The sequence below is a fragment of the Chiloscyllium plagiosum genome, unplaced genomic scaffold, assembly GCF_037043375.1.
Source record: "Chiloscyllium plagiosum isolate Xiang-an unplaced genomic scaffold, Cpla_swu_hap1 HiC_scaffold_30, whole genome shotgun sequence".
In the NCBI taxonomy this organism is placed as follows: domain Eukaryota; kingdom Metazoa; phylum Chordata; class Chondrichthyes; order Orectolobiformes; family Hemiscylliidae; genus Chiloscyllium; species Chiloscyllium plagiosum.
Genome location: NW_028270168.1, coordinates 53,137,095 through 54,216,272, shown reverse-complemented (window position 1 = coordinate 54,216,272; position 1,079,178 = coordinate 53,137,095). Strand labels below are relative to the sequence as shown.

At 46.0% G+C, this 1,079,178-nt stretch overlaps 3 protein-coding genes across 8 annotated transcripts in view; all 3 read right to left on the bottom strand.

Annotated features, from left to right (window-relative positions):
* Positions 1-588, bottom strand: part of tinagl1 (tubulointerstitial nephritis antigen-like 1) — a 110,380-nt gene extending 109,792 nt beyond the window's left edge. Inside the window, exon 1 of one of the 2 annotated variants that reach the window (XM_043717967.2) lies at positions 498-588. The gene's annotated coding sequence lies outside the window, so the exon portion shown is untranslated. The remainder of the gene's footprint in view (positions 1-497) is intronic. The other variant, XM_043717968.2, reaches the window with a different exon arrangement.
* Positions 589-122,184: 121,596 nt separating this feature from the next.
* kcnq4 (potassium voltage-gated channel, KQT-like subfamily, member 4) lies at positions 122,185-911,559 on the bottom strand. Its single transcript, XM_043717965.2, has 14 exons — positions 910,723-911,559; positions 368,071-368,161; positions 325,857-325,983; positions 288,325-288,500; positions 284,304-284,429; positions 274,627-274,737; positions 264,028-264,123; positions 247,714-247,802; positions 228,096-228,248; positions 195,603-195,820; positions 188,342-188,444; positions 145,980-146,111; positions 144,833-144,968; positions 122,185-129,076 (listed from the first exon to the last, which is right to left on the bottom strand). Exons 1-14 carry the CDS (start codon positions 911,076-911,078, stop codon positions 128,864-128,866), a joined length of 2,127 nt encoding a protein of 708 aa, XP_043573900.1. The 5' UTR covers positions 911,079-911,559; the 3' UTR covers positions 122,185-128,863.
* A 62,680-nt stretch (positions 911,560-974,239) lies between these two features.
* Positions 974,240-1,068,237, bottom strand: nfyc (nuclear transcription factor Y, gamma). 5 transcript variants are annotated; one of them, XM_043717958.2, is made up of 12 exons: positions 1,068,150-1,068,227; positions 1,052,188-1,052,253; positions 1,029,376-1,029,506; positions 1,026,609-1,026,680; positions 1,021,319-1,021,432; positions 1,018,111-1,018,206; positions 1,000,885-1,001,055; positions 999,113-999,190; positions 993,886-994,038; positions 988,062-988,172; positions 986,718-986,789; positions 974,240-979,666 (listed from the first exon to the last, which is right to left on the bottom strand). In XM_043717958.2, exons 3-12 carry the CDS (start codon positions 1,029,496-1,029,498, stop codon positions 979,547-979,549), a joined length of 1,110 nt encoding a protein of 369 aa, XP_043573893.1. In that variant the 5' UTR covers positions 1,029,499-1,029,506; positions 1,052,188-1,052,253; positions 1,068,150-1,068,227; the 3' UTR covers positions 974,240-979,546. The 5 variants fall into 5 exon arrangements, with proteins under 5 accessions (XP_043573893.1, XP_043573894.1, XP_043573896.1 ...); XM_043717959.2 differs by lacking the exon at positions 1,068,150-1,068,227 and adding an exon at positions 1,057,266-1,057,562; XM_043717961.2 differs by lacking the exon at positions 1,052,188-1,052,253 and having other exon boundaries at positions 1,068,150-1,068,237.
* Positions 1,068,238-1,079,178: the final 10,941 nt, after the last annotated feature.

The following is a 1,079,178-nucleotide window of genomic DNA, read 5'->3' as shown; positions in this document are numbered from 1 at the left end:
CACACACACACACAGGACAGAATTCACACAGTCTCACACACACACAGGACAGAATTCACACAGAGTCTCACACACACACAGGACAGAATTCACACAGAGTCTCACACACACACAGGACAGAATTCACACAGTCTCACACACACAGGACAGAATTCACACAGTAGCCTCACACACACACAGGACAGAATTCACACAGAGTCTCTCACACACACAGGACAGAATTCACACAGAGTCTCTCACACACACAGGACAGAATTCATACAGTAGCCTCACACACACACAGGACAGAATTCACACAGAGTCTCTCACACACACAGGACAGAATTCACACAGAGTCTCTCTCACACACAGGACAGAATTCACAGAGTCTCACACACACAGAAACTGACACACTCATTCACTTACACAGTACAGTACAGTCAGACAGACAGACACACAGGAGACAATTCACCCAGAGCCAGCGACTGCTTTTCCCCGGCGCTCCGGGATATACTCACCCCGCTGGGGATGATTAGCTGAACGCGATGCCTGTTCAGTGAGCTGTTGAATGTTGAGCTGCAGAGCCCACGCCCCGGTTATGTACAGGGGCCGGGGAAGGGCACCGCCCCACCATGATCCTGAACAAACTGGAGGCTGCGCCCGCCCTCTGCTCGTGCCACACAGCAACTACATTTACACAGCGCCTAGAGCCTCAAGGTAGCTTAACAGGAGAACTATGAAATCAAATGTGACCCTGAGGCATACAGGGAACCAAAAGGCTGGGGTGACCAAAAGCTTGGCTGAAGTTGTCACTGTGGATGTTTCAGGAGGGATTTTCAAAGCTTGGGCGAAGCTCACTGAGAGGACAGTGATTACATTCAGGGATTCTCAAGGGGCTCAGAGTAACTCAAACAGAGATTTCAATCGGTTGTGGGGAGATTCTCAATAACTCAGATGTTTGCAGCACAAAAGGAGGCCATTTGGCCCTTTGTGTCTGCACTTGCAACCGAAAATCTGCCTACACTACTGGCATTTTCCACTTGTAGACCCATGGCTCTGGAATTAACTCAATACAGTTTAAATATTAGGAGAGTAAAACTAAATTCTCCTCAACTCCACCCCTCACCTTCTGAATAGACATCTGAAATGGAAAGGGACAATTGGCCACGGACAGCTTTGAAAAGACAGACAGAAATATTAAGGTGTACAATGTACTGGTGGATGCGGGTGAGCATCAACCTTCATTTTGAAATAAACATGTTAAGGAATGGGGAGAGAAAGCATGGTGTATGTACATGGGGTTACTTTTTTCAGATATACTAACAGATTTTGTGCACATAACCCAAGATGCCATTCAATTGGAGGAGTTGCAGTAAACCGAGAGGGTCAGTACCAAGAGATGGCTGCACTGTCTGAGGGTCAGTACTGAGGGAGCGCTGCACTCTCATAGGGTCAGTACGGAGTGAGTGCTGCACTGTCAGAGGGTCAGTACTGAGGGAGTGCTGCACTGTCAGAAGGTCAGTACAGAGTGAGTGCTACACTGTCAGAGGTTCAGTGCTGAGGGAGTGCCGCACTGTCAGAGGGTCAGTACTGAGGGAGCATTGCACTCTCAGAGGATCAGTACTGATGGAGCACTGAACTGTCAGAGAGTCAGTACTAAGGGATCACAGCACTTTCAGAGGGTCAGTACAGAGGGACCACTGCACTGTCAGAGCGTCAGTACAGAGGGAGGGCCGCACTGTCACAGGGTCAGTTCAGAGGGAGTGCTGCACTGTCAGAGGGTCAGTGCAGAGGGAGGGCCGCACTGTCACAGACTCAGTACAGAGGGAGGGCCGCACTGTCACAGGGTCAGTACAGAGGGAAGGCTGCACTGTCACAGACTCAGTACAGAGGGAGGACCACACTGTCACAGGGTCAGTACAGAGGGATGGCTGCACTGTCACAGACTCAGTACAGAGGGAGGACCACACTGTCACAGGGTCAGTACAGAGGGAAGGCTGCACTGTCACAGACTCAGTACAGAGGGAGGACCACACTGTCACAGGGTCAGTACAGAGGGATGGCTGCACTGTCACAGGGTCAATTTTGAGGATGCACTGCACTTTCGCAGGGTCAGTACTGATGGAGCACCACAATGACAGTCAATACTGAGGGAGGTCTGCATTGTCAAAGACTGAGTACAGAGGGAGGGATGCACTGTCACAGGGTCAGTACAGAGGGAGGGCCATACTTTCACAGACTCAGTACAGAGGGAGAGCAGCACTGTCACAGACTCAGTACAGAGGGAGGGCCGCACTGTCACAGGGTCAGTGCAGAGTGAGGGCCGCAATGTCACAGGGTCAGTACTGAGGGAGTGCCGCACTGTCAGAGGGTCAGTACTGAGGGAGTGCCGCACTGTCAGAGGGTCAGTACTGAGGGAGCATTGCACTCTCAGAGGATCAGTACTGATGGAGCACTGAACTGTCAGAGAGTCAGTACTGAGGGATCACAGCACTTTCAGAGGGTCAGTACTGAGGAAGCGTGGCACTGTCAGAGGATCAGTATTGAGGGAACACTGCACTGTTGGAAGGTCAGCACTGGGGGCGTGCTGCACTATCAGAGGGACAGTACTAAGGTGCGCACACTGTCAGAAGGTCAGTACTGATGGAGGACCAGAGATGGAAATGTGTTGCTGGAAAAGCGCAGCAGGTCAGGCAGCATCTAGGGAACAGTAGAATCGACGTTTCGGGCATTAGCCCTTCTTCAGGAATGAGGAAAGTTGGTCCAGCAGGCTAAGATAAAAGATAGGAGGAGGGACTTGGGGGAGGGGCGTCGGAAATGTGATAGTTGGAAAGAGGTCAAGGTGACGGTGATAGGTCAGACTGGGGTGGGGGCGGAGAGGTCGGGAAGAAGATTGCAGGTTAGGAAGGCGGTGCTGAATGTGATGGATTTGACTGAGACAGGCTGGGGGGAGGGGAAATGAGGAAACTGGTGAAATCCGAGTTCATCCCTTGTGGTTGGAGGGTTCCTAGCCGGAAGATGAGGCGTTCTTCCTCCAACCGTCGTTTCGCTGTGGTCTGACGATGGAGGAGTCCAAAGACCTGCATATCCTTGGTGGAGTGGGAGGGGGAATTGAAATGTTGAGCTACAGGGTGGTTGGGTTGGTTGGTCCGGGTGTCCCAGAGGTATTCTCTGAAACGCTCCGCAAGTAGCCGGCCTGTCTCCCCAATATAGAGGAGGCCACATCGGGTACAGAGGATGCAATAGATGATATGTGTGGAGGTACAGGTGAATCTGTGGCGGATATGGAAGTTTCCTTTGGGGCCTTGGAGGGAGGTGAGGGGGGACGTGTGGGCGCAAGTCTTGCACCTCCTGCGGTTGCAGGGGAAGGTGCCGGGAGTGGAGGTTGGGTTGGTGGGGGGTGTGGATCTGACGAGGGAGTCACGGAGGGAGTGGTCTTTACGGAATGCTGATAGGGGAGGGGAGGGAAATATATCCTTGGTGGTGGGGTCTGTTTGGAGGTAGCGGAAATGACGGCGGATGATGCGCTGGACATGGAGATTGGTGGGGTGGTAGGTGAGGACCAGTGGGGTTCTGTCCTGGTGGCGGTTGGAGGGGCGGGGTTCAAGGGCGGAGGATCGGGAAGTGGAAGAGATGCGGTGGAGGGCATCGTCGACCACGTCTGGGGGGGAAATTGCGGTCCTTGAAGAAGGAGGCCATCTGGGATGTGCGTTTTTGGAACTGGTCCTCCTGGGAGCAGATGCGGCGGAGTCAAAGGAATTGGGAGAATGGGATGGCATTTTTACAGGGGGCAGGATGGGAGGAGGTGTAGTCCAGGTAGCTGTGGGAGTCGGATTCTGGATTAGTGGTGCTGGAAGAGCACAGCAATTCAGGCAGCATCCGAGGACAGGCAAAATCGACGTTTCGGGCAAAAGCCCTTCATCAGGAATAAAGGCAGAGAGCCTGAAGCATGGAGAGATAAGCTAGAGGAGGGTGGGGGTGGGGAGACAGTAGCATAGAGTACAATAGGTAGGTGGGGAAGGAGATGAAGGTGATAGGTCAGGGAAGAGAGGGTGGAGTGGATAGGTGGAAAAGGAGCTGGGCAGGTCGGACAAGTCCGGACAGGTCGAGTTACTGGAGGTTAGAAACTAGGATGAGGTGGGGGAAGGGGAAATGAGGAAACTGTTGAAATCCACATTGATGCCCTGGGGTTGAAGTGTTCCGAGGCGGAAGATGAGGCGTTCTTCCTCCAGGCGTCTGGTGGTGAGGGAGCGGCGGTGGAGGAGGGACCTTAAATTTACCTGGACCATCTCTGACACCTCCCTCCCCTTCCTGGACCTCTCCATCTCCATCAGTGACGACCGACTTGACACTGACATTTTCTACAAACCCACCGATTCCCACAGCTACCTGGATTACACCTCTTCCCACCCTACCTCTTGCAAAAATGCCATCCCGTATTCCCAATTCCTCCGCCTCCGCTGTATCTGCTCCCAGGAGGAGCGGTTCCACCATAGAACACACCAGATGGCCTCCTTCTTTAGAGACAGCAATTTCCCTTCCCACGTGGTTAAAGATGCCCTCCAACGCATCTCATCCACATCCCGCACCTCCGCCCTCAGACCCAACCCCTCCAACCGCAACAAGGACAGAACGCCCCTGGTGCTCACCTTCCACCCTACCAACCTTCGCATAAACCAAATCATCCGCCGACATTTCCGCCACCTCCAAACAGACCCCACCACCAGGGATATATTTCCCTCCCCACCCCTCTCCGCCTTCCGCAAAGACCGTTCCCTCCGTGACTACCTGGTCAGGTCCACGCCCCCCTACGACCCACCCTCCCATCCTGGCACTTTCCCCTGCCACCGCAGGAACTGTAAAACCTCTGCCCACACCTCCTCCCTCACCTCCATCCAAGGCCCTAAAGGAGCCTTCCACATCCATCAAAGTTTTACCTGCACATCCACTAATATCATCTATTGTATCCATTGCTCCCGATGCGGTCTCCTCTACATTGGGGAGACTGGACGCCTCCTAGCAGAGCGCTTTAGGGAACATCTCAGAGACACCCGCATCAATCAACCAAATCGCCCAGTGGCTCAACATTTCAACTCCCCCTCCTACTCTGCCGAGGATATGGAGGTGCTGGGCCTCCTCCACCGCTGCTCCCTCACCACCAGACGCCTGGAGGAAGAACGCCTCATCTTCCGCCTCGGAACACTTCAACCCCAGGGCATCAATGTGGATTTCAACAGTTTCCTCATTTCCCCTTCCCCCACCTCATCCTAGTTTCTAACCTCCAGTAACTCGACTTGTCCGGACTTGTCCGACCTGCCCAGCTCCTTTTCCACCTATCCACTCCACCCTCTCTTCCCTGACCTATCACCTTCATCTCCTTCCCCACCTACCTATTGTACTCTATGCTACTGTCTCCCCACCCCCACCCTCCTCTAGCTTATCTCTCCATGCTTCAGGCTCTCTGCCTTTATTCCTGATGAAGGGCTTTTGCCCGAAACGTCGATTTTGCCTGTCCTCGGATGCTGCCTGAATTGCTGTGCTCTTCCAGCACCACTAATCCAGAATCTGGTTTCCAGCATCTGCAGTCATTGTTTTTACCTAGCTGTGGGAGTCGGTTGGTTTGTAGTAGATGTCCGTGTTGATTCGGTCGCCTGAGATAGAAATAGAAAGGTCGAGGAAGGGTAGGGAGGAATCTGAGACTGTCCAGGTGAATTTGAGGTCGGGGTGGAAGGTGTTGGTGAAGTGGCTGAACTGTTCAACCTCCTCGTGGGAGCACGAGGTAGCGCCGATACAGTCATCGATGTAGCGGAGGAAAAGGTGGGGGGTGGGGCCAGTGTAGTTGCGGAAGATGAATAATCCGGAGTGTGGGGGTAAGTACATGAAAGTTTTTGGTACTTACTGTCTTTGATTTCCGATATGGCCAGGAAGAACTGTTTGTTTAGTGTATGGATCCTTCTGTGGATGAAGAACAGTAGAGGTCCTTTGCAGGTCTGTGAGAGTGTTGTCCTGAGCTGGGGTAGGTCCGCACTGTCAGAGGGTCAGTACTCAGGGAGTGTCACACTATCGGTGGATCAGCACTGAGGGAGCGACTAACTGTCAGAGTCTCAGTACTGAGGGAGCACTGAAGGAGTGCTGCATTGTCAGAGGGTCGGTACTGAAAGAGTGCTGCATTGTCAGAGGATCAGTACTGAGGTAGTGCTGCATTGTCAGAGGGTCCGTACTGAAAGAGTGCTGCATTGTCAGAGGATCAGTACTGAAGGAGTGCTGCATTGTAAGGGTCAGTACTGAGGTAGTGCTGCATTGTCAGAGGGTCAGTACTAAGGGAATGACACACTGTTTGTGGTATTTGTGGATCTTGGGAAGGAGGTCAAGGAATGTTGTTCAGGGGCTTGTTTACAATGATATTGGAGACTTACATGATTTGTATGGTTTTTTGATCTCTCTGTCTATGAATTCTGCCCCTATGCTATTCTTCACTTCACCTGATGAAGGCAGATTCGTGATTTCAAATAAATCTGTTGGACTATAACTTGCTGCTGTGTGACTTCTGACTTTGTTAGAATTGAACCTGAGAGAACAGCAAGGTGAGAGGGAGACAAAGTTAGAGCGAGGGAGAAGGGCTGGAAATGGATACAGACAGTGTCATGCCAGCAGCTCTGAATGAAAAGATCTAGAGACGATCAGAGGCCAGAGAGATGGCACCAGGTAGGGTGACAATTCTGATGGAAGATAAAAATGGTCCAAAGAGAGAGCCTGGGATTACTGGTTGAAGTGGGTGTGAAGATCGAGGTGACAGAGGAAACTTGAAATGCAGTAACAGCGCAGTGTTAATGGATGTACAAAGAACAAAGAACAAAGAAAATTTACAGCCCAGGAACAGACCCTTCGCCCTCCAAGCCTGAACCGATCCAAATGTCCTGTCTACACCTGTCGGTCAATTCCTAAGCATCTGTATCCCTCTGCTCCCCACCTACTCATGCATCTGTCCAGACCCATCTTAAATGAATCTACCGTGCCTGCCTCTACCAACACGTTCCAAACGCCCATCACCCTCTAAGTGAAGCACTTGCCTCGTGTATCTCCCTTAAACTTTCCACCTCTCACCTTGAAAGTATGACCTCTCGTTATTGAATCTTTCACCCTGTATCTGAATTTTTTGCTATGATCAGTCTATGGTCAGTCAGGGGTAGGTGAAGGTTATTGTGAATATATGGCAAAGGGTCAGAGGGAACTGAAGAGAAAGGAGGATCTAAAGGACGCTGATTACCAGGAGATGTTGAAGCTTGTGACCCTTTACACTTGAAAGGAAAGAAACAAGTTCTTTTTTGTATCAGAGGAGACAGAAGATGTCAGGTTAAAGTGGATCAGGACAACTTTCGGAAAGAGTGATTCAGTTCTGTTGAAGAGAGAGGGTAAAGGTGTGTTTATTTTTTGTTTTTATTTAGAATTCAAGCAGCATTTTGTTTTTATTTTCAATTTTTATTTATTTCATGTACTGTTTTGTTGTGAGCAAGGTTTGCTGCTGAGTTTACTCACAAAACATGAGTCAGTAATCTTACAAAAGTCATAGTTATTGGTGAAGAGGCCCTTTGGGATGTCTCAGTCACAATGCTAAAGCATTTGTTATTCACTCCTTCAACTCCTTACATTATAAATTCTCATTGATTCAGCAACACCATCCTTCTCACACACTATACAGTTTGGAGGGCACCTGTTCCTGCCCATTCTCTGAGTAACTGATAGCACAGCCCAGGAATTGTTCACAGGGAGTGCCCTCCCTTATACCGTTCACCGAAAAGTGTCACCACTTCAGTTCTCCTGTCACTGCAGAAGGCAAATTGAAAAGCATTTGAATGAGATGAATCATTGTCTTTGAACAAGTTACTTAAATAAAGAGCACACACCTTTCACAGAGAGAACTTACACTTTGTTACATTTAAAACAATAAACCTGCCACAGCCTCTCATGAAATATGGTCTTAAAGACAGGGGCTTCTCTTTCTCAACTGAACTCTTTAATGATTCACTGGTTCAGGGGAATGTTAATATAATTACTCAGGCTGGAAACTGAGAGGTTACAGTCAGATGCCTGTTTCACAAAATACCCGATACACATTCCACTTCCATGAATGCGAAGTAGATTTGAGCATCTGATCTGACCCTGCCAGTTGTCACACTTTCAGCTAGATTAAAAATCACACCTAAAAACAGTGTGGCGGTAGAATACTCTGTAACTGAGATACAGGGAGAATGTGAATGATCGGGAAAGAGGGAGAGACTTACTGTTAGTAGCTCTGTTCATTCAGGTTCTTCAGACGATGCTAAGTTTCTGCCTACTTGGTACATGCTGGTTGCTGTTCTGTGGGAGCGCTGGGTTACTGGTCTTGGAGCTCAGACATTGTGTCAAATTATTATCTTCTGGTCAGTTGTTTCATTCTGCCATGCAGTTGGTCTATTGTTAGATTTGACTGGCTATTCTAAAGAAGTTCTGATTTGTTTCCTTGGAGTTTTCCATCCCAGCACAGCATCAAACAGTTCTTAACTGTGATGACTGTGAGCTTTTCATTGTACTCATTTGAGTACATGTAACAGTAATGCATATTCATTTCAATTATCATAAACTCCATTTGAAGTCATTGTAACTTGGTTTAAGTATCTCTCCCCAAACTGCCTGCAGCCTTTGTCATGGAGAACCTGCTACCCTCTGAATGCTGTCCTTCAGTGGGTGGTATTGCTGTCACCTAGTTCCATCCCGATCCAGTTCATCAGCTCCAGAGAATCTCTTGCAATGGCATTTCTTCTGATAGACAGGAAACAGTGAGTGGGGAAATGGGGCTCTTTTTCAGGTTGGTAACCTGTAAATAGTGGGGGTCCACAGGAATCAGTGCTGGACTGCAACATCCCTACATCCATCCCCATCTCTGTGACCTCCTCCAGTCCCCAGACCTCTCCCTACCTCTGTAAGCTCTTCCAGTCCCTACACACCCAATATCTCTCTCACCTCCTGCAGTCCCTACACCTCTCCCAGACTCTGTAAACTTCTCCAGTCCCTATCCCCCTCCCAATCTCCATAACCTCTTCAAGTCCCCACATTCCTCACAATCCCTGTAACTTTCAACAGGCTCGACATCCCTCACGATCTCTCTAACATTTTCTAATCCCCACACCTCTCTCTATCTCCATAATCTCCACTAGTCCCTACATCCTTCCCAATCTCTGTAACCTCCTCCAGTCCCCACACCATGCTCTATCTTTTTAAACCCCATCATGTCCCAAAACCGCTCCCTTTCTCTGAAACTTCATTCAGCCCCTTCACCTCTCCCTATTTCTGTTACCTCATTCAGCCAATTCATTCTTCTTTATCTCTGGAAACCCGTCCAGTACCTACAGCCCATTTTATCTTTGTAATCTCTTCCAGCACCTACAGCACTCATGTATCTTAATCTCTTCTAACCCCGACACTCTTCCCTATCTCTGTAACCTCCTACAATCTACACATCCCTCCCTATCTCTGTCAATTGCTCCCGCTCCTACAGTCCTCACCAGCTCCAACACATCCTCCAGTCCCTACAGCCTTCTCTATCTCTGTAACCTCCTTCAGTCCCCACACCCTTCCCTATCTCATTGACGTCCGCCAGACCCAAAACACTTCCCTATCTCAGTAATGTCCTCCAGTCCCTCAACCCTTCCCTATCTCAGTAACGTCCTCCAGTCCCTACAGCCTTCACTATCTCAGTAATGTCCTACACTCCCTACGCCCTTCCCTATCTCAGTAACGTCTTCCACCCCCTACGCCCTTCCCTATCTCAGTAATGTCCTCCACTCCCAACACCCTTCCCTATCTCAGTAACTTCCTCCAGTCCCTACACCCATCCCTATCTCAGTAACGTCCTCCACTCCCTACACCCTTCCCTATCTCAGTAACGCCCTCCACACACTACACCCTTCCCAATCTCAGTAACGACCTCCAGTCCCTACACCCCTCCCTATCTCAGTGACGGCGGCCAGTTCTTTCCGTATCTCAATAATGCCCTCCAGTCGCTACACCCTTCCCTATCTCAGTAAACTCTTCCAGTCCCTACACCTATCCCTATACCAGTAATGTCCTCCACTCCCTACACCCTTCCCTATCTCAGTAACATCCCACACGCCCTACACCCTTCCCTATCTCAGTAACTTCTTCCGGTCCCTTCACCCCTTCCCTATCTCAGTAACGTCCTCCAGTCCCTAGACCCTTTCCTATCTCAGTAACTTCTTCTGGTCCCTACAACCCTTCCCTATCTCAGTAACTTCTTCCAGTCCCTACACCCTTCCCTCTCTCAGTGACATCCGCCAGGCCCTATACCCTTCCCTATCTCAGTAACGTCCGCCAGTCTCTACACCCTTCCCTATCTCAGTAACTTCTTCCAGTCCCTACACCCTTCCCTATCTCAGTAAGGTACTCCAGTCCCTACACCCTTCCCTTCTCAATAACGTCCTTCACTCCCTACACACTTCCCTATCTTAGTAACTTCTTCCAGTCCCTACACCCTTCCCGATCTCAGTAACTTCCTCCAGTCCCTACACCCGTCCCTATCTCAGTAATGTCCTCCAGTCCCTACACCCTTCCCTATCTCAGTAACATCCTTCAGTCCCAACACCGTTCCCTATCTCAGTAAAGTCCTCCAGTCCCTTCACACTTCCCTATCTCAGTAACGTCCTCCAGTCCCTACACCCTTCCCTATCTCAGTAACGTCCTCCAGTCCCTACACCCTTCCCTATCTCAGTAACGTCCTCCAGTCCCTACACACTTCCCTATCTCAGTATATTCATCCAGTCCCTACACCCTTCCCTATCTCAGTAATGTCCTCCAGTCCCTACCGCTTCCCTATCTCAGTAACGTCATCCAGGCCCTAAACACTTCCCTATCTCAGTAACGTCTTTCAGTCCCTTCACCCCTTCCCTATCTCAGTAACGTCCTCCAGTCCCTAGACCCTTTCCTATCTCAGTAACTTCTTCTGGTCCCTACAACCCTTCCCTATCTCAGTAACTTCTTCCAGTCCCTACACCCTTCCCTCTCTCAGTGACATCCGCCAGGCCCAATACCCTTCCCTATCTCAGTAACGTCCGCCAGTCTCTTCACCCTTCCCTATCTCAGTAACTTCTTCCAGTCCATACACCCTTCCCTATCTCAGTAACGTCCTCCACTCCAGACACCCTACCCTATCTCAGTAAGGTACTCCAGTCCCTACACCCTTCCCTTCTCAATAATGTCCTTCACTCCCTACACACTTCCCTATCTTAGTAATTTCTTCCAGTCCTTACACCCTTCCCTATCTCAGTAACTTCCTCCAGTCCCTACACCCGTCCCTATCTCAGTAATGTCCTCCAGTCCCAACACCGTTCCCTATCTCAGTATCGTCCTCCACTCCCTACACTCTTCCCTATCTCAGTAACATCCTACAGTCCCAACACCGTTCCCTATCTCAGTATCGTCCTCCGCTCCCTACACCCTTCCCTATCTCAGTAACCTCTTTCAGTCCCTACACCCTTCCCTATCTCAGTAAGGTACTCCAGTCCCTACACCCTTCCCTTCTCAATAACGTCCTTCACTCCCTACACACTTCCCTATCTTAGTAACTTCTTCCAGTCCCTACACCCTTCCCGATCTCAGTAACTTCCTCCAGTCCCTACACCCGTCCCTATCTCAGTAATGTCCTCCAGTCCCTACACCCTTCCCTATCTCAGTAACATCCTTCAGTCCCAACACCGTTCCCTATCTCAGTACCGTCCTCCACTCCCTACACCCTTCCCTATCTCAGTAACATCCTTCAGTCCCAACACCGCTCCCTTTCTCAGTAACGTCCTCCAGTCCCTACACACTTCCCTATCTCAGTAACGTCCTCCAGTCCCTACACCCTTCCCTATCTCAGTAACGTCCTCCAGTCCCTACACCCTTCCCTATCTCAGTAATGTCCTCCAGTCCCTACACCCTTCCCTATCTCAGTAACTTCTTCCAGTCCATACACCCTTCCCTATCTCAGTAACGTCCTCCACTCCAGACACCCTACCCTATCTCAGTAAGGTACTCCAGTCCCTACACCCTTCCCTTCTCAATAATGTCCTTCACTCCCTACACACTTCCCTATCTTAGTAATTTCTTCCAGTCCCTACACCCTTCCCTATCTCAGTAACTTCCTCCAGTCCCTACACCCGTCCCTATCTCAGTAATGTCCTCCAGTCCCAACACCGTTCCCTATCTCAGTATCGTCCTCCACTCCCTACACTCTTCCCTATCTCAGTAACATCCTACAGTCCCAACACCGTTCCCTATCTCAGTATCGTCCTCCGCTCCCTACACCCTTCCCTATCTCAGTAACCTCTTTCAGTCCCTACACCCTTCCCTATCTCAGTAAGGTACTCCAGTCCCTACACCCTTCCCTTCTCAATAACGTCCTTCACTCCCTACACACTTCCCTATCTTAGTAACTTCTTCCAGTCCCTACACCCTTCCCGATCTCAGTAACTTCCTCCAGTCCCTACACCCGTCCCTATCTCAGTAATGTCCTCCAGTCCCTACACCCTTCCCTATCTCAGTAACATCCTTCAGTCCCAACACCGTTCCCTATCTCAGTACCGTCCTCCACTCCCTACACCCTTCCCTATCTCAGTAACATCCTTCAGTCCCAACACCGCTCCCTTTCTCAGTAACGTCCTCCAGTCCCTACACACTTCCCTATCTCAGTAACGTCCTCCAGTCCCTACACCCTTCCCTATCTCAGTAACGTCCTCCAGTCCCTACACCCTTCCCTATCTCAGTAATGTCCTCCAGTCCCTACACACTTCCCTATCTCAGTAACTTCTTCCAGACACTACATCCTTCCCTATCTCAGTAATGTCTTTCAGTCCCTATAACTTTCCCTATCTCAGGAACTTCTGCCAGTCCCTACATCCCTCCCCATCTCAGTAAGTTCCTCCAGTCCCTACACCCATCCCTATCTCAGTAACTTCTTCCAGTCCCTACACCGTTGCCTATCTCAGTAACCTCCTCCACTCCATACATCCTTCCCTATCTCAGTAAATGCTTCCTGTCCCTACACCCGTCCCTATCTCAGTAATGTCCTCCAGTCCCTAGACCCTTCCCTATCTCAGTAATGTCCTCCACTCCCTACGCCCTTCCGAATCTCAATAATGTCATCCACTCCCTACACCCTTCCGAATCTCAGTAATGTCATCCACTCCCTACACCCTTCCCTACCTCAGTAACTTCCTCCAATCGCTACAGCCTTCCCTATCTCAGTAACTTCCTCCAGTCCTTACACCCTGCCCTATCTCAGTAATGTCCTCCACTCCCTTCACCCTTCCCTATCTCAGTAACTTCTTCCAGTCCCTACATCCATCCCTATCTCAGTAACTTCCTCCAGACCCTACACCCTTCCCTATCTCAGTAATGTCCTCCAGTTCCTACACACTTCCCTATCTCAGTATTGTCCTCCAGTCCGTACATCCTACTCTATGTCATTAACGCCCTCCAGTCCCTACACCCTTCCCTATCTCAGTAACGTTCTCCACTCCCTACACCCTTCCCGACCTCAGTAACTTCCTCCAGTCCCTACACCCTTCCCGACCTCAGTAACTTCCTCCAGTCCCTACACCCTTCCCTATCTCAGTTACGTCCTCCAGGCCCTACACCCTTCCCTATCTCAGTAACGTCCGCCAGTCCCTAAACAACTCCCTTTCTCAGTAACGTCCTTCAGTTCCTACACACTTCCCTATCTCAGTAACTTCCTCCAGTCCCTACACCCTTCCCTATCTCAGTAACGTCCTCCACTCCCTACACCCTTCCCTATCTCAGTAACGCCCTCCACACACTACACCCTTCCCAATCTCAGTAACGACCTCCAGTCCCTACACCCCTCCCTATCTCAGTGACGGCGGCCAGTTCCTTCCCTATCTCAATAATGCCCTCCAGTCGCTACACCCTTCCCTATCTCAGTAAACTCTTCCAGTCCCTACACCTATCCCTATACCAGTAATGTCCTCCACTCCCTACACCCTTCCCTATCTCAGTAACATCCCACACGCCCTACACCCTTCCCTATCTCAGTAACTTCTTCCGGTCCCTTCACCCCTTCCCTATCTCAGTAACGTCCTCCAGTCCCTAGACCCTTTCCTATCTCAGTCACTTCTTCTGGTCCCTACAACCCTTCCCTATCTCAGTAACTTCTTCCAGTCCCTACACCCTTCCCTCTCTCAGTGACATCCGCCAGGCCCTATACCCTTCCCTATCTCAGTAATGTCCGCCAGTCTCTACACCCTTCCCTATCTCAGTAACTTCTTCCAGTCCCTACACCCTTCCCTATCTCAGTAAGGTACTCCAGTCCCTACACCCTTCCCTTCTCAATAACGTCCTTCACTCCCTACACACTTCCCTATCTTAGTAACTTCTTCCAGTCCCTACACCCTTCCCGATCTCAGTAACTTCCTCCAGTCCCTACACCCGTCCCTATCTCAGTAATGTCCTCCAGTCCCTACACCCTTCCCTATCTCAGTAACATCCTTCAGTCCCAACACCGTTCCCTATCTCAGTACCGTCCTCCACTCCCTACACCCTTCCCTATCTCAGTAACATCCTTCAGTCCCAACACCCTTCCCTATCTCAGTAACGTCCTCCAGTCCCTACACCCTTCCCTATCTCAGTAACGTCCTCCAGTCCCTACACACTTCCCTATCTCAGTAACGTCCTCCAGCCCCTACACCCTTCCCTATCTCAGTAACGTCCTCCATGTCCCTACACCCTTCCCTATCTCAGTAACGTCCTCCAGTCCCGACACACTTCCCTATCTCAGTATATTCATCCAGTCCCTACACCCTTCCCTATCTCAGTAATGTCCTCCAGTCCCTACCGCTTCCCTATCTCATTAACGTCATCCAGGCCCTAAACACTTCCCTATCTCAGTAACGTCTTTCAGTCCCTTCACCCCTTCCCTATCTCAGTAACGTCCTCCAGTCCCTAGACCCTTTCCTATCTCAGTAACTTCTTCTGGTCCCTACAACCCTTCCCTATCTCAGTAACTTCTTCCAGTCCCTACACCCTTCCCTCTCTCAGTGACATCCGCCAGGCCCAATACCCTTCCCTATCTCAGTAACGTCCGCCAGTCTCTACACCCTTCCCTATCTCAGTAACTTTTTCCAGTCCCTACACCCTTCCCTATCTCAGTAACGTCCTCCACTCCAGACACCCTACCCTATCTCAGTAAGGTACTCCAGTCCCTACACCCTTCCCTTCTCAATAATGTCCTTCACTCCCTACACATTCCCTATCTTAGTAACTTCTTCCAGTCCCTACACCCTTCCCTATCTCAGTAACTTCCTCCAGTCCCTACACCCGTCCCTATCTCAGTAATGTCCTCCAGTCCCTACACCCTTCCCTATCTCAGTAACATCCTTCAGTCCCAACACCGTTCCCTATCTCAGTATCGTCCTCCACTCCCTACACCCTTCCCTATCTCAGTAACTTCCTCCAGTCCCTACACCCTTCCCTATCTCAGTAACGTCCTCCACTCCCTACACCCTTCCCTATCTCAGTATCGTCCTCCACTCCCTACACCCTTCCCTATCTCAGTAACATCCTTCTGTCCCAACACCGCTCCCTATCTCAGTAATGTCCTCCAGTCCCTACATCATTCCCTATCTCAGTAAACTCTTCCAGTCCCTACACCTATCCCTATACCAGTAATGTCCTCCACTCCCTACACCCTTCCCTATCTCAGTAACATCCCACACGCCCTACACCCTTCCCTATCTCAGTAACTTCTTCCGGTCCCTTCACCCCTTCCCTATCTCAGTAACGTCCTCCAGTCCCTAGACCCTTTCCTATCTCAGTAACTTCTTCTGGTCCCTACAACCCTTCCCTATCTCAGTAACTTCTTCCAGTCCCTACACCCTTCCCTCTCTCAGTGACATCCGCCAGGCCCTATACCCTTCCCTATCTCAGTAACTTCTTCCAGTCCCTACACCCTTCCCTATCTCAGTAAGGTACTCCAGTCCCTACACCCTTCCCTTCTCAATAACGTCCTTCACTCCCTACACACTTCCCTATCTTAGTAACTTCTTCCAGTCCCTACACCCTTCCCGATCTCAGTAACTTCCTCCAGTCCCTACACCCGTCCCTATCTCAGTAATGTCCTCCAGTCCCTACACCCTTCCCTATCTCAGTAACATCCTTCAGTCCCAACACCGTTCCCTATCTCAGTACCGTCCTCCACTCCCTACACCCTTCCCTATCTCAGTAACGTCCTCCAGTCCCTACACCCTTCCCTATCTCAGTAACGTCCTCCAGTCCCTTCACACTTCCCTATCTCAGTAACGTCCTCCAGTCCCTACACCCTTCCCTATCTCAGTAACGTCCTCCAGTCCCTACACACTTCCCTATCTCAGTAACGTCCTCCAGTCCCTACACCCTTCCCTATCTCAGTAACGTCCTCCAGTCCCTACACCCTTCCCTATCTCAGTAACGTCCTCCAGTCCCTACACACTTCCCTATCTCAGTAACGTCCTCCAGTCCCTACACCCTTCCCTATCTCAGTAATGTTCTCCAGTCCCTACACCCTTCCCTATCTCTGTAATGTCCTCCAGTCCCTATACCCTTCCCTATCTCAGTAATGTCCTCCCGTCCCTACACCCTTCCCTATCTCAGTAATGTCCTCCAGTCCCTACCGCTTCCCTATCTCAGTAACGTCATCCAGGCCCTAAACACTTCCCTATCTTAGTAACGTCCTCCAATCCCCACAACCTTCCCTATCTCAGTAATGTCCTCCAGTCCCTACACAATTCCCTATTTCAGTCACGTCATCCAGTCCCTACACACTTCCCTATCTCAGTATATTCTTCCAGTCCCTACACCCTTTCCTATCTCAGTAATGTCCTCCAGTCCCTACACACTTCCCTATCTCAGTAACTTCTTCCAGACACTACATCCTTCCCTATCTCAGTAACGTCTTTCAGTCCCTATAACTTTCCCTATCTCAGTAACTTCTGCCAGTCCCTACATTCCTCCCCATCTCAGTAAGTTCCTCCAGTCCCTACACCCATCCCTATCTCAGTAACTTCTTCCAGTCCCTACACCGTTGCCTATCTCAGTAACGTCCTCCACTCCATACATCCTTCCCTATCTCAGTAAATGCTTCCTGTCCCTACACCCGTCCCTATCTCAGTAATGTCCTCCAGTCCCTAGACCCTTCCCTATCTCAGTAATGTCCTCCACTCCCTACACCCTTCCGAATCTCAGTAATGTCATCCACTCTCTACACCCTTCCGAAACTCAGTAATGTCATCCACTCCCTACACCCTTCCCGACCTCAGTAACTTCCTCCAGTCGCTACAGCCTTCCCTATCTCAGTAACTTCCTCCAGTCCTTACACCCTGCCCTATCTCAGTAATGTCCTCAACTCCCTTCACCCTTCCCTATCTCAGTAACTTCTTCCAGTCCCTACATCCATCCCTATGTCAGTAACTTCCTCCAGCCACTACACCCTTCCCTATCTCAGTAATGTCCTCCAGTTCCGACACACTTCCCTATCTCAGTATTGTCCTCCAGTCCGTACATCCTACTCTATCTCATTAACACCCTCCAGTCCCTACACCCTTCCCTATCTCAGTAACGTTCTCCACTCCCTACAACCTTCCCGACCACAGTAACCTCCTCCAGTCGCTACACCCTTCCTGACCTCAGTAACTTCCTCCAGTCCCTACACCCTTCCCTATCTCAGTTACATCCTCCAGGCCCTACACCCTTCCCTATCACAGTAACGTCCGCCAGTCCCTAAACAACTCCCTTTCTCAGTAACGTCCTCCAGTGCCTACACCCTTCCCTATCTCAGTAACGTCCTCCAGTCCCCACTCCCTTCCCTATCTCAGTAATGTCTTTCAGTTCCTACACACTTCCCTATCTCAGTAACGTCCTCCAGTTCCTACACACTTCCCTATCTCAGTATATTCTTCCAGTTCCTACACCCTTCCCTATCTCATTAACGTCCTCCAGACCCCACACCCTTCCCTATCTCAGTAACCTCTTCCAGTCCCTATACCCTTCCCTATCTCAGTAACCTCCTCCACTCCATATTTCCTTCCCTATCTCAGTATATTCTTCCTGTCCCTAAACCGTCCCTATCTCCGTAACGTCCTCCAGTCCCTACACCCTTCCCTATCTCCGTAATGTCCTTCAGTCCCTACACCCTTCCTCACCTCAGTAACTTCATCCAGTCCCTACACCCTTTCCTTATCTCAGTAACTTCTTCCATCCCTACACACTTCAGTATCTCAGTAAATTCCTCCACTCCCTACACCATTCCCTATGTCATTAATGTCCTCCAGTCCCAACACCCTTCCTTATCTCAGTAATGTCCTCCACTCCCTACACCTTACCCTATCTCAGTAATATCCTCCACTCCCTACACCCTTCCCTATCTCAGTAATGTCCTCCACTCCCTACACCATTCCCTATCTCAGTAATGTCCTCCAGTCCCTACACACTTCCCTATCTCAGTAACTTATGCCAGTCCCGACACCCTTCCCTTTCTCAGTAACTTCTTCCAGTCCCTACATCCTTCACCATCTCAGTAAGTTCCTCCAGTCCCTACACCCTTCCCTATCTCAGTAACGTCCTCCAGTCCCAATACCATTCCCTACCTCAGTAATGTCCTCCACTCCCTACACCCTTCCCTATCTCAGTAACTTCCTCCAGTCCCTACACCTTTCCCGATCTCAGTAACGTCCTCCAGTCTCTACACCCTTCCCTATCTCAGTAACTTCCTCCTGTCCCTACATCCTTCCCTATCTCAGGAACTTCCTCCAGTCCCGACACCCTTCCCTATCTCAGTCATGTCCTCCTGTCTCTACACTCTTCGCTATCTCTGTAATGTCCTCCAGTCCCTACACCCTTCCCTATCTCAGTAATGCACTCCACTCCCTACACCCTTCCCAATCTTAGGAACGTCCTTCAGTCCCGACACCCTTCCCTATCTTAAGAAATTATTCCGGTCTCTACACCCCTTCCCTATCTCAGTAATTTCTTCCAGTCCCTACACCCTTCCCTATCTCAGTAACGCCCTAGTTTCCCTGAACCCTTCTCTATCTCAGTAACTTCTTCCGGTTCCTACACCCCTTCCCTATCTTAGTGACATCCGCCAGGCCCTACACCCTTCCCTATCTCAGTAACGTTCTCCACACCCTACACCCTTCTCGATCTCAGGAACTTCCTCCTGTCCCTACACCCTTCCTAATCTCAGTGACGTTCTTCAGTCCTGACACTGTTCCCTATCTCAGTAACTTCTTCCGGTCCCTACACCCCTTCCCTATCTCAGTAACTTCTTCCAGTCCCTACACCCTTCCCTATCTCAGTAACGGCCTCCAGTACCTACACCCTTCCCTATCTCAGTCACGTCCTCCAGTCCCTACACCCTTCCCTATCTCAGAATCGTCCACCAGTCCCTACACCCTTCCCTATCTCAGTAATGTCCTCCAGTCCCTACACCCTTCCCTATCTCAGTAACTTCCTCCAGTCCCTACACCCTTCCCATCTCAGTAATGTCCTCCACTCCATACACACTTTCCTATCTCAGTAACTTCCTCCAGTCCCTACATCCGTCCCTATCTCAGTAATGTCTTCCACTCCCTACACCCTTCCCTATCTCAGCAACTTCTTCCAGTCCCTACACCCTTCCCTATCTCAGGAACGTCCTCCACTCCCTACACCCTTCCCTATATCAGTACCGTTCTCCAGTCACTACACCCTTCCTAATCTCAATAAAGTCCTTCAGTCCCTACATCGTTCCTTATCTCAGTAAATTCCTCCGGACCCTACACCCTTTCCCTATCTCAGTAACTTCATCCAGTCCCTACATCCTTCACTATCTCTGTCACGTCCTCCAGTCCCTACACCCTTCCCTAATCTCAGTCACGTCCTCCAGTCCCTACACCCTTTCCTATCTCAGTAACGTCCTCCACGCACTACATCCTTCCCTATCACAGTAACGTCCTCCACTCCCTCCACCCTTCCCTAACTCAGTAATGTCTTCCAGTCCCTACACCCTTCCTTATCTGAGTAACTTCTTCCAGTCCCTACACACTTCCCTATTTCAGTAACTTCTTCCAGTGCCTACACCCTTCCCTATCTCAGTAACTTCTTTCAGTCCCTACATCCTTCCCTATCTCAGTATCTTCTTTCAGTCCATACATCCTTCCCTATCTCAGTAAATTCTTCCTGTCCCTACACCTGTCCGTATCTCAGTAATGTCTTCCACGCCTTACACCCTTTCCTATCTTAGTAACGTCCTTCACTCCCTAGACCCTTCCCTATCTCAGTAAATTCAATCATTCCCTACATCTTTCCCTATCTCAGTAACGTCCTTCAGTCCCAACACCCCTCCATATCTCAGTAACTTCTTCCAGTCTCTACGCCCTTCCCTATCTCAGTAACGTCCTCCAGTACATCCACCCTTCCCTATCACAGTAACATCCTCCAGTCCCTACACCCTTCCCTTTCTCAGTAATATCCTCCAGTCCCGACACTCTTCCCTATCTCAGTAATGTCCTCCAGTCTCTACACCCTTCCCTATCTCAGTAACTTCCTCCAGTTCCTCCACCCTTCCCTATCTCAGTAATGTCCTCCAGTCTCTACACCCTTCCCTATCTCTGTCATGTCCTCCAGTCCCAACACCCTTCCCTATCTCAGTAATGCCCTCCACTCCCTACACTCTTCCCTACCTCAGTAACATCCTTCAGTCCCTACACCCTTCCCTATCTCAGGAACTTCTACCGGTCTCTACACCCCTTCCCTATCTCAGTAACTTCTTCCAGTCCCTACACCCTTCCCTATCTCAGTAACGTCGTCCAGTCCCTACACCCTTCTCTAACTCAGTAACTTCTTCCGGTTCCTACACCCCTTCCCTACCTCAGTGACATCCGCCAGGCCCTACACCCTTCCCTATCTCAGTAACGTTCTCCACACCCTACACCCTTCTCGATCTCAGTAACTTCCTCCAGTCCCTATACCCTTCCCTATCTCAGTAACGTCCTCCAGTCCCTGCATACTTCCCTATATCAGTAACTTCTTCCAGTCCTTACATCCTTCCCTATCTCAGTAACTTCTTCCAGTCCCTACACCCCTTCCCTATCTCAGTACTTCTTCCAGTCCCTACACCCTTCCCTATCTCAGTAACGTCCTCCAGTACCTACACCCTTCCCTATCTCAGAAACGTCCATCAGTCCCTACACACTTCCCTATCTCAGTAACTTCCTCCAGTCCCTACACCCTTCCCTATCTCAGTAACTTCCTCCAGTCCCTACATCCGTCCCTATCTCAGTAATGTCCTCCACTCCCTACACCCTTCCCTATCTCAGTAACGTCCTCCAGTCCCTACACCCGTCTCTACCTCAGTCACGTCCTCCAGTCTCTACACCCTTCCCTATCTCAGTAATGTCCTCCTGTCCCTACACCCTTCCCTATCTCAGTAACGTCCTCCAGTCCCTGCACACTTCCCTATCTCAGTAACGACCTCCAGTCCCTACACCCTTCCCTATCTCAGTAATGTCCTTCAGTCCCTACACCCTTCCCTATCTCAGGAACTTCTTCCGGTCTCGACACCCCTTCTGTATATCAGTAACTTCTTCCAGTCCCTACACCGTTCCCTATCTCAGTAACGTCCTCCAGTCCCTGCACACTTCTCTATCTCAGTGACTTATTCCGATCCCAACACCCTTCCCTACCTCACAAACGTCCTCCAGTCCCAACACCCTTCTCTATCTCAGTGACGTCCTCCAGACCCTACACCGTTACCTATCTCAGTAACGTCCTTCAGTCCCTACACCCTTTCCTATCTCAGGAACGTCTTCCGGTCTCTACACCCCTTCCCTATCTCAGTAACTTCTTCCAGTCCCTACATCCTTCCCTATCTCACTAACTTCCTCCAGTCCCTATACCCTTCCCTATCTCAGTAATGTCCTCCACTCCCTACACCCTTCTCTACCTCAGTCACGTCCTGCAGTCTCTACACCCTTCCCTATTTCAGTAATGTCCTCCTGTCCCTACACCCGTCTCTACCTCAGTAATGTCGTCCAGTCGCTACACCGTTCCCTATCTCAGTAACGTCCTTCAGTCCCTACACCCTTCCCTATCTCAGGAACTTCTTCCGGTCTCTACACCCCTTCCCTATCTCAGTAACTTCCTCCAGTCCCTACACCTTTCCCTATCTCAGTAACTTCCTCCAGTCCCTACACCCTTCCCTATCTGAGTAACTTCTTCCAGTCCCTAAACCCTTCCCTATCTCAGTAACGTCCTCCACTCCGTACATCCTTCCCTATCTCAGTAAATTCTTCCAGTCCCTACACCCGTCCCTATCTCAGTAATGTACTCCAGTCCCTAAACCCTTCCCTATCTCAGTAAATTCTTCCTGTCCCTACACCCGTCCCATTCTCCATAATGTCCTCCAGTCCCTACACCCTTCCCTATCTCAGTAACTTCCTCCAGTCCCTATACCCTTCCCTATCTCAGTAATGCCCTCCAGCCCCTACACCCTTCCCTGTCTCAATAACGTCCTCCAGTCCGTACAGCCTTCCCTATCTCAGTAACGTCCTCCACGCCCTACACCCTTCCCTATCTCAGTGACGTCCTCCACTCCCTACACCCTTCCCTATCTCAGTAACTTCTTCCAGTCCCTACATCCTTCCCTATCTCAGTAACTTCTTCCAGTCCCTACACACTTCCCTATTTCAGTCACGTCCCCCACTCCATATTTCCTTCCCTAACTCAGTAAATTCTTCCTGTCCCAACACTCGTCCCTATCTCCGTCACGTCCTTCAGTCCCAACACCCTTCCCTATCTCCGTAATGTCCTCCAGTCCCTACACCCTTCACTATCTCAGTAACGACCGCCAGTCCCTACACCCTTCCCTATCTCAGTAACATCATTCAGTCCCGACACCCTTCCCTATGTCAGGAACTTATTCCGATCTCTACACCCCTTCCCTATCTCAGTAACTTCTTCCGATCCCTACACCCTTCCCTATCTCAGTAACGTCGTCCAGTCCCTACACCCTTCCCTATCTCAGTAACGTCCTCCAGTCCCTACACCCTTCCCTATCTCAGTAACGTCCTCCAATCCCTTCACCCTTCCCTATCTCAGTAACTTCTTCCAGTCCCAACATCCTTCCCTGTCTCAGTAATGTCCTTCACTACCTACACCCTTCCCTATCTCAGTAACTTCTTCCAGTCCCTACACCACTCCCTATCTCAGTAACGTCCTTCAGTCCCTACACCCTTCTGTATCTCGGTAACTTCTTCCAGTTCCTTCACCCCTTCCCTATCTCAGTAACGAACTCCAGTCCCTACACCCTTCCCTATCTCACTAACTTCTTCCAATCCCTACACACTTCACTATCTCAGTAATGTCCTCCAGTCCCCACACCCTTCCCTATCTCAGTAACGTCCTCCACTCCCTACACACTTCCCTATCTCAGTAACTTCTTCCAGTCCCGACACCCTTCCCTATCTCAGTAATATCCTCCAGTCTCTACACCCTTCCCTATCTCAGTAATGTCCTCCAGTCTCTACACCCTTCCCGATCTCAGTAATGTCGTCCACTCCCTACACCCGTCCCTATCTCAGTAATGTCCTCCAGTCCCTAAACCCTTCCCTATCTCAGTAAATTCTTCCTGTCCCTACACCCGTCCCATTCTCCGTAATGTCCTCCAGTCCCTACACCCTTCCCTATCTCAGTAACTTCCTCCAGTCCCTATATCCTTCCCTATCTCAGTAATGCCCTCCAGCCCCTACACCCTTCCCTGTCTCAATAACGTCCTCCAGTCCGTACAGCCTTCCCTATCTCAGTAACGTCCTCCACTCCCTACACCCTTCCCTATCTCAGTAACTTCTTCCAGTCCCTACATCCTTCCCTATCTCAGTAACTTCTTCCAGTCCCTACACACTTCCCTATTTCAGTCACGTCCCCCACTCCATATTTCCTTCCCTAACTCAGTAAATTCTTCCTGTCCCAACACTCGTCCCTATCTCCGTAATGTCCTTCAGTCCCAACACCCTTCCCTATCTCCGTAATGTCCTCCAGTCCCTACACCCTTCACTATCTCAGTAACGACCGCCAGTCCCTACACCCTTCCCAATCTCAGTAACATCATTCAGTCCCGACACTCTTCCCTATCTCAGGAACTTATTCCGATCTCTACACCCCTTCCCTATCTCAGTAATTTCTTCCAGTCCCTACACCCTTCCCTATCTCCGTAATGTCCTCCAGTCCCAACAACCTTCCCTATCTCAGTAACGTCCTCCAGTCCCTACACCCTTCACTATCTCAGTAAATTCCTCCAGTCCCTACGCCCTTCCCTATCTCATTAACATCCTCCTGTCCCTACACCCTTCCTTATCTCAGTAATGTCCTCCAGTCCCTACAACCTTCCCTATCTCAGTAACGTCCTCCAGGTCCTACACCCTTCCCTACTTCAGTAATATCCACCACTCCCTGCACCCTTCACGATTTCAGTAAGGTCCTCCAGTCCCGACACCCTTCCCTTCTCAGTAACGTCCTCCAGTCCCTACACCCTTCCCTATCTCAGTAATGTCCTCCAGTCCCTACACACATCCCTATCTCAGTAAATTCTTCCAGTCCCTTCACCCTTCCCTATCTCAGTAACTTCCTCCAGTCCTTACACCCTTCCCTATCTCAGTAACTTCCTCCAGTCCGTACACCCTTCCCCATCTGAGTAACTTTTCCAGTCTCTACACCCTTCACTATCTCAGTACCTTCTTCCTGTCCCTATACCCTTCCCTATCTCAGTAACGTCCTTCACTCCATACATCCTTCCCTATCTCAGTAAATTCTTCCTGTCCCTACACCTGTCCCTATCTCAGTAAAGTTTTCCAGTCCCTACAACCTTCCCTATCTTAGTAACGTCCTCCACTCCCTACACCCTTCCCTATCTCAGTAACTTCCTCCAGTCCCTCCATCTTTCCCTACCTCAGTAACGTCGTTCAGTCCCTACACCCTTCCCTATTTCAGTAACTTCTTCCGATCCCTATACCCCTTCCCTACCTCAGTAGCTTCTTCCAGTCCCTACACCCTTCCCTATCTCAGTAATATCCTCCACTCCCTTCACCCTTCCCTATCTCAGTAACTTCTTCCAGTCCCAACATCCTTCCCTGTCTCAGTAATGTCCTTCACTACCTACACCCTTCCCTATCTCAGTAACTTCTTCCAGTCCCTACACCACTCCCTATCTCAGTAACGTCCTTCAGTCCCTACACCCTTCTGTATCTCGGTAACTTCTTCCAGTTCCTTCACCCCTTCCCTATCTCAGTAACGAACTCCAGTCCCTACACCCTTCCCTATCTCACTAACTTCTTCCAATCCCTACACACTTCACTATCTCAGTAATGTCCTCCAGTCCCCACACCCTTCCCTATCTCAGTAACGTCCTCCACTCCCTACACACTTCCCTATCTCAGTAACTTCTTCCAGTCCCTACACCCTTTCCTATCTCAGTAATATCCTCCAGTCCCTACACCCTTCCCTATCTCAGTAATGTCCTCCAGTCTCTACACCCTTCCCGATCTCAGTAATGTCGTCCACTCCCTACACCCTTCCCTATCTCGGTAATGTCCTCCACTCCCTACACCCTTCCCTGTCTCAGTAATGTCCTCCACTCCCTACGCCCTTCCCTATTTCAGTAACGTCCTCCACTCCCTACACCCTTCCCTATCTCAGTAACGTCCTCCACTCCCGACACCCTTCCCTATCTCAGGAACGTATTCCGGTCTCTACACCCCTTCCATATCTCAGTAATTTCTTCCAGTCCCTACACCCTTCCCTATCTCAGTAACGCCCTCCAGTCAATACACCCTTCTCTTTTTCAGTAACTTCTTCCGGTTCCTACACCCCTTCCCTATCTCAGTGACATCCGCCAGGCCCTACACACTTCCCTATCTCAGTAACTACTTCCAGTCCCTATACCCTTCCCTATCTCAGTAACGTCCTCCAGGTCCTACACCCTTCCCTCCTTCAGTAATGTCCTCCACTCCCTGCACCCTTCCCTATCTCAGTAAGGTCCTCCAGTCCCTACACCCTTCCCTTCTCAGTAATGTCCTCCAGTCCCTACACCCTTCCCTATCTCAGTAATGTCCTCCAGTCCCTACACACATCCCTATCTCAGTAACTCCTTCCAGTCCCTAACCCTTCCCTATCTCAGTAACTTCCTCCAGTCCCTACACTCTTCCCTATCTCAGTAACTTCCTCCAGTCCGTACACCCTTCCCTATCTGAGTAACTTTCCCAGTCCCAACACCATTCACTATCTCAGTAACCTCTTACTGTCCCTACACCCTTCCCTATCTCAGGAACATCCTCCACTCCATACATCCTTCCCTATCTCAGTAAATTCTTCCTGTCCCTACACCTGTCCCTATCTCAGTAAAGTCTTCCAGTCCCTACAACCTTCCCTATCTTAGTAACGTTCTCCACTCCCTACATCCTTCCCTATCTCAGTAATTTCCTCCAGTCCCTCCACCTTTCCCTATCTCAGTAACGTCCTTCAGTCCCAACATCCTTCCCTATCTCAGTAACTTCCTCCAGTCCCTACATCCCTCCCTATCTCAGTAACGCCCTCCAGTCAATACACCCTTCTCTATATCAGTAACTTCTTCCGGTTCCTACACCCCTTCCCTATCTCAGTGACATCCGCCAGGCCCTACACACTTCCCTATCTCAGTAACTACTTCCAGTCCCTATACCCTTCCCTATCTCAGTGACAACCGCCAGGCCCTACACACTTCCCTATCTCAGTAACTACTTCCAGTCCCTATACCCTTCCCTATCTCAGTAACTTCTTCCGGTTCCTACACCCCTTCCCTATCTCAGTAACTTATTCCAGTCCCAACATCCTTCCCTATCTCAGTAACTGGCGAGGCGACATCATCAGTGCTTGGGAGCCTCCTGCGAAGCGCTTCTTTGATGTTTCCTCCGGTGTTTATAGTGGTCTGTCCCTGCCGCTTCCGGTTGTCAGTTTCAGCTGTCCGCTGTAGTGGTTGGTATATTGGGTCCAGGTCGATGTGTTTGTTGATGGAGTTTGTGGATGAATGCCATGCCTCTAGGAATTCCCTGGCTGTTCTCTGTCTGGCTTGCCCTATGATAGTAGTGTTGTCCCAGTCGAATTCATGTTGCTTGTTGTCTGCGTGTGTGGCTACTAAGGATAGCTGGTCGTGTCGTTTCGTGGCTAGTTGATGTTCATGTATGTGGATTGTTAGCTGTCTTCCTGTTTGTCCTATATAGTGTTTAGTGCAGTCCTTGCATGGTATTTTGTACACTACATTCGTCTTGCTCATGTTGGGTATCGGGTCCTTCATTCTGGTGAGTTGTTGTCTGAGCGTGGCTGTTGGTTTGTGTGCCGTTATGAGTCCTAGGGGTCTCAGTAGTCTGGCTGTCAGTTCCGAGATGCTCCTGATGTATGGTAGTGTGGCTAGTCCTTTTGGTTGTGGTATGTCCTCGTTCCGTGGTCTTTCTCTTAGGCATCTGCTGATGAAGTTGCGCGGGTATCCGTTTTTAGCGAATACCTTGTATAGGTGTTCCTCTTCTTCTTTTTGCAGTCCTGGTGTACTGCAGTGTGTTGTGGCCCTTTTGAATAGTGTCCTGATGCAGCTTCGTTTGTGTGTGTTGGGGTGGTTACTTTCATAGTTTAGGACTTGGTCTGTGTGTGTGGCTTTCCTGTATACCCTTGTAGTGAACATCATTCAGTCCCGACACCCTTCCCTATGTCAGGAACTAATTCCGATCTCCACACCCCTTCCCTATCTCAGTAATTTCTTCCAGTTCCTACACCCTTCCCTATCTCCGTAATGTCCTCCAGTCACTACACCCTTCACTATTTAAGTAAATTCCTCCACTCCCTACACCCTTCCCTATCTCATTAACATCCTCCTGTCCCTACACCCTTCCTTATCTCAGTAATGCCCTCCAGTCCCTACACCCTTCCCTATCTCAGTAATATCCTCCACTCCCTACACCCTTCCCTATCTCAGTAACTTCTTCCAGTCCCTACACCCTTCCCTATCTCAGTAATATCCTCCAGTCCCTACACCCTTCCCTATCTCAGTAATGTCCTCCAGTTCCTACACCCTTCCCTATCTCAGTAATGTCCTCCACTCCCTATACCCTTCCCTATCTCAGTAATGTCCTCCACTCCCTACACCCTTCCCTATCTCAGTAACTTCCTCCAGTCCCTACACCCTTCCCTATCTCAGTAACTTCCTCCAGTACCTACACCCTTCTCTATCTCAGTAATGTCCTCCACTCCCTACACCTATCCCTATCTCAGTAATGTCCTCCAGTCCCTACACCCTTCACTATCTCAGTAAATTCCTCCTGTCCCTACACCCTTCCCTATCTCATTAACATCCTCCTGTCCCTACACCCTTCCTTATCTCAGTAATGTCCTCCAGTCCCTACACCCTTCCCTATCTCAGTAATATCCTCCACTCCCTGCACCCTTCCCTATCTCAGTAACTTCTTCCAGTCCCTACACCCTTCCTATCTCAGTAATATCCTCCACTCCCTACACCCTTCCCTATCTCAGTAACTTCCTCCAGTCCTAACACCCTTCCCTATCTCAGTAATGTCCTCCAGTCTCTACACCCTACCCTATCTCAGTAATGTCCTCCAGTCCCTACACCCTTCCCTATCTCAGTAATGTCCTCCACTCCCTATACCCTTCCCTATCTCAGTAATGTCCTCCACTCCCTATGCTCTTCCCTATCTCAGTAACTTCCTCCAGTCCCTATACCCTTCCCTATCTCAGTAACTTCCTCCAGTCCTAACACCCTTCCCTATCTCAGTAATGTCCTCCAGTCTCTACACCCTACCCTATCTCAGTAATGTCCTCCAGTCCCTACACACTTCCCTATCTCAGTAATGTCCACCACTCCCTATACCCTTCCCTATCTCAGTAATGTCCTCCTGTCTCTACGCCCTTCCCTATCTCAGTAACTTCCTCCAGTCCCTACACCCTTCCCTATCTCAGTAATTTCCTCCAGTCGCTACACCCTTTCCTATCTCAGTAACGTTCTCCTCTGCCTACACCCTTCCCTATCTCAGTGACGTCCACCAGTCCCTACACCGTTCCCTATCTCATTAACTTCCTCCTGTCCCTACACCCTTCCCTATCTCAGTGACGTCCGCCAGTCCCTTCACCCTTCCCTATCTCAGTAACTTTCTCCAGTCGCCACAGTCTTTTCTATTTCTGTAACCTTCTTCAGAAAATTGAGATTAGCGCACTTTTACTGTTGGCCTTGTCAGTGCAGACTCAATTGGCCAAAGCATCTTTTCCGTGCTGTATGTGTGTATGAATCTACACCCCTTCCTCCAGCCCCTCCAGCCCTTTCCACTTCAGTAATCTCCTCCAGTGCCTCTCCCTATCTCTGTAACCTCCGGCAGTCTCTTCAGTGCTTCTTGGTGGAGTTTACAGAGATACCTGGGTTTTAGGGATTCGGCGTGGTTACAGAGATAGGGAGGAGAGTGCGGGCTCGAAGGTGCTTTCTAAGGATCTTTGATGAATTTCTGTCATGCATTTTGCTGTTACTGAGGATTAGAAGTGGAGGGAGTGGATTTTGCAATCAAGAAGGCTGCTTTATCCTGGATGGTTTCGAGCTTCTTGAGTGGTTTTGCAGCTGGACAGATCCAGGTAATTCAGAGAATTCCATCACAGTCCTGATTTCTGCCTTGTAGCTGGTGAACAGGCTTTAGGGAGTCAGGAGGGGAGTTACTCACTGCAGATTTCTGAGCCTCTGACCTGCTATTGTAGTCACTGTATTTGTATGGTTATACTAGTTTGATATCAGGTCAATGGTAACCCCTAGGATGTTGACAGTGGGGGATTTCCCACTGGCAACACCACTGAATGTTAAGGGTCGTTGGTTAGATTGTCTCTTTTTGGTGATGGCCATAGCCTGGCATTTGTGTGGTGTGAATATTACCTGCCACTTGTCAGCACAAGCCTAGATATTGTGCAGACCTTATTGCATTTGAACATATCTGAGGAGTTGGAAATGATGTTGAACATTATAGAATCATCAGTAAACATCCCTACTCTGATGAAGAGCCATCCTGACTTGAAACATTAGCTTGCCATCTCTTCGTGGTTGCTGTCTGACCCACTGTGATCTCCAGCATTTGCTGTTGTCAGTACAGATTCCAGCATCTGCAATAATTTGTTCCCACTTCTGACCTTATGATAGAGAGAAGGTCATTGATGAAGCAGCTGAAGATGATTGGGCTTGTCCAGTACCCTCAGGAACTCCTGCAGAGATGTCCTGGAGCTGAGATGAGTGACCTTCAACAACCACAACTACCTTCCTATGTGCCAGGTATGATTCCAACCAGTGGGGAGATTTCCCCCGATGTCCATTGATTCCAGATTTGCTAGGGTGCCTTGATGACACACTCAATCGAATGTAGCATAAATGTCACTCTCACTTCACCTAGAGCTGTTACACTGTCTGTAAGTTGAAGTGTTACTCTATCAACAAGTTGAGATATTGGTCTCTGAGCAAGTTGAGATGTTAGTTTGTCAGGGAGTTGAAATGTTATTCTGTTAATGAGTCAAAATGTTACCTAATGATTGTTTTGAGCGGTTACTCTGAGGGTTTGTCAGGGTGTTCCTCTGTGGACAGTCAAAGTGTTACACAGTGGGTGTGTTAAGGTGTTACAGCATGGGTATGTCGAGGTGTTATACAGCGTGGGTGTATCGAGATATTACAGTGTGGTAGTGTCAAGATGTTACAGTATGGGTGTGTCAAGGTGTTACAGTGTGGGTGAGTCGAGGTGTTACAGTGTGGGTGTGTCAAGGTGTTACAGTGTGGGTGTGTCAAGGTGTTACAGTGTGGGTGAGTCGAGGTGTTACAGTGTGGGTGAGTCGAGGTGTTACTCTTTGGGTGAGTCGAGGTGTTACAGTGTGGGTGAGTCGAGGTGTTACAGTGTGGGTGTGTCAAGGTGTTACAGTGTGGGTGTGTCAAGGTGTTACAGTGTGGGTGAGTCGAGGTGTTACAGTGTGGGTGTGTCAAGGTGTTACAGTGTGGGTGTGTCAAGGTGTTACAGTGTGGGTGAGTCGAGGTGTTACAGTGTGGGTGAGTCGAGGTGTTACAGTGTGGGTGAGTCGAGGTGTTACAGTGTGGGTGTGTCGAGGTGTTACAGTGTGGGTGTGTCGAGGTGTTACAGTGTGGGTGAGTCGAGGTGTTACTCTTTGGGTGAACCAAGATGTTACTCTGCCACTGATTTGAGGTGTTACTTCAAAATGGGTATTCCAGGAGATCACTACGTATTTCTCACGACAACCCTTCCTTGTTGTGTCAGCCAGCACTGTCTCACATCATGCACAATACGATCTGACTGTGTGATCTGTCCTGAATAATGGAGTGCCTGTGAATCCCTCAATTTCAGTGCTGGATGCTCTCATCTCCAACATTCATTTCTGCAAAGTCAGAGCTATGAAAGCTGACATCATACAGCAGTTATGTTAACAATCTGGAAACTTCTCCCATGACAGGAAAAAAGCTGTAGGAAATTAGATTAGATTAGATTAGATTACTTTACAGTGTGGAAACAGGCCCTTCGGCCCAACAAGTCCACACCGACCTGCCGAAGCGCAAACCACCCATACACCTACATTTACCCCTTACCTAACACTACGGGCAATTTAGCATGGTCAATTCACCTGACCTGCACATCTTTGGACTGTGGGAGGAAACTGGAGCACCCGGAGGAAACCCACGCAGACACGGGGAGAATGTGCAAACTCTACACAGTCAGTCGCCTGAGGCGGGAATTGAACCCGGGTCTCTGGCGCTGCGAGGCAGCAGTGCTAACCACTGTGCCACCATGCCGCCCATAATTGTGAAACAGAGTGGACTTTCAGATATGTCACTTCATGAACACCTGTTAAACAGAACTGAAAATGTGTTTCTGGAACAGCGCAGCAGATCAGGCAGCATCCAGGGAACAGGAGAATCGACGTTTCGGGCATAAGCCCTTCTTCAGGAACTGGGAAGGAGAAGGAATCTTACTCTCACTGTGCTCTCCACCCTAATATAATTCTGTTGTCTAAACTCCTTTTAGACAGTAATCTTTAATTCTCTCCTTCCCCAGAGAGGTCAGTCTATGGGTCAGACGTGGGTAATATGTCATGATGTGGAGGTGCCAGTGTTGGACTGGGGTGTACAAAGTTAAAAATCACACAACACCAGGTTATAGTCCAACAGGTTGATTTGGAAGCACTAGCTTTTGGAGCGCTGCTCCTTCATCAAGAGGATTGGTGTTGTGTGATTTTTAACTGGGTAATATGTGACATGATACCCAGTCAGTTTTAATCAGCTGTATGATTGGAGGAGTGTTAACTGCTCATTGAAGGAAGCAAAATGAGGACCCTCCAAGAGACACTCACAAGCTCAAAGTACCATGTTCCTGAACGGGCCTCTGATCACCAAATTGCTTCCCTGTTTTATACTCAGAACATGGAGTTGTTAATTTCTAACCAACAAGTTCAGAGAAGTTATTGCACATCTCTGGAGGATATGGGACTTGAATGCAGGCTTCCTGGTCCAGAGGTAGGGAGACTACCACTGCAGCACAAGAGCCCCGATGTGCCCCTGGGCCTCGGCTATACTGGTCCAGTGACATTACCACTACATCATCACTGCCACTGCTGAGGTATCACTCTGGGAACATAGCATCCAACATTGACCTTGATGCCTTTTAAATTTCCTGGGATGAGGCCTTTGTGTACAGTGGGGTTCATGTCTTCACCAAGAAGATACTGTGAACCAGAGTGGGAAAATAGTGAGTCAAATGCATCTGAATCTCTGGCCCCCTACTGCTAGAAGGCAGCAGTTGTAAAAAATCCATTTATAGCCAATAAAAAGGGAACTGAGAACTCGTTGGGATCAACTTTTAACAGAAGCATGAGTAGACCCATTGGCCAGTTGATGTCTGTGTTAGTTTACTCAACTTGACTGTCCTCCTGCCCGCACTCAGGGAGTTGGAGATTGGTACAGACATTGGGCACTCAGTGAAGCTGCTTTGTGAGAATATATCACATGACCAGGGATTCAAATCACCCTTCAGTTCAGGTGAGGATTGGTTGGGGTTTGTTGAGTCTGCTCAGAGTTTACAGCCATTATATCATTCTTACTTTGGTGTGAGAAAGTTGTGAGAGAACTCCCAGTTGAGAGATTGGACATGATAACCTCGGCTGATGCACGGTGCAGTACTGGGGATTGCAGTATTTTCAGAGGTGCCATCTTTTAGAGGGGATACGAAACTGAGTCCTGCCTGTCTCTGTCTGATGTAAAAGATCCCGAGCATGACTTTCAAGAAGAGCAGAAGATATTTCCTCAGTGTCCCAGCTGATATTTATTCCTCTATCACCATCAAGCAAATTATTTGGGTCATTATAACTTTATTGTGTGCAAAATAGCTGCTGTGTTTCTTACTTTACAATGGTGACTACACAAATATTTCAATGGCTTGAAAATGTTCTGAGATATCCTGAGGTTGTGAAAGGTGTTATATCAATGTCTATTTCTCTGCCTTTTATGTTTTTATTATTCTGAAAGATGGAAGGAGGTGAATAACAAAGCACTCCTCATCCAAACACATTGGCAAACCTTTTGGCACTTGTGGCCAATAAAGCGGTGCACACAAGGGATATTTAACATGTTTTTGGAAACGCAGAGGGGGCTTCAGTTCAATGTTTCACTTGAAAAACAGCACTTCTGACAGTGCAGCACTCCCTCAGGAAGGGAGTGTATTCCAGAACTGGCTTTCTGCGTGTAGGCTATGGCGACTCAGCTGTGGGGAATGCCGATGTGGCTGTAGCCTGCATTGGGAAAGTCACCCCCTGTGGTATGATTGGTGTTGAAAACCTTTTCACCTCGGGGTGCACATGCTACTAGCTGGGGTGGCAATTGTCTCAGTCCCAACATTGAGAGCAGCTGGATGGAAGACTTGGCTAAGGCGGTGCCAAACACTGACACACATTTGTCCATTACTCTGGGTAAGTGGACAGTGTGTCTGGATCTGTCAGGGTTTTTACCTGTATGGATCAGGGTTTAGCTCCAGTCCCCAGTCAGTATTTTCTCCGTAGCAGCCCTGATTTTAATCATTCCATGATTGTATATGTGCCATCAGCAGTCAAGGCCTCAGCTCATAAACCACTGCATCTCTCTGTGTCACCGTCTTCCTTTAAGACACATCTTAAAACCTTTTATCAAAGTTTAATCAGTTGTCCCATATGTTTTAATGTGATCCAGTGTCAACATTTGTTTCCTGAAGCTCCTGTGTAGTACCTCGGGACATTTTCCTATAACAGCCTAAGATGAATATAAATTGCTGTTGTTTACCTATTGCCCAGAACAGCATGAAAAAAACACAATGGCAGCTGGATACTTAGCCACGTTCCTTGATTTTGTCCAGTTTCTTGCTTTCTACTGGATAAAGTACCTGTGATGTGTGTCCAGGAATCCTTGAGATACTGACCAATAACTATTCACACTGCCACCCAGACCCAACATCACCTTCAAATGATTACTCTTTCAGCCTTGCGTTTGGAATTTCTCAGTTTGTGATAGTTGTGTATATCAGCAAGTTGCAATCTCAGTGCTAACACTGGTACAATCAATCTGGCATATGTCGAAAAAATGTGAAAGGGAATGGGGTCAGCATTGGTTGACTCAGATGCCAATTGTTCAGATGTGTGAAACACAAGACACTCATGTTGCACATTCAGCACATACTAAATCCAAAAATATTCATGATTAATTGTTATTTAGAAGTTAGAGTCAAAAATGTCCACATAATCATTTTGGTCTCTGTCTATTTTGTCTTTGGAGCAGACCCCAATGTATAATACATTACTCAGATTCAAATGATTCATTTATTACAGGATTTGGAAACTAAAAGGCGGCCTCACAATGATGAGAAACGTCAGGGAAATCGTGAAAATGAAATAGAAGCAGAGTCTGGTTGGAAGTAATTGGAGAAAATTGGTTTTATTGTTTTCTGTATCTGATCTAACCACCTTCATTACTCAGTAACCAAGATGACTAACCTGGAGACCAATGTTAACCTTTTGCTTTCACATGTAAGAGTCCAGGGGCAGCGAAGGAGAGTCCATGACCTTCACTGGCTGACTACAGTAATTGTTTAAGCTGTGGAACAGATTTATTTCTGTCATATTATTGAGCGGGTTCAATTTAATTAGAACCATTGCGCTCAATGTCAATTCAAATGAATGCACAAAAGAAAGGGCTAGAGGGTTAAAGAGGAGGGTGAGTCCAAGTGAAGAATGTAGGGAAATCAGAAAATGATAAACAGTATTTCAGATTTCTGTAACTTCCTCGGTGATGGGCCTCCAGTCATAATTGAGCTGGAGTGGCCAGTGTTTCTGTCAGTGCTCGACAGTGTAATTTGTCCGAAAGCCACTAACAGATGCAAAAGGCCGGGTGCGAATCTGAAATACAAGTTATGATATATCAATTTTCTGAGAACTTTTGTATGAGTTTAGAAAATATTTTAAAATATTTTATTAAGAAATTAACCGTTAAACACAATGCAATAGCTAAAATGTTCTGATTAGAATTTTAAGATCATTTTCAATTATTTCAGTTTATGTTACAGATACAAGATACTCTGATTACAAATGCACATTTTTCTGTGTTACAGCTACATTATTAAACATGTATCAGGTTATTAATTGTAAGTATTACAGGAACATATCTTAATACAAAATAAAAACAATTCCATTCTGTATTGCTTCCTGGTTGTTCGTTGAAGAATTTTTACATTCCACAATACGTGCGGGTCAATGGGTTTGGGTGGAAACTTAAGCAAAGCATGAATTGATTTATGCTAATATTCCTGTCAGTGCTGCTCCCATGGACTCACACCTGAATCGTTCAACTCCCAAGGATTCTGGGCACCATAGGATGGCTCATGGGAGTCTGTAATGCATTCTAGATTAGATTAGATTCCTTTGGTCCATCAAGTCCACACCAACCCTCCGAAGAGTAACCCACTCAGACCCATTTCCCTCTGACTAATGCACCTAGCACTATGAGCAATATAGCTCGGCCAATCCACCTGACCTGCACATCTGTGGGAGGAAACCGGAGCACCCGGAGAAAACCCACGCAGACACAGGAAGAACGTGCAAACTCCACACAGACAGTCACCCGAGGCTGGAATTGAACCTGGGTCCCTGGTGCTGTGAGGCTGCAGAGCTAACCACTGAGCCACTGTGCCGCCCCTAGTATTCTAGTATTGCTGTACTTAACAGAACTGCACCTATTCAGAATCTGCTGCATCTCTGTCTTTAATTTATCTAAGAGTATGTGTAATCTGACTCTGAGGAGTTTCAATAAACTCTTTATTTACAATCTGAGTACAGAATGCTGATTACACTTGCGAGTATGGTTTTTCAATCAGACTCTTCTCTGAACGTTGATAGCATGTGACTGTTGGTGTCAGAGTTACATCATCTGTGCAGCTTCATAATACATTAATTGTTTGAGAGATAAGGCTCTATGGTAGAGGAATATTGCATGGGTTTAAGTTTGAGATGTGTTTCCTTATTATGTATGTTAAGTAGAAAGAAGACATTGTTTTTAATTTAATTTTAGATTTGTTCTGTGGCTGTTGCCAGGCTTTGTTTTGTTTACATGCATTTAAAATAAAAGGGGTCCTTGAGGGTAGTAATATCTGGATTATTCCCGGTGCTACAAGCTAGTGATGGTAAGTATAGTAGCATAGAGCAGATGAATGCGTGGCTGAGGAGCTGGTGTATGGAAGAAGGGTTCACATTTTTGCATCATTGGAATCTCTTCTGGGGCAGAGGTGACCTGTACAAGAAGGATAGATTGCACCTGAATCGTAAATAAACTAATATACTGGCAGGGAGATTTGCTAGAGGAGCAAGTCAGGGAAGGCAGGGACAAAGCAGAGAATGAGGTAGGATGTATCAATTAAACAGCATTTATTTCAATACAAGAGGCCTAACAGGGAAGGCAGATGAACTCAGGATGAACTCAGGGCATGGTTAGGAATGTGGGACTGGGATATCATAGCAATTACAGAGACATGGCTCAGGGATGGACAGGACTGGCAGCTTAATGCTCCAGAATACAGATGGTATAGGAAAGATAGAAAGGTGGTGGGGGGTGGGGGGGTGGGGGGTAGATGATGACAAGCGAGGAGGAGGTGTGGTGTTTTTGATAAGAGATAACATTACAGCTGGACTTAGGGAGGATATTGTTGTGGACAGTCTGATTTGTGGGAGTTGTTCGGCTCGTTTGGCACTTCCGCTCTTCCTCCCCCTCCCCCCTCCCCCCCACCCCCACCCCCCCTCTCTCTCTCTCTGGGTTACTGGGAAGAATATGAACAGGAAGCAATTAAGAAAGGAACAAAGGGAGTAGAAGGAATAGTTGAACAAGCTAGAGAATGGGAGCAATCAGAAGAATATGTAAGAGCAGTGGAATGCTACCTTAAAGTCAAAGAGACAAATAACCTACCTCTGATGGAGAAGTGCTGGATGAAGGCTGCTGAAATGTCTATCGAATTTTTAAACCAGGACAAAACACTTGAGGTGATTCAGACACTTGGTCCTCAACTGATTGAAATACAGGAATACAGTGCAGCAGCTGAACTGTGAGGAGAAAGTGAGGTCTGCAGATGCTGGAGATCAAAGTTGAAACTATATTGCTGGAACAGCACAGCAGGTCAGGCAGCATCCAGGGAACAGGAGATTCGACGTTTCGGGCACAGGCCCTTCGATTCCTGAAGAAGGGCCTGTGCCCGAAACGTCGAATCTCCTGTTCCCTGGATGCTGCCTGACCTGCTGTGCTGTTCCAGCAATAAAGTTTCAACCAGCAGCTGAACTGTACCTTAATATGGACCTCATTAAAGATGCCATTGACTGTTTTATGGGAGGGGAAGAATGGAAGACAGTTAAACGTGTGGCAAAGGAGCTCGATCCCAGATATGAAGACTATGTTGATCAATGCTATAAGGAATATTTGAAAAATCAAGGCAAAGTGGATTCACTGGTTGTAGTGGGTGTGATAGCTGCACTTGACATGTATGTTAAACGAGGGCAATGGGAAAAATGCATGGAAACTGCTAATAAGCAGTATTACAAAATTCTCCACAAGTATGTTACGCACCTTATCGAAGAAGGTCATACTGAAAAAGCTTTAAATCTGTATGTTCAACATGGTGCTCTTGCCAATACACAAAATTTTAACATTTACAAATGGATTATTATGGACATTATAAACATGCCAGATAAAAATACTGCAGACTCATATAGGACATGGGCTGATCTTCGCGATGTACTCTTCAATCTGTGTGATATTCTTAGGAATATATCCAGGGAGGTTATTTGGGTGGAACTGAGAAATAAGAAAGGGATGATCACCTTATTGGGATTGTACCATAGATGCCTAAATAGTCAGAGGGATATTGAGAAAGAAATTTGTAAAGAGATCTCAGTTATCTGTAAGAATAATAGGGTGGTTATGGTAGAGGATTTTAACTTTCCAAACACAGATTGGGACTGCCATACTGTCAAGGGTTTAGACGGGGAGGAATTTGTTAAGTGTGTACAAGAAAAATTTCTGATTCAGTATGTGGATGTACCTACTAGAGAAGGTGCAAAACTTGACCTACTCTTGGGAAATAAGGCAGGGCAGGTGACTGAGGTGTCAGTGGGGGAACACTTTGGGGCCATCGACCATAATTCTATTGGTTTTTAAATAGTGACGAAAAAGGATAGACTGGATTTAAAAGTAAAAGTTCTAAATTGGAGGAAAGCCAAGTTTGATGGTGTTAGGCAAAAACTTTCAAACGTTGATTAGGGGTAGTTATTTGCAGGTAAAGGGACGGCTGGAAAGTGGGAAGCCTTCAGAAATGAGATATCGAGAGTCCACAGACATATTCCTGTTAGGGTGAAAGGAAAGGCTGGTAAATATAGGGAATGCTGGATGACTAGAGAAATTGAGAGTTTGGTTAAGAAAAAGAAGGAAGCATATGTCAGGTATAGACAGATCGAGTGAATCCTTAGAAGATTATGAGGCAGTAGGATTATAGTTAAGACAGAAATCAGGCCGGCAAAAAGGGGACATGAGATAGCTTTAGCAAATAGAGTTAAGGAGAATCCAAAGCGTTTTTATAAATACATTAATGACAAAAGGGTAACAAGGAGAGAATAGGGCCCCTAATAGATCAGCAAGGCAGCCTATGTGTGGAACCGCAGGAGATGGGGAAGATACTAAATGAGTATTGTACATCAGTGTTTACTGTGGAAATTGACATGAAAGATATAGAATGTGGGGAAATAAATGGTAACATCTTGAAAAATGCCCATATTACACTGAAGAAGGTGCTGGATGTCTTAAAATGCTTAAAGGTGGATAAATCCATAGGATCTTATCAGGTATGCCCTAGAACTCTGTGAGAAGCAAGGGAAGTGATTGCTGGGCCTTTTGCTGAGATATTTGTGTCATTGATAGTCACAGGTGAAGTGTCAGAAGACTGGAGGGTGGCAAACGTGGTGCCACTGTTTAAGAAAAATAGTAAGGACAAGCCAGGGAATTACAGACTGATGAGCCTGACATCAGTGGTGGGAAAGTTGTTGGCGGGAATCCTGAGGGACAGGATTTACATGTATTTGGAAAGGTGAGGACTGATTAGAGATAGTTGACATGGCTTAGTGCGTGGGCAATCATGTCTCACAAACTTGATTGAGGTTTTTGAAGACGTAACAAAGAGGATTGATGAGGGCAGAGTGGTGGACGTGATTCATATGGACTTCAGTAAGACATTTGACTAGGTTCCTCTTGGGAGACTGATTAGCAAGATTAGATAACATGGAATACAGGGAGAACTAGCCATTTGGCTAAAAACTGGCTTGAAGGTAGAAGACAGAGGGTGGTGGTGGAGGGTTGTTTTTCAGACTTGAGGCATGTGACCAGTGGAGTGCCACAAGGATTGATGCTGGGCCCACTGTTTTTCATCATTTATATAAATGATTTGGATATGAATATAGGAGGTGTAGTTAATAAGTTTGCAAATGAAACCAAAATTGGAGGTGGCATGGACAGTGAAGAAGGTTACTTCAGAGCACAATGGGAACTTGATCAGATGGGCCAATGGGCTGAGAAGTGGCAGATGGAGCTTAATTTAGATAAATGTGAGGTGCTGCATTTTGGAAAGGCAAATCAGGGCAGCAAGTATACACGTAATGGTGAGATCCTCGGGAGTGTTGCTGAACAAAGAGACCTTGGAGTGCAGGTTCATAGCTCCTTGAAAGTGTAGCCGCAGGTAGATATGATAGTGAAGAAGGTGTTTGTTATAAAACATAGAACAGTACAGCATAGTACAGGCCCTTCAGCCGTCAATGTTGTGCTGACCTTTTATCCTAATCTAAGATCAGACGACCCTATATACCCTTCATTGTACTATCTTTTATGTGCCTATCCGAGAGTCGCTTCAGTGTCCCTAATGTATCTGACTGTACTACCATTGCTGGCAGTGCATTCCACGCACCCACCACTCTCTGTGTAAAGAATCTACCTCTGACATCTCCCCTAAACCTTCCTCCAATCACCTTAAAATAAGGTCCCCTCGTGATAGCCATTTTCACCCTGGAGAAAAGTCTCTGACTATCCACTCTATCTATCATCTTGTACATCTCTATCAAGTCACTTTTCATTCTTCTTCCCTCCAATGAGAAAAGCCTTAACTCCCTCAACCTTTCTTCATATGACATGCCCTCTAGTCTTGGCAGCATCCTGGTAAATCTCCTCTGCACCCTCTCTAAAGCTTCCACGTCCGTCCTATAATGCGGTGACCAGAACTGAACATAATATTCCAAGTGTGTTCTAACCAGGGCTTGATGAGCTGCAGCATACCTTGCGGCTCTTAAACTCAATCCCCCTGCTAATGAAAGCCAACACACCATACGCCTTCTTAATAACCTTATCAACTTGGGTGGCAACTTTGAGGGATCTGTGGACATGGACCCCAAGTTCACTCTGTTCCTTCATACTGCCAAGAATCCTGCCTTTAACCCTGTCATCTGCATTAAAATTCAACCTTTCAAAGTGAATCACTTCACACTTTTCCAGGTTGAACTCCATCTGCCATTTCTCAGCCCAGCTCTGCATCTTGTCAATGTCCTGTTGCAACCTACAACAGCCCTTGACACTATCCACAACTCCACCAACCTTCGTGCCATTGGCAAACTTATGAACCCACCCTTCCACTTCCTCATCCAAGTCATTTATAAAAATCAGACAGAGCTGAGGTCCCAGAACAGATCCCTGCAGAACACCACTGGTCACCATGCTCCAGGCTTCCATCTACCTTCTGTGGGCCAGCCAATTCTATATCCAGACAGCCAGATTTCCCTTTATCCCATATTTCCTTACTTTCTGAATGAGCCTATCACACACCTTACTAAAACCCACATATACCACATCCACAACTCTATCTTCATCAGTGTGTTTTGTCAAATCCTCAAAGAATTTAATATGATTTGTGAGGCATGACCTGCCACTCACAAAGTCATGCTGACTATCTCTAATCAAACTATGGTTTTCCAAGATTTGGAGATGCCGGCGTTGGACTGGAGTGTACAAAGTTAAAAATCACACAACACCAGGTTACCAGGTCTATCTTATACGTTGCAGTCAAGGATGCCCAGAGGCATGGTACATTGGGGAAACTGAGCAAAGGCTATGACAACCGGATGAATGGGAACCGCACAACAATCAACAGACAGGAGGGTTCCCTCCCAGTTGGGGAACACTTCAGTGGTCCAGGACATTCAGCCTCGGACCTTCGGGTGACCATCCTCCAAGATGGACTTCGGGACAGGCAGCAGAGGAAAGTGGCCGAGCAGAGGCTAATAGCTAAGTTCGGTACCTATGGGGAGGGCCTCAACCGGGACCTTGGGTTCATGTGGGCGGCAGGGTGGCACAGTGGTTAGCACTGCTGCCTCACAACGCCTGAGACCCGGGTTCAATTCCCGCCTCAGGCGACTGACTGTGTGGAGTTTGCACGTTCTCCCTGTGTCTGCGTGGGTTCCCTCCGGGTGCTCCGGTTTCCTCCCACAGTCCAAAGATGTGCAGGTCAGGTGAATTGGCCATGCTAAATTGCCCGTAGTGTTAGGTAAGGCGTAAATGTAGGGGCATGGGTGGGTTGTGCTTCGGCGGGTCAGTGTGGACTTGTTGGGCCGAAGGGCCTGTTTCCACGCTATAATGTAATCTAAATTACAGGTGATCACCATTGCACTACACACACACACACAGATATTCCTACACACACACCCTCTCACATACACACGGACACAGGTACTCACAGACGCGCACACAAACACCCACACACACCCTTATAGACACACACACTCCCACACATGCACCCCCTCACAGACTTAAGACACTCTGCACTCACTACACACACACACACACTTTCTCACACTCACAACCCCCCGCCCCAGACAGACACACACACACAGACAGACAAAGACCCACCTGCACACATATATTTTGTGTGGTGAATTTGTACTTGCAGAGTTACATTGCACTTTGCTCAAAAACTGCATACATTCATGTAAAACTCTGAGCTCAAAAACTGCATGAATTTATGTAAAACTCTGTTATCTCACTTTTTAGATTAGAATCAATCTAAACATCAGGTCATAGACAGAGAACACAGGGGGCTAACACCTTCAACATATTGTCTAGCTATCACCCATTGTTAACAGCTAACCTGAGAATGCAACTTTAAAAAAAAGGGTTTTGTGATTTAGACGTGAAAGAAGTGAAACTATCATTGTATTCTAACAGATGAAAGGCTTAACAGACAATGAATTTTTCAATGTATAATTTCAGTTACATCACACTGCAAATCTTTGCTATAAATTCTGTTACAATCGAGCCCTCCACAATCACCTGATGAAGGAGCGTCGCTCCGAAAGCTAGTGTGCTTCCAATTAAACCTGTTGGACTATAACCTGGTGTTGGGTGATTTTTAACTATGGTTTTCCAAGTAATCATAAATCCTGTCTCTCAGAATCCTCTCCAATACTTTATCCACCACAGACGTGAGACTGACTGATCTGTAATTCCCAAGATTATCCCTATTCCCTTTATTGAACAAGGGAATAACATTTGCCACCCTCCAATCATCTGGCACTACTCCAATGGACAGTGAGGATGAAAAGATCATCGCCAAAGGTGCAGCAATCTCTTCCCTTGCTTCCTGTAGTAATGTAGGATGTAACTCAGCTGGCCCAGGTGATTTATTTATCCTTATGATTTTTGAAATTTCCAGCACACCCTCCTTCTTATCATCAATCTGTTCTAGCACATCAGTCTGTTTTGCACTGTCCTCACAAACAACAAAGTCCCTCTCAGCAGTGAATACTGAAGCAAAGTATTCATTAAGGACTTCCCGACTTCCTCCGACTCTAGGCACAAGTTCCCTCCACTATCCCTGATCGGCCCTACCCTCACTCTGGCCATCCTCTTGTTCCTCACATAAGTGTAGAATGTCTTAGGGTTTTCCTTAATCCTACCCACTAAAGCTTTATCATGCCCCCTCTAGCTCTCCTAAGTCCATTCTTCAGTTCGTTCCTGGCTACCTTGTAACCCTCTAAAGCCCTGTCTGATCCTTGCCTCCTCAAGCTTAAGTAAGCTTCCTTCTTCCTCTTGACTAGATGTTCCACATCCTTTGTCAATCAAGGTCCCTTCACCCTACCATCCCTTCCTTGTCTTTGTGGGACAAACATATCTAGCTCTCGCAGCAAGTGCTCCCTAAACATCCTCCACATTTCTGTTGTGTATTTCCCTGAGCATATTTGTTCCCAATTTAGGCACCCTAGTTCCTGCCTAATAGCATTGTAATTCCCCCTCCCCCAATTAAATACTTTTCCATTTCGTCTGCTCCTATCCCTCTCCATGAATATAGTAAATGTCAGGGTGTCTTGATCACTATCACTGAAATATTCTCCCAACGAAAGATCTGACACATGGCCTGGTTCGTTGCCAAGCACCAAATCCAATATGGCCTCCCTCAAATTGGCCTATCAATATATTGAGTCAGGAACCCTTCCTGGATACACCTGACAAAAACTGCTCCATCCAAACCATCTGAATGAAAGAGGCTCCAATCAATATTAGTGAAATTAAAGTCACCCATGATAGCAACCCTGTTACTTCTGCATCTTTCCAAAATCTGCCTTCCAATCTGCTCCTCCCTGTCTCTGTTGCTACTGGGGGGTCTGTAGAAAACTGTCATATATGCTTTCCTTTATTCATCAGAGCACTGAGAAAAGGAGTGTTGCAGTTGTCCTGGACATTGATTCAGGCCATTTTTGAAATACTGTGTGCAATTCAGGTCTCCCTGCCGTAGGAAGGATGTTATGAAACTTGAACGGGTTCAGAAAAGATTTACAAGGATGTTGCCAGGGTTGGAGGGTTTGAGCTATAGGGAGAGGCTGAATAGGCTGGGGCTGTTTTTCCTGGAGTGTCGAAGGCTGAGGGGTGACCTTTTAGATTTAGATTAGATTACATTACAGTGTGGAAACAGGCCTTTCGGCCCAACAATTCCACACCGACCTGCTGAAGCGCAACCCACCCATATCCCTACATGTACCCCTTACCTAACACTACAGGCAATTTAGCCTGGCCAATTCACCTAACCTGCACATTTTTGGACTGTGGGAGGAAGCCAGAGCACCCGGAGGAAACCCACGCAGACACGGGAAGAATGTGCAAACTCCACACAGTCAGTCGCCTGAGACGGGAATTGAACCCGGTTCTCTGGCGCTGTGAGACAGCAGTGCTAACCACTGTGCCACCGTGCCACCCACCATTCTGGTGGTAGTTGTACTAGATATTACAATCAAACAATAAAAATTGACTGAATCATGGAAATGAATTTTTATATACTCATGGGATATGGACGATGCTAACTGGCCGGTGTTCATCCCTAGTTGTGCTTGAGGTGGTGTTGGTGAGCTGCCTTTTTGAAACTGCTGCAATCCACCTTCTGTTGGTTGACCCACAATGCCTTTAGGTAGGGAATTCCAGGATTTTCACCCAGTGACATTGGAGGAATGGTGATATCTTTCTAAGTCAGGATGGCAAATAGCTTGAAGGGGAAGTTGTAGGTGGTGGTCTTCCTGTGTATCTGCTGCCCTTGTCCTTCTAGGCGGAAGTGGTCATGGGTTTGGAAGTGTTGTTGAAAGAGCCTTGATGAATTTCTGCAGTGCATCTTGTAGACAGTGTACACTGCTGCTATTTAACGTCGGTGGTGGAAGGAGTGGATGTTTGTGACTGTCAAGCTTCTTGAACACTGTTGGAGCTGACCCATCCAGGCAGCACGGAGCATTCCATCACAGTCCTGACTTGTGCTGCTCATTTCTATAAACAATTAAACAAATATATTGAAGTGTTATGCTGAAACAGATTTTTCTCCAAACCAGATGTCTCAGGATGTTTCCTATGAAGCTTGGGTTTGCAGTGACTGCTCATCAGGCATCCTTGTTGCTGCTGGCTTCAAGTAGTCAAGGTTAGAAGTCACACGATGCCAGGTCATAGACCAACAGGTTTATTTTAAATCACAAGTCAGACTTCACCTGATGAAAGAGCAGCACTCCAAAAGCTTGTGATTGCAAATAAACCTGTTGAACTATAACCTGATATTGTGCAAGCCCTGACCTTGTGTACCCCAGTCCAACACTGGCACCTCATCGTCATGGCTTCAAGTAGTGTAATTGTTACTCAATAAATCCTGAGCCAGACTTTATAGATGAGGGCCTCCAGGCATAGAGTTTAATGTGACAGCTATGCATATCAGGAATTTGGTCCTGGAGGTCGAGCTCATTAAATTCCCTGCCAGCAGTGCTTACCTTGAAGCACTTTCTTTAATGCTTTGACCTGTCTTCCCCAACACATGCTGCTTTCCAACCATTGGAAGGGCAGGGCCCTCAATGTGAATGGAATGGTTTGTGAGGCTACATGTCATGGCCAGACAGAAACACGTCAGGGATTTTCACTCAAAGTGGGGTAGGTTTTCTTGTGCAAATACATCTATTGCAAGTTCACTACATTTATATGCATTGAAAGTTCCTTACAAATGCATGTTCATTTTACCTTTGGGCAGGCAGAAAGCTCTGGTTTCCACTGGACCCTCTGGCAACAATTTCTAGGTCAAGGTTAGAGTGGTGCTGGAAAAGCACAGCAGGTCAGGCAGTATCTGAGGAGCAGGAGAATCGATGTTTCAGGCAAAAGCCCTTCATCAGGAAGCTCTGCTTTTCCAGCACCACTCTAATCTTGACTCCAATCTCCAGCATCTGCAATACCGACTTTCGCCTACCAATTTCTAGGTGCCATTTTTAAAAGGCACCCAGTCAGCACTTCACTCTCGGAACCCAAGAGAATTGGTGGATCTTGCATTCTGACCCCAGGCAGTCCTAAAGATGGCAGGGCAGAGGCAGAAGCAAGTGCCCCAATTCAGTGACTACCCCTTTGAGTTGCAGAGTGTATGTGAGCACAGGGACATCTGGCTGACTAGGAGTGATTACAAGAGGCTATTTTGCATAATGAAGGCAGCGTGAGTGGAGGTAGCTGAGGGGACAGCACAATCAAACCTGAGTTGAGCCTGAATGTAGTGCCACGGGAGGATGAAGGATCTCTTTTGGTCTTCCAGAATAAGTACCACTGTCTCCTAATTCCTTTATTCTCCTGTACCTCTGACCTACTATAGTATCCGTACAGGACTACCACACCCTTAGAGGACAGACATCTCCATCACATGCCTCATCACAAACCAAAACCATCACTCTTCAAGGGCCGCTTTGTGATTTTCAGGGCTAACGTTTTATTGTCATTAACTCCAGCCTCAGGTGCTACAGTCACATAGAAAAATTATCCTGTCTATTAGTGCTGATGCTTGGACTATTTGGACTCACACAATTGAAATGAGAAGAATTCAACAATATCCTCAATCATCAATTCATTAAACCTAGTTACAACACACAACAGCCTAAAGTCAGCAGCAAATACCATATTTAAAAGTTACTGACACTTATATGCGAACGTATATTTCATCAACACAATCAATGAACAGGTTCAAAACAGAAATTGATCAGTTTTCAGTAATTAACAACATCAAAGAATATGGCAATAATGCAGAAAAATGGCATAGAGATCAGCCATGATTGAGAATGGGCTGAAGAACTTATCCCAAGTCTCATGTTCTGTGAACTTGGTTAACCCTCTCACTCTCCTGTCTGTAGACTCACTTTGCCCTCAGTGCCAGCTTCACTCTCTGGGCCCTGGACCTACCAAACTCACTACCAAGGCACCTCCATTCTCCCTCACCCGCTAGCTGCACAATATACTTGACAAACCTTTTTGCTCAAGCTCTTTCCCTAGCCCCACTTCCTGCCACTCCAATCTCAGACACTGTCTTCTTGTTCTAGCCAAGGACCTGACCTGAAGCTCTCACCCTCAATGCTCTAACCCAACCCAGTCCAACTTGTACTGAACTTCAAGTGTTTAGTCACTAGTTAACTACACCTTGTCACTACTCATCCAATCAAATGCTTCCTTCTTCCCACATTTGCTGCTGATAGGCTCACTATGGGCCTATCAGCAGCAAGCACAAGCAAGAGCCAGCCACTGATTGGATAAGCAGCTCATCTGTTTTTGACTGCCCCCGGATACTGGGAGGATTTTTGGCTGATAGGTGGCCCAATGTGATTACATTTCCATAGCCACTCACATTCTATCAGCTCAAACTCCAGCAGCACCCACCTGAATAGCTCAAACTCCAGCAGCACCCACCTGAATAGCTCAAACTCCAGCAGCACCCACCTGAATAGCTCAAACTCCAGCAGCACCCATCTGAGCAGTTCAAACTCTAGCAGCACCCACCTGAACTGTTCAAATTCCAACAGCACTCATCTGAGCAGCTCAAATTCCAGCAGCACACACCTGAACAGCTCAAATTCCAGCAGCACCCATCTGAACAGCTCAAACTCCAGCAGCACCCATCTGAGCAGCTCAAATTCCAGCAGCACCCACCTGAGCAGCTCAAACTCCAGCAGCACCCATCTGAGCTGCTCAATCTCCAGCAGCACCCAACTGAGCAGCTCAAACTCCAGCAGCACCCATCTGAGCTGCTCAATCTCCAGCAGCACCCAACTGAGCAGCTCAAACTCCAGCAGCACCCACCTGAGCTGCTCAACCTCCAGCAGCGCCCATCTGAGCAGCTCAAATTCCAGCAGCACCCATCTGAGCAGCTCAAACTCCAGCAGCACCCACCTGAGCAACTCAAACTCCAGCAGCACCCAACTGAGCAGCTCAAACTCCAGCAGCACCCAACTGAGCAGCTCAAACTCCAGCAGCACCCATCTGAGCTGCTCAATCTCCAGCAGCACCCAACTGAGCAACTCAAACTCCAGCAGCACCCACCTGAGCAGCTCAAATTCCAGCAGCACCCATCTGAGCAGCTCAAACTCCAGCAGCACCCACCTGAGCAACTCAAACTCCAGCAGCACCCATCTGAGCAGCTCAAACTCCAGGGGTGACATGAGATAGCTTTAGCAAATAGAATTAAGGAAAATCCAAAGTGTTTTTACAAATACATTAAGGTTAAAAGGGTAACTAGGGAGAGAATAGGGCCCCTCAAAGATCAGCAAGGCGGCCTTTGTGTGGAGCTGCAGAAAATGGGGGAGATACTAAATGAGTATTTTGCATCAGTATTTACTGCGGAAAAGGAGATGGAAGATATAGATTGGAGGGAAACAGATGGTGACACCTTAAAAAATGTCCATATTACAGAGGAGAAAGTGCTAGATGTCTTGAAACACAAAAAGGTGAATAAATCCCCAGAATCTGATCAGGTATACCCTAGAACTCTGTGGGAAGCTAGGGAAGTGATTGCTGGGCCTCTTGCTGAGATATTTGTATCATCAATAGTCACAGGTGAGGTGCCAGAAGACTGGAGGTTGGCTAACATCGTGCCACTGTTTAAGAAAGGTGGTAAGGACAAGCCAGGGAACTTAGACCAGTGAGCCTGATTTGGGTGGTGGGCAAGTTGTTGGAGGGAATCCTGAGCGACAGGATGTACATGTATTTGGAAAGGCAAGGACTGATTAGGGATAGTCAGCATGACTTTGTGTGTGAAGTGCTGGTCAGTGGGCTGCTGGGATGTGAGGTGCTGGAGTGTGAGGTGCAGGTGGTGGAAGTTCTAGATGGAAGTTGCCATAGGTTTGGAAGGTGCTGTCTGAGGGTCTTTGGTGAATTTCTGCCGTGCATCTTGTAGATAGTACACATTGCTGTGACTGAGCGCAGGTGGTGTGGGAGTGGGTGCTTGTGAATATGGTGCCAATCAAGTAAGCTACTTTGTCCTGGATGGGGTCAAGTTTCTTGAGTGTTGTTGGGTCTACACTCATCTAGACAAGTGGGGAATATTCCAACACACTCCTGACTTGTAGATGGTGGACAAGCGTTGGGAAGTTAGGAGGCGAGTTACTCATTGCAGTATTCCTAGCCTCTGACCTGCTCTCGTAGCCATTCTGTTTATGTAGCGAGTCCAATTGAGTTTCTGGTCAATGGTAGCCCCTAGGATGTTGACAGTGGGGGATTCAGTGATTGTAACATCACTGAATGTCAAGGGGTAGTGGTTAGATTGTCTCTTATTGGTGATGGCCATTGCCAGGCATTTGTTCGGCACAAATGTTACTTGCCACTTGTCGGCCCAAACCTGTATATTGTCCATAAGTTGTATTTAAATGTGTATTGCTTTTGTATCTGAGGAGTTGTAAATGGTGCTGAACATTGTGCAATCATCATCAAACATCTCCATTCTGACTTTATGATGGAGGGAAGTTTATTGATGAAACAGCTGAAAATGGTTCGGCCTACGACACTACCCTGAGGAACTTCCACAGATATCCTGGAGCTGAGATGACTGACCTCCAACCTCCTCCTATGTGTCAGGTATGACTCCAGCCAGTGGAGAGTTTGCCCCAGATACCCATTCATTTCAGTTTTGCTAGGGGTCCTTGATGTCACACTTTGTTGAATGAAGCCTTGATGTCAAGGGCTGTCACTTTCACTCTGGAATTCAGCTTTTTTGTCTATGTTTGAACCAAGGCTATAATGAGGTCAGGAGCTGAGTGGCCCTGGGCGTCACTGAGTAGGTGATTGCTGAGCAGGTACTGCTTGATAGCTCTGTTGATGACACAAAAAACTAAAGAACAAAAGGAAAATACAGGACAGGAACAGGCCTTTCGGCCCTCCAAGCCTGTGCTGCTCATAATGCCCTAACTAAACTAAAAAACAAACTTTCTGCCCTTATTCAGTCCATATCCCTCTATTCCCTCCCTATTCATGTAACCATCCAGATGCCTCTTAAATGTAGCCAATGGACCTGCTTTCACCACCTCTTCAGACAGTGCGATCCAGGCTTCTACCACACTCTGTTGAAAACCTTTCCTTGCACATCTCCCTTAAACTTTTCCCCTCTCACCTTAAATTTGTGCTCCCTTGTAATTGAAACCCTGGGAAAAAGCCTCTGACTATCCACCCTATCAATGCCTCTCACAATTTTGTAGACCTCCATCAGGTCTCCTCTCAGCTGCCGTGAAAACAATTCTAGTCTTTTTAACCTTTCCTCATAGCCAACGACCTCAAGACCAGGCAACATCCTGGTGATCCTTGTATGCACTTTCTCCAAAGTTTCCATGTCCTTCTGGTAGCGTGGCGACCAACACTGCACATAATATTCCAAATGCAGCCTAACAAGGGTTATATATAGCTGCAACATGGTTTGCCAACCGATGAACACAAGCATGCCATGTGCCTTCTTACTCACCTTGGCCATCTGTGTTGTTACGTTTAGGGAACTGTGGACCTGCAAACCCAGATCTGTTTGTGTGTTAGTGTTCCTAAGCGTTCTTCCATTTACAGTATAATTCACACCTAAATTTGATCCTCCAAAATGCATCACATCACATTTGTCTGGATTAAACTCCATCTGCTCTTTCTGCACCCAAGTCACCAATCTATCTATATCCTGTTGTATCCTTTCATAATCGTCAGCACTGTCAGCAGTTCCACCAATTTTCATATCATCTACAAACTTACTAATTAGACCACCAGCAGTTTCATCGAGATCATTCACATAGACTACAAACAACAGAGACTTTAGACTGACCCATGTGGAACACCACTAGTTACCTCTCTCCATTCTGAAAAACACCGTTCCACTGCTACCCTCTCTCTTCTATGACCAAGCCAGTTTTGTTTCCATCCAGTGAGCCCAACCTGAATCCCATGTGATTTTCATTTTTGTACCAATCTGCCATGTGGGACTTTATCAAATGCCTTACTAAAGTCCATATAAACTACATCCACAGCCCTTCCCTCATCAATTATCTTTGTCACCTCTTCAAAAAATTCAATCAAGTTGGTCAGACATGACCTTCTCCATAAAAAACTATGCTCCTACTAACTAGTCCATTTTCTTCCAAATGTGCTATATTTTGTTCCTCAGTATCTTCTCCAAGAGCTTTCCCCCCACAGACATCAGGCCTATAATTTCCTAGATTATCCCTGCTTCCTTTCTTAGACAAGGAAATAATATTAGCTAATCTCCAGTCCTTTGGGTCAAAGAGGATGTGAAGATATCTGCTAATGCCCCAACTATTTCTTCCCTTGGCTCTTGCAGTAACCTGGGATAGATCTCATCTGACCCTGGGCACTTGTCTACCTTAATGCAATTTAGGATACCCAAAACTTCCTCCTTCAATATATTGACATTCGCTAGAGTATTCACATATTCATCCCTCATCTCAACATCAGTCATGTCTTTCTTCTTGGTGACTACCAATACAATGTATTCATTTAGGATCTTGCCCACCTGCTGTGGGTCTATGTATAACTTCCCTCCTTTGACCTTGAGTAGGCCCGCTCTTTCCCTTGCTACACTCTTTCTTCTTATATATAAATAAAAAACCTTGGGATTCTCCTTGACCTTGTTTGCTAAAGATATTTCATAGCCCCTATTAGCTTTCCTAATTCCACGTTTAAGTTCCTTCCTAATTACTCGGTACACCTCAAGGGCTTCATCAGTTTGTAGCTGCCTAGACCAATTGTATGCTTCCTTCTTCCTTTTGACTAAGCTCACAATTTCCCTGGTCATCCCTAGTTCCTGAATCCTGCCATTCCTCTCCTTCAGTTTTGCAGGGATGTGCATGTACTGCATTTTAATCAAATAGTCTTCAAAGCCTCCAACATGCCAGATGTAGATTTACTGACAAATAACTGCTCCCAATCCACATCCCCAGTTTCTGGCTAATTTGAATGTAATTGACCCTTGCCCAATTAGACACCCTCATTCAAAGTCTTATGAAGTTATGGTCCCTAAGCCCAAAATGCCCTCCTACCGAAACATTGATCACTATTCCTGGCTCATTCCCCTAATACAAAGTCTAGTATGACTTTCTCACTGGTTGGACTATCCATATGCTGTCTCAAAAAGCCCTTTTGGACACATCTAATAAATTGCTCTCCATCCGAGCCCCTGGCTCTGAGGGAGTCCCAGTCAACAAGAGGAAAGTTGAAGTCACCCGCCATAACTACCCTGCGTTTTTCACACCTTTCCAGTACCTGACTACATACCTGCTCCTCTGGCTCCTGTGGGCTGTTGGGAAGTCGATAGCACAGTCCCGACATGGTGATTTCCTATTCCTGAACTCCACCCATAATGCCTCACTGCAAGATCCCTCTGATATATCCTACCTCAACACAGCTGTGATGTGATCCCTAATCAGCAATGCAACTCCCTACCCCTTTTGTTTCCCTTTCTGTCCCATGTAAAACAGCGATATCCTGGAATGTTATGCTGCCAGTCCTGTCCCTCCTTTAACCATTTCTCCATAATGTCAATAACATCATAATTCCATGCAGTAATCTATGCTCTTGGTTCATCTGTCTTACCTGTTATACTTCTTACATTGAAGTAAATCTGCTGCAGGCCTCCAGTCCCTCTTGGCCCTGTGACTTCCCTCTGCCTGCTCTGACTCTGCGCTAAGCATATCTCAGTCTCAGCTTTGGCCCCAGTCCCTGCACTTACTGGCCTGTTGTTCAGATTCCCACCGCTCTTGTCACATTAGTTTAAATGCTCCCAAAGAGCTCCAGCAAACATCCTGAGGTCCAGAGTCAATGTTGAGGGTTGTCAGGACAACTGTATCCCACTGCACTGCCACCTCTGCTGGGTCTGTCCTGCCGGTGGGAAAGGACATATCTAGGTGATAGCGGTGATTGGAGCATTGTCTGAAGGATGTGCTTCTGTGAGTATGACTATGTCAGGCTGTTGCTTGACTAGGCTGTAAGACAGCTCTCCCAACTATGGCACTAGCCCCCAGATGTTAGTAAGGAAGACTTTACAGGGTCTACAAGGTTGTTTCTGCCATTGTCTTTTCAGGTGCCTAGATCAATTCCAGGTGATCCGTTTGCTTTCATTTCTGTGAGACTTTGATGCAACTTATACAATTGGTACAACTGAATGGCTTGCTACGCCACTTCAGAGTGTAACTGAGAATCAACAACATTGATGTGGGTCTGGAGTCACATGTAGGCCAAAGCAGGTGAGGATGGCAGATTTCCTTCCCTGAAGGACATTAGTGAACCAAGTGAGTTTTTCTGATAGTCTACAGTGGTTTCATTGTCATAGGTTCTTAATTCCAGATTTTTCTTTCGGCTGCAGCTAGAGTATTGTGTGGAGTTCTGGAATCCATGTTATGGGAGGGATGTAATAACACGGCAGAGGGTGCAGAGGAGATTTATCAAAGGGTTGCTGAAGCTGCAAAGTTTCAGTTTTTTATGAAGAGAGATTGGACAGACTGAGGTTATTATCATGAGGACAGAGGATATTGAAAGGGGGCATGATCGAGGTATATAAAATTATGTGAGGTATATATAAACAGGAATGTCTAAATTGTAGCATTGTCTTGTAATCGGCTTTCAAACGCATCAACATTGGTCTTCAAATACTTTTGTCTTGACCTGTCTCTTAATCCAACCCTTCAACTTTCCCAACCCACTTTTATATGATTTTTGAAATTCTTCGTGAGGAGCCCCTTCTGTAAAGATTGTCACAGGCTGCTGCAAGTGCCCTACTGATGTGAACACAAATGTACAGATTTCCCTAGTGGAATACCATTAATATGTTAGTAATTCCCTTCTGATCCTCAGCCATCTTAGATGCATATGTAGTGCCATTGGACACAATTAAGGCCCTTGGACATATATGGCACCATTACACGTTAGCTCTGTCTAGACAAGTGTGTGCTGACACTGACAGTAGACTGTGTCCAATTTACATCAATGACAACTTCTTCCTATGTTGCTTTACCTTCCAGCCAAGGACTGAATTTATCCCCATTTTGAGCAAAGACCCATGGTGAGCAAGTTTAAATCCACTTCCTGTGAATAGAGACTTCAGATGTCCTCCATCATGAGTTCTGAGTGATCCATTTCCTATCTCGCCTGTAACTTAATTGAGGAAACAAAGTTAATTTTGGAAATGGTGATATGCATAGAAACCCATATTTACAAAAATGTTGTTCTGTGTTGACAAATGTGGAGTAATGAAGTGCTTATTTAATTTATTACTAAAGAATCATTCTATTCCGAGTGTTATGATCCTAGCTGATGTTATTTATGGGCAAGTCAGATCCCAGAACAAAAGCTAGCCACATCGATCATTTTTATTTGGTAATGTGGTGATTAGTCATTGAAAAATTGTTGTGCGAGACTGAAGATGCTGTTTAGCAACATAAGTTTATTACAGAGAAGAAATTGAGCTATACACATAACAACAGGTAGAAAGATCTTAACAAAAACATCAAAACAAGGTTTCATCCTGGTTCCCCAACATTATTCATTACAGAAACTTAAGGTCAGAGGAATTACATTCCAATCTCAACTCCCTTGTGGGATAGCATTTAAACAGTAAGTTTAAATCCACTCCCCAGGACTCAGAAAATACTCATAAAATTGTCTCCATTGTTCAAGGAAAAGAAACTGCAAGGAATCTGTTTAAATAGAAACTTACTCTCGCTGGGTGTTTGCTCAGTAAAGGGATGCAATTCAGTACTTGGTTAGAAGAAGATAAGGCAGCACAACGAGGAGTTGTCAGTGATGTCAAGAGGACACAGTGTGCCATCAGTGTCAGCGTACACTTGTCTCCGGTACTAGGCAAAGCTAATGTGTTATAGTGCCATATGTGTCCAATGACCATTCTCCACTGTGATGGCCTAAGTATTTCCAGTTCTACTATCTTTAAGCTTCCATCCAAAACTCTCCTGGCTTGGAAGCTTCACAGTGTACAAAACACTGCAGCAGCTAGCTCCTCCAGACTAGATGCCCTACAGCGCAGAAACAGGCCCTTTGGCCCAACCAGACCACACCAACCCTCCGAAGAGTAACCCACCCAGACCCATTTCCTTCTGACTAATGCACCTAACACTCTGGGCAATTTAGCATGGCCAATCCACTTGACCTGCACATCTTTGGACTGTGGGAAGAAACCTGAGCACATGGAGAAAACATGCACAGACACGGAGAGAATGTGCAAACTCCACCCAGACAGTTGCCCGAGGCTGGAATTGAACCTGGGACCCTGATGTTGTGAGGCAGCAGTGCTTAAGCACTGAGCCACCATACCACCATAAAACTCCTTCCAACAGAGAATCTCTTCCCTTTCAAACTAAACCTTTGCTTTCTTTTGAACTGAAGTCCAAACAAAACCAGTGGCTTTGTGCTGTTTGCCCTGCCTATCATAAACTCAAAAGTATCAGCCTTTTATTCCATTGGCCACAGACAACAGTCTACTAAAACTGATGCAGTTAGATCAGTATACCTTATTGGCTTTCTGACCTTTTCGAAAAGAAAACAAACTTTCACAGCACTAACCCACACTATTTATCTCTACCTCAAAAAAAATAAATTTCCCGAAATGATAATATGTTACTCAACTTTCATCATAAGAATATCGAACATAGAACAGTTCAGCACAGGAACAGGCCCTTTCGCCCACCATGACTGTGCTGACCACAGTTCCATTCCAAACTAATCCGGTCTGCCTGCATTTGGTCCCTATCTCTCTATTCCTTGCCTTGTCTCTGTATCTATTTAGCATGTGGGAGTCTCGTTCGTTATCGGAATTAACCAGACAAATCGCTCCACCAACTAAGAACGGCCGTGCACCACCACCCACAGAATCGACAAAGAGCTATCGATCTGTCAATCCTTTCCGTGTCCGGGCCGGGTGAGGTTTCCCGTGTTGAGTCAAATTAAGCCGCAGGCTCCACTCCTGGTGGTGCCCTTCCCAAAAGCCTCTTAGCTGTTGCTATCAATTCAACACCTTTCCTGGTAGAGAGAGCTTGATTATCTGCTGGCCTATTCCCCTGACATACTCCAGGAAGTGCCAGCAGCTTTACTCTGATACTAAACTGATTTAGTATCAATATTCACAGGGACCAAGTCTGATGAGTACTCAGCTAGAGTTTAGAATTCTGTATCATCCCATTCAAATAATAGATATCCCTTCCTATTCATTCCTTTGTACACCATACCAATGGGTCAGACTCTTCATTTCATTGTATGGAATCTTCACGAGTCAAACCTCTTCCCATTCACTTCATGGTCTTCTCTGACTGAAGGTAGGTTTGACCCACATCAACTGCATCAACAGTCCAAAGGGACAGCTCCCAATCCATCCTACCATAAATGGCCATTGAACCCCTGATGTTAGCACCAATCTGATCTGCAATAGCTGTCCAGTGGCTGAACCAAGGCTGAAAATATTTAGCTACAAATTGTAGTCATCTTGATCCAATTTGAGTCTGAGCCAAGCTTTCCTTTTTGGCCGATGGAATCCAAGTTTTTATCAGAGACTGACTGTAATTGAAACCTGATGGGACTTTGAAGATTTAACTTGAAATAATGCTGGCACTGTTGAATGCTACTTATCATCACATTGTCAGACAATGACTCAGCAGGTGAGTATGTAAGGTAGGAGATTATCAGCATATCCTATCCAATTGAAAGGGACCCTGAGCCAATAGAAATGGTTCACACTAACATTGCTTCTTGCAATCAGTCTTTGCTTTACTTTCGTTTTCCAAATTTGACCTTTTATTATAAAGGACCCATGTTGACCTTTTCCTGAAGAAGGGCTTATGCCCAAAACGTCGATTCTCCTGCTCCTTGGATGCTGCCTGACCTGCTGCGCTTTTCCAGCAACACATTTTCAGCTCTGATCTCCAGCATCTGCAGCCCTCACTTTCTCCTTTTCCCTCTCTGTCCTTTCATAATGCTCACAGCATCAAGCTTCGTAGATGAGGCCAGTATAGTTTGGATGCACAGCATTCTTCCTTGCCTTGTTGGACTTCCATATGGAATCCCATGTGGCTTCATGCTGGGGCCATTTTCCATTTCATGCTGATGGAGGGGTGCCCAAGTGACCAGTAAGAATTAACACCGTGAATTCCTGAAGTCATTCATTTCTGTAGGAAGAATGCAGACTTTGCAAAATAAAAGTGCCATTCTAAAGAGCTGTCAAGGGATCTGAGTGCATAAATACTCAAAACATTCTTGGCCTCATCTTCACCAGTCTGTCTGTCCATGACAGTATCGATAATTGTGACCATCGCTCTCAGCGATGAGTCTAAAGAGACACCCAGAAGATACTTCCACTATGCCTCTTATCATATTCAGAATGAAGACGGTGGCATTACAGCCTCAGAGCGCCAGGGACCCAGGTTCGATTCCAATCTCGGGCAACTGTCTGTGTGGAGTTTGCACATTCTCCCTGTGTCTGCATGGGCTTCCTCGGGAGCTCTGGTTTCCTCCCACAGTCCAAAGATGTGCAGTTTAGATGAATTGGCCATGCTAAATTGCCCACAGTGTCAGGTGCATTAGTCAGAGGGAAATGGGTCTGAGTGGGTTACTCTTCAGAGGGTCGGTGTGGACTTGTTGAGCTGAAGGGCCTGTTTCCACACTGTTGGGAATCTACTCTAAAAAAAAAGGGTGATTAAAAAAGGGGGATTTGAGATGGATGGAGTAATCAGGCTAGATGATCCAAAGTGAAAATGGAAGGTACAAGTAATAGATATAAAATCTACGGACATAAATCACTCAGAAATATTCCTTTTAGAGTGGTATTGTCCTCCTGTGTATACCAAACATATAGAAAAAATAAGACATGCATTTATTTGACATCATTCTCAATTACAGGACTTCTCTAAGTGCTTTCCAGCCAATGAATAGGTTATTGTTGTAACGTAGAAAATACTGCAGCAAATTGCGCTCAGGAGCTTCTCAGACAGTAATGTCTATTAATATGTAAATAATAACTCAGCTCCAGGAAGAACTCTCTGGCTCTTCTTTGAAATGATACTTGACCACAAGCCTGAAGGTCACAAGTCCCTCAATTCATGGCAGAAAGACAATAGCTCCTCATCAACAAAACACACCAGTGTCACACTGGATTGGAGAAAGAGCCTCAACCTGATAGTGACAGAGCTAACAGCTACGAGCATGTCCTTAATCAAAGGAATGTCAGAGGCTCTTGTCTCTGAATCTGACAATGTCCACCCTGTGGTGATTATGGAATGCATTTCGCAGGGGCCAGTTAATCAGGAGGGTGGATTATGGAGAGATAGTTTGTGGAACAGAGGGGCACAAACCCAGGGTTAGGAGCCAATTACTGGAGACACAGTTAGAGTCATAGAGTCAGAGAGTTGTACAATCCGGAAACAGACCCTTTGGTCCAACTTGTCCTTGCCGACTAAATATCCTAAATGAATCTAGCCCCATTTACCAGTATTTGGCTCATGTTCCTCTAAACCCTTGCCATCCAAATAGCTATCCAGATACCTTTTAAATGTTGTAATTGTAACAGCTTCCACCACTTCCCCAGGCAGCTTGTTCCAAACATGCACCACCCTCTGCGTGAAAAAGTTGCCCTTTAGGCTTCTTTTAAATCTTTCCCCCTTCAACTTAAATATACGCATCTAGTTTTGGACTCCCCTACCCTGGGAAAAATACTTTGGCACCCTATCAATGCACTTCATGATTTTATAAATCTCTCAGCCACCCATGCTCCAGGGAAAACAGCCCCAGCCTATTCAACCTCTCCTAATAGCTCAAACTCTCAACCCCAGCAACATCCTTGTTAATCTTTTCTGCATCCTTTCAAGCCTAACAATATCTTTCCTCTAACAGGGAGACCAGACTGATTGCAATATTCCAAAAGTGGCCTAACCAAAGTCCTGTCCAGCCACAACATAACATCCTAACGCCTGCACTCAATGGACTAACTGACAAAGGCAAGTGTGCCAACACCTTTTTCACTACCATGTTGTAACAGCGAGATTGCTCCAATATTGAGGGACGCTGGGTACATTGGCCAAGTGAAACTTTGAAATCACAAAAACCCACCAGACACAGTGCAAACACAGCAGCCAGGTACTAATGACATTAGCATAATGTAAAAGACAGCATTTATTCTTCACAAACACCCCCAACAAGTTATCCACTAAACTAAATAAAGCCAAGATAGAAAGGCACTGGGTCCTGCTATACAAAGCAACTAACAGTAGCATACCATTTAATGATTGACTCTTGTTTCAAGCTATTAAGTATATCTTCCCCATTGCCCAGAACTATAGAAAGTTCCAAAAAAAATATTTAAAAGGTATATAAACATGGTTTCACCCGCAGACTTCTCTCTCTTGGAACCTCTCTCAGAACCATCTGAGGTCTTCTGAGGAGACCAGCATGGCAAGAGACAGAGACCAGCTGACCATTCAGAGAGAGGAAGAATGCAGCTTTGCAGACCAAGAGACAGAATAGACTATCCTTTATTGTCACATGTACTCCATTGTAGAAGGGCAGTGAAAAGCTTTTACAATGTCTGCTTCTTATGGCACCATCTTAAGTACAAGTACCTAGATAGAAATCATGGATACAAAAGAGGAATAAAAGTAGTTGCATTACTTTACAGAGTTTAAAAATAAGTTAGAAATAAGACATCATTAAAAGATTAAGATTGCAGTCAGGTAAAGCATTTCAAGTAAATATTACATTGCAGCAGTTCAGTGCAGAGCCACAGAAAGAGCGATGGTGTAAATTTTCAAGAGATTTGGGAAGTGTTGTAACCTTAAGGGGCCAACAGGATTAGAGATATTATATTTCGTATTAAAGATCATTGTAACTTTGTTCTTGATAAAGTTGGGACTGTTTTGTATTGGTACTAGTTTGTATTCATATTGATTTGACTGCTTTGGTATTGTAGGATACCTGGGCAAATTCATTCATAACATTCTGGGCGGAGATGTCTGTAACATGTTTAAAGAGGAACTAGACAACACAGTTTACCTGTGACTCCACCTTCAAGGAACCATGAACCTGCATCCCAAGTTCTCTTTGCCTGGCAACACTCCCCAGGACCCTATCATTAAATATGTAAATCCTGCCCAATTTGCCATATCAAAATGCAGCACCTCACATTTATCTAAATTAAACTCCATCTGTCACTCCTTGGCAAATTAGCCCATCTGATCAAGGTCCTGTTGTACTCTGAGATAACTCTCTCCATTGTCCTCTACACCACCAATTTTGGTGTCGTCTGCAAAAGCAACCCTCCACCATCACCCTCTGTTTTCTACCTTCAAGCCAATTCTGTATCCAAATGGCTAGGTCTCCCTGTATTATTGCATGTGATCTAATGTTGCTAACCTGTCAACCATACAGAACCTTGTGGAAGCCCTTGCTGAACTCCATGTAGATATCGTTCACTTCATCAATCTTCTTTGTCACTTCTTCAAAAAGATCTATCAAGTTTGTGAGACATGATTTCCCAAGCACAGAGCCATGTTGACTATCCCAAATCAGACCTTCCCTTTCCATGTAAATCCTGTCCCTCAGAATCCCCTCCAACAAGACACCCACCACTGACATCAGACTCACCAGTCTCTAGTTCCCTGGCTTTTTGTTACTAACTTTGTTAAGTTAAGTGGCACCATGTTAGCCAACCTTCAGTCTTCCACCACTTCACCCTTAGCTATCGATGATCCAAATATCTCAGCAAGGGGCCCAGCAATCACTTCCTGAGCTTCCTACAAAGTTATAAGATGTACCCGATCAGGTCCTGGGGATTTATATATCATTATGAATTTTAAGATGTCCAGCACCTTCTCCTCTGTAAAATGGAGAAAATGCAGGATCAAGTTGCACTCAGCAGTTTCTCAGAGTGGATGTGGTAAGCTGGAGAAGTGATTGCTGGGCCCCTTGCTGAAAAATAATTCAATAATTGTCTGGCAAAGTGAGTGGGCAGGAGAGTGGGGACTAAACTAAATGGGACAGTAAAAAGAGTGGGGAACTGAGTGTGGGAGAGTGGTCAGCTTGAAATTGGAAGCAGTCAGTTCCTGAGGGCACTACATTGAGAACATTTTTCTGGGCAGTTTTACCTGTTCCTTTTGGATGCGTAAGTAGTGTTGAAATCCCAGTGAACCTATCACAAACACTGATCATGGATCACTTTAGTTTCCAGCAGCCCTCTGTGCCGGTGAGTCAGTTTCCTTCCCTGTGCCTGGCTAGCTCTTTTACAAAAGTGCAGAATAGTTAAGGTCATTGCAGTGATTTTTCTCATTAGTGGAAGGAGTATGGAACAGAATTCTCCGACATTCCATCCATACCAGGCTGAACGGGGCAATTCTGAGGCAAGAACACCCCAGAGTCGTTGAATCTAATTACTTCTCTGCTCAGGGAAGTCATGGTCTATAAATATTATTTTGGTGACATTTGTTTTTGGTTACCATGGGAGTGAGATAAGATCATCCAATACTTAATTTGGACAGATACGGAAGCAGGAGAAAGCTGGAGGAGTTTGCTACTATTTTGATCACAAATATTGATGTGTGCAGTGGTCTGTACAACCTCTAATGTGGTTCAGTAAGTCCAGTTCACTCTCCCCTCTGCCTTGGAAACATTCATGTAGCTAATAGGTACCCTGGAAGTAAGCTGATCACTAACAAATAAAAGGAATTGATTTTCCCCATTAGCCCTACATTTCATTGACTGTTTTATCCTCTGGCTGGAGGTGACCATGCAAAGGTTGTTAGTGACCCACTGGATTACCCTGCGGAAATGAAGAGTTTACTACAAGCAAGGCTTGAGTTATGTCAAGGAGAAGGTTGTTAACCTGTAGGATATTAGTTAGGATTATATTTCAGGGTTGGGTTTGGAACAGGTTTAAAATATTAAAGATGTACTGGTTGGAATTACAAACTGGGGTGAGGTTAGGGCTCAGTAGAGGGATTAAACATCCATTGGTGAAGAGGAGGCAGCTAGGACCAGGAAACTAGAAATTGTGGGACTGACAAAGTGTTAGAAGAGTCATAAATGTCAGTTGGAAGAGATTGAACAAGCAATAGAGTCAAGGTGGGTAACAGTTAGAGGTGGGAAGGGGAGGAAGCAGGCAGTGCAGGGATCCCCTGTGGTCGTTCCCCTAAACAATAAGTATACCGCTTTGGATACTGTTGGGGTAGCAGGGGGAAGCTGCAGTGACCGGGTCTGTAGCGCGAGGTCTGGCTCTGAGGCTCAGAAGGGAAAGGGGGAGAGGAGGAGAGTGCTAGTTATAGGAGACTCTCTAGTTAGAGGGACAGACAGGCGGTTCTGTGGACATGGGCGAGACTCTCGGATGGTTTGTTGCCTCCCGGGTGCCAGGGTCCGAGACGTCTCGGACCGTGTCTTCAGAATCCTTAAGGGGGAGGGTGTGCAGCCAGAAGTCGTGGTGCACGTTGGCACCAACGACATAGGTAGGAAGAGGGGAGGGGAGGTCATTCAGGAGATCAGGGAGTTAGGCTGGAAGCTAAAAGCTAGGACAGACAGATTCGTCATCTCTGGGTTGTTGCCGGTGCCACGTGACAGTGAGGCAAGGAATAGGGAGAGAGTGCAGTTGAACACGTGGCTGCAAGGATGGTGTAGGAGGGAGGGCTTCAGGTATTTGGACAATTGGACTGCATTCTGGAGAAGGTGGGACCTGTACAAGCAGGACGGGTTGCACCTGAACCAGAAGGGCATCAATATCCTGGGGGGTAGGTTTGCTAGCACTCTTCGGGGGGGGGTTTAAACTAATTTGGTGGGGGGATGGGATCCGGAGTTGTAGTCCAGCAAGTAGGCTAGCTGTTTGTCAGGATGTCCAAGAATGTAGGGAGGCTGTGAAGAAGGTAGCACAGACAGGGAATACTTGCGGACACAGAGATGGGTTCAAGTGTGTATACTTCAACGCAAGGAGTATCAGAAATAAGGTGGGTGAACTTAAGGCGTGGATCGGTACCTGGGACTACGATGTTGTGGCCATCACGGAAACGTGGATAGAAGAGGGACAGGAATGGTTGTTGGAGGTTCCTGGTTACAGATGTTTCAGTAAGATTAGGGAGGGTGGTAAAAAAGGAGGGGGGTGGCGTTGCTAATTAGAAATGGTATAACGGCTGCAGAAAGGCAGTTCGAGGGGGATCTGCCTTTGGAGGTAGTATGGGCTGAAGTCAGGAATAGGAAAGGTGCAGTCACCTTGTTGGGTGTTTACTATAGGCCCCCCAATAGCAGCAGAGATGTGGAGAAACAGATTGGGAAACAGATTTTGGAAAGGTGCAGAAGCCACAGGGTAGGAGTCATGGACGATTTCAACTTCCCAAATATTGATTGGAAGCTCTTTAGATCAAGTAGATTGGATGGGGCGGTGTTTGCGCAGTGTGTCCAGGAAGCTTTTCTAACTCAGTATGTAGATTGTCCGACCAGAGGGGAGGCCATATTGGATTTGGTACTCAGTAATGAACCGGGACAAGTGATGGGCTTGTTAGTGGGTGAACATTTTGGTGATGGTGACCACAATTCTGTGACTTTCACCTTGGTTATGGAGAGAGATAGGTGCGTGCAACAGCGTAGGTTTTACAATTGGGGGAAGGGTAATTACGATGCTGTAAGACAGGATCTGAGGAGCATAAGTTGGGAGCATAGGCTGTCAGGGAAGGATGTCGTGGAAATGTGGAACTTTTTCAAGGAACAGATACGACGTGTCCTTGATATGTATGTACCTGTCAGGCAGGAAAGAAATGGTCATGTGAGGGAACCTTGGTTGACGAGGGAGGTTGAATGTCTTGTAAAGAGGAAGAAGGAGGCTTACATCAGGTTGAGGAAACAGGGTTCAGACAGAGCAGTGGAGGGATACAGGATAGCCAGAAGGGACCTGAAGAAAGGGATTAGGAGAGCTAAGAGAGGGCATGGAAAATCTTTGGCGGATAGGATCAAGGATAACCCAAAGGCATTTTATGCGTATGTGAGAAACATGAGAATGACGAGAACGAGGGTAGGTCCGATCAAGGACAGTAGTGGGAGACTGTGTATTGAGTCGGAAGAGATAGGAGAGGTCTTGAATGAGTACTTTTCTTCAGTATTTACAAACGAGAGGGACCGTATTGTTGAAGAGGAGAGTGTGAAACGGATTGGTAAACTAGAGGAGATACTTGTTAGGAAGGAAGATGTGTTGGACATTTTGAACAACTTGAGGATAGACAAGTCCCCCGGGCCTGACGGGATATATCCTAGGATTATGTGGGAAGCAAGAGAAGAAATTGCAGTACTGTTGGCAATGATCTTTTCATCTTCACTGTCAACGGGGGTGGTACCAGGGGACTGGAGAGTGGCGAATGTTATGCCCCTGTTCAAAAAAGGGAATAGGGATAACCCCAGGAATTACAGGCCAGTTAGTCTTACTTTGGTGGTAGGCAAAGTAATGGAAAGGGTACTGAGGGATAGGATTTATGAGTATCTGGAAAGACACTGCTTGATTAGGGACAGCCAGCACGGATTTGTGAAGGGTAGATCTTGCCTTACAAGTCTTATTGAATTCTTTGAGGAGGTGACCAAGCATGTGGATGAGCAGTGGATGTAGTATACATGGATTTTAGTAAGGCATTTGATAAGGTTCCCCATGGCAGGCTTATGCGGAAAGTCAGGAGGCATGGGATAGAGGGAAATTTGGCCAATTGGATAGAAAACTGGCTAACCGGTCGAAGTCAGAGAGTGGTGGTAGATGGCAAATATTCAGCCTGGAGCCCAGTTACAAGTGGAGTTCCGCAGGGATCAGTTCTGGGTCCTCTGCTGTTTGTAATTTTTATTAATGACTTGGATGAGGGAGTTGAAGGGTGGGTCAGTAAATTTGCAGATGATACGAAGATTGGTGGAGTTGTGGATAGTGAGGATGGCTGTTGTCAGCTGCAAAGAGACTTAGATATGATGCAGAGCTGGGCTGAGGAGTGGCAGATGGAGTTCAACCCTGCCAAGTGTGAGGTTGTCCATTTTGGAAAGACAAATAAGAATGCGGAATACAGGGTTAACGGTAGGGTTCTTAGTGAGGTGGAGGAACAGAGGGATCTTGGGGTCTATGTTCATAGATCTTTGAAAGTAGCCACTCAGGTGGATAGAGCTTGTAAGAAGGCCTATGGTGTATTAGCGTTCATTAGCAGAGGGATTGAATTCAAGAGTCGTGAAGTGATGTTGCAACTGTACAGGACTTTGGTTAGGCCACATTTGGAGTACTGTGTGCAGTTCTGGTCACCTCACTTTAGGAAAGATGTGGAAGCTTTGGAGAGGGTGCAGAGAAGATTTACCAGGATGTTGCCTGGAATGGAGAATAGGTCGTAAGAGGATAGGTTGAGAGTGCTAGGCCTTTTCTCGTTGAAACGGCGAAGGATGAGGGGTGACTTGATAGAGGGTAATAGGATGATCAGAGGAATAGATAGAGTAGACAGTCAGAAATTTTTTCCCCGAGTGCAACAGAGTGTTACAAGGGGACATAAATTTAAGGTGAAGGGTGGAAGGTATAGGGGAGATGTCAGGGGTGGGTTCGTTACCCAGAGAGTGGTGGGGGCATGGAATGCGCTGCCTGTGGGAGTGGTAGAGTCAGAATCTTTGGTGACCTTGAAGCGGCAATTGGATAGGTACATGGATGGGTGCTTAAGCTAGGACAAATGTTCGGCACAACATCGTGGGCCGAAGGGCCTGTTCTGTGCTGTATTGTTCTATGTTCTATGTTCTATGTTCTATGGAGGAAATTGGTTCAGTGGGATAGGAACAGCTGAAATGGTGAGTCTGCTAGGGCAGTCTTGTTTGTGGATTTTGGGAAGAAGATAGAAACAGGCTTGCAGGGTTGGGAGATTCTGGAGGGCAGTCAGAAACACAAAGCAACATGGAAAATATGAGCATTCATCCAGCCCTTTGAGCCTTCTCCGCCATTGAATACAATCATGACTAATCATCCAACTCAATCAACTATTCCAACTTTCTCCCAATGCTCTTTGGTCCCTATAGCCCCAAGAATTGGAACCGCAGGAGATGGGTGAAATAATAAACAAATATTTTCCATCAATATTTACGATGGAAGCGAGAGAATTTACAGAGTCATAGAGTCCCACAGCACGGAGACAGGCCATTTGGCCCAAACTGGTCCATGCCGACCAAAATGTCCATCAACGCTAACCCCATTTCCCTGCACTTGGTCCATATCCTTCTAAACTGTGGGCGACACGGTGGCACAGTGGTTAGCACTACTGCCTCACAGCGCCAGAGACCTGGGTTCAATTCCCGCCTCAGGCGACTGACTGTGTGGAGTTTGCACGTTCTCCCCGTGTATGCGTGGGTTTCCTCCGGGTGCTCCGGTTTCCTCCCACAATCCAAAAACGTGCAGGTAAGATGAATTGGCCATGCTAAATTGCCTGTTGTGTTAGGTGTAGGGGAATGGGTCTGGGTGGGTTGCGGGTCGGCGTGGATTTGTTGGGCAGAAGGGCCTGTTTCCACACTGTAAGTAATCTAATAAGCCTTTCCTATCCATGTTTTTGTCCAAATGTCTTTTAAATGTTGTTAATATACCCACCTCAACCACATCCGCTGGCAGCTCATTCCATATGCATACCACCCTCTGTGGAAAACGTTGCCCCTCAGGTTCTATTTAATTGTTTCCCCTCTAACCTTAAATTCATGCCCTCTCATCCTCGATTCTCCAACCCTGGGAAAAAGACTGAGTGCATTCACCCTATCCATGCCTCTCATGATCTTATACACTTCTATAAGATCCCCCCTCAGGCTCCTACGTTCGAAAGAAAACGTCCTAGCTTGTCCAACCTCTTCCCTATAACTCAGACCATTGAGTTCAGGCATCATCCTTGTAAATTTCTTCTGCACTCTAGATTAATAACATCCTTCCTGTAGCAAGGTGACCAAAACTGAACACAACACTCCAAGTGCGGCCTCACCAACGTCCTGTACAACTGAAGTATAACTTCCCAACTTCTATACTCAATGCCCTGACTGATAAGGTCAGTGTGCCAAAAGCCCCCTTCACTGCCCTGTCTACCTGTGACTCCACTTTCAGAGAACCGTGCACCTGAACTCCAAGGTCCCTCTGTTCCACTGCACTCCTTAAGGCCCAACCATTCACCATGAAACTCCTACCTTGATTTGATTTTCCAAAATACAACACCTCACACTTATCTATATTAAACCCCATTTGCCATTTCTTGGCCCACTTCCCCAGCTGATCCAGGTCCTGCTGCAATTTCTGACAACCTCCCTCACTGTCTACAATGCAGCCTATTTTAGTGTCATCTGTAAACTTACTAATCAGGCCTTGTACATTCTGATCCAAATCATTGATATAGATAACAAACAGCAAGGGGCCCAGCACTGACCTCTGAGGCACTCCACTGGTCACAGGTCTCCAGTCTTACAAGCATCCTTCCATTATTACCCACTGCTTCCTACCATCAAGCCAATTGTGTATCCAATTTTTCATGTGATCTAACCTTCCAGAGCAGCTTACCATATGGAACTTTATCAAAGGCATGATATCCATACTGAAATCCATATAGACTACATCTACTGCCATGCTCTCTTCAACCTTCCTGGTCACTTCATCAAAGAGCTCTAACAAATTTGTGAGGCATGATCTCCCACTCACAAAGCCATGCTGATTACTCCTGATCAAACCCTGTCTTTCCAAATGTATGTATATCGTATCCCTCAGTATCTTCTCAAGTACCCACCACAGATGTTAGGCTTAGTGATGTTAGGCTTATAGTTCCCAGGCTTTTCTTTGCAACCCTCTTGAATAATGGTACAACATTCGCTACCCTCCAGTCTTTCTGGACCTCACTTGTGGCTAACGTTGATGCAAAAATATCAGCCAGGGCCCTCACAATTTCTTCTCTAGCCTTTTGCAGGGTTCTTGGGTATATCTGGTCAGGGCCAGGAGATTTATCCAACTTCATACACCGTAATACATCTAGCACCTCCCCTATTGGGGGTATGGACTGTCCCCAAGATATCACCACTTACTTCCCAAGTTCCCAAGTCTCCATGTCTTCCTCCATGGTAAACACAGAGGAGAAATAATCATTGAAAACCTTCTCCTATGGTCCTACACATACATGTCAACTTTGGTTCTGAGGGGCCCTATTCTGCCCCTAGTTATTCATTTTCCTTTAACATATTTAAAGTACCTCTTTGGATTCATCCTAATCTGTTTAGCCAGGGCTATCTCATGCCCCTTTTCACCCTCCTTATTTCCTTCTTCAGTAAACTCATGTATTTCCTGTATACCTCCAGGGATTTCCTTGATCCCAGCTGCCTGTACCTGAGTACTTGAGAAAATAAATAGTGATATCTTGAAAAGTTTCTATATTACAGAAATATGGAAATCTTAAAATACATAAGGTAGATAAATCCCCAGGACCTGATCAGGTGAGTCCCAGAACTCTGTGGGAAGCCAGGGAAGTAATTGCTGGGCCTCTTGCTGAGATATTTGTATCATTGGTAGCAATGGGTGAGGTGCTGAGATGTGAGAAAACTGGAGGCTGGCTAATGTGGTGCCATCATTTAAGAAAGTTGGAAAGGAAATGCCAGGGAACTATAGCCTGACATCAGTAGTGGGCATGCTGTGGGAGAGAACTCTAAGGGATAGGATTTGAATGTATTGAGAAAGGCAAGGATGGATTAGAGATTGTCAACATGGCCTTGTGTGTGGAAACTGAGTCTCATCATTTTGATTGAGTTTATGACGAGGAAGAAAGGAAACACCCAAGTGGCCAGTGACAAGCAGTGCCCTTCACATCAAAGGGCAAGTCCCTGTTTACTATTTTTTATTCTTGTGCACTTAATATGCTGTTTTTTTTAAACCCCCACACTACTGCCTAACTGCAGTAGTGCTTATTTTTACCCCAGCACCTGTGTGTGTGTGTGTGTGCCGGGACTGATCCATTTCTGTCGAACGGAAGGAGTTCCGCCCACACCAGGTGGTGGTCCGTGCACGACACCAGCCGCGTGGAGGCCTTCGGAAAACACGAGGCGTACGCCCGCGAAACGTACAGACGGTCGATTCTGGACGCTCCGACCCCAGGTCTCACGAAAGTGAAGGCGATGGAGTCGGGATGGAGATTCCGCCAGACGTCCACCAGGTCGAAGGACTTGACCAAGTCCCCCAACCTCTTCCCCGACGCGCAGCCAGTGCGGGCACCGCCGTGGTCCCTGCCCTCGAGGACGCAGTTAAAATCTCCCCCGAGGACGACGTACTGGTTCTTGTCGATGGAAGCGAGATGAGCGGACACTTCTTCGAAGAAGCTCGCTTGCCTCGGCCCGGCCAGGTGAGCGTAGACGTTCACCAAGTGAAGCACCGCGCCCCCCAGCCGAACCGTCAGGTGAAGCAAACGGCCTGGCACTGGCTCCCTGACCCCCAAGATCTCCGGCTGAAAATGCGGGGCCAACAGGATAGCCACCCCGCCAGATCTGCGGGTGAGGTGACTCATGTAGACCCCCCCCTCGCCACTCCAGGAGCCAGGTGGCTTCGTCTCCCGGGGTAGTGTGGGTTTCTTGCAGGAAGCACACCGCATACCTCCCGTCCCGAAGGACCGAGAGGGTCTGGAATCTGCGCTGTGACTCCCTGCTGCCGTTGATGTTGAGGCTGGCTATAGTCGTCTCCATGTCGGAAGCTTTGTGCAACCACCACCGGTACAATTAACAAGCCCGTGTATATATTTACAGGGAGGACGAGGGAGGGGCACTGAAGTCCCTCGCCCTCACCAGGAGTGCCCCCAGGAAGTTCCTGACTCGCTTTCGCTCGTTAATGTCGAGCCCAGGCGCCTGGCGAGCAGCGTGGGCCGACCAGTAAACTTTCTCAAAAGAGCTCCAGCGGTCGAGCGCCAGTTGGGCTCTATCCCGGCGACTCCGAGTTTCCTCGACAAATTCCCGGAGTTCCTCGAGGGGGATGAGGGGGAGATCGGTGGGGGGCACCTGGGACTCAAAGACGTCACTGCAGACGGAGTCCGCGTCGTCCCCGGTGTCCGCCACCGATCCCAAACCCTCCTCCGGGAGGTCGCCCTCGGTCACCGACCCCTCCCCCACCGAGAGGATGGGGGCTGGTCCGGCGCCGCCAACCGGCCTCAAACCCCCAGCGACCCCACCCCCAGGGTCACCGGCGGTACCTTCCTCGGCGCACCCCTTCCCGGAACGCCCCGAGTTCGGGTCGTCGGGCAGCAGAGGCTTGGGGCCCCGCTCCTCTCCCGACACCGGGACGCCTGGCTCCTCAGGGAAAAGGTCGTCCCCCAAGGCCAAGGCCCCCTGAAAAACAGTCTGGGGGGGGAGGAGCGAGGATAACACCCTCCTCCCCTCCACCGCTCGACGACCCAGCGGCGGGCCCTCCGTCGTCGCCCGCACCACGGCCCTCGTGGTTCTTAAGGTCCTCCCCAGAGGCCGGAGGAGTCGAAGCAGCAGTCAGGGTTCCCGCGCCGGGGCGACGCTGGCACGGCCGCAGGGGCATTGTCGTGCCGGGGCGGGGCAGGTCGTGGGCTAGGTTCCGGGGAAGGGGATAGGGTGGTCTCCCCGTGGGCGGGCCTGACGCGTTGCGTTTTATTCCGCGCCTTCTGGCTGGCCGGACGCTCACCCCCCTCCCTGCCAGAGGTTGGGACATTGCAAGCCCCCGGCTTAGCCTCCGGTGCCGGGGCCTGTGGTGTTGACTTCGGGGGAGGGGGAGTGGGTGCGGCGGCACCACCATCGGCGCGGGCTGGGCGGCCTTCTGGGTGGGGCAGTTTTTTCTTATGTGCCCCACCTCGCGGCACAGGTGGCACAGCACGCCGTCCGCCGTCCAGAAGGCGCGGTAGGCCACGCCCTCATGGAGGACGGTGAAAGTGCCCTCGGTGACCCCCTCCCGGGCCAGGCAAATAAAGCCTGTTTCCACACTGTAAGTAATCTAATCTAATCTGCAGTCCTCACTTTCTCCTCTGATCCATGAGGGGATCTATTCTCTCCCTAGTTACTCTTTTGTCCTTAATGTATTCATAAAATTTCTTTGGATTCTCCTTAACTCTATTTGCCAAAGCTATCTCATGTCCCCATTTGGCCCTCCTAATTTCTGTCTTAAGTATACATATGCTTCCTTCGTTTTCTTAACCAAATGCTCAATTTCTCGAGTCACCCAGCAATCCCTATACCTACCAGCCTTCCCTTTCACCCTAACTGGAATATACTTTCTCTGGATTCTCGTTATCTAATTTCTGAAGGCTTCCCATTTTCGACGTCCCTTTATCTGCGAACATCTGACCGCAATCAACTTTTAGATCCGGTCTATCCTTTTCCATCACTATTTTAAACCAATAGAATTATGGTCACTGGCCCCAAAATGCTCCTTTTGGGAGACACCTCAGTCACCTGCCCTGCCTTATTTCCCAAGAGTCGGTCAAGTTGTGCACCTTCTCTAGTAGGTATATCCACATACTGAAACAGAAAATATTCTTGTACCCACTTAACAAATTCCTCTCCATCTAAACCCTTAACACTATGGCAGTCCCAGTCTGTGTTTGGAAAGTTAAATCCCCTATCATAACCAACTTATTATTCTTACAGGTAACTGAGATCTCCTTACAAATTTGTTTCACAATTTCCCGCTGACTATCAGGTGGTTTATAATACAATGCCAATAAAGTGATTATCTCTTTTTTATTTCTCAGTTCCACCCAAATAACCTCCCTGGATGTAGTCCCAGGAATATCCTCCCCAAGATAGATGGGTGACAGTGAGGGGGACTGGGAGGAAGCAGCCAGTGCAGGGACCCCCTGCGGCCATTCCCCTCAAGAACAAGTATACCGTTTTGGATACTTGTGGGGGGGGGGACTTACCAGGGGTAAGCAATGGGGTTCAGGCCTCTGGCACGGAGCCTGTCCCCGTTACTCAGAAGGGAAGGGTGAAGAAGAGCAGAGCAGTAGTAATTGGGGACTCGATAGTTAGGGGCACAGATAGGCGGTTTTGTGGGAACGAGAGAGACTCACGATTGGTATGTTGCCTCCCAGGTGCAAGGGTACGTGATGTCTCTGATCGTGTTTTCCGGGTCCTGGAGGGGGAGGGGGAGCAGCCCGAAGTCGTGGTCCATATTGGCACCAACGACATAGGTAGGAGGAGTGCCGAGGATGTTAGACAGACTTTCAGGGAGCTCGGTTGGAAGCTCAGAGTTAGAACGAACAGAGTTGTTGTCTCTGGTTTGTTACCCGTGCCACGTGATAGAGATTCGAGGAATAGGGAAAGAGAACACTTAAATGCGTGGCTACAGGGATGGTGCAGGAGGGAGGGATTCCGGTTTTTGGATAACTGGGGTTCTTTCTGGGGACGGTGGGACCTCTATAAACAGGATGGTCTACACCTGAACCTGAGGGGCACCAGTATCCTTGGGGGGAGGTTTGCTAGTGCTCTTGGGGGGGGGTTTAAACTAACTCTGCAGGGGCATGGGAACCCAGATTGTAGCTTCAGGGTGCAGGGCCTGGAGTGTAGGGAGGTTAGGAACATGGCATCAATTTCCAAGGTGGGTGTCTGTAAACAGGAAAGTGGCTTGAAGTGTGTATACTTCAATGCAAGAAGTATACGAAATAAGGTAGGTGAACTTGCAGCGTGGGTTGGCACCTGGGACTTCGATGTTGTGGCTATTACGGAGACATGGCTAGAACAGGGACAGAATTGGCTGTTGCAGGTTCCAGGATTTAAATGTTTTAGTAGGGTCAGAGGTGGGGGTAAAAGAGGGGGAGGTGTGGCATTGCTTGTCAAAGATAGTATTACAGTGGTGGAAAGGACGATGGATGAGGACTTGCCATCTGAGGTAGTTTGGGCTGAGGTTCGGAATAGGAAAGGTGAGGTCACCCTGTTAGGAGTCTTTTACAGGCCTCCCAATAGTCCTAGAAACGTAGAAGAAAGGATAGGGAAGGTGATTCAGGAGATGAGTGACAGTAATAGGGTGGTGGTTATGGGGGACTTTAACTTTCCTGATATTGATTGGGAAAGCTATAGCTCAAGTTTGTTAGATGGGTCAGTGTTTGTTCAATGTGTGCAGGAGAGTTTCCTGACACAATATGTAGACAGACCAACAAGAGGTGAGGCCATACTGGATTTGGTTCTGGGTAACGAACCAGGCCAGGTGTTAGAATTAGAGGTAGGTGAGCACTTTGGGGATAGTGACCATAATTCGGTGATTTTTACTCTCGTGATGGAGAGGGATAAGTGTGTACTACAGGGCAAGAGTTATAGCTGGGGTCAGGGAAATTATGATGCGGTGAGGCATGACTTAGGATGTGTGGCTTGGAAAAGTAGACTCCAAGGCAAGAGTGTAAATGATATGTGGAGCTTGTTCAAGGAGCAACTATTGAATGTCCTTGATAATTATGTACCTGTCAGGCAGGGAGGAAAGGGTCGTGCGAGGGAGCCGTGGTTTAATAAGGAATTGGAATCCCTTGTTAAATGGAAGAGGGCGGCCTATCTCAAGATGAGACGTGAAGGTTCAATTGGGGCGATTGAGAGTTATAGGGTAGCCAGGAAGGACCTGAAGAGAGAGCTAAGAGCAGCAAGGAGGGGACATGAAAGGTCCTTAGTCGGTAGGATTAGGGAAAACCCTAAGGCTTTCTATAGGTATGTTAGGAATAAAAGAATGACTAGGGTAGGAATAGGTCCAGTCAAGGATAGTAGTGGGAAGTTGCGTGTGGAGGCGGAAGAGATTGGGGAGACACTGAATGAATACTTTTCCTCAGTATTTACTCAGGAACAGGGCATTGTCGTCGATGTGAATACTGAGTCACAAATAAGTAGAATGGATGGCTTTGAGGTATGTAGAGAAGAGGTGTTGGAAATCCTGGAAAAGGTGAAAATAGATAAGTCCCCTGGGCCTGATGGCATTTATCCTAGGATTCTCTGGGAAGCAAGGGAGGAGATTGTAGAGCCATTGGCCTTGATTTTTATGTCCTCTTTGTCTACAGGAGTAGTGCCAGAAGACTGGAGGATAGCAAATGTGGTTTCCTTGTTCAAAAAGGGGAGTAGGGATAACCCTAGTAACTATAGGCCGGTGAGTCTCACTTCTGTTGTGGGCAAAGTCTTAGAGAGAATTGTAAGGGATAGGATTTATGCACATCTGGATAGGAATAATGTGATCAAGGATAGTCAGCATGGTTTTGTGAAGGGCAGGTCGTGCCTCACAAACCTTATTGAATTCTTTGAAAAGGTGACGAAGGAGGTTGATGAGGGGAAAGCAGTAGATGTGGTATATATGGATTTTAGTAAGGCGTTTGATAAGGTTCCCCATGGTAGGCTACTGCAGAAAATACGGAGATATGGCATTGAGGGTGAGTTGGAGGTTTGGATTAGGAATTGGCTGGATGGAAGAAGACAGAGGGTAGTAGTTGATGGCAAAGTTTCTTCATGGAGTGCCGTCACTAGCGGTGTTCCGCAAGGATCTGTTTTGGGACCATTGCTGTTTGTCATTTTTATAAATGACCTGGAAGAGGGGTTAGAAGGTTGGGTGAGCAAGTTTGCGGATGATACGAAAGTCGGAGGAGTTGTTGACAGTGAGGAAGGATGTGGCAGGTTACAGCAGGATATAGAGAAGCTGCAGAGCTGGGCAGAAAGGTGGCAAATGGAATTCAATGTAGCTAAGTGTGAGGTGATTCACTTTGGGAAGAATAACAAAAAGATGGGGTACTGGGCTAATGGTCGGATACTTGGTAGTGTGGATGAGCAGAGGGATCTTGGTGTCCATGTACACAGATCTCTGAAAGTTGCCACCCAGGTAAATAGTGCGGTGAGGAAGGCATATGGCGTACTGGCTTTTATTGGTAGAGGAATTGAGTTCCGGAGTCCTGAGGTCATGATGCAGTTGTATAAAACTCTGGTGTGGCCGCATCTGGAATATTGTGTGCAGTTTTGGTCGCCATACTATAGGAAGGATGTGGAGGCACTGGAGCGGGTGCAGAGGAGGTTTACCAGGATGTTGCCTGGTATGGAAGGAAGATCGTATGAGGATAGACTGAGACACTTGGGGCTGTTTTCATTGGAGAAAAGAAGGTTTAGGGGTGACTTGATTGAGGTGTACAAGATGATTAGGGGGTTAGATAGGGTTGACAGTGTGAACCTTTTCCCGCGTATGGAGTCGGGTATTACAAGGGGGCATAGCTTTAAATTAAGGGGGGGTAGATATAGGACTGAAGTTAGGGGTAGGTTCTTCACTCAGCGAGTCGTAAGTTCATGGAATGCCCTGCCAGCAGCAGTGGTGGACTCTCCCTCTTTATGGGCATTTAAGCGGGCATTGGATAGGTATATGGAGGATAGTGGGTTAGTATAGGTTAGGTGGGCTTGGATCGGCGCAACATCGAGGGCCCAAGGGCCTGTACTGCGCTGTATTCTTCTATGTTCTAAGTACAGGAGTAATACTATCCCTTATCAAAAACATTACTCCCCTCCCCTCTTGTCCCTCTTTTCGTCCTTCTTGTAGCATTTGTACCCTGGAACATTTAGCTGCCAGTCCTGCCCATCCCTGAGCCATATTTCTGTAATTGCTATGATATTCCAGTCCCATCTTCCTAACCATGCTCTGAGTTCATCTGCCTTCCTTCTTAGGCATCTTGCTTTGAAATAAATGCAGTTTAATTTATCAATCCTACCTTGTTCTCTGCTTTGTTTCTCTCTGCCCTGACTGTTTGACTCGCCCCTTTTCCCAACTGTATCAGTCTCAGATTGATCTCTTTCCTCACTATCTCTCTGGGTTCCAACCTCCCACCTTATTAGTTTAAATCCTCCTGAGCAGCTCTAGCAAATCTCCCTGCCAGTATATCAGTCCCCTTCCAATTCAGGTGCAATCCGTCCTTCTTACACAGATCTCTTCTACCCCAGAAGAGATTCAAATGATCCAAAAATGTGAACCCTTCTCCCCTGCGCAAGCTCCTCAGCCATGCATTCCATCTGCTCGATCCTCCTATTCCTATTCTCACTAGCTCATAGCACTGGGAGTAATCCAGATATTACTACTCTTTAAATTCCTCCCTAACTCCCTGCAAACTCCCTTCAGAATCTCATCCTTTTCCCTTCCTATGTCATTGGTTCCACTGTGGTAAAAACAATGACTGCAGATGCTCGAAACCAGATTCTGGATCAGTGGTGCTGGAAGAGCACAACAATTCAGGCAGCATCCGAGGACAGGCAAAATAGACGTTTCGGGCAAAAGCCCTTCATCAGGAATAAAGGCAGAGAGACTGAAGCGTGGAGAGATAAGCTAGAGGAGGGTGGGGGTGGGGATAGAGTAGCATAGAGTACAATAGGTCAGTGGGGAAGGAGATGAAGGTGATAGGTCAGGGAGGAGAGGGTGGAGTGGATAGGTGGAAAAGGAGCTAGGCAGGTCGGACAAGTCCGGACACGTCAGGGGATCATGTTGCTGGAGGTTAGAAACTAGGATGCGGTGGGGGAAGGGGAAATGAGGAAACTGTTGAAATCCACATTGATGCCCTGGGGTTGAAGTGTTCCGAGGCGGAAGATGAGGCGTTCTTCTTCCATGCGTCTGGTGGTGAGGGAGCGGCGGTGGAGGAGGCCCAGCACCTCCATATCCTCGGCAGAGTGGGAGGGGGAGTTGAAATGTTGAGCCACGGGGCGATTTGGTTGATTGGTGCGGGTGTCCCAGAGATGTTCCCTAAAGCGCTCTGCTAGGAGGCGCCCAGTCTCCCCAATGTAGAGGAGACCGCATCGGGAGCAACGGATACAATAGATGACATTAGTGGATGTGCAGGTAAAACTTTGATGGATGTGGAAGGCTCCTTTAGGGCCTTGGATGGAGGTGAGGGAGGAGGTGTGGGCGCAGGTTTTACAGTTCCTGCGGTGGCAGGGGAAAGTGCCAGGATGGGAGGGTGGGTCGTAGGGGGGCGTGGACCTGACCAGGTAGTCACGGAGGGAACGGTCTGTGCGGAAGGCGGAGAGGGGTGGGGAGGGAAATATATCCCTGGTGGTGGGGTCTGTTTGGAGGTGGTGGAAATGTCGGCGGATGATTTGGTTTATGCGAAGGTTGGTAGGGTGGAAGGTGAGCACCAGGGGCGTTCTGTCCTTGTTGCGGTTGGAGGGGTTTGGTCTGAGGGCGGAGGTGCGGGATGTGGATGAGATGCGTTGGAGGGCATCTTTAATCACGTGGGAAGGGAAATTGCGGTCTCTAAAGAAGGAAGCCATCTGGTGTGTTCTATGGTGGAACTGCTCCTCCTGGGAGCAGATACGGCGGAGGCGGAGGAATTGGGAATACGGGATGGCATTTTTGCAAGAGGTAGGGTGGGAAGCGGTGTAATCCAGGTAGCTGTGGGAGTCGGTGGGTTTGTAGAAAATTTCAGTGTCAAGTCGGTCGTCACTGATGGAGATGGAGAGGTCCAGGAAGGGGAGGGAGGTGTCAGAGATGGTCCAGGTAAATTTAAGGTCAGGGTGGAATGTGTTGGTGAAGTTGATGAATTGCTGAACCTCCTCGCGGGAGCACGAGGTGGCGCCAATGCAGTCATCAATGTAGCGGAGGAAGAGGTGGGGAGTGGTGCCGGCGTAATTACGGAAGATCAACTGCTCTACGTAGCCAACAAAGAGACAGGCATAGCTGGGGCCCATACGTGTGCCCATGGCTACCCCTTTGGTCTGGAGGAAGTGGGAGGATTCAAAGGAGAAATTAAGGGTGAGGACCAGTTCGGCCAAACGAATGAGAGTGTCGGTGGAAGGGTACTGTTGGGGACGTCTGGAGAGGAAAAAACGGAGGGCTTGGAGGCCCTGGTCATGGCGGATGGAGGTGTAGAGGGATTGTAAATCCATGGTGAAGATGAGGCATTGGGGGCCGGGGAAACGGAAATCTTGGAGGAGGTGGAGGGCGTGGGTGGTGTCTCGAATGTATGTGGGGAGTTCCTGGACTAGGGGGGATAGGATAGTGTCGAGGTAGGTAGAAATGAGTTCAGTGGGGCAGGAGCATGCTGAGACAATGGGTCGGCCAGGGTGGTCAGGCTTGTGGATCTTGGGAAGGAGGTAGAACCGGGCAGTGCGGGGTTCCCGGACTATGAGGTTGGAAGCTGTGGGTGGGAGATCTCCTGAGGTGATGAGGTTCTGTATGGTCTGGGAGATGATGGTTTGGTGATGGGGGGTGGGGTCATGGTCAAGGGGGTGGTAGGAAGAGGTGTCCTCGAGTTGGCGTTTGGCTTCAGCGATGTAGAGGTCAGTGCGCTAGACTACCACTGCGCCCCCTTTGTCCGCTGGCTTGATGGTGAGGTCAGGATTGGAGCAGAGGGATTGGAGGGCTGCGCGTTGTGAGGATGAGAGGTTGGAGTGGGGGAGGGGGGTCGACAGGTTGAGGCGGTTAATGTCCCGGCGGCAGTTGGAAATGAAGAGGTCGAGGGCAGGTAATAGGCCAGCGCGGGGTGTCCAGGTGGATGCATTGTGTTGGAGGTGGGCGAAGGGGTCCTCGGAAGGTGGGCGGGAGTCCTGATTGTGAAAGTAAGCTCGGAGGCAGAGGCGACGGAAGAATTGTTCGATGTCACGGCGTGTATTAAATTCATTGATGCGTGGACGGAGGGGGGATGAAGGTGAGTCCTTTGCTGAGGACTGATCGTTCATCCTCAGTGAGGGGGAGGTCTGGAGGGATGGTGAAAACTTGGCAGGGCTGGGAGCTGGGAGCTGGTGTGGGTGTAGAGCTGGGAGTGGGGTTGGAGCCAGTACCTGGAGTGGGTGTGATGGTGGGGGGAATGGGGGTAGAGTCATGAGCAGGGTTAGTGTTCCCCTCGGGGTTCTGGGGGGTGGAGATAGTGACAGTGGGGTCTGTGGGGGGCGTGTCAGCAGAATGCAGGTGAGTGGCGTTGGTGGGGACGGAAGTGGTGGCAGACACGGCAGTAGGGGTGGCGGAAGTCACTGAGGGTGTGGCATCAGCGATGATGTGAGGGCCGGAAGTGGCTGTGGGAGTGGCCATGATGGGGGCAGAAGTGACATCATCAATCAGCGTGGGGGTGGTAGCTGCATCAGCCGCATGGCTAATGGTGTTTCCGAGGTTCCACTGTGTACAATGACCCCCTGCTGACCCCTCTCCCCCATGAGAACATGTCCCTCTCTGAGACATCCTTGGATCCTGGCACCAGGGAAGCAACACTCCATTCTGATTTTTTGCTGCTGGCCACCGAAACATCTGTCTGTACCTCAGACTAGAGGGTCCCCTAGCATAATCGATCTCTTGGAACCCGACATACCCCTCATTGCATTATAGCCAGTCTCAATACCAGAAACTTGGCTATTTGTGCTACATTCCCCTGAGCGTCCATCACCCTGTACATTTTCCAAAACAGCATACTTGCTTGACATGGGGATAGCCGTAGAAGACTCCTGAACTACCTGCCTACACCTCTTACCTTTCCTGGAGTTAACCCATCTACCTGACTATATCTACAGCTTTTCTCCCTTCCGACAACTGTCATCCATCACAGCCTCAAGGTCTTGTTAATTACATATTACCTCTATCTGCCTCTCCAACCAATCCATGTGATCTGATAGGATTCGCAACTGAAGACACTTCCTGCAGACATAATCATCAGTTAATTTGGAAACTGTCCCTAAACTCCCATATCTGATAGGAAGAGCATATCCCTCTACTAAAGGCCATCTTTGCTCCTTCGCAATCTACAGACCCAGAAAATTGCTTTTTGCTCTAAAATACAGTGCTCCAAGTTAACTTAATACTTATGGTTTATATTTTTTAAATTTAAATCAAGAAACAGATCTCAATTAAACATATAATCAATAAAGAACCCACTGTACTCACTGCTGTGGACCTACAGCAAGGTTACCTTTAAAAACTATGCACTTATCTGTTCGTGTGCTCTGTATTCTCCTATACAGGTTCCTCCAAGGTGAGCTGTGAATTTCGCTGTTCATTAATTTTTCCTAGCTGCACTCTGATGTCCAGAGATAGATGAACTCAAACAGCAAATGCAGTAAATGTCAGTTAGCAGTGTAGGTTTCTTTCTCTCCCTCCCTCACTGACTGTGTGGTTGCTGCCTTTTATCTGTCGTCCTCCTTTTACAAGTGCTGTTGTTTTAATCGTTGTTTTCTCCAAAGTTCCAAAACAATGCAGCAGCATATAAAACAATAATTGCTGCTCCTGGAATTCGAGGAAATCACCTCCAATACTGGAAACACCTCAAAAAAGGAACAGCTCTTACAGGCAGAATTTTTTCCCATCCTCCATCTTGGATTACCCAGATTTCTTCTTTAATTTTGATAAATATGAGGTATTGCATTTTGGTAAGGCAAATGAGGGCAGGACTTACATAATATATGGGCCCTGGGGGAGTGTTACCAAGCGAAGAGACCTAGGGGTGGAGATGCATAGCTACTTGGAAGTAAAGTTGCAGGTAGACAGGGTGATGAAGAAGACATTTGGCACGCTTGCCTTCATTGGTCTGTGCATTGAGTATAGGAATTGGGATGTTATGTTGCAGCTGTACAGGACAGTTGAGGCCATTTTTAGAATACTGCACTGAAATCTGGTTTCCCTGCTATAGGAAAGATTTTGTTCAACTTGAAAGATGTTGTTAAACTTGAAAGAGTTCAGAAAAGATTTATAAGGCTGTTACTGGGATGGGAGCATTTGCATTATCGGGAGAAGCTGAATAGGTTAGGGTTATTTTCCAGGAGACAGTGATGAAGGGCTCTGGCCTGAAACTGCAATTCTCCTGTTCCTCGGATGCTGCCTGACCTGCTGTGCCTTTCCAGGAACACACTCACAACTGGGGTTATTTTCCCTGGAGTGTTGGTGGCTGAGGGGTGACCTTATTGAGGTCTGTAAAATCATGAGGGACACAAATAGGGTGAATGATCAAAGTCTTTTTCCCAGGGTAGGGGAGTCCAAAACTAGACAGCATAGATTTAAGGTGAGAAGGCAAAAATTTAAAAGGGATCTGAGAGGCAACGTTTTCATGTACAGAGTGGTATATGTATGGAATGAGCTGTCAAAGGAAATGGTGGAGTTTGGAACAATTATGAGATTTAAAAGGCATCTGATGTGTGTATCAATAGGAAGGGTTTGGAGGGATATGGGACAAATGCTGGCAAATGGGATTAGATCAGTATAGGATATCTGGTCAGAATGAATGAGTTGGACTGAAGCGTCTGTTTCTGTGGTGCATAACTCTGTAATTATATCTATACCCTTATTTCTTGGGGAGAAAGAGTTTCATAGCACTGTGATATAATGAGAAAGTGAGGACTGCAGATGCTGGAGATGAGGGTTGAGAGTGTGGTGCTGGAAAAGTGCAGCAGGTCAGGCAGCATCTGAGGAGCAGGAGGATCAACGTTTTGGGCATGAGCCCTTCATCAGGAAAAATGAACTCAGGTTGCCTGACCTGTGCTTTTCTAGCACCACACTCTGTAATATAATGACAAAAGTATAAACCTGGCTCAAACATGGACAGGAATAAACTTAATACTCTATGATATTTTGAGAAGAACCAGGAAAAGGAAAAGGAGCAAAGTGCAGTAATATTGATCAATGCAGCTATTAAAATGTGCTTGATAATGGTTTTTGTAGGTGATGTTGTATTTATTGATTTTCAGAAGGTTTTTGGATAAAACATCACTCAACAGACTAGTCAACAAAACTGAAGGCCATGAGACGAAATGGGCAATGGAAACATGGATACAAATAATCAGGAGGCAGACAGCAGACAGAGGTGGTGAACAGTTCTCTATCTGATTTGCACCTCCAATTTATGACCTGGACTTGGATTGTAATTTCAAAAATTCGGATGTCATAAAGCTTGAAAAAGTGGTGAACAATGAGGAAGAAAGTCAAAGTCCTGAGGAGGGCATAGACAACCGGGTGAGCTGGGAAACACATGGCCACAGTAATTTAGAACGTGGAACATTACAGCGCAGTACAGACCTTTCAGCCCTCGATGTTGCACCAACCTGTGGAACCAATCTGAAGCCCATTTATCCTACACTATTCCGTTTTGGTCCATATGTTTATTTAATGATCATTTAAATACCCTTAAGCTTGACGAGTCTACTACTGTTTCAGGCAGTGCATTCCATGTGTCTACTATGCTCTGAGTAGGGAACCTACCTCTCACATCAGTCCTATATCTATCACCCCTCAATTCAAAGCCATGTCTCAGCGTGCTAGCCATCACCATCCAAGGAAAAAGGCTCTCACTCTCCACCCTATCTAATCCTTTGATTATCTTGTATGTCTCAATTAAGTCACCTCTCAACCTTCTTCTCTCTAACGAAAACAGCCTCAAGTCCTTCAGCCTTTCCTCATAAGACCTTCCCTCTAAACTAGGCAACATGCTAATAAATCTCCTCTGAAACCTTTCCAAAGCTCCCACATCCTTCCTGTAATGTGGTGACTAGAACTATACGCTGTACTCCAAGTGCGGCTGCACCAGTGTTTTGACCAGCTGTAGCATGACCTTGTGGCTCTGAAACTCAATCCCTCTACCAATAAAAGCCAACACACTGTATGCCTTCTTAACAACCCAGCAACCAGGTGGCAACTTTCAGGGATCAATGTACATGGACACAGAGATGTCTCTGCTCATCTACACTCCCAAGAATCTTACCATTAGCTCTTTATTCCTGTTGTTCCTTCCAAACTGAATTACCTCACGCTTTCTGCATTAAACTCCATTTGCCACCTCTCAGCCTAGCCCTTCAGCTTATCAATCTCCCTCTGTAACCTGCAACATCCTTCAGCAGTATTCATAACTCCACTGACTTTAGTGTCATCCCCAAATTTACTAATCCATCCTGCCAAAATTTAATGCAAGAGACAGTGAAGAATCATTGAGAAGGAAAAGTGAGGAGAGTCAATTGTCACAAAAGTGTTTTGAAAGTTATCCAAGGAAAACAGAATTGGGATAAACATCTTCGGTTGGAGAAATTGCTATATGATTTGCCATGAGGATATGCAGTTGTCATGGGAGAAACACAAATTGATTGAGGTAGCCTGTCAATTTTGACAAATTTTACTGCATTTCACAGAATACAGGGCTGCTGTTGTTTAGGTGCAGGAATGGGAAAGCAGATGTCTTATGTTAGCAACATGACAGAATACTGATGAAGATTCAGTTTCTATTCCACAGGAGGGGAGCAGAAGAAAGGGAGTCTTGAAGATTTAAGACCCAGGGAATTGAAAGACAAGTTTTGCTGGTGTAATCGCAAGACGGGGATGGACGAGTGTGAAAGAACACTGGAAATTTTGACCTGTTCCAGTGGGACCTCTACTGAAAGCCCAGGAGTTCTGTGATGCTTGAAAGATGGTGGGAGCAGAGTGTTTGGTCTTTTTAAGGAAGAGGGTGATAGATTCTTGATAATCAACAGAGCGATATTTGTCTTGAGTCGGTGGAAACTTGGAGTAATTAGATCAGCCATGATAGCAGAACAGGCTCAAGGGGCCGAGGGACTGACTTCTATGTATGTTTGTATGTTTGCCAGAAGCTCAGTGTATGGTGAAAGTTGTGTCGATCAATGTGAAATTATCTGTAAGTTTCAAATTGTTAGTTCAAACGTTAACTAGCAGCAATCTATGTTGATTGCAGTTTATTTGTTTATACTGCAAGCCCTAAGATGTGAAATCTTGAGTTATTCAATTCATTTATTTCCATCGATGTTGCTAAATTTATCCCTTTTTGGAAAAATGTGATTGACTTGTAGGGTTCACTACACAGCTGCAGTGTCTGTGTAGGGACAGAGAGCTGTGAGTTCACATATTCACATTGATAAGTTTGTTGACAAGATATGCATGACCTTGGACTTTGTTAGCAATATATTGTGTGAGACACTGATTAGGTTCCCGTTCTGAACATTGCACTTTAGGAAGCACATGTAGGTCTTGAAGAAATGAGGGTGAGGGTATGGAGCTGGGCTTTAATAGAATGGTGCCATAGAAGAACCCGTTTGGATACTTGAAGAGCATGGACAGACTGTGCTTGTTCTCTTTTCAGGGCAGTTTCATGGAGTGAAGAAGAGTTAGTAACATGAAAAAGCAGATTTTGGACTGTTAGCAAAAAATCCAGAATGGAAGTGAGGAATGTTTTGACAGAGCGTGCAGTTGTGATCTGGAACGCAGTGCCAGAAAGGATGGATGAAGTAAACGCAATAATATTCAAAAGAGAACTTAATGAACCTTTGAACAGGAGAAGTGTTCAGGTTGGTGAGACTAATTAACCATATCACTCTTTCCCAGGGTTGCCAGAGGCACCATAAACTGAATGGCCTCCTTCTGTGCCCTTTCATTCTATAACTAACTGAAATGGACTCATTTTGATGAGTCACCCATACTGGTGGGTGTGCTGTGATCAGCTTCAAATCACATTTCCCTAATTCAGCAAACCAGCTCCAGGTGCATTTCCTGTGCAGTTGTAATAGTGGCTGCAGGAAATGAGCAAACAGCAAACCGTCAGTCTCACGTGGGCCCACGAACCATTCCAAACTCAGTGAGGATTAATCAGCAGCTGAATCACTGAGAGATATTTCCATGCCTTCTCCTTTCGTTGTGATTATTACTGTTGGCTTACGTCTCATACAAGACTCACTGGTCATGCTGTCACCTCTGGTTCACCCCTGGCTCTGTCAAGCTCATGCTACAGACTGACAGTGCAGTGTCATTCACAGGGAGTGCTGCACTGAGGTGGGGGTTGTAAACTGAGGCCCCCTCTGCCCCCACAACGGGTTGTAAAAGCTCCCTCAGCACAAGTTTGGTTTGGAGTGGGGAATTCTCTCCAGTACCTTGACCAATATTTAGCTTCTCACCTAGTTCCAAGTTGGCAGTGGAATAGGACACTCCAGCTGCTGCTCATCCACTCTGCCTATTCTTCCTCTTCCTTTCTTCTCTTTTCTTTCCTCTTAGTATTTCTTTCGCATTTTCTCTCTTGGCCTCTGACAATTCCCGGCCTCCAGCAATGACACTTGGCCTCCGACAACTCTCGGCCTGGCACAGCAGCCTCACTACATGGCATAGTGACCTCCCGGCCTGGCACAAGCCTCCCAGCATGGCCTAGTGACCTCCCGGCCTGGCGCAGCAGCCTCCCAGCATTGCATGGTGACCTCCCGGCCCAGCACAGCAGCCTCCCAGCATGGCATAGTGACCACCTGGCCTGGCACAGCAACCTCCCAGCATGGCACAGTGACGACTTGGCCTGGCACAAGCCTCCCAGCATGGCATAGTGACCTCCTGGCCTGGCACAGCAGCCTCACAGCATACATAGTGACCTCCTGGCCTGGCACAGCAGCCTCACAGCATACATAGTGACCTCCCGGCTTGGCAAAGCAACCTCCCATCATGGCATAGTGACCTTCCGGCCTGGCACAGCAGCCTCCCAGCATGGCACAGTGACCTCCTGGCCTGGTAAAGCAGCCTCAGCAGGGCATAGTGACCTCCCAGCATGGCATAGTGACCTTCCGGCCTGGCACAGCAGCCTCCCAGCATGGCACAGTGACCTCCTGGCCTGGCACAGCAGCCTCACAGCATACATAGTGACCTCCCGGCTTGGCAAAGCAACCTCCCATCATGGCATAGTGACCTCCCGGCCTGGCACAGCAGCCTCCCAGCATGGCGTAGTGACCTCCCGGTATGGTACAGCAGCCTCACAGCATGGCATAGTGACCACCCATCCTGGCACAAGCGTCTCAGCATGGTGTAGTGACCTCCCGGTATGGCACAGCATCCTCACGGCATGACAGAAGTGGGTACTGCAGATGCTGAAGGTTGGAGTTAAAATTAGAGCAGTACCGGAAAAGCGCGGCAGGTCAGACAGCATTCAAAGAGCAGGAAAATCGATGTTTTGGGCAAAAGCCTTTAATCAGGAAGCCCGTGCTTTTGCCCAAAACGTCGATTTTCCTGCTGCTCGGATGCTGCCCGATCTGCTGTGCTTTTCCAGCCTACCAGCGTGGCATAGTGACCTCCTGACCTGGCACAGCAGCCTCACAGCATAGCATGGTGACCTACTGGCCAGGTATAGCAGCCTCCCAGCATGGCGTAGTGATCTCCTGGCCTGCTGTAGTGGCCTCCCAACATGGCATCCTCCCAGCTCAGTGTGGTGTTCTTGGCCTGATGTGACAGTCTGGAGCGACCTGCCAGCCTCATGGTGAAGCCAGGCACTGTTTGGATCCAGGGCCCAATGTGCAGATATGGCCCTGTTAGAGAGATAACCGACCATTTGAGATTAGACAAAAAGGCTGCAGTCACTGTTTCATTGAACATTCTTTCACAGCCGAGAGAGGTTAGCGAAAAACTTCATCTGGGTGACTATCCTACCCAGAGATCGAACCTCCTGGTAAAGGTCAGCTTCAGGGAAAGTCACAATGCAATGCTCAGGCATGTCGTGGAAACACAGTAACTGGGAGAGCTTGTACAACATTGAAATCTATCCTTAAGATTAATAAGGTTGTCAGCCAGACACCCACAAACTGAGTTTAGAAAATGGTCCCCTTGTCTCTAACAGGCCTTGGAATGTTCAACATAATATACTGCATCACACACAAAGCAAACTCTAAATCTCTGTAAAAATCAAAAGGACTGCAGATGCTAGAAATGAGAAACAAAGACAGAACTTGCTGGAAAGCTCAGCAGGTCTGGCAGCATCTTGGAGAGAAATCAGAATTAACGTTTCAGGTTCAGTGATCTGATGTGTTTGTTCAAAGCTCACATCCAAAGAACAGAGAACGGTACAGGAACAGGCCCTTCAGTCCACCAAGCCTATGCTGACCCATAATATAAACTAAAAACCTTTTGTCTCCACATTGTCCATACCCCTCTATTCTCTGTTTATTCATGGATCAGTCAAGATGCCTCTTAAACATTGCTATTGTATCTGTCTCCACCACCTCCTCAGACAGCACATTCCAAAGACTTACCACTCTCTGTGTAAAAACCTTTCCTCTCACATCCTCTTTATACTTACCCCTTTTTATCTGAAATCCCACGTTCCCCAGTAATTGACATTTCTATCCTGGGGAAAAAGCCTCCAACTATCTATTCTATCCATGCCTCTCATAACTTTATAAATGTTTATCAGATCATTCCTCATTCTTTGATGTTAAAGTGAAAACTAACCAAGTTTGACAATCTTTCCTCATAGCTAATATCCTCCAAACCAGGCAATACCATGGTAAACCGTTTCTGTACCGTCTCCAAAGTCTCCACATCCTTCTGGTCATGTGGTGACCATAACTGTACACTAGATTCCATATATGGCCAAATTAAATTTCTATGTAGCTGCACCATGACTTGCTAACGTTTATACTCTATGCCCTGATTGATGAAGGAAAGCATGCTATTTGCCTTTTTCATCTCATCCACGTCGGCTTCAGCTGAAAGAGGACATTGAGGCAATGCTGAAGAAGGGGGCTTTCTGTTTGGTTATGGTGACAGTTTCTAAACCAAACAGAATTGGTGTCAATTTAACACATTTAAACAAAGCAGAGTAACATGAGATCTATCCAATAGTACCTGGAGACAAGAGCCTGACTAACCTCTCAAATAACATATTTCCCACCAGGTTTGATGCCAACAGTAGCTTCTGGCAACTTCTTTTAGACAAATATTCCAAATTGCTGACTGCATTCATGAATTCCTCTGGATGTTATTCTTTTAAATATCTTCCCTTTGGCATATCTACACTTGAGATTTTTAAATGAGAAATGTCTAACATACTGGAAGGAGTCTTATGCCATATTCCCATCCATGAATTACTAAAACCCAACATGATGACAGTGAGGAGGGTCTGGTATAAGTTACAGAATGGTGGGTTGACACTTAACTACATATGGGACTTTTGCAGGCCATGGTGACCAGGCCACAGGAATAATGGCGGATTTACAGAAGACAGAGCCATCTGGAACTTTCATAAATAACGCTAATCCCGACCGTGCATGGGAATAGTAAACCAGGTGGAAAAATCCAGCTTCACTTAGTCCAGTTTAATGAACCTCTCAGACAGCTCTTGAAGTAAGATTAGTCACATCAGCAATGCTCATCCAACTAAACCAATGATAAGCTCATTTCATCAAAGATCCTTTACCAGTATGCCCATGCTTGTGCCGCTATAATAAAGACAGCTACATCAGCAGCAGCAGATCCAAGAGCCATCTTTCAGATTTAACATGAAAGGCACAGAAGAACAGTTTATAAAGCTTCCAGAGCTCTTACATACATAGAACAAATGACAAAGAAACGTTTTTGCAGCAAGTTCAATGTGTGTGAAATTATCGGGTGACATCTTTGGTCACTGTTCAGGATTGAAACTGACTGCATGTTGTCAGGAACCTTGTTAAACACGCGCTTGGAAAGCTGCTTCCCAAAATTCAGAGATTCTGTTTAATGCTGGAGCAGTCAATTCTCTTTTGGATCCCAGCTGATGGTAATATTTAACAAGTCAGATCCCAGGGTGAGATGTGGCGTGATAGACTATAAATTTTAATGTGTTTACTGTGGAGGTCAGTCACTGAACAAAAAGTTGCCAATGAAGTTTTAATGAAATAACATAAAAATCTGTTACTTTTATAATTTATTCTATGAAAGAAAACTCAGACTACATAAAAAACTATTTAATACGACTCATTACAAATATTAGAAACAAGTATTCAACATTTTTACTTCAACAATAACCATACAGACATCCACACTTCAAGGAAGTTATCTAGATGCTAAAGCTTCCACATCAGTTGGTAAATTTCCATGCAATGACTTGAAGATATTTTCTTCAATTAATGTCTCTCCTCAAGAACTTTAAACAATGTGCTAACTCAGCTCACTATTATTACTGAACACGGGTTCCTTGACCTTCTGTCTTCAATAGCCTTGTAGGATGTCCTTCTTTCTGACATTTCCACGGCCTTCAAAGTATCCAAGACTTGCCTCTATTTCTGCTTGACTGTTTCTTAACAGTATCTTAGCCTTTGATAAAGCTGCCTGCCTCACTCTCTCTGGGTTGCAAAACACAAGTCAGCCAACAGTTGAGCAATGATCTCCAGGTGGTTTGGTAGTTTATGGTTGAGTTAAGGTTACATCACTTTTTGGATATGCTGTTTTCACCCACTTTAACTTTTAACAAGTGACTTTCTGACCCTTTTAAAGACAACCGCTCAGACCTTCACAGAACTGAACATTAAAATCTATTTGTCCTCCACTTTAAAATTTGAGTTCCCAAATAGCTATTGAAAGTTGAATGTTAACTGTTAAGTGCAGGGCCCAGTGGCATCAGCGAGGTGGGCCCAGAATAGACTCTTGGAGGCAGTGGAGTTGATTTTGAGCTGGTGTGGGACCCAGTGGCATTGGCGACAGCTGTATTGGTGAGATCCAGCCAGTGCTCGCATTGGCAACAGCATAGGTGGGATGGCGATGGAGAGTGGTAACCCTTGTTCTGCTGGTCCCTGAGGGGATTCATGGCTGGCCACTCCAAGCACATGGCTGAGCACTTAACAAGAAGGACTGTGACGTTGAAATGTATTTCTTTATTTCTCTGCCTGTACATTCTATGTTCTGGTTTATGTTTCAATGTTTAATATGAGGCGAGAGAGTGACAACACCATCCAACACTTTTCACTGTATTTTGCAACAAAATGCACATGACAATAAGTAATTCAATCAAATAAATCAAACAAGGATTTAAGACAGATTAAAGAAAAACTTGGAGGGGAGCTGTGGGCTAATTAGAATCCCTACAGTGTGGAAACAGGCCCTTCGGCCCAACAAGTCCACAACGACCCTATGAAGAGTAACGCACCCAGACCCATTCCTCCTACCCTGCATTTACCCCTGACTAATGCACCTGACACTGCAGGTGCCCTTCCTGAAGAAGGGCTCATGCCTGAAACGTCGATTCTCCTGCTCCTTGGATCCTGCCTGACCTGCTGTGCTTTTCCAGCAACACATTTTCAGCTCTGCAGGTAATTTAGCATGGCCAAGTCACCTGATCTGCACATTGTTGGAACGTGGGAGGAAACCGGAGCACCTGGAGGAAATCCACACAGACACGGGGAGAATGTGCAAACTCCACACATGCAGTTGCCCGAGGCTGGAATCGAACCCAGGTCCTTGACGCTGTGAGGCAGTGGTGCTAACCACTGAGTCTCCGTGCTGCCCCCATAGGGCTGTAACCAAAATGGTTGAAAGTCGGAGCAAGCTTGCAGGGTTCTAAGCATGGTCAATCCTACTCACATTGCATAAACAGTGAATAAAGTTTGTTGTTCACTGAACTGAGGACAAACTCACCACTCTTTGCAATCTCAGTATAATCTCACAACACATACACTTTGGAAGTGAAGCTGAGGTGGAGGACTAAAGGATTTTACGGTTTCAGAGAGACAGATTCTTCAAATGGTAAAACCATGAAAATACAAACTAAGTGTTGGGGTTTATTTCTACAGAGGGAGAAATGATTAAAAAGCAAACAAATTATGTTAAACTTAGGGAAAATGTTATTTAGATGAGATTCAGAGGACTGTGAACATTTCAGGTCTCCAAATCAGTTAAAGAACATAGAGTCAAAATAGGAAAGAAAATGATAGATTTATAACAATGATGTTTAAGACTTAACTCGGCACAGATAAAGTGCCTGAGGGTTGGTTAGGTGGATTAGCCATGGGAAATGCAGGGTTACAGGGATAGGATCGAGGGTGTGAGTCTGGGTGATATGTTCTTCAGAGAGTCGATGTGGACTTGTTGGGCTGAATGGCCTGTTTCCACAATGTAGGGATTCTATTGATTCTGTGGACTGGACAATAGCTAATGTGGTTCCTTTGTTCAAGAAGAGCAACAGGGATTGACCAGGAAATTGCAGATCAGCTAGTCTGATATCAGTGGTAGGGGAATTATCGAAAAAAATTCTAAGGGACAGAATCAAATCAATATTTGGCGAGGCAGTGATTGGTCAGGAATACTCAGCATGCATTTGTTGGAGGGAGATTGTGTCTGATTAATTTAATCAAGTTTTTTTAAAAAGGTGACTAAATATATTGATGAGGGTAGTGCGGTTGATGTGGTTTACAATGATTTCAGTCAGGCTGTTGACAAGGTCCCACATGGAAGACTGATCCAAAAGGTAAGAGCCCATGGGATCCAAGGCAAGTTGGCAAACTGGATCCAAAATAAGCTTGTTAATGGAAGGCAGAGTCGAGAATGTTGCTGGAAAAGCACAGCAGGTCAGGCAGCATCTGAGGAGCAGGAGAATTGATGTTTCCGACATAAGCCACTCATCAGGAATCAGATTCCTGATGAAGAGCTTTTGCCCGAAACGTCAACTCTCCTGCTCCTCGATGCTGCCTGACCTGCTGAGCTTTTCCAGCGTCACAATCTCTGACTCTGATCTCCAGCATCTGCAGTCCTCACTTTCTACTCCATAATTGAAGGCAGAGGGTGATGATGGAAGGTTGTTTTTGTAATTGGAAACATGTGACCAGCAGTGTGCCACATGGATTGGTGCTGAGTTTCTTGGTGTTTGTTACGTACATTAACAACTTGGATGTGAATGTAGAAAGTATAACTAGGTTTGTCGATGACTCCAAAATTGGGGTGTGGCTAATAATCAGGAGGATGGTCTCAGGCTACAGTCTGTTACTGGTCAGCTGGTAAATTGGGCAGAGCAATGGCAGATGGAATTTAAGCTGTAAAATGAGTTGCTGGAAAAGCGCAGCAGGTCAGGCAGCATCCAAGGAGCAGGAGAATCGACGTTTCGGGCATAAGTCGGGAAAAGTCGATTCTCCTGCTCCTTGGATGCTGCCTGACCTGCTGCGCTTTTCCAGCAGCACATTTTTCAGCTCTGATCTTCAGCATCTGCAGTCCTCACTTTCTCCCAGATGGAATTTGATCCTGATAAGTGTGAGGTGATGCATTTTGGGAGGTCTACTAAGGAAAGGATGTACACAATGAATGGTAGGTCCCTAAAAAGGACTGAGGAAAAAAGGGTGTGCTGAAGGTGAAGAAGCCATTTGGGGACTTGCCTTCATTACCCAGAGTATTGAACATAGGAGCAAGAAAGTCCTGTTGCAACTATATAAAACATTCTTTAGGCCACAGATGAAACGTCTCACTATCAAAATGACATGATAGCATGGTGAGTGTGCAGAGGGGGTTAACCAGGATGTTGTCTCGGATGGAAAGTCTCTCTAATGAAGAGGGACTGAACAAGCTGGGCTTGTTTTCCCTGGAGCAGAGAAGGCTGATGGGAGATCTGATTGAAGTATACAAACATATGAAAGGCATTGACAGGGTGGCATGTGAGAATCTTTTCCTCGTGGTAGATGTCCAACGACGTGCATGGACTGGCCATGCTAAATTGTCTGTAGTATTCAGTGATGTGCAGGCTCGACAGGTTAGCCATGGTAAATGCAGGCTTATAGGGATAGGGTGAGGGCTGGATGGGATGTGCTTTAGAGAGTTTGTGCAGACATACTGGGCTGAATGCCCATTTTCTCACAATAGGGTTTCTATGATTCTATAACGTGTCTAAGACCAGGGGCTTACATTTAAGTGGTTTAGAGGACATCTGAGAAATTTGTTTCACCAGGTGGGTGGTAGAATTATGGAACATGCTGCCAGACAGGTGATGGAGGCTGGGATTCTTGCAAAATTTATGAAGAATCTGGACAAACACAAAAAAGTCCAGGTTACGGTCAGCTATAGACCAAGTGCCAGTAAATGGAATTAGTGTATCATAGAATCCCTACAGTGTGGAAACAGACTCTTCGGCCCAACAAGTCCATACTGATCCTCCAAAGAGTAACCCACCCAGACCCATTCCCCTAACTAATGCACCTATCCTACGCATCCCTGAATACTATGGGGCAATTTAGCATGGCCAATCCACCTAACCTGCACATCTTTGGACTGTGGGAGGAAACCGGAGCCCCCGGAGGAAACCCACGCAGACACGGGGAGAATGTGCAAGCTCCACACAGACAGCCACCTGAGGCTGGAATCGAACCCACGTCCCTGTTGCTGTGAGGCAGCAGTGCAAACCACTGAGCCATCATGTAGTTTGGCGTTGATAAAGTGAGCTGAAGGGCCTGTTTCTAAGCTGTATGACTCCATGACTCTGAAATTGTATGCTTTTGCCACCTGACTGAGATAAAAGCATTTATAATAAAAAAGGAATGAATTAAATAAATCAATTAAATTTAGAGGATAAGGCTTTAAAAATTATGAGGCCTTTTCCTGGGGTGGAAGGGTCAATTACTAGGGGACACAGGTTCAAGATTCCAGGGGAGATGTTGAACAGAGATGTGTGAGGCAAGGTTTTCACACAAAAGGTGGGACGTGCTGCCAGAGGGGGTGGTGGAAGCAGACACAATAACAGCATTCAAGAAGCACCTGGACAAATACAGGAATAGGAAAGGAATTATGGGATAGGAATTCTGTAAGTGAAGATGGTTTTAGTATGGAAGGGCAAAATGTGGCAGAACAGGCTTAGAGGGCAGAAGTGTCTGTTCCTGTGCTGTATTGTTCTTTGTTTTTTTTGTTCGAGGATAAATCAATCCCTGGTTTGAAGGTGTTGCATCCGTGTGTTTTAGAGGAATCTGGAGAAGAACTAGCAGCGCTATTAGCACTAACACTTAGTAATCAATTCAAAAAAGATGTGGTGTTAGACAACTGGCAGAAAGCTGCCCCTCACCATGACCAATTCTCCCAAAGAGTTCAAGTTGCGACAGTTACCCAGACTGTTACATGCATCTTACTTGTCATGAACAACAATGGTGGAGGCTCCAACTTGCTTTCCACCATGTAGCTGATCAGGAATCTCTCCCAGTGTATCCACTCTGCCTATTCAGTTGGGATACGTCTCTAACGGCACTAAAAGTAATAGTTGTGCTTTCATCTCCCTTTTTATCTGTCTTCCTCTCATTCCAGAAGGAAATAAACCTAAAATAATGCAGAAAGAATCAAGATGTCTGGTGGCCAGCCTAACATTCAGCTCCTTATCCCTCATGAGGAGAGGATCTTACTCTCTCCATCTCAAGCAAATGACCCTGTCCTGGTATAGGGCCCTATGCTGGAACCCACCCCCACCCCACCTACATCGCACCCTCCACCCACCAACCACCACCCACCACCCACCACCCCCCACCCCTGAGTGAAAGCTATCTCCTTTGACTTTACTGAGGCTTGCTCTCAATCATAATAAGACTCCAGGTTTTATGCCTGTGTTAACTGACACAGCAATACAACAGTCCTGTCAGACTGGTATCTCTGACTGAGAGGAAACATACAGCAAAGCAGGGATACTGCGAGTAGGCTCAGAGTGAGTCAGTGAGTTTTGTGAGAGTGAGTGTAGAGCCCAGATATACAGTTCCTGAGCTCTGTGTGTGTGTCCCTGAGCAAGCAGTGTTGTTATTGCAGTTTACAATATGAGTTACAGGTGCAGTCTAGTGTGACAGCATTGAAGGGCCGAAATATCCTGTAAATGGATCGGAGGTGTGCCATGGGGGCTGTTAGAGGCTGGCATATGTCAGATGCCAAATTGCATTGAAGTAGAGTCAGTGTGCCCTGAGATGCTGGTGCCTTGCATCCAATATTGAAGTTGTACAGAGAGGGTGGCAGGCTGAATCCAGCAGGTACACACTCTGGTTTCCATGTACACTGTACTCAGGTCCAGCTGGTTCAGTGTGCTTGGTCAGATAAGAAGGTGAATATTAATGAGGTGAGTTAGGCTGTGAACAAGATGTTTAACAATCAACATTCTCCCATAACTGATAATCCACCGCTGCCTTGAGAGAAACATACTGTAGAGATAGGAAAGTGCATTAAAAGATGCAGTGAGATGCTGCTGACATTGAAATGGTCCTTGCTCAACTTCCTCATCTGGTTCTGCCACACAGCTCACATCACCCAGAGCTCTACATCTAACTGTGCCTCTGTACCTACCCTAACCTAAAGACTAACCCTAACCCTAACCCTAACCCTAACTTTAACCCTAACCCTAACTCTAACCCAAACACTAACTAACACTAAGCCCTTCTTTCCTGAAGAAGGGCTTATGCCCGAAATGTTGATTCTCCTGTTCCTTGGATGCTGCCTGACCTGCTGCGCTTTTCCAGCAACACATTTTCAGCTCTGATCTCCAGCATCTGCAGCCCTCACTTTCTCCACTAACTAACACTAACCCAAACACTAACCTTAACCACACATCTCACACCATTGAGAATCCTGTAACTAATACTAATCCGATAGCTAACTAACCCTAACTGCATAGGTCATATTATGCAGAGATCTATGTGTAACCCTAAGTCTATATCTCACCCTAAATGTATACCTAATCCTAAGCCTAACCACACAACTCAGATCATCCAGACTTCTATACCTAACCCTAACCATAACCCTATACCTAACCCTAACCCTATAAAACCCCATCAACAGTGTGTGACTGGAATAACATGTGACCCAGAGTGAGGAAAGTTCCAAAATTCCTTTTTCTGAGAAGCTTTAGTTTGTTGTTAGTTTATTTGTAGTTTATGATCATCCCTTACTTTCACGTATGTGGCATTAGTCCAGTTATTAAAGAGTTATTGAATTTAGGTTTGGTGAGAACGAAGGAATAATGCAAGAGATAACGTGGCAATGTGTACAGTGAGACTGCCTGGGAACATTCCACCGTTCAAGTGAAGCTCTGTCTCCCCCAAACTCTCGTTCCCCAAGGACAAGGACTCAACCTTGACTTGACAGAGATACAGGGAGCCAACTGACACAGTAACCAATTATAATAACTTCAGTGACCTTGTGCTGAATCATTTTAGTCCACCAGTGTGTTTTGGATTTGTTGATACATCTTCTTCAGTTCATTCACATGCTTCCAGAATAGGACTACAAACCGACAGCCCCCTCGCCCCCTCCCCCCTTTCAAACTTATCACCTTCAATCTGACTCTCCCATCTCTCCAATACTACTCTTACACCGAGGTAGACATAACACATACAAACACAGACACCATCACACCCTCGCGGAGAAACACAATGAAACACATATACAGTCACAGACATAGAGAGACATAGGCAGGTATACAACCACACACACACACGCAGGCAGAGACATAAAGACATTCAGACACACACATTCTCTCTCACACACAGACAGACACACACACGTACGCATTTACACAAAACTCTGGCACATTATTGCCTCCCTCCAACATGCAAAGCTATGAAGACTCCCCTTCAGGCTCTGTACAAGTTGGGCCCCTGTAAGTAACTGTAAATATTGTCATGAACGGTAATTTAACAGGATCTAGCATTTAAACAAATTACCTTAATGTATGAAAAATAAAATGAAATGAGAGGATTGTCTACACTATGAATCTATGATCAAGATTTAGTTACACAATCTGCATATACTCTGAAGGTACAACTGTTTCTCATGCTGTTCTGCTGTGTCTGCAAATTTCTGAAAACAATAGGCCCTTTGCTTTAAAATCCAGAATGTGAAATGACAATTTACCTTGATATAAGATTGATGTGGTGGACATGGATTTTCAGAAAGCCTTTGATACAACACTTTACAACAGCCTTGTGAGGAAAGTCACTGGTCATTACATAAAAGGGTCAGTCGCAACGTGGATATAAAATTAGCTGAGTGATAGGAAACAGAGGGTATTGCTCAATGGATAGTTTTTCAGGCTGGAGGAGGGTTTGTAGTGGAGTTCCTCACTACCTTGCTTTTCTTGATATGTACTAGATCTTGGTGTGTAGGGGAAAGTTTACAAATTTTCAGATGTCACCAGACTGAAAAGAGGACAGTGTGGAACTCCAAAAGGACATTGACAAGTTGGGGAAATAGATGGCAGGCGAGGGTCTATGCACACAAGTGTGAGGTGATACTCTTTGGTTGGAAGAGCACAGACTCTTAAGTGTGTATGTGCATAGATTATCAAAGGTGGCAGGACAGATGGAGGTAAATAAATTATACATTATCCTTAGCTTTATTAACAGGGCATAGAGCACAAGCGCAAGAAGATGATGTTGACCCTGTATAAGACACTTAGATTGACAGAGTCATAGAGTCATACAGCAGAGAAACAGACCCTTTGGTCCAACTCATTTGCGCCAATCAAATACCCCAAACTGACGTAGTCCCAATAGCAGAATTTGGTCCAGATCCCTCTAAACTCTTCATACTCATTTGCTGATCCAGATGCCTTTCAAATGCTGTAATTGTACCCAGCTTCTACCACATCCTCTGGCAGCTTGTTCCATACATGCTCCACCCTCTGTGTAAGCAAGTTACCTCTCAGGTCCTTTTTAAATCTTTCCTCTCTTACCCCAAACTTACGCCCTCTAGTTTTGGACTCCTCCACCTTGGGAAAATAACATTGGCTATTCATCCTATCCATGCCTCTCATAACTTTATAAATCTCTGTCAGATAACTTCATAGCTTCCGAAGCTCCAGGGATGAAAGTCCCAGCTTAATCAGCCTCTCCCTATAACTCAAACCCTCCAATGCTGGCAACATCCTTACAAATCTTTTCTGCGCCATCTCAAGTTTAACATGCCTTTCCGATAAAAGGGCAATCAGAATTGGCAACAGTGTTCTAAAAGTGGCCTCACCAATGTCCTGTATAGCCCCAACATGATGTTCTAGCTCCTAAATTCAATGTTCTGACCAATGAAGGAAGTGTGCCAATCAGCTCCTTCACCACCCTGTCTACCTGTGACTCCACCTTTATGGAGCTATGCACCTACACCTCTAGGTCTCTTTGTTTGGCAACATTCCCCAGGGCCTTACCATTAATTTTGTAAGTCCCGACTTGGTTACCTTACCAAAATGCAACACTTCACATATATCTAAATTAAACACCATCTGCCACTCCTCGGCCCATTGGCCCACCCAATCAAGGTCCTGTTGTACTCTGAGATAATCCTCTTCATGTTCAATCCACTAACTGTTTTGATACCATCAGCAAACTTACTAACCATGCCCCCTACATTTGCATCCAAATAATTTATATAAATGACGAAAAGCAGTGGACCCAGCACCGATCCTTGTAATGCACTGCTGGTCAGAGGCCTCTAAAAAGCAAGCCTTTACTACCACTCTCTGTCTCCCACCTTCAAGCCAATTTTATATCCAATTGGCTAGCTCCCCTTGGATCCCATATGATCTAACCTTATTAACCAGAATACTAAGCAGAATATTGTCAAACGCTTTACTGAAGGCCATACAGACAACGTCTACTGCTCTGTCTTTGTCACCTCTTCAAAAAACTCAAATCAATTCAGTGATACATCATTTCCCATGCAGCAAGCTCATTTATTAGACCTCAGCGGGAGTTTTACAGTATGGGCACTGCATTATAGGAAAGATGTGAGCATATTGGCGGGTGTGCAGGAGCAATTTATATGAATGATTGCAGGGGTGAGAAACTTCAGTTGTTCGAATGGATTGAATAAGTTCAGACTGTTCTCTTGAAGAGAAGAAGGCTGGAAATTTTCAAAGTCATGAGTGGTCTGGACAGAGTAGGTGGGGAGAAATTTCCCACTTGTAAATGGAAGAAAAACAGGAGCGCATAGACTTAAACAGATCTGCGAAACAAAACAAAGGGCAATGAAGGAAATACATTTTACACCCTGCCTGGGACTGTGGTGAAGGCAGGTTCAACTGAGACATTGAAGAGAGTATTGGAAGATTATTTGGATGAAAGTAATGTGCCAGAATGTGGGGGAAAGCCGTTGTGTGGCACTCGGTACTGATATTCTGGATGTTCTGGCTGTGTCATAACCCATTCACGATTCAGAGAGTCCAGGACTTCCAGCTTATGTGTGAAAGCTGCCTGAGGCTGCACTGGCCTCCTGGAAATAGAAACAACCTTTTTGATAAGTGTGATTGAACAGAAATTGAAAATGCAACAGATCTCTGTAGTGAAATCAATGTTTCAATACTTCTCGAAATGAATACATAACAGGTGCCCAGCCTCAGTGGCTGCAATCTGAACTTTCATAAAATGCGTGAGAGGGAAAACCATTAAATTACAAGGTCATGTTAACATCGCTCAAAACCACTTGGAACACCAGTATTATGGCCACACTTCAGAACTTGGCTCAGAACTTTTCACTCTTGTTTTTTATACTGAGGTATGTGAAATAACTCCACAGAGACCACTGTCCCATCATCCTTTATTTATACATGCTTATTACTTGACACTGGGATAGCACCCTCAGAACCAGCTCTCAGAGTGAACCAAACCCCTGTACTCCCATTTATTCTTTTTCTTTTTTCTTTATTTCTTTTCTTTTTGTTTCTTTTTTTTTGTACTACAGCCTAACTGCGGTAGCACTCCCATTTATATCTGTCAGCCAGGACTCCTTGATTTGACGAGATTTTATAGCCCCAATCATGGTTCTTATATTCTATGAGATCCACCTGGCTGATCCCATTACAGTCGCTATAATATGCTTTAGGGCTATCTCGAAATTCTAGTTCTCTGGAAATTGAGGAAGACAGGTGAGCAGATACGTTCAAAGCTTTGGTAAATCCAGGGTATCAAAAACCAGTTCACACGAAGTATAACATCTTGGAGATCAGAGTCCGGTAAGTCTCTTTGGAACAACCTGGGCACAGTAGTTTTCCTTCTTGCAGGCAAAGTGTGAACTTGTTTGCAGCAAGAAATTGGAATTGGTTATGGAGGGCCTGAGGCAAGCTACCATCACAGCCTGGAGTCCTTCTGTCCCTGTAGATCAAACAGGATTCCAGAAATATAGACTCCAGCAATTCAACAAGCTCCGATTTCTGTCATGTGACAATAATGGGCTTTTCAGGTGCTGAGGGCCCATCAAAATTGGAAAGTCATTAAGCAAACAGGAGCTTTACCTCCAAATCCAACTGTCCAAGATGAGGTGAAGGGGCCAACTGTAAGACCATTTGTCCCATTTTAATGGGTATGGCTTTTAATAGTGTGGGTTTTGATCGTATGGGTTTTGATAATATGGGTTTTGATAGTATGAGCTTTGAGACGTATCCTTGGCCAGGTACGGCTGCAGACAGCTCATCTCCAAGTTCTATGGCAGCTTTAGCTGAAATCTCAGAGGGTTCACAAGCTTCGATAAAATTATCATGTGATCAGCTTCGGCCATCTTATCAGCCCAGGAAAACTGTCAATTTTTCAAAGAAATACAAGTGAAATATGAAATAAAGAGGAGAATATGGTTTTCTTTGGGATGTCTCCTCATATCTCTTTTAGGGCGTCACGGTGGCTCAGTGGTTAGCACCGCTACCTCACAGCGCCAGGGACCCAGGTTCGATTCCAGCCTCGGGTGACTGACTGTGTGGAGTTTGCACATTGTCCCCAGATCTGTGCGGGTTTCCTCCGGGTGCTCTGATTTCCTCCAAAGATGTGCAGGTTAGGTGAATTGACCTTACTAAATTGTTCATGGTGTTCAGGGATGTGTAGGTTATGTCCATGAGTCAGGTGTAAATGTAGGGTTGGGGAATGGGTCTGGGTGAATTGCTCTTCGGAGGGTCGGTGTGGACTTGTTGGGCCAAAGGGCCTGTTTCCACACAGTAGGGATTCGATGATATTCTATGATTATCATGCTGTCTGACATGCCCTCACTGGCTGTGATTACACTGGGGAGGATGTCAATGAAATCAGGTCAGCTGCCCAACGCTCCAGCCTGCCTTGAGCTTACATAGCATCCTACAGAGGGGTGTGTGGAGACACTGCGACTGACAGCCTGCTCTCCAGATGGAAAGAAATAATTATCTTCATTGAGACCGCAATAATACACTGCCCATGCCAACATACAGATGGTGTGGCCAGTCTATCTTTTAACAGCTGCATGAACAAAGGCAGAAAGTGCAGGGGTCTATCTTTCAGGGCACTGCCCTTTTCTCCCCAGCTCCAAGCACCACGATTTGTCCCCACCATAACACCCAGAGCCACACCATCTCAGGGTAGACATGACCCTCACCAGGGATCTCTGGTTGTGCCCACTACGCAGCTCTGGCAGCAATTGACCTGCATATTCCCAGAGAGTGGCTTCCTCTTCGGGTAGGGGGAGGACACCAACAGTTAGCCGCAATCGTGGGTATAACAGTGTGTGGTCTTCTGCGGGTGACATCTCTTCAATCAGGGTGGTGGGGGGGAGTGCAGGTGGAGTGGGGTGGATATGGGGGCTGTGCCCCAGAATTGGGTTGAGAAACATATCGATCACGATTGAATGGTGGGGCAGATTCAATGAGCCGAGAGGCTTAATTCATCTTATGGCCGAATGGTCACAGTGAGTTCAGAATTAATGCTGCACAGATTAACCCAATCACCCTGGGAGCTGGGGGAGTGACTATGGATCATATCATTCTCCTCCACCCCACCCCCTCCCAACCTCCTGCTTTAAAGAAGCAGTGCATTCAGCCCGTTCACTCTCATAGCTGCACCCTGGCACACAGCCTGCCCCCATGCTGGGTATTGAGACTGGTATGTCCTGAAACTGTCCCAGCTCAGACTGCACCTGGAGACACTGATAATTAGCACTTTATGTATCAAAATAATGATCCCCCTCTACCCAGAATTTGGTTTTTGATCAGGTTAAAGGAAACTCTCGCTTAATTCCTGGTGCCCCCTCCCCTGACACTGGCTCACATGTGCCCTCTTGTGATTGGTTCAAGAAGTACACCATTTGGGGAACTCATTTCAAACTTCCAGTATACAGTCTGGAAAGGTAGTTCTGTCTGCCATAAAACAGAATTGATCACCAACTGAAATCGCACATACAGTCCAGGCACAGCTTGACATAAAAATCACAAAGCGGCTTGGAAATCTGTGGCAGGTCTGACAGTGTCAGTGTGGAGGGAAACTGACTCTTGAGCAGGGCTATATCAGCACAGAGTTGAAAGCAGGAGCTAACAAGATATCATTCTGGGAAATCCTGAGAGAGTAATCAGGGACACAGCCTGTCTGTGGACCCCCCTGTCCAGCTGGGAATTATGGTCCACCTTCCAAATTACTAACCCTCTCACAGCATCTCTGCAGGAGCCAGCAGTGACACTGATTCATGGAGGAAACCTTTCCTCAAACCCCAATCACCATTAAGGATTGGTAAGTTCAATTATGGAAGATGTAGGGGGTGTTGTTGGGGGTTGGGGGTGGTGGATTTGGAAAGGGGAGGTATTGTTGGGTATTAGACTAGCAGTAACTTCAGTGAGGGGGAAACTTACTCTTCTAGGCCCCCTGCTCATTGGGTTCTAGAACATTCAGCAAAGAGGACTTCACCCAGAACCGACTGGGGTGGCTTCCCTCGCAGTGATGGACCCTTCTCCTGGCAGTGAAATGGCTACCAAAGAGAAAAGGGCCATACTGCAGTTAGTCTCACATTGCTGGTAATACACCATGGCTGTGGATAATGCCTGGCTCCCCTCTGGAGGTTTCCTTGGCAACAAACCATGTGACATGTCACCTCCAAGCCCATCATCTGGAAACACTGAGCATCATCTTTCAGCTCAATGACCTTTCATCAGAACTAGATTGAATTTAAGAGGTAACGACTTTAAAATAATAGAAAGGCCCAAGGAAAGACCAAAAGGGACGGTCTCTGATTGGGTGAAGACAGGAGAAAGTCAATGACTAAAAGGTTAAATGGGGAGAAATAAAGAGACAAACGATGAGATTGAGGAGAAGGAAGGAAGAGGGAGGATGAGGACGAAGTATAAAGGAGGGAGTAGAATCATCATCTACAACTGCATCCAAACAAATAACAGCTTTCCTCATATGGATTCTGGGCCGAATGGTGAACAGGCATTTACATCCCACCTGCTCTAGAGGTGTGTAATAATATCTCTGAACAGGTTGATTTTAAAAAAAAGGAATGTTTAATGTGTGTGACTGTATGCAAAGAACAAAGAACAATACAACAGAGGAACAGGCCCTTCAGCCCTTCAAGCCAATGCTGATATATTTTGCCCTTCCATTCTAAAACTGCCTTCACTTTCAGGATCCATTTCCCTCTATTCCCTTCCTATTCATGGATTTGTCCAGGTGCTTCTTGAATGCTGCCATTGTGTTTGCTTCCACCACCTTCCTCTGGCAACGTGTCCCAGGCACTTACCACCCTTTGTGTGAAAAACATCTCTTTTAAACTTCCCTCTCTTGCACCTTGAACCTGTGTCCCTCAGTAATTGACCCCTCCACCCTGGGAAAAAGCCTCATACTTTCCAATCTGTCCATACCATTCACCATCTTACAAATGTCTATCAGGTCGTCCCTCAACCAGTGAAAACAAACCCAGTCTATCCAACCTTCCTTCATAGCTATATCCCCAGACAATGTCCTGATAAAACTTTTCTGTACCCATTCAACGCATCCACATCCTTCTGGAAGTGTGGTGACCAGAACTGTATGCAATATTCCAAGTGTGGCCAAACTAAAGTTGTATAAAGCTGCAGCATAACTTGTCTATCCTTATACCCAGTGCCCCTTCCAATGAAGGCAAGCATGCCATAAGCAGTTTTTATTATCTTATCTACCTTCAGTGATGAGTGGACCTGCACACCCAGATCTCTCTGCACATCAATTCTCATAATGATTCTGTCATTCACTGTATAATTACCACCTGTATTTAACCTTCCAAAATGCATCACCTCACATTTGTCCAGATTAAACTCCATCTGCCATTTTTCAGCCCACACATCCAACTGATCTATAACCTGCTGTATCCTCTGACAATCCTCCTCATTATCTGCAACTTTATTAATCTTTGTATTATTTGCAAACTTACTAATTAGACCAGTTACATTGTCTTCCAAATCATTTCCAAAAAGGGAATAAGGATAACCAGCCAGTCTTCCATGATGGTGGGCAAATTATTTGAGAGAAGTCTGAGAGACAGGATTTATGATTATTTGGAAAAGCATTGTTTGATCAGAGATAGTCAGCATGGCTTTGTGAGGGGCAGGTCATGCCTCACAAACCTTATTGAATTCTTTGAGGATGTGACAAAACACATTGATGAAGTGGAGCAGTGGATGTGGTGTATGTGGATCTTAGCAAGGCATTTGAAAAGATTCCCTATGGTAGGCTCATTCAGAAAGTAAGGAAGCATGGGATACAGGGACATCTAGCTGTTTGGATATTGAATTGGTTGGCCCACAGAGGACAAAGATTGGTAGTAGATGGAAAGTATTCAGCCTGGAGCTCGGTGACCAGTGGTATTCCACAGCGAACTGTTCTTGGGCCTCAGCTCTTTGTGATTTTTATAAATGACTTGGATGAGGAAGTGGAAGGGTGGGTTAGTAAGTTTGCCAATGACATGAAGGTTGGTGGAGTTGTGGATAGTGTGGAGAGCTGTTGTAGGTTGCAACAGGACATTGACAGGATGTAGAGCTGGGCTGAGAAATGGCAGATGGAGTTCAACCTGTAAAAGTGTAAGTGATTTGTTTTGGAAGGTTGAATTTGAATGCAGATGACAGGGTTAAAGGCAGGATTCTTGGCAACGTGGAGGAATAGAGAGATTTTGGATTCCACGTCCATAGATCCTATAAAGTTGCCACCAAAGTTGATCGGGTTGTTAAGAAGCCATATGGTGTGTTGGCTTTCATTAGCAGGAGGATTGAGTTTAAGAGCTGCGAGGTTATACTGCAGCTCTATAGAGCACTGGTTAGGCCACATTTGGAATATTGTGCTCAGTTCTGATCACCTCATTGTAGGAAGGATGTGGAAGTTTTAGAGACGGTGTAGAAAAGATTTACTAAGATGCTGCCTGGACTGTAGGCCTGTCTTATGAAGAAAGGTTGAGGGGGCAAGGGCTTTCCTCATTGGAGCGAGGAATGATGAAAGGTGACTTGATAGAGGTGTACAAGATGTTGAGAGGAGTCAATAGAGTGGATAGCCAGAGATGTTTTCCCAGGGTGGAAATGGCTTTCATGAGGAGACATAATTTTAAGGTGATTGGAGGAAGGTTTAGGTTCTTTACACAGAGAGTGGTGGGTGCATGGAATGCACTGCCAGCAGGGGTAGTAGAGTCAGAGACAGTAGGGACATTGATTAGATTGGCAATGGATCACTGTAAAATGTAGGGTATGCCGGTTATATTGATCTTAGAGTAGGATAAAACGTCGGCACAATACTGGGGGACAAAGGGCCTGTATTGTGCTGCCCTGTTCTATGTTCTATGTTCTTTTTATGTAGATCACAAACAGCAGAGGTCCCAGCACTGATCCCTGAGGAACCCTACTAGTCAAAGCCCTCCATTCTGAATACAATGTGTACTGTTATGTCCACAATTTATGAAGTGAAAGATGTTAAACTGTATGATCTTATTTAAACTTCAAATGCAACCTCAGTTAACTTTTCCAGTTGACAATTAGTTTCAATGAGAGGATATCAAATAAATTCTAGGATTGAGATGCCTCAATCCAAAATCCTGTCCCCATGATGAAAGCAGTTTGAGTTTGAACATAAATGATATAATTTTGACTTATTTCATCAATTTGCTTTTAAAACCAGGAGAGAAAAGAATGAAGCAACCCCAATCTTTGTCTATCCCTGGTCTCAATCCCCCTCAAAAGTCTGAAATGAGGAATGAATCATGTATTTCACTTGCAAAGTGAAGCAGTTCTCATTCACAACTGCTGCAGCATCAATTACAATTCAAGTACACCTGAAATCCTCAGAAAGGAACTTCTGCGCTGAGCTTCTGCGCTGAGCTTCTGCGCTGAGCTTCTGCTTCTGCGCTGAGCTTCTGCGCTGAGCTTCTGCGCTGAGCCAACTGAAAGGACCTCCACTGAACATTGATTTACTGGATTTTAATTCATGGGAACAAATGCTGTTAAATTCCTGATGAACGCCTTATGCCCAAAATGTTGATTTTCCTGCTGTTCGGATGCTGCCTGACCTGCTGTGTTTTTCCAGCATCACACACTCGACAATGAATGCTGTGAACCCTGAAGATTTTAAGAAATTCATAATTGGTGACATGCATGCATGTGTGCATGTGTGTGTTTGTAAGTGTGCATGTGTGTTATTGTGTACAGATAATGTGTTCAATATCTAGTTTGTGTTTGGGTGAAGGGTGTGCACGCAATAGTTTGCTGTTTGTATACTGACACTCTGTCCAATACCTGGTGAATGTATATATATAGAATGTGTGCGTATCTGGAATATGCTGAATAAAGCAAAGTGAAATAGATTGTTTATAAAGATCAATGCTGCCTGGTGAGTGTTAAAAATCACACCACACCAAGTCCAACAGGTTTATTTTGAAGTATAAGCTTTTGGAGCACTGCTCCTTCATCAGGTAGCCAGCAGAGTAGGATCCTAGGACACAGAATGTATAGCAAAAGATCATAGTGTCATACACTGATGTATTGAACAAACCTAGATTTCTGTTAAGTCTTTCATCTTTTAGAATTGGTTGCAGCTTTTGGTTCATTAATGTGTAAATCCCAGAACTTCTTTCAAGTCACATCTCTGAGATAACTTCAGGTTTTATGAAAAAGGGTGACATCTCAGCTCAGACAATGCATTAAAGGTGTGATGTTAGAGTCTGTATATATTCCAATCTTGAGTCGTCCTGGTTCTCTTTCCAAAGTAGGAATTTATAAAATGTCACATGGAGTATAAGAAGTGCTGACAGCCTACAGATTGTGTGCTTTTTGAACAAAAGAGAATGTATCTGCAGATACAATTCTGTAAATGCAAATTTATTCCATAGATTTATACGTGTGTGCGTGTGTGTGTGCGTGCATGTGAGGGGGAGAGAGGGTGAAGGAAAGAGAGAGAGAGTGTGAGAGTGCATATGTGTGTGCCTGAGAGAGAGCATGTGTATGAGAGAGGGTCTGCGTGAGTGTCAGTATATAAGACTGTATGTGTATATGTGCTTGTGTATGAGTGTGTGTGAGAGTGTATAGTGTAATGGGGTCACCTGTATTATGACATGAACCCAAGATCCCAGTTGAGGCCATCCTTTGGGCGGCACGGTGGCACAGTGGTTAGCACTGCTGCCTCACACCGGCAGAGTGTGAGGCAGCACCGGGCCAGAGACCCGGGTTCAATTCCCGCCTCAGGCGACTGACTGTGTGGAGTTTGCACGTTCTCCCCGTGTCTGCATGGGTTTCCTCCGGGTGCTCCGGTTTCCTCCCACATCACAAAGATGTGCAGGGTCAGGTGAATTGGCCATACTAAATTGCCCGTAGTGTTAGGTAAAGGGTAAATGTAGGGGTATGGGTGGGTTTCGCTTCGGCGGGTCGGTGTGGACTTGTTGGGCCGAAGGGCCTGTTTCTACACTGTAATCTAATCTAATCTAATCTAATCATGGGTACCGGACTTGGCTATCAGCCTCTGCTTGGTGATTTTGTGTTGTTGCCTATCCCGAAGTCTGCCTTGGAGGGTAGTCACCCGAAGATCTGAAGCTGAGTGTCCCTGACCCTGACCGCTGAAGTATTCCCTGACTGGGAGGGAACACCCCTGTCTGGCGATTGTTGCCAGACCATTCATTCATTGTTGTAGCATCTGCTTGGTGTGTAGGCAGTCAATATTTTTATAATCTATGTGACATTTTATAAATTCCTATTTTGGAAATAGAATCAGTCTGACTCAAGATTGGAATACATACAGACTCTAACCTTACACCTTTAATGCATTGTCTGAGCTGAGAAGTCACCTTTTGTTTTATAAAACCTTAAGCTATCTTGGGAATGTGACTTGAAAGGTGTTCTGGGGTTTACATATTGGTGAATCGAAACCTGCAACCCATTCTAAAAGATGAAAGACGTATCAGAAATCTAGGTTCGTTCAATACATCGCATCAGTGTATGACACTGTGATTTTTTGCTATACATTCTGTGTCCTATGATCCTACTCTGCTGGCTACCTGATGAAGGAGCAGTGCCCCAAAAGCTTGTATTCCCAAATAAACCTGTTGGACTATAACCTGATGTTGTGTGATTTTTAACTATATACAGAGAGAGTCTGCAGTTTTTGATGTTAGTTTGAACAGGGAGTGTGCGTCGTATCCAGTATGAGTGAAAAGTAAATGTATGCAGTATCTGAAATCTGTGTAAAGGGAAATAGTACGGTGTTCAGTGTGAATGGTCAGGCAGTGTGTGCAGTGTCTGATGTGAGTATATACAGGAATGTGTGCATCATCTGATCTGAGCGTGTGAAAGAAGTGTGTGCAACATCTGAATTATGTGTAAAGGGAGATAACACAGGGTCTAATAGAACATAGAACAGTACAGCACAGAACAGGCCCTTCAGCCCACGATGCTGTACCGACCATTGATCCTCATGTATGCACCTTCAAATTTCTGTGACCATATGCATGTCCAGCAGTCTCTTAAATGTCCCCAATGACCCTGCCTCCACAACTGCTGCTGGCAACGCATTCCATGCTCTCGCAACTCTCTGTGTAAAGAACCCGCCTCTGACATCCCCTCTATACTTTCCTCCAACCAGCTTAAAGCTATGATCCCTCGTGTTAGCCATTTCTGCCCTGGGAAATAGTCTCTGGCTATCGACTCTATCTATGCCTCTCATTATCTTGTATACCTCAATTAGGTCCCCTCTCCTCCTCCTATTCTCCAATGAAAAAAGTCCGAGCTCAGTCAACCTCTCTTCATAAGATAAGCCCTCCATTCCAGGCACCATCCTGGTAAACCTCCTCTGAACCCGCTCCAAAGCATCCACATCTTTCCTATAATAGGGCGACCAGAACTGGACGCAGTATTCCAAGTGCGGTCTAGCCAAAGTTTTATAGAGCTGCAACAAGATCTCACGACTCTTAAACTCAATCCCCCTGTTAATGAAAGCCAAAACACCATATGCTTTCTTAACAACCCTGTCCACTTGGGTGGCCATTTTAAGGGATCTATGTACCTGCACCCCAAGATCCCTCTGTTCCTCCACACTGCCAAGAATCCTATCCTTAATCCTGTACTCAGCTTTCAAATTCGACCTTCCAAAATGCATCACCTCACATTTATCCAGGTTGAACTCCATCTGCCACCTCTCAGCCCATCTCTGCATCCTGTCAATGTCCCGCTGCAGCCTACAACAGCCCTCTATACGGTCAACGACACCTCCAACCTTTGTGTCGTCTACAAACTTGCTGACCCATCCTTCAATCCCTTCATCCAAGTCATTAATAAAAATGACAAACAGTAGAGGCCCAAGGACAGAGCCCTGTGGAACACCACTCACCACTTACTTCCAGGCAGAATATTTTCCTTCCACTACCACTTGCTGTCTTCTGTTGGCCAGCCAATTCTGTATCCAGACAGCTAAGTTCCCCTGTATCCCATTCCTCCTGACCTTCTGAATGAGCCTACCATGGGGAACCTTATCAAATGCCTTGCTGAAGTCCATATACACCACATCCACAGCTCGACCCTCATCAACTCTTCTAGTCACATCCTCAAAGGTTTGTGAGGCATGACCTGCTCCTCACAAAGCCGTGTTGACTGCATTTAATCGAGCCATGCTCTTCCAGATGGTCATAAATCCTATCCCTCAGAATCCTTTCTAACACCTTGCAGACGACAGACATGAGACTGACTGGTCTGTAATTGCCGGGGATTTCCCTATTTCCTTTCTTGAAGAGAGGAATTACATTTGCCTCTCTCCAGGTCCTCAGGTACGACTCCAGTGGAGAGCGAGGATGCAAAGACGCTAGTGGCAAAGCAATTACATTTCTCGTTTCCCAAAGCAGCCGAGGACAAATCTGGTCCGGGCTTGGCGACTTGTCAATCTTAATGTTTGACAAAATTTTCAGCACATCAGCTTCCTCTATCTCTATCCATTTCAGCATGCACACCTGCTCTTCAAAGGTTTCATTCACTGCAAAGTTTGATTCTTTCGTAAAGACAGAAGCAAAATACTCATTTAGGACTTCCCCTACCTCCTCAGACTCCACACACAAGTTCCCTATGCTATCCCTGATTGGCCATATTCTGAAGAAGGGCTCATGCCCGAAATGTCGATTCTCCTGTTCCTTGGATGCTGCCTGACCTGCTGCGCTTTTCCAGCAACACATTTTCAGCTCTGATCTCCAGCATCTGCAGTCCTCACTTTCTCCTCCTACTCTTTCTTTGACCATTCTCTTATTCCTCACTTAAGTGTAAAATGCCTTTGTGTTCTCCCTAATCTGTTCTGCCAAGCCTTTCTCGCGCCCCCTCCTGGCTCTCCTCAGACCATTTTTGAGCTCCTTCCTCACCTTCCTGTAACTCTCTCGAGCTGAGCTTGAGCCTAGCTTCCTCCACCTTATGTAAGCTACCTTCTTTCTTTTGACGAGAAGGTCCACTGCTCTTGTCATCCAAGGTTCCTTTATGTTACCCCTTCTTGCCTGCGAGTGTGATCACACACTTATGTGAGTGTGATCTGAGAGTGGGTAGTTTCCTGGTTTATCCCTTGAATTCCTTCATGTTTAATGGGTCCACATTGAATGCCCTCCAGTCCTCTGGCACTTCTCTTGTGGCCAGAGGGGACTTGAATTGTTTTGCATGTATCCCTGCAATATCCTCCCTTGCTTCAATCAACAATCTGGGATATTTATCTTCTTTTAAGCCTGCCTGATCACTCTGATTTACTTGTAAGTATCTGCTCCCAGTACACTGTAGCCAAATCATACCTGATCTTATTAAAGTCAGTTTTCTCCCAGTGATTTTATGCCCATCCTTCTCCTTTTCTATTAACAAACTTTAATCTAACGGAGTTATGATCACTGTCTGCAAAATGCTCCCTCACTGATACTTCAACCACCTGTCCAGCTTTGATACCTAAACTTACATCCACCCTCTCTCTCGTAGTGGCTTCATGTACTGGCTTCAACAGTTGTCCTGGTAGCATTTTAAAAATTATGCTCCTTCCATTCCTCCACTGTGACTACCCCAGTTAATTTTGGGTAAGTTGAAATTTCTTATCACTATTACTTTAACACTTCTAAGTATAAAGAAGGGATCAGAAACCATTGTATATATAAAGGGCAAATGAAAATGAGTGTGTGAATATGTTTTCATTTTTAAAATATTTTATTTGGGCCACACTTTATAATAAGTACATTCATTTTTCCAAAGTGGAGATGTTATGAAGGACCTTTATATTTAATGCTTTTCAGAGTATTTTAGTGTTGAATGATCGTTATAAAATAGATGAATTTCAAATTTTGTGGAAATAGCCCAAGCAGCTTTTACAACAAGCAGTTAACCCGTAATGGTTTCTTGAGAAGTGGTCCTTGTAAGGTCACTGCGGCTATTAGAGTTTCTTTTTTTATTATGTTCAAATCTTATACATTTATTAAACTATTCAGAAGCTTAAGGAGCCTTTCATTCACCCATTTCCTTCTCCATGGCAAAACCTCGGGTTGACTTGTCAACCAATTAGTATCCTCAAAACCTGTCATTATCATTTGGAATTGGCATTCTTGCATTTCATGACTGCAAAGTGGAAACATTCAGCAACACATCCCTCTTTTCAACAATTTTTGAGAACATCCCTCTTACTTTGCTAAAAATTACACAACACCAGGCTACAGTCCAACAGGTCCAACTGGAAGGGCCAGCCCCCGGAGTGCTGTCCCGCACCAGGCGTCACAACCACCTGATGAAGGAGCAGCATTCCGAAAGCCAGCGCCCCCAACCAAACCTGCCGGACCACAACCTGGCGCTGCGCCACCTTTTTTTAAAAAATCTTTAATAGATTTTTTAATTGAAAATTTAACATGTTTTTACAAACTTACAAATAAAAAAAACACAAGTACAAACACTAATATACAATTAAATCTTAAATAAATAACAGCCAAGACCTGTCAAACAAAAAGAAGAGATACAGAAAAGAAAAAGAAAAAGAAAAAGAGAAAACTCAACTAACTACTAATCTAACCTATAACTAACCAGAGTGTATGATCAAATATCTTACATTACTCAAGAGAAAAAAAAGGATAACATAGTAATTAAATAGTAAAGTACATGCTCGGAATGAGTTAACATCAAATCATAATAAAACCCGTATTCATGCGGGATTCCTCTCCCAAGGGGCCTCGGACCAGCCAGAACTGTTACCTCAACTAGGCCCTTGAGAAAATGGCCGAAATATCTGTATCTATTTAATTCAAGAAGAGCAGCCATATTTTATAGAATAATTCAGTTTTTTGGTGCACCATATTTGTAAGGAAGTCAAGGGGAATACATTCCACGATTAATCTGTGCCAATTTGGAAGTCCTGGAGGGCCCTCAGCCACCCAGTTTACTAAGATATTTTTCCTTGCATAAAAGGAGAGAATGGAAAATAATTTCCTCCCGTGCACACCCAGAGAAGGTAAACTTGAGAAGCCCAGGAGAAGAGGTACTTCATCTACTCTAATTTCCGTTCCAGAGTTCTGTCAAGGCATTTGCTACTTTGGTCCAGTATTTGCGGATTTTATGGCATGTCCATAACCAGTGTGTGAGAGTGGCCACCTCTGTTTTGCATTTGGGACACAGTGGAGATGCTTCTGCCCTAAATTTTGCCAATTGTTCTGGTGCTATATGAGCCCTATGGAGTATCTTTAACTGAATGGCCTGGGTTCTGTTACAAATGGAGATTTTTTTGGCATTTTCCCAGATGGCATCCTACATTTCTGTAGAGGTTTCCAGCCCCAACTCCTGATCCCATGTTCTAAGCAGACGGTCCATGTCTTTCAACACTTCAATATGTAATAAATGATAAAGAGTGCTGACCGAGGGTACACATTGGCCACAATACACTACGTTCTCTATCTGATTTATAAAGGCTATCTAATAGTGTAGTCTTCTTCTGTATGTAATCTCAAATTTGGAAGTATCGAAAGAGGTCTCCATTAGATAATCCAAATTTCTGATGCAGCTGTTCAAAAGGCGTCAGAACCTCCTCCTCAAACAGATCCACTAAACAGGAGATACCCCTGGACCTCCAGGATTTGAATGTGGCGTCTGTGAGCCCCGGTTGAAAACCCCATGCCCCCACTATAGGAGTATAGGGGGATGTTTTATGTGAATTACTCTTGTTTTGACGCATTATATTCCAGGCTTTAATTGTGTTTAGTACTATAGGGTTTTTACAGTGGTCCATAATGATTTTCATCTTATCTAATCTTATCTAAAAATACTTGAGAAGTCTCGATGTCCAGCCAGATTGATTGCGGGTCAGATAAGACCCAATTGGCTATGTAGCTTAAAAGGGAACTCAGCTGATACTTCCTAAAGTCTGGAAAATCCAGCCCTCCCCTTGCCTGTGGAAGCTATAGCTTCCTTAACTTAATGAGGGGCCGTCTGTGATTCCAGATGAAAGAACCCAGCCAACCATACAATTTGCACAGTGCTGGCCTCGGCAGCATCACCGGGAGCATTTTCAGAGGGTATAGGAGACGGGGCAGGACATTCATTTTAATTAGAGCTATTCTACCCAACCAGGAAACTGGAAGATCCTTCCAATGTTGAAGGTCCTGCCTTATCCTTTCCAGTCGATGCACAAAATTGATCTTGTACAGCTGGCCAAATACTGGGGTGCTATAAATCCTTAAATATAAAAAAACCCTCCAGAGACCACCAAAAGGGAAAGTGAGATCCATCCAATAAGTGGGACATATTAGCGAGACCACCCATCGGCATGGCCTCCGATTTTGTAACTTGAGAATGCACTAAATATATTAATAACTTGGATCAGGCGGGTCACGGACATCAGAGGATCACTGAGAAAAAGGAGAACATCATCTGCATAAAGGGTAATTTTATGTTTGTACCAACCCTCGGGGCCATTATATTAGAGTCAGCCTGTATAGCTTCCGCTAGTGGCTCAATTATTAGCGTGAATAGTAACAGTGAGAGAGGACATCCCTGACGGCAGCCCCGACCCACGCTGAAGCTATCTGAGCCTAATCCATTGGTGATCACAACTGCTTTGGGATTGTTATACAATGTTGAGATCCATTTGACAAATACCTTTCCAACACCAAACCTTTCCAGTGTATAGAACAGTTATGACCATTCAACCCTGTCGAATGCCTTCTCCGCATCCAGTGAGACTACTATTCCCGATATTTTTTCCTGATGACAGACTTGAATCACATTCAAAACTCTTCTAATATTATTAGATGATCTACGGCCCTTGATAAATCCCGTCTGATCCTCTTTTATGATATATGGCAATACCCTCTCCAGCCTCAATGCTTAATGTTTTAGAAAGAATTTTAAAATGTACATTTAGCAAGATATTGGTCTGTATGACGCACAATCTTCTGGGTCCTTTCCTTTTTTGAGAATAAGAGAGATATTTGGCTCTTTCAGCGAAGGCGGGAGACAGCCCTGACTATATGAGTAGTTGTACATATCCATAAGTGGGCCAGCTAATACTCCTGTAAACTCTTTGTAGAATTCAACCTGAAATCCATCTGGGCCAGGTGCCTTAACACTCTGAAGCTGCCTGATTGCATCAAGTATTCCCTGGGTTGTCAGGGGAGCATTCAGGATCAACACCTGTTCCGGGGTTAAGTCTGGAAAGGCCAGGCTTTTAAAAAAGGACTGCATCCTCCTGGTTCTATCTTCACAATCCTGCAATTTATACAAATCAGAATAAAACTTTCTGAAGATTGTGTTGATCCTTTTATGATCGTGAGTCAGAGTACCAGCACTTTCCCTGATGGACGTGATGGCTTGAGGGGCCTTTTTTTGCCTTGCGAGAAATGCTGAGTGTCTACCAGGTTTATTGCCAAATTCATATAATCTTTGCTTTGCAAATAATATTTTCTTTTTGCCATTTGGGTAAGCGTGGTATTCAGGGCTGTTCAAAGGCCGTAATCCTTTGTAATTTGATAATAGAAGGTCTATCAACATACACTGTGTCAGCTGCCTTTAAGCGAGCCTCAAGTAGACGCTATTGTTCTCTCTTTAGTTTTTTCTGGGTCGCCGAGTATGAAATGATCAGACCTCGCACACAAGCCTTAATAGTCTCCCACATCATTGACGGGTTACTGGCTGTACCTGAATTAATTTCCAAAAAAGTTTTAAATTCTTGAGAAAAAAATTTTACAAATTTACTATCCCTCAGAATCCATACGCCAATGTTGGGGGATGCCTCATTGTTCCTAGCCTTGATTTCCATGTACACAGCAGCATGATCAGAATTTATTATATTACTTATTTTGCGGGATGATATGGAATTCAAAAAAGTCGAGGGGGCTAAAGGCATATTGATTCTCGTGTGACATTTATGTGGATTAGAGTAAAAAGAGAAATCTCTGTCTTGCAAGTGAAGGCACCTCCACACATCTACTAATCCTACCTCTTTATTCAAATCCGCCAATTGCCTGGATCTGGGGGATACTCCTACAGTACTCTTGGGTATCCTGTCTATCTCTGGGCCCATAATGCAATTAAAGTCTCCCCCTTTAATTGTATGATGAGCCCTGAAAGCCATCAGTTTGGAGAAGGTTTCCGTTATAAATTTGAAAGGATGCGCCGGGGGACAATACAGATTTAAAATCCCATATTCCTCTCCATTTATAAGGGCTTTAATCAGTATATGTCGTCCAGATCCACCTTTTATCTCACTTAGGATTTTGAAAGGGGAATTCTTCTGAATAAGAATGACTACTCCCCTACGTTTTGAGCTGAAAGAAGAAAAGAAGGCCTGATCAAATCCACTCTGTCGTAATTTCAAGTGTTCTTTATCCAGTAAATGTGTCTCCTGTAGGACAGCTATATCAATCGTTTCTTTTTTGAGATTTGATAGTATTTCCTTCCTTTTGACTGGTGAATTACTCCCCTTGACATTCCAGGTGCACCATTTAATTGAATGACCAACCATAATCGTCCGGGCAAGTCCAAGACCCCTCGGGAGAAGAAACCCCATCCAAAACATCCCGAGCATAGAGCATATAAAATTCACAAAAATAGAGATTCTTTAATACACTCACACCAATATAATAAAAAACTATTTCTAAATAGAAAAAATATAAAACATATTTAAACAGAGATTATCCCCCCTGTTTCCAGGGGGCATCACTTCCTTTCCAAAAACCCATCATATCCTCTCCCAACCAGTGCCCCACTCTCGACCCAGGCATCCCATAATAAAATAAAGAAAATTCAAGTGTACTATAAAGCTAAAGTTAACAGTGAGTACCCTACCCCTTCTCCCCCACCCACACCAACACCTAGGTATATCTGGTAATGTCAATACTATGTGTTAGAGGAGAAAGTGAGGTCTGCAGATGCTGGAGATCAGAGCTGAAAATGAGTTGCTGGAAAAGCGCAGCAGGTCAGGCAGCATCCAAGGAGCAGGTGAATTGACCTTTCGGGAGCCCTGAAGAAGGGCTCATGCCTGAAACGTCGATTCTCCTGCTCCTTGGATGCTGCCTGACCTGCTGCGCTTTTCCAGCAACTACGTATTAGAGTTTCTTTTAACAAGGTTTCCTCCAAATCACATGACTGGTGATGCCTGCTTGTTGTTGACCCTGCTTGGGCTAATTGTAACCAGTGGCTGGCTTGCTGAGGTTCTTATTCTATCGTGTTCAGGAGAAGGCAAGCCTGCTATGGACAAGGTATTCACCAGATGTCTATCATTTCTGAAAAGGAAACTCTCCCTTATTGAGTGAAATCCATTTGTTCTTTTTGAAAGAGAGATCAAAGAAAAATCTTATAGTTGCATTTCCTGAGCAAGCTATGTCTGCAAAACTTCAAAGACAACCTTGTATGATTAGTGATTTGAGCACTCGTATGAGCAGATCAATGCTACAAACTCCAAAATATTCTATCCTTTACCCTTTTGCCCATGAAATAACTCTACAGAGGCCGATATTCCATCATCAAGTCACCCTTTATTTACACATGAGCAGCCCTTGACTTTATTACTGCCTCATTCAGAGTCAGCTACCTGAGTGTCAGGATCTCTGACACACTTCCTTTCTTTATATCAGTCAGGGCTCCCTGATTGGACCAGATTAATAGCCTCAATCAGGGAACTCTGATTCTATGATATCCAGTTGGCTGACCTTGTTACAACCACCATAGCCTGTGTTTATTCTTTTAGAAAACCAAATTCTGTAGAGAAATTTGCATTTTATTCTCCTGTCCTAAAGACTGTGTTTGTATTTACTTTGGAGCTTTATTAACTCTATGTTGGAGAGGGCCATACTTGTTTTCTTTTATTTTCTCATTTTGTTTTAGTTTGGAACTGTGAGTTAAATTTAAGAGTTGAACTATGCATGGTGGCGCAGTGGTTAGCACTGCTGCCTCACAGCACCAGAGACCCGGGTTCAATTCCCGCCTTAGGCAACTGTCTGTGTGCAGTTTGCACATTCACCCCGTGTCTGCGTGGGTTTCCTCCGGGTGCTCCGGTTTCCTCCCACAGTCCAAAAATATGCAGGTTAGGTGAATTGGCCATGCTAAATTGCCCTTAGTGCTAGGTGAAGGGGTAAATGTAGTGGAACGGGTCTGGGTGGGTTGCTCTTCAGAGGGTCGGTGTGGACTTGTTGGGCTGAAGGGCCTGTTTCCACACTGTAAGTAATCTAATCTATGAACAGCAGCTTGTTTAAAAGGGCCTGATAACAAGGACATATGTTTGCTGTTCAGAACTAGGCCTGCTAAATGCTTGTTGTAAGGATATTATAGGTGAATCAGTACTGAGACATTACTGTGCTCAGGGCTGGTAACTGATTAGATGTTGAATTGGTCAATAAATAAGGACTGGTCCTAACGAGCCAACCAGAGATAACGTTGATTAAAAACGAGAAAAGAGAGCACCAGATTTTCGCAGGACGTGGTATTATTTTTAGAAACTCCAGAGACTGTAGCCATTCTCTTCTCTCTGGATTTCTTTCCAGTTATTACATTGTTGAATGTTTGAAGTAAAGAATCCCAGTCTGCGAAAAATAGGTAAATATTCATATGAGAAAGTGAGGACTGCAGATGCTGGAGATCAGAATCAAGAGTGTGGTGCTGGAAAAGCACAGCAGGTCAGGCAGCATCCGAGGAGCAGGCGAGTTGACGTTTTGGGTAAAAGCACTTCAATATTCCTAGGAGTCTGCAGAAAGTTTTTGCCCTAATCAATGACTTCACAATCTAACTAAGGGCGTGCAGTCGTGGCTTTCTTGGTTAAAGCACCTGCCTAATACACAGGAGATTCAAGTTTCCGCTCCCGGCAGTGCTTGTCTTTGTCGACAGCTCATTGTTGTACTTTCTCGCTAATGTTGCGTAAGGGGGGCACGGTGGCTCAGTGGTTAGCACTGTTGCCTCACAGCACCAGAGACCCTGATTCAATTCCCGCCTCAGGCAACTGTCTGTGTGGAGTTTGCATGTTCTTTCTGTGTCTGCGTGGGTTTCGTTCGGTGCTCTGGTTTCCTCCCACAGTCCAAAGATGTGCAGGTTAGGTGAATTGGCCATGCCAAATTGCCTGTAGTGTTAGGTGCATTAGTCAGGGGTAAATATAGGGGAATGGGTCTGAGTGGATTGCTCTTTGGAGGGTTGATGTGGACTTGTTGGGCCAAAGGGCCTGTTTCTACACTGTAGGGAATCTATCTATCTATCAAATACTACGTACAGGTTCTGCATGCCTGTGAACAACTCATTGTCAAAGGACTTAATGAAGGCCTGGTATTTATTGCTTGAACTGGCAAATTACTATTAAATTCTTCTTTTGTATTTAATTTACTCCTTAACTGTATATGGATTAGAGTGGTGCTGGAAAAGCACAGCAGTTCAGGCAGCATCCGAGAGCAGTAAAATCGACGTTTCAGGCAAAAGCCCTTTATCAGGAATACCTTCTTAATTGTATCTGTCAGCCTGTCTATGTGAGAGTGGAGGCTTATGATCAAAGAAAATTGGGTTTAGATTGCCAACATTAAATAGATTACCTTGTCATTTGTCGCTGTTCTGCGAAATCACATTCTTAATAATAATTTGTTAATTTTTGTTTGAGTTATAAATCTTGGTGTCCAAGATCTGTTATTTGTCAGGTCTACTTAAGAACAATTGAGCAATTTGAAGCTCATTGAATATTTTGTTTTCATTGTGTTGTGATCCCAGTGATACCAAAACATGATTTGTTTGGCTTGTCCCTGTGTCATAACATATATTATAACAAACATAAGCATTGCAGCAGCACTGAAACAAAACTGTTTTGATAACAATCAAATAATTGTATTTATTAAGAAAGGTGCTTGAGAGATCATGCATATGCAGTCTTGTGAGTGTGTAGCCAGGGAGTCAATGTGTTCCTGGTGTATATATAAGATATTCGGAGAATGTTCAATATAGGTATATCTGCACACTGCGAGTGTGTGTAACATCTGGTGTTTGTTTGCGTGTAAATGTGTTACATGGATATGTGCGGTGTACGTTGAAGTGATATATGTGAAGTTTAGTGTGTAATACAAGTAGTGTATGTTGTATTAAGTATGTCTTTACAGGGAATATATACAATGCCTGGTATGTGTCTATAATGAAAGTGTCTGCAATATCTGGTGCGTGTATGCACAGACTGCCATGGAATGTCTGTGTGCATATATGGTTTTAGGTTAGATTAGATTACTTATAGTGTAGAAACAGTCCCTTTGGCCCAACAAGTCTACACCGATCCTCTGAAGAGCAACCCACCCAGACCGATTCGCCTACATTTACCCCTTCACCTAACACTATGGGAAATTTAGCATGGCCAATCCACCTAACCTGCACATTTTTGGAATGAGGGAGGAAACCGGAGCACCCGGAGGAAACCCCTACAGAAACAGGGAGAACGTGCAAACTGCACACAGACAGTTGCCTGAGGCGGGAATTGAACCCGGGTCTCTGGCGCTGTGAGGCAGTAATGCTATCCACTGTGATTCAGTGTGTAGTGTCTGATGTGTGTACATAAGGATGCGTTCAATGTCTGGAGTATGCAAATACAAGGATTAGATTAGATTAGATTACTTACAGTGTGGAAACAGGCCCTTCGGCCCAACAAGTCCACACCGACCCGCCGAAGCGTATACCACCCAGACCCATACTCCTACATTTACCCCTTCACCTAACACTACGGACAATTTAGCATGGTCAATTCACCTAACCTGCACATTTTTTTTTGGGATTGTGGGAGGAAACCGGAGCACCCGGAGGAAACCCACGCAGACACAGGGAGAATATGCAAACTCCACACAGAGAGTCGCCTGAGGTGGGAATTGAACCCGGGTCTCTGGCGCTGTGAGGCAGCAGTGCTAACCACTGTGCCACCGTGCCGCCCACCGGAGAGACTTTGTGCATACATGTTCACTACATGCTACTCGGCTGCATGTACACACACCCAAACATTGCATACAGACACATGCCTCCGATGTACATGTGCATATACAAGATTTCATACACTCCATTTATACACATACTGGTTAATGTACATTCTCCCTTTTTAGGCACACCAAATATTTAGGCACACCAAGGAGTATGTACAATATTTGGTGTGCCTAAAAAGGGAGAATGTACATTAACCAGTATGTGTATAAATGGAGTGTATGAAATCTTGTATATGCACATGTACATCGGAGGCATGTGTCTGTATGCAATGTTTGGGTGTGTGTACATGCAGCCGAGTAGCATGTAGTGAACATGTATGCACAAAGTCTCTCCGGTGCCTGGTGTGCACGGATACAGAATGTGCAACCAGTTTCTGGTGTGCGTTTATACAGGGAATGTGTGGAGTATCAAGTGTGTATGTATAATTCGAGTGAATGTAGTGTTTGGGGTGTTTAAGTAGGGAATGCATGCACTGTCTAATGTGTACATCCACAGGAAGTGTGTATACGTCTGGTATGTGCACAAAGTGCTGCAATATCTGGTGTCTGCATGTATGGTTCATGTTTATACTGTGAATGTGCACAATATCCTGTTTGTGTATAAATGGATATATGTAACGTCTAGTGTGTTAGTGTTCGGGAAGTATGTGCAATGTCTGATGTGTGTGTACACAGGCAGTATGTGCATGCACAGACAGGGAGGGTAATCAATATCTGGAGTAGGTGTATGCAGGGATTGTGCTGAAAGTATGTTGTTGGAGCTTGTGTGCAATGTCTGGTGTGTGTGTATAGATGGAGTATATGCTCAATGGGATTGTGTGCAATGCCTGCTGCACATGTGTATATGGAGTTTGTGCATTGTCTGGTCTGTTACATTCAGGGAGTGTATGCTGTAGCTGTTGTGTGTATAAGCAGGGAATGTGTGGTGTTTTCTTTTGTATTTGTGCGTGTAAATGTGTTACATGGACATGTGTGGTGTATGTTGAGGTGATATATATGAAGTTTAGTTTGTCATACAAGTAGTGTATGTTGTATTAAGTATGTCTTTACAGGGAATATGTACAATGCCTGGTATGTGTCTATAATGGAAGTGTCTGCAATATCTGGTGTGTGTATACACAGACTGCCATGGAATGTCTGTGTGCATATATGGTTGTGTGTGTAGTGTCTGATGTGTGTACATAAGGATGTGTTCAATGTCTGGAGTATGCATATACAAGGAGTATGTACAATATTTGGTGTGCCTATAAAGGGAGAATGTACATTAACCAGTGTCTGTATAAATGGAGTGTATGAAACCTGGTATATGTGCATGTACATCGGAAGCATGTGTGGTGTTTTCTTGTGTATGTGTGTGCCCAGAGTTGAGAAATATTAAATCATGTTGGAGAATTTCTGGAATAAATAAATAAAGAACAATGGATAAATCACAACAAACGGACAAATTCTTCATAACGTTTATTATAATAAATAACATTTCATTATCTTAGTGAGGTACTAATTTCTTTTGTTAAGCAGAACTGGATAGAAGCTGGTTAGGATTGTCTTGCGGCTAGGGTCTTTTATTCTGGTTGCAAGGGGACACTATATTCTTGGAAATCATTGGAAATTAAACAAACATCTAAATGGCACTTTGAAAAACTTCTCCCCTAATTTTGTTCAGATATGACACTCCTCGTACCAATATTACTTGCTTAGCGTGGCTGGAAGGACATGCATCTCATGCAGATGATGTCGGTGAGACAAAATGTGCAACTCTTCCATGACATGCAGTTGCCACGTGCGATTGGTGTAATGCATAGATATGGTCCACCTTTATCATACAGCCTACACCCCAGCCCAGTATAACGTAGTGGAGCCAGGCCTAGTTACAATCAGGCTAATGAAGCTAGCATGTTGGCTCTTGGATTACTAATTATTATTATTAATTAATCATGATTAATAATAATATAACAATAATATGCTACGAGTGTGGAAGAAGCAGTTTTTCTCAGGTTGTAAAGCCTGTTGGATGCTATGGGTTGGGACGGTTAAACATGCAATGGCATCATTGAGATGCAAGAGACCCACACCAGGAGAGACTGTTCTGTTCATAATTACTTATTTCTTAATCCTTACAGACTTAAGTTTGAACAGCAGAAGAGTTGTTCATTACTCCCACAAACTCTGGTGTAATGTCAATAAAGAGTTCAGCTAGCTTGCAAGATTGTGGCCCCGAGAGTGGGATAAATCACCCACATAAATGAATGCTGTTGTTGCAATTGTGAAGGAGTGAAAAGGACATGTTGCCATCAACAATGGCTGGGGAGAAGGTCAGCTGGGGGTTGTTTGATAAAGTCATGCATCCACCACACCAAGACTTATTACAACTTCATAGATCAAAATCTAATGTTAAATGGCCTGCACACAACAATGGGAAACAAACTCCATGACCTGCTACATGGAATTTGTAAACAGTTTTAACAGTTAAAACTGCTTACTGACTAGCCACAGAATATTATGTCCAAAACAATTTCCCATGCATTGATGTAACCATACATGGAGGTGAAAGGCAGAGGATAGGTTTCCAGCTCAGAATCACAATCTATTGTTAGGTTTACAGCTTAGAATCACAACTATTGATACCCAAGGTGTAAACTGTGTGTAAATGAAAATGGTTAAATATTTCATCATCATCTCCTCTCTCCCCATTGTTGTAGTGCTTACCCCAGATTCATCAAGGTCTCTTCTGAAGCTCTGCCCCTAGGAAACTTAAAGTCACAAATCCCATGAGTAAATTATTACTCCCCACAGTTTACAATGAGCTGGGTTTCATCTTTCTTCACTTTAGCCATGAACTGAAGATTTGTTTGGCATATTCTGACTTCTGTTTTTCAGTTCTATTCCAGTACAAAGAGATTTTCACTTTCCAGTTCAGCAACATTACCACATGAACGAACAATGGCATCTGTGGGCTCCTCTCTTAGCCATGGAGCAGTCAAAAAGGAGGACTCCTTCCCTTACAGTCCACTGGGTTTGTTCAGCAGTCTGTCTGTGTGGTGGTGGAGTCCCACTTGATGCCAGTAAATGTCAGTGAGGGCAGAATGTGGTGGGTAATTAATCATTTTTTTGGATTGACCGGCCTCTGATTGGCAGATAGTCATATAATGAGCTTTCTGTTGCCAGTAACACTATGGTGTAGGACAATATCCAACTCTCCCTATCAGGAGTGCTTTATGCTCTAAAGAACTGCCTGTCAGACAACTTCATTTCTACATAATGTAATAAAAAATTCAAGGTTTGTTTAGAAATTGAAGTCTTCAAACTGCAACTGTGGTTTTACTTCTTGACCTCTGGATTACCAGCCTAGGAATATGAACCACCACACCACCCTAACAGTGCAAATAGAATTTCCACCAATTAAAAGGCACTTCTCATCACTTCATTTGTTTTGATCACCACCCAACATTCTGTTCCGCATCTGCAAAACCATTAAGTTGGTACAAAGTTTGGCTGATCCTCTTCGAAAAGTCCTACGCACTAGTTACTTTCTGACCTAGATTGATTACTGTAACTTGAGGTTGTGTGTCTCAGTGAGAGTGCTGTGCTTTCTGATCCTCCACCTATTACCCCCTTTTCACTCTCCAACAATTCTTGATGAGACATGGGAAGAGGATGAAGGAATGAACACATCTTTTTTAATGGGTACAGCTGTGATGGCCAAACAACCTCCCCGAAATGCCAAATTGTAAAAGCTCTTCAAGTCTAAAATCGGCTTCACCCAATTACCTCCAGCGTTCTCTACTACTCAGGTATGTTCTGCATAAAAGCCCCAGCCATGTTCAATAAAAGAAATGGATCAAACTGGCTAGTGTGAGAACCATATCAGAAGTATGCCTTATCATTGAAAATAATGAGCCAGGCCACAGGGTGTGTCAGAACAGTACAAGACACCTACAGTTCTCTGTGTAAAATGGATTAAACATAATGGCCCTGATCATTTGTTGGAATTTTTTGTACAAAATCTACATGGAGTCTGGAGATGGTCATTGGTTACTCACAATGCATTATTGTACAGACATCTCACATTATCTCTTACAAAACAAGGTTTTCCAAAAAAAGAATGGATCTCTCATCATGTGTGGGTTACCTGCTTTCACAGAAAGCTCTAAAACAATGAAGTTGTGATTTTTCAGAAATGCAAGATTAAAAGTCTCAGAAACTTCATCTTCTATAGCATAACAGCCATGTGTGTTATACAGTCTATTCTGATATAATGCAATAGTTCCATTCCTGTGCGATCTTGCATTATAAGAAAATTGTGTAATAGCAGCACCATGTAAATCAAAGGGAACAGAATTGTGTTATAAGGAACGTTCATGTTCTACAAATAATGGTCTAAATTATTCAATCGCATTATAGCCAATTGCATTGAAGAAACGTGCGTTATAGCAGAACTGACTATACCTGTGATTGAAATAAATGATGGATCCCTTTTCCTCACCTTGTCAGCTCTCCTAATCAGAAGTTTAATTGGACTAGGCACTTTGGGAAGTGCTGTATTAACAACTGTTCAAGTGTTGTTTGAAGGTATCTTGTAGCTGTTTGTCCAATCACTCTTTATTTAGGGACTATGTTACTTTACTCTTTGACAATCTTTGTGGTTCAGATTTCATGCAATAGACACAAAGGTTAAATCAAAAATCGGGACAATCCATAGATATTAAATTGGAAGCTAAGAGAAAGTAACTTTAAAGGAGATGAGAAATACAATAAAACTGGTCGATGCACCTACTGAGCTCAGGCTGACATGATACTTATACAGTGGCTGTAGGCCCAGAATAAGAGTGTCAACACAATCAGTAACACTAACACCAGTGACATCAACATCAGTAACAATATTATTGGTAACACTACCATCAGTGATACCGTCAACAGTGACATTGTCATCTGTGACACTGCAATTAGTGACACTACCATCAGTGACACTACCATCTGTAATTACAGCAATCATTAACACCGTCATCATAACACCATTCAGTAGCACTATCATCAATGTGACAGTACCAACACTGTTCCAAGAACTTCAATGTGATGCGACCAATGATGTGATTGATGTATCAATGTGATAGTAAAATCAGTGATTTATCATCAGTAATAAGCTAACTTCAGTGTGGCTGTACCATTGTCAGTGTGATCCAACAAGATGACATGACCAACTGAATCAGTCTTGTGTTTCTGGCTGTTACTACCATTTGGTGTGATATAATGAATGTGCTGTCCTGACAGAGAAACAGCTGTTGAGCACAAAGGTTAGAGCATGTTATCCAATATATTTGCCCTGGCTAGTGGAGATGTTCCAATCCAGTACAACACATTTGTGAGAATAGCCTTCAAGACAGCCTAAACTGTCCAACAGGCCATTGTTGCTCAGTACACCTTCACATTACATGAAAAATAAATAAAAACAAAGTCCACAAAGCTCAACCCAGCTGGGTTTCTAGCCAGGCATTCAAAATGTGATGCAAGTAAACTTTTGTGTTATGGGTGGACAGTGTATAGGTTCTCTCAATGGTTTAACGGTTCTGAATTTCCCAAGAAAATAACTGACTTCTGGTGTTCAATAATAGTTGCAAGGAAAGGAAAAATTTCTGCATTATTTTGTAAATCAGATTGTCAGAACACACTGTACACCTCTCTATATGGTACCCCCTGACTGCTGAGTATATGTCAATGAATTACAGATAACATCAGACTCAATTACGCAAGTTACTTAAAAAGGGGAAATGAACCTTCTGAACTGCCTGTAATATCTCATCTCTTAGTCACACCTCGTACTGTGTTTTATGTCGTTGAAGCTCGCTGCGAGCAGAGATTTTGTCTACAGTTCCTCTTATGCCAAATCCAGCTATTTGGTTCCACTGACCTCATGAGTAGGCAGCAAATCCACTACGTCCATCGATGATGCCATTCAGGGTATGACAGAATGGAACATTTCAGCATGAAATGGCTCAGTTGATGGTACTCTTCCCTCAGTCAGAAGGAGGTTGGTTTATATCCCATATTAGCGAGAGCGCAGTGCAGTGTTGAGAGAGATAACTGCCTGGTGTTCACATGGACATTAAAGATCCCAAGGCACAATCTGAAGAGCAGGGAATTCTCTCAGTGTCCCGACTAATATGTTTCTCTCAGTCAACACAACCAAAAATACACATTATTATCTTATTGCCATTTGAGTTTTTTTGCTATTTGCTAATTGCCTGGCAGATTTGCCTGCACAATAGTCATTGTACCTGAAAACAAGTGTGAAGCAACCTGAGATTTTTCAGAGGTGGTAAAGTTCTTCTTTAACTGTCCAGCCTGTCTCTAACCAGCAATTTAAAAGCAGAAAACACAGTAACAAGACATAACTGAGAGGTACAGATATAATTCCCTTGTCTGCATTCTTTATAACACTTAAAATGAGTGGTGATTCAGTGGAATTTATTCCTCTTTAAACTCATATGATTTCTCAAGTAGGATATGTGTATCAAGCCACATGAAGGCGAAAGGGTCTCTATGATAATTGGCTAATGATGTCCTAACAGCAGCAATACCACATTTTGCAATTTTGTAAATAAGTTATTGTTTTTTGTGAGATAGGATCGTGCGAAGAATCAGCCATCTCTCTATTTCTCCTTTGCTCTTATTTGCTTTTGCTCTTCTATCACATACATTAAAAAGAAACTTGCTGTGAAGCAAGTTTGTGTGTAATACCCATTAGAATGTGCTTTATTCAGACAGCTCAACATTTAACTTGGGGTTTCTGGTTAGCCACTGTACCTTTGCATCTGTGGATGAGATAACAGCTGGTACCTGAATCATACAGGCTAACAAATAGACACGGAGCTGCAATTAGTAATGCTCATACACTCCTTTCTTTAAGTATTGTTACTAGGGTCCTGATAAACTGAAATTCCTGAAGGGTTTTTGCCGGAAACATCGATTCTCCTGCTCCTCGGATGCTGCCTGACCTCCTGAGCTTTTCCAGCACCCCACTCTCGACTCTGACCTCCAGCATCTGCAATCCTCACTTTCTCCTGAAAAACTATCTTATTCCTTAACTCAGCATGAACTAAACATCAGATTGGGATAGATTTCTCTTGGATTTTATATTCTGCTTCCTCTCTGAGGGTATCTGAAACTCACTGAGAAATGTTGTCCTGCTCTGATGTCTTATTTGTCAGCTGCACTTGGATTTTGAAAGTTTGTGTTTGCCAGCATTTCATTTTATAGCCCTTCATCAATGTAGCTATAATTCACATCGTTATATCTCAAACTTTTCAGTAAGTCCACTACCAGGCACCACATTTCCCATCTCAAATAAAAACAGGAATTGGTTCAATTGTTCCTTAAAAAATTTTGGTAAATTAGATTTTCCCAGTCCTTTCTATAATATGCTGTCTTGCTTCAGAAATAGATATCTTTAACACTCTCTAGGAAGGACATTACAATACTGATGGCCAAAGACAAATGGTCACACCCTAGCAGAATGTTGATCTTGGCCAGAGTCCTGAGAATTTGATTGACATCATTCTTCAATGCAGCTTCTGTGAATATAGTGCTAAGTTGTGTTCAACTTGACCTTTCATATGATTCCTTTGGTGCAGCAAGTTAAGCAAAAACCAGGGACCTCAGACACACCTTGAATATGATAAATTATTTCATTGGAATGTTCTGAATAGAAATTGGAATTCCTTCATTAGCTTGAAATCTTATTAGTTTCTTTTTGCAAATGCTACATCTTTTACTACGGATTGCCTTGTGCACTATTGAGTTGGGGCTGGAAGACTTCAAAAATGCCAGGTGGAAACCTGTCACAGGCCATATTGACAAATTGTGTTGGCCGTTTCAGAATCATAGGAGATAGCAGATCATTTTATTCCCACTTTGGACCAGTAGTTGTCTTCGAGGTCACAGAAGATATCCTTTGTCATGTTGTTCTTCAAAAGTTGATCACTGGTACCGAAAAGACATCATTAAATTAAAATGCAAAACAATAATGATGGCTTTTAAGATGTCTTCTTAGGTTTGTTTGTGCCAATCCACATAACCACGTTCAGTCAGGTTACAAAATCAGCAATGGTCACCTGGACCTTTTAATAACCTTACTCTAGATTTGTGGAGGCAGATAGGTTCAACGTCTGGGTAGACATAGAGATATCTGTAGTATCCACTGGGCTGTGATAGTCAGAGGTAAGGTCCTGGTCAACTAGAGGAATGTTCATTGCAGCCAGTGTCAATGCTGTCACTGAACCTTTGCTTAAACTCTGGCTGTAGATCATCAATAACATGTCCAGCTTTTGTTCAATGGACTGCACCTAGAATAGACGGAGAAAAGACAGCGTACAATGAAACAAGGATACAATGAAAGAAAATTATTAATATTCACAGTGTTCAAATGTCAAGATGGTGATGTAGCCAGTAGTATGATTGGTGATGTAGTAATGTGTAATTAGGCATATCATTCTCTTTCTCATGGGAGATGCTTGGAAGACAATTACAGGAGTAAGCTCTAGAACTTGTCCCACCATTCATTTTGATCATGCCTGATTTGTGACTGAACTCCATATTACCCTTGCTCTATACCTTTTAATACTTTGGGTTAAAAAAATATCAATCAAACTCAAGATTTTAAAATCCTTGCTGTTTCTGGAAGAGAATTCTATACTTCAACACTTTTTTTTGTAGAAGTGTTTCCTAACTGTACACCTAAGTTTTAGACAACGGCCTATTGTTTTAGACTCCCAGTCTGCAGAAAGAGTGTATCTGCAACTATTTTATCAACTCTATGCAATATGTTGAAAACTTTGATCAAATACATTTAGTGTGCTAAATTCCAGGGAAAATGAAATGGTTTACATTATATATTCCCTTAATTTAACCCTTGGAGATTCGATATTAATGACAGATTCCCCATATGCTTTGACGGGTGAGTGTTGATGTCTGAGTGAAAGACCTTCAGAATGTCTAATTCAGGGGCATTCAATGGTGAGTGTTTTCATCATCAACTGACTGTAGAAAGAGACCTTTGGCACTCTGAATAGCATGGTCTTGATAGCAGCAGCAGCAGCTTATAAGAACTTTGGTGTTACGAATTTTGGCTTGCAACTTAGGTTGCCGATAAATTTTAAACAGTGAAAGTATATTAATCTAGTTTTTTAAGTGAGAATGGTTGGTTGCCATATCTCATAGCCAAAGAGAAATTACATAAGAATCATGTCCTGTAAATTTTTAATCCATGTTTTGAGACAAAGTCCTTGCTCTCCTCAAATCCTGTCTGTTAATCTATTGAACACTTGATAAAATTCTGCAAGACAACAAGTGGTGTTGGTGGAGAATATAATCCCGATGTAGCAGAACATTTGAACTGAGTTGAGGGGTGTATCATTGATTGTGATTATCAAGTCTTAGAGTTTATGGCTAGGGACAAGTTTGTGTAAAATCTCTGTCTTTCTCAGACTTATTGTAATGCTGAAACATTCTGAGGATTGGGTTCAAAATCCTTAAAGTGCGTGCACTCTGATAGTAAAGTTTCTAACAAACCAGAGTCTGTTTAATAGCATTTCTGTGATCTTTGTGTGAGCCTTCAGACTTTCCAGGTTGAAGAAGTTGCTGTTTGCATTAAACTGAATGGAGTCTCCTATGTGAAGATCTTTGAATGAAAAGTAAATGGCAGACAGACCTGGAAGCTTGTTAATGCCATTGGAGACAGGAAAGGCATCTCATGAGGCATTATTCTATATCACACTGACCACTACACGATCATATCATAAGAAGAGCCTGTACATCATTTCACGGCACTTCCACAGGTCTTCATAGTTTAAAGTGGTGTAGCCCTTGATCAAGTAAATCAATACTATATACAGCACCTTCTTCTGTTATAGGCTTTTCTGGAAGTTAATGTGTTGAATAGATTGTATTGACCAATCTGAGTCACGCCATAACAGAGAAAGCTGCACTGTGATTGCTGGCTGACCAAGTTTGCAAGATGAGTGAGAATCCTGTCACAATCTAAACTTGAGCATATCGAACTATATTATTGTAGGAAGTAACACACAAAGCTCTCCGACTCAGAGGAAATATAGTAAGCTTGACATAAATAGTCGCACAGATTGGTGATTTCACAGAAGATAACAAAGGTACTGAAGTTTCGGCACTGCTGCCTCGCAGCGCCAGAGACCCGGGTTCAATTCCCGACTCAGGCGACTGACTGTGTGGAGTTTGCACGTTCTCCCCGTGTCTGCATGGGTTTCCTCCGGGTGCTCCGGTTTCCTCCCACAGTCCAAAGATGTGCAAGTCAGGTGAATTGGCCATGCTAAATTGCCCGTAGTGTTAGGTAAAGGGGTAAATGTAGCGGTATGGGTGGGTTACGCTTCGGCGGGTCGGTGTGGACTTGTTGGGCCGAAGGGCCTGTTTCCACACTGTAAGTAATCTAATCTAATCTAATCTAAGAATGGATGTCATTCATAGCACAGCCTCTGAAATCCTTGGGTTCATCAAATGATAGCAACAGGATTGCTTCCACAAGCATGACAAACCAATGGATAAACACCTGCTAATCATCAATCAGAACACATACTACAGAGCAAAGTAAGAGCAACAAACGATGTATAGCAGAATTTAATGGCATCAAAAGATTGCCAATAAACATGACCTTCTCCAAGAAAGTCTGTGATCTGTCTATGGCCCCCAAACCAGTATGATATCCATCTTCCCAGTGGACATTGACGAATGAATAGGTGTAGCATTTTCTTTCATTCAATAGAGACTTTAACAATCTCTGAGGAGAAAGTGAGGTCTGCAGATGCTGGAGATCAGAGCCGAAAATGTGTTGCTGGAAAAGCGCAGCAGGTCAGGCAGCATCCAGGGAACAGGAGAATTGACGTTTCGGGCATAAGCCCTGAAGAAGGGCTTATGCCCGAAATGTCGATTCTCCTGTTCCATGGATGCTGTCTGACCTGCTGCGCTTTTCCAGCAACACATTTTCGACTTTAACGATCTCCTCAAAGCAAGAATCCTCAGTGAGCAAAGATGTTACTGAATCACTCCCAAAGCAGTATATTCTGGATGTGTTTGCCCTTGTTCAAACTCAAGCTGGAGTTACCATGATCATAAAGCAAATGTCTGAGTAAGCTTCCAGGAATCAATGACAGTCCCCTAAGTATTCAAATACATGGAAAACCTCACATGGTCAGGCCAATTTTGCTTAACCTGGAACCAGGGCATTTCAGGTTACAAGAATGTTTCAATAACTCATCTGTATAAACAGGAGAGAAGCAAGTTCATCTGTGACAATTATTGTGGTATTTCAGCTCTTTATATTAGATTAGATTAGATTACTTACAGTGTGGAAACAGGCCCTTCGGCCCAACAAGTCCACACCGACCTGCCGAAGCGCAACTCACCCAGACCCATTCCCCTACATTTACCCCTTCACCTAACACTACAGGCAATTTAGCATGGCCAATTCACCTAACCTGCACATTTTTGGACTGTGGGAAGAAACTGGAGCACCCAGAGGAAACCCACGTGAACATGGGGAGAATGTGCAAACTCCACACAGTCACTGGAGGTGGAATGGAACCCACGTCTCTGGCGTTGTGAGGCAGCAGTGCCGCCCACTGTGGGAAAATTTTTGCAGGGCTTTTCTGAACACCCAGATCTGGCATAATTTGGTAAATGTATATTGCACCCTTCCTAAAATGTGAGCCCAGAACTGGTCACATTAACTTCAGTTATGAATTTGCATCTGCAGCATAATTCCCAGTTCCTTGTTTCCTACTCCTCCAGAATAAAGGCTAACATTCCATCAGCCTTGCTTATTACTTGCTGTATGTGCTTAGCACATCTGAATGATCTATGAAGATGCAGAAATGCAGGGTAGTGAAGAGGCAAGCAATAATCAAACTGTGACAGGAAAGGGTAGAAAATATATGCAGAAGAGTGTAGCAGAAGTTAGAACCAGAGAGAGTAATGATGGTGGAAGTTGAAGCCTAAGGCTCTTAATCTGATGTCAAAAATATCAGAAATAACTATGAAACCCTTTTACCCTCAATAACAGCCTTACAGACACTCAAACATCAGTGAAGGGTCAACGAGTCTCAACCGCCCCAAAATCATCAAGGTGCACTCCACAACAGTGATGTAACAAGATAGAGGAGTTGAAAGCACAAATTAAAAATAAATTAACACAGCTTGACAGCTATTACAGAGACATGGTTACAGGGTGACCAGACTCGGAGCTCAATATTCAAAGATATTTAATGTTCTGGAAGATGAAGCAAAAAAGAAAAGAAGGTAGTATAGCTTTGTTAATAAAGGAAGGTATCAGTGCAGTAACATCGATGTGTTAGATCAGTTACAGATTCAGTTTGGACAAAACAAGGAAACAAGGGAAAGAGGCCACAAGTGGGAGGCATCCACAGATCCAGACGAATTGCCTCAATGTTGGATAAAGTGGAAGGCTAGAAATAATAGAGATGTGTCAGAAGACAATTGTCGTGGATGATTTTAATTTGCATATTGACTGGACATGTCAGGTGGTTAAGGGGAGCAAGGAAGAAGAATTTGTAGAGTGCATCAGGGATTGTTTCTTAGAGCAGTACATTACAGAATCTGGATCAATGGTGCTGGAAGAGCACAGCAGTTCAGGCAGCATCCGAGGAGCTTCAGCAAAATCGACGTTTGGGCAAAAGCCCTTCATCAGGATTTTGCTGAAGCTCCTCAATGCTGCCTGAATTGCTGTGCTCTTCCAGCACCATTGATCCAGAATCTGGTTTCCAGCATCTGCAGTTATTGTTTTTACCCCATTACAGAATCTGTCCAGGAACAGGCTATTTTACATTTAGTAATGTATAATGAGATAGGATTAATAGGAGGTAATTAAGAATCTTTTGGGAGTAGGATCACAACATGGTAGAATTTCAGTTTAAGGGAGAAGCAGCTATGGAGGGGACGAGACTGTCACACACCTCCTTCTGGAATGTGCCTGTGCAAAGGAAATCTGGAGAGGAATGCAGTGGGGTTTGTTGAGATTTGTCCTGAACAGCTGTGTGACGCTGGATGCCGTGCTCAACGGTCTGTTCCCTGGAACGCACATCGAGACGAATATCAACTGTGCCTGGAGGATCATCAGTTCGGTATAAGAAGCTCTTTTGTCTGCCCAAACCTTGCTGGTCTTCCAGTTGAAGGAGTTAACCCCAAGTGAGTGTTGTAAACTGGCACATTCCAATGTCCAGGACTATGTGCTGAAGCTTGGGACAGCTGCTGCCAAGGCACAGTAGGGAAAGACCACTCTGTAAGGTCCCTCTGCTGAAGAATAAGGGGGGGGGGGCATTCAGTAATTGGGCCCCACTATTGCCTCAGCTATAGGCCAAGAGGTTGTCTGTAAATATCGAGTATGGTGGACATCAAAGACTTAATTCGTCATCAGTAAGTGAAGAGAGTATAGATCTGAGTGGGTTCATTAACCTTCCATGTACCAAATGGAAGGGTAGCTACCTTCTCCCCTGCTCGACCCCCCCCCTCCCATTTATCTCTCCACCCCAGAGGCTCTCTGCCTCATTCCTGATGAAGGGCTTTTGCCTGAAACGTCAATCTTCCTGCTCCTTGGATGCTGCCTGACCCGCTATGCTTTCCCAGCACCACTCTAATCTTGACTCTAGCGAGTAATGCCTCCATCCCCTAAATGAATAGAAAAAATAGTGGAACCATTTGTCAAAATATTCCAGAACTCACTGGATTCTGGGAGGTACCAGCAAAATGGAAAACTGCTAATGTGACATTACTGTTCAAGAAGGGCGAGAGACAGAAAGCAGGAAACTATAGGCTAGTTTGCCTAACATCCATTGTTGGGAAAATGCAAAATTATTAAGGAAGAAATAGCTGCTCACTTAGAAAAAATTAACAGTCAAACAGTTAAAAACATAATTTGTGAAAGAGAAATCACATTTGACAAATTTGATAGAGACCTTTGAGGAAATAACAAGCAGAATATGTGGATTTGCAGAAGGCATTCAATAAGGTGCTATTGAATAAAAGGTTACTGTACAAGATAGCAGCTCACGATATTGAGGGTATATATGCCTATGAATTGAGAATTAGTTAAAATACAGAAAACAGTCACAATTTCTGGCATCTTTTTCAGGTGGAAATATGTTACTAATGGAGTGCCACAACGATCAATTCTAGAGCCTCAATTGTTTACTATGAATGACATATGTGTAACGTATCCAAATTTGTTGGATACAAAAATAGGAGGGAGGGCATGCTGTGATGGAGACAGAATGAATCTGCAAGGGTATAGAATAGAAGACATAGATTAGTATAGCAAAGTACAGGCCCTTCAGCCATCAATGTTTGCCAACCTTTTATCCTACTCTAAGATTAAACTAACCTACATACTCTACATTTTATAATCATCCAATGTGTCTACCAAGAGTCGCTTAAATGTCCCTAATGCATCTGACTCTACGACCACAAGTGGCAGTGCATTCCAAGCACCCTCCACTCTCTGCGGAAAAAAAACCTCCCTCTGACATCTCCCATAAACCTTCCTCCAAATACCTTAAAATTATGCTCCTTTGTGATAGCCCTCTATCAAGTTACCTCTCATCCTTCTTCGCTGCAATGAGAAAAGCCCTAGGTGCCTCAACCTTTCTTCATAACACATGCACCCCCGTCAGGCAGAATCCTGGTAAATTTTCTCTGCACCCTCTCTAAAGCTTCTTATAATGAGGTGGCCAGAACTGAACACAAAATTCCAAATGTGGTCTAATCAGGACTTTATAGAGCTGCAGCATAATCTCACAGCTCTTAAACTCAATCCCCCTGCTAATGAAAGTCAACACACCGTATATCTTCTTAACAACCTTATCAACTTGGGTGGCAACTTTGATTGACCTATGAATGGGGACCCTAGATCCCTCTTTTCATCCACGCTGCCAAGAATCCTGCCTTTAACCCTGTCAATTGCATTCAAATTCGACGTTCCAAAATGAATTACTTACACTTTTCCAGGTTGAACTCCATCTGCCACTTCTCAGCCCAGCTCTGCATCCTGTTAATATTCCATTGTAACCTACAAGCTTAGTATCATTGGCAAACTTACGAACCCATCCTTCCTCTTCCTCATCCAAGTAATTTATAAAAATCACAAAGAGCAGAGGTCCCAAACAGATCCCTGCGGAACACCACTGGTCACCAAGCTCCAGACTGAATACTTTCCATCAACTTCCATCTGCTGTCATCTGTGGGCCAGCCAATTCTGTATCCAGACAGCCAAATTTCCCTGTAACCCATGCCTCCTTATTTTCTGAATGATCCTGCCATGGGGAACCGTATCAAACGCCTAGCTAAAATCCATGGGCATCACATCCACTGTTCTATCTTCACCAATGTGTTCTGTCACATCCTCAAAGAATTCAGTCAGGCTTGTGAGGCATGACCTGCCCCTCACAAAGCCATGCTGACTATTTAAACTATGGCTTTCCAAATAATCATACTTCCTGTGTCTCAGGATCCTCTCCAATATTTTGCCCACCACCGACACAAGACTGACTGGTCTGTAATTCCCAGTGTTATCTCTATTCCCTTTCTTGAACAGGCGAAAAACATTTGCCATCCTCCAATGATTAGGTACACACACACTAGTGGACAGTGAAGATGCAAAGATCATTGCCAAAGATAGGTTGAATGAATGGGCATAAATTTGCCAGATGGAGTTTAACATAGAAAAGTGTTAAGTCATACACTTTGGTAGGAAGAATCAGAAGGCATATTATTATTTAAATGAAATCCAATAAAACATGGTAAAGAGGGATCTAGGTGTTCTTTTGCATGAAATGCAAAACATTAGCATGCAGGTGCAGCAAGTAATTAAAAAGACAAATGGAATTTTGGTCTTTATTGCTTGGAGCTTGAAGTTTAAAAATAGGGTTAGTCTTATTATAACTGCTCAAGGCTGAGCGTGAGGCTGAGTGCTGTGTTCATGTTTAGTCTCTGCATTTAAAGAAAAGATACATTGACATTGGAGGAATATTGAAAAGAGATTGACATGGTTGATTCCTGGGATGGAGGGGCTGACTTATTGCGAATGGCTAAACAAGTCAGGCTTTTCATCAATAGAGCTAAAAAAACTGAGGGGTGATCTTACTAAAACACACAAAATTCTGAGGTGGCTTAGCAAGGTAGACTTTGAGAAGATGTTGGGGGGGGGAGTAAGGAGTGGAGCTGGAAAAAGCACAGCTGGTCAAGCAGCATCGGGGAGAGGGGGAGGAGTCAGCGTTTCAGGTTGGAACCTTTTATCGGGACTGGGGAGGGAAAGGGAGCTGCAAAATAAATAGAGGGAGGAGGGGTGGGGCTGGGGGAAAGGTGGGTGGGATGGCCACTTATTGGTGCAGATAGGAAGTGACTGTGATTGGTCAGTGGGAAGGATGAAGCAGAGAGGTGGGAAGGAAGATGCACAAATCCAGTCAAGTTAAGGGGGGCAGGGTGGAGAGGGAGGCCTGGGTCTGGGATGAGGTGGGGTTGGAGAGATTTGAAAGCTGGTGAATTCTATGTTGAGTCTGTATGGTTGTAAGCTCCTGAGGAAGATGATGAGATGTTCTCCTTCCAGTGTGCATGTGGGCTTGTGTTGACGATGGACAACACCCAAGAAGGGCATGTTGTCGGGGGAGTGGGACTGGGAATTGAAATGGATGGCGACTGGAGATGAGCTTGATTGGAGTGTACGAACCATAAATGTTCCCTGAACCACTCTGAGTTTGCGCTCGGTCTCTCCGATGTAGAGGAGACCACATTGGGAGCAACGGATGCAATAAATCAGATTAGAGGACATGGACGTGAATCTTTGCCGGATTTGGAATGATTCTTGTGGCTTTGGACAGAGGTGAGAGGGGAGATGTGGGGGCAGGTTTTGCATCCCCTGCGGCTGCAGGGGAAGGTTCCAGGTGTAGGGGAGGGGTTGGTGGGGACTGTGGACCTAATTAGGGAGTGCGGAGAGAGAGATCCCTGCGAAAAGTGGATAGGGTGGAGAGAAATATCATTTTGGTGGTAGGGTCCAACTGCAGGTGGCAGAAGTGGCGGAGGATGATGTGTTGGACTTCGGAGATGAATGGGTTGCAATGTGAAGACCAGAGGGACTCTTCCCTTGTTGTGGCTGGGAGGATTTTGTGTGAGGTCAGAGGTGCAAGAAATGGAGGAGATGCAGCTGAGGGTAGTGTTGGTCGTGAGTGAGGGAAAATTACGGTCGTTGAAGTAGGTGGACGTCTAGGATGGCCTTGAGTGGAACTGCTCATCCAGGGAGCAGACATGGCTGAGGCAGAGGAATTGGGAGTATGGGATCGCATTTTGCAGGGGGTAGTGGGAGGAGGTGTAACTGAGGTAGCTGTGGGACTCATTGGGCTTGTAATAGATGTCAGTGCTGAGTTGGTTGGCGGAGGTGGAGGCAGAGAGGTCCAGGAAGAGCAGGGAGGTATCAGAGATGGTCCGGGTGAATTTGAGGTCAGGGTGGAATGTGTGGATGAAGTGGGTGAACTGTTCGAGCTTCTCGTGGGAGCACGAGGCAGCACCAATACAATCATCGATATAGCAGAGGAAAAGGTGGGTTTGGTGTCAGTGTAGCTGCAGAAGATGGACTGTTCCATGCATCCTATGAAGAGACAGGCATAGCTTGGTCCTAATTGGGCAAGTGTGGCCACTCTTCTGGTTTGTAGGAAGTGGGAGGATTGAAAGGAAAAGTTGTTAAGGGTGAGGACCTGTTCTGCCAGGCGGATATGAGTGTCAGTGGAGGGGGACTGGTTGGGTCTGTGGGAGAGGAAGATACAGAGGTCCTTGAGGCCCTCTAAACATCATGTGTGGAGAAACTGGATGGTCACGCTGAAGATGAGGTGTTGGGGGCTGAGAAACTGAAAGTTGTGGAGAAGGTGTATGGCGTAGGTGGTGTGCTGAACGTAAGTGGGGAGTTCATGGACCAAACAGGACAGGACGGAATTCAAGATTGAATTTACTCTGCAATTTGAGAGGGAGAAGAAAGAATCAGAGGTAATGCTATTACAGCTGAATAAGGGCAACTACAGAGGTTTAAGGGTAGAGCTGGGTAGAACTGACTGGGAGAGGAGCATAGCAGGAAAGACACTGGAACAGCAGTGGCAGGAGTTTCTAGGAGTAATTCAGGAGACACAGCAGAGATTCATTCCGAGGGAAAAGAAGCGTGATATCGAAGATGAGGCAACCATGGCTGACCAGGGAAGTCAGGGATAGCACAAAAACAAAAGAGAAAGCATATAATGTGGCAAAGACAGAGGGAAACCAGGAGATTGGGAAGCTTACAAAGACCAACAGATGGCAACAAAAAAAGAAATAAGGAAGGAGAAGATTAAATATGAGGGTAAGCTAGTGAGTAATATAAAGGAAGACTAAGAGTTTCTTTAGGTATATAAAGACAGGCAAAAGAGAGACAAAAGTGGATATTGGGCCACTGGAAAATGATGCTGGAGAGATAGTAGTGGGGAGCAAAGTAATGACTTAGAACTGAGTAATTACTTCGCTTTAGTCTTCATGGTTGAAGATATGAGTAATGCCCCAAAAATTCAAGAGAGTGAGGGGGCAGAGCTGAAAATGATGGCCATCACCAAGGAGAATGTGCTAGAAAACCTGAAAATGGCTAAATACCCTGGACCAGATGGACTACACCCCAGAGTTCTAAGGGAAAAAGCTGAAGAGATAGTGGAGATGTTAGTGGTGATCTTGAAGGAATCACTAGAATCAGGGATGGTTCCAGAGGACTGGTAAATCACTAGTGTGACACCCCTGTTTAAAAAGGGAGGAAGGCAAAATTACAGGCTGATTAGCCTCACCTCGGTCGTGAGTAAGATCCTGGAATCCATTGTGAAGTATGGGATTTCTGAATACTTGAAAGTGTATGGTAAAATGGCAAAGTCAACATGGTTTCATCAAGGGAAGGTCATGCCTGAATCCTTTGAGGAAGTAACAAGCAGGTTAGACCAAGGAGAGCCAATGGATGTTATCTACCTCGACTTCAAGGTGACACATAGGAGGCTACTGAGTAAGCCAAGGGGCCGTGGTGTTAGAGGCAAGGTGCTAGCACAGATAGAAGCTGGGCTGTCTGGTAGAAAGCAGAGTGGGGATAAAAGGGTCCTTCTCAGGATGGCAGCCAGTGACAAGTGGTGTTCCACAAGGCTCAATGTTGGGACGATAACTTTTCACTTTGTACATTAATGTTTTAGATGAAGGAACTGAGGGCATTCTGGCTAAGTTTGCAGACAAAACAAAGTTAGGTAGAGGGACAGGAAGCATTGAGGAGGCAGGGAGGCTGCAGGAGGATTTGGACAGGTTAGGAAATTGGACAAAGAAGTGGCAGATAGAGTACAATGTGAGAAAGTGTGAGGCCATACACTTTAGTAGGAAGAACAGAGACATGGGGTATTTTCTAAATAGGGAGAACATTCAGAAGTCTGGAAAGAGACTTGGGAGTTCTAGTCCAGGATTGTCTCAAGGTAAACTTGCAGGTTGAGTGCGTAGTTAGGAATGCAAATGCAATGATGGCATTTATTTTGAGAGGACTTGAATATAAAAGCAGGGATGTACTTCTGAGACTCTATAAGGCTCTGGTCAGACCATATTTGGAGTATTGTGCACAGGTTTGGGCTCCATACCTTAAGGAGGATGTACTGGCCCTGGAGTGTGTTCAGAGCAGGTTCACAACAATTGTCCCAGGAATGAAAAGGAACGTTTGAGGAGTCTGGCTCTACACTTGATGGAGTTTGAGGGATGAGGAGGACCTAATTAAAACACACAAAATACTGAATGGCCTGGAAACAGCAGATGTTGGGAAGATGTTTCCATTGGTAAGAGACTAGGACTCGAGGGCACATCCTTAGAGTAAAGGGAAGACCTTTTAGAATGGAGATAAGGAAAAACTTCTTCAGCCAGAGAGCGGGGAATCTATGGAATTCATTGCCACAGAAGGCTGTGGAGGCCAGGTCATTGAGTACATTTAAGACTGAGATAGATAGATTCTTGAGTATCAAAGGGATCAAGGGTTACTGAGAACAAGTGGGAGAATGGGGTTGAGAAATTTATCAGCCACAATTGAATGCTGGAGCAGACTCAATTGGCTGAATGGCCTAATTTCTGCTCGTATGTCTTACGGTCTTATGGAGATGAGTTCAGTGAGGCAGGAGCAGGCAGAGATGAATGGTAGACTGCGGCAGTCAGGTTTATGAATTTTAGGGAGAAGATGGAAGCAGGCAGTGTGGGGCTATTGGAATTATGAGGTTTGAGGCTGTGGATGGAAGATCTCCTGAGGTGATAAGATTGTGGGTGACCTTGGGGATAATGGTTTGGTGATGAGAGGTTGGTCACGATCGAAGGGGTAGTAGGAGGACGTGTCAGATTGGTAGGAGGTTGGTGTTGGGGTGGAAGGAGTGGAGGGCTGCATGTTTGGATAGGGACAGGTTGAAGTAGGTCGGGGGTAGAGGGATTGACAGCAATTGAAGATGAAGAGGTCAAGGGAGGGTAGGAAACCAGCACAGGAGGATGGAGCTTGTTGGAGAAGGGGTCTTCAGAGGGTGGGTGGGATTCATGTTTGAAGAAGTAGGCATGGAGACGGGTGGTGGCAAAAGTGCTTGACATCTAGATGTGTGAGAAATTCATTGATGTGGGAATAGTGGAATGAAAATGAGTCTTTTGCTGAGGTTTGACCGCTCATCCTCAGTGAGGAGTAGATTGGGTGGGGAGGGGGGGTGTCGAAATTGGTAAATAGCTGGCAGGTCTTGGGGTTGGAGCCTAGTGCTGAGCAAGGTGTTTCCAATAAGCGTGGAAAGCTCAAACTAGGGTCATAATCTTCCAAATTTTTCAGACCTCGGGATGTTCCTAGGGATTGGAGGGTGGTAAATGTAACTCCAGCATTTAAAAAAAAGAGGGAAAATACAGAGAAATATAGTCCATCAGTAACATCATAATTGGGATATACGCTAGAGTCTATTATAGAGGATGTAATAACAATATTTGGAAAGCATTAATGGAATTAGACAAAAATTAGCACGGGTTTATGAAAGGCAGGCCATGCTTAACCAATCTTCTGGAAGATATAGTACATCTGGATTACAAGAAAGTTTTGATAAGGTCACTAAAAGAAGCTCGAGGACAAAATTAAAGCATAAAGCATCGGGAAAAATGTATTGGCTTACATTAAGGATTGATTAATAGACTGGAGACAGAGAGTGGGGATAAATGTATCTTTTTCCAGATGGTAGGCAGTGATTACCACAAGGGTGAGTGCTTGGGTCCCCAGATATTTACTGTAGAGATATGATCTGGATGAGGGAACCAAGTGCAGTATTTCCAAATTTGCTGATGACATGAAACTAGGTAGGATTATGAATTGTGAGAAGAATGCAAGGAAGCTTCAGGGAGATCTAGATAAATAGAATGCAATATAAAGTGAATAAAGTGAATCACGGGGTGGCACGGTGGCACAGTGGTTAGCACTGCTGCCTCACAGCACCTGAGACCTGGGTTCAATTCCTGCCTCAGGCGACTGACTGTGTGGAGTTTGCACATTCTCCCCGTGTCTGCGTGGGTTTCCTCCGGGTGCTCCGGTTTCCTCCCACAATCCAAAAATGTGCAGGTTAGGTGAATTGGCCATGCTAAATTGTCCGTAGTGTTAGGTGAAGGGGTAAATGTAGGCGAATGGGTCTGGGAGGGTTGCGCTTCGGCGGGTCGGTGTGGACTTGTTGGGCCGAAGGGCCTGTTCCACACTGTAATTAATCTAATCTAATCTAAAATGGGAAGGTGCACACATTGGCATGAATGTCAGAAAGGAGAAAGTGAGGACTACAGATGCTGAATGTCAGAAAGACAGTATTATTTAAGTGGTGATGTATTAGAAAGTGTGGGAGTATAATACAATCTGGGAGTCCTTGCACATCAGACAATGAAAGTAAACAGGCAGTAGCAGCAAGCAATTAGAGAGGCAAATGGTATAGTGACCTTCACTGCAATAGCATTTGATTTCTGGTATATGCGTTTCTCAGTGCAATTACTTTGAGGACTTGGTGAGTCCACACTGCAGTATCGTGCATAGTTTTGGTCTCCCTATCTAAGAAATGATATACATGCTGTAGAGGAAGTGCAGTGAAGGTTACTTGGCTGATACCAAGGATTGAAAAGTGTGCTGCGCTTTTCCAGCACCACACTTTTCAACTCTGGTCTCCAGTGTCTGCAGTCCTCACTTTCTCCTGATACCAAGGATGGCAGGATTGACCAATAAGAGGTTGATTTGACTGGGTTTTATTTAGTAATTTAGAAGAATGTGAAGGAATTTGATTGATTCAAATAAAATTTTATAAGGGCTAGGCAGACTACATGCAGTTAGGATCTTTTCCCTGATTCGGAAGTCTAGAACCAGGGGACAAGAGATGGGGTAGACCATTTAGAACTGAGATGAGGATCAATTTCTTCACTCAGAGGGTGGTCAACTTGTGAAATTCGCTACCACAGTAGGCTGTGGAGGCTAGGTCACTGAGTATATTCAAAAAATAAATTAATATATTTTAAGAGATTAAGTCATCATAGCAGGAAAAGGCATTGACATAGAGGATCAGCTATGACCATATTGAAAAATGGAATAAGCTGAACTGGCTGAATGGCTGAATCCAATGACATTGTCATTGCATTACCAAACCTCCTTTATTTATTTATGGGATGTGAGTGATGATGGCTAGGCCAGCATTTATTACTCATCCCTATTTGCCCTTGAGAAGGCAGTGGCTAGCTATCTTCCTGAACCACTCCAGTCCATGTGGTGTAGGTGGACCCTCAATGCTGTTAGAGAAAAAAACTCTAGCATTCTGACCCAGCAACACGGAAGGAATGGCGACTTATTTCCAAATCTGGATGGTGAGTGGCACGAAGGGAAACTTGCAGATGGTGTTCTCATGTATCTGCTGCCCTTGTCTTTCTAGATGGTAGTGGTTGTGGGTTTGGAAAGTGTTGTCTCAGGATGTTACTTGCCACTTGTCAGCCAAAGCTTGAATATGGTTGAGATCTTGTTGGTGTGGAACATGGACTGCTTCAGTACCTGAGGAGTCATGAATGGTACTGAACAATGTGTAATCATTTGCAAACATTCCCATTTCTGACCTTATGATGGAGGGAAAGTCATTGATGAAGCAGCTGAAGATTGTTGGGCTAAGAACACTACCCAGGGGAACTCGTGCAAAGATCCTGGAGATAAGATGACTGATCAGCAAAAAACACAACTGCATTGCTTTCTGCTGTATATGACAGCAAACAATGGAGAATCTTCCCTCTGATTTCTACAGACTATAGTTTTGCTATGGGTCCTTAATGCCACATTCAGTCAAATGTGGTCTTGATGTTAAGGACAGTAACTCTCACCTAACCCCTTTGTAAATCAGTTCTTTTGTCAATGTTTGAACCAAGACTGTAAGTAGGTCAGGAGTTGAATTGCCCTGCTGGAACCCAAACTCAGCATCAGTGAGCAGGTTATTGGTGTTTTCTCCTCTTTCCTTGATTATATACATGAGAGAAATAGAAATGAATGCCTTAACATATAAGTGAGAGATTCTATCAGTACTGCAACATCAGTTAACAAGGAGTGGACATCAAATTGAAAAGGATGACATTTAGATAGATTACCAATGGAGAATATTAGTAATAATCAGATGTGCTACATGAAGTTTAGTGGAAAATGATGGATAAAAGCTTGCTTGCTACTTCCTGAAGCTTTGGGACTTTTCCTGTAAAAACCTACTCTCTGTCCCAATACTTGTTTTATCACTGCTGGTAACGGTTCTGATTAATGTTGTTCAAAACATTTGAAGAAAATTGTGGGTACGGTTTGGGGAAGGTGCAACATCTATAATAAAATGTAACTGGCCAGACTTCCGTCTTCATATTTGAGGGCCGGGGGAAATCCTTTGATCTGCAGAACAATGAAGACTCTCCATGCCACAGATTCAGTTGGTATCAAGTGGACTATTGTGGTGTTCAGTGCAATGCTATGTTCCAACCATGGAATAAATTACCTGTTTTTCCACTTTCATCACCCGTCCCATCATGCTCAATTCATCAAAGGGTTCCAGTTCTGGTGGGACTTTCTCTCCTTTCTCACGCAACTTCTTGTCTGTGGGCATCTGACCTTTCCCAATGATTTGGTCAACTCTACAATGAAATAAAACATCAAAGTCAGCAAAACCCAAAGCCATTTCCATATTTCTTCCGGTTTATTATGCTTAAGAAATAAAAAAAGAACCCAAGGCTTGTCGCAGAACTGCCATTCTCTTGAACCTTGTTTATTGGAAATTAGTGAATGCAGTGTGCACTTTTATCCAACAATTGATATTGACGTTCAGAAATTTCAAACAACTTTCTCACTGAGTGCCTTATGTAGGAAGTCAGCATGAGTGTGCTGGGCAATGTAGTTTTTCACTTTGCCTTGCTGAAGCTTTTCAAAGCTGCAGCTAATGATGGGATGTTAAATAATTTAAATTTGAAACAATATAAAGATCTCTCTTCTAATATTATACAGGTACATGTCCTAAATTTAGCCTCCTTTTCAGGCTTAATGCAGAAAGGCTTGGTTTACTAGGCCTCGGTGAAACCTTACAATTGACAATTCCAGCATTGCTTGTGAGTCAGTGGGAACAGGAGTGTTGGCTTTGGAGAGGATACAGTAAAGATTCATGAGAATGGCCTCAGGGATGAGAAACTTCAGTTATGCCAATAACTGGATAAGTTGAAATTGGGAGAAGAGACATTTGAGAGTGGAATTCATTGAGGTGTTCAAAATCAGGAGGGATCTTGACTGGGTACATTGGGAGATACAGTTCCCATTGGTAGATGGATCGAGAATCAAATAAAGGTAATTGGCAACAGAAGCAATTGAGATATGAGGTAAAACCTGCTCATACATGAAATGGTTAGGGTCTGCAGTGCACTGTATGAGTGTGGTGGAGGCTAGCATTCACGGCTTTCAAGAAAAAAATTGGATAAACACCCAAGGAGAAAAGTATTTGCAGGACTACAGACAAAGCAGAGATTGTTATTGTTGCAGGGAGCCAACATGGCACAAAGAGCTGTGCTTTAATACATGTGATCACTTTCCATGACAAGCCATTAAAGTAGGGCCATTCTATGGCAGCAGATCCTTGACTGAGGTGAGAACAGACATACCTGGATTGGAGGCTCTTGATTCGGCCAAGCATATCCAGGTGACCAGCAGAATATTGCTCAATCACATCTTTTACGTCATAAGGTCGCAAAGTCTCTTTAAATTTTCTCTTTGCTACAAGAAATTTCAGAATCCTACAAGGAGAAGAAAGTGAAAAAAACATTTGGGAAATGCATCAGCAGGTGCTTTCAGATTACTTGATAGCTATAGTTTGACCTATAATTTGAACAAGAGGAACCAAGTTTACGAGCTGAGAGACCTAGAGAACTGGCATTAAACTAGATTCAACAAGGTCATGGTTAATCTTTAGCTTGAACTGGTATTAAATATTTCAATAATACCTAGAACATTCCACACCAGCATGTTCCCTTTGTTTTTCCCCCACAGTTTCTGGATTTTTCAGTTGGATTCATGATTATTAACTCAGCAGAGAGCCATACGAGTACCTGAACCATGAGAGCAAATTTGAGTGTTTCATTGCAGAAAAATGGTCTGTGATAAGACAATAGCACGAATTTAGCAAAGGAGGGCCCAAAACTAAACTGATGCAGAAAGGGAAAAGTACAATGTGAAAGTAAACAAGTCAGGAACATTAAAACAAACTTCTATAAGTATGTGAAAAGGAAAAATAGGCAAAGGGAAGTGTGGATCCATTACAGACAGAGACAGGAGAATTTATTACAGGGATTGAGTAAATCACAGAAATGTTAATCAAATACTTTGAATCTGTGTTCATAGAGGAAGGTATATAAAAAGCTGTTATAAGCAGTTGGTAACCAAGGGATTAGTGAGAATGTGGGACTGAAGGAAATTATTAGTAAAAATGTAGTACTAGAGAACTTAATCGATCGCAAATTGATAAATCTCTTTGGATCCATTGATTTCAATAGAATCTGGAAAGGCTCCTGCAGATTCTAAGGAAGCAAATGTAAGCCCACTTTTTAAGAAGGGAGGGGAGAGAAAAAGGGGGAATTGTAGACTTGCTATCCGGACATCAAAATTAGAGAAATGATAAAATCTACAATTGACACCGAAAGAAAAACAACGGTAGAGTTGGGCAGAGTCAACATGAAATGGAAACTATGTTTGGCAAAGCTGCTGGAACTTTTTAAGGACGTATCTAGCAGAATAGATAATGGGGAACGAGTTCATACTGTGTGTTTGGCTTTCTTTATGGTCCCACATAACAGGTTATTAAACAAAGGTTTGAGATATTGTCTTAATATTGCAATGTGGATTGAAAATTAGTTAATGGACAGAAAACAGAGAATAGAAATATAGAACTAATTTTCAGCATGGCAGGCTGATATTGGGGGATTGCCCTATGAGCAGTGATTGAGAAGACAAGTCTACATTCTTTACAGTTTAGAAGAATGATCTCATTGAAACATATAGAATACATGCAAGACTTGACAAAACAAATGTAGAATAGATGTTGTCCTTGGGCTAGAGGCGTAAGATCAGGAAATACAGCCTCAGAAGTGGGTATGTCATTTTGTATTGAAATGAAGAGGGTGGCAAATCTTTGGAATCCTCCATACCAGAGGGCTGTGCAGGATTAATCATTGAGTATATTCATGTCTGACATTGATGCATTTATGGATTTTAAAGCAATCAAGGGATTTGGGGACAATGTAGGAAACGCTAAAGATTAACCATGATCTAATTGAATGTCAGAGAAGGCTTGATGGCTGAATAGCTTACTCCTACTCCTATTTCTTATGTTTCATGTGACTGAGTACAGACCCCATTCACTGATGCAAAAGGATAACTTTCAGTACTTTCAATAATTATTTGTCAATATGGTAACTGACATGTTCATAAAACAACAGAAACAGTGAGAAAAATAAACTAATTTATAACGAGAACACTTCAACTCCAGGACATCGCTGCAAGAGTTCCTCAGGGTGGTGTCCTAGGCCCAACCATTTTCAGCTGCTTCATCAATGACCTTCCCTCCATCATAAGGTCAGAAGTGGGAGTTCACCAAAAATTGCACAGTGTTTAGCACTATTTGCAACTCATCAGATACTGAAGCAGACTCTTCTCAAATACAACAAAATCTGGACAATACCCAAGCTTGGGCTGACAAGTGGCAAGTAATATTGCCACACAAATGCCAGATTATTACCATCACCAATTAAAAAAAACAATCTAACCACCGCTCCTTGACATTCAATGGTGCTACAATAATTGACTACCGCGTTACCAACATCCTGGTAGTCACCATTGACCAGAAACTCCACTGGACTCGCCACATAAACAGTGGCTATAAGAGCAGGTCAGAGGCTCGGAATACTATGAGCAACTCACCTCCTGACTCCCCAAAGCTTGTCCACCAAGTCCACCTGTCCAAGGCACAATTCAGGAATGTGATGGAGTACTCCCCCACTTGCCTAGATCTGTGCAGCTACAACAATACTCTAGACGCTTGACATCATCCATGACAAAGCAGCCTACTTGATTGGTACCACATCCACAAGCATCAACCCCTCAACCACTGACAAGATGCACTGCAGACATTCACTGAAGAACCTCAGACAGCACCTTCCAACCCCATGACCACTTGCATCTAGAAGGACAAAGGGAACATCACCATTTGCAAGTTCCCCTCCAAGCGACTCACCATCCTTGCTTGGAAATATATCGCTGTTCCTTCATTGTTGCAGGGTCAAAATTCTTGATTTCCCTACCAAATGGCATTGTGGATCAACCCACAAGTGGACTGCAGTGGTTCAAGAAGGCAGCTTATCATAATTTTCTCAAGGGCAACTAGGGACTGGCAATACAGCGGCCAGGCAGTGACATCCACATCCCACAAATTAATTTTTTTTTAAAATCAATAACACCCAGTGCATCAGTTATCAAGAAAAAGTTCTGTACACACTTATAGGATTGAAATTATATAACTTTGGGTCTGCTGGAATGTCAGCACACTGTCACAATGACACTCTGTTCTCTGTCAACACTATCTTCAGGGCTCAGTGATTAGCACCGCTGCCTCATAGCACCAGTGACCTGGGTTCGATTCCACCCTCAGGCAACTGTCTATGAGCTTTAATATTCATTGGTTGAATCCTACAATTGTTGAATCCTCCACAATCAACATCCTGGACCCTAGCATTGAAGTTTAGTATTAAATTGAACTGCATCTGCCATATAAATACTGTACCTACAAGAGGCTAGGAACCTTGCAGTGAGTAACTACTTTCTCCAGCATTAAATGTCAGCTCAGCCATATCCATATCCTAACAATCATCTTATTACATTCTTCATAATTATAACGCCCTCCATTTGGACAAGTTTTAATTTTTTAGACAGAGTAATATCTCAAATTCCTCTTTACATCTGTAATCCTCAGACCTGCAAAAAGGGCTCATTATAATCAGAAAAAGTTTCAAGTACAACTGTACCACCAGTCTGTTTGTTTTATTGACTGGGCATCCTACATATGAACTACAGTGCTGAGAGGGCTGCAGCTTTGAGACCATCCATTTTAAATACCCCCACACTACAGGCAAAGTTAAAAGGAAAAGATCTCTCTCACTCAGTCAATGTTGAAAAGAATCAGAACAATAGAAATTCAGCTGAGTGCAAACAAAGAATCTTAAAATCAAATGCTCAACTGTCAAGTTCAATAATATCTACCAATGTCGTCCAATAAGAGCTGCAACACTGACTTATCTGCTCGTCATGAATAATTCAGAAATTGATCTGCATTTTTAAATACCTTTTATCTTTTTGAACTCACCTCTTATTTCTACTGCATGTTTGTGTGTTACACAATTGTTTCTTTTGGTATTTAGACATTTGAAATTAATTTAGCAATTCAGTTTATTTAGTAATTAATAAACCCATTCTTTTTGTTAATTGGGTTACTTTTAAAACATAGATTCATTTGGGTCTGGGAGAAAGGTATCTACAAGGGGATTCTTCTAAGTTAACCCTGAGCTGAAAGTGTGTTGCTGGAAAAGCGCAGCAGGTCAGGAAGCATCCAGGGAACAGGAGAATCGACGTTTCGGGCATAAGCCCTTCTTCAGGAATGGGGAAAGTTTGTCCAGCAGGCTAAGATAAAAGGTAGGGAGGAGGGACTTGGGGGAGGGGCGTCAGAAATGTGATAGGTGGAAAGAGGTCAAGGTGAGGGTGATAGGTCAGACTGGGGTGGGGGCGGAGAGGTCGGGAAGAAGATTGCAGGTTAGGAAGGCGGTGCTGAATTCGATGGATTTGACTGAGACAGGGTGGGGGGAGGGGAAATGAGGAAACTGGTGAAATCCGAGTTCATCCCTTGTGGTTGGAGGGTTCCTAGGCGGAAGATGAGGCGCTCTTCCTCCTACCGTCGTTTTGTTGTGGTCTGGCGATGGAGGAGTCCAAAGACCTGCATATCAGGTGGAGTGGGAGGGGGAATTGAAATGTTGAGCCACAGGGTGGTTGGGTTGGTTGGTCCGGGTGTCCCAGAGGTGTTCTCTGAAAAGTTAACCCTGAGGCAATTAACTGACAGGGTGGGTAAATACAGAAGGGGAGCAAGTTCATCTCTCCAGGAACTTAATGTTTTGGGATATTACCTGTGAAACTAAAAAAAATTGGGAATCTCACCTTGGATCTCTCCTAACAAATTAGGGACTTCTGCTGTGATTTGAATCCACAGATGAAAAAACAAAACTGGAATGAGCAAATTGTTAACTTGACACCTTGTTTTAAAGCGAAAAGAACTGCAGAACTTTAGTCTACATTGTTACAGTATAGAAATGCTTACATTACGAACATTTAGGGACATTACTTTGGAGAATTTAGACATTCTGTCCCATGAACAGTTAAAAGATTGAGCAAAGTACTAGGGTTTAGAATGTCAAAAAAAGCTACAAAAATCAAAATAGTGGACAACAGTTTATGTTTGGAACAGAGGACATTGAAACAGAGAGTAATGGTAGAGAGATTAAAATTGGAGCAGCAGAAAGTAGAATTTCAAGAAAAAGAAAACACGGAGACAGTGAGAATGGAGGAAGGTAAAGAGAAAACAAGAGAGAAATGGGCAAGGAGGGAAGAGAAAGGATTTCAGGAAAAACAGCAAGAAAAGGAGTTTGAATTAAGAGAGCTTGAGCTGAGGAGCAGGAAGATACCAATGGCTCAGACTACTTATTTAATTCTGAAGCTCGAAGACTGGTAAGTAGAAGCATCTTTTTTGAGAGGAAAGCATGATAGTTCAATTGACCACCAGAACAGAAAATGTTGAAAAAACTTAGCATGTTTGGCAGCATTTGTAGAGAGAAAAACAAAGCTTACTTTGAATTTGAAGGATCACTCGTCTCAAAATGTTAACTCTGGTTATATCTCTACAGATGCTGCCTGACCTGTTGAGTTTCTCCAGCACTTTCTGGTGTTGTTTCAGATTTCCAGCATTCACAGTTCTTTGTTTTTAGTTGAGTTAAATTGGCCAGTCCACCACTGGCTCTTAGTATTGCGGAGCAGGCTGTCAGGGAAAGTGCGTGCGATTTATTCCCTATTGCTTATGCAGCAGTAAAAAGGGCTACCTGAAGTGCGTATCAGTTACTGCCAGAGGGGTAACATCTTCTGATACTCTCAGGAGACTACCTGACCAGATGTACCTGGAATTTAAAAGGTTTAAGCAATTTGCTTTTGAAGTAGGTATGGACACTTAATACAGAAACGGCATACAAAAACCAGTGCAAAATAATTCTCCATGAGGAATTTAAAAGATCAAACTCTTTCTCAATGAGAATACATCTCAGGCAGGCAGCCACATTGGCTGATGATAATAAGGTGATCCATAAATCCTGTTCTGGAAGAAATTCTTCCCTAATAAAATGGAAAGGATTGAGGTGGGAGAGTGGTAGGAAATGGGGAAATGCAGGAAATGCTAGGACTCCTCCTCAGGACAGGATAAGTAGTGCTAAAATGCAGGGTGAGGCCAAAAATCCTATGTGTTTTCAGTGCTGAAAGATATAGCATGTCCAAGCTAAAAGCTGGAGGCAGGTAGGGCAAAAGACCTTGCAGGAATTATGCAGACAATGTGTGTTAATCAGAGAGTGTATGAGACTTGGTTATGTCTCTGACTGCAGCTGCAAATCCCTGTAAGAGTATTCCTGACAGTCAGCTGAGGCCAAAGAGCAGGTTTCCAAGGATTTTGAAAGACGTGAGGACAAAACTTACAAAACTTGGACATAATCTTTCAGTCTTCCCTGGACTCTGGGGAAGCTGTCAGAAGACTGGAGAATTACAAACATTATAGCTTAGATCAAAAAAGCTTATAAGGATAAGCCCAGCAACTACAAACCAGTCAGTTGAATGTTGAGAGCGGGGAGGCTTCTAGAAACAATTATTTGGCAAGAATTAGTAGTCATGTGGAAAAAGGTGGGTGTATGAGGAAGAATCAGGATGGACTTCTGAAGGAAACATCACGTTGAACTAACTTGCTGGAGTCTTTTTTTTAAAACAGAGGTTACAGTAAGGTTTGGTGAGATTAATATTGTTGATGTTGTAAGTGTGAATTTCCAGAAGACATTTGATGCAGTACCACACAATATACTTTTGAGAAAAGTTATAGGTCATGGTGGGCAGCACGGTGGCACAGTGGTTAGCACTGCTGCCTCACAGAGCCAGAGACCCGGGTTCAATTCCCGACTCAGGCGACTGACTGTGTGGAGTTTGCACATTCTCCCCGTGTCTGCGTGGGTTTCCTCCGGGTGCTCCAGTTTCCTCCCACAGGTGAATTGGCCATGTTAAATTGCCTGTAGTGTTAGGTAAAAGGGGTAAATGTAGGGGAATGGGTGGGTTGCATTTCGGCGGGTCGGTGTGGACTTGTTGGGCCGAAGGGCCTGTTTCCACACTGTAAGTAATCTAATGGTATAAAAGGGACAGTAGCAACACGGATACAAAGTTGGCTGAGTAATAGGAAACAGAGGGTAATGCTCTCTGGTTATTTTTCAGGCTGTAAGAAGATTTGTAGAGGATTCTCTAGGGGTCAGTATTGCATTTTCTGTGCAGGAGACAATTTCAAAGCGTGCAGCTGATATAAACTTGGCAGAATTGTAAAAATGTGAGGAAGACAGTGCAGAACTCCAGAAGGACATTGACAAGTTGCTGCAGCGGGCCAATAGGTAGCAGATGAGGTTCAACACAGAAAAGAGTGTGATATGTTTAGGTTAGAAGAGCATTGAAAGATAATACAAATAATCTCCCAAATAATAGGGAGTACAATTCTAAAGGGATGCAGGAGCACTGATCCTGTACGTATATGGGTACAGATAATTAAGATGGCAATTAAAATATACAGTATCCTTGGCTTTATTAATAGGTTCATTCAGTTCAACTAGAGTGTAGTGTAATGGGTACCACGTTATAGAAAAGATGTAAATGCATCGGAGAGGGTGCAGAAGCAATTTACAAGAATGGTTCCCACAATGATAAACTTCACTTATGAGGACAGATTGAAGTAGTTGAGACTGTTCTCTTTGGAGTGATGGCGAGGAGGAGATTTGATACAGGGTTTTAAAATCTTGAGTGGGGTAGATAGAGTAGATAGGGAGAAGCTGTTCTTGCTCATAAAAGGAACAAGGATGAGAGGGCTTGGATTTAAGGTGATATGCAAAAGAAGCAAAGGTGACGTAAAACAAAAACTTTTCACTAAGTGAGTAGTTAGGGCATGGAGTGCCCTACCTGGAATTATTTTTTAAATTCATTCACAATCCAGAGGGGAGTCTAAGAATCAACCACATTGCTGTGAGTCTGGAGTCACATGTAGGCCGGATCAAGTAAGGATGGTGCATTCCCTCCCTGAAGGATATAAGTGAACCTGATGTTTTTTTTCCTGACAATCAATAATGGATTCATAGTTATCATTGGTGGTCATTCTAGATTTTGTTGAATTCAAATCCATCCATTCTGCCATGGTTGAATTTGAACCCAGGTCCCGGGGTCTAGTGCTAATAACATTAAGCCATTGCCTCCTCAATGTGGTAGAAGAAAATTCAATTGAGTCATTCAGTAAGCACTAGATAATTATTTGGATAGAAATAGTGTGCAAAGGCTTGGAAAAAAGGCAGGAGATTGGCAGTAGGTAATGCTGCTTGTTTAAAGATCTGGTGCAGGCGGGAAGGGTGAATGGCCTCCTGCACAACTATTCTGTGATTCAGTCAATTCTAATGCACTCAAAATCCACTCTTCTATTAAGTGACTGTGGTGAGTGGCATTACTTGGATTTATGTGGCTGACTTTGAGTCATAAGGTCACAGAGCGGTAACAGCACGGCAAGACACCATTCGGCCCAACTTGTCCATGCCGACCAGATATCCCAACCCAATCTAGTCCCACCTGGCAGCACCAAACCCATATTCCTTCAAATCCTATCTATTCATATACCCATCCAGATGCCTTTTAAATGTTGCAATTGTATCAGCCTCCACCACTTCCTCTGGTAGCTCATTCCATACACGTACCACCCTCTGTGTGAAAAAGTTGCCCCTTAGGTCTCTTTTATATCTTTCCCCTCTCACCCTAAACCTATACCGTCTAGTTCTGGACTCCCTCACACAAGGGAAAATATTTTATCTATTTATCCTATCCATGCCTGTCATGATTTTATAAACCTCTATAAGGTTACCCCTCAGTCTCCAACGCTCCAGGGAAAACAGTCCCAGCCTATTCAGCCCCTCCCTACAGCTCAAATCCTCCAACCCTGGCAACATCTTGTAAATCTTTTCTGAACCCTTTCAAGTTTCACAACATCTTTCCGATAGGAAGGACACCAGAATTGCACGCAATATTCCAACAGTAGCCTAACCAACTGACAGCCATGTCGACGACACCAACTTTACCTCTGTCTCCACAAAGACAAACTGATCATGGGTGATTTCAATATTCAGGTGAACTGGGAAAATTGGGTTGGTAATAGATTGCAAGAAAAGGAATTTGTGGAATGCCTTTGGGCGAAACTGGATTTAGTGTTGTGCAATGAGGCAGACTTGATAAGGGAGCTGAAGGTGAAGGAACACTTAGGAGGCAGTGACCATAATATGATTGAATTTATTCTGCAATTTGAAAGGAAGAAGATAGAATCATAGGTAATGGTATTATAGCTGAGTGAAGGCAACTACAGAGGCATGAGGGAGGAGATGGGTAGAACTTACTGGAGGATGAGCCAAGCAGGAAAGACACTGGAACAGTAATTGCAGGGGTTCCTGGGAGTAATTCAGGAGACACAGCAGAGATTAATCCCAAGGAAAATAAAACATGGTACAGGGAGGATGAGGCAACCATGGCTGACTAGGGAAGTCAGGGATAGCATAAAACCAAAGGGAAAGCATATAATATGGTAAAAGAAAATGGGAAACCAGAGGACTGGGAAACTTACAAAGACCAACAGAAGGATGAGAGGGATTTAACTGAAGGGAGTAGATTAAATATGAGGGTAAGCTAGCCAGTAATATAAAGGAGTACTGTAAGAGTTTATTTAGATATATAAAAGGGTAAAAGAGAGGCAAAAGGACATTGAACCGCTGGAAAATGATGCTGGACAGATAATTGTGGGAACAAGGAAATGGCTTAGAACTGAATAATTAATTCATGTCTGTCTTCTTGGTGGAAGATATGAGTAATATCCCAAAAGTTCAGGAGGCAGAACTCAGTTTGGTGGCCATCACCAAGGAGAAGGTGCTAGAAAACCCAAATGGCCTGAAAGTGGATAAATTACCTGGACCAGATGGACTAAACCCCAGGGTTCTACGGGAGATAGCTGAAGCGATAGTGGAGGCATTAGTGGTGATCTTTCAGGAATCGCTAGACTCAGGGAGGGCTCAGAGGACTGGAAAATCACTAATGTGACAGCCCTGTTTAAAATGGGAGTAAGGTAAAACACAAAATTACATACTGATTAGTCTAACCTGGGTCAAGGGCAAGAGTGGTGCATCCTTGAAATTCATTTCGACAGAAGGCTGTGGAGGCCACATCATTGTGAAAGTTGAGATTTCTGAATACTTGGAAGTGTATGGTAAAATAGGGCAAAGTCACCATGGTTTCATCAAGAGGAGGTCTGCCTGACAAACCCACCGGAATTAATTGAGGAAATAATGAGCATGTTAGACCAAGGGGAGCCAATGAATGTAATTCACCAGGACTTCAAGAAGACCTTTGGCATGGGGCTGCACAGGAGGCTACTGAGTAAGATAAGGGCTCATGGTGTTAGAGCGAAGGTGCTAGCATGGATAGAAGCTTGGCTGACTGACAGAAAGCAGAGAGTGGGGATAAAAGGGTCTTTCTCAGGGTTGCGGCCAGTGATGAGTGGTGTTCCACAAGGTTCAATGTTGGGACCACAACTTTTCACTTTATACATTAATGATCTAGATGAAGGAACTGAGAGCATTCTGGGTAAGCTTGCAGACATACAAAGATAGGTGGAGGGACAAGTAGCATTAAGGAGGCAGGGAGGCTGGAATTGGACAGGTTAGGAGAGTGGGTGAAGAAGTAGCAGATGGAGCACAATGTAGGAAAGTGTGAGGTCATATACTTTGGTAAGAAGAATGGAGGCATGGACTATTTCCTAAATGGGGAGAAAATTCAGAAGTATGAAGTGCAAAGCAACTTGGAAATTCTTGTCCAAGATTCTCTCAAGGCAAACTTAGGAGTTAGGAGTACAAATGCAATTTTGGCATTTATTTTGAGAGGACCTGAAAACAAAAGAAGGGATGTACTTCGGAGGCTCTATAAGGCTGTGGTCAGATGACATATGGAGTTGTGTGTGCAGTTTTGGGCCTCATATCTCAAGAAGGATGTACTGGCCCTGGAACGTGTTCAGAGGAGGTTCATGAGAATGGTCCCAGGAATGAAAAGCTTAACATAAGAGGTTCATTCGGAGACTCTGGATCTATACTCGGTGGAGTTTAGAAGGATGAGGGGATCTAATTAAAACCTACAGAATATTGAATAGCCTGGACAGAGTGGATGTCAGGAAGGTGTTTCCATTGGTAGGAGAGACTAGGACTAGAGGGCACAGCCTTAGAGTAAAGGGAAGACGCTTCAGAATGGAGATAAGGAGAAACATCTTCAGCCCGAGAGTGGGGAATCTTTGGAATTCATTGCCATTCAAGGTTATGGAGGCCAGGTCATTGGGTATATTTAAGACTGAGGTAGATATGTTCTTGAGTATCAAGGGGATCAATGGTTATGGGGAGAAAGTGGGAGAATGGGGTTGAGAAACCTACTGGCTGTGATTGAATGATGGAGCAGAATCGATGGGCCGAATGGCCTAATTTTTGCTCCTATGTCTTATGGTCTAATATTCAGCTTGTACAATACTACTAACCAAGATAAATGCTTCACTACCTTCATGTTGGCAGGGCAGAAGCTACTCTCAGTCTCCATTCATTGCCTCTAAGTATTTGGCCTTGAGTTAATTGTCTTTCATGCTTCCATCTCAATCAGACTCAAGGTGGAAAACATTTTGTTTGACTCCAAACTCTGCTTCTTCTTCCATGTGGCTTTCATTATCAAAATCATCTTCATCACCTCTCCACAACATTGTCTATGCTCTACCTCAACCTGTTCTGCTGCTGAAACTAAGTCCTCACCTCTTAGTGACTCCAAGAGCTCTGACTTCTCTGAACTCCCGTCATCATTCAGTACCTCAGATTGCTGGTTTCAAAAGTCCAGCTCTCGTTTTCAAATTCAATCCCCTACATTAATCTGGTGCTTCTCCAACATGAGATCTCTGGACGCTCTTGCTTCTCCAGTACATAGCAACAGCAGTAAACCATTCGGCCTGTTGAGCCCACCCTGCCATTCAAGACTATCACAGTTGTTCAAACACTTCAACCATTTTTACCCACCCAATCCCCATAATCAAGAATGCCATTGATAAGCAGAAATCTACAAATCTCTATCACACAAAGACTGAGTTTCTGAAGCCCTCTGTGGTAGAGAGTTCCGAAGATTCACAACTCTCAACATTTTTCCACATTAAATTTCATCAGCCGTGTTTCTGCCCAGTCAGTAAGTTTGTTCAAATCCTTCTGAAATCACTTTACATTTTCCTTATACCATACATTCCCACTTAGCTTTTTTATCATCTACAAATTTGGAAATATTAGATTTGGTCTCCACCTCCAAATCATTTATATATTGTGAACAGCTGGGGCCCAAGTATAGATTCTCGTAGTATCCTACTAATCATAGCCTGCTAACATGAGAACAACCCATTTGTTTCTAGTCTTTGATTGAAACACCTCACCTTTGCTCCCTCTGGTGTCACATGATTGCCTTTTTGTCCCATTTCTCCTCTAAACCAGACCTCAATCCTTCCTCCTTGCAAATCCCTGTTCAGCTACTAAACTCCGATCCACGGAATTCCTGGCTTCTCTCTCTTCATTGCCACCTTTCTCACTGCTTTCTACCTTTCCCACTGCACTAAATACACATTCCACTTCTCATCTTGCCTCTCCATTCCCTACTGCTTCCCTAAATTCAATTTATGTCTCATATTCTAAAGGATAAGTCCTCTCTCACTGTGCAAAGATTGCTCTAAAACAGCCAATTGTATACTTGCTAAAATTCACACATTAATGTGCCACACAGTAAATCATCATAGAGTTGAGATCAATGAAACCTGCATTTCCAGAATGAGTTAACTCCATCTGAAAAATGAAACAGAAACAAATTCTGCATTCTATGCTCTGAAAGGCATTTTACTCACATTAATCCACTGACTCTTGCGTTACTCACCATGAGGTGGCGATCTCTGCTGACAACTCTCATGCTTGGCCAATTCAAAACAACATAAATTGAGTGTTGACCTACATTTCTCAGCACAAAGCAGGTGTGAAACAGAGTATTTATAAGTGACTTTGACAATGACAATCAGCACACTCGTTCCATCTAACAGGCAAAAGGCAACAAAAAAGAACACTTCTGGGGAAAAGCCAGCACAGCAAAATAACAGCAAACAGCTCTTTGCTCCTAACAACATTATATATAACTTCGCACATCTTTGTCAGCAAAGAGCAAATTCCTTTCTACAGAAAACACAAATGTTTGTAGTACTATATTAAACTTTCATTCCAGACCACCCAATCCTAGCATTGAATTTAGCCTTTGTTACAGACCACCTAATCTCAGCATGAATTGAGGCTTCATAACAGACTACCCAATCCCAGCACTGAACTAAGGTTTTGTTATAGACCCCTTTCCTGAAGAAGGGCTTATGCCCGAAACGTCGATTCTCCTGTTCCCTGGATGCTGCCTGACCTGCTGCGCTTTTCCAGCAACACATTTCCAGCTCTGATCTCCAGCATCTGCAGACCTCACTTTCTCCTTTGTTATAGACTACCCAATCCCAGCATGAACTGAGGCTTCATTATAGACCACTCAATCCCAGCATGAACTGAGGCTTCATTATAGACCACTCAATCCCAGCATGAACTGAGGCTTCATTATAGACCACCCAATCCCAGCATGAACTGAGGCTTCATTATAGACCACCCAATCCCAGCATGAACTGAGGCTTCATTATAGACCACCCAATCCCAGCATGAACTAAGGCTTCATTATAGACCACCCAATCCCAGCACGAACTGAGGCTTCGTTATAGATGAAGTATCTTTACATAGTATCTTTACATAAGTTGTTCAGTCTCGCACTGTACTGAGTGTCGATACCCATACTCTTCAATCCCAGCACTGTCCTGAGTGTCCTTACAAAGAACATTCAATTACAGCACTGTCCTGAATGTCCTCACACAAGTATGATGTGGAGGTGCTGGTGTTGGACTCGGATGGACAAGATAAAAATTACAAAACACCACGTTATAGTCCAACAGGTTTGTTTGGAAGTACAAGCTTTCAGAGTGCTGCCTGACGAATGAGCAATGCTTTGAAAGCTAGTGCTTCCAAATAAACCGGTTGGACTATAACCTGGCGTTGTGTGATTTTTAACTTTGCTCACAAAATATTTAATCTCAGCACTGAGTGTCGTTATACAGATCAATCAATCCCTCCACTGTCTTCAATGTCCTTACAGATATTGTTCAATCCTAGTACTGTACTGAGTGTACAGATATTGTTCAATCCTAGTACTGTACTGAGTGTAGTTACACAAACCATTCAATCCCTGTTCTGAGTGCCTTCAAACACAACATTTCCAACATTGTACTGCATGACCTTAAACAGATGTTCAATCCCAGCACTGTACTGAGTGTTATAGAGTCATAAAGTCACAGAGATGTACAGCATGGAAACAGACCCTTCGGTCCAACCCGTCCATGCCGATCAGACATCCCAACCCAATCTAGTCCCACCTGCCTGCACCAGGCCCATATCCCTCCAAACCTTCCTATTCATATATCAATCCAAATGCCTCTTAAATGTTGCAATTGTACCAGCCTCCACCACTTCCTCTGGCAGTTCATTCCATACACGTACCACCCTCTGCATTAAAAAGTTGCCCCTTAGGTCTCTTTTATATCTTTCCCCTCTCACCCTAAACCTATGCCCTCTAGTTCTGGACTCCCCGATCCCAGGGAAAAGACTTTGTCTATTTATCCTATCCATGCCCCTCATAATTTTGTAAACCTCTATAAGGTCACCCCTCAGCCTCCGACGCTCCAGGGAAAACAGCCCCAGCCTGTTCAGCCTCTCCCTGTAACTCAGATCCTCCAACCCTGGCAACATCCTTGTAAATCTTTTCTGAAATCTTACAAAGACTATTCAAAGCCAGCACTATTATGAGTTCCTTACACAGACTGTTCAATCCCAGCACTGGACTGAGTGTTCTTGCACAGACCGTTCAATCCTAGCTCGGGACTGAGTGTTCTTACACAGACCGTTCAATCCCAGCACTGGAATGAGTGTTCTTACACAGACCGTTCAATCCCAGCACTGGACTGAGTGTTCTTGCACAGACCGTTCAATCCCAGCACTGGAATGAGTGTTCTTACACAGACCGTTCAATCCCAGCACTGGACTGAGTGTCCTTAGACAGATCGTTCAATCCTAGCTCTGGAATGAGTGTTCTTGCACAGACCGTTCAATCCCAGCACTGGAATGAGTGTTCTTGCACAGACCGTTCAATCCCAGCACTGGAATGAGTGTTCTTACACAAACCGTTCAATCCCAGCACTGGACTGAGTGTCCTTACACAGATCGTTCAATCCCAGCACTGGACTGAGTGTTCTTACACAGATCGTTCAATCCCAGCACTGGACTGAGTGTTCTTGCACAGACCGTTCAATCCCAGCACTGGACTGAGTGTTCTTACACAGACCGTTCAATCCCAGCACTGGAATGAGTGTTCTTACACAGACCGTTCAATCCCAGCACTGGACTGAGTGTCCTTACACAGATCGTTCAATCCCAGCACTGGACTGAGTGTTCTTGCACAGACCGTTCAATCCCAGCACTGGACTGAGTGTTCTTACACAGACCGTTCAATCCCAGCACTGGAATGAGTGTTCTTACACAGACCGTTCAATCCCAGCACTGGACTGAGTGTCCTTAGACAGATCGTTCAATCCTAGCTCTGGACTGAGTGTCCTTACACATACCGTTCAATCCCAGCACTGGACTGAGTGTCCTTAGACAGATCGTTCAATCCCAGCACTGGACTGAGTGTCCTTAGACAGATCGTTCAATCCTAGCTCTGGACTGAGTGTCCTTACACAGATCGTTCAATCCCAGCACTGGACTGAGTGTCCTTACACAGATCGTTCAATCCCAGCACTGGACTGAGTGTCCTTACACAGATCGTTCAATCCCAGCACTGGACTGAGTGTCCTTAGACAGATCGTTCAATCCCAGCTCTGGACTGAGTGTCCTTAGACAGATCGTTCAATCCTAGCTCTGGACTGAGTGTCCTTAGACAGATCGTTCAATCCCAGCACTGGACTGAGTGTCCTTAGACAGATCGTTCAATCCTAGCTCTGGACTGAGTGTCCTTACACAGATCGTTCAATCCCAGCACTGGACTGAGTGTCCTTAGACAGATCGTTCAATCCTAGCTCTGGACTGAGTGTCCTTAGACAGATCGTTCAATCCTAGCTCTGGACTGAGTGTCCTTACACAGATCGTTCAATCCCAGCACTGGACTGAGTGTCCTTACACAGATCGTTCAATCCCAGCACTGGACTGAGTGTCCTTAGACAGATCGTTCAATCCCAGCACTGGACTGAGTGTTCTTACACATACCGTTCAATCCCAGCACTGGACTGAGTGTCCTTACACATACCGTTCAATCCCAGCACTGGACTGAGTGTCCTTACACAGATCGTTCAATCCCAGCACTGGACTGAGTGTCCTTAGACAGATCGTTCAATCCCAGCACTGGACTGAGTGTCCTTACACATACCGTTCAATCCCAGCACTGGACTGAGTGTCCTTACACATACCGTTCAATCCCAGCACTGGACTGAGTGTCCTTAGACAGATCGTTCAATCCTAGCTCTGGACTGAGTGTCCTTACACAGATCGTTCAATCCCAGCACTGGACTGAGTGTCCTTAGACAGATCGTTCAATCCTAGCTCTGGACTGAGTGTCCTTAGACAGACCGTTCAATCCCAGCACTGGACTGAGTGTTCTTACACAGATCGTTCAATCCCAGCACTGGACTGAGTGTCCTTAGACAGATCGTTCAATCCTAGCTCTGGACTGAGTGTCCTTAGACAGATCGTTCAATCCCAGCACTGGACTGAGTGTCCTTACACAGATCGTTCAATCCTAGCTCTGGACTGAGTGTCCTTAGACAGACCGTTCAATCCTAGCTCTGGACTGAGTGTCCTTAGACAGATCGTTCAATCCTAGCTCTGGACTGAGTGTCCTTAGACAGACCGTTCAATCCCAGCACTGGACTGAGTGTCCTTAGACAGATCGTTCAATCCTAGCTCTGGACTGAGTGTCCTTACACATACCGTTCAATCCCAGCACTGGACTGAGTGTCCTTAGACAGATCGTTCAATCCCGGCACTGGACTGAATGTAGTTACACAGATCGTTCAATCCCAGCACTGGACTAAGTGTCCTTACATTGACTGTTCAATCCCAGCACTGTTACGACTGTCATTACACTTCTTTCCCCGAAGTATTTAAATTTTGCAATTGGCCAATGAACTATTCTTCTCTCAGAATCTGGACAGTGTTTTTCCCCAGGATATCACAGCACACCTAAATGTAGTATCAATATCTAACATCTACACCCGCAGCTTCCAATGCAGGCACTGTATATCAGTATGAAGGGGAGGTATTGGTTGAGTGGTAATATCTCTGGACAAATAATCCAGAAACTCAACCAAAGCTCTGACAGAGCCAGATTAAATTCTGCCAGGTGGTGGAATTTGAGTTCAATAAATATCTGGAATTAAGAGTCAAATGATGAATGTGGAACCACTGCTGATTGTCAGGGGAAACCCATCTCATTCACTAATGTCCTTCAGGGAAGCAAATTTGTCATCCTCACCTGGTCTGGCCTATATGTAACCCCTGACCCACAGCAATGTGGCTGACTGTCAACTGCTTTCTAAAATGGTCATGTTAGCCACTCAGTTGTGCTAATCACCAAAAAGTATGGACAAAAAAAAAGAAACCAGATGGAGCACCTGGCATCTAAAATGACAATAGTAAAAACAGATCTTACTGCAAAATTGGGACTGCTATCTCATAGCCTAGTCAAACAATATCTTGACTTGGTCATACTTATGCAATCATACCTCACATTGTCCGAGATACCACTATCGCCATCCGACTGACAGGACAGATACAGCAGAAGTGGCAATGCAGTGGTATACAATTGGAAGGAAATTGCACTAGGAGTCATCAACACTGACTCCAGACCTCTTGAAGTCTCATGGCATCAGGTCAAACATGGGCAAGTAGACCTCCTGCTGATTACCACATACTGTCTTCCCTAGGCTGAAAAACTAGTACTCTTTCATTTGAATACTGAGGATGACAAGGGCACAGAACGTATTCTAGATGGGAATTTCAACGTTTACCATCAAGAGTGGCTTGGCAACAGCAGTACTGGTGGAGCTGGCCAGTTCTTAAAGGACATAGGTGCTAGACTAGGTCTGGGGCAGGAGGTGAGGGTATCAACAAGTGGGACAAATATACTTGACCTCACCCTCACCAAACTGTCTGCTGCACATCTGTCCATGATGGTATCAGTAAGAGTAAGCACCACACAATCACTGCAGAGATGAAGTCTGTCTTCATAGTCATAATACAGAAAAAGCCATTCAGCCCATCTTGCTTACACCAGCTCTTCAAATATCATGTTGTGTGGCATGATCAATGTACTAAATAGGACAGACTTTGAACAGATCTAGTAACTCAAGACTGGGCATTTGTTCCTGGTCGTAAAAGAAACAAGATTGAGAGAGTATAAATGTTAAGTGATGTGGAAAAGAAGGAAGGGTGATGTGAGAAAAACTTTTTCACAGTGAGTTCTTAGCATAAAGAATGTGAAATCTCAGCACATGTGGAAATGTGGTGGACACAGGCTCATTTAAGGAATTCGAGAGGGCATTCATTTTATTTGGACAGAAATAGCATGCAAAGGTTTGGGGAAAAAGCAGGAGACTGACAACAGGGGATGATATTTATTTGAAGAGCTGGTGTAAGCAAGATGGGCTGAATGGCCTTTTTCTGTGCTGTAGCAATTCTGAAATTTTGATTTGCAGAGAATATATTTGCAGAGAATTTGAAGGTCACTTGACTGAATAACAGTCAATTTAACCCACAATAATGTATTCCTTTTACCGTCTGCCAATCTGTGAGGAATTTTATGGGGGGGGGAGGGAAAGGTGCAATCTCCCTTTTGCCATTCATAATGACATCATCCACTTTTCACTGTCACAGGCTTGTCAGTGAAATGGTTAATATGCTGCATTTTTGATACTATGTATGCTATTTCAAAGAAAGCCTTGTTGTCTTTTCCTTCCATGTTTTGTGTCAGTGACGATTATTTAGTCGGAGTGATGAACCAACTAAAGGACACACAATGACATTTTCTGCTCACAGATGAATGATAAATATTGTAGGTTTTGTTGTTCAATGCTTTACAGGTACATTTCTGCTCCTCCCCCATAAGGTTTATGCCTGTGTGAAGTCTGTGTACCAAATACCAAACCATCTATTTCTGTCAGCTTGTTCCAGAAATGAGCTGAATGAGCAGGAAAATTATAAGTAACTCTGCTCCATTAAGCATGTCTCTTTCCAGTGTTCACTCCTGAAAGTGCAGATTCTTGCAGTGTCAAGGTTCTTATGGAAGCCATTACCACAATCTATCTTCAGGTGTAGACCAAAACAGTCAGCAGCCTTTTAAATCATGGAAGGTATCACGGCCAAGTCCAATCCTTTCTCTATCTGATCTTCCAACTAGTGCAGATCCCAGAATGGCCGCTCAGAGTAATCCAGGGAAGGCACACTGAATATCATTTCCTTTTCAGGCCAGTAGCACAAAGGCCATCACCACTACCACAACCACTGTCACAGCTTGGATCAGCAGATCATGACATCACATTTATCCTTGGACCAAGTGAGGGCCTTTGTTCTGTTAAATGTTTAAGATTTTACAGTTCTTTTTCATTCCGAAGTGATTGACAGTAAGAGGACAGCAGGAAATGTTCAACAAGATAAAATACACACTTACAAATCGATGCTTGTGATCTTGCAGTCACAGAATGTGCTATTCGCTATAGGTCTGAAAAATGTTGGACATGGCAGACTAATGGCATGTGAAAGAAAGTAGATAACAAGCAACTCCATTCAGTCATAGAATCCCTACCATTTGCAAGCAGGCCATTTGGTCCATTTTGCCCTCTGAAGAGTAGCCCAACCTATCACTGTTACCATAAGACTATAAGACATAGGAGCAGAAATTAGGTCATTCAGTCATGGCTGATTAGTTTCTTAACACCATTCTCCCACTTTCTCCCCATAAGCCTTGATCTCCTTGAAGCTCAATAACCTATCTATCTCAGTCTTAAATATATTTAATGACTTGGCCTCCACAGCCTTCTGTAGCAATGAATTCCATAGCTGAAGAAGCTTTTCTTATTTCCGTTCTAAAAGATCTGCCCTTTTTTCTAAGGCTATGCCCTTGGGTCTTAGTCTCTCTTACCAATGGAAACATCTTCCCAACATCTAAGCTGCCCAGGCCATTCAGTATTCTGTATGTTTCAATTAGATTCCCCTCATTTCTTCTAAACTCAATTGAGAATAAACCCAGACTCCCCAAATGCTCCTCACATGTTAAGCTTTTCATTCCTGGATCACTCTTGTGAACCTCCGATGCACACGCTCCAGGGCCAGGACATCCTTCAAAGAATAAAGAACAAAGAAAATTTACAGCCCAGGAACAGGCCCTTCAGCCCTCCAACCCTGAGCTGATCCAAATCCACTGTCTAAACTTGTCTCCCAATTCCTAAGCATCTGTATCCCTCTGCTCCCCAACTACTCATGCATCTGTCCAGACACATCTTAAATAAATCTACCATGTCTGCCTCTACCACCTCTGCTGGCAACACATTCCTGTCACCTACCACCCTCTCTGTAAAGTACTTGCCGCATGTATTCCCCCTTAAACCTTTCAACCCTCACCTTGAAAGCGTGACCTCTCGTTATTGAATCCTTCACCCTTGGGAAAAGCTAATCTCTATCTACCCTATCTATACCCTTCATGATTTTGTAGACCTCAATCAGTCTTCCCTCAATCTCTTTTTTTCTAATTAAAACAATCCTAAACTACTCAACCTCTCATCATATCCTCGTATCCAGGCAACATCCTCGTAAACCTTCTCTGCACCCTCTCCAAAGCGTCCACATCCTTTTGGTAATGTGGCGACCAGAACTATACACAGTATTTTAAATGCGGCCGAACCAATGTTGTGTTCAACTTTAACATAATCTGCCAACTCTCATACTCAATACCCCGTCTGATGAAGGCAAGCATACCATATGCCTTCTTGACCACTCCATCCACCTGTGCAGCAACTTTCAGGGTACAATGGAACCTGAACTCCCAGATCTCTCTACTCATCAACTTTTCCCAAGGCTCTTCCACTTACTGAATAATTCGCTCTAGAATTAGACTTCCCAAAATGCGTCACCTCACATTTTTCTGGATCGAACTCCATCTGCCACTTCTTCGCCCAACTCTCCAGTCTATCTATATTCTCCTGTATTCTTTGACAGTCCCCTATGCTTTCTGCTACTCCACCAATCATTGTGTCATCTGCAAACTTGCTGATCATACCAGGTGCCTTCTTCCAGATCATTTATGTGATATCACAAACAACAGTGGCCCCATCACTGATCCCTGTGGAACACCACTGGTCACCTTTCTCCATTTCAATAAACTCCCTTCAACTACTACTCTCTGTCTCCTGTTGCTCAACCAGTTCTTTATCCACTTAGCTAGAACACCCTGCATACCATGTGGCTTCACTTTATCAATTACTTTACCATGGGGAACCTTATCAAATGCCTTACTAAAGTCCATGTATAAGACATCTACAGCCCTTCCTTCATCTATCAAAGAACTCTATTAAGTTGGTAAGGTACAATCTCCCCTGTACAAAACCATGTTGCCTATCTTTGATAAGCCCATTCTTTTCCAAATATAAATAGATTTTATCCCTCAGTACCTTCTCCAGCTACTTCTTCTTCCGGAGATATGGGGCCCAAAACTGCACACAATACTCAAAATGTGGGCTGACTAGAGCCTCAGAAGTACACCTCTGCTTTTATATTCAAGTCCTCTTAAAATAAATACCATCATTACATTTGCCTTCCAAACTACTGATTCAACCTACAAGTTTACCTTGAGAGAATCCTGGACCAGAACTCCCAAGTCTCTTTGCACTTCAGACTTCTGAATTTTCTCCCCAAGTAGAAAATAGTCCATGCCTCTATTCTTCCTAACAAACTTTCCCATGTTGTACTCTATCTGCCACTTTGTCACCAACTCTCCTAACCTGTCCAAATCCTTCCGTGGTCTCTCTGCATCCTCAATACTATTTGTCCTTCTACCTTTCTTTGTATCATCTGCAAACTTAGCTAGAATGCCCTCAGTTCCTTCATCTTGATCATTAATGTTTAAAGTGAAAAGTTGTGGTCTCAACACTGAGCCTTGCGGAACAGTACTTGTCACCAGCTGCCATTCTGAGAAGGACACTATTATCTCCAATCTCTGCTTTCTACCAGACAGCCAAGCTTCAATCCATGCTAATACCTTGCCTCTAACACCATGGGCCCTTATCTTACGCAGTAGCCTTTTGTGTGGCACCTTGTCAAAGGTCTTCTTGAAGTCCAAGTAGATAACATCCATTGGCTCTCCTTGGTCTAACCTGCTCATTACTTCCTCAAAGAAGTCTAGCAGATTTGTCAGGCATGACGTCCCCTTGATGAAACCATGCTGACTTTACCCTGTTTTATCATACACTTCCAATTATTCAGAAATCTCATCTTTCACAATGGATTCCAGGATCTTCCCCTTGACCAAAGTTAGGCTAACCGGTCTATAATTTTCCTTCTTTTGCCTTACTCCCTTTTTAAACAGGGATGCCACTCTAATGATTTTCCAGTCTTTTGGGACCCTTCCTGATTCTAGTGATTCCTGAAAGATCTCCATGAACACTTCCACTAACTCTTCAGCTTTCTCCCTGAAAACTCTGGGGTGCAGTCTATCTGGTCCAGGCGATTTATCCACTTTCAGGCCATTCAGTTTTTCAAGCACCTTCTGCTTGGTGATGGCCACCATACTCAGCTCTGCCCCCTCACTCTCTTGAACTTTTGGGATATTATTTGTATCTTACACCGTAATGACTGACATGAATTCATTATTCAGATCTCAGCCATTTCCTTGTTCCCCACTACTGTCTCTTCAGCGTCATTTTCCAGCAGCCCAATGTCCACTTTTGTCTCTCTTCAGCCCTTACTATATTTAATCCTGCATTTCCCACGGTTAATCCAACTAGCCTCCACATCCCCAGTCATGATAGGCAACTTAGCATGGGCAATCAACCTAACTGCATATTTCTGGACTTAGGGAGTAAATCAGAACACCCAGAGGAAATCCAAACAGATAAGGGGAGAATGTGCAAACTCCACACAAACAGTCGCCTAAGCATGGAATCAAACCCAGGTCTCTGGTGCTCTGAAGTAGCAGCCACCGTGCTACCAAGCTGACTCAGTCCTTAGCTGATACTTATGTACAAGATCCCTGATAGTGGTCTGGAACAGAAGCATTGTTTGGTAACTTTAACCCTGCTTACATCCTAAGATTTAATGCTGGCAGCCTTTCAGCAGTTGTAAAGAGAGGTGATAGTGAAAATTCCACCTTATGCAGTCAGCTAATATTTTATATGGTGAATGATGCTCAACCTTTGGTGACTCGAGATAGTTAACTTTTAAAGGCAGGCAGGATTAGAGGATTGAGAAGTACCAGTGAACTTTCAACAAGTGCTGAAACTACACAATTAGATTATTGCTATATTCTTAAAACATCAGAGCAAATTGAAGAGGTGTTGATGAATCAGATACAAGGCTGCAGCTGGGATGTAGGACCTGGATGGGTTGTTGGTGCTAATAAGGAACTGCCAGGTAATGTTTCTGCTCTGCTTTCTATGCAGAATGCCACTCTGAGGCGGGAAACCTCCAGGACTGCATTGACTCTACACAGCAGTAGAAGGCCTTCAACATTGGACCCTTGGAGACAAGGGGCACCCATTTAAACACAGCTACTGATAGCGGTGAGGAACACTCATTCTGCAGCCAAGGAATGTCGCAGTATATTCTAAGGGTTGCCCTAAGCCATGAGCGAACAGTCTCTGGCCTCTTAAAGATGCAACTCTGTTGTTAGATGATGGTGAAGGGTGTAGTTGAGTGACACAGTATGCTGCTGCAAGGGTTTATCATTCCATCATCATCTGCTGTGATCTGCACAACCTTAATAAGACCATACGACTCAGGGCCAGAATTAGGCCATTTGGCCCAATGAGTCATGACTGATATGTTTCTCAACCTCATTCTCCTTCCTTTTCCCCACAAATCTTGATCCCTTTACCAATCAAGAACCTATCTATCTCTGTCTTAAATGTGCTCAATGCCTTGGCCTCCACCGCCTCATGTGGAAATAAGTTCATTCGATTCACCACCCTCTGGCTGAAGACATTCTCCATCATCTCAGTTTGCAATGTAAAGAGGGGACTGATGCTCCTCATCCAACAAGAGGATGTGGAAGAGTGGCCAGAGCAGGCAGAACAGGATGCTCTGGACCATGAACAGGAGACAAGGCCAATAGAGAAGTGTGCAAGCAAGCTTTGGAATGCTCACATTCACATTCCCTGCCTGCAAGCACAAGATCCTTCCAATGCCTATATGATAAAAAGTCTCACTCATTTAGGCTAGATATCAACTGTCTCATATTGTTCACTCTCATGTTGCACCCAGAGTTGTCACTTACACACACCACACACAGACAGACACACACACGCACGCACACACAAAATGGGCCTATGCATTCTTTGACGGTCCATTGAGAAGGCTGCAATAACTCCATGGCCCACAGCAGGAGCTGAAACATTCATCTATCAGAGCATCATCAATCCTTAACATGTGACAAATCTTAACACTTGTCAGCCACTGGTAAAAATGAGCACTCTTCTGAACATGATACTTGTGCTTTTGTAGGGTGTTGCCCCTGCGCTTGTAACTAAACTGCAGACAGGCTGTTTATCATGCTGCCCCATGTTCTAGGATGACCTTGACAGCCACCCTTGGTTTTCCAGAATACAGTTGGTTTTCATTTCTTGCAAGACATGATGGGACCATCCTGCCAACCAGAGATACAGAATATCTGGGAGAGACTTCTGGAACTCAAGGTCTCCTCACTCTCTGTATTTGTAGCTCAAATCTTACTATCTGTGATCACCCAACTATCCTGCAATCCAGCAAGTTCCATGGCCAACTCCTCTGCATGTATCAGTGCTTTAGTATCAATCACATCAGTTCTGGTCTCAGTTCTCTCCTTGCTGCTGTGGGCTTGCATGGGGTGCAGGAAGAATGAGGAACATTTGAGTTTCCACACAAAGGTCAACACAGCATATTTTTGTTGGACAGTGATGGTGCTCCCAAGTGTTTCCTTCATGCATTTATTGTCCAAGGACATGGAAAGAATGAGCAAAGGTAGACTACTGGTGCTATCCAGCTGTGGTTATCTACTTGGATGGTAGCTAAATCCCGAGAGTCCACAAATCATCACAAATGTGTAAATGACCAATCGAATCATTAAGATGGTTAATTTACTTCACTTTGCTGTCGAGTACAAAGTAACTCCTATTCGGTTTCATCAATAAACACAAAGACTTAAAACAGATTATGAAGTACAACTATACAAGCTTAAACTATCCTCTTTAAATCAAATTCACACACATTTATTCACAGATAGAACAGATGAGACAGAAAGCTCTGTATAAATGTCATGGGTGGAAAACTGGCTAAAGGAACAAATTCTGTGGATCCAAAGTCTAAACCACAAGGGTGGAATAAGGCGACTTTCTCATTATTCTTTTGGTTTTTGGCAACGATAGTATGTCGATTGCTCAACAATAGAAGATCCTTAATTCAGTAGTTCATCAGTTGGCCTAAGTCGGTGCTTGAGTTAAAAGTACTTTTTTTTTTAAGAGTTTGTGTGTATTTTATTTTCACTCACAGAGAGAGAGAGAGAGAGAGAGAGGCTGACTTTCCTTGTAGGTTTTCTGGAGGTCTATGTTAGACTGCACTTTCTCAGGTCTGACCAACTGCAACTTAAATTGTGAGGCAGATTTTTAACTCAAAGGCACCTGGTGACAGCTTGACCCATGAAAATATCAAATATAATTTCTACAAAAGTTGCACAACCTATGTAACCACTTTAAATTATTTTTTATTCAGTCTGTTCAGAGATGTCATTACACACCTCCTGGAGGAGGTGGTATTTGAACTCAGGCAATGACAGTGTCCCTACCTCTTGACTCAGAGGTAGGACCATGATCACTGGTCCACACCATGTGAACACCACACAATTTCACTATAACCTTCAAATTCTGAACAAAAACATACCTGGCATATTGTTTGCAACACAGCAGTGTTCAAACTTGCATTTTGCTCTAGCTTGCACCCCAACAAAAAGCCTTTAAATGTCTAATGAAGGCTGTATATAAATAGCACACATATCTGAATTCCAGTACCTTAAAAGTGAAGACCTGAGACAGTTGCTCATGACAGATATTTACAAAGAAAAGTCCAAATGGTTTAACTACCCCATGATATTTATGAATACTCTGAGAACTAAACTTTATTCATTCAAATCTACTTCCCAAGTACCAAGGATATTTTTTGACTTTGAGGAGGCAGTGGCAGAGGTAATGCCACTAGACTAGTTATACAGAACAACAGACTAATGTTCTGGGGACATGGGTTTAACTTCCATTATGGCAGTCAGTAATTCTAAATTCAACAAAAAAATCTGGAATTAAGAAAAGCTAGTCTAATGGTAACCATGTCTTTATCAGTTGGTGTAAATAAAAATCTATGGGGTGGCATGGTGGCACAGTGGTTAGCACTGCTGCCTCACAGCGCCAGAGACCTGGGTTCAATTTCCGCCTCAGGCAACTGTGTGGAGTTTGCACGTTCTCCCCGTGTCTGCGTGGGTTTCCTCTGGGTGCTCCGGTTTCCTCCCACAGTCCAAAAATGTGCAGGTTAAGTGAATTGGCCATGCTAAATTAGTGTTAGGTGAAGGGGTAAATATAGGGGAATGGGTCTTGGTGGGTTGCTCTTTGGAGGGTCGGTGTGGACTTGTTGGGCCGAAGGCCAGTTTCCACACTGTAAGTAATCTAGTTCACTAATTCCCTTTAGAAAAGGGAATCTGCTGTACTACCTGATCTTGCCTATATGTGACTGCAGACCCAAAGCAATGTGGTTGATATTGAACTACATCCAGCCAATTAGGGCTGAGAAGTAAATACTGGCCTGGTCAATGATATCCACATCTCACGAATGCTCAAGAAAAGAATTCTCTCTCCATAAATACATAATATTTCATGAAAAAACAAAAACTGGTTTTAGGATTGTGGAAACTTTACACGGAGAGCAAAGTTCAATCAAACATCCATTGCAGACTGCCCCCCCGCACCACTCAAGACAATATCCCTTAATAAACACGGGTTACTTTTACTCCATACCTTGCCTTTGTGAAGCCTGTTTTTCTTTCTTAATCTTGAATTTGAAATCTATTTTTTAAAATTTGTTTCCTGTTGCCCTTTTGAACCATCTCAGTAACATTGCTAATGGCTGACACCTCAGCCCTTACCCCCACAACCTCCATTCTGTAGGTAGTTGAAACAACTTTATCTGCTTTAAAATAGTTTTCTTATTCGCTGGACAGGTATTTAAGGGCATGATTGTGGAGCTGCTGATAAGCTTTAAGTCAGAATTTTGAGCGACTTGTATTACAAGTCAGCCCATTCTGAATGTGAAGGAATCAGTAGGTATTTACTAACAGTAATGAAGAGCCATTGTCTGGTATTGTAAGAATTAGAGAGCATGAAGAGAGAGACATACTGCTTCATTCCTCATCCTCCTCTGTCCCAATAAAATCTTGCTTCCTCTCTGCTTGTAAAAGATGTGAACAAAATCCACAAGTGTTTTCAATAATTTAAGGCTGAGCTGCTCACAAGCGTACACCCTTTCAATAACTGCTTTTGTGGGGTGTTCTAGACAGGAATGGAACCAAAGTCTTGCCTGAAAATGGGCCAAAAATTATATGTTAGGATTTGAAGACTTGCTACAGATATAGTGAGGTTGAGAAAGATGTGGCAACTTAGGAAAGATAATTGTTCTTTAAAGTAGTTAATGAGTTTTTAAAGTCAGTTATTGAATTGAACTGTATCTCAAATTTCACAGAGAGAGTGAAATGTGAGATAATGGGAAAGCCTGCCAGAAATTTTATTCCTGAATTGCACATTGATTTAGTGAATGTAATCAGATTTCACATTGTCATCTTCAAATTTACACGTGATCTTAATCAGCGAAATTAGAATCTAATGTAAGAAAGGGAAATCAGCCTGTACCCACAGGAACTATCCTTTGTACTTTCCTATAAAGTTCAATGTTGGTGCTCATTAAGTGACGGGTAGCAGTTGTTGAAAATCAACTGCAGTTTGCTTTCATCCAATTTCTACCTAAAGTAGTTAGAAATGTGCAGGCACATGGTTTTCCAGTCATAGTGTTTTTAGCTGATATTAACAGTGAACTCAACAATAACAGTTTACGTTTGCATATCACCTTCAACATAGTAAAATGTTCAATATTGCTTCACATGATTGATACTAAACTAGGCACAACTACAAACCATGTGAGGAAATATTAGTGATGGAATTCTAGAACTGTGGCAGCCATCAGTGTGGAGAAAGCAGGGATACATAAGTGACCGGGTTTAAAGGAGTGAAGATATAACTGAAGGTTGAGGGAGAGTACAGAGATCAGGAGGGGCGACGCTGCAGTGTGATTTGAAAACAAGGATCAAAACTTGAAATTGGCATTGTTGTGTCTGCTCTGATGAGTGCAAAGTGAAAAGGTTTGACAGCACATTCATTTTTGAGAAATGTAAATTCCATACCATCAAATGAATTTTGAGGCATCGGTTAACAAAGAGTCAATGTAAGAGTAAGCTGCACGGTTAGAGTGGGACTGAGATCAAGCAAGTAACTGAGAATGTCGAGCTAAGTGGTACTTCAACTGGTAAACTGTTGTAATTTTAATTATAGAGTAAAAGTCAGAATCAGATTTATAAACTATAACCTTAAAGGAAGTTTAATTATCAATCAAACATCTGAAATTCCTTGCCAGAATTCGGTGTCGATTACTGTAACAGAAAGTTAGGATTATTAGGGATTGTCTACAAATTGCTGGAAATTAAAAAAACAATTTTTTATAGCTGTTTTCTGATTTAATTGAGAAAGTTAGGACCTTGATAATAAGGTAATAAAACTAAAGGAAATAAAGCTAAGACTTAAAAGTCAGGTCTTGAGATACATAAGGCAAGGTGTTTGCATTGCAGGATGAGTGTTTGCAATGAAATAAATTAGTATTCTTTAAAATGAGTAAGTACCAAGCGTACTCTAAAAGAAAGTTATGAAGGCAGAGCTTGCACAATAGTATGCTCTGTCTGCACTATATGGAAAGTCATGGTCACATCCAGTAATCCTGACGATCACGTATGCAGGAAGTGTATCCAGTTGAGGCTACAGACTAACCATATTTCAGGGCTGGAATGGCAACTGTACTCACTGTGGCTTATCTACGATGCTGACATTATTATGGTCATTCAGTGAAGTGGTTACACCACACACCACAGGCAAAGACTCTAGGCAGAAAGGTGATGAGTAACCAGCAGGCAAAGTACAGGAAGGTAGATAGTGCAGAAAGCCATTGTAGTCGTCCCCTCTTTAACTTGGATATTACTTTGGATACTGTTGGGGAGAATAACTTTTTAGGGGATAGCAGCAGAAGCTAGGTCCATGGTGCTGCAGGTGGCTCTAATGCACAAGAGGAGAGGAAGAAGAATGGCAGGGCCATAGTGATAGGGGAGTCAATCATAAGGGTAACAGACAGGCGTTTCTGTGACCACAAAGAAAGCACAGGATGGTGGCTGATGTCAGAATCAAGGATGTCTTAGAGAGACTGCAGGGCTTTCTGAAGAGTGTTGTTAAAGATAAAAGGATATACCAGATAAACACATGTAGGAGGGAGGGATTCAGATTCCTGGAGAGGAAAACAAAGATGAGAAATGAAAGACAGAAAGGTAAGAAGCAAAAGTGGAAGACAGAAGAAATATGGGAGCAAAACAAATGGGGCCATAGGGCAAAATACAACAAGATGATTAAGAAGGTTAATTAGACAATCTAAAGGGACAGTGCCTTAATGCATGAAATATTCACAATAACTTGGATGAATTAGCAGTGCAAACAGATATAAATGATTATCTTTGAGTTGCCATTACAGAGACATGGCTGCAAGGTGACCAAGAATGGGAACTGAACATTCAAGGGTATTCATTGTTTGGGATGGACAAACCAAAAGGGAAAGAAGTTGGAGGAGCATTGTTAGTAAATGAAAAATCAATGTAATAGTGAGGAAGGATATTTGCTTGGAAAACCATGATGTGGAAGATATAAAAGGATGGAGATAAGAAGCACCTTATTATTGAGATCATTGTAAGGGGTTGTCCAGAGGATCCCAAATAGTAATGGAGATATAAGGGAAGACATTACACAAGAAATCAGAGATGCATGCCATAAGGATATAACTGTAAACATGCGTGAGTTTAATTTACATACAGATTGGATAAACCAAACTAACAATGATATTGTGGAGGAGGATTTCTTGGACTTCATACGTCATTTTTTTTTGATCAACACATTAAAGACCCAACCTGAGAACAGGCTGCTCTTTGTACAAACTTACAGTAAAGGGATTCCAAAGACTCACAAAAATATTTTCTCATCTATGTTTTGAATGGCCAACCCCTTATTTTTAAATCATGGAATCATAGAATCCCTACAGTGTGGAAGCAGACCATTTGGCCCAACAAGTCCACACTTACCCTCTGAAGAGCAACCTACCCAGACTCATTCTCCTACCCTATTCCCCTAACACCTAACCTACACATCCCTGAACACTACGGGCAATTTAGTGTGGCCAATTCACTTAACCTGCACATCTTTGCATTGTGGGAGGAAACCTGAGCACCTGGAGGAAACCCATGTTCTAGATTCTTCCACAAGAGAAAATATCCTTTCAACATCTGCCCAGTAAAGTCCTCTCAGAATCAATGAAGTCACTTCAGACTCTTCTAAACACCAGACGATATAGGCCTAGCCTGTCTAGCCTTTCCTCATAAGGCAATCTTCCCATTCCAGGCATTAGTGTAGAAAAGCTTCTCTGAACTGCTTCGAACACATTAACAATCTTCTATGAGTAAGGCACATAGTCTCACCAACATCCTGGATAAATGAAGCACTGGGTACTGTGCAATGAGAAGGAATTAATTAACAATCTTCTTATGCAGGGTCCCTTGGGGAAACAGTGACCATAATATGATAGAATTCTTCATTAAGATGGAAAGTGAAATTGGTGAATACGAAATGAGGGTCCTGAATCTAAATAAAGGGAATTACAACTTTAGATGTTTCAGGCATGTTAGAGAGGGGTGTAAAAGGGTTGGAGGAGTTACATTACTGATTTAGGAGAATGTCACAGCTGCACAAAGAGAGATATCATGAAAGGCTCATCCAACAAACAAGGCTGAATAGTAGAACTCAAGAATAAGAAAGGTGCAATCACAATGATGGGGTTATACTATAGGCCCCAATAGTCAGTCGAAGATAGAGGCAAAGATCATGTAAGTAGATTATGGAAATATGTAAAAACAATAGGGTTGTTGTAGTGCATGATTTTAACTTCACCAATATTGACTGGAACTCCCTAAGTGCTAAGGACTTAGATGGGGAAGAATTTACTGGGTCCATTTATTAGGGCCTGTACTAACCCTCGTAATGGCGAATGAGCCTGACCAGGTAATGGCAGTTTGAATAGGAGTGCATTTTAGGAAAATGATCATAATTCCACAAGTTTTAAGATAGTTATGGATACAGATAAGGGTCTGGATTAGTGGTGCTGGAAGAGCACAGCAGTTCAGGGAGCATCTGAGGAGCAGTAAAATCAACGTTTCAGGCAAAAGCCCTTCATCAGGAATACAGGCAAAGAACCTGATGGGTGGAGAGATAAGTGAGAGGAGGGTGGGGGTGGGGAGAAAGTAGCATAGAGTACAATAGGTGAGTGGGGGAGGGGATGAAGGTGATAGGTCGGGGGGAGAGTGGATAGAGGAGATCTGCCACCCACAGCTTCCAACCTCATAGTCCAGGAACCTCACACTGCCCGGTTCTACCTCCTTCCCAAGATCCACAAGCCTGACCACCCTGGTCGACCCATTATCTCAGTATGCTCCTGCCCCACTGAACTCATTTCTACCTACCTCGACACTGTCCTATCCCCCCAGTCCAGGAACTCCCCACATACGTCCGAGACACCACCCACGCCCTCCATCTCCTCCAAGACTTCTGTTTCCCCGGCCCCCAACGCCTCGTCCTTACCATGGATATCCAATCCCTCTACACCTCCTTCCACCATGACCAGGGCCTCCAAGCCCTCCATTTTCTCCTCTCACGACGTCCCCAACAGTACCCTTCCACCGACACTCTCATTCGTTTGGCCGAACTGGTCCTCACCCTTAACAATTTCTCCTTCGAATCCTCCCACTTCCTCCAGACCAAAGGGGTAGCCATGGGCTCACGTATGGGCCCCAGCTATGCCTGTCCCTTTGTTGGCTACGTAGAACAGTCGATCTTCCATAATTACACCGGCACCACTCCCCACCTCTTCCTCCGCTACACTGATGACTGCATTGGCACCACCTCGTGCTCTCGCGAGGAGGTTGAGCAATTCATCAACTTCACCAACACATTCCACCCTGACCTTAAACTTACCTGGACCATCGCTGACACCTCCCTCCCCTTCCTGGACCTCTCCATCTCCATTAATGACGAACGACTTGATACCGACATTTTTTACAAACCCACTGACTCCCACAAGCTACTTGGATTACACCTGTTCCCACTCAACCTCCTGCAAAAATGCCATCCCATATTCCCAATTCCTCCGCCGTATCTGCTCCCAGGAGGACCAGTTCCACCACAGAACACACCAGATGGCCTCCTTCTTTAGAGACCGCAATTTCCCTTCCCACGTGGTTAAAGTTGCCCTCCAACGCATCTCGTCAGGCAGCATCCAAGGAACAGGAGAATCGACGTTTTGGGCATAAGCTCTTCTTCAGGAATGGCCTGAAGAAGGGCTTATGCCCAAAACGTCGATTCTCCTGCTCCTTGGATGCTGCCTGACCTGCTGCGCTTTTCCAACAACACATTTTCAGCTCTGATCTCCAGCATCTACAGTCCTCACTTTCTCCTCCAACGCATCTCGTCCACATCCCGCACCTCCGCCCTCAGACCCCACCCCTCCAACCGTAACAAGGACAGAACGCCCCTGGTGCTCACCTTCCACCCTACCAACCTTCGCATAAACCAAATCATCCACCGACATTTCCACCACCTCCAAACAGACCCCACCATCAGGGATATATTTCCCTCCCCACCCCTTTCCGCCTTCCGCAAAGACCGTTCTCTCTGTGACTACCTGGTCAGGTCCACGTCCCCCCTACAACCCACCCTCCCGTCCTGGCACCCTCTTCTGCCACGGCAGGAATTGCAAAACCTGCGCCCACACCTCCTCCCTCACCTCCATCCAAGGTCCTAAAGAAGCCTTCCATATCCATCAAAGTTTTACCTTCACATCCACTAATATCATTTATTGTATCCGTTGCTCCCAAAGCGGTCTCCTCTACATTGGGGAGACTGGATGCCTCCTAGCAGAGCGCTTTAGGGAACATCTCTGGGACACCCGCACCAATCAACCACACCACCCTGTGGCCCAACTCCCCCTCCCACTCTGCCGAGGACATGGAGGTCCTGGGCCTCCTTCACCGCCGCTCCCTCACCACCAGACGCCTGGAGGAAGAACGCCTCATCTTCCGCCTCGGAACACTTCAACCCCAGGGCATCAATGTGGACTTCAACAGTTTCCTCATTTCCCCTTCCCCCATCTCACTCCAGTTCCAAACTTCCAGCTCAGCACTGTCCCCATGACTTGTCCAACCTGCCTATCTTCTTTTCCACCTATCCATTCCACCCTCCTCCCCCCGACCTATCAATTTCATTCCCTCCCCCACTCACCTATTGTAATCTATGCTACTTTCTCCCCACCCTCACCCTCCTATCACTTATCTCTCCACCCTTCAGGCTCTCTGCCTTTATTCCTGATGAAGGGCTTTTGCCCAAAACATCAATTTTACTGCTCCTCGGATGCTGCCTGAACTGCTGTGCTCTTCCAGCACCACTAATCCAGACTCTGGTTTCCAGCATCTGCAGTCATTGTTTTTACCTATGGATACAGATAAGAGTGGTCATCATATGAAAGTGCTAAATTGGGGGAAGGCTAATTACAATAGACAGGAACTAGAGAAATTAGATTGGGGCAGTTGAAGATAAATTCTGGTCTGGCACGTGGAAGACTTTTAAAGGCCAATTGATCAGAGTGCAGGACCAGCATGTTCCTGTGAGGATGAAAGATAAGGATTGAAAGAGTCAGTCACCCTGAATAGCAAGAGATATTGAAAGTTTAGTCAAAAAGAGAAAGGAAGCATATTTAGGGTTTAGGAAACTGAAATCAGACAAGGCATTTGAGGAATATAATGAAAGTCGGAAAGAACTTAAACAAGGAATTAGGAGCCATCAAAGAAGTCCTTGGCAAAAAGGATTAAAGAGAATCCCAAGACATTTTATACATGTTTTGGGACAAGAATAGCTTGGGAAAGGATGACAATGACAAACAGAAAATTTATGCATGGAGCTAGAGGAAGTGGATGAAGTTTTTAATGAGTAACTGGTAATCACATCAGTATTAACCAAAGAGAAGGACATAGACAATGGTAAGATTGGGGATGAGTATATGGGTATGCTAGGGCATATTGATGTTAAGAAGGAGGTGGTGTTGGGTGTCTTGAAAAGCATTAAGGTAGTTCCAAGTCCCTAGGGCTTGATGGAATCTATCTCAGGATACTAAGTGAGGCAACGGGAAAACTACTGTGCTCTTGACAGAGATCTTTGTATCCTCTTTAGCTGCTGGCAATGCCCCAGAAAATAGCCAATGTTGTTCATTTGTTGAAGAAGGGAAACAGGGATAATCCAGGAAAATAGGCCGGTGAGCTTTACATCAGTGATAGGAAAACTATTGGATAAGATTCATAGGGACAGGATTTACTTGCCTTCAGAAAAGAATGTACTTACTAGTGATAGTCAGCATGGCTTTAAATAGCAATGTCTCTTCCTCACCCCAGTCGGGAATGGCTTACCCCTTATTCTTAGACTGTGACCCCTGATTCTAAACTTCTTCAACATCAGCAACATTCTTGCCTTTCCTTGCCTGTTCAGTCCCTTCAGGATTTTGTATGTTTTTATAAGATCCCCCTCGCATTCTTCTAAGCTCCAGTGAGCTTAAGCCCAATTGATCCACTCTTACTTCATATGTCAGTCCTGCCATCCTAGGAATCAGTCTGGTGAATCTACGCTGGACTCCCTCAATAACAAGAATGTCCTTCCTCAGACTAGGAGACCAAAACTGCCCATAATACTGAAGGTGTGGCTTCACTAAGGTCCTGTATAACTGCAGTAAGACATCCCTACACCCCTGCTCAAATCCTGTCACAATGACAGCCAGTAGCTTTCCTCACCACCTGCTGGACCTGCACACTAACCTTCAGCGACTGTTCCACCATGGAGCAGGTGGGTACTGCAGATGTTGGAAATTAGAGTCAAGGAATCCTGATGAAGGGCTTTTGCCCAAAACTTCAATTTTCCTGCTCCTTGGATGCTGCCTGACCTGCTGTGCTTTTCCAGCACCACTCTAATCTTGACTGTTCCACCATGACACCCAGGTCTCACCACCTCACCTTTTTCTAAACTTCCACCATTCAGGTAAAAATCTGCCTTCCTTTTTTTCCATCAAAGTGGATAACCTCATATTTATCCACATTATACTGCATTTACCAAGTATTTGCCCACTCACCCAGCCTATCCAAGTGATCCTTGCATCAACTTAGGAGTCAAGTGATATTATGGAGGTGGAAGTAGCATTTCTTCCTGATAGGATGGATATATAACTGGAAATTATTTTTTTATTATTGTCACATGTATTTAGGTACAGTGAAAAGTTTTATTTTGCGTGCAGTACAGGCAGATCATACCATATAAAGATTATAGCGTGATAGAACAGAGCAAAGGTGCAAAATTACGGCTGCAAAGAAGGTATACAAAAAGCAAGATTGACGTTAGATTTGAAATTTGACATGTCCATTCAGAAGTTCAACAAAAGCAGGGAAGAAGTTGTTCTTGAACTTGTCAGTACGTGTTTAAGCTTGTGTATCTTTTGCCTGACAGAAGAGGTTGGAAGAGGTTATAACCAGGGTGGGAGGGGTCTTTGATGGTGTTTTGGCTGCCTTTCCGAAGCAGCGAGAAGTGTAAATGGAGACAATGGATGGAAGGTTGGCTTGTGTGATGGACTGCGCTGTGTTCACAAACAAATCTTGAAGTCATTTTGGACAGGGAATTTGCAACAGTCTGATTCAACTGCAGACGTAAGAAAATTAGTTTTTAGGTGAGTGACCATTCATCCCAGGTGATGTGCTGCCAGAACAGCTTTGTTCAGTATTTTTGAAGTTTGATCTTTGCCTACATGCAGTACAACAGATCGTAACCTCTTGTTCAATGCCAAGCTAGGCTTCTCAGCTAACACCTTTGTCACCCAGTTTCACTTGTGTCTTTCTCCCTTTCTACCTCAGTCCACCTGCTCTTGGCCAGCCTCCAATAGCTTCACTACCTGTTAACTTCAGATCATCCAAAAACCTTCTGCCCTAATCTGTGCAAACTTTGCTTGTCAATCAGTCCTTACTGTTCTACATTTGTAGGGGCTCCTCAAGGTCTCAATTTTAAAATTCCTATTGTGCTTTTGATAATAAAGAACAATACAGCACAGGAACAGGCCCTTTGGCCTTCCAACTCTGTCTTTCTATACCAAAACTGTCTTCACTTACAGGATCCATTTCCCTCTATTCCCCTCCTATTCCACCGTGGGCGGCACGGTGGCACAGTGGTTAGCACTGCTGCCTCACAGTGCTACAGACCCGGATTCAATTCCTGCCTCAGGCAACTGTCTGTATGGAGTTTCACATTCTCCCTGTAACTGTGTGGGTTTCCTCCAGGTGCTCCGATTTCCTCCCACAGTCCAAAAATGTGCAGGTTAGGTGAATTGGCCATGCTAAATTGCCCGTAGTGTTAGGTGAAGGGGTAAATGTAGGGGAGTGGGTCTTGGTGGGTTGCTCTTTGGAGGGTTGGTGTGGACTTGTTGAGCCGAAGGGCCTGTTTCCACACTGTAGGTAATCTAATCTAATGTATTCATCCAGGTGCTTCTTGAATGCTGCCATTGTGTCTGCTTCCACCACCTCCTCTGGTAATGTGTCCCAGGCACTCACCACCCTTTGTGTGAAAAATTTGTTTCATACATCTCTTTTAAACTTCACCCCTTGCAATTTGTACCTGTGTCCCCTAGTAATTGATCCCTCCACCCTGGGAAAAAGCCTCATACCTTCCATTCTATCCATGCCATTCACCATCTTACAAACTACTATTAGGTTGCCCCTCAACCTCCTACGTTCCAGTGAAAACAAATCTAGTTTATCCAACCTTTCTTCATAGCTAAAACCCCCCATATCATGCAACATTCTGGTAAACCTTTTCTGCACCCTCTCCAAAGCATCCACATTCTTCTGGTTGTGTGGTGACCAGAATTATACACAATATTTCAATTGTAGCCTAACTAAAGTTCTATAAAGCTGTAGCAGAACTTGTTTACCTTATACTCAATGTCCCTTCTAATGAAGGCTGGCATGCCACAAGCCCTTTCTACTATCTTATCTACCTGCGCTACCACCTTCAGTGATCTGTGGACTTGCACACCCAAATCATTCACTGTATAATTTTTATTTGACCTTCCAAAATGCATCACCTCACATTTGGGATTAAACTCCTTCTGCCAATTTTATTGTCCCTGAGAATCTTTTCCAATAATTTCCCTGTCACTGACATCAGACTCACAGGCCTGTAATTTCCAGGATTCTCCCTGCTACCCTTCTTAAACAATGGGACAACATTGGCTATTCTCCAGTCCTCTGGGACCTTACCTGTGGTCAAAGAGGATACAAAGATGTCTGTCAATACTCCAGCAATTTGTTCTCTTGTCTCCCTTAATATTCTGGGGTATATCTACCTTAATAATTTTTAAGACGCACAACACCTCTTCCTTTTTAACAGCAACTTGGCTTAAAAACTTAGAAACTCGACACTTCATCACCAATCCTTCTTTGGTGAATACCGACACAAAGTATTTGTTTCGTTTTCACCCATCTCTTCTGGTTACCTCCTTTGTCCTTGAGTGGACCAACCCTTTACCTGGCTATTCTTTTGCTTTTTATATAGGATTCTCTTTAACCTATTTGCTAATAACTTTTCATGACCCCTTTTAGCTCTTCTAATTGCTTAAGTTCTTTCCTACTGTCCTTATATACTTCAAGGGCTTCATCAGTTCCCATTCTCCTGGACCTTGTGTATGCTTCCTTTATCTTTCTGACCAAGGTCATAACATCCCTGGTCATCTAGAGTTCACGTAACTTGCCATAACCTATCCTTCACTCTTGCAAGAATGTACTGCTCCTGAAATCTTATCAACTGCCGTTTGAAATACTCCCACATGTCTGACGTAGATTTACCCTCAAACAGCAACCTCCAATCAAAATTCTCCAGTTTTTGCCTAATATTGTTGCAGTTGGCCTTCCCCCAGTTTAACACCTTTACCTGAGGACTATTGCTATTCCTATCCTGAGTATCTTAAAACTCACGGTATCCGGACACAACGCCCAAAATACTTCACTGAAATTTCATTCACCTGGCTGGGCTTATTTCCCAAAACCAAACCCAGTATATCTCCTTCCTTGGTGGGACTGTTTACATGTTGAGTCAAGAATCCCTCCTGAATGGTCTTTGCAAATTCTGCCCCTTGATCCTGTCCTTCCATATTTCCGTAAATTTTGGAGTATAACAACAAATCCCTGTTCCTCTGATTCAGATCTTTACACATTCTCTCTGCTTTCACTTTGGCATCTTTGCGTCACTGAGGTCCAAGTATTTAAAATACTTAAATGAGTTGACAGATGCAGAGAGGATTTTTCCTCTGGCGTTGAATCTAGAACTAGTTCATTATTCAAAATCAAAAGGAACTTTTCGTACAAGTGATAATGGAATGTGGATGTCTCTCAACAAAAAAGCCTGTAGACGCTGGGGCCAATTAAAATTAGAGCAGCTGAGATTTACAATATTTCTGTTGCATTAAGATACTTGGAATCCAGAAACAAAGGCAGTCTATTCGATTTGTCGAATTATTCTGCTTTGATTTAATTAAGTGGTAGAACAGGTCCAAAGAGCTGAATGCCTCCTCCTCCTCTTATGTTCCTACATTCTGACATTGCCCCTTTCAAATTTCCCTCTGTCTCTCTCCACCTTATCTTATTGTGTCAAGCATTTAATTGCCACTTCCAAGGCCTTTCTTAAAATGGAGATCTAGTCATTAACTGTCAGAGAGTCATAGAGTTATACAGTCTGAAAACAGATTCTTCAGTTCAACTCACCTATGTTGACCAGATATGCTAAATTAATCTAGTCCCACATGCAAGCATTTGGCCCATATCCTCTAAACCCTTCCTATTCATGTACACCAAGACACCTTTTAAATGTTGATAAAGCCCAGACAGAGTTTGAGGGACTAGCTTACACCTTCTAAAAGAATCTCCTTCAAAATTAACAAAATAGCCAACTGATAGTTTAGAAACAATCCTGGCGAGACAGTGTTCAAAGTGGACTCAGAAGATGATGGTTGAGGCATGTTTTTCCAACTGAAAGTTTGTGTCCAGTTGAGTCCCACAGGGGTCAGTGCTGGGGCCCTTGCTATTTGTGGTATTTATAAATATTTTAGACTTGAATGTAGAAGGGCTGATTAGTAAGCTTGCAGATGATATAAAAATTGGTAGGGTGGTAAATATTGAGGTGGATAGCCTTAAACGACAAGAGGATATAGATGGACTGATCAGTGGCAAATGGAATTTAATCCAGATAAATGTGAAGTGATGCACTTGGTCAGGGCAAATAGGCAAGGGAACAGATGATGAATGTTAAGACTCTGCGAAGCACTTAAGACCAGAGGGACCTTTGTGTGTATGTATACCAGTCCCTTTTAGAGAAGGTGAATAAAATGTTTAAGAAGGCATATGGGACATTTGCCTTTATTAAACAAGGCACAGAGTTTAACAACAGGGAGGTTATACTGGAATTATATAAAATATTAGTTAGGCCACAGCAAGAGAATTGTGTTCCGTTCTGGAATTTGTAGTATTGGAGGGATGTTAGCACTGAGAGGCTGGACAGGAGATTTACCACGATGCTTAGGTTCTCACTTTTTCTTCCATTCTATGTTCTTAACTGGGCTCGAGACTTCTACTTATAAAGAGATATTGGACAGACTGGGGTTGTTCTTCGAGCGTAGGAGATTGAGAGAAGACATAATTAAGATGTATAAAATTATGAGGGCAGAGATAGGATGGACAGGAAGAAACCTTTCCCCTTGATGGAGGGATCAATGACTGGGGACTGAGATTGAAGTTAGGTGTAGAAGGTTTAGAGGAGATGTGAGGAGAAACTTTTTTACCCAGAGGGTGGCGGAAATCTGGAACTCGCTGCCTATAAGGGTAATAGAGGCAGAAACCCCATAACATTTAAGAAATATTTAGGTGTGCACTTGTGATGCCAAGCTGCTAATTGCCTCTGCCTTAATGATGAGCTAGGGTTGAGGAAGACCTGTGAACCCACAAAGACACTTAACTGATAATAGAAGGTACTTCTCAACTGACCTGAAGATTGACTTATAACCCAATAATCTAAATTTGCTCCAAAAAGCATTTATTTCCAGCAATTAGAGCTTTGTAATTTTAAATACAATACTTAGAACATCGAACATTACAGCGCAGTACAGGCCCTTCAGCCCTCGATGTTGTGCCGCCCTGTGAAAACAATCCATTGCCCATCTAACGTACACTATTCCATTCTCATCCATATGTCTACCACTGACCATTTAAATGCGCTTAAAGTTGGCGCGTCTACTGCTATTGCAGACAGTGCATTCCATGTCTCACTACTCTCTAAGTAAAGAAACTACCTCTGACATCCCTCAATTTAAAGCTATGTCCCCTCATGCTAGCTATTGCCATCTGAGTAAAAAGGCTCTCACTGTTCACCTTATCTAACCCTCTGATTATCTGATTTGTCTCAATTAAGTCACCTCTCAACCTTCTTCTAACGAAAACAGCCTCAAGTCCATCAGACTTTCCTCATAAGACCTTGTCTCCATACTAGGTAGCATCTAGTAAATCTCCTCTGAACCCTTTCTAAAGCTTCCACATCCTTCCTATAATGCGGTGACCAGAACTATATACATTACTCAAAGTGCAGCTGCACCAGTGTTTTGTACAGCTGCATCATGACCTCAGGGTTCAGAAGCACAATCCCTCTCCCAATAAAAGTTAACACACTGTATGCCTTCTTAACAACCCTATCAACCTGGGTGGCAACGTTCAAGGACCTGGACACTGAGATCTCTCTGCTCATCTACACTACGCAAGAATCTTACCATTAGCCTAGTACTCTGCATTCCTGTTACTCCTTCCAAAGTAAATGATTTTGCACTTTTCTATATTAAACTCCATTTGCCACCTCTCAGCCCAGCTTTGCAGCTTATCTATGTCTCTCTGTAACCTACAACATCCTTAGTCATTATCCACAACTCTACTGACCTTCGTGTCATCCGCAAATTTACTAACCGATCCTTCTATGCCCTAATCCAGGTCATTTATGAAAATGACAAACAGCAGTGGACCCAACAGATCCTTGCGTTACACCACTAGTAACTGAACACCAGGATGAATATTTCCCATCAACCACCACCCTCTGTCTTTTTTCAGCTAGCCAATTTCTGGTCCCAGCTGCTATAAATCACCCTCAATCCCATGCCTCCGTATTTTGTGCAAGAGCCTGCTGTGGGGAACCTTATCAAACACCTTACTGAAATAAACTTAATCACAGTTACAACTTACATCAGAACACAGTATGTATTTCTATCACAGGAGATCTGTTAGTAATGGTGCAAATATCTTCATCTCCCTCTCATACCAGAGTTAACTCTGGACCTGTCACATTTAATACAAAATATAAATAAAATCTCCTCACAATGAAACAATTTGACAGCCTTGTGGTTAGGTGAAAATTTATAGTGGGTTATTTTCCAGCATGTTCTGCTGCTCACCAACTGTAACCTCAATGGACAAAGTGCAGAATCCTGTGGGTGAGCAAAACGGCGCCTGTGGAGATTCAATCCCCAACTATTTCACAAAGCTGACTCAGCCAAACACAGCCTTGAAGTTAATTTCATTGTAATCTGATTTTCTTCATTGCTCGTGTTCCCGCAGTAAATGTTAATGCTTCACTTTGTAATGAAACACTGACCTAATGGCTCGGATGAGGGTTTTCACAACAGGCTTTACATCTTCCATACTGATATCACAGTGAAATGTCTTTTCATCATAGTTGTCATCTCCCATGTTCTCAGCTTAATAAAAAACAAAGAAAGAGTTATCACAGAGTGCAACACAAAAAGGAAACTTGCATTTTTATAAAATATTGCAGGATCTCAAGAGCATCTCAAGGCTCTTTACAGTCAGTCAATGAAGTAATTTTTAAAGTGCAGTCAAAAAATAATAAAAGGGTTTTAACATAAGACTCACTTTTAAAATAATGCTTAGGTTCCCACTTTTTCCTTCCTTTCCATAACAGGTATGAGAGTTTAGACACAAAATATTGACAGACTTTTGTACCATGGCAAGCATGAGACAGAGGCTTGCCTTTACCAACCAAGTGGTTTTAACCAACAGCCAAACATCTGAAAAGGACTTTTTTTTTTAATCAGGTTGGCAGAGCTTTGGGGCCTCACCGAAAAAGTGAAGTACATTTGATTTGGGGCAGACCATAAACCAGCAAACTGGATTAAAGGGGCACCTAACACAGCCTTAGAGTGCCCTAAATGTCTTGAGATATTCCCGAAGAGATATTGGGATGTAATCCAGCAATATTTTAGATTAGATTAAATTAGATTACTTACAGTGTGGAAACAGGCCCTTCGGCCCAACAAGTCCACACCGACCCGCCGACGCGCAAACCACCCATACCCCTACATTTACCCCTTTAACCTAACACTACGGGCAATTTAGTATTGCCAATTCACCTGACCCGCACATCTTTGTGACTGTGGGAGGAAACCGGAGCACCCGGAGGAAACCCACGCAGACTCAGTCAGTCGCCTGAGTCGGGAATTGAACCCGGGTCGCTGGCGCTGTGAGGCAGCAGTGCTAACCACTGTGCCACCATGCCGCCCAATATGAAACGGATTGATGCTGAATTAGCAGCTACATTTTCACTACTCACTATTTCCCATTGATTTGGAAAGTATTACCAAAATATTCAACTTCAAACTAAGTGATAGGGAGTCTAAGAAGTGAGTCTCAAAGAGTTTAAGGTATATTTTTATGAACCTCAGTGGAAAGAAGATCAGGTCAGGAGTGGTGATAAATGGATAGATGATTTGCAAAGAATCCATTTTGTACAGTTGGACTGGAATAATTTCAGCTCCACTACCTTATAATGGGCTCACTGAGTTTGACCTTGCTGTCTGTGGAAAGAGAAACATTATTCAGGTTTCCTGCGCCAGTGATCCAGACTACATGAATATGAGTGCACTTTGAGTGAGACCAAAATTTGATTGGGTGGTGATACTCTCCATATAGAATAGCTGGCTAACATGCAATGTTTGGTTTAACACTTTGAGTCATACAACACAGAACCCTTCGGTCTATCAAGCCCACTGACCAATCTACACTAATCCCACTTTCCAGCCATTTGATCTGTAGCCTTGAATGTTGTGACATTTCAGATGCTCATCCATATATATTTTAAAGATTGAGATTTCCCAACTCTACTACCCTCCCAAGCAGTGCATTCCAGATTCCCACCATCCTCTTGGTGAAAAGGTTTTCCTCAAATCCCCTGTAAATCTCCTGCTCCTCACCTTAAAATTACATCCATCATTATTGACCCTTCAACTAAGGGGAACGACTGCTTTCAAGCGACCCTGTCCCTCATAATTTTATATACCTCAACCAAGTTTCCCTTCAATTTGCCCTGCTTCAAAGAAAACAAGTGAAGCCTATTCAGCCTTCATAGCTGAAATGCTCCATCCCGGGCAATATTCTGCTGAATCTCCCTCCAGTACAATCACATTGTTTCCACAGTACGGTGAGCAGGTTTACATACAGTATTCCAGCTGTTGCCTCACCAACATTTTGTATAACTCCTACATAAACTCTCTGCTCTTATAATCTATGCTTCAACTGATAAAGGGAAATTCCATATATTTTCTTAACTTTCTTAATCTGTCCTGTCACCTTCAGGGACCTGTGGACAAGCACCCAAGATCTTTCTATTCCTATGAGATTCCTGGTGTCCTGCCATTCATGGAGTACTCCCTTGTGTTATTCCTTCTTCCAAAGGTTTACCACCTCACACTTTTCAGGGTTAAACTCCATCTGACCAATCTGTCAGTATCCCCCGTAACCTGATATCTTCTGCTTTGCTGTCAACCTTTGTGTCATCTGCAAACTTATTTGTCAGCCCCCAGCATAAAATTGCTATTATATTGTTGATATAATAAGGGTCTGCTCCCTGTGGTATATCAATGGACACTGGCCTCCAGTCACACAAACAACCTTCTATCACCACCCTGATTTCTACAACTAAGTCAAATTTTGGATGCAGCTTTCTAACTTGCCTGGGTCTTTTTACCTTCTTTATTCGTCTCCCATGTAGAACCTCAAGAAAAGCTTTGCTGAAATCCATATAAATTCCAATTACTGCATTACCCTCATCTACACACCTGATTATTATGATTGGACCTAATCATAAGTTATTAAAAGACCACAGGATAGGCCTGTAGACATTTGAACCATGAATGATTTTACAGCAACACAACACAGTCAGACTAAGACTGCCCCCCAAAGCTCCCTATTAAGGTTCACCTGACTTGGTCTCTCAAAGGGCTGCACACACTCCAACTACATATATAATAGGGCTGCACGGTGGCTCAGTGGTTAGCACTCTGCCTCACAGTGTTTGATTCCACCTTTGAACGACTGTGTGGAATTTGCACATTCTCCCCTATGTCTGCACGGGTTTCCTCTGGGTGCTCTGGTTTCCTTCCATAATCCAAAGATGTGCAGGTTAGGTCGACTGTCCACAGGAAATGCACAGTTACAGTGATAGAGTAGGGGGGTGGATCTGGGTTGGGATGGTATTTGGAGAGTCAGTGTGGACTAGATGGGCCAAATGGCCTGCTTCTACAATGCAGGGATTCTATGATTCTATGAACACCAATAACCTCATCGAAAAATTCTATCAAATTTGTTAGGCATCACTTCTCTCTGACAACACTATGCTGACTATCCGTAGTCAAACCTTGCCTCCCCAAATGGAGATTAATTCCCTCCATCAGAATGTTCTCCAACACTTTCCCTCCTAATATACTACTACTACTCCTGAGTGAAGGCAGGTACGAAGTAGTCATTTAACACCCCACCAATGTCCTCTGGCCCCATGCACAACTGTCCCCTTGATCCCTAAAATAAGCCGTACTCTTTTCCTGGTATCCTCTTCCCCTTGAAAAACGTATACCCAAAGAATAACAATTCATTTGACAATTATTATGCAGGGTATAAAAATGTCATCAAAACTAAAGAACTTCTTGACAACCTGAGACTTCATGGGAACCCCAAAAATGGTTCCAGAAATTTAATAAGTATTTGCACAAAAGCAAGAAAGTGAATGTGGATTAAAGAATCACGAGTAGTGAAGCTGGTAGATCTAGTTTAAGCTAGCATAAACTGAATGGTCTCCTTCTATTCTGCAATTTCTATGATTCTATCAACCTGTAAAATGGAGTACTTACTGTTTCAGGCACTCCATGTTGCAAGAAATAATCCGAGCTCGGTAGAGCATGGCCATGTACATCAAAGAACAAAACAAAGAACAAAGAAAGTTCAGCACAGGAACTGGCCGTTTGGCCCTCCAAGCCTGCGCCGATCCAGATTAGATTCCCTACAGTATGGAAACAAGCCCTCTGGCCCAACAAGTCCACGCCAACCCTCCAAAGAGTAACCCACCCAGACGCATTCTGCTACCCTACATTTACCCCTGACTAATGCACCTATCACTATGGGCAATTTAGCTTGGCCAATTCACCTGACCTGCACATCTTTGGATTGTGGAATGAAACTGGAGTACCCGGAGGAAACCCACGCAGAGATGGGGAGAATGTGCAAACTCCACACAGACAGTCGCCCGAGGTGGGAATCAAGCCCGGGTCCCTGGCACTGTGAGGCAGCAGTGCTAACCACTGAGCCACCGTACCGCCCTATCTATCTCTTTCTAAACTTGTCAACTATTTTCTAAGGGTCTGTATCACTTTGCTCCCTGCCCATTCATGTATCTGTCATTCCTGCCTCCATCACCTCTGCTAGCAATGCATTCCAGGCACCCACCACCCTCTGTGTGAAGAACTTTCCATGCATCTCTCCCCTAAACTTTTCATTTCTCACTTTTAACTGGTGACCCCAAGTAATTGAGTCCCCCACTCTGGGAAAAACCTACTTGCTATCCACCCTGTCTACACCCTCTCATGATTCTGTAGACCTCAATCAGATTCCTCCCTCAGCCGCCAGCTTTTTAATGAAAATAATCCTAATCTACTCAGCCTCTCTTCATAACTAGCACTCGACATATCAGGCAATATACTGGCGAACCTCCTCTGCACTCTCTCCAAAGCATCCACATCCTTTTGATAATGTGGCAAACAGAACTGTACACAGTATTTCAAATGTGGCCGAATCAAAGTCTTATACAACTGTAACATGACCTGCCAGCTCTTGCTTCCAATGAAGGAAAGCATGCCGTATGCTTTCTTGACCACTCTTCTGACCTGTGTCGCCAACTTCAGGGAACAATGGACCTGAACATCCAGATATCCCTGTACATCAATTTTCTCCAGGACTTTTCCATTTACTGTATAGTTCACTCTTGAATTGGATTTTCCAAAATGCATCATCTTGCATTTGTCTGGATAGAACTCCATCTGCCATTTCTCTGCCCAACTCTCCAAACTAACTATATTCTGCTGTATTCTCTGACAGTCCCCTTCATTATCTGCTACTCCACCAATTTTAGTGTCATCTACAAACTTGCTAATCGGGCAACCTACACCAGCCTCCAAACCATTTACGTATATCTCAAACAACAGTGGTCCCAGCATGGATCCCTGTGGAACACCACTGGTCACAGGTCTCCATTTTGAGGAACTCCATTTCATTACTACTCTGTCTTCTGTTGACCAGGCAGTTCTCTATCCACTTGGCTAGAACACCATGGACCCTGTGTGACTTCACTTTCTCCATCAGCCTACCATGGGTAACGTTATCAAACGCCTTACTGAAGTCCATGTATATGACATCTACATCCCTTCCCTCATTAATCAACGTTGTCACCTTCTCAAAGAATTCTATTAGGTTTCTAAGACATGATCTTCCCTGCACAAAAACAAAAGTGTCTCCCTATTGCATCAACAACCAACCCACGCTCAGCTTTGACCTCACAAATGCATCACTTCATGCGTTCATTCAGGATTACGGTTCTATGCAATAGACCACAGAATGCCCATGATCTAATCAACTGGCAGTGCCAAGGCCGCTAGCAGTCAGTCCATCAATTGCAAATGTCCACAAACTGCATTAGGACTGAAAAATTATAAAATGAAAGGACCTAGCTGGTGTTTGCTCTGAGCCTCTCAGGCCTTACAACTTTCTTATTCTGAGCTCAAAACTGCTCCATGCTTCAAGCTTCCATGAATTGGTAATCAACATCTCAAAGAGCTATAGCTCGACTACATTCCAGATCTTGAAATTTGTTCCTTCCCTCCTCTGCTGGCCATCTCAGCTCATCATGCATAAGTAGAGTGAGCCAACAATGTCAATATGAAGCAAGATCAGCTTAGATACATTCAGAGTGCTCAGGTAGCTAGTTACTTGTTTCAAGGTCTAAATTGATAACTCAGGCAGGATTTCCACACTGTCACAGAGTCATAGGATTTTTACAGTATGGAAATAGCTCCTTCAGCACATTGTGCCTGCACCAGTCACTGAACATCCATTATTCTAAACCCCTTTTTCAGAATTTAGTCAGTATCCCTGTGAGCTATGTTGTTTTGAGTGCTCATCTAAACAGCTCTTAAATGTCTTGAGAGTTCCTGCCTCTACCATCCTTTCAGGCAGTGAGTCCAAGGTACCCACAAACCCCTGGGTAAAGCAATAAATCCTTAAAGCCCAGCTAAACCTCCTCCATGTTTCCTTAAAACTGCACTCTCTGGTTATTGATCTCTCTACTGAGAGGAAAGATTTCTTAATATCCACTCTGTGATATTCCCCTCAGAACTTTATACACACCTATCAAATCACTCAGCAGCCTTTTGTGCTCTATGGAAACTGATCCCAGCCTATCTAGCCTCTCTTCATAACTGAATCACTCCAGCTCAGGCAACATCCTGGTGAATCTCTTCTGCACTCCCTCCAAAGGAATTACATCCTATCTTTCCAGAACCACTCACAATATTCCCTGTATATTGTATATAGCCTCACCACAACCTCCATGTTCTTCTATCCAATGCCTTACCAATAAAGGCAAGTATCTTACATGAACTCTTAACTACTGTATCTGCCATACCTGTTGATTTCAAAGATCTCTAAAGACGTACACTAAAGTCTCTCTGATGCCTTGCGCTTAGGAGGGTCCTACCATTCAACATCTAGTCTCTTGCCTTGTTAGTCTTCCCAAAATATATCACCTCACACTTTTCAGGACTAAATTCCACTTGCCACTGTTCAGCTTTTCTGACCAGCCCATCTATGTCATCCAACAGTCTAAAGCTTTCCTCCTCACTATTAACGTCTTTCCCATCTGCGAACCTACTGATCAACCTCTTACATTCATGTCTAGATCATTAATATATACTACAAACAGCAAGGGCCGAGCACTGAGACCTGTGATACATTGATCACCACACCCCCCCACCCCCCCCCCCCCCGCCCCCCGCTTTCTGCCCATTAAGCTAATTTTGGGTCAAATTTACACTGAATCCCAAAGACTCTTAGCTTCTTAACCAATCTGCCAGGTGAGACCTAATGAAATCCAAGCAGACTACATCAACGACATTACCCTCATTGACCTTCTTAAAAAAATCAATCAAATTTATGAGATATGATCTCCCCCAATACAACCATGCTGACTATCCTTGATTAATCCTGACCTGTGCAAGTAGAGATTAAGTCTGAACTTCGGATTGTTTTTCCAGTAGTTTTAATACCTACCATCCTTCTTGAATAATGTATCACATTAGCTGAGCTCCAGTTTTCTGGAACCCCTTCTGTGTCCAGAGAGGATTTGAAAATTAAGTCCGAGCCACTGCAATCTCCTCTGTTGCCTCCTACAGAAACCAGCCTACATGTCATCTAGGCCTGTGAATTTATCCACTTTCAAGTTTCCTGAAACCGCTAATCTCTCTTCCCTCCCAATATTAATTTGTTCAAGTATGCGTCAGAGATTTCTCTCTTCTTACTTTCCACAGTTGTTCTGGGTTTTAATCGGAGTGATGCTCGGAAACGGGTTCTGTCGTTGAAACTCCAGCTCTTCTGCACCTTAGTGGGGCTGACCTGTGTTGCATTCTCTGTACTGGGTGAGCGCTGGATACTTGGGGCTGAAGCCTGCTTGCTCCTCATGCTCTGAATTCTTGGACTATTCATCTTCATTCTGTCTCTGAATCCTAGCTTCTGGTTACTGAAACATGGTAGAAAAACATGAAAATCCTTGCATCCATAAACATTGCTTAACCAATACAAAACCGATGTATTTATAAACATATTTATCTATCAAAATATATTTATACTACAGATGGAAAAAGTGTAAAATAATTTAGCATCGGAAAAGTTCATGTCTACCTAGGAGTCTATTTTTGATAGGATTAATCCTATCTACTTATTTTTTCACCATCCACATATTCTATCTAGAATCAAAATTCCATTACCAAGCAGTAAGCTCCCTAAGGCTTCCCATCTTCTTAGCATTCTCAGTTTAACCTGTCTCCAACCAAAAGTTGAATCCTTCACCACAGGATCACTTTACTGGAATCACTGTTACATTCTTCAGTTCGCCAAACGTTCTAAAGAGGAAACACTGCATTTTCTGTCACTGTTCCTCTAGATTTAAAATTCCTCAAAAATGCTGGAGATATTAGTGAGTTTTGAGAAATGTTTTGCTCAGGTTGAGGTTTTGGATGTAGGTCTGCTTGCTGAGCTGAAAGGTTCATTTCCAGACGTTGCATTACCTTACTAGGTAACATCTTCATTGGCCTCATGCGAAGCAATGCTGAAAATTCCTGCTTTCTATTTATATGTTTGGGTTTCTTTGGGTTGGTGATGTCATTTCTGGTAGTGAAGTCACTTCCTGTTCCTTTTCTCAGGGAATGCTAGATGGGGTCTAACTCAATGTGTGTTTTGATAAGAGTTCCGGTTGGAATGCCATGCTTCTTGGAATTCTCGTGCGTGTCTTTGTTTGGCTCGTCCTAGGATGGATGTGTTGTCCCAGTCGAAGTGATATCCTTCCTCATCCGTATGTGAGGATACTAGTGAGAGAGGGTCATGTCTTTTTGTGGCTAGTATTTTCACATATAGATGAGGAAGGACACCACTTCAACTGGGACAACACATTCATCCTGGGACGAGCCAAACAGAGACACGCACGAGAATTCCTAGAAGCATGGCATTCCAACCGGAACTCTTATCAACAAACACATCGAGTTAGACTCCATCTACCACCCCCTGAGAAAAGGAACAGGAAGTGACATCACCAACCCAAAGAAACCCAAACTTATAAATAGAAAGCAGGAATTTTCAGCATTGCTTCGCATGAGGCCCACTGAAGATGTTATCTAGTAAGGCAACGAAATGTCTGGAAATGAACTTTTCAACTCAGCGAGCAAACCTACATCCAAAATGCTAGAGATATGTTTCTGATCCTCATATTACTGATAGCAAAACCAGATCAACTTGCTTGGAAATATTTAAAATGTGTGGTAATAAGTAGGAAAGAATTTGGTAGTAGTGAACTCGAATGTAATCTTTACTTTCATGTTTGACCATAATGCAGTTGCTCACCAGTTTGTCTCATGCCACAAGCTAGCTACACTGGATTATTGCCCAGGTATATCCTTGGTCATGATCCAAATAACAATTTTATTTAAATATGTGGTGGCATAATTGAACTGTATAACTTGAGTTTACCTTATTGGAAGTTGCAGAAATGAAACTGATCAACAAAGCTTTACATGTCAGAACAAATGCAAGAATTCCAAATTTCAACAATTTACAATAATTTATGCTACAGGAGAAAAGGGATGTGAATTCGTTGGCAAGTAATTGGCTGAGGCTTTGTAATGGGTTCCCGAGATTCCAGGTAATTCAGAAAGTGAAAGGTTTGAAAATATTGCTTTTGTTTGTGGAGAACAAGTTCTTGACTATGTTGCTTCCAGTAAACATACATTTGCAAGGCTACAACTCAATTGATTACCTCAAGTTGTTTCTTCGCAGGTTTAGTAAGTGCCGCCAAATTGCAGGTCACTGAATACAAAAGGTATTGTTTAATATTCCTAAATTTTCTGAATTACCTATGGGCTTTGGGAATCTGTAGTAACCGGCTTTCTCCGTGGCAAATGTGTTTTAGTTTAAAAAAACCCTACAGGTTTTGGCAACATGCTCTCTTTTCAGCAACATTCAATTTGTGTTATCAACTAGGAGAAAGTGAGAACTGCAGATGCTGGAGATCAGAGTCGAGAGTGGGGTGCTGGAAAAGCACAGCAGGTCAGGTAGTATCCAGGGAGCAGGAGAATCGATGTTTTGGGCTTAAGCCCTACATCAGGAATTTGGATGCTGCCTCGTCTGCTGTGCTTTTCCAGCACCCCACTCTCAAAGTTGTGTTGACAGGCCACTGATTGTTGGAAATGTATAGGACAAGCACTTTGCCCAATCCAAAATTAGACATGATGAGAAAATTATCATTGCCTGTATTATCTAGTTGAAATGGTACAACCATAAATGCACCAATTAGGAGAGAGAAAGCTGACATGCACCAACCAGGAGAGACAGCCTACTCTCACACCAATCAGGGAGAGGGCCTAATTCACATTGCTCCAACCTGGATAGAGAGTCTGACTCTCACTACATTATGGAGACAGGATAATCTGATTGCTAGAAGTTCATGATGAAGGTACCTACCATCCTCTGTTAAGTGTAGGGAACTACAGGGCACAGCAGTCGAGGAAAACCATTTATTGGTCTAACTAGAGAAAGCTCTTGCAGTTAACAAAGTGGTTTATTGCATGCTAGCAACTAGCTATTGGTTACATTGATATGATTGATGTTGTTACAAAAGCGGAGTAGGGACCAGATGTAGGTCTCATTCTTTCACAATCCTAAACTGTCTTTCCCAAGGGTGGTATTCCTCACTATTAACAATTTCAGACCCTGTTTGACCTATATACATCAGCCATGAGACAGACTATCAATCATACAGCCACTAATATACTGGAAACAGGGTGAATCATGTCAGCAAAATGAAAGAGGAAATGGGTTCCATCACACAATAGTTAAAAATGAAAAGCAATGGGATATTTTATTTAGAAAGTTCAACATAAGGAAGATGGAGTGAGAAGAGGAGACCTAGTAGTTTCTAGAGAAATATATTATCCAAGATTCATTGGGCTGAATGGCAGTTCCTACGTTAAAGTATTCTAGGACTTGATAACAGATGGTCAGAGCCACATTTGAGCACACAGGCGCCAACTGACAAACATTGGTCAAAGGCAATCTCACAATGGTATCCAGCCTGTTTCACAATGGCACTCAGCCAACCTTAAAGTACTGAAGATGAGATACCTGCAGACAGCTCCAGAATATTGCATATGCAAAATGCAGTTGTACATCTGAGGATGTAGATTACATTAATGGACTTCAGGGAAGATAGAATTGTCTTTGAGAGAAAGTAATGTAGATTCACTATTATATCAGTGCTCAAGGGTTACATTATGGAGACAGGATAATCTGATTGAAAGAAGTTCATCAAATAGTAACATTAATTCGTTTTCTCTGCAAATGCTACCTGACCTGAACTTTTCAGAAATATTTACATTTAGTTGAATCAATCTTCACTTTCCTGGATGCTGTTAAGTTCCTTGAATATTGTCATTGCTCCACTCAAACACAACTTGCCCATAAGCATCTTTAATGTTGTAAAACATCATAAGGTACGTCACAAGAAAGCCGTTGAGCCAAAGTTGATGTTAAGTTAATGTCATAGATATCATGATCAATGAATTAAAGCTTAGTTGAAGAGGCAGTTTTTAAAAAAAAAGTCTGAAAGGAGGGCGATGTAGAGGAGATTGAAGGAGGAAATTCTATAACCCAAGAGGGTACACGGGCCATTGGCAGATGGAGAGTAGGAGGACAAGCTCAGAGGCCAAAGTTTAAGGAACACAGAGTTCACATAAAATTACAGGCTTGGAGAAGATTCCATGGTCATATAACAAGAGTTTTTAAAAGCATTGCTTTATGAAATCATTTATGATTGACACAAAGGTAAATAATCCCTCTGATTTTCTTTTGGCCCGTCTGCAGCCTTTGACAGAGCTGACAATACCACCCTCTTCCAATGCCTCTCAGTATCATACTGCTGGGTGGGACTGCACTCACCTGGTTCCACTCTAACTATCCATCTAAACATAGCTAGAGAATCACATATAATAGCTGTTCTTCCCACTTCTGTGCAATTTACGATTATGTAGCTTGATCATAGTAACATAGTTTGTTTTACAATGGCTCTGTGAAACAACTTTGGACATTGATTTTAGAAGCGCTCTGTAAATACAAGTTGTTGTTAAGGCACGTGGACAATGGGAAGCTAACATTGGAATAAATGAATCTGGAGGAAACAAAAGCCTGGATGAGGATTTGATGGGCTGTGTGTTGATAGCTGACGTTTAGTCACTGTGAGGATATGGACTTGTATGTGCAGTTCTGAGTTAGTCCCAAAGTCAAGGTGGCAGACAGTCTGGCTCAGTGGCCAGGAAGAGGAATGGAACCAGTGTCTCTGGTTTTGTGATATGGACTGAAGGTATAGCTTTGCGTTTTTTTTTGTCCAATTAGAAGTAGTTTAAGTTCCTTGGGCAGAATGCACTAACTGACCATGGCACCATGATACAAGAAGTCACTCATGAGTAAGAAGGAGTGTAATTTAGTAGGGGACAGTATAATGAGGGAGGTTGACATTGTGGGAGACAGAGAGTGCATATGTGTTGCCTGCAGAGTGTCAGGGTTTGGATCAACTTCTCTGGGCTGGAAATGAAACTGCAATAGGAAAGATGGGATCCAGTCATCATGGTCCATATATCAATGAGATAGGCAGCACAAGGAGGTTGTGCATAGACAGTATGAGCAGCTAAGTGCCAAATTAAGAAGAACTTCAAAGGTTATAATCTCTGCTAATTACTGAAGCAACATGCTAATTGGCGTAATGCCAACGAAATAAGGCAACAGAATATGTAGCCACAAGACTGGCTAGGAGAAGTGGGTTTCAATTTGTGGGGCAGTGGCATTAGTCCCTGTGCAAGTGGGATCTGTACCGATGGTTTGTCTCCACATGAATCATGTTGGGGCCAGTGTTTTTGTTAACTTCATGACCAGGTAAGGAAACAGAGAGGATCTTAAACTGAATATTGTGGGCAAAGGATCAAATCTGGAAAACGTGATAAATCAAAGAGTACTCTCAAGCCCAAAGAGAGGTATTAAATATGGGAAATGATAAATAGACCATGACAAAAGGATAGAAAGCAAAAATCTAAGATCAAAATCAACAGATAGAGCAGAATTTATAAAGAGAGTAAAAGGATAAAGCTGAAAGCACTCCATCTCTATAGCACTCAAAACAAAATAGATGAACTAAGAGTGCAAACAGAAATTCATAAATATGATCTAGTAGCCAATAGAGAGACATGGCTGAAGGATGACATGGATTGGCACCAGAACATTGAAGGGGATAGGATTTTTAGGAATGATAGAGAAGTAAGAATAGGTGGAGAATGACTTATTAGTTAGTGATGGTATTAGCACAATAAAGAGGAATGACCTAAGTTCAGGAAACCAAGATATGGAAAAGTTTGGGTAGAAATGAAAGATGATAAAGAGCAGAGTCACTTTGGGAGTGTTTTACAGGTCCCCTCACAATAACCACATAGTATGGTGAGTCATAAGGAAAAAATATTGAGAGTTTGTCAGAAAGGCACAGTGACAATAATGGGAGGTTTTAATCTATAATATTGACTGGAAAAGTCAGATAGTCAAAGATAGTGTAAAGACCTTATCTTTTCATTTTTTTTTTACTTTTTGATTGTGGACCAAAATGAGAAAAGGATATTACTTTGAATCAAGGAATCTGTGGAAGGAGAAGTAGCAGTTTTAAAACAATTTGCTGGAACTCACCGTGACTTGTACTTAGACAGTTGCTTTGTTCAAGGGATGGGGGAAGATTGTTACAGACTTATGGTCACAGTGGCATGTGCTCAAGACAGCTCTGCCCAGAGGTAGACTGATGATCTTTTTTTAAAACTCAAAGTTCACAGAATCATAGAAACCCTACAGTGTGGAAACAGGCCATTCGGCCCAATAAGTCCACACCAGCTCTTTGAAGAACATCCCACCTAAACTCAATCCCCCACCCAATCCCTGTAACCCTGCATTTCCCATGGCTAATACAGCTAACCTTCACATCTCTGAAAATTATGGGCAATTTAGCATGGCCAATCCACCTAATATGCATTTCTTTGAACTGTGGGAGGAAAATGGGGTACCCGAAGGAAATCCACACAGACATGGGGAGAATGTGCAAACACCACAACGTCAGTTGTTCCAAGGCTGTGTGGGTCAGGACAACAATTCTTTGACTGGCTCTTAGGCAGGTGGACATCAATACAGTACAGATTCTAGAGTCAGCTTCTTTTGCTCTTTGCAGAAAATTAACAAATATTTTGAAGATAGTTAAAAATCAGACAACACCAGGTTTAATTGGAAGCACTAGTTTTCGGAGCGTGGCTCCTTCGTCAGGTGGTTATGGAATGACCATGTTGGCCATCTAACAGTGGAGAGACTTAACAAACAATCCAGGTCTTTTTCAATATATAACTTCAGTTACATCACACTGTAAACTTTGGCTATAAAAGACCTGTGGGAACACCCCACATACATTTGGGACACCATCCACCTCCTCCAAGACTTTCATTTCCCTGGCCCCCGACGCCTCATCTTCACCATGGACATCCAGTTCTTATTCACCTCCATCCGCCATGATGAGGACCTCCAAGCCCTCTGTTTCTTCCTCTCCCGGTGTATCCACAAGTACCCCTTCACTGACAGTCTCATTCGTTTGGCTGAACTGGTCCTCACTCTAAATAATTTCTCCTTTGAATCCTCCCAGTTGCTCCAAACAAAAGGGGTAGCGATAGATATCCACATGAGACCCAGCTATGTCTGTTTCTTCGTCGTGTATGTAGAACAGTCCATCAACTACACCGGCACCCCACCTTTTCCTCTGCTACATTGATGACTGTGTCGGCGCCACCTCAGGCTCCCACAAGGAGGTTGAAAAGTCCATCAACTTCACACCGACGTTAAATTCAACAGGATCATGTCAGACACTTCCCTCCCCTTCCTGGACCTCTCCATCTCCATCAATGGTGACTGATTCAACACGGACATCTTCTAAAAACCCACCGACTCCCACAGCTACCTGGACTACACTTCCTCCCAACCTACCTCCTGTAAAAACGCTATCCCTTATTCCCAATTGTTCCACCTCTGCTGCATCTGCTACCAGGAGGACCAGATTCTGGACTAGTGGTGCTGGAAGAGCACAGCAGTTAAGGCAGCATCCGAGGAGCAGTAAAACTGACGTTTTGGGCAAAAGCCATTCATCAGGAATAAAGGCAGAGAGCCTGAAGCGAGGAGAGTTAAGCTAGAGGAGGGTGGGGGTGGGGAGAAAGTAGCATAGAGTACAATAGGTGAGTGGGGGAGGGGATGAAGGTGATAGGTTGGGGGCAGGTGGATAGGTGGAAAAGAAGATAGGCAGGTAGGACAAGTCATGGGGACAGTGCTGAGCTGGAAGTTTGGAACTAGGGTGAGGTGGGGGAAGGGGAAATGAGGAACTGTTGAAGTCCACATTGACAACTTTTATCTATCCACCTCCATAACCAGTGCTCCTCAAACATTCCAGAAGATTCCCACCGGCCTCTGGAACTGCTCGGACACCATTAGCCATGCGGCTGGTGCAGCTGCCACCCCCACGCTGATTGATGATGTCACTTCTGCCCCCATCATGGCCACTCCCACAACCACTTCCGCCCCTCACAATTCCTCATGCATCACACGTGACATCACTTCCACCCCTCACATCATCGCTGATGTCACACGCTCAGTGACTTCCGCCACCCCTACTGCCTTGACTGCCACCATTTCCGCCCCCACCGACGCCACTCACCTGCATTCTGCTGACATGACCCCACAGATCCCACTGTCACCATTCCTAGTCGCCAGAACCCTGAGGGGAACACCACCCCAGCTCATGACTCCACCCCCATTCCCCCCACCATTACACCCACTCCAGTTATCGGCTCCACTCCCACTCCCAGCTCTACTCCCACACCAGATCCCAGCTCCCAGCCCTGCTGTGTTTTCACCATCCCTCCAGACCTTCCCCTCACTGAGGACGAACGATCAGTCCTCAGCAAAGGACTCACCTTCATCCCCCTCCGTCCACGCATCAATGAATTTAATACACGCTCTGACGTCGTACACTTCTTCCGCTGCCGCCGCCTCCAAGCTTACTTTCACAATCAAGACTTCCACCCACCTCCAACACACTGCATCCACCTGGACACACCCCGCGCTGGCCTATTACCTGCCCTCGACCTCTTCATTTCCAATTGCCGCCGGGACATTAACCGCCTCAACCTGTCTACCCCCCTCCCCCACTCCAACCTTTCATCCTCACAATGCACAGCCCTCCAATCCCAACCTCACCATCAAGCCAGCGGATAAAGTGGGCGCAGTGGTTGTCTGGCGCACTGACCTCTATACCGCTGAAGCCAAACGCCAACTCGAGGACACCTCTTCCTACTGCCCCCTTGACCATGACCCCACCCCCCATCACCAAACCATCATCTCCCAGACCATACAGAACCTCATCACCTCAGGAGATCTCCCACCCACAGCTTCCAACCTCATAGTCCGGGAACCCCACATTGCCCGGTTCTACCTCCTTCCCAAGATCCACAAGCCTGACCACCCTGGCCGACCCATTGTCTCAGTCTGCTCCTGCCCCACTGAACTTATCTCTACCTACCTCGACACTGTACCATCCCCCCTAGTCTAGGAACTCCCCACATAGGTTCGAGACACCACCCACGCCCTCCACCTCCTCCAAGACTTCCGTTTTCCCCAATGCCTCATCTTCACCATGGATATCCAATCCCTCTACACCTCCTTCCACCATGACCAGGGCCTCCAAGCCCTCCATTTTCTCCTCTCCCGATGTCCCCAACAGTACCCTTCCACCGACACTCTCATTCGTTTGGCCGAACTGGTCCTCACCCTTAACAATTTCTCCTTCGAATCCTCCCACTTCCTCCAGACCAAAGGGGTAGCCATGGGCACAGGTATGGGCCCCAGCTATGCCTGTCTCTTTGTTGGCTCCGTAGAACAGTCGATCTTCTGTAATTATACCGGCACCACTCCCCACCTCTTCCTCCGCTACATTGATGACTGCATTGGCGCCACCTCGTGCTCCCGCGAAGAGGTTGAGCAATTCATCAACTTCACCAACACATTCCACCCTGACCTTAAATTTACTGTACCATCTCTGACACCTCCCTCCCCTTCCTGGACCTCTCCATTTCCATTAATGACGACCGACTTCACACTGACATTTTTTACAAACCCACCGACTCCCACAGCTACCTGGATTACACCTCTTCCCACCCTACCGCTTGCAAAAATGCCATCCCGTATTCCCAATTGCTCCGCCTCTGCCGTATCTGCTCCCAGGAGGACCACTTCCACCACAGAACACACCAGATGGCCTCCTTCTTTAGAGACCGCAGTTTCCCTTCCCACGTGGTTAAAGATGCCCTCCAACGCATCTCGTCCACATCCCGTACCTCCGCCCTCAGACACCCCCCCTCCAACCGCAACAAGGACAGAACGCCCCTGGTGCTCACCTTCCACCCTACCAACCTTTGCATAAACCAAATCATCCGCCGACATTTCTGCCACCTCCAAACGGACCCCACCACCAGGGATATATTTCCCTCCCCACCCCTTTCCGCCTTCCACAAAGGCCGTTCCCTCCGTGACTACCTGGTCAGGTCCACTCCCTCCTACAACCCACCCTCCCATCCTGGCACCTTCCCCTGCCACCGCAGGAATTGCAAAACATGCACCCACATCTCCTCCCTCACCTCCATCCAAGGCCCTAAAGGAGCCTTCCACATCCATCAAAGTTTTACCTGCACATCCACTAATATTTATTCTATCCGTTGCACCCGATGCAGTCTCCTCTACATTGGGGAGACTGGACGCCTCCTAGCAGAGCACTTTTGGGAACATCTCCGGGACACCCACACCAATCAACCACACCGCCCTGTGGCCCAACATTTCAACTCCCCCTCCCACTCTGCCGAGGACATGGAGGTCCTGGCCTCCTTCACCGCCGCTCCCTCACCACCAGATGCCTGGAGGAAGAACGCCTCATCTTCCGCCTCGGAACACTTCAACCCCAGGGCATCAATGTGGACTTCAACAGTTTCCTCATTTCCCCCTCCCCACCTCACCCCAGTTTCAAACTTCCAGCTCAGCACTGTCCCCATGACTTGTCCCACCTGCCTATCTTCTTTTCCACCTATCCACTCCACCCTCCCCCCACCCCCGACCTATTACCTTCATCCCCTCCCCCACTCACCTATTGTACTCTATGCTACTTTCTCCCTATCCCCACCCTCCTCTAGCTTATCTCTCCACGCTTCAGGCTCTCTGCCTTTATTCCTAATGAAGGGCTTTTGCCCGAAACGACGATTTTACTGCTCCTCGGATGCTGCCTTAACTGCTGTGCTCTTCCAGCACCACTAATCCAGAATCTGGTTTCCAGTATCTGCAGTCATTGTTTTTTCCCAGGAGGACCAGTTCCACCACGGAACACACCAGATGGTCTCTATCTTCAAAGACTGCAACTTCTCCTACCACATAGTCGATGATGCCCTCCAGCGCATCTTACTCACTTAGAACATAGAACATAAAACAATACAGCGCAGGACAGGCCCTTCAGCCCTCAATGTTGTGCCAATCTGTGAACTATTCTCAGCTCATCCCCCTACACTATCCCAAAATCATCCATGTGTTTACCTAAGGATTGTTTAAATCTCCCTCATGTGGCTGAGTTGACCACATTAGCAGGTAGGGCATTCCACGCCCTTACCACTCTCTGCATAAAGAACCTGCCTCTGACCTCTGCCTTAAATCTATCACCCCTCAATTTGTAGTTATGCCCCCTCATACAAGCTGACATCATCAACCTATGAAAAAGACTTTCACTGTCTCCCCTATCTAATCCTCTTATCATCTTGTATGTCTCTATCAAATCCCCTCTTATCCTTCTTCTTTCCAATGATAACAGATCCAAGTCTCTTAGCCTTTCCTCATAAGACCTTCCCTCCAGACCAGGCAACAGTTGGTAAATCTCCTCTGCACCTTTTCCAATGCTTTCGCATCCTTCCTGAAATATGGGAACCAGTGTTTTGTATAGTTGCAGCATGATATTGCGGCTGCAGAACTCAATTCCTCTACGAATGAAAACTAACACACCATATACCTTCTTAACAGCACTATCCACCTGGGTGGCAACTTTCAGGGATCTCTGCACATGGACTTCAAGATCCCTCTGCACACCCACACTACCGAGAATCGTTCCATTGACCCAGTACTCTGCTTTCCTATTATTCTTCCCAAAGTGCATCACCTCACATTTAGCTGCATTGAACTCCATTTGCCACCTCTCAGCCCAATTCTGCAGTTTATCCAAGTCCCCCTGCAACCTGTAACATTCTTCCACACTGTCCACTACTCCACCGACTTTAGTGTCATCTGCAAATTTACTAATCCATCCACCTTTGCCTGCGTCTAAGTCATTTATAATAATGATAAACAGCAGTGATCCCTTGTGGTACACCACTAGTAACTGGAGTCCAGGCTGAATATTTTCCATTAACCACCACTCGCTGCCTTCTTTCAGAAAGCCAGTTTCTAATCCAAACTGCTGAATCCACTCAATTCCATGCCTCTGCATTTTCTCCAAAGAGCCTACCATGTGGAACCTTACCAAAGGCTTTACTGAAATCCATGTACACCACATCAACTGCCCTACCCACTTCCCGCACCTCTGTCCTCGAATCCCACCCTTCCAAATGCAACAAGTCAGAACACCCCGGTTCTGACTTTCCATCCCACCAACTTCTGTATTCATTACATCATTCTCCGCCAGAGATATATTTCTCTCCCCACACCATCTGCTTTCTGTAAAAACCATTCCCTCAGTGACTCCCTTGTCAGGTTCACGCTCCCCCACCAACCCACCCTTCCCTCTTGGCACCTTCTCCTGCCACCGCAGGAATTGCAATACCTGCGCTCACACATCCCCTCTCACCTCCGTCCAAGGCCTATAAGGGGCCTTCCACATCCATCAGAGTTTTACCTGCACTTGCACACGTGCTGTTTACTGTATCTGCTGCTCCCGATGCGGTCTCCTGAACACTGGGAAGATGGGACACCTACTTGTAGACCACTTCAGAGAACATCTCTGGGACACGTGCATGAAGTAATCCCACCACCCCGTGACCGAACACTTCAACTCTCTCTCCCAATCTGCCAAGGTCATGTAGGTCCTGGGCCTCCTCCATCGCCACACCTTAACCACCTGATATTTGGAGGAAGAACGCCTCATCTTTCGCCTTGGGACCCTCCACCACACGGCATCAATGTGGATTTCACCAGTTTCCTCATTTCCCTCCCTTCACGTTATCCTAGATCTAACCTTCCAACTCAACACTGCCCTCATAACCTTTCCTACCTGTCCAACATCCTTCCCACCTATACGCTCCACCCTCCTCTCCGACCTATCACATTACCCCCACCTTCATCTACTTATCACATTCTCAGCATCCTTCCCCCTAGCCCCACCCCCTTCCATTTTTCTCTCTACCCCTTGGCTCACAAGCCTCATTCCTGATGAAGGGGTTTTGCCCAAAACATCGATTCTCCTGCTCCTTGGTTGCTGCCTGACCTGCTGTGCTTTTCTAGCACCACACTCTCGACTCTATCTATACTAGTACATTCCCCGCACCGTGGGCGGCACGGTGGCACAGTGGTTAGCACTGCTGCCTCACAGCGTCAGAGACCTGGGTTCAATTCCCGCCTCAGGCGACTGACTGTGTGGAGTTTGCACGTTCTCCCCGTGTCTGCATGGGTTTCCTCTGGGTGGAGAAAGTGAGGTCTGCAGATGCTGGAGATCAGAGCTGAAAATGTGTTGCTGGAAAAGCGCAGCAGGTCAGGCAGCAACCAGGGAACAGGAGAATCGATGTTTCAGGCATAAGCCCTTCCTCTGGGTGCTCCGGTTTCCTCCCACAGTCCAAAGATGTGCAGGTAAGGTGAATTGGCCATGCTAAATTGCCCGTAGTGTTAGGTAAAGGGTAAATGTAGGGGTATGGGTGGGTTGCGCTTCGGCGGGTCGGTGTGGACTTGTTGGGCCGAAGGGCCTGTTTCCACACTGTAATGTAATCTAAAATCTAATCAGACTCCATGCATTCTCATCTTATGGATGAATCTTTTATGTGGCATCTTATTGAACACCTTCTGGAAATCCAAGTATACAACATCCATCTGTTCCCCTCCATACGCCGTGCTTGTAGTGTCCTCAAAAAAACTCCAGTAAGTTTGTCAAACATGACCTTCCCTTCCTGAATGCATGCTGTGTCTGCCTGACAGAGCTTTTTCCATCCAGATGTCTTTCTATTTCTTCTTTAATGAAAGCCTCCAGCAGTTTCTTCACTACATATGTTAAGCTAACTGGCCTATAGTTACCTGCCTTTGCCTATACTCTTTTTTTTTGAACAGCTGCATGACATTTGCTATCTTCCAGTCTGCCAGGACCTGCCTGGAGTCCAGTGAAATTACCACTAATGCATCTACTATAACTTCTGCCATTCCATCAGGAGCAGGGGACTTATCTATCTTTTGCTCAACACTACTCCCTTAGTGATAACAATTGAATTGAGGTCCTCATCTCCCATCGTATCCTTAACATCACTCTATGGCATGTTAGACACATCTTCCATAGTGAAAACTGACACAAAATAGTTATTCAAAGCCTTGGCCACTTCAGCATTACCAAATATTAATTCCGCTTTCTTGTCATTAGTGAATACTGAAGCAAAGTATTCATTAAGGGTCTCCCCTATCTCCGACTCCACTACCCCTGATCGGCCCAACCCTCACTCTGGCCATCCTCTTGTTCCTCACATAAGTGTAGAACGCGTTGTGGTTTTCCTTAATCCTACCCGCCAAGGCATTTTCATGCCCGATCTAGCTCTCCTAAGTCTATTCTTCAGTTCCTTCCTGGCTACCTTGAACCCTCTAGAGCCTTATCTAATCGGTGCTTCCTCAATCTTAAGTAAGCTTCCTTCTTTCTCTTGATTAGATGTTCTACATCCCTTGTCAATCAAGGTTCCTTCACCCTACCATCCCTTCCTTGCTTCATGGGACAAACCTGTCCAGTACTCGCAGCAAGTGTTCCCTAAACAACCTCCACATTTCAGTTGTACATTTCCCTGAAAATATCTGTTTCCAATTTATGCTCCACCGTTCCTGCCTAATGGCATTGTAATTCCCCCATCCCCAATTAAACACATAACGTCTGCTCTTATCCCTCTCCATGACTTTAGTAAAGGTCAGGGAGTTGTGATCACTGAATTATTCTCCCATCGAGTGATCTGACACCTGACCTGGCTCATTGCCAAGCACCAAATCAAAGATGGCCTCCTCTCTCCTCCGGTCTATCTACATATTGAGTCAGGAATCCTTTCTGGACAGACCTGACAAAGTCTGCTCCATCCAAAGCGTTTGCACTGAGGAGGTTCCAATCAATATGAAGGAAGTTGAAGTTACCCATGACAACAATCTTGTTACTTCTATAACTTTCCAAAATCTGCCTTCCAATCTGCTCCTCTATGTTTCTGTTGCTATTGAGCGGTCTGTAGAAAGCTCCCAATAAAGTGACTGCTCATTCCCTGTTTCTGACTTCCACAAGACTTCCAGGTGTAGGGAATGCTGGATGACGAGAGAAATTGAGGGTTTGGTTAAGAGAAAGAAGGAAGCATATGCCAGTATAGACAGGATAGATTGAGTGAATCCTTAGAAGAGTATAAAGGCAGTAGGAGTATACTTAAGAGGGAAATCAGGAGGGCAAAAAGGGGACATGAGATAGCTTTGGCAAATAGAGTTAAGGAGAATCTAAAGGGTGTTTTGCAAATACATTAAGGACAAAAGGGTAACAGGGAGAGAATAGGGACCCTTAAAGATCAGTAAGGTGGCCTTTGTGTGGAGCCACGGGAGATGGGGGAGATACTAAACGAGTATTTTGCATCAGTGTTTACTGTTGAAAAGGACATGGAAGATAGGATGGAAGGAAATAGATAGTGACATCTTGAACAATGTCCATATTACAGAGGAAGAAGTGTTGAATGTCTTGAAATGTATAAAAGTGGATAAATCCCCAGGACCTGATCAGGTGTACCCTAGAACTCTGTGGGAAGCTAGGGAAGTGATTGCTGGGCCCCTTGCTGAGATATTTGTATCATTGATAGTCACAGGTAAGGTGCTGGAAGATTGCAAGTTGGCTAACATTGTGCCACTATTTAAGAAAGGTGGTAACGACAACTATAGACCATTGAGCCTGACGTCGGTGGTAGTCAAGTTGTTGGAGAGAATCCTGAGGGACAGAATGTACATGTATTTGGAAAGGCAAGGACTGATTAGGGATAGTCAACATGGCTTTGTGCGTGGGAAATCATGTGTGTGGGAAGAAGCAACAAAGAGGATTGATGAGGGCAGAGTGGTAGATGTGATTTATATGGCCTTCAGTAAGATGTTCGACAAGGTTCCCCATGGAAGACTTGTTAGCAAGGTTAGATCTCATGGAATACATGGAGAACTAGCCATTTGAATACAGAACTGGGTCAAAGGTAGAAGACAGAGAGTGGTAGAGGGTTGTTTTTCAGAATGCCACAAGGATCGGTGCTGGTCCTCTACTTTTCATCATTTATATAAATGATTTGGATGTGAGCATAAGAGGTATAGTTAGTAAGTTTGCAGATGACACCAAAATTGGAGGTGTAATGGACAGCGAAGAAGGTTACTTCGGATTACAACAGGATCTTAATCAGTTGGACTGAGGAGTGGCAGATGGAGTTAAATTTAGATGAATGCGAGGTGCTGCATTTTGGGAAAGCAAATCATAGCAGGACTTATACACTGAATTGTTAGGTCAGAGGAAGTGTTGCTGAACAAAGAGACCTTGGAGTGCAGGTTCAAAGCTCCTTGAAAGTGAAGTCGCAGGTAGATAGGATAGTGAAGAAGGCATTTGGTATGCTTTCCTTTATTGGTCAGAGTATTGAGTACAGGAGTTGGGAGGTCCTGTTGCGGCTGTACAGGACATTGGTTAGGCCATTTTTGGAATATTGCATGCAATTCTGGTCTCGTTCCTATCGGAAAGATGTTGTGAAACTTAAAAGAGTTCAGAAAAGATTTACAAGAATGTTGCCAGGGTTGGAGGATTTGAGCTATAGGGAGATGCTGAACAGACTGGGGCTGTTTTTCCTGGAGCATCGGAGGCTGAGGGGTGACGTTTTTGAGGTTTACAAAATCATGAGGGGCATGGATAGGATAAATAGACAAAGTCTTTTCCCTGGAGTGGTGGAGTCCAGAAATATAGAGGACATAAGCTTAGGGTGATATAAAAGAGACCTAAGGGGCAGCGTTTTCACACAGAGAGTGGTATGTGTATGGAATGAACTGCCAGAGGAAGTAGTGGAGTTGAAAAATGTGGTGCTGGAAAAACACAGCAGGCCAGGCAGCATCCGAGGAGCAGGAGAATCAACGTTTCGGGCATAAGTCCCTCTCCTGCTCCTCGGATGCTGCCTGGCCTGCTGTGTTTTTCCAGCACATTTTTCAACTCTGGTACTCCAGCATCTGCAGTCCTCACTTTCTCCTAGAGGAAGTAGTGGAGGCTAGTACAATTGCAACATTTAAACAGCATCTGGATGGGTATATGAATAGGAAGGATTTGGAGGGATATGGGCCAGGTGCTAGATTGGGTTGGGATATCTGGTCAGCATGGACGAGTTGGACTGCAGGGTCTATTTCCGTGCTGGACATCTCAATGACTGTATGACAACCAGAGAGCTGGTTATATAAGACCTGGTATTGACAATGGGACAGGATTAATTAATGACCTTACAATGAAATTTCGGCAGCAACAAGCTCAGAGAACCCTGGATGTGACTGGATTAAAAGGAAAGGAGAGACATATAACAAGTAGAAAGGGAGCAAAACAACACAGGCATGAGAAAATATATAAAATGCAGGAGGAGCTCAAGAAAGCAATGAGGAGACATGAAAAAACATTGGCAGTGAGGACTATGGAGAATCCCAAGATATTCCATAAGTATATAAAGGAAAGAAAATAACAAGGGAAAGAGTAGGGATAAAATGGCTTCCACTTGCTCTTGACGTATATATTCATATGTCCAGGATTGGATGTTGGAAAAGCAGTGTGACAACACAATGTGGAGGAGATGACAAAGGACATGGTGATGAGCTTTTATCAACTGACATATAGAACTTAATGTGCTTTTGGATGCTGTCCTGATATTTAAATTTTCAGACTAATGCCTGAATTCATATACTAGATCAGCAGAAACTTTCTCCAACAAAATCTTGGAAAGATTGAAGACCTGTACAAACTTCTGTTACAAACTCTGCTCCCTTTCCATTGACATCCTCTCCTTGATAACTGTCAGCGGCTGAGACAGATTGTTTGCAATGTTGTTGACTTGTACATTATCCCAAGTTGATCACATTTCAATCGAGACCACCACCTCCATTATATTGATTAACTCTGCCATGTTACATCTAGTTCAGATCAAGTCTTGTTCACCCTTCACTCCTCTGCTCTTTCACCCATAAAGGCTGCCATTATTCTTATGTCCCTCTTTGGCTTTGTCACCTCCCTATCTTATTAACTTTCTCCAACTTTAAAACCTTCCACGATACCTATTTTTCTCTAATTCTGGCCTGTTATGTAACCTCTAGTTTAATCTTTCTGCCATTGGTGTCTGTGCATTCAGCTGCCAAAACCTTAACTTCTCGAATTCCACTCCTCAATCTCACTCTTTCCTTCTTTAAGATGCTCCTTAAAATCTCTTTGATTAAGCTTTGGTCATTTGTCCTAATCTCTCAGGTGGGCTTGGTCTTCAATTTTTTATTTGATTTGCTCTTTTGAAGCAGGTTGGGACTTTTTAAACATTGTTAAAGCTGCTATATTAATGCAATTTGCTGGTTTTATATGTAGAATTCACAGGATGTACTAAGGCCAGTCAGCCCATACCAGTTTAGCCATTCAACTCCTCTTCCCCCAACCAATTCAACAAATAAGTCTTTTATAGATGGGTTTTCCTCTGCTCCAACCAGAGGTCCATTCTCCACTATCACTGCTACTGTCCAAAGGTAAATGCCCACATTAAACTGCATTATAAATTTCATATGAAACTCTTGTCTGAATTTAACCCTGAAACTACAAGATTGGCTCCCTGTTTTGCTTTGGTGGACAGAAACACATTGGTTACAAAACAAAGAACTGGTTGAATGCAATGGGCCCAACTTCATTCTGTCGTATTTAATAATTTCTCAACCCTTTTTGTACTCTTCCCATTGTCAATCAATAGAATGTACTCTCAGGGCCGCCACAAGAAAGGTGTGACATTTGCAAAGGCAGGAAATCAAATAATTGAGAGGTTTAAAATTTCAATTCAGGGATCTCCACTTGCAGCTCCTGTTAAAATCCCTCATTCATCCTAAATGGTGCAGTTGTGAGATATTGTAATGGGCTTAAATGTTCTCTGCTGGAACATGCAACTCAAATGAATACCAAACAAGAACTGGATGAAGTTTGACTGTAATGCCTCCATTTTGAATAAGATGTTAAAACTCATTGTTCAGACCCACACATGGAGAATGGTCCTTTCGGTGAGGTACTGGGAGTTCTTGGCATTCAGACAATAATACTTGGATCATGAATTTCAGCACAGAAGGAAATTGAAGAAATCTTCAATTATGTATTCTCCTCCTTTTAAAAACATCCAGACTTATGAAATCAATCTCTTCTTGTTAAGACTCTGGAATAGAGGATAACCACTATACAAAATTAGGCTTTACATCTTCCACTATTTCGAGATGACCACTGGATGTAGGATGAGAATCTCTGAGCATCGCACAAAACAATATACTCACACCAACAGCAGAAAAGGCCATGGAATGCTGGAATTCCAGGTTCATAACAACTTAGTTTAGAATTTCAGAAGTGTTAATAAGGTAATACCTTGATAATCAAAAGATTAACTCCAAGAATCCATGCATGAACAGGCATAAAAATAATCTAACATCAAGCATCTAAAAGTCTACCTAATGGAGAACAGGCTAGTCTCCAATGTCTGCTGAAGCAAGGAATTCTAGGACTGAGGGGGGGGAGGGTTCATGCAGATTCAGTTAGTTGGCATTCCAAAGGACCCATCCAGGAGCTTGATACCTCTGTTTCCGTGTGGTTTGAATCCGGAAGAAATTCTTTTTACTATTAAAGAGATGACTAGGAGTCAAGAAGGAGATAAAAGTAGAATGTTATTGTACATATTAAAGGATTAAAAAAGTAAAGCACATGCAGTGTTACCTGAATCTGACTGCAGCCCAAAAGCAGAAGTGAAATAAATTAAGCACCTTCATTGTGAATTGTTCTTTCATACAGATAAGCATGTGTCTGGTTACAGAGGAGGGATGCCATGGTCTTCTTATTGTGGATATACCCATGAAGACTATTTACAAGCCAAAGGTTACATTTTGTACTTGTCACCTTTAATTAAGTAATTAATTCAGAATTCCAGATTATTTCAATGCAGAGGGCTAAATGGAATAAGATACAGTTCATCAAATATTTAAAGGGCTGGCTTGCTTTTTGACACTTTAATGCTATTAATGTGCCATATGACACCTCATCCAGTAAGATCTGTAAAAGGTTTTCTCCTCTGCTGCTTGTAATGGCTAATGCATCATATTGATATGCTCAACTGATTAATTTATTTACTGTAAATGTTGACTGTAAACAAACAGATCCTGAAATACTCCTCTCTGACAGTGAGTGATTGTGAAAAGTTAAACAGCCTTTAATCAACTTTCTTACTCCATGTTCAGAAGTCTATATTTGGCTATTTACAGCAAATTCTTATTTAAAATAACTTATTAATTAATAGATAAATTCAATTGGTAAAGTTTTTATGTGTTTTCCTGTGGTCTCTTAGAACCCCAGATGTATTAACCTCCACCTCTGAAGGATGCTCCTTATTTTGTTTGGCACAAGCTTTCCCAATTCAGTTTATAGTTATCTTTAAACATGAAAGTGGAATTGAAGCCAAGGCCAGAAAATTCCTAACTGAATGGCAGAGCAGACTTGAGAAACCATATAGCCTACTCCTGTCCCATGTCATTTTCTTAAAATACAGGAGAATATAGGTGCCATTGTGTTGATGTTATTGGACCATTGGAGTAATCCAGGTGTATGACCTAATACTGCAGTGACATGAGCTCAAATCTCATAACAGTTTAAATGCAATTAATTAATACAAAGGTTGGAATAAAAAGCAAATCTTTAGTAATAATGATCTTGAAACCACAGGATTATTATAAAATCCCAACTCTTTCACTAATATCTGTTTGGGAAGGATATCTGTCATCCTTACCAGTCCTGGCATGAATGTGAGTTCTGATCTACAGCAAACTCTTAACCTCCTCCTGAAATGGTCTAGGAGGTACTCAGTTGTATCAAACAGCTATAGACAAATAAAGACAAAATCTAACAAACCACCCCTCATTGATTGAGTCACCAAGAACAACAAAAGCAAACCTATCCTTGATGACCTTGCAATGTTGTCCTTGTCCACATTTGGGGATTTCTGCCAAAATTGTAAAGCTGTCCCACACTCATTAAGCAACTGCCTGATACATTCATACTTTCAAAATCATATGTAACAATGTGCCAGACACAACCATTTCTGGGACACCCTGTTCTATCATAAGACCAGACCCACTAGAAGCAGTACGGTGCTATGATGTCAGGAGATTTTGAGTTAATGAAAAACTGCTGGACCACAACCCTTGGATTGGTCGAATGAGTAGTTATATAGTTACAAATTTTTAAGTGCAGAGCAGCCAGAACTGGCAAAATTAAAATACCTCTCTCCTTCTCCACGTCTGACTGAAAACACAAAACAAACCAAGAAAGCTTAAAAGAAAAAAGAATTAATAAAAAAAAAAATCCAAATCCATCACATCAACTATCGAGTGAAGAACAACAATTGCTTTACAGTGTGTCATCAGTGCTGAAAACAAAAGAAACTACGAGATATCATTGAACCCACCTTGGGAAGTGGAGTTTGAATCTTCAGAATTTTGATCCCTGTCTACGTGTTTTCTATTCATAATGACTATGTCATACTGTCTGTCTTTAACATGCATGAGCGTGTGTGAGGGTTATAAGGGTATATATAGCTATATAATTCTTTGAGGAAGTAACAAAGTTGATTGATGAGGAAAGGGCTGTAAATGTCATATACATGGACTTTAGTAAGGCATTTGATAAAGTTCCCCATGGCAGGCTGATGGAGGAAGTTGCATGGGGTCCAGGGTGTCCTAGCTAGATGGTTGGAGAACTGGCTGAGCAACAGGAGACAGAGAGTAGTAGTGGAAGGGAGTTTCTCAAAATGAAGAACTGTGACCAGTGGTGTTCCACAGGGATCCATGCTGGGACTACTGTTGTTTGTGATGTACATAAATGATCTGGAGGAAGGTATAGGTGGCCTGATTAGCAAGTTTGGAGATGACACCTAAATTGGTGGAGTAGCAGATAGTGAAGAGGACTGTCAGGGAATGCAGCAGAATATAGACAGAATGGAGAGTTGAGCAGAAAGAGTTCAATCCAGGCAAATGCGAGATGTTGGAAGATCCAATTCAAGAGCAAACTATATGGTAAATGGAAAAGCTCTGGGAAAATTGATGTACAGAGAGATCTGGGTGTTCACGTCCATTGTAATCTGAAGGTGGCAACTCAGGTCAGTAGAGTGGTCAAGAAGACATTAGGCATGCTTTCCTTCATCGGATGGGGTATAGACTACAAGAGTGGGCATGTCATGTTACAATTGTCTCAGACTTTGGTTTGGCCACAGTTGAAAGACTACGTACAGTTCTGGTTGTCACATTACCAAAAGGATGTGGATACTTTGGAGAGGGTGCAGAAAAGATTCACCAGGATGTTGCATGGTATGGAGGGCGCTAGCTATGAAGACATGTTGAGTAAATTAGGACTATTTTCATTAAAAAGATGAAGGTTGAGGGGGGAACCTGCTTGAGCTCTACAAAATCATGAGAGGTATAGACAGGGTGGATAGCAAGAAGCTTTTTCCAAGAGTGGGGGACTCAATTACTAGGTGTCACGAGTTCAAGGTGAGAGGGAAGAAGTTTAAGGGAGATATGCATGAAAAATGTTTTACACAGAGGGTGGTGGGTACCTGGACCGTGTTACCAGCAGAGGAAGTAGAGGCCGTCATGATAGCTTCATTTAAGATGTATCTAGACAGATACATGAATGGGCAGGGAGCAGAGGAATACAGGAAAACAGGCAACAGGTTTAGATAAAGGATCTGGATCGGTGCAGGCTTGGAGGACCAAAGGGCCTGTTCCTGTGCTGTAATTTTCTTTGTTCTTTGAATAAGCAATGATTAATCAAGGATAATCACAATGACAGAAAATCATTATTGACAGTTTTGAATTTTTTGAGGACGTGACCATGTGTGTATGAGGGTAGTAATGTATTTCTTGGACTGCAATAAGGCTGTTGATGAAATATCACTTGGGAGATTGGTCAAGGAGGTAAGAACCCATGGAATCCAAAGCAATCTGGCAAATTGGATCCAAAATTGGCTCAATGGTCGAAAGCAAAAGATGAGGACCAATGGCTCTTTTTGTGACTGGAAGCCTGTCTTCAGTGGCATAACATAGTGCTGAGTCCTTTGCTGTTACATGAATGATCTGGACATGAAATTGGGAGGTTTGAGCTGTAAGTTCACAGATGACACATGTTGGACTCTATGAGCAATGGCAACACACACCCCACACCTATGCTATTTGGCATCCAAAATGTGCAGAACCCAGAAGGGCACATTTCCAATCAGATTAGAGGATGCTTTTGCACCTTATACTGCACTGGTGCATCAGTGTAATTCTGCAGTAAAGACTCTTGCACCAGCTCATGGACATGATCAGGCTGTATCTCCATGCTCTTTGCTTGCTGTCAAAGCGTTCACTCACACTGAGCCTACCTGGATAGTGGCATCAACCCCTTCTTGGTTTGCCTTGCCTTGTTTTTCTCAAATTGCCTCTCAGCCAGAGATAACAGGTTCATATTCCTACTGTCTTGCCATGCCATTTAGCGCAGACTCAAAGCTAGAGTGTTAGCCACAGTTGCCAGCAGCCCTCAGTCCAATCAAGGGGATAGCCTTTGTTCAGGGGATCCTGGCATGGTAAGTCAAGGGTAGCCTCATGTACTAGTCCAGGGGCTGCTTGGGCAATCTAAATCAGGATCCTCTGCTGTTAAAGGGTGAGGAGCCAAGTAACGGTTTGCATATCACCCAAATTGACTATTTCTGTCCTGCTGTGGTCTGCTTTGCTCCTTGGGGCAAGTAAGGGTGAATGTGGGGGATCTTCATGCATTAGCAAGAATGGTAAAGAATGAGCCTTGGTGGGAGGTGTGTAAAGTAACAGATGGTGGCATTTATACTGGCGGAATTGAGAAAGACATTGACCTTCTTCCTGCAATGTTGCACATTCCTCCAGATAGCTGAGACTGCACTGAACAAGGTGGCAATCTCAGGCTAGGCTGGCATGTTGTGGTGTCAGGACCTTCACTGCTGATCCTGGGGGAAGAGGACATTTTACATTCGCACTACCCTGTCCAACAAAAATTAAAAATCACACAATACCAGGTTATAGTCCAACAGGTTTAATTAGAAGCACACTAGCTTTCGGAGCGTCACTCTTTTATCAGGTGATAGTGGAGGGCTCAATCCGAACACACAGAATTTATAGCAAAAATTTACAGTGTGATGTAACTGAAATTATACATTGAAAGATTGATTGTCTGTTAAGTCTTTCATCTGTTTGAATACCATGATAGTTTCACTTCTTTCATGTGTAAATCACAAAACCTTTTTTTTAAAAAGTTGCATTCCCAGGTTAGCTGTTAACAATGGGTGATAGCTAGACAATATGTTGAAGGTGTTAGCCCCCTGTGTTCTCTGTCTATGCCATGATGTTTAGATTGATTCTAATCTAAAGAGTGAGATAACGGAGTTTTATATGAATTCATGCAGTTTTTGAGCTCAGAGTTTTACATGAATGCATGCAGTTTTTGAGCAAACTACAATGTAACCCTGCAAGTACAAATTGACCCCACAAAATATATGTGTGCATGTGGGTCTTTGTCTGCCTATGTGTGTGTGTCTGTCTGGGTTGGGGGTTGTGAGTGTGAGAAAGTGTATGTGTGTGTGTGTAGTGAGTGCAGAGTGTCTTAAGTCTGTGAGGGGGTGCATGTGTGAGTGTGGGAGTGTGTGTGACTGTAAGGGTGCGTGTGGGTGTCTGTGTGCGCATCTGTGTATATGTGTGTATGTGTGTATAGGAGTGCCTGTGTGAAACACCCACACACACCCTTACAGACACACACACTCCCACACGCACTCCCTCACAGACTTAAGACACTCTACACTCACTACACACACATACACTTTCTCACACTCACAACCCCCAACCCAGACAGACACACACACATAGGCAGACAAAGACCCACATGCACACTCCTTGAGCGACCTTGGTAAGATATGGTAAGGAATTTCATTTGGCCTTGTAGCAATATTTCACTCCATTAAATGCGATTTGCAGGCATTGCATTAGAGGACATGAGGTCTCTCTTTCCTGAGAGTGCAATGGGGACAGTGGAGGATCTGGGTTGGCAAACCATTGCTGTTGGTATGTGGGTTTGAGACAGCAAAAGAGACCCATTAGACCTACATTGAGTAAAAGAACTCCAGAATACAGGAGAGTACATACCCTGGAAAGTACACCTACATCTGGTCTGGAACAGTTAAATTGCTTAGCAACATCTAAATCAAAGCCAACTGAAATAAACATCTGCTTAAATAGTCACCCAGTCCTAATGGAGGTCGATAGTGGTGCAGCCATTTCAATGATCATAGAACTAGTCTTTAACAAAATTTGTTCTGAACTCCAACTTTTAAGTTTGCACAAGAGAACCTATACCTGGGAACATTTACAAATTAAGAGTACAACTTTGGTTTTGGTTTTTCATGAGAAGCAGCTGGTTCAGTTACCACTGATTGTCATAAAAAGGCTCGGGCCAAAGCTTGATGGGGCGAAATTTCTTGAGGTTCATCTCGACTGGTTAAAACTTTTTCGATTAGAAAATGGCTGCCTCAGTGAAGTCCAAATTAAATATATGCAGGTTTGTCAGGAATGTCTAGGGACTATCAAAGGAGCTAAGGCCACCTTGCATGCTGACCAGGAAGCAAGTCCACAATTTTTCAAGACCTGCCCAGGAGCCATTTGCCTGATAGGCAAAAGTAGAGGCAGAAATCAGAAGGCTGGAAAACAAAAGAATTATCAAACCAGTTTGCGGAATGGGCAGCATTGGTCATATCAACTGTCAAGCCGGATGGGTCAGTTCGCCTTTGTGGCTGACTCTTAACTGTCTTGTGAAATGTCAGTTCAAATGTAATGAGGAATGGGAAACAAAAGCATTCACATTATATAAAAGAACAAAGAAAAATGTGCAGTCTCACCAATACCTTGCTTAGTTATAGTAAGACTGCCCTTTTTCTACCCCTTCCACTTGTAGAAAAGACCAACTTCCCATTTACTCTCCTGGTTACTTATTGTAGCTACACGTTAACCTTTTGTGCTTGTGTACAATGACACCCAGATCCCACTGTATTGCAGCATTCTGTAATCTCTCTGTTTAAATAATGTTTATTCTTCGTGCCAAAGTGGACATCCTCTCACTTTCCACATTATACTCCATCAGATTTTTCCTACTCACTGGATGTATATTCTTTTGCATCTGATTTATTGAAGCCTCTCACAAATTACTTTCTTTCATATCCTTGTGTCAGGAGCAAATATTACAATCTAATAGGTCCCTTTATTCAAATCATTAACATAAATTGCAATTCCGGGTCCTTAAAGGGGAGGGGGAGCAGCCCGAAGTCGTGGTCCACATTGGCACCAATGACATAGGTAGGAGGAGGGCTGAGGATGTTAGGCAGGCTTTCAGGGAGCTAGGTTGGAAGCTCAGAGTTAGAACGAACAGAGTTGTTGTCTCTGGCTTGTTACCCGTGCCACGTGATAGAGAGTCGAGGAATAGGGAGAGAGAACATTTAAATGCGTGGCTACAGGGATGGTGCAGGAGGGAGGGATTCCGGTATTTGGATAACTGGGGTCCTTTCTGGGGAAGGTGGGACCTCTATAAACAGGATGGTCTGCACCTGAACCTGAGGGGCACCAGTATCCTTGGTGGGAGGTTTGCTAATGCTCTTGGGGGGGGGTTTAAACTAACTCTGCAGGGGCATGGGAACCCAGACTGTAGCTTTAGGGTGCAGGACCTGGAGTGGAGGGAGGTTTGGAACATGGCATCAATTTCAAAGGAGGGTGCCTGTAAACAGGAAAGTGGATTGAAGTGTGTATACTTCAATGCAAGAAGTATACGAAATAAGGTAGGTGAACTTGCAGCGTGGGTTGGTACCTGGGACTTCGATGTTGTGGCTATTATGGAGACATGGGTAGAACAGGGACAGGATTGGCTGTTGCAGGTCCCAGGGTTTAAATGTTTTAGTAGGGTCAGAGGTGGGGGTAAAAGAGGGGGAGGTGTGGCATTGCTTGTCAAAGATAGTATTACAGCTGTGGAAAGGACGATGGATGAAGACTCGCCATCTGAGGTAGTTTGGGCTGAGGTTAGGAATAGGAAAGGTGAGCTCACCCTGTTAGGAGTCTTTTACAGGCCTCCTAATAGTCCTAGAATTGTAGAAGAAAGGATTGCGAGGATGATTCAAGAGAAGACTGAAAGTAATAGGGTGGTTGTTATGGGGGACTTTAACTTTCCTGATATTGATTGGGAAAGCTATAGCTCAAGTTCGTTAGATGGGTCAGTGTTTGCCCATTGTGTGCAGGAGGGTTTCCTGACACAATATGTAGATAGGCCAACAAGAGAGGAGGCCATACTGGATTTGGTTCTGGGTAACGAACCAGGCCAGGTGTTAGAATTAGAGGTCGGTGAGCACTTTGGGGACAGTGACCACAATTCGGTGACTTTTACTCTAGTGATGGAGAGGGATAAGTGTGCACTACAGGGCAAGAGTTATAGCTGGGGGCAGGGAAATTATGATGCGGTGAGGCATGACTTAGGATGTGTGGCTTGGAAAAGTAAGCTTCAAGGCAAGGGCGTAATTGATATGTGGAGCTTGTTCAAGGAGCAACTATTGAGTGTCCTTGATAAGTATGTACCTGTCAGGCAGGGAGGAAAGGGTCGTGTGAGGGAGCCGTGGTTTAATAAGGAATTGGAATCCCTTGTTAAATGGAAGAAGGCAGCCTATGTAAAGATGAGGCGTGAAGGTTCAATTGGGGCGATTGAGAGTTATAAGGTAGCCAGGAAAGACCTGAGGAGAGAGCTAAGAGCAGCAAGGAGGGGACATGAAAGGTCCTTAGTTGGTAGGATTAGGGAAAACCTTAAGGCTTTCTATAGGTATGTCAGGAATAAAAGAATGACTAGGGTAGGAATAGAGCTGAAAATGTGTTGCTAGAAAAGCGCAGCAGGTCAGGCAGCATCCAGGGAACAGGAGAATCGACGGTTTGGGCATAAGCCCTTCTTCAGGAAGGGCTTATGCCCAAAACGTCGATTCTCCTGTTCCCTGGATGCTGCCTGACCTGCTGCGCTTTTCTAGCAACACATTTTCAGCTCTGATCTCCAGCATCTGCAGTCCTCACTTTCTCCTCCTAGGGTAGAAATAGGTCCAGTCAAGGATAGTAGTGGGAAATTGCGTGTGGAGGCTGAAGAAATTGGGGAGACACTGAATGAATACTTTTTGTCAGTATTCACTCAGGAACAGGACATTGTTGTCGATGTGAATACTGAGTCACAATTAAGTAGAATGGATAGCTTTGAGGTATGTAGAGAAGAGGTGTTGGAAATTCTGGAAAGGGTGAAAATAGATAAGTCCCCTGGGCCTGATAGCATTTATCCTAGGATTCTCTGGGAAGCAAGGGAGGAGATTGCAGAGCCATTGGCCTTGATTTTTATGTCCTCGTTGTCTCCAGGAGTAGTGCCAGAAGATTGGAGGCTAGCAAATGTGGTTCCCTTGTTCAAGAAGGGGAGTAGGGATAACCCTAGTAACTATAGGCCGGTGAGTCTCACTTCTGTTGTGGGCAACGTCTTAGAGAGAATTGTAAGGGATAGGATTTATGAACATCTGGATAGGAATAATGTGATCAAGGACAGTCAGCACGGTTTTGTGAAGGGCAAGTCGTGCCTCACAAACCTTATTGAATTCTTTGAGAAGGTGACTAAGGAGGTGGATGAGGGGGAAGTGGTAGATGTGGTGTATATGGATTTTAGTAAGGCGTTTGATAAGGTTCCCCATGGTAGACTACTGCAAAAAATAGGGAGGTATGGCATTGAGGGTGAGTTGGAGGTTTGGATTAGGAGTTGGCTGGCTGGAAGAAGACAGAGGGTAGTAGTTGATGGCAAAGGTTCATCTTGGAGTGCCGTCACTAGCGGTGTTCCGCAAGGATCTGTTTTGGGACCATTGCTGTTTGTCATTTTTATAAATGACCTGGAGGAGGGGTTAGAAGGTCGGGTGAGCAAGTTTGCGGATGATACGAAAGTCAGAGGAGTTGTAGATAGTGAGGAAGGATGTGGCAGGTTACAGCGGGATATAGATAAGCTGCAGAGCTGGGCAGAAAGGTGGCAAATGGAGTTCAATGTAGCTAAGTGTGAGGTGATTCACTTTGGTATGAGTAACAAAAAGATGGGGTACTGGGCTAATGGTCGGATACTTGGTAGTGTGGATGAGCAGAGGGATCTTGGTGTCCATGTACACAGATCTTTGAAAGTTGCTACCCAGGTAAATAGTGCGGTGAAGAAGGCATATGGCGTACTGGCTTTTATTGGTAGAGGAATTGAGTTCCGGAGTTCTGAGGTCATGTTGCAGTTGTATAAGACTCTGGTGCGGCCACATCTGGAGTATTGTGTGCAGTTTTGGTCGCCATACTATAGGAAGGACGTGGAGGCACTGGAACGGGTGCAGAGGAGGTTTACCAGGATGTTGCCTGGTATGGTAGGAAGATCGTATGAGGAAAGGCTGAGGCACTTGGGGCTGTTTTCATTGGAAAAAAGAAGGTTTAGGGGTGACTTGATAGAGGTGTACAAGATGATTAGGGGTTTAGATTGGGTTGACAGTGAGAATCTTTATCCACGTATGGAGTCAGCTATTACAAGGGGGCATAGCTTTAAATTAAGGGGGGGTAGGTATAGGACAGATGTTAGGGGTAGGTTCTTTACTCAGCGAGTCGTGAGTTCATGGAATGCCCTGCCAGTAGCAGTGGTGGACTCTCCCTCATTATGGGCATTTAAGCGGGCATTGGATAGGCATATGGAGGATAGTGGGCTAGTGTAGGTTAGGTGGGCTTGGATCGGCGCAACATCGAGGGCCGAAGGGCCTGTACTGCGCTGTATTCTTCTATGTTCTAAATAGTTGCAGCCTCAGCACAGATCCCTATGGCACTCCAAAAGTTAACAGTTTGTCCCTCTGAAAATGAGCTACTTATCCTGACTGGAGATCAGATCTGAAAACGTGTTGCTGGAAAAGCGCAGCAGGTCAGGCAGCATCCAAGGAACAGGAGAATCGACGTTTCGGGCATAAGCCCTTCTTCAGGAATCCTGAAGAAGGGCTTATGCCTGAAACGTCGATTCTCCTGTTCCTTGGATGCTGCCTGACCTGCTGCACTTTTCCAGCAACACATTTTCAGTACTTATCCTGATTCCCAGTTTCCTGTTTGTTAGCCAATCCACTAACTATGCTAATATATCATCCACAATGCCACCAGATCTTATCAGCATCTTATTGATTGCTTTCTGGAAATTCACATGCACTACATCACCTGGTTCCCCTTTATCCACCCTACATGCTACTTGCTCGAATAACACTAACAAATGTGTCAAGCATTATTTCCCTTTCATAAAGCTGCATTGACTCTGATTGTATTATGACTTTTGCAAATATCTTACTAATACCTCCTTTATAATGGATTCTACCATTTTCTCAATGACAGATATGAGACTAAGTGGTGTATGGTTCCAGTCATTTTGTCTCCCTCTACTGTGCACTGCAGTCCTGAGTGAAGAGGTTAGCCAGCTGGCCTTGTCCACCAATAAGCTTCCTTTCATTTCTTGTAGTGACTCAAATGTTGAGGTATTGTGGCTGTTGCAAAACAAAAGCAACATGAGTACTTTCAGGATATAAGACAGTGACCATTGTAATTCCTAACTATCATCATATATTACCTGTGATGTTGAGGTGCCAGTGTTGACTGGGGTGGACAAAGTTAAAATTCACACAAAACCAGGTTATAGTCCAACAGGTTTATTTGGAATAACAAGCTACCTGACGAAGGAGCAGCACTCTGAAAGCTTGTACTTCCAAATAAGCCTGTTGGACTATAACCTGTTACGTTTTATATTATCTGGACATCGAAGAAAATAAATTCCTTTTGCTTGTGGTGCATCTTTGAATCTATACGTGTGTTCCACAAAGTGATGCGCATGTGGCTTATGGCACCCTGCCTCATGGGGAAGACTGCAATCATAGTCAAGCAGCATGCTAACTCTGCCTGCTTGTCCCAGGCAAGGTGAAATACGTTATTCTTAGTCATCCTTTCATGGACACTACCGGTGACCTACCTCAGGCAGCAGTGGACGGCAAACTTGGGAGATTTTGTTTATCTGCTCCAGCCTGGAAGTATCCCCAATCCAAAACATTCAATGCCACTGTTACCTTCCCAGCTATTGACAATGCAAACTACATCCTGTTCTGAGGCTACAATTCTACCACCAAGAGATGACAAAAAGCTGCTCCCTCATAGTGCTTAAATTATGGGCACAGTGTAACCAAACGTTGCAACAGAGAGACCTAATTCCATCAGATCAAATGGATTGGAACTGGTGTTCATAGAAAAAGGCCTGATACTAACTGCCCTAATTTCTCAAACAGTTTTAATTTTAGTTAAGTTTAAAATAAAATTAACTTGCTTCTCTCTTGAGCAGGACAGAGTAAAATGTGCAAGATTCTGAACAGATGAAACAACAAGCTCACAATTGTACAATTTTGAATGCAGAAATGCAAATAAAGAGTACAAGGAAACAGTCCAGAATGTTAACAGCAAGCTATAATCAGTCCATCTTGTACAAACATTGATTTTTCAAAAATAAAACACAATTTAACTTAACACAGTAAATATATTTTTCATTGGGGCTGAAAATTTGAAAACATTGCATTACATTCTGTCCTGAATGTACAAACCTGTTCTTCGATGTTTTTTTCCCACTAATGTTAATGAATGGAAGAATGGAAAGAGAAATGAGGATTAATAGTGTGAGATGATAAAAAACAAGTGCACAACTTCTGGGATGAGTGACTGTTGCCTCTTCCAATATTTCCAAACTTCCGTAACATGGCCCCCTACTCCAAGCACCACTTGCTAGTCATGTGAGAGAAGAAATGATTCTCTGCATTTTTGCTGGGATGACATATTAAATGGTCAGTATATGCCTATATTCCAAAAGACTCCTCAATCTGCTGGTTTAATGCCACACAGTGTCCTTGGGGACACATATGAAAACTGCAGTCTTTGCTACAGCATTTGCCTGTTGGAGTTAACTCTCATCACCCATGGAAGGACTAAATGTATATGAACAGTAATCTAAATGTACTTCACATATAACTAGTCTATCGTCAAAGACAGTCAGAAAATATATTTACAGCAGGATCCTGAAGTAATCTTTGACATTTGAATGTTTTCTTCCCTGGTGATAACTCATTGGTCAACATTCCCCAACTGGGAAGAGAAACGGGCAAATTATTCTCAGTCCTCAAACACAGTTAGCTAACATTTTCCTTGAGGAAGCTGTCATCTATCTGGTACTCGTCTTCCGGTATTCTCTTAAAGATTAGAATTCATTGGTTTAGGTAGCATACTGGCATTATCAAGGCATTGCAAAACACTTCTTTCTGGATTCCTTTACCTTAAGACTTACTAAATAAAACAGATAATACAGCTTCTCATCCCATAAGTTGACTTTTAAGTTATACCTGAACAATGAAAACATATGACCATAGCTAGAGGGAAGCATACACATACACACAAATGGAAACAGATGGTAAATTTGGCTTAGGGTAAATATATTTGTCACCTACCTCTCCCCCAAATTACAGGGGGGGACAATTAGTCTTTGACTTGAATGAAATGCATGTATCCGTGGGGATTCTTCTTGTAATTTTTTGCAGTCTGAATTTCTAAGTCCACCATTGCGCCAACGGCTCAGTGATTCAAGCATAATTGCCAGTTCTCTAGAGTTTGGTTTTAACAAATGAAAATGATCATTCCTTTCTGATGCTAAACATTTTGGATTCTCTTAAAGAGACAGTATCTTTTATTTATTTGCATGGTTTAGATTTTGGTGCCCAGGGAAAAGCTGTTCAGGATTTCCTGGCATTACCAGAGGGCCCTGACTAGGATCACACGACAGAGTGGGAACTCGGCCATTTATGTTGGAACAACACTTAGCTTTAACTGAGTAGGAAGTGCTCCCAGCTCTGGAGGCAGTTTTGTCATCTATTTTAGGAAAAAAGGCCTGATGAGCAATATTTTTTATTACAGGAGAGGTTAGACATTTATCTATCTGGCAGTTTGTCATGAGCAGAAAAGAATCTCTAATTAAATACTGGAAAATCAAAGGCATTGACTTAATTTCTAGCACAAACTCTGTACCGTTGCCACTGACTCCATCTCTCTCCCTCATAAAAGTCTGAGGATCAACTAGTCTATTCATAACTTCAATTTCATATTTGTTCCAGGTATCCATCAAAACACAGTAAGTGTCATCACTAAGACTGCCTAATTTCAGCACCAAGCCATTAGCTAATGCAAGCCAATTCAGCTTCTGTTGCTGAAACCTTCATCCATACCTTTATCACCTCTCGACTTGACTATTCTATGTGGCCTCCCACATTCAAACCTCCACAAACTTGATTCAAAAATCTCCTGCCTATGTCCTAAATCATACAAAGTACCATTCCCTTGTCACATGTACTTCAACTAACCTACACTGACTCCCAGCTACGTAACACTTCAAATTTAAAGCTCTCATCCTTGTTTGCAAATCCATTCATGATCCATTCACGGCTTCACCTCTCATCTCTGTAAATCATCCAACCCAAAAACTCCAAATGTCTGTACTACTCCAATTTAGATCTCCTATTTTATTTGCTCCAACAATGGAGGCCATACTTTCGGCTGGTGGGGCACAAAGCTTTTGTATGTCCTACCTAAGCTTCTATGCCTCCTAAAAATTGCTCCTTAAAACTAACCTCTTTGTTTTATATCCATCTGCCTCAATATTATATGTGGTTCAATATTAAATCTTGCTCCTTGGAATGTATTACTATATTAAAGCTGCTATTGTAACACAAGTTACCTGTGTTAACTGTTGTTATTGTGAAGGATCACAACAAAGGCATACATCAGATGTTCGATCTCTTTCACAATTGTGGTGGGAGCAGACTTCATTTGCAGTAATGAGTATTTGAACTCATCATTCTTTTCCTGGGTTCCTTTCCTCCTCTTTCGAATTTGTTAACTTTTGCTATTGGTTGCTAGTGGATAGTTCTCATGCGAAAATTACCAATCAAGGCTTCATAACTGAGGCTTTTCTCCTCATACTCAGTTTCAAGCAAAGATAATTCAGTAGACCTGAAGAAGGGCTTATGCCCGAAACGTCGATTCTCCTGTTCCTTGGATACTGCCTGACCTGCTGCGCTTTTCCAGCAACACATTTTCAGCTCTGATCTCCAGCATCTGCAGCCCTCACTTTCTCTCAAAGATTTTAACCTACTGCGAATCCTCTTACAAGGATGGCTTCCTTGAAGAAGCGCTCTTCCTCCCTCTACAAGGATTTCAGTGAGTCCCTCTCTCACTGCACACCCCAGGTCATCTCCTCTGCACAGAAGCTCTTCAGCCACGTTCTCAAACAGACCCAGATGGCCTCCTTCTTCAAGGACCACAATTTCCCGCCATTCCTGAAGAAGGGCTTATGCCCGAAATGTCGATTCTCCTGTTCCTTGGATGCTGCCTGACCTGCTGCGCTTTTCCAGCAACACATTTTCAGCTAATTCAGTAGACCACCAAGAGTGAGTACACTGGTTGATTCTCCTCTTTCCTAGTGTTGGACCTTTTTGGTCAGTTATAGTCTTCACTATGCAATCCCAACAAATAACCAGAAACAGAACCTGCAGACTTCCAAGACACAGTCAGTACCACAATCACTGGCATCCACTGAAACACTAAGTTAGAAGTAGACGTTCAAACTTAAATAAAAACTCTATTCACAAGTTCAGCTCCTGAATAGTTCCAGCTGTTCAGCAATGTGAGGAGAGTCCCTGGGCACACTGGCAATTGGAAGCATCATTGAAGCAGAAAAATATCTCATCAGGTACACTACAATCCAACAATTTCTGCTGGTGAATTAGTTGCTAATGGACACTACAATATAAAAAGAATGGAAAGTTTAGAAAAAGATTTGGACAAAGGGAACCAGGCAAGACTGCTGCAAAAAACCCTTTATCTCTGTTTTTCTTTCACATCTTGGTCACACAATGGTTCAAATTAGGGGGGCTCTCACTGCATCAGAGAGCAGACCTGCCTTTTGCTAAATGGAGAATTTCTAGTCATCTTGAGTTAATTACTGGTGCTACTAGATAAGTCATCCCACAGAGGATTTGGTCACATAAGCCTAGTCATGTCTAGCTTCAGTGACAGATCCGTGACATCTGGAAAGTAGTAGCCTTGTTGTGGGGTGGTGGTGGGGGGGCTAGTTTATAAGCATTGAAGCATGCTACATCAAGCTGAAAGGAAATGCACTGCACAGCACCTTTGAAAGCTAGAGGCATTTCTCCTACCAATAAATGAAAATTAATGGGTCAGAAGCACTGTAACAGACTGAATGAGATTGATTGAGTTCAACAATTTTTATGCTAATTCTAAAACAATTCTCACCCAAAGTTTGCTGAATCCACAAAGAAGATACTGTCACTTTAATCCGTAAAAAGGAAACAAAACATAAACTGAATTTTTAGCTTCTCAGGTTCTGAAGTTTATGTGAGCATATCAGTGAAAGCATTCAGAGTGAGTAGTACTTGTCTGGTGCTTTGCAAAGCATTTGGTGAAGTACAGCTGCCAGGTAGGAGACAAATACTATTTGACCTTTGTGAAGTGATTTAATTTGAGCTATGGTATAATTTCCCTGTTTTCCCAGAGTAGCTTTGGAAAATGAGGAAAAGAACCAATAGATTCTAAATTATTTTCTAATTATGCAGTAAAATGAGGATAGCCACAAGGTGAAGCACAACAGAAGTAGACAGTGCGTGAGTGAAAGAGAGAGAGAGAGAGGGACTTGTACAGAGAGAAAGATGGGAAGAGAGGAGGAATGAGATTTGAAATTGATAAGGTCATGGTGCTCACAAAAACAGAATTAAGTTTTAGATGGAATTATTTTAGATTTCACGATCCACCCCTCAAACTTCTCCATCATCCAAACTAACTATTATAGCTAACTGGCATTATGTGATCAACATGAGATTTTTTTTTCAGCCCTTACTTTGCAATCTGGAAGTATTCACTGCAACACATTGTAGAAAATGGTGCTAAACACCCTCAGCAAGTTAATTAGTCCTCTATTATTTTATGGGATAAGATATTTAATGCAGAGAATAAAGATATATTTTCTTTTTGAGCTAGCAATAAAACAATATTGCAAAGCAAATAAATAGACAAGCTCCTTTGACCAATTTGAAACTGAAACATCTTGGTGGGGCACATTTATACAGATTCACCTGCATCAAGTCAAAAATGCTTGTATAATGTAGGCATTCATATGCATTTTAGAGCATTTAGTTGGACTGAATTTTCTTCACCCTCATTAATCTAACTCATTGTTGGAAAATATGATTCCTTTTTGGCCAAGGTTTAATCAATTTATGTATTCCAGGGAACAACGATGAATGATCCATAAAACACAGATATGTTCCTGCTCCCTGGGAAATACAGAGCGAATTGATCATCAAATGATGCCGCTATGCAATTCAGCTTGATTACTATAAGTGACAGCTATAATGACGACAGACTGCTTGCTGATTCTGAAGCATGTGGCTCCAAAGAAAAATGAAAACTGAGGGGGAAAGTAAAGGAATTTGGGGAATAGGGTGAGAATTAGAAGAGATATAGAGCAGGAATAGTTGAACTTTCAGCTGAACAATTCAGGAAGGAACTTCTCATGCAGCAAAGGCTGGGACTGAAAGTAGAAAAATGTTTAGTCACACTGAGCACATGATACAGGAGAACATGAAGGAGACAGTAACACCACGTAATTACTGGGATGGAGATATGCAGATGTTATAGTGCAGCAAAGCACCCAGAACAGTCTCATAAGGTGAACACTGGGGTACAATGTCAACTTGCAGACCAGGTTCTGTAGCAGAATTATAATGCAGAATTAGTAAATATTTTCCATTTAAACCACATGACCACTCAAAAGTATATAAAAACGTTATTTTGTTGTTGTTCTAAAATTTGAAAACAAATTGCAAAAACCACTATTGTTTCCTATTGCTAAGTGTTACGTCCATATGCAAGTCAACAAAGCACTTTGCTCTAGTGACAATATAGTGGCTCGAGACCATGCATAGCCCCTGAGCCAAAGACTCAGAAATTCAATTATTTTTGCACTGACATTTCTTATTTGCTGGATTAACTGATTTGACTTTTGTGCAGTTGAAAATTTGGAAATTATACTATTATTTCTGTTTTATTAATGGATAAAACCCAAATTTGGGTACCAAGCTCAGTTAATGGTAACATTAATTAATTTTTTGTGCAATCTTAAAAGTGAAAAGCTTGGGCATCCTGATATAACCCTATTCTGTTAGGTCCAAATTCTCAAATTCATGTGTTTTATAATAGTTTGAGAGTTCAGAGAAAACTCTTGCATCATTCCCCATGAAACTACCTTCTCCCTACATTACTCACCTTGGCCTGGGTCACTTCATGATTCTAAGAGTCTGGTAGCTGTTTCTCCTGAATGGCCATGGCCTCCACTGGGGCACTGCTAAGTTCTGATTGGCCAAACCCCAGATAAATGAGTACAATTTTCATCCCTTGTGGAAAGGTGCAGTTGCACTGCAGGAGTTCAGAGGAGGTTCATAGATTGATTTCAGAGATGAGGGGGGTTGTTTATTAAAGAGAGATTGAGCAATTTAGAAGAATTAGAAGACCATTAAGAATAATGAGCGATCTAAGTGAGGTTTATAAGGTGCTGCAGGAATTGACAAAGTAGACATAGAGAAGATGTTCCCTCACATGAGACAATCTAGAAGGAGATGTCATTGTGTTAGGATAAGGGGAGCAGATTTAAGACAGAGATAAGGAGAATTTACTTCTTATAAGAGATTGTGAACCTGTGGAATTTGCTATCTCAGAATATGGTAGATAGAGTCATAGGGATGTACAGCACGGAAACAGACCCTTCGGTCCATTTGTCCATGCCGACCAGATATCCCAACCCAATCTAGTCCCACTTGCCAGCACCTGGCCCATATCCCTCCAAACTCTTCCTGGTCATATACCCATCCAGATGCCTTTTAAATGTTGCAATTGTACTAGCTGAGAACCACTTCCTCTAGCTGTTCATTCCATACACATACCACCCTCTGCGTGAAAAAGTTGCCCCTTAGGTCCCTTTTATATCTTTCCCCTCTCACCCTAAAACTATGCCCTCTAGTTCTGGACTCCCGCACCCCAGGGAAAAGACTTTGCCTATTTATCCTATCCATGCTCCTCATGATTTTGTAAACCTCGATAAGGTCACCCCTCAGCCTCTGACGCTCCAGGGAAAACATCCCCAGCCTGTTCAGTCGATTCCTATAGCTTAAATCCTCCAACCCTGGCAACATCCTTGTAAATCTTTTCTGAATTCTTTCAAGTTTCACAACATCTTTCCGATAGGAAGGAGACCGGAATTGCATGCAATATTCCAAAAGTGGCCCCCTAACCAATATTCTGTAAAACTACAACATGACCTCCCAACTCCTGCACTCAATACTCTGACCAATAAAGGAAAGCATACCAAACGCCTTCTTCACTATTCTTTCTAGCTGCGACTCTACTTTCAAGGAGCTATGAAACTGCACTCCAAGGTTTCTTTGTTCAGCAACACTCCCTAGGACCTCACCATTAAGTGTATAAGTCCTGTTAAGATTTACTCTCCCAAAATGCAGCACCTCGCATTTACCTGAATTAAACTCCATCTGCCACTTCTTAGCTCACTGTCCCATCAGATCAAGATCCTGTTGTAATCTGAGGTTACCTTCTTCGCTGTCCATGACACCTCCAATTTTGGTGTCATCTGCAAACTTACTAACTATACCTCTTATGCTCACATCCAAATCATTTATATAAATGACAAAAAGTAGTGGACCCAGCACCTATCTTTCTGGCACTCCACTGGTCACAGGTCTCCAGTCTGAAAAACAACCCTCCACCACACCCTCTGTCTTCTACCTTTGAGCCAGTTCCGTATCCAAATAGCTAGTTCTCCATGTATTCCATGAGATCTAACCTTACTCACCAGGGGGATCCTTGTCAAACGCCTTAATGAAGTCCATATAGATCACATCTACCACTCTGCCCTCATCAATCCTCTTTGTTACTTCCTCAAAAAACTCAATCAAGTTTGTCAGACATGATTTCCCATGCACAAGCCATGTTGACTATCCCTAATCAATCTTTGCCTTTCCAAATACATGTACATCCTGTCCCTCAGGATTCTCTCCAACAACTTTTCCACCACCGATGTCAGGCTTACCAGTCTATAGTTCCCTAACTTGTCCTTACCACCTTTCTTAAACAGTGGCACCACGTTTGCCAACCTCCAGTTTTCCGTCACCTCACCTATGACTATCGATGATACAAATATTTCAGTAAAAGATGCTGAGACATTGAGTAATTTTGAGGAGATAGATAGATTTTGATTAGTAATAGGTTGATGGATTATGGAGAGTAGGCAGGAAAGTGGAGTTGAGGCCAAGATGAGATTAATGATGATTGTATCAAATGGTGAAACAAGCTCAAGGGGCTGAAATAGATATATCTGCTCCTAGTTCTTGTGTCCTAAACCATTTATGCCTATAGTTTTGATTCCAGGGGAATACTTACTGGTAGCTAGTGATGTATGGGCCTTCCTAAAAACAGGCAAGGGAAATCTTTCTCAAAGTCTGTGGCCAACAGGTGAGATCTCAGTTTCCTCAGCACGATTCTGCCCAGGATGAGCAGTGCAAGCTGAAAATCTGATCTTCATAGAATCTCTTTAATGCAGAAAGAGGCCTTTCGGTCCATGAAAGAGCATCCCACAGAGACCCAACCAATTCCCTATAACCCCTACATTTATCATGGCCAATCCAACTTGCCTGCATACCTTTGAACTGTGAAAGGAAACTGAAGACATGGTAGAAACTCACACAGACACAGGGAGAACGTGCAAACTCCACACAGACAGTCGCCCAAGGCTGAAAGTGAACTGGGGGTCCCTGACACTCTTAGGCAGCAGTGCTAATCACTGTGTTACTATGTTGTTGTGCCACACTCTTACTTGCATAAATTACAGTATTCCACTGGGAATGTGTGACATCCTCAGAAAATATTTAGTTTTCAACAGAATGCTTTTGTGCATTGTCAAGGAAACTGAATACAAAAATAGTGGGGATTATTCTTCACTTCTGCAGGGCACTTGTGAGAACACATCTGGAGTATTGTGTGCAGTGTGTGTCACTTATTTAAGGAAGAACATAAATGTATTGGAGGCAGATCAGACAAATTGGGGCAGAAGACGGTTGCAAAGGGGGAGTTGGTTAAGAATGAGATAACAAAAAGGTCAGAGACAGTATGTTCCTGTTAATGTGAAGGGCAAGGTGTTAGGTGCAGGAAATGCTGGATGACTGGAGAAATTGAGACTCTGGTCAAGAAAATGGAAGCATATATTAGGTATAGACAGACTGGATCGAGTAAATCCCTAGAAGAGTATAAGGGCAGTAGGAGTATAATTAAGATGGACATGAGGATTGCAAAAAGGGGACTTGAGATACCTTTGGCAAATAGAGTTAAGGAGAATACAGAGAGGTTCTATAAATATATTAAGGGCGAAAGAATAACCAGGGAGAAAATAGGGCTCGTTGAAGATCAATGTGGTTATCTGTGTGAGGAGCCATAGGAGATACCAAACAAATGTTTTGCCTCAGTATTTACTATGTAGGAGGACAAGGAAGTTAGGGAATTTTGGAAAATAAATAGTGATGTCTTGTAAAGAGTCCATATTACAGAAAAGGAGATGCTGGAGGTCTTAAAGACGCATAAAGGTAGATAAATTCCGGGGACTAGATCAGATTTGGATTTCTGGTCAGTGTGGATGAATCATAGAGTCACACAGCATGGAAAGTGACCCTTCACTCCAATCAGTCCATGCCAACCCTAATCCCAAACCAAACTAATCCCACCTCCCTGTGCTTAGCCCATATCCCTCCAAACATTTTTTATTCATACATTTATCGAAATGTCTTTCAAACGTTCAAATGTACCTGAATCCACCACTTCCCCTGGAAGTGCCACACATGAACACTCTCTGTGCAAAACAATTGCCCCTCATGTCTTTTTTAAATCTCTCTCCTCTCACCTTAAAAGTATGCTCCCTAGTCTTGAACTCACTCACACTAGGGAAATGGCACCTGCCATTCACCATCCCAATCTGACCTAATCTCATTTGCCAGCATTTGGCCTATATCCCTCTAAACCATTCCTAATCATATACACCCCCAATGCCTTCTAAACGTTGCAATTACACCGCCTCTACCACTTCCTCTGGCAGTGTTCCATACACAAACTACCCGGTGCATGAAAATGTTATCCCACGGGTCCTTTTTAACTCTTTCCCCTCTTACCTTAAACATATGTCATCTAGTTTTTGACTCGCACACCCTAGGAAAAAGACCAATGGCTATTAACCAAGGCCCTCATGCCTTTATAAATGCATAAGCTGGACTGAAGGGTCTGTTTCCATGCTGTATGATTCAATGACTCTCAGGCTTACTCAACTAATGTCTGTAATGGGCAGGTAGTCTTATGAGAGAAGGTTGGACAGGGTCGTTTTGTACACATTGGAAGATTAAGAGGAGACTTGATTGAAATATACAGGATTCTGAGGGGGTTTCAAAACATAGATTTGGGAAGAAAACTTCCTCATGTGAGAGAATCTAGATGAAAATGTGAAAATGGTCACCTTTGAAGTCAGAAATGAAGAGAACTTATTTGTCTCACAGGAATGTATAATGAGGCAGACTTGATTAGGGTGTTTAACGTGAAGGAACTCTGGGGGCAGAGACAATATATGAACAAATTCACCTTGCAGTTTGAGAGGGAGAAATTGGAATCAGATGTATTGGTATTACAACTGGGGAAAGGTAACTACAAAGTCATGAAGGAGGAGCTGGCTTTGAGGCAGGTTGGAAGTGGACCCTGGCAGCAAGACAGTGGAGCAGGAGTGGCAGGAGTTTCTGAGGATAATTTGGGAAGCATAGCTGAAATTCATCCCAAGGAAAAAGTAACATAAAAAGAGGAGCACGAGGTAATCAGGACTAACAAGAGCAGTAAACAACAGCATAAAAGTAAAAGAAAAATCACACAATGTGGTTAAGATTAATGGGAAGTCAGAGGACTGGGAAGCTTTTAAAAATCAGCAGAGGGCAACCAAGAAAAGCAATCAGTGGAGATGATGAAATATAAGGGCAAGCAATAATAGGAAACAAAGAAATGGCGGAGGACTGAATCGGTACTTTGCATCAGTCTTCATGGTGAAAGACACTAGTAGCACATGAGAAGGTTACGAATGTTGGTCAGCGAATGGGCCCAGTATGGACTCGTGGCAGTCGGTGAGTAGGCCCAACGTAGGCTCGAGTGGGCCCAGCAGGGAAACCCACAGTGGCGGTGGACAGATGAGACCAACTTAGAGCCAACTTAACCTTCATCACTTAACCTTCATCTCTCTAATGAAACAGCCTCAAGATCTCAGCCTTTTCTCATAAGACCTTCCCTCCATACCAGGCAACATCTTGGTAAATCTCTGCACACTCTCCAACGCTTCCACATCCTTCCTATAATGTGGTGACCAGAACTGTATGCAATACTCCAAGTCCGGCCGCACGAGAGCTTTGTACAGCTGCAACATGACCTCGTGGCTCCGAAACGCAAACCCTCTACCAATAACGCTAATACACTGTATGCCTTTTTAACAACCCTCTCAACCTGGGTGGCAACTTTCAGGGATCAATGCACATGCACACAGAGATCTCTCTGCTCATCTACACTACCAAGAATCTTACCATTTGCCCAGTACTCTGCATTCCTGTTACTCCTTCCAAAGTGATTCAACTCACACTTTTCCACATTAAACTCCATTTGCCACTTCTCAGCCCAGCTCTACAGTTTATCCATGTCCCTCTGTAACCTGCAACATCCTTCTGCACTGTCCACGACTCCACCGACCTTAGTGTCATCCGCAAATTTACTAACCCATCCTTCCATGCCCTCATCCAAATCATTTATAAAAATGACAAACAGCAGTGGCCCCAAAACAGATCCTTGCGGTACACCACTAGTAACTAAACTCCAGGATGGACATTTCCCATTAACAACCACCCTCTGTCTTTTTTCAGCTAGCCAATTTCTGATCCAAATCACGAAATCACCCTCAATCCCATGCCTCCATATTTTCTGTAATAGCCTACCATGGGGAATCTTTTCTAGCGCTTTATTGAAATCCACATACAACACATTAACCACTTACCCTCATCCACCTGTTTGGTCACCTTCTCAAAGAACTCAATAAGGTTTGTGAAGCACAAATTACCGTTCCCAAAACCATGTTGACTATCCCTAATCAAATTATTCCTTTCTAGATGATCATAAATCCTATCTCTTATAATCTTTCCAAAACTTTGCCCACAAGAGAAGTAAGGGTCATTGGTCTATAATTACAAGGGTTTTCGCTACTCACCTTCTTAACCAAGGGGACAACATTTGCTATTGTCCTATGAAAACATAAAGATCAAAGCCAAAGACTCTCCTCCCTAGCTTCCCAGAGAGTCCTAGGATAAATCCCATCTGGCCTAGGGCGACTTAACCATTTTCACACTTTCTAGAATTGCTAACATCTCCTCCTTATGAATCTCAATCCCATCTAGTCTAATAGCCTGTATCTCAGTATTCTCCTCAACAACATTTTCTTTCTCCTGTGTGAATACTGAAGAAAAATATTCATTTAGCGTCTCTCTGATCTCCCGAGACTCCACGCACAACTTCCCTTACTGTCCTTGACTGGCTCTAATTCTACCCTAGTCATTCTTTTATTCCTGACATACCTATAGAAAGCTTCAGGGTTTTCCTTGATCCTAGGTGCCAAAGACTTCTCATGTCGCCTCCTGGCTCTTCTTACCTCTCTCTTTAGGTCCTTCCTGGCTAACTTGTAATTCTTAAGTGCCCTAACTGGGCCTTCACATCTCATCTTTACATAAGCCTGCTTGTTCCTCTGGACTAAAGGTTCAACTTCTTTAGTAAACCATGGCTCCAGTGCTCGATCACTTTCTCCCTGCCTGACAGGTACATATTATCAAGGATACGCAGTAGCTGTTCCTTGAACAAACTCCACATTTCAATTGTGTCCATCCCCTGCAGTTCCTTTCCCCCACCTGTAGACCAGGTAAACTACAACCCAGGGTTCTGAAAGAGATAGCTGAGGATATTGTGGAGGCATTGGTGTGATCTTTCAGAAATTATTGGAGTAAGGGAGAGTCCTAGAGGATCGGGAAATGGCTAATGTATCATCCCTGTTTCAGAAGGGAGGGAGGCAGATGGGAAATTACAGGCTGGCTAGTCTGAAATCAGTCATTGGGATGATTTTAGAATCCATTATTTAAGATTGAGATTGCAGACAACTTGTAACTACATGATAAAATAGGGCTAATTCAGCATGGCTTTGTCAAGGGGAGGTCACAACAAAAAATTCTGTTAGATATCTTTGAGGAGGTAACAAGCAAGTTCAATAAAGGAGAACCAGTGTATGAGATCTAGTTGGATTTCTAGAATGCCTTTGACAAGGTGTCATAAATGAGGCTGCCAAATCAGATAAGAGCGTATAGTTTTGGGGCAAGGTACTGTCGTGGATAGAAGATTGGCTGACTGGCAGAAGGCAGAAAGTGGGGATAAAAGGGTCTTTTCAGAATAGCAGCCAGTGACTTGTGGTGTTCTGCAGGGATCAGCACTGGGACCACAATTATTCACATTATACATTAACAATCTGGATGAAGGAACTGAGGACATTGTTTGCAGATGACACAAAGATAATACTGAGGAAGCATGGAGGCCGCAAAAAGAGTAGCATAGGTTGGAGGTGATGTCCAAGTGCCAATGTTGGACTGGTTTGGACAAGGTCAAAAATCACATGACACCAGGTTATAGCCCAACAGGTTTATTTGAAAACACTAGCTCTCGAATCACTGTTCGTTCATCAGATGTTAGTGAGAGACGAAGGCCTTTGACACAGAACAGATAAGGAGAAGATCAAAGGCTTATACAACACATGCTAGGAGAGTGGGCAAAGAAGTGACAGTTGGAATACAATGTGGGAAACTGTGAAGTTATGCACTTTGGTCAGAAAAAGAGGCATTAACTATTTTCTAAATGGGGAAAGGCTTTGGAAATCTGAAGAATAAAGGAACTTAGGAGTTCTAGTTTAGGATTCCTGTAAGGTTAACATGCAGTTTCAGTCGACAGTTAGGAAGGCAAATACAATGTTAGCATTCCTTTCGACTGAAGGCCTGAACACAAGAACAGAGATGTGCTGCTCATGCTGTATAAGGTTCTGGTCAGGCTGTATTTGGAATATTGTGAGCAGAATTGGAAGGGTGTGCTGTCCTTGATGTGAGCCAAGTGAGGTTCACAGGAATGATCCTGGGAATGCAGAGTTTGTCATATGAGCAGCAGTTGAGGACTCTGTACTCAATGGAATTTTGAAGAATGAGGGGTTCTCATCAAAACTTACTGAATACTGAGAGGCCTGGATAGACTGGATGTGGGGGTGATATTTCCACCTGTCGGATAGACTAGGACCTGAGGGCACAGCCTCAGGGTGAAGGGATGATCCTTCAGAACTGAGATAAGAAGGAATTTCTTCAGCAAGAATGGGTGAATCTGTGGAACTCATTGTAATAGAAGGTTGTGGAGGCGAAGTCATAATGTATTTAAGATAGGTTCTTGATTAGTAAGGGGAACAAAGTTTGTGGAGAAGGCAGGAGAAAATTTCAGCAAATTCGATGGGCCAATTGGACTAATACTGTTCTTCAATCATGTAGTCATATGGTCATGTATCTTTGAAACTCTCTTCCTGAAAGATCAGTGGAAACAGAGTTTTTGAATATTTCTAAGACAGAGATAGATGAGTTCTTGTTAAAAAAGGGGGTGAAAAGGGGTAGAAATGTGTAGTTGAGGTTACACTTAGATCAGTCGTGATCTTAATGAATATTACAGCAGGCACAAGGACCTGAATGGCTTATTCCTGTTCCTAATTTGTATGTTTGTATATTCTAATAGCTGGAGAGATGGAAAACTGATCTGCAGACGGGTCCAATGATATCAACAAGGGATCATCTTCAATTTGTTGCTGGATTTAAGTTCTAGTGAGAGCACTGGCATGGGATCTTCTTTACATTTCCTCACTTTAATAGATGACCCACACCTACTGCACCTCCCAACAAGCTCAATGGAACCTGTTGACATAAATCATCATAGGTTTTATTGCGATCCTAGTGAAGATCCCCAGTTCTTTACTGCAGTGTGAGGTCATTGGCCAAAGTGGGTGATTATTCTATTTTGCCAGGCATTCCAACCAGAACTCTATCAACAAATACATTGACTTGGATCCCGTTTATCACCCTGAGAAAAAGAACAGGAAATTACATCACCACAGGAAATGGCATCACCAACCCACGGAAACCCAAATGCATAAATAAAAAGCAGACCATACCACCAATACTTCATGTGGAGGCTCACTGATGATGTTACCTAGTATGATGACAAAACGTTTAAAACCAAACCTTCCAGCTCAGCGAGCAAACCTGCATCCAGAACCACAACCTGAGCTAAAAAATTTCTCAAAACTCATTTAGATTTCTATTAAGGGTTTATTGTTACGTGTACTCAAGTGTGAGGTACAAGAGTACAGTGAAAAATGTACAATGTCGCCATCTTACGTACAAAATTCCTAGGTACAAAATCTTAGCTGTAGAAATAGAAAATAAAGATATAGGTCAGCACTACAGTCTTAGAATCATAGAGGTCTACAGCATGGAAACAGGCCCTAACTTGCCCATGCTATCCATTTTTCACAATTAAGCTACTTCCATTTGTTTGCGTTTGGTCCATATTCCTCCGTACCTATCTCATCCACGTGCCTGACTAAATGTTTCTTAAATGATGAAATTGCATTTGCTTCCAACACTACCTCTGGCAGCCCATTCCAGACACTCACCACCCTCTCTGTGAAAAAAACTGCCCCTTTGGACCCTTTTGTATTTCTCCTCTCTCACCTTAAACCTATGCCCTCTAGTTTTTAGACTTCGTTACCATTGGGAAAAGCTGTTGGCTAGCTATCTTATCTACTCCTCTCATGATTTTATAGACCTCTATAAGATCACCCCTCAGTCTCCTATGCTCCGGGGGAAAGAAGTCCCAGCCTACCCAACCTCCTTATAACTCAAACCTTCCAGTCCATGTAGCATCCTAGTAAATCTTTTCTGCACTCTTTCTGGTTTAATAATATCCTTTCTATAGTAGGATGAGCAGAACTACATGTTATATACCAAATGTGGCCTTACCAACGTCTTGTCCAGCTGTAACAAGATATCCTAACTCCTATACTCAATGCTCTGACTGATGAAAGCAAGCATGTCAAAAGCCTTGTTCCTCATCCTGTCTACTTGTGATTCCACCTTCAAGCAGCTATGAACTTGTACCCTGGATCTCTTTGTTCTATAACACTCCCATGACCCTATCGTTGACTGCCCTGATTTGACCCACCAAAATGGAACATCTGCATTTATCTAAATTAAACTCTAAAGTCATTTTAGTATAAAAGTGGAAAAATAAAGAAATAAAGCTAAAATGTCAAATATTACATGGGTCTGCAAATGCTCCAAGTTGAGCTTACCCCAATAGGGCTCATTCTGCCCTGCACTGGGTATGCTTTCCTGTACGGTGCTAAGACTCATCTGTATTCACCAACCACCTGTGCTGTTGACTGTTGCAAGGCTTTGACCCAGAGTGCCGCTTCGCCACTGCCATCATCCTTCAAAACCGACTGCCATTGCTGCCACCATTCATTGCTGACCACCACTGATGCCATCCTTCACTACCGCCATCTGGGCTTGCATTGGGCCCCAGCTGCTGCTGTGCTTCATTGCCACCTTAGTCACCTCACTGCAAAGTCCCGCTCTAGTACAGCTCCAGGCATTGATGCAGCATGATGCTGCCTTCTGGCTGACATCAATGTCCCACAGCCACTGCTTGATTAAGCAACTTGATTTCTCACCAGGGATCTGACTAAATGAGATTTTGTTTCATTGCACTTGAGCCTGTTGGCGGATGCCACGAATCCCAGACTCATAATTTTTAGCCTATGGTGAGTTTAAAATATTGGGTGAACAGGGTCTTCCTTGCTTATGGTGCTAATTCTGACTGGAGTTTGATAGCAGAAGCCCTTTATCTAATGTGTTGGGAATACATATTTAAGGACAAACTTGGAAAACTGGGAGATTCAAAGTATTTTTTTTTAGATTAGATTATAGATTATATTACAGTGTGGAAACAGGCCCTTCGGCCCAACAAGTCCACACCGACCCGCCGAAGCGAAACCCACCCATACCCCTACATTTACCCCTTACCTAACACTACGGGCAATTTAGTATGGCCAATTCACCTGACCCTGCACATCTTTGGACTGTGGGAGGAAACCGGAGCACCCGGAGGAAACCCACGCAGACACGGGGAGAACGTGTAAACTCCACACAGTCAGTCGCCTGAGGCAGGAATTGAACCCAGGTCTCAGGCGCTGTGAGGCAGCAGTGCTAACCACTGTGCCACCGTGCCACCCTTTTCTGGATTGAAAAGGGTGTTACCATGTGACTTCTTGGAAATTAAGACAACAGTTTAATGTGTGCTGTGGTTGGCCTTTGTGCAAATTGTTGCCCAGAAACCCTTTCTGATTCTATTGCACAGATTCAAGCTTCAGACTAAAGAAGGCATTTCAAAGCTGGAAGTGCTTCCTGAAATCCTTTTCTCAGGAGAAATTTTTGAAAACTGATAGAATTATCAAATACCAGTATTTCTGTTTCCTGCTAAAATCAGAAGGGAAGAAGACTCAAATCCAAGTTGACTGGAAGCAGAATTGGACATCTATCTATGGCTGTCAGCAATTTGGCTTCATCAACATGAAATTTAGTGGACATGAAAAGTCATTATATTTTATCATTCGTTCCTGACACTTAGCCCTCAGGGATTTCCTTTTCCTTTTTGAAATGCATTTTCTCCACATCCTTTTGCATTTTTATTTATTCATCCATGGGATGTGGGTTTCACTGGCTGGACCAGCATTTATAGCCCATCCCTAACTGCCTGGAGTGCAGTTAAGAGTCAATTGCATTATTGTGGATCTGGAGTCACATGTAGACCAGGTAAGGATGGCAGATTTCCTTACTGAAAGGACATTAGTGAAATAGATGGATATTCCTGACAATCAGCAGTGATTTCATAGCTATCATTAGACTCTTATTTCTAGATTATTATTGAATTCAAATTCCATCATCTGCCCTGGCAAATTCAAACTCAGGTCCCCAGAACATTATCAAGGTCTCTAGATTAATAGTCTCGCAATAATGCCATGAGGCATTATCTATCCCTATATTCCTTGTGTGAATGTGTCTATGTATGTACAATTTTAATTCTTGATCATAGCTTTAGTATTAATCACTGTTTGCCACTTTCCATAAAAAGGTTTTGCTGATGATAAGTAGTTAGTTTGATTTAATTAAGGAAGTCTGGCTAATTTTTAAAAAGTACTGAATAATAGTACAAAAGAAGTAATTGGCTATTTTATTTATTTAATTAAAGAGTTATATTGAAAATATAACTTGTGGTATGGCAGGTCTTGATTCTATTATCTGTTCTATTATCAGAACAGATGTAGTTTTAAGGAAGGAAGTTTGCCATCCTGACCTGGTCTGGCCCCACTCCAGCCCCACAGTTGTGTGGTTGTCTGCCTTCTAAAATGGTTAGCAAACCACTTAGTTCAAGGGTAGTTAGGGATGGACAACCTGGCCTTACTATTGATAGTGCACAGTAGCATTTCCAGAGAGCTTCTCTGCAGGATATGATTTATCCTATGGAAATGTATCTTATATGGGATCTGTTCTGAGTTGGTCAGAAGGCTGTTGAATGTAACCTGCTGGCTAACCACACAGAGGCTTGTTAGGCATGTTGGGTGTGTCCGTCTCAGGTCTTGACAATACACTCAAACCACACTGGTGCAGTGGACTCCAGATGGTGCAGTCTGAGCTCTAAAATGTCTCTGTTAACTTGATGAGGAAGATATACCCAGGGAGAATATTTTTAATCCAAATACAACCTTCTCAACTTGTAGGAAAAATGTTTGCAACAAAACAATAAGAGCAAAATACTACAGATGTTGAAAATCTGAATCAAACACAGAGAATTCTGGAGAAACTCATCAGATATGGCAGCACTTTCAGAAAGATGATGATAATTAACATTTTGAGTACATTATCAGTCATATTGGACTCAAAATGTTATTTCTCTTCCTCGTTAACATCAACTATGATTCTCTGTCCACAGATGCTGCCAGGCCTGCTGAGGTTTTCCAGCATTCCATGTATTTGCTGCAACAAAATAATAATTATTTTCTGGATTCAATGTTGGTTTAGGTTTCATTCTTTCTTCAATTGCTTCAGTAATGTTGATGCAAGCAGATACCTTTGTGTTTTGGAGGGGCACTTTCAAACAGATGGGAACTGCCAATTGGGTAAGAGCTAGGGTGAGAATTGCCAACTCCAAACCATCTGGTCTTATAAAACTTTTAACCATTCAAGAATAGGACAAACTCCATGATATCCACCCCGTGACCCCTGCCACTGGTTTTCCAGCAGCTATGTAGCTCTGGGTTGATTCATTAGATTATTCTGATGCTTGTCCCTATTTAAACTGAATGAATGCTTTCAGGAACTTTGGAAACCAACCGTTTGTAACTGATGCCATTAGAGCAATAGAGGAGACAAGGCATAGGGTGCTTTTATAACAGATGTTATGTTTTTGTAACTATATTATTCTTCAAACAAGCAATGATTGTGATTAGCACAAAAACTCTCTGCCTAAAGTTCATTTCCTCTTTACCTGAACAATTGAAGCTGAAATTCTGAGTCAGACAGGAACCATCAATCTCGTGCTGTTTAGGGACTATTTTAATGTAAATTTAAAAACATGTCATAACAAGTGAAAGAAAACTTGGGGTATCTATGGATCAAGGAATGATTGTTTTTTCATACTAAGCAGTTTTCAAACAATTCAGTGTGCAGTGCCCTACATGCTTATGAAAATAACATTGAATCAACTGAATCTAATCTCTCCAATGTCAACCTGGAAAACTAAATATAAAGTCCTCCCACTACAAACACTCCTGAGTGGTCATGGGTACTTCATGGAAAATAAATCAGGAAAAATATAGAATTTACACAATGCCAGGACAACATGGAAATGGGGACATGAAAACTGCGACACAGGCTGCTGCTGTCTCTTTTCCCATTACAGGACAATGGGGGTGTGCAAGCTCTTCAATACTAGTGAATATGGCAGTAATATAACTGCAATAGTGGACAACAAAGAGAAAGGAACCTTTTTTCTTGGTCTGCCGGCAACCACAAGTCGCATACAAGAAACACACATTGTTTCAAAGTATTCTTTTTAAAGTTTTCAAGCAATAATGCTTCAATAATAAAGAATTTGCTGATGCTTAGGTTCCAGATTATACATTATTAATTGTCACTTGGGCAAAACAGTGACTTAGTATTAGTTTTTGTGGCACATCTTTAATTAGCAATTTGAAAAATAAAAACTTTCAGGAGGACCACATTTCCCTTGAGGATGTGGATTCATGTTACGCTTCCACCTGCAACCTTTCTACCTTCCACTTGCGAGCCTGGAGAATGAGCATAGATATGCACAATGACTATAAGAGAAGCATATCAAGCCTAGACTTGCATGCAATTACAAAAGTACACCAACAGCAGTGAAGTGAGAAGTGGTAATTTGTACTGATTTTCCCCCTTCTGGGGCACTAAGGCCAAAAATTGAATTTTCAAGAATTCACTTGCAAGCTCCTGCAATGTTCAGATTATATTTATCAGGGATCAAGACTTCTGGGCCCAGAAATAATCAGTCCTGTAAGATCTCAATGGACTGCCTGGCAGAACAATTAAATTGGTATTTTCTCTTCATTGGAACAACACAGATTAGACAGAGTGAAAACTGAAGTCAGGTAGAGACTGAAACGCAGGTTGATACAACAAATTGTTACTTCAGTGGTCTGTGGGTACATGCCTGAACGAAGGTAGAACACTGTCATAGTAATACCAGGTGGCCGTCAGGTATGGCCGACTCACATCTGTAGAGTAGAGACGCCAAGCAGCCTGGATAAATAAAACAGAGAAAGACACACACCAACAGATCAAACCATCAAACAGGACAGGACAAAAGAAAGCAAAATAAAAAGTGGCACATAAAACACCATGCAAGATAATGGGAATTTTACACTGAGAGCAATTTCATTGATTAATGAGGCATTGCAGCTTCATGTCATAAGGAAACAGTATGTATAATTATTGGTGCATGTAAAATAATATACAATAATCTATAACACTGTTGAAATCTGCAAATTAATTACAAAGTTGTGATTAAAAGGATTCAGATACTTGGCAATATTGCAGTGAACGGTGAATACTCACCCTGAATGAGTTCCAAGGACATTTGTTTTTAATGCATTTGAACATTTTCTTCTCATCAAGACAACAACAGGGCCTAGAAAAGTGCTGTTAGAATGTCATCATCCTCTACTCCCTCACCAACTGCCTGAACTTCAATTCTGAATATATTGTGAGTGGTCACACATGGTTCTATCGTGGGGAGTTTCATAACACTCATCGTCAACGTCCATCACCAACAGCAAGACAATTTCTAAGAATCCTCACTTCTAGCACTGTATGTGCAGCATTGTGTCAGCGACACAAAACAGTTCCTATGAGGTGCTGATATTAAGGAGTAATATCGACACTGACTTTCAGTCCTTGCTCAGGTCCACCGACACATGCTTTACAAACACCTGTTCACACTTCACATTTGTGGGGAATAAGTTAGACTGGAAGTCAGGCTGGGTCACCTGAAAAGAGCCAAAGGGGCTGCTAGTTGCCAAGGTGGGTTGAGCAGAAATCCTGCTTCAGGGTTCTAGCAATGCGTACAAAAATTAAAACAGCACAATGAAACAAAGAGGGGAGGAGGAGTTGCATTTTTGATTCAGGCGAGTATCTCAGCAGTAATCAGAGACAAAATAACTGAAGGATCATCCAGTGAGGCTTTGTGGGTGGAGCTAAGAAATAAACAGGGGTTGGTGATGTTATTGAGATGTACAATAAGCCCCCAAATAATCAACAGGAATTAGAGGAACAAATATGCAAGGAGACTGTGGAGACTTGCAGGAGCAATAAGGTTGTCATAGTTGGGGATTATAATTTTCCTAACATAGACTGGGATTGCCAGGGTGTTAAAGGCTTAGATGGGGTGGAATTTAAGTGTGTTCAGTAAAGTTTCCTCAAACAGCATATAGAGGGCCCTACTCAGGAAGGGGCAAAACTCTTGGGAAATAGAGCAGGGCAGATGACAGAGGTGACAGTGGTAGAGCCCTTTGCAACCAGTGACCAGAGTTCTATTAATTTTAAAATAGTTGTGGAGAGGTCAAAGCTGGTCCAAGGCTCAAGTTCTAAATTGGGGCAAAGCAAATTTTGATAGAATTAGATTTGAGCTTGAAGGGGTTAATTGGAGTAGTTTGTTTGCAGGCAAAGGGATCTTCGGCAAATGAGTGGCTTTTAAAATCGAGATAGCTAGAGTTCAAGGTCTACATGTTCCTGTGAGGGTGAGAGGCAGGTTTGACAGGAATAGGGAACCCTGGATGACAAGAGATTTTGAGGCTTTGACCAGAAAAAACGAGGCATGGCTCAGGTACAGGCAGCTGGGATCAAGGGAATATCTGGAGGGGATGCAGAAGTTTACCGAAGAAGGAAATCAGGAAGGCATAAAGGGGGCATGAGATAGCCTTGGCTGAGAAGATTAGTATAATCCAAAAAGGTTCATTAAGTATATTAAAGGAAAAAGAATAAAAGAAAATGAAAAAGGAGAGGGCCCCTCAAGGACCATAGTAGACATTTATGTGTATAACTACAGGAGATGGACGAGGTCCTCAATGAATACTTATCGTCTGTATTTACGATGGAGAAGGACATGAAGACTTGGGAACTTGGGGAGGTTAGTGGTCATATCTTTGGGGACAGTCCATATCACAGTAGAGGAGGTGTTGGATGTACTGGAATGTATGGAGGTGAATAAATCTCCTAGTCCTGACTAGATATACCCAAGATCACTGGAGGAGGCTGGAGAAGAAATTGCGGGGGTCCTGGCTGATATTTTTGCATCATCGTTAGTCACTAGTGAGGTCCTGGAAGACTGGAGGGTTGCGAATGTTGTGCTCTCACTCAAGAAGGGCTGCAAAGAAAAACCTTGGAACAATAGACCAGTAGGCTTAACATTTGTGGAAGGTACATTACTTGAGAAGATTCTGATAAGATATACATACATTTGAAAAGACAGGGTTAGGAATAATCAGCATGGCTTTGTGCATGGGAGAGCATGCCTCACAAATTTGTTAGAGGTCTTTGACAAAGTGACCAGGAAGGTTGATGAGGGCAGGGCTGTAGACGTAGTCGATGTAGATTTCAGTAAGGCCTTTGATAAGGTTCTACATGGTAGGCTGCTCTGGAAGGTTAGATCGCATGGAATCCAGGGGGAGCTGGCAAATTGGCTTGATGGTAGGAAGCAGAGAGTAATAGTGGAAGAATCTTTGTCAGACTGGAGGCTTGTGACTGGTGGTGCACCTCAGGCGTTGATGCTGGGCCCATTGCTGTTTGTTATTTATATCAATGATTTGGTTAAGAATATATAAGGCATGATTAGTAAGCTTGCAAATGACATTAAAATAGGCAGTATCGTGGACAGTGAGGAAGGTTACCAGAAATTGCAGCAGGATCTTGATCAGCTGGGGAAGTGGGCCGAGAAATGGCAAAAAGAGTTTAATGTAGATAAGTGAGAGGTCTTGCATCTTGGAAAGTCAAATCAACAGAGGAGCTTCATGGTGAATGGCAGGGCGTAAAAGAGTGCAGTGGAAGTGAGGGACTTTGGAGTTCAGGTGCAGAGTTCTCTGAGAATGAAGTCATAGGGAGACAAGGCAGTGAAGAAGGCTTTTGGCACACAGGCCTCCATCAGTCAGGGCACTGAGTATAGAAGTTGGGAAGTTATGTTGCAGTTGTACAGGATGTTGGTGAGACCACACTTGGGAGTATTGTGTTCAGTTTTGGTCACCTTGCTACAGGAGGATGTCATTAAACTGGAAAGAGTGCAGATTAACAAGGATGTTGCCGGACTCAACGGTCTGAGTTGTAGAGAGAGGTTGGACAAGCTCGGATTTTTTTCTTTAGAGTGTCGGAGGCTTGGGGAGGGTGGTGGTTATAGAAGTGCATAACATCATGTGAGTCATGGACAGAGTGAATGCACTTAGTCTTTTTCCCAGGGTTGGAGAATCGAGGACTAGAAAGCATCAGTTTAAGGTTAGAGGAAAAGAACAAAAGGGAACCTGAGGTGATACATATATGGAATGAGCTGCCAGGGGAAGTGGTTGAGATGGGTATATTAACAACATTTAAAAGGGATTTGGACAAATATGTGGATAAGAAAGGTTGAGAAGGATATGGGCCAAGTGCAGGGAAATGGGGTTAGCGTTGATGGACATTTTGGTCAGCATGAACCAGTTTGGGCTGAAGGGCCTATCTCCATGCTGTAGGACCCTATGACTCTATATACCAGCAACTCACCCAGGCTCCTCAAATAACACCTTCCAAACACTACATCTAAAAAACACAAGGGCAGCAGACACACAGGAACACCACCACCTTAAAGTTCCCCTCCAGGCTGCACATCATCCTGACTGGTTCAAAATCGTAGAATGCCCTTCTTAACAGCATCTTCAGCTCAAGGACTGCATCAGTTCAAGAAAGCAACTCACCACCCAACTGCTTAAAGGATGGACAATAAATACCTTGCAAGAACTGTAATAAACACTACATCGGACAAACAGGCAGAAAACTAGCCACCAGGATACATGAACATCAATTAGCCACAAAAAGATATGACACACTCTCATTAGTATCCTTACACATAGATTTGGAAGGACACCACTTCGACTATGACAACACATCCATCCTAGGCCATGGCTAACAGAGACACACACGAGAATTCCTTGAAGCATGGCATTCCAACCGGAACTCTATCAACAAACACATTGACTTGGATCTCATTTACCCACCCATTGAGAAAAAGAACCAGAAATGACATCATCACGGGAAATGACATCACTAACCCAAGAAAGCCTAAACATATAAATAGAAAGTGGGCCACGCCACCAGTGCTTCATCCGGAGGCTCACTGATGATGTTACCTAATATGATGACAAAACATCTGACAACAAACCTTCCAGCTCAGCGAGCAAACCTACATCCATGGACAATAAATCCTAGACAGCAACCCATGATATACTAAAACAAAATTCCTCAACCCCTTACAACCCTCTCAACTCCTTCATATGCCCCGATACTCATTTGTGCCACTGTATATATTCTGCATACCCCATATGGCTCCTTATGTTCCCTATATGCCTCCAAACATTCCCCATTGCCCCTCAATACCCCTTTATTAACTTACTGCCAAACCATAGTTTCTACTATTTCTTACCTTGTACCTTCAAGTAACCATGTATCTATCAAAAAAGTCCTTTTATTTAAAGTTCAATATTACAAACTGTACTTTCTTGACATGTATGGCACTTCTTTGACAGTTGCAAAGGGTTTATTCACTTTTTCAGAACAATCTTCTCTATTGTCAACAATCTCAAAGACTACCTGGCACACCATGAATACCGAAGACTCCCAAAAAGAGAGTATGATCCCAATTCAAAAAGATGTTCTTGACAAGAACCTAATATGTCCAATGGCATTCAAATTAATCCATGAAGTTCAAATCAGTTCTCAGCAAGTGTACTTTGTATGCACAGACTTCCAGGCGAAAGGAACATTAAAATCTCACTCCAGTGGATGCAGTTGAAGATTTCAATGCCCAGCTGCCTCTGCAAAGCATGGTGGCACAAATCCGGCCTGACTCCCCCATCCCCACAAAAATGAGAATGCTTTGTTCTGGGGTGAAACTTGTTATTTCAGGGCACTCTTGTCATTTTCATCATAAAGGCGAGCCTCTCTGTAATGGGCAAAATTAAGGTCATGAATAAAGAAGAGCCTTTGCATCTATCAAGCTCTAAGATTTGATGAAATGGATACCTGAGGATACATCTTGCATTATTACTAGTAACACTAATATTCACTGCAATTTCACTTGTTTTTCTCCACATTTTTTTTCATCAGGATCTGCTTTCCTCCAGAACAATAGCGGGTACTCAGTACTGAGAGTGCAACTTTGTCAGAGTTTTATGCTTCAGATGAATGTTAAGATTTTTGTCCAGTACATGTTAAAGATTTCATGGAATTGATTGATGAAAAGCACAGAATTCTTCCTATGTCATGTCCAATGTTTCTCTGTCAATTAATTGTTCTTTGTATATTTTTATACCACTATGTAATTTCAATTACACTTTAAACTATTTCACACCAAGGTTGTTTAACGAAACAAGTAAGGTTTTCATCTTTTAGGGCTTTGTAGAGTTCTTGTGTTGTAGCAGAGTTAGTATTTCAAGTTCAATATGATGATTCTTCACAGTTCTAAAGGAGAGTCATTTAGAAATGTTAAAGTAAATTTGTAGTAGCCACAATTTTACAGAATACGATGAGGTTGTTTTCATTAAAGCATAGAAGGCTGAGTGTCGTAGACAGATCAAACATTGAGACACCTTTACTTGTACTACAAGGGTCAATAACTAAGAGGCACAATTTAAAGGTGAGAAACAAGAGGTTTAGAGGGGATACGAAGAAAAGAATGTTTCCAACCAGAGGAATATGCAACTTACTGGCAAAAGGGTGGTTGTTGTTGGGACCTTCAAAACATTGAAGAATAATTTAGATGCACACTTTAAACATCATAGCACAAAGGACTCAAGCCAAGTACTGAAAAATAAGATTAGAGTAGATAGCTGCTTGATGATTGGCATAGATAGAATGGCCAACGACCTTCTTAATATGCTGCAAACCCTCTGTGATTCTTTGATTCTAATAAACTTGTACATTAAAAACAACTCTTCAGCATCAACACTGTCATGCACACAACTGTTTGGGTTTGCTGATCTGATTTCAAAATTGCCTTCTTGCACTCTCCAAGTCCCAAACGGTGAATGAGCTCCTCAAGGAATTTAACAGAGAAAAAGCAGGACACTGGCTTCCCCAGTCACCTGGGCTTTGAAAATTAAAGCATCCCCAAAAGTCTCAGGGCACTGACACACCAGCATTCTTTTCAAAACTTACACCAATCTCACCTCTGACAGCAACTGAAAATCAACTGCTTGATTAAAAAATCAAGGAAACTTTGAGCCCTGATGAAGGGCTTTTACCCGAAACGTCGATTTTCCTGCTCCTCGGATGCTGCCTTACCTGCAGTGCTTTTCCAGCAACACTCTAATCTAGATAATTTAATTGATTGTCCAATCCTATTACTTAATTATAAATTTGGTTACTATTTAAAATACAAATGCATGTATGGCTCTTTTGCAGCTTCAGCCAATTCTATTGCCAGCGGTATCCTGAATATGGTGACTGCTTGTCATGATAGCATTTTGTCAGGTGACCCTCATGCAGAATCAGTCTATGAGAATTCTCTGATTTTGTTGTGAGTGAATCCTGAATAAGCATTGATCAAAATTTGTCCACACAGTGGCAAAGAATTCAAGATCGACAGGACAGCATATAAGCAAAAAGATGGGAAAACTCATTGGGTCCTATAAAGTTTGCCAGATCACACAATGTACACCTGTTGACCTACCTCTGAACCCTGAATTCTTTGGGAAGGAAAGAAATTTGAGAAGAAAAACTGAGGCCAATTCAGAAAAACACTGGCATTTCCTTTTGATTTCCTGAGATGTCACACTAAATTTCAGGAAAGTATGACAGTCCATTATTCCTGACATCATACTTAAAGAGCAACTTACCTATATACATTTCTTGGAACAGTGAAGGAGTGAACCAATATTCGCTAAATGTTTAGGGAGTCTATTCCACAGAGTCAACAAATTTAGCCAATCTCATAATCTTCACTAAACATGGGTGACCAAGCCATCCAACTTTAATTTCCTTTCCATTATTCTGTATGCCAATGAGATTGTCCTTGCTTGATTCCACTCTTGCCAATATGACTGTAGTTAGAACATCTCCAACAATTGCTTCTATTTCAGTTCAGGCACCATTTTTTCTGAAATCTTCCAAAAACTGTCCTTAGCCACTATCTTTGCCACATGTCATTTCTTGGTAATGTCATTCAAAACAATGGTATGAACGATCACATAGACACGAATCATATCCAACTCTTATTTCTCTACTATTTCTCTCAATCTCTGCACACTTGTCAAGATATCTGTTCAATATCGAAAATTAAATTAACCACATTTCCTTTCAGTTAAATATTGCACTAAAGCTCATGTTAAAACAAAGGATTGTTAAGGTGCAGAGGAACCCAGGATTTTATAGTGTCTCTGTGTTTTTTGTTATGAAGATTTTACAAATATATTAAGGACAAAAGGGTAACTAGGGAGAGAATAGGGTCCCTCAGAGATCAGCAAAGCAGCCTATGTGTGGAACCACAGGACATGGGTGAGATATGAAATGAGTATATTGCATCAGTGTTTACTGTGGAGAAGGACATGGCAGATATAAAATGTGGGGAAATAGATGGTGACATCTTGAAAAATGTTCATATTACAGAGTAGAAGGTGCTGGATGTCTTGAAATGCATAAAAGTGGATAAATGCCTATGACCTGATCAGGTGTACTCTAGAACTCTGTGGGAAGCTAGGAAAGTGATTGCTTGGACTCTTGCTGAGATATCTGTATCATGGATAGTCACAGGTGAGGTGCTGGAAGACTGGAGGTTGGCTAACGTGATGCCACTATCTAAGAAAGGTGGTAAGGAAAAGCAAAGGAATTATAGACCGGTCAACTTGACACTGGTGGTGGGCAAGTTGTTGGAGGGAATCCTGAGGGACAGGATTTACATGTATTTGGAAAGGCGAGGATTGACTCGGGATAGTCAACATGGCTTTGTGAATGGGAAATCATGTCTCACGAACTAATTCAGTTTTTTGAAGAAGTAACAGAATTGATGAGGACAGAGCAGTGGACATGATCAATATGGACTTCAGTAAGGCATTTGACAAGGTTCCTCATGGTAGACTGATTAGCAAATTTAGATCTCATTGGATAGAGAACTGGCTCGAAGGTAGAAGACAGAGGGTGGTGATGGAGGGTTGCTTTTCAGACTGGAGGCATGTGACCAGTGGAGTGACACAAGGATCGGTGTTGGTTTCATTGCTTTTCGTCATTTATAGAGTCATAGTGATGTACAGCATGGAAACAGAACCTTCGGTCCAACCTGTCCATGCCGACCAGATATCCCAACCCAATCTAATCCCACCTGCCAGCACGCAGCCCATATCCCTCCAAACCCTTCCTATTCAGATATCCATCCAGATGGCTCTCAAATGTTGCAATTGTACCAGCCTCCACCACATCCTCTGGCAGCTCATTCCATACACCTATTACCCTCTGTGTGAAACAGTTGCCCTGTAGGTCTCTTTTATATCTTTCCCCACTCGCCCTAAACCTATGCCCTCTAGTTCTGGACTCCCCGAACCCAGGGAAAAGACTTTGCCTATTTACCCTATCCATGCCCATCATAATTTTGTAAACCACTATAAGGTCACCCCTTAGCCTCTGATGCTCCAGGGAAAACAGGCCCAGCCTGTTCAGCCTCCCCCAAAAGCAGGAATCCTCCAACCCTGGCAACATCTTTGTAAATCTTTTCTAACCCTTTCAGGTTTAACAACATCTTACAGATAGGAAGGAGACCAGAATTGCACGCAATATTCCAACAGTGGCCTAACCAATGATGTGAATAAAAGAGGTATAGTTAGTAGGTTTGCAGACGACACCAAAATTGGAGGTACAGTGGACAGCAAAGAAGGTTACTTCAGAGTACAATGAGACCTTGATCAGATAGGCCAATGGGCTGAGGAGTGGCAAATGGAGTTTAATTAGATAAATGTGAGGTGCTGCATTTTGGAAAGACAAATCAGGGCAGAACTTATACACTTAATGGTAAGGTCCGAGGGAGTGTTGCTGAACAAAGAGACCTTGGAGTGCAGGTTCAGAGTTCCTTGAATGTGGAGTCACAGGTAGATAGGATAGTGAAGAAGGCATTTGGTATGCTTTCCTTTATTGGTCAGAGCATTGAGTACAGGAGTTGGGAGGTCATGTTGTGGCTGTCTAGGACATTGGTTATGCCACTTTTGGAATATATTGTGCAATTCTGCTCTCTCTCCTATCGGAACAATGTTGTGAAACTTGAAAGGGTTCAGAAAAGATTTACAGGACGTTGCCAGGGCTGGAGGATTTGAGCTACAGGTAGAGGCTGAATAGGCTGGGGCTGCTTTCCCTGGAGCGTCGGAGACTGAGGGGTGACCTTATGGAGGTCTATAAAATCATGAGAGGCATAGATAGGTAAATAGACAAGGTATTTTCCCTGAGGTGTGGGAGTCCAGAACTAGATGGCACAGATTAAGGTTGAGAGGGGGAAAATTTAAAAGGCATCGAAGGGGCAACATTTTTCATGCAGAGGATGGTGCATGTATTGAATGAGGTGTAGTGGACAGCCAGAGAAAGTGGTAGAGGCTGGTACAATTGCAACATTTAAAAGGCATCTAGATGGGTATATGAATAGGAAGTGTTTAGGGAAATACGGGCCAAGTGCTGGCAAATGGGACTAGATTAGGTAAGGATATCTGGTAGGCATGGACGAGTTGGACCGAAGGGTCTGTTTCCATGTTGTACATCTCTATGACTCTAAGTGCAAAAGCAGATATGTACCACTCAGCCCATCAAGTCTGCTCTGTCATTCATTGAGATCATGGCTATTCTGCTAATCCTCAACTCCACCGTCCGACCTTATCCTCACAACTCTTAACTCCCTTATTTATAAACAAAAATCTGTCTACTTCAGCCACAATATATTTAACGACCCAGCCTCAATAGTACTTTGTGGTAAAGGATTCCATAGATTCACCACCTTGTGTGAAAAAAAACCTCCTCATTTCTGTCTTAACTGGATGACTCTCTACGAGATTATGCTCTCTTGTCCCAGACTTTTCCACAATTGGAAAAATGCTTTCTCAAGTCCTTTAAGAATCTCATTGGCTTCAATAAGACCTCTCATTCTCCTAAACTTCCAATTCACTCAATCTCTCCACATTAGAAAATCACTCCATATCTGGTGTCAATCTGAAGAACCTACTCTAGCCTCCTCCAATGCCAATATATCTTTCCTTTGCTGAGGGTTGAAAAACTGAACAAGTGCCTTGTATAGTTTTAGCAAGAACCCCTCCCTCTACTTTTGTACTTCAATCCTGTTGAAACAAAGCCTAACATTCCCCTTTCCTACTATCTAGTAAATTGGATTGCTAGCTTTCTGTGATTTATCCATGAGAACTTTGGGATACGAGTGTTGCTGTCTGGGATTTTTTGCCCATCCCGGATTGCCTGGGAGCAGGCGTGATGTAGTTCCAAGTCAGGATGATGTGCGACCTGGAAAGCAGCTTTCAGGTGGTGGTAATGCCCTTGTTCTTCTAGATGGTAATAATTTGGGAGGTTCTGTTGGAAGAGCCTGGTGAGTTACTGTTATCTGTTTCATTCTTCTATTTTAATTTTTGTACACAATGCTGGAACCCTTCGGGAGATTTTCTGCCCAGCCCACCTCGGCAACGAGCAGCTTCTTAGGTTCTTGTCAGGTGGCACAACCTAGTTTCCTCACAAATTATTCCTTGCAAATCTGAAATCATCATAGAATCCCTACAGTGTAGAAACAGGCTATTTGGTCCAACAAGTCCATACCGACCCTCCGAAGAGTATCCCACCCAGACCTATTCCACTACCCTATTACTCTACATTTCCCCTGACTAATGCCCCGAGCCTACACATCCTAGAACACCATGGGCAATTCAGCATGGCCAATTCACCTAACCTGCACATCTTTGGACTGTGGGAAGAAACTGGAGCAGCTGGAGGAAACCCATGCAAACACAGGGAGAATGTGCAAACTCCACACACACTGAGGCTGGAATCAAACCTTGGTCCCTTGCACTGTGAGGTAGCAGCGCTAACCACTGAGCCACTGTGTTACTCTAAATGTGACACAATGGTGAAGACTGCTCCTCCAAACAGAAACTGGCTCTCTCCTGCTCTTACTTAGTCAGGCTATTAGCAATGAACATGGGAAAGATACAATCTGTGAATGGAGCAGCAATAGGCAGGGTAGGTGCTAGTCATAAGGGAGTCTCTGGGCTAAGTGTCTGCTAGAGACTGGTGGTTGGATGAAAATCATATGAACACAGGAATTAGGAGCAGGGGTAGGACATTCAGTCTCTTGAGCCTGGTCCAACATTCAATAAGAAGGGCTGATGTTTTCACCTTTTGACTTCCACATTCCCATCCATTCCCAATTATCTTCTACGCCATATTCTATGGTCTATTTACCTGCACCTATAAAACATTCAACTACCCTGCCCCTACCGCCTTCTGAGGCAAAGTCACAGAATCCTCTAAGACAAAATAATTCTCCTCATCTCTGTCCCAAAAGGGCAACCCCTAATTTTAGAAATCACCCACAAGAGAAAACATCTTTTTCAAACCACGTCTTTAAGACTATTCAGGATCTTATACAGTTCAAACAAATCACTCCTCACTCTTTGAAACTCTAGTGGATTTATATCCACCCTGTCCAAACTTTTCTCATAAACGTATCGATAAGGACCCTCACCAATTTTTACAGATGCACTATTGAAAGCATACTGTGCGAGTGCATACTGGCCTGGTATGGGAAGGACCATAAGAAACTACAGAAGGTGGTGTGCACAGCCCAGACCATCATGGAAGCCAACCTTCCAGCTACCTGCTGCGGAAAGGCTGCCAACATCATCAAAGACAGATTGCACCTCAGTAATAATCTTTACAACCTCTTCCGTCAGGTAGAAGACACAGAATCCTGAACACACGCACTAGCAGGTTCAGGAATAGCTTCTTCCCGACCATTATTAGACTGATGAATGCACTCTCGAGTCTCAAATAATGCTGATCCTGCTAACATTGATCTGGCCTAGCGCACACCCTGTGCAATGTAACCTGGATGTCTCTGTCTAAGTCTTTTTACTCTGTACACCCTCGCTTAATACAATCTGTCTGCATATACTGCTCATAAACAAAGCTTTTCACTGTACTTTAGTACACAGGACAATAAATCAATTGATAAGAGAACCTGCTCAATCTCGGCATTGATCTAGTAAATCTCCTCCTAATCACCTTCATTATGTTTAAACATCGAAGCAAAAAAATACATATAGCAATTGATATGTGGAGTCACCAATGCCCTGTACAACTGCAGCCTAACAACCTTACTTTTAAATACAATTCTCTTACAAAAAGCTATCAGTCTTACAGAATTAGAATTCTTACAGTGTGAAAGCAAGCCATTTGACCCATCGAGTCCACACCGATATTCCGAAGAGCATTCCACCCAGACCCACCCCATCTCCATAGACCTTGCATCTCCTATGGCTAACTCACCTTACCTACACATCCCTGGACACTATGGGTAATTTAACATGGACAATTGACCTAACTTGCACATCTTTGGATTGTGGGAGGAAACCAGGGCACCCTGAGGAAACCCACACAGACACGGGGAGAATGTGCAAATTCCACACAGTCACCTGAGGGTGGAATTGAACTGGGCTTCTGGTGTTCTGAGGCAGCAGTGCTAACCACTGAGCCACCATGATACGCCTTGATAATGTGCAGTGCCTGTATAATAACCTTTTGTTACTATTGACTAGAAAGCAGAGATCACTCTGCACTTTGAAATTCTGAGGCTGAGATGCAGTGATGGGGGGAGGCCAGGGGTGGTGGTAGCTAGCCACTGGAGGGGAAGACATATTTTGCAAGGCGCTTGCTTGTCTCCAGGATTTGAGGACACTGGAAGGTGCTTACAGGAAGCTGCAAAGGGGATGGTGGGGAGGTGGGATCTGTAATTGGGGACTGGGGAAGACAGGGAAGCTCCAAGGCAGATGGAATGGGAGAAAGGATGGCTGCATGGAAATATCAGGCCCACAGGAAGGTTGCAAGGGGATAAAGGAGATGGCGTCTGCAAGGCAAATGGGGGAAACAGGATGTTGCTGAAAGGGAACAGCAGGGAAGATAATCAGCCTGTGGATTGTTGGTGGATTGAGGGGCTGTGAGGGAGAGACTGGGAGGTAGGTGGAGCTGTAAGGGAACTGTGGAAAGACAGGGAGACTGCACGACCAGGGAGGATTGCATGAGAGGGAAGCTGCACAGGGGTTGGTGAGTGAGTGAAGCTGCAAAGATGTGAAAGAAAGAGGGAAGTTCTATCAGGTTGGTGGGAGAGGATGCAGGGACAGAAGTAAAGACAGAGAGGCTACAAAGAAAGGAACACACTTTTGAACTATTCAACAAATGAACACTTAACTAACTGGGAGATAGAAAAACTTGAAGTCATCGAGTTCACAAATTACTTGAAAATGAAGGTGAAATGGATGCAAGTTTGCTCACTGAGCTGGAAGATTCGTTTTCAGACATTTTGTCACCATCCTCGGTAATATCATCAGTGAGCCTCCGGTAAAGCACTGGTATTAGTGACTTGCTGAAAATGTGTTGCTGGAAAAGCGCAGCAGGTCAGGCAGCATCCAGGGAATAGGAGAATCGACGTTTCGGGCATAAGCCCTTCTTCAGGAATGGTTCCTGAAGAAGGGCTTATGCCCAAAACGTCGATTCTCCTGTTCCCTGGATGCTGCCTGACCTGCTGCGCTTTTCCAGCAACACATTTTCAGCTCTGATCTCCAGCATCTGCAGTCCTCACTTTCTTCCCATTAGTGACTTGCTGTCTATTTATGTGTGTCGGTTTCCTTGTGTAGGTGATGTCATTTGCTGTGGTGATGTCATTCCTGTTTTTTTTCTCAGAGGGTGGTAAATGGGGTCCAAGTCAATGTGTTTGTTGATAGAGTTCCAGTTGAAATGCCATGCCTCTAGGAATTCTCGTGTGTGTCACTGTTTGGCCTGTCCTAGGATGGACGTGTTGTCCCAGTTGAAGTGGTGAACATCAACTAGCCACAAAAAGACATGACCCACTCTCACTAGTATCCTTACATACAGATGAGGAAGGACACCACTTCGACTGGGGCAACACATCCATCCTAGGTCAAGCAAAACAGAGACATGTATGAGAATTCCTAGAAGCATGGCATTTCAACTGGAACTGACATCATTAACCCAAGGAAACCTAAACGCATAAATAGAAAGCAGGTCACTAACACCAGTGCTTCACCAGAGGCTCACTGATGATGTTACTTAGTATGGCGATGAAATGTCTGAAAACAAACCTTCCAGCTCAGTGAGCAAACTTACATCCAGACCCTGAAGAAGGGCTTTTGCCCGAAACGTCGATTCTCCTGTTCCTTGGATGCTGCCTGACCTGCTGCGCTTTTCCAGCAACACATTTTCAGCGCTGCATATGTTCAGGAGCAACTATATGGGAACAATCTGTTGGGAGCCCTGTGATGCCTGGCTCTTAGCAACCAAGCTCTCCGACAACATACTGCACCTAAAAGAAGGAAGACATATCTTCTTTCATGAGATCCTCACTAGCAAAATCAAACATGATTTCAGATTCTTGATCAGTCCCTGTTTCAAATATTAAAGGGATTTGATAGGCCAGATAGAGAAATATGTTTCTATAGTGAAGGAATTAAGAGCAAAGGGATATGATCTAAAACTTGAATTGGATTATTTAGCATGAGAATAAAATGCACTTTTACACATACAGGAGTAAAAATAAGAAACTCTTTCCTTCAAATGGTTGGGGATCTGGAGACAAATGGAGCTTCAAAGTGAAATAAATAAAGTTTTATTTGGTAAAGTATCAAAGAATTATGGAACAAAGTTAGGTTGGTGAAGTTAAGTTCAGGCATAATCCAGCTGAATGATGATGCAGACTCAAGAAGCACAATGACTTCAGTAAGTTCTTAAAGTTATATTCCCTCAGTGTCTTATCCCTTGTGTTTTACAGACATGTAAGGCTCCTGATTTGTACTGTAGTCTTGCTATTCTTCTCACTCTTTGTATTTACTGTGATATAAGCTTTGACCCTTCATCTCAGGATTTCAAGAATGTAAAGCATTTCAGCTGGACAGCAATAGTTATATTTGGCAAAATCTAACTAAATTTAAACAGCGGATGCAACAATTTTTCATTACTTGTATTCATGCCATATTGGATGAAATAGAAACTTTCAACTTGCTATGGCTGTCACAGAGATTTTCTTTGTGTGTGTGTGTGTGTCAGAGAGTGTGAGTGTGTATCTGTGTGCATGCGTGTGTTTGTGTGCGTCTATTTGAGATGAGGCCATTGGCTGTAAGCTCCCCAGGCGAAATATAGGGCATTGTTCCTCCTGCTTCCATTTGTCCTTACTCTAACAGTGCAGGAGACCAAGGATGGACATGGTCAGGGGAGTGGGAGGGCGAATTAAAATGGATGGCAACTGGAAGGTCAGGTTGGTTAATGCGTGCAGAGCACAGGTGCCTGCAAACTGGTCCTTGAATCAGCGTTTGGCTTCTGATATAGAGGAGACCATCATCAGGAGCAATAGATGCAATTGATGAGGTTAAATGACATGCAGGTGAATCTCTGTCGGATCTGGTCTAGCCTCACCGCTCCTCCTCACCTCCCTGACCTATTCTAACTTGTCTATCTTCCTACTCATCTGTTCCACTCCACCCTTCCCACTGACCAATCACAATAACCTCCTATCTGCATCCACCTATCACCATCCCACCTACCCTTCACCCCAGCCCCACCCCACTCTCTCGATTTACTTCTGGGCTCCCCTCCTCCTCCTGAGGGGTTTCCACCCAAAACATTGACTTTCCTGCTCCTTGGGTGCAGTCTGACCTCCAGTACTCTTCCAGCTTCACATCTATTGACACTAACTTACAGCATCTGCAGTCCTTACTGTCTCTTACTATTTCTGCTGAGCTGTTATAGATTCCAGAAGACGTTTGGGGTTTAGCAGATTAAAGCTTCTCCTTCACTGGGATTGCCAGATTGCTCTTCTTGCACTACATCAAAACCCACCCAAAACTTGTGTTTATTCTTTAGCATTGAGTCTTGGGTAACAAAATATGATGGCACTGCCTGACCATTTAAGTATTTGCTGTGATTGTAATGTGCTCTCACATGATGCTGACAGAGTGTGCAATTCTTCACTTACCTGAATGAGATTGGCAGCAGGGGTTCTTCTTTTCTCAAAGTGTTTCTGTCGATGTTGTTCTTGCACTTTGAGCGCAAAACCAGAACCTAGAATTCCCTGCAGACAACACATCATAGTCAATTACAACATTGAATGAAACTGGACATTTTCTGCATTGTGATTAGCAAGTCTGGATTCTATCCTCCTTGCCTGAAGTTGCTAACCTTACTGGAGTCATTCTACATTGCCAAATATAGGTAGTTCTTTTACAATGCAATGGTTGCAATCTTGTACAACCGTGTGTTATAGAAAAATCTTATTTTTAGAAACAGAGCTTAAAGTGTTGGCAATGTAATCGTGTTACAGCCAACACACATTTTAAAAGTTTGTGCTTTAGAAACAATGCTCCTAATTTGTCAGTCACGTTACGGTGAATTTGCGTCAATGAAATACGCGTTATAGCAGAACAACCTGTATCCTTCAAATACCTACTTCAACTGGTTAATTTTGACATCTCTCATTGTACTGTAAGTGACTGCAAACTATGGAGACAGCAGAAACAAACACAAACACAGCATCAAATGTGAACAAGATAGTAATTGACACAAGAACCTTGTGTGTTTTTTCTCATCAGCAGTCTAGAGTGAGGGCTGTTATCGCATCTTCACATTGCCATTGCCTCAGTTGAGAAATCAAACTGAGAAATCAGGATCATCTTGTACGGTTCAACAACACAAGGGTAGTCTATTAAGTCATGGCCTCATTGGGGTCAACCATCCTAGCCAAGTAGAAGTAATAAGTGATAAAGACACATTTTGATGAAGCTTTTCATCTTGCACTCAGCAGTAGAATTTGCAAGAAATAACAAAGTGAAGACAAAATAACATTTATATTGCCTGATAGGAGAAATCCTGTGGGTAATGGTTACTCATAGAGTCATAGAGTTATAGAGTCATACAACACCCTTCTGTGCAGCCAGTCCATGCTGAACATAATCCCAAACTAAACTAGAACCACCTGCCTGCTCCCGAACCATATCCCTCTGAACCTTTCCTATTCATCTATCCATCCAAATGTCTTTTAAACATTGTAATTGTATACACATCCACCACTTCGAGAAGTTCATTCCACACGTGAACCAGGTTCTGTGTAAAAAATTGCCTCTTATGTCTTTTTAAAATCTCTCTCCTCTCACCTTAAAAATGAATATTTTGGTTGGCAGGGAGCAGTTTGGGCCAAAGGGCCTGTCTCTGTGCTGTAGGACTCTGTGACTTTCTAACCTATCCTCAAAGGACTGAGCAATGAAGGCAAGTGAGCCAAATGCCTTTTTAACCTACAGTCTATACAAAGTCATAGATTCCTACAGCAGGGAGATAGGCCCTTTGGCCCAAACTGGTCCATGCTGACCAAAATGTCCATCCACACTAACCCCATTTCCCTGCACTTGGCCCACATCCTTCTAAACCATTCCTATCCATGTATTTGTCCAAATGCCTTTTAAATATTGTTAATATACCCACCTCAACCACATCCGCTGGCAGCTCATTCCATATGCATATCACCCTCCGTGTAAAAAGCTGTCCCTCAGGTTCCCTTTTTCTTTCCCCTCTAACCTTAAACTGATGCCCTCTCCCTCGATTCCCCAACCCTGGGAAAAAGACTGAGTGCATTCACCCTATCCATGCTTCTCATGATCTTATAGACTTGCATGAGATCCCATCTCAGTCTCTTACGCTCAAAAGAAAAAAGTCTTAGCTTGTCCAACTTCTCCTGAGATCTCAGTCCATTGAGTCCTGGCAACATCCTTGTAAATTTCTTCTGCACCTTTCCCAGCTTAATAACATCCTTCCTATAGCAAGGTGACCAAAACTGAATACAATACTCCAAGTACGGCTTCACAATGTCCTGTACAACTGCAACATAACTTCCCAATTACTATACTCAATGCCCTGACTGATGAAAGCCTTCTTCAAAAGCTTTCTTCACTGCACTGTCTACCTGTGACTCCACTTTCAGAGAACTGTACACGTGAACTCCAACATCCCTCTGTTCCACTACACTCCTTAAGGCCCTACCATTCACCATGAAACTCCTACCTTGATTTGATTTTCCAAAATGAAAGACCTCACACTTATCTATATTAAACTCTTTTTGCCATTTCTCAGCCCACTTCCCCAGCTGATCACCTTCTGTAATTACCTTCTGTAATTTCTGATAACTTTCCTCACTGTTCACCATACCACCTATTCTAGTGTCATCTGCAAACTTACTAATCGTGCCTTGTACTCATTCAAGTCATTGAAATAGATAACTAACACTGACCCCTGAGGCACACCACCAGTGACAGGCCTCCAATCCGACAAGTATTTTTTCACTGTTATCCTCAGCTTGCTACCATCAAGCCAATTGCGTATCCAATTTGCCAGCTTCCATTGGATTCGATGCAATTTAACCTTCCAGAGCAGCATACCATGTGGAACCTTATCAAAGTCTTAACTAAAATCTATACTGACTATGTAAAGGTAAAAACAAGGACTGCAGATGCTGGAAACCAGAGTCTAGATTAGAGTGGTGCTTGAAAAGCACAGCAGGTCAGGCAGCATCTGAGGAGCAGGCAAATCGACGTTTTGGGCAAAAGCCCTTAATCAGGAATAGATGAAGGGCTTTTGCTCGAAACGTCGATTTTCCTGCTCCTTGGATGCTGCCTGTCCTGCTGTGCTTTTCCAGCACCACTCTATACTGATTACGTCTACTGATCTGCCCCATCAACATTCTTGATCACTTGATCAAAGAACTCTAACAAACTTGTGAGGCATGATCTCCCATGCACAAAGCCATGTTGACTATCCCTAATCAAACCTTGTCTTTCCAAATGCTCAAACCCTGTCTTTCCATACGTGACACACACTTTAGAGAATTATGTACCTGCATCCCAAGGCCCTACCATCAACTGTGCATGCCCTACCCTTGTTTGTTGTACCAAAATGCAATACCTCACTTTTATCCAGATTTAACTCCATCTGCCATTTTTCAGCCCATTGATCCATTCGATCAAGTTCCTTTGTAGTCTTAGAAAACCTTCTTCACTGTCTACTGTGCCACCAACTTTGGTGTCATCCCCAAACTTATGAACCATGCCTTCTATATTCTCATCCAAATCATTTACATGAATGACAAATAAAAGGAGGACCCAGAGCCAATCTCTGTGGAACACCGCTGGTCACGGGCACTCCAGTCCGAAAAGCTACCGTCTACCATTGCTCTGTGTCTTCTGCCCTTAAGTCAATTATGTATCCAATTGGCAAACTCACCCTGAATCCCATGTGACCTAACTTTACTAATATATCTACCATGCAGAGAAAATGAGGTCTGCAGATGCTGGAGATCAGAGATGGAAATGTGTTGCTGGAGAAGCGCAGCAGGTCAGGCAGCATCTAGGGAACAGGAGAAACGACGTTTCGGGCATTCCTGAAGAAGGGCTAATGCCCGAAACGTCGATTCTCCTGTTCCCTAGATGCTGCCTGACCTGCTGCGCTTCTCCAGCAACACATTTCCATATCTACCATGCAGAACCTTGTCAAAGGCTTTACTAATATCCAAATAAACAACATCTACTGCTCTGTCATCATTAACCTTTTTTGGTAACTTCCACAAATAGTTCAATCATGTTTGTGAGATACAACTTTCCTCACACAAAACCTTGCTGACAATCTACTCTGATCAGATGATTTACATAGACATAGAACACGTATAATAGGGGTAGGAGTAGGGCAATTGGCCCTTCGAGCCTGCTCTGCTATTTAATGTAATCACAGCTGATCATCCAACTCAGTACCCTGTTCCGCTTTTGCTCCATATCCTGTGATCACTTTATCCGTAGGAACAATTTCTATTTCATTCTTGAAAAAAAAATTAATGTTTGACTTAAACTGCATTCTGTGACAGAGAACTTAACAGGCTCACCACACTCTGAAGAAATTTCTCCTCATCTCTGTTTTAAATGGCTTTCTGCATACCCTTTGACCTTGACCTCTAGTTCTGGATTCCCTGGGAATTGGCAATGGCCTTCCTGTGTTTACCTTGTCTTTACCTGTTAGAAGTGTATATGTTTCAATCTGAGTGCCACTCATTCGTCTTCATTCCAGTGAATACAGTCCTAATCAATCCAGTCTTGCTTTTACATGAGTCTATCATCTCAGGAATGAGTCTGGTAAACCTTTGTTGCATTCCCTCTACAGTCAGATCATCCTTCCTCAGTAGAGGGAACCATTATGTCACACAACGCAGTACTCCAGATGTGGTCTCATCAAGGTTCTTGACGGAGCAAGAAATCCCTCCTCTTGTTATGAAGAACAACATACTATTTGCTTGCTTGACTACCTGCTATACCTGTGTGTTAACTTTCAGTAAATGGTGAACAAGGGAGTTCAGGTCTTGTTGCACTGCCCCCTTTCCAAATCTATCACTACTCAGATAATAATCTGCCTTCCTGTTTGTTTAACCAATATGGATAATCTCACATTTATCCACATTATACATCATCTGCGATGCATTTGCCCACTCATCCAACTCGTCCAATCTCTGCATCCTCCTCATAATTCATCTGCCCACCAAGCTTTGTGTCATCTGCAAACTTGGAGATATTTCATGTTATTTCCTCATCTAACTCATTAATATATATTGTAAATAACTAGGGTCCAATCACTGGTTCTTGCAGTACTCAAAAGGCACTGGCTGCCACTTGAAAAATAACCTATTTAATCCTACTGTGTTTTTTCTCAACCTGTCAGATCTATATCCATGTTAGTACACTACCCCGATCCCATGTGCCTTAATTTTACATGCTAATGTCTTACGTAGGAGATTATTGAAGTGCTTCTGAATGTCCATGTAAACCGCATCCATAAGCTCCCTGTTATCAACTCTAGGATTTACATCCTCAAAACATTAGTGTGTTTGTCAAGTATGATTTCCCTTTTGTAAATCCATGCTGTCCAATTTTTTCATTGTTTCCAAATGCTTTGCTACTAAACCTTTTATAATCAATCTTAGTATTTTCCCTCTTACTGATATCATGCCAACTGGTCTATAATGCCCTGTTTTCTCTCTACCTCCTTTTTAATGGTGGGATTATTTTAGTTACCCTCCAATCCATAGTTGAGAGAATATAAAACAATAACTCTGAATGATGTAGGATCAGCAAGGAAACTGGCATTTAGAAGTTACATTTCATGGCCAATTTTGTTTAATTGTAATCACATAATCAATATATTCATTGATTATTCTGACATATGCAGTTTTATTAAATATAGCCGATGTAGAATTCGACATTTTAACATCATTTGAGTTTTCTCAGCTTCATTTGACAAAGAAACACACAATGGGATTGCAATCAGAATGAAGACAATAATCTTTTAGACTTATTGCTGCAAGACAGACAGACATCTGTTTAGTTTCAGATCAACAGCTCCAAGGTTGAACATGAGACATAGTGCTCTCCCAGCTTGTCAGTCCTCATCAAGGAATTAGAACAAAGCTGTGCCCTTGTATTAGTATATTAAAAAGTGTAAATGACTATACGTAACCTTTGTTTTCGAGAAAGCTTTGTAACGACGTATTCGTAATAGTAAATAAAACCTGCAGCAGTTCTGACCCGAAACGTTAATTTTGTTTCTCTCCTCAGATTCTGCTGACCTCCTGAACTTTCTCAGAAATTTCTATTTTTGTTGTTTGAAGTGGTAATCATATAACCCTTACTCTTTAACACATCCTGTTTCACAATTTTTTCAAAATTAGCATATTTTCTGATCTTCTATATCAAGGCAATGTCAGGAACGTAAACTGTTTCCAAACATTCCACACTGCAGAATCAAACAGGGAGAAACAAACGGTGATAAGTAAATGCCTGATTCAGTGGGAACTTCACCAATTAATTGAAGACTGAGCCATGAACTCAAGATATCAATCACTGAGGCCAGATTACGCTTGTCTCTGGTTTGTTTTTAAATAAGAAGCAAAAAATTTCTATTTTAGTAAAACGGCCATGACAAACTCATGGATGCACATATGGATAATTGACAACCTGAGGAACCAGTCAAGAGATAGTGAGAAGTGTCAGCAGTCAATGCCCATAACTCTCAAGAGTCAATTACAGATTCATCATACATCCCTTTGATTGATGAGCAGTAGGTCTAGCTAAGCTTAGGCCACTCAGAATCTAATTTTGTAATTGTTCATGAGAGGTAATTCTATAATTTGTTACAAACTTCCTGACTTTCTGCACCAGTCTCTTGTTGCCTTATTGGTTAAAATTTCAAAATAAACAGTCACATAGCTGTATTGGGAGTTTATTATTAGGACTCAAAATCTTACAGTGCATCCACTATTTCTAGGGCCACTTCCATCAGTACTGTACGATGTGGATTATCAAGCCCTGGGAATTTAAAGCCTTTGATTCCATCATTTTCCTATTCCTAATGCTTTCCTTCAGTTCTTTCCTCTCACTATGCCCTGTGTTCCACAACATTTTGAGATGTAAATAAGCTCCCCCCCCCCCCCCCCCCATGTGAAGACAGACCAAAATATGCATTCAATTGATCTGCCATTTCTTTGTTCATGATTATAACTTTTCCTGTTTCAGACTGTAAGGGACCAGCACATTTCTCTTCATGTATCTATAAAAAGTTTAAAATCAGTTTATGTGTTCCCTGTAAGTTTAGTCTAGTAACAGATGCAGGAGTAGGTCATTCAATCCTGTTTTTCCTTAACAGGATGCTGCCGTCCAGCTAAAACGACATCTGTCCATCACACAAATGAGTAATGTGGTATATGAATTTCAGTGCCGACGTGATGGAATGTACAGAAACCAAAGAACATGGCATATCATATCAAAGAATATATCCTTTGACAGTTTAGAACAAGAAAGGTGCTGACTGTACCCAAACAGCTCATGCCTGTAAAATTTACAACATAATGACCAACCTTAAATGAATTTAACTTAATAAATAATCCAGAGTGTGCAAAATGATTATGGTGACAACTAGTCAGATCTTGCTGTGTATACTGAAAGTTACGTACATTAATACACGGAGCCATGTTATTGGGGGAGGGTGATGGCCTAGTGGTTTTATCACTGGACTATTAATCCAGAAACCTCGGGTAACGTTCTGGGGATCCAGAGTTTGAATGCCAACATGGCAGATGATGAAATTTGAATTCAATAAGAATCTGAAATTAGAAGTCTTAGAAATGACCATGGATCCATTGTCGATTGATAGGAAAAACCCATCTGGTTCACTAAAGTCTTTTGGGGACCATGTCTTTAGTGTGTAGATGACACTAAAATGAATGGTAGAGGAGAGTGTCCAGAGGACATTGAAAGTCTGCACAGAGATATAGACAGATTAAGTGAGTGGGCAAGGGTCTGGCAGATGGAATACAAAGTTGGCAAATGGTAGGAGCAACAACAAAATGGACTTTTATTTAAATGGTGAAAAATTGCAGCATGCTGCTATGCAGAGGGACCTCGGTGTCGTTATGCATGAATCACAAAAAATTGGTTTGCAGGTGCAGAAGGTAATTAAGAAGGCAAATGGAATATTGTCCTTCATTGCTAGAGTGACGGAGTTTAAAAATAGGAGGTTATGCTGCAGCTGTTTAGGGTGTTGATGAGAGCACACCTAGAGTACCGTGTACAGTTTTGATCTCCTTACTTGAGAAAGGATGTAGTGGTACTGAGGAGGTTTACTAGGTGGATTCTGAAATTGAGAAGGTTGGCTTATGAGGAGAGATTGGATAGACAGAGTCTGTACTTGCTCGAATTTAGAAGACTGAGGGGGTGATCTGACAGGAGCATATAAAATTATAAAGGGAATAGATAGGATAGAAGCAGGGAGGTTGTTTCCACTGGCGGGTGGCACCAGAACTCAGGGGCATAGCCTCAAAATAAGGGGTGCAGATTTCGGACTGAGTTGAGGAGAACTTCTTCACTCAAAGGGTTGTGAATCTGTGGAATTCCCTGCCAAGTAAAGCAGTTGAGGCTAAATGTTGAATGTTTTTAAAGGCAAAGGTAGATAGATTTCTAAACAATAAAGGTTACGGGCAGCAGATGGGTTGAGTCCACAAAAAGATCAGCCATGATCTTATTGAATGGCTGAGCAGGCTCGATGAGCCAGATGGCCTACTCCTGCTCCTAGTTCTTATGTTCTTATTTACAGACAGAAAGAACAAGTAAACATACTGCACCCATTTCAACGCAACAAATGGCGACGGCCATTTTTTTGTTCATTTCTTGGAGCAATGCATTGACTAATCAGAGTCAACCTGCTTATTTTAAAATAAACTTTAAACAAATCCTCACGTGGAGGTGCATACGCTGCAGGTAAGGATGCCCCTAAACAGACTCCACAGCAATGGATGAATGGACACCGCGCAACAATCACCAGAGAGGGATGTTCCCTCCCAGTTGGCAACACCTCAGCGCTCAAGGACATTCGGCCTCCGATCTTCAGGTGAGCTTCCTCCAAGGGGGATTTCAGGATATGCAACAATGCAGAGTGCCCAGCAGAGGCTGATAGCAACGTTCGGTACCCATGAGGATGACCTCAACCAGGATTTGGGTTCATGTCACACTACAGGTGACCCCACTACACCATACATTGGCGCACACACACACACAGACACATGACCACACTCTCACACACACACATACAGACATTCTCTCTCTCTTGCACACACACGTCCTCACACAGACATATAATCTGTTACACTCTATCAAGCACGTCACACACACACACCCTCTCTCTCACACACATACTCTCCCTCCCTCACTCACATACTATCTCCCTCTCTCCCACACACACACTCTCCCTCTCTCCCACACACACACAAACTCTCGCTCTCTCCCTCACATACACACACACACACACACACACACACACACACACACACACACACACACACACACACACACACACACACACACACACACACACACACACACACACACACACACACACACACACACACACACACACACACACACACACGTTTATGGGATGAATTTGCATTTGCAGGTACATTCTACTTTGTTCAAAAAGCACACAACCTGTAGGCAGTCAGTCCATGTGATATTTTATAAAATCCTACTTTGGAAATAGAACCAGTCTGACTCAAGATTGTGATACAGACAGGTTCTAACCTCACAACTTTAATGCAACTTCTGAGCTGAGATGTCACTTTTTTTATACTGATAAAACCTTACGTTGTCTCAGAACTGTAACTTGAAAGAAGATCTATGGTTTACATATTAATCAATCCATACCTGCAGCCTCATTCTAAGTAATTAAAGACTTAACAACAATCTATGTTTGTACAATATATCACATCAGTTGTATGGCACTTTGATCTTTTAGTATGAATTCTGTGTTCTATGATCCTGTCCCACTAGTTCCTTGATGAAGGTGCAGCGCCTTGAAAGCTTGTGCTTACAAATAAATCTGTTGGACTATAACCTGGTGTTGCATGATTTTTAACTTTAAACAAATCCTGGCAGTTAACTGTGTCATGATTCAATGGGGATGGCATACTGGAAATCATGTCTCGTTATTTCCAGCTTTGCCGCAAATGTGAAAATTTAATGAAACTACTGAAACATCCAATTTATCTCTGAATGACTGCCCTCCAGGACAAAAACAAACCACAAGAGGTTTCTTCACTAACTGTAAAAATAATTATATTTTGTAACATACTTAAATTTAACAGAAACAATTAAAGGATTTGTAATTTAAGTAACTTAAACTTGGCCCTTTTTATAATTTCCACAGATACAAAGAGAAGCAGATAAGACACAAATATTGAGTGGTCAATACAAAACAGTTGTGTAGCAAAAGTCCAATTCACAAAACCAGATGGGCTGGTTTCACAATTCGTTTGATTCTTCAATTATGACACAATGTCATCTGAACAGAGAAGGCCAGTGTTCAACTCACCAGTTGATTTGGTGGACATGAGCCTTTCTCTTCCTTTACAATTCAGTATTATTTCTTTCAGCATTTCTGAATGTATTCCAAAATTGGAAAGTGCCACTTTACAGAGAAAGGGGTAGAGAGAGATTTATGCAGCCAATTTTTGAAGGTTTCCTTGTTTCTTTCTTTTCATTCTCCTCACATAATCTGTATTAAGGTAAACCCTGACCATTTATAGGGCTTTTGCTACGCTGAACCCTTATGATCCCACAAGTGGTGGAAATTCATCTGAACTGAATGTTACCAGAAGATAAAGATATATCATTGTCTCTCAATGAGTTTCACTTGCATTTTCCCAGCTGCAAAAACCTACTTGTATAATCTCCCATTTTTTAAAGGCAACTTCCATTATTCCTGATTTTCAGTTCACAGTCCACAATAAAAGAAGATGTGGCCTCTTACAACTAACAGTCATCATTAACTGGTGTACTTTCCATTGCAATGCCTTTACTAATGAAAGTTGAATTGCCAACCAATCTACAATCTCCCCTCATACAGTATAAAGGTTATCTTCCCTTCTCTTTAGTATTTTTTGTGAATTGTCCTAATGAAGGTAATATGACCAGCTTTTAGAACATGTGTATTATATACTTACAGCTGGTAGAGCAAAGAAAGAGACTCCTAATAGTGCAAATCCTGCTGCCAGCATTCGACCAAGCCACGTTTGTGGAGTTTTATCACCATAGCCGATTGTTGTTAGTGTAACCTGCAAAATGAGAGAAGTGATTTTTCAAAAAATGGGTCTTGTAACTCATTTAAATCTATTCTTCCACCCCAAGTAGTCTGATCATCTTAACCAGGCTGAGTAAGATTAGGGATCGCACAATATCTGGTCAGGCAGACACCAGCTCTCACTGTTCTGTGGTACTTTGCAGCCAGATTTCTTCACCAAACTGGGTGTGGAGTAAAAGGTTAACTATACCTTTAATCTAATAATTGCTACTGAGCATGTGCATCAGGAGCCAAATCAAAATGATGTCAGGTTACGTGGAAGTGGATCAGGCTCCTGAGAGGTTTTCTCTTATGGTCCCCTGTACAAAGTGTGTGTATTTAATGAAAATTGTTGATACACACTGACAAGAATGTGAACTGGCTTCTATTAAAAACCTGGACCTGATCTTACTGCATTGGGAAAAGTATAGTAAGAGTGGAATATTGTTGGTGCAACATAGGATTGAAGAAACTGAACCAAACTGAAACATCCAAAGCAAATCTGCAGCAAGCTGTTGCTTTACTCACTGGATGGTCTTAAGACCTGGACATATGAAAACTGAGCAGCCTATTAGAAGCCTTGAAGAGGGTATTGGATAATTATTTGGATAAAAATGATGTGTGCAAGTCGATGGTAAAAAGCAGGAAATTAGCACTCGGTAATGAAGCTCATTTAATGAGCCAGTGCAGGCACAGTAAGCTGAATGGACTCCTAATGCACCCATCACACCTCTGCGATTAAAACAAGACTCCAAATCTGTTGTCAAATTTAACTTTAGTCAATGTTAAATGGTTTGCTGATAGAGAAGAAAGGTGAGAAAACCTGGAGATACTGAGAGTGTTGGTCAGAGTGGGACAGGGAAATCACTTAAGATAATGGGATGAAGAAGTTAGAGATAAGAAAAGCTTTCTTCACACAAGGCCGTGCGATGTACTCGCTGAAGTAATGGAAAAATAAGTCCTGTACTCAGAAAACTGACCTATAACTAAACAGAGGTAATCTGTATGTTGGGAGGTAAACAATTTCCTCAGAAAGAATATAAAATGCTAATCTCTGATCTGAAGAAAAATAGTAATTTAAAAAATGAGCACTGATAAAGGCTCAGCTGTCAATGCTTTTACATTTCAATGTACAAGGAGAGTGCAAATTATTTTACATTGATAGAAATGCCGACTCAGGGAAATTTAATTGATAGTGGTTTTGTCCAAATAGTTATCCAGATGAGTATTGTTGAATCACACTTATTGAAAATGAAGCATGAAATAAAAAGGATTAGGGCATTTCAGAAACTTTACAAACTAGAAGATAAAGACATTCAAACAACCATAGGAACATGAGAACAGGAGTAGACTACTCAGCCTTTTGAGCAATTTCTATTATTCAGTCAGATCATGTCTGATCTGTGGTCTAACTCTATATACATGCTTTCAGCCCCTCTCCCTTAATAAGTTTGCTTAACAAAACTTAATCTATTTCAGATGTTAAATTAACAACTGATCTGCCATCCACCACCGTATTTGGAAGAGTGTTCCAATCATCTACAACTTATCGTGTATATAAGTGCTTCCCTTAAGATCTCTTCTGAATGCTGGGGCCCTTCTATTGCATCCCCTAGTTCTAGAATCCCCCACCAGTCGAAATAGTTTATCTTTATAACCAGCTAAGCAAGATTATTCACTAAAGAAAACAGAAATTGTTGGAATAGCTCAGCAGGTCTGGCAGCACCTATGAAGAGAAACCAAAGTTAAGTTCAGGTCCGGTGACCCTTTCTCAGCATCTGATAAATGAAAATTGACTTAAAATGACAGAGGAGAAAGTGAGGACTGCAGATGTTGGAGATCAGAGCTGAAAATGTGTTGCTGGAAAAGCGCAGCAGGTCAGGCAGCATCCAAGGAGCAGGAGAATTGATGTTTCAGGCATGAGCCCTTCTTCAGGAATGAGGAAAGTGTGTCCAGCAGGCTAAGATAAAAGGTAGGGAGGAGGGACTTGGGGGAGGGGCATTGGAAATGCGATAGGTGGAAGGAGGTCAAGGTGAGGGTGATAGGCCGGAGTGGGGGTGGGGGCGAAGAGGTCAGGAAGAAGATTGCAGGTTAGGAAGGTGGTGCTGAGTTCGAGGGATTTGACTGAGACAAGGTGGGGGGAGGGGAAATGAGGAAACTGGAGAAATCTGAGTTCATCCCTTGTGGTTGGAGGGTTCCTAGGTGGAAGATGAGGCGCTCTTCCTCCAACCGTCGTGTTGCTATGGTCTGGTGATGGAGGAGTCCAAGGACCTGCATGTCCTTGGTGGAGTGGGAGGGGGAGTTGAAGTGTTGAGCCGCGGGGTGGTTGGGTTGGTTGGTCCGGGTGTCCCAGAGGTGTTCTCTGAAACGTTCCGCAAGTAGGCGACCTGTCTCCCCAATATAGAGGAGGCTACATCGGGTGCAGTGGATGGAATAAATGATGTGTGCGGAGGTGCAGGTGAATTTGTGGCGGATATGGAAGGATCCCTTGGGGCCATGGAGGGAAGTAAGGGGGGAGGTGTGGGTGCAAGTTTTGCATTTCTTGCGGTTGCAGGGGAAGGTGCCGGGAGTGGAGGTTGGGTTGGTGGGGAGAGTGGACCTGACGAGGGAGTCACGGAGGGAGTGATCTTTTCAGAACGCTGATAGGGGAGGGGAGGGGAGGGAACTATATCCCTGGTGGTGGGGTCCGTTTGGAGGTGGCGGTAATGACGACGGATGATACGCTGTATATGGAGGTTGGTGGGGTGGTAGGACCAGTGGGGTTCTGTCCTGGTGGCAATTGGAGGGGCGGGGCTCAAGTGCGGAGGAGCGGGAAGTGGAGGAGATGCGGTGGAGGGCATCTCTGTTTGGAGGTGGTGGGAATGACGATGGATGATACGCTGTATATGGAGGTTGGTGGGGTGGTAGGTGAGCGCTGTATATGGAGGTAGGTGGGGTGGTAGGTGAGCGCTGTATATGGAAGTAGGTGGGGTGGTAGGTGAGCGCTGTATATGGAGGTTGGTGGGGTGGTAGGTGAGCGCTGTATATGGAGGTTGGTGGGGTGGTAGGTGAGCGCTGTATATGGAGGTTGGTGGGGTGGTAGGTGAGCGCTGTATATGGAGGTTGGTGGGGTGGTAGGTGAGCGCTGTATATGGAGGTTGGTGGGGTGGTAGGTGAGCGCTGTATATGGAGGTTGGTGGGGTGGTAGGTGAGCGCTGTATATGGAGGTTGGTGGGGTGGTAGGTGAGCGCTGTATATGGAGGTTGGTGGGGTGGTAGGTGAGCGCTGTATATGGAGGTTGGTGGGGTGGTAGGTGAGCGCTGTATATGGAGGTTGGTGGGGTGGTAGGTGAGCGCTGTATATGGAGGTTGGTGGGGTGGTAGGTGAGCGCTGTATATGGAGGTAGGTGGGGTGGTAGGTGAGCGCTGTATATGGAGGTTGGTGGGGTGGTAGGTGAGCGCTGTATATGGAGGTTGGTGGGGTGGTAGGTGAGCGCTGTATATGGAGGTTGGTGGGGTGGTAGGTGAGCGCTGTATATGGAAGTAGGTGGGGTGGTAGGTGAGCGCTGTATATGGAAGTAGGTGGGGTGGTAGGTGAGCGCTGTATATGGAGGTTGGTGGGGTGGTAGGTGAGCGCTGTATATGGAAGTAGGTGGGGTGGTAGGTGAGCGCTGTATATGGAGGTTGGTGGGGTGGTAGGTGAGCGCTGTATATGGATGCTCCATGTATCATGCAAATGTAAATAAAGAGTGACTTGGTGATGGGATACTATCTTCTGTCAGATATTTCAGTGGCGACATGTGAAAACAGTACATGCTTAAAAAATATTCACTTGCAACAATCATCTTTGAGTTGGGGTAAGCATTTTCGGCATCATGTCTTTATTTGGGAAGTTTGACTTGTTTGATCCTGCCATTGAAGACGAAGCCCAGTATGTGGAAAGAATATGACCTTTTCCTGGGCAAATGACACTGGGGCAGACGAAAAGCAATGAGTAATCCTTGCGACTGCTTGTGGACCTGCAGCATTTTCAGTTATTAGGAGCATAACTTTTCCTGAGGCACCAGATACTAAAATCTTTCAACAATTGATTGATTTAATTACGAAATATTATGATCCCAAACCTCCATTAATTCTGAGTCACCATTGGTTTTATTCAAATGTTCTAGAACACGAGGAACCTATATTGGGATTTTTGACAAGGTTAAGATGACTGTCAGAGGCATGTGATTTTGGGTTAACTCTGAATGAGATGCTAAGAGACCATTTGGTATGTGGGATTAATTACATAACTACACAAAAGTGCCTACAGCCTGAAGCCCAACTGGACTTCAAACAGGCACTACAGTTGGCTTTGTCGTTAGAAAATGCAGGAAACAGAATATGGGACATTTTAGGTGACATTTGCAAGCCTGAAAGCTGTGTTGACTACTGCTCCAGAGTTAGCAATACCTAACTAGGCAAAGTCATTCAAGGTGGCTATTGATACAAATGATGTGGTAGTGAGTGCTTCACTCTTACAAGACGATGATGAGATAATAGAAAGTCTTAGTGGATATTTTGTCTGCAAGTTCAATATTCACCAAAATAAATATTCCACCATTGAGAAAGAAACCTTGAATTTGGTGTTCACATTGCAATATTTCGATATTTGTTACCAGTAATGTATCTGAGACAACGGTACATACTGATCATAATCCATTACCATTTTTGTAAAAGTCGAAGGATGGAAATACCAGGCTATTTAGATGGAATTCATTGTTACAGCCATTCAGTTTGAAAATTATACACATGGCAGGAAGAGAGAATGAAATTGCTGACACATTGTTATGACTTTGATGAAGGTGAATGGAGTTGTTTGGTGGTGGGTAGAAGAAACGGACTGAAGTGGATTGTAGTATTGAATGTTTGTATGCTTAGGTTTAATGAATTTTTTATGTATCTTATATATACAGTACAGGTAGCATGAGAGTAAAGTCTTTGAAAAACAAGTCATCTATATTGATGATTCATTATTTTTGAAAGGAGAGATGTGATGATGTGCATCTAAGAGTGGTGTGTCTGCCCTGGTTGTCTTGCTGGGGGATGTTGTAAGTCTGGTGTTGAGGCATCTGCTCCACAGAAAGCAGAGCAAGTAGCTTTGGGATTTTTATTAACTTAGACAAAAGAAGCACAAGTGGAAGGAGTCGGGTTCATACAGATCCAGGGTTTAGGTTTTACTTTCAATTGCTAAAGTCGGGCATTTGGAATTGAAACTGATAGATACAGCTCTCTCTCTGCTGCTGAAAAAAGCTTGAGTTCTCTCTCTGCTGCCTGATTTCTTCTGTCGGTGATCCTTCCTTTTCAAAAAGGGTGTAAGCAAAAGGCAGGTGACTATAGGCCAGTTAGCTTAATATCTGTAGTCAGGTAAATGCTGGAGGCTATCATTAAATAAGAAATAGTGAGATATTTGGAGGGACTGGTTAACCAATAGAAAGCAGAGAGTTGGGATAAATGGGTGTTTCTCTGATTGGGGATCAGTTGTAAATGGGATGGTGCAGGGGTAGGTGTGGGGCCCACAACTGCTCGTGATATATATAAATGATTTGGAAGAGGAAACCAAGGGTAATGTATCCAAGTTTGCTGATGATACTAAATTGAGTGGAAAGGCAAAACATGCAGAGGATATGGAGGTCTGCAGAGAGATTTAGACAGGTTAAGTAAATGGGCAAAGGTCTGGTAGATGGAGTACAATGTTGGTAAATGTGAGGTTATCCACTTTGGAAGTAAAAGTAGTTGGTCAGAATATTATTTAAATGGTGAAAGATTGCAGCATGCTATTGTACAGAGGGTCTTAGGAGTGCTCATACATGAATCACTGAAAGGTGATTTGCAGGTGGAACAGGTAATCAGGAAGGCAAATGGAATATTGGCTTTCATTGTGAGAGAGATTGAACTTAAGAGCAGAGGGGTTCTGCTGCAATTGTTCAAGGTGTTGGTGAGGATGCACCTGGAGTATTGTGTGCAGTTCTGATCTCCTTACTTGAGGAAGGATAAACCCACTTTGGAAGCAGTGCAGAGGAGGTTCACCAGGTTGATTCCTGGTGTGGATGCGGCGCAGTTGAATGTTCCTCCTGCAGAATGTGGGGGGTAAGGGTCACCACACGTTTCCCTGCTGACATTATCTGCATGAAGTGCACCCAGCTCCACCTCCTCGAAAACCACGTTAGGGAACTGGAGCTGGATGAACTTTGAATCATTCTGGAGGCAGAGGGGATTATTGAGAGGAGTTACAGGGAGGTAGTCACACCTCAGGTGCAAGAAAGAGGCAGATGGGTTACAGTCAGGGGACGGACAGGGAACTAGCTTGCAAGTGCAGGGAGCCCCTGTGGCTGTTCTCCTCAATAGCAAGTATAGAGTTTTGGATATTGTTGGTGGGGGGGGGGATCTTCCAGGGGTAAGCAATGGGGTGCAGTTCTCTGGCACAGAGTCTGTCCCTGTTGCTCAGAAAGGAGGGGAGGAGATGAGTAGAGCATTAGTCTTTGAGGAGTTAGGGAGACAGGTAGGAGATTCTGTGGGGATGAGAGAGACTCACGGTTGGTATGTTGCTTCCCAGGTGCCAGAGTTCGTGATGTCTCCAATCATGTTTTCGGGATCCTTGAGGGGGAGGGGAAGCAGCCCAAGTCATGGTCCACACAGGTACTAGCAACATAGTTAGGAAAAGGGATGGGGATTTAAGGCAGACATTCGGGGAGGCCGGATGGAAACTTGGTGCAAGAACAAACAGAGTTTTTATCTCTGGTTTGTTGCCTATGCCGCGTGCTACACAGGCGAGGAATAGGGAGACAGAGTAGTTGAACACATGGTTACAGGGATGGCGCAGGAGGGTGGGTTTCAGATATTGAATACTAGTAAGAACAGAGAAGATGTAAAAGAGGAGTAAGTGTGGCATTGTTAGTCAAGGACAGTATTACGATGGTAGAAAGGACATTTGAGGACCCGTCTACTGAGGTGATATGTGCTGAGGTTAGAAACAGGAAAGGAGAGATCATCCTGTTGGGAGTTTTCTATAGGCCTCTGAATTGTTCCAGAAATTTAGAGGAAAGGCTAACAAACATAATTCTGGATAGAAGGGAGAGTAACAGGGTAACTTTTATGGGGGACTTAAACTTTCCAAATATTGATTAGAAATACTACAGTTCGAGTATTTTAGATGGGTCAGTTTTTCTCTAATGTGAGCAGGATAGTTTCCTGACACATTATGTAGACAAGCCAACAAGGAGTGAGGCCACATTGGACTTGGTACTGGGTAATGAACCTGACCAGGTGTTAGATTCAGAGGTAGGTGAGCACTTTGGTGATAGTGACCACAGTTTGGTTATATTTACTTTCGTGATGGAAAGGGATAGGTATGTATGGCAGGGCAAGAGTTATTGCTGGGGGAAAGGCAATTATAATGCGATTAGGCAAGATTTAGGATGCAGAGGATGGGGAAAGAAACTGCAAGGGATGGGCACAAATGAAATGTGGAACTTATTCAAGGAACAACTACTGTGTGTCCTGGATAAGTATGTATCTGTCGGGCAGGGAGGAAGTGGTGGAGTGAGAGAAATGTGATTTACTAAAGAAATTGAATCTTTTGTCAAGAGGAAGAAGGAGGCTTATGTTAGGAGGAGACGTGAAGGCTAAGTTAGGGTGATAGAGAGTTACAAATTAGCCAGGAAAGACCTGAAGAGTGGACTAAGGCCAAGCGTGCACATGAGAAGTCGTTGGCAGGTAGGATCAAGGATAACCTTAAGCTTTCTATAGGTACATCAAGAATAAAAGAATGACTAGAGAAAGATTAGGGCCAATCAAGGATAGTAGTGGAAAGTTGTGCATGGAGTCAGGGGAAATGGGGAAGCACTAAATGAATATTTTTTGTCAGTATTCACACTGGAAAAAGACAATGTTATCGGGGTGAATACTGAGAAACAGGCTACTAGACTAGATGGGATTGACGTTTGCAAGAAAAAGGTGTTAGCAATTCTGCAAAGTGAGAAAACAGATAAATCCCCAGGGCCAAATGGGATTTATCCTAGGATTCTCTGGGATCTGGGGTGGAGATTGCAAAGCCTTTGGCTTTGATTTTTATGTCATCATTGTCGACAGGAATAGTACGAGAAGACTGGAGGATAGCAAAAGTTGACCCTTTATTCAAGAAGGGGAATAGAGACAACCCTAATAATTATAGACCCGTGAGGCTTACTCCGGTTGTGGGTAAAGTGTTGGAAAAGGTTATAAGTGACAGGATTTATAACCATCTAGAGAGGAACAAATTGTTTCAGGATAATCAACACGATTTTGTGAAGGGTAGGTCGTGCCTCACAAACCTTATTGAGTCCTTTGAGAAGGTGACCAAACAGGGGGATGAGGGTAAAGCTGTTGATGTGGTGTATCTGGATTTCATTTGGTAAGGTTCCCCACGGTAGGCTATTGCATAAAATATGGAGGCATGGGATTAAGGATGATTTAGGAGTTTGGATCAGAAATTGGCTAGCTGAAAGAAGACAATGGTGGTTGATGTAAAATGTTCAACGTGGAGTTCAGTTGCTAGTGGTGTACCACAGGGATCTGTTTTGGGGCTACTGCTTTTTGTCATTTTTATAAATGACCTGGATGAGGGCATAGAAGGATGCGTTAGTAAATTTGCGGATGACATGAAGGTTGGTGGAATTGAGGATAGTACTGAAGGATGTTGCAGGTTACAGATGGACATAGATAAACTGCAGAGCTGGGCTGAGAAGTGGCAAATGGAGTTTAATGTGGAAAAGTGTGAGGTAATTAACTTTGAAAGAAGCAACAGGAATAAAGAGTACTGGGCTATTGGTAAGATCCTCGGTAGTGTAGATGAGCAGAGACATCTCGGTGTCCATGTACATAGATCCCTAAAAGTTGCCATCCAGGTTGATTGGGTTGTTAAGAAGGCATACAGTGTATTAGGTTTTATTGGTAGAGGGATTGAGTTACGGAGCCATGAGGTCATGCTGCAGCTGTACAAAACTCTGGTGCGGATCACTGCATTATAGGAAGGATGTGGAAGCTTTGGAAAGGGTTCAGAGGAGACTTACTAGGTTCTTGCCTGGTATGGAGGGAAGGTCTTATGAGGAAAGGCTGATGGACTTGAGGCTGCTTTCGTTAGAAAGAAAAAGGTTGAGAAGTGACTTAATTGAGACATATAAGATAATCAGAGGGTTAGATAGGTTGGACAGTGAGACCCTTTTTCCTCAGATGGTGATGGCTAACACGAACGGGAATAGTTTTAAATTGAGGGATGATAGACAAAGGACAGATATCAGAGGTAGTTTCTTTACTCAAAGAGTAGTAGGGGCATGGAACGCATTAGCTGCAACAATAATAGACTCGCCAACTTTAAGAGCAATTAAATGGTAATTGTTTTGACATATGGACAAAAATGGAGTAGTGTAGATTAGATGGGCTTCAGATTTGTTTCACAGGTTGGCGCAACATCGAAAGCCAAAGGGCTTGCGCTGCACTGTAATGTTCTATGTTCTACTACGATCCAAACAAAACAATAAACTGGAATATTAGTATCTGGACTTACTGTACCCCACCACAGGGAGTCTGCGTATGTCAAAAATTGAGAATTTGCCTCCTTCTCAGCCAGATAAACGAGGAACGAAGAGAAAATCAGGATTAAGAACCCAATGTACCAGGCTGTAATCAGTTCCTGCAACAGAAAGAAGAAAGCATCTTACTACATTGAACAAAACAACAAAGCAATAATAAAATCATAGAATCCCTAAATTTGGAAACAGGCCCTTCAGCCCAACAAGTCCACACCAACCCTCTGAAGAGTAAGCCACCCAGACCCATTCCCTTACCCTATTATCCTATATTTACCCCTGACTCATGCACCTGACCTACACATCCCTGAACACTATGGCAATTTAGCATGGCCAATTCACCTAACTTACACAACTTTGATCAGTGGCATTGAACCAATGCACCCGGAGAAAACCCGCACAGATCTGGGGACAATGTGCAAACTCCACTCAGACAGTTATCCGAGACTGGAATTGAATCTGGGTCCCTGGCGCTGTGAGGCAGCAGTGCTAACCACTGAGTCACTGTGCCACCCTGTAATTAACTCAGGCTCCTGATTCTTCAGTTGCCATGTACACAACCGGTTAAGTTACAAAGTCGTACCAAGTTCACTGATTTCAGTTGGGAACCAGTATCACTTGTCCCTGACATTAAGGAACGCAATCAAATCAAGAATATTTGCTTCTACTTGCTGGTTAACTTCCACAGGAAAATGTATGTGTTGGGCAATATATGAGAGCATGATCAAGCTTGAATTCAATTGGCCCTGTCATAACAAACAACATTGGGTAATCATCTTCAAATAACATGCACGCATACTTCCTGGCAGCTGGCTGTTTGTGTATGCTTTATTATGGACCAAGCCAAACCCTCTCAAAATATATCAAGGAAGTAACCTAGATCCTATCTATTATCGTATTTAAAGACAAGTCTAAGGCACTGTGTTCCAGATTCTAGACATTAATTCTATCAAAATACTTAAAATAATGTACTATTTAACTATTAGTTATCAACTGTTCCAATATCCCATAAACACCCTTTGGCAAAGGAAAATTCAACAAAACTGATTGTGAGAACAATCTCTAGTCCCGAAGAAAAGAAAACCAAAAGAAAAATCTAGCAGAACAGAAGGCATGCAAGCATTTTAGTGCAACAGAGTGACAGCTATATTTATCAGCTACAACTCCAGAAACCCCAATTCCAACTGAAATCAAAACTAAAACCTGGGGTATGTATGAGCCTGAATCAACACATTCATGCTTCTTTGTCTAATTTTTTAAAACACGCAGGGAACCCAAAGCTGTTTACCCCTGCTTCTGAAACAGCCATGTTGGTACTATTGTATTAACATCTCTCTTCAAGAGAAACAGCACAGAACAAATCTCTCTTAAAAAGCACAACTCTGTTACAGCTTATCAAGTTGAAAGCAGCTTTTGCTGTGAACCTTCCAAATCTACTTCATAGAGGAACCAAAAAAGACAGGAGACTTTCAGTTTAGTAATTGCTAAACGTAGATTTTTGCAATGAAAGGATTGCGCCTAACATACTGTAGACAGTACTCTGCTCCTAATTCTGTAGTACAAAATGGGTGGTGAATCAGCAGCTCATTACTATTTCTAAAGGTAGGCAGTGATATTTTTTGCAATAGTGTGAACAATATACCTCAAAACAAAGAGATGCCTTTCAAAGAACATTGGTACCTAGGTAGGATATGTCACAAGGAAGAACTGATTTATTTTTTGCAAAGATGCAAGCCTGGATCCTGGAAATTTTTAAAGGATCTGTCAACATTGAGACATGGGGTGAATCAATTGTTTTTTTGGAATGTTTTGGATTGTTTGATTTAGAATGTTGTTGATTACCTCAACCACAGTTGTAGACATTGTCACAACTGTCAAAATATGAGCAGAGTTCTCAAAGCAAGTTGTTGAATCAATACTGGCCTGAAGCCTCCTCAGTGAAATGGAAACTTTTAATAAAAGGATTCATTTTTCAGCTTTATTGTTACTGGACATTAACCAGGCAGTGAAAGGCCTCAAGGGGAGGAGAGTGAATAGTGATAGTCAGCATAGCTTTGTGTGTGGGAAATCATGTCCACAAACTTGATTGAGTTTTTTGAGGATGTGACGAAGAAGATAGATGAGGACAGAGCAGTAGATGTTATGTACATGGATTTTAACCATACCTTTGACAATATTCTGCCTGGTCAACTGATTAGTAAAGTGAGATCACGTAGGATTCAGGAAGATGGATACCAAATGGATACAAAATTGCCTTGACAAGTACCAGACAGAGGGGTGGTGGTGATGGGTGTTTTGCAGACTGGAGGCCTATGACCAGCCGTGTGCCGCAGGGATTGGTGCTGGATCTACTGTCATTCATATAAACAATTTGGATAAAAATATAGAAAGCATGGTTAGTAAGTTTGCGGATGACACCAAAATTGGTGGATAGTAGAGAGTGAAGTAGGTTATCTAAGATTACAAAGAGATCTCAATCAACCGGGCCAAAGGGCTGAGGAGCGGCAATTGGAGTTTAATTTGAATAAATACAAGGTATTGCATTTTGGTAAAACAAATAAGGGCAGGATTTATTCAGTTAATGGTAGGGCCCTGGGTAGTGCTGACCAACAGAGAGACCTAGGGGTTCAAGTACACAGTTCTTTGAAAGTTGCATCAAAGGTAGGCAGGGTGGTTAAGAAAGTAGTTAACATGCTTTCTTTCGTTGCTTAGACTATTGAATGTAGGAGTTGGGATGACATGTTGAGGCTGTACAGGACATTGCTGAAGCCACTTTTGGAGTCCTGTATACAGATCTGGTCACCCTGCTGTAGGAAGGATATTATTAAATTGGAGAGGGTTCAGAAAAGATATGTAAGGATATTGCTGGGACCAGAAGTTTTGAGTTATAAGGAGAGGCTGAATAGGCTGGGACTTTTTTCACTGGAGTATAGGAGGTTGAGGGGTGGTTTATAAAATTATGATGGACATAGATAAGCTGAATAGCAAATGTATTTTCCCTAGGATGGGGGAGTTCAAAACTATGGGGGTATATTTTTAAGGTGAGGCGAGAAAGATACCTGAGGGGCAACATTTACACACAGAGGATGATCCATACTTGGAATAAACTGCCAGAGGAAATGGTAGATGCAGGTACAGATATTTGGACCGGGACATGAATTGGAAAGGTTTAACGAAATAAGGGCAAATGAGGCTAGTTTAGTTTGGGAAACGTGGTTGCTATGTACAAGTTGGACGGAGTGATCTGTTTCAATGCTGTCTGACTCTATGACTCTAAGAAAAAGTCTATAATTGTAATATCAGCGATTTAACACAGCATGGCAGTGGAATGTGCTCCAGTATGTGATCTCTCCATTGATACGATTGATTTCAATGGAAGCAAACATCAGGAGGTATGTTAAACAGATGACAAATTGATCTCATCCATTTTATACATTAAAGCAAAGTTAAAATTGTTCCCACAATCAGAAGGACACTAAGAAAATTGTAGAACGACAAAAATCTCTAGAAATAAAGATTACACAGAGGGCTGTATAAAGGGAACACCATACTAGTTTGGCTGTCCCACATTTATTCTGCCAAATATTAAATCTGGAGGCCAAAAATGAGAAAGCATTCCTTTCTCAAACTGAAAATAACTACAATAACAGCTACAATTTGTCACCATCAGTTTTGGATTTGGGAGTTGGAAAAAGTTAAGTAATTACTCGTTCTTAGGATCACCAACTGACCACTGTTGCATAGCAATATCTGAGCATCGTGAATACTTCTGGTTGTGAAGCCCTTCAAGGTAACTTGTTCAATGAATGACCAATTCAAACAGAAATGTAAGGAAAAGGCATTTGACTGAAGGACTGTAGTATCTGTCCCTCTGGAAATAAGCCCCTTGCAGTCGCTTATGCCTTCAGAAAAGGTGGAGAGAAAATTAGCAAGGAAATATTGCGGCACTGAGGTTAGGTAGAATAAGAAGGAAAGGGAGGTGCACAAAGCTAGACTGACCTTACTGTGAGCATACACAACAGATCCCAACAACTTCCAGGTTCCACCCCTACGATCCATCCGTACCATCCGAAGAATCTGTAGGAATCTCATGCTACGAAGTGCTGAAGTGGCAAAGATATTTCCCTTAGTCCCAGCAGCTATCACAGCAACAGAGGCAACAAATACAATAAAATCTGAAAAGTAGAAATGAGATGAAAATTAAGATTTGAAAGTTGAAGTTATCATTGTTCGAGTCACCTCCTTATGCATCTGAACATCTTGACTTGTGCAATGGTATGGATTACATGGATACTTTCACCACTCCAGAACCTGCCTACTGATCATTCTCTAAATATAAATCAAAGCAGTCAATCATTGGGAGATTATTTGATTATTTGTGACCAGCAAAATGGAGTTCAAATAAATAAAACATGAAACTATAGAAGCGGGATATCTGAAAAAAAACACAGAAATTACTGGTGAAACATATAAAAAATTTTCTGAGCAGCTGCAGGACACTCTTAAAAGGGAGTGCAAGCAGCCAGAAGTCATGGCATCATCGGACGAATGAAAAGAGTGACAAGGTCTTGCAAGGGGAGTTAGCACTAAGTTGAAAAGAAGAACCTCTCAGTATTACTCCCCGAGTCATGTGCTAATGAGGCGAGGAGCAGGAAGATGGTACAGTTAAATAAAGAGCTAAAGAGCTGGTATAAGAGGGAGGACTTCAGATATCTGGATCATTTGGATGTCTTCCAGGGCAGGTGGGTCCTACACAAGAGGGACAGGTTGCACTGAAACTGGAGAGGCACCAATATCTTTGCTGGTGTCACTTGGGAGGTTTAAACGAGTGTGGCAGGCAAGTGCGAATCAGAGCAGTAGGACAGCAAATGAAATGACCGAGAAAGATTTAGAGACAAAGGTCAGTAAGGCTAAGAGGAAGGACTGACAACTGAAGATGGTGTGACTAGCAGTCTGAAGTGTATTTATTTTAATATGGGGAGCATGAATTTAGACCTTGGATTATTACATACAAGTGTGGTGTTGCAGCTTTTACAGAGACTTGGTTGAGATAGGGAAAATACTGGTATCTTAATGTTCCAGGATTTAGATATTTCAGGCAGAACAGAGAAGGATGTAAATGAAGTGGAGGAGTTACATTACTGATTAGGGAGATATCACAGCTGTACTGAGGAAAAACACCTCGAAGGGCTCATCCAGTGAGGCCATGTGGGCAGATGTCAGGAATAGGAAGAGTGCAACCAGAGGGCTTCCAACAGCCAACAGGAGATACAGGAACAGAAATGTGGCCAGATTATGGAAAAATATAGAAACAAGAGGGTTGTTGTAATATTTGATTTTAGTTTCTCTCTATATCGACAGGGACTCCCTTAGTAATCTAATTAGTAAGTTTATTGGGGAAGCTGCAGATGGTGAGAAGGATTGCCACAGGATACAGCAGAATATAAATAGGCTGGAGACTTGGGCAGAGAAATGGCAGATAGAATTTAAAATGGACAAATGCATGGTGATGGGTCTTCAAAGGTCTAATGCAAGAGGGAAGTAAACAGCAGAACACTTAGAAACATTAACATTCAAAGGGATCTAGGTGTACAGGTCCACAATTCCCTGAAGGTGCCAATACAAGTGGATCAGGTGTTCAAGAAGGCATATGGTAGGGCAGAGAGTATAAACATTGGCAAGACATTTTGCAGCTGCAAAGAATATTACTTAGGTCACATTTGGAATATTGTGTACAGTTCTGTCACCACACTACCAGAAGAATGTGGAGGCTTTAGAATGTGTACAGAAAAGGTCTACCAAAATGTTGCCTGGTTTGGAGGGTATTAGCTATGGGGAGAGATTGGGCAAACGACTTGGTTTGTTTTCACTTGAATGTCGGAGGCTGAGTGGTGATCTGATAGGAGTTTACAATATCATGAGAGGCATGGATAGAATGGATAGTTGGAGTCTTTCTCCCAGGGTAGAAATGTTAAGATTAGATTAGATTAGATTACAGTGTGGAAACAGGCCCTTCGGCCCAACAAGTCCACACCGACCCGCCGAAGCGAAACCCACCCATACCCCTACATTTACCCCTTACCTAACACTACGGGCAATTTAGTATGGCCAATTCACCTGACCCTGCACATCTTTGGACTGTGGGAGGAAACCGGAGCACCCGGAGGAAACCCATGCAGACACGGGGAGAACGTGCAAACTCCACACAGTCAGTCGCCTGAGGCGGGAATTGAACCCGGGTCTCTGGCGCTGTGAGGCAGCAGTGCTAACCACTGTGCCACCGTGCCGCCCCCTGCTGGGGACATCGGTTTAATGTAAAAGGGGGAAGTTTAAAGGAGATGTGAGAGGCAAGTCTTTTTTTATGCAGAGGATGTTAAGTGCTGAATTGCGCTGCCAAAGGAAGTGATAGAAGCAGATACAATAGTAACGTCTAAAAGGCATCTTGATAAATACATAAACAGGCAGGGAATAGAGGCAGAGGTTTTCAGGTTAGAAAGAAGTCATGTATCGGTGCAGACTTGATGGGCTAAAGTGCCTGTTCCTACTGATCTCTGCTAGGTCTGGCAAAATCTGTGCAGAGAAAACAGAGTTAGCATTTTGAGTCTGGTGATGAAGAATTTTGCCAGCAATTTCTGTTTTTGTTTCAAACTGAAGCTCAGTCCTATTGATACTCGAGCCTTTAAAAGTCTGTAAATGCAACGAGGGCTAAAAGATGTGGAGAATTTTGGGATTCTCAGAAAACATTATTACGACTATAAAACTAGATAACTGAAATTCAACACAATGAGGGTTGTAGGGAGCAGGAATGGTTTATAAACCCCTCCATGAAAGAAGAAGAGTTCAAAGCAGCAAGGTTCAGGGGTTTACAGATGAAATGGAAAGACAAGGAAGATTGAAATGCAGAGAGGTTAGATATCATGCATAAGATAACAAATACTTATAGCCTACCACTGAGGTATAAAATGTGTGCTGTTGTTCACCTAGTAGAAGCTACCTATTCTCTGCAGTAAAAAAAATCAGTTTAAACTTCAAGAAAACTAGTTACCTTTCCTGCTACAGTTGCTGCGAGTTGCAATTTTTGAATTGATAAATCAGAAACATTTTCCAAGTTAATCAGTCGCTCTGTACTTATTAAAAACCAATGGAAGGTTCCAAAGACAACCAACATAAAGGGCCTGGTTAGCCAAAGTAGGTCCATCTCAACACTGGAGTCAGGAAGCCAAGACCACTGAATTAACTTTCCAACTTTTCCGTTAGCCTCCCAAAAATCTATTATCCCTATTAGTTTGTGAAGGTAAGGGGGGGAGTTAAGGTCATTAGAGTTTTAGTTAGTAATGTTATATATTCAAAGTTTGTGAGAAGATTTGTAGCTTGGGTGCTCGTTGCTGTGGTTCTGTTCGTCGAGCTGGAAGTTTTTGTTGCAAACGTTTCGTCCCCTGTCTAGGTGACATCCTCAGTGCTTGGGAGCCTCCTGTGAAGCGCTTCTGTGGTGTTTCCTCCGGCATTTATAGTGGCCTGTCCTTGTCGCTTCCGGTTGTCAGTTTCAGCTGTCCGCTGTAGTGGCCGGTATATTGGGTCCAGGTCGATGTGTTTGTTGATGGAGTTTGTGGATGAGTGCCAAGCTTCTAGGAATTCCCTGGCTGTTCTTTGTTTCGCTTGCCCTATAATGGTAGTGTTGTCCCAGTCAAATTCATGTTGCTTGTCGTCTGCGTGTGTGGCTACTAGGGATAGCTGGTCGTGTCGTTTCGTGGCTAGTTGATGTTCGTGGATGCGGATCGTTAGCTGTCTTCCTGTTTGTCCTATATAGTGTTTTGTGCAGTCCTTGCATGGGATTTTGTACACTACGTTAGTTATGCTCATACTGGGTATCGGGTCCTTCGTTTTGGTGAGTTGTTGTCTGAGAGTGGCTGTTGGTTTGTGTGCTGTTATAAGTCCTAGTGGTCGCAGTAGTCTGGCTGTCATTTCAGAAATGTTCTTGATGTATGGTAGTGTGGCTAGTCCTTTAGGTTGCGGCATGTCCTCGTTCTGTTGTCTCTCCCTTAGGCATCTGTTGATGAAATTGCGAGGATATCCATTTTTTGCGAATACCTTGTATAGGTGTTCCTCTTCCTCTTTTTGTAGTTCTGGTGTGCTGCAGTGTGTTGTGGCCCTTTTGAACAGTGTCTTGATGCAACTTCGTTTGTGTGTATTGGGGTGGTTGCTTTCATAGTTCAGGACTTGGTCTGTGTGTGTGGCTTTCCTGTGTACCTTAGTGGTGAATTCTCCGTTTGGTGTTCTCTGTATCCTCACGTCTAGGAATGGGAGTTGGTTGTCCTTTTCTTCCTCTCTAGTGAATCGGATTCCTGTGAGTGTGGAGTTGATGATCCGGTGTGTATTCTCTATTTCCGTGTTTTTAATGATTACAAAGGTGTCATCAACGTATCTGACCCAGAGTTTGGGTTGAATTTGTGGTAAGACTGTTTGTTCTAACCTTTGCATTACTGCTTCTGCTATGAGTCCCGAGATCGGTGAGCCCATGGGTGTTCCGTTGATTTGTTCGTATATCTGGTTGTTGAATGTGAAGTGTGTTGTGAGGCACAAGTCCAGTAGTTTAAGTATGCCGTCTTTGTTGATGGGTTCAACATCCTGTTGTCTGTTATGTCTGTTCAGCAGGTTGGCTATTGTTTCTCTGGCTAGGGCTTTGTCAATAGACGTGAACAGTGCCGTTACGTCGAATGAGACATGAATTTGACTGGGACAACATTACCATTATAGGGCAAGCGAAACAAAGAACAGCCAAGGAATTCCTAGAAGCTTGGCACTCATCCACAAACTCCACCAACAAACACATAGACCTGGACCCAATATACCGGCCACTACAGCGGACAGCTGAAACTGACAACCGGAAGCAGCAGGGACAGGCCACTATAAATGCCGGAGGAAACACCACAGAAGCGCTTCACAGGAGGCTCCCAAGCACTGAGGATGTCACCTAGACAGGGGATGAAACGTTTGCAACAAAAACTTCCAGCTCGGCGAACAGAACCACAGCAATGTTATATATGCTAATGATCGATATCAGTTTATCTGTAGCTATTCTCCAATTACTTCCTATAAATAGTTGGTAGACTGGGTCTGTGGCAGGTAGTGAGGAAACCATACTTGCTTTCAGTGAACAGTCAGGCTGCCAAAGCCAAATCAAAACAGGCAAAAGATGAGCTGGGAGAACTGGCTTTCATTTTACAATGTTTTTTTTAAATCTTAAAAGACTTTTGCCTGAGACAGTATCTGTTAGTTAGAATCAAACTGGCTCTAAAGCACTTCAAACCTAGATTTTTCAGCATCTCTCAAAAAAAGACCAAGGACACCATAATCTTGTTAAAGTAGCAGCATCATCACACCTGATACATAGGAAGATGGTCATGGTTGGAGGTCAGTCACCTCAGCTCCAGGACATGTCTGCAGAGTTGCTCAGAGTAGTGTCTGAGGTCAAGGACCATCTTCAGCTGCTTCACCAATGACCTTCCTTCCATCTTAAGGTCAGAAGTGGGGATGTTCGCCAATGATTGCACAACGTTCAGCACCATTTGCGATTCCTCAGATGCTGAAGCAGTCCATGTCCAAATCTGTCCAACAAGATCTGGACAATATCCAGACTTGGGCAGACAAATGGCAAGCAACATTTGCGCCACACAAATGCCAGGCTATGACCATCACCAGCAAGAGACAATCTAACCACCACCCCTTGACAGTCAGACTGCCAAAGCCAAATCAAACCAGGCAAAAGATGAGCTGGGAGAACTGGCTTTCATTTTACAATTTTTTTTTAAATCTTAAAAAACTTTTGCCTGAGACAGTATCTGTTAGCTAGAATCAAACTGGCACTAAAGCACTTCAAACCTAGATTTTTCTACAATGATGCTACAATCACTGAATCCTCCACTGACAACATCTTGGGAGTTATCATTGATCAGAGACTGAACTGGACTCACCACATAAATGCAGTGGCTCCAAGAGTAGGTCAGATGCTAGGAATACTGGTGCTGGGTCCACTACTTTTCATCATTTATATAAATGATTTGAATGTGTGCATAAGAAGCAGATGACACCAAAATTGGAGTGTAGTGGACAGCAAAGAAGGTTACCTCAGATTACAAGAAAATCTTGATCAGATGGGCCAATGGGCTGAGAAGTGGCAGTGGACTTTAATTTAGATAAATGCGAGGTGCGGCATTTTTGGAAAGCAAATCTTAGCAGGACTTATACACTAAATGGTAAGGTCCTAGGAAGTGTTGCTGAATAAAGAGACCTTGGAGTGCAGGTTCATAACTCTTTGAAAGCCAAGTCGCAGGTAGATAGGATAGTGAAGAAGGCGTTTGGTATGCTTTCCTTTATCGGTCAGAGTATTGAGTACAGGAGTAGGTCATGTTGCGGCTGTACAGACATTGGCTTGGCCACTTTTGGAACATTGCGTGCAATTCTAGTCTCCTTCCTAATGGAAAGAAGTTGTGAAACTTAACAGGGTTCAGAAAAGATTTACAAGGATGTTTGCCAGCGTTGGAAGATTTGAGCTACAGGGAGAGGCTAAATAGGCTGGAGCTGTTTTCCCTGGAGCTCACTGGTCTGTAGTTCTCTAGCTTGTCCTTACCAACTTTCTTAAACAGTGGCACCACATTAGCCAATCTCCAGTCTTCTGGCACCTCACCTGTGACTATCGATGATACAAATATCTCAGTAAGAGGCTCAGCAATCACTTCTCTAGCTTCCCACAGAGTTCTAGGGTATACCTGATCAGGTCCTGGGGATTTATCTACTTTCATGCTATACTATATTGGGTCACTGTGTGAAGAAGTTTCTCCTCATTTCTCCAAAACGGTCTGTTGCATATCTTGAGAACCCAAGCTCTTGTTCTGGACCAATGCTTGCTTTCACCAATTCGTTACCACTCTCTGAGAGATCTCTGTCAGTTACATCCTCTCAAACCCTCTCTGATATTAGTTGTTGCTATCATTACATTGGGAGTACATGACAGATAAAATTTAGTGTACACAAGTATAAAATGGTTCATTTTGGCAGAAAGAGGCTGAGGAGTGACGTTATAGAGGTTTATAAAATCATGAGGGGCATGGATAGCATAAATAGACAAAGTCTCTTCTCTGGGGTGGGGGAATCCAGAACTAGAGGGCATAGGTTTAAGGTGAGAGGGTAAAGATGTGAAAGAGACCTGAGGGGGGATGTTTTCACACATAGGGAGGTACGTGTATGGAAATGAGCTGCCAGCGAAAGTGGCTCTTGGCTAGTACAATTGCAACATTTAAAAGGCATCTGGATGGGTATATGAATAAGGATATGGGCTGGGTGCTGCAGGTGGGACTAGATTGGGTTGGGATACCAGGTTGACATGGATGGGTTAGACCGAAGGGTCTGTTTCCGTGCTGTATATTCTCTGGAATTCTCTACACAGAAGGCGGTAGAGACTAAGTCACTGAATATATGCAGTTCTGAAGAAAGGGTTACTGGACCCAAAATGTTAACACTGCTTCCTCTCCACAGATGCTGTTAGATCTCAAGAGAGAATCAGTCATGATCATGTTGAATAGTGAAGAAGACATGATGGGCTAAAAGGCCTACTCACAAGGAAATGCAGCACAGACCCTTGGGTCCAACTCATCAGCGCCAACCAGACACCTCAATGTGACCTATTCCATTTACCAGCACCCGGCCCATATCTCTCTAAACCCTTCCTAGTCATATATCCATCCAGATGCTTTTTAAATGCTGTAATTGTAACAGCCTCGACCTCTTCCTCTGACACCTCATTCCATACACACACCACCCTCTGCGTGAAAAAGTTACCCCTCAGGTCCCTTTTTAAATCTTTTCTTTCTCACCTTAAACCTGTGCCCCCTAGTTTTGGATTCCCTCAACCTAGGAAAATGACCTTGGCTATTCACCCTGTCATGCCCCTCATGATTTTATAAACTTTTGGAAGGTTACCCCTCAGTGTCCGATGTTCCAGGGAAAAAAAAACCCAATCTTTTCAGCCTCTCCTTATAGTTCAAACATCATAGAACATAGAACAGTACAACACAGGACAGGCTCTTCAGCCCATGATGTTGGGCTGAGCATTTATCTTCATCTAAGATCAACCTAATCCTCAATTTACTGCCGTCCATGTGCTTGTCCACAGTCTCTGACCCTACTACCATCACTTGAAATGCATTCCATGCATCCTTCACCTCTGTGTAAAGAATCTACTCTGACATCTCCCCTATACCTTCCTCCAGTCACTTTAAAATGATGATCCCATGTGAATGTCGTTTCTGCCCTGGGGAAAAGTCTCTGGCTATCTACTCTACCTATGCCTCTCATTACCTTGTACACCTCTATCAAGTTACCTTCTTCTCTTCTGTGTGAAAAGTCTGAGCTCACTCAACCTCTCTTCATAAGACAAGCCCTCCAATCCAAGCAGCATCCTGGTAAATCTCCCCTGCACCCTCTCTAAAACATCTACATCCTTCCTATAATGAAGCGACCAGATCTGGACACAATATTCCAAGTGTGGTCTAAACAGGACTCTATAGAGCTGCAGCAAAACCTCGTGGATCTTAAGCTCAATCCCCTTATAAATGAAAGCCATCACGCCACGTGCCTTCTTAACAACCCTATCAACTTGTGTGGCAACTTTGACAGATCTATATACATGGACCCCAAGATCTCACTGTTTCTCCACACTGCCAAGAATCCTGTCTTTCACCCTGTATTCAGCATTCAAATTCGATCTTCCAAAATAAATCACTTCACATTTATCCAGGTTGAACTCCATCTGCCACTTCTCAGCCCAGCTCTACATCCTGTCAACATCTCCACAGATGCTGTTAGATCTCAAGAGAGAATCAGTCACGATCATGTTGCAACAGCCCCTGACACTATCTACAACACCACCGACATTTGTGTCATCGGCTAACCCACCCTTTCACTTCATCATCCAAGTCATTTATAAAAACTACAAAGAGCAGAGGCCCAAGAACAGACCCCTACGGGACACGACTGGTCACCGACCTCCAGGCAGAATACTTTCCATCCACTACCACTCGCTGTCTTCTTTCTGCCAGCCAATTCTGTATCCAGACAGCCCAAATGTCCCTGTATCCCATACCTCTTAACTTTCGGAATGAGCCTACCATGGGGAATCTTATCAAATGCCTTATTGAAAAACATATACACCACACCCACCGCTCGACCTTCATCAACTTGTCAAATCACATCCTCAAAGAACTTAATAAGGCTTGTGAGGCATGACCTGCCCCTCACAAAGCCGTGCTGACTATCTTTGATCAAACTATGTTTTTCCAAATGGCCATAAATCCTATCTCTCAGAATCCTTTCCAGTACTTTGCTTACCATAGACATAAGACTGAGTTGTTGTGGTTCTGTTCGCCGAGCTGGGAATTTGTGTTGCAGATGTTTCGTCCCCTGTCTAGGTGACATTCTCAATGCTTGGGAGCCTCCTGTGAAGCACTTCTGTGATGTTTTCTCCGGCATTTATAGTGATTTGTACCTGCCGCTTCCAGTTGTCAGTTCCAGCTGTCCGCTGCAGTAGCCAGTATATTGGGTCCAGGTCGATGTGCTTATTGATTGAATCTGTGGATGAGTGCCATGCCTCTAGGAATTCCCTGGCTGTTCTCTGTTTGGCTTGTCCTATAATAGTAGTGTTGTCCCAGTCGAACTCATGTTGCTTGTCATCTGAGTGTGTGGCTACTAAGGATAGCTGGTCACGTTGTTTCGTGGCTAGTTGGTGTTCATGGATGCGGACCGTTAGCTGTCTTCCTGTTTATCCTATGTAGTGTTTTGTGCAGTCCTTGCATGGGATTTTGTACACTACATTGGTTTTGCTCATGCTGGGTATCGGGTCCTTCGTCCTGGTGAGTTGTTGTCTGAGAGTGGCTGTTGGTTTGTGTGTTGTTGACAGCCAGACTATAACAACACACAAACCAACAGCCACTCTCAGACAACAACTCACCAGGACGAAGGACCCGATACCCAGCATGAGCAAAACCAATGTAGTGTACAAAATCCCATGCAAGGATTGCACAAAACACTACATAGGACAAACAGGAAGACAGCTAACGGTCTGCATCCATGAACACCAACTAGCCACGAAACGATGTGACCAGCTATCCTTAGTAGCCACACACTCAGATGACAAGCAACATGAATTCAACTGGGACAACACTACTATTATAGGACAAGCCAAACAGAGAACAGCCAGGGAATTCCTAGAGGCATGGCACTTATCCACAGATTCAATCAATAAGCACATCGACCTGGACCCAATATACCGGCCACTGCAGTGGACAGCTGGAACTGACAACCGGAAGCGGCGGGTACAAATCACTATAAATGCCGGAGAAAACATCACAGAAGCGCTTCACAGGAGGCTCCCAAGCACTGAGGATGTCACCTAGACAGGGGACGAAACATCTGCAACACAAATTCCCAGCTCGGCGAACAGAACCACAACAACGAGCACCCGAGCTACAAATCTTCTCCCAAACTTTGAATAAGACTGAGTGGTCTGTAATTACCAGAGATTTCCCTATTCCTATTCTTGAACAGAGGAACAACATTTGCCTCCTTCCAATCATCCAGTACTACTCCCGTGGAGAGTGAGGATGCAAAGATCATCACCAGAGAAGCAGCAATCTCATTCCTCGCTTCCCGTAGTAACCTTGGATATATTGGTCTGGCCCTGGGGATTTATCTATCTTGATGCTTCCCAGGATTTCCAGCACATCCACTTCCTTAATATCAATCTGTTCAAGCCTATTAACTTGGTACACGGTGTTCACACCATAAACAAGGTCCCTCTCTCTAGTGAATACTGAAGCAAAAATCTCATTTAGGGCCTCCCCTATTTCTTCAGACTCCAGGCACAAGTTCCCTCCACTATCCCTGATCAGCCCTATCCGTTCTCTGATCATTCTCTTTAACACCATCTTTTCTATAGAAGGGTGACGAGAACTATCTGCAGTATTGTACTTCTGCCACAGTTTTCTATATTTCTATGAGAAGGTTAGGGAGGTAGTTCCCGAGTTTAGGGTTTTTGCAGCTAATGGAGAGTGTTTAAAATTGAGGTTGCTCAAACGCTCACAACTGGAGGAACAAAAGTACCTGAAGGGTTGTGATGCTGCAGGAGATTATAGAGATATGGTGAATTCCCAGGAGAGATGCTGCATGGTTCAGATACAGAAATAGTTACTTCCTCTATGATTTTTTCCATCAAAATAGATACAACACAGGTGAGACAGAGAATTAAACTATTTCTGCGGGTTCTGGACAACATTACCAGAGCAGTGGGTTAGATACTGAGTAAAGATTTCTTAAACTGCCCCATTAAACTCTTCCAGTTGTTACACAGAGAGGAGAGATAACACAGATGGTTCCTCTCTGATGCACTCTCTACTGACTGAAGATAGTGCACTTTTGAAAGCATTTTAATGCTGATCACTGAGAACAACCAACAGTTTTTCATGAGTTTAGAAGAAAAGTATCCACATATATGCAATACATTCATTTAAACACTAATACAGATGCTTACACCCCCAGGAAAAGCTCAAAATTCCAAAATTAGCATGCATTTCAATCCTAGGATCTCAATACTTCTTTGTTCCATTTGTTTTGCGCTCATGTAAAGGCTTGGAATGAAGCAGGCCTGTAAACCTTTGACGAGGCAGAAGTGGGTAGTGCAGATGCTGGATATTCGAGTCAAGATTCGAGTGGTGCTGGAAAAGCACAGCAGGTCAGACAGCATCTGAGGAGCAGGATTATCGACATTTCGGGCAAAAGCCCTTCATCAGGAATGAGGCTGGGAGCCTCGAGGGTGGAGAGGTAAATGGGAGGGGGGTGAGGCTGGAGAGAAGGTAGCTGAGATTGCAATAGGCGGATGGAAATGGGGGTAAAGGTGATAGGTCGGAGAGGAGGGTGGAGTGGATAAGTAGGAAGGAAGAAAGATTGACGGGTGGGACAGGTCATGAGGACAGTGCTGAGCTGGAAGGTTGGAACTGGGCTAAGGTGGGGAGGAGGGGAATGAGGAAACTGGTGAAGTCCACATTGATGTCATGGGACTGAAGGATCCAGAGGCAGAAGATGAGGCGTTCTTCCTCCAGGTGTTGGGTGGTGAGGGAGTGGCTATGGAGAAGGCCCAGGACCTGCATGTCCTCAGCAGAGTTGGAGGGGGGAGTTGAAATGTTGGGCCATAGGGCGGTGGGTTGACTGGTGCAGTGTCCCGGAGATGTTCTCTAAAGCACACTGCGAGAAGGCGTCCGGTCTCCCCAATGTAGAGGAGTCTGCTTCGGGAGCAACGGATACAATAAATGACGTGTGGAAGTGCAGGTGAAACTTTGATGGATGTGAAAGGCTCCTTTGGGGCCTTGGATGGAGGTAAGGGGCAGGTTTTGTAATCCCTGCGGTGGCAGGGGAAGGTACTAGGAGGGCACAGTGGATTGTTCAGGGGGCGTGGACCTGTCCAAGTAGGCGTGGAGAGAATGGTCTTTACACAAAGCAGATAGGGGTGGGGAGGGAAATATATCTCTGGTGGTGGGGTCCATTTGTAGGTGGCGGAAATGTCGGCGGATGATGTGGTTTATGCGGAGGTTGGTGGCTTGGAAGGTGAGGACCAGGAGTGTTTTGTCCTTGTTGCGGTTGGAAGGGTGGGGTTTGAGGGCAGAGGTGCGGGACGAGAATGAGATGCATTGGAGGGCATGTGGGAGGGGAAATTTTGGTCTTTAAAGAAGGAGGCCATCTGGTATGTTCTGTGCTGAAACTGAGCCTCCTGGGAGCAGATGCGGCAGAGGCGGAGAAATTGGGAATACAGGATAGCATTTTTGCAGGAGGCTGAGTGGGAGGAGGTGTAATCCAGGTAGCTGTGGGAGTCAGTGTTGTGTCAGTCATCCTTGATGGAGATGGAGAGGTCCAGGAAGCGGAGGGAGGTGTCAGAGATGATCCAGGTAAATTTAAGGTCTGAAGAAGTGTTCAACTACCGCATGGGGGCACGAGGTGGTGCCGATGCAGTCATCAATTTAGTGGAGAAAGAGGTGGGGAGTGGTGCTAGTGTAACTACGGAAGATGGACTATTCTACGTAGCCAACAAAGGGACAGGCATAACTGGGGCCCATGCGGGTGGCAATGGCTATCCCTTTTGTCTGGAGGAAGTGGGAGGATTCGATGGAGAAATTGCTGAGGGTAAGGACCAGTTCAGCCAAACGAATGACAATGTCAGTGGGAGGGTACGGGTAGGGATGTCTGGAGAGGAAAAAATGGAGGACTTGGAGGCCCTGGTCGTGGCGGATGGAGATGTAGAGGGACTGGATTCCAGACATAGTATTCCAGCTGTGGTCTGACTAATGCCTTGTAGAATTTTAACAAGAGCTCCATCCCCTACCTCTATATATATATTTTAAATTCTTTGAAATAAAGGCCAACATTCAACTTGCCTTCCCTACTAACTAATGAACATGATTGCTAGGTTTTTTTTATGATTTATCCAAAATCCCACTGTTCTATATCTTTTACATTTAAATAATAATCAACATCTCTATTCTACCTGCCAAAGTGTATAACCTCACATCATATCCATCTCTCATGTTTCTGCCCACTCACTTCATCTGTCTATATCCATCTGCCATTTCACCATTTGCCTTTCCACCTACTTTAGTGTCATCTGCAACTTGGCTAGAGTACCTTCAATTTACTCATCCAAGTAAATAATGTACATGGTAAATAATTGTGGTCTCAGCACTGATCCCTGGGGCACTCCACTTTTTGTAGGTTGCCATCCTGAAACTGCCCAACTCTGCCTTCTATTAGTTAACCAATCCTCTAAAGTTTGACTTCAAAATCGACTTTTCGATGAGTATACAGTCATTATTTCAGGGAGGTGTCTTTATAGAAGACAATATTTGAAAACCGATTCTACAAGATTGTAGTTGGTAAATGCAAATTTTAAGAATTTATTCTTCGTTCCACAATTCTATGATACATTCATGAGCTCAGTTTATGTGTGGACAGCTTTGTGTACATAGAACAGTGGTCACTGCAAATGGAAGTGAAAGCACATTTGGAATGGTTTTGGCTCTGGATGAACTTCTGTTTTGCCACCATTGTACCTTGAAAACACAATGCATTGCTCTGTGCACTTCTCCACAGTGAACGGACTGAATTCTTAAGCAATATGAGTACATGCACTCCATCATCCTGTTGGAATGCCAGTTACAGAGCTCAAATTGATCCTGGAGTGCCACAGCAAAAGCTGGAGCTTTGCCCTGACAAACAGGCACAAAGGCAATCTTTGAAACACATAACAGCTTGCAGCTGTTTCCCAATTCTAGTAGCTTAGAATTCTCCATGGGAAAGAAGGTTTTACTTTACTCCTCCATTGTACTGTATCATTTCTTTTGCAGATCAACAGAGTTCACAATCTAAAAATAAATGCATGTTACGGATGATGTGTTAAACAGATTCTGCTTAATGTTTGTCTCTTCATCTGAGGCGACTCCTCCACATTTTATATGGAGCTCTGAATTATAATTGTGCAAGTGTGAGAAAGCTTCTTAGTTCATAACACAGTTTTGTGATTGAAGTACAGAAAGGGCAGGAAGATATGGTGGCATAGTGGAAATATCAATGGACTAGTAATCCAAAAGCTCAGGCTAATGTGCTGGGGCCATGGGTTGAAATTCTAACATGGCAACTGGTGAAACTTAAATTCAATTAAAATGTGGAACTGAGTATTTTTCTATTGTGGAACAAAGTAGCGTGGTAGTACTGGATGCATGTGATAAAAAGAGCAAATTATCATGGGAAATTTTAATCTACACATAAACTAGAAAAATCAGATTGGTGGTGGTGACTTGGATGAAGGATTCACAGAATGCTTTCATGATAGCTTCTTGGAGCAGTACATTCTGGAACAGTAGAGACAGCAGTTTATATTTCACTTGGCATTGTGTAATGTGACAGGGTTAATTGATGACTTAAGCATAAAAGCACTCTTTTAGCAGCTACAATAGGAACTGAATTTTACATCTAGTTTGAAAGGGAAAAGATTGGATCTGAGACTGCTATTTGAAATTCAAGTAAAGACGACCATGTGAACACGAAACCTAAGTCACCTGAAGTGAATTGACAGACTAGGCCAGGGGATAGAGCTACATTTCACTAGAGTAGCACACTGGAAATCAAGCCCCACTAATCCAAGAGTCATCACAAAATTAAGGATTTGACAAAGTGTATTGAATTCAATTGACCTGTTTTTTCAGACCCAAGTTAACAGAAACTATAGACCAGATTTCTGTGCTTAAGAATTACTATTCCTTACAAATAAACAGATTCAAGCCACAGATAAACAACTGTCGACATAAAACTCTTCTATTTAAAACTCTAACCCACTTATAAACTCCCCTCCACATACATACAGACAAAATGGCAAGAAAACAAAGTATGATGGGCAGAGGGAAGACAGTGCAGTGGTTGCCATTTGCAGTTCATTAATATGGTCTTTTTGGCTCATAAGGATTTGCTGATCCTTGATCTTCCTTTTCCACGTAGTTTCACTTGCTTACAGAAGACTACTGTTGTTGGCCATCACTGCTGATGAGTATGATTGTCCACCTAGGAAATCTGAGGTCTGAGGTTCTGCGGGTCCTTGGGTTGCTGAAGAGCCCCATCTCCAATCACATATTTGGCAAGTGGTTCTGGGAGATGGAAGTGGTCCTTGGCCTTGAGATCATGGCATTCCTTTATTCAGTTCCTTTTCTGTCTTGCTGTTGCTAACTAATTTGGCAGGGGGATGGGATCCGGACTTGTAGTCCAGCAAGTAAGCTAGCTGTGTGTCAGGATGCCCAAGACTGTAGGGAGGCTGTGGAGAAGGTAGCACTGACAGGGACTACTTGCGGACACAGAGATGGGCTCAAGTGCGTATACTTCAATGCAAGGAGTATCAGAAATAAGGTGGGTGAACTTAAGGCGTGGATCGGTACCTGGGACTACGATGTTGTGGCCATCACGGAAATGTGGATAGATGTGGGACAGGAATGGCTGTTGGAGGTTCCTGGTTACAGGTGTTTCAGTAAGATTAGGGAGGGTGGGAAAAAAGGAGGGGGGGTGGCATTGCTAATTAGAAATGGTATAACGGCTGCAGAAAGGAAGTTTGAGGGGGATCTGCCTCTGGAGGTAGTATGGGCTGAAGTCAGAAATAGGAAAGGTGCAGTCACCTTGTTGGGTGTTTACTATAGGCCCCCCAATAGCAGCAGAGATGTGGAGAAACAGATTGGGAAACAGATTTTAGAAAGGTGCAGAAGCCACAGGGTCGTAGTCATGGGCGACTTCAACTTCCCAAATATTGATTGGAAGCTCTTTAGATCAAGTAGATTGGATGGGGCGGTGTTTGTGCAGTGTGTCCAGGAAGCTTTTCTAACGCAGTATGTAGATTGTCCAACCAGAGGGGAGGCCATATTGGATTTGGTACTCGGTAATGAACCGGGACAAGTGGTGGGCTTGTTAGTGGGTGAACATTTTGGTGATGGTGACCACAATTCTGTGACTTTCACCTTGGTTATGGAGAGAGATAGGTGCGCACAACAAGGTAGATTTTATAATTGGGGGAAGGGAAATTACGATGCTGTAAGGCAGGATTTGAGGAGCATACGTTGGGAGCATAGGCTGTCAGGGAAGGATGTGGTGGAAATGTGGAACTTTTTCAAAGAGCAGATACGACGTGTCCATGATATATATGTACCTATCAGGCAGGAAAGAAATGGTCGTGTGAGGGAGCCTTGGTTGACGAGAGAGGTTGAATGCCTGGTAAAGAGGAAGAAGGAGGCTTACATAAGGTTGAGGAAACAGGATTCAGACAGAGCAGTGGAGGGATACAGGATAGCCAGAAGGGACCTGAAGAAAGGGATTAGGAGAGCTAAGAGAGGGCATGAAAAATCGTTGGCGGATAGGATCAAGGATAACCCCAAGGCATTTTATGCGTATGTGAGAAACCTGAGAATGACGAGAACGAGGGTAGGTCCGATCAAGGACAGTAGTGGGAGACTGTGTATTGAGTCGGAAGAGATAGGAGAGGTCTTGAACAAGTACTTCTCCTCAGTATTTACGAACGAGAGGGACCGTATTGTAGAAGAGGAGAGTGTGAAATGGACTGGTAAGCTAGAAGAGATACCTGTTAGGAAGGAAGATGTGTTGGACATTTTGAACAACTTGAGGATAGACAAGTCCCCCGGGCCTGACGGGATATATCCTAGGATTATGTGGGAAGCAAGAGAGGAAATTGCAGTACCGTTGGCAATGATCTTCTCGTCTTCACTGGCAACGGGGGTGGTACCAGGGGACTGGAGAGTAGCGAATGTTGTGCCCCTGTTCAAAAAGGGAATAGGGATAACCCCGGGAATTACAGGCCTGTTAGTCTTACTTCTGTGGTAGGCAAAGTAATGGAAAGGGTACTGAGGGATAGGATTTATGAGTATCTGGAAAGACACTGCTTGATTAGGGACAGCCAGCATGGATTTGTGAAGGGTAGGTCTTGCCTTACAAGTCTTATTGAATTCTTCGAGGAGGTGACCAAGCATGTGGATGAGGGTAGAGCAGTGGATGTAGTGTACATGGATTTTAGTAAGGCATTTGATCAGGTTCCCCATGGTAGGCTTATGCGGAAAGTCAGGAGGCATGGGATAGAGGGAAATTTGGCCAATTGGATAGAAAACTGGCTAACCGGTCGAAGGCAGAGAGTGGTGGTAGATGGTAAATATTCAGCCTGGAGCCCAGTTACAAGTGGAGTTCCGCAGGGATCAGTTCTGGGTCCTCTGCTGTTTGTAATTTTTATTAATGACTTGGATGAGGGAGTCGAAGGGTGGGTCAGTAAATTTGCAGATGATACGAAGATAGGTGGAGTTGTGGACAGTGAGGAGGGCTGTTGTCGGCTGCAGAGGGACTTAGATATGATGCAGAGCTGGGCTGAGGAGTGGCAGATGGAGTTCAACCCTGCCAAGTGTGAGGTTGTCCATTTTGGAGGAACAAATAAGAATGCGGAATACAGGGTTAATGGTAGGGTTCTTAGTTAGGTGGAGGAACAGAGGGATCTTGGGGTCTATGTACATAGATCTTTGAAGGTTGCCACTCAGGTGGATAGAGTTTGTAAGAAGGCCTATGGAGTATTATCGTTCATTAGCAGAGGGATTGAATTCAAGAGTCGTGAAGTGATGTTGCAGCTGTACAGGACTTTGGTTAGGCCACAGTTGGAGTACTGTGTGCAGTTCTGGTCGCCTCACTTTAGGAAAGATGTGGAAGCTTTGGAGAGGGTGCAGAGAAGATTTACCAGGATGTTGCCTGGAATGGAGAGGAAGTCGTACGAGGATAGGTTGAGAGTTCTCGGCCTTTTCTCGTTGGAACGGCGAAGGATGAGGGGTGACTTGATAGAGGTTTATAAGATGATCAGAGGAATAGATAGAGTAGACAGTCAGAAACTTTTTCCCCGGGTACAACAGAGTGTTACAAGGGGACATAAATTTAAGGTGAAGGGTGGAAGGTATAGGGGAGATGTCAGGGGTGGGTTCTTTACCCAGAGAGTGGTGGGGGCATGGAATGCGCCGCCCGTGGGAGTGGTAGAGTCGGAATCATTGGCGACCTTTAAGCGGCATTTGGATAGGTACATGGATGGGTACTTAATCTAGGTTAGAAGTTCGGCACAACATCGTGGGCCGAAGGGCCTGTTCTGTGCTGTATTGTTCTATGTTCTATGTGTTTTTGAAGAATTGTATCCCTTCATACAAGAGCTTTCTCCAAGTCAATTTTTTCTGACGATGGTCTCCCATAAAATCTATGCTGCATTTCATGGCAGATGCCCCTTCAGGAACTTTTGAAAAGCTCCTCTGTCCTCTTCTCATTCGAGTGCCTTTCTTGAGCTGGGTGAAATGATTTGCTTTAGCAGCCAGAACTCAGGCATCCTCAGCACGTGACCAGCCCAGGAGAGTTGTTATGCATGGTCATGGGCTTGATATTGCTCTATTATTTACTTCAAAGATGAGGAAAGTATAGGATGGCTCTTTCACAATTACTAGTTAAAAACCACAGCTAATGGTGACTGCTAAGGGAAAAATAATCTGGCTTTCTTCAGGCTCAAGGTAGCTTTTGCAATAGAGAAAAGAGACAGCTCTTGCCCTTGTGGAGATCTGATAGCTTCTCCCTCAAACAATCATACCCACAAACTTGGCATCCAATCACAGTGTCGATTTGGAGAGTATTGTTGGCAGACAGAAGGCTTTTGTCATCAATTACTGGTAACCATACCACAGACCAATCAACTATTTGTTACTGATCAAATGTTTATTTGTATACAGCCCCTGGTTCCAGCCCATCTACAACTAGAAACTTCCTTGCTGCTTCCAAAAAAGCTGTATAAATAGTATTTGCACTGAGTGCCAGATAACTTAGAACATAAGAATTAGGATCAGGAGTCGGCCATCTGGCCCTTCGAGCCTGCCCCGCCATTCAATAAGATCATGGCTGATCTTTTTGTGCCCTCAGCTCCACTTATCCGTGCTCTCACTATAACCCTTAATTCCTTTACTGTTAAAAAAATTATTTATCTTAGCTTTAAAAACATTTACCGAGGGAGCCTCAACTACTTCACTGGGCAAGGAATTCCATAGATTCACAACCCTCTGGGTGAAGAAGTTCCTTCTCAATTCAGTCCTAAATCTGCTCCCCCTAATCTTGAGGCTATGCCCTCTTGCCCTAGTTTCACCCACCAGCAGAAACATCCTCTCTACTTCCACCTTATCTAATCCCTTCATAATTCTGCATGTTTCTACAACATCCCCCTCTCCCACCCCATTCTTCTAAATTCAAATGAACATAATCCCAGTCTACTCAGTGTCTCCTCATAAGCCAACTCCTTCAACTCTGGAATCAACCTAGTGAACTTCCTCTCCACCCCCTCCAGTGCCAGTACATCCTGTCTCAAGTAAGGAGACCAAAACTGCTTGCAGTACGCCAGGTGTGGCCTCACCAGCAACCTAAACAGCTGCAACATAATCCCCCTGCTTTTAAGGTCAATCCCTCGAGCAATTAAGGACAAAATTCCATTTGCCTTCTTAATTACCTGTTGCACTTGCAGACCAATCTTCTGTGATTCATGCACAAGGACACCCAGGTCCCTCTGCATAGCAAATGGTTTGACCATCTACAGCAGCAGAGTTGTACTCCAGCACAATCTGCAACCCCATGGCCTCTCATAACCTCCACTCAAAAATTACCATTAAGCCAGGTGATCAACCCTGGTTCAATGGAGAGTGCAGCAGGGCGAGAGAGGAACAACACCAGGCATAGCTGAAAATGAGGTGTTAACTTGGTAAGGCTACCAACATGCCAAACAGCACTATCAGCAAGTGATAGACAGAGCTAAGTGATCCCACAATCAATTAATCTGATCTAAGCTCTGCAGTCCGGTCACATACAGCTGTGAATGATTGTGAGTCATAGGGTCATACAGCAGGGAACAGGCCATTTTGTCCAATTCATCCATGCCAAACAAGTTTTCCAAACTAAATTAGTTGTACTTGCCTGCATTTAGCCCTTACTCCTCTAAACCCTTCCCATTCATACACCTGTCCAAATGTTTTTTACATACTGTAACTGCATCTACCACTTCCTCTGGCAATTTATTCCACATACAGACTACCCTCTATGTGAAAATGTTGCCCCTCAGGAATCTTTCTTTTCTCATCTTAAATATATACTCCCTAGCTTTGAACTTTCCCACTCTAGGGAAAAGACCTTTGTCATTCAGCTTATCTATGCTCCTCATGATTATAGTCAGAAATCATGCGATACCATGTTATAGTCCAACAGATTAATTTGAAACCACACAAGCTTTCGGAGTGCAGCCCCTTCATCAGATGCACTGGATGAAGGGGTTTTGCTCTGACAGCTTATGTGATTTCAAATAAACCTATTGGACTATAACATGGCATTGTGTGATTTCTGACTTTGTCCACCCTAGTCCAACACCTGCATCTCCTACATCATGGCCTTGTGATTATAAATCACCCTTCAACCTCCTACACTCAGTGAAAAATGTGCCAGCCTTTCCAGCCTCTCCTTAAAACTCAAAACTTCTCGTCCTAGCAACATCTTGATTATTGTTTCTCTGAACCCTCTCCAGTTTAATAATATCCTTGCTGTAGGAAGGTGACCAGACACACAATACTCCAGAAATGGCTTCATCAACGTCCTGTACAACCACAACATGACACCCCAACTCCTATGCTCAATAGTACAGCAATGAAGGCAAGCATGCTAAATGCCTTCTTTACTTCCCTGTGTACCTGTGACACAACTTTCAAAGGATTATGTACCTGAACCCCTAGGCATCTCTCTTGGATAACACGACCCAGGGCCCTACCATTAATTGTATAAGTCCTGCCCTTGTTTGTTTTACCCAAAATGCTTCACATTTATTCAAACTAAACTAAATTAGTGGGCGGCACGGTGGCACAGTGGTTAGCACTGCTGCCTCACAGCGCCAGAGACCCGGGTTCAATTCCCGCCTCAGGCGACTGACTATGTGGAGTTTTCACGTTCTCCCCGTGTCTGCGTGGGTTTCCTCCGGGTGCTCCGGTTTCCTCCCACAGTCCAAAGATGTGCAGGTCAGGTGAATTGGCCATGCTAAATTGCCTGTAGTGTTAGGTATAGAGGTAAATGTAGAGGTATGGGTGGGTTGTGCTTCGGCGGGTCGGTGTGGACTTGTTGGGCTGAAGGGCCTGTTTCTACACTATAATGTAATCTAAATCTAAACTAATCTGCTACTCCTCAACCCATTGGCCCAACTGATCAAAATCCTTTGTAATCTTAGATAACTGTCTTCAGTGTCAACTATACCACCAGTTTCGGTGTCATCCACAAATCTACTAACCATGCTTCCCATTGGGATATCTGGTCGGCATGAAAGGGTTGGACCGAACGGTCTGTTTCCATGCTGTACATCTCTATGACTCGAAGTTGTTTATATAAATGGCAATCCCGTCCAAAAACTTACCCATCACTGATGTCAGACTCACTAGTCCATAGAGCCCAGACTACTCCTTACAGCCTTTTCTAAATGAAGGCACAACATTAGCCACCCTCCAGAACCTCACTCTTGGCTACAGATGATGCAAATATCTCTACTTGGGACCCACAATTTCTCCCCTGACTTCCCATAACATCCTGGGATATACTTCAGATCCTGGAGATTTTTCCATCTTTATGTTTTTTAAGACCTCCAACACCTCCCCTTGTGGACTGCTTTCAAGACATCAATATGTATTTCCCTGATTATGCCTCGCCTCCATAACCTTCTCCACAGTAAAATTAAACAACTGACTGGAAGAGGAGGCTCCACAAATATCCCTATCCTCAATGATGGAAGAGACCAGCACATCAGTGCAAAAGATAAGGCTGAAGTTTTCACAGCAATCTTCAGCCAGAAGTGCCAAGTGGATGATTCATCTTGACCTCCTTCAGTGGTCCCCAGCATCACAGATACCAGTTTTCAGCCGATTCGATTCACTCCACGTGATATCAAGAAATAGCTGGAAGCACTGGGTACTGCAAAGGTTACAGGCCCCGATAACATTTCAAAAAAGCAACATGGTTGAATTTGAACTGCCCTATAGGCAGTTAAAGGTGGAAAATATGTGTTGGCCTGGCTAGTAATACCCACATCCTGTGATTGAATGAAAACAGCAGTACTGAAGACCTTATGTACCAGAACCTGCCACTCCCTTGGCCAAGCTGTTCCAGTACAGTTACAACACTGGCATCCACCTGTCAATGTGGAAAATTATCCAGGTATGTTCAAAGTTTGTATGTTCAAGGTATGTTCTGTACATAAAAAGCAGAATAAATCCAACCTGGCCATTTACCGCTCTATAAACTACTCATTAAAGTGATGGAAGGTGTCATCACCAGCTCAGCAATAACCTGCTCAGTGACACCCAGTTTGGGTTCTGCCAGGGCCACTCAGAACCTGACCTCATTACAGCCTTGGTTCAAACATGGACAAAAGAGCTGAATTTCAGAGGGGAGACCAGAATGATACGCCTTGATATCAAGTCCACATTCAACTGAATGTGACATCAAGGAGCCTAAGCAAAACTGAAATTAATGGGTTTCGGGGGCAAACTCTCCCTGATTGGAGTCATAACTGAGACACAGGAAGATAGTCTGCTGGATGCAGTCAACAAACATCCAGGATATCTCTGCAGGAGTTCCTTAAGGTAATGTCCTAGGTCCAGCCATCTTCAACTGCTTCATTAATGACTTTACCTCCATCACAAGGTTAGAAGTAGGTATATTCATCAATGATTGCACAACATTTAGCACTATTTGCGGAATCTGCAGACACTAAAGCAGTCCATATCCAAATACAGAAAGACCTGGACTACATCCAGGACAGAACTGATAAGTGGAACATAACATGCGAGCTATACAAATGTCGAGGCATAATCACCTCCAACAAGAACCAACCATCATTTCTACATGTTCAATGGCATTATCATCACTGAATCCACTATTAACACTTTGAAGGTTATGATTGAACAAAACTGAACCATACTAACTTTCTAGATTGAGTCTAGAACAGGTCAGAGGCTAGTAATTCCCCAGTAAGTAATTAATCTCGTCTCCCACCATCTACAAGACAGAATTCGGGAGTGTGATAGAATTCTCTCCATTTGCCTGGATGAGTGCAACTCCAACAATACTCAAGGAGATCATTATCATTCAAAACAAAATAGCCCTTTGGCTGGCACCGCATTTATTAGCTTAACCCTTCACTCCCTTCACTGCCAACTCATGATGGCAGTGAGTTCCGAGCAGGAAAATTGGTGCTCATCTTATATTTATGGTTCAGTACTCCTGACATGTGGAAGCATACTCTTAAATTTCATTCTACTGAATGTCTTCTTCATTTCAAAGACCTTAATCATGTCACCTCTCACTGTTATACATTCAAGTAAGTATTCGAAGGGATGGACCTAGCATCTATGGTTACTTAGAAATATTAAAAGTAGCTTCAAACTAAAAGAGAAAGCATATAATTATTCTTAGAACCCCTCCAGTGTGGAAACAGGCCATTTAACCTGTTAGTGTGGACACACCAACCCTCCAAACAGCATCCCACCTAGACCCTTCTCCCTACCCTATCCCAATAAGCCTGCATTTCCCATGGCTAATGCACCTGACCTAAACATCTCTGAACTCTATGGGTAATTTAGCATGGCCAATTCACCCTAACCTGCACATCTTTGGACTGTGAAAGGAAACCGCAGCACCTGACGGAAACCCACACTGATGCAGGGAGGACATGCAAACCCCAGGGTGAAATCTGACCTGGCTTCCTAGTACTGTGAGGCAGCATGCTAACCACTGAGTTACCGCGCAAAGACAGGTTGAATGTCAGAATATTGGACAGAATACATATAACAAAAGACTGAATAATTTACCCTGCTTTATAAAGCTGAGTATGAGAGAACACTAGCTAGAAATATAAGAGCTTCTGTTAATATTTAAGAAAGGAGTTATCACAGTGACTGTTAGTCTGTAAAATGGTGTGTCCAGGTGGTGGATAATAAGGAATTGCACATTAAATGAATAGATATGTTGTATCAGTCTTCACTGCAAAGGCTACAAGGAATACCCCATAGGCAGCAATAAATCAGGACAGGGCAGAAGTAAGAAAAATTACAATTATCAGAGAAGTGGAACTGAGAAAATTGTTGGAGCTGCAGACTGACAAGTACGTTGGTCCTGATGGACGTCATCCTAATGTCTTAAAAGAAGTGTCATGAGAGGTAGCTGATGCATTAGTTTTAATTTTCCAAAGCTTCTTGATTTGGAAAAGTTCCTTTAGATTAGAAGGTAGCAAATGTAATTGTTTTATTCGGAAAGGGGAGACAGAAATCACGTCACTATAGGCCAATTAACCTAATACCTTGTTTTATTCAGCTATGGGATGCAGGCATCACTGGCTGAGCAAACACTTATTGCCAATCCCTGCCATGGGGAAAATGCTAGAAGCTGTTATTAAAGAAGTTATAGGAGAGAAATTGGATAAATTCAAAGTAATCAGGCAGAATCAACATGATTTTGTGAAAAGGACACCATGTACTACTGGAGTTTTCTTTGAGGAAATAATGTGTACTGTGGATAAAGAGGAAATGTAGATGTGTTGTACTCAGATTTCCAGAAGGCAGTCGACAAAGTGTTACATCAAAGGTTATCGCAGTAAATAAAAGTTCATGGTGTAGAAGATTGGCTGTCTGGCAAAAAAAAATGCAGCAAAAATTGCTAATATATACAGAAACTCCTGGAGAAACTCAGCAGGTCTGACAGTATCTGTGGAGACAGAAATAGAGTTAACGTTTCAAGTTTGGCATGACTGCTTCAGAACTGTTCATCAGAGAACAAGTGGGTAATGCTGCTTAATTATCTGAATGACAATTGCTCAAGGGATGGAATGTGCCACAACTTGGTCAAATTCAAACAAGATGATTTCTAACCAAGTAGTTCCCAAGTCCAAGTCCAAGATTCTAACTGCAATGAAATAGCCAGCTAATAGAATAACAAAGGAAATTGGTAAGTAATAATCTAATTTGAGAGGGATTAAATATCATCTGTCGAGGCAGGAAACTGTTCCAGGGAGTGGACAGCATTGTCACTTCCTCCAGTTGCACTCTAGTAACTGTGGGGGCTATCAGATTCTTCACAAGACGTCAATGGTATAGAAAGCAATGAGCGTTTATTGGTTTTAATGGTAAATAAAGGGTTGACGTATGTAACAATAATGAAGGGAAGTACAAGTTATGTGGTCAAGATATCATTACATACAGGAAATGCCTCATTGATGAATGAGATAGTGTGATACTAGCTAAACATAAGTCAGATGCAGTCAATGGGTGTTAATAGAACAAAGAACTGTACAGCACAGGAATTGATCTTACGGATCATGATGTTGAGTTGCACATGATTCCCTTCAGCCCGCCCTTGGTCCATATTGCTCCATTCCTCGCATATTCACGTGCTTACCTAAATGTCCCTTAAAAATGCCCCGATCGTAAATGCCTCAACCCCCCAAGCCTGCAGCAGTGCATTCCAGACCCCTATCATTCTGTGTAAAAAAACTTGCCCCTCACATCTTCTTTGAATTTTCCCCCATCTCACCTTAAATAAGACCATAAGACCATAAGACAGAAGCGGAAGTAAAGCCATTCGGCCCATCGAGTCCACTCCGCCATTCAATCATGGCTGATGGGCGTTTCAACTCCACTTACCCGCATTCTCCCCGTAGCCCTTAATTCCTTGTGACATCAAGAATTTATCAATTTCTGCCTTGAAGACATTTAGCGTCCCAGCCTCCACTCTGTGGCAATGAATTCCACAGGCCCACCACTCTCTGGCTGAAGAAGTGTCTCCGCATTGCTGTTCTGAATTTACCCCCTCTAATTCTAAGGCTGTGTTCACGGGTCCTAGTCTCCTCGCCTAAAGGAAACAATTGCCTAGCGTCCACCCTCTCCAAGCCATGTATTACCTTGTGAGTTTCTATTAGATCTCCCCTTAATCTTCTAAACTCCAATGAATACAATCCCAGGATCCTCAGCCGTTCCTCATATGTTAGACCTACCATTCCAGGGATCATCCGTGTGAATCTCCGCTGGACACGCTCCAGTGCCAGTATGTCCTTCCTGGGGTATGGGGACCAAAACAGGACACAGTACTCCAAATGGGGCCTAACCAGAGCTTTATAAAGTCTCAGTAGCACAACGGTGCTTTTATATTCCAACCCTCTTGAGCTAATTGACAACATTGCATTCGCTTTCTTAATCATGGACTCAACCTGCATGTTTACCTTTAGAGAATCCTCAACTAGCACTCCCAGATCCCTCTGTACTTTGGCTTTACGAATTTTCTCACCATTTAGAAAGTAGTCCATGCTTGTATTCTTTTTTCCAAAGTGCAAGACCTCGCATTTGCTCACATTGAATTCCATCAGCCATTTCCTGGACCACTCTTCCAAACTGTCTAGATCCTTCTGCAGCCTCCCCACTTCCTCAGTACTACCTGCCCATCCACCTAACTTTGTATCATCGGCAAACTTCGCTAGAACGCCCCCAGTCCCTTCATCCAGATCATTAATATATAATGTGAACAATGCATGCCCTCTAGTATTAAACATTTCAACTCTGGAAAAAAGATTCTGATTATCAATCTGATCTATGCATCCCATAATTTTATAGAAGTCTATCAAGTTTCCCCTTAGCTTCTGACACTCAAGAGAAAACAACCCAAGCTTTTCTAGACTCTCTTTATAGCTCATACTCTCTAAACCAGGCAGCATCCTGGTAAACCTCTTCTGCACCCTCTCCAAAACCTCTCTGTAATATGGTGACCAGAACTGAACACAACACTCTAAATGTGGCCTAATCAAAGTCTTATAAAACTGCAACATGACATCCTGACACGTCCACTCAATTCCCAGAACAATAAAGGCAAGCATGCCATATGCCTTCTTTATCACCTTATCTACTTGCCTAGCCACTTTCAGAGATCTGTGGACTTGAACACCAAGATCCTTCTGCATATCAATGTTGTTCAGAGTCCTACCATTAACTGTATAGTTTTTCTCAATATTTGATCTCCCAAAGTGCAGCACTTCACACTTACCCCGATTAAATTCCATCTACCATTTCTTCACCCATATCTCCAACTGATCTCTTCCCACTGTCTCCTTTGACAACCTTCTACATGATTCACAACTCCACCAATCTTTCTATCATCTGCAAACCTACTAATCTTCCCATTTACATGTTCATTTAAGTCATTTATATTCATCACAACAGTAGAAGTCCCAGAAAGGATGTCTGCAGAATACCACTAGTCATGGACCTCCGGCCTGAAAACAACCTTCCACCACTAACTTCTGTCCTCTATGAGCAAGCAAATTCTGAATCTACGTGGCCAAGTCACCATACATCCTATGCATCTTAATCTTATGGATGAGCCTAACATGAGGAATCTTGTCGAAAGCCTTACTACATTCCATGTAGACAACATTCCCTGCTGTACCCTCCTTGATAACTTTGTCACCTCCTTGAAAAGTTCAATCAAGTTCGTAAAACATGACCTGCCCGGCACAAAGTGGTGTTGACTGTGCCTATTTAGGCCATGTTTTTTCCAAATGTGTGTAAATCCTATCTCTAAGAATTCTCACCAATAGCTTCCCAACCACCAAAGTGACAGTCACCAGTCTCCAGTTGCCTGGATTATCCCTATTTCCCTTCTTGAACAGAGGATCAACATTAGCTACTCAGTCCTCTTCTGGTGTCCAGCTAATGCTGCTATGGTTTTTTAAAAAATGATTCGGCAAGTGGAAATCTAGTGCTGCACAACAAAGTTGAGGGTAGAGAACACTACAGAAGGCCAATAACAGAACTGTTGTGTGAGGTCCCTGCATTCAGTGTGGTAAATGCATTAAAGCCCTAACCAAGTCAGAAAACACTAATACAGTTCCACATTCACAAGGATCTTGCTACATGCATCACCTGTCCCTTCACTCTGCCTTGTCAACCCAACTCCATCACAGCATCTTCACAGCCGCTTATTCTGCATGTTTGTCTGTTTTTGGAAATGCAACTTTACATTTAAAGACTACATGAAAAACGGAATATATGGAAGTGTTTAGGCATTATCCGAATTAGAAACTGTTTCCCACATGGTTCCTTGGAAATGAAGTGAATAGTATTATCTATGAGATTTATTTGCTGTTTACATAAAGTCAAGTAACTTTTTAAACATTAAAGGCTTCAAGGAGTACAGATACGGCTGTGATCAGCCACAGTCATGTTTGATAGTTTGAAAGGCTGAATAGCCGACTGCTGCTCTTAGTTTCTTGATTTCTCAGTCTATCTCTGAGATAGTTTTTTTTGTGAAGGTAAGGTATTAACGTGTATTGGCTGAAGGCAGATGTATGGAGTTAGGCCACAAATTAGTCATGACCTGATAGTCATAGAGTCACAGAGTCCTACAGCACGGAGGAAGACCCTTTGGTCCAAACTGGTCCATGTGACCAAAATGTCCATTACACTAACCCCATTCCCCTGCATTTCACCCATATCCTTCTAAACCTTTCCTATCCATGTATTTCCAAATCCATGTATTTTCTACTGGCAGCTCATTCCATGTGCATACCACCCGCTGTGTAAAAATGTTGCCCCTCAGGTCCCCTTTTATTATTTCCCCTCTCACCTTAAACTGATGCCCTCTAGTCCTCAATTCCTCAACCCTGGGAAAATGACTGAATGCATTCACCCTGTCCATGTCTCTCATGGTCTTATATACCTCTATAAGATCCCCCCCCACCCTCAGTCTTCTTTGCTCTAATAAAGGTCCTACCCTGTCCAACGCCTCCCTATAACTCAGACCCTTGAGTCCTGGCAACATCCTTGTACATTTCTTCTGCATGCTTTCCAGTTTAATAATATCCTTCCTATAGCAAGGTGACCAAAACTGAACACAATACTCCAAATGCAGCCTCACCAATGTCCTGTCCAACTGCAACATAACTTCTCAACTTCTCTACTCAATGCCCTAAATGACAAAGGACAGCATACCAAAAGCTCTGTCTACCTGTGACTCCAACTCACTGAATAGTGGAACAGGCTTGAAGGGTTGATTCGATTCGAGTCACCTTTCCCATATTCCCATGTTTTGGAGAAAAGGCAGGCAACTGTTCAAGGAGATGTGATTTAAGGAACTTAATTACTGGAAAACCTGGTTTTGAAAAGATTCTAGGGACTCTAAGTTAATGGTTGTCGAGCTGGTTAAGTTCTGGATTTAGTTTTCTATTTTACAAACATAAGTGGTAAGTGAAGATGGGAACCCAGGGGAACAATTCTCTCTCTCTCTCTCTCTCCCCTCTCTTAGTAGAATTTTCTGGAAACCTGACAAAGTTTTCAAATATAATTAATTCTGATTACCTTATAAACCTTGAAAAGGTGGCCTTCGTCACTTTCCAAAGACTCAGATCTAGCTTGATCTCAAATTAAACTAAAGATCTTCCGTCAGCACACAGCTGCCAGCAACTCAATTTCATAGACTCTAAGAAGTCATCAAATTCTTTCCTTTGTTTTCAGGCCCTTGGCCAACAGATGTGTCTGTGTTTGGGACTAAGGGGACATAGTTAAAATTGTGAATTATAACTTTTATGTTTCATGTTTTTCTACTTAGTTTAAAGATAAAATTAGTGTTATAACAAATATACTATTTTGAGATTATTAAAGAGGCCAGGTGAAAGTCTGTTTTACTCTGGAAAACTGTACAAAAGAGATCATTTTGGTGATTGAATAAATATATTCAAACAAATGGTATGGCTGGTGGAAGTACGGGACTTGATTATCAACACATTCCATTCTATTTATTCACTTGTGAAATGTGTTTTTCGCTGGCTAGCCAACACTTATTGTCCATTCATGGTTGCCCTTGAGAAGGTAGTGGTGAGCTGCCTTGTGAACCGCAACCACATGATGTTTGTAGACCCACAATGCCCTTATGGAGGGAATTCTAGGATTTTTACTAAGTGACACTGAGAAATATTTCCAAGTCAGGATAGTGAGTGGCTTGGACTGGAACTTGCAGGTTCCCATGTATCTGTTGCCTTTGTCCATCTCGATTGAAGTGGCCATAGGTTTGTAAAGTGCTCAGGATCATCAGAGAATTTCTGCAGTGCTTTGTGTAGGTAATACAAACTAATGCTACTCAGCATTGGTGATGGAGGGAGTTGATGCTTGTGGGAGTGGTACCAAACAAGCAGGCTGCTTTGTCTAGCTTTTTAAGTGTTGTTGGAACTGCAGTCATCTAGACAAATGGGGAGTATTCCATCATATTCCTGATTTATGCCTTGTAGAATGTGGAAAAGCTTTGGGGAGTTAGGTGGTAAGTTAGTTGCTGCTGTATTCCGAGCATCTGATCTGCTCTTGTACTTACATGGTGACTTCAGTTGAGTTTCTGATCAATGGCAGCCTCTAGGATGTTGATAGTGGGGGATTCAGTAATGGTAGCACCATTGTTTGTTAAGGCCGATGGTTAGATTATCTGTTATTGGAGATGGTCATTGCCTGGCATTTGTGTGGTAGGAATGTTACTTGGTACTTGTCAGTCCCAGCCAAGATACTGTCCAATTGTTGCATTTGAACATGGACAGCTTCAGTATCTAAGGAGTATCAACTGATGCTGAGTATTGTGCAATCTCTGGCAAAATCCCCACTTCTGACCTTATGATGGAGGGAAGTTCATTGATGAAATAGTTTAAGATGGTTGAGCCCAGGACACTACCCCAAGGAAATCCTGCAGAGATATCCTGCAGCTGAGATGAATAACCTCAGCCATCTTCCTATGTGCCAGGTATGACTCCAAGCAGTGGAGGGTTTATCCCCAATACCCACTGATTCCAGTTTTTCCAAAGCTCCTTGATGCCCCAATCATGCGAATGCAGTGTTGCTGACAAGAACTGTCACTCACACTTAGAATACAGCGCAGTACAGGCCCTTCGGCCCTCAAATTCAGTACTTTTGTTTATGCTTGAACCAAGGCTAAAATGTGGTCAGGAGCTGAATGGCCCTTAACAGTGCCCATACTGGGTGTCAGTGAGTCGGTTATTGCTCAGCAGGTACTGGTAATTGCACTGTTATTGGCATCTTCCATCACATTACTGATGATCGAGAGTAGACTGTTGGGGCAGTAACTGGCCAGTTAGATTTGCCCTGCTTTGTGACAAGTCTTCAGTACTATTGAGGGCACAGTTTCAGGACCCATAGCTTTTGCAGTATCCTGTGCTTCCAAACATTTCTTGATATTATATAGAGTGAATTGAAATGGCTGAAGACTGGCATCTGAGATTTTGTGGACCACTGGAGGATGCCAAGATGGATCATGCACTTGGCACATCTTGCTGAATTTTGCTACAAATGTTTCAGCCTTATCTTTTGCACTGATGTGCTGATCACCCCATCATTGAGAAAGGGACATTTGTGGCACGCCTCCTCCTCACCATTAACTGTCCATCACCATTCATGACTGCAGAACTCAGATCTGACCGCTAGTTTAGGATCACTTAACTCTGTCTATCACTTGCTGCTTATGCTGTTTGGCATGCAAGTAGTCCTGTTTGGAACTTCACCAGGTTGACACCTCATTTGTAGGTATATCTGGTCTGCTCCTGGAATGTCTTTCTGCATTCTCCATTGAACCAGGGTTGATCCCCTTCTTGATAGTAATGGTTGAGTAGGGAAACGCTGGGCCATGAGGTTGCAGATTGTGTTGGAGTATAATTCTGCTTGTTGATGGCCCAAAGTGCCTCAAAGTTGCCTAGTTTGAGTTGTTAGATCTGTCCCATTTCCGATGTGGTGTATTCTCAATTTGAAAGCAGGACTTCATCACCACAAAGACTCTCTGGTGGTCACTCTTATCGATACCGTCATGGAAAGATGTATCTGCACTGGGCAGACTTGTAAAGATGACGTTAAGCATCTTTTTCCCTCTTGCTGCTGCTGAACCACTCTTGCTGGTGGCCATTGAAATCTCCAACACAAAGTACATGTTATGCCCTTGTCACTCTCAGACCTTCCTCCAAGTGTTGTTCAATATGGAGGGGTACTGAATCATCGACTGAGAAATGACAGTGTGTGGTCATTAACAGGTTTCCTTGACCATATTTTACCTCAAGACATGAAACGTCATGGGATTTGAGGCCAATATTGAGGAATCTCAGGGTGAATCCCCCCTGACTGTATGTCTCCACCTTTGCTGGATTTGTCCTGCTGGTGGGACAATATATATCTAGGGATGGTGCTGGTGGTATCTGGGACATTATCTGTAAAGTGTGATCCTGTGAGACAGTTCTCCCAATTTTGGCACACATTCTCAGATGTCAGTAAGGAAGACTTTGCAGGGACATCACAGCTGTCATTGTTAGTTCTGGTGTCTAGGTTGATGCCAGGTGACCCATCTGGTTTAACGTTTTAGTTGAGACTTCATTACCACTTCCTAGGCTATTTCAGAGGGCAGCTGAGAGTCAACCACATTGCTGTGGCTCTGAAGTCACATGTAAGTCAGACTAGGTGAGGATAGCAGATTGCCTTCCCAGAAGTACGTTAGTGAGGCAGATGCATTTTACCAACAATCAACAATGGTTTCATGATCATCAGTAGATTTATTTCAGACTTTTTTATTTAATTCAAGTTCTACTATCTGTCATGTTAGGCTTTGAACCTGGATCTCCAGAAAATTAATTGAATTTTGGATAAATACTCAAGTGATAACGCTAGACCATCGCCTCCCCAGTAGACATGATAAGGTGCATTTTCTCACAGTCCCCTGCACCTCACCTTCCCCCTTATACACTTTTGTAAATCTCCATGATATCTAGTGTTCTCTAACCATATATAACCACACATTAACATTGGTGAAAAGAACACGGAGCATGGGAAGAGGAGGAGACCTGGACATGGGCTTCCGCATAACTTCAGCTGAAATTGCAAGAAGGGCTCCCTCGAAATCGCTGATACTTTGGAGGCCATCATCATCAGAGATTAATATTAACTGTCCCCTTCTCCAAATGTCCCAGCAAACACCCAAATATGTCGATAAATTTTCAACATAGATTAAAATATGATCATTTTTCTAACAGTATTTAATCTACCAGTTCTAAACTGTGGCTTTTAAATAAACTGCTTTAAAAAACAACTATGATCTCAACCCTCATTTTGAATAACATAAGCCCCAGACCTAGAAGCTCAAAGTGGAGAGCAAGCTTCTAGAGAAACTATAAGAAAGTAGAATAATGGCAGATGTAAAATTGGAGCTTTTTCAGTGCAAGTGAAGAGTCAGGCATCATAGAGAATTGGTAGCAGGGTAATAATTGTGATGATACTGTAGATCACTAATAATCCAAAAGTAACGGAGAATGATAATGAATTTCTGACCAGGAACTACAATGCAAAATTTAACTCAACAGCCTTCAGGATAAGTAGGACATCATACATTGAACAACTAACAGCACAAGTGGGAGATAGACATTTAACTGTACATGGTTACCTTAAACCTTAAGCAACTGATTTTAACAATGTAGTTAGTGGACTGATCTAGTTTTAACAGCAGAGAAGTCGTGGAATTTGGAAGCGAAATGTGAAAAATACTCTAGAGGTCAATGATGAAAATACGAACTGGACACTTTCAGGTGCTGAGGTAAATATAAACTTGTGGCTAAAATTAATGGTAAAACTAGAAGGCACCTCCTCTCTCCACTACAGCTGATGGAATATGAAGTGTGGAAGAGAGATCTGGGGAGGATGGCATATAATAGAAATCCCATTCGGAACTAAGTGTAGAACTATTATAAATATTTTAAAAATTCTTAAAACCAATTGATTCATTCCCTGTCACCAGAATCTAAGTTTTCAATTTGGATAACATTATGAGCAAGATGCCTTTTTAACTTTACTGCTGCTGCTCAGGACTTTCAATTTTCTGCTTGAAGCTGTTTTACATCCTGGACAGAAGTAAGATTATTTGTGGATTGTGTAACTATGATATTAAGTGCTGACCAATCAACTGAAGTTAGAAGTTGATGAGCCTGCTGTATTCTGTATTACTGCCGTATTTTCACATTTTAAAATGAATAATTCTCAATTTGCTCTCCAGTAAATGCTGACTGACAGCAGCATATAGTTGCACAGGTGTTGCATACACAAAATAACTAAGTTGAAGCCTCAACAAGAAAAGGTGGCAGCACTCAAGCCAAATACAATCCCGTCCTCACTTAACAACAGTCAATGGTGAGCAGGAAGTGATCCATGATACCCACTACTGCTGTTGTAGCTGTAATCAGCTAATTCAATATAGATTGACATCTTCCCAGTCTTTGTTGAGCTTTACAATTGTTTCAAGTAAGCTATAGGGAGAGGGCTCCTAAACAGATGTTCTAAAGCTTCATCAGTTCCAGGAATAATTATTAAAATATTGCTGAAGAGGGAGCCATGACGCTGACGCATTCCATCCTGCACTCATCAGGACAAATGCAAGAATAGCAAATTTTAAATAATCACAGTAATCTATTCTGCATGATTTGATTCTGAGCTGCCATAGTGGGGAAAATCAAGCCCTATGCCTCTACTGTGATCTGCATGTCTTTCTATAAACTTTCACCATCTTCAATAACCTGCTCCTGCATACTTTATTGAATCATTCCTTTTAGTTTATATTGCCTCACATCACTTTTCTGACCAAAATATTTTGCTTTGCACTTCCCTGCATTGGATTTAATCTGCTGCCTGTCCACCCATTCAACTAGAATATGTCTGCTTAAAGTCGTTCACAGTCATTCTCAGAGTTCACTGTGTTTCCAAGTTTGGTGTTGTCAGCAAATTTCAAATTGTACCCAGAAGTGTAGGTCAATGATGTATCTGGAAAAAGCACTGATTTCATATCAAGCCCTGAGAACCACATTTTACATTTTGAATTAGTTAAGAAAATACTGTTCCACCATTCAGTTTTGTGCCAGTTTCCAATTTTATAATTATGCTGCCACTGTCCCTTTTATTCCAAAGTCTTCAACTTTGATGACAAGGCCTATGAGACTTTGTCAAACATCTTTTGGAATCCATATATACACATAAGCTACACGATTCCACCAAATTCCTTTGATATATCAAAACTCAATCAAGTTGGTTAACAACAATTTGCCTTCAACAAATTCATGCTGCACCCGTTAATTAACCTAAATATGTTCTATTAACTATTAATTTTGTCCTACATTATCATTTGTAAAATCTTTCCAAAACATTGTTTCATGGTTAAAATTGCTTCCCATTTTCCCACCTTCTCTGCCGGTCTTACCAATTTAATGGTCTGTCGGTTGGCCCTTGAACTTGCACTCTTCATAAGATTACAGGTTTTCCATATCACAACTCAGACCATCAAATCCCAATCACCCATCATGCTCATTGACCAGCAATGGCTACTAGTTCAGATATATCTTAAAATTTGATGATGCTTTTTCTTATTGAAAATCAGATTATCTCTGTACTGTTCCCAATCAAACAGACTCAGGGAAAATACAGGGTTAGATACAGAGTAAATCTCCCTCTACCCTTACATCAGTGGTAAGGAAATAATTGGAAAAAATTCTGAGAAACAAATTAAGCAACACTTAGAAAGGCAGTGATTGATTGTGCATAGCCAGCATGGATTTGTCAGAGGGGCCTATCTCAATTAATTGAATTTTGATGAGGGTAGGGCAGTTGATGTGGTTTACGTGGACTTCAATAAGTTCTTTGACAAGGTCTCACATGTAAGGCTGGTCCAAAAAGTAAGAGCCCACAGGATCCAAAATTGGCTAACAAATAGGAGGCAAAGGATGACGGTGGAGGATTGTTCTTATAACTGGAAACCTATGACTAGTGATGTACCACAGACATCAGTGCTGTGAACCTTGCTGTTTGTTATGTACATTAATAAGTTGGATGTGAATGTAGCAGGTACAATTTATTAAGTTTGCAGATGCCACGAAAGTTGGGTGGTAATGATAATGTGGAGGATGGTCTCAGCCTACAGTCTGATAGTAATCAGCCGGTAAATTGGGCATAATAATGGCAGTTAGAATTTAATCCTGATAAGTGTGAGATGATACATTTTGGGAGGTCTAATAAGGGAAGGTTATATACAATGAATGGCAGGTCCTTAGGGAGGAACAAAAGAACCTTGGTGTACAAATCCATAGATTCCTGAAGTTGTCATGACACGCAGACAGGGTGGTGAAGAAGGCATATGGGATGTTTGTCCTCATTAGCCAGAGCATGGAATATAAGAGCTAGGTAGTCTTGTATAAAACATTGCTTAGACCATAGATGGAATACTGTGTACAGTTCTGGTTGGTACACTATCGGAAGGACGAGATTGCACTGGGGAGGACGCAGAGGAGATTCACCAGGACGTTACCTGGAATGAGAAGTCTCAGTTATAAGGAAAGTCAGAATAGACTGGGTTGTCTTGCTTGGAGCAGACGAGGCTGAGGGGCAGGGGTTTTCTGATTGAAGTATACAAAATTATGAGATGCATAGACAGGGTAGATCATGAGAATATTTTCCCCACAGCAGACGTGTCTAAGACCTGAGGGGATGTGTTTAAGGTGAAGACTAAGTGGTTAAAGGAGATCCAAGAAAACCAATTTTCAGAGCTTGGTGGAAATATAGCACTTGCTGCCTAAAAAGGTGGTGGAGGCAGGTACTCTCGTAACATTTAAGAAGCAGCTGGATGAGCACTTAAAATGCCGGAGAATATTCAGCTATGGACCAGGGCCTAACAGAAGAAATATGCTCTCTATTTCATTAATATAATTTATGTTTGTTGGGATCCAGGTTTTTTTTTTCAAGGATGTCATACAATCTAGTGTTTCTTACCGATTACACAGAATGGCTTTCGAGCAAATCGGAGCCTCCCCTGCAATCCTCTGTACCGGCAACAGCAGCCAGCTGCCCAAATTCGGACCACATACTCCATTCCAAATACAATGATCATTAGGAATTCCTGTAGAACAGGACAAATTAAACATATAGCATTAGTACTGAGTTTCTCAACTCTAAACTTGTGGTCAAGGTTGTCATGGACTAGGCCAGGCCCTATCAGAACATTTCAAGAAAGGAGTCTGGATGCTAACTTTGCTCATTGTTTTAAACAGGTGCAGAGTGAATATTCCAGGAGTGATGCAGCTGGCTCAACCACTTAGCATTAAACAAAACAGAATTTATTTGCAATATTACCAAATAAAATATAAACAAAAGAGAACAGAATATAGAATGACTTAATCTGTCTGAGAACCCAAAAGACTGTCCCAACTTAATGATGCTGTTCCAAATTTCTGCAACACCCCTTGGCAAAAAAGGTAAAACCAAACACAGGGTCTTACAGGAGAGACAGAGATGGCAGAGGGATTCAGCATGGAACACCTTCTTCCATGTAGTTGTTCTTTGGACCAGCAGCCTCAAACTGACTGACTGCTTTCAGTGAACAGCCAGACTGCTAAAACCCAAACCAAACCAGAGAAAAACTGAGCTGGGAGAACTGACCACTCCCTTTTCATTGTACAAGAGTTTTTTTTTAACTTGAAAGTCTTTTGCTTGAGGCAGTACCTGTTAGTTATAATCAAATTGGCCCGAAAACCCTTCAAACCTCGACCTTTTAGAATTTCTGCATTTATGGCTGCTCTGACAAAAAAGCCAAGGACAGCATAACCTTGTTAATGAAGCAGCATCATCACAACTCCCCCCTTTAAAAAAAAGAACCATCAACGTCCAAAGATAGCTTCATTTTAAAACCCCTTAATCTTAAACAGTTTGTACTCCACACACACATATATAGATTACATTGACAATAGTCATGCAAACGTGCACTGCTACATTTGTTTCCGTCAGTTTTACTCCTGCCACCGAACGCCTGTTTCTCATTCAAGTCTCGACAATGCTTTGGCAATGTTTCCTCATCCTGCCACATGCATAATTTTCAAATTGAATGGCTGTAACAATAAAAACAGTCTGTCAATTTTGTCCTTAAATTTCTCCATAAACTTCAATGATCAGTGTATATGATTGTCTCAGATACATTACTGGTAACATAAACATTGAAATGTTGTAATGCCAACATCAAGCTCAAAGTCTCCTTCTTAACTGTTGAATATTTCTGCTGATCAATGTTCAGTTTCCTGGAAAAATACCCAATAGATCGTTCTATCTTCTCATCATCTTCCTGTAAGAGCACAGCACCGACATGGCTTTGCTTAATAAGATGTGGCTGATACTGGAGCAGTGGTTAACACAGCTTTCAGGTTGTCAAATGTCTTCTGACAGTCTGCTGTCCACTGAAGCTTCTTGCCTTTCTTTATTAATTCAGTGAGTGGAGAAACCACACTGCTAAAATTTGGTACGAATTTTCGATAAATTCCACTCAATCCCAGGAACCATAGTACTGCTCTTTTTGTGAATGGTATGGGAAGCTCCCTAATTACCTTTGTTTTTGCATCCTATGGGCCATTTGTCCATATCCAATAACATGACCCAGGAAGGTGACTTGGGCTTTGGCAAATTTACTTTTAGCCAGGTTTCTCACCAAGCCTGTCTCCTGAAGTTGATCGAACAAGTCTGATAAATGTTGTAAATGTTCCTTCCATGTGGGATTAAAAATCACAAGGTCATCGATATAAATTATACAATTGGGTAATCCGGCAATGATCTTATTGGCTAATCTCTGAAATGTGGCTGGCGCACTTTTCATACCAAATGGCATGACTTTAAACTGATACAGTCCATTTGGCATTACGAAAGCCGAAATTGTCTTTGATCTTTCAGACAAAGATACCTGCCAATATCCTCTGAGCAAGTCCAACTTAGAAATATAAGTTGCTTGTTCCACCTTTTTAACACAGTCTTTCAAACGCGGAATCGGATAAGCATCAGTCTTTGTAACTGCATTGACTTCGTTTTAGTCCACACATAAGCGATGGGTACCATCTGGGTTTGGCACCATTACTATGGGTGAACTCCAGACACTGTAACTCACTTCAATTATATCGTCTTGAAGCATGTGCTCAATCTCCTTTTGAACCTGCGCCAACTTTAGAAGGTAATGCCTACAAGGATGTTGCTTAATCAGAATAGCATCTCCTATATCCATATCATGCATAACTAGGTTAGTACTTCCCAGCTTATTTCCATGTGATAGAAATAACTTTTTCAGGTCATTTTCCTCTGGAAGATAACTCAATAATTTATCTCAATCTTTGACAACTTGCTCACTGTCCAATTTAATTTGAGGAATGCCCAATTCAGAATCGTCTGAACCTGGTTCTTCCCTCTGTCTCCTATGGCTTTCCTTCCCTGTCAAAATACCTTTTGAGCACATTCACATACATATTCTGTGAGATTTCCTTATGTCTGCAGTCCTTATCAAATAATTCACCTCACTTAATTTCCTTTCAACTTGATAAAGCCCACTAAAGCTTGCTTTTGAAGGTTCACCTATTACTGGAAGGACCACTAACACCTTATCCCCCATAGCAAAATTGCGAGTATTTGATTTCTTATCTGTATCCTGTTTCATAGTATGCTCTGATACTTTTAAATGTTGTATAGCCAACTGCCCCGTTCTAGCTAAGTGTTCCCTAAAATTTGACACATAGATTAGAGATGTGGTCTCTGAATTCTGACTTACTATTTTCTCCTTAATCAATTTCAGTGGTCCTCTCACTTCACGCCCGATCATTAATTCAAATGGACTGAATTTGGTTGATGCATTTGGTGCATCTCTGATCGCAAAAAGTACTAATGGAATCCCAGTCATCTGGATAGTCTTGACTATAAGTCCTCGACATGGTCTTTAATGTCTGATGCCACCTTTCTGGCGCTCCCTGCAATCCTGGATGGTACGCAGTAGATTTGAATTGTTTTATTCCTAAGCTGTCCATAACTTCCTTGAATAACTTTGATGTAAAGTTTGACACTTGATCTGATTGTATCTCTGTGGGCAGTCTGCATCTAGTGAAAAATCTGAGCAATTCCTCCACAATCCTTTTAGTTGTGGAATTGCATAATGGAACTGTCTCTGGAAATCTAGCGGACACATCCATTATTGTTAACAGTTACTGATTCCCACTTTTTGTTTTCAGTAGGAGTTCTATGCAATCAGTTAAGACTCTTGTAAAAAGTTCCTCAAATGCCAGAATTAAAAGTGCATGATTTATTACTGCCTGTGTTTTTACAATCACCTGACATATATGACATGTCTGGCTATATTCAACTACATCCTTGTGCAGTCCAGGATGGTAAAAATATTTTTGTATTTTAGCTTGGGTTTTTCTCACTCCAAAATGACCCCCTAGTGGTAGCTCTTGTGCTACCCACAACACCTCCTTTCTATGACACACTGGCAATACGACTTTTAGATTAGATTACTTTACAGTGTGGAAACAGGCCCTTCGGCCCAACAAGTCCACACCGCCCCGCCGAAGCGAAACCCACCCATACCCCTACATTTACCCCTACCTAACACTACGGGCAATTTAGTATGGCCAATTCACCTGACCCTGCACATCTTTGGACTGTGGGAGGAAACCGGAGACCCGGAGGAAACCCACGCAGACACAGGGAGAATGTGCAAACTCCACACAGTCAGTCGCCTGAGGCAGGAATTGAACCCGGGTCTCTGGCGCTGCGAGGCAGCAGTGCTAACCACTGTGCCACCGTGCCACCCTCTTGTTGAACTTCTGCCCATTTTTCATCTGCCTGAATATGTGATGGTCTCCATTTTCTCATTAACATATCATTTTTAAGATTGTAACATTCAGGGATACATTCAAATTCTTTTTCCATGTGTGCCTTTTGATACAATAATTTTAAATGTTCATCTTTCTGCTGTAACTCAGTTAATTTATCTGAGCTAAAGATGTCTGCTTTGTCATCTATTTGCTCCTGGTTTGTCTCAGGGTCTCTGCTAATTCTCCTTCAACTTTCTTAGCTGTACTCTTTGATCTCTCCTGTTTCAACTGGTGACTTTGTGACATCGTTATCACACAGTCAGGAAATATCCTGGAATATGTATCCTGCAATAGCTCAGTTGCCTGAATTTTGACTGGCTTTTCAATCACAGTACCCCTACTCCTGAACAAACTATATCATTAGCAAGGTCAAATTGTGTTGCTGGAGCTAAGAGTTTGTCCAGTACTCCTACCACAACTTCTCCACACTTCACTGCACACTCTAACCTCACCTTACATAACTGAGCGCTTCTTGTCTCATTGTGAATTCCCATTACTAGCACCTTTTATGGCAATAGTCCTTCATCTCTCAACATCACAGATTGAGAGGATCCTGTTACAATATTAAGAGATACATCTTTTCCTGCTGCGCCTGGTCTATGTGAACTAACTCACAGGTATATGGTTTAAGAATATCTGGCACTTCCTCCTTAACCAATGTCCAACCAGGTTGTACATTCTGGTGCAGCTTATCCTGTTTTCCTACATCCTGCTTTTCCTAACCCACCAACACTGTAATTTCATGTGGCCTACTTTATTGCAGTGAAAACAGTGGAGCTTTTAACTTCTCTTTCCCCTTCAAGGATTTCCTTTTACCTGTAACTTATCCTTATGATCTTCACCGAGAACTACATTTCCCTTTCCATATGAGGATTTCACTTTTCCCCAATTTCTAACTCTCATGGATTGAAATTGATTTTGGAAGCCAAACCTTGATGTATGGACCAACTCTTAGTGATCAGCCATTTCATCTGCTAATCTTGCTGTTTTAACTCTCTGCTCTTCCACAAAAGTGAATTTTAGTGCTCGTCCAAAATAATTGCCTCTCCAAGAATGTCATAGGTTTGCTCTATTTTTTTATGCCCTTATCCACCAATCAAAATTACTTCGTTTGATTCTTTCAAACTGAATGTATGTTTGACCAGGTTCCCTCCTTAGATTCCTGAAACATTGTCTGTAGGCTTCTGACACACGCTCATATGCACTTAAGATGGCTTTTTTCACCTCCTCATTTGCCTGATACATACTCTGATAATGAAGTGAATATCTCACTAGCTGTACCTACAATTTTAGTCTGGATCAAGAAAACCCACATGGTCACTGGCCACCACATTTGTTCAGTCACCTTTTCAAATGAAATGTACAAGGCTTCCACGTCCTTCTCAAATTTAGGCAATGCTTGAATATATTTAAACAGATTCCCACCAGGCCTTTGGCTACTATGGGTTTGCTCATCCTCACTAAGCTTACCTTCAATCTTCACCTCCATCCTTTTAAGCTGACTTTCCTGTCTAAGTGCCAATTTCTGAAGTTCAAACCCCTTCTCTTTCTTTCTTTCCTCTCTCTTTCTCTCTTTCTTTTTGTTCTGCTAAAGCGATTCATTCTTCTTCTCTTTTCTCTGCTTTTAATGTAATTCAAACTATTTCATTTCTGTTACACTTTCCTTGTCTTTTGCCTCAAGCTGTTTCATTTTCAATTGAACTTTAGCCATCTCTGAAGATTTTCCAGCAAATGTAAATGCTGAGCTATTGCTGTAATTATCTCTCCTTTCCTCATGGAAGGAGGCAGCTCCAGCTCCAGCGTGTCTGCTAATTCCAGCAGCTTGGCCTTAATCACCTGTTGTAAAACCCCCTTCTACCACCCCCAGAAATCTCTTGGTGACTGAAAGAGCCATTGCTATCCCAAGCACTGTTTAAACCACCAGAATTCAAAACCTACCACTCGCTATCTATGAGCCCAGCAACCCTAATCCCGAATTGAAACGAGAGAGAAATTCTAGACAAGTCCCAATCTATTATGGGCCAGGCCAGGCCAGGCTGCCTCAAAACATTTCAAGAAAGTAGCCCGGACCCTAACTTTGCTGGTTGTTTTAAACAGGTGTAGAGTGAATATTACAGGAGCGATTTAGCTGGGTCAATCACTTACTTTTAAACAAAACAGAATTTATTTGTAACCTTACTAAATAAAACATAACAAAAGAGAACAGAATATAGAATAACTTTATCTGTCTGAAAACTCAACAGACTATCCCAACTTAATGATGCTGTTCCAAATTCCTGCAACAATCCCCATAAACGTCCCTTTGCAAAAAAGATAAAACCAAACACAGGGTCTTACAGAAGAGAGAGAGAGATGGCAGAGAGATTCAGCATGGAACACCTTCCCTGTAGCTGTTACTTGGACCAGCGGCCTCAAGCTGACTGACTGTTTTCAGTGAACAGCCAGACTGTTAAAACCCAAACCAAACCAGAGAAAAACTGAGCTGGGAGAACTGACCATTCCCCTTTCATTGTACAAGAGTTTTGTTTTAAACTTGAAAGCCTTTTGCTTGAGGCAGTACCTGTTAGTTATAATCAAATTGGCCCAAAAACCATTCAAACCTAAACCTTTCAGAATTGCTGCATTTACGACCTCTCTGAAAACAAAGCCAAGGACAGCATAACCTTGCTAATGAAGCAGCATCACACAAGGTTCAGTTTATATACTATACACTGGTGAGGCCAACCTGTAATCCATATATGGAGGTAAGTGATATTACTATAATATTTATGCCCTCTGAACTAACAAATGCAGCTTGTCCTCTATCCATGCAACAGCAATCTGGAACCTATTCACTCCATATTAGCAAGGTCAACCTGCAACTCATCCACTCAACACAATTGAAATTAGAGAATGTTAATTAACCCTTTAACTGCTTCATTTTCCATTTCTGAAATGATTCAAAATGATAACTTCTCTTCGTCAGTAGTTAAATATTATTCAGTATCAGTATGGCTTGACACATGCTAGTGTTTGAGCAGTAATAACAGGACAATCGCATTGCTTTACACTCTTAGAAGCATGATCAGCACTTAACCATAACAGAGTCTAAATTAGAGTGGTGCTGGAAAAGCACAGCAGATTAGGCATTATCCGAGGAGCAGGAAAATCGACGTTTCAGGCAAAAGCCTTCATCAGGAATAGAGGCAGGGAGCCTCCAGGTGGAGAGATAAATTGGGGGGAGGGTGGGTGGGTCGGGTCCTGGGGAGAAGGTAGCAACGAATACAATGGGTGGATGGAGATGGGGATGCAGGTGATAGCTCAGAGAGGAGGGTGGAGCGGATAGGTTGGCAGCTTGGACAGATCATGAGGACAGTGCTGAGCTGGAAGTTTGGAACTGGGATAAGGTGGGGGGGGTTGGTGACAATTCGCCACGGCACATTCGCCGACAATGATTAGCCACTGCCGGTTCGCCACCAGCGTTTCTCCATTGGGGTGATTTGACCTCTGGAGACTATTCGCCACCGGAAAGATATATCTGTAGTGATTGTTTTCCCTCCCGCCTGTTCTTTCATACTTCTCAGTCCCCTTTATTTATACAACTACATACTACATATTGATTAAAAAAAAGGTAAAATAAATATCATTTTATTGGTTAATTCTAACTTCAGGAAAACATTCTCTCATAGCACTGATATAAAACCATTGTGGTAAAACTTCTTATTTCCATGTTTAGTAATAATTTCTGTTTCCATACTAAAAATTCCTATTCCAAAAATACAAGCTTTAAAAAAACACTCTTCTGTAATGAAAAGAAGTTGTTACTGAAACAACGCAAAAACTATATTCAAAATATACGAGTTATTTGCGGTGGCGAATCGTCTTCAGTGGCCAATGGGTGGTAGCTAAGCGTCCTCGGTGGTGAAAGGGCACTGGCGAATCGTCGGCGGCGAATGTGCTGTGGCGAATGGCCCCACCCCGAAGGTGGAGGGAGGGGAAACTGGTGAAGTCCACATTGATGCCCTGGGGTTGAAGATGAGGCGTTCTTCGTCCAGGCGTCAGGTGGTGAGGGAGCGGCGGTGGAGGAGGATCAGGACCTGCATGTCCTCGGCAGAATGGGAGGGGGAGTTGAAATGTTGGGCCACGGGGCGGTGGGGTTGATTGGTGCGGGTGTCCCGGAGATGTTCCCTAAAGCGCTCTGCGAGGAGGCGCCAGTCTCCCCAATGTAGAGGAGACTGCACCGGGAGCAACGGATACAATAAATGACATTGGTGGATGTGCAGGTGAAATTTTGATGGATGTGGAAGGCTCCTTTCGAGCCTTGTATGGAGGTCCTGGTCATGGTGGATGGAGGTGTAGAGGGATTGGATGTCCATGGTGAAGATGAGGTGTTGGGGGCCGGGGAAACGGAAGTCTTGGAGGAGGTGGAGGGCGAGGGTGATGTCTCGAACGTATGTGGGGAGTTCCTGGACTAGGGGGGACTGGGCAGTATCGAGGTAGGTGGAGATGAGTTCGGTCGGGGCAGGTGCATGCTGAGACAATGGGTCGCCCAGAGTGGTCAGGCTTGTGGATCTTGGGAAGGAGGTAGAATCGGGCGGTGCAGGATTCCCAGACTAAGAGGTTGGAAGCTGTGGGTGGGAGATCTCCTGAAGTGATGACGGTTTGGCGATGGTGGTGGGGTCATGGTCGAGTGGACAGTAAAAGGAGGTGTCTTCGAGTTGGCGTCTGGCTTCAGCTGTGTAGAGGTCAGTGCGTCAAACTACCACTGCACCCCCTTTACCTGCTGGCTTGATGGTGAGGTTGGGATTGGAGTAGAGGATGTGGAGGGCTGTACATTGTGAGGGTGAGAGGTTGGAGTGGGGGAGGGGGGTAGACAGGTTGAGGCGGTTAATGTCCCGGTGGCAGTTGAAACTGAAGAGATCAAGGGCGGGTAGTAGGCCAGCACGGCGTGTCCAAGTGGATGGAGTGTGTTGGAGGTGTGTGAAGGGGTCTTTGGAAGGTGGGCGGGAGTCCTGATTGAAAAAGTAAGCTCGGAGGCGGAGGCGGTGGAAGATGTGTTCGACATCACAACATCATTAAATTCATTGATGCATGGACGGAGGGGGATAAAGATAAGGACTCCCGCCTAACATCCGAGGACCCCTTCACATACCTCCTGCGAGGAGGCTGAGCAGTTCGTCAACTTCACCAACATATTCCACCCGACCTTAAATTCACCTGGACCATCTCTGACACCTCCCTCCCCTTCCTGGACCTCTCCATCTCCATTAATAACAACCTACTTGACACTGATTTTTTTTTTTACAAACCCACCGACTCCCACAGCTACCTGGATTACACCTCTTCCCACCCTACCTCCTGCAAAAATGCCATCCCATATTCCCAATTCCTCCGCCTCCACTGTATCTGCTCCCCAGAGGACCAGTTCCACCACAGAACACACTAGATGGTCTCCTTCTTTAAAGACCGCAATTTCCCTTCCATGGTTGAAGATGCCCTTCAACGTACCTCATCCACATCCCGCACCTCCGCCCTCAAACCCCACCCCTCCAACCGTAACAAGGACAGAACCCCCCTAGTCCTCACCTTCCACCCTACCAACCTTTGCATAAATCGCATCATCCGCCGACATTTCTGCCACCTCCAAACCGACACCACCACCATGGATATATTTCCCTCCTCACCGCTTTCCGCAAAGACTGTTCCTTTTGTGACTACCTGGCCAGGTCCATGCCCACCCCACCCAACAAACCACCCTCCCGTCCTGGCACCTTCCTCTGCCACTAATTGTAAAACCTGCACCCACACCTCCTCCCTTACCTCTGTCCAAGGCCCCAGAGGAGCCTTCCACATCCAAAGTTTCATCTGCACATTCACCAATGTCATTTATTGTATCTGTTGCTCCCGATGCGGTCTCCTCTATATTCGGGAGACTGGACGCTTCCTTGCAGAACGCTTTAGGGAACATCTTCGGGACACCTGCACCAATCAACCCCACCGCCCCGTGGCCCAACATTTCAACTCCCCCTCTCACTCTGCTAAGGGCATGCAAGTCCTGGGCCTCCTCCACCACCGCTCCCTCATCACCTGACGCCTGGAGGAAGAACGCCTCATCTTCCGCCTCGGAACACTTCAATCCCAGGGCATCAATGTGGACTTCACCAGTTTCCTCATTTCCCCTCCCCCCCACCTTACCACAGTTCCAACCTTCCAGCTTAGCACTGTCCTCATGACCTGTCCTACCTGCCAACCTATCCACTCCACCCTCCCCTCTGACCTATCACCTCCATCCCCACCCCCATTCACCTACTGTACTCTTTGCTACTTTCTCCCCAGCTCCCCCCACTTCCCCATTTATCTCTCCACGCTGGAGGCCCCTTGCCTCCATTCCTGATGAAAGGTTTTTGCCCGAAACGTTGATTTTCCTGCTCCTCGGATGTTGCCTGACCTGCTGTGCTTTTCCAGCACCACTCTAATCTAGACTCTGGTTTCCAACATCTGCAGTCCTCATTTTTGCCTACTTAACCAGAACAAAAGACTGTCCTCCAGACACCACTATGCCAGTCAACTTTACATTTGCACATGTGGTCCCTCTGCCAGCCTGTTTTTTCACAAGACTTCGTCAATGGGTTGGCCCCAGTCTTTCTCTGGTCGGATACCTTTGTTCCTTCTGACCAGAAAATCCCAACTTACACTTTCTACATACTGCAAAACTGGAGACCAATTTAAATCAATTGTAAACTCATTACCATCAGAACCATCCCACCTGTAGGCTGAAATTTCCTCAGCATGTATTAGTTCAGCCCCCGGGACCACTGTCCAATGGAAAAGGCTTCAGCGTGACCACGATTATTCACTGCTGAGGCTGCAGGAAGTATGCAAGGGCATTTTCATGTCAAGATGTTCATGAAAGCAAGATAAAATAAGATAGACAGAAAGGCTGAGTGGTCAGTTGGGAAGACCATCCAGTAGTTGTTCGGTAGCAGCAGGGTGCATGTTGCCACCACAATCAAGAAACAGCTTTACAGGTTCCTCCCAGGAATGTTGTAGATGGTGAATAGGTTTTGGGGAGTCAGGTGGTGAGTTTACCTGTTGCAGAATGCATAGCCTCTGACTTGTTCTTGTGGCTAAAGTAGTTACATGGCTGGTCCAGTTCAGTTTCTGGTCAATGGTAAGAGACTATTTTTATCACAGGCATCTGTGAAATTTGTCAATTATATCGACAAAGTTTCACATGGATTTAAAGTATTTAAGGGTGTCACTCTAGCAGTGTAGTAGTAAAATTGGACCAGAAAGAGGTCATTCAGCCTGTCGAACCTAGTTCACCAGTCAAGTAGATTACAGATGATCATCTAACCCACTGCCACTTTCTTATGTTATTCCTATGTGCTTTAATTTCATTTGACTCCACAAATCAATTTTTTTTTTTAATTGACTTGCCGACATGAACGTCGCTTGCTGACCAGTCAGCATTTATTGCCTGTTCCTTTCTGCTCTTGAGAAGATGGAAGTGAGCTGCCTTCTTGAGCTGCTGCAGTCTACTTGCTGTGGGTTGACCCACAATAGCCTTAAGAAGGGAATTTCAAAATTCTGACCCAGTGACACTGAAGGAACAGCAATCTCCTCCCGAGTCACTGTTTGGAGGGGAATTTGCAGGTGGTGACGTTCCCATATATATGCTGCTCTTGTCCTTCCAGATGGAAATGACTGTGGGTTTGGAAGGTGCTGTGTAAGAATCTCTGGTAAATTTCTGCCGTATATTTGTTCAGGTTCATTATTCTCTGAAGGTGGCAACACTGGTCAGTAGAGTGGTCAAGAAGGCAAAAGGCATGCTTTGCTTCATCGGACGGGGTATTGAGTACAAGAATGGGCAGGGCATGTTACAGTTGTAAAACACTGATTGGGCCACAGTTATAGTTGCCACATTACCAAAAGGATGTGAATGCTTTGGAGAGGGTGTAGAGGAGGTTCACTGGGATGTTGCTTGGTATGGAGGGCACTAGATATAAGGAGAGGTGTTGAGTAGATTAGGATTATTTTCATTGGAAAGAAAGAGGTTGGGGGGGGGACCTGATTGAGGCCTACAAATTCATGAGAGGTACAGACAGGGTGGAAAGCAAGAAACTTTATTCCCCAAAGTAGAGGACTCAATTACGAGTTTAAAATGAGAGAGAAAAAGTTTAGAGGAAATATACGTGCAAGGTTCTTTACGTAGAGGGTGGTGGGTGCCTGGAATGCATTGCCAACGGAAGTGGTACGGGTGGAAAAGATAGCATAATTTAAGATGTATCTAGACAGATACATGAATGGGCAGGGATCAGAGGAATACAGATCCTTAGAAAATGGGTGGCAGATTTAGATAGAGGATATTGATCGGCGCAAGCTTGGAGGGTCGAACGGCCTGTTCCTGTGCTGTAATGTTCTTTGTATATCTTGTAGATAGTACAGACTGTGTTGGTGGTGGATGGACTGGATGCTTGTGGATGTGGTGAAATCAAGTGGGCTGCTGTGTTGTGGATGGTGTCAAGCTTTGAGTGTTTTTGCAGCTGCGCTCATCTGGTCAAGTGGGGAATTTGCCATCACACGTAAAACCTGTGCCTTTAGGCTGGGGGAGACAGGAGGTTAGCGATTTGCCGTAGTATTCCTAGTCTCTGATCTACTCTTGTAGTCACTGTGTTTATGTGGCGAGTCTAGTTGAGTTCTGGTCAATGATTTCTGTCTTAAACATACTGAATGACCAAGCTTATACAGTGTTGTGATCTGGGATACAGAATTCTAAAGATCCACCACCCTCTGAGTGAAGGAATTTTTCCTCATCTCAGTCTTAAAAAGCCTCCCCCTTACTCTGAGAATATGAGGCTTATTTGTAGAGTCACCAGCCAGGGGAAATATTATATTTTCATCTAATCTATCACATACTATATGAATTTTATGAGTTTCATTGAGATCACCTCATTTTTCTAAATTCAGAAGAAAACAGGCTTAGTTTTCCCACTCTCTAATGCAACCTTTCATCCCAGATTGATCTGTGAACCCCACTGCCGCCCCTCAGTAGCAAGTATATCCTTCCATAGATGCCGGGTTGGCATGTACAAATGGACCGAATTGTCCCCTTCTGTGCTGCATAATTTCTATAGTTCTATAAGGAGACTAAAACTACGCAGAACACTCCAGAACGCTAACTGATTTTTTATTGTTTTTATTTTCATTCTTTTGTCAATTTTGGTTTGGAACTGTGTACTGGGCATTGTGGGCTGGAGATGACCTTTGGACTTTGGTAACAGCTTATGGTAAAAGAAAAAGAACAAATCAAACAAGCTTTTGCTTAGTTGTGAGGTCAGGCCTGGAAGTTTATTGCAGGCCGATTCTTGATTAGAATGGTAGCCACAGACACAGCGACATTATCTTCAAATATAGCAGAAGCTGGCAATTAACAAAGTCAATACCTTAGAATCGGTTCAGGAAAGTCAGGATATTTAAGCAGGTGGCAGATGCTGAATGGTAGTTGAGGCTTTGGGAAAAGACAATCAGTCTGTCAGGGCAGAACCAGAGATAAAGTTGTTTTGTAAACTGTCTTTTCTGGGGGAGAAAATTATGAAGATTTGAAAGCCCCCATGCCCAAACTCCCTTAGCAGCTTTCAGAAAGCTGAGTTAGAAATATTATTACCTTTATCTGAGTGAACTGAAAAGGTGACCCTGATCAACCTCTCCAGAAAAGTAACCAAGGAGTTCATATTTATGCATCGTTTGTCTGTCTGTCTTCTGTGTGAATTGCAGCTAAAATCAAACTTTTCAGGTTTAAATCATTGACGTTAATTAGATTACCTTGCTGTTTAATTTCTTGTCTGCTACTATTGCATATTTAATAAATTGTTAAGTCTTTTGTTTAAGATATAAAACTGTTACTGGAATTTATTATTCAATAAAACTGGGATTGGTTATCATAAGTCTGGTTAGGCCCATTGGATTAACTCATGACCAAGAACACAAGACCCCTTTGGATATCATCAACCTCTTATCATTAAAGAAATATTCTACCAAAGTGGATAAATTCATACTTTTATTTACATCAAATTTCATCTACCCTGTTCTTGCTTATTCACTTATCTGGTCAAGCAAGCTTGAAACCTACTTGAAGGGTTGTGCAGTGGTTATGTCTTGGATCTCTTGTCCAGTTTGTGGTTCGAGGTGATTCTCGTTTTTTTGTCTTTAACACCCACTTATCTACACCCTCATGTATTCCATCACAGCTTGTTAATGGTCCAGCAGAATAAAACATTGTGTTAACGTCAGGTTTGCTGTGTAGACCTGAAGTGATTCCACATCTCATAAATTAACCTAGAAGAAACATTTTAATTATTTGCGTAGAATTTCTGTAACTTTAAATCTGCTTGGAAGTGTAATATTTTTCACCTTTTTTTTGTTTGAATTGGATTACTCACTCTAAATTCTGAAAGCCTTTTAAAATTATTTTTAAGTTTTGCTGTATTTTCAGCTTTTCTTCTTTAAGGTTATGGTTTCAATTCAATTCCTATAAAGCTTGACTGAGAATTTCCAGCTTTACAAAGTATTTTAATATTATAATTAAATGTTAATTACCATTACAGAAGATCTGTAATGATTTTTGTATTCCCTAATCCTTTCCTCGGAACATCTTTGCACTTTTTTGTTTTTTCAGTTGTACAAGTTTTTTAATCTCTGCATTGAAAAAATATTTCTTCAATAATGCTTTTGATTTTGAAGTGGCAAATCTTCTCGTAAACGAAATGTTATCTTCCAATTTAAAATAGTTTAACATGGGAGATTCACAGTGTTTTGCCCTTCTTCGTTTTCTGCCTCTTTTCAGTATATTCCATAAGATATAAGATCAGAATTAGGCCATTCAGCCCATCAGGTGTGCTCCACCATTTGATCTTGGCTGATGTTTCTCAATACCCTCTCTGAGGATGAAAGATCAGTCCTCAGCAGAGGCCTCACCTTCATCCCCCTACGCTCCCGGATTAACGAATTCAACACATAACGAGACGTCGAACAATTCTTCCGCCGTCTTCGCCTCCGTGCCTACTTCTCCAACCAGGACTCCCGCCCACCCTCTGACGACCCCTTCTCCCGCCTCCAACACATCCCATCCACCTGGACACCCCGTGCTGGCCTCTTACCTGCCCTCGATCTCTTCATAGCCAACTGCCGCCGTGACATTAACCGCCTCAACCTCTCCACCCCTCTCACAGACTCCAACCTCTCACCCTCGGAACATGCAGCCCTCCACTCCTTCCGTTCCAACTCCAACCTCACCATCAAACTGGCAGACAAGGGAGGCGCGGTGGTAGTTTGGCGCACTGATCTTTATATTGCTGAGGCTAAACACCAGCTCGCAGATACCTCCTCCTACTGCCCCCTTGACCATGACCCCACCTGCCACCACCAAACTATCATCTCCCAGACCGTCCATAACCTCATCACCTCAGGGGACCTCCCATCCACCGCCTCCAACCTCATAGTCCCACAACTCCGCACCGCCCGTTTCTACCTCCTGCCCAAAATCCACAAACCTGACTGCCCCGGCCGACCTATTGTCTCAGCCTGCTCCTGCCCCACCGAACTCATTTCTGTATACCTTGACACGGTCCTGTTCCCCTTAGTCCAAGAACTCCCCACCTATGTTCGGGACACCACCCACGCCCTCCACCTCCTCCATGATTTTCACTTCCCTGGCCCCCAACGCCTTATCTTCACCATGGACATCCAGTCCCTATACACTTCCATCCCCCATCACGAAGGCGTCAAAGCCCTCTGCTTCTTCCTTTCCCGCTGAACCAACCAGTACCCTTCCACTGACCCTCTCCTTTGACTAACTGAACTGGTCCTCACTCTTAACAACTTCTCCTTCCAATCCTCCCACTTCCTCCAAACCAAAGGAGTAGCCATGGGCACCTGCATGGGCCCTAGCTATGCCTGTCTCTTCATTGGATATATGGAACAGTCCATCTTCAGCAGCTACACCGGCACCACCTTTTCCTCCGCTACATCGATGACTGTATCGGTGCTACCTCGTGCTCCCATGAGGAGGTTGAACAGTTCATCCACTTTACTAACACCTTCCACCCCGACCTCAAATTTACCTGGACCATCTCAGATTCCTCCCTCCCCTTCCTAGACCTCTCCATCTCTATCTTGGACGACCGACTCAACACAGACATATACTATAAACCAACTGACTCCCACAGCTACCTAGATTACACCTCTTCCCACCCTGACCCCTGTAAAAACGCCATCCCATATTCCCAATTCCTTCGCCTTCGCCGCATCTGCTCCCAGGAGGACCAATTCCAATACCGTACAACCCAGATGGCCTCCTTCTTCAAAGATCGCAATTTCTCCTCAGACTTGGTTGACGATGCTCTCCACTGCATCTCCTCCACTTCCCGCTCCTCCGCCCTTGAACCCCGCCCCTCCAATCGCCACCAGGACAGAACCCCACTGGTCCTCACCTACCACCCCACCAACCTCCAGATACATCGGATCATCCTTCGTCATTTCCGCCACCTCCAAACGGACCCCACCACCAGGGATATATTTCTCTCCCCACCCCTATCAGCGTTCCGGAAAGACCACTACCTCCGCGACTCCCTTGTCAGATCCACATCCCCCACCAACCCAACCTCCACTCCCGGCACCTTCCCCTGCAACTGCAAAAAATGCAAAACTTGCGCCCACACCTCCCCCCTCACTTCCCTCCAAGGCCTCAAGGGATCCTTCAATATCCATCAGAAATTCACCTGCACCTCCACACACATCATTTACTGCATCTGCTGCACCCGATGTGGCCTCCTATACATTGGGGAGACAGGCTGCCTACTTGCGGAACGTTTCAGAGAACACCTCTGGGACACCCGCACCAACCAACCCAACACCCCGTGGCTCAACACTTTAATTCCCCCTCCCACTCCGCCAAGGACATGCAGGTCCTTGGCCTCCTCCATCGCCAGACCATGGCAACACGACGCCTGGAGGAAGAGCGACTCATCTTCCGCCTAGGAACCCTCCAACCACAAGGGATGCATACAGATTTCCCAAGCTTCCTCATTTCCCCTCCCCCCACCTTTTCTCAGTCCCAACCCTCAGACTCAGCATCGCCTTCTTGACCTGCAATCTTCTTCCCAACCTCTCCACTCCCACCCCCTCTCCGGCCTATCACCCTCACCATAACCTCCTTCCACCTATCGCATTCCCAACGCCCCTTCCCCCAAGTCCCTCCTCCCTACCTTTTATCTGCTTGGCACACCCTCCTCATTCCTGAAGAAGGGCTTATGCCTGAAACATCGATTCTCCTTCTCCTTTGATGCTGCCTGACCTGCTGCACTTTTCCAGCAACACATTTTTAAGCTCTGATCCCCAGCATCTGCAGTCCTCACTTTCTCCTGATGTTTCTCAACACCATTCCCTGTAAACTTTGATCCCGTTCGAATCAAGAACCTATCTATCTCTGTCTTAAATATACTCAACGACTTGGCCTCCACAGCTTTCTGTGGCAATGAGTTCCAAAGAATCACCACCCTCTGGCTGAAGAAATCTTTTCTCCTCACAGTTCTAAAGGATAATTCCCTCACTCTGAGAATGTGCCCTTTGGTCCTTGTCTCTCCAACTATTGAAAACATCTTCTCCATGTCCACTCTCTCAGTATTCTGTAAGTTGCAAGATGGAGAGTTGACACAATTTCTCTTTTGTCTGCAACTGTTTCGCACATTTTTAAACAGCAAATAGCTTGTGCCTTTTTGAGCCTTCAAATAAATTTTGATTGATAAATGAAAACAATTTATTTGATTCAAACTCATTTATTTTAAATCTGGTTTTGACTTGTAGGTCTTAATCTCACTGAAGATGTTTGATGAAAGTCTAAATAGTGTCCCCCATCATATTATATATCTGCAGTGTTTAATAACATTGACTGCAACAGCCATAATGCTTCTTCTAAATAAATTTTCCTGAATCCTACCTTTTCTCAGCTTCCCAGTGCAGAATAGCACTTCACAAGTAGGTTTCTTATCCTTCCTTTGAGAGATACAAATTAGATTTGAAGCCCAAGCCAACTGTTATGTAGACAGACCGATGAGGGGAGAGGCCATTTTGGATTTAGTGCTTGGCAACAAGTCAGGGCAGGTGTCAGATCTCACAGAGCAGTTTGGGGAAAGTGATCACAATTGCCTCACATTTAGCATAGCCTTGGAGAGGGAAAGGTGCAGTTACCGAGGGAAGATATTTAATTGGGGAAAAGGAAATTATGACGCTATCAAACAGGAGTTGGGAAATAAAGACTGGGAGCAATTGTTCCACAGAAAGGGCACAGCAGACATGTGGAGACTGTTTAAGGAACAATTGTTACGAGTGATGCACAAATTTATTCCTCTGAGACAGGTAGGAAGGGGTAAGATTAAGGAACCTTGGATGATAAGAACAGAGGAACTTCTCATTAAAAGGAAGGCAACTTACGTAAGGTGGAGGAAGCAAGGATCTAGCACAGCTTTAGAGGATTACAGGCTTGCTAGAAAGGAGCTCAGAAATAGACTGAGGAGAGCCAGGAAGGGGCATGAAAAAGGCTTGGCAAGAAGGATTAGGGAGAACCCAAAGGCGTTTTACTCACACGTGAGGAATAAGAGAATGATCAGGGAGAAGGTAGGGCCGATCAGGAATAGCGGAGGGAACTTGTGCGTGGAGTCTGAGCAGATAGGGGAAGTCCTAAGTGAGTTTTTTGCTTTGGTTTTCACCAAGGAAAGGGAATGTGGTGTAAATTAAAACTTAGAGGAGCTGGGATACAGTCTTGACTAGATCAAGATTGATGAAGTTGAAGTGCTAGAAATTTTGGAAACATTAAGATTGATAAGTCCCCAGGGCCAGACCAGATTTATCCAAGGCTGCTCCGGGAAGCGAGAAAGGAGGTTGCTAAGCCGCTGGTGAGGATATTTGCCTCCTCACTCTCCACGGGAGTCGTACCGGAGGATTGGAAGGAGACAAATGTTGTTCCACTTTTCAAGAACAGTAATAGGGAAATCCCTAGCAATTACAGACCAGTCAGTCTTACGTCTGTGGTCAGCAAAGTTGTGGAAAGAATTTTGAGGAATAGGATTTATGACTATTTGGCAAAGCATAATGTGATTAAAGACAGTCAGCATGGCTTTGTGAGGGGCAGGTCATGCCTCACAAATCTTATTGATTTCTTTGAGGTGGTGTCAAGACAGGTCGATGATGGTCGAGCAGTGGATGTGATGTATATGGATTTCAGCAAGGCATTTGATAGGGTTCCCCATGGTAGGCTCATTCATGAAGTCAGGAAGTATGAGATACAGGGAGATTTGGATATCTGGATCAGAATTGGCTGGCTGACAGAAGGCAGAGAGTGGTTGTAGATGGAAGATATTCTGCCTGGAAGACAATGTTGAGTGGAGTCCCGCAGGGCTCTGTTCTTGGGCCTCTGCTCTTTGTAGTTTTTATAAATGACTTGGATGAGGAGGTTGAGGGGTGGGTTAGTAAATTTGTTAGTAAAGGTGTCGTTGATAGTATAGAGGGCTACTGCAGGCTGCAAGGCAACATAGACAGGATGCAGAGCTGGGCTGAGAAATGGCAGATGGAGTTCAACCTGGATAAATGCGAAGTGATGCATTTTGGAAGATCGAACTCGAATGCTGAATATAGGATTCTTGGCAGTGTGGAGGAACAGAGGGACCTGGGTGTGCAAGTACATAGATCCCTCAAAGTTGCCACCCAAGTGGATTGGGTCGCAAAGAAAACATTGGTGTTTTGGCTTTCATTAACAGGGGTTTAAGTTTAAGAGCTGCAAGGTTTTGCTGCAACTCTACAAGTCCCTGGTGAGACCACACTTGGAGTATTGTGTCCAGTTCTGGTAGCCTTACTATAGGAAAGACGTGGAAGTGTTGGAGAGGGTGCAAAGAAGGTTTACCAGGATGCTGCCTGGACTGGAGGGCTTGCCTTAAGAAGAAAGGTTGAATAAGCTTGGACTTTTCTTTCTGGAGAGAAGGTGGAAGAGACCTGATCGAGGTGTACAAAATAATGAGAGGAATAGATAGAGTCAATAGCCAGAGACTTTTTCTCCAGGGCAGGATTGATTGGTACGAGAAGTCATAGTTTGAAGATATTAGGAGGAAGGTATAAAGGAGACATTAGAGGTAGGTTCTTTACGCAGAGAGTTGTGAATGCATGGAATGCATTGCCAGCTGAGGTGGTGGAAGCAGAGTCATTGGGGACATTTAAGCGACTGCTGGACATGCACATGGATAACAGTGAGTTGAGGGTTGCGTAGGTTAAGTTACTATATTTTACATTAGGATTAAGTCTCGGCACAACATCGTGAGCCTAATGGCCTGTTCTGTGCTGTACTTTTCTATTTCTATGTTTATTTGCTGAATTTTGACTTGGATCATCCATAATGTGATTCTCTTTAGTCCTGACAGCTTTTCTGTGCAATTTATCTTTGTCTGATTGAGAGTTAAGGGAGATTTTCTGGTCTACTGACTAGCTGTCGTCTCTGTTGCTGCAGTTGGCTTTCTACTTCTTTAGAATATATTCTTTGTTGTGCAGAATTTTTTTATTCTCTCTTCTCTTTGGATTGCTGTGAATTCTTTGAACTGCTGGTGATTTCTTTATTATGTATCAGAAGTTGGAGCTATTCCAAAACTTCCGAGTTAAGTCTATCAGATCAACTGCCTTAGACAGCAATCAATTGCTAATATACTTAATGTTCAACCTGTGCTTTTGTAGTTGTTAGCAGTTATTAATTTGTGACCTGACTAACTTGCTTTATTCACTCAGCTGTGGCTATCCAAAGTCAAGATTTGGCCAAATCTATCTTAACTGGATGACTTAGGATTCGTTCACCCAACTACAAACTCAGATGGTTCCAGTAAAGTGAAAGGGTTAAAAACAAATCCATTGCCTTGGCATATATGTATTGTGATATGTGCAAACCGCGGTTTTTGTAATCCATTCAGACCATGCTAGTGAGGTTAAATGTTCAGCCACCAGCTACATAATGTAGCATCAATTGTAAAGTGCCTGAAAACTAATTGTTTACATTCAATTTCCAAATTGTAGTAAAGCCCAGATTTAGTGGCACTGCATGTTGGAAGAGAGATCGATGAGTGTGTTAAGCATGAAAACGACACCTTGCCATCAAGGGAATGTGAAGTCAGGGGTGGGAGGAAAACACAAGTAAATGCACACCTTGATAAATAGCCAATCCCGCCAATGCTTTACAAAGATATGTATACAAACTCCAGAAACCATATCTAATTCCTGCCAATACCCAACGTGTACAAAGCGGAGTTTGTATGTTAGTGAGTTAAAGGCCAGGCTTTCTTTCTTCAGATAAATATTTGAGAATCTACGAGGAAACAGAATGAAATGATGCAGAAGTGCAATTTTTACATTCCACTGTGTCCCAGCACTCTTTGGTAAACAGACATATTTACACACCAGAAGCAGTAAGAAATGTATAATGAATCCTTTGTACCCTTTCAGTTTCTTTGCAATTTATGTTCAGTCCAATGTGCCTCAATTTATTTTATTAATTCCATCCTCCACCTCCCCTGAACAAACAGGGTCCTGTGGGGTACAGTTTCACAGAAGACAGTTTTCCTTCATTTATCACAGGTTTACCACTGGCAAATTATTTTAGCAAACAGTATCAGAGTTAAGCTCTAAGCTAATTTCATCTGAGGTTCACACTTAAAGACTTTCCAGTAGGTGTCACTAGATCACAATCAGGAGCAGGAAAGCTCACAGATCATTTGATACCCAATAGAGTAGCGTTGAAACCAATTAATAGCAAACTTACTTTCACTCAGTTCAGATGAACTAATTCAACACAAACAGGAAATCAAACTTGAGACCTTGATAATCTCCATGAATCAGAATTGCCATGACTCCGAAGAACTTACTAAGAAATAGCTAGGTTGTCGTTTGGGGTGTGATCCAAATGTAGAATCCCTACAATGTGGCTGCAGGCCCTTTGCCCCCATCAAGTCCACACCAAATCTCCAAAGAGCATTGCACCCAGACCCATCCCGATCTCTGTAACTGTGCATTTCACATGGTTAGTCCACCTAACCAAACATCGCTAGACACTATGGGCAATTTAGCACACACAATCCACTTAGTCTGGACACGTTTGGGCTGTGGGAGGAAACCGGAGTACCTGGAGGAAGCCTGCACAGACATGAGGAGAATGTCCAAACTCCATAGGGACAGTCATCAGAGCGTAGAATTGAACGCGGGTCCCTGGCACTGTGAGGCAGCAGTGTTAACCACTGAGCCATTTTGTCACCTTTTTTTCTTCTGCAGCAGCTACCGCCAGGGCTATCCGGCCTCACCCTCCTAGTTCAGCAGATCGTAACTGGCACACATACAGTTCTATCACCCTCCCAATGAGCCGAAGCATTATTATGCCACCTTAAGGAATGCTCTTTGCAACCATAACATTTCACAGGTAATGAGGAAAATATTAAAGACAGTTTCTGTTTGAGTAACAGAGAAACATGGGAGGCATTGCTATGGGGAAGTCGGGAGAATTATTTCTGCATTAATAACTGTGCAGAATGCTTGGGAAAGTTTGGTTTCTATTCAGAAGAAAGAAAATAGAAATGCGGAGGCTACTGAAGACTTATGAAGAGTGACACAAGGTAAGCCGAACTGATGATAGCCTGAGATTTCCTGGGTATAGGTGAGTGAAACAACTGTGAAAGGATGCTAGAATGACCTTCATGGTGGGGAAAAGTGAACATCATGGAGGTGTCACACCTTAATGGGAAAGACTGCATTGATAATCATGCTCCACTTTATTACAAACTTTCACAATGTGTAAATCTCCAATTAGATCACCAAGGTAATGCATTTGCCTATCTGACTGCTATTCACAACAACAGAAGTTCACACTTAATTATTTTACATTAATGATGAAACTATTTATTGTCACACACAACTTTAACAAATGGCAGAGAAAGGAAGGAATTACTAATCTACTCCTAAATGATTTAAACCACACATCTTTAAAAATCCAAATGCACACACACAATCACCAATAAGACAGACAAAAGACAAATGATTTGACATAGATAGTATTGATAGGAAAAAGAAGTTTAACAGTAGAAATAAAAATTAACTCATTATGATGGTATAGCCTGCTTTCTATTTATATGTTTAAGTTTCCTAGGGTTAGTGATGTCATTTCCTGTGGAAAGCGAGATACACCAATAGTGCTTCATTCGTAGACTCACTGAAGATGTGACCTAGTATGGTGATGAAACGTCTGAAAACAAATCTTCCAGCTCAGCAAGCAAACCTACATCCAGAACTTTCTGAGGTATCTGGCGGTGCTTTGGATCACCTTAGATGGATCTGTAGATCTCTTTGACATGTCGGAGAAGGCAAGAGACTTTGTGGACAAATTAACCTAATTTGAACAATTTATTATGTACAAACAGTAGTGTTGTTTGGGTGTGTCTTTTTTTTCTTTAAAAAAGAGAAAATCCGGTTGGGACTTTCTTTTCCTTTTTTTTAAATTGGTAATAATCTGATTTAAACCATGTTTGGCAGCAGTTGAGATGTGTACTTTCAATTTCTAAGTTAAGTTATACTAAAGGATGGGTGGGGTATTTACCCCTTCTCTCTTAAAAAAAATCTTTACTCAATTGCTAGTTCATGGTGTATTTTCTTTCTTTGTGCTTGTGTTTGCAGTGCAGCTCTAGCTAGGAGAAGGAAAAATGTTTGGGATGGCTAAATGCCTACTTACAGGCAGCTTGTACCCATTTCAGGTATTTATATGCCTGGGCTGTACTCTTGGCAGCGGGAGGGGAAATTGGGTTTTGAGATGGGTAGTTGCCCCCTTTAGACAGGGGGTGAGTTCCCCTATTCAGTGCCATTGGTGCTTTATTGTCGATTTTTTTTAGTTTTTGTTGTATATAATCTTTGATAGCTTTGTCAGTTTGTTAAATGTAGTGGTTTTAGTTTATGTAGTTTTTATATTTGATGGATCTTGTGACACTAAGGCTCGGCGATTTGTGGTTCACGTTCCTCCTCTCTGGAATTTAAATGTTACTGCAGAAGGTTATGTCTAATGACTTGATTAAATGGTGTACCTGGAATATCAAGGGGAGTCACTCACCAATTAAGAGGAAGAAGGAACTTTTGAGTCTTAGAAAGGAGAAGGTGGATATTGCTTTGTTACAGAAGACACACTTGGATGATAGGGAGCATTTGAAACTACAGCAGAATGGCTTTGTTCGGGTTTACTTTTCATCTTTTAATACCAGAAGGGTGTGGCTATATTGGTTAGGAGGAATCTCCCATTTAAGTTACTAGAGTGTGTTAAAGACACATATGGGAGGTTTGTATTCTCAAAGTCCTGATATACAGGGAAGAATATGGTGTTTTAAATGTTTATTGCCAGATTTTTGGTAGATGCGTTTTCTAAACTGATCAGTCTCGAGGTCAGACATATTATTATAGGGGGGAGATTTTAACTGTTTCGTGGATCCCACAGTAGACAGGTTGCCCAAAGGCCCCCTGATTCTTTCTGTACAAACTAAACAATTATGATTGTGTGTGTGGAGTTAGGGTTGGTGGATGTCTGAAGGCGCCTTCACCCTATAGGCAGGGATTTTACTTTTTTTTCCCAATCTGCACAGATGTCACACCAGGATTGATTTCTTTTTCTGAATCCCTGTAGCAACCCTGAACTTGGTGGCATCTTGTACGATTGGTAATATTATCATCTCTGATCACGCTCTAGTGTACCTGTTGGTTAAGATCAAGGACATTACAGTGGGTTCGAAGCACTGGCGAATGGATCCCTTTATCCTCAGGATAATAAGTTTGTGGAGTATTTCTCTTGGAAATTTCAGGGGTTCCTAGACATTAACTCAGGCTTGATTAGTAGCCCATCCGTCCTTTGGGAAACTGCCAAAGCAAACCTATGCCGGGGGTTAGTTATTTCCTACTCTGCCAGTAGGAAGCGACAGAAGGGTGAGCAGCAATGTCTCCTTGAAGCATGGTTGAAGGCAGCCGAGAAGGCTTTCGTTGACAGCCCCTCGTTGGCCAAGTTACAGAGGGTTACGGCACTGCGGTCTGCATTGAATTCCGTGCTCACGCAGATGGCAAAGAAGAAGCTTAACTTTGCAAAGCAAAGGTTATGTGAGCATGGTGACAGGCAAATACTTAGCATATCTCACCAGGAAAAAGAATGCCCCTCAAGCCATTACGGCAATTAAGGAAGGGTCTGAGAACCTAACATGTGACTCCAAAAAGATTAATGTGGCATTCCAGAGATTTTGCTCTAAGTTATACCAATCTGACGGTTGTAAGGAGGGGCAGGCCAAAATGGAGTAATTCTTTTAAGGATCTGGAGCTCCCAGGCATGACCCCCAAACAAGAGTCTTTTCTCAATGCTTCCTTATCAGAGCAAGAGGTGCAGGAGGCTGTGAAGCAGCTTCAGAGAGGAAGTCCTGGTTCTGATGGACTTCCCAGTGAATTCTATAAGGAATTTATAAACGTATTGTCAGGCCCGATACTGCAACATGTTTAATGACTCATACAGCAATGATTGTCTCCCATCTCTGACAGAGGCCAATATTTCTCTTATTCTTAAAAAAGGGAAGGTCCCAGAGGATTGAGCTTGATACAGGCACATTTCACTCTTAAATGTGGACTTTAATATCCTAAGACACTTACGTTAAGGCTGGAGACTGTGTTACCTTCCATTGTTAAAGAGGACCAGACGGGCTTCATAAAGGACCACAGATCCTCCAACAGGAGGCTGCTTAATGTAATTCAAGCATGTCATCAACAGTCAATACAGGGATTGGTGATTTCTCTAGATGCAGCGAAGGCATTTGACCGGGTTGAGTGGCCATACCTTTTCTATACGCTGGAGTGGTTTGGCTCAGGCGAAGTCTTTATAAGATGGGTAAAGGTTCACAACAGTGGCCATCTCCCTGTGGTCATCATCAGTGGGGTACGATCAAGCAATTTTAACATTTTTAGGGGCAGCCGGCAGGGCTGTCCCCTTTCGCCACTGTTTTTTCACATTGGTGATTGAACCATTGGCGGAGGTCATTCATAGGGATCCCAATATATCAGCTCCAGAAGTGGGGTCAAAATTACATAAGATTTCACTGTTAATGGACAATGTCCTAATTTTTCATCAAATCCAGTAGTTTCAGTGCTTCACCTGATAGAATGCATCAGTGCGTTTGGTGCCTTTTTGGGGTACAAGATTAATTTTGCAAAATCAGAGGCTGTGCCTATAGGTAGTCTTATGAAGGTACTAGGTCCTGAGGGTGAATATCGATTCCCATTTAAGCGGTCACAGGGGGGTTTTGTGTATTTGGGCACATTCATTACTCCAGTTCCGGATTGGCTGTTCAAACCTAATTTTGTGCAATTATTTGACAAAATCAAACAAGACTTACAAAGATGGGAGGCACATCCAGTCTCAGGGTTAGGTCGGATAGTTCTTATTAAGAAGAATATCCTCCCCCCTTTGTTATGCCCTATACGGATGATCACCCTGATTTTCAATAAGCAAACACTCAGGAGGCTGAACGGCTGGTTCAGTTCTTTTGTTTGGTATCGTAAGTGGCTGCTCATTAAATTAGACCCTCTTTCAATATGGTTAGATATCGAAACCATCCAGGCAAGGTGCCCCCTTACTAGCTTGTTGTTTTTGGACAAAATGAGGACTGTTAGGGATAACCCAATAGTTATCAATACTGTTAAAGCATGGAGGGCAATTCAGCAGAGGGAAGGCAATATTGGCAAAACATCTTTTTTTATACCTTTAGTGGGTATGTCAGGTTTTCAACCGGGGATGATAGATTCAGAATTCAAACATTCTGGGGCTCAGCTAGGGGTGTGTCTTGCATGGGCGGTTTATTTGAGGGAGACACAATGATGTCCTTTGAATAGTTAACATGGAAGTACGAGCAATCCAACAGGGACCTCTTTCATTTCTTTCAAGTTAGGGATTTTATTCTAAAAACTACTCCACTTTTGACTGATCCCTACAAATCCAACAGAGAGGATGGTGCTCAATGTTAAGAGTACACTTTCTTTCAGCACTTTATAACATTAATTGGGGGGGGTGCTCCCTCAGATGAGTTTGATCAACTCTGCAGGGTGTGGGAGAGAGAGAGAGATAGGCGTTGAGGTCTCCTCAGAGGCATGGAAAGATATTTGGGAAAACACAACGAAGATATCAATTTGCAATAGGACCCATGCTTTACAGTTGAAGATTCTCCACAGGGTCCACTTGGCTCCAGACCGTTTGTCAAAATTTAAACCAGGGTATCATCAACATGTCCCAAGTGCAAGGTCTGCATGAGCACTCTGATCCATTGTCTCTGGTTCTGTAGTAGGCTTCAAACATACTGAAGTGCAGTGGTGGGTGCAATGGAGAGGATTTTGAGTGTAAGGGTGGAGAAGGACCTGATCTCTCTTCTTCTTGGCCTGCCCAGTGCGTTCCCTGCAGATGCGCATAAGAAAAAACTTTTCACCATCTTCACTTTCTGCGCAAGAAAGAATAGCTTGCTAGTTTGGGCATTCAAAAACCCGTGGGCCTGTCGGAAGATTGTTATGGAGCATATCCCCTTGGATTTTCTCACAAGTATGGTACACCACAAAACTGAGAATTTTTGTACAACATGGCAGCTCTTTTTGGAATACCTGGACGCGAATTTATCTGCCACACTAATAAGGGTTTTTATATAACTGTAACGATTGTGCTTTATGAGTCCAATATCCAGGGAGAAGGAACTGCAAATGTATGGGTGTCTTGTTGGACTGAGTGGAATTATTTTATATATATATTACGTTTGTTGTTGGTTATTATTTATTTAGTTAATAATTAGTTGGTTTTTAATTATATATTTTTCTATGTATATTTATACCTTTGTACACAAGGGCAGGTTGGGTTTTTGTCTTTTTTTTGTATTCTTTCTTTGTATTGTTTTGAATTGTATTGTTTTGTATTTGTTGCAATACTTTTAATACATTTATAAGGGGTTTAGAGTTTTAGTTAGTAGTGTTATAGAGTCATAGAGATGTACAGATCAGACCCTTTGGTCCAACTCATCCATGCCAACCAGATATCCTAAACTAATCTAGTCCCATTTGCCAGCACTTCACTCATATCCCTCTAAACCCTTCCTATTCATATATCCATCCAGATGCCTTTTAAATGTTGTAACTGTCCCAGGCTCCACCACATCCTCCAGCAGCTCATTCCATATATACACCACCCTCTGCATGAAAAATGCTGTCCTTTAGTTCCCTTTTAAATTTTTCCCCTCTCACCCTAAATCTATGCCCTCTAGTTCTGGATTCCCCCACCCCAGGGAAAATACCTTGTCTATTTACCCTATCCATGCCCCCTCATGATTTTATAGACCTCTATAAGGTCACCCCTCAGCCTCCAATACTCCAGGGAAAACAGCCCTAGCCTATTCAGCCTCTCTCTACAGCTCAAATCCTCCAACCCTGGCAACATCCTTGTAAATCTTTTCTGAACTCTTTCAAGTTTCACAAAATCCTTCCTATAACAAAGAGACCAGAACTGGACACAATATTCAAAAAGTGGCCTAACCAGTGTCCGAATAAACTGCAACATGACCTCCCAACTCCTGTACTCAATGGTCTGTCCAATAAAGGAAAGCATACCAAATATCTTCTTCACTGTTCTATCTACCTGCGACTCCACTTTCAAGGAGCTGTGAACCTGCACTCCAAGGTCTCTTTATTCAGCAACACTCCCCAGGACCATACCATTAAGTGTATAAGTCCTGCCCTAATTTGTTTTTCCAAAATGCAGCACCTCACATTTATCTAAATTAAACTCCATCTGCAACTCCTCAGCCATGACCCATCTGACCAATCTCACATTGCACTCTGAGGTAAACTTCTTCGCTGTCCACTACACCTCCAATTTTGGTGTCATCTGCAAACTTACTAACTATTTCTCCTTTGTTCACATCCGAATCATTTATTTAAATGACAAAAAGCAGTGGACTCAGCCCCGATCCTTGTGGCAAACCACTGGTCACAGGCCTCCAGTTTGAAAAGTAACTCTCCACCACCACCCTCTATCTTCCATCTTTGAGTCAGTTTCAGCCAGCATTATATGTCTGTGGTTTAAAATCTTAGCTTGTAACTCAGGTAAACTTGGGTGCAATGCATACCCTAAAAATGAGCTAAAATATTTGGCATGAATCCAGGAATAGCAAAATTCAGTTTGGGACATGGTACCCCAGTAGGTCATAACAACATAATTTTCTAAATGGTTTCTATCTGTGCTGGTACCGTTATATGATATTATATAAAAATCCTATTGTTGGTAAATGCCAGTTATCCTGTAAGCTATAACAGTATCTTTTTCCTGAAACAGTCTGCTGTTCACACTGTCTTCAAGTCTCCAAGTTGAACATGATCAATGTTTATAAACATGTGAGACCCTCTAGCTGCATCACCTGGATAATGTAAGAATAATGGGCATATAATAAAATCTTTGTTGCCACCACAGCGTCATGAAGCAGATCGCCAACATGTTAAAGCAATTAAATAAAACAAAGAACTGCAGATTTTGGAAATCTGAAACAGAAATTGCTGGAGAAACTCATCAGTTCAGTTTAGAAGAAGTCATTGGATTTGAAATATTAACACTGCTTTCTCTCCACATAAGCTGCCAGACCTGCTGAGCTTCTCTAGCGTATTTTTTATTTTTGCTAAAGCCATGCTTCTGCTGTCTTGACCACTTCTGAGAGAAGCCAGAACATGCCAGAGTGCATTCGAAGGTTTGTAGTAGTTTGTGCTTTCTCCACTAGATATCCATCACGATCGCATAACCATTGCTACCAGCCAGCCTGAGGCCAGTTAAGGGAAGCAGCAAACAGAAAGTGAAAAAATAAAGGAGGAAGAAACACAAGAAAGAAAGGACTGATCCAGGGTTCATTCATTCTAGTCAGGCAGAGAACACAGTTTTAAAATATAGCTTCCCTTTGAAAAACATCCCTGCATCATTCCAGTTCCATCATTGCCCTTCAATATGGAACATCCATTACAGTTGTGTGGAAAGCAATAGTAACATCACAGGTTGCACTTCATGTAAGATAACTGGATTAAGGCAAGATGGGATTTGAGAAGGGACATTAGAGATGAACATACCATCATGCTCAGTGTTCTAAGCACTATCTGATGCATTGGCCTCTGTTGTAGTTAGTTACATAATGAGGAGTATCATGTCCTTTCCAGGGCTCAGGCTATGCTGTCCCTGTTAAAATACTCTAGTTCTTTCTATTATGTGCAACTTTGTCCTGCAAGTGAGCAGGAAGAGCACCAGTGATTGTGATGTCCTATGTTTGATGATTACGGTTGAATGACTAGAGGCACATGGAAGCATCAAGAGGTAGGCATGAGGCATCATTGTGTGTGAGAGGACTGGCCAACTTTCTCCTTTACAACTCAACACAGTTGAGGTCATTAATGCTGACTCCTTTACTGACAGACATCAGTTGATTCAGCACAGACTGGAAACCTCACAGTTCAGCTAACTCATTGAATATCTGCAAAACTATGTGAAGGCACAGATTGGGTTCCATATTTTTCACAGCATGATGCCTGAGATATATAGCTTCTGATTAAACAACTACATCCAAAACAGTCCAAGGAGCATCACTCTGCTAATTACCCAACCAATGTGAATGAAAACTTGCAGATTTCATATTCTTTTAAAATATCTAATTGGCATTTTTGATTTATTACTTAATTAGCATCTGAGTTTCACCGGATATACAGATTTAAAATTTCTAATTAAGACAGAGTCAGGCAGGAATCTTGTGCCAACGGTCTATGTGGGAGATTTCCCTTGTACAGCAGAAAGACACTTTTGGAGCCTATGCACTTTTACTCGTACTCCCTAAGCTGGTTTTACTATTGTCAGCAATATACTTAATACAGTTAATATTCCTTCCATGAACTTAGCATTTTGCTTATTGTTCATAAACACTGAATTGGTCAGGTGTCTGCAGTATTTAATGAGATTTTTTACAGATGATGATGGGGAATGAAAAGGTTGTCTCCAAGGCAGTTAACACAAAATGTGCACAAGGCAAAATGGAACATTTCACTCCCATCCTTTACAGTACTATTCTTGAGCATTTCCCTAACAGCTCTGGTACATGGTTGATATAAATGGGGTAAAAAGGCACATTTCACTGACATCTGCACTACAGATTGTGTATCTCACTGTCAATATCAGTTCGCATACTGTCTGTAGTGAATGTGGATATCATTTCTGGATTAGAGACTTTAAAACTGAGCTCCAAAGGCTTCTGCTGCCCCTCTGAAGGAGGGATTCACTTAACTTCCACTCAGAAGACTGGTTCTTCAAACTTATCAGATGTTGGGGGGTGGGGGTTGGGGGGGATTCTAAACTTGACATTGTTTATAGAATGGACAAACCATCAGTAATTAACAGCTGTGCTCACTGAACTCACATAACATAATTTGACACTCAACACCGAGAAATACACATTCACTGTGCCTGAAATTAACTTTCTAGGATACAGGGAGATAACTGCGAGAGTAAACTTGCACATAACAATGTAATGTCATTTGTTTCCTTCTAACCCCATCAAACATGAAAGAGTGAGCATTATTCCCTGCTTGTATCATAAATTCTTTCCCAGGTACACAGAAATCACAGAGCTTCTTTACCAAGATGTGCAATGATACAGCAAATACATTATTGATAAAGATAGCACCTCCATGAACTCAATGTGGTGAGCCAGTGACATAGTGTATCAATGGATATGAATCCAGAGTCCCAGGCTAATATTCCAGAACATTGGTCTGAATCCCACCACAGCAGATGGTAAAACCAAATTCAATAAATAAATCTGGAATTAAGAGCTCATCTACCAGTGAACAGGAAACTATTATGAATAATTGTAAAAACCAATCTGGTTCATTATCCTTTAGGGAAGGAGAATGTATATATATCTGGCCCATGTGTGACTGCAAATCTACAGCCATATGGTTGGCTTAGCAGCATTCTGAAATGGTCAGGCGAGCCACTCAACTGAATCTAACCATTACAAAGTCTGCAGAAGGAATGAAACTGGACAGTTCACCTGATATCAACCAAGGGTGCATCACAGTCTGGTTGACTTTGCATAATCTTCCTTTCTAACATCTGCAGGCTTCTGTTAATCTTGGGAGAGTTGCCCCACAAACTAGTCAAGGAACAGCCTGTTATAGTCATTCTCACAGGATCACACCTAACAGGCAAGATGTGAGCTATTCCACTCACCAAAGCTGGGAATGGCTGTCTTGGTGACAGGGCAGGTCCATTAGAGATCGTGATACAGTAGCAGTCAGGAAGGAGTTGCCTTGGGAGTGCTCAACATTCACTATGGACCCCATGACATATCATGGCATCAGGTCAAATATGGGCAAAGAGGCCTCCTGCTAATTTTAACCACAGTCCTTTCTCAGCTGATGAACCAGTTCTTCTCCATTTGAGGATGCACAAAGTGTGGCAAGGGTACAGAATATACTCTGGGTAGGGAATGTCAATGTCTATCACCCACACAAGCAGTTCTTACTGAAAAATAACCTGCTAAATGATGCTCAGTTTGGGTTCCTGTAGAGACCCCAACTGTGGCACAAAGGAACTTACGAAACTGAAGTCAATAGGAATTGAAGGAAAACTATTCACGGTTGGAGTCATACCAGGCATAAAGGAAGATATTTGTCTTTCTTGCAGATAAATCAACTTAGCTCAGGAATTCTCTGCTGAAGTTCCTCAGAGTAGTGTCCAAGGCTCAACCATCTTCAGCTGCTTCATTCCCTTTACTGCAAGGTTAAAAATGAGAATATTTGCTGATGATTGCATATGTTTGTGACCATTCATGACTCCTCAGGTAATCAAGCAGTCCGTGTCCATGTGCAGTGAGACCTAGGTATTCTAGCTTGGACTGACGTGGTAAACAACATTTTCACCAATAAGTGTCAGACAATGCTATCTTAACAAAAGAGATTCAATATTTTCCTTTGATATTCAATGGCATTAGCATTACTTAATACCCACTATCAACATCCTAGCCATTATAGAAAACCAGAAACTGATCTAATCAGCTATAAAATTCTGTGTTGAGGCGGAGGGTGTTCTAGAAAAGCACAGATCAGGCAGCATCCAGGGAGCAGGAGAATCGAGACTTCGGGCATAAGCCCTTCATCAGGAACTATGCTGGAAACATCGATTCTCCTGCTCCCCAGATGCTGCCTCACCTGCTGTGCTTTTCCAACACCAAACTCTCAAGTCTAATCTCCAGCATCTGCAGTCCTCACTTTCTCCATAAAAATACTGTGGTTACAATGGCAAATCGGAGACTGGGAATTCTGCAGCAATCAACTCAACACCTGGCTCCTTCCAGTCTGTGCACCATCGACAAAGCACAAGTCGGGAGTCTGACAAAATACTCACTTCCCTAGATGTATACAGCTCCAACAAAACTCAAGAGGCTCAACCCTATCTAGGACAAATCAGCCTGCTTTGATTAGCATTTCATGTCCTCAATATTCACACCATCACCACCAAGTCAGTGGCAGCAGCTACAAGCTGTGCTGCAACAAATCAAGAAGGCTTATGTGACAACCTAGAAGAACAGTGTTAGCAGATTTATGGGAATACTAAGACCTGCAAGTTTCCTGTCTAAGTCATGCACCATCATTATTTGGAACTATGTCAACATTCCTTCATTGTTGCTGGGTCAAAACCCTGCTAACCATACTATGGGTGCACCTACCCACCATTAGGTGTCCATGGTTAGGTAGGATTTTGGTGACTTGACTTTTACTTTACTGTCAGAAATTGAATGCAAATACTCAACTGGTGAATGGGAAGGATAAAAGGACCTACAATCATGAACATTGGCACATGTATCTCTATGATAGAAAGTGTGTTCTCTGCAATGATCCCCAGGTCCTGACTTTATTGTTAGACACATCACGATCTGATCATCATGAGATTATCTTCATCAATACAACATTGAGGTGGAGTATCCCACAGATTCATGCAACTGCGTATTTGACATGCCTAGCCATATTGCTATCACAGAGTTAGCAATAACGCAGCAACAAAAATGACATAATTGCAGTGGTTTCAGCTAAACATGAATCTCGTAAAGATTTGAGCCTCTGCAGTAGTAAATAAACACCTGTAAACCAAGTGGCATCACAAAATTGAGGAAGAATCAGTTCCATACTAGAATACATAACTGTATTGAAATCACACTGTTTGATGATAACTGGGTAGCAGTTATTCAAAGTGCTTCAGTTTGTTTACTGCCTCTTGCCCATGAATGGCAGCTGGGTGTTACTAAGATGAAAAAATTATCCACTCAAGCTGTCTGATTGCCAGTAACACATCACGACATAGAAAGTTCATAAGAAAACATAGGTCGCACATTTGCCTGAGTCATAATTAATTTTGTCCCGAATTATCATTTAGAATCATAGAGGTGTACAGCGTGGAAACAAGCCCTTCGGTCCAACTCATCCATGCTGACCAGACATCACAAAGTAATCTACTCCCTATTTGCCAGTATTTACTCCTCTAAACCCTTCCTATTCATGTACCCATCCAGATGCATTTCAAATATTGTAATTATACCAGCACCACCACCTCCTCCAGCCACTGTTCCATACAAATACCATCCTGTGAGAAAACATTGCCCCTTAGGTCTCTTCTAAACCTTTTCCCCTCTCACCTTAAACCATGCCCTCTAGTTTTGGACTCGCCTATTCCTTGCCCTATCCATGTCCCTCATGATTTTATAAACCCCTAAAAGGTTACCCATATGCCTCCAAAACACCAGGGAAAATAGTCCCAACCTATTCAACCTCTCCCTATAGCTCAAACCCTCCAACCCTGCCAACATCCTTGAGAGTCTTTTCTGAACCCTTTCAAGTTTCACAACACCTTTCCTATAGCAGGGAGACCAGAATTGAATGTCATATTTCGAAAGTTTGGCCAAACAATGTCGACAGCATGACCTCCCAAATCCTATACTCAATGCTCTGACCAAAAAAGGCAAGTGTACCAAATACCTTCTTCACTACCCTGTCTGTCCATGACTGCATTTTCAATAAACCTGCACCTCAAGGTCTCTTTGTTCAGCAACACTCCCCATTAAGTGTAAAGGTCCTACCCTGATTTGCCTTTCCAAAATGCAACACCTCACATTTATTTAAATTAAACTCCATCTGCCACTGCTTGGCCCTTTTGCTTATCCGATCAAGGTCCTATTCTACCCTGAGATAACACTCTTCACTGTCCATTACACCACCAATTTTGGTGTCATCTGCAAACTTATTAACCATACCTGCTATATTCATATCCAAATCATTTATATAAATGACAAAAAGTAATGAACACAACACCGATCCTTGCAGCACATCGCTCGTCACAGGCTTCAAGTCCAAAACACAACCTTCCATCACCACCTTCTGTCTCTGACCTTCGAGCAAATTTTTATCCAAATGGCTAGTTCTCCCAAGCCGTTGCTTAAGTCGATATAAATAACATCCACTGCTCTGCCTTAATCAATTTCTTCATCATTTGAAAAGCTGTGGGACGGCACGGTGGCTCAGTGGTTAACACTGCTGCCTCACAGCGCCACAGACGCGAGTTTGATTCCAGCCTCAGGCAACTGTGCAGTTTGCACATTCTCCCTGTGTCTGCGTCTGGTTTCCTCCCACAGTCCAAAAAATATGTGCAGGTTAGGTGAATTGGCCATGCTAAAATGTGCATTAGTCAAGGGTAAATATTGGGTAATAGGGAGGGTATGAATCTGGGTGGACTGCACTTCGGAGGGTCAGCGTGGACTTGTTGGGCCGAAGGGCCTGTTTCCACACTCTCGAGATTCTATGATTATTCTTTCCCAACACAAATGTTAAATTGAATTATCTATAACTGTTTTTTTTCTTTACTGCTTTTTGAAAAATGTTGTAACATTTTCAATTCTCCAATCCTTTGGGTACCACCCCTGAGTTTCATGATCAGTATTTGCACAATTGCTAGTCTCATACCTTTCAACATCACAAACACCTGATCAAGAAGTGCTTCCAAATAAATCTGTTGGACTATAACCTGGTATTGTTTGATTTTTAACTTTGTCCACCGCAGGAGAAAGTGAGGACTGCAGATGCTGGAGATCAGAGCTGAAAAATGTGTTGCTGGAAAAGCGCAGCAGGTCAGGCAGCATCCAAGGAGCAGGAGAATCGACGTTTCGGATATTAGCCCTTCTTCCTGAAGAAGGGCTCATACCCGAAACGTCGATTCTCCTGCTCCTTGGATGCTGCCTGACCTGCTGCGCTTTTCCAGCAACACATTTTTCAGCTTTGTCCACTGCAGTCCAACACTGGCTCCTCCACATCATTCAATATCTTTGGATGCATCACAACTGATTCTAGAACCTTATCAATTTTAAGTACTAACAGCCCTCTAATCCCTCCTCTTTATCAATTTTAAACCCTTCAAGTGGCTGAACTACATCCTTTTTCACCATGACTTGCACAGCATCTTTGTCCATGGTAAAGATAGATAGAAACTATTCACTTACTACCTCATCCCTGTTTCCACATACAAATCCCCTCAAGATATCTAACTGCCTGCTATCTCTTCTCTCACTACCCTTTTAGTATTAATGTCTCTGTAGTCACTTTAGGATTTGGTTTTATCTTAGTTGTCACTCTCTTCTCATACTCTCACATTCCTTCTCTTGTGTGCTTTTCAATTACCATCTGTACCAGGCTATATCAATATTCTGCTGGATCTCAGTTCAATTTTCCAGCTTCATTTTAATCACAATTTCTTTTGTCAGTTAGGGAGTTTTGAACTTATTGCCCTAAATTTTCCCTTTGTGGGTATATACTTCTTTGACTGCACTTGAACAATCTTTTCTTTAAAGGTTCCCTATGGGTCAGTTACTGCTTTACCTGTTAATCTTTGATTCCAAATTATTTTAGTCAAATCTATAGTTACCCCATTGAAGTTGGTTATTTTCATGACATTTATCCCTACACTTTATTGCTCCGTGTCCTTTTCAAACACCAACCAAAACCTTATGATACAATGATGTACGTCCCCTCAATCTTCTCCTGTGGACACTTGATTCACTTGGCCCACTTCATTCCAGAGAACTAGGTCCGGAAACAAATTGTTGTTGAAAATTCTTCAGCAGCCAATGAAGAAACTGCTAGCTGGCTATTCGGGTCCAGTTTTTTTTTACGGAAAGTTACCTTAATTACAGCAAGCAATTAGGAAAGCAAATTATATGTTAGACTTTGTTACATCAATGGATTGGAATATAAAAGTAAAAAGAGTTCTTCATGCAATTATATCAGGCAAAAGAATATTTCTGCAGTTTTGCTCTCTTTAACTAAAGGGAATAAATACTAGCAATCTCTTGCCCGAGAGGAAGCACAATGAATGTTCATGAGACTGGCTTCTGGAATAACTTTTCATCTTCTGTGGAGAGAGTGAGTAGATGAAACCTATATTCATTGGAGTTTAAAAGAATGGTAATCTAATTTGAAACACAAAACAATTTTAAGGGTTAAATCAGGCTTATGCAGCAGGCAGCCTGCGAGCTCCTATCTAGCCAGCAGCTGTGTTTCAAATGCTGGTATTAACATGTGAAATATTTTGCGCAGAGCTGTTCATCTAATCAGAAGCCACTTCTCTCACTGTACAGGTTGGGTTTCTGCATCAAACACCTACGGAAGCCAGAAAGTGAGTGAGGAATATGTGAGCAGTTATGGGGGAAGAATGAGGGATGGGTGGCTGAGTGAGGAAGGGAGGGAGTGACTGAGTGGGAGCAAGTGTGGAGGAGAGGAACAAATGGGGATGGGAAGACTCAGATATTAGGGAGATTGACTGAAGAGGGAATATTGGAGGAGTGAGTGATTGAAATGGAGACAGCGAAGGATGGGAGAAAGGAAGAAGGAGGCAAGAATGATGGATGGAAGAAGTGGAGAGTGAAGGGTGGAGGGAGGCCGGAATGAAGGATTAAGGGGAGAGTGAAAGGTGGAGGAAGAGTAGAGTGGAGGATGAGGAGAGTGAAGATTGGAGGGAGGAGAAGTGAAGATTGGAGGGAGGAGAAGTGAAGATTGGAGGGAGGGGGAGTAAAGAGTGGAAGGAGGACAAGTGATGGGCAGATATTTATGGATAGTGAGACAGTGCAGGAGAGACAGTGAGATAGAGAGGAAGAGAGAGAAAGTGAGAACATGTGGGAGGGATGGAGTCAGAAAGGAAGGAGGATTGGCACACTATTGTGTATACAGAGGTGTAGCACAACTTGGAATGCAATGGGAGTATGTAGGAACAGAGACCAAGTAAGCCAGACACACACTCAATGTCCTCTTTCTTACACTACTCCCCACTAAAATCACCTGAAAGTAGTTTGGAAGAGTAGAATGATCCAGGCTGACAGGTAACCCAGTTCTTATTCCTATTTTCAGATGAATTCCACCAAGACCTTCTTAGGATGTTTGCCACCAGAGACTAAAGCAAGGTCAGTGTTTCTTAAACCCAACTCCTTAGCTTGTTCTCAGTCCTCTCTCATTCACTAGTGATCAAGACTGGAGACCTCGTCTGTCTCACTTTAATTCTGTATCTTAATTGAAAAGACAAAGAAGGTTTTATTTTTCAGCTCCGCTGCTTGCCACTTTTTAAATGATCAATTATTGATTTGGAATTTAAAAAAAAAAAGTGTTCCTATTGTACCAACCCTTATTTCAATGAAATTTGTTCATGAGCCCCTCCAAGTCTGAGAAAAAGTGAACACGTAGGCCCAACTGTGAAAACATAGGGACAAGCAAAGAACAAAGAACAATACAGCTCCACCACATTTCGGCCTTCCAAGCCTGCGTCAACATATGTAGCCCTTCCAACAAAACTGCCTTCACTGACAGGTTCAGTGACCCTCAGTTCCCTTCCGATGCATATATTTATCCAGGTGTTTCTTGAATGCTGTTATGATGTTTGCTTCCACTAGCTCCTCTGGCAATGTGTTCCAGGCGCTCACCACACTTTGTGAGAAAAACCTGCTTTATACATCTCATTTAACCTTCCCACTTGCACTGCAAATCCATGTCCCCTAGTAATTGACCTTCCATCCTGGGAAAAAGCCTCATACTTTCCACTCTATCCATGCTATTCACTATCTTACAAAATTCTATTAGGTCATCCCCCAACTTCCTGCATCCCACTCAAAACAAACCCAGTCTATCCAACCTTTCTTCATAACCCAAATTCCCCATACCAGGCAACATCCTGGTAAACCTTTTCTGTACCCTCTTCAAAAGATCCACATCCCTCTGGTAGTGTGGTGAACAGAACTGGACTCAATATTTCAAGTGTAGCTTAACTAAAATTCAAGGAATTATGAACCTGCACTCCAAGGTCTCCTTTTTAAAGACACTCTCCAGGACCTTACCATTAAGTGGATAAGTCCTGTCCTGATTTGCCTTTTCAAAATGCAGCCTCTCACATTTATCTAAATTCAACTGCATCTGCCATCCCTCGGCCCATTGGCTCATCTGATCAAGATCCAGTGGTGTTCTGACTACACTACACATTCAATTTTGGTGTCAACTGCAAACTTACTAACTATACCTACTATGGTAACATCCAAATCATTTATATAAATGATGAAAAGTAGTGGACCCAGCACCGACCCTTGTGGCACTCCACTGGTCACAGGCCTCCAGTCTGAAAAGCAACCCACCACCATCGCCCTCTGTCTTCTACCTTTGAGCCAGTTCTGTATCCAAATGGCTAGTTCTTGGGAACACTGTTTCTAAACTGTGAACTTTTAAAGCGTTATTGGTTATAACAAAATGATTCTTTAGTTTATATTAGTTTAAACGGTGCTGTTATTACGTGATTTTCTAATGACATGGGATTACATGAGAACAGAACTATCACGTTTTAGCAAACTGACTGTCTGTAAATCACAAACAGCAGAGGTCCAGCACTGATCCCTATGGAATGTTACTAGTCACAGGCCTCCATTCCAAAAAGCACTCTTCCACCATTACACTCTGTCTCCTATGATTAAGCAAGTTCTGTATCCATCTTGCCAATTAACCACTGATACCATGTGACTTCACCTTTTGTATTAGTCTGCCATGAGGGACCTTGTCAAAAGCTTTACTGAACTCCATGTAGATAACATCAATCTCTTTTCCCTCATCAATCATCTTTGTCACCTCTTCAAAAAATTTGATCAAGTTAATGAGGCATGACCTCCTCTGCACAAAACCATGCTGTCTATCGCTAATAAGTCCATTTTCTTCAAAATGTGTACAGATCTTGTCCCTGAGAATCTTTTCCAATAATTTCCCTATCATCGATGTGAGGCTTACAGGCCTGTAATTTCCAAGATTATTCCTGCTACCCTTCTGAAACAATGTGACAACTTTTGCTATTCCCTAGTCCTTTGGGAACTTACCTGTGGCCAAAGAGGATACAAAGACATCTGTCAATGCTCCAGAAATTTGTTCCCTTGCCTCCCTCCATATTCTGGGAGAGATCCTATCAAGACCCCGGGACTTATCTACCCTAATACTTTTAAAGACACATAACACCTCTTACGTATTAATAACATTTTGATTTAGAAACTCAACACTCCCTTCCCTGAGATCATCCTCCACCAGTTCCTTCTCTTTGGTGAATACCAATACAAAATATTTGTTTAGGGCCTCATCTCCCTCTTCTGACTCCGCATATAGATTCCCTCCTTTGTCCTGGAGTAGGCCAAGCCATTCCCTGGCTACCCTCTTGCCACCTATAGAAACGTGATCATAACGCAGACTCAGACTCCACAGATAGGAAAGGAATCATAGAATCCCTACAGTGTGGAAACAGGCCATTCGGCCCAACAAGTCCACACTGTCCCTCCGAAGGGTATCCACCCAAACTCATTCCCCTACTCTATTATCCTGTATTTATCCCTGATTAATGCACCTAACCTACACATCCCTGAACGCTATGGGCAATTTAGCATGACCAATTCACCTAACCTGCACATCTTTGGATTGTGGGAGGAAACCGGAACACCCGGAGGAAACTCACGCAGACACAGGGAGAATGTGCAAACTCCATGCAGACAGTCCCCAAGGCTGGAATTGAACCCAGATCTGTGGTGTTATGAGGCAGCAGTGCTAACCACTGAGCCACCATGCCATCCCAGTTACCACCTCTCTATACCTGCTATCCACAACACTCTTTGCCTCATGAGCACTCTACAGTTTCCCCAGATGTTACTTCAACTCTGAAACTTGGGCTTCCAGGAGCTGCAGCTGGAGACACGTCTCACACACATGCACATCCCAGGCACTGGAAATATGCCCGGCTTCTCACAGGGAGCAAGAGGAGCAGACTACAATTTGGAACTCTCCTGTCATGTCATACCCTTGTAAGTGAATTAATCCTTATAATGTTGAAACTTCTGATGCCTTTGCTCCGATAACAATTTCTCAAAACTTATCTGTTACTCACTAACAACAGTCTCCAAAAGCAGTTTACACTCGCTCTCCTTCCTCTCATGACGTTCTGTCTCCTCTGAATCTTGCCTCTCCCTTTTTTTTGGTCAGAGGAGGGAGGAAGCCAAGTTAGATTCTAAGAAAATATTTCCCTTGGCTTGTAATTCAGAACAAGGGGTCACAGTCACAAACCAGGCCATTCAAGACTGAGATGAGAGGAATTTTTTACGCTCAAAGTTTTAAGAGTTTTTGGAATTCTCTACTCTAGAGAATTGTAAATGCTGAGACATTGTGTGCATTCAAGACAAAGGCCAACAGCGTTTTGGAAACTGAACTAATTGAAGGATTTGGGAGAGGATGGAGTTGAAGTAGAAAATCAGTTATCAGCATGTTGATTGGTGGTGTAGCCTTAAAGGCATTCTCCGACAACTATTTCATATGTTCTTATGGCCTTACTGTGGTCCCATTTCTCACTGGTCTCCAGGGTCCTGCTGTTATATGACTCACTACTACATTTGCATCATCCAACAGATCACTGGGGCAGGTGATCTGCATCATCTGTGACCAGATTAGACTATTACTTGCACAATCTACTGATCCTAAATATTGTTTCAGCCGTTCCACTTTGAATCAAATATGCTGAGTTACAAAATTGTATTGAATGTAAATCAGCTAGTTACATTTATGTACAGTTAAACTTTTCCCACTGTTCCTCTTACCAGAATAAAGAGTCCAGAATTTGCCACATCCTGGTGCGCAGGTATGGTGGAAAACACTGACAGGACGAGACAACTGAAGACAAGCAGGAATCTGTTGGAGACAAACAGAATGTAATTAAATTAAGTAAATGTGATAGGAGATATAGCAGATATTCTGGAGTTATTGATCACACTCTTCCAGTGTTTTTATCTCAACATCCTAGAGTGTCAAATTGTTCCCAAATTCAATCATCCATACTCCAGAAAAAACAAACTGATTAACAAACAAGTGTTAGAATATTGTATTAACCTGACATTGCTGGAGTATAATCATCAGTGACTGTCTATTATGTAAGGCACCTCTGGAGGGTATTTCTTAATAATTTGTTAATTTATAATACTTTGCTGAAGAGCATTAGTAAACCAGATGGGTATCTAGAACAGTCATACAGTCATAGATATGTACAGCATAGAAACAGACTCAATCAGTCCGACCCATCCATGCCGACCAGGTATTCTAGATAAATCTAGTCCCCATTTGCCAGCATTTGGCCCATATCCCTCTAAACCCTTTCTTTTCATGTACCCATCCAGATGCCTTTTAAATGTTCTAATTGTAGCAGCCTCCACCACTTCCTCCAGCAGCTCATTCCACACACACACCATCCTCTGCATGAACAAGTTGCCCCTAAGGTCCTTTTAAATCTTTCTCCTCTCATCTTAAACCTATACCCTCTAGTTTTGACTCCCCCACCCCAGGGAAAACAGCCCCAGCCTATTCAGCCTCTCCCTATAGCTGAAACTCTTCAACCCTGGCAATATCCTTGTAAATTGATGATAGTTTCATTCCACCAATACTAGGCTTTAATTTCAATTTTTTGTTATTTGAACTTATATCTCACCAGATGACTTTGTAAGATTCAAACCCACATCCCGTGTCACAAGCCTGGGTTGTAGATTACAGCATTGGTCCAGTTACATTGCTACTTCAGCACCATCTTTTCTTCCCCACACTCAGTACCCACTACAATGATAAAGTATTTACCTGATTACTCTACAACTGAAAAAGTGCTAAATTACAATTGCTCATGATTACTACATAATCTATTTAGCACTACAAAACATATCTGGGGCTTAGTTATCTCAGTTGATTGGCAGTTGGTTTGTGTTGCAGACTGATGCCAGTGTGTGTTCATTCCTGCACTGGATGAGGTTCCCATAAAGGACTCTCCAACTCATCCTCTCCCCTTGCCTGAGGCATGGTGACCTCAGGTTAAACCAGTTGCCTCTCTTTAATAAGAGAGCAGCCCTATGGCCCTTGGGAACTATGATGATTTTGCATCTATTAATGATGACTGTACAACAAATATGATCTATAATACAAATGGTGGTCATTATTATATAATGAACACAGTATACAATTGTCCAGGTTGAAAAGTGTGGGGCTGGAAAAGTGCAGTAGGTCAGGCAGCATCTGAGGAGCAGGAGAATGATGGTTTGGGCATAAGCCCTTCATCAGGAATATGGAGGGGGAAAGGGAATGAGAGATAATTATGCAGGTGCGGGCGGGGCTGAAGGAGGGTAGCTAGGAAGGCAACAGGTGGATGCAGATGGGAGGTAATTGTGATGGGTCAGTGGGGAGGGTGGAGCGAATAGGTGAAAAAAAAGATGGACAGGTCTGATAGGTCAGGATGGCAGTACCAAGTTGGAGGGTTGGGTCTGGGATGAGGTGGGAGTAGGGAAGATTTGGAAAGTGGTGAAGTTGACGTTGATGCTGTGTGGTTGTAGGCTCCCGAGGCGGAAGATGAGGTATTCTTCCTTCAATTGACGGGTGGCTTTGGTTTGGTGGTAGAGGACCAAAACATGTCTGTCTTTGGGGGAGTGAGAGGGGGGATTAAAGTGACCACAGGGCACTGGGGTTGTTTGGTGCATGCATCCCAGAGATGTTCCCTGAACCACTCCATCAGTTGGTGTTCTGTCATCCTGATGTGGAGGAGACCACATTGAGGGCAATAGACTCAATAGATGAAGTGGGTGGATGTGCAAGAAAATCTCCACTGGATTTGAAAAGATCCTCTAGGGCCTTGGGCAGAGGTGAGGGCACAGGCTTTACACCTCTTGTGATGGCAAAGGAAGGTGCTGCATGTGGACGGTGGGTTATTGAGGGTGTGGACCCAACGAGAGTGTCGCGGAGGGAATGGTCTCTGCAGAACACAGGTAGGAGTGTAGACGTCTGGCTGAAGATGGCAGACATGGCAAAGGATAATGTGCTGTATCGAGGGGTGGAAGGTGAGGACCAGAAGGGTTTTCTATTCTTGCAGAGGTTAGAGTGGTGGGATTTGAGGGCAGAGGAGTGGAAGGTGACAGGTGTGTTGCAGGATATTGCTAATCATGTCGGAGGGGAAATTGCAGTCCTTGAAGTAGCAGAACATCTGGGATGTCCTGGAATGGAATTGCTCCTCCTGGGAGCAAATATGGCAGAGAGAGGTGGAATTGGGAGTAAGGGGGGGGGGGGGAGCGGAAAGAGTTTGGGGATGGGTGTAGTCAAGGTATCTGTGGGAGCTGGTAGGTTTGAAATAGATGCCCATGTTGAGTCAGTTGCCAGACGATGAGACAAAGAGGTTCAGGAAGGGGAGGGAGGTGTTGGAGATGGTCCGTGTGAACTTGAAGTCAGGGTGGAAGGTGTTGGTGAACTTGATGAACTGTTCAACCTCCTGGTGGGAGCATGAGGTGGCGCTAACACAGTCATCAATGTAGTAGAGAAAAAGGTGGGGCATTGTGCCAGTGTAATCGCAGAAGATGGACTATTCCACATATCCTATGACAGACAAGCATAGCTGGGGCCCATGCAGGTGCCCATGGCGACTCCTCTGGTTTGTAGGAAGTGGGAGGATTCAAAGGAGAAGTTGTTGAGGGTAAGGACCAGTTCCACCAATTAAATGAGTGTATCAATGGAGGGGGGTTCGTTGGGTCAGCAGGAAAGGATGTAATGAGGGCTTGTAGGCCTTTGTCTTGGGGGATGGGCATGTATAGGGACTGGATGTCCATGGTGAAAATGAGGCATTGGGGGCTGGAAAACTGATAGTCACAGATTAGATTAGATTAGATTACATTACAGTGTGGAAACAGGCCCTTCGGCCCAACAAGTCCACACCGACCCGCCGAAGCGTAACCCACCCATACCCCTACATTTACCCCTTACCTAACACTACGGGCAATTTAGCATGGCCAATTCACCTGACCTGCACATCTTTGGACTGTGGGAGGAAACCGGAGCACCCGGAGGAAACCCACGCAGACACGGGGAGAACATGCAAACAGAGGAGGTGGAGGGCATGGGTGGTGTCCCGAATATATGTGGGGAGTTCATAGACCAAGGGGAACAAGACAGAGTTAAGGCTTTAGGAGTTTGGTGGGAGAGGAGCAGACAGAGACAATAGGTCAATCAGGTTTTTGGATTTTGGATGAGAGGTAAAACCCGGATGTGCATTGTTGGGGAACTATGTGGTTGAAGGCTGTGAATGGGAGATCCCCGAGGTCATGAAGTTGTGGATGGTTTGGGAGATGACAGTTTGGTGCCAAGAGGTGGGGTCATGGTCGAGGGGGTAGTAGGAGGACGTGTCAGTGAGTTGACGTTTGGCTTTGGTAATTAGATTAGATTAGATTACTTACAGTGTGGAAACAGGCCCTTTGGCCCAACCAGTCCACACCGACCCTCCGAACAGCAACCCATCCAGATCCATTTCCCTACATTTACCCCTTTACCTAACACTACGGGCAATTTAGCATGGCCAATTCACCATTTTTGGACTGTGGGAAGAAACTGGAGCACCCGGAGGAAACCCACGCAGACACGGGGAGAATGTACAAATTCCACATAAACAGTTGCCTGAGGCAGGAATCAAACCCGGGTGTGAGGCAGCAGTGCTAACCACTGCGCCACCGTGCCACCCATTGCCAACGTGCCGCCCATGAGGCAGCTGATTTGATGGCGAGGTTGGGATTGGAGCGGTGGGAGTGGAGGGCTGCACATTGCGAGGTTGGTGTGGATGAGAGGGGTGGACAGGTTGAGGCGGTAGCAAGGACCTGACCAGGACAACTGCTACCTCCAACAGGAGCTGACCGAGTGCAATTATCAGAAACAATTGTAGCATATAATCATAAAATCATACAATGCAGAAGAGGCCCTCCAGCTTATTGAGTTTGTATGGCTTAAATATACTAAATCTACACTACACGTGATCGACAATATCCTCCAACACAATCCTGATAGTAAGAGATGGGATCAGTGCATTAGTAAGGGAGGATCTCAGATTAGAAGAACAACCCATGAAACCTGTTGAGTGGAGCTATAAAACAGCAAGGGACAGCAAATACTGACTGGGGTTATTTGTAGGCCACCAAAAAGTAGTGGTAGATTCAACAATTCAAAAAAGGTCAGTCAATCAGGGTTACCAATGGAGATTCAGGATTGTACAGATAAAAAGTAAAGGTTTAAAATGTTGCCAGAAATAGCAGTAAATCTGAAGATCAAGATGTTTTAAAGAATACAGCTAAGGAGGACCAAGAAACTGGTAAGGAATAGAAGAATAGAATATTAATGCAACCTAGTGAAGAAACATAAAAAACATACTTTTTAAAAAAATTCACTCATGGGATGTGCATCCATTTCTGTCCAACCCTAGTTAAAGAGTCATAGAGATGTACAGCAAGGAAACAGACCCTTTGGTCCAACATGTCCATGCTGACCAGATATCCTAACCTAATCTAGTCCCATTTGCCAGCACTTGGCCCATATCCCTCCAAACCTTTCTTATTCATACACGCATCCAAATGCCTTTTAAATGCTGTAATTGTATCAGCCACCAGCACTTTCTCTGGCAACTCATCCATACATGCACCAGCCTCGTGTGAAAAATGATGCCCCTTAGGTCCCTTTTATATCTTTTCCCTCTCACCCTAAACCTATGTCATCTAGTTCTGGACACCCCCACCCCAGGGAAATGACCTTGTCTATCCATGCCCCTCATGATTTTATAGACCTCGATAAGATCACTCCTCAGCTTCCAACACTCCAGGGAAAACAGCCCCAGCCTATTCAGCCTCGCCCTATAGCTCAAATCTTCCAACCCTGGCTACATTCTTGGACATCTTTTCTTATACCTTTCAAGTTTCACAATATCCTTTCAATAGGAAGGAGACCAGAATTGCACACAATATTCCAAAAGTGGCCTAACCAATGTCCTGTACAGCTGCAACATGACCTCCCAACTCCTATACTCAATGCTCTGATCACTAATGAAAAGCATACCAAATGCCTTCTTCACTATCCTACCTACCTGTGACTTCACTTTTGAGGAGCTATGAACCTGCACTCCAAGGTCTCTTTGTTCAACAACACTCCCCAGGACCTTACCATTAAGTCTATATGTCCTGCAAAGATTTGCTTTTCCATAATGCAGCACCTCGCATTTATCTAAATCAATCTCCACCTGCCACTTCTCAACCGACTGGCCCATCTGATAAAAATCCGTTGTACTTTTTTTTTAGATTAGATTACTTACAGTGTGGAAACAGGCCCTTCGGCCCAACAAGTCCACACCGACCCGCCGAAGCGCAACCCACCCATACCCCTACATTTACCCCTTACCTAACACTACGGGCAATTCCTGAAGAAGGGCCTGTGCCCGAAACGTCGAATCTCCTGTTCCCTGGATGCTGCCTGACCTGCTGTGCTGTTCCAGCAATAAAGTTTCAACTTTGATCTCCAGCATCTGCAGACCTCACTTTCTCCACTACGGGCAATTTAGCATGGCCAATTCACCTAACCTGCACATCTTTGGACTGTGGGAGGAAACCGGAGCACCCGGAGGAAACCCACGCAGACACGGGGAGAACATGCAAACTCCACACAGTCAGTCGCCTGTGGCGGGAATTGAACCCGGGTCTCTGGCGCTGTGAGGCAGCAGTGCTAACCACTGTACCACCGTGCCACCCTCTGTCGACGACACCTCCAATTTTGGTGCCATCTGCAAATCATTTATATAAATGACAAAAAGTAGTGGACCCAGCACCGATCCTTGTGGCACTGCACTGGTCATAGGCCTCCAGTCTGAAAAACAACCTTCCACCACCACCCTCTGTCTTCTACCTTTGAGTCAGTTCTGTATCCAAATGGCTATTTCTCCCTGTATTCCAATGAGATCTAATCTTGCTAACTAGTCTCCCATGGGGAACCTTTTCAAACGTCTTACTGAAGTCCATATAGATCACGTCTACCACTCTGCCCTCATCAATCCCCTTTGTTAATTCTTCAAAAAACTCAATCATGTTTGAGAGACATGATTTCCTCACGCACAAAGCCTTGCTGACTATCCCTAAACAGTCCTTGCCTTTCCAAATACATGTAAATCCTGTCCGTCAGGATTCACTCTAACAACTTGCCCACCACCGATGTCAGGCTCACCGGTCAATAATCCTTGAGAAGTGATGGTGAGCTGCCTTCTTGAACTGCTACAATCCTTGTGCTGTAAGCAGACCCACAATGCGATTTGGGAGGGAATTTCAGGATTTGACTAACAACACTGACAATACATTTCCAAGTCAGGATGGTGAGTGGCTTTGAGTGAACTTTGCAGGTGTTGATGTTGCCATGTATCTGCTGTCCTTGTCCTTCTAGATGTCTAAGGATCTCTTGTGCATGTCGTAAATAGCAAATACTGCTGCTATAGTTTAATGGCTGAATGTTTGTGGGTGCATTTCCAATCAAGCAAGCTGGTTTGTTCTAGATGGTGTCAAGCTTCTTGTTGTCACAGCTACATCCATCCAAATAAGTAGAGTTTTCCATCACAGTCCTGACTTGTGCCTTGTGAATGGTGGACAGGCTTTAGAGATTCTGCAAGGTAAGTTACTGGCTGCAGTAATCCTAGCATTTAACCTGCTCTTGTAGCCACTATATTTATAGGGTGACTCAAGTTCCGTTTCTGATCAATGGTAACCCCCAAGATGTTGATAGTGAGTGATTCAGTTACAACAATGTCATTGCGTATCAAGGGGCAGTGGTTAGATTTTTAGATTAGATTAGATTACTTAGATTACTTACAGTGTGGAAACAGACCCTTCAGCCCAACAAGTCCACACAGACCCGCCGAAGCGCAACCCACCCATTACCCTACATTTACCCCTTTACCTAACATTACGGGCAATTTAGCATGGCCAATTCACCTGACCTGCACATCTTTGGACTGTGGGAGGAAACCGGAGCACCCGGAGGAAACCCACGCAGACATGGGGAGAATGTGCACACACTCCACACAGTCAGTCACCTGAGTCGGGAATTGAACCCAGTCTCTGGGGCTGTAAGGCAGCAGTGTTAACCACTGTGCCACCGTGCCGCCCACAAGATGATTGTCGGTCCTTGGAATTATCTACATTAGAGGGCTGTGAAAGCTCAGTCCTTGCATATGTTCAAGGTAGAGATTGACAGATTTCTAATTACCAGAACATTCAGGCTTATAAGGATGGGGTGGATAAAAGCTGAAGTGTTTGATCAGCCATAATTATATTGAATGGCAGAGCAGACTTGACAGGCTCCTGTTGCGATGTGCCTAACTTGATGATTGGCTGAGCATAACAACAGGTAGTAAATATTATGAGTGCCAAGTACCTCCATACATTTGCCTAAACTGCTTGAAACAAGCCGGGACCTCTAAAGGGATGGTGGATTGTGGCTGGAGCAAATGTTGGAAGTGACACCAACCTGAGAAAATTTGAAGAATCGTGCAATGTTACAGACAGCAGGCTTTTGGAGACAGAGCACTGAAGGACATGCATTGTCAATCAAGCAGGCTGATTTGTTCTGGATGGTGTCAAGCTTCTTGTTGTCACAGCTACATCCATCCAAATAAGCAGAGTTTTCCATCACAGTCGTGACTTGTGCCTTGTGAATGGTGGACATGTAGTTATTTCATTCTTAATGTTCTGTCCTCATGCTATGGTTAAGGAGTTCAAAATAATTCTCAAAATAAGCCCACTCCACCATTCAATAAGATCATGACTGTCTGTTTATGTTTCAAATTTCACATTCCAATCCACTCTCAAAAATGTTTGATTCCCATAAGAAGAATTTATCTATCTCCATTGTGAAAATATCTAATGGCACCTCCCTCCCTGTACCTCCACCACCTTTTGAGGCAGAGTTCCAAAGCACAGCTCTCAGAGAATAAAGTTCTCCTCACTTCTGTCTTAAATGGGCAACCTTTAATTTTAAAACAGTGTCCCCTTGTTCCAGACTCACCCACAAAAAAAACATCAATTCCACATCCAACTTATTAAGACCAACCAATATAGTCATAGAGCGCGGAAACAGACCCTTTGGTCCAACCCATCCATGCCAACCAGATATCCAAACCAATCTAGTTCCACCTGCCAGCACCAGGCCCATATCCCTCCAAACCCTTCCTATTCATATACCTATCCAAATGCCTCTTAAATGTTGCAACTGTACCAGCCTCCACCACTTCCTCTGGCAGCTCATTCCATACACCTACCACTCTCTGTGTGAAAAAGTTGCCGCTTAGGTCTCTTTTATATCTTTCCCCTCTCACCCTAAACCTATGCCCTCTAGTTCTGGACTCCCTGACCCCAGGGAAAAGACTTTGCCTGTTTACCCTATCCATGCCCCTCATAATTTTGTAAACCTCTATAAGGTCACCCCTCAGCCCTTATAAATTTCAACAAATCAGCTCTCATGCTTTTAAACTCCAGTGGAAAGAAAAGTCGGTCCAACCTATTTTCTTAAGACAATCATGTAAACCAGGTATCAGTCTAGTACACCACTTTCAATGCATTTCCATACTTTCTTAAATGAAACAAATCTAATTGCAGTTTTTGAAATGTGGTCTCACCAAGACCCTGTTTAACTGAAGGATAACATCCTTACTTTTATGTTCAATTCCTCTTGTAATAAAGGGCAACATTTCATTAATTGTATGATAACAGTTACTTGTCATACCTATGTTTAGGAGTAGGTGATGGCTTAGAGGTATTATCGCTACACTTATTAATCCAGAGACCCAGGAAATGTTCTGGGCATCAGGGTTTAAATCTCACTATGGTGGAGTTTAAATTCAATAAAAATCTGGAAGTAAGAATTTAATGGATGATGACAAAACCATGGCTAATTGTCTGGGAAAAACCCATCTGGTTTACTAATATCCTTTAAGGAAGGAAATCTTCTGTCCTTAACTAGTCTGTGACTCCAGACCCACAGCAATGTGGTTGACTCTTAACTGCCCTCTGGGCAATTAGGGATGGGTAATAAATGCTGCTTCAAACAGTAACACCCACATGCTATGAATAAATAAAAGAAAAAACTAACTTTTTGTGACTCATGCACTAGAGCACCTCAATCTCCTGCACCTCAATTTTACAGTTGTTATTTGTTTAGCTAACACAGTGCCCTTTTTACATTCAATACTGAACTTGCAGAAAGCTTGAGACTAACAGATCACCCACATCTGTAAAACAATAATGTTTACAAACAATACTTAAAATTGACTGGGATTAGAGGTGATTCAAGGAAAGGTATCATTGCTGACCGAGCAGCTGGAGGGTTAGCAGTCGGGAAGTGTGTAGAAAAAGCAAAAGAATTGACTAGATAGAAGAAAAGTAGGACCACCAGAAAGGGAAAAAAAATTAGTTGACCTGAGGCCAACACTGATGGAAGGGACTGCAATAGAAACACACAGAACAAAAAAGGCTCTTCCGCTCACTGAATCTATAACACCAAAATTATATTAATGCCTACACAAGTCACACTTTCTACCACTTGCTCCATAGCCTTGAATATTTATGACAGTTCAAGTGCTTATATAAGTACTGTTTAAAAGGTTATGAGGTCTCCCACCCAAACGACACTTCCAGGCATTCTTGGGCATTTCACATCCTCACCACCATCGGGGTGACAAATTATGTTCCTCAAATCCCCTCTAAACCTCCTGTTATTCACTTTAAAATTATGCTCCTGTGTTATTGACCTTTCGATAAAAGGGTTAAAGCTGCTATTTACTCTGTCTGTGCCCCTCATAAGCTCAAAGACCTCCATCAGATTGTCCCTCAATCTCTTCTGCAACAAGGAAAGCAACCCAAGCTTATCCAGCCTCTCTTCACTGCTAAAATACTTTATACCAGGCATCCTCCTGATGAATCTTCTTTTCAAGCCCTCCAGTGCAATCACATCCCTCAGGAATGTGGTGATTATGGTTTCAAACCAAAAGTGACAAAGATCCCTGGGCACATTCCATCGTCTCCCAAGACAGACAGCTACTATTGAGTAAGAAGCAAGGTCCAAGTTACTATTGATTTTGTTTGGTTAAATTGATGTAAAGTAAGTATGAGTTTCTCAAAGATTTTGCAATGATTTTACATTAAATTTGAAATGTTTCAAACATGTCCTTTTGTAATATTAATATTTATAATATGGAAGTATCTATCTTTTTTTTCTCAAAGAGTCATACAACACAGAAACAGGTCCTTCAGCCCACGATGTCAATGTCAACTAGCAAACACCAAACTAGACTGATTCCATTTACCTGCACTTGGTCAATAGCTGATAATGCCTTGGCATTTTAAGTGCTCATCCAGATGCTTCTTAAATGTTGGGGGAGTGCCTATGTCCACCCTCCTCTCTCAGCACATTTCATATTTCTATCACACTTTGGGTGAAAAAATCTTTCCTCAAAATTACTTCTCACTTTAAACTTGTGTCCTCTAATTTATGTCTGCTATGGGGAGAAGATTATTACAATCTACTGTGTCTATGCCTCTCATAATTTTGTATACTTCAATCAGATTCCCCCCTCAGCCTCCTCTGCTCCAAGGAGAATAACCCAGCCGGTCCAGTTCCACCTCACAACAGAGATTTTCTATTCCAGGTAACATCTTGACGAAGGAGAAAGTGAGGACTGCAGATGCTGGAGATCAGAGTCGAGAGTCTAGTGCTGGAAAAGCACAGCAGGTCAGGCAGCATCTGAGGAGCAGGCGAATCGACTGTTGGAGGGCTTATGCCTGAAATGTCAATTCTCCTGATGAATCTCTTCTGTGGCCTCTCCAGTGTTATCACATCCTTATGGTGGTGTGGCAAACAGAATTGCACATGGTATTCCATCTGTGGCCTAATCAGTGTTTTAAAAGGTTCTAACAAGACTTCCTTGCCCTGGCTAATTAAGGCAAGCATTCCCTTTGCCTTTCTTCACCACCCTGACTAGCTGTGCTGATATCTTCAGTGATCCCTTTGTTCCTCAGTACTCCCTAGGGACCTACATTGTGTATATACTTCCCTTATTAAAACTCTCAAAATGCATCACCTCACATTTATCAGGATTAAATGCCACCTGCCATTGCTCTGCCCAATCTACCAGTTGATCAATATCAGGCTGTAGGCTGAGACCATGCTGCTCACTGTCAACACTATCAACTTTTGTGGCATCCGCAAACTTACTAATTATACCACCTATATTAACAGAGAACTTTACAGCACAGAAATGGGCCATTCAGCCACAATGTTGTGCCAAACATGACACCAAATGATACTAATCCCTTCCGCCTGCCCTTGGTCCATTTCCCTCTGTTCCTTGCATTTTCATGTGCTTATCTAAAAGTCTCTTAAACGGCCCATTTGTGTCTGCCTCCACAACCATCCCTGGAAGCATGTCCACACTCCTACCACTCTCAGTGTTAAAAACTTGCCCCTGATATCTCCTTTGAACTTGCCTCCTCTCACTTTAAATGCACACCTTCTAGTATTAGACATTTCAACTCTGAGAAAAAGATTCTGACCGTCAACCTTATCTATGCATTTCATAATTTTACAGCCTTCTATCAAGTGGAGCCTTAGCCTCCACCGCTCAACAGAAAACAACATGTTCCTTATGCTCATACCCACTAATCCAGGCAGCATCCTGATAAACCTCTTCTGCACCCTCTCCAAAGCTTCTACAACCTTCCTGTAATATGACAACCAAATTTGAACACAATACTGTTAAGTGTGGCATAACCAAAGTCTTATAAACTGCAACATGACATGCTGACTCTTCTACCCAATTGCCAGACCAATAAAGTCAAGCATGCGTATGCCTTCTTCATCACACTATCTACTTACTTCCATGGCCACTTTCAGGGAGAACACTGAAATTCTTCTGTCCATCAATGCTGTTCAGGGTCCTGCCATTAAATGTATACTTTTCCTTAACATCTGTTGTCCCAAAGTGCAGTACCTTACACATACCTGGTCTAAATTCCATCTGCTATTTCTCTGCCCATATCTGCAACTGATCTACATCCCAGCCTCATTTACGTTCACATCTATCAGCACACCTGAAACTTCTTTACCCTGGAATATTGAGCTGCCAGTCCTGCCCTTCCTTCAACCATGTCTCAGTGATTGCAATGACAGCAGATATCCATGTCCTGATGAATGCTCTACGTTCATCCACTTTAACAGTCAGGGTACTTGCATTAAAGCAGATATAATTTAGCTTTCTGGTCCTCTCATGTAACTTATCATGTTCATGTCTTCTCTGCCAAATATTCCTTTTATATCTGATTGAAACTTGCTCCCAATTGCGTATCTACTTTGTGCTCCATCTCCTCCATTCTCACCCCCCACCCACACCCCCCCCCACCCCCGGGATCTGGGATGTCCTGGACTGGAACTGCTCCTTCTGGGAGTAGATATGGCGGAGGCAGAGGAATTGGAAATAAGGGATTGTGTTTTTACAGGAAACGGTGTGGGAGGAGGTGCAATCAAGGTAGCTGTGGAAGTCGATGGGTTTGAAATAGATGTCCTCCTATTTCAAGGAGTGCAATTTCACCTCCCACGTGATCAACAATGCTCTCCAGTGCAGCTCCTCCATACCCGCATCTCCCCTCTCGAAACCCACCCCTCAACCGCAACAAAGATAGAACCCTGCTGGTCCTCACTTTCCAACCCACAAATCTCTAGATACAGCGCATTATCCTCTGCTATTTCTGCCACCTTCAGTCAGACCCCACCACCAAAATTTTATTTCCCTCCCCACCCCTATCTGTGTTCCGCGGAGACCATTTCCTCTGCGACTCCCTCGTTAGGTCCACACCTCCCAACAAGCCATTCTCCACTCCCAGCATCTTCCCTTGCCAATGCAAGAGGGGTAAATACTTGCATCCACAACTGCCCCCTCATCTCAGTCTAAGGCCCTAAAGGATCATTTCAAATCCGGCAAAGAGTTTCCTGCACTTCACCCACTTCATCTATTGCATCTATTGCTCACAATGTGTTCTCCTCTACATTGTGATGACAGAACGCCAACTTGTGGAGTGGTTCAGGGAACATCTCTGGGACGCACACACCAAATAACCCACCACCCTGTGGCCAATCACCTTAAATCCTCCTCCCACTCCTCCAAAGACATGCAAGTTCTGGGGATCCTCTACCACCAAATCCAAGCCACCGTCAACTGAAGGAAGAACATCTCATCCTCTGCCTTGGGACCCTATAACCACATAGCATCAATATCAACTTCAACAGTTTCCAAATCTCGCCTACACCATCCCATCCCCACCCCCCTCCCCCATTTCATCCCAGATCCAACCCTCCAACTTGGCACTGATCTTTTGACCTGTCCTACAAGTCCATTTTCCTTTCCACCTATCCATTCCACCCTCCCCAATTACCTCCTATCTGCATTCACCTATCACGTTCCCCCAAGTTCCACTCCCACTCCCATTCCTCTATTTATATCTCAGCCCCCTTCCTGCCCACCTTCCTGATGAAGGGCTTGTTCCCGAAACTTCAACTCTCCTGCTCCTCGGATGCTGCCTGACCTTCTGTGCTTTTCTAGCACCAGACGTTTTGACTCTTGACTGTTGTGGTCCTGTTCGGCGAGCTGGGAATTTGTGTTGCAGACACTTCGTCCCCTGTTTAGGTGACATCCTCAGTGCTTGGGAGCCTCCTGTGAAGCGCTTCTGTGATCTTTCCTTCGGCATTTGTAGTGGTTTGAATCTGCCGCTTCCGGTTGTCAGTTCCAGCTGTCCGTTGCAGTGGCCGGTATGTTGGGTCCAGATCGATGTGCTTATTGGTTGAATCTGTGGATGAGTGCCATGCCTCTAGGAATTCCCTGGCTGTTCTCTGTTTGGCTTGTCCTATAATATAGTGTTGTCCCAGTCGAATTCATGTTGCTTGTCATCCGCGTGTGTGGCTACTAAGGATAGCTGGTCGTGTCGTTTCGTGGCTAGTTGGTGTTCATGGATGCAGATCGTTAGCTGTCTTCCTGTTTGTCCTATGTAGTGTTTTGTGCAGTTCTTGCATGGGATTTTGTACACTAGCTGAAAATGTGTTGCTGGAGAAGCGCAGCAGGTCAGGCAGCATCCAGGGAACAGGAGAATCGACGTTTCGGGCATAAGCCCTTCTTCAGCCCTTCTTTTGTACACTACATTGGTTTTGCTCATGCTGGGTATCGGGTCCTTTGTCCTGGTGAGTTGTCTGAGAGTGGCTGTTGGTTTGTGTGCTGTTATGAGTCCTAGTGGTCGCAGTAGTCTGGCTGTCAGTTCAGAAATGCTCTTGATGTGTGGTAGTGTGGCTAGTCCTTTGGGTTGTGGCATGTCCTCGTTCCATTGTCTTTCCCTTAGGTATCTGTTGATGAAATTGCGCGGGTATCCGTTTTTGGCGAATACATTGTATAGGTGTTCTTCTTCCTCTTTTTGCAGTTCTGGTGTACTGCAGTGTGATGTGGCCCTTTTGCCAGCATCCAGACCACATCCCTCCAAACCTTCCTATTCATATATCCATCCAGATGCCTCTTAAATGTTGCAATTGTACCAGCCTCCACCACTTTCCCAGGCAGCTCATTCCATACACGTACCACCCTTTGCATGAAAAAGGTGTCCCTTAGGTCTCTTTTATATCTTTCCCCTCCCACCCTAAACCTATGCCCTCTAGTTCTGTACTCCTCCACCCCAGGGAAAAGACTTTGTCTACTTATCCTATCCATGCCCCACATGATTTTATAAACCTCTATAAGATCACCTCTCAGCCTCCAATTCTCTAGGGTAAACAGCCCCAGCCTTTTCAGCCTCTCTTTATAGCTCAAATCCTCCAACCCTGGCAACATACTTGTAAATGTGTTCTGAACCCTTTCACGTTTCACAACATCTTTCCGATAGGAAGGAGACCCAGAATTGCGCACAATATTCCAAAGTGGCCTAACCAATGTCCTGTACAGCCACAACATGACCTCTCAACTCTTGTACTTAATCCTCCAACCAATAAAGAAAAGCATATCAAATGCCTTCTTCACTATCTTATCTACCTGCGACTCCACTTTCAAGGAGATATGAACCTGCACTCCAAGGTCTCTTTGTTTAGCAACATTCCCTAGGACCTTACCATTAAGTGTATAAGTCCTGTTAAGAGTTGCCTTTCCAAAATGCAGCACCTCACATTTATCTAAATTAAACCCCATCTGCCACTTCTCAGCCCATTGGCCCATCTGATCAAGATCCCATTATAATCTGAGGTGACCTTTTTCATTGTCCACTACACCTCCAATTTTGATGTAATGTGCAAAAATATTAGTACAGACTCGATGGGTTGATGGGCCAAAGGGCCTCTATTGAACTGTATGATTCTATGAAAAAAATCTTTAAGTGGCATAGCCTACGAGGCTACAGATCATGAGCCAGAAAAGGAGGTTGGAGATTAGATGATTTCCTGTTGGCCATGTGGACATGATGACCTCTTTGCTTGCCGTAAATTTGTATGATTTTGTGAAATCCTTCCTTGGCCTTGCTCCACCTTAACCTCTCCCACCTAAACTCTATAATCTCAAATGGATATCTCTGCAAATCCCCCTTGTCAGATTTAACTTTTTCGAACCCAAATCCCTCCTAGATTTCGGTGCTTCTTGCTTGTGTCAGCCACAGTTCAGCAGGTAGCATTCTGCTCTCTGAATGAGAATGCTATCAGTTCAAGTACCATTTCAGGGAATAAGCATAAAGTCCAAAGCTGAAACTCCAGAGGAATTGCAAGAGAATACTATACTGTCAGAGGTGTCATCTTTTCAGATTTTAAATAAACTCCCACTTTCTCTCTTGGATGGATGTAAAAATCCAAGGAAGAGTGGTGAATTACCTTTGATGTCCTAGCAAATATTAACTTCTAAAGACATCAATAAAATAGACTACCTGCTCATGGTTGTATTTATTTGTGGGAGCTTGCAGTGAACAAATTGGTTATTTTTCCTATAGCTTGACAAGTGGTTTCACTTCACAGGTACTTAAGTGGCTGTGAAAGCCTTTTGGACATCTGGTGGTTTTAAATGATGCAGGTCTTTCTACTTCCCCTGCATGTCAATCCTAATTCATGGAGTCAATGCAATGGATATAACCAAGCTGAGAAAAGCTGCATCAATCATAAAATCGTTCACACTTGCACGTGCTGCTGCAAACATGAGACTGTAGCAATCAACAAGGCCGGAATTAGAATAGAGTGAAGTGAGAATGAGAAATGAAGCTGGCAAGGCAGATCCTGCAATACAGCTGCAGTTACTGGAAAGCTGGGAAGTAAAGTGAAGTTGGAATTCTGTTGGAAGTGGAGCTGCAAAGAGAAGAGAACAATTTAAACCTTTCAACAGGGGAATATTCAGCAAACCATGAATCACAAAAACTAAGGTAATGAACTTCTTACAAATGAATTTGGAGTCTTTAGCTCAAAGACAACAGGAATTCAGGAGTTACTGTGTGGGAGCAAATTGTGATGGATGCTACTGGAAAGAACACTGGTTGATGACTTTAATATTGAACAGTTTTTTTTAGATTAGATTAGATTACTTACATTTACTTACAGTGTGGAAACAGGCCCTTCGGCCCAACAAGTCCACACCGACCCGCCGAAGCGCAACCCACCCATACCCCTACATTTACCCCTTTAACCTAACACTATGGGCAATTTAGCATGGCCAATTCACCTGACCCGCACATCTTTTGGACTGTGGGAGGAAACCGGAGCACCCGGAGGAAACCCACGCAGACACGGGGGAGAATGTGCAAACTCCACACAGTCAGTCGCCTGAGGCGGGAATTGAACCCGGGTCTCTGGCGCTGTGAGGCAGCAGTGCTAACCACTGTGCCACCGTGCCGCCCACAAAGACTTCACAAAGACTTGTATTTTGTGTTTCACATCTCACTGTGGATTATTTGATGCGCAAACTCTGTTAGAAGCAAATAGTATTGGCAAGAGCTGTGATTTCACCAGTAAAAAGCATGTGATCTTTCCCCTGTACAGAAATGTGTACCAGTTTTTAAAATTGTTTATGCCAATTTAAATATAGTGGTGTCTGGGAAATCAGTGCTTTCATTGTGTTAAATATATTCGTTTCACGTGGCAGCATGGACTACTGAGAATTTTGATGAACTCTAATGCTGCTTTCTGCAAATCCATATCAGTATTTATAGAAGGTATTGTTAGTAACTGGCTGCACTATTTCATAAAGGAAATTGTCAGAATGACAAGGGACTTCCCGAAAACCAAATACTAGCCTCCAAAAGTAAAAAGAAGTCCTTGAGAAAAACAAGCCCAAAAATCCTTAATGTCTATATAAATGGAAGCAATTATGTTTGCCGCATTTCTCAAAAGGATGCCTGCTGTAAACAGGGAGCGACGAACTGTAATTTCAGGCCTCCTCGCCGATCAGGGGTCTGACAACTCCAGGCAAATGGCGGGGCCATTACCTGTGCGTCCGTGCTGGACGATAACAACTTCAGCCGCTTTCGATGTAGTCAGAATGAATGCGGATGATGGACCAGCATACCATCACAGTCACTCCTCACCACCACAGTCACTCCTCACCACCACAGTCACTCCTCACCACCACAGTCACTCCTCACCACCACAGACACTCCTCACCACCACAGTCACTCCTCACCACCACAGTCACTCCTCACCCACACACACGCCGCCTGTCTCCACTCCCGGCTCCAACACAACACACATACGCATTTGGACAATGGCCTCGCGCTGACAACGGTAATGGTGCGCGCCAAACGGCGGGAAACGGCAGTGAATGTTTGTGCGGAACAACCGCTCAAATTTCTGCATCTGTAGATCGACGAAGGGATACATTTGTGTACATTTAATTAATAATTCCAACATCGCTTTGTGAGTGATTGAAAACTTTCTTTCCGAACAATGGGAATGTGTGCGAGGTCGCCCAGGGTTTGTTATGGTCCCGTGGGTATCTCGAGCAAGGCCACCATTTATTGCCCAATTCTCAATGCCCGGGGGCAGTTACGAATCAACCAATTGCTGTGGGTCTGGACTCACATGTAAAACCAGACCAGGAAAGGAGGACAGATTTCCATCCATAAATTGAAATAGTTGGGCACCACTCTAGTCCAGACTCATAGTCATAGTTTTATGGTCATCAGTACACTCTTAATTCCAGATTCTTTATTAAATTCAAATTCCATCATGGCAGGATTTAAACCCAGGTCCCAAGAACATTAGCTGAGTTTCTGGATTACAGTAATAGTGTAGCAGTAATATTCTGGATTAGTGGTGCTGGAAGAGCACAGCAGTTCAGGCAGCTTCCTGATGAAGGGCTTTTGCCTGAAATGTCGATTTTGCTGCTCCTTGGATGCTGCCTGATCTGCTGTGCTCTTCCAGCACCACTAATCCATAATCTGGTTTCCAGCATCTGCAGTCATTGTTTTTACATCTGTGTAGCAATAATACACCAGGCCATCACCTCACCATAATCCAAGCAGTGCTAGTCTGCTGCCTCTATTCCCAAAAATCCCCTATCCCCTCTGCCATGGTTTGTATGCCTTTCACCTCTCTGATCAGTTAGTTCTGGCTCCAGTAACTTTACAATTTAAAAATTTTCAATTTTGTTTTCGGTTATGCCTGTGGTTTTGCTCCTCCCTGCGTATGCAACCTCTTCTGGACCTGTATCACCATGAGATAATATGTAGTTCTCCAATTCTGGCCTCTTGTGCAAAGCTAATTTCAACTGATGCACAAGTGGCGACCTTGCCATTGGCTGTCTTGATTTCCCTCTCTAATCCTCTCAATTCTGTACTTCCCTTTTTTCACATTTAAGATGATTTTTAACAGTTAATTTGATGAGCAGCATTGCGCCATTTGTCTGAATATTTCCATTGTAAGGATATAATTGTATTAAAGATTAACAAATCACAAAGGATCAAATGGTTTTCATTCCAAGATTTTCAAAAGAGTTGGCGAGAACACTGCAGGTGCATTAACTATAACCTTTTTCCAGTGTTCTCAATTCAACAGTTGTTCCTTTAAATTTGAAAAAAAATTACTATTAAAAATGTCAGTAAAGATAGTCCAGTTAGCCTCAGGATTGTTCAAGTAACTGAACTCCTTGCAACTTTTCATTTGATGAATTGGAGCAAGCATGGTGCATTATGCTGAATGGTTCTTAAATTTTAGAAATGAGGTCAGGGGAATATCTATGGACATTATTTGTATGGCATTCCAAAATATATTTGATAAAATTCTACATTAGAGTATTGTTCTTAACAAGTGACAATATAGCCCTCTTAACCTTCACCGAATCCCAAGCTATCAAAGTGGTTCTTTCCTGGATGGCCATTGACCGAATTGAAATATGACATGGAGGTGCCGATATTGGACAAAATCAGAAGTCATGTGACACCAGATTGTGACTTCACCTGATGAAGGAGCAGGGTGATCTATATGGACTTCAGTCAGGTGTTTGACAAGGTTCCTCATGGTAGATTGGTTAGGATGGGGAAGGAAACTGCAGGGAGTGGGCACAATTGAAATGTGGAGCTTATTCAAGGAACATCTACTGTGCATCCTTGATAAGCATGTACCTGTCAGGCAGGGACAAAGTTGTCGAGCGCGGGAGCCATGGTTTACTCAGAATGTTTAATCGCTTGTCAAGAGGATGAAGAAGGCTTATGTTAGGATGAGATGTGAAGGCTCACTAAGGGCGCTTGAGAGTTATAGGCAAGCCAGGAAAGACCTAAAGGAAGACTTAAGAGCCAGGATAGGACATAAGTACTTGTTGGCAGATAGGATCAAGGAAAACCCAAAGGATTTCTATAGGTATATCAGGAATAAAAGAATGACTGGAGAAAGATTAGGGCTAATCAACGATAGTAGTGGGAAGTTGTGTGTGGAGTCAGGGGAGATGGGGAAGTGCTAAATGAATATTTTTCGTCAGTATTCAGACGATAAAAAGACAATGTTGTCGAGAAGAATACCGAGATACAGGCAACTAGACTAGATGGGATTGAGGTTCACAAGAAGCAGGTGTAAGCAATTCTGGAAAATGTGAAAATAAGTAAGTCCCCTGGGCCGGATGGGATTTATCCTAGGATTCTCTGGGAAGCCAAGGACGAGATTGCTGAGCCTTTGGCTTTAATCTTTATAGAGTCTTGGAAATGTACAGCATGGAAACAGACCCTTCGGTCCAACCCATCCATGCCGTTCAGATATCCCAACCCAACCTAGTCCCACCTGCCCGCACCCGGCCCATATCCCTCCAAACCCTTCCTATTCATAGACCCATCCAAATGCCTCTTAAATGTTGCAATTGTACCAGCCTCCACCACTTCCTCTGGCAGCTCATTCCATACACGTACCACCCTCTGAGTGAAAAGGTTGCCCCTTAGGTCTCTTTTATATCTTTCCCCTCTCATCCTAAACCTATGCCCTCTAGTTCTGGACTCCCCGACCCCAGGGAAAAGACTTTGCCTATTTACCTATCCATGCCCCTCATAATTTTGTAAACCTCTATAAGGTCACCCCTCAGCCTCCGACGCTCCAGGGAAAACAGTCCCAGCCTATTCAGCCTCTCCCTATAGCTCAATTCCTCCAACCCTGGCAACATCCTTGCATTCTTTTCTGAACCCTTTCAAGTTTCACAACATCTTTCCGATAGAAAGGAGACCAGAATTGCATGCAATATTCCAACAGTGGGCTAACCAATGTCCTTTACAGCCGCAACATGACTTCCCAACTCCTGTACTCAATACTCTGACCAATAAAGGAAAGCATACCAAATGCCTTCTTCACTATCCTATCTACCTGCGACTCCACTTTCAAGGAGCTATGAACCTGCACTCCAAGGTCTCTTTGCTCAGCAACATTCCCTAGGACCTTACCATTAAGTGTATAAGTCCTGCTAAGATTTGTTTTCCCAAAATGCAGCACCTCGCATTTATCTGAATTAAACTCCATCTGCCACTTCTCAGCCCATTGGCTCATCCAACATCCTGTTGTAATCTGAGGTAACCCTCTTCACTGTCCACTACACCTCCAAGTTTGGTGTCATCTACAAACTTACTAACTGTACCTCTTATGCTTGCATCCAAAAAGTAGATGACCTAGCACCGATTCTTGTGGCACTCCACTGTTCACAGGCCTCCAGTCTGAAAAACAACCCTCCACCACCACCCTCTGTCTTCTACCTTTGAGCCAGTTCTGTATCCAAATGGCTAGTTCTCCCTGTATTCCATAAGATCTAACCTTGCTAATCAATCTCCCATGGGGAAACTTGTCGAACGCCTTACTGAAGTCCATATAGATCACATCTACCACTCTGCCCCCATCAATTCTCTATGTTACTTCCTCAAAAAACTTGATCAAGTTTGTGAGACATGATTTCCCACGCACAAAGCCATGTTGACTATCCTTAATCAGTCCTTGCCTTTCCAAATACATGTACATCCTGTCCCTCAGGATTCTCTCCAACAATGTTCCCACCACCAAGGTCAGGCTCACTGGTCTATAGTTCCCTGGCTTGTCCTTACCCCCCTTCTTAAACAGTGGCACCACGTTTGCCAACCTCCAGTCTTCCAGCACCTCACTTGTGACTATCGATGATACAAATATCTCATCAAAAGGCCCAGCAATCACTTCTCTAGCTTCCCACAGTGTTCTAGGGTTCACCTGATCAGGTGTCCTGATGAGGATAGCAAATGTTGTTCCCTTGTTCAAGAAGGGGAGTAGAGACAACCCTGGTAACTATAGACCAGTGGTTGTGGGTTGTGGGTAAAGTGTTGGAAAATGAGAGATAGGATTTATAATCATCAAGAAAGTCAACACGGTTTTGTGAAGGATAAGTCATGCCTCACAAACCTTTTTGAGTTCTTTGAGAAGGTGACCAAACAGGTGGATGAGGGTAAAGCAGTTGATGTGGTGTATATGGGATTGAGGGTGATTTAGTGGTTTGAATCAGAAATTGGCTAGCTGAAAGAAGACAGGGTAGTGGTTGATGGGAAATATTTTTCCTGCTGTTAAATTACTAGTGATGTACTGCAGGGATTGTTTTCAGGCCATTGCTGTTTGTCATTTTTATAAACGACCGAGATGAGGGCATAGGAGGATAGGTTAGTAAATTTGCAGATGACATGAAGGTCAGTAGAGTTGTGGATAGTGCTGACAAATGTGCAGGTTACAGAGGGACATAGATAAGCTGCAGAGCTAGGCTGAGAGGTAGCAAATTGAGTTTAACGCGGAAAAGTGTAAGGTCATTCACTTTGGAAGGAGCAACAGGAATGCAGAGTACTGAGCTAATGGTAAGATCCTTGGTAGTGTGGATGAACAGAGGGATCTCGGTGTCCATATACATAGATCCCTGAAAGTTGCCATCCAGGTTGATAGGGTTGTCAATAATGCATACAGTGTGTTAGCTTTAATTAGTTGAAAGATTGAGTCTGAGTCACGAGGTCATGCTGTAGCTGTACAAAACTCTGGTCCCGCTGCACTTGGAATATTGTATACAGTTCTGGTCACTGCATTATAGGAAAGATGTGGAAGCTTTGGAAACAGTTTAAAGGAGATTTACTGGGATGTTGTCTGGTATGGAGAAAAGGTCTTATGAGGAAAGGCTGAGGGACTTGAGACTGTTTTTGTTGGAGAGACAAAGGTTGAGAAGTGACTTATTTGAGACATATAAGATAATCAGAGGGTTAGATAGGGTGGATAGTGAGCCCTTTTTCCTCAGATGGTGATGGCTAACACGAACGGACATTGCTTTAAATTTAGGGGTGATAGACATAGGAGAGATGTCAGAGGGGCGTGGAACCCACTGACTGCAACAGTAGTGGACTCGCCAACTTTAAGGGCATTTAAATGGTCATTGGATAGACATATAGACGAAAGTTGAATAGTGTAGGTTAGATAGGCTTCAGATTGGTTTCACAGGTCGGCGCAACATTGTGGGCCAAAGGGCCTGTGCTGTGCTGTAATGTTCAATGTTCTATATTACAACAAACTTCAAAAGTACTCTCTCTAATTAAAAATATAATCGAAGATATCACAGATAATATCAAAATACTTCATTGTCCCAGCAGGTGTGGTGCCCCTGTTAGTATGTGGCTTGCTGATCTGGGTGAAAGAAGTCATGTGGGAATCAGTTATCATTCTAACCTCTTCGAGAATTCCCACAGCTGAAATGCACACGATCTGAGTCAATTTGAACAATGTAATTAACCACAACTGACATTGAAATTTATCATTCATGTCATCCACTGAGCCATAGCAGTTTAAATGCTATAATTGAATCATTTTAATGCACATGGAATTGTGATACCTATCAAAATAATAATATCCATTTAATTGGTGACTGTTAAAATTGGTTGCCATTGGAATTAGCATCTGATGGTACTGTCTTACTCATTGCACTGGTCACAGGTGAAATTAACCCTGAATTAGCACGATAAAGACAGGAAGAGAGAAGCAGAAAGTCAGACTCAATCTTATTATAAAAAAGTTTCAGTGACATGTAGACTTAAACAACATCTTCATTCGTTAAGATCAATAATTTCAGCATAGATTTGCGATCAAATCCAAGACCTTTTGCTGTTTGTATAGATCAACTTACGTCTTACATTTATCAATTGGTGGAACTATATATATATTTGTTATGTGTCCTGCAGCAGAGAGGACAAGGAGTTAAACTGTACAAGACAGTTCTAACAGTTCCAAGCAGCATAATTTCAAGCACTACCACTAGACTTTGAAGGGGAGAAGCAGTAAATTACTGCTAAGCAAATTCTAAATCATTTAAACAGCTCTTTAAATAAATCAAGTGTTTCTAAATCTTAATTTCCATAAAATATATAGGAAACAAGGAGGAAAGCTAAGAAAAAGTGAATACTTCTGGCCAAATTGCAAAGCACTGTTGTGTTGATCAGTTGGAATACTCTTGGTTACCAATGATGAGGGAAGACCATTTCTTGAAATTTTGACAAAAGCACTGCGGTGAATGGGAATATGAGAAACCACTCAGAGTGCAAAAATAGAAGAGATTAGTTAAATTCAAAACTTGCGGTTACGTGATACCAAGTGCTGGCTTTCAAAGAACGTAATAGGCAGGGGAGTAGTAAAACCATTCCATAGTGTGGTTGTCCTGTAAAGAAGGACTTTGAGTAGCAGAAGGTGCAATGAGTACTGATTTAAACAAAAGAGAAAAATGCAGAATAGACTACTTCAGACAAACAACAGAGGAAACAAATGTGGGGCAAAACCTATTGCTGAAGGTTGGTGTTGCAGAAATGCAACCGAGAATTAATACCTTTGCATTCAAACTACTTGAAGGGAAATTCCCGTGCCAATATAAACGGTTGTGTTGCGTTTCGGTCTCTAAGCATAACAACTGACTTCCCCGACAGGCAAGACAAACATGGAGATCTTCAAACTGAAAACTTTTAATTTTCTGCCACCTGATTTACTCTGTTAGTGAATGTGGAAGAAGTTATCTACTTGTTGTGACTTTTGGTGATGATAATATTTCTATTTCAGTATAAAACAAAGACAATAATATTTCAGTATAAAACACAGGGCATTTTAACATTCTGATGCAGATTGCATCCAAATTACTGTGCCCAAACCGATGCAAGTGATGTCGTCGTAGGAGCAAAATAAAATGTTATAGTGGTGTGGACAGTGTAGTCAGATAGATTGATACAATTCTCTGCAGCTGAGACTGGGAATCCTGAAGCAGTGTTGCTGTCCTGGTGCCAGGTTTTAAGAACATTCCCTCATGACTGGGAAGAACTTTGAGAACAAGTGAGCTGATAGCATTCTTGTGATTCACATGGCAACTAATAATACAAGTAAAGCTAGAAATGGGGTTCTGCTAAGGGATGTTGTCTACATGGATTTTACTAAAGCACTTGACAAGGTTCCATGTGGTAGACTGATTAGTAAAGCTGGATATTCAGGGAGAGCTTGCCAATTGGAGATAAAATTGGCTTGAAGGTAGGAGCCAGGGTTGTGGAGGAGGGTTGTTTTTCAGACTGAAGACTTGTGACCAGCGATGTTCCGTCGGGATTGGAACCAGGTATAATGTTGTTTGTCATTTATACAATTTATTTGGATGGGAATTTAGGGTCATGTTAATAAGTTTGCAGATGACACCAAAATTGGTAGTGTTGTGATCAGTGAAGGGGGTTTTCTAAGATTACAAAGGGATCTTGATCAGTTGGGCCAATGAGCTGAGAAGTGGCAGATGGAGTTTAATTTGGATATATTTGAAGTATTGCATTTTGATAAGATGAACAAGAGCAGGACTTATACAGTTCAGAGTAGGGCTTTGGATAGTGTTGTTGAGCAAAGAGACCTAGGTGTTCAAGTACATAGTTCTTTGAAAGTTGCATCATGTGTAGACAGAATGGTTAAGGAGGTATCTAGCATGCTTGCCTTTATTGCTCAAAGTATAGGAATTGGGATGACATGTTGAGGTTATACAGGACGTTGGTGAGGACATTAGGGTCATAGATATGTACAGCACAGAAATAGACCCTTTGGTCCAACTCATTCATGCAACCAGATATCCTAAATTTAATCTAGTCTCATTTGCCAGCATTTAGCCCTTATCACTGTAAACCCTTATTATTCATACCCATCCAGATGTCTTTTAAATGTTGCAATTGTATCAGCTTCGTCTGACAGCTCATTCCATTCATGCACCATGCTCTGCGTGAAAAAGGTGCCCCTTAGGTCCCTTTTAAATCTTTCCCCTCTCGCCCTAACCCTATGTCCTCTAGTTTTGCACACCCCCATGCCAGGGAAAAGATCTTAGCAATCCATGTCGCTCATGATTTAAAAACCTCTATAAGGTCATTCCTCAGCCTCTGACACTTCAGGGAAAATGGCCCCAGCCTTTTCAGCCTCTCTGTATAGCTCAAACCCTCTAACCCTGGCAACATCCTTGTAAATCTTTTCCTTTAGCAGGGAGACCAGAATTGAATGCAGTACTCCAAAAATTGCTTAACCAATGCCCTCTACAGCTGCAATATGACCTTCCAACTCCTACACTCAATGCACTGACCAATAAAGTCAAGCGTACCAAATGCCTTCTTCACTATCCTGTCTACCTGCAACTCAATTTAAAGGAACTATGAAACTGCACTCCAAGGTCTCTTTGTTCAACAACACTCTCCAAGACCTTACCGTTAACTGCATAAGTCCTGCACTGATTTGTGTTGAAACTTTATTGCTGGAACAGCACAGCAGGTCAGGCAGCATCCAGGGAACAGGAGATTCGACGTTTCGGGCACAGGCCCTTCTTCAGGAATGAGCAGAGAGTGTTCAGCAGGAGAAGATAAAAGGTAGGGAGGAGGGACTTGGAGGAGGGGCGTTGGAAATGTGATAGGTGGAAAGAGGTCAAGGTGAGGGTGATAGGTCGGAGTAGGATGGAGGCGGAGAGGTCAAGAAGAAGACTGCAGGTCAGGAAGGCGGTGCCGGGCTGGAGGGATTCGACTGAGACAAGGTGGGGGGAGGGGGGATGAAGAAACTGGTGAAGTCCAAGTTCATCCCCTGTGGTTGGAGGGTTCCCAGTCGGAAGATAAGACGCTCCTCCTCCGACCGTCGCGTTGTTGTGGTTTGGCGGTGGATGAGTCCAATGACCTGCATATCCTCGGTGGAGTGGGAGGGGGAGTTGAAATGCTGTGCTACAGGTTGGTTGGGTTGGTTCGTCCGGGTGGCCCAGAGGTGCTCTCTGAATCGCTCCGCAAGTAGGCGGCCTGTCTCCCCAATATAGAGGAGGCCACACCGGCTGCAGCGGATGCAGTAGATGATGTGGGTGGAGGTGCAGGTGAATCTGTGGCAGATATGGAAGTTTCCTTTGGGGCCTTGGAGAGAAGTGAGGGGGGAGGTGTGGGCGCAAGTGTTGCACCTCCTGCGGTTGCAAGGGAAGGTGCCGGGAGTGGAGGTTGGGTCGGTGGGGGGTGTGGATCTGACAAGGGAGTCGCGGAGGGAGTGGTCTCTACGGAAAGCTGATAGGGGAGGGGAGGGAAATATATCCTTGGTGCTGGGGTCTGTTTGGAGGTGGCGGAAGTGACGGCGGATGATGCGCTGTACATGGAGATTGGTGGGGTGGTAGGTGAGGACCAGTGGGGTTCTGTCCTGGTGGCGGTTGGAGGGGCGGGGCTCAAGGGCGGAGGAGCGGGAAGTGGAGGAGATGCGGTGGAGGGCACCGTCGACCACGTCGGGGGGGAAATTTCGGTCCTTGAAGAAGGAGGCCATCTGTGTTGTACGTATTTTGAACTGGTCCTCCTGGGAGCAGATGCGGCGGAGACGAAGGAATTGGGAGAATGGGATGGTGTTTTTACAGGGGGCAGGATGGGAGGAGGTGTAGTCCAGGTAGCTGTGGGAGTCGGTTGGTTTGTAGTAGATGTCCGTGTTGATTCGGTCGCCTGAGATAGAAACAGAAAGGTCTAGGAAGGGGAGGGAGGAGTCCGAGACTGTCCAGGTGAATTTGAGGTCGGGGTGGAAGGTGTTAGTGTAGTGGATGAACTGTTCAACCTCCTCGTGGGAGCACGAGGTAGCGCCGATATAGTCATCAATGTAGCGAAGGAAAAGATGGGGGGTGGGGCCAGTGTAGTTGCAGAAGATGGATTGTTCCACATACCCTACGAAGAGGCAGGCATAGCTGGGGCCCATGCGGGTGCCCATGGCTACTCCTTTTGTTTGGAGAAAGTGGGAGGATTGGAAAGAAAAGTTGTTCAGGGTGAGGACCAGTTCGGTCAGTCGAAGGAGGGTGTCGGTGGAAGGGTACTGGGTGGTGTCGGTGGAAGGGTACTGATTTGCCCTAACAGAAAACAATACCTCACATTCGTCTAAGTTAAACTCCATCTGCCTCCCAACTCCCCTCCTCCAAGTCCCTCCTCCCTACCTTTTATCTTCTCCTGCCGAACACTCTCTGCTCATTCCTGAAGAAGGGCCTGTGCCCGAAATGTCGAATCTCCTGTTCCCTGGATGCTGCCTGACCTGCTGTGCTGTTCCAGCAATAAAGTTTCAACTAAACTCCATCTGCCACACCTGAGCCCATTAGTCCATCTGATCAAGGTCCCATTGTACACTTGAGGCAGCTTTGGAACATAGAACATAGAACATAGAAAAATACAGCGCACTACAGGCCCTTTGGCCCTCGATGTTGCGCCGATCCAAGCCCACCTAACCTACACTAGCCCACTATCCTCCATATGCCTATCTAATGCCCGTTTAAATGCCCATAAAGAGGGAGAGTCCACCACTGCTACTGGCAGGGCATTCCATGAACTCACGACTCGCTGAGTAAAGAATCTACCCCTAACATCTGTCCTATACCTACCACCCCTTAATTTAAAGCTATGCCCCCTCGTAATAGCTGACAGCTTTGTTTGCTGTCCACTACAACACCAATTTTGGTGTCATTTGCAAATTTGCTAACCATGCCTCCTATATTCACATCCAAAACATGTGTAGAAATGACAAAAAATTAGAGGACCCAGCTCTGATCCTTGTGAGACACTGCTGGTCACAGGCCTTCAGTCCAAAAAGCAGCCCTCCAACACCACCCTCAATCCCTTACCTTAGAGCCAATTTTGTATCGAAATGGCTAGCTCTTCCTGTATTCGTTTTGGAGCAGTTCTGGTCACCCTGCTACAGGAATAATATTATTAAATTGGAGAGGGTTCAGAAAAGACTTGCCTGGTTGATGCTGGGAAGGGATGGTTTGAGTTATGAGGAACAGCTGGATAGGCATGAGACTTTGTTCACTAGATCATAGGAGGATGAGAGGTGACCTTGTAGGGGTTTATAAAATCATGAGGGAAATAGATAAAGTGAATAGCGAAGGTCTTTTCCCTAAGGTGGAGGAATTCAAAACTAGAGAGCATATTTTTAAAATGAGAGGAGAAAGAGGAACCTGAGGGGGCAATCTTTTCACACAGTGGGTGGTTCATATGTGGAATGATCTGCCAGAGAAAGTGGTAGATGTAGGCACAGTTACAACCTTTAAAGGACTTTTGGATAAGTACATGAATAGGAAGGGTTTAGAGAGATATGGCCCAAATGCAGGCAAGTGGGAATTAGTTTGGCAAACTTGGTCAGCATGGATGAGTTGGACTAAAGGGTCTGTTTCTGTGCTGTATGACTATAATTCTATAACTAGGGTCCAAATTAATAAGCAGGAGGTTAGACTAATAACCTTGGGATTACTGTTGGAGCCTCATTCAAATTGATATTGTGACAAGTAGACTAGAGGTTAAGTTGCATGCATGACAGAGTGGTGTGAGAAACAAGGGTTTCATGAGACACTGGCACCATATTGTGGAAAGAGGGAACTGTTTCACTCGGATAGGTTCCATTTAAATCAAGCTGACATCAGTTTCTTTGTTGATCATAACAGTCTGGGTAGACTGAGCTTTAAATTCATCAGAGGAGGAAAGGTACAGGTAAGCATGAAATTTTAAAATTGAAGGTAAGTCTTGGCCTTTTCCATAACTAAAGTAAAACTTATGGAATTATGATCCTGGCTAGGTTCATTTCCCAATACAGGGTCTAATATGGTCCCTTCACTAGTTGAACTCTCTACATATTGTTTCAGGAATTCCTCCTGGATGCACCTAACAAAATCTGTCATATCTAAACTCTCGACACTATGGGAATACCAATCACTGAATAAAAACTGAAAGAACTGTGGATGTTGTAAATCGGAACCAAAAACAGGTTCTCAATTCTGAGGAAGGGTCACTCGACCCAAAAAGTTCATACTGATTTCTCTCCACAGATGCTGCCAGAGCTTTTCCAGTAATTTCTGTTTTTGAGTTCCAGTTGCTATTGGGGAAGTTAAAATCACCCACTAGCACAACCTTGTTTTTACATCTTTCCATGATGTACTTACGCATCTGTTCTTCTCACTCCCACAGGCCTGGGAGGCCTGTTGTACAACCACATCATAGCAATCGTTATCATATTCATGTTACCAAATATCTTGCTTGATGAGCCTTTCTTAGAACAGCTGTGACATTCTCCTTAAGCAATAATCCCATTTTCCACTCCTTTTACATCCCTCTCTATTACTCCTGAAACATCTAAATCCTGGAACATCAAGCCACCAATCTTATCCTTCTCTCAACCAAATTTCTGTAATGTCTACCACATCATAGTGCTATACACTAATCCATTCACTACACTAATTTGCATTATCTCATGGAATTCCTACAGCATGGGAGCACGCCATTGAGTCCACACCGTCCCTCTGCAGAGCATTCCACTCAGACCCATCCCACTACCCTGTGTCTGTAACCCCACATTTCTCATGGCCAATCTACCTTACCTGCACGTCTCTGGACTGTGGGACAAAACTGGAGCACCAGAGGAAACGCATTCAGACATTCAGAGAATGTGCAAACTCCATACGGACAATTGCCCGAGGGTGGAATTGAATCAGAGTCCCTAGTGCTGTGAGGCAGCAGTGCTAACCACTGAGCCACTGTGCCAGCCTTTCTGTTAGACTCTTTGCATTAAAATAAATACACATAAGACCACTAGACGGTTATTAATCTGGGCCTGCCTGTTCATCTACTATCTTTACTTGATTAGCCCCTCTCCTCTATAAACGCTCCACATGCTGACCTACTGCTCTGGGTTCCACTCCTTTACCATACTCACGTTATATATAAATGATTTGGAAGAAGAAACCGAGTGTAATATATTCAAGTTTGCTGATGACACTAATTTGAGTGGAAAGGCAAACCGTGCAGAGGATGTGGAGGATCTGCAGATAGGTTAAGTGAATGGGCAAGGGTCTGGCAGATGGAGTACAATGTTGGTAAATGTAAGGTTATCCACTTTGGAAGTATAAATAGTAGGTCAGAATATTATTTAAATGGTGAAAGGTTGCAGCATGATGTTGTGCAGAGGGACTTTGCAGTGCTCGTACACGAATCACTAAAAGTTGATTTGCAGGTGCAACAGGTAATCAGGAAGGCAAATGGAATATTGGCTTTCATTGCTAGAGGGATTGAATTTAAGAGCAGGGAGGTTCTGCTGCAATGTAAAAGATGCTGGTGAGGCAGCACTTGGAGTATTGTGCGCAGTTCTGGTCTCCTTACTTAAGGAAAGATATACTGACTTTAGAGATGATGCAGAGGAGGTTCGCCAGGTTGATTCCGGAGATGAGGGGGTTACCCTATGAGGAGAGGTTGAGCCGCCTGGGACTGTACTCGCTAAAATTTAAAAGAATGAGGGGGATCTTATAAAAATCATATAAAATTACAAAAATGATAGATAAGATAGCAGCAAGCAAGTTGTTTCTGCTGGTAGGTAAGACGAGGACTAGGGGACATGGCCTCGAGATTAGGGGGAGTAGATTTCAGACATAGATGAGGAGGAACTGCTTTTTCCAGGGAGTAGCAAATCTATGGAATTCTCTGCCCAAGGAAGCAGGAGAGGCAGCTTGATTAAATATATTCAAGACACAGTTGGATGGGTTTTTGCATGGCAGGGAAAGTAAGAGTTATGGCATAATGTAGGTAGGAGGAGCTGAGATGATGAATAGATCAGCCATGATTTTAATGAATGGCGGAGCAGGTTCGATGGGCCAAATGGCCTACTCCTGCTTCTAATACGATGAAACTCATTTTGACTCCCGAGTAGCACTAGCAAACCTGCCCTGCAAGGATATTGGTGCCTAGCAATTTAAGCGCAACCTTGTACAGGTATCATCTGCCCTGGAACAGAGCCCATTGATCTAGATATCTGAATCCCTCCCTCCTACATCAACTATAAGCCATACATTCAACTGTATTATCTTCCTATTTCTGGCCTCACTAACACATGGCACAGAGAGTGATGCTGAGATTACAACCCTAGAGGTCCTCCTTTTCAACTTTCTACCTAACTCCCTAAATGACCTTTAAAGGACCTCCTCTCTTTCTGCCTAGGTCGTTAGTACCAATAAGGACCACGAAACTTGGCTGCTCACCCTCCCACTTCAGAATATCCTGCGTATGGTCAGCAACATCCTTGATACTGGCTTGTGGCCACAGAAACATCTTCCTGTGCCCATGACTATAGAGTCTCCTATCACTAGTGCTCGCCTATACCTCAACTCTCCCTGCTGTGCAACAGTGTTGAAAAGTGTGGCACTGGAAAAGCACAACAGATCAGGCAGCATCCAAGGAGAAGGAGAGTCAACGTTTCAGGCATAAACCCTTCATCAAGAATGTGGGGGGGAGAAGGAGACCAAGAGATAAGTGGGGGCATGGGGGAAGGGCTGGGGAGAAGGTAGCTGGGAAGGCAATAGGTAGATGCAGATGGGGGTAATTGTGATAGGTCGATGGGAGGGTAGAGTGCGTAGGTTTACCGGAAGATAGGTAGGACTGGTCAAGAGGGTGGTGCTGAGTTGGAGGATTGGATCTGGGATGAGGTGGTGGAGGGGAGATTTGGAAACTGGTGAAGTTGATGTTGATGCTGTGTGGTTGAAGGGTCCCAAATCGGAAGATAAGGCATTCTTCCTCCAGTCGTCGGGTGGCTTGGATTTGGCAGTGCAGGAGGACTAGGACTTGCAGGTGGAGTGGGAAGGGGAGTTGAAGTGGTCGGTCACAGGGCAGTGTAGTTGTTTGGCGTGTGTGTCCCAGAGATGTTCCCTGAAATGCTCCGTGGGTTGGCTTCCTGTCTTCATGATGTAGAGGAGACCACTTCGAGAGCAATGGACACAGTAGATGATGTGGATGGTTGTGCAGGAAAATCTCTACTAGATATGAAAAGATCCTTTGGAGCCTTTGTTGGCAAGTGTGGGCACAGGTTTTACACCTTTTACAGCGGCAAGGAAAGGTGCAGGGTGTGGAGGGTATTGATAGTGAACCTAACGAGGGAGTCATGGAGGGAATGGTCTCTGCAGAGCGCAGATAGAGGTGGGAATGGAAATATGTCTCTGGTGGTGGGGTCCGATTATAGGTGGCAAAAATAGTGGAGGATAATAACTGCTATACAAGTGTCAGTTATGGTGTCACACATTTGGCTGCTGCTGTTGCCCTTCTGCTGAGAGATTGTTCCCCCACAACAGTATCAACAGCGACGTATTTGCATCAGAGGGAAATGTCACAGGTATTCCTGCACTACCTACCCACGCTTATGAGTGATTTGACCACCTCGGTAAACATGCTATCCACTACATTCTCAGCTCATGAATGCTCTGTAGTGAGTCCATCTGCAGCCCCAGGCACTCTGTGCAGTAAATCAGTAGTTACAACTGAACATACTCCCCACATTCTGGATCAGTGGTGCTGGAAGAGCACAGCAATTCAGGCAGCATCCGAGGACAGGCAAAATCGACGTTTCGGGCAAAAGCCCTTCATCAGGAATAAAGGCAGAGAGCCTGAAGCGTGGAGAGATAAGCTAGAGGAGGGTGGGGGTGGGGAGAGAGTGGCATAGAATACAATAGGTCAGTGGGGAAGGAGATGAAGGTGATAGGTCAGGGAGGAGAGGGTGGAGTGGATAGGTGGAAAAGGAGCTGGGCAGGTCGGACAAGTCCGGACAGGTCAAGGGGACAGTGCGGAGCTGCAAGTTTGAAACTAGGATGAGGTGGGGGAAGGGGAAATGAGGAAACTGTTGAAGTCCACATTGATGCCCTGGGGTTGAAGTGTTCCGAGGCGGAAGATGAGGCGTTCTTCCTCCAGGCGTCTGGTGGTGAGGGAGCGGCAGTGGAGGAGGCCCAGCACCTCCATATCCTCGGCAGAGTGGGAGGGGGAGTTGAAATGTTGAGCCACTGGGCGATTTGGTTGATTGGTGCGGGTGTCTCGGAGATGTTCCCTAAAGCGCTCTGCTAGGAGGCGCCCAGTCTCCCCAATGTAGAGGAGACCGCATCGGGAGCAACGGATACAATAGATGATATTAGTGGATGTGCAGGTAAAACTTTGATGGATGTGGAAAGCTCCTTTGGGGCCTTGGATAGAGGTGAGGGAGGAGGTGTGGGCGCAGGTTTTACAGTTCCTGCGGTGGCAGAGGAAAGTGCCAGGATGGGAGGGTGGGTCGTAGGGGGGCGTGGACCTGGCCAGGTAGTCACGGAGGGACTCATCTTCACCATGGATATCCAATCCCTCTACACCTCCATCCGCCATGACCAGGGCCTCCAAGCCCTCCGTTTTTTCCTCTCCAGACGTTCCCAACAGTACCCCTCCACCGACACTCTCATTCGTTTGGCCGAACTGGTCCTCACCCTTAACAATTTCTCCTTTGAATCCTCCCACTTCCTCCAGACCAAAGGGGTAGCCATGGGCACACGTATGGGCCCCAGCTATGCCTGTCTCTTTGTTGGCTACGTAGAGCAGTTGATCTTCCGTATTTACACCGGCACCACTCCCCACCTCTTCCTCCGCTACATTGATGACTGCATTGGCGCCACCTCGTGCTCCCGCGAGGAGGTTGAGCAATTCATCAACTTCACCAACACATTCCACCCTGACCTTAAATTTACCTGGACCATCTCTGACACCTCCCTCCCCTTCCTGGACCTCTCCATCTCCATCAGTGACGACCGACTTGACACTGACATCTTCTACAAACCCACCGACTCCCACAGCTACCTGGATTACACCTCTTCCCACCCTACCTCTTGCAAAAATGCCATCCCGTATTCCCAATTCCTCCGCCTCCGCCGTATCTGCTCCCAGGAGGAGCGGTTCCACCATAGAACACACCAGATGGCCTCCTTCTTTAGAGACCGCAATTTCCCTTCCCACGTGGTTAAAGATGCCCTCCAACGCATCTCATCCACATCCCGCACCTCCGCCCTCAGACCCAACCCCTCCAACCGCAACAAGGACAGAACGCCCCTGGTGCTCACCTTCCATCCTACCAACTTTTGCATAAACCAAATCATCCGCCGACATTTCCGCCACCTCCAAACAGGCCCCACCACCAGGGATATATTTCCCTCCCCACCCCTCTCCGCCTTCCGCAAAGACCGTTCCCTCCGTGACTACCTGGTCAGGTCCACGCCCCCCTACGACCCACCCTCCCATCCTGGCACTTTCCCCTGCCACCGCAGGAACTGTAAAACCTGCGCCCACACCTCCTCCCTCACCTCTATCCAAGGCCCCAAAGGAGCTTTCCACATCCATCAAAGTTTTACCTGCACATCCACTAATATCATCTATTGTATCCGTTGCTCCCGATGCGGTCTCCTCTACATTGGGGAGACTGGGCGCCTCCTAGCAGAGCGCTTTAGGGAACATCTCCGAGACACCCGCACCAATCAACCAAATCGCCCAGTGGCTCAACATTTCAACTCCCCCTCCCACTCTGCCGAGGATATGGAGGTGCTGGGCCTCCTCCACCGCCGCTCCCTCACCACCAGACGCCTGGAGGAAGAACGCCTCATCTTCCGCCTCGGAACACTTCAACCCCAGGGCATCAATGTGGACTTCAACAGTTTCCTCATTTCCCCTTCCCCCACCTCATCCTAGTTTCAAACTTGCAGCTCCGCACTGTCCCCTTGACCTGTCCGGACTTGTCCGACCTGCCCAGCTCCTTTTCCACCTATCCACTCCACCCTCTCCTCCCTGACCTATCACCTTCATCTCCTTCCCCACTGACCTATTGTATTCTATGCCACTCTCTCCCACCCCCACCCTCCTCTAGCTTATCTCTCCACGCTTCAGGCTCTCTGCCTTTATTCCTGATGAAGGGCTTTTGCCCGAAACGTCGATTTTGCCTGTCCTCGGATGCTGCCTGAATTGCTGTGCTCTTCCAGCACCACTGATCCAGAATCTGGTTTCCAGCATCTGCAGTCATTGTTTTTACCTCTTTTATACTCCCCACATACATAGTTACCAGAGGCATTGGAAGTCTCCCTGATTTCCCACAAATTGCAGGAATAACATTCCACAAGGCTGAGTTCTTCTGCCATTTTGAACCTTGTCAACGACAGTCAATAATCTAGGGACCAATTACACAACATAACCCGCTATTCACCAAAATCAGCTTTTCGCTCTCGCTCTTTATTCCAAACAAACTACAATGACATAAGTACTCAGCCCATGTTTTAGACTTCTGGATTTTATTTGATCTATGATATTTTGCAGGATTTGATTCTTCAAGTAGCAGTTCTTATTTTTTTCTGAACTCTCAAGCCTTCATATACTTCCTAAGTATGGTCCCTGAAATTAAGGCAAGTGGTTTATAATAGTTAATCATAACCTTTTTAAAGATTGCTTTATATAGGTGCTGCATTCAAGTCATGTACTTAATAGTCCTTACAAAGTTAGTGGTGGTGATGATTTTCTCAAAGGTAGGGAAAAATGCAGGCCTCCAAACCTGCACGATAGCAGCACACCTGAACCCCATCATCTCTTCCATCTCCACCAGAATTAAGTCAGGACTAGGAAATGGCCTACTGTTAGACTTCCATCCTATACCAATTGATGGCTCAAAACCTTGGAAGTCACTCCCTAACAGCACGGTGTGTGTCCTTACACCCCAAGGACTGCAGCAGTTCAAGAAGGCAGCTCAACCCTTTTCTCCGGAGCAGTTGGGAATGTCAGCAAACCCTCCATTCCAATAACAAGTAAAACAAAATCTCAGACCTCATTCAGATTCCCACTCAAGATAGGATTTTGGTACAAAATCAAATCCACCTCCTGTTTTCTGTATCCAAGGGATACAGGTCCAGATCCTCACGTGTCCTGTTCTGAATATTGTATGTCTCCGTCCATTGGTACCTACGTTCTGGTTCCCTTCTACCTTACAATTTGCCTTATGAATGAACTGCTTCTCATTCTGGTCTTTCACTGTTGCTGCATCATCTTTAAGGGACTTGTTCTAATTTCTGAAATTCCATCATACAGTTTATTCAGCACCAGCTGTTGAATAAGCTGGTTGTTGGGAGTGCTGTCAAAGTTAATCACACTTAATTTACTGACTTCCTTTCCTTTACATTACCAGCTCATTTCACTCCATGCACTAATAGCTTGTACTATGTCCTCGCATTAGCAGGTTCAGTGTCCTTGTGGCACAATCTAGCTCCCTCAAAAAATGTATCTAGAATGTGGTAAATTCTTAAAAGCCACTTGATATCATGGAACAATGGCTGCAGAACTGAATTTTGCAGAACTAATGCCCTGAGTGAATTTTGATTTTTGTCAACAAAATGCTTAAAGTCACTACACTGCATCCTTGTGACATTGCCAGTATAAGATTGCACAAACCCTTTTAGATTTGCAGCAACATGACTGTCTGTGGGAGAGATATTGAGTTTAAGTAATTTCTCCACAGTGGTCTTAGGCTACCTGGGATCGAGAGACAGGTTAACTGCAAAGATACTTGATATCGGAATGACATGATATGGAGGAGCAGAGAGAAAGAATGGAAATGTATCACTTTTTTTTAGGTGAAGAAAGCCCATCAGCCCCTTCAGACCCAACAATATTACTATCTTATAATTATAACATCATGATTCTTGAAAGAGTCCACTGTCTTGCCGTGACTATCCTTTCTAGTAATCAACTGCAAATATTTGTTAATTACCTCTTGTGAAGAAATACTTCCTGGTATCTGTCCTAAACATACATTTTACCATAAAACCATACAGTGTGGAAAGTAAGCAGTGTCATCTTGCTCTGCTGCTATGAAATATTTGTAACTTTTGTTGCAACTTGTTACCATTATGATATTGTGCAATTTTCATCAGAATTGTATACAGTTTTGCAGACATATTCATACTAGTGGAGAAAGTGAGGTCTGCAGATGCTGGAGATCGAGCTGAAAATGTGTTGCTGGAAAAGCGCAGCAGGTTAGGCAGCATCCAGGGAACGCCTGAAGAAGGGCTTATGCCCGAAACGTCGATTCTCCTGTTCCCTGGATGCTGCCTAACCTGCTGCGCTTTTCCAGCAACACATTTTCAGCCATATTCATACTAGTACTTGGTAATAATATTGAAAAGTCTGTTTGCTTTGTACACTGAGTAATAAATTTTAAATGATTAGTAGAAAGCTGCTTCCAATTATTAATGTCAATGTTGCCATGCTTTAAGGAGAGCTTTTCAGAAGCTCGGACATTGGCCATTGAGAGATGAGCAAACAGGACCTAGCAGCCGAAATGCTTTTCAGCCACTAGACACAGTTCATCATGTTTGATTTTGCGAGAGCATTGCCTGAATATTTGTTGAATTGGCTTAACATAGGATGCTACTCCATCAAGCTGCATCATGCTTTGGGCCCAGATGTCTTAATGATGAGACAAAGTAGCAACAGAGAAAGGAAAGGATGTAAAGTTTGCACTCTAAGTCCCATGACCTCAAGGAACATTCTCCTCCATGAACCCAGAAATCCATAGGACACTAATTGATCAATTCCAGTGAATCTGTGCTGTACCTCTTGAAGAGAAGTATATCTTTCTGAGGGTCATGGTGTCTAAAACTGACAAAAGAATTTGACCATAGCTCTGTGCAACTGAAGTACCCTCACTTTTAAATTCAAGTTCTCTTCAGCTAAAGTCCAACATCCCTTTCACCTTTTTTTAAACACCTTGTTGTAGTTTTGTACTAACCTTTAATGATTTGTGAGTTAGGCCCATAAATTTCTTTCTTTCTCTACAGTTCTTTATCTTTTGTCACAAAGAAATTTATTTGATTTGTCTTCCTTGGATTCAAAGTGAACAATTTTGAAGTTCCAGATAGTGAATAATCTCTATCATATTAAAATAGAACAAAGAACTGCAAATGCTGTAAATCTGAAACAAAAAATAAATTGCTGCATAAAATCAACTGGTGTGGCAGCAGCAATGGAGAGAAAGCAGAGTTAATATTTTGGGTCTAATGATCATTTTTCAGAATATTTCTTTGATGGTGGCAACCAGGTACTTTATCCAAATGCATAGGGAGGGAGAGAGAGGCGTATGGGACGCAATGGTCCTCCTTGCCCAGAAGCTGCATCAATGCAGTGAGTCATGTCTGTCTCTATACACAGACTGGAAACTGCCTTTGAAAGCCCTCAGGGAAAGACACCCACACCTCCTCAAGACCAAAGACATGGTGACAGGGGGACAGGGAACCTTGACCCTCGTCCAGGTGCCCAATCCTCACAAGGGAATACAGCAATGCCAGCAGGCACCCACTAACTGGAGATAGAACCACACACAGGTCTCCCTGCAATTTCCACACAGAATACTTCAGATCTGGAGGCCTTGGCCATCTCTACCCTGTCTGCCTCCCTCCAACCTTGGTTATCTCTAGAAACTTGTCTCTAGAAAGAAGACCTTAGCGAGTTTTGAGAAGATTTGTAGCTCAGGTTGAGGTTTTGGATGTAGGTTTGTTCAATGAACCTTGCAGCTCAGTGAGTAAACCTACATCCAAAAGAAAAAAGACCTTTAGCATGTTTGACCTGTTTGGGTAACCCTGTCGAATCAGAGAGTGCATAAGATATTGTGGGAGAGAGAGAAAGAAAACATATTAAGTGCATGTTGGTAGCAAGGCTTTTTTATAAATAGAACTATGTATGTAAATGTTGATGTCTCTAAATTACTTGCATCTGCCTGGGTTTCTCCATGTAAGCGCTCAACGCATTTGCAGCAATAATGGCCCTCCACAAGTTTTAATGCATGGAGGTGTGCGCAGACAGCATGCAGCAAAATATGAACGCAGGGGAAACACTGAAAACATGGCACTAGGCGTTACTGATACTTTTGACCCTTCTAGTTCAACATTCCTAATACTTAGCTCCCTTTCTGTGTAAAAGGTGTGCCCGTCAAAGATTTATCCAGTATGGTTTGTGCTAAGGCAGTGCCACACACAGAGAAGGTCAATGCTATGGGATGTGCTTCATTTTTCTTGGGACTGTTTTCCATGTTGATTCCCTTTAAAAGCCCTCTATACAGCATTAATGCAGCCCCCTCCCCCTCAAGTCAGGTCACTTACCTATTCCAAGGCGTTCCAAGTGATCGTAGCTATTATCTTTCGAATCCAGTAGAATTGAAATTGACAGCGATCATTCCTCTTCTTGCAGCTTCAGGCCTCAGCCTGAACACATCCTGAGATCCCAAATATCCATATCGCCTTCCTGGTAGCCCACCCCATAAGATTCACACTTCTCAAATTCCCGATCCAGCTCACGTATCTTTACCCACACCTGGCTATCCTTCCCACTACATTCCTAGCATTTGAGTTGAACTTGTCTAAAATGGTCATTGACTGTGCCCCGTTGCCCTCTTGCTGCAATACAGAGGCCCAGACCCCAACTCATCAACTGGCAAACTGAATCTGCTACATGCATATTCTTATTGCCTTACAAAATCATAGAGTACAGATGAGACCCTTCAACCATAGAACATTACAGCAGTACAGGCTTTTCGGCCCTCGATGTTGCACCACCCTGTGAAACCAACCTGAAGCCCATATAACCTACACTATTCCATTCTCGTCCATATGTCTATCCAATGACCATTTAAATGCCTGTAAATTTGGCAGGTCTACAACAATTGCACACAGTGCATTCCATGACCCTATTAATTTCAGAGTAAAGAAACTACCTCTGACATCTGTCCTATATCTATCATCCCTCAATTTGAAGCTATGCCCCTCGTGCTAGTTGTCACCATCCTAGAAAAAAGGCTCTCACTGTCACCTGATCTAACCCTCTGATTATCTTCTATGTCTCAATTAAGTCACCACTCAACCCTCTTCTCTTTAATGCAAACAGCCTCAAGTCCCTCAACCTTTCCTCGTAAGACCTTCGCTCCATACCAGGCAACATCCCAGTAAATCTCCTCTGAACCATTTCCAAAGCTTCTCCATCCTTCCTATAATGCAGTGACCAGAACTGTACACAATACTCCAAGTGCAGCGGGACCAGAGTTTTGTATAGCTACAGCATGACCTCGTGACTCAAACTCAATCCCTCTACTAATAATAGCTAACACACTGTATGCTGGGTAGCAACTTTCAGGGATCTGTGGACACCAAGATCTCTCTGCTCATCTAAACTACCAAGAATCTTACCATTAGCCTAGTACTCTGCATTCCTGTTACTCCTTCCAAAGTGAATCGCCTCACACTTTTCTTCATTAAGCTCCATTTGCCACCTCTCAGCCCAGCTCTGTTGCTTATCTATGTCCCTCTGTAACCTCCAGTATCTTTTGACACTATTCACAAGTGTACCGACCTTTGTGTCATTTGCAAGTTTACTAACCCACCTTTCTACGCCCTGAAGTGGGAGATGGCACGGGGCAAAGTGACACTAGGCACACAGACACACAAGATGGCCACTGAGCCATAAATTGGCCACTTGACACACAAGATGACCACCGGACTACAATATGGAGACAGACAGCAGAGCAGACACAGATACTGCCTGGGGCTACCAGAACACTGGCACAATGCACTCACAACCTATTTGATTAGTTTAGGTGGGTGGGGTAGAGAATACACATGAGTAGCATATACTGCCCACCGAAGTGTAGCTAACAAGATTTGATAGAAATGCAAATGGTTTGATATGGACTCAATACAATGTGCTAACAACCAGGGCTGCAGTAATTGTCCTTCTCAGGAAGAGCGATTAGCGCCCATTACTACAGTAATGGACTTCCGCGCAAACAATGAAACTGAGAATGTCTGTGCTGAAACTGACAATGACTACGCTGAAATTAACAAAGGCTGCACTGGAACTGATAATAACTGATAATGATAATGACAGCACCAAAACTATCACAGATTCTGCAATGTTTACAATAAACAAACTGACCTATTATATGACAAAATGTATAAAAGTATCTTGACATGTGTTCTGGGTGAGAGAAGACTCACAGCTGACCACTGTGCTGTTGGTATCTTTCTCTCCCCGGAGCTCTAGTATTTCCTTGTACAATAAACTCTGTCATTGAACCCCGATTCTGATTCTGAGGCTGGTGATTTTCCCTAAAACAGCCCTCATCCAGGTCATTTATAAAAATGACAAACAGCTGTGGACCCAAAACAGATCCTTGCGGTACACCACTAGCAACTGAACTCGAGGATGAATATTTCCCATCAAGCACTACCCTCTGTCGTCTTTCAGCTAGCCAACTTCTGATCCAAACTGCTAAATAACCCTCAATCCCATGCCTCCATATTTTGTGCAGTAGCCTACCATGGGGAATTATCAAAGGCCTTACTGAAATCCAAATGCACCACATCAACTGCTTTACCCTCATCTACCTGTTTGGTCACCTTCTCAAAGAACTAAGTAAGATTTGTGAGGCACAACCTACCCTTCACAAACCGTGTTGGCTATCCCTAATCAACTTATTCCTATTGAGATGATAATAAATCCTATCTCTTATAACTTTTTCCAACTCTTTACCCACAACCGAAGTAAAGCTCACAGGTCTATAATTACTTGGGTTGTCTCTACTCCCCTTCTTGAACAAGGGAACAACACTGGCTATCCTCCAGTCTTCTGGTACTTTTCCTGTAGACAATGATGACATAAAGATCAAAGCCAAAGGCTCCTCCAGTCTTCTGGTACTTTTCCTGTAGACAATGATGACATAAAGATCAAGCCGAAGGCTCAGCAATCTCCTCCCTGGATTCCCAGAGAATCCGAGGATAAATCCCATCCGGCCCAGAGGATTTATCTATTTTCACACTTTCCAGAATTTCTAACACCGCCTCCTTGTGAATCTCAATCTTATCTAGTCTTGTAGCCTGTTTCTCAGTATTCTCCTCGACAACATTGTCTTTTTCCACTGTGAGTACTGACGAAAAATATTCATTTAGCACTTTCCCTATCTCCTCTGACAACTTCCCATTGGTCCTAATCTTACTCTAGTAATTATTTTATCCTTTATATACCTATAGAAAGCTTTAGGGTTTTCCCTGATCCTACTTGCCAACAACTTCTCATGTCCCCTCCTCGCCAGTCTGAGCTCTCTTTTTAAGCCTTTCCTGGCTACCTTGTAACTCTCAATTGCCCTAACTGAGCCTTCACATCTCATCCTAACATAAGCCTTGTTCTTCCTCTTGACAAAAGATTCAACTTCCTTAGTAAACTACGGCTCCTGCGCTCGACAACCTTCTCCCTGTCTGACAGATACATATTTATCAAGGACACACAGTAGCTGTTCCTTGAATAAGCTCCACATTTCTGTTGTGCCCATCCCCTGCAGTTACCTTCCCCATCCTAGGCATCCTAAATCTTGTCTAATTGCATCGTAATTGCTTTTCCCCTAGCTGTAGCTCTTGCCCTCTGGTGTACACCTATCTCTTTCCATCACTAAAGTAAACATAACTGAATTGTGGTCACTATCACCAAAGTGCTCACCTACCTCCAAATCTAGCACCTGGACGGGTTCATTGGCCAATACCAAATCTAATTGGCCTTGCCCCATGTTGGCTTGTCTACATACCATGTCAGATAACCTTCCTGCACTATGGACAGAAATTGATACATCTAAAGTACTTGAACTGTACTATTCCCAGTCAATATTTGGGAAGTTGCAGTCCCCCATAACATCTACCCTATCATTCTCACTCCTATCGAGAATCATCGTTGCTATCCTTTCCTCTAAATCTCTGGAACTATTCGGAGGTCTGTAGAAAGCTCCCAATAGGTGACCTCTCCTTTCCTGTTTCTCATCTCAGCCCATACTACCTCAGTTGATTAATCCTTTCTGCAGCCGTAATACTATCCTTGACTAACAATGCCACACCCCACCTCTTTTACCATCTTCTCTGTTCTTACTGAAACATCTAAATCCCAGAACCAGCAACAACCTTTTCTATCCCTGCTGTATCCAGGTCTCTGAAATGACCATGACATCGAACTTCGAGGAAGCAACCCATGCTGCAAGTACACCCACCTTATTCCAGATGTCCCTAGCATTGAAATAGAAATACTTCAAACCAACTTCTTGCTTGCCAATGCCCTCTTGCGACCCTGAAACTTATTTCAGGCCTCCCTTCTCTCAACCTCCAGAATACCCGAACTCCTGTTCGGGTTCTCATCCCGTGGTGAATTAGTTTAAACCCACCCAAACAGCATTAGCAAATTCCCTCTCCAAGGATATTGATACCCTTCTGGTTCAGGTGAAAACCATCCTATTTGTAGAGGTGCAAAAAACCAATTGAGTTTTTTATACACTTGTAGGATGTGGGTGTCACTGGCTGGTCAGTATTTATTGCCTGTCCCTGGTGATGGTGAGCTGCTTTTTTGACCATTGCAGTCAAAACACTGTAAGGCTGTACTAACTCTCATACTAGTCTCACTTTCCCACAGTAGGCCCACGGCCTTGAGTATTATGAATGTCATTCAAGTACTTTTTAAAGATTGTGAGGCAAATACCAGGCAGTGCATTCCAGGCCCTCAGCATGTTCTGGTAAAAAGGTTTCTATTCAAATCCCTTCTAAACCTCTTACCTTTCATTTTAAAATTGTTTCCCCTTTTCTTTGCCTCTTCAACTAAGGGTAACAGCTGCTTTCTTGCCAATCTGTAAATGCCCCTCATAATCGTATATACCTCTATCAGGTTTTCCCTCAACCTTCTCTAACCAAAGAAAACATCCCAAGCTAATCTAGCCTCTCTTCATTGCCGAAAACATTCCAGGCAATATCCTCTGCATGCCCTCCAGTGCAATCACATCCTTCCTATAGTTTGATGTTTGCAGCCAGTATTTTAGCTATGGCCTGACCAAAGCTCTGTGTAGCTCCAACATGGCCTCCCTTGCTCGTAAAATTTATGCTACAAGTGATGAAGGTAAGTGTCCTGTATGCCTTCTTAACCAACCTCTTAACAAGTCCTGCCAGTTTCAGGGATCTGTGGACAGGCACCCCAAGATCTTTCTGTCCCTCTGAGCTTCCTCATGTTTTGTCATTCATTGAGTACTCCCTTGTCTTATCCTTTCTTCCAAAGTACATTATCTTGCATTTTTCAGGGTAAATTCCATCTGCCAGTGACCATCTGACCAATCCATTTTTACCTTTGTTTTTACCTTTCTTCTTGCTATCAACCATCCAATCAAGCTTTGTGCCATTTGCAAACTCATCTTCCCTTCCACATTCTCATCTACATCATTTATGGATATCACAAACAATAAAGGACCCAGTACTAATCCCTATGATATATCACTGCACACTCAGATTTAGTCACACAAACAGCCTTCTTCCACTCCCTGTCTCCTACTACTGAGCCAAGTTTGGATCCATCTTGCCAAGTTACCCTGGATCCCATAAACTTTTACTTTCTTTCTCAGTTTCCCAAATGGGACTTTGTCAAGGGCCTTGATTAAATCCATATAAAGTTCATCAGCTGTCCTATCCTCATCCAAACACTTGGTCACCCCCTCAAAAACTACACCATATTTGTTAGGAATGACTTCCCTCTGACAAAGCTATGCTGACTATCCCTGATCAAACATTGCCTCTGTAAATGGAGTTTAACTTTCTCCAGTAGTTTTCTTACCATTGATGCTCAACTCACTGATCTACAATTCTCTGGTCCATCTCTATCACCATTCTTGAAAAGCAGAATCACATTAGCTGTCCTTCAGTCATTTGGCGTCATGTCTATGGCCAGGGAAGTTTTTCAAATTTGGGTAAGGCCCCTGTAATTTCATCCCTCGACTCGTGCAATAGCTTCTAATACAACTCATTTGGATTTGGGGATTTGTCCACTTTAAGTCCACCAAAACCTTGAATACCTCCTCACTTCTAATAGTAAGCTGCTGAAGAACTTCACAGTCCACCATTCTGAAGCTGTATGCTCTTTCTCCCGAGTTAAGACAGACATGAAGTACTCATTTAAGAGTCTATCAAATTCTCCAGCTTCACAGATTGCCCCTTGGTCCCTAACAAGCACCGCTCTTTCCCTGGTTATTCTCTTCCCCGTGATGTACTTGTAGAATATCCCAAATCTAGCCTCCCAGTGTTTCCTCATATCCCTCTTTGCTCTCCTAATTGCTTTCTTGAGTTCTCCCTTCACTTCCTATACTTCTCTCAAGCCTCTATTGCTTTGTTCCCTTTGTATCTGTTATAGCTCTCTCTTTTCATGATTATCCAGTCCTCAATATTCCTAGACATTCATAGCTCTTTGGGCTTGTTGCTTCTACATTTGAGGTGTATAGAGAAATTAGGAAGGATCTTAAGCGTGGAATTAAGGAAGACTAAAAAGGACCATAAAATATCTTTAGCGAACAGGATCAAGGAGAATCCCAAGACTTTTTATGCATATCTTAAAAGAAAGAGAGTAGCAAGGGAAAGAGTAAGCCCACTGAAGGTTAAAGGAGGGATATTATGTGTGGAGCCACAGGTAGTGGGAGAAATCCTTAACGAATACTTCGTATCAGTATTCACTAAGGAGAAGGACGTGACTGATGTTGAGATCAGGGATGAGTATGTGAATACTCGAGAGGATATCAATATATTGAAGGAGGAAGTTTTGGGTATCCTAAATTGCATTAAGGTAGACAAGTGCCCAGGGCAGATGAGATCTATCCCAGGTTACTGCAAGAGGCAAGGGATGAAATAGCTGGGGCATTAGCAGATATCTTCACATCCTCTTTGATCACATGTGAGGTTCCAGAGGACTGGAGCTTAGTCAATGTCATTCACTTGTTTAAGAAAGAAGCAGGGTTAATCCAGGAAATTGTAGGACGTGTCAGAGATGGTCCAGGTAATGTCCCAGTCGAACTCATGTTGCTTGTCATCCGCGTGTGTGGCTACTAAGGATAGCTGATTGTGTCGTTTCGTGGCTAGTTGGTGTTCATGGATGCGGATTGTTAGCTGTCTTCCTGTTTGTCCTATGTAGTGTTTTGTGCAGTTGGTGCATAGGATTTTGTACACTACGTTGGTTTTGCTCATGCTGGGTATTGGGTCCTTCGTCCTGGTGAGTTGTTGTCTGAGAGTGGCTGTTGGTTTGTGTGCTGTTATGAGTCCTAGTGGTCGTAGTAGTCTGGCTGTCAGTTCAGAAATGTTCTTGATGTATGGTAACGTGGCTAGTCCTTTGGGTTGTGGCACGGGTTGGGTTTGTGGGCAGCACGGTGGCACAGTGGTTAGCACTGCTGCCTCACAGCGCCAGAGACCCGGGTTCAATTCCCGCCTCAGGCGACTGACTGTGTGGAGTTTGCACGTTCTCTCCGTGTCTGCGTGGGTTTCCTCCGGGTGCTCCGGTTTCCTCCCACAGTCCAAAGATGTGCAGGTCAGGTGAATTGGCCATGCTAAATTGCCCGTAGTGTTAGGTAAGGGGTAAATGTAGGGGTATGGGTGGGTGGTGCTTCGGCGGGTCGGTGTGGACTTGTTGGGCCGAAGGGCCTGTTTCCACACTGTAAGTAATCTAATCTAATCTAATATCCTCATTCCGTTGTCTTTCCCTTAGGCATCTGTTGATGAAATTGCGGGGGTATCCATTTTTGGCGAATACAGTGTATAGGTGTTCTTCTTCCTCTTTTTGCAGTTCTGGTGTGCTGCAGTATGTTGTGGCCCTTTTGAACAGTGTCTTGATGCAACTTCTTTTGTGTGTGTTGGGGTGGTTGCTTTCGTAGTTCAGGACTTGGTCTGTGTGTGTGGCTTTCCTGTATACCTTTGTGGTGAATTCTCTGTTCAGTGTTCTCTGTACCATCACCTCTATGAATGGGAGTTGATTGTCCTTTTCTTCCTCTCTAGTGAATCTGATTCTTGTAAGTGGTGTTGATAATCCGGTGTGTGTTTTCTATTTCTGTGTTTTTAATGATTACAAAGGTGTCATCTACATACCTGACCCAGAGTTTGGGTTGAATTTGTGGTAAGACTGTTTGTTCTAAACTTTGCAATACAGCTTCCGCTATGAGTCCAGAGATGGGTGAGCCCATGGGTGTGCCGTTGATTTGTTCATATATTTGGTTGTTGAATGTGAAGTGTGTTGTGAGGCACAGGTCCAGTAGTTTGAGTATGCAGTCTTTGTTGATAGGTTCCCCGTCTTGTTGTCTGTTCTGTATGTCCAGCAGGTTGGCTATTGTTTCTCTGGCTAGGGTTTTGACAAGACCCCTTCTCTTCCCAAAACATTGATTCTCCTGCTCCTCAGATGCTGCCTGATCTGCTGTTTTTCCAGCACCACAATCTCGACTGTGAACTCCAACAACTGAAGTCCTCACTTTCTCAGAGTTACTGATAGTGCCAATGATTGTGAAAGGATAAAGCAGGATATAGATAGATTGGTGACTTGGGCACAGAAAGGGCAGATGGAGTTTAATCCAGACAAATGCGAGGTGATACGTTTTGGAGGATCAAATCTAGGTGTGAATTATACTGTAAATGGAAGAACCTTTAGGAACACTAACACACAATCAGATCTGGGTTTACAGGTCCACAGTTCCTTAAAAGTTGCAACACAGGTGGCCAAGGTGAGTAAGAAGGCATATGGCATGCTTCCCTTCATCAGCCGGGGCATGGAGTACAAGAGTTGGCAAACCATGTTGCAGCTATATAAAACCCTTGTTAGGCTGCATTTGGAGTATTGTGTGTAGTTTTGGTCGCCACACTACCAGAAGGATGTGAAAGCTTTGGAGAGAAGGCAGACAAGGTTCACCAGAAGGTTACCTGGTCTCGAGGGCATTGGCTATGAGGAAAATTTAAAAAGACTAAGATCGTTTTCAATGGAAAGACGGCGGCTGGGAGGAGAACTGATAGAGCTCTAAAAAATTATGAGGGGCATAGATAGGGTGGATAGTCAGAAGTTTTTTCCCAGGGTTGAGGTTTCAATTACAAGGGAGCACAGGTTCAAGGTGTGGGGGGGGGGGCAGTTTAAGGGGGATGTGTGAGGGATGTTTTTCACACAGAGTGTGGTGGGAGTCTAGGAAACACTGCCAGAAGAGGTGGAAGCAGGTACGTTGGCTATATTTAAGAGGTATCTCGATGGTTACATGAAAAGGGAGGGAAGAGAGGGATATGGACAAAATAAGGGCAGAAGGTTTGTTTTTTAGGTTAGTTAGGGCATGATGATCGGCACAGGCTTGGAGGGCCAAAGGGCTTGTTCCTGTGCTGTATTTCTTTTTATTCTCTTTCACTCTAAAGGAAACATGTTGGGTTTGTACTTTTCCATTACCTTTTAGAATGCCTCCCACTGTTCTCCTGTAGATTTACCCTCAAGTAGCTGTTCTCAATCTGTTTTGGCCAGAGCCTGCCTTATGTTTATACAACCTGTTTGACCCCAATCTAAAGACCTTTTTTTTGCTGATTATCTTTATCCTTTTCCAGCCTGTACCTTGCACTCCCAACCTGACTGGCTATATCTGCTCAATAAGGACTTTCTCGATGGCATTTCCAGCTCCCCTGCAATTTCCATCAAATCAGGGCAATTTCTCAAGCATTCATGGTCTCTGATGTATTCCTTGGAGCAAAGTCTGGAGATGGAAACATTATGAAGCATAAATTGAAAAGGTCTTACCCATTAATTCAGAAGGTCAGGAGGAATGGGATACAGGGGAACATAGCTGTCTGGATACAGAATTGGCTGGCCAACAGAAGACAGCGAGTGGTAGTAGAAGGAAAATATTCTGCCTGGAAGTCTGTGGTGAGTGGTGTTCCACAGGGCTCTGTCCTTGGGCCTCTATTGTTTGTAATTTTTATTAATGACTTGGATGAGGGGATTGAAGGATGAGTCAGCAAGTTTGCAGATGACACAAAGGTTGGAGGTGTCGTTGATAGTATAGAGGGCTATTGTAGGCTGCAGCGGGACATTGACAGGATGCGGAGATGGGCTGAGAGGTGGCAGATGGAGTTCAACCTGGATAAATGCGAGGTGATGCATTTTGGAAGGTCAAATTTGAAAGCTGAGTACAGGATTAAGGATAGGATTTTTGGTAGTGTGGAGGAACGGAGGGATCTTGGGGTGCAGGTACATAGATCCCTTAAAATGGCCACCCAAGTGGACAGGATTGTTAAGAGTTGAGTTTAAGAGTCGTGAGATCTTGTTGCAGCTCTATAAAACTTTGGCTAGACCGCACTTGGAATACTGCGTCCAGTTCTGGTCGCCCTATTATAGGAAAGATGTGGATGCTTTGGAGCGGGTTCAGAGGAGGTTTACCAGGATGCTGCCTGGACTGGAGGGCTTATCTTATAAGGAGAGGTTGACTGAGCTTGGACTTTTTTCATTGGAGAAAAGGAGGAGAAGAGGGGACCTAATTGAGGTATACAAGGTAATGAGAGGCATAGATAGAGTCGATAGCCAGAGACTATTTCCCAGGGCAGAAATGACTAACACGAGGGGTCATAGTTTTAAGCTGGTTGGAGGAAAGTATAGAGGGGATGTCAGAGGCGGGTTCTTTACACAGAGAGTTGTGAGAGCATGGAATGCGTTGCCAGCAACAGTTGTGGAGGCAGGGTCATTGAGGACATTTATGAGACTCCTCAACATATATATGGTCACAGAAATTTGAGGGTGCATACATGAGGATCAGTGGTCGGCACAACATTGTGGGCTGAAGGGCCTGTTCTGTGCTGTACTGTTCTATGTTCTATTAATGGGACCTGATGAAGTGTATCCCAGGACTTTGTGGGAAGCTAGGGAGGAAATTGCGGGACCTGTAGCAGAGATATATGTATCATCCACAGCCTCAGGTGAAGTGCCCAAAGATCGAAGGGTGGCTAATGTTGTGCCATTATTTAAAAAAAGCTGCAGGGAACTACAGACTGTGAGCCTAGCATCTGTGATGGGTAAGTTGTTATTGGGAATTCTGAGGAATAGGATCTACAGTCATTTGGAGAGGCAAGGACTCATTTTGAGATACTCAACATGACTTTTGTGCTTGGAAAATTGTCTCATGAATTTGATTTTTCTGAAGGGGTGACAACGAAAATAGATGAGGACTGTGCGATAGCCATTGTCTGCATGGACTTTAGCAAGGCTTTTAACAAGGTTCTGCATGGTAGACTGTTGAGTAAAGTGAAATCTCACAGGATCCAGGGAGAGCTAGCCAATTAGATACAAAATTGGTTTTGATAGTAGAAGACAGAGAATGGTGGTAGACAGTTGTTTTTCAGACTGGCGGCCTGTGACCAGTGGTGTGCCACAGGGATCACTCATCCTTGATTGTTGAGTCTCCCTAGTGCATGTACTTGTCTGTTGCCCAGTGCACTCCAGAACTTCAATGGAAGTGGATGTGTAAAATTGCCAAAATTGCTCTGAGATAACTGTTAAGTCTAAACGTGCAGATGTCAATTTATTGCACTTCTAGACATGTTTAAATCACTGTAATCAGAAATTATTCTGAAAATTGCAGTCTAAAATTAGACTTAATGACAGGCATGTCTTATTAGCAGAGCAGCAACTTAGTACCTGTTCTGGCCTTATGCCCAAAATAGCCTCCAGTACCTTTGAGACAGTAAGGCAAGCAAAAATAAAGTTATTCAACAAAAATTCTAAAGCTATTGTATAGCTAACTTGTCGAACCTCAGTTGACTTACTCTAGTGCTCAGCTCAGGAATCTGATTCAGCACGAGCAAACCCTCTCTAACAGAGAAATCAATTTATGAGTTGTGCTTCCTGGGATATAGTTTAGTACATGAACATTCTAACTGTACTTGAACAAGAGAATAAAATAGCAACCTGTGCATTTTTTGTGCCATCATTTCTCCTTGTTGATAAAATAATTGCTGTGTTTTGACATTGATTCCACACAAAGCAAAAATTGCAAAACTAAAGTGACATTACAGGCTAGGTGCCAAACTAATTTAGAAATCGTAGTTGTGTGGCTGGGATTTGGACTAGGGCTTGGTGCAGTGGGACAGGCTTGTTCCCACTTCACTTGTACACCTGGAATCAGAACTATTATCTAAACCACGATGACAATGCGAGTGCCTCTTCCTCTTCCTCGCATTGACTGTTGGAGGCTCTGTGTGAAATGGGTTTGGGCAGTTTTCCATGACTTTCCAATAAGAACAACCTGCTTTTGTTTGTATGGTCCAGTAAAGGTGGTGTGTATCAAGGAAATCTCAAAAATGGTTGGAGGGAAAATGGGTAAGTAATGTATACAATAAAAGAAATGTTTTACATTGGACCTAAGACACATTGTCATGGCATTATAGAGAGAGCTTTATTCTCTCACTGGTGCCAAGCATGATATTTGTGACGACACACTTGCCACTCAGTAAGAAGGTTGTGGATTTAAGACTCATTCTAGGGGCTCATGCAAATTATCAAGTTGACACTTCAATAGTATAGTGAGAGGCTGCATATTTTAGATGAATCATTAAACAAAGGTCAAACCCTCTTCCTCAGGTGGACATAAAAATTCCCAGGGTACTATTTATAGATTAGATTAGATTACATTATGGTGTGGAAACAGGCCCTTCGGCCCAACAAGTCCACACCGACCTGCTGAAGCGCAACCCACCCATACCCCTACATTTACCCCTTACCTAACACTATGGGCAATTTAGTATGGCCAATTCACCTGACCTGCACATCTTTGGACTGTGGGAGGAAACTGGAGCACCTGGAGGAAACCCACGCAGACACAGGGAGAATGTGCAAACTCCACACAGTCAGTCACCTGAGGCGGGAATTGAACCCGGGTCTCTGGCATGTGAGGCAGCAGTGCTAGCCACTGTGCCACTGTGCCGCCCACCGTATTTGAAGAACAGCTGGGAACTCTGTACATATTTAAACATTCATCTGTAAAACAATGGGTGGAATGTTATAGAGTTTTGAATGACATGGCCTATGACAACATTTGTGATAGGTCTTTTTGGACTTCTCATTCAATTTTTATCTGAAAATCTAAGCTGGTAACTTCAGCTTGCTCTTGTCTGCAAGGAACCTCCTTGTTGCTAGCACCAAACAGCATCTCAAGACATAATCCACAGGCACTAGTTATATGTATCCCTCAACTTATCACCCCAATACTTGCCAACTCTTGATGACCATCATTTTACCATTTTGATCCACTTCCATGCCGATTAAGAAGCCCAGCACTAGCATTAAAAAGCTACAAGGCTACCTGAAGAAGGGCTTATGCCCGAAATGTCGATTCTCCTGCTCCTTGGATGCTGCCTGACCTGCTGCGCTTTTCCAGCAACACATTTTTCAGCTCTGATATCCAGCATCTGCAGTCCTCACTTTCTCCTACAAGGCTACTTTGCCCTGATGAGATTGCCATCTGGCTCACGGATTTGACCAGGCAGCAACTCAGGGCTTCATGCTTGCCCATTTAGCACTCACTTATTTATTACCTATCTACATGTTTGCAGTATCTATGCCTTGCCTTGCCATGCCATGCCTGTCAACGCACTAATGCTTCAGCCAGAGCCAAAAGATATCAGTATGTTCACATTGACACGCTCTGTTTAGTGAAGACACACAGCTGCTTGTCATGCCTGTTAGTCGGGATCTGTCCGGGGATTTAGGGGGTACACGACACATCACTCTAGCAGCCATTACATGTGTCAGCTACCTGCGCAACAAATGCACTACTTGCTTATTTAATCCAATGGCCATGTGGGAAACTATCTGGAGTTTAGTCCTCATTCTATCAAGCGGTTCTGCTGTTGATCAAGGAGTTCCACTACCATCAGTCATGGCACAAGCTCCACTCAGTCCAGGGGCTTGGCTATGGTCAGTCTGATTGGACTGTGCACAGTCAGGGGATATATCTGGACTACAATCCAGGCAGGGGGTAAGCACTAGCAGTCAGAGGATTCACCAATCATCAGTTAGAAAGCTACAAACGCAGTAGAGAGGAATCTGTTCAGTTTTGTCTCGGGGCTGCTTGTCAATGGCAGTCTGAAATGTATACAGAGCTGGAGTCAGTCTGTTGATTGTTCAGGGGAGTGCAAGGGGATCTTGAAGGTACACGGGGGAATCAAGGCTGTGGCAAAAAACAGATGCATTTGGAGAGGTGGGGCAAGGATGTTGATGGGGGCACCACAAAGTGCACGGGTGGATATGGGAAACAACATTGGCTATGGGAGCAGGGTTATTTGCAATGACCACCACTGAGAGGATGCATACCAAAGTAGGGTAGGCATTCTAAAGGTGCAATGCCAGGTTCAGAAAGCAGAGAGGATGGCTGAAGATAAAATTCAATGTGGTGGATCAGGGTGTGGTAGGGATGGTGGAATGTGATGAAATTGGCTGTCAGAGTAATGTGAGGTAATAGGAGACTTGGAGGCATTGAGGGGTAGCTAGTGATCAGGCAGGGCCTGAAGTTGATGGTGTCCACCACTAGCTGTGCTCCCTGCCATCAATTGCCATTGGGGCACATAGAGTCAGGGTTAATCTCATGGGTGAAAGCACAAGATCCATGATTGCTGGATGATGAGACTTTGAAGAGATAAATACATGAAGCAGCATTTTGCAGTCTCCAAATACATTTTATTTGCAAGCATTTTATCATCCATTTGCTATGCATGCAGAGTTCTTCAGAGTCAGATGCAGGTTGAAGATGTTTTTAACCAATCCATTGGTGCTTGTAAATTATAAATCTCAATGATGCTTAAGATGGCAACAGCAACTTACAAAGAGGTCAATGCTGGAAAAATGTGAACAAGTTTTTGTGCAATTCTAAGAGTGCTATGACGTGTGCAGACCATTGCTTCATCATGTGTCATGTAAGCTTAATGATGTTCTGTACTAAATGCAATGAAAAGTTAAACAATTTGATGTGGGTTGGAAATGGTGTTTGGAACTCGACCAAGTTGCTGCACATAGAGTCATAGAGACGTAAAACTTGTCCAAGCTGACCAGATATCCTAAATTAATCCAGTCCCATTTGCCAGCATTTGGCCCATATCCTTCGAAATGCTTCCTATTCATATACCGATCCAAATGCCTTTTAAGTGTTATCATTGTAGCAGCCTTCACCACCTCCTCTGGCAGTTCATTCCATACATGCAGAACTCGCTGCACGAAAAAGTTGCCCTTTAGGTTCCTTTTAAATCCTACCACTCTCACCTTAAACATATGCGTCTAGTTTTGGACTCCCCCACCCCAGAGAAAAGGTCTTGTCTGTTTACCCTATCCATACCCCTCATGATTTTATAAACATGCATCATTCCTCAGCCCCCATGCTCCAGGGAAAAGAGCCCCAGCCTATTCAACCTCCAACTCAAGCTTAAACCCTCCAACCCTGGCAACATCATTGTATGCTGAAGCTGAATGAATAATGGAGACATGGGCCTTGTTGTCTGGATGTAGCATATATGGAGAAATGTGTTGAGCCCTCACCTGCAGGATATACCACAATGACTCTCTGAGACCCAAGAAACCTCCTTTGCTCTTTTTGTTTCCAACAAAAGTCATTTTTGCCAAGATCACTGTGGCTGCTTTGCTATGAAAGGAGCACATTGGCTTCCAGAAAACCTACAAAAAAGCAGCAGGCTGCTGTGAAGGATGAAAAGCACCCAGTTTGAGGAGGCACAAGGTGTCAAGGTGCTTTATGATTGGTAGGGTCCTCAGGAGGACCAAAGTGTTCCACTCTGACTCCATTTCCTAGGTTCTGGATTAGTGGTGCTGGAAGAGCACAGCAGTTCAGGCAGCATCCAAGGAGTTTTGAAATCGACGTTTCGGGAAAAAGCCCTTCATCAGGAATAAAGGCAGTGAGCCTGGAGCGTGGAGAGATAAGCTAGAGGAGGGTGGGGGTGGGGGTGGGGATGAGTAAGGTGCACTGTTGCTGCACAGTTAGCAACTCTTGGACACAATGACGGAAATCTGCTGAATGCTGGAGCAGTAGCGTGAGAGCCGCAGGAGTGGGAGCCCATTCTCTCCTGGTGACTGATGGTGACAGCTGCCTTAAATTTCAAGGCAACTGCTACTACCAGGGAGCATGACCGGTGTGAAATCTTTGTTGTACAAATGCATCAGGACGGTGACTGGGATGCCATCTCTTCAAGATCACAATGGTTCATTTGGTTTCCTGATGATGAGTCAAGAGTGCGGTGCTAGAAAAGCATAGCAGGTCAGGCAGCATCCGAGGAGCTGTAAAATCGAAGTTTCAGGCAAAGCCCTTCATTATTCCATCATTTATGCCTTTCCAGCACCACACTTTGACTCTAATCTCCAGCATCTGAAGTACTCACTTTTGCCTGCCTGATGATGAGGTCAGTGCTGCAGCCAAGCTGTAGGATTCGGGAACATAACCAACTTCCCACTGATGCAGGTTGCCGTCAACTGCACACACGTGGCATCGAGAGGGCTATATTACAAGGTTTCAGAATTCATCAATAAGAAAGGGTAACACTGGGTAAGACTCCAACCAGTGGAGTTTTCTCCTCCTGAGTCCCATTGAGTTCAGTTCCTTGATGCCAGGAGCAGTCACTCTCACCTCACCCCTGGAGTTTAACTCTTGTGTTCATATCTGGTCCAAGGCTGTAATGTAGACAGGGGCTGAGTGGCCCTCATGGAGCCCTAACTGCTGATCAATATTAAAAATACTCAACTGATTCATGAAAATTATTGACTTTTTAGAATCACGTTTTCAGTGACTTTTACAATAAAATGTAAACTATAATGTGTACTGTCAGGTCTCCTCCTTTCCAAACAGAGCACGTCAAGCTTTAACCTTTCTTTGTAATTAAAATCTTGCTCACTTCCATAAAACTTTCTCAAGGTCAAATTTACATTCAGTAACAATCACACAAATAACACTGTGATAATAACCAAGTCATTTGTCTTTATGATGTCAGGTTGAGGGATATATGTTGCCCAAGAAACTGAAAATTCCCCTACTTTCCTAGCAATAGTCCCACTGGAAGTTTTTACATCTGAAGAGACCACCTTGATTTCATCTGCCATATCATTCAAAGCTGTCAGTACAGCATTAAGATGTCTACTGAGATGACGTGAAGTCTCCAGTAACCCAGAATCTACTGATTCAGAGGTGAGTATGATATTACTGAGCAATCACAAACTACAAGGTTGAATCCAGATGCACAAAGCAAGGAGAAGTCACTGCCTCAGAGGGGACAGTCAGAAATGAAACGAAAGTGAGAACAGGCTCAGTATTACATCCACAATTAGTGGGCAGCACGGTGGCACAGTGGTTAGCACTGCTGCCTCACAGCGCCAGAGACCCGGGTTCAATTCCCGCCTCAGGCGACTGACTGTGTGGAGTTTGCACATTCTCCCCGTGTCTGCGTGGGTTTCCTCCGGGTGCTCCGGTTTCCTCCCACAATCCAAAAATGTGCAGGTGAATTGGCCATGCTAAATTGCCCGTAGTGTTAGGTAAGGGGTAAATGTAGGTGTATGGGTGGGCTGCGCTTTGGCAGGTCGGTGTGGACTTGTTGGGCTGAAGGGCCTGTTCCCACACTGTAATGTAATGTAAAAAAAAGGCTTCCACTTAATTGATGTTCAGGTCATCTATGATAACTTTTACCACTTCCTGGAGGTATGTGTCTGCTACTGTAACAACTGCCATGACTTCTATATCTTGAAACCCTCTTGTACACCTTGTGTGACAAGAGCTCCACTGTGACCATGGCTCATAACACACTTGGTTGGACAGCAACCTGAGTGGAAAAATGGTGTTGTATTTGCAAGGAACTTTCAAGCATGCAGCCAATGTACTGTGAGCGGAGTGGCTTTGTGGCTGCTCTGCTTTTATGGAGTGATGGTGTGTGGGGTGGGGGTGGGGGGGAGCGGGGCAACACCACTTGGCCACAGTGGTAATTGTAAAAGGACCTCACACAATATGAGATCCCTGATTGGGCTAAATTAGCAGCCCCAATCAAGAAGCCCTGGCTGACAGATTTAAACGGGAGTGTCAGAGGTCTGTTCACTCCGAGAGCTGGCTCTGAGGAGGCCAGACCAGTGAGAAGTACAATGCACGTGTAAATAAAGTGTGACTTGATGACAGGATACTGGCATCTCTTGAATTCTCAGCCATATGCGCAGCGGCCTTTCAAAGATGGCATAGGAGCGAAGGGTGTGAGTTTTTTGGTGGCTATCTGGTAATGGGACAATGTAGAGGGAATTCTGTTGTGCACGTTATCAAACCTGTATTGTTACCTGCCCTCAAAGTTCTTGAAGGAATAGTGCAGAAGAAATTTATGCTATATATACCATTCTGTACATTTGCTAGGAGCATCTAAGGAGAAAGTGAGGACTGCAGATGCTGGAAATCAGAGTCGAAAAGTCTAGCACTGGAAAAGCATGGGAGGTCAGGTAGTATCCGAGGAGAAGTAGAGTCGACGTTTTGGGCTTAAGACCTTCAGGAGTATCTAATGCTGGCATTATCCCCCAACTTAGAAAATATTCTATTCTAAAAATTATAAGCGCTGAAATTATTTTTAAAACATTCTTCTGTTCTCTGCCTGTTTCAAAGTAGTTCTCATAAAACCAAAATACTCGAATTCTGGAAATCTGAAACAAAGGAAGTCCTAGAAAAACTTTATCTGCAGAGATAGAAACTGAGATAACATTTCCAGGCCAATATAACTTTTGTTTCAGAACTGAATGGAGTTGGAAAGTAATTTTTTTCTACATTAACTCTGATTTTTCTCCACAGGTGCTGCCTGACCCGCTGAGCTATCCCAGCAATTTCTGTTTTTGTTCTGATTTCCAGCAACCTTACTTGTTTTTCTGTCAGAGGCAGAGGAGGACCCAAATGGTGCAGAGATGGGTTGCTACTTGGGGTAAAAAAAAAATCAAAATGTGAAATAAGTGTAAGTTAAAGTGTGGAAGGGTGAAAATGTGTCCTTTCAATTGACAGCAAAGTAAACAATCCACAAAGTAAACAAGTCCACAATGATGGTGGTGGTGATTGAGGTGAGGGAGCAGAAGAAGGTAACAAAATTGAGGTTAGATGTCATTGGGTCAGGCCCTGATGTTGTGGAATTCAGTACTGAGACTAAAATACCTAAGTGGGTGATGAGGTTTCTTGACTTTGCGTTATGCTTCATTGGAACATTGCAGCAGGCCCAGGTCAGAAATGTTAGCTTGAGAACAAGGTGATTCATAGATCTGACAAGAACTGGAAGGTGGGTCATTCCTACAGACAGAGCAAAGGTGTTTCGCTAAGCGGTCAACTAGTGTGTGTTTAGCCTTGCCAATGGAAAGGAGATGACATTGTCAGCAGCAAATACAGGAGACTAGATTGAAAAAAAAAGTGAAATGCTGCTTCACCTGTGTAATTTGCAAGCTCCCACCAACATCAATGTTTATTGATACAATTTATGTTTATTTATATTTATCATAGGTAATTTGTTTCAATAATGTTAATTTCTGAATATAGATCAAGCAAACAAAGAGCTTTCATAAAATGTTGAGATAAATGTAGGCCCAAACCTTGTAGTATTATACTGAGATCTGCATCTCTTAAAATGGAATACAGAAATGCATGGTACTTCCAGATTAAAATGTAAATTATGAGATGCATTCAAGGTAAAAAGTATGAATGGGAAACTCATTTTGTAAAGGTAGCAGTACTAAATGTGGAGGACCTTGGATGATCAGGGACACAGAGAATTGGATGAAGCAAAAACAGTGGTGCATGATACATGTCAGATGAATTCTTCAAGCAGCTCAAATGCAATAAGTTGACAAGGAAGAGAAGAGGGAAGAAACACTGGCAAAGAACGAATATAAGGAAAGGAATAGCAGTTAACATAAAAGGAAATCAAACAATCTTCTGAAATATAAATGTAAGTGGATAGAAAGAGTTGGAGTAGCTCTTACTGAGGTTAAAAAGGATGATATTTACTAGACTACTCAATGAGTACTTTGTATCTGTCTTCACTAAGGAAGATAAAATGGAGATAATAGAGGTAACAGGTGGTGTAAATTGAGAAACAGGCACTGGAAAGGCTGACTATGTTTAGAATTAGTAAGTCACCTGACTTGCAACGTAATTTGCAAAAGAAGGTGGGCGTGCTAAAATCTTTCAATCACACCCAGATAAGGGAGGCTTGGGCAGTGTGGCATCAGTTTTAGAGAGTGGCATCCTTGCTCAAAAAAGGATGCATGGACAGACACTCTTATTCGTTTGGCCGAACTGGTCCTCACCCTTAACAATTTCTCCTTTGATTCCTCCCACTTCCTCCGGATAAAAGGGGTAGCCACGGGCACACATCTGGGCCCCAGCTATGCCTGTCTCTTTGTTGGCTACGTAGAGCAGTTGATCTTCCGTAATTACACCAGTACCACTCCCCACCTCTTCCTCCGCTACACTGATGACTGCATTGGCGCCACCTCGTGCTCCCGTGAGGAGGTTGAGCAATTCATCAACTTCACCAACACATTCCACCCTGACCTTAAATTTACCTGGACCATCTCTGACACCTCCCTCCCCTTCCTGGACCTCTCCATCGCCTTCAGAGACGACCGACTTCACACTGACATTTTTTACAAACCCACCGACTCCCACAGCTACCTGAATTACACCTCTTCCCACCCTACCTCCTGCAAACATGTATCCCGTATTCCCAATTCCTCCGCCTCTGCCATATCTGCTCCCAGGAGGACCAGTTCCACCACAGAACACACCAGATGGCCTCCTTCTTTAGAGACCGCAATTTCCCTTCCCACGTGGTTCAAAATGCCCTTCAACGCATCTCGTCCACATCCCGCACCTCCACCCTCAGACTCCACCCCTCCAACCGTAACAAGGACAGAACGCCCCTGGAGCTCACCTTCCACCCTACCAACCTTCGCATAAACCAAATCATCCGCCGACATTTCCGCCACCTCCAAACAGACCCCACCACCAGGGATATATTTCCCTCCCCACCCCTTTCCGCCTTCTGCAAAGACCGTTCTCTCCGTGACTACCTGGTCAGGTCCACGCCCCCCTACAACCCACCCTCCCATCCTGGCACTTTCCCCTGCCACCGCAGGAACTGTAAAACCTGCGCCCACACCTCCTCCCTCACGTCTATCCAAGGCCCTAAAGGAGCCTTCCACATCCATCAAAGTCTTACTTGCACATCCACTAATATCATTTATTGTATCCTTTGCTCCCGATGTGGTCTCCTCTACATTGGGGAGACTGGGCGCCTCCTAGCAGAGCGCTTTAGGGAACATCTCCGGGACACCCGCACCAATCAACCACACCGCCCCGTGGCCCAACATTTCAACTCCCCCTCCCACTCTGCCGAGGACATGGAGGTCCTGGGCCTCCTTCACCACCGCTCCCTCACCACCAAACGCCTGGAGGAAGAACGCCTCACCTTCTGTCTTGGAACACTTCAACCCCAGGGCATCAATGTGGACTTCAACAGTTTCCTCATTTCCCCTTCCCTCACCTCACCCTAGTTCCAAACTTCCAGCTCAGCACTGTCCCCATGACATGTCCTACCTGCCTAGCTCTTTTTCCACCTATCCACTCCATCCTCTCCTCCCTGACCTATCACCTTCATCCCCTCCCCCACTCACCCATTGTACTCAATGCTACTTTCTCCCCACCCCCACCCTCCTCTAGCTTATCTCTCCACGCTTCAGGCTCTCTGCCTTTATTCCTGATGAAGAGCATTTGCCCAATACGTAGATTTCGCAGCTCCTCGGATGCTGCCTGAACTGCTGTGCTCTTCCAGCACCAGTAATCCAGAGTCTTGTTACTCCAAACCAGTTACGTTGACATCAGTAAAGGATAAGGTTTTAGAAATATATAATCTGGGGAAAACCAAAGGTTTTTTTTTGTTAATTAGGTATTGTCAATATGGAGACTTATGAAGCAAATTGGTCTCATAGTTTATTTTGATACAGTAAAATGACATGAATGAAGCAATTGCAGTGGATTTTGTATGTGTGGACTTTAAGAATGTCACTTTGTCAAAAACACAAATAGTTAACAAATGTATGATTTAAGGGATAAGAAGTTCATTGAGGAGAAAGTGAGGACTGCAGATGCTGGAGATCAGAGCTGAAAATGTGTTGCTGGAAAAGCGCAGCAGGTCAGGCAGCATCCAGGGAGCAGGAGAATCGACGTTTCGGGCATGAGCCTGAAGAAGGGCTCATGCCTGAAACGTCGATTCTCCTGCTCCTTGATGCTGCCTGACCTGCTGCGCTTTTCCAGCAACACATTTTCAGATAAGTTCATTGTCAGCCCAAACAATAAACAATGACCGACGGTAAATTGTTATTTTTCAGACTGAACAGTTGTAGATGATGTTCCCCAAGGACCAATTCTTGGTCCATTGTTTTTTTTCCAAAAACCTGGTAAGTTGTAGATATTTTCTAATCAACTGTTCAAAGAGGTTATTACACAGCTCTGGAGTAGGTCATATATAGAATCATAGAATCCCTACAGTTTGGCGACAGGTCATTTGGCCCAACATGTCCACACATGACCCTCTGAAGAGTAACCTACCATTCCCCTACCCTATTACTCTACATTCACCCCTGACCAATGCACCTAACTTGCACATCCCAGAACACTATGTGCCGTTTAACATGGCTAGTTCACCTGAATCAATTCACTTGAACCCTGGTATCCTCGCTCAGGTAGGGATGCTACCACTGCTTTACAATAACTCTCTCCCAGATTGTAAACTGTGAAGATAATACCAAACGACTGTAATAGGTCTAGATAGAATGGCAAAATGGACAAGCAAGTGGCAGATGAAATTTAAGACAGAAAAATGTGAGGTATTGGCATTTTGGCAGAAAGGGTAGGCAGAGGCAATTTAGGGATAAGGACAGTTCTAAAGAATGTATGGGATCAGAAAGACCTTGGGGTGCTGCATAGTTCATTGACAGTGGGAGAACGTATTGAGAAAGTGTTTTGCAATACATATGAGATCTTGGGCTTCATAACTGGAAGTATTGAGCATGAAAGCAGGGAAATAATGTGGAACCTTTCTAATGTTTTAATTAGGCCACAGTAGAACATTGTGTCCAGGAAACACATGAGGGTCCTTAAGGTGCAGAGGATATTTTCCATAGATCCCTCCAGGGATCAGGAATTTTAACTATAAGATTAGCTTGGAGAAGTTGGGGTTTTCACCTTGAAACAAAGAAGATTTTGGGGAGATTCCATAGAGGTGTGTAAGATTATGACAGTTTCTGATAAGAAAGGAAAATTTCTTGCGAGGAACCGATTATGCAAAAATCTGAGGAAACAGATGTAAGGCTTTGGACAAGAAATTAAGGGAAAATACAAGGTAGAAGCTTGTTATGCAGTGAGTGATAATGATCCAGAATACTGCCCACAAGGAGGGGAGAAAGCACAGGTGATCAATCATTTCAAAAGAAAATACATTTGTGGGTCTATGGTAATAATCAGGCTAATGGGACTGAATTACTTACATACATAGCTTGGAATACCTGGAATACATACCTGGCTTGGAATTGATGGACCAAATTGGTTCTTTCTGTGCTATATGTATACATAGTTCTATGTTTGACTTCACCAGTTTCCAAATCCCCGCACTCCAAACTTCATCCTAGATCCATCCCTCCAACCACCTTCTTGACCTGACCTGCTTGTCCATCTTCCTTCCCATCTATCTGCTCCACCCTCCCCACCAACCTATCCCAATCAGCTCTGACGTGCATCCACCTATTACTATCTTGCAGCCCAGCCCCACTCCCGCCTCCCTATTTATCTCTCACCTGCCTTTCCCCTCCACATTCCTGATGAAGGGCTTATGCCTGAATCGTCACTCTCCAGCTCCTCGGATACTGCCCGACCTGCTGTGCATTTTCCAGCGCCACACTTTTCGACTCTGACTCTCCAGCATCTGCAGTCCTCACTTTCTCATAGTTCTATGTTTAGAAAAGTAGAGTATTGTATTAAGTATTACATCAAGAGGAGTTCACATTTCAACTTAAAGTGACCACCCTCTGATAGCTATCAAATGGTAATAGTCCTGAAGTAGTATTAAGTAGAACAGTGGATGTATTGCATTGAATTATATTTGTCTTACTACTTGCAGCTGGGTGGGATGGGAAGGAGAAGGGGGAGAGAGGATTAAGGCATTACAGGGAGATAGAGTTGGGAAAGGGAAACGATTCAGAAGGAGAATACATGAATAGAAACAAACAAAAAGTAATGGAGTCAAGAGAAGAAAAATGAAATGAGCACTGTAGTCTGTGGGAATAAACTGTGTCTCCGTGAAAGGAGATTTTCAATCTAAATAGCTTTATGACAGGTACCAAATACCAAACAGGAGTGAAATTTTACTGAGGCCTTGGAGCTCTCACCTGCCAGAAAATGAGCACATCCAGAGTCCCAGGATCATGGAGGACCAAGGACAACGGTAACTATGGATGTTGGGAGTCTTGTTTGGGAGGCAGAGGGAAAAGTGGGGGTTGGGGTTGGGGGGCATGGTGATGGTGTAGAGACATCCACTGCCTACAGAGTAGCAGCTGTGAGGAAAGCTGAATGGTGACAATCACTTGTACAGCTGGGCTTATCTTAGCGGTGGTGTGCTGAACTCCTTAAGTGGTTCTTAACTGAACATTTAAGCACCTTAATTGGCACTGTGACAGAAAGGTTGACCATGGGTTTTCCCACCCACAACTTAATTATGGCCAAAGCTGAAGGGTATCAGAGTTTGGGAATGCCAACCCCAACTTAATGAAATACTATCTTGCCTCCAATCTCACTACCTCCTGGAGCAACAGATTCAGTCTCATGAATCTTCCAAAGGAAGAATGCAGGGGCAAAAAGGGGAGAAAATCTGAAGCTGATTCAGGGATAGATCTGATGTATTTCCTGGTTCCTCTCACCAGTTCCAACTCTCTCATGTGGTAGACCTTTTAGGGGCAACTGATGAACACACAGCTTGAGCATCCAACAGCTTATTGTCAGCTAATCAAAAAAATATCAGTGGTGAATGATGGTGTAAGCAAAACTTCCTACAAATTGTTTTAACCACTTTTGAGAACTTGGACTGTATAAATCAGTATCATCCCGTCACAGAGTGTATCAAAGCTATATCACCATCTGACTTCTCTCAGACTCTTAATAAATCAATTTTTTGCTATTAAAGTAAGATTTATTTCTGGAAGTATTCATAGCGGCTTATTGCCAAGAGAGTAAGCCTTGAGTGTAATTGTACCAACATTAATACTTCATACAATACAAAGCAATACAGTATCTTTCTGTGCAACATTACTTGCAACACAAGATCTACGATTGTTTGGGGGCTTGAAAGGGATGGGTGCAAGGAGGATGATCTATTTGTGTGTACTGGGTTTGGAAATGTCATCTTATTGCAGAAATTGCTTGGTTTAGGTTCTGCCAGGACCACTCAGTACAGTACTGCTTTACATACTTGGTCCAAATATAGACAAAAAGCTGAATTTCAGACGTGAAGAAGGAGTGACTACCATAACATCATGGCAGTGTCTTCCAAATGTGGCATCAAGGAGTTTGAGCAGAACTAAAGCAATGGGAATCAATTGTTTGGGGTCATACCTTGTGATTGTTGATGTCAATTATCTCAGTTCTAGGACATCACTGCAGGAGATCCTCAAGGTAGTGACCCTGGCCCCAAACATCTTCATTAATAATCTTTTTACCATGATGTGGTCAGAAGTGGGAGTGTTCACTGATGGTTACTGAGTGTTCAGTAGTACTGAAAACTCCTCACATACCAAAAAAATCCATGTCCATGTATGCATTAAGATTTGAACAACATTTAGGCTTGCAGGGTAAAAGGTGGAAAATAGCATTTGTGTCTTACAAAGCCAGATAATGACTGTCTCCAACAAATAAAAATCCAGCTATCATGACATCAATGGCAATGCCATCACTGGAACTTCTGCCAACATCCTGGGGTTAAACATTGACTAGAAACAGCCATATAAAAACTAGCTACAAAGAAAGATCAGAGGCCAGGAATTCTGTAGTAAATAACTTACCTCCTGAATTCGAAACATCTACCCAATATCTTTGAGACACAAGTCAGGAGTGTCATTGTATACTTTCTACTTGCCTGGATGAGCACAGATCCAACAATGGTCAATCAACCAAACAGGAGAAAACATCTTGCTTGATGGGCACCTTGTACATCATCTTAAACATTCACTGTCTAACCACTGATGCACAATAGTGAATCACTGCTGCAACTCCCCAAGGCTCTTTCAACAGTACCCTCCAAGTCTGACGTGTACCTCTTAGAAGGATTAGGGCAGCAGATGCAAGTTCCCCTCCAAGTCACACATTGTGTTGACTTGGAACTATGTTCCTTCATTGTCACTGGATCAAAATCCTGGAACTTCCTCCATAATAGCACTGGGTGTACTTGCACCAGATTGGCTGCAGTGCTTCTTTCTCAAGGGAAATTAAGGATGAACAATTACTGCTCGACTTGCCAGTAATTCCAAAATCCTGTGAATGATTAATAAAGATAAAATGTTTTGATAGCAGGTTCAGTCTCCATTACTGTAAGTGAAGTATTTTCTCAAACTAATGCAAGTCAGTGTTTCACTGGACACTTACTAAATAATCTCTTTGGCATGATTCATAGAATATCAATGCCTAATCACAGAGCTTCAGATTGATGCATCTTTAAGGTATTTCAGCTCATTGGCTCTCAGGGACAATTTGAACTTCTGGACTAATTTTGATCATCTAAGCAGAATGAAGAGAGATTTTCCAGTTTATTTTTCCTGTCCTTTATCTGCCTTTTTTGCCTCTCTTGGGAGAGCTTATTGTGACGAGTGGATTTGTGAGTGTGCATTATGATCTATTATGCCGCAAAACTGTATGGAACTTTTCAAATTCTGTTTTCTTATCCATCATTTTTGTATGTGTGCATGCTCCTTACTGTGAGTTTGCTTGGTGTCCTTCTACAATCCTTATCTGAATGTCCCTTCCCAGTGCCATAACTTGGTGTTTTTTCATTATACATAGTTCAACCACCTTTGAATCCACGGCATCAATTTATTCTCCCAAAGGAAAGGTTATGAGTTTGTGTTTTATTAATCTTTGCAGAAAGGGAGCAAAGGAAAAACAAGAGTAGAGCACCTCTACTTGTTCCAGATACATGGTCTATATGATTAAATGTTTTGGGACTGTATGTTTCACTTAGGATAAAATGGAGGCATAATTCTGGCATAAGTTTTGCTGTCATGCACCAGCTCATCACTAAAATGATTTGTTTTCTCAAGAATGTTAGTGATCATCTGATGATTTGAATTTGAAGTATTGTCACACCATGGTCAGCACTGAAGAAGTCAAGGATAAATTCTGGTTATTTTTATTAACCTGTTCAGATGTGAATAACACACCTGCAGGGTAGGTGGGACTTGGAACTCGACCTGTTGGTTCAGAGGTAGGCACTCTAACATTATTCCACAAGCGCTCTAAGGATTAATTTTATCATGACCCTTACTCCTTAATTGCTACTGAGTCAAAGACAGATAAGGTAATTACTGCAATGACTTCAAGAGTTGGTGTAGGTCACCAGGCAGTGGAGGAGGTCCTTAGAAAAAACGGTATTGGTCATTGAAATTACAACCTGTTCTTCTCCTGCTGCTGACATGTGTTGGGCATGAGCTCTTAATCACCATCATAGTTTTCTATCTACCTTATTGCACCAAGATGTCTTGGATGCACTCCTGCTCGTCCATCAGCATCAATACAATATGTTATCATCAGACAGAGGGACAGGCAGAATCTATGTGTAATGAAAGTCATATGTAGCACTGACTCTTGAAATACCACCAACCTATCATTTAAAAAGCTCTGCATCAAGATCTATCTTCCTAGATGCTTAAAAGGGATAAAGGTAGATAGGTAGATTGATATTAAGCAAGGGAGTGAAAAGTTAACAGAGGTGGGTAGGAAGCTACAGTCAGGTTACCCATGATCCTGTTGAATGGTGGAACAGACTCAGGCTGATTGCCCTACTCCTCCTAATCTGTGTATTTGCATGTAGGTTCAGAAGCATCTCATGGCTTAATTTGGCAGTCATAGATACATCTTTCTCTGAAATTTAAGAGTCACCTGTACATAGTGAAAATGAGTATTCACGACATTGAGGATAACTTTCACGGAGGTAGTGCCCTCCACCATTCTAGAGGTCATTGGTTTTACTTCTGGTAAGCTTCAAGATTGATTGGATGAAAACAATGACATAATCCATAAACTACAAGAGGGCAAATATAACCTCTACAGAGTTTTCCTGAACAACTATTCAGAATCATCCCGATATGAGGACTACCAAAATATCTGCAGAACTGTGCAGTGTAAGATCTGAGAGATGCAAGACTCCTGTCTGAATCAGAAAGAAGATGAACTTGAGGGTTATGCAAACCACAAAGATGGGAAGCAATTCTACACATCAGTCCAGTGGTTCATCATTAATCTTCGGCAGCCGTGGAATAACTAACTGCTCAAAGAGAAAAAAAATTCAGGAAGGTCGATAGTAGATTTTAACCACATCCTCAAATTTCTTTAATACACCAATGAGAAGGCAATTAATGGGGGTAGGGGGCACAGGTTACCTGTAAAATTATTTTCTTGAAGTCTTTTGGAAGCTGTTAGAAATGATGCACACATTCAAATGCCTGACTGGAGACAAAGCCCTTGGGATTTAATCCCAAATAACTGTCATTATTCCCTACCTTTTTCTCCATTACAATAATGACTGTATCGGCGCCACCTTGTGCTCTCACAAGGAGGTTGAACAGTTCATCAACTTCACAAGCACCTTCCACCCTGTCCTCAAGTTCACCTGGACCGTCTCGGACATCTCCCTCTCCTCCTGCACCTCTCCATCTCTGTTCTGGCAACCGACCTAACATGGACATCTGCTGCAAACCGACCGACTCCCACAGCTACCTAGACTACACCTCCTCCCATCCCCTCTTGTAAAAATGCTATCCCTCACTCCCAATTCCTTAGCTTCCACCGTATCTGCTCGCAGGAGGAGCAATTCCACTCCAGAACATTCCAGATGGCCTCCTACTTCGAGGACCACAATTTCTCCTCCTACGTGGTCAACAATGCCCTCCAGCACATCTCCTCCACTTCCCACACCTCTGCCCTTACACCCCACCCCTCCAACCGCAACAAGGATAGAACCCTCTTGGTCCTCACCTTCCACCCCACCAATCTCCGTATACAATGTGTCATCCTTCGCCATTTCTGACACCTACAATCAGACCATATGGCATCAATGTCAATTTCACCAGTTTTCTCATCTCTCCACCTGATCCCAGATCCAACCCTCCAACTCAGCATCATCTCATCTGTCCATCTTCCTTCCCACCTATCCGCTCCACCCTCTGCTCTGACCTATCACCATCACCCCCTACCTGCATCTACCTATCGCCTTCCAAGATACCTTCCCCTCCAGCCCCACACTCTCCTATTTATCTCCCCTTCTCCCCACTCCCCCCCCCACCACCACCCCGATACAATTTCCTGATGAAGGGCTTATTCCTGAAATGTTGACTCTCCTGCTCCTTGGTTGCTGCTTGATCTACTGTAATTTTCCAGTGCCACACTTTTTGATTTGTAATCCTGTAGATAAGGGCTGCAAGGCTTGCGTCTATGCCTGGTCAAGAAGCTCACAGAAATCTTTCAATTTATGTAGGAGCAAGGAACCACCCTGCAAAAATACAAAGCTGCCTTAATTGTCCATCTTTACAAACAGAAAGGAACTCATCAATCTGGGTAATCCAAGATGGAGGATGGGGAAAATTTCTGGCTATAACAGCTGCTCTTTATTTGAGGTGTTTTAGGTGATGGAGGTGATTTCCTCAAATTCCAGGAGCAGCAATTACTATTTTATATGCTGTTGCATTGTTTTGGAACTTTGGAGAAAAAAAAAGTCAAAACAGCAGCACTTTTAAAAGGGAGAGGAACAGACAAAGGAAGCACATGGTGAGGTCAGTGCAGGAGAGAGAGAGAGAGAGAGAGAGAGAGAGAGAAAGAAACCCACATTGCTAACTGACAGTTAGCAGTTACTACCTTTGTTGTTGAATTCATGTATTGCTGGACATCGGAATGCGTCTGGGAAAATTTTAAAATAGTGAACTTCACACTGATCTTGGAAGAACCTATTTGGGAGAGGTCACAGCACAGAAACAGATAACTGAATGTTTTAAGCGTGGCCTTAAAATAAGTCTGTAGTAGTGCGTAGAGTGGGTTCATTCTTGATTATATGTTTTATTGAGCTATGTTTCTTGATTAAATTTAAAATATAAGCCATATGTATTAATTTAACCTGGAGCAGTGTTTTGTAGAGGAATAAGACATGCTATTTTCTGAGTCTGTAGATTGAAAGAAGCAAAAATGGCCTTTAGGAGAGTGGTATGCTCTTCTTGTCGGATGTGGGAGTTTAGGGAGAGTTCACGGATTACTGAGGATTAAATGTGCAATAAATGCCATTGGTTGCGAATCCTATCAGATTGAATGGATCAGTTGGAGAGGCAGTTAGAGTCAATGAGGAACTTACAAGAGCAAGGGAATATGATGGATGGCAGTTATAGGAAGGGAGGAAAGTCTCATATACAGTCACATAGATGGGTTAACTCCAGGAAATGTAAGAGAGGTAGGTAGTGCAGAAGTCTTCTGTGGCTATCCCCATTTCAAACAAGTATGCTGTTTTGGAAAATGTAGGGGGTGATTGATTCACAGGGGAACCTAGCATGAACATTCAAGTTTCTGGTACTGAGATTGGCTCTAATGTCATGAGAGGCACATCGGGTTTCAAGAGATAAGTTGTGTTAGGGGACTGTCTATTCTAAGGTACAGACAGATGTTTCTGTCACCAGCAGCGAAAAATCAGAATGGCGTGTTGCTTTCCTGGTGTCAGGATCAAGGATGTCTCAGAGAGGATGCTGAACATGCTCAAGGGGGAAGAGGGGCCAGCTGAGATCATTGTACACATTGGAACCAACGACAGAGGAAGTGAAAAGGTTGAGATTCTGAAGGGAGATGATAGAGTTAGGCAGGAATTTAAAAAGGAGGTCCTCGAGACTAGTAATATCTGGATTATTCCCAATGCTATGAACTAGTGAGGGCAGGAATAGGAGGATAGAGCAGATGAATGCATGGCTGAGGAGCTGGTAGCTGGTGTATAGGAGAAGGATTCACATTTTTGGATCATTGGAAGCTATTTTGGGGTAGAGGTGCCTGTACAAGAAGGACGGATTGCACCTAAATTGGAAGGGGAATAATACACTGGCAGAGAGATTTGCTAGAGCTCCTCGAGGGGATTTAAACTAATAATTTGGTGGGGGGCAGGGAGATAGTGAGGAAAGATTTCAATCTGAGACTGGTACAGTTGAGAACAAAGATGAGTCAAACAGTCAGGGACAAAGCAGAGAACAAGGTAAGACTGATAAATAAAACTGCATTTATTTCAAAGCAAGAGGCCTAACAGGGAAGGCAGATGAACTCAGGGCATGGTTAGGAACATGGGACTGAGATATCATAGCAATTACAGAAACATGGCTCAGGGATGGGCAGGACTGGCAGCTTAATGTTCCAGGATACAAATGCTACAGGAAGGCTAGAGAGGGGGGCAAGAGAGGAGGGGGAGTGGTGTTTTTGGTAAGGGATAGCAATACAGCTGTACTGAGGGAGGTTATTCCCAGAAGTATATCCAGGGAAGTTATTTGGGTGGAACTGAGAAATAAGAAAGGGATGATCACCTTATTGGGATTGTACTATAGACCCCCTAATAGTCAGAGGTAAATTGAGAAACAAATTTGTATGGACATCTCAGTTATCTGTAAGAATAATAGGGTGGTTATGGTAGGTGATTTTAACTTTCCAAACATAGACTGGGACTGCTATAGTGTTAAGGGTTTAGATGGAAGGAATTTGTTAAGTGTGTACAAGAAAATTTTCTGATTCAGTATGTGGATGTACCTACTAGAGAAGGTGCAAAACTTGACCTACTCTTGGGAAATAAAGCAGGGCAGATGACTGAGGTGTCAGTGGGGGAGCACTTTGGGGCCAGTGACCATAATTCTATTAGTTTTAAAATCATGATGTAAAAGGAAAGATCAGATCTAAAAGTTGAAGTTCTAAATTGGAGGAAGGCAATTTTGATGGTATTAGGCAAGAACTTTCAAAGCTGATTGGGCGCAAATGTTTGCAGGTAAAGCGATGGCTAGAAAATGGGAAGCCTTCAGAAATGAGATAATGTGAGTCCAGAGAAAGTATATTCCTGTTAGGGTGGTAGGTATAGGGAATGCTGGATGACTAAAACAATTGATGGTTTGGTTAAGGAAAAACAAGGAAGCATATATCAGGTATAGACAGAATAGATCGAATTAATCCTTCGAAGAGTATAAAGGCAGTAGGAGTATACTTAAGAGAGAAATCAGGAGGGCAAAATGGGGACATGAGATAGCTTTGGCAAATATAGTTAAGGAAAATCCAAAGGGGTTTTACAAATATGTTAAGGGCAAAAGGGTAACTAGGGAGAGAATAGGACCCCTCAAAGAACAGTGGAGCCGCAGGAGATGGGGGAGATATTAAATGAGTATTTTGCAATGGAGAAGGACATGGAACATATAGAATGTGGGGAAATAGATGGTGACATCTTGAAAAATGTCCATACTACAGAGGAGGAAGTGCTGGATGTCTTGAAACACATAAAAGTGGATAAATCCCCAGGACATGATCAGGTGTACCCTTGAACTCTGTGGGAAGCTAGGAAAATGATTTCTAGACCCCTTACTGAGATATTTATATCATTGATAGTCACAGGTGAAGTGCCGAAGACTGGAGGCTGGCTAACGTGGTGCCACTGTTAAGAAAGGTGGGAAGGACAAGCCAGGGAACTATAGACCAGTGAGCCTGACCAGTGGCGGGCAAGTTGTCAGAGGGAATCCTGAGGGACAGGATGTTATGTATTTGGAAAGGCAGGGACTGATTAGGGATAGTCAACATGGCTTTGTGCATGGGAAATCATGTCTCACAAATTTGATTGAGTTTTTTTGAAGAAGCAACAAAGAAGATTGCTGAGGGCAGAGCAGTGGACATGATCTATATGGGTTTCAGTAAGGCATTCGACAAGGTTCCCCATGGGAGACTGGTTAGCAAGGTTAGATCTCATGGAATACAGGGAGAACTAGCCATTTGGATATAGAACTAGCTCAAAGGTAGAAGACAGAGGGTGGTGGTGGAGGGTTGTTTTTCAGACTGGAGGCCTGTGACTAGTGGAGTGCCACAAGAATCGGTGCTGGGTCCACTACTTTTCATCATTTATAAAACTCTTTAGGATGTGAGCGTAAGAGGTATAGTGAATACGTTTGCAGATGACACCAAAATTGGAGATGTAGTGGACAGGGAAAAGGTTATCTCAGATTACAACGGGATCTTGATCAGATGTGCCAATGGGCTGAGAAGTGGCAGGTGGAGTGTAATTTAGATAAATGCGAGGTGCTGCATTTTGGGAAAGCAAATCTTAGCAGGACTTATACACTTAATGATAAGGTCCTAGGGAGTGTTGCTGAACAAGGAGTGCAGGTTCATAGCTCCTTGAAAGTGGATTTGCAGGTGGATAGGATAGTGAGGAAGGCGTTTGGTATGCTTTCCTTTATTGGAGTATCAGAGTATTGAGTATAGGAGTTGGGAGGTCATGTTGCAGCTGTACAGGACATTGGTTAGGCCACTGTTGGAATATTGCGTGCAGTTCTGAACTTCTTCCTATCGGAAAGATGTTGTGAAACCTGAAAGGGTTCATAAAAGATTTACAAGGATGTTGCCAGGTTATGAGGATTTGAGCTATAGGGAGAGGTTGAATAGGTTAGGGCTCTTTTCCCTGGAGCATCGGAGGCTGAGGGGTGACCTTATAGTGGATTACAAAATCATGAGGGGCATGGATAGGATAAATAGACAAAGTGTTTTCCCTGGGGTTGGGGAGTCCAGAAGTAGAGGGCATAGGTTTAGGGTGAGAGGGGAAATATATAAAAGCGACCTAAAGGGCAACATTTTATGCAGAGGGTGATACGTGTATGGAATGAGCTGCCAGAGGAAGTGGTAGAGGTTAGTACAATTGCAACATTTAACAGGCATCTGGATGGGTATCTTAATAGGAAGGGTTTGGAGAGATATGGGTCGGGTGCTGGCAGGTGGGACTAGATTGGGTTGAGATATCTGGTCAGCATGGACGAGTTGGACTGCAGGGCCTGTTTCCGCGCTGTACATCTCTATGACTCCATGACTCTAATCTTGTAATGGATTCCAGTGAAACTTTCAATGAAATCCTTCTGAAACCACTTGGTACAACATCTCAATCAGGATCTGTTGCTAGTGAGTCAGTGGGGTTTTAGAAAAGGTTGAACAAACATTGGTAAAGTATTTGCAGTTACTCAACTCCAGGAAAAATGCCAAGAACAGAACACGGATCATCTATATCATGTTTGTTGACCTGACCAAGGCCTTTGACACAGCCCTGAGGGCCTTTGGAAGGTAATGGAAAAAGTTTGCTGCTCAAAAATTCATTGCAAAGGTCTGACAATTTCACCACATTGTATGTCCTTGAATGACAGTGAGTTTTCTGACCTATTGCTAATTGAAGTAGATGGCCACGCACTATCATCAACCTTCTTTAGCTGTGCTGTCCAATGTCTTCTATGAATGTGATCTTGGCATTGAAATTAGATAATACATGGAGGGGAAAAGCTGTTCCATCTCAGATAACTGCAGACAAAGACTAAAGCCTCCAAGGATATAGTTTGCAATTTTTTCTTTGCTAATTGGCAATACATTAGCTGCTGGCTTAGATGTAAACAATACTGCACAAAGAAGCATGGAGTTGTTCTCCAATGCATGTGACAATCTTGGCTTTATCATCAGCACAAAGAAAACTGAAGTAATCAACCAGCCTACTCCAGGACAGCTCCATCTTGAGCCTCAGGTTTCAATCATAACCAAAACCTGTCAGCACTGGGTAGATTCACTTATCCAACAGCACAATCTCTCTGTTTGTTCTGATGATGCGACACATGGAAAAATTGCAAAAGCAAATGAAGCATTCAGCAGACCATCAGCTGGGAATGAAAAGTAAATCTGCCTAGCAAACTGAAAGTCAATAGAGCAATAGTCCTGCCTCTACATGTGAGACTTGTAACCATTTGCCAGTGCCATACCAAGAAGCACAATAGCTTTCACTTGTCCCACCTTCAGAAGGCAGAGAAAACACCAAACGGAGAGGAAGTCCTGAGCCATCATCTTTTACAAAACTCAATCATCCATGGTGAAAATGTGTTGCTGGAAAAGCGCAGCAGGTCAGGCAGCATCCAAGGAGCAGGAGAATCGACGTTTCGGGCATAAGCCCTTCTTCAGGAATGAGGAAAGTGTGTCCAGCGGGTTAAGATAAAAGGTAGGGAGGAGGGACTTGGGGGAGGGGTATTGGGAATGCGATAGGTGGAGATAGGTCAAGGTGAGGGTGATAGGCCGGAGTGGGGTGGGGGCGGAGAGGTCAGGAAGAAGATTGCAGGTTAGGAAGGTGGTGCTGAGTTCGAGGGATTTGACTGAGACAAGGTGGGGGGAGGGGAAATGAGGAAACTGGAGAAATCTGAGCTCATCCCTTGTGGTTGGAGGGTTCCCAGGCAGAAGGTGAGGCGCTCTTCCTCCAACCGTCGTGTTGCCATGGTCTGGCGATGGAGGAGTCCAAGGACCTGCATGTCCTTGGTGGAGTGGGAGGGGGAGGAGGGCCCGCATGGGCCCCAGCTATGCCTGCCTCTTCGTAGGATATGTGGAACAGTCCATCTTCCGCAGCTACACTAGCACCACCACCTTTTCCTCCGCTACATTGATGACTGAATCGGTGCTGCCTCGTGCTCCCACGAGGAGTTTGATCAGTTCATCCACTTTACCAACACCTTCCACCCCGACCTCAAATTCACCTGGACTGTCTCAGACTCCTCCCTCCCCTTCCTAGACCTTTCCATTTCTATCTCGGGTGACCGAATCGACACGGACATTTACTATAAACCGACCGACTCCTACAGCTACCTAGACTACACATCCTCCCACCCTGCCCCCTGTAAAAACGCCATCCCATATTCCCAATTCCTTTGTCTCCACCGCATCTGCTCCCAGGAGGACCAGTTCCAAAACTATACAACCCAGATGGCCTCCTTCTTCAAGGACCGCAATTTCCCGCCAGACGTAGTCGACGATGCCGTCCACCGCATCTCTTCCACTTCCCGCTCCTCCGCCCTTGAGCCCCGCCCCTCCAACTGCCACCAGGACAGAACCCCACTGGTCCTCACCTACCACCCCACCAACCTCCATGTACAACGTATCATCCGCCGTCATTTCCGCCACCTCCAAACGGACCCCACCACCAAGGATATATTTCCCTCCCCTCCCCTATCAGCATTCCGAAAAGACCTCTCCCTCCGTGACTCCCTCGTCAGGTCCATACCCCCCACCAACCCAACCTCCACTCCCGGCACCTTCCCCTGCAACCGCAAGAAATGCAAAACCTGTGCCCACACCCCCCCCCTCACTTCCCTCCAAGGTCCCAAGAGACACTTCCATATCCGCCACAAATTCACCTGCACCTCCACACACATCATCTATTGCATCCGCTGCACCCGATGTGGCCTCCTCTATATTGGGGAGACAGGCCGCCTACTTGCGGAACGTTTCAGAGAACACCTCTGGGACACCCGGACAAACCAACCCAACCACCCCGTAGCGCAACACTTTAACTCCCCCTCCCACTCCACCAAGGACATGCAGGTCCTTGGACTCCTCCATCGCCAGACCATGGCAACACGACGGTTGGAGGAAGAGCGCCTCACCTTCTGCCTGGGAACCCTCCAACCACAAGGGATGAGCTCAGATTTCTCCAGTTTCCTCATTTCCCCTCCCCCCACCTTGTCTCAGTCAAATCCCTCGAACTCAGCACCACCTTCCTAACCTGCAATCTTCTTCCTGACCTCTCCGCCCCCACCCCACTGCGGCCTATCACCCTCACCTTGACCTCTTTCCACCTATCGCATTTCCAAAGCCCCTCCCCCAAGTCCCTCCTCCCTACCTTTTATCTTAGCCTGCTGGACACACTTTCCTCATTCCTGAAGAAGGGTTTATGCCCGAAACGTCGATTCTCCTGTTCCCTGGATGCTGCCGGACCTGCTGCGCTTTTCCAGCAACATATTTTCAGCTCTGATCTCCAGCATCTGCAGACCTCACTTTCTCCTCAATCATCCATGGTATCTGGTACTGTTTACTTTTAGGGTGCAGATCGACCTTGGTTGAGATTCTTATCAAAAACACCGGTGATGAATACAGCATCTTTACCTCAAAGAACAAACAAGAAATTGAGGCATTGATTGGGTCATTACGACTAGCTATTTATCTTACCTGGCAACAAGCATGAACAGCTTACCTGTTAAGGTTAAAGGCTTCCCTGGTTATTTTCTTGTTGCTGTTACAGGTTTATTAGCTTGTAACAAGCGTTTCAATGTTGACATTGAAAAAATAAATCAAAAAATCCAGCAATCATTGGACAGAACAACACCACAAAATATCATATTTTCAACAAAACAAAAATGATTGTACATACAGAGAAAGTAACCAAAGCGCCAGCACTAACTTAAAACGTTGGCTTATAAAGACTTATGCTATAAACTCAGTTGCACAGTATATTTTCACCAGAGTTCCTTTATCTTATGGGAATCCCAAAGGCTTGTTCACTGTTGCGAGGACCAACCCAAAAATATGCTAAGACCATTGAGAAATTTTTCATTGATCAATTTTTAATTGACCTCAAACATAAAGTTAAATAAATCATTTTACCTATGAATAATTTACATTGCAAATGGAATATTATAAGCCCCCCCAGAACTGCTGGCCTTGTTAAGGAACTCTCTTGTTTACAGTCTGGTTTTATTTTCTTTTAAACAGGGAACTACATACATAATTTAAACCTTTGATTGAAGTAGTAGCAGACCTTCGTGGTCTATTGTGCTATGATAGAAGACCCCTTCTTATTTATTAGCTTTTGAATTGTACCTATGACCTTGCAAGATAAACATAATTTAGCTTTTAACTATAATTACCTCAGAGGTTGTTTCGTACAGGCATGAATGAAAAGTGGAAGTCTTTGAACCCAGTGATTTTCAAAGATAGCTGTATTCTTTTAAAGTAAGAAGTTGATACCTTTTGCGATACCCATTTTGCGTAGCTATGGGTTTAGGATTGTGCAGATAAACTGGGTCTAACAAATTGTTTACAAGTGAAGCTGACTGATAATTGGCACCTAGTACACAAACCAATGTCATAATTGTATGTAATAAGCTAGCCAGCCACGTGATTGGTTGTCAAGTAGCTGAACACCTTAGGAAAGAAACCAGCAGATCGGCAGCAGCCAAAAAACACCTTCTCAGTTCTCTGGACAAGAGATCTGAGGGCATTGTTGCTAAATTTGCAACTTACACAAAGATAGGTGCAGGGGCAGGTAGTTGAGGAAGCGGGAGGGCTCCAGAAGGACTTAGACAAGCTCGGAAAGTGAGCAAAGAATCCGCAGATGGAATACAATGAGGTTATGAATGATAGGTTATAAGTTAGGTTATGCACTTTGGTAGGAAGAGTAGAGGTGTAGATTATTTTCTAATTAGGAAAGGCTTCAGAAATCTGAAACACAAAGGGACTTGGGAATTCTACATGCAGCATTGTCTAAACGTGAACTTGCAGGTTCAGTTTGCAGTTACGAAGGCAAATGCAATGTTAGCATTACTTTCAAGAGGACTAGAATACAACAACTGGAATATGCTGCTGAGGCTTTAGAAGGCACTGGTCAGACCACATGGGAATATCGTGGGCACTTTTGAGACCCATATCAAAGGAAGGATGAGCTGCATTAGAGGAAGTCCAGAGGAGGTTTACAAGAATGGTCCCAGGGATGAAGGGTTTGTCATATGAGGAGCGGTTGCAGTCTCTGGGTCTGTGCTCAATGGAGTTAAGAAGGATGGGGCAGGGCATGGAAATCTGACTGAAACTTAAATTTGAGAACAAACCTTCAGATCAACAAGAACCAACCTAAGTGATCTTGGAAAGAAAAACCATGAGATGGTTTAATTTCCACTTTCCCTCCACCCATTTTTTCTCCTTTGTTTATATTTGTCTGCCTGTGTGTGCATAAAGTGGAGGGATTATTAAGGAGTATAGAGTTTTCTTTCATAGCTTTATATGGTGGTTTGTGGTTTGTACCTGTAGCTAGAACTGAATAACAAGAATTACTATTTAATACAGGTAAAGTACAAAAACCTGGTCTTTGATTTCTATCTGAAAATCAGATAGTTTTGGAATTTTATATATTTCTTTTAAAACATTACAACTTTTTGCATGACTCCAGAAATAGCAGAGTTTGATTTCCAGAGCACTACCCCAGTGAGTCTTGAAACAGTCCAACTTTTACCAGCTAAGGGGACCAAACTTTTTCATAGTATTCCACTATGGTCTAAAGTGTCTTGTATAGTTTTCAAAGTACATCCCCATTCTGGTATTCCATTCCCTTTAAAATAAAGGCCAAATAAAGTCCATTTATGTTCCTTATTGTCTGATGAACTTACATGCTAGCTTTTTGTGATTAATATACAAGGATTGTAACTTTTCTAAATAATATTCAGCTCCTTTATTCTTTTTGCCAATGTGCACATTATCCCACAGTGCATTCCATCTAACCAAATTTTTTGACCTACTTGCTTAATCTGTTGCTGATCCTCTGTAAGCTCTGTGTGGTGTTCACCACTTACCTTCCCACCCAGTTTTGTATCACCCACAAACTCGACTACAGTACATTCATTTGCTTCATCCAAGCCATTAATATATATTGTAAACAATTGGGGCCCCAGCACTGATCCGTGTGGCACTCCACTCGTTTCAACTTGCTCAGCACAATGTTCCAGTGGTTAACAGTGCTGCCTCATAGTGCCAGGGACCCGGTTTCAATTCCAGCCTCTACTGACCATCTATATGGTTTTGCACATTCTCCCCATGTCAGTGTGGGTTTCTGCTGGGGGTTCCTGTTTAGTCCAAAGATGTGCAGCTTCAGTGCATTGGCCATGTTAAATTGTCCATAGTGTGCAGGGATGTGTCAGCTCGATGGATTAGTCATGGTGAATGTCGTATTACGGAGATAGGGTAGGGGACTGACCCTGAGTGGGACACTTCTCAGAGTCAGTCTGGTCTCAATTGGCCAAATGGCCTCTTTCCACTCTGTAGGGATTCAATGACAACCTGCCTTCCTGAAAATGCTTGCCATATCCCAACCTTTTAGCTTAGTTAGCTGATCTTCCAACCATGCTAAATACTATCTCCAACACAATATGCTCTTATATTATTAAGTAACCTAACATGTGGAACCTAATCAAACACGTTCTGGAGATCCAATGATATTATGTTCACTGTTTCCCCTTCTTCTATCCTGGTTGGTACCTCATGAAAGAATTCTTGATCAGTGAAAGTATTTGGATGTCAGATAAGGACACAATCAGGATTACAGTGATTAGATTAGATTAGATTACATTACAGTGTGGAAACAGGCTCTTCGGCCCAACAAGTCCACACCGACCCACCGAAGCGCAACCCACCCATACCCCTACATTTAACCCATACCTAACACTACGGGCAATTTAGCATGGCCAATTCACCTGACCTGCACATCTTTGGACTGTGGGAGGAAACCGGAGCACCCGGAGGAAACCCATGCAGACACGGGGAGAACGTGCAAACTCCACACAGTCAGTCGCCTGAGGCGGGAATTGAACCCGGGTCTCTGGCACTGTGAGGCAGCAGTGCTAACCACTGCGCCACCGTGCCGCCCTTTGAGTGATATCCTTTGAGTTCAAATAGTCAATCACTGTGTAGTCTCTCACACTGAGGATATGAGTAGCACTAAAAGTTAGGCATTCCTTGTGAAACTTGAATTACAAGAATCATGGTCATCAGAATACAAATGGAGAATCAAATTGACAATTAGATACACCCTGATCATTGAACAAAAGAACAAATAAGAGTTAATAGGAATATGTTTGTGCAAAGACCTGCTAAGAAATGGAATGCAATGCCAATGCATTCAAATGGCTGAAACAGAATCCATAAAATGTTTGAAAGGGAAATTAATAACTGTTTTAAAAATGTTTGAAGAATGTAGGACTAGATTGACAGCTATTTTATAGAATTGGCACAGGTGGGTTTTGGAAAATGTCATGATTCTACATGTATACAGTAATAGATTTTTCAGGAATAACATACAGTTACTTGACAGTTCCAAGGTCCATTGAGTACTCAGTGTTAATCATTCATTATATCTTCAATCTGTACTGATTAACACAAAACAACAACTGTGAACCAGTTGGAAATGTTTTATTCAAGCAAAATTATTTTATAGTTATCCATGAGAACACACAGAACAAGAGGGCAACAGCAAAATATCAAAATCACCCTGTGTCCCATTCAAATTCTGAGCCAAATGTCTTGTACATTTCAATGAGAACCCCTCTTATTCTTCTCAATTCCAATGATTGGATTTCCCAATCTGTTCAAAATCTCCTATTAAGATAGTCCCTCCATACCAAAGGATTATCCTAGTGTACCTGCTCTGAGCTGCCTTTGATAAAATAATATTGTTTGTTAAATAAGGGGACGAAAATTGCTTGCAGCACTCCAGATGTTGTCTCAGCACCTTGTACAGTTGCAGGAAGACTTCTCTGCTGTTATGCTCCAACCCCCTTGAAATAAGGGCCAATATTCCATTAGCCTTCCTGATTACCAGTTGGACCTTTGTGCTAGCTTTCTGTGTTTTGTCACAAGTACTCCGAAGTCCCTTTGCATTGCGACTTTATGTTGTTTTTCTCCATTTAAACAATACTCTGTTCTTTTTTCCCTTCCAAAATGACAATTTTACAATTTCATACATTATACTCCATTCGCCAATGTTTCTCCCACTTAACCTATCATTCCTCTCACAACTTGACTTTCAACCTATTTTTGTGTCGTCTGCAAATTTGGCTACAGTATATTCATATCCTTCCTCCAAGTCATTAATATATATTGTAAATAGTTATGGTCAGCACTGATTCCTGTGAACGTCCACTGGTTACAGATCACCAACCTGGTATCCCCACTCGCTGTTTCTTCCCCATTAGCTAATTGACTATCAATGCAATATACCATCACCAACACCAACTTATCTCATAGAACATAGAACAGTACAGCATAGTACAGGCCCTTCAGCCCTCGATGTTGTGCCAACCTTACACCCTGCTCTAAGATCAAACTAACCTGCATACCCTATTCTACTATCATTCATGTGCCTATTCAAAAGTTGCTTAAATGTTGCTAATGTATCTGATTCTATCACCTCTGCTAGCAGTGCATGCCACACACCCACCAATTTCTGTGTAAAGAACCTACCTCTGACATCTCCCCATCTTCCTCCAATCAGCCTAAAATTATGTCCCCGCATGATAGCCATTTCCTTCCTGAAAGTACTCCCTCAACATCCCCTGCATTTCTGCTGTGCGTTTCCCTGAGAACATCTGTTCCCAATTTATTCTGTACAGTTTCTGTATAATTGCATTATAAATCCCCCTCCCAAATTAAATACTTTCCCATACCACCTGGTCCTATCCCTCTCCAAGACTATAGTAAAGGCCACTATCACTGAAAGGCTCTCCCACTGAGAGATCTGACACCAGACCAGATTCATTGCCAAGCACCAAATCCAATATGGAGATCAAAGTTGAAACTTTATTGCTGGAACAGCACAGCAGGTCAGGCAGCATCCAGGGAACAGGAGATTCGACGTTTCGGGCACAGGCCCTAAAGAAGGGCCTGTGCCCGAAACGTCGAATCTCCTGTTCCCTGGATGCTGCCTGACCTGCTGTGCTGTTCCAGCAATAAAGTTTCAACTCCCCTCTAATAGACCCATCTACATATTGAGTCAGGAATCCTTCCTGTGACACACCTGATAAAATCTGCTCCATCCAAACTACTTGCACAAAGGTGGGTCCAATCAATGTTAGGGAAGTTGAAGTCACCCATAACAACAACCCTGTTAACTTCTGCACCTTTCCAAAATCTGCTCCTCTGTGTTCTCTGTTGCTATTGGAGGGTGTATTGAAAACTCCCAATAAAGTGACTGCTCCTTTCCTGTTTCTGACCTCCATCCATAATGATTCATCAAGAAACCCTCATCGACGACCTCCCTTTCTGCAGCTGTGATACTAACCCTGATTAGCAATGCCACTCCATCACCTCTTTTACCTCCCTTCCTATTCCTTTTAAAACATCTAAACCCCGGAATATCCAACAATCATTCCTGCCTCTGTGATATCCAATGTCTACAACATCATAGCTTCAACTACTAATCCACGCTCTAAGTTTATCATCTTTATTCCCAACACCTGTTGCGTTCAAATAGACTCACTTCAACCCATCACACTGACTGCAACTTTGCCCTATCAGCTGTCTATCCTTCCTCACAGATTCTCTGCATGCTGTATCTGCCTATTCACCAGCAACCCCATCCTCTGATCCATAGCTTCGATAACCACCCACCTGCCAAACTAGTTTAAACCTTCTTGAAGAGCTCTAGTATATCTCCTGCCCAGGATATTCGTACCCCTCTCAAGTTCAGGTACAACCTATCTTCCTTGTACAAGTCCTAGATTCCCGAGAAAGTATCCCAATGATCCACATTATAACTTAACCTTTTGTGAAGTACCATGTTGAACACTTTCTGGAAGTCCAAATACAATACATCTCTGGTTCCACTCTGCCCACTGTGGTTGAGAATTCCTTGAAAAGCTAATAAATTAGTCAGAGCTAATTTCTCTTTCATGAAGTGATACTGAGTCCGTTTGATTAGATCATGATTTTTCAATGATGCTTCCTTAATAATTGATGCCAATATTTTTTCCAACACTAGATGTTAGGCTAATCTGCCTATAGTTACCTGCTTTTTGCCTTCCTCCCTTTTTGAATAGGGTTGTCACATTGGCGGTTTTCAGTCCTCTGATACTTCTGCTGAATCTAAGGATTTTTAGAAAATTACAACCAATGGATCCACTATCTCTGTAGCTCTCTCTTTTTGGATTCTGTGATGCAAGCCATCAGGACCAGGGGACTCATTTGCTTTTAGGCCTATTAGTTTGTCTACTCTAGTGATCATGATGGTACTAAATTCCTCCCCCATATTCTTCAGTATTGGTGGGATATTCATAGTATCTTCCACCATTAAGATGATGAAAAATATCTGTTTAACTCTCCTGCCATTTCCTTTTTCCCCATAACTGTCTCTCTGATTCATTTTCTCAGGGGTCTATGTTCACTTTGAGCACTGTCTCACTGTTTTTCTATTTAAAGAAACACATCTTTCAGTTTTTATATTCCATGCTCATTTGCTCTCAATGTTTATTTTCTCTCTCTTTATTATCTTTTTTGTCTTCCTTTGCTGGATTCTGAATTTATCTCAGTATTCAGGTCTATCACTGATTTTAGCCTTCTTGTATGCTTTTTCTTTCAACATATTTTTCTCCTTAATGTCCTTCATTAGTCACCATTGATATATCATCCTTCATTAACCATAATTGATCTTAGAGCCTTTCCTTCTTGCTTGGATATATTTTTGCTGAGAGTCATGAATTATCTCCTTAAATGTTGCTTACTTGTTTACTGTGTTCCCTACTAATCTTTCTGCCCAGTTCACTTTGGCTAATTCTATCCTCATTTCATCATAATTCCCTTTGTTTCAGTTGTTTGTGACCCAAGTTTCTCGCTCTCAAACTGAATAATAAATTCCGTTGTATTATGATCACTACTTCTGAGGAGGTGTTTTAGTCTGAGATCAATATAAACCTGCCTCATTACCCATTACCAAAGCAAAACAGCCTGTTCCCTGGTTGACTCCATGATATATTGCTCAGGGACACCATCCCGAATACACTTTATAAATTTGTTGTTGTAGCGATGCTTTCCAATTTGATTAACCCAATCAATATGAAGGTTCATGTTAACTAATCATTGCTGAATTCTTTTTATATGCTCCTATTATTTTTTGATTTATAGCCTTTCCTATAGAGTGTGCTACTGTTTGGGGATCTGAAGATTAAAATGGTTACAGTGGACAAGTGGCTTACTTATCCAGTGCCAGATTGGCTAAACACCAAAAAAAGAACATTGTCTCCTGTTGTCATCTGCTAAAACTGTTCACGTTTCTAGGATGATCCTGGAGTATAGAGTTAGTTTCCTCTGGAACTGGATTTCTCTGTACTGCAAGCCATCTTCTTAACTAGTAGGTCTTCTCTACCCTCACCCCCAACTAAAAGCAATAGAAAATCATGGATTTATTTGTCACCAGAATTGAGACCACCTGAGCAATGCCTTTGTACATCCGCTCCCTTCTCCTAGCTCACCAGGCCAAATTTCCTGTATGGTTATCCTCTGTTGTAGCATGACAGAATGCTACATAGTTATATCTTTCTCGAGTTTATTTCCTACCTAAAGTTCTAAATTGGAGAAAGGCCAATTTTGACGGTATTAGGCAAGAACTTTCGAAAGCTGATTGGAGGCAGATGTTCGCAGGTAAAGGGACGGCTGGAAAATGGGAAGCCTTCAGAAATGAGATAACAAGAATCCAGAGAAAGTATATTCCTGTCAGGGTGAAAGGGAAGGCTGGTAGGTATAGGGAATGCTGGATGACTAAAGAAATTGAGGGTTTGGTTAAGAAAAAGAAGGAAGCATATGTCAGGTGTAGACAGGATAGATAGAGTGAATCCTTAGAAGAGTATAAAGAAAGTAGGAGTATACTTAAGAGGGAAATCAGGAGGGCAAAACGGGGACATGAGATAGCTTTGGCAAATAGAATTAAGGAGAATTCATAGGGTTTTTACAAATATATTAAGGACAAAAGGGTAACTAGGGAGAGAATAGGGCCCCTCAAAGATCAGCAAGGCGGTCTTTGTGTAGAGCCGCAGAAAATGGGGAAGATACTAAATGAATATTTTGCATCAGTATTTACTGTGGAAAAAGATATGGAAGATATAGACTGTAGGGAAATAGATGGTGACATCTTGCAAAATGTCCAGATTACAGAGGAGGAAGTGCTGGATGTCTTGAAACTGTTAAAAGTGGATAAATCCCCAGGACCTGATCAGGTGTAGCTGAGAACTCTGTGGGAAGCGAGAGAAGTGATTGCTGGGCCTCTTGCTGAGATATTTGTATCATCGATAGTCACAGGTGAGGTGCCGGAAGACTGGAGGTTGGCAAACGTGGTGCCACTGTTTAAGAAGGGTGGTAAAGACAAGCCAGGGAACTATAGACCAGTGAGCCTGACTTCAGTGGTGGGCAAGTTGTTGGAGGGAATCCTGAGGGACAGGATGTACATGTATTTGGAAAGTCAAGGACTGATTCAGGATAGTCAACATGGCTTTGTGCGTGGGAAATCATTTCTCACAAACTTGATTGAGTTTGTTGAAGAAGTAACACAGAAGCTTGATGAGGGCGGGCAGTAGATGTGATCTATATGGACTTCAGTAAGGCGTTCGACAAGGTTCCCCATGGGAGACTGATGAGCAAGGTTAGATCTCATGGATTACAGGGAGAACTAGCCATTTGGATACAGAACTGGCTCAAAGGTAGAAGACAGAGGGTGGTGGTGGAGGGTTGTTTTTCAGACTGGAGGCCTGTGACCAGTGGAGTGCCGCAAGCATCAGTGCTGGGCCCTCTACTTTTTGTCATTTACATAAATGATTTGGATGCGAGCATAAGAGGTACAGTTAGTAAGTTTACAGATGACACCAAACTTGGAAGTGTAGTGGACAGCGAAGAGGATTACCTCAGATTACAACAGGATCTGGACCAGATGGGTCAATGGGCTGAGAAGTGGCAGATGGAGTTTAATTCCGATAAAGGCGAGGTGCTGCATTTTGGGAAAGCAAATCTTAACAGGACTTATACACTTAATGGTAAGGTCCTAGGGAGTGTTGCTGAGCAAAGAGACCTTGGAGTGCAGGTTCATAGCTCCTTGAAAGTGGAGTCACAGGTAGATAGGATGGTGAAGAAGGCGTTTGGTATGCTTTCCTTTATTGGTCAGATATTGAGTATAGGAGTTGGGAGGTCATGTTGCGGCTGTACAGGACATTGGTTAGGCCACTGTTGGAATATTGCGAGCAATTCTGGTCTCCTTCCTATCGGAAAGATGTTGTGAAACTTGAAAGGGTTCAGAAAAGATTTACAAGGATGTTGCCAGGGTTGGAGGATCTGAGCTACAGGGAGAGGCTGAACAGGCTGGGGCTGTTTTCCCTGGAGCGTCGGAGGCTGAGGGGTGACCTTATAGAGGTTTACAAAATTATGAGGGGCATGGATAGGATAAATAGGCAAAGCCTTTTCCCTGGGATCAGGGAGTCCAGAACTAGAGGGCATAGGTTTAGGGTGAGAGGGGAAAGATATAAAAGAGACCTAAGGGGCAACATTTTCATGCAGAGGGTGGTATGTGTATGGAATGAACTGCCAGAGGATGTGGTGGTGGCTGGTACAATTGCAACATTTAAGAGGCATTTGGATGGGTATATGAATAGGAAGGTTTGGAGGGTTATGGGCCAGGTGCCGGCAGGTGGGACTAGATTGACTTGGGATACCTGGTCGACATGGACGGGTTGGACCGAAGGGTCTCTTTCCATGCTGTACATCTCTATGACTCTACCTGAAACCAGTGTGTGATATAAAGGACAGAAGAGAGAAAAAGTAGAGTCCATCTACAAGTATGATCAGAGTGGGAAAAAAGGTTTTAAACAAACAAAAACTTTGTCGGGGGTAGGGTTCAGGTGAAGGGGATTTAAAAATCCAAAGTTGAGGCTATAGGAAAGTAGCTGAAAATGTGTTGCTGGAAATGTCGATTCTCCTGTTCCTTGGATACTGCCTGACCTGCTGCGCTTTTCCAGCAACACATTTTCAGCTCTGATCTCCAGCATCTGCAGTCCTCACTTTCTGCTATAGGAAAGTATATCATTGTGGGACAGGGAAGTACAGAGAGTTTAGTGACAATCTGTGCTGTACATCTCTAAGACTCTATAAAATTGCATCAGAGATAAAGTCCATGCAGGGAATACAAATGAGAAAATTGTACTTGTACAATTTTGTATGTACTTGTACATACTTGTAGATGGACTCTACTTTTTCTCTCTTCTGTCCTTTATATCACACACTGGTTTCAAGTAGAGTCATAGAGATGTACAGCATAGAAACAGACCCTTCGGTCCAACCCGTCCATGTCGACCAGACATCCCAAGTCAATCTAGTCCCACCTGCCGGCACCTGGCACCTGCCGGCAATTGTACCAGCCACCACCACATCCTCTGGCAGTTCATTCCATACACATACCACCCTCTGCGTGGGTGGCACGGTGGCACAGTGGTTAGCACTGCTGCCTCGCAGCGCCAGAGACCCGGGTTCAATTCCCGCCTCCGGCGACTGACTGTGTGGAGTTTGCACATTCTCCCCGTGTCTGCGTGGGTTTCCTCCGGGTGCTCCGGTTTCCTCCCACAGTCCAAAGATGTGCAGGTTAGGTGAATTGGCCATGCTAAATTGTCCGTAGTGTTAGGTAAGGGGTAAATGTAGGGGTATGGGTGGGTTGCGCTTCGGCGGGTTGGTGTGGACTTGTTGGGCCGAAGGGCCTGTTTCCACACTGTAAAGTAATCTAATCTAATCTAAAAAAAAACTGGAGTCAGTTTACCTGAATGCTTCAAGAATCTGCACAGATAAATAAGCAATTCACAGAAATAAATTTGAGGACAGAGGAAACTCGATTATCCGGCATTCAATTAACCGAATTTCGGATTATCCGAACAAGATCGCATGGTCCTGATGCTTGGCCAACTATGTTATCTGGCATTAGATTATCCGAACGAAATACTCCGCGCCTGTGTCCTTTGGATGATCGAGATTTCTGAAGTTAAGACCCTTACCCGAAAAGTAGTAGAAATGTGAAATATGTTACCTCAGAGAATGGTGGAGGCAGGTACTGTGACATCATTTTACAAGCATCTGAATGAGCACTTTTAAAATGCCAAGGCAGAGTAGGCTTTGGTAAAGTGCAGGTAAATGGGGTTAATACAGTTTGGTGTTTGTTGCTTGGCATAGACATGGTGGATTGAAAGGCCTGCTTCTACGCTGTACAATTCTGTGACTGTATCAATTTATCATTACAGAGGCAAAGTTACAAGGTGATCAAAATTAAGAAATAAATATTCTGTGGTAGACAATGTTTCAAAAAGGTAGGTTGAATGGAAAAGGACTGATTGAAAGGCAAACATAAGAACATTGGTAAGAAAGGATCTTTGTTCAGTAGAATCAGTATATATGGAGATTAGAACTAGGAAGGTGTTTAGGACAGCTAACAATTGTTGTACATTTGGACAAAGTATTAAACAAAAACGTTGTTTAAGCTTGCAATAAAGACAATGAACTAGTTGTGGGGACTTTAATTTTCATATAGACCGACAGTCAGATTGGCAACATGAACTGGAGGATGAGTTTGTAGACCGTTTCCTAGAACAATATGTTGTGAAATCAATTGTAAACCTATTTACTATTGAATATTGTGTAATGTAGCAATGCTAATTATACTGGTATAGTGAAATGTGCACTGGCAAATAAATATCATAATACAACTTATTCCACATTAAGTTTGAAAGAGGCATGCTGCAGTCATCAGCATTCTAAACAAAGCCATTTATGGGGAGAGCTGGCTAAGGTTGATTGGGTAAATAGACGAAAAGGTTATGGTGGTAAATAAACAGTGGGAAACACTTAACGAAATAGTTCAAAATGTTCAATAAAAGTAAATTTTGTTGAACAAAAGCACAGTATGATTCATTAGTGGTGTATTACGGAGATTAAGTATTGTCTTAGTTTAAAAGAAGAGGCTTATAATCTTGTAAAGAGTAATGGTAACTCTGAAGATTTAGAGTGTTTTAGAAACCAACAAAATATCAAAACATTAATGAAAATCAGGAAAAAATATTTATGACAAGAAGCAATGTGCAGTATTACAAGGAGAATGGCACTAATTGAAATATGGTTCTGTTCGCCGAGCTGGGAATTTGTCTTGCAAACGTTTCGTCCCCTCTCTCGGTGACATCCTCAGTGCTTGGGAGCCTCCTGTGAAGCGCTTCTGTGATGTTTCCTCCAGCATTTATAGTGGCCTGTGTCTGCCGCTTCCGGTTGTCAGTTCCAGCTGTCCGCTGTAGTGGCCGGTATATTGGGTCCAGGTCGATGTGTTTGTTGATAGAGTCTGTGGATGAGTGCCATGCCTCTAGGAATTCCCTGGCTGTTCTCTGTTTGGCTTGCCCTATAATGGTAGTGTTGTCCCAGTCGAATTCATGTTGCTTGTCATCTGCGTGTGTGACTACTAAGGATAGCTGGTCGTGTCATTTCGTGGCTAGTTGATGTTCATGGATACGGATCGTTAGCTGTCTTCCTGTTTGTCCTCTGCAGTGATTTGTGCAGTCCATGCAAGGACTTAGTAGCCACACACGCAGATGACAAGCAACATGAATTCGACTGGGACAACACTACCATTATAGGGCAAGCCAAACAGAGAACAGCCAGGGAATTCCTAGAGGCATGGCACTCATCCACAGACTCTATCAACAAACACATCGACCTGGACCCAATATACCGGCCACTACAGCGGACAGCAGGAACTGACAACCGGAAGCGGCAGGGACAGGCCACTATAAATGCCGGAGGAAAGCGCTTCATAGGCGGCTCCCAAGCACTGAGGATGTCACCTAGACAGGGGACGAAACGTTTGCAAGACAAATTCCCAGCTCGGCGAACAGAACCACAGCAACGAGCACCCGAGCTACAAATCTTCTCCCAAACTTTGAACTAATTGAAATATCATTCGGATGGCCAAATGGAACAAATGTCCTCCTGCACAGTAATAATCGTGAGAATAGCTAGAAAAAGAACAGACATATTGTAAAAGCTTTGACAAATATATAAAAGAGTGTGGCTGGCGAAAACATTGGCCCTCAGAAGGAGAGACAAGAGAAATTGTCAGGGGCAGTAAGGAAATAGAGGCATTGAATTTTGTATTTTTGTGCAAGTTACATAGCAGAAATGGAAGCTAAGGGGAAAGTAGCACTGAAAAAATTCAAGTCATTAATAATAGCAGAGAAGAAATACTAGAGAAATTCAAAGAGCTAAAAGCTGATGTATCTCCAGGATTTTGATGGTCTACACCTTAGAATAGATAACTGCTGTAATAGTGCATGTATTGATTATGAGTTTCTGAAATTATTTTCATTCTGGAATGATTTCAGCAGATTGGAAGTGATTAAATGTAACATGGGTATTCAAGACACTAGAAAAGAGAGGACGCTGTTGTTAGCTTTTATTAACAAAGTCTTAGCCAAGCACTTAGAAAAATATGGTGTTATGGAATGATGTTTGGCAAATTGGTTAGATTTTTTTGAGGAAGTACCTACTGGGATGATGAAGTGAAACCAATAGGCATTGTTTCCTCAGATTTCCAAAAGGCATTAGTTAATGTGGATTTTTTTCCTACTCTTTCATTGGAACTGATGGTTGCCCATCCTTAAGGTGGCAGTGATGACTTCTTGAATCACTGATGTCCATCTGATCCAGTTTCCACAAGGCTGTTAAGAAGGGAATTGTAGGACTTTGATCTCGTGGCGGTGAAAAAACAGCTTTATTGGATCATGTGTGGCTTGAAAGAGGAAGTTGTAAATTATGATGTTCCCATGAGTCTGTTGCTCTTGCCCTTCTAAATTATCCAGGTCATCAGTTTGGAAGGTTTCACTGAAACCACCTAGGTGCACTGTTGCAGTCTATTTTATACATGTAGGATACACTCCTGCCACTGTGCTCTAGCTATGGAGGAAGCGAATATTTAAGTTGGTGAATTGGATACTGATCAAGCAGACTGTTTTGTTCTTGATGATGTTCAACTTCCTGACAGTTTTTATAGCTGCACACATCCAGGCAAGTTGGGTCTTGTATGTGGTTCATAGAATCCCTACAGAGTGGAAACAGGCCATTCGGCCCAACATGTCCACACTGACCCTCCAAAAAGCATCCCAACCAGACCCATCCCCTTACCTTTTTTCCCCTGTAACCCTGCATTTCCCAGGGCTAATGCACCTAGCCTACACACCTACAATTTAGCATGGCCAATCCACCTAACATGCACATAGAGTCATAGAGATAGAAAGCCTTCAGTCCAACTCATCCATGCCGACCAGATATCCCAACCCAATCTAGTCCCACCTGCTAGCACCTGGCCCATATCCCTCCAACCCCTTCCTATTCATATACCCATCCAAATAACTCTTAAATGTTGCAATTGTACCAGCCTCCACCACTTCCTCTGGCAGCTCATTCCATACACGTACCACCCTCTGTGTGAAAAGATTGGCCCTTAGGTCTCTTTTATATCTTTCCCCTCTCACCCTAAACCTATGCCCTCTAGTTCTGGACTCTCCAACTCTAGGGAAAAGACTTTGCCTATTTACCCTATCCATGCCGCTCATAATTTTGTACATCTCTATAAGGTCACCCTGCAGCCTTTGACACTCCAGGGAAAACAGCTCCAGCCTGTTCAGCCTCTCCCTACAGCTCAAATCCTCCAACCCTGGCAACATCATTATAAATCTTTTCTGAACCATTTCAAGTTTCACAACATCTTTCCGATAGGAAGGAGACCAGAATTGCACGCAATATTCCAGCAGTGGCCTAACCAATGTCCTGTACAGCCGCAACATGACCTCCCAACTCCTGTCCTCAATACTCTGACCAATAAAAGAAAGCATACCAAACGCCTTCTTCACTATCCTATTGACCTTCGACTCCACTTTCAAGGAGCTATGAACCTGCACTCCAAGGTTTGTTCAGCAATATTCCCTAGCACCTTACCATTAAGTGTATAAGTCCGCTAAGATTTGCTTTCCCAAAATGCAGCACCTCGCATTTATCTGAATTAAACTCCATCTGCCACTTCAGCCCATTGGCCCCATCTGGACAAGAGCCCATTGTAATCTGAGGTAACCCTCTTTGCTGTCCACTACACCTCCAATTTTGGTGTCACCTACAAACTTACTAACTGTACCTTATATGCTTGCAATCCAAATCATTTATGTAAATAACAAAAAGTAGATGACCTAGCACCGATCCTTGTGGCACTCCACTGGTCACAGGCCTCCAGTCTGAAAAACAACCCTCCACCACCACCCTCTGTCTTCTACCTTTGAGCCAGTTCTGTATCCAAATGGCTAGTTCTCCCTGTATTCTGTGAGGTCTCACCTTGCTAATCAGTCTCCCATGGGGAACTTTGTCGAATGTCTTACTGAAGTCCATCTAGATCACATCTACCACTCTGCCCTCATCAATCCTCTTTGTTACTTATAGAGTCATAGAGATGTACAGCATGGAAACAGACCCTTTGGTCCAACTCATCCATGCTGACCAGATATCCCAACCCAATCTAGTCCCACCTGCCAGCACCTGGCCCATATCCCTCCAAACCCTTCCTATTCATATACCCATCCAAATGCCTCTTAAATGTTGCAATTGTACCAGTCTCCACCATTTCCTCTGGCAGCTTTTCCATACCCATAGCACCCTCTGTGTGAAAAGTTGACCCTTAGTTGTCTTTTAAATCTTTCCCCTCTCACCCTAAACCTATGCCCTCTAGTTCTGGACTCCCCAAAGCCAGGAAAAGACTTTGCCTATTTACCCTATCCATGCCCCTCATAATTTTGTAAACCTCTATAAGGTCACCCCTCAGCCTCCGAGGCTCCATGGAAAACAGCCCCAGTTTGTGAGACATGATTTCCCACACACAAAGCCATGTTGACTATCCCTAATCAGTCCTTGCCTTTCCAAATACATCCTGTTCCTCAGGATTCCCTTTAACAACTTGCCCACCACCGACATCAGGCTCCCTGGTCTATAGTTCCCTGGCTTGTTCTTACCACCCTTCTTAAATAGTGGCATCGCATTAGCCGACCTTCAGTCTTCCGACACCTCACCTGTGACTATCAATGATACAGACATCTCAGCAAAAGGCCCAGCAATCACTTCTCTAGCTTCCCACAGAGTTCTAGGGTACACCTGATCAAGTCCTGGTGATTTATCCATCTTTACTCATTTCAAGACATCCAACCCTTCCTCCTCTGTAATATGGACATTTTGCAAGGTGTCACCATCTATTTCCCTACAGTTCATATCTTCGATATCCTATTCCACAGTAAATATTGATGCAAAATACTCGTTTAGTATTTCCCCCATTTTCTGTGGCTCCCCACAAAGGCCACCTTGCATCTTTGGTCTGTGGGAGGAGACAGCGGAAATACACGCAGGCATGGGGAGGATGTACAATCTCCACACAGAGAGTTGCCCGAGGGTGGAATTGAACCCAAGTCCCTGGTGGTGTGAGGCAGCAGTGCTGATCACTGAGCCATTGTGCTACCCTAATACACACGAAAAGGATTCATGGAATTGGGCTGGTTTACTGGTTTGAGAATTGGTTCCTTGAAGGAAGCAGAGAATAGGAATAAATTGGGAATTTTCAAATTGTTAGGCTGTGATTAGTGGGTTGTCACAAGGATCATTGTGGGGGGCCTGAACTACTTACAATCCATACTAATGGCATTCATGAAGAGATGACGATAATACAAATCTAGTATGTAAGCTTTGAGATAGATATAGAAATGTCCAAAAGGGATTTAGATAGGTTAGGTGAAGGAGCAACAAGGTGGCAGATGGAGTGCAATACTGTGAAGCATTAGGACATTCCCTTTTCTTGTACAAATAGAAATGGAAAATGTTTGAAATTTAGAAATCTAGACATTCAAAGAGATCCAGATACACTTATACAAGGAACACAAAATGTTAGCATGTGAGTACAACAATCAATTAGGAAAGCAAATTACATTTTTTTTTGCAAGGGATAAAGTAGGAACAAAGACATTTTGCTATAATTGTACAGGACTTTGGATAGAATCTTCTGCTCCCAGAAATGGTGAGCTTGTAGGTAGGAAGGGCTCAACTTACATCTTTAGTCCTTTGTGATCCTGGGTCTCTGGACCTGCATTTCTAACAACACTCATATCCTCCTCAGTGGTGCTGCTGAGTGCAAGAGCTGCTAGATGGAAATGTTGGTCTCAAGTCTTGAATCTCGGGAAAAGCATGCAGTGGTCTCACCACTACCTGATTAGTTTGTAGTTCAGTGGTCCCTCACTCAAAGAAACAGCTGGAGTCTCTCGCTAGTGCTTCAGCTGGGTGGCAAGACTCAGGATGCCTCAAGAAGATTCTGCTCATTGCCTGGAATGCAGTGTCCTATTTTGTTTTCTTTAAGGGAGGAAATGTTTGCATTGGCAGTACACTGCAGGTTCACTAGGTTCACCCTTGGGATGAGGAGTCCTGTGATGTGAAACTGAGTAAATTACATCTGCATTTTCAGAGTTCATTAGAATAAAAGGTGATCTCACTCAAACTATTAAAATTTATGAGGAAATTTGGTTGAGTAGGACTGAAAGCTACGGTTGGCAAATGTAGAATAAGAGACAACAGTGTCAGGGTAAGGTGCTGAACATTTAAGACTTGGAATAAGGAGAAGTTGCTTCAATCAAAAGTGAATCTTTGGAATTCTCTATCCCCAAGAGCTGTGAATGCATCACCGTTATATATAAGACTGAAATAGATTTTTGGACTCGCAAGGAGAGATAGGGAAGTAAGTGGAAAAGTGCAGTTGAAGCCCAAGGCTTCAACTGCACTGAATGGTGATCGTACTGAATGGTGGAGCTGCATGGATCAATGGGCCATATGATTTTCTCTAAGTCCTAATTATTATTTTACCCTCATGGCCTCTCCAATTTGTTCATTGCTTCTCTTCCTGCTCCTGTACAGTTAATTTTGGTGTTAACCAAGGAGTTGTGCTTTGCTTTGGCTTTTGCTGAGCTACATGCTGTTTCTTGGCAGCATCATCTGAAAACACAAGGGTGAACCAGAGAGTCAAAGAGACCTACAGCATGGAAACAGGCAGGCCCATCAGCCCAAACTGGTCCATGCCGACCAAAATGTCCATCCATGCTAACCCTGTTTTCCTGCACTTGTCCCATATCTTTCTAAACCTTTCCTATCCATGTATTTATCCAAAAAACATTTTAAAATTGTTAATGTACCCGCCTCAACCACTTCTGCTGGCAGCTTGTTCCACATGTGTACCACCCTCTGTGTTGCTATTGTGGTTCTCATTTATTCTTTCTCCTTCAACCTTAAACTAATGCCCTCTAATCCTCAATTCCCCAACCCTGGAAAAAGACTAAGTGCATTCACTCTATACATGCCTCTCATGATCTTGTATACTTCTATCAGATCCCTCCCTCAGTCTCCTATGCTCTAAAGGAAAAACGTCCTAACTTGTCCAACCTCTCCCTATAATTCAGACCATTGAGTCCTGGCAACATCATTATAAATTTCTTCTGCAGTCTTTCCAGTTTAATGACACCCTTCCTATAGCAAGGTGACCAAAACTGAACACGATACTCCAAGTGTAGCCTCACCAACATCCTGTACAACTGCAACATAACTTCCCAACTTCTATACTCAATGCCCTGACTGATGAAGGCCAGTGTGCCAAAAGACATCTTCACTGCCCTGTCTACCTGTGACACCACTTTCAGAGAACTGTGCCCTTGAACTCCACAGTCCCTCTGTTCCACTGCACTCCTTAAGGCCCAACCATTCACCATGAAACTCCTATCTTGATTTGACTTTCTAAAGTGCAAGACCTCACACTTATCTATATTAAACCCCATTTGTCATTTCTTGGCCTACTTCCCCAGCTACTCAAGGTCTTGCTACAATTTTTGATAACCTTCCTCACTGTCCACAATAACACCTGGTTTAGTGTCATCTGAAAACTTACTAATCATGCCTTGTACATTCTCATCTAAATCATTGATATAGATAACAAACAGCATTGGGCCCAGCACTGACCCCTGAGGCACACCACTGGTTATAGGCCTCCACCCTGATAAGCATTCTTCCACTGTTACCTTCTGCTTCCTACATCAAGCCAATTGTGTATCCAATTTGCCAGCTCCCCCTGGACTCCATGCGATCTAACCTTCCAGAGCAGCCTACTGTGTGAAGCCTTATCAAAGGCCTTACTGAAATCCAGATTGACTACATTTACCACCCGACCTTCATTAACTTTCCTGGGGTCACTTCATCAAATATCTCTAACAAATTTGTGAGACATGATATCCCCATGCTCAAAACCCTGTCTTTCCAAATGCTTGTATATCTTATCTCTCAGAATCTTCTTAAGTAAGTTACATACCACAGATACAAAGCTTACTGATCTATAATTCCCAGGTTTTTCTTTGCCCTTCTTGAATAAGGGAACAACATTCGCTATCCTCCAGTTTTCAAGGACCTCACCCGTGGCTAACGATGATACAAAAATATCAGTCAGGACTCCCCAATTTCTTCTGTAGCCTCTTGCAGGGTTCTTGGATATTTCTGGAGAAAGTGAGGTCTGCAGATGCTGGAGATCAGAGATGGAAATGTGTTGCTGGAAAAGCGCAGCAGGTCAGGCAGCATCCAGGGAACAGGAGAATCGACGTTTCGGGCATTAGCCCTTCTTTCCTGAAGAAGGGCTAATGCCCGAAACGTCGATTCTCCTGTTCCCTGGATGCTGCCTGACCTGCTGCGCTTTTCCAGCAACACATTTCCATCTTGGATATTTCTGATCAGGACCAGGAGACTTCATACCTCCTCTACTGTGATATGGAATGTCCCCAAGATATTACCATTCACTTCTCAAGTCTTCACATCTTTCTGCATGGTAAACACAGAGGAGAAATATTCATTTAGGACCTCACCCATCTCCTGTGGTTCTACACATACATGTCCACTTTGGTCCTTGAGGAGTCCTAGATCATAGAATAGAATCCCTACAGCGTGGAAACACGCCATTTGGCCCAACAAGTCCACACTGAAGAGTAACCCACTCAGACCCATTCCCTTACCTTATTACTTTACATTTTTCCTGACTAAGGCACCTAACCTACACATCTCTGAATACTATGGGTAATGTAATATGGCATACTCGCCTAACCTGCACATCGTTGGACTATAGGAGGAAACCAGAGCATCCAGGAGGAAATCTGATGCAGGCAAGTGAAGGATGTGTAAACTTCACACAGACAGTCGCCTGGGGAATCAAACCCAGGTCCCTGGCACTGTGAGGCAGCAGTGCTAACCACTGAACCACCGTGCTGGTCCTATTTTCTCCCTAGTTATTCTGTTCCCTGTAATATACTTAAATATCTTTGGATTCACCCTAATCATCTCAGCCAAGAGGGCAGCACGGTGGCTCAGTGGTTAGCACTGCTGCCTCATAGCGCCAGGGTCCTCTTATGCTCGAAACGTCGATTTTCCTGCTCCTCAGATGCTGCCTGACCTACTGTGCTTTTCTAGCACCACTCTAATCTAGACTCCCGGGTTCGATTCCAGCCTTGGGTGACTGTCTGTATGGGGTTTGCACATTCTCTCCATGTCTGCATGGGTTTCCTCCGGGTGCTCCGGTTTCCTCCCACAGTCCAAAGATGTGCAGGTCAGGTGAATTGGCCATGCTAAATTGCCTGTAGTGTTAGGTGCATATTCTAGAGGGAAATGGGTCTGGGTGGGTTACTTTTCGGAGGGGCGGTGTGGACTTGTTGGGCCGAAGGGTCTGTTTCCACACTGTATGGAATCTAATCTAAACTAATCTAATCAAGGCCCCCTTTTTGCCTTCCTGATTTCCTTCTTCAGTAAACTCCCGTATCCCCTATAAACATCCAGAGATTTCCTTGATCCCAGCTACCTGTACCTGAACCATGCCTCCTTTTTTTTTGGTCAAAGCCTCAATATCTTTTGTCATCCCGGTTCCCTATTCTTGCCAAATTTGCCCTTCACCTTCAGAGGAATATATAGAGCTTGAACTCTAGCCATCTCACTTGTAAAGGCTTTCCACTTGCTGGAGGTCCCTTTGTTTGCAAACAAACTACTCCAATCAACCCCTGCAAGCTCCTGTTTAATTCCATCAAAATTTGCTTTGCCCCAATTTAGAACTTGAACCTGTGGACCAGTTTTGTCCCTCTCCATAACTATTTTAATGTTAATAGAACTATGGTCACTGGTTCCAAAGTGCTCCCCCACTGTCACCTCAGTCACCTGTCCTGCCCTGTTTCCCAAGAGTAGATAGTGTTTTGCCCCTTCCTGAGTATGACCCTCTATATACTGCTTGAGGATACTTTCCTGAACAAACTTCACAAACTCCACCCCACTTAAGCCTTTAATTCTCTGGCAGTGTCAGTCTATGTTAGCAAAATTAAAATCCCCTACTATGACAGCTGTTTTGCTCCTGCAAGTCTCCCCCCGTCTCTCTGCATATTTGGTCCTCTAAATCCTGTTGGCTATTTAGGGCCTATAGTGCAACCCTAATAACATCACCATCCCCTTCTTATTTATTAGCTCCACCTACAAAAGCCTCACTGGATGATCCTTCAGTTATTTCATCTTTGACTACTGCTGTGATATTCGCCTTAATCAAAAATGCAACTCCCCCTCTCCTCTTCCCATGTATTTTGTGTATTTTTGACTAAGTCTGAGTTGGTTGGATCTTTTGGAAGGTTTTTCAACACAAGACTTAGTGAATGCTCTCGTTGCATCTTTACCACAGAATTCATTGCCTCTGAAGGCTGCGAAGGCCAGGTCATTGAGTATATTTAAAACAGACATAGATTGGTTCTTGATTAACAAGGAGATCAAAGGTTACAGGGAGAAAGCAGGAGAATGGGTTTGAAAAAACTTATCAATCATGATTAAATGGCACAGCAAACTCGATGGGTCAAATGGCCTAGTTTCTGCTCTTATGTCTTATGATCTTACCAAACATACCACATTAATTACTAACAAAACCATCTAGCATCTTTCAGCTCCATCTTACCGAGCACCATTCCTGAAACAACCTGCTGAATAGCAACTGAAAGACTGGCATCCTTTCTTTGAATGCAATGGTACAGTAACCCTGATGCCATGCTGCCCACCGCATATAGTTGGTGTATCTCTCACAGTCTCTAACCCTAGTTGTAGTTTAACCATAATGTCACACATTTTACCTGTCCATAGGGACATCCCACCTAAGTTAACATTACCTCTCATCATTGTCCACGACAAGCCCATAGCTTGTCCTTGTCCAATAGTGCAACATCACATAGAGGCAAACAATGGGCAAATGTACATACAAACTTTTATTTGTAGAAAGCAAAATGGAGCACAAATAAAACCAAGCAAAGCTGAAGTTCACCTTGGAATGCTATGTTGTATGGCTCACACATGATCCTTGGAAGTACAATGCCCTTCAGCCAGTATTGGCTTTTCTTAATGATATTGCTGCTAATTGTCCCATTATTGAAATGTCCAAATTCAATTTGCAAGCACAAATGGCATGTTAGAAATTGCCACATGGATCTAACATGCATTTCATGCATTCAACTATCATCTAATACTCCAACCACCCTGGGCATTCTGCCAGCCATTTTCCAGTAGCACTTTGCATCCAGGGAACAGAAAGTGATGGTAGGGTCGCAGTTTGCAATTAACACCATCAGTGCTGACCCCAGTTTGGTCGCCAAATACCCCTACTAAGAACCTCAATTCCCTCTCCAAGTAGCTTATGGTACTCCAGGCCATTTCAACCCATTCCACCCCCCCCCCCCCCCCCCCCCCCCCCAAACATCTGGACACCTACTACATTAAACTTCACCTAAAGTTGTCATCCCTGCCTCCACACCATGGTATTACAACTTGATGATGCTCACCCTAGTCCTTTGTGCTTCCCTGATGGAGAACATGGTAGTGGTCACTGCTGATAACACATAAAAACTCAGTTATTGAGTCATAATACACAAACAGACCCTTTGGTCCGACACGTCCATGCTGACCAAGTTTCCCAAACTAATTTAGTCCCAATTGCCTGCACTTGGCCCATATCCACTTCAACCTTTCCCATTCATTTTGTGTCCAAATATCTTTTAAATGTTATACCTGTACCTGCATCTACCACTTCCTCTGGCAATTCATTCCACACCCAAACTACTCTCTGTGTGAGTAAGTTTGAAGGCCAGGAGGAATGCGAATCAGGGGAACATAGCTGTCTGGATACAGAATTGGCTGGCCAACAGAAGACAGCGAGTGGTAGTAGAAGGAAAATATTCTGCCTGGGAGTCTGTGGTGAGTGGTGTTCCACAGGGCTCTGTCCTTTGGCCTCTATTGTTTGTAATTTTTATTAATGACTTGGATGAGGGGATTGAAGGATGGGTCAGCAAGTTTGCAGATGACACAAAGGTTGGAGGTGTCGTTGACAGTATAAAGGGCTATTGTAGGCTGCAGCGGGACATTGACAGGATGCAGAGATGGGCTGAGAGGTGGCAGATGGAGTTCAACCTGGATAAATGTGAGGTGATGCATTTTGGAAGGTCGAATTTGAAAGCTGAGTACAGGATTAAGGATAGGATTTTTGGCAGTGTGGAGGAACAGAGGGATCTTGGTGTGCAGGTACATAGATCCCTTAAAATGGCCACCCAAGTGGACAGGATTGTTAAGAAAGCATATGGTGTTTTGGCTTTCATTAACAGGGGGATTGAGTTTAAGAGTCGTGAGATCTTGTTGCAGCTCTATAAAACTTTGGTTAGACCGCACTTGGAATACTGCGTCCAGTTCTGGTCGCCCTATTATAGGAAAGATGTGGATGCTTTGGAGAGGGTTCAGTGGAGGTTTACCAGGATGCTGCCTGGACTGGAGGGCTTATCTTATGAGAAGAGGTTGACTGAGCTTGGACTTTTTTCATTGGAGAAAAGGAGGAGAAGAGGGGACCTAATTGAGGTATACAAGATAATAGATAGAGTCGATAGCCAGAGACTATTTCCCAGGGCAGAAATGACTAACACGAGGGGTCATAGTTTTAAGCTGGTTGGAGGAAAGTATAGAGGGGATGTCAGAGGCGGATTCTTTACACAGAGAGTTGTGAGAGCATGGAATGCGTTGCCAGCAGCAGTTGTGGAGGCAGGGTCATTGGGGACATTTAAAAGACTCCTCGACATACATATGGTCACAGAAATTTGAGGATCGGCACAACATCGTGGGCTGAAGGGCCTGTTCTGTGCTGTACTGTTCTATGTTCAATGTTCTATGTTCTAAGTTATCCCTCAGGACCCTTTTCAATTGTTCTCTTCTCACCTTAAAATGATGCCCTCTAGTTTTGAACTCTCCTAATGTAGGGAAAAGTCCTTTGGTATTCACCTTATCTCTGCCCCTCATGATTTTATAAACCTCTATAAGGTCACCCTTGAACCTCCTACACTCCAAGGAAAAATGATTCCAGCCCATCCAGCCTGTCATTATAACTTACTCTCTTCTTCCAGTAACATCCTTGCAAATAGATCTTTTTCTGTACCCTTTCCAATTTAATAATATCCTTCCTATAGTAGGGTGACCAGAACTGTATACAGTACTCCAAAAATGGTTTCACCAACGTCCATTAAAACCGTAAGATTACACCCCAACTCCTATTCAACCTGGAGCTCAGTGACCAGTGGGTTCTGCAGGATCTGTTTTGGGACTTCTGCTCTTTGTGATTTTTATAAATGATTTGGATGAGGAATTGGAAGACTCGGTTGGTAAGTTTGCCGATGACACAAAGGTTGGTGGAGTGCTGGGTACTATGAGGGGCTGTTGTTGGTTGCAAAGGAACATTGGCAGAATATAAAACTGAGCTGAGAAGTGACAGATTGAGTTCAATCTGGAAAAGTATGAAGTCATTCAATTTGGAAGGTTGACTATGAATGCTGAATACAGGGTTAAAGGCAGGTTCGTGGCAGTGTGGAGGAACAGAGGGATCTTATGGTCCATGTCCGTAGATCCCTCAAAGTTGTCACCCAAGTTGATAACATTGTTAAGAAGGTGTATGGTGTGTTGGCTTTCATTAGCAGGGGCATTGAGTTTAAGCACCACGAGGTTATGCTGCAGCTCTGTAGAGCCCTGGTTAGACCACACTGGAATATTGTATTCTGTTCTGGTCACCTCATTACAGGAAGGATGTGGAAGCTTTAGAGAGGGCGCAGAGGAGATTTACCAGGATGCTGCCTAGATTGGAGGGCATGTCTTATGAAGAAAGGTTGCAGTAGCTAGGGCTTTTCCCATTGGAGCGAAGAAGGGTGAGAGTCAACTTGATAGAGGTGTACAAGTTGATGAGAGGTGTGGATAGAGTAAATAATCAAAGACTTTTTCCCAGGGCAGAAATGGCTATCACAAGGGGACATAATTTTAAGGTAATTGGAGGAAGGTTTAGGGGAGATGTCTGAGATAGGTTCTTTACTCAGAGAGTAGTGGGTGCGTGGAATGCACTGCCAGTGGAGATAGTAGAGTCAGATACATTAGGGACATTGAAGTGACTCTTGGATAGGCACATGGATGATAATAAAATGAAGGGTATATAGGTTACTTTGATCTTAGAGTAGGATAAAAGGGCCTGTAATGTGCTGTAATGTTCTATGTTCCACACCCAATGGTCTGAGCACTTATCTTGCTCTCTCCACTGTCTCTAAATTATTACACTGCTTGTTCACCATCTAGAACTAGATGAGCAGAAATTTCCTCAAATTAAATTGACAATATTAAAGCCATTCTCTTTGGCCCCGGCCACAAACCCTACTCCGTAGCCATTGCCTTCAACCCTCTCCTTGGCAAAATCTTAACTGATTTTGACTGTTCACAAACTTGGTGTCATATTTGATAGCAAAAGTGAGCTTTCACATTAATAACATCCATGTTATTAATTAGACCACCTCCTTCCACTTCCATAACTTTGTCTGACTATACCTATGCCTCATCAAATCTGCTGCTGAAACGCTCATCCATGACTTTATTAACTTCAGACTTGACTATCCCAATGGTGTATAGATGAAGGTCATGCTTTTGAAATAGTCTACTTGGACTTCAGCAAAACTATTGATAATGTCCTGCTTGGGAGACTGATAGCAAAGGTGAGAGTCATAGAATCATAGAGATGTACAGAATGGAAACAGACCCTTCGGTCTAACTCGTCCATGCCGACCAGATATCCCAACCCAATCTAGTCCCACCTGCCAGCACCCTGCTAATATCCCTCCAAACTCTTCCTATTCATATTCTCATCCAAATGCCTTTTAAATGTTGCAATTGTACCAGCCTCCACCACTTCCTCTGGCAGCTCATTCCATACACGCACCACCCTCTGTGTGAGAACGTTGCCCCTTAGGTCTCTTTTATATCTTTCTCCTCTCACCCTAAACCTATGCCCTCACGTTCTGGACTCCCCCACCCTAGGGAAAAGACTTTGTCTATTTACCCTGTCCATGCCCCTCATAATTTTGTAAACCTCTATAAGGTCACCCCTCAGCCTCCAATGCTGCAGGGAAAACACTCCCAGCCTTTTCAGCCTCTCCCTATAACTCAAATCCTCCAACTCTGGCAACATCCTTGTAAATCTTTTCTGAACCATTTCAAGTTTCACAACATCTTTTCGATAGGAAGGAGACCAGAATTGCACGCAATATTCCAACAGTGACCTAACCAATGTCCTGTACAGCCGCAACATGACCACCCAACTCCTGTACTCAATACTCTGACCAATAAAGGAAAGCATATCAAACGCCTTCTTCACCATCCTATCTACCTGCGACTCCACTTTCAAGGAGCTATGAACCTGCACTCCAAGGTCTCTTTGTTCAGCAACACTCCCTAGGACCTTACCATTAAGTGTATAAGTCCTGCTAAGATTTGCTTTCCCAAAATGCAGCATCTCGCATTTATCCGAATTAAACTTTATCTGCCACTTCTCAGCCCAATGGCCCATCTGGTCAAGATCCCGTTGTAATCTGAGGTAACCTTCTTTGCTGTCCACTATACCTCCAATTTTGGTGTCATCTGTAAACTTACTAACTGTACCTCTTATGTTCGCATCCAAATCATTTATGTAAATGACAAAAAGTAGAGGACCCAGCACCGATCCTTGTGGCACTCCACTGGTCTCAGGCCTCCAGTCTGAAAAACAACCCTCCACATCTGTCTTCTACCTTTGAGCCAGTGCATGGGATCCAAGAAAATTTGGCAGATTGGATCCACAACTGACTGAATGGTAGGCAGCAGAGGGTGATGGTTGAGGAGTCATTTTGCAACTGGAAATCTGAGTCCACTACATCCCATAGGGGTCAGTATGGAGCCCTGAGTCCACTACATCCCACAGGGGTCAGTGTGGAGCCCTGAGTCCACTACATCCCACAGAGGTCAGTGTGGAGCCCTGAGTCCACTACATCCCATAGGGGTCAGTGTGGAGCCCTGAGTCCACTACATCCCATAGGGGTCAGTGTGGAGCCCTGAGTCCACTACATCCCACAGGGGTCAGTGTGGAGCCCTGAGTCCACTACATCCCACAGGGGTCGGTGTGGAGCCCTGAGTCCACTACATCCCATAGGGGTCAGTGTGGAGCCCTTGCTGTTTTGGGGTTTTCATATATGATTTAGACTTAAATGCAATATGTTCACAGATGTTACAAAAGTTTTGTGAACTCACTTTGTCTTTCTAATTTGTGTATACATCATTATTTATTCTCACATTTAGTAAGTAATCATCTTTTGTTAAATCAAGAAAACCTGATTAAATTGGTTCTTTTTAAAGCATTTGAGTATTTGGTCTGGGAGAAATGTATCCACAAGGAAAATAATCCTTTCTCAATTAGCGTGTGACCAACTGGGAAGATGTGTGAATAAAGAAGGGGAGCCAATACATTCCTCCTCGTCTGGATGCCTAACAATTTGGGACATCCCATCTAAAACTATAAGACACAATGGCCTTGCCTCATTAAAACGGAAGTCTTGGTAAATGTCCTGGGACCTAGATTCAAATCTTGCCATGACAGATGGTAGAATTTGAATTCAATAAGAATCTGGAATTAAGAGTTTAATGAAGACCATAAAATGGTTATCAATTGTCAAAAAACTGATATGGTTCACTTATGTCCTCTTGGAAAGGAAATCTTACCTCTTCTGGCCAAATGTAAGTCATGACAATGTGATTGACTCTTGACTGCCCTCTGTGTAATTCAGGATGGGCATACAAATGCTGACCCAATCAGCAACATCCACATTCCTTGAATGAAAAAAAAATTTGGGGAACCTCACCTGGGGTCTGGTTGTAACACAACTATATTGAGATAAGGGGAGGCAATGGTCTAGTGGTATTATCACTGGAGTGTTAATCCAGAGAGCCAGATGATATTCTGGGGAGCGGGCTTTGAATCCTGCCATGGCAGGTGTTGGAATTTCAATTCAATAGAAAATAAAGATTCTGGAATTAAGAGTCTAATGATGACCATGAATCTGTTGCCAATGGGAAAACCCATTTGGCTCACTCATGACCTTTGTGGAAGGAAACTGCCATCCTGGTCTGGCCTACATGTGACTCCAGACCCACAGCAATGTGGTTGATTCTTGACTGCTCTCTAGGCATTTAGGCATGGGCAATAAATGCTGGCGAAACTAGCGATGTCCTTATCCTATGAATTAATCCATTTTTTAAAATGGGAGGTTAATGTTTAGAGTAAACATATGAGAGTCTGCCATTGATCATTATTAAATATCTGTCTAATCTTTTGACCTGCATGTAGTGACAGGACAATACCAGAATTTCCTGCTGTATTTTGGTGTTTAATGATATTTGAGATTGAGGAATGAAAGTTCAAGTACAGCTAACTCAAACCTGTACACCCACATTTCAGAAAAATATGACCTCACAAACTAAATGTCTCACAAGTGACTCCTGAATCTACCTAAAGGTAAATTGAAAGTACTTAGTGCCCAAAAAGGGGATGTCAGTGTTGGCAATAGAACATGTTACATTTCAACAGTCCATTGCTATCTTAAACACATATGCACTTGCATGCACATCCACATGAATTTATATTTTGCAGCGTGTGTAACAGGAAAATCATAGCTGATTTCCCCTACCCCTCTACAATCCAAGGTTTTTTTTAAAGGATAGTAGGATTGTCATCATTCTGTTTAGAGTATTTGCTGTCAACAATTGTAATGCAATAGCATCTATGTATGATTGTGGTGCCACCTGCAAATCCTTGATGATGATATGTACCAGGATGGTGGTACTCCACTAAAAGCATTCACTACATTATTCAATACAATGTCCTCACTGATGTTCCACAGTGATAAGTGAATGAGAAGGTTACTGCTAACAGCTTAATACAAACTGACCCAAGATCAGGCTTTGGCCTATGCTGAATTAATTGATTTAAATCAAGATGCATCCTGGTCTATTGAAGGAAACTTTAGTCTTGATTGTGCCACTATCCAATGCCCCTGACATATGCAGCTGTCAGTTGAGGAAGGGGAGATGTGAATATCATTGACTTGAGAGCTAAATAACTTCACAGCTATAATTCAAGAGAACAGTATTTGAGTGAATTAGTAAAAGGGCACAAGAGAAATTTTCCAAACTTGAGCTCGCCTGCTTAGAAGAGGAGAAAGTTTTATTTTAATTAGGAATTGACAGTAATACTTTTCTTTGAAGAAATAAAATTCACAGAATTCCTGAGCCATCTGGTTGGATGAACATTGCCTGCCTTACTTACTCACCTTCACTTCAGAGAAAGAAAATTTAAGAGCTCGTTCCAAAGAACATTTACAATCCAATCTGTCAAGTTTATCCATTTCATTCCCTGGAAAAGTTTTCAGTTTGTTCCTGCTTTGTTACTTCGGTCCCTCTCCCCCAACACACACGCATGTACACACATACATTTCACTAAAGTGGTGTTTCAGAATGCATTAGATATGAAACATTTTGGAACATCTAAAGACATGACAGGTGCTAGAGAGAACATAGAACAATACAGCGCAGAACAAGCCCTTTGGCCCTTGATGTTGCGCCGACCTGTGAACTATTCTCAGCTCGTCCCCCTACACTATCCCAAAATCATCCATGTGCTTATCTAAGGATTGTTTAAATCTCCCTCATGTGGCTGAGTTGACGACCTTAGCAGGTAGGGCATTCCACGCCCTTACTACTCTCTGCGTAAAGAACCTGCCTCTGACATCTGTCTTAAATCTATCACCCCTCAATTTGTAGTTATGCCCTCTCGTACAAGCTGACGTCATCATCCTAGGAAAAAGACTTTCACTGTCTACCCTACCTAATCTTCTGATCATCTTGTATGTCTCTATCAAATCCTCCCTTAGCCTTCTTCTTTCCAATGAGAACAGACCCAAGTCTCTCAGCGTTTCCTCATAAGATTCCCTCCAGACCAGGCAACATCCTGGTAAATCTCCTCTGCACCTTTTCCAATGCTTCCACATCCTTTCTGTAATGGGGCGACCAGAACTGTACACAATATTCCAAGTGTGGCCACACCAGCGTTTTGTATAGTTGCAGCATAATCTTGCGGGTCCAGAACTCAATCCCTCTCCCAATATATACAACAGTTTTAATTTTTTTGACTAACTAACTTTACTTCATGCATTAATACTTCCTGTCATAGAATTTTCCTGATCACAGCAGTTCACAAACCATTACTGTGTTCCCAGGATTTTAAGTTATACTGAATCCCCAACCCAAAATATTCTTGCAAATTGTTATACACCTGGTATACGTAACCACGAGAGATTACTGAACCTTCTATAGACTTGAACAATAATTTGTGTATTGCATACTAATGAACTACATACAATTTACAAAGGTATGATTAACTTTGTGGAACCATAATGTTTCTCCTTGGGAGAAGTTATATCATCACTTTTTAAAGTTTATTCATGAGATGAGGCTAGACCAGCATTAATTGTCCATCCCTAATTGCCCAGAGGGCAATTCAGAGTTAACCACATTGCTGTGGGTTTGGAGTCACATGTTGATCAGACCAGGTAAGGATGGCAGTTTCCTTCCTCAAGGACATTAGTGAGGTCTCCCAACAATTGACAATGGTTTCATTGGTCATCATTAGATTCTTTATTCTAGGTTTTATTGCAAATTTTACCATCTGCAATAGCATGATTTGTCCCCAGAACATTATCTAGGCCTCAGGATTATAATCATAATACTACTAGCCATCACCTCCCCTTGATCACAGTGCATGGTATTATTTTACATTACTCCAGAATTAACCCTTTCATTTACCATTTATCTTTCCAGGGTTGTTTTTATTTGTAAAATAGTTTTTGTTAACTCACGGTTGACTTCTTATCTGGAAGTCCAAGTTTCACATGTAATGGCAGCAGACTACACGTGCAAAAAGAACCCTTCTTTGAACCCTCCCTTAGCCTTTTTAAGTTTCTATTCCTAATGACAAGACAGGCAAAGCATTTCCACATTCACTTTTACATCCATTAAACTGTTGTTCTAGTTTTCATGATGGGTCACTGGACCAAAACGTTGACCTTGCTTTCTCTCCACAAATGTTGCCAGACCTGCTGAATTTCTCCAGCAATTTCTGTTTTTTTTCCAGATATCCAGCATTTGTAATTATTTATTTTATTGTTGTTCTGTGCTGTATTAACAACAAACAGCGGGTTTTGTGTGGATTTGCTGTTAGTTTGACACAGGGAATCAGTAACAGTGTTTGTGATGTTGAGGATCATCATTACATTCCCTTTACAATCCCATTAATTTTCGATAATCAAAGACCAGATCTGTTGTCTCTTCTAGGCACGAAATCTATGTTTACAATTGAAAGGAAGGCAAGGTTTGCACTTATATAGTGCTTTTCATGAGTGCTGATTACATCAGAGTGCATCACAGAAAATTAAGTACCTTTCAAAGTGTTGTCACAGTTGTATTCAGGAAATATGTTAGCCAACTTGCACGCAGAAAGCCCCCACAAAGAGCATTGTGAGAAAGTCCAATTAATCTGTTTTTTGTGATGTATGTTGAGGGAGAAATACTGACCAGGACATGTCCCTTGCTGTTGTCTGAATTTGAACAATGGGATCTTTTACTCAAATGGGTTTCAATTTAAAGTTTCACATGGTGAATGCATTTTCAGTACTGAATTGGAGTATCAGCCTTTATTTAAGTCCTCAAATCCTGGAGCAGAATTGCCATAACCTCATGTTGGCAGCACTCACAGTCATAAAATGTGCATCATTTTTCCCTCTTAATCTTTCTTTATTAGATTACTTACAGTGTGGAAACAGGCCCTTCGGCCCAACAAGTCCACACCAACCCACCGAAGCGCACCCACCCAGACCCATTCCCCTACATTTACCTCTGCACCTAACACTATGGGCAATTTAGCATGGCCAATTCACCTAACCTGCACATTTTTGGACTGTGGGAGGAAACCGGAGCACCCGGAGGAAACCCACGCAGACACGGGGAGAACGTGCAAACTCCACACAGTCAGTTGCCTGAGGCGGGAATTGAACCCAGGTCTCTGGCGCTGTGAGGCAACAGTGCTTAGTACTGCGCCACCGTGCCGTGATTTGTAAATTTTAAATAATACAAACTTAAGGATGAAAATGGCTTCTTTTGGTATGACAGGGAGAATAAGACAAAAGGTGGCAGTAGCAGAATAAAAGGAGGCTCATGTAAAGTATAATGTGTAACTTTGAGCAATTGGGTTGTGACCTGTTTCAATACTGTGGATTCTGGTTGATTCACAAGAATGTGGGAAATCATTCACTTCTTTCTGACTAATCTATCTAAAGAAACCTCTGCAACTCTTCTCACACCATCCAAGTATTCAAACTTTGAATACAGGCCCGATATTCATTCATAAGTCAATGACCCAAAAAAAATTCAATAAGAATTGGAGTTGCACCTGCACTTTCCTACACCTAATGCTAACAAACTCAAAGGAACACCAGTGACTCTGCACAGATGACCATGGGCCTAACCTGGCTGCAGCCAGTTTGCCTCGAAAATAACTTATTGTTTCTAAATCCAACTCTCAAAGGAATCAACTGCACTAATAAGACATCTGATTTAGGTACAGATGCACTAATGAAATGCGTGTGATACAGAAATCAACTGCACTAATGAAAGAGGTGATAAAAGAGATGAATGCCTTGATGAGATCTATGATACAGAAAGCAATGCCAGCAATGAAATATAAAGGTCAATGTCTTCAATACAGAATAGAAAAGCAGGCAAGAAGGGAGGAACAAAAAAAGCAAGTTTAACAGAGTTGACCTCACTGTTAATGAACATTCCTGAAGAAGGGCCTGTGCCCGAAATGTCGAATCTCCTGTTCCCTGGATGCTGCCTGACCTGCTGTGCTGTTCCAGCAATAAAGTTTCAACTTTGATCTCCAGCATCTGCAGACCTCACTTTCTCCTCACTGTTAATGAGACAATTTTGTCAGATCTTCTAGAGCAAACTTGAGCAACAGTGAAACCAAAATAGATCACACGAACAGATAAAAGTTGATGACGTTTGAGATTTGTTTTTAAAAGATCGGAAAATGATCCTCAGAAAGAAAGAGAACATTTTGTGCACGCCACGTCTGCTGTGATGTCAGCTTCCTGACTTTATTGCTGTGCTCAGCCTTGACACATCAGGCACTTGCTCTCTACCTAACCCCTGACCTTTAACAGTTTATTCTGAGGTTGCAGTGCACAATAAATCTGCCTAAGAAACCACTGGAGAAGCCCACTTCATTCAGACACCCCTAGTGTGACAAAAGCCACAAGTCACTTAAAACTGAAATGTCCAATTAGAGACCTGGTAAGACACACCTTGATTTCCCCAATCTTCTCTCTTACTCTTTTCAACATTTATGATATCTTAATCTAATAGCTGCAATCCTTCATTTAGATTTCGCAAATGAACAAGCAAATAAAGCAGTATCAATGATAGTTTCTTTCATCATTCACTTTGCAAAGGTGGATTCTTTGTTCAGTGAGGGGGAGAGATATTTGTAGGTTGTTCGTGAGACAGATGTGGCGAGCAGTTGGGAATGACTCAATGACACATGGAGTGCTGAAATGGCTATTAGTAAGATTTAAGTATTTTTAGGTATATGTCAGGTTCATTTTATAGATGATTGATATTTATACAAGGGTTCGTTTGGGTTGAGTCAGCAAAAGAAAAGTTAGGCTGTAGCTTCATACTCTTTTTCACAAACATAATTCATCTGGGAAAATATAAATTAACTATACCTCCTCAGAGGTTTGAATTTTCAATACTAAAACATGTTATTTTCTCTTCAGCCCCAAGTGCAGGTACAGTTGTTTGGTCCCAGCAGACAGTTACTCAAAAAACTCCAAATACTTTTTCTGGGACTACAGTAATATTTGGTACGATCCAGGCATAACCAATCATTTGTGAACTGGATCCCATTCAAAATTGGAGAAGACTAATTATTCTCAATCAAGAAGTGCTTAATGCTCAAGAAAGAAGTGTTTAGATTGTGTACTATCAATCCCACGGGTTCATTATCCATTCTAAGATCAGACCTACACTTCCTGAATGATCACACAGTACCATAAATCACAAGTCTGATTATTAACTGATAATATATTTTTTCTATTTTCATAATTCATTGGTGGCAAAATTTACTGTGCTGAATTTTCAACAGGTTCACATTCAATACAGTGAAAATCACTTGCTAAATGTTAGAGCTGAACTCACATTTGCTAATTCATGCATTAATAATGCATCTTTGAGTGCCATTGATGCTGAAACTACTAATAGCCCTGATATCATGGAAGAACTTTAAACACAGACATGGTCAGCCCCACCTTGGGCTCCCAAAGATGTATAACTTTGATTGAAAGCCATATTGTTGGAAGTCAGTCATCACAGCCCTAGCAGAAGTTCTTTAGCGAGGCATTCTTGTGTCAATCACCTTCAGTTACTCATGACCTTTCCTCCATCTTGAAGTCAGGAGCACAGCTGTTTGTTGATGATTTTCAAGTGTTGAACTCCATTTATAACCCCATTGATACTGAAACAGCCAATTCAACCTGTAAACCATGCAGATTTGGCTGATGAGTGGCAAGTAATATTCAGGGTAGATAAATGCCAAGAAATAGTCCAACAAGAGAAAGCACAGCTGTCTCCCCTTAACATTTAATGGTACCATCATCATCAATATCCTGGAAATCAGCATTGATGTGAAACTGAACCAGAATCAGTATTAGCAACACTGAAGTTCACGTCCTCAAGGGCAATTAGGGGTGGACAACAAAGACTGGCTTTGCTGGTGATGCCCTTATGTCATAAGCAAATTTTAAAACTGTGGCTACAAGAGCAGTACAGGAATAAGTACTCTGCAATAAATGCCTCCCCTCTTGAATCCTCAGATTCCTTCCACTCTCTGCAAAGCTTCAGTAAGGAATGTGATGGAATATTCTCCACTCATTACAATTTGTGCAGCTAAAACAGCACTCAATCGGCTCAATGCCATCGAAAACAGCCACTTAATAGGCTTGGTGCAACTGCAGTTAGACTCAGTATCCACCCTACATCACTGCAGAATGGAATCTGCAGTACCTGTAATCTATAAGATGCACCTCTGCAGCCCTCAGCAATACAATTAACAGCACCATCTCTAACACTGAGAACAAAACCAGACCAGAAGTCTCATCACACTGATTGCCCCAGGTGATAGAGAGATTCCAGAAAGTGTCTTCTCAGGAGATCTTGTGAGTTATAAAGACATGTCCACACTCCAGTAACAAAAATAGATCAATAAGCTGTACATCCTTCTTATCTGTTTCTCCTGCCTGCCAATGGTGGTTGGATATCCTTCCTATCACCTTGTATCACCAACAAGGTTGCATATTTTATCTTGACAGGCGGAGCTTAATAGATATAGATCAGAAAGTTTAACCTTCATTATACTCTAAATGGAAAACTATGCCTTGTATTTCATATATTATTAATTTTGGAGATGAATATAGTAGATATTCGCACATGGGATGACATGGTGGCTCAGTGGCTAGCACTGCTGCCTCACAGTGCCAGGGACCCAGGTTCGATTCCAGCCTCCGGCAACTGTCTGTGTGGAGTTTGCACATTCTCCCAGTGTCTGTGTGGGTTTCCTCTGGGTGCTTCAGTTTCCTCCCACAGTCACAAAGATGTGCAGGTCAGGTGAATTAGCCTGACCTGCTAAATTACCCATAGTGTGTTAGGTACATTAGTCAGAGGGAAATGGATCTTGGTGGGTTACTCTTTGGAGGGTTGGTGTGGACTTGTTGGACACTGTGGGGAATCTAATCTAAAATAGCAATTTTGAGGGAGAAGCCTAAAGCTCATTCATCCTTAAATTCTAATGCCATGGCATCCTAACATTCAACTGAAAGGGCAGAGGGAAGCTTTGATTTATATCCCATCAAAAGATAATTTCTAACAATGCAGTACTTAGCACTTCATACTGCATTGTAATGTCAACCTAGAAGACACACTTTCATCTGTTATTGGGGCTTGAATCCATAGCCTCCCAGCTCAGAGGCATGAGTCAAGTTGATATGTGGAACAGGACTGGGCACATTCTTTGCTCATGCTGCAAACAGTGAGTGTAAACACAACAATCGGACCAGCATTAAACTGTGAAGAGCCTGATAGAATTGAAGCATGTGGTCTGTAATTGCAGGCAAGGTCTTTAAAGAAAGTTAGTTTGAATGTTATTTTGTTTACTTAGGCAGTCAAATTATTGCTGGTGTATCGAAATTATCCGTTACCTTTTCAAATGTGAAAAACAAATCCTTATCCAGCCCATGTAGAATAAATGTCTCTTTAGTACAAAGGTAGTATGCAAAATAAAAAAAAGATTTTTCTTAATCCAGTTCCCAATAGGCAGTGGGCCCAGAACCTAAACTGACTCACATCTGGCACTAACATGGCAATTTCACTTACAGGGGCCACATCTCGCCTGTGACTATTAATTTGAACACAACAGTTCAGCCCTGTCCCTTGAGCAACTGTCCCTGAAACATAGCTGGACATTTACCAGATGTAGCAACACACATCTCACTACTCAACAGTAGTTTTGTGCAAAACCGAAAACATGATTTGAGTACAAGCAAATCATTTTTTTCAATTTCATTCAACAGGACATAACCTATCATTTTAACTTATTGATTTAAAAAGAATCATTATACTCTATGGATCAGAACTCAGATTTTTCCTCTGTAGGATAGAGATTTGAAACAATCTCAAAGGGATTTAATGAAATTATGCTTACTGCCAATTGATCTGTGTTGTGTAATTTGGGACGGTTTCAAAGCAATTTCTTGTGACTCTAAAAAAGAAACCAAAGCTTCCATTACCTCAACAAAACAGAATTGGCCCAGTTGATCTCTGGTGGGGTTTATAATTCACGTGAATCTCCTCTGTCTCTAATTAACTTTCCCAACTCAGCCTCCATTTCCTCTCTGTTCCCTTCTCCCTCAAGGATATCAACAGAGCAAATGTGTTTGACTTTCAGAATTACGACAAAATCAATCTAAAACCAATTGATAATCTCCTTCAGTAGACAACAGAAGGCTGCTGTGTGAAAGGAAAGAAATCAAATGTCACCGCGAAGGCAATATTTAAAAGCTGTTTTAAAGCTGCGGCTGAGCTGCACTATTATGAGTTAATTACAAACACTACTCTGCAGTTTATCTGTACAATAACTGAACCAGAGTCACTGGTGTAGATCCCAGGTCCAAAAATGGAATCAGCATTAAAAATCTTCACCTGCATGTTGACCAAATGAACAGAAATCCCCCACAAAATTTGTTGGAGTGATACAAAACCCATTGAGTTTAATTTCTTTTATTTCTTTTGTATCCATAAAGGTGCAGGGTGTTGTTATGGGAAAGTATAGCAAATTCCAACTCAAGACTTCCAGTGCAATGCCATACAAGATCTCCCATTACAAGATCTCTTAGACATGGAGTAAAGCAATTCCTGCAATTTTCCACCAAATATTCCAAAGTGTGATACATATACTTCAGGGGAATTATGAAGTTCTCTCTCTAATGTTATTATAAAACACTCATAGAGATAATTTAAGACAAGGTTAGTTACTGAGTAAAGCTTTGTCTACACAGAGGGTAAAAACAAGGACTGCAGATGCTGGAAACCAGCGTCTAGATCAGAGTGGTGCTGGAAAAGCACAGCAGGTCAGGCAGCAGACCCTATCAAACAATCCTAGGACAGGTACAACACAGGGTTAGATACAGATTTAAGCACCCATTTATAAATGTTGGTGTATGCACTTACCAACTATCGTTGAAGAATGTCTGAGGTTGCTCAGTTTGCTATTTTATACTTCCTTCACACTGCATTACTTTTCAAAAAAGCTTTCCACTTACAGGTCCCTAATCGATAGCAGGAATGGAAACTTCCTAGGTGGGATGTGTTTTATAGTGTGCATCCAACACTTAGTTAACCGGATTATAGATCTATAAAACTATAACCTTATGAATATGTCATCATTAAAAGATGCTTATAAAGGATACGAGTTTCAAAGCAGCAAATGGAGAAAGCTTGTGCACTGTCCAGTGTACAAAGATGAGAAGAAGAGCATTTCAGGTGAAAGAAAAAGTGAAAGACAGGTAAAAAGCTTGAAACAAAAAAAGGAGACTTCTGACTCCTGGGAACATTGTGAAGAGGAAAGATAAGATCAATTGATGAGATGTTTAAACTTATGCAATCTCTCCCAAAAAAAGTGGCGAAAGGAATGCTGAGCTATTTTTTTCTTTTGTAAAGGTAGCTAAGCAGATAAGGTGGCTAGAAGAAAGCAGGACCAGGGTTATACTTGAAATTTCAACTTCTCCACCTCTCGATGCTACCTGGCTTGCTGTGTTCTTCTTGCCTCCTGTTTGTCTACTTTAGATTCCAGCATGTGGAGTTTTTCTTTTGTCTCATTGTTAATACAAAGTGGTTGACAGGCAGAGCTTATAAAGTTTATGCCTTGCTTTCTGAAGAGGCCTGGATTATGAGGTCATAGAAAAATCTATATTCAGGTTTACTGGCAAAAAGTCTGAAATAGCTTAATTCAGTCTGGTCAGACTCATTTACAATTTGTGAGGGTAAGGCAGAATAACTGCGTGATTGTTGGCTGTGGGCATTAAAGATTAAAATTATCTATGATAGGGTCAGGGAAATAATTCTCTTAGAATAATTTAAAATTTCAATCCCTCCATTGTGAGAACTCATGAAACAATAAAATGAATAATGATTACAAGCTGGTCCACAAATCTAAACATCTTCACATCATTTGTTCAAAGGTAGAAGGTGGACAGGTGAAAAAGAACTAAATAGAATGAAAAGGGAAGACTAGGAATCCCCCAGTAACTATTCCTCAGCCCAGAAAGAAAGATCACTGGGGGAGGAAGTATTATTTGAAGGCCCAAGTGTTTTAATTGTGTTGAGAACAATGTAAAACACTTTACTTTATATTTTGGTGTGATAAGAAGGGAAAAACAACAAGGTTAATCATTTTTAAAATTTCATGTGAGAGTTTGGGGCTTTGATATTGAGGAGTCTTGTCACGACAACCGAGGAACCCCAAAGTAGTTACGCACATATTGAACTTTTAAGAAAAGCTTTTAAAAATGGGATTCTAATATGGAAGTGAAGACTTCACAAACCTACGGAAGAGGAATGGTTGGTGTCTCACAAGATAGTTGGACTGTCCAACTATTCAGCAAAAGATGACTGTGGATGTAACTTTGTGCCTGTGTGGAGAGACATCCTGGAATGTCATGCCTGTTGCGATGTCAAAGAAGTGTCAAAGAGATGAAGTTAAAAGGGAGAAATGTACTATAAATTAACTGTAAGGGAGTTCTCTCAAATAATCAATATAATGGGTGAAAAGAGAGTAGTCTGGGGGAAAAAATGTATTTTGTGTTTTCCCCTTTCAAGAGTATTCTGGTTAAAAGCCAGTTCAACCCTGGTTTGTGTGTGCTAGTAGAAGAAGGTGTGATTGTGAATTGAGGTGTTTCTGTGTGCCAGTGAGGCAAAGTACTTTAGATTAGATTACTTTACAGTGTGGAAACAGGCCCTTCGGCCCAACAAGTCCACACCGACCCGCCGAAGCGTAACCCACCCATACCCCTACATTTACCCCCTATCTAACACTACGGGCAATTTCCCATGGCCAATTCACCCTGACCTGCACATCTTTGGACTGTGGGAGGAAATCGGAGCACCCGGAGGAAACCCACGCAGACACGGGGAGAACGTGCAAACTCCACACAGTCAGTCGCCTGAGGCGGGAATTGAACCCGGGTCTCTGGCGCTGCGAGGCAGCAGTGCTAACCACTGTGCCACCGTGCCGCCCACCAAACACAGGCTAGTACTTGTGTGTACTAGCCTGTGTTTGAGCACTAGTGTACTGTGGTGGTAAAGGATTTGTGCTAAATGCCAGCTAGCCAGTCAAATGGAAACAGAATAAAAAGGATTCTCTCATAGAGTCATAGATATTTACAGCACAGAACGAGGCCATTCAGTCAATCATATTTCTGCTGGTCAACAAAGATCTGACTACACTTCAGACCAAGCTGGAAGAACAGCATCTCATTTTCCGCTTAGGGACCCTGCAGCTTTAAGGACTCAATATCAATTTTAACAATTTTAGAACCTGAACATTTCCTTTCATGTTCTTATCCACACCCACATCCCAAACCCTGTCTAGACATTGGTAACTTTCAGCATAGCCAACCCATTTTCGCCTATTAATGGTCCAAATGATCAACTTCTCTTTCTTCTTTATATACTATGATCCATCCTCCTGTGTCCCTAACTGACATTCCCTCTCTCTCGGCTCCAATTCCACCCATTTGTCCATTCCTACCCAACCCTCCAGTCCCAACATTCTGTCTTCAGCATATATATCACCTTTTCCGAGCTACAATCACTTCTGAAGGGTCCCTAGATTCAAAATATCAACTCTGCTTTCTCTCCACAAATGCTGCTAGACCTGCTGAGTTTCTTGAGTAATTTTTTTTTTGGCTCAATTAGTCTTCGATCAAAACTCAGCAAGCCCATCCAGAATTAAAGTAACCCAATCAGTTTCTGAATGCTGCTGTGTTAAAAATGGGATTCTGATGCGGAAGTGAAGTCTTCACAGACCTACAGGAAAGGAATGGTTGGTGGTTCACATGATAGTTGGACTGTCCAACTATTATCAAGACATGATAAAGATGCTCCATAAAACCACTCTGGCAGAACATCAGGGATCTGGAAGACCAAGCATAAATTGGTGTTTTACTGACCAGATCTTCACAGTGATGCAAGTGCAGTTTTGCAAAAAGTAGCGTATTTTTATCAGATGTTAGGAAACCATGACATGCAGTAAAAATGACACCTTTAATTCACATACGAGTTTTTGAGGAAACTTTAATAGGGTGTGAGTAGATTGTTTGCGATACCTTTAATGATAAGATAAACAGGACACTAGTGTATCCTTACTGTGTGGATAAGGCTACTCGATTTCCAGAGGCCATTGCCTCAAGAACACTTATTGTTAAGGTAGTGGAAAACAATTAACCCAGTTTTTCATTTGATATGAAATACCATTGAGGATTCATTTCAATCAAGATTTCAATTATATATCTAAAGGTTCAGGTTATGGTTAGCCTGGGTATAACAGAGTTAAAGTCTTCAGTGTAACACTCACAGACACAATGAGATTTAGAAAGATATCATCACATCCTCAAAATGAATATCTCATGATTTGGTCAAAAGATTAAAATTAGTTTTGATTATCATATAGAATTTACCTAATTAATTGACTGGTTTTAACCCTTCTGAAGTAGATTATGGACATGAGTTAAGGGACCCTCTGAAACTAGTCAAAGACAATTTTTCGAACAAACTATATTTAACTGTTTCCTGGGAGTAGATCACAGAAATCTGCAAAGTAGTGCAAGAGCATCACAAACTACCATGAAGTAATGTATCAATAAACATGCCAAATCCTGAATTTTTCATTTAATGTAATACTATTATTGCCTTTACAAGGTGCTCCACTGAAAGCAGCATTCAGTGGTCCATAGATTGGATTAGATTTTCTACAGTGTGGAAACAGGCCCTTTGGCTCAACAAGTCCACACTAACCCTCCAAAGAGTAACCCACCCAGACCCATTTCCCTCTGACTAATGCACCTAACATTATGGGCAATTTAGCATGGCCAATTCATCTGACCTGCACATCTTTGGACTGTGGGAGGAAACCAGAGCACCCGGAGGAAGCCCACACAGACACGGGGAGAATGTGCAAACTCCACACAGACAGTCACCCGAGGCTGGAATCGAACGTGGGACCCTGGTGCTGTGAGGCAGCAGTGCTAACCACTGAGCCACCGTACTGCCCAAAAGGATGAGTCAAAAGGATCAGTAAAATAAATCATGTGATTGACACCACAGATTATCAGAAAAAGAACTGATTGTATCATATGCAATATATTAAAACAATACTGGAGAAATGATTACTGTTTGTCTTCACTGAGGAAAATGCATGAAATCTCCCATTCTTATAGATCCAAAGGACTACGGGGTATGAAGAACTGAAGGAAATTAGAATTCAAAAGAAAGTTGTGTTGCAGAAATTAACGATACTGGAAGTTGACAAGCTTGTGATACCTGATGTGCTGCATCTCATAGTGTTAAAAGTAGTAGTTATGAAGATAGAGGATGCATTTTCCAAGTTTCTGTAGATTCTGGAATTTTTCTATACATTCATTTATGAGATGTGGGCATTGCTGGCTGGCCAGCATTTATTGCCCATCCCTAATTGACTTTGAGAAAGTGGTAGTGATCTGCCTCATGAACTGCTGCAGTCTACCTGCCATGGGTTGACCGACAATGCCCTTAAAAAGAAAATTTCAGGAATTTGAACCAGCGACAGTGAAGGAACAGTGATATATTTTCAAGTCAGGATGTTGAGTGGCTTGGAGGGAAATTTGAAGGTGGTGGTGTTCCCATGTATTTGCTGCCCATTACCTTCTATATGGAAGTGGTCATGGGTTTGGAAGGTACTGTCTGAGGATCTTTGGTTAAATTCTGCAGTGTATCATATATGTAGTATACACTGCTACTACTGAGCATCAGCGGTGGATGTAGTGCCAGTCAAGTAGCCTGCTTTGTCTTGGATGGTGTTAAGCTTCTTGTTGTTGGAGCTGCACTCATTTGGGCAAATGGGAAGTACTCAATCATACTCCTAACTTGTGCCTTGTACATGGTGAAGAGGCTTTGGGGAGTCAGGAGGTGAGTTACTCGCTGTGGCATTCCTAGCCTCTGACGAGCTGTCTTGGTCACTGGATTTATGTGGTGGATCCAGTTGAGTTTCTGGTCAAGATAATCCCCAAGATGTTGATAGTGGGAAATTTATTGATAGTAACACCATTGAATGCCTAACACCATTGGTGGTTAGATTGTCTCTTATTGGCGATGGTCATAGCCTGATATTTGTGTGGCGTGAATGTTACTTGCCACTTGTCAGCCCAAGCCTGGACATTGTCCGGATCTTCTTACATTTTGAACATGGATTGCTTTAGCATCTGAGGAGTCGCAAATGGTGCTGAACATTCTCCAATCTTTGGCCAATATCCCCACTTCTGACCTTATGATGAAGGGAAGGTCATTGATGAAGCAGTGAAGATGATTGGGAGTAGGCCACTATCCCGAGGAACTCCTGCAGTGATGTCCTGGAGCTGAGATGACAGACCTCTAACAACTACGACTATCTTCCTATGTGCCATGTATAACACCAACCACTAGAGAGTTTGTACCCCGATACCCAATGATTCCAGAGCCAAAGAATGTAGTGTTGGAAAAGCACAGCCAGTCAGGCAGCATCCGAGGAGCAGGAGAATCAACGTTTCGAGCATAAGCTCTGATAATTTCTGATGAGGAATGTTGATTCTCCTGCGCCTCGGATGTTGCCTGACTGACTGTGCTTTTCCAGCGCCACACTGTTCGACTCTGATCTCCAGCATCTGCAGTGCTCACTTTCACCCAATTTTGTTAGGGCTTCTTGATACCACACTCCACTGAACGCAGCCATGATGTTGTCAAGGGCTGTCATTCTCACTTCACCTCTGGAATTCAGTCCTTTTGTCTGTATTTGACCCAAGGCTGTAATGAGGTCAGGAGCTGAATGGCCCTGGCAGTATCTAAACTGGGCATCACTGAGCTGGTGCTGCTGGGTAGCACTGTTGATGGCACCATCCATTACCACTGATCCTCTGTGTAAAAAAAATTGTCCCTCAAGTTCCCTTTTATTCTTTTCCCTCTAACCTTAAACTGATGCCCTCTAGTCCTCGATACCCCAACCCTGGGAAAAAGACTAAGTGCATTCACCCTATCCTTGCCTCTCATGATCTTATACACCTCTATAAGCCCCCCCCCCCTTCAGTCTTCTATACTCTAAAGAAAAAGGTCCTAGCTTGTCCAACCTCTCCCTATAACTCAGACCACTGATTTCAGGCAACATCCTTGTAAATTTCTTATGCACTTTCTAGTTTAATAACATCCTTCCTATAGCAGGATGACCAAAACTGAACACAATACTCCAAGTGTGGCCTCAACCACATCCTGTGTAACTGCAACATAACTTCCCAGCTTCTATACTCAGGGCATGATTTGTGTTCACTGGACACAAACATTCCACATTCATAAACCTTGGTATCCGACATGTGGCAGCCTCAAATAACCCTCATGGCACATCACAGTTTGCTTCTGCACTTCGGTGCTGCATTTCGGGCCATAATGGCAAGCTACAATTTGGTCACCCTGTTATAGGAAAAACATAGTTAAACTGGAAAGAGTGCAAAGAAGATTTACGAGGATGTTGCCAGGACTAGTAAGCTTCAGTTATAGGCGAGAGGTTAGCCAGAATAGAACTTTATTCCTTGGAACATAGGAGAATGAGGGGATCACTTATTGAGGTGTATAAAATCATGAGGGGCATAGATAGGATGAATGCATGTAGTCTTTTTCCCAAGGATGGGGAATTGAAAACTAGACAGCATAGGTTTAAGGTGAGAAGGGAAACATTTGCCCCTTAGGGGCAAATACTTCATGCAGAGAGTGGTGTTTATATGGAATGAGCTGCAGGAGAAATTGGTTGAGACAGGTACAATAGCAACATTTTAAAAACATTTGGATAGGTAGATGGATGGGAAGAGTTTAGAAGGATATAGACCAAATGTCAGCATTTGGAACTAGTTGAGTGGGTACCCTGGTCAGCATGGACCAGTTTAAGTCGAAAGGCCTGTTCCATGGTGTATTACTCTTTGACTCTACACTATTAGTCTATGATTTTGGCAAAGTAAATCTTGGCAGGACTTATACACTTAATGGTAAGATCCTAGGGAGTGCTGCTGAATAAAGAGACCTTAGAGTAGATGTTCATAGCTCCTTGAAAATCGAGTCGCAGGTAGATAGGATAGTGAAGAAGATGTTTGGTATGCTTTCCACTATTGGTCAGAGTATTGAGTACAGAGTTGGGAGGTCATGTTGTGACAGTACAGGACATTGGTTAGGCCACTTTTGGAATTTGTTTTTGGAAGGATGTTGTGAAACTTGAAAGGGTTCAGAAAAGATTTAAAAGGATGTTGCCAGGATTGGAGGATTTAAGCAATAGGGAGAGGCTGAATAGGCTGGGGCTGTTTTCCCTGGAGCATCGGAGGCTGAAGGGTGACCTTATAGAGGTTTATAAAATCATGAGGGGGCATGAATAGGATAAATAGACAAAATCTTTTCTCTGGGATGGGGGAGTCCAGAACTAGAGAGCACAGGTTTAGGGAGAGTGGGGAAAGATATAAAAGAAACCTAAGGGACAGCTCTTCACGCAGAGGGTGGTGCGTGTATGGAATGAGCCAGAGGAAGTGGTGGAGGCTGGTACAATTGCAATATTTAAAAGGCATTTGGATGGGTATATGAATAGGAAGGGTTTGGAGGGATTGGGCTGGGTGCTGGCAAGTGGGACTATATCAGGTTAGGATATCTGGTTGGCATGGACGCGCTAGACTGAATAGTCTCTTTCTGTGCTGTACATCTCGATGACTCTTACCAGTGTAATGCTGCAGCAAGGAAGCTTTGCTTTCAGGGACTGGAACCCAGCTGATTATTAGATCAGGCTGTGTTTCTGGGCTGTTCGCTTGCTCTCTTAGTGCTCACTTACTTTGCGCCCCCTGCCTTACATTGGCTTCATGCACTTTGCCCCTCAGCTAGAGATACCAGTCTTATAGCAGGAATCTTGTCATGGTTGACAGCACATCTCAGTACAGTCAAGGGAGATAGCTTTCACTCAGAGGGTACCAGCACAGGACCTGATACTGGGACAAGGTCAGTCAGTTGCTCGAGGTGGAGAGAGTAGGATTCTCTCCTCACGAGGGGAAAAGAGCTGAATTTAGTTAGGCAGCCCACCACATATCTTGGCTTTTTTGCTTTATTGTGGGTTGATTTCCTTCTGGAATGAGAGGCAGATATGAAAGGAGATAAAAGTGGGTGTCACAGCTCTTACTTTCAGTGCAGTTGGAGACGTATCCAGACTGAGTAGGCAGTACAGAGGTAAGCTGGATTAGTGCTGTTGGGGGTTTGAGTGGATGACTGCACATGAGGGAAGTTGTTACAGGTAATAGTAAGAGTGTTAGTGTGATTGGTGGTAGTTGGCACAATATGCAGAGATAGAGTGTGAGGTACTGGGGAGAAGATAATAGAATGGAGAAGCTCATTGACTTTCTTCCTACATTACTTGCATTCCAACAGACAGTTGAGCCTGCACTGACCTGGATGTCAACTTCAGACTAGCTAGAATGGTTTAGTACATTGGGCTCCACTGCCGGTCCTGGGGAAATGACATCCCACCACTATGTCACCCTATCCAGCTGCCCATAAAAGGTGGTGCCAGTTTTCCCTTCGCTGACATGTGCAAGGCAAATACTGGAAACCATGCAGTCCAGCTCTGGACTAACAGTGGTTGTCCAGGAACACAATGTTTTTAAAGATGGCACCAGCACTAGGGATGCCTCAGGCGGCTCTCTGTGTGGAGTTTGCACGTTCTCCCCGTGTCTGCATGGGTTTCCTCTGGGTGCTCCGGTTTCCTCCCACAGTCCAAAAATGTGCAGGTTAGGTGAATTGGCCAAGTTAAATTGCCTGTAGTGTTAGGTAAGGGGTAAATGTAGGGGAATGGGTCTGGGTGGGTTGCGCTTCGGCAGGTCGGTGTGGACTTGTTGGGCTGAAGGGCCTGTTTCCACACTGTAAGTAATCTAATCTAATCTAATTCCTAGATATTTTGGCAGTAGCAAGTTGTTTCGGGTACAGTGAGTGATGGAATGGACTAGAATCAGACAGGAGGTGCACCATTGGGGTGGAGTAGGTAGTTAACGAGGTGAAACAAAAACAGAAATTACTGGTGAAACTCAGAAGGTCTAACAGTATCTGTGGAGAGAAGGCATGTTTCGGGTCTGGTGACACTTCTTCAAAATATTTTGAAAACTTTCTTGCTTTTGTACTGTATTCTTCCACTTACAAAGCCAAAATTCCTGTATTTTGTTTAACAACTTTCTCAGCATGACTTGTCACTATCAAAAGTTTGTGTATGTAAACCTTCAGGTCTCTCTATTTCTGCACTTTAAACTTGTATCATATGGTTTACATTACTTCTACCTGCTGCTTGGCATTACGTTTCTTCTGTCATGTGTCTCCAAACTTTCACCAGCCTGTCTCTGTCCTGAAGTTTGTTACAATTTTCTTCTTTGATTACCACACTGAGTTTTATATCATCTGAAAATTATGCCCTGTACAGTGTGAGTTGTTATTATGTAAAAGAAAGAATATCCTAATATTGACCTTCAGAGAATACAGCTGTATACTTCCCTCCAAGTCTGAAGACAATGTGCACCTCTGTTATTTCTTAATGTTTAAACAGGAATAGAAAATATTAAATTCATCAACATACCAAAAGTGCAATGTGTATAATAGTACATGGAAGGGAGTCTATAACGAGTCAGCTGTCTTTCACAAGAATGACTCCTAAAGAAGTAAAACACTAGCTGATATTTTGCAAAGCAATATGCTTGTTTCTTTAGTTTTAGTAGCTTTAAAATTGTCACCATCTGCTTGTATTAATTTTGGCTGTAGCATATTTCAGCAAACAAAATGAGAGTCTGGGCTTTTGATCATTTCATCCATTTCCAAAAGAACTTTGTAATCCTTAAAAGCTGTGTCTTTATCCTTAAAGAGCTTTGAAGTGGAATTTTTTAGATAAACTTTATGATATTACATTATGATATACGATTGACAAATGTCAAAATAATTAAATATATGTGTGGATCTGTAATGGAAAATTAACAAATTTTACATTTACTGTGAAGTTTGAAAGAGAATGCGTTTCTAAAATTTAATGCTGTGCTGAGCTTTGTAAACAATACTTTGATGAGGTTGCAGCCAGCTTGTCTCTGTTTGAACTTTGTAAACATTCAACTTGACCTTGCGACAGTCGAATTCAGCGAAATTTGAAGAACTGTTATGTCCAAGACCAGGGGATGAGAGAATAACAACTTGAGTTTTCCCAGTCTTTGCCCTTGAAAGCGTGATAAGAAACAGTATAAGACAAGTATCTGAATTATGCTCATGTACCCCTTTGCATAAGGCATTTTGTCAAGTGCAGAGGGTCCCTTTGCAAAGGCCTGTAATAAAATTTTTCCTTGCTCTTGCTAGCATTTTAGTCAAGTCGATTTAATTTCCACGACAGGATCTAAATAAGATTCATATGACACACATAATGACAAATGCACTGAATATATTTCATATTTACAGAAAGTTTGCAGCATAGAAGGAAGCCATTCAGCCCATTGTGTGTCACGGCGGCACAACGGTGGCTCAGTGGTTAGCACTGCTGCCTCATAGCACCAGGAACCCAGATTCGGTTCCCGCTTGTCTGTGTGGAGTTTGCACATTCTCCTCGTGTCTATGTGGGTTTCCTCCGGGTGCTCTGGTTTCCTCCCACAATCCAAAGATGTGCAGGTCAGGTGAATTGGCCATGCTAAATTGCCCATAGTGTTAGGTGCGTTAGTCAGGGGTAAATATAGGGTAGGGGAATAGGTTTAGGTGGGTCCCTCTTTGAAGGAGCAGTGTGGACTTGTTGGACCGAAGTGCCTGTTTCCACACTGTAGGGAATCTAATCTAATAACTTGAAAAAGAGCTATCTAGCTTAATCCCACTTTCTAGCTCTTGATCCATAACTGTAAGTTACAGCATATCATGAGTTTATCTGCAGGTTTTTAAAGAAAAATACCAAGTGAGCTTCTGCCTTTGCCCCTTTCAGGCACCAATTAAAATCATTGGGCAAAAAGCATTATCATCAACTCACCCTAATCATTCTACCAATTACTTTAAATCACTGACCCAATAGTTATTGACATCTCTGCTAACTAAAATAGGTCATTTTTATACACTACACTATATCCAAATCCCTCATAATTTTGTACACTTCAATTAGTCTCCTTTAAGTCTCCTCTTTCCAAAGAAAACAACCTTATTTAATCCACCGCACAACAATCAACAGACAGGAGTGTTCCCTCCCAGTTGGGGAACACTACAGTGGTCCAGGACATTCGCCCTCGGAGCTTCGGGTGACCATCCTCCAAGGCGGACTTCGGGACAGGCAGCAGAGAAAAGTGGCCAAGCAGAGGCTGATAGCTAAGTTCTATACCCATAAGGAGGGCCTCGACTGGGACCTTGGGTTCATGTCACACTACAGGTAACCACCATTGCACTATATACACACATACGCATTCCTATACATATACACAGACGCGCACACAGATACTCACACACACCCTTACAGACACACACACTCCCACACTCACACAGGCATCCTCTCAGAGACTTAGACCACTATACATTCATGCACACACATATACACTCTCTCTCAGAGACACTCACAACCCCCCACTGCAGACACACACACACTCCCACACTCACACATGCACCCCCTCACAGATTTAAGACACTCTGCACTTACTACATACACACATACACTCTCTCTCATACTCACAACCCCCAGCCCAGACAGACAGACACACACACAGACATACACAAAGACCCACATGCACACATATATTTTGTGAGGTGAGTTTGTACTTGCAGGGTTACATTGTACTTTGCTCAAAAACTGCATGAATTCATGTAAAACTCTGTTATCTCACTTTTTAGATTAGAATCAATCTAAACATCATAGCACAGACAGAGAACACAGGGGGCTAACACCTTCAACATATTGTCGAGCTAACACCAGTTGTTACAGTTAATCTGAGAATGCAACTTTTAAAAAAAGGTTTTGGATTTACACACGAAAGAAGTGAAACTATCGTGGTATGCGAACAGATGAAAGACTCAACAGACAATTGTACATTATTTTTCAATGTATAATTTCAGTTACATCACACTGTAAATTTTTGCTATAAATTCTGTGCTTTACAATTGTGTCCTCCACAACCACCTGATGAAGGAGCGTCGCTCCGAAAGCTAGTGTTTCCAATTAAACCTGTTGGACTATAACCTGGTGTTGTGTGATTCTAACTTTGTACACCCCAGTCCAACACCAGCATCTCCAAATCATGATTATTTAATCCAGTCTTTTCTCATAGTTAAAATTCCTTATTTGTGGCAACATCCTCATAAATGTCCGCTGCACTGTCTGCAATGTGATCACATCCTTCCTGTAATATGATAACTGAATTGAATACAGTCTTGTACCTGGGATCTAATTAATGTTTTAAACAATTCTAGCATATGTTTCCTGCTCTTCTAATCTATCCCTCAATCAACAAAGTATTTCATGTGTGTTTTTGACCACTATACCTTTGTCCAGCCTCCTTCAGAGACTTATGGACATTGAATCCAGGGTTCCTCCGTTCCTCTGCTTTTCTCAGAATCGTACCAATTATTTGGTATTCTTTGGCTTGTTTGTGTTTCTCAAATGCATTACTGTACTGTTCTCTGAATTCCATTTGCCAATTTTCTACCCATGTGATCAGTCGATTGATAACTTCCTGCAATCTACAGATTCCCTCCTCACTGTTGGGCAGTACTTATATCATCTGAAAATGTTTTAATCGTTTAATCGTTAGACATAAGTCTAAATTATGATATGTATTAAGAAGAGCAACCACAGAACTTCATTTGAACTACCAGTAAAACTGCACATTGATAATCTGTTGTTTCCTGCCATTGAGCTAATCATGAACCTTTAATGTTCTGACCAGTTTGCCACATGGCAACTTGTCAAAAGCCTTGCTAAAATTCATGTAGATTGCACCAAATGTGTTGTCAACACCACCCCCCCACCCCACACACAACTCCACCATCAACCTTCCATAAAATTCCCAAAAAATTCAGTTACATTAATAAGAAACTGCTTTTTCTAAACAAAACCATTTTGACTGCTTTGATTAATTTAAAACTTCCTAAATGACAATTGATGCTGTCCTTCAAAACTTTTTCTGATATTTTGTACATGACTGAGATTAAGTTGATCAGTCTATAATTATTCAGTCTATCTCCTTCTCCCTTTTTAAACAACATTAGCTGTTTTTCCATCCTTCTGTCTCTATACACATCACCAGATGGCTTGGAAAGTGATGATCAGAATTTCTGCTATTTCTTGCCTAGCAACTCTTGGCAACCTAAGGGTACATTGTACCTGGGCCTAATGTTTTATCCATTTGTGAAATTGCTAAACTCCTTAACTTGTTTTTCAACATACTTATCCCACCCAATACTGAAAACTCCTACTCCTTAAATGCAACGTGTGCGTTGATCTTCTCTTCTATGAAGACAAATGCAAACAATGCATTAAGAATCTTGTCCAAATCTTCCACCTTCATTAACTACACAAGTGAACATGTTGATCTCTAAACAGCACTAATTTTTCTTTTGTTATTCTGTTGCTCTTTGTATATTTATTACATAGACAAGGGTTATAGTTCAGTGATGCCTCTGTTTCTTTTCATTTGACAAGGTGCTTTGGGGAATGTTACTAATGTAAAAGAGGCAAAACAGTACTGAGGTAGCTGTTTGAGGCTGTTACTTATTTCAGACACTCACAGACTAATTGTGAACAACCAGCACTTTTCGTTCTTATTCAGATTTCCATAATTTGTGGTTTTCTTTATGTCACAGCTTGGAATACACATTTCATGAATCAGTCTCTACTTTTGATGTACTAACTATCTGCAATTTATAATCATTTAAACGAGACCTAAATCAAGCTAAACAAACCAAACTACTTAAATTCTGACAAGGACCAGATCGCTTATTAAAACAATAATGTTGAGATATTTGAACTTTAGAACACACTGTCTACTTCTTTCATCTTATGGCCAAAAGTAATATTGCGCTGAATCAAACGTTCCTGGTGATGTCATTGACTAAATCTTGGCCATTTGTCTTTTGGATATTGACCTCACATAAGTCACCTGACTGACCACTTTACGTTAGTCAAGACAAAGCAGCGAGTCCACATTAAGATTGTTAGCAGGATCAGTGACTATGGACAGCACTATTGACCATTGAGCCTTTACCTACCATCAGAACATGTGTAACAACCAGTAGCAGGCACTGAAAATGATTAAGATTCGATGTCTTAGCTGAGGGTAATTGTAACAGCATAGCAAAGATTGTAAGCAAACAAAACAGTCACAGAGACTCTTCCAATATGAAGCTTAAAACTTAGGAAACTATTACAAACAATTCTGAGGGACAAATGTGATTTGCATTTGGAAAGGCAGGGATAAATCGAGAACAGTCAGCATGGTTTTGTTAAGGTCGTGTCTGACTAACTTGGTTTGAATTTTTCAGGGACATCAAGATTTGTAGAGGAGACCAATGCTTTTGATGTAGTCTACTTGGACTTCAGCAAGGTTTTTAATAAGGTGCTGCATGGGAGACTAATAGCATAAGTAAGAGGCATGGCATCCAAGGAAATTTGGTAAAATAGATCCACAGTTGGTTGAATGACAGGAAGTAAAGGATGATGGTTGAAGGGTGTTTTTCCAACTGGGAGTTTATGTCCAGTTGGGTTCCATGGGGATCAGTGTTGGAGCTCTTGCTGTTGTGATTTATGTAAATGATTCCAAAATTCCATGCACTCTGGAGCAGTTCCTATAGATTGAGGGTTGACAAATGTAACCCCATTATGTAAAAAGGGAGAGAGAGGGAAAAATAACCAGGAATTATAATCTGTTTAGTCTAACATAGAATCAGAGAGATGTACAGCACAGAAACAGACCTTTTGGTCCAACTTGTCCATGCCGACCAGATATCCCAACCCAATTTAGTCCCACCTGCCAGAACCCAGCTTATATCCCTCCAAACCCTTCTGATTCATATACCCATCCAAATGCCTTTTAAATGTCACAATTGTACCAGCCTCCACCATTTCCTCTGGCAGCCCATTCCATACACGTAACACCCTCTGCGTGAAAAAGTTGCCCGTTAGGTCCCTTTTACATCTTTCCCCCTCACCCTAAACCTATGCCCTCTACTTCTGGACTCCCCCACCCCAGGGAAAGCACCTTGACTATGTACCCTATCCATGCCCCCTCATGATTTTATAAACCTTTATAAGGTCACCCCTCAGCCTCCGACGCTCCAGGGAAAACAATCCCAGCCTATTCAACCTCCCCCTCTAGCTCAAATCCTCCAACCCTGGCAACATTCTTGTATAACTTTTCTGAACCCTTTCAAGTTTCACAACATTCTTCTGTTAGGAAGACCAGTGTTGTACACAATATTCCAAAAGTGGCCTAACCAATAACCTGTACAGATGCATCATGACCTCCAAACTGCTGTAGTCAATATCCTGACCAATAAAGGAAAGCATACCAAATACCTACTTCACTATCCTATCTACGTGCCACTCTTTTCACGGAGCTATGAACCTGCACTCCAAGGTCTCTTTGTTCAGCAACATTTCCTAGGACCTCACCATTAAGTGCATAAGTCCTGCTAAACTTTGCTTTCCTAAAATGCAGCACCTCACATTTATCTAAATTAAACTCCATCTGCCTCTCCTGAGCCCAATGGCTCATCTGATCAAGATCCTGTTGTAATCTGAGGTAACCTTCTTCACTGTCCACTACACTGTCCAGTTTTGATGTCATCTGCAAAGTTACTAAATATAACTCTTATTTCTCATTTATCCTTTCTAATTTGTTCCTCATACCTTCTATTAAGATTCAGAACCCTAGTTTTGGATTTGACTACTTTACTCTCCATCTTAATTAAGAATCCTAACAGTATTATGTTTGATCCCCACCAATGGACCAAACACAACAAAATTGTTAACTCTTTCTCGTTGCACAGTACCGAGTCGAGAATATCCTGTCCTGTCTCCGGTTGTTCAACATATTGTTTCCAACAACTATCATATACACACTCCAGGAAATTCTCCTCCAAAAAACAATTGCTGGTTTCCTTTGTGCAGTATATATGTAAACAAAAGTCACGTTTGATTACAGTTGTATCTCTGATTTCTTGTTTTCGTGCTTTCCCATATCTCCACAACTGTTTGGGAGCCTCAGATAGCCCCAACATTTTCTGCCCCTTGGCATTTCTTATCTCCAACAGTCAGGGTCCATATCATGATTTTCTAAGCTGATGATGTTCCCCCTATTGGATTTATTTTCTTCTTTACCAGCAATTCCGCCTCACCTCCTTTCCCTCTTTTTCTGTCCTTCCCAAATAATGAATACTGCTGGATGTTCAGTTCCCAACCTTGGTCACCTTGCAGTCTTTTCTCTGTTATCACAACTATATCATAACTCTTTATATCTATTTACGTTACTAATTCATCTACCTTTTCATTTGTGATCCCATTAAATGGCATAACAAGCTCAAGGAGACTAATGGCATACTATTGTTCCTATTTCTTATGATCAACCTATCATCTTATTCCGAATGCATTAGGAGATGCAAAACCTTTAGATTTGTATTTTTAACCTTGTTGGTCATTTTAGTGTTACTTTCACCCCATCTGCCACCCGATCTGTCTTTCTCCCATATGCTTTCCACTGTTACTTCTTACCTTTCTGTCTTTTCTTTATATTTGTGTTCTCCCACCCTTTGTCTCCTTGCTCAGGTTCTCCTTCCGCTGCCATTCCAGTATAAACCCTTTTTGACAACACTATCAAACACCCCCCCGAGGACATCAGACCCAGTCTTGGCCAGATACAACCCATCCTACTTGTACCAGTTGCACCTTCTCCAGAACTGATCCCAAGAATCTTAATCCCTCCCTCCTACACCATTTCGCATTCATCTGCTATATCCTACTGCTTTCGCTCTTACTAGCATGTAGCATTGTTAGTAATCCTGAGATTACTACCTTTTGAGGTCCTACTCCTCTATTACTGCCTTATTATTCTTATACATCTCTGAAATTTGATCCTCTATCTTTCTCTTAACTACTCGAGAGCTTATTGTGTAAACCCAACACCCTATTCTGTTTTTGATTTTGCATGTAGCCTCATTTGATGATATCATCGTCCTGTCTGCTATAATTAATTTTTAGATTAATATTGTAACTCCTCACTCTTCTATCACCCCTCTATCTTATTTGAATACCTTATAACATGGAATGTTAAGCTGCCAAGACTGCTCATCTTTCAGCCAAGTCTCATGATTTAGTGCGTACATACCTTTCTGCACCCTCAGCCTGTCTATCTTATTCCTCAGCTTCCTTACATGAAAATATATTCTATTTAGTCTTGCTAACAGATTTCTTCTTTATCCAGCCTGTGTTTCCTCTGCCTTCCAGAATCACTTACTTCTAATTCAATCTCGGCTTCTCTCCCTTCTGAGTGATTTGTCAGGATTGTATTGCCCCAACAATCCAGTTTAAATCTATTTTAATCCTTGTGTCATTTGTTACCAGTAGGACTACTCCTCCTGCTCCCTTTCCATTCTGCTTGTGTTTTCTGGAATATTTATTTCCTACCCTTGGACCTTATATATCAGCAATTACAACTGAATGATTTTATCCCTGTTTGTGTTGCTAGTTTGTCTATCTTATCAATTTATGAGTTCAGGTAAGGAGTCCTTAATTATCTCAATTCTTCTTCTGTTTCTTGAATGGATCCCATTAAATTCTCTACCCTTTACCTCAGACGTGTTTTTGTTGCAAATCACAATGTTTCCATAATGTTCTATGAGTTGCAGTTACATCATAACTGCTGTTTATCTAACCTATTTATTTAGTTAATAACCTTTAATTTTAATAAAGTAACAGCATGTTATAGTCTCCTCATTTAGAGACAAAAGGGAAATATTCATCAGCTACAAGGAGATAAAACAAAATGTATATAAAGGACCACCTTCCTCTCCACGGGCACTGGATTCCCACTTGCATGAAATTACGAATGTCAGAACTCTGTAAACAACCATTCCTCTTATCTGATTGCTGTATGATTTACTGAACAGAGAATAATCCACATAGGACAGGGCTTGAAACCAATGCCCTACAACTTAATGGACTTTTGACTCTTACACATGAGGGATGGCCACATTGGAAAAAGTATGAATAGTAGTTTAATGCTTGGAGCAATGTCCTAACTATATCAGCCAGAGCTTTAATTTGTATACTGAACTCATCTAAACCCAATGACTACTTAGAAAAACCTGAATACAGTGCTGCAAAAGGAAGAATAAGCTGTTGTGTGGTTCCAAGGCTTGGTACCACTGTTAACTCAATAGTGCATGTTCCTATCAGTGTGAGTTAGAATTGTCATTGCAGAGGATTGTCACACTGAACTTCGGTGTTAGGCATCTCTGTCAGATACCTTGTGCTATCAATGTCTTTCACTCCATTGTAGCTACCAGTGTAGCACACCTACCAGGGTTCACACGTAAAAGATACTGGAATGCACTGCCTGCAACTGTAGTAGACGCGCCAACTTTAAGGGCATTTAAATGGTCACTGGATAAACATATGGATGAAAATGGAATAGTGTAGGACAGATGGGCTTCAGATTGGTTCCACAGGTCAGTGCAACATCAAGGGCTGAAGGGCCTATACTGCGCTGTAATGTTTTATGATCTATAAAAAGAAACTACTACACTCAGCAGCTCACACCCCATCAGGTCACTGACTTTTCACCACAACTGGGGGAATGTGCACATTTAATAGCTTCTCATTATAGCTTACATGGGACAAGGACATCATTTCAAAGGTGGCCCTTTAAGTTGAGCCCTGTTTTGAATACAGTTCCACTTGCCATCTCTTGCCAGGTTTACTGGCATGAATCACTTGGAAAGGCTTTTTGATGTAAGCATTTAATAACAAGCCAGATTGCATCTAACTGAGACTTATCAGTTAACATAGGCATAACCCCTTACACTACAAGCATTTGTGCAAAGAAGTGCCTTTGTTATGAAGAAACCAAATAAATGAAGAATTTTAAATTCACTGGAGCTTGGAGGTGGTAGTTTACCCAACTAGGTACACATTTTTTGCATATTATCAGATTTGTGAACACATGTATTTTCCTGTATTTAACCACAGGACATAGCTCCAGCAGGCTTGGTTATCATGGACATGATAACCAATGGAAAACAGCTCCTGGTGAACAAATTCAGGAAATTGAATCCAATAAAGAAGTTTCTGAATAGAAAAAAAAAATCCCACCATTAGGAAACTAAAGTTTTGTCTTCTAATTGCTTAAATTTCTCTATCTGCCCTTCTAAAAGCTTTGGGTAACCCTGGAAAGTTCCACTCATTGTCACTAGTGGTGTAGGTAAATTGAGAGGGCCACATTACAAATCTCACAAACGCTAAATGTTCGATAACCAATTAAAATGGTTTTTGGATGATACTCCTAACAGTGTGGCATTTTTTCAATGCTACACTTGAATGGCCGTTTAGATTATACTCTTTGGTTCGAGAGTGGTGTTTTCATCAGCTACCTGTATAGTGATTGTAAAGAGGTTAGCCAACTGGACCTCACAGAATATGAGTTCCCTGATTGAAGCTGTTCATCTGGTCCATTTAGGGAGCCCTGGCTGAAAAATAAAAAGGGGAGCGTCAGAGATGCTGACACTCTGTGAGATGACTCTGAAGAGACAGTACTAGAGTCAAGGACTTTTCATGTGTAAATAAAAGGTGACTTGGTGACAGGATACTGGCCTGCTTATTTCAGTGGCTATGACAGTAAAGCACAATCTTAAAGAAACCTGCTCGCAATAGTCATCTTTGAGTTGGGATAAGCATTTCTTACATTGTGTCTTTGTTTGGGAACCTTGACTCATTCAACCCTGCGGTCGAAGACTGGGCCCAGTATGTGGAAAGAATGCATTATGTATTTCAGGCAAATGATATCGGGACAGCTTTTTCTGTTATTTGGAGTCAAACTTACCCTGAGGCACCAAATTACTAAAATGTTCAAGAATTGATGGACATAGTTAAGGAATATTATGACCCCAAGCCTCCTCCAATTCTGAGGTGCCATTAATTTTTTATTTTTGTGATGATACAATGGCTTTAAGAGGTATATTTTATCCCTTTTTTTGAAGAGAGGTTGAAACAGAGATACCAAGTGGTTTGTTCCATGAACAACTTGTGAGGCCTTGGTTTTTTTTGGAAGTTGGAACAATAGAAGCAGCATGAATGGTTGGAGTCAGGCTCCCATAGAAGAAAGGTTTCGTTTAGCTTTCAATAATTGTACTTTTGAAGTTAGCTGTCTCTACCAGAATTTCCATCTCTTTGCCAGAATCTCATGTGAGAAAATTTGTTTTATCGTCCTTGCCTTTGCCACGGGTGTGTCTGTGGGATGTTACTATATTAGAACAATCACTGTTTAGTAGATAAATTATCTATCATCTATTATTCTGTTAAATTTTCTAATAGAGTTGAAGTTATACCCATTTCTTCTTTCTTTTGTTTGTATTTTTACTATAGGATAAGAATAAAGTATGTTTTGATTAAAGCCAAATAGTGTGACCAATTGAATTATATATGAAACATAGCACTTGCCTTTAAAAAAATTAAAGATTAGCATCTAGACTATCTCCTTGACATATTTGTAGGGCTTTTGGTCTAATCCATAACATTTGGCAATTTGAGAACCAGGTGAATCCACATTGGGATTTTTGACTCAGTTAAGACAACTGGCAGAAGCCTGTGATTTTGGTTTAACCCTTAATGAGTTGCTTTAAGATGGTTGGTATGTGGGATCAATGATGTCACTGCAAAAACACCTACTACCTGAAGTCCAGTTGGGCTTCAGGCACTACAACTGGCCTTATCTTTGGAAAATATGACCAGTGGAGCACATGAGTTGCAGGGTAGTTCAATGGAAGTGGACACCCTTGCCAGTCTGACTGAGCTTGGTGAATGCTAGTTCATTGCAGGCAGTTGCATAGCCTCACTCAGGGCATATCCTGATCAGAGGGGCTCTAGGTGGCCCACAACAAAACTTGAAAAATGCAAATCTCAATCAAACAATTAAAATATTCTTTAGGATCCTGGCTGGCAAGACATTGTAGCTGCTGCTGGCATGCAGGCTTGAGGCACCTGAAGAGTCCCACGAGATCTAAATCGAGGAAGATAACTTATAGATCGATAACCAGGAGAGTTCATATCCTGGAACATACACCTACATCTGGTTTGGCATCATCCAAATCACAATCAAGCAAAATAAATGATAAATGATTAAATGATCACCTGGTTCTAATGGAAGTTGACACTACCGCAGCCGATATCAGTGATTGAGAACCAGTTTTTAACAAAATTCACTCTAGGCTCAAGCCCTTACGTTTGCACAAGATCTCTGCTCGACTGAGAACCTATACTAAGGAACCTTTACAGATTAAGGGTAGAACTTCGGTTCTGGGCTCTTTTAAGAAGCAGCTGCTTCAGTTACCACTGATTGTGGTAAAAGCATCATGCCCAAAATTGATGGGGTGAAATTAGCTCAGAGATTCAGCTAGATTGTCTCAACAGTTTTCAATGAGAGAATGTCTGCCTGAGTGATGTCCAAGTTAAATACCTGAAAGTCTTCCAGGAAGATCTCAGGGTTATTCAGAGGAGCCAAGACCACCTTACATGTTGACAGGAAGCAATTCCACAATTCTGCAGTGCCATGTGGCGGCACGGTGGCACAGTGGTTAGCACTGCTGCCTCACAGCGCCTGAGACCCGGGTTCAATTCCCGCCTCAGGCGACTGACTGTGTGGAGTTTGCACGTTCTCCCCGTGTCTGCGTGGGTTTCCTCCGGGTGTTCCGGTTTCCTCCCACAGTCCAAAGATGTGCAGGTCAGGTGAATTGGCCATGCTAAATTGCCCGTAGTGTTAGGTAAGGGGTAAATGTAGGGGTATGGGTGGGTTTCGCTTCGGCGGGTCGGTGTGGACTTGTTGGGCCGAAGGGCCTGTTTCCACACTGTAATGTAATGTAAAAAAATGTAATGTAATGTAAATGTAATGTAAAAAAAAAATGTAATGTAAAAAAATGTAATAATGTAAAAATGTAATAAATGTAAAATGTAATTAATGTAATAATGTAAAAATGTAAATGTAATCATGTGCCATATGGGCAAAACTAGAGGCAGAAATCAAAGGCTATAAAGTGAAGGATTCATCAAACCAGTCCAGTTTGTGGAATGGACAGCACAAGTTATATGATCGTGAAGCCCAACCAGTCAGTTTGACTTTGTGGATTTCAAACATACCTTCCAGGTGAAGCAACACTTTACCTGCACTTCCCACAATCCTGTCTACTGCATTCACTGCTCATAATGTTTTCTCCTCTACATTGGAGAAACGAAGTGTATACTGTACTGGGTGACCACTTCACAGAATATCTATATTTTGCCCACAAAAAATACCCTGAGCTTCCAATTGCCTGCCACACTAACACCCCACCCTGTTCCCTGGCCAACATCTCTGTCTCAGGCTTGCTACAGTGTTTCAGCAGAGCTCAACGCAAACAGGAAGAAAAGCTCCTCATTTTCCACTTGGGGACCTGAGTCCTCAATATTGAGTTCAATATTTTAGGGCCTGAACTCCCATGTTTTGGCCCTTACTCTACACACCAGGTTTGTTATCACATAGTCTGACATTACACACTACATACTGTTAGCCACTAACAGTCTCCATTAACAGTCAGATCACTATCCACTCCTTTGTCTGTCCAACTGTTCTTCTCTCTCTTTGGGCTCTATCCCCAACTATCATATACTCCTTACCCCTCCCCCCACCCTATCTTCTGTATATAAACTGACATTTTCCTAGCTACCATCAGTTCTGAGGAAGGGTCACCAGACCTGAAATATTAACTCTGATTTCTCCTCATAGATGCTCCCAAACCTGCTGAGCTTTTCCAGCAACTTCTGTTTTTGTTTCTGATTTACAGCATCTGCAGTTCTTTTAGTTGTTACTGAGGAAGTACATTCTTGTTGTTGATGGAATCAAGGAAAGGTTCCCTAGACTGAGTACCAGGAAGGTAGGACTGACATATGATGTAAGACTGAATCGACTGGGCTTGTACTCACTAGAATTTAGAAGAATGAGGGGAGAATCTCATAGAAACACAGAAAGTCCTGATGTGAATGTTCAGGCTAGATGCAGGAGGATTAGGGAATCCAGAACTAGGGGTCACAATCTAAGAAAGTGGTGAACTTGTGGAATTCTCTACCAAAAGAAAGCTGTTGGGACCAGTTTGTTAGATATATTCAAGATGGCGCTGGATGTGACCCTCACAGCTAAAGCGATCAAGAGGTATGGAGAGAAAGCAGGAGAGGGATACTGAAATTGCATGATTAGCCATGATCATATTGAATGGTGGTGCTGGCTCGAAGGGCTGATTGGCATACTCCTACACCTAATTTCTATGTTTCTGCATAAAAATGTATGAATATTTTTCAAAACACGGAGTGTTGCTCACATATAATGAGCCATTATTTACCAGCAGGGAATTTGCGTATTTCCTAAAGTCAAATGGGATTCTACATAAAAGGACAGCTCCATATCACCCATCATCCAATGGCCTGGAAGAAAGATCAGTCCAAATTTTGAAGGCTAGCTCGAAGAAACATCCTACAGCCTTGCTAGTGACCAAGCTGTCATGGTTTTCATTTGCTTATAGGACCATCCACATGTAACCACACGGACAACAGAGTTACCGATGTGTCAAAAACATGTGTAAAGTTTGAACTTCCCACACCTGAAGGTTGGGGGAGGGTGAAATGGCCTCAGGAACATCAATGCCAGACCCTAGACTCTGTCAAGCAAGAGAGAAAGTTCGAGACAGGAGACAAAGTTTGGTGTAAGAATCATGGAACCCCTGGCTGACAGATAAAAAGGGGAGTGAAAGTAATTGAAGGAATGGGTGTTGACAAAATTGAGCAATTAAAGATGAATTACCGAGACAAACTACTGCAAGATGTAGTTATTGCAGATTGTGGCAAGATCGAGTTGGAGAAACCCTTTGCTGTTGCCAAAGAGCGAGCTGCAACCACTTGGCTTATAGCTGGCAAAATCCTGTTTACTATTATCCTGATGTATACAAAATTGAAGTATAGGCAGGGTAGATCATGAGAATCTTTTCCCTTTGGCAGACATGTTTAAGACCAGAGAGTATAGGTTTAAACTGAGGAATATTTGGTACAGAGAGGGTGTGAAGCAAATTCTTTACACCCAGAGTGTGGTAGAAATATGGAACACCTGCCTGAGATGGTGGTAGAGGTAGATACCTGTGCAACATCTAAGAAGCATCTGGATAAGCACCTAAAAATACCAGGGCATAATAGATAATGGACCAAGTGCAGGAAAATGGGATTAACACAGGTTGGAGTTTGTTGGTTGACACAGACATGGTGGCTTGAAGGGTATGTTTTTGTGCTGTACGACTCCTGATCCATCGGAGATTGGAGATCTTTCCTGAATCTAGAAGAGTAGGAAAGGGGGCTGAATGAGTCCTGGTTATGAGGTGGGGTTATGAATTGGACAGTGTTGATGTCTTCAGGATAATCCTGGGGATATAATCATAGAATCCCTACTGTGTGGAAACAGGCCATTTGGCCCAACAAGTCCACACCCACCCTCTGAAGAATACCCCACCCAGACCCATTCCCCTACCCTATTACCTTACATTTCCCCTGACTAATGCACCTAACATACACATCCCTGATCAAAAGTGGACAATTTAGCATAGCCAATTCACCTAATCTGCACATTCTCCCCGTGTCTGCATGGGTTTCCTCCGGGTGCTCTGGTTTCCTCCCACAATCCAAAAATGTGCGGATCAGGTGGATTGGCCATGCTAAATTGTCCATGGTGTCAGGTGCATTAGTCAGAGGGAAATGGGTCTGGGTGGGTTACCCTTCGGAGGGTCAGTGTGGACTGGTTGGGCTGAAGCGCCTGTTTCCACACTGTAGGGAATCTAAATCTAACCTTTGGACTGTGGGAGGAAACTGGAGCACCCCGAGGGAACCCACACAGACACAGGGAGAATGTACAACAGGCAATCATCTGGAATTGAACCTGGGTCCCTGGTGTTGTGAGGCAGCAGACGTACCACTGAGCCAACCTTTTCCTGACAAAAAGCAATATTCCAGCCCAGGACATTTTGAAACAAATAGTAGAATCAAATATTTCTCATTTTATTATCAAGGCACCACTTGGAACTGCTGAACTGAACGGAATACTCTTCCTTGTCAACACATGCTAAAACTCAGTTCCCATAAGTTCTGAGGAAGGGTCACTGAACCCAAGTAGTTAACCCTGATTTCTCTCCACAGATGCTGCCAGACCTGCTGAGCTTTTCCAGCAATTTCTGTTTTTATTTCTGATTTCCAGCATCAGCAGTTTTTTTGGTTTTCATCCTAAAACTGTACTTGCACACACAGTTGGAACTCCTACTTAAATAACACAAGGCAAACAATACTGCTTCTCTGCATGCAGCTTCAGAGTTTCATAGCCTCCAGCATAATTTGATTGAGTAATTCTTGTTGAGTTACATATTATGCTTTTTTCTGGCTCTTGGGCTTCTGACTCCTCTTCATCATCACTTAAGACCCAGGCAGAGTGAAAACATCTTGCGCAGCATTCTCAGATCCTGCTGACAGACAACCACAACATTGAACTTTTGTGCTGATATTTGTAAATGCAGACCATCAGTTGAAAAGGTGAATATTAACAGGCTAGTAGGTTAATGGATACAATCCAAAAATAGCTCCAACACTCAAATGTCAGCTAAAGTCAAAACCAAACAACTCAGCCATTTTAATTCACTGAAACATAGAATTTGCAAAAAAAAAACAGAATGTAAAGAAGGCAGTTTTCCCCAGATGTTTCTAATGCTAAAGAGCCTCTGAGCTGGCCAAAATGGGTTCCTAAGATGCATTAGGAGTTTCTGTCTGAGCATTCTTTTCATTTGGGTACGAGTGTTGTACCACAAACTAGAGCCTGCCAGCCTGAAGATCATTAAAGCTCTAATGGGCAGGGAAGCTGCCTGCTGGAACTCATTAAAGAGGTCACACACCATTTTAAGTCATCACAATCAGCTGTTGGGATTGAATTCATTGATGACGATTGTGAATGCTACTTAACATCATGCCTAGTTTTCGAAGTCAATTTGTTGACAGATCAACTGACTGCACTATATTTGAAGAAAAAGGTTCAGATACGTTAGTAAAATATCTGGGACAGTTTTCCAAGATTTCACCATATCCGGAAGGGAAAATAGCAGTTAATTTATTAGTGAGACATACTGGTCTGACAACCAATCCTGAAGAAGGGCTCATGCCCGAAACGTCGATTCTCCTGCTCCTTGGATGCTGCCTGACCTGCTGTGCTTTTCCAGCAACACATTTTCAGCTCTGACAACCAATCAGACCAATTCATCTCACTTATTTGCAATAGCTTGTTTTAATTTTATTATTTCTTGGCAAAAATCAGTTGATATTTTTATAGAACATTCTCTGAGTACTTCAATTCAAAGTGTGAGTGCTGAATTACTCAATCTTACTATATACCTTTTAAGAATCACCATAAAAAAAGGAAATGCTATTTATTCTTATAATATCCATTTAAGGGATTTAGGGCATTGCTGTAAAGGAAAGTATTCATTGCACAAGTTTAACTGCCCTTGAGAAAGTGGTACCATTCCATCTTTTCAGTCCATGTAGTGCAGGCACACCCGTAGTGAAAAATAGCAAGGGAGTTCCAGGATTTTGATTTCGCAACAGTGAAGGAATAGCTGATGTAATTCCAAGTCAGGGTGGTGTAGACTTTAATAGGAACTTGCAGATGGTGGTGTTCCCATGTTCGAGGTGGTAGAGGTCACAGGTTTGGAAGGAGCTATCAGAGGTGATTGCTGCAGTGCACCTCCTATGAGGTGCAATATTGCTGCCCGTTGTGTGATAGTGGGGGATAAAGAGATTGTTTAAAGTGGTGCCAATGAAACAGGCAGCTTCATCCTGGATGGGGTTGAGTGTTTGCAGTATTGATGGAGCTGATTCATCCAGGTAAGTGGAGATATTCAATCACACTCCTGATTTAAGCCTTGTCAATGGTAGACAGACTTTGAGAAGGGAGGAGATGAGTCACTCAGAGCAGAATATTCAGTCTGCAGCGCACTCTTTTCACTGAAACATTAATAGGATTGTTCCAGCTACGTTTCTGGCCAAAAGTGATCAATATGATATTGGCAATGAGGCAATCAGCAATGCCATTTAATGTCAAGGGTATTATCTGTCTTGATTCTCTGTTGATGGTAATTTCCTGGCATTTGTATGTCACAAATATTACTTGGCAGTTATCAGCTGAAGCCTGACCACCATACAGACAAATGAACATAGTATAACATATGGCCTTTACTGTATATTCTTTATAACCTTTGATTCTTGTCAGTTAGGAATCTGCTTAACTCAGACTAAAACATACTCAATGACCCCACTTACCTGCTCTTAGGAGGAAAATTCTGCAGAGTAACAATCCTCTGAAAGAAAAACATTCCCCTCCGAAATAACTATACAGAGCCTGGTATCCCACCACCAAGTGTACAGTACACATATACAGTACATGGACTCTAACCAGAGCTAAGAGCCAGCTCCTAGAATGAAGAGATTCTCTGAGACTTATTTTTATATCAGTCAGCCAGGGCTACCTGATTGTAGCTATTAACATGGATCAATCAGGGGTCTCATCCTCAAGGAGATCCATCTGATCAACCTCGTTCCAATTACTGTACCCACATCTTCTTATTTCTAGTTTCTTTTTTATTACTGTTCCCCTAGTTCTAGTCCCTTCCAAAAAAGAAACCATGCTTTCAGCAGGCACCCTGTCAAGTCTTTTCAGGATCTAACATGTCTCAGTATGATCACTTCTCATTCTTCTAAACACAAATGGATCCAGGCCTAACCTGTCCAACCTCTTCTCATGAGATAGCAACATCATCCTTGGAATCAGTCAGGAATCGGCTATATTCAAATGGTGTTCAGTATGAAGGAGTACTAATTTATCAGCTAAGGACAAGGACAGAAACTAAATCATGGGTCTCAGTTTTCTGGGCCTCTTATCTTTCCCTCCCTCTAACCCTCTCCCTTCCATTCTGTAAGTGCTCAGAATTGAGAACCGTAGTTATAGAGAGGTTACATGTTTTCCTTTTTCACATGATTAGCAAAACCTCTTGGCTATTATACTCTGGACCTCTGTTTTGAAAGCTCAGGTTTTGACCAATACACTTTACAACCATTGCTTTGCCAGACAACTGAATGCAATGGAATATATTTTATTCAACAAATCCACTTCTTTGAACCTGGCACTGGACAGCAACATCCAAAGTACTTTGGCATTATTTACAGAAAAAAAAATCATTTTTCAATGGGTGACAATTATTTTCTCAGTATAAATTGCAATTAAGCACACTTACAAATGCCCAACATGGATCACATAACAAGAGACCAACATACGCAGCTACTAGATCAATATTCTAAACTGAAAATGCAGGAAGTACTCAGCAGCCAGTCAGCATTTGTGCAAAGAGACAAAATCAACTCTTCAGTTCCACAATCTGGACTATTCTGATGAAAAGTCATTGGCCTCTGTGTCTGTCTGTCTGCCTCTCTTTCTCTCTCAGCACAGATACCACCATACTGCCAAGCATTTTCATAATATCAGTTTATATTATAAAATAAGAATTAGCAGCAGGATTAGGCAATTCAGCCCCTCAAGTTTTTTTAAATTTATTCATGGGATGCGGGCATCGCTGGCTAAGCCAACATTTATTGCCCAGAGGGCAGTTAAGAGTCAACCACATTGCTGTGGATCTGGAATCACATGTTGGCCAGCCTGGGTAAGGATGACGATTTCCTTTCCTCAAGGGCATTAGTAAACTAGATGGGTTTTCCCATTAATCAACAATGGATTCAACATTTGACTCTTAACTCCAGATTTTTACTGACTTCAAATTCCACCATTTGCAGCAGCAGGATTTGAGCCCAGGTCTCCAGAATATTTTCTGGGTCTCTAGTTGAGTCCAGTGATAATAACACTAGACTGTTGCATCCCACCTGTTCTGCTATTTGATACTATCATCGCCAATCTCATCTCAGCCTCAATAACTTTCCTGCCCAATCTCCATAACTCTTCAACTAATTAAAGATTTGCCTATCTCTTTAAATTTACTCAATGTCCCAATATCAAAATTCTACCGATTCACAACCCTTTCAGAGAAGCAATTTCTCCTCATCTCTATTTCAAATCTGCAATCCCAATTGTAAAATTATGACCTCTCATCTAGATTGCCCCCACATGAGGAAACATCCTCTCTCTGTCTGCTTTGTACACCTTATAAATCTCAATGAAATCTCTTCTCATTTTTCTAAATTCGAGAGCCTTAAATTGATCAATGTCTCTTCATAATACAAACCACTTATTGGAGCAAAAATAACTCAATTTGCCAGTCCTATACAAAGCAGTCAGACTTTTTCTAACCTTATTTCGTTTTGAGAAGAAGCAGCAGCTGCGGGAGATATGGTTTGTCAAAATATTAAACATAAATTTCAAAATAAACTTAAGGTATGAAGAAAATATATTGGGAAATTGCTACATGGAAAAATCAATGTCAAAGCAATAAATTGAAAATTTAAAAATATTTGTAGCTATTAAAAATGAGCATTAGAAAGTGCTAAGCAGCAGAGCTAACTAATTAAGACTTGATAGGCTTTTTGTTTTAGAAGCAGAGCTAGAGATAGACAGATTAAACCACAAATCCTAATCATCAGATATGGGGAGGTGACAGGGCTAAGTAAAGGAATTTGATTTAACTTTTATCCACCTGGTGGTGATGCATACTCCAAAGTTGACCTCATGCACACTTTCTGACATGCACATTCTTCCTTGCACTCTTGTTCTTTTGTGCACAAACTCTTTCACTGCCTCTCTTCTCTCACTCTCGGACTTTCTCTCTTCTCTCATGCTTATTCTCTTTCATTTGTTTTCTCAGCACTTAACTATGTTTTGTTTCATGCCATGAATCTTTATAGATCCATTGTACATTTTGAGGGCTCACAGAGGAATCCCCTCCTGATTGTATATCACTGTGCCATCACCTCTGTCTTGCTGATGGGGCATAACACCCCCAGCGATGGAATGGAGGTCCCCCAGGACCCTGTAAGGTATCAAGGTGGCCTATTGTTTGACTAATATATGGAACAGTCCAAATTTTGCCACAGGACCCCCAGATGTTAGTGAGAAGGACTTTGCAGGGTTGTCAGGACTAGGTGTGTCATTGCCCTTTCCCATGCTGTGGTTGATATCCAGCGATACATCAGCTTTTGTTGTTGTTCATCTTTTCTGTTGAAGTTTTATACAACTGAGCATCTTGCATGGCAATTTCAGAACAGCAATACAAGTCAACATGATTACAATGGATCAAAAGTCACATGTAGATGAGACTGAGGAAAGTTGGAAGATTTATTTTTGTTTATTATTTTGGATTTGGACATCTTTGACAAGGCAGCATCTATTTCTCAATCCTAGGTGCCCTTGAGAAGGTGGTGTAAGCTGTCTTCTTGAAGCTCTGCCCTGCATTTGGTGTAGTTAGTTCCAAGGTTTTGATAGACTGAAGGAATGGCAATATATTCCCAAGTCAGGATGGCGACTGCCTTGGGCAGGAACTTGCAGGTGGTGGTTCCTGTGTTTCTCTAACATAGAATCCCTACAGTGTGGAAACAGGCCATTTGGCCCAACAAGTCCACACCAACCCTCCGAAGAGCAACCTACCTGGACCCATTCCCCTACTACTGTACATTTCGCCGACTAATGCACCTAACTCACACATCCCTGAACACTCTGGGCAATTTAGCATGGCTAATTCACCTAACCTGCACATCTTTGGACTATATAGATATTATATAGAAGAATACAGCGCAGTACAGGCCCTTGGGCCCTCGATGTTGCGCCGATCCAAGCCCACCTAAACTACACTAACCCACTATCCTCCATATACCTATCCAATGCCCTCTTAAATGCCCATAAAGAGGGAGAGTCCACCACTGTTACTGGCAGGGCATTCCATGAACTAACGACTCGCTGAGTGAAGAACCTACCCCTAACATCAGTCCTATATCTACCCCCCCTTAATTTAAAGCTATGCCCCCTTGTAATACCCGACTCAATACGCGGGAAAAGGTTCATACTGTCGACCCTATCTAACCCCCTAATCATCTTGTACACCTCAATCAAGTCACCCCTAAACCTTCTTTTCTCTAGTGAAAACAGCCCCAAGTGCCTCAGTCTTTCCTCATACGATTTTCCTTCCATACCAGGCAACATCCTGGTAAACCTCCTCTGCACCCGTTCCAATGCCTCCACATCCTTCCTATAGTATGGCGACCAAAACTGCACACAATATTCTAGATGCGGCCGTACCAGAGTCTTATACAACTGCATCATGACCTCAGGACTCCGGAACTCAATTCCTCTACCAATAAAAGCCAGTACGCCATATGCCTTCCTCACCGCACTATTTACCTGGGTGGCAACTTTCAGAGATCTGTGTACATGGACACCAAGATCCCTCTGCTCATCCACACTACCAAGTATCCGACCATTAGCCCAGTACCCCATCTTTTTGTTATTCTTCCCAAAGTGAATCACCTCGCACTTAGCTACATTGAATTCCATCTGCCACCTTTCTGCCCAGCTCTGCAGCTTCTCTATATCCTGCTGTAACCTGCCACATGCTTCCTCACTGTCAACAACTCCTCCGACTTTCGTATCATCCGCAAACTTGCTCACCCAACCTTCTAACCCCTCTTCCAGGTCATTTATAAAAATGACAAACAGCAATGGTCCCAAAACAGATCCTTGCGGAACACCGCTAGTGACGGCACTCCATGAAGAAACTTTGCCATCAACTACTACCCTCTGTCTTCTTCCATCCAGCCAATTCCTAATCCAAACCTCCAACTCACCCTCAATGCCATATCTCCGTATTTTCTGCAGTAGCCTACCATGGGGAACCTTATCAAACGCCTTACTAAAATCCATATATACCACATCTACCGCTTTCCCCTCATCAACCTCCTTCGTCACCTTTTCAAAGAATTCAATAAGGTTTGTGAGGCACGACTTGCCCTTCACAAAACCATGCTGACTATCCTTGATCACCTTATTCCTATCTAGATGATGGGAGGACTGTGGGAGGAAGCCAGAGCACCCGGAGGAAACCCACGCAGACACGGGGAGAATCTGCAAATTCCACACAAGGCATTCGTGCCTCCCTATCTTTGTCCTTTTAAATGAAATGGCCATCATTTTGGAAGGTGCAAACTGAGGAACATTGGTGAATTTCTGCAGTGGATCTTGTGGACGTTACACACTACTGCATGTTGGTGTTAGAGGGAGTGAATATTATAAATGTGGTGCCAATCATGTGGGCTGCTTTGGATGGTGCTAAGCTCCTCTGTGTAGCTGGAGCTGCATTTATCCAGGCAAGTGTCGAATATTCCATCACAGTCCTGGCCATGCCTTATAGAAAATGAACAGGCTTTGGAGAGTCAGGAGGTGGGCATTTAGAATCATAGAATCCCTCGAATGTCAAAAGAGGCCATTTGGCTCATCCAGCCTAAATCAGCTGTCCAAAGAGCATCCCACCCACACCTAGCCCCACCCACCCTATCCCTGTAACCCTACATTAACTATGGCTAACCCATCTAGCCTACACATCACTGGACATTCGCATGGCTAGTCCACCTAATTTCCACATCTTTGGACTGTTAGAGGAAACCAGAGCACCCAATGGAAGTCCTGCAGAGATTGGAAGAACACGCAAACTCCACAAAGACAGTAACCCAAGGCTGGAATCAAAACCAGGTCACTGGCATTGGTGAGGCAACAGGTCACAGACTTTACATGGATAGTCTACTTCAATGTCAGAACAATGATGACACTTAGGATGTTGACAGTAGGGGATTTAGCAATGGTAAAGCCATTGAATGTCGACAAGCAATGGTTAGATTTTTTGTTAAGCTGGTGCTGCTTGATAGCACTATTGATGACTGATGATCGTGAGTGGATTGATGGGGCAGTAATTGGTCAAATTGGATTATTTCACTTTTTGTTTTTAGAACACAACTGGGTAATATTCCACATGGCTGGGCAGATGCCAGAGGAACAGCTTTGCCAGGACAACGGTAAGTCCTGGAATATGAGCTTTCAGTACTATTGCCAGAACGTTGTTGTGGACCATAGCCTTTGCAGTATTCAGTGCCATCTACCATTTATTGGTCAAGTGGAGTCATTCACATTAGATGAAGACTGGTATCTGTGATGCTAAGAACCTCTGGGGGAGGCTGATGATAATGCACCTTCGTGGTGATGTAGTTTATCCCTACTACTACTTTAATAAGTATTAAGTTTTCAGTTACGTGGATAGACTGAAAAAGATGGATTTTTTTTAGAATACAAAGGTTAAGGAGAGACTGGTATTATTTTAGTAAATCTCCTTTGAACTCTCTCCAGGCTTTTAACATCCTTACTTGAGGAAGATTCTCAGAACCGAACACCATGTTCCAAATGTGGTCTGACCAATGATCTGCAGAGATTTGGCATCACTTTCTAGTTTTTATATTCTATTTATAAACCCAAGAACCCTATAAACCTGAGCAACTATTTCAACTTGCCTGGATACCTTCAAAAAATCATGCATATGAATCCTTGAGGTCTTTCTGCTCCTGTACTCCCCTCAAAGTTGTACCATTGAGCCTGTTTTGTCATTTTGGATTTCTTCTCCCTCACATTTCTCACCATTGAAATTCATCTGCCAGGGGTCTGCACATTGGGCCAACTTGTCAATGTCCCTCTGAAGTCATTCAGCATCATCCTCACAATTCACTACCTTAGTATCATTTGCAAATTTAGAGATTTTGCCCAGAACTCCCATCTTCAAATTGTTTATATGAATCATGAATAACAAGTGTCCCATAACTCATCCCTAAGGAACACGACTTTCAACTCATCTCCAAACTGAGAAATGCCCATCTATACTTGCACATTGTTTCCTATCTTTTAACCAGCTTCTAATCCATGCTGCCAAGGACCCATCAATCCCAAACATGTCTAATTTGTTAACCAACCTGCCACGTGGCAGCATGTTAAATGATTTCTGAAAGTCCAAATATACAACTTCCACAGCACTACCTTCATTCACTTCCTACGTCAACTCATCAAAACCTCAGATTAAATTTGTCACACATGACCTGCCCTTGACAAAGCCATGTTGACTGTCTAGTATTAACTTATTTTTCTCTGTGTATTTATCTTACCCCATATTATGGCCTCCATCAGTTTTCCAATTATTGATGTCAAGATGACTTTTCTGTCATTCCGGGGTTATCCTTTGTCCCTTTCTTAAACAATGGTGTCATAATTGCATTCCTCTAGTCCCCAGGAATTAATCCTGTGTTTAGAGAGGCCTAGAAGATTTCTAGCAATTGCTCCATGATTTGCTGTGTTACTTCTGTCAGCAATCTAGAATGCATCCTATCTGGGCTGGCGACTTCTTTACTTGGAGTGCTGTCAGCCTTTTTAGCACTTACTTTTTTATTTATCAGCTCACTTGCTTCAACATCCACTTTTCATTGCCACCATCTTCTGATTTGGTAAAGACAGAAGCAGAATATTCATTTTGTAACTCTGTATATCCTTTGCTTCAGTGAGCAGTGTTCCTTATAGGCCCCACTCTATCCATCACTAGTCTTTTATTATAATACGTTTGAAAAACATTTTACTATTTGTTTTATCACAGCCTGCTGTGCTTTCCTTATGCTTCCTGTTAGCCTTCCTTATTCCAGTCTTAGCCTCTCTCCTGCATTTGAGGTATTCTTCCTCATTTGTATTGCTGGTATTATTTCGACATGCATCAGATTCCTCCCTTTTCTTGCTAACTTTCTCATCAATATCCTTAGTTATCCAAAGTAGTCTAATTTTGGATGTCCCCTTATTTATTTCTCATGGGTATGTACCTAGCTTGCATCCTGCTCATCTCTCGTTTGAAATTCTCTCATTTTTCATCTACTATTTTGTGTATCAAGATGCATTTCCTATAATCATGCTCCAGTTCAACTTTTAGAGCTCTAAAACCTACCCTTTTCCAGTCTGGGATCTTAATCATTGATTAATTTCTTTCTTTCTCCAACTTAATATTGAATGATCACTATGTTTTGATCACTATTTCTCAAATTCTGCCCCACTCTGATATTCTCCATTTGGCCTACCTTGTTTCGTCATTCAGATCTGGCACAGTTCCCTCCCTGCCCATTTGGAGGAATTTCTCCCCTTCCGTCCCCACATGTACTTTTTTTCCACTACACCCAAGGTAATTGAATTACCACCTGCCACAACACTAATTCTCCTGCAAAGTTCCATAATCTGCCTACAACTGCTCTCTTCCACACCCTCCCCACTATTTAGGTCCATAATAAATACCCAACAAAGTTACCACTCCCTTCCATTTCTCACTCTAAACCATATAGATTCTAATTCAGGAACTGCATCTCATTCAAGAGCAATGATACACCTTTTACCCATCATTCCCTTTTCTACTAAAAGACTTATAACCTAGAGTGTTAACTATCCAGTCCTGTTCTGGATTGAGCTACATTTCTGTCAATGCTACTATATCATAGCCCCCAGAGCAATTTCTGCTTCAGTTCCCCAATTTTATTCACTATACTCTGTATATTTACATAGATAAATTGTGGAAAATCCAAGTTACTTTAGGCCATCAGGCAGAGATAGAGAACGCTTTGTTTCCAGTGTATTTTTACCTGAATTTAACTTCAAGTCTCAAGTTGAAGCAGAAATTTGTTAACCCACTATACCATGGTTCTCCCAATGAGAGCTTTACTTTGATATGACTGCAAGCTAGAAGACATTCATATTGAGTTATTGAGGCAAAGTATTTGGCTCAAAGATTGTGTTATAACAAGGCTGAAGAGGAATAGTTAAACTGGAAAAACCACACACATACTGCAACATCATCAGATTCATCAGAATACCAGTCAGTCCAGTGAGACTGTGCTTACGTCAACAGATTCAGGCTCATTTTGCAAAACATAGCAGAGGAAGTGATGGAAGGGACCAAAATAAGTCCTATGGATCTAGCCTACTACTACATTTCTCAAAGTCAACCATCTGCTGAGTGGCACTATAACAAAGGGTTTGGTTTCTTGTTTGATCAAATTCTGTTTAATAACATTTCTGTGAAGTACTTTGGAATGTTTTTCCATGTTAAAGATAAATGCATGTGGAAGTTTTTGTGCAGTTTATTATGTTATGGACTAAGCCAGACCACTCAAAACATTCTTAAGCAGGCAGCCCAGACCATAACTTTGCAATTTGTTTCGGTAAGTGTACAATGAAAATTACCCGGATTAAGTAAGCTAGGTTGACTACTAGGTTTTAAAACAGACAAAAATTTAGTCACAAAATTACACAATGAAACACAAATAACAGAATAAGTAACCCCGACGGAACTCAGCCTATCCAACAGACTTAACGATGCTGTTCCGAATATACACAATAGTCCCAATAAGCAAACTCCCTTTAAAACCCAATATAAATGGAACAGATACTTATAGGTTGAAGTTGCGCTTCTCACCAGGTCAGACTGAACTAAAACACCTCAGTCAGCTAGAGCTGTTCATTATACAGGTCACTTCTAAAACATGACCACTTTGGCCTGAAGTCTCATCTGTTTACATATAAACAAACTAGACTGATCGGAGCCCGGCCCGGTTTATTACCCCTCTGCAAAAAATCAAGAACAGAGTCTCCTTGAGCTAAGGAACAGCTTTTAGAAAAGAAAAGGGACTAGCTTTCTGACAATTATAACACTGCATGTCCTATATTTTAGCAACTAACTTTGAGGGTCCAAATTGTCTTAACCCTAAGAGCTATCGATGAGTTTTTTTATGCTCTGAACAGTAATCTTCCCCAACCCCAGCTGATGGGTTACAGCAATGCAGCGCTAACTACTTACTGTTTCATCCAGTTTAAGGATCATTTCAAATGAATAAAACTTTACCATATTTCTGCTACCATCATGACTATTAACATATCTCATGTTCATACATATAAGATATAAAACACTGATTGAATTAACTATTAGCTATTATTATAGACACAAACGCATACACCACAGAAACAGACCCTTCAGTCCAACTAGTCTGTGCCCAATATGATCTCAGGCTAAACTTGCCTGCCCCTGGCCCATATCCCTCCAACCATTTTGTATTCATATATTTATTCAAATGTCTATTAAACATTATAATTATGCCCACATCCACCACTTCCTCAGGAAGTTCATACCACATGTGAACTGACTTTGTCCCTTGTGTCTTTTTAAAATGTCTCTCCTCTCACCTTAAAAATGTACCCTCAGTCATGAAATCCCCCATCTTAGGAAAAGACACCTACTATTAATCCTATTTATGCCCATCATGATTTTATAAACTTCTTTAAGATCACCTCTCAATCTCCTACACTCCAGTGAAAAATATCCCAAATTATCCAGCTTTCTTTATAACTCAAACCTTCCATACCCAACAACATTGTCCTTGTGTGTATTATAGAACACATAGAATGTTTAAAGGAAGTGCTACTTAAAGATGAATATTCCAGTCGGAGCTTCTGAACCCATTTGCAGTCATTTTTAGGCTAAGAGACCAAAAGAAGATGAACAACAGGCAATTATAAAGAACAAGTGAGGTTGGAGTTTGATTGGAAATGGCAGAACAACCCAAGCCTTGTTTGATGATTGTTGAAGTGGAGATGATGCCAATTTATTTAATTATCTCCATACATCTGCGTATCTCAAGGATTGCAAACCAGTTTTCAGACCACAATTAACAGTTGTTAGAGAGTGAGCTAACACCATGCTCCATGGGGCCAGCAGGTATTTTTACATAAGCTGGCATGACTGTTTGACTACTTATCTGACTTTCTGCTGATCCAGATGTTCTACATACAGATTCCCATTGATCAATACCAACACAGATGGTGGAATTTTGGAAAACATGAGCTGGCAGGTTGTGTTGGCTGAGAATCACTGTTGTACTGTACCAACTTCCATGCAACATCTGAAAGGAGGATATATGGGGGGACACAAGGAACAGGCATTCACTTATAAAGTTAGCTAGATAGTTACATAATTTGGTGGTGCCAGTAACTCTGTGAATCAGCTTCTTTCAACAACTGGAGCCTCCACCTGCAACAAATCATCTGCAAATGTGAGCTATGTGCACGTATATCAACAGACTGAGAATGTTGGCACCAGCAGTTGGTCATACTGCACCCCCGATTCTAGCCTAGTTTTCCAGAGTTCCATCCACAGACAGTCAGAATTTGAATAAATGGTTTCCCATTGTGAACCACATTGATGCTGTGGCAATCAAAAATCACAACAACTTGCAAAAGAGTCATGAGAACCAAAGGGCCAGCAAAACAAAAATTTGAAAAAAGTTCCAAAAAATAATTCCTATTGTATTACTGAATATCAAGTATGAACTTCAACTTGGTTTCTTACTAAAGACCAACCCTCAATGTGCTTTACACAATGCATTAATAAATTGAATGAAGTTCAGACCACACCCAGCTCTTTACTTTAATCAAACTCCTACATGAATCTATGGGATTCCAAAAGGTGAAGATAAGTCAAGATTCATCTTTAAAGAAACTGCAATTCTATCAAACCCTTTGTTCATTTTTCTGGGGATTAATGGAGACTAAAATCAGCCTCATATGATTACTGGGATATAAACTTCTATTTCTATATTAAATATATCTATAGATGTATTGTAAAATAGTGATATATTAACTATTACTATTCATTAAGTATTCATATAATAATCAAGTTACAATATTTTAAAGTATTTTTACTTTTTCATGGAAATCGGGTTGCTGGCATTTGTTGCCCATCCTGAATGAACTATGAACTAACCAGCTTGCTCAGCCATTTCAAGCAACAGTTGAAAGCCAACCATATTGCTGCAGGAAAGGATAACAGATAATTTTTTTCTCTAGAGAATATTAGTGGGCTAAATGGGTTTTACAACAATCAACACCATTAATGAAACTTAAATTCCACCAATGACTATGGTGGGATTTGAATCTATGTCTTCATGGTCTTGGGTCTTTGGATTATTAATCCAGTAACATTAGCACTTGTCGCCTAAATATATATGATATAGCATAATGAGATATAGTTTTCATTTTATGTGTTATCATGTATCATTTACGTCAGATAAAAATAATCTTGCTGTATATCATATATCTTCAGTAGTGTTACACATATGCCCTTTTTGTTTTGGTTTTTAATTAATTCACAGGATGAGTGTTATTGCCGAAGACAGCACCTATTGCTTGACTCTAATTATCCTTGAGATGGTGGCAATGAACTTCCTTATTGAACCACCACAGTACATGGTGTGTAGGAATACCTACAGTGCTGTTAAGATGGGAACTCCGGGATTTTAACTGAGTGACAGTGATAGAATGGTAAGATAGTTAAAAATCATGATGATTCGTGGCTTCGAGGTGATGGTGTTCCCATCCATCTGCTGACTTTGCCCTTCTAGATGATAAAGTTTTTGTGGGTTTGGGATACATTGTCTAAAAGACCCTTGGTGAATTTCTGTAGTGCATATGGTAGACAGTGTACACTGTTGCTACTGAGTATTTGTGATTGATTGAGTGAATGTTGAAGATAGTGTCTGGGTTACCAATCAAGTGGGGGACTTTACTGTGGATGGTATCAGGCTGCTTGAATGATGTTGGAGCTGCACTCACTGAGTCAAGTGATGAATATTCCATCATACTCCTAACTTTTGATGTACAGGCTTTGAGGAATCAGGAGATGAGTAATTCACTGCAGAATTCCCAAACTTCCAACTGTTCCTGTCATCACAGTACTTATATGGTGGGTACAGTTTAGTTTTGATCATTGCTAATCACCAGGATATTGGTAATGGGAGACATAGAGATTGTATAACTGATCATGTATTACAGATGTTATACTCCTATCCGTATTAAATACCGCCATCTGATTTACCAATCATGTTAATTGTAGTCAATCCAAATAAGTTTGATCTAGCAGCTTTTTTTTGTCTGATGAAGAGTCACTGGACTCAAAACATTAATGCTGCTTTATCCCCACAAATACTGCCAGATCTGCTGAGTTTCACCAGCAATTTCAGCTTTTGTTTCAGATCTCCAGTATCTGCAGTTATTTGTTTTACCTCAGCTTTTTTTTCTGAAAAGTACCCATGAAATCTACTAGAAATGAATGTTGATGGTAGCAGGTAAACAGTCTCGAAATTAATTAGGTTCTGGTATGAAAGCATCTGCTGTATTCTTACTCCACTCACTAAATTACTTAAAAGGCTGATGGAAACAATTCAGAGTGAAAAATAACGGGGAGGATTGTGTGCCCACCCCAACTGCATTTTGTTGGCAGGGTGCATTTCACCAGTCAGGCGGGTGGTTGGAGTGATCTTATAACTTTCTGGCCTCTACCCCAATTAAGTATGTGGGCAGGAAGGTATAATGCCAGGTACATAGACCTGTATGTACCAACAATTGGCTGATTGAATTAAATAACATTTTCTATTGATTGTTCATTATAAGCAGAGTACAGACTGTACTCAACCAAAACCAAAAACAAAATGTCTCCCGTTAGATGTGATTCTGTGACTGGGCAACACTTGCTGATCCTGACTATGCAAAAACTACACTACCAATCAGTTTAAGATTATAAACTGCGCTTGCTATATGACTGATTTATGCTAGCTAGGAGTGACATGTATCAGCACACATGGATTTCTTCCCTGCAAACAAATTAAAGTATTCAAGCTTTGCACTGTTATTGAATTACCCAGGGGCTTGGATAGCCTTTTGTTTCTTGTTGTTTTCTATAACATTCTGACTACTTGCAGTTGACTTGCTGACCAATCTGCATTCTTTTGTCCTGTATTGAAAGTTGTCATGGTCATTTAGATTTCCATGTTCTTGTATTTGTCTGATGAATGCAACACAAAAAGCTTCGGCAACATATCTCTTCTGTCAGCAATATTCACGAATATCAGTTTTATTCTGATTGTTTTATTTGTTTCTTTGGTTCATTTAAAACACAGCTAAAAGTTCCCACCAATAGAAGAACTTGCCTGCCAAAAGTATTAGTGGAATAAACCGCATGATTCCCTTTGCCATCATCAATCTCGTTGATGTGTGAGCCACACCAATCAGCTAGATCTTACAATAAAACGATAACCTTTCAAATGTGCTAACAATGAGTTTTTTTCTTTCAATGTACTTAGGCCAGCTGGAATACTGTTAGGCTGAAACAAAGAAAAGGCAAGCTTATATTTGAAACTGCACAAAATGAAAATTAGGTTGATAAAAACTATTTTTTAAACTGCAGGTAAAAGTGCTGTATTCTGACAAATGCATGACTAATTTGCCAAGAATGTTTTTGCTTAGATAAGGTCTCTGTGTAACTGCAAGGTGCTGTGCTCCAAATATTGCTGCATCGACATATGTTGAGCGTAAAAGACTGTGTAAATCTTGACAGCATCACAGTCAGGGGTACTCAAAATAGGGTCATCGAAACACATGCAACTCACTTCCTTCTTACCTATAGAACCTTTGGCAAACTCCTTTCTCCTGAACCCAGCCATAATTCACAAAGTAACCAGCATATTCCCAATATTGGGAATTACAAATCTGCCTTCCTCATCTGTTTCCAGTAAAAGAAGTTGAACAGGAGGAAAGCATATTTCAGCTTCAATGCAAACATACAAGGGTTTATTAGTTTCTGTAGTCACAGAGCTGTACAGCACGGAAACAGACCCTTCAGTACAACTTGTCCATGCCAACCAGATAACCTAAGTAAATCTGGTCCCATTTGTCAGCATCTGGCCCATAACCCTCTGACCCCTTTCTATTCATATACCCAGATGCCTTTTAAATGTTGTAATCGTATCAGCCTCCACCATTTCCTCTGGCACCTAATTCCGCACACAGACTGCCCTCTGTGTGAAAAGGTTGCCCCTTATGGATCCCTTTTAAATCTTTCCGCTCTCACCTTAGACTTATGCCCACTGGTTCTGGACTCACCGTCCTAGGGAAAAGACCTTGGCTACTCACCCTATCCATGCCCTTCACGATTCTATAAACCTCTATAAGGTCATCCCTCAGCCTCTGACACTCCAGGGAAAATAGCCCCAACCTCTTCAGCTTGTCCCTATAGCTCAAACCCTCCAACCCTGGCAACATCATTATAAACCTTTATGAACCCTTTCAAGTTTCACAACATTTTTCCTATAGCAGGGAAGCCAGAATCGAATCAGTATTCTAAAAGTGTCCTAAACAATGTCCTGTACAGCCTTATCATGACCTCCCAACCCTTATACTCAATGCACTGACCAAACACCTTCTTCACTATTCTGTCTACCTGTAACTCCACTTTAAAGGAATGATGAACTCCAAGGACTCCTTATTTCAGCCACACTGCCCAGAACCTTACCGTTAAGTCTATAAGTCCTGCCCTGATTTTGGCTTTCCAAAATGCAGCACCTCACATTTATCTAAACTAAACTCCGTTTGCCACTCCTCAACCATGAGAGATGTTATTAGGGATGTAAATTTAAAATGCTGAAAATGTGTTGCTGGAACAGCGCAGCAGGTCAGGCAGCATCCAGGGAACAGGAAAATCGACGTTTCGGGCATAAGCCCTTCTTCAGGAATGAGGAATCATTCCTCATTCCTGAAGAAGGGCTTATGCCCGAAACGTCGATTCTCCTGTTCACTGGATGCTGCCTGACCTGCTGTGCTGTTCCAGCAACACATTTTCAGCTCTGATCTCCAGCATCTGCAGACCTCACTTTCTCCTGTAAATTTAAAATTACAGGTGGTGAAATTGATTGATAGCAGTTAACACAGCCAGGTGATGTCCTTTGTTCTTAAAATTCATCTAATCTTTAGAATACCATGGATTAATACCTACGATAAAATAGCAAGCAGGATATACAGTAATGCATATAAATATATTAAATATTAATTTACTAATATCATAACAGTCATTTATAGCCCATGGGTTTTATTCCATTGCTACGGGAAGCATTTGACTTTTGCTTGTCAGTCACCCATTAGAGGAATTTAGCATGTGGAGAAAGGTGAACACAGAGCCTCAATCATTCCATGTGCAAACTAGTAAATTGAACCTAGGAGACATTCCTGAAGTTAGAGAGTAATATTGCACCAACAAATATATGCAATATTCTCAAGTTAATCACTCCTTATGCATTCCGTTGCTAGTCTATAGAGACCAATAAGGCCCTACCTTTGATCCTGGTCCATGCTGAGTTGGCTGATCCGAGCTAATTTTGACAAAATGCTACAATTAGTCTCAAGGTCACTAGACTGGAAATGATAGCAGAGCTCCTTTCATTCTCATATCTCCTGCCGGAAGTACACGTATGGATATCAAAGCTAAATTCTGGTTCACATAGAATCGTGCAGCCCTGAAGGAGGCCATTTAGCCCATTATACTGATACTTGCTCTTTCAAACAACTATCTGATCAATTAATTTCTTCTTTTCTATGCTACTAAAATGACTCCACAGAGGCCGATATCCAGTCACCAAGTGACACTTTATTTGCACATGGAGAATCCTTGTCAGAGCCAGATCTCAGGGTGCACAGAACGTCTGATGCTTCTGTTAATCCTGTTTTTTTTCTTTGTTTTCCTTCCCCCACACTACTGCCTGACAGCGGTAGTGCTTATTTTTTCCCAGCACCCCTATGTTGTGTGTGTGCAGGTGTTGGACACAGTGAAGAACAACAAGTGTGTAAATCTTTACTTATATTCCAGCACCAGGAAGAAAGGAAACATCCGAGTGGCCAGTGCTCCTGTTTATATCTGTCAGCCAGGGCCCACTGATTGGACCAGCTTAACAGCCTCAATCAGGGAATTCATGTTCTGATGCCCGCCTGGCTGACCTCGTTACAATAACTAGAGATCCTTTGGATATAGATGCTGAGGGGATGATAAGTGATGACCAGGGCATCCCTATTGCTGTTGTTGGCTGTCCTTGTGGGGTATGGACGTGTTTAAGGACTGCATGTCCATGGTGAAGACGAAGTGCTGGAGGCAGGAGAACTGCAAATTTCCAAAGAGGTGAAGGGCATGGTTTATGTCCCAGATGTAGGTCGGAAATGCCTGGACCAAGGGGGAGAGAATAGAGTCAAGGTCGGAAGAAATGAGTTCTGTGGGGCAGGAGCATGCGGAGACAATGGGTCGGCCGGGATAGTTGGGCTTATCAAGAAAGGGGAGGGAGGTGTCCAAGATAGACCAAGCGAATTTGTGGGCAGGGTGGAAGTTGTTGGCAAAGTCAATGAACTGCTCCAGTTCAGCCTGGCTGCAGGATGCAGCACCGATGCAGTCATTGGTGTAATGACGGATGAGTTGGGGATCAGTACCAGTATAGGTACTGAAGAGGCACTGTTCGACATAACCAACAGGCATAGCTAGGGCCATGTGAGCGCTGATGGCCACTCCCTGGATTTGGAGGAAATGGAAGGAGTTGAAGGAAAAGTTATTCAGGGTGGGGACTAATTTGGCGAGGTGAAGGAGGGTGTTGGTTGGGGGGCATTGGATGGATCTGTTGGAGAAGTAAAAACTGAGGGCATGCAGGTCGTCCTTGTGGGGAATGGATGTTTATAAGGACTGCATGTCCCTAGTGAAAAATGAAGCACTCGGGGAGGTGGGGAACTGGAAGTTTTCAAAGAGGTGGAGGGCATGGTTTGTGTGTCCCAGATGTAGGTGGAACGTGCCAGGACTAAGGGAGAGAGAATGAAGTCATGGTAGGAAGAAATGTGTTCAGTGGGGCAGGAGCCTACAGAGTCAATGTGTCAGTCAGTATAGTTCGGCTTGTGGATCTTGGGGAGCAAGTCGAACTGGGCAGTGCCTCAGGTATTAAAAGCAAAGTTAAAAATCACACAACACCAGGTTATAGTCCAACAGGTTTAATTGGAAGCACACTAGCTTTTGGATCGACGCTCCTTCATCAGATGATTGTGGAGGGCTCGATCGTAACACAGAATTTATAGCAAAAATTTGCATTGTGATGTAACTGAAATTATATATTGAAAAATTGATTGTCTGTTAAACCTTTCATCTGTTAGAATACAGTGATAGTTTCACTTCTTTCATGTGTAAGTCACAAAACCCTTTTTTTTAAAGTTGCATTCTCGGGTTAGCTGTTAACAATGGTGATAGCTAGACAATATGTTGAAGGTGTTAGCCCCCTGTGTTCTCTGTCTATAACCTGATGTTTAGATTGATTCTAATCTAAAAAATGAGATAACAGAGTTTTACATAAATTCATGCAGTTTTTGAGCTCAGAGTTCTACGTGAATGCATGCAGTTTTTGAGCAAAGTGCAATGTAACTCTGCAAGTACAAATTCACCACACAAAATATATGTGTGCATGTGGGTCTTTGTCTGTCTGTGTGTGTGTCTGTCTGGGGCGGGGGGTTGTGAGTGTGAGAAAGTGTGTGTGTGTGTAGTGAGTGCAGAGTGTCTTAAGTCTGTGAGGGGGTGCATGTGTGGGAGTGTGTGTGTCTATAAGGGTGTGTGTGGGTGTCTGTGCGCGCGTCTGTGTGTATCTGTGTCCGTGTGTATGTGAGAATGTGTGTGTGTAGGAATATCTGTGTGTGTGTGTGTGTGTGTAGTGCAATGGTGATCACCTGTAATGTGACATGAACCCAAGGTCCCGGTTGAGGCCCTCCCCATGGGTACCGAACTTAGCTATCTGCCTCTGCTCGGCCACTTTCCTCTGCTGCCTGTCCCGAAGTCCACTCTTATAGACACACACACTCCCAGATGCACCCCCTCACAGACTTAAGACACTCTGCACTCACTACACACACACACACACATACACACACACACATTCTCATACTCACAACTCCCACCCCAGACAGACACACACGCACAGACAGACAAAGACCCATATGCACACATATATTTTGTGTGGTGAATTTGTACTTGCAGAGTTACATTGCACTTTGCTCAAAAACTGCATACCTTCATTTAGAACTCTGAGTTCAAAAACTGCATGAATTTATGTAAAACTCTGTTATCTTACTTTTTAGATTAGAATCAATCTAAACATCATAGCACAGACAGAGAACACAGGGGGCCAACACCTTCAACATATTGTCTAGCTATCACCATTGTTAACAGCTAACCCGAGAATGCAACTTTAAAAAAAAGGTTTTGTGATTTACACATGAAAGAAGTGAAACTATCACTGTATTCTAACAGATGAAAGGCTTAACAGACAATCAATTTTTCAATGTATAATTTCAGTTACATCACACTGCAAATTTTTGCTATAAATTTTGTGTTACGATCGAGCCCTCCACTATCACCTGATGAAGGAACGTCGCTCTGAAAGCTCGTGCTTCCAATTAAACCTGTTGGACTATAACCTGGTGTTGTGTGATTTTTAATTTTGTACACCCCAGTCCAACATCGGCATCTCCAAATCATTGTATTAAAAGCAAGTATTCCATGTGCTTTCATAACCACTTTTATCTCTCTATCCTGCTGTCCTAAGGAACCAGTGGACATTCTTACCAAAGTCTCTCAGATCCTGATTGTTTCCCAGTGTCCTGCCATTCATCAGGTATTCCCTTGCCTTTTTTGGCCTGCCCAAGTGCATCACCACACACCTGCTCAGGAATTCTATTAGCTACTATTTGTGGGCGGCACGGTGGCACAGTGGTTAGCACTGCTGCCTCACAGCGCCTGAGACCCGGGTTCAATTCCCGCCTCAGGCGACTGACTGTGTGGAGTTTGCACGTTCTCCCCGTGTCTGCGTGGGTTTCCTCCGGGTGCTCCTGTTTCCTCCCACAGTCCAAAAGATGTGCAGGGTCAGGTGAATTGGCCATGCTAAATTGCCCGTAGTGTTAGGTAAGGGGTAAATGTAGGGGTATGGGTGGGTTTCGCTTCGGCGGGTCGGTGTGGACTTGTTGGGCCGAAGGGCCTGTTTCTACACTGTAATGTAATCTAATCTAATCTACTGATAGCCCGCCTGACCAAACCATTTATATCCTCTTGTAATCTGATGCTACCCTTCACACTGAAATAACTCCACAAAGTCCAGTATCTGTCACCAAGTCCTAGACCTGAGTCCAGGGTTTACCTGGCCATATCTATGAATGTGTCGGCAGCTGCTGGCAGTAGTCTTTGTCTTTGTTGGTATTCTGGGCATTGCCCACCAAAGCAGCTATATCTGCATCCAATCCTGACCACCAGTCATAACTTATTGCCAGCACCTTCATTTTTGAAACTCCTGGATGACTCTGGTGGAGTTCAACCAGTATCTGGCAGCTACCTTTGCTCAGCATGATCACTCTTACTCCTCAAAATAATATATTGTCCTCTGTGGTGATCTGATCTCACCAGGTCCAGAAAGGTTTCAAATCTGGTTGCGATGGCTCTTTAGTTTCCCCTATCACCACTAGCTGTTTTAGTTTTGCCAGGACAAGATCTTTTTGTGTCTAAAGTCTGGTATTGTCAGCGGTGACCAAAAGGATATCCGAAAAGTTTAAAACCAGAACAGACTCTTCTAGTGGTGGCACCACCGCCTCTGTATCCGCCAAACAGAAGCAGCTCAATGCATCCACATTCTCCACTGGCCTCCCAAATGGTGTTCTAACTTATAATTCTCCGCACTCAGAATAAGAGCCCACCATTGAATTCAACCTGAAGCTATGGGCAGCATAGCCCTGTCCTCTTTAAGTAGCCCAAACAGGGGTTTGAGGTCTCTTACCATTACAAATTAGTATCTGTAAAAGTAGCAATGGAATTTTTTCATACCAAAGAGGACCGCTAAATCTTCCTTTTCTATCTGGGTGTATCTTCATTCGGCATCATTCAAGGTCCAGAAAGCATATGCTATCAAGTGTTTCTCTCTGGTAGGCCATCAGTGAGCCAACACTATCCCGAAACCATACGGGGAGGCATCACATGTCAGCATCACATCTTGCTTGCCAACACCTTAGACGACAATAGTTGCTTCTTCATTCTCTAAAGGCGACATCTTGGTGAGGAGACCATACCCAAGGCTGATGTAAGAGTGCCAGGATGGAGGCTACATTATGTATGAATTTTGCATAATAATTCACCAACCCAAGGAAAGACCTATCCGCACGGATGTGGGAGCTAAAGGACCTTTGACCACCCGCACTTTATCTTCCAACGGGTGTAACCTGGTCTTGTTGATAGTGTGTTCTAAATAGATCACTTGGGGTGCCTGGAACACACATTTTCTTTCCTCCTGAGGCACATACCCGCCTTGGAGAAATATTTAAGCGCTATGCCCAAGTTCTCTAAATACTCCTTATGATATTCCCAGTTATTAGCACACCATCCAGATAAATGGCGACCTAGATAGACCTTAGAACACAGAACATTAGAGGGCAGTACAGGCCCTTCGGCCCTCGATGTTGCACAACCTGTGGGAACAAACTGAAGCCCATCTATCCGATATTCTTCCATTTTCTATTCCTTGTATTATGTTCTCCATCATCTGCTGGAAAATGGCACAGACCCAAAAGGCAGTCTCATATATTGGTGCAAACATTTATGGCTTTTAATTGTAGCATATGTCTGGGAATGCTCATCTAATCGCAATTACACATGGCTCATGTCCAGCTTCATGATGGACAGTCCCCTGCCAGTTTTGCGTGTAAATCCCCTGTGCAAGTCCTCGATCCAGTTGCAAAATACTGTTTACCATTTGTTTGAAATCCTCACAAAAGTGAACTGACCAAAATAGGCTTCACAATCAGTACAACAGATTGCTGCCCATTCTGCAAACTGTACTGGTTTGATGATTCCTTTGCTTTCCAGCATCCTGATTCTGACTCTACTTTTGCATGTAAGGTGAATGGCACTGGGTGGGCCTTGCAGAATCGTGGAATTGCTTCCAGATCAACATAGAACATTGAAGTTTACAGCGCAGTAAAGGCCCTTTGGCCCTCAATGTTGCGCTGACCTGTGAAATTAATCTGATGCCAATCTAACCTACATTGTTCCATTATTATCCATATGTATATCCAATGCTTGTTTAAATGTCCTTAACATCGACAAATCTACGCCCCCTACCACTCTCTGAGTAAAGAAACTACCTCCAACATCTGTCCTATATCTATCATCCCTCAATTTAAAGCTATGTCCCCTCGTGTTAGCCTTCACCATCCAAGGAAAAAGGCTTTCATTCCCCACCCAATCCAACCTTATATGTCTCGATTAAGTCACCTCTCAACCTTCTTCTCTCCAATGAAAACAGCCTCAGTTCCCTCAGCCTTTCCTCATAAGACTTTCCTTCCATATCAGGCAACATCCCAGTAAATCTCCTCTGAACCCTTTCCAAAGCTTCCACATCCTTCCTATAATGCGGTGACTAGAACTGTATGCAATACTCCAGGTGGCTTGTACAGCTGAAGCATGACCTTGTGGCTCTGAAACTCGATCCCCCTACCAATAAACACCAACACACCATATAACAACCCTATTAACCTGGGTGGCAATTTTCAGAGATTTATGCACCTGGACACCAAGATCTCTGTTCATCTGCACTGCCAAGAATTTTACCATGAGCCCAGTACTCTGTAGTCCTGTTATTTCTTCCAAAGTGAAGTACCTCATACTTTTCCGCTTTAAACTCCATTTGCTACTTCTCAGCCTAGCTCTGCATCTTTTCTATGTCCCTCAGTACCCGCAACATCCTTCGGCACTATCTACAACTCTGCTTACCTTAGTGTCATCCGCAAATTAACTAACCCATCCTTCTATGCCCACATCCAGATCATTTATAAAAATGATAAACAGCAGTGGCCCCAAAACAGATCCTTGCGGCATAACACTGGCAACTGAGCTGCAGGATGAATATTTCCCATCCACTACCACCCTCTGTCTTTTTTCAGCTAGCCAATTTCTGATCCAATTCACTAAATCAGCTTCAATCCCGAAACTCTGTATTTTGGGCAATAGCCTACCATGTGGAACCTTATCAAACGCTTTACTGAAATCCATATTCACCACATCGACCACTTTACCTTCATCTACCTGTTTGATCACCTTCTCGAAGAACTCAATAAAGTTAGTTAGGCATAACCTAACCTTCATAAAACCGTGTTGACTAGCTTTAATCAAATTATTCCTTTCCAGATGATTATAAATCCTATCTCTTATAACCTTTTCCAACACCTTACCCACAACCAAAGTAAGACTCACTGGCCTATAATTACCTGGGCTGTCCCGACTCCCCTTCTTAAACCAGGGAACAACAGTTGCTACCCTCCAGTCTTCTGGCTCTACTCCTGTCGACGATGATGACATAAAGATCAAAACCAAAGGCTCTGCAGTCTCCTTCCTGGCTTCCCAGAGAATCCGAGGATAAATCCCATCCGGCCCAGGGGTCTTATCTATTTTCAGATCTTCCAAAATTGCTAAAAACCTCCTCATTGTCAACCGCAATCCCATCTAATCCTATAGCCTGTATCTCCATAATCTCACTAACATTGCCCTTTTCCAATGTGAATACTGATGAAAAGTATTCATTAAGCACTTCTCCTATATCCTCAGATTGCACACACAGCTTTCCACTACTGTCTTTGATTCGCTCTAATCTAACTCTAGTCATCCTTTTATTCCTGATATACCTGTAGAAGGCCTTAGGGTTTTCCTTGATCCTATCCACCACCAACTTCTTATGTCCCCTCCTGGCTCTTCTTAGCCCTCCCTTTAGATCTTTTCTGGCGAACTTATAACTCTCAAACCCCCAAACTGAGCCTTCACATTTCATCCTCACTTAAGCCTTCTTCTTCCTCTTGTCAAGGGCTTCAACCTCTTTAGTAAACCATGGCTGTTTCTCTAGACAACTACCTCCCTGCCTGATAGGTATATACTTATCAAGGACCCACAGTAGCTGTACCTTGAATAAGCTGTGTGTCCATCCCCTGCAGTTTTCTTCCCCATCCCCTACACCCTAAATCTTGCTTAATTGCATCATAATTGCCTTTCACCCAGTTATACCTCTTTCCATGTGATATATATCTATCCCTGTCCATTGTCAGAAAACTCTCCTACACACATTGAACAAAATCTGACCCATCTAAACTACTTGAATTATAGTATTCCCACCCAATGTTGGGGAAGTTAAAATCCCCCTAACAACTACCCTATTACTCACTCCTATCAAGAATCATCTTTGCTATCCTTTCCTCTACATCCCTGGAACAATTCGGAGGCCTATAGAAAACTCCCAACAGGGTGACCTCTCCTTTTTTGTTTCTAACCTCAGCCCAACTACTTTAGCGGGATGAGTCCTCACATGTTTTTAGATTCTCTACAATGTGGAAACAGGCCCTTTGGCCCAACAAGCCTACACCGCCCCTCCGAAGAGAAACCCACCCAAACCCATTCGCCTACCCTATATTTAACCCTGACTAACACTGTGGGCAATTTAGCATGGCCAATTCACCTGACCTGCACATCTTTGGATTGTGGGAGGAAACCGGAGCACCCGGAGGAAACCCACGCAGACATGGGGAGAATGTGCAAACTCCACACAGACAGGCGGGAATCGAACCCAGGACCGTGGTGCTGTGAGGCAGCAGTGCTAACCACTGAGCCACCATGTTATCTCAGCTTCCCTAATACTACCCTTAATTAACAATGCTACCTCCCCCATCTCACTTTACCATCTTCTCTGTTCTTGCTGAAACATCTAAATCCTGAATCTGCAACAACCGTTCTTGTCCCACTCTGAAATGAGGAGAAAGTGAGGTCTGCAGATGCTGGAGATCAGAGCTGAAAATGTGTTGCTGGAGAAGCGCAGCAGGTCAGGCAGCATCCAGGGAACAGGAGAATCGACGTTTCGGGCATAAGCCCTTCTTCAGGATTCTCCTGTTCCCTGGATGCTGCCTGACCTGCTGCGCTTCTCCAGCAACACATTTCCACTCTGAAATGGCCAGAACATCAAAATCCCAGGTACCAACCCATGCTGCAAGTTCACCCACCTTATTCTGGATGCTCCTGGCATTGAAGTACACAAATTTCAAACCAGCACCCTGATTTCCGGTGCCCTTTTACGACCCTGTAAAGCCATCCCTGATCTCACTACCCTCAACCTCCTGTATACAGGAACTACAATTCAGGTCCATCTCACTGTAGTATTAGTCTAAACTCCCCCCCCCCACCCACCACCGAAGAGCATTAGCAAATTTCCCTCTGGTTCAGGTGAAGACTATCCTGTTTGTCAAGGTTCCACCTTCCCCAGAAAGAGTTTCCATTATCCAAGAATCCAAAACCCTCCCTCCTGCACTATCCCTGCAGCCACATGTTCAGCTCCACTCTCTCCCTGTTCCTCGCTTCACTAGCATGTGGCATGGGCAACAAACTAGAGAAAACAACTCTGTTTGTTCTAGCTCTAAGCTTCCACCCTAACTCCACGAATTTCTGACTTAGATCCCCACCTTTCTTCCTACCTATGTCGTTGGTGCCTATGTGGACCATGACTTGGGGCTGCTCCCCCTCACTGTCATAAATCCCAAAAACACGATCAGAGACATTACGAACCCTTGGCACCTGGAAACATACCAACCATAAGTCCCTCTCATTCCCACAAAACTTCTTATCTGTCTCCCTGACTATGGAGTCCCTAATGATGAAAGCTCTGCTCCTCTTACCAATTCCCTTCTGAGCAATAGGGACAGACTGTGCACTAGACATCTGTGCCCCATTGCTTACCCTGTCCCCCCAACAGTATCCAAAATGGTATACTTGTTGTTGAAGGAAACCACCACAGGAGATCCCTGCACTGCCTGCCGGTTCCCTTTCCTTCTCCTGAAGGTAACCCATCTCCCTTTTTCACGTTGCTGTGGAGTAACTTATTCCCTATAACGCCTCTCAGTAATCCCCTCCGCCTTCTGAATGATTCGAAGTTCATCTAGCTCCAACTCCTATTCACTAACACAGTTCTTGAGGAGCTGGAGTTGGGTGCATATCCCACAAGTGAGGTCAGCAGGGACACCAGAGGTGACCCTTACCTCCCACATACTACAGGAGGAACATTCAATGTCCTAAACATGTAAGGTAGCCTTGGCCTCTTTGATAATCACTAGATCTTTCTGAAAAACCTCTGGATATTTAATTTAGAACTTCACTCAAGGAGCAATTTTCTAATCAAAAAATGTTGAGCCAATCAAGTTGAATCTTTCTCAACCAATTTCACCCCATCAAGCTTAGGTCCAAGCTTTTTACCACTATCAGTGATAACTAAACCAGCTTCTTCGGATAAGAGACCTGAACTGAAGTTGTACTCTTAATTTGTAGTGATTCCCCAGTACAGGTTCTCAGCCTGGCTAAGATCCTACACAAACTTAAGGGTTGGAGTCCAGAGTAAATTTTAGTAGAGAGTGGTTCCACAATCACCGATACAGCTGCACAGGTATCAACCTCCATTTGGATTGGATGAAAATTTTACTGTTCTAATCCTGTTTTTGGTTGTCTTTTCAGGGTGTGCACTCTCCTTGCTATCAGCCTATGAGTTCTCTTATTCAATTCAGGCCTGGTGGGACTCTTTTGCTATCTTGAGTCAGTGTACCAGCAGCAGATCCTCAAGAAGGTTTTAGCTGTTTGGCTGAGGCTTGGTTTTGTTTTGGGGTTTTGCTGTGGGCTGACCTAGAATCCTTCTGTTAAGGATCCACCTGACTGAATTTGTTCCAATCACAACACTCACTATTTACCACTCCACCAAGCTTACGAATCAACCATCCTATATTCAAGTTCAAATCATATACAACAAGTGGTGACAGCCCCAATACCGACCCTTGTGGAACCCTATTGACAAAGGTTTCCAATCACAAAAACACCTTTGACCTCTGTTTCCTGGCACTCAGCCAATTCTGGTTCCATTTAGACAAATTTCCGGCGATCCCATAGGCTCTTACCTTGCTATGAATCTCCTATGCAGGACCTTAACAAAAGCCTTGCTGAAGTTCAACTAGATTAAACCCTCATCTACAGTCTCCTCTTCAAAAAATGCAATCAAGCTGGTCAAGGTGACTTCCCCTTAACAAAACCATGCTGACTATTCTTGATTAATCCATGCCTCTCCAATTGCAGGATAATTTTTTTCTTTCAAATTGCTTCCAATAGTTTCCCCACCACTGAGGTAAAACTGGCTGGACTGTACTTCCTTAGTTTGTATCTTCTTCCCTTCTTGAATATTGACTGTCCACCAGTCCTCTGGCACCTCTTCTGTGTCCCAGCCTCGCAATAACAGCAGTTAACTATAATAGAATCTACAATTATATGAAAGTTCTACAACAGAATACACAACAACTATGATACACCATAACAAAATTATCAATATCTACAGTCTTTTTGCACAATTAACTGCCATATTCTTTCACAGAATCTACAAAAACTGCAACACTCCATTCTTAATGCCAGAATCACGAGATATCCTCAACCTTCAGATACCATGTCAGATCACAGTGAGTTACTGTAATGTCAGCACTAATTCAAAGAGTTAAACTCTTGCATTTGTTCAGGCAGGTTGTGGACTCTGATACTTTAATTGATTCCAAGATGAAGACTGCTTTGCCGAAATGGTCCAGCAGCAAGTGATGGTGCCAGAGCATGGCAACTTTAACGTTGGTGGGTCTGGTGCAGAAGCCACGTGCAGATCTCGAGGCACTGGCACCGACGGTGGCGAAGCAGCAGTTGCAGTGGTGGTGGCACCATGTTGTTGGTAGGTGTGGAGCAGGCGGCATTGGTGAGCCTGACTCATGGCAGCAGTGAGGGTGACCTGGACATTTCCTTTTATTTCTGTTTCTTTAATTTCAGCTCTTGTTTTTAAATCTAACTGTTGTGTTGTAAGATGGCGCTAGAGAACAACAACTCTGTACACTTCTAACTGTACTCCTGTACTCGGGTACCTGTGGCGATAAAATCTAATTAATCTAATGACTTAATCTGAGCATTGCCATTGAGTAATATATTAAGCAAATATATTTTAAAATGAAAGTTCACAGATCTGGCATCATGTTTAAACGGTAAGTTTTTATTATTTAAAGCTAGAAAAGGACAAATTATTGGATGGGCGGCACAGTGGCACAATGGTTAGCACTGCTGCCTCACAGCGCCAGAGACCCGGGTTTGATCCCTGCCTCAGGCAACTCTCTGTGTGGAGTTTGCATATTCGCCCCGTGTCTTCGTGGGTTTCCTCCGGGTGCTCCGCTTTCCTCCCACAGTCCAAAAATGTGCAGGTCAGGTGAATTGACCATGCTAAATTGCCTGTAGTGTTAGGTGAAGGGGTAAATGTAGGGGAATGGGTCTGGGTGGGTGACGGGTCGGTGTGGACTTGTTGGGCCGAAGGGCCAGTTTCCACACTGTAAGTAATCTAATCTACTTCTTACCAACATACTTTCTTCCTTTTTTCAACAGTAATTAATCTGCAAATCTTTTACTTACAGCTACAAAGTTTTGAAGACACAGGAAAGTTGAACAAAATTTTGATTTAAAAGCAGGATAATACCTTGGGTGTTGTATAGTATAACAGAATATTACACAGCCTCCATGAGCACCATCATAGGAAATGTCCTGTGGTGCAGGCATAAAGCACAAACTTTATAACGTGAGTGAACCATGAAATGTTACTAAAGAGCCTGTTAAGATTTACACCAAATTTTGTTTTCTTATAACAGAATGCTGTTTTTTTAAAATTAAACAGGAATTCTTTAAATGGGTTGGTTAATACTAATGTGCAGCTTAAGTTCAAGGTATACTCGAGGACTGGAACGTGGTTTTTGAAGTTAAGCATTGAACATGTTCTGTCACTGCACATTCAACTAAAATGATGAACAACTAAAGAGGATGGACTAGGGCCTGATGAGTATCTGAACCTTGTCCCCTCTACTCAAGGGGAAAAAAAATGATCACTTATTCCCACTCTCACTGATGTAAATATGCATATTTAAAACCTACACACTCCACCCATCCCCACCCACAAGATACCTTACACTTTCCTTCCCCAACCATTATTTAGCTTGTAAACACATTTCAGAGTGATCTAAGCCACATTTTAAAATTAATAAGATTGACTGAGGTTTCTTCCTGGATCTCAGCCAAGTATCATAACGATAAGACAAGGATTTATATTCATATTTAGATTTCATTGTTTAATGTGACAGAATAGACAGTCTGAAATTTTCAAAATGGAAAATGTTATTATGAGGTATAAAATGTTGAGTTGTATAAAAGGATTTTCCTTTATGAAATCAATCCAGTAGGAGTATTCCAAATAAAACAAACTAAACATTGAACTAGGAATAAACCATCAGCAGCAGAAACAAACTCACCATGTAATCCCAAGGTTAGAGTCTCAGAAGGAAGGGTGACAGCACTGGACCTCAGATATGTCCTTCAGAATGCTTCCTTTGGAGGAATCTTGAGCTATACTATAGTAGCTTCTCTAAATAGCAATTCTGTGCACATGGTCTGGAGTCTCAGCAAGTTATTCAGCTGTGGAAGGCATTGTAGCTGAGCCTCTTAGACAGCTAGACCAACACTCTTTGTGACACTGTATAAAGATGAGGATTGAAAGTGTGTTTGATATTGTTTCCTTTTTCTACCAAGGCTGAGGCCAGGTGTAACCCAATGTAAATTGCATTTGCCAAACTTGGTTAAGTTTTCTGAAGAGACGCAGGAGAGTTTGAGTGAGGACAGTACAGTTGATATTTTGCATCTGAACTTCTGAAAGGTGTTTAATAAAGTGCCATATAATGCATGTTAGCAAAATCGAAGCCCATAGGATAACAGGAGGTGTTGACACTATATTGCTGAAAAACAGAAAAGTAAATGTTGTCGCCAGTGGAAGTTTTCAGACTTGGTGGGAATGGAGACTTATGGAGAGGAATTACCAGGTTTTGATGTAAGGATTACTCTTTTACTATGCATTAAACAGGCAAAAAACTCATTGGAATTTAGGAGAATGAAAGGCAACCGTATTGGCAACTCTTAGTAGATTTAACAGGATAAATGGTAGGAAAGTGGAGTTAAGGATTATCAGGTCAATCATAACCTCATTGAATGGCAGATGGGCCAATTGGCCTACTTCTGCTCCTACATCTTATGATCTTAATCACATGCACTGGGGGGGGAGGGGGGGGGGGGTGGGGGGAATAGGGCACGATTAAGAAAATTGCAAAATTTGCAACTAATGTAATTACTGAGAAAAGTTGTAAATGGATATAGACAATTGGGTGAAATGGGAAGACAAATAGCAGATGAAGTTCAGTGCAGAATAGTAAGAGTATGAGAAAGGGAGATAAATGTTACAGTATATATTAAAATGTAAAAGTGGTTGTACGAATACAGAAACAGAAACTTTTACCACAGATCTTTAAAGACATTGGGACATGTTCATAATGGAATCACTGAATTGTTACGACTTAGAATGAGGCCATCCAGCCCAGAATGTCTACAAAGCCTCTTCAAGTAAGCATCATTACCTAGTACCAATCATCTGCCTTTCCCCATATCCTTGCACATCATTTTTATCCACATAATCTTCAATTACCCTCTTGAATGCCTCAAATGAACCTGCCTTCCGTACACTTTCTCTACACATCCATTCCCTAACTATTTATTGTGTGAAAAAGACTTTCCTACCTCACCCTTGCTTCTTTTGCAGATCCACTTGAAATCATGTCCTTCTGTCCTTGTTCCATTTACAAGCTTCAACAGTTTATCCCATCGACACAATCCAGCCCGCTCATGCTTTGGAAAACCTCAGACTTCTTCTTTGCAGAGAGAACAATCCCAACCTGTTCAATCGATTTTCAATACTGAAGTTCCTCATCATGGAACCATTCTTAGTAAACAGCTTTTGCACTCTCACTAATGTGTTCATATCCTTCCTATAATGTGGCACCAGAACAATACATAATACTGTCGCTGAGGTCTAACAAGCATCTTATACAAGTTCAACATCACCTCCTTGCTCTTCATGCACCTATTATGAAAGCCAAGGATACTATATGCTTTACTTACTGCTGTCTCTACCTGTCCTGTTCCTTTCAATGATCCGTGCACATATACACTCAAGTGCCTTTGCTCCTGTAATCCCTCCCCTCTCACTTCGAATTATTCCCCCTATTTTATATTTTCTGTCAATGTTGAAGCCCCTATCTGCCCAATCCACCAATTTGGAGATGGGACAGAAATTAAATGAATATTTTGCAATAATCTTTACTGTGGAAAAATAAATGGAGGCTGGAGAACTCAGGGAAACAAGTATTGATGTTTTGAAAACAGTTCACATTACAGAAGAGGAAATGTTGGATGAATTAGAAAATATAAAGGTGGATAAGTCTCCAGGACCTGATCCAGTGCATCCAATTGTGGGAAGTTAGGGAAGAAATTGTAGGGTCCCTTTCAGAAATGTGTGTTCATCTATAACTATGGGTGAGGTGCCAGATGACTGGAGAGTGGCTAACGCTGGGCCTTTGTTTAAGAAGGGGTGTAAGGAGAAGCCTAGGAACCATACACCTGTGAGTCTGACTTTGGTAGTGGGTAATTGTTGAAAGTGATTCTGAAAGCTAGGATTTATACATATTTGGAAAGGCAAGAAATTATTAGGGGTAGTCAGCATGGTTTTGTACATGGGAAATTATGTCTCACAAACTTGTTTGAGTTTTTTGAGCAAGTAACCAAGAAGATTGACAAGGTAGACTTCATTTACTTGGACTTCAGTAAATCTTTTGATGCAAGGTTTGCAAGATTGAGATTTAGGGTGTAGGTTTGCTCGCTGAACCTACAGCTCAGCGAGCAAACCTACTCCCTAAATCTTTTGATAACGTTCCGCATGGTAGACTAATTAGTAAAGTCAGATCACATGGGATTCAGAGTCATTTGCCAATTGGATACAAAATTGACTTAATGACAGGAGATAGGGTGGTGATGGAGGCCTGTTACCAATGGTGTTCAACAGAGATTGGTGCTGAGTCTATTTCTCTTTGTAATTTATGTAAATGATTTAGGTGAGCATAGAGAAGGCATGGTTAGTAAGTTCGCAGATAATGTTGCGAAGTCAGTGTGTAAAAATGGTAAAATTGTATACCAAGGGAAACATTGCATGGTCCTTTTAAAAGATGGTGTTCTTTTCAGTGCTTAGAGTTAAAATGGAAGTCTGAACAGCAGCTTAAAGTGCAGTTGCACAGATTGAAACATTCTGTATCAAACAGCCAATCAACATTTTACCACAACAAGTCTTTTCAAATTTAGCCAATTAGTTTAAACCAAGCACTTAGAAATTGAAACCAAATTTAAATTTAATGACGGTATTGACAACCTTGAACCAGTACAGTTGTAAAGAAATTAAATGTCAGCACAGATATAAACATGGGAGCAATTGGACAGAGAGGAGAAAGAAAACTACCATCTGAAGAGATACGAATTTTCCAGCTCTCAGTAAAAAGCACCAACTATTCATAGCATGGTTAGCACTGCTGCCTCAAAGTGCCAGGGATCCAGGTTCAATTCCAGTCTCAGGCTGTGTGGAGTTTGCACATTCTCCCAGTGTCTGTGTGGTGTTCGTCCGGGTGCTCCGGTTTCCTCCCACAATCCAAAGATGTGCAAGTTAGGTGAATTGGCCATGCTAAATTGCCCATAGTGTAGGTTATTAGTCAGGGTAAATATAGGGTAGGGGAATGGGTCTGGGTGGGTTGCTCTTTGAAGGGTCAGTGTGGACTTGTTGGACCAAAGGGCCTGTTTCCACATTGGAAGGATTCTAATTCTAATTGTAATAAGGGTAAACAGCACTCTCAGGTAATATTCTTGGCACCAGAAAATGACTAAGGAGCCATTTCGGACAGAAGAAGACGACAGAAGAAAATACAAACAGTTCAGGAGGAACCGTTCTGTGTGAACTTTGAGAGACTAAGTTTTAATTCTTTGTTTTCTTATTACTTGGATTTGCATAAGTGGGACTTGTGTTATTGGAACAGCATATTAATAGATTTTTTTCAGGAATAGGTAGTTAGAGTGGGATTGTTTGGTTTGTTAGTAGTTCTGCAAATTTGTTCACTGTTGAAGTGAGATAATTAAATTGTTAATTAGAGAGTGGGTGAAAGGATTCCAGTTCATTTAATCACTCATCATAATAGTTTGGGGGTAAAAGGTAGGTTATGCCACCTTTCATTAGCAGAGGGATTGAATTCAAGAATCGTGAAGTGATGTTGCAACTGTACAGGACTTTGGTTAGGCCACATTTGGAGTACTGTGTGCAGTTCTGGTCGCCTCACTTTAGGAAAGATGTGGAAGCTTTGGAGAGGATGCAGAGAATATTTACCAGGATGTTGCCTGGAATGGAGAATAGGTCGTACGAGGATAGGTTGTGAGTGCTAGGCTTTTTCTCGGCGAAGGATGAGGGGTGACTTGATAGAGGTTTATAAGATGATCAGAGGAATAGATAGAGTAGACAGTCAGAAACTTTTTCCCCGGATACAACAGAGTGTTACAAGGGGACATAAATTTAAGGTGAAGGGTGGAAGGTATAGGGGGGATATCAGGGGTAGGTTCTTTACCCAGAGAGTGGTGGGGGCATGGAATGCGCTGCCTGTGGAAGTGGCAGAGTCAGAATCATTGGCGACCTTTAAACGGCAATTGGATAGGTACATGGATGGGTGCTTAAGCTAGGACAAATATTCGGCACAACATTATAGGCCGAAGGGCCTGTTCTGTGCTGTATGTTCTATGTTCTATGTTCTATGTTTTCACGCTTCTTTCATCAGATTATGAGATGAGCTTCTCTGGGTGTCTCAGTTTTAATTATCAGAGGGTGTCAACCTCCACTCTGTAACAGCAACACCAAAATTGGTGGTACAGTGGACAGTGAAGAAAGTTATTTAAGACTACAAAGAGATTCTGATCAATTGAGTCAATGGGCTGAGGAGTGGCAGAGGAAGTATAATTTGGATAAATGTGAAGTATTGCATTCTGGGGGGGGCATTTTTAAGGTGAGAGGAGAAAGATTTTAAAAAGACATAAGGAGCAAGTATTTTACACAGAGAATGGTTTGTGTGTGGAATGAACTTCCAGAGGAAGTGGTGGATGTGGGTGCAGTTACAATGTTTAAAGGACATGTGGATAAGTACTTAAATAAGAAAACTTTGGAGACTTATGGGCCAAGTGCAGGCAGGTGGAAATAGTTTAGTTTAGGATTATGATTGGCATGGACTGGTTGGACTGAAGGGTCTGTTTCCAAGCTGTATGATTCTATGACTCTATGATTGAAATTAGATACAGCTTCAACACATAAAAATGTTTGGAACTCCCTTCTGAAAATGGCAATTGATATTCAATTAATTTTAATTTTAAGTCCGGGGTTGATAGACATCCATTGATCGAATCTGTTAACACATATGGGCAAAGATGGGGATGTTAGAATTAGGCAACATATCAGTTATGGTCTCACTGACGTGAAGGGTGAAACAGCATTTATTATGTTCGTATTGACAACAAAATCAGAGACAAGTGAAGAATAATTTTTACCCTACAAATGGGTAGAGTTTGGAAGGCACTGCACAACATGGTGGTGTACAATCATTTCATGGTAATATTTAAATAGACACATGATAAATACTAGAAACAGGAAAAATTGCAGGGATTTAAGAGTAAGGGAGTAGAACTAGCCAGATGGCTCTTTTGAATGCTGATTCTATGGGCTGAATGGCCCCCTACAATGTACTTTTTTTGTGCTTCAATGATTCTGCATAGGTATTACTTATGTGAAGGACTGGGATTGTCTATGGTGCCATCCCGATGAGTAGGAACACTGACAAGGAATGACGAGGTTATCAGGATAACTGGAACCCGTCAAAGTCGTGGCTTCAGGACATGGAAGGAGAATACAGAAGAAAACTTTGAAACAGCACTGCCCTTTTTTTACCAATGAAAACCGAAAGTGCTGGAAAAACTCCGCAGGTTTGGCAGCATCTGTGGAGATAGAATCATAGTTATCATTTTGAATCCAGTATGACTCTTCAGAAACCTCAGATTCTGTCAGATTTGCTGAGTTTCTCCAGCACTTTATATTTTTATTTTATATCTCTAGAATGTGTAGTACTTTAAGTGAAGAGGTGATGTACTTTGAAAGAAATAACAAGGTGTGCATGCACTTAGTGAATGTCAGGGCATGACAAAGCTTAGAATGATCTTGGGATACCTTCCCACAGATCCTTCAAAGTGGCAGTGCAGAATAATAAGACAATTAAGAAGGCACACAGGACATTTGCCTTTATCAGTTGAGGCATTGATTATAAGAGCATTGAGGTTATGTTGGAGCTGTACAGGACTTTGATTAGGCTGCGGCTGAAGTACTGTGTGCAGTTCTGGTCACTGCACTATAGGAAGGATGTGATTGCATTGGAAGGGATGCAGAAGAGATTCACCAGAATGTGGCTTGGGATGGAGCTTCTTGGCTATGAAGGGAGGCTGGATAAGCTTGGATTGTTTTGTTTGGAGCAGAGAAGCGGATCTGACAAAGATGTATAAGACTATGAAGGGCATGGACAGGGGGAATAGAAACCAGCTGTTCCCCTTAGTTTGAAGGATCACTAACAAGTGGGCAAACTTTTAAAGTGAAAGGCAGGGGGTTTAAAGGTTTTCCCCACCCAGAGGGTGGCAGGCATCTGGAATGCACTGCCTGGATGGATAGTTGAGGTGGGTAACTTCACATCCTTTAAAAAAATACATGGAAGAGCACTTCAAGTGTTATAACATTCAAGGTTATGGGTCTAATGCTGTAAAGTAGAACTAGTGTAAACCTGGTGTATTTTTGGCAGTTACAGAACAGATGGGCCAAAGGACTTCTGTGCTGATTTATATTTATTTGACTGCACCTTTTCAAATAATGTATCCACTACTCATAATTACAGGGAGCAGATGAGTTAGTATTTAGGGACTCTTTATAGCTACGAACCTAGCATTGGGCCCAAAATACAGAGCAAAAGTTCCATTTGGAGGCCCTGAGCATCTTGGTGGCTGCAACGAACTTCTGTCTTTCTGAGTCAGGTCGTTTGGGAGAAGCAGGATTATGTATATCAAATTAACTATAAAATCTCCCCACATATCTGAAACCTGCCTTTTTCCAGGAATGCTACACATTATATTTTGATCACATGACTCTCTTACAGATAAAACCTGCCCTCTTTAACAGCAAATGGACTATTTCCAACCTAAAGCAACTTAGTTATTTCAAAGAAATTCCACATTTAGTTCTCAGTGTTGTTAAACACCAAACGATGCCAGGAAAGTAGACTAATACTGAATTAATCTACTGATATGAATCAGTTTGAATTTTCCACTTCAAGGATAATATATGGTCTATAATATCTCATTATAATGAAAACACTAACATGCTGAATATTTATCTGTGAAAAACATATAAATGAGGAGACTGCCTTGGCTCAGCTCCCAACCAAAGGATAAAATAATTTACCAAAAATGGTCATAAGTCCTGAGAAAATGGGACAGGTTTGCTGAACAAAACACTGAGGCATCGCTTAACTTCTGTTTCAAGTTTCACAAAGTATTAATTGTTAAGAATTCCAGCAGTGGAGTCAATATAGTTAGGCACAGAATCAGCATTTTGTTGCAAATAGTACACAGGCCATGAAATACTACAGAATAACATAATAGATACAGCCCAGAAGAAGGCCCTGTCTGTGCTGCCATCTGTGCAGAGCTACCTGAAGAAGCCTGGGGAGTGAGTATAATCAACAAATTTGCTTCTTCCTTTTTTTGTTTTTAGATAATATTCTAAATTCTTTTGAATACCTCAACTGAAAGACATTCTCAACAATGTATTCCAAATCGGACCACTAACAGCATGAAAAAGATTGTTCTTGTGTTGCCTTTTCTTTTTTTCAAACTACCTTAAAATTGCACCCTTTGGTTCTCAATTCTCCCAGTTTCTCCTTACTAACTTAGTTGGAATCCACTTGATTTTGAATATCCCGATATCTCTGATATCTATAAAACTTTACTCAGGAAAAAAATCCCAACTTCAACAAACTATCTATGTTACTGAAGTTCCTGCTCCCTGGAGCCATTCTTTTGAATCTTATCTCCCAGTATTCTGTGCATTTTGATACCCCTCTCTGATATTATCTTCAGATTACCACACGCCAGCTACCAAATCTGTTTAAATCTTCCTTATGGCACTAGCAAACACCCCAAGTAATTCAGTCCAAATACTGTTTAGGTGCTGCCTGTGCTCCAGGCACGCAGTCCCCTGTCCTTATACTTGGTTGGATAAGGCGCTGGAGTAATTCAGAAGTTGCTACTTTTGATGTCCTGCTTGCTAACTTCCTACCTTGCTATCCAAGTACCAGGATTTCATTCTATGGGTGACACAGGTAGCTGGTCATATAAGTTTGCTCTACCTCTCACTCTGACAGATACCTAACCCAACTCTTCTATTGAATATCTTGACTTTAAGTACATGCCTACTATGAACTTGACATGTACTGGGATAATGTGGAAGCACATAAAAATTATTTGTAGACCATCAAGAATAATTGTAAATTTTAGTGTCGTGTACCACACATTCCCAAAAGTTGACTCGAGGATTATTTGAGCAAAAGAGATATAATTGTTGAGAACAAAGTAAGCCAAGTGGACTTGGTAGAATATGAGTTCCCTGATTGGGGCTGTTAACCTGCTCCAATCAGAGATTCCTTGCTGACATTCCTTACTGACAGATATAAACAGGAGAGTCAGGGGTTTTATTCATCCTAGGAGCAAGCTGGGTCAGTGTCATGTCGTGTAAATAAAAGATGACTTGGTGTTGAGATACTGGCCTTTGTGGAATTATTTCAGTGGTGACAAAGGTGGGATTAATGATGTGACCAAGCAAAGGCAGCTACTAGCTGAAGCACAACTTCAAACAAGCACTACAATTGGCTTTGTCATTAGAAAAAGCGGTAAGTGGAGCTTATGAGTGACAGGGTATTCCGATCCACATCACAACCCCAAAATAAAGCCAAGCCTTGGCTTTTGAGAATCAAGACTGGAGGGCCATTGTAGTTACTGCCGGTATGCGGACTTAAGACAGCAAAAGAGTCCCACTCAGCCTAAACTAAGTAAGAGAATCATAGGATAGTATCGAGGAAGGTGTATACCTGGAAGAGTCTACCTTCACATGGTTTGGAACAGTTACATTGCTTAGCAACATCCAAATCAGAACCAATCAATATAAACATCTAGTTAAATGGTGATCCACTTTGAATGAAGGTTGATATATGGCTGTATCAGTAGTTCCAGAACCAGTCTTTCTCAACTCCAACCTTTAAGTTTGAGTAAGATCTTGGCTAGGATGAGAATCTATACTGGAAACCCCTACAGGTTAAGGGTACAACTTTGGTTCCAGTCTCTTATGAGAAGCAACTGATTCAGTGATCACTGACTGTAGTAAAAGGCTTGGGCCCAAGTTTGATGGGGCATAATTGGTTGAGAAAGATTCAACTTGATTGGCTCAAATTTTTCAATCAGAAAATGGCTGCGTGTGCTAAGTCCTAATTAAATACCCGGAGGTTTTTCAGAAAGGTCTAGGGCAGAGGTGGGGAATCTTTTCATGTTGGAAGGCCACATTATGTTAGTTGTAATCTAATAAGGCTGCATCCAAGAAACTTCAATTATATATTCTTCAAAATTCACAATTTTTTAATTGTGGCGGTCAGTCTGTGAGGATTATTTTGTTGAATTTTCTTTTACTCTCTGGTATTTTAAATACATTCATCTTAAGATTAAAATAAAAATAATAAAGGCCAAAAAAATTAATAAAAAATAAATGATTTGTTCTGCAAAATTTGGATTCATTCAAAAGGCCACACCCAATGGCCTAGAAAGCCGCGTGTGGCCTTAAGGCCCCAGGTTCCCCAGCCCTGGGCTAGGGATTATCAAAGGGGCCAAGGCCACCTTGTATGTTGACCAAGAAGCAATTCTATGATTCTGTAAGGTCTGCCCAGTGTCATTTGCCTTACACATGCAAAAGTACAGACAGAAATCAGGAGAAACTGAAAGAACTACAGATTTCCGAACTGTAAATCGGAAACAAAAACAGAAGTTGCTGGAAAAGCTCAGCAGGTCTGGCAGCATCTGTGCAGAGAAATCAGAGTTAACACTTCAGGTCTGGTGACCCTTCCTCAGAACTGCTAGGAAAATGTTTGTTTCATATGCAGAGGATAGGGTGGGGGGAAGGGGAAAGGAGTAAGGTGGGGAGAGAGCCCAAAGAGAGACATGAACAGTGGGACAGACAAAGGAGTGGATAACAATCTGGCTAGGAGAGTGAATAGCTGTTAATGGAGTCTGTTAATGGCTAATAATAGAATGTGTGTAATGGCAGACTGTGTGATAACAAGGCCCGGTGTACGTGGTAGGGGCTAGGACATGGGGGAGTTCAGGCCCTAAAATTATTGAACGTGATATTCAGTCCGCAGGGCTGCAGGGGCCCCAAGCAAAAAAATGAGATGTTGTTCTTGCTGCTTGTGCAGAACTTTGCTGAAACACTGCAGCAAACCTGAGACAGAGATATTGGCCAGGGAACAGGGTGAGGTGTTAAAGTGTCAGGCAGTTGGAAGCTCAGGATCTTTTTTGTGGGCAGAACGTAGATGTTCTGTGAAGTGGCCATCCAGTCTACACTTTGTTTCTCCAATGTAGAGGAGACCACATTGTGAGCAGGAATCAGGAGGCTGGAAAGCAAAGGAAACCAGTACAGTTTGTGGAATGGGTAACACGAGTGGTACTGATTGTGAAGGTGCGTTCGCCTTTGTGGGTATTTCAAATAAACAGTAACCCATTTTTTTGCAGCTGGATAAATATCCAATCCCTTGCATAGAGAACTTGTACACAAAACTGGCTGGGGGTCTGTTCTTCATGAAGGTGGACATGAGACACGTGTACCTGCAATTGCAACTAGATGAAGAATCCCAGAGATACCTCCTGACAAAGTGTGGTCTTTACAGGCTCAGAGGTCATTTTATTTAACAAGAATATGTGTCTCTTTAAAACTATGAGTACATGGAGGTATTAGATTTAAAAACTGTTGTGAGTATGTTTAGTGTGTGGATTAGACTTTCAAAATGGCTTTGAGGATTGCTAAGACTTTTGTGGACACAGAAGGTATAACTGGATTCTTTGAAATCTTTGACTAAGACCAAACAGATATATTGAAATGGGATCTTGTAATAATGAGATGCTTAAAATAATTGCTTGTTTAAATTTTGAAGTTGTGAGCCCTGAAGTTGAAGTGTCATCACTACAAGTAGCTAAAATTCAGGTAAAAATGAAAATGCTTGACTTAGAGAGAGAGAGAGAATTGGAAGAAAAACAGAAGAGAAGTAGAAATGGAGGAGAAAGAAAGGTTAAGAGAATTGGAAATAAAGATTCAACTTCAGGGTATGCAGAGAAAGAAACAAAGGAAAGTAATAAGAAAGGAAAAGACAGGGAATGAAGTTAAAAACACTTGAACAAAGAGATAGACAGACCAGACAGCATGACTTGGCTAGAGAAAAATTTTGAGTAAGGAATGAAACAAGAATTATAGATTCAAACAGAAATTTGCCCTTTGGCCCTTCGATAACAGTAAATTCGATAACAGGAAAAGGCCCTTTGGCCCAACAATTCTGCAAAGACATTATTACCACTAAAAGCGCTAATCCCAATTTCCTGTACTTGTCCCATATTCTTGAATGTTTTGCTATTTGAAGTGCTCATCCAAATATTTTTTAAAGGTTGTGAGGTTTCCAGCCTTCACTACCTCCCAGGCAGTGCATTCCAGATTCCTACCACCTGCTGAGTGACCAGAGTTTTTTCCATATTCCCTCTGAATGTCCTGCTCATATCTTAAAACTATGCCCTCTCAGCTAAGGGAAGCAGCCTCTCTCAATTCACCTTGTGCATACCCTCATAGTCTTTTATACATCATTCATGTTCCCCCCACCCCCGGTCTTCTCTGCTGTAAAGAAAAAATCCAAGCCTACCTAGTCTCTGCTTTTAGCTCAATTTCTCCATCCCTGGCAACATCCTGGTGAACCTCATATATACCCCTCTCATGCTATCAAGTCCTTCCAGAAATGAGGTGATTAGAACTCAACACAGTACTCCAGCTGTGGCCTAACCAATGCTCTATACAACTCCAACATTACCTCCTTCCTTTCATACTCTATGCCACAATTGATAAAAGCAAGTGTCCCAACTATCCTATTTACTTGCTGTGCTGAATTCAGAGATCTGTGAATAATTACCCCAAGATCCCTTTGTTTCTCTAAGCTATCCAGTGCCCTGCCATTCATTGCCTTCCTTGTCTTGTTGTTTCTTCCAAAGGGCATCACTTCACACTTATCAGGGTTAAGTACCATCTGCCACTAATTTGCCCATCTTCCTGTAACCAACAACTATCTTTTTTGATATTAACAACTCTACCAACTCAATGTCACCTGTAAATTCGATAAAATCCCTTCAACTTTTCATCAATATCGCTTATGTACATAACACACAGTACTGACCCTTGTGTTTCACCACTGGACACTGGTTTCCAGTCACTCAACAGCCTTCTACCACTACCCTTTGTGTCCTATGACTAAGGTAGTTTTTGATCCATCTTGCCAAGTTTCCCTCAGTTCCATATACTTTAATCTTCTCAATCAGACTCTCAAGTAGGTCCTGGTCAAAAGCTTTGCTAAAATCCATATGAACTACATCAACTAAACTCCCCTCATCCACACACTTCATCACATTTTCAAAGAATTTTAACAAATTTGTTGAACATGACCTCCCTCTGGCAAAACCATGCTGACCATCCCTAATTAACGCATGCCTTTCCATGCTTTAATTTGCTCCTTCAGATTTTTTTCCAAGTTTCCCTTTCACTGACATGAAACTCACTGGTCTGTAATTTCCTGGCTCATCTCTATTAGTCCTTCTTGAAAAGTGAAACCAATTAGCCATCCTCCAGCCCTCCGACACCTCCCCCACGGCCCGGAGAGAAATTAAAAATTTGTGTTAGAGTGCGTGCAATTTCCAGCTTCACCTTCCACACAGCCTGGGATGCAGTTCATCCTGGCGAGCGGATTTGTCCATTTTAAGCCCAACAGAGTCTCCATTACCTCCCCATTTCCTGTGTCAAACTGCAAGCTCCTCAGAGTTCCACTTCCTGAATTCAGTACCTACATTCACCTTTACTGGAGTGAAGATCGAATAGAAGTATTCATTTAACACCCTTCCTGCAGCTTCACATACAGGTAGCCCCCTGGGTCCCTAATAAGCCCTACTCTTTCCCTGGTTAACCTCTTCCCTTTAATGTATTTATAGAAGAGGTTGTGGTTCAGTGGATTATTCTGATTCCAGTGAGGGATTTGTTTTAACTGGACATTATGTATAGTCATCTCTTTACAGAGGTTGGATTTCAAAGAATTTCACCTCATTTGAAAAGGTCATTGAAATGGGCAAAGCAAGTTGCACCTTAATGTTTCTGGGTGTTTTCACAGGAACAGCTATGGATCTGTACATGAGTTTGCCAGAAGAACAATCTGCAAACTATAAAACTTAAAAATAGTAATGTAATACACAATTGTAGTGAGTTTGTTCCTGAAACTTATGAATAAAAATTTAGAGCTACAAAAAAAACTTAATCAGATATTTGTAGAATTTGCAAGAGAAAAGAAAAGTTCAGGCATCAGTTTCTTTGATCATTGAAGTCAGACAAGGAGATTGAGAGTGTAGTGGAAATCATGATTAATGAAGAATTAAGAAATAGTAGTCCACTAAACCTTAAGATTTATTTAGATAAATATCAAGTAATAACGATTTGGTGAACAGTAGTTCTAGCAGACACTCATATCAGATGGACAGTTATATGTGGGGTGAAAGTTAGATGGGAATTTACAAGGAATTGGAGGAGTAGAAAATCAATTGATGGGAGAGGTATTAATTTTAGGGAACATACAGAAGAACGGCAAAATAATCTCTTGGTGCGTGTACATATCCAGGTCCCTGTTGAGTTTGGCATGGCGCGTGTTGTTGCATCCAACAGCAACATGATATATTAGATTAACAGAGATTCCAGGCCACCTGTATTTTCAGAGGTGTTGAGGGGTTTGTGATCCATGTGTACAGATTGAATGTTAAAATACAGCTTCTTTCTCATTACTTGAAAGGGTTATGCCTGAAATTTTGGTTTCACTTCTACCTCACTCTTCTGATTTTTGGTCGCCAAGTACAAAGAGAAGGCAGGCAAGTCACAGGCCTTCAATATGAGTCTCATCCTGAGTCTGACCAAGGAGGTTAGTTACAGGAATAAAAACAGAAAATGCAGGAGGAACTCAGCAGTTCTGGCAGCAACTGTGGAGATCTTCCCTCAGCGATGGTGACTGACAACTGTCAGATTTGCATTAAAACTCATTTGATTCACAAATGCCCTTTAGGGAAGGAATTCTATCAATCTTACCTAGTCTGGCCAACATGTGACTCCACACCGACAGCGATGTGAGTGATACTTAAATGGCCAAGTAAGCCACTCAGGTCAAGGGCAACTGGAAATAGGCAACAAGTGCTAGCCGTGTCAGTGATACCCACATTCAAGAAACAATGACTTTCTGTCTCCATATATGGTGCCAGATCTTCCAAGCTTCTCCAATATTTTCTGTTTTAATTTCAGATTTCCACCATCTGAGGTATTTTGTGTGATTCGGATATTTACATATCCAGGCAGCAGGACTGGAGGGGATTGTCAGACCTGACTGGTTGCCTTTCTTTTATAGTTCTGGCCATTTCCAGAGAAAAAAAAAAATCACATGACACCAGGTTAGAGTCTGACAGGTTTGTTTGAAACCGCAAGCTTTCGGACCTAATGCTTCTTCCTCAGGCAGCTATTGGGAGAGAATATATCGCACACAGAATTAACAAATAAAAGATTAAAGGGTCATACAACTTATGTGAACGTATTGAACAAATCTAGATGCTAATAAGACCTTAATCAATTAGAGTAGAGGTGCAGGTTTCAATTGATTAATATATAATTCCCATAATTTCTTTTAAGTCACTAACCGAAAATAACTTCGGGTTTTATCATAATAAAGGTGACCCCTCTGGTCAGACAATGCACTTCAGGTGTGAGGCCGAGATTCAAGTCTGTTTGTATCTCAACCTGGAGCCAGACTGGTTATATTTCCAAAGTAGGAATTTATAAAATACTACATTGACTGACTGTCTACAGATCGTGTGCTTTTTGAACAAATTAGAATGTTATCTGCAAATACAAATCTGCAAATACAAATTCACCCATAGAGGGGGTGGGGTGTCACGTTGAAGTTGTACAGGACTATGGTGAGGCCACTTTTGGAGTACTGGTCACCCTGCCATAGGTAGGATATTATTAGATTGGAAAGAGTGGGGAAAAGGTTTACAAGGATGTTACCTGGACTGGAGAGTTTGAGTTATAGGGAGGTGCTGGATAAGCTGGGACTTTTTTTCGCCGGAGAATAGGAGGCTGAGGGGTGACCTTATGGAGGTTTATAAGATCATGAGGGGCATGGATAGGTGAATATCCAAGGTCTTTTCCTGAGGGTAGGTGAATTCAAAACTAGAGGGCATGGGTTTAAGGTGAGGGGAAATATTTAAAAGGAGCATGGGGGGCAATTTTTCACACAGTGTGGTACATGTATGGAATGAACTGCCAGGGGAAGTGGTAGATGCAGGTACGGTTAAAACATTTAAAAGACATTTGGACAGGTACATGAATAGGAATGGATAGAGTGATACGGGCCAAACACAGGGAAATGAGACTAGTCAGCATGGATGAGTTTGACCGAAGGGTCTGTTTCTGTGCTGTATTACTCTATGACTCTATAATTTGTTTTTCAACATCCAGGTCACTCTGCTCCTATAGCCACGTTAGAATTGTACCCTCCATTTTATATTATTTCCCTATGTTCTTCGTCCAAATTGAATGAGGTCACTCTTCTGAACATTAAATTTCATCTCCCACTTGTCTGCCTGTTCTACCAATTTTGTTATCTCCTTTTGAAATTCTAAATCATCTTCTTCACAGTTCACAATACTTGCAAGTTTTGTGTTTGCTGCAAACTTTGAAATTATGTTTTGTACAACAAGGTGTAAGTTGATAATATGTATAGGAATATAGGAATAAGAAGTCCATGGGCAACTTAAACACATATTTCCTATAGTCCAAAACAAAACCCATTAACCATGACTGTTGTTTCAATGGCCTAGTGAGGTGGGCAAAAAAGAGAAAATGGGAAATGGAGTGCATTTTTGGAGGATAAACAAAAGAGGCAATGGACAATAAGTTACAGGATTCTGAGAAATGGAGAAGAACAGTATATGGCAGTATCTCCTCAAAAGTAGATAATAACTCTCATTGATGCTGATTCAACCACTTGCACTCAGTGAACCTCAAATGGCCTCAGTACGCTCTGATCGATAAAGTCAGTTCTTTCCATTCTCTCTTTAACTCTACTTACCCTTTCCTGCCACATAGAGTGGATACCTGACTGGAATATGTAACTAACCTTTTATCTTAGCCTGCTGGACAAACTTTCCTCATTCCTGAAGAAGGGCTTATGCCCGAAACGTCGATTCTCCTGTTCCCTGGATGCTGCCTGACCTGCTGCGCTTTTCCAGCAACACATTTTCAGCTCTAACTTCTCCCCCACCCCAAGAAGTAACACTCGAAGAAAGAAAACTCCTGTGAGGTCTCAAAAATTTTCTCCAGCATGATCCATCATCTTCTGGTAAAAATTAAATCTCTGACAAACTCCATAATTACTTGTGAGAGTTGATTGGAATCAGCTGTTTTCCCTGCAAAGGTCAAGACCATATCTGATGATGTTGTGATTATTGGAGATGATGTGTACACTTGCAGATCCATGCCATAATATCTTTTTCTATTTTTACTAACAAAGATGTATTTATAGTCCCCATTCAGCATCGCTGGAAGATTGTTAACTCTCAATGTGATATATTTTTAACCTCTCCTCCCCTTCCTACTCACACATACTGCTGATTCAATAGAGGAATCCAGGTCAGTTTTAAGTGTGATTCTGATATAACCAATTTTCTGTTAATTCATTATTGAAAGCCACTTTTAATGCTTGATTTCCAATATAATTTAATACCATTTGGTAACATTTATACAAATTGATACTATTTATTTAGTGTAAAGCTACCTTTCATACATTTTGACCATATCTGTAAGATATTCTCTACCTTTTCAGAAGCAAGAACAACAAAATAATGTTGACTCTGAATTTAGATGATTAATGCACTGCCTTGTGTCATGCCAGCTAATAAACTCCCAGGATAAACATTAGCCATTGCTAGCCTCTGGTTTGTGTAGGCTTTAGTTTTTATGGTCTGAAGAATGTGGAGACCTGTAGAGGTGCTCTTCCCTCAGATTATTGTCCATGACACTCACTGGAATCTGTATGAGATATAAGATTTAGAAGATGGGACAGGGCTGTCATGCAAATACGGATAGAAAAAAATGTATATACTTCCAATATCCATATCATAAGCATATTGCTATAATAAATGCTACTCCTAAATCAGGATGAGTTGGGATAAAATTTCAACGCTTCAAATTCTGACCTCTTCAAATCTTGCTTGTGATGAGATTGTTTGACTGGACTATAGGAGTTGGATCATTTTGTGGAACTGACATACCATCTTTTCCAAACTCATGGAAATCTACAATGTTGTAAAAGGAATTATCAAGACAGGTTAATGCAGGGCACTGATTTCCTGGATTTATGATGTTAAAAATCAGGTTATAGTCCAACAGGTTTATTTGGAAGCACTAGCTTTCAGAGTGCTACTACCTGATGAACCCAAGTTCATGATAGAGAATCAGTAAGTAGTGAGACAGTGCTTCCAAATAAACCGGTTGGATTATAAACTGGTATTGTGTGGTTTTTAACTTTGTATGCCCCAGTCCAACACCGGCACCTCCAAATTATGGATTTAAGATGTTATATTAATAGAGGATAATGGGCAATGTGCCTACAGTAATAGAGATGGAGATAGTTTTAAAGTGAGACTCCCCAGCACATTTTTTACTAGTTTTTACACTCTTGATTTTGCCAGCCGGTCTCTCACCATTATTAAAATGTGAGCCAAGCTGTGAGAGACAGAGACTGTTCTGTATTGGACCTCAATATACAATATTACTACTGTCTCACTGCTTACTGATTCTCTATCGGGAACTTGGGTTCATTTTCACCTCCCTGAAGAATAAACCCAGCCTTCATTGGAAATATTTATGGATGTTTGAATTGTTTACTGATTGATGCTAGATTTAAGAGAGGCAGGTATAATTAAACAGTGGCACATAAGCTGACACATCCCCTTTCAGTGAGCAGACCATTATGATCCATGTTCTTTCCAAGGTGTCTGTAATAACCATGCCTGACAGGGCCAATGCCAATAATTAGTAAGACACCATAGAAAATGGTTTTTTGGAAGAATGTCCTTCAGATTTCCTTTGCTGTCTTATAGAAACTGCTTCACTGTACTCCACAACTACAAAATGGAGACTGGCCATTTGTTCCAAAGTGGTCCAGACAAACATAGGTTCAAACTGACACCCACTATCTGGAGGATAAGGAGTCACCTCATCATCCTGCACACACTATCCAGCTGGTGTACTCCTGGAAAACTCTGTTGCTTCTGAGATATGGGCCATAGCAAAAATTATACTCACAAGCAACATGTGCATCTCCAACTGGAACAGTACCTGATATTCTAAAACATAAAGACAACACTAGAGTTGGATAATCAAACAAACTCCATGCCAACAGGAAATTCAGCATGTTGAAATCATAAACCTAGTGTGTGGATATGATGTCCTTTCCATCCTATTTATTGACTATCACAAAATTCAGAAGGCTATGCACATTCAGAAGTAATACTAATCTGTGAGTCCATGTGCTCATTGGTTTTAATTTTCCATATTGTTTTTCTTTCATGGTTCTCTTTCATCTTTCTCCCTTTATCTGCCTGTCTCTTTTTTTGATTCTCTTGGTTTCTAATGACCCCTCTCTTCCACTGTGTCTTTTTTCTCTCTTTCTTCCTGTGTCGCTGGGTCTCTCTTTCAGTACCTCTCTCTCTTTCTCATTTCTGTCTCTGTCTCTGTCTCTGTCTCTGTCTCTGTCTCTGTCTCTGTCTCTGTCTCTCTCTCTCTCTCTCTGATTCAGCTAAATTTTCAAGCCACTTTCAAGTTGGGCATGGAGGTGGAATGGGGGGCTGAGGGCAATGGAAATGTAAGATGGCATGCTGCTTTCAGAGCTATCCCCTAGCTCTGACACTACCAACTGGGGCATGTAGTGAGTGGGAAAACAATCTGGCTATCCTTCCAGTTGAGCCCAGTTAAAGGGTTTAAAATGTTTCGTGAAAGCTTTTTGGATGGGGTGAGCTAGGGTGTTTGTATCTTGAACTTTTGCAACAGTTGACAACAAGGTGTTTGATATGAATCAAGTCTTCTAGTTGGATAACACTTTACCACTTTAAAAGGAACCAAATTTGCCCCTATGATAAACAATGGGTGTATTGATTACATCATGCCTATTCATCACTATAAATATGTGGATGATTTGACCCTCCTAGATTGCTGTGCTCAAAGCATCTCACATGCATGGAGCAATTGCTTTTCTGAGTGAGCGGACAACAATGAATCAGATGAGCCTGAAGCACCAAAAATGCAATGCTATAAAATTGTATATCATGAGAAATCCTGTGATCTCCTTCTCACCAATTTACGTGATGTTGGGTTTGTGCAATAGATTAGATTACATTAGATTACATTAGATTACATTACAGTGTAGAAACAGGCCCTTCGGCCCAACAAGTCCACAACGACCTGCCGAAGCGAAACCCACCCATACCCCTACATTTACCCCTTACCTAACACTACGGGCAATTTAGCATGGCCAATTCACCTGACCCTGCACATCTTTTTGGACTGTGGGAGGAAACCGGAGCACCCGGAGGAAACCCACGCAGACACGGGGAGAACGTGCAAACTCCACACAGTCAGTCGCCTGAGGCGGGAATTGAACCCGGGTCTCAGGCGCTGTGAGGCAGCAGTGCTAACCACTGTGCCACCGTGCCGCCCACTGCCACCATGCCGCCCACTGCCACCGTGCCGCCCACCAATAGGTATTCATTAAACTAACAGAAAACCATGATCTCAAATCAAATTTTTAAATGAGCAGTGAGAAGTAACCTTATCCACTCCTTATTGAAAAGGTTCAATGTTTTGGCCTTTTTGTGGCAGAGAATTCTTCAGGCTCACCACTCTTGGTGACAAAATGCTTTCTCATCTCAACCCTAAATGACCTATCCTTATCCGTAGACTGTGACCCCTAATTCTAGAACTCCAGACTTTTTCAAATTTTATAGGTGTGTTTGAGATTCCCCCATCATTGTTCTAAACTCCAGTAATTATAGTCCTGATTCTCTCCTCAAGTTTTGGTATCCTGGGAGTCAGACTTGTAAACCTTTGTAGCAGTCTGTCCATAGCCAGAACATCCCTCATCAGATAAGAAGACCAAACTGTACATAATACTCCAGGTCTGGTCTTATTGAGGCCCCTGTCCAATGGTAGCAGGACACCCTTGCTCCTTTACTCAAATCTGCTCACTATGAAGGCCAACATAACACCTGCCTTCTAAATTGCCAGCTCTGCCTGCATGCTTACTTTCCACAACTCGTGTACAAGGACACCCAGGTCTCCTTGCACCTCTCTGCTTCCCAATCTATTGCCAGAAATTAATCCACCTTCCTACCAAACTGAATAATCTCATATTTATCCATTTTATACTTCATCTGCTATGTGTTTGCCCACTCACTTAACTTATCCAAATCACGCGAAAGCATATTTACATTGACACAGCCATCCAGTCTTGTGTTGTCTGCAAATTTGGAGATATTATATTTAGTTCCCTCATTTATATCATTAATATATATTGTGAATAGCTGGGGTCCAGTAGCTGCTCCCTGTTGTACCCATTCGGCCACTGGCTGCCAAGCAGAAAATGACCATTTATTCCTCTCTTTGTTTCCGGTCTCCCAGTCAATTCTCTCTTCAGGTCAGTACACTCTCCCCAATCCTTTGCACTTTAATAAAACTCTAAATGGATTTCATCCTATCTTCCGTTACTACTACCTTTTGCCTCAACTACAATAAAGGTGAAAATACACCATTCTGCAAATAAAGTAAATAGACTACAAGACAGTGCTGAAAATGTGTTGCTGGAACAGCGCAGTAGGTCAGGCAGCATCCAGGGAACAGGAGAATCGACGTTTCGGGCATAAGCCCTTCTTCAGGAAAGCCCTGAAGAAGGGCTTATGCCCGAAACGTCGATTCTCCTGCTCCTTGGATGCTGCCTGACCTGCTGCACTTTTCCAGCAACACATTTTCAGCTCTGATCTCCAGCATCTGCAGACCTCACTTTCTCCTCAAAGACTACAAGACAGCCCAATCTTTGAGTGGGATATAAGTAATTGAGAATTTAATTAACTAAATCTGATAACAGATGATCTATGGACTTTAATACTAAAAAGTGAAACCTTTCATTTTATTCTATAAGTTAAGGAGATCAGCATTTTCAATGTAATTAGTTGCAAACAAATTACAGAAAGGTGCAACAAGTGCAGATAATACAGATATATTTAAATTACCAGAATACAGTCTGGAATATCAACAGTGTAAAGGATTAAGAATGAAAGGGATTACTGAATTTTTTCAAGAAAAAATAATCTAACTTCCTTAATCAATGTATCCCAAGGTCTAAAAGGAGGATCACCAGAAAATAGGTTCTGATGGAGGATCATGGGTTGAAACATTAATTCTGTTGCTCTCCACAGATGTGATCTTCTGAGTATTTCCAGAATTATCTGTTTTATTGTTAAAAAAGCTGTGTGGAGCTAGCTGTGAGAAATGAATGAGAAAGTGAAACATGCTTGAATAGTAGAGAATTCAGGAAACAGTCCACATAATATGATCAAATTTGAAAGATTATGGAGAAGGATAAAGAATAATCTTGCTTCATAATCTTTTAAATGAGGGGAGACAAAATCTTAAAGGCATTATCACTGGGCTGTTAATCCTGAGACTCAGACAATGTTTTGGAAATCCGGGTTCGAATCCTGCCCCAGCAGATAGTGGAATTTGAATTCAATAATAAAAGAAGACTGGAATTAAAGAATCGGACGATGGCCACAAATCCTTAGTTGATTGTCGAGAACAAATATTATCTAGTTTACTAATATCTTTCAGAGAAGAAAACTGCCATCTTTACCTGGTTTGTCTACATGTGACTCCATACCCACAACAATGCAGCTGAGTCTTAATTGCCCTCTGGGCAATTAAGGATAGGCAATAAATGCTGGCCTGGCCAGTGATGCTCTCACCCTGTGAATGAATTTTAAAAACCTGGAATATTCTAATTTCAGTGAGTTGGAAAGCAACCTGCTTTGATGTTGGATTAAAACCTGAAAGCCAAAACAGTAATTAAACAATGGCACACCTTCAAAGTGGGAATGGCTGGATGCAGTGTAGATACATTCCCATGAGGGGGAAAGGAACAGCATCTTAGAGTTTCCTGGATGACCAAAAAATATAAAGATTAAAATGAGACAAAAAGAGGCTTATAACGATTGTAAGTTCTGTAAGAGAACCAAAGTATAGAAAGTGTAGAAGCAGATCTTAAAACAAGGAAATAGAGTATAACAGAGAGAGTATGAGAATAGGTTAGCAACCAACAAAACAACGAATGAAAAATCCTTAATGGATACAATAAATAAAAATAATAAAAAGCTGTTCAAAGAAAGAACCAATTAGGGACCAATAAGATGGCAGGTGGCATAGCTAAGATAGAAAATGAATCCTCTGTATCTATATTCATAAAAAAAAGAGGGCACCTCTAGAAATGTAATGATGCCTTATTTAAAAATGGGAAGAATGATAACCATTGCAACCAATGGCCAATTAGTCCAACATCAATGCTAGGGATAGATTTAGAAACAATAATCTCCATCAAACTAAGAGTATTATGAATATTATGATGCCATCACAGGTAGACAGGGTGCTGGCCTTCATCAGTCAAGGCATTGAGTATAGGAGTTGGGATATTATGTTACAGTTTTATATGTCGATGGGGAGGCTGCACTTGAAATATTGTGTTGAGTTTTGATCACCCTGTTATAGGAAACATATAGTTAAACCGGAAACAATACAAAGATGATTTGCGAGGATGTTGCCAGGACCAGTATCCCTGTGTTATAGGAAGAGATTGGCCAGACAAAGACTTTATTCATTGGAATGTAGGAGAATGAGAGGTAACCTAATTGAGGTGCACAAAATCATGAGGGGCATGGATAGGTTGAATGCAGATAGTCTTTTTCCCAGGGATGGGGAATTGAAAACTAGAGTGCACAGGTTTAAGGTGAGAGGGGAAAGGAGCAATTTCTTCACGCAGAGAGTAGTGCGTACATGGAATGGGCTTCAAGAGAAAGTGGTTGAGGCAGGTACAATAGCAACATATAAAAAACATTTCGATAGGTACATGGATGGGAAGAGTTCAGAGGGATATGGACCAAATGAAAACAATTGGAACTGGCACTATGGTCAGCATGGACCAGTTTGGTCGGGATGGATTATTGGGACCGAAGGGCCTGTTTCTATGCTGTATTACTCTATGACTATATGACTATAGGATAATAACTGAGTCAAGGGCAATCATCCTCCATTCCTACTTGAGTTCAACTCTCTTCTCTGTATTTCAATCAAAGTTGTAATAGGGGCCAAGTGAAACCCAAACTGTATGTCATTCAGCAGGTAATTGTTGAGTATGTACTATTTAATAGCATTATTGTCAACACTTCCTATCACTTCGCAGCTTTTTTTTTTGTTATTTGTGTATGAGATATGGGCACTACTGGCTAGACCAGCATGTATTGCCCTTGAGAAGGTTGTGGTGAGCTGCCTTTACAAAATCATGATAGGCATGGCTAGGGTAAATCGACAAGGTCTTTTCCTTGGATTGGGGGAGTCCAGGAATAGAGGGCATTGGCTTACAGTGAGAGGGGAAAATTTAAAAGGGATCTAAGGGTAACTTTTTCATGCAGAGGGTGGTGCATGTATGACATGAGCTGCCAGAGGAAGTGGTGGAGACTGGTACAATTACAACATTTAAAAGGCATCTGGATGGGTAAATAAATTGGAAGGATTTAGAGGGATATGGGCCAAGTGCTGGTAAATGGGAATGGATTAGTTTCGGATATTTGGTCGGGATGGATTATTGGGACCGAAGGGTCTGTTTCCATGCTGTACATCTCTATGACTCTATGACTCCATCACTGCAGTTCTTGGGAATAGGTACAGCAACAGTGCTATTAGGTAGGGAGTTCTAAGTATTTGACCCAGTCACAGTGAAGTAATGGCAATGTATTTCCAAGTCAGGAAATGTGTGGTTTGGAAGGAAGCCTGAAGATTGCAGTGTTCTCATGTATTTGCTGCCCTTGTCCTTCTAGGTAGTAGAGATTATGGATTTGCAAGGTACTGTTGAAAAAACTTTGGTGATTGTTGCAGTGCATCTTGTGGCATTGTAAACCATCTACTACTGTACATGAGTGATAGAGAGTGATTGTTGATCATGGTGGACAGAGTTCCAATCCAACATTTTTTTTGTCCTGAATGGCATCAAACCTCTTGAGTGTTATTGGAGCCGCACCCATCCAGACAAGTTGAGAGCATTCCATCAGTGTCCTGTCTTGTGCTTTGTAGATGATTATTAGACACTAGGGTGTCAGGAGATGGATTATTTGATGCAGAATCCCTGGTTTCTGAAGTGTTCTTGTTATCACAGTATTTAGCTAGCTAGTCCAGTTTATTTTCTGGTCAATGGCAAGCCCTAAAATGTTGATAGCGAGGGATTCAGTGATAGCAATGCTGTTGAATGACTTGATTATGTCTCATTGGAGATAGTTATTGTTTGGAACTTGTGTGTCATAATTCTTACTTGCGGTTTATCAGCCCACACTAGACATTGTCCAAGTTTTATTGTGTATGGACAAGGACTTTTTCAGTATGTGAGGAGTTGTAAATGGTGCTGAACATTGTGCAATCATCAGTAAACATCCTCGTTTCTGACTTTATCATGAAGCAGCTAAAGATGGTTGAGCCTAACTATTTTGAGGAACTCCTGCGGCTGAAATGATTGACCTCCAACAACCTCACCATCCTCCTTTATACCAGATATTACTCGAACCAGGAGAGTGTTCCCAAGGACTTCAATTTTGCTAGGGATAACGAGCCTTGAAGTCATTTCATGGGACATTGGCATCTGTTTTGGAACAGGAGGCATCTGTACCGATGGGACGGTCTCCACCTGAACCAATCTGGAACCTGTGTTCTCGTGAAAAGGATAAATAGGATGGTCACTAGGACTTTAAACTAGTGAGTTGGGGGAAGGGAAAGGGAAATTGACAGGAACGATGGTGTGCAGGAGAGTTTAACTACATGGTAGACTATAAAAGAGATAAAAAAGGATAACTCAGGAGATATTATTATTGGAGATGTTGGAATTTATAAAGAGGGTACAAAAACTAGCATAAGGGCACTTTGCCTGAATGCTCATAGCATTTGTAACAAGGTAGATGAGTTAATGGCACAAATGATCATAATGAATATGATTTAGTAGCCAATGCAGAGACATTGTTGCAGGATGGTCACGACTGGGAGTTAAATATCCAGAGTTAAATATTCAGAAGGACAGACAGGAAGGTAAGGGGAGTGGTGTAGCTCTGATATTTAAGGATGGCATCAGGGCAGTGCTGAGAGATGATGTAGGTTCTATGGAGAATAAAGCTGAATCCATTTGGGTGGAAATTAGAAATTTTAAGAAGAAAATGTCTCTGATAGGTGTAGTCTATAGGCCGCCAGATAATAACATCTCATTGGGACATGCAATAAACAATGAAATAACTAATGGGGGATTTTAACCTACATGTCGATTGGTCAAACCAGGTCAGTCAGAGTAGCCTTGAGGAGGAGTTCATTGATAGTTTTCTTGAACAGTAATGGTTTGGAAGCAACAAGGGAACAAGCTTTCCTAGGTCTGGTCCTGTGTAATGAGACAGGAATAATTAATGATCTCATAGTGAGAGATATTCTTGGATGGAGTAATCACAGCATGGTTGAATTAAAAAACAGATGGAAAGCGCAAAGGTAAAATCCAATACTAAGGTCCTGTGCTTAAACAAGGAGACTACAATAGGGTGAGGGAGGAGTTGGCTAAAGTAGACAGGAAGCAAAGACGTTATGTTGGGACAGTTGATGAACAGTGAAGGACTTTCAAAGCAATTTTTCAAAGTGCTCAGCAAGGATATATTCCAGTGAAAAGGAAGGACTGTAAGAAGTAGGGTAGTCTGCCATGGGTGTCTAAGGAAATAAGGAAGGCTATCAAATTGAAAGAGAAAGCATACAAAGTGGCCAAAAACAGCAGGAATCTAGAAGATTGGAAAAACATTAAAGACCAACAGAAAGCCACAAAAAGAGCTATAAAGCAAAGTAAGATAGAACATGAGAAAAAAAACTAGCACAGAACATAAAGACAGATAGCAATTTGTTTTATAAATATATAAAACTAAATAAAGTTGCTAAAGTAAACATTGGTCCTTCAAAGGATGAGAAGGGGGGTTTAGTAATGAGATATGAGGAAATGGCTGAGGCATGGAATACATATCTTATGTCAGTCTTCACAGTGGAGGACACTAATAACATGTGAGTAATTGACAAAGAGATGAAGGTAGATGAAGACTTGGAAACAATCATTATTGTGAAAGAGTTTGTGTTGGGCAAGCTAATGGAGCTAATGGTAGACAATCTCCTGGGCCTGATGGAATGCATCCCGGGGTACTAAAAGAGATGGCAGGACTAATGGCAAATGCACTTGTGGTAATTTCCCAAAATTCACTGGATCCTGGGGCAGTACCAGCAGATTGGAAAACAGCAAACATCACACCACTGTTTAAACAGGGAGGTAGACAAAAGATAGGGAATTATAGACCAGTTAGCTTAATTTGTGTAGTGGGGAAAATGCATGAATCTATTATCAAGGAAGAAATAGCAAGGCATCTAAATAGAAATTGTCCCATTGGCCAGACACAGCATGGGTTCATGTAGGATGGGTCATGCTTAACTAATCTTTTTGAATCCTATGAAGACATTATGAACATGGTCGACAATATGGTGTAGCTAGATTTCCAAAAGGCATTTGACAAGGTGCAGCACAAAAGGCTGCTGCATAAGATAAAGATGTATGGCATTATGGGTAATGTATTAGCATGGATAGAGGATTGGTTAATCAACAGGAAGCAAAGAGTGGGGTTAAATGGGTGCTATTCTGGTTGGCAACCAGTGACTAGTGGTGTGCCTCAGGGATCAGTGTTTTATTCACAATTTACATTGATGATTTGGAGTTGGGGACCATGTGTAGTGTGTCAAAGTTTGCAGATGACATTAAGATGAGTGGTAGAGCAAAGTGTGCAGAGGACTGTGAAACTTCGCAAAGGGACTTAGATAGTTTAAGTGAGTGGGCAAAGATCTGGCTGATGGAACACCATGTTAATAAATGTGAAGTCATCAGTTTCAGTTGGAATAACAGTAAAAAGGACAATTATTAATATGGTAAGAAATTGCAGCTTGCTGCTATGCAGAGGGATCTACGGGGCCTTGTGCATGAAGTGCAACAGGTAATTAAGAAGGCAAATGGAACTTTGTCCTTCATTGCTAAAGAGATTGAATTTTAAAGCAGGAAAGTTATGTTACAGCTGTATAGATTGCTGGTGAGGCTGCACCTGGAGTACTGTGTGCAGTTTTGGTCTCCTTACTTGAGAAAGGATGTACTGGCACTGGAGGGGGTGCAGAGGAGGGTCACTAGGTTGATTCCAGAGTTGAGGGGGTTGGCTTATGAATAGACACTGAGTAGGTTGGGATTATTTCATTTAAATTTAGAAGACTGAGGGGCTGTCCTATAGAAACGTATGCAGTTATGAAGGGAATAGATAAGATAGACGTGGAGAGGATGTTTCTGCTGGCAGGTGAAACTAGGAGAAGAGGGCATAGCCTCAAAATTGGGGGGAGCAGATTTAGGACTGAATTGAAAAGGAACTTCTTCACCCAGAGGGTTGTGAATCTATGGAATTCCCTGCCCAGGGAAATGGTTGAGCCTTCCTCAGTAAATGTTTTTCAAGCTAAGATAGATAATTTTTTTGAATAGTAAGCAATTAAGGATTATAGTGAGAGGGCGAGTAAGTGGAGTTGTGGCATCAAAAGCATTAGCCATGAACTTATTGAATGGCTGAGCACGCTTGAAGGGCCAGATGGCCTACTTCCACTCCTGCTCCTTGTTCTTATGTCATGGGCAGTCATTCTCACCTCACCTCAGAAATTTTGCTCTATGTTCGGACCGAGGCTGTAGTGAGATTAGGAGCTGAGTGAGCCTGACAGAACCCAAACTGACTGTTATTGAGCAGATAACTTTCTGTAAGTGCTTGACCGTACTATCTACAACCCTTTCCATCACTTTGCTGATGATTGCAAGTAGATCAAGTGTAGACTGATAGGACAATAATTGGTCAGGCTGGATTTGCCTACTTTTGTGAACATTGTGAAATTTCTTGTGTAATGTCCACATTTCTGGATAGATGCTAATGTTATAACTCGATTGGAATAGCTTGGTTAGGGGTGTGGTTAGTTCTGGAGTACATTCTTAAGATATTGTCATAACCGGTGCATTATCCAGTGCTTTCAACTATTTTTTGACATCATGTGGAGTGAATCGAATTGGAAGAAGAGAGGCATCTGTGATACTGGAGATTTCAGGAAGAGGATGAGATGGATCATTCACTTCGCATTTTTGACTGAAAATGCTGCAAATGCTTCAGCCTTGTCTTTTGCATTGATTAGCTGGACATACCTATCAATTACAATAGGACTTTGGTGCAGCCCCCTCCACCAGTGAGGTATTTAATTGTCTATCATAATTCCTGACTGGATGTGGCAGGACTGCAGATCTTAGATCTGGTCAGTTGGTTCTGAATCGCTTAGTTGTGCTTATCCCATACCACTTACACTGCTTGGTATGTAGGTCATTCTACACTGTAGATTTACAAGATCTTTACTTCATTTTTAGATATGCCTGGTGCTACTCCTGACATGCCCTTTTGATTGCAACAGTGTTGATTCCCTGGATTATTGATAATCTCTGACCTACCACCATTACCCCCACCTCCATCCACTTATTGCACTCTCAGCTACCTTCCCCTCAGCCCTACCCCTCCTCCCATTTATCTCTCCACCCCTGAAGCTCCCAGCCTCATTCCTGATGAAAGGCTTTTGCCTGTAATGTCGATTTTCCTACTGCTCAGATGCTGCCTGACCTGCTGTACTTTTCCAGCACCACACTCCTGACTGTGAAGATGAAGGTTGTGTTTGAGTACAATTCTGCTGTAGCTAATGGCCACAGAACCTCATGGTCCTGATTGCTGGATCTGTTCAAATTTATTCTATTCAGCACAGTGATAATGCCAAGAAACACGCTGGAGAGTATTCTCAGAGCAAAGACACGACTATGACTCCACAAAGACTGCATTGGTCATCCAACATGCAGTTTCATGGACAGGTAGATCGATATGGATGAGATAAAATGAGTTTTTCCCTCTTGTTGCATCCCAAACCCAGCAGCAATATCCTTCAGGATATGGCGACCATGTTCAGTAGCAGCAAGATGGTGCACACTGCTACTATTGTGCATTGGTTGTGGTGAGAGAATGTCAATGGAGTGCCAATTAAGCAGTTTTCTTTGTTCTGAATTTTGTCAAGTTTCTTGAATGTTGTTGGAGCTCCACATATACTGTCAGACTTGCTGAGTTTCTCCAGCATATTTTTGAAGTTGGACTATTCTCCACACAGTCTGTACAGAGAACACTTCTACTGATGATATCATGAACAAGTAAGTTGATGACAAATAGGAAAAATTGCAGTTTATCTTGTTGGTTCACTCATTGCCTGCTGAAGGCCCACTATAGCAGATATGTCCTTCAGAAGATAGCCAGTTGGGTCAGTGGTGGTGCTACTAAACAACTTTTCATGATGGATTTTGAAGTATTTCACTCAGATTGCATTTTATGCCCTTGCCTCCATTTGTACTTCCTCCAAGTCATATTCAATATGGGGAAATACGGATTCATCAACTAAGGGAGGGTGGTAGATCAGAAAGAGGTTTCCCTCTTGATACTCAGGAACTCCATGCAATCTGAGTATAATGTAAAGACAACAAGGTCCTTGATGGTTCAATGGTTTCTCACTGTGCTGACTATCTTTGGAGGGAAGTAAGGGGGGAGGTGTGGGCGCAAGTTTTGCATTTCTTGCGGTTGCAGGGGAAGGTGCCGGGAGTGGATGTTGGGAGTGGAGGTTGGGTTGCCAATATAGAGGCCACAAGGGATACTTCCATATCCGTCACAAATTCACCTGCACCTCCACACACATCATCTATTGCATCCGCTGCACCTGATGTGGCCTCCTCTATATTGGGGAGACAGGCCGCCTACTTGCGGAACGTTTCAGAGAACACCTCTGGGACACACGGACCAATCAACCCAACCACCCCGTGGCTCAACACTTCAACTCCCCCTTCCACTCCACCAAGGACATGCAGGTCCTTGGACTCCTCCATCGCCAGACCATAGCAACATGATGGTTGGAGGAAGAGCGCCTCATCTTCCGCCTAAGAACTCTCCAACCACAAGGGATGAACTCAGATTTCTCCAGTTTCCTCATTCCCCTCCCCCCACCTTGTCTCAGTCAAATTCCTCGAACTCAGCACCGCCTTCCTAACCTGCAATCTTCTTCCTGACCTCTTCGCCCCCACCCCCACTCCGGCCTATCACCCTCACCTTGACCTCCTTTCACCTATCGCATTTCCAACGCCCCTCCCCCAAGTCCCTCCTCCCTACCTTTCATCTTAGCCTGCTGGACACACTTTCCTCATTCCTGAAGAAGGGCTTATGCCCGAAATGTCGATTCTATCTACATATTGAGTCAGGGATCCTTCCTGGACACAAATGGCTCCATCCAGACCATCTGCACTAAGGAGGTTCCAATCAATGTTGGGGAAGTTGAAGTCACCCAGAACAATAACTCTGTTACATCTGCACCTTTCCAAGATCTGCTATCCAATCTATCAGCTGTTATTGTGGTGGTCTATAGAAAATACCCAATAAAGTGACTGTTTCTTTCCTGTTACTGACTTCCACCCAAACTGACTCAGTAGACAAACTCTCCTCAACAACCTCCTTTACTGCAGCTGTGATGCACTCTTTAATTAACAAAGCTACTCACCCTCCTCTTTTACCCCCCTCCCTGTTTTTTTTCAAAGTTCTTTGTACTTTGAATGTGTACTTCCAAATAAACCTGTTGGACTAGAACCTGGTGTCATGTGATTTTTATCTTTGTCCTCCCTAGTCCCACACCAGCACCTCCATACCATGTCTATTCTGTTCGGATTTCATAGGATTCTATAAGGCTCCCCCCTAATTCTTCTGAACTCCAGCAATTATAATCCTGACTGATTCAACATCTCCTCATATGTCAGTCCTGCCATGCCAGGAATCCGTTTGGTAAACCTGCACTCCGTCTCCTTCTTCCTCAGATCAGGAGGCTAAAACAACACACAGCATCGCAGGGGTGGTCTCAAGGCCCTGTACAATTGCAGCAGGACATCTCTGCTCCTCAGATCAAATCCTCTTGCTATGAAGACCATTTGCCGTCTTTGCTGCTACTGCACCTACATGCTTATCTTCAGCAACTGGTGTATGAGAACACTCAGATCTCTCTCAATTTCTCTCTCTCAATTTATAGCCACTTAGATAAGAATCTGCGTTGCTGTTTTTGCTTCCAAAGTGGATAACCTCACATTTATCCACATTATACTGTATCTATGGTTCATTTGCCCACACACTCAGCTTGTCCAAATCACACTGTAACATCTCTGCATCCTCCTTATGGTTTACCCCCACCCCCTACCCAGCTTTGGGTCATCTGCAAATTTTGAAATATTACATTAGTTATGTCATCCAAATCATTTATATATGTGTGTGTATGTGTAAATGGCTGGGGTCCTAGCACTTATTCCTGCAGGATTCCATTAGTCACCGCCTGCCATTCAGAAAAAGACACATATATTGCTACTCTGCTTCCTGCCTGCCAACCATCTATCCATGAGGTTAAAATCCTCTTGCTGTGAAGACCATTTGCCTTCTTTGCTGCTTCTGCACCTACATGCTTATCTTCAGCAACTGGTGTATGAGAACACTCAGATCTCTCTCAATTTCTCTCTCTCAATTTAGATAAGAATCTGCCTTGCTGTTTTTGATACCAAAGTGGATAACCTCACATTTATTCACATTATACTGTACCTATGGTTCATTTGCCCACACATTCAGCTTGTCCAAATCACATTCCTGAAGAAGGGCTTATGCCCGAAACATCGATTCTCCTGTTCCTTGGATGCTGCCTGACCTGCTGCGCTTTTCCAGCAACACATTTTCAGCAACCATCTATCCATCTTAATACATTATCCCAATTCCATGCACTTTTAATTGCACCCCAATTTTTTATGTGGGACTTTGTCAAAGGCCTTCTGAAAGTCCTAATAAACCACATCCACGAGCTCCCCTTCACCCGCTCTCACATTATTAGCAGATTTTTCCTTTCAGTCTGATCAAGCCACTGATTTTCAAATCTTCAGCTATTAATTCTTTTACAATGGACTCTGGCATTTTGCCCACTAACAATGTTAGACTGATTGGTCTATAATTTCCGGTTTTCTATCTACTTCCCTTCCTAAATAATGGGATTGCATTAGCCACTTTCCAATCTTTAGGAACTGGTCAAGATTCTATAGGATCTTGGATGATGATGACCAATGCATCCACTTTTTCTAGGGCCACTTCCTTGAGTTCTCTGGGGTGTAGATTATCTGGTCTTGGCAATGTATTGGCCTTCAATTCTATCAATTTCCCCAGTATCATTTCCCTACTAGTACTGATTTCCTTCAGTACCTCAATCTCATTAAACCCTGTGTTCCCCAACATTTCTGGTATGTTATTTGTGAGTGTAGAATCAAAGTATATGCTTTGTTAGACAGCTATTTCTTTGTTCCTCGTTTCTGAGTGTAAGGGACCTTCATTTATCTTCGCCAATCTTTTTCTCTTCACATACCTATGGAAACCTTTAGAATCAGTTCTTGTGTTTCCCACAAGCTTACTCTTGTACTGTCCCTTTCATGATCAATTTCTTTGAATTTAACACTGCTCCCACTCTTCAGGTCTGTTGTTCTTTCTGGCCAATTTCTGTGCCTCTTCCTTGCATCTAATACTACCCCTAATTTATCTTGTAAGCCATGGTTTAGCCACGTTACCCATTGCGGATCGTTTCAGAGAATATCCCTGGGACACCTGCTCCCACTAACCCCACCGCCCTGTGGCTGAACACTTCAACTCCCCCTCCCACTCCATCAAGGACATGCAGGTCCTGGGCCTCCTCCACCACCAAACTGTTACCACCTGATGCCTGGAGGAAGACCCCTCATCTTCCGCCTTGGGACCCTACAACCACACGGGATTCATGTGGATTTAAACAGCTTCCTCAATTCCCCTGCCCCTACATTATCCCAGTCCCAAGCCTCCAACTCAGCATCGCCCTCCTGACCTGTCCATCACTCCCCCTTCTGACTTATCACTTTCTCCCTCACCTTCATCCACCTATTACTTTCTCAGCTACCTTCCCCCCAACCCCACCCCTCCCATTTATCTCCCAGCCCCCGAGCCACAAGCCTCATTTCTGATGAAGGGCTTATGTCTGAAATGTTGATTCTCCTGTTCCTCAGATGACCTGCTCACAGCCTCACACGTTCGACTCTGATCTCCAGCATCTGCAGTCCTCACTTTCTACGATTTTACTTCTGCGTCAGATAGGAATGAACAATTGTTGCAGTTCTCCCATCCGCAGTTTGAATGTTTGTCGTTGCCTTTCCACGATTATCCCTTAAGTTGACTACTCCATGATTATCGAACTTCCACAATGTTTGCTCATCCCCTGTGTAGCAGAGCCAACCATTGTGTAACAAATTTGGTTGTTGCTGCTTTCCCCTGAAGACAATTTCCCTCAACAGAATCCAAAACAGTACATCTGTCTTGCAGTGGAATAACCACAGGAGACTCCAACATTGCCTGCATAGAGTCCTCTTGTTCTCAAACACAAACAAAAACAGAAATTGCTGGAAAAGATCAGCAGGTCTGACAGCATCTCTGGAGAGAAGTCAGAGTTAACGTTTCGGGTCCAGTCACCCTTCCTCAGAATTGGTTTTATTTCTGATTTCCAGCATCCACAATTCTTTTAGTTTATTTAGTTCTCTTGTTCAGCCTGGTGGTCACTCCCTTTCTATCTGTGCCGCCTTAGCTGCAGTGTAACCTGCTCGATACATGTTATCTACAACAGTCTCTGCCTCTTAAAGCTCCACAGTGTCCCCAGCAGCTGCTCAAATTCTTGGGCTTCCAGGAAATGCCTCCGCCTTCCTTCAAAGAGCAGGAAGAGCACCCTGTAGCTTTGAGCTCTCCTTCCATGATTAGTTCCTTTTAAACTAAAACTTTTGGAGTTTCAATCTCAAATAATACCAATTATTCTTAAGACCATAAGACATAGGAGCAGAAATTCAGCCCATCGAGTCTGCTGTGCCATTCAATCATGGCTGATACGTTTCTGAACCCCATTCTCCCATTTTCTCCTCAAAACCCTTGATCCCCTTGATACTCAAGAACCTAACTATCTTAGTCTTAAATATATCAATGACCTGGCCTCCACAGCCTTCTGTGGCAGTGAATTCCACAGATTCACCACTCTCTGCCTGAAGAAGTTTCTCCTTATCTCTGTTCTAAAAGGCTCTTCCCTTTACTCTAAGTCTTAGTCTCTCCCAACGTCTACACTGTCCAGGGCCATTCAGTATTCTGTATGTTTCAGTTAGATCCCCCCTCATCCTTCTTAACTCCATTGAGTATAAATCCGGAGTCCTTAAACATTCCTCATATGTTAAGCTTTTCATTCAGGGACTATCCTTGTGAACCTCCTCTGAACACACTCCAGGGCAAGTCCTTCCTGAGATATGGGGCCCAAAACTGCACACAAAACTCCAAATGTTGTCTGACCAGAGCCTTATAGAGCCTCCGAACTACATATGAGAAGTACATATTCAAGTCCTCAAAATAAATGCCATCATTGCATTTGCCTTCCTAACTACTGACTCAACCTACAAGTTTATCTTGAGAGAATCCTGGACTAGAACTCCCAAGTCTCTTTGCACTTCAGACTTCTTTGCCCATTCTCCTAACCTGTCCAAATCCTTCTGCAGCCTCCCCACCTCCTCAATAGTAACAACCCCTTTACTTATCTTTGTATCATCTGCAGACTTAGCCAGAATGCTTCAGTTTCTTCATCCAGATCATTAATGTATAAAGTGAAAAGTTGTGGTTCCAACACTGAACCTTTTGGAAAACCATTTGTCATCAGCTGCCGTCCTGAGAAGGACCCTTTTATCCCCACTCTCTCCTTTCTGTCAGACAGCCCAACTTCTATCCATGCCAGCACCATGGGCCCTTAACTTACTCAGTAGCTTCCTGTGCAGCATCTTGTCAAAGACCTTCTTGAAGCCCAGGTAGATAACATCCATTGGCTCACCTTGGTCTAACCTGCTCATTACATTGTTAAAGAATTCTAACAGATTTGTCAGACATGACATCCCCTTGATGAAACCATGCTGACTTTGCCCTAATTTACCATACACTTTCAAGTATTCAGAAATCTCGTCCATCATAATGGATTCCAGGATCTTACCAACAACCGAGGTTAGGTTAATCGGACTGTAATTTTCTATCTTTTGCCTTACTCCCTTTTTGAACTGGGGTGTCACATTCGCAATTTTCCAATCATCTGGCAGCCTCCCTGATTCTAGCAATTCCTGAAAGATCACCACGAATGCCTCAACTATCTCTTCAGCTTTCTCCCTGAGAACTCTGGGATTAGTTCAATCTGGTCCAGGTGATTTATCCACCTTCAGGCTATTAGTTTTTCTAGCACCTTCTCCTTGGTGATGGCCACCATTCTCAGCTCTGCCCCCTCACTCTCTTGAATTTTTGGGATATTACTCATGTCTTCCACTATGAAGATTGACGTGAAGTAATTATTCAGTTTCACAGCCATTTCCTTGTGACTTATTACTATCTCTCCAGTATCATTTTCCAGCAGCCCAATGTCCATTCTTGCCTCTCTTTTGCCCTTTATAAACAAACTCTTGCAGTCTTCCTTTATATTACTGGCTAGCTTACCCTCATATTTAATCTTCTCCCTCCTTATTTATTTTTTGGTTGCCCTCTGTTAGTCTTTGTAAGCTTCCCAATCCTCTCATTTCCCACTGCCCTTCACCACATTATATGCTTTCTCTTTTGCTTTAATAATATCCTTGTCTTCCCTGGTCAGCCATGGTTGCCTCATCCTTCCTGTACCAAGCTTTTCTTTTCCTCGGGATGAATCTCTGCTGTGCCTCCTGAATTACTCCCAGAAACTCCTGCCATTGCTGTTCCTCTTTCCTGCTGGGCTCCTCTCCCAGTCAATTTAACTCCCTCATGCCTCTGTAGTTGCCTTTATTCAGCCGTAATACCATTACCTCTGCTTCTATCTTCTCCCTCTCAAATTGCAGAGTAAATTCAATCATATTGTGATCACTGCCTTCAAAGATTCCTTCATCTTAAGCTCCCTCATCAAGGCTTAAGATGCACAACATTGCACAACACTAAATCTAGTATTGCCTGTTCCCTAGTGGGCTCCAAAAGGCCATCTCATAGACATTCCATAAATTCCTTTTCTTGCAATTACCAACCTGATTTTCCCAGTCCAACTGCATATTGAAATCCCCCATGATCACTGTAACTTTGTCTTTCCTACACATTATTGATTCTTGTTACTATAGAATATAGTCCATTAAAATTGTAAACCACAGAAAACACCAGTTCCCCTCAGCACTGAACTCTTACTGTGCTCCACATCCCCAGAAACACATACTCACTCAGTCTGTGTCTCACTTCCACAACTGCTCATGCAGAGACTGTTGCTAGACGGATACAAATTGTCTAAGGGACAGGAAACGGAAGATATTTTTGAACGATTGCCTTCCTCCAGTCTGAAAACAAACTGTGCTGTTTCCCAGGAATTTGTATGAGGATCATTGTATTCCTCCTCAAATAATTCCAACAGATCTTTCAGGCATGACTTCCCCCGACATAGCCGAATATTGAGGCCTCGAAGATTTACTGGCATGGAACCAGTGCTGAGGGACTTCAGTTCACTGAAGAGACTGGAGAGGTTGTGGTTGTTTTGCAGAAACTTTTTTTTAACGAAACAAGTTGTGATGTCATGGACTAACTATGGCACAAAACTGAAGAGTATTGTGAACAGTGAGGAGGGTAATGATAGATTAACAGGGCACATGCACTGTGGTGGAATGAGTGGAAGCACACCAGACTAAATTTAGATGCAGAGAAAACGGATGCATTTTGGATGGAAGCAAGGCAATATAAAACAGAAGATACAGTTCTCAAGGAGATACTTGAGCAAAGGGACGTGGGGATACTTCTGTATAAATCATTGAAAATGGTAGAGCAGCTTGATAAAGTGTCATAGAATCCTACAGCACGGAGACAGGCCCATCAGCCCAAATCCTACAGCACGGAGACAGGCCCATCAGCCCAAACTGGTCCATGCCGACCAAAATGTCAATCCCCGCTAACCCCATTTCCCTGCACTTGGCCCATGTCCTTCTAAACCTTTCCTATCCATATATTTGTCCAAATGCCTTTTAAATGTTGTTAATGTACCCACCTCAACCACTTCTGCTGGCAGCTCATTTCATATGCGCACCACACTCCGTGTAAAAAGGTTGCCCCTCAGTTTCCCTTTTATTGTTTCCCCTCTAACCTTAAACTGATGCCCTCTAGTCCTCAATTCCCCAACCCTGGGAAAATGACTGAGTGCATTCACCCTATCCATGTCTCTTTTGATCTTATACACCTTTATAACATTTCCCCTCAGTCTCCTACACTCTAAAAAATCCTCGCTTGTCCAACCTGTCCTTATAACTCAGACCGTTGAGTTATAAGGACAGGTTGAGTGTCATCTGCAAACTTACTAATCATGCCTTGTACATTCTCATCCAAATCATTAATATAGATAACAAACAGCAATGGGCCCAGCACCGACCCCTGAGGGACTCCACTAGTCACAGGCCTCCAGTCTGACAAGCATCCTTCCACTATTACTCTCTGCTTCCTACCATCAACCCAATTGTGTATCCAATTTGCCAGCTCTCCCTGGATTCCATGTGCTCTAACCTTTCAGAGCAGCATACCATGTGGAATTTTATTAAAGGCTTTACTGAAATCCATATAGACTACATTGACCACCCTGTTTTTGTCAATCTTCCTGGTCACTTCATCAAAGAACTCTGATATATTTGTGAGGCATGCTCTCCCATGTACAAAGCCATGTTGACTACTCCTTATCAAACCCTGTGTTTCCAAATGCATGTACATCTTATCTTTCAGAATTTTCTCAAGTAATTTACCTACCATTGATGTTAGGCTTACTGGTGTATAGTTTTCAGCTTTTTCTTTGCAACCTTTTTTGAATAAGAGCACAATTTTTGCTACGCTCCAGTCTTCTGGGACCTCACACTTAGCTAACAATGATGGAAAAATATCAGCCCTGCAATTTCTTCTCTAGCCTCTTACATACATCTGGTCAGGACCAGGAGATTTATCCACCTTCATACATTTTAAAAATGGTTAATAAAACATGTGCTTTATGATTGAGGTATAATCTAGAAAGTAAGGAATCGATGATGAACCAGTATGGAGTGGTTTTATAACATCATTTTCAATCAGAATACATGTTCAATTTTTGCATGAGGCCCACTCTTTAGGAAAGATACAAAGACACTGGAGAGAATGTTCCTCAAGATAAGAAACTTCAGTTACAAGGGTAGTTTGGAGAAACATATGCTGTTTTCTTTAGGTAACTAGATAATATTGGCAATGGAGGGAGGTCCAGAGGAGATTCACAAGGATGATACCAGGCCTGAAGTGCTTGTCATATGAGGTTGATGAACCTGGGTCCATATCTGATAGCATTTGGGGAAGAGTGGACCTCATTGCAACTTACAGAATACTGAGAGGGCTGGTCAGAGTGGACGTGGAGACTAGAACCCAAGGGCACAGAACTGAAGGAATTTCTTCAAACCATGCTGTTTCTTCAGCCAGAGGCTGGTTAATCTGTGGAATTTATTGCATCAGAAGCTGTGGAGGCCAGGTCATTGAGTGTATTAAAGACTGAGATAGATAGGTTCTTGTTTAGTAAGGAGATAAAGGGTTATGGAGAGAAGGCAGGAAAATAGGGTTGAGAAACATGCAAACCATGATTGAATGCCAGAGCATTCCCAGTGATCCAAATGGCCTAATTCTGTTCTTCTATCTTATCGTGTAACTGGCAGAAGGGTAAAGAACTAATATACTAAGGCAAATGGCTTCCTTTTGTCTGTAACTATCCTATGAGCCAATGAAAGCATGGTGGAAACAGATTCAATAATGACATTCAATGAAGATCTTTAGGGGATAATGACAGAGGTGGAACTAATTTGATAGCCTTGCCAACAAACCAGTACATAAGTGATGGGCTGAATGATTTGCTTATGTGTTTTATGTTGTATATCGGCCGTAAATTAACAGCCATTAGCACAACTCTCGATTATATCACGCGACTTCTTTAAAAAATTAAACTAACTTAGAATGATCGAACCTTCACAAATTCAAGTTGATCCTTTCATTAGCTCATTTTTTCTCAGTGCTCAATTACTGTATTCTGTAAGTTCCAACAAAGTAATAGTAAAGTGATTCTCATACAAAGGGTGAAATACTCAATACTAAACAGTTTTAGAAATTTATAAGTAAAACACTTATAATTTCCACATCTGCTTCTTTGAATAACCTGGATCAGATTACTGAGATTTAAGTTCCATTGTTTCCTCCATTGCTTTGTGTTTTTTTTTTAATTTATATTAATTCCAACAATTTCTTCCCTTTAGCTTGTATGATGACAAAGATTGGAAGGCACCAATTCCTTTCTAGTTCCACTTCTCCATTGGTAACAACAAATTTTAATAAAGATTATTGACAGGAAAATAAATAGACTATACAAAGATTTATATACTCTAACATCCCAAACTTATGGCCAACCATCTCACAGGATTCATCAAGCATAAATTCTGACGAGGAGAGATCCCACAGATTTCTCAACAATCCCTTCTCCCAGGATGTTCAAAACACTAAAGGTCATCAAATGTCATTAAAATTTCACAAGTGATTACAATACTTAACTTCTGAAGACCTGATCTTGATCCCACTAGATTTGCCACAATGGACTGCCTCAAAGACTGTTCATGTTCTGATGGTTTATAGAGTCATAGAGATGTACTGCACGGAAACAGAGATCCTTCAGTCCAACCCGTCCATGCTGACCAGATATCCCAACCCAATCGAGTCCTACCTGCCAGCGCCTGGCCCATATCCCTCCAAACCCTTCCTATTCATATACCCATCCAAATACCTTTTAAATGTTGCAATCATACCAGCCTCTACCAGCTCATTCCACACACACACTACCCTCCACCTGAAAAAGTTGCCCCTTAGGTCTCTTTTATACCTTTCTCCTCTCACCCTAAACCTATGCCTTCTAGATCTGGATTCCCCCACCCCAGGGAAAATATTTTGCCTTTTATCCTACCTATGCCCCTCATGATTTTCCAAACCTCTCTAAGGTCACCCCTCAGCCTCCGAAGCTCCAGGGAAAACAGCCCCAGCCTGTTCAGCCTCTCCCTATAGCTCAAATCCTCCAATCCTTGCAACATCCTTGTAAATCTTTTCTGAACCCTTTCAAGTTTCACAGCATCCTTCCAATAGGAAGGAGACCAGAATTACAAGCAATATGCCAAAAGTGGCCTAACCAATGTCCTATACAGCTTCAACATAACCTCCCAAATCCTATACTCAATACTCTGACCAATAAAGGAAAGCATACCAAACGCCTTCTTCACTATCCTATCTACCTGCGACTCCACTTTCAAGGAGCTATGAACCTGCGCTCCAAGGTCTCTTTGTTCAGCAACATTCCCTCGGACCTTACCATTAAGTGTATAAGTCCTGCTAAGATTTGCTTTCCCAAAATGCAGCACCTCACATTTATCTGAATTAAACTCCATCTGCCACATCTCAGCCCAATGGCCCAGCTGGTCCAGATCCCATTGTAATCTGAGGTAACCTTCTTCATTGTCCACTACGCCTCCAATTTTGGTGTCATCTGCAAATTTACTAACTGTACCTCTTATGCTTGCATGCAAATCATTTATATAAATGACAAAAAGTAGAGGGCCCAGCACCTATGCATGTGGCACTCCACTGGTAACAGGCCTCCAGTCTGAAAAACAACCCTCCACCAACACCCTCTGTCTTCTACCTTTGAGCCAGTTCTGTATCCAAATGGCTAGTTCTTCCTGTGTTCCATAAGATCTAACCTTGCTAATCAGTCTCCCATGGGGAACCTTGTCGAACGTTTTACTGAAGTCCATATAGATCACGTCTACTGCTCTGCCCTCATCAATTCTCTACTTTGCCTCTTCTAAAAACTCAATCAAGTTTGTGAGACATGATTTCCCATGCACAAAGCCATGCTCACTATCCCTAATCTGTTCTTGCCTTTCCAAATACATGTACATCCTGTCCCTCAGGATTCCCTCCAACAACTTGCCCACCACCAAGGTCAGGCTCACTGGTCTATAGTTGCCTGGCTTGTCCTTACCGCCCTTCTTAAACAGTGGCACCATGTTAGACAACCTCCAGTCTTCTGGTACCTTACCTGTGACTTTCAATGATACAAATATCTCAGCAAGTGGCCTAGCAATCACTTCCCTAGCTTCCCACAGAGTTCAAGGGTACACATGATCAGGTCCTGGGGATTTATCCACTTTTATGTTCCTTTCCTAGGACTAAGCTCCTTTGTATCCTGAAAACTGCACTTAGTTGAAGGCACGACTCTGGTATTTTGACAAACAGCAAGCTTCAAGCCAGAACGGACACTGGATTTCGTTTCCAAGCTTTAATCTTTCTCAATTGTACAAATTGAATGCTGCATATGCATTTCCTTCACTCTCACTCACAATTACACTGAAGTGTGAATGGTACATAGATTTTTTCTGAGCCCCCATAGCTTTCAGGATTTCTGTCAAGTCATGACATTAAACTGTTGACCAACTCTTCTGAGTTCTAACAGCACAGAACCATGTAACTGCTTTGGACTTCTTACTGAGTCCCCAGTTACGCAGACGTAGTGAAGGTCAGTATCTTTTCAGCATCTCACGCAACAGTTTTTTCCTGTGTGAAGTTTGTGGTCTCTGTTTCCTCCTCCAGCTAACTGTGACCCCAGAACTGCTCTTTGGTGACCCTTAAACTGTTTTGAGTGATCTATTTAAAACCTGTACTGTCCTTAATTCGAGGCAAAACTGAATGTAACTATTATTCTGAAACGGTCAAATTTCACAAACAGCAGTGGGACGCAATTGTAACAACTTGAAACTATCTGCCTGTTAAAATGCCCTACACCGTGGGGTGACACAGTGGCTCAGGGGCGCATGGTGCCTCAGTGGTTAGCACTGCTGCCTCACAGCACCTCGGGTGACTGTCTATGTGGAGTTTGTACATTCTGTCCGTGTCTATGTGGGTTTCCTCTGGGTACTCCAGTTTCCTCCCACAATCCAAAGATGTGCAGGTCAGGTCAACTGGCCATGCCAAATTGCCCACAGTGTTAGGTGCATTAGTAGGGTAAAGATAGGGCAGGGAAATGGGTCTGGGTGGGTTACTCTTCGGGAGGTTGGTGTGGACTTGTTGGGCCGAAGGGCCTGTTTCCACACTGTAGGGAATCTAATCTAATCCAATCTAAAGGTTGCTGGCTCCATCAGGATAAAATCAATATATGAAAAAAAGGAATTCATCTCACTTATTTTCAGCTTATATTATGAGTTTCACAAACAATCCCTGAATGGTACTCCCAGTGACATGCATTCTCAGAACATGCTTGGTGAACCCAAAGGCTTCATGTCTGAGTCAGGGGCTAAAATCAAACTCAAACTCCTCCTATCAGATACTATCTCTGAGATCTGCAACTCATCTCAATGTTAAAAAGCACCCATTTTGTCCTGCTGTAAATCCACATCAAATTGTTTATTTCTTACACTTATGCATTATTTATATATTCAATAGTCTAGTCGTATCATTCTGGACAGTTAGTCCTGAAACCCAGGTAATGTTCTGAGGACCCAGGTTCAAATTCTACCAAGGCAGATGGTGGAATTTGAATACCTTGAAGAATCTGGCATTAAGACTCTAATGATAACCATGAAATCATTGCAGATTGTCAGAAAAACCCATCTGGTTCACTAATGCTCTTTAGGGGAGGAAATCTGTCATGCTTACCTGGGCCATCCAACATGTGACTACAAACTCTCAATAATGTGGTTGACTCTGAACTGTCCTCTAGACCATTAGGGATGGGCAATAAATGCTGACCTAGCCAGAAAAAAACTTTCAAAAGTCTTGGTGACACCTCAGGGACAATTAAATTCTCTTGCCACTGCAATTCCCTCTCAAACAATCCAATGCTGAATAGGAGATTGTATGTTAGACGGACATATTCAGAGAACACCTCTGGGACACCCGCACCGACCAACCCAACCGCCCCGTGGCTGAACACTTTAACTCCCTCTCCCACTCCGCCAAGGACATGCAGGTCCTTGGCTCCTCCATCGCCAGACCATGGCAACATGACGTCTGGAGGAAGAGTGCCTCAACTTCCGTCTAGGAACCCTCCAACCACAAGGGATGAATGCAGATTTCTCCAGCTTTCTCATTTCCCCTCCCCCTCACCTTATCTCAGTCTCAACCCTCGGACTCAGCACTGCCTTCTTGACCTGCAATCTTCTTCCCAATCTCTCCGCGCCCCCACCCCCTCTCCAGCCTATCACCTTAGCCTCCTTCCACCTATCGCATTCCCAACACCCCTCCCCCAAATCCCTCCTCCCTACCTTTTATCTTAGCCTGCTTGGCACACCCTCCTCATTCCTGAAGAAGAACTTATGCCCGAAACGTTGATTCTCCTGCTCCTTGGATGCTGCCTGACCTGCTGCGCTTTTCCAGCAACACATTTTTCAGCTCTGATCTCCAGCATCTGCAGTCCTCACTTTCTCCTAGATACATTCAGAGCCTGACTTTCCACATGGAAATAAATAAACATCTTTCTGAGCCAAAATGGCCTTTTTTCACATTGTAGGGATTCCATGATCCTATGAAAATGAGAAGTGGCAAAAGTTGTCAACACATAGTACAAAGAAAGTGCAAATAGTGTTGATTGTGTCTCCTCAGCCAGATGAGAATTGCTTATACTCTGTGACAGAAATGACTGGATAAAAAAGAAAACAAAAAGGACTCAGTGGTTAGCACTGGTGCTTCACAGCGCCAGGGACCCAAGTTTGATTCCAGCCTTGGGAGACTGCCTGTGTGGGTTTTGCACATTCTCCCCATGTCTGCATGGGTTTCCTCCCACAGTCTAAAGATTGTCAGGTTAGGTGAATTGGCCATGCTAAATTGCCCATAGTGTTCACGTGTGTAGGTTAGGTGGCTTAGTCTGGGGAAATGTAGAACAATAGGGTAGAGGAATGGGTCTGGGTGGGTTACTCTTCGGAGGGTTGGTGTGGACTTGTTGGGCCAAAATGGCCTGTTTCCACACTGGAAGGATTCTATGGTTCATTTCTATCTTTCAAATATTACACTGAAGAAAGAAATTTAGTTCTAAACATTTCAAAATGCATCAAGGATTAAGAAAAAAAATTGCCATTTTAATTTTTGAACTGTCTCCAGGATCTGATCCAGCTTGACAGTCTAATGTGAGAGATGCAAACCTTTGAAGGAGACTTCACACCAACTCAATGCACTTCCAAGTGAGCACAAACGTGAACCTACTGTCTCCATGGCATTAGAATAAGAGTGGGGTGTTCCTCCAGTGTCCCCGTCAATGTCCTTGCCACAATTAACATCACTGAAAATTAGCTTATACCATCAATGATCTCATTACCAATTAACTGCCATAGTTAACTGCAAAAACAACCAATGACTTCAAAAATAATGAACTGACTAGATCACTGTGGGAAACCTTTGAGGAGAAGTGATTAAACACTTTCTAAATAAAAGAGTTTTCTTCACAACTTCAGGGATTATTAACTGTTACATAAATCTAGTTGGTTTACTGATGGCAGAGGTTTCACTGCACACAGTGATCATTGGACAACAGCCAAGAACAGCATGGCGTCAGTCCAGAGATATTAGCCCATTTTAATGAGCAGATAGGCATGCTACATAGACTTTCTATTTATTAGACCCACTTAAAGCCAGCAGTTAAACAGTGACTCTATAATTGAACTTTCCTCCAGGACTTAGTGAGTAAATACACTAACTAGTACCACACTAGATTATCTGCTTGATTGATAGTCCATGCTGAGGTTCATTTGATTTCATTTGGGGCAGTGATGGGATTTCCAATTGGCCTTAATATTGTTGGATGAGGAAGAAAATGAACTACAGTCAGGATTATTGTTATTGATTAGTGCCCAGTGAGTCCTGCAGTAAACAAATAGAACATTACAGCGCAGTACAGGGCCTTCAGCCCTCGATGTTGTGCCAACCTGTGAAACCAATCTGAAGCCCATCTAATCTACATTATTCCATTTTCATCCACATGTCCATCCAATTACCATTTAAATGCCCGCAAAGTTGGCAAGTCTATTACTGTTGCAGGTAGTGGGTTCCACGCTCCTACTACTCTCTGAGTAAAGAAACTACCTCTGACATCTGTCCTATATTGATCACCCCTAAATTTAAAGTTATGTCCCTTTGTGCTGGCCATCACCATCTGAGGTAAAAGGCCCTCACTGTCCAACCTATCTAACCTTCTGATTATCTTATATGTCTCAATTACATCACCTCTCAGCCTTCTTCTCTCTAACAAAAACAGTCTCACATCCCTCAGCCTTTCCTCGTAAGACCTCCCTTCCATACCAGGCAACATCCTAGTAAATCTCCTCAAACCCTTTCCAACACTTCCACATCCTTCCTACAATGTGGTGACCAGAACTGTACGCAATACTCCAAGCGCAGCCGCACCAGAGTTTTGTACAGCTGCAGTGTGACATCATGGTTCCGAAACTCAATTCCTCTACTAATAAAAGCTAATACACCTTACGCCTTCTTAACAGCCCTATCAACTTGGGTGGCAACTTTCAGGGGTCTACATGAACACCAAGATCTCTCTGCTCATCTACACTCCTAAGAATCTTACCTTAGCCCATTACTCTGAATTCCTGTTACTCCTTCCAAAATGAAGCACCTCACACTTTTCTGCATTAAACTCCATTTGCCATCTCTCAGCCCAGCTCTGCAGCTTATCTACGTCCCTCTGTAACCCACAACATCCTTCCTGGCTATGTCCTGGTAAATCTTTTCTGAACCCTCGCCGGCTTAATAATATCCTTCCTAGAACAGGGCAGCCAGAACTGGTTAAGTACTCCAGAAGAGGCCTCACCCATTCTAAACACTGGGAAGCCCACAGTAGCACAGAGGGGTTCAGCTACTTCATGGTAAACAGCTAAGTGACATGAAAGAATCCTGAACTCCATGAACTTATTGTGGCCATAGACCAAACGGTTCTTTGGAAAACACCTTGCTTTGTATCACCTGTATTAATATCAGGGGAGAAGTAGAGCTCTTGATTGGTTGCAAAATGAACAAACATTAAACAATAATAATGGGAAGTAGAAGAAATCAAGTTACCAGCTGTTTTCCATTCAAAACAAAGTCTTAAGCTAGCCCAGAGTTGGAACAGTGAACAAAACTGGTTTGGGATAAGAGGCAGGGAGCAAGAGTAGAGTCAAACTTGGAATGTTGATGCTGACATTTCTATTGTTGAAAACTCATGTGAAACCCTCAGAACTGTTAACTTCACCACAGAGCCACAAGAGAAGCTTGGGTTTCTGTTTTAAAATGCAGATTTATGATGCCTGGTTTATATTTCAGACATTTCCTAAAAGTTTCCTTATATCCTGACCTGATGTGAAATTTACTCATGAAACTAGAAAGAGGAAAGGCAATAGATTTAACATTTCAGAAACAAACAGCACAGATTAATGTTATTCAACTCATCATGCGTTGCCAGCTCTTTGAAACTGCGATCCAATTAGTATCTCTTCGCATTGCACTGGTACTTTTCCTTTTCAAGTGTTTATCAAATTTCTCTTTGAAAGTCATTCCTGATCTGTGTCCTGCCCTCCCTCTTCCCTTTCAGGCAGTATGTTCCAGATCACTACATTTTTAAAAATCCCATCTTTTCTCTGCTTGTTTTACAGTTACATTAAGTCTGCATCCTCTGGTTACTGACCCTGTCACTGCAAAACAGTTGCTACTCATTTCCTTAATCAAATTCTCTTCATTTTCCCTGGATCAGGCCATTTCCCTGTAATGTGTTCTGGAGCCTGGTTAATGTACTGATCTCTGAGAAAGTGCAATGTTGCAGCCTGCAGTGTAATAGCCCCCTTTACAGTGCTGCTTTTGGGCTTTTCCAATTCTCGAAGTGCAGCATCCTGATCCAGCTTCTGTTTCTATTCATTAAACATGACAAAGCCGAAGAGGTGCAGAGACACATGGTGTCAGATAGGATTGGGGAATAGGGGAGTCAGCAAGATTCCTTCTAATGTTTAAAAGATACTTATATGTGCATTCGAAGTGCTATAACCTTGAGACCAACAGAAGGTTGGAAGTTGGGATAAGCTGGGTGTTCCTCTGTAACTGTCGGTTGGCCAAATGGCCTCCATTAGTGCAGTAAAATTCTATAATTCGCTAATTTTCCTCTAAACTGCAAGGCTGTGCAAGAATGAAAAGGTAACACATAGGGAACTGGCCACTCTAATGCAACATTCTTCTTTTGCATATGTTGCCATGCAGCAATCTTAAAAGAACACAGGGTACAAAGAACAGGTTGTGTACAGCAAACAGAAATTGGAGACAAGATTGATCTTCAAGTGAGTACTGAATGGAGCACATGCTGAACATTGGTGCCCATTTGGTTGAGGAGAGAAGACTGAAGGATGCAGTGCAAGGAAGACAGCAACTGAGAGAAGTCAAGGTTAAAAGAGATGGCAGTGTGTTGGGTACGGTACCATATGAAAGATGTTTAAGTAGTTGGTCTCTCATATCTCACTGCACTCAGAATCAGGCCCACCTTACGAGAAGAGAAAGTGAGGGCTGCAGATGCTGGAGATCAGAGCTGAAAATGTGATGCTGGAAAAGCGCAGCAGGTCAGGCAGCATCCAGGGAACAGGAGAATCGACGTTTCGGGCATAAGCCCTTACGAGAGAGCAGGGAGTGAGGTGGCACCATGCACAGAACAAGAGAGGGGAAGAATTGAGAAACCAGTAAGCTAATGAGAGCCAAGGTCGGAAAGAGACAGTAAAGTGTTATGTTTCACAGCTGGTATTCAATATATCCTGAAGAAGAGTGTTAATGATATCATCACTGCCTGTGACTTGATGTACTAGGGTCTCACTCTCTATCTTGCTGGGGTCACTTGCAGTTTCTAACCAATTTGCTCAATACTAGCCCAAACATGACAATGCCTATAATTGCAATATATGTCGAAACTGGGATCTGTAACAGTCATCAATTGAACCTTTCAGTACAACATTACCCACGTCTAGTTTTTCAGTTACAGAGGAACATTGATATCGCCTCATCAAGCACAAATAACCTGAAAGTAAAAAAGCCCATAACTACTTCTACGGCAGAATATGAGGACAGATCAGATCAAAAACAAGGCAGAAAGAACAAGAGAGTGAAGGACAGAAAGAGGAAGAAGTGAAACTAAACAATGGAGTGAAACATGCAGTTAGATGAAAAAGAGAAAAAGAGATGTCAAAGACTGAGCCTGAAAGAGAATGGGAGGGAGACAGCACTAAGGGAAGCACCCAAGTTGTACCTGTAATCAAGAGGAGAGACTGATCATGAGAGGTAACTGGAGAGTCCTTTCCCACTTTCAGAACAAGAAGGGTCCCTTCCAATTATCTCTTCTCCTATCCTGAAATTTTATTTTGATGTGGGTGCTTGTACATCAATATCTGTCACTGTGTGGGATTTCACCCCAATAGATATTCCTCATCAATGAAATTGGACAGAGAGAAACCTTTCAACCACATGGCTATTACCACAGCTGACCACAGTTATATGTGGCCCTGTACTCAACTAGTGCACAGGATGAATATTTTTATATTTGGAGACAGGCGCAGCTATATTGAAGCCACCCAAGTAACTTCCAACTCAGAATAAAGTGAAATCTGCTACAATAGATTATAGATACATCCTTAATTGGGGAGTAAATGGAATATTTTAAGTGAACCAGAATGAAAAGGAGCCAGGGGTTATTGAAAGTATTTTTGTAGTGTTTGATCATCATTACATCTACATTTATCTGCAAGGGTTATGTAACTAGCTGTTCCAGTATAGACTGACAGGTATCTCCAAAATATCAGGAGTTTTTATATAAAGTACAAATATAAAACCAGGTAGATATCTTATTTCACCTTCCACTTCACCTTTCCCATTACCCACCCCCACAGCCCCCTGCCACCCATAACTGGGAGAATCAGGTTTCCTCACTGGGGGTGGAGAATATGAAGCTTGTGTAGCACCTCAGGTCAGCTACATTTCTCTAAGCCCAACAATTAAACTGCCTGATAAATTAATTATTGTCCATCACAAGATTCCATCTAAAGACCTTTAAGAATGCAGCAGCATGGTACATGAAAGCTATATGCACAACATGATTATCTGCAATAGTTGGCAAAGTTACATGTGCTGGTGGCTGCACTCCAAGTGAACAAACCTTTTCTCTAGGGTTTTGAGTGTGTTGGTTCTTGTCGAAACAGGTACAGTGATCACACCATGATGTGGATAAGGAAATTTGCAACTGATTCACACACAAATATCCTATTATTACTCCCTCAATCATTACATGTTAAATTATTGTCTTGAGCTTCACTAATCTACAAAGCTATATTGTACAGACTAAAGCCATTTGGCCTATTGTGTCTGTGTTAGCCCTTTTCAGGAGTGATCCAAAACTAATCACAGTTCCCTGTCCTCTTGGCACTGTGGTTTTCTCTGCATCAATATTTCCTCAGTTTTCTTGTAAAGGATACTGTACAGTCTGCCTCAACTGTATGCCCATCAACCTCAAATAGATCAGCTAAATAAAGGCAACAGTACTCAGCCACAGGAGAAAACAGACACCAGGGGAAAGAAAATTAATACATTTCAAAGTATAGCATGACACCAAGCATTACAATACTAATAACCTTATGTATGTTTGTTAACAACAGTGATACCAGAGCGATGACATCAGGTCAACATGAAGCCAGCTATCACTACCTGATACAAAATTTCATGTGGATCAACAACTAGTCCAAGCCTTCAATCTCACCTTTGGCTCCTTTAATTTTCAGATCCCATGTTCCCACATCATTCATAATACCAACTAAACATACTTGTAACCAGTCTTCCAACTGTAATCCTCATGATGCACATCTTCTCCACATTGTGAGATTGTGGGTTTGGGGAATCACAGACACCTCAGATCAGCTGGTGATTTTATAGAAGTCATTTTAAGTTAGTTCATTAATTCATTGAGAAGCAACAATTTATATGTAATACGTTAGCTAAATGGGCAATAGAATTCTACTACCTTGCCAGTTTTTTTAAAAATTCAATATTTGGATCTCTCTCAGTACCACATGCTTGTGAGAGTAGGAATAGGAGGATAGAGCAGTGAATGCTTGGCTGAGGAGTGGCTACAGGGCAGAAGGATTCACATTTTTGGATCATTGGAATCTCTTCTAGGGTAGAAGTGATCTGTATAAGAAGTACCGGTTGCACTTGAATTGGAAGGGGACTAATATACTGGCAGGGAGATTTGCTAGTGCTTTAAACTAGTAAGGGGCAAAAGGGCACTGGCAGGGGGAACCCAAAGAGATATTGAGAAAAGAGATCAGTCTGAGACTGGTATAGTTGAGAAAAGGAGCAAGTCAAACAGTCAAGGCAGGCAGGAGCAAGGCAGAGAATGAGGACTGATCAATTAAACTACATTTATTTCAATGCAAGACGCCAAACAGGGAAGGCAGATGAAGGCAGGGCATGGTTGGGAACTTGGGACTGGGATCTCATAGTTATTACAGAAACGTGACTCAGGGGACTGGCAGCTAGCTCCATGGTATAGGTTTTATAGGAAGGATAGAAAGGGGGACAAGAGAGGAGGAGTTGGTGGTGTTTTTGATTAGGGATGACATTGCTGCTGTACTTAGGGAGGATATTTTGGGGAGTACCTCCAATGATGTTATTGGGGTAAAACTGAGAAATAAGAAAGGGATGTTATTGGGATTGTACTACAGATCCCCCAGTAATCAGTGAGAAATTGAGAAGCAAATTTGTAAGGAGATCTCAATTATCTGTAAGAATAATAGGGTTGTAATGGTAAGGAATTTTAACTCTCCAAACATAAACTGGGACTGCCATAATGTAAAGGGCTTGAGTGGAGAAGAATTTGTTAAGTGTATACAAGTAAATTTTCTTCTTCAGTATGTGGATGTACTGACTAGAGAAGGAGCAAAACTTGACCTTCTCTTAGGAAAAAAGGAAGGGAAAGTACCTGAGGTATCAATGGGTGAGCACTTCGGGGCTAGTTATAAAATAGTTATGGTAAGGGATACACTTGATCTAAAAATTAAAGTTCTAAATTGGAGGAAGGCCAATTTTGAAGGTATTAGGCAAGAACTTTCAAAAGTATACTGGGGGCAGATATTTGCAGGTAAAGGGACAGCTGGAAAATGGGACGCGTTCAGAAATGAGATAAGAAGAGTCAAGAAACAGCATGTTCCTGTTAATTTGAAGGTCAAGGTTGGTAGTGTAGGGAATACTGGATGGCTACAGAAATTGAGGTTTTGGTCAAGGAAAAGGAGGCATATGCCAGGTACAGACAGCTGGCATTAAATGAATCCCGAGAAGAGTACAAGGACAGAAGCAGTATACTCAAGAGGGATATCAGTAGGGCAAAAAGGGTACATAAGATAGCTTTGGAAAATAGGGGGAAGGCGAATCCAAAGGATTTACAAATACATTAAGGACTAAAGAATAACTGGGGAGAAAATATGCTTCTTAAAGATCAACAAAGCTGCCTGTGTGTGGAACTGCATGAGATGGGTGAGATACTAAACAAATATTTCACATCAGTGTTTACTGTAGAAAAGGAGATGAAGCTAGAGAACTTGGTGAAAGAAATTGTCATATCTTGAAAAGTGTCCATATTACAGAGGAGGAGGTGCTAGACATCTTAAAACACATAAAGGTGGATAAACCTCTGGATCCTGATCATGTGTATCCCAGAACTTTGTGGGAAGCTAGGGAAGTGATCGCTTGACTCCTTCCTGAGGTATTTGTATCCTTGATAGCCACAGGTGAAGTGCCGGAAGACTGGAGGTTGGTAACATGGTGTCATTATTTAAGAAAGATGATAAAGAAAAACCAGGGAACTGTGGACCAGTGAGCCTGATATCGGCGGTGGGCAAGTTGTTGGAGGGGATTCTGAGGGATGGGATTTACATGCATTTGGAAAGGCAAAGACTGATTAGGGAGAGTCAACATGTGCGTGGGAAATTGTGTTTCTCTAACTTGACTGATTATTTTGAAGAAGTGACAAACAAGATTGATGAAGGCAGAGCAGTGGATATCTGTACGGATTTCAGCAAGGTGTTCTACAAGATTCCGCATAGTAGACTGGCTTCCAAGGTTAGGTCATATGGAATTCAGGGAGAGCTAGCCATTTGGATACAAAATTCACTCGCAGATAGGAGATAGAGGGTGGTGGTGGAGGGTTGCCTTTTGGATTGGAGACCTGTCATCAGTGGTGTGCTGCAAGGATCATTGCTGGGTCCACTACTTTTTATGATTTATATAAATAACTTGGATGTGAATACAGGAGGTGTGGTTAGAAAGTTTGTAATAACACCAAAAATGATGGTGTAGTGGACAGTGACACAGGTTACCTGAGATTACAACGGGACCTTGGTCAGATGGGCCAATGGGTCAAGGAGTGGTAGACAGAGGTTAATTTAGATAAATGTGAAATGCTGTATTTTGGTAAGACAAATAAGGGCAGGACTTCCATATTTAAAGGTATGGTCCTCGGGGTATTGCCAAACAAAGAGTTCTTGGGGTGCAGGTTCTTAGATCATTGAAATTGGGGTTGCAGAGAGATAGGGTAGTGAAGAAGGAATTTGGTAGGTTTCCGTCAGTGCGTCGAGTAGAGGAGTGGGAAGTCACATTGCGGCTGTACAGGACATTTGTTAGGCCACTTTTGGAATATAGCATTCAAATCTGGTCATTCTGCTCTTGAAAGATGTTGTGAAACTTGAAAGGGTTCAGAAAAGATTTACAAGGATGTTGCCAGGGTTGGAGGGTTTGAGCTACAGGGAAAGGCTGGATAGGCTGGGGCTGTTTTCCCTGGAGGGCAGAGGCTGAGGGGTGACCTTATGGAGGTTTATAAAATCATGAGGGGCATGGGTAGGGTGAATAGCCAAGGTGTTTTCCCCAGGGTAGAGGAGTCCAAAACTCCCCAGGGTAGGGGAGTCCAGGGCATAGGTCTGAGGTGAGAGGGGTAGATTTAAAAGGGAGCCATGGCGCAACACTTTCATGCAGAGGATGATGTGTTGTGAAATGAGCTGCCAGAGGAGGTGATGGTGGCTGGTACAATTACAACATTTATCTGGATGGGTATATGAATAGGAAGGGTTTAGAGGGACATGGGCCAAATGCTGGCAAATGGGACTAGATTGATTTAGGATATTTGGTCGGCATGGACGAATTAGACCAAAGGGTCTGTCTCCGTGCTCTATATCTCTATGACTGATTCATAGGATGAGGGCATTTGTTGCCTAGAGTGCAGTTAAGAGTCAACAACATTGTTGTGGGTCTGAAGTCACATGAGGCCAGACCTGGTAAGGTTGGCAGTTTCCTTCCCTAAACTACATTATTGAATCTTAATTCCAGATTTTCATTGCATTTATATTCCACCATCTGCCATGGTGGGATTTGAATTTGGTCCCCAGAACATTATGGGTCTCTAGATTAACAGACAAGCAACAGTACCACAAGGCTGCCACTTCCTTTATTCAGGATCAGTGGTGCTGGAAGGGCACAGCACTTCAGGCAGCATCCGAGGAGCAGTAAAATCGATGTTTCGGGCAAAAGCCCTTCATCAGGAATAAAGGCAGAGAGCCTGAAGGGTGGAGAGATAAGTCCTTTATTCAGTTTAAAGCAGGTCACTGCTATCAGAGAACAAACAACTGAATGGCATAGAGTGTGTTGATCTCAGTAACTTGTGACAGCAGTGTTTTGGTCTCTAGCCAAAGTGTGAGGGAACACCTCCCTGGATCTTCTTCTATTTTTCCCTAATCCATCATCCAACTGAGGAAGGTGGGTTCCTGAAAAGGACTATCATTTGATGAGGACTGCCCTCTGACTCTCAGCACCTGTTAGTATACTTTGTTTTGAGTGGTAGTTCACTGCATCATTTATCCTATAGTATTTGTTTGAGCATTCCTCATCAATTAATACAGGACAGGTAGCCAAGATGGTAGGATGATCATTTATTGCCTTGACGATCTCCCAGCTCAGTCAGGTTTTCACTTCACTTCATGCTGAAGGTCACTTTCTCATCCTTTTATAGGTAAATGGCATGGTGGCTCAGTGGTGGATAGCACTGCTGCCTCACAGCACCAGAGACCCAGGTTCACTTCCACCTTCACTGTCTGTGTGGAGTTTACATGTTCTGCCGGTGTCTGTGCGGGTTTCCTCCCATAGTCCATGGATATGCCATGCTAAACTGCCCGTGGTGAAAGTGAGGACTGCAGATGCTGGAGATTAGAGATAAGAGTGTGGTACTGGAAAAGCACAGCAGGTCAGGCAACATCCGAGGAGCAGGAAAATCGACATTTCTGGCAAAAGCCCTTCATCAGGAATGAGGCTGGGGGCCTCGAGGGTGGAGAGATATATGGTAGAGGGGTGGAACTGGAGAGAAGATAGCAGAGAGTGCGATAGGTGGATGGAGGTGGAGGTAACGGTGATAGATTTGAGGAGAGGGTGGAATGAATAGGTGGGAAGGAAGATGGACAGGTAGGACAGATCATGACGGTGGTGTTGAGCTGGAAGTTTGGAACTGGGAGAAGGTGGAGGAAATTAGGAAACTGGCCCGTGGTGTCCAGAGATGTGCAAGCTGGGAGGGTTAACCATGGTTAATGCAGGGTTATAGGATGAGGGTGTGGGTCTGGATAGGATGGTGTTTGGAGGATTGGTGTGGGCCTAATGGGCCGAATGGTCTACTTTGACACTGTAACGATTCTATGATTCTATAAAGGAGAACTCAGGATACTGGAGAACTTCCTGGCCTCAGTTCAGGAACATAGTGACGTCAATACTGGGATCACAATCTTTGTGGCATTTATCTCTATCATGTCTTAGTTCCTAATTGGTGAGGATTGTTTCTATGTTTCTAGAGCCAGAAATTCAATGTTGTGCCAGCTAATTCCACAGGACTTCAATACTATCCTGAGAAATACTACTTATTAAGGAATCCTTTTTTCTTACAATACTACTTTATGAGTGTCCAATCTCTCATCAAGAAATATCACAGATTGTACTTATCTTTCCACAGACATTAATAAATATATTTATTGTGTATTTGTGTTGATCTCCTCACTGTATATATGAAACAATTATCTTGTGTTATTTCCCACCAGAAGTGGGGATGCTCACAGATGATTGTATAATGCTCAGCATCATTCATGACGTTTTTTTGCTGCAGAAGCAGCCTGTGTCCTTACACAGCAAAACTGGGCTACTGCTTGTTGTTGGCCTCATTAATGGCAATTATCACCTCATTAATCTGCAACTTCTCAACCTATAACCTAGAACAAGGAAACACAATTTTGACAATTCCTGACATAGAAGTCTGAGTAGGTACTTGGTGAATTCAGCCCGCCGTTTGCCCATCTGGACTACCAGTTTGGACAACTGGCAATAACGACAGGGCACACTCCATGGGCAGAGATCCCGAAGCTCCCATCATATCCAACATGTGCCAGCCTCCCTGTATCATCATGGCATATCTCCAATGTGCTTACAATACCCTTCTGCACTTCAACGTAGCATCCCAGGACACACTGGCACCTGCCATTGGAATGCTGCTGTAAGGATAGTTTACACACAGGCTTCCAGCTCACAGACTGGACCAAGCTGCAGCTCAGGGTTACCTGTGCTTTCCCTTAGTAGCGGTTCACTTTCTGCCTACTTGGATGCTCACAACATTCTGCATTACATTTTTTTAAGAATCCCTACAGTGCAGAAACAGGACATTCAGCCCAACAAGTCCACACCGACCCTCCAAAGAGTAACCCATCCAGACCCATTCCCCTATCCTATTACTCTACATTTACCCCTGACTAATGCACCTAACCTACACATCCCTGAACACTATGGGCAACTTAGTATGACCAGTTCACCTGATCCTCACACCTTTGGACTGTGGGAGGAAACCAGAGCACCCAGAGGAAACCCACACCAACACAGGGAGAATGTGCAAATACGACACAGACAATCGCCCAAGGCTGGAATTGAACCTGGGTCTCTGGCACTATGAGGCAGCAGTGCTAACCACTGTACCACCTGCTGCCCCTTTGTTTTGTGATATGCCCCCTTTGCCAGAGATACCAGGCTCATAGTACTTCTGTATTGATTTATAATTTAGCACAGACATAAGCCAGGAAGCTTTTCATGGTTGTCAGAAGGCCTCAGTCAAGTCAAGGAAGACACCCTTCAGCCAGTAGGTCTCAGCACAGGAAGTCAAGGATGGCTCATATTCCAGTCCAGGGGCTTGGACATGGACAGTCAGCTGCTTGGGGCAGTTAGGGCCAGGATACTCTCATAAAGGATAAAGAGCTGAATGTCAGACAGCCCTGGGTGGGCTCTTTCTTCTGTCTTTTCCACTCTATAGTAGCCTATCTTCTACTGTTATAAGAGAAAAGGAAGTTTGTAAGTTAGCTCGTTGAGCTTGAAGGTTTGTTTCCAGATGTTTTGTCACCATACTAGGTAACTTCATCAGTGAGAGTCTCTGGTGAAGTGCTGGTTGTATGCCCCGCCTCTCTATTTATAGGTCTTGGTTTCTTAAGGTAGGTGATGTCATTTGGACAGCACACTGGGACAACACACACATCTTAGGACAGGTGAAACAAAGACCAGCACGAGAGTTCTTCGAGACATTGCGTTCTAACCAGAACTTCATAATAAACATGTCGGCTTAGATCCCATCTACCTTCTTTTGAAAAAACGAGCCAGAAATGACATCACCCACCTTAAGAAACCAAGACCTATAAATAGAGAGGCGGGACATACCACCAGTGCTTCATCTGGAGGCTCACTGATGATGTTACCTGACATGGTGAGGAAACGTCTGTAACCAAACCTTCAAGCTCAGCGAGCTAACTTACAGACTAATCATCAACCTGAGCTACAAAACATCTCAAAAATCACTAAGAAAAGGAAGTATGAAGGGAAATGGAAATGGCTGGTCTGGGTGTTAGTGCTGGTCGAGGGGTGAGAGGTGTTGACGTATTCCATGCAAGGATAGTGGTGCAGATAAAAGTTTGTGGAGGATGAGAGGGAGTGAGGGAAGATGCTGCAGACAACAGTGAGAGTGGTAGAGAATGAGTCTTGGTGGGAGGTAGGGGCAGTAGCAGATGTAGAGTATGAGATAGCAGAGAGACGATGGTAGCCCTTACCCTGGCAGAGTGGAGAATGCCATTGACCATCTTCTAGATAGCTGAGAGTGCACTGATCCAAGTAATTGTCTACCATGTCTTGGGCAAGTGTACATTCTGGACTGACATTGATTGTTCAGGAGCACAACAGCCTCTTAAAGGTGGTGCCAGCACCCGGGATGCCTGGATATGCAGATATTACTGAGTTCCTTTGGCTGTGGTGGGTGGTAGAATTGGGCTGGGGCTGTGTCTGAGGGGCATAATACGTTAATGGGGCAGGTTCAGTAAGATAGAGTGAGAAAACATGCTAAGCATGTTGGAGGATTCCGTTTTGCCAATATATGACAATATTCAGTCCAATGAAACTATAATAAATTGTCATCTAGTTCACTGATGCTCTCAAGGGAATCTGTCATTGTAGTCTGGTTTGGCGTACGTGTGTGTGACTGTAGACCCATGGCAATGGCTGACTGCTTTCTAAATGGCTTCACAATTTAGTTCAGCCACAATTAGGGATGGGCAACAAATGTTCACCTTGTCAGTGATGCTCACATCCCATGAATGAACCTGGAAAAAAAATGAATAGAGCACTTTACTGTGCCCTCAAATAGATGTGTGGACCTGGTGGAGACCCTCTGGGCCCAATGACCTCTTTCTGCACTGAAGGGATTCTAAGATTCTATGAAATTACTTGTGACTTTCCTCCACTTAACATGACCGCCAGAGGTTTGCTGTTCCTGCCCTAATCCTCCCTTCCCCATGCTGGCATGAAGGAGACTTCTAAACAGCTGACAGACAGAGTCAGATGGATGGACTATCCAGCAACCATAAAGTTAAATTGGCATGCTGCTATCCCACATGACTGATCATGTGGGAAATCAAAACTATGAGTCTAGCTTAACATGGAGAATTTTGGATGAAAAATTAAATCAGACTCCTGTCCCCCCTTTCAAATGATGTACATGCCCACAGCATTATTGGAAGAAGAAGTAGGTCATTTAATAAGATCATGGCTGATCTTGCTGTAACCTGAACCCCACATTGCTGCTTACCCCTGATTATCTTTCACCCCATTAATAAGAATCTCCCCACCTCTTCCTTAAAAATATTCAAAGACTCTGCTTCCATCACCTTTTCCGGAAGAGAGTTAATCACCAACCTGCTGTTTCTTGATTTCATCAGTTCCTCCCTTTGTCTTTCAACTTTGGTGCTATGTCACACAGTGCTCTGGTCTGCTGACAATCCAGACTCAATGTGGATGGAACAAGAAATCATTTGCATTGCTTTCCAAAGAACACGCCGCATGGAATGATTCAAGAAATTCTGACTGACTGCACTCACTCACCAATTTTTGACTGGCATTGGATGCCTCACGAGGAGTTCTCAGCCTATAAAGATCAATAAGCTAATCAACACAGCTACATTCAGAGTCGAGAGTGTGGTGCTGGAAAAGCACAGCAGGTCAGGCAGTGTCCAAGGAGCAGGAGAATCAACATTTCAGGCAAGAGCCCTTCATCCTGTTGAATGGCTCTTGCTCAAAATGTCGATTCCCCTGCTCCTCTGATGCTGCTTCACTCTGATTTCCAATATCTGTGGTCCTCACTTTCTCCTAATGGCTACAATCAACTGATTTTAAGCAGAATGTGGTGTGGTGAATCTCAGCACAGTCAAAGGGAATTCAAATAAATAACATAACAATTCAACAGAGATCTGTGGACATGAGTATGTGTGTATATTCAAGACAGAGTTCAATAGATTAATTAATACTAAAGGAATTAATACTAAGGATATGGGGATAACGCATGAAGGTGGAATTAAGTTTAAAAATAACTGTCAGGATCAAATTGATTGGTACAGCACGCCAGAAAGGCCACATTGTCTCCCGCTGCTGATATTATGCACTGTCAACAACTGCACCTGCTACTCGAGTGGCAGAGCCTGCAATGAGACTTGCCAGCCTCTGACTGATGGCCAGCTCTTGGTGGCTTTTACTTCAGACTCTGGAGTCCTTGATATTGTATCTAGCCAATGCTGACCACTTAAGCTGGACATTCCCCAAAGGAAACATGGCATTCCTACTTTCTTTCCTGCCAAGCTGACAAGATTCCGATCACATCAATTGATTACCACTCTACATGGAGATGCACAGGGTGGCAGCAAAACCTAGCTAATCTGTGTTTGCTTCGTTACCTGGGTTGTAAATTCTCAGCCATGAAGAATATCAACTGGAGTGCAACTCAGGATGGCTGGGGGAGCTGTACAATCATCTCCATTCCACACCCATCATTAGCAACCTCTTGTCAGGAAGGAAGATAACATCAAGGATAACGTCATAATTTGTGAAATTTCATCTTGTGATGTAGGCATACGATCTCATTTTAACCTGCAATCATTGCACTGCAGTATACAACTATACCTAGGGTGCACCATGGATAAAGCATAATGGGGAGACCTTCCCTCTGCTAGCTTACATGAATGAACTAGCTTCAGAAGCTTTCATAAACCTGTTTCATCGACTGGAAATGGGAAGTTCCTGAAACCCTTACCACTGAGATCTTTACAACTGCAAAGTTTCACCACTGCCCCCTGTAATAAATGATGAAAGGTGAGGATTTGACAGATCTCCTCTGAAAAGCTACTTACAACACTGACAGTTTCTTTGAAGTTTACAGCTAGTTTCCATTTCCTGTCAGTTACATTAACCAATACTTTCTAGTAATTTTAAACAGCTACTTTTCCTCTCAAATGTCTACTTTGAAGTCAAGAAATGTAAACACTTTACAAATGTGTTACAAAGAATGGCTGATTTTATTTATACTCATGTCAAAACAAAACTCCTTTCAAGAGACTGATTCATTAAACCACAAAAAAGGAGTTACCATGTTGGGGGCTGGGACACTGTGAGGTAGTCATATGGTGGTACAGAAAATAAGTACTGCTGATAAAAAGCACATTTTGTTAAAGCATTTCATCTTATGTTCATCAGGATAATTCACAAGAAATACCAAATTTAAGGGAAAAGAACATTTACACTGGAAAGAAAGGAAAATGCAGATTGTTGGTAAGTGCACTCTGATTGGTGGAGGTGTCACCATTAGCATATACCAGTTATTATTGACTGATAGAGGGACAAAAGAATTGTAGTTATTTGAGCGATCCCCACCGTTTTAAATGATCTTCGCTGATCAAACACTTCAGTGCTTTGTTCCCCACAATATTCCCTTTATTCCATTGATAATTAAAATTTACCAACCTCTATTTTAAAAACACTCAAAGACTTAGCTTTCATAGGGAGAGAATTCCAAAGGTTCACCACCTCTGAATAGAAAAATTCAGAGTTTGGGACAAAATGGCATCACCTCTTATTTTTAAATTGTGCATCCTGCTTTTAAATTCCAGGACCAGTGGAAACACTAACTGCTTCTGACTTCTGAAGAAGAGTCACTGCACTCAAAATGTTAACTCTGCTTTCTCTCCAGCAATTTCTGTTTTTGTTTCAGATTTCCAGCATCTGCAGTTCTTTGTCTTATGTCCATCCCATTAGGTTTTATGTACCTATATCTACTCTGGTAAAAACAATGACTGCAGATGCTGGAAACCAGATTCTAGATTAGTGGTGCTGGAAGAGCACAGCAGTTCAGGCAGTATCCAAGGAGCTTCGAAATCGACGTTTCGGGCAAAAGCCCTTCATCAGGAATAAAGGCAGAGAGCCTGAAGCGTGGAGAGATAAGCTAGAGGAGGGTGGGGGTGGGGAGAAAGTAGCATAGAGTACAATGGGTGAGTGGAGGAGGGGATGAAGGTGATAGGTCAGGGAGGAGAGGGTGGATTGGATAGGTGGAAAAGGAGATAGGCAGGTAGGACATGTCATGGGGACAGTGCTGAGCTGGAAGTTTAGAACTAGGGTGAGGTGGGGGAAGGGGAAATGAGGAAACTGTTGAAGTCCACATTGATGCCCTGGGGTTGAAGTGTTCTGAAGCGGAAGATGAGGCGTTCTTCCTCCAGGCATCTGGTGGTGAGAGAGCGGTGGTGAAGGAGGCCCAGGACCTCCATGTCCTCGGCAGAGTGGGAGGGGGAGTTGAAATGTTGGGCCATGGGGCAGTGTGGTTAATTGGTGCGGGTGTCCCGGAGATGTTCCCTAAAGTGCTCTGCTAGGAGGCGCCCAGTCTCCCCAATGTAGAGGAGACCGCAATGTAGAGGAACACTTCAACCCCAGGGCATCAATGTGGACTTCAACAGTTTCCTCATTTCCCCTTCCCCCACCTCACCCTAGTTCTAAACTTCCAGCTCAGCACTGTCCCCATGACTTGTCCGGACTTGTCCGACCTGCCTATCTCCTTTTCCACCTATCCACTCCACCCTCTCCTCCCTGACCTATCACCTTCATCCCCTCCCCCACTCACCCATTGTACTCTATGCTACTTTCTCCCCACCCCCACCCTCCTCTAGCTTATCTCTCCACACTTCAGGCTCACTGCCTTTATTCCTGATGAAGGGCTTTTGCCCAAAACGTCGATTTCGAAGCTCCTTGGATGCTGCCTGAACTGCTGTGCTCTTCCAGCACCACTAATCTAGAACCTATATCTACTCTGTCAATCCCATTATGTTTTATGTACCTGTAAATACCCTGTCTATCTCATTACGTTTTATATACCTGTATCTACCCTGTCTATCCCATTACTTTTTATGTAAGTTTCAATGAGAACACCTCACATTTTTTGAACCTCGAGAGAAGACAGATCCAGTTTCTCTAATGTCTCTTCAGAGGACAATCCTGCTTTTCAGGAGAAGGTCTGATAACCTTTGTTCCAGTCCCTCAATTGTAATAATATCTTTCCTGAGATAAGGAGTCCAAAACACAGTACTCTAAGGTGCGGTCCAACCAAGCTTACAGATAATTAAAGAAAGGTTTCACTGCTTCAGTCCTCAAATTCTCTTGCATTATTGGCAATTCCTTTAGCCTTCTGAATAGCTTGCTACACCTGTATATCAGCCTTCAGTGACCTATTGACATGAATATAGAAGTCCCTTCGTATATCTACATTTCCAACCTCTCAGCATGTAAGAGCTATCCTGCATGTCTGCCCTTCCTACCAAAGTGAATAATGTCACATTTTTCAAAGTATATGCCATCTGTCACATTCTTTCCCAGTCACTAAGCCTGTCCAAATCCTCCTGAAGCCACTTTACATGTTCGCCATGACACACATTCCCGCTTAGCTTTACAAACAAAAACAGAAATTGCTGGAAGAGTTCAGCAGGTCCAGCAATATCTGTGGAGAGAAATCAGAGTTAATGCTTCAAGTGACCCAGAATTGAGTTCCTGGGAAGGGTCACTCAACCCAAACGTTAACTCTGATTTCTCTCCACAGATGCAGCCAAACCTGCTGAGCTTTTCCGGCAATTTTTGTTTTTGTTTGTGATTTACAGCATCCACAGTTCATTCGGTTCTCACTTAGCTTCATGTCATCTGCAAATTTATAATTATGACATTTGGAGCCCACATCCAAATCATTGATAGATAATTGTGAACAGCTGGAGCCAAGTACTAATTTTTGTGGTCCCTCAGTAATCACAGCCTGCCAACATGAGAATGACCCTTTCATTCCTACTCTGTGGCATCTGTTTTTTAGCCAATCCCTAATCTGTAGCTGCCACTTCTTTATAATTGGTATGTTGATTTTAATTTTAAACTATTTAGCCTCACACCCTGACAGCAACTTCACATTGACCTGTAAGCTGAGAAAGTTCATGTGACATCACTCGAGATGTTTGTCCACACTCAGCCTGTCTGGGCGCTGGATTCAGAATGAAATTACTCCCTGCTGTCCTCAGTCTTTAAGCCTGCCACCTCCTTTCTGCACACTGTTCATAATGAAGCTTATTCCCTCTATTCACATTCTTTAACCCAGCTGCCTCCTCTTTCAGCACTGTGTACAGAATGAAACTTCGACATACTCTCTGCACTCTTTAATCCTACTGCCTCCTCTCTCCACGCTGTTCCCACTCCTCACTCTTTTTAAACCTGCTTCCTATTCCCTCCAAATTGTGTTGATTCGACAATAATTCCTTCATTATCATTAAATTTTTAGTTCCAGATTTTTTAAAATATAGATTCTACTTTGGGCTGTGGGCCCTCAGGTCTCTGAATTTACAGTCCAACATCGATTGGCCATTGTGTTGTATTTTATGTCTGTTATCTAACAGACATTTTTACAGATCATATATATTATTAACTTTTTTCAGCTCATCTACTATCTCGAGCCTTATTAACAAAAAAAGCCCTTGTAGCGTACCACCTACTCACCAATTAACCAGCTGTTCTCCTGTAGTAGGGGAAGAATCAATTATTTGAGGCTGAACAAAGCTTAGGCAAAATAAAAAGCACCAGAATATCTATTTCCTATTGCAGACTGAAAACTAAAAATGCTGGAATTCACAGCAGGCCAGGTAGCATCCATGGAGATAGAGAAAGCTAACATTTCTCCGTGGGCAGCACCGTGGGCAGCACAGTGGCACAGTGGTTAGCACTGCCTCACAGCGCCAGAGACCCGGGTTCAATTCCCGACTCAGGCGACTGACTGTGTGGAGTTTGCACGTTCTCCCCGTGTCTGCGTGGGTTTCCTCCGGGTGCTCCGGTTTCCTCCCACAGTCCAAAGATGTGCAGGTCAGGTGAATTGGCCATGCTAAATTGTCCGTAGTGTTAGGTAAGGGGTAAATGTAGGGGTATGGGTGGGTTGCGCTTCGGCGGGGCGGTGTGGACTTGTTGGGCCGAAGGGCCTGTTTCCACACTGTAGGTAATCTAATCTAATCTAATTTCGAGTCCAGATGACTCTTCATCAGAGTTTCACCTATTTCCCATCCTTCACTTAACTCCACGGATAACCTAACTCGTGCACTCTACTGTGAAATAACTCCACGGAGGCTGGTATCCCATCACCAAGTCACTCTTTATTTAAACATGGACAGAACATGGGCTCTGCCCAGCACTCAGAGCCAGTCCTTAAATTAAAGAGATTCTCTGAGGCTCCCGTTTATTTTTCTTTTTAGTGTTTAGATAATGCACTTTTACTTAAGAAATTAAAGTAAATTATAAATGCATCCTTTGAACAATCCTACCACAATGTTCAAAAGCATCTTAGAAAAAAATGGATTGTACATGACCGATGGTTTGAAGCCATTCCTGTTCAGCCACTGAATATTCCATCAACCTGTCACACCAATTCAAGCCAGTAAACGTTCAACTGCCCGTTGAACAGACTGAATCTATGCTGAGACTCCTGTTTACATCTATCAGCCAAGGTTTCCTGATTGGGTCCAGGTTAACAGCCCCAATCAGGGATTTCATACTCAATGAGATCCACTTGGCTCCCGTTCCAGTCATTATATCCCTCCCTGTCTACGTTCAGGGATATGGGCCTGTTCTTTTCCTAGTAGCTTTTCCCAGGACTTTTTGACACCAGGTCTGGTACTGTCAACTCTGACTAGGACAAGGGCGGAGCATACTGGACTGTAGCCCATCTCTTGCCCTCAAAGCATTTCAGAAGAAATTCCTCCTCTTTTTCATGCAGTGACAGTGTCAAGGCTGCAATAACAGCTGCATCCATCTCAGTCTCTGAGATTTCTTCAATGTGAGACAGAGGGGGAGAACCCACAGTTTCTAACAACATTTCTGGCTGTTCTGAGGGGCCAGGTATGTTTTGCTCCGGCCATGTTTGTGAGGTAGCTGCTTTGATGTGACCCTCGTGTTTGTTCAGGACTGCATCACCTACCTGAACTATGTACGGCATGGGACCATGGGACTTGACTTTGTGTCAACCTCACCCCATGCCCATGCAGGGCCATTTCCATGGTTTCGACACCAAACTGCGATCCCTGAAGTAAACTGCCTCTCTGGCTTAGAGGAAGCATTTGGCTGGCATTGACAGTCCGTTTCACCGCCCCGCTTGGTTGGGGCGGAGGGGATTGGGTGAGGGGGGTAATTTACAGCATCCACACAATCACTCTTGCTTCCTCTTGACCTTGCTTGATCAGGTCTTGCCGAGTCCAGGAAGATTTCCATTCTAGTTGTGATGACCCTTCGCTTTCCCCGCCTCATCACCAGCTCGTGTCCATAGTCAGATATTGTCAGCGGTGACCAGAAGAGTGTCCAGAAAGGTTAAAACCAGAATGGCTGGAAGATAAACTGACGGTGATCAAAGGTGCCCTGGCTCCCATGTCTGCAGCGGAGCTTAGGTGTTTTCTTGGGTCGGTGAATTATTGCAGAAAAATTCATACATGACCTGGCCTCCATCTTGGCATCCTTACACCAGCTTTTGAGAAAGGGTCAGCCTTGAAAATGGTCTTAATGCCAAGAAGTAGCCTTCAGGGAAGTGAAAACACAGCTACCATTGTCTAAGGTGTCAGCCCACTACATGCGATGCCTTCCCATACGGTATCGGGGTTGTGTTGGCTCACTGGTGGCTCAATGGAGAGCAACACCTGACAGTGTATGCTTCCCGGACTTCGGCTGATGCAGAACGCAAATTTGCCCAGATAGAGGAGAAAGATTTGGCGGCCATTGATCTGAGAAAGTTCCACCAATAACTTTTTGTATGTAAATTTGTAATTGTAATGGACTGTGAACCCCTGCTAGGGTATCTGGTCACAAATGTAGGTACACATGGCTTATATCTAGCTTCATGAAGGACAGCACCCCTCCCCCCCAGATTTGCAGACAGGTTCACTATGGAAGGGACTGGGTATTTATCCAGTTGCGAGAAACGGTTCACCATTTGCTTAAAGTCTCCACAAAGGCAAACCAAGCCATTGGGCTTCATAATCGGTATGATTGATGCTGTCCATTCTGCAAATTGTACTGGTTTGATGATTCCTTCACTTTTAAGCATCCTGATTTCTGTCTGTACTTTTGCCCGTAAGGCAAATGACACTGGGCAGGCTTTGCAGAATCATGGAATTGCTTCCAGGTCAACATGTAAGGTGGCCTTTGCTCCTTTGATACTCGCTGCACATGCCTGGGAAACGTCCGGGTATTTAATCAGAACTTCATTCAGGCAGCCATTTTCTAATCGAAAAATGTTGAGCCAATCAAGGTGAACCTTTCTCTGCCAATTCCACCCCATCAAGCTTGGGCCTGAACCTTTTACTACAATCGGTGGTAACTGCATCAATTGCTTCTCATAGGTCACCAGACCGAGGTAATACCCTTCATTTAGAATGGTTCCCTGGTATAGGTTCTCAGTCTGGCTGAAATCTTGCGCAAACGTAGGGGTTGGAATGCAGAGTGAATCTTATTAAAAACTGGTTCTGCTAATATCGACATCTATTTGAACCAGGTGACCATTTAACCAGACATTTATATTGATTGGTTCTGATTTGGACATTACTAAGCAATTGAACTGCTCCAAACCTCATGTAGGTGGACTTTCCAGGCCATACAGTCTCCTGGATACGACCCTCTGAGTTTTCTTACTCAAGTCAGGCCCTGTAGGTTTCCTTTGCCATCTTGAGTTTGCACACCAGTAGCAACTACCATATCTTTCCAGCCTGAGGAACGTTTTAGCCATTTGACCAAGGCTTGGCTTTGTTGTGGGGTTTTGCTGTGGGCTGACCTAGGATCCCTCTGCTCAGAATATGCTCTACATGCGGCTCTGCAGCTGCCCACAATCAAGTGGTGTTCCCCAAGTTCAGTTGGTCAAGTGAGGGTGTCCACTTCTAATGCAGTACCTTGTAGTTCACTTGCTCCCCTTCCTGCATTTTCTAATGATAAAGCCAGCTGTAGTGCCTGTTTGAAGTCCAGGTAGTCTTCAGCTAGTCGGCAATTTTGCATGGATAATCGAACTTTCACCATCACTGAAATAATTCCGTGGAGGCCAGTATCCCATCACCAAGTCATCCTTTGTTTATATGTGCACAATATATGGACTCTGACCAGCTAGCTCAGATCCAGTGCCCAAAATGAGAATCTCTGAGACTCCTGTTTTTATTTGTTTATTTTCCCCCACACTACCACCTCACAGCATTAGTGCTTATTTTTCCCCAGCACCCATGTCGTATGTGTGCAGGTGTAGGACGAATAAAGGTGTGGAACGAATAAAGAGTATGAATTCAAGAGTCAAACAAGTTTGCTGATGACACTAAAATAGACGGTATCGTGGACAGTGAGGAAGGTGATCAGAAATTGCAGCAGGACCTTGATCAGCTGGGGAAGTTAATAAAGAAATGACAAATAGCGTTTAATATAGATAAGTGTGAGGCCTTGCACTTTGTAAAGTCAAATCAAGGTAGGAGTTTCATGGTGAATGGTTGGGCCTTAAGGAATGTAGTGGAACAGAGGGATCTTGGAGTTCGGGTTCACAGTTCTCTGAAAACGGGGTCACAGGTAGACAGGGCAGTGAAGGAGGCTTTTGGCACACTGGCCTTCATCAGGCAGGGCACTGAGTATAGAAGTTGGGAAGTTATGTTGCAGTTGTACAGGACATTGATGAGGCCATACTTGGAGTATTGTGTTCAGTTTTGGTTACCTCGCTTTCGGAAGGATGTTATTAAACTGGAAAGAATGGAGAGAAATTTACAAGGATGGTTCCAGGACTCAATGGTCAGAGTTATAGGGAGAGGCTCGATAAGCTAGAGCTTTTTTCTTTAGAGCATAGGAGATTGAGGAGGATCTTATAGAAGTGTGTAAGATCATGAGAAGCATGGATAGGGTGAATGTGCGCTGTCTGCATTCTTATAAGACTGTATTCTTATACAACACAACATCAGATTGTCTCATTAGTTCAATGTTGGCAAAACAAAAAATTCAAACTCGATTGGCTTTTCCTGGGACATAATTTAAACTGATTGGTTAAATTTGAATTGTTGTCAAAACAGAACCAAAACTCTGGTATCCATTTCACAGCCAAAATATTTTCAATTTTCCAATGCACTCTGAGACTGCTATCTGGTCACATACACAAGGTGCTTGTAAGTTCTCAATTCAGAATAGCATTCTCTCTCTCTCAAAGGTACAGTACATGTCTTCATAACACTGTGTATCGATGTGTGCCTTCATGATTAAAGAGAGACATAGTTTAATGTACATTGTAACTTAGTCACAAATTTGTGACTCATTTTAAGAATACGTTTAACGCAGAGTCATAGAGTCATAGGGTCTCTACAGGAGGGAGATAGGCCCTTTGGCTCAAACTGGTCCATGCCGACCAAAATGTCCATCCACACTAACCCCATTTTCCTGCACTTGGCCCATATCCTTCTAATCCTTCCCTATCCATGTATTTGTTCAAATGCCTTTTAAATGTTGTTAATGTACCCGCCTCAACCATTGGCAGCTCATTCTATATGCATACCACCCTCTGTGTAAAAATGTTGCCCCTCAGGGTCCCTTTTATTCTTTCCCCTCTAACCTTAAACTTGTGCCCTTTAGTCCTTGATTCCCCAAGGACTAAACCAAGGTCAAGCCTGACCCTGTGTCAAGCTCAGTGAGGCAGCTGACACTGTCTTTGCACATTATGAAAAAACCTGCATTTCTTTGGAATCTTTCACAACTTCGGGCACCCAAAACACTCAAATTAAATACTTTTGGATGTAACCATGGAATATGGCTGAGTCGGAAGGCTGAAATGCCTCCTTGAAACATTTCATTCAATCTCAATGTTATTTCATTCCAAGTCATGTTGGACTTGTAAGGAACAAGAAACAAAGTTGTTTCTCCCAAGGCATTTGTGTTCCATCGACCTCACTAACATCAGTGGTCAGATTTTCTAATCTGTGACATTAAACCATGTTGAACGTGAATAAAGTAAACACTTATTTATAATTGTGACCATCATCCCGCATATCCTCAGAGGATGAGAAACAGCAGCTTTAGCCTGTTAGGGGGCTGACAGCAATGATGATGCAATGTACAGATGACACTGTTTAATCATTCTGTCCAACTGTTCTGTGAGCCAACCTGCTTGTGGTGTAATAGAGTAATATGTTCAGCAAGTTAAGGGTGAATCTCTGTTCTTTTCAGCAAGGTAAGGATTACTTGAAGTATAGAACTATTGAAATTTATGACAGAAAAGGCAGCCACTACATGCGGACTGACTGAATAATGCTGGTGAAGCTAATCTCACTTTCCAGGTCTTGGATTGTATCCCTGTAGATCACCATACTTCACGTGCACATTCAAATAGTCAGAGTTTTTATGCTACAGACAGGGTGTTCCAAACCTCCCATCACCCTTTGGGTGGAAAATCTATTCCTTTTCTCCCCAACTAAGATTTCCATCCGGAACTTTAATTCAATGCAACCAGTTATCAATTCCCCCTATCCATTCTATTTTGGCTCCTCATAATTTTACACACCTCAGCATCCTCTGCTCCAAAGGAAATATTTCCCGTCTTTCCTCATGGTTAAAATTCTCCAGTCCTTCCCATTACTTTGGAGCCATTATTGTTCAGCACAGTAAGGTTTACTCGCTGTGTTACTGCACAGGATTACTCTTCGCTCAACGTTTAACAGACTTAACATTTGTGAAGCTTTCAATGTGCATATATCTACACATTAAACATCAGATTTGTGGTAACAAAGAGCCTTGGACAAAGAGGAAAAGGAGGAATTCATTCAGCCCTAAAATTCAATAGGTATCTTAACTCCATTTACTTGCTTTTGTTTCATACCCCTCGATAGCCGTACCCAATTGAACATGATCACACACCACAAACTGCAATTTGAAGGAGAAAGTTCCAGATTTCCTTGACCTTTATGTGAATTTGCACTACCAAATGGTCGAGATCTAATTTTCAAAATTGCCTCCACCATAGAAAATAGGTGCACAGGCCGCTCAGAACGATGGATTTATGAAAACAGGACAATAAATGAGGCATGCTGGGAAATTGAAGCAAGCATTGGTCAAAGTGACTGGGCTCAAAGACTCAGGAATAAACATGCTGCAGAATCCAGATGGTGCGGAACTGACCCAGCAGCTGCAGGCAATACAATATACACTTGAATTGGAACTGAGTGGAATTGACCTGAATGCCATCCCCAGGACAATCAGAAACTTCGGGTTTTTGCCAGATGAAGGGGCGCCTCACACCCTTATTTGGAAAGGGCTACCTGACCTACGTGCTTCCAACAGCTCCAGGAATGGATGCCCAAAGACAACCCTGCTACCTCCATGCAGGCCCCCAAACTGCCCTTCCAGGTGAGACAGAGGTTGACCTGCCTCACTTCCAACCGAGGAGAAAATGAGGACTGTAGATGCTGGAGATCAGAGTCGAGAGTGTATTGCTGGAAAAGCACAGTAGGCCAGGCAACATCCGAGGAGCAGGGGAATCGATGTTTCAAGCAGAAGCTCTTCATCAGGAATGAGACTTGTGGGCCAAGGGGGCTGAGAGATAAATGGGAGGAGGGTTGGGACTGGGGGAGAAGTAGCTGGGAATGTGATAGGTAAATGGAGGTGGGGGAGAAAGTGATACGTCAAAGGGGAAGGCAGAGCGGATAGGTGGGAAGGAAGATGGACAGGTAGGACAGGTCAAGAGGACAGTGCTGAGTTTGAAGGTTGGATCTTGGATAAGGTGTGGAGAGGGGAGATAAGGAAACGGAGGTTAAGGAGTGATCTGATCAAAGTAATCAAAATATGAACAGGAAAAGACAGAGTGGATAAAGCTAAACTATGTCCACCAGGTGGGGATTCTCGAATTGGGGGGCACAGTCTGAGAATTAGGGCCAGACTCTTCAACAGAGATGCCAGGAAGCATTTCTACACATAAAGAGTGGCAGAGATTTGGAACTCTCTTCCACAATGGCAGCTGACGCAATATCAGTTGTTAATCTGTGATAATCTGTTAAGTGAAGGTATTAAGGGATATGGACCAAGGGCAGGTACATGGCGTTAGGCCACAGAGCAGCCATGATCTCATTAATTGGCAGAACAGGCTCAATGAGCTGAGTGATCTACTCCTGTTCGTATGTTCTTGGTAGCTGGTTCTTTAGTGAAATGGCTGATAAGCAACAGCAAATACAGTAATGTGTCAATACACGAAGCATGGAGCAGGTTGCAGCACAGAATTTCAATGGCAGAGAAATAATTGAGGAAGAAGGAAGGGATTTCAACTTTTAATAGTGGGTATGATGAAAATACAAGGGTTGGTACTGCCATTGAGAGCTGACTTGATCTTGGAATATTGTTTATCCACATATGATACATGGGTGTTGCTGGTTGGCTCGCATTTATTGCCCATTGCCAGTTGCCTTTGAACTGAGTGATTTGCTCAGTCATTTCAGAGAGCTGCTAAGAGTCAACCACATTGCTGTGTGCCTGGAGTCACATTTAGACCAAACCAGGTGAGAACAGCAGATTTCTTTCTGTGATGGTCATCAGTGAACCAGATGAATTTTTCTAATAATCGGCAATGGTTTCACTGTCATCAGTAGGCTCTTACTTCCAGAGTTTTTATTTTAATTGAGTTCAATTCCACCATCTGCTGTAGCAGGACTTGAACCGGGGGTCCCAGGACATGAGCTGAGCTTCTAGATTACTAATCTAGTGATGATACCACCAGGCCATTACCTCCCGCCAGCTCCACTTTCCTGCCTTATCCCCTTATCCCCTGATTTGTTTCATGATTAAAAGTTTGTCTCTCAGGTTTCAATGACCCAGCTTCTTTCTCCTTCTGCAGTAAAGAATTCAGATTCATTTTTTCACAGGAAAAAAATTCCTCCTCATCTCTGATTTACGGCTGATTCCCTACTCTGAGATTATATCCTCTGGTTATGACTTTCCAAAAAAGGGAAGCAATCTTTCCCCATCTACCCTGTCAAGCTCCCAAAGAAATTTTCGATGTTTCAATAACATCTCCTCTCATTTTTCTAAACTCCAATAATCACAGGCCCCCAACCTATTCACACTCACTGCACAAGAAAACCCTCCACAGCTGGGGTCTAGTGAATCTTTTCTGGACAGCCTCTAATGCCAGTATGTATTTCCTTTGATTAATGGTCCAAAAGTATTCTAGCTGAGGGCTGACTAGTACCTTGTGTAGTTTTGGCAAGTCCTCCCTAGCTTTGTAATCCCCTCCTTTGGAAATAAAGAACATAGCTCTTACATGCCTTCTATAATACTCACTGAACTTGTATGCCAGCTTTTTGTGATTCATGCACACAGATCCCAAATCCTTCTGTGTTGCTGCTTGCCCCACTTAAATAATATTCAGCTCTTCTATTCTTTCTGCCAAAGTGCCTCACATCATATTCTGTGAGGTTTTTGCTCACTCATTTAACCTATCTACATATCCCTCTGTTGACTCTTGGCATCATCTCCATCAGTTGCCTCACTATCTACTTTTGTGTCATCTGTAAACTTGGTGGCGGTATTTTCACTTCCCTCATCCAAGTATATATTGTAGGTAATTATGGCCCCAATACTGATCCTTGTGACACTCCACTAGTTGCAGGTTAAAATGGCCCCTTTAACCTAACTCTTTGTCTTCTGTTAGTTAGCCAGTCCTCTATCCGTGCAAACTACCACCAACCTCATGAGCTCTTCCCTTTCTGGTACCTTATTGATCACCCAAGCATATTTAATGGTGCCCCTTTACCTATTCTGCTTGCTTCCTCCTCAAAAGAATTTTGTCAAAGAACTAATAAATCAGGCGGGATTTCCTCTTCATGAAGCTATGCTGACTCTGCATGATTATAATACGTATTACTAAATGCTCTGCTATTACATTCCTTATAACAAATGCTAAGAGTCCCAATGACAGATATTAAGCTAACTGACGGATAGTTCCCTGCTCTTTGTCTTCCTCTCTTTTTGAATAAAGGTGTTACATTGGCATTTTTCCAATCTTGTATGATGTTTCCAAAATGTAAGGATTCTTTGAAGGTTCCTACCAGTATATCCACTACATCTGAAGCTGCTTCCTTTAAAATCATAGAATGCAACTCATCAGGGACTTATTGGCATTTAGTCCAATCAGTTTTACTAATACTTTTTCTCAGGTGTTAGTTACTGGGTTTATTTCCTACCACCCCACCCCCTTAGTTTCTTAATTATTCTGTAGTTTTGCAATGCCGTTAGTGTTCACTACCATGAGAACTACTGCAAAGTATTTACTCAATTCCTTTGCCATTTGCTGGCTCCCCAATATTATTTCCTCAGACTCGTTCTCTAAGGAGCCTATGTTCACTCTCTCTTCCTTATCTGTCATTGAAGCTCCTGAGTAGCTTTGTATGTTTATCAAATGAGAAGCTAAGGCTTTTCAAAGATCCCACTGAGCAGATTTCAGCATTGTTAGGAGTGTCGATCATCAAAGGTTCCTACTTCTTATTTCTACTTCCCCCTCAGTGTGGAAGTACCCGTGAGGACAGCACCTGAGGGCAGCACCGACCTGTTGTGTTCCAGCTTAAACAAATAATTTTCACACAAAGCTCACAAAATAAACCAAAGAAAAGAAGATAGAGTGTGCATCTGTTAACACGGCACTGAGTTTATATTCACCTGTAAAGCTATTATCAGCTGTGGGTACTCCAGTAAAAAGAGCTTCTTAGATTACTTACAGTGTGGAAACAGGCCCTTCAGCCCAACAAGTATACACTGACCTGCCACCCACCCCCCTATATTTACTCCTTCTCCTAACACTACGGGCAATTTAGCATGGCCAATTCACCTAACCTGCACATTTTTGGACTGTGGGAGGAAACCCACGCAGACACGGGGAGAATGTGCAAACAGCAGACAGGCCGACGCAGACAGGTGCCTGAGACGGGAATTGAACCCAGGTCTCTGGTGCTGTAGGGCAGCAGTGCTAACCACTGTGCCACCGTGCCATCCATACTTTTGCCAACTCCAACAAAATTCTTGCTATTGTGGATGACATTGAGTTAGGAGAGCTGTCAGTTTTGCAAATAGGTCAGGAAGCAAAAAAGGATAATAGATTAGGTGGGCACACTGTGGCAGATGGAATTCAGTGTGGGAAAAGCGTGAGGTCATTCTGAGAAAGGCTGTGGAGTATTTTGTTAATGCTGGGGGACTCAGAACTGTGGAGGAGCAAATCCAGTAAAGTTTGTGCAGTTTCAAAAGGTGATCAAAAAAACAAATGGATTGTTGGTTTTTATCAAATGGGGGTTGGAATGCAACCAAGTGATGTTTTAGTGGTTGAAAACCTTGACCATGCCCCATTCGGAGAGCTGTGTTCAGTTCTGGGCATCAGAGCTCAGGAAGGATGTATTGGCCTTGCAGCACAGATTCATGGGAAAGAAATGAGGGTTTAGAGGATTTATTCTGAGGTATAGCGGACAGATGAGGTTCGGCTCTGAGAAAAAGCAAATCATTCCCAACAATAAATGAGATCAGGACCTAGTTGGTGACATTAATCCTGCTAATCTCCCAATAAAGTCCTTAGTATGCAGTTTTCTCAGCAGCAAAGCTAACATTTTTGTCCATTCGAGCAGAAGTCCTTTGGCTGATAATTCTTTGATCATTCATGTATCTAAGTATAAAAGATCTCTTGTTAGGGAATGTAATTGAATGGCACGCACATTAGAATAATTCATTGAAATGTTATATTGTCTTGCATTGAGAATCTAGTTCAATGTATGACATTTAACTGGTGGGGAAATACACACGCACACACACACACAAAATACATCCTGCAGCACACGCATGTCCACTGAAATGAGCATATATGCTGACACAGCTGAACGCACAAACTCACATTCGCTGTCATATTTGCCACACTCTGGCAGGAGTCAGCATTGAGGGGGTCAGCAGTTTAAACTAAGATGCATGAAAAGAAATATCTGTATTCTTGGCACCCAAAATGGTTTGTCAAGGGCTGTGTCTGAAGCAGAGACTGTACCATCTTTTCAGGGAAAATTGGTACAGAAAGAGAGAGTATGACAAGAGAATGGGACATTGTGTGCAGTCTGTGATTGCAGTAATAAGGAAACGGGAACAACATGAATGAACAAATACCTTCTTTTGTGCTACAAATCTCTACAGATCTGCTTAAAGACTGAGTGCGATTGCTTCGAAATAGCAGGAACACAAAAACGAATCACTGCTGCCCGGTTCAGTGAGTTTCTAGAATGTGTCACTGAGCTGCACTAAGCAGGAATGCCCCAGCTCCTGTGTGGGAAACATGGATTTCACTGACAGTGCAGTATTCCTGCAGCGTTCCTGGGTTAGGGTGGAGGCAAAAACAATCAGCCAGGGTTGCCAGGGTGACCAACTGCTGGCTGACGCTGGAAAGGTGAGAGGCCAAGAGAACTGGGCCAGGCTGTGAAACCCTTCCACTGTCAGGAGAATCTTTAAACTGGGAACTGCACATCCCGGGAGATTCACACAGACCTTCGAGAGGTGCTACGATACAGGCTACCCCAAGAGTTGATGACATGAAGGACCTTCAGGGTACCAGAGCTAAAAGGAAGCAAAGCAGCAGAAGCTGAATGGGAACAATCTTCCACTGTGTTCCTACACATTACCCAACACCTGCTCTCTCTCTCCCCGCGCTCCTGCTCTCTCTCCCCATGCTCCTGCCCTCTCTCCCCGTGCTCCTGCTCACCGTCCCTGTGCTCCTGCTCCCTCCCCGTGCTCCTGCTCCCTCATTGTGCTCCTGGTCTCTCCCCGTGCTCCTGCTCTCTCCCCGTGCTCCTGCTCTCTCCCTGTGCTCCGACTCTCTCTCCCCATGCTCGTACTCTCTCTCCCCATGGTCCTGTTCTCTCGACCCCATGCTCCTGCTTCCTCCCCGTGCTGCTATTCTTTCCCCGTGCTCCTGCTCTCCCTCCCCGTGCTCCTGCTCCCTCCCCGTGCTCCTGCTCTCTCTCCCTGTTCTCCTGCTCTCTCTCCCCGTGCTCCTGCTCTCCCTCCCCGTGCTCCTGCTATCTCTCCCCATGCTCCTGCTCCCTAACCGTGCTCCTGCTCTCTCCCCATGCTCCTGCTCTCTCACCCCATCCTCCTGCTCTCCCTCCCTGTGCTCCTGCTCTCTCTCCCCGTGCTCCTGCTCTCTCCCTGTGCTCCTACTCTCTCCCCATGCTCCTGCTCTCTCCCTGTGCTCCTGCCCTCTCTCCCCATGCTCCTGCTCCCTCCCCATACTCGTGCTCCCTCCCCGTGCTCCTGCTATCTCTCCCCGTGCTCCTGCTCTCTCTCCCCATGCCCCTGCTCTCCCCGTGTTCCTGCTATCTCTCCCCATGCTCCTGCTCTCTCTCCCCGTGCTCCTGCTCACTCCCCATGCTCCTGCTCTCTCCCCATGCTACTGCTCTCTCCCTGTGTTCCTGGTCTCTCTCACTGAGCTCCTGCTCCCTCCCTGTGCTTCTGCTCTCTCCCCGTGCTCCTGCTCTCTCCCCGTGCTCCTGCCAACTCTCCCCGTGCTCCTGCTCCCTCCCCGTGCTCCTGCTCCCTCCCCGTGCTCCTGCTCCCTCACTGTGCTCCTGGTCTCTCCCCGTGCTCCTGCTCTCTCCCAGTGCTCCTGCTCTCTCCCCGTACTCCTGCTCTCTCTCCCCATGCTCCTGCCCTCTCTCCCCGTGCTCCTGCTCACCGTCCCTGTGCTCCTGCTCCTTCCCCGTGCTCCTGGTCTCTCCCCATGCTCCTGCTCTCTCCCCGTGCTCCTGCTCTCTCCCTGTGCTCCGACTCTCTCTCCCCATGCTCCTACTCTCTCTCCCCATGGTCCTGTTCTCTCTACCCCATGCTCCTGCTCCCTCCCCGTGCTCCTGCTCTCCCTCCCAGTGCTCCTGCTATCTCTCCCCGTGCTCCTGCTCCCGACCCGTGCTCCTGATCTCTCCCCATGCTCCTGCTCTCTTTCCCCATGCTCCTGCTCTCCCTCCCTGTGCTCCTGCTCTCTCTCCCCGTGCTCCTGCTCTCTCCCTGTGCTCCTACTGTCTCCCCGTGCTCCTGCTCTCTCTCCCCATGCTCCTGCTCTCTCCCCGTGCTCCTGCTCTCTCCCTGTGCTCCTGCCCTCTCTCCCCATGCTCCTGCTCCCTCCCCATACTCTTGCTCCCTCCCCGTGCTCCTGCTATCTCTCCCCGTGCTCCTGCTCTCTCCCCGTGCTCCTGCTCTCTCTCCCCATGCCCCTGCTCTCTCCCCATGCTACTGCTCTCTCCCTGTGCTCCTGGTCACTCCCTGTGCTTCTGCTCTCTCCCCGTGCTCCTGCTCTGTCTCCCCGTGCTCCTGCCAACTCTCCCCGTGCTCCTGCTCCCTACCCGTGCTCCTGCTCTCTCCCCGTGCTCCTGCTCTCTCTCCCCGTGCTCCTGCTCACCGTCCCTGTGCTCCTGCTCCCTCCCCGTGCTCCTGGTCTCTCCCCGTGCTCCTGCTCTCTCCCCGTGCTCCTGCTCTCTCCCCGTGCTCCTGCTCTATCCCCGCGCTCCTGCACTCTCCCCATGCTCCAGCTCTCTGTCCCCGTGCTCCTGTTCTCTCCCCGCGCTCCTGCACTCTCCCCATGCTCCAGCTCTCTCTCCCTGTGCTCCTGCTCCCTCCCCATGCTCCTGCTCCTTCACTGTGCTCCTGGTCTCTCCCCGTGCTCCTGCTCTCTCCCCGTGCTCCTGCTCTCTCCCTGTGCTCCGACTCTCTCTCCCCATGCTCCTACTCTCTCTCCCCATGCTCCTGCTCTCTCTCCCCATGCTCCTGCTCTCTCTACCCGTGCTCCTGCTCTCTCTCCCTGTGCTCCTGCCCACTCTCCCCGTGCTCCTGCTCCCATCCCGTGCTCCTGCTCTCTCTCCCCGTGCTCCTGCACTCTCTCCCCGTGCTCCTGCACTCTCTCCCCGTGCTCCTGCTCCCATCCCGTGCTCCTGCTCTCTCTCCCCGTGCTCCTGCCAACTCTCCCCGTGCTCCTGCTCTCCCCTCATGCTCCTGCTCTCTCTCCTCGTGCTCCTGCCCACTCTCCCCGTGCTCCTTCTCTCTCCCTGTGCTCCTGCTCCCATCCCGTGCTCCTGCTCTCTCCCCGTGCTCCTGCTCTCTCTCCCCGGGCTCCTGCTCCCTCCCCGTGCTCCTGCTCCCTCCCCGTGCTCCTCCTCCCTCCCCGTGCTCCTGCTCTCTCTCCCCGTGCTCCTGCTCTCTCCCCGTGCTCCTGTTCACTCCCCGTGCTTCTGCTCTCTCCCCGTGCTCCTGCTCCCTCCCCGTGCTCCTGCTCACTCTCCCCGTGCTCCTGCTCCCTCCCCGTGCTCCTGCTCCCTCCCCGTGCTCCTGCTCCCTCCCCGTGCACCTGCTCCCTCCCCGTGCTCCTGCTCTCTCTCCCCGTGCTCCTGCTCACTCCCCAAACTCTTGCTCACTCCCCGTGCTCCTGCTATCTCTCCCCGTGCTCCTGCCCTCTCCCCGTGCTCCTGCTCTCTCTCCCCATGCCCCTGCTCTCCCCATGCTCCTGCTATCTCTCCCCGTGCTCCTGTCCTCTCCCGTGCTCCTGCTCTCTCTCCCCATGCTATCTCTCCCCGTGCTCCTGCTCCCGACCCGTGCTCCTGATCTCTCCCCATGCTCCTGCTCTCTTTCCCCATGCTCCTGCTCTCCCTCCCTGTGCTCCTGCTCTCTCTCCCCGTGCTCCTGCTCTCTCCCTGTGCTCCTACTGTCTCCCCGTGCTCCTGCTCTCTCTCCCCATGCTCCTGCTCTCTCCCCGTGCTCCTGCTCTCTCCCTGTGCTCCTGCCCTCTCTCCCCATGCTCCTGCTCCCTCCCCATACTCTTGCTCCCTCCCCGTGCTCCTGCTATCTCTCCCCGTGCTCCTGCTCTCTCCCCGTGCTCCTGCTCTCTCTCCCCATGCCCCTGCTCTCTCCCCATGCTACTGCTCTCTCCCTGTGCTCCTGGTCACTCCCTGTGCTTCTGCTCTCTCCCCGTGCTCCTGCTCTGTCTCCCCGTGCTCCTGCCAACTCTCCCCGTGCTCCTGCTCCCTACCCGTGCTCCTGCTCTCTCCCCGTGCTCCTGCTCTCTCTCCCCGTGCTCCTGCTCACCGTCCCTGTGCTCCTGCTCCCTCCCCGTGCTCCTGGTCTCTCCCCGTGCTCCTGCTCTCTCCCCGTGCTCCTGCTCTCTCCCCGTGCTCCTGCTCTATCCCCGCGCTCCTGCACTCTCCCCATGCTCCAGCTCTCTGTCCCCGTGCTCCTGTTCTCTCCCCGCGCTCCTGCACTCTCCCCATGCTCCAGCTCTCTCTCCCTGTGCTCCTGCTCCCTCCCCATGCTCCTGCTCCTTCACTGTGCTCCTGGTCTCTCCCCGTGCTCCTGCTCTCTCCCCGTGCTCCTGCTCTCTCCCTGTGCTCCGACTCTCTCTCCCCATGCTCCTACTCTCTCTCCCCATGCTCCTGCTCTCTCTCCCCATGCTCCTGCTCTCTCTACCCGTGCTCCTGCTCTCTCTCCCTGTGCTCCTGCCCACTCTCCCCGTGCTCCTGCTCCCATCCCGTGCTCCTGCTCTCTCTCCCCGTGCTCCTGCACTCTCTCCCCGTGCTCCTGCACTCTCTCCCCGTGCTCCTGCTCCCATCCCGTGCTCCTGCTCTCTCTCCCCGTGCTCCTGCCAACTCTCCCCGTGCTCCTGCTCTCCCCTCATGCTCCTGCTCTCTCTCCTCGTGCTCCTGCCCACTCTCCCCGTGCTCCTTCTCTCTCCCTGTGCTCCTGCTCCCATCCCGTGCTCCTGCTCTCTCCCCGTGCTCCTGCTCTCTCTCCCCGGGCTCCTGCTCCCTCCCCGTGCTCCTGCTCCCTCCCCGTGCTCCTCCTCCCTCCCCGTGCTCCTGCTCTCTCTCCCCGTGCTCCTGCTCTCTCCCCGTGCTCCTGTTCACTCCCCGTGCTTCTGCTCTCTCCCCGTGCTCCTGCTCCCTCCCCGTGCTCCTGCTCACTCTCCCCGTGCTCCTGCTCCCTCCCCGTGCTCCTGCTCCCTCCCCGTGCTCCTGCTCCCTCCCCGTGCACCTGCTCCCTCCCCGTGCTCCTGCTCTCTCTCCCCGTGCTCCTGCTCACTCCCCAAACTCTTGCTCACTCCCCGTGCTCCTGCTATCTCTCCCCGTGCTCCTGCCCTCTCCCCGTGCTCCTGCTCTCTCTCCCCATGCCCCTGCTCTCCCCATGCTCCTGCTATCTCTCCCCGTGCTCCTGTCCTCTCCCGTGCTCCTGCTCTCTCTCCCCATGCTCCTGCTATCTCTCCCCGTGCTCCTGTCCTCTCCCCTGCTCCTGCTCTCTCTCCCCGTGCTCCTGCTCTCTCTCCCCGTGCTCCTGCTCTCTCTCCCCGTGCTCCTGCTCTCTCCCCGTGCTCCTGCTCTCTCTCCCCGTGCTCCTGCTCTCCCTCCCCGTGCTCCTGCTCCCTCCCCGTGCTCCTGCTCTCTCTCCCCGTGCTCCTGCTCTCTCCCCATGCTCCTGCTCCCTCCCCGTGCTCCTGCTCTCTCTCCCCGTGCTCCTGATCACTCCCCGTGCTCCTGCTCCCTCCCCATGCTTCTGCTCTCTCTCCCCGTGCTCCTGCTCTCTCCCCGTGCTCCTGCTCTCCCTCCCCGTGCTCCTGATCACTCCCCGTGCTCCTGCTCTCTCTCCCCGTGCTCCTGCTCTCTCCCCGTGCTCCTGCTCTCTCTCCCAGTGCTCCTGCTCTCTTTCCCCGTGCTCCTGCTCTCCCTCCCCGTGCTCCTGCTCTCTCTCCCCGTGCTCCTGCTCTCTCCCCGTGCTCCTGCTCTCTCTCCCCGTGCTCCTGCTCTCTCTCCCCGTGCTCCTGCTCTCTCTCCCCGTGCTCCTGCTCCCTCCCCGTGCTCCTGTTCCCTCCCCGTGCTCCTGCTCTCTCTCCCCGTGCTCCTGCTCCCTCCCCGTGCTCCTGCTCTCTCTCCCCGTGCTCCTGCTCTCTCTCCCCGTGCTCCTGCTCTCCCCGTGCCCCTGCTATCTCTCCCCGTGCTCCTGCTCTCCCTCCCCGTGCTCCTGTTCCCTCCCCGTGCTCCTGCTCTCTCTCCCCGTGCTCCTGCTCTCTCCCCGTGCTCCTGCTCTCTCTCCCCGTGCTCCTGCTCTCTTTCCCCGTGCTCCTGCTCTCCCTCCCCGTGCTCCTGCTCTCTCTCCCCGTGCTCCTGCTCTCTCTCCCCGTGCTCCTGCTCTCTCTCCCCGTGCTCCTGCTCTCCCCGTGCCCCTGCTATCTCTCCCCATGATCCTGTCCTTTCTCCCTGTGCTTGTGCTCACTCCCCGTGCTCCTGCTCTCACCCTGTGCTCCTGCCCACTCTCCCCGTGCTCCTGCACTCTCTCCCCGTGCTCCTGCTCCCTCACCCTGCTTCTGCTCTCTCTCCCCGTGCTCCTGGTCCCTCTCCCCGTGATCCTGCTCCCACCCCGTGCTCCTGCTCTCTCTCCCCGTGCTCCTTCTCTCTCCCCATGCTCCTGCTCTCTCTCCCCGTGCTCCTGCTCTCTCTCCCAATCCTCCTTCTCTCTCCCCGTGCTCCTGCTCTCTCTCCCCGTCCTCCTTCTCTCTCCCCGTGCTCCTGCTCTCTCTCCCCGTGCTCCTGCTCCCTCCCCATGCTCCTGCTCCCTCCCCGTGCTCCTGCTCTCTCTCCCCGTGCTCTTTCTCTCTCCCCATGCTCCTGCTCTCTCCCCGTGCTCCTGCTCTCTCTCCCCGTGCTCCTGCTCTCTCTCCCCGTGCTCCTGCTCTCTCCCCGTGCTCCTGCTCCCTCCCCGTGCTCCTGCTCTCTCTCCCCGTGCTCCTGCTCTCTCCCTGTGCTCGTGCTCACTCTCCCCGTGCTCCTGCTCCCTCCCCGTGCTCCTGCTCACTCTCCCCGTGCTCCTGCTCCCTCCCCGTGCTCCTGCTCTCTCTCCCCGTGCTCCTGCTCTCTCCCTGTGCTCCTGCTCACTCTCCCCGTGCTACTGCTCCCTCCCCGTGCTCCTGCTCCCTCCCCGTGCTCCTGCTCTCCCTCCCCGTGCTCCTGCTCCCACCCCGTGCTCCTGCTCTCTCTCCCCGTGCTCCTGTTCCCTCCCCGTGCTCCTGCTCTCCTTCCCCGTGCTCCTGCTTTCCCTCCCCGTGCTCCTGTTCACTCCCTGTGCTCCTGCTCTCTTTCCCCGTGCTACTGGTTCTCTCCCCGTGCTCCTCCTCCCTCCCCATGCTCCTGTTCTCTCCCCAGGCTCCTCCTCCCTCCCCGTGCTCCTGTTCTCTCCCCAGGCTCCTCCTCCCTCCCCATGCTCCTGCTCTCTCTCCCCGTGCTCCTGCTCTCTCTCCCCGTGCTCCTGCTCTCTCTCCCCGTGCTCCTGCTCTCTCTCCCCGTGCTCCTGCTCCCTCCCCGTGCTCCTGCTCTCCCTCCCCATGCTCCTGCTTTCTCCCCGTGCTCCTGCTCTCTCCCCGTGCTCCTGCTCTCTCCCCGTGCTCCTGCTCTCTCTCCCCGTGCTCCTGCTCCCTCCCCGTGCTCCTGCTCTCTCTCCCCGTGCTCCTGCTCCCTCCCCGTGCTCCTGCACCCTCCCCGTGCTCCTGCTCTCTCTCCCCGTGCTCCTGCTCCCTCCCCGTGCTCCTGCTCCCTCCCCGTGCTCCTGTTCTCTCCCCGTGCTCATGCTCTCTCTCCCCGTGCTCCTGCTCCCTCCCCGTGCTCCTGCTCTCTCTCCCCGTACTCCTGCTCTCTCTCCCCGTGCTCCTGCTCCCTCCCCGTGCTCCTGCTCACTCTCCCCGTGCTCCTGCTCCCTCCCCGTGCTCCTGCTCTCTCTCCCCGTGCTCCTGCTCTCTCCCAGTGCTCCTGCTCACTCTCCCCGTGCTCCTGCTCCCTCCCCGTGCTCCTGCTCCCTCCCCGTGCTCCTGCTCTCCCTCCCCGTGCTCCTGCTCCCTCCCCGTGCTCCTGTTCCCTCCCCGTGCTCCTGCTCTCTCTCCCCGTGCTCCTGTTCCCTCCCCGTGCTCCTGCTCTCTCTCCCCGTGCTCCTGCTCTCCCTCCCCGTGCTCCTGCTCTCTCTCTGTGCTCCTGCTCCCTCCCCGTGCTCCTGCTCTCTCTCCCCTTGCTCCTGCTCCCTCCCCGTGCTCCTGCTCCCTCCCCGTGCTCCTGCTCTCTCTCCCCATGCTCCTGCTCTCTCCCCGTGCTCCTGCTCTCTCCCTGTGCTCCTGCCCTCTCTCCCCATGCTCCTGCTCCCTCCCCATACTCTTGCTCCCTCCCCGTGCTCCTGCTATCTCTCCCCGTGCTCCTGCTCTCTCCCCGTGCTCCTGCTCTCTCTCCCCATGCCCCTGCTCTCTCCCCATGCTACTGCTCTCTCACTGTGCTCCTGGTCACTCCCTGTGCTTCTGCTCTCTCCCCGTGCTCCTGCTCTGTCTCCCCGTGCTCCTGCCAACTCTCCCCGTGCTCCTGCTCCCTACCCGTGCTCCTGCTCTCTCCCCGTGCTCCTGCTCTCTCTCCCCGTGCTCCTGCTCACCGTCCCTGTGCTCCTGCTCCCTCCCCGTGCTCCTGCTCCCTCACTGTGCTCCTGGTCTCTCCCCGTGCTCCTGCTCTCTCCCCGTGCTCCTGCTCTCTCCCCGTGCTCCTGCTCTATCCCCGCGCTCCTGCACTCTCCCCATGCTCCAGCTCTCTGTCCCCGTGCTCCTGTTCTCTCCCCGCGCTCCTGCACTCTCCCCATGCTCCAGCTCTCTCTCCCTGTGCTCCTGCTCCCTCCCCATGCTCCTGCTCCTTCACTGTGCTCCTGGTCTCTCCCCGTGCTCCTGCTCTCTCCCCGTGCTCCTGCTCTCTCCCTGTGCTCCGACTCTCTCTCCCCATGCTCCTACTCTCTCTCCCCATGCTCCTGCTCTCTCTCCCCATGCTCCTGCTCTCTCTACCCGTGCTCCTGCTCTCTCTCCCTGTGCTCCTGCCCACTCTCCCCGTGCTCCTGCTCCCATCCCGTGCTCCTGCTCTCTCTCCCCGTGCTCCTGCACTCTCTCCCCGTGCTCCTGCACTCTCTCCCCGTGCTCCTGCTCCCATCCCGTGCTCCTGCTCTCTCTCCCCGTGCTCCTGCCAACTCTCCCCGTGCTCCTGCTCTCCCCTCATGCTCCTGCTCTCTCTCCTCGTGCTCCTGCCCACTCTCCCCGTGCTCCTTCTCTCTCCCTGTGCTCCTGCTCCCATCCCGTGCTCCTGCTCTCTCCCCGTGCTCCTGCTCTCTCTCCCCGGGCTCCTGCTCCCTCCCCGTGCTCCTGCTCCCTCCCCGTGCTCCTCCTCCCTCCCCGTGCTCCTGCTCTCTCTCCCCGTGCTCCTGCTTTCTCCCCGTGCTCCTGTTCACTCCCCGTGCTTCTGCTCTCTCCCTGTGCTCCTGCTCACTCTCCCCGTGCTCCTGCTCCCTCCCCGTGCTCCTGCTCCCTCCCCGTGCTCCTGCTCCCTCCCCGTGCACCTGCTCCCTCCCCGTGCTCCTGCTCTCTCTCCCCGTGCTCCTGCTCACTCCCCAAACTCTTGCTCACTCCCCGTGCTCCTGCTATCTCTCCCCGTGCTCCTGCCCTCTCCCCGTGCTCCTGCTCTCTCTCCCCATGCCCCTGCTCTCCCCATGCTCCTGCTATCTCTCCCCGTGCTCCTGTCCTCTCCCGTGCTCCTGCTCTCTCTCCCCATGCTCCTGCTCTCTCTCCCCGTGCTCCTGTCCTCTCCCCTGCTCCTGCTCTCTCTCCCCGTGCTCCTGCTCTCTCTCCCCGTGCTCCTGCTCTCTCTCCCCGTGCTCCTGCTCTCTCCCCGTGCTCCTGCTCTCTCTCCCCGTGCTCCTGCTCTCCCTCCCCGTGCTCCTGCTCCCTCCCCGTGCTCCTGCTCTCTCTCCCCGTGCTCCTGCTCTCTCCCCATGCTCCTGCTCCCTCCCCGTGCTCCTGCTCCCTCCCCGTGCTCCTGCTCTCTCTCCCCGTGCTCCTGATCACTCCCCGTGCTCCTGCTCCCTCCCCATGCTTCTGCTCTCTCTCCCCGTGCTCCTGCTCTCTCCCCGTGCTCCTGCTCTCCCTCCCCGTGCTCCTGATCACTCCCCGTGCTCCTGCTCTCTCTCCCCGTGCTCCTGCTCTCTCCCCGTGCTCCTGCTCTCTCTCCCAGTGCTCCTGCTCTCTTTCCCCGTGCTCCTGCTCTCCCTCCCCGTGCTCCTGCTCTCTCTCCCCGTGCTCCTGCTCTCTCCCCGTGCTCCTGCTCTCTCTCCCCGTGCTCCTGCTCTCTCTCCCCGTGCTCCTGCTCTCTCTCCCCGTGCTCCTGCTCCCTCCCCGTGCTCCTGTTCCCTCCCCGTGCTCCTGCTCTCTCTCCCCGTGCTCCTGCTCCCTCCCCGTGCTCCTGCTCTCTCTCCCCGTGCTCCTGCTCTCTCTCCCCGTGCTCCTGCTCTCCCCGTGCCCCTGCTATCTCTCCCCGTGCTCCTGCTCTCCCTCCCCGTGCTCCTGTTCCCTCCCCGTGCTCCTGCTCTCTCTCCCCGTGCTCCTGCTCTCTCCCCGTGCTCCTGCTCTCTCTCCCCGTGCTCCTGCTCTCTTTCCCCGTGCTCCTGCTCTCCCTCCCCGTGCTCCTGCTCTCTCTCCCCGTGCTCCTGCTCTCTCTCCCCGTGCTCCTGCTCTCTCTCCCCGTGCTCCTGCTCTCCCCGTGCCCCTGCTATCTCTCCCCATGATCCTGTCCTTTCTCCCTGTGCTTGTGCTCACTCCCCGTGCTCCTGCTCTCACCCTGTGCTCCTGCCCACTCTCCCCGTGCTCCTGCACTCTCTCCCCGTGCTCCTGCTCCCTCACCCTGCTTCTGCTCTCTCTCCCCGTGCTCCTGGTCCCTCTCCCCGTGATCCTGCTCCCACCCCGTGCTCCTGCTCTCTCTCCCCGTGCTCCTTCTCTCTCCCCATGCTCCTGCTCTCTCTCCCCGTGCTCCTGCTCTCTCTCCCAATCCTCCTTCTCTCTCCCCGTGCTCCTGCTCCCTCCCCGTGCTCCTGCTCTCTCTCCCCGTGCTCCTGCTCTCTCTCCCCGTGCTCCTGCTCTCCCCGTGCCCCTGCTATCTCTCCCCGTGCTCCTGCTCTCCCTCCCCGTGCTGCTGTTCCCTCCCCGTGCTCCTGCTCTCTCTCCCCGTGCTCCTGCTCTCTCCCCGTGCTCCTGCTCTCTCTCCCCGTGCTCCTGCTCTCTTTCCCCGTGCTCCTGCTCTCCCTCCCCGTGCTCCTGCTCTCTCTCCCCGTGCTCCTGCTCTCTCTCCCCGTGCTCCTGCTCTCTCTCCCCGTGCTCCTGCTCTCCCCGTGCCCCTGCTATCTCTCCCCATGATCCTGTCCTTTCTCCCTGTGCTTGTGCTCACTCCCCGTGCTCCTGCTCTCACCCTGTGCTCCTGCCCACTCTCCCCGTGCTCCTGCACTCTCTCCCCGTGCTCCTGCTCCCTCACCCTGCTTCTGCTCTCTCTCCCCGTGCTCCTGGTCCCTCTCCCCGTGATCCTGCTCCCACCCCGTGCTCCTGCTCTCTCTCCCCGTGCTCCTTCTCTCTCCCCATGCTCCTGCTCTCTCTCCCCGTGCTCCTGCTCTCTCTCCCAATCCTCCTTCTCTCTCCCCGTGCTCCTGCTCTCTCTCCCCGTCCTCCTTCTCTCTCCCCGTGCTCCTGCTCTCTCTCCCCGTGCTCCTGCTCCCTCCCCATGCTCCTGCTCCCTCCCCGTGCTCCTGCTCTCTCTCCCCGTGCTCTTTCTCTCTCCCCATGCTCCTGCTCTCTCCCCGTGCTCCTGCTCTCTCTCCCCGTGCTCCTGCTCTCTCTCCCCGTGCTCCTGCTCTCTCCCCGTGCTCCTGCTCCCTCCCCGTGCTCCTGCTCTCTCTCCCCGTGCTCCTGCTCTCTCCCTGTGCTCGTGCTCACTCTCCCCGTGCTCTTGCTCTCTCTCCCCGTGCTCTTTCTCTCTCCCCATGCTCCTGCTCTCTCCCCGTGCTCCTGCTCTCTCTCCCCGTGCTCCTGCTCTCTCTCCCCGTGCTCCTGCTCTCTCCCCGTGCTCCTGCTCCCTCCCCGTGCTCCTGCTCTCTCTCCCCGTGCTCCTGCTCCCTCCCCGTGCTCCTGCTCACTCTCCCCGTGCTCCTGCTCCCTCCCCGTGCTCCTGCTCTCTCTCCCCGTGCTCCTGCTCTCTCCCTGTGCTCCTGCTCACTCTCCCCGTGCTACTGCTCCCTCCCCGTGCTCCTGCTCCCACCCCGTGCTCCTGCTCTCTCTCCCCGTGCTCCTGTTCCCTCCCCGTGCTCCTGCTCTCCTTCCCCGTGCTCCTGCTTTCCCTCCCCGTGCTCCTGTTCACTCCCTGTGCTCCTGCTGTCTTTCCCCGTGCTACTGGTTCTCTCCCCGTGCTCCTCCTCCCTCCCCGTGCTCCTGTTCTCTCCCCAGGCTCCTCCTCCCTCCCCGTGCTCCTGTTCTCTCCCCAGGCTCCTCCTCCCTCCCCATGCTCCTGCTCTCTCTCCCCGTGCTCCTGCTCTCTCTCCCCGTGCTCCTGCTCTCTCTCCCCGTGCTCCTGCTCTCTCTCCCCGTGCTCCTGCTCTCTCTCCCAGTGCTCCTGCTCTCTTTCCCCGTGCTCCTGCTCTCCCTCCCCGTGCTCCTGCTCTCTCTCCCCGTGCTCCTGCTCTCTCCCCGTGCTCCTGCTCTCTCTCCCCGTGCTCCTGCTCTCTCTCCCCGTGCTCCTGCTCTCTCTCCCCGTGCTCCTGCTCCCTCCCCGTGCTCCTGTTCCCTCCCCGTGCTCCTGCTCTCTCTCCCCGTGCTCCTGCTCCCTCCCCGTGCTCCTGCTCTCTCTCCCCGTGCTCCTGCTCTCTCTCCCCGTGCTCCTGCTCTCCCCGTGCCCCTGCTATCTCTCCCCGTGCTCCTGCTCTCCCTCCCCGTGCTCCTGTTCCCTCCCCGTGCTCCTGCTCTCTCTCCCCGTGCTCCTGCTCTCTCCCCGTGCTCCTGCTCTCTCTCCCCGTGCTCCTGCTCTCTTTCCCCGTGCTCCTGCTCTCCCTCCCCGTGCTCCTGCTCTCTCTCCCCGTGCTCCTGCTCTCTCTCCCCGTGCTCCTGCTCTCTCTCCCCGTGCTCCTGCTCTCCCCGTGCCCCTGCTATCTCTCCCCATGATCCTGTCCTTTCTCCCTGTGCTTGTGCTCACTCCCCGTGCTCCTGCTCTCACCCTGTGCTCCTGCCCACTCTCCCCGTGCTCCTGCACTCTCTCCCCGTGCTCCTGCTCCCTCACCCTGCTTCTGCTCTCTCTCCCCGTGCTCCTGGTCCCTCTCCTCGTGATCCTGCTCCCACCCCGTGCTCCTGCTCTCTCTCCCCGTGCTCCTTCTCTCTCCCCATGCTCCTGCTCTCTCTCCCCGTGCTCCTGCTCTCTCTCCCAATCCTCCTTCTCTCTCCCCGTGCTCCTGCTCTCTCTCCCCGTCCTCCTTCTCTCTCCCCGTGCTCCTGCTCTCTCTCCCCGTGCTCCTGCTCCCTCCCCATGCTCCTGCTCCCTCCCCGTGCTCCTGCTCTCTCTCCCCGTGCTCCTGCTCTCTCTCCCCGTGCTCCTGCTCTCTCCCCGTGCTCCTGCTCCCTCCCCGTGCTCCTGCTCTCTCTCCCCGTGCTCCTGCTCTCTCCCTGTGCTCGTGCTCACTCTCCCCGTGCTCCTGCTCCCTCCCCGTGCTCCTGCTCACTCTCCCCGTGCTCCTGCTCCCTCCCCGTGCTCCTGCTCTCTCTCCCCGTGCTCCTGCTCTCTCCCTGTGCTCCTGCTCACTCTCCCCGTGCTACTGCTCCCTCCCCGTGCTCCTGCTCCCACCCCGTGCTCCTGCTCTCTCTCCCCGTGCTCCTGTTCCCTCCCCGTGCTCCTGCTCTCCTTCCCCGTGCTCCTGCTTTCCCTCCCCGTGCTCCTGTTCACTCCCTGTGCTCCTGCTCTCTTTCCCCGTGCTACTGGTTCTCTCCCCGTGCTCCTCCTCCCTCCCCGTGCTCCTGTTCTCTCCCCAGGCTCCTCCTCCCTCCCCGTGCTCCTGTTCTATCCCCAGGCTCCTCCTCCCTCCCCATGCTCCTGCTCTCTCTCCCCGTGCTCCTGCTCTCTCTCCCCGTGCTCCTGCTCTCTCTCCCCGTGCTCCTGCTCTCTCTCCCCGTGCTCCTGCTCCCTCCCCGTGCTCCTGCTCTCCCTCCCCATGCTCCTGCTTTCTCCCCGTGCTCCTGCTCTCTCCCCGTGCTCCTGCTCTCTCCCCGTGCTCCTGCTCTCTCTCCCCGTGCTCCTGCTCCCTCCCCGTGCTCCTGCTCTCTCTCCCCGTGCTCCTGCTCCCTCCCCGTGCTCCTGCACCCTCCCCGTGCTCCTGCTCTCTCTCCCCGTGCTCCTGCTCCCTCCCCGTGCTCCTGCTCCCTCCCCGTGCTCCTGTTCTCTCCCCGTGCTCATGCTCTCTCTCCCCGTGCTCCTGCTCCCTCCCCGTGCTCCTGCTCTCTCTCCCCGTACTCCTGCTCTCTCTCCCCGTGCTCCTGCTCCCTCCCCGTGCTCCTGCTCACTCTCCCCGTGCTCCTGCTCCCTCCCCGTGCTCCTGCTCTCTCTCCCCGTGCTCCTGCTCTCTCCCAGTGCTCCTGCTCACTCTCCCCGTGCTCCTGCTCCCTCCCCGTGCTCCTGCTCCCTCCCCGTGCTCCTGCTCTCCCTCCCCGTGCTCCTGCTCCCTCCCCGTGCTCCTGCTCCCTCCCCGTGCTCCTGCTCTCCCTCCCCGTGCTCCTGCTCCCTCCCCGTGCTCCTGCTCCCTCCCCGTGCTCCTGTTCCCTCCCCGTGCTCCTGCTCTCTCTCCCCGTGCTCCTGCTCTCCCTCCCCGTGCTCCTGCTCTCTCTCTGTGCTCCTGCTCCCTCCCCGTGCTCCTGCTCTCTCTCCCCGTGCTCCTGCTCTCCCTCCCCGTGCTCCTGCTCCCTCCCCGTGCTCCTGCTCCCTCCCCGTGCTCCTGCTCTCTCTCCCCTTGCTCCTGCTCCCTCCCCGTGCTCCTGCTCTCTCTCCCCTTGCTCCTGCTCCCTCCCCGTGCTCCTGCTCCCTCCCCGTGCTCCTGCTCTCCCTCCCCGTGCTCCTGCTCCCTCCCCGTGCTCCTGCTCTCTCTCCCCTTGCTCCTGCTCCCTCCCCGTGCTCCTGTTCCCTCCCCGTGTTCCTGCTCTCTCTCCCCGTGCTCCTGCTCTCTCTCCCCGTGCTCCTGCTCCCTCCCCGTGCTCCTGCTCTCTCTCCCCGTGCTCCTGCTCTCTCCCCGTGCTCCTGCTCTCTCTCCCCGTGTTCGTGCTCTCCCTCCCCGTGCTCCTGCTCTCTCTCCCCGTGCTCCTGCTCTCTCCTCGTGCTCCTGCTCTCTCTCCCCGTGCTCCTGCTCTCCCTCCCCGTGCCCCTGCTCTCTCTCCCCGTGCTCCTGCTCTCTCTCCCCGTGCTCCTGCTCCCTCCCCATGCTCCTGTTCCCTCCCCGTGCTCCTGCTCTCTCTCCCCGTGCTCCTGCTCTCTCCTCGTGCTCCTGCTCTCTCTCCCCGTGCTCCTGCTCTCCCTCCCCGTGCTCCTGCTCTCTCTCCCCGTGCTCCTGCTCTCTCCTCGTGCTCCTGCTCTCTCTCCCCGTGCTCCTGCTCTCCCTCCCCGTGCCCCTGCTCTCTCTCCCCGTGCTCCTGCTCTCTCTCCCCGTGCTCCTGCTCCCTCCCCATGCTCCTGTTCCCTCCCCGTGCTCCTGCTCTCCCTCCCCGTGCCCCTGCTCTCTCTCCCCGTGCTCCTGCTCTCTCTCCCCGTGCTCCTGTTCCCTCCCCGTGCTCCTGCTCCCTCCCCGTGCTCCTGCTCTCTCTCCCCGTGCTCCTGCTCTCCCTCCCCGTGCTCCTGCTCCCTCCCCGTGCTCCTGCTCCCTCCCCGTGCTCCTGTTCTCTCCCCGTGCTCATGCTCTCTCTCCTCGTGCTCCTGCTCCCTCCCCGTGCTCCTGTTCTCTCTCCGCGTGCTCCTGCTCCCTCCCCGTGCTCCTGCTCTCTCTCCCCGTGCTCCTGCTCCCACCCCGTGCTCCTGCTCTCTCTCCCCGTGCTCCTGCTCTCTCTCCCCGTGCTCCTGCTCTCTCTCCCCGTGCTCCTGCTCTCTCTCCCCGTACTCCTGTTCCCTCCCCGTGCTCCTGATCTCTCTCCCCGTGCTCCTGCTCTCTCCCCGTGCTCATGCTCTCTCTCCGTGCTCCTGCTCTCTCTCCCCGTGCTCCTGCTCTCTCCCCGTGCTCCTGCTCCCTCCCCGTGCTCCTGCTCTCTCTCCCCGTGCTCCTGCACCCTCCCCGTGCTCCTGCTCTCTCTCCCCGTGCTCCTGCTCTCTCCCCGTGCTCCTGCACTCTCCCCGTGCTCCTGCTCTCTCCCTGTGCTCATGCTCTCTCCCCGTGCTCCTGCTCTCTCTCCCTGTGCTCCTGCTCTCTCTCCCCGTGCTCCTGCTCTCCCTCCCCGTGCTCCTGCTCCCTCCCCGTGCTCCTGCTCCCTCCCCGTGCTCCTGTTCTCTCCCCGTGCTCATGCTCTCTCTCCCCGTGCTCCTGCTCTCTCTCCCTGTGCTCCTGCTCTCTCTCCCCGTGCTCCTGCTCTCCCTCCCCGTGCTCCTGCTCCCTCCCCGTGCTCCTGCTCCCTCCCCGTGCTCCTGCTCCCTCCCCGTGCTCCTGCTCTCTCTCCCCGTGCTCCTGCTCTCTCTCCCTGTGCTCCTGCTCCCTCCCCGTGCTCCTGCTCTCTCTCCCCGTGCTCCTGCTCTCTCTCCCCGTGCTCCTGCTCTCCCTCCCCGTGCTCCTGTTCCCTCCCCGTGCTCCTGCTCTCTCTCCCCGTGCTCCTGCTCTCTCTCCCCGTGCTCCTGCTCCCTCCCCGTGCTCCTGCTCCCTCCCCGTGCTCCTGCTCTCTCCCCGTGCTCCTGCTTCCACCCCGTACTCCTGGTCTCTCCCCGTGCTCCTGATCTCTCTCCCCGTGCTCCTGCTCTCTCCCCGTGCTCATGCTCTCTCTCCGTGCTCCTGCTCTCTCTCTCCGTGCTCCTGATCTCTCTCCCCGTGCTCCTGCTCTCTCTCCCCGTGCTCCTGCTCTCTCCCCGTGCTCTGCTCCCTAACCGTGCTCCTGTTCCCTCCCCGTGCTCCTGCTCTCTCCCCGTGCTCCTGCTCCCTCCCCGTGCTCCTGCTCTCTCTCCCCGTGCTCCTGCACCCTCCCCGTGCTCCTGCTCTCTCTCGCCGTGCTCCTGCTCTCTCCCCGTGCTCCTGCACTCTCCCCGTGCTCCTGCTCTCTCCCCGTGCTCATGCTCTCTCCCCGTGCTCCTGCTCTCTCTCCCCGTGCTCCTGCACCCTCCCCGTGCTCCTGCTCACTCTCCCCGTGCTCCTGCTCTCTCTCCCCGTGCTCCTGCACCCTCCCCGTGCTCCTGCTCTCCCTCCCCGTGCTCCTGCTCTCTCTCCCCGTGCTCCTGTTCCCTCCCCGTGCTCCTGATCTCTCTCCCCGTGCTCCTGCTCTCTCTCCCCGTGCTCCTGCTCACTCTCCCCGTGCTCCTGCTCTCTCTCCCCGTGCTCCTGCACCCTCCCCGTGCTCCTGCTCTCTCTCCCCGTGCTCCTGCACCCTCCCCGTGCTCCTGCTCTCTCTCCCCGTGCTCCTGTTCCCTCCCCGTGCTCATGCTCTCTCTCCGTGCTCCTGATCCCTCTCCCCGTGCTCCTGCACCCTCCCCGTGCTCCTGCTCCCTCCCTGTGCTCCTGCTCTCTCTCCCCGTGCTCCTGCTCTCTCTCCCCGTGCTCCTGCACCCTCCCCGTGCTCCTGCTCTCTCTCCCCGTGCTCCTGCTCCCTCCCCATGCTCCTGCTCCCTCCCCGTGCTCCTGCTCTCTATCCCCGTGCTTCTGCTCTCTCTCCCCGTGCTCCTGTTCCCTCCCCGTGCTCCTGCTCTCTCTCCCCGTGCTCCTCCTCTCTCTCCCCGTGCTCCTGCTCCCTCACCGTGCTCTTGCTCCATCCACGTGCTCCTCCTCTCTCTCCCCGTGCTCCTGCTCCCTCCCCGTGCTCTTGCTCCCTCCCCGTGCTCCTGCTCCCTCTCCCCGTGCTCCTATTCACTCCCCGTGCTCCTGCTCCCTCCCCGTGCTCCTGCTCCCTCCCCGTGCTCCTGCTCTCTCTCCCTGTGCTCCTGCTCCCTCCCCGTGCTCCTGCTCCCTCCCCGTGCTCCTGCTCCCTCCCCGTGCTCCTGCTCTCTATCCCCGTGCTCCTGCTCTCTCCCTGTGCTCCTGCTCACTCTCCCCGTGCTCCTGCTCCCTCCCCGTGCTCCTGCTCCCTCTCCCCATGCTCCCGCTCTCTCTCCCCGTGCTCCTGCTCACTCTCCCCGTGCCCCTGCTCCCTCCCCCTGCTCCTGCTCTCTCCCCGTGCTCCTGCTCTCTCCCCGTGCTCCTGCTCTCTCCCCGTACTCCTGCTCCCTCCCCGTGCTCCTGCTCCCTCCCCGTGCTCCTGCTCTCTCCCTGTGCTCCTGCTCACTCTCCCCGTGCTCCTGTTCCCTCCCCGTGCTCCTGCTCCCTCCCCGTGCTCCTGCTCCCTCCCCATGCTCCTGCTCCCTCCCCGTGCTCCTGCTCTCTCCCCATGCTCCTGCTCCCACCCCGTACTCCTGTTCCCTCCCCGTGCTCCTGCTCTCTCTCCCCGTGCTCCTGCTCCCTCCCCATGCTCCTGCTCCCTCCCCGTGCTCCTGCTCCCTCCCCATGCTCCTGCTCTCTCTCCCCGTGCTCCTGCTCTCTCCCCATGCTCCTGCTCCCACCCCGTACTCCTGTTCCCTCCCCGTGCTCCTGCTCTCTCTCCCCGTGCTCCTGCTCTCTCTCTCCGTGCTCCTGCTCTCTCCCCGTGCTCCTGCTCCCTCCCCGTGCTCCTGTTCCCTCCCCGTGCTCCTGCTCTCTCTCCCCGTGCTCCTGCACCCTCCCCGTGCTCCTGCTCCCTCCCCGTGCTCCTTCTCTCTCTCCCCGTGCTCCTGCTCTCTCTCTCCGTGCTCCTGCTCTCTCTCCCCGTGCTCCTGCTCCCTCCCCGTGCTCCTGTTCCCTCCCCGTGCTCCTGCTCTCTCTCCCCGTGCTCCTGCTCCCTCCCCGTGCTCCTGCTCTCTTTCCCCGTGCTCCTGCTCTCTCTCTCCGTGCTCCTGCTCTCTTTCCCCGTGCTCCTTCTCTCTCTCCCCGTGCTCCTGCTCTCTCTCTCCGTGCTCCTGCTCTCTCTCTCCGTGCTCCTGCTCTCTCTCCCCGTGCTCCTGCTCTCTCCCCATGCTCCTGCTCCCACCCCGTACTCCTGTTCCCTCCCCGTGCTCCTGCTCTCTCTCCCCGTGCTCCTGCTCTCTCTCTCCGTGCTCCTGCTCTCTCCCCGTGCTCCTGCTCCCTCCCCGTGCTCCTGTTCCCTCCCCGTGCTCCTGCTCTCTCTCCCCGTGCTCCTGCACCCTCCCCGTGCTCCTGCTCCCTCCCCGTGCTCCTTCTCTCTCTCCCCGTGCTCCTGCTCTCTCTCTCCGTGCTCCTGCTCTCTCTCCCCGTGCTCCTGCTCCCTCCCCGTGCTCCTGTTCCCTCCCCGTGCTCCTGCTCTCTCTCCCCGTGCTCCTGCTCCCTCCCCGTGCTCCTGCTCTCTCTCCCTGTGCTCCTGCACCCTCCCCGTGCTCCTGCTCTCTCCCCGTGCTCCTGCTCTCTCCCCGTGCTCCTGCTCTCTCTCCCCGTGCTCCTGCTCCCTCCCCGTGCTCCTGCTCTCTCTCCCTGTGCTCCTGCACCCTCCCCGTGCTCCTGCTCCCTCCCCGTGCTCCTGCTCTCTCCCTGTGCTCCTGCTCACTCTCCCCGTGCTCCTGTTCCCTCCCCGTGCTCCTGCTCCCTCCCCGTGCTCCTGCTCTCTCTCCCCGTGCTCCTGCTCTCTCTCCCCGTGCTCCTGCTCTCTCTCCCCGTGCTCCTGCTCCCTCCCCTTGCTCCTGCTCTCTCTCCCCTTGCTCCTGCTCTCTCTCCCCGTGCTCCTGCTCTCTCTCCCCGTGCTCCTGCTCTCTCTCCCCGTGCTCCTGCTCCCTCCCCTTGCTCCTGCTCTCTCTCCCCTTGCTCCTGCTCTCTCTCCCCGTGCTCCTGCTCTCTCTCCCCGTGCTCCTGCTCCCTCCCCGTGCTCCTGCTCTCTCTCCCTGTGCTCCTGCTCTCTCCCCGTGCTCCTGCTCTCCCTCCCCGTGCTCCTGCTCCCTCCCCGTGCTCCTCCTCTCTCTCCCCGTGCTCCTGCTCTCTCTCCCCGTGCTCCTCCTCTCTCTCCCCGTGCTCCTGCTCCCTCCCCGTGCTCCTCCTCTCCCTCCCCGTGCTCCTGCTCCCTCCCAGTGCTCCTGCTCCCTCCCCGTGCTCCTGCTCCCTCCCCGTGCTCCTGCTCTCTCTCCCCGTGCTCCTGCTCTCTCCCTGTGCTCCTGCTCCCTCCCCGTGCTCCTGCTCTCTCTCCCCGTGCTCCTGCACCCTCCCCGTGCTCCTGCTCTCTCTCGCCGTGCTCCTGCTCTCTCCCCGTGCTCCTGCACTCTCCCCGTGCTCCTGCTCTCTCCCCGTGCTCATGCTCTCTCCCCGTGCTCCTGCTCTCTCTCCCCGTGCTCCTGCACCCTCCCCGTGCTCCTGCTCACTCTCCCCGTGCTCCTGCTCTCTCTCCCCGTGCTCATGCTCTCTCTCCGTGCTCCTGCTCTCTCTCCCCGTGCTCCTGCACCCTCCCCGTGCTCCTGCTCTCCCTCCCCGTGCTCCTGCTCTCTCTCCCCGTGCTCCTGTTCCCTCCCCGTGCTCCTGATCTCTCTCCCCGTGCTCCTGCTCTCTCTCCCCGTGCTCCTGCTCACTCTCCCCGTGCTCCTGCTCTCTCTCCCCGTGCTCCTGCACCCTCCCCGTGCTCCTGCTCTCTCTCCCCGTGCTCCTGCACCCTCCCCGTGCTCCTGCTCTCTCTCCCCGTGCTCCTGTTCCCTCCCCGTGCTCATGCTCTCTCTCCGTGCTCCTGATCCCTCTCCCCGTGCTCCTGCACCCTCCCCGTGCTCCTGTTCCCTCCTCGTGTTCCTGCTCTCTCTCCCCGTGCTCCTGCTCTCTCTCCCCGTGCTCCTGCACCCTCCCCGTGCTCCTGCTCTCTCTCCCCGTGCTCCTGCTCCCTCCCCATGCTCCTGCTCCCTCCCCGTGCTCCTGCTCTCTCTCCCCGTGCTTCTGCTCTCTCTCCCCGTGCTCCTGCTCCCTCCCCGTGCTCCTGCTATCTCTCCCCGTGCTCCTGTTCCCTCCCCGTGCTCCTGCTCTCTCTCCCCGTGCTCCTCCTCTCTCTCCCCGTGCTCCTGCTCCCTCACCGTGCTCTTGCTCCATCCACGTGCTCCTCTCTCTCCCCGTGCTCCTGCTCCCTCCCCGTGCTCTTGCTCCCTCCCCGTGCTCCTGCTCCCTCTCCCCGTGCTCCTATTCACTCCCCGTGCTCCTCCTCCCTCCCCGTGCTCCTGCTCCCTCCCCATGACCCTGCTCTCCCCGTGCTCCTGCTCCCTCCCCGTGCTCCTGCTCTCTCTCCCTGTGCTCCTGCTCTCTCCCCGTGCTCCTGCTCTCTCTCCCCGTGCTCCTGCTCTCTCTCCCTGTGCTCCTGCTCCCTCCCCGTGCTCCTGCCCCCTCCCCGTGCTCCTGCTCCCTCCCCGTGCTCCTGCTCTCTATCCCCGTGCTCCTGCTCTCTCCCTGTGCTCCTGCTCACTCTCCCCGTGCTCCTGCTCCCTCCCCGTGCTCCTGCTCCCTCTCCCCATGCTCCCGCTCTCTCTCCCCGTGCTCCTGCTCACTCTCCCCGTGCCCCTGCTCCCTCCCCCTGCTCCTGCTCTCTCCCCGTGCTCCTGCTCTCTCCCCGTGCTCCTGCTCTCTCCCCGTACTCCTGCTCCCTCCCCGTGCTCCTGCTCTCTCCCCGTGCTCCTGCTCTCTCCCCGTGCTCCTGCTCTCTCCCCGTGCCCCTGCTCCCTCCCCCTGCTCCTGCTCTCTCCCCGTGCTCCTGCTCTCTCCCCCTGCTCCTGCTCTCTCCCCGTGCTCCTGCTCTCTCCCCGTGCTCCTGCTCTCTCCCCGTGCCCCTGCTCCCTCCCCCTGCTCCTGCTCTCTCCCCGTGCTCCTGCTCTCTCCCCCTGCTCCTGCTCTCTCCCCGTGCTCCTGCTCCCTCCCCGTGCTCCTGCTCTCTCTCCCCGTGCTCCTGCTCTCTCCCCGTGCTCCTGCTCTCTCCCCGTGCTCCTCCTCTCTCTCCCCGTGCTCCTGCTCCCTCCCCGTGCTCCTGCTCTCTCCCTGTGCTCCTGCTCACTCTCCCCGTGCTCCTGTTCCCTCCCCGTGCTCCTGCCCTCTCTCCCCGTGCTCCTGCTCTCTCTCCCCGTGCTCCTGCTCCCTCCCCGTGCTCCTGCTCTCTCCCCATGCTCCTGCTCCCACTCCGTACTCCTGCTCCCTCCCCGTGCTCCTGCTCACTCTCTCCGTGCTCCTGCTCTCTCCCCGTGCTCCTGCTCCCTCCCCGTGCTCCTGTTCCCTCCCCGTGCTCCTGCTCTCTCTCCCCGTGCTCCTGCTCCCTCCCCGTGCTCCTGCTCTCTCTCCCTGTGCTCCTGCACCCTCCCCGTGCTCCTGCTCTCTCCCCGTGCTCCTGCTCCCTCCCCGTGCTCCTGCTCTCTCTCCCTGTGCTCCTGCACCCTCCCCGTGCTCCTGCTCTCTCCCCGTGCTCCTGCTCCCTCCCCGTGCTCCTGCTCTCTCTCCCTGTGCTCCTGCTCTCTCCCCGTGCTCCTGCTCTCCCTCCCCGTGCTCCTGCTCCCTCCCCGTGCTCCTCCTCTCTCTCCCTGTGCTCCTGCTCACTCTCCCCGTGCTCCTGCTCCCTCCCCGTGCTCCTGCTCCCTCCCCGTGCTCCTGCTCTCTCCCTGTGCTCCTGCTCACTCTCCCCGTGCTCCTGTTCCCTCCCCGTGCTCCTGTTCCCTCCCCGTGCTCCTGTTCACTCCCCGTGCTCCTGCTCTCTCTCCCCGTGCTCCTGCTCCCTCCCCATGCTCCTGCTCCCTCCCCATGCTCCTACTCCCTCCCCGTGCTCCTGCTCTCTCCCCATGCTCCTGCTCCCACCCCGTACTCCTGTTCTCTCCCCGTGCTCCTGCTCTCTCTCCCCGTGCTCCTGCTCTCTCTCCCCGTGCTCCTGCTCTCTCTCTCCGTGCTCCTGCTCTCTTTCCCCGTGCTCCTGCTCCCTCCCCGTGCTCCTGCTCTCTCCCCGTGCTCCTGCTCCCTCCCCGTGCTCCTGCTCTCCATCCCCGTGCTCCTGTTCCCTCCCCGTGCTCCTGCTCTCTCTCCCCGTGCTCCTGCTCCCTCCCCGTGCTCCTGCTCTCTCTCCCTGTGCTCCTGCTCCCTCCCCGTGCTCCTGCTCTCTCTCCCTGTGCTCCTGCTCTCTCCCCGTGCTCCTGCTCTCACTCCCCGTGCTCCTGCTCCCTCCCCGTGCTCCTCCTCTCTGTCCCCGTGCTCCTGCTCCCTCCCCGTGCTCCTCCTCTCTCTCCCCGTGCTCCTGCTCCCTCCCCGTGCTCCTCCTCTCCCTCCCCGTGCTCCTGCTCCCTCCCCGTGCTCCTGCTCCCTCCCCGTGCTCCTGCTCTCTCTCCCCGTGCTCCTGCTCTCTCCCTGTGCTCCTGCTCCCTCCCCGTGCTCCTGCTCCCTCCCCGTGCTCCTGCTCTCTCTCCCCGTGCTCCTGCTCTCTCCCCGTGCTCCTGCTCCCTCCCCGTGCTCCTGCTCTCTCTCCCCGTGCTCCTGCTCTCTCCCCGTGCTCCTGCTCCCTCCCCGTGCTCCTGCTCTCTCTCCCCGTGTTCCTGCTCTCTCCCCGTGCTCCTGCTCTCTCTCCCCGTGCTCCTGCTCTCCGTCCCCGTGCCCCTGCTCTCTCTCCCCGTGCTCCTGCTCCCTCCCCGTGCTCCTGCTCCCTCCCCGTGCTCCTGTTCCCTCCCCGTGCTCCTGCTCTCTCCCCGTGCTCCTGCTCTCCCTCCCCGTGCTCCTGCTCCCTCCCCGTGCCCCTGCTATCTCTCCCCGTGCTCCTGCACTACCTCCCCGTGCCCCTGCTCTCTCTCCCCGTGCTCCTGTTCCCTCCCCGTGCTCCTGCTCTCTCTCCCCGTGCTCCTCCTCTCCCACCCGTGCTCCTCCTCGCTCTCCCCCTGCTCCTGTTCCCTCCCCGTGCTCCTGCTCTCTGTCCCCGTGCTCCTGCTCCCTCCCCGTGCTCCTGCTCTCTCTCCCCGTGCTCCTGCTCTCTCTCCCCGTGCTCCTGCTCCCTCCCCGTGCTCCTGCTCTCTCTCCCCGTACTCCTGCTCCCTCCCCGTGCTCCTGCTCTCTCTCCCCGTGCTCCTGCTCTCTCTCCCCGTGCTCCTCCTCTCTCCCCGTGCTCCTGCTCTCTCTCCCCGTGCTCCTGCTCTCTCCCCGTGCTCCTGCTCTCTGTCCCCGTGCTCCTGCTCCCTCCCCGTGCTCCAGCTCTCCTTCCCCGTGCCCCTGCTCTCTCTCCCCGTGCTCCTGTTCCCTCCCCGTGCTCCTGCTCTCTCTCCCCGTGCTCCTGCACCCTCCCCGTGCTCCTGTTCCCTCCCCGTGCTCCTGCTCTCCCTCCCCGTGCTCCTGCTCTCTCTCCCCGTGCTCCTGCACCCTCCCCGTGCTCCTGCTCTCTCTCCCCGTGCTCCAGCTCTCCCTCCCCTTGCCCCTGCTCTCTCTCCCCATGCTCCTGTTCCCTCCCCGTGCTCCTGCTCTCTCTCCCCGTGCTCCTGCTCTCTCTCCCCGTGCTCCTGCACCCTCCCCGTGCTCCTGCCCCCTCCCCGTGCTCCTGCTCTCTCCCCGTGCTCCTGTTCCCTCCCCGTGCTCCTGCTCTCTCCCCGTGCTCCTGCACCCTCCCCGTGCTCCTGCTCTCTCTCCCCGTGCTCCTGCTCTCTCTCCCCGTGCTCCTGCACCCTCCCCGTGCTCCTGTTCCCTCCCCGTGCTCCTGCTCTCTCTCCCCGTGCTCCTGCTCTCCCTCCCCATGCTCCTGCTCCCTCCCCGTGCTCCTGCTCTCCCTCCCCGTGCTCCTGCACCCTCCCCGTGCTCCTGCTCTCTCCCCGTGATCCTGCTCCCTCCCCGTGCTCCTGCTCCCTCCCCGTGCTACAGCTCTCTCTCCCCGTGCTCCTGCTCTCTCCCCGTGCTCATGCTCTCTCTCCGTGCTCCTGCTCTCTCTCCCCGTGCTCCTGCACCCTCCCCGTGCTCCTGCTCTCTCTCCCCGTGCTCCTGCTCCCTCCCCGTGCTCCTGCTCCCTCCCCGTGCTCCTGCTCTCTCTCCCCGTGCTCCTGCTCCCTCCCCGTGCTCCTGTTCTCCCTCCCCGTGCTCCTGCTTTCTCCCCGTGCTCCTGTTCCCTCCCCGTGCTCCTGCTCTCCCTCCCCGTGCTCCTGCTCTCTCTCCCCGTGCTCCTTCTCTCTCTCCCCGTGCTCCTGCTCTCTCTCCCCGTGCTCCTGCTCTCTCCCCGTGCTCCTGCTCCCTCCCCATGCTCCTGCTCTCTCCCCGTGCTCCTGCTCTCTCTCCCCGTGCTCCTGCTCCCTCCCTGTGCTCCTGCTCCCTCTCCCCGTGCTCCTGTTCCCTCCCCGTGCTCCTCCTCTCTCTCCCCGTGCTCCTGCTCCCTCCCCGTGCTCTTGCTCCCTCCCCGTGCTCCTGCTCCCTCTCCCCGTGCTCCTGTTCACTCCCCGTGCTCCTCCTCCCTCCCCGTGCTCCTGCTCTCTCTCCCCGTGCTCCTGCTCTCTCTCCCCGTGCTCCTGCTCCCTCCCCGTGCTCCTGCTCTCTCTCCCCGTGCTCCTGCTCTCTCTCCCCGTGTTCCTGCTCTCTCTCCCTGTGCTCCTGCTCCCTCCCCGTGCTCCTGCTCCCTCCCCGTGCTCCTGCTCTCTCTCCCCGTGCTCCTGCTCTCTCCCCGTGCTCCTGCTCTCTCTCCCCGTGCTCCTGCTCTCTCTCCCCGTGCTCCTGCTCCCTCCCCGTGCTCCTCCTCTCTCCCCGTGCTCCTGCTCTCTCTCCCCCTGCTCCTGCTCTCTCTCCCCGTGCTCCTGCTCTCTCTCCCCGTGCTCCTGCTCTCTCTCCCCGTGCTCCTGCTCCCTCCCCGTGCTCCTGCGCACTCTCCCCGTACTCCTGCTCCCTCCCCGTGCTCCTCCTCTCTCCCCGTGCTCCTGCTCTCTCTCCCCGTGCTCCTGCTCTCTCTCCCCGTGCTCCTGCTCTCTCTCCCCGTGCTCCTGTTCCCTCCCCGTGCTCCTGCTCTCTCTCCCCGTGCTCCTGCTCCCTCCCCGTGCTCCTGCTCTCTCTCCCCGTGCTCCTGCTCTCTCTGCCCGTGCTCCTGCACCCTCCCCGTGCTCCTGTTCCCTCCCCGTGCTCCTGCTCTCTCTCCCCGTGCTCCTGCTCTCCCTCCCCATGCTCCTGCTCCCTCCCCGTGCTCCTGCTCTCCCTCCCCGTGCTCCTGCACCCTCCCCGTGCTCCTGCTCTCTCCCCGTGCTCCTGCTCCCTTCCCGTGCTCCTGCTCTCTCTCCCCGTGCTCCTGTTCTCTCCCCGTGCTCCTGCTCCCTCCCCGTGCTACAGCTCTCTCTCCCCGTGCTCATGCTCTCTCTCCGTGCTCCTGCTCTCTCTCCCCGTGCTCCTGCACCCTCCCCGTACGCCTGCTCTCTCTCCCCGTGCTCCTGCTCCCTCCCCGTGCTCCTGCTCCCTCCCCGTGCTCCTGCTCTCTCTCCCCGTGCTCCTGCTCCCTCCCCGTGCTCCTGCTCCCTCCCCGTGCTCCTGCTCCCTCCCCGTGCTCCTGCTCTCTCCGCGTGCTCCTGCTCTCTCTCCCCGTGCTCCTGCACCCTCCCCGTGCTCCTGCTCTCTCTCCCCGTGCTCCTGCTCTCTCTCCCCGTGCTCCTGCTCTCTCCCCGTGCTCCTGCTCTCTCTCCCCGTGCTCCTGCACTCTCCCCGTGCTCCTGCTCTCTCTCCCCGTGCTCCTGCTCTCTCTCCCCGTGCTCCTGCACCCTCCCCGTGCTCCTGCTCTCTTTCCCCGTGCTCCTGTTCCCTCCCCGTGCTCCTCCTCTCTCTCCCCGTGCTCCTGCTCCCTCCCCGTGCTCTTGCTCCCTCCCCGTGCTCCTGCTCTCCCTCCCCGTGCTCCTGCTCTCTTTCACCGTGCTCCTGTTCCCTCCCCGTGCTCCTCCTCTCTCTCCCCGTGCTCCTGCTCCCTCCCCGTGCGCTTGCTCCCTCCCCGTGCTCCTGCTCTCACTCCCCGTGCTCCTCCTCTCTCTCCCCGTGCTCCTGCTCCCTCCCCGTGCTCTTGCTCCCTCCCCGTGCTCCTGCTCCCTCTCCCCGTGCTCCTGTTCACTCCCCGTGCTCCTCCTCCCTCCCCGTGCTCCTGCTCTCTCTCTCCGTGCTCCTGCTCTCTCTCCCCGTGCTCCTGCTCCCTCCCCATGCTCCTTCTCTCTCTCTCCCCGTGCTCCTGCTCTCTCTCCCTGTGCTCCTGCTCCCTCCCCGTGCTCCTGCTCCCTCCCCGTGCTCCTGCTCTCTCTCCCCGTGCTCCTGCTCTCTCCCCGTGCTCCTGCTCTCTCTCCCCGTGCTCCTGCTCTCTCTCCCCGTGCTCCTGCTCTCTCCCCGTGCTCCTGCTCTCTCCCCGTGCTCCTGCTCCCTCCCCGTGCTCCTGCTCTCTCTCCCCGTGCTCCTGCTCTCTCCCCGTGCTCCTGCTCACTCTCCCCGTGCTCCAGCTCCCTCCCCGTGCTCCTGCTCCCTCCCCGTGTTCCTGCTCTCTCTCCCCGTGCTCCTGCTCTCTCCCTGTGCTCCTGCTCACTCTCCCCGTGCTCCTGCTCCCTCCCCGTGCTCCTGCTCTCCCTCCCCGTGCTCCTGCTCTTTCTCCCCGTGCTCCTGCTCCCTCCCCGTGCTCCTGCTCTCTCTCCCCATGCTCCTGCTCTCTCTCCCCGTGCTCCTGCTCTCTCCCTGTGCTCCTGCTCTCTCCCCGTGCTCCTGCTCTCTCTCCCCGTGCTCCTGCTCTCTCCCCGTGCTCCTGCTCTCTCTCCCCATGCTCCTGCTCTCTCTCCCCGTGCTCCTGCTCCCTCCCCGTGCTCCTGGTCTCTCCCCCCGTGCTCCTGCTCTCTCTCCCCTTGCTCCTGCTCTCTCCCTGTGCTCCTGCTCCCTCCCCGTGCTCCTGCTCCCTCCCCGTGCTCCTGGTCTCTCTCCCCGTGCTCCTGCTCTCTCTCCCCGTGCTCCTGCTCCCTCCCCGTGCTCCTGCTCCCTCTCCCCGTGCTCCTGCACCCTCCCCGTGCTCCTGCTCTCTCTCCCCGTGCTCCTGCACCCTCCCCGTGCTCCTGCTCTCTCTCCCCGTGCTCCTGCTCCCTCCCCGTGCTCCTGCTCTCCCTCCCCGTGCTCCTGCTATCTCTCCCCGTGCTCCTGCTCCCTCCCCGTGCTCCTGCTCTCTCTCCCCGTGCTCCTGCTCCCTCCCCGTGCTCCTGCTCTCTCTCCCCGTGCTCCTGCTCTCTCTCCCCGTGCTCCTGTTCCCTCCCCGTGCTCCTCCTCTCTCTCCCCGTGCTCCTGCTCCCTCCCCGTGCTCTTGCTCCCTCCCCGTGCTCCTGCTACCTCTCCCCGTGCTCCTGTTCACTCCCCGTGCTCATCCTCCCTCCCCGTGCTCCTGCTATCTCTCCCCGTGCTCCTGCTCTCTCTCCCCGTGCTCCTGCTCTCTCCCCGTGCTCCTGCTCTCTCCCCGTGCTCCTGCTCTCTCCCCGTGCTCCTGCTCCCTCCCCATGCTCCTGCTCTCTCTCCCCGTGCTCCTGCTCTCTCCCCGTGCCCCTGCTCACTCTCCCCGTGCTCCAGCTCCCTCCCCGTGCTCCTGCTCCCTCCCCGTGCTCCTGCTCTCTCTCCCCGTGCTCCTGCTCTCTCCCTGTGCTCCTGCTCACTCTCCCCGTGCTCCTGCTCCCTCCCCGTGCTCCTGCTCTCCCTCCCCGTGCTCCTGCTCTTTCTCCCCGTGCTCCTGCTCCCTCCCCGTGCTCCTGCTCTCTCTCCCCGTGCTCCTGCTCTCTCTCCCCGTGCTCCTGCTCTCTCCCTGTGCTCCTGCTCTCTCCCCGTGCTCCTGCTCTCTCTCCCCGTGCTCCTGCTCTCTCCCTGTGCTCCTGCTCCCTCCCCGTGCTCCTGCTCTCTCCCCCCGTGCTCCTGCTCTCTCTCCCCGTGCTCCTGCTCTCTCCCTGTGCTCCTGCTCCCTCCCCGTGCTCCTGCTCCCTCCCCGTGCTCCTGGTCTCTCTCCCCGTGCTCCTGCTCTCTCTCCCCGTGCTCCTGCTCCCTCCCCGTGCTCCTGCTCCCTCTCCCCGTGCTCCTGCACCCTCCCCGTGCTCCTGCTCTCTCTCCCCGTGCTCCTGCACCCTCCCCGTGCTCCTGCTCTCTCTCCCCGTGCTCCTGCTCCCTCCCCGTGCTCCTGCTCTCCCTCCCCGTGCTCCTGCTATCTCTCCCCGTGCTCCTGCTCCCTCCCCGTGCTCCTGCTCTCTCTCCCCATGCTCCTGCTCCCTCCCCGTGCTCCTGCTCTCTCTCCCCGTGCTCCTGCTCTCTCTCCCCGTGCTCCTGTTCCCTCCCCGTGCTCCTCCTCTCTCTCCCCGTGCTCCTGCTCCCTCCCCGTGCTCTTGCTCCCTCCCCGTGCTCCTGCTACCTCTCCCCGTGCTCCTGTTCACTCCCCGTGCTCATCCTCCCTCCCCGTGCTCCTGCTATCTCTCCCCGTGCTCCTGCTCCCTCCCCGTGCTCCTGCTCTCTCTCCCCGTGCTCCTGCTCTCTCTCCCCGTGCTCCTGTTCCCTCCCCGTGCTCCTGCTATCTCTCCCCCTGCTCCTGCTCTCTCCCCGTGCTCCTGCACCCACCCCGTGCTCCTGCTCTCTCTCCCCGTGCTCCTGCTCTCCCTCCCCGTGCCCCTGCTCTCTCTCCCCGTGCTCCTCCTCCCTCCCCATTCTCCTGCTCTCTCCCCGTGCTCCTGCTCTCTCTCCCCGTGCTCCTGCTCACTCTCCCCGTGCTCCTGCTCCCTCCCCGTGCTCCTGCTCTCCCCGTGCTCCTGCTCCCTCCCTGTGCTCCTGCTCCCTCCCCGTGCTCCTGCTCACTCTCCCCGTGCTCCTGCTCCCTCCCCGTGCTCCTTCTCTCTCCCCGTGCTCCTGCTCCCTCCCCGTGCTCCTGCTCTCTCCCCGTGCTCCTGCTCTTTCTCCCCGTGCTCCTGCTCTCTCCCCGTGCTCCTGCTCTCTCTCCCCGTGCTCCTGCTCTCTCTCCCCGTGCTCCTGTTCCCTCCCCGTGCTCCTGCTCTCTCTCCCCGTGCTCCTGCTCTCTCTCCCCGTGCTCCTGCTCTCTCTCCCCGTGCTCCTGCTCTCCCTCCCCGTGCTCCTGCTCCCTCCCCGTGCTCCTGCTCTCTCCCCGTGCTCCTGCTCTCTCCCTGTGCTCCTGCTCCCTCCCCGTGCTCCTGCTCCCTCCCCGTGCTCCTGCTCCCTCCCCGTGCTCCTGCTCCCTCCCCGTGCTTCTGTTCCCTCCCCGTGCTCCTGCTCCCTCCCCGTGCTCCTGCTCCCTCCCCGTGCTCATGCTCTCTCCCCGTGCTCCTACTCTCTCTCCCCGTGCTCATGCTCTCTCTCCCCGTGCTCATGCTCTCTCTCCCCGTACTCCTGCTCTCTCTCCCCGTGCTCCTTATCCCTCCCCGTGCTCCTGCTCCCTCTCCCCGTGCTCCTGTTCCCTCCCCGTGCTCCTCCTCTTTCTCCCTGTGCTCCTGCTCCCTCCCCGTGCTCTTGCTCCCTCCCCGTGCTCCTCCTCTCTCTCCCCGTGCTCCTGCTCCCTCCCCGTGCTCTTGCTCCCTCCCCGTGCTCCTGCTCCCTCTCCCCGTGCTCCTGTTCGCTCCCCGTGCTCCTCCTCCCTCCCCGTGCTCCTGCTCCCTCCCCATAACCCTGCTCTCCCCGTGCTCCTGCTCTCTCTCCCCGTGCTCCTGCTCTCTCTCCCGTGCTCCTGCTCCCTCCCCGTGCTCCTGCTCTCTCCCCGTGCTCCTGCACCCACCCCGTGCTCCTGCTCTCTCTCCCCGTGCTCCTGCTCCCTCCCCGTGCTCCTGCTCCCTCCCCGTGCTCCTGCTCTCTCCCCGTGCTCCTGCTCTCTATCCCCGTGCTCCTGCTCTCTCCCTGTGCTCCTGCTCACTCTCCTCGTGCTCCTGCTCCCTCCCCGTGCTCCTGCTCCCTCTCCCCGTGCTCCCGCTCTCTCTCCCCGTGCTCCTGCTCACTCTCCCCTGCCCCTGCTCCCTCCCTGTGCTCCTGCTCTCGCTCCCCGTGCTCCTGCTCCCTCCCCGTGCTCCTGCTCTCTCTCCCCGTGCTCCTGCTCACTCTCCCCGTGCTCCTGCTCCCTCCCCGTGCTCCTGCTCTCTCTCCCCGTGCTCCTGCTCTCTCCCCGTGCTCCTGCTCTCTATCCCTGTGCTCCTGCTCACTCTCCCCGTGCTCCTGCTCACTCTCCCCTGCCCCTGCTCCCTCCCTGTGCTCCTGCTCTCGCTCCCCGTGCTCCTGCTCCCTCCCCGTGCTCCTGCTCTCTCTCCCCGTGCTCCTGTTCACTCCCCGTGCTCCTGCTCCCTCTCCATGACCCTGCTCTGCCCGTGCTCCTGCTATCTCTCCACGTGCTCCTGCTCCCTCTCCCCGTGCTCCTGCTCCCTCCCCGTGCTCCTGCTCTCTCCCCGTGCTCCTGCTCCCTCCCCGTGCTCCTGCTCTCTCTCCCCGTGCTCCTGCTCTCTCTCCCCGTGCTCCTGTTCCCTCCCAGTGCTCCTCCTCTCTCTCCCCGTGCTCCTGCTCCCTCCCCGTGCTCTTGCTCCCTCCCCGTGCTCCTGCTCCCTCTCCCCGTGCTCCTGTTCACTCCCCGTGCTCATCCTCCCTCCCCGTGCTCCTCCTCCCTCCCCATTCTCCTGCTCTCTCCCCGTGCTCCTGCTCTCTCTCCCCGTGCACCTGCTCACTCTCCCCGTGCTCCTGCTCCCTCCCCGTGCTCCTGCTCTCTCCCCGTGCTCCTGCTCCCTCCCCGTGCTCCTGCTCTCTCTCCCCGTGCTCCTGCTCTCTCTCCCCGTGCTCCTGTTCCCTCCCCGTGCTCCTCCTCTCTCTCCCCGTGCTCCTGCTCCCTCCCCGTGCTCTTGCTCCCTCCCCGTGCTCCTGCTACCTCTCCCCGTGCTCCTGTTCACTCCCCGTGCTCATCCTCCCTCCCCGTGCTCCTGCTATCTCTCCCCGTGCTCCTGCTCCCTCCCCGTGCTCCTGCTCTCTCTCCCCGTGCTCCTGCTCTCTCTCCCCGTGCTCCTGCTATCTCTCCCCCTGCTCCTGCTCTCTCCCCGTGCTCCTGCACCCACCCCGTGCTCCTGCTCCCTCCCCGTGCTCCTGTTCCCTCCCCGTGCTCCTGCTCCCTCCCCGTGCTCCTGCTCCCTCCCCGTGCTCATGCTCTCTCTCCCCGTGCTCCTGCTCCCTCCCCGTGCTCCTGCTCTCTCTCCCCGTGCTCATGCTCTCTCTCCCCGTGCTCCTGCTCCCTCCCCGTGCTCCTGCTCTCTCCCCGTGCGTCTGCTCTCTCTCCCCGTACTCATGCTCTCTCTCCCCGTGCTCCTGCTCCCTCCCCGTGCTCATGCTCTCTCTCCCCGTACTCCTGCTCTCTCTCCCCGTGCTCATGCTCTCTCTCCCCGTGCTCCTGCTCCCTCCCCGTGCTCCTGCTCCCTCTCCCCGTGCTCCTGTTCCCTCCCCGTGCTCCTCCTCTTTCTCCCTGTGCTCCTGCTCCCTCCCCGTGCTCTTGCTCCCTCCCCGTGCTCCTCCTCTCTCTCCCCGTGCTCCTGCTCCCTCCCCGTGCTCTTGCTCCCTCCCCGTGCTCCTGCTCCCTCTCCCCGTGCTCCTGTTCGCTCCCCGTGCTCCTCCTCCCTCCCCGTGCTCCTGCTCCCTCCCCATAACCCTGCTCTCCCCGTGCTCCTGCTCTCCCTCCCCGTGCTCCTGCTCCCTCCCCATAACCCTGCTCTCCCCGTGCTCCTGCTCTCTCTCCCTGTGCTCCTGCTCTCTCTCCCGTGCTCCTGCTCCCTCCCCGTGCTCCTGCTCCCTCCCCGTGCTCCTGCTCTCTCCCCGTGCTCCTGCTCTCCCTCCCCGGGCTCATCCTCCCTCCCCGTGCTCCTGCTCTCGCTCCCCGTGCTCCTGCTCCCTCCCCGTGCTCCTGCTCCCTCTCCCCTTGCTCCCGCTCTCTCTCCCCGTGCTCCTGCTCACTCTCCCCTGCCCCTGCTCCCTCCCCGTGCTCCTGCTCTCTCCCCATGCTCCTCCTCTCTCTCCCCGTGCTCCTGCTCTCTCTCCCCGTGCTCCTGCTCTCTCTCCCCGTGCTCCTGCTCTCTCTCCCCGTGCTCCTGCTCTCTCTCCCCGTGCTCCTGCTCCCTCCCCGTGCTCCTGCTCCCTCCCCGTGCTCCTGCTCTCTCTCCCCGTGCTCCTGCTCCCTCCCCGTGCTCCTGCTCCCTCCCCGTGCTCCTGCTCTCTCTCCCTGTGCTCCTGCTCCCTCCCCGTGCTCCTGCTTTCTCTCCCCGTGCTCCTGCTCACTCTCCCCGTGCTCCTGCTCCCTCCCCGTGCTCCTGCTCTCTCTCCCCGTGCTCCTGCTCTCTCCCCGTGCTCCTGCTCTCTCTCCCTGTGCTCCTGCTCACACTCCCCGTGCTCCTGCTCCCTCCCCGTGCTCCTGCTCCCTCCCCGTGCTCCTGCTCTCTCTCCCCGTGCTCCTGCTCTCTCCCCGTGCTCCTGCTCTCTCTCCCCATGCTCCTGCTCCCTCCCCGTGCTCCTGCTCACTCTCCCCGTGCTCCTGCTCCCTCCCCGTGCTCTTGCTCCCTCCCCGTGCTCCTGCTCCCTCTCCCCGTGCTCCTGTTCACTCCCCGTGCTCCTGCTCTCTCCCCGTGCTCCTGCTCTCCCTCCCCGTGCTCTTGCTCTCTCCCAGTGCTCCTGCTCTCTCCCCGTGCTCCTGCTCTCTCTCCCCGTGCTCCTCCTCCCTCCCCGTGCTCCTGCTCTCTATCCCCGTGCTCCTGCTCTCTCCCCGTGCTCCTCCTCCCTCCCCGTGCTCCTGCTCCCTCCCCGTGCTCCTGCTCCCTCTCCCCATGCTCCCGCTCTCTCTCCCCGTGCTCCTGCTCACTCTCCCCGTGCCCCTGCTCCTTCCCCGTGCTCCTGCTCTCTCCCCGTGCTCCTGCTCTCTCCCCGTGCTCCTGCTCTCCCTCCCCGTGCTCCTGCTCTCTCCCCGTGCTCCTGCTCTCTCCCCGTGCTCCTGCTCTCCCTCCCCGTGCTCCTCCTCCCTCCCCGTGCTCCTGCTCTCTCTCCCCGTGCTCCTGCTCCCTCCCCGTGCTCCTGCTCCCTCTCCCCATGCTCCCGCTCTCTCTCCCCGTGCTCCTGCTCTCTCTCCCCGTGCTCCTGCTCCCTCCCCGTGCTCCTGCTCCCTCCCCGTGCTCCTGCTCACTCTCCCCGTGCTCCTGCTCCATCCCCGTGCTCCTGCTCTCTCCCCGTGCTCCTGCTCACTCTCCCCGTGCTCCTGCTCCATCCCCGTGCTCCTGCTCTCTCCCCGTGCTCCTGCTCCCTCCCCGTGCTCCTGCTCACTCCCCGTGCTCCTGCTCTCTCCCCGTGCTCCTGCTCTCTCTCCCTGTGCTCCTGCTCACTCTCCCCGTGCTCCTGCTCCCTCCCCGTGCTCCTGCTCCCTCCCCGTGCTCCTGCTCTCTCCCCGTGCTCCTGCTCTCTCCCTGTGCTCCTGCTCACTTTCCCCGTGCTCCTGCTCCCTCCCCGTGCTCCTGCTCTCCCTCCCCGTGCTCCTGCTCTTTCTCCCCGTGCTCCTGCTCTCTCCCCGTGCTCCTGCTCTCTCTTCCCGTGCTCCTGCTCTCTCCCTGTGCTCCTGCTCTCTCCCCGTGCTCCTGCTCTCTCCCCGTGCTCCTGCTCCCTCCCCGTGCTCCTGCTCTCTCTCCCCGTGCTCCTTCTCTCTCTCCCCGTGCTCCTGCTCTCTCTCCCCGTGCTCCTGCTCTCTCTCCCCGTGCTCCTGCTCTCTCCCTGTGCTCCTGCTCTCTCCTCGTGCTCCTGCTCTCTCCCCGTGCTCCTGCTCCCTCCCCGTGCTCCTGCTCCCTCCCCGTGCTCCTGCTATCTCTCCCCGTGCTCCTGCTCTCTCTCCCCGTGCTCCTGCTCTCTCCCCGTGCTCCTGCTCTCTCCCCGTGCTCCTGCTCTCTCCCCGTGCTCCTGCTCCCTCCCCGTGCTCCTGCTCCCTCCCCGTGCTCATGCTCTCTCTCCCTGTACTCCTGCTCTCTCTCCCCGTGCTCCTGCTCTCTCTCCCCGTGCTCCTGCTCCCTCCCCGTGCTCCTGCTCTCTCTCCCCGTGCTCCTGCTCTCTCCCTGTGCTCCTGCTCTCTCTCCCTGTGCTCCTGCTCTCTCTCCCCGTGCTCCTGCTCTCTCTCCCCGTGCTCCTGCTCTCTCCCCGTGCTCCTGCTCCCTCCCCGTGCTCCTGCTCCCTCCCCGTGCTCATGCTCTCTCTCCCCGTGCTCCTGCTCTCTCCCCGTGCTCCTGCTCTCTCTCCGTGCTCCTGCTCTCTCCCCGTGCTCCTGCTCCCTCCCCGTGCTCCTGCTCCCTCCCCGTGCTCATGCTCTCTCTCCCCGTGCTCCTGCTCTCTCCCCGTGCTCCTGCTCTCTCCCCGTGCTCCTGCTCCCTCCCCTTGCTCCTGCTCCCTCCCCGTGCTCATGCTCTCTCTCCCCGTGCTCCTGCTCTCTCCCCGTGCTCATGCTCTCTCTCCCCGTGCTCCTGCTCTCCCTCCCCGTGCTCCTGCTCTCTCCCCGTGCTCCTGTTCCCACCCTGTGCTCCTGCTCTCTCTCCCCGTGCTCCTGCTCCCTCCCCGTGCTCCTGCTCCCTCCCCGTGCTCCTGCTCTCTCTCCCCGTGCTCCTGCTCTCTCTCCCCATTCTCCTGCTCTCTCTCCCCGTGCTCCTGCTCCCTCCCCGTGCTCCTGCTCCCTCTCCCCGTGCTCCTGCTCCCTCCCCGTGCACTTGCTCCCTCCCCGTGCTCCTCCTCTCTCTCCCCGTGCTCTTGCTCCCTCCCCGTGCTCCTGCTCCCTCTCCCCGTGCTCCTGTTCACTCCCCGTGCTCCTGCTCCCACCCCGTGCTCCTGCTCCCTCCCCGTGCTCCTCCTCTCTCTCCCCGTGCTCTTGCTCCCTCCCCGTGCACCTGCTCCCTCCCCGTGCTCCTCCTCTCTCTCCCCGTGCTCTTGCTCCCTCCCCGTGCACCTGCTCTCTCTCCCCGTGCACCTGCTCTCTCTCCCGTGCTCCTGCTCTCTCTCCCCGTGCTCCTGCTCCCTCCCCGTGCTCCTGCTCCCTCCCCGTGCTCCTGCTCCCTCCCCGTGCTCCTGCCCCCACTCCGTGATTCCTGCTCTCTCCCCGTGCTCCTGCTCTCCCTCCCCGTGCTCCTCCTCTCTCCCCGTGCTCCTGCTCCCTCCCCGTGCTCCTGCTCTCTCTCCCTGTGCTCCTGCTCCCTCCCCGTGCTCCTGCTCCCTCCCCGTGCTCCTGCTCTCTCTCCCCGTGCTCCTGCTCACTCTCCCCGTGCTCCTGCTCCCTCCCCGTGCTCCTGCTCTCTCTCTCCGTGCTCCTGCTCTCTCCACGTGCTCCTGCTCTCTCTCCCCGTGCTCCTGCTCTCTCCCCGTGCTCCTGCTCTCTCTCCCCGTGCTCCTGCTCACTCTCCCCGTGCTCCTGCTCCCTCCCCGTGCTCCTGCTCCCTCCCCGTGCTCCTGCTCTCTCTCCCCGTGCTCCTGCTATCTCTCCCCGTGCTCCTGCTCTCTCTCCCCGTGCTCCTGCACCCACCCCGTGCTCCTGCTCTCTCTCCCCGTGCTCCTGCTCCCTCCCCGTGCTCCTGCTCTCTCCCCGTGCTCCTGCTCTCTCCCCGTGCTCCTGCTCTCCCTCCCCGTGCCCCTGCTCTCCCTCCCCGTGCTCCTGCTCCCTCCCCGTGCTCCTGCTCTCTCTCCCCGTGCTCCTGCTATCTCTCCCCGTGCTCCTGCTCTCTCTCCCCGAGATCCTGCTCCCTCCCCGTGCTCCTGCTCTCTCCCCGTGCTCCTGCACCCACCCCGTGCTCCTGCTCTCTCTCCCCATGCTCCTGCTCTCTCTCCCCGTGCTCCTGCTCCCTCCCCGTGCTCCTGCTCCCTCTCCCCGTGCTCCTGCTCCCTCCCCGTGCACTTGCTCCCTCCCCGTGCTCCTCCTCTCTCTCCCCGTGCTCCTGCTCCCTCCCCGTGCTCCTGCTCTCTCCCCGTGCTCCTGCACCCACCCCGTGCTCCTGCTCTCTCTCCCCATGCTCCTGCTCTCTCTCCCCGTGCTCCTGCTCCCTCCCCGTGCTCCTGCTCCCTCTCCCCGTGCTCCTGCTCCCTCCCCGTGCACTTGCTCCCTCCCCGTGCTCCTCCTCTCTCTCCCCGTGCTCCTGCTCCCACCCCGTGCTCCTGCTCCCTCTCCCCGTGCTCCTGCTCCCTCCCCGTGCCCTTGCTCCCTCCCCGTGCTCCTCCTCTCTCTCCCCGTGCTCTTGCTCCCTCCCCGTGCTCCTGCTCCCTCCCCGTGCTCCTGCTCCCTCCCCGTGCTCCTGCCCCCACTCCGTGCTCCTGCTCTCTCCCCGTGCTCCTGCTCTCCCTCCCCGTGCTCCTCCTCTCTCCCCGTGCTCCTGCTCCCTCCCCGTGCTCCTGCTCTCTCTCCCTGTGCTCCTGCTCCCTCCCCGTGCTCCTGCTCCCTCCCCGTGCTCCTGCTCTCTCTCCCCGTGCTCCTGCTCACTCTCCCCGTGCTCCTGCTCCCTCCCCGTGCTCCTGCTCTCTCTCTCCGTGCTCCTGCTCTCTCCACGTGCTCCTGCTCTCTCTCCCCGTGCTCCTGCTCTCTCCCCGTGCTCCTGCTCTCTCTCCCCATGCTCCTGCTCACTCTCCCCGTGCTCCTGCTCCCTCCCCGTGCTCCTGCTCCCTCCCCGTGCTCCTGCTCTCTCTCCCCGTGCTCCTGCTATCTCTCCCCGTGCTCCTGCTCTCTCTCCCCGTGCTCCTGCACCCACCCCGTGCTCCTGCTCTCTCTCCCCGTGCTCCTGCTCCCTCCCCGTGCTCCTGCTCTCTCCCCGTGCTCCTGCTCTCTCCCCGTGCTCCTGCTCTCCCTCCCCGTGCCCCTGCTCTCCCTCCCCGTGCTCCTGCTCCCTCCCCGTGCTCCTGCTCTCTCTCCCCGTGCTCCTGCTATCTCTCCCCGTGCTCCTGCTCTCTCTCCCCGAGATCCTGCTCCCTCCCCGTGCTCCTGCTCTCTCCCCGTGCTCCTGCACCCACCCCGTGCTCCTGCTCTCTCTCCCTGTGCTCCTGCTCACTCTCCCCGTGCTCCTGCTCTCTCCCTGTGCTCCTGCACACTCTCCCCGTGCTCCTGCTCCCTCCCCGTGCTCCTGCTCCCTCTCCCCGTGCTCCTGCTCCCTCCCCGTGCTCCTGCTCTCTCTCCCCGTGCTCCTGCTCACGCTCCCCGTGCCCCTGATCCCTCCCCGTGCTCCTGCTCTCTCCCCGTGCTCCTGCTCACTCCCCGTGCTCCTGCTCTCTCTCCCTGTGCTCCTGCTCCCTCCCCGTGCTCCTGCTCTCTCCCTGTGCTCCTGCTCCCTCCCCGTGCTCCTGCTCCCTCCCCGTGCTCCTGCTCTCTCTCCCCGTGCTCCTGCTCACTCTCCCCGTGCTCCTGCTCCCTCCCCGTGCTCCTGCTCCCTCCCCGTGCTCCTGCTCTCTCTCCCTGTGCTCCTGCTCACTCTCCCCGTGCTCCTGCTCCCTCCCCGTGCTCCTGCTCCCTCCCCGTGCTCCTGCTCTCTCTCCCCGTGCTCCTGCCCACTCTCCCCGTGCTCCTGCTCTCTCCCCGTGCTCCTGCTCACTCCCCGTGCTCCTGCTCTCTCTCCCTGTGCTCCTGCTCACTCTCCCCGTGCTCCTGCTCCCTCCCCGTGCTCCTGCTCCCTCCCCGTGCTCCTGCTCCCTCCCCGTGCTCCTGCTCCCTCCCCGTGCTCCTGCTCTCTCTCCCCGTGCTCCTGCTCTCTCCCTGTGCTCCTGCTCACTCTCCCCGTGCTCCTGCTCCCTCCCCGTGCTCCTGCTCTCTCTCCCCGTGCTCCTGTTCCCTCCCCGTGCTCCTGTTCCCTCCCCGTGCTCCTGCTCTCTCTCCCCGTGCTCCTGCTCTCTCCCAGTGCTCCTGCTCTCTCTCCCCGTGCTCCTGCTCCCTCCCCGTGCTCCTGCTCACTCTCCCCGCACTCCTGCTCCCTCCCCATGCTCCAGCTCTCTCTCCCCGTGCTCCTGCTCCCTCCCCGTGCTCCTGCTCTCCCTCCCCGTGCTCCTGCTCTCCCTCCCCGTGCTCCTGCTCCCTACCTGTGCTCCTGCTCTCTCTCCCCGTGCTACCGGTTCTCTCCCCGTGCTCCTCCTCCCTCCCCGTGCTCCTGTTCTCTCTCCCTGTGCTCCTGCTCACTCTCCCCGTGATCCTGCTCCCTCCCCGTGCTCCTGCTCTCTCTCCCCGTGCTCCTGCTCTCTCCCCGTGCTCCTGCTCTCTCTCCCTGTGCTCCTGCTCACTCTCCCCGTGCTCCTGCTCCCTCCCCATGCTCCTGCTCCCTCCCCGTGCTCCTGCTCTCTCTCCCCGTGCTCCTGCTCTCTCCCTGTGCTCCTGCTCACTCTCCCCATGCTCCTGTTCCCTCCCCGTGCTCCTGTTCCCTCCCCGTGCTCCTGCTTTCCCTCCCTGTGCTCCTGTTCACTCTCCCCGTGCTCCTGCTCCCTCCCCGTACTCCTGCTCCCTCCCCGTGCTCCCGCTCTCTCTCCCCATGCTCCTGTTCCCTCCCCGTGCTCCTGTTCCCTCCCCGTGCTCCTGCTTTCCCTCCCTGTGCTCCTGTTCACTCTCCCCGTACTCCTGCTCCCTCCCCGTGCTCCTGCTCTCTCTCCCCGTGCTCCTGCTCACTCTCCCCGTACTCCTGCTCCCTCCCCATGCTCCAGCTCTCTCTCCCCGTGCTCCTGCTCTCTCCCTGTGCTCCTGCTCACTCTCCCCGTTCTCCTGCTCCCTCCCCGTGCTCCTGCTCTCTCTCCCCGTGCTCCTGTTCCCTCCCCGTGCTCCTGTTCCCTCCCCGTGCTCCTGCTCTCTCCCCGTGCTCCTGCTCCCTACCTGTGCTCCTGCTCTCTCTCCCCGTGCTACCGGTTCTCTCCCCGTGCTCCTCCTCCCTCCCCGTGCTCCTGTTCTCTCCCCAGGCTCCTCCTCCCTCCCCGTGCTCCTGTTCTCTCCCCAGGCTCCTCCTCCCTCCCCGTGCTCCTGCTCTCCCTCCCCGTGCTCCTGCTCTCTCTCCCCGTGCTCCTGCTCTCCCTCCCCGTGCTCCTGCTCTCTCTCCCCGTGCTCCTGCTCTCTCTCCCCGTGGTCCTGCTCTCTCTCCCCGTGCTCCTGATCCCTCTCCCCGTGCTCCTGTTCCCTCCCCGTGCTCCTGCTCCCTCCCCATGCCCCTGCTCTCCCAGTGCTCCTGCTATCTCTCCCTGTGCTCCTTCTCTCTCCCCGTGCTCCTGCCCACTCTCCCCATGCTCCTGCTCTCTCTCCCCGTGCTCCTGCTCCCTCTACGTGCTCCTGCTCGCTCCCCGTGATCCTGCTCGCTCCCCGTGCTCCTGCTCTCTCACCCCGTGCTCCTTCTCTCTCCCCGTGCTCCTGCTCTCTCTCCCCGTGCTCCTTCTCTCTCCCCGTGCTCCTGATCTCTCTCCCCGTGCTCCTTCTCTCTCCCGGTGCTCCTGATCTCTCTCCCCGTGCTCCTCCTCTCACTCCCCGTGTTCCTGCTCTCTCTCCCCGTGCTCCTGCCCACTCTCCCCGTGCTCCTGCTCTCTCTCCCCGTGCTCCTGCTCCCTCCCGGTTCTCCTGCTCCCTCCCCGTGCTCCTGCTCCCTCTTCCCGTGCTCCTGCTCTCTCTCCCCGTGCTCATCCTCTCTCCCCGTGCTCCTGCTCTCCCTTCCCGTGCTCCTGCTCCCTCTCCCCGTGCTCCTGCTCTCTCTCCCCGTGCTCCTGCTCTCTCCCCATGCTCCTGCTCTCTCTCCCCGTGCTCCTGCTCCCTCCCCTTGCTCTTGCTCCCTCCCCGTGCTCCTGCTCCCTCTCCCCGTGCTCCTGCTCTCTCCCCATGCTCCTGCTCTCTCTCCCCGTGCTCCTGCTCTCTCCCTGTGCTCCTGCTCTCTCCCCGTGCTCCTGTTCCCTCCCCGTGCTCCTGCTCTCTCTCCCCGTGCTCCTGCTCCCTCTCCCCGTGCTCCTGCTCTCTCTCCCCGTGCTCCTGCTCTCTCCCCATGCTCCTGCTCTCTCTCCCCGTGCTCCTGCTCTCTCCCTGTGCTCCTGCTCTCTCCCCGTGCTCCTGTTCCCTCCCCGTGCTCCTGCTCTCTCTCCCCGTGCTCCTGCTCCCTCCCCGTGCTCCTGCTCTCTCCCTGTGCTCCTGCTCTCTCCCCGTGCTCCTGCTCTCTCCCCATGCTCCTGCTCTCTCTCCCCGTGCTCCTGCTCCCTCCCCGTGCTCCTGCTCCCTCCCCGTGCTTCTGCTCTCTCCCCGTGCTCCTGCTCTCTCCCCGTGCTCTTGCTCCCTCCCTGTGCTCCTGCTCCCTCCCCGTGCTCCTGCTCTCTCCCCGTGCTCCAGCTCTCTCCCCGTGCTCCTGTTCCCTCCCCGTGCTCCTGCTCTCTCTACCCGTGCTCCTGCTCCCTCCCCGTGCTCCTGCTCTCTCCCCGTGCTCCTGCTCTCTCCCCGTGCTCCTGCTCTCTCCCCGTGCTCTTGCTCCCTCCCCGTGCTCTTGCTCCCTCCCCGTGCTCCTGCTCCCTCCCCGTGCTCCTGCTCCCTCCCCGGGCTCCTGCTCTCTCTCCCCGGGCTCCTGCTCTCTCTCCCCGTGCTCCTGCTCCCTCCCCATGCTCCTGCTCCCTCCCCAAGCCCCTGCTCTCCCCGTGCTCCTGCTATCTCTCCCCATGCTCTTGTCCTTTCTCCCTGTGCTTGTGCTCACTCCCCGTGCTCCTGCTCTCACCCTGTGCTCCTGCCCACTCTCCCCGTGCTCCTGCTCCCTCCCCGTGCTCCTGCTCTCTCTCCCCGTGCTCCTGCTCTCTCTCCCCGTGCTCCAGCTCCCTCCCCGTGCTCCTGCTCTCTCCCCGTGCTCCTGCTCTCTCTCCCCGTGCTCCTGCTCTCTCTCCCCGTGCTCCAGCTCTCTCTCCCCGTGCTCCTGCTCCCTCCCCGTGCTCCTGCTCTCTCTCCCCGTGCTCCTGCTCCCTCCCCGTGCTCCTGCTCTCTCTCCCCGTGCTCCTGCTCTCTCTCCCCGTGCTCCTGCTCCCTCCCCGTGCTCCTGCTCTCTCTCCCCGTGCTCTTGCTCTCCCTCCCCGTGCTCCTGCTCTCTCTCCCCGTGCTACCGGTTCTCTCCCCGTGCTCCTCCTCCCTCCCCGTGCTCCTGTTCTCTCCCCAGGCTCCTCCTCCCTCCCCGTGCTCCTGCTCTCTCTCCCCGTGCTCCTGTTCACTCCCCGTGCTCCTGCTCCCTCCCCGTGCTCCTGCTCTCTCTCCCCGTACTCCTGCTCTCTCCCTGTGCTCCTGCTCTCTCTCCCCCTGCTCCTGCTCTCTCTCTGTGCTCCTGCTCCCTCCACAAGCCCCTGCTCTCCCTGTGCTCCTGCCATCTCTCCCCATGCTCTTGTCCTTTCTCCCTGTGCTTGTGCTCACTCCCAATGCTCCTGCTCTCACCCTGTGCTCCTGCCCACTCTCCCCGTGCTCCTGTTCACTCCCCGTGCTCCTCCTCCCTCCCCGTGCTCCTGCTCTCTCTCCCCCTGCTCCTGCTCTCTCTCTGTGCTCCTGCTCCCTCCCCATGCCCTGCTCTCTCCCCGTGCTCCTGCTCTCTCTCCCCGTGCTCCTGTTCTCTCCCCAGGCTCCTCCTCCCTCCCCGTGCTCCTGCTCTCTCTCCCCGTGCTCCTGTTCTCTCCCCAGGCTCCTCCTCCCTCCCCGTGCTCCTGCTCTCTCTCCCCGTGCTCCTGCTCTCTCCCCATGCTCCTGCTCTCTCTCCCCGTGCTCCTGCTCTCTCTCCCCATGCTCCTGCTCTCTCTCCATGTGCTCCTGCTCTCTCTCCCTGTGCTCCTGCTCTCTCCCCGTGCTCCTGCTCTCTCTCCCCGTGCTCCTGCTCTCTCTCCCCGTGCTCCTGCTCCCTCTCCCCGTGCTCCTGCTCTCTCTCCCCGTGCTCCTGCTCTCTCCCCATGCTCCTGCTCTCTCTCCCCGTGCTCCTGCTCTCTCCCCATGCTCCTGCTCTCTCTCCCCGTGCTCCTGCTCTCTCTCCCCATGCTCCTGCTCCCTCCCCTTGCTCCTGCTCCCTCCCCGTGCTCCTGCTCCCTCTCCCCGTGCTCCTGCTCTCCCTCCCCGTTCTCCTGCTCTCTCTCCCCGTGCTACCGGTTCTCTCCCCGTGCTCCTCCTCCCTCCCCGTGCTCCTGTTCTCTCCCCAGGCTCCTCCTCCCTCCCCGTGCTCCTGCTCTCTCTCCCCGTGCTCCTGTTCACTCCCCTTGCTCCTGCTCCCTCCCCGTGCTCCTGCTCTCTCTCCCCGTGCTCCTGCTCTCTCCCTGTGCTCCTGCTCTCTCTCCCCGTGCTCCAGCTCTCTCTCCCCGTGCTCCTACTCCCTCCCCGTGCTCCTGCTCTCTCTCCCCGTGCTCCTGCTCCCTCCCCGTGCTCCTGCTCTCTCTCCCCGTGCTCCTGCTCTCTCTCCCCGTGCTCCTGCTCCCTCCCCGTGCTCCTGCTCTCTCTCCCCGTGCTCCTGCTCTCTCTCCCCGTGCTCCTGCTCTCTCCCCGTGCTCCTGCTCCCTCCCCGTGCTCCTGCTCTCTCTCCCCGTGCTCCTGCTCTCTCTCCCCGTGCTCCTGCTCCGTCCCCGTGCTCCTGCTCCCTCCCCGTGCTCCTGCTCTCTCTCCCCGTGCTCCTGCTCCCTCCCCGTGCTCCTGCTCTCTCCCCGTGCTCCTGCTCCCTCCCCGTGCTCCTGCTCCCTCCCCGTGCTCCTCCTCTCTCCCTGTGCTCCTGCTCTCTCTCCCCGTGCTCTTGCTCTCCCTCCCCGTGCTCCTGCTGTCTCTCCCCGTGCTACCGGTTCTCTCCCCGTGCTCCTCCTCCCTCCCCGTGCTCCTGTTCTCTCCCCAGGCTCCTCCTCCCTCCCCGTGCTCCTGCTCTCTCTCCCCGTGCTCCTGTTCACTCCCCATGCTCCTGCTCCCTCCCCGTGCTCCTGCTCTCTCTCCCCGTACTCCTGCTCCCTCTCCCCGTGCTCCTGCTCTCTCCCTGTGCTCCTGCTCTCTCTCCCCCTGCTCCTGCTCTCTCTCTGTGCTCCTGCTCCCTCCCCATGCCCCTGCTCTCCCTGTGCTCCTGCCATCTCTCCCCATGCTCTTGTCCTTTCTCCCTGTGCTTGTGCTCACTCCCCATGCTCCTGCTCTCAACCTGTGCTCCTGCCCACTCTCCCCGTGCTCCTGTTCACTCCCCGTGCTCCTCCTCCCTCCCCGTGCTCCTGCTCTCTCTCCCCCTGCTCCTGCTCTCTCTCTGTGCTCCTGCTCCCTCCCCATGCCCTGCTCTCTCCCCGTGCTCCTGCTCTCTCTCCCCGTGCTCCTGTTCTCTCCCCAGGCTCCTCCTCCCTCCCCGTGCTCCTGCTCTCTCTCCCCGTGCTCCTGCTCGCTCTCCCTGTGCTCCTGCTCTCTCCCCATGCTCCTGCTCTCTCTCCCCGTGCTCCTGCTCTCTCTCCCCATGCTCCTGCTCTCTCTCCCCGTGCTCCTGCTCTCTCTCCCTGTGCTCCTCCTCTCTCCCCGTGCTCCTGCTCTCTCTCCCCGTGCTCCTGCTCTCTCTCCCCGTGCTCCTGCTCCCTCTCCCCGTGCTCCTGCTCTCTCTCCCCGTGCTCCTGCTCTCTCCCCATGCTCCTGCTCTCTCTCCCTGTGCTCCTGCTCTCTCCCCATGCTCCTGCTCTCTCTCCCCGTGCTCCTGCTCTCTCTCCCCATGCTCCTGCTCCCTCTACCCGTGCTCCTGCTCTCCCTCCCCGTGCTCCTGCTCTCTCTCCCCGTGCTACCGGTTCTCTCCCCGTGCTCCTCCTCCCTCCCCGTGCTCCTGCTCTCCCTCCCCGTGCTCCTGCTCTCTCTCCCCGTGCTACCGGTTCTCTCCCCGTGCTCCTCCTCCCTCCCTGTGCTCCTGTTCTCTCCCCAGGCTCCTCCTCCCTCCCCGTGCTCCTGCTCTCTCTCCCCGTGCTCCTGTTCACTCCCCGTGCTCCTGCTCTCTCTCCCCGTGCTCCTGCTTCCTCTCCCCGTGCTCCTGCTCTCTCTCCCCGTGCTCCTGCTCTCTCCCCATGCTCCTGCTCTCTCTCCCCGTGCTCCTGCTCTCTCTCCCCGTGCTCCTGCTCTCTCCCCATGCTCCTGCTCTCTCTCCCCGTGCTCCTGCTCTCTCTCCCCATGCTCCTGCTCCCTCCCCTTGCTCCTGCTCCCTCCCCGTGCTCCTGCTCCCTATCCCCGTGCTCCTGTTCACTCCCCGTGCTCCTCCTCCCTCCCCGTGCTCCTGCTCTCTCTCCCCGTGCTCCTGCTCTCTCTCCCCGTGCTCCTGCTCTCTCTCCCCGTGCTCCTGCTCTCTCCATGTGCTCCTGCTCTCTCCCCGTGCTCCTGCTCCCTCTCCCTGTGCTCCTGCTCTCTCCATGTGCTCCTGCTCTCTCCCCGTGCTCTTGCTCCCTCCCCGTGCTCCTGCTCCCTCTCCCCGTGCTCCTGCTCCCTCTCCTCGTGCTCCTGCTCCCTCTCCCCGTGCTTCTGCTCCCTCCCCGTACTCCAGCATCCTCCCCGTGCTCCTGCTCTCTCTCCCCGTGCTCCTGCTCTCTCTCCCCGTGCTCCTGCTCTCTCCCCGTGATCCTGCTCTGTCTCCCCGTGCTCCTGCTCTCTCCCCGTGCTCCTGCTCTCCCTCCCCGTGCTCCTGCTCTCTCTCCCCGTGCTCCTGCTCCCTCTCCCCGTGCTCCTCCTCTCTCCCCGTGCTCCTGCTCTCTCTCCCCGTGCTCCTGCTCTCTCTCCCCGTGCTCCTGCTCTCTCTCCCCGTGCTCCTGCTCTCTCTCCCCGTGCTCCTGTTCACTCCCCGTGCTCCTCCTCCCTCCCCGTGCTCCTGCTCCCTCCCCGTGCTCCTGCTCTCTCTCCCCATGCTCCTGCTCTCTCTCCCCGTGCTCCTTCTCTCTCTCCCCGTGCTCCTGCTCTCACTCCCCGTGCTCCTCCTCTCTCCCCGTGCTCCTGCTCTCCCTCCCCGTGCTCCTGCTCTCTCTCCCCGTGCTCCTGCTCCCTCTCCCCGTGCTCCTCCTCTCTCCCCGTGCTCCTGCTCTCTCTCCCCGTGCTCCTGCTCTCTCTCCCCGTGCTCCTGCTCTCTCTCCCCGTGCTCCTGTTCACTCCCCGTGCTCCTGCTCTCTCTCCCCGTGCTCCTGCTCTCACTCCCCGTGCTCCTCCTCTCTCCCCGTGCTCCTGCTCCCTCCCCGTGCTCCTGCTCTCTCTGTGCTCCTGCCATCTCTCCCCATGCTCTTGTCCTTTCTCCCTGTGCTTGTGCTCACTTCCCATGCTCCTGCTCTCAACCTGTGCTCCTCCCCACTCTCCCCGTGCTCCTGTTCACTCCCCGTGCTCCTCCTCCCTCCCCGTGCTCCTGCTCTCTCTCCCCCTGCTCCTGCTCTCTCTCTGTGCTCCTGCTCCCTCCCCATGCCCTGCTCTCTCCCCGTGCTCCTGCTCTCTCTCCCCGTGCTCCTGTTCTCTCCCCAGGCTCCTCCTCCCTCCCCGTGCTCCTGCTCTCTCTCCCCGTGCTCCTGCTCGCTCTCCCCGTGCTCCTGCTCTCTCCCCATGCTCCTGCTCTCTCACCCCGTGCTCCTGCTCTCTCTCCCCATGCTCCTGCTCTCTCTCCCCGTGCTCCTGCTCTCTCTCCCTGTGCTCCTCCTCTCTCCCCGTGCTCCTGCTCTCTCTCCCCGTGCTCCTGCTCTCTCTCCCCGTGCTCCTGCTCCCTCTCCCCGTGCTCCTGCTCTCTCTCCCCGTGCTCCTGCTCTCTCTCCCCATGCTCCTGCTCTCTCTCTCCGTGCTCCTGCTCTCTCTCCCCGTGCTCCTGCTCTCTCTCCCCATGCTCCTGCTCCCTCCCCTTGCTCCTGCTCCCTCCCCGTGCTCCTGCTCCCTCTCCCCGTGCTCCTGCTCTCCCTCCCCGTGCTCCTGCTCTCTCTCCCCGTGCTACCGGTTCTCTCCCCGTGCTCCTCCTCCCTCCCCGTGCTCATGCTCTCCCTCCCCGTGCTCCTGCTCTCTCTCCCCGTGCTACCGGTTCTCTCCCCGTGCTCCTCCTGCCTCCCCGTGCTCCTGTTCTCTCCCCAGGCTCCTCCTCCCTCCCCGTGCTCCTGCTCTCTCTCCCCGTGCTCCTGTTCACTCCCCGTGCTCCTGCTCTCTCTCCCCGTGCTCCTGCTCCCTCTCCCCGTGCTCCTGCTCTCTCTCCCCGTGCTCCTGCTCTCTCCCCATGCTCCTGCTCTCTCTCCCCGTGCTCCTGCTCTCTCTCCCCGTGCTCCTGCTCTCTCCCCATGCTCCTGCTCTCTCTCCCCGTGCTCCTGCTCTCTCTCCCCATGCTCCTGCTCCCTCCCATTGCTCCTGCTCCCTCCCCGTGCTCCTGCTCCCTCTCCCCGTGCTCCTGTTCACTCCCCGTGCTCCTCCTCCCTCCCCGTGCTCCTGCTCTCTCTCCCCGTGCTCCTGCTCTCTCTCCCCGTGCTCCTGCTCTCTCTCCCCGTGCTCCTGCTCTCTCCATGTGCTCCTGCTCTCTCCCCGTGCTCCTGCTCCCTCCCCGTGCTCCTGCTCTCTCCATGTGCTCCTGCTCTCTCCCCGTGCTCTTGCTCCCTCCCCGTGCTCCTGCTCCCTCTCCCCGTGCTCCTGCTCCCTCTCCTCGTGCTCCTGCTCCCTCTCCCCGTGCTTCTGCTCCCTCCCCGTACTCCAGCTCCCTCCCCGTGCTCCTGCTCTCTCTCCCCGTGCTCCTGCTCTCTCTCCCCGTGCTCCTGCTCTCTCCCCGTGATCCTGCTCTGTCTCCCCGTGCTCCTGCTCTCTCACCATGCTCCTGCTCTCTCTCCCCGTGCTCCTGTTCACTCCCCGTGCTCCTCCTCTCTCCCCGTGCTCCTGCTCTCCCTCCCCGTGCTCCTGCTCTCTCTCCCCGTGCTCCTGCTCCCTCTCCCCGTGCTCCTCCTCTCTCCCCGTGATCCTGCTCTCTCTCCCCGTGCTCCTGCTCTCTCTCCCCGTGCTCCTGCTCTCTCTCCCCGTGCTCCTGCTCTCTCTCCCCGTGCTCCTGTTCACTCCCCGTGCTCCTCCTCCCTCCCCGTGCTCCTGCTCCCTCCCCGTGCTCCTGCTCTCTCTCCCCATGCTCCTGCTCTCTCTCCCCGTGCTCCTTCTCTCTCTCCCCGTGCTCCTGCTCTCCTTCCCCGTGCTCCTGCTCACTCTCCCCGTGCTCCTGCTCTCTCTCCCCGTGCTCCTGCTCTCTCTCCCTGTGCTCCTGCTCCCTCCCCGTGCTCCTGCTCTCTCCCCGTGCTCCTGCTCTCTCTCCCCGTGCTCCTGCTCCCTCCCCGTGCTCCTGCTCTCTCTCCCCGTGCTCCTGCTCTCTCTCCCCGTGCTCCTGCTCTCTCTCCCCGTGCTCCTGCTCTCACTCCCCGTGCTCCTGCTCTCTCCCCGTGCTCCTGCTCTCTCTCCCCGTGCTCCTGCTCCCTCCCCGTGCTCCAGCTCCCTCCCCGTGCTCCTGCTCTCTCTCCCCGTGCTCCTGCTCCCTCTCCCCGTGCTCCTGCTCTCTCTCCCCGTGCTCCTGCTCTCTCTCCCCATGCTCCTGCTCTCTCTCCCCGTGCTCCTGCTCTCTCTCCCCGTGCTCCTGCTCTCTCTCCCCGTGCTCCTGCTCTCTCCATGTGCTCCTGCTCTCTCCCCGTGCTCCTGCTCCCTCCCCGTGCTCCTGCTCTCTCCATGTGCTCCTGCTCTCTCCCCGTGCTCCTGCTCCCTCTCCCCGTGCTCCTGCTCTCTCTCCCCGTGCTCCTGCTCTCTCTCCCCATGCTCCTGCTCTCTCTCTCCGTGCTCCTGCTCTCTCTCCCCGTGCTCCTGCTCTCTCTCCCCATGCTCCTGCTCCCTCCCCTTGCTCCTGCTCCCTCCCCGTGCTCCTGCTCCCTCTCCCCGTGCTCCTGCTCTCCCTCCCCGTGCTCCTGCTCTCTCTCCCCGTGCTACCGGTTCTCTCCCCGTGCTCCTCCTCCCTCCCCGTGCTCATGCTCTCCCTCCCCGTGCTCCTGCTCTCTCTCCCCGTGCTACCGGTTCTCTCCCCGTGCTCCTCCTGCCTCCCCGTGCTCCTGTTCTCTCCCCAGGCTCCTCCTCCCTCCCCGTGCTCCTGCTCTCTCTCCCCGTGCTCCTGTTCACTCCCCGTGCTCCTGCTCTCTCTCCCCGTGCTCCTGCTCCCTCTCCCCGTGCTCCTGCTCTCTCTCCCCGTGCTCCTGCTCTCTCCCCATGCTCCTGCTCTCTCTCCCCGTGCTCCTGCTCTCTCTCCCCGTGCTCCTGCTCTCTCCCCATGCTCCTGCTCTCTCTCCCCGTGCTCCTGCTCTCTCTCCCCATGCTCCTGCTCCCTCCCATTGCTCCTGCTCCCTCCCCGTGCTCCTGCTCCCTCTCCCCGTGCTCCTGTTCACTCCCCGTGCTCCTCCTCCCTCCCCGTGCTCCTGCTCTCTCTCCCCGTGCTCCTGCTCTCTCTCCCCGTGCTCCTGCTCTCTCTCCCCGTGCTCCTGCTCTCTCCATGTGCTCCTGCTCTCTCCCCGTGCTCCTGCTCCCTCCCCGTGCTCCTGCTCTCTCCATGTGCTCCTGCTCTCTCCCCGTGCTCTTGCTCCCTCCCCGTGCTCCTGCTCCCTCTCCCCGTGCTCCTGCTCCCTCTCCTCGTGCTCCTGCTCCCTCTCCCCGTGCTTCTGCTCCCTCCCCGTACTCCAGCTCCCTCCCCGTGCTCCTGCTCTCTCTCCCCGTGCTCCTGCTCTCTCTCCCCGTGCTCCTGCTCTCTCCCCGTGATCCTGCTCTGTCTCCCCGTGCTCCTGCTCTCTCACCATGCTCCTGCTCTCTCTCCCCGTGCTCCTGTTCACTCCCCGTGCTCCTCCTCTCTCCCCGTGCTCCTGCTCTCCCTCCCCGTGCTCCTGCTCTCTCTCCCCGTGCTCCTGCTCCCTCTCCCCGTGCTCCTCCTCTCTCCCCGTGCTCCTGCTCTCTCTCCCCGTGCTCCTGCTCTCTCTCCCCGTGCTCCTGCTCTCTCTCCCCGTGCTCCTGCTCTCTCTCCCCGTGCTCCTGTTCACTCCCCGTGCTCCTCCTCCCTCCCCGTGCTCCTGCTCCCTCCCCGTGCTCCTGCTCTCTCTCCCCATGCTCCTGCTCTCTCTCCCCGTGCTCCTTCTCTCTCTCCCCGTGCTCCTGCTCTCCTTCCCCGTGCTCCTGCTCACTCTCCCCGTGCTCCTGCTCTCTCTCCCCGTGCTCCTGCTCTCTCTCCCTGTGCTCCTGCTCCCTCCCCGTGCTCCTGCTCTCTCCCCGTGCTCCTGCTCTCTCTCCCCGTGCTCCTGCTCCCTCCCCGTGCTCCTGCTCTCTCTCCCCGTGCTCCTGCTCTCTCTCCCCGTGCTCCTGCTCTCTCTCCCCGTGCTCCTGCTCTCACTCCCCGTGCTCCTGCTCTCTCCCCGTGCTCCTGCTCTCTCTCCCCGTGCTCCTGCTCCCTCCCCGTGCTCCAGCTCCCTCCCCGTGCTCCTGCTCTCTCTCCCCGTGCTCCTGCTCCCTCTCCCCGTGCTCCTGCTCTCTCTCCCCGTGCTCCTGCTCTCTCTCCCCATGCTCCTGCTCTCTCTCTCCGTGCTCCTGCTCTCTCTCCCCGTGCTCCTGCTCTCTCTCCCCATGCTCCTGCTCCCTCCCCTTGCTCCTGCTCCCTCCCCGTGCTCCTGCTCCCTCTCCCCGTGCTCCTGCTCTCCCTCCCCGTGCTCCTGCTCTCTCTCCCCGTGCTACCGGTTCTCTCCCCGTGCTCCTCCTCCCTCCCCGTGCTCATGCTCTCCCTCCCCGTGCTCCTGCTCTCTCTCCCCGTGCTACCGGTTCTCTCCCCGTGCTCCTCCTGCCTCCCCGTGCTCCTGTTCTCTCCCCAGGCTCCTCCTCCCTCCCCGTGCTCCTGCTCTCTCTCCCCGTGCTCCTGTTCACTCCCCGTGCTCCTGCTCTCTCTCCCCGTGCTCCTGCTCCCTCTCCCCGTGCTCCTGCTCTCTCTCCCCGTGCTCCTGCTCTCTCCCCATGCTCCTGCTCTCTCTCCCCGTGCTCCTGCTCTCTCTCCCCATGCTCCTGCTCCCTCCCATTGCTCCTGCTCCCTCCCCGTGCTCCTGCTCCCTCTCCCCGTGCTCCTGTTCACTCCCCGTGCTCCTCCTCCCTCCCCGTGCTCCTGCTCTCTCTCCCCGTGCTCCTGCTCTCTCTCCCCGTGCTCCTGCTCTCTCTCCCCGTGCTCCTGCTCTCTCCATGTGCTCCTGCTCTCTCCCCGTGCTCCTGCTCCCTCTCCCCGTGCTCCTGCTCTCTCCATGTGCTCCTGCTCTCTCCCCGTGCTCTTGCTCCCTCCCCGTGCTCCTGCTCCCTCTCCCCGTGCTCCTGCTCCCTCTCCTCGTGCTCCTGCTCCCTCTCCCCGTGCTTCTGCTCCCTCCCCGTACTCCAGCTCCCTCCCCGTGCTCCTGCTCTCTCTCCCCGTGCTCCTGCTCTCTCTCCCCGTGCTCCTGCTCTCTCCCCGTGATCCTGCTCTGTCTCCCCGTGCTCCTGCTCTCTCACCATGCTCCTGCTCTCTCTCCCCGTGCTCCTGTTCACTCCCCGTGCTCCTCCTCTCTCCCCGTGCTCCTGCTCTCCCTCCCCGTGCTCCTGCTCTCTCTCCCCGTGCTCCTGCTCCCTCTCCCCGTGCTCCTCCTCTCTCCCCGTGCTCCTGCTCTCTCTCCCCGTGCTCCTGCTCTCTCTCCCCGTGCTCCTGCTCTCTCTCCCCGTGCTCCTGTTCACTCCCCGTGCTCCTCCTCCCTCCCCGTGCTCCTGCTCCCTCCCCGTGCTCCTGCTCTCTCTCCCCATGCTCCTGCTCTCTCTCCCCGTGCTCCTTCTCTCTCTCCCCGTGCTCCTGCTCTCCTTCCCCGTGCTCCTGCTCACTCTCCCCGTGCTCCTGCTCTCTCTCCCCGTGCTCCTGCTCTCTCTCCCCGTGCTCCTGCTCCCTCCCCGTGCTCCTGCTCTCTCCCCGTGCTCCTGCTCCCTCTCCCCGTGCTCCTGTTCACTCCCCGTGCTCCTCCTCCCTCCCCGTGCTCCTGCTCTCTCTCCCCGTGCTCCTGCTCTCTCTCCCCGTGCTCCTGCTCTCTCTCCCCGTGCTCCTGCTCTCTCCATGTGCTCCTGCTCTCTCCCCGTGCTCCTGCTCCCTCTCCCCGTGCTCCTGCTCTCTCCATGTGCTCCTGCTCTCTCCCCGTGCTCTTGCTCCCTCCCCGTGCTCCTGCTCCCTCTCCCCGTGCTCCTGCTCCCTCTCCTCGTGCTCCTGCTCCCTCTCCCCGTGCTTCTGCTCCCTCCCCGTACTCCAGCATCCTCCCCGTGCTCCTGCTCTCTCCCCGTGCTCCTGCTCTCTCTCCCCGTGCTCCTGCTCTCTCCCCGTGATCCTGCTCTGTCTCCCCGTGCTCCTGCTCTCTCCCCGTGCTCCTGCTCCCTCCCCGTGCTCCTGCTCTCTCTCCCCATGCTCCTGCTCTCTCTCCCCGTGCTCCTTCTCTCTCTCCCCGTGCTCCTGCTCTCCTTCCCCGTGCTCCTGCTCACTCTCCCCGTGCTCCTGCTCTCTCTCCCCATGCTCCTGCTCTCTCTCCCCGTGCTCCTTCTCTCTCTCCCCGTGCTCCTGCTCTCCTTCCCCGTGCTCCTGCTCACTCTCCCCGTGCTCCTGCTCTCCCTCCCCGTGCTCCTGTTCTCTCCCCGTGCTCCTGCTCCCTCCCCGTGCTCCTGCTCTCCCTCCCCGTGCTCCTGCTCTCTCTCCCCGTGCTCCTGCTCTCTCTCCCCGTGCTCCTGCTCCCATCCCGTGCTCCTGCTCTCTCCCCGTGCTCCTGCTCTCTCCCCGTGCTCCTGCTCTCTCTCCCCGTGCTCCTGCTCCCTCCCCGTGCTCCTGCTCTCTCTCCCCGTGCTCCTGCTCTCTCTCCCCGTGCTCCTGCTCTCTCTCCCCGTGCTCCTGCTCTCTCTCGCCGTGCTCCTGCTCCCTCCCCGTGCTCCTGCTCTCTCTCGCCGTGCTCCTGCTCTCTCTCCCCGTGCTCCTGCTCTCTCTCCCCGTGCTCCTGCTCCCTCCCCGTGCTCCTGCTCCCTCCCCGTGCTCCTGCTCTCTCTCGCCGTGCTCCTGCTCCCTCCCCGTGCTCCTGCTCTCTCTCGCCGTGCTCCTGCTCTCTCTCCCCGTGCTCCTGCTCCCTCCCCGTGCTCCAGCTCCCTCCCCGTGCTCCTGCTCCCTCCCCGTGCTCCTGCTCTCTCTCGCCGTGCTCCTGCTCCCTCCCCGTGCTCCTGCTCTCTCTCCCTGTGCTCCTGCTCTCTCCCCGTGCTCCTGCTCCCTCCCCATGCTCCTGCTCTCTCTCCCCGTGCTCCTGCTCTCTCCCCGTGCTCCTGTTCACTCCCCGTGCTCCTCCTCCCTCCCCGTGCTCCTGCTCTCTCTCCTCGTGCTCCTGCTCCCTCTCCCCGTTCTCCTGCTCTCTCCGTGTGCTCCTGCTCTCTCTCCCCCTGCTCCTGCTCTCTCTCAGTGCTCCTGCTCCCTCCCCATGCCCCTGCTCTCCCCATGCTCCTGTCCTTTCTCCCCGTGCTTGTGCTCACTCCCCATGCTCCTGCTCTCACCCTGTGCTCCTGCCCACTCTCCCCGTGCTCCTGTTCACTCCCCGTGCTCCTCCTCCCTCCCCGTGCTCCTGCTCTCTCTCCCCCTGCTCCTGCTCTCTCTCCCCGTGCCCCTGCCCACTCTCCCCGTGCTCCTGCTCTCTCTCCCCGTGCTCCTGTTCTCTCCCCAGGCTCCTCCTCCCTCCCCGTGCTCCTGCTCCCTCCCCGTGCTCCTGCTCTCTCTCCCCGTGATCCTGCTCTCTCTCCCCGTGCTCCTGTTCTCTCCCCGTGCTCCTGCTCCCTCCCCGTGCTCCTGCTCTCTCTCCCCGTGATCCTGCTCTCTCTCCCCGTGCTCCTGCTCCCGCCTTGTGCTCCTGCTCCCTCCCCGTGCTCCTGCTCTCTCTCCCCGTGCTCCTGCTCTCTCTCCCCGTGCTCCTGCTCTCTCTCCCTGTGCTCCTGCTCTTTCTCCCCGTGCTCCTGCTCCCTCCCCGTGATCCTGCTCGCTCCCCGTGCTCCTGCTCTCTCCCCGTGCGCCTGCACTCTCTCCCCATGCTCCTTCTCTCTCTCTCCGTGCTCCTGCTCTCTCTCCCGGTGATCCTGCTCTCTCTCCCCGTGATCCTGCTCTCTCTCCCCCTGATCCTGCTCTCTCTCCCCGTGCTCCTGCTCTCTCTCCCTGTGCTCCTGCTCTCTCTACCCGTGCTCCTGCTCCCTCTCCCCGTGCTCCTGCTCCCTCTCCCCGTGCTCCTGCTCTCTCTCCCCGTGCTCCTGCTGTCTCCCCATGCTCCTGCTCTCTCTCCCCATGCTCCTGCTCCCTCCCCTTGCTCTTGCTCCCTCCCCATGCTCCTGCTCCCTCTCCCCGTGCTCCTATTCACTCCCCGTGCTCCTCCTCCCTCCCCGTGCTCCTGCTCTCTCTCCCCGTGCTCCTGCTCCCTCTCCCCGTGCTCCTGCTCTCTCCCCGTGCTCCTGCTCCCTCTCCCCGTGCTCCTGCTCTCTCCCCGGACTCCTGCTCCCTCCCCGTGCTCCTGCTCCCTCTCCCCGTGCTCCTATTCACTCCCCGTGCTCCTCCTCCCTCCCCGTGCTCCTGCTCTCTCTCCCCGTGCTCCTGCTCCCTCTCCCCGTGCTCCTGCTCTCTCCCCATGCTCCTGCTCTCTCTCCCCATGCTCCTGCTCTCTCTCCCCGTGCTCCTGCTCTCTCTCCCCATGCTCCTGCTCCCTCCCCTTGCTCCTGCTCCCTCCCCATGCTCCTGCTCCCTCTCCCCGTGCTCCTATTCACTCCCCGTGCTCCTCCTCCCTCCCCGTGCTCCTGCTCTCTCTCCCCGTGCTCCTGCTCCCTCTCCCCGTGCTCCTGCTCTCTCTCCCCGTGCTCCTGCTCCCACCCCGTACTCCAGCTCCCTCCCCGTGCTCCTGCTCTCTCTCTCTCCGTGCTCCTGCTCTCTCTCCCCGTGCTCCTGCTCTCTCCCCGTGATCCTGCTCTGTCTCCCCGTGCTCCTGCTCTCTCCCCATGCTCCTGCTCTCTCTCCCCGTGCTCCTGTTCACTCCCCGTGCTCCTCCTCTCTCCCCGTGCTCCTGCTCTCCCTCCCCGTGCTCCTGCTCTCTCTCCCCGTGCTCCTGCTCCCTCTCCCCGTGCTCCTCCTCTCTCCCTGTGCTCCTGCTCTCTCTCCCCGTGCTCCTGCTCTCTCTCCCCGTGCTCCTGCTCTCTCTCCCCGTGCTCCTGTTCACTCCCCGTGCTCCTCCTCCCTCCCCGTGCTCCTGCTCCCTCCCCGTGCTCCTGCTCTCTCTCCCCATGCTCCTGCTCTCTCTCGCCGTGCTCCTGCTCCCTCCCCGTGCTCCTGCTCTCTCCCTGTGCTCCTGCTCTCTCTCCCCGTGCTCCTGCTCCCTCCCCGTGCTCCTGCTCTCTCTCCCCGTGCTCCTGCTCCCTCCCCGTGCTCCTGCTCTCTCTCCCCGTGCTCCTGCTCTCTCCCTGTGCTCCTGCTCTCTCTCCCCGTGCTCCTGCTCCCTCCCCGTGCTCCTGCTCTCTCTCCCCGTGCTCCTGCTCTCCTTCCCCGTGCTCCTGCTCTCTCTCCCCGTGCTCCTGCTCTCTCTCCCCGTGCTCCTGCTCCCTCCCCGTGCTCCTGCTCTCTCCCCGTGCTCCTGCTCTCTCTCCCCGTGCTCCTGCTCCCTCCCCGACCTCCTGCTCTCTCTCCCCGTGCTCCTGCTCTCTCTCCCCGTGCTCCTGCTCCCTCCCCGTGCTCCTGCTCTCTCTCCCCGTGCTCCTGCTCTCTCTCCCCGTGCTCCTGCTCTCTCTCCCCGTGCTCCTGCTCCCTCCCCGTGCTCCTGCTCTCCCTCCCCGTGCTCCTGCTCTCCCTCCCCCTGCTCCTGCTCCCTCCCCGTGCTCCTGCTCTCCCTCCCCGTGCTCCTGCTCCCTCCCCGTGCTCCTGCTCTCCCTCCCCGTGCTCCTGCTCTCTCTCCCCGTGCTCCTGCTCCCTCCCCGTGCTCCTGCTCTCTCTCCCCGTGCTCCTGCTCCCTCCCCGTGCTCCTGCTCTCTCTCCCCGTGCTCCTCCTCCCTCCCCGTGCTCCTGCTCCCTCCCCATGCTCCTGCTCTCTCTCCCCGTGCTCCTGCTCTCTCCCCGTGCTCCTGTTCACTCCCCGTGCTCCTCCTCCCTCCCCGTGCTCCTGCTCTCTCTCCCCGTGCTCCTGCTCCCTCTCCCCGTTCTCCTGCTCTCTCCGTGTGCTCCTGCTCTCTCTCCCCCTGCTCCTGCTCTCTCTCAGTGCTCCTGCTCCCTCCCCATGCCCCTGCTCTCCCTGTGCTCCTGCTATCTCTCCCCATGCTCCTGTCCTTTCTCCCCGTGCTTGTGCTCACTCCCCATGCTCCTGCTCTCACCCTGTGCTCCTGCCCACTCTCCCCGTGCTCCTGTTCACTCCCCGTGCTCCTCCTCCCTCCCCGTGCTCCTGCTCTCTCTCCCCCTGCTCCTGCTCTCTCTCCCCGTGCCCCTGCCCACTCTCCCCATGCTCCTGCTCTCTCTCCCCGTGCTCCTGTTCTCTCCCCAGGCTCCTCCTCCCTCCCCGTGCTCCTGCTCCCTCCCCGTGCTCCTGCTCTCTCTCCCCGCGCTCCTGCTCTCTCTCCCCGTGCTCCTGCTCTCTCTCCCCGTGCTCTTGCTCTCTCACCCCGTGCTCCTTCTCTCTCCCCGTGCTCCTGCTCTCTCTCCCCGTGATCCTGCTCTCTCTCCCCGTGCTCCTGCTCCCGCCTTGTGCTCCTGCTCTCTCCCCGTGCTCCTGCTCTCTCTCCCCGTGCTCCTGCTCTCTCTCCCTGTGCTCCTGCTCTTTCTCCCCGTGCTCCTGCTCCCTCCCCGTGCTCCTGCTCTCTCTCCCCGTGCTCCTGCTCCCTCTCCCCGTGCTCCTGCTCTCTCCCCGTGCTCCTGCTCCCTCCCCGTGCTCCTGCTCCCTCCCCGTTCTCCTGCTCCCTCTCCCCGTGCTCCTGCTCTCTCTCCCCGTGCTCCTGCTCCCTCCCCGTACTCCAGCTCCCTCCCCGTGCTCCTGCTCTCTCTCTCTCCGTGCTCCTGCTCTCTCTCCCCGTGCTCCTGCTCTCTCCCCATGCTCCTGCTCTCTCTCCCCGTGCTCCTGTTCACTCCCCGTGCTCCTGCTCCCTCCCCGTGCTCCTGCTCTCCCTCCCCGTGCTCCTTCTCTCTCTCCCCGTGCTCTTGCTCTCTCTCCCCGTGCTCCTGCTCTCTCCCTGTGCTCCTGCTCACTCTCCCCGTGCTCTTGCTCTCTCTCCCCGTGCTCCTGCTCTCTCCCCGTGCTCCTGCTCTCTCTCCCCGTGCTCCTGCTCTCTCTCCCCGTGCTCCTGCTCTCTCTCCCCGTGCTCCTGCTCTCACTCCCCGTGCTCCTGCTCTCTCCCCGTGCTCCTGCTCTCTCTCCCCGTGCTCCTGCTCCCTCCCCGTGCTCCAGCTCCCTCCCCGTGCTCCTGCTCTCTCTCCCCGTGCTCCTGCTCTCTCTCCCCGTGCTCCTGCTCCCTCCCCGTGCTCCTGCTCTCTCCCCGTGCTCCTGCTCTCTCTCCCCGTGCTCCTGCTCCCTCCCCGTGCTCCTGCTCTCTCTCCCCGTGCTCCTGCTCTCTCTCCCCGGGCTCCTGCTTCCTCCCCGTGCTCCTGCTCTCTCTCCCCGTGCTCCTGCTCCCTCCCCGTGCTCCTGCTCTCTCTCCCCGTGCTCCTGCTCCCTCCCCGTGCTCCTGTTCCCTCCCCGTGCTCCTGCTCTCTCTCCCCGTGCTCCTGCTCCCTCCCCGTGCTCCTGCTCCCTCCCCGTGCTCCTGCTCTCTCTCCCCGTGCTCTTGCTCTCCCTCCCCGTGCTCCTGCTCTCTCTCCCCGTGCTACCGGTTCTCTCCCCGTGCTCCTCCTCCCTCCCCGTGCTCCTGTTCTCTCCCCAGGCTCCTCCTCCCTCCCCGTGCTCCTGCTCTCTCTCCCCGTGCTCCTGCTCTCTCCCCGTGCTCCTGCTCCCTCCCCATGCTCCTGCTCTCTCTCCCCGTGCTCCTGCTCTCTCCCCGTGCTCCTGTTCACTCCCCGTGCTCCTCCTCCCTCCCCGTGCTCCTGCTCTCTCTCCCCGTGCTCCTGCTCCCTCTCCCCGTGCTCCTGCTCTCTCCGTGTGCTTCTGCTCTCTCTCCCCCTGCTCCTGCTCTCTCTCAGTGCTCCTGCTCCCTCCCCATGCCCCTGCTCTCCCTGTGCTCCTGCTATCTCTCCCCATGCTCCTGTCCTTTCTCCCCGTGCTTGTGCTCACTCCCCATGCTCCTGCTCTCACCCTGTGCTCCTGCCCACTCTCCCCGTGCTCCTGTTCACTCCCCGTGCTCCTCCTCCCTCCCCGTGCTCCTGCTCTCTCTCCCCCTGCTCCTGCTCTCCCTCCCCGTGCTCCTGCCCACTCTCCCCGTGCTCCTGCTCTCTCTCCCCGTGCTCCTGTTCTCTCCCCAGGCTCCTCCTCCCTCCCCGTGCTCCCTCTCTCTCTCCCCGTGCTCCTGCTCTCTCACCCCGTGCTCCTGCTCTCTCTCCCCGTGCTCCTGCTCTCTCTCCCCGTGCTCCTGCTCTCTCCCCAGGCTCCTCCTCCCTCCCCGTGCTCCTGCTCTCTCTCCCCGTGCTCCTGCTCTCTCACTCCGTGCTCCTGCTCTCTCTCCCCGTGCTCCTGCTCTCTCTCCCCGTGCTCCTGCTCTCTCTCCCCGTGCTCCTGTTCTCTCCCCAGGCTCCTCCTCCCTCCCCGTGCTCCTGCTCTCTCACCCCGTGCTCCTGCTCTCTCTCCCCGTGCTCCTGCTCTCTCTCCCCGTGCTCCTGCTCTCTCACCCCGTGCTCCTGCTCTCTCTCCCCGTGCTCCTGCTCTCTCTCCCCGTGATCCTGCTCTCTCTCCCCGTGCTCCTGCTCTCTCTCCCCGTGCTCCTGCTCCCGCCTTGTGCTCCTGCTCCCTCCCCGTGCTCCTGCTCTCTCTCCCCGTGCTCCTGCTCTCTCTCCCCGTGCTCCTGCTCTCTCTCCCTGTGCTCCTGCTCTTTCTCCCCGTGCTCCTGCTCCCTCCCCGTGATCCTGCTCACTCCCCGTGCTCCTGCTCTCTCCCCGTGCGCCTGCACTCTCTCCCCATGCTCCTTCTCTCTCTCTCCGTGCTCCTGCTCTCTCTCCCCGTGATCCTGCTCTCTCTCCCCGTGCTCCTGCTCTCTCTCCCCGTGATCCTTCTCTCTCTCCCCCTGATCCTGCTCTCTCTCCCCGTGCTCCTGCTCTCTCTCCCTGTGCTCCTGCTCTCTCTCCCCGTGCTCCTGCTCCCTCTCCCCGTGCTCCTGCTCTCTCTCCCCGTGCTCCTGCTCTCTCCCCATGCTCCTGCTCTCTCTCCCCGTGCTCCTGCTCTCTCTCCCCGTGCTCCTGCTCTCTCCCCATGCTCCTGCTCTCTCTCCCCGTGCTCCTGCTCTCTCTCCCCATGCTCCTGCTCCCTCCCCTTGCTCCTGCTCCCTCCCCATGCTCCTGCTCCCTCTTCCCGTGCTCCTGTTCACTCCCCGTGCTCCTGCTCTCTCTCCCCGTGCTCCTGCTCCCTCTCCCCGTGCTCCTGCTCTCTCCCCGTGCTCCTGCTCCCTCCCCGTGCTCCTGCTCTCTCCCCGTGCTCCTGCTCTCTCTCCCTGTGCTCCTGCTCCCTCCCCGTGCTCCTGCTCTCTCCCTGTGCTCCTGCTCTCTCTCCCCGTGCTCCTGCTCCCTCCCCGTGCTCCTGCTCTCTCTCCCCGTGCTCCTGCTCCCTCCCCGTGCTCCTGCTCTCTCTCCCCGTGCTCCTGCTCTCTCCCTGTGCTCCTGCTCTCTCTCCCCGTGCTCCTGCTCCCTCCCCGTGCTCCTGCTCTCTCTCCCCGTGCTCCTGCTCTCCTTCCCCGTGCTCCTGCTCTCTCTCCCCGTGCTCCTGCTCTCTCTCCCCGTGCTCCTGCTCCCTCCCCGTGCTCCTGCTCTCTCCCCGTGCTCCTGCTCTCTCTCCCCGTGCTCCTGCTCCCTCCCCGACCTCCTGCTCTCTCTCCCCGTGCTCCTGCTCTCTCTCCCCGTGCTCCTGCTCCCTCCCCGTGCTCCTGCTCTCTCTCCCCGTGCTCCTGCTCTCTCTCCCCGTGCTCCTGCTCTCTCTCCCCGTGCTCCTGCTCCCTCCCCGTGCTCCTGCTCTCCCTCCCCGTGCTCCTGCTCTCCCTCCCCGTGCTCCTGCTCCCTCCCCGTGCTCCTGCTCTCCCTCCCCGTGCTCCTGCTCCCTCCCCGTGCTCCTGCTCTCCCTCCCCGTGCTCCTGCTCTCTCTCCCCGTGCTCCTGCTCCCTCCCCGTGCTCCTGCTCTCTCTCCCCGTGCTCCTGCTCCCTCCCCGTGCTCCTGCTCTCTCTCCCCGTGCTCCTCCTCCCTCCCCGTGCTCCTGCTCCCTCCCCATGCTCCTGCTCTCTCTCCCCGTGCTCCTGCTCTCTCCCCGTGCTCCTGTTCACTCCCCGTGCTCCTCCTCCCTCCCCGTGCTCCTGCTCTCTCTCCCCGTGCTCCTGCTCCCTCTCCCCGTTCTCCTGCTCTCTCCGTGTGCTCCTGCTCTCTCTCCCCCTGCTCCTGCTCTCTCTCAGTGCTCCTGCTCCCTCCCCATGCCCCTGCTCTCCCTGTGCTCCTGCTATCTCTCCCCATGCTCCTGTCCTTTCTCCCCGTGCTTGTGCTCACTCCCCATGCTCCTGCTCTCACCCTGTGCTCCTGCCCACTCTCCCCGTGCTCCTGTTCACTCCCCGTGCTCCTCCTCCCTCCCCGTGCTCCTGCTCTCTCTCCCCCTGCTCCTGCTCTCTCTCCCCGTGCCCCTGCCCACTCTCCCCATGCTCCTGCTCTCTCTCCCCGTGCTCCTGTTCTCTCCCCAGGCTCCTCCTCCCTCCCCGTGCTCCTGCTCCCTCCCCGTGCTCCTGCTCTCTCTCCCCGTGCTCCTACTCTCTCTCCCCGTGCTCCTGCTCTCTCTCCCCGTGCTCCTGCTCTCTCACCCCGTGCTCCTTCTCTCTCCCCGTGCTCCTGATCTCTCTCCCCGTGCTCCTGATCTCTCTCCCCGTGTTCCTGCTCCCTCCCCGTGCTCCTGCTCTCTCTCCCCGTGATCCTGCTCTCTCTCCCCGTGATCCTGCTCTCTCTCCCCGTGCTCCTGCTCCCGCCTTGTGCTCCTGCTCCCTCCCCGTGCTCCTGCTCTCTCTCCCCGTGCTCCTGCTCTCTCTCCCCGTGCTCCTGCTCTCTCTCCCTGTGCTCCTGCTCTTTCTCCCCGTGCTCCTGCTCCCTCCCCGTGCTCCTGCTCTCTCTCCCCGTGCTCCTGCTCCCTCTCCCCGTGCTCCTGCTCTCTCCCCGTGCTCCTGCTCCCTCCCCGTGCTCCTGCTCCCTCCCCGTGCTCCTGCTCCCTCCCCGTTCTCCTGCTCCCTCTCCCCGTGCTCCTGCTCTCTCTCCCCGTGCTCCTGCTCCCTCCCCGTACTCCAGCTCCCTCCCCGTGCTCCTGCTCTCTCTCTCTCCGTGCTCCTGCTCTCTCTCCCCGTGCTCCTGCTCTCTCCCCATGCTCCTGCTCTCTCTCTCCGTGCTCCTGTTCACTCCCCGTGCTCCTGCTCCCTCCCCGTGCTCCTGCTCTCCCTCCCCGTGCTCCTTCTCTCTCTCCCCGTGCTCTTGCTCTCTCTCCCCGTGCTCCTGCTCTCTCCCTGTGCTCCTGCTCACTCTCCCCGTGCTCTTGCTCTCTCTCCCCGTGCTCCTGCTCTCTCCCCGTGCTCCTGCTCTCTCTCCCCGTGCTCCTGCTCTCTCTCCCCGTGCTCCTGCTCTCTCTCCCCGTGCTCCTGCTCTCACTCCCCGTGCTCCTGCTCTCTCCCCGTGCTCCTGCTCTCTCTCCCCGTGCTCCTGCTCCCTCCCCGTGCTCCAGCTCCCTCCCCGTGCTCCTGCTCTCTCTCCCCGTGCTCCTGCTCTCTCTCCCCGTGCTCCTGCTCCCTCCCCGTGCTCCTGCTCTCTCCCCGTGCTCCTGCTCTCTCTCCCCGTGCTCCTGCTCCCTCCCCGTGCTCCTGCTCTCTCTCCCCGTGCTCCTGCTCTCTCTCCCCGGGCTCCTGCTCCCTCCCCGTGCTCCTGCTCTCTCTCCCCGTGCTCCTGCTCCCTCCCCGTGCTCCTGCTCTCTCTCCCCGTGCTCCTGCTCCCTCCCCGTGCTCCTGTTCCCTCCCCTGCTCCTGCTCTCTCTCCCCGTGCTCCTGCTCCCTCCCCGTGCTCCTGCTCCCTCCCCGTGCTCCTGCTCTCTCTCCCCGTGCTCTTGCTCTCCCTCCCCGTGCTCCTGCTCTCTCTCCCCGTGCTACCGGTTCTCTCCCCGTGCTCCTCCTCCCTCCCCGTGCTCCTGTTCTCTCCCCAGGCTCCTCCTCCCTCCCCGTGCTCCTGCTCTCTCTCCCCGTGCTCCTGCTCTCTCCCCGTGCTCCTGCTCCCTCCCCATGCTCCTGCTCTCTCTCCCCGTGCTCCTGCTCTCTCCCCGTGCTCCTGTTCACTCCCCGTGCTCCTCCTCCCTCCCCGTGCTCCTGCTCTCTCTCCCCGTGCTCCTGCTCCCTCTCCCCGTGCTCCTGCTCTCTCCGTGTGCTTCTGCTCTCTCTCCCCCTGCTCCTGCTCTCTCTCAGTGCTCCTGCTCCCTCCCCATGCCCCTGCTCTCCCTGTGCTCCTGCTATCTCTCCCCATGCTCCTGTCCTTTCTCCCCGTGCTTGTGCTCACTCCCCATGCTCCTGCTCTCACCCTGTGCTCCTGCCCACTCTCCCCGTGCTCCTGTTCACTCCCCGTGCTCCTCCTCCCTCCCCGTGCTCCTGCTCTCTCTCCCCCTGCTCCTGCTCTCCCTCCCCGTGCTCCTGCCCACTCTCCCCGTGCTCCTGCTCTCTCTCCCCGTGCTCCTGTTCTCTCCCCAGGCTCCTCCTCCCTCCCCGTGCTCCTGCTCTCTCTCCCCGTGCTCCTGCTCTCTCACCCCGTGCTCCTGCTCTCTCTCCCCGTGCTCCTGCTCTCTCTCCCCGTGCTCCTGCTCTCTCCCCAGGCTCCTCCTCCCTCCCCGTGCTCCTGCTCTATCTCCCCGTGCTCCTGCTCTCTCACTCCGTGCTCCTGCTCTCTCTCCCCGTGCTCCTGCTCTCTCTCCCCGTGCTCCTGCTCTCTCTCCCCGTGCTCCTGTTCTCTCCCCAGGCTCCTCCTCCCTCCCCGTGCTACTGCTCTCTCACCCCGTGCTCCTGCTCTCTCTCCCCGTGCTCCTGCTCTCTCTCCCCGTGCTCCTGCTCTCTCACCCCGTGCTCCTGCTCTCTCTCCCCGTGCTCCTGCTCTCTCTCCCCGTGATCCTGCTCTCTCTCCCCGTGCTCCTGCTCTCTCTCCCCGTGCTCCTGCTCCCGCCTTGTGCTCCTGCTCCCTCCCCGTGCTCCTGCTCTCTCTCCCCGTGCTCCTGCTCTCTCTCCCCGTGCTCCTGCTCTCTCTCCCTGTGCTCCTGCTCTTTCTCCCCGTGCTCCTGCTCCCTCCCCGTGATCCTGCTCACTCCCCGTGCTCCTGCTCTCTCCCCGTGCGCCTGCACTCTCTCCCCATGCTCCTTCTCTCTCTCTCCGTGCTCCTGCTCTCTCTCCCCGTGCTCCTGCTCTCTCTCCCCGTGCTCCTGCTCTCTCTCCCCGTGATCCTTCTCTCTCTCCCCCTGATCCTGCTCTCTCTCCCCGTGCTCCTGCTCTCTCTCCCTGTGCTCCTGCTCTCTCTCCCCGTGCTCCTGCTCCCTCTCCCCGTGCTCCTGCTCTCTCTCCCCGTGCTCCTGCTCTCTCCCCATGCTCCTGCTCTCTCTCCCCGTGCTCCTGCTCTCTCTCCCCGTGCTCCTGCTCTCTCCCCATGCTCCTGCTCTCTCTCCCCGTGCTCCTGCTCTCTCTCCCCATGCTCCTGCTCCCTCCCCTTGCTCCTGCTCCCTCCCCATGCTCCTGCTCCCTCTTCCCGTGCTCCTGTTCACTCCCCGTGCTCCTCCTCCCTCCCCGTGCTCCTGCTCTCTCTCCCCGTGCTCCTGCTCCCTCTCCCCGTGCTCCTGCTCTCTCCCCGTGCTCCTGCTCCCTCCCCGTGCTCCTGCTCTCTCCCCGTGCTCCTGCTCTCTCTCCCTGTGCTCCTGCTCCCTCTCCCCGTGCTCCTGCTCCCTCCCCGTTCTCCTGCTCCCTCTCCCCGTGCTCCTGCTCTCTCTCCCCGTGCTCCTGCTCCCTCCCCGTACTCCAGCTCCCTCCCCGTGCTCCTGCTCTCTCTCTCTCCGTGCTCCTGCTCTCTCTCCCCGTGCTCCTGCTCTCTCCCCGTGATCCTGCTCTGTCTCCCCGTGCTCCTGCTCTCTCCCCATGCTCCTGCTCTCTCTCCCCGTGCTCCTGTTCACTCCCCGTGCTCCTCCTCTCTCCCCGTGCTCCTGATCTCCCTCCCCGTGCTCCTGCTCTCTCTCCCCGTGCTCCTGCTCCCTCTCCCCGTGCTCCTCCTCTCTCCCTGTGCTCCTGCTCTCTCTCCCCGTGCTCCTGCTCTCTCTCCCTGTGCTCCTGCTCCCTCCCCGTGCTCCTGCTCTCTCTCCCCGTGCTCCTGCTCTCTCTCCCCGTGCTCCTGCTCCCTCCCCGTGCTCCTGCTCTCTCCCCGTGCTCCTGCTCTCTCTCCCCGTGCTCCTGCTCCCTCCCCGTGCTCCTGCTCTCTCTCCCCGTGCTCCTGCTCTCTCTCCCCGTGCTCCTGCTCCCTCCCCGTGCACCTGCTCTCTCTCCCCGTGCTCCTGCTCCCTCCCCGTGCTCCTGCTCTCCCTCCCCGTGCTCTTGCTCTCCCTCCCCGTGCTCCTGTTCTCTCTCCCCGTGCTACCGGTTCTCTCCCCGTGCTCCTCCTCCCTCCCCGTGCTCCTGTTCTCTCCCCAGGCTCCTCCTCCCTCCCCGTGCTCCTGCTCTCTCTCCCTGTGCTCCTGCTCTCTCCGTGTGCTCCTGCTCTCTCCCTGTGCTCCTGCTCTCTCTCCCCCTGCTTCTGCTCTCTCTCAGTGCTCCTGCTCCCTCCCCATGCCCCTGCTCTCTCCCCGTGCTTGTGCACTCTCTCCCCGTGCTCCTGTTCACTCCCCGTGCTCCTCCTCCCTCCCCGTGCTCCTGCTCTCTCTCCCCGTGCTCCTGCTCTCTCTCCCCGTGCTCCTGCTCTCCCTCCCCATGCCCCTGCTCTCTCCCCGTGCTTGTGCACTCTCTCCCCGTGCTCCTGTTCACTCCCCGTGCTCCTCCTCCCTCCCCGTGCTCCTGCTCTCTCTCCCCCTGCTCCTGCTCTCTCTCTGTGCTCCTCTCTCTCCCCGTGCTCCTGCCCACTCTCCCCGTGCTCCTGCTCTCTCTCCCCGTGCTCCTGCTCTCCCTCCCCGTGCTCCTGCTTTCTCTCCCCGTGCTGCTGCTCTCTCTCCCCGTGCTCCTGCTCTCTCTCCCCGTGCTCCTGCTCTCTCACCCCGTGCTCCTTCTCTCTCCCCGTGCTCCTGCTCTCTCCCCGTGCTCCTTGTCTCTCCCCGTGCTCCTGATCTCTCTCCCCGTGATCCTGCTCTCTCTCCCCGTGATCCTGTTCTCTCTCCCCGTGCTCCTGCTCTCTCTCCCCGTGCTCCTGCTCCCGCCCCGTGCTCCTGCTCCCTCCCCGTGCTCCTGCTCTCTCTCCCCGTGCTCCTGCTCCCTCCCCGTGCTCCTGCTCTCTCTCCCCGTGCTCCTGCTCTCTCTCCCCGTGCTCCTGCTCTCTCTCCCTGTGCTCCTGCTCTTTCTCCCCGTGCTCCTGCTCCCTCCCCGTGATCCTGCTCTCTCTCCCCGTGATCCTGCTCTCTCTCCCCGTGCTCCTGCTCTCTCTCCCCGTGCTCCTGCTCTCTCTCCCCGTGCTCCTGCTCTCTCTCCCCGTGCTCTTTCTCTCCCACCCCGTGCTCCTCTCCCCGTGCTCCTGCTCTCTCTCCCCGTGCTCCTGCTCTCTCTCCCCGTGCTCCTTCTCTCTCTCCCCGTGCTCTTGCTCTCTCTCCCCGTGCTCCTGCTCTCTCCCTGTGCTCCTGCTCTCTCTCCCCGTGCTCTTGCTCTCTCTCCCCGTGCTCCTGCTCTCTCCCCGTGCTCCTGCTCTCTCTCCCCGTGCTCCTGCTCTCTCTCCCCGTGCTCCTGCTCTCCCTCCCCGTGCTCCTGCTCCCTCCCCGTGCTCCTGCTCCCTCCCCGTGCTCCTGCTCTCTCTCCCCGTGCTCCTGCTCTCTCTCCCCGTGCTCCTTCTCTCTCTCCCTGTGCTCCTTCTCTCTCTCCCCGTGCTCCTGCTCTCTCCCCGTGCTCCTGCTCTCTCCCCGTGCTCCTGCTCCCTCCCCGTGCTCCTGCTCTCTCTCCCCGTGCTCCTGCTCCCTCCCCGTGCTCCTGCTCTCTCTCCCCGTGCTCCTGCTCCCTCCCCGTGCTCCTTCTCTCTCTCCCTGTGCTCCTTCTCTCTCTCCCCGTGCTCCTGCTCTCTCCCCGTGCTCCTGCTCCCTCCCCGTGCTCCTGCTCCCTCCCCGTGCTCCTGCTCTCTCTCCCCGTACTCCTGCTCTCTCCCCGTGCTCCTGCTCCCTCCCCGTGCTCCTGCTCTCTCTCCCCGTGCTCCTGCTCCCTCCCCGTGCTCCTGCTCTCTCTCCCCGTGCTCCTGCCCTCTCTCCCCGTGCACCTGCTCTCCCTCCCCGTGCTCCTGCTCTCTCTCCCCGTGGTCCTGCTCTCTCTCCCCGTGCTCCTGCTCTCTCTCCCCGTGCTCCTGCTCCCTCCCCGTGCTCCTGCTCTCTCCCCGTGCTCCTGCCCTCTCTCCCCGTGCACCTGCTCTCCCTCCCCGTGCTCCTGCTCTCTCTCCCCGTGCTCCTGCTCTCTCTCCCCGTGTTCCTGCTCTCCCTCCCCGTGCTCCTGCTCCCTCCCCGTGCTCCTGCTCTCTATCCCCGTGTTCCTGCTCTCCCTCCCCGTGCTCCTGCTCTCTCTCCCCGTGCTCCTGCTCTCTCTCCCCGTGTTCCTGCTCTCCCTCCCCGTGCTCCTGCTCTCCCTCCCCGTGCTCCTGCTCCCTCCCTGTGCTCCTGCTCTCTCTTCCCGTGCTCCTGCTCTCCCTCCCCGTGCTCCTGCTCCCTCCCCGTGCTCCTGCTCTCTCTCCCCGTGCTCCTTCTCTCTCTCCCTGTGCTCCTTCTCTCTCTCCCCGTGCTCCTGCTCACTCTCCCCGTGCTCCTGCTCTCTCTCCCCGTGTTCCTGCTCTCCCTCCCCGTGCACCTGCTCCCTCCCCGTGCTCCTGCTCTCCCTCCCCGTGCTCCTGCTCTCTCCCCGTGCTCCTGCTCTCTCCCCGTGCTCCTGCTCCCTCCCCGTGCTCCTATTATTTCCCCGTGCTCCTCCTCTCTCTCCCCGTTCTCCTGCTCCCTCCCCGTGCTCCTGCTCTCTCCCCGTGCTCCTGCTCCCTCCCCGTGCTCTTGCTCTCTCTCCCCGTGCTCCTGCTCCCTCCCCGTGCTCCTGCTCTCTCTCCCCGTGCTCCTGCTCCCTCCCCGTGCTCCTGCTCTCTCTCCCCGTGCTCCTGCTCCCTCCCCGTGCTCCTGCTCTCTCTCCCCGTGCTCCTGCCCTCTCTCCCCGTGCTCCTTCTCTCTCTCCCCGTGCTCCTGCTCTCTCCCCGTGCTCCTGCTCCCTCCCCGTGCTCCTATTATTTCCCCGTGCTCCTCCTCTCTCTCCCCGTGCTCCTGCTCCCTCCCCGTGCTCCTGCTCTCTCTCCCCGTGCTCCTGTTCTCTCCCCAGGCTCCTCCTCCCTCCCCGTGCTCCTGCTTTCCCTCCCCGTGCTCCTGCTCTCCCTCCCCGTGCTCCTGCTCTCTCTCCCCGTGCTCCTGCTCTCTCTCCCCGTGATCCTGCTCTCTCACCCCGTGCTCCTTCTCTCTCCCCGTGCTCCTGCTCTCTCCCCGTGCTCCTGCTCTCTCCCCGTGCTCCTGCTCTCTCTCCCCGTGCTCCTGCTCTCTCTCCCCGTGCTCCTGCTCTCTCTCCCCGTGCTCTTTCTCTCCCACCCCGTGCTCCTCTCCCCGTGCTCCTGCTCTCTCTCCCCGTGCTCCTGCTCTCTCTCCCCGTGCTCCTTCTCTCTCTCCCCGTGCTCTTGCTCTCTCTCCCCGTGCTCCTGCTCTCTCCCTGTGCTCCTGCTCTCTCTCCCCGTGCTCTTGCTCTCTCTCCCCGTGCTCCTGCTCTCTCCCCGTGCTCCTGCTCTCTCTCCCCGTGCTCCTGCTCTCTCTCCCCGTGCTCCTGCTCTCTCTCCCCGTGCTCCTGCTCTCCCTCCCCGTGCTCCTGCTCCCTCCCCGTGCTCCTGCTCCCTCCCCGTGCTCCTGCTCTCTCTCCCCGTGCTCCTGCTCTCTCTCCCCGTGCTCCTTCTCTCTCTCCCTGTGCTCCTTCTCTCTCTCCCCGTGCTCCTGCTCTCTCCCCGTGCTCCTGCTCTCTCCCCGGGCTCCTGCTCCCTCCCCGTGCTCCTGCTCTCTCTCCCCGTGCTCCTGCTCCCTCCCCGTGCTCCTGCTCTCTCTCCCCGTGCTCCTGCTCCCTCCCCGTGCTCCTTCTCTCTCTCCCTGTGCTCCTTCTCTCTCTCCCCGTGCTCCTGCTCTCTCCCCGTGCTCCTGCTCCCTCCCCGTGCTCCTGCTCCCTCCCCGTGCTCCTGCTCTCTCTCCCCGTGCTCCTGCTCTCTCCCCGTGCTCCTGCTCCCTCCCCGTGCTCCTGCTCTCTCTCCCCGTGCTCCTGCCCTCTCTCCCCGTGCACCTGCTCTCCCTCCCCGTGCTCCTGCTCTCTCTCCCCGTGGTCCTGCTCTCTCTCCCCGTGCTCCTGCTCTCTCTCCCCGTGCTCCTGCTCCCTCCCCGTGCTCCTGCTCTCTCTCCCCGTGCTCCTGCCCTCTCTCCCCGTGCACCTGCTCTCCCTCCCCGTGTTCCTGCTCTCCCTCCCCGTGCTCCTGCTCTCTCCCCGTGCTCCTGCCCTCTCTCCCCGTGCTCCTGCTCTCCCTCCCCGTGCTCCTGCTCTCTCCCCGTGCTCCTGCTCTCCCTCCCCGTGCTCCTGCTCTCTCCCCGTGCTCCTGCTCTCTCTCCCCGTGTTCCTGCTCTCCCTCCCCGTGCTCCTGCTCTCTCCCCGTGCTCCTGCTCTCCCTCCCCGTGCTCCTGCTCTCTCCCCGTGCTCCTGCTCTCTCTCCCCGTGCTCCTGCTCTCTCTCCCCGTGCTCCTGCTCTCCCTCCCCGTGCTCCTGCTCTCTCTCCCCGTGCTCCTGCTCTCTCTCCCCGTGTTCCTGCTCTCCCTCCCCGTGCTCCTGCTCCCTCCCCGTGCTCCTGCTCTCTCTCCCCGTGCTCCTGCTCTCCCTCCCCGTGCTCCTGCTCTCTCTCCCCGTGCTCCTGCTCTCCCTCCCCGTGCTCCTGCTCTCTCTCCCCGTGCTCCTGCTCTCTCTCCCCGTGTTCCTGCTCTCTCTCCCCGTGCTCCTGCTCTCCCTCCCCGTGCTCCTGCTCCCTCCCCGTGCTCCTGCTCTCTCTCCCCGTGCTCCTGCTCTCCCTCCCCGTGCTCCTGCTCTCTCTCCCCGTGTTCCTGCTCTCTCTCCCCGTGCTCCTGCTCTCTATCCCCGTGTTCCTGCTCTCCCTCCCCGTGCTCCTGCTCTCTCTCCCCGTGCTCCTGCTCTCTCTCCCCGTGTTCCTGCTCTCCCTCCCCGTGCTCCTGCTCTCTCTCCCCGTGCTCCTGCTCTCCCTCCCCGTGCTCCTGCTCTCCCTCCCCGTGCTCCTGCTCTCCCTCCCCGTGCTCCTGCTCTCCCTCCCCGTGCTCCTGCTCTCTCCCCGTGCTCCTGCTCTCTCTTCCCGTGCTCCTGCTCTCCCTCCCTGTGCTCCTGCTCCTTCCCCGTGCTCCTGCTCCCTCCCCGTGCTCCTGCTCTCTCTCCCCGTGCTCCTGCTCTCTCTCCCCGTGCTCCTTCTCTCTCTCCCCGTGCTCCTGCTCTCTCTCCCCGTGCTCCTGCTCTCTCTCCCCGTGTTCCTGCTCTCCCTCCCCGTGCTCCTGCTCCCTCCCCGTGCTCCTGCTCTCCCTCCCCGTGCTCCTGCTCCCTCCCCGTGCTCCTATTATTTCCCCGTGCTCCTCCTCTCTCTCCCCGTTCTCCTGCTCCCTCCCCGTGCTCCTGCTCTCTCCCCGTGCTCCTGCTCCCTCCCCGTGCTCTTGCTCTCTCTCCCCGTGCTCCTGCTCCCTCCCCGTGCTCCTGCTCTCTCTCCCCGTGCTCCTGCTCCCTCCCCGTGCTCCTGCTCTCTCTCCCCGTGCTCCTGCTCCCTCCCCGTGCTCCTGCTCTCTCTCCCCGTGCTCCTGCCCTCTCTCCCCGTGCTCCTGCTCTCCCTCCCCGTGCTCCTGCTCCCTCTCCCCGTGCTCCTTCTCTCTCTCCCCGTGCTCCTGCTCTCTCCCCGTGCTCCTGCTCCCTCCCCGTGCTCCTATTATTTCCCCGTGCTCCTCCTCTCTCTCCCCGTGCTCCTGCTCCCTCCCCGTGCTCCTGCTCTCTCTCCCCGTGCTCCTGTTCTCTCCCCAGGCTCCTCCTCCCTCCCCGTGCTCCTGCTTTCCCTCCCCGTGCTCCTGCTCTCCCTCCCCGTGCTCCTGCTCTCTCTCCCCGTGCTCCTGCTCTCTCTCCCCGTGATCCTGCTCTCTCACCCCGTGCTCCTTCTCTCTCCCCGTGCTCCTGCTCTCTCCCCGTGCTCCTGCTCTCTCCCCGTGCTCCTGCTCTCTCTCCCCGTGCTCCTTCTCTCTCTCCCCGTGCTCCTGCTCTCTCCCCGTGCTCCTGCTCCCTCCCCGTGCTCCTATTATTTCCCCGTGCTCCTCCTCTCTCTCCCCGTGCTCCTGCTCCCTCCCCGTGCTCCTGCTCTCTCTCCCCGTGCTCCTGTTCTCTCCCCAGGCTCCTCCTCCCTCCCCGTGCTCCTGCTTTCCCTCCCCGTGCTCCTGCTCTCCCTCCCCGTGCTCCTGCTCTCTCTCCCCGTGCTCCTGTTCTCTCTCCCCGTGATCCTGCTCTCTCACCCCGTGCTCCTTCTCTCTCCCCGTGCTCCTGCTCTCTCCCCGTGCTCCTGCTCTCTCTCCCCGTGATCCTGCTCTCTCTCCCCGTGCTCCTGCTCTCTCTCCCCTTGCTCCTGCTCCCGCCCCGTGCTCCTGCTCCCTCCCCGTGCTCCTGCTCTCTCTCCCCGTGCTCCTGCTCTCTCCCCGTGCTCCTGCTCTCTCTCCCCGTGCTCCTGCTCTCTCTCCCCGTGCTCCTGCTCTCTCCCCGTGCTCCTGCTCTCTCACCCCGTGCTCCTTCTCTCTCTCTCCGTACTCCTGCTCTCTCCCCGTGCGCCTGCTCTCTCTCCCCATGCTCCTTCTCTCTCTCTCCGTGCTCCTGCTCTCTCTCCCCGTGATCCTGCTCTCTCTCCCCGTGCTCCTGCTCTCCCTCCCCGTGCTCCTGCTCCCTCTCCCCGTGCTCCTGCTCTCCCTCCCCGTGCTCCTGCTCTCTCTCCCCGTGCTCCTGCTCTCTCTCCCCGTGCTCCTGCTCTCTCTCCCCGTGCTCCTGCTCTCTCTCCCCGTGCTCCTTCTCTCCCACCCCGTGCTCCTCTCTCTCCCCGTGCTCCTGCTCTCTCCCCGTGCTCCTGCTCTCTCTCCCCGTGCTCCTCCTCTCTCTCCCCGTGCTCCTGCTCCCTCCCCGTGCTCCTGCTCTCTCTCCCCGTGCTCCTGTTCTCTCCCCAGGCTCCTCCTCCCTCCCCATGCTCCTGCTCTCTCTCCCCGTGCTCCTGCTCTCTCCCCGTGCTCCTGCTCTCTCTCCCCGTGCTCCTGCTCCCTCCCCGTGATCCTGCTCTCTCTCCCCGTACTCCTGCTCTCTCTCCCCTTGCTCCTTCTCTCTCTCTCCGTGCTCCTGCTCTCTCTCCCCGTGATCCTGCTCTCTCTCCCCGTGATCCTGCTCTCTCTCCCCGTGCTCCTGCTCCCTCCCCGTGCTCCTGCTCTCTCTCCCCGTGATCCTGCTCTCTCTCCCCGTGATCCTGCTCTCTCTCCCCGTGCTCCTGCTCCCTCCCCGTGCTCCTGCTCTCTCTCCCCGTGCTCCTTCTCTCTCTCCCTGTGCTCCTTCTCTCTCTCCCCGTGCTCCTGCTCTCTCCCCGTGCTCCTGCTCCCTCCCCGTGCTCCTATTATTTCCCCGTGCTCCTCCTCTCTCTCCCCGTTCTCCTGCTCCCTCCCCGTGCTCCTGCTCTCTCTCCCTGTGCTCCTGCTCCCTCCCCGTGCTCCTGCTCTCTCTCCCCGTGCTCCTGCTCCCTCTCCGTGCTCCTGCTCTCTCTCCCCGTGCTCCTGCTCCCTCCCCGTGCTCCTGCTCTCTCTCCCCGTGCTCCTGCTCCCTCCCCGTGCTCCTGCTCTCTCTCCCCGTGCTCCTGCCCTCTCTCCCCGTGCTCCTGCTCCCTCTCCCCGTGCTCCTTCTCTCTCTCCCCGTGCTCCTGCTCTCTCCCCGTGCTCCTGCTCCCTCCCCGTGCTCCTGCTCTCTCCCCGTGCTCCTGCTCCCTCCCCGTGCTCCTATTATTTCCCCGTGCTCCTCCTCTCTCTCCCCGTGCTCCTGCTCCCTCCCCGTGCTCCTGCTCTCTCTCCCCGTGCTCCTGTTCTCTCCCCAGGCTCCTCCTCCCTCCCCGTGTTCCTGCTTTCCCTCCCCGTGCTCCTGCTCTCCCTCCCCGTGCTCCTGCTCTCTCTCCCCGTGCTCCTGCTCTCTCTCCCCGTGCTCCTGCTCTCTCTCCCCGTGATCCTGCTCTCTCACCCCGTGCTCCTTCTCTCTCCCCGTGCTCCTGCTCTCTCCCCGTGCTCCTGCTCTCTCTCCCCGTGATCCTGCTCTCTCTCCCCGTGCTCCTGCTCTCTCTCCCCTTGCTCCTGCTCCCGCCCCGTGCTCCTGCTCCCTCCCCGTGCTCCTGCTCTCTCTCCCCGTGCTCCTGCTCTCTCTCCCCGTGCTCCTGCTCTCTCCCCGTGCTCCTGCTCTCTCTCCCCGTGCTCCTGCTCTCTCTCCCCGTGCTCCTGCTCTCTCCCCGTGCTCCTGCTCTCTCACCCCGTGCTCCTGCTCCCTCCCTGTGATCCTGCTCTCTCTCCCCATGCTCCTTCTCTCTCTCTCCGTACTCCTGCTCTCTCCCCGTGCGCCTGCTCTCTCTCCCCATGCTCCTTCTCTCTCTCTCCGTGCTCCTGCTCTCTCTCCCCGTGATCCTGCTCTCTCTCCCCGTGCTCCTGCTCTCTCCCCGTGATCCTGCTCTCTCTCCCCGTGATCCTGCTCTCTCTCCCCGTGCTCCTGCTCTCTCTCCCCGTGCTCCTGCTCTCTCTCCCCGTGCTCCTGCTCTCTCTCCCCGTGCTCCTTCTCTCCCACCCCGTGCTCCTCTCTCTCCCCGTGCTCCTGCTCTCTCCCCGTGCTCCTGCTCTCTCTCCCCGTGCTCCTCCTCTCTCTCCCCGTGCTCCTGCTCCCTCCCCGTGCTCCTGCTCTCTCTCCCCGTGCTCCTGTTCTCTCCCCAGGCTCCTCCTCCCTCCCCATGCTCCTGCTCTCCCTCCCCGTGCTCCTGCTCTCTCTCCCCGTGCTCCTGCTCTCTCCCCGTGCTCCTGCTCTCTCTCCCCGTGCTCCTGCTCCCTCCCCGTGATCCTGCTCGCTCCTCGTGCTCCTGCACTCTCCCCGTGCGCCTGCTCTCTCTCCCCATGCTCCTTCTCTCTCTCTCCGTGCTCCTGCTCTCTCTCCCCGTGATCCTGCTCTCTCTCCCCGTGCTCCTGCTCTCTCTCCCCGTGATCCTGCTCTCCCTCCCCGTGATCCTGCTCTCTCTCCCCGTGCTCCTGCTCTCTCTCCCCATGCTCCTGTTCTCTCTCCCCGTGCTCCTTCTCTCCCACCCCGTGCTCCTCTCTCTCCCCGTGCTCCTGCTCTCTCTCCCCGTGCTCCTGCTCTCTCTCCCCGTGCTCCTTCTCTCTCTCCCCGTGCTCTTGCTCTCTCTCCCCGTGCTCCTGCTCTCTCCCCGTGCTCCTGCTCTCTCTCCCCGTGCTCCTGCTCTCTCTCCCCGTGCTCCTGCTCTCTCTCCCCGTGCTCCTGCTCTCCCTCCCCGTGCTCCTGCTCCCTCCCCGTGCTCCTGCTCCCTCCCCGTGCTCCTGCTCTCTCTCCCCGTGCTCCTGCTCTCTCCCCGTGCTCCTGCTCTCTCTCCCCGTGCTCCTGCTCTCTCTCCCCGTGCTCCTGCTCTCTCACCCCGTGCTCCTTCTCTCTCCCCGTGCTCCTGCTCTCTCTCCCCGTGCTCCTTCTCTCTCCCCGTGCTCCTGATCTCTCTCCCCGTGCTCCTGCTCTCTCTCCCCGTGCTCCTGCTCTCTCTCCCCGTGCTCCTGCTCTCTCTCCCCGTGCTCCTGCTCCCTCCCCGTGCTCCGATTATTTCCCCGTGCTGCTGCCCTCTCTCCCCGTGCTCCTGCTCTCTCTCCCCGTGCTCCTTCTCTCTCCCCGTGCTCCTGCTCTCCCTCCCCGTGCTACTGCTCTCTCTCCCCGTGCTCCTGCTCTCTCTCCCCGTGCTCCTGCTCCCTCCCCGTGCTCCTGCTCTCTCTCCCCGTGCTCCTGCTCCCTCTCCCCGTGCTCCTGCTCCCTCCCCGTGCTCCTGCACTCTCTCCCCGTGCTCCTGCTCTCTCTCCCTGTGCTCCTTCTCGCTCCCCCCGTACTCCTGCTCTCCCTCCCCGTGCTCCTACTCTCTCTCCCCGTGCTCCTGCTCCCTCTCCCCGTGCTCCTGCTCCCTCCCCGTGCTCCTGCACTCTCTCCCCGTGCTCCTGCTCTCTCTCCCTGTGCTCCTTCTCGCTCCCCCCGTACTCCTGCTCTCTCTCCCCGTGCTCCTGCTCTCCCTCCCCGTGCTGCTGCTCCCTCCCCGTGCTCCTTCTCTCTCTCCCCGTGCTCCTGCTCTCTCTCCCCGTGCTCCTGCTGTCTCTCCCCGTGCTCCTGCTCCCTCCCCGTGATCCTTCTCTCTCTCCCCGTGCTCCTGTTCCCTCTCCGTGCTCCTGCTCCCTCCCCGTGCTCCTGCTCTCCCTCCCCGTGCTCCTGCTCTCTCTCCCCGTGCTCCTGCTCTCTCTCCCCCTGCTCCTGCTCCCTCCCCGTGATCCTGCTCGCTCCCCGTGCTCCTGCTCTCTCTACCCGTGCTCCTTCTCACTCCCCGTGCTCCTGCTCTATCTCCCCGTGCTCGTGCTCTCTCTCCCCGTGCTCCTGCTCTCTCTCCCCGTTATCCTGCTCTCTCTCCCCGTGCTCCTGCTCTCTCTCCCCGTGCTCCTGCTCTCACTCCCCGTGCTCCTGCTCTCTCTCCCCGTGCTCCTTCTCTCTCTCCCCGTTATCCTGCTCTCTCTCCCCGTGCTCCTGCTCTCACTCCCCGTGCTCCTGCTCTCTCTCCCCGTGCTCCTTCTCTCTCTCCCCGTGCTCCTGCTCTCTCTCCCCGTGCTCCTGCTCTCTCTCCCCGTGCTCCTGCTCTCACTCCCCGTGCTCCTGTTCTCTCTCCCCGTGCTCCTTCTATCTCTCTCCGTGCTCCTGCTCTCTCTCCCCGTGCTCCTGCTCTCTCCCCGTGCTCCTGCTCTCTCTCCCCGTGCTTCTGCTCTCTCTCCCCGTTCTCCTGCTCTCTCTCCCTGTGCTCCTGCTCTCTCTCCCCGTACTCCTGCTCTCTCTCCCCGTGCTCCTTCTCTCTCTCCCCGTACTCCTGCTCTCTCTCCCCGTGCTCCTTCTCTCTCTCCCCGTGCTCCTGCTCCCTCCCTGTGAACCTGCTCGCTCCCCGTGCTCCTGCTGTCTCTCCCCGTGCTCCTGCTCTCTCTCCCCGTCCTCCTGCTCTCTCTCCCCGTGCTCCAGCTCTCTCTCCCCGTGCTCTTGCTCTCTCTCCCCGTGCTTCTGCTCTCTCTCCCCGTTCTCCTGCTCTCTCTCCCTGTGCTCCTGCTCTCTCTCCCCGTACTCCTGCTCTCTCTCCCCGTGCTCCTTCTCTCTCTCCCCGTACTCCTGCTCTCTCTCCCCGTGCTCCTTCTCTCTCTCCCCGTGCTCCTGCTCCCTCCCTGTGAACCTGCTCGCTCCCCGTGCTCCTGCTCTCTCTCCCCGTGCTCCTTCTCTCTCTCCCCGTGCTCCTGCTCTCTCTCCCCGTGCTCTTGCTCTCTCTCCCCGTGCTCCAGCTCTCTCTCCCCGTGCTCCTTCTCTCTCTCCCCCTGCTTCTGCTCTCTCTCCCCGTGCTCCTGCTCTCTCTCCCTGTGCTCCTGCTCTCTCTCCCCGTGCTCCTGCTCCCTCTCCGTGATCTTGCTCGCTCCCCGTGCTCCTGCTCTCTCTCCCCGTGCGCCTGCTCTCTCTCCCCGTGCTCCTGCTCTCTCTCCCCGTGCTCCTGCTCTCTCTCCCCGTGCTCCTGCTCTCTCTCCCCGTGCTCCTGCTCTCTCTCCCCGTGCTCCTGCTCCCTCCCCGTGCTCCTGCTCTCTCTCCCCGTGCTCCTGCACTCTCCCCGTGCTCCTGCTCCCTCCCCGTGCTGCTGCTCTCTCTCCCCGTGATCCTGCTCTCTCCCCGTGCTCCTTCTCTCTCGCCCCGTGCTCCTGCTCTCTCTCCCCGTGCTCCTGCTCTCTCTCCCCGTGCTCCTGCTCTCCCTCCCCGTGCTCCTTCTCTCTCTCCCCGTGCTCCTGCTCTCCCTCCCCGTGCTCCTGCTCTCTCTCCCCGTGCTCCTGCTCTCTCTCCCTGTGCTCCTGCTCTCTCTCCCCGTGCTCCTTCTCTCTCTCCCCGTGCTCCTGCTCCCTCCCCGTGCTCCTGCTCCCTCCCCGTGCTCCTGCTCTCTCTCCCCGTGCTCCTACTCTCCCTCCCCGTGCTCCTGCTCCCTCCCCGTGCTCCTGCTCTCTCTCCCCATGCTCCTGCTCCCTCCCCGTGCTCCTGCTCTCTCTCCCCATGCTCCTGCTCCCTCCCCGTGCTCCTGCTCCCTCTCCCCGTGCTCCTGCTCTCTCTCCCCGTGCTCCTTCTCTCTCTCCCCGTGCTCCTTCTCTCTCTCCCCGTGCTCCTGCTCTCTCTCCCCGTGCTCCTGCTCTCTCTCCCCGTGCTCCTGCTCCCTCCCCGTGCTGCTGCTCTCTCTCCCCGTGATCCTGCTCTCTCTCCCCGTGATCCTGCTCTCTCCCCGTGCTCCTTCTCTCTCGCCCCGTGCTCCTGCTCTCTCTCCCCGTGCTCCTGCTCTCTCTCCCCGTGCTCCTGCTCTCTCTCCCCGTGCTCCTTCTCTCTCTCCCCGTGATCCTGCTCTCTCCCCGTGCTCCTTCTCTCTCTCCCCGTGCTCCTGCTCTCTTTCCCTGTGCTCCTGCTCTCTCTCCCCGTGCTCCTGCTCTCTCTCCCCGTGCTCCTGCTCTCCCTCCCCGTGCTCCTTCTCTCTCTCCCCGTGATCCTGCTCTCTCCCCGTGCTCCTTCTCTCTCGCCCCGTGCTCCTGCTCTCTCTCCCCGTGCTCCTGCTCTCTCTCCCCGTGCTCCTGCTCCCTCCCCGTGCTCCTGCTGCCTCCCCGTGCTCCTGTTCTCCCTCCCCGTGCTCCTGCTCCCACCCCGTGCTCCTGCTCTCTCTCCCCGTGCTCCTACTCTCTCTCCCCGTGCTCCTGCTCCCTCCCCGTGCTCCTGCTCTCTCTCCCCATGCTCCTGCTCCCTCCCCGTGCTCCTGCTCCCTCTCCCCGTGCTCCTGCTCTCTCTCCCCGTGCTCCTTCTCTCTCTCCCCGTGCTCCTGCTCTCTCTCCCCGTGCTCCTGCTCTCTCTCCCCGTGCTCCTGCTCTCTCTCCCGTGCTCCTGCTCCCTCCCCGTGCTCCTGCTCGCTCCCCGTGCTCCTGCTCTCTCCCCGTGCTCCTACTCCCTCCCCGTGCTCCTGCTCCCTCCCCGTGCTCCTGTTCTCTCCCCGTGCTCCTTCTCTCTCTCCCCGTGCTCCTGCTCTCTCTCCCCGTGCTCCTGCTCTCTCTCCCCGTGCTCCTGCTCTCTCTCCCCGTGCTCCTGCTCTCTCCCTGTGCTCCTGCTCCCTCCCCGTGCTCCTGCTCTCTCCCCGTGCTCCTGCTCTCCCTCCCCGTGCTCCTGCTCCCTCCCCGTGCTCCTGCTCTCTCTCCCCGTGCTCCTGCTCCCTCCCCGTGCTCCTGCTCTCTCTCCCCGTGCTCCTGCTCTCCCTCCCCGTGCTCCTGCTCCCTCCCCGTGCTCCTGCTCCCTCCCCGTGCTCCTACTCTCTCTCCCCGTGCTCCTGCTCCCTCCCCGTGCTCCTGCTCTCTCTCCCCATGCTCCTGCTCCCTCCCCGTGCTCCTGCTCCCTCTCCCCGTGCTCCTGCTCTCTCTCCCCGTGCTCCTTCTCTCTCTCCCCGTGCTCCTGCTCTCTCTCCCCGTGCTCCTGCTCTCTCTCCCCGTGCTCCTGCTCTCTCTCCCCGTGCTCCTGCTCCCTCCCCGTGCTCCTGCTCGCTCCCCGTGCTCCTGCTCTCTCCCCGTGCTCCTGCTCCCTCCCCGTGCTCCTGCTCCCTCCCCGTGCTCCTTCTCTCTCTCCCCGTGCTCCTGCTCTCTCTCCCCGTGCTCCTGCTCCCTCCCCGTGCTCCTGCTCTCTCTCCCCGTGCTCCTGCTCCCTCCCCGTGCTCCTGCTCTCTCTCCCCGTGCTCCTGCTCCCTCCCTGTGCTCCTGCTCTCTCTCCCCGTGCTCCTGCTCCCTCCCCGTGCTCCTGTTCCCTCCCCGTGCTCCTGCTCTCTCTCCCCGTGGTACCGGTTCTCTCCCCATGCTCCTGTTCTCTCCCCAGGCTCCTCCTCCCTCCCCGTGCTCCTATTCTCTCCCCAGGCTCCTCCTCTCTCCCCGTGCTGCTGCTCTCTCTCCCCGTGCTCCTGCTCTCTCTCCCCGTGCTCCTTCTCTCTCCCCGTGCTCCTGCTCTCTCCCCGTGCTCCTGATCTCTCTCCCGGTGATCCTGCTCTCTCTCCCCGTGCTCCTGCTCTCTCTCCCCGTGCTCCTGCTCTCTCTCCCCGTGCTCCTGCTCTCTCTCCCCGTACTCCTGCTCTCTCTCCCCGTGCTCCTGCTCTCTCTCCCTGTGCTCCTGCTCTCTCTCCCCGTGCTCCTGCTCCCTCCCCGTGATCCTTCTCGCTCCCCGTTCTCCTGCTCTCTCTCCCCGTGCGCCTGCTCTCTCTCCCCGTGCTCCTTCTCTCTCTCCCCGTGCTCCTTCTCTCTCTCCCCGTGCTCCTGCTCTCTCTCCCCGTGATCCTGCTCTCTCTCCCCGTGATCCTGCTCTCTCTCCCCGTGCTCCTGTTCTCTCTCCCTGTGCTCCTGCTCTCTCTCCCCGTGCTCCTGCTCTCTCTCCCCGTGCTCCTGCTCTCTCTCCCCATGCTCCTTCTCTCTCTCCCCGTGCTCCTCTCTCTCCCCGTGCTCCTGCTCTCTCTCCCCGTGATCCTGCTCTCTCTCCCCGTGATCCTGCTCTCTCCCCGTGCTCCTTCTCTCTCTCCCCTTCTCTCTCTCCCCGTGATCCTGCTCTCTCTCCCCGTGATCCTGCTCTCTCTCCCCGTGCTCCTTCTCTCTCTCCCCGTGCTCCTGCTCTCTCTCCCCGTGCTCCTGCTCTCTCCCCGTGCTCCTTCTCTCTCTCCCCGTACTCCTGCTCTCTCTGCCTGTGCTCCTGCTCTCTCTCCCCGTGCTCCTGCTCTCCCTCCCCGTGCTCCTGCTCTCTCTCCCCGTGCTCCTGCTCCCTCCCCGTGCTCCTGCTCTCTATCCCCGTGCTCTTACTCTCTCTCCCCGTGCTCCTGCTCCCTCCCCGTGCTCCTGCTCCCTCCCCGTGCTCCTGCTCTCTCTCCCCATGCTCCTGCTCCCTCCCCGTGCTCCTGCTCCCTCTCCCCGTGCTCCTGCTCTCTCTCCCTGTGCTCCTTCTCTCTCTCCCCGTGCTCCTTCTCTCTCTCCCCGTGCTCCTGCTCTTTCTCCCCGTGCTCCTGCTCTCTCTCCCCGTGCTCCTGCTCTCTCTCCCCGTGCTCCTGCTCCCTCCCCGTGCTCCTGCTCGCTCCCCGTGCTCCTGCTCTCTCCCCGTGCTCCTGCTCCCTCCCCGTGCTCCTGCTCCCTCCCCGTGCTCCTTCTCTCCCTCCCCGTGCTCCTGCTCCCTCCCCGTGCTCCTTCTCTCTCTCCCCGTGCTCCTGCTCACTCCCCGTGCTCCTGCTCTCCCTCCCCGTGCTCCTGCTCTCTCCCCCTGCTCCTGCTCTCTCTCCCCGTGCTCCTGTTCCCTCCCTGTGCTCCTGCTCCCTCCCTGTGCTCCTGCTCTCTCTCCCCGTGCTACCGGTTCTCTCCCCAGGCTCCTCCTCCGTCCCCATGCTCCTGTTCTCTCCCCAGGCTCCTCCTCCCTCCCCGTGCTCCTGCTCTCTCTCCCGTGCTCCTGCTCTCCCTCTCCTTGCTCCTGCTCTCTCTCCCCGCGCTCCTGCTCTCTCTCCCCGTGCTCCTGCTCTCCCTCCCCGTGCTCCTTCTCTCTCCCCGTGCTCCTGCTCTCTCTCCCAGTGCTCCTGCTCCCTCTCCCCGTGCTCCTGCTCTCCCTCCCCGTGCTCCTTCTCTCTCCCCGTGCTCCTGCTCTCTCTCCCCGTGCTCCTGCTCTCTCTGCCCGTGCTCCTGCTCTCCCTCCCCGTGCTCCTCCTCTCTCCCTGTGCTCCTGCTCTCTCTCCCCGTGCTCCTGCTCCCTCCCCGTGCTCCTGTTCCCTCCCCGTGCTCCTGCTCTCTCTCCCCGTGGTACCGGTTCTCTCCCCGTGCTACTGCTCCCTCCCCGTGCTCCTGTTCTCTCCCCAGGCTCCTCCTCCCTCCCCGTGCTCCTGTTCTCTCCCCAGGCTCCTCCTCTCTCCCCGTGCTGCTGCTCTCTCTCCCCGTGCTCCTGCTCTCTCTCCCCGTGCTCCTTCTCTCTCCCCGTGCTCCTGCTCTCTCACCCCGTGCTCCTTCTCTCTCCCCGTGCTCCTGATCTCTCTCCCGGTGATCCTGCTCTCTCTCCCCGTGCTCCTGCTCTCTCTCCCCGTGCTCCTGCTCTCTCTCCCCGTGCTTCTGCTCTCCCTCCCCGTGCTCCTGCTCTCTCTCCCCGTACTCCTGCTCTCTCTCCCTGTGCTCCTGCTCTCTCTCCCCGTGCTCCTGCTCCCTCCCCGTGATCCTTCTCGCTCCCCGTTCTCCTGCTCTCTCTCCCCGTGCGCCTGCTCTCTCTCCCCGTGCTCCTGTTCTCTCTCCCTGTGCTCCTGCTCTCTCTCCCCGTGCTCCTGCTCTCTCTCCCCGTGCTCCTGCTCTCTCTCCCCATGCTCCTTCTCTCTCTCCCCGTGCTCCTCTCTCTCCCCGTGCTCCTGCTCTCTCTCCCCGTGATCCTGCTCTCTCTCCCCGTGATCCTGCTCTCTCCCCGTGCACCTTCTCTCTCTCCCCTTCTCTCTCTCCCCGTGATCCTGCTCTCTCTCCCCGTGATCCTGCTCTCTCTCCCCATGCTCCTTCTCTCTCTCCCCGTGCTCCTGCTCTCTCTCCCCGTGCTCCTGCTCTCTCCCCGTGCTCCTTCTCTCTCTCCCCGTGCTCCTGCTCTCTCTGCCTGTGCTCCTGCTCTCTCTCCCCGTGCTCCTGCTCTCCCTCCCCGTGCTCCTGCTCTCTCTCCCCGTGCTCCTGCTCCCTCCCCGTGCTCCTGCTCTCTCTCCCCGTGCTCTTACTCTCTCTCCCCGTGCTCCTGCTCCCTCCCCGTGCTCCTGCTCCCTCCCCGTGCTCCTGCTCTCTCTCCCCATGCTCCTGCTCCCTCCCCGTGCTCCTGCTCCCTCTCCCCGTGCTCCTGCTCTCTCTCCCCGTGCTCCTTCTCTCTCTCCCCGTGCTCCTTCTCTCTCTCCCCGTGCTCCTGCTCTCTCTCCCCGTGCTCCTGCTCTCTCTCCCCGTGCTCCTGCTCTCTCTCCCCGTGCTCCTGCTCCCTCCCCGTGCTCCTGCTCGCTCCCCGTGCTCCTGCTCTCTCCCCGTGCTCCTGCTCCCTCCCCGTGCTCCTGCTCCCTCCCCGTGCTCCTTCTCTCCCTCCCCGTGCTCCTGCTCTCTCCCCCTGCTCCTGCTCTCTCTCCCCGTGCTCCTGTTCCCTCCCTGTGCTCCTGCTCCCTCCCTGTGCTCCTGCTCTCTCTCCCCGTGCTACCGGTTCTCTCCCCAGGCTCCTCCTCCGTCCCCATTCTCCTGTTCTCTCCCCAGGCTCCTCCTCCCTCCCCGTGCTCCTGCTCTCCCTCCCCGTGCTCCTGCTCTCTCTCCCCGTGCTCCTGCTCTCCCTCTCCTTGCTCCTGCTCTCTCTCCCCGTGCTCCTGCTCTCTCTCCCCGGGCTCCTGCTCTCCCTCCCCGTGCTCCTTCTCTCTCCCCGTGCTCCTGCTCTCTCTCCCCGTGCTCCTGCTCTCTCTCCCCGTGCTCCTGCTCTCCCTCCCCGTGCTCCTTCTCTCTCCCCGTGCTCCTGCTCTCTCTCCCCGTGCTCCTGCTCTCTCTCCCCGTGCTCCTGCTCTCCCTCCCCGTGCTCCTTCTCTCTCCCCGTGCTCCTGCTCTCTCTCCCCGTGCTCCTGCTCTCTCTCCCCGTGCTCCTGCTCTCCCTCCCCGTGCTCCTCCTCTCTCCCCGTGCTCCTGCTCTCTCCCCGTGCTCCTGCTCTCCCTCCCCGTGCTCCTTCTCTCTCCCCGTGCTCCTGCTCTCCCTCCCCGTGCTCTTTCTCTCTCCCCGTGCTCCTGCTCTCGCTCCCCGTGCTCCTGCTCTCTCTCCCCGTGCTCCTGCTCCCTCTCCCCGTGCTCCTGCTCCCTCCCCGTGCTCCTGCTCCCTCCCCGTGCTCCTGCTCCCTCCCCGTGCTCCTGCTCCCTCCCCGTGCTCCTGCTCTCTCTCCCCGTGCTCCTGCTCTCTCTCCCCGTGCTCCTGCTCTCCCTCCCCGTGCTCTTGCTCTCCCTCCCCGTGCTCCTGCTCCCTCCCCGTGCTCCTCCTCCCTCCCCGTGCTCCTGCTCTCTCTCCCCGTGCTCCTGCTCCCTCCCCGTGCTCCTGCTCTCCCTCCCCGTGCTCCTGCTCTCTCTCCCCATGCTCCTGCTCCCTCCCCGTGCTCCTGCTCCCTCTCCCCGTGCTCCTGCTCTCTCTCCCCGTGCTCCTTCTCTCTCTCCCCGTGCTCCTTCTCTCTCTCCCCGTGCTCCTGCTCTCTCTCCCCGTGCTCCTGCTCTCTCTCCCCGTGCTCCTGCTCTCTCCCCGTGCTCCTGCTCCCTCCCCGTGCTCCTGCTCCCTCCCCGTGCTCCTTCTCTCACCCCGTGCTCCTGTTCTCTCTCCCCGTGCTCCTGCTCTCTCTCCCCGTGCTCCTGCTCTCTCTCCCCGTGCTCCTGCTCTCTCTCCCCGTGCTCCTGCTCCCTCCCCGTGCTCCTGCTCCCTCCCCGTGCTCCTGCTCCCTCCCCGTGCTCCTGCTCCCTCCCCGTGCTCCTGCTCTCTCTCCCTGTGCTCCTGCTCCCTCCCCGTGCTCCTGCTCCCTCCCCGTGCTCCTGCTCTCTCTCCCCGTGGTACCGGTTCTCTCCCCGTGCTCCTCCTCCGTCCCCATGCTCCTGTTCTCTCCCCAGGCTCCTCCTCCCTCCCCGTGCTCCTGTTCTCTCCCCAGGCTCCTCCTCTCTCCCCGTGCTCCTGATCTCTCTCCCGGTGAACCTGCTCTCTCTCCTCGTGCTCCTGCTCTCTCTCCCCGTGCTCCTGCTCTCTCTCCCCGTGCTCCTGCTCTCTCTCCCCGTGCTTCTGCTCTCTCTCCCCGTGCTCCTGCTCTCTCTCCCCGTACTCCTGCTCTCTCTCCCCGTGCTCCTTCTCTCTCCCCGTGCTCCTGCTCTCTCTCCCCGTGCTCCTGCTCTCTCTCCCTGTGCTCCTGCTCTCTCTCCCCGTGCTCCTTCTCTCTCTCCCCGGGATCCTGCTCTCTCTCCCCGTGATCCTGCTCTCTCTCCCCGTGCTCCTGTTCTCTCTCCCTGTGCTCCTGCTCTCTGTCCCCGTGCTCCTGCTCTCTCTCCCCGTGCTCCTGCTCTCTCTCCCCATGCTCCTTCTCTCTCTCCCCGTGCTCCTCTCTCTCCCCGTGCTCCTGCTCTCTCTCCCCGTGATCCTGCTCTCTCTCCCCGTGATCCTGCTCTCTCCCCGTGCTCCTTCTCTCTCTCCCCGTGATCCTGCTCTCTCTCCCCGTGATCCTGCTCTCTCTCCCCGTGATCCTGCTCTCTCTCCCCGTGCTCCTGTTCTCTCTCCCTGTGCTCCTGCTCTCTCTCCCCGTGCTCCTGCTCTCTCTCCCCGTGCTCCTGCTCTCTCTCCCCGTGCTCCTCTCTCTCCCCGTGCTCCTGCTCTCCCTCCCCGTGCTCCTGCTCTCTCTCCCCGTGCTCCTGCTCTCTCTCCCCGTGCTCCTGCTCTCCCTCCCCGTGCTCCTGCTCTCTCTCCCCGTGCTCCTGCTCCCTCCCCGTACTCCTGCTCTCTCTCCCCGTGCTCCTGCTCTCCCTCCCCGTGCTCCTGCTCTCTCTCCCCGTGCTCCTGCTCCCTCCCCGTACTCCTGCTCACTCTCCCCGTGCTCCTGCTCTCTCTCCCCGTGCTCCTGCTCTCCCTCCCCGTGCTCCTGCTCTCTCTCCCCATGCTCCTCCTCTCTCTCCCCGTGCTCCTCCTCTCTCTCCCCGTGCTCCTGCTCTCCCTCCCTGTGCTCCTGCTCTCTCTCCCCATGCTCCTCCTCTCTCTCCCCGTGCTCCTCCTCTCTCTCCCCGTGCTCCTGCTCCCTCCCCGTACTCCTGCTCTCTCTCCCCGTGCTCCTGCTCTCTCTCCCCGTGCTCCTGCTCTCTCTCCCCGTGCTCCTGCTCTCTCTCCCCGTGCTCCTGCTCCCTCCCCGTGCTCCTGCTCTCTCTCCACGTGCTCCTGCTCTCTCTCCCCGTGCTCCTGTTCCCTCCCCGTGCTCCTGCTCTCTCTCCCCGTGCTCCTTCTCTCTCTCCCCGTGCTCCTGCTCTCTCTCCCCGTGCTCCTGCTCTCTCTCCCCGTGCTCCTGCTCTCTCTCCCTGTGCTCCTGCTCCCTCCCTATTCTCCTGCTCTCTCTCCCCGTGCTCCTGCTCCCTCCCCGTGCTCCTGCTCCCTCCCCGTGCTCCTGCTCTCTCTCCCCATGCTCCTGCTTTCCCTTCCCGTGCTCCTGTACCCTCCCTGTGCTCCTGCTCTCTCTCCCCGTGCTCCTGCTCTCTCTCCCCGTGCTCCTGTTCTCACCCCAGGCTCCTCCTCCCTCCCCGTGCTCCTTCTCTCTCTCCCCGTGCTCCTTCTCTCTCTCCCCGTGCTCCTGCTCTCTCTCCCCATGCTCCTCCTCCCTCCCCGTGCTCCTGCTCTCTCTCCCCGTGCTCCTGCTCCCTCCCCGTGCTCCTGCTCTCTCTCCCCGTGCTCCTGCTCCCTCCCCTTGCTCCTGCTCTCTCTCCCCGTGCTCCTGCTCTCTCGCCCCGTGCTCCTTCTCTCTCTCCCCGTGCTCCTGCTCTCTCTCCCCGTGCTCCTGCTCTCTCTCCCCGTGCTCCTGCTCCCTCCCCGTGCTCCTGCTCTCTCTCCCCGTGCTCCTGCTCTCTCGCCCCATGCTCCTTCTCTCTCTCCCCGTGCTCCTGCTCTCTCTCCCCATGCTCCTTCTCTCTCTCGCCGTGCTCCTGCTCTCTCTCCCCGTGCTCCTTCTCTCTCGCCCCGTGCTCCTTCTCTCTCTCCCCGTGCTCCTGCTCTCTCTCCCCGTGCTCCTGCTCTCTCTCCCCGTGCTCCTGCTCTCTCTCCCCGTGCTCCTGCACCCTCCCCGTGCTCCTGCTCTCTCTCCCCGTGCTCCTGCACCCTCCCCGTGCTCCTGCTCTCTCCCCGTGCTCCTGCTCTCTCTCCCCGTGCTCCTGCTCTCTCTCCCCGTGCTCCTGCACCCTCCCCGTGCTCCTGCACCCTCCCCGTGCTCCTGCTCTCTCTCCCCGTGCTCCTGCTCCCTCCCCGTGCTCCTGCTCTCTCTCCCCGTGCTCCTGCACCCTCCCCGTGCTCCTGCTCTCTCTCCCCGTGCTCCTGCACCCTCCCCGTGCTCCTGCTCTCACTCACCGTGCTCCTGCACCCTCCCCGTGCTCCTGCACCCTCCCCGTGCTCCTGTTCTCTCTCCCCATGCTCCTGCTCTCCCTCCCCGTGCTCCTGCACCCTCCCCGTGCTCCTGCTCTCTCTCCCCGTGCTCCTGCTCTCTCTCCCCGTGCTCCTGCTCTCTCTCCCCGTGCTCCTGCTCTCTCTCCCCGTGCTCCTGCTCCCTCCCCGTGATCCTGCTCGCTCCCCTTGCTCCTGCTCTCTCTCCCCGTGCTCCTTCTCTCTCTCCCCGTGTTCCTGCTCTCTCTCCCCGTGATTCAGCTCTCTCTCCCCGTGCTCCTGCTCTCTCTCCCCGTGCTCCTTCTCTCTCTCCCCGTGCTCCTCTCTCTCCCCGTGCTCCTGCTCTCTCTCCCCGTGCTCCTTCTCTCTCTCCCTGTGCTCCTGCTGTCTCTCCCCGTGCTCCTGCTCTCTCTCCCCGTGCTCCTTCTCTCTCTCCCCGTGCTCCTCTCTCTCCCCGTGCTCCTTCGCTCTCTCCCTGTGCTCCTGCTCTCTCTCCCCGTGCTCCTGCTCTCTCTCCCCGTGCTCCTTCTCTCTCTCCCCGTGCTCCTCTCTCTCCCCATGCTCCTTCTCTCTCTCCCCGTGCTCCTGCTCTCTCTCCCCGTGCTCCTGCTCCCTCCCCGTGCTCCTGCTCTCTCTCCCCGTGCTCCTGCTCCCTCCCCGTGCTCCTGCTCTCTCTCCACGTGCTCCTGCTCTCTCTCCCCGTGCTCCTGTTCCCTCCCCGTGCTCCTGCTCTCTCTCCCCGTGCTCCTTCTCTCTCTCCCCGTGCTCCTGCTCTCTCTCCCCGTGCTCCTGCTCTCTCTCCCCGTGCTCCTGCTCTCTCTCCCTGTGCTCCTGCTCCCTCCCTATTCTCCTGCTCTCTCTCCCCGTGCTCCTGCTCCCTCCCCGTGCTCCTGCTCCCTCCCCGTGCTCCTGCTCTCTCTCCCCATGCTCCTGCTCTCTCTCCCCGTGCTCCTGTACCCTCCCTGTGCTCCTGCTCTCTCTCCCCGTGCTCCTGCTCTCTCTCCCCGTGCTCCTGTTCTCTTCCCAGGCTCCTCCTCCCTCCCCGTGCTCCTTCTCTCTCTCCCCGTGCTCCTTCTCTCTCTCCCCGTGCTCCTGCTCTCTCTCCCCGTGCTCCTCCTCCCTCCCCGTGCTCCTGCTCTCTCTCTCCCTGTGCTCCTGCTCCCTCCCCGTGCTCCTGCTCTCTCTCCCCGTGCTCCTGCTCCCTCCCCGTGCTCCTGCTCTCTCTCCCCGTGCTCCTGCTCCCTCCCCGTGCTCCTGCTTTCTCTCCCCGTGCTCCTGCTCTCTCGCCCCGTGCTCCTTCTCTCTCTCCCCGTGCTCCTGCTCTCTCTCCCCGTGCTCCTGCTCTCTCTCCCCGTGCTCTTGCTCTCTCTCCCCGTGCTCCTTCTCTCTCTCCCCGTGCTCCTGCTCTCTCTCCCCGTGCTCCTGCTCTCTCTCCCCGTGCTCCTGCTCTCTCTCCCCGTGCTCCTGCACCCTCCCCGTGCTCCTGCTCTCTCTCCCCGTGCCCTGCACCCTCCCCGTGCTCCTGCTCTCTCCCCGTGCTCCTGCTCTCTCTCCCCGTGCTCCTGCTCTCTCTCCGTGCTCCTGTTCTCTCTCCCCGTGCTCCTGCACCCTCCCCGTGCTCCTGCTCTCTCTCCCCGTGCTCCTGCTCTCTCTCCCCATGCTCCTGCTCTCCCTCCCCGTGCTCCTGCTCTCTCCCCGTGCTACTGCTCTCTCTCCCCGTGCTCCTGCTCTCTCTCCCCGTGCTCCTGCACCCTCCCCGTGCTCCTGCACCCTCCCCGTGCTCCTGCTCTCTCTCCCCGTGCTCCTGCTCCCTCCCCCGTGCTCCTGCACCCTCCCCGTGCTCCTGCTCTCTCTCCCCGTGCTCCTGCACCCTCCCCGTGCTCCTGCACCCTCCCCGTGCTCCTGCACCCTCCCCGTGCTCCTGTTCTCTCTCCCCATGCTCCTGCTCTCCCTCCCCGTGCTCCTGCACCCTCCCCGTGCTCCTGCTCCCTCCCCGTGCTCCTGCTCCCTCCCCATGCGCCTGCTCTCTCTCCCTGTGCTCCTGCTCTCTCTCCCCGTGCTCCTGCTCCCTCCCCGTGATCCTGCTCGCTCCCCGTGCTCCTGCTCTCTCTCCCCGTGCTCCTTCTCTCTCTCCCCGTGTTCCTGCTCTCTCTCCCCGTGATTCTGCTCTCTCTCCCCGTGCTCCTGCTCTCTCTCCCCGTGCACCTTCTCTCTCTCCCCGTGCTCCTCTCTCTCCCCGTGCTCCTGCTCTCTCTCCCCGTGCTCCTTCTCTCTCTCCCTGTGCTCCTGCTCTCTCTCCCCGTGCTCCTGCTCTCTCTCCCCGTGCTCCTTCTCTCTCTCCCCGTGCTCCTCTCTCTCCCCGTGCTCCTGCTCTCTCTCCCCGTGCTCCTTCTCTCTCTCCCCGTGCTCCTGCTCTCTCTCCCCGTGATTCTGCTCTCTCTCCCCGTGCTCCTGCTCTCTCTCCCCGTGCTCCTTCTCTCTCTCCCCGTGCTCCTCTCTCTCCCCGTGCTCCTGCTATCTCTCCCCGTGCTCCTGCTCTCTCTCCCCGTGCTCCTGCTCTCTCACCCCGTGCTCCTTCTCTCTCTCCCCGTGCTCCTCTCCCTCCCCGTGCTCCTGCTCTCTCTCCCCGTGCTCCTTCTCTCTCTCCCCGTGCTCCTGCTCTCTCTCCCTGTGCTCCTGCTCTCTCTCCCCGTGCTCCTTCTCTCTCTCCCCGTGCTCCTCTCTCTCCCCGTGCTCCTGCTCTCTCTCCCCGTGCTCCTTCTCTCTCTCCCCGTGCTCCTGCTCTCTCTCCCCGTGATTCTGCTCTCTCTCCCCGTGCTCCTGCTCTCTCTCCCCGTGCTCCTCTCTCTCCCCGTGCTCCTGCTCTCTCTCCCCGTGCTCCTGCTCTCTCTCCCTGTGCTCCTTCTCTCTCTCCCCGTGCTCCTCTCTCTCCCCGTACTCCTGCTCCCTCTCCCCGTGCTCCTGTTCCCTCCCCGTACTCCTTCTCTCTCTCCCCGTGCTCCTGCTCTCCCTCCCCGTGCTACTGCTCTCCCTCCCCGTGCTCCTGCTCTCTCTCCCCGTGCTCCTGCTCTCTCTCCCCGTGCTCCTGCTCTCCCTCCCCGTGCTCCTGCTCTCTCTCCCCGTGCTCCTCCTCTCCCTCCCCGTGCTCCTCCTCTCTCTCCCCGTGCTCCTGCTCTCTCTCCCCGTGCTCCATCTCTCTCTCCCCGTGCTCCTGCTCTCTCTCCCTGTGCTCCTGCTCTCTCTCCCCGTGCTCCTTCTCTCTCTCCCCGTGCTCCTCTCTCTCCCCGTGCTCCTGCTCTCTCTCCCCGTGCTCCTTCTCTCTCTCCCCGTGCTCCTGCTCTCTCTCCCCGTGATTCTGCTCTCTCTCCCCGTGCTCCTGCTCTCTCTCCCCGTGCTCCTTCTCTCTCTCCCCGTGCTCCTCTCTCTCCCCGTGCTCCTGCTCTCTCTCCCCGTGCTCCTGCTCTCTCTCCCTGTGCTCCTTCTCTCTCTCCCCGTGCTCCTCTCTCTCCCCGTACTCCTGCTCCCTCTCCCCGTGCTCCTGTTCCCTCCCCGTGCTACTGCTCTCCCTCCCCGTGCTCCTGCTCCCTCCCCGTGCTCCTGCTCCCTCCCCGTGATCCTTCTCTCTCCCCGTGCTCCTGATCTCTCTCCCCGTGCTCCTGCTCTCTCCCAGTGCACCTGCTCTCTCCCCGTGCTCCTGCTCTCTCCCCGTGCTCCTGCTCTCTCCCCGTGCTCCTGATCTCCCTCCCCGTGCTCCTGTACCCTCCCTGTGCTCCTGCTCTCTCTCCCCGTGCTCCTGCTCTCTCTCCCCGTGCTCCAGTTCTCTCCCCAGACTCCTCCTCCCTCCCCGTGCTCCTGTTCTCTCCCCAGGCTCCTCCTCCCACCCCGTGCTCCTGCTCTCTCTCCCCGTGCTCCTGCTCTCTCTCCCCATTCTCCTGCTCCCTCCCCGTGCTCCCGCTCTCTCTCCCCGTGCTCCTGCTCTCTCTCCCCGTGCTCCTGCTCTCTCTCCCCGTGCTCCTGTTCTCTCCCCAGGCTCCTCCTCCCTCCCCGTGCTCCTGTTCTCTCCCCAGGCTCCTCCTCCCTCCCCGTGCTCCTGCTCTCTCTCCCCGTGCTCCTGCTCTCTCTGCCCGTGCTCCTGCTCTCTCTCCCCGTGCTCCTGCTCTCTCTCCCCGTGCTCCTGCTCCCTCCCCGTGCTCCTGCTCTCTCTCCCCGTGCTCCTGCTCCCTCCCCGTGCTCCTGCTCTCTCTCCCCGTGCTCCTGCTCCCTCCCCGTGATCCTTCTCTCTCCCCGTGCTCCTGATCTCTCTCCCCGTGCTCCTGCTCTCTCCCAGTGCACCTGCTCTCTCCCCGTGCTCCTGCTCTCTCCCCGTGCTCCTGCTCTCTCCCCGTGCTCCTGCTCTCCCTCCCCGTGCTCCTGCTCCCTCCCCGTGCTCCTGCTCTCTCTCCCCGTGCTCCTGCACCCTCCCCGTGCTCCTGCTCTCTCTCCCCGTGCTCCTGCTCTCCCTCCCCGTGCTCCTGCTCTCTCCCCGTGCTCCTGCTCTCCCTCCCCGTGCTCCTGCACCCTCCCCGTGCTCCTGCTCTCTCTCCCCGCGCTCCTGCTCTCTCTCCCCGTGCTCCTGCTCCCTCCCCGTGATCCTGCTCGCTCCCCGTGCTCCTGCTCTCTCTCCCCATGCGCCTGCTCCCTCCCCGTGATCCTGCTCGCTCCCCGTGCTCCTGCTCTCTCTCCCCGTGCTCCTTCTCTCTCTCCCCGTGCTCCTGCTCTCTCTCCCCGTGATTCTGCTCTCTCTCCCCGTGCTCCTGCTCTCTCTCCCCGTGCTCCTTCTCTCTCTCCCCGTGCTCCTCTCTCTCCCCGTGCTCCTGCTCTCTCTCCCCGTGCTCCTTCTCTCTCTCCCTGTGCTCCTGCTCTCTCTCCCCGTGCTCCTGCTCTCTCTCCCCGTGCTCCTTCTCTCTCTCCCCGTGCTTCTGCTCTCTCTCCCCGTGCTCCTGCTCTCTCTCCCTGTGCTCCTGCTCTCTCTCCCCGTGCTCCTGCTCCCTCCCCGTGATCCTGCTCGCTCCCCGTGCTCCTGCTCTCTCTCCCCGTGCTCCTTCTCTCTCTCCCCGTGCTCCTGCTCTCTCTCCCCGTGATTCTGCTCTCTCTCCCCGTGCTCCTGCTCTCTCTCCCCGTGCTCCTTCTCTCTCTCCCCGTGCTCCTCTCTCTCCCCGTGCTCCTGCTCTCTCTCCCCGTGCTCCTTCTCTCTCTCCCCGTGCTCCTCTCTCTCCCCGTGCTCCTGCTCTCTCTCCCCGTGCTCCTGCTCTCTCTCCCTGTGCTCCTGCTCTCTCTCCCCGTGCTCCTGCTCTCTCTCCCCGTGCTCCTTCTCTCTCTCCCCGTGCTCCTCTCTCTCCCCGTGCTCCTGCTCTCTCTCCCCGTGCTCCTTCTCTCTCTCCCCATGATCCTGCTCTCTCTCCCCGTGATCCTGCTCTCTCTCCCCGTGACCCTGCTCTCTCTCCCTGTGCTCCTGCTCCCTCTCCGTGCTCCTGCTCTCTATCCCCGTGCTCCTGCTCTCTCTCCCCGTGCTCCTGCTCTCTCTCCCCATGCTCCTGCTCTCTCTCCCCATGCTCCTGCTCTCTCTACCTGTGCTCCTGTTCACTCCCTGTGCTCCTGCTCCTTCTCTGTGCTCCTGCTCCCTCCCCATGCTCGTGCTCTCTCTCCCCGTACTCCTGCTCCCTCCCCATGCTCCTGTTCCCTCCCTGTGCTCCTGCTCTCTCTCCCCGTGCTCCTGTTCCCTCCCTGTGCTCCTGCTCTCTCTCCCCGTGCTCCTGTTCCCTCCCTGTGCTCCTGCTCTCTCTCCCCGTGCTCCTGTTCTCTCCCCTTGCTCCTGCTCTCTCCCCGTGCTCCTGTTCCCTCCCTGTGCTCCTGCTCTCTCTCCCCGTGCTCCTGCTCTCTCCCCGTGCTCCTGTTCCCTCCCTGTGCTCCTGCTCTCTCTCCCCGTGCTCCTGTTCTCTCCCCGTGCTCCTGCTCTCTCTCCCCGTGCTCCTGCTCTCTCTCCCCGTGCTCCTGCTCTCCCCGTGCTCCTGCTTTCTCCCCGTGCTCCTGCTCTCTCTCCCCGTGCTCCTGCTTTCTCCCCGTGCTCCTGCTCTCTCTCCCCGTGCTCATGCTCCCTCCCCGTGCTCCTGCTCTCTCTCCCCGTGCTCCTGCTTTCTCCCCGTGCTCCTGCTCCCTCCCTGTGCTCCTGCTCCCTCCCCATGCTCCTGCTCCCTCTCCCCGTGCTCCTTCTCTCTCTCCCCGTGCTCCTGCTCTCACTCCCCGTGCTCCTGCTCTTTCCCCGTGCTCCTGCTCCCTCTCCCCGTGCTCCTTCTCTCCCTCCCCGTGCTCCTGCTCCCTCCCCGTGCTCCTGCTCTCTCTCCCCGTGCTCCTGCTCCCTCCCCGTGCTCCTGCTCTCTCTCCCTGTGCTCCTGCTCCCTCCCCGTGCTCCTGCTCTCTCCCCGTGCTCCTGCTCTCTCCCCGTGCTCCTGCTCCCTCCCCGTGCTCCTGCTCTCTCCCCGTGCTTCTGCTCTTTCCCCGTGCTCCTGCTCCCTTCCCGTGCTCCTGCTCTCTCTCCCCGTGCTCCTGCTCTCTCTCTCCCCGTGCTCCTGCTCTCTCTCCCCGTTCTCCTGCTCTCTCTCTCCCCGTGCTCCTGCTCTCTCCCCGTGCTCCTGCTCTCTCTCCCCGTGCTCCTGCTGCCTCCCCGTGCTCCTGCTCTCTCTCCCCGTGCTCCTGCTCATCCTCCCCGTGCTCCTGCTCTCTCCCCATGCACCTGCTCTCTCCCCGTGCTCCTGCTCTCTCTCTCCGTGCTCCTGTTCCCTCCCCGTGCTCCTGCTCTCTCCCTGTGCTCCTGCTCTCTCCCCGTACTCCTGCTCCCTCCCCGTGCTCCTGCTCTCTCCCCGTGCTCCTGCTCTCTCCCTGTGCTCCTGCTCTCTCCCCGTGCTCCTGTTCCCTCCCTGTGCTCCTGCTCTCTCTCACCGTGCTCCTGCTCTCTCCCCGTGCTCCTGTTCCCTCCCTGTGCTCCTGCTCTCTCTCCCCGTGCTCCTGTTCTCTCCCCGTGCTCCTGCTCTCTCTCCCCGTGCTCCTGCTCTCTCTCCCCGTGCTCCTGCTCTCTCTCCCCGTGCTCCTGCTCTCTCTCCCCGTGCTCCTGCTCTCCCCATGCTCCTGCTATCTCTCCCCATGCTCTTGTCCTTTCTCCCTGTGCTTGTGCTCACTCCCCGTGCTCCTGCTCTCCCCCTGTGCTCCTGCACACTCTCCCCGTGCTCCTGTTCACTCCCCGTGCTCCTCCTCCCTCTTCGTTCTCCTGCTCTCTCTCCCCGTGCTCCTGCCCACTCTCCCCGTGCTCCTGCTCTCTCTCCCCGTCCTCCTGCTCTCTCTCCCCGTGCTCCTGCACCCTCCCCGTGCTCCTGCTCCCTCCCCGTGCTCCTGCACCGTCCCCGTGCTCCTGCTCCCTCCCCGTGAACCTGCCCTCTCCCCGTGCTTCTGCTCTGTCTCCCCGTGCTCCTGCTCCCTCCCCGTGATCCTGCTCTCTCTCCCCATGCGCCTGCTCTCTCTCCCCGTGCTCCTTCTCTCTCTCCCCGTCATTCTGTTCTCTCTCCCCGTGATCCTGCTGCCTCTCCCCGTGCTCCTGCTCTCTCTCCCTGTGATCCTGCTCTCTCTCCCCGTGCTCCTGCTCTCTCTCCCCGTGCTCCTTCTCTCTCTCCCCGTGCTCCTCTCTCTCCCCGTGCTCCTGCTCTCTCTCCCCGTGCTGCTTCTCTCTCTCCCCATGCTCCTGCTCTCTCTCCCTGTGATCCTGCTCTCTCTCCCCGTGATCCTGCTCTCTCTCCCCGTGCTCCTGCTCTCTCTCCCCGTGCTCCTGCTCTCTCCCCGTGCTCCTGCTCCCTCTCCGTGCTCCTGCTCCCTCCCCGTGCTCCTGCTCTCTCTCCCCGTGCTCCTGCTCTCTCTCCCCGTGCTCCTGCTCTCTCCCTGTGCTCCTGCTCCCTCCCCGTGCTCCTGCTCTCTCTCCCCGTGCTCCTGCTCTCTCTCCCCGTGCTCCTGCTCTCTCCCCGTGCTCCTGCTCTCTCTCCCCGTGCTCCTGCTCTCTCTCCCCGTGCTCCTGCTCTCTCCCTGTGCTCCTGCACCCTCCCTGTGCTCCTGCTCTCTCTCCCCGTGCTCCTGCTCTTTCTCCCCGTGCTCCTGCACCCTCCCCGTGCTCCTGCTCTCTCTCCCCGTGCTCCGGCTCCTACCCCGTGCTCCTGCTCCCTCCCCGTGCTCCTGCTCTCTCTCCCCGTGCTCCTGCTCTCTCTCCCCGTGCTCCTGCTCTCTCTCCCTGTGCTCCTGCTCTCTCTCCCCATGCTCCTGCTCTCTCTCCCCGTGCTCCTGCTCTCTCCCCGTGCTCCTGCTCCCTCTCCGTACTCCTGCTCTCTCTCCCCGTGCTCCGGCTCCTACCCCGTGCTCCTGCTCCCTCTCCGTGCTCCTGCTCTCTCTCCCCGTGCTCCTGCTCTCTCTCCCCGTGCTCCTGCTCTCTCTCCCCGTGCTCCTGCTCTCTCCCTGTGCTCCTGCTCCCTCCCCGTGCTCCTGCTCTCTCTCCCCGTGCTCCTGCTCTCTCTCCCCGTGCTCCTGCTCTCTCCCCGTGCTCCTGCTCTCTCTCCCCGTGCTCCTGCTCTCTCTCCCCGTGCTCCTGCTCTCTCCCTGTGCTCCTGCACCCTCCCTGTGCTCCTGCTCTCTCTCCCCGTGCTCCTGCTCTTTCTCCCCGTGCTCCTGCACCCTCCCCGTGCTCCTGCTCTCTCTCCCCGTGCTCCTGCTCTCTCCCCGTGCTCCTGCTCCCTCACCCCATGCTCCTGCTCTCTCCCCGTACTCCTGCTCCCTCCCCGTGCTCCTGCTCTCTCCCCGTGCTCCTGTTCCCTCCCTGTGCTCCTGCTCTCCCTCCCCGTGCTCCTGCTCTCTCCCCGTGCTCCTGTTCCCTCCCTGTGCTCCTGCTCTCTCTCCCCGTGCTCCTGCTCTCTCCCCGTGCTCCTGCTCTCTCTCCCCGTGCTCCTGCTCTTTCTCCCCGTGCTCCTGCTCTTTCTCCCCGTGATCCTGCTCGCTCCCCGTGCTCCTGCTCTCTCCCCGTGCTCCTGATCTCTCCCTGTGCTCCTGCTCTCTCTCCTCGTGCTCCTGCTCTCTCCCCGTGCTCCTGATCTCTCTCCCCGTGCTCCTGCTCTCTCTCCCCGTGCTCCTGCTCCCTCCCCGTGCTCCTGCTCCCTCCCCGTGCTCCTGCTCTCTCCCCGTGCTCCTGCTCTCTCTCCCCGTGCTCCTGCTCTCTCTCCCCGTGCTCCTGCTCTCTCTCCCTGTGCTCCTGCTCTCTCCCTGTGCTCCTGCTCCCTCCCCGTGCTCCTGCACCCTCCCCGTGCTCCTGCTCCCTCTCCCCGTGCTCCTGCTCTCTCTCCCCATGCTCCTGCTCTCTCCCTGTGCTCCTGCTCCCTCCCCGTGCTCCTGCTCTCTCCCCGTGCTCCTGCTCTCTCACCCCATGCTCCTGCTCTCTCCCCGTACTCCTGCTCCCTCCCCGTGCTCCTGCTCTCTCCCCGTGCTCCTGTTCCCTCCCTGTGCTCCTGCTCTCTCTCCCCGTGCTCCTGCTCTCTCTCCCCGTGCTCCTGCTCTCTCCCCGTGCTCCTGCTCTCTCACCCCATGCTCCTGCTCTCTCCCCGTACTCCTGCTCCCTCCCCGTGCTCCTGCTCTCTCCCCGTGCTCCTGTTCCCTCCCTGTGCTCCTGCTCTCTCTCCCCGTGCTCCTGCTCTCTCCCCGTGCTCCTGCTCTCTCTCCCCGTGCTCCTGCTCTTTCTCCCCGTGCTCCTGCTCTTTCTCCCCGTGATCCTGCTCGCTCCCCGTGCTCCTGCTCTCTCCCCGTGCTCCTGATCTCTCCCTGTGCTCCTGCTCCCTCCCCGTGCTCCTGCTCCCTCCCCGTGCTCCTGCTCTCTCTCCCCGTGCTCCTGCTCTCTCCCCGTACTCCTGCTCCCTCCCCGTGCTCCTGCTCTCTCCCCGTGCTCCTGTTCCCTCCCTGTGCTCCTGCTCTCTCTCCCCGTGCTCCTGCTCTCTCCCCGTGCTCCTGTTCTCTCCCCGTGCTCCTGCTCTCTCTCCCCGTGCTCCTGCTCTCTCTCCCCGTGCTCCTGCTCTCCCCGTGCTCCTGCTCTCTCTCCCCGTGCTCCTGCTCTCTCTCCCTGTGCTCCTGCTCCCTCCCCGTGCTCCTGCTCTCTCTCCCCATGCTCCTGCTCCCTCCCCGTGCTCCTTCCTCTCTCTCCCCGTGCTCCTGCTCCCTCCCCGTGCTCCTGCTCCCTCCCCGTGATCCTGCTCTCTCCCCGTGCTCCTGCTCTCTCTCCCCGTGCTCCTGCTCCCTCCCCGTGCTCCTGCTCTCTCTCCCTGTGCTCCTGCTCTCTCCCCGTGCTCCTGCGCCCTCCCCGTGCTCCTGCTCTCTCTCCCCGTGCTCCTGCTCTCTCCCCGTGCTCCTGCTCCCTCCCCGTGCTCCTGCTCTTTCCCCGTGCTCCTGCTCTCTCCCCGTGCTCCTGCTCTCTCTCCCCGTGCTCCTGTTCCCTCCCCGTGCTCCTATTCCCTCCCCATGCTCCTGCTCTCTCTCCCCGTGCTCCTGCTCTCTCTCCCCATGCTCCTGCTCTCTCCCCGTGCTCCTGCTCTCACTCCCCGTGCTCCTGCTCTCTCTCCCCGTGCTCCTGCTCTCTCTCCCCGTGCTCCTGCTCTCTCCCCGTGCTCCTGATCTCTCTCCCCGTGCTCCTGCTCTCTCTCCCCGTGCTCCTGCTCTCTCCCCGTACTCCTGCTCCCTCCCCGTGCTCCTGCTCACTCCCCGTGCTCCTGCTCTCTCTCCCCGTGCTCCTGCTCTCTCCCTGTGCTCCTGCACCCTCCCCGTGCTCCTTATCTCTCTCCCCGTGCTCCTGCTCTCTCTCCCCGTGCTCCTGCTCTCTCTCCCTGTGCTCCTGCTCTTTCTCCCCGTGCTCCTGCACCCTCCCCGTGCTCCTGCTCTCTCTCCCCGTGCTCCTGCTCTCTCTCCCCGTGCTCCTGCTCTCTCCCCGTGCTCCTGCTCTCTCACCCCATGCTCCTGCTCTCTCCCCGTACTCCTGCTCCCTCCCCGTGCTCCTGCTCTCTCCCCGTGCTCCTGTTCCCTCCCTGTGCTCCTGCTCTCTCTCCCCGTGCTCCTGCTCTCTCTCCCCGTGCTCCTGCTCTCTCCCCGTGCTCCTGCTCTCTCACCCCATGCTCCTGCTCTCTCCCCGTACTCCTGCTCCCTCCCCGTGCTCCTGCTCTCTCCCCGTGCTCCTGTTCCCTCCCTGTGCTCCTGCTCTCTCTCCCCGTGCTCTTGCTCTCTCCCCGTGCTCCTGCTCTCTCTCCCCGTGCTCCTGCTCTTTCTCCCCGTGATCCTGCTCGCTCCCCGTGCTCCTGCTCTCTCCCCGTGCTCCTGATCTCTCCCTGTGCTCCTGCTCTCTCTCCTCGTGCTCCTGCTCTCTCCCCGTGCTCCTGATCTCTCTCCCCGTGCTCCTGCTCTCTCTCCCCGTGCTCCTGCTCCCTCCCCGTGCTCCTGCTCCCTCCCCGTGCTCCTGCTCTCTCTCCCCGTGCTCCTGCTCTCTCCCCGTACTCCTACTCCCTCCCCGTGCTCCTGCTCTCTCCCCGTGCTCCTGTTCCCTCCCTGTGCTCCTGCTCTCTCTCCCCGTGCTCCTGCTCTCTCCCCGTGCTCCTGTTCTCTCCCCGTGCTCCTGCTCTCTCTCCCCGTGCTCCTGCTCTCTCTCCCCGTGCTCCTGTTCCCTCCCCGTGCTCCTGCTCTCTCTCCCCGTGCTCCTGCTCTCTCCCCGTGCTCCTGTTCTCTCCCCGTGCTCCTGCTCTCTCTCCCCGTGCTCCTGTTCTCTCCCCGTGCTCCTGCTCTCTCTCCCCGTGCTCCTGCTCTCACTCCCGGTACTCCTGCTCTCTCTCCCCATGCTCCTGCTCCCTCCCCGTGCTCCTTCCTCTCTCTCCCCGTGCTCCTGCTCCCTCCCCGTGCTCCTTCCTCTCTCTCCCCGTGCTCCTGCTCCCTCCCCGTGCTCCTGCTCTCTCCCCGTGCTCCTGCTCCCTCCCCGTGATCCTGCTCTCTCCCCGTGCTCCTGCTCTCTCTCCCCGTGCTCCTGCTCTCTCTCCCTGTGCTCCTGCTCTTTCTCCCCGTGCTCCTGCACCCTCCCCGTGCTCCTGCTCTCTCTCCCCGTGCTCCTGCTCTCTCTCCCTGTGCTCCTACTCTCTCCCCGTGCTCCTGCGCCCTCCCCGTGCTCCTGCTCTCTCTCCCCGTGCTCCTGCTCTCTCCCCGTGCTCCTGCTCCCTCCCCGTGCTCCTGCTCTTTCCCCGTGCTCCTGCTCTCTCCCCGTGCTCCTCCTCTCCCTCCCCGTGCTCCTGCTCTCTCTCCCCGTGCTCCTGCTCTCTCTCCCCGTGCTCCTGCTCCCTCCCCGTGCTCCTACTCCCTCCCCGTGCTCCTGCTCTCCCTCCCCGTGCTCCTGCTCTCCCTCCCCGTGCTCCTACTCCCTCCCTGTGCTCCTACTCTCTCCCCGTGCTCCTGCTCCCTCCCCGTGCTCCTGCTCTCTCTCCGCGTGCTCCTGCTCCCTCCCCGTGCTCCTTCTCTCTCTCCCCGTGCTCCTGCTCTCTCTCCCCGTGCTCCTGCTCTCTCTCCCCGTGCTCCTGCTCCCTCCCCGTGCTCCTTATCTCTCTCCCTGTGCTCCTGCTCTCTCTCCCCGTGCTCCTGCTCTCTCTCCCCGTGCTCCTGCTCTCTCCCCGTGCTCCTGTTCCCTTCCTGTGCTCCTGCTCTCTCTCCCCGTGCTCCTGCTCTCTCTCCCCGTGCTCCTTCTCTCTCTCCCCGTGCTCCTGCTCTTTCTCCCCGTACTCCTGCTCCCTCCCCGTCCTCCTGCTCTCTCCCCGTGCTCCTGATCCCTCCCTGTGCTCCTGCTCTCTCTCCCCGTGCTCCTGCTCTCTCCCCGTGCTCCTGTTCCCTCCCTGTGCTCCTGCTCTCTCTCCCAGTGCTCCTGTTCTCTCCCCGTGCTCCTGCTCTCTCTCCCCGTGCTCCTGCTCTCTCTCCCCGTGCTCCTGCTCTCTCTCCCCGTGCTCCTTCTGTCTCTCCCCGTGCCCCTGCTCTCTCTCCCCGTGCTCCTTCTCTCTCTCCCCGTGCTCCTGCTCTCTCTCCCCGTGATCCTGCTCGCTCCCCGTGCTCCTGCTCTCTCCCCGTGATCCTGCTCCCTCCCTGTGCTCCTGCTCCCTCCCCGTGCTCCTTCTCTCTCTCCCCGTGCTCCTGCTCTCTCTCCCCGTGCTCCTTCTCTCTCTCCCCGTGCTCCTGCTCTCTCTCCCCGTGCTCCTGCTCTCTCTCCCCGTGCTCCTGCTCTCTCTCCCCGTGCTCCTGCTCTCTCTCCCTGTGCTCCTGCTCTCTCTCCCCGTGCTCCTGCTCCCTCCCCGTGATCCTGCTCTCTCTCCCCGTGATCCTGCTCTCTCTCCCCGTGCTCCTGCTCTCTCTCCCCGTGCTCCTGCTCTCTCTCCCCGTGCTCCTGTTCCCTCCCTGTGCTCCTGCTCTCTCTCCCCGTGCTCCTGCACTCTCCCTGTGCTCCTGCTCTCTCTCCCCGTGCTCCTGCTCCCTCCCCGTGCTCCTGCTCTCTCTCCCCGTGCTCCTGTTCCCTCCCTGTGCTCCTGCTCCCTCCCCATGCCCCTGCTCTCCCTGTGCTCCTGCTCTCTCCCCGTGCTCCTGCTCTCTCTCCCCGTGCTCCTGCTCTCTCCCCGTGCTCCTGCTCTCTCTCCCCGTGCTCCTGCTCTCTCTCCCCGTGCTCCTGCTCTCTCCCCGTGCTCCTGCTCTCTCCCCGTGCTCCTGCTCTCTCTCCCCGTGCTCCTGCTCTCTCTCCCCGTGCTCCTGCTCCCTCCCCGTGCTCCTGCTCCCTCCCCGTGCTCCTGCTCCCTCCCCGTGCTCCTGCTCTCTCTCCCCGTGCTCCTGCTCTCTCTCCCCGTGCTCCTGATCTCTCTCCCCGTGCTCCTGCTCTCTCTCCCGGTGCTCCTGCTCACTCTCCCCGTGCTCCTGCTCCCTCCCCGTGCTCCTGCTCTCTCTCCCCGTGCTCCTGCTCTCTCTCCCCGTGCTCCTGATCTCTCTCCCCGTGCTCCTGATCTCTCTCCCCGTGCTCCTGCTCTCTCTCCCCGTGCTCCTGCTCTCTCTCCCCGTGCTCCTGCTCCTTCCCCGTGCTCCTGCTCTCTCCCCGTGCTCCTGTTCCCTCCCTGTGCTCCTGCTCTCTCTCCCCGTGCTCCTGCTCCCTCCCCGTGCTCCTGCTCCTTCCCCGTGCTCCTGCTCTCTCCCCGTGCTCCTGTTCCCTCCCTGTGCTCCTGCTCTCTCTCCCCGTGCTCCTGCTCCCTCCCCATGCTCCTGCTCTCTCTCCCCATGCTCCTGCTCTCTCCCCGTGCTCCTGTTCCCTCCCTCTGCTCCTGCTCTCTCTCCCCGTGCTCCTGCTCTCTCCCCGTGCTCCTGTTCCCTCCCCGTGCTCCTGCTCCTTCCCCGTGCTCCTGCTCTCTCCCCGTGCTCCTGTTCCCTCCCTGTGCTCCTGCTCTCTCTCCCCGTGCTCCTGCTCCCTCCCCGTGCTCCTGCTCTCTCTCCCCGTGCTCCTGCTCTCTCCCCGTGCTCCTGTTCCCTCCCTCTGCTCCTGCTCTCTCTCCCCGTGCTCCTGCTCTCTCTCCCCATGCTCCTGCTCCCTCCCCGTGCTCCTGCTCTCTCTCCCCGGGCTCCTGCTCCCTCCCCGTGCTCCTGCTCCCTCCCCGTGCTCCTGCTCTCTCTCCCCGTGCTCCTGCTCCCTCCCCGTGCTCCTGCTCTCTCTCCCCGTGCTCCTGCTCTCTCCCCGTGCTTCTGCTCTTTCCCCGTGCTCCTGCTCCCTTCCCATGCTCCTGTTTCCTCCCAGTGCTCCTGTTCCCTCCCCGTGCTCCTGCTCTCTCTCCCCGTGCTCCTGCTCTCTCTCCCCCTGCTCCTGCTCTCCCCGTGCTCCTGTTCCCTCCCCGTGCTCCTATTCCCTCCCCATGCTCCTGCTCTCTCTCCCCGTGCTCCTGCTCTCTCTCCCCGTGCTCCTGTTCCCTCCCCGTGCTCCTATTCCCTCCCCATGCTCCTGCTCTCTCTCCCCGTGCTCCTGCTCTCTCTCCCCATGCTCCTGCTCTCTCCCCGTGCTCCTGCTCTCTCTCCCCATGCTCCTGCTCTCTCTCCCCGTGCTCCTGCTCTCTCTCCCCGTGCTCCTGCTCCCTCCCCATGCTCCTGCTCCCTCCCCGTGCTCCTGCTCTCTCTCCCCGTGCTCCTGCTCACTCCCCGTGCTCCTGCTCCCTCCCGGTGCTCCTGCTCTCTCTCCCCATACTCCTGCTCTCTCCCCGTGCTCCTGCTCCCTCCCCATGCACCTGCTCTCTCCCCGTGCTCCTGCTCTCTCCCCGTGCTCCTGCTCTCTCCCCGTGCTCCTGCTCCCTCCCCGTGCTCCTGCTCTCTCTCCCCGTGCTCCTGCTCTCTCCCCGTGCTCCTGCTCTCCCTCCCCGTGCTCCTGCTCCCTCCCCATGCTCCTGCTCTCCCTTCACGTGCTCCTGCTCCCTCCCCGTGCTCCTGCTCTCTCCCCGTGCTCCTGCTCCCTCCCCGTGCTCCGGCTCTCTCTCCCCGTGCTGCTGCTCTCTCTCCCCGTGCTCCTGCTCTCTCTCCCCGTGCTCCTGCTCTCTCCCCGTGCTCCTGCTCTCTCCCCGTTCTCCTGCTCTCCCTCCCCGTGCTCCTGCTCTCTCTCCCCGTGCTCCTGTTCTCTCCCCGTGCTCCTGCTCTCTCTCACCGTGCTCCTGCTCCCTCCCCATGCTCCTGCTCTCCCTTCACGTGCTCCTGCTCCCTCACCGTGCTCCTGCTCCCTCCCCGTGCTCCTGCTCTCTCTCCCCGTGCTCCTGCTCTCTCTCCCCGTGCTCCTGCTCTCTCTCCCCATGCTCCTGCTCTCTCTCCCCGTGCTCCTGCTCTCTCTCCCCGTGCTCCTGCTCTCTCCCCGTGCTCCTGTTCCCTCCCTGTGCTCCTGCTCTCTCTCCCCGTGCTCCTGCTCTCTCCCCGTGCTCCTGTTCCCTCCCTGTGCTCCTGCTCTCTCTCCCCGTGCTCCTGTTCGCTCCCCGTGCTCCTGCTCTCTCCCCGTGCTCCTGCTCTCTCTCCCCGTGCTCCTGCTCTCCCCGTGCTCCTGCTCTCTCTCCCCGTGCTCCTGCTCTCACTCCCTGTACTCCTGCTTTCTCCCCGTGCTCCTGCTCTCTCTCCCCATGCTCCTGCTCCCTCCCCGTGCTCCTGCTCTCTCTCCCCGTGCTCCTGCTCCCTCCCCGTGCTCCTGCTCTCTCTCCCCGTGCTCCTGCTCCCTCCCCGTGCTCCTGCTCCCTCCCCATGCTCCTGCTCTCTCTCCCCGTGCTCCTGCTCCCTCCCCGTGCTCCTGCTCTCTCTCCCCGTGCTCCTGCTCTCTCCCTGTGCTCCTGCTCTCTCTCCCCGTGCTCCTGCTCTCTCCCTGTGCTCCTGCTCCCTCCCCGTGCTCCTGCTCTCTCTCCCCGTGCTCCTGCTCCCTCCCCGTGCTCCTGCTCTCTCTCCCCGTGCTCCTGCTCTCTCTCCCCGTGCTCCTGCTCTCTCTCCCCGTGCTCCTGCTCTCTCTCCCCGTGCTCCTGCTCTCTCCCTGTGCTCCTGCTCCCTCCCCGTGCTCCGGCTGTCTCTCCCCGTGCTCCTGCTCCCTCCCCGTGCTCCTGCTCTCTCTCCCCGTACTCCTGCTCTCTCCCTGTGCTCCTGCTCTCTCTCCCCGTGCTCCTGCTCCCTCCCCGTGCTCCTGCTCTCTCTCCCCGTACTCCTGCTCTCTCCCCGTGCTCCTGCTCTCTCTCCCCGTGCTCCTGCTCTCTCTCCCCGTGCTCCTGCTCTCTCTCCCCGTGCTCCTGCTCTCTCTCCCCGTGCTCCTGCTCTCTCTCCCCGTGCTCCTGCTCTCTCCCTGTGCTCCTGCTCCCTCCCCGTGCTCCGGCTGTCTCTCCCCGTGCTCCTGCTCCCTCCCCGTGCTCCTGCTCTCTCTCCCCGTGCTCCTGCTCTCTCTCCCCGTGCTCCTGCTCTCTTTCCCCTGCTCCTGCTCTCCCCGTGCTCCTGCTCTCCCCGTGCTCCTATTCCCTCCCCATGCTCCTGCTCTCTCTCCCCGTGCTCCTGCTCTCTCTCCCCGCGCTCCTGCTCCCTCCCCATACTCCTGTTTCCTCCCCGTGCTCCTGCTCTCTCTCCCCGTGCTCCTGCTCTCTCTCCCCGTGCTCCTGCTCTCTCCCCGTGCTCCTGCTCTCTCTCCCCGTGCTCCTGCTCTCTCTCCCCGTGCTCCTGCTCTCTCTCCCCGTGCTCCTGCACCCTCCCCGTGCTCCTGCTCTCTCTCCCCGTGCTCCTGCTCCCTCCCCGTGCTCCTGCTCCCTCCCCGTGCTCCTGCTCCCTCCCCGTGCTCCTGCTCTCTCTCCCCGTGCTCCTGCTCCCTCCCCGTGCTCCTGCTCTCCCTCCCCGTGCTCCTGCTCTCTCCCTGTGCTCCTGCTCTCTCTCCCTGTACTCCTACTCTCTCTCCCCCTGCTCCTGCTCTCCCCGTGCTCCTGCTCTCCCCGTGCTCCTGTTCCCTCCCCGTGCTCCTGTTCACTCCCCGTGCTCCTGCTCTCTCTCCCCGTGCTCCTTGTCTCTCTCCAGTTGCTCCTGCTCCCTCCCCATGCTCCTGCTCTCTCCCCGTGCACCTGCTCTCTCTCCCCGTGCTCCTACTCCCTCCCCGTGCTCCTGCTCTCTCTCCCCGTGCTCCTGCTCTCTCTCCCCGTGCTCCTGCTCTCTCCCCGTGCTCCTGCTCTATCTCCCCGTGCTCCTGCTCTCTCTCCCCGTGCTCCTGCTCTCTCTCCCCGTGCTCCTGCTCCCTCCCCGTGCTCCTTCTCTCTCCCCGTGCTCCTGCTCCCTCCCCGTGCTCCTGCTCCCTCCCCGTGCTCCTGCTCTCTCTCCCCGTGCTCCTGCTCTCTCTCCCTGTGCTCCTGCTCCCTCCCCTTGCTCCTGCTCTCTCCCCGTGCTCCTGCTCTCTCTCCCTGTGCTCCTGCTCCCTCCCCGTGCTCCTGCTCTCTCCCCGTGCTCCTGCTCTCTCTCCCCGTGCTCCTGCTCTCTCTCCCCGTGCTCCTGCTCCCTCCCCGTGCTCCTGCTCTCTCTCCCCGTGCTCCTGCTCCCTCCCCGTGCTCCTGCTCTCTCTCCCCGTACTCCTGCTCTCTCCCCGTGCTCCCGCTCCCTCCCCATGCTCCTGCTCTCTCCCCGTGCTCCTGCTCTCTCCCCGTGCTCCTGCTCTCTCTCCCCGTGCTCCTGCTCCCTCCCCGTGCGCCTGCTCTCTCTCCCCGTGCTCCTGCTCCCTCCCCGTGCTCCTGCTCTCTCTCCCCGTGCTCCTGCTCCCTCCCCGTGCTCCTGCTCCCTCCCCGTGCTCCTGCTCCCTCCCCGTGCTCCTGCTCTCTCTCCCCGTGCTCCTGCTCCCTCCCCGTGCTCCTGCTCTCTCTCCCCGTGCTCCTGCTCCCTCCCCGTGCTCCTGCTCCCTCCCCGTGCTCCTGCTCCCTCCCCGTGCTCCTGCTCTCTCTCCCCGTGCTCCTGCTCTCTCCCCGTGCTCCTGCTCTCTCCCCCTGCTCCTGCTCTCTCCCCCTGCTCCTGCTCTCCCTTCCCGTGCTCCTGCTCCCTCCCCGTGCTCCTGCTCTCTCCCCCTGCTCCTGCTCTCTCCCCCTGCTCCTGCTCTCCCTCCCCGTGCTCCTGCTCTCACCCCGTGCTCCTGCTCCCTCCCCGTGCTCCTGCTCTCTCTCCCCGTGCTCCTGCTCTCTCCCCGTGCTCCTGCTCTCCCTCCCCGTGCTCCTGCTCTCTCTCCCCGTGCTACTGATCCCTCCCCGTGCGCCTGCTCTCTCTCCCCGTGCTCCTGCTCCCTCCCCGTGCTCCTGCTCTCTCTCCCCGTGCTCCTGCTCCCTCCCCGTGCTCCTGCTCTCCCCGTGCTCCTGCTCTCTCTCTCCCCGTGCTCCTGCTCCCTCCCCGTGCTCGTGCTCTCTCTCCCCGTGCTCCTGCTCCCTCCCCGTGCTCCTGCTCTCTCTCCCCGTACTCCTGCTCTCTCCCCGTGCTCCCGCTCCCTCCCCGTGCTCCTGCTCTCTCCCCGTGCTCCTGCTCTCTCCCCGTGCTCCTGCTCTCTCTCCCCGTGCTCCTGCTCCCTCCCCGTGCGCCTGCTCTCTCTCCCCGTGCTCCTGCTCCCTCCCCGTGCTCCTGCTCTCTCTCCCCGTGCTCCTGCTCCCTCCCCGTGCTCCTGCTCTCTCCCCGTGCTCCTGCTCTCTCCCCCTGCTCCTGCTCTCTCCCCCTGCTCCTGCTCTCCCTTCCCGTGCTCCTGCTCCCTCCCCGTGCTCCTGCTCTCTCCCCGTGCTCCTGCTCCCTCCCCGTGCTCCTGCTCTCTCTCCCCGTGCTCCTGCTCTCTCCCCGTGCTCCTGCTCTACCTCCCCGTGCTCCTGCTCTCTCCCCCTGCTCCTGCTCTCCCTCCCCGTGCTCCTGCTCCCTCCCCGTGCTCCTGCTCTCTCTCCCCGTGCTCCTGCTCTCAACCCGTGCTCCTGCTCTCCCTCCCCGTGCTCCTGCTCTCTCCCCGTGCTCCTGCTCCCTCCCCGTGCTCCTGCTCTATCTCCCCGTGCTCCTACTCCCTCCCCGTGCTCCTGCTCTCTCTCCCCGTGCTCCTGCTCTCTCTCCCCATGCTCCTGCTCTCTCCCCGTGCTCCTGCTCTCTCTCCCCGTGCTCCTGCTCTCACCGTGCTCCTGTTCCCTCCCCGTGCTCCTGTTCACTCCCCGTGCTCCTGCTCTCTCTCCCCGTGCTCCTTGTCTCTCTCCAGTTGCTCCTGCTCCCTCCCCATGCTCCTGTTTCCTCCCCGTGCTCCTGCTCTCTCTCCCCGTGCTCCTGCTCTCTCTCCCCGTGCTCCTGCTCTCTCTCCCTGTGCTCCTGCTCTCTCTCACCGTGCTCCTGCTCTCTCTCCCTGTGCTCCTGCTCTCTCCCCGTGCTCCTGCTCTCTCCCCGTGCTCCTGCTCTCTCCCCGTGCTCCTGCTCTCTCCCCGTGCTCCTGTTCCCTCCCCGTGCTCCTGCTCTCTCCCTGTGCACCTGCTCTCTCTCCTTGTAATCCTGCTCTCTCTCCCCCTGCTCCTGCTCTCCCCGTGCTCCTGCTCTCCCCGTGCTCCTGTTCCCTCCCCGTGCTCCTGCTCTCTCCCTGTGCACCTGCTCTCTCTCCTTGTAATCCTGCTCTCTCTCCCCCTGCTCCTGCTCTCCCCGTGCTCCTGCTCTCCCCGTGCTCCTGTTCCCTCCCCGTGCTCCTATTCCCTCCCCATGCTCCTGCTCTCTCTCCCCGTGCTCCTGCTCTCTCTCCCCGTGCTCCTGCTCTCTCTCCCCGTGCTCCTGCTCTCTCTCCCCGTGCTCCTGCTCTCTCCCCGTGCTCGTGCTCTATCTCCCCGTGCTCCTACTCCCTCCCCGTGCTCCTGCTCTCTCTCCCCGTGCTCCTGCTCTCTCTCCCCATGCTCCTGCTCTCTCCCCGTGCTCCTGCTCTCTCTCCCCGTGCTCCTGCTCTCTCTCCCCGTGCTCCTGCTCTCTCCCCGTGCTCCTGCTCCCTTCCCGTGCTCCTGCTCTCTCCCCGTGCTCCTGCTCTCTCTCCCCGTGCTCCTGCTCTCTCCGCGTGCTCCTGCTCTCTCTCCCCGTGCTCCTGCTCTCTCTCCCCGTGCTCCTGCTCTCTCTCACCGTACTCCTGCTCTCTCCCCGTGCTCCTGCTTCCTCCCCGTGCTCCTGCTCTCTCCCCGTGCTCCTGCTCTCTCCCCGTGCTCCTGCTCTCTCTCCCCGTACTCCTGCTCCCTCCCCGTGCGCCTGCTCTCTCTCCCCATGCTCCTGCTCCCTCCCCATGCTCCAGCTCTCTCTCCCCATGCTCCTACTCCCTCCCCGTGCTCCTGCTCTCTCTCCCCGTGCTCCTGCTCCCTCCCCGTGCTCCTGCTCTCTCCCCATGCTCCTACTCCCTCCCCGTGCTCCTGCTCTCTCTCCCCGTGCTCCTGCTCCCTCCCCGTGCTCCTGCTCTCTCCCCTTGCTCCTGCTCTCTCTCCCCGTGCTCCTGCTCCCTCCCCGTGCTCCTGCTCTCTCCCCGTGCTCCTGCTCTCTCTCCCCGTGCACCTGCTCTCCATCCCCGTGCTCCTGCTCTCTCCCCCTGCTCCTGCTCTCTCTCCCCGTGCTCCTGCTCCCTCCCCGTGCTCCTGTTCCCTCCCCATGCTCCTGCTCTCTCTCCCCGTGCTCCTGTTTCCTCCCCGTGCTCCTGCTCCCTCCCCGTGCTCCTGCTCTCTCTTCCCGTGCTCCTGCTCCCTCCCCGTGCTCCTGTACCCTCCCCGTGCTCCTGCTCTCTCTCACCGTGCCCCTGCTCTCTCCCCGTGCTCCTGCTCACTCCCCGTGCTCCTGCTCTCTCCCTGTGCTCCTGCTCTCTCTCCCCGTGTTCCTGCTCTCTCTCCCCCTGCTCCTGCTCTCCCCGTGCTCCTGCTCTCTCCCTGTACTCCTGCTCTCTCTCCCCGTGGTCCTGCTCTCTCTCCCTGTGCTCCTGCTCTCTACCCGTGCTCCTGCTCTCTCCCCGTGCTCCTGCTCTCTCTCCCCGTGCTCCTGCTCTCTCCCCGTGCTCCTGCTCTCTCTCCCCGTGCTCCTGCTCTCTCCCTGTACTCCTGCTCTCCTTCCGTGCTCCTGCTCTCTCTCCCTGTGCTCCTGCTCTCTCCCTGTGCTCCTGCTCTCTCCCCGTGCTCCTGCTCTCTCTCCCCGTGCTCCTGCTCTCTCTCCCTGTACTCCTGCTCCCTCCCCGTGCTCCTGTTCCCTCCCCGTGCTCCTGCTCTCCCTCCCCGTGCTCCTGCTCTCTCTCCCCGTGCTCCTGCTCTGTCTCCCCGTGCTCCTGCTGTCTCTCCCCGTGCTCCTGCTCCCTCCCCATGCTCCAGCTCTCTCCCCGAGTTCCTTCTCCCACCCCGTGCTCCTGCTCCCTCCCTGTGCTCCTGCTCTCTCTCCCCGTGCTCCTGCTCCCTCCCCGTGCTCCTGCTCCCTCCCCGTGCTCCTGCTCTCTCCCCGTGCTCCTGCTCTCTCCCCTTGCTCCTGCTCTCTCTCCCCGTGCTCCTGCTCTCTCCCCGTGCTCCTGCTCCCTTCCCGTGCTCCTGCTCTCTCCCCGTGCTCCTGCTCTCTCTCCCCGTGCTCCTGCTCTCTCCGCGTGCTCCTGCTCTCTCTCCCCGTGCTCCTGCTCTCTCTCCCCGTGCTCCTGCTCTCTCTCACCGTACTCCTGCTCTCTCCCCGTGCTCCTGCTTCCTCCCCGTGCTCCTGCTCTCTCCCCGTGCTCCTGCTCTCTCCCCGTGCTCCTGCTCTCTCTCCCCGTACTCCTGCTCCCTCCCCGTGCGCCTGCTCTCTCTCCCCATGCTCCTGCTCCCTCCCCATGCTCCAGCTCTCTCTCCCCATGCTCCTACTCCCTCCCCGTGCTCCTGCTCTCTCTCCCCGTGCTCCTGCTCCCTCCCCGTGCTCCTGCTCTCTCCCCATGCTCCTACTCCCTCCCCGTGCTCCTGCTCTCTCTCCCCGTGCTCCTGCTCCCTCCCCGTGCTCCTGCTCTCTCCCCTTGCTCCTGCTCTCTCTCCCCGTGCTCCTGCTCCCTCCCCGTGCTCCTGCTCTCTCCCCGTGCTCCTGCTCTCTCTCCCCGTGCACCTGCTCTCCATCCCCGTGCTCCTGCTCTCTCCCCCTGCTCCTGCTCTCTCTCCCCGTGCTCCTGCTCCCTCCCCGTGCTCCTGTTCCCTCCCCATGCTCCTGCTCTCTCTCCCCGTGCTCCTGTTTCCTCCCCGTGCTCCTGCTCCCTCCCCGTGCTCCTGCTCTCTCTTCCCGTGCTCCTGCTCCCTCCCCGTGCTCCTGTACCCTCCCCGTGCTCCTGCTCTCTCTCACCGTGCCCCTGCTCTCTCCCCGTGCTCCTGCTCACTCCCCGTGCTCCTGCTCTCTCCCTGTGCTCCTGCTCTCTCTCCCCGTGTTCCTGCTCTCTCTCCCCCTGCTCCTGCTCTCCCCGTGCTCCTGCTCTCTCCCTGTACTCCTGCTCTCTCTCCCCGTGGTCCTGCTCTCTCTCCCTGTGCTCCTGCTCTCTACCCGTGCTCCTGCTCTCTCCCCGTGCTCCTGCTCTCTCTCCCCGTGCTCCTGCTCTCTCCCCGTGCTCCTGCTCTCTCTCCCCGTGCTCCTGCTCTCTCCCTGTACTCCTGCTCTCCTTCCGTGCTCCTGCTCTCTCTCCCTGTGCTCCTGCTCTCTCCCTGTGCTCCTGCTCTCTCCCCGTGCTCCTGCTCTCTCTCCCCGTGCTCCTGCTCTCTCTCCCTGTACTCCTGCTCCCTCCCCGTGCTCCTGTTCCCTCCCCGTGCTCCTGCTCTCCCTCCCCGTGCTCCTGCTCTCTCTCCCCGTGCTCCTGCTCTGTCTCCCCGTGCTCCTGCTGTCTCTCCCCGTGCTCCTGCTCCCTCCCCATGCTCCAGCTCTCTCCCCGAGTTCCTTCTCCCACCCCGTGCTCCTGCTCCCTCCCTGTGCTCCTGCTCTCTCTCCCCGTGCTCCTGCTCCCTCCCCGTGCTCCTGCTCCCTCCCCGTGCTCCTGCTCTCTCCCCGTGCTCCTGCTCTCTCCCCGTGCTCCTGCTCTCTCCCCTTGCTCCTGCTCTCTCTCCCCGTGCTCCTGCTCTCTCCCCGTGCTCCTGCTCCCTCCCCGTGCTCCTGCTCCCTCCCCGTGCTCCTGCTCTCTCCCCGTGCTCCTGCTCTCTCTCCCCGTGCTCCTGCTCTCTCCCCGTGCTCCTGCTCTCTCCCCGTGCTCCTGCCTCTCTCCCCGTGCTCCTGCTCTCTCCCCGTGCTCCTGTTCCCTCCCTGTGCTCCTGCTCCCTCCCCGTGCTCCTGCTCTCTCTCCCCGTGCTCCTGCTCTCTCCCCGTGCTCCTGCTCTCTCCCCCTGCTCCTGCTCTCCCTCCCCATGCTCCAGCTCTCTCTCCCCATGCTCCTACTCCCGCCCCGTGCTCCTGCTCTCTCTCCCCGTGCTCCTGCTCCCTCCCCGTGCTCCTGCTCTCTCCCCATGCTCCTACTCCCTCCCCGTGCTCCTGCTCTCTCTCCCCGTGCTCCTGCTCCCTCCCCGTGCTCCTGCTCTCTCCCCGTGCTCCTGCTCTCTCTCCCCGTGCTCCTGCTCCCTCCCCGTGCTCCTGCTCTCTCCCCGTGCTCCTGCTCTCTCTCCCCGTGCACCTGCTCTCCATCCCCGTGCTCCTGCTCTCTCCCCCTGCTCCTGCTCACTCTCCCCGTGCTCCTGCTCTCTCTCCCCGTGCTCCTGCTCCCTCCCCGTGCTCCTGCTCTCTCTCCCCGTGCTCCTGTTTCCTCCCCGTGCTCCTGCTCCCTCCCCGTGCTCCTGCTCTCTCTTCCCGTGCTCCTGCTCCCTCCCCGTGCTCCTGTACCCTCCCCGTGCTCCTGCTCTCTCTCACCGTGCCCCTGCTCTCTCCCCGTGCTCCTGCTCACTCCCCGTGCTCCTGCTCTCTCCCTGTGCTCCTGCTCTCTCTCCCCGTGCTCCTGCTCTCTCTCCCCCTGCTCCTGCTCTCCCCGTGCTCCTGCTCTCTCCCTGTACTCCTGCTCTCTCTCCCCGTGGTCCTGCTCTCTCTCCCTGTGCTCCTGCTCTCTACCCGTGCTCCTGCTCTCTCCCCGTGCTCCTGCTCTCTCTCCCCGTGCTCCTGCTCTCTCCCCGTGCTCCTGCTCTCTCTCCCCGTGCTCCTGCTCTCTCCCTGTACTCCTGCTCTCTCCCCGTGCTCCTGCTCTCTCTCCCTGTGCTCCTGCTCTCTCCCTGTGCTCCTGCTCTCTCCCCGTGCTCCTGCTCTCTCTCCCCGTGCTCCTGCTCTCTCTCCCTGTACTCCTGCTCCCTCCCCGTGCTCCTGTTCCCTCCCCGTACTCCTGCTCTCCCTCCCCGTGCTCCTGCTCTCTCTCCCCGTGCTCCTGCTCTGTCTCCCCGTGCTCCTGCTGTCTCTCCCCGTGCTCCTGCTCCCTCCCCATGCTCCAGCTCTCTCCCCGAGTTCCTTCTCCCACCCCGTGCTCCTGCTCCCTCCCCGTGCTCCTGCTCCCTCCCCGTGCTCCTGCTCCCTCCCCGTGCTCCTGCTCTCTCCCCGTGCTCCTGCTCTCTCCCCGTGCTCCTGCTCTCTCCCCTTGCTCCTGCTCTCTCTCCCCGTGCTCCTGCTCTCTCCCCGTGCTCCTGCTCCCTCCCCGTGCTCCTGCTCCCTCCCCGTGCTCCTGCTCTCTCCCCGTGCTCCTGCTCTCTCTCCCCGTGCTCCTGCTCTCTCCCCGTGCTCCTGCTCTCTCCCCGTGCTCCTGCCTCTCTCCCCGTGCTCCTGCTCTCCCTCCCCGTGCTCCTGCTCCCTCCCCGTGCTCCTGCTCTCTCTCCCCGTGCTCCTGCTCTCTCCCCGTGCTCCTGCTCTCTCCCCCTGCTCCTGCTCTCCCTCCCCGTGCTCCAGCTCCCTCCCCTTGCTCCTGCTCTCTCCACGTGCTCCTGCTCCCTCCCCGTGCTCCTGCTCCCTCCCCGTGCTCCTGCTCTCTCTCCCCGTACTCCTGCTCTCTCCCCGTGCTCCTGCTCCCTCCCCGTGCGCCTGCTCTCTCTCCCCGTGCTCCTGCTCCCTTCCCGTGCTCCTGCTCTCTCTCCCCGTGCTCCTGCTCTCTCCCCGTGCTCCTGCTCTCCCTCCCCGTGCTCCTGCTCTCTCCCCGTGCTCCTGCTCTCTCCCCGTGCTCCTGTTCCCTCCCTGTGCTCCTGCTCCCTCCCCGTGCTCCTGCTCTCTCTCCCCGTGCTCCTGCTCTCTCCCCGTGCTCCTGCTCTCTCCCCCTGCTCCTGCTCTCCCTCCCCGTGCTCCAGCTCCCTCCCCTTGCTCCTGCTCTCTCCACGTGCTCCTGCTTCCTCCCCGTGCTCCTGCTCTCTCCCCGTGCTCCTGCTCTCTCCCCGTGCTCCTGCTCTCTCTCCCCGTGCTCCTGCTCCCTTCCCGTGCTCCTGCTCTCTCTCCCCGTGCTCCTGCTCTCTCCCCGTGCTCCTGCTCTCCCTCCCCGTGCTCCTGCTCTCTCCCCGTGCTCCTGCTCTCTCCCCGTGCTCCTGCTCCCTCCCCGTGCTCCTGCTCTCTCCCCGTGCTCCTGCTCTCTCTCCCCGTGCTCCTGCTCCCACCCCGTGCTCCTGCTCTCTCTCCCCGTGCTCCTGCTCCCTCCCCGTGCTCCTGCTCTCTCCCCGTGCTCTTACTCTCTCCCCGTGCTCCTGCTCTCCCTCCCCGTGCCCCTGCTCTCTCTCCCCGAGCTCCTGCTCCCTCCCCGTGCTCCTGCTCTCTCTCCCCGCGCTCCTGCTCCCTCCCCGTGCTCCAGCTCTCTCTCACCGTGCTCCTGCTCCCTCCCCGTGATCCTGCTCTCTCCCCGTGCTCCTGCTCCCTCCCCGTGCTCCAGCTCTCTCTCACCGTGCTCCTGCTCTCTCTCCCCCTGCTCCTGTTCTCCCCGTGCTCCTGCTCTCCCCGTGCTCCTGTTCCCTCCCCGTGCTCCTGCTCTCTCTCACCGTGCTCCTGCTCTCTCCCCGTGCTCCTGCTCACTCCCCGTGCTCCTGCTCTCTCCCTGTGCTCCTGCTCTCTCTCCCCGTGCTCCTGCTCTCTCTCCCCCTGCTCCTGCTCTCCCCGTGCTCCTGCTCTCCCCGTGCTCCTGTTCCCTCCCTGTGCTCCTGCTCTCTCCCCGTGCTCCTGCTCTCTCCCTGTACTCCTGCTCTCTCTCCCCGTGCTCCTGCTCTCTCTCCCTGTGCTCCTGCTCTCTACCCGTGCTCCTGCTCTCTCCCCGTGCTCCTGCTCTCTCTCCCCATGCTCCTGCTCTCTCACCGTGCTCCTGCTCTCTCTCCCCGTGCTCCTGCTCTCTCTCCCCGTGCTCCTGCTCTCTCCCCGTGCTCCTGCTCTCTCTCCCCGTGCTCCTGCTCTCTCCCCGTGCTCCTGCTCTCCCTCCCCGTGCTCCTGCTCTCTCTCCCTGTGCTCCTGCTCTCTCCCTGTGCTCCTGCTCTCTCCCCGTGCTTCTGCTCACCCTGCCCGTGCTCCTGTTCCCTCCCCGTGCTCCTGCTCTCCCTCCCCGTGCTCCTGCTCTCTCTCCCCGTGCTCCTGCTCTCTCTCCCCGTGCTCCTGCTGTCTCTCCCCGTGCTCCTGCTCCCTCCCCATGCTCCAGCCCTCTCCCCGAGTTCCTTCTCCCACCCCGTGCTCCTGTTCCCTGCCTGTGCTCCTGTTCCCTCCCTGTGGTCCTGCACCCTCCCCGTGCTCCTGCTCTCTCCCCGTGCTCCTGCTCCCTCCCCGTGCACCTGCTCCCACCCCGTGCTCCTGCTCTCTCCCCGTGTTCCTGCTCTCTCCCCGTGCTCCTGCTCTCTCCCCGTGCTCCTGCTCTCTCTCCCCGTGCTCCTGCTCTCTCCCCGTGCTCCTGCTCTCTCCCCGTGCTCCTGCTCCCTCCCCGTGCTCCTGCTCTCTCCCCGTGCTCCTGCTCTCTCTCCCCGTGCTCCTGCTCTCTCCCCGTGCTCCTGCTCTCTCCCCGTGCTCCTGCCTCTCTCCCCGTGCTCCTGCTCTCTCCCCGTGCTCCTGTTCCCTGCCTGTGCTCCTGCTCCCTCCCCGTGCTCCTGCTCTCTCTCCCCGTGCTCCTGCTCTCTCCCCGTGCTCCTGCTCTCTCCCCCTGCTCCTGCTCTCCCTCCCCGTGCTCCTGCCTCTCTCCCCGTGCTCCTGCTCTCTCCCTGTGCTCCTGTTCCCTGCCTGTGCTCCTGCTCCCTCCCCGTGCTCCTGCTCTCTCCCCCTGCTCCTGCTCTCCCTCCCCGTGCTCCTGCTCTCTCTCCCCGTGCTCCTGTTTCCTCCCCGTGCTCCTGTTCCCTCCCTGTGCTCTTGCTCTCTCCCCGTGCTCCTGCTCTCTCCCCGTGCTGCTGTTCCCTCCCTGTGCTCCTGCTCTCTCCCTGTGCTCCTGCTCTCTCCCCGTGCTCCTGTTCTCTCCCCATGCTCCTGTTCCCTCCCTGTGCTCCTGCTCTCTCCCCGTGCTCCTGTTCTCTCCCCATGCTCCTGCTTTCTCTCCCCGTGCTCCTGCTCTCTCTCCCCGTTCTCCTGCTCCATCCCTGTGCTCCTGCTCCCTCCCCGTGATCCTGCTCTCTCCCCGTGCTCCTGCTCTCTCCCCGTGCTCCTGCTCTCTCCCCGTGCTCCTGCTCCCTCCCCCTGATCCTACTCTCTCTCCCCGTGCTCCTGCTCTCTCCCCGTGCTCCTGCTCCCTCCCCGTGCTCCTGCTCTCTCTCCGTGCTCCTGCTCTCTCCCCGTGCTCCTGCTCCCTCCCCCTGATCCTACTCTCTCTCCCCGTGCTCCTGCTCTCTCCCCGTGCTCCTGCTCCCTCCCCGTGCTCCTGCTCCCTCCCCGTGCTCCTGCTCCCTCCCCGTGCTCCTGCTCTCCCTCCCCGTGCTCCTGCTCCCTCCCCGTGCTCCTGCTCTCTCCCCGTGCTCCTGCTCTCTCCCCGTGCTCCTGCTCCCTCCCCGTGCTCCTGCTCCCTCCCCGTGCTCCTGCACCCTCCCCGTGCTCCTGCTCCCTCCCCGTGCTCCTGCTCCCTCCCCGTGCTCCTGCTCCCTCTCCGTGCTCCTGCTCCCTCCCCGTGCTCCTGCTCTCTCTCCCTGTGCTCCTGCTCTCCCTCCCCGTGCTCCTGCTCCCTCCCCGTGCTCCTGCTCTCTCTCCCCGTGCTCCTGCTCTCCCTCCCCGTGCTCCTGCTCCCTCCCCGTGCTCCTGCTCCCTCCCCGTGCTCCTGCTCTCCCTCCCCGTGCTCCTGCTCCCTCCCCGTGCTCCTGCTCTCTCTCCCCGTGCTCCTGCTCCCTCCCCGTGCTCCTGCTCTCCCTCCCCGTGCTCCTGCTCCCTCCCCGTGCTCCTACTCTCTCTCCCCGTGCTCCTGCTCCCTCCCCGTGCTCCTGCTCTCTCTCCCCGTGCTCCTGCTCTCCCTCCCCGTGCTCCTGCTCCCTCCCCGTGCTCCTGTTCCCTCCCCGTGCTCCTGTTCCCTCCCCGTGCTCCTGCTCTCCCTCCCCGTGCTCCTGTTCCCTCCCCGTGCTCCTGCTCTCTCTCCCCGTGCTCCTACTCTCTCTCCCCGTGCTCCTGCTCCCTCCCCGTGCTCCTGCTCTCCCTCCCCGTGCTCCTGCTCCCTCCCCGTGCTCCTGTTCCCTCCCCGTGCTCCTGCTCTCCCTCCCCGTGCTCCTGTTCCCTCCCCGTGCTCCTGCCCTCTCTCCCCGTGCTCCTGCTCTCCCTCCCCGTGCTCCTTTTCCCTCCCCGTGCTCCTGCTCTCCCTCCCCGTGCTCCTGTTCCCTCCCCGTGCTCCTGCTCTCTCTCCCCGTGCTCCTACTCTCTCTCCCCGTGCTCCTGCTCTCCCTCCCCGTGCTCCTGCTCCCTCCCCGTGCTCCTGTTCTCTCCCCGTGATCCTGCTCTCTCCCCGTGCTCCTGCTCCCTCCCCATGCTCCTGCTCTCTCTCCCCGTGCTCCTGCTCTCTCTCCCCGTGCTCCTGCTCCCTCCCCGTGCTCCTGCTCCCTCCCCATGCTCCTGCTCCCTCCCCATGCTCCTGCTCTCTCTCCCCGTGCTCCTGCTCTCTCTCCCCGTGCTCCTGCTCCCTCCCCATGCTCCTGCTCTCTCTCCCCGTGCTCCTGCTCTCCCTCCCCGTGCTCCTGCTCCCTCCCCATGCTCCTGCTCTCTCTCCCCGTGCTCCTGCTCTCCCTCCCCGTGCTCCTGCTCCCTCTCCGTGCTCCTGCTCCCTCCCCGTGATCCTGCTCTCTCTCCCCGTGCTCCTGCTCTCTCTCCCCTTGCTCCTCCTCACTCCCCGTGCTCCTGCTCTCTCTCCGTGCTCCTGCTCTCTCTCCGTGCTCCTGCTCTCTCTCCGTGCTCCTGCTCTCTCCCCGTGCTCCTGCTCTCTCTCCCCGTGCTCCTGCTCTCTCTCCCCGTGCTCCTGCTTTCTCCCCGTGCTCCTGCTCTCTCTCCCCGTGCTCCTGCTCTCTGCCCGTGCTCCTGCTCTCTCCCCGTGCTCCTGCTCTCTCTCCCCGTGCTCCTGCTTTCTCCCCGTGCTCCTGCTCTCTCTCCCCGTGCTCCTGCTCTCTCTCCCCGTGCTCCTGCTCTCTCCCCGTGCTCCTGCTCTCTCTCCCCGTGCTCCTGCTCTCTCTCCGTGCTCCTGCTCTCTCTCCCCGTGCTCCTGCTCTCTCTCCCCGTGCTCCTGCTCTCTCTCCCCGTGCTCCTGCTCTCTCTCCCCGTGCTAATGCTTTCTCCCCGTGCTCCTGCTCTCTCTCCCCGTGCTCCTGCTCTCTCTCCCCGTGCTCCTGCTCTCTCCCCGTGCTCCTGCTCTCTCTCCCCGTGCTCCTCCTCACTCCCCGTGCTCCTGCTCTCTCTCCCCGTGCTCCTCCTCACTCCCCGTGCTCCTGCTCTCTCTCCCCGTGCTCCTGCTCTCTCTCCCCGTGCTCCTGCTTTCTCCCCGTGCTCCTGCTCTCTCTCCCCGTGCTCCTGCTCTCTCTCCCCGTGCTCCTGCTCTCTCTCCCCGTGCTCCTGCTCTCTCTCCGTGCTCCTGCTCTCTCTCCCCGTGCTCCTGCTTTCTCCCCGTGCTCCTGCTCTCTCTCTCCGTGCTCCTGTTCACTCCCTGTGCTCCTGCTCTCCCTCCCCGTGCTCCTGCTCTCTCCCCGTGCTCCTGCTCTCTCTCCCCGTGCTCCTGCTTTCTCCCCGTGCTCCTGCTCTCTCTCCCCGTGCTCCTGCTCTCTCTCCCCGTGCTCCTGCTCTCTCCCCGTGCTCCTGCTCTCTCTCCCCGTGCTCCTGCTCTCTCTCCGTGCTCCTGCTCTCTCTCTCCCCGTGCTCCTGCTTTCTCCCCGTGCTCCTGCTCCCTCCCCGTGCTCCTGCTCTCTCTCCCCGTGCTCCTGCTTTCTCCCCGTGCTCCTGCTCTCTCCCCGTGCTCCTGCTCTCTCTCCCCGTGCTCCTGCTCTGTCTCCCCGTGCTCCTGCTCTCTCCCCGTGCTCCTGCTCTCTCTCCCCGTGCTCCTGCCATCTCTCCCCGTGCTCCTGCTCTCCCTCCCCGTGCTCCTGCTCCCTCCCCGTGCTCCTGCTCTCTCTCCCCGTGCTCCTGCTCTCTCTCCCCGTGCTCCTGCTCTCTCTCCCCGTGCTCCTGCTCTCTCTCCCTGTGCTCTTGCTCCCTCCCCGTGCTCCTGCTCTCTCTCCCCGTGCTCCTGCTCTCCCTCCCCGTGCTCCTGCTCCCTCCCCGTGCTCCTGCACCCTCCCCGTGCTCCTGCTCTCTCTCCCCGTGCTCCTGCTCTCTCTCCCTGTGCTCTTGCTCCCTCCCCGTGCTCCTGCTCTCTCTCCCCGTGCTCCTGCTCTCTCTCCCCGTGCTCCTGCTCTCCCTCCCCGTGCTCCTGCTCTCTCTCCCCGTGCTCCTGCTCTCCCTCCCCGTGCTCCTGCACCCTCCCCGTGCTCCTGCTCTCTCTCCCCGTGCTCCTGCTCTCCCTCCCCGTGCTCCTGCTCTCTCTCCCCGTGCTCCTGCTCTCTCTCCCCGTGCTCCTGCTCCCTCCCCGTGCTCCTGCTCTCTCTCCGTGCTCCTGTTCTCTCCCCGTGCTCCTGCTCTCTCTCCCCGTGCTCCTGCTCCCTCCCCGTGCTCCTGCTCCCTCCCCGTGCTCCTGCTCTCCCTCCCCGTGCTCCTGCTCCCTCCCCGTGCTCCTGCTCTCTCTCCGTGCTCCTGCTCTCTCTCCCCGTGCTCCTGCTCTCTCTCCGTACTCCTGCTCTCTCCCCGTGCTCCTGTTCCCTCCCCGTGCTCCTGCTCTCTCTCCCCGTGCTCCTGCTCTCCCCCCATGCTCCTGCTCTTTCCCTGTGCTCCTGTTCTCTCCCCATGCTCCTGTTCTCTCCCCGTGCTCCTGCTCTCTCTCCCCGTGCTCCTGTTCCCTCCCCATGCTCCTGCTCTCTCTCCCCGTGCTCCTGCTCTCTCTCCCCGTGCTCCTGCTCTCTCTCCCCGTGCTCCTGCTCTCTCTCCGTACTCCTGCTCTCTCCCCGTGCTCCTGTTCCCTCCCCGTGCTCCTGCTCTCTCTCCCCGTGCTCCTGCTCTCCCCCCATGCTCCTGCTCTTTCCCTGTGCTCCTGTTCTCTCCCCATGCTCCTGTTCTCTCCCCGTGCTCCTGCTCTCTCTCCCCGTGCTCCTGTTCCCTCCCCATGCTCCTGCTCTCTCTCCCCGTGCTCCTGCTCTCTCTCCCCGTGCTCCTGCTCTCTCTCCCCCTGCTCCTGCTCTCTCCCCATGCACCTGCTCCCTCCCCATGCTCCTGATCCCTCCCCGTGCTCCTGATCCCTCCCCGTGCTCCTGCTCTTCCTCCCCGTGCTCCTGCTCTCCCCGTGCTCCTGCTATCTCTCCCCGTGCTCCTGCTCTCTCTCCCCGTGCTCCTGATCCCTCCCCGTGCTCCTTCTCCCTCCCCATGCTCCTGATCCCTCCCCGTGCTCCTGATCCCTCCCCGTGCTCCTGATCCCTCCCCGTGCTCCTGCTCCCTCCCCGTGCTCCTGTTCTCTCCCCGTGCTCCTGTTCTCTCCCCGTGCTCCTTCTCCCTTCCCGTGCTCCTGCTCTTTTCCTCTTTCTCCCCAGGGTCTGCTTTCCCCTTGCTTTCCATGCATCAGTTGCATCGTGTGAATATTGCAGAGCATTATCATTTCGAGAAAGAAACATGAATTGATCATCTATTTGAAATGATTCTTTCAACCAAGAGCTTGGGAACGAGTTTTGGGAACTTGTGTTGAAGCATTTCCACAAACTACTTTATTGGAAACTAAATTCTGACAAGATTTCACTTGTCATGATCAAAGAGAAAATCTCAATAAGGCTTACTAAAAACAAGACAGATCTAACATCCATAATACATGTTGGCGTTTATTTACATTGCTAAAAAAAAGTCCCACAGCTCCTTTCTGCTGGCCAGTAACAGGTTCGTCAATCGTTAATTAGTGGGCAATAAGGAAAATGAAAGGACTCTTGGTATCATGTAGATTATCATTAGCTTCCCAATTATGTTGTACACAGTATCAATGCACATTACAGCATACACAGCTCGGAAATTCTGTATTTACTGTGTTTCCTTCATGACCTCGGGATATCCCAAAACATTTTAATATCCGTGAAGTACGACAAGACTGTTCTCACTGTTGTTATAAAGGGGAACTAAACAAGAATACATAAATGTAAATAAACGACCAGCCAATTTGCTTTCATGATGCTGGTTAAGAAATAAATGCTGGGAAGAATTCTCATCGCTTCTCTGGAGTACTGGCATAAAAACCCTCCTTCTAACATACAGAGGCAGCTAGCACAGTGGTTGGTACTGCTGCATCACAGCACTAGGGACCTGGGTTCAATCCCCGCCTCGGTGTGGAGTTTGCACGTTCCCCCTCTGTCGGTGTGGGGTTCCTCCCATGGTGCATGCTGGAATGTTTTGAGAATGTGACCAACAGTGAGTCAGTATATATTGTGCATCTGGACCTTCAAAAGACTTTTGACAACGCTCCACACAAGAGATTAATAAGGAAAGTTAAAGCTCAATTGAAGGCAATGTATTGACATGGATCAAACACTGGTTGGCAGATAGGAAGCAGAGAGTTGGAATAAATGGGTTCCCTTTCAGAGTGGCAGACAGTAACAACTGGGGTGCCACACAGGTCAGTGCTGGAACCTCAGCTGTTGACAATACACATGAACGATTTGGACGAAGGGCACAATGGCTCAGTGGTTAGCACTACTGCCTCACAGCCAGGGATCTGAGTTCAATTCCAACCCTGGGTGACTGTCTGTGTTGAGGTCGTATATTCTCCCCGTGTCTATGTGGGTTTCTGCCACGTGCTCTGGTTTCCTCCCACAGTCCTAACTGAAGTGGATTGGCCATGCTAAATTGCCCGTAGTGTTCAGGGAGTTTAGGTGCATCATGGGAATCGCAAGGTTACAGGAATAGGGAGGGCAATAGGACATAGAACATTACAGCATAGTACAGGCCCTTTGGCCCTCGATGTTGCGCTGACCAATGTGAAGCCCATCTAACCTACACTATTCCATTCTCGCCCATATGTCTCTCCAATAACCATTTAAATGCCCTTAATGTTGGCAAGTCTACCACAGCTGCAGGCAGTGCATTCCATGGCCCTACTAATCTTTGAGTAAAGAAACTACCTCTGACATCTGTCCTATATCTAACACCCCCTCAATTAGAAGCTACGTCCCCTCGTGCTAGCCATCACCATCTGATGAAAAATGATCTCACTGCCCACCCTATCTAACCCTCTGATTATCTTCTATGTCTCAATTACATCACCTCTCAACCTTCTTCTCTCTAATGAAAACAGCCTCAAGATCCTCAACCTTTCCTCATGAGACCTTCCCTCCCATACCAGGAAACATCATGGTAAATCTCCTCTGAATCCTTTCCAAAGCTTCCACATCCTTCCAGTAATGCAGTGACCAGAACTGTGCGCAGTACTCCAAGTGCAGCCGCACCAGATTTTTGTACAGCTGCAGCATGACATCATGGCTCCGAAACTCAATTTCTCTACTGATAAAAGTGAGCACACTGTATGCCTTCTTAACAACCCTATCAACCTGGGTGGCAACTTTCAAGGATCTATGTACCTGGACAGTGAGATCTCTCTGCCCATCTACACCACCAAGAATCTTACCATTAGCCCTGTACTCTGCATTCCTGTTGCTCCTTCCAACTGAATCACCTCACACTTTTCTGCATTAAACTCCATTTGCCATCTCTCAGCCCAGCTCTGCAGTTTATCTATGTTCCGCTGTAATCTACAACATCCTTACTGAAATCCATATATATCACATCAATAGCTTTACCCTCATTCACCTGTTTGGTCACCTTCTCAAAGAACTCAATAAGGTTTGGGAGGCATGAACTACCCTTCCCTAATGAACTTATTCCTTTCTAGATGATTATAAATCCTTTTTCTTATAACCTGTTCTAACACTTCACCCACAATCAAAGTAAGGCTCACAGCTCTATAGTTACCAGGGTTGTCTCTACTCACCTTCTTGAACAAGGGAACAACATTTGCCATCCTCCAGTCTTCTGTTACTCATCCTGTTGACAATGGTGATTTAAAGATCAAAGCCAAAGGCTCGGCAATTTCCTCCCTGGCTTCCCAGAGAATTCTAGGGTAAATCCCGTCCAGCCCAGTGGATTTATCTATTTTCACACTTTCCAGAATTTCTAACGCCTCCTCCTCATGAACCTCAATCCCATCTAGTCTAGTACCTCCTCCTCATGAACCACAATCCCATCTAGTCTGGTACCTCCTCCTCATGAACCACAATCCCATCTAGTCTAGTACCTCCTCCTCATGAACCACAATCCCATCTAGTCTAGTACCTCCTCCTCATGAACCACAATCCCATCTAGTCTGGTACCTCCTCCTCATGAACCTCAATCCCATCTAGTCTAGTACCTCCTCCTCATGAACCATATTCCCATCTAGTCTGGTACCTCCTCCTCATGAACCTCAATCCCATCTAGTCTAGTACCTCCTCCTCATGAACCACAATCCCATCTAGTCTAGTACCTCCTCCTCATGAACCACAATCCCATCTAGTCTAGTACCTCCTCCTCATGAACCTCAATCCCATCTAGTCTAGTACCTCCTCCTCATGAACCACAATCCCATCTAGTCTGGTACCTCCTCCTCATGAACCTCAATCCCATCTAGTCTAGTACCTCCTCCTCATGAACCACAATCCCATCTAGTCTGGTACCTCCTCCTCATGAACCTCAATCCCATCTAGTCTAGTACCTCCTCCTCATGAACCACAATCCCATCTAGTCTAGTACCTCCTCCTCATGAACCTCAATCCCATCTAGTCTGGTACCTCCTCCTCATGAACCTCAATCCCATCTAGTCTAGTACCTCCTCCTCATGAACCACAATCCCATCTAGTCTGGTACCTCCTCCTCATGAACCTCAATCCCATCTAGTCTAGTACCTCCTCCTCATGAACCTCAATCCCATCTAGTCTAGTACCTCCTCCTCATGAACCACAATCCCATCTAGTCTGGTACCTCCTCCTCATGAACCTCAATCCCATCTAGTCTAGTACCTCCTCCTCATGAACCACAATCCCATCTAGTCTGGTACCTCCTCCTCATGAACCTCAATCCCATCTAGTCTAGTACCACCTCCTCATGAACCACAATCCCATCTGGTCTGGTACCTCCTCCTCATGAACCACAATCCCATCTAGTCTAGTACCTCCTCCTCATGAACCACAATCCCATCTAGTCTAGTACCTCCTCCTCATGAACCACAATCCCATCTAGTCTGGTACCTCCTCCTCATGAACCTCAATCCCATCTAGTCTAGTACCTCCTCCTCATGAACCATATTCCCATCTAGTCTGGTACCTCCTCCTCATGAACCTCAATCCCATCTAGTCTAGTACCTCCTCCTCATGAACCACAATCCCATCTAGTCTAGTACCTCCTCCTCATGAACCACAATCCCATCTAGTCTAGTACCTCCTCCTCATGAACCTCAATCCCATCTAGTCTAGTACCTCCTCCTCATGAACCACAATCCCATCTAGTCTGGTACCTCCTCCTCATGAACCTCAATCCCATCTAGTCTAGTACCTCCTCCTCATGAACCACAATCCCATCTAGTCTGGTACCTCCTCCTCATGAACCTCAATCCCATCTAGTCTAGTACCTCCTCCTCATGAACCACAATCCCATCTAGTCTGGTACCTCCTCCTCATGAACCACAATCCCATCTAGTCTGGTACCTCCTCCTCATGAACCTCAATCCCATCTAGTCTAGTACCTCCTCCTCATGAACCTCAATCCCATCTAGTCTAGTACCTCCTCCTCATGAACCTCAATCCCATCTAGTCTAGTACCTCCTCCTCATGAACCTCAATCCCATCTAGTCTGGTACCTCCTCCTCATGAACCTCAATCCCATCTAGTCTGGTACCTCCTCCTCATGAACCACAATCCCATCTAGTCTGGTACCTCCTCCTCATGAACCTCAATCCCATCTAATCTGGTACCTCCTCCTCATGAACCTCAATCCCATCTAGTCTAGTACCTCCTCCTCATGAACCACAATCCCATCTAGTCTAGTACCTCCTCCTCATGAACCTCAATCCCATCTAATCTGGTACCTCCTCCTCATGAACCACAATCCCATCTAGTCTGGTACCTCCTCCTTATGAACCTCAATCCCATCTAGTCTAGTACCACCTCCTCATGAACCTCAATCCCATCTAGTCTGGTACCTCCTCCTCATGAACCTCAATCCCATCTAGTCTGGTACCTCCTCCTCATGAACCTCAATCCCATCTAGTCTAGTACCTCCTCCTCATGAACCTCAATCCCATCTAGTCTAGTACCTCCTCCTCATGAACCACAATCCCATCTAGTCTAGTACCTCCTCCTCATGAACCTCAATCCCATCTAATCTGGTACCTCCTCCTCATGAACCTCAATCCCATCTAGTCTAGTACCTCCTCCTCATGAACCTCAATCCCATCTAGTCTGGTACCTCCTCCTCATGAACCTCAATCCCATCTAGTCTGGTACCTCCTCCTCATGAACCTCAATCCCATCTAGTCTAGTACCTCCTCCTCATGAACCTCAATCCCATCTAGTCTAGTACCTCCTCCTCATGAACCACAATCCCATCTAGTCTAGTACCTCCTCCTCATGAACCTCAATCCCATCTAGTCTAGTACCTCCTCCTCATGAACCTCAATCCCATCTAGTCTGGTACCTCCTCCTCATGAACCTCAATCCCATCTAGTCTAGTACCTCCTCCTCATGAACCTCAATCCCATCTAGTCTAGTACCTCCTCCTCATGAACCACAATCCCATCTAGTCTGGTACCTCCTCCTCATGAACCACAATCCCATCTAGTCTAGTACCTCCTCCTCATGAACCTAAATCACATCTAGTCTAGTACCTCCTCCTCATGAACCACAATCCCATCTAGTCTAGTACCTCCTCCTCATGAACCTCAATCCCATCTAGTCTAGTACCTCCTCCTCATGAACCTCAATCCCATCTAGTCTAGTACCTCCTCCTCATGAACCTCAATCCCATCTAGTCTAGTACCTCCTCCTCATGAACCACAATCCCATCTAGTCTAGTACCTCCTCCTCATGAACCTCAATCCCATCTAGTCTGGTACCTCCTCCTCATGAACCACAATCCCATCTAGTCTAGTACCTCCTCCTCATGAACCATATTCCCATCTAGTCTAGTACCTCCTCCTCATGAACCACAATCCCATCTAGTCTAGTACCTCCTCCTCATGAACCTCAATCCCATCTAGTCTGGTACCTCCTCCTGATGAACCTCAATCCCATCTAGTCTAGTACCTCCTCCTCATGAACCTCAATCCCATCTAGTCTGGTACCTCCTCCTCATGAACCTCAATCCCATCTAGTCTAGTACCTCCTCCTCATGAACCTCAATCCCATCTAGTCTAGTACCTCCTCCTCATGAACCACAATCCCATCTAGTCTAGTACCTCCTCCTCATGAACCACAATCCCATCTAGTCTGGTACCTCCTCCTCATGAACCCCAAACCCATCTAGTCTAGTACCTCCTCCTCATGAACCTCAATCCCATCTAGTCTAGTACCTCCTCCTCATGAACCTCAATCCCATCTAGTCTAGTACCTCCTCCTCATGAACCTCAATCCCATCTAGTCTAGTACCTCCTCCTCATGAACCTCAATCCCATCTAGTCTAGTACCTCCTCCTCATGAACCTCAATCCCATCTAGTCTAGTACCTCCTCCTCATGAACCACAATCCCATCTAGTCTAGTACCTCCTCCTCATGAACCTCAATCCCATCTAGTCTGGTACCTCCTCCTCATGAACCTCTATCCCATCTAGTCTGGTACCTCCTCCTCATGAACCTCTATCCCATCTAGTCTGGTACCTCCTCCTCATGAACCACAATCCCATCTAGTCTAGTACCTCCTCCTCATGAACCACAATCCCATCTAGTCTAGTACCTCCTCCTCATGAACCACAATCCCATCTAGTCTAGTACCTCCTCCTCATGAACCACAATCCCATCTAGTCTAGTACCTCCTCCTCATGAACCACAATCCCATCTAGTCTAGTACCTCCTCCTCATGAACCACAATCCCATCTAGTCTAGTACCTCCTCCTCATGAACCACAATCCCATCTAGTTTAGTACCTCCTCCTCATGAACCACAATCCCATCTAGTCTAGTACCTCCTCCTCATGAACCTCAATCCCATCTAGTCTGGTACCTCCTCCTCATGAACCACAATCCCATCTAGTCTAGTACCTCCTCCTCATGAACCTCAATCCCATCTAGTCTAGTACCTCCTCCTCATGAACCTCAATCCCATCTAGTCTAGTACCTCCTCCTCATGAACCTCAATCCCATCTAGTCTAGTACCTCCTCCTCATGAACCTCAATCCCATCTAGTCTAGTACCTCCTCCTCATGAACCTCAATCCCATCTAGTCTAGTACCTCCTCCTCATGAACCTCAATCCCATCTAGTCTGGTACCTCCACCTCATGAACCACAATCCCATCTAGTCTAGTACCTCCTCCTCATGAACCTCAATCCCATCTAGTCTAGTACCTCCTCCTCATGAACCTCAATCCCATCTAGTCTAGTACCTCCTCCTCATGAACCTCAATCCCATCTAGTCTAGTACCTCCTCCTCATGAACCTCAATCCCATCTAGTCTAGTACCTCCTCCTCATGAACCTCAATCCCATCTAGTCTAGTACCTCCTCCTCATGAACCTCAATCCCATCTAGTCTGGTACCTCCACCTCATGAACCACAATCCCATCTAGTCTAGTACCTCCTCCTCATGAACCACAATCCCATCTAGTCTAGTACCTCCTCCTCATGAACCACAATCCCATCTAGTCTGGTACCTCCTCCTCATGAACCTCAATCCCATCTAGTCTAGTACCTCCTCCTCATGAACCTCAATCCCATCTAGTCTAGTACCTCCTCCTCATGAACCTCAATCCCATCTAGTCTGGTACCTCCTCCTCATGAACCACAATCCCATCTAGTCTAGTACCTCCTCCTCATGAACCTCAATCCCATCTAGTCTGGTACCTCCTCCTCATGAACCACAATCCCATCTAGTCTGGTACCTCCTCCTCATGAACCTCAATCCCATCTAGTCTAGTACCTCCTCCTCATGAACCTCAATCCCATCTAGTCTAGTACCTCCTCCTCATGAACCTCAATCCCATCTAGTCTAGTACCTCCTCCTCATGAACCTCAATCCCATCTAGTCTAGTACCTCCTCCTCATGAACCTCTATCCCATCTAGTCTGGTACCTCCTCCTCATGAACCTCAATCCCATCTAGTCTAGTACCTCCTCCTCATGAACCTCATTCCATCTAGTCTAGTACCTCCTCCTTATGAACCTCAATCCCATCTGGTCTGGTACCTCCTCCTCATGAACCACAATCCCATCTAGTCTAGTACCTCCTCCTCATGAACCTCAATCCCATCTAGTCTGGTACCTCCTCCTCATGAACCACAATCCCATCTAGTCTGGTACCTCCTCCTCATGAACCTCAATCCCATCTAGTCTAGTACCCCCTCCTTATGAACCACAATCCCATCTAGTCTAGTACCTCCTCCTCATGAACCTCAATCCCATCTAGTCTGGTACCTCCTCCTCATGAACCACAATCCCATCTAGTCTAGTACCTCCTCCTCATGAACCACAATCCCATCTAGTCTAGTACCTCCTCCTCATGAACCTCAATCCCATCTAGTCTGGTACCTCCTCCTCATGAACCACAATCCCATCTAGTCTGGTACCTCCTCCTCATGAACCCCAATCCCATCTAGTCTAGTACCTCCTCCTCATGAACCTCAATCCCATCTAGTCTAGTACCTCCTCCTCATGAACCTCAATCCCATCTAGTCTAGTACCTCCTCCTCATGAACCTCAATCCCATCTAGTCTAGTACCTCCTCCTCATGAACCTCAATCCCATCTAGTCTAGTACCTCCTCCTCATGAACCTCAATCCCATCTAGTCTAGTACCTCCTCCTCATGAACCACAATCCCATCTAGTCTAGTACCTCCTCCTCATGAACCTCAATCCCATCTAGTCTAGTACCTCCTCCTCATGAACCTCAATCCCATCTAGTCTAGTACCACCTCCTCATGAACCTCAATCCCATCTAGTCTGGTACCTCCTCCTCATGAACCTCAATCCCATCTAGTCTAGTACCTCCTCCTCATGAACCTCAATCCCATCTAGTCTAGTACCTCCTCCTCATGAACCTCAATCCCATCTAGTCTGGTACCTCCTCCTCATGAACCACAATCCCATCTAGTCTGGTACCTCCTCCTCATGAACCACAATCCCATCTAGTCTAGTACCACCTCCTCATGAACCTCAATCCCATCTAGTCTGGTACCTCCTCCTCATGAACCACAATCCCATCTAGTCTGGTACCTCCTCCTCATGAACCTCAATCCCATCTAGTCTAGTACCTCCTCCTCATGAACCTCAATCCCATCTAGTCTAGTACCTCCTCCTCATGAACCTCAATCCCATCTAGTCTAGTACCTCCTCCTCATGAACCTCTATCCCATCTAGTCTGGTACCTCCACCTCATGAACCTCAATCCCATCTAGTCTAGTACCTCCTCCTCATGAACCTCATTCCATCTAGTCTAGAACCTCCTCCTTATGAACCTCAATCCCATCTAGTCTAGTACCTCCTCCTCATGAACCACAATCCCATCTAGTCTGGTACCTCCTCCTCATGAACCACAATCCCATCTAGTCTAGTACCTCCTCCTCATGAACCTCAATCCCATCTAGTCTGGTACCTCCTCCTCATGAACCACAATCCCATCTAGTCTAGTACCTCCTCCTCATGAACCTCAATCCCATCTAGTCTGGTACCTCCTCCTCATGAACCACAATCCCATCTAGTCTAGTACCTCCTCCTCATGAACCTCAATCCCATCTAGTCTGGTACCTCCTCCTCATGAACCACAATCCCATCTAGTCTAGTACCTCCTCCTCATGAACCACAATCCCATCTAGTCTAGTACCTCCTCCTCATGAACCACAATCCCATCTAGTCTGGTACCTCCTCCTCATGAACCACAATCCCATCTAGTCTAGTACCTCCTCCTCATGAACCACAATCCCATCTAGTCTAGTACCTCCTCCTCATGAACCTCAATCCCATCTAGTCTAGTACCTCCTCCTCATGAACCTCAATCCCATCTAGTCTGGTACCTCCTCCTCATGAACCTCAATCCCATCTAGTCTAGTACCTCCTCCTCATGAACCTCAATCCCATCTAGTCTGGTACCTCCTCCTCATGAACCTCAATCCCATCTAGTCTAGTACCTCCTCCTCATGAACCTCAATCCCATCTAGTCTGGTACCTCCTCCTCATGAACCTCAATCCCATCTAGTCTAGTACCTCCTCCTCATGAACCACAATCCCATCTAGTCTAGTACCTCCTCCTCATGAACCTCAATCCCATCTAATCTGGTACCTCCTCCTCATGAACCTCAATCCCATCTAGTCTAGTACCTCCTCCTCATGAACCTCAATCCCATCTAGTCTGGTACCTCCTCCTCATGAACCACAATCCCATCTAGTCTAGTACCTCCTCCTCATGAACCTCAATCCCATCTAGTCTAGTACCTCCTCCTCATGAACCTCAATCCCATCTAGTCTGGTACCTCCTCCTCATGAACCACAATCCCATCTAGTCTAGTACCTCCTCCTCATAAACCACAATCCCATCTAGTCTGGTACCTCCTCCTCATGAACCTCAATCCCATCTAGTCTAGTACCTCCTCCTCATGAACCACAATCCCATCTAGTCTAGTACCTCCTCCTCATGAACCACAATCCCATCTAGTCTGGTACCTCCTCCTCATGAACCACAATCCCATCTAGTCTGGTACCTCCTCCTCATGAACCACAATCCCATCTAGTCTAGTACCTCCTCCTCATGAACCTCAATCCCATCTAGTCTGGTACCTCCTCCTCATGAACCACAATCCCATCTAGTCTGGTACCTCCTCCTCATGAACCTCAATCCCATCTAGTCTGGTACCTCCTCCTCATGAACCTCAATCCCATCTAGTCTGGTAGCCTGTTTCTCAGTATTCTCCTCGACAACATTGTCATTTTTCCAGTTTGAATACTGACGAAAAATATTCATTTAGCGCTTCCTCTATCTCCTCTGTCTCCACAACTTCCCACTACTGTCCTCAATTGGCCCTAATCTTACTCGAGTCATTCTTTTATCCCTTATATATCTACACAAAGCTTTAGGGTTTTCCATAATCCTATCTGTTATCCTTCTCATGTCCCCTCCTCGTCTGTCTGAGCTCTCTCTTTAGGTTTTTCCTGGCTACCTTGTAACTCTCAATCGCCCTAACTGAGCCTTCACATCTCAACCTAACGTAAGCCTTGTTCTTCCTCTTGACAAGAAATTCAACTTCCTAATTGCAACTTCCTTGTCTAATTGCATTGAAATTGCCTTTCCCCCAGCTATAGCTCTTGCCCTCCGGTGTATACCTATCCCTTTCCATCGTTCAAGTAAACATAACTGAATTGTGGTCACTATCACCAAAGTGCTCACTTACCACTAAATTGAACATTAAAGTGTCAGGTACCACCCCATGCTGCAAGTACACCCACCATATTCCGGATGCTCATGACATTGAAGTAGACACACTTCCAACCAATTTCTTGCTTGCTTGTGACCTCTTGCGACCCTGAAACCTTATTTTGGACATTCCTACTCTCAACCTCCTGGATACTCAAACTACAACTCAGGTTCCCATCCCCCTGCTGAATTAGTTTAAACCCACCCGAACAGCATTAGCAAACATTCCCCCCAGGATATTGGTACCTCTCTGGCTCAGGATGGGTATGGGTTGGGATGCTCTTTGGAGGGTCAGTGTAGAGTTGATGGGCCAAATGGCCTGCTCCCACACTATAGGGATTCTATGATTCTACTTACTGTTGCCACTGGAGTTACATTAAAGACACACCTGCACCCTGGACAAGCTGAATTATATCAGCGAGTATTAAAACTTCAAAAATTCGTAGTAAAGATACAATCTTTATCCAGTAATATGTCTGTGAAGCATCTTGGACGATTTACTGCTGTACTTTAAAAGCATTGTCAAAATACAAGTCATTGTTGATACTGGAGGCAAAAGGAACATGAACATAGAGTTGCAGGGCGATGGGCTGTTAATTGGGAATGTTGGTGTAATGAACATAGAGTTGCAGGGCGATGGGCTGTTAATTGGGAATGTTGGTGTAATGAAAGTAGAGTTGCAGGGCGATGGGCTGTTAATTGGGAATGTTGGTGTAATGAAAGTAGAGTTGCAGGGCGATGGGCTGTTAATTGGGAATGTTGGTGTAATGAACATAGAGTTGCAGGGCGATGGGCTGTTAATTGGGAATGTTGGTGTAATGAACATAGAGCTGCAGGGCGATGGGCTGTTAATTGGGAATGTTGGTGTAATGAACATAGAGCTGCAGGGCGATGGGCTGTTAATTGGGAATGTTGGTGTAATGAACAGAGAGCTGCAGGGCGATGGGCTGTTAATTGGGAATGTTGGTGTAATGAACATAGAGTTGCAGGGCAATGGGCTGTTAATTGGGAATGTTGGTGTAATGAAAGTAGAGCTGCAGGGCGATGGGCTGTTAATTGGGAATGTTGGTGTAATGAAAGTAGAGCTGCAGGGCGATGGGCTGTGGTAATGGTGGGAATGATAATGTGATGAACATAAGTGGCCATAATGATGGAAAGGTTTTGAGATTGAGTTGAAGATGTGATTCCATAAGAATGGAACCAGACATGAACTGTCAGATGGGGCTGGACAGTAGAGTCATTGGATGACAATGTGTGGTGGACAATTATCTCAAAAGAAAGGGAGAAGTGGGATAAGAAAGACCTCTTCAAATGATATGCAATCTAAAGCTGCAGAACAATGAAGAATTTGAAGCACACGTGAATTCCCAAGAAAGGAGTTAGTGTTTTCTCTTGAGGTTGAGCTAAAAAAAAAGTGTCTGTTTGCAGTTGCTAAAAAGACAACAATTGTGAGTGACTTGGCCTTTCTGGAAACTGTTCAGGCCATTTTTGAGCGAGTTGAATTTTTTTTGCCATTTTGGGGAATTCCTTCACAGTTTAACTGCAGGGATCAGCAAACATCTGTTTCCTGGAAATCTTCATCTTGTAAAAGAAAATATTGATAGGCAACAAAGCTGTGCTTCAATAATGGGAATGCAGTCAATAACCCATGCACCAAGGGATTAAACTATACACAGCAGCCTAATGCAGGAGCCTGGCCATGGCTTTCAAATGTGTCAATGTTTTGTCCTTAAAAGGGGCTGACCAGTAGTTTTTCTCTCATCATGTGTGCATGTTTTATTTACCCTTTTCTCGATTTGTGAGCATGCTAAAAGCAGGACATTAGATCTGCTTTTAAAAAAGAGGAATTCTTTGATGTACCAGCTGTTGAAATACAATCACTGGTAATGGAGCTGTAACTACAAGATCTTCAAACTATCCACCTGGATAAGGAATCTGCAAATGCTGAAACTCTCATTGAGAGCTCACCTCAACAATGGCACACATTCAGAGATTCTCATCCATCTAAATACTGCTACGCTCCTGAGAACTCCTTACTAAATATTAAGACAATCTCAAAGGCATTTAACATTGTGGATTCACATCCAAAATTTCATCTCTATGAACCAGAACTCCTGGTAGCACTTCCTCTTGAACAAAGAACAAAGAAAATTTACAGCCCAGGAACAGGCCCTTCGGCCCTCCAAGCTTGAGCCAATCCAAATGTACTGTCGAAACCTGTCGGTCAATTCCTAAGCATCTGTATCCCTCTGCTCCCCACCTACTCATGCATCTGTCCAGAAGCATCTTAAATGAATCTACCGTGCCTGCCTCTACCACCTCTGCTGGCAACGCGTTCCAAACGCCCACCACCCTCTGTGTGAAGTACTTGCTGAATGTATCCCCCTTAAACTTTCCACCTCTCACCTTGAAAGCATATCCTCTCGTTATTGAATCCTTCAGCCTGGGAAAAAGCTTGTCTCTATCCACTCTGTCTATACACTTCATGATTTTGTAAACCTCAATCAGGTCCCCCCTCAATCATCCTTTTTTCTCATGAAAATAAACCTAACCTACTCAACCTCTCTTCATAGCTAGCACCTTCCATACCAGGCAACATCCTCATAAACCTTCTCTGCACCCTCTCCAAAGTGTCCACATCCTTTTGGTAATGTGGCGCCCAGAACTGTACACAGTATTCTAAATGCAGCCGAACCAATGTCTTGTACATTTTTAACATGACTTGCCAGCTCTTATACCCCATCCAATGAAGGCAAGCATACTAGATGCCTTCTTGACCACTTTATCCACCTGTGCAGCAGGTATAATGGACCTGCACTCCCAGATCTCTCTGCCCATCATCTTTTCCCAAGGCTCTTCCATTCATTGTATAATTCGCTCTAGAATTAGACTTGCCTAAATGCATCACCTCACATTTGTCTGGATTGAAAGCCATCTGCCACTTTTCCGCCCAACTCTCCAGTCTATCTATATCCTCCTGTATTCTCTGACAGTCCCTTATGCTTTCTGCTACTCCACCAATCTTTGTGTCATCTAGCCAGCGATGCCTTTATCCCATAAATGAATAAAAATAAGGTTTAGAGAACCAAAGAGCCTGTTCCCATGCCTTTTTAGCCAACCGGTTTCAAAACAGTTTCTACCCTACTGTTGTTAGAATTCTGAATGGGCTCACAAACTCTTAACATTCACCTGTAGCTGTGTTTTTATTTTTGCTGCTGTTTACCTATTATTCACTGTCTATGCTCCTTAACTCTGTGATTTGCCGGTATTGCTCATAAGACAAAGCTTTTCACTGTGCCTCAGTACATGTGACAATAAACTCAATTCAAATCAATTTTATTTTCATTCTAGAAACTCAGCTAATGTTCTGGAGAGCCGGGTTTCAATCCCACCATGGTGGAATTTGAATTCATTATAGAGGTGGATAGGTTTTAATTGACAGGAGGATCAAAAGTTATGAGGAGAATGGTGTTGAGAACTTATCAGCCATGACTGAAAGACGGAGTAATATTCAATGGGCCAAATGGCCTACTTTCTGCTCCGATGTCTTATGATCTTATATCTGGAATTAAGAATCTGCTAATGAACCATGAAACCATTGTCAATTGTTGGAATAACCCATCTGATTCACTAATGTCTTTCAGGGAAGGAATCTGCCATCCTCACCTGGTCTGGTCTACATGTGAGCCAGACCCACAGCAATGTGGTTGACTCTCAGTTACTCTCTGAAATGGTCGAGCAAGCCATTCAGTTGTGCCAATCACTGCAAAGTCTCAAAGAAATGAAACCAGACAGATCACCTGGCATCAAGCTAGGCACCAGAAAAGGCATGATCCTGTCAACCCTGCAAAGTTTTCCTTACTAACATCTGGAGAGTTGTTAGTAAGGAAACCTTACAAAATTGGAAGAGCTGTCTCACTGACAAGTCAAGACATAATCATTCTCACAGAGACACACCGTCCAGACAATATCCCAGACACTACTTTCACCATCCCTGAATATATCACAGAGTCAGAAAGTCTTACAGTACAAAGACAGGCCCTTTGGTCCAAACTGGTCCATGCTGACCATAATGTCCATCCACCCTAATCCCATTTCCCTGCACTTGGCCCATATCCTTCTAAACCTTTCCTATCCATGTATTTGTCCAAATGCCTTTTAAATGTTTTTAATGTACCCACCTCAACCATTTCTGCTGGCAGCTCATTCCATATGTGTACCACCCTTTTATTCTTGCCCCTCAAACCTTAAACTGATGCTCTCTAGTCCTCAATTCCCCAACCCTGGGAAAAAGACTGAGTACATCACCCTATCCATGCCTCTCACGATGTTATACACCTCTATAAGACAAACCCTCAGTCTCCTACACTCTAAAGATGAATGTCCTAGCTTGTCCAACCTCTCCCTATATCTCAGACCTTTGCGTCCTGGCAATATCCTTGTAAGTTCCTTCTGCACTCTTTCCAGTTTAATAACATCCTTCTGATAGCAAGGTGACCAAAACTAAACATGATACTCCAAGTGTGCCCTCACCAACGTCCTGTACAACTGAAGTATAACTTCCCAACTTCTATACTCAATGCCCTGACTCATGAAGTCCAGTGTGCCAAAAGCCTCCTTCACTGCCCTGTCTACCTGTGACTCCACTTTCAGAGAACAGTGCACCTGAACTCCAAGGTCCCTCTGTTCCACTACATTCCTTAAGGCCCAACCATTCACCATGAAATTTATCTCTTGATTTGACTTTCCAAGATGCAACACCTCACACTTATCTATATCAAACTCCTTTTGTCATTTCTCAGCCCACTTCCCCAGCTGATCAAGGTCCTGCTGCAATTTCTGACAATCTTGCTCACTGTCCACTTACCGCCTATTTAGTGACATCAGCAAACTTACTAATCATGCCTTGTACATTCTCATCTCAAAATCATTGATATAGATAATAAACCGTAATGGGCCCAGCACTGCACCTCTGCTGGGTCTGTCCTGCCGGTGAGATCACTTACCTCTGTCTATCACTTGCTGCTTATGCTGTTTGGCGTCCAGTTTTATAGCTTGCCCAGATTGAGACCTCATCTTCAAGTATACCTGGTGCTGCTCCTAACATGCTTTCTTGCACTCTCTATTGAAACATGACTGATCCCATTGATTCCCAGTGTCCTCCCTCAGCTGTTGAATCAATACCCCTCCACATTGAACAACACTTGGAGAATGTACTGAGCGTGGCAAAGCCACACAATGTACTCTGGGTGGGATTTCCATATCCATCACCAAGAGTGGCTCGGCAGCAGCGCTACTGATCGATATGGTCGGGTCCTCAAGGACACAGCTGCTAGACTGGGTCTGTGGCAAGTGGTGAAGGAACTAACAAGAGGGAAAAACATACTTGACCTCATCCTTACCAATTTGGTGACTGTGGATCCATCAGTCCATGACAGTATGGGTAAAAGTGACCACCGCACTGTCCTTGTGTAGACAAAGTCCCGCCTTCACATTGAGAATAACCTCCATCTTTTTTTGTATGGGACAGACTTTGAACTGATCTAGCAGCTCAAGACTAGGCATCCATGAGGCACTGTGGGCTATCAACAGAACTGTACTCCAGCACAATCTGTAACCTCATGACCCGGCATGTCCCCCACTCAAACATTGTCATCAAGCCAGCAGATCAACCCTGGTTCAAAGCAGAGTGTAAGCGGGCATGCCAGGAGCATCGTCAGGCATACCTGAAAGTGAGGTGTCAGCGTGATGAAGCTATAACACTGGACAACTTGTATGTGAAACAGCATAAGCAGCAACAGATCAGATCGAAGCTCTACAGTCCTGCCACATCCAGTGGTGGTGGACAATTAAACAACTTTCTGGAGAAGGAAGCTCCACAAATTTCCCCAACCTCAATTATGGAAAGGCCCAGCACATTAGTGCAAAAGATAAAGTTGAAGTATTCACAGCAACCTTCAGTCAGAAGTGTGAGTAGATGATCCAGTAGACTCCTCCAGTAGTCCCCAACATTACAGATACCAGTCTTCAGCCAATTAGGATTCCACGTGATATCAAAAAACAGTTGGAGACATTGGACACTGCAAAGGCTATGGGCCCTAACAACATTCTGACAACAGTACTGAAGACTTGTGCTCCATAGTGTGCTGTCCCCCTCGCCAAGCTCTTCCAGTACAGTTACAACACTGGCATCTACCCGACAATGTGGAAAATTTGCCCAGTACGTCATGTACATAAAAAAAGGACAAATCCAACCCGGCCAATTACTGACCCATCAGTCTACTTTCAATCCTCGGTAAAGTGATGAAAGGTGTCATCAACAGCTCAGCAATAACCTGCTCAGTAACGCCCAGTTTGGGTTCTGCCAGGGCCACTCAGCTCCTGACCTCATTACAGCCTAGGTTCGAACATGGACAAAAGAGCTGAATTCCAGAGGGGAGAGTGACAGTCTTTGACATCAAGGTTGCATTCTATCAAGTGGGGCATCAAGGAGCCCCAGCAAAACTGAAGTCAATGGCAAACTCTCTGCTGGTTGGAGTCATTGGCACCTGGCACATAGGAAGGTGGTTTTGGCTGTTGGAGGTCAGTCATCTCATCTCCAGGATATCTCTGCAAGAATTCCTAGGCCCAACCATCTTCAGCTGCTTCATCAGTGACCTTCCCTCCATCATAAGGCCAGAAGTGGGGATTTTTGTCGATGATTGCACAATGTTCAGCACTATTCATGACTCCTCAGATACTGAAGTAGTGTTCAAATGCAACGAGATCTGGACAATGTCCCAGTAGGCTTGGATGAACAAATGCCAGGCTATGACCATCATTAATCAGAGATAGAAACCACTGTCCCTTGACATTCAATGGTGTTACAATCACTGAATTCCCCCACTATCAACATCCTGGAGGTTACCATTGACCAGAAAATCAACTGGACTCACCACATAAACATAGTGGCCACAAGAGCAAGTCAGGTGTTAGGAATACTGCAGCAACTAACTCACCTTCTAACTCCCCAGAGCCTGCCCATCAACTACAAGGCACAAGTCAGGAGTGTTCTGGTTTGAAGGTTTCTAAGCTGACTGTAAATTCCAATGCGGCATCTGTGGACTCTGTCACATTGGGGCAGGTAATGCTTGAAGGGTTGTGTTAACAGGTTGTCTGGAGATTTGTGCACTCTCTCCAACCCCTCCACTCCATCTCTGCATGTTCCTAATGGTCTCCCGATGTGTTCTCCATTTCAGTCAGTGACAATCCAGCATCCTGCATGAAGGGTGGGGATGTTTGACATGTCTGCTTTGAGGACATCCCCTAAGCATTTCTGTTGTCCTGTTAGGAGTCTCCTGCTGACTGAATTCCACATTTCAGGAGTCTAGTATCAAGCAAACATTCAACATGTCCTGTCCAGGGGAGCTGTTTCTGAGTGATTAATGCCTGGATATGGAAGAAGAAATGTTGGTCTATTATGTCTGAGGAGAAAAGATTTCAACGATCAGTGTGACTGGGAAGGCACTGAGATGCAACACCATGATGCACCACATCATGGTGTTTCAGTGACTGTAGAAAGAATTGTAACCAGTCACAGCCTATAAGAACATCATATCATTCACTACACAACTGTACATGCTTTCTGTGTGTTGAAGAGCATTAAATAGATAATATGATCTACAGAGATGCAAGGACATTGTGAAAAAGCAGGGACAGTGGCAAGTGTTTCAGATTCCCAACTGTGTTAGAAATTCATTGACATGGTCATACCAGACAGAGACTGCTCACCTGCTCTGTATATGGGAAGGGATTCTTTCCTGGAACCAGTCTTAAGATACATCAATGCGTTCACACTAGGGAGAAACCATTTAGCTGTGCTGTCTGTGTGAAGTAATTCGCTCAGTTAGACAATCTCTCTGCATGCCAGGGTGTTCACTCTTGTGAGAGACTGTTCACCTTGCTTGGTATGTGGAAAGGGATGTACTAAAGAACCAACGTCAATGCTGTGGGTCTGGAGTCACATTTAGGTCAGACCAGGTCAGGATGGCTTCTATCCATCCCTAAAGGATATTAGTTAACTAGACACGTTTTTATGATAATCGACAGTTGATTGCTACCTTTTTGAAATTTTTTGTTGTGTTCAAATTTCCCTGCTGCCAAAAGTTCCAAAACAATGCAACAGCATATAAAACAGTAATTGCTGCTCCTGGAATACCTAAAATACCTCAAAGAAGGAACAGCCTGTTACAGCCAGAAATTTTTCCTGTCCTCCATCTTGGATTACCCTTGAAAGTGAAGTCACAGGTAGATAGGATAGTGAAGAAGGCGTTTGGTATGCGTTCCTTTATTGGTCAGAGTATTGAGTACAGGAGTTGGGAGGTCATGTTGCAGCTGTACAGGACATTGGTTAAGCCACTGTTGGAATATTGCATGCAATTCTGGTCTCTTTCCTATCGGAAAGATGTTGTGAAACTTGAAAGGGTTCAGAAAAGATTTACATGGTGTTGCCAGGGTTGGAGGATCTGAGCTACAGGGAGAGGCTGAGCAGGCTGGGGCTGTTTTCCCTGGAGCGTCAGAGGCTGAGGGGTGACCTTATAGAGGTTTACAAAATCATGAGGGGCTTAGATAGGATAAATAGACAAAGTATTTTCCCTGGGGTCGGGGAGTCCAGAACTATAGGGCATAGGTTTAGGGTGAGAGGGGAAAGATATAAAAGAGACCTAAGGGGCGATCTTTTCACACAGAGGATGGTACGTGTATGGAATGAGTTGCCAGAAGAAGTGGTGGAGGCTGGTACAATTGCAACATTTAAAATGCATCTGGATGGGTATATGAATAGGAAGGTATGGGCCGGGTGCTGGCAGGTGTGACTAGAGTGGGTTGGGATATTTGGTCAGCATGGACGAGTTGGACCGTGCTTACATCCCTCTGACTCTATGACTCTACACTGCCACAGGGGGGACCAGAACATATGTCCCAGCACATTATCCCATGTCTCTAGATTACTGATCAAGTACAATGCTATTATGCAATATCTCTATGTATAGAAACCAAGATTAAAAACTGGAGAGGCTGCAGAGGAGAATTACATGATGTTTCCTCAGTTGGAGAGTTTTAATTCTGAAGAGAGATTAAACAGAGAAGAATGCTTCTTTGGAGCAGAGGAGATGGAGTAGGGACGCGATTGAGGTGTATAAAATATTGAATGGCATAGACAGGGTAGTCAGGAAGAAACTTTTCTCCTTGGTGGAGTGCATAGATTTAAGGTTGAAGGTTTAGAGGTGTGGAATGATGTTTTCACTCTGAGGGTGGTGTGAATTCACAACTCACTGCCTGTAAGGTTGAAAGAGGCAGAAACTCTCAAAACATTTAAGAATTATTTCAATGTGATGCCAAGGCAAACAAGGCCAAGTGCTGGAAAATGGATTAGAATCATTAGTTTGACTTTGACAAGCGCAGACTTGATGGGCTGAAGAGCCTTGTTCTGTGCTGTAAACTTCTATGGGTACCAGGCAAGTTGGCTAGGAAAAGGATGCTGTCATTGACTGTCTTTCTTGCTACCAGATTTTGAAGATCTTGTGAAGGCACAGTTGGTGTCAATTGTTCAAGTATCCAAAGCAAAAAGGAGCACTATGACTTAAGTCTTGAGTTTGAAATCCTGGTCCTCAAATATTCTTTACCTCAGTCAGCTGTAGGCTGAGCTGGCATATCAGAAGTAAAGGTGAATTTTGTTGTCTCTATCTGGTTTCATTGATAGGGGGCTCCCAGAATATAGAACATTTCTACGATCACACTGTTCATTTCAATCAGTGGAGGGAGGTATTTCAATGTGGGACCTAGTTCAAAAAAGATTTGTGCTTTGTGGATGTTTTATGAAAGGCCCATTTTCTGATACACTTCAGGATGACTTGGAGCTCAGTGAATCCATATACACAAGCATCATCTGCATGCTGGAGCTCAGTGCCAGAGTGGAATAATTTTGGTTTTGGATTTAAGGCAGCATAAGTTATGGGTAGCATGGTGGCACAGTGGTTAGCACTGCTGGCTTGCAGCGCCAAAGACCTGGGTTCAATTCCCACTTCAGTTGACTCTCTGTGTGGAGTTTGCACATTCTCCCCGCGACTGTGTTGGTTTCTTCCCACAATCCAAAAATGTGTAGGTTAGGTGGGTTGGCCATGTTAAATTTCCCATAGTGTTAGGTGAAGGGGTAAATGTAGGGGCATGGGTCTGGGTGGGTTGTGCATCGATGGCTCGGTGTGGACTTGCTGGGCCGAAGGACCTGTTTCCACACTGTAAGTAATATAAAGTTGAATAGTGTTCTGTAGATTATCTTAATGTTATGAAGTGAGGTTTGGTTTTGTAGTGAGGAGAATGGAGAAGAAGGTTGGTGCAATGTCTCAGCCTTGTACAGCACTAGTCTTCACTGAAACATGATTTCAGGTAATTCCATTGTGAACAACATGGTCTATCTATCAGTCTGAAGTTGGAAGTTAATAGTGAATTCTGAGGGCAGCCAAATCTCAGGAGGATCCTTTGTGGTTCACAGAGACTATTTTGATTGAGAAAGTCCAGGACTGGTTGATACTTGATTTTTTCCTGAATGCGATGTGTAATGAAGATCATGTTTGTAGTGCCTCTCAATGGGTGAAAACAACATTGCAACTCTGAAAGGAATTCCCAGTTACTGGGAGGAAGCAATTGAAGAGAATTCTTGCAAAACTCTCCTGTGTGACAAACAGCAAGGAAACTCCTTAGCAGTAACCATAATCCTGATTGCACATGTACAAATGGGTAGCACAGTGGCTCAGTGGTTAGCACTGCTGCCTCTCAGTGCTAGGGACCTGGTTCGATTCCAGCTTCAGGCAACTGTCTGTCTGAGTTTGCACATTTTTTCAGTGTCTGCGTGGGTTTCCTCCATGTGCTCCGATTTCCTCCTACAATCCAAAGATGTGCAGGTTAGATGAATTGGCTGTGCTAAATTACCCATAGCATTTAGGGATGTGTATGTTAGGTGCATTAGTCAGGGGAAATGTAAAGTAATAGTGTAGGGGAATGGGTCTGAGTGGGATACTCTTCAGAGAGTTGGTGTTGACTGATTGGGCCAAATGGCCTGTTTCCAAACTGTAGGGATTCTGTGAAATTCCACATTACACAGATTACATTTATGTAGTGCCTTTATTGTAGTAAAACATCTCAAGAAGCTTCAGAAATATTATTAAATAAACATGTCCTAAGATACATGGGGAGACATTAGGACAAATGATCCAATAGTTAGGTTTTAAGAAGCATCTGAAAGGAAGAAAGAGAAGTAGAAAATTGGAAAGTTTGGATGAGGGACGTCCATAATTTTGAGCTTAATGAAGCAATCTTTACTCTAGAATATGTGATTGCCATGGTCAGAGACACACACAAGTTGGATAGTACCAGATAGGAATGAAACTTTCTCTGTGAATTGTACACCCACAGGAGCTGACACTGAGACACACAAAGACACTACTCCAGCAGACTGCAGTGAGCTGCAGCATTTTGCAGAGGGGGATGTGTGTGTGAGAGAGAGAGTGAGAGAGAGACACACACAAAGAGAAGGAGAATTTAAACTGCAGGGAGAATGATCTTAACCAGATAGACAGCTGACAGTAAAAGCAAAGGGGGCAGCTACCCAGCTTTGTGACTTCCTGGAAACCAAGGAAACCTGTGTTCAGATGTCCCACTGTTCCAGAGGTGTGTGATAGCGCTTCTGAACAGGTTGATTTAAAAAAGGTAAGCCTACTTTGGACAATGCTGGGTGACAGAGGATGTGGCTAGAATCCACACTCACTGTGTCGAGGCTTTTTGCAAAAGCTTTAAACCAAAAACATTAACCAGCAGAGAGTAAGTCCAACATTCAGAGCCTATTGCTCGATACTTTTTCTGATCAGAAATGAACATTAATGACTGAAGCAATTTTCACCAAAGGTCACTTTAGAAATCATAGAATCCCTACAGTATGAAAGCAGGTCATTCAGCCTTTAAGTTGAGACTGACCCTCCAAACAGTATCCCATCCCGGCCCACCCTATCCCTATAACTCTGCATTTACCACGGCTAATCCACCTAGCCTGCACACCCTCGAACATTGTGGGTAAGTTAGCTTTGCCAATCCATCTAATCTGCACATCTTTGGACTGCGGTAGGAAACTGGAACACTCAGAGGAAATCCACATAGACATATGCTAATTCCATACAGATTCCACCCTCATCAAAGGGTGGAATCGAAACCAGATCCCTGGTACTATAAGACCTGCTAATCACTGAGCCACCATGCCAGCCCACAGGTGCTGCCCTTATAGGCAATTTCTCGAGATTGAGGCCTCTGTTCAGACATCACATATCACATTTTACAGACAGTGCTGCTCAGAGAATCAAAGCCGCTCCCAAACACCTACAGGCTGCTCTTTGTAACTGTTGCACACAATTATCCTGAGGTAGGATTACAAATGATAGCAATTCAACCAGTGGCCTAAACTGAGGTAGCAGTAGTAGTAAGATCATTGTACAAGCCTCAGAACCACAATCAATTCAAACAAAGAATACAAGAATATAATGCATAGAGGATCTATAAATTGTGGTCTTTAATGTACTGCACACAGAAACAGCAGGAACAGACTGTAAACACTGAGAGATGAATATATTCCGCACAAGGATAGTGTACACAAAACCTACTCACCAGTCATTAATATACTGCAGAGCTGGAAATGTGTTGCTGGAAAAGCGCAGCAGGTCAGGCAGCATCCAGGGAACAGGAGAATCGACGTTTCGGGCATAAGCCCTGAAGAAGGGCTTATGCCCGAAACGTCGATTCTCCTGTTCCCTGGATGCTGCCTGACCTGCTGCGCTTTTCCAGCAACACATTTCCAGCTCTGATCTCCAGCATCTGCAGACCTCACTTTCTCCTCATTAATATACTGCACATGAGGATAGCAAACCTAGACTGTACAAACTAGGTCATACACATCAGTCATTAATATCCACATACCAGAACAGCATAAACAGACTGCTCACACCCGTCATTAATATAATGCCACAAGAACAGCATACTCTGACTGTTCACACTGGTCATTAATAAACTGCACATAAGGATAGTGTACAAAGAATGTAAACAACAGGCATTAATTTACTGCACACAAGCAAAGCATACAAAAACTGTACACAAAGACAGCAGACACTGACTGTACAGACCAGTCATTAACATGCTATATACACAGACTGCACACACAGAAAGTGCAGATCGGTCATTAATATACAGCACACAAAGACTGTACTCTCTGGACCATTAATGACAGCATGGCATGGACTGTACACAGCAGTTATTAACATATTGCACTAAAAGAGAGCTTACGCACACAAAGTCATTAATACACTGCACACAAGGACAGCATACACATACTGTAGAAATCAGTCATTAATACTATATACAGCACACAAGAACTGTACATACCAGGTCTTTAATGTGATGCTCACAAGAAAAGCAAACACAGACTGTATACACTGGTCATAAACATACTGCACACAAACACAGACTGTACACAGCAGTCATTAACATATTGCACACAAGGACAGCACACACAGACTGTACACACTGAATTAAGATACTCTAGACAAGGACAGCATACCCAGACTGTTCATACTGGATCAATCACAGACTGCACACAATGACAGCATACACAGCATGTATACACTGGGTCATTAATGGAATGTACACAAGGCCAACATACAAAGATAAACACACCAGGTTATTAATATACAAGGATGACACAGCAGCCATAAATATACTGCACACAATGACAACATACATGGATGTACACATACTGCAGACAAGGCCAGCTAATGCAGACAGCTGACACTGGTCATTCATATACTGTGCACAAAGACAGTATACACAGACTCTACATACTGGGTCATTATTATTCCGCACATAATGACAGCATACACAGATGAACACACTGGATCATTAATACACCACACACAAGAAAGGTTTACAAGGCTGTACACACAGATCATGGATATAATGCGCATAAAGACAACAGACATAGGCTGTACACACTTGTTATTAAAATCTCCACACAAGGACAGCATGCACTAATTAAGCACACCAGTTGTCACAAAGCTAGTCCCTTTTTTCTAAAAGTTGTTCCTTGGCTCAAGGAGACTCTGTCCTTGATTTCTTTCAGAGGGACAATAAATCAGGCCGGGCTCTGATCAGTCTGGTTTGGTACAGAGGTGAAAAGGACTCTGAGAGGCCTTTTGTTTATATGTAAACAGATGAGACTTCAGGCCAAAGTGGTCATGTTTTAGAAGTGACCTGTATAATGAAAGGGGGGCAGTTAGCTCTTTAGGTGAGCTGAGCAGTTTTAGTTGAGTCTTGAACTAGAAGTTCAACAGGGAGCTGTATGGAAACGCTCTCTTTTCTGCCCTTCAACTTCAACCTGTAAGCATGTGTCCCATTTATACTGGTTTTTAAAGGGAGTTTGCTTATTGGGACTGTTCTGGATATGCGAAACAGAAAAATAAGTCTAGCTGGATAGGCTGAGTTCTGTAAGGGTTCTTAATTTTGTTCTTTGTGTTTCATTATGTAATTTTGTGAATAATTGTTTTGTCTATTTTAAAATTTAGTAATCAACCTAGCTATCTTACTCCAGGTAATTTTCACAGTACGCTTACCGAAAAAAATTGCAACATTAGGTCTAGGGCTGCCTGATTAAAAATGTTTTGAGTGATCTGGCCTAGTCCATAACACAGTGCATTAACACACACTTTTCAGGGACAGCAAATACACACTGTACATACTGGTCATTAACATACTGCACACAAGGACAATTTACACAGATTGTACTTACTGGTTCATCAACATAATGCACAGAAACACAGCAAATCAAATTAGAGATAGCATCTGATCCAAGGAAGAAGCATACAGATTGGCCAAGAAAAACAATAGGTCTGGACATTGGGAGCAGTTTAGAATTCAGCAAAGAAGGAGTAAGCCATTGATGAAGGTGGGGAAAATACGCAACAAAATTAAGCTTGCAGGGAGCATAATGACTGACACTAAGAGAGAGATTGGTGAAGACAAATGTAGATCCCCTACAGACAGAAATGGGAGAATGTATAATAGGGGACAAAGAAATGGCTGAGCAACTGAATGCATATTTTTGTCTTCACAAAAGCGGACACACATGGAATACCAGCAAGGTTGGAGAATGCAAGATTTAGTGAAAAGGAAGAACTGAACAAGATCAATATTAGTAGAGAAATGGTGCTGGAAAAATTGATGGGATTGAAGATGGATAAATCCCCATGCCTTGCTAATCGACATCCCAGAGTATTTAAGGAAGTGCTTTAGAAATAGTGAATGCGTTAATGTCATCTTCCAGACTTCTATGGACTCTGAAACAGTCCTTGCAGATTGGAGGTTGGCTAATGTGATTCCAATATTCAAAAAGGGAGGTAGAGAGAAAACAGGGAATTAGAGACCACTAAGCCTTTGGTAGTGGGGACAATTCTCAAATCCATTAACAAGGACTTTATGGCAGAGCATTTATGGCAGTGGCAGGACCAGATAGAGTCCACATTGATTTATGAAGGGGAAATTATGCTTGACAAATCTGTCGGAATTCTATCAAGATATAACTAGTAGAGTTGACAAGGGGGAGTCATTCGATGCAGTACATTTGGGCTTTCAGAAAGCATTTGACAGAGTCCTGCATAAGTCCTGCACATTGTGCAAGATTAAAGTGCATGGGATTGGGGGAAGTGTATTGAGATGGATAGAAGACTACTTGGCAGAGAGGAAACAGTATGAATTAATGGGTTCTTTTCAAATTGGCAGTTAGTGCCATAGGGATTGGTGCTGGGACTCTAGTTATTCACTATATATATTAACGATTTGGATAAAGGAACAAAATGTAACATTTCAAGTTTGCAGATGATACCAAGTTGGGTGGTCGGGTGAATTGTGACGATGATGCAGAGATCCTTCAGCATGATCTAGACAGGTTGGATGAGTTGGGCACATCAATGGCAGATGCCGTATAATTTGGATAAATGTGAGGTTATTCACTTTGGAAGCAAAAACAAGTGGCAGATTACTACCCGAACGGCTGTACATTGTGAGAGAGGAGTGTGCAATGGGACCTGGGTATCGTTTGTGCACCAGTCACTGAAGGTCAGCATGCAGGTGCAGCAGGTGATAAAGAAACAAGTGGGATGTTGGCTTTCATTGTGAGAGGTTTTGGGTACAGGAGCAGGGATGTGTTGTTGCAGTTTTACAGAGGCTTGGTGAGGCCACACCTCGAATACTGTGTGCAGTTTTGGTCTCTTTCTCTGAGGGAAGATGCTCTTGCTCTCTAGGGAGTGCAGCAAAGGTTTCCCAGGCTGTTTCTGGGGATGGTGGGACTGACGTATGAGGAGAGATTGACGAGCTTAGGATTGTCTTTGCTCGAGTTCAGACAAATGAGGGGGGAATCTCAAAGAGAATTATAAAATTCTAACAGGATAAGACAAGGTCGATGCAGGGAGGATGTTCCTGATGGTGGGTGGGTCCAGAACCAGAGGTCACAGTCTGAGGATTTGGAGCAGACTGGTTAGGACAGAGATGAGAGATTTCTTCACCCAAAGAATTGTGAGCCAGTGGAATTCATGGCACAAAAGGGCAGCATACACAGGCTGTACATAATGGTCATTAACATACTGTACACTAGGCCAGCATGCAGACACTGTACACACTGGATAATTAACATACTACACACAAACAAAGCAACTACGGACTGTATGCACCACGTCATTAACCTATTGCATGCAATGACAGCATACACACTGGTTAATTAACATACTCTACACACGAACAGCAAACACAGACTGTACACACTGGTCCGAAGTAAACTGCACACAAACACACACTGTACACAAGGACAACACACACACACACACACATGTCATTTACATACAGCATGTGAGAACAGCATACACAGACTGCACAATCGTCATTAATGTTCACGCCAGTCCTTAATATACTGCAGTCATCGACAGCATTGACAGACAATACATACATCTGGTCGTTAATAAAGTGCAAAAAGGGATGGTATAACAGAGACTGTCTCTGTATACTTGATCTGGAGCACATAAGGAAATCATTCACAGAATGTACACATTGGTCATTAATGTACTGCACACCACATAACTAACATACTGCACACAAGGACAGCAGACACAGACTATATACATGGAGTCATTCATTTACTTAACACAAGGAGAGCATACACAGACTGTACTCACCAGCTCATTAGGAAAGCATACAGAAATCGATGTCAGTTATTAATATACTACACAGAAGAACAGCTTACAGGATGTACACACAGGCCATTTACTGCAGTAGGACAGTAAAGACAGATTGTACACACCAGTCATTAATATAATGCACACACAAGGACAGTATTCATCCAATGTATACAATGGTCCTTAATATACTGCTGACAAAGGCAGCATAGAATAGAATGTAAACACTGATCATTAATATACAAGAACATCATACACAAAATTTGCACACAGAATTATGAATACATAGAACATAGAACATAGAAGAATACAGTACAGGCCCTTTGGCCCTCGATGTTGCGCCGATCCAAGCCCACCTAACCTATACTAACCCACTATCCTCCATATACCTATCCAATGCCCGCTTAAATGCCCATAAATACACTGCACACAAGGACAATATGCACAGATTGTACACACTGGATCACTAATATACTGCACATAATGACAGCATACACAGTCTGTACTCACTGATAATAGTACAGTGTACACAAGAACAGCATACACAGACTGTACACGCTATATCATTAATATACTGCACACATGGGACAGCATACACAGACTGTACACACTGGGCAATTGATATGGGCAATATACTTAACACAAGGAGAACATACACAAGCTAAACATTCTGGCTCATTAGGAGAACATACAAAAACTGCTCACACTGGGTCATTAATACAATAATGCATATGCAGTCTGCTCACAGTGGTCATTAATACTCTGCACACAGGGACAGCATACCCAGAATCTAAACACTGTTCCTTAACATACTGCACATAAAGATAGAAATAAACAGACTATGTACACTGGGGGTCATTAAAGATAGCATGCACAGTCTGTGCACATAAGGTCATTAACACACTGCACAAATTGACAGCATACAGAGATGATGCATACTGGCAAATAATATGGTACACAAAAGGAGAGAATACATAGACTGTATACACGGATCATGAAAAACTGCATACAAGGACAGCATACACAGTCTGAACACACCGGACCATTAATATATTGCACTCAAGGTTAACACACACAAGTTGTACTCTCTGGTCGTTAACATACTGCACAAAATGACAGTAATACAGACTGTGCATACCGGTCATCAATATATTGCACACAAAGACAGATACAGAAACTCTACCCAACAGGTCATTAACATACTACACACAAAGTTTGTGAGAAGATTTGTAGCTCGGGTGCTTGTTGCTGTGGTTCTGTTCGCCAAGCTGGAAGTTTTTGTTGCAAACGTTTTGCCCCCTATCTAGGTGACATCCTCAGTGTTTGGGAGCCTCCTGTGAAGCGCTTCTGTGGTGTTTCCTCCGGCATTTGTAGTGGCTTGTCCCTGCCGCTTCCGGTTGTCAGTTTCAGCTGTCCGCTGTAGTGGCCGGTATATTGGGTCCAGGTCGATGTGTTTGTTGATGGAGTTTGTGGATGAGTGCCAAGCTTCTAGGAATTCCTTGGCTGTTCTTTGTTTCGCTTGCCCTATAATGGTAGTGTTGTCCCAGTCAAATTCATGTTGCTTGTCGTCTGCGTGTGTGAATCTAGGGATAGCTGGTGGTGTCATTTCGTGGCTAGTTGATGTTCGTGGATGCGGATCGTTAGCTGTCTTCCTGTGTGTCCTATATAGTGTTTTGTGCAGTCCTTGCATGGGATTTTGTACACTACGTTAGTTTTGCTCATGCTGGGTATCGGGTCCTTCGTTTTGGTGAGTTGTTGTCTGAGAGTGGCTGTTGGTTTGTGTGCCGTTATGAGTCCTAGTGGTCGCAGTAGTCTGGCTGTCATTTCAGAGATGTTCTTGATGTATGGTAGTGTGGCTAGTCCTTTGGGTTGCGGCATGTCCTCGTTCTGTTGTCTCTCCCTTAGGCATCTGTTGATGAAATTGCGAGGATATCCGTTTTTTGCGAATACCTTGTATAGGTGTTCCTCTTCCTCTTTTTGCAGTTCTGGTGTACTGCAGTGTGTTGTGGCCCTTTTGAATAGTGTCTTGATGCAACTTCGTTTGTGTGTGTTGGGGTGGTTGCTTTCATAGTTCAGGACTTGGTCTGTGTGTGTGGCTTTCCTGTGTACCTTAGTGGTGAATTCTCCGTTTGGTGTTCTCTGTACCATCACGTCTAGGAATGGGAGTTGATTGTCCTTTTCTTCCTCTCTCGTGAATCGGATTCCTGTGAGTGTGGCGTTGATGATCCGGTGTGTATTCTCTATTTCCTTGTACTACACACAAGGAGAGCAAACAGCGAATGTACATACCAGACATTAATACACTGCACACATGGGCAGCACACAGAGTGTACACACCAGTTCAGTAATATACTGCATGCATAGACAGCATACACAAACTGAACACGCTGGTCATTAATATACAATAGGGCAACATACTCAGAATATATGCGCTGGTCATTCCTATCCTGCACAAATGGACAGTTGTGAGTGTTGGATAACTTTGTCCCACTGAGACAGACAAGGAATGGTAAGGTGAAGGAGCCTTGGATGACAAGAGAAGAGGAGCTTCTCATCAAGAGGAAGAAGGAAGCTTACTTAAGGTTGAGGAAGCAAGGATCTGGCACAGCTTGACAGGATTACAGGAAAGCTAGGAAAGAATTCAAAAATGGGCTGAGGAGAGCTAGGAGGGGGCACAAAAAAAGCCTTAGTGGGAAGGATTAGGGAAACCCTAAAGGCATTCTACACTTATGTGAGCAATATGAGAATGGTTAGAGGGAGGGTAGGGATGGTGGAGGGAACTTGTGTCTGGAGTCTGAAAAGGTAGAGGAGACCCTAAATGGGTTTTTTGCTTCAGTATTCATGAGAGAGAGGGGCCTTGCACCGTGGAACACCGTGGACCAGGTTAATTGGCTTGAACAGATTGACATGAAGGAAGTGGATATGCTGGAGATTCTGGAAGCATCAAGATCGGGAAGTCCCCAGGCCAGACACAATATATCCAAGGTTATTAGGGAAGCGAGGAATGAGATTGCTGAGCCTCTGGCAATGATCTTTGCATCCTCACTCTCCATGGGAGTAGTACTGGCTGATTGGAGGGAGGCAGATGTTGTTCCTCTGTTCAAGAAAAGGAATAGGAAAATCCCTAAGAATTACAGACCAGTCAGTCTTAAGTCTGTGGTAAGCAAGGTACTGGAAAGGATTCTGAGAGATAAGATTTATGACTACTTGTTTTTCCATATACACCACATCCACTTGATGTGGTGTACATGGATTTCAGTAAGGCATTTGATAAGGTTCCTCACTATACACTCATTCAGAAAGTTAGGAGGTATGGGATACAGGGAAATTTGGCTGTCTGGATACAGAATTGGCTGGCTAAAAGACAGTGAGTGGTAGTGGATGGAAAGTATTCCACCTGGAGGTCAGTGACCAGTGGTGTCCTATAGGGATCTGCTCTTGGGCCTCTACATAATGACTTGGATGACGAAATGGAAGGGTGGGTTAGTAAGTTTATTGATGTCAGTGGTGTTGTAAATAGTGTTGAGGGCTGTTGCAGGCTACAACAAGACATTGACAGGATGCAGAGTTGGGCTGAGAAGTGGCAGATAGAGTTCAACCTGGATACATATGAAAGGATTCCTTTTGGAAGGTCAAATTTGAATGCAGAATACAGGGGTTAAAGACAGGATTCTTGGCAGCGTGGAAGAATAGCAGGATCTTGGGGTTCATGCACATAGATCCCTCAAAGTTGCCACCCAAGTTGATAGGGTTGTTAAGAACATGTACGGTGTTTTGGTTTTCATTAAAATGAAGATTGAATTTAAGAGCTGTGAGGTTTTGCTGCAGCTTTATAAAACCCTGGTTAGACCACACTTGGAATATTGTGTCCAGTTCTGGTCACCTCATCATAGGAAGGATGTAGATGCTTTAGAGGGGGTGCAGAGAAGATTTACCAGGATGCTGCCTGGATTGGAGGGCTTGTCTTATGAAGAAAGGTTGAGTGACCTCAGACTTTTCACATTGGAGAGAAGAAGGAAGAGAGATGACTTGATAGAGGTGTACAACGTAATGAGGTAAAAATCGCACACCAGGTTATAGTCCAACAGATTTAATTGGAAGCTCTAGCTTTCGGAATGCTGCTCCTTCATCAGGTGGTTGTGGAGTATAAGATTGTAAGACACAGAAACTGAAATTATATATTGAAAAAGACCTGGATTGTTTGTCAAGTCTCTCATCTGTTAGAATGACCATGTTGGTTTCAATTCTATCCTATGCACAGGACCAGCATACACATTGTTCACAGGGTCATTAATACCCCATATAAAGGACCAGCGTACATAGTGTTCACTGGGGTCATTAATACCCTGCACACAGGACTAGCATACACAGTGTTCACAGACATCATTAATAACCTGTACACAGGACCAACATACACAGTGTTCACAGGGGTCATTAATACCCCATATACAGAAACAGCATACATAGTGTTCACATGGGTCATTAATACCCTGTGCATGGGACCAACGTACACAGTGTTCACAGACATCAGTAATACCCTTCACAAAGGAGGAGCACACACAGTGTTCACAGGTATCATTAATACGCTGTACACAGAACCAGCAAAACAGTGTTAACAGCGACTGGGCTTGTATACCCTTGAGTTTAGAAGACTGAGAGGGGATCTGATTGAGACGTATAAGATTATGAAAGGATTGGACACTCTGGCAGCAGGAAACATGTTTCCGCTGATGGGTGAGTGCCGAACCAGAGGACACAGCTTAAAAATACGGGGTAGACCATTTAGAACAGAGATGAGGAGAAACTTCTTCACCCAGAGAGTGGTGGCTGTGTGGAATGCTCTGCCCCAGAGGGCAGTGGAGGCCCAGTCTCTGGATTCATTTAAGAAAGAGTTGGATAGAGCTCTCAAAGATAGTGGAATCAAGGGTTATGGAGATAAGGCAGGAACAGGATACTGATTAGGAATGATCAGCCATGATCATATTGAATGGTGGTGCAGGCTCGAAGGGCTGAATGGCCTACTCCTGCACCTATTGTCTATTGTCTATCATTAATAGTGCACACACAGGACCATAATACACAGTGTTCACAGGGGTCATTAATACCCTGTACACAGGATCAGCATACACAGTGTTCACAGGGGTCATTAATATGCTGGACACAGAACTAGCATACACAGTGTTCACGAGGTCATTAAAACCCTGTACCAAGGACCTGCATACACACTGTTCTCGGGTGTCGTGAATACACTGTACACTGGACCAACCTACACAATATTCACAGGGGTCATTAATATTGTGCACACTGGATCAGCATACACAGTGTTCACAGACGTCATTAATACTCTGTACACAGGATCAACATAGACAGTGTTCACAGGGGTCATTAATACCCTGCACACAGGACCAGCATACACAGTGTTCACGGGGGTCATTAATACCCTGTACACAGGACCAGCAGACACAGTGTTGTCGGGTGTCATTAATACCCTATATACAGGACCAGCATATACAGTGTTACAGGGGTCATTAATACTCTGCACACAGGCCCAGCATACACAGTGTTCACAGGGGTCATTAATACCCTGCACACAGGACCAGCATACACAGTGTTCACGGGGGTCATTAATACCCTGTACACAGGACCAGCAGACACAGTGTTGTCGGGTGTCATTAATACCCTATATACAGGACCAGCATATACAGTGTTACAGGGGTCATTAATACTCTGCACACAGGCCCAGCATACACAGTGTTCACAGGGGTCATTAATACCCTGTACACAGGACCAGCGTACACAGTGTTCACAGATGTCATTAATACCCTGTACACAGGACCAACATACACAGTGTTCACAGGAGTCATTAAAACCCTGTACATGGGACAAACGTACACAGTGTTCACAGACATCAGTAATACCCTTCACAAAGGAGGAGTACACACAGTGTTCACAGGTGTCATTAATACGCTGTACACAGAACCAGCAAAACAGAGTTAACAGGGATCATTAATAATGCACACACAGGACATCATACACAGTGTTCACAGGGGTCATTAATACCCTGTACACAGGATCAGCATACACAGTGTTCACAGACATCATTAATACCCTTTACACAGGAGCAACATACACTGTGTTCACAGGAGTCATTAGTACCCCATACACAGAAACAGCATACATAGTGTTCACATGGGTCATTAATACCCTGTACATGGGACAAACGTACACAGTGTTCACAGACATCAGTAATACCCTTCACAAAGGAGGAGCACACACAGTGTTCACAGGTGTCATTAATACGCTGCACACAGAACCAGCAAAACAGTGTTCACAGGGATCATTTATATTGCACACACAGGACATCATACACAGTTTTCACAGGGGTCATTAATACCCCGTTACACATGTCCAGCATACACAGTGTTCACAGGGGTCAGTAATATGCTGTACACAGAACTAGCATACACAGTGTTCATGAGGTCATTAATACCCTGTACACAGGACCAGCATACACAGTGTTCTCGGGTGTCATTAATACCCTGTACATAGGACCAGCATACCCAGGGTTCACAGGGGTCATCAATACCCTGTACGCAGGACCAGCATACACATTGTTCACAGGGGTCATTAATATTGTGCACACTGGATCAGCATACACAGTGTTCACAGACATCATTAATACCCTGTACACAGGATCAACATAGACAGTGTTCACAGGGGGCATTAATACCCCGTACACAGGACCGGCATACACAATATTCACAGGGGCATTAATATTGTGCACACAGGACCATCATACACAGTGTTAACAGGGGTCATTAATACCCTCTACACAGGACCAGCGTTCACAGTTTTCACAGACGTCATTAATACCCTGCACACAGGACCAGCATTCACAGTGTTCACAGGGGTCATTAATACCCCGTACACAGAACCAGCAAAAACAGTGTTAACAGGGATCAGTAATACCGTGTACACAGGACCAGCATACACAGTGTACACAGGGCTCATTAATACCCTGTACACAGAACCAGCATACGCAGTGTTCATTGGGGTCATTAATACCCTGTACACAGGACCAGCATACGCAGTGTTCACTGAGGTCATTAATACCCTGTACACAGGACCAGCATACACAGTGTACACAGGGCTCATTAATACCCTGTACACAGAACCAGCATACGCAGTGTTCATTGGGGTCATTAATACCCTGTACACAGGACCAGCATACGCAGTGTTCACTGAGGTCATTAATACCCTGTACACAGGATCAGCATACACAGTGTTCACAGATGACATTAATAACCTGTACACAGGACCAACATACACAGTGTTCACAGGAGTCATTAGTACCCCATACACAGAAACAGCATACATAGTGTTCACAGGGGTCATTAATACCCTGTACATGGGACCAACGTACACAGTGTTCACAGAGATCAGTAATACCCTTCACAAAGGAGGAGCACACACAGTGTTCACAGGTGTCATTAATACGCTGTACACAGAACCAGCAAAACAGTGTTCACAGGGATCATTTATACTGCACACCCAGGACCATCATACCCAGTGTTCACAGCGGTCATAAATACCCTATACACAGGATCAGCATACACAGCTTTCACAGGGGTTATTAATACCCCATACACAGGACCAGTGTACACAGTGTTCACAGGGGTCATTAATACACACTGTACACAGAACCAGCATACACAGTGTTCACAGGGGTCATTAATACGCTGTACACAGAACTAGCATACACAGTGTTTACAGGGGTCATTAATACCCTGTACACAGGACCAGCATACACAGTGGTCTCGGGTGTCGTTAATACCCTGTACACAGGACCAGCATACCCAGTGTTCACAGGGGTCATTAATACCCTGTACACAGGACCAGTATACACAATATTCACAGGGGTCATTAATATTGTGCACACAGGATCAGCATACACAGTGTTCACAAGTGTCAATAATACCCTGTACACACAGCAAGCATACACAACATTCACAGGGGTGATTAATATTGTGCACAGAGAACAGCATACACAGTGTTCACAGACGTCATTAATACCCTGCACACAGGACCAGCATAAATAGTGTTCACAGGGATCTTTAATACCCTCTGCACAGGACCAGCATACATAGTGATGACTGGGGTCATTAATACCCTATACACAGAACCAGCATACATAGTGTTCACGGGGATCTTTAATACCCCGTACACAGGACCAGCATACATAGTGATCAAAGGGGTCATTATTACCCTGTACACAGGACCAGCATAGACAGTGTTCACAGGTGTCATTAATACCCTGCACACAGGACCAGCATACACAGTGTTCACAGGGGTAATTAATATCCTGTACACAGGACCAGCATACACAGTGTTCACAGGGGTCATTAATACCCCATGCACAGAGCCAGCATACACAATATTCACAGGGGTGATTAATATTGTGCACAGAGAAAAGCATACGCAGTGTTCACAGACGTCATTAATACCCCATATACAGGACCAGCATACACAGTGTTCACAGGGGTCATTAATACCCTGTACACAGAGCCAGCATACTCAGTGTTCACAGGGGCCATTAATACTCTGTACGCTTGACCAGCATACACAATATTCACAGGAGTCATTAATATTGTGTACACAGGATCAGCATACACAGTTTTCACAGGGGTCATTAAAACCACGTACACAGGACCAGTGTGCAAAGTTTTCACAAAGGGTCATTAATACACTGTACACAGAACTAGCACACACAGTGTTCACAGGGGTCATTAATACCCTGTACAGAGAACTAGCATACACAGTGTTCACAGGGGTCATTAATACCCTGTACACAGAGCCAGCATACTCAGTGTTCACAGGGGCCATTAATACTCTGTACGCTGGACCAGCATACACAATATTCACAGGGGTCATTAATATTGTGCACACAGGATCAGCATACACATTGTTCACAGATGTCATTATTACCCTTTACACAGGATCAACATAGACAGTGTTCACAGGGGGCATTAACACCCCGAACAGAGGACCAGCATACACAATATTCACAGGGGCATTAATCTTATGCACACAGGACCAGCATACACAATATTCACAGGTGCATTAATCTTATGCACACAGGACCAGCATACACAATATTCACAGGGGCCATTAATACCCTGTACACAGGACCAGCAGACACAGTGTTCACAGGTGTCATTAATAGCCTATATACAGGACCAGCATATACAGTGTTCACAGGGGTCATTAATACCCTGCACACAGGACCAGCATACCCAGTGTTCACAGGGGTCATTAATACCCTGTATACAGGACCAGCATACATAGTGTTCACAGGGGTCATTAATACCCTATATACAGGACCAGCATATACAGTGTTCACAGGGGTCATTAATACCCTGCACACAGGACCAGCATACCCAGTGTTCACAGGGGTCATTAATACCCTGTATACAGGACCAGCATACATAGTGTTCACTGGGGTCATTAATACCCTGCACACAGGACCAGCATACCCAGTGTTCACAGGGGTCATTAATATCCTGTACACAGAACCAACATACACAGTGTTCACAGGGGTCATTAATATCCTGTACACAGGACCAGCATACATAGTGTTCACAGGGTCATTAATACCCTGCACACAGGACCAGCATACCCAGTGTTCACAGGGGTCATTAATATCCTGTACACAGGACCAGCATACATAGTGTTCACAGGGTCATTAATACCCCATATACAGGACCAGCATACATAGTGTTCACAGGGGTCATTAATACCCTGCACAGAGGACCAGCATACACAGTGTTCACAGGGGTCTTTATACGCTGTACACAGGACCAGCATACACAGTGTTCACAGGGGTCATTAATACCCTGTACGCAGGACCTGCATACACAGTGTCCACAGGGATCATTAATACCCTGTACACAGGACCAGCATACACCGTGTCCACAGGGATCATTAATACCCTGTACACAGGACCAGCATACACAGTGTTCACAGGGGTCATTAATACCCTGTACACAGGACCAGCATACACAGTGTTCACAGGGGTCATTAATACCCTGTACTTTGGACCAGCAGACACAGTGTTCACAGGGGTAATTAATATTGTGCACACAGGATCAGCATACACATTGTTTACAGGGGTGATTAATACCCTGTACATGGAACCAACATACACAGTGTTTACAGGGGTCATTAATATTGTGCACAGAGGACCATCATACACAGCGTTCAAAGGCATCATTAATATCCCGTACACAGAACCAGCAGACACAATATTCACAGGGGTCATTAATATTGTGCACAGAGGATCAGCATACACAGTGTTCACAGATGTCATTAATACCCTGTACACGGATATAGCATACACACTGTTTACATGGGTCATTAATACCCTGCACACAGGAACAGCATACACAGTGTTCACAGGGGTCATTAATACTCTGTACACAGGACCAGCATCCGCAGTGTTCACAGGGGTCATTAATACTCTGTACACAGGACCAGCATATGCAGTGTTCTCAGGGGTCATTAATGCGCTGTACACAGGACCAGCATACACAATATTCACAGGGGTCATTAATATTTTGTACACAGGATCAGCATACACAGTTTTCACAGGGGTCATTAAATCCACGTACACAGGACCAGTGTGCAAAGTTTTCACAAAGGGTCATTAAAACACTGTACACAGAACTAGCATACACAGTGTTCACTGGGGTCATTAATACCCTGTACAGGCAAATAGCATACACAGTGTTGTCAGGGGTCCTTAACATTGTGCACACAGGACCAGCATACACAATGTTCACAGGGGTCATTAATATACCATACACTGGACCATCATACACAGTGTTCACAGAGGTCATTAATACCATCTACACAGTACCAGCAAACACAGTGTTCACAGGGTCATTAATATCATGCACACAGGAACTGCATACACAGACAGTACACATAATTTATAAATGTACTGCATGCGGGAACTGCATGCGCAATCTGTACTCACGGTTTATAAATATACCACACAGGGGAACTGCATGCACAGACTATACACACAATTTATAAATATTCTGCACGCAGAACTGCATGCACAGACTGTACACACAGTTTCTAAACATACCACATATGGAAACTGCATGCACATTCTGTACACACAGTATATAAATATGCTGCACACGGGAACCGTATGCACAGACTATACACACAGTTCATAAATATACCGCATATGGAAACAGCATACACAGACTTTATGCACAGTTTATAAATATACTGCACACAGAAACAGCGTGCACCGACTGTACACACAGTTCATAAATATACCGCACACGGGAACCGCATTCACAGACCTTACACACAGTTTATAAATATACTGCACACAGGATCTGCATGCACAGACTGTACACACAGTTCATAAATATACCGCACACAGGATCTGCATGCACAGACTGTACACACAGTTTATAAATACACTGTACAGGGGAACTGCATGCACAGACTGTACAAACAGTTTATAAATATACCTCACACGGGAACGGCATGCACAAATTGTACAGTTTATAAATATACCGCACAGGGGAACTGCATGCACAGACTGAATACACTGTTTATAAACATACCACATATGGAAACTGCATGCACATTCTGTACACACAGTATATAAATATGCTGCACACGGGAACCGTATGCACAGACTATACACACAGTTCATAAATATACCGCATACGGAAACAGCATACACAGACTTTATGCACAGTTTATAAATATACTGCACACAGAAACAGCGTGCACCGACTGTACACACAGTTCATAAATATACCGCACATGGGAACCGCATTCACAGACCTTACATACAGTCTATAAATATACCGCACACAGGGGAACTGCATGCACAGACCTTACACACAGTTCATAAATATACCACACACGGGAACCGCATGCACAGACTGTACACACAGTTTATAAATATACCTCACATGCGAACTGCATGCACAGGCTATACACACAGTTTATAAATACACTGTACAGGGGAACTGCATGCACAGACTGTACAAACAGTTTATAAATATACCTCACACGGGAACGGCATGCACAAATTGTACAAACAGTTTATAAATATACCGCACAGGGGAACTGCATGCACAGACTGAATACACTGTTTATAAATATACCACAAAGGGGAACTGCATGCACAGACTGTATACACTCTTTATAAATATACCGCACACAGGGGAACTGCATGCACAGACTGAATACACTGTTTATAAATATACCACAAAGGGGAACTGCATGCACAGACTGTATACACTCTTTATAAATATACCGCACACAGGGGAACTGCATGCACAGACTATACACACAGTTCATAAATATACTGCACACGGGAATCGCATGCACAGACCTTACACACAGTTTATAAATATACTGCACATGGGCACCACATGCACAGACTGTACACACAGTTTATAAATATAATGCACACAGGATCTGTATGCACACACAGTTTATAAATATACCCCACAGGGGAACTGCATTCTCAGACTGTATACACTGTTTATAAATATACCACACATGGGAACTGCATGCACAGACTGTACAAAAAGTTTATAAATATACTGCACATGGGAACTGCATGCACAGACTGTACACACAGTTCATAAATATACCCCACAGGGGAACTGCATGCACAGACTGTATACACTGTTTATAAATATACCATACAGGGGAACTGCATGCACAGACTGTATACACTGTTTATAAATATACCGTACAGGGGAACTGCATGCACAGACAGTACACACTGTTTATAAATATACTGCAAACGGGAACTGCATGCACAGACTGTATACACTGTTTATAAATATACCGCACAGGGGAACTGCATGCACAGACTGTATACACTGTTTATAAATATACCACACATGGGAACTGCATGCACAGACTGTACACACAGTTTAGAAATATACCGTACAGGGGAACTGCATGCACAGACTATATACACTGTTTATAAATATACTTCACATGGGAACTGCATGCACAGATTGTACACACAGTTTATAAATATACTGCACAAGGGAACTGCATGCACAGACTGTACACACAGTTTATAAATATACTACACATGGAAACTGCATGCACAGACTGTATACACTCTTTATAAATATACTACACATGGGAACTGCATGCACAGACTGTACACACAGTTCATAAATATACCACACACGGGAACCGCATGCACAGACTGTACACACAGTTTATAAATATACTACACATGGAAACTGCATGCACAGACTGTATACACTCTTTATAAATATACTACACATGGGAACTGCATGCACAGACTGTACACACAGTTTATAAATATACCACACATGGGAACTGCATGCACAGACTGTATACACTGTTTATAAATATACCGTACAGGGGAACTGTATGCACAGACTGTACACATAGTTTATAAATATACTGCACACAGAGGCAGCATACATAGAGTATGCAGACCAATTCATTAATGTAGTGCACACAGAGATAGCATACACAGGCTACACACACCAGGTCATTTATAGACTGCACAAAAGCACAGCATAGACAAACTACACTATGGTGACTAATATGGTGCACAGAAGGACAGCATTCACAGGTGTATACCCCAGGTCATTAATAAACTGCAAAAAGGAGCAGCATACACAGATATACACATTAGGTAATTAATATAATGCACACAAGGCCAGTAAACACAGACTGGATATACCAGTTATTAATTAAATGCACACACATAAGGAGACTGCATACAGTGATCACTAATACACTGCACGAAGGAACAGCGGACTCTGCACAATGGTCTTTAATACCCTGCACACAGGATCAGCAGACACAAACTACTTTTTGGTTATTGGTATGCTGCACACAAGAACATTACACACTGATCGCACACATCCGTCATTAAGATACTGCACATAAGAACAGCATGCACAGATTGTACACAATGGTCATAAATATACTGCACAAAAGGACAGCATTATATATGTGTGGGTGCATTAATACGTGCATACAGGGACAACATACTAGAATTTCACACCGGTCATTAACATAATGCACATATAGACAGGATGCACAGACCAGGTCATTAATATATTGCACACAAGAACATACGCACGGGTTACTAATATACTGCACACAAGGGCAGCAAACACAGACTGCACACAGATGAATGTAATCCCATGTGGACAACATACACAGACTGTACACTTCAGATCATTAATATAAGAAACACAAAGACAGCATAAGACCAAGAGGAGTAGTAACACGAATAGGCTATTTGGCCCCTTAAGCCTTCTCTGCCCTTCAGTGAGATCATGGTTGATCCAATAGTCCTCATGTCCACTTTCCTGCTTTTTCCCTTGACCCTTGATTCTTCTGCTGGTCAAGAATTTATCTTTCTCAGCCTTAAATATACACAAGTACTCTAACCCAAACTTTCTCTGTTGCAAGGGGTTCCAAAGACTCACAATCCTCTGAGAGGACTACTCCTCCTCATCTCAGATTTAAACTGGTCTCTCTTTAATCTGAGACTATGTCCTCTGGTCTAAGACTCTCCCAAGGGGGGAAATATCCTCTCAGCATTTACTGTGCACACAAGACATTAATATACTGCAACACAGGGACTGCACACATAAGTTCTTAATATATTGTGCACATAAGGACATTATCCCCAAATCATTAATATACCTCACAGAGAGAAACTGCACAGACTGTACACACAGGTCATTTATACACTGCAGGGATAGTCTGCATGGACATCAGCTGTACACACAGGTCATCAATATAATTATCATTATCAGATATTAATATATAATATTAATTACTATTCAATCAATTACCATTAATATCCTTTACACTAGGACTGGACACAAGGGTCATTAACATTCTGTGAACAGGGGATGTACACACTGGATTGTACAGGCAGGTCATTAGTAATTTTCACGCAAGTGCTATACGTACAAGACTATATACACAGATTATTAATGTACTGCATATAGAGACAATAAACATAGTATCTGTGAACACAGGGGCTGCACACATATCACACACATGGCTCTACACACAGGGACTGTACAGGCATACAAGTTATCTGCATGCATGAGGCTATATATGTAATGATTCTAAATACAGATTAATTCTAAGTGTTATGCAATTAACATTTTTTTGAATTGTATGTAACAGGGAACAATCAGCCTTTGGGCATCTCAACTTATGCCACAGCCTGTCCTCAACATTTATTCCAATCCCCAAATGGGAACGCATTTTTTAGAAGCAGAGAGAATATTCTGATATGTTTGAGAAGAGTGAATGAGAAAAGAGGTGTGGGAAATATTAAACATTGATGACTATAAAGTACCATTAAATTATCAAATATCGGCAAAATCAGTTGATTTTGGAAATTCTTTTTCTAAGCCACCAACACTGTGACTTTATGTGGCCTACTTTATTGCAGTAAAAACAGCTTAGCTTTTTTAGTTGTCTTTCCCCTCATCAGGTTCCTTTTTACCCTGTGGTAAACTATCTTTGTTATCTTCAATGAGATCTCATTTTCCCTTACCAACTGAGGATTTCTCTTTTCTCCAATTTCTATCCCTCACAGATTGAAATTGATGTCAGAAGATAAACTTTGATTTATGAACCAACTCCTAATCATCGGCTATTTCAGCTGCCAATCTTTCCACTTTAACTCTCTGCTCTTACACGAGTTCTCACTGCTTCAGAAAGTGAACTTTTGAACTCCTCCAAAATAACAGTGTCTCTCAGAGTGTCATATGTTTGATCTATTTTCAACACCTAAATCCACCTATCAAAATTACTTTCTCTGAGCCTTTCAAACTCAATGTATGTTTGACCAGGATCTGTCCTTATATTCCTGAAATGTAGCCTGTCGGCTTCTGGTACAAGTTCATATGCACTTGAGATACATTTTCATGTCATAATACTCCCCAGATATCTCCTCTGATGGTGATGCAAATACCTCAGTGGCTCTGCCTTCCAACTTTGTTTAGATCAGCAAAACCCATACGGTCACCAGCCAATTCACTTCTTTCTCAAATTAAATGAAAAAGGCTTCCACATGCATCTTGTCGAATTTAGGTAATGATTAGATATATTTAAACCAATCCCTCCTGGCCTTTGGATACAATGGGTTTGCTCATTATGATTATCCTCCCCACTAAGCCTACCTTCTACCTTCACCTCTGTCCTTTTAAGTTGACTGTCCTTTCTAATTGCCAACTTCTGAAGTTCAAACTTCCTCTCTCTCTTTCTTTTCCTTTTCTTTTCCCTCTGCTTTTAATTGTAATTCAAATTGCTTCATTTCCTTTTGTCTTTCAAGCTTCTTCATTTGCAACTGAATGTTAGCCGTTTCCAAAGATTCCGATGGCATTGCCTGTAAATGTAAATGCTGTGCACAACCACCTTCCCTTTCCTTGCAGCTTCAAGCAACCCCAACTCCAGTTTGTTTGCCAACTCCAAAAGCTTCGCCTTGCTCACGTGTTTAAAAATCCCAAAGTCACCCCTGCCAATCCAGAAAACATTTGTTGAGTGAAAGAGCCATTGCTACATTGTTTAAACCACCCGAATTTAACATCTAAAAGAAAGACACCAACAATTACCACTCGCCGCCTTTGAGTTCAACAATCTTAAACCCAATTTGGAATTATAGATTTCAATCCCAACGAGAGCCTCCAATTTGTTATGGACCAGACCAGACCTCCTCAAAATATTTTAAGAAGGTAGCCTAGACCCTCACTTTTTCTTATTTTAAAAGTAAATGTGAAGTCCCGTGTTCTAGTCAACAATGCAACAAGTCAAACTACTCAACATTAAGCAAAACACTATAGCTAAAATACAAATAAAAGAAAGCGAAATTTAAAATAACTTCACTAATAGAATAATAGATACAGTACCTGTTACTAATTAACTGTTCCAATATAGTAACATCCCATAAACATAGCCCTTGGCAAAAAGACAAATTCAGACACAGATTTTCACGTGCAGTCCTATTGGGAAAAAGCATCGAGAGAAAATTCAGAGAAAGCAGCTTGGAGACATTCACTGAAGCTTCCAACTCTTTTGAGACCCCAAAGGCTTCTGCTTAAAACTAAATCTAAAAACTAGAAAGCCTGGTCTGCGAGAGCTGGCCATACCCAGCCAGGCTGCTTCCATTGTTCCAACTTTAAAAAATACCCCAAGATCTCACAAATTATTTACTTTCTTAGTGACAGCTCGGCATTTCTGCCTTACAACATCTCTTCAAAAAAAAGGACAAATAACCTCTTCAATTGACAGCGTCGTTACACGTCACTTCACAGGACAAGTTAAGAAATACACTATAAATGACCAAACATGATGGGCAAGGTTCCTTGTGGCAACATCACAGAACAAGCCCAGAACTGACTCCATTTGTCACACAGAAGCTGGAAACTATCCATACAACAGGATATCTCCAGTGGGAATGAAATTCATCATCCACTACAACTTAGGAAATATTAATTCAACTACATTAATTCACCCACAGAATGAAGGAGATAGACACAAGCTATGTTGGTGGCCCATAATTTGGCTCCAAAATTGAGGAGAAGGTGCAGCTTGCACAAGAGTTCACAGCTTATCTCTAATAGTACCATTGGAGCAATGGAAATGGCCAGAAAGGCTGTAGCAAATAATTCATATTTGGTTATGCTCGACATTTTGAAGGGTAAGTATTTTCATAGCAATTGACACAAATGCTAAATGGTCTGATTTTTGCCATCATGAAGATGACATCTTCAGAGAGAACTATCGAAAAATTGGGGAGATCTTTGTGAGGTTTGGCTATCCAGAACAACTCAAGAGTTTACAAACTATCTAAAGCAAACTGGAATTCGACATATCCAATTCACTCCTTAGCGAATGGTTTGTCAGAGTGGTTTGTTCAGTCAACGAAACAATCCTTCAAAGTAACTTGACAACAAGGATCGCTATCCATAAGACTGTGTAAATTTTTGTTAACATACAGGAATACAACCCTTTCACTGATTCAAAGTTCTCCAGCATTGCTCACGGCAAAGTGTTAGCTGATCTCAGTATTTGATTTGCTGAAACCACCCATGACAAAAGAAATTGTTTTCAGGAAATCACAGAATTGGGTTTTCCATCAAGAGAACAAGGTCAAATGTCACATTTTCCAAACAAAGTTCAGGAAGTGATTGTGAGGAATTATACCACTGGCGAGAAGCAGGAACCAATCATCATGGCAGCACAGTTTGAGCTAATCAGTCTCCCACACCATTTGATGAGAGATGATATAGTTTGGAGAAGATCAACTCTTAGCAACCAGAACAAAGATAAATATTGTGAATATTTTCATTGCAGTAACCTCTGATATAAAGGTAGAGTGGTGTATGTTGTGTAAGTATGATGGACTGTCACTTTAAGAATCTGATCATATGACATGATGATGACATCATTGGCTGTTTTGGATGGGAAGCAATTTAGTGTAAGCTTGCTGCCTTGTAGAGTAAACATTTTCATAATAAAGTTCGTGCTGAATAAAGCTTCAGCCTTCTTGGATTTATTTCTCAGCTCCCTTCCCCTTCCTCGGTCCTGATGATGGGTTATGCCTGAAATATCGACTCTCTTGTTCCTCAGTTGCTGCCTGACCTGCTGTATCTGTTCCAGTGCCACACAGTATTAACTCTGACTCTCCAGTATCTGCAGTCCTCACCAACCTCTTCTTGAAAATTAACAGAGTGTTTGGTGGATTCGCTTTTCAGATAATGTTCCCTTTACTGAGGAACATAGAACATGGGAGCTATGCATCAGAGGACCGTTAAGAATGAGATGAGGAGAAATTTCTCAGCTTAGCCATTGAGTATATTCAACACAATGACTGATCAATAGATTTCCAAATTAAACATTATGCATTATGCATAATTAAATGTTATGGGAATTGTGAGAGAAAATGGAATTGATGGGTAAAAGATCAGCTTTGATCATACTGAATGGTCGAGCAGAGTTGAAGAGCCAAATAGCCTTCTGCTCCAATTTATAGCTGTTTTGATTTTGCTGTTACCATGGTCCCATACTTCGAGCAAGAGTTAGAACATTCAGAGGTGCAGTTAGTCCTGAAACGGATGCACTGTCTACTGTCTCAGTTGGATGTAAAAGACCCCATGGCACTGATAGAAGATGAACATGTTCTCCTTGATATTCTCAATATTTATAGTATATATTCCTAAAGGAGCCCCACAAAAGAACAGATTATTTGCTCATTATCACATTGATGTTTGCAGGGACTGCATTTCCTACATTACAGCAGCAACCACATTTCAAAAGTACTTAATTAGCTGCAAAGTGTTTTGGAATGACCAACAGTCATGAAAGGCACTATAGGAATTGTTTAATCCATATGACAGGTGTGAGAATGACACTCTGTGATAACAATAGAATCACTGTTTGCAGAACGGAATGAGACCTCGTGTACATTTTGAACTGAGAGATACACCAGCTAGGTCAAACTGAAATGATACAAGTTGTTTTGCTATACTGCGACAGTTGCGTCCCTCAGCAACCTCGTGCCATAGAAAATCACACTATGGAAAACTGCTATGGAAAATATTGCTATAGCAAATCACTGGGCCTGTTCAGTAGAAAGTTTACGTTATCCAAATAGTGTTCATAATTCATCAATTGCATTAGGGCAATTCATGTTAATGAAACACGTGTTATACCAGAACGACTTGTACGGTGAATTATAGGTATATTGGGTGACCAATCACCCAGATTTTCCATGATTTCTGAAATTTGCCCTCCTGTCTCATATCGCAGAAGTGGGCACACTGGGATGCCATATATGTAGATATTTCTCTGATTGGAATTGCCCGATCATAACTGTGTTTATTTGTTTGTATGTGTCTGTATGTACAGCTGTGAGTGTGCAGTCCAGAGTTTATTACAGCGCTCAAGGGCTGTAATAAGTGAAATGTAGTACTGGTTGGCACTGGCACCACTTACCTCCCAACATTGACAGGCACTGGGGTGGGGGAGGGGGTTCCAATATGATTATGGAAAGTGGGCTGAGACTGACAGCTGCTCTAGTAGGCTTGAAGAGGTGTGTGGGTGGGAGTTTGAGCTCCGCAACCATGTTCCACAGCAGCTGTCTCAGGCTTGTGTCCAGGAATTTGGATCTGGCACAATATGCCCAGAGAGTTCTTCAGAAGACTTTGAGACGGCATGGAGATGTGGTGTGTGCATATTAGGGTTATAGGTTGGAAGGTCAGGCCAGTGGATGGTGGGTTTGTGAAAGCTTGAAAGGGGAGACGATGAGCAGGAACCCATAATGATTCCTTCAGCCCCCTGACAAAGTATAACATTTCTATTCTCTGAATAAAAGATAAAAGATAAAGGTCATCGGCTAAGCCAGTAACCATCACATATACACTCAATGCAGCTTCACAAACTTTTTTTCCAAAAGCTCTCTTGCATTACTGCAATAAAGTCAAAATTACTTGTTTTACTGCCTCAAGATCCTAAAGAGCTAAAGTAGTGCCATAATGTCTGTAAACAGTAACTTTTGATCATCCTTTCAGTTTAATGACAGACATTTTTCAGTAGGGTGATTATAAAGTTTCAGAATTACCTTGGTAACATAACAATTGGCCTTTCAAACCTGTTTTATCATTCATTTAGGTATGTCAGGAATAAAAGAATGACTAGGGTAGGAATAGGTCCAGTCAAGGATAGTAGTGGGAAGTTACGTGTGGAGGCTGAAGAGATTGGGGAGACACTGAATGAATACTTTTCGTCAGTATTCAATCAGGAACAGGACATTGTTGTCATTGTGAATACTGAGTCACAATTAAGTAGAATGGATGGCTTTGAGGTATGTAGAGAAAAGGTGTTGGAAATTCTGGAAAGGGTGAAAATAGATAAGTCCCCTGGGCCTGATAGCATTTATCCTAGGATTCTCTGGGAAGCAAGGGAGGAGATTGCAGAGCCATTGGCCTTGATTTTTATGTCCTCATTGTCTACAGGAGTAGTGCCAGAAGATTGGAGGCTAGCAAATGTGGTTCCATTGTTCAAGAAGGGGAGTAGGGATAACCCTAGTAACTATAGGCCGGTGAGTCTCACTTCTGTTGTGGGCAAAATCTTAGAGAATTGTAAGGGATAGGATTTATGAACATCTGGATAGGAATAATGTGATCAAGGATAGCCAGCATGGTTTTGTGAAGGGCAGGTCGTGCCTCACAAACCTTATTGAATTCTTGAGAAGGTGACTAAGGAGGTGGACGAGGGGAAAGCGGTAGATGTGGTGTATATGGATTTTAGTAAGGCGTTTGATAAGGTTCCCCATGGTAGACTACTGCAAAAAATACGGAAGTATGGCATTGAGGGTGAGTTGGAGGTTTGGATTAGGAGTTGGCTGGCTGGAAGAAGACAGAGGGTAGTAGTTGATGGCAAAGGTTCATCTTGGAGTGCCGTCACTAGCGGTGTTCCGCAAGGATCTGTTTTGGGACCATTGCTGTTTGTCATTTTTATAAATGACCTGGAGGAGGGGTTAGAAGGTTGGGTGAGCAAGTTTGTGGATGATACGAAAGTCGGAGGAGTTGTAGACAGTGAGGAAGGATGTGGCAGGTTACAGCGGGATATAGATAAGCTGCAGAACTGGGCAGAAAGGTGGCAAATGGAGTTCAATGTAGCTAAGTGTGAGGTGATTCACTTTGGTAAGAGCAACAAAAAGATGGGGTACTGGGCTAATGGTCGGATACTTGGTAGTGTGGATGAGCAGAGGGATCTTGGTGTCCATGTACACAGATCTTTGAAAGTTGCCACCCAGGTAAATAGTGCGGTGAAGAAGGCATATGGCGTATTGGCTTTTATTGGTAGAGGAATTGAGTTCCGGAGTACTGAGGTCATGTTGCAGTTGTATAAGACTCTGGTGTGGCCGCATCTGGAGTATTGTGTGCAGATTTGGTCGCCATACTATAGGAAGGATGTGGAGGCACTGGAACGGGTGCAGAGGAGGTTTACCAGGATGTTGCCTGGTATGGTAGAAAGATCGTATGAGGAAAGGCTGAGGCACTTGGGGTTGTTTTCATTGGACAAAAGAAGGTTTAGGGGTGACTTGATAGAGGTGTATAAGATGATTAGGGGTTTAGATAGGGTCGACAGTGAGAATCTTTTCCCGCGTATGGAGTCAGCTATTACGAGGGGGCATAGCTTTAAATTAAGCGGGGGGGGTAGGTATAGGACAGATGTTAGGGGTAGGTTCTTTTCTCATCGAGTCGTGAGTTCATGGAATGCCCTGCCAGTAGCAGCGGTGGACTCTCCCTCATTATGGGCATTTAAGCGGGCATTGGATAGGCATATGGAGGATAGTGGGCTAGTGTAGGTTAGGTGGGCTTGGATCGGCGCAACATCGAGGGCCGAAGGGCCTGTACTGCGCTGTATTCTTCTATGTTCTATGTTCTATGTTCTATTATGGCTGATCTGTATGGTATGCCATGTACACTTATCCAAACAAAACCTGGAAAAAATGGTCTTGAAAGCTGCAACCAACATTGGACTATAATGTAGACTATGATTTATATATGATATAATTATTAATATATTTTATTTTTAGTTTCCATTTGTGGATTGGAATTAGTGGCCTTTGAGTTTTTCTGAGTGTCTGAGGGATAAATGATTAGCTTGTAACCATCCTGCAACCCTGGTGACTTCTTTTCAAACAGTTTGTATAAGCTCACCTCAAAATTAATGGGTTTCTGTTTTGTGGTGTTTACCACTATACATCATCTGGAACCATACAGGTGTTTTTGTGGGTGCAAGATACAAGACTTCCACAGCTCTTTGTGTCTTGAGATGTACAGGAGCAAACGATATTTATAGGGATTTAGGTTGGAAGTTAAAGGCAGAACGAGCAGTGTAGTAATCTCAGGATCGCTACCGATGCTACTGGCTGATGAGACGAGGAACAGAGAGCGAGTGCAGCTGAACACATGGCTGCAGAGCTGGTGAAGGAGGGAGGGCTTCAGATACGTGGATCAATGGGATGCTTTCTAGGGAAGGACATGTACAAGGTGGACATGTTGCACTTGAACTGGAGGGGCACCAATATCCTGGACGGGAGGTTTGAAACTAGATGGGCAAGGGGGCTGGGAACCAGAGCTACAGATCTGAGGATGAAGAAGCTAGTGAACAGCCAGATACAGGGTGCAGAGAGTCTGTGAGGAGGGATAGACAGTTGATAGAGCAAAGGTGCAGCCAGTGTGATGGATTGAAGTGTGTCTATTTTAACGCAAGAAGTATCAGGAATAAGAATGATGAACTCAAAGCATGGATCATTACTTGGAACTATGATGTTGTGGCCATGACAGAGACTTGGATATCACAGGGCAGGAATGGTTGTTGGATGTTCCAGGGTTTAGATGTTTCAAAAGGAATAGGGCAGGAGTCAAAAGAGGTGGACGAATGGCATTGCTAATGAAGGATAGTCTCACAGCTGTAGAAAGGGAAATCATCATGGACGGTTTGTCTACAGAGTCAGTGTGGGTGGAAGTCAGAAATGGGAAAGGAGCAGTCACTTTATTGGAAGTTTTCCACAGACAAACATCCCCCCCCCCTTCCCTCTCCCCGCCAATAGCAATAGAGATACAGAGGAGCAGATTGGGAAGCAGATTTTGGAAAGTTGAGGAAGTAACAGGGTTGTTGTCATGGGTGACTTTAACTTCATTAATATTGATTGGAATCTCCTTAGTTCAAATAGTTTGGATAGAGTAGATTTTGTCAGGTGTATCCAGGAAGGGTTCCTGATGCAATATTTAGATATGTTGACTAGAGGGGAGGCCATATTGGATTTGATGCTTGACAACGAACCAGGTCAGGTGTCAGATCTCTCAGTGGGAGCGCATTTTGGTGATAGTGATCACAACTCCATGACCTCATGGAGAAGGATAGAAACAGATGGTATGGGAACGTATTTAATTGGGGGAGGGGAATGACAATGCTTTTGGCAGGAACTGGGGTGCCAACTTTGGGAACAGATGTTCTCAGGGAAATGCACAACAGAAATGTAGAGGTTGTTTAGGGAGAATGTGCTGACAGTGCTGGATAGTTTTGTCCCACTGAGGCAAGGAAGGGATGGTAAGTTGAAGGAACATGTGGAACATCTAGTCAAGAGGAAAAAGGAAGCTTACTTAAGGGTGAGGAGGCAAGGAACAGACAGGGCTTTAGAGGGTTACAAGGTAGCCAGAAATGAACTGAAGAATAGAATTAGGAAGGCTAGAAGGGGGCATGAGAAAGCTTTAGAGGGTAGAATTAAGGAAAACCCTGCAGCATTCCACACTTATGTGAGGAACAAGAGAATTGAGGGTATGGCCGATCAAGGATACTGGAGGGAACTTGTGCCTGGAGTCAGAGGAGGTAGGGGAGGTCCTTGATGAATACTTTGCTTCAGTATTCACTACTGAGAGGGACCTTGACACTTGTGAGGACAGCATGAAACAGATTGCTATGAGAAAGGAGGATGTGCTGAAAATTTTGATAAGTCCTCTGGGCCAGACAGGATATACCCTAGGATACCACAGGAAGTGTGGGAAGAGACTGCTGTGCCTTTGGCCATGATCTTTGCATCCTCACTGTCCACTGGAGTACTGCCAGTTGACTGGAGGGTGGCAGATGTTATGTGCTAGTTCAAGAAAGGAAATAGGGATAATCCTGGGAATTACAGACCAGTCAGTCTTACATCTGTTGTGGGGCAGAGTATTGAAGAGGATTTTGAGAAACATAATTTATGATTACTTAGAGATAGTCAGCATGGCTTTGTGAGGGACAGGTCATGCCTCACAAACGATATTTAATTATTTGAGGATGTGACAAAACATGATGATGAAGATAGAGCAGAGGATGTGGTGTACATGGATTTCAGCAAGACATTTGATAAGGTTCCCCATGACAGCTTGTTCAGAAAGTAAGGAGTCATAAGGGAAACCTGTCTGTCTGGATACAGAATTGGATGGCCCATAGAAGACTGAGGATGGTAGTAGATGGAAATTATTCAGCCTGGAGGTCGGTGACCAGTGGTGTTCTGTAGGGATCTGTTCTGGGGCCTCTGCTCTTTGTGATCTTTATAAAAGATTTGGATGGCAAAGTGGAAGGGTGGACTAGTAAGTTTGTCAAAGACGTGAAGGTTGGTGGAGTTGTGGATAGTGTGGAGGGCTGTTGTAGGTTGCAATGGGATATCGACAGGATGTAGAGGTGGGCTGAGAAGTATCAGATGGAGTTCAACCTGGAAAAGTGTGAAGTGATTCATTCTGGAAGGTTAAAATTGAATACACAATGCAAGGTTAAAAGCAGGATTCTTGGCAGTGCGGAGGAACAGAGGGATCTTGGGATCCATGTCCATAGATCCCTCAAAGTTGCCACCTAAGTTGATAGGGTTGTTAAGAAGGCGTATAGTGTGTTGGCTTACATTAGCAAGGGGGCTGAGCCGTGAGGTTATGCTGCAGCTCTATAGAGCCCTGGTTAGAACACACTTTGAATTTTGCATTCAGTTCTGGTCATCTCATTATAGGAAGGATGTGGAAGCTTTAGACAGGGTGCAGAGGAGATTTACCAGGATGCTGCCTGGACTGGAGGGCATGTCTTATGAAGAAAGGTTGAGGGAGCTAGGGTTTTTCTCATTGGAGCGAAGAAGGATGAGAGGTGACTTGATAGAGGAATACAAGATGATGAGAGGCACAGATAGAGTGGATAGTCAGAGATTTTTTTTTCCCTGGGCAGAAATGTCTATCATGAGGAGTGATTTGAGGTGAATGGAGGAAGGTTTAGGGGAGATGTGGATGTAGGTTTGCTCGCTGAGCTGAAAGGTTCATTTTCAGATGTTTTATCACCATACTTTCAAAACTCATTTAGGGAAAATGTCAGAGGTAGGTTCTTTACACAGAGGGTGGTGGGTGTGTGGAATGCACTGCCAGCACGGGTAGAAGAGTTAAATATATTAGGGACATTTAAGCGACTCTTGGATAGGCACATGGATGATAGTACATTGAAGGGTATGTAGATTAGTTTGATCTTAGAGCAGGATATAAGGTTGGCACAACATCGAGGGCTGAAGGGCCTTTACTGTGCTGTACTATTCCTTGGTCTATGTCCAGCTATATTTAGCACATAGACTATCTTTATTTAGTATCTCTCCTTCTTCAACGATTCTTTGCTTGAAATGTCCATTCCTACAGATTGTGCGTCGAGTTTACTTTCAGCTTGCTGATGAGAAGCCCCAGAGATGACATGAGCATGTTTCTTCAGGCCTTCACCTCCTCCCTGTCTCACCTTCACCTCCTCCCTGTCTCACCTTCACCTCCTCCCTGTCCCACTATTACAGCAATATCTCGGTTATGCATTTAGAATCATAGAGATGGACAGCACGGAAACAGACTCTTCGGTCCAACTCGTCCATGCTGACCCGATATCCTAAACTAATCTAGTTCCATTTGCCAGCACTTGGTCCGGATCCCTCTAAATCCTTCCTATTCATATACTCATCCAGATGCCTTTTAAATGTTCTAATTGATCCAGCCTTCCTCTAGCAGCTCATTCCATACCACTCTGTGTGAACAAGTTGCCCATTAGGTCCCTTTTCAAATTTTTCCTGTCTCAGTTTAAACCTATGCCCACCCTTGGGAAAAGACCTTGTCTATTTACCCTAACCATGCCCTTCATGATTTTATAAACCTCTACAAGGTCACCCCTCAGCCTCCAAAGGCCCAGGAGAAAACAGCCCCAGCTTATTCAACCTCTCTCTTTAGCTCAAACTTTCCAACCCTGGCAACAACCTTGTAAGTCTTCTCCGAATCCTTTCAAGTTTCACAACATCCTCCCTATAGGAGGGAGACCAGAATTGCACATAGTATTCCAGAAGTGGCCCAACCAATGTCCTCTACAGCCACAACATGACTTCCCAACTTCTTGTATTCAATGTACTGACCAATAAATGAAAGCATACCAAATGCCTTCTTCACTATCCTATCTACCTGCGACTGCTTCAGACAGATTTGCAGAACTGCAGACAAACGCAGGGAGGCATGGTATAGTGGTAATGTCACTGGGCTAATAGTTCAGAACTCCAGGCTAATTTTCAAAGAACATTAGTTCAATTTCACCATGGCGCCTGAATCTAATAAAAACCTGGAATAAAAAGTCAATCTAATAGTGACAATATGACTCGTGTCAATGTTGTAAAGGCATTGGTCTACTAGTGTCCTTTATGGAGAGAAATGTGTCTGGTGCACACGAGACTCCAGACCTACAAAGTAGGAGATTCTTTTTTTGTAAATATTTTTATTGAAAAAAAGATTTTGAATTGTTTACAAAATTATAAAATTACTACAAAATAATATAACAATCTTATAATAACAATAACAGCAAACAAACTGCTACTGTATTCCACAAACAATTAAAAAAAAAAGAAAGAAACCCTACGCAAACTACAATTCAATAAATAAAGTAAACAAAAAAAACTAAATTAAATTGAATTCAGCCAAGGCAAATTCCCCATCACCGAGAGTATCAGTTGTCAAACCTGTAGTTGTTCGGAATTCTTCCTCCCAGGGACCCCTGGCCCACCAGACACAGCCCCCGCTGCTACACAAAGACCCTGACGAGCTGACAAGTCTGCGTCTATATAATTCAAAAAGGGCCCCTATGTCCTATAAAAGAGTTCCATTTTCTGGTGCACCATACTCGTGAGGAAGTCCAGGGGGATGTGCTCCATAACTAACCTATGCCAGCCCGAGAGTCCCAGAGGATTCTCCAACACCCAGCTCATCAGGATGTCCTTCCTCCCACAAAATGAAAGAATAGTAAACAGTTTCTTCCCACGCTCGTCCAAAGAGGGGAGATTCGGCAAACCCAAGAGTAGGGACACCGGATCTACCTTGACCTCGGTTCCCAGTGAGTAAGAGTACCAATATCCATTTTACGTTTGGGACACATAGGGGATGCTTCTGTCTTAAATTTCGCAAGCCGCTCCAGTGCCAAATAAGTCCTGTGGAGTAGCTTCAGTTGCATGGCCGGTGTCCTATTGCAGATCAAAATCTTCCTTCCATTCTCCCAAATATCCTCCCATGCCTCTGATGAGATTTCCATCCCAATTCCTGAGTCCAGATCCCGCACAGCTGCTCAATGTCCTTCAAAACACTACCTCGAAATAAATGATTGAGGGTGCTGACCGAGAGAGTACCCATAGACTGGAATACTCTCCTCTCCACATCAGACTTATAGGGACTAACCATTAATGTAGTCTTTTTCTGTATAAAGTCCCTAATCTGCAACTTTCGAAAGAGATCCTTCCTAGATAGTTCATATTTCTGGCTCAACCACTCGAAAGACATCATGACCTCCCCCACAAATAAATCTCACAGACAGAAAACTCCTCTAGACTCCCAGAGCCTAAAGCCAGAATCCATCAATCCCAGCTGGAATCCTGGCATTCCTACTATGGGAGTAAAAGGAGAAGTTTTTTGTAAATTGCCCCCACTTTGTGGCATCATTCTCCATGCTTTAACCGTGTTAAGGACAATCGGATTTCTGCAATATTCCAGAACAGTCCTCATCTTGTCCATAAACAACAAATTAATGAGGGGGCATTTCCCCTGGGAGGCCACAATGTCCAGCCAAACTGACCATGGGTCCTGGCAGGCCCAGTCAGCCACATCAGATAGTAGGGAACTTAATTGACATTTCTTAAAATCTGGAAAGTCCACACCCCCATTCCCTGCGGAAGCTGCAATGTGGCAAGCTTAATAAGAGGCCTCCTGTGATGCCAGATAAAAGAACTGAGCCAACTGTTAAGCCTCCATAGCACCTGGCAGGGCAGCATCAAAGGGAGCATTTGCCTGGGATATCATAAACGAGGAAGAACGTTCACTTTGACCAGAACTATTCTACCCAACCAGGATGTCGGAAGGTCCTGCCTTTTCAGACCATAAGACATAGGAGTGGAAGTAAGGTCATTTTACCCATTGAGTCCACTCCTCCATTCAATCATGGCTGATGGGCATTTCAACTCCACTTACCCGCACTCTCCTCAGAGCCCTTAATTCCTTGCCAGATCAAGAATTTATCAACTGCATAAAATTAGCTTTATATAATTGATCAAAGGCCGGGGTGATAAAAATGCCTAAATACAGGAAACCTCCCTGCGACCACTGAAAGGGAATCAGATTCCACCCCCACGATCAGGTACTCTAATAAGATCCCCCATAGACATGGCCTCCGACTTCATAAAATTGATTTTATACCCCGAGAATGAACCAAATAGATTTATCACTTTAATTAAATTGGGCACAAATATTGTTGAGTTAGTTAGAAACAGAAGAATGTCATCTGCATAAAGGGTGATCTTACACCCTCCTTATCCTACCTCTGGGGCAGTTATATTGGAGTCTCTCCAGATGGCCTCTACCATCACCAATATAAAGAGTAACAGTGAAAAGGGGGCACCCTTGTCGGCTGTTTCTGCCAATACTAAAACTGTCAGACCTTATACCATTCATGAGAACAGCTGCTTTAGGGTAACTGTATAACAATGCCACCCACTGGGTAAAGACCCCTCCAAGACCTAACCCCTCCAGGACATAGAGGAATAAGACCATAAGACCATAAGACATAGGAGTGGAAGTAAGGCCATTCGACCCATTGAGTCCACTCCACCATTCAATCATGGCTGATGGGCATTTCAACTCCACTTACCCGCATACTCCCCGTAACCCTTAATTCCTTGTGACATCAAGAATTGCCAAAGTCTAGATCAGAGTAGTGCTGGAAAAGCACAGCAGGTCAGGCAGCATCCAAGGAGCAGGAAAATCGATGTTCTGGGCAAAAGCCCTTCATCAGGAATAGAGGTATGGCCACTCCACCCGGTCAAATGCTTTCTCTGCATCCAGGGAGACTACCAAGCCCAGAATCGACCCTTGCTGGCATACCTGACTATATTTATTACTCTTCTAATGTTATTAAAAGACTTGTGGCCCCAAATAAAACCTTTCTGGTCCTCCTTTTCAATGAAGGACAAGATCTTCTCCAACCTCAATACCTGCATTTTCAACAAAATTTTAAAATCCATGTTTAATAATGATATGAGCCTGTATAAAGTACAATCCTCTGGGGCTTTCCCTCTCTTGAGAATAAGGGAGATATTTGCTTCTCTCAGAGAGGATGGGAGGCAGTCCTGACTGTACGAATACTTGTACCTATCCAACATTGGCCCAGCCACCATGTTTATAAACGCGTTATAAAACTCAATTTGAAATTCGTCTGGGCCAGGCACTTTACCACTCTGGAGCTGCCTCACCATTTCCTATATCTTTTAAATTGTCACAGGGGCATTCAAAAGAGATACCTGCTCTAAAGTTACACCTGGGAGGTCCAAGGTCTTAAAAAATGATTCCAGCTTTGCCAATCTGTCCTCACGGCCCTCCGACCGGTACAACCCAGAGTAGAATTTCCTGAATGCTGCGTTAATCTTTTTGGAATCGCAAGTGAGAGTACCAGCACACTCTCTAATGGATATGATAGATTGGAGGGCAGTCTTCTTTCTGACCTGGTACACTAGATATCTACCCGGTTTATCACCAAACTCGAATAATCTCTGTTTCACAAAGGAGATCTCTCTCCTTATTGTCTGGGTCAGCGCAGCATTCAGAGTAGTAATCCGCTGCAATTTGTTTACAGACGGTCTGTCAAAGTATGCTGTCTCGGCTGCCTTCAGCCAGACCTTGAGCATACACTGCTGCCTCCCCTCTGCCACTTCTGAGTCGCTGAGTACAAAATAATCAAATCCTTGCTTAGGCCTTGGCAGTCTCCCAGAGCACCGACAGGTTACTGGCTGTAGTTGACTCTTAATGGTCTTCTGCATAATTAGTGATGGGCAATGAATGTTACTCTAGCCAATGATGCCTAACTTCCATAAATGAAAAAGAAATTAGTTTGTAATTAGAGATTAAAACTCCCTTGCCCTGCTGGGTTGATAGACCTACTTGAACAAAAAAATAACATAGGTAAGGGTTCCAGCATCTTTCCAAAGCCACTGCTGTCCTGTGGGATCAATTCCTTCATGTGCCATTAGGACTTTCACCTACACAACTGCAATCACGTTGACTCTTGTTAATATCTACAGACCTGATAATCAGCAGCTTTGGTTCAGGGAGCTCAATATCTTTGGAGCAACTATTATTTGATTTTATTTGTAAGCAACTATATATATATCCTTTGGGAATATAGACCGAAATGAAAATTGGATTGCTACAACTGAAATACCAGGAGAGTTTTGCAACTTGAAAATCAAATCCTGTAAATTAATTGAGCTGTGCTTTGTAGCTTTTTGAAGCATTGACAGGGAGAATATGAGACTGAATGGAACTAGGAGTTTTTTTGAGTTAAGGGAATTCTGTCAGCAGCCCTCTGTTTGGTTGAGTTGCAGAGTGTTAAAATCTCGAAGTGCCAAGGCAGCAGCGGGTGAGAAACATCTGATGCCTCCAAACTGAAAAAATCCAACTCTCACACATTCCCTTCCTCCCTCCAGAGAAAGTCAGAAAAATAAGAAAGCTTAAAAAACAGTTCTGAAACAAGATCAGAGGGTCCACGTGATCAAATGTTAAATGGGAGAACAACCATCACCTTCAGATAACTATGTCAATCATTGCTAAAATCAAAAGTACTTTGAAAAAGAAATTCCACCTTGTCTGGACTTTTAACCTTCGGAATTTTGTTTACTGTTTTGAAGTTGTTTTGCTATTCATGTATGTTAAATGACCAGTAAATTATGCACAGTCAGTGAGGAGTGATCACATGCGTGGTGAGACACAGACCGAGTAAGTATATAATTCAGAAACTCTGTAGGCTGCATGGGAATTCATTGCAGAGGAGAAGAGGGAGGTTTTTTTTGGATCATCATTTGTAAGATTTTTCTTCAGGATTTGGGGCTCAGCACAAAGTGAAGAGTGACATCACAGGAAAGCTGCATGTTTATTGGTTAGTAATAGCTGCTAATTTGACTATTATAGGATACTTAAGATTGAATGTCAATAGGAGAAATATTTACATATTACAAACTAAAACTTTAAAAAAAAGTTTGGAGTAAATTAATAGAGATGCAGGGCCAGGCAATGTATTGTATTTGCATGATGGACCCCATTGTGGTTCATACTGACCACATCTGGAGTAAGACGTTTGGCTCAGAGTTGACGAGCTGGAGTCTGAGCTTCGAACACTGTGACACGTCAGCAAGGGACAGAATTACCTGGTCGCTGTGTTTCAGGAAGCAGTCACGCCCCTCAAATTTGGGCAGTCATCAGGGACAGGAGGGTATAACTATCAGTGAGGCAGGTAGAAGGATCCAGGAGAAAGTGCTGAAGGAGCCTCAGCCCTTAAGCTTGTCTGAGATGTTTGAGATTCTTGTTTCCTGTGTGGATGACAGCAGGTGCTGTAGGGAGGATGTCCAAACTGACCATAGCACCTGTGACAAAGGGAGCCATGCAAGATGGGGGAGGAAAGAGAAACGTAGTTGTAATTGGGGTTAGTACAGTTGGCGGAATAGATACCTTACGTTTTCTATGGCCAGGATCAAGTGTCCCAAAGGCTGTGTTGCCCCATTACTACCCAAGTTCAGAATATCTCATCCATTTTACAGAGGAATTTGGAATGAGAAAGATCAGATGTTGTGGTCCACTTGGGTACCAATGATACAGGTGGAAGGACGCTCTGCTGAGGTAATATGGTAAGCTAGGAGCTGAACTGAAAAACCAAACTCAAAAAATAATAATCACCAGATTACTCCCTGAGCTACAAGCTAATTAACACAGAGTCAACAAGATTAAAGAAATTAATGTGTAGCTCAAAGATTGGTATGGGAAAAAGGGGTTCAAATTCGTGGGACATTGGCACCAGTACTATGGAAGGAGGGAGCTGTTTCAATGCAGCAGACTCTACCTGAATCAGGCTGGAACCAGAAACCGAGCATAACTAAAGCTGTGGTTAGTAAATGTGCAGATGACACTAAGGTTGGTAGGGTTGTGGAAGAGCAGAAGGATGCTGTAGGTTACAGGGGGGCATAGATAAGCTGCAGAGCTGGGCTGAGAGGTAGCAAATGGAATTTAATGCGGAAAAGCGTGAGGTGATCCACTTTGGAAGGAGGAACAGGAATGCAGAGTACTGGGTGAATGATAAGATTCTTGGTAGTGTAGATAAGCAGAGAGATCTCAGTGTCCATGTACACAGACCTCTGAAAGTTGCCACCCAGGATGATAGAGTTGTTAAGAAGGCATAGAGTGTGTTAGCTTTTATCAGTAGAGTGATTGAGTTTCGGAACCATTAGGTCATGCTGCAGCTGTACAAAACTCTGGTGTGACTGCACTTGGAGTATTGCTTCCAGTTCTGGTCACTGCATTATTGGAAGGATGTGGAAGCTTTGGAAAGGGTTCAGAGGAGATTTACTGGGATGGTGCCTGGTATGGAGGAAAGGCTGATGGACTTGAGGCTATTTTCGTTAGAGAGAAGAAGGCTGAGAGGTGACTTAATTAATATAAGATAATTAGAGGGTTAGATTGGATGGACAGTGAGAGCCTTTTTCCTCAGATGGTGATGGCTAGCACAAGGGGGCATGGTTTTAAAGTGAGGGGTGATAGATATAGGACAGATGTCAGAGGTAGTTTCTTTACTCAGATAATAGGAGGGGTGTGGAACAGTAGTAGACTCGCCAACTTTAAGGACATTCAAATAGTTATTGGATAAACATATGATGATGGAATTGGATAGGTTAGATGGGCTTCAGATTGGTTTCACAGGTTGGCGCAACATCGAGGGCTGAATGGCCTGTACTGTTCTATGTTCTATGTTTTAAGATAGATGAAATGATGATGCAGATCAAAAGAAACAAATATGATCTCACAGCCTTTATGGAAACATGATTACAAGATAATCAAAACTGGAACTTAACACTCAGCAACATTTGACCTTTTGGAAGGACAGGAGAGATGGTAAAGATGCTGGGGAAGCACAGGGAATAAATGAAATGAAATGATGGCAGTTGAGAGAGAATATCTAGCCTCAGATGATGTGGAGTCCACCTGGGACTCAGAAAGTAAGTGAGGGATCGCTGATCTATATGACAAACATCTAAGGCCTGTTTGCTTGATCTTCGCACCACTGAATGCCTGATACCATATACATCTGGGTCTCCACACTAATCTGTTTTAGTTGGATGATAAGGAGCAGAATCTTTGGTAACATGTATACCATACCTTTGTTCTGCACAAGAAAAAGATGGCCTGAAAAAGACAGCTTTGGAGTGGGGAAAGGCAGATTTTATTAAAATAAAGCAGGATCAGTCCACAGCAGACTGGGAACAGCTCATTGCCAGTAAGTCTACAGCGGAGCAATGAGAGGCATTCAGAAAGGGAGCTGGGCTGAGTACAGGTCCAACATGTACCATTTGGAGGGAAGTGGAGGATCAATGAGTTCAGAGAATCTTGGATGTCTCGGACAATTCAGGACTGGATAAGGAGAACAGGAAGTGCAGGAAAGAACATTCAAAAGCAATTAGAAAAGCAAAAAGGGGCTATGAGAAACGATTTGACAACAGAATTATGGAGAATCCTAAGAAATACATTAAAGGGAAAAGATTAAAAGACAGCTAGAGCTTTTAGATTAGATTCCCTACAGTGTGGAAACAGGCCCTTCAGCCCAACAAGTCCACACTGACCCTCCAAAGAGTAACCCACCCAGACTCATTTCCGCCATTTACCCCGACTAACACACCTAGTTAGTGTTAGGTTTCTTAAGGTGGGTGATGTCATTTATGGTTGTTTTCTACAAGGGAAGGTTATCAGAAATTGCAGCAGGATCTTGATCAGCTGGGGAAGTGGGCCTGAAGTAGTACATGGAGTTTATTATAGATATGTGTGAAGTCTTGCATTTTGGAAAGTCAAATCAAGGTAGGAGTTTCATGATGAATAGTTGGGCCTTAAGGAATGTAGTGGAACAGAGGGACCTTGGAGTTCAGGTGCACGGTCCTCTGAAAGTGGAGTCACAGGTAGACAGGGCAGTGAAGGGGGCTTTTGGCACACTGGCCTTCATCAGTCAGGGCATTGAGTATAGAAGTTAGAAAGTTAGGCTGCAGTTGTACAAGATGTTGGTGAGGCTACACTTGGGAGTGTTGTGTTCAGTTTTGGAAGGATGTTATTAAACTGGAAAGAGTGCAGATGAAATCTAAAGGATGTTCCCAGGACTCAATGGTCTGAGTTATATGGAGAGGTTGGACAAGCTAGGATTTTTTTTCTTTTTCTTTAGAGTGTAGGAGACTGAGGGGGGATTTTATAGAAGTGTGTAAGATCATGAGAGACATGGATAGGGTGATGCACTCAGTGTTTTTCCCAGGGTTGGGAAATCGAGGACTGCAGGACATCAGTTTAAGGTTAGAGGGCAAAGACTAAAAGGGAACCTGAGGGGAAACATTTTTACAGAGGGTGGTACACATTTGGAATGAGCTGCCAGCGGAAGTGGTTGAGGCAGGTACATTAACAACATTTAAAAGGGATTTGGACAAATACATGGATAGGAAAGGTTTAGAAGGATATGGTTCAAGTGCAGGGAAATGGGGTTAACGGGGACTGACATTATGGTCATTATGGTCAGCATGGACCAGTTTGGGCTGAAAGGCCTGTATTCGTGCTGTATGACTCTGTGAATATATTAACCCTCAGGGACCAAAGGGACACCTGTGTGCGAAGCTAAAGGATATTGGAAAGGTGTTGAAAGAATATTTCGCTTCACTCTTCATTCTAGAATGTAAATACAGAATTTCGGAAAAGGGACTGTGAGGAACTTGTACAGTTTGACATAGGAAATGGGGAGATATTGGAGGCTCTGTCAGGCTTATAAACAGACAAATCCCCTAGGCCAGATGAATTGTATCCCAGTCTGCTGTGGGAGGTAAGGCAGGAAATTGCAGAGGCTTTGACACAAATTTTTAATTCTTCCCTGGCCACAGGGGAAGTGCCAGAGGACTAGTGAATGGCTAATGTGATTCCACTTTTAAAAGAGTGGTAGAGATGAAGCAGGAAGTTGCAGACTGGTGAGTCTCAAATCAGTGGGAGGGAAACTTCTGGAGAAAATTCTGAAGGAGCATATTAGTACCCACTTGGATAGACATAGGTTAATTAGAGATAGTCAACATGCCTTTGTCAGAGGGAGGTCATGCCTAACAAAGTTGTGAGAAATTTTTTGAAAATGTAATCAAGTGTGTCACGAGGATCACGAGGGAAGTTCAGTTGATATCGTTTATGCGTATTTTAGTAAAGCTTTTGACAAGGTCCTTATCTGGGAGACTCACTGAGAAGCTTCCAGAATTTGGAATTGAGGGAAATTTGGTGAGATGGATCAAAAACTAGCTTAGCAATAGAACACAGAGGCTAGTGGTAAAAGGCTGGAGGCTAGTGTCCAGCGATGCACCACAAGGATCAATACTGGGGCTGTTATTGTTTGTTACATCCATAAATTATATCGATGAAACTGTTGGAGAATGCTAAGCATTAGGTTCTTAGGTATTTTAAGGCTGAGATAGATTTTTAATCAGTAAGGGAATTGAGTATTATGGGAAAGGAGGGGAAAGTGGAATTGAGGATGATCAGATCAGCCAGGATTTCATTGAATAATGAAACAGACTCAATGGGTTGAATGAGTCAAGGTTAGAGTGGTGCTGGAAAAGCACAGCAGGTCATGCAGCATCTGAGGGGCACACAAATCGACGTTTCGGGCAAAAGCCCTTCATCAGTCAATAGGTTGAATGGCCTACCTCTGCTTCTTATGGTCTCATGATCTCCATATTAAATCGTTTATAATGTTTTCGCCGGGCTACAACTGGGTCACTAGACTTTAGGAAGAATGTGACAGATCCTTGAGAGAGTGTGCAGGAAATTTATCAGAATGGTTCCAGGAATTTAGCTATTGGGTTAGGTTGGAGAAGTTGAGAGAAAATGATGTTATGGGGAGATGTGATTCTGAAAGCCCAGACATTCGATAGATTGCTCAAATACCTGAGTCCCTGCAAATTGACTGCTATGGCTGACTGTCCTCTGCTTTAATATTAAACAGTGTTTATTTATACACAGTTAAGTGGCTACAAATGCTTGCAGTTTCGGCTAGTAACACTTGAAAGGATCTGGATATTTGACACTTTTATTAAGCTAAAGAGCGTGTATTTTTAAAACTATTTCTATTCACTCATGGAATGTTAGCGTCGCTAATAAGCCAGCATTTAATGTCCCTACTTAGATGCCCTTGAGAGTAGTCCATGTGCTGTAAGTAGACCCACAATGCCCTTAGGAAGGGAATTCCAGGATTTTGACCCAGTAACAGTGAAGGAATGAAGATATATTTCCAAATCATGATGGCGAGTGGTTTGGAGGGGAACTTGCAGGTGATGGTGTTCTCATGTATCTGATGCCCTTGTCCTTCTAGATGGAAGTGGTGGTGAGTTTGGAAGGGGTTGTCTAAGGATCTTTAGTGAAGTATCTCTTGTTTTAAAGATTGTCATTTACATTTAAAAGTATCACTGTACATTTTTTTTCCTGTGTATTGTATAGTGGGCAAATTAGCATGAAAGTGCCATGCCTTGCCAAGTAGTGTTTGTGGAACCTTGAAGTATGGTATGATTTCACATTGTGGTTATGATGGGCCATGCTGCTCCCTGTGACTGTTTAAGATCTTTTGGAGGTTGTCTGGCATGACTTCAGCTCCACAATGAAAATCTCATCTCCAGATTAGTATTTCTCAAGGCAGGATGCAAAGTTGGAAATTTTCCAGACCCCTGCTACCCAGCATAAGGGTGAAAATCTGACCCATAGTTGCAGTAAGGATGTATGAGACTTAACGGGTGTATTTTCAAAACGGCAGGAATATTGGTTAAATATTATAGATCTCTTCTAAATTTGCTTCTGGGCATGAAATACCAGATTTCACTAAGGAATTATCTTCAGTGTTACTGATTACCTACTCTGCTATTTTTCATACTTCAACAAGTAGCTTATCCAGCGTCAGGAGGTACTGGTTGTGAAGAATGAAGCTTTATAGTTTGAAAGATGGTTGAATTCTTCTTGTCTCTCCCCCATAACCCTGGCAGGTTACCAGAAGAACAGCCCCAAAACCCCCAGCAGAGACTGAACAACTGCTTCATTCCTTCACAGCAATGTTCTCTGATTGGAAATTTAAAGAGCAGGTACATTACTTGTGTGACAATGCTAGAATCTAGAAACAAAGAAACAATTTGTATTTAAGCACCTCCTTTCAGAGTGTCAGATGCTTCAGAGTGTTACCACTTCACAGTGAGACCAGGTGATGGAGAGAATCAAAAATAGAAAGATATCGAGAGAAGCAAAGATAGCAAAATAGGTGAGACAGAGAGAGATCGACACAGACTCAGAGATAGGTACAATTAACACAAAGACATACAGATCTAAATGCTACAAAAGGAAATAAGGAATGGTTCAGCTCCTGAATTGTCCGTAAACAGATGTAAATCTTGAGAAGAGTGAAAAAAAGTTAAAGTTTCAAGTCCAGAATCCCATTTCAGAATTACTTCGGGGTTGTGTAGAAGACTCATACTGGACTCAAAATCTCAACTTTATTTCTCTCTCCACGGATGTTGCCAGACCTGCAGAATTTCTCCAGCATTCTCTGTTTCTTTCAGATTTCCAGCGTCCACATTATTTTACTTCTATATAAAACATGAGGAATGTTCGTAATGTCGACAGCACCATGGCTCATGGGAAAGAGGGAATCGCCATTTGCCAAAAATAACACATGATATGGGGAGAGCTTTTGGCACTTTTAAGCAGTGTCCTTATTATGATAGGATCTGAGAGTTTTTATGTAATGCGATTACACTTTAACCCATACTGAACCTTATGCTTTGTGTGTTTTTCTGATGTTTTTTTTCATAACCTAATTTATGCTGTTCAGAATCCTGGAGGATCAACAGTCAACTCTTCTGAGGCCTCAATAATAGAGGATCCCACAAACAGCCATGTGACAAAGACCCAGTTCTACTATTGTAATGATGTTAGGACTCAGGCAGATATTGCTAAGAAGAGGGGATTATTCCCCTTTTCTTTTCTCAATTCTGGTTTGGAATCTTTCACACATATCTGTTAACGTAGACAGGATCTCTCCTGGAGTACTGGCCCAGTTCTCAACACCATAATTTAGGTAATAATTTTGAAGGTAGTAGGGAGGGTACAGAAAAGACTTCTGAAAGTGGTTCCAAGATTGGGGCAAGGCAGTTACATAAATCAATAGGCGTAGCTATGACTGTTCTCCTGAGAGAAGAAAGAGGAGATTTGATAGAGGTATTCAAATCACAAGACAGCTGGACAGAGTAAATAGAGACACTGTTCCCATTGGTAGATGGTTTGAGAACAAGACGGAAAACACATAAGGTAATTGGGAAAGTATTGAGTGGGTGGGATTTGGAGTGCACTTCCTGAGAGTTGGGGTAGTTTCAATCGGGGTGGTTTTCAAAAAGGATCATTATCTGAAAAGAAAAAGAATTATAGGGATATCGGGGAAAAGTGGGGAATATCACAAGAAGAATTCCTCATGAGGAGAGCCAGTACAAGCACAATTGGCCAAATGTCTTCTTCTGTGCTGTAACCTGAAACAACTCCATGATGGCTGGCATTCAGTCACGAAGTCACCCTTTATTTACACTTGCATAGTACATGACCCTGACCCAGCTAGCTCAGAGCCATCTCCGAGAGTGAGCAGAGCCTGTGACACTCTTGTTTATATCTGTCAGCCAGGGCTCCCTAATTGGATCATGTTAACAGCACCAATCAGGGATCTCATATTCTATGATATCCATCTGGCTGACCTCATTCCAATCACTATATCCCTCCTCCGTAAGTCCTGGGATGTAGGCCCATTCCTTTTCTTGTAGCTTGTCCTGGGGAAATTTCACACTAGGTCCGGTTCCTCTGACTCTGCCTCGGATGTTGGTGGTGTGTACCTGACCGTAGCCCACCTCTTGCACCCAGAGCGTCTCAGAAGAGATTCATCTTCTTCAGGGGGTAATGGCATCGAGGCTGCAACATTTGCCATGTCCATCTTGTCCTCAGAGTTTTCTTTGACGCTAAGTGGAGGGGGAGCACTCATTGGTCCTGACAGCCTTGCCGCATGCTCTGAGGGGCTGGATAGGTTTTGCCCCTGCCCCATTTGCGAGGTTGCAGCTTTCTTCTGGTTCACCTGCTTATTCAGGACCGCCTGTCCTACCTGAACTTCATGTGTCCCAGGACCTGGCCTCATGTCTATCACACCTCCTACCCATGCAGGCCATCCCCTTGGTTTTGACACTAAATTTCATCCCCTGAAGTAAACTGCCACATTTGCTGAGATGAGTCTTTTATGTAGCATCAGTGATACTGATGTCATTTCACCTTCCCTTCTTCAGGTCCAGGAAGATCGGGTTTAACCTGCTGTGGAGTCTCCTCCCCCTTAGCAGCTGGAGCTGCCCCTGTAGTTGTGTGATGGTCCTGTGATCAAACAGGAACTGGAGCAGTTTAGCATCAAGTGAGGCTGTAGGCTGTTTCATCAAAGTTTGTGCCAGGCGACTAGACGATGGGTGGTGTGGAAGTGTCCTTAAATGCTAATTGCCATTCAACTTTCGGAAATTCTTGAATTCTGTGCCACCCTGTTGTCTGTGACCAACACCTCCTAGAGGCCATGTATTGCAAAAAATGTTCACAGCTTTTCAACCATTGTCCCCATGGTTAACAAATGAACTCAATGCAAGTCCAAACACTTGGAATGGGCATCCACAATGATTATGAGCATAGACGCCATTGAAAGGACTGGAATAATTGAGATGTAACTGAGTCTAGGTTTTACCTGGCATTCCCACGAATGACAGCAAATCTTGTCCTTGTTGCTATTCTGGGCACTGCCCCACCAACGCAACTAGGTATCCCAACCCAATCTAGTCCTACCTGCCAGCACCCGGCCCATAACCCTCCAAACCTTTCTTATTCGTATATGCATCCAAATGCCTTTTAAATGTTACAATTGTACCAGCCTCCAACATTTCCTCTGGCAGCTCATTCCATACATGTACCACCCTCAGCATGAAAAAGTTGCCCCTTAGGTTTCTTTTATATCTTTCCCCTCTCACCCTAAACCTCTGCCCTCTACTTCTCGACTCCCCAACCCCAGGGAAAAGACTTTTCCTATTTATCCTATCCATGCCCCTCATAATTTTGTAACCTCTATAAGGTCACCCCTCAGCCTCTGACACTCCAGGCAAAACAACCGCAGCCTATTCAGCCTCTCCCTTTAGCTTAATGGATGGGTTGGACCAAAGGGTCTGTTTCCGTGCTGTACATCACTATAACTCTATATCAGCATCCAATCCTGGTCACCAGATATACCTTCTCACCAACATCGCCATTTTAGACACCCCTGGATAACTCTGGTGGAGTTTAGCCAGTATCTGGTAGCGACCTTTGCTCACTTTTGCCATCCTCAACAGTGATCTGGTCTTGCCAAGTCCAGAAAGGTTTCAATTCTGGTTGTGATGGCCCTTTCATTTACCCCATCACCAACTGCTGTGCAAGTTTGCCAGGACCGGATCCCTTTGTAGCTGCCGTCTGATACTGTCAGCGGTGACTGGAAGGGTGCCCAGAAAGTTTAAAACCAGAATGGACTAATCTAGTGGCAGCACCTGGAATCCAAAGTAGACAGGCAGGAGGCTGGAAGAACACAATAAGCCAGACAAGGTGGAACACTTCTTCAGGACTAGGGGTGGGTGTTGGGGAGCTGCAGATAAAGGGAGAGGTGGGGGCAGGGTGGTGAAGTGGGGATAGGTGAAGACAGGCAGAGGGTATGACCTGGTTGGTCAATGGGAGGAATGAATCCGGTTGGTGGCAGGGAGCAGGGGAAGGGAGGGGGAGGGGCTAGGAAGGGAGTCACGAAATGGAGAAGGAAGGTTATTTGAAATTGGAGAACTCAATGTTGAGTGATCCGGGTTGTAGGCTGCCGAGGCAGATGATGAGGTGGCGTTCCTCCAATTTGTGGTCTGATTCGTTGTGGCAATGGAGGAGGCCAAGGATAGTCATGTCAGAAAGGGAGTGGGAAAAGGAACTAACATAGGCAGTGACTGGGAGGTCCAGCTGGCCTCTGCAGGCTCGGCGAACCATTCCCTAAGTTTACGTTTGGTCTTCCTGATGTAGAAAGTGGTGTCTCCACCAGAGAGATGCAGCTCAAGGCATCCACATTTGCCACTTGGCCTTCCAGACAGCGTTCCAACTTGTAATTGTACACGCTCAGAATAAGAGCCCGCCACTGAATTTGACCTGAAACTATGGGCAGCTCCATCCTGTCCTCTTTAGATAGCCCAAGCAGGGGTTTGTGGTGCATCAACATTACAAATTTACACCCACAAAGATATTAATGGAACTTTCTCACATGAAAGAAGACAGCCAAGCCCTCCTTCTCTAACTGGGCATATTTTCATTTGGCATCAGCCAAACTCCAGGAAGCACATGCTTTCGGCTGGTCCTCTCCAATGGCCCACCAGTGAGCCAACACTATCCTGATACCATACAGAGAGGCATTGCACATCAGAACCACATCTCGCTTGGGAATGTAGTGCACCAACACCTTCAATGGCGATAGCTGCTTCTTCACTTCCATAAAGGTCATGTCTTTGCTACAGACCATTTCTAAGGTGAACCCTTTTTCAATAGCAGATTTTCAGGATAGAGGAGAGATTACAAATTAATTTTCCATAATAACTCACCAACTTAAGGGTAGACCTAAGCTCCAGTAAAGATGTGTGAGGCAGGGCATCTTTGATCGCCCTCACTTTATCTTCCAATGGGTGTAACCAATCTTGGCGACTCTGTTGCTCAAGGAGGTCACGTGAGGTGCCTGGAACACACATTGTCCCCTCCTAAGGCACCATCCCCGCCTTAGACAAATATTTAAGCATTATATTCAAGTTCTCTAAATGCTCTTTATTGGTCTTCCCGGTTAATAGCACGTCATCCAGATAAATGGTGACCTGGGATAGACCTTGTAAGCTGTTGGGCAGCATCCAAGGAGTAGGAAAATCGACATTTCAGGCAAAAGCCCTTCATCAGGACTGAAGGCAGGGAGATTCCAGGGTGGAGAGATAAATGGGGAAGGGGTAGGGCTGGGGAGACAGCAGCAAAGAGTACAGTAGGTGAATGGGGGTGGGGATGAAGGTGATAGGTCAGAGGGGAGGGTGGGGGAAGGTAGCAAAGAGTACAATAGGTGAATGGGGGTGGGGATGAAGGTGATAGGTCAGAGGGGAGGGTGGAGCTGACAGATTGGCAGGTAGGACAGGTCATGAGGACGGTGCTGAGCTGGAAGGTTGGAATTGGGGTAAGGTGGGGGGAGGGGAAATGAGGAAACTGGTGAAGTCCACATTGATGCCCTGGGGTTGAAGTGTTCCGAGGTGGAAGATGAGGCGTTCTTCCTCCAGGCGTCGGGTGGTGAGGGAGCGGTGGTGGAGGAGGCCGAGGACTTGCATGACCTTAGCAGAGTGAGAGGGGGAGTTGGAATGTTGGGCCACGGTGCGGTGGGGTTGATTGGTGTGGCTGTCCTGGAGATGTTCCCTAAAGTGCTCTCCTACCGTCTCCCCAGCCCCACCCCCTCCCATTTATCTCTCCACCCTGGAGGCTCTCTGCCTTCAGTCCTGATGAAGGGCTTTTGCCTGAAACGTCGATTTTCCTGCTCCTGAGATGCTGCCTGACCTGCTGTGCTTTTCCAGCACCACTCTAACCTAGACTCTGATTTCCAGCATCTGCAGACCTCACTTTTACCATGTAAAATGTTCTCCAATGTCAGCTGGAAAATGGCACAGGCTGCGCTACCCCAAAAAGTTGTTTCATATTTTGTATACTTTGTATATTTCATCTGCCCCATTGTCATTTGCCTGGAAAAAGTCATGGGGCCAGTCTTCAACAGCAGGATCGAATGAGTCAAGCTTTCCAAATGACAGCATGATGCCAGAAATGCAACTCAAGGACAACTATTGTGAGTGAACCTCTTCGGGGTCATGTTTATCTCTCGTTGCCATGAAAATAACTCAATGAAGACCGCTATCCTGTCACCAAGTCACCCTTTATTTACACGTACATTGTATATGACACTGACCCAACTAGCTCAGAGCTGGTTCCTCAGACTCCTGTTGATATCTGTCAGCCAGGGCTCCCTGATTGAACCCGGTTAACAGCACCAATCAGGGATCTCATTCTGTGATACCCACCTGGCTGACTTCATTCTAATCATAGACAACCATCCAATGTTCAGCAAAATTTACGAAAGATAGCACTTCTGACATGCTGGCATTTTCTCAACCTTACATAACAACATCAGCTTTTACAGTCAAGTAACTGGAGTAGGACTGGAACCTATCACCATGCTGTGGATTACCATTGATCAGAAACCTAACTGGACTCATGATATAAATACAGTGATACAAGAGCAGGTCATTGTAGAGGCTAAGAATTCTACAATGGTAACTCATCTCCTGAAATCTCAAGCCTGTTCACCATCTACGAAGCACAAGTCAGGAGTGTGATGGAATATGCCCCAGTTGCGTGGGTGTGTGCAGCTCCAACAATACTCAAGAAGCTTGACACCATCCAGGAGAAGGCTTTTTTGGCGTTACAGCATAAACATTCAGTCCCTTCACCACAGACATTCAGTAACGGCAGTGTGTACCATCTACAGGATGTATTATAGAAATCCACCAAGGTTTCTAGAGTACATTACAGTGTGGAAACAGGCCCTTCGGCCCAACAAGTCCACACCGACCCGCCGAAGCGCAACCCACCCATACCCCTACATTTACCCCTTACCTAACGTTATGGGCAATTTAGCATGGCCAATTCACCTGACCTGCGCATCTTTGGACTGTGGGAGGAAACCGGAGCACCCGGAGGAAACCCACGCAGACACAGGGAGAACGTGCAAACTCCACACAGTCAGTCACCTGAGGCGGGAATTGAACCGGGTCTCTGGCGCTGTGAGGCAGCAGTGCTAACCACTGTGCCACCGTGCCGCCCACCAAAAGATACATGGTTTCTTAGATACATTTCTTAGAAAGTTTCTTAGACTTTCCAAATTCATGGCCATAATCATCTCGCAGAACAAGGGCAGCAGATGATGGGAGCAACATCTGAACACTAATTCCCCTCCAAGTCACACACCAACCTAACGTGGAAGTATATTGTCGTTAATATTGAATGAACAATTTAATTAATATCAATGTTGCTGGGTCAAAATCCTGGTACTCCCTCCCCAACAGCACTGTGGGCCTTCCGACAGCAAATGGACTGCAGTGGTTCAAGGAGACAGCTCACCACCACCTTCTCCAGGGTAACCAGAAAGGGACAATAAGTATTGGCCCAGACAGTGGCACCCACATTCCATGAATGAATGTTTAAAAAACCCTAAATCTTCTGCTCTAACAGGCTAGACAGCAAAGCACTGAGCCATGAGTTACACCTTATCGAGTCTGCAAAGACCTTCTCTATGAGACATTCTTCTCTGATAAGGCAAATGTGTGGCCAAGTATGAGCCAAGGCCAACGCCGGCCAGCTCAAACAGCTTTAATTTAAAGCTGTTTCCTACACTGATGCTGAAACTTTTAAGAAATAATGAAGGAATTGATTGTTTGGATAATTTCATTCCAAAGAAAAATATATCTTTTATACAACAGCTGTACAAATCTCCATCTGAAACAACAAAACACACACAAACATTTTCTGCAATACAGGAAGTACCCAGGGCACTCTAGCCAGTACTGAATGCCACAGAAACAATGCATGTGTTTGGAAACTGGAACTCACAGTGTTTCCTGACACCCCATACTTCCTGTGAATCAGTGACAGTGTTTAATATCCATCTCTGCATAAACATCTCCTTCTTTGGAAAGGAGACACCAAATAAAATAAAGGCAGCACCTTAAGCCAGCAGACCATGATGCCCCGACACCCTATTCATCTGGTTACGGTTTTCAATATACATCTTTGTGACACTTATTTTAACTTGCTTATTTTGTCTCTGTAACTATTTTTCATCAACCTGTTTAGACATGTTACAACATTTGTCTCGGGCAGGTGGGACTTGAACCCAGTTCTTCTGGCCCAGAGGTAGGGATCCTATTACTGTGGCATAAGGTCTCGAATATTTGGTAGGGTGGGATTCAAACCCACATCTCAAATAGACCAGAGTGTGAATCCAGCACCTTAGACAGTTTGACACACTGCTGTTATTTTGTTTCTGTATCCTCCTCTCAATGCGAGCATGACAGGATTGACATAATTAGAAAGCAGACATTTAGGGTCATAGAGATGTACAGCATGGAAACAGACCCTTCGGTCCAACCCATCCATGCCGACCAGATATCCCAACCCAATCTAGTCCCACCTGCCAGCACTCGGCCCATATCCCTCCAAACCCTTCCTATTCATATACCCATCCAAATGCCTCTTAAATGTTGCAATTTTACCAGCCTTCACCACATCCTCTGGCAGCTCATTCCATACACGTACCACCCTCTGCGTGAAAAAGTTGCCTCTTAGGTCTCTTTTATATCTTTCCCCCCTCACCCTAAGCCTATGCCCTTTAGTTCTGGACTCCCCAACCCCAGGGAAAAAGACTTTGTCTATTTATCCTATCCATGCCCCTCATGATTTTGTAAACTTCTATAAGGTCACCCCTCAACCTCCGACGCTCCAGGGAAAACAGCCCCAACCTGTTCAGCCTCTCCCTATAGCTCAAATCCTCCACCCCTGGCAACATCCTTGTAAATCTTTTCTGACCCCTTCCAAGTTTCACAACATCTTTCCGATAAGAAGGAGACCAGAATTGCACACAATATTCCAACAGTGGCCTAACCAACGTCCTGTACAGCCGCAACATGACCTCCCAACTCCTGTACTCAATACTCTGACCAATAAAAGAAAGCATACCAAACACCTTCCTCACTATCCTATCTTAATTACATTTCAATAGTTACTGAAATGTAAGTATGCCTCAAACAACTCTAGCCTGCTGACTAGAGTAGAGTAGAATATATCATTCTGCTGACAGCTTTCAATATAAACCCTCATGTCACTTATTTTAACCCTGTTCTTGCGCTTGCCTACTTTGTTTCCCTAAATATTTTTAATGTATGTACATTCAGAGAAAAAAGGATTACCAGGGAAAGACTGGGACACATTAAAGATCAAAGGGGCAACCTGTGCATGGAGTCAGAGGACATGAGCGAGGTCTTAAATGAACACTCATCCATATTCACAAAGGAGAAAGACATTGTAGCTGGAGATTGCATTTGATATGGTGAGGTTCCAGACCATATTAAGAATAATAAGAAGGAGGTATTTGATGTTTTAGCAACATAAAAGTGCATGAATCCCCAGGGCCTGATGAGATGTATCCCATGCTGTTATGGGGATCAAGGAAGGGGATTGCTGGCTCTCTGGTGGAGATATTTAAGACCTCACTGGCAGCGGGGATAGGCCAGGTAATTACAGACCAGTGGGAGGGCAATTATTGGAAACAATTCCAGGGGACAGGATTAATCAACACATGGAAAGACTGGAATGGATCAGAAATAGTCAGCACAAATTTGTTAGAAGGAGTGACTAAATTGATTAATTTTTTTGAAAGTTTGATTAAATATATTGACAAGGGTAATGCAATTGATGTTGTTTAAATGGATTTCAGGAAGACCTCTGATATGGTTACACCTGGAAGGCTGGTCGAAAGGTTGGCTCATGGGATCCAAGTCACGCTGAGAAAGTGGATCCAAAATGAGTTTACAAAGAGGAGGCAAAGGGTGATGGTGGAGGGTTGTTTTTGTGAGTGGAAGCCTGTGACCAGCAGTGTATCCCAGGGATTAGTACTGGGCCCTTGCTGTTTGTTATATGCATTAACAATTTGAATGTGAATGTAGCAAGTATAATTATTAAGTTTGCAAATGCCATGAAAAATTGGTGATGTTGTTGACAATGAGGAGGTTGGTCTCAGGCTACAGTCACAGAGTCACAGGGTCATAGAGATGTACAGCACGGAAACAGACCCTTCAGTCCAACCTGGCTATGCCGCGAGATATCCAAAATTAATCTAGCCCCATTTTCCAGCATTTGGTCATTTCTCTCTAAACCCTTTGAATCCTATCAGATCAAATGGATCGGTTAGAGCGACAGTTAGAGGCAATGAGGAATGTACAAGAGCAAGTGGGTGTGATGGATGGCAATTATAGGAAGGGAGGAAAGTCGCAGATACAGTCACATAGATGGGTTAACTCCAGGAAAGGTAGGAGGGATAGGCAGGTAGTGCAGGAGTATTCTGTGGCTATCCCCATTTCAAACAAGTACGCTGTTTTGGAACATGTAGAGGGTGATGGACTCTGAGGGTAATGTAACATGAACAGCCAGGTTTCTGGTATCGAGACTGGCTCTAATGTAATGAGGGGTTTGTCGGGTTCCAAGAGATCGATTATGTTAGGGGACTCTCTAGTCTGAGATACAGACATCTGTTTCTGTGGCCCACAGCAAAAACTCAGAATGGTGTGCTGCCTCCCTGGTGCCAGGATCAAGGATGGCTCAGAGAGGGTGCAGAGTGTTCTCAAAGAGGAGAGGGACCAGCAGGAGGTCATTGTACACATTGGAACCAAGGACATAGGGAGGGAAAAGGATGAGATTCTGAAGGGAGATTACAGAGAGTTAGGCAGGAATTTAAAAAGGAGGTCCTCGAGAGTAGTAATATCTGGATTACTCCTGGTTCCGCGAGCTAGTGAGGGCAGGAATAGGAGGATAGAGCAGATAAATGCATGGCTGAGGAGCTGGGTGTACGGGAGAAGGATTCACATTTTTGAATCAATGGAATCTTTTCTGGGGTAAAAGTGACCTGTACAAGAAGGATGGATTTCAGCTGTATTGGAAGGACACTAATATATTGGCAGGAAGATTTGCTAGAGCTATTAATAAGGTGGGTGGGGGGGGGGGGGGGGGGGGGGGGGGGGGGGTGAGTTGTGACCCAGGGAGACAGTGAGGAAAGAGATCAATCTGAGACTGGTACAGTTGAGAAAAGAAGCGAGTCAAACAGTCAGGGCAGGCAGGGACAAAGCAGAGAACAAGGTAGGACTGATAAATTAAACTTGCTTTTATTTCAATGCAAGAGGCCTGACAGGAAAGACTCAGGGCATGGTTAGGGACATGAAACTGGGACATCATAGCAATTACAGAAACATCGCTTAGGGGTGGGCAGGACTGGCAGCTTAATGTTCCGGGATACAAATGCTACAGGAAGGACTGAAAGGGTGGGAAGAGAGGAGGGGGAGTGGCATTTTTGATAAGGGATAGCGTTACAGCTGTACTTTGGGAGGATATTCCCGGAAATATATCCAGGGAAGTTATTTGGGTGGAACTGAGAAATAAGAAAGGGATGATCATCTTATTGGGATTGTATTATAGACCCCAAATAGTCAGCGGGAAATTGAGAAACAAATTTTTAAGGAGATCTGTTACCTGTAAGAATAATAGTGGTCATGGTAGGGGATTTTAACTTTCTATACATAGACTGGGACTGCCATAGTGTTAAGGGTTTAGATGGAGAGGAATTTGTTAAGTGTATACAAGAAAACTTTCTGGTTCAATATGTGGATGTACTTACTAGAGAAAGTGCAGAATTTGGTCTACTCTTGGGAAATAAGGCAGGGCAGGCGCCTGAGGTGTCAGTGGGAGAGAACTTTGGGGCCCTACCATAACCAATCTATATTCTTACAGATAATTGAGATCTCTTTACAAATTTGTTTCTCAATGTCCCGCTGACTGTTAGAATGGTAGGTCCCTTGGGAGTACTGAGGAACAGAGGGACATTGGTGTACAAGTCCATCGATCCCTGAAGGTGCCAGCACAGGTAAATAGGGCGGTGAAGACAGGTGGGATGCTTCTCTTCATTAGCCGGGGTGTAGAATATAGGAGCAAGGAAGTCTTCATAAACATTGTATAGGCCACAGATGGAAAACTATGTGCAGTTTTGGTTGCTACAGTATTGGAAGGATGTGACTGCACTGGAGAGGAAGCAGAGGAGATTCACCACGATGTTGCCTGGGATGAAAAATCTCAGGTATGAGGAAAGACTGGATGGGTTGTGTTTGTTTTCCTAGGAGCAGGATCTGACTGAGATATACAAAATTGTGAGAGGCAGAGATAGAGTAGATCATGAGAATCTTTTCTCCATGGCAGATGTGTCTAAGACCAGACGGCACAGATTTAAGATGAGGAGTAAGTGGTTTTGAGGAGATCGGAGAACGGATTTTTCACCCAGAGGATGGTAAAAATCTGGAATGTGCTGCCTGAGAGGGTGGTGGGGGCCGGTATTCTTGCAATACATAAGCAGCATCTGGACAACCTCTTAAAATGGGATAAAGTGAGCACTGCAGGTGTTGGAGAGCAGAGTCGAAAGTGTGGAGCTGGGAAAGCACAGCAGGCCACGCAGCATCCGAGGAGCAGGAGAATCGGTGATTCGGGCATTAGCCACTTCATCAGGAATGTGGGCTATGGAACAAGTGCAGGTAAACTTCAGAATGGCAGCATAGGAAGACGATCCGGCTGGAGCTCCTCTGCTCACTGGGGTCCTTTTCTTTTCTTTCCTCTTTGCAGCAGTTTTTCTTCCCCTCGCCCAACAGCTTCTTAGACCAGCCTACCCTACCAGGAGAATGGGGGTGAGAGGAAAGGAGACAAGTCAGGCCAGGGCCCGGGAGGGAGCAAAGTGAATGGGCCAAGTAGCAGAACAGCAGCAGAGCTCCCAGGTTGAACCCCAGAGGGGGGAGAGGAGCGAGACGCAGCCAGAGCCCAGAGCAACAGCAGACCAAACGCAGGCCAAATCATGGCCAAATCCCAGAGTGGGGAGCAGAGTGACCAGGGGCTGAGTCCCAGAATGGAGAGCAGAGAGACCAGGGGCTGAGACGCAGAACGGGGAGAAGAGTGACCAGGGGCTTGGGTCCCAGAGCGGGGAGCAGAGTGACCAGGGGCTGAGTCCCAGAGCGGGGAGCAGAGTGACCAGGGGCCGAGTCCCAGATAGGGAGCAGAGTGACCAGGGGCTGAGTCCCAGAATGGAGAGCAGAGAGACCAGGGGCTGAGACGCAGAACGGGGAGAAGAGTGACCAGGGGCTTGGGTCCCAGAGCGGGGAGCAGAGTGACCAGGGGCTGAGTCCCAGAGCGGGGAGCAGAGTGACCAGGGGCCGAGTCCCAGATAGGGAGCAGAGTGACCAGGGGCTGAGACGCAGAGCGGGGAGCAGAGTGACCAGGGGCTGAGTCCCAGAGTGGAGAGCAGAGAGACGAGGGGCGGAGACGCAGAGCGAGGATCAGAGTGACCAGGGGCTGAGTCCCAGAGCGGGGAGCAGAGTGACCAGGGGCTGAGTCCCAGAGTGGGGAGCAGAGTGACCAGGGGCTGAGTCCCAGAGCGGGGAGCAGAGAGACCAGGGGCGGAGACGCAGAGCGAGGATCAGAGTGACCAGGGGCTGTGTCCCAGAGCAGGGAGCAGAGTGACCAGGGGCTGAGACGCAGAGCGGGGAGCAGAGTGACCAGGGGCTGAGTCCCAGAGTGGGGAGCAGAGAGACCAGGGGCTGAGACGCAGAGCGGGGAGCAGAGTGACCAGGGGCTGAGTCCCAGAGCGGGGAGCAGAGTGACCAGGAGCAGTGTCCCAGAGTGGGGAGCAGAGTGACCAGGGGCTGAGACACAGAACGGGGAGCAGAGTGACCAGGGGCTGAGTCCCAGAGTGGGGAGCAGAGTGACCAGGGGCTGAGACGCAGAGCGGGGAGCAGAGTGACCAGGGGCTGAGACGCAGAATGACCAGGGGCTGAGTCCCACACCGGGGAGCAGAGTAAGCAGCAGCTGAGGCACAGAGTGACCAGGGGCTGAGACGCAGAACGGGGAGCAGAGTGACCAGGGGCTGAGTCCCAGAGTGGGGAGCAGAGAGACCAGGGGCTGAGACGCAGAGCGGGGAGCAGAGGGACCAGGGGCTGAGTCCCAGAGTGGGGAGCAGAGAGACCAGGGGCTGAGACGCAGAGCGGGGAGCAGAGTGACCAGGGGCAGTGTCCCAGAGTGGGGAGCAGAGTGACCAGGGGCTGAGACGCAGAACGGGGAGCAGAGAGACCAAGGGCTGAGACGCAGAGCAACGATCAGAGTGACCAGGGGCTGTGTCCCAGAGCCGGGATCAGAGTGACCAGGGGCTGAGACGCAGAATGACCAGGGGCTGAGTCTCACACCGGGAGCAGAGTAAGCAGCAGCTGAGGCACAGAGTGACCAGGGGCTGAGACGCAGAGTGGGGAGCAGAGTGACCAAGGGATGAGTCCCAGAGCCGGGATCAGAGTGACCAGGGGCTGAGACGCAGAATGACCAGGGGCTGAGTCCCAGAGCGGGGAGCAGAGTGACCAGGGGCTGAGACGCAGATTGGGGAGCAGAGTGACCAGGGGCTGAGTCCCAGAGTGGGGAGCAGAGTGACCAGGGGCTGAGACGCAGAACGAGGATCAGAGTGACCAGGGGCTGTGTCCAAGAGCGGGGATCAGAGTGACCAGGGGCTGAGACGCAGAATGACCAGGGGCTGAGTCCCACACCGGGGAGCAGAGTAAGCAGCAGCTGAGGCACAGAGTGACCAGGGGCTGAGACGCAGAGTGGGGAGCAGAGTGACCAGGGGCTGAGTCCCAGAGCGGGGAGCAGAGTGACCGGGGGCTGCGACGCAGAGCGGGGAGCAGAGTGACCAGGGGCTGAGTCCCAGAGTGGGGAGCAGAGTGACTAGGGGCTGAGTCCCAGAGTTGGGAGCAGAGTGACCAGGGGCTGAGTCCCAGAGCGGGGAGCAGAGTGACCGGGGGCTGCGACGCAGAGCGGGGAGCAGAGTGACCAGGGGCTGAGTCCCAGAGTGCGGAGCAGAGTGACTAGGGGCTGAGTCCCAGAGTGGGGAGCAGAGTGACCAAGAGCTGCGACGCAGAGAGACCAGGAGCTGAGTCCCAGAGCTGGGAGCAGAGTGACCAGGGGCTGAGACGCAGAGCGGGGAGCAGTGTGACCAGGGGCAGAGACGCAGAGTGACCAGGGGCTGAGACACAGAGTGACCAGGGGCTGAGACGCAGAGCGGGGAGCAGAGTGACCAGGGGCTGAGTCCCAGAGTGGGGAGCAGAGTGACCAGGGGCTGAGTCCCAGAGTGGGGAGCAGAGAGACCAGGGGCTGAGTCCCAGAGCGGGGAGCAGAGAGACCAGGGGCTGAGTCCCAGAGCGGGGAGCAGAGAGACCAGGGGCTGAGTCCCAGAGCGGGGAGGAGAGTGACCAGGGGCAGTGTCCCAGAGTGGGCAGCAGAGTGACCAGCGGCTGAGTCCCAGAGCGGGGAGCAGAGTGACCAGGGGCTGAGTCCCAGAGCGGGGAGCAGAGAGACCAGGGGCTGAGACGCAGAGCGGGGAGCAGTGTGACCAGGGGCAGAGACGCAGAGTGACCAGGGGCTGAGACACAGAGTGACCAGGGGCTGAGACGCAGAGCGAGGATCAGAGTGACCAGGGGCTGTGTCCCAGAGCGGGGATCAGAGTGACCAGGGGCTGAGACGCGGAGCGGGGAGCAAAGTGACCAGGGGCTGAGTCCCAGAGCGGGGAGCAGAGAGACCAGGGGCTGAGTCCCAGAGCGGGGAGCAGAGAGACCAGGGGCTGAGTCCCAGAATGGAGAGCAGAGAGACCAGGGGCTGAGACGCAGAGCGGGGAGCAGAGTGACCAGGGGCTGAGTTCCAGAGCGGGGAGCAGAGTGACCAGGGGCTGAGTCCCAGAGCGGGGAGCAGAGTGACCAGGGGCCGAGTCCCAGATAGGGAGCAGAGTGACCAGGGGCTGAATCCCAGAGCGGGGAGCAGAGTGACCAGGGGCCGAGTCCCAGATAGGGAGCAGAGAGACCAGGGGCTGAGACGCAGAACGGGGAGCAGAGAGACCAGGGGCTGAGACGCAGAGCAAAGATCAGAGTGACCAGGAGCTGTGTCCCAGAGCGGGGATCAGAGTGACCAGGGGCTGAGATGCAGAGCGGGGAGCAGAGAGACCAGGGGCTGAGACGCAGAATGACCAGGGGCTGAGTCCCACACCGGGGAGCAGAGTAAGCAGCAGCTGAGGCACAGAGTGACCAGGGGCTGAGACGCAGAGCGGGGAGCAGAGTGACAAGGGGCTGAGTCCCAGAGCGGGGAGCAGAGTGACCAGGGGCTGAGACGCAGAATGACCAGGGGCTGAGTCCCACACCGGGGAGCAGAGTAAGCAGCAGCTGAGGCACAGAGTGACCAGAGGCTGAGACGCAGAGCGGGGAGCAGAGTGACAAGGGGCTGAGTCCCAGAGTGGGGAGCAGAGAGACCAAGGGCTGAGACGCAGAGCGAGGATCAGAGTGACCAGGGGCTGAGTCCCAGAGTGGGGAGCAGAGAGACCAGGGGCTGAGACGCAGAGCAGGGAGCAGAGTGAACAGGGGCTGAGTCCCAGAGCCGGGAGCAGAGTGACCAGGGGCAGTGTCCCAGAGTGGGGAGCCGAGTGACCAGGGGCTGAGTCCCAGAGCGGGGAGCAGAGAGACCAGGGGCTGAGATGCAGAGCGAGAATCAGAGTGACCAGGGGCTGAGTCCCAGAGCGGGGAGCAGAGTGACCAGGGGCTGAGTCCCAGAGCGGGGAGCAGAGTGACCAGGGGCTGTGTCCCAAAGCCGGGATCAGAGTGACCAGGGGCTGAGACGCAGAATGACCAGGGGCTGAGTCCCACACCAGGGAGCAGAGTAAGCAGCAGCTGAGGCACAGAGTGACCAGGGGCTGAGACGCAGAGTGGGGAGCAGAGTGACCAGGGGATGAGTCCCAGAGCGGGGAGCAGAGTGACCAGGGGCTGAGACGCAGATTGGGGAGCAGAGTGACCAGGGGCTGAGTCCCAGAGTGGGGAGCAGAGTGACCAGGGGCTGAGTCCCAGAGTGGGGAGCAGAGTGACTAGGGGCTGAGTCCCAGAGTGGGGAGCAGAGTGACCAAGAGCTGCGACGCAGAGAGACCAGGAGCTGAGTCCCAGAGCTGGGAGCAGAGTGACCAGGGGCTGAGATGCAGAGCGGGGAGCAGTGTGACCAGGGGCAGAGACGCAGAGTGACCAGGGGCTGAGACACAGAGTGACCAGGGGCTGAGACGCAGAGCGGGGAGCAGAGTGACCAGGGGCTGAGACGCAGAGCGGGGAGCAGTGTGACCAGGGGCTGAGTCCCAGAGTGGGGAGCAGAGAGACCAGGGGCTGAGACGCAGAGCGGGGAACAGAGTGACCAGGGGCTGAGTCCCAGAGCGGGGAGGAGAGTGACCAGGGGCTGAGTCCCAGAGTGGGGAGCAGAGTGACCAGGGGCTGAGTTCCAGAGCGGGGAGCAGAGTGACCAGGGGCAGTGTCCGAGAGTGGGGAGCAGAGTGACCAGGGGCTGAGTCCCAGAACGGGGAGCAGAGTGACCAGGGGCTGAGTCCCAGAACGGGGAGCAGAGTGACCAGGGGCTGAGTCCCAGAACGGGGAGCAGAGTGACCAGGGGCTGAGTCCCAGAACGGGGAGCAGAGTGACCAGGGGCTGAGTCCCAGAGCGGGGAGCAGAGTGAACAGGGGCTGAGTCCCAGAGCGGGGAGCAGAGTGACCAGGGGCTGAGTCCCAGAGCTGGGAGCAGAGTGACCAGGGGCTGAGACGCAGAATGACCAGGGGCTGAGACGCAGAGCGGGGAGCAGAGTGACCCGGGGCTGAGACGCAGAGTGACCAGGGGCAGAGTCCCAGAGCGGGGAGTAGAGTGACCAGGGGCTGAGTCCCAGAGCGGGGAACAAAGTGACCAGAGGCTGAGTCCCAGAGTGGGGAGCAGAGTGACCAGGGGCTGAGTCCCAGAGTGGGGTGCAGAGTGACCAGGGGCTGAGATGCAGAACAGGGAGCAGAGTGACCAGGGGCTGAGTCCCAGAGTGGGGAGCAGAGTGACCAGGGGCTGAGTCCCAGAACGGGGAGCAGAGTGACCAGGGGCTGAGTCCCAGAGCGGGGAGCAGAGTGACCAGGGGCTGAGTCCCAGAGCGGGGAGCAGAGTGAACAGGGGCTGAGTCCCAGAGCGGGGAGCAGAGTGACCAGGGGCAGTGTCCCAGAGCGGGGAGCAGAGAGACCAGGGGCTGAGACGCAGAGCGAGGATCAGAGTGACCAGGGGCTGAGTCCCAGAGTGGGGAGCAGAGAGACCAGGGGCTGAGACGCAGAGCGGGGAGCAGAGTGACTAGGGGCTGAGTCCCAGAGCGGGGAGCAGAGTGACCAGGGGCTGTGTCCCAGAGCCGGGATCAGAGTGACCAGGGGCTGAGACGCAGAATGACCAGGGGCTGAGTCCCACACCGGGGAGCAGAGTAAGCAGCAGCTGAGGCACAGAGTGACCAGGGGCTGAGACGCAGAGTGGGGAGCAGAGTGACCAGGGGATGAGTCCCAGAGCGGGGAGCAGAGTGACCAGGGGCTGAGTCCCAGAGCGGGGAGCAGAGTGACCAGGGGCTGTGTCCCAGAGCCGGGATCAGAGTGACCAGGGGCTGAGACGCAGAATGACCAGGGGCTGAGTCCCAGAGCGGGGAGCAGAGTGACCAGGGGCTGAGACGCAGATTGGGGAGCAGAGTGACCAGGGGCTGAGTCCCAGAGCGGGGAGCAGAGTGACCAGGGGCTGAGACGCAGAATGACCAGGGGCTGAGTCCCAGAGTGGGGAGCAGAGTGACCAGGGGCTGAGACGCAGAACGAGGATCAGAGTGACCAGGGGCTGTGTCCAAGAGCGGGGATCAGAGTGACCAGGGGCTGAGTCCCAGAGTGGGGAGCAGAGTGACCAGGGGCTGAGACGCAGAACGGGGAGCAGAGTGACCAGGGGCTGAGTCCCAGAGCGGGGAGCAGAGAGACCAGGGGCTGAGACGCTGAGCAAAGATCAGAGTGACCAGGGGCTGTGTCCCAGAGCCGGGATCAGAGTGACCAGGGGCTGAGACGCAGAATGACCAGGGGCTGAGTCCCACACCGGGGAGCAGAGTTAGCAGCAGCTGAGGCACAGAGTGACCAGGGGCTGAGACACAGAGTGGGGAGCAGAGTGACCAGGGGCTGAGTCCCAGAGTGGGGAGCAGAGTGACCAAGAGCTGCGACGCAGAGAGACCAGGAGCGGAGTCCCAGAGCTGGGAGCAGAGTGACCAGGGGCTGAGACGCAGAATGACCAGGGGCTGAGACGCAGAGCGGGGAGCAGAGTGACCAGGGGCTGAGACGCAGAGTGACCCGGGGCTGAGACGCAGAGTGACCAGGGGCAGAGTCCCAGAGCGGGGAGTAGAGTGACCAGGGGCTGAGTCCCAGAGCGGGGAACAAAGTGACCAGAGGCTGAGTCCCAGAGTGGGGAGCAGAGTGACCAGGGGCTGAGTCCCAGAGTGGGGAGCAGAGAGACCAGGCGCTGAGACACAGAGCGAGGATCAGAGTGACCAGGGGCTGAGTCCCAGAGTGGGGAGCAGAGTGACCAGGGGCTGAGTCCCAGAGTGGGGAGCAGAGTGACCAGGGGCTGAGTCCCAGAGCGGGGAGCAGAGTGACCAGGGGCTGAGACGCAGAACGGGGAGCAGAGTGACCAGGGACTGAGTCCCAGAGCGGGGAGCAGAGTGACTAGGGGCTGAGACGCAGAGCGGGGAGCAGAGTGTCAAGGGGCTGAGTCCCAGAGTGGGGAGCAGAGTGACCAGGGGCTGAGACGCAGAGTGACCAGGGGCTGAGACGCAGAGGGACCAGGGGCTGAGTCCCAGAGTGGGGAGCAGAGAGACCAGGGGCCGAGTCCCAGAGTGGGGAGCAGAGTGACAAGGGGCTGAGTCCCAGAGCGGGGAGCAGAGTGACCAGGGGCTGAGACGCAGAGCGGGGAGCAGAGTGACCAGGGGCTGAGATCCAGAGCGGGGAGCAGAGAGACCAGGCGCTGAGACACAGAGCGAGGATCAGAGTGACCAGGGGCTGAGTCCCAGAGTGGGGAACAGAGTGACCAGGGGCTGAGACGCAGAACGGGGAGCAGAGTGACCAGGGGCTGAGTACCAGAGCGGGGAGCAGAGTGACTAGGGGCTGAGAGGCAGAGCGGGGAGCAGAGTGACAAGGGGCTGAGTCCCAGAGTGGGGAGCAGAGAGACCAGGGGCTGCGACGCAGAGCGGGGAGCAGAGTGACCAGGGGCTGAGACGGAGAATGACCAGGGGCTGAGTCCCACACCAGGGAGCAGAGTAAGCAGCAGCTGAGGCACAGAGTGAGCAGGAGCTGAGACACAGAGTGGGGAGCAGAGTGACCAGGGGCTGAGTCCCAGAGCGGGGAGCAGAGTGACCAGGGGGTGCAGAGTGACCAGGGGCTGAGTCCCAGAGTGGGGAGCAGAGTGACCAAGAGCTGCGACGCAGAGAGACCAGGGGCGGAGTCCCAGAGCTGGGAGCAGAGTGACCAGGGGCTGAGTCCCAGAGTGGGGAGCAGAGTGACCAAGAGCTGCGACGCAGAGAGACCAGGGGCGGAGTCCCAGAGCTGGGAGCAGAGTGACCAGGGGCTGAGACGCAGAATGACCAGGGGCTGATACGCACAGCGGGGAGCAGAGTGACCAGGGGCTGAGTCCCAGAGCGGGGAACAAAGTGACCAGGGGCTGAGTCCCAGAGCGGGGAACAAAGTGACCAGGGGCTGAGTCCCAGAGCGGGGAGCAGAGTGACCAGGGGCTGAGTCCCAGAGCGGGGAACAAAGTGACCAGGGGCTGAGTCCCAGAGCGGGGAGCAGAGTGACCAGGGGCTGAGTCCCAGAGCGGGGAACAAAGTGACCAGGGGCTGAGTCCCAGAGCGGGGAGCAGAGTGACCAGGGGCTGAGTCCCAGAGCGGGGAACAAAGTGACCAGGGGCTGAGTCCCAGAGCGGGGAGCAGAGTGACCAGGGGCTGAGACGCAGAGCGAAGAGCAGAGTAACCAGGGGCTGAGAACGCAGAGTGACCAGGAGCTGAGACACAGAGTGGGGAGCAGAGTGACCAGGGGCTCAGACGCAGAGTGACCAGGGGCTGAGTCCCAGAGCGGGGAGCAGAGTGACCAAGATGCTGAGTCCCAGAGCGGGGAGCAAATTAAGCAGGGGCTAAGACGCAGAGTGACCAGGGGCCGGGTCCCAGAGAGGGGAGCAGAGTAACCAGGGGCTGAGACGCAGAGTGGGGAGCAGAGTGACCAGGAGCTAAGACGCAGAGTGGGGAGCAGAGTGACCAGAGGCTGAGACGCAGAGTGACCAGGGGCTGAGTCCCAGACTGCGGAGAAGAGTGACCAGAGGCTGAGTCTCGGAGCGGGGAGCAGAGTGACCAGGGACTGATACGCAGAATGAGCAGGGGCCAGGTCGCAGAGTGGGGAGCAGAGTGACCAGGGGCTGAGAACACAGAGTGACCAGCAGCTGAGATACAGAGTGGGGAGCAGAGTGACCAGGGGCTGAGTCCCAGAGCGGGGAGCAGAGTAACCAGGGGCTGAGACGCAGAGTGACCAAAGGCTGAGACGCAGACTGGGGAGCAGAGTGACCAAGATGCTGAGTCCCAGAGCGGGGAGCAGAGTGACCAGGGGCTGAGACGCAGAGTGGGGAACAAAGTGACCAGGGGCTGAGACGCAGAGCGAAGAGCAGAGTAACCAGGGGCTGAGACGCATAGTGACCAAAGGCTGAGACGCAGACTGGGGAGCAGAGTGACCAAGATGCTGAGTCCCAGAGCGGGGAGCAGAGTGACCAGGGGCTGAGACGCAGAGTGGGGAACAAAGTGACCAGGGGCTGAGACGCAGAGCGAAGAGCAGAGTAACCAGGGGCTGAGAACGCAGAGTGACCAGGAGCTGAGACACAGAGTGGGGAGCAGAGTGACCAGGGGCTGAGAACGCAGAGTGACCAGGAGCTGAGACACAGAGTGGGGAGCAGAGTGACCAGGGGCTCAGACGCAGAGTGACCAGGGGCTGAGTCCCAGAGCGGGGAGCAGAGTGACCAAGATGCTGAGTCCCAGAGCGGGGAGCAAATTAAGCAGGGGCTGAGACGCAGAGTGAACAGGGGCCGGGTCCCAGAGAGGGGAGCAGAGTAACCAGGGGCTGAGAACGCAGGGTGACCAGGAGCTGAGACACAGAGTGACCAGGGGCTGAGACGCAGAGTGAACAGGGGCCGGGTCCCAGAGCGGGGAGCAGAGTAACCAGGGGCTGAGAACGCAGGGTGACCTGGAGCTGAGACACAGAGTGACCAGGGCAGGTACGCAGAGTGACCAGGGGCTGAGTCCCAGAGCGGGGAGCAGAGTGACCAGGGGCTAAGACGCAGAGTGGGGAGCAGAGTGACCAGGGGCTGAGTCCCAGAGTGCGGAGAAGAGTGACCAGAGGCTGAGTCTCGGAGCGGGGAGCAGAGTGACCAGGGACTGATACGCAGAATGAGCAGGGGCCAGGTCGCAGAGTGGGGAGCAGAGTGACCAGGGGCTGAGATGCAGAGCGAGGAGCAGAGTGACCAGGGGCTGAGTCCCAGAGCGGGGAGCAGAGTAACCAGGGGCTGAGAACGCAGAGTGACCAGGAGCTGAGATACAGAGTGGGGAGCAGAGTGACCAGGGGCTGAGACGCAGAGTGACCAGGGTCTGAGTCCCAGAGCGGGGAGCAGAGTGACCAGGGGCTGAGACGCAGAGTGGGGAACAAAGTGACCAGGGGCTGAGACGCAGAGCGAAGAGCAGAGTGACCAGGGGCTGAGACGCAGAGCGAAGAGCAGAGTAACCAGGGGCTGAGAACGCAGAGTGACCAGGAGCTGAGACACAGAGTGGGGAGCAGAGTGACCAGGGGCTCAGACGCAGAGTGACCAGGGGCTGAGTCCCAGAGCGGGGAGCAGAGTGACCAAGATGCTGAGTCCCAGAGCGGGGAGCAAATTAAGCAGGGGCTAAGACGCAGAGTGACCAGACGCTGAGACGCAGAGTGACCAGGAGCTGAGTCCCAGAGTGGGGAGCAGAGTGACCAGGGGCTGAGATGCAGAATTACCAGGGCCTGAGACGCAGAGTGATCAGGGGCCGAGCCCCAGAGCGGGGAGCAGAGTGACCAGGGGCTGAGATGCAGAATTACCAGGGCCTGAGACGCAGAGTGATCAGGGGCCGAGCCCCAGAGCGGGGAGCAGAGTGACCAGGGGCTGAGACGCAGCGTGACCAGGGGCTGAGTCCCAGAGTGGGGAGCAGAGTGACCAGGGGCTGAGACGCAGAGCTGGGAGCAGAATGACCAGGGGCTGAGATGCAGCGTGACCAGGGGCTGAGTCCCAGAGTGGGGAGCAGAGTGACCAGGGGCTGAGACGCAGAGTGACCAGGGGCTGAGCCCCAGAGCGGGGTGCAGAGTGACCAGGGGCTGAGTCCCAGAGTGGAGAGCAGAGTGACCAGGGGCTGAGTCCCAGAGCGGGGAGCAGAGTGACCAGGGGCTGAGACGCAGAGTGACCAGGGGCTGAGTCCCAGAGCGGGGTACAGAGTGACCAGGGGCTGAGTCCCAGAGTGGGGATCAGAGTGACCAAGGGCTGTGACACAGAGCGAGGATCAGAGTGACCAGGGACAGTGTCCCAGAGTGGGAAGCAGAGTGACCAGGGGCTGAGACGCAGAGCGAGGATCAGAGTGACCAGTGGCAGTGTCCCAGAGTGGGGAGCAGATTGACCCTGGGCTGAGTCCCAGAGTGGGGAGCAGAGTGACCCTGGGCTGAGTCCCAGAGCGGGGAGCAGAGTGACCAGGGGCTGAGACGGAGAGCGAGGATCAGAGTGACCAGTGGCAGTGTCCCAGAGTGGGGAGCAGATTGACCCTGGGCTGAGTCGCAGAACGGGGAGCAGAGTGACCAGGGGCTACTAAGTACCCTGTATCTCAGATGGCACCGAGAGGTGACATTAAAAACTCCTTGCTGCGTCCATTTGAGTGCATGTCACAATAAAGGCTCTCCTATTCTGAAATGAGACTATTGTCGTTTGGTGCTTGTTGATTGGTATACGGGCTCAAAGGTCCTGTTTCTATAACTGTATAACTCTATGAACAGGAAACAGTTTAAGATGATTGAATTAGTAAATGTCTCAAAGTTTGTGATCGGGTTAGGGGATGAAGGAAAGAGAGGGTTGAGATTGATTTGCTCATGAACCAATACTTACTTATTTAATGGTGGGGGGGTGGGGGGGGGGAGAGGGTGGAGATGGGGAAATGTTGAATAATTGTGTTAGTGTGGAAAATTTGCAGATTCTTTACAGTTTATTGGTCTGAGAAATAATCTCATTTTCTGAAAACCATTCAGAGACAAAGACAGAGGGAAAGATGGATAAAGAGAGACAATAAGAGACATGGACCAACAGACAGTGAGAGAGTGAGACAGGGAAAGAATGCAGAGAGACATATAAAGAAAATGTTATCATTATTTAAGTATATTTACTGCAAGTTTGAAAGGAGCTAGGTGATTGTGATATTAGATCACACTGAACTGAAACATCGATCTCGGGCTCTGAGCAAGATGTTCTCTCCTGCCATTCTCAGTTTATAGTCATATTCAATAAAACCTGCTGCAGTTCATTCACAGTGAATGTAGATCTCACATTGTTGTATGGTCACAACAATCACTAGATCCACACCTGAGGCGTGTGTATAGGAGCCTGAAGTGAAGACTAACTTCCACAGCTACCTAGATTACACCTCCTCCCACCCTGCCCCCTGTAAAAACGCCATCCCATATTCCCAATTCCTTCGCCTCCGCTGCATCTGCTCCCAGGAGGACCAATTCCAATACCAAACAACCCAGATGGCCTCCTTCTTCGAAGACCGCAATTTCCCCTCAGACGTGGTTGACAATGCTCTCCACCGCATCTCCTCCACTTCCTGCTCCTCCGCCCTTGAACCCCGCCCCTCCAATCGCCACCAGGACAGAACCCCACTGGTCCTCACATACCACTCCACCAACCTCCAGATACATCGTATCATCCTTCGTCATTTCCACCACCTCCAAACAGACTCCACCACCAGGGATTTATTTCCCTCCCCTCCCCTATCAGCATTCCGGAAAGACCACTTCCTCCGCGACTCCCTCGTCAGGTCCACACCCCACTCCCCCCACCAACCCAACCTCCACTTCCAGCACCTTCCCCTGCAACCGCAAGCAATGCAAAAGTTGCGCCCACACCTCCCCCCTTACTTCCCTCCAAGGCCCCAAGGGATCCTTCCATATCCATCACAAATTCACCTGCACCTCCACACACATCATTTACTGCGTCCGCTGCACCCGATGTGGCCTTCTCTACATTGGGGAGACAGACCGCCTACTTGTGGAACATTTCAGAGAACACCTCTGGGACACCCGCACCAACCAACCCAACCACCCCGTGGCTTAACACTTCAACTCCCCCTCCCACTCCGCCAAGGACATGCAGGTCCTTGGCCTCCTCCATCGCCAGACCATGGCAACACAACGCCTGGAGGAAGAGCAGCTCATCTTCCGCCTAGGAACTCTCCAACCACAAGGGATGAATGCAGATTTCTCCAGCTTTCTCATTTCCCCTCCCCCCACCTTGTCTCAGTCCCAACCCTCGGACTCAGCACCGCCTTCTTGACCTGCAATCTTCTTCCCGACCTCTCCACCCCCACCCCCTCTCCGGCCTATCACCCTCACTTTAACCTCCTTCCACCTATCGCATTCCCAATGCCCCTCCCCCAAGTCCCTCCTCCCTACCTTTTATCTTAGCCTGCTTGGCACACCCTCTCAGTCCTGAAGAAGGGCTTATGCCCGAAACATCGATTCTCCTGTTCCTTGGATGCTGCCTGACCTGCTGCGCTTTTCCAGCAACACATTTTTCAGACCTGATCTCCAGCATCTGCAGTCCCCACTTTCTTCCAAAAAAATGAATCAGCCAAGTTAAGTAAAGGATTACAGAAATAAAAGTACTTCCAGAGAAATGGGAGAAACAAACACTAAGGGATGTGGTGGTAAATACCAGAGCCTATTTTAATGTCCTTGAGACTGCAGGTTCAAATTTGGCACGACAGTAAGCAGCATTTAAATTCAATGAATAAATCAGCAATACAAAGAATGTCTCAGTAGTGGCGAAAGTACCATCCAGTGGTGTAAAAGTCTATATGGTTCATTAATGTTCTTCAGGAAAAGAAATCTACTGTACTTACCTGATCAAACCATTCCAAAAGATATGCAGGTCAGGTGAATCGGCCATGCTAAATTACCCGTAGTGTTAGGTGCATTAGTCAGGGGTAAATGTAGGGGAATGAGTCTGGGTGGGTTAGCCTTTGGACGGTCGATGTGGACTTGGTGGGCCAAAGGGCCTGTTTCCACACTGTAGGGAATCTAATCTAATCATGACTCCAACCCAGAGCAATGTGATTCACACTTAACTGCCTTCTGAAATTGGCCTCGCAAGCCAGTCAGATTCATGGGAAATTAGGATGGTACAAAGTGTTGGTTTTACCAGCACTATCCACATCCCATGAAAGAATAAAAAAAACCTCTGAAAATACACCAATTGGATGTGCATTAAAGAACAGGTAGTGGTCCAAGACATGAAGGAACTCCACTCGGTCAGTTTTATACAGATTTGTAAGTGCAATGAAAGACACCAGGTAGAAGCTACAGTAGCAGGAAAAAAAAGCAAGAGGCCCTACACCAGAAGTAATTCCAGAATGTGATTTGCTCTTCAGAATATAGGTACGGAGAAGAAACCCAGCATACAAATCACTCATTTACTCAAATCCAAACTTTCAGTCATTATTCCAGAAAGTCCAGCTGTCTCTTCTACATAGAATCAGTTCCTTCTTGAAGAAGATAAAGAAGAAGTGAAGCTGTCTATTTATTGAACAGGATGCCCAGGAGATGCAGAAACAAGAACTGCTATCACAGTTAGATGAAGAGGCTCCTCCCAAAGTAAATGATCAGATCACCTGCTGAAATGCAAAAAGTAACCTTCAGCATGGTGGCTCAGTGGTTAACATTTCTACCTCACAGCACCAGGGACCTAGCTTTGATCCTACCCTCGAGCGATTGGCTGAGTGGGACTTGCACATTCTCCATATGTCTGTATGGGTTCCCTCTGGGAGCTCCAGTTTCCTCCCACAGTGCAAAGATGTGCAGGTCAGGTGAATTGGCCATGCTAAATTGCCCATAGTGTTCAGGGATGTGTAGATTAGGTGCATTAGTCAGAGGTAAATGTAAGGGAATGGGTTTGGGTGGGTTACTCTTCGGGCGGTCGGTGTGGACTTGTTGGGCCAAATGGCCTGTTTCTACACTGCAGGGTGTCTATGACAGTTCAATTAGTGAAGGCCAATGAAGCTTCAGACGTTTGTACAGCAAGTAAAGTTACTACAAAGTCTGAGATATCCAGAATTATGAAATTAGAAAGAGATTTTCAATCATGTGAGGAAGAGATTACAAAGCTTCAAAATAAGTTTGACCATCGAAGCCTCAGACAGGATGCATGACACAAAGTGTACAGGGGCAGAAGCTATAAATCTTTGAAAGCATGCACAGAGAATGCCAATGTAAGTCTGACATGTTTAGAGAAAAATGTTAATCCCCAGGAAAGGCCCATCAACAAGAAGTATTACATCTTCAAATAGCTAATAAATTATCCAGATAGAAAGAGACCCTTAAGTCCAAAGTGAATCATGTTAATATTTAATGTGTAGCAATTAATTAAGAAGTCTAATGGGATGTTATCCTTTACTACAAAAGAAATTGAACATAAAAGTAAGGTTGTTATGCTTTAGTTATACAGGACATTGTGAGACCATATGTTAACTACTGTGTACAGTTTTGAACTTACAGGAAAGGTTAGAAATGCTTTGGAAAGTGTTCAGAGAATGAACGGGTTTTTTTTTTATGAGGATTGGTCAGACTGACTAGGTTTGCTTTCACTGGAATTTAGAAAAGCGAGGTGGACTTGACTGAAGTATACAAGATCCTGAGTGGTTTTGACAAGATGGGCTTGGAAATACTTGGCTGATTTTCTGAGGAGTGACAGTTATAGTCACATTGCAACTTGGCTTCCACTCTTTTCTGTTAAGAAAGAGCACCCCATTTCTGGCAGAAGATTCTGATCACAGCTTGTGCAGAGCTGTGGAGCACACCTCAAACACAACTTCATTGGCATAGTACAGGATAGTTGGAGGAAGTCAAACAGTGTCCTCTTTTTAAAAGCAGTATTGCTGTATTCCTGAGGTAAATATTCAGCAGCACAGCCAGCCACTTTCACAGTTCCTGTGAAACATTAAGTATACAAGGTAAGTATGAGGTTAGGTTGCCATGTGGGAAGGCCACCAGATGAGTAGGGTGTCAGATGAGTAGGGTAAGAAGGCTGTCAGGTAAGTGATGGAATGTCTGGGGTAGGCCTGAGTAAATCGGTCCTGATTGGGAGGGAGGGGATGGGGAGGTATGATTGGTGCCTGAGTTTTTAATTGCATATCTTTTTCTGGGTAATTATTTAAAAACTGCAGCTAGTCTTCAATTTACATGGATATTTTCAGAAGGTTCCAAGCCAAGGGGAACCGCCCGTCAGAATCTTTAATTTCCTCGGTAACTTCTGGGATTCCACAGGGTTTTGATACCCAACTCCCACTTACATGACAAAGATAACTATCTAGTCCAACAGTAAATCTGTTTCTTTATGTGGCAAGTCCAAACCATAAGGAGTACTGACTTAATTTAGGGATCACCCTTTTAGGAGAGAGTTAAGATTTTTTTTCTCTCAAAGCATTATGCAGGTTTGGAACAAGATGGTGGAGGCTGGGTCATTAAATATTTTTAAGGTGGAGGTAAATAGATTTATTTTAGGCAGGGGAATTAAAGGTTATCAGAGGCTGAAGCAAATATGGAATAGTTGCTGTACAAACAGATCAGCCATGATCTTATTAAATGCGAGAGCAGGTGCTGAAAGGCCTATTGCTACGTTTGTATGTTCCTATGTTTATAGATGTTGATCTACATTGAGAGCAGCTGCAGAATGCGAGAAAACTCCATCAGCAAACCATGGAAGCACTACGAGTCTGAATACCCGAAGGACTAATCGTTGTCAGAAGCTGTCATTCCATTCCACCAACATGATGGTCTTCCAGAGAATGACAAGAAAACAGATAGGTCTGAAACATCTCATGAGAGGAATATTGATGCTATTGAAAATTAGTTCCTCAAGGATAAGAGACTTATAGGAGGAGGATAGTTGAGTTGAAGTGTTATATGTTCATAGTCAAACGTTAATAATGCAAACAGGTAGGTTTAAAATAAATGTTATAATAGGTTTAAACAGGTGTAAATGTTATAAGTCTAGTACGTCGGATGGATTCATTTTTGTCCAATGTGTACAGGAGGGTTTCCTGGCGCAGTATGTCGAAGGACCGACAAGAGGGGAGGCCACACTGGATCTGGTACATGGTAATGAACCAGGCCTGGTGTTTGATTTAATTGTAGGTGAGCACTTTGGAGACAGTGACCATAATTCAGTCACGTTGAGTTTAGCGATGGGAAGGGATAGGTACATGCCACAGGTCAAGAGTTATCGATGGGGCAAGGGCAATTATAATGCGATTAGGCAAAAATTAGGATGCATAAAATGGGGTAGCAAAATGCAGGGGATGCAGACAATGGAAATGTGGAGCTGGTTTAAGGAACAGATATTGCATGTCCTTGATAGGTATGTCCCTGTCAGGCAGGGAGGAAGTGATAAGGTAAGGGAACTGTGGTTTAGTACAGAAATTGCATCTCTTGTTAAGTAGAAGGAAGCTTGTGTGTTGATGAGGCAAGATGGTTCAGCTGAGGTGATGGAGAGTTACAGATCAGCTAGGAAGGATTTAAAGAGAGAGTTAAGAAGAACAAAGAGAGGACACGAGCAGTCTTTAGCAAATAGAATAAAGGAGAACCCTAAAGCTTTCTATAGGTATGTGAGGAATAAAAGAATGATTAGGGTAGGAATAGAGCCAGTCAAAGACAAAAGTGGGAAGTTGAGTGTGGACCCTGTGGAGATCAGAGAGGTGCTAATCAAACATTTCTCATCGGTGTCCACTCAGGAAAAGGAGAATATTGTAGAGGAGAAGAATGAAGTGTGAGATATTAGACTAGAAAGGATCGAGGTTAGTTACGAACAGGTATTATAAATTCTAGGAGTCAAAGTAGACAAGTCCCCTGGGCCGGATGGGATTTATCCAATGATTCTTTGGGAAGCTAGGGAGGAGATAGCAGAGCCTTTGGCTTTGATATTTGAGTCGTCATTGTCTACAGGTTTAGTACCTGAGGACTGGAGGATTCCAAATGTTGAGCCCTTGTCTAAGAAGGGCTGTAGAGATGACCCAGGTAACTATAGACTGGTGAGTCTTACTTCTGATGTAGGAAAGATTTCGGAAAGGATTATGAGAGATAAGATTTATAATCATCTAGCAAGCAACAATTTGATTTCAGATAGTCAACATGGTTTCGTCAAGGGCAGGCCGTGTCTCACAAACCTTATTGAGTTTTTTGAGAAGGTGACCAAGCATGTAGATGAGGGTAGGGCAGTTGACGTGGTATACATGGACTTCAGTAAAGCCTTTGATAAGGTTGCACATGGTAGGCTGATGGAGAAAATGCAGAGGCATGGGATTGAGGGTAATTTAACAGTTTGGATTAGAAACTGGCTTTCTGAAAGAAGGCAGCAAGTGGTGGTTGATGGAAAATATTCAGTCTGGAGTCCAGTTACTAGTGGTGTGCCACAAGGATCTGTTTTGGGACCACTGCTGTTTGTCACTTTTATAAATGACTTAGACACAGGCATAGGTGGATGGATTAGTAAATTTGCAGACGACACTAAAGTCGGTGGAGTAGTGGATAGTTTGGAAGAATGTTACAGGTTGCAGGGGAACTTGGATAAACTGCAGAATTGGGCTGAGAGGTGGCAAATGGAGTTCAGTGCAGCTAAATGTGAGGTGATGCACTTTGGGAAGAATAACAGGATGGCAGAGTATTGGGTCAATGGAAAGATTCTCGGTAGTGTGGATGTGCAGAGGGATCTTGGAGTCCATGTACATAGATCCCTAAAAGTTGCCACCCAGGTGGATAGTGCTGTTAAGAAGGCATACAGTGTGTTAGGTTTCATTTGTAGAGGGATTGAGTTCCGGAACCGCAATATCATGCTGCAACTATACAAAACACTGGTGCGGCCACACTTGAAATATTGTGCACAATGCTGGTCGCCCCATTGCAGGAAGGATGTGAAAGCATTGGAAAAGGTGCAGAGGAGATTTATCAGGATGTTGCCTGGTCTGGCGGGAAGGTCTTATGAGGAAAGGTCGAGAGACTTGGGTTTGTTCTCATTGGAAGGAAGAAGGTTAAGAGGGGATTTGATAGAGACATACAAGATGATCAGAGGATTAGATAGGGTAGACAGTGAAAGTCTTTTTCCTAGGATGATGATGTCAGCTTGTACAAGAGGGCATAACTACAAATTGAGGGGTGATAGATTTAAGACAGATGTCAGAGGCAGGTTCCTTACTCAGAGTGGTAAGGGCATGGAATGCCCTACCTGCTAATGTAGTCAACTCAGCCACATTAGAGAGATTTAAACAAACATTAGATAAGCACATGGATGATTTTGGGATAGTATAGGGCGACGAGCTGAAAATAGTTCACAGGTCGATACAACATCGAGGGCCGAAGGGCCTATTCTGCGCTGTATTGTTCTATCTATGTTCTAAAGGGAATTGTAGTTACTCAGGATATGTGAAACGATAAAGCCATAGTGATGCCAGAACACACAGAACTGGAGATTGGGTCTGCAGGGCTCCAATTAAGATACCCTCTCTAACAACTTTCTGTGTGTAGTATTTTTAATAAAGCATGTTGCCATTTACTCTCAAGAGCCCAGATCTATAAGGTAAAAACATGACTGCAGATACTGGAAACCAGATTCTGGTGCTGAAAGAGCACAGCAATTCAGGCAGCATCCAAGGAGCTTCGAAATCGACGTTTCGGGCAAAAGCCCTTCATCAGGAAAAAGATCTACAAGGGACAGAAACAGAAAAGCAGAGAGACAGACAAAAGATGGAGATAGAGACAAAGATTTATCGAAAAATGAAGTGAATGAATCTCACTGTTGATAACTGGAGCAATGGGAGAAAGTAGAAAGTTGTTACAAAAATATATTTATGATCATGTGATGATTACAATTCAGTAATAGTTATTTGCAATCACGGCATCTTCTGGACAAGTAATTCCAGTCCGGTGACAAAGCTGACAAAGTGGAAAATTGCCCAGGTATATTTTGTTCACAAAAAGCAGTTTAAATCCAATCCAGCCAGCTACTAATCATTAAATCTATTCCCAGTCTTCAGCAAAGTCATGGGAGGAGTTGTCAATATTACTATTAAGTGTCACTTACTCAGCAGTAACCTGTTTCTCAGTTTGGACTCTGCCACTCAGCTCCTGACCTCATTACAGCCTAGGTCTAAAATGGATAAAAGAGCCAAATATCTGAGGTACGCGGGGAGCAACAACCCTTGATATTATAATAATATTTGACTGAGGTGTGACGGAATGTACAGCAGAGACTGCAACGGGATTGAGGGGGATGATGAAGGATCAGACAATTGTATCATTGTCACTGGGAATATTTTTTGTGATTCTGGTTATGAGCATTTCAATCCTCTTAGAAGGACGGAAACCTGCTGGGAGAGATTGAAGTGGGGAGTTGTGACAGAGCTGGTCACAGATGTGAGAGACTGCAGCAAATTAAGATTCTGAAGCAACTCAGACACCAAAACGTGAGACAATTGATCAAATCTAGCAAAAGAGCACTAAAGATCTGAAATCACAGCCTTTATTTGTTGAGTTGAAAGCAAGTCCTTGCTCACCTTGAGAGCTAAGTTGTCTGGAGATCTGATTGATAGTCCCAGCGCTACAAAATCATTTCTGATACATTCCATATAAATACACACACATGATATTCTGTCATCACCATGTACACAATCCAGACAAGCCAATATTCATAGATCACCTGCAGTCAGTTTCTCACCATTCACATCAAATAGCGATTGTAACATTTTTCTGCTTGATGTACGGAAAGTCATCAAACTCTGTTGCCTTTCCCATCCTGCTCTTTATTGAACCAATTGCAATGCAATATCCCGTGCTGAATCCCAACATTTGGAGAGGGTGACATTCCACACATCTCCAAACAACACTGACCTCAGTACAAGGTTAAATAAGAGAACCTAAGGAGGTAAAAGCTGGAAACAAGTCGATCAGACTCTGAGGGGGCCATTAGCCTCCAGGTGGGTGCCTTATTACAGTTTCACCTGAAACATAAACTCAGCTTTATTTCAGACCCTAAACACTTTGCTGTATTTAATTAGTATTTTGTCTTTAATCAGAATGTGGACATAATTTGACCTGCCAGTTATTCCACGTTACTAACCCTTCATTCATACTCCCCTTCCTCAAAATAATTGGTCAGGAAGCAATCTGAAGACAGTTTGACATCGCTTTCTCAAAGGTCAGTAGGGAGAGGGTCTCGCCAATGACACCTGCATCATTGTGTGATAGAATATTAACAGAAGTTATGCTTTCTGGAGAGCATCCACTCCATAACACAATCCACCACAGCAGGTGTTGGAATACAAATTTTGAGTTGTTGGCCTAACATCATGAGAAATGCAGCTCCAGGCTTTCACAGTTAGAAAGTATACTCTCTCTCTCAAAATCTCATCTCTGGAAAGAATTTTGGACATCACCTGTGAAACTAGACTCGAAGTACAAGATATGTTACTACATTTTTAACTGTAATCCATTTGTACTCAGCCCCCAGGAGAAGAATTACTACAACATCAACTGACTGACAGACTCTCAAAAGGAGACTCACTGAATCTAATTCACCGAAACTAAATCCAACACCTTTGGTATTTTTTGGAAATTTACAGGGTGTATCCCCCTTCCTCTCCTTTGTCTTTGTTCCCTTTTTTACGCCTGTGTGTGTGAATGAAGTAGCAAAGCAATTTCCCCCCCAGTTTTTGAATGTTTTGTTCAGTAAGCTCTACCTCTAATTTCTCTTTAAATGATCTTTCTGTGAGTTGATTGAATCACAAAAAAGGGTTTGGGAATATCCTTTGGCTGAGTTCAGTAAAAGATGAGAGTAAAAGGTGAAGGGATAAAGGCAACAGTACCTCACTGTCTCATCCGTAAGAGCAGAAAAGCAATCATAACTTAAAATTCACCGCATTCCCCCTTTATCCGTGACAGGACGAATAATGAGAATTCTTTCACTCTTAATTGGGAAATATGTATGTGCTGTCTCCTATTTGACACCCCTTGCGGTGCAGAGTTTCTTGTCTATGGATTATCTATTTTGGCTGGAAATGTCTTTGGTTTTTTTCTGTTCTACCTCATGAACTTTTAATGTGCAGTTGTTTCACTTTGCTGCTCCATAATTGTGTTATTTTGTAATATGTCTGGAAGTGGCCTATTGTTTTACCAATGAAACATTCCTTTTAAATAACTGTGCACTGTGTGCATCTCTGAGGTTTCCTTTCTCCACAACATTGACACTGACTCTAAATAAAAGTGGAATTTTCTCAGTCTTTGTACTGGCAAGCAATGGTGAATACAGGGAGAATGGAAAAATGTCAGATTCTTGATGGCAAGAAAAGTATCAACGAAGAGATGAAAATCTTGGAGGTAAGTGGTGGGACTGAATTCCTTGCACTTGCATCTCCTAACAAGGAGGAGAAAGTGAGGGCTGCAGATGCTGGAGATCAGAGCTGAAAATGTGTTGCTGGAAAAGCGCAGCAGGTCAGGCAGCATCCAAGGAGCAGGAGAATCGACGTTTCGGGCATAAGCCCTTCTTCATAAGCCCTTCCCCTGAAGAAAGGTTTATGCCCGAAACGTCGATTCTCCTGTTCCCTGGATGCTGCCTGACCTGCTGCGCTTTTCCAGCAACACATTTTCAGCTCTGATCTCCAGCATCTGCAGTCCTCACTTTCTCCTCAAAGATTTCAACCTACTGCGAATCCTCTTACAAGGATGCCTTCCTTGAAGAAGCTCTCTTCCTCCCTGAAGAAGGGCTTATGCCCGAAACGTCGATTCTCCTGTTCCCTGGATGCTGCCTGACCTGCTGCGTTTTTCCAGCAACACATTTTCAGCTCTCCTAACAAGGAATCCTGCCTTATTTCTAACAAGGAATCCTGCCTTATTTCTATGCAGTTTGTGATTCTTTGACAGTGAGAGTGGTTACCTGGTGGATGAAGATCACCAATTGCTTCTCCAGGACTCCATGTTTATCGGCTTCATTGACATTTCATGGCACATGACTGCCTCTACTCTTCATCCACAGGAAGTGGTTTTGATCTCACCACACCAACATGCCCGAACAGAGACTAACTCAGAAGAGGCTTGAAATACTTGGCATTTTAAATGCTGTATGAGTACAGAGATCATCTCCTCCCAACCCCCACATCACCCAAGAAAGGCCTCATTGCAAATACTTCGACTTCAAGTTAAGAGGGAATCAGTTTTTTAGCCCTGGGGACTTGATGAGGTCTTGCATTATCTTTCTGAATTGTGACCCACAGGTACCATTTTTGAAGTCCCCTGTCATCTCTTCAACTTCAAAAAGCTGACTATCTCCAATCCACAATGAGCAATGGTGTGGCCAATGATGGCTTGTGACCAATCCACACAGATGGACACTGCTTCACATACAGAGTGCTATGAATAGAGATGTCATCAACCTGGACTGTGGAAGGGCCTGATTAATGCAACTTGGGTCTCAAGTCACTCACAAATGGAGTGCATGTGCTCAGACGGAAAAAAAACAATAACTCTGCCCACACCAATGAGGTCGCAGCCATTTTCCAGTTCCATTGGACATTGGTTAGTCACATCAGTTGGAAGGCAATGCAGGTCATGCTTGGCTCAATGAGTCACAAGCTCAACCTGGTCATAATGGGGCTTCCCTAAACTTCCAAGTTCCTTTCTTCCTGGCACTCCCTGGCTAGCCCACCAGTGCTAATGATTCCCTACATATTTCCATACACAGTGTGAAATGTCTTCATCTCTCAACATTTTCTCTTGACCCTCCTGGTTTATTCATATCTACCCATTCCCCTGTCAAGGCCATGATGGTTATGACTGTTGACAAGCCCATTGTACTGTAACCTGTGTTCTCCAATGCACTATCATCTCACCTTGTTGTATGTAGAATTTTCCCTTCACAATGATTGTTCCTTTTGCATCACATCATGTTCCTGCCAATTTCCAGACTGGAGCTCCTCCATTTGCCAACCTCACCTGAGCATTGGTTGAACTGAACCCCGAAGGCCGACCGTCGCCCAGCTCCCAAACTGATTGGGATGAAAAGCCCTGATTGATGAATGACCATACTTCTGACTGATCAATGTGTAGCTCGCTCCTAGAGTGACTAACCACAAATTGTGATAGAACTGCAGGACTGACTGACTTTGGCCTACTCGTGAGACTCTATTGATACCTGCTTCCTGACTCTGACCACCCTGAGTGGCCAACTGACCATGTCCAAACCCTGGATTGAGATCAAATGATGTCCTTGACATACCCCTCCAATACCCTATAACTGGTGATAACCCTCCCTTGACTTGATTGAGGACTACTCCCCTTAGACTTTGAAACAAAGCCATTTGTTTGATGTTTGTTAAGCTGCTAATACACGCTTCAGGTGTCAATTGACATAGCACAGTGCCCTACAAAAAGATGTGAACCTCCCTAATTGATGGCTGTTGATAACCATGTCAAAGTGCTTGGCTTTGAGACTGCGCTAAAAGACAAGACAAGACAGAAGTGCATGATCCTTTAAGCTCTGGATGAGATGGGAAAGCAACCAAAAGCTAGGGAGAGACGCTTTGAGGATGAAAGTAGGCACAAAGTGAGTGAGTGCTAAGCCAGCAACTGACGAGCCCTCAGATGTTCCCTGGTCAAATCTGAGAAGGGTGTTTATCCCAGCATGTGAAGTGTCCTTGCAAGATATTCCGATGACTGTTGCTGGCACATTGCAAAGAGCAGCATTGAAGTGCATTGGGTTGGAGATGTGCCATGGTGGTGAGGTATGTGCAGTCGCTGTCCATGGATCATGCCTCGAGACGTTGGTACCTGATATAACAGCTTTCCTGTGAAATATTGTAAGCACTTCACAGGAATGTTGTCAAACATGGAGCAGAGGACCAAAATCTTGGTCAAACAGATGGCTTGTTGTGTTTAGAGAGGGAATTACAAAGCTTCAGGCTGAAGGTAAGTAAGAATGTTCTGGCTAGGGTGGGAGTGCAACAAAGGTTTACAAAACTGATTCCTGGGATGGCATGACTGAAGTAGGAGGACAGACTGGATTGGTTAGGACTATGTTCACGGGAGTTTAGAAGAATGAGATGAAATCTCAGAAACCTGTAAACTCTATCAGGATGTGACACAGTAAACACAGGAAGTGTGTTCCCAATGACCAGGGAATCCAGACCAGGGCTCACAGTTTAAGGATATAGGTTAGGCCATTGGGATGAGGTGAAAATTCTTCACCTGCAGAGAGGTGAGCTCATGGAACTCCCTGCCACAGAAAGCAGTTGAGGTCAAAACATCGGATGTATTCAAGAAGTAGTTAGACATTGTAATTAGAGTTAAAGGGATCAAAGATTATGGGAAAAAAAACACGAGTTGTTGTTCAGCCATGTTCATATAAAATAGTAGAGTAGGCTTGAAGGGTCAGATGGCCTCCACACCTCATTAGATCTATCTGTAACACCAGTGACAGGACAAAATACCTAACACCAAAGTTCTTGTAGGATGCCTTATACCTGATGTTGAATACATGCTAATCAGAGTTCAACTTTGATGGGTTAACCATCCAGTTCATAACAAAGATTCCTCAAATTAATTAGCTAGGCAGCTGAGCACAGGAACCTGTACCATAGGACTTCCTAAAAACCTCTCCACTCTACCATTCTAAAACCCAATCTCAGAATCTATCATTCCGACTCCACGACTTGAGAAACAAATAACCCTGGACTGTTATCAATCGTTGTCAATATTCAGGAACAGAATGGAAACCAAACAGGACAAGCAAGCATGGAGCAAAACCAGTGCCTTCACCCACTCCTCCAACATCTTTGTAGGTAGCTTTGCTGTTACTGTTAGAAGGAGATTAAACTCCTCTCACAAGGGGAGAGGACAGAGCATATTTATGAAATGGAGACACATCATGTTACAGCAAAGAAAACAAGTCAGAGTGAACTCAACTATGTTGAGTGCCAAGACAGTAAAGTAATGCTAAGAGTGTACTAAGTAGACTGATAAGTTAAAGGTGTGAATTGATATGTGGAAGTATGATATTGTTGCCATCACAGCAACATAGTTGAGGGGAGGGCAGGATTGGCAACTCAACTTTTTGGGGTGTAGGATCTTTAGGCAAGACAGAAGAGGGAGTCAATACTGCATCAAGGAGAGATGATATCTTGGACGGGTCTTCAAATGAGACTTTGTGGGTAGAACTTAGGAACGTTAAGGGAGGCAGTCACATTCATGACTCCAAAAGAGTCAGCAGGAAATAGAGGAACAAATATGTAGACAGTTCACAGATGTTGGGTCATTATTCTGAGGCATTTCAACTTTCCCAATATAAATTGGCACAGTCATTGTGTTAAGGGTTTAGAGGGGGCATATTTCTTGAAGTTGGATTAGATTCCCCACAGTGTGGAAACAGGCCATTTGGTCCAACAAATCCACACCTGAAGAGTAACCCACCCCCCTACATTGACCCCTGCCTAATGCACCTAACACAATGGGCAGTTTAGCATGGCCAATTCACCTAACCTGGGAGGAAACCGGAGCCCCCGGAGGAAACCCACGCAGACACGGGGAGAATGTGCAAACTCCACACAGACAGTCGCCCGAGGCTGGAATCGAACCGAGGTCTCTGCTGCTGTGAGGCAGCAGTGCTAACCACTGTGCCATTGTGCCACCCCAAATGTATCCAGGGGAGATTTTTTTGTATTACTATGTACAAGGCCCAGCAAGGGATGGTGTAGTGCTTGATCTGGTTCTGGGAAAAGAAGCCAAACAAGTGTTTGATGTGGCAGTGAGGGAATGTGTAAGCGATAGCGACCTTGAGAAGGTATGGTTCAAATTTGCAATGGACAGCAATGAAGAAGGTTATTTAAGATTACAAAGTGATCTTGATCAGTTGGGTCAATGGACTGAGGAACGGCAGATAGAGTTTAGAACATAGAACAGTACAGCACAGGAATGGGCCCTTCGGCCCACGATGATGTGTCGAACATGACACCAAATTAAACGAATCCCTTCTGCCTGTCCTTGGTCCATAGCCCTCCATTCTCATGTACTTATCTAAAGGTCTGTTAAAAGCCCCTGTTGTATCTGCCTCCACCACCACCCCGGCAGCACATTCCATATTCCCACTAAGCTCCCCCTTAAATGCATGCTCCCTAGTTTTGGACATTTCAACTCTGGGAAAATGATTCTGACCATCAACTCAATCTATGCATCTCAATTTTATAGACTATCAAGTCTCCCCTCAGCCTTCGCCACTCCAGAGAAATCCTGAGTTTTTCTAGCCTCTCCTTATAGCTCAAAACCTCTAATCCAGCCAGCATCCTAGGAAACCTCTTCTGAACCGTCTCCAAAGCCTCTACATCCTTCATGTAATGTGGTGACCAGAAATGAACGTAGTACTCCAAGTGTGGCCTAACCAAAGTCTTATAAATCTGCAATATGACATCTTAACACTTGTACTCAATACACTAACTGCATATTTTTCCTTAACATTTGATTTCCCAAAGTGCAGTACCTCACACTTACTTTGATCAAACTCCATCTGCCATTTCTCTGCCCATACCTTCAATTGGGTGGCACAGTTGCACAGTGGTTAGCACTGCTGCCTCACAGCACCAGAGATCTGGGTTCAATTCCCGCCTCATGCAACTGACTGTGTGGAGTTTGCACATTCTCCCTGTGTCTGTGTGGGCTTCCTCAGGGTGGTCCGGTTTCCTCCCACCAAAGATGTGCAGGTTAGGTGAATTGGCCATGCTAAATTGCCCGTAGTGTTAGGTGAAGGGGTAAATGTAGGGGAACAGGTCTGGGTGGGTTGCTCCTCGGAGGATCGGTTGGACTTGTTGGGCCGAGCGGCCTGTTTCCACACTGTAAGTAATCTAATATAGATCCTGCTGTGTCCTTTGACAACCTTCTACACTATTCACAACTCCACCAATCTTTGTATCATCTGCAAACTTACTAACCCACCCACCCTTATTTTCATCCAAGTAATTTATATGTGTCACAAATAGCAGAGGTTCCTGCAGAAGACCACTAGTCACAGACCTCCAGCCTGTAAAAACCCTTCCACTACTACCTTCTACCTTCCATGGGCAAGCTAATTCTGAATCCATGCGGCCAAATCACCATGGATCCCATGCATCTTAATCTTCTGAATTAGCCTACCATGAAGGACCTTGTTGAAAACTTTACTAAACTCCATGCAGACAACATCCACTGCTCTACCCTCATGGATCACCTTCATCACCTTTTGAAAAATTCAATCAAGTTAGTATGACATGACCTGCCCTGCACAAAGCCATGCTGACTGTCCCTGATTAGTCTGTGCTTTTCCAGTTGTGTGTGTAAATCCTATCCTTATGAATTCTCTCCAACAGCTTCACAACCACTGATGTGAGACTCACCAGTCTATAGTTTTGTAGAAAATCCTTATTTCCCTCCTCGAACAGAGGAACAACATTCACTACTCACTGGTCCTCCGGGACCCATCCAGTCACTGATGAGGATGCAAAGATATTGGTCAAGGTCCCAGCAATCTCCTCTCTTGCTTCTCTCAATAACCTGGAGTAGATACCATCATGTGTTGGGGAGTTATTTACCTTAATACTCTTCAAGACACCCAACACCACTTCTTTCTTGATCTCAAAATGCCCTAGCAAATTAGTATGTTCCACACTAATCTCACTATCCGCCATATCCTTCTCCTAGGTGAATGCAGACACACATGTAGGATCTCACCCCCATCCTCTGCCTCCAAGCACAAGTTCGCTCCTTTATCCTTGAGCTGTCCTACTTTCTCCCTAGTTATCCTCTTGTTTTTAATATATAAGAATGCCTTGGGATCCTCTTTAACCCTACTTGCCTATGTCATTTCATTGCCCCTTCTTGCACACCTAATTCCCTGATAAAGGTCTTTCACCCCCATCATGTCCATACCAGTCATCAGGCGTCTACCTATTTGAATCATATTTTCCAGCACTTGGCCCATAACCATGTAGATATTATCTCAAAATGTTCACAGTCCTCCGGAGCAGGTGGGACTTGAACCCGGGCAGCTTGACCCCTTCTAGCCTCATGAGCTATGGTGTTTCAAAGGCTCATCCAAATACTTATAAACACCCTTTTTGGAAGTTCCAGATATCCACTGCTCCCTCAGTGAAAAAATATTTCCTGAAACCCCTTCTATACTATCTGCTCCTCATGTTAAAACTATGCAGCCTCATTACTAACCTCTCTACTAGGGTTGGGGTGGGGTTTCTCCCTGTGCTCCTCATATCTCTGTTCACCTCAAATAGGTCCCCATTCTCTCAGCCTTCGGAGGAAGACTGCGCCAGCCTATTTAGCCTCTATTCAAAGGTGAACCAACTCAGCCCACGCAACTTCCTGGTGAACCTTTTCTCTCCCTCGCTTTCTAATCAACAAATCCTTCCTACAATGAGTTTTAATTTGGATAAATGCGAGTTTTTACATTTTGATAAAACAAATAAAGATCGAACTGATGCAATTAATGATAGGGCACTGGGTAGTCTTGTGGAACAGAGAGTCCCAGGGGTTCAGGTGCATAATTTTTTGAAATTTGCATCACAGGTAGACAGGGTGGTTAAGAAGGCATTTGGCACACTTGGCTTCATTGCTCAGACCTTTGAACGTAGGAGTTGGGATGTTGTGTTGAGTCGAAAAGTGTGGCGCTGAAAATGTACAACAGGAGCAGGAGAATCAACATTTCAGGCAGAAGCCCCTGATGTCCGAAACGTCAAATCTCCAGCTCCTCGGATACTGCCCGACCTGCTGTGCTTTTCCAGCACCACTCTGACTCTCCAGCATCTACAGTCCTCAATTTCTCTTAGTCGTGTTGAGGTTGTACAGAATGTTGCTGTGGCCTCTTCTGGAGTACTGTGTGCAGTTCTGATCATCCTGTTAAACTGAAGAGACTTCAGAAAAAATTTACCAGGATGTTGTCAGTAATGGAGGGTTTGAGCTATAAATATAGACTGGAAAACCTGGGACTTCCTTCACTGAAGCTTGGGAGGTTGAAGGGTGAGCTTATTGAGGTTTATAAAATCATGAGGGCAGTGATGAGGTGAACAACAAGGGTCTTCTCCCAAGGCTGTGGAAGGTCAAAACTAGGGGTATATTTTTAGGGTGAGAGAAGAAAGATCTAAGGACACGAGGGGCATCTTTTTTTTTCACAAAGAGTCATTTGTGTGTGCAATGAACTGCCAGAGGAAATTGTGGATGCAGGTACATTTCAAAGGCATGTGGATTGGATCATGAATGGGAAAGGTTGGGAGGGATATAGACCACGTGCAGGCAGGTGGGACTAGTTTAGTTTGGGAACATGATCGGCGTGGACTATTTGGACGCAAGGGTCTGCTTCCATGCTGTATAATTCTACACCTGCAAAAACTGACTTTAGTTTGAAGGGAGGCTTATTTTATTTAAATTAAACAAGATCTGGCCAAATTTGACTTTTACAGCACCTTTCAGGGTAAGTCCACAGCAGAGCAATGGAACACATTCAAAAAGGAGCTAGGGAGAGTACAGGTCTATCATGGACCCTATTGGGGAAAATATAGGAGCAATAAGTTCAGGGAACCTTGGATGCCTAGGACAATTCAGGACTGGATGAGGAAGAAGAGAAAGGCTTTTAGCAAGTCTAGCAGGGGCAATTCAGAGGGATATAGGAAGTCTAAGAGGGAACGTCAGAAAGCAATTAAAACAGCATAAATGGGGCATGAAAAAGCAGTTGCAAACAAGATTATGGAGAATCTTAAGATATTTTATTAATACATTAAAGGGAAGAGGTTAACCAGGGAAAACATAGGGCACAATAGGGACAAGGAGACAACCTGTGTGTGAAGCTACAGGATATTGGAAGGGTGTTAAATAAATGTTTCTCTTTGGTCTTCACTCTGGAAAAGGACGTAGGTATAGAATTCAGGAAGAGGGACTGTGAGGAACTTGCAGTTTGATATAAGAAATGGGGAAGTATAGGAGGCTCTGTCAGGCTGAAAAAAATGGACAAAACTCCTGGCCCAGATGGAATGTATCCGAGATTGCTGTGGGAGGCAAGGTAGGAAATTGCAGGGGCTCTGGCCATGGTGGATGTTCCAGAGGACTGAAGGATTGCTAATGTGTTTCCATTTATCAAGGAAGGTGGTAGAGATGAACCAGAAAATTACAGCCCAGTGAGTCTCACGTCAGTGGGAGAGAAACTATTGGAGAGAATTCTGAAGGAGACAATTAGTGTCCAATAAACAAATTTATAGAGTTATAGAGGTATTTGTTAGGCATGACCTCCTTCTGACAAAGCCATGCTAACTATCCTATTTAACCCATGCTTTTCCAAGTAGACATTAATTGTGGGCGGCACGGCAGCACGGTGGCACAGTGGTTAGCACTGCTGCCTCACAGCGCTAGGGACCCGGGTTCAATTCCCGCCTCAGGAGACTGACTGTGTGGAGTTTGCACATTCTCCCTGTGTCTGCGTGGGTTTCCTCCGGGTGCTCCGGTTTCTTCCCACAGTCCAAACATGTGCAGGTTAGGTGAATTGGCCATGCTAAATTGCCCGTAGTGTTAAGTGAAGGGGTAAATGTAGGGGAATGAGTCTGGGTGGGTTGCGCGTTGGTGTGGAGTTGTTAGGCCGAAGGGCCTGTTTCCATACTGTAAAGTAAAGTAATCTAATCTAAATCTAATCTCTTCCACTGACGTGAGACTCACTGGTCTGTAATTTCCTGGTTCATCTCCTTCACTCCAATTAATCCACATTGACCAGATATCCTAATGTCATATTCAATTTGGACAATTATTTAAACAGAAACAAGATGGAGAAAGGCAGTAAGCCACAATGCTAATTTGGAAAGCTAGCACTTACAGGATGAACCAAAAGGCCTCCTTCATAACACTTCTGTGATTCTGTGATAAAATCTGTTCAGGACCAGACCAAACCTCCTCAAAATATACTAAGAAGATAGTCCAGACCCTAACGTGTTTCTTATTTTAAAGGTAGGTGTAAGGTTCTGTGTACCAGATACAATTCAATTGATCAAGCTGCTCGACACATTGCAAAACACACTTTATTTTTTAACTGCAGTTAAAATACAGACAACATAAAAAAGAAGAAACGAATTTGCTTATCTGTAACTCTATTGAAATGGTTAACGAAACAGCCATAGAGTCATAGAGATGTACAGCATGGAAACAAACCCTTTGGTCCAACTCGTCCATGATAACCAGATATTATACAATTTGTCCCATTTTCTAGCATCTGGCCCAGACCCCTCTAAATCCTTCCTATTTATATACCCATATAGGCGTCTTTTAAAAGTTGTAATTGTACCAGTCTCCACCACCTCCTCTACGTGCAAAGTTGCTCCTTAGATACCTTTTAATTCTTCCCCCACCTCACCTTAAACCGATAGTGTCAGGTTTTGGACTCCTCTAGCCTGGGGAAAATACCTCGACCATTCATTCTATCCATGACCCTCATGATTTTATAAACTTCTATAAAGGTCACCCCTCATCCTCCAATGCTCTAAAAAAAGCCCCAGCCTATTCAGCCTCTCCCTATAGTTCAAACCTTCCAGCCCTGGGAACACATCATTGTAATTTTTTTAATGAACCCTTCCAAGTTTCACAACTTCACAAGGATTTGAGTGGGAGCAGCGGCCGAGTTGAGGTGAACCCGGGAGACTACAGCTAAGGTAAGAGTTTTTTTCAAAATTACTTACCTGTAGCGGGCATCGGTGTTTTGTTTTCTCTCTCCTTCACAGAAAGAGCGGGAGCAGCAGAGGAAGTGACGGCAAGCAGAGGGGCAGCCGGGAAGGAGAACTGTGAGTATAAATACTCACTGTTTCACCACCAACGGTCATTTGAGTGGGAGCAGCGGCCGAGTTGAGGTGAACCCGGGAGACTACAGCTAAGGTAAGAGTTTTTTTCAAAATTACTTGCCTGTAGCGGGCATCGGTGTTTTGTTTTCTCTCTCCTTCACAGAAAGAGCGGGAGCAGCAGAGGAAGTGACGGCAAGCAGAGGGGCAGCCGGGAAGGAGAACTGTGAGTATAAATACTCACTGTTTCACCACCAACGGTCATTTGAGTGGGAGCAGCGGCCGAGTTGAGGTGAACCCGGGAGACTACAGCTAAGGTAAGAGTTTTTTTCAAAATTACTTGCCTGTAGCGGGCATCGGTGTTTTGTTTTCTCTCTCCTTCACAGAAAGAGCGGGAGCAGCAGAGGAAGTGACGGCAAGCAGAGGGGCAGCCGGGAAGGAGAACTGTGAGTATAAATACTCACTGTTTCACCACCAACGGTCATTTGAGTGGGAGCAGCGGCCGAGTTGAGGTGAACCCGGGAGACTACAGCTAAGGTAAGAGTTTTTTTCAAAATTACTTGCCTGTAGCGGGCATCGGTGTTTTGTTTTCTCTCTCCTTCACAGAAAGAGCGGGAGCAGCAGAGGAAGTGACGGCAAGCAGAGGGGCAGCCGGGAAGGAGAACTGTGAGTATAAATACTCACTGTTTCACCACCAACGGTCATTTGAGTGGGAGCAGCGGCCGAGTTGAGGTGAACCCGGGAGACTACAGCTAAGGTAAGAGTTTTTTTCAAAATTACTTGCCTGTAGCGGGCATCGGTGTTTTGTTTTCTCTCTCCTTCACAGAAAGAGCGGGAGCAGCAGAGGAAGTGACGGCAAGCAGAGGGGCAGCCGGGAAGGAGAACTGTGAGTATAAATACTCACTGTTTCACCACCAACGGTCATTTGAGTGGGAGCAGCGGCCGAGTTGAGGTGAACCCGGGAGACTACAGCTAAGGTAAGAGTTTTTTTCAAAATTACTTGCCTGTAGCGGGCATCGGTGTTTTGTTTTCTCTCTCCTTCACAGAAAGAGCGGGAGCAGCAGAGGAAGTGACGGCAAGCAGAGGGGCAGCCGAGACCCGGAAGCAGTTAGTGTAAGCTTAGCTGGGTTAGTTTTTTCCCCCTTCAAAAGCGTGAAGGAGAGGAACCCGAGGCACTACACGGGTAGTGCCTCCCACCCGCCCTCCTCCTCTAACCTAATAATAACATCTGTTGTGGCAAGCAGGTAAGTGCTGAATTTTGCTTGTATTATTTAGACACAGTTTTTGTTTAAACAGTTAGCTTTAGAGGGATGGCAGTGAAGGCAGTGCAATGTTCCTCCTGCAACATGTATGAGGTGAGGGATGCCATCGACGTCCCTGCCGATTACACTTGCAGGAAGTGCACCCATCTCCAGCTCCTCCAAGACCGTGTTAGGGAACTGGAGCTGGAGTTGGATGAACTTCGGATCATTCGGGAGGCAGAGGGGGTCATAGATCAGAGTTATAGGGAAGTAGTAACTCCCAAGATGGCAGATAGATGGGTTACAGTGAGGGGGACTGGGAGGAAGCAGCCAGTGCAGGGACCTCCTGCGGCCATTCCCCTCAAGAACAAGTATACCGTTTTGGATACTTGTGGGGGGGATGACTTGCCAGGGGTAAGTAACGGGGCTCAGGTCTCTGGCACGGAGCCTGTCCCCGTTACTCAGAAGGGAAGGGTGAAGAAGAGCAGAGCAGTAGTAATTGGGGACTCGATAGTTCGTGGCACAGATAGGCGGTTTTGTGGGAACGAGAGAGACTCACGTTTGGTATGTTGCCTCCCAGGTGCAAGGGTACGTGATGTCTCTGATCGTGTTTTCCGGGTCCTGGAGGGGGAGGGGGAGCAACCCGAAGTCGTGGTCCACATTGGCACCAACGACATAGGTAGGAGGAGTGCTGAGGATGTTAGACAGGCTTTCAGGGAGCTAGGTTGGAAGCTTGGAGTTAGAACAAACAGAGTTGTTGTCTCTGGTTTGTTACCCGTGCCACGTGATAGAGATTTGAGGAATAGGGAGAGAGAACAATTAAATGCGTGGCTTCAGGGATGGTGCAGGAGGGAGGGGTTCCAGTTTTTGGATAACTGGGGTTCTTTCTGGGGACGGTGGGACCTCTATAAACAGGATGGTCTACACCTGAACCTGAGGGGAACCAGTATCCTTGGGGGGAGGTTTGCTAGTGCTCTTGGGGGGGGTTTAAACTAACTCGGCAGGGGCATGGGAACCCAGATTGTAGCTTCAGGGTGCAGGGCCTGGAGTGTAGGGAGGTGAGGAACATGGGATCAATTTCCAAGGAGGGTGCCTGTAAACAGGGAAGTGGCTTGAAGTGTGTATACTTCAATGCAAGAAGTATACGAAATAAGGTAGGTGAACTTGCAGCGTTGGTTGGTACCTGGGACTTCGATGTTGTGGCTATTACGGAGACATGGCTAGAACAGGGACAGGATTGGCTGTTGCAGGTTCCGGGATTTAAATGTTTTAGTAGGGTCAGAGGTGGGGGTAAAAGAGGGGGAGGTGTGGCATTGCTTGTCAAAGATAGTATTACAGCGGTGGAAAGGACGATGGATGAGGACTTGCCATCTGAGGTAGTTTGGGCTGAGGTTAGGAATAGGAAAGGTGAGGTCACCCTGTTAGGAGTCTTTTACAGGCCTCCTAATAGTCCTAGAATCATTGAAGAAAGGATTGGGAAGGTGATTCAGGAGATGAGTGACAGTAATAGGGTGGTTGTTATGGGGGACTTTAACTTTCCTGATATTGATTGGGAAAGCTATAGCTCAAGTTCGTTAGATGGGTCAGTGTTTGTTCAATGTGTGCAGGAGAGTTTCCTGACACAATATGTAGACAGGCCAACAAGAGGTGAGGCCATACTGGATTTGGTTCTGGGTAACGAACCAGGCCAGGTGTTAGAATTAGAGGTAGGTGAGCACTTTGGGGATAGTGACCATAATTCGGTGATTTTTACACTCGTGATGGAGAGGGATAAGTGTGTACTACAGGGCAAGAATTATAGCTGGGGTAAGGGAAATTATGATGCGGTGAGGCATGACTTAGGATGTGTGGCTTGGAAAAGTAGACTCCAAGGCAAGAGTGTAAATGATATGTGGAACTTGTTCAAGGGGCAACTATTGAGTGTCCTTGATAATTATGTACCTGTCAGGCAGGAAGGAAAGGGTCGTGCGAGGGAGCCGTGGTTTAATAAGGAATTGGAATCCCTTGTTAAATGGAAGAGGGCGGCCTACCTCAAGATGAGACGTGAAGGTTCAATTGGGGCGATTGAGAGTTATAGGGTAGCCAGGAAGGACCTGAAGAGAGAGCTAAAAGCAGCAAGGAGGGGACATGAAAGGTCCTTAGTAGATAGGATTAGGGAAAACCCTAAGGCTTTCTATAGGTATGTTAGGAATAAAAGAATGACTAGGGTAGGAATAGGTCCAGTCAAGGATAGTAGGGGGAAGTTGCGTGTGGAGGCAGAAGAGATTGGGGAGACACTGAATGAATACTTTTCTTCAGTATTCACTCAGGAACAGGGCATTGTTGTCGATGAGAATACTGAGGCACAAATAAGTAGAATGGATGGCTTTGAGGTATGTAGAGAAGAGGTGTTGGAAATCCTGGAAAAGGTGAAAATAGATAAGTCCCCTGGGCCTGATGGCATTTATCCTAGGATTCTCTGGGAAGCAAGGGAGGAGATTGCAGAGCCATTGGCCTTGATTTTTATGTCCTCTTTGTCTACAGGAGTAGTCCCAGAAGACTGGAGGATAGCAAATGTGGTTCCCTTGTTCAAAAAGGGGAGTAGGGATAGCCCTAATAACTATAGGCCGGTGAGTCTCACTTCTGTTGTGGGCAAAGTCTTAGAGAGAATTGTAAGGGATAGGATTTACGCACATCTGGATAGGAATAATGTGATCAAGGATAGTCAGCATGGTTTTGTGAAGGGCAGGTCGTGCCTCACAAACCTTATTGAATTCTTTGAAAAGGTGACGAAGGAGGTTGATGAGGGGAAAGCGGTAGATGTGGTATATATGGATTTTAGTAAGGCGTTTGATAAGGTTCCCCATGGTAGGCTACTGCAGAAAATACGGAGATATGGCATTGAGGGTGAGTTGGAGGTTTGGATTAGGAATTGGCTGGATGGAAGAAGACAGAGGGTAGTAGTTGATGGCAAAGTTTCTTCATGGAGTGCCGTCACTAGCGGTGTTCCGCAAGGATCTGTTTTGGGACCATTGCTGTTTGTCATTTTTATAAATGACCTGGAAGAGGGGTTAGAAGGTTGGGTGAGCAAGTTTGCGGATGATACGAAAGTCGGAGGAGTTGTTGACAGTGAGGAAGCATGTGGCAGGTTACAGCAGGATATAGAGAAGCTGCAGAGCTGGGCAGAAAGGTGGCAGATGGAATTCAATGTAGCTAAGTGCGAGGTGATTCACTTTGGGAAGAATAACAAAAAGATGGGGTACTGGGCTAATGGTCGGATACTTGGTAGTGTGGATGAGCAGAGGGATCTTGGTGTCCATGTACACAGATCTCTGAAAGTTGCCACCCAGGTAAATAGTGCGGTGAGGAAGGCATATGGCGTACTGGCTTTTATTGGTAGAGGAATTGAGTTCCGGAGTCCTGAGGTCATGATGCAGTTGTATAAGACTCTGGTACGGCCGCATCTGGAATATTGTGTGCAGTTTTGGTCGCCATACTATAGGAAGGATGTGGAGGCATTGGAACGGGTGCAGAGGAGGTTTACCAGGATGTTGCCTGGTATGGAAGGAAAATCGTATGAGGAAAGACTGAGGCACTTGGGGCTGTTTTCACTAGAGAAAAGAAGGTTTAGGGGTGACTTGATTGAGGTGTACAAGATGATTAGGGGGTTAGATAGGGTCGACAGTATGAACCTTTTCCCGCGTATTGAGTCGGGTATTACAAGGGGGCATAGCTTTAAATTAAGGGGGGGTAGATATAGGACAGATGTTAGGGGTAGGTTCTTCACTCAGCGAGTCGTTAGTTCATGGAATGCCCTGCCAGTAACAGTGGTGGACTCTCCCTCTTTATGGGCATTTAAGAGGGCATTGGATAGGTATATGGAGGATAGTGGGTTAGTGTAGTTTAGGTGGGCTTGGATCGGCGCAACATCGAGGGCCCAAGGGCCTGTACTGCGCTGTATTCTTCTATGTTCTATGTTCTATGTTCTATGTTCTATGTTCTATGTTCTATGTTCTATGTTCTATGTTCTATGTTCTATGTTCTATGTTCTATGTAACTTCTTTCCTGGAGCAGTGGGACGAGAATTGCACACAGTATTCCAAAAGTGACCTAACCAATGTCCTATACAGCCACACCATGACCTTCCAGCTCCTGTACTCAAAGCACTGACTAATAAAGGCAAGCGTACTAAATGCTTTCTTCACCACTATCTACCTGTGGCTCAACTTTCAAGGAACTATGAATTTGCACCCGAGGTTCTCTTTGTTCGGTAACACCCCTGGGACCGGACCATTAAGTCTATAAATCCTGCCCTGGTTTGCCCTACCAAAATACAGCACTTTACATTTAATTAAATAAAACTATAGTAGCATCCCATATACACACCATTGGCAAAGACAAATTCAGTAAAACAGATTGTCTCACATGCAATGCTAGCAGCAGGAAGAGAACTGCAGCTTTTAACTCCAATAGAGATAGGAATAAGAGCTTCCACATCCAGCTTCAAGACCCCACGAACTGTAGAAAACTAAAACTAAAAGTCCTGGTTTGGAGAAAGCTTGACTCCACCCATTCAGGCTGCTTCCTTTGTTCCAATTTTAAATAAAGCCCCAAGACCTCACAAGCTGTTTAATGTATTGGCTTTGAGCAGACTGCTCACTACCTCTGTCTCAATCTTTCTTCATGAAAAAAAAAACCAGGATCGCATACACCTCTTAAAGACATAATATCATCATGCCTCCCCCTTAAAGAACCATCAATGCACAAAGATGGCTACATATTTTAAAACTTTTAGCCATTCAATACATATCAATCACACTGGCTCTAAGTATGCAAACATTTACTACGACTGTCTGTTTCAGTCCCTTTACTGCAGCCACCGAAGGCTTCCGTCTTCTTTCATCAAAGTCACAAGAACACACCGGCAATTATGATCTCGCATCCTGCCATGTGCATAATTTTCAACTTGAATGGCTGCAATAATATGCTCTATTTAAGTAGTCTGAAATTTTTATCCTTAATTATTTCCCCCAAAAGCTTTAAAAGATTGTGATCAGTATATACGAATGTCTCACATTACTGACAATATAAATGTTGGAATGTTGCAATGCCAACACCAAATGCAAGGTCTTTTGTTCTATGTTCTATAGTGTAGGTTAAATGTGGTTTCACAGGTCGGCACATTAAGGGCCAAAGGGTCTGTACTGTGTTGTAGTGTTCTATGTTCTTCTCAATTGTGGGATATTACTATTGATGATTATTCAATTTTCTGTAAAAATATCCTGTACCCAGTAGGGCACCACGGTGGCTCAATTGTTAGCACTGCTGCCTCATAGCACCAGGGACCCAGGTTCAATTCCTGCCTCACGTGACTGTCTGTATGGAGTTTGCACATTCTCCCAGTGTCTGCGAGGGCTTCCTCTGGGTGCTCTGGGTTCTTTCCACAATCCAGAGATGTGCAGGTCAGGTGAATTGGCCATCCTAAATTGCCCATGGTGTTAGGTGCATTAGTCAGGAGTAAATAAAGGGTAGGGGAATGAGTATGGGTGGGTTACTCGTTGCAGGGTGGGTGTGGACTTGTTGGTCTGAAGGACCTGTTTTCATACTGTAGGCAATCTAGTCTAGCTCTTTCTAACTTCTTGTTGCCTTCTTGCAAAAGCATGACATTGACACCCACATTACTTGCATCAATACCCATTTTGAATGACTTTATGTAATTAGGTATGGCTCACAGTAGGATAGTGGTTAATACAGCTTCTAGGCTGTCAAATACCTTCTGCCATTTCTCCATCTACTGAAATGTTTTGCACTTCAACAAGTCAGTCAGTGGAGTAACCACATGACTAGTATTCAGTAGAAATTACACATAAAAACCACTCAATCCCAGGAATTGTAATATACTTCCCTTTTCATCAATGGCTTTGGAAACTCCCCTGTAAATTTTGTTTTCACATCATATGAGGCCATCTGTCCATGTCCAATAATATGGCACAGGAACATGACTTGGGCTTTTGCAAACTCACTCACTCACTCACCAGGTTTATCACTGAGTCTATCTCCAGATGTCGATTGAACAGTTCTGATAGATGCTCTAAATGTTCCATCCATGTGTGACTAAAACTCACCAGATTGTTGCTGTATGTCACACAGTTAGGTAATCCTGAACTGATCCTGATGGTTCATCATTGAAATGTGACTGGTGCATTTTTCATTGCAAATGATATGACTTTAAACTGGTAAAGTCTACACAGCATCACAAACACTGAAACTTCCTTCACTCTTTTGGATAAAGACACCTGCTAGTATCCTCTGAGTAAGTCCAACTTTGAAATATAAGTTTTTTGTCCCATCTTCTGAACACAGTTTTCCTAAAGTGAAATAGGATATGAAATAGCTTTTGCAACTGCATTCACTTTGTGATAGCCTACACATAATCTTTGGGTACCGTCTGGTTTTGGCACCATTAATATGGGAGAGCTCCATTTGCTGCAACTCACTTGGATAATATTGTCAATGAGCATGCAGTCTATCTCTTTGAATAATCCTATAAGGACGTTGCTTAATTGGAATAGCATTTCCTATATCTGCATCATGCATTATTAGATTAGTACTTCTGTCCCCACATGATAGTAATAACTCTTCCAGGTCATCTCGATCTTCTTCTGGAAGGTAACCCAATTTATCCTAATTTTTGAGAACTTCCTCATTGTCTAGTTCAATTTGAGGAATGTCTAATTCAGAATCATTTGAACTTGGTTCTTCACTCTATTGTAACCAGTATCACATTCTCCTTTTGTTATCCCTCCATGTCAAAATACCTTTTGTGCATATTCACATGACACACAGATTTCTTTCTATTGGCATTCTTATCAAATAATTCACCTCACTCAATCTCATTTTGGTTTGATAAGATTCATTAAACCTCACTTTTAAACATTCACCTACCACTGGGAATAACACCGGCAGTAGCAAAATTATGCATTTTTGATTTCTTGTCTGTTTCTTGTTTGATCATATAATGTACTACTTCCAAATACTATCTAGCCAATTCACCTACTCTATATAACCTTTCCCTAAAATTTGACACAGTTCGAATATGTGGTCTCTGAACTCTAACTCACCAATTTCTCCTTCATTTATTTCAGTGATCCTTTCACCTCATGCCCAAAAACTAATTAAAATGGACTGAATTTAGTTGATTCATTAGGTTAATCTCTAATTGCAAAAAGTACAAATAGAATTCCTTTATCAAATCAAAACAGAAATTGCTGGAAAAGCTCAGCAGTTCTGGTAGTATTCAGGGAGAGAAATCAGAGTTAATATTTTGGGTTGAGTGCCCTTCCTTCAAACACTTTCTCAGTTCACATTTCTTGAATGCAACTGAATTATTTGCGAGGCTATTTTGGAGGACAGGTAAAAGACAACCACGTTGCTGTGGGTCTAAATTTAGATGGACCACACTAGGTAAGGATGGCAAATTCTTTTTGATGAAAGAAATTAGTGAACTAGATGGACTTGTGCTATAATTCAGCAATTTCATGGTTGCCATTTTGGAAATACATCGGGCTTTTTATCCCGATGTATTTAGTTAAATTTAAACTCCCACCAGCTGTATCCAGGTCATTAGACCACCCTTAACATACCACTATATTGCATCCTGCACGCTGCAGAGACCTAGCAAATTGTTCAGTTGCATCAGACTTTCTATGACACCCACAAATCATTAATAAATGCCGGCCTTTCCAGTGATACCTAAAAACTAAGAATTAACAATAAGTCACCCCTGAAGCGGGCTGGACACTAACCCTCCTCTCTGCTTCCTCCTTCTTCACAATCATCTAATTCAGGTTGTCAACTGAGAGAACCCAGATGTTTCCATGTCAATCATCTCAAGGTGGAAATGGTCAAGGTGCAGAAAATTGAGATATAACCTGTTTAGCCACCACTGTGCAGAGATAAAATAGTTCCACCTCCAACAGTGTAAGGAACGTTAGACTTTGGTTACAGATTGTAAGCACCTGGGCTTTCTTACATTCTAAGAGTCAGCAAAGATGATGAAGAGGTTTGTTGAACAATTGAAGTGTGGAATAAAATTTCATTGAAGTTTGAAGCCAAAAAGAAGGTGGTATCCATCTTTTAAAAGAAATTCAATGTCCATCTGATGACTAATCAGATTCACAATTAGTCAGTTGTGAAAGATAATTTTGCTAATGTTATGTTATTTATATTGTTAAAGTTAAAGATAAACCAATGGAAAGTATGAATTGATTGTCTTGAGTACAATTGCAGATAAGGGACTCCTCAGTCACTGGGTTGCTTGGTCAGTATGAGACAGCGATAACTAATGCTGTAGTCTGTAAATAAACTTGCTATCAAGAAAAGTTATAGTGTCTGGATTCATACTTCTTTATCCAGCTTGAATCCATTTCACAATTCACTTGAAATGTTAACTTTGTTTCTCTCTCTACAGATGCTGTCTGACCTACAGAGTATTACTAGAAAGTTGTGTCTTTATTTCTGATTTTCAACATTCAATATAGCATAACATTCTCTCTCACTGACCCCATCAAACATTCCCATGACAGGTACAGCACAAGTGTGATACACAGTGAAGCTTTCTCTACACTGTTCCCATGAAACCCTCCCAGGGCAGGTCAGCATGACTGAGATATAATGTAAAACTCTTGTGCTATTCCAGCACTTAGTTTTACCTGACTCACTGCTTGCCTGTCTCAGTGACACTGCTTGTTTAGTGTTTAACCATGGGAAGTTTTCATTCTAAAAAAGGACAGTCATACAGTCATAAGATCTACAGCACAGAGAAAGGCCCTTCGGCCCATTACATCCACACTGATCACCTACTCTAATACCATTTTCCAGCACTGAGCCATAGCCTTCGAATTGCATTGCAATTATATATCTAAATACTTAAATTCATGAGGGTTTCTGCCTTTACCACTCTTACAGACAGAGAGTTCCAGATTCCCATCACCCTCTGGGTGAAAAAGTTTTCCTCACCTCTCCTCTTAATCTCCTTCCTCTCTGCCCCCAGTCATTGATCACTCTACCAAATGGAAAAAGCTTTTTTCCCTGTTTAATGTATTTAAGTCTCTCTGTTTTAAATATCTCAATCATAACCCCTCACTGAACCAGAAGAAAACATTTTGCTGATGAAATTTTAAGTGGGACAATGGTCACTGAAATAACTGCACAGAGGCCAGTATCCTGTCACCAAGACCCTCTGTATTTACTTGTGCACAGTACACTGGCTGTGACCAGCCAGCTCAGAGTCAGTCCCCTGAATGGAGAGGATTCAAAAGCTCCTGTTTTTTTTTATTTTATTAAACGGTACAAAATACAGTTAACAATAGACAGAAAGAAGCAGTTCACAATAAAACCCACTATATACATGGGAAAGGGCAGCAAAGCCAAACCCCAACCCCAAACCCCACCGTTCAACCAGTTTTCAGGGAGATGGGAACAAACCTCAAATCCCACTTCCACTCATCACAAAGGGAACAGTAACAAACACAGACAGAACAGTGCAATTAAATGAGAAACAGTGCATAGAACACAGACCCAATATCGCTGAAAAGAATACACCTGACACCAGTCCGCACCACATACGGACCGGACTGTCCTTGGCTAGCTTTCCTGCAGGACAGTCATTGGCCTTCTGATCTCTGGCCACCCTGTGTACTGACTGATACTCCCTGGGCTTGCTTTCCTCCAGGCTGGTCATCAACTCTCCAGCCCCCAGCCAGCCCGCATACTGGCTGCCACTCCCTTCACCAGCTTTCCTATGAGCATGCTATTGGTTGCCCATCCCCCAGCCACCCTGCATACTCACAGACCCCACCCCCCCCCCAAAGCCCACTTTCCTCCAGGCCGGCCATTGACCCTCCAGCTCCCAGCCACCCCACATATTGATTAGCCCACTCTGGCCTGCACTCAAACACAATTAATTACGAAACCCGCATAGTAACAGAATTCAGAAAATCCTCAATACAGTTTCCAGTACAAAGACAGAGTTCACACCCGAAGGCAGAGTCCACGCCCAAAGGCAGAGTCCACACCCAAACTCCAGGATATAGCAAATGCTCACCTCCCAGCACACACACACACAGGTGTTCAGTCTCCAAAGAGGCCTGGCCCTTCTGGAGAGAACCAGGCCCACTCTCAGGAACACAGTACATTGTGAAGCTACAGTTAACTCACATGGATTTGGTCCAGTTCCAAAGGCAGAGTCCACTCCCAAAGGCAGAGCCCACACACACACACACACACAGGTGTTCAGTCTTCAAAGGTCTCTTCCATCCAAAGGACCAAGCCCACTCTCAGGAACACAGTACATTGTAAAGCTGCAGTTAACTCACATGGGTTTGGTCCACTCCTTAAGGTAGAGTCCACTTCAGGATGCAGCAATTTCTCACCTCCCAGCACACACACAAATATTCAGTCTTTACAGAGGCCTAGTCACCAACAAAAGGCCAGGCCTACCCATACAGGAACAGCTCATCTGGAAAGATGGATTTTCTCACAAGAGCCAAAAAAAAGCAAAAAAAGCAGAGTGCAAGGTCACAAAATGAACATAGTCCTTTTCTCAAAATAAAGGAGAAAAGAATAACACACAGGCTGTCGCCAGCCAGTGAAACAACAGTTCCCTAATAAGAACTGAGTTACACCTGTAACACATTGACTGTTTAAATCAACCAGTTTCAAAACCAGTCCTCAATAAAAAGGAATACCAGTTAACAAACTGGTGATCTGATTCAGCCAGTTCAGGAATCAGGTTTCCTCCAAAAGCAGCAGAAACACACTGAATGTGACCCAGCCAGCACAAAGTCAGTCCCCTCAACTGAGGGGACTCTAAAACTCCTGGTTATATCAGTCAGCCAGGGCTCCCTGATTGGGTCAGGTTAACAACCCCAATCAAGGACCTCATAGTCACCAAGATCCAGCAGGTTCCAATCACTACAGTATTCTTTAAAACAATGTTAACCCGCTGCACCATTCTTGTTCTTGTTGCTGATCTAAAATTAAACTAGCAAGCCTCTGACCCTTTGGGAGAATGCTATTGACAATCACTAACAAACTATTGGAGCAAATACTGGCTGAATTGGGCTGAAGAAGATAAAGTGACTGGATCAATGAGTGGTACTCAAAGCTCCCAAATATGAGCAAACATAAAGAACCAACAAAGCTTAATCAAGGCTTGAAAATAGATGATCCCCACAGAAAAATAAATCATATGAAATCTGTAAAAATTGCTGAGCAGGGATTCACTGTTTGTTTACTGCATAGAAATAAAAATCATTTGGTCTGTTCTGTCATGTCCTTACTCCAATTAAGATTGAACCAGTGTTCTTTACAAGTGTAACATTACTGCCTTGCTTTTGTATTATATAAGGCCAGGATGCTGTATTTTTATTAACTGCTTTCTCAACCTGCCCTGCTGCCTTCACTAATTTAGCCACATATCTACCCTCTGGTATTGCACCTCCTCTAAAGTTATACTTTTTATTTAGTGCCTGCATTCTTTCTAACAAAATGAATTAGTTCGCACTTCCCTGCCGTTCCATCAAACTGTTCTTTTGAAGTTCTACACAATCCTATTCTCAGTTCGCATTGTTACCAAGTTTTGTATCCATTGCAGAGTTTGAAGTTACGCCCAGTACACCAAGTTCTATTCCATTCATGAATATTAGGAATAGAAAGTGTCTCAACTGTGGGCAACTCCACTACAAACCTTATCCAGGTTTGAAGAAACACTCATTACTTAAAACATCCTGTTTCCAATTTATCAGCTAATATCCTATCCACGTTTCTCCTCTAATTTTGCTCAGAATCTCTTCTGGCACTTTATCAAATCCCTTCAGGAAGTACGTGTACACCAACTCAAAAGCATAACACTTACTTAAAACTTTTCAGCACATTAGTTCAACATAATCTGCCATAATGCCTTTCTTTAATTAGCCTGCATTTGTCATAAACCTAACTATGTTAGATCAGTGAATATCTAGTTTAGAAGTGGAATTGGAGAATCTAGATCAATGAGGAGAGAATTTGTATTTATGTGTGTTATCTGCTGACCTGGGAAGTTCCAAAGTATATGACTAAAAACCAAACACATTTGAATTGTAGCCATGGGAAGTGTGGCAGACAATCTGTGCACAGCTAACAGAGTATTAAATGGTACAGCAGTCTCAATAGACCAATAGACCTCTGTTTACATGCAGAGGGAGGCTTGATGCCACAACTTTCAGATAAGGAGATCTTAGTGCTATCTATTAAGCCATAGCTACCTTGTGACATGGGTGTGCTGTGCAGCAGATGCCAACAAAATAGAGATACAGCAATTCCAAATTGAATAACACGTGTAATCCAGATGGAATGATAATGGAATTTCTAATTACAACATTAGTCTTGTGATGATGTTATGGCTTTAAGAGATGTATTTTGTCCTAGTGTTTTTATGAACAAAGGTTGAGACAGAGGTATTGAGCTGTATGTTTGAAGCCAATACAGTAAACAGCTTGTGAGGCCTTGGAGCTTTTCTTTTAAAGTTGGAACAATAGAAGCAAACTGAATGGGTGAAGTCAAACTCCCACAGAACCAGAATTTTTAGTGTTACCTTTCTCCAGTTGCTGGGGTCTTGAGGCTAGGTATGGAAACTCTTATTCCTCTCTCTGTTACAGCTAAAAGCTTGGATTCTCTTCCTGCTGTTAGAATTGCGCGTGAGGCCATCTATTTTACTGAGTTTGCCTTTGCCAAGGGTGTGTAAATGGGATGTTACTATATTGGAATAGTTTAGTAGTAGTAGTTAGTATATCTATTATTCTGTTAAGCATTTTGATAGTTACAGTTAAGACAATCCTTTAATTTTTATTTTGTCTGCATTTTATCTGTGGTGTAAAAATAAAGCATGTTTTGCGAAACGTCAAGTAGTTTGACTAATCAAATTGCATCTGGAATGCACTTACCTTTAAAATAAGAAAATGTTAGGGTCTAGACTATCTCCTCAATATATTTTGAGAATTCATAAATGTGTTTGGTCTGGTCCACAACAAAGTGGCAGCTCTTGTCGGGATATAAATCTCCAATTCGAGGTTGGGTTTAGGATTATTCGATTCAAAGACAAAGTGTGTGGTGAGTGTTATTGCTTTTTCTTCCTAGTGTTGCATTCGATTGGTTTAACCAGGATGTGTCTTGTGTAATAACAGTTCTTTCTGTTGCTAAGTGTTTATTGGGGGTGGAAGTCATTTCAGGCTTTCTTACAGGAAGTGAGCAAGACAAAGCTTTTGGAATTGGGAAACAAGTTGGAGTTGGAGTTGCCTGTGTCTGTGAACAAAATTAAAAGCCACACAACACCAGGTTATAGTCCAACAAGTTTATCTGGAAGCACAAGCTTCTGTTCCTTCATCAGGTAGCCAGTCTTTGAGGAAAAGGGAAATAATTGTAACAATAGCTCTACATTTCCAATTACCAAGAGTGCAATCAGAATTATTGGAGGCTGCTAAAATTAAATTGCACATGAAGCAGTTTGAGTTAGAGACGATGGCAAGGGAAAAGAAAAGGAAAGAACAGCCCTGGCTGAAAAAAAAAGGAAAAGAGAAAGGAAAATGAAACAATTTAAACTGGTATTGAAAGCAAAGGGGAAAAAAAAGGAAAGGATGGCCTTAGCAGAAGAAAGGAAGAAAGAGAGAATTTTTGAACGTCAAATGTTGGAACTGAGAACTCAAAGTCGAGTTAGAGGTGAAAGGTTGGAGTAATAATTAGTATCGTAATGGAGAACAATCCCATTGTAGCCAAAGACCTGATCGGGATCTATTTAAACATGTCCAAGCGTGGCTAAAATTTAACGAGAAGGATGTAAAAGCATTTTTCATTTCATTTGAGCAAATAGCTAATTAAATGAAGTGGCCAGTGACCATGTGAATATTGTTGATCCAAACAAAGCTAGTGAGGTATTCACATCAGTTTCAGAGAAGGAATCTGGGGAGTGTAATGAGGTGAAAAAAGCCATTTTAAGTGCACATGAGTTAATACCACAGTTCTACAGACATTTTAGGAATCTAAGGAAGGAACCTAATCAAATGTATATAGAGTTTGAAAGGATCAAACAAATTAATTTTGATAGGTGGATAAGGGCATTGAACGTAGATCAAATATGTGATGCTCTTAGAGAGACAGTTATTTTAGAGGAGTTCAAAAATTCTGAAATAATGAGAACTCATGTGAAAGAGCAGAGAGTTAAAAGTGCAAGATTAGCAGTGGAAATGGCAGGTGACCATGAGTAGGTTCATAAATCTAAGTTTGGCTTCTGACATCAATTTCAATCTGTGAGGGATAGAAATTGGAGAAAAGAGAAATCTTCAAGTGGTAAGGGATAAGGAGATCTCATTGAAGATTACAAAGATAGTTTACCACAGGGTAAAAAGGAAACCCATGAGAGGGAAAGAGAAGTGAAAAAAACTCAAGTGTTTTCGTTATAATAGAGTAGGCCACATGAAGTTGCAGTATTGGCAGTTTCGATAAAGCACTGGGAAGACGGGTTTGGGAAAACACGATAAACCAGTGAGTTTAGTTGAAGTGGTAAATGAAAGCACAGGAGGATGAGAAATGGGCAGACATTCATCAAGTTGTATTAACAGAGAGTTATAGAAAGGAGGTGTTGTGGATAGCACATGAGTTACCAATAGGAGGTCATTTGAGAGTCAGGAAAACTCAAGCTAAAATACAAAAACATTTTTATTGACCTGGACTGTGTAAGGATGTGGTTGAATTTGGCTGGTATGTCATACATGTCAGGTAATTGGAAAATGTTACGCAGTGAGAAAACCAGCACCCTTGATACCCATTCCCGCATGGAGGAACCTTTTACAAGAGTTTTAATTGATTGCATTGGACCCCTTCCGAAAACAAAAAGTAGGAATCAGTATTTCTTGACCATAATGGATATGTCTTCTAGAATTCCTAGAATTCACCATTACACTTTTCATGGAATAAATACTGGTCTTGCCAGTGTGAACGTTGATGTAGAATTGGTGTCATGTTTGAGTCAGACTGGGTAAGACTGCTTTCCCTAAATATTTTAACACAGTCACTTACACTGATATCAACCTTTTACTTCCAGTTAGTTTAAACTGAATTATAGTTTCTCAAATTAAAATGGTAGAATTTAAACTGATGATTCAGGGTTGTTAGTTCAGGAATACTAATTCAGCCAATGCCAGTCATTCCTAAAAACCAACTGAGACTGCACAGTTATGGTGTCCTTTTTAATAGAGAGATTTTGCTGTCTTGGTCAATGAGGTACCTCGATTCTCTGAAGGACATGGGCGGGGAGTATCTTATTCAGTTAATCGAATGCCGGATAACACAGTTAGACAAGCATCGGAACCTTGCAATCTTGTTTGGATAATCCGAAATTCGGTTAATTGAATGCCAGATACTCAAGGTTCCTCTGTATACTGCTTTCAAGTGAGACAAGAAGGAACTTTCCTAAAACACCCAATTAGGAATATAAAATAACATGGAAAGTGGATTCAGCGCAGAGTATGCAACAAAACTCTTTGAAAGTTGGGGCAGAGAAGCAATGAGCTGTTTGGAAGAATGAAAGCACTGGAAGCAAGAAAATCCCAATGGGAGTGAATAACAGTCAAGTGACTAAGTGGAAGTCAATCTGATTCAGATCTACCTTTCATGCATTTGGATAGACTGAAGATCAACCTGGCTTTCAGATGGAGCAAGGAGGAAGAGAGAAGGGCTGCTATTGCATGAAGGGTTAAATGTAGAATCAACAGCATGGATCCCTGGCACAGCCCGGAGATAAAAACAACTTATATATATACACATATAAATAATTTTTTGTATTATGAATTTGTTTTCGCTGAGTTACCATGGTGAGAATTCCCACGTTGTTTATACAATGAATTATAATAAATCAGGTTGGTACTGGGAATTTTGAAGCAGCTTTTATTTTCTCTGCTGTTCAGACTCTCATCTTCTGCTACCTCCCTCCCTCACTTTCTCTCTCTATCACTCTCTCTATCACTCATAAGGTCTGATCTTTAATTATTGACCAGCTGAGGGAGGAATATCATTGACATTTAAGATGATATAATTTGCCAAGAATTCTCCTGGGCACACAGTCTTCCAACCACTGTCCACTTTTGTATCGTATCAATCAGTAATAATTTCAGGACTGATATCAAACAGACCAAAATGAGGCAAGTACTAACAAGAGCATCTCAGAGTTTAAAACCTTATGCTTTTGTGCAAAACTTAGCACAGTCTTAGTGAGATCTCCATTTTGATCATGATTAACTCCATATTATTACATCTCCCTCCAAATGAAATAGAAACTTGTATTTGTAAAGCACTGTTCAAAACCACAGAATCACTCAAAGTCTTTTACCCTTTGTTATGAAGATATGTCGTCTGAAATATCAACTGGATAAATATCTATACATCGGACATATATCTGTACATTGGACGTTTTCAAAAGAACACTTTGCAAATGAAAAGAGACTGGCTGCACCAGGGAAAAACGGTGCATTTGTAAAGTTGGAAGCTGCATGACTGGAGTTATTGTGGATATGGACCGGTGCTTAGGACAAGCTGTAAATAATTCATTTTTCTGAATTTAACTGTTCCTTGGCCAAAGTACTTTTAAGATAACACTGCATGTTTTTAAAAGGTTTACCCCAGACTTGGAGGTTATGTTGTGTGTTAGTTTTACAAGCAGAATAGTTGTACATATTTGCACAGCTTTAACCTTTTGCTAATAATCTTTATACTTTTGCTTGATTACGTTTTATTTGCTGTAAAGCAATCCATTGCTGTTACCTGCAGGACTTGGTTGACTATTTCCGACAGCAGGGTATTCCAACAGACAGATGTAGGCCACCCTTTTTAAATGTAACCTTTGTTGTGATCAGCAGAAGAATGCGTAAGAGGATGAAATCAGTTCACCCTTTCTAACTTGGTTATGACTTGCTGACGAAGATTAGATTAAACTCCCTACAGTATGGAAACAGGCCCTTCAGCCCGACAAGTCCATACTGACCCTCCAAAGAGGAGCACACCCAGACTCATTCCTCTACCCTACATGAACTCCTGACTAATGCGCCTAACACTACGGGCAATTTAGCATGGCCAATCCACCTAACCTGCACATCTTTTGGAACGGGGAGGAAACTGGAGCACCCAGGAGGAAACCCACACAGACACGGGGAGAATGTGCAAACTCCACACAGACAGTGACCCGAGGGTAGAATCGCCCGGGCCCCTGGCGCTGTGAGGCAGCAGTGCTAACCACTGAGCCACCGTGCTGCCAAGTTTGGAATTAGTAACTTTGGAAGTTGTTACAACCCACTGCAGTTCGGTGAATTGGTTCCCCTCTTTACAACCTCTGTGGTTGACCAAAACAATGAGTTTTTTTTGTTTAGTATGAAGCCATACCTCCCTTTAATAAAATGCAATAACCCAATGTCTGCTATTTCAGTCAGGAATCAATTATCAATGTTCATAAGGAAGAAGGAGCAAGTTTATTATGGGTTAACCCCAAGAAGATTAACAAATGTGATATTAAGCTACATGCACAAGATCCAAGTTAAAAAGGGTTAGTGTCGAGTACAAAATGATTAAAGGTATAGGCAGTTTAAAGTCCTTAGGGGGTGCTTGAGGCATAAAGGTCTTAACCAGAGACCAGTTTGTTTGTTTGATATTATGTATCCTAAGCAGCAGAGAATTTTGCAGATTTCTTAAAGTTCTTAGTGCCTAGATATCTCTCTCTAAATATTGCTGCTGCTGGATGCTTTGTCCTTTGAGAGTTAGAGAGAAAGCGAGTTTACCCAGATCTGCAGTCACAAATCCAAATCCCCAATTCTGCTAAAAGCAGTTCATTGAAATATAGGCCGTCCCAGATGGAGGTGTAGTAGGATGTTTCAGCTGGAGCTCATCCACCCCATCTGTTTATTTTTGCTCTTTTGTATTTTTTTCTCTCTTCTTTCTTCTCAGTGACATCCTGCACTCCTGACCTCAGTGCAGACTCAGACTCCCGGCCCCAGCACAGACTTGGACCCTCAGCCTTAGTGTGGACTTGGCATGGTAATCTCCTGGCCTGGCATGGTGGTCTCCAGTGGTCTTTCGGCCTGTCACTTTGGCCTGTAGGTCTGGCGTGGCATCCTCTCTGCCTGGTGTGGTGGTCTCCCAGACCAGCATGGCGGTCTCTTGACAGCCCCCCGGCCCAGCATGGTGATCTCCCAATGTGATCTGTCGGCTTTTTGGCCTGGTATATCACTGACTTGGTGGTTCGATATGTCGGCTTTTCGGTTGGGAGTGTTGGTCTCTTGACGGCCTGGTGTGACAGTCTCTCGGTGGCCCGATGTGGTGGTCTCTGAATGGCACGTGGCGGTCTCTTGGCCTGGCGTGGTGGTCTTTTGGTGACTTGTGGCGATCGTATGGCCTGGCTTGGCCTCAGCATGAATCGTAGCCCAAAGGTGATCCAAGGGCAGTTTCCTAGCCTCGAGAGCCTCAAGGTGACACCTGGCACAGTCTGGAGTCAAGACACAGTGCAGACTGGAGGCTAGGTGCCACCATGGACTGGGTTGGAAGGATTGCTGGTCTGAGCTATTTATTTCTCTATTTTCTAATTTATTCCTATGGACATTTTTTTAGTTTTCCAATTTTTTTCCCTAGACCTTTTCCTACAGATTCCCGAAGAATCTGTACCGAGATACCTTGTACCTAAGATGGCATAGTAAGGCGGGTTTTCACTGTATTATTTGAGTACATGTGTCAATAAAGCTAATTCAATTCAATTCAAGCTGTTTCGTGTTAATCTATGAACAAATTGTTTCCAACCTCAATAACTTGAGGTGTTGCTTTTCATGTTCAAAATGTAAAATGTATCATACAAGTGTAAATCAAAATAGAAGACAAGGTTTCCAAAGAGAGGTCACTGGACTTCAAACGTTAACTTTATTTCTCTCCACAAGCAACAACAATATTAGGCAGGAACTGAAGAACTGTTTAGAAGTGGCTGTTTGAGTATAAATCCATATCTGACATATGGGAGTATTTCAACCAGCAGTTGATAAGAGTTCAGGAGTGACATGTTCCTGCAAGAATGAAGGATAGGTATGGTAAGATACGTAAACCTTGGATGACCAGGGATGTTATGACTTCGGTCAAAAAGAAAATGGAAGCATATGTAAGGTTTAGGAGGATGGGAATGGACAAAGCCCATGAAGTATTTAAGGAAAGTAGCAAATAATTTAAATAAGGAATTAGAAGGGCTAAAAGGGGTCATGAAAAGTCATTAGCAAACAGGAATAAGGAGAATGCCAAGGCTTTTTCATACACATACAGATCGTTCTGCTATAATCTGCATTTCATTAACTCAAATTTGACAAATTGGGGACAATGTTTCTACAGCATAAACGTTTAGCGTGTGTATTGATTATAGTGCAATTCTGGTCCCATTAACTTAAATGGTGCTGCTATTATGCAATTTTCTTATAACACATGATTGCACAAGAACAGAACTACCACATTAAAGCAAAACTGACTTTCACACAGAGGGTGGTACGTGTATGGAATGAGCTGCCAGAGGAAGTGGTGGAGGCTGGTACAATTGCAACACTTAAGAGGCATTTAGATGGGTATATGAATAGGAAGGGTTTGGAGGGATATGGGCCGGGTGCTGGCAGGTGGGACTAGATTGGGTTGGGATATCTGGTCGGCATGGATGGGTTGGACCGAAGGGTCTGTTTCCGTGCTGTACATCTCTATGACTCTATAGCTCTCTGCACAAAAAGCAAGAGAATACCCAGGGAAAGGGTTGGCCCTCTCAAGGGCAAAGAAGGGAATTTATATGGTGGAGGATGATCTCCGGGAATCTCTAAGCCAAGTCACTATTAAAAAGGAAGAAATATTGTGAGTCCTAAAAGGTATTAGGTCCTTTTGGGATCTATCCCTGAGTAATGAAGGAGGCAAGAAAACAAATTGCTGGAGCACTGACATCTTTGTATCCTCAATGGCCCAGAGGATTGGAGGATACCAATGTTGTCCCCTTATTTAAGACGGGTACCAGGAACAATCCTGGAAATTACAGGCCTGTGAGCCTCATGTTGGTGATAGGGAAATTATTGGAAAAGATTCTCAAGGACAATATCTATGTGCATTTAGAAGTGAATGGACTTATTAGCAATAAACAGCATAGAACATAGAACATAGAACATAGAACATAGAAGAATACAGCGCAGTACAGACCCTTCGGCCCTCGACGTTGCGCTGATCCAAGTCCACCTAACCTACACTAGCCCACTATCCTCCATATGCCTATCCAATGCCCGCTTAAATGCCCATAATGAGGGAGAGTCCACCACTGCTACTGGCAGGGCATTCCATGAACTCACGACTCGCTGAGTAAAGAACCTACCCCTAACATCTGTCCTATTCCACCACCCCTTAATTTAAAGCTATGCCCCCTTGTAATAGCTGACTCCATACGTGGAAAAAGATTCTCACTGTCAACCCTATCTAAACCCCTAATCATCTTGTACACCGCTATCAAGTCACCCCTAAACCTTCTTTTCTCCAATGAAAACAGCCCCAAGTGCCTCAGCCTTTCCTCCTACAATCTTCCTACCATACCAGGCAACATCCTGGTAAACCTCCTCTGCACCCGTTCCAGTGCCTCCACATCCTTCCTATAGTATGGCGACCAAAACTGCACACAATACTCCAGATGCGGCCGCACCAGAGTCTTATACAACTGTAACATGACCTCAGGACTCCGGAACTCAATTCCTCTACCAATAAAAGCCAGTACGCCATATGCCTTCTTCACCGCACTATTTATCTGGGTGGCAACTTTCAAAGATCTGTGTACATGGACATCAAGATCCCTCTGCTCATCCACACTACCAAGTATCCGACCATTAGCCTAGTACCCCATCTTTTTGTTACTCTTACCAAAGTGAATCACCTCACACTTAGCTACATTGAACTCCATTTGCCACCTTTCTGCCCAGCTCTGCAGCTTATCTATATCCCGCTGTAACCTGCCACATCCTTCCTCACTGTCAACAACTCCTCCGACTTTCGTATCATCCGCAACCTTGCTCACCCAACCTTCTAACCCCTCCTCCAGGTCATTTATAAAAATGACAAACAGAAATGGTCCCAAAACAGATCCTTGCGGAACACCGCTAGTGACAGCACTCCAAGATGAACCTTTGCCATCAACTACTACCCTCTGTCTTCTTCCAGCCAGCCAACTCCTAATCCAAACCTCCAACTCACCTCCGTATTTTTTGCATAGTTTTGTGTGTAGGAGGTTGTCCCTCACTAACTTGATTGATTTCCTTGAGGAGATGACGAAGATGATTGATGAGGGAAAAGCGGTTGATGTTGTCCACATGGAGTTCAGTAAAACCTTTGACAAGGTCCATCACAGCAGACTGGTACAAAAGATGAAGTCACAAGGTATCAGGGTTTAGCTAGCAAGATGGATTCAGAACTGGCTTAGTCATAGGAGACAGAGAGTAGTGGTGGAAGGATGCTTTTCAGAATGGAGGGTTGTCACTAGTAGCATCCATAGAGATCAGTGCTGGGACCTCTGCTGTTCAGGATCTACATAAATGATTTGGAGGAAAACGTAGCTGGCCTAATTAGTAAGTTTGCGGGTGATACAAAAATTGGTGGTGTTGCAGATAGTGAGGGAGAATTATCAGGAGACACAGCAGGATATAGATCAGTTCATGGCACGGGCAGATTTAATCCAGACAAATGTGAGGTGATACATTTTGGAAGGTCAAGTATGGGTGGAAATTATACAGTGAATGGCAGAACCCTAAGGAGTATTGATATGCAGAGGGATCTGGATGTGCAGGACCACAGATCACTGAAGGTAGCAGTGCAGGTAGATAAGGCAGTTAAAAAAAGGCCTATGGAAGAGGCTTTGAGTTTAAGGACAGACAAGTTATGCTGCAGTTTTACAGAACTTTAGTTAGGCCACACTTGGAATATTGCATACAGTTCTGGTCACCAGAGGGTGTGGATGCTTTGGAGAGGGTACAGAAAAGGTTTACCAGGATGTTGCCTGGTATGGGGGGTTTTAACTATGAAAAAAGGTTGGATAGGTTGAGTTTATTTGCACTGGAATGCAAGAGGTTGAGGGATAACCTAATAGCAGTTTATAAGAGTGTGAACGGCATGGACAGAGTGGAGAGTACGAAGCTTTTTCCCAGGGTTGAGGGTCAATTACTAGGGGACACAGATTTAAGATATGGGCAGCAGGGGAGGGAGTGGGGTCTGCAAAAAGCTGTGCGAGGCAAATGTTTCATACAAAGGGTGGTGAGTGCCTGGAATGTGCTACCACAGGAGGTGGTGGAAACAGACTCAATGGAGGAGAAAGTGAGGTCTGCAGATGCTGGAGATCAGAGCTGAAAATGTGTTGCTGGAAAAGCACAGCAGGTCAGGCAGCATCCAGGGAACAGGAGAATCAACGTTTCGGGCATGAGCCCTTCTTCAGGAATGAGGAAAGTGTGCCAAGCAGGCTAAGATAAAAGGTAAGGAGGAAGGACTTTGGGGAGAGGCGATAGGTGGAAGAAGGTTAAGGTGAGGATGATAGGCCGGAGTGGGGATGGGGGCGGAGAGGTCAGGAAGAAGATTGCAGGTTAGGAAGGTGGTGCTGAGTCCGAGGGTTGAGATTGAGACAAGGTGGGGGTAGGGGAAATGAGGAAACTGGAGAAATCTGCATTCATCCCTTGTGGTTGGAGGGTTCCTAGGCGGAAGATGAGGCGCTCTTCCTCCAGCCGTCGTGTTGCTATGGTCTGGCGATGGAGGAGTCCAAGGACCTGCATGTCCTTGGTGGAGTGGGAGGGGGAGTTGAAGTGTTGCGCCACGGGGTGGTTGGGTTAGTTGGTCCGGGTGTCCCGGAGGTGTTCTCTGAAACGTTCCGCAAGTAGGCGGCCTGTGACCCCAATATAGAGGAGGCCACATCGGGTGCAGCGGATGCAATAAATGATGTGTGTGGAGGTGCAGGTGAATTTGTGGTGGATCTGGAAGGATCCCTTGGGGCCTTGGAGGGAAGTAAGGGGGGAGGTGTGGGCGCAGGTTTTGCATTTCTTGTGGTTGCAGGGGAAGGTGTCGGGAGTGGAGGCTGGGTTGATGGGGGGTGTGGACCTGACGAGGGAGTCACGGAGGGAGTGGTCTTTTCGGAACGCTGATAGGGAGGGGAGGGAAATATATCCCTGGTGGTGGGGTCCGTTTGAATGTGGCGGAAATGATATACGCTGTATATGGATGTTGGTGGGGTGGTAGGTGAGAACCAGTGGGGTTCTGTCCTGGTGACGATTGGAGGGGCGGGGCTCAAGGGCGGAGGAGCGGGAAGTCGAGGAAATGTGGTGGAGAGCATCGTCGACCACGTCTGGGGAGAAATTGCGGTCTTTGAAGAAGGAGGCCATCTGGGTTGTACGGTATTGGAACTGGTCCTCCTGGGAGCAGATGCGGCGGAGACGAAGGAATTGGGAATATGGGATGGTGTTTTCATAGGGGGCAGGGTGGGAAGAGGTGTAATCTAGGTAGCTGTAGGAGTCGGTCGGTTTATAGTTCCACACATTGGAACAGTCCATTTTCCGCAGCTACACTGGCATCACCCCCCACCTTTTCCTCCGCTACATCGATGACTGTATTGGCGCTACCTCATGCTCCCACGAGGAGGTTGAACAGCTCATCCACTTTACCAACACCTTCCACCCCGACCTCAAATTTACCTGGACCGTCTCAGACTCCTCCCTCCCCTTCCTAGACCTCTCCATTTCTATCTCGGACGACCAAATCAACACGGCCATTTACTATAAACCGACCGACTCCCACAGCTACCAAGACTACACCTCCTGCCACCCTGCCCCCTGTAAAAACGCCATCCCATATTCCCAATTCCTTCTTCTCCGCCGCATCTGCTCCCAGGAGGACCAGTTCCAATACCATACAACCCAGATGGCCTCCTTCTTCAAGGACAGCAATTTTCCCCCAGACGTGATCGACAATGCTCTCCACCGCATCTCCTCCACTTCTCGCTCCTCCAACCTTGAGCCCCGCCCCTCCAATCACCACTAGGACAGAACCCCACTGGTCCTCACCTACCACCCCACCAACATCCATATACATCGTATATTCCGTTGTCATTTCCGCCACCTCCAAACGGACCCCACCACCAGGGATATGTTTCCCTCCCTCCCCTATCAGCGTTCCGAAAAGACCACTCCCTCCGTGACTCCCTCGTCAGGTCCACACCCCCCACCAACCCAACCTCCACTCCCGGCACCTTCCCCTGCAACCACAAGAAATGCAAAACTTGCGCCCACGCCTCCCCCCTCACTTCCTTCCAAGGCCCCAAGGGATCCTTCCATATCCGCCACAAATTCACCTGCATCTCCACACACATCATTTACTGCATCTGCTGCACCCGATGTGGTCTCCTCTATATTGGGGAGACAGGCCGCCTACTTGCGGAACGTTTCAGAGAACTCCTCTGGGACACCCGGACCAACTAACCCAACCACCCCGTGGCGCAACACTTCAACTCCCCCTCCCACTCCACCAAGGACATGCAGGTTCTTGGACTCCTCCATCACCAGACCATAGCAACACGACGGCTGGAGGAAGAGCGCCTCACCTTCCGCCTAGGAACCCTCCAACCACAAGGGATAAACTCAGATTTGTCCAGCTTTCTCATTCCCCCTCCCCCCACCTTGTCTCAGTCCCAACCCTCGAACTCAGCACCACCTTCCTAACCTGCAATCTTCTTCCTGACCTCTCCGCCCCCACCCCCACTCCGGCCTATCATCCTCACCTTAACCTCCTTCCACCTATCGCATTTCCAACGCCCCTCCCCCAAGTCCCTCCTCCCTACCTTTTATCTTAGCCTGCTGGGCACACTTTCCTCATTCCTGAAGAAGGGCTCATGCCCGAAACGTTGATTCTCCTGCTCCTTGGATGCTGCCTGACCTGCTGCGCTTTTCCAGCAACACATTTTCAGCTCTTGACTGGGTGGACTAGCTTTTAGATAAAATGTTAACTTCAGTTCAAATGATTCCATTTATTTCATGTTGGTTTCATGATGCTTTGGCTAACCTGTATCGTCAGCTGATCTTGCGGTAATTTTAAGTCAGTGTTTTTCCCCTTGTTGAAACCATTTCAGTCCCTGAAATTCATAGATTTTAGAATCACATGATGGAATTCAAAATCAAGAAATAAGTCAGTCTGCGTTTTTATCACACAATGCCAAAGTGTGGTCACTGTTGTAATATGGGAAATGTGGCATTCATGTATAATTTGTTACATATTTACTCTTATTTACCGGGAAATATGCTGTATATTTACCCCGTATAAGCTAGATATTACACTATGTATTTACAAGATAAGACACTGTATATTTACCCCACATGTACTAAGTAATATGAAGCATACTTAGAAAATATTTTTCTGTTTTTTTGTTGTGGCTTATAATATGGAGGCATTGTTGAGGGCGACTATCATTGTCTATCATGGTTATCATTCATTATTATGGCTATTGTTAGTACTTAAGGTTATCATTTATCATACCTGTAAGGAGTCTTGACTTACCCCTGTTTATATTTTCAATTGACTCCCAGTTTTAATGTGAAAATCATAACACTCTTTAATTGTTTTACAACTGTTTCTATTTCTCCCCTTGAGTATCATGGCTTGCATAGTGAGATGCATTGACGTTCATCTCACTGTATTTGAGGAATGAGGAAATTAATTTCCATTGGAAACTCTTTCCCAATTACATCATAAAACGACTTAACAACCTTCAGAGGCTTTCACACTTCAACTATTGAATAATTGTAAAAGCAGTTTGTGTGTCTAAATGTTTAGATGTGTTACAAACACAATGCACAATGGGGAAGCTTACAGCAAACTTTTACTTAACTTGAGTCAACTTTGTAAATCATACCTCAGTGTGGACTCTTCCTCATTCAAAATTGGGTTATATTTCAAGACAGCTGGAAGGTACAGGCAAATTATTGAGCTATCTCTTGTACCTCAGTTTAAATCAAGACACTCTGGAGCATGAAAATCCTTTTTCGGTACTATTTTCTGCAAATGTGCAGAAGTTTTAACTCAAGTAGGTTATTGACTGGTGTCCACAATATAAAGAAGTTCACACCATGCCTGTATTGCCAATCTATCCCTGAAATGGCACACACAAATGGTGTTTAGAGTGGTCTCGAGAGACAAAGATCAGGGAAGCACCTTGACAGAATTGTGAGCTTTGTCTCACGCCAGAATCATAAGTTATGATTCAAGTCCTCATCCAGTGACTTGTGTACATAATCTTGGCTAGCACATTGGTACAATACTGACGAAGTGCTGTGCTGTTAAAAGTGGTAGCACTCTTGCATATGATGTGTGGGGATATAAGAAAACAGTATGATTGAGCCACTGTCATATAACAGTTAAAAATACAAGAAAACAGTTTATCTGATTGAGGTAATATCATATAACAGTTAAATTTGTTTCTGCTGCTAATAGGATTATGTGACAGACAGAGTGTTGAACAGCTTATCTAAACACAAACAAAAGCCACCACAAACCAAACCTAACTGATATCAAAAGGGTTCAAGTCAAGTGACATAGTGACAGAATGTCATGTTGTAGTTGGCTTCTTGTGTTGCTAAGGCTGGAAAGCAAAATACAATTAGGATAAAGCTATCAGCATCTTAATGTTTAAAAATGTAAGCAAAACTTAGAATCAATGCAGTTGATTCTAAGAGAGTACCCAACAAGTTGGCATAGTCGGCAGGATTCGCAAAGATTGCAGAGACCCTGATAACATCCCGTACACTCATCGGCGCCCTGAGGTAAGGACTCCTCTTTTAATAAAATTCCATTTGTGTAAAGAATTTTTGGCAACAGTCCAATATGATTCTATTAAATAAACCTTATCACCAATAGGAAACACCAGCTTATAGCAAAAACTAAACCTCTTGACGGTCATAAAGGACCTAGTGCCCCATAAATAGGTCCAACAGCTCTAATATCAGAAGCTTAAAAATATTGTTCAAGATGTCTAAATCTGAGTTGTCCATGATTGTTAAAGGTGGACAGGTCCCGCCCACTATATCTGAGGACAAACTTCTCCAAGTTTTAAAAGAATACATTGAACAACAATTTGACTTCTCTGCAACGCTGACTGAAATCCTCCAAAAGTATGGAATCTCCATGGGGCAATGGTCCCTGGATGACATTCAACATGTTTGGGGTAAAACTATCCAACTACAAGACAAAAAAAAAATTGCTGATCTTTTTGTGTGATGCAACAAGTCAGAAAATGACAACAAATTATTGAGAAATCTAATCATGACCGTGAAATTTACAATCTAAAAAAAAATTAAAAGTGGTCTGTACTGAACTAAAAACTACTAAATTAAAACTCCAAAAGGAAAGGGATGCAAACTCCAGCTCCATCACCTCCTTCTTATCTGAGTGCCCCTCCTGCTCCTCGGTACTCAGAATGCGAACCTTATGTCTGAGTCTTAAATGAAATTGAGGGACACAACTCTGATGACAGTGATTCTGAAGATTTGGATAATGAGGGCAAAAACCAACAGACCTTTAATTATAGCCGGTACAGACTAGGATCCAAAAAAAAAGATTAAAAGGATGTAGTCAAATATGAATTCATATAATGAACAGATCACAAATCTGCCAATGTCAAGTTGGTCAAAGGTGGCCCAAAAAAACCTGCTCATCCAAAAAAAGATGTCAAAACATGGAATGAGTGGGAAAAACTTAAAAATATACACAGTCTCCATCCTACAGATGGGGTACACATATTATCCATCATGGTAGGAGGTAACAACGACAGGAAACTTGCGAAGAGGATGAGAGGGGAATTGGGCGAAAATAGGCAAGACTTTGATGATGGATGGAAAGCTAGTAGAAATTGGTTGAAGGATTATGGCCCTCCCTAAAACTGACTGGAGTAAGTTTTCAGCTTGCCAGCAAAGAGGCAATGAGGAATTGAGAGAATATGCAGAGCTGTATGGATTGAACACACTGGTTTGGCCATCAATATTGACACTCCAGATGAATTATAGTAACCTCACACCCCTTAAATCCATATTCATTGCAAAACCAAAACCAGAGTTAGTGAAGATATTAAAAGTTATAATCCCAGACTGAGAGAACAATGGAAAGATGTGGAGAGATAGTTAAGACTGCAAGTTACCTTGAGTGAAATATGGAATCTAAATTGAGAATTATACAGACTGTAGTAACTAAATCAGGAATCTCAGCTGATAGACCCCCAGGCAAATGTCATAATTGCAACCTTGAAGGACATTGGACAAAATGTGCCAGTTCAAAAAGAAAACGACTGCAGGTAAATCCATTTCTAAACTGGAGCCTAAAACCCAGAAAAACTCTCTGGCTGAACAGGCACTACTGGAACACACTAAGGGACTGTCTCTCAAACAATCTCCTTAACCTCACAAAAAGCTAGAACAGTTCACCTCCCACCTCTTAGCCCCTTTTTTTAACCAGCTTTAGAAAAATAATAGATGGCTGTTATGTTTCAATGGGGGTTGGTGAAAGGGAAATAGACTGCCTTTTGGACACTGGAGCTGAATTGATGTGTTTACCTTTAACTGACGGACATAATTTGGCCTTTGATGGTGAGTGGAGGACCACAGTCAGAGTTGGGGGGGAAAGGACTAATTCTCAGAAAAACACAAACATTGCCAATACAACTGGGGCTGCACCAGATCTTGACATCTGTATGGATTGGGTCCATACAACAAGCCCTATTGGGGAATGAATGCCTTAACCCAGATAAACTCATCACTATATTACACAGTCAACACAATACCTACACAAGAGGAACGGCAGAATCATCCAATTTGGGCGAAGGATAAAAATGACTGTGGTCTGTTAAAGATGACCCTGGTCACTTTTACTGGAGTTGTCCCGCTCCATGGCTGGTATTTTACCCGTAATCAAAGACTTAGAGCAAGAAGGTGTACTGGTAAAAGTCCATAGTTCATTATAGACAATAGACAATAGGTGCAGGAGTAGGCCATTCTGCCCTTCGAGCCTGCACCACCATTCCTTATGATCATGGCTAATCATCCTCAATCAGTATCCTGGTCCTGCCTTATCTCCATAACCCTTGATTCCACTATCCTTGAGAGCTCTATCCAACTCTTTCTTAAACGAATCCAGAGACTAGGCCTCCACTGCCCTCTGGGGCAGAGCATTCCACACACCCACCACTCTCTGGGTGAAGAAGTTTCTCCTCATCTCTGTCCTAAATGGCCTATCCCTTATTTTTAAGCAGTGTCCTCTGGTTCGGCACTCACCCATCAGCGGAAACATGTTTCCTGCCTCCAGAGTGTCCAATCCTTTAATAATCTTATATGTCTCAATCATTGAAGAGTTTGATATGGTCAGTTAAAAAGTTGGACAGAACCTGGCATCTGACAGTAGACTACAGGAGAGTGAATCAGTGTATTGATCAAAAAGCACCTTTAGTTGCCGATCCCTCTACCATTTTTAACTCTCTCTCGCCGAATCACAAATACGCTTCAGTGACAGGCATGGCCAATGGATTTTGGTTTGTTCCCTTGGTCCCTGAGGTGCAAATGTGGTTTGCATTTACCATCAACAGCACACCTGGACACATCTGCCACAGGGCTTACACAGTAGCCCCACTGTATTCCATATGGCTTTGCAAAATGACTTGCGGGAATTTCTTCCGACGGCATCCACAGTAATTCAATACATGGAAGATATTCTAATAGTATCCCAGATGAAGGAACAACATAGGGAGGATTCACGTGACCTCCTTGACCTTTTACACGGCTGCGGCCATAATGTCATCCTTAAAAAGGGACAAATTGCCCAAGAGGAAGTACTATACCTGGGACCAATGATTTCAGCAGGAAAATGTGAACTGACCTGGGAGAGGGCAGCTGCTATTCAAACAGCCAAAGAGCCCACTATTATTCTGGAACTGAGATATTTTTCTGGGCCTTTGTAATTTCAACTGAAACTGGATCAATAATTATACACAGTGAGCTCAGCCACTGAATGATCTTTTGAAAGGAAAGAGGGTATCCAAGGAAGCTATTATACTCATCCCAGAGCAGCATTCTAAACTTCCAAAATTTAAAAACTGCTCTCTGCTCAGCCCTAGCCTTGGGTGTCCTCAATAACAGGAGACCATTTATTCTCTATCTATACAAGAAGGACAGTCACATGAAAGCTAAACTCACACATGAGTACGGTAACAGGCAGTGACCCATTGGCTACTGTTTTGTCCAGCTGGATATATTGGTTCAAGGATGGGGCAGCTGCCTGAGAGCCATGGGAGCTATGTGTAGGGCAGTGGTGGTCACAGCACCCATCGTAATTGATCATAAGTTGATTATTAGGTGTCCTCACACAGTTCACACCGTGTTGTCCATGAATTGTGTCTCCCAGGTCACAGAGGCCCAGTGGACACGCTGGTCCACCGTCTTGGAAGGCCTGAACCTCCACCTCGATCGTGCCAGTCCAGTCAATCTGCTACTCTGCTCCCAATTTTGGATTGTGTAGAAATTCTGCAGCACTTAGATGAGGCAGCTCATGCAGCAGAACAGCCTTTGCAGAATCCGGGCCTACTCATTCTCACAGACAGGTTATCGTTTGTTGAGAACGCAGACTAAAAGCAGGGCGGGCCGTTACCCCATTTCACAAAGTGATAACACAAGGCAGCTTGCTGGTGGGCACCTCAGCACAACATGCAGGATGCCAATCAATTACAGAAGCCTATAAAACAGTGGAGGGAAAAACCTGCAAATATTTATACAGGCTCCCGCTATGTGTTTGAAGTAGCCCCATGATTTCGGACCTTTGTAGCAGGAAAGGAGATTCCTTACAGCGGTTGGAACATCTATCCGAAATGGGGATGCAGTATGAGACCTCCTCAATGCCAAACAATTGCCACAGGAAGTTTCAGTTTGTAAATGTACAGTTGGAGAAATGTAAACCTCATACCTGACAGAACACTGTGGAAATGCAAGGCAATGCCTTAGCCAGCCAGGTAGCTAGAAATGCAGCTTCGCTAGGGAGTCATCCCTAGTAGATCAACAAAACCCAAAATACAAGCCCTTACAAACACGTTACAGGACTTAAAGACCATGCAAGAACAATGCTCTCAAGAAGTGAAATGGACGTGGATTGAAGCAGGAATTAAGTTATGAGAGGATGGTGTCTGGAAGCAAAAGGTACAGATAAACCAGTTCCACCACAAGTTTTAATGATTTTCTTGGCACAACAGATCCATTCATGGGGACATCTGGTCTCTTTACAAATGATGGCTAGGTTTCAAAACCGCTGGTGGGGATGAACATTCACAACTTGTGGTAGACCATTGTGTAACATGCCAAAAGAACAATCCAGGAATAAGCATGGTAATTCCACAACAAAGACCCCCAGCACCTGTTGGAGCCGTCCAACATCTGCAGGTGGACTACATATCTCTCTCAAAATGTCAAACGTATACAAACATCTGAGTCATTGTTGATAAATCTTTCAGATAGGTGGAAGCATCTCTGGCTCAGTGAGCCACAGCCAATCATACCGCTACAGTTCTCTGTAAGGAATACAGAGTCCCAAGGATGGAGAGTCCCAAGTAGTATAGACTTGGATCAAGGGACTCGTTTTACAGGTGCAGTGTGCCAGGATATTTGCAGACAGTCCTAATCACCCTCAGTTATCGGGTCAGGTGGAATGCACAAATCAGACTCTGAAACAATGCCCAGCTAAGCGTCATCAAGAAGGATTGAAGTCGAGAGTGTGGTGCTGGAAAAGCACAGCAGGTCAGGCAGCATCTGAGGAGCAGGAGAATCGACGTTTTGGGCATAGGCCCTTCATCATTCCTGCTCCTCGGATGCTGCCTGACTGGCTGTGCTTTTCCAGCACCACACTCTTCACTCTGATCTCCAGCATCTGCAGTCCTCACTTTCTCCTCATCAAGAAGAATTGCCTTGGCCTCAAGCTCTACCACTGGTCCTACATAGCATTTGAGCCAACCCGAACAGAACCATAGGCCTGAGTCCTTGTGAGGTGATAACTAGCTGACCCTTGTCTTCACCTGGCACAATAGACCTTAGGACAGTGGATTGCCATCTATTGTGTGACTCATTGTCAGGATCTAACCAATGCTGTCAGTTCCTAACAGGTGTCAGCAGCTTGAGGAGGTCCCTCTGAGGGGGGATATGATATAGTCCCCAGAACGTGGTAAGAAAATACATAAAGAACCACTGGGTGCCAAGTGGGAAGGCGTTATCAAATTCTCCTTACAACAGCATCAGCTGTCAAGGTACAAGGCAAAAAAGCTTGGCTTCATGCATCTCGTGCTAAGAAAACAAAGGTCCCTAATCCATCACAAAGATGCTGTCACCTTTGGGACTCATAACTATATTAATGCCCCTTGCAGCAGGAGGACTTATTGTAAAGTGTGAACTCAATGTAAACACCTTTTTTGGATATGTCTTATGTTTATACTGAGCAAACCAATGTCTCCAGCTGCTATGCTTGCTCTCACATTCCCATACGTTCAAAGGGTGGGATCCCCCTGAAACCCATTCCTTTTAATATATCTGAAGTTGCAGAGTGGATCATTCGCCAGAGCAAATCCCACACGACTACCACATCTTCCACAGAGAGAGGGATATATTAGCTCATTAAAAGTACCAGAGACAAGTGGGAATTGGCAGGGTACAGCTTTTTGGCATTTGAAGGTGGGCATCAACTTCAATTTAACATCGCCCATACACCACCGTTTGTTATCATTACTAATACATCAAGGAGAGGAAAATCAGTGTGTTCTATTTGCCTCACTGGATCTGAGCCTAGGGGTTGGTTTGCAAGCCATACCCAATATTTTAATGTCACAGCTGACACTTGGCCTTCAGCTAAACTTAATTTTATTAACCTCATGATTGGAGTGGTGCTGGAGAAGCACAGCAGGTCAGGCAGCATCCGAGTAGCAGGAAAATTGACGTTTGGGCAAAAGCTCTTCATCAAGCCTTTATTAACCTCATGTCAGCGGGAACTTTTGACTACGTCTAGTTTTCAAACTACATAGCCTGGTTTCTCTCATACAATGGCATGGATTTTGTTTGTGGGCACCAGGCACATGCCTGGTTGCCCCTGCATGGACAGGCCCCTGTTCCTTTCCTTATGTAGTCCATTTATGTGTCACATTTATGATCTCATGGAAATTCATTCAACGGTACACAGACATGTCACCACAGAAATAGAATGATTCTTCATCTTCATCCAACAGTGTAGGTTATCAGAGTTTTTCTTTTAGCAATTCTTGTCCTGTATTTTGCTTTCATGTTCCTTGGAGTTGCATTTAACCCTAAATGCTAAAGCATAAAGTTCGATATGTTGCACCTTGCCAATGCTCTAAGTACTCTACATATTATTGACAGCTTGTTTTGCTCGTGTGATTCTGTTTGGGAAGAATCAAAAGTGGGGAGATGTGGGGATACAAGAAAACAGTGTGATTGAGCCAATGTTGTATAACCGTTAAAATGTAAAAAAAACCGGCTTATCTGATTGAGGTAATATCGTATAACAGTTAAATTTGTTTCTGCTGCTAACAGAGTATGTGACAAATAGAGTGTTGAACAGCTTAACTAAATACATACACAAGCTACCACAAACTGAACCTAACCATTGTCGCATGGGTTCAAATCAGAGTGTCGTGTTGCAATTGGCTTATTGTGTTGCTAAGGCTTGAAAGCGAAATATTATTAAGATGAAGTTTAATGTTTAAAAATGGAAGCCAAACTTAAAATCGACGCTTATTCTTGGCAGCCAGGATGTAACTGTCACTCCTTCTTAATAAAAATTCTCGATTTTTATCGATTGACAATGTTATTCTAAGAAGAATCGAAAAGAGTATCAAACAAATGTAATACTGAGGCCTCCGCACAGCTATAAAAGATCCCATAGTATTATTGCAAAAACAGCAAGGAGACTCAGCCAGTGTTTCAATCAATATTTATCTCTTAAAAAAAAATCACAATCACATAATCGTTCTCTACTATATAACAGTGACTAAACTTCAAAATTTTGTTATTTGCAAAGCACTTCGAGATATCTTAGGGCCATAAAAGATACCAAATGAATACAATTTATGTAGAACTAGGAATACAAAATTTATAAAATATAACTTTTGTCAGTGATTTTGGCCAGGGAACCCGTCAGGAACTCTACAATGACCTTCACTACAGCAGGATAATGTACTTCAACTGCTGCTTGTTCCTTACTGGTGAACCTTTAATTGATGATGACTTTTTCTGGGAGTTGCCCATCACTCATCCTCAACCCAATGGCAACTCATTACATGTGAGCCTAGAGGACAGACAGTGAATTCTGGCAGAGATTTTACTCAAAACACAGAATCCGGTTGTACACAATGCTAAGTAACAATTTCCGTAGGCAATGCATTTGCCAAGGAAATCCTTGCTAATATTCCCCTCTTGCTATCTCAGGGATATTATGGCCAATTATAATCTCTCTACTGGTGCCTCAACTCAAATCAATTATTTGAGCATCTATACCTATTACACTTCCAAATAACAGAAAGAGAATACTCTAAGCAAAGTCTTTTCACAGTTAATGACTGATTACATGCATGGAGATCAATCAATAGTAATTTTCAGGAAAACTGATCAATTTGAACACAACTGTTTAAGATAAATCAGAAAAAGAAGTTAGGGAGTAAGCTGAAAATAACATCACTCTAACAGTCTGAAATACAGAGAAACTTGATTTCAATCGTAAAATGTGTTAATAACATATAGCCTTAAATCTGTCTTTTGACTTAACAATTGCCACTTGTTCTCCAATGGGGTGGTAAAGTGGCTCAGCACCTTTTCCAGCACTACACTGTTTGACTCTGATCTCCAGCATCAGCAGTCCTCACTTTCTCCTAAATGCAGACACATGCAAATACACACTCACTTCAGAATTCAAATATGCAAACTCTCAATCACAGTCATGCTCGTGTGTACATACATATACTGATATATACACAAGAAATAGGAACTAACTTCTGACTTTCCCCTTCTCTAACTAAGGGACCAAGGCCAAATAAAATACTTTTGCTAACTTGGCCTAGGCACATGATGACCCCTGGAACATTTCTGTTTTTTGTGACATCACATTAGTGTTTAATAATACCCTTAACCCTACAACGCCTTCAACGGATACTCCACATTCTAAAACCAGATGAGTGTCACAAAATACACAGAACCTTCTCTCCTCGACTGGTAGAAGGTGTTTTGACTCCATTTCCATGAAAAGCAATCACTCAATTTTCGCAGTGTTAATCTTTGCATGGCATTGTGAATCCCTAAGTTAGAGCATCTAGGGCACTACACAGACCAATACCATGCCATAGTTTATTGTTTTACCAATTCTTTACTAAATATAGCATTATTTCCTCATCTGCAACTCATGTTACCAAGATTTGGTTTCCCACTTGCCCTGAAGCTGGAAATCTCAGCTTCGCATTGGTAGGGAACATGCAACCAACTATTCTTCAAATGCAATCCTAGCCAGTCTGATCATCCCTACAGTGCAGATAGAAGCCTTTTGGTCCATTGAGTCTGCACCAACCCACTGAAGAACATCCTGCCCTATGCCTGTAATCCTGCATAAACCATGGCTAATCTACCTAACCTGCATATCCCTAGACACTATGGATAATTTAGCATAGCCAATCCACCCAACCTGCATATCTTTGGACTGTGGAAGACCACCCAGCAGAAACCCACACAGATACAGGGAGAACGTGCAGACTCCCCGCAATGCTAGAAGAAAGCCTGGGTCCTTACCATTGTTAGGCACAGTACTAAACACTATGCCACTCAATGTTCAGCTGTGGAAGATATCACAAAGAAATTCATCCACATCCTCACCTACTGTCCAACAAGAGCTATTGGATGTAAGGTGTACATTTGAACACTGGCCTTGGAAATTTGTAGGCTGTGGTTCCTGTGATTCCACCAGCCAGAACCGATGCCACAATGTTTGCAGAAATAAGGAGACATTCTTTCATTTGCAACCACCCAGCAGAGTGCAAAGTCAGCAGACAGCGGTGAGCAAGGGCATGAGTTGGACAATGCAAATGCTCTCATATCTTGGAGTTGAAGGATTGTATCCTGCCAGCACTGGTCACATTCTCAGCTTTGATGCCAAGGATGATCTCACAGACTGTTAATACTTTCGGCTTCTGAGAGGCCAGGCAACACTCAATGTGGAGATGCCTAGACACACTCTTTTTGTATTAGTATCCACCGGTGGACTGGGAGACTTTTGTTTTCTTACAAAAACCACATGACTCGCTATGGTATTGGTCTGTGTGAGTGCCCTGGATGCTCCAGCTTAGAGGATTCACAATGCAATGCAAAGATAACGTGGCAATAATGTGCTGATTATTGTTCATGGAAATGAAGCCAAAACACTACTTATAGTCCAGGAGAGAATTTTTGATGTAGTTCATGGCACCCATATGGCTCTTGAATGTGGAATTACACTCAAGAGTATCCGCTGAAGGAGTGTATCACATCCTTGCCTAATTTGTACTGCACTTCACCAGAGATTACAATGAGCCTTTGCTGGAGGGGGGCATATGAATTGGGACACACTCACATTCAGTAAATTCTATCTGTATCTATTAAATGGTATTCTTTCAAATTAAAGTTATTTTCCGTGGAGTATGTGACGAGATATTTAAGGCAAATTTCTCTTTTCGATTAGAAGATAAAGAAAGGCTGGCATTTCTATAGCACCTTTCATAACATTAGTAAAGCATTTTTCAACTTATGATCTACTCTTTAAGTGTAATTCTTACTGCAGTTAATGAAATGCAGAAAGCAGTCATACATAGCAAACCCATGTAAACAACAAGATAATAACCAGATGATCTGTGTCAGTAATTTTTTTTGTGAGATAACGATTGATCACAACCACTTCTTAGGTCTTTTTTAAACAAAGCACAAGCATATTATCCAACAACCTATTATTTATTATTGACTGAAGTCAGCTAAGACTTCTGCATTTTCATACATCCTTCAATTTTTCAAACTGGAATCTTTTGGAGATGCAGTAGAGCAGATTGTATTCTTGGGTGGAGATTACTCAATGCACATATCAGCAAATGGGTGGGTCAATAAACTGCAGACTGTACTGCACGTTATCAATCCCATGTCTCTAACTTGTACTTTCAGAGTTTCCGTTGTAAATGTGCATGAAGCCATGGAAAAGAAAGTAATAAAATTTCAGATGTACTCAAGTACTGTCTAAGTAGAGCTTGTAATTATTGCCGTTCCATATGAGGTGTAGTTCAATCAGATTTTGACTGAATTTGAAAAAACTATTTTCTGATTGCTTTGCAATCTCACAGCTGTAATCTAACTCCTGACATCAGCTCTTCTGTATCCTAACATAATTAATCACCAAACTGGAAAACTCCTGACATGTACCACTGTAAATCTGACGTTATTAAACAATTATGCAGTATGGATCACTGAGCTTATAAAGCTTCCGTGACTGATAGAACAGAATGCCCCAATGCAAGAAATCCACACTATAGACACTGTCTAAGTCATGACATTGAAGTGTATATCTGCTCGAAGGTCAGTTAGATTTCTGAAAAGTGAATAAAAAGTTATATCACAGGAGCTGTCGAACACATACTTTGATTCTGCCTTCACAAAAGCAAGCACAAATAACCTCTCCAAAACATTATGGAACTGAGGGGCTCATGATAGGGTGGAATAGAAGGAAATCAGTACTAGGAGTCAAAATAGCTCATTTGGGAGAGTGTTAGACTGAACATCTGAAGGTCCCTGGTTTAAGGAGAAAGTGAGGACTGCAGATGCTGGAGATCAGAGCTGAAAATGTGTTGCTGGAAAAGCGCAGCAGGTCAGGCAGCATCCAAGGAACAGGAGAATCGACGTTTCGGGCATAAGCCCTTCTTCAGGAATGAGGAAAGTGTGTCCAGCAGGCTAAGATAAAAGGTAGGGAGGAGGGACTTGGGGGAGGGGCGTTGGGAATGCGATAGGTGGAGGGAGGTCAAGGTGAGGGTGATAGGCCGGAGTCGGGTGGGGGCGGAGAGGTCAGGAAGAAGATTGCAGGTTAGGAAGGCGGTGCTGAGTTCGAGGGATTCCAATCCTCCCACTTCCTCCAAACCAAAGGAACAACTTCTCTTTCCAATCCTCCCACTTCCTCCAAACCAAAGGAGTAGCCATGGGCACCCGCATGGGCCCCAGCTATGCCTGCCTCTTCGTAGGATATGTGGAACAGTCCATCTTCCGCAGCTACACTGGCACCACACCCACTTTTTCCTCTGCTACATCGATGACTGTATCGGCGCTGCCTCGTGCTCCCACGAGGAGGTTGAACAGTTCATCCACTTTACTAAGACCTTCCACCCTGACCTCAAATTTACCTGGACCGTCTCAGACTCCTCCCTTCCTTTCCTAGACCTTTCCATTTCCTAGTTTAATCCTGGATTTTGTCAAAATAAGCGCTTCCAGGGCAGAACAGTGGCTCAGTAGTTAGCACTGCTGCCTCACAGCGCCATGGACCTGTGTTCAATTCCAGCCTTGGGCAAGAATGCTGAATTTGCAATTTTCCCTGTGTCTGTGTGGGTTTCCTCCGAGTGCTGTGGTTTCCTCCCACAGTCCAAAGATGTGCAGATTATGTAGATTGGCCATGCTAAATTGCCCACAGTGTCCAGGAATGTATAGGTTAGGTGGATAGCCATGGGAAATTCATGGTTACAGGGTAGTGGGGGTGAGTCTGGCTGGGATGCTGTTTGGAGTGTTGTTGTGGACTTGCTGGGCTGAATGGCCTGTTTCCACACTGTAGGAAATCTTCTAAAATGTACTGCAAATCTAAAAAAAAATACATGATGCTGGTGAAATTAATGGAGCTAAAGGCTAACAAATCTCCAGGGTCTGATCATCTAAAGTTGAAACTTTATTGCTGGAACAGCACAGCAGGTCAGGCAGCATCCAGGGAACAGGAGATTCGACGTTTCGGGCACAGGCCCTTCTTCAGGAATGAGCAGAGAGTGTTCAGCAGGAGAAGATAAAAGGTAGGGAGGAGGGACTTGGAGGAGGGGAGTTGGAAATGTGATAGGTGGAAAGAGGTCAAGGTGAGGGTGATAGGTCGGAGTAGGATGGAGGCGGAGAGGTCAAGAAGAAGACTGCAGGTCAGGAAGGCGGTGCCGGGCTGGAAGGATCCGGCTGAGACAAGGTGGGGCGAGGGGGGATGAAGAAACTGGTGAAGTCCAAGTTCATCCCCTGCGGTTGGAGGGTTCCCAGTCGGAAGATAAGACGCTCCTCCTCCGACCGTCGGGTTGTTGTGGTTTGGCGGTGGATGAGTCCAATGACCTGCATATCCTCGGTGGAGTGGGAGGGGGAGTTGAAATGCTGTGCCACAGGTTGGTTGGGTTGGTTCGTCCGGGTGGCCCAGAGAGCTGGGCCACCCGGACGAACCAACCCAACCAACCTGTGGCACAGCATTTCAACTCCCCCTCCCACTCCACCGAGGATATGCAGGTCATTGGACTCATCCACCGCCAAACCACAACAACCCGACGGTCGGAGGAGGAGCGTCTTATCTTCCGACTGGGAACCCTCCAACCGCAGGGGATGAACTTGGACTTCACCAGTTTCTTCATCCCCCCTCCCCCCACCTTGTCTCAGCCGGATCCTTCCAGCCCGGCACCGCCTTCCTGACCTGCAGTCTTCTTCTTGACCTCTCCGCCTCCATCCTACTCCGACCTATCACCCTCACCTTGACCTCTTTCCACCTATCACATTTCCAACTCCCCTCCTCCAAGTCCCTCCTCCCTACCTTTTATCTTCTCCTGCTGAACACTCTCTGCTCATTCCTGAAGAAGGGCCTGTGCCCGAAACGTCGAATCTCCTGTTCCCTGGATGCTGCCTGACCTGCTGTGCTGTTCCAGCAATAAAGTTTCAACTTTGATCTCCAGCATCTGCAGACCTCACTTTCTCCTCTGATCATCTAAATCCTAGAGTATGAGATGAAATGGCACTGAAAATATTGAATGCATTGGTGGCCATCTTCCAAAATTATATAGACTCTGGAGCAGTTCCTACAGATTGGGGGGTGGCAAATGTAATCAGACTATTTAAAAAGGGAGTGAGAAAAACACAGAATTATGGAGCAGTTGGCCTAACATTAGTCATGGGAAAACTGCTCCAGTCTGTGATCAAAGATGCAAAAACACTTGAAAAGTCTTCACAGGATTAAATAAAGCCAGAATGGGTTTATGAAAGGCATATTAATAGTTAACAAATCTACTGAAGTTTTTTTGACAATGTAATGAATATACTAGGTAAAGGAGAAGCAGTGGATGTGGGGAATTTGGATTTTCAGAAGGCTAGTAGGCAAAATTAAACCACATGGTAATATTTGGCATGGATTAAGGAAACCGTATTTTTTGATGGTGCATACTATTGACAGAATGCAATGTAAACATCTGCCAAAAATCCTTAGACATCATCTTGCAAACCCATCACCACTTCCACTAGAAGGGCAAAGGCAGCATATACATGGGGGTCCACCACCTGCAAGTTCCTCTCCAAATCACTCACCATCATGACTTGGAAATATATCAGCATTTCTTCAGTGTCATTGGATCAAAATCCTGGCATTTCCTCCCTAAGGGCATTTCGATTCTACCTGCTGCACGCGGACTGCAACGGTTCAAGAAGGTGGCTCACTACCACCTTCTCAAGGGCAATTACGATGGGCAATAAATGCTGGCCAACCAGCGGTGCCCATGTCCCACAAGTGAATTAAAAACAAACAAGTTAGTAGCAAGGATCAGAGAGTTGGAATAAATGGATTGTTTTCGGGGTGGCAGGCAGTGACTTGTAAGGCACTTCAAGTTTTTGGGCCCCCAGCTAATCATGATATATGTAAATAACTTAGATGTGGGAACCAAATGTAACATTTCCAAATTTGCTGATGACACAAAACCAGTTGGAATTGTGGGTTGTGAGGAGGATGCAAGGAGGCTTCAAGGTGATTAAGACAAGTGAGTGAGTGGGCAAACATGTGGAAGTATAACATATTATTTAAATAGTGATATACTGGGAAGTGCGGATGTACAAAAAGATCTCAATGTCCTTTTACACCAGTCAATGAAAGTAGGTAGGTGGATGCAGCAAGCAGTTATTGCAAGAGAATTTGAGTTCAGAAGTTGAGATGTCTTAATGCAGTTATACAGGGCCGTGGTGAGACCACATCTGGAGTACTGCTGCAGTTTTGATTTCACTACCTCAGAAAGGATATACTTGCCACAGAGGGAATGTAGCAGAGGTTCATTAAGCTGAGGTCACCTGGGCTTATAATAGTTAGAGTTGAGAAGGATAAGACCGGATCCAATAGAAATGCATAAAATTCGAACAGAGTTGGACAGACTAGATTCAGGGAGGATAGCTAGAGAGTCTTGAACCAGGAATTATCAAGGTTATGGGGAGAAAGTGGGAATAAAGCGTTGAATACCGAGGAACAGCCATGACCTTATTGAATAGTGAAGCAGGCTAGAAGGGTCAAGTGGCCCACTCTTAATTCTAGTTTCTATGTTTCTATGAATTCAGAAAACATTTGAAACTAAAAGAGGGGCGATTTACCTACTTTTTGATATATTAAATTCTCCATTCCATGCAACAAGGCTGATTCTGGAGTTGAGGGGGTTTGGCTTTTGAGAGGAGACTGAGTAGACTGGGATTATATTCATTAGAATTTAGAAGAATGAGAGTGGAACCTTACAGAAACATGCAGAATTGTGAAGGGAATAGATAAGATAGACTTAGAGAGGACGTTAACACCAGTGGGTGAAACTAGGACATGAGGGCACAGCCTCAAGATTAGAGGGAGCAGATTGAGGACTGAACAGAGAAGGAACTTCTTCAGCCAAAGGGTGAAGAAGTGGAATCCCCTGCCCAGGGAAGTGGTTGAGGCTTCCTCAGTAAATGCTCTTAAAGCTAAGATAGATAATTTTTTGAACAGTAAAGGAATTAAGGGTTATAGTGAGAGGGCGGGTAAGTGGAGCTGAGGGCACGTAAAGATCAGCCATGATCTTATTGAATGGGGGAGCAGGCTGGAAGGGCCAGATGGCCGACTCCTGTTCCTGGTTCTTATGTTTTTATGTTCTAACAAAGAGTCATTTAAGCTATCAGTCAGCTAAGAAACATAGATTCAATATGGCATCAAACCGAGTCATTGAACATTTCTGCAGAGCAAGAAATAGGGTAATTGAATGCAAGAGCATATTACAAAATATTGTAATTAAACTTATTATTAGGGTAAGAAACACAGTCATTATGAAACCTCTGGACTAAAACATTCAAGTCTCATTTACCATGCATTGTGTGATTGCATAAAATCCCTACAGTGAGTCCACACCAACCTTATGAAAGGCATGCCACCCTGTCTGTGTAACCCCGCATTTATCATGACTAACCCACCACCCTGCACATCCCTGGATACTACAGGCAATTTAGGATATCCAATCCATATAACCTGCACATCTTTGGACTGTGGGAGGAAACCCATGTAGACACTAGGAGAATGTGCAAACTCCATACAGTCACTTGAGCGTGGAATTGGACCCCAGCTCTGTAAGGCAACAGTGCTGGTCACTGAGCCTACATATCATGGGGGGGCACGGTGGCACAGTGGTTAGCACTGCTGCCTCACAGTGCCAGAGACCTGGGTTCAATTCCCACCTCAGGCAACTGACTGTGTGGAGTTTGCACGTTCTCCCAGTGTCTGCGTGGGTTTCCTCCGAGTGCTCTGGTTCCCTCCCACAGTCCAAAGATGTGTAGGTTAGGTGAATTGGCCATGCCAAATTGCCCATAGTGTTCGGTGAAAGGGTAAATGTAGGGGAATGGGTCTGGATGGGTTGCTCTTCGGAGGGTCAGTGTGGAAACAGGCCCTTCGGCCCAACAAGTCCACACTGTGAGTAATCGAATCTTAAAAAAAAAGCTACCCTGTGTAAACAAGTTAGTTTAAAACAATTCAGAAACCTTCCATAAGGCATTGAACATTTTACCCCTCCCTACTCCATCTCCACAACATATTATGTATCCGCATATGATACAAAAGCCATTTTGATTTCAGAATTTTATTTTATACCTAACTTTAGTAGAATGTGTATAATTACTCAACACTTACTATCCAAACAAATCTACTTTAGTGCACGTTATAGGGATTCTGCACACAACATACTCAGACTCATGTCATCACTTTCCCTTTTTCTAATGTTCTCTGTATCTATCCCTGTTTAGTGAATGTAAATTCACACTCAGATCCACCAGGAGAGTCCAAGCTCTGGAACTGCTCACCATGGCGCCTCCAAAATAGAATTTACAGTCTCCAGTTGCTGATACAACAGATCCCTGTTAAAGTTTATCCACTGAAGAAATGACAACAGGCATAAGCCCTTTATAAACCTCCACAGCTCCATAAATCAAGCAGGATAACCATACCATTAACAAAACATTTCAGCTCATATTGGACTATTGCTTGGGTCATGTAGATTTGGTGAATCACAGTTTGGAATCACTTTATACAAACTTGGATAAACTGAAGATGATGCAAGATAAATATAAATGGATAGGATCATTTCCATATTTTTCCATTTTTTTGTCATATATTTTGGTAAGAAGCATTTCCCTGATTTGTTTATATTCAAATAAATTTATGAATATGGCTCACGAACAGAAAGGGTTCAATGTGAATTCATTTTTGCCTAGAGATTTCACACCAGAAGCTGAGGTGACAACATTGCGGAGGAATTACTGAATCCTTTCACTGTTCAGTTAAATATTAAAGACACAGGATTCTACTGGCAAAGGCACGTGCTTTTGGCTGACTTTGAGCCCACATGCAATAGCACACATTAATTGGGAATTCACCATTCAGATTCACACACAATGGCTGAGGGATGTGAGATTGTGCTGTATGAATACAATTTTTTCTTTTCAAACTCTCAGTCATTTCTCATTCAGGAAACTCAACCACATGTACATCAAATTGACTTTCTCCCCCTGCTTCAACATCCTTCCCTGAGGAAATCGTTCTAGATTTAATTAATAGATGGGTTAAAAATTCCACCTGATTCCTTTAACTGACTAATTTATAACTTGTGTGCTTAGGTATTTGAAATCTTCATCAGGTGCCGATGCATAGTCTGCACCAGCACTAAAGGTATAAATTAGCCATTCTTGGACATATTTGGTTATCACTGATCAATTGTTTGTTAAATTCTTGTCATTAATTTGTGGCTCCTTGTGGGAGCTTGCTGTACACCAACTGTCGGTCACGTTATCTATTTCATGGGCGGCATGGTGGCTTTGAAGGCAGCCCCTACTTTGAGGTCAGCACGGTGGGTCAGTGGGTGGAACGGTGGGTCAGTGGGCATCACGGTGGGTCAGTGGGCAGCACAGTGGGTCAGTGGGCAGCACGGTGGGTCAGTGGGTGGCACAGTGGGTCAGTGGGCAGCACGGTGGGTCAGCGGGCAGCATAGTGGGTCAGTGGGCAGCACGGTGGGTCAGTGAGCGGCACGGTGGGTCAGTGGACAGCACGGTGGGTCAGTGAGCAGCACGGTGGGTCAGTGAGCGGCACGGTGGGTCAGTGGGCAGCACAGTGGGTCAGTGAGCAGCACGGTGGGTCAGTGGGCGGCACGGTGGGTCAGTGGGCAGCACGGTGGGTCAGTGGGCAGCACGGTGGGTCAGTGGGCAGCACAGTGGGTCAGTGGCGGCACGGTGGGTCAGGGGGCAGCACGGTGGGTCGGGGGGGTACGGTGGGTTGTGGGCGGCACGGTGGGTCAGTGGGCAGCACAGTGGGTCAGTGGGCAGCACAATGGGTCAGTGGGCGGCACGGTGGGTCAGTGGGCAGCACGGTGGTACAGTGGGCAACACGGTGGGTCAGTGAGCGGCACAGTGGGTCAGTGGGTGGCACGGTGGATCAGTGGGCAGCACGGTGGATCAGTGGGCAGCACAGTGGGTCAGTGGGCAGCACGGTGGGTCAGTGGGCAGCACAGTGGGTCAGTGGGCAGCACGGTGGGTCAGTGGGCAGCACGGTGGGTCAGTGGGCGGCACGGTGGGTCAGTGGGCAGCACGGTGGGTCAGTGGGCAGTACGGTGGGTCAGTGGGCAGCACAGTGGGTCAGTGGGCAGCACAGTGGGTCAGTGAGCGGCATGGTGGGTCAGTGGGCAGCATGGTGGGTCAGTGGGCAGCACGGTGGGTCAGTGGGCAGCACAGTGGGTCAGTGGGCGGCACGGTGGGTCAGTGGGCAGCACGGCGGGTCAGGGGGCAGCACGGTGGGTCAGGGGGTGGTACGGTGGGTCAGTGGGCGGCACGGTGGGTCAGTGGGCAGCACGGTGGGTCAGTGAGCGGCACAGTGGGTCAGTGGGTGGCACGGTGGATCAGTGGGCAGCACGGTGGGTCAGTGGGCAGCACAGTGGGTCAGTGGGCAGCACGGTGGGTCAGTGGGCAGCACAGTGGGTCAGTGGGCGGCACGGTGGATCAGTGGGCAGCACAGTGGGTCAGTGGGCAGCACGGTGGGTCAGTGGGCGGTACGGTGGGTCAGTGGGCAGCACGGTGGGTCAGTGGGCAGCACAGTGGGTCAGTGAGCGGCACGGTGGGTCAGTGGGCAGCACGGTGGATCAGTGGGCAGCACGGTGGGTCAGTGGGCAGCACAGTGGGTCAGTGGGCAGCACGGTGGGTCAGTGAGTGGCACGGTGGGTATTGGGCAGCACGGTGGGTCAGTGGGCAGCACGGTGGGTCAGTGGGCAGCACAGTGGGTCAGTGGGCAGCACGGTGGGTCAGTGGGCGGTACAGTGGGTGAGTGGGCAGCACAGTGGGTCAGTGGGCAGCACAGTGGGTCAGTGAGCGGCACGGTGGGTCAGTGGACAGCACGGTGGGTATTGGGCAGCACGGTGGGTCAGTGGGCAGCACGGTGGGTCAGTGGGCAGCACAGTGGGTCAGTGGGCAGCACGGTGGGTCAGTGGGCGGTACAGTGGGTGAGTGGGCAGCACAGTGGGTCAGTGGGCAGCACGGTGGGTCAGTGGGCAGCACAGTGGGTCAGTGGGCGGCACGGTGGGTCAGTGGGCAGCACGGTGGGTCAGGGGGCAGCACGGTGGGTCAGGGGGCGGTACGGTGGGTCAGTGGGCGGCACGGTGGGTCAGTGGGCAGCACGGTGGGTCAGTGAGCGGCACAGTGGGTCAGTGGGTGGCACGGTGGATCAGTGGGCAGCACGGTGGGTCAGTGGGCAGCACAGTGGGTCAGTGGGCAGCACGGTGGGTCAGTGGGCAGCACAGTGGGTCAGTGGGCGGCACGGTGGGTCAGTGGGCGGTAGGGTGGGTCAGTGGGCAGCACGGTGGGTCAGTGGGCAGCACAGTGGGTCAGTGGGCGGCACGGTGGGTCAGTGGGCGGCACGGTGGGTCAGTGGGTGGCACGGTGGGTCAGTGGGCAGCACGGTGGGTCAGTGGGCAGCACAGTGGGTCAGTGGGCAGCACGGTGGGTCAGTGGGCGGTACAGTGGGTGAGTGGGCAGCACAGTGGGTCAGTGGGCAGCACGGTGGGTCAGTGGGCAGCACAGTGGGTCAGTGGGCGGCACGGTGGGTCAGTGGGCAGCACGGTGGGTCAGGGGGCAGCACGGTGGGTCAGGGGGCGGTACGGTGGGTCAGTGGGCGGCACGGTGGGTCAGTGGGCAGCACGGTGGGTCAGTGAGCGGCACAGTGGGTCAGTGGGTGGCACGGTGGATCAGTGGGCAGCACGGTGGGTCAGTGGGCAGCACAGTGGGTCAGTGGGCAGCACGGTGGGTCAGTGGGCAGCACAGTGGGTCAGTGGGCAGCACGGTGGGTCAGTGGGCGGTAGGGTGGGTCAGTGGGCAGCACGGTGGGTCAGTGGGCAGCACAGTGGGTCAGTGGGCGGCACGGTGGGTCAGTGGGCGGCACGGTGGGTCAGTGGGTGGCACGGTGGGTCAGTGGGCAGCACAGTGGGTCAGTGGGCGGCACAGTGGTTCAGTGGGCGGCACGTGGTTCAGTGGGCGGCACGGTGGATCTGTGGGCAGCACGGTGGTTTAGTGGGCAGCACAGTGGGTCAGAGGGTGGCACGGTGGGTCAGTGGGCAGCACGGTCGGTCAGTGGCGGCACGGTGGGTCAGTGGGCAGCACGGTGGGTCAGTGGGTGGCACGGTGGGTCAGTGGACAGCACGGTGGGTCAGTGGGCAGCACGGTGGGTCAGTGAGCGGTACGGTGGGTCAGTAGGCGGCTTGGTGGGTCAGTGGGCGGCACGGTGGGTCAGTGGGCAGCACGGTGGGTCAGTTGGCTGCACTGCTGCCTCACAACGTCAGGGTCCCGGGTTCGATTTCAGCCTCAGATGACTGTCTGTGTGCACATTCTCCCTGTGTCTGTGTGGGTTTCCTCTGTGTGCTCTGGTTTCCTCCCACAATCCAAACGATGTGCAGGTCACGGTGAATTGACTGTGCTGAATTGCCCATAGTGTTCAGGGATGTTTTGGTTAGGTGCATTAGTCAGGGGTAAATATAGAATAATAGGGTAGGGGAATGGGTCTGGGAGTGGGTTTTTCTTCAGAGGGTCAGTGTGAACTTGTTGGGCCGATGGGCCTGTTTCCACACTGAAGGGATTCTATGATCATAACACAGGCTAGAGTTCACGATTAATTTGTTGGCAATAAAAAACTTTAGAAAATCCTGACATGAAGAAAGGCTTGATCCAAATGCAAGTTTATCCCTTTGTTTCTAAAATAATAAGTAAAGGAGGGCACAGTAAAGTTTCCTTATGGTCAGAGCTGGACACCCCCCCACCACCCCAGTCCCTCACTAGCCACCAAACATCCAAACCCCAGATCCCTGCAACAGCCCGGGGATTATTTACACCCCCGAAAACAAACCATATTGGACTGCGAAACCTGTAGGAGTAATGTCTTCCATTATCAGCCTAACAGATATACAGCAAAACCAAGTAAGTTGCTATCAAATGAGGCACTGTGCAAAACAGCTGCTACTTTACACCAAAAAAACACATTAGAGAACCACTCGCCCATTACTACTCCACATTACTCTCTGTTACACAGCCCTACTGTGATTGTTTGGGTATTTGTGGAGCACAAACTCGTCTAGAAGTCTTTTGTTAATCCAACTAATCAGTGCAGCTTCTTGTAGTTCTTAAAACTGAAATTAAACTGTGTCTACACTGTCCCCATCAAACACTCCCAGTACAGAGATAGTACAGGATTAGATGCAGAGTAAAGCTCCCTTTATACCATCCTCATTGAAGATTCCCAGGAAAGGAACAGCACAGGGTGAAAGATAGAGTAAAAGTCCCTCTATACTTTTAGACTGAAAATAAATCCTCTCTTCTTAAAATGCAAGTAAAGCACTCTGTATACTGTCCCCATCAAACACTCCCAGGACAGGACAGCATGGGGTCAAATGCAAAGTAAAGATCCCTCTACTCTTTTAAGCTGAAAGTAATGCCTTCTCTGCAATGCTCCCCATCAAACATTCCCAGGACAGGTGCAGCATGTCGTTAAATACAGAGTAAAGCTCATTCTACACTATCGCCATTAAATGGTCCCTGTCAGGTACAACATGTGGTTAGGTACAGAGTAAAGTTTCCTCTATTCTTTTAAATTGAAAGTAAATATCTCTCCACACTGTCCCAGAACAGATATAGCACAGGGTTTAGATATAGTTAGATTATCAAGCAAATGTTGTCCAATTGCAGATTCACATCTAATATTGGGTGCTCTGTTGTGAGTTTCCAACAGCGAATCATTTGGGTTTGGTCAGTATCTTGTTTGTTGCAATCAACCTAAGGAGTGAGCTGTTTGATTCGATTTGCCAGGCTTTGGGATGTATGCTGAAAATGTGGTGCTGGAAAAGCGCAGCAGGTCAGGCAGCATCCAAGGAGCAGGAGAATCGACGTTTCGGGCATGAGCCCTTCTTCAGGAATCTGATCTCCAGCATCTGCAGTCCTCACTTTCTCCTTTGGGATGTATGGCCTATATACGTGGTGTCACACCACCCCTGCAACCTCATTTGTGTGATAAGCAGTATGTCTTTTTAGCTTGATTGGATCATCCTGTTCGTGGCAAACACAACGCATGTTGCTACTTGCATCGGAGCAAAGTGGAACAGCGAGCTTCCCCTGTTGCTCAACCCTTTGAGATATCTTGCCATTCCATGGTGACCTGAGTCAGAAGTCACATGAATCCAGGTTATAGTCCAACAGATTTATTTGAAATCACAAGCGTTCAGAGTGCTTCTCCTTCATCAGGTGACGATGAAGGAACAGCCCCCCAAAAGCTTGTGATTTCAAATAAACGTGTTGGACTGTAACTTGGTGTTATGTGACTTCTGATTTTTTTCCACCCCAGTCCAACAGCAGCAGCTGCACGTCATGGTCTGAGGTGGACTGTGTACTTTTCAAGATCCAGGGTGACCACCTTTCCATGCTACACTGTGAGAAATGAGGTTTATCCAGGATCCTGCAGGACAGCTTCGATGGGTCATCATTCAGCATCAAGTCTGTACGGTGAACAAATGGCTCTGACTCTATTTAAGAAGGCACGTTTATGGTAAAAGGAACACACAGATTTTTTTTTCAATAAATTTAAAAGGTTTCAAATGATGTCTGTCATTGCTTTTGAATGACAGAGCCATAGAACGGTCTCAGCTTTCAAGAAAGCTTTGAACCCTTTGCGTCCTTGCTGGTTTCTCTACAAAAGTAACTGATGAAGTGTCACTGCCCCCAACTTTACTTTCTAGACCTGCACATTTTACTTCTCCTTAGCTAATTATCCAATTCCTTTTGAAACCACAATTGAATCCGCTTGCTCCCAGACCCTCAGAGGGTGCGTTCCAGATCCCAGCCACTACCTGGGTGAAAACTCTTGCCCCCATGTTGGTGTTGCTTCTTTTGCCAATCACTCTAAATCTGTGCCTTCTGGTTCTTGTTCCCTCTGAAACTGGGAAAAGTTCCTCACTATCTACTCTGTGCGGACCTCTTATTCTTCTCTATGAAGAATAGCCTCTCCTATCTATCCAAAGTCTCTCATTCACTCTTGTAAACCTTTTCTGCACTCTCTCATAATAAATGTCCTTCATACAATAAATAGAAGCCAAAACAGGGTTTTAATAATGTTTAATGCAACTTCTTTGCTTTTGTCCTTCATGCCCTTATTTATAAAGTGAAGCCTCCCATATGGCCTGTTAACCACTTTCTCAATATGTCCTTTTAACATCACTGATTTATGTATGTATTTACCCAGTCACTCTGTTCCTATACACCCTTTAGAAATGTATCTTTTAGGTTATACAGTCTCTCCTAAGCCTTCCAACCAAAATAAATCACGTCACTCTCTTCTGCACTGAACTTATTCGGTCACTTATCTGTCCAAATCACCAACCTTGCTGTGTGAAGTCTATTAGCATTCTCCTCACAGGGTTCATAATCCTTTCAAATTCCTGTCATCTGCAGATTTTAAAATTATATCCAAGTTGAGGTCATCAATATATTAATTTGCCACAGGACACTCCACTGTATCCTTCCTTCAGTCTGAAAGATATGTAGTCCACTGAAGAGCATGTTTAACTGTAAAAGCTTCTGGAAGGATGATAAATTAGCATAGTTAGAGGAAACTCATTGCTGTGATCAACCTCTTCTAAGGGTGGGATCAGACATTTTTCAGCACAATCTTTGTCCATATAGCATCAAAGATCATAGAAACTTGATTTACACAGGAAGCAACTTTCATTTGAAATTCTTCGGTCTTTTCCGCTGATTTTGCTGATTTCAGATAAACTTGTAGCCCAGCTATATTTTAAATCTCTTATTAATAGATATCCCATAGTGTTGTTCAAGAGTAGTCTGTTGGATGTTAAACACTGGTACCAGGTAATTGTATAATCGTGCTCCACAAAACAGGTAAACTATTGGTAAATGAGTACATTTTCAAACAAACAGAATTTCACTGAATGAGGAGAATTCTTTGGACTGAAATTCAGAAGCTAGGATGAAATGTCTCACTGACTGTCTCTGTTTTTATGAGCTTTTTTTAAAGCAATTGGCTAGAGTCCATGCTGCTTCTTGTGTTAAGGCATTTTCTATTAGTGGGAGATTCTCCAGATCATCTGAAAGGTCTTCTCATTTTCCTTTCTTAAAACAAGCAATGGTTAAATAGATACAGAAGCTAATCAATTATATCAAGTGCGCCTGGAATGTACTTGCTTACATGTTAAACCTAGCGAGCAGCGTCATACTGGACAAAGGATAAATAAAAATACACACACACAGATTTCTAATACCGTAGCAGAGAGAGAGAGAGAGAGAGAGACAGAGAGAGACAGAGACAGAGAAAGAGAGAGAGATGGAGACACATACAGAGAGAGAGAGAGAGGCAGATCCCTGTTTCTGGTGTCATGAGGGACAGAGAGATAATGGAAGAAAACTAAGCAGCATGCGAGCAAACTATGGAAAGAAACAGTGAGAGCCAAAAAAGAGGGAAAGGAAAAAGAGAATGTAAGAGAATAAGAGAATGAGAAGTAACCAGGAGAAAGTCAGAAATTAAGAGAGAATCATGGATAAGCAAAAGAAACAATGAGAAATACTGGCGGAGGTGGGGGGGAGAAATACTAGAAGAGTGAGACAGAGAGAGTAAGAATTAAACCGAAAAAGATAGACTAAGAAAAAAGGAAGAGACAGAAAATCCCTTCAGCCACCTCCCAGTGTGGCTATTGAGGCTCTTTAACTTACAGCAACAATGAGTGTCTTTGATTCTCCGTTGTATCACTATCCATGCTGGGAGTATCAGTCTGTGCCTCTTTGCACATGAAGCTGAAGAAGTTCTGTTTGAATTGTCAGTTCACTAACTAGCACCACTTAACACAGGAACACAGGAAATAGGAACAGCTGTAGACCATTCAGTTCCTCAAACCTATGCCACCATTCAGCGCGATCACGGCTGATCTTCAGTCTCCATGGCCTTTTTTAATTTCTTTCCGTAACCCTCAGTATCTTTTTAATTTCTAGAAATCTATTGATTTCTGTCGTGAATGTACTCAAATGCTTAGTCTAGACAGCCCTCTGGAATATAGAATTCTAAAGATTTACTCTTAGAGAGGAAGTTTCTCCTCATCTCAGTCCAAAGTGACCTGCCCATAAGATGCGTTCTTTGGTTCTAGCCCCCATCCTTCATACATTTACCCTGTTGAGCTCTCTAAGAATGCTGTATTTTTCAATGAGATCACTTCATTCTTGCAAACTCTACGGAATGCAGGCCAGGTCTCCTTAATATCTCTTTCTGGGACAATCCCACCATCCTAAGGATCAGTATGGTGAACATTATTTGAGCTAAAACATTGAACCCTTCACTTTGTGTTTGAAGTGCGTAGTTCCATGAGATGAAGCCCTTCTGTAAGCAGCAGAAACCATTGACAGCACTGATCCATCTCAGTACATAATCGGTGAGAAGAAACCATGCATTCTTCAGAATGACAGTGATAGACCTTCCCCCACATTACTGAGTTTGTTTCTGTGATACCTGCCACTCCCCAATGTATGTGCACTGAGTTGTTTCCTAAGACTGGAGTTTTAATTGCATTATACAAAAATGATGACAGACTGCGAAATGTATTTACTTGTTGACAAGGAGAGATATTGAATATTCAATTATTAGCTCCTCAGCTATCATAACATCGACAGAACATACATGGATTTTCTGGATCTGCTTTGTTCAGGGGCTAATTTCAGTGTGTGGTAAGCACAAGGCAGTCTAATTCCCTCACTCTGACCCCACACTCCATCGGGTCAGATACAGTAAATGACACCCAAAATATCCTACATCTAGTTTGCACCAGTAATTACAACCATACAGTGCCCAGAAACATGGAATTGTCAGCATGAGCTGATATCGATTATTCCCCATCTCCTCCCTCACTCTGCTCTCCCATTTGCATTACCAGTATGCTTTTATCTTTTTTCTACATTCTTCTGTTTTTTCAAAACTCTGCTGCTCATGATCTCAGTCACATCTCCTCCTGTCTCCCCACTGCCACTTGGTCTGGTACAGCTACACTTTAAAACACTCAACCATTTTCACATCACTCCATGGCCTTGCCTCACTTTAGTTCATGAATTTGTAATCTCTTCTGGAACCACAACCCTCCAAGATATCTCATACTCATCTCATTCTGGCCTCATGAATATCCTAAAATTTCGATTCTTCCACTATTAGTGAGCATGCATTCAGTTACCAGAATCCAAAGTTCTGGAATTCCCTCTTCATCTCTCTACCTCATTTTCCTCCTTTAAGATGCTCCTTAAACCCACTTTTTCAACTCAGCCTTTGGTCTTTTGTATGAATATTACTTTATGCAGCTTGGTTGTCAAATATTGCTCCTAAAAAGCATCTCAGGATCATTTACTGCATTAAAGGCACTATATAAATACAGGTTGTTGTTCATCTCTCTGTTTCCCCAATTCATTCTGTGAAGCTTTTATTGCCTACAGATTTCCTGGTACCGATTCCTCAGGAAACTCCAGCCCATGGTTAGTGTTCTTTAATTATCCAAGACAGTGAACATGAGATGGCTATTTAACTACAGCAGGTCAGTGATTTCCACAAGACTTGCATTATTCAGCGTGAGTCACTGGACAGTGACCAGGAGCAGGGAACCTTGATGGAGTTTAAAGCCTCCCACTTCCATCAGCTCCATAGTTCGATGGTCTAATATTCACTTGCATTGCCCCTCCAAGGCTATGCACCAAGAGCTGAAAAATGGGATTAGTGCGGTCAGATCTTTGTTGATTGCCGTGGATATGATGGTCCTACTAGCCTCCTTATTTTCTGCAAATATCTAAAAGTGTGAGTTCCAGGCATCAGCATATCAACACCAACATCAATTCTGGCTCTCTCTGGTTCCTTGAACAATTGGCATTTTATTCATCTGTCTCACTGTGCTGTCTCACCCATAGCTGCCTGTGTCCGGGATTTTGCCTAAATTCTGTCTAACCAGTGTTTCACTATCTCAAGAGATCAGAATTAAGTAAGTGTTATAACATGCAGGTTTGTCCGGGAGGAGTGAGAGACAGTTCAACGTTCTTACAAAAGCAGAGAAGAAGAAGCAAGGAAAGTTCTTGTCTTCTGGAAGTTTTTGGATGTTGTTGTAACAAAACAAGGGAAGATCATGAAGCATTTATAAAAAAAAGTGATTTTGTTTTCTTTCTTTTGAATGAGTTTATTGTCATGTGTATTTTACAGTGAGAAAAACATAAAATACAGTGAAAGATGTTTTCACTTTCGCCACGATCCAATGCCATTTTGAATAGTTTTACAAATAAGAAAGCTAGAGCTTAAAGAGACTCCTTCAGCCCTGAGCCAACTCATCATCAACGATGCCCATCCTCCCTCCACAGTCTACGCCAGACCCAACCAACTCTGAAGTTGCCTCTCTTCAGATGCCAGCTTTTGTAACCGGGCAGATTCTCCTCCAATGCCACCTGCACCAGACCCACCAAAGTCAGAGTTGCATCTCTCACCGCTTGGCCCACCTCTTCGATGTCGCTGTGATGCCCTGCTGCCATTGTTCCATTTCGGCCAGTGCCAGACCCAATCAATGACCAAGCCGCCGATCCTCAGGCACTCAGGCTGCCTCGCGATCTCACCTCTGCTGACGTGCAGCCATCGATTCCGAGGCCAGGTCCCGTGCTCATCTGGAAAAGTAAATAGGGGCTAACTCGCTGCCATGAGGTCCACACTGGGCCCACAGAGGGAAGTAAAAAGAAAAAGGCAAAAACAAAAGTGGTTGGAGTATGTGAACGACAACTCAGAAGCCCTTCTGGATGACGGCTGGAGTTTGTCCTCTACTGAGGCATGGGTAATACATGCTGACCTAGCCACTGGTAACTATACACAACTCATAAATAATAATAAAAAACACCAAATATGTACAAGTATTGAAGACTGAACAGATTCATTGCTTGACTAAGTATAGTATTTGGAAATGTTATGTAGGAAGGTTGTGTAGATTACTCTAAGGGAGTTGAGGCATAGTGATAATGTCACTGGACCTGTAATCCAGGAAGCCAGGCTAATGGTCTGAAGACATAAGTTCAAATCCTACCATGGCAGCCGGTGGAATTTTAATAAATCTGGCACATAAATATAAAGCTGGTCTCAAGTTGGTACCAAACAACCACCATTGATTAGCATCAAAACCCCATTCATTCACTAATTTCCTAAGAACACCTGGTCGGGGTGATATGTAGACCCAGAGTCATAGCAATGGGCTGAATGGCCAAGCGAACCACTCAGTTCAAGGGCAAGAAATGGTCAAAATCCCATGGAAGAACAAAACAAACTGAAGAAATCTCCAGGAGTACATCCAAGCATATGGAGAAGTTTAGTTTTGCACCTACATGGTGCAGATAGGTATCACCAGCACCCAATCTCACCTGACTCCTCAGTGATCGTTCACCCTACAGCAGGTACTGTCACTGCTATGCTTTCAATCTGTGTAGTACTTGTGCCCCTAAACACAGGGGAGCTTTAGTATGATGAATACTTACCAAGCTACCAGAGTCTATTTTGGACTGGAGCCAGCTCCTGACTGATAACTGACTGTTTGCCAAAAATAACCAGAAATGCTGAACGTATGTTTCTGCATTTTCTCCCCTGTAGATTTCCTCTCCATTCCTGAGCTTTGCAAGAATTAGCAAGCCTCCACTGATTTCAACTTCAGAGGCACTGCAGCCTCCTTTTCCAATTTAGCATTAATTTCACATTCCTGCAGACCCTAACATCCACAGCAGCTCTGGAATAGAAAGGAATTAGTAGCAATATCTCCACTGGGACAGACCACCATCGGTGCTGCCCTGAAAGAGAAACACAGGAATGGGTCATCCAAAATGCTGCTGATTTTCAGCTCAAGGCCAAAGCTTTTAAATGCTTTAGTAGACACAAAACATAGCCCACTCCATAATACCCATAGTAGAAGTGCACATAGAAATACAAAAATTCACTCAGCTGCACATTCACAGACTCAGACACTCACAAACTCTCTCATGTACCAGAAACCTCTGCACACATACCCCGGAGTATATTCGCACATACAAGGAGGGTCTGTGTGGACTTGTTCGGCCGAAGGGCCTGTTTCCACACTGTAGGGGATCTAATCTAATCAATCACATATAAACAGACAATGCACACACACACGCTCATATGCTCACAGACACTCAACTACTCAAATGCTCACACGCACACTCATGCTTGCATGCATACACTTAACATACATGCTTGTGCACACACACTCTCACATAGAGTGCAAGCAATATAAACTCTCACACACACATAGTTTAAGCATACACGCTCATATGCACCCAGACCATGCACGAACACATACAGAGCTCAGACTCACGTTGACCACAACAGTTAGAGAGCACACACTCAAATACGAAGCACACATTCATACAATTGCTTTTAATTGACTCTGGAACAATGTGATCTCACATGACTGAGTAAGTCACAAGCATCCACTATAACTCTGAATTTTCAGTGTACAATTCAAGAGCAATCAGCTCTGAAGAAAACGTTTAGTTAATTTCAAGTTGTTCCACATTAAAGTTATGATTGCAATTTCCTCCAATTATTGAACTTGGATGTTGCTGATCTTTGTTCAGTGTCCTAATCTTTGATACAAAAATGAATCAGGTAGGCAGAAGAATCTTGAGGAAGGTGAAAAGTGAATTGATGTAATAAATCTGCCCTTTGAAAATCCACCTTCCCCCCACAAACTCTCTCCAAAACACATCTTATTCCCTGAAACCACTTGATATTGCTATTTCCTGCCTTCTTGTCAATTAACCCTTTGTATGAATGTGGTTTTCACACTCCCTTCTTCCTCCTTGGGACTAATTTGACCTGTTCCCTTCAGAATGTGAAAAAACCAATGTTACTGTTCAGTTAAATATTTTAAACAAGAACAACATAATCACTGCTTCCTCATCAAATAAAATCCCGAAATTGGCAAATCCTGTGTTTGGAGGTCAAATCAAAGACAAGAAATATGGGGCTTTTGTCAAATCAGTAGCAACAACGAGCAGTTATGACTGAAAGACAGAGCTCCGATTATTTGTTCATTTTTTGATCAGATCACAATCTCTAAGGCAGTCCTTCAGCATCAAGGATAATTTCTTTTGTTCTGGTGTCATGGGTGCTGTGGTAGCTAAACAATGCATGACTGAAACCTCGTACTCTACCCAAGGGGAGACAGGTGGTATTTGCTGAAGTGGGTGGGTCCTGAAGAAGCATCTGAAACATTGGGTTCTCTAACTCCTGACGCTGCCTGGCTTGCTGTGTTCTTCCAGCCCTCTGCTCGTCTACCTTGGATTCCAGCATCTACAGTTTTATTGTCTCTAACAAAGTGAGTTGATGAGCTGCTTGCGTTTTCGCGTGCTCCTGCCAACAGTTTGCACTCGACTTTCACCTGAGATCTGGTAAGAAAAAGCAACAGCGACAGAGGAACTGGGAGAATGGAATGGAGTCTTTACAAGAAGCAGGGTGTGAGAATGCATAGTCCAGGGAGCTGTAGGAGTCGGTGGGTTTATAGTGGCTATGTTTTTAGTTCCTCTGTCTCTGTCGCATATGTTTTGATGAGGCCAACTTTGACAAGGGAGCCTCCTAGATGTTCACCTTCTTCCTCAACTGAGGATTTCCCAACACTGTTGTCAACAGGGCCATCAACCAAGCATGACCCATCTCCTGCGCCTCTGCCCTCACCCCCTCTCTTCTCTCCCGCATCAGCGATAGGGTTTCCTTTGTCCTTACTGACCATCCCAACAGCATCCAGAAGATCACCGGTCGTCATTTCTACCTCCTCCAGCAAGGTGCTACCACCAGACACATATCCCCCTCTCCTCCCTTGTCTGTTTACCACAGGGACTTTTCCCTCCGAGACACCTTGGTCTACTCTTCCCTCACTCCCAAAATTCCCCCACAGCCCTCTGGCACATTCCCTGCCACCCACCAAAGGAGTAACACCTGCCCATTTACCTCCTCCTTCCTCAGTGTCCAAGGGCCCAAACACACCTTCCAGGTGAAGCAACACTTTATCTTCACTCCTCACAATCTAATCTTCTGCATTCACTGCTCACAATGTGGTTTCCTCTGCATTAGGGAAGTGAAGCGTAGACTGGGTGACCACTTCACAAAACATCTACGTTCTGCCCACAAAAAAGACCCTGAGCTTCCTGTTGCCTGCCATTGTAACACACCATCCTGTTCCCTGGCCAATATCTCTGTCTCGGGCTTACTGCAGTGCTCCACTGAAGCTCAGTGCAAGCTGGAAGAACAACACTTCATTTTCTACATGGGGACCCTGCAGCCTTCAGGGCTCAATATCGAGTTCAATAATTTTAAGGCCGGAACTCCCCCATGTTCTCACCCCCTAACCCCACAAACCAGGCCTTGTTACCATTACACACGACCTACTGGTAGCCACTAACAGTCTGCATTAACAGCTATTCACCCTCCCAGCCAAATCGTTATCTACTCTTTTGTCTGTCCAGCTGTCCTTCTCCTTTCTTGGGCTCTATCCTCATCCCATCCCCCACCCTATCTTCTACATATAAACCAACATTTTCCTAACAGTTCTGAGGAAGAGTCACCAGACCTGAAGTGTTAACTCTGATTTCTCTGCACAGATGCTGCCAGACCTGCTGAGCTTTTTCAGCAACTTCTGTTTTGTTTCTGGTTTACAGCATCACTGGTTCTTTTCGATTTTTATCAGTGAACAGGTTATCGCTAAAGTATGTGCTGCTGGAGAGCACTGTTGTTACCATCCATCAACATTTATGACGATTGAGATTAGAGTGAAGGGGAGGTAATTGGCAGGCTTGGTTTCATCTTACTCTTTGTGTACAGAGCATCCCTGAGCAATTGTCTGGTTCATTTCAGTGTTGTAGCTGTACTGAAACATGTTGGCTAGGGGAGCAGTAAGTTCTTGAGTATTATTGCTGGAATGCTGTCAGGGCCATTAGACTTTGCAGTATGTACTATCTACAAGATGCACTGCGGAAATACATCAAAGATCCTCAGACAGCACCTTCCAAACCCATGACCACTTCCATCTAGAAAGATAAGGGCAGCAGATATTTGGGAACACCACCACCTTCAGGTTGCCCTCCAAGCCACTCACCATCCTGACTTGGAAATACATCGCTGTTCCTTTACTGTCACTGGGTCAAATTCCTGGAATTCGCTCCCTAATGGCATTGTGGGTCAACCCACAGCAGACATACTGCAGCGATTCAAGAAGGCAGCTCACCCCCACCTTCTCAAGGGGGGCAACTAGGGACGGGAGTAAATGTTGGCCACATCCCACGAATGAATAAATGAAAAAAAATCCAGTGTGTCTCCAATTGTTTCTTGATATCATGTGAAGTAAATCAAATTGGCTGTAGACTAGTATCTGGAATCCCTTTGAGCTGCTTAGGTGATCCATAACTTTTTTTCACCCACCCAAAAAAAAGAATTTTCAGTACTCAGATCTGAAGAACCATTAGTGAGTAATAAAGCTAATGAATAATTCAGGAGAAAGTCTTTACTCTGAGAGTGGTAAGAATGTGAAATTCAATACTGCAGGGCAGTAACTGAGGTGAACAACAGATGCAGTTAAAGGAAAAACTCGATAAACACAAGAAGGAAAATGGAAAAGAAAAAAAATCTAGAGGAGGCATGAAGAGCGCAATGACAGAAGTTCCATGTGGAGTACAGACAAAAGCACAGGGCGAGTTAAGCTGAATATTATATATTCTAACAATTTGATTTGTAAAAACGTTTCTTCTGTTTTAACCAACCTCTACCTGAAAGTTCATTACTGCAATTTCCCATGTCCCCTAAAAGTGCAACCTTCAGGCAGTTCCCTCTGAAGCAGCCTCACATTCACTAACAGGTTTGGTTAAACTGCACCAAACCAGTTCATGTCAGACACTCACAGCCAGAAAACATTGACGATCCAAATAGTTTGAGCTTGACATGGGAAAGGAACCCACTGAACCATTTCCGCACAATTCTAGATTTTAAAATGTTCACATTTCCTCACAAAAGGAAAGGGTTAATGGGGAAATGGAAGGCAGAAGGAAATCATAATGATTACCTTCAGGTCGATAATGCCGAACAATAGGCACAGCTTATCAGTTAAGGGTTTTCATCGCTGGTTTAAAATACAGCCCAATCTACCTGGTAAGATTATGAGCAGTCACTGTCATCAGTAATTCATCACAGGCAAACACAGACATGGGTGAACACGGACATGGGTGAACACGGACACGGGTGAATGTGGGCATAGGCAAACACGGACATGGGCAAACACGGGCATGGGTGAATGTGGGCATATGCAAACACGGACAAGGACAAACACGGACATGGGTAACCACGGACATAGGTGAATGTGGGCATAGGCAAACATGGACATGGGCAAACACTGACATGGGTAAACACGGACATGGGTGAACACGGACATAGGTAAACACCAACATGGGTAAAAATGGACACGGGTAAACAGGGACATGGGTAAACACGGACATGGGTGAATGTGGGCATAGGCAAATATGGACATGGGCAAACACGGACATGGGTAAACACGGACATGGGCAAACATGGACATGGGTAAACACGGACATGGGTGAATGTGGGCATAGGCAAATATGGACATGGGCAAACACGGACATGGGTAAACACGGACACGGACAAACATGGACATGGACAAACATGGACACGGGTAAATGTAGGCACAGGTGAACACAGGAGAAAGTAAGGACTGCAGATGCTGGGCATAAGTCGACAAGTGTAACGCTGGAAAAGCACAGCAGGTCAGGCTACATCTAAGGAGCAGGAGAGTTGACACTATGGGCATGAAGAAGGGCTTATGTCCGAAATGTCGATTCCCCTGCTCCCCGGATGCTGCCTGACCTGCTGTGCTTTTCCAGCACCACACTTTTCGACAGGTGAACACAGACAAGAGCAAACATTGGACAAGGATGAATTTGGGAACCAGTTACCATAGGCACAGCAAGAAGATTGATTCAAAAAATGTAAAGATTCCTAGCTCATAACCAGCAGTCAGTCAGTTGGACATACTCTCCATTCAGTCACATTGCTGCTGAGCTTCCCACTCATAATGTGCCCAAGGAGATAAGACTGGTGTTCCAAGCGTGTGCTGGCATTTACAAACTGTTAGGAACTTTCCTTCAGTCTCTACATCTCACACCTTGAACAAATATTTCCCTTTTCCATTTCTTTAAATTTTCAGGGTAAAATATTGAAGCCCTCTTTTTAGCCCAGTTTTTACTAAGCCGAGAGTAACCCCACACTGACTATGCAGTCTAACTGAGTGATCTTGTTCTCACAACAACTGAACATAAATGAAACATAAATGAAACCTAAATCCGCGGTCCCGAACTGCTCAAACACAGCTGGGCATGAGTTGTGCTATTTATTTCTGAGCAAGGGTACAATACAGGAGCTGATAGATTTAAATCTCACACAGAGGTTCACTGTTTCCCACATACCTTGAAGACAGGTTTACTTTATGTACGAACATTTCTGTAAAACACACAAATCACTGATTTCACATATAGGGTTACTTCTTAAGTCAACCACTGGGTCTAAAGCTCTTGTCAAAGGGGAGTTTTCAGGAGACTGGCAAGTTCGGGACGAAGTTTCTTTTGTAGTCGGTCCAATGGGGACCCAACGGGGCTGGGTCAAGAACAGAAATGAGTCAGGTTTCAATGGAAGGGTAAAGGTCGGGCTGTTAGTCTCCAGGTGGACACGGCTACACCGCGCTGGGAAGATCCTTTTTCGAAGTTAATTCGGAAACAGTGTAATTGTGTGCAATTAGAATAAATACGTGCACATAGATTCGTTAAACGTGACACTACAGACTTCGGCGCTTCTACTGACAGCTCAAGGACTCAACTTCCAAACGCGCACAGAGACTGAAACCAAAACATCCTCATCTTTCCAGGATTTAGGAGCAGGTTTTAAAACTCTAGCACATATTGCAATAGACATTTATTTATAAGACGCCACCATCATAAATATACGTTAAAATACCGGGCACTTTCTGAACATTGCAAACGTTGTTATTTAAATATTCCTGCAGTGACAGGGGAGCTAGCAAGTTTGGAAAGATTGGAGTGTACAGAGAGAGAGAGAGACCGAGTGTTGTGGACGGACTGTGTGTGCCAAGCGGCACTGGCCCAGGGCACGGTGGGGTTTAGGGGGAGTTGGAGCGGAGTGTTACTCACATGAAAGCATGGTAAATGAACGCCCATCCCCGCGGTCTCTCCAACACGTTGTACAGACAGTTCTGCAGCTTTCTGTAATGGGCATTCCTCTTGTTGCGGTGTTTGAGGGGCAGCGGTCTGCCCAGCAGCCCGACCCGGGCACTCTGCACACTGTCCCCGGGCAATCCGGCCAGCACCAACCTCTCTCCATCTCCGGGCTGAGGTGCCAGCCTCAGGCGGCTGCCCTGGTGCCTCTCCCCGGGGCTCGCAGCCACTCCGTCCCGACTTGAGGAGCTGCTCTCCACCGCCGTCAGCCCCACGAACTCCACTCGCTTCTCATCGCTCATGCCGCCGGCATCTGCCTGGTTCCGGGGCATGGAGAGCGCGGACTCGGCTTGACCATGCGCCAGGAGCTCGCTGACCCTGCTCCCAGGTACCGCTCCCAGCAGCCTGTAACTGGGGGGTACGCGAACCACGAGCGAGTGATGGGCAGCAATCCCAGATTCCAGAGGTTTCACATCCCAGAGAGATCTTCCTCAAGGATGGAGTTGTCTCTTCACTCGCACTGCCTTATTCAGCTACAATCACCAGCATTGGCTCTCACACAAACACCAGGCTCTCTCTCGCTGTCTCTCTCTGGGCTTTTCACTCAAAAGAAATCGGAACTTCGACATCACTGAAACTTCACACACTGCTCCTCCTGACACTCCACCTGCCATCCATCAAACTGACATCCCCACTCTCTAAAGACTTGACTCCCCTTCCCCTCCTCTCCCACATCATCCTCCCCGCTTTTGGAGCTTTCCTCAGCCTCCAGGCTCCTCCCTCATCAGCACATTGCACAGAAAGCTGAGAGAGAGCGGGTCCTGCACTTAGAGAGCTCCCGCCGCTGGTTCTGTCCCTGGGAGGGCAGCGTCTCAGCATGAACTCTCTCCCTCTCTCCCTCTCCCTCTCTCTCTCTCCCTCTCCCTCTCCTGCAGGAGCAGCATCACTTCAGGTATTTACACAAATCAGCATCAGAACTATGGAGGAAATAAAGATTCGTTTCTCCATTAAGTTCCATGTTCATAATTAAACAGTTTTAGGCATGAAGCTCACGGCCTCTCGACTTACAAAACTCTTCCAAAGAACATGATACAAGTTTGTAAAAATCCGGAACCATGTTTACAGAAGTTGACTGTTCGCCTACAATTACCAGAGAGCTGCAGGTCAATGTAAATCCGTATAAGCCTCCAAATGTATTTCATGTACTTGAATACTTTTTGCAGGGAAAGTTTTGGTTAGACTGCAGGCTGTGTTTATTTTGGGAGGGCTGGTGGATTTTTACCGACATGACGCTGATAGATTCCAGTGTTGAATACTCGAAGTACTCGCTGACTATCTGCATGCTTGCAGCATTATCACTGGAGCTGAGTCAGACCCATGAGTTACTCTCAGTCAATGTCACTTTCTGTCTGCACTGCCCCAGCCAGGGCAGTATCACCCGGGCCAGCCCTGAAATAGCACCATCTACAGGACCGTTTCCTGCCTGCACGCACAATAGGGACTTGTGATGTTAGTTTATGCCAACTCAGAACTGGATTCATTGGTTAGAGGTCATTTTAGATTGTGAAGACATTCTCAGCCCATTAGTTGAAAGTATTCACTACAAATCAACTGATTTCAATCTGTAACTCACTTCCGGCTATCTGTTATTCTGAAGATAAAATCCTAAACCCCATGATTAGATTCCAGGTTGTAACTCCCTCCCTGGTCTGTGTTATTCTAGATATAGATATAAAAAAAACTCTTAACCCCTCGATTAGGTTCCAATATGTAACTTACTCCCAGGCATTATCTGTACATAACTACCGCCCGCCCTCCAACCCCTCTATTAGATTCCAGTCTGTAATTCACTTGTGGAATCTGACATTCTATGTACAAACAATCCTGAATCCCTCGATTAGATTCCAGGCTGTATCTCACTCCTTGGTACCTGTTATTCTATATAAGCCACCCTGAAGCCTTGCTTTGATTCCAACCTACAACTAACTCTTGTTTTATATATATATATATATATATATATCCAGAACCGAATAGTTTCTTTTCACCATCAAATCAGTCATATTACCTTCTTCCTTGATCCTCCACCCCTGAATCACCCCTGTTTTCGAGTTTACCAATGAACATTCAAAATGCATCTATACCAAACGTGAGGGAGAGGGAGGGAGAGGGAGGGAGGGAGAGGGAGGGAGAGGAATAACTCAAAATAAAATTGGGGGTAAAGTAAGGCAGTGCACCTCCTGCTGTGCCCATTTTTCTCTAAAGACATCAGGGCATTGGTGGACACCATTGAAGTGCTCCCACTTCAATGATACCTGGGCACAAATGTAGGGGAAAAGGGGAGGGCAGTTGGGAATTATGATCCCTGTTCATGGCTCGCTGCCAGGATCAGTTAATAGTCACTTTGCCCAGGCCCAGCAGCAAATCCATGAGGAGCTGGCACAATTCAAATTGGAATGGTCAGAGGAGTGCAGATATCTCAGAGAGTTGTGGGACCAGAGGAGACGACAAAGATAGAGAGTGGAGAAGATAAAGAGGGATTTGAAACTAAGGATGGGAATTTTGAAATTGATCATTGTGTTCACCAGGACTCTGTATGGGTCAATGAATACAAGAATATGGCCAAGCAAAGCTGCTGTGCACTAAGACAAGGACAGCAGCATTTTGAATAACCTATTAGAATGGGGAGGGGAGAATGTGGGAGGTCAGCCTACAGTGTGTTGGAAACATTTGAATGTAATAAAAGCATGGATGAACATTTCAACAGGTGATGAGCTGAGGCAGGGGCGATGTCATGCAATGCTAGCGAGGTGTAAATCCCAATGTCGCTTCATCTAAGTGTCAAAAAAGACACAAAAGACACAAACAATTCAACCTAGAAATGTTGCCAGGAAGCGGGATGGAATTAGCAAGTCAGGACTGGAGTTTGTGGTGGGGACTGGAGACTATAGATTCAGGCTTGCCACCAGGCGGGCGGCACGGTGGCACAGTGGTTAGCACTGCTGCCTCACAGCGCCTGAGACCCGGGTTCCATTCCCGCCTCAGGCGACTGACTGTGTGGAGTTTGCAAGTTCTCCCCGTGTCTGCGTGGGTTTTCTCCGGGTGCTCCGGTTTCCTCCCACAGTCACAAAGATGTGCAGGTCAGGTGAATTGTCCATGCGAAATTGCCCGTAGCATTAGGTAAGGGGTAAATGTAGGGGTATGGGTGGGTTACACTTCGGCGGGTCAATGTGGACTTGTTGGGCCGAAGGGCCTGTTTCCACACTGTGATGTAATCTAATCTAATGTTTAACTGGGGAAAACATAGATATATTCACCAGATATAAAACTACCGGTGTGATACCTGAGAGGATGGCAGAGTTGGGAGAGAGAGTAGTGAGTTAGAATCGCACACCATCAATGTATGTGTAAAAATTGAAGCTGCAGTTTTGGAAGGTGTGGTCCAATGATGCATCAGTTCTAGGGGCCAGAGGAGATTAGCGATTGGGAAGGGTGGATGGAGTCTGGGCTTAATAGGTGTGGCTGGACCGGGGATACAGTCAGGATATGTTACAAAGTGTGAAAGCAAAACATCTTTGTGGTAGAACAGACACTCAGCATAGGCATCACAAGCAAACCCAATCTTATTGTTAACCAATATCTGACACAGGGGACCCTGGCTGATTTCTGTCCTCTCACTAGGAATGTTGAGGCACAGTGGAGTTATTCAAAGTCACCCCTCTCTCTAACCTAAATTTATTGAGGACACCACTACCCACGACAGCATGGACAATCAACCATCTGACTATGCTGGTTTCTATGGGCAAGTGTTAGATATCAGGCAAAATATGGGGATGAATCATGTACAACCATTACAGGTGCTAAAATCTCTTGAAAACAGATCACTGGGTACCTCATTGAGGATGAAAAATAAGCTACATTTTCAGGTACAGCTACTTGGTTATTGGGCTTCCTAGAATCTGAACGTAAGTTACATCGTAGAGGTTTTCACTGATTTTTGTTGGAATAGAAGGAGATTGTAATCACTCCAAGATGAAGAGCTCATGTTCATAGTCATAGAGTCATAGAGATGTACAGCATGGAAACAGACCCTTCGGTCCAACCCATCCATGCCAACCAGACAACCCAACCCAATCTAGTCCCCTGCCAGCACCCGGCCCATATCCCTCGAAACCCTTCCTATTCACATACCAATTCAAATGCCTCTTAAATGTTGCAATTTTACCAACCTCCACCACTTCCTCTGGCAGCTCATTCCATACCCATACTCTGTGTGAAAACGTTGCCCCGTAGGTCTCGTTTATGTCTTTCCCCCTCACCCTAAACCTATGCCCTCTAGTTCTGGACTCCACAACCCCAGGAAAAAGACTTTGTCTATTTATCCTATCCATGCTCCTCATGATTTTGTAAACCTCTATAAGGTCACCCCTCAGCCTGCGACGCTCCAGGGAAAACAGCCCCAGCCTGTTCAGCCTCTCCCTGTAGCTCAGATCCTCCAACCCTGGCAACATCCTTGTAAGTCTTTTCTGAACCCTTTCAAGTCTCACAACATCCTTCCGATAGGAAGGAGACCAGAATTGCACGCAATATTCCAACAGTGGCCTAACCAATGTCCTGTAGAGCTGCAACATGACCTCCCAACTCCTGTACTCAACACTCTGACCAATAAAAAAAAGCATACCAAACGCCTTCTTCACTATCCTATCAACCTGCGACTCCACTTTCAAGGAGCTATGAACCTGCATTCCAAGGTCTCTTTGTTCACCAACACCCCCTAGGACCTTACCATTACATTGAGTACTTTGCAGAGTCCAGCATCTATGATTTGGATAGGAATAGGAAGTGGTAACCTGGAGGAGATGGATCATTGCCTGGTGAAACGGGATTGTCAGCTGGAGGAGATGGAATGTAGACTGAGAAGATTGTAGATAGGAAATTCTAGATGAATTCAAGTTAATAGATAGAGTTAATGGTAGTTGTCTTTTTTTCTTGGATGAGGAATTTTAAGACTGGGGGCACATTTTTAAGGTGAGAGGAGAGAGATTTACAAAAGCCATGAGAGGTAAATGTTTTACACACAATGAACGTGGAAAGAACTTTCTGAGGAAGTGGTGAGTGTGGATACAGTTGCAACATTTAAAAGAAATGTTTGGGTGAGTTCATGAATAGGAAAGGTTTGAAAGGATATGGGCCAGGAGCAGGCAGGTGGGACTAGGTTAGTTTGGGATTATGATCAGCCTGGACTGGTTGGACTGAAGGGTCTGTTTCTGTGCTGTATGACTTTATGACTCTAAGTGAGTCTGGAGTACTGCTACAGAAACCAGTACTTGTCTATTCACTAATGTTTAATGTTCTGTATTTTCTAATACTGTGATAAAGAACAAATTTGTACAAATGAAACAATACTCTGTGACTAGCAAATGATTTACACTCCACATTATCAATCCCATGATGACTGACTGTCAGTGAGGCACTACAACTATCTACCTGGACTACACCTCCACCCACACCCCCTCCCAAAAAGTGGTATCTACCTGGATTACACCGCTTCCCACCCACCCCTGTAAAAATGGTATCTACCTGGACTACACCTCCTCCCCCACCCCACCCCACCCCCCCACTTCCCAACCCCACCTGTTAAAAAAAAAGGTATCTACCTGGACTACACCTCCTCCCACCACATACCAAGTAACTCACAACAAGTATCCATTAATCTATATATAGAAGAGATGGGGGAGATACTAAATGATTATTTTGCATCAGTGTTTACTGTGAAGAAGGACATGGAAGATATAGAATGTCATAGAGATGTATGGCAGGGAAACAGACCCTTCGGTCCGACTCATCCATGCCGGCCAGATATCCCAGCCCAACCTAGTCCCACCTGCCAGTACCCGACCCATATCCCTCCAAACCCTTCCTATTTATATACCCATTCAAATGCCTTTTAAATGTTGCAATTGTCGCAATTCCATACACGTACCACCCTCTGCGTGAAAAGTGTTGCCCCTTAGGTCCCTTTTAAATCTTTCTCCTCTCACCCTAAACCAAGCCCTCTAGCCCTGGACTCTCCCACCCCAGGGAAAAGACTTTGTCTATTTACCCTATCCATGCCCCTCATGATTTTATAAACCTCTATAAGGTCACCCCTCAGTCTCTGATGCTCCAGGGAAAGAAGCCCCAGCCCAGTCAGCCTCTCCCTATAGCTCAAATCCTCCAACCCTGGCAACATCCTTGTAAATCTTTTCTGAACCCTTTCAAGTTTCACAACATCTTTCCGACAGGAAGGATACCAGAATTGCATACAATATTCCAAAAGTGGCTAAACCAATGCCGCAACATGACTCCCCAACTCCTGTACTCAATACTCTGACCAATAAAGGAAAGCATACCAAACGCCTTCTTCACTATCCTATCTACCTGCGACTCCACTTTCAAGGAGCTATGAACCTGCACTCCAAGGTCTTTTTGTTCAGCAACACTCCCTAGGAGCTTACCATTAAGTGTATAAGTCCTGCTAAGATTTGCTTTCCCAAAATGCAGCAACTCGCATTTATCTAAATTAAACTCCATCTGTCACTTCTCAGATCATTGGCCCATCTGATCAAGATCCCATTGCAATCTGAGATAGCTGTCTTCGCTGTCCATTATACCTCCAATTTTGGTGTCATCTGCAAACTTACTAACTATACCTCTTATGGTCATATTGAAATTGTTTATATAAATGACGAAAAGTTGTGGACCCAGTGCCGATCCTTGTGGCACTCCACTGGTCACAACCCTCCACCATCACCCTCTGTCTTCTACCTTTGAGCCAGTTCTGTATCCAAATGGCTAGTTCTCCCTTTATTCCATGAGATCTAATCTTGCTAACCAGTCTCCCATGGGGAACCTTGTCGAACGCCTTACTGAAGTCCATATAGATCACATCTACTGCTCTGCCCTCATCAATCCTCTATGTTACTTCCTCAAAAAACTCAATCAAGTTTGTGAGGCATGATTTCCCAAACACAAAGCCATGTTGACTATCCCTAATCAGTCCTTGCCTTTCCAAATACATGTACATTCTGTCCCTCAGGATTCCCTCCAACAACCTGCCCACCACCAATGCCAGGCTCACTGGTTTATAGTTCCTTGTCTTGCCTGTACCATCCTTTCTTAAACAGTGGCACCACGTTAGCCAACCTCCAGTCTTCCAGCACCTCACCTGTGACTTTCGATGATACAAATATCTCAGTAAGAGGCTCAGCAATCACATCCCTGGCTTCCCACAGCTTCCCTAAGGTGTACCTGATCAGGTCCTGGAGAACCCCAGTTCTGGACTGGCCCACAAGAGAATAAATCTTTCCACGTCCACCTCATCAAAACCATTCAGAATCTTATACATTTCAATCAAGCCACCTCTCACTTTTCTAAACTCTAATGGAATCAAATCCAATCAATCCAATCCTTCCTCAAAAAGCATTCAATTCACTCCAGGCTTCAATCTAGTAAACCTCCTCTGGACCACCTTCAATGCATTTACATCCTTAATTAAGGGGACGTGGTCTCACCAACACCCTGTGTAACCAAAGTGAAATATCCATTTTGTAATGTGCAATTCCTATCACAATAAAGGATAGCATCCCATTAACCTTTCAGATTATGTGGCGAAAGTGAGTACTGCAGATACTGGAGATTAGAGTCAAGAGTGTGGTGCTAGAAGAGTACAGCCGGTCAGACAGCATCCAAGGGGCAGGAGAATCGACATTTCGGGCAAAAACCCTTCATTCCTGATGAAGGGCTTTTGCCTGAAATGTTGATTTTCCTGCTCCTTGGGTGCTGCCTGACCTGCTATGCTTTTCCAGCACCACACTCTTCCAGATTATGTGCTCCAACTACATCGTAACCTTTTCTGATTCCAGCGGTGGAACACTCAAATCTCAGTATCTCAGAATTTCCCAGTCATTTTCCATTTAAATAATACTGTTTTTTTCATTCTTCCTGTCAAAGTGATCAACTTCACATTTTCCCACAAAATACTCCAGCTGCCAAATTTTTGCTGACTCACCCGAACTATCTACATCCATCTGTAACTTCCTTCTATCTTCTGACATACTTTCCTTCTTATCTTTATATCATCTGCAGATTTATCCACCATGCCTTTAACTCCTCTCATGTGAGTCATTGACGTAAATTGTAAAAAAACGTTGAAGCCCTGGCAGACAGCTGTGGGACTCCACTTGTTGCATCCTGCCAATCTGATAAAGATCTATTTATGCTTATTCTCTGTTTTCTACCAGCCAATCAATCTTCTATGCGTGCTAATACTTTACCCCCTAAACCATGATCTTTCATTTTCTGCAATAACTTTTGATAACTTTCTGAAAATTGAAGTATATTGCATCTGCAGACTTGCTTTTATCCACAGTGCATGCTATTCTTTCAAAGAGCTGCAATAATTTGGTTAAAAATGAATTCTCAATAGTTAAATCATGCTGAGTTTTCCTGAGCAGTTACATTCTATTTAATCATCTATTCCAATACCATCCTGTTTTCTGCCTCCCTTCCTTCTTAAATAGGGTTTATATTTGTTACTTTCCAGTCTGATAGATCTTTTCCTGAATCAAGGAAAATTTAGAAAATTAACACCAATACATCTGCTACCTCATTATCCACCACAAGAATCTAGAACAAAGTACATTTGGATTTGAGACTTGTCACCCTACAGCTTTATCATTTTTCAAAGTATCATTTCCCTTGTCATTGTAATTTTGTTAAGTTCCTCTCTTCCTTCTATCTCTGATTAATACCTGTTACTGGAATGCTTTTTCTAACCACTAAAATGAAGACAGAAACGATATGTTTGTTCATTTCATTCTTGCGTCAGTCCTGGCGAATTCAATACAAAGAACATCAACAGTGCAGCTTTTCTTCCAGCCAGTGTCCCACTGTGTAGTTCCAGGCCATTACTTTGAGGGGAAAGAAATCTCTCAAAGGCTACCACTTTTGTAAAAATGTGAAATGGACTGTAACTGGACAAAGGAAGCGAAAACAGGGTATTGAAGAAGGGTCACTGGACCCAAAACATTAACTCTGATTTCTCCTCACAGATGATGCCAGACCTGCTGAGTTTTTCCAGGAATTTCTGTTTTTGTTGTTGCTGAAGTTAAAACATGACTGCTACAAGTCGGCTCATCTTCCTCAAGATTCGGAGATGCCGGTGTTGGACTGGGGTGTACAAAGTTAAAAATCACACAACACCAGGTTATAGTCCAACATCGGATGAATGGGCACCGCACAACAATCAACAGACAGGAGGGTTCCCTCCCAGTTGGGGAACACTTCAGTGGTCCAGGACATTCAGCCTCGGACCTTCAGGTGACCATCCTCCAAGGTGGATTTCGGGACAGCCAGCAGAGGAAAATGGCTGAGCAGAGGCTGATAGCTAAGTTCGGTACCCATAGGGAGGGCCTCAACCGGGACCTTGGGTTCATGTCACATTACAGGTGATCACCATTGCACTACACATACACACAGATATTCCTACACACACATACACTCGCACATACACACGGACACAGGTACACACAGACGCGCACACAGACACCCCCACACACCCTTATAGACACACACACTCCCATACTCACACATGCACCCCCTCACAGACTTAAGACACTCTGCACTCACTACACACACACACACACACACTTTCTCACACTCACAACCCCCAACCCAGACAGGCACACACACACAGACAGACAAAGACCCACATGTACACATATATTTTGTGTGGTGAATTTGTACTTGCAGAGTTACATTGCACTTTGCTCAAAAACTGCATACATTCATGTAGAACTCTGAGCTCAAAAACTGTATGAATTTATGTAAAACTCTGTTATCTCACTTTTTAGATTAGAATCAATCTAAACATCAGGTCATAGACAGAGAACACAGGGGGCTAACACCTTCAACATATTGTCTAGCTATCACCATTGTTAACAGCTAACTCGAGAATGCAACTTTTAAAAAAAGGGTTTTGTGATTTACACATGAAAGAAGTGAAACTATCACTGTATTCTAACAGATGAAAGGCTTAACAGACAATCATTGTTTCAATGTATAATTTCAGTTACATCACACTGCAAATTTTTGCTATAAATTCTGTGTTATGATCGAGCCCTCCACAATCACCTGATGAAGGAGTGTCGCTCCGAAAGCTAGTGTGCTTCCAATGAAACCTGTTGGACTATAACCTGGTGTTGTGTGATTTTTAACTTCATCTTCCTCAAGTACGCCTCATCTTCCGCCTCGGAACACTTCAACCCCAGGGCATCAATGTGGACTTCAACAGTTTCCTCATTTCCCCTCCCCCCACCTTACCCCAGTTTCAACCTTCCAGCTCAGCACCATCCTCATGACCTGTCCTACCTGCCAATCTCCCTTCCCACCTATCTGCTCCACCCTCCCCTCTGACCTATCACCTCCATCCCCACCCCCTTTCACTTATTGTACTCTTTGCTACCTTCTCCCAGCTCTACCCTCCCCCCATTTATCTCTCCACCCTGGAGGCTCCCTGCCTCCATTCCTGATGAAGAGCTTTTGCCCGAAACGTCGATTTTCCTGCTCCTCGGATGCTGCCTGACCTGCTGTGCCTTTCCAGCACCACTCTAATCTAAACTCTGGTTTCCAGCATCTGAAGTCCTCACTTTTGTCCTGTTACAAATCAGCTGTCTAGACAACTGCAAGGTCTATGTGGATTCCAGAGAAGCATACCTGAGCATGTAACAACACTTACTAGGAGGGCTTTGATGACTCATTGTGAGAATGTAAATTAGACATCAGAGCAAAAGTTAGGAACCACAGTTGGGAATTGAGCTGTCACTTAAGAATGCCTTGACAAATGGAGATTTAGCCTTGAGCCATACAGAAGAAAACACCTCTACAGGCACAACAAGCATGAGGAAGAGAGGCATAGAGTCATCGCAAAGAAGCTAACAGAGTGCAGCAGTATAACTGGGCAGCTAAACCAGCCACGCCTTCAGAAATCTTCTCCCTGTCCCAAAACCTACGGTCCTGCACAATCTATCTGCATAAGGAAACAACTATCCAATGATACAATCCATTTCTGCTGGTTGACATGACTTCAAGTATTATCCTCTTCTCTTTAACAACAAAGAATTCAAGCAGAGGGTCGTAGCAACCTGTACACTGAAACTTATTCGCCATGTTCTTCAGGACCTGCAACACATTATCAATGAGGATGAGCACCTCACCAAGACCTTCCCCACAACCTCCACTACTTACCTTTAAACAACCGCCAAACCTCAAACAGATTGTCATTTGTAGCAAACTGCCCATGCTAAATTGCCCCATAGTGTCCAGAAATGCACAGGTTAGGTGGATTAGCCATGGGAATTGTGAAGATAGGTGGGGGAGTTGGATCTGGATGGGCTGGTTTTCAGAGGATTGGTGCAGACCCGCTGGGATGAATGGTCTGCTCTGTGCTATTTTTGTAGGGATTCTACATCATTATAAGCATTCTTGTGGTGTTATCAGTGTTTGGCTTAAACTTGACATCTTCAATTTCTTGTTGATAACTTTATCTCAGTTTCCCGGAGCAATCTTCAGGAATAATTTATGATGAAGATACATTAAACTTGTTTAAATCAAAACCTTGACTGCTGGTGCACTTTAACTTGAATCATAAATTGAAAGGGGTCAAACAAGCTATTTAACTCAGTTTACTGAACTGGTAGTGACAATGTAATCTCTAATTCTTTAATTAGAATACAGCTTCGAACATACATTTGGATATCTATAATTCTATATATACAATCTGATCCCCTTGATTATATTTCAGCTAGTAACTCACATACCTGTTATTCCATAAATACAAATCATTCAAACCATGAAATTCTGTTGTAGAATTTAAGGAATTTGTTAATCTATGCACAAACCACCTAAGAATGTCAAATGGATTCAAGCCTATAATTCACTCCTAGATATCCCAGTACCAAATATAAGCCACTCAAAAAATTCAATTTGAATCTCACACATAACATCTGTTACTTTTATATAAACTACAGAAGCCCTGTGACTAAGCTCCAGGATTTAATTCCTAAATATCTGTTTTGTTGTAAATAAATCCATGAACCCCACAAATACATCTTATCTTATAATATATTTCTATATATAACGCACCCAAGAACTGGGCACAGTCTATAACTCTGTCCCACAAATCATTGCTTCCAAGTGAAAACTAGCAAGTTTCCACAAGGCTTTGTGGATTTAGTTAGCTTATTCAAACTATTACTATGCAGAGATGCTATGCAGTAGCACAGTACCATGCATAGCGTGTAATAGGTTGTCACCACCAAGCCAAAAATACGTTCTGCCTATCACATAAACATTTTTTTGAAATTCATTCACGGGATGGAGGTGTCACTGACCAGGCAGCATTTTTGCCCAATTGAGAGTCAACCACAGAGCTGTGGTTGTGGATGTACATGTAGGCCAGACCAGATAAGAATGGCAGTTTCCTTCCTGAAAAGCCTTTAGAGAACCAGATGGGTAATCCCCCAGCAATCAGCAACTGTTTCCTCGACATCATTAGATTCTTACTTCTCGGTCTTTTTTATTGAACTCCAATTGCATGATTTACCACGGTGGCATTCAAACCCAGGTCCCCAGAACATTACCTGACCTCTAGGTTAATAGTCTAGTGATAACACCACTAGGCTTTGTAACGAATGCCACCGGTGGTGTGATGCCTGACATGTAGGCCATACACTCCGAAGACAATTGGACTGTCATATTCCTTTGGATATTTGCAACAAGGTTTTTCCATAATGAAACACAACACATTTGCAAAACTCAAAACACAATGTCCAGCCTTACATGTAATTCTGTGATTGGATAGCATATACTAAATAATTCTTAGTGTGTGGCGATGACGCCGCCAACTAATTTAGGATTGTCATTCAGACTTGCAGTGTGGTACACTAGATTGTACAACTAGATTGTATTGGAAGCTACAAAAAGTAAGACACAGAGGTCTGTCTTTTTACAGAGAGAAAGAACGTCTTATGCACAGCACCTATTCAACTCAGCAAAACAAGTGACATTCCATTCTTTGGTTCTTTCCTCAGGGTAATGCCTTGACCTATCAACGTCAACCTGCCTTAGAATTTAAACAAAGCTTGGCAGCTAACTATCAGCCATCATCTACTGGAGCAGTCTCCATGGCAATGCTGCTACCAATCAGATTCCACTTGCCAACAAATCAGAGTTCTTCTCTCATCAAGTATATGTTGTTTTCCATATACATTGGTATTCTTGTGAATTGTCCTAATGAATGCAAAACAGAAAACGTTAACCTTAAATGTGTCATTCTTCAGCAATAATCAAGTTCTAACTACCAAACAATTTACTGAATCAGTGGATTGTCTCCAAATATTTGGATATATCCAGGAAACTTCATTACAGTGGTGCAATTGCATCATGATATCTGACCATAACTACCTTAAGAGGGAGAGCTGAAAGAGATAACTTCAATAGAAAAAGGTTATGCTGAGGGATGGATGAGCAACTCAGCACTAAGCTAAAAATCCCAGAACTATCTCCGTAATAATCTCTAGAAATTGTTGCAAATTGGTATAGGGTAAATAAGATTAGAGAGGCAAGTGGGTTATTCAGATATTGGTGTTGGAGAAATAAGTTCCAGTTCATGGGGCATTGGCATCAGTACTGGAGAAAAGGCGATCTAGTCTATTTGGAATGCTGGATCAGTATCCTGGCAAATTGTACAACTAGTGTTGTAGGTAGGGCTTTAAATTAGTTAGTGGGGTGTGGAATCAAAAACAAACAGAGAGCATAAGTGAGCAATAATCAATATGTGACAGGAGTAGAAAATATACATAGAGATCACATCAAAAATTAGAACCAAAGGGGGTTAAAATGGTTAAAATCTCAAAGCTCAAGGCTCTTTATCTGAATTCATGCAGCATTTGTAACAAGATGAATGAGTTGATGGTATAAATAGAAATCAATGAGTATGACTTGATTGCTATTATGGAGGGGTGATTTCACAGTGACCAAGACTGGGGATTCAATATTCAAGGGTGTTCAGCATTCTGGAAGATAAGGCAAAAGGAGGGAGGTGGAGCAGCTTTGTTAATAAAAGGAAGGTATCCGTGCAGTAATGAGCCTTGATATTGCTGGATAGATCATGATGCAGAATGGTGCAATAAGGAACAGCAAGGGGAAGAAGTCACAGTTGGGAGTCACGTATAGGACTCGAAGTGTTGCCTCACTATTGGACAAAACATAAATCAGGAAATAATGGGGCACTATAATTTTCATGGCTGATACTAATTTTCATTTTGAGTAGACAAGTGAGATGGGTAAGGGTAGCAAGGAAGAGAAAGTCCATTGGGGATCATTTCTTAAAGCCGTACATCACAGAAACCTGCCAGGAAACAGGCTATTTGTCTCTAGTAATGACTAACGAGGTAGTTTAGTAAAGGGTCTCATAGTTAAGAATCATGTTGGTGACAGTGATCACAACATGATGGAAGAGGGAGAGCAACTCGGGTCTCAAACCAGTGTTTTCAACTTAATGAAGGGCAGTTAGAGATGTGTGAAGAAAGAGTTGTCTAAAACAGTTTTGGAAAATAGAATAAGGGTCAAGTCAGTGGCAGACATTTATGCAGATATTTCATTATGCTCAGTAAAACCTTATTCTAGTCAAAACAAAGATTCAATGAGAAGATGAACCACCAATGTTAACACAGGCAGTCAAGAAGAACATCCAAACTTAAACTAAGGCCTATGAAGTGGTGAAAACTAGGCCAGAAGATTGAATGTTTATAGGAACCAGCAGCAGATCCATTTGCTCCACAGTTTGATATGATCATGACTGATCAGTCATCTCATCTTGGCCTTCGCTCCACTTTCTTGCCCACTCTCTGTAACCTTTGAATCCATTATTAATTTAAAAATCTGTCCAATTACTCCTGAAGTTTACTCAATGTCCAGGGTGATGACATTCTGGGGTGATGAATTCCACAGATTCACAGCCCTTTGAGAGAAATAATTACTCCACATCTGTTTTAAATCCTTACCTTAAAATTATATGCTTTCATTACAGGGAGGGAGAAAATTGATTATAAAATAAATTGGCAAGAAATATAAAAAGAAACAGCAAAACCTTTTATAGATGTACAAACAGAGATTAGATGCTATAAGTGTGGGAGTCCCGAAGGATGCAAATGGAGAATTGATAATGAGAATAGGGAATTGGCAGAAAATTTAAATCAATATTTTGCATCAGTCTTCAACAGTGGAGGCCACTATAAACATGCCAAAGATCACATATAAGTAAGAGTCATAGAGTCATAGAGGTGTACAGCACGGAAACAGACCCTTCGGTCCAACCTGTCCATGCCGACCAGATATCCCAACCCAATCTAGTCCCACCTGCCAGCACCTGGCCCATATCCCTCTAAACCCTTCCTATTCATATACCCATCCAAATGCCTCTTAAATGTTGTAATTGTACCAGCCTCCACCTCTGGCAGCTCATTCCATACACGTACCACCCTCTGCGTGAAAAAGTTGCCCCGTAGGTCTCTTTTATATCTTTCCCCTCTCACCCTAAACCTATGCCGTCTAGTTCTGGACTCCCCGATCCCAAGGAAAATACTTTGTCTATTTATCCTATCCATGTCCCTCATAATTTTGTAAACCTCTATAAGGTCTCCCTCAGCCTCCGCGCTCCAGGGAAAATAGCCCCAGCCCGTTCAACCTCTCCCTATAGCTCAAATCCTCCAACCCTGGCAACATCCTTGTAAATCTTTTCTGAACCCTTTCAGGTTTTACAACATCTTTCCAATAGGAAGGAGACCAGAATTGCACGCAATATTCTAACAGTGGCCTAACCAATGTCCTGTACAGCCACAACATGACCTCCCAATTCCTGTACTCAATACTCTGACCAACAAAGGAAAGCATACCAAACACCTTTTTCACTATCCTATCAACCTGCACTCCAAGGTCTCTTTGTTCAGCAACACTCCCTAGGACCTTACCATGAAGTATATAAATCCTGCTAAGATTTACTTTCCCAAAATGCAGCACCTCACATTTATCTGTATTAAACTTCATATGCCACTTCTCAGCCCATTGGCCCACCTGGTCCAGATCCTGTTGTAATCTGAGGTAACCCTCTTCGCTGTCCACTACACCTCCAATTTTGGTGTCATCTGCAAACTTATTAACTGTACCCCTTATGCTCGCATCCAAATCATTTATGTAAATGACAAAAAGTAAAGGACCCAGCACCGATCCTTGTGACACTACATTGGTCACAGGCCTCCAGTCTGAATAACAACCCTCCAACACCATCCTCTGTCTTCTACCATTGAGCCAGTTCTGTATCCAAATGGCTAGGTCTCCCTTTATTCCATGAGATCTAACCTTGCTAATCAGTCTCCCATGGGGAACCTTGTTGAATGCCTTACTGAAGTCCATATAGATCACATCTACTGCTCTGCCCTTATCAATCCTCTTTGTTGCTTCTTCAAAAAACTCAATCAATTTTGTGAGGCATGATTTTCCACGCACAAAGCCATGTTGACTATCCCTAATCAGTCCTTGCCTTTCCAAATACATGTACATCCTGTCACTCAGGATTCCCTCCAACAGCTTGTTCACCACGGAGGTCAGGCTCACCAGTCTATAGTTCCTTGGATTGTCTTTACTGCCCTTCTTAAACAGTGGTACCACGTTTGCCAACCTCCAGTCTTCTGGCACTTCACCTGTGACTATCGAAGATACAAATATCTCAGCAAGAGGCCCAGCAATCACTTCTCTAGCTTCCCACAGAGTTCTCGGGTACACAGGATCAGGTCCTGGGAATTTATCCTCCTTTAACCAATTCAAGACATCCAGCACTTCCTCCTCTGTAATCTGGACATTTTGCAAGGTGTCACCATCTATTTCCCTACAGTCTATATCTTACATATCCTTTTCCACAGTAAATACTGTTGCAAAATATTCATTTAGTATCTCCCCTATTTTCTGTGGCTCCACACAAAGGCCACCTTGCTGTTTTTTGAAGGGCCCTATTCTCTCCCTAGTTACCCTTTTGCCCTTAATATATTTGTAAAAACCCTTAGGATTCTCCTTAATTGTATTTGCCAAAGCTATTTCATGTCCTCTTTATGCCCTCCTGATTTCCCTCTTAAGTATACTCCTACTGACTTTATACTCGTCTAAGAATTCACTCGATCTATCCTGTCTATACCTGACATATGCTTCCTTGTTTTGGGTCCAAAGGGAGGGAAGATCTTGTAACAGTCTTCACCACAAGGCACTAAACTGCTGGACTAAAGGTAGACAATTTACAAGGTTTCTTGCATCCAAGAGCTTTTAAGGAAGTGGCTGCTGGGATAGTGGAGGCATTGGATTAAATATTCCAGAACTCACAGGATTTCGGAAAACTGCTAACATGCTCCCCCGTTTAAGAAGAGAGGGACACAGAAAGCAGGAAACTATAGGCTGGTTCACCTAACATCAGTCATTGGGAATATGTCCTTGGAAAATCCATTATTAAGGAAAAATTAACAGTACACTTAGAAAGATTTTAATGTAATCAAAGCCAATATGGTTTTGAGAAAGGGGAATGGTGTTTGATGAATTTGCGAGAGTGCTTTGATGATATATCAAGCAGAGTTGGTAAAGAAGAGTTAGTAGGTATACAAAGTTAAAAAATCACACAACACCAGGTTATAGTCCAACAGGTTTATTTGGAAGCACTAGCTTTCAGAGCGCTGCTCCTTCATCAGGTGATTATGGAGTATACAATTGTAAGACACAGAATTTAAAACAAAAGTTTACACTGTGATGCAACTGAAATTACATGTCGAAAAAGAGCGGGATTGTTAAATCTCTCTTCTGTTCGAATGACCATGTTGGTTTCAGTTTTTTTTCATATGTAAATCACAAAACTTTTTTAGAAGTTACATTCTCAAGTGAACTTTAACAATTGGTGTCATGTCGGCCCAGATAACGCCGTTAAGGTGTGAGGTGCCCTGTGTGAGGCTGTCTGTGCCACAATGGTCAGACTGATCCTAATCTAAAAAACGGATTCACAGAATCCTACATGGATTTATGCAGTTTTTGAGCAAAATAAAGTGTAATTCTGCAAGTACAAATTCACCCCCCAAACTTATATATGTGTGTGTGTGGGGGGGGGGGGGAGGCAGGGGTTATGAGTGTCAGTAAGAGAGTGTGTGCATGTGTGTGAGTGTGAGAAGGTACGGGGTATATATCTGTGAGAGGGTATGGGAGTGTATGTGTGAGCGTATGAGAGAGGGTCTGCATGAGTATATGGGTCTGTAGGAGAGTGTATGTGTCTGCAGGTGTGTGTGTGAGTGTGTGAGTGTGTGTGTCCTGGTTGAGGCCCTCCCTATGGGTACCGAACTTAGCTATCAGCCTCTGCTCAGTCACTTTTCATTGTTGCCTGTCCTGAAGTCCGCCTTGGAGGATGGTCACCCGAAGATCCGAGGTTGAATGTCCCTCCGACTGGGAGGGAATACTCCTGTCTGTTGATTGTTGTACGGTGTCCATTCATTCATTGCTGTAGCCTCTGTTTGGTCTCGCCAATGTACCATGCGTCAGGGCATCCTTGCCTGCAGCATGAGATAGACCACCTTGGCTGAGTTGCATGAGTACCTCCCACTCCCCCTCAAGGATCCCAAAAACATGATCCAGTACATCACGAACCTTGACACCTGGGAGCAATCATGAGTTTCTCTTGTTCCCACAGAGTCTCCTGTCTGTCCCCTAACTATGAAATCCCCAATGACCAAAGCTCTACTCCTCTTCCCCTTCCCCTGTGCCAGAGATCTGGACCACATGGCTTACCCCTGGTAAGTCAACCCCCCCCAACAGTATCCAAAACGGTAAACTTATTGTTGAGGGGAACCACTACAGGAGATCCCTGCACTACCAGCTGGTTCCCTTTCCTACGCCTGAGGATAACCCATCTACCTTCTTCATGTGGCTGTGGAGTAACTACCTCCCTGTAACTCCGCTCAATAACCCCCTCCCCCTCCCGAATGATCCAAAGTTCATCCAGCTCCAGCTCCAGTTCCCAACAATGTTCTCGAGGAGCTGGAGTTGGGTCCATTTCCCAAATATGGAAACTTGTGACCTCTCCGAATGCCTTCAGGAACATAGTTTGTAACCAGTGGAGTACCACAGGAACAGTGCTCGGGCCTCAATTATTTACTATCTTGGAGGAGGAGGCAGCATATAATGTACCCAACTTTGCTGACAATGCAAAATAAGTGGGGGCGGGGTGGGGGGACAATAGTGTGTGGAGAGCAGAAGGAATCTGTAAGGGGATATGGATACATTAAATGAGTACAAACTTGGCAGATGGAGTTTCATGCAGGAAAGTGTGAGGGTATGCACTTTGGTAGGAAGAATGAAAAATCAGGTAATTATTTAAATGAAAGAAACTCCAAAAAAAGTACAACACAGACCGATTTGGGTGAATCTGTGCATGGAAAAAGTTAGCATGCAAGTGCAACTAGTATTTAAGAAGACAGATGAAAATTTGGTCTTTCTTGTTGTGTGGTTGGAAGTTAAGAATAGGAAATCTTGTTACAGATGTACAGCTGGTAAGGCTGCACCTGAACACTGTGTACAGTTATCATCCTTGCATTTAAGAAAGGATACATTGGCATTGAAGGCAGTTCAAAAGAGATTCATTAGGCTGATTCCTAGAATTAATTGGTTGACTTACCAGGAACAGGCTGAAGAGTTTAGACCTTTATTCATTAAAGTTTAGGAGAATGAGGGGTAATCTTATTGAAACAAACACGATTCTGAGAAGACCTAACAGGGTGGATGTTGAGAAGATGTTTCCGTTAATGGGGTTATGTCTAACTAGGGAGTCCAGTTACAGAATAAGGAGACCCTCATTTAAAGATGAGATGTAAAGGATTTATTTCTCCCAAAAGGATAGAGAGTTGCAGAGGCTAGATCACTAGATCACTGAAAGATAGATAGATTTAAGACAGATGTCAGAGGCAGGTTCTTCACTCAGAGAGTGGTAAGGGCATGGAATGCCCCGCCTGCCAATGTAGTTAAGGCGAAAGTGAGGACTGCAGATGCTGAAGATCAGAGTGGTGCTGGAAAAGCACAGCAGGTCAGACAGCATCCGAGGAGCAGGAAAATTGACATTTTGCGCAAAAGTGTTTCCTGATGAAGTGTTTCCTGATGAAGGGCTTTTGCTCAAAATGTCGATTTTCCTGCTCCTTGGATGCTGCCTGACCTGGTGTGCTTTTCCAGCATCACTCTAATCTTGATTGCCAATTTGTTACAGTTAAAAGAAAGTGGGCGGCACGGTGGCACAGTGGTTAGCACTGCTGCCTCGCAGCGCCAGAGACCCGGGTTCAATTCCCGCCTCAGGTGACTGACTGTGTGGAGTTTGCACGTTCTCCCTGTGTCTGCGTGGGTTTCCTCCGGGTGCTCTGGTTTCCTCCCACAATCCAAAAAATGTGCAGGTTAGGTGAATTGGCCATGCTAGATTGCCCATAGTGTTAGGTGAAGGGGTAAATGTAGGGGAATGGGTCTGGGTGGATTACGCTTCGGCGGGTCGGTGTGGACTTGTTGGGCCGAAGGGCCTGTTTCCACACTGTAAGTAATGTAATGTAATTATGTCAGCCACATTAGGTGCTTTTAAACAGTCCTTGGATAAGCATATGGATGATGATGGGATAGTGTGGGGGATGGACCCAGATTAGTCAACAGGTTGGTGCAACATCAAGGACCGAAGCGCTGTATTGTTCTATGTTCTATGAAAGCGTTTCGGGAAGGTGAATAGATTTTTTTAAGTATCAGGAAGATGGAAGCCTGTCACCAGAAGTGTTCCACAGAGATCAGTTCTGGGTCCTCTTTTGCTGGTGAGTTATATAAATGATTTGGATGAGAATATTGAAGGCACGGTTAGTAAGTTTCTGGATGACACCAAAATTGGTGGCATGGTAAACAATGAAGAAGATTTTCTAAGATTACAAAGGCATCTTGATCAAATGGGTCAATGGGCTGAAAAACTGCAGATGGAATTCAATCTGAATAAATGTGAGATACTGCATTTTGGTACAACATATAAGGGTAGGACTTATGCAATCGATGGTAGGGCTTTGGGTAGTGTTGTAAAACAGAGGGACCTAGGGTGCAGGTATATAATTAATTGACGTTTGCGTGACAAAAAGGGTGGCACACTTGTTTTCATTGCTCAGTCCCTTAAGTACAGGAGTTGGGAGCTGAAAATGTGTTGCTGGAAAAGCGCAGCAGGTCAGGCAGCATCCAGGGAACAGGAGAATCGACGTTTCGGGCATAAGCCCTTCTTCAGGAGCCCTTTTTCCCTACAGGAGTTGGGAAGTCATGTTGAGGTTGTACAGCACATTGGTGAGGCCTCTTCTGGAATACAATGTCCTGTTCCAGTCGCTCTGCTATAGGAAGGCTATTATTAAGCTAGAGAGGGTTCAGAAGAGACTTACCAGGATGTTGCTGGGTGTGGAAGGTTTCAGTTATAAAGAAAGGCTGGATAGACTGGGATTTGTTTCACTGGAGTGAAGGAGGTTGAGATGTAACCAGGTGGAAGTTTATAATATAATGAGGGTTATAGAGTTAATAGTAGTTTCCCTAGGATGAGGATTTCAATACTAAGGGACACATTTCTAAGGTGAGAGGAGAGAGATTTGGGGCAGCATGGTGGCTCAGGGGTTAGCACTCCTGACTCACATCGCCAGGGACCTGGGTTCAATTCCCGCCTCGGTTAACTGTGTGGACTTTGCACATTCTCCCTGTGTCTGCGTGGGTTTGCTCCGGTTTCCTCCCACAGTCCAAAGATATGCAAGTTAGGTGAATTGGCAATGCTAAATTGCCCGTAGTGTTAGGTGGATTAGTCAGAGGTAAATATAGGGGGGGTGGGTTTCTCTTCGGAGGGTCGGTGTGGGCTTGTTGGACTGAAGGGCCTATTTCCACACCGTAGGTAATCTAATCTAATCTGATTTTAAAAAGATATGGGGGCAAATTTTTTACATAAAGGGTGGTTTGTGTGTGGGATAAACTTCCTGAGGAACTGGTGGATGTGGATACAATTACAACATTTAAAAGACATTTGGTTAAGTACAAGAATGGGAAAGGTTGGAGGGATATGGGCCAGGAGCAGGCAGTGGGACTAGTTTAGTTTGGGATTATGTCTGGCACGGACTGGTTGGACCAAAGAGTCTGTTTCCATGCTGTATGACTCTATGACTCGATGAAGCATGGTGTTCAATAGGTAGCACTGCTGCCTCACAGCGCTAGAGACCCAGATTTGATTTCAGCCTCAGGTAAAATGCTGCGTAGAATTTAATATTCTACCCATGTCTGAGTGAGTATCCTTTTCCTCCCCTAATCGAAAGATGTGCAGGTTAAGTGGATTGGCCATGTCAAATTGCCCCATAGTGTCCAGGGATGTGCAGCCTAGGTGAATTTGCCAGAGAAATGCAGGGTTACGGGGATGGTGTCAAGGGAGGGTCTAGGTGGGATGCTTTTTGGACGGTTGGTATGGACTTTATAGGCTGAATAGCCTGCTTTCACACTCTACAGATTCTATGATTCGATGAGACTTTGAGGACCTGACGCAAAAGAGGAGTTGATGCCTGGGGCAGATCAGTCATGATCTTACGGAATGGTGGGCTTGATATGATGGGCCAAATGGCACATTCTTACTTTTATTTCTGACATTCAAAGTCCAGACTTAGGGTCCTGCCAGGCTGTGAGATAGCCCTGATACATTTCACAATTGGCCTGACAGTGGCTCATCAGCTCATCAAAGACCAAATGTGAATATTAGATACCACCGAGATGAAAATTCTTTAACCACACATGCCAAAACTAAAATCAACATCATACATTCCACAATTTGCATATGATTGCTGTGTCATTGTCCATTCTGCACCAGACTTACAAACCACACTTACATTTCTCAATTCTGCTTGCAAATAATTCAGCGAGTCCTTCAATTTGACAGAACAAAACTCATATCCACTCAGATGTGGATAGTAACAGATTCTACCTCCCACATATGTTGAAGGGGAGAATATGCTGACCCATCTCCTTCATCTTTGCAACTCCCTCTCTCAAAAGGCACGATTAATGAGGAGCTCAAATTGCACCAGCTCAGATTTCTACAAACTATAGCGGTCAATGTGTGATAAAAATGGCATCACCAAGTCAACAACACTCATGGGGTACGGAACAAAAACACTTATACTGCATAGTCATCTGGACTGTGTGTTTGTGACACATAATGTTACTAGAGAAATTCGACCATCAATGCCTCTGCTGCATTCTCCATATCCTATAAGAGAATCATTGAACAAACTCTTGGGTCCTTCTTGAAACCAATTCCACAGACATTCCTGAAGAAGGGTTACAGCTGAAACAGTGACTTCTCCACCTCCATATCCTATATCCTATAAGAGAATCATTGAACAAACTCTTGGGTCCTTCTTGAAACCAATTCCACAGACATTCATGAAGAAGGGTTATCACTGAAACAGTGACTTCTCCAAACCTGGTGCAGCCTGGTTTGCTGTGTTCACCCACCCGCTTGTCTTCCACAGACATTCAGGCAAAACAGCAAACTTAACTCCAATTTTCAATGGACACTTGTCTGGATACCTTAATAACAGTGTTCCCTGCCAACTCTTGCTTTCTTCACTTTCAAAAGATCAATTTTCTGGTTTAGACAAAGAAAATGCGGCAATGACACTTTGAAAGTTCCCTAGAAACACAGAAGGATTGACATTAATGTTGGGAGGAGCTCATTACCAATTGTGCAAAGTAGTGGCAACTTATCCACCAAGTGCTTCATGTTTTGATTCGCGCCATCTTCATAATGATACAGTGTGAGAGCAGAGAAGAAAGAAAAGGAGGTAACTCCTGCTCACTGGGTCCCACTGTCTGGGGGGAGACACCTACTTTATGAAACCAAAGACTTGTGATGGGAATCGATCTGTTCATTTCGGGGAGATGATGGCCTGGTCTTATTGTCACTAGACTATTAATCCGGAGACTCGGCTAATGTTCTGGGGATTTGGCTTGAAATCCTGTTATTGGTGGAATTTGAATTCAATTAAAAAATCGTGAATTACGAATCTATGGATGGCCATTGTTAATTGTCTTGTGTCCTTCAGGGTAGGAAATCTGTAGTCCTCACCTGAATGGCCAATGTGTGACACCAGAGACACAGCCGTGTGGTTGACTCTCAACTGATCTCTGAAATGGCCCAGTAAGCCATTCAACTGTATCAAATGTTATGAAGTCTCACCAGAAATATGAAACAGTTCGGACCACCTGGCCTCGACCTAGGCATTAGAAATAATGGCAGAAATGGCCATGTCAACCCTACAAAGTCCTCTTTACTAATATATGGGGGCTAGTGCCAAAATTGGGAGAGCCGTCTCACAGACTAGTCAAGCAGAAGCCTGCCTCATCATACTCACAGAATCATACCTTACAATTAATGCTTCAGACCCCAGCATCGCCACCCCTGGATATGCCCTGTCTCATTGGCAGGACAGTCCCAGCAGAGGTGGTGGCACAGTGGTATAGGGTCAGAAAGATGTTGTCCTTTGAGTCCTCACCATTGAGTTTGAACTCTATAGAGTCTCATGGCTTCAGGTTCAACATGGGCAAGGAAACCCCTGCTGCTGAGTCCTCCCTTGGCTGATGAGTCAGCACTCCTCCGTGATGAACAACACTCGGAGAAAGCAGTGAGCCTGGCAAGGGCACACAATGTACCCTGCGTGGGAACTTTCAATATCCACCATCAAGTGTGGCTCGGCAGCAGCGCTACTGATCGAGCTGGTCAGATCCTAAAGGACATAACTGCTAGACTGGGTCTGTGGCAGGTAGTGAGGGAACAAACAAAGAGGAGAGTATACTTACTATCGTCCTTTCCAATCTACTGGCTGCAGATGCATCTGTCCATTAGAGCATTGTTAAGAGTGACCACTGCACAGTCCTTGCGAAGACAAAGTCCCGCCTTCATTCTGTCTTCATCACACTCCCCATCATGTTGTACGGCACTATCACCATTCTAAATGAGACAGATGGCTCACAGATCTAGCAGCTCAAAACAGGGCATCCATGAGGCGCTGTGGGCCATCAACAGCAGCAGAATTGTCCTCCAGCACAATCTGTAACCTCATGGCCCAGCATATCTGCCACTCAATCATTAACATCAAGGCAGAGTTCAATGGAGAGTGCAAGCGGGCGTGCCAGGAGCAGTGCCAGGCATCCGTAAAAATGGGGTGTCAACCTGGTGAAGCTACCAAACAGGACTACTAACAGCATAGCAGCAAGTGATAGCCAGAGATAAGTAATCCCATAACCAACCGATCAGATTTAGCTCTTCTGTACTGTCACATCCAGTCATGATTGGTTGTGGATAATTAATCAATTCACTGTAGGAGGAGGCTCCACAAATATTTCCATTCTCAATGATAGAAGAGACCAATACGTCAGCATAAAAGGTAAGGCTGAAGCTTTTGGAGCAATCTTCAGCCAGAAGTGCCAACGGGTTGACTCCTCAAAGCCTGTCTACCTTCTAGAAGACACAATAAAAACCAAAAGAACAGCAGATGCTGTAAATCAGAAATAAAAACAGAAGTCACTGGAAAAGCTCAGCAGGTCTGGCAGCATCTGTGAAGAGAAATCAAGAGCGAATGTTTTGGGTCCAGTGACCAGTTCTGAAGATTCTGGTTTCTTTTCACAGACGCTGCCAGACCTGCTAAGCTTTTCCAGCAGCATCTACAAGACACAAGTCAGGAATTTAATAAAGTGCTCTCCACTTGCCTGGATGGGTGCAGCTCTAACAACACTCAAGAAGCTTGACACAATCTAGGACAAAGCAGCCTGCATGATTGGCACCACATCCACAAACATCCCCACCCTCCAGCACTGACGCTCAGGAGCAATGGTCTGCACCATCTACATTCTTCTTAGATTAGATTCCCTACATTATGGAAACAGGCCCTTTGGCCCAACAAGTCCACATTGACCCTCCGAAGAGTAACCCACCCAGACCCATTTCCCATATTTAGCTCTGACTAATGCACTTAACACTACGGGCAATTTAGCCTGGCCAATTCACCTGACCTGCATATCTTTGGATTGTGGGAAGAAATCAGAGCAAACCCGTGCAGACATGGGGAGAACGTGCAAACTCCACACAGACAGTCGCCCGAGGCAGGAATCGAATCCGGGTCCCTGGTGCTGGGAGGCACCAGTGCTAACCACTGCATAATTCACCAAACATCTCTAGACAGCACCTTCCAAACACCGAGCAAGGATGGCAATGGCAGCCAAAACACGGGAACATCATCACCTGCAGGTTCCCCACCAAACCACTCACCATCCTGACTTGGAAATATATCGCCTTTGCTGGGACAAAATCCTGGAATTCCCTCCAAAAGTGAATCTACCAATTGTACATATTCTGCAGCATTTCCAGAAGGCAGCTCACCACCACCTTCCCAAGGGGCAACTAGGGATGGGCAATAAATGCTGGGCCCAGCCAGCGACACTCACATTCCACAAGTGAATAAAAGCAAAGATGAAGACCCCAGACAGAACCTCCCTACCCTGAGAGATGATGCGAGTAGGAGCCATTCAGACATTTAATTAAATTTCAGTGTTCTGTCTGTCAATCATTCTGTTTTAAGAGTAACCCTGCTGACTGTAACCCAGCCTTGTAATTCACTCCTGGGGAGCTGTTATTTTCTGTGCAATATTTATAACAATATAAATTCCAATTTGTCTCTCACTCTAGGATAGTTGTTCGAATATAATGGTTAAATTATAAACTTTTGTTTAATAATTTTGGGAAATAATTCCCTCACTGCTCAGAGATCACAATGATGGTAATATACAAAAATTTCTCTAAAAATGGAAAAACAAGGGACTTGTCCAGTCAATTCAGGGACAAGTGAGTGGCTGAAGGTGAATTCATCTCTATTCTAAGGTCAGGTTTGGGGTAATCAACATACAATCTAAGCTGGTTAAAGCAGTCGTCAGATGGATTTACTGGATTTCCAGCCTTTGCCCTTTCGTATGGGAGAAACACGATACTAAACTGCATAAGAGATTTGCTTTGAATATAGAATTCTAGAAGACCAACTCAGCTCTGAGCTAATTCAATCACAACAGTCTTGTGACATCTCTGAGGATGGGAGAGAAATTTGAGCAGTTTATCAATGTTAGCAGAATCCTGAGATAGAATCAGGGTCCTGGAGAGGTTACAGTGAACTGTGTGAGTAGGATCTGTGGCTTTTTACTATTTTATGTGCACAATGTTGAAATAAACTCAGCATGATGGAATTGTCACTGAAATCTAGTTAACAGTGCCTGTTGGAACTACTTGGAGCAAATCTTTTCTCTTTTAGTAGGTAGAATATTTACTTTTGTGTTCTGATAGGGCCACTCATCTCCTGAGTTCGTTACCATCTTGGTCCAAACAAAATAACTGAATTCCAGATGATCTTGCAGTCATAGAGGTCCACAGCATAGAAAGTGGCCCTTCAGACCACTGTGTCTGTACTGGTCAGGGGTAAAGGTAGAGTAATAGGGTAGGGGAATGGGTCTAGGTGGGTTACTCTTCAGAGGGTTGGTATGGACCTTTTGGGCGAAAGGCCTGTTTCCACACTGTAGGGATTCTGTGATTCTATAGTCAAAAACAGCCACTTAACTATTCCAATCCCAGTTTCCAGAATTTGACCTTGTACTGAATGCCATAGCATCGCAAATGCACATCTAAATACTTAGTGAGTCCCAGATTCCCATTACCCTCTGAATGAATGATAAATCATTGATTTAGCCACTTGCACTTACAGTGAATAACACAATAAAATCGAGTGAAAATCTTCAACAGTCACAGTGGCTCATCGGTTAGCACTGCTGTGTCATAGTGCTCGGGACCTGGGTTTGATTCTACCCTCGGGCGACTGTCTGTGTGGCATTTGAACATTCTCCCTGTGTCTGCATGGGTTTCCTCCCACAGTCCAAAGATGTGCAGTAAGGTGGATTAGCTATGATCGATTGTCCAGGGATATGCAGGCTAGGTGGATTAGCCTTGGATATTGTAGCGGGGGGGGGGTGATCTGGGAGGGATGCTTTTTCAGAGTGTCTGTGTGGACTCAATGGGCCGAATGACCTGTTTCCACACTATAGGGATTTTATGAAAATCACCACAATCTGGTGCCATTTTGAATCTTACAGCCACCTCTAAACTTCCTGCCCCTCACCTTAAATCTATGTCCCTTGGTCATTGATCCCTCCATCAAGGGGAAACGTTTCTTCCTGTCTATCCTATCTATACCTCTCAATTTTATACATCTCAATTATAATCCCCCTCAATTGCCTCTGCTCTAAGGCAAACAACACCAGTCTGTCAAGGAAACATTCTGGTAAACCTCTTCTCCATGCTCCCTGTGCAATGTCATTCCTCCTAGAGTCATTCCACCCAGTATTCTAGCTGTGGCATAACCAACATTTTATACACTTCCAACAGGAATTGGTTTAGCTCAGTTGGCTGGATTGTTGGTTTAGGCGAAAGTGAGGACTGCAGATGCTGGAGATTAGAGTCAAGATTAGAGTGGTGCTGGAAAAGCACAGCAGGTCAAGCAGCGTCCAAGGAGCAGGAAAATCGACATTTCGGGGAAAAGCCCTTCATCAGGAATTGTTGGTTTGTGATGCCAACAGCGTGGGTTCAGTTCCCATCACCAGTTTGAGGTTACACGAAGGACTCTCCTTCTCAACCTCTTCCCTCATCTGAGGTCTGGTGGCCCTCAGGTTAAATCACTACCAGTTGCTTTTCTCTCTAATGAGAGAGCAGCCCCTGTGGTCTGGTAAGACTGTGGTATCACAACAGTACCAGCATGACCTCCTGCTTTAAACTCTGTGCCTCAGTGTACATAGCACAAAGGAAGATGGTTGTGGTTGTTGGAGGTCAGTCATCTCTGTAGGAATTCCTCAGGGTAGTGTTCATCAATGACTTTCCCTCCATCATAAGGTTAACTTTGGGCATACAGGTAGTTCTCTTATAATGCATGTTTATTAAATGCATTTTGTCTGTATTACGATTTGTAATTTGTCAACTTTATTTTTATAAAGCGAATTTCCATTCGCTGTTATGTGCTTCTGGCACTAGGTATCATGGTACATGGAGGACTAGACTCAACATCAGCATCATATGATCAGTTGGCTCGTGCACTTTCTCGTGAAGAGCTTCGTGAAAGCTATTGTTAAATGTTTGTGCTGGTGGACTTGGAAAAGCATCATGAAAATGTCTCTATAGCCTGAGGACAAGAAGCTGGGAGCAATCTGTTAATTTAAAAACTTGTTGAGATAAGAGCGAAATTTCACTGGAATTGACTTTTGGAAGTCAACACTGGAATTGTCATTTGTAAAATGACAGCATTGAGGACTAGTTTGAAAGTTGGCTTTGTTATTTGTATTAAGAGCTTTCTTTCTCTCTTTTTGTTTAAAAAATGTCCAGATGTTAAAGAATTTTTGCTATAAATTCTGTGTTAGGATTGAGCCCTCCACTACCACCTGATGAAGGAGCGTCACTCTGAAAGCTAGTGTGCTTCCAATTAAACCTGTTGGACTATAACCTGGTGTTGTGTGATTTTTAACTTTGTACACCACAGTCCAACACCGGCATCTCCAAATCATTAAAGAATATCTGTAGACTCATGTGAATCTGTTTCAGTGACTAATCACTATGGTAACCAAATGCAAAAAAATACCAGCACAGGGGCTTGGACATGCCCAGGGTGGTGAGAGTCAGGAAACTCTGCGCACAGTGGGTCAGGGAGAAAAAGATGGGTGGCACATCGTTACTTTTGGTGCATGTGTGGAGATGTCCTGAGGGGGTGAGGAGGTGCAGAAAAGATTCAGGGTTTGTCAGGGTCAGATGTTAGCGAGGATGCGAGTGAGTGGGGAAGGTATTGTAGGAAATGGTGGGTACAGAAACAGAGGTAGAGTGAGTGTGAGGTCTCAATGAGAAGATGGTGGCCCTTTCACTGGCAGAGTGGAGAAGGTCATTGATCTTCTTCCTACATTTTGTGCATTCCTTCAGGCTGAGACTGCACTGGCCTGGATGGTAACCCTGGTCCAGGTTGGCGTACTTCCAGTAGAATGGCATCCTCTATTGGCTTGAGGGAAAAGGACGTCCTGCCTCTGCATCCCACCATCCCCATCTGCAGCATCTCTATGTCTCAGCCCACAAAGAGAGACAACAACTTTCCATTGTCTGCTACGTCCAGGGCCAATGCCAGGAATCATGCAGGGCAGCTCCAGACTGATAGCACCATGGATGTTGGTCAATTCTGGGATATCTAGGAAGTGAGGAGTTGTTTTGGAAATGGCACATGGTATGGTGGTGCTGGAATGTGCCAGAGGGGCACCAAAGGGTGGAGTTGGTAATAACACAGGCAGGTTTCATAAATAAGGTGATAGATGTCCCCAAGCTTGACAATTTGGCTTCTCAGTTTTTAGGTTGAGGCTTATTTTCTGCAGTTCCTGGTTCTACCTTTAACTCCTCTCACATAAAATTCTGAAATCACTGTGGTCACGTAGTCATCAATAAGATATTCCATTATAGCTAATGCCGTTTGTGATGGTAGTACAGCTAAATGTGTCAGCTCCCCAGTTGTGTGAGCCAATGAGATACTCCACATGAGAGGTTGGACAATCTGAATCAAATGGTGTAGAGTCACTGTGTCATGCTGTGTGATTGGGGAGGAGAGTAGTGCATGTCCCAGTGTGCAGCAGTGAAGGTTCACGACCCATGCTTTCCCCTCTGCAGTACTTTCATTTGTCTGTTTCTCACAAGGTGCCAGCAGTTGGTTGTTTACCTTCTTCAATGTATTGTGAGGTGACAGCACCTAATACATCTGATCTATCAAGCATTGCTTTCTGTGGATTGGAATGTGTGGACTGGTGGAGATGCTGTCTTTATCTTTAATGTGAAGAAATTCTATGATCTCTGTACAACAAGGAACAAAGTTGTTATAAAAGCCATGGAACAATGCCAACATTTTCATGTTGGATGAGATTGGAAACACACAAGTGGCTTTGATGGTGTTGTGCCTGGTCTTCACTCCATTGAGCATGTGTCCTCATTCAGAATCAGATGTGTGTGTGAGCCCAGTTAACTCCACTGATGGTGTTCAGCATTGTTCCATGGCCCGCAACATTGACAATGATTCCTTGCTGTCTTTCAATGCTGCAGAAAGTATTTCCTGGGAAGCACTAAGGGCTGAAGTTAATCTGTCAGGCATTCTGCAATCCTGAAACCCACTTCGTAAGTAACCAATGTTATAAAAACATCATTCTGCAATCCTGAAACCCACTTCGTAAGTAACCAATGTTATAAAAACATCAGCTTTGCTCTGTTAACGGTATCTGAAAATACCTCCATTACACAACCAGTGTGAAGCATATTGAAAATTGTGTGATTAAGCTACAGCATAAAGAGGGTACAAATGTTATTGCAAAATACTGACTTGTAGGTACAGTTGAATGTGACAAACACACTGTCACCTAGATCTTGTGATTAGGGTTTGGGGGACAGTTTGCAATTTTGGGGAGAATCAAGTTAAAAAAAATGCATGATAAGCATGATAAAGCCATTGCTGTCAAGGTCTCAACTTACAACAATGTAATCAACATATAAGAAGAATTAAAGCCAGATATTTGAAAAGATCGCAGACTGGTTCCTTATTTCTTAGGAATCTTACAACTTGACATAGTCGGCAGGATTGCAAAGCTGAATGTTTGAACACTGCAGACTCCTTATACCTGATTGGCACCCAGAGGTAAGGACTCTCCTGATTCTGCAAAAAGATTGCAGAGCTGGTTCCTTATTTCTAAGGAATCTAACAAGCAGCTTCATAAAAACATGGAGTCATAAAATGATGCTGATAATTCTTGTAAGATGGATACTTTGTTGGCACTTTAAGGCTGATGCATAGTCTATGTTTGCCATTTATTTTGTATCGCTCCAGATGTAGATTTACTATCTGTAGTGATGAACTGATCTGCACAATGACATCATTTATTACAGGTCCTGTGACCCTTCAGCATGGAAATACTGACCATCACACATTCTGTGCAGCTTGGAACTGAAGTGCTGACACCAGGAGCAGGACAGAACAACTTTATCTTCCAAATCCCGTAATTAAGAAACAATAGCATCATGTACAGTCAATGCCATCAATCATGCTAATATGTTATTGTAAAGATCTAACCCCCTATAAAGCTTCTGTTTTTAGCTGCATACAAAATGAATCGATCTAGGGTGTTAGAGTGCTGGAACTGTAATCATTCCCCAAAAAAATAATTACATCAGTGCAAACTAAAGAGTTTTTGCTGCAGAAATGAAAGAATGTTGCAAAATATAGCAATTGCTAGATTTGACACTCAAAATAAATATTTCTATGCCATCATCTGTGAGCAGTGAGACTGACAAACATGATTGGTGTGATAACATCATTATGGTACTGTATTGGACAGAATTAGACGAAACTTAAAAGAAGTCCTAGGAACCAGTAATAACTTTGTACAGTCGAATGTAGGAGTGAGGGAAGCCCTCACAGAGTACTTACTTGGTGCAGCTGTTCAGTATTGGAGTCTGGTGAAATCTAGGGGTATTGCCACTTCACTGAAACTAGCTGCCTGCACAGGGCTAGAGTTTTGACCATCAGTAGAATCTGGGGTACAACATTTGGGAGCCAATGGAATGCAGTGGCAACAGAAGAAAACAAACGACCAGAGCATGAACAGTCATGATGCAATAGGGATTAAGGGAATTCCAAAGCTAGGTCTTCAAAAGTAAGGAATTGGAATCCCTTCAACATGATTGACAAGCTTTGAGGAGTCAGGAGATGAGTTACTCACTGAAGTATTCCTGCCCTCTGATCTGCTCTTGTAGCTATTGTGTTTAGTTGGTGAGCCCAGTTGAGTTTCTGGACACTGGTAACTCCCAAGATCTTGATAGTGGGGGATTTAGTGATGGTCACACCATTGAATGTAAGGGGTGGTGGTTAGATTGTCTTTTATTGGAGATAGTCATTGCCTGGCATTTCTATGGCATGAATGTTACTTGGTACTTGTCAGCCCCAGCCTGGATATTATCCAACTTCTGCAAATATTTCACTATGGACTACTTCAGTATTTGAGGAGTCGCAAATGATGCTGACCATTATGTAATCATCAGCATACATTCCCACTTCTGCAAAAAGATCATTGATAAAACAGCTGAAGATGGTTGGGCACTATCCTGAGGAGCTCCTGTACAGATATCCTGGAGCTGAGATAACTGACCACCAAAAGCCACAATAATCTTCCTTTGTATCAGCTTTGAATCCAAGCTTGCCTGGATACTCATTGATTCCAGTTCAGCAAGGACTCCTTGATGCCACACTCAATTGAATGTGTCCTTCATGTCAAGGCCTGTCACTCTCATCTCCTCTCTGAAATTCGGCTTTTATGCCCAAGTTTGACCCAAAGTCGGTAGCTGAGTGGCCCTGCTAGAACCCAAATTGGGCGTCACTGAACATGTTATTGCTGAGCAGGTACTGCTTGATAGCATATTGATGCCACCTTCCAAGATCAAGTGTAGATTGATGGGCGGTAATTGGCTGGGTTAGATTTGTTCTGCTTTTTGGTACAGGACATACCTGGGCAATTTTCCACATTGTTGGCTAGATGCCAGTGTTGTAACTGTACTGGAAGAGCTGGCTAGGGGAGTGGCAGGTTCTGAAGCACAAGCCTTTGTTACTGTTGCCAGGATGTTGTTTGGCCCTTAGCCTTTGTGGTTTCCAGTGTCTGCAGCCATTTCTTAATATCGTGTGGAATGAAATGAATTGGCTGAAGATTGGCATTTGTGATGCTGGGGAACACTTTATTAATGACTAATGATATTGGTCTTAAATAAGTGTTCTACAATATGACATGACGCGATTAATTTTCTCCTGTGCTTGAAGAATCAGTCTCTGTTCCTGGAGATTCCAGTTTCATTCTGGGGGCTGGGTAACCCCAGATAAGTAGAAAGTGAGGACTACAGGTGCTGGAGATCAGAATCGAGAGTATGGTGCTGGAAAAGCAGCATCTGAGGAGCAGGAAACATCCAAGAAACATTTGCTTCCCCTCATAACATTAACTGCTTTATGGTGACACTGAGGGAAACTGGGCTGACTGATCTTCCAGCTGTCACCATTTTCACTGGAACATTTCAACATTAAAGAGAATGTCAGCCTCACAGAATGACAATAATTGTTGATTAGTGAAACTATAGGAAACTGACTTCCAGTTCAGGCCCAGTCTGACTGTAACCCTCTAAAACAGCCTGTTCATAAATTTTGATGTTGGACAACAATCTGAAATCAGCCACTTGTTTTACCTCTGTTCTGATTTGTATTTACACTGACTTCAATAGATAAATAAATAAATATTGTTCACTTTACACTATAGTACAAGTGAAGTTCTGTCCCATTGACAACAAACTCATTTTTTTTCATTTAGCCATAGTATGTCCATTTCTAATCACCCAAAGGGCAGTTAAGAGTCAACCACGTTGCTGTTGATCTTGAGTCATATGAAGGGCAGACTAAATCAAGTTGCTCACTTCCTTTCCTAAAGGACATTAGTGAACCCGATGGGGTTTAACAGCAATTAATATGGTTGCCATTAGGCTTGCTTTTAATTCAAGACTTTTTATTGAATTCAAATTTCACCATCTTCTGTGGTGGAATCTGAACCCATGACCTGGGGTCACTAGCCTAATGACATTACCATTATGTCACTACGTACCCATCAGGATGGCCTGGCAACATTAATTCATGCACTAGGTCGAAAATGCAGAGATAGATGAGAATATTTCGATGGAAATATTGAGATTGTTCTGCAACATAGCAGAACTCCCTGCTGGTGGGACAAACTGACAAAGTAGTTGTCTTAATATAAATTTGGGAAAAACAAATTTTGAAATTACTTTAGTTTTTTTAGTGTGACTTTAGACTCACCAACATTTTCAATCATTTTGTGTGAAGATATGTTGCAGGGTGTCTCGATGCCAAGGGGACCTGACTTCTCCATTGGGTGCTCCCAGCTCAGGTTTAACACTAACTATTGCAGAATCAAACGCACCCCATACTTCAGCCAATCGTCATCTAGGTGACATCTCTGATTATTCTGTGACCCTTGAATGAGCTTCCACTGGACAGGACCAAATAACCTCAATTCATTGGGAAGCTCCACATAGACTGCTTCTTTTTTATTGTACAAATTCACTGTGTTATAGAAGTCACTCCTTTACTGTATTTACCCCTCACTTGTAGAGATCATAAGACAATAAGAAATACAAACAGGGGAGGCCAATTGACCCATCCAACAATAAATCCATTCTCTTACTGCTCATCTGCTCTCACACCTCAGCCCTCATTAGCCTTGACACTATATCTGACCTGCACAGATCCTTCACTGGATCAATATCAATTCAACAATAACAACTTACATATATGAACTGAAAAATGTGTTGCTGGAAAAGCGCAGCAGGTCAGGCAGCATCAAAGGAGTAGGAGAATCGACGTTTCGGGCATAAGCCCTTCTTCACCTGCTGCACTTTTCCAGCAACACATTTTTCAGCTCTGATCTCCAGCATCTGCAGTCCTCACTTTCTCCTACATATATGAACTGCCAAAGGCTAAATACAGGTGTGTTTAAAAATAATGCACAAAGTCAAATGGATTATTGGAAATGCAAGTAGATACTTGATCAAAGAATTGAAGGAAGACATTAAAAGAGATGGAGAGACAGAGAAGTTTATAGAAGCAATTCCAGAATGTTGGGCCCAAGCAAATGGTGGCATGTCCTGCAGTGGTGACTGTCAGGTTTGGTGTCAATTGTATGTAACACTGTTAAACTTGGGCCATTGAAAGATTGAGCTCTGCCTTGTTATATTGTAGCAACATTAAATAATTTTTTTTTTGGTGTCCTAACATAAATTATGGCCTAAAAGTTGAGACATTCAAGTTGAGTCCTAAAACTGAACAAAATCTCAGCAACTTCAACAAAGCAACATAGCAAAAATTGTAATTAGTAAATATTTAAGCAGACTTAAAGATCCAATCTTAAATTCTTAATGACTTCGAAGAGTAGGAGTAAATGATTAATTAATGGCTTTGCTGAATAAAACTTGGACCTGACAGCAGAGGTTTATTAAACCAATTCAATGCATCAGAGTGAATCCAGGTGCAGCCTGAGTCAGACTGTGCCCATCAGAATGTGGATCACACAATAACTAACAAATACAATAAAACAAACACAATTAAGTAGAATGAACCACCCTCCTTCCAATCCCCAAATTCCACAAGAGCCAGACTAAAATTAAGAATTAAGTTTAAACCCTCACTAATCAACCCATCACAGCCCCTTCAGTTTGTTCTCACTGTTGATTATTCTGCCATTCTTAAAGACAGAACATATATCCAGTTACAATGCCTTTCATATCCAAATGCTTCACTGTTCTATTTCCTGTTCTCTGAATTCACTGAACAATGGTTGTTGGTACTTGTCCCCCTCACGGCTGAATGAATCATAGGTCCACCAACATCAATAGTAGCGGCAAGTTTGAGTTGGGATAAATCACTTCCAAACACTGGGAAAAGATCCTTAACTCCAGCCAACTGGGGGGAAGAGTCTCCAGAAACAACCCCGTCTTCACTGACAGCACAGAATGGTATGTGAGGGCAAAAGGATTCAATTCCATCTTTAGCCACAAATACAGATTGGATGATCTATTGCAGCCTTCCCCAATGGTCCCCAGCATCACTGATGTCAGTCTTTGGACGGTTTGATTCACACCACATGATATCCAGAAGTTGCTGAAGTCACTGGATACTGCAAAGGCAATGGATCCTGACAACATTTTGACAACTGTACTGAAGACTTGTACTCCATCCCTAACCAAGCTCTTTCAATGTAGCCATAGCTACATCTAACTGATATCTAACTGACAATGCGGAAAATTGCCCAGGTGTGTCCGTACACAGTAACTGTCCTCGCTATCAGCATTTGACCAAGTTGGCATCAGGGAGTTTTGGCAACACTGAAACCAATGGGAATCACATGATGAGTATTGCACCAAAGGAGGTAGGAGAATAAGTTGTGAGGAGGACATAAGAGGCCAATTTCTTGCTGAGTCGGGTTGTCTTGGAAGCCCTTTCAAAATAACAACCAGGATCAACAGCAATGTCTTTAGAAGGAAAAGAGAGACTCCAGATACATCTTGAAACATTGGTTGAAGACATCTGTTTTGTTACCAGGTTGTTGTCTGGGCTGGAAAGACTTAGTTATGCAAAGAGATTGGACAGACTGGGGTTGTTTTCCTCAGAGTAGAAGAGTTTGAGAGGGCACATGGTTGGGATGTGTAAAATGATAAGGGGCGTAGTTAAGGTAGACAAGAAGAACCTTCTCACCTTGACTGAGGGATCAATGACTAGAAGGTTTAGAGAGGTCTGAGGAAAACCTTTTCAGTCAGAGGGTAGTTGAGAATCTGGAACTCACAGCCTTTAAGAGTGGGAGAGGCAGAAACCCTCATAACATTGAAGAAGTATTGAGATGTGCACTTGCTATGCCAAGACATACAAGGCAATGGGTCAAGTGCTGAAAATGGGATTAGAGTAGTTAAGTGGGTGTCTTTGACCAGCACAAACATGATGGACCAAAGGGGCCTTTTTCTGTGCTCGATGACTTTATGTTGGATGCCTTGCTCATTGGCTGAGAAAGGTGTCGAGACACCTGAGCTGATTTTTCAAAGCAAGGCTGACCATATCATGGTCCAATCAGACAATCTGAAGGGCAGCCATGTCCTCTTGTCCAAGTGGTAGAAATACCACCCAGCCAGAGCTGCCAACCAATCAGACGCAGACAGCTCTCACACTCAGCAGTGCGACTCTGTGGCTGCTGCTGGAAGAACACCCAGAATAGCCAGTACCAGAGTGTCAGATAAGTGCTTCATGGAAGGGGAGGAGATTGGGGGGTTGCTGAAGAGAGGGACTGAAGGTTCAGAAGCAAGGACTAGGATTGGGTCTCAGTGACAACAGGCTCCACCCCCCACCCCCAGCTGACAGCGTGCCAGGTTGCCCAGTTGGCTGGCCTAAATCTTTTACACCATACTTGCTGGATATGGATCTGAAAGGGTTAATGTTGAGGAATGCCATAAAAACCACCCTCTCAGATGATGTCACATGCACTGGCAGGCAGGATCATGAAATCCAACATTTCATTCTCCTTGAAGTCTCTGTAACAACATCATCTTCATGTGTCCGGTAATGAATTACTAACATGCAATTAATGAATCTTGTCAATTACAAGAGACTCTTCTACTTAGGTCAGGAATGCAGATTTGGAGATTTCCTACAATGGAAGTGAATAAGCACAGAAAACCTTCACTGTGAGCATTAGCTCAGACAGTGCAGTGAGCTGGCATGGCCAGACAACACGACCTGGTGCTGAGATCATTGCAACTCAGTTGGGAATTGGTCTTTAAGTCATCCTGAAGTGGTCATCAGTTGAGCATTTAGGAACCTCAGTACACCACAAGACTGGAAAGCTGAAAATGTGTTGCTGGAAAAGCGCAGCAGGTCAGGCAGCATCCAAGAAGCAGGAGAATCGACCTTTCGGGCATAAGCCCTTCTTCAGGCTCATGCCCGAAACGTCGATTCTCCTGTTCCCTGGATGCTGCCTGACCTGCTGCGCTTTTCCAGCAACACATTTTCAGCTCTGATCTCCAGCGTCTGCAGTCCTCACTTTCTCCTACTAGACTGGAAAGGCCAACCTTGAGCTGACTGATGCCTGTATGAATAAAAATGAATTCTTTTTTCTAACAAAATACACAAGTCATTATCAGAAATGGAAATTCCTACACACAGTAAAAAGGGAGGAGGAATTCCATGAGGAGATAGATAATCAGTGTTGATGTTTCTCCTCCCCCAGTATGTTCCCATACCCCTTTATCACTCTTTCCATCACTACCAAACTGTTCTGTTCTTAAATGTTGATATAGTTTCCATTACAAGCATTTATAGCTCATACCTTATGTAAAAAATCATTTCTACCAAATCGCCCTATAAGCTCCTTCACTTTTAATGACATCTATTCTAATTTTTCAAGATTTTCTTTGCATTTTTATTTTCTCAGACCAGGCAGCGTCTTTGTCCATTTGTCTTTTGACTGCAGATGCTGAAGATCTGAATAAAACAAGTCCACACCAACCCATAGATTTACCCCTTCACCTAACACTACAGGCAATTTAACATGGCCAATTCACCTAAACATTTTTGGATTGTGGGAGGAAACCCCCACAGACACAGGGAGAACGTGCAAACTTCACACAGACAGATGCCTGAGACAGGAATTGAACCCAGGTCTCTGGCACTGTGAGGCAGCAGTGCTAACCACTGTGCCACCGTAACGTGTTCTCACTCTTGGGTTTCTTGATAACTTGCTTAGGTGAGACTCAAGGGGTGGGCTCATCCCCAGCTTCCTCAACAATGTCAATTCAAGTAAACTCTGAAGTTACTTCTCTGCCAACTTTTTCACATGAACTGTACTCACTGCCATTGACGAGGAGCAGAGTTGGGTCTACGCACGACTTTCATGTGATACCTTTTCAGCTTACTGATGAGCAAAGCAGTCAGCATACAATCTGAGAGTGGTAATGTAATGGCTATCATATATCTCTGGATGGAAATAAGTGTATCACATTCTCCAGATAGAACATAGAATGCAGAATTTGGTTTTGTGTCCTTGATTTAGATGGGTGTTTCAAGCATCCTGAAGATTTTGTAGTGGCTTTTCATTTTTGTAAAAGAAAATGCTTGTAGTCTAAGTTTACAGAGAAAGAGGCAATCCTGAAATTTGTTCAATGTTATTTCTCCCATGACAGTGACAGATGCTCTTATATCATTAAAGGGATCTACTACTGACTATCACAGGTTATTGGTTAACATAGAACATAGAACTTTACTTTGCAGTACAAGCCCTTCAGCCCTCGATGTTGTGCTGACCTGTGGAACCAATCTGAAGCCCATCTATCCTACACTATTCCATTCCCATCCATATGTCTATCCAATGACCATTTAAATGCCCTTAAAGTTACTACTGTTGCAGAGAGGGCATTCCACATCCCTACTACTCTCTGAGTAAGGAAACTACCTCTGACATCGGTCCGATATCTATCACTCCTCAATTTAAAGCTATGTCCCCTCATGCTACCCATCACCATCTGAGGAAAAAGGCTCTCACTGTCCACCCGATCTAATCCTCTGATTATCTTGTATGTCTTAATTACGTCACCTCTCAACCTTCTTCTCTTGAACAAAAACAGCCTCAAGTCCCTCAACCTTTCCTAATAAGACCTTTCCACCATACCTGGCAACATCCCAGTAAATCGCCTCTGAAACCTTTCCAAAGCTTCCACATCCTTCCTATAATGTGGTGATCAGAACTGTACGCAGTACAGTTGGGGCGACATGGTGGCTCAGTGGTTAGCACTGCTGCCTCACAGCACCAGAGTCCCAGGTTTGATTCCAGCCTTGGGCGACTGCCTGTGTGGAGTTTGCACGTTCTCCCCGTGTCTGCGTGGGTTTCATCCAGGTGCTCCGGTTTCCTCCCACAGTCCAAAGATGTGCAGGTCAGGTGAATTGGCCATGCTAAATTGCCACATAGTGCTAGGTATATTAGTCAGAGGGAAATGAGTCTGGGTGGGTTGCTCTTCAGAGGGTCGGTGTGGACTGGTTGAGCTGAAGGGCCTGTTTCCACACTGTAGGGAATCTAATCTAATCATACTCCAAGTGCGGCCGCAGCAGAGTTTTGTACAGCTGCAGCAATATTCCAAAAGTGGTCTAACCAATGTCCTGTATAGCTGCAACATGACCTCCCAACTCCTATACTCAGTGCTCTAACCAATAAAGGAAAGCATACCAAACACTTTCTTCCACCTGTGACTGTACTTTCAAGGAGCTATGAACCTGCAGTCCAAGGTGTCTTTGTTCAGCAACACTCCCTAGCACCTTACATTAAGTGTATAAGTCCTGCTAAGATTTGCTTTCCCAAAATACAGCACCTCACATTTATCTGAATTAAACTCCATCTGCCACTCCTCAACCCATTGGCCCATCTGATCAAGATCCCGTTATAATGTGGGGTAACCTTCTTCACTGTCCACTACAACTTCAATTTTGGTGTCATCTGCAAACCTACTAACTGTACCTCTTATGCTCACATCCATATCATTTATATGAATGATGAAAAGTTGTGGCACTTCACTGGTCACAAGCCTTCAGTCTGAAAAACAACCTTCCACCACCACCCTCTGTCTTCTACTTTTGAACCAGTTCTGTCTCCAAATGGTTGTTCTCCCTGTATACCATGAGATCTAACCTTGCTAACCAGTCTCCCATGGGGAACATTGTTGAACGCCTCATTGAAGTCCATACAGATCGCATCTACTGCTCTACTCTCATCAATCCTCTTTGTTACTTTTTCATAAAACTCAATCAAGTTTCCAAAGACAAAGTCTCTGTAATCTCTTCCCTCGCTTTCCAGAGAATCCTAGGATAAACCCCATCCGGCCCAGGGGACTTATCTATTTTCACACTTTCCAGAATTGCTCACACCTCCTCCTTATAAACGTCAGTCCCGTCTAGTCTCGTACCCTGTATCTCAGTATTCTCCTCCACAACATTGTCTTTTTCTGGTGTGAATACTGATGAAAAATATTCATTTAGCACTTCCCCATCTCCCCTGACTCCACGCACAACTTCTCACTATTATCCTTGATCGGCCCTAACCTTTCTCTCGTCATTCCTTTATCCCTGACATACCTATAGAAAGCTTTAGGATTTTCCTTGATTCTATCTGCCAACGACTTCTCATGTCCCCTTGTGGCTCTTCTTACTCTCTCTTTAGGTCTTTCCTGGCTAATTTGTAATTCTCAAGCACCCTAACTGAGCCTTCACGTCTCATCCTAACATAAGCCTTCTTCTTCCCCTTGACAAGAGACTCAACTTCCATAGTAAACCACGGTTCCCTTGCTCAACCACTTCCTCCCTGCCTGACAGTGCATACTTATCCAAGATACACAGTAGCTGGTCCACATTTCAATTGTGCCCATCCCCTGCAGTTTCTTTCCTGGTCCTATGCATCCTAATTCTTGCCTAATTACCTTTCCCCAGCAATAACTCTTGCTCTGCATTATACACCTATGCCTTTCCATCGCTAAAGTAAACATAACTGAATTGTGGTCACTACCATCAAAGTGCTCACAAATCTCCAAATCTAACTCCAAATCTAACTTCATTACCCAGTACCAAATCTAATGTGGCCTCAATCCTTGTTGGCCTGCCTACACACTATGTCGGGAAACCATCCTGCACACATTGGACAAAAACAGACTCATCTAAAGTATTCGAACAATAGCATTTCCAGTCAATATTTGGAAAGTTAAGGTCTCCCATAACAATGACCTTGTCACTTTTGCTCCTATCCAGAATAATCTTTGCTATCCTATCTTCTACATCCCTGGAACTATTTGGAGGCCTATAGAAACCTCCCAACAGGGTGACCTCTCCTTTCTTGTTTCTAACCTCAGCCCATACTATCGCAGTAGATGAGTCCTCAAACATCCTTTCTGGCACTATAATACTGACCTTGATTAACAATGCCACACCTCACTCTCTTTTACCATCTTCTTGAAACATCTAAATCCCGGAACCTGCAACAACCATTCCTGTCCCTGCTCTACCCATGTCTCCAAAATAGCCACAACATCGAAGTCCCAGGTACCAACCCATGCTACAAGTTCACCCACCGTATTCAGGATGTTCCTGGTATTGAGGTAGACACACCTCAAACTACCTTCCGGCTTGCTGGTGAAATCTTGCGACCTCGAAACCATATTTCTGACCTCACCATTACCAACCTCCTGGACACTGGAGCTACAATTTAGGTTCCCGTCCCTGCTGAATTAGTTTAAACCCTCCTGAAGAGCATTAGCAAATGTGCCCCCCAGGATATTGGTACCCCTCTGGTTCAGTGGTAGACCGTCCTGTTTGTAGCAGTCCTTCCTACCCCAGAATGAGCACCAATTATCCAGAAATCCAAATCCCTCCCTCCTGCACCATCCTGTAGCCATGTGTTCAACTTCTCTCTCTTCCTATTCCTCACCTCTCTAGCACGTGGCACGGGCAATAAAACAGAGATGACAAATCTGTTTGCTCTGCCACTAAGCTTCCACTCTAGCTCCTTGAATTTCTGCCTTACATCCCCATCCCTTTTCCTACCTATGGTTGTTGTGGGTTATATCACAGAATTTGAGTTGTATGAAGGCTGCACACACGGCAAGTGCAAAGTATTAGCATTCAGTGCCTGGAAACTAGACATAGAAGCATGGTGGAGCAGGGCTTCATGAGTGGCTTCTTATATCATGTTTCAACTCCATGGAATATAATCTCATCATAACATGGTTCCTTATGCAGAGTGATGGTCTAGTCAACTCTTTACCTGACAACTATTCACAACTTTGCTCTTCTCATAAGATTAAGTTTTGTTTTAAATTATGTCAATTCAACCAAACTGTCTGGGGCTTATTAGTTACTATATGTGAGAAGAAATAGTAAAGAACCACACACACACACATTAGGAATAAGAATTAAATCTGAAAAAAATAAACATTTTTAAAAATGTGATCAGTCTGCTGGCCAGGGGCTGCTCCCATCAAAACAAGAGCTTGTGAACTCAAGTTACCCAAGCCCCAGCCACTGGTTTACACTGGTTGGATCCAGTTCGGATTGGGTCACCTCAGAGAAAAACAAGGGAAGTGACATAAGGTATAAATCCTTATTTGGTGGAAGAGTAATGAGATAATACTGACGGTGTCCTTGGGCCAGACCCTATAATGAGAAGACACAGGCTCAGCACATGGGCCAAAACCAAGAATAAGACACCACAGTTCGGGACGATAAGGAAAAAGGATAAAAATGAAGGATTTTGAGTTTGCCAGAATCATAAATTCTGGAAATAGAGTCATGGAGTGATAGAGATGTACAGCACGGAAACAGACCCTTCGGTCCAACTCATCCGTGCCGAACAGATATCCCAACCCAATCTAGTCCCACCTGCCAGCACCCAGCCCATATCCCTCCAAACTCTTCCTATTCATATACCTATCCAGATGCTGTTTAAATGTTGCAATTGTGAGTCTTTTAGATGTTGTAATCATACCAGTCATCACCACCCTTCGCCGAAGTGGAGGACCCTATGTTGAAAGGTAGAGACTACATCAAGGAACTGAGGGATCACCTGGCCAGCGTATTAGCCTTTAGTGACTGTTCAGGGAATGTTGGAGAAACGTAATGGGTGTGCGAATACATTTTAGTCTTGTATGAATTGTTCATTGTCTCTTTGGCCTGTGTTTGATCAGTTTTCTTTTGCAATATGTACTTGTGTGATGCAGACATACTGCAGAGCAATAACAACCATACAATCCCAAACCTTACAGCAGACTGGACACAAATTGTGGAAGAGACAAAGAAGTCAGTCCATCAATGGACTCAACACACCAAACAATTAGAACTCATGCCGATAAGGCAAATGAAGTGTTGCTTGACACCGGTCTTTGGAACAAGTTTTGGAATTGGAGATCTAATTGGTGAAAGTATTAGCACATACAGCTGTAATATTGATTTTCTGTACATTGGTAATCATGATACTCAACGTGTACCAGTTCAGAAGGTGGAAACATGATAATCCTAAGATTGATATCTTTGGATCAAGAGGAGGGAGATGTTGGCTAAGGGCTGCTCACTCATAAAACCCGCAGCATGTGAACTCAAGTCACCTGAGCCTCAACCACTGTCTGGCTGGAGCCAGTTTGTACCGGGTCAGCTCAGAGGGAAACAAAGTGACAAAAGGAATGTGATGGAAGGGTAATGAGGTTATGCTAACTGTGTATAATGAAAAGACGCAGACTTGCCAGATGACCCGGAACTAACGATAATAAGACACCAGAGCTTGGGAAGATAAGGGCCAAAGTGAAGGATTTTGGGCATGTCAGCAGTAAAAACTCCAGGGATCAACCTTCACCAAAGTGGAGGCCCCAGGTTGGAAGCAAAAAGACTATACTGAGGAACTGCCCAGCGTGCACTCCTATTCTCAAATATTAACATTTATTTTCTGTAACTGTCAGGGATCATCTGAGAATCCTGGTTCGGGGGGGGGGTGGTGGGGACGTTAATGGATTTAAGTCTTATATGAATTGCAAGCCTGCTGTTCACCCTTTCTTAACCAAACTGTGTGAATTAAATGTCTGTTTAAATTAAACTAACAAAGTTGATTTTTCTTTCCTCTCTGTGCTGCGCCAATAACTGTTGTTGAGGGCAGTAACTGGGCAAATCTCTAAATCATACATGAAGATTAGAAAGCAAAGCATTATAGCTGTAATAATGGATGGCACCAGCAGAGTTCTTGTTTATAGTTGAGTAGTCAAATTTGAAATTCTTGGCTTCGCAGATTGTCTGAAATTATTTTGTTTGAGAATGGGCGGGGTGGGGGGATTCCTTTCAACAGTGACTGGCTGGCAGCACTCAGACTGAGAGTTTGATTTTTCCCTTGCTTTACCTGCAGTGCAGGGGTTTCCATGGCTGTTCTCAAACTATGACTTTACAGCACACTAATCCATTCAGTAGTACTCCAGGCCATTAACACACTTGGCCAGTGGATGCGGTTTTTAAAAAAATCCCTGGAAGGGTAAAGCACAAGCATATCTGCAGGAGACCACTTTCTGCTAAGCGTGCAGCTTCTCATTAGCTTCTTCACCTTAGTATCTCTATTTGAATTTGCTCTGACTCTGTACAGATGTGACATTCCTTGGGTCAGACTGGGCTCTGCTAGACAGGTGTTTAATTTATTTCCAGTCATATTCTAGTTGCAGCATGTCCATGTTGGACTTAGAGGCTGAATATGTCCCCACGATTTTCAGGGTTCAGCCATCACCGTGATAACAAGTTGATTGTACGCGGCCCATGGCACTGGCAGAGCCTTACCTTGAGTTTGCTGTAACTTTTGCCAAGGGCTCATCCACCTTTAACAGCTGCAGAGTTATGGTATCTCAACCATCACCTTCTCTGTGTTGCTCTTGCTTTCATTGCAGGAATATTTATATCAGATTGTGGTTGCTGTTGTTGTTGTTATGGCAGATTCAGGGGTAAACAGAAAAATCACTTATCAACCCTTTAAAACAGATTCTCCTCAGAACAGATCATAGAGACTTTGGCAGCATTACCACTGTTAGCAGAGAACAGGGAGGTCTGGGAAGATCAGTGGCTAGTTCATTCCCTGTCACACTTTCCTGAAAGAGTAAGCAAAGGTCTAGAATGTTCTTGTGCAGCCGAGCTGCACATCATCCTTGTTCCGGAGAAAGTGAGGTCTGCAGATGCTGGAGATCAGAGCTGGAAATGTGTTGCTGGAAAAGCGCAGCAGGTCAGACAGCATCCAGGGAACAGGAGAATCGACGTTTCGGGCATAAGCCCTTCTTCATCATCCTTGTTCCCCAAACTCCCTGTTACTAATAGCCTCTCTTCTAAGAGAAATGAAAAACACACACCATCTTCCTGCAGTCCCAAGGATGCAGTGGAGAGTGAGTCAACTTCGGTTACATAAGTAACTGCTCAACAAAGAAGATGCCATACCACACAGGTGTTCCTGTGTAACAAATAACAGCAGAGATTAGAAATGACTTAGAAAATATTGGTAATCCCTTGATTATCGTACTGAAGAGTACTGTCACTGTCCCCTTACTCTGATTTTAATACCTCCTACACCCTGAAATTGAATTGAGAAATCTAGGTTTCAACCATAGCATGGAATCTGAAAGTATGGATATGTGAACTCTTTATCCAGTTCAGATCGAGGCTTCCTGCCATTGATGGGGATATCTGTAAACCAGAAATCATCCTGCATCCCTAAAATGCCCTCTGAGAAGAAGAAATCTTGCTCTTCAGCACACGCCATCTCCTGGACAATAGTGGACTGAAGAAGTCTGCTTCCAAATTGCTGCCACAGACGGACATTTATTGTTGGCCTGTCTTTCAGCTGGCCTGGTGCTGCTAAACTGGGTGGGTTGATGCTGATGTGAAACTCTCCACTAAAGCACAACCCAGAGCCAGAGGCAGGCAAGATGCTGTTCTTCCCATCCAGCCTGTCGTCTTACTTAGTGTTGGAATCCGTCTGTTTGATGAACTGGACTCAGTCAGAATCAATGGCGTGTGCCCTGAAAGGTTCCCTGAACCTACAGATGATAAGCCTGGCTTGTTTATGAAGTTCAGCCTTTCTGTCAAACTGGATTGCCTTTGGTTGTGTAAAATCCTTTTTTTTAGACTGATGGAGCTTCATCCAGCATCCCATTACAATGAGGTTTCTGATGACCTCAACTATTAATAAATTACTAATAAGATGGTCCAGCTCATTAAGGAATTAATAATCTCTCCTGGCTAGTAGATGTTCCTGAACGCAGTCTGTGCAGTAAACTGACATAAGAGTCAAAGGCCTTAAGGAGGTTGCAGTATTTGGAGATTGTTCTTCAATGCCTCTCAAATGAGAAAGGTACTGGCACTGCTGCTGATTGTGTACATAAGTACACTAACCTGTTCCTGTTCTGTTTTTAATCGAGATGGGAGGAAATCCATTACCTGCTCCAGTTTGATCAGAACCCCAGCATGGACTCAGGGCTGGGGCAAAGGCATAATATAACATCAACAAGTATGCTCATCATCAGCTCCAGTAATGGTGAGCTGGTCTAGTCATGGCGGTGGGATCTTTCACTAAGTGAATTTTGTTAGTCAAAGTTACTTTACTTGCCTTCTGTTTGTCAGTGACATATGCAGTTTCCCTCACTGCTGTCCAATTGCTGGACTGGCCTCAAGGTCCTTCAACCAATGCTCTCTTGCTGTTTCTGCCAGGCTTTCCCTCATCACTGACCACATTTTGTTGCCTGGTCACCACGTGGCACCATGTACAAAAAGATCATTTGGAGTTAGTTAGAGATCAAGATATATGAGGGACTGATACACAAAGATATTGCAAATGTTAATATTTCTGAAAGTCTGGCAGTGCTGGGTTTTGCATCTTTACATCCCGTCTCAGTTCCATATTTTCTAACATCATCATAAGTAGCTCCTCATAAGATGTTCTGTGGCTGTGTCCAGAGCACTGATTCTGTTAAACCTTCACTCCAGATATCCTCTATTAGCTGCTCACAATGCAGTCTCCTGTACAGTGGGGAATACAAGGTGAACTACTGCTTTGTACAACATCTCAAATACTGAGTTTCTCCAGCACTTTTGTTTTTAATCATCTTCCCATTAGTCAACACCTCTTCCATTGACTCCTACTCTGTAGAATTTGTCATGGGTTGGATCTATGACAGATGGAACTGAGATCACCTGCAGAGGGGAAATATTGCACAAACTGTTTCATTAATGCAAGTGTCAAGGCAGAATTCTAATCACTGAGATTCCTTGCTTGATACTACCCCAGTGCAGAGTTTATTGCCATCACTATTTACCACTAGCTCCATTAGCTGCCTCACAAAGGAGCAGTGCTCCGAAAGCTAACATGTTGGACTATTACCTGATGTTGTGTGATTTTTAACTTTATATTTATAATGCAGTATAGTGTCACTCCAATGAATTTCCTTCAGTTCTGTATTTAACACCATCGTTCCTCAGCACCTGATTGGAAAGCTGAGTCTGCTGGGCCTGAATACCTCCCTTTGTAACTGGATCCTGGACTTGCTGACTGGGAGACCTCAGTCAGTCCGAATTGGGACAGCATCATACTGAGCACGGGCACCCCCCACAGGGCTGTGTGCTCAGTCCACTGCTGTTCACCTGCTGACACACGACTATGCAGTGGGGCACAGCTTGAATCACATCATCAAGTTCACTGATGATACGACTGCAGTGAGTCTCATCAGCACGAATGATGAGTCAGCATACAGAGAGGAGGCTAACGGACTGGTGCAGAGCCAACAACCTGACTCGGAACATGGACAAAACGTGGTTGTTGACTTCAGGAGCTGGACATTGATGGCTCCCCTGTGGAGATCATGAAGAGTACCAAATTTCTTGGCGTATACCTGGTGGAGAATTGCACCTGGATCCTCAACACCAGCTCCATCGCCAAGAAAGCCCAGCAGTGTCTCTGCTTTCTGTGCAGGCTGAGGAAAGCCCACCTCCACCCCTCCCCCCCCCACCCCCCTCCCACTCCCCCCTCACCACATTCCACAGAGGGTTCATTGAGAGTAGGTGAAAGTGAGGACTGCAAATGCTGGAGATTAGAGTCAAGAGTGTGGTGCTGGAAAAACACAGCAGGTCAGGCAGCATCCGAGGAGCAGGAAAATTGACATTTCGGGCAAAAGCCCTTCATCAGGAATCAGAGCACCCTCAGCCGCTACATCGCTGCCTGGTTCAGGAATTGCACTGTCTTGGATCGTAAGACCCGACAACAGTTAGTGAGGACAGCTGAGAGGACCATCGGGGTCTCTCTTCCCTCCATTACGGTTATTTAAACCACACGCTGCATCCAAAAGGTTAAGAGCATTGTGCAAGACCCTGCACACCCCTCACTCAAACTCTTCTCCCTCCTGCCATCTAACAGAAGATACTGGAGCATTCAGTATCGCATGGCCAGACTGTGCAACAGTTTCTTCCCCCCAAGCCTTCAGACTCCTTAACACAGTATGATCAGACTCTTTCCCATCTGAAATTCTTTGCAAGACTTTGAATTGCTGCTAGAAAAATATCTATTATATATCATTCTTCTATTATACTGTAACTTGTGTGTTTTGCACTTCTCATGCACTTTATGCCTTGTACATTTGTACAGTTTGTGCTGTCCATGTAGCACCCTTGGTCCTGGAGGAATGCTGTCTCGTTTTTACTGTCAATTGTATATGATAGAAATGACAAATAAAAGCTAATCTACTCTACGTTAAACATGGGACAGGAGCATCCTCTGCTGGCCAGTTGAATTCATATACACTCTCAACAACCAGCTCTTGAAATGATTTTTCTGACTGGTTTTGTTGTCAGTGCAACTATAGGGAATGTCCTCACTGTCCATGGCCATCACAGTCCCATGTGTGACAACTTTATATTTAAATGTTATTTAATGCAGTCCCTGAAGGGACTGATGGGATATGATGGAGAGAAGAGGCATGTACTAGCAAGGGAGCAGATAGCAGGGCTGCCAGTGGATGCTGAAGGAGAGGCATCCACAGCTATTGTACCACCTCTGGCTCTGGTTCCAGTGTAATGTGGGCGCACAATGATGACACCAAGGGTAACAATGTTCTGAGGAGAGGTGCTGCCAGACCTGCTGAGCTTTTCCAGCAATTTCTGTTTTTTTGTTTCTAATTTACAGCATCTGTAGTTCTTTTGGTTCCTATTTAAGTATGTCGGCAGTAAATACAGTATACTGTTTGTGGATAACAACCCTGTTAACATAAAGACTGCTACTTGTATTAAACTATAGCTTGCTGTGAAATGCAATTGATTTAATCAGTTACATTATCTTTCAATTAAAATTCAACATAAAATCAGATGCTGCATCAGACTTTTTTAATTTTGTAGAGTTTAAGTTGTATCTGACTGTACTCATTCGGACTGCATTCAGCAGATTAGAGATGAGAAATACATATAACTCTGATCAATGTCAGAACTTGACAACTGGGATTCTGTACAATGGGGGTGAAAGGGAAAGGGCTTATCCTTTGAGATTTTTTACAATGGCAGCAAATAATGAGGTGTTAGCTCCAATGTGACTTGGAGAAATTATTTATGATATGCATGGGACTGTTCATTGAGAAGCTGCACAGTTTGGCTTGCTGTCTGAACCCTTTTGGTACTGCAGGTAAGCCCTGTTTTATACCCTTGAGGATGGTTCTCTGGAACTTTCAATAGTTCTAGCCAATCAAGGAGACTTACTTCATGGTTTGAAACATTTGGATGGCTTGCTAATGCTCGTTTCTTTGTGTTTCAGGATCTGCAGCCTTTCAGTCTGATTTTTGGTTGAAAATGGGCATTCCTCCTTTGTTTCGTTGATAAGGTGTTGGAGATATGTTTGTCAAGGATAACTGTTGATGAATTGTATCCTTCTATACTATGTTAATGTCATTAGCACCTGACTATGTCTAGTTTCTGTGTTTGCAATTTGCAGAGCTTTACTTGGCCAATGTGTCCCATACCCAGTGATCCTTGATGTTTGACTAAATTGGTCATCTATTTGCACTTTAGCAGGCATAAGGTTGTTACATTTCCTCCATTTTGAACTGAGAAAGTTCGTGCGAATGTAGCTCAAATCTGATTGGAGAAACCTGGTTTTGATTTTTGTCAGGGAGAAGTGGCTACAAGTCATCATGAAACCCATTATTGATCAAGCTTATCACTAACATTTGATCAGTGATGTGGTTACATTTACAAATTAGTTACAGGCTGTGGTTTACCCTCATATTTTCCTGTTCCTCATCCCATTGTCCTATGAGTCAGGTGTGTGTACAATCTTTTCATTGGGAAGGACACCATTCTAGGAGCTGCATTCTGGTGAGGTCTGCTATTATTGTCATAAATTTGTAATGGATATTGTCAAACAAAATTTTAGCTGTGGGATTAATTCCCAGTCCATTATGTGGACCTGGAATGCTGTGGGACAAGATGGGGAAGGGGCTCTGGTTTAATTTCACATTCTAGAAATTCCCTCGTTTGGGGCGTCCCAGGACATTGCATCCGAACTCTAATCCTTTGCCCAGGTTGTGTGCTTGATATGCCACCGTCTTGCACCCAGAACCCCCACCAATCATCCATGATCTCTATGCACATGTAACAAAGTGTGGAACTCCCACTGGGTTTTCTGTACACCACAAGTTGATGATTACATCTGAAATTAACTGACTTTGCAGGTTGGACCCAAAGGATCCCATTCACAACTGCCAATGCACATGAGGTCATTTCCCCCCTAGGTTGATTCCCTCTATACTCAGAGTGCCCTCCCAACTCATGCTCTGCTCATTCACTTTGTTTGGCCCAGAATGGGTTGGTCCCAATGTCTCGATTTCTCATGTGAATCCTGGTCCTCACCTGGGACACCTGCCCTCTTCACAGCTGGCCCCAGCTGAATGTTGAAGACAGCAGGCAGTGTCGGTGGTTTGGGTTCAGAGGACCTGACAGTCATTTCTTATCGAAGGCCACCCAGGTACACTAAATGTTGCCAAGCCTTTTAGGACCCATCAGACACTTGGACCAGGCATTCCACAATACTAGAACCGTCAAATCTGCAGTAAACAGACACAAGTTGGTACCAACGCAAACTGTTACAAATTTATTAAGGAACACGTAACTGTAAGACTTTAACACTAACAATGCTGCTCCCAATCTTGTCCAATCCCCTTAGTTGTTACAATACTTCCCAGGGTCTCTTGTAACAGAAATCAGGTTTGTGATGTCATTGTCCTCATTCTCTCTCACTCTGGATAGTCAGTCAGTCTTTGACTTTGCCATGTTGGTTGCTGCTTCTTCATCTCCAGTAGACCCAAGAGAGCAACCTGTTGTTTTGATATCTTTTTGGATGCTTTCTGGAATTTTCGATAGTTTGTCTAATTGGGGAGACTCATTTAATGGTTTAAAACATTAGCAAGCCATCCAAATGATTGACAATATTTGTTTCATTGTGTATCAGGAACAGGAGCCTTTCAATCTGGTTTTTGGTTGAAAATGTGCATTCTTTCTTTGCTGGTTGATCAGTTTTTAGGCATCTGTCTGTCCAGGATAACTATTGACGAGATGTGTCCTTTTATGCTATGCTAATGTAATTCACACCTGGTTGCTTTGTTTGCACTGTGTCCAGATTTTGGGTTTGCAATGTGCAGAGCTTTACTTGGCCAAAGTATCCCATACCCAGCATCCCTTGCTGTTTGCCAAGTTGATAATCCATCTCTGTTTTAGCAGCCATTAGGATGCTACAGCCCAAAGACTCTTTGTAAATAGATGCTCGTGTTCCATCATGTACTCTCGATGGCCACCACTATGCCTGTATTGTATACTGAATGTATTCAATGAGAATACTTGACTATGCATAATGTTATGAAGATATGATTGTACTGTACCATATAAAAGCTAGCAGAACTACAAGGTACAATGTAGCATGCGGTCCAGTAGTTAGTGTAGCTCGTTGCCTGGAGACAAAAGATACAAACAAATTTGAATTCAGCCAATCAACTTAAATTATACCCCAAAATACTAACCTCCAATCAAGTTTAAATTTAGTTTATTGACAATATTAAAAACCAATGAAACAATCCAATGTTTGGGGGAAAATTGAACAGTTGGGAAGAGAATTGCCACACCACCTAGCATTTAGAGACTGCCCGAAAAATAGCTCTTAAAAAGGTACCTTTACCGATCCATGATCTATGAAGTATAATCGCTAAGAAGAAGAAAAGATGACACAGGAAGATCCAAATAGAAGATTTGACAGCTGGCTGGTTTTGAAAACGTGAGTTTTTGAGAAATCTTAATCGGGGGAGGGGGGGGTTTATCAGATTAATATTGTAGAAGGAAAGATATAATATAGGTTACGGGAAGGAGTTGTAAATAGTTGTTAGAGTATAGCAGAGAATAATTAACTAAGAAATAAAATTGTTAATTTTACTTTACATAGTTCTTGGCCTCTCAAATTTTCACGGATTACTGCACAGAATAAATCTTTTTTGTTGGTGTAAATTAAGCAAGAGGATTTACCCCATGTGTAACAATAATTTAGACACCATTCAGGAATCCTGAAAAAGGGCTTATACCCGAAACATCGATTCTCCTGCTCCTCGGATGCTGCCTGGTCTGCTGCGCTTTTCCAGCACAATTTTTAACTCTGGTCTCCAGCATCTGCGGTCCTCACTTTCTCCATATATCTGGTCGAGGTCTGCAAGAACACCCACAGCTATCAGGCAGTGAAGGGCTGATGCATCTCATTTATAGTAATAGGTAGCTATCAGAGACCTACAACTTTCAACTGACACATTGCTGACCTGTGCTGTCATAGGGGGTTATTGTTCTTGCAATCACGTCCTGGGCTCTACCTGGATTTCAGGAGCTACCATTCAGAGGTTCATGTATGTATTCAATCATGTACTGTCAGATTCACTCCTGAAGCTTGGGTTTTCTCACCCTTCAATATTAGCCACATCTCAGTTGGCAACATGCTTGTCTGTGAGTTCAAGTTCAACTCCAGGACTTGAACATAAAAATCTAAGATGACATTTCAGTACTGAGAGAGATTTGCAATGTGAGGTGTCTTTTGAGTGAAATTTGAAACGGAGACCTGGTCTACTCTGACAGGATTAATATAAATGATTCCACTATCCTGGTTTTCTGGTCCATACTTATCTCTCAGTCAACATTTGGTCAATATCACACTGGAGTTTTACTGAGCTTTCTATGTACAAATTCATAGAATCACTGATGGTTAAGGTATAAAGGTCATTTGATTCATATGAGAGAGCCATTTTCCTTGTTTTACTCCCTTTTTCCAGCTGCCATGCAAACCTTTTCTTTTCAGACACAGTCTAATTCTCCATATGAAAGCCTCAAATGAACACACCTCTGCCACACTCTCATCCAGTATATTCCAGATCTGAACCACCGACTGCTGGAAAGTTTCATGATGTTGCCATTGTTTCTTTTGTTGACACCTTAAATCTGTCCCCACTGGTTCCTAACCCTTCCACTGACGGGAACAGTTTCTCCCTACCTATTCTGTCCAGATCTCATGATTTAGAGCATCTTGATCAAAACTCTTCTCAAACTTGTTTACTCTAGGGAAACCAGTCCTAATTTCTGCAAACTATCTTGACAACTGAAGTTTCTCAATCCCTGGAACCATTCTTGTGAATCCTGTCTGCATCTTCTCTAATGCTTTCATAGACTTTTTTAGATGCTGCGTCGAGAACTGGATGCAAAACTCCAGTTGAAGCTACACCGATGTGTTAAATTTGTATAGAACTAACTCAATGTTCTTGTACTCTATGCTTCTTTCTGGATTGATTTTTTTTGTGATTTATTGGAAATGGGAATCAACAATTTACTGGGTGCTGTGGTTTACCAGATGTTAAATAGAAATCAGGTGACTTCAAAGAAAACAGCCTAGCAGAGCTCAGTAGCAGCAGCAGCAGTGTGTAGTATCTGCAAGATGCAATGCAGAAATTCCCAAAGATCCTTAGGCAACTCCTTCCAAATTCACAGCCACTATTATCGAGGACAAATTCAGCAGATACATGGGAATTGCAGACAGATGGGTGACAGTGAGGGGGACTGGGAGGAAGCAGCCAGTGCAGGGACCCCCTGCGGCCATTCCCTCAAGTATACGGTTTTGGATACTTGTGGGGGGGACAACTTACCAGGGGTAAGCAATGGAGTTCAGGCCTCTGGCACGGAGCCTGTCCCCGTTGCTCAGAAGGGAAGGGTGGAGAAGAGCAGAGCAATAGTTATTGGGGACTCGATAGTTTGGGGCACAGATAGGCGGTTTTGTGGGGGCGAGAGAGACTCACGTTTGGTATGTTGCCTCCCAGGTGCAAGGGTACGTGAAGTCTCTGATCGTGTTTTCCGGGTCCTTAAGGGGGAGGGGGAGCAGCCCGAAGTACTGGTCCACATTGGCACCAACGACATAGGTAGGAAGAGGGCTGAGGATGTTAGGCAAGCTTTCAGGGAGCTAGGTTGGAAGCTCAGAGTTAGAACAAACAGAGTTACATTTACATTACATTACATTTACATTACATTACAGTGTGGAAACAGGCCCTTCGGCCCAACAAGTCCACACCGACCCGCCGAAGCGCAACCCACCCATACCCCTACATTTACCTCTTACCTAACACTACGGGCAATTTAGCATGGCCAATTCACCTGACCTGCACATCTTTGGGAGGAAACCGGAGCACCCGGAGGAAACCCACGCAGACATGGGGAGAATGTACAAACTCCACACAGACAGTCACCTGAGGCGGGAATTGAACCTGGGTCTCAGGCGCTGTGAGGCAGCAGTGCTAACCACTGTGCCACCGTGCCGCCCAAAGTTGTTGTCTTTGGTTTGTTACCCGTGCCACGTGATAGAGAGTCGAGGAATAGGGAGAGGGAACAGTTAAATGCGTGGCTACAGGGATGGTGCAGGAGGGAGGGATTCTGGTATCTGGATAACAGGGGTTCTTTCTGGGGAAGGTGGGATCTCTATAAACAGGATGGTCTACACCTGAACCTGAGGGGCACCAGTGTCCTTGGGGGGGGAGTTTAAACTAACTCTGCAGGGGCATGGACTGTAGCTTTAGGGTGCAGGACCTGGAGTGTAGGGAGGTTAGGAACATGGCATCAATCTCAAAGGAGGGTGCCTGTAAACAGGAAAGTGGCTTGAAGTGTGTATACTTCAATGCAAGTATACGAAATAAGGTAGGTGAACTTGCAGCGTGGGTTGGTACCTGGGACTTCGATGTTGTGGCTATTACGGAGACATGGGTAGAACAGGGACAGGTTTGGTTGTTGCAGGTTCCAGGGTTTAAATGTTTTAGTAGGGTCAGAGGTGGGGGTAAAAGAGGGGGAGGTATGGCATTGCTTGTCAAAGATAGTATTACAGCGGTGGAAAGGACGATGGATGAAGACTCGCCATCTGAGGTAGTTTGGGCTGAGGTTAGGAATAGGAAAGGTGAGGTCACCCTGTTAGGAGTTTTCTACAGGCTTCCTAATAGTCCTAGAGACATAGAAGAAAGGATTGTGAGGATGATTCAGGAGAAGAGTGAAAGTAATAGGGTGGTTGTTACAGGGGACTTTAATTTTCCAGATATTGACTGGGAAAGCTATAGCTCGAGTTCGTTAGATGGGTCGATGTTTGTCCAATGTGTGCAGGAGGGTTTCCTGACACAATATGTAGACAGGCCAACAAGAGGTGAGGCCATACTGGATTTGGTTCTGGGTAACGAACCAGGCCAGGTGTTAGAATTGGAGGTAGGCGAGCACTTTGGGGACAATGACCACAATTCGGTGACTTTTATTCTAGTGATGGAGAGGGACAAGTGTGCACTGCAGGGCAAGAGTTATAGCTGGGGGCAGGGAAATTATGATGCGGTGAGGCACGACTTAGGATGCGTGGCTTGGAAAAGTAGGCTTCAAGGGAAGGGCGCAATTGATATGTGGAGCTTGTTCAAGGAGCAACTATTGAGTGTCCTTGATAAGTATGTACCTGTCAGGCAGGGAGGAGAGGGTCGTGTGAGGGAGCCGTGGTTTAATAAGGAATTGGAATCCCTTGTTAAAGGGAAGAGGGCGGCCTATGTAAAGATGAGGCGCGAAGGTTAAATTGGGGCGATTGAGAGTTATAAGGTAGCCAGGAAGGATTGAAGAGAGAGCTAAGAGCAGCAAGGAGGGGTCATGAAAGGTCCTTAGTTGGTAGGATTAGGGAAAACCCAAAGGCTTTCTATAGGTATGTCAGGAATAAAAGAATGACTAGGGTAGGAATAGGTCCAGTCAAGGATAGTAGTGGGAAGTTGCGTGTGGAGGCTGAAGAGATTAGGGAGACACTGAATGAATACTTTTTGTCAGTATTCACTCAGGAACAGGACATTGTTGCCGATGTGAATACTGAGTCACAATTAATTAGAATGGACGGCTTTGAGGTATGTAGGGAAGAGGTGTTGGAAATTCTGGAAAGGGTGAAAATAGATAAGTCCCCTGGGCCTGATAGCATTTATCCTAGGATTCTCTGGGAAGCAAGGGAGGAGATTGCAGAGCCATTGGCCTTGATTTTTATGTCCTCATTGTCTACAGGAATAGTGCCAGTAAGACTGGAGGATAGCAAATGTGGTTCCCTTGTTCAAGAAGGGGAGTAGGGATAACCCTAGTAACTATAGACCAGTGAGTCTCACTTCTGTTGTGGGCAAAGTCTTAGAGAGAATTGTAAGGGATAGGATTTATGAACATCTGGAAAGGAATAATGTGATCAAGGATAGTCAGCATGGTTTTGTGAAGGGCAGGTCGTGCCTCACAAACCTTATAGAATTCTTTGAGAAGGTGATTAAGGAGATGGATAAGGGTAAAGCAGTAGATGTGGTGTATATGGATTTTAGTAAGGCGTTTGATAAGGTTCCCCATGGTAGGCTACTGCAAAAAATACAGAGGTATGGCATTGAGGGTGAGTTAGAGGTTTGGATTAGGAATTGGCTGGCTGGAAGAAGACAGAGGGTAGTAGTTGATGGTAAAGGTTCATCTTGGAGTGCAGTTACTAGCGGTGTTCCGCAAGGATCTATTTTGGGACCATTGCTGTTTGTCATTTTTATAAATGACCTGGAGGAGGGGCTAGAAGGTTGGGTGAGCAAGGTTGCGGATGATACGAAAGTTGGTGGAGTTGTTGACAGTGAGGAAGGATGTGGCAGGCTACTGCAGGATATAGATAAGCTGCAGAGCTGGGCAGAAAGGTGGCAAATGGAGTTCAATGTAGGTAAGTGTGAGGTGATTCACTTTGGTAAGAGTAACAAGAAGATGGGGTACTGAGCTAATGGTCGGATACTTGGTAGTCTGGATGAGCAGAGGGATCTTGGTGCCCATGTACACAGATCTCTGAAAGTTGCCACCCAGATAAATTGTGCTGTGAAGAAGGCATATGGGGTACTGGCTTTTATTGCAGAGAAATTGAGTTCCGGAGTCCTGTGGTCATGTTGCAGTTGTATAAGACTCTGGTGCGGCCGCATCTGGAGTATTGTGTGCAGTTTTGGTTGCCATACTATAGGAAGGATGTGGAGGCACTGGAACAGGTGCAGAGGAGGTTTACCAGGATGTTGCCTGGTATGGTAGGAAGATCATATGAGGAAAGGCTGAGACACTTGGGGCTGTTTTCATTGGAGAAAAGAAGGTTTAGGGGTGACTTGATAGAGGTGTACAAGATGATTAGGGGTTTAGATAGGATAGATGAGAACCTTTTTCCACGTATGGAGTCAGCTATTACGAGGGGGCATAGCTTTAAATTAAGGGGTGGTAGGTATAGGACAGATGTTAGGGGTAGATTCTTTACTCAGCGAGTCGTGAGTTCATGGAATGCCCTGCCAGTAGCAGTGGTGGACTCTCCCCCTTTATGGGCATTTAAACGGGCATTGGATAGGCATATGGAGGATATGTAGGTTAGGTGGGCTTGGATCGGCGTTACATCGAGGGCCAAAGGGCCTGTACTGTGCTGTATTTTTCTATGTTCTATGAATATCAGCCCCTGCAAATTCCCTTCTAAGTCAGTCACCATCTTGAAATATATCACCTTTTCCTTGGTGTCATTCTGTCAAAACCCTGGAACTCCCTCCCTAACAGCATTGTGGGTGCTCCTGTGCCCCATGGATCGCAGCATTTCAATAAGACAGTTTAATAGAAGGTATGATCCTAAAGAGGGTGCAGGTGTAGAGGGATCTGGGTATATATACACACAGATCGTTGAAGGTGGCAGGACAGGCGGAGACAGCAGTTAATAAAATCATACAGCGTCCTGAGGTTTCTAATAAGAGGCAAAAAGTTCAAAATTTTCAGAATTTCAAATATTGATTTATGCACTTCTGGAAATTTTCCAAAATCTACTGGACTCTGGGGTATTTCCAGCAAGTTGAAAAACATGCCATTGTTTAAACAGGGAGGCAGATAAAAGATGGGGAATTATAGACCAGTTAGTTTAAGTTTTGCGGTGGGGAAAATGCTTGAGTTTATTATCAAGGAAGAAATAGCAAAGCAAAGGATAGAAAGTGTCCTGTTAGGCAGACGCACCATAGGGTCATGAAAAGCAGGTCATGCTCAACTAATCTTTTGGAATTCTATGAAGACATTATGAACATGGACAGTGGGGACCCAGTAGATGTAGTGTATCTAGATTTCCAAAAGGCATTTGACAAGGTGTCACATAAAAGGCTGCTGCATAAGATAAAGATGCGAGGTGTTACAGGTAATGGATAGATGATTGGTTCGCCAACAGGAAGCAAAGAGTGGGGATAAATGAGTACTATTCTGGTTGGCAGTGACTCATGATGTGCCTCAGGGATCAATGTTGGGACCGGAATTTTTCACAATTTACATTGATGGAGTTGGGCACCACATGTAGTGTGTCAAAGTTTGCAGACATTAATATGATTGCTAGAGCGAAATGTGCAGGGGACTGTGAAACTTTGCATAGATAGTGTAAGTGAGTGGGCAAAGGTCTGGCAGATGGAATACCGTGCTAATAAATGCTGAAGTCATCGGTTTCAGTAGAAACAACAGTAAAAAGGACAATTATTAATATGGTAAGAAATTGCAGCTTGCTGCTATGCAGAGGGACCTGGGTGTCCTTGTGCATGAATCACAGGGGGTTGGGTCTACAAGTGCAATGGGTAATTAAGAAGGCAAATGGAACTTTGTCCTTCATTGCTAAAGGGATTGTGTTTAAAAGCAGGGGAGTTATGTTACAGCTGTATAGGTTGCTGGTGAGGCTGCACCTTGAGTACTACATGCAGTTTTGGTCTCCATACCTTGACAAAGGATATACTGGCACTAGAAGGGGTGCAGAGGAGGTTCACGTGGTTGATTCCGGAGTTGAGGGGGTTGGCTTATGGGAGAGACTGAGTAGAAAGGGATTATATTCATTGGAATTGAGAAGAATGAGGGGGTAGCTTATAGAAATATATAAAAATATGATCGGAACAGATAAAACAGATAGAGAGAATGCTTCCCCTGGCAGGCGAAACTAAGACAAGAGGGTATAGCCTCACAATTGGGGGAGCAGCTTACGGACTGAATTGAAAAGAAACACTTTCACCCAGATGGTTGTGAATCTATAGAATTCCCTGCCCAGTGAACTGGTTGAGGCTTCCTCAATAAATACTTTTCAAGCTAAGCTAAGATAGATAATTTTTTGAACAGTAAAGTAATTAAGGATTATAGTGAGAGGGCAGGTAAGTGGAGTTGAGGCAACAACAACATCAGCCATGAACTTATTGAAAGGGTGAGCAGGCTCGAAGGGCCAAATGACCTCCTCTTGTTCCTGGTTCTTATTGCTAACTCTACTATTATATTAGGAATCATATTCCAAAATGTAATTTATGAAACAATGTATTTGAATGATATAATGGTAGTTCTCCTATAATGCTGGAGTTGCGTTCCAGTGAAACCTCGCTTAATAGAAAATCACCTAATATAAATAATGGGGCCTATTGGACAAGTGGGGTCAGAGACATACCAGCAAAAACATCACTCTCAATCGCTCAAAAATTACCCAAAAGTCTATCATAAAGTATAGCACAGTCTGCGTGAAGGCATAAATCATATTTATTAATGAAACAAAAGTAAATTTAACACAGTAAATTTTAAAAGTATTGCTAATGCAGGGACAGAGGGTCATCATGGTACATAAAATAGACTCTCTCATTCCTATTAAGCTAGCTTTATCACATTCTCTCCTTACGCTCAAAATGCTTTCTTCGCTCCTCTTCCAGTGTTACAGCATTTCTTTTGTGTTCACCACCTGCAATTTTGTCACCAGGACGCTTCTTGCTAACATTCTTGCCACTATCTGCCTCCACTTTTTTCAAAAAAGGGATAATCAACTAGTGTACATTTCACGGGAAGCTGCACAATGTATCTCTCCCAGAAAGCTGCGGTGTGGGCAGTTGACATTGATACGTTCATAGAATGGCGTTGAGACTTTGGTACAGACAGTGGCGCATGTGCGGAACAAAGTGCATGAAACGATCACCACTGGAATCACGTTATTGCGAATAAGCATTCTCAAAAATACCATTCCTTAATTCCTTAGCACAATTATAGCCAAATCGCACTGCTGGAACACACATTATCCAAGGACTACCAGTAATATAATTGCTGGTGGGCTTTAATCTCACATTCCAAAGGATGAAAATCTTCATGATCAGATAATTAAAATTTTAGCATACTTGTCTGTATTATCACTTTGTAATAATGTAGCACTGAGAAAGTTGAAATCTTGCATGCAAATGTAGTAAAGTACAGTAAAATAAACTCCTCTCAATCATTTAATAGTCCAGGGAAGTAAAATATTACCCACGCTTTACAAAGCCAAGGGCAAAGGAAATTACAAAGGAGAAATGTAATTTAGATTTCATAATCAAAAACCCAGAGACAATCCTCACCTGAAATAGCTTGCCATGCAGAATTTCCCTGTTAAATCCTGTTGGTATTTCATACTTTCATTAATAAGTTGCTGAACTACAGGTTCAGCCCTTACACACATTAACACAGCTAGTTGTGTAGCAGTCATTCCACTGAAGGTGTGGAGTGCTCAGGGACCAAATGAGAGAAAGTACAGGTTCTCACAGTACCTGAGGTCTTGGTGAAGGAGCTCCAGAGACATAGTCCACTTAAAGGGGTGGGGGAAAGACGAGTCATTGGGTCCCTGCAGCAAGTTGAGCTGTTCTGCCTAGTTTCATCTCCTCCCATTCCTTACACAGGCCATTGCATCTTGATGAAGGTGCACCAGTGATGAGCACTTCCTTTCCCTGGTGACTCCTATTAGGTATTCAATAATGCTTGAGTAGCACAATACTCACTACTGAGGCGAGGTCCTCAAGAGTTTCTGGAACAAATGCTGCTCAAGTATTGGTGACATCTTGCCAAAGTTTCAAAGCCTCCAACAATCAGTCAGCAATAAAAGGTGATATATATTTCAGTAGTGCTCAACATCTTTCACATTTTTTCTTTTTTTTATACCGAGAAGTGGTGTTACAAAAACAAAACAAAAATGTTCAGTTGTGTGTATGTCTAATTTTACGTGGTACTCAAAATCCTTTGCAATAATTAGTTTACTCCTAGCCAGCTGTTCCCAGTAAACACACAAATTAGGCAAAAGTAACTCTCAGGGATTTAACCATGAGCCCTTGCCAGTACATCTACTAGAAAGTGGCTGAGACTATAAACTAAATGGACAATATATTTAAAAGACATCCTTAGTGTGGCATTCCCAATATCAGGACATTCTGATTGGCTCTAATACAGAAAGCCTTAGCAATGAAGTAATTTTGAACTGCTGTAATGTGGGGAAACAAAGCAGCTAATTTGTGGACGCTTCCATAAACAGCAAAACAAAGAGTGAAATACTTGAAGTCATGTACTACAGCTAAGTGGAGGGTTACTATTTTCGGTTTGTTCTTACCTTGGAGACAAGATAGATTAAAAACTCATCCGAAATGCAAGTTTTATTGCTCAATCCACTATCATCTTCCACCAATCCTAAAAACAAAGCTCAACAATAGTGCTATAACAAAAGGTTTTTATTTCTAAAGGCATATAAAGTAAAAATGTGCTATTACCAAAGAGTCCAGATATCAGAAAATTCTTAAGACAGCTTGAAGCAACAATAGATGCACTCAATGTTTTAAACAACAGTGCAATGACTCAGAGGCAGAGTGAGAAATTGTAATACAGGGTACACATGATTAGATTATTCTCATCACCCTATAAAAGGCATACAACCATATCAAAAGAAGCAATTTCAACCCCAGGTCCTCACCTCAACCCTGAGTGGGGAGTCACAATTTCCCTGGTAACTTTTCCTTAGCACTTTTATTACAACTAGGACGGATATGGAAGCTCATGATTGGCTCTTGTACAGATACTGGGTCATCCCAGCACAGAGATGGAAGGCAGATATGGGATGTGTATTTAATGAGATTACCATCGGAGAGGAAGTGTCACTGTCTGATAAGAATCAGGCAAAGGGGGCAGGGTACTGGACATTGGTATGCACAGAGGACGATGGCAAGAGGAGAAAGATGGCTGTTCAACCATTGTACAGCAGAGATATTTAATAAAAATCAAGAGAGGACATGAAATTTGAAGGCAGTCATTGCCAGAGGAGGAGGTGTAGGTGGGAACCATTGGAGACACAGATGAAATCAAATAAACATTTTTAATGCACACACAAAACCAAACACTCCTTATAATAAACTGTGGTTTATAAAATTGAAATGAAACAAAAATATCACACAAAATTAATCAGCTTTTCTAAACATTACAACATCTACTTAATGATCTTCTCACCACAGTCACTTCATGTTTTATCAACTTATTCACACACGGAAGGAGAGGTCCATTGCAAATAAACTGGTCATCAACAATGAGCAAGTGGCTGGGGTCAGTGGGTGGCAGGGGCCTCTGCTGATGCTCCTCTCACCTGCAAGTATTTTCCAGCAATGCTTGGATAATATTGCAGCATAATTGTCCCTTGCCTCGATCCTATATGTGACAAGTTTGACTGTACCATGTGTATGTAGCATTGCTAAGATCACTTAATTCAACATAAACACTGAATTGAGCTGAGGACATGTCTGGTCTGTGTGTGTCACTTACTTCTTAAATAAGCAGATTGGGCATAATTTAGCTGCTCGTTAGCAGAATATTAAAAAAAATAAGTTTACTTATGATGGGAAATGAAGAAATTAAGTAAGCAAAGGGTTAAGGCCAGGGTTGGTCAGGTTTGTCAGTGACTGAGTTACAAACAGATCTGGCAAGGAGAGATCTAATCATGAGGGAAGAAAATATGACAGATTGTACTGGGAATATGAAAAACATAATAGCAAACAAACACTGTTTGGCAAGTCAAATATATGTTCAGCAACAAAATGAAAGAAATCTAGCTTTACAAACTTGTAAAATACCAGGTTCCAGTATCACTTTACATCATTTTCACTCCAATCCCCAACAAAAATATTGAATCTTGTTGGGATAGAATTTAACGACTCCCAACAGCCCTTCAGTATCTTGCAAATGGAGTCAATCTTCATATATGGGATTAAGGTAGGAATCAGTGGTAAGTTTTTTTTATTGAAGGAGGTGGAGGGAGAAAGCATCACAAATGCATCCAACCTCATCCAAACCCAAAATTCACATACATTGCACTTTCAAGCAGAGCTTCACGAATGAGAACCGAAAGGGGTTTCTCTTTGGCTAACAGAGGGTGCCCACATTAATAAAAGTTCAAGATGTGAAGCACAACATGTAGAGAATACGTGCAGATGAGGTATGGTGCTCTCTATATATTTGGCTGTTAAATCCACAATGTGATCTCAGCCTAATTTTACATCCAATCCTTCATCTTCACAGACTCAATAGAACAAAGTTTCAATTCAGAAAGAACTAAATTCCTTCAAGTGCAGTCAAGGTGGAGGAGCACAAACCAATCATTATAATACGTAGGAGATGTTGTGCCCAGTTCCAGTGCAAGCACAGCCAACTCTAATGTGAAGAAAACCTGCTACTGCTCTGTCCTGTGTTCATATTACAAAGGCTCGCTTTAATCACTCTTAAAGGCTCAGAACTTATACTCTGCTCTATACCCAAGAAACAGATTCCAAAAGCAGAAAAGCTGGTAGTCAGAACACACAGATTTAAGGTAGTGGGCAAAAGAACAAAGAGGAACATGAGAAATGTGTATTTTATTTTATATAAACATCAGATGATCTGGAAGTACCGTCTTAAAGGGTTTAGAAGCAGATTCAATAACATTTTCTAAAGTATATTAGAAAAATGTAAGAACTGAAAAACATCTGCAGAGTTTTATGGAAAGTGTGATTAAACTGCATATAGCAGGCACAAACGTAATGGGCTTAATGAACTGACTGTGGTGCTGTGTTATTCTCTATGCAACCAGCAGGATTAAAACAATATTGAAATTAAGCCTGACCTGGTCAGGGTGAATAGAGAACGGATACCTGTTAATAATCCATAAGGATTTGTTGAAGTATTCATTCTTTCAAAATTGAAAATTTTCTGTTCACTCAAAGTGAAGATTTGTCTCAATGCTAACCAATCCACTCCCAGGATCACTGGAACAAATTACTCCCCATTAATTAACACAAAATGATCAATTTTAATAAATACAGAATGACTCAGGATTTTGGGATGTGCTCCATACAGCACTCTTTTATAACAGGTCTAGTTCACCCCATTTGAAAATACAGAAACTCAACTGTACATTCAAGCTGTATACAGGACGCTACCCTATTCAGACTAGCAACAATGGAAATCTTGCAAATTATAAAAGCCTAGTAAATCAAACTGCTTGAACAGTGCAGAAACTGACTAAGTAATACTGACAGTCCACATAAAAAATAAAACAACTGATAGTCCATTAATCATGTCAAATTAGTTAGGGATTTCAAAGAGGCCTACAAAGGTTGAATGAAGTTTCATCAAAAAAATGCCTAAACTGCATAACAGTTCTGCATGAAAGATTGGCCCACCACCAACTTCCCAGGTAAGTGCAGCTCAGCAATAAATGTCAGCTCCATCAGTGCTGACCATGCTGGGTGAATGAATACTATACCACATATGGGTAGCAGTTAGCAATATTCAACTATATAGCTGAAGCAGTTGCAGTCAAGTCGAGTACAGGACTGTACCAGAATATTTCTTTATCTGATTTTAGATGACCGAAACACAGAGATACCGAAGTGTCGGAGCAGCACAGAGAAGTCCTCAGGGGTCAATCCTATGTCAAAGTTCTCAAATACAAGGAATGATGGAGAAACCAGGACTATTCAGCCTCCAACAAAGGAGAACATTCTGCCTCCAATGAATGAGAACATGTGTCATATGACAGCAAGCATAGAGAACAAATGGAAAGTTAAGTTCATAAGCAGGTCAATGAGAAAGTTTCAAATTCATAAAAGGCAATTGGATGTAAGACTGAAGCCAGATGTTTATCATACAATATCAACACTCAGCTTCTTTGCAGACAAGTAGAAACAAGTCCCTGGAAATTTTCAAGAAATATGGGTGCCACACTAGGGCATTTGAAGATTGCTGCATGGATGGAAGGGTCTCCCGCACCCATATTTATTTGGTGATAGTTACCAGGAAAAAAAGGAAGAGACCTGGATAATTGTAAAGAGTTAAAAATCACACAACACCAGGTTATAGTCCAACAGGTTTAATTGGAAGCACACTAGCTTTCGGAGCAACGCTCCTTCATCAGGTGATAAAGCTAGTGTGCTTCCAATTAAACCTGTTGGACTATAACCTGGTTGTTGTGTGATTTTTAACTTTGTACACCCCAGTCCAACACCGGCATCTCCAAATCATGGGATAATTGTAGTACATTTTGAAAGCTGCCAAAAGCATGCCAGATCATCAATGCTGGTCTCCATTACAAGTACAGTGAAGAAAGTGCCCAATGTCCCTTCTGGAGCCACACTGCACTTTTGAGAGTCAGCAAAAGGAAATTGGAGATGGAAGAGGAGCACCTTGTGACTGGATTGAGACAAGTATCTATCAAGTAAGTTGTAATATCTGACCAAACACCTCATCTTCACGGCCCTGTGCAGTTCACTCATGAGTATTACACAGTTAGATCCAAGAGACAGTTACTGTAAACACCAACATTCTAAACTTCACTGAGCTATCAACATTTTGTAAACATTAAACAGATTTCTTAAATAAGTAACAAAATGATAAGATGGAAGGGCAACTCGAGGAGAGATATAAATACGTGCATATGAGTAATGTCCATACCTCATTAATATTTAAAGTTTAATCCCACTTTTTCCAACAGTAGTATAAGACTGTAGTTGTTGAGTTGGAGAGCACAGTTTACAAACATTGTTCAACATTTCACCAGAATTCTCTAAGGTGTCTCTTTCTATTCCTCTCTGGAGGAGACTTGACCTTGGTCTCTAATTTACACAGCACTTTGAATGTTAGTCGTCATTTTTAAATTTTCATCCTGGTTTCAAATCCATCCAAAGACTCATTCCCTCCTATTGCCTCAAGCCCACAGCCTTCCAAGGAATCTGCACTCGTCTAGTTCAAATTTCTTCAGCATCATCAATTTAAAATTGTTCGCCCATCAGTGTCTGTGCCTTCAGTTGTTTAGCCCCAAGTTCATGAATTTGCTCCCTGCATTTCCCTGACTACAGCTCATTTTCCTCTATTAAGCTTTGGTCATATTTTATATTCTAACACTCCTATTGGAATTCCACTGTTAAAAGACTTTTTCATTGATGTTGAACATTCCCTGCTAATGCTTCACTATAAAAATCTCTCAGTGATCAATTCTTCAATTTTCACCAATTTACATATACAGGTCTTGATTCAGCATTCTGAGAACTCTGGTTTATAAACCTGTTATGGAGAAATTGTGAATTAGACTTTCTGATAGGTGAACCAAGGAACACAGTTTATAAGTTTACCTCCATGTAACTCAGATCTATTTTAAACGCAGATTTACTGCATTATGTTCCTTTTTTTTTAAGAAAAAAGCTGATTAACCTTGGTGAGCAACAACACTGTACAAATGAATAGAATGACAGCAATATGATCAATGATGGTACAGGGTAATCAGCATAAGGAGGAACTCTCCTCCTTGTCCTCTCACGGGTTTACAAAGCATTACTCGGAAAGGAGTTTATTGCAATTTACGTATGTACAATTATTTTCACTTAGCACAATGCAACAGAAAAAGAAAACTTCAAAAAGAGTCATTTTCCATCCTGGTTATTTAGTGACTTTACTATTTATACAATGGCTTCTATGGCAGTTGATTTCAGCTGTCCAATCCCTTTGCACTATTCCCCCGTGACCTGAGTAGGTTGCCCATCTGTAGTCTGGTTCGTGGACTGGATGAACATAGGCTGGGTAATGTCCTGTCCTGCTGGCATGGTAACCTGTTGAATCTGGTATAGTTGCTGCAGGGAACAAGACAAAATACACTGATATACATTATAAATGTGCATAAACTAAACTGTAACTTTACACAAAAGACAAATAAAGACATGATTTCTAAGATGTCCAGGTGCTGCGAATCTCAAAGCAAGCCAATGCTTACTAGCACATTCCATATGATCATCTTTCCACCTCTTAATCTCAATATCACCACTTGGCAGCATCAGATATGAAGAGTGGGTTCAGATACACATGATAATGCAGTGACAAGTGTTGATTCATTTTCTGACAGCAGAAAAGGTGGTGTTAAAGCTAGGTCCAGAGTTACAGTTATTTCACGAGAACCCCCTCCCCCCAATTCCACTAGTTGCACCTCAACGTATCAGGAGCTGTGAATATGTCAAGCTACAAGGCAGAAAATCACTGGAATAGTGGGGTCGGGCTAAAAAGGTAGAAGGTTGAAGTAGTAAGTTTCCACAGTATAGGATGACAATGGAACTTGGACAAGCACAAAATGGTTCGACAACGTGAGCCAAGAATAACACAATAGTACTGCACAATGTAGGCCCTTTGACCCACAATGTTTTATCCTACTCTATGATCAGACTAACCTATGTACCCTTCATTATACTATCATCCTTGTGCCTATCCAAGAGTCACTTAAATGTTCCTAATGTATCTGACTCTATTACCCCTGCTGGCAGTGCATTCCACGCACCCACCACTCTGTTGTGAAGAACCCAAATCATTCATCTCCCCTAAACCTTCCTCCACTTACCTTAAAATTATGACCTCTTGTGATGGTCATTTCCACTATGTGGAAAGGTCTCTGGCTATTACTATGCCTCTCATTACCTTGTACACCTCTATCAAGTCATTTCTCATCCTCTTCATTCCAACGAGAAAAGCCCTTGCCCCCTCAACCTTTCTTCGTAAGATAAGCCCTCCAGTCCAGACAGCCTCCTAGTAAATCTCCTCCGCACCCTGTCTAAAGCTTCCACATTTTTTCCTATAATGAGGTGACCAGATCCGAACACAATGTTCCAAGTGTGGTGTGGCTCTTAAACTCAATCCCCTATTAATGAAAGCCAACACATCAAAAGCCTTCTTGACAACTCTATCATCTTTGATGGCAACTTTGAGGGATCTATGGATATGGAGACCAAGATCCCTCTGTTCCTCCACACTGCCAATAATCCTGCCTTTAAACCCTTATTCTGCATTCAAATTCAAATTTCAAAGTGGATGATTTCACACTTTTTCAGGTTGAAATCTGCCATTTCCCAGCCCAGTTCTGCATCCTGTCAACGTCCCATTACAACCTACAACAGCCCTTCACCCTATCCACAACTCCACCAACCTTGATGATATCAGCAAACTTACTAACTCACCCTTGTCCAAGTCATTTATTAAAATCACAAAGAGCTGATCCCTGAGGAACACCACTGGTCATCAAGCTCCAGACTGTATACTTTCCATCTACCAACAACCTCGGTTTTCTTCAGGCCAGCCAATTCTGTATCCAGTCAGACAGATTTCCCTATATCCCATGCCTCCATACTTTCTGAACAAACCTACCATGGGGAACCATATCAAACGCCTTGCTAAGTTGAAGTTTGTGGTGAAAATACTGTTTAAAGATTCAGTGACTAAAGAAAAAAAGATAATAAGTTTTTCACAATTTAGAAAATCATCAAGAATATCTATTTGAGTTCTTTGAGGACGTGATGAGACAAGTTGAAAGGTTCAGCAGTGGATGTTTAGATTAGATTACTTACAGTGTGGAAACAGGCCCTTTGGCCCAACAAGTCCACACCGACCCGCCGAAGCGTAACCCACCCATACCCCTACATTTACCCCTTTACCTATATGGATTTCAGTAAGGCATTTGATAATGTTCCCCACTATGGGCTCATTCAGAAAAGTTAGGAGGTATGGTATACAGGGACATTTGATCTGTCTGGATACAGAATTGGCTGCCTGAAAGAAGACAGCGAGTAGTAGTGGATGGAAAGTATTCTGCCTGGAGGTCAGTAACCAGTGGTGTCCTGCAGGGATCTGTTCTTGGGCCTCTGCTCTTTGTAGTTTTTATAAATGACCTGGATGAAGAAGTGGAAGGTGGGTTAGTAAGTTTGCTGATGACACAAGGTTGGAGGTGAAGTAGATAGTGTCAAGGATTGTTGCAGGCTACAACATGGCATTGGCAGGATGCAGAGGTGGGCTGAGAAGTGGCAGATGGAGTTCAACCTGGATAAATGCGAAGTGATTCCTTTTGGAATGTAGAATTTGAATGCTGAATACAGGGTGAAAGACAGGATTCTTGGCAGCGTGGAGGAACAGTAGGATCTTGGGGTCGATATATATAGATATCTCAAAGTTGCCACACAAGTTGATATGGGTTGTTAAGGCGTGCATGGTGTTTTGGCTTCCATTAAATGGGGATTTAGTTTTAAGAGCCATAAGGTTTTGCTACAGCTCTCTAAAACCCCTAGTTAGCCCACACTTGGAACACCGTGTCCTGTTCTGGTTGCCTAATTAGAGGAAGGATGGAGATGCTTTAGAGAGGGTGCAGAGGAGATTTACCAGGATACTGCCTGGATTGGAGGGCTTGCCTTATGAAGAGAGGTCGAGTAAGCTCGGGCTTTTCCCACTGGAGTGAAGAAGGAAGAGAGGTGACTTGATAGAGGTGCACAAGGTAAAGAGAGGCATTGATAGAGTAGATAGAGACTTTTCCTCAGAGCAGGAACGACTGTCACGAGGGGTCATAATTTTAAGATGATTGGAGGAAGGTTTAGGGTGAGACGTCAGAGATAGGATGTTTAAGCTGAGAATGGTGGGTGCGTGGAATGCACTGCCAGCCGTGGTAGTGGAGTCTGAGACATTAAGGACATTTAAGAGACTGCTGGACAAGCACATGGATGGCAATAAGTTGAGGGGTGTGTAAGTTAGGTTGATCTTAGATTTAGGTAAACGCTTGGCACAACATCGTGGGCTGATGGGCCTGTACTGTGCTGCACAGTTCAATGTTCTTCCTTAATAATATTTAAAGGTTCTGCATCCACTGCCTTTTGAGATACCAACTGTATTAGATCAGATATCATAACCAAGCATATTGATGACTGAAGCAGAGAACATACGTTGCAAGTGACCTACAAGAGCGGAAAATCACTTGGGAGAACAACTGTACATTCATTATGATAGCATGAGAAATGGGAGAACACACTGACATAGCGCAGGCTTGGAGGAGAGCAGGTGTTCATTCTTGTTGCAAGGTAACAGAGGCCATGGATAACAAAAAATAGTAATTCGAAATAATGAACCACTCAATTGTTCCAGTTACTCTTTTCTGCAAAATACTATCTTCCATTTAAAACATAACTGAGAGGGAGCAAAGTTGAGTGAAAGAGAGAGGGGTGACAATTTTTTTGGTTTAATTAATGGCTTCTCATATTTTAATATATCTTGCTTCATTTTATTACCCTCAGTTAATAGTTGATGAATTTCGATTAGCTCTCACCCCTTAGGAATGTAATTTCATGGAAACAAAGCTGTTGTTTTGTAAATTATTTACCTACAACCTTGCCCCACCTCTAAACTTGTTATGCAGTCACTAAATATGATTCTGTACAATAGCTTGTGTGTTGTCCTTCTAAAGATAAGCAAAGCAACTTGACACAGAAACAAGCATGTAACTGCAATTATTTGCTTGAATTGAAAGTTAAGATGAGGAGTCAGGGCCCCACGTATCTGCCACAGCTCAGCACAAAGCACTTTTACCCAATTCAAAAGCTTGTGAGCTTAAGAATCACAACAGAGACTTGAAGTCAATCTATGTTGACATTCTAACACAGGACTTAGGAACCGGTGGTGTTTTACAGCGTTCAAAAGTCATGAATGCTGTTGCATAGTTGCAAGTTCATTCTTGTTACAGCAGACATTATTAAAAGTTCAACAAAGTAAAAGAGAAGACAAATGACTGTAGTAATTAGGTGACACCGACTTTCCAAACCTGAAGATAATAAGAGTGAGGGAAGATGGTGCAGAGTTTGAGGCTTCACAAAGAATGAGTCGTGCCTCAATTTAAAGTCAGTGATTTGGAAAATTTTGTCCTGCAAACCAGATGGTGAACCATTAACCCCATGGTTACAAAAGAGGTCAGAGGTCAGTTTTATGTAAAGCGACAAACTAAGGGGAGGTGGGCCGAAAAAGAACAAATTCAAAATACCTGACTTCTCTGCGACAAGCTGGCAGGAGAGATGGGTCCTAAGTCCAAAATGCTGGTTAATCTTCAATCTCATTGCAAATTCTCAGTGCACTCACAAAATATACCATAGAGATAAATTATGCCTAAACTATAACCTCAAACTAAGGAATGTAGAGGCAATACTCACCAAGACAATGCCACAAAACCTTTTTATTACTGGGACTGCATGCTGATATCAATTAATGGTCAACAATAAAAAGCTATTGCAGTGCAGCCACCAATCCTCCCCACTCTTCATTACAAGTGGGAGAAGCTGATTCTGAACAACTAATTAAACAGTAATTATCAAGGTATTATGGAACCGGGAGGGGGAGGAGAAGAGAGAGAATCTCAACATAAATTACATTTAACTACTGAAGTTAACCACAATCTGACCAATAGAGAAAAAAAAACACACATTCTTCACAGTCATACTGTCCTATTCAGTGCACACACTTCAATTTCCAAACTTGAAAACAAAACTGTAACAGGTATTGCTGGCAAATTTATAGATAATTCAGCCATGACATCTCCAGTTTAACAGATGCTATGACAAGTGGGATACCTGGTTGGAACACGAGCTGCAATGAATTTTTCAGCAGTAAGTATGTTGTTTAAGTGGTTTCCAACTACCAGTAGAATCCTCTTTATTGAGATTAGCACTATCATTTGCATCAATAATGACCAACTGCAGCTAAGTTCAGGTATACAGTTCCCTTCCTGCAATCCTTGACACAATACATTCCAACAACCACCTCAGAAAGAATGACAATGAGTATACCAAGCATCAAGGAAAAACTTTGTTCAGCCTAGCTTGTCTGTGCTGGCTCTATGCTACAGAAATCTAAAATGAATTTCAGTCTTGCACCTGCATCACCTCCTCTTTTGAAACTATACCCAATTTTCCTTTAAGATACAATGCTCTTCACTTCAAGCATTTCCCATAGCATTTCATGCCCCTAAAATATCTACTCTTTACATCAACAAACACCCAAATCCACCAGCACACAGACACTCAACTGTATTTATTTTAGCAACACTAATCACCATAGGAGAGGGGAAAGGGACTCAGTTCATTCAGGAGGAGGTGGGGTAATGACTGTTGTTGTTAATTAGTTAGTGAACCTACATTATAAACATTCCAACCTCCAATTTGCCTCTGGCAATGCAGCAGTAAATTCACTGAACTGTGGTAATAATTACTCTAAGATTCTAACTCCTCAGTGTTGCAAGCTATGATTCTCAGTTTAATTATTTGTACAAAAACACAAGCTTATTTATTAATGGAACACATTATACAATTGCTCAATGGAAATGTCATTAGCAGATGAGTAAAGCTCAAGGACAAGTAGCACAGCTCAGAACACCTTAGATTTTTTTTTGATCAAACTAAAAAGATCCTATGACTAAGAATTCTGATAAGAAACATATATTGGTGTAATAAATAACAACTTAAAAATTCAATATTTCAATTTGCTAGACATCTGTAAAGGACAGTTAAGAATAAATCATATTGGTGTGACTACAGTCACAAACTAGACCAGGCTTTTAGATTTATCATTACTTTTACAGGTGCAAGTTTTATTTTCCAAACATTGCTTTCTTCAAATTAGAATTCCAATCCAGAATTAGATTCTTATATTCTCTGAACTTGCTAGCCCAGCAACAAAACCACTACACTGAACTATAACAGGCTCAAAAGGTGAAGTTGGCAAAACATCAGCTGATGGATGAACATTTCTCAAAGGATCCAGTTAAGAAAGGCATGCTTGCCTCTGCACCTCACCAAGGCAACAACCCCTTTGAAAAGAACTAAATCCTCTGCATGTTCCAACTTGTTTGCAAATTGTTTTCTATTTCCACCTAATATAACTAACTTTTGTGTTTAGCTATGGTTATGATTCTGAAGGGACTAAATAGGGTAGTCTGGTGTTACACAAAGTTTTTCCCACTCAAATCCCATTTTAAAACTTCAGAATTTGTGTGAAACTTTGAGGGGGCTAAGAGTCATTGAGCTAGAGGAGATTGAGAATGGTGGGAGCAAAGCATCATAAAATCCCTACAGTGTAGAAGCAGGCCATTCAGCCCAACGAGTTGAGTGTAAGTGGATTTGATGGAAAGGGAGGGTTTCTCCATAACAATTAATGTCCATGCATTCACAGATGTTATTTGCAGCAGCAATCAGGCATCAAACAGCATTCCATCAGGGTATTCCCACAAACAAAAACTGAACATTAAAAGGGGTAGCACTGTTATCAGAAATCAGTTGAAGCGTCATCACAGCCATTGCTGCCTTTCACATTGTGACTGCACTAGTGGGGTCACAGCCATAGTTTGGGAAAACCTCAAGTAGATACTGAGAATCTGCTTCAGCTGGTCAGGGTATCTGAGGTTTGGCATGGTCTCAGGATAACGGACTGATTATGTAAGACTGGAGATGTGAGGACATTACTTCAGTCAAATGGCTATGAATCTTTGAAATTCTCTACCACAGAGGCCAGTGTATGTCCCACTGTTGAATAGTGGAATAGACAGAATTTTGGTCTCTCAGGGAATGAAGGGACACGGAGTGGCAGTAAAGTGGAGCTGAAGATAAACCATGATTATATCAACTATCAGAGCAGGCATAATGGGTCACATCGTCTCCCATGCTCCTACTTATTGTATTGTTAATGCAAAACTGTCAACTCAACAATCTACTCACATTACAAAACAGACAGTCTATCTCATGTTGTATGCAGCTCAGAAAACTAGCTCAAATTATAAATATTTCCAGGAATTATGTCAGAAATAAAGAGGCAGTTCAAAGAATATCACAAAAGGTAACAAACCTGTCCATCAGTAAACTGGCTGTACTGTTGCTGCTGTTGCTGTTGTCCCTGTTGAACTTCTGCTTGTCCTACCTAGGATACACAAGAGAAGAAACATACACCAAGACAGGATATAAAAACAAAATAGAGTTTTCAATCTTTCCTGTTTAGTTATTTTCGAGTTCCCCAGATCACATATTATTCTGAATGTTGCAGTGACCTAACACCCTATCCAGCAATTAACCGTCATGTACTTATATGCATAAGGACAGATTTTGATATCCAGTTCTGCCTCTCTGTGGGAGAATGCCAAGCAACACACACCTAGTCGTTAGAGGTAGAGGCAGTCACCAGTGAGGTAAATGCTTCCTGGATGGAGAAGGCTCAAAGAGTTGCTCCTTGTGGTTAACAGGATTGTGACTTTGTCTTGAAAGTGGCTGCAGAAGCACTTAATGCAGACTCCCTTATCAGTTGCACACAGTTGCTCCTCATCACTGAACACAGCAAGCCAGGTGCATCAGGAGGCGGAGAAGTCAACACGTCAGGTATAACCCTTCTTCAGGAAGATGTCTGACAATCAGGGTAACAAACTGAACTGGAATTGTGTTCATGGACAGCAGACACTCATTACAAACTGATTACACTCAGATCATCTTTGCTTCATGATCATGACTTTGATCTTTACTCAACATATTTTTTTTCAATAACTCACTGGAGGTATAACTTCATTCCATAACAAAAAAAGTGACTGAAAAATATAGAAAAATCTACAGGATGAAAAATTGCTTTTTGGAGTGGTCTGGTAAAAGAAAAAATTCTGTGTTTTAAATAAAAGCTGCAAGGCTGACCTCCTGACCTGAACCAGCATCTTCAATTGTTTCCAGGTGATGGAAAAAACATTCACTCTTGGACATCAGCTTTTAAAATGCCTTCCCAAGACACACAAAAGAAAAACGGCTGACAATCAAAAGCAAAACACTGCAGCTGCTGAGGGTCAGAAATAAAAACAAACTGCTGCAGGAACATAGGTCTGGCAGCATTTGTGGAGAGAAAAATAGGATTAAGGCTGCGGGTCCAATATGACAATTCCTCAGACTGGCAATCAAAGCTGAACAAGGAACCTAGGACTATGAAGTTTGTGAAGAGACTTTAAGTCACAAGAGTTGTTTGTTTATAAACCAATTGCTGACCATTTTTGCTGGATACATGTTAATGATCATTGAAATTATTGTTTTCCACTGCGAAATATTCTGCTTACATTCAGCATCAATCAGTTGAAATGAAACAAACACTACTAGTTATAATTTAACATCATTAATTCAATTTCCCAGCTCAGACTCCTTATACCATAAAACGCATGCCTACCTGCTGTGCAGTTCCTGAGGCAAGGGTCTGGATTTGTCCCTGGACCACTTGAGTTCCAGATACAGGCTGAGCTAGCCGAATATACTGCAGTTGTCCTGCATTCAATTGCACCTGATGATCACAACAAAATGAAGGCGTCTCATTAAACAAAATACAAAGATTTCCAGTACTTTTCAAGTTATCAACCTACAAATCAGAAGCAAGAGTGGGCCATTAAGATCCTTGAGTCTGCTCCGCAACCCACTAACTTTGTGACTGATTGTAACCTCAAATGTGCATTCTCACCTAACCCAGTAACCTTTTACGTACTTAAAAAGAATCAGTACACCTCTGCCTTCAAAATAGTCAAGGGTTCCGGAGCACTTTCTGAAAAGGTGGTGAAAGCAAACATCCACACCCCATGAGAAAAAAAACATTTTAGCTAACATGTTTTAAGTGGGAACCTTTTTTTTGTAAAGTGACACCTAGATTCTACCGTAAGAGGAAGCATCCTTTCCACATCTGCCCTTCAAGACCTATTAGAATTTTAAAATCAAGTCACAATTTAGTCTGCCAAGCTTCTGAAGTACAAGCCTAGCCTGTCCACCTTTTCTCGTAAGAAAATCATTTCTTTTCGGATGCTTGCCTGGTAGACATTCTCCAAAATTAACAACATACACAAGATGACATTTTAATTTTTCACTTCTCACTAAATGCACAAACTTCACAAGCAAACAAGGCTCATTAACCTTTAGTCTCTGCTTTACAATAACTGGATTTAAATTACAAGGCAACATTTTCAGAAAGTTAAGTGAACACTCCTCTTTTACATTCAGAGATTGCAGGATCTGAGAAAAGTACATTCGAACATAAGGAGGAATGACAAGATTTTTATTGAGTTCATTAAAATCCAAGTCTGGCTTTCATTTCCACGGGAAGGTATATTTGTGTTCTCTTTTCCTACTTGCTTGAAGATAGTGGCTTCGGGCATAAGATATAGGAGCAGAACTTCAGCCAAACGACCCATCAAATCTGCTCCATCATTCAATCACGGCTGATCCTTTTCTTGGCTTCCATAGACTTCTGTGGCAATGAGCTCCTATGATGATGCTGCAACTTTATTTTGTCCTTGGGTTTTTTGAAGAGAGGTTGTAAAGGCAGAGGTGCCGAAGAGTCTAGTTTAACAATGGAAGGGGAGAGGCCAGTTCTCCCAGTTCAGGTTTCTTTTCTAGTTTGCTTTATCTGTAGCAATCTCTAGGATGTGACAGTCTAGGGGACCTGCAAACTTCAGTAAGTAACTCCTCTGACTTTCTCTGAAATCTCTGGAAGTTGTTCCTTCCTACCTGTAAAAATCTGTGTTTGAATTTACCTTGTTGCCAAGGGGTGTGTTTATGGGATGTTACTGTATTGGAATGATTAATTAGTAGTACTTACTGTATTGGGCCAGTTAAATTTTCCAATAGTTAACTTATTCTAAATTCTGTTTCTTTCATTTATGTTTCAACTGTAATGTTTAAATAAATTCTGATTTGCTTAAAGCACGGTGGTTTGACCAGCTGCATCACACCTGGAACACCCTCTTCACATCTGCCTTTTACGTAAGAAAAAGTTAGGATCTAGGCTACCTTCTTAAAAAATATTTTGAGAGGGTCCTACCTGGTCCATAACAGATTGGGGTTCTTGTCTGGATTGATTCTAGAATTCCACTTTGGGTTTAGGGCTGTTGGACTCAAAAGCGATGAGTGGTAGGTGTTAGTCTTTTGTTCCAGGTGTTGAATTCGGTTGGTTTAAACAGTTTCTTTGTGGCTGAAAGAGCTATTACTACACAATGAGCTTTTTGGGAGTGGAAGAAGTGGCTTTGGGCGTTTTGTAAGAAGTGAGCAAGGCAAAGCTGTTGGAATTGGCAGACAAGATGGAGTTGGGGTTGCCTTTCTCCGAGAGAAAAGGACAGGCAATTACTGCAATAACTCGACATTTAAATTTGCTGAAAACACCATTGAAAGCATTAGAAATGTGTAGAGTTCAATTGCAGATGAAGCAGTTTGAACATGAAAAGGAAGCGAAACAGTTTGAATTATGGTTAAAAGCAGAAGGATGGGAAAGTAGTATTCATACATCAGAAGTAGGCAATTAGACAGGAAAGTTGGCTCAAATGGATGGAGGTGAAGGCTGAAGGTAGGCTTAGTGAGGAGGATAGTGTTGATGAACAAACCCATTGACATCAAAGGTTTGGCAGGGATCTATTTAGACATATCCAAGCATTGCCTAAATTTGATGAGAAGGATGTAGAAGCCTTTCTCATTTCATTTGAAATTGTGGCTAAACAATTGAACTGGCCAGTGATCATGAGGGTTTTGTTGATCCAAACAAAGCTGATAGATAGTAATGCAAATACCTCACTAGCTCTATCAGAGGAGGTTTCTGGGGAATATGAGGAAGTGACGAAAACTATTTTAAAGAGCATATGAGCTTGTGCCAGAAGCCTACAGACAATGTTCAGGAGTCTAAGGAGGGACCCTGGTCAAACATACACTGGGTTTGAAAGGGGCAAACAAAGTATTCCAATACGTTTTCCAAACGTTAAGTTATTCTAAATTCCATTTTATTTTGTTTGTGTTTCAACTGTAGTGTTTAAATAAATTCTGTTTTGCTTAAAGCCGAGTGGTTTGATCAGTTGCATCGCACCAGGAACACCCACTCATATCTACCTTTGAAAGAAGAAAAAAGTTAGGGTCTAGGTTACCTTCTTAAAATATTCTGACCTGGTTCAATATAGTTTCACTGAGTCACTACAATCTGACATAAGAAATTCCTTCTCATCTCAGTTCTGAAGGGTTGTCCCTTCACAGAGGCTGTGCTGTTGGGTCCTAGTTTCTTTTGCCAACAGAAATATCATCTCTGCACCCACTCTATCCAGTCTTCTCAGTATTCTGTAAGTTTCAATGAGATCCAACCTCATCCCTCTGGACTCCAGACCCGGAGACCTCAAATGCTCCTCATATGACATGCCCTTCATTCCTAAGATCATTCTTGGCCCTCTGGACCCTCTCCTGAACCAGTGCATGCACGCTTAGATACAGGGCCCAAAATGTTCACAATATTCCAAATGCAGTCTGACCACAGCCTTATATAGCCTCAGCTATACAATTCTGCTTTTTTATTGTAGCCTTCTTGAAATAAATGCTAACATTACATTGGCTTCCTACCTGCCAGTAAAGCTGCACGTTAACCTTAAGGGAATCTTCAACTGGGGCTCAAGTACCTTTGTGCTTCAGATTTCTGAAGCCTTTCCCCATTTAGAAAATAGTCAACACCTCTATTCTTCCAACCCAAGTGCAGAACCTCACACTGTATTCTGCCACTTCCTTGCACACTTTCCTAGGTTGTCCAAGTCTTTCTGCAGCCTCCTGTCTTCCTCAGTACTACTTGTCTCTTCACCCATTTCTGTGCTACCTGCAAACGTAGTGACATGCCCTCTTTGCATAATGTGAACAGTTGTGGTCCCAACACTGATCCTTATGGAACTTCACGAATCACCAGCTACAATCCTGAAAAAGACTTCTTCTGCTAGTCAGCCAATCCATGGCAATAGCCTGCCCCTAACACCAGAAGCTCTTACCTTATTTAGCAGCCTCCTGTGTGTCACCTTGTCAAAGGCCTTCTGGAAATCTAAACAGATCACATCTGCTGGCTCTCCTTCATCTAACTTGCTCATTGCCTTCTCAAAAGATTCTAATGGATTTGTCAGGCATGACTTCCCTTTGACAAAGCTGTGCTGACTCAGCCCTATTTTACCATGTTCTTCCAAGGTATTTGTTTGCCCTCAATGAAATGTAATGAACGTTTCAAACAGGTACTCTTTTTGCGCTAAGTTCCAGTTGCAGATGCATCAGCCTCCCTCTAGTACTCTGCCCATATATATGTGACGGTTTAGAGAGAGAACATCAACTACTGATTCTTGGAGTGGAACTTACAACCTGATCCCATATCATCAGACACCTACATGAGTATATTCCAAAGTGGTTTACTGGAGGATGGTAGGCACTGGGACACAATTGCCACTAACACACAAGCTGTCAAGGTCAAATTTGGAACAGTCATGATGAGGTCAATTTAAAAACAGTTAGTAACTCAACACGAAGCAGGGACTAAGCCTGGGACTTCTCTCGTCTGCAGGGGGTTGATACACACTCAACAAAGCAATGGGCCAAGTGAGCACAGAGGAAATAATAAGCAGCAAAACCGACGTGAATGGCCATGCCAGTTCACTACACTACACAAGCTGCTGTTCAAGATGAAGCTTGCTACCATCATCCTCTCCATGTAGGAACCAACAACCGCAAACCTTGATGTTAGGTTGACTCTAACCAATGGAGAGATTACCCCAATTCCCACTGACTCTATTTTCATTAGGGTTCCTTAAGGATTTCCATCCTTTGGGGTTTAAATAACATTTAAGCCACATTTCTTGTGTTTTTTATGAAAAAATCACCCATCATTTCTGCAGGCTGAATGAAGTCACCCAAACCATCTGTCTCCATTAGACGAGGACAACTTAATTTCTTAAGCCTTTGAGATTCTAGATTGATCTCATCACAAATCCACATGACCTCATCATATTGGATGGTGTTAATGACACTCTTCAGCACTTTTTCCACATGCTTGGAGAAATCAATTAACTTTTAATCTACACTACGCATTCAGATCCATATATGACATTGTGGAGACAGTTGCAAACCAATCAGAGCCCCTGGATTGTCCCCCACAATAAGATCCTTTGTGCTTCCTCCCACTGGCCTGCAAAAATTCCAACCCATTCTCCCAGTTTCTCCAACTTCACTATCTTCTGCACTAGCACTTGTACTACCTTGGCTTAGTGCATCCTCATTGCAATTGTCAAACGGGCCTTAGACCATCCTAGTCATGTCCTCCCATACCACTGTCCAGGTCTCTGATTCCACCTTCAGGATGAGACAATGATTTATCTGTACTTCCTCTGATCTGGTATTCTATACACAATACTGTCCTTTTCATTGAGAAATGTAGGACAGATTAGGTTCTATTTACGAGTACAAATCTGAACAAGTTCAACACTGTCCAGTACATTATTACTACTCATTCCCTCTCCATCACTATACCTGGTGCACTGGCCCTACAAATTCCAAATTTCAGGAACAAAATTATATCTCTGCTTCAAAGCAACAGCAAACCTTCTGGTATGAATTTTGGATTTCAACTGCATTCTTTTTATCATTTGTTTTTAATTTCATAACTGACAAATTTCTATCACTCCCACTTTAGGCCAATCTTTCCATTGTTAAAGTGTTTAACAATGTCTCGAATTTTAAAAAAAATTACATATGCTTATTTCGAGATATACATCAGATATCACAGTTATACCTGATTGTTGAAGTAAACAATAGAAACAGTGTGCACAACCAAAAGTTGATTCCTTATTTCAGTCAAGGATGCAGAAGCGGTGTTTCCAGCTTTTATTGATTTTACTTAAAATACAAGTCTCCCTTATCTGGGAGAAAGAGTACTGTACCAAGAGCCTCAGGAAAGCAACCGACAGGCACAAAACCAAGGTCTACTGGGACAGCATGCAAATCAATCCACTTAAAAAGGGTATTCAGACTGTCAATGCACCTAAAAGCTGGAAAAAGACCAGGACAGGGCAACATTGAGACTGCACGTCAAAGATAGGAGAGCACTTCATGATCATTCTTCTGATATGCATGGGCTGTGCAAGTGACTTCCTGCCAGCAATTCATTTTTAAGAATATCAAACTGTCCCAGAGTCAGCTTATTTCACCATGTTAAAAGAATATTACTTTATGCATACCGGTATTTGCTGTATCTCGCCAGTGTTGGTGATAATCTGTTGCATGACCTGCATGGTCTGTCCTGAATTGGACTGAGTCTGCTGTGTTTGATTCTGTGCTGGAACAATCTGTACCTGTTGTCCATCTCCAACCTGCATTGTCACCGGGGCAGTCTGCAATAAGACAGCGTGAAAGCAACCACCTTAATATTGTGTGACATCTAGAAAGATGTATTGTCAAGCATCATGCTTTTGTTACAATGAAATTTAAGGGAAATTAATGGCCAGCCCTAGGTTCTACTGTGGTTATTTTTATCAACCTGTTTCAAAATGTGATGACACACCTCTGGAGCAGACGGAACTTGAACCCAGGCATTCTGGTCCAGAGTTGGGACAGTACTACTGTGCCACAAGAGCCCTCAGGGTCAGCTGTTTTCACAGGTATTTTAGTGGCGTTATTACTTTAAATCAACCAAAATGATTAATCACTTGTGCAAATCGAGGTTAATTAAGGAAAGTCTACACCGATTTGTTAAAGGTCATTTGCATTTAGCTAACTTGGGAATTTTGTTGATGAGGAAACAGATGGTTGATGAAGGTAATGCTATTAATATGGTTACATAGTCTTCAAAATGACATTTGAGAAAATAATAGACTTGTGAGCAAAAGTTGGAACTCTCAAAACAAAAGGGCAATGGTAACATGTGTACAAAGTTAGCACAATGGCTGGAAACATAGTAGTAGTGAATGGTCCTTTTCCAGACAGGAGTTTTAGTAGAGCGAACCTCTACTCTTCATGATCTATATCAATGGTCTTGATCATTGCAAAAATACAAAAATTGGAAGTGTGAGGAGGATAATGCAGCATTAAAAGAGAAAAACAGAGATAATGTTTCGAGTCCAGTGATCCTTTTTTGAACCCTGGCATAAACATTGGCTTGTTGTGACTAAACGTCACTGGATTCGAAATGTTAACTCGATATTTCTCTCTGCAGATGCAGCCAGACCTGCTGTATTTCTCCAGCACTTTGTTTTTGCATAGTAAGGGTACAGTGACGGATACAAGAAAGTTATGTTAATTTTGTACAGAGTATAATTTTGTACTGCAGGAAAAAAGCATCATGCTTTTGAAAGTTCAGGACAGAATCACAAGAATACCAAATTTCAAAAGGAAACAACAATCTATATCCCTTAGCAACAGGATGTTGATTTGTTGGCAAATGAATTCTGATTGGTTGAGAATTTCACTTGCCAACCAATCTGTACTCTTTTTCTCATACAGCATCAATGATTTGATATTAGTTTGGTGAAACCAAACTGGGAATAATCCCCCCTCCTTGTGTTTTGACAAAAGGAAACAAGATCACAGAAAAAAATTATCACACTGCTCACTTGTGGCAAGCATTCACTACAATACATATCCCTCTCAATGTACTGTTCTGGTCTCCTTACCTTATACTTACCACAGAAGGAGTGCAATAAATGTTTATCAGGTTAATGCCTAAGATGGCCAAATTGTCTTGTGGAGTGATTAAATAAACTGAATCTGTGTTCTCCACAAATTCGAAGAGTGCAAGGTGATCTCATTGAAATGTACAAAATTCATACACAGCTTGACAGGATGTCTTTAGATAGGGTGTTTCCCCAGTTAGTGAGTTTTGAATCATGGGTCATAACTGCAGGATAAGGGACACGAGGATCTTTTAAGAGGAACACAAGGAGGTCTTCTACATTCAGAGGATGGCGAATTTTTGGAACTCCCTAGCTCAGAAGTCTGTGAAAGTTCAAACATTGAGCAAGTTCTAGACACAAATCAATAGATTTCTGGAGACTAATGATATCAAGATAACATGGGAAATTAGCAATGAGATACATGATCAGTCATACAGTATGGAAACAGGATGTTAATTTGTTGGCAAATGAATTCTGATTGGTTGAGAATTTCACTTGCCAACCAATCTGCCTAACTCATCACGACGGCCAGACATCCCGGGTTCAATTCCTGCCTCAGGTGACTGACTGTGTGGAGTTTGCACGTTCTCCCCGTGTCTGCGTGGGTTTCCTCCGGGTGCTCCGGTTTCCTCCCACAGTCCAAAGATGTGCAGGGTCAGGTGAATTGGCCATGCTAAATTGCCCGTAGTGTTTGGTAAGGGGTAAATGTAGGGGTATGGGTGGGTTTCGCTTCGGCGGGTCGGTGTGGACTTGTTGGGCCGAAGGGCCTGTTTCCACACTGTAATGTAATCTAATCTAATCCCAACCTGACCTAGTCCCATTTTCCAGCACTCAGCCCATATCCCTCTAAACCCTTCCTAGTCATATACCCATCGAAATGTCTTTTAAATACTAGAATTGTACGTGCCTCCAGCACTTACTCTGGCAACCTGTTCCATTCACGTATCACCCTCTGCATGAAATACATCCACTGAATGCAACTTTACCAAAGCTAGGATGTTTGGATGATCTCACTGAATGGTGAAACAGGCTCGACAAGTTGAATGACCTGCTCTGTTCTTATATTTCTACTGCAAATGTCCAACAATTCTGTTTAGACTCCAATCCCCCCGCCTTGTGTTTTGACAAAAGGAAACAAGATCACAGAAAAAATTTATCACACTGCTCACTTGTGTCAAGCATTCACTACAATACATATCCCTCTCAATATACTTCAGGAACTGACTTGACATTGTACTTGCAATGCTGTGGACAAACAGAATCCAGCCACAGCACAATGGGAACAGACCATCATCTGGGTTCCAGTAACATGCAAGTACATGGTTGGTCAATTGTAAATACTGCCTTTTCTTGTCATGTTCTTTCCACATTTCTTTTTCTTTAAAGAAGAGGAGCCTGACTTTGAAAAGGAAGACTGCCTAGAGAATAATTTCTTCTTATCCATGAATAAGGAAAACATTAAACTCCAAACACTGTCTCAAATCCCAGCCCTATACTAGGTACCATCATGACCTTCTCTTCCCTTACACAGACCCTAGGAGGCCAAGTGCAAAAGTGCATTCAAGATTTGGTTTCATCCTACCCATCCCCTCTCCATTTCATGCTTTTATGTTAACTGTTGGCAAATCTTCCAGCCACTATTAGCATCTATCAATAAAAATGTGAGAAGATAGAAATTGCTGGACCATAAGTTGCCTATACTGGACAAAGAACAGGAGAACACTTCAGGCAGGAGGTCCTCAAACACGAAGTAATATTGGAAAGATCATGCCAAGAATTATAATGGATCAGCTTAGCTGGCACTTAGTCTGACAGGCAATCTTATGAACATTCTAGTTAGAAGTTATGCTATTTGTGTACAACTGCTAAAAACCATAACTGAGCTTCACTGCCTGTAAGAGGTTCCTGAATTTTCGTGCTTTGTTGACCATAAATCAGTTAAAACATAGCAGACTTCCAACCTAATTTTTAAATGGGCTCTGGTTTTGTAATTCAACCAAACAGGTATTTATCCAAATGTGAAGTTTACGCAGAATTTGCTTTGCAAAACTGTGGGGGTTTTGCCGTGTTTGAAAAAGAGACAAATTATTTTCAGTAACAGAAAGGTCAGTAACCAGAAATTTAAAATCAGAGGCAGAAAATGGTATCCCACCCAGACCCATTTCCCGTGACTAATGCATCTATACATCCCTGAACACTATGGGCAATTTAGCATGGCACCTAACCTGCACACCTTTAGACCGAGGCTGGAAACTGGAGCACCCAGAGGAAATCTACGCATACACGGGGAGAATGTGCAAACTCCACACAGATAGTTGCTCGAGGCTGGAATCGAACCTGGGCCCCTTGCTCTTTGAGGCAGCAGTGATAACTGCTGGGTCAATGTGCCACTCCAAAACAAGTTTCTTTGAAAAAAGCAGCCTAGGTACGATGAAACAAATGGTCTCTTCCTGTGCTGCATGATTCAAAGATGGGTCACAACATCAGCAGCACTGAAAAAGATCACTCGGTATATGGTGTTGTTATTTGGTTTTAAGAACACTAAAGCAAACTCCTAAATGCACAAGCTGGGAACTTTGTCAGGCAATTTTATCTGAACAATTAGGAGTTTAACTAACTCTGTCAAGTCAAGTACAGGGGGATTCTCATTTATCTGCAATATGCCATTATTTACGGGATAGGAAAGTTTCTCAGACGGACCAGAGATTGTAATATAGTTTGACTTTATTTAAACATTAGTATTCCGAATACAATGTGTGCATAAATCATTGCCCTTTAGTTTTAACATCAAATGTGTTTATATTGGATATTGATGCACAATAGCCTTTACCCTTACAAATCTTGTGCTATGCTCAATTCATGGTCTCAGGTGAATCCCACAGCAAACGCAATCCTGAAACCTCTGGTACACTGTACTCCCACTAATATATATCTCAATGCATTCTCCGGGGACACATGAAAGACTGCTCAAAAGGACAGGAAGTCTGCTTCTGGTCATTCTCACAATTCAAGTAGATATAACAGAATAGTTTTATCAGTCCACTGTTGTGCTTCAATGACAACTCCATGTACGGTTTCAATAGTACTGTCAAATCTTGAGAACACAGATCATGTTGCGTATGCACAACACACTCTTGCAGAACAATTTGGGGAAGTAATGGCCTAGTGGTATTACTGCAAGACTATTAATCTAGAGACCCAGGTAATGCTCTGGAGACCTGGGCTCAAAGCCCACCATGGCAAATGGGGGTAATTGTATTCCATAAAAATCTGGAATCAAGAGCCTAATGATAACCATTGCTGTCAGAAAAATTTCTAGTTCACTCATGTCTTTTAGGGAAGTGAACTGCTGTCCTTACTTGTTGGAGCCTACACTCCAGATCCACAGCAATGTGGATGACTCTTAACTAGAGACGGACAATAAATGCTGGCCTAGCCAGAGATGCTCACATTCCATGAATGAAATTTAAAAAGTCAGGCACCATACAGAGTCAGGAAACAACTATAAATGGCATCTTGCATTTATATTGTGCCTTTAATGTTGCAAAACATCCAGATTAATTTATCGATTAAAACGTAACACATGCCACATAAGGCAGTAGGATAAGCCTGCTCTCACAGGCAAGAGGTGAATTAAAGTAAAAACAGTGAGATGGTGAGATGCAGGGATTTAGGAAATGCATTCCAGAAATTAGATTGTGTGTGTTAGTGTTATGTACACCTAGACAGAGATTGAATAAACAGAGCAAGCTAAGAGCGAAAGCATGCATATTTCTTTTTCACAGGGACACATTACCGTAATGGAAGATGCTGTAGTCTGAGATTGTGCAACCTGTACTTGCTGTAACTGCTGGACAGTAGCTCCTTGCACTACCTGTGAATGCAACATTTCAAACCATTGATCTCTCTGAAGGTCACAAGACTTTATTACATAGACGGCATCAATTAACAAATATAATCAGTAGTCATCTTTGGCACATGTGATTCTGTGTACACTTCATGTACAGTAGGGTACTAGATTACTCACAGAGATGTACCATTATTATGGACCATTGTGGGCCATTATTTTGGTAACGTTACTGTGCTTTACAGCTTTTCATGGACATGACAGCATCTTTCCATATAGGAGAGTGAAAAAATGTCCAGTAAAATAAATTTATATATTGGAGCTTGTTAGAAAAATATAAAATGAACTGAATCCTGTTAAATGAATTAAATTTTGATCAGTTACAGCCATGTTTTTCCACATGCTCAACACATCTCAACTACATAACAGGCCACCACAAACAGCAGAAAGTTACCAACAAAGTGCAGCCAACTAGACTTGCCCTAAAAGGTTAGCTCAAAGGATCAGGATTGCTTGCCTGAGCTGCATGATGTAACACTACTGTACTTTTTTCAAAAAGGACCTTTACGTGTATGGAATGAGCTGCCAGGGGAAGTGGTGGAGGCTAGTACAATTGCAACATTTAAAAGGCATTTGGATGGGGATATGAATAGGAAGGGTTTGGAGGGATATGGGCCGGGTGCTGGCAGGTGGGACTAGATTGGGTTGGGACATCTGGTCGGCATGGATAAGTTGGACCAAAGGGTCTGTTTCTGTGATGTACATCTTTATGACTCCAGATGACTGGGATGGGAGGGGGAAAACAAGTGGGAGAAAGCAAATTCGTGGGGAATAATAACCAAGTCTACTTGTTTTGTTGTGTGAATTCAACATCAGTGCACTACGGAGCTGAAGCTATAAAGCCAGCTGCTGGAGATCTGGCAAAATTTTGTCTCCTCTAGTAAGAGGCGCTGAAGTGACTGGCAGACCTTGGTTTGTACAATGTAATCCTATAGATGGCTGGTCTCTGAACCACCAGTAAATCTGCAGTTGTGATATTTTTGGTCTAGCAAATGAAAGGCTATAATACTTTATTTTTAATGTTTTGAGTTTTTTTTATTCATTCATGGGATGAGGGCATCATTGACTAGGCCAGCATTTACTGCCTATCCCTCATTGCCCAGAAGGCAATTAAGAGTCAACCAAATTGCCGTGGGTCATTAGTGGATCAGATGGTTTTTTTCTGCCCATCTACAGTATTCATGGCCATCATTCGACTCTTAATTCCAGATTTTATTAAATTCAAATTCCACTATCTGCCACAGCAGGATTTGAACCCAGGTCACAAGAACATTACCTGGGTTTCTGGGTTAACTGTCCAGCAATAATACAACTAAGGCTATCACCTCCCCACCATTGGTTGAATCAAGTTTAATTTGTGGTTTACAATGGTCAGGAACACAAACAAAATCCTCAGGTGACAAAATATATTTTCTGACTGCAAACATAGCATGGAATTCAAGGGCTCTTCACTAAATGGCAGCAAATCAAAATAACTCAAGCTCCAATAAATATTTAAATGAGACAAGGAACCAGCCAGTATGTAGTGTTTATAAATACATGGAATATTAAGATTTGAATGAAACACCTGAGAGTTGAATTTTAGAACAGTTTAACTCTTAAACAGAAATGTTCTTTTTAAAAAAACATCATGCTGTTCCTTACAGCTATAAGCTCCCTACCTGTCCCTGTTGCGGTTGTCCAATGATGATCTGACTTGGTTGTATGGTTGTGCTACCAGAGCCCTGTTGGCCCTGTTGCTGCCCCTGTACTTGCACAGTTGTGGGCTGTTGAGCTAATGTGAAGTAGTACTGCACTTGCTCTGAGCTTGGAACTGTCTGGCGAACTTCTTCCTGGGATACAAAAACAAACACAAAGTCCATCGACCTGAGATGAGGCAGTGAGGTTTGCTATTCCTGTTAGTTAAGGCGGTATCACAGCAGACTAATACACACTGACCTCAGCTAAGATACACAAAATGAACAGATTCTCAGGCTGTAGACAATAGACTGCAAAGTACTTACATCAAGCATGCCACAAATGTCATCTGTAGTATTCTCACCTTGATGAGTATCCACACATCATGCGCCCACAACGATCAGAGTAGAATTAGCAATCAAATCAGGTTTTCTCATTCACAAACAGAAACCTCAACATACTGATCAAAGTACCACTTCGATAGTGGTTAGGTCCATAAAGCTCTCATTTCACTGAAGATAGCATGGAAAATATTTCAATTTCAAAGTCAACAGGACATTTGCCAGTTAAGGGATAGTTCAAATGACTGATTTTACTTTCTGGACATTTTCAAGCGGCCTTAGAATTTTACAATCTTACAGCAAGGAGGCGGCCAGTCTCCTGTGATCATGTTTAAAAGCTGTTTGCAGACAGCTTGCACATGCCTCCAATTTTGACAGCACAAAATTTATTCCAGCAGTACCATGAATGTGAGGAGTGGGTGCATAAAACGCAACTCCTTTCACTGTAGGATATCATTGCAGCCAACCTCTGTGTCAGTATTGCCCAAGATTATAAAATACAGTACGCAGAAATCACAGAAGCTTTCCAATGATAATACTGGCAGCCTCTTGCATCAAGTTTATTGAGTGATTGAGTCCAATGCATTACCCTCTAAAAGTAAATCGACTCTGGGAATAAATCACATCTACCAGAAGAGACATAGGTCCAATCCATTTTTTTTTTTAAGTTCTCATCTTTTCGAGCAGCAGATTGCCCTTTGTGTTTGGGTTGGAAGTGGAGACTTTAGGAAGAAATGGGAAAAGAGAAAAAAGGTTGCTAAGCATCCTCATCATGATCCAACATTCTCTGACGAAAAGTACATTCAGCTAGAGGTGCAGAAAACTGGTTTGGGTCAAGCTGTAATTCAGGGTAACAGTGGCCTTGAAAATTGTTTTATACACAAGAGATTGTACCAGAGGCGGTCAAGATTGTGTCAATCTTCTGCATGACTTGCTGGTTTGTTGCTGCTCAGTCTGTGTCAGTATGAGCAAACATCCCTCTCCCAGCTCAGTCAGACCACAGCTGAGAGTGTAGGATGTTTACACACACTAGAGCACAGTGTTAGGATGCGATTCCTCTGCACTGACATTAGATCTTCAAACACCAAAATGAGAAAAAGTTACGAAACAAGAAGGAAATTAGAACGTTAATTGCACATCAGCTAAATTAAAAGTACAGACGAACATTCTGGGACCAATCACCAGCATAGAAACATCTGACAAAGGTTCTAACAAGCATTGATTTGTTGTATTCCATTAATTTAGTACTGCCATTATTATCTTTTTTTTTACGTTTTAGTTTCCAGTAGTTGCTTCTTTGGCTGGTTAGTTCATGTAAACAACTGTAAGAGTCACTGATAGGAGTATATTTTAAACTAAAGAACTGATGTCTGTTTTCTGTTTCCTTTAGTAGTAACCACCTCCCTACTTTGATCAAGATTTTCAAGGCATAAAAGGGAACTAATAGTAAATAGGTAGAAGCTAGGTCTGCTACTTCAGGAACAAGGATTTAAAGTAATTGGTAGAAGGATTAGAGTGGACAGGAGGGAAGTCTGTTCCATTCAAAAGGTGGTGGGTGTCTGTAACTCAATTTAATGGTTGAGTGGAAAACTTCAACTAATTTAAAAGGAACCTGTATCTGTACCTGAAACACTATAAGCTGTAAGGCAATGGATCTGGTGCTGGAAGGTAGGATTAGAATGGGTGTCAAAAAGTGTGGTGCTGGAGAAGCACAGCAGGTCAGGCAGCATCCAAAGAGTAGCAGAGTCGATGTTTCGAGCTTAAGTCCTTCATCAGAACTTTTGACTCTGGTCTCCAGCATCTGCAGTCATCATTTACTCCTAGGATTAGAATGTGTGTATAGTTTATTCAGTCTGTGCAGAAATGATGGGCAACTTTTCTATAGTTTCATTAGTCAACATAAAAATTAGAGTTAGACCTTTCAGGTGGAAGTTAGAAATACTTCCAATTGCCAAGGCAAAGGTTTGGAACTCTCTTCTGCAAATGACAACTGATCAAGTATAAATTTTAAATCTTAAATTGATGGCCCATCATTGTTTAAAACGTATTAAGAGACATGGCTACCTCATGAAAGGTTGTTATGAAATGTTGGAGGTAGTATATTGTTGCAGATAGAGAATTGCCTAATGGGCAGGAAATAACAAGTGAGGTTAAGGGGTTCATTTCAGGTTGCCAACTTGTAACCAGTGGGCTTCAGGAATCAGTGCTGGGACTGCAACTGTTCACAATACATATTAATGACTTGCAGCAAGTCAAGTGTAGCCAAATTTGCAGACTTCACAAAAATAGGTGGAAAGGCAAACTGCAAGAGGAATACAGTTTTTAAGAAGATATTAATAGGTTAAATGAGTGGTCAAAACGTTGGTAAATGCCATACACTGTGGGGTAAGTGTGAAGTTGTTCATTTTGGAAGGGAGAATAGATGAACAGAATAGTATTATTTAAGCAGAGAAAAACTACAGAAAGCTATAACAAAAGGAACTTGGGGGTATTTGTTCACAAAATACAGAAAGATTGCAAACATGGGAGCAGGTAATTAGGAAGGCTAATGGAATGTTGGCCCTTATTTCAAGAGTGTTGGATTATAAGAGCAGGGAAGTCTTACTGCAACTACAGAAAGCTGGTAAGACCACATTTAGAGTACTGGAAGCAGTTTTGGTTTCCTTATTTAAGGGAAGGTAGCATTCATCGGAAGTAGTTCAAACAATGCTCAGTAGGATGATACCTGTTTTGAAGAAGCTGTCTTATGAGCAAAATATTAAACAGGTTAGGACTCTGAGTTCAGCTATGTTGAGTGTCAAGAGAGTAAAGCAAGGTTGGATGGTCTTTAATGCTAAGAGTGTAATAGGCAAGACTGATAAGTGAATGGGGTGGATTCACACTTCCAAGTATGATATTGTTGCCATCGCAGAAACATGGTTGAGGGAAGGGCTGGACTAGCAACTCAACATTCTGGGGTATAGGATCATTAGGTGAGACAGAGGAGGGTGTAAACAGGGTGGTGGAGTCGAATGAATAATTAAGAAGTCAATTATTGCAAGAAGGAGAGATGATCTTTTGGAAGGGTCCTCAAAAGAGGCTTTGTGGGTAGAACTTAGAAATGTTAAAGGGACAGGCACTTTACTGGAATGTATTATAGGCCCTCAAAGAGTCAACAGGAAACAGAGAAGCAAATATGTAGACAGTTCATAGAGGTGTGTAAGAGTAGTAATCAGGTAATTATACTAGGGGATTTCAACTTTCCCAATATAAACTGGGATCGTCATTGTGTTAAGGGTTTAGAGAGGGCGGATTTCTTGAAATGTATCCAGGGAATCTTTTGTGTATCAATACATAGAAGTGGTGGTGCAGTGCTAGATCTGGTTCTAGGGAAATAAGTCGGCCAACCGTTTGATGTGGCAGTGGGGGACACTTTAGCGATAGCGACCACAACAAAACTACGGTTTTGGACAAGGAAGATGACCTGCAAAAGATGGCTTTGGATTTGGGGAAGGCAGATTCTATTAGAATAAAGCAGAATCTGGCCACTTTAGGCTGGGAACAACTCCTTGCAGCAGAGCAAAGGGAGGTATTCAAAAAGGATCTGGGGAGAGTGTATGTCCAACATTTACCTTTTAAAGCAAAATGTAGAAGGACTTGTGAACAGGATTAGGGAGAATCGTAAGATATTTTATAAATACATTAAAGGGAAGAGATTAACCAGGGAAAGAGTTGGGCCCAATAGGGACCAAGGATGCAGCCTATATGTGAAGGTGCAGGACACTGGATAGGTACTGAACGAATACTTCCCTTCGATTTTCACTCTGGCAAAAAAAGAATGTCGGTACAGAATTCAGGGAAAGGTATTGTGAGGAACTTTCAAAGTTTGATGTAGGAAATGGGGAGGTATTGGAGGTTCTTTTGGGCTTATAGACAGACTAATCCCCTGGGCTGAATGAACTTCATCCCAGCCTGCTGTGGGAGGTGAGGTAGGAAATTGCAGGGCTCTGATGCAAATTTTTAATTCCTCTCTGGCCATGGGGTAAAATGGATTGGAGAATGGCAAATGTGGTTGCAGTTTTTAAGAAGGGCGGTAGAAATGAATTAGGAAATTACAGACCACTGAGTTTCGCATCAGGGATCAGAAAACTATTGGCAAAAATTCTTAAACGAATTAATACTCACTTGGAAAGGCATAGGTAAATTAGGGACAGTCAGAATGGCTTTGTCATGAGGTCATACCTAACAAATTTGTTAGAATTTTTTGAAAACATGATCAAGTGTGTGAATGAGGAAAATTCAGTTAACGTGGTTTATATAGTTTTTGACAATGCCCCACATAGAAGACTGATTGAGAAGATTAAAGCACATGGAATTAAGGGAAACTTGGCGAGATGGATCAGAAACTGTTTTAATAATACGTCACAAAAGGTATTGGGAGGAGGCTATTTCAGTGACTGGAGGCCAGTGTCCAGCAGGGTACTGAAAGGATCAGTATTGGGGTCCTTATTGTTTGCTACATACATAATTGATATAGATGAAAAAGTGGGGGGGAAGGTTAAGCAAATTTGCAGATTACACCAAGATTGGTAGGGTGATTAATAGCGAAGAAGATAGTTGTAGATTACAGAAAGATATAGATAGGTTGGTCAGATGAGCAGACCACTGGCACATAGTATTTAACCCTGACAAATGAGAGGAGATGCACCTTGGAAGAAGAAACAAAATGTGGGAGTATTTGATGAATAGCAAGACACTGGGTAGCTTAGAGGAACAGAGGGATCTTGGGGGTAATTATTCTCAGGTCCATAAAGTTAGCAGAGCACATGAATAGGATGGTTAAGAAGGTAGATGGGACACTTTCAGGCGGCACGGTGGCACAGTGGTTAGCACTGCTGCCTCACAGCGTCAGAGACCCGGGTTCAATTCCCGCCTCAGACGACTGACTGTGTGGAGTTTGCACGTTCTCCCCATGTCTGCGTGGGTTTCCTCCGGGTGCTCCGGTTTCCTCCCACAGTCCAAAGATGTGCATGGTCAGGTGAATTGGCCATGCTAAATTGCCCGTAGTGTTAGGTAAGGGGTAAATGTAGGGGTATGGGTGGTTTGCGCTTCGGCGGGTCGGTGTGGACTTGTTGGGCCGAAGGGCCTGTTTCCACACTGTAAAGTAATCTAATCTAATTTAATCAGTCATGGCATAGGAAGTAATGAAGGAACTGTCCAGAGTAGTGGGCCAGGCCACATCTGGAGTACTATCTGCAGTTCTGGTCACCTCACAAAAGAAAGGATGTGATAGCACTGGAGAGGGTACAGAGGTGGTTTCCTGGATGTTGCCTGGGATACAGGAATTGAGGTATAAGCAGAGACCAGATAGGCTTGGATTGTTTTCTTTAGAGCAGAGAAGACTGAGGGGAGACATGATTGAGGTGTATAAGGTTAGAGGGATATGGATAGGGTGAATAGAGAGCAGCTGTTCCCCTTGGTTGAGGGGTCAATCACAAGACGGAACAGTTTTTAGGGGCAGGAGATTCAGAAGGGATTTTGGAAAAAACCTGCTCACTTGCGGCGAGCAGATGGTGGGAATCTGGAATGCATTGTCCGGGAAGGTAGCGGAGACTGGAAACCTTACAATTTAAAACAAAGTTTGGATGAACACTTCAAATATAATATTCAAGAATATGGGATAAATTGGGATTAGCATACTTTTAGTGGTAGTCATGTTAGTGCAGACTTGATGGGCCAAAGGGCCTTTTTTTGCACGTATGAATCTAAAGGGGCTTGAAAGGGTAAATGCTGAGATGTTTTCCCTCATAGTAGAATATGGGACCAGACAGCATAGTCTCAGAGTAAAGGGGTGCCAATTTAAGACTGAGATGAGGAGGAATTGCTTCTTGAAGGGTTGAGTGCTTTAGGAACTCCTTGCCACAGAGAGCTGTGGAGGAAAAATCCTTGTGTATATTTAAGGCTGAGACAGATAGACTATTGATCAAGAGGGGAATAAAGCATTACAGGGAAAGGACATGAAAGTGGGTGAGAAATCTTACTGAATGGTAGAGCAGGCAGGACAGTCGAAAGACCTACTCCGATTGCATTTCTTATGGTCTGACATACGAATCTGTTTACAGATCAGCCAGGAATTAATTGAATAGGCTTGAGGGTCAAAATGACTTAACCCTGTTCTTATATTGCTATGTGTTCCTGATAAAGTCAACCAGTCCCTCTGAATGTAACATTTCTGTGATGTTAAAGGTGCAGGTAAAATGCAATTTACTGCTTTCAGTAACATATCAGTAAACTGTCACCCATGCCAGAGGCTCATCTATGGACATTAGCAGGCTGTGAGCAAATCTGCAACACTGATAAGCCTGTCCTTTCCTCACCAAACATTCACTTCTCGCAGCAGTCACTATACATTAGTCAAGAGGTTTCCCCAACTCTAGCGTTCCCACCCCTGCTCTAGTTGGTGACCAGTTCATTTTGCACACAGCAGAGGCAAGATAGTGTTCAACAGTGCGTTCTGGTGACCTTGCCTGGGTAAATTGACAAGAAGTTGCCAGAACTCACTGCATAAGGATCCCAAATTGTTGATTACTGAACTTAGTCTAGGAACTGGAGATTCTGGGATAGTTTCTTTTGTACACAAAACTCAGAATGAGCAATGGAGCAAAAAAGAATTCTCAAACCAAATCATTGAAAAAGAGTTATCTGAATGAGAGTCTCGTTTACTATTCCTCATAATCAGCAACAATGGAATGGAAATTAGCATCGCATCCAAACAATAAAACCTATGCTTGCAGTGAACTCATTCCATGAGTTTACTTCACTCTTGGTTGCATTATTTCCAGACAGGTCAGGATACGCCTGGGAGATTTTCCCTCCCCATGCTAGCAAGCGAGAGCAAGACACAAAAACTGGTCTAGGTACCCCTCTGAAACAAAAATAAAATCAGTGAAGTACCTATCGACAACACAAGAGGACAACAACGGATTGCCAAACTGTACTCTACAGAGTATATCGTTAAGGTTAAATCTGCAATTTCCAATTGCTGCAGATACCACAAGCTCTGATTAATAAAATTTCCTCAATGAGCCACCTGGCTAAAATAAAACACAAATCCAAACTGGGCAAGCTACAGGATAAGAAGTGAAGACTAAAAAAAGAATAAAAGTACCCAGAGAGAGCCAAGTTAACATTCTAAGTTGATAAAGTTTCTTCAGATCTGGAAAAAGTTACAGATGTATAGTTTTTAAACAAATAGTGGCAGAGAAACCAAAGTGCAAAGGAAAAAGGAACAGGAGAAAGCAAACAGGAAGGAGTGATAACATCAAAGTATTACCAAGTTGTGTAGAGTTGTCGTGTTTAGAAAGGGAGAACTTATTTGTTAAAAAAAAAGATACGAGGAAGAGTGTGTAGTTCCTTTAAGAGGTAAAGTGTTTTTCTAAGTGTGGAGATTTATACAGAACAACGTGTCTGTAAGTAGTTGCAGATTACAGACAGTTCTGAAATTGAAACATTTATCAATTGGCTGTGCATTTGGAAACCTTAGGTTTGTTTTGATATTTTTGCAACTAACTTGAATCAGCCGATTCATTTAAACCAAGCACTTAGAGATTGAAAGCCAATTGAATTTAAATCTGACGGTTTTGACAAACCCAGACCAATGTTAACGTACGAAAATTGATACGTCATTCAAGATGTATAAGGAGAGGTTTTTTGAAAATTAGGGTGAGGGCAAACTGCCATCTGAGAAATAAACATCTCGCTCTCACAAGAAATCTGTAAGCTCTCTAAGAAAGCACCATCTATCCATAAAAGGAACCATGGCACTTCTAGCTAAGAATCCTCACAGAAGAACTCAACAGAGAAATCATCCCTGACTGCAGGATCAACGGAAGAAACACATTGTGACTTAAAAACAACAGAAGAAACGCATTTACGAATGGAGAGACAGTGGAGAAGGCGGAGCATTCCAGTAGACACATTCTGTGTAGACTTTGAGAGATTAAGTTTTAAATTTATTTTTTCTTATTACCTGGGTTTATACCAATTCTGTTAATTTGTTTACTGTTACGTGTTGTTTATAAAGTGACTATCAGGGATTTTCTTTCATTTAACCACTCTTTTTAACAGTTTATATAGGGAAGATGAGCTTCTCTCAGTATTTCAGTTTTAATTATCAAAGGGGTTCAAACTTTCCTCTTTGTAAGAAAAGGTAGGGGGATATTAAAAAGACAAAAGGTGATAGCCAATGGAACTAAAAGAAATAATAGGTAGATGCAGAGTTGGTGAAAATGGGATTACAGAGTCATTATTAACACCTGCGATATGAAAAAGCTGTGGACAGATGTTATAATTGGAAAATTATTGATTTTATTTCTCTCTTCACCAGATGCTGCCAGACCCAGAATATTTCCACCTCAGTTCAAATTTCAGATTTCTATCATTCACAATTATTGCCTCAGAGTGAACAGATACATTGAGTACAAATAGAACACAGAACAGTACAGCACAGAAATGGGTCTTCTGGCCCACAATGCTGTGTTAAATATGGCGCTAAATTAAACTTATCCCTTCTGCTAGTCCTTGGTCCACATCTCTCCATTTCTTGCATATTCGTGGATTTATCCAAAAGTCCCTCTGATGCCCCTATTGTACCTGCCTCTACCACCATCCCTGGCAGCGCTTTTCAGACTCCTACCACTCTGTAAAGAACTTGCCCCTCGCATCTTCTTTGAACTTTCCCTTGTCTCATCTTAAATGCACGCCCTCTACTATTAGACATTTCAACTCTGGGAAAAAGATTCTGACGGTCAACCTGGTCTATGCATCTCATCATTTTATAGAAGTCTATCAAGTCTCCTCTCAGCCTCTGCCACTCCAGAGAAAACAACCCAAGTTTTTCTAGCCTCACCTTATAGTTCAGACCCTCTAATTCAGGCAGCATCCTGGTAAACCTCTTCTGCACCCTCTCCAAAGTCTCCACATCCTTCCTGCAATGTGGCAACCAGAATTGAACACAATACTAAGTGTAGCGTAACTAAAGTCTTATAAAGCTGCACATGACACCCTGACTCTTGTACTCAATTCCCCAACCAATAAAGGCAAATGCCCTTTTTACCACCCCACCTACTTGTGTGGCCACTTTCAGGGAGCCATGGATTTGAACCCCAAGATCCCTCTGTACATCAATGTTGATCCTAAGCTGTCTAGGGCTCATAAGACATACTGCCAGCACACTCTGACTGGAATTCAGACATCTCTGCAAAGACTCTACAACCCTAGAGAATGTTTATGTACATGTTTATAGCAATTGCAGATAGTTTATGCAACATGTTTCACTATTACAGCTTTTGTTTTATAAACCATTACTTCTGCATACTACCAGACTGAATACACACAGCTGGCAGTTCAGGTGTTCCTTCTAAATCCATGCAATCTTGTAACAGTGATCTGAGGTCATTAAGTGAAACTGGCAAAACCTGGCGCCCCACAGGCACATTCCTGGCAAATTTTAAGATTTGACTTCTGGGAACAAGTGCCAAGACTTAATTCCTGATCTGGTAATATAATCCCTCCTCCCTGGGAAGATATTACTACTGTAATGCCAGTAATGGACTCTGTACATTATGACTCAATGTCATCAACAAAGGTCCAACAGTACAACAAAATAAAAAGAATCCTTCTTAGAACAATAAATATAAAGTCAAACAGAACATGAATTATAATTTACAATGATACTGAATGAAGGTTAACTTTGGAGTAAAACACAGCACTTGGACTACTGATATGTACACCAAGAGTGTCCATGAGTGCCTATCTTCTGGCAATACTCATGCTGTTCACGAATGGAGTCTGCCACATGGACCCTCTTCATAATCTGAACTTGCTGAGGAGTTTTGCTGCATCTAGGAATAAGCTGAACGTACAAATAATTCCATGAAATATTAAAACAAAAGCAAAATACCACAAATACTAGAAGTATAAAACAAACAGAAAATGTCACAAATACTCAAGCAGGTCAGGCAGCATCTGTCAAGAAAACCAGAATTAACATTTCAGGTCACCGTACCTTCATCACAGAATAGATATATTCGGATGAAAGGTCACTAAATTGAAACGTTAGCCCGGTTTCTCTCCACAATTATTGTTTGACCCAGTGTACTTGAAGCATTTCCTGATATCTCAACACTGAAAGGCCAAGGTTTGCAAAATGAATAAAGTAACTTTGTTCCATCTCTTTGATGTGTGCCAAAGAAAGCCAGAGCATCTACTAGCTCTACTTACATGATTCAAGATAGGTTTTGAAATTAAAAGAAGCCCTCACTATTGAAGGAAAGCTATAAGATTCTAATCTAATCAATAACAAAATATAAGTCAGAGACCCATTCATTTCATGGGCAATTTAAGGCACCATTTGGGAAATAGTGAACTGTAGCTTCTTCCTAGTTCAACAGATTATAATGTTCAAAATACTCAAACTCAGGCACAGCCACAGAACCAAGAAACCCACCAGAGAGAAATAGGAGGATGAAGGAGATAACATCAGTCAATCAACACAGACTTCTTCACGAAAGCCAAAGGAACAGTTTCCCAAGTCTACCATTTGTGGCAGATGAAAACTAAACTGTGTAAATGTGTATAATCTACCTCTGATCAAGCTTTTGTCACCCACCTTACCTCTTAATGTCTCTTTACGACACTGTGTAAATATTGTCTGCTCTTATGAAGTGCTTTGGAACTTTCACATATTAAAAGCATTATGTTCATTGTTGTTAGGCCACTTCTGACCCAATTTATGTTGTCAATGACCAAAAATCTAACAATAGCCCCCAACATTCAGGATCCCTGCTCAAGATGCAATCGTATCTGTTAGGGTTTTGTTTAAAAGCCACATGCACACATTCCAGAGAATAGTTTAATTTGTGATTCTTTAAAGTTCCATTAATCTGACATACATCAGATTGCACCTACCAGAAACCTCATGAGCCTTTTATCAACTGCTAAGTTGGCTAAAGTATCTAACATGCAATATAACGAGTTCTAACTTGGTTGGGGATCATAGCCACAATTCTTCACTACTTTTCCACTTATCATCCAGTCTTTTCAATGTTGGTGTTGTTTTCTGCCACAGCGAGACACTGGGGGCATTCTGCAGTCCAACCACACTGTTTCAAAATGAAATAGGTATGTTGACACAAACTTTGTTCAGAGCTGAAAAGGTGTTGCTGGAAAAGCACAGCAGGTCAGGCAGCATCGAAGGAGCAGGAGAATCGACGTTTCGGGCATGAGCCCTTTTTGAATCAAACAAGTTGACTGACTAATTATTAAACAGCTTCATTAACAAAGCAATCAGTCAATTGGTCAACAAAATTACATCACTTCAATGCAAATTCTTGATTTTTACAACACCTCATTTACTTCTGCTGTTTCCTTCATTAGGAGTTCTCAGGTGGTGGCGAGAGGTGTTTGCCAATTTCACACCCAAGCTATCTCCAAAACATGGTGTGTGTGATGGGACATAGATTCTTTCCACATGATGACCTCCTCAGCCTAAAGCAGCAGCAAAGTACATAAACTTCGGTTTAAAACTGGAGTCTGGGAACAAAGCTGCTAAAACATAACAATATCAGGTCAATGAAAGTGGTCATTAGCTGTATTCTGAGATTTGCTAATCTTGCACTTCACACCAACCAGGCCCCAGGATACAGCAAAAGAAGGCAGATTTATAACACCATTACTCAAATCTATTGGGATTAGTAGTCTTACTAGTAGAATGTGGAGGGTAATGAACAGATAGAGTCATAGAGCATAGAAACAGACCTTCAGTCCAACCTGTCCATGCTCACCATAATCCCAAACTGAACTAGTCCCACCTGCCTGCTCCTGGCCCATATCCCTCCGAACCTTTCCTATTCATATACTTATCGAAGTGTCTTTTAAACATTTTAACTATGCCGCATCCACAGCTTCCTCGAAAAGTTAACACCACACACAAACCACTCTGCGTAAAAATGGTGCCTCTGTCTTTTTAAAATCTTTCGCCTCTCACCTAGAAAACATGCCCCCCAGTTTTGAAATCCCCTACTCTACAGAAAAGACACCTGCCATTCATCTTATCCACAACCCTCATGATGTTATAAATCTCAATAAGATCACCCCTCAACCTCCTAAGCTCTGGTTAAAAAGGACCCAACCTGTCCAGCCTCTCCTTATAACTCAAACCTTCCATTCCTAGCAACATCCTGGTCAATCTTTTCAAAACCTTCTCCAGCTTAATAATAGTTGAAAATGTGTTGCTGGAAAAGCGCAGCAGGTCAGGCAGCATCCAAGGAGCAGGAGAATTGACGTTTCGGGCATGAGCCCTTCTTCAGGAATGACAGGAGAAAGTGAGGACTGCAGATGCTGGAAATCAGAGCTGAAAATGTGTTGCTGAAAAAACGCAGCAGGTCAGGCAGCATCCAAGGAGCAGGAGTATCGACGTTTCGGACATGAGCCCTTCCTCAGGAATGAGCCCTTCGAGTCCAGAACTAGAGGGCATAGGTTTAGGGTGAGAGGGAAAAGATATAAAAGAGACCTAAGGGTAACTTTTTCACACAGAGGGTGGTACGGGTATGGAATGAGCTGCCAGAGGAACTGGTGGAGGCTGGTACAATTGCAACATTTAAAAGGCATTTGGATGGGTATATGAATAGGAAGGGTTTGGAGGGATATGGGCCGGATGCTGGCAAGAGGGACTAGATTGGGTTGGGATATCTGGTCGGCATGGACGGGTTGGACCGAGGGTCTATTTCCATGCTGTACATCTCTATGACTATGTAATAGCAACACCATTTAAACCAATGGGACCAGAATCGCATTATAGCCAATACAGGTAAGGAGAGTTCACATCCGACAAATACTAGTCTAAATTCTTCAATCGCGTTATAGCCAATTTGCGTTGAAGAAATGCACGCTATGGCAGAACTGACTGTACGTATTTGTTACTCAGTTTCCCTCTGACTACTGGGGGGCCTACAGTACAATTCCTTCAAGGTGATCATTCCTTTCTTATTTCTAATTTCAACCCACATATTTTCACTGGATGATTTTTCAGAAATATCTGCTTTAGTTACAGCATTAAATGTTTTCCTTAATTAAAAATGGCACTCCCACATCTTTTTTGCCTCCCTTTCTATTCTTCCAATAGCACCTGAAACCCGGAACATTGAGATGCAGTCCTGTCCATCCTTCAGCCAAGTTTCCATAATAGCTTTGACGACTCAAACCCATGTGCCCGAGTCCATCAGACTTACTTGGTAAGATCCCTTCCATTGAAATAAATGCAGTTTTAATTCCTTCCTTACTTCATTCTTGGGTTTGCTCTTGTCTGTCTTTTCTATCTAACTTGTTCTTTTCAGATTCAGAACCATCCTCATCTATCTTTCAATTTACTCTGCTACTTAGGATTCCTCCACTCCTCCCACCAACATCCCACCTCCACCTAATATTTTACAATTGCGTTAAATAGAATAGCAAATCTCTCACTAGGATATTGGTCCTTTTCCAGTTCAGGTGAAACCTATCCTTTTTGAACAAATCTTTTCAGACCCTAAGAGCTCCCAATAATCCAAGAATCTGAATCCCTGAACATCACACTGCCTCTTCAGCCATTGATTTATCTTCTTTATTCTTTTATTCCTTTTCTCATTTGAGCTTGGCACCGGGAATAAACCAAAAGATTACTACTTTTGAGATTCTGTTTTTTAATCTTCTACCTAACCTCTTATATTTACTCTGTAAGGCCTTAATCTTTTCCCCAATTATATCATTCCTACCAATGTGGACAAAATCTCCCCTTTAACAATATGCTTCAAATGTTTTGAGACAGCCTTAATCCTGGCACCAGGTACACAACATATTTTTCTAGATTCACGCTCATTATTGCAGAATCTCCTGTCTGTGCCTGATAACAATTATTCTTTTAAATTCTGTCAAACCTTTTATTCTAACTTCCCAAGATCTGACTGCCTCTTGTATTTTTCTGAGAGACTAACCCTTTCAAGAGTACCTAACTCGGAATATCTGTTTGAGAGAGAGGAATAGCCACAGGAGACTTCTGAACTACCTTCTTACCTTTCCTGACAGTCACTCATCTACCTGACTGATCCTGTTGTGTAATTATTTCTCTAAATCTTGGCATTTAACGCTGTCTCTTGTATGCACTCAATGACATCGAGCCTAAAAAGAAGTAATTGCACCTTATATATAAAATAAACTACCATTCCTTACTCAAAGAATATTAAACATGCACAAAAAATGAATCTTAAATAAAATAAAACACTTAGCTGAACAATGGAATTAAAATTAACTCCTTCTCAAGCAGTCCAGCATTCATTTTCAATTGGCTGATAAAAAAAATCATCTCACTGAAGAGGCGTCCACATGTAGCCCTCTCCAAAAGCTCCATATTAACAAAAACCTGTCTTCCACAGTTTAGGCCTCTCCATAAGCTCCATAAACACAACTTTATTCTGTATTCAGCCCTAATTGAACAATTCTTTATTCTAAGAAATGAAAAAGACAAAGTGTTTATTAAAGTTATTTTAAAGTAGGACAGCTCTGATGAAGAGTCATCTAGACTCGAAATGTTAGCTTGCTCTCTATCCACGGATGGTACCTGACCCGCTGTGATTTCCAGCATTTTGTGTTTTCAGGAGAGTTTGACAATAGAAGATAACATTGTCAAGTAGTATTATCCCTCACCTTGAAAACTCCAACTTCATCTAGATTTCAAACATCAGCTTTTTCCACCCGGTGTAGTTCAATACCATGAAGCTCTTCAATCAGGGAATGAAGCAGCAGTGATTCATTGAAGTATGCAGCAGTCAACAGCTGCAAACATCTGACTGAAAGCCCTTCCACTCCACACAGCTTCCAGTCAAGGATGTTTACAGCAGCATATACTGCCAGCAATCAACGCTGTCAAGATGGGCAAGAGATCACAGATAACAAAAACTTAAACTAAAACTAAACACTGAAGCTAGGTGGACAATAATCTCACAAGACTAGAAACAATGATACAAGGATCCCAATCTGATCAGTCTGATAGCTACACTGCTCTGTTAGATGATTCTTTGGCAGGATGGCAAATGAGAGAACTTCTAGAAATTCACCAATACCACTTTATGTACAATTAGTTACAGTACTCACCTAGGACAAGACCCCTACACTTCTTCAAAGATATTTTTGCATCTTTCTGTGGATCAGACCCAAGAATCTACGCAGTCAATCACTGCATAAAGAAAAACTAATCTAGAACAGTGAGAATATAACACTGAGACCATAATTTATCTGAGATAAACAGGGACTCTAACGTATTGCGCAAAGTCCCACTAAGACCTAATCCTTCTTGAACTAACCAAGCAGGTAGTATGTAGTAAACCACTGGCCTTGGTCACCACTCAGGTATACTACTCAGACCCATGTCTAAAACAAGACATACCCAAGATTCACATACAGGAGTAATACAGACCAAGTCAGCAGTGGTGCAAAGCAACAGTGACATTCACGTAAGCTCATTAAAATTGAACTAAATTGACAAAAGAAATCCGCCTACCACAGAAGACTACTTCAGTCCAACGCACTTAGCCAGTCAAGCACAAAGAAGTCGCTATCATGCTGAAAACTGAGGTCCATATACCAGTCTTCGTGAAGAGCCCTGCAAATGACTTCTGAGAGTACGTAGCTCACTTTAGTCAAATTAAAATGGAGGCAAAGTTTAGGAAGTGACCAAGAATTTCATTCTGGTTCATTAAACTGAAACAAGGATGTTCCAAGATATTTAGTGACAAGGTAACATAAACATCTAACTGAAAGCTGTATTTATTTTGTAAAGCTTTCAGTTAAAGATGTTTACATGACCGCTACACCAATGCATATCTGAATGGCCAAGAGATAAAGTTATCATCATGCAACTTTTAAAAAAAACCAAACTCTTAATTCTATCAATTCCGACAGTATTGAATAATACTTTCCTCTACATCTTACGGCAACCTCTTGCCCCATCTTATTGTGTAATCCCAATAAGTTGCATCTCAGTGGCACTACATGTTCCTCTGTATTCCTCACCTCTCTTGAAATTGCACCTCTATAGAGCTGGAGTTAGAAGCTAAAATGTTAGAAGTCAGTCAGTAATGTGATAGCTCTCAACAGTTCACCATTACAATGAAGGAGTGATGAATCACTGTGGGTCTGCTACATGGTTGAATATTTTTATTTATTGGCTCTTTTGAGCTTTTGTTTTTGCTAGAAATAGACAGTGCACAACCATAAAAGACGCTGTTTAAAATGTAAGGAAAAAAATATTATGGACTTTATTTGGAACAAACCATATTGACGTATCGTAACAAAACCAGTTAACAGCACAGTATCAGACTAAATTGAGAAATGCCTTTCTATCTCAAGTTAAAGATCAGCACATTCAGGTCATTAAATATAATCCACACCACCACCTACAGGTCAGTCCTAACAGATATGATTGAAAACATAAGTTGACAGTGCTTATTAATATTTCAGTGCAGAGCCAACTCCCCCACTACATAAATTGAGACAAATGATTAAAAAGCATAAAAATAAAAAAAGAAATTCGTATATCCACTAATTATTTGCTCCAAAAACCCCCACAAACTTTAACAAGCTTTACTCATGCATGCTGCCACCAGAAGGCAGTGTTCTACTTTCTTGAGGTAAATAACTGAATGCAACTACTTAAACAAAGAACATTTTATATAAGAGTACAACGTTTAGATACTATCAGGTTTAAGAGGATGGCGGGTGAAAAAAAAACATGCAACCTAGATTTCTGATGAACTTTGTTGTTAGGTTTATAAATCTATTTGTTTTTTTGTTTCTTACCTGTCGTTTTGGAGGTTTGAGCTCATCTCTAGGAACAATGTCAATCAGAAAATCAAACTGATCAAACTTAGTAATGGCCATGGCAATGTCGTTCCTCTGTCGGGAGGGAAACATCAAAAGTAACTCAAACAGCTATGGCAACAAAGCAGCAACACAAAAAGGCAGCAGGTGTCAGAGAGATTTCTCAGCAGCAGTTTTTTGTGGGGAAATGAATCAATAATTTGCATCCACAACACCTTCATTTTTTAAAAAAAATTCATTCTAGCCCTAATAGCACAAATTAGTCCTAGTTCTTGGAATGAACTTGCATTAGGTTAACACTGAGCAAGTCGGAAGGTGTCTGAAGGACACAAAAGAGTATATAGGGACTGGTTGGTCAAAAGGAAGGGATTGGTTGTTGGGCTTTGTGCCCATTTTTTATCCTTAAAACTTCTGGTTACAAATTTCAAAGTTGGCTGGCACCCTCCTGTAGTTATATTATGTTAAAACCTTTTACCGCTGACTCAGTTAAATTCCTAGCAGTAAAATAGAATTTAATTTTTTTTTGTCTGGCTGCAGCCTAACGTGACTAAATACTGACCTTTAATCTTCCCTTGTAAAATTTTTAAGAGTCTTTAACTTAAAAAAAATGGGTCTTTATTAAGTCAGAGTATAGGGTGACACTCCCAGACATTGGAATTGACACCACCATGTATTAGTAAACCCAGACTCTAAACTGGTTACTGAGAAAGTACACTGAAAATAACAGAATTGAAGCATTTGTGGAAACCTATAACTACATTATAGCTTATAATGAATCACTCAGTCTCAGCCACAGTGGCCAAGAGTTTGTTACAACACATCTGGGCAAATGGGAAAAAGGACTAGGTAGGGGAAAACAGAACTAGCCACAGCTCCCAACCTTTCTTTTCAAACAAGACCTACGACAAAGTGTTTGATAGTACTTCAGCTCAATTCTTGTCTCTAATTAGCAAACAACACTGACAGACCAAGCAATCCTCATGGACAATTACAGATGCGAGGCCATCGCCGCATCACCACTATTTAACACTGATCCCATCCAATGCAATCAGAGACCAAAAGACAACAGAAATCAATGGAAAGTTTAAAAATTGTGCTTCCTCATAACAAAAATAAATTGTACTCTATCAGACATCTAACTGTACCATCCACTGCTGACAGCAGCCTGTGATTCTCTTTCGCATTGCTCTTCTCTTTCTGGAGAAATGCTACTTTTTGAGTTTACTGCAAAGCTGTAGACTCCAGTAAAAACAAATTAAGATTGAAAATGTTTAGCAGGGCAGGCAGCATTGTCGCAGAGAAATAAGATTAAAGGAAGATCAAAAGTTTAAAATTTTAATGATAAAAGGATATGTTGTCAAAACATTTCACCTTGCAATCATCAGGATGGAACTGCAAGAAAATCAAATCTCAAAATCAATAAGAATTTACACAGCATGAGAAGAGGGTGCTGACTGGTCAACGTTGTAGTCCTCACAGCAGCACCTCAACCATTCTAATCTCACGCAAGCTGTTGTTGAATTTCCACTTCCAATTGGTCAGGGCACGTCCTGGGAATTATACCAGAGAATCAATGTTCCCAAGCTTTTGTTTAATTGAAAAGAAAGGGACAATAGGTGATATTTTCTTTGTTTGCAAAGGACAGGACACTGCATATGAATAAATGTTGCTTTAGCAGAAGCTGAATATTATCTTAAATTGGATGTTATTGTAACGCGTAGCTTAATACCGATTGTTTAGCAAGTGCTGTCCAGTTATGGAACTATACATAATATTGGGCACTTCTTTGTCCTAAGTTTCACAAGCATGGGTCAATTGAATATAGTCAATACACTGCCAATTATAAACAAAAGAGACGATGCACCGGTCATTGGGATTGTACAGCCCTCACACCAGCAATGAAATTCAAATACCACATTATGCATTTGGATGAGGCAGGACACCTTTTTGGTTTGACAGCAGTATCCTGTTAATACTACTTTGTGTCGTTACCACATAGTACCAGTGCGAGATTACTTGCTTCACCTGGCGCTGAGACACTTATCCTTCCAGGGTAATCAGAAGTAGATTGGGCTCTTTTCACAGCTGACACTAACAGCTTTAGGCCAACTCATTAGCCTGCATGATATATAGCAAGCAATGATCCGAGTTGTGTAGTTATTGTTCCAAAGGATAGCTTGATCCATCCTATTTCAAATCACCTGTGTGGTGATCCAAAACCTTTTTTTTTAAAATGTAGAAGGTTGCTAAAAATCCCAACTGCAAGAATATGAGGAAACCCAGTGAAGGTAGGTTTGTAGGGGACTATAACAGTGAACGCATTAGCGGATTTCTTAAAAGCACATCAAGGAAAGGGAGCTTATTAGACGCTCATTTTCAAAAGATGAATCTAAGCTCAGGATGGAGGTCACTGGAGCGAGTAAAGAAATCTTTGCATACAAGTGCAGCTTTAAATACGGCAAACGTTTCATCTATGTATTTTAAGTATGCAAGGACCTTGCTTTTGCGCTGTGCAGTGAAATAATGATTGGAAGAAGTTTCAGGTCTGACTTGACACATCAGCAAAATGGGCCAGGTAGGTTCAAAACCCACCTCAGGCAGAAGTTTTGATTCAATTAGAGGAAATGCATTAAATTCTCTTCACAACAAAAGATGATCCACACCAAACACATTAAAGTCTGTTATTTTGACTACACAGTCAGCAATGAGAAAACCTGACATCAAAATAGGTGTTCAAGTTAAACAGCAGCATTGGTTTGTTATTGTTTGAATCAAATCATTAAAGCATGATTTTAATTTAGCAAATTTTAATCAAAATATATAAGTAATAGATGTAATATTCCTTCTTTTAGGAATTCTCTCATAGCTTATTTATAGAGTCATGGAGTCATAGAGAGGTACAGCATGGAAACATTTCTGCTAGTCACACTACTGCTTTGACTTTGAGTATGGGACAACTGGTGCATAAGCATCCCATTTAGGTGTGACCAGTTTGGAAGAGTGCTGGCAAAAAAGAGTTCTCCTCCTTTTGGCCAAGCTGATAGATAGTCCTGCTCTGAAGGCAGCGTCTGATGACCATTAGAGTTAGTATTCCTTGACCTGTCAGGCCCTTTTGTTGTCTTATCAACATTTTCTTGTTTCAAACTCTCCTTTCCATTCAAGGTTCCTCTTATAGAATGTCCAGTACCTGCAGAGTCCTGCGTTTGTTATCTTCAGTGTGTATCCATGCTCGTAAGGATAACTCTGTAATGAAAATCTGAGCTGCTTTCGCAAACAGCACTGGTGCCTCTGCACTGATCATCTATAAAGATAAAAGAAGAGTGCAATTACATCCTAAAAGTGTCTGCTACTGTCATCTGCTCTTAATGAGGATGGGCTGATCAAAGCTCTTTCATTGACTGTACCTTACTAATACAGAGCTGAGGCGCACTATGCAAAGCCCCATATATTCTAGTAGCTAATATGATTTGCACAATGCGGCTTCAATATGAAACAAGGCAATTGGCAATCTGAATTTTTTTAGTTTAAAGGGTGATAAAATGATTAGGTGGGTACATGAATAGGAAGGATTTAGAGGGATATGGGTCAAATGCTGGCAAATGGGGCTAGGTCCAGATTGGGATATTCTTGTCAGCGCAAACGAAATGGACCAAAGGGTCTGTTTCTGTGCTGTACGACTCTATTAGACATTAGAAGATTTTAAAGACATTTTTGGTTCACAACTACAGGAAAACGTTCAAACATCAGTTACCTGTCAAGAGTTTCTGGTTCTTGCCCTAATAATTCAGACACCTCTTACTTTGGGTATTTTTCTTCAGTATAGACAGAGGCCCTATGGGCCATCGTACTTATGTTACTCATCAGCATCAAATCTCATCTGCCAGCATTTAGCCTGTAGCTTTGTATTTTATGGCACTTCAAGTGATTGCCTAAATATTTAGTAAATGTTATGTTTGTTCTTGCATCTGCCAGCTTTTCAAGCAGTGAGTTCCAAATATCAACCACCCTTTGGGTGAAAACGTTCTTCCTTAAATACCCTTAAACCTCCTGTTCTTTACCATAACTCTATGCTGCTGCTTAATGGATCCTCTACTAAGAGGAAAGGTTTCTTCCCGCATACCCTATCTATACTCCTCACAATTTTGCACACATTAATCAGGTCCTCCCTCACTCTTCGCTGCCCAAAGGGAAACAACTCTAGCCTATCTAGCTCCCCCCTCATTGTTGATAAACTCCATGCCAGGCAACATTCTGGTTAATCTGCTCTGCATCCTCTCAAGTGAAAATATCCTACGTATAGTGTGGCAACCATAACTGCACATACTAGTCCAACCATGACCTATCTAATGTTACATACAGCTCCATTGAAACCTCTGTGCTCTTGTATTCAATGCGGTGGCTAATAATGCCAAGAAATCCCACAGGCCTTCTTAACCACCAGTCATGTTGCTTTCAAGGATATGTGAACATGCACACCAATGTTCCTCTGAACCTCTGTACTTCCTAGGGTTCTACTATTAATTATGTACTCCCTTGCCTTTTTAGTTCTCACAAAAGATATCAACTCACACTTTTCAAGATTAAATTTAACTTGCACATCTGAATAGTCCGTCTATATCATCCTATAAATCTGTGGCTTTCTTCCTCACTACTTGCTGCAAAAACAATTTCATTTCATCTATGAACTATTGATCAAACATTTACATTTAAATCATTAATGTACTCAACAATCTGCAAGGGACATGGCACCAATTCCTGTGGTACAGCATTGGACATCGTAGCAAGGGACAGTGTGTGTTGATCAATGGTTGTTTTTGTGCCTCGAGTCCAAGCCAACTTTGGATCCAATTTGCCAAATTGCATCAGCTATTACCTTCTTGATCAGTCTCCCATTCTCATTAAACAGTTTAAGATATAAGATTGTTGGTACATTAAGGCATTGGGGAACAGTTGATATAAAAGTAACTTGGTCTGATGGGCGGCACGGTGGCTAGCACTGCTGCCTCGCAGCGCCAGAGACCCGGGTTCAATTCCCGCCTCAGGCGATTGACTGTGTGGAGTTTGCACGTTCTCCGCGTGTCTGCGTGGGTTTCCTCCGGGTGCTCCGGTTTCCTCCCACAATCCAAAGATGTGCAGGTCAGGTGAATTGGCCATGCTAAATTGCCTGTAGTGTTAGGTAAGGGGCAAATATAGGTGTATGGGTGGGTTGTGCTTCGGCGGGTCGGTGTGGACTTGTTGGCCCGAAGGGCCTGTTTCCACACTGTAATGTAATCTAATCTAATCTGATGCTTTAAATAAGGACAGTGTGGATCTCATTTTCTCTGTCCATGGCTGCCAGTCTGACTGAAGGATTTACATAATAAGCAACTGCACAGGTTGCAACTTGGGTACCATAACACACTGAACCAACAAGAATATGCAAATGTATCAGAAGATGATGGAAGTACTCAGAATGAAACAGATTTAAAGTTTTATGGTTGATGACCCTTCATTAAAACTATGTTTCCATAGATGCTGCCAGATCTCAGAATTCTCAGCAACCTCTGTTTTTAAGTCAGAGTGTTTGTATCTAAAATATTTTGCTCTTGTCTTAAGTTTTTAGCCACCCCATTAAATTTCTGCACCTGGCAAGTTACATTAGTTCTGTTCTACATACAAATCAAGAACTTTCCACTAATGATAGCCATTTCTCCAAAACTGTCTTTCAGACCCAAAGACAACAGATTCCTACGAGAGTCAATATTTGTGGACTGTACGCCCACACTGAAATGCTAGGAAACTGGGTTACTCGCAAACACCACATGGCAGGAGAAAATGGGGAGTCAGCTCAGTGCTGAAACAGAATCAAAAATGACTCAAGTTAAGAAATCAGAAATCTAAGCTTAGGGAGTCTTCATACTTGTCAACGTATTACTGTCTATTGTACACTCCCAGTCATTTTTTTTTAAAGAGATTGGAATCTTCCAAACTTTGTTTTCTTTTCCATCAGATTTGGAATTTTTCTTTTAAGTAGCCACTGCTATTATAACAAACTTTAGTCACCATTTTCAACTCAAGGAGTTTTGTTAAAAAACATGAAAATAAATTAGAATGGAGTTGTGTAACGATAAGAAACACTTTTATGAAGATTTAATGGAAGTAAAATCAACATTTGGCTGCTGTGTGATTTTCTTAATGAATGTTTAAGCATTTGAACTGCAAGTAGATAAATCCTAGTCATACAATGTTTTGTTTCGGTTGCTAAGCTATTAGGTTAAAAGAAAGAAGCAGAAAAATGGAGTGAGAGAGATAAGATCTGTGGCAAAACATTTTCATTCTAAAGAGAACGGCATCACTCATCAGTCTTTATAAAACTAAGAGTCAGTGATTGACTTTTCCATTACCTCATCTGGACAGAGGAGGCAGCTGACCTACACAGCTTAAAAAGATTCCAGATTTGATCACCTGAGCCCTGGTGAAAGCACAAGTGTTACAAAGTTTGAGAGAAGATTTGTAGCTCGGGTGCTCGTTGTGGTTCTGTTCGCCGAGCTGGGAATTTGTGTTGCATACGTTTCGTCCCCTGTCTAGGTGACATCCTCAGTGCTTGGGAGCCTCCTGTGAAGCGCTTCTGTGATGTTTCCTCCGGCATTTATAGTGATTTGTACCTGCCGCTTCCGGTTGTCAGTTCCAGCTGTCCACTGCAATAGCCGGTATATTGGGTCCAGGTCGATGTGCTTATTGATTGAATCTGTGGATGAGTGCCATGCCTCTAGGAATTCCCTGGCTGTTCTCTGTTTAGCTTGTCCTATTATAGTAGTGTTGTCCCAGTCAAACTCATGTTGCTTGTCATCTGTGTGTGTGGCTACTAAGGATAGCTGGTCATGTCGTTTCGTGGCTTGTTGGTGTTCATGGATGCGGATCGTTAGCTGTCTTCCTGTTTGTCCTATGGAGTGTTTTGTGCAGTCCTTGCATGGGATTTTGTACACTACATTGGTTTTGCTCATGCTGCGTATCAGGTCCTTCGTCCTGGTGAGTTGTTGTCTGAGAGTGGCTGTTGGTTTGTGTGCTGTTATGAGTCCTAGTGGTCGCAGTAGTCTGGCTGTCAGTTCAGAAATGTTTTTGATGTATGGTAGTGTGGCGCGTCCTTTGGGTTGTGGCACGTCCTCGTTCCGTTGTCTTTCCCTTAGGCATCTGTTGATGAAATTGCGAGGGTATCCGTTTTTGGCGAATACATTGTATAGGTGTTCTTCTTCCTCTTTTTGCAGTTCTGGTGTACTGCAGTGTGTTGTGGCCCTTTTGAATAGTGTCTTGATGCAACTTCTTTTGTGTGTGTTGGGGTGGTTGCTTTCGTAGTTTAGGACTTGGTCTGTGTGTGGCTTTCCTGTATACCTTTGTGGTGAATTCTCCATTCGGTGTTCTCTGTACCATCATGTCTAGGAATGGGAGTTGGTTGTCCTTTTCTTCCTCTCTAGTGAATCGGATTCCTGTGAGTGTGGCGTTGATGATCCGGTGTGTGTTCTCTATTTCTGTGTTTTTAATGATTACAAAGGTGTCATCCACATATCTGACCCAGAGTTTGGGTTGAATTTGCGGTAAGACTGTTTGTTCTAACCTTTGCATTACCGCTTCTGCTATGAGTCCAGAGATGGGTGAGCCCATGGGTGTGCCGTTGATTTGTTCACATATTTGGTTGTTGAATGTGAAGTGTGTTGTGAGGCACAGGTCCAGTAGTTTGAGTATGCAGTCTTTGTTGATAGGTTCCCCGTCTTGTTGCCTGTTCTGTATGTCCAGCAGGTTGGCTATTGTTTCTCTGGACCCAATATACCGGCCACTGCAGTGGACAGCTGGAACTGACAACCGGAAGCGGCAGATACAAATCACTATAAATGCCGGAGGAAACATCACAGAAGCACTTCACAGGAGGCTCCCAAACACTGAGGATGTCACCTAGATAGGGGACGAAACGTCTGCAACACAAATTCCCAGCTCGGTGAACAGAACCACGTGGGTGGCACAGTGGTTAGCACTGCTGCCTCACAGCGCTAGAGACCCGGGTTCAATTCCCGCCTCAGGCGACTGACTGTGTGGAGTTTGTACGTTCTCCCCGTGTCTGCGTGGGTTTCCTCCGGGTGCTCCGGTTTCCTCCCAAAGATGTGCAGGTCAGGTGAATTGGCCATGCTAAATTGCCCGTAGTGTTAGGTAAGGGGTAAATGTAGGGGTATAGGTGGGTTGCACTTCGGCGGGTCGGTGTGGACTTGTTGGGCCGAAGGGCCTGTTCCCACACTGTAATGTAATCTGTAATCTGTAAAAACAAGTGTCACAATTAGACAATTTACAGTATTCCTGAGCTCAAGATTTTTTTTGGAGGGAGTGGTATCAGAGAAATATCAGGCCCTTCTCCCCACTCCCAGTAGTTCTTGATACAAGTGCCTTTGTGAACAAAGCGCTCCTGCATAATCTTGACACACAGCCTGTAAATACAGAACATTTCACTGTACCTTTACATCTTCATCAAGCTTCATAATCTTCTTGATACGAGCCAAGGGAAGATCTTGCACCTTGAAATCATTCTGTACGGTCAGATTTTCAAATACAGCCAAGAGTTAAAACACCAAAAAACCTGATGCAATAGCCACAATACACAACTCTACTAGAGAATTGACCCCCACCACATTTACCCAAAATTTAGACAGGTGTTCCAAATGCTGACAAATTATTAGCTACAGCCCTCTCCAAACAGATTCTCAACTGCATAAGTCCCTCTGAATTAATACTATTAGCTCACTATATTTTCACGTTTTGGACTGAGACCATGAAATCCTGCTCTCAATGTAGATTACAGAACTGGTGCAGTATTATAGATGCATCTCACATCACCAATGACCACAAGTGGAGTTGTGTTTCTAAAAGCATCAATCCTTCAAATATTTATTTTAAAATTACACCTCACAGTATGCAGTGATTAACTTGACATTGAAGGGAATTAACATCAAGATTCACTGGAATTTAACATTAATTTTGTTTCAAGTTTATTAAATGAGTTAAGTCTTTCACACAGAGAAAGGTATAAAAAGCAGCAAGCATCGGCTGCAAGTATTAGGCACCCTAAAGTGAATTGCAAAATAGTATAGTTAAATATAGTCAGAATAATGCTGAAGTGTTTGTTGCTCAGTAGTCAAAAATCTGGTTAGAAAATAGGAACTGTAAAACAGGAGAATACCAGGAGGACTTGGATATTACAGGTAACAATAAGGATCAAATCTTTTGGATAACAGTCAAAACAAACTTGCTATGGGAAATGGTGCACTCTAAACCGAAAACCACTAGGTGGAAAAAGTATCAGGGCTGATTTACTTTAACCTTAAATGATGAAGGAAATGACCTTCAATAAAAACTTGCATTTAATGTTGTACCTTTACCCAGGTGCTAAACAGCAACAAACATGGACAGTAAGCCAGTTAAAGAAATATTATAATAGGTTTTAAGGACGAAGGATGAAAATAGTAGTGAAGTAAAGGAGTGTGATGAAAATCAAGTCTAGAGGGAACTTTGGCAACAAAAGGAACTTAAGCTGGGTAGAGTCAGTCAAACGTAGAAATAGACAGAATTTACTGCAGTAAATCTACTCTCAGTCCTGGTGGAGAAACAAATGGAAAGTATTATTGACAGGATCCATAATCATGATCAGCAACTTTAACTTCTAATTGGAAATATTCAATGTTGCTTCAAAAGCAGCTTCCATATTTGACAAATTCGATCTATATTACTTTTCAAGAATTAATAAAACTGGACATGTTGTTCACATCATTTGCTGGATGTCATAAATGTATTCTATCTGATGCCACACTGAATTTGCTAAAATTAAATCATCTAGTGTCACTGGTGATGGGAATGGCAAAATAATAATGTCCCTGGGCTACTAATCCAGAGGCTGAGGCTAATTGATTGGGATCACAGGCAAAAATCAACAGCTGCTGAAATTTAAAATCACTTCATTAATACATCTCAAATTTCAGAAACTGGTCCTAGCAATGGTGACCATTGGACTGTTGCGATTGTTGTAAAATTCCATCTACTCCACAAATATACCTTAGGGAAGGAAATCTGCCTTCCTCACTTGATTGACAGACAAAGGACTCCACACCCACATCAACGTGTAAGGCTTTTTAGTGCCCTTTGAAGAGGCCCAACAAACCATTCAGTTCTAGGCCCAATTAAGCACAGGCAACAAATGTAGGCCTTGCCAGTGATATCACCAGCCCATCCAAAAGAATAATTTTTAAAAAGTGCCAGGCCATTGCTACAGAGGCTCCCCACACTAAGTATTTTGAATCAATTTGTTCAGACATATCACAAGACATTTCTAGTGTAGGCTGCATTTTAACCAGGACCTTTTGGCCCAGAAGGAGGGATATTGTCACTGTGTCACAATAGCCCAGATCCTCAGGATAGTGTCTGAGCTCTTTCATGAAGAACCTACATTGGGTCAAAACAAGGGGGCGTTTTCTGGTGATTGCACAATGTTCAGTACCACTTGCATCTCCTTGGATTCTGCAGCAGACCATGCCCAGACAACATTCAGATTTGGGTAAGTGGCAAGTAACATTCAATCCAAATTAGTTTGAGGCAATGATCATCACCAAGAAGAAAAGAAGCTTACCATTTCCCCTTGGTATTCAATAGCAATCCCCGGTATCAGTCACATGAGGATTGTCATTGACTGGAAAGTGGGTGGAATCAACCAAACACACACACACACACACACACACACACACACACACACACACACACACACACACACACACACACACACACACACACACACACACACACACACACACACACCAGGTTAAAGACTGAAAATTCTGAAGTGAATAATTCGCATTCTAACTCCCCAAAGTATGCATACTCCTAGCCAAGTCTACTATGAATGCAACTACATCAACACTTAAGAAACTCAATATCATCTCGTCTAAGATGGATCCAATTGGGCCTGAGCTTTTCCTCATCCTGTATGCATACTATACCATAAACCATTCTCAAACTACATAACCAAGAATGTCGCGCTGTGTTCATGTCCACATCCAATTACTTACATATTCAATAGCCCAGCAAGTAAAGATTAACTTAATGCACTATTTACACTTTTATTACTTTTGCCTCATGCCAATTTTATGCACATGAACTGTTTGAAAAGATTCCAGATCCCAGATCCAAACTGAAAGGAGTGTTAGGCAAAGTGAATAAGTGACGATGACAACATACTGGCGTCAGGTTGCGTATCTCTTCCATGACACGTGGCCAGAACGTCTGGAGCAAGTGCTGGGCTTCACTGCTGCCACCTCCCTGAGAGGCTGTACTAAACGAACCATCTGCAGTGTTAGACATTCCTAGGCCTGCAAGAAATCAGAAGCAAAGAAGTTATATACAACCTACCGATTACAAGAGATCTGATCTTATATTTAATGAGAGAAATCCTATTTTAGAAACATATTTACAATTAATTTTGCTGCATAAACATATCTGTACAGTGAGGTCTGAGGTTTCAATGCAGGAAATGTCCTCATTGCATACTTGCTCGAAACAATCTGTGTCTAACAGCATAAATCTTTAACTGGAGCATGTAGAAGTCAAACAATACTCAGCAACAATATTATCAAACAACTGTACCAAACATCCATTCATGTACCCACACACCATATAGTGATTCATTCAGCCCTTTTTGAGAAAGGATTCTCACAACTTTCTCTCTTTTATGAAAGGCCTGATTCTTGTTTGGATACAGTTGTAAAAATGACAGCAAGCCTCCCAAATTTCATTCAAGGGACCAAGTTCCATATAAATGCCTATAGTGCTAAATCTAGTTATCTGAATAATCATGAGACAGGATCAGAGCTCAGCATGGAACTGCACACATCAGACATTCACTTCTCTGCGGATGCCTGGCTATCTGCCTTTCACACAGTACAGTTTCGCACACAGAAACAGAGACCATAATGTCTTATCCAAACAGTTTTCTCTGTTGCAATATGTGATTGCGAGCCAGCAGTCTTCTCCAAAGCCATGTTGGTGTCAATACTAAGCACAAAACATAGCTGCTACTTGGGAAACAGTCTCTATAACACTTTCTCAGTTTTAAAGAATGACTGTTTCTCTACTAATATTCAGCCAGGTGTATTCACATAAGCTCTTGCAAAAGCAACCCTCCCCTGCTTTACCTACACCCACACCCTTTATGCCTTTCACTGCACATTCTTTCCCCTCTCCAAGTGTTTCATCAAATGCCCTCCTAGAAGCCTCAACTGAAGCCTCAACTACCTCATATTATGAGAAGACTTGCTTCCTCATGTCATCATTGAATCTGCCAATAACACCAAAAAACAGTGCCATCTATTTCTCAACCTTTCAGTAATGGTAACAGTTTCGCCCTGTGTATTCCATCTACAGCGTATACTCAAGATTTTGAAGACCTACCAAATCTCATTTTAATTGTTTCTCCAATCTATCCTCCATTAAAAAACAAATATCTCATCCTTGGAACCAATATTATAAATATTTTCTGCAATAGTCTCCAAATCCTTCACATTATTCAAAGTATGCCAACTGAGGTCAAATCAGTGTTTTGTAAAGGTTCAGCAAACTATTTCTATGCTTTTTAAGATATTTTCTACTCATCCTGTTCAGATGTAATGACACACTCTCTGGAGCATGGTGAATTTGAAGTGGTCCTCTGGCTCAGAGAGAGGAACATTATGACTGTGCCACAAGTGACCCTCCAATGCTTTTTAACTACTTTTTCAACTAGCCTTGTCATCCACACCCATTTGTACATATATATTCCCAGTCTCTCTCAACCTGAACCATCAGTAAAACTGTATGCTATAAATTACTGGGTTTTGAGGAGATTTGGTTGAGGTTCTGGGTGTATTTTTGCATGCTGATTTGGAAGGTTCATTTTCAGACATTTCGTCACCATACCAGGTAACATCATCAGTGAGCTTACGGTGAAGCACTGGCGGTATGGTGCGCTTTTTATTTATATGTTTGGATTTCCTTGGGTTTGTGATGTCATTTCCTGTGGTGATGTCATTTGCTGTTCCTTTTCACAGAGGGTGGTAAATGGGGTCCTAGTCGATGTGCTTGTTGATAGAATTCCGGTTGGAATGCCATGCTTCTAGGAATTCTCAAGAGTGTCTCTGTTTAGCTTGTCTTAGGATGGAGGTGTTGTCTCAGTTGAAATGGTGTACTATACTATACTAATGAGAGTGGGTCATGTCTTTTTGTGGCTAGTTGATGCTCATGTATCCTGGTGGCTAGTTTTGTGACTGTATGTCCAATGTAGTGTGTTTGTTACAGTTCTTGTGAGGTATTTTGTAAATGACATTAGTTTTGCTTGTTGTCTGTATAACGTCTTTCAAGTTCACTAGCTGCTGCTTTAGTATGTCGGTGGGTTTGTGGACTACCATGCTGCCAAGAGGTCTGAGTAGGCTGGCAGTCATTTCTGAGATGTCTTTGAGGTAGGAGAGACTGGCTAGGGCTTCTGGACGTGTTTTGTCTGCTTGTTTGCTGATATATCGGCGGACTGTGTTCATTGGGTACCCTTTCTTTTTGAATACACTGTATATGTGACTTTCCTCTGCTCTCATATTTCCTCTGTGCTACAGTGTGTGCTGGTTAGCTGAAATAATGTTCTAATGCAGCTTTGTTTGTGGGTGTTGGGATGATTGCTTCTGTAGTTCAGTATTTGGTCCGTAGGTCTTGTTTTCCTGTGGACGCTGGTTTGAAGTTCCCCATTGGCTGTTTGCTCTAATGCAATATCTCAGAATGGCAATTTGTTGTTGCTTTCCACCTCTATAGTGAATTTTATGCCAGTAAGGATGTCATTGACAGTCTTGAAGGTTTCCTCTAATTTGTTTTGTTTAGTGATGATAAAGCGGACCCAAAGTTTGGGTTGGATGATTGGCAGAGCAGTTTGTTAGAGTCTCTGCATTGCTGCCTCTGCTAAGAACTCGGATATCAGAGATCCTATTGGTGTTTCCATTGGTTTGTCTGTAGGTTTTGTTATTGAAAGTGAAATGGGTGGTAAGGCATAGGTAAACAAATACATCGACTTGGACTCCATGTATCACCCTCTGAGAAAAATAACAGGAAATGACATAATCAAACCAAGGAAACCTACACACATACAAACACAAATAGAAAGCGGGTCACTAACACCAGTGCTTCACCAGAGGCTCATTGATGATCTTACCTAGTGTGGTGAAGAACCGCCTGAAGATGGACTTTCCAGCTCGGCGAGCAAACTTACATCCAGAGCTTTAAATTATATTGCCTCATCTTGATCTGTCAATCAAAATTCTCTCACTTCTTCTGCATTAAACTAAATCTCCTATCACTTGTCCCCCATTTGACAAAACTACATGCTCATCACTATCCTCCTCACAGTTCATAATATTTCAAGATTTTGTATCAACTGCAAATTTGCAAATGTGCCCTATACTGTAGTCTCAGTTGAAAATACAAAGAGTGGTGGTTGATGGCATCACAGGTGACTCAGTTTAATGGCTTGGGAGGAAGAACAGAAGAGCAATAGCAAAACATCAGGGGGTTCAGACAGTTTTTCTATGACAGAGATAACGATGTTACCAAGACTCCAGGACTGTGTGTCACCTCCTTGGAGTTATGGTCAAGGATATCATGGAGTGGCTGCAGGACATCTTTGAGGGAAGACATCAGCCAGAAATCATGGTCCACACTGCTACCACTAACATAGGTAGGAAGAAGGATGAGATCCTGAAGTCAGATTTCACGGAGTTAGAAAGGAAGTTAAACAGCAGGATCTCAACAGCAGTATTACTCCCAATGCCACATGCTAGTGAATATAAGAACAGGAAGATTGATCGATTAAAAATGTTACTAGAGAATTGGTGTAGGAGGGAGGACACCAGGTTTTGGAAGAATTGGGACTGGTTTTGGGGCAGGTGAGACTTGTACAAGCTTAACGAGTTATACATTAACAAGAATGGGACAAACATCCTCACAGAGGAGTGTTGCTTGTACTGTGAGGTTAATTGAATACAACAAGGGAAGACCAAGAAACTAATAAGGAAGGGGATAACAAAATATGAATGCAATCTAGTAAAAAAAAAGCAACTGATTTGAAAAGCTCCTATGGATATATAAAAGTAAAACAAATGTGGGCTCATTAAGGATAGAGTCAGGAGAATTCGGAATGGGGAACAGAGAAATTGCAAAGAAGTTAAACGATTAGTGAGCATCTGTTTTCACTGGAGGAAGTTACCAGAAGTCTCCCAGAACTACAGGTCAAAGTAGCTAGGGAGAATGAGGAATTGAAGGTAATTAAGATTAGTGAGAAGATTGTGCTGGAGAAGTTAATGGGGTTAGAACTTGATAAATCCCAGCATCTGATGGTCTTCACTCAGAGTGTTGAAGGAGGGAGCTATAGAAATAGTCAATACATTGGTGATTATCTTCCAAAATTCTTTAAATTCTGGAATGATTCCTTTGGATTGGAAGGTAACAAATGTTATCCTACTTTTCTAAGAAGATAGTGCCCTCGTTTTTTCACTACAGATCCATTAGCCTTACATTAGTTGGAGGGAAAATACTTGAATTTATAAAAGGACGGGATAATTAGATTGCTGGTTGATAATAACGTGATTAGGCACAGAAAATTGTGTTTGACGAACTTGTTCAGGTTTCTGAAGATGCTACTAATAGAATTGATAAAGTAGAACCAAAGGATGTAGTATACCTCGATTTTTAGAATTTTTTTATGAAAGTACCCCACTTCAGGAGGATTTAGTCAGACTTTATAAACCATCAAAAACATAATAGGTAGAATATAGTGTGAAAAAATGTGAGGTTATCCACTTTGGCAAGAAGAATTGACTCCTTATTGCAGTGCATTATTGCCATCGAGGGTGTGCAATAAGAAAGACTCATCTGACTTGTTCCCAGGGTGGCAGATTGGCCTGTGAGCAGAGATTTGGCAAACTAAGCCTGTGCTCTTTGAAGTTTTGAAGACCAAGAGGTGATCTAATTAAAATCTACAAAACACGCAAAGGGATAAAACAGGGTAAATGCAGGTAAAATGTTACCCTTGGTTTGGGAGTCTAAAACCAGGCAGCACAATTTAAAAATTAAAAGGGATGCCTCTTAAGTCTGGAATGAGGAGAAATTATTTTACTCAGAACCTTTTGAATCCTCTGGCAAGCAAAGTTGCACAGGATTAGCCTTTGAACATGTTTAAGTTTGACATTAATGGATATCTCATCACAAGGGGCATTCAGGGTTATGGGGATGGGGGCAAGTAAAAATGCATTGAAATGTTTGATCAGAGATGATAATATTGAACGTCAGGGATAGCTTGATGGGCTGGGTGGCTTACTTCTGTTCCCATGTTCCAACATGCCATCTGATCCTAGGGATTCAACTCTAAGTACAAAAGACCTCATATCTTCTCTTCATCATCTGTGCAGTAAACAAATTAGCACCTCAGTGTCCTTTGCATCTCTTTTTGGCCCCTAACTGGTCCCAAATCTCCATTTACTCCTTTTTACTGTTAATATGTCAGTAGAAGATTTTTGCTTCCCTCTTATATTTGCTGCAAGCCTCTTGCACATTCTCAATCTGACAGGTATGATCTCAGGTTTATTCAGCTCAAGATTCTTTCTTCAAATGCAAACAAAATCTCAGTTCAAGGAAGTATGTTTTTGAAATTTTCGCACTTCACTAAAGTCAAAGAGATAACAGTGGAATATCAGGAATCAAACAGAAACAACATGAGACAGAATCATCATCTACAAAGGCAATGTCATCAAATTCAAGAGATGAAAAGCCTGTCTTATGAGGAGAGATGAAACAATTTTGACCTAAGTTTGCTAGAGTTTAGATGGATGAGATGCGATCTAATTGAGGTATGAAAGAAGCTAAAGGCGTTGATGAAGTAGATGTAGAGTGAACGTTTCTCCTTGTGGGAAAATCGAAAATGAGAAATCATAGTTTTAGGCTAAGGGGTTACAGATTTAAAATAAGAGATGTGGAAGAATTATTCCTCTCAAAGGGTTGTAAATCTGTGGAATTCGCTACACTAGAGTGTAGCGATGGCAGAATAAATGTAGACAACGTTTGCTGACACCCACAACTGCAGGCAACTGGGCATGATTGCAATTTCAAGAATTGCGCATGAGCATGATTCCAACACAATATGTCATTATGTAGAATTTATGTGGGATGTCATTGTACACAAATTAAGTAGTGCTCCGGGAAGTGTGTCTTTGAAATGGTGTTCAGCAGTGGGATGCCAGTTGCAGAACAGGGCCCAGGGGTTTGGAATCCCCTGGAATGAGGAGGGAAAGCTACCCAGAAGCACCCACCCCCTAATCTGGCTCTTCCCCCCCCCCACCACCCCCCACCCAACCTCTACATCTGCTTCTCAACTGCGTCCCAAACTTCCCCTACCCTCCTGATCCCTTCCTCTTCTTTCTGGGTCCCCATCTCTCCCTCTCTTGGACTGCATCACCCCAGAACTATCTATATGCACAAGCTCAACTTGAAGCTGCTCACCTGTGCCAATGCCAGTGACTGCAGCCATCAATGAGGAGATAGGCATATTTTTAATTAGTAACGGGTTGAAGGAAGTGAACAGGAAAATGGAATTGAGGGCAAGATGAGATCAGCGATGCTTGTATTAAGCAATGCAGCAGGTTTGAAGAGCTCAATTGCCTACTCCTAATGTAAAATGGATACAGGTGATTCAATAACATAAATCTGGGCCGAAGACCAAATAACAGAACGTGCAACAGGTTCCATTGGTCCTTTGGCAATAAAGTGTACAAAAACAATAACGCCTCGATTTTGGTGACTTTAAATAGAAATTCATTACTTTTTAGAACTTGGAACTTACCCAGGTATTCATTTACTGATGCTTTATACTCAAACTATCACATGAACTCAGCTTCCCCAATTGAATACAGGGTATTGTGGCTCTGTTCGCCGATCTGGGAATTTGTGTTGCAGACGTTTTGTCCCCTGTCTAGGTGACATCCTTAGTGCTTGGGAGCCTCCTCCCAAGCACCGAGGATGTCACCTAGACAGGGGACAAAACGTTCTGCAACACAAATTCCCAGATCGGCGAAAAGAACCACAACGAGTACCCGAGCTACAAATCTTCTCACAAACTTTGAATACAGGGCAAATAAATAGTTTCTACAAAATTATTACTCTTGAAAGAAGTATTTATTTTTCCTGAAACTATTTACATTAAACTAAATGAAAATACATCTGAGACAACACCACAATTTTCAAATAACTAAAGTCTTTGATAAGGTTCCACATGGTCGGCTGTTCTGGAAGGTTGGATTGCATGGAATCCAGGGGGAGCTGGAAAATTGGATACACAATTGACTCGATGGTAGGAAGCAGAGGGTAATAGTGGAAGGATGCATGTCGGACTGAAGGCCTGTGACTAGTGATGTGTCTCAGGGGTCAGTGGTGAAACCATGGCTGTTTGTTATCTATAACAATGATTTGGATAAGAATGTACAATTAGTAAGTTTGCAGATGACACTACAATAGACGGTGTCATGGACGGTGAGGGAAGTTATCAGAAATTGCAGCAGGACCTTGATTAACTGGGGAAGTGGACCAAGAAATGGCAAATGGGGTTTAATAAAGATAAGTGTGAGGTGCTGTATTTTGGAAAGTCAAATCAAGTAGGAGTTTTATGGTGAATGGTTGGGCCTTAAGGAGTGTAGTGGAACAGAGGGACCTTGGAGTTCAGGTGCACAGTTCTCTGAAAGTGGAGTCACAGGTAGACAGGGCAGTGAAGGAGGCTTTTGGCACACTGGACTTCATGAGTCAGGGCATTGAGTATAGAAGTTAGTAAGTTATGTTGCAGTTGTACAGGACACTGGTGAGGCTACGCTTAGAGTAGTGTGTTCAGTTTTGGTCACCTCGCTATAGGAAGGATGTTATTAAACTGGAAAGAGTGCAGAGAAATTTACAAGGATAAATTTAAGGTTAGAGAGGAAAGAATAAATGGGAACCTGAGGAGCAACTTTTTTTTTTTTTACACACAGAGGGTGGTACGCATATGCAATGAGCTGCCAGAAGTGGTTCAGGCAGGCACATTAATGATATCTAAAAGGCATTTGAACAAATACATGGATAGAAAGATTAATAAGGAGATGGGGGTTGAAACGTGTGGTGCTGGAAAAGCACAGATCAGGCAGCATCCACGAAGCAGGAGAGTTGACATTTCAGGCATAAAATAGCTGGGAAGGCGATAGGTGGATGCAGATGAGAGGTGATTGTGATAGGTCGGTGGGGAGGGTGGAGTGGATAGGTGGGAAGGAAGATGGACAGGTAGGACAGTTCAAGAGGGTGGTGCTAAGTTGGAGGGTTGGATCTAGGATGAGGTGGTGGGAGGGGAGATTGGGAAACTAGTGAAATTGATGTTGATGCCACGTGGACGAAAGGTCCTAAGGTGGAATACGAAGCGTTCTTCCTCCAGTTGTCGGGTGGCTTGGATTTGGCAGTGATGGCTGCCCAGAACTTGCATGTCCTTGGTGGAGTGGGAAGCAGTTAAAATTTTCAGCCACAGGGCGGTAGGTTGTTCAGAGCATGTCGCGCAGAGATGTTCTGTGAGTTGGTGTCCTGTCTACCCAATATTGAGGAAACCAATTCGAGAGCATTGGACACATTAGATGAGGTTCAAAGTTTGTGCGAAGATTTGTAGCTCGGGTACTCGTTCTTGTGGTTCTGTTCGCCAAGCTGGAAGTTTTTGTTGCGAACGTTTCGTCCCCTGGCTAGGCGACATCATCAGTACTTGGGAGCCTCCTGCGAAGCGCTTCTTTGATGTTTCCTCCGGTGTTTATAGTGGTCTGTCCCTGCCACTTCCGGTTGTCAGTTTCAGCTGTCCGCTGTAGTGGTTGGTATATTGGGTCCAGGTCGATGTGTTTGTTGATGGAGTTTGTGGATGAATGCCATGCCTCTAGGAATTCCCTGGCTGTTCTCTGTCTGGCTTGCCCTATGATAGTAGTGTTGTCCCAGTCGAATTCATGTTGCTTGTTGTCTGCGTGTGTGGCTACTAAGGATAGCTGGTCGTGTCGTTTCGTGGCTAGTTGATGTTCATGAAGACAGCTAACAATCTGCATACATGAACATCAACTAGCCACGAAACGACACGACCAGCTATCCTTAGTAGCCACACACACAGACAACAAGCAACATGAATTCGACTGGGACAACACTACTATCATAGGGCAAGCCAGACAGAGAACAGCCAGGGAATTCCTAGAGGCATGGCATTCATCCACAAACTCCATCAACAAACACATCGACCTGGACCCAATATACCAACCACTACAGCAGACAGCTGAAACTGACAACCGGAAGCGGCAGGGACAGTCCACTATTAACACCGGAGGAAACATCAAAGAAGCGCTTCGCAGGAGGCTCCCAAGCACTGATGATGTCGCCTAGCCAGGGGACGAAACGTTTGGATGCGCAGGAAAATCTCTGCTGGATGTGAAAAGGGCATTGTTAATCACGTGACAGGGGAAATTGCAGTCCTTGAAACAGGAGGCCATCTGGGATGTCCTGCGTTGGAATGGCTCCTCCTGGGAGAAGATACTCCCAATTCCTCCGCCTCTGCTGTAAGTAAATTGGCAGTAAAGGATCGAATTTTTATAGGAGGAGGAGTGGATAGGAGATGGTGTTATCCAGGTCGCTGTGGAGGTCAGTGGGTTTGAAATAGATGATAGTGTTGAATCACTTGCTGGAGATGGCGACAGAGACCTCCAGGAAGGGGAAGGTGGTGTCCGAGATGGTCCAAGTGAACTTAAGGTCAGGGTGGAAGGTGTTAGTGAAGTTGATGAATTGTTCAACCTGTTCATGGGAGCATGAGGTGGCGCTCACGGTCATAGGCCAACTGCAGGGAAATAGGGTTAGTGTGGATGGACATTTTGGTCAGCACATACCAGTTTGGGCCGAAGAGCCTGTCTCCATGCTGTGGACTATGACTATAACTGAAACTTGCCTTGGGAAAACACACAACCTTTAATCTGGATCAGTGAACAGAATGCATAAAATGGTGAAATCCAAAGATTAGTTGGTATTTTTCAAATGGGAGGCTGTTTTGGTACCTTCTGCAAGTAAAATCCATTCAGGCCATCTGGGCTTAACCAGCTGGTACAGCATTTATTGCTCATCCCTAATTGCCCTGAAGATGAGTGCACTTCCAATGACACCCAATCTTTTGTACAGCACCCAGGACAAAGCAGCCTGCTTGATTGCACTACATCCACAAACATCCATTTACAAAAGAACAAAAGCAGCAGAGACCCAGGAAGCTGTCTACTTGAAGTGCTATATCCTTTGGTTGACCGACAATACTGTTAGTGAGAGGAGTTCCAGGATTTGTTGCAGCAAAAATGAAAGAATAGAGCTAGGGTTAGCGTATGGATGGTGAGTGACTGGCAGGAACTTGGAGGTGGCAGTGTTTCCAGGTTTCCTTCTAGATGGCAATGGTCATCAGTTTGGAGGGCGCTATTGCAGCATCTTGGCAAGATGCTGCAATCCATCTTAAGGATACACATTACTGCCACAGTGTGTAGATGGTGGGAGTGAATGGATGTTTATGGATGTGGTTCAATCAAACAAGCTGCTTTGCCTGGAGTGCTGTGAAGATTCTTTAATGTTGTTGAACTGCACTCATCCAAGCAAGTAGGGAGCATTCCATTGACATGTGTTTTGTAAGCCATGGACAAGGGAGTCAAGAGGTGACTTACTCACTGCAGTACTCCTAGCTTCTGACCTGCTCTGGAAGGCACAGCAATCAGATCAATAGTTCAGCTTCTGGAAGTTACTAAGGAATTGGTCAGAAGGCAATTGAGAAGTCACAATATTAGATAAATGACAACTGTTAACAAGAGAAAAATTGTGTTTAAGAAGAAACGTACTGGGGTTGCTGATGGTGTCAGGAGTGTTGGTTGCATTGTGTCAGGCCCCTTAAATACAATCAAATCTGCTGTCATCACTCACTCCTCAAAGAAACCAACCCATACCCCCTTCATCCCTGCCATTCTCCAAAACCTCCTTGGAACATTCTGTCACCTTGCCGATCTTTCCTGGAATTCCACATTTAACATATTATGATCAGGTTGTTAACCCTGCTACATTACTGAAACAAATTTTGGGTGGCACGGTGGCTCAGTGGTTAACACTGCTGCCTCACAGCACCAGGGTCCCAGGTTCAATTCTGGCCTCGGGTGACTGTCTGTGTGGAGCTTGCACATTTTCCCAGTGTCTGTGTGGGTTTCCTCCGGGTACTCTGGTTTCCTCCCACGGTCCAAAGATGTGCAGGCCAGATGAATTTGCCATGCTAAATTGCCCATAGTGTTAGGTGCATTAGTCAGAGGGAAGTGGGACTGGGTGGGTTACTCTTCGGAGGGTCGGTGTGGACTTGTTGGGCCGAAGGGCCTGTTTCCACACTGTAGGGAATCTAATCTAATCAAAAAAGTCACAAATGACATTCTATGAAAATGTGACAGAAGTTCAACTCAGATCTGTAGTTTCTGACATAGTTTCTCACATCGCCCTTCTGTAACATCATCCTGTCTTTCAACTGGGTGGAACTGCATTAATCTGGTTCCACTATTATCATTTAATCGTATGCAGGAAGACACCATCATTAGTTTATCTTCATATTTCTAGTTATCTTTAGTGTAGAGGACCCCTTCTATTTCTAATCTACATGCTGTCCCATAGTAAGTACAATGGTATCACTGCAAGCTGGCTATGATAAATTGGAGAACGTTACTTAAAAGGGATTACAGTGGATAGGCAATGGCAAACATTTAAAAGGCACATGAATGAACTGCAACAATTGTTAAACAAAACTTAAACAGGAAAGGTGACCCAACCAAGGTTAACAAAGGTATTAGGGATAGCATTAGATCCAAGGAAGGGACTTAAAAATTGGCCAACAGAACAGTAGACCTAAGGATTGGAAGCAGCTTACATTTCAGTAAAGGAGGACAAAAGAATTAATTTAAGAGGGAGAAAAATAGAGTTTGAGAGTACATTTGCAGGGAACATACAGACTGATTGTTAAAGCTTCTATATATATGTAAAGAAAAAAGGAGTAGTGAAGACAAACATAGGTCCCTTACACAGTCAGAAACAGGCAAGTTATAATGGGGAACAAAAGCATGACAGACCAATTATAGGAATATTGGATGCATTGGTGGTTATCTTCCAAGACTCTGGAGAGTCTGGATTAGTCCCTATGGATTAGAAGGTAGTTAATATTCAAAAAAGGAAGTAGAGAGAAATCAGGGATTGATTGACCGGTTAGCCTGACATCAGTGGTGGGAAAATGCTAGAGTCTATTATAAAAGTTGGTAACTTGGTAAACAGTGACGGGATCAGATAGAGTCAGCATGGAATTACAAAATAGAAATCATGCTTGAAAAATCTTCTGAAAAATTGAGGATGTTACCAAGGGGGATAAGTGGGAACCAGTGGATGTAATTTACTTGGACTTTCAGAATATGAGCCTGGGGAATTCTCTGCCACAAAAAGAAAGGTTGAGGTCAAAACATTGAATGTTTTCAACAAAGTATTAGATACAGTTTTTAGGACTAATGGGATCAAAGTGTATGGGAGGCAGAAGGAACAGGATAGTGTTGGATAATCAATCATGGTAATATTGAATGATGGAGCAGATTAGAACTGCAAAATCTGCCATATTCTGTGTTCCTCTGCAATGTTATCCAATTAGTTTCTATACGCAAGCCAATATCATCCAGCCAGCTCTAACTCAACACCACCTCTTTCAATGCCTGCACTGTCCCTATATTGTAAATTTCTTAACGGATTAGATTAGATTAGATTAGATTACTTACAGCGTGGAAACAGGCCCTTCGGCCCAACAAGTCCACACCGACCCTCCGAAGAGCAACCCACCCAAACCCATTCCCCTACATTTACCCCTTCACCTAACACTATGGGCAATTTAACATGGCCAATTCACCTAACCTGCACATCTTTGAACTATGAGAGGAAACCGGAGCACCCGGAGGAAACTCACGCAGACACGGGGAGAATGTGCAAACTCCACACAGACAGTTGCCTGAGGTAGGAATTGAACTCGGGTCTCTGGTGCTGTGAGGCAGCTATTGAGGACAGTTTGATCATAGATTTCTCAGATTAAATTTAGTAAAAACTGAAGACACTGTTTGAGAGAAGGATCAGCTGGACTTGAAACGTCAGCTCTTTTCTCTCCTTGCAGATGCTGCCAGACCTGCGGTGATTTTCCAGCATTTTCTCTTTTGTTTACTGAAGACACTGTTTGATTCCTGTCTCAAAATCTGTTCTATCATTGCCCGCCAACTGTTAGCCTGTAACCACACTGTTCACAAACTCAAAATGAATTTTAAAACGTATAGCTGGCTGCCTTCAAGACTCGTATAAAAGCAAAATAGTGCAGATGCTGAAAATCTGAAACAAACAGAATGCTGGAGAAACTCAACTGGTCTGGCAGCTTCTGTGGAGAGAGAACCAGAGTTAATGTTTCAAGTATGGTATGACTCTTACTTCAAAATTCTTTATTTACCTCTCAGATTGCCTATTTTGATCTCTAACATTACCTGCTTCAATTCCCTGCCTAAACCTCTTCATCTTTCTCATGCATTCTCATCCTTAAGACAGTCCTTCAAACCTATCTCTTTGATAAAGCTACTAGTCACCTGATCTATTATCTCCTTAACTGTAAACAGAAAGTGCTGGAAAGATTCAGCTCAGGTACCATCTGTGGAGACAGAATTAGAATCAATGCTTCAGATCAATCACCTCTCATGAGAACAAAGGTAATTAACTTGAAACATTAACTCTGACTCTCTGTCCACAGATGCTGATTGACCTGCCAAGTGTTCCTGACATTATCTTGTTTTTATTTCAGATTTTCAGAATTCACATATTTTGCTTTTGTCAAAGACAGTTTTTGAGGCTTGGTATCACATTTTGTTTGGAAGTGCCTCTTAATCGCCTTGGGATGTTTTATTATATTGAAGGTGCTATCTAAAGTGGTTAACATGCAGATAAAATGAGCAAGTATGAAGGCAAATAGTATATTATCATATATTGCAATGAGGGAAGCAGTAGGAGTAAGGAAATCTAGGTGCAATTGTTTGGAGCTTGGATTAAACTGTACGGATTTGGTCTTTGTCCATGTAAAAATAGATTTGTCTTATGATTCATAAGATTGATTTCTGAGACAAAGATGTTGTCCAGTGAGGAGAGATTGAGTAGATTATTCACTAATTTTAGAAGAATGAGGTGTGAAATTTTAATTAAGCAAATTCTTAGAGATTGACATGACAGATAAACGGAGGGTGTATCCCTAGCTGGAAATTAAAATTACAGGTTATAGTTACAGGGAAAGAGCTTATCCATTTAAAATTTAGATGAGGAGAAATTTCTTCATTCAGTATTGTGCACTTTAGGATTCTCTACCCTAAAAGGTCTCTGGCGATATGTAGAAGACAAAGATCAACAAGTTCTTGGGCAATAAGGGAATCAAAAGGCTATGAGAAAGTAGAATTGATGTAAAAAGTCATCCACAATCTTAATGAATAACAGAGCAGGCACTAGTGACTGAATGGCCAGCGCCTGTTCCCATATCCAGTCAGTGCAAGACTCACCAAAGTTCTTCAGGAATAAGACACTGTTGTGCAACAGGAAAATGTTTGGAGCCCAATAAAGTTACATATAATTCAGTATTTTCAAAATTGCAAACTGTATCTTGTTAAAAATGTGAATAGAAGAAAGTTTGGGAGAAATTCTAATTTTAGGTTATCAAAATACCATTGTTTGAAGTGTGAAAGTGTAATTACATTCTGGTAGTATTATATCACATCAGGATATTTAAAACAACTGTTCTTTTTGATAATTGACTAACACTTAATTCTGAGAAGAAACGGGATTCATTCTTAGAATTGACTGCCATTCTGTATATGTTTAAAACACTATGGATTTCAGCAGGTTTCTTTTATCTTCATCAAGATTGCCTGCTGACTGTAAAAGGTTGTTTTAACATGCAAGTTGCGATACAAACAATGAGTTATCAGGTTTACCTAGTCTTCCAACTGGAAAACATATTCCAGTGTAACAGATGAAAACATATTCACAGTTTACATATTTCAGTGAAATAAAACAAAGAACTGCAAATACCGCAGATCTGAATCAAAAACAGAAATTACTGAGAAATCAAAAGGTCTGGCACTATCTGTAGAGAGAAAGCAATATTAACATTTTGAATCGAATGACTCTTTGTCAGAACTAATGACAGCTTGGAAAAAGTGAAATAAAACCTCATATTTAAGTAACTTGGATTAGGGAACCAAATGCAAGTTTCAAGTTTTCTCAGATGCACTGAGGTTTTAAATCACCTTAAAAGCAGCTGAGTGAGGGAACTAACACCTGGCATATGTTGCACAAACATGACTAAATGTGAAGTTTTTCACTTCCGTATGAGAAACGAAGAGAGAAATGTGATCATACAAGAGGATTTGGGTGTCTTTGTTTACCAGTCAAGGAAAGCATGCAAGCAGGTGCAATTATTTGATTTGATTCATTGACTGTTGTCGCATGTACTGAGATACAGTGAAAAGTATTGTATTGCTTGCTAACCAGACAAATTGTACTATACGCAAGTACATTAGGGTAATAGAACAGAATGCAGAATATAGTATTACAATTAAGGAGGCAAATGGTACATTGGCCTTCATTGCAAGAGGATTGAGTTCAGAAGTAGGGATGACTTATTGCAGTTATGCAGGGTTTTGATGAGACCTGAAGTATTGTATGATATTGTTCTCCTTACCAACTAAGCTGGGTAACAGCTACATGCACTCTCAGCACTGCAAGGTTCTGTGCACAGCGATTGGCATCAGCATACAGCTTTGACTTCTGGTTCAGGAAGTTGATGCATGCACAGATTTTGGAGGCCCAGGCGCCGGAAAGAAATTAGAGGGAATGCTGCTTACGACATAAGAAAGAATGCTTGCCATACATGGAGTGCAGTGTAGATTCATTAGGCGGCAAGGTGGCTCAGTGGTAAGCACCGCTGCCTCACAGTGTCAGGGACCTGGGTTCGATTTCAGCCTCAGGCAACTGCCTGTGTGGGGTTTGCACATTCTCCCCATGTCTGCATGGGTTTCCTCCGGGTACTCCGGTTTCCTCCCACAATCCAAAAGATGCATAGGTTAGGTGAATTGGTTATGTTAAACTGCCCAGTGTTCAGGGATGTGTAGGTTGGATGTGTTGGTCGGGGTAAATGTAGAGTAATCGGATAGGGGAGTGCATCTGGGCGGGTTGCTCTTCGGAGGGTCAGTATGGACTTATTGGGCCTAATGGCCTGTTTCCACACTGTGGGGATTCTATGATATCAGGGATGGCAGGATTGTGCTAGAAGAGATTGGTTTGACTGGGCCTGTAATTCAGCTACGTTTAGATGTGTGAGAGGGGATCAGATTAAAACTTTTGAAATTCTAGCAAGGTTAGACAGACTAGATACAGGGAGGATGTTTTCCCGGTTGGGGAGCTAGAGCTGGGAAGATCATTTAGGTCAGAGATGAGGAAACAAAAGTTTTCACTCACAAGGATAGTGAACCTGTGGATTTCTCTAACACCGAAGGCTGTGGAAGCCAAGTCACTGAGCATATTCAAGAAAGAGATAAATACCCTTTCAAACTTTAAAGGTATCATGGAGTATGTGGAGAAAACAGGAATATAGCACTGAAATAGAGGATCAGTCCATGATCATATTGAATGGCAGAACAGGCCTGAAGGAACAAATGGCATACTACTTCTCGTTCCAATGTTCCTATGCAGATCATCATATCCTGAAGGTTTGCAGCCTTGATTCAAAATGGACTATGATATCAGTATGACATCTGAATGTGCAGAAGTGAGTGGCATACGTTCCAAATGCTTAGCAATACTGGATCAGGTAAGGCTAAAACAAATTTATCTTGGATAAATTGCAACTCCAACGGGAAATGTTAAGATGCAGCACAGAAACAGTTGCTGTAGTAATGGATTCTACTTGTATTGAACAACTGTATTGTGAGTACAACATTAAGACGACTGCTATGAAACATAGTACACACAACCCTCATAGAATTTTATACTTGCAAGTAAAGAGAAATACACTGAATTCTAAGCAAGGTGTCAAAGCTAGAAATAGCAAGATAGTGAGAGAGCAAGAAAACAGAAGGAGGCAGAAACATCTGGATTTTATTGAGTATTTTGTCATTAACTTTTTACTCAATAAGACAATGTCATAATCAAACCTCAACTGACTTTCACACTCATGTCCTTCATCTTCCTACCATTGCAGAGATACTGCTGTTAAACTAAAACTAGGAAGTTCATTATACATAGCTGGTACTTATACAATATTAGGGTAGTTACAGTTTTTTCTTTCTTCTCCTTACTACATGCACATGTTCTCCCCTTAGTCCACCTGCTCATTGTATCAATGCAGATGCTGGACTACGAACAATTATTTAACAGAAGGAGCCAGAAGCCACAGGCACCAGACTTTAACAACACAAACTTAGATTCAGGTGTTCAAATGAGGCTGCTGTATGAATAGGAAATTAAGGAAATCAACGTGTTGGGTTACAAGGGTTAGAGAGGAGTAATGGGGAATACTTTATAGAAAGCTCACATGGACTCAACAGCCCGCTCAGTGACCTCCTGTGTTGGAACCATTTTATGATTCATTGAGTGTGTTTGTGGTGCCAGGATATATACAGTTCTGTTAGGGATTTCATTGCAGGTTTTGTCCCAGCAATGATGAATGTTAGATCTGCAAGTAATGAGAAATAAACTGAATTTCTAAGCAAGGTGTCAAAGCTTGAAATAGCATGGTGAGATAGCAAGAAAACAGAAGGACAAAGAAACTTCTCAGGTTTTAGTCCAATCAATGATCAATGGACAGCAATGTACTTCTGAGTCAGATGCTGAGAGATCTGCAGGGGAATTTGCAGGTGGCATTCCCATGCAGATTCTGGGTATGGCCTCCTTGATAATAGAGGTTATGGGTTTGGAAGATGCTGTCAATGGCAAATTGTTTTCTTGTAGGTGGTACACACTGTGTAGCAGTGAGGGATGAAGTGAACATTTAAAAGTGGTGAGTGGACTGCCAATCAAACAAGCTGCTTTGTTCCAGGTGATATCACTACTGAGTGTTGTTGGAGCTGCAATCATCGGGGCAAGTGGAGAGTCTTCCATTAAGCTCCAGATTTTTGCCTTATAGTGCACAGGATCAGGGCAGTTAGAAAGAGTTACTCACTGCAGAATTCCCAGCCTCTGACTTCGCTTGTAGCCAGAGTATTAAATGTGGCTGGCAGAGTTAAATATCGGATTAATTATCATCAACTGGATGTTGATAGAACATAGAACAGTACAGCACAGAACAAGCCCTTCAGCCCATGATGTTGTGCCGACCATTGATCCTCATGTATGCACGCTCAAATTTCTGTGACCATATGCATGTCTAGCAGTCTCTTAAATGTCCCCAATGACCTTGCTTCCACAACTGCTGCTGGCAACGCATTCCATGCTGTTTTAAAAAATTCTCAAGGTCAGGTTCGTAGGAGAGTAGTCTGACACAGAACAAACGACCAAGAGGCGAGTCTGCTAGAATATGGGCATTTTATTCCCCGCAGCGTCGCCACAACCAACGGGTCTGGCTTATACTCACTCTACATGTTACCGGAACTGGGAGCCGTCAGTTCTCGTAGAGCGGTTGCCAACAACCCACACTCGGCGGTTAAACGTAACCCCGGAGCAGACTCACCGAACTGGAGACTTTTCCAGCTGATATACTCTTTTCCAGATATAAACATTCATGTGAACAGCAGAGCAAGGCTAAAAAACACATTCCATTCTGGTTACATACAGATAAGAAGATTCACACGGGGGGGTGTGTAATAAGATTCACACGGGACTAAGCAACACCTCCATTCCGGTTAGATTCACACATGTATTGGGACATAATTTTTAACCGTTTCACCACATTCCACTGCTTGGCCCAATACATGTGTTACATTATGCTTAATTCAGTTCAATTCGTTTCAGTTAATTTCAGTTCAGTCAATTCAGTGTAGTTCAATTCAGCTCAGTTCAGGTCTGTTCAGTTCAATTCAATTGTGTTCAATTCAGTTCCGTCCATTTCAATTCAATTTAGCTCAGTTCCATTTTGTTCCGTTCAATTTGATTCACTTCAGTTCCACTCAGTTCAGTTCAGTTCAATCCCATTCAATTCTGTTAACTCCGTTTCAGCTTTTTGGACATGCCCACATCCTCCGCTGTACCCCAGGCAAGGGGTTCTTCGGCAGGACTGGGATCCTCTCTCAAACAAACTGCCACGTACATGCCCACATCCATGCCATCCCGGGACGGTCGGGACCTCCACAGTTTGTTCTTCTGGTTTCTTAGTCTTTTTCCAAAACATTGTTCTGTATCAAAATCTCTCCTCAATTGCGATTGACCCTGCTCGACTACGCCAAATGTTTTAAAAAATTCTCAAGGTCAGGTTCGTAGGAGAGTAGTCTGACACAGAACAAACGACCAAGAGGCGAGTCTGCTAGAATATGCTTCAGCTTTTTATTCCCCGCAGCGTCGCCACAACCAACGGGTCTGGCTTATACTCACTCTACATGTTACCGGAACTGGGAGCCGTCAGTTCTCGTAGAGCGGTTGCCAACAACCCACGCTCGGCGGTTAAACGTAACCCCGGAGCAGACTCACCGAACTGGAGACTTTTCCAGCTGATATACTCTTTTCCAGATATAAACATTCATGTGAACAGCAGAGCAAGGCTAAAAAACACATTCCATTCTGGTTACATACAGATAAGAAGATTCACACGGGGGGGTGTGTAATAAGATTCACACGGGACTAAGCAACACCTCCATTCCGGTTAGATTCACACATGTATTGGGACATAATTTTTAACCGTTTCACCACACATGCTCCCACAATTCTCTGGGTAAAGAACCGCCTCTGACACCCCCTCTATACTTTCCTCCAACCAGCTTAAAACTATGACCCCTCGTGTTAGCCATTTCTGCCCTGGGAAGTAGTCTATGGCTATCGACTCTATCTATGCCTCTCATTATCTTGTATACCTCAATTAGGTCCCCTCTCCTCCTCCTTTTCTCCAATGAAAAAAGTCCGAGTTCAGTCAACCTCTCTTCATAAGATAAGCCCTCCAGTCCAGGCAGCATCCTGGTAAACCTCCGCTGAACCCTCTCCAAAGCATCCATATCCTTCCTATAATAGGGCGACCAGAACTGGACACAGTATTCCAAGTACGGTCTAACCAAAATTTTATAGAGCTGCAACAAGATCTCACGACTCTTAAACTTAATTCCCCTGTTAATGAAAGCCAAAATACCATATGCTTTCTTAACAACCCTGTCCACTTGGGTGGCCATTTTAAAGGATCTATGTACCTGCACACCAAGATCCCTCTGTTCCTCCACACTGCCAAGAATCCTATCCTTAATCCTGTACTCAGCTTTCAAATTCGACCTTCCAAAATGCATCACCTCGCATTCATCCAAGTTGAACTCCATCTGCCACCTCTCAGCCCATCTCTGCATCTTGTCAATGTCCCACTGCAGCCTACAACAGCCCTCTATACTGTCAACGACACCTCCAACCTTTGTGTCGTCTACAAACTTGCTGACCCATCCTTCAATCCCTTCATCCAAGTCATTAATAAAAATTACAAATAGTGGAGGCCCAAGGACAGAGCCCTGTGGAACACCACTCACCACAGACTTCCAGGTAGAATATTTTCCTTCTACTACCACTCGCTGTCTTCCATCGACCAGCCAATTCTGTATCCAGACAGCTAAGTTCCCCTGTATCCCATTCCTCCTGACCTTCTGAATGAGCCTACCATGGGGAACCTTATCAAATGCCTTGCTGAAGTCCATATACACCACATCCACAGCTCGACCCTCATCAACTTTTCTAGTCACATCCTCAAAGAACTCGATAAGGTTTGTGAGGCATGACCTGCCCCTCACAAAGCCATGTTGACTGCATTTAATCAAACCATGCTCTTCCAGATGATGCGGGAGATTCAATGTTGGTAATGCCATTGAATTTGAAACTTTATTGCTGGAACAGCACAGCAGGTCAGGCAGCATCCAGGGAACAGGAGATTCGACGTTTCGGGCACAGGCCCTTCTTCAGGAATGAGCAGAGAGTGTTCAGCAGGAGAAGATAAAAGGTAGGGAGGAGGGACTTGGAGGAGGGGAGTTGGAAATGTGATAAGTGGAAAGAGGTCAAGGTGAGGGTGATAGGTCGGAGTAGGATGGAGGCGGAGAGGTCAAGAAGAAGACTGCAGGTCAGGAAGGCGGTGCCGGGCTGGAGGGATCCGGCTGAGACAAGGTGGGGGGAGGGGGGGGATGACGAAACTGGTGAAGTCCAAGTTCATCCCCTGCGGTTGGAGGGTTCCCAGTCGGAAGATAAGACGCTCCTCCTCCGACCGTCGGGTTGTTGTGGTTTGGCGGTGGATGAGTCCAATGACCTGCATATCCTCGGTGGAGTGGGAGGGGGAGTTGAAATGCTGTGCCACAGGTTGGTTGGGTTGGTTCGTCCGGGTGGCCCAGAGGTGCTCTCTGAATCGCTCCGCAAGTAGGCGGCCTGTCTCCCCAATATAGAGGAGGCCACACCGGCTGCAGCGGATGCAGTAGATGATGTGGGTGGAGGTGCAGGTGAATCTGTGGCGGATATGGAAGTTTCCCTTGGGGCCTTGGAGAGAAGTGAGGGGGGAGGTGTGGGCGCAAGTGTTGCACCTCCTGCGGTTGCAAGGGAAGGTGCCGGGAGTGGTGGTTGGGTCGGTGGGGGGTACAACCACCACTCCCGGCACCTTCCCTTGCAACCGCAGGAGGTGCAACACTTGCGCCCACACCTCCCCCCTCACTTCTCTCCAAGGCCCCAAGGGAAACTTCCATATCCGCCACAGATTCACCTGCACCTCCACCCACATCATCTACTGCATCCGCTGCAGCCGGTGTGGCCTCCTCTATATTGGGGAGACAGGCCGCCTACTTGCGGAGCGATTCAGAGAGCACCTCTGGGCCACCCGGACGAACCAACCCAACCAACCTGTGGCACAGCATTTCAACTCCCCCTCCCACTCCACCGAGGATATGCAGGTCATTGGACTCATCCACCGCCAAACCACAACAACCTGACGGTCGGAGGAGGAGCGTCTTATCTTCCGACTGGGAACCCTCCAACCGCAGGGGATGAACTTGGACTTCACCAGTTTCTTCATCCCCCCTCCCCCCACCTTGTCTCAGCCGGATCCCTCCAGCCCGGCACCGCCTTCCTGACCTGCAGTCTTCTTCTTGACCTCTCCGCCTCCATCCTACTCCGACCTATCACCCTCACCTTGACCTCTTTCCACCTATCACATTTCCAACTGCCCTCCTCCAAGTCCCTCCTCCCTACCTTTTATCTTCTCCTGCTGAACACTCTCTGCTCATTCCTGAAGAAGGGCCTGTGCCCGAAACGTCGAATCTCCTGTTCCCTGGATGCTTGCCTGACCTGCTGTGCTGTTCCAGCAATAAAGTTTCAACTTTGATCTCCAGCATCTGCAGACCTCACTTTCTCCTCAATGCCATTGAATTACATGGGGAGATAACTAGGTTTTATTTTGTCAAAGATGATCACTGTCTGGCACCTGTGTAATATAAATGTTTTTCAGCTCTTATTGCATGTAGACAAAGGATGCATCAATACCCAAAAAGTTTTGAATTGTACTGTGCACTGAATGACCTCATGTGCCTGACAGGAGTTACTGCTATGCTGTTTTACTTGGATACTTATAGCAGTTCTGGACTGGACGAGAGGTTTAAGAGTTATATGGTGCTTCACCATAAATACATTTAAATTTTGTGCTTTATTTGCAAACTAAGAAAGAAAATCTTCCCTTTGAAAAGAAATATTGTATACCTTGATTCAGACGAAAGGCTGATCAATGGGGCAGCAACAACCTAGAATGAGTCCAACACAAGAAAGCTGAAAGAGAGAAAAGGCTGTATTGGAAACAGAAGTATAAATATGCTGACACCTGTAGGTTGTCAAGATACTTTGACATTTGAGCTGCAGCAAAAAGCTTGTTTAGCAAGTCAAATTTTCCAATCTTGCGACATTCAAAGTGACTGTAACTTTCAATATGGGATTATAAATTAACAGGTTCCCACCACATACACTGAATATTTTGCACACCATCTTATTGTCAAGGTCAGGAACATATATACTAGTTTATATGCATAGCCAGCAGAGTTTTCTATCTAGTAAAGCACTCTTACGTCTGACAAAGGATAAAGTTCCTCTGTGTACTTCAATCTCTACTGCAACAGTTATTTCCATACTTCCTCCAAGTTGGAACTAATTTTATAAGTATGTTGTGAGTTTGTAGCCTGCTCACTAAGGGATCAGACCACTTAAAACTCAAAGGAATTTTGCTGCAAGCTCTAAAGCTAATCAGTCCAGAGAAACCTTGCATTTAAATATAGTTTCTTTATCTCAAATATTCCAGCTTCCTTAATGTATGCTGCATTAATTGGAGGCTTTAGTCACTTATAAGCACAAATGCAGTTGCACAACATAATTCACAAATTGCAATGAGATAAATAACTAATTTGGAGGAGCACTGTTAACCAGGATGCTGCTCTTCTTCTTCAGACTGCACATCAGTATCTTTTAATACAACATCATTGAATCAATATTCTGCTTTTAATGTCACATCTAAAGCATGAAACTCTTAGCTGTAACAGTTGGCCCAGTTTTTGCACCAGTGAGACTTGACGCTAAATTTCATGATGTGGATGCAATTGGGTTAAGGTAACATTTGTAATGTGATATCCCTTTCCTACTATTGTAATTTCAATGTCAGATATTAAGCCATAACTGCAAACCATTTGCATTTTGATTTTGAGTTCTCAGACAAACAAACATTTTTCAGTATGCTCCAAGAGGTGACTGGTCATTCAGTAATTCTTACTCTTTATGCTTAGTGTAACTGGCAATTAAAGTAAGTACTCTTACATATGAACAAAGGGTGGAGTGGCAGGTATTGAAGGGGTGGTTTGTAAGAGAAAGAGCGAGAGCGAGAGAGAGAGAGAGCGAGAGCGAGTGAGACATCAATGACATACATTAAAAATGAAATCTCAACAGCACATCCTACTGTCAGCTACAACAACTTTAAGTATATGTATTCACAATATTTAATGATACAACATTACTATGTATACAATACTGTAGTACTGCTGGGAGGTAGTGTACACTGGTTTCGGCCGTAACCCTGAAAGTTCATGCAAAGTAGTCAACATATCAGTGCAGAGAGCATTCGGCAACACTCTTCTCTGCTCTCCAAAACACCAACTAACTTCCAACAATGGGTAACAAAGCAATTTGGCATTTGAGGAAATGGGGCTAATTCAATTGCTAACACAGGAAGACACCCAACGTCTGACTAAAAATACACAGCTGAAATTTGTCAAAATTACACAGAATACACATCATTTCAGGAATTTGGACTTGCTATTAACTATCTAGAATTATACCGTAACCGCAACAATCCAGAATGCATGCAACCAAGGCATTTCTGGATACTGGAATTTTGTTTACAAAATTTCAGAATGCTTAACCATATGAACCAGAAAAATGCAAAATGTAAACATTAAAACAGTAAAACATCACAAAGCAGTATGCATCTTGTGTTTCTGCTCCCAAAATACTACACTAAAATGACAGTTATTTGGGTCTGCTCAAAAGGTTCTGAACAACTGGTGCTTCCAAATAAATTTAGAGACAGGAGAGGTTAGTGTACCAGTGAATCTCTCTCATCTCACTATTTTGCTTTTATGATTTGTTGACCATTTGATGCATGAGCCCAATTAGAGAGCAGGTAATGTGAATTTTCATTTGTCAACATGAATGTAAAAACTTTGTAAACATGCTGCTCTCCTACCACAGAGAAAATTATAAGGCAGAGTAAGAAGTGAAATTATCCCTCGGTCACCTTTTAAAAGGTTGTTCATGTCAAAAAGCAAAAACTTGACACTGACCACCTGCATGCACCTAAGTATGAATATTATTACATTAACTTTGACAATGAGAGCTAAGCATTAGCAGTGAGATTATCTGAACGTTAGTCAATTATAGTATGCTCTCAGTAAATGAATTAACCACTAGATCAATATAAAATCTAACTTGTTATGGAGTAGTCAAAGATCTAGGGCCTTCTGGATAATACTCATCCCATCTTACAAATGTAGACAGTTTCAAGCAAGGTGGTTAGTAATGCAGACACCATGATGAAGGAATTCAGTGAATATCCTCCTTTCCACCTCGCTTCCCCACACCCCACCATCAAAAAAAGTCCTAGGCAAATCAGTACCACCAACGTTAGATTGGCTGTAATACAAAGAGGTATGATGTGGGAGGGTTTTGGACAGTGCTGGCATTTCCCACAATGAAATGTTATATTTGATCACTATATTATAGTACATCAAGCCTCCAGATAGGTGATTGGTACGTACATGATAACATTTTTATACTGCACTTAGCAAAAAAACTTATCTTGCTAGTTTAAGAATTACATGCACAGGTATATTCTGACATTGTCAAAATAGTGTGGGTTGCAATGTAAATAATAAGACACTAAGTGGAACCTCCAGCAATGAACAGAATCATGGAAAAGTTGAAGAAAAACAGCAGAACACTAACTCAGAGGATTTGAAAGTCTGGGACTGAGGGTCAACTGCAATGTACTTTTATCTTAGCCTGCTTGGCACACTTTCCTCATTCCTGAAGAAGGGCTCATGCCCGAAACGTCGATTCTCCTGCTGCTTGGATGTTGCCTGACCTGCTGTGCTTTTCCAGCAACACATCTGCAGCCCTCACTTTCTCCTGTAATGTACTTGAGACAACTAAATGTTCCTGGAGATAGAACCGACCAAGAAATATTCTAAGAATGTTTGTAGATGGAGCTGATCAGAAACAAATGTTAATTGGACTCAACCTATTTACTTTACGTCCCCTTATTTAATCCACAAGAAACAAATGCCCAATATAGATGAGGCTTCCTCTGTATTTAATAGGCAAATCTTGGACTTTGGAGGGATACCATTCTGAATGGTACAACATATATTCAGCACAGTGGCAATGAGTTACACATCAAAGAGTCTTCTAAAGAATTAATTTACACCAATGTGAAATATGTATACCAACTGTGATTCCAAACAACATGAAGTTTACCAGAAAAGGTAACAATGTCAGGAGCAGGAAGAGGCTATTCGACCCCTCAGACTTGCTCTGCCAAAGCTCATGGTTACAGGTCACCTGCATTGAGTTCCACTGTTCCATTTGCCCCTAGCAACCTTTGATTCCCTTACTCAGAAAAAATTATTTACTTCCACCTTAAAAATATTCAGTGATCCCTGCCTCTACTGCCCTCTGAGTAGGCAGTCCTGAAGAGGTAACATATCTCATAACAGTATCACTGCAGCACTGTCAATTTTTAAAATAAGAATGAAAACTTACAAAGAACATTTTAAACCATCTCCAAGTGCTAGTTTTGTACAATTATCCCAACAAATTTATATATTTTCAACTCTTTACTTGTTCTTGTAACCAAATCTGCCATAGGCAAACTATGTGAGGTCAACTCTCATCATCTTAAGTGTGTACGCAGCAGCTAGTATCACAAGAAATCAGCAACAAGCGTGCAATTGTTCCTTGATGGCTACAATTTCTTTAAAAATGTTTTCAGCATATTACAATAATTTATTTACCATAATAAAATCAATCACCTTAAATTACCAGTTATTTTCAGAAATTGAAACCATTCAAGAGAGAAAATCCCTGCAAAGTTATGAAATATTTTGCAAGTGTAACAAAATTCTTTCATAGTACCCATTCCCACTCAATGGTATAATCATACCCTTTGAACAGCTATCAAGCAACTGCATCTCAAGGTCACTTATTTTCAGTTCAAGGCCCAGCTACGCCAACTTCAGACATACTTTGTCAAACCCTTCACAACAAGAACAAAACAGACCGCAATTCTAACAGTACACAGATAAGAGTCCTAATGAGCTTTTAGAAAAAAACGTAAAAGCATTTTAGTTCTACTCCTTCCATGTCACTTGTGGCTGTGTTACAATACTTAGTTTGAGAGGCATTGACTAGCTGAGCTATTCCAAGCCAACATTCCAGTGACCTTCACACAATTCTCAAGTCAACCACGCACAGGACAGGGCACTCGTCTGTTCCTCTCCTGTAACATGTTGCCTATGTAACAGAGGAAAGACTAGCAAACTTCGATCATTGTCCTAGATAAGAAGGACAAAACTGTACGACAGCAATATAAACTGATTTCTAATTAAAAAGAACAAGACAATTAAGAGAGACTGTCATCGGAGGATAGTCGCAGGATTTCTAAACAGTCTAGTTCGCAAACATACAATTTTGAATGAACCTGTCATCAAGTTTTGATATATTGTGTAAAGTCTGTTGACCCTGTTTAGTTTGAACGTACTCTCTATATCAACTCTAGTAGACTGGAAATTCAAAATAATACTGACATACTGGACTTAAAACAAAAATTCAAATGTTTATGGGAGTATAGGAATAAGAAATCAAAAGTAGGACATTTTCATTACACCCACATATTGAACTTGGGTATTGTTTACTTGTAGTTAAGAAAAAAAATCTACTTAACGATCTTTCCTCTCGAGAAGTAAATCAAAACAAACGTCTGAATGGCCTTTCCTTTAACAACCACTGTCTACTCACTAGCCCTTGAGGAATTCAAGGTTGCTCAAAGCCCTTCGATTACTTGACTGCGATTTGTAAAGAAGCAGAATGCTGAAGGACACAGCCGAAATGTTAGAACAACAGTCAGACCAGCAGGATTTTGTTTCGACTAAATTTTGAGAGGGAAACCCAGAACCTTGCGAATCCACGACAGTATCTGTGCAGTCGTTCACTCATTTTGATTGGAAAAAAAATCTCATACTTACCCCAACATCCAGCTTCATGGTACGAATGTACTCTTTCCTCTCCAGGTCCGGAAGGAGAGGAAAAGGAGCAGTGGAAGACACTCCTAGGCTCCAAAAAAAAGGAGGCCAGCAATCAAAAAGCTTCTCAAATGCAGAGAGCCCCAAACGCAGCTGCAGTGCAATGCAGACAGGACACATTGTAAAGTAGAAAGCTTGGTGCTCTGAAGCCAGTAAATGAATGCATTCGCCATTTTTCTTTGTCTTTCACTTGACCCCTGTCTCAGTGATAAACTCACTACAACAAACCTGCAGCCTTTTTTCCCCCACTGGCAAGTGAAGGCTGAAACTCAGCCCAACCTGCTACTCGTGAAAGACCCGCCTCCCCGATACAGTGACCTGCCATTGGAAGACCATCTCACCCTTCCCCTGGGTGCTATATCCTGATTGGATAGTGGACACGCCAATCCGCTGGCCATTTGACACTTCCGGTTTCAGGTTCGGTTGCCCGACAGAATAGGGGTCAGAGGAGATAGGGGAGGCCTGGATCGGCAAAGGAGACATTCAACGAAAGCATTCATTCGGGGGGAAAAACACCATGATACAATTGTAGGATCGTGTGAACAAAAGGTCGGAGTGTTTTTGCAATTAAACCAATCAGTAAATTGTCTGTTTATTAGCTTGTGTATTTGCACATTTCCCCTTGGCAATACGTGTAGATTCCATTGCCGACATCACCGTGTAACCTTGCTTTGTTTCTCTCCTCTTTCATAGCGAAGAGGATTTTTTTTGCAAACTTTCCACTGCTTTTCCCCTTCATCAAGCAAATCCCGCCCCACGCGCTCTCAGATTGGTCCGAACGGGGTTGCAAACATTCCATTCCAGCGCCGCCTAGTATTCGATTGGCGAGAAGCTACATCAATCATTGCAAAGAGATCGCGTCATCATGAAGGCTCTTTCCCTATTTATCTTTACCGAAATCTCCAAAAGATTGAACGAGACCAGATCTTGAAGTTAATGTTGCTCAAACAATTTTGCTAAAACTAAACGCCGCTGCCATAAGTAACAGAGGCGACATAAACAAGAAAGATGTTCTCAAGAATATCTAAACACGCCGTTCAATACACAACTCATTTATCTACAAAAATGTTGACCAAAGTGATCCTATTATCTATCTCCGACATAAAGAATTCCATTCTTGGGCAGATTCTTAATCCGGTAACAATCAAGTTAACGACTACCAGGGTCAGACAGGTCAACTACAGGCAAAACACTAGAACCAGCAGGGCCAAACAAAAACCAGAGTCAGACAGGCACCCACAGGCACAATACATGTGCAGGGATTTGACACGACAACGGCAGACAGGATTGCATAGATAAATTACTGGACACAGCAACACTGGCATTAGACAAGGCAACTGGAGGCACACATGAAGATCAGACAAGGCAAGGATACATACAGCAGCACCATAATCAGTTAATGGTAGGCCAGAAGGGGTAATATCCTGAAATGTCCTGAAGCCAAAAGTAAGCAACAACATTTAGTAATGCCAGCAGCCAGTCACTAATAACAAACGTGCACAAACAAAAACAGGAGTTGCCAAAAAATTTCAGCAGGTCTGGCAGCATCTGTGAAAAGAAATCAGAGTTAATGGTTCAGGTCCGGTGACCTGAAATATTAACTCTGCTTTCTCTTCACAGATCCTGCCAGACCTGCTGAGCTTTTCCAGCAATTTCTGTTTTTTTTCTGATTTACAGCATCCATAGTTCTTTCGGTTTTAATAACAAGTGTTCAACTCCATGACTTATTAATCCCAATTGGGGCAAATATGCAGTGACGTTTGGTGCAGAAACTGATGCAATCATATTCAAGAAAAAAAGTGTCTCTATTTATCACTGCCATAAATGTAATAATCCAGCCTAATAGATATCATAAGATATGCAGCATGGAAATAGGCCATTTGAATCAACTGTCAAAGGGATAAATACTTTTTTTTTGGCTAATGCAGCACAATTCAAAGCTGTTCAGATCTAAAAATGATTCACACTGAATCTAAGAAAGGGCAGCACGGTGGCACAGTGGTTAGCACTGCTGCCTCACAGCGCCAGAGACCTGGGTTCAATTCCCGACTCAGGCGACTGACTGTGCGGAGTTTGCACATTCTCCCCGTGTCTGCGTGGGTTTCCTCCGGGTGCTCCGATTTCCTCCCACAGTCCAAAGATGTGCTGGTCAGGTGAATTGGCCACACTAAATTGCCCGTAGTGTTAGGTAAGGGGTATGGGTGGGTTGCGCTTCGGCGGGGCGGTGTGGACTTGTTGGGCCGAAGGGCCTGTTTCCACACTATAAGTAATCTAATCTAATTGGAAAAACAATCTGGCAGTTATATCAATTAGCTAAATTATAATTCAGACAACATAAGAGTTACTCATGTGAACACTGACCCCTATACTTGCAACACCGACAGCTGAGTTTCATCATCTTACATAAAATGTAAGAGAATATTAAAAAAGTGAATTTTTTCTAAACCAGAAAACCTTGTATGATGGGCATGCTAATCTCATTGTTAAGCATCACTTGTTCAATCAGATTACCGCAGGAGGTATCAGTAAACATAAAACTTGAAACCTATTTGATTACAGTGTTCCAAATCTCATCAACTGCACTTCCAGAGTTAAGTCATGTATATATGTGTTTATAAGTTCCGTCTGCACTCTGCACGTCACTTACTAAAGAACGTGCACTTTAAAATGCATTAATATAACACCTTTCACATTCCAAAACCCTTTACAGTCAATTTCAAAGTGCTGCTTTAATAAAGTGAACACAACAAAATCCAAAACTAGCAAAGTGATGAATGCCATCTTAAGTGAGAGTGATTGTTTGAGGATAAGGGGTTAGGTGAAGGGGTAAATGTAGGGGTATGGGTGGGTTGTGCTTCGGCAGGTCGGTGTGGACTTGTGGGGCCGAAGGGCCTGTTTCCACACTGTAATGTAATCTAATCATAAATACTGGTCAGGGCATTTAAGAGAACTTCCACATGTTCCTTTGAAATGTTATCATGAAACCATTTCCAAATGGAAACTCCAGGAAAGGTAGCAGAGGGAGGCAGATAGTGCAGGAGTCTCCTGTGGCTATCCCCATTTCAAATAAGTATGCTATTTTGGAAAATGTAGGGTGTGATGGGAATCTCTAACAGCACTAACAGCCAAGTTTCTGGTATTAAGACAGGCTGTAATGAAATGAGGGGTACATTGGGTTCCAAGCGATTGATTGTGTTAGGGGACTTCCTAGGAAGAGGCGCAGACATACGTTTCTGTGGCCAGTAGCGAAAACTCTGTGTGCTGCCTCCCTGGTGCCAGGATCAAGGATGGCTCAGGGAGGGTGTAGAATATTTTCAAAGGGGAGAGGGACCAGCAGGAGGTCATTGTACACATTGGAACCAAGGACATAGGGAGGGAAAAAGGATGAGATTCTGAAGGGAGAATCGAGAAAGTTAGGCAGGAATTTTAAAAGGAGGTCCTCGAGGGTAGTACTATCTGGACTACTCCCAGTGCCGCGAACTAGTGAGGGTAGGAATAGGTGAATAAAGCAGATGGAATGTGTAGCTGAGGAGCTGGTGTATGGGAGAAGGATTCACATTTTTGAATCATTCGAATCTTTTCTGGGGTAGAAGTGACCTATACAAGAAGGATGGATTGCAACTGAATTGGAAGGGGACTAATATACTGGCAGGGAGATTTGCTAGAGCTATTCAGGAGGATTTAAACTAATAAGGTGGAGGATGGGACCCAGAGAGATAGTGAGGAAAGAGATCAATCTGAGACTGGTACAGTTGGGAAAGAAGCGAGTCAAACAGTCAGAGCAGGCAGGGACAAAGCAGAGAACAAGGTAGGACTGATAAATTAAACTACATTTATTTCAATGCAAGAGGCCTGACAGGAAAGACTCAGGGCATGGTTAGGGACATGAAACTGGGACATCATAGCAATTACAGAAATGTGGTTCAGTGATGGACAGGACTGTCAGCTTAATGTTCCAAGATACAAATGCTCCAGGAAGGACAGAAAGAGAGGCAAGAGAGGAGGGAGAGTGGCATTTTTCATAAGGGATAACGTTACAGCTGTACTTAGGGAGGATATTCCCAGAGATACATCCAGTGAAGTTATTTGGGTGGAAGTGAGAAATAAGAATAGGATGATCATCTTATTGGGATTGTATTATAGACCCCCTAATAGTCAAAGGGAAATTGAGAAACAAATTTGTAAGGAGATTTCAGTTATCTATAAGAATAATAGGATGGTTATGATAGGGGATTTTAACTTTCCAAACATAGACTGGGACTGCCATAGTGTTAGGGTTTAGATGGAGAGGAATTTGTTAAGTGGGTACAAGAAAACTTTCTGATTCAGTATGTGGATGTATCCACTACAGAAGATGCAAAACTTGACCTACTCTTGGGAAATAAGGCAGGGCAGGTGACTGAGGTGTCAGTGGAGGAGCACTTTGGGACCAGCAACCATAATTCTATTAGATTTAAAATAATGATGGAAAAGGATAGACCAGATCTAAAAGTTGAAGTTCTAAACTGGAAGAAGGTCAAATTTGATGGTATTAGGCAAGAACTTTCAAAAGCTGATTGGAGGCAGATGTTTGCAGGTAAAGGGACGGCTGGAAAATAGGAAGCCTTCAGAAACAAGATAACAAGAGTCCAGAGACAGTATATTCTTGTTAGGGTGAAAGGAAAGGCTGGTGGTGTAGGGAATGCTGGATGACAAGAGAAAATGAGGGTTTGGTTAAGGAAAAGCAGGAAGCATATGCCAGTATAGATCGAGTGAATCCTTAGAAGAGTATAAAGGCAGTCGGAGTATACTTAAGAAGGAAATTAGATTAGATTAGATTACTTACAGTGTGGAAATCTTAGCAGGAAATTGGGCAAAAAGGGGACATGAGATAGCTTTGTCAAATAGGGTTAAGGAGAATCCAAAGGGTTATTACAAATTCATTAAGAATAAAAGGGTAACGAGGGAGAGAATAGGGCCCCTCAAAGATCAGCAAGGCAACCTTTCTGTGAAGCCGCACGAGATGGGGGAGATACTACTAGGGAAGTGATTGCTGGGCCTCTTGCTGAGATATTTGTATCATCTATAGTCACAGGTGAGGTGCTGGAAGACTGGAGGTTGGTTAACGTGGTATTACTATTTAAGAAAGGTGGTAAGGACCAGCCAGAGAACTGTGGACTGCTGAGCCTGATGTCAGTGGTGTGCAAGTTATTGGAGGGAATCCTGAGGGACAGGATTTGCACGTATTCGGAAAGGCAAGGACTGATTCGGGATTGTCAACATGGCTTTGTGCGTGGAAAATCACGTCTCACAAACTTGATTGAGTTTTTTTGAAGATGTAACAAAGAAGATTGATGAGGGCAGAGCAGTAGATGTGATCTATATGGACTTCAGTATGGCTTTTGACAAAGTTCCCCATGGGAGACTGGTTAGCAAGGTTATATCTCATGGAATACAGGGAGAACTAGCCATTTGGATACAGAACTGGCTCAAAGGTAGAAGACAGAGGGTGGTGGTGGAGGGTTGCTTTTCAGACTGGAGGCCTGTGACCAGTGGAGTGCCACAAGAATCGGTGCTGGGTCCACTACTTTATATAAATGATTTGGTTGTGAGCATAAGAGGTACAGTTAGTAAGTTTGCAGATGACACCAAAATTGAAGGTATAGTGGATAGCAAAGAAGGTTACCTCAGATTACAACGGGATCTTGATCAGATGGGCCAATGGGCTAAGGAGTGGCAGATGGAGTGTAATTTAGGTAAATGCGAGGTACTTCATTTTGGGAAAGCAAATCTTAGCAGGACTTATACACTTAATGGTTAGGTCCGAGGGAGTGTTGCTGAACAAAGAGACCTTGGAGTACAGGTTCATAGCTCCTTGAAAGCAGAGTCGCAGGTAGGTAGAATGGTGAAGAAGGCGTTTGGTATGCTTTCCTTTATTGGTCAGAGTATTGAATAAAGGAGTTTGGGAGGTCATGTTGGAGCTGTACAGGACATTGATTAGGCCACTTTTGGAAATATTGTAAATAATCTGGTCTCCTTCTTGTCAGAAGGATGTTGTGAAACTTGAAAGAGTTCAGAAAAGATTTACAAGGATGTTGCCAGGGTTGGAGGGTTTGAGCTATAGGGAGAGGTTGAACAGGCTGGGGCTGTTTTCCCTGCAGCGTCAGATGTTGAGGGGTGACCTTATAGAGGTTTACAAAATTATGAGGGGCATGGATAGGATAAATAGACAAAGTCTTTTCCCTGGGGTCGGTGAGTCCAGAACCAGAGGGCACAGGTTTAGGGCGAGAGGGGAAAGATATAAAAGAGACCCAAGGGGCAACGTTTTCACACAGAGGGTGGTACATATATAGAATGAGCTGCCAGAGGAAGTAGTGGAGGCTGGTACAATCACGACATTTAAAAGGCATTTGAATGGGTATATGAATAGGAAGGGTTTGGAGGGATATGGGCCAGGTGCTGGCAGGTGGGACTAGGTTGGGTTGGGATGTCTGGTCGGCATGGATGTGTTGGACCGAAAGGTCTGTTTCCATGCTGTACATCTCTATGACACATGGGATGATAATGCAAAGTTATCAGAAAACTGTGAAACAAAGTCAGAAACTGCTGGAAAAACGCAAGAGGTCTGGCAGCATTTGAACTGAAGAAGGATCACTGGATCTGAAATCTTCACTCTGCTTTGTTTACATGCTGCCAGACCTGAAATTTTCTAGCAATTTATGATTTTGTTTCTAATTTCTAGCATTCGCAATTCATTGGGTTCTTTTTAACCATTAACTGTGCCTGTGACAGTACCCGAACCAATCACCGTCCATAGCATTGGTAATAATGGATGCACAAAGAGTACATGCAGTAGACTGACAACAAAGTTGCAGGTTTGGTTCACATGGGAATTTGATGCTGAGAAGGAAAGCATTTGGTAGCTGACACCTTTGTTTCCAAGTTCAGACAGTGTAACATTCTATCACTTCAGCCGTGTGTGAATTAATAACTAATTGATTAGTTAATGATCTGTCTAAGTTTTGAATACAGATAACAATCCAGCCCTCTGCAGTGAAGACACGTGTCAACATACAAGTATTTCCACGTATTGACTATCCTCCAAGAAGAAATTCTTCCTCTTCTCTACTTTAAAAGGGCAACCCCTCATTCTGAGATTATGCTTAGTCGCCCTAGACGCTCCCAGAATGAGAAACAACCTTTCCACAGTTAAGCTGTCGAGTCCGCAAGGGAAGAGGATCAGCCCAACTTTAACTTTGAGAATGAGAAGGATGAATGAGTGGACAAATTATGGTACAGAATGCCATTCAATCAGGCATTAGGGAAAAGGAACGTGGTAGTGTTAAGAGACAGTGTGATCAGGGAGTGTGTAGTTCTCTAAAGCGTGAATTATACATAGAATCAGGAATAATGTGCTAAGATAATTTAAAATGTTAATGCCCAAATCAATGTTACCCGAGCAACATGTCAATTCACATTAGCACAGGTTGAGCAAAGTATTAAAGGTGCAGCTCAAAGAGAGGTGTGAGAAGAAGGGGGTTTCAATGTATTAGGTGCCAACATCAGTATTCATGGACAGACAAGCTATTCAGCTGGGATGGGCACTACTTAAACTAAGATGATACCAGTGTTCTGGCCAGTCACAGAATTAGAACTGTAGATTGGGTTTTATACCAACAATAGAGGGGAGAGGGAGCAGAGTGTTGGGAGAATCTGAAAAACAAGAGATATTGCAGTGATGTGATAAAGACAAAGTGAGGATGAGTGAGAACAGAGATGAACATAACTTGTACATCTGTGAATAAGGTAATTGCAGGGAATAGAAGTTAAAAAAAATATCAGAGGTTGTTTCTCTAAATGCATGAAACATCAGCAATATGATAGATGAACTATAAGCACAAATAGAGGGAGAGATTATTTAATCAACAATTCAGAGATATGGTTGCAAGGTGTTTAATGCTGGGACGTAAGCATTCCAGGGTACACAGTATTTTGGAGTTAGCCAGAATAGCGGCAGGGATGGGTAGCATTGAAAATAAAGGATGACACAAGTACACTAGTGGAAAGTATCTTGTTCGAGAAAATCATCAAATAGAATCGGTGTGGGTGGAAATCAATGTCAGAAAACACTGATGGCATATTGTTTAGACCCCTGCATCAGTAGGACAGAGCATTAAATGAGAAATTATTGGTGTTGTATTAACTGTGGGGGACTTTATCTCCATATGGGTGACAATAACTAAATTGGCAAAAGTGGTCTAGAATCGTATGGTCTTATGACAAGATGCATTTGTAGAATATTTTTAAGACAGTTTGCTGGACCAATAGACTATGTTACTAACCAGGTTCAAAGCTAAATTATATTTGGTAATGTGGCAGGGTTAATTAATATTTTTTTTTGAGGAATGTGGATGGACATCACTGTCTGGCCAGCATTTTATCATCCACCCCTAGTTGCCAAAGAGAAAGTAGTGACGAGCTGCTTCCTTGAAACACTGTAGACTGCATGCTGTAGGTTGATCCACAATGTCCTTAGGGAAGGAATTCCAGGATTTTGAGCCAGTAACAATGAAAGAATGGTGATATATTTGCAAATCAGGATGGTGAGAGTGTGGTGCTGGAAAAGCACAGCAGGTCAGGTAGCATCCAAGGAGCAGGAGAATCAACATTTCAGGCATAACCCCCTCATAAAAAAAAATTTCTTTCTGACAAAGGGCTTATGCCCGAAACGTCGATTCTCCTGCTCCTCAGATGCTGCCTGATCTGCTGTTCTTTTCCAGCACCACACTCTCGACTTTGATCTCCAGCATCTGCAGTCCTCGCTTTCTCCAAATCAGGATAGTGAGTGGCTTGGAAAGGATTTTATAGATGGTGTTGTTCCTATGAATCTGCTGCCCTTGTCCTTCGAGATGAAAGTGCTCATGGGTTTGGAAGATGCTGTCTATGGATCTTTGGTGAACCTCTGCAGTGCATCTTATGTATAGTACACGCTGCAGCGTCAGTGGTGGAGGGAGCAGATCCTTGTGGATATGGTGCCAATCAGATGGGCTGCTTTGTCCTGGATGGTGTCAAGCTTCTTGAATGCTGTTGGAATTGTACCCAACAGGGAAAGTGGGGAATACAATATCACAATCCTGACCTGTGCCTTGTAGATGGTGGACAGGCTTCGGGGAATCAGGAGAGTTACTCACCTCAATATTCCTAGCCACTGACCTGCTGTTTTATCAACTATGTTTATATGACGAGTTCAACCGAGTTTCTGCCCAGTGGTAACCCTAAAGATATTGGTAGTAGAGGATTCAGTGATGGTAACACTATGGAATGTCAAGGAGCAGTGATTAGATTGTCTCTTATTGGAGATGGTCATTGCCACACAAATGTGTGGGGCAAATCTGACTTACCAATGTCAACCCAAGCCAGATCTTGCACTGGAGGGCTGCTTCAGTATCAGAGTGGTAAATGGTGCTGAACACTGTGCAAATCATCAGCAAACATTCCCATTTCTGACTTCTGAGGGAGGGAATAAAACATGCTGTTGGCATCATTCTTCAAATTCAAAAATCACACGACACTAGGTCAGAGTCCAGCATGTTTATTTGAAACTGCAAACTTTCAGAGCTCCCAGTCTTTCCTCAGGTAGCTCCAAAAGCTTGTGGTTTTAAATAAACCTGTTGGACTATAATCTGGTGTCATGTAAGTTTTGACTTTGTCCACACCAGTCCAACACTGGCACCTCCAAATCATCACACTTCAAAGTCACCAACCAGTCAGCCAACTGAGCTAACCAACTCCCTTTTCAGCCATTGCAGTTCATTTCCAGGGTTACGATAAAATCCCACCTTCTCAATCTCATTCCTTGCCTAAGGCACGGTGCTCTTTACTTTAAACTCACCACTAGTTTTCTTTTTCTCCAATGAGAGAGAGCATCCCTAAGGTCCTCTGGGACTATAGTAACTTATTTCTACTGAATGATCCATTGGGAAATAGTGATTCACAGTGGCTACAAAGGCAGGTCAGAGACTGGGAATACTGAGGAAAGTAACTCACCTCCTGACTTCCCTACTTCTATCTTAAGAGATATGGTGAGGAAATACAAACTTGGATTTGATTCCCAAGATCAACCATGATCATATTGAATGATAAAACAGGATAGGCAAGTCATCTGGTGACACATGTCCTTTTCCCATTTACGTTCTTCTGAAGTAGCCATGGGTGACAATGAGCAGCTGAGAAACAGTACACCATCAGTTACACTGGAGAACTGTCCCACTCTGGCATGGTGCACCAGGAGGGCTGATGTACACCGCATGCCAAGTCCAGGACATGCAGTGAGCTTCCCCCTGTATCCTAAGTCATTTGGTAAGCCCTCTGGCCTAATGCATCCTGCGATCCAATAATCCAGGAACCAGCGCAAGAGCATACAATGAACCAAGACCTTCTCTCTCTCACACACACCCTGGATATGTGGTGTCAATCAAAGTGTGTATTGATGTTGGGGGGGGGGGGGGGGGCCCTCACTCAATCCACAACCTGCCGCCTGCCTGTCGGCTGTGTGAAGAGGCCCGTTTCCCTACCACTTCAGAGCCCCTGGATAGCAGGCGGGCTGGCCTCTCAGGGCTCACACCTGAGGCCCAGGCCTCGGGCCCGGGCCCGCGAACCAATAGCGGCCGAAACCCTCAGACCAATCAAACCTCTGACCCGTGTCCACCAATGAGAGCAGCGGCACACCGAGGCGGTGAAAAGATGGCGCCCGAGCAACGGCGGTACGCAGCCTTCCCCCCCCGCCGCTCCGCCTCGCCTCGCACCCCCTTCTCCGTGCCGCGCCCCCGACACAGACCCTGCACTCACCCGGCAGCACGCGGAGTGCCGCCCTGTCCCAGCTCCTGCCTGCCCGCTTCGCTCGCCTCCTTGTCCCCTCGCTGCCCCACCCCTCCCCCCTCGCGCGGAAACAAGATGGCTCCCGCGTTGCTTCAAGGAGACGGACGAACAGACAGAGACATCTCGCGATAGCTCGGCGCCAACACCCGCTTCTTAAAGGGCCCGACGCCGAATTTCTGTAGGCCAACATTAACGTCTCTTAAGGGGAGTATTGGCCACAGCACAGTTTTGGTGATGGCTGATTGCAGAAGGGAGATACTCAGGTCATTGTTTAAAATTGTACCAGTTAACTTGATTACTGTCCGAATATTTTTTGCGCAAAAGTTTTACTTCACATTTCCCTGAGTGAAATTTAATCCATCTGTGTCCTGCTGCAGTCTGCTACTGTCACTCCCACTGTTTATCACCTTCCTAAACATTGTTCTCTGAAATATAGAACTGTACAGATTGCACAGGAACAGGACCTTCGGCCCACCATATCTGTGCCATTGTAAACAATAGCCTAGATCAGAGTGGTGCTGGAAGGGCACAGCAGGTCAGGCAGCATCCGAGGAGCAGGAGCATCGACGTTTCAGGCAAAAGCCCTTCATCACCTGCTGTGCTTTTCCAGCACCTCTCTAATCTAACCTCTGATTTCCAGCATCTGCAGACCTCACTTCTGCCTCATTGTGAACAATGCTGCAGCCAGAGTATGTAAATGAAGTGGATCAATAGTCGTAGTGCTAACTTTTGGGAAACACCAGTGTGTACTTGCCTTCATGGAATTGTAGAATTGTTGCAGCAGAGAACAAGGCAATAAAGACTGTTAGGAATTAATGACAATCTCAGGGGTTGGGCTGCATTGTCAACCATGATAACAGCATTTTGATTTAATTTTGATAAGGTCCTGTGCAGTTCTGTTGACAGTTTTATTTTTGTTCTTTTTGTTACAGTGTCCCATCTGGTGCTATCTAATTTTTAACATTTTTTTAAAATGCAGAAAGAGGCCATTTAGCAGCCTGGCTTATCTGTACTTACTTTTGGAATGATTGATTTGTCTAACACCACTCATATGCCCTTTCCTTATGGCACTGGTCATTCTTTGTTCTCAGATACTGATATAATTGTCAAAGTCTAAGAGGAATAGTTCTCACTTCAAAGGAGACGCCTTTCAGTCAGTGATCTGGCACAGCCTCTGATATCAGTCTAAGGACTTCTGCATTGTCAGTCAGCTCCTTGAGGTAGCACAGTCAGGGAGTCCATAGTTTTATAGTTTAAGGAGTGGGCCACAGTCAGGGAGTTACACAAAGACCAGTCAGAAGTCTGGTCAGCCAATGGTTGGCTGCCCATTCAAATTGATGAAGGGGTAGGCCCAAAGTCACTCCTGGGGGTCTGTCCACAAAAGTCTAATTCAGGTTACCAGGGACTTACTGCTATGGAAAGAAAATTGGGGAATTAGAAGCAATATGATGGGGATACAGAGGAAATAATTGTGAAGAGGAGCAACTCAGCGTACAACAGGGGAAATAATAGAGTATGAAAGGAAAGAAGTAGGGGTGGTTTTCATTTACAATCAGCAACACCCTCGCTTCAATGGGGCCAGTGCAATACCGTACCTGGCATGTTGATTTAGTATGCTTGGAGCTCAGGCAGTAAAGTGGGCAGATAACAGCTAGATAGACAGTTGGGTGGGAATGTGAAGACATTCCAACAGCGTTAGTGAGGAGGACTACCAAGAAGGGAATGTGTACAGTTGGGATTCACCAAATGTAAGAGGCCAAGCTTGTAACTCGGGCATGGAGCACAACTGCTATCCCCTTCCATCGAGCTACAAATAACAAAAGCGCAATGGTGCTGAAAATGGCTGCCACAACACCTGAGTGTGTGGGGTAAATTTCATTCTCTGAATGTGGGGGCGTCAAGTTTGAATGTGAGGCCTTTCAAAGGGTGACAGTACATCCACATGGTGTACCTTAGACATTAATCCACTGTGTCAATACAGTTCCTGGTCCAAAGCTCTCTTGACCACATTAGACAACATCAGCAATCAATCTGACTAATGTACAACAATGTACAGTATTATAGACTGGAAAGAATGATCCTAGTTGCCAAGGTAGCACTTACCTTGCAACTTCCCATAGCCTGCACAAGATGCAGGATCTGTTGTTTAACTGTTGGACCATAAAACCAAGTTAATGCTCGAGATGATGTCTCTGTACCTTAAATCCTGTAATTACTGCTTAAATCTTACAGTTGCTGCTAAATGAATATTCACTCACAAAGCTGATGATGAGATAAAGATATATTTTCAAAAGCGAGAAGGTAATTATAATAAAGTGTCATCCATGCCACCTGTGTGCCTTCAAAAGATCTTCTTTATTTCCCTTACACTGCATCCAAGTGCAGTCCCAGATTCTATTTGTCCTGCCACCTCAAGGGATCTGTGGATATGCACAGCAAGGCCTCTCAATTTTCTATTACCTCATGTAGAAATATCCCATGTATTCTATTGCTTTGTCTGACATCCACAAATGTAAAGTGTTGCATTTTTCTGCATTGAATTCCATTTGCCACTTTTCCACGCACTCAACCGAGCCATTGATATCTTTCTGCAGTCAGCAGCCATCCTCTTCACTACCTGGCTAATTTTGTTGTTGTTTGCAAATTTCCAAATTATGTCTCCCATGTTTAAATCTAAGTTGTTAATATATGCCTCAATAGTAATGGATCCAATAATGAGTTCTGTGGAATGCTACTGGAAACTGCTTTCCATTTGCAAAAACATCTGTCTTAGAGATATACAGACCCTTTAGCCCATCAAGTCTGCGCCAGTGAAAAATCACCATCTAACTATTCCAATTCCATTTTCCAATGGTTGGCCATAGCCTTGTGTATCCCGTATGAACAAATGCACTTCTAAATACTTTTTAAATGTTATGAGGCTTACCACACTTACAGGCAGTGAGTTCCAGATTTCCACTACCCCTGGTGAAAAAGCCTTTCTTCGTATCTCCTCCAAACCTTCAACCCCTTACCTGGGCATTGATCCCTCCATTATGGGGAAAAGTTCCTTCCTGCCTACCCTATCTTTGTTGCTCATAATTTTATAATCTCAGTCATGTCTCCTCTCAATCTCCTCTGCTTGAAAGAAAATAACCCCAGTCTGTCCAATCTCTCTTCATAACTAAAGCTCTTCAGCCCAGACAAAATCCTGTTAAATCATCTCTTCATCCTTTCCAGTGCAATCACATCCGTCTATAATGTAGATTCCAGAATTGCACACAACATTCCAGTTATGACCTAATCAATGCTGTGGTTCTGTTCGCCGAGCTGGAAGTTTTTGTTGCAAATGTTTCGTCCCCTGTCTAGGTGACATCCTCAGTGCTTGGGAGCCACCTGTGAAGCGCTTCTGTGGTGTTTCCTCCGGCATTTATAGTGGCCTGTCCCTGCCGCTTCCGGTTGTCAGTTTCAGCTGTCCGCTGTAGTGGCCGGTATATTGGGTCCAGGTCGATGTGTTTGTTGATGGAGTTTGTGGATGAGTGCCATGCTTCTAGGAATTCCCTGGCTGTTCTTTGTTTGGCTTGCCCTATAATGGTAGTGTTGTCCCAGTCGAATTCATGTTGCTTGTCGTCTGCGTGTGTGGCTACTAGGGATAGCTGGCCGTGTCATTTCGTGGCTAGTTGATGTTCGTGGATGCGGATCGTTAGCTGTCTTCCTGTTTGTCCTATATAGTGTTTTGTGCAGTCCTTACACAAAGTTGCATCAAGACACTATTCAAAAGGGCCACAACACACTGCAGCACACCAGAACTGCAAAAAGAGGAAGAGGAACACCTATACAAGGTATTCGCCAAAAACGGATATCCTCGCAATTTCATCAACAGATGCCTAAGGGAAAGACAACGGAACGAGGACATGCCGCAACCTAAAGGACTAGTCACACTACCATACATCAAGAACATCTCTGAACTGACAGCCAGACTACTGCGACCACTAGAACTTATAACAGCACACAAACCAACAGCCACTCTCAGACAACAACTCACCAGAACGAAGGACCCGATACCCAGCATGAGCAAAACTAATGTAGTGTACAAAATCCCATGCAAGGACTGCACAAAACACTATATAGGACAAACAGGAAGACAGCTAACGATCCGCATCCACGAACATCAACTAGCCACGAAACGACACGACCAGCTATCCTTAGTAGCCACACACGCAGACGACAAGCAACATGAATTCGACTGGGACAACACTACCATTATAGGGCAAGCCAAACAAAGAACAGCCAGGGAATTCCTAGAAGCATGGCACTCATCCAAAAACTCCATCAACAAACACATCGACCTGGACCCAATATACCGGCCACTACAGCGGACAGCTGAAACTGACAACCGGAAGCGGCAGGGACAGGCCACTATAAATGCCGGAGGAAACACCACAGAAGCACTTCACAGGAGGCTCCCAAGCACTGAGGATGTCACCTAGACAGGGGACGAAACGTTTGCAACAAAAACTTCCAGCTCGGCGAACAGAACCACAGCAACGAGCACGCGAGCTACAAATCTTCTCACAAACTTTGAACACCTAATCAATGTTTAGTTTGGTCTGTTGACCAAAACCCTTTGTTTCCTGTCCTTTAGTCAATTTTGGACCCAACTCACCACATTCCTTTTATCCCATGGATGCTAATTTTTCAGACCAGTCTGCCATCTGGGCCTTGTCAAATACTAAAATCTATGTAGATTCATCAACCGCACTACCTTCATCAGTTCTTCTTGTTAATTCCTCAAATAAATTAACTTTGTTAATTCCTCAAAAAAATCCTCAATGAAAAGTCACAACCTTCCTGGTACTGACCATCCATGATTAACCCATGCCTTTCTCAGTAACAGTTCATGCTAAGTCTCAATATTGATTAAGGTACTTGTTCCACCACCAATTTAGACTGACCAGTATATAATCATTTTGTGTGTCCACACCCTCTTTTTGAACACTAATCATAGACCTCTGTGAGACATTTTAATCTAGGTGGTTTCATTAACCCACTCACAAGTGCTTTCTGTCTAGTCATTCATAACTCCTTTACTAACCAACTCACAAGCGAACACCGCCTTTCTGTTTCATTCATTCATTATTCCCTACTCGAACACAGTTTCATTCATTCATTCATAAAACCGCAGTTCTGTAGTATATTTTACTATCATAAGATAAAGCAAATTTAAAACAACCCTTTCTAATCAAGATTTGGAGGTACTGGTGTTGGACAGGGATGTACAAAGTTAAAAATCACACAACACCAGGTTATAGTCCAACAAGTTTATTTGGAAGCGCTAGCTTTCGGAGCATTGCTCCTTCATCAGGCCTCCTGATGAAGGAGCAGCGCTCTGAAAGCTAGTACTGTACTTCCAAATAAACTTGTTGGACTATAACCTGGTGTTGTGTGATTTTTAACTTTCTAATCAAAGCAACCCTTTCAAACCCATCACTGCATTTTTCACACCTTGCGACAAGCAGTGTTTACCTTTGAGTAAGTGTAACGCACAGAACAATACTATCCCTGCCATCATGTCTCCATGAAACATTATAATATTAATCAGCCCTTATCAGTCATCTCCTGGATCTGAATAGATTACAGAACACCAAACAGTTTCCCCAATTAGTATGTACACCATAAAGATGTACACCATGGAAACAGACCCTTCAGTCCAACCCGTCCATGCCAACCAGATATCCCAACCCAATCTAGTCCCATCTGCCAGTACCTGGCCTATATCCCTCCAAACCCTTCCTATTCATATACCCATTCAAATGCCTCTTAAATATTGCAATGTACCAGCCTCCACCACTACCTCTGGCAGCTCAATCCATACACATACCACCCTCTGTGTGAAAACGTTGCCCCATAGGTCTCTTTTATATCTTTCCCCCTCACCCTAAAACTATGCCCTCTAGTTCTGGACTCCCCTACCCCAGGGAAAAGACGTTGTCTATTTACCCTCTCCATGCCCCTCATAATTTTATAAACCTCTATAAGGTCACCCCTCAGCCTCCGACGCTCCAGGGAAAACAGCCCCAGCCTGTTCAGCCTCTCCCTATAGCTCAAATCCGCCAACCCTGGCAATATTCTTGTAGATCTTTTCTGAACCCTTTCAAGTTTCACAACATCTTTCCAATAGGAAGGAGATCAGAATTGCACGCAATATTCCAACAGTGGCCTAACCATGTCCTGTACAGCCGTAACAAGACCTCGCAACTCCTGTACTCAATACTCTGACCAATAAAGGAAAGTATACCAAACATCTTCTTCACTATCCTATCTACCTGTGACTCCACTTTCAAGGAGCTATGAACCTGCACTCCAAGGTCTCTTTGTTCATCAACACTCCCTAGGACCGTACCATTAAGTGTATAAGTCCTGCTAAGATTTGCTTTCCCAAAATGCAGCACCTCGCATTTATCTGAATTAAACTCCATCTGCCACTTCTCAGCCCATTGGCCCATCTGGTCAAGATCCTGTTGTAATCTGAGGTAACCCTCTTCACTGTCCACTGCACCTCCAATTTTGGTGTCATCTGCAAACTTTAACTGTACCTCTTATGCTCGCATCCATATCATTTATGTAAATGACGAAAAGTAGAGGGCCCAGCACCGATACTTGTGGCACTCCACTGGTCACAGGTCTCCAGTCTGAATACCTTTTAACTGGGTCATTATCCCTTTAAGAAACTAACTGACAAAACAGCTCTTCCATGAAATTGCATGAATGAATGAAACTCACACAGTAAACAAATCTCACAACCCAGCTGCAAATTCTTTATTCTTTTATTAAGTACAGGTACAATTTCTAATTTATTTAGAGCATATAGGCCCAGTATTTTTACTAATACTTACTAACTTAAAAGACAAAAGGACTAAAACCTCTTATTATGTAAGCAGACAGGACAGACACTGTTAATTCCATCAGAAGTGGCAGTCAGCACTTAGCACATGTTTTAACCAATCTCCTGTCTCCCAGGACAGAAGCCCCTCAAACCTTTGTGTACTAGAGATAAAACAGTGTAACACCATAGTAAATGGAATTTTAATATATGTAAGAACTGTGTATAAGAAGGCTAGTGTTAGAACTGTATTTCGGATTCTATTGCTTCCTTGAACTTGTGCTATTTGTAGTTGCATAAAGAGAATATTTTCACCACTCACTGATTTCAATCATTACTTGAACACGATCCCACACCTCAAATCTGATTATATCTTGCTTTTATTTTTGTATTGATGAATAAAATGATAAAGTAGGGGCTTTATTCACCCTGTAATCATTATGTAAGTGTTAAAGAGTGCATTCAAAGTATTACACAAGTTATAGAGTCATACAGCATGGAAACAGACCTTGGTCAAACTGACTCACACTGACAAGACATCCCAATCAGACTTAGTCCCATTTGCCAGCATTTGGCCCATATCCCGCTAAACACTTCCTATTCATATACCTATCCACATGTCTTTTAAATGGTGTAATTGTATCTACCTCTGCCACTTCCTCTGGTACCTTTGTTCCGTACAGGCACCACCCTGTGCGTGAAAAGGTCATCCCTTGGGTCATAGAGTCATAGAGTCATAAAGATGTACAGCATGGAAACAGGCCCTTTGGTCCAACTCGTCCATGCCGAACAGATATCCCAACCCAATCTAGATCCACCTGCCAGCACTTGGCCCATATCTCTCTAAACCCTTCCTATTCACATATCCATCCATGTGCCTTTTAAATGCTTAATTGTACCACTTTTAAAATTTTCCCCCTCATCTTAAATCTATGACCTCTAGTTTTGGACTCCCCCACGCTAGGAAAAAGACCTTGGCTATTCACCCTGTCCACGCTCCTCAGGATTTTATAAACTTCTATAAGGTCAACCCTCTGCCTCGGATGCTCCAGAGAAGAAAGGCCCAGCCTATTCAAACACCCAGTCCTGGCACCATCCTTGTAAATCTTTTCTGCACCCTCTCTAATTTAACAACATTCTTCCCATAGAGGACAACCAGATTTATTGCAAAAGTGGCCTCACCAGTGAACTGCAGAGCCACAATATGAAATCCCAACTCCTGTACTCAATGTTATAAATAGGATGGGTGTTGCCTGATCCTTCAGTATTCCTAGCTCTTGATCAGAAGGTCCAAATTAAAGTACCACCTGGTGTGGAGTTGTGTCATAATGTGCCCAAACAGTTAGAGTAAAAATTAGGTGCTTGTACTAACACAGTGTCAACACATCATTGGGTGAACTAGTTCTTCAGAAGGTGGACTCGTCCAGAACAATCAGAAAATTGGTGCACAAACTAATGTTATTTGTTGATCGACAAATAGGTTATTTTAGCTATTGATTAGAAATCAGAAAAATGCAAATTTTTGCATTGATATAGTGCCTTCCAGATCCCCAGGATGCATCAAAGCACTTTATAGCTAACAAAACATTGCTGCAGTGGTGGAACCATGTTCCCTTCCCCAAAGGGGTATAGTACAGTGAAGTGACATGTGAGGATCCTGCTGCCTTTCCTGCCTTACCCAATTCAGTTCATTAACTTGTAGGCTCCTGGGCTAAGAATACCTGAATAAGACATTCATTGCCTCATTGAGTGGGCTGACATTAGGAAGGGGAGCTGGGAGTAACTTCCCTGACCTTCCTGTTGACACTCAACCCAGAACCTCAATACCTTGACCACCCACCCTCATCCACTAGCACCCTGGATTTCCCCTCAGTACTCTCAGGTGGGTGCAGTACTGGCAGGAGCCACTGTTTCCACAGGGGAGACACAGAAGTGTTGCCATCCTCCGACTGACTTGGAAGCTGTCATTCCCCCTCCCACACACACAAGTGTGTTTGCTCCATTTAATACCCACATGGCCTTTTTCAATGCCTGACTGACACAAGATGTGCTAAGCCTTCCTAAAAAGAGATGATTTCTTCCATTTGAACATGGACTGCTTCAGATTCTGAGGAGTTGCAAATGGTGCTGAACATTGTGCATTCATCAATGAACATCCCCACTTCTGATGGAGTGAAGGTCATTGATGAAGCAACTGAAAATGCTTGGGCCTAGGATACTACCTTGAGGAATCACTGCAGTATTGTCCTGGAGTTGAGACTATTGATTTCCAACAATCACAACCATCTTCCTTTATGCCAGGTATGACTCTATAACAAGTGGAGAGTTTTTGCCTGATTCCAAATGACTCCAGTTTTGCTAGGGCTCCTTGATGTAGTAGGTGGTTCCCTCACCACCTAATACATACCCAGTCTAGCAGCAATGCCCTTTAGGATCCAACCAGCTTGATGGTGAAATGCAAGTGTCATGGGATAGTCATCTCTGTAATTCAGTTCTTCTGTCCATGTTTAAAGCAAAGCTGTAATGAGATCAGGAGTGGCAGAATCCAAACTGGGGGTAACTGAATTGGTTATTATTGAGCAGGTACTGCTTCATAGCACTGTTAATGCTAAAGTAATTCACTTTACTGATGATCAAGAATAGGCTGATGGGGCGGTAATTAGCCAGGTTGGATTTGTCCTGCTTTTTATGTAGAGGACATACCTGGGCAATTTTCCACATTCTTGGTAGATGCCAATGTTGTAACCTGTACTGGAACAGCTTGACCAGAGGTCCAGCACGTTGTGGAGGACATGTCTTCAATCCTATTACCAGAATGTTGTCAGGTCTCATCAGCTTTACAGTAACCACTGCCTCCATCTGTTTCTTGATATCATGTGGAGTGAATTGAATTGGCTATAGACTGATATCTGTGATGCTGGGAACTACTGAAGGAGTCCAAAATGGATCATCCACATGGCACTTCTGCCTGAAGATTGCTGTGAATGCACTGATGTGCTGGGCTCATCCATTGTAGAGGATGCAGATATTTGTGGAGTCTATTCCTCCACTGAGTTGTTTAATTGACCACCAGCGTTCATGACTAAATGTGGCTGGACTGCACAACTTTGATCTGATCTGTTGGTTGTGGGATTGTTTGACTCTTGACTATTACTTTCTGCTTATGCTCTTTGGCATGCAAGTTTTATAGCTTCACCAGTTTAACATCTCATTTTTGCGTATGCCCGGTGCTGTTCGGGCATGTCTTCCTGCATTCTGCATTGAACCAGGGTTGATCTATGATCCCCTGGCTTGATAGTAATGGTTGAGTGGAGGATATGCCAGGCCAAGAGGTAACAGATTGTTTTGGTTTCTGCTGAATATGGATTTTGTTGACATCTGCAGTCAGCAGATTGGTGAGGATTAGGTCAAGACTGTTTTACCCTTGTTTTGGTTCCCTCACCACATACTACACACCTAATCTAGCAGCAATGCCCTTTGGGATACAACCAGCTTGATGAGAAGTGCTGCTGCTGAGCCATTGTTGATGGTGGGCATTGAAATCCTCCACTCAGAGTACATTTTGTGCCCTTGCTTCAAGCATTGTTAAGCATGGAGGAGCACTGATTCATAATGGAGGGAGGATAGTATATCGCAATCAATAAGAAGTTTCCTTGTTCATGTTTAACTTGAAGTCATGAGACTTCATGGGGTCTAGAGTCAATGATGAGGACTCCCAGGACAACAGCCTCCTGACTGTATACCACTGTGCTGCCATTTCTGCTGTGTGTGTCTTGCTATTGGACGGTACATATCAAGGGATGATGATGTCTGTGACATTGTCTGTAAGGGATGATTACATGAGTATGACTATGTCAGGTTGTTGTTTGACTAGTCTGTGAGACAGCTCTCCCAATTTTGGCATTAGCCTCCATATGTTAGTAAGGAGGACTCTGCAGGGTCGACAGGGCTGTTTTTGCTGTGGTTGTTTCTGGTGCCTAGTTTAATGTCAGGTTGCCCGTCCACCTTCATTCTTTTTATCCTTTCTAGCAGTTGATACAATTGAGTGACCTGCTCGGCCATTTCAGAGGGCAGTTAAGAGTCAACCACATTGCTGTGTCTGGAGTCACAGGTAGGCCCAAACCAATTAAGGACAGC

Coding starts and splice junctions, on each gene's coding strand:
- kcnq4 (XM_043717965.2), bottom strand. CDS start 911,078: ATGCCCCGGAACCAGGCAGATGCCGGCGGCATGAGCGATGAGAAGCGA. Junction 274,738..284,303: donor ACTCCCTGTGGTGGGGTACA/GTAAGTCCAGAT, acceptor CTCATTTTGCAG/GTTACACTAACAACAATCGG. Junction 195,821..228,095: donor CCCTGTAATTTGGGGGAGAG/GTAGGTGACAAA, acceptor ACCATGTTTCAG/TAACCAGAAGCTAGGATTCA.
- nfyc (XM_043717961.2), bottom strand. CDS start 1,029,498: ATGTCTAACACTGCAGATGGTTCGTTTAGTACAGCCTCTCAGGGAGGT. Junction 1,026,681..1,029,375: donor AGATACGCAACCTGACGCCA/GTATGTTGTCAT, acceptor CTGACCGTACAG/AATGATTTCAAGGTGCAAGA. Junction 988,173..993,885: donor GCGAGATACAGCAAATACCG/GTATGCATAAAG, acceptor TGTGATCATCAG/GTGCAATTGAATGCAGGACA.